Raw genomic sequence first — 1,153,433 nt, forward strand, 5'->3', positions numbered from 1 at the left:
GAAAGAAAATCTCTTTAGAAACTTGATGAAAATGGATACTAAAATGAAAGTTTGAGCAATCACTTAAAAGCCCAAGTCAGTTAACATTGCTATCAAGGGCATCAGTGATCTGAATCTTCATGACCTTTCTGGATTACGTTTTCTCCACTCCCCACCTTGAACTTCCTGTGCACTCCATGTATATAGTGTTTTCTCTCCAGGACCTTTCCTAGAGGAACATTCTCTTGTCTGACTTTGCTGAGTTACACTTCTGTATCTCCTCTGATCCACCTATCTTCCCCTGTCAGCATACTTGGCATACTTAGCATAGACCAGCATCTTGAGCTCTGTCTTTTAATTTTGTGGGGTTTTCTGGGGGCTGGGGATTGAACGCAGGTCTCACCTATGCTAAGCATACCGTATTCAATTCCCTGTTGACTTTTTACCCTGCTTCTAGGCTGCTAGCTCTGGCATATCTGTCCTAAATGCTTGGCACTTAGACGTCCTTCAATAAATATTTGTTAAGTGAATGAGTTCATTGCATGAGCACTCATTAATTTTTACACTCATTGGACACCAAAAAAAGTCTTTGTAGCAAGATCAAATCTCACCTGGCACATTCAATTGAGCCAACATTATCACTACCTTTATGTTCTTTAAGTCAACCAAATTCTAACTTCAAACCGCTGCTCCATCTGGGTGGCAAGAAATTTAATCTTGGTCCTTTTGGGGCTGATTCTTGCCTGGAATCACACAAAATCAGGGAGGTTTAGGTTGAATCCAGGAAATAGCTCAAAGGGCTCCACTGTCCTTCTGGTCCTCCTCTTTGTCCAAACCTCAGGAAATCTGGCAGTTGTTGTTCTGAGCTATGCAGAGATTTGGGAATCTGAGCTGCTTCAGGGAAGTCCCTGCCCAGAGCCCTACCTTCTCAGCCTCACCTGGAAGGAATTGGTTTCCATTAGGGCAACATCAAACATCCCCATAACTGTAGCAGCTCAGGTCTACTTCTTTGTGAAAGGAGGAAGGGGAAACGTACTTCTACTTTCAATTTAGGTTTGTAGCAGTAGCATTTATTATTTTGGTTCTGAAAATGAGCCTGTATTCAAAAACCCACCAGATGTACTGTTTTATTGGACTAGGAAGGAAACTTAGAACTGCACTGGCTCTGGGACACCTGGGGCTCAGCACTGCCTAGTGGTTTGTTCAAGGCTAAGAAGAATGAAGCCTTCCTAAAGAAAAAAATCTGATATGGCTATTTTTTAAATATCTTCTCTCAATCATGTCATCAACTTGCAGAACATTTAAAACAGCTTAAACATTAACTTTGGGGTCACTGGTTAAAATGTAGGAGTGTTGCTTTATTAATGGCTAAAAATTTCCATTTCCAAGGGCTGGAAAGATTCCAACACCTTCTCTCCATGTTCAAGGTAATTGGGTGGACGACCATTTTTTACTTAGCAGAATACATATTCACAGTGCGCAACAGAATCAAAACTTAACATTTAAAGAAAGTTACAAATACTTGGGAACAAACAGTGTTTTCAAAAATGTAGCTGAAACAAAATTATATTCCTAAGAGGAGTGAGTCAAATTAAAAAAAAAAAAAGTCTACCCTCCAATAATCTTATAGTCATCTAGAGAGTAAAATTTATTTATAAGGTGCTATGTTCTTATATTCATTTAGCTTAATAATTTATATAATCCTTTATTGTATTTGACCTTTCTCAGCTTGAGGGAATTTTACTGGGGATCCATAATGCAGAGTGCAAAACAGTCTATTTTCCTGCTCTGTGATGTCCAGTGGTGCTGTCCACAATGTCCTCATGACATAATTTAGACTACATAGTGTTGTCTCCTACCAGCTACCACATGTGATAGCTGGTAGGTGGTCTTCTGTGAGGTGTGATCTTCTGTGAGGTGGCTTGGCAGCTGGTGGGAAGGGCCTGCATGGTTGTAGATGTTTTCTGTGTTTCAATCCATAGTCCTCCCAAACCAATAAGTCTACAGTTTTTCTGGGGACGCTGATATAACTTGACAGGTTACATCTTGGTTCCAATTATGTCAGTGAGGCAGGAGCCATCATACCCTCTCAACCATCTGCCAGGATAGGGGACATGATGGAAGGTTTATTGATGCGTCACTGCTATCTGATAGAGAAGAAGTGACACTTTAATCCATAAACTCGTAACTTCACTGTGACTCTCTGAATGGAAGATCCATTTAAAGCAAGAGTTTGAGGAAAGTGTGCCATCATGAACTCCTATATCGATAACTAATTTAAAAAAAAAAAGGAAAAAGTATTTTGTTCAGCAAAGTCATGGACTTTAGAACGCTTGGGCAAAGCACTTGGGAGTCAGTGGTTTATAGAAAAGCAACAAGAGTTTGGGACGTATGACTTATTAGAAATTAGTGCTACAGGAATAAATAACATTAGAACATTACTTGCATCTGAATTATATTAAAAAGGAATATTCTCTCTGTAGATCAATTACAATGCAGAGCTTTAGATTAAACCAAAACCAACAAATATCTGAGACCAAGGATGTAATCTAAGAGATTACAAAATAATATTCTAGTCACAAGAATTTTTATTCATACTTCAACTGTCTGAAATACATTTGGAGATTGCCATCTACTAGGAAGTATGAGTTTTTTGAAGGTAGTTACACAAGTAGATCTAATGATGAGAATCAAAAAATACTTTAAAAACTCAAAATTTATTCATCAGAGTTCTTTGATGAAATTAACAACAATAACAAAAAGTAATATGGGTAAAATATCTAGCATTATTTCTTTTTTAAAATTTTTTATTTGTTCTTTTTAGTCCTACATGACACTTGAATGTATTTTGACATATTATACATACATGGAGTATAACTTCCCATTTTTGTGGTTGTACATGATGTGGAGTTACTACATTGGTTGTGTATTCATGTATCAACAAAGGAAAGTTATGGCCCATTCATTCTCTGTCTTTCCTATTCCCATTCTACCTCCTTTCCTTTCATTCCCCTTGTCTAATCCAATGAACTTCTATTTTTCCCTCCCCTCCCCTTATTGTGTGTTAGCATCTGTATATCACAGAGAATATTTAGTCTTTGGATGTTGGGGATTGACTTATTTCACTTGGCATGATAGTCTCTAGTTCCATCCACTTACCAGCAAATGCCATCATTTCATTCTTCTTTGTGGCTGAGTAATATTCTATTGTGTATATGTACAGACTTTCTTTATCCATCTATCTGTTGAAAGGTACTTAGGTTGGTTTCATAAATTAAGTATTGTGAGTTAAGTTGCTGTAAATATTGATGTGGGTGTGTCACTGTAGTATGCTGATTTTACATCCTTTGGGTATAAACCTAGGTGTGGAATGACTAGGTCAAGAGGTGGTTCCATTCCACATTTTCTGCGGGATCTCCATACTGCTTTACAGAGTGGTTGCACCAATTTGCAGTCCCACTAGCAATGTATGATTGTACCTTTTCCCCCACATTCTCACCAATCTTTATTATTACTTGTATTCTTGAAAATTCCCATTCTGACTGAAGTGAGATGAAATCTCACTGTAGCTTTAATTTGCATTTCTCTAATTGTCTAGCACAATTTCTAAAAAAAAAAATATGATTGTTGTAGTTTTTTTAATGTATTAAACCTTGTAGAGTCCCAGGAAAAACTAAAGCATGTACATCTGTGCCGTTTGACTGCGACAAAAAATTCCTTATCCGTATATTAGTATCAATTACATTTTTGAAGAGTGAATACATAATGAACCCAGCATGTTTGTATAATTTCTTTTTATTGGCATGATTTCCTTGTGTTGTCTATTTATTGTTATGAAAAAATACCTGAGAAAAATCACTTTAGAGGAGGAAAGATTTGCTTTGGATCATGGTGTCAGAGGTCTCAGTCCACAGTCACTGAGCTCTCTAGCTGTGGGCTTGTGGTGAGGCAGGAGATCATGGCAGGAAGCACATGGCAGAGCAAAGTGGCTCACCTCATGGAGTCATGAAGTAGAGAGACACACACAGAAAGACAGAGGAGAAAGGGGCTGGGGACATGATGTACCTTTCAAAGACACACATCTCCGTGACCTACTTCTTCCAATTAGGTTCCATCTCTATCATGTCCCAGTAATGCCACCAAATTATGAAGGACTCAATGGATGAATCCACTCATGAGGTCAGAGTCCCCATGATCCCATCACTTCCCCAAATCCCCACGTCTAAACATTGCTGCCTTGGGGAGCAAGCCTTCAACTCATCAGCAGCTGATGGGGGACATTCTAGATACAACTCTGACATATTCCTACTGTAAAGTCTATCTCCCAAAGTACGGATTACCTAAATTTTAGTGGACCTAGTACTTTGGAAACATTTAACAAATCAGAACCACTTTTGTAGTCAGAAAGTATTTTGGTGAACATTATTTTAAAACTACTTTTTGTGAACAAAAAATAGAGTATTAGCAAGGAATACGATGAATGGGAAAAACTTAGAAATTAGTCTTATTCATTTAAACAAGTTTGTTGATGCAATATACAGTTATTGTGCACTTCTTATTCTAGATGTGGTGATAGATATTGAAGACTCCCCCAAAAAGAAAAGCTCGAGCTGTGTGTGCTCTAAAGCAACACAAAGACTCATAATTCGCCATCAGGAATGTACTTCAGACAGTGTCTAAGAGCACAATAATTGGTACTTAGCATTCTTTTGGAAATTCTGGATAGGGCATAAGATCAACAGAGATTTTTTTTCAAAGTAGCTATTTGAAAAAGCTTTATTATTTGCAACTGATGCTTTTATGAGTCTAGAAAACTTGAGAATGACTACAAAAATTTTAGAATCAATAAGAGTTCAAAGTAGTAGAATATCGGCTTTATATTTTAAAATATAGTTTGCAATATAACAAGAGTTTATGAAAAAAAGAGTCTACATAAATAACAGAAAAATAAGTGCCAAAAATAAGAAGGAAAAAAAATCTCGAAGAATTCCTAGGGATTGCCCTAACAAGAAACATGTGCAGGATCTATTAAACACACATTTACACATCCATACAGACAGAAAATACCCTTAAAATATGCTATGAGATTTGAATAGGTGGATATTCCAGGTTTCTGGATAAAAACATTAAATATAATAAAAATCTATATGAATAAATAATTCATTTTAAATTAACGTCAATAAAATATGGAATTAATTTCAGGTAGAAAAGCAAGCCTATGAGAAAAATCTGATAAAATTTTTTGAAAAAGAAAATTTGCAAGATTTGACCTAGATGACATTAAAATATATGAAAAAATTAATGGAAGAGTCAACATTGTTGCAAATATTACTAGACAATGAAACAGATATGATAGATCTAAGGGAGAGTGCTGTGTATATGAGAAGTTGGTGGTGATCAGGGGAACACCATGAATGAAAGGGAGAGAAATGGATTATTAAATGAGTATTTCTGAAGAAACATTACTGAGAGGATATCAAGTTTATTTTTCAAATTAGAATAAACCTCACAATAAATTTCAGATGAATATATGTAAAAAATTAAAGCATGGAATTGTTTTGTGAGCCTAATTTTGTGAAAGCTTACCATAAGGAATATTATTATGGTCTGGAGATATAGCTTGGTGGCAGAGTATTTGCCTGACACATATGAGGCCCTGTGTTCAATCCCCAGCACTGCAAAAAGTAAAAAAATAAAAAAAGATGGAGAGAGTATTATTACACTTAACTGAATTAAAAACTTAAAATTCTAGATATAAAATACAATAAAACTTAATTTTGCAAAGGACAGAGAAAAACATATTTGCAAAGTATATGGGGGGTAAAAAGTTCCTATCTCTTCATTCCCTTTCTCCTCCTTGCTTTCTTCAACAAAAATGTATTATGTTTCAGCCAACACCATGTAGGCATGGATGATTCAATGACAAACAAAATAAATTCAGTCCCCACAAATGCACAGTCCCATCGGGGGACTTTCCAATTCTCCTGCTCAGAGCCTGGAAGGCAAGCAAGTCAGTTAAACAATTACTTTAAGAATTCAAGGCAGACAAGAACAGGGTTCACTTAACCTGGACTGAAGAGGCTGGGGAGGGGTAGTTGCGGTCAGTGGCAATTGTGCTGAGAATGAAAGAATAACTAAGATTTAGAAATGGAGACACAACAGCATGTGGGCAAAAGGCAAGATCCTCATTCTGCAAAGAGCTTTCTACAAACAATAAAGAAAACATTGGCTTCTCAAAATAAAACTAGGTCAAAATACACTCAAATTCACAAAATATTGACTGAAAACATGAAAAATTCCTTATCCTCCAAAGTAATCAAAGAAATGTAAATTGAAACAGCAATGGCAGTATTAATTTTCTTCCATAGAATTTAGAATACATAGTCATTCATGTTAGAAGACTTAAAAAACCCTTTGTTGAAAGAATTTCACTTTTAAAACTTTCATATCAAATAATAACTAGTAATAGAAATGCAAAGATATAAAATTAAGGGCATTCATGATCAAGCATTATGTGCACCATCACTGACAAATAGATGAACACAATGTTGTATGGCCATGCATTAGCATCCTATTCATTCATATAAGAGATCTGATGTTCTGATGTATAGTGCATAATGGATGATCCTTGAAAATGTGCTAAATGAAAGAAGTTGGTCACAAAAGAACAAGTAGAAAGTGGTTGTTTGGGATGGGAGAGGGAGTAGGGAGAGAATAAAGAGGGTGGAGAGGATGCAATCTAAAGGGTACAGGATTTCTTTATGAGGTGATGAAAATATTCTAAAATTGACTGTGCTGTTGTTTGCACGTATTCATAAGTAAATTAAAAATCATTAAATTGCACACTTTAAATGGGTGAATTGTATATGTGAATTATATATCAACAATAAAGTTAGTTTTGAAAAATGATATATGTGATATTGTTAGCAAAAAAGCAGACAGCACAAAAAAGGAAAACTCCAACTATCCAAAAAAAAAAAAAATGACAAGTGGTTAGCCAATATCATGATGTAAGTTGGGACAGTGTATGTGAAACACTGCATATGTGATTTTAAAGTATAAAACTGGATTAGATATATCTATATGTAACTTTATAACACAGACATTGATTATCCATTTGGGGGTATTGGCATTTGTGGTCAATTTTATTTCTCCTTTATGTTTTTATTCATTAAGTCTCTTCTACAATATGGGCATCTGATAATTTTTACAATTAAAAGAAATTACACATAAAAAAAACTAAAACTAGTTTATAAAATTAAGAAAATTACTAAAAGTTATTTTTCCAGATAAAAAATTTAGGTCCTGCAAGTTAAAGTACTAGAATTTGGTAGTTCATTGACTTTCACTTTTATTTCCTTTAAAAAATATGTTTAATATTTTACACAATTAATTTTTTGCCCTACACTGCCTGTGGTGAGCCAAAAAAAAAAAAAAAGCTATTTAAAACTGTCCTTTCTCATGTTAGTCATTCAGAAGAAAAATCAAGCTGAACAGAAATGATATTCAGCTCAAAAAGTCCTGCTTTCTACTTGTGATTTGAACATAAAGACAAAAAGCAGTGATTCAATGGGCATTCTATGATAAGAGTCAGGGAGAGAAGATTTCTAAGCTGATGATTCACTAAAAATGAAAAATAGTATAAAAACTACCAATAAGATTCTTGAAACCATAATACTTTTAGAATTGTTTAAGTTGATCTATGTTCCCAAGTATGAAGTTTAAGCACATTTGAAGTCATCTTTTCTAAAATCATCTGTGCCTTTTCAAAATGGAGAGAACATACTGTGGTGTATGGAAATATCTGTAATTTTAGAAATTCACACATAGGGGTGGGATAGCATGCCTATTATTTGCTCTACACTCCAGCACAAGGAAAGAGAAGAAAAAAGACATGGATATGGTAGATGTAGCAAAAATTAAATAATTGTTAATTTGGGGCTTGGGGTATAGATAGGCTTATTGCTTTTTTGTTTTGTTTTGTTTTTGAAGCTTTAATAATAAAAATATGTTGGAGAAGAAAGAATATTTTAAATTTCCTTTTGGGGTGGTAATGAGGGAGCTGGGACTCAAATCTAGGGCCATGCATATATAAAGCTAGTGCTCTACCACAGAACTATACCTTCAGCTCTTATTTTCTTAAAAAGAGTACAAATATAACCTAAAAAAAAAAGAGATGACTAAATTATATGAGGCACAGAGGAGGCTTACAGATCTTGGTTAATGTAAGCATGCTCAAATACTTACAGTTTAATGTGCTTCTGAACACTAGTAAGCCTTGTGGAGGGAAAAAACACTTGCAAATTAGAGTAGGTCCTAAGATTGTCCCAAGACATTATAAATTACTGTACTCAGCTGGTTTCTGGTCTTAGAAAAAAGATCATAAAAAGATTGATACTTGTTTTGTTCTACTATCCTTCCTATCCCCACATCCCCTCCCCTCCCTTCCCTTCACATCTCTCTACCTAATCTAAGGTAACTCTGTTATTCTCTAGTGCCCCCTCCTTATTGTGAATTAGCATCCACATATTAGAGAAAGCATTTGGCCTTTGGGTTTTTAAGGTTGGCTTATTTCTCTTAACATGATATTCTCCAACTCCATCCATATTACTTTATATATATATATGACTGCATGACCAATGTGATTCTATAACATGTACATGTCCCATCTATGTAGTATTTATCAAAGTGCATAAGTGCATTAGACTGTCATGTATAACTAATTAAAACAAATTTAGAAATTTTTAAAAAAGGATTCTTGACAATTAAAAAAAAGATCTCTACTTCATTATTTAGTATGATGTTAGCTGTGGACTTGTGAAACATATGGCTTTTGGGGTGTTAAAATGCATATACATTCCTTTTCCATAATTTCCTGCATTATCATGAAAAAAAAGCTTTTTAGTTTGAATCCATCCCATTTATTTAGTCTTGATTTTATTTCTTGTGCTTTAGGAATCTTAAAGAAAGTTGGGGCCTAATCCGACATGATGAAGATTTGGGCCTACTTTTTTTTCTATTAGGCCTACGGTCTCTGGTCTAATTCCTAGATCCATGATCCGATTTGAGTTGAGTTTTGTGCATCATGAGAAACAGGTGTTTAGTTTTATTTTCCTACATATGGATTTCAAGTTTTCCTAGCACCATTTGTTGAAGAGGCTATCTTTTCTCAAATGTATGTTTTTGTCACCTTTGTCTAGTATGAGATAACTGGATTTATGCAGGTTTATCTCTGTGTCTTCTATTCTGTACCATTGGTCTACATGTCTATTTTGGTGCCAATATCATGCCATTTTTGTTACCATAGCTTTGTAGTATAGTTTAAGTTCTGGTATTGTGATGTCTCCTGTTTCACTCTGGTTGCTAAGGATTGCTTTGGCTATTTGGGGTATCTTATCTTTCCAAATGAATTTCATGATTGCTTTTTCTATTTCTATAAAGAATGATGTTGGGATTTTAATTGTGCATTGAATCTGTATAGTGCTTTTGGTAGTATGGCCATTTTGAAAATATTAATTTTGCCTACCCAAGAGCATGGGAGTTAAATTATTAATTTTTCTGCATCTACTAATGTGATCACATGATATTTATCCTTTGTTATGTTAATGGAGTATTTTACATTTTTTTTTTTAAGAGAGAGTGAGAGAGGAGAGAGAGAATTTTTTATTATTTATTTTTTAGTTTTCGGCCGACACAACATCTTTGTATGTGGTGCTGAGGATTGAACCCGGGCCACACACATGCTAGGCAAGCACGCTACCGCTTGATCCACATCCCCAGCCCTATTTTACATTTATTGATTTGTATATATTAAAACATCCTTGCATACCAAGGAGAAACCACACTTGATCATGGTATGATCCTTTTAATGTGCTGTTGAATTCAAAATGCTGGCATTTTACTGAAATCTGTGTATCCATGTACATCAAGAATATTGGGCTGTAATTTTCTTTTCATGTAGTGTCCTTGCCTCACTTTGTTATAAAAAATGTTGATCTCATAAAATGAGTTTGGAAATTCCTCCCTCTTCAATATTTTTGAAGGAGTTTGGGAAGGGTGGGTACTAATTCTTCTTTAATTGTTTGACAGAATTCACCAGTAAAGCTATTACTGGAGATTCACAATCTGTTCTCAGCTCTTGTGTTCTTGCAGAAGAGGATTTTGAGCAAGGCATGAAACACAGTAAAAGTATACCAAAGTTTATTAGAAGGGAAAGATGAAGGAGAAAAAGCCATTCTCAAGGGACAGAGATGTTGAGGTCCAGCCCTGGCCAGGGGGAGTAGAGGTTCAAGGGGTCCTGAAGGAGGAGTGGTGTCAGCGGAAGAAGAAGAGTCAGAATGACAGGTTGCAAGTTACGAGCAACCTCCAGAAGACATCTCTCTGACCCTGGAGGGATCTTTATTTTTAAACCTTTTTTACAGGTGTTTTTTCAGGTAGTTAATGGATTGCTTCAAAGCCCAAAACTTTTTCGACTTACATGATTTTTAACAATTACAATCTTTTCTGACATACATTGATTACCTAAGATATTGAGTACATTGACAAAATACTTTTCTGTAATCTTAGACAATCATGATTAAGCTTTTACGTTTTTACCTCAATCACTAGGTGCTAGGCAATGCAACTAGACTACATGACTCCTGACCTATTATTCACTTCCTACTTTAAAGCATACCTATAATTATTTCATTAACCTTTAACTTTAAAGCATACTTATGATTATTGGTAAACTCTCTTACTTCTAAACTAAAATTCCAGTTAAACACACTTAAAGTAGTGAAAGTCTATTATTTAAAAGCCTACTACTCTGAAGTGCCTCTAAAATATATCTATGTTAATTTTACATTATTATATTTTTAATTTCCAAGGTAATTTCCTTATTCAACTGCTTTCTTAAAGAACTTCCTTGATCCTTGGTCAAAGCCCACCAATTCTTATGTCTTTGTAATCTTTAACTAAAGGGCAGGCTTTTCACGTCAACCCATTTGTCATTTATATTAACTATGTGTTTTCCATTTTTATCATAAGTTTCTGAATAAAGCAAAGGAGGGTCTATTGGTTGGGGAATGTATTTTTATTAGCCTCTTGTCCTTGAGGGGATACCATAAGCTACATACAGTGTTCCTTGTACTGTTGGCACAGCACTTGTTTTTCTGTAGCTAGGCTTTTGTACAGGTTGTGGCTTTAGGATGGGGTTGGGGGAGGGGGGACTAGTGTAAATTGTTAACCATGGGATAAATATTTCTTGCTGTTTAAGCTTGAGGAATAACACCATTGTTTGTATCCTGAGAGACATTGAAATGCACCTCATGGCATGTCTCAATTGTATCCTTAGTCTCATTCTGAGAATTTTCCTGCAATCTCAGGCAATGCGTAATTTTATTATTCATTAACGTATGCCTGTTACCCATATCATGAGTATCATAAACAAAACACTTAATGTTCCTAATGGTTCCGGTTTCCAGATGCTGCGGCAAGGCTGCAGCATCCCCAATGCTGTGACCCTGTCAGACAGCAAGTGCAGGAACTCCTTCACCTACAGAATGGATCTTCTTAGAGAAGAGAGTGACAACTCATTCTTTGTGTCCAGCTTTAATTGGAGTAGGAGGGAGATTATTGGAAGGTCCTGCCCAAGTATCACTCTCAGTTCTGTGTTAGTTAAAAACCTAATGGAAACTCTTAGTCATCTCAGCCTGTGCTGACAGGTCCTAATTGGAACTGGTCTTACAGATTTTAAGGTTGGTGGGCTCTGGTCTTAATTGTCCTGTCCTGGGTCTGGGAATCTCTAGTCTATTGTTTGTCCAGGGTCTTGCTTAACAATCTAGATGAGGGTAATGAAATTGCTATTTCAATTCTGTTAGGCCCTTTGAACAACCTAGTCCTTGCCCTTGGTTCTTACCTCTTGAGTTTATCTTTCTCCAGTTGTAAGAGGAACAATTGAAAGCACTGAGACCAGGTGTCATGTTTTGGATATAAGGTGTTCTTTAAAAGCTCCTGCACTGAAAAAGGAGTTGAAATGATTCGATTTTGAGAGCCACAATCAATGGATTAATCCATTTGCTGGATTAAATATGAACTAACTGGATGGGAACTGTAGGCAGATGGGGAGTGGCAGGAGGAGGTCATGGGGGCATGCCTTGGGGATTATATATCTCATCCCCTGGCTCTCCTTCTCTCTCTCTTTGCTTCCCAGATGCCATGAGCTGACAGCTTTCCTCCACCACATCCCTTGGCCAGGATGCTCTACCTCACCTCAGGCCCGAATCAATGGAGTCAGCTGACCATGACATGAAACTCTGAAACCATGAGCCCCAAATAAACTTTTCCTCCTCCAAGTTGTTTTTGTCAGATATTGTGGTTGCAGTGACAGAATGCTGACGAAGGACCTAAGTGAGGGTAATGAAACAGCTCTCTTGTCAGACCCTGGGGTGCCGCTGGGGCAGGCTGTCCATTAACTGATTTATTCTGCACTTAATATTTTTTTAAATCCCTGACCACTGCTCCTGTGTGACTGCTACCTAAAGCCATCAGGCTCTGAGCTTTCCCTTGATGGGAGATTTTTGATTATTACTGTTTTCATCTCCTATCTTGCTATAAGATTTTCCATTTCTTCGTGATTCAGAATTGATAAATTGCATGTTTCTAGGCATTTTTCTGTTCTTCTAGGTTACCCAATTTTTTTAGTGTAGATTTATTCTTAATAGTTGTTTATAATCCTTTATGTTTCTGTGGTTTTATCATGTCTCAGCTCTCATTTCTGATTTTGAGTCTTTTTTTTTCTGTTTTTTTTTTGTTGTTGTTGTTGTTGTTTGTTTTTTTTAACAAGATAAAATTTTGAAATTTTATTTTTTTAGAGAAAGTAGCTCAGCATCACTGATCTTTTCTATTGTTTTTCTAGTTTCTACTTCATTATTTCTTCTTTGATCTTTACTATTTTCTTCCCTCTACTAATTTTGGGATCAGTTTGCTCATTTTTTAATCACTTAAGGCGTAAAGTTAGATTATCTAGTGAGATATTTCTTTTTCCTTTATGTAGATGTTTATAACTATAACGTTTCATCTTAGAGCTGCTTTTTCTGACCCCATTAATTTTGATATGTTGTATTTCCATTTTTATTTGTCTTAATTTTTTAAAAAATTTCTCTTTGGATTTCTTCTTTGACCCATTGGTTACATGGAAGTATGTTGTTTAACTTTCACATGAAATTTTCAGTCTTATTCCAGGCATTGATTGCTAGTTTCATACCACTGTGACTGGAAAAGATGCTTGATATGATTTTTAAGGCTTGTTTTGTAGCTTATATGTGCTCTATCCTAAAGAATGTTCTAGATGCATTTGTCTATATCCTGTTACTGGATAAAAAGTTTTATACACATCTTTTAGACCATTTGGTCTAGTGTACTTCAAGTGAGGTGTTTTCCTATTGCTTTTTTGCCTGGGTGATCTATATGCATTGTTTAAAGTGAGGTATTGAAGTCCTTTAGTATTACTATTGGATTCCTGTCTATTTCTCCCTTCAGATCAGTTTCTGCTTGCTAGAACCTCCCCATGAGCTCATCCACTGACAGTCTTCTTATGTTGTAATTGATGTCCCCTATTCCCTCCTGAGCATCCACATCACATTGCCAGGAGACCTTTTTAGGCATGAACATTTCTGTGATGTTTTTGTTTTATTTTAAGATCTTTGGAGGAAAAGCTAAGAATGTAAAGTATGAGCATTGCAATATTTTACATAAACTTTTATAAACTCATGAGCATCTAACAATAAAAACTATATAATTCTGATTCCTGGTTGCCCTTGAACAATGGTTAAAGATTTACTTCTTTGTTTTCAAAAAAAATATTATCAAATAATGTCTGTATGTTTCCTTTCATATCTCTATAACTGAAGCCAGAGATCCAAAATAAATAAGCTTTAAATGTGAAATTTGCCATCAGCATCTGTCATAATGTTTTTCTTATAGGAAATGATCAAAAAACATATGTAGGATATAATTGAATAAATTTTCTAAAATAAGTAACCTTAGCAATTTAGCAGTGTGAAAGATGTATTTTGTAAAGACAGGAAAAAAAAATGTAAGCTTATTCTATGACTTGAAAATTCATATTGAAACAGAATCTCCAATGCAACAGTATTAATAGATGTGGCCTTTAGGAGGTGGCTGAGTCACATGGGTCTGCCCTCATGAATAAAATCAAGTGTCCTTATAAGAGGGCTTGATACAGTTATCCCTCTTTCCTTCCCTTCTCTTGCATGTGAGGATACAGAGTTCCTCCCTCCAAAGGATGCTGCAACAACTCTCCACTTTGGAAGTTGAGAACAACCCTCAACAGCCACCAAAAATTCTGCTGGTGCTTTGACCTTGGATGTCCTAGCTTCCAGAACCATGAGTCGTAAATTTCTATTTTTTATAAATGACTTAGTCTATGGTACTTTCTTATAGAAAGGCAAAGAACTAAGACAGCCTCTATTAAGTAGTTATTTCTAAGACTTGGGAAAAGCTTAAAATGTATATAGAAGCTCTTAAACATACTACAGATTATTATGTCCAATCATATTAACTAGATATTAAAGTTAAAGGAAATTATGGCTTCAGTATTTGAACTGCTTCTACAGCTGAACTACAATAACCATCGTGGCCTGTTTTCTTAGTTATTTTTTTCCCTTAGTGCAAACCTTGTCAATTTTATATGAACATTTCTCTAAGTAATAAGTAATATAAGTAATCTAGATAAAACTAAAGATGAAAATTTCTGGGAAAATTGTTTTAAAGTGAAAACAAAAAGGCTACACTGAGAAAACCAAATTAATGCTTTGGTAAACACAAGTCAAACAGTACATTAAACATTTATAATATTTTAAACCTTCATTCTATCAACTATGTCTTGAAATTTTAAATTATCCTAGACATTTTGCAATATGTCAACCTTTAAGTTATTGTGAATGTCAAAAACTTTGTGGAGTAAGAAGCCCAGAAAGAGGAGAAGCCAAATGTGCAGCATAAAACAATTAGGCCTTAGTGAGGCTCAGAGCCGGCCAAGGTTTCTCAGCTAGATCTGGTGTTCTCCTGTTGAACCTAACATTTCACAGAACATGAACATCAGACAAGACAGTCATGTTTGAAAACAAATACATGAACATTGTCCAGTTCACAAAAATTCCTTTCTCCTAGCTCATAGGAGTGATTGCTACTTCTTAACAAAGGATGTCATTAGCCTAGATCTAGCCTCTTCTATAAAAGTATATAAGGATCATTAGCTCTCCAATCAGAGGATGACTCCCACTGCCTACAAATACCCAATCCAAAACAAAGATCTCTTCTCTAGAACTCCTCCAAATTTTTGCCTAACACAAGCAAAAATTCTGTATTGTGTATTTACTAACAGCATCTTTTTAAGGCTTGCATTCTCCTTTGCTGTCAAAGTGATAATCCAAACTTTTAAGTCACAGGAATGTTCTTGGTGGTCTTTGGCTGAAAGAAATTGCTGAAAGCCCCAGAGATCCATTTCTTTTCCTGTATTGTCAACCTTTTCTTCTTCACTTCTTCCTTTATCTCAGCACATGAATGTTTACAATAATTACTACTAAGCACTTTTCCCTTCTGTCCTCACCAATGTCCTGCAAGATGAGTGCTAAAAGCAATACAAGGGAGGTGGGAATGCACTTCACTGGTAGAGCATGTGCTTAGCATGTGCAAGGTCCTGGGTTCAATCCCCAGCAGAAAAAAGAAAAAATGACCATGACATTATGTAACATGTACCTAATAAGTAGCCTAGGATTCCAACTGGTGCCATCTGGATGAAGAGAATTTGGTCCTAATAACTGTACAAAATCACACCTTAAAAACAAACAAAAACAACAACATAAGCTGAACTCTGTTTACTCCCTCTGGTTCCATCTCTCCAATTTTTTGTCATAGTTAAACTTCAACTGTCTCACTGCTTATCTTATGTCTCATTAACCATGTCAAGCCCATATCCAGTGTTCTACCAAATCCACTCCCACAAGACCCAACAACCTCACAGAACAGGATGGAACAAGGGTAGGCTTTGGATTCATACACACCTAGGTCTCATACAGACTTAGAATTCTAAATTATTTAACATCTCTAATCTTCAGTTTTATTTCATGCAATCTCTTCAAACTCTTTGCTCTTAATTCCCTGTGTGATGACATTGGAGGTGAGTAGCATGGATCAGAGCAAAAATGAAAGAAAACTGTTGCATTGCTTATGTTTATTTTTATTAAGAGGATGTAGCTTCCTTTTTATGAGGGGCCTTTAGGTAGCTGAAGACTGCAGGATATTAAAACTCTGAGCTAGGTAGGATCTTTGATTGAGAAGAGTTTACATTTGTCTGTAACAGTTACATTGAAGCAGTGTTTCAAAAAATGTGGACTACAATCTACTAGTGTGTCAAAAAAATCCAACTTAATAGGCTATAATTAAGGCTGTCTTTGTCTATTGTTGTTGTTGGTTTGTTTGTTTGTTTTGATACTAGAGATTGAACCTACCGGTGTTTAACCACTGAGCCACATCCCCATCCTTTTTTATATTTTATATCGAGACAGTGTCTCACTGAGTGAGTTGTTTAGGGCCTTTCTAAGTTGCTGAGGCTGGTTTTGAACTTGCAATCCTCCTGCCTCAGCCTCACAAACCGCTGGGATTACAGGCATGTGCCACCACACCCAACTCCATTAAGGCTTTTAAAAAATGAAATTGAAAAGAATAGAAGATTTTAGAGTGAAATTGTTTTTTGGAGTGGGGGAGAATAAAGTAATCTCAGTGTGGTTAGCAGACTTAACTTTATACAACCCATAAGTGAAATAGTAGGGACTTGAATTTAGAGCATCTGAATCCATGCCATGTGCTACACCAGCCATCTCAGTTTTTCTCGTTTCCTCAGTGATAGTTTTCTCGTTTCCTCAGTGATAGTTTTCTTAAACATGAGCATAGTGGTTAAGTGCACAGATTTCAGAACTCAAATCCCAGGGAAATTATTTTGCCATCTTATAGCTTATAAGCTACCCAGTTAGTGGTATTTTGTTAGGAAAGCCCTAGCAAATTAACACAAGTTTTCCATGAAGATTAGAAGTAAATATATATAAAGTGCCTGACCGTAGGAGTTTCCTATTATTGTTGCTGCCCTCAAAGTCCTAGTTCTGTGGTGTTTGTTATTTTGTTTTGTGGATTTGGGGCAATCCTGGGGATTTAACCTAGGGGTGCTTTGCCATTGAGATACATGCCCAGTCCTTTTTATTTTTCATTTTGAGACAGGGTCTTGCTAAATTTCCCAGGCCAGCCTCAACCTTGAGATCCTACTGACTCAGCCAGAGTCACCAGGATTACAGGCATATGCCATCACATCTGGCCATTTTTGTGTGTTTGTATCTTGAATTCATAAAGCTTTCTTTCTTCTTATATTCTTACATGTAATTAAATTTACTTGTTTACTGTTTGTTCTTCTTGCTAATTTGTAAGCTCCCCAAAGAACACATTGGCCTGTTCTAATAGAAAAGTGGAATTCATTAAGGGATCAGTAGAGATTTATTAAATTAATAAAAACCTCACAACCAATTCTAGGGGCCAAATTAGTTTCACTAAATGTGGGCCAACTGAATTGAGCATCTATTCTTGCAAATTCTTTTCTGAATTCATGTCCCACTTACTCAAATCAAAAAAGTTTATCTTTAAAGACATAAAGTAGGTTATAGAACTGAATCTTGTTTTTCTACGAACCTTACAAAATGATGTTGAAAGAAAAATAGAGGAAACAGTACAAAGAAAATGACCACAGAATGCTTGGGTAACCGTTAACACATCAGGTGGCAACAAGCGTTGCTACACAGAAGTGAAACCAAGTTGGACATGTGTGTGCTCCCTCCTGATCCCTGCTCTGAGTAGTTTTTACCTCCATGACAGTGTCACATCCATCACAGGGATAGAGATCATTTGTGATCATGAATTTGATATCACTGGGTCAAAGCTACTCATAGAAAATCCCTAGTCCCATCCCAGAACACAAGCAAAACTTGCTAATCTTGCACATGTCAATATAGCAGTTTTAGTGCTCACCTAGAAGCTATAATCCAGATTGGGACCCCAGCCCTATAAGACCCTTCTGAGATTTATGTTCCAAACATGAAGAAGGAAGAAATGTGAAAAGGCAATATTCACTTTGAGGAAGAAGTTCTGGTTTGCTTGTGTTCTACTTGAGAATGCATTGGAGCCAAAGAGGTAGCAGAACAATCCTCGTGGGTTGAGCATTACAACCAGGCCTGAAAGTACCAGGTCAGGTACATTAGTGACAAAAGTAGCATAACCTATTGAGGCAGAAATAGTCCAGATTCCATTAGTAAGACAATGACTGTGACTCCTTCCTCAACAAAGACACTTAGGAGCATCATTTGGTTTTGAAAACCTAGTGCAGGGTGTTCTTTGGTCAAAAGAATGAATAAAATGCCAGTCATTTTTCAGGAAGGAAGCAAATTGTGAAACAGAGTCCTGTTTAGTTTCTCTAACATATACCTTGTCTCTTAAGACAGTGAAAAGAAGTTTGGGGTTAAGAAATTTAAAAGATGAGTTAACAAATATGTAAAGGGTTGAAGAATTAATAAGTAACAGTAAAGTAGCTTTGATATGAGAAAATACCTGACTCTGTAGCTTAAAAAAATGAAATAAGATGACACCAAAGTTCATATGATATTGACAGGTGTGCACAGAACACATAGACTTCTTCACCAGATCACTAAGTTCTAGAATGACAGAGGACAGACTTGATGGAATTGGTGACCTACAGGAACTGAGAGATCATTCTAACCCAATGCCCTTGTTAAAAACTAGGGAACTGAGATCCTAAGAAGGGAAGTGACTCCCAAGGATACTCTTGCTAAATGACAAATAGCCCCTTTCAGGTCTATTCAATTTATTCTCATTTGGTAATACTAAGTTCAGACAAAGATGAAGAAATGTAGTCTAAGGTGAAAAAAGCAATAACTATATGCCTTACTACATCCACGCTCTTTAGATTTTTAACCATTTTTATCTATCACTCTGAAAGACAAAGGTCCTAAACCTAGGAATAAAGTGCCCATATCCCTGCTGTCTGATGTGGGAGATCATGAGAGCCAGGGACTGCTTAAAATTGCACAACCTAGATACCAAACAACATATGGCCAGAAGCAATCCAGTTTGTTGGTACATCCATCAATTTATCTGTTCTTAATGATTAGTGGTGACTTCACTAGTACAGCCATATGTCAGGTAGAAAGCTGTGTAGGAATTTTCACTGGAAGCACAACACTCTTCAAATTGCCCCATCACTGTTCCTTTGCCATGCCCACATACCCACTTTTTTAAAAAACACTAATATCCATGAAAAAAAATAATATCCTAATAAAACATTGTTTTTCAGCTGAAAATTTTATTCCTTTATTTATTTATTTTTTATTTTATGTATTCTAATTTATTATATATGACAGCAGAATGTGAATCAATTCATATTACACATATAGAGCACAATTTTTCGTATCTCTGGTTGTACACAAAGTAGAGTCACACCATTCTTGTCTTCATACACGTATTAGGGTAATGATGTCCATCTCATTCCACCATCTTTCCTACTCCCATGCCTTCTCCCTTCCTCTCCCTCCCCTTTGCCCTAGCTAGAGTTCATCTAATCTTTCCATGTCCCCCATTGGCATTATGAATCAGCAACCTTGTATCAGAGAAAACATTCAGCATTTGGTTTGGGGGATTGGCTTACTTCACTTAGTTTTATATTCTCCAATTCCATCCATTTACCTACAAATGCCATGATTTTATTCTCTTTTATTGCTGAGTAATATTCTATTTTATATCTAATATTCTATTTTAATATTCTATATATATATATATATATATCACATTTTCTTTTTCCATTCATCTACTGAAGGCCATCTAGGTTGGTTCCACAATGTAGCTATTGTGAATTGTTCTGCTATAAACATTGATATGGCTGTGTCCCTGTAGTATGCTGTTTTTAAGTTCTTTGGGTATAAACCAAGGAGTGGGATAGCAGGGTCAAATGGTGATTTCATTCCCAGTTTTCCAAGGAATCTCCTTACTGCTTTCCAGAGTGGTTGCACCAATTTGTAGTCCCACCAGCAATGCATGAATGTGTATTTTTCCCCACATCCTGGCCAGCACTTATTGTTGTTTATATTCTTAATAGCTGCCCTTCTGACTGTAGTGAGATGAAATCTTAGAGCAGTTTTGATTTTCATTTCTCTAATTGCTAAAGATGAACATTTTTTTCATATATTTGTTGATTAATTGTACATTATCTTCTGAGAAGTGTCTGTTTAGTTCTTTGGCCCATTTATTGATTGGGTTATTTGGGGGGGTTTTTTGGGGGGTGTTAAGATTTTTTAATTCTAATTTGTTATATATGACATCAGAATGTGATTCAATTTATATTACACATATACAGCACAATTTTTCACGTCTCTGGTTGTACACAAAGTCAAGTCACACCAATCATGTCTTCATACATGTACTCAGGAAATGATGTCCATCTCATTCCACCATTGGTGTCAAGATTTTTGAGTTCTCTATATATCCTATAGATTAGTGCTCTATGAAAATTTTATTCTTATTTAAAAATACCTAGAGTGTTAGGCCACTAGAACAATGGAAAAGGTATCTTTGTAGCTAAAGAGATGGAAGCATCTAGAAAGGTGGCAATGACATGCCTCAAGAAAAGCCTATGTTCCCATTTTTGCTGCATCCCTGAGACTCTTCTCACTATTGGAAAAGCTATAGAAGCCTCCAAAATAACTGCTGTGGTAGATCTGTCCCTTCCTGGAGTGCATGCTTGCCTTTAAATTTCCCTTCACAAGAAGGGAGTAGTAGAGAGTCCCAGCTACTCAGAAGGCTGTAGCTGGACACCAGTTCAGGACCAGCCCATGCACCATAGCAAGACACCCTCCCCAAAAGAAGAAGTTTCCCTTCACAGATTCACCCAGTAAGAATGTGAGTCGCGGAAATGCTCCAGGCTGAATGGAATGGAGAAAGGGTAGGCAAGACTTGCCACTTCTAAAACTGAGTTTACAATTCATATTCTAAAGTGAGAAAAGACAAGTGTATGCAAATAAAAGTTCAGGTATATTTAGTAATTGACTCTAATGTTATATTTAAAGGAATAGGAGCTTATAGGGAAATGAGTTCAACAATTCCTGAGGCTGTTGTTAAGGAGAAGGTAATTTTCTCTACTTTGATTGCAATCACATCGTCAAGCTTTATGAACAAGAATTCAAGAAAATCTCTTTTTCTTCCTTTAAAAATGAAACAAAGATCTCCTCACTCACTATTGTTCACCAGATACCTAAACATACATGTTAAAGGTGACTCCTGGAAATCAGCTCATCTGTCCGTTGCTATTGAAATCATCACAGGGTCAAGAATATCCCTCATTAAAAATATTCTGTGGACTTCATCAGTAACCTCAAGGAGTGTGAATGTGTTTAAAATTTCACACATAAACCCTTGTTTGGAGTTCATAAGGAGAGTTCATATTAAAAATAGTCTAACAGGTAATTATAGTCCCATAAAAGTTGTTCTGGGGCCAGAAGGCTATACATTCATGAGAAACTGCAAATCACATGTTACTCTTTTGAACAGGAGCAAACAATGGTTCAGGTTGTAATAGAATTTTCAGTAAAATGCACACATGGTGTGCTAAGCACTTAAAAAGTGCACAATAAATATTTGCTGAATGAATGATTCTATCTCTGCCTTATGGGAACAAAGTGGCACTTAATGATAAAAATATGCATGTTGGAAAGTACAAAATGTCAGGAATTTGAATAAACAGTTAAATTCCAATATATTTTGAAATAGTGCTATAACATGCAGTGAGCACGATACTCTTGTTCGTTTGTTTGGGGGTTTTTATTTTTGAATTTTTGTAATGGGGATTGAATCCCAGGGTGTTTAACCACTGAGCCACATCCCGACCCTTTTCACTTTTTTTTTTTTATTCTGAGACAGAGTCTGGCTAAGTTGCTTACATCCTCTCTAAGTTGCTGAGCTGACCTTAAACTTGCAATTCTCCTGCCTCAACCTCCCAAGTCATTGGAATGACAGTCCTGCACCACAACACCTGGCTATTATTCTTGCTTTTGATAAGCCAATTAAAGAAGGCAATGAAATTGCATTAAGTTTTTGGACATGCATTCAGATTTCGATAACTTTGTTGTTATGACTTTGAGATACAGATAAAAGCAGCAGAACTAGTTTATTCTCCTCACCTGGTGTAAGAGTATAGTTTCTCATAGATTTTTGTAAACATAAGTCTATAATCCTCCAAAGGACTAACTACCCATCTATCTACAAATGAAATTTCTTAACATGGGAATAATACAAGTGATTGTATTATTGTCAATTTTTTAATCATTATAACCAAAATACCTAACAAGAACAACTCAGAGGAGGGAAAATTTATTTTGGCTCCTGTTTTCAGAGGTGTCAGTCCACGGTCAGCTGATTCCATTACACTGAGCCCAAGAGGAGACAGAACATCAAAGTAGAAGGGTGTGTCAGAAAAAAGTTGCTCAGTTCATAGCAGTCAGAAAGGAAAGGGAACCAGACTCCAGGGCATGCCCCAGTGACCCATCTCCTCAGTCATCACCCAGTCTATTCAAACTAAAATGGACTGGTTACATTTCAGGTCTCATAATGTAATTGTTTAACCTCTGAATATTCCCACAATAACACAGGAGCTTTTGGGGACACCTCAGATCCAAACCATAACAGTGATATAATACAAAGAAAAAGAGATTGGATTTGAACACAAATAATAGTACTAGCATTCATAGTTGCTATGACTAAGGGCATAAAAATGTATTTTGACTTTCTTATCTGAAAAATGTGAGACAATAGTATTTGCTCTATAAGAATGTTGTGAGAATTATTAGCCTAATAAAATCTTAGGCAAAGTAAAATGTTTTATGCAATAAGCAGTTTTGAAATTACCTATTTTATATAAATCAGGGTTTTATTATCAGCAGTATCTTTTATGAAAACATGTACCCTTTAATACAGTAAAATAGCTGTGCAAAGATGTAACTAACCTATGAAGACACATCTACAGATTTGAGGCCCAGTTTTCCAAATTCTGTTAAACACATCTGATTTTCTCCTTGCCTATGCTCTGAAGCTTCTCCAGAAATAACTCAGCTCTGCTCATGTAGGACTGACAAACAACATCCATCCACCCCAGAAAGGCACTTTCACAATTTTTTCTCTTCCATCAGTCTTATCTCTATAGTTAACACTTTCTTCTACTTTTATGGATACCCTTTTCAGTCAATTCTACCTGGGGCAACTTTTCAATATACAAACTCTCCATTGGTAAGAATTTTTCTCTCCCTTGAATTTCTTTTCTATCAGACTTTGCTCAATTATCACAATATGTCTCATTCTCACTTTACCTCTTAGTCTCTTTTGTTCTTTTTTATATGAACTAATAAAATAATCCAAATCACTACTAAGAAGCTAGTTAACCTTGGAAGGATGGAGGGAAGTCCCTGTACCTCAATTTTCCCTCTCAGTGACTTAGGATAAGTGAGCTCTATTTGCAAAAGCAACACTGAGGATCAGCTGAGTTTAGATGAGATTACATAGGAGATTCTGACCTCAGTCAGCCTGTGTTCATATTTCTGCTTTAGGGGCTGTGAGTTACTAAACTTTTCATACCTCAGTTTCCTTACTTGTAAAGCAAGTGTGTTCATAAGAATATTTGCCTCATAATGTTTAGTTAATATTTATTACCAAGGACACTGCCTGTGGCTGAACAATAAGCTCAGGGAATGCCCCCAGGTAATGAAAACAAACTCCAGAAGCTCTAACGTTGGAAGCCAAGGAATCAAATGCCTGGAAGTACTGTGCAAATGTATAATGTCCTATCAGAACAGATAATCATGGCTACCTCTTGCCACATGCCTGTTACTCATCAAATCTACTTATCATCTACCTATTTATCCATTAAGATAAAGTTCCTAAACATTTTTTTAAATTCCTGTCATTATAGAAGTCTAATTTTCTAAAATGTAATTGTATGTATTATGTGAGGTATAGCATGAATTAAACTTAATTAGGGTATGGTTGGGGCATCATCACAGTATATATTATTTCTAGAGTGAAGTGAAAAAAATAAAAGTTTAGTTTACTGTTCAGCTAGGCTAACCAAAAAAAAATGTTGATTTTATAGATAAAGAATAAAGAGAACAAAAATAAAAAAACAAAACCAGTTTGACCATTTCAAAGTTACTTTCCTTGAAGACAGAACAGGGAGAAAGAAAAAAATAATTGATTGGCTATCACCAGGTAACCTCTTTTATGTAAAAGGATTAAAATGGGGAACTTCATTATTGTGCCAAAAGGAACTAGCCCATTTGGGAAATTTGGCTACTATCTCCTCAATTCTGATTTCTCAAAAAGTCAGATAAACAATTTAGTTTCAATTTGGAAATGGGAAACTTTAGTGTGAGTGACTCCTTTTGATTTTTAACATAGTCTGTTGGGGCCTAGTAGTGCAGGAGCTTAGTCCAAAATAATGGCTCCCTGTAATTTATATATAACACGAGTTTCTCTTTTTTATCAAAATATGAATTTTTAAAAGTTAAAACAAGACTCCTACAAATATATAGTGAGCATATGTCAAAAATATTCAATTGCTTCTTGAGGGAAATAGAAGAATAAAAGCAGAGACTAGTACATGTAAGCCAGTGGGAGAGAGGGTGCTGGGCAAGATGGATACCTAACATCCTATTAAACACTGGTTCATAGTTTTCAGGGCAATAGAACCATAACTTTCAGGGTCATCTCTTTTACTAGAAAGATCGCATTTGCTTTCATACTAGACAAACGGCATTGGTAATTTAACAATCTTTGAGAAAATTACATCTAACTTTGCAGAATTTGGACCTCAATAAGAATTAAAAGTATTATGAGAAGTAGAAAGTCCAATGGTCCATTTTCAGAATATAGTATTTAGCCTTAAATGTAAAATTGGATGTAAGAAAGGCCACCTGTAGCCTATCTATCTAAATTCCTGGATCCAGTCTCCTGAATATGTTCAATGATAGCCATTTTAACCATAGTCATTGCCTTTGTCCTCCCCAATTTTAAAATTAGCAAATCCCATAGATTGTAAACCTGAGCTCCTCCTATCAGAGCAAGGGGCAGCAGTGCTGCCTTAGGGATAAAAACAGGCAGACTGCCTGCCCAAGTGTGCTTAGTTGCCAGTCTTTGTTCAGTAACACACTGTTCTGATGAAATCAAGTTTGCCTTGCTGAGCTACATCTGAGCACACGTTTGATTCCTGTGACACCCGGGTATTTCTAACATTATAAACAGAAAACTAAAAAGAGGAACTACTGTTCAGGAGAGTTATAAGATTGTGTTAATAGCACTCAAAGAAAGAAAATTAAAACAAAATACCTATATATCTTAATTAGTATTTTAGTTTCCTATGACTGCTATAACCACCACAAACTGGATGGCATACAACAAAGTAACTTTCAGTTCTGGAGGCTGGACTGTTCAATATTAATGCATCTGCAGGGCCTTGTTCTGTCCAAAGGCTGTAGGGGAGGATCCTCTCTTCATTCTTCCTGCTTCTCATAGTTTCTTGGCTTTTTAGCTGTCTCTACCTCTGTCTTCACATCTTCTTCCCCTTGTGTATATCTTTGTGTGTTTCAGGGTCTAATCTTGAACGATCATGGAGGAATTCTTGTCTTGCTCATTGTGCAGCAGGGAAGTCCTAACATAGAACACTATGTTTTGGGACAGATTGCCGTCAGAACACTGGCAAGCACCATTTCCTAGCTCCTTTGACAAGAAGTTATTCCCCTACTAGTGCAAGGTCAGCCTGCATGGCGCTCTTTTTGCTGTGCAATAAAGCAGATGCTGTTCTCTGAAACCGGCTCTGGAAGGGTTTCTCTGTGCCCTCAAGCTCCCCACAGTCAGTGCTGAAAGAGCAGGCCCCTCAGCATTTGTGTTCAGATTTCTCTCTTCTAAGGACATGGGCCACTGAATTAAGGCCCACCCTAATGACTTCATCATAACTCGATTGCATCGACACAGACCCTTTTCCAAATAGTCATATCCTGGTATTCTAGATGGGCATGAATTTTAGGGAGACACTATTTAACCCAGGACAACTTGCAACATTTTTACTTAATAGCATGTCCAACAGTTGGAGTCTGTAGAGATGCCTCTTTCTCACACCACTTCAGATCATTAGCAAACCTATTGTTCTACATTTAAAATACCTTTTCTTCTGAATCAAACTTTTTCCTACCTTCATATCTCCATCAAGATTCTTGCAGCAGCCTCCTACCTGTCTCCTCTCTTTGCCCTTGTCTCCCTACATTCTCTCCCGCCTTCAAAACCACAATCATGCAATGTGACCCCTTTATTCAAAATCTGTCAGAAGCTTCTCATCACACTTAGAAAGAACTATAAAGACCTCATCAGGCTGTACACCTTACATGCCCTGGACCCAGTTACTCATTAGCTTATTTTCTAACCACTCGTCATCTTATTCACCCTCACTTCCTTTCAGTGAGTTATAGGCACTGAATACTGAATTGTTCACATCACGGCAACTTACAGGGGAAGGAAGTACCACTTGATTAAACTAAGCCAGCATGCTTCCCCCACTCTAAATCTGCTGGTTCTGGTAAAAGGTGTTAAGGGAATGCAGTGAGATCTGAAGATAAAGTGAGGCTTCCTTGTCTCTTTCCTGTGGGCTGAGGCAGCTGATCCCACAATGTAGGGCCAACCTGAATTGCTCACCCAGTTGCAGGAGAAACTGTAACATGAGTCAGAGAATAGTGGCTCTTCCTCTTGTGTAGGTAGGCCTACCAGGTATAAGTGCCACTCAGCCCAATGACGTACAATAGAGCCACTAGTGCCTCAATGTGGGAAGTATCAGTGTTCCAGTCCACTTTTTTGTTGCTCTGACCAAAAAACCTGGCAAGAACAATATCGAGGAGGAAAAGTTTATTTTGGCTCATGAATTCAGAGATTCAGTTCATGGCTGGCCAACTTTATAGATTTGGGCTCAAAGTAAGGCAGAATATCTTGGCAGAAGGCCATGGTGGAAAGCCTTGGTGGAGGAAAGCATCTCAGGACATGGCAACAGGAAGCAGATATAAATCTCTTATCACCAGACACAAAATATAAATCACAAAAGCACAATCCCAGTGACCTACCTCCTCCAGCCATACCCTACTGGCCTGTAGTTACCACCAAGTGAGTCCATCCAATGATTAGTTTACTGATTGGGTTAAAACTCTCATGATCTAATCATCCACCTCTAAACCTTCTTGCATTGCCACACACATGAATTTTTGGAGAACACAACATATCCAAACCATAACAATGAAGGTGATGTATCTTCAAGCTCAAAAATAAGGTATATAGAACCTGCCCAATATTAAATGCATACCCATTGTGAATGTCAAATTCAACATAACCAGAATTCCCATATCCTTGCCTACAGAGCACTGTGGGTGAATTGTATTCCCCCAAAAGGCATGTTCAAGTCCTAATCCTGTAAATGTTATCTTATTTGGAAGTAATCGGTTTAAGAAGAGATCACACTGGGTCAGCGTGGCTTATATGCAATGATTTGTGTGTCCTTATAAGAAGACAGAAACTTGGAGAGACTCAAGAGGGCAGAAGGTCATGTGAAGACCGAGGTAGAGATGGGTGTGATGCAGCTGCAAGCTAAGAACTTAGCCAATTGTCAGTAGCCACCAGAAGCTAGGAATAGCTAGCTTCCTCCAAAACTAGAGGAAGGATTCCTCTCTGACTTCAGAAGAGAGCATGGCCCAACCCAGACCCAGATTCAAGAATTCTAGCCTCCAGAACTGTGAAATAATAACTCTGTTTTAAGGCACTTAGTTTGTAGTACTTTGTCACTTCAGGCCTAAGGAACTAAGAGAGGAAGGATTAAGAAATGGGCGGGGAGGGAAAAATCCAGAAGTGTTCTTCCCTTTGAATTTTCCTCCAATGGGGGAAAGAAGTTTTTATGGAAGTTTTTTCTAACCTATTGGCAGAAACAGACTCTAATACTTTAAACTAGCTTATCTCCCTGGGTCAATAGCCAAGTCTATGCCTTAGTGACAGTCCCCCTCAGGCCAGAAGACCTACTGAGCCTTGGGCAGTCCTTCCCCACCTTCATGAGCTGGCTTCTCCCAGAAACTTATGTCTGTTCCCCTGGAGAGTTCCATAGTGAGCCCCAGTGAACCCTGAAATATATCAGAATGAGTATCATTTAACTCTGCAGAGAGGGGACACTCAAAGCCAAAATTTTATTTCCTATTTCCAAATACACTCAACCACTGTTCTTAAAATGCTCACCAGAGACTGATTATGAGCTCCAATATCCTTTGCTTTAATTTTGAAAATGAACCTCTTGCTTCATTAGGAAATTCCTAGAAAAAAATTAAAATCCAAAAATAAAGTCTCCTTCAGTTTGTACATTTAAGTTCAAAGAAATTGAAGTTCAACATTCTTTTCTTTTTCTAATTCTATTTCTTTCTCAGCACAGGGCTGTACCTGGTACCTTTGCCTGCTCTTCCTTCCCCTAGAATGTCTTTGTGCCTTCAATTTCCAGAGGGCTATTTAATTGAACAATGACTTGTCTCTGAGAGAACAACTCTCAAGGTTTACAAACATGGATTATCTCAGGAAACCATTCTAATTTGTTTCTTGTGATCTTTTCTATTGTATTTTCACTATTATTATCATCATTATCACTATTAGTGTTAACACTAATGATCATTATAATACAAGTAAGAGTTCATATATTAAGGTACTTACAATGTGCTCAGACTCATTTATGCATTTTCTCACCTTTCATCCTTCCAACAAAGTTGAAAGATTCAATTTCTATTTTTTTTTAAATTTTAAGTGACACATAAAAATATTAAAATTGTATATATTGGTGGGATAATATGTTATTTTGATACATGTCTCCATGGCGTAATGTTTAAATCAGGCTATCCATATCTATCTCCTGAAACATTCATCACTTATTTGGGTGAAAATATTCAAAATTATTTTTTCTAGCTTCTCAAAATATATAGTATGTTATTATTATCTATATTTACCCTACTGTATACAACACAAGAATTTCTTGTTCTTACCTACTGTAGCTTAGTACCCATTGTTCAACCTTTCCCTGTCCCTACCACCACCACCTTCCTCTCCCCAGCCTATGGTAACCATTATTCCACACTTATCCTCTAGGAATTTTTTTTTTTTTTAGATTCTAAATATGAGTGAGATCATAGGTATAACTGCACTTTCTATGCCTAGCTTATTTCACTTATCATAATGATCTCCAGTTCCACTCATGTTATAAATGACAGGATACCATTCCTTTTTATGTCTGAATGCTGTTCCATTGTGTGCTTAGGTACCATATCTTTTTCATCTGTTCACCAGTTGATGGACACAGGTTGATTCCATTTCTTGGGTATTGTGAGTGTTGCGGCAATGAACATGGGAAAGCAGGTGTCTCTTCTACATACTGACTTCATTTCCTTTGGCTATATAACGGTTGGTGGGATTGCTGGATCATATGGTAGTTCTATTTTTAATTTTTTGAGGAGCTTTCATTGTTTCCATAATGGCTGTACTAATTTACATTTCCATCAACAGTGTGCAAGGGGTCTCTTTTCTCCACATCCTCACCAGCACTTGTTATCTTCAGTCCTTTTGATAATAGCCATTCTTATAAGGGTGAGGTGATATCTCATTATGGTTTTGATTTGCATTTCCTTGATAATCCAATTCTTATTATTTCTATTCTACAAGTGAAAAAACAATGGCACAGAGATAAAAAACAAAACAAAAACAATAAAAGGAAAAGTTAAGTTTCAAGCCCAAGCATTATGGCTCTAAAGGCCACCGTTATAACCATTGCACAAAATTACCTTACAGGTCTTAAATTTGACTTTAGGGGAACCTGGTCATGTTTGGATCCAGGAACAAATACATTTGGTCTCCTTTTCGGAGAATCAATTTCAAAACAGTCGCAAATGGGTATATCTCATTATCTTTTTTTCTTCTCTAGCCTCCTAGCTTGATATCTAAACTTTCAACATATCTCCTAAATATGTGTGTATGGGGGAGGTGGGGAGATTGAACTCAGAAACTCATGTTAGGCAAGTGCTCTGCCTCTGAGCTACATCCCCAATCCCTGTGTTCCTTTGCTTATATTAATAAGCCTTCCTTGTGTGTGTGTGTGTGTGTGTGTGTGTGTTGCCACTTTATTTAGAAGGACTACTTTTCTTTCCTATCAGATTTGTCTCTGCTTTTTACCATGAAATACACATATACTTATGTATTTATATAAAACCTTCATTTAAAGTAGCTAAAGGAATAACAATCAGATAAAAATTTCATCAACATTAAGCAACATTGCTTTGTATTTTTAATTACAATATTTCAGGCAATTATTCTTTGGATTTTGTATTCTTCTTCCAATGAATTTTTTAAATAATGTGCTTAAAACCTCTTCAGAGAACTCTTTATTTCTTTTGGGAATCCAAATTAAGAAAGTATATTTGTCTAGTAGTCTATTGAAAAATAAATAAATAACAGCCTACAAAAGTGTGTGCTATTTCTAAGATCAAAGAAAAATTTTAAACCACTTTCTTCTTTAAATGTTCGTCTAAAAGAAAAACTTATGTACTTTATTGCAAAACTGAAGCTGGTCATTGCCCAAGTCCCTTAGGAAACCACATGTCCTAGCAAGTATCCCTATTCCCATATTTCTTCATGCACCAAGTTATGATAGGCAGTTTTCTTAGTCAGAAGGAGGTAACTTAGGGATAAGTTTGATATTTGAGTCAAGCTCTTACCTTAACCTCTAAAATCATTTGCAAAAAAGCTTACAGAAATCCAAATCATATTGACAATTATATTTCATATTAGGTATGGCATACAAATGGCAAGTGAGTCTATCTATTGTGCAGTAAGTTCTAATTGCTTTTATGGCAATTCTTTTCCTGAAGTATTTTTTGTTAGCAGTTGTAAAGAAAGAAATTAGCATACACTAACAAAAGAAATTGGGAGAGGTGCTCAGAAGAGATTATATAAGTATTTACATCAAGGACCTAAATAAGACTACACCTTCCTTTTTAAGTGAAAACTATATTTTTATTTCAATAGCAATTGAGTATGATTTTCCTTAACCAATTTTGCCCAGAAAAAAGGAAACAATTATGTTATGATATAAGAAATGATAAGAAGCATGAACTTTTAGAAGATACTGTCTGCATACTAAAATTTTGTTTTTATTTTCCCCCTCAAATCCTAATTTTAAAAATCTTGATTTGTACACTGTTATCTATTACAGTATAATGAATTATCCCAAAACTTAGTGACTTAAGAAAACAAGCATTTTCATCCTCACTGTTTCTGTAGGTCAGCAAATTTTGGAGCTGATTAGCCAGGCATTTCTGGATCGGGGCTGTAGTCATGAGGCTGTAGTCAGAAGCCAGCAGGGGATCCAGGGCTCTGAAGTGGACTGGATGTCTCACTTCCAGGGTGGCTGACTCATGGCCACCAAGTTGTTGCTGGCTTGGGGGCAGGAGACCTCAGTTCCTCTCAGGTGAGAAAGGCCTTCATGCCACAGCTGGTTACTGACTTTCTCTAAAGGAAACAGTCCAAGAACAAACAACATAGTATCAACAATGTCATTTACAACCTAACCTCGGAAGTCACACACCATTGCTTCCTACACAGTCTAATTAGATAGGAGCCAGTCATCAATTCTGGCTCACATTCTAGGGGAGAGAAATTAAGCTCCACCTTTAAAGGGAGGGTATTAAAAAAAAATGTGCAGACTTTTTTTTTTTTTAGTGTTTATTTATTTATTTATTTATTTATTTTAATTTGTTCTCATTTTCAGACATGTTTTTAAACCATTGGAATATTACTGACTTTATCCTTTACTTACTACAAAGAAAATTAAGCACAAACCTAAAATTCTAGTAATGGGTAATTTATCTAAACTTTCAAGTATTTTCCCAAACTTTTCCAACATACTTACCTAAGAATCCTATACATCCTGAAAACTGTTTCTCATGATTTTGATCTTTGCAACATACCATATAAGCCTATTTCCTGTTTATAACAGTGGTGGCAGAATATATTGATACTTTGATGTCCTAAATTGTGAGGTCTCTTACTAGGCTTTGAGAATTGAGATTTTGTTGTTCTCATCTATTTATCTCTCTTAGACTCAGAGTTTGCACTGTGACTATCACTTGGTTGGCACTCAACAAATGTTTGGTGAATAGCAAAAGAAGCATCTAGTCCTTTATTTCATTCAGGAGTACTAGATCTAGCATTTTCCATCATATTCACAAAATAAAATAAGGAATTTTATAAAAAATTACATTTTTTTTGCCCTGCAAAATTATGGTTATAAATACATACATATATGCAGTTACTCATATATGTGATAATTTTCATAAGAAATTATAAAACAAATGAAGATTAATAAAGAGATAAGAGCATTAAGTATGAGACTGATATATCCATTTTTTGCCTCCTCTCACCCTCAAAAGATGTGAGAAGAGATGAAAAATAAGGCTTTAAAAGACTAAAAACCAAAAGTGCTGAAAAAACAGGTAGAAAATATCATCAGCACGATCATCAGGTAAAAGTGGGATATATAAAGGGAATTCAATGTGTATAAATAGAAACAAAAGAGAAAGCAGAGTGGAGAGTCAGTGGAATTACCCCAGGGCCATGTGGCCGGTTCCTGGGCTATAGAGGCCCCATGGAGTTGGTGGTCATGAACAATGGGGATGATCCTGTGGTTTTCTTCAACTGTCTTCAGATGCCTGGGGACAGGCATGAAGCAGTCCCCAAGAAGAGAGTTCAGTCCCTTTGTGGGCTTTGTGGAAGTAACTGGAGGGGAGGTAAAGCAAGGGAGTTGAAAGCAGATGCAAAGAAGAAATTATAACAGTAGACTATGGAAGCTAAAGTATGTAATAAGAAGTGCACACAGGAGGGAAATGACAGAGAAAAGGTGGTAGGTTCAATGAAGTACAGTTCTGGTGAGGCTGAGTGATTTCTAATGGAGATTTTTATGTGGTAGTGGGAAATTAGTAATGTGAGATGATGCTTATGGAAGAGATAATGAAGGCAATGTCTGAGATAAGACCACAAAAACAGGTGGTTGGCATGAGGTAGAGAGCAAAGTCATTAGTAAAGCTTAGCAGCTACAGTTCTCATAGGTATCCTATGAGAACAGCTCTGAGAAAACTCTCTAAACGTAGAATTCTCTATTAATCCAAAGTATCAATTAGGTGGGAGCAAAAATGAAAAACAAAAAAATTTTAACATGAAAGAACTTAAGAGAACAAACTATTAATATATAAATGAAAATAACCAATGCTGGACTACAGAGAAATAAAATATATAACTCCATACAAAACAAAGTGGTGCCAAGGAAATGCCAAAGGAGGGAAGAAAGATTAAGAAATATTAAAAGAGGATCCATTATATTCAGACACTTGGGGAATTTTTTTTTCAAATAACAAAACTTAAATGACATGCGATTATATTTCCTCTTTTCTTTGACTCCAATCACAGGACACTATGAATTCTACAGTGAATTAATCCTTCCGTGCTTTGTGTATAAGTTGATTATACAAATTTGACTCAAATGAGAAACTCTTTTTTTTTTTTAAAGGAGAGAGAGAGAGAAAGAGAGAGAGAAATGCCTTCATTTATTTTTTTATGTGGTGCTGAGAATTGAACCCAGGTCCCACCCATGCTAAGTGAGCGCTCTACCACTGAGCCACAATCCCAGCCCCAAATAAGCAACTCTTATAATTTGAGTATGTCACTGATAATTATGGTAACATTTAAAATGAAATTATTATAATTATTTTTTTGGAGGAGTACTGGGGATTGAACTCAGGGGCATTAGACCACTGAGCCACACCCCAGCCCTATTTTGTATTTTATTTAGACAGGATCTCAGTGAGTTGCATAGTATCTCACCTTTGCTGAGGTTGGCTTTGAACTAGTGATCCTCCTGCCTCAGCCTCCCAAGCTGCTGGGATTACAGGTGTGTACCACTGCACCTAGCTCATTATAATTCTTAACATGGAAAAATAATTTTATTCCTAAAAGACTATCAAAGAAGAGGGAAAAGTCAAGGCTATGTGCACTAATTCTTTCATCTTTCACTTTTCACTGTTTGAGTGCATTGTTTTAAGAAGAACTAATAATGAGGCTCTTTATAATAATTTTCCTTTTAGGTGTTGAGGATCAAATCTAGGGCCTCATACATGCTAGGAAAGAACTTTAGCAATGAGTTGTCCCCAGCCTGTTAATAATAATTTAGAAAGTAGAAGTGCAAGTGAACTCAATTCCTTATACTTAATGGCAGGTGAATGCAGCAATAAATTGAGGTAAATGGTTTCCACATATAGTTATAATCATATCCACAAAAAGAGTGGAAACAAATTGTGGAGTGTAGATGCTTTGGGAAATGAAACAACCTGGGGATGGAGAAAAGGATTATTAGTATTTATTTTCTACCCTTTGAATTCTTTGAATTAAAGAAAACTTTTAACCTTGAAAAGCATTTTCTCTTTTAAGAAAACAAACTCTAAAGAAATATGAAGAGGGCTGGGGATGTACCTCGCTCGCCTGGCATGCGTGCGGCCCGGGTCCAATCCTCAGCACCACATACAAACAAAGATGTTGTGTCCGCCAATAACTAAAAATAAATATTTTTTTAAAAATATGAAGAATGGGGGAGGATTTGAATTGGGGAGAAAGTCACAGAATTAATTTCAAATCCACTTCTTTTTGTATCATTTTGGGATAAAAGTAATTGTAGTTTACTTAAATTTAGTAGAGTTTAAATTATTATCATATTGAGACAATAATGAATATATACCATCATTTTTTAACTTGAAAAATGCCTACTGACCTTGATTTTTCTTCTAGATTTAATCATAATTGGTGGTGTTACAGTGTTCTTTTTCAAAAACAGGAAAAAATAAAGACAGTGAGATACTAAAAGGCCAAACTGATGTTTAAAAGAAGAGACCTGAGCATTAATCATACAGAAGAGAAACAAAATGAGTCCAAAGCAGCATATCTATCCATAAATGACAACTCTTCTGAGGCAGTACTGCTGTCAAAGGGATTGTTCACTTCTCAGTGGGGCTCCATAAGCAGATTTGTTGAGCAGTAGAAAGTAAATTTTACATATTAAATGATTCTTCACATTGTGTTTGGTGATAGACTATGAATAAACCAATAAATGTAACAAAATTTATAATAACCAATGAAAGATTACTGATCTGTTCAATTATGAAAAATTTTACCAAGCATAATAATTAAGTGGTTCATGGTTCTGATTTGGGGTAATCCACTCTGCTCATTTGAGTTAAGCCTATGTAGGAATTTTTTTTTTTTCTTCTTTACTCTTGATTGTGTAGCATGCCACTCTCTTATTTTCTTTTGGTTAGTTCTTTCAAAGCACCAGAGTTTAACATAGTTGAAATAGGGACCTTTTCTCTTTATTAATTTATATCATTTACTTTGTTTTGCTTTGCGGTACTAAGAACCAAACACAGGACCTCACATATTAGGCAAACACTCTACCCCTGAACTATAGCTGCAACCTAAGATCCTTTTAAATTTTTATTTGTATATACCCATATTCCTTGTACATGTTTCCTTAAAGAAATCTTAGCTCTTAATATTCTGATCAGATTTTGAAGTCTTACTTATTCATTTATCTCTCATTAATCTAGAAACCATGATTAGCTGCCTCTTGATTTCTTCTTGTAAAAACTTCCAATATCACAAGTAGAAATTAATTTAGAATGTGCCATTATGATCATTTCATCAGAGGAAACTTTTACAGAAGCTGTATTAAAGAAAAAGCTAATATGTTAAACTATTGTCCTAAAGTACATTTATTTTAGTGTGAATGAACATTTATTTTAAAAATAACATTGGGCCTTGGGATGTATAAATATATTTATATATACATTTTATATATATAAAATGTATATATATATTAAATATATATATATATAATATGCAGCTCCTTTTATTTTTTACTTTTTAATTTGGAGACAGGGTCTCACTAAATTGCTTTGGGCCTCACTAAGTTGCTGAGGCTGGTCTCAAACTTGTAATCCTCCTGCCTCAGCCTCCCAAATCAGAGATTATAGGAGTATGCCACCATGCCCAGCAATGCTGTCTTTTTAAATGAATAAAAGGACTCTGATATTTCAATTCATATTTTGGTACTGAGGTTTTCTTGTTTGTCTCAATTGACACAAAATCATCCAGTTTGGCTTGACTTTTACAGATGATATAAAATTGACATAAAGTTAAGATTTTCCATTACAAAGTAAAGATGTGATAAATTATTTAAAAAGCAACATTTGAGAATAAAATGGAAAGGTGCTAAGGATTTTGAAGGAACTATCTGAAGACATTAGGTAGACATTCTAAAATTTCATCATTTCATAAAGGAAAGCTTAATCTTCACCCTGGATAGAATTTATGAGATAGAGTAAAATCTATTTGGTTCACTGTTCCCAAATAAGAATCCATTAACAACTCCACGCAAGCCTCATTTGATATCTCACTAACCTGCCGGTGAAACACAGAAAAGCTGATGAAAACTCACAACATTCTAACCCAAGACTCCTGGACCACTTGTGCCAGAATCTTGGAGTAAATTCTGCCAGAGACAAGAGTGGTAACAAAGGATTAGGTGAAAATAATTTGAGTTGTGCTTTATTTATAGGTTTCATTTTATTAAGAGGGAAAACTTGAAAAAACACCCGCAGAGTGCCTTATTCCTGCCCCGCTGTGTGTAAGATCAGTGGCCAAACTGTGCTTCAGGCTGTGGCTCTGTGGCATGGCCGACCTCCATCGCCTTGCATGTTTTCTACATGGGTACAAAGACAGAAACCCCAACATGGAGGAGCAACTGTTGGCAGCTCTTTGACTTGTAGTTGATGAAAATAAAATACAATGGTCAGAGATGGGGAGGTGGAAAAAGCCTGAGATGGAACTTCTTCACATACCATTCTAGTTCAAAGTATCAGAGAACCTGTGGATTCAGGGAAGTGAACTATCTCAGAAGACAAAAGAAGCATTTGGTGAAAGCTACTATAAAACCCAAACAAAACACATATGAGATGATCAACCTCCAAGACTAATAAAGTTCTAGCTCCAAGATTAGTAAAGTTTACCAAGAGTGGGAATGTAACCACTTATCCTTTAGTTTATTGGTCAACACTGAAATTTTGACTGAATCTCTTTGTGGTGAATTTGTAACACACAAGCAAAAACACACACGCATCATACACAAAGAGAAAGAGAGAGACAGACACAGAGACACAGAGGTTGGACTTCTAGGGAGGAAACTGTGCCATATAAGAGAAAGTAGTAATTAAAATGTTTAAAGGCAAAATATTTCTAAACACATAAGATTCTCCTCCAAAAAATGTTCAATAAGCCAGTATTCTTCACAAAGGAGTCAGGGTTTCTGTGATGAGAAATTCACAGAAAAGTGACAGAGAAACCCAAAAGCAATGTTCTGCAATGAGAAAGTAATAGAACAGAAGAGTGTAAACAGCACACGATATGATGGAAAGAAAAAAACACAAATTGAAAAGTTTCTGTGAAAAACCCAAAATACAGCAACTAAATTGAAATCTTCACTGAAGACCAGGAACAGCAGCCCTACTACAGAAAAAGCAATCAGGCTTGTAGAATAGTGTTTCTCACAACTTAGCATGTGTGGAATCACCTGAGGTTCTTGTTAAAACAGAACTTCTGATACCAGAGGTCTGGGTTCCGAAACCGTGTGTTTCTAACAAGCTCCCACACTGCTGGTGCAAGCACTACATGTGCTGTCGTCAAGGACAACCTTGCAGAGGGAACTGAAAATAGGCAAAGAGGAAATAATTAGGGAAGGTGATAGATATGGATGATACTAGGGCTGGAGCATTTCCCCAAAAACTTCATGTTACAACAACCTTAATTCCTCAATGTGACAGTGTTGGGAGTTAGACAGTTTGGGTCATATGAGCAGAGTTCTCGTGAATGGATAACTGTCTTTCTCAAGTGAGTTCTCACTCCTATGGAACTGAATGAGTCTCTTTGAGAGTAAACTGTTTTACACGTCAACCCCACGAATTATCTCTCTTCCACACTTACCCACTTGCACTTCCACTCTCCCACCATGTGAAGATACAGCAGAAGGTCCTCACTAGATGCCACCACCCAATCTTAGGCTTAGTTTCCAGAACTGTGAGTAAAAACAAAACAAAACAACAACAACAACAAAACCTATTTTCTTTATAAATTAGCTAGGCTCTGGTGTTCTGTTATAGTGACAGTAAATGGATTAAGAGAGAACAAGGAACACATGGCTGTTTGCATTCCTAAAGAATACAAACAAATTGAACAGTAGCAATAATTAAATGTGCAACTAGCAAAAATTTTCCTGAGATTATCAGAGAACTGCAAATGCAGAAAACAGGTTTCACTATTTTCTATGCAAAATTCAGTGCAATCCTCATATACCCATTGCAGCAAACTACAGAAAAACAAAACAAGAACAAAAGATTTATAATAATCATAACCAAAAGAAAAGAGGCAGATTTAAAATCTGAAACTGAAACAAGAAATAAGGGGACCCCAGAACTCATTTCATTTAACTAGAAAATATTTGTCATGGACTTTTTCATAATAGGGGAAAATGCAAACAAACTAAATGTTCAAAAAGTTGTTTAAAAATTATGTTAAAAGGTGATTGCCAATAATGCTTTTATTGGAGTTGCAAAAGACAGGCTATTAAATTTAGTATGTTTAAACATCATCCCAGGATATTCACTAAGAGTAACAGCTCTAGCTACCCTATTACCAGATTACACTAGTGACAGTGAACCCTAATAATCTCTAAATATTGTTATGAAAATAAGCTATTTATAGTCAAGGCTGGGTCTTCTCGTCCAATTCTGAAGTAGAATTTTTTATGTTTATCATCTATATTTAAGGTATATCACTTCCTTAGGAGAAAATGCACAAGAGACAACCTTACTTATCCAACTATCTACATTATAGCAATTAAGAGCAGAAATAGATCCATATAAGATGTTTAGCTGACTTGTAAAACTTTTGCCTCATTCAGTAGGACTGCAACAGCCAGGTACTCAAGTGGCTTGGAATTTATTCACACTGCATCTTGCATTAAATATCTGGCAAAAACCCTAAAAGAAAAAAAAATCAAACTACAAATTATGCTACAGTTGAAGGTATGTATCAGAAAAATGTAATAAGTTAGAAAATATTCATGATATGTTATAGAGTGAAAATGGTAGACTACAAAACAGTACATGACTGACATTTCAACAAAAATATGTATGAATGAATATGTAAATATATGTATTGGGGAAAAACTAGATGGCTATATTCCTTTTCCCTGAAGTGCAATTCTAGATGATTATTTTTTTCTTCCTTGTTGGTATTTTCTATGGTAAAAGCAAAACAAGTCTATAAAAAAAATCTGAAAAATAAAAATGACTGGTAGCGACTATCACTGGCCATCTTATGCCCACATTTCATAATTTAAAATAAATACCTAAATATCTTTAGAAATTAAATAGACCTTAACAATATCTGGGAAACATTAATCACTACTTATCTTGAGGAAAATTAGCAGTGAACCAGGGACACCATTGTAATACTTTGACTTCTGTCGAAGGAAATTCTTGTACCATTACTGATTTTTTTTTTTTTTAATTTTCAAAATCTTCAAAAAAAATTACACTGGTGATGGTTTAATTCTGTAATTTCCTCTTAAAATTATTTTTCAAGTGAAAATTTGCTCCAGTAAAATTAAAAAGAAAAAATATTCTGAAATCCATTATAAATGTCATGATGAAAAGAATATTTACTTTACCAGGCATCAGATTTTTTTTTTTTTTTTTTTTAATATTTATTTTTAGTTCTCGGCGGAAACATCTTTGTTGGTATGTGGTGCTGAGGATCGAACCCGGGCCGCACGCATGCCAGGCGAGCGCGCTACCGCTTGAGCCACATCCCCAGCCCACAGGCATCAGATTTTAAAAGCAAAAATGGAGGAGGAAATAGATGATGAAATAATAGGATTTTATTTGTTTGTTTGTTTTTAATGTATAAGTAGTAATAAATAGAAAACTTTTTTTTTATGGCCACATATGTCTACTTGCGCTCCGTCCACCTCCCCCACACACACACACCAAAGTGGAAAGTAGTGTTTTGTAAATACAGTTTTTGTTTTTCCCTACGTGAACTTTAATTTTGCTTTTTTTGGGCATTCCCTAAGTTATAACTGGATATTCTGAACCATAATTATATGAATTTTCCCACATATACCCAACCTGCAATGTTAGCATTCTATTAAAAGGTTCAATAACCTTAACAATTTATATCCATTTCAGTTGAATTCTTTTTTTTTAATTTGTTCTAACTAGTTATACATGACAGTAGAACACATTTTGAAACCTCATACATAAATGGAGTATAACTTCTCATTCTTCACTCTTCAGGTTGTACATGGTGTAGAGTTAACTGATTGTATAGTCATATACACACATAGGGTAATAATGTCCAATTCATTCTACTGTCCTTCCTACCTTCTTATCCCCTCCCCTCCGTTTGCTCCGCTAGCCACACCCCTTACCCAGATTGAATTCTTAACTGGTCTTTTACAAGTCAACAATAACAAAAACAAAAGAAAGAAAGAGGAAACAAAATAAAACAAGCCCAGCCACATCTTCTATTTGGATATTAAAGTTAACTAATATATTGCATTTGAGTTCATTTTTAAGTCTGAAGAAATCACCTTAGGAATTTTCCAAAATGGACACTGAACATTTGAATTAATCTGTACTATATTTCAGATAATTTACAAATACTTATTGGAAGTTAAAAATTCAAATTATTCAGGTGGTAACTGCCTTCCTAAATGTAATCCTCACCTTTTCTTGGAAGATACTATGTTTTTCAAAATGACAGAAACATGGTCTTCTCAACATCTTTGGATGCTTTATGTTCTCTTCCTGAACTTCTTCTTATTTCCATGTAACTTTGAGGCACTCTTACACTCTGGGGCTGGGCTCCACCATGTGACTGGCTTTGAACAGTGGCAGGCTGGAGGTTGTCACACAGGCACCTGCATGAGTATATGTGCCTGCTCTCACCCGCTTCTAACCCCTTTTCCCGCAGTGAGAACACACATCAGCTAGCCTGCTGGAAGAATAGAAATGCAGCAACAGAGGTAAGCCTTCCCAGTTGTCACAGCTGAGGTCTTCTTCATCAGATGACACCCATTTGACTCCTAAACATGATAGCAATCCCAAATGAGATCAGCAAACCACAAAGCTGACCAACACTGACACATGAACAAAAACCATATACTGTTCCATGCTACTAAAATTTTGTGGTTGACACATCACTGTGACAAGACATATCTGGTCCACCTGCTCTTTGAGCACTATGTTGGTACTATTTTATAAGAAAGTGAATTGAGGAAATGAGAAATATCCTATGGAAGAAGCAATGGAGGAAGTGTTAGAGGTGTTTGAGAAAAGATCCTTGAACAAGAGTCAAGATGGGGAGCATAGGTGCCCAGTAAGACATTTAATTATTCCCAGGAAATTCTCAAAAATATTAGTGTGTGATAGTAGCTAAATTCCTATAGTCAAATGTAGTTTGGTGACACAGTGTCATATTTGGATATTTAAAAAGAAGAAGAGGAGGAGGAGGAGGAGGAGGAGAAAGAGGAGGAGAAGGAGGAGAAGGAAAGGTAAACTTAGAAAGCCAGAGGAGCTGGTTGGGGGGGCATGTTTTATTAAAGGTTATTATAGTGAGTTTCTTGAATCCTTAATACAAGAAAGGAGAGAATAAAGAATAGAAAGTAGGAGCTGAGGATGTGGCTCAGTGGTAGAGCACTTGCCTAACATGTGTGAAGCCCTGGGTTTGATCAATAGAACTGAAAACAATAACAAAAAAGAACAGAAAGTAAAAAGTATGCTTCTTTTCCCCATAATTAGCAAGGCACTGTAGGGCAGGCAATATTTTATTTATTTATTTTACCCCTCATAGTATCTAGTACTGTGATTTGCACATTAATTGGTACTCCGTAGGTGGTTTGTTGAATTCAATTGGACAATTATGAAATAATCACTTTACAATTCCTTTGAGTTCTACATTAGAATTCTCATCAAGCTTCTTCTGAAAGACACAATCAAGTGTTTGAAATTGACACAGCAGCCCGTGTTTATTTGCATATGGTTCATTTAAGAAATGTAATCTACTTAATCTAATTTCAGGTAATTGCAAATTTAGTTTCATTGGCCCAGATTCCCTACTACAAAAGTACAAAGAGTACCTGAGAGAGGAAAGGGAAGGCAAGGGATGAGGAGAATGAAGGGTGGTGGCTAGGCCACCAGTGATTCTGATAGCAAAATAACAAGGGGGAGAGTGAATCTGCAGCCAGAAGATAAAGCTACCACTGGCTTGCCCGCCTGCACCAGTGGAACCTCAGGTGGGTCATTTAATGTCCCTAAGCTTGATTTCCATGGACTGGTTCAATCATCTACAACATAGGATTAGTGAATGCTCTCTATTTACCTTACTGATAATAGTGAGAATGAACTGTGAGAGGCGCCATGTGAAAGGCACACAGGTGTTCCACATTGCACCAAGTGGTAACTGTCATCCTCATTGTTGTGATATTAGATTAGGGACACTGTGTTCTCTGTAACGCTATACTTATCTAGCACCAGCTTTATAGTGTTATTTTCCCCCCCTAAATCCAGAAAGCATATCACCAGATTGGAAAGCAATCTCCACCTGCCACTCGGCTACACTACAAACAAGCATACCAAGAAAGTTCCTCAGTGGGGCTATGGCACATTGTCTGTCAACCCATGAACCAGAGATGTGGATGATTAAACCATAGAGACCACTTGAAGTAACTTGCAACTACCTTATTTCTTAGACTCTGTACAATTTCCCTATTTAAGGTAATGGGATTCTTTTTTTTTTTAATTTTTATTGTTGGTCGTTCAAAACATTACATCTTTCTTGATATATCATGTTTCACACTTTGATTCAGAAGGGTTATGAACTTCCATTTTTACCCCGTATACAGATTGCTGAATCACATCGGTTACATCAGTTACATTTCCATTGATTTACACATTGCCATTCTAGTGTCTGATGAATTCTGCTCTCTATCCTATCCTCTACTATCCCCCCTCCCCTCCCCTCCCCACCCCTCCCCTCTTCTCTCTCAACCCCCTCTACTGTAAAACATTTATTCCACTTGTATTATTCTTCCCTTACCCCTCACTTCCTCTTGTATGTAATTTTATATAACCCTGAGGATCACCTTCCCTTTCCCTGCAATTTCCCTTCTCTCTCCCTTTCCCTCCCCCCCTCATCCCTATTTAATGTTAATCTTCTTCTCCTGCTCTTCGTCCCTACTCTGTCCTTAGTTACTCCCCTTATATCAAAGAAGTCATTTGGCATTTATTTTTTAAGGATTGGCTAGCTTCACTTAGCATAATCTGCTCTGATGCCATCCATTTCCCTCCAAATTCTATGATTTTGTCGTTTCTTAATGCAGAGTAATACTCCATTGTGTATAAATGCCACAATTTTTTTATCCATTCGTCTATTGAAGGGCATCTAGGTTGCTTCCACAGTCTTGCTATTGTGAATTGTGCTGCTATGAACATCGATGTAGCAGTGTCCTTGTAGCATGCTCTTTTTAGGTCTTTAGGGAATAGACCGAGAAGGGGAATAGCTGGGTCAAATGGCGGTTCCATTCCCAGCTTTCCAAGAAATCTCCATACTGCTTTCCAAATTGGCTGCAACAGGCGGGTGGACCAATGGTACAGAATAGAGGACACAGTAACCAATCCACAAAACTACAACTATCTTATATTTGATAAAGGGGCTAAAAGCATGCAATGGAGGAAGGATAGCATCTTCAACAAATGGTGCTGGGAAAACTGGAAATCCATTTGCATCAAAATGAATCTGAATCCCTTTCTCTCGCCATGCACAAAAGTTAACTCAAAATGGATCAAGGAGCTTGATATTAAATCAGAGACACGGAGTCTGATAGAAGAAAAAGTTGGCTATGATCTACATACTGTGGGATCGGGCTCCAAATTCCTCAATAAGACACCCATAGCGCAAGAGTTAACAACTAGAATCAACAAATGGGACTTACTCAAACTAAAAAGTTTTTTCTCAGCAAAAGAAACAATAAGAGAGGTAAACAGGGAGCCTACATCCTGGGAACAAATCTTTACTCCACACACTTCAGATAGAGCCCTAATATCCAGAATATACAAAGAACTCAAAAAATTAGACAATAAGAGAACAAATAACCCAATCAACAAATGGGCCAAGGACCTGAACAGACACTTCTCAGAGGAGGACATACAATCAATCAATAAGTACATGAAAAAATGCTCACCATCACTAGCAGTCAGAGAAATGCAAATCAAAACTACTCTAAGATACCATCTCACTCCAGTAAGATTGGCAGTCAACAAGTGCTGGAGAGGATGCGGGGAAAAGGGTACACTGGTTCATTGTTGGTGGGTAATGGGATTCTTGAAGAAGAATGTGATCTTGAAGAAAATAACAGGAACAAGGGGGAAAAAACCCCACAATATGCACAATAAAATGAATATGCAGCCTCTTTTGAAATTCAGTAAACCCAGGAAGCATCAGGGATAAATATTTGACATCTATCAAAAAAAAATTAAAGATTCACAACAGAAATCTTTCCCAGTGAAATGATAAGAGAAAACTAATAATATGAAAGAAACACTAAAGATGTATGATCACTTGCCAGGAATAATGTAATGAAAATAAATATTCTGGACTCAAACTAGAAGTTTTATGTTCATATCCCAGATTCAGTCTCAGCTATCCTGTTATCTTGAGCAAATTTATGAACATCTCTAAAGCCTACATTGTCTCATTTACATAATGAGAATAGTCCCACCTTACAAAACTGCTGTAAGGATTCAGTTAGGTAAGCCTGATTAAATAGCACATACCATAACCTCAGCTTCCTTTTATTTATTTATCTCTTCATATTTGCTAAATTTTGTGTAGAGCATGTCCTGATTCAGAGAGCCGATGTGTGTGTTCCTTCCCTGAAGCTAAGGCCATTTAACCCATCCACCTTAATAAGTCCCATACTTGTGCTATAAATACTGGCCTTTGTTCCATGTGGCTTTTCCTTCTTACTTATATATACTCTCCAGATCCATGTCTCAGACTCTGGCACTGTCTTATGAAAAATATCTTCTATGTGCTCATTGCGTCAGCATCCTTTACCACCCCCTCCGTATTACCTAGTATGGTAGGAGCTTACATAATTGTAAAGTGGTTGCATAGCAACCAAATTATCAAATATCTTCATCCCACATCTTCTATCTTAAACCTCTGAACAACTAGTAGAGTATTTTCAGCTCATAAGAGTCTTTAACCAGAGAAAAGATAAAATTCCAGGATGCTGATTCAGATATTTTCTTATTTACCTCTATTTTTATGTTCACCAGGCTTGTGTGTGTTGTGTGTGTGTGTGGGGGGGTAGGGAGTGCTCACAAATGAGGTAGTGTTTAGCATCTAAACATACCATATGCCAAGGGAAAGATGCCGTTGCAGCCATCCAAAGTTATCTAGGTTATCACTGAAAAATAGCTTCCCCCAGAACATAAGAAATCGACAGCCACCTGCTCTCTTTTGGCTGGTGGAGCGAAACAGACTTTGTAGTCGACTGTCTCAGCTAAACTGTGAATTACAGGTGAGCCAAAGTCTTTCTGTCTGCCACTAAAGGAAAAATGACTTCAATCAGCAAGAGGACTCTCTCTTGCCAACAGAAAGGAAGAAGGACTTCAGAAATCATTCAATTCAACACCCCTCATGGTACAGATCAGAAATTCAGGTCAAGTGATTTGCCCAGTGTCACAAAAGTTACTTGGTTGCAAAGATAAGATTGGGGAACACTTCCTGCTCAAATTAAGGAGTCCTCCAGGACACAGCATGATATTGTGTTTCTCTAGCACAAGGCCCTGAGTGAGATTGCCTTGGTTTGCATTCTTGTTTTCCAATTATAATCTCTCAAGTTAGCCTTTAGGGATTTCAGTTTCTGCCATGCTTACAGGATCATTTTGAAGGATACAGGAGACAATTCACACAATAGTTGTCTAATTTTACCTACTATTATCATTATCGTTGTTAAATAGCCTAGAAAATCTAAACCTGTCAGATCCCAAAACTACTGATTTCTCTATATCCTCGAAAGAACAGAGCATTCTACATTCAATAAAGCTAGAAAGTCAAATAAGCTTTCGAAATTTAAAAACTATATCAAGGTCATCAATCATTCAGTCCCTTTAAATTCTGTCCCCCGCTCTCTCTTGAAAGACTATTCCAAATTTTCCACAAATACAGTTGATTCAGAACAGTAATCACATCTAACACAGAGTTAAGAAGCAGAGTTTTTATTTCCACCTAAAACTCTTACTTGAGCCTTTAAACCAGATTCCACATCTTTCATAGGAATAAAACTGAAGGAAATGAAACAAAAGTAGTAAAGGATATTGGCCTAATTTGATAATTTTTTTTTTCTCTAAGAAACCAACCATCACCTGAATGAAGCACTTTGGAGAGTTCCTTGGGGTGAGCCTAGTCATGGTAACCACAACAGGGCAGGGAGGGAGTGGAAAATTTTTTTTAGAAATTACTCTATTGAAGCATCAGGATTTCCAAAAAGGTCAAAGCAAACTCTTCTCCTCCAAAAATAATAAACAAATAAAAATGTGGCTGGGACTTGGGTATGATATAGCTCCCTCCTTTAAGCAGGTTCTTTTAGCAAAATCACTTGAGTGTTGCTGTAAGGCCTGGCCATGCTAACTGGTGATGCAGTGTGCACTCCGGATGCTCTCATCTATACTTGCCGGGTGAGTGAACCCATTCTCCTTCCATTTTCCAAGAATCCATAAATATGAACATTCATCTTCAAGAGAGCTTAGGCTGTCATTTTGCTTGCCTCTCTAGCATCCGTTATTTTCTCCAGCAATTCCAAATGCCATTTTGCCATGTCTGTGAAATCAGACCATCAGAAGTGGCTGGATCCATCTAGTGTGGCGCTGAGCTCGAGCTTGAGACCTTTCATATCCCTTCTGCAGCAATTTCTATGATTCCTACAGGAGATGACTCTGGAATTCCCAGCTCAGTCTCATTACACTATTACAAAGAATAATATATATATTTTTACTGTTACTGTTATTCGTTACTCCAAAAATATTTCTTTCATTTTCTTGATAGAGCACTGGGACCCGAAGGACACTGTTCTTTCTGTTTATTTACTTGTTTTGTTTTCAAATCATCATCAAGATAGAAGAGGAAAATGATAACAATGAAGACCATAGAGCACTTCATGTACATAAAGCTGGTTAAAATATTCCAAGTTGTTACTTTTTCTCTTGCCTATGTTAAAAAAAAAAAAAGTGTGTCTTTTGTTCTCCTTACGAGGATATAATATGAGGTGAGAGAACTCTAAAAACAAATTTAAAGCCAAGTGCTGTGGTGTTCACCTATAATCCCAGCCTCTCAGGAGGCTAACACAGGAAGATTGCAAGTTTGTGGCCAGCCTTAGCAACTTAGTGAGACCCTCTCTTGAAATAAAATGTAAAAAATACTGGAGATATAACTCAGCAACAAAGTATTTGCCTGACATGCATGGGGCCCTAGATTCAATTTCCAGTACCTCAAAAATTTATTCAGATATTACCACCACTCCCCCAACCCCAATCTGTCTTTCTTTCTTTACTAGTAGATCTGAAGGTGTTTTGTACCCAGTTGTATTTGCTTTTTGGTGATATCTATGATACTGTATAAAAGTTGCTACAATGTTCGACTTAAATGTGAGATGAATAGTCCTTCAAATAGGAGTTGAAGCCCAAAGTAGGAAAGACCTGAATTTTGCTGATGAATTTGGTAAAGGTGGTTGGTGGAATTCAACTCACCAAACAATGGTGAATCAGAAAGTTGAGGAATGTGGGAAAATGGAGGCAACAAGAGATCAATAGAGAGCTGGTATAAAAACAGAAATGCCAATAATATGACCCTCATTTAACTTAGTTTTTTCTAAAACTTTGAGTTTTTAATAAGGTTAGAGAAAATGTTATTTAAGAATCATCTGGAACAATAAACATAAACTTCAAAGACTTATTATGCTAAGAGAAGTAAGCCAGCCCACTTACATGAGGTACCAAGAGTAATTAAATAGACCCCAGACTACCATAGTGATTGTCAAGGTCTGGGGAGGGGAAGCTATTTAGTGGGCATTTCAGGTTAGAAAATGAAAAAGTTCTGGGGATAAATGGTGATAATGATTGCATAACAATGTGAATGTACCTCATGGCACTGAACTATATACTTCAAAAAGATTTGAATGCTAAGTTGTGTTATGTATGTGTGTGTGTGTGTGTGCACGCACGGACATGTGTGTGTGTGTGTGTGTGTGTGTGTATCCACAATGAAAAATATAATCACCTGGAGAAAGATAGCACAGGAAGAAACTGATTACGACAATATAATTGGAAGAACCATGAGAAAAAGCTAACACTATATATACAAATAGTGTTAAACCCCTGTCATAAACTCTATTTTTACCTTAAAATATATGCAAAAGCTCAGCAAAATAGTGCCCCCTTGTGGACCTATTCTAGGTGGCAACATGCATCATCCACATTCTGGATGTCCCTGTAAAGCCATGGGGCTCTTTTGAATTATACTCTTAGTTATGCACATGAGCCCTATGCTTGCGTTTCTTAATAGCATATTCTTCAAACACTTTCCAAAAGTTAATCCAAGATCATAAACTAAAAAAAGGTCACAGATATATTTTGGAGAGACTGCTTTCTCTCAATTTCTCAGCTGACAGTCAAAAAAACATTCATTTCTGTACATTATAATCTAGGATGTACAAATTAACGTTAGGTTTTGGGAAGAAGTCTCTCCATAAGAAGAAAAGGTTTGGAGGGTATTTGGGAGTGAGGATGTTTTTGAAGATTAACCTTTGTTCATTTTCTTGTTTCTCAGCAGGAATGACATTTTTTTTCTTTCTTCACTATGTGTAAATAGTAAATTAGAGAACATAAATACCTATCACATCTCCATAAAGTAGTATGATATTCTTCCAATTAGATATTTTAATACTTATATTTCAACTAGTTTTTTGATAATTATATAATTGTTCATTTTCTTAACCTAAAGAGTGTTATTGACCTCATTATTGATCAAGAAACATGTTAAATAAGTTTTTCAAGGTCATTGAGAAAATGAATGGGAAAGCAAGAATAAAATTCTGATTTACTGATTTCCTACACTAGCATTGATTGCCAGCATTGCTGCTCTAAAATGCGTGTTCTTAAGAAGAAACAATTTTGAGTTGGAATTTTTGTCAAGGTAACTATGATTTTGTGAAGAAAAATAACAGAATTCAATAAAAATTGTAGTTTGCAGGCATAGAAGAATTAATTGCTTCTGCTGGCAACTTTTGCTTGACCTTGAAAAGGTTACAGTGATCCAAAAATCTCATTAGAAGTACTGTTTAGTGAAAAGTTCAAATTAAATATCTTTTTTACAATTGGGCTTCTATTTCCTTAGGATCTAGAACTTTTGAAGGAGATTACTATTAACAGTAATTGTAGGAAGCTTAACTAGTTTGTAGTTGCCCATTTTGAAATGCTTTAGAGACCAGTTCACAAAGTTCTTGTAACACATCATTAACAGGCTATTTTAACCCCAGTTTTAACTATATGGGGATTTTGAAAAGGTTTTCATTTTGGAGTAATTTTAAATATACAGAAAACTTACAAAGATGCCATAGTTTCCATATACCCTTTGATCAATTTCCCCTCTTGTTAATATTTTATATTACAATGTTGCATTTGTCAATATTAACAAACTAATCCTGGTACATCACTACTAACTAAACTCCAAAATTTATCCAAATTTCACTTGTTTTTCTACTAAGGTTCTTTTATTTTCCCAGAGTCCCATCCAGGACACCATGGTGCCTGCTTAAGTTTCCTTTGCTCTGGGAGTTTCTCGGTCTTTCCCTGTTTCTCATGACCTTGATAGTTTGAGGAATATGTATTTTGTAGAATATTCCCAAATTTGTTTTTTTCTGATACCTTTCTATGATTAGACTGCAGTTGTGGGTTGTTGTATAGAATATCAAAACAGTGAAGGTCCCTTTTCACATTGTGTCAGGGAGGGGCGTGGGATATCAACCTAATTTCTCACTGCAGCGGATGACCTTGACCAATAGATTAAAGTAGTGCCTGCCAAATTTGCCACCATAAAGATGCTGTTTTCTTTTCACTATTCTTTCAAGTTGAAAGGGAACAGTGAGAATTAAACTTGACCTCTTGGAAGGACTAATATCTGCACATATTATTTGGAATTTTCTGTATGAAAAATTTGCCTCTTCTCCTTCATTTACTCATTTGCTTAACAATTTATTTATACCAGCATGGCTTCATCTATTATTTTATATTCAACATTATATTCTAATATATATTATTTCTTTCATATTAATAATGCACACATGAATAAACAAATGCTGGGTGCAGTGGCACACATCTTCAATCCCAGAAACCTGGGATCTTGAGGCAGGAGGGTAGCAAATTGAAGGCCAGCCTTGGGCAACAAAACAAAATGTGTGGGGGAGTCTCTGGATGTAGCTAATGATAGAATGTCCATGGGTTCAAACCCCATTACCACAAAAAATTAAAATTAAAATTAAACATACATACATACATCAATATTTATAGATCTCTCCATCTATAAATAGATAATAGAAGATATATAGAGAAATAAGAATTCATACTGAAGTCTCTGACACTAGTCTGGTACCACAAGATTTATTCTATTTTTCTATGAGGATTAAAAAAAAACCTTAAAGTTTATTTCCCCAATTAACTGAGTCTTTTTTCTTTCTTTCATTTTTTTTTTGGTAACACATTTTTTACATTTTATATTGAAAACAATGTTTCCCTATTTGACTGTTGCCACTATACTTTGGAACATAATGTTGTGGCAATAAAATTATCTGTAAGTCAAGTAAAAGTTTCTTGACCCATAGGGCAGACCTATTATTTATTCATCTCTTCATTCCAAAATTGTAGGAGGAAAAAATTGTATCCAATTAAAAATAATTCTCATCCCCAGAGTCTCTTTAAGCTACAGTTACCCCCATGTAATCTAGACCCATGAGACACAAAAAGGAACTTCCTGGATGGAGCTTTTGGGAAAGATATTTTTTTTTCACCAATAAAATATATCTTTTATCCTTGGATCTGTTCACTTCTTCCCAATAAGACAAGTCCATGACCTCGAGTGGAAGAGAAGTTATCCTATAAGCAAGAAGATGAAAGCCATACATTAAGAATGGCAGGAAGATGGAAAGTGCCTGGTCTGATGGGATCTCTTAGAATATGCCCCAACTTTAGACCATCTACCCCCAGATTTTTTGTTACATGAGAGAAGTGAGCTCATATTTGCCTTAGATTATGTTGTTTTGTGACACTGAACATGGTCTGAACTGATTTTGGAAGAAGAGATGATATTTTTTTTTCAAAGTTGGAATTTCTATTATTGTAATTACTTGTGCATTAAATACCAGCTAGTGATAGTTTGTTGTGTTAGGTTCAGCTGTTGTAAAACATATTCCAGCTTCAAGAGTTGGTAAGCAAAGAGGTTGGTGACATTCTTACTATAAGTTCTAAATTAGTACATTTCAGGGTTAGCTAAAAAAGTTTTCTACACAAACTATATAAAAGAATAAATTTGAAAAACAAGGAAATTATGTTATAGGCTCATAGGTCATAAATTAGTATCATAAGCGACTTATTTTAAGAATGTGAATCAACACCTTAAGAACATAGTCTATAAATTCTTGGGATAACCAAAGGGAATATAAACTAGGGAGAGAGAGAATAGGGAAGTGTCCGAGTTGAGTTCATGGAATAACGTATGGTTTGAAAAACAAATCATTTTAAAATTATAATGACTTTTGATCAACACATTTAATTTTCTTTGAAAGTTAATAATGATAATGATAATAATAGACATGTTTTATGTTCCAGGAAATATACTAGACATGTAAAATAATTATAACATTAACATCTCACAATAACACTTTGCAATAGCTACTACTAGCATCTGCATTGAATTGATGGTGGAAGTACTGAAATATAAGAACACATAAGCAAGTGATTGTATTCAAATCCATGTGTGCTAGACTCTAGGATCCAAGCCCCTACCCAACTCATTGAACTGATTCCTTGATAATAACATTAAAGGAAGGTACAGCACTCTTATTTTATCAAAAGACAATTTACAAAAGGGGTTTTAAAAAGTTGTATAATATTGTCATACTCCTATCAAAAATGAAAAAAAAAAAAGTTTTACTACCAATGATAAGAGTAGAGCACATTACTAAATGAAATAAATTTGAAAATGAATAGAATAGTTTAGACTGACATTTAATTATGAGTCTGTAATCTTAGGTCATTGCAATGTTACTAGAAAATCTTCTCTCAATCAAAACATAAAAAATGAGATATAATTGTTTTACATGAATTATTTACAAGGGGAATACACATAGTCCTTATAAATACTTTTTATATGAGTTATTTTGATACCCTGCTGGAAATAGCAGGTAGCTTTAACTGTTATTTTGATTTAGGAAATGCCAAATATGTGTGAGCTTGATATGAAGCAATTATAAATTATAAAAAAAAAATTTAGAAGGACTTTGTCATTTTTTAATCTATACATTAAAACTAAATGGATTTATTCTTTAAAAAATTGATTGTGGGGCTGGGATGGGCTCAGTGGTAAGGCACCTGCCCAGCACTCACAAGGTCCCCCCAAAATATCTGTGTGTATGTATCTTAAAAATTGAAATATAGAAAGTTCTGTTAGAACAACAAAAACTAACTTTTCCAATATTTACAGAACACTCTTTTTAGTAGACAACATAATTTTTTCCACTCTATTTAAAATAGGAAACCATAATAGATTGTAGATTAACATGGACTCCCCCAATGGTTGTCTCGTAAAAATAAAGATTTTCGTGAACAGCTTGTGGCATGCTTAATAAACCTGTGTATAGGACTAAATAAATTGTCTTAGTAGCAATTCCCAGATATTGACAATAAGAGTAGCAAATCTCATATCTGGAAGTACCATTCATAATAACTCAATTCTAATATCAATATATGGTTGCATAAATCCTTATTGATTAAAAAAATGAACTTTTCTCAAAAAAATGACTTCAGCATATAAGTGAGTATATATTCATAAACAGACACAGCTAAAAATCAATATAATTGCTAAAGCAGTCTCAGATGAGGAATGTAGCTTCCTGAAGTATGTATTTTATATGGAGCACAAGTGTTAAGAGGGATCTCCAGACTCCTTACGCCTGAATGAATTTCCCTCCATAATCCATTATATGTGACATGGAACTCTTCTCAAGTTTTTGAAAACTATTTGGATCTTACTTTTTTGTTGTTGTTGTTCATTTGGATTTTTGTCCTTCTTTAAGATAATTCAGCTAATGAATTATCTTTCCACTTGGAAATATTCTTTCTGCCTCATGCATTGTGAAACTCACTCAGTTGTTTATTATAATCTCACAAAATAAAAAGCATAATGAGACCTATGTGTGTGTAATATAATATGCTAAGTTTAGGGGGAGGAAAAGGATTGAAGAGAAGTAATATGATCATCTTAAATGAATAGCAGACATCCCAGTTACTGGATGTGGTGGTGCACACCTGCAGTCTTAGCACTTGGTAGGCTGAGGTGAGAGGATCACTTGAGTCAGGAGTTCAAATAAGTCTGAGAAATATAACAAGACCCCATGTCAAAAAAATATATTTTTTTTTCTTTCAGCCATCATGCCCACTGCCAGGGATTTTCACTGCTGCCTCACTGCAGATTGACCCCCGCCTCATTGTATCTCTTTGACTCTTTATTCATCTTCCCATGTCTATCTTACCTCTTTTCTAATCCCTTCTAGTGAGGTATCCCCCAAGAACTGCAAACTCTGCTGAGAAATTCACTTTATTTCCCTCTGGGTGCCTGAAAACACAGAACTTGAACAAAGCTTCTCCATAATCATTTCAGCAGGGAGAGAAATCCCAAGGGAGCAAGAATGAAGTGAAAGGCAAAGCAAAGCAGGCAAAGAGGAGAAGAAAACACCAGCTGGTCCATTACTGCCCTGGTCACAGTTTCATAAGAAGATAACATGGTGTCAAAGGTCACATGGATGTGTCCACATCACCAAATGGCAAGATAAAAAGGAACCCTTCCCATCTCCTGTCTCTCTTGGTCACTCTTCTTCCTGTGCAATACTACTGACCCCACTTGTGGTTTTAAACACCAGTATTGCTCATCAGATAAATATGTGATAGCACTATCTGATTCTCCTTCAGAATTTTAATTAGCAATCAAACTCACTGGACTCCATGCTGTGTCATTTCAAACAACCTCTTGCCAGTGTCCTAAATTCTTCTCCCAGGCTACCCTTTTCTTAAAATCTGCTGGAGAAAAAGAAAATCCTACAAAAACATAACTGCACTGAGCATCACTGGAGAAAATCGAAACAATTGGAAATTCTGGCTATAAACTCACCCCCCTCAATGGGACTCTCAACACCGCCCCATCACGCTACTCTGTCTCCTTCCTTAGCTCACTTTCCTGTTTTACAGAAAATTTTAAATCTTCACTCTCCTTAAAACTGCAAGCTCCAAGCTTTCCCTTCATTCTCGGAAAATGTCTTTAGCACATACTTCACAAGGAAAATGAAAGCTGTTGCAAAGACTTTCCATCAAATTCTATCACCCCATTTTTCAATCTACTGGCATCTTTGGTAACAATAGGACCTGGCATACAGTGGCATAAACAATACTTATTTATTGAATAAATGCATGCCCATCCTGACCTCTTCCACATATCTAATGAAGAAATTTCTTTCACTTGTCTCCATATTCTTTCTCATCTGCCTTTCAGAAACTTCACGTTATCCACTATTGCACTTCCTATTCTATATCTTCAACCTCCCCATCCTTACTGGCCACTTCCTGTGGGCATTTAAATATGTCCAATTTTTTTTTAATCTGCCTTTAACCTTAATCCCAGTCTCCACAGCTGCATGGTTTTCTATTATATGTCTATTTCCAACCATTTGTCCATTCTACTGCTGAGCATTGGAGTTATGTCCAGGTTAAAATTGTTAATAGAATGTTTATAAAAACACACTGAGCTTGCTTGCTGGTGTACCTATGGAAATTTTTCTTTAGAAGAGGAATTTCTGAGGCACTGTACATCCTCAACTCTACCACATAAGGTCAAATTGTGATCCACAGTGGCTGGACCTTTTATATTCATCCCAGCCTTTTGTAGGTGTTTCCCTTGCTCCATGTCAACATTCTTTGATCATTTCAGATGTCTTAGATGTTGCAGATCAAGTATGGAATGGTTTCATATTTTGATTGCACTTTGCTTTTTTTGTAGTTACTAATGAAGTTGATCGTCTTTTAATATGTTTACAGGTTATTCTTTCTTCTGTGTGGAAATTCAAGGCTTTTCTTACCACCCCTCTTTAGTGTTGGCCTGCATTTCTTTATATATTCTAGATAGATAGAAATACTTTATTTTTCAGTACTAGGAATTGAGCCCAGGGACACTTTACCATTGAGCTATATCCCTGCCTCTTTTTATTTTTTTGCTTTGAGACAGGGTTTCACTAAGTTGTCCAGGTTGGCCTCCAACTTGAGATTCTCCTGCCTCAGCCTCAGTAATGGGATTATAGGTGTGCAACACCATGCTCAACTGGATAGTAATACTTTTTAATTATATTTGTTGCAGATATCTTCTTATTTGTGATTCCTTTTCCACATTTTTGCTGCCTTTTTGATAAACAGATGGTCCTACTTTAATTGAATTGATCAAACTTTTATTTATAATTTGAGTATTTTATTTCTTGTTTGAGAAATCTTTGCTCTGAAATCATGAATCTATTCACAGATTGTCTTGTAAAATTATTACAGAAATTTCTAACCTCTTTATAATTAATTTTTGGGTATGTGACATCCAGCCTCCAAGATGACCTCAATAAATTCCCTCCCTAGTATTCATACTACTATGTTGTATCTCCACTCACTGAATAAGGCTAACCTGTGTAATAAACAGATTATGCAAAAATGGCATTTGGTCTCTAGCCAATGTAATAGATGTTTGCAATGTCTGCCTTGCTTTCCCTGTTATATTACTAGCTTTGGGGAAAGCTAATTTCCATGCCATAAGAATACTCAAGCAGCACCTTGGAGCAGTCTATGTAACTGAAACCCCGAGCCAAAAACTAGTAAAAAATTGTCTGGCAACAGCCATATGGAGAAGCCATTTTAGAAGTAGCTCCTCCCAGCACGGGTAAGCCTTGAGAAGATGTGGCACATCACCAGCCTCTTGAATACAACCTCACCAGAGCCTCAAAGACAGAACGATGAGATGAGCTTGTCCTGAAATCCTGACCAACAGAAACTGAAATAAATATGTATTATTATATAGAGTTCTAAACTCTAAAGTGATTTGTTTTAGCAACAGATAATTGATACAATTATGTATGTTAGGGCTGGGGATGTGGCTCAAGCGGTAGCGCACTTGCCTGGCATGTGTGCGGCCCAGGTTCGATCCTCAGCACCACATACAAAGATGTTGTGTCCGCCGAAAACTGAAAAATAAATATTAAAAAAAACTCTCTCTCTCTCTCTCTCTCTCTCTCTCTCTCTCTCTCTCTCTCTCTCTCTCTAAAAAAACAATTATGTATGTTAGATAGCATTTAACTTTCAGTATTTTTTATTTGTTTATTATTATTATTCCAGTACTTGTTAAAAACTTCTATCTTCATTTATCTTCAAGATTAGTTCTGTCATAAACAAATATTCCAATTACATATGGATTTGATTCTGAACTCATTGTTTCATTGGTTAGTTTGTTAAATAAGTGTTATAACTGTATATTCTTTTAATATTTGATAAATACATTCTCCCAAGCTTTCATATTCTTCAAGAAAGGTTTATCTGATTTAACCCTGTGGTATTTATATATTTGGAATACCTTGTCATTCTTACAAGAAAACCTGTTGGGTTTTGAATATAATTACACTGAGTTTACAGACCAGTTGAAGAAAAATTAACATCTTCAGTGTATCAAATCTTTTAATCCATGTGTATTCATGATGTATCACTGTATTTATTTGAAGTTGTCTTTCAATATATTTTATAATTTTCTTTGCAAGGGTTATATATAACTTTTGTTAGCTTTATTCCTTGGGACTTCATATTTATATGCAAGAAGTAAATCTTATAAAATAGATCTTTGAAGAAGATACAATTTTAAATTTCATAAAATATATTGAATTACTCAAGATATATGCTAGCACATAGTAAGTATGCAATAAATACCTTAAAGCAGATATGTAAATTAATAAATGGGTAAATTGTCATCTACTGTGTAGTTTCATCTGACCAGTATGCCTCTCTGTACATTAGCTACTTCAAACAGCATTCTACAGAGGCATTCAGTATTCTAAGAGATCTTCCTTCCACAATAAAAAACCCTAGTGTTTCCAGTTCTTATCTCAGTGTGCCACTGACAGAGTAACATAAGATCTAAAGGAATAGCTTCAGACAGGTAGAAAATAGTACATCTTTCTCATGACTCCCTTTCCTTCTTTTAAACTTCTGCTTATGCAGCTGAGATCTCCTGCTAAGCACATTCAAGTAAACTTACTGTGCTTGATTGAGGCCTTCACAAACCTTTTTGTGCATAATGATGCAGAATTATGTCTCTTTCTTGTTTCCTTTTTTGTATAAGGATTAGTCACCAATTCAATGGAAAGTATAACCAAAGAAAGTTTCCAAAAGTTACACACTAAGGCTCTATAATCACCACAGTCATCATTAGACCCACTGTATATGAAATTTATAAATATTTCCCAGTGCTCAACCATTGACATCTCTTTTCACTGTATAACTTTTCTTTTTCTTTTCTTTTTTATTTTTTTTTTTGTACTGGGATTTAACCTAGGGATACTTTACTACTATACTTTATCCCCATCCTCTTCCCTTATTTAAATTTTGAGACAGGGTCTCCTTAAGTTGCTTAGAGTCTCACTAAGTTCCTAGGATTGGCCTTGAACTTGCAATCCTCCTACTTCAGCTTCCCAAGTCCCTGGGATTATAGGTGTGCACCACCATGCCTGGTTTCATTGATATTCTTTAAAAAGTCTCTTAAGTTTTTTAGCAATTTAATAACTTTTGCTCTTTATTCAAAATTTTAGGAAGAAACTGCCTGTTGGAATTGAGCCAACAGTATGTATTTCTCCTGTGGATAAGCAGAATTTCATAAAAAGGAAGATAATTCTAGCAGATGTTCATAATACAACTTCCCCCAAAAAAGCAAATTTTGATAAAACTCAAATCCAGTAAAATTTCCCACCACACCCTAGCATCTTTTGAAGTAGTGTTCAATTGTTTTGAAGTATGTTTAAATAACTTCCTAAATTTCATCTTAAAAAAATAACTATTGAAATGTTGATTGCAATCCTAGAAGTATGTCTTCTATGAATTTGGATGAAAATAAGGGGGTAGATATGGACCTTTTATCTTTTAGTGACTCACTCATGTGTAAACATGCAGGGCCTCTGTGATGTAGTCTCAGCTTATTTCTTGCCACATTCTGTCTTCAAACCCTCTTCCAATTATATGGGACTTTAGGCATCTCCTTAAATCTGCTGTGCTATTTTGTAACTTAGTCACTATGCTCACATCCTTTTTCCTTCCTGGAAAGCTCTCCCATGACCCTCACTACCAGGATACACCAGCAAACACAGAATGTACTTTCAGATTCAGCCCAACATCACCTTCCCACCAAACCTGGTGTGAGCCATTCACTTTCTGCAGGTAAGGTAACTACTTCACCCTGGCATTCTCTCCTTCTACGCCATCACGTCTATCCCTATACTTCTATCATGGTACTACACTCTGTATTGGCTTGTTCACAATTTGTGAGGTTATTTTGCTCACCTTTGGATCAATGGCATCTCTCTAATTCAGAGTATGCAGTCAACAAATTCATCTTGAAAAGCAAATTAATAAATGAATGCCTGTATCTCTATCATGAACTTACTACTTGGCTTACAAGTAGTAAATTCTATTCTCTCATATTTGGGGATTTAGGTTTATGTTAAATAAAATCAGAGATAGACATTAGATATTATTTTGTCCTTTTCTTTCTATCTAGCATATAGGGGATATATCATCTCTATAAAGGTCAAGGAATTGTACTGCAATATCTCAACACAATAAACGCACAGCTAAAACAATATGATATAGCCATGTTTGATTCCAGTGTTTGACATAGTGCTGTAGTAAGTTTTAGAGAATCTTGAAAAGAAATAAAACTTAAATAATGACACCAGTAGTCTAATGTGCCATTTATATGCCTGTAACTGTATTATGTTCATTAGATAAATTATCTCATTTAATTGAATGTGCACAACTGATCTAAAAGATTTGTTGATATCTTCCTCACATGCTGAGAAAGAAACTGAGTCTCAGAGAGATTAAACAAATTTTCCAGAGTCACATGTCATAATGATTCTGATCTAATATGAAAGCCTATTTTAATTGATTAATTGTTGGAAAAATAACAGTAATAGTGTATGTTCTGTTAATATAAATGGCTTATACCTGAATAATAAAATAAGTTGAACTTGCTGCAATGTGTTGTTTTGGTCTGTTGAAATTCGTAAATTTTGATGATGCATATGAAAAAATCAAACCTCTTACTGATATTTGGTTTGAAAAAAAACAGACTATTTTTTATTCTTCTCAGGTAAATATAAATTTTCTTTTTTTGACACTACACTAAAATTTGACAAGTGGTAGTTTTTGTTAAATAATAGTTGCACTGTGGGATTAAAATTCATATCAATACACTTTTTGTACTCTATTACCTTAAAACCCATTAATTTTCATATTTTACGATGAATGGATGATTTTGGAACATTATGCAGTAGTCATTAGAAAGCAGTAGCCCACTGAGTTAAGAAGATCTTCCAACAGCTGACACATTCCATCATACAATTGCAGAAATGAATATTTATTAACACCATCACTCATCTTACCAAAATGTTTGAACTATTGGGAAACATTGAGTTCATGCTAGCAGATACACATTTTCCAAGTGTAACTTTCCCTTGAAAATTCAAATTTTATCATTAGCAGCAAATAGTTGTTTTCCTTGAAGTAAGGAACTCACTACCAAATACCAAAGTAGGAGTATCCACACTCTTTTTTTTTTTTCCTTCCAGTACTAGGGATCAAACCCTGGACCTTGCATATGCTAGGCAAGTGCTCTATCACTGAGCTACATCTCCAGTCCCTGTCATTCTTTTAATGATGTTCTGTGAAAGTGTTTCGAGGGGAGAAATAAAGAATGTCCATGAGCTTCTGCCCCTTTCAATGTTCTATTCACTCAGATTACTCAATACAATTTCATTCTATAGGTTCCTAATCAAGAAAATGACAAACCTTAATGTTAGGTACTGCAATAGACATAATCAATTCACAGCAATCAATTCTAGATTAATTCTAATAACTGCAAAACACACTTAATCATGATAGGCTAATGACAGACATTTCCTCTACATGCTAAGTTCAAAAGTCTTTTAAGTCTTAGGTTTTAAGTCCAGCATATGCACATTCACTCAGACCGCAGTAACCAGGTCCTGAACCAAGACAGGCTTTTCCTGGCATGGAGTGGATGACCTTTGAGGAGAGGGTCGCAGGGAGAAGTTGTGACTCTCACCAAGGTCCAGTCCAGGCGGTAGAGTTTGAGAGAGGTCCAGACTAGGTGATAGAGTTTGAGAGTTGTGAGGATCACACAGAGGCTCAGGAAATGATGACAAGTGGTGGGATGTCAGGTCCTCATCAGTCTCTCTAGCTCGAGTGCATCCTTGTTTCGGCTGGCTGAATCCCTTGCTCATCAGCTCTATTATTTATACTAAATTTGGGGGGGTTTTGACCCGCCTTTCAATCCATATCAGCTACTACTGGATTTCTCAGTGATATCATTTATCCTGGGGTCTGGTGGTCTCCACCCAGATCTTCTCACCTTTCCCTCTTATCAGGCGAGGACAGCCTGCCAGGGGCTTCACTCTGTTTATCAGGGTGAGGGGAAGTAACTTGTTTGAGGCCATACTGGAGGGATCTGTGGGTATTTCCTGGTGAAACTGCAAGTTTCAAACTGGAGTTTTTAAAATGGAGTTTCTTAGGCTCAGGCCTAATGCCGCAGTCTGGCTGGGCACAAAATCACGAGCCACTCAAGCAGGAACAAACTTTATTTTTGAAACTGCCGCCAATGCCCTGTACGCTCCCGGGAAGATTGCCGACCGACCCCCGAGGTGTTCTCCCGCACCCCAACAGGAAGTCCCTCCTCCGGAATTCCCTCCTACCGCACTTCCCCAACCAATGGGAACTCTCCAGGAGTCCCTTAGCAGGCCGAGGTGGACAGCAGGAGTCCAATATCCATATGAATGCAAATCTTAACATAATCATATCATCTCAATGGCTTGCTGGCGTCACCTTTCAACCAAAAATGCCATGCATCATATTACTTGGCTGTGGCTCTTAGCAGCCTAAGGCCATCCTAACAGTAAAGAAGTGATTTTCTGATTTGTAACTCACTTGAACAAATGCTATTTCCTCCATCATATTTCAGTAAGCAGCAAAATGTCCACTTTTCATTTCATTATATAGCATAGTAACAAGACATATCCTCAATGGTTGAGATTTAATATAATTAATAATTACTATTTCATCGAGGGAGTACTTAAGTGAGATAGACTTTTCAAAAATTTGAGGGGAGGTGATGAGTGGTTGTGAAGAACCCAACAGCTACTATTATAGTGGGTGCCATCACCTTGACTCCTGCTCAGGTACAGCAGCATTGCTCTTTCTTGCTTTTGCACTGTCAATGCATATGTCAACCTGGTGAAAAAGGCAAACACCATCTTGCATTCTGACTTTGTGAATCCCTAAAAGGTCCCCAGAGGTGCCTCTGGCATCCCTCAGACCATACAATGAGAACTGCACACCAAGACCATGGCCTCACCCTGCTGCCTGTCCTTGTACAATCTGATCTCCTAGGACACTCTGGATCAGATAACGTTAGGCTTGTTCCTCACAGGACTTTACATAGATTCTTCACCTCATGCAGAGCACTGTGGAGTGTTCTGATTTCCCCAATCTCATTTCCTAACACTTTCTCAATTGCTCACCTCCTCAAACATGGTGGGTGGGCTTCTGTGTTGCAGTAATTCACTTGCAGGTCAGCATGAGAAAAGAAAGAAAAAGAAGAAGCAGAGCAAGCAAAGCAGCAGCAGAAAAAAAGTCCTTTATTGTGTATAAGCAATCTTTTTATAGTATTGTGAACAAAGAAGGCAGCCTTCCAACATCAATAAATCAGGTTTTTCAGCTAATTAAACATAGCATACAGAAGTTTTACTTTCTAATCAGAAGTGACCCGCTTCTCATGGCTAATTTATTCTTGGAGTATGTTGAGCTCTGCTCTTTGTTTAGAACAGATAAAAAATTTTTCTCAGCGCCCTCCAAGCCCACTTGGTAGAACATCCCGTTTGCAGGCAAGTTCTCCCAAGGTCAGCAGACACCTCACTTTCAAGCATGGCTGTTGTTACCTACCTAAACCTTGAAGGAGCCTCTCGTTTGTGAGCAGACTCTCCCAGGGACAGCAAACATCTCGTTTTCAAGCATGTCCGCTGTTACTTTATCTAAACCTTGAAGGAGCCCCTCGTTTGCGAGCAAGCCCTCCCAAGGACAGCAGACACCTCACCTCGTTTTCAAGCATGTCCGCTGTTGCCTTTCTATATCTCAACAGAATATCCTGTTTGCAGGCAAACTCCATCAAGGACAGTAATAGTAACGCAGTTATATTTGATTCTCTACACTTCTGGTTCTTGAAATCTTCACACAAGCTCTTCTCACCAGGACTTTCTGCACAGAACAATTTTTTTTTTTCCTCAGAGGATGAGTTATTTTCTCTGTTCATTCAGATTTCTGCTTAAATATCACCTTGCAGAAAGGCCTCCTCAAGCACGACCTACAGCTGCACTTCTGTCATCCTGTCAACCCTCTGTGCCCTTTACTTTCCTTTTTGCTGCTTATTTATTTCCTTATTGCCACACCAGGATGTCAGCTCTATGAAAAAGGGAATTTGATTTTGCTTGCTGCTTTTTCCCCAATGCCTGGAACATAACAGACACGCAATGAAAATTTTTGGAATAAATGAATAAACTACATTCTAATAGGGCCACTAAGTTGAATTTGAAGGAACATATTTGTCTCATGGAAACACAACACGGGCATTTCTTAAATGGAAAGTTTTCAGGTAGGCTGCATCGAATTAAATCAGGATATTTTTAAAAGAACAGAACCTAGCCACTACTCCTAAAGATTCTGATTCAGTTTAACTACATATACTTTATTGTCACAATAACGAAATTGTCCAGACTAATGAGTGCTAAATTGTTTAACAAATGTTTTTTACAGTGATAAGGTAAAAATAATATAAATAATATAAATTTACCATCCTAACAAATTTTAAGCATTAAGTTTTTGGTCCAAAGGCATTAATCACCTTCCTATTATTGTGCAACTATCAGATCAAATGATATTTGACTAAATAAGTCAATGGAAAATTCAAACATATAATCAAATCTCTAAAGTAACTTCAATTATCAAAGTAAAAGCATAGTTCCAACAAAGAACATTATCACAGGGCTTCAGATAAGATGATAATCCCATTCATACATGTATGACATTGTTATTTATGGAACAGTATTTCAAAATATATTTATGCATATAATTGCCTCTTGCAACCCAAAGATTTTCACCCAGATTTCATATTGAAAATAAATTCATTGATTCATCATGAGACAGATTGCATATTAAGTATATTAAATGTCAGGCTTGTTATTCTAGTTTCATTTGAAAAACAAACTTTTTCATAAGCCATGGGCAGATGTTGATAAGATAATAGCAGCTGTGGCAGAAAATACATTTTCATTAAGAAAAATGACAATATTTTCTTTAATGGGTAAGATTAATAATAGTGTTTTAGAGGTATAAGAAAGAAGTTGTTAAAAGATAATTTTAAGCTAAAACATCCATAATCAAAAACCTGTCTACTGTTTGTGATTGCAGTACCAGGTGCTACTGCCGTTTTTTTTTTTTTTTCTCTGAACAAAACAATGAATTCCAAGGCTGTGTCTAACTGACCACATCAAACGTGTGGGTTAAAACCTAGCCACCCATTTAACCAAGAGATGATTCAGTTAGGCTAGAATTTCCTTAGTTTTTCCTCTTCTTTCCTGTTCTTCCTTCTCTGTGTCTAGACCTTCTATCCACACCCTCCTAGTTTTTTGGGGCTTCCTATTACCACTTTCTCTTACTGTGCCTTTATCTTCAATCTTTGAGATGCTTTCCCCTTTGCACTTCCAAATTTTGAAAATAAAATATCAAAACTCAAATTCCTGTCTCTTATCTCAATATTAGTGTTCCCACCCAATATTGATTTATTTAGAACCCAGGGTCTTTCACATGCAAACCGCTCTACCACTGAGCCACACTCCTTGTGCCCCACCTAGCATTTAAGAAGTTGATTTCCTTTTATAGTCAAACTCTTTCAAAGAAAAATTGACATTCCATTACATTTTCTCACAGTGATTCACTTGCGGATTGTGTGCTTCTATTGAAATGCCGTATGCCAAGGCAAATAAGGCCAAAGGATACGTTTTTTGCTCTCTTACTTGGCCTCTGTCTGACTTGGACGGTCTTAACGGATCCTTACTCATGAAGCTCTTGTACACTGGCCCATGGAACATGACTCTCAGTTACCTGTGTTTCTCATTCCTTTGCAATCCTTTTGGAACCTGCCTTCTCTGTCCTCTTAAGTGTTGCTCTGTCCTGTGGATCCAACTTCTCATTGAACATCTATAATGGGAAGCACATCTCAAACTCAATTGCAAAATTTAGCTCATCACCTTTCCCGACCTTCCCCTTCTTGGGTGTGTTCTGCTTCAGTGAGGGGCACTACCACATACCAGTCTCCTTCCCAGTGCTGAGCCTCCTGTTCAAAACTGGTTTTCTGAAATTCCCTCTAACCTGTTGCCCTGTCACTCAGTTCAGTTCTCCACACTGCTTAAATACAACTGTTACTCCTTTACCAATTAGAGAGAAAAGGAAACAAAACCTAAACCTTCCTAACACCACTTGCTTCCTGATTTCCATCCAACCTTTCCCTCCAACCATTCTATCATGACCCTTCTCTCTGCCAAACGCAACTGAATGCTTTCTCCTGTGTATAGAGCAGTTTTCTTTTTCTTAGGATACCCTTCTTACTTTTCCTTAATCTCTTAAAAAGAAACTAAAGTGCCACTTTCCCCCACAAAACTAAAGTGTCCTTGAATCTTATTCCCCCTCAACAAAACATCATTCCCCAACCAAAACCTTAGGCCAATTTAGATGCCTTTCATTTATTTGTTTACCTAAAGCTTCCTCTTCCTACCTCTTCCTGTCAGGAAATTTCAATCCTGTTTTACTTTTATTTACTCTACTAAACTATTGACTCTTGAGGGAAAAGAATGTGGTTTTGTTTGTTTGTTTGTTTGTTTTTGCCACTGTATTACTCATACTAAGCAGTGTTTGGCAGTAGTAATGAGCAAGAGAACTTGTTGAATGGGTGAATCATAAATCAATTAAATTGCTTTTTGACTTTAATATATAGGCAACCATATTATTGTTCCACCATTTGAAATGGTCCTTTATAAATCCAATCTTCTAAATACTTAGATTTTAAATCTCGGTTCATTCTTAAAAAAGAATTCTTAATGTATATAGAAGCTATCTTGTAAGATTTTAGTTTTATTTTCCTCAGTTTTGCAATCCGTTACATGTGTACACTCTAGTAAAAAAATATTTGAGCTTGACTTAAATGTTCAGTTGGTAAACATGTGTGTGAGTATGAATATAAATCTCTCTAGCTTCTAGAATGTCCTGATCCAAATAGTGAGGCACTGGGACAGGAGACCTTCAATAGAGAATTACTGTTATCAGTGCTCAGAAAAGAACCAAATTCTGTAGTTGATTGGTTTGTTTGATTATTTTTGCCTTGTTCCAAGTGCGTGATAATGCTAAGCACAGAATAAGAGTTGACTATCTTATATATTATATTTTACATTTATATAGCTACAGACATCTAAAAGTACTTGCAAGCCAATTTTCTCTATTGGAGCATTGGTACTGCCAATTTTATTTAATATTGCTGAATCTTAAATTATTCTAACAAAAACCAAAATTATATGCTTATTATTTTACTATATCTGAAATTTAAATCCTGTTTCATCTGAGGTTTTTTTTTAAATCTTTATTATATTTCAACTTTATTTGGAATTTTAAAAATAGTCTGTCTCAATAGGCACAGTGTTGCAGGCTTGTATTCCTAGCTTCTCACAAAGTTGAGGCGGGAAGATGTCTTAAGTCTAGGAGTTCAAGACCAGCCAGGAAAACAAAGTGAAACCCAATTAAAAAAAAAAAAAAAAGAAAGAGAAAAGAAGGAAAGAAAAGGTCTGTCTTGTGATTTATTTAAATCTTTTAGTTGTTTGCTTTCCATAAAATAAACACACATTTTACTCTGGGAAATATATAGCTCTTACCTGAAATACCCCAATACATGCTGTGAATTGACCTTCAGCTCCAAATTACTTCTGTGAATATAATTTGAAAATTTCATTATTCTTCTTCAGTTTATCATAGGACATGTTTTCCCCATGTACTAAGGTAAAATGTCAAATCATACTTTCTTTTTTTTTATGCTGGAAATTAAACCCAGGGTCTTGCCAAATGCCACCACACACTCTACCACTGATCTACATCCTCCGTCACCACTTCATTCTGAAGATGCTCCTCATTCCTGCACCACTGCAATGTTCTTATATTTTTTTTTCCATAGAAGGAAAGCAATAATTGCCATTCCTCTGTCATTATTAGGTGTTTTCCTGTTTTGTTGTTGTTGTTTGTTGTTGTTGCTGTTGTTTTGTTTTTCATTCTCTTCTGTCTTACTCTTGGAACTAAACCTTTGAGACCAAGTGAATTTATTTGTGGTGTCATTGCCAACCAGTGTCTTAATATTTAATTTCTAAAAGAACTATGCCAAGGATGTATGTGTAATAGAATTTATGTTTTAAGTTGTCTGTATAGCTCATGTAGCTTTGATACAGTTACATATGGATGCTGTGGATTGGATACAAGTAGTTAAGTAGTCAGAAAACAACTAGTTATTGACTTTTTATATGGACCAGGCATGGTTATAAGTTCTGAGATACAACAGAACCAAAATACTCTACCAGTGATATGGTACAGTCATACAGAACGATAAATATTATTTTACAAGAAATATCTTGGTGTCTGTTTTTCAGTTCAGAATAACACTTTAAGTTTTATAATTATTTTTCCTACTTTTGCCCTTAAATTTTTAATATATTATTTTAAAAACTCTTGATTTGTATGTATATTTGCATAACACTTCAAAATCATCATGCAACAGGATATGGCATCAATAGCTAAATACATCTCATTGTAGAAGTCAATTTCCAGCATAGATCAGATAAACCAGTCACTCTGTCCTCCAATGAGGGAGCAGGAAATGAGTTCCTTTTCCTCAGCACACCAGAGAATGCAAAGCTCTCTTACTGGAAAACAGGAAGTCAGCACCCAGGAAGCCCAGCCAGAAATCATTCCCAGAGTAATCAGCAAGACATTGTGCACAGCACATTTTTAGGAATGACGCTTAATTTTTTTAAAGGTTGATATTTACAATGAACCTTGAGGAAAGAATTAGCCAAATTCAGAATGTAGAAAATTCGAAAGAGCAAATGACCCAATTTCTTAAATAAACAAAGGAAAGAAAGAAAGGGATAAAAAGAAGAAAGGAGGAGAGGGAGGGAGAAAAAGGGAGGGAAGAAGAGAGACATATGGACCAAATAAAATGTTCAGTCTTGCTACAATTCTGATTCTGAGAGATTACTACAAAAAGATGTTTCTAGTGTAGGCACAGTGTCCAGTTACTTGGGAGGATAAAGCAGGAGGATCACAAATTTGAGGCCAGTCTCAGCAACTTAATGAAACCCTGAATTAGAATATATATGTTTGGGGATGAAGCTCAGTGGTACAGCACTTACCTAGCAAGTATCAGCCCCTGGGATCAAACTCCACCATTGAAAAAAAAATCAGATAATTATATATATTAGAACATAATTATATCCAATAATATAATAATATTAAGAAAATATTGTTAATCCTATGGATTTGATAATGTGATTTTAAAAAATATTTTTAAAGGCTTTGAGTATTAAAGATACAAATTGATACATTTATATGTGAGGTGATAATGTCAGAAATTTGCTTGCAAATATTCCAGATATATTCCTTTTCTTTGTGTTGGTTAAAAGTAAGTTTTAAAAGTGAGTAAATAAAGCAAATCAGAGTGTTTGTTGATTGGTGATGAAAAGTCACATTATGTTTATAATAAGTTTTAAATGAATACAATTTATATTTTCATCTCATTCTGGGTTCTTCCAAAGAACCAAATGAAGAAAAAGTTTCTTTGAGAGTAATTTATTTGGGAACACAATTCCAGGGGTCAGCATTGAGAGTCAGAGGGAGAAATGGTGAAAAGATAAAGCCGACAGAAAAACACATGCTGATTTAGCTTCCACTTCTGGAGACAGGAGATCAATCTGCAAAAACATCTTAAAGCCTCACGATATGTATTTCAGAACCAAGCCACTGGAAAGGAAAGGGAAAGCATCTATCAATCTGGCCAATTGGTCATGGACTATATCCCTGGTCATGAACACCTCTATAGAAGTCTGAATGTTGAAATGTTCCTGTAGATATGTAAGAGATGTAACAGAAGCCCTTAGCAGAAAGTAAGAGGTAACTTGTGGTGGCCTGAGGCAACATTTGGCCAGGTTGCACCTCAGTGAACCTGGGTGAAGCCTTCATGAGAACTGGTCTCTAATAAGAGGATTAGAAGTAGCACACAAGAGTTGTTCAGATACAGCTTATTCTTTGTGCCTACTTGTCATCTCTCGTTTGCCTTCCATTAAGTCTAGCCAATTGCAAAATTCCCTTCAATATGGTAGCTGTTTAAAATCTTTGCGAAGACCCAGTGCAAAAAAGAGGAATGGGAGGGGCTGGGTTGTGGCTCAGTGGTGGAGCACCTGCCTAGCATGTGTGAGGCACTGTGTTCAATCCTCAGCACCACACAAAAATAAATAAAAATAAAGGTATTGTGTCCATCTACAAATAAAAATATATTAAGAAGAAGAGTGGTAGAAGCTGCTGTCCTCAGTATTATACCTGATTCCACAGCCATAATTGCTCTTATTTATTTCTTTCCTCTATTACCAGTTTTAGAATTCTCTCATCCTGGGCCTGTGCCTTGGCTCATCTGTGTTGTTTGCCTTTTAGGGAGACTAAGACCTTCATACAAAAGGGGTTGTGCCCTTGATTTCCTTGTGCTTATCACATGGTTTTGCTAAAATTTTCCATTTGCAATCAACACTGGGAGCAGATGCATCAAGAGACACCCAGTGGGCATCCCCTAGATAGTCTATAGGTCCCAAATCTATATAGACATAGAAACGCATCTAAATACACACACACACACACACACACACACACACACAAAACATAAACACACATATCCCTCTGCCTTCATAGTGTATCAGGAGCCCAGCTACTCAGTAAAAAAAAAAAAAAAAAAAAAAAAAAATCAACAAAAATTTCCACTACAAAATGCTTTTCTTTGCTTACTGTTCAATTTTAGGACTAATAAGTATTCAAAAATAACAATGTTCAGGGAGCCAATAAGATATTCAGAATGCAGTACTGATTGCGGTAAACAGAAGAGTGCTCAAGGTCACTAACAGTCTAATTAGCAGCAGCAGACAGCATGTTATACTTTTGTAAACTTGACCTCAAACCATCAGCCACCTTAAAATACAAACAAAGCAAAACAAAAACAGGTGGGTAAACATGTTTCAAAATGTGACTATATGAAATGAGATCTTCCCATAAATCAATTTAGAAAACTAATAGCTGTCACTTTTTTCTGTTTAAAATAATATATGCTTTTTCTCAATAAGGTGTTGAAGGAGACATGTTGGATTAATAATTTTTTAACAAGTGTGAACGGAAGTGTAAGGAAGTTTAATTAACAGAAGTGTAGGGTATTATCTAGCTTGTCAGTTATGCTTATTCTAGCTGCATTTGTTTACTGAATAATAACATGAATGCCTTCACTTATTTGGTACATATCTATGATAGGCTCTTGTACAAATTGGATTTAATCCCCAAAGTTTTGAAAAGTAGGAAAGTTAAGGAGGTACAGAAAGTAATTTACCCGAGGTTGGTGACTAAGCACCTACATCACAATTCCAATTCAGAACTATTGTCTTCAGAATCATTCCAAACTAAGAACAGAGGTATAATTAATGTAAGGAGGTAATTCACAGATTGAAATTTTAGACATTAGGCTTTTGTATGAGTCCATTGTTGCCTTCTCTGCCATAGGCAAAAGCAGCAGTCCATATCTGTTTTTGTGGGTTGTAGATCAAAGTACCCTATTCACCATAGCCAAGCAGTTGTTATTTAACACAGGCAGAACAGTCACATTTTCTCTCCTGGGTTTTTGATATGTGAGTAAAATGACACAGGCTGGATAAATGAGTGGAGCATAATTATTCTGGGAACAGCATTCTTACAACACAACCAAGCATTTCAAGCAGCTTAGCTTTTGAATTCTGTCATTTTTGTGTTTAGCATTTTAGTCTTTCTGTAGATTTTATAAGATAAATAAAATCCCCCCCTCCATTTCATACATTAGACAGTCAGTTCCTATTGTTAGTAATCAAAGAACTCTAAACAATGCATAAATACAACCACAGTAATCTTTCATTCTCCAAATGTCTTTTGTAGTGACAATCCATACCACACAATTCAATATCAATGTTCTCTAACTACCTGGAAAGTTGCCTCCCTAGCTTGAGTGTGAACCACCTGGACATTTCTTTCTTTTCTTTTCTTTTTCTTTTTTTTTTTTTTAGTTATACATGGACACAATATCTTTGTTTATTTATTTTTATGTGGTGCTAAGGATCAAACCCAGTGCCTCACATGTGAGAGGCAAGAGCTCTGACACTGAGCCACAACCCCAGCCCTACCTGGACATTTCTAACACTGTTCTTTGGTGTTCTCTCACTTGTCCTAGCACACATACACATGCTAGGGACTGAACTGATGGACAGACTTTAAAAACATGGATAAGATGGTAATGGGTAGAGTGGACATAAGGAGAGAAAATAAACATAAGCCTCAGGCAGCTCCAAAATAGAAATCCAAAGTCTCCTTGTTATGCTTCAGCCTACCCATGACGACTGCAAAGACATCGTTCTCCACTGGGCACTTAAAAACAGTCATGCTGGTCATATTAACTTTTGCTTATTCAAATTCACCCTCTCTCACACAAGGAAAAGAACAAGGCTCAATGGATGCCCATGAAATAAAAATAATGAACACATTTTTTTTTGCACAAATACAAAAAAATTACAAAGAATAGTATTCTGCTCTTTCACTGGCATTAATAATTATTGAAAATATTAAAGGAAATTGCCAAGAAGAAAACTATAATTTCTTATTAGATACAATAAATGTAGTATTTTGAAGAGTTTTCAAAATTGTACTAGAAAAGCTTATTTTCCTCAGCTTGCAAAGCATAAACAATTTATTTCACAAAACATTCAATAGGAAGGGTGATTACTTTTAGTATGTAAAATTACTGAGAAAGTGCCTGTTCTAGGCTGAAGCCATTCTGAAATATGAATTAGGAGTACTGGTTTGTTATTTGCAAGGTATGGTTCTTCTCAATTTGAATACTGAGACAAAAAGAAATAAAAACTCTTAAGTGTTTAGATATTTAGAAAATAGTTACTTCTTTGGTTAAATAGGATAATGTCTACTGTTTTCTCCTTGCTTTTATCCATATAAATTCATGTCTTAAGTGCATGTCTTTTAACAAATACAAAGGGTGGCTCCATCTCAGAATGTGTACCATGCTTTCCTTCATTCCTATAATTTTCTTTGAAATTTTTCTTAAAGACATGTTATTGTAGCAAAGTACATAAGGGATAACTAAGTTAAGCATACCTTTAGCTTTTGATGCTTAAAGAACATTTTCTGAAACTAGCAATTGTCTGTGAATTCATTTCATTTTGAAGGACATTCATGAGTGTAACCTCCTCCAAAACTACATTAAAAAATTGTTTCAGGAGCTAATCCAGGAAAATATTAAATAAATTCCAAAAGTAAACAATGAATACAAGAAACAAGTTCAGCTCTATCTTATCTAGAAGTAGGAAAAAGGGGGAAAAACTAGTGAAATGTTAAGAATTACATTGTCATAATTACAAGATGTTTGGATGATTCTTCTTCTACCCATTTCTAAAGCAACTGACCTCAGTACATGAGTTTCTTCTTTACTTGATTTAACTGAAAATATTGTGGTTTTTATATTTATGCTATGCATATACAATAGTAATATGCTTACGTTGTTTTTGAAATGAACTTATAAAGTATAAGATAATTTTACTGACTGAAAATCTTGACTATAAATATAATAACACAACTAAGAAATACTAGAAAATAGATACGAGAAAGGGGAATTTCTAGGGTGGGAATTCTAAATGTGTTTTGCTTCCCATGGGGGCAATCAACAGATAATGTCTAATGCTTTCAGGAAATCTAGAAAAAGCAACCAGGGATAGACTAATTCTGAAATCACAAAACTTCATCTGCAGGAATCTTCAACTTGCATTGGGTACTTTCAAGGAACTGAGAAGAACCCTAGTAATTTTGTACTCTTTTTCTTAAAGGTCTGTGCTCCTAAGTGTATAAATTTCAGGACCCATGGAAAATTTGGATTCACTCTTGAGTCACTACCAAGATTTTGGCAGGGACATACTACCTGGAAGGCCTGGAAGCTAAAGTTTATTTAGCTGCAGGACAATTCATCCTTGATAATTAAAAACAGAAATCAGTGATTCTGGTTGTTGCTGAAGGATGGTATTGGTAGAGATGCAAGGATGAGGACAAAGGAAAGAAGCATGAGCTTTTCATTTCCTAGCTATGCATATATTATTTTTAAAAATAACAACAATTAATTTATAATTAATGAATCAATTTTATCTTCCCTTATTCATGCATACAATATCTGCATAATGAAGCAAAGAGATACAATTGTAATGCATACATATGCATTTATACATTTTAAAATAACTGTGATGAGACGATCCTTATTTTTTCCTTATAAACCTATTTATCCTTGAATTGGTGCTGCCTTTTGAGTTAACAGAAATACCACATGGAAAAGCAGCAGCATGTAAGATAAGAGAAAATAGAAACATCTGGCATTATAATCTTATCCTTATAAAGAGCATTAGTGATAGCCTTTTCTTATCAAATACAGTGTTTGTGGTCAGATGCTTAAAGATATAGGAGTATTTTCTGTTTACAAAGAGTTCTCTTGAATGAAAAGTTTCCTTTTACCCAAAATATGTTTTTTTTTAAAAGAAAAATTCACGATTTTCATCATGGAATCTCTATAGCATTATAGCAGAAGGGTTTTGCTCTTGTAAATAGCTAGTAATATTGTTTGTGGCAGGTGTATTCCTGAGCCTGCTAGTGAGTAAGAAAGCCAAGATGAAGTGTTGCTCTTTTCAGATAATTGGACCGTTTTTACCTGCCATTGAAGGAATGCAACTGTAAGCAGACAATAACTCCATGGCAACATGCAGATCAGCATTTTCCTTTTCAATACCTAGGAAACATCATTTTTCTGAACTTCTGCTCATCCATTTTTTCTGTTAATAATAAATTATATGACTAGCAGCAAAACAAAACAAGACCCCCCCCCCAAAAAAAAAGAGAAAGAAACAAACAAACAAAGAAAAACTCAGCATGGTTAAACTAGAATGCACTATTGGGTCATCTAAGGACTTAGAAAGAAAGGACAGCCCTGGCAGATAAACAAAAATAGAAGACACATCATGGATGTCCTCCCAGCCTCAAGAGCAGATTGGTTGGAAGGTCCCAACTGGTAACCAGGAAATTTTTATCGCCTGAACAGCTTTGCAATGAATGACAGAGAATAAAAGGAAGATCTAATCTAATTAAGTCATATAGATACCTCTTTTGGATTTATTTGCCACCTCATGTATTTCCAGCTGAATGGTTAATATTATTAATAACACTTTTATTGCTTTATGGACTTGAATGTAAATTTGGTGCAAAGACCTGTGGCTAACAAATTTGTTTATCAAAACGTCCAGAATTGATTAGCCTTCAGCTTGTGGGTTTTTAAAAAACTTAATATTTTAGTTTCAACCTTTGCTAAGAAACCTTGCATGGACATTTCTAATAGAAACTGACCTCAATAAATTATTTCTAAAAGGTAAGCGACTTTAAATGAACAGATGTTAAGAAATGGAAGCATTACATATTAGATTGTAAACATAGCATAATGATCATACAAAAAGAATTTGTTGGTAAATGAAGGTAGGAGATTATAGAATCTCTAAGGTCTACTCAAGTCAAGATTTATCATAAATTGCAATAATAAATACACATAGAAATTAAAAATTGAATTTAAACATTTTAAAATACCCCTAAAATGTGCTTAATTATAATGGCATGGTATGGTACTGTTGGCATGAGAAGTAGCTAGTGAGAACAATGTCCTGTTTGCAGAAAAGAGCAAAAAATAGATGTGTTCTGGAAGTTGTAGAATAGAAAAGAAGATATAAGAAAATGTAGGCAAAAATAACTATGGGTGGAACATTTATTAGAGGAATTATTTTAGAAGCAGGCATTCAAAGTCCCAGAGAAGTTGATGACAGTAGAATTAACAGTAAAAATAATAATTACATGAGTTATTTTTGAAATAGAAAAAAATGAATAACCATAATTACTATGTAATATTAATTAAAGTGTTAGCAGGAGCAGAATACCATGCAAATATATTGAAGACCAAATGGATAATTTAGTATCTGATTTTAGAGTTCAAATAATCCAGGGAAATGCTCTGGTGGTGCATACCTGTCATCCCAAGAACTCAAGAGCCTGAGGCAGGAGGATTACAAGTTCAAGGCCAATCTAAGCAATGTAGCAGGGCTCTAAGCAACTTAATAAGATTCCGTCTTAAAATACAAAAATAGAAGTGGCTGAGAATGTAGCTTAGGGGTAAGTCACCTCTGGGTTCAGTCCCAGTACTATCCCCCCCCCAAAAAAAAAACACTTATCCATAGAGGACACTCTTTTACAAGACTCTGCAGATCTTGTCCCTGGCTCTTTCTCCAAAAACATCTCATTCTTCACCACCATCTTGTCACCCCCACCCCTAGTACCCCATGTTTTGGCCAGAGTAATAATTTTTCACTTATTTGAATATGATATTTTGTCTAGCCTCAGTTTCCCTGATCATGTTGTTTCCTCTGCTAAAAAAGGGGTCTCCTATTCTGCTTGACTATATCTTTTTCATCTGTGAATCTGAGCTTAAAATATAACCTTGAATCATTATGATTCTTACTGAAGAAAGTTCTAAACATCTCATTCTACTGTGTGCCATTATTTTCTTTCTCAGCTTTATGTTTGTTTTCTGCAGAACATGTACCAAAAAACTTGTAATTATTTTACTTTTTTTAAGACTAGAAGTTAATTTCAAAATTAAAAAAAATCTCAATGAGGGAATGGACTGCATCTCTGCTATGTACCTAGAACCTACTTTTGAGCTAAGCATGTAGTATGCACAAAATTAAGAGTAATTGAATGAATTAATTTATAAACGCATAAGCAAAACCATGATAATGCAAGTTCTAATAGAGAAGGAAGCAAACATCTCTTCTAAGGTTACTTTTACAAACATATTATGTTTTCCCAACTTCTTTGTGAAATTCTGGCTTCACTTAGACCAGAGAAGTCTATGGTGTACCTGCCTGTGATCATGAATAACCACCAGAAGAGGAGTCAGATGCTAAGTATCCAACAGCCTCCTGAGAATTGAGCACAACAAAAGCCAAGGGTCCTCATGCTGAAATTAATTGTGTACAAGGGCTACCGAGAAGAGTTCTATTTAAGAAGAACAAGTGAATTTGTTCAACAGCTCTTACTGAATTCCTGTTGAGTACCTATTCAGAAACTACTTTGTACCAAGCATGCTTCCAAGTCCACAGAAGATGATGAAGTAACCTCTGCTTTCAAGAAACTCAGAGTTGCAAACGCATACACCCATTCACACACACACACACACACACACACACACACACATATACACAACAAATTTTCCTCAACCTTAGACTTGCCTTCTCAAAAATCCAGTGAAAGATTAATTTGTAGGCTAAAAATGAAAGAATTTGAGAGACAATAGGAATATGGTACAAAGTTGATAATGAAAAGAGAAAGATAATATTAAATGTGAGATACTTATGCCCTGAAGAACAGTTTTTCACTGCAAAGGAGATTGTTCTTGATATTAAAATTTGAAACTAAAGTCCTCCTTTAAAGTTTAAGCTCAACATACAACTTATTCTACCATAACTTTTAGCAGTTTCTGAAAAATGTTTGATAAATTTTGTTTAATAATTCAAAACACTTTAAAAATTATGCTTAAAAAATTCAGTTTCCTTAATTACTTCAGTTGTATGTCTTAAATTCCTCTCAAGTGTAAAATTGTAAAAACAGATTCTATGAACATTGACAAAATTTTGGACATGCTTTCATCTCTCCAGTAAATATTAAAAAATTGAATGCATGGATTATGTAATATTTAACTTTTTAAATAAGATGTCAAATTATTTTATGAAATGGTTATATCATTTCATATTCTCAATTCTGGGTAAATGTGCCAGTCTCACCACATCCTCACCAACATTTTACATGGTCAGTAGGTTTAATTTTAGCCATTTGATTTAGTATGTAGTAAAACCTTATAATGGTTTTCATCTATATTTCCCCAATGACTAGAGGATGTCAGGCATTAACTTATATGACTATATGCTATGCATAAATAGTGTTTGAAATGTTTTCCAAACATATTTTCAATCATTAATTGAGTTGTTTTGTTTTTTCATCATTCAATGTTAATAGTTCTTTACACAGTCTGGACATGTGTTCTCCATCGGACATATAATTTGCAAATATTTTCTACTAGTTTGTGACTTATTTTTTCATTCTCTTAAAAGTGTCTTTTGACAAAAGAACACCCAGAACTAATAAGGTATCATTAAACATATGTACATAAATTGATTATGTTTCTATATACTGAAATATATTGATTATGAAATTGATTATGTTTCTATATAATGAAAATGTGCATTCCAAATTAAAAAGACCATCTAAAATGACTTAAAAAAAGAGAAGTACTTAGATTTAAATCTAACAAATGTGTACAGGACTTGTATGCCCCAACTAAATGCTGATGAAAGCATCAAAGACAATGTAAATTAAAGGAAATAAAATATGCTCATAGATTTGAAGACACAATATACTCAATATAGTAAAGTTGTTAATCCTTCCCAAATTCATACCCAGGTCTAACATAATTCCTACCATAAATTCCAGCAAGATTTTCTGCATAAACATTCAGGATTGTTGTTAAACATAAATAGGGCTTGGAATGTAGTTCTGGAGAAGAGTGTTTACCTACCATGTGTGAAGCCTTGGGTTCAATTCCCGCCACCAACACCACCACCAGACCCCTCCAACCCACACACACAAAATGCTTACAGCAACTTTATTAATACTATCTCCAAACTGAAAATAACCCACATGTTCTTTAATGGATGGATAGTTTGCCAAGTTTTAGTATCTCTTTAGCATCAGAGAAAATGTATATGAATAAAGTTAAAATGTAAAGGTAGAATAGCTAAAACAATTTCAAAAAGGAGAATAAATGAGAAAAAAATCACTTTACTCAATTTCAGGATTCATTAGGTAATTGCAGTCATTAAGATTGTTTGGTATTAGAGGAGAGATAGACACATAAAGCAATGGAGCAAAATAGAAAATTCACAAATGAACAACTTTTAAATTATTTATTTATTTTTTGTTGCAGTGCTCGGGTTTTCACCATGCATGCCAGGTAAGTGCTAAACCCCTGAGCTACACACACGTCCAGCCCAGCCCAACTAATTTTTGACAAAAGTGCAAATCAACTCAATGGAAGAAAGGCAGGCTTTTTTAAAAAAAATATTTTTTTTTAGTTTTGATAGCCCTTTATTTTATTTATTTATATGTGGTGCTGAGAATCAAATCCAGTGCCTCATACATGCCAGGCAAGTGTGCTACTGCTGAGCCATAGCCCCATCCCCGAAAGGCAGACTTTTGAAAAAAAAAATGACTTTGGAGAAAGTGAACATAGCCTCAGATTTTAAATAATATTATTGAAGTGACAAAATTCATGGAGACGGGATTAGTGATATCCAAGGTCATGGAGAAGGTGAGGAAAGGAGAGTCAATGAGATTATCAATAAACCCCTGAGGGGGGGGGTCCTTGTGTGATGGAAATGTTCTGTATCTTGATTCTATTAATGTGAATATCTTGGTTGTGATTTTATACTATAGTTTAGCAATACGTTACTATGGGGGGAATTGGGTAAATGATGTGTGGGATCTCTGTTGTTTTTTATGGCTGCATATAGATTCATTATTATCTTAAAATAACAAGTTTAATTGAAATAACAAGCATGTTTTGAAGGGCAAAATTTCTAATTTTGATGAAATCCAATTTATCAGTTTATTATTTTAATGATTGTGCTTTTGATATTACATTTAAGAAATCCTTGTCTTATCCAAAGTAGCAAAGATTTTCTCCTAAGCTTTCTTCTAGAAGATTTTAGTTTGAGGTTCTTACATTCAGGTCTGTCATCTGTTTTGAATTAATATTTGTATATGATGTGAGACATGGATTGAAGTTCATTCTTTTTGTGTGTGGATATCCAAATTTTCCAGTATTTTTTATTGAGAAGACTTTCCATTCTCCACTTAATTGCCTTTCACTGTGTTAAATGACCTCAGTTTCAACCTTAAGAACAAAAAAGAACAAATGATGTATTATCCTTTTAATGTATTCTAAGATTTGATTTGCAAAACAATTGTTTAGAATTTTTCCATATAATTGAAGGAGATAGTTTTGTAGTTTTCTTATAATGTCTTTGTCTGGTTTTTGAGTCAGGATAATGCTGAACTCACAAAATACGTTAGGAAATATTACTTCCTCTTTAATTTTCTAAAGGAGCTGATATAGACTCATATTATTTTCTTCCCCTTAAATGATTGGTAGATATTGCTAGTTGGGCCAACTGGGTCTGTAATGTTTCTCATGGGAAAGCTTTAAACCACAAACTACAAAGCTTTATACTTAGTTAAGTATCATCCTACTCAAATCATCTATTCCTTTTTATTATATTTTGTTTTTTCAATACTGGGTATTGAAACAGGGGCCTTGCATATGCAAGACAAGCACTCTACCACTGAGCTATGTCCCATCTCCAAATCATCTGTTAATGTGCTTTGTTTATTTCAAAGAGTATGTGCATTGCATCAAACTTTTTTTGGCATAAAATGTTAATAATATTTGTGGGATCTATAGTGATGTAACTACTCTCATTTCTGATACTGATTGTAACTTCCATCATTTTTTCATGATCAGCCTTGTGAGGTTCTAGACAAACACTCTGTCACTGAGCCACATCCGCAGCCCTTTATGAGCTTTTTAAAGAATTGTGAGTTTCTTTGATTCTTGTTTTTTCTTTTTATTACAGGCTTTTGGAGCTACAGATTTCCTTTTAGAGGTGCTTCAGCAGCTTCCCACAAAGTTTGACCTGTTGTGTTTTAATTTTAATTTAGTTCACAGTGCTTTCTAATCTCCCTTTTCTTTGACCCATCCTTAATTTGGAAGCATGTTACTTAGTTTGCAAATATGTAAGGAGATGATTTCAACTTAATTGCATTTGTTGTACTCAGAAAATATACTTTGAATGTCTTGAATTATTGTAAATTTATTAAGATCACTTTTAAAATTTAAGCTGTGCTTTGAGTAAATGTCCTATGTGTGCTTGATACAGGTATATATTGTGCTACTGTTGGGTAGTATCAATTAGGTTAGTCCAACTAACAGTGTTATTCAAACATTTTATATTCTTCTTGCACACAATTTTCTGTATACAAATTCCATTAAGTGTTGAAAGAGAAGTATTATTATTTCTGGCTGTGGATTTGCTACTTTTCTTTTACAACTATCATATATCTTGAAGGTCTGTTTTTAGATGCTTAAACTTTTTTTTTTGTTAGTTTGTTTATTTTTTTTTTTTTGTTGTTGTTACCAAAGATTGAACCCAGCCGTATCCCCAACCCTTTTTATTTTATTTTTTATTTGAACCAAGGTTTCACTAAGTTGTTAGGGCCTCACTAAGTTGCTGAGGCTGGCTTAGAATTTGAGATCCTCCTGCCTCAGAGTCCCAAACTGCTGGGATGACAGGTGTGCACCACTGCACCTGGCTAGATGCTTAACATTTGGAATTGTGTTCTCTTGTTGGAATGACACCTTTACTGTTATAAAATTATCCTGCCTATATTTGCTTTGAAATCTTATTTGTCTTTATCAATCTATCCTACTCCAGCTTTCTTTCAAGCTGCATTAGCATAGTGTATATTTGTCTATCCTTTCATATTTAATATATATTTCATATTTAATATATAATGTGTAATATTTAATATATAGGTTATATTTAAAGTTGGCTTCTTATAGGCAGCATATAGCTGAGTTTTGCGTTTTATATCCAATCTTTTAATCTTCATCTTTTTCTTGGTATTGTTATACCACATCTTCAATGTGACTATGGACATGAATGGGTTAAATTTGCCACCGTGCTATTTTTCTTTTATATTCCTTAACTTTTCTTCATTCCCCCATTACTTTTTTTTTGCTACCTTTTTTGAATTGAGCCATTTTATTTCTTATTTCATCTTATGTTCTTTGTTGATTTAATTGGTATAATATCTTTTGCATTATTTTGATGGTTGCTTGAGGTTTTATATAGTATACATCCTTCATTACTATGATGATATAACACTTTAGACATACCATGAGTATGTTGCAAGTATATACTTTCATTTCTCTCCTCCTGTCATTTATTGTGGTTGTCAAACATTTTACAGAGTAAACAAAAAAACCAAACAAATATTATGTCATATTTATAGAATGATGAGAAGAAATCATAAAATTTTTGCAAGGGGCATAGAATCAGAGCATCTATGATCCACATCACATCGTTAGTATTGCATTGGCTGCTTCAGTAGAGACATTGCTACTGTGCTATTGCTGCCGCTGCTGTTCCTGCTGGGTTAATGCACCATAGCCCCTGCTGCCACGTCTGGACAAAGTACCTTCATTCACACTAGGACTGTGGCTGTCACTCAATGAACCGGTATATATCTCTGCCAGTCTGACACCATTATTGGGACACACTTTATGGTGTGTCTCCAACTTCATGTAAATCTCTTCCAATAAATCTCATGAAGATGCGTTTGATGGCTGAGCCTGGATACATGCCTGCCCCAACTCCATGAAATGTTGGGAGAGTGAGCTGCTGGCTTCTATTCTGGCAAAGCAAGACTCACAATTCAGATAACACATGAAACAGAGTGTCCAAATGTACAAGATGATTACAAGGACTGATAAATGTCTAGTTAGTTGGGAAAAAAAAAGTTGTAACCAGGTGCAGTGGTGCACCTGTAGTCCCAGTTACTTGGGAGATGAAGTCAGAAAAGTGCTTGTGCCCAGGAGTTTAAGACCAATAAGTGCAACATAGGAAGACACAGACTCAGAAAAACAAAAATAAAGCAAAAAACACAGATTGTATTGGAACATATCTTTAAAAAGAAAATTTCAGTAGAAAATGAATTTAAAAAATAAAAGGCACAAAGCAGTTTAGCTACATACCTAAACTATCATGGAAAACTACGGATAATGTTTTAATGTCAACAAGGGCTTTAAAATTATGAGTATTGCATATGTTAGCTGACTGCTTTTCCATCTATTATTCACACTGTGAATCTCTCATCCATCACAGTGATAATTGAAAGCTGAGTCTATACTTAGCCTGTAGGTCTATGAGAAATAGATGTGATTACCCTAGTGCTCCTGCATAGAAGATTCATAGCAATTCTAAAAAACAAAGATCATACAGAAGAAATTGACTTTGCTTTCCTTGTCAGTGCACTATTACATTTTTATTTCTTTACCAAATCACACCCTGATGGAGATCTGTCATCATTAGCTAGTAGTAATAACTTATTTACTGAATTTTTCAGTACTCATCCAAACATCTCATACAAATCAATGGTTTAGAGAAGATGATGAAATTATCTTAGCTTTTCAGCTCAGAAACACATTTCTTATTTTGTATTGCATACAGATGAATGCTTTTTCATACTTGAAAGCTTCCTTTTTATTTATTTATTTATTTTGGTATCAGGAAAAGCTACTAAAATAGTTCATTTCTTTCCAATTCTCTATACATTGCACAGTTATGTTCCGTGATGAGAGACCACTAATTGATAAGTACATTGATTTAGGTTTCAGCTTCAGAATTATCAAGATTTTCTATTCAAAAAATTTAAAAATATTCCTATTTGTTGTTCTGGGGTTTGAGAAATTTTTGTTATTTGACCCTTTTTTCTTTAGAATAAAATGTAGAACCAACCACTGGTAAATAGAGTGATCAGATAGTGGCCACGTAAGATGTTTATTAATTTGGAGAGAAAATACACAAAGGTTGTACCTCTTTATAAATAATCTATGGCTGTACAAACTGCTGACAAAATAGAGTCATTACTAATAGGCCAGATGAATGCAGAAATCAAGTACACTATAAGACCCAATCAAACTAAAATTATATACTCCTTACTTTGATCAATTGATATTTCATAAACAAGTAAAATAATAAATGCTTTTGAAATAGTTATTCATATTGTCTTGAATTGGAAAACAAAAATACAGTTTTACTTTTTTTTTTTTTAAATATCAGCCAATCAGGAGCTGGGGGTTTAGTTCAGCTTGCCTAGCATGTTTAAAGCCCTGAGTTTGATCCCAGGCTCGGTCAAAAGGAAAGAACAACAACAACAGCAACAATAACAAAATGAAATTCAGTTTATGCATCTTCTCCTGTGACGCCAACCAGAATTTTGCGTCCTTCTTAATTGTTATAATGATTTATATGATTAGCTGTTTTTACATATTGGCAAAGAGTGTCTTCCCACTGAGAATGAGAACAACTGAGGACAGTGCACATAAATTGCTTTTCAAAAAGTAAATGCTTTAAGACATAACATATTGACCTCTATCAGAAATGAAACTTATATGGACATTGAGTTACACAATTGGTGTTATTCAATTAAAAGTTTTTAGTTCTCCTAAGTTGAAAGTGAAAAGAAGTAGAATTTATTAATTTACCTAATATCATTAGTTAATTATAAAAATAAGTCGGTTGTTTCAGCCGCATAATTTGCTTACTTTTAACATGATAAGTTCACTCATTTTGACACAGCAAGGTCATAATTGTACCATGCTTACATTTCAGATAGAGTTCTTATTACACTTGAGCTTACAATTTGGATGCAAATGTCAAATAAAACAGTTTATTATTTAAAACAGAGTGATTAGTCAGGAATTCATCATGTTTCAAGAACCACTTGAATGGTATTTCTCAGGAACTAGCCCAGTGATTGACACAGGCTGAAGAATCAACCTCATGCCAAATCGATTGCTTAATTAAACAAGGCGAGTTGTTGGTTTCATTAGTGATTCTACTTTGAAACAAATACTTCCCACTTATCTCATTTCAGATGACTGGGTCCTGTACACGTGAAGATTTGAAATTGCAATCCAAGTCTCTATTGTTATTATTGTTGTTGTTGTGTATATCTCATCATCTGCAGCTAGTATCTGAGTCATGACATTCTACAAACAAAGATGAACCTTCCAGAGATTTTGTCTCTAGCCGTGCTTGTTGCAGTGTGCTTTGTGTTATCAGGTATTTTTCTGTATGGGCATGGGGGTCTTTTATACGTGGAATATATTACATTGGAGGATAGGGACTAGGTTCTATACTTTTCTATATATGTCAGAAACATATGATACCTAGAAATGTCCAAGCCCTCTTGCCACTTTGGGGGAACCCAGTGGAGGGCAAAACTAACACATTGAGAACAGAAGAGGATAGAACTGTGTTCTTGATACCTTTTTTCCTATAACTAACAATACATTCTTGAGGCTGTCCAGGAGTTGGACATTTATATCTGTGCAATAATGCATTTTTATACTGTTTATGATGGCCGGAGTATGGATTTTTCTGTTAGAATTGAAATCACCACAATATGGATATGTTTTATCATACCTTTTTAAGGAAATCTGAAGCTTACAGAGAATAAATAAATTTTTAAAAGTAATACAGTCAATGTAGTAATAGAGTGAAGATTCAAACTTGAGTCTTTCTGCTTAGGTGGATGAGCCCCAAACACCTACTATTACCCATTCTTATTGCTAACATCATCGTCTTTCCTACTTTTCTTTTCTGCTTATCCTTTTTCTCAGAGGAAATAGTGTCTCTCCTCCTCCTTATGGCTAGGTTAGCTTTGCCTGTTATGCTTTTGCTCTTATCCTCCCTGTCTTCTTTGGGACTTTGCTATGAATCAGTTAGGCTCTTGAATTGAATCCTTTTCACTTTCACATCTTGAATAAATTCAAGTCATGCCTAACTCCCGCCCCCTCCCTTTCTCTTGATCCTGATAACTCCTTAAGCTCTTCTCTCTCTTATTGTATTTTCAGAGAAACTTTTAGAAAACGAAGCTTACACTCTATTCCCACTAATTTGCTTTTTTGATGCTGGGGATAGAATCCAGGTTCTCAAGCGTAAAGTTCAGTATTCTGTCACTGAGGTATGTCCCAGCTCCTTCCATTAATTTGCTCTTAATTGAAATGACTCTAATTTTCTGAGGGGGGAGCATGCATCACAATCATCCCTATCCAAAGGAGCAGATCTTATGATGATATGTCACAAGTTCTACTACTGTTTGGGTCATGGTTATTAATGGGCAGGATCAATATGCTTTAAAATGTCATCCATGCCCCATCTATTTTAGGCTTCCTGCTCCTTGCCTTCTTGTAGTGGCAAATCTAGACAAAGCATTTTCCTTTGGGGTTTATTGACCATCTTTTCTTCTTTTGCCTTTATTCCTGCTTCCCTCCTTCCATATCTTTCTTCTTTCTCCTCAGAGCAAATCAAAGAAAGATGTGTTAGCTTTTCATCCTTGTGACCAAGATACCAGACAAGCAAACTTAGAAGAGGAAAAGTCTATTTTGGCTTATGGTTTCAGTCCATGGTTGATTGACTCCATTGCTCCTGGCCCAAGATGAGGCATAGCATCCTGGCAGAAGAGTGTGGCAGAGGAGCACTACTAGTCTGCTAAGGCAGCCTGGGAAGCAGAGAGAGGAAGAGGGAAAGGGCCACAGGGAATACATGCCCTCTCAGGGCAACCTCCAGTAGTGCCCACCTGATGTCAGTTACCACCCAGTAAGTCTATTCAAATTAGGATGAGTGATTAGGTTATTGCTCTTATAATCGCATAATTTCACCTCAATATATTCCTGCATTAATTCAGGAGTTTTGGGGGGGACACTGCATATCAAAATCATAAGAAAAGGCAAGTCTTAGGGGGAAGTATTAAATACATAAGCACCTTTTACATATCATGAGAGCCCTGCTTTACCTTCACACCTATTGATATTTATTCTATTACTACAAATGCCTAGTTTAAGTACAGAAAGTATAAATGAACAATAGTTGAATTCTGACATTACTAGGTTTCCTGAAGATGATGTCATCAAAACATTGTTCTAATCTCAGTAGTTACCATTCATTGAATTTATAGTGGTCAAATTCAATGATTTCTTATGTATTGAGTCTTTTCTATCTATGGGCAATACATTGATCTCTTAGCCAGTCCCTCCTTGAAATGCTTTGCTTGGATTTCATGCCATATTTCTTTACCAGGTACTTGTGGCAACTTAATCTGTTTTACTGACAGCATTAATTTGCCCATCACTGGCAAAACTGTACAACAAATTTCTTATGGGAAGACCATCTACAGTCTTGGCCATATGATTTGCCTCTGCTCAAGCTCAAGATGTGGGCTTTGATTGGCTCTAACCCTATCATTATCAAACTGTAATCTCCCAGTCACAGTAATTAGGTCAGGAATGGGCATGTAATTGCAAGATTCAATTAGATACAAGAAGAATTTTGTGAGGGCTTCAGAGAAAGAAGCTCTTTTCCCATCCTCTCAGACATAAGTGTAAAAGGATATAGAACTTGGAGCTTGCTATAGCCACTTGGGCACCACATGAAATTTGAGAATGTAGCTAAGCAGAGAGATGCAGAGTGGAATGACAGATGATGGCTTGTTGATATCCTTAAGTCCTGTATCCACCCGCACTTGAAGCCAGCTTAATGTAGACTTTTCAAAAGCCAATAAATCCTCCCTTTCCCCAGCTATTTTGCCATAAGCCAGTTTGATTTGTGTTTTGTATCTCTTATAACCTATTTTACTGTGTACATATATACATATGCTGGAAAATGGAGAGAGATTTAGAAAGATGTATTTCAAAGTTGAAGTAGGAAAGGGAATTCAGAAGGATTTTTATGTTATCTTTATTATTAGACTGCTTTATGACATGAAGACATTTCTCTTTCTTTTTAAATATACTCTTAAGTTGCAACTAATGATATTTCAAAAATACCTTTTCACACTTACTTACTTTAATTGTAGATGGACACAATATCTTTATTTCTATTTATTTATTTTTATGCGGTGCTGAGGATCAAACTCAGGGCCTCACGCATACAGGGCAAGCACTTTACCACTGAGCTACAACCTTAGCCTCCTCTCTCTTTTTGGCAGCTCTGGGGATGAAACCCAGGTCTTGCTCATAACAGGCGAGTGCTCTACCACTGCGTTACATCTCCAGGCTTAGGATGCATTATTCATGGAATCAAAAATAAACATCCAGTAAGCATAAAGAAAACATTCTGCTACCAGTTCCTCCATTCTTTCCCAATGACAAAACCAACAATTTTTTGTGTGTAGTTCTAGGCATCAAACCCACGGCCTTGTACATGCTAGGCAATCACTCTAGCACTGAACTACATCCCCAGCCCAACAACAAATATGTATGTTGTATTAATAGCCAATGTCTTTGCCCTATATTCAGAATGTGTAGCATTAGAAGTAAAACTTGTCTTTCTCCTTTCCTTTTACTATGGTGGGTTCTGAAGTTTATAAAACAAATGTCCTTAAAACTGGGGATTTAGAATTCATCTTACAAACAATGATGCTTACAGTTTACTCTTAAGTTACAATTAATGATATTTCAAAAATACCTTTTCACACTTACTGTACTAAATGAATAGTTGTTGCATCCCCATTATCTGCTCTGCAAATGAGAACAAATGAGGCACAAACTAATCAAGTGGTCAACTGAATGTTCTACCATGAAACTGATAGCAGTAGCCATACTTTGTGCCTTTTGGTTCTCAGCCTATGGCCTTTCATTTCACCATAGTCTGCAACTTGGACAGGCTTCTGGAACTCCATTTTAGATTCATTCTCTGGTGCTATACTGAACTTGGCTCCCCCTAAGGGCCAAGAAGAGTGCTGGACTCTGATGCCTGTTTTGACATCACATTTCTCAGATACATTGTGACCACAGGTATACAATGGTCTGATACAAAACTACCCAACTTTCAGTGGTAGTGTAGTGTTCTGTGACCCCAAAACTGAATTTATTGCAAGGGATGGTCAGGAGCCAAGGTGTTCCTTACAACTGAGTTTAAAAAAAGATTGTCTCATCTCAAAAAGAAGAAGCTTACTGTCAGCTGCTGCTCATGTGGGACACCTTGTCTTCAGGAGCCATGCCAACCGGCTCACCACCAGGGGGTGCAGTTTTACTACAGCAGGCAAGGAAAAAGGCGCGCTCTCATCTGAATCTTTTCTGAAGTCTGAATATTACAGAGTTCATTGCTACAGAGTTGAGGGCTGTCTCTGTTTAACTGATCCCTGGGAATGATGGCAGAGCTTTGCTTTAAAGTCTTACAATAAGTTTAAAGAGTTAAGCCCTCTGAGCTCATTAATTCATTTTTCCTAGTTTCCAAAAAGCACCATATTATGGAGATAATCATGACAGATAATCCAAATGAAAGCAATTTTGAGAAATGCCAATATAACTTTTTATTGCAACCGGGATGACAAAAATCCTTTTCTCTACAAGGAAGACTATATGAAAAATAGCCCCCCTGCTAAGAAACCTTTGTTCAAATAGGAGTAATAAAAGAACACTGGAATTGGAATAGAATACCATGGTATTCACTTGGTTCCCTTAGTCTGAGGAATGAAAGTACATCAGAGGGACGAGTTTTCTCTTTAGAGTATTTAAATCAAAGGAGAAAAGGAAAAGAAAATCCAAATCAACATCCGGTAATTAACTCAACAATTAAAACAATTGGCCTCAAGTGAGGTCGAACTGCTTTGTTTCAAGCAAATGGTACTGTTAAAATAGCTCCTTCAAATGGAGGGTAATCGTGAGGATTTTTCGGGAGGGAAGATATCCTTCTTTTAGGCTTGTCGGAGAAGTCAAGGGGAGATCGCCAATCAAATCACAAAGCAGATTCTAGGGTTTTATTTCTACCAGTAGGAATAACCTGGTTATATAAGAGTGGAATGCATACATGTGAATTTTCTTCTGTACACCAGGGATCCAGAAGAGGAGGTTTGAAATTCCTTTGGGGAGATATGTTATCACTGATCTCACAGAGTCCGATGTACTATGCTTTTAAAGCAAGAATAACTCCAAGAGGAACTGGCAATGAGAGAAGAAAGTATAGAAATGGGAGAACACTGGTCATGAATTTCTCGAGAATAAGCTCATTTAATGTCAGGGAAGGAACACACTGAGTAATGCCACAATACTATAAAAGGACGGATATTTGCTGTGTACCATATCAGGATATTTTTTTTCCAGTCCCTTTTCAACCCCTGCTATCCCCAGAACGTTAGGAGTCTGGACAGGCTGCTATACTGACTGTCCTCCTACCCTCCAAACCGTGCCATACTTGTGGGTGGCTTCCCGGGTCTGGGAGCCTGTTAGCAGCATCCCCCCCACACCAGGTGCTGGCGCCCCAAATGAATAAGTCAGGCTTTGGCAGTCGCAACCCACCAGGAGGGTGGGGTTTAGGGTCCGGGAGGGTGGTGCCTGGCCCCGCCCAGGGAGGGCGCCCCGCCCCGCCCCGCCCCGCCCCGCCGGCGGGGCTGCACGTGACCCCGGCCCCGCCTCCTGCCCGCTCCGCAGCGCCAGCTCGGCAGACAGGCAGGCAGGCAGGCGCGGGGCGTGCGTCTGGAGTGAGACCCGCCAGGCTCCAACTCCGCAGCGCCCGAGCGCAGCGGGCAGCAACTTTCTCCCGGTCGCGGCGGTGACGGCGGGCGCTGCGGTGGCAGCCGGAGCGGGAGCCCCAAGCGGGAAGGCGGCGGCGGTTGCTCCCGCCGGGTCGGGCTGTCCAGCCCTCCGAGACCGCCGACCCGGAGCCTCCTCATCCCCCGGGCAGCCCCGGGCCCCTGCCCTATGTCCCGCAAGGCGAGCGAGAATGTGGAGTACACGCTGCGGAGCCTGAGCAGCCTGATGGGCGAGCGGCGCAGGAAGCAGCCCGAGCCGGACGCGGCGAGCGGCGCCGGGGAGCGCAGCCTGCTGGCGGCCGCGGAGTCGAGCGCCAGCCTGCAGAGCGCGGGCGCGGGCGGCGGCGTCGGGGACCTGGAGCGCGCAGCGCGGCGGCAGTTCCAGCAGGACGAGACCCCCGCCTTCGTGTACGTGGTGGCCGTCTTCTCGGCGCTGGGCGGCTTCCTGTTCGGCTATGACACCGGGGTGGTGTCGGGGGCCATGCTGCTGCTCAAGCGGCAGCTCAGCCTGGACGCGCTCTGGCAGGAGCTGCTGGTGTCCAGCACGGTGGGGGCGGCCGCCGTCTCGGCGCTGGCCGGCGGGGCCCTCAACGGCGTCTTCGGCCGCCGCGCCGCCATCCTCCTGGCCAGTGCCCTCTTCACCGCCGGCTCCGCAGTGCTGGCCGCCGCGAACAACAAGGAGACTCTGCTCGCGGGCCGCCTGGTCGTGGGACTTGGCATTGGTGAGTTCGGGCACTGCGAAGGGCGCTCCAGGACCCGGCATCACAGTCGTTGACCCGGGTGTCTTCCTTACTTGCGCCCCACAGGGGTCTCTGTGAGGTCTTGCCGGTCCTTGATCCTCTAGTTCTCTTGCCCTCACACCCCATAGGCTAGTAGGGTCTCCAAAGCTCCCTCTTGGGTGGGTGTGAGGGATTCGCTGCAGTCTCCCCGAGCCCACGTGGAATCTTAGATCGCCCACGGATCATTCTGCTCAGTTGTTGCCTCTCTAAGCGCTTCCACCAACCCCCATAGCCAGCTTTTTCCTTGATCCAGCCTAACCTGATGCCTCCCCCCCCCCCCCCCCCCCCCGTTCCCGACCCGGAACCCAGCCAGTTGTAAAGTCAGAATTGGGTACTTTTAAGAGTGAATTCTGAACTCTGAAGCTATTCTTTGCTACTGCTCTCTTTCCTTCTTTAGTCATTTATCTTAGATGGAATAGTTGCTTTTCCTGTTTTTTTTTTTTTTTTTTTTTTTGTATTTTCAGTTTTCACCCTTTTCCGAAATAATTCCCTACTCTTGAGACTTTTTCCTTTGGATATATATTCACCCATTCTCCTCTTTGTTTTGCATCTTCTGCTTTCCAGTTGGGAACCAAATTATCTATTAAAGATCGTGTTCACTTCCTAAATTCATTTAGGAACTACTCCTGTGGATAAATGCCCAGCAAGATGGATGTTTGCAATTTACTTTAAAAACGAAGGGATTAAGGTTCCCTAGGCATTGATTTTTCACCTTGCTTGCTGAGCAGGGGAGGCAAGTTCTTGGCAGAAGGAAGCTATTTGGAATGTGCTCAGTATTATTAGAAAGCTCTTTTGAGGGAAAGGGAGGAGGGTTGTGACTTAAATCTCACCAGTAATTTTTCTAAGACAGTACTGATGCTTTTTTAATGTTTCACTTCATGATTTGGTGTTTTGTTTCCCTTAGGGTGCTGTTGAAGTCTTTCTCCCCTGTGGCTCGGGCTTGGTGAGAGCACTTTAGACCTGAGGCTGCTGCTGATCTGTTCCTTCACATCTTGTTTGATGTCAGTGCTTTTCACGTTTTTTTCCTCAGGTTTGGAGGGGAAGCCAGTGTCATTTATTCAACTCTGCATGCAGGAACCATGAGCCTAAAATCCACCTCCATGCACTTTGTATCTAAAATCTCTCATCAAGGACCTTCCTTTTGCTTTTTCATTTGTAGGATTAACTGGTGATGCAGGGCACGGCTGTCAGTAAAATGTGAATTTGTCCTGTAAAGTTCCAAATGGCCAAAACCAACTCACTCCATCTGAGATTAAATCTTTGTGTGGAAACTACCTGAGCCTTCAGCAGGATCGATCCTTCAACAGTTAACCTGCCTTAAGGGTCTAGTCTGTTGACTAGAATTCTTTTCCCAGCATTGTCTCCTTGGGACATCTGGACTTTTTTTTTTTTTTCTTTTTTCTTTTCTGTCATAGAATATTTTAGGTAGCAAGATTTGGTCAGTAAACTTGGATCTTATTTGTGATTTTGATATTGATATTTTGCAGAGATCTCTCAGTGAAACTTTCCAGTATTGGATAAAAATGTGAGCATTATCTTTGCTCTTTTCTGACGGGAAAAATTGAGCTGCTCTAGTGCATCAGGTCCCCTTGCAGATGTTGTGCACATAATGGGAGAGCAGAGTCCCCTGGAAGTGCAGCAGGGTGGGACTAAAGCAAGGAAGAACTTGCTGAGCTGCTTCAGAGAGGTTATCTGATGGCCGATGAGCTCAGAGATCAGGGGTGTCCTCACAGGCTGACACCAGAAGCCCTTACCCTGGAGGTGGAAGGAGGTGGAAGGTTGACACCGCAGAGTATTTTAACAGCAGAAGTGAGGAAAGGACCTTCAAAGCAAAGGGGATGAATACTGAAAGGAAAGCACAGGTGCTTAGGGACCAAGGAGAAACTAACAAAAAAGGAGGAAGCAGTTAAAGGATTGGGAATATGGATGTGCAAGAACTGTGGAGGTCACTTACACCTTCCTTCTGTGGTCTCTGGGCTCCTAGGCTGAACAGGGAAGGCCAGCTTGGGACATGGTCCTGATTCAGTTCTAGTAGGGCCCATTGTAGTTCTTCTGGAAAACACCACTCAGGGTAGAATCCTTGATGCCAAATTTTGTTAAAATCCTCTTCATTTAGAAAATGAAAAATAATATAAGGTCACGAACAGGTTTTAAAGTAGGCCCCATTAAAAAACATTAAACACTTCAGATTAGGATCTCTGTTAAGCATGTGGCTGTACATAAGAAATCCTTAACATTCATAAGAACTCAGAAGAATTATTTTTAACTACAAGGAAATGGGTCCTTTTTTTTTTTAATTTATTTTTTTTAGTTTTCGGCGGACACAACATCTTTGTTGGTATGTGGTGCTGAGGATCGAACCCGGGCCGCACGCATGCCAGGCGAGCGCGCTACCGCTTGAGCCACCATCCCCAGCCCGTAATGGGTCCTTAATATGAGTATTTTTGAGGGACATTAAATGACTTTTGATTGTTTAATACACTAAGTCTGGATTAAATTCATGTTGTTTTAACTAAAAGTTTTATCTGTAATCAGGGGTTTATGATTGTTTCTGCTCTTTGATACTTGGTAAATGTCAAATCATAAATTGTGGTTTTGGTACCCTTTGCAGATAAGTTTGCCATGATAACTTCTTCCCTAAGTATATCATGGTAAATATAAGGCCCATGGGGACAGGGAGTTTTGCTGCTTTTCTTCCCCATATTCCTGATACACTGGAGACATTTGCTGAGTAAGTGGATGGATTGTGAGCAGAAACATTAACAAATTTCCACTTCTGGTAGGGTACCACTTACCACTTTGTTAGAATTGGTCTGTTCATAAGGCAAAAGTAGTACATTGTCACAATATTTAAAAGGTCACCTAGAGGCTTTAGTTGTAATAGTTTAATGAATGATTCATTATCTATTTAACAAATGCTAATTAAAGCTTCCATTGCTGTTCTATCTGATTAGGGGTGGCAATAATTAGAAAAAAATTCCATCGTGGAGGTGATCATTCCCTAATGGAGAAGAAAGACCCATGAACAAGCAACTAAAATTCAATAGAAATTTCTTTAAAGTGCCAGAGGAAAGAGAAGAGTGGATGATTTTTTTTTTTTTGGAGGGGGATGGCAGTAAATAGAACACAGGATTAAGTAAGGTTTTATAGAAAGGAGGGTATTTAGACCAGAGATTGAAGAATAATGAGTTCAGGTGATATAGAGGTAGCCAGGAAAATGCTTGTTTAATACTTTAAAAAAAAAATTCTAGGCACAGTGGAATACTTTGCATACATATATTATCTCATTTAACCTTCCTATGTGAAACCAGGTCTCCTTTTGCTGGATGTGGAAACATTTTAGAGCACTTAAACAAAAAGATACAATGTCCAGATTCAGAAAATAAGACCTCAGAGTTTTTTGCTTTTTCTATTACCTTACTGAGCATTTAAGGTGGGGTTAACAGCAGGTATGAATGCAAGGAAAATCAAAATATTGTTTGAAACATATGTGAGAGTGATGGGATCATCATGAGAGTGGAATGTTCTGAGGGTTTTAGGCTGGACAGGCCTTAGAGGCTATGCCTAAGGAGGGACAGCCATTGGAGGTTCTCAGCTGTAAATGATGTAATTAGATGAATCATCCCTTGAATCTGATTTTTTTTTTATTTTTTTCCTTTTTTTTTTTCTTTTTTAAAATTCTGCCTTTGAGCTCTTTGGCTTTCTCCACTAAACATTCTTGCCCCTTGGAATTATTTCAGTTTTAGAAATTCTTTGCTGTGTTGGTTACCACAGGGTAGGTGAGGCATAGTATGAGGTCATGTGACTTAGGAAGAGTTATGGTCCCTTAGTGGAAATCTTTGGAAAAGAAGGATGCAGCGGGTATGGTTGTGAATCTGTGTTAAATGAGTCATACAGTAAAAGAAGCATCAGGGATGAGAGGTATTTGTGTTTTAGCTTTGGGATCTGTTTCATTGACTAAGTGCAACAAAATAAGTTTACCAAGTGCCTGTTTGTGAATAGGGCATTGTTTTAGCTTTTTCATTTTTCCTGTTTTGGTCCTGAGACCAGACTTTCTTCGTGTTTTTTTTTTTTTTTTTTTTTACAGTTACCGTTGCAACCTGAACTTTTTAAATCTGAAGACTTAGATTTTAAATAGGGCACACTTATGACCCCAGAAATCACTGTATTCTAATAGGGCAATCTTATTAGTTATGCCCTTTACACATAGTTCCATGCTGTAGGTGTTTGTTTAGCAGAAATTCATCTGTGATCAGTGTTTTTCAGTGTGGTTATAGCAAGAATGAAGGAATGTCAGCTTGCTCAGGTTTGCTTGATTATTTTCTGTGAACTTGTATCTCATACATAACACACACAAATTGTCTGGAAAGGCACATTGTTAGAACATAGTACTGTTATCACTGTTGGCATACATATAGTTAGGCAGAAAGCATACGAATGAGCCTTTTTCCCTGATGTTGGAATTTACTGACCCTTACAAGTGGTGATTTGGTGCCTGTGTAGGAATATCAAGGTCTCCAAATACTGATACTTGCCAACATTCAGACTTTCACTGTGAGTTGACATGAATTTATACAGCAGATTTGTTGGATTTACCTTGGGTTGACATCAGCTTCTGTCAGCCCTAGTTTCAGGACTCCCTCTGCAGGAGCACAATTGATAGCGCCAGTTGCAGCTTGCAGTTGGCATCTTATGCCCTATTGAATAATATTTTGAGATATACCACATTTTCCCCCAAATAATCCTTGAAATTCTTCCTTAATGTAAGTCAAATGTAAGATCTTGTTTGATCAAAGCATTATAGAATATTGAGGTTAATGCAAATAAAGATTACTTTAAGGTAGGGAAAGTTAGTTAGAAGCAACAAATAGTCAGCAAATGTTATTAGATATTTTTTTGTTGTTGTTTGAGGGAGAAGGGTCGATCAAATTAGTTTTTTCTATTTCCCCTATTTTTTTTTTGAGAGAGAGAGAATTTTAATATTTATTTATTTTTTTAGTTTTAGGCGGATACAACATCTTTGTATGTGGTGCTGAGGATCGAACCCGGGCGGCACACATGCCAGGCGAGCACGCTACTGCTTGAGCCACATCCTCAGCCCCTCTAATTTTTTTTTAGGGTGCAGGGCTGGGGATTGAATCCAAGGCCTCACACATGATAAACAACCCCTCTGCCACTGAGCTGCTTCCCCAGGCCTTGGTTATTTATTTATTTATTTTAAAGCAGTGCTTGTGTGTTGGATTTATGTTCCCTACTGGTATGAAACTGATAAGTAAAATAAAGCTTCCTTTCACTTCTGTTTCCTCCTCCTTTCCAGCTGGTGGCACAGGGATTGAGTGTCGCAGGGTCACACTGTGGACTGTGACTAGTTATGTTTACCTACTGGTATTGCAACATCCTCCCCAAATGAGATGTCATAAGTCTGCTAGCATGAGTTACATGAAATTATTCACATGACTTCACTGGACTGTGTTGTTCCTTTTCATTGATCCATGTTCCCCTCTTTGGTATGATAAGCTCAATGAACACAGTCAAAGTTGATTAACTTCACACTAAAGTCAGTGGTATGAACACCTCTAATGATCAACAACCCATTTAGGAAACTCAAATGGCAAGCAGTATGTGCCATCTTTACTCGAAAGCACATGAATCTAATTTTTTTGAACTTGGTGCCTTTATACAGCCTTCCTGTCTACAACTTTTTTCATTTCTCTTTTTCCTATAACCATCAGTTAATAAATAGTAGCAGCATTTCTAATAGTAACTATTGCTTATAGTAACAAAATTTCCATTGTCTAGAGGAAAATCTGTACTCAAGTCCTCAAACTTGTTCCACATTTAAGATTGAATTTTGAGCTGGGGTTGTAATTTTGAGCTCAGTGATGGAGCACTTGCCTAGCATGTGTGAGGCTCTGGGGTCGATTCTCAGCACCACATATAAATAAGTAAATAAATAAAAATAAAGGTCCACTGACAACTAAAAAAATATATTTTAAGAAGATTTAATTTCCTTGCATGTACAGAGGAAAAAAACCCCCAGTTTTAAAGGTACTTTATGTGAGGTCTTTTACTAAATATTAGTACCACTGTTTGGAATGGAGGTTGTCAGGAGCTTCATTTCACAGCAAGGCTAACCAGATTCAGTGGGTCACCAGTCAGATTGCAGCATCTCTCTGTCCTGAGTCAAGGCAGTCTTCATAGCTGAATGTGGGTTGGCAAACTGTTAGCCTGCAACACCCTAGAAATGATTATACCTAAGATATGTTGAATGATTATACGTCTAAACAGGTTGCCTGCACCGATTCCCATAGGCTCTGTAATAACCCAGTGGAATAATGCAGTTATTTAACATGAGGATATTTAGGCAGAAAGAGAGGAAGTTACTTTCTTGTGTTTTATGACTACTGGGTGGAGCCAGTGTTGTCACCCAAGAGGTCTGACTTCAGTTTGCCTGTGCTGAGCTGCTCAGCCATGCTCCTCCCTGAAATCAGCATAGTTGCTCTTAGCCATGATAAGTCATATGAGCATGACTTGAGTTTGTTTTAGTGTAGACTTATTTTCTTATTGTGGTGAACGCATAACATTGCACTTACCGTCCTACCCTTTCTCAAGTGTTGAGTCCACCAGTGTTCATTCACCCTTTACAACATTTAGGATTTGATAACTTTAGATATTGCAGATAAGTGGAATCATGTAGTATTTATCCTTCTGTGACTGACTTATTTCATATAGGCCTTCGGGTCAATCCATATTGTGGCATGTGGCAGGATTTCTTTTTTTTTGGTACAGGGGATTGAACCCAGGGACACTTTACCACTCAGCTACATCCCTAGTACTTTATTTTTAAATTTTGAAGCAGGATCTCACTAAGTTGCTGAGGCTGGTCTCAAACTTGTGATCCTCCTATCTCAACCTCCCAAGTAGCTGGGATTACAGGCATGTATCACTGTGCCTGGCCAGAGTTTCTTTTTTTAAGGCTTCGTAATGTTCCCCTGGCTCCCCCTAACCCCCCGCTCCATTTCTCTGTGAATGTGCATGTATGCAGTATTTTCTTTATCATTTTATCTGTTGATATTGGGGTTACTTCTGTCTTGGCTTTTGTGGATAATGCAGTGAACATGGGAGTGCAACCATTTCTTTGAGATCCTGCTTTGAATTATTTTAAGTCCGTATACAAAAATAGGATTGCTGAAACATATGGTTGTTCTATTCTTACTTTCTTGAGCAAACTCTCCACTGTTTCCCTGGGTGGCTGCACCATTGTGCATTCCTGCTAGCTTCACGAGGGTTCCAGGTTGTTTGCATCCTTTCCAGCACTTGTGATTTTTCTTTCTTGTGACAGTGGCCATCCTGATGGATGTGAAGTGATTCTTCACTGTGGTTTTGATTTATTTTTCTCTTGTGATAAGTAATGGTGAGCATCTTTCCATACATTGGCCATGTCTTTCTCTTATTTGGAAAATTGTCCATTCAAGTCCTTTACCTACTTTGTAAATGGGGTTATTTTTGTTAGGTGGTAGATTGTCATATCTAATTATTAATCCTTTTTCAGATGTGATCTACATATACTTTCTCCCATTTCATAGGTTGCCATTTCACTCTGTTGATGTTACTTTCATTTTTCTATTTTTGTTTATGATCCCTGTGCTTTTGGTGTTATATCTAAGATGTCATGCCAAATCCAGTGTCTTAAAGCATTTCCTCTTTCTTAGAGTTTTTATAGTTTTAAGTCTTGAATCCATTTGAGTTAGTTTTCATATGTGGTAAGTTAAGGGTCCAGCCTTATTCTTTTGTATGTGGGCACCCTGTTTTCCCACTACAATTTTTCAGATGTTTTTTTTTCCTGAACATTATTTTAAAAATAACAGACTTTTAGCCAGGCAGGGTGACTAGCATCTGTAGACCTTCTACTCACTTGAGTTCAGGAGTTTGAAACCAAGCTGGGCAACATAGCCAGTCCCCAAACAGACATCCCTTTAAATGTTAATGACCTCTTCAAAAACACACCTCTGGCGTGTGTCAAGGAGTGACAACAAGGAAAACAAGAGTGGTTAGAACATGTCTTTCCCAGCCAAGGTCTTATGTACAGGACGTCCATCATCAGGGAAGCTGTGTCACAACTCTTATGTACAGGACATCTGTAATCAGGGAAGCTATGTTGCACAACTTCAGGGGAATCTGTTCACTGTGTGTGCACTGTAGAAGGCGCATCACGTGGAATATGGTGAAAATGAGACATTGGAGGTCTGACTGCACAGCGGCACTGCCTGTGACGGGCAGCTTAAAGTGTACACAGGCTTCTCCTGTTTCACCTTTAAGCTTATGGTTTTCTCTCCACTTGTACTGTAATTTTCCATAATATTCTCTACATCCTGTGTCCCCCACAGCTATTTCTACTGCGTATTGACTTTGTTGGGTGCTGGAGAGACAAAGATTAAAAATAGTTCCTGTTCTTAAAAGACCCAAGTGTGGCAGGGGAAGGCAAACAGGAGAGCACAGTAGTATGGTATTCATCTGACCATAGAAGTGTCTGTAGGATGTTTATTCATCCTTCCCAACTTTATCACAAAAGCTCTCTCAGTGGCCTCTGCCGAATGTTAGCACTTTCCTTGAACCACAAGCATGGCATTTTGCATCTCCCCCAGTAGACGAGAAATTTATGGGGCTTTGGTAATTGGATATTAATATTATTTACATACTCCCACTGCAGTTACTTCTGTATCTTTTATATAATAAGCTCGTAAATATATTGCAAACTAGAGAATGTATAAAAGTAATTCCCAATAAAATACTGCTGTAGTTGAATACTAGAAACCTCATGTAGCTACTCCATGGCTGTAGTGTTAATTAAGAAAGTGTTGTAACATGGCAATTAAGCCTGCAGCCTCTGGATCCCAGCTACCTGGGCTCAAACCTTGGCTGGCCACTTCCTAGCTGAGTAACCTTTGCTTCAGTTTCTCATCTGTAGAATGAGATAATACCTGCCCCAGGATAGTTAAGAAGACAGTCAGTATTTGTACAGTATTTTTTGGGTGCTTGGCAAAGTAAAGCATCAGTGTTTGTTAATCATTGACTAAAAGCCTTCAGCAGATTACCCTGTGTACCTCAGTTTCCCAGTCTCTTAAATGATTGTTATCATGGCAGTTAGGAAAAAAAAGTTGTAGAAATTAAATTAGCTATACATGTAAAAATGTCTATCTGTCAAAACCATTAGCTCTTGTAATTAGAAGTAGTCATCTCCCTTCAGTCAATATCCTAACACCTTTTTACAATCAGGGGAAATAAAATCATTGTTAATATTTAATGTTTACCATAACTAGTAATGGATTTATAATATTCCATGATATAACTTGACCAAACTTGGAAGACTGAATAGTTTAAAAGTAGGTAGCACTATCTTTTGAGTGCTCAGCTTATATCATGTAAGGTTTAGTTCCAGTAAGACAGAGGAGATTTAAAATGGGTTTTTAAAATGTAAAGATCATAGGTGGTATGTGAGAGAAGGTTACTTTTACAGTGGAGAAAATAGAAATTGGTGCATGTGAAGCCTTGAGGTGAGTGAGTAGTTTTTCTTGTAATGTGGAGGATAGAATAAGAAAGTGGTAAACATGTGGACCTGTTTGTTCAGGGGGTAATCATGGCTAACAGAGCCCACAGGTGCTATGATATTAGACCTGCCTGTAATTATTTTATATTTTATATGCTCGTTTGAGAACAAAATGTTCATTTCCCAGTGGGAAAGCTATATCTGCCTTTTAAAAGGCAAAGAATGAGTAGTTTTAATAATAATAGTAAAAAACTTGGAAGTAATAGCTTTGGAATAAAAAGAATTTTAATAATGGAAGCTTTCATATAAAACTCCGTTATCATATTGGGGCTTTGTTTATGACTTCATATCAAGAATTCATTCCATATAACATAGAGAGTTAAATTGGAAACCAAAATTGCATGCCTGGTATTCAAGGACCAAACATTAACCATTTAAAATTTGACTAGCAACTACTTTTAGTTTTGAAAGAAAATTACATAGTGACTGAAAATGAGTTGCAAAAATTGGACCATGGTTTTAAATCTTAAAGTATGGGCTTCACTTTAAATTGATATTAGGGTAACATCTGATTCAGTTATTGCCATTTTTACCTAACTTGAACATTCACTGCAAAGCTATAAAGACAATTGCTTCTGGGATGGTCCCTTTATGCCTTTTGAACAGAGGGCATGTTCAGTGTAGTGAGCTAGCAGAGCTGTCTGGACTTGGAGGGGTTGTGTAGGTAGTGAAGTTGATGGGGTGGAAACAGGAAATAAACAACAGGCCAAGTCCTTTGTCACTTTGAAAGTAAGCTTGTGGGGAAATTTTCTAAAATCTTAGTCACTCCTACCCTGTGTCGGGGAATACTCAGATTTTTTGGTGTTTACTATTCCTTCTACTTATTCATCCTTTCAAAATGATTTCTGATATTAAACTTCTTTCAGTACACTTGAGTCAAATACTGCAAAGAGCATAGAGTTCTCATGGGCTGTCATTTTGTTCTTGGAATATATGCCTTGTGAAAAATCTCTGATCTTCATTTCCTGGGATATAACACTTAAAGGGCAGTTTACCGGAGGTGTGGTAAAAAGTCCAACGGGGGTGGGCCCCAAAGCATGGCCCAGCCTTTCTCCATGTGTGGGCAGCTTTAGGTGCTGTCACTCACTAACATAAAGGTGAGTGTTTTCCTTAGTCTAAGAAGGAATGAAAGGAAGCTGGACATGGTGACCTATGCTTGTAATCCCAGGTGCTTTGCAGGCTAAGACAGGAGCACTGAAGTTTGAGGCCAGCCTAGGCAACTTAGCCAGACCCTATCACAAAATAAAAAATAAAAAGGGGTGGGGATGGGGCTGGAGTTGTGGCTCAGTGGTTGAGTGCTTGCGTAGCACATGTGAGGCACTGGGTTTGATCCTTAGCAACTCAGAAAAAAAATTTTTTAAAAAGCTGGGGTGGGATGTGTCTTAGTGATAGAGTGCCCCTGGGTTCCATTTTCAGTACAGTGTGAGGAGGAAACATGAATGAAAGGAAGTACTGAGAGGTTGGTTAGTTAAGCACTGTTAGTGACAATGCTAACATTCAAACCCAGGTTTCTGATCAAGGATCAGTTTGTATTCCTCCTTCCTATCATTATTATTATTATTATTAATTATTATTATTATTCCTCCTCCTCCTCCGGAGATTGAACCCAGGTACCTTTTACCACTAAGCTACATCCTAAACACCCACTCTTCCTTTTTTTTTTCAATTTAAATTTTGAGGCAGGGTCTCATTAAGTTGGTTAGGGCTTCCTTAAGTTGCTTAGGCTGGCCTCAAACTTGTGGTCCTCCTGCTTTATCCCTGGAGTTTCTGGGATTAACAGCTGTGTGCTACTGTTTCTGGTCATTCCTTCCCATTATATGACAAAGCTTGTTCTTGGTTGTGAAAGCTAAATATTGTTAATATTTAAAAAAGATTTTAAAAGGTGATACTATTGCCTAGATTAGTATATCTGTATTTGATGTACTAATAATTAAAATTCCAGTAGGAGATTTTATAGAATTTTACAAAATAATTTTTGAAAGAATATTAATGGGATTGTGAGAGCAATAAAGAGATAGAAACATTAAGTAAAGAGCAATTATTCCAAATAAATAATATGTACTGTAATGTATAAGATAGAAGTCAGGAAAGGATAATTGGAAAAAAATGAAATTCTAGTGTTACGTTCAGTTATTCATAAGAGGTTCTTATAAATATTTGTGTAAGAATCATATAATGCAAGGAGAAAAGTTTATTAAGTGGTTAAGAAAGAAAGTGGGATAAGAATATGAATGACAATTATGTATGTGAAATTTAGCTCTCCTTTCCTAATTAATATCACATTGGCTTAAGAGTCCTTGAAGTTTTTAAGAAAAGAGTAATGTAAAAAAAAATCTGTCAGTGATATCTTTCATTACATTATTTTTAAAGCCTTCAAGTGGAGATTTTAAAAACAAGGTGACAGATAGGCAAATATAGAGGTAACTTTATTTACTAAGCAGAAAATGTATTCAAAGTATATTAAATGGACTCCTCTTTATATCAAGAGAAAATACAGTTAGTAAAAGAACTCTTGGGAAAGTGTTAAGCCTTGTTAATAATTCAAAGTAAAAATTATTAAACTAGTGAATTAGAAAAAACTCAGGACTAGTTGTTCCCTAGGAAAATATGATGACTTAATTGATTTTCTGCTTATAATTGTAGAGACTATTCTAAATAATACCAGACCTACTTAACATGTTTCATTCATTTACTCTTTTATAACAAAGTTAGAATTATGGATGCGTATTAGATATCTAAGTAGTTACTTAGATACTGAGGTTAACATGGTGAAATCTGTGCTTTTGCAGTTCAAACTTTACAATATTTACTCTAGAAATTTCAGTTGAGGGATTATAATGAAGGGAGGTAAAGAAAAGCTCATTTTGGATGAATGTTTTTATATGTGTTTAGTATATGGTTTTAAAAGTTTAAGGGAACCCATCTAAGTAAAATACCTAGAACTGGGGAAATGGTTGTTAACCATGTGCCTGGTAGAACATTTCATTGCTGTTCAACTTGGAAGCATTAGACCTTAGGTGTATCTAAACCCCACAATGATATGCCCATAGTATAGAACCCAGTTGTGTGGACACATTGTAAACATCTCAACAATTAATAGCTGTAGAATTTGGAAGTATAAAGCTTACATACAGTTCACATTTAAACTTAATTTATTCTTCCTTTTATGTTTTCTATTTTTAATGGAATTAAGTATTTTAATAGGATTTAATGTCAAAATTTTAATGGGATTTAGATTTTGTTTTAAAATACAGATAACAAAATATTCTTACTCTATAGAATGAAAATTTTAAGAAATGATGACAAAAATGTTATAAAGAATCTAATTATATTAAAGTTGTGTGGGTGTGATTTTCACTTGATTTTTTTTTTTTTTTTTTTGGTACCAGGGATTGAACTCGGGGGCACTCGACCACTGAGCAACATGCCCAGCCCCATGTTGAATTTTATTTAGAGACAGGGTCTTACTGAGTTTCTTAGTGCCTCCCCATTGCTGAGGCTGGCTTTGAACTCCTGGTCCTCCTGTCTCAGCCTCCCCAGCCGCTGGGATTACAGGCCTGCACCACCGCACCAGGCTTCCCTTGAAATTTTAACTCATTGTGTGAACTAGCAAGACCTCATGATGTGTGGAGTATATTTCTTGGATCTTATTTAATCTGCCCCAGGAAAGTGTCTTGTTTACTTTACCACTGAGAATCAGTCTTCCACACTCCTCATCCCCTTTGTGTTGCTCGGATGACCCTACCTGCACCTTGCCCAGCTGCTGTCTTCCTTCTCTTGTTCCTGTGCTTGACCTGTCTGTGTTTTTGGCTGAGGCCTAAACTGTCATTCTAGATACTTCGCTTTTCCTTTTATATCATAAAGCCCCCCCGCCCCCCTTCCTCTTGTACTGGCTGCTTCTCCTCAGCATGTCCAAATGCTGTTATTTTTGTTATCTTTTAAAGAAGATCCTTTCTGCCTACTCTCCCTCTTTCAATTTCTATCCCATGGTTTCCTCTTCTTTACGCAGCACAGTGGCCTATATTCATTCACTCCCTTTCTCCCCCAGTTCTGCATCCTCTCCAGGCAGGCTTTCATCCTTAGCATTCACCCACATTGCTCTTGTCAAGAGTACCATGTGCTCTGTTGCTTAGTGCAAGGAGAGTTTTCATCTTGTTCTCTTTGTCCCATATCAAAGGCAACACAGTAAACCAGGCCTTCGTGAATCCCTTTCTTTGGCTTCTAGGACACCCCTCTCTCCTGTATTTTTCCTTAGGCTGCTTGTTCTCAACCATCTGTGCAGATTGCTCCTCGTCTTCCAGACAGATCTCAGCCTCGACAAAACCTAGAATTATTCTTCAGAGCTCCCCTCTCCTCTACATTCATTCCTTTGGTGATATCATCTTCTCTCATGGCTTAGAGTGCTTCTTGTGTACTAAGAACTTCTATTTAAGTCAACTTTGTGTCTCTGAGACCAAAAGACCTGACAAGAACATTGTAGAAAAGAAAAAGTTTATTTTTGCTTACAGTTTCAGAGTTCATCATTGGTTGACTCCATAGCTCTGGGTCCAAGGTGAGGCAGAATATCATGGCAGAAAGGTATGGTGGAGGAAAGCAGCTCAGGACACAGCCACCAGGAAGCAGAGGGAGAGGGAGGAGGAGGAGGGGGAGGGGGAGGGGGAGGGGGAGGGGGAGGGGGAGGGGGAGGAAGAAAAAGGTGTATAAGGGCAAGCAAGCAAGAAATCGCTCTGCTCACCAGGGACAAAATATAAACCCCAGAGTGATGCCCTAGTGATGTAGTTACTCCAGCCACACCCTGTCAATCTACATCCCTGGATTAATGCACTGATTAGGTTAAGGAACTCATAACCTAAACCATAACAAATTCCCAAACCTAGATTTAGGCCTAGACCTGTTTCCTGATCTGCAGAGTTTTATACCCAGCTTCTCAATGAATTTCTTGCTTTTTCCAACATCTTCCACATACCAGGTAAGAGCATCCCTCTCTTTGCTTGGACCAAAAGCCTTGGAGTTGTTGTTAACAATTTCCATGCTCTCCCCATCCAACCTGTAGAAAATCCTTTGGGGATTGAACTCAGGGCCTTGTGCATGTGAGGCAAGCACTCTACCAGCTGAGCTATATCTCTAGCCCTGAGTCTAGCTTCTAATTGTGTCTAGAATTCATGTCTCATCACTTCCACAGCTGTCACCCTGATCCAGAATGCCATCTCTCACTTGGAGGATTGCATGTTTCCACTATCAACCCTGTCTTTTTCTTTACTCCTCTTGTTTCATTTCTACACATGATAATCATAGTGATTCATTAAAATGTCAGCTGGGCCATTCCACCTCTCTGCTCATAGCCCCTTGGTTGCTCCTCATCTCGAGTCGAAGCTGGTGGCCTGTAGCACCATGTATGGTCTTGCTCCACCCCTCTGCTCCTTGGCTTTCCTTCCCATTAGTATTTCTTCATTTCTGTTCCAGTTGCCTCTCAGGAAACACTCATCATCCTTCCAGGCCTTTGCAGGCACTGTTTTCTTGGCTGCCAAGGCTCTCCCCAGACATCCACGTATTCCTTTTCCTCCTGTCTTGTGTTTTTCCTGCAGGCATCTCTTCTTGATGAGGACTTCCTTGATCACTGTTTCAAGTTGCAGCCCCCACCACTGGCACTCACACTGGAACTTGTCAGACAAATTGATCAAATTATGCTATGAAAACCTTGCTTGGGCCAAATTTTTCTGTTTTGCTTTCTACTTTTTAATCTTGTAAACCCCTTAAACCTTTTCTTCCCATGAAACCATCCTTGCCACCCCAGGCAGACTTTGCTTGCTGCTTCCTATACCACTTCTGTTCCTGCCCATATGTGATACTCATTTTTGATATAGGTAGTACATAAAAGTACTTAGGGCACAGTAGTGCATAGTAAAGTAGTGGAGTTGGCAAACATGTTTTACAAAGAATCTACTTCATAGAGTTATTGTGTGGGTTAATTATATTTGCAGATTAGATAGTATGAATACAAATGGGATGGTTACCTAGTTACATCTGTAGTTCCTGGCTAAAAAAGAGGGAGAAGTTCTGACATTTGTATAGAATGGTTTGAACCTTGGAATTTAAGGATGGATGGGAAGAAATGAAATTGACTGCATGGAATATATGACATGCCATTACTCTCTGTTGCTAGTAGTTGACTAGTTTCACCTTTAATGGTCATTCAGGCTTTTTTTTTTTTTTTTCTTCTTTACAGTGTAGAAAAACTCAATAAAAAAATTCTAGGTAAAGGCCTTTGTTTTTAAATTAGATTTCCTCCTTGTCTTTTAACAATGTTAACACGTGTAAATTATAAAGAATCTAGTATTCAACTTAATGAATATACACTATCAATTTTAACTCACACAGTATGATGCAGAAAGTGGAATTTAGGGCTTTTGTACAACAGAGTGTCTGCAAGTGCAAATCTTCACCAAGTATCTCCTGCTGAATATTCTGAGAGAGCAACTTCATATAATTTTTTGAAAGATAATATATAATAAATGTAAATATAAAGAATGTTATTTATTATTGCATAGTTGAGGCTGGAGGAATAAGAACCCATTTTTTTTTAACTATCTAACCTACTTAAGGAAAAAATGAATGTTGGAAAATAAATATGTATTTTTTAATGTTTATTTGGTAATTATGTATTTAATATTTATCTCTAAGAAGCCATTGCAGTCTGGATCACTTTCAAGATTATATATATTGTATATATTCATTGACATATTATATATACTTATGGGGTATAGTATGACATTTCAGTATGTGCATACAATTGTTGATCTAATTAGGGTAATGGGCATATCTCTCCCCTCAGACATTTACCACTTCTTTGTGTTAGGAATATTCAAAATCCTCTTTACTAGCTATTTTGAAATATTTAATTAGAAATTGTATTTTTCTTGCTGGGCCTTGTGGTGCACATTTGTAATTCCAGAGACTTAGGAGGCTGAGGCAGGAGGATCACAAGTTCAGAGCTAGACTCAGCAACTTAGGGAGACCCTGTCTCAAAATAACAAAGAAGGACTCTGGATGTGAATCAGTGGTTAAGTGCAACTGGGTTCAATCCCCAGAACAAAAAACAGAAAGTATTTGTATAAATATTCAAATACAAATTTATTAGTAGGCATTCAGAATTTAATAAGCATTAAAACTTTGCACAGAGATAACTATTGCTGTGGCTAATACTTAACTTTTATTTGGTTTGAGCAAACATCTAGCTAATTTAATCCCATTGTATTAAACGAATTTGTAGACATGAACTCAAAGCCACTATCTATAAATTTTGAAAAAAAATTAGTCATTAAGATGAGGTTCCCAGAGATAAGCCATATGTACAAACTGCCATAATTATTCTAGAAGAATGAATTCTAGGAATCACAGATTAATAAACATGATGTTAGTTTGTAGCAAAATTATAGAATACTATTAAGGTTGAAGATTGAGAAGAGACAGATAATTCCTAGGACCTTTTCTGGATTCACTAGAGATGTTTAATTTAATTATCTGCTTTCTGTCTAACCTTCATTTTATTTTTTCTTGTCTTTGAAAGCATTACTTGTTATTTAGGAATATTTTATAGGAAAAGCATTTGGCATACTCCTCTTATTTAAAATATTGGTTGAACATTTACTTTAAATATAACACCATAAGCAAAATAAGTGATCAAAATAAACCTTAATCCTGTGGAGAATACTGATAACAAGTAATACCTGAAATTTTCTAATAAAAAAATAAGGTTTAGAATTTTTGTCAGAATTGATGAGAAGGCCTGGAATTGGTCTCCAGTGGGTATAACCAGGTTCTTTATGCACCATGCTCATCAAATCTGGGGGATCCCAGAGCAAACAATATGGCTGTGCTGCTTGGTGACAAGAGGTAATATGGGAAATAATTTCCAGATTTAGAATTCCATTAAAAATTGAAGTTAATGGGTAACATAGTCCTAATTATATATGTATATTTAACTGTCTTTTAAATTTCAAATGCATTTGCATTATTTCCTTTGATTCATGCTTAGACCTGATTACAAGTCAGCACAGAAGGCACTCTATGTAAGGACAGAGTGATCTGTGTTCACAAGTTGGAGAAGTCTGAACTTCTGCAGAGACTTAATGGAGGATCTGTGTAGTGCCACTTGATTGTAAAATTCTAAGGACTTCCTCAGTGATTACAATCAAGAAATGGTTTTACAAAATCTGGTATGGAACTTGTCCTTTGAAATGGAATAAATTAGCTAAGATTCTCACTACTGTAGGCGAGAAGACAGTGTCCTTTGTTTATAACTTCCTGCCCATGTTTAGCACATGTTGCTTGGCTCACTGACAATACCTGAGTCATTTTATTTTATTACTTTGGCTTCTGTTTTTAAAATGATCAGATTAGCTTTACCTTCCTTGAATTTATTTTGGGTCTGTTGTGAAATCAATTTTCGGTTGTTCTTTTTATAAAGTGAATTTGTAAAATACGAAGACGACACCTCTGAAAGCCATATGTCTTGGCTGCCCTCTGGAACTCCACAGTTTCTCTTGACTCTTTAAATGATTCATTCTGCCGCTTACATGCATCCTCTCAAGAAAACCAATTCTGTAGTGTTCTTGAGGTGATTGAGTTGCAAATAATCTTGTGCTCTTAAGCACATTTTTGGTGAATTTTCCAATTTCTGGAAATTAGAAATTATTCCTTCACTCCAGTTGTAATTGAGCCATTTAGATCAAATATTCAGAGATTAATAGACTATTCAAAACCAGTAGTTGCAGAATCCACACTACACATTTCGTGATGCTAGTATAAACATGAATCTTCAGTTTTTGTGGTATTAAAAAATATTTCACCCGGGGAATGATTATCTGATAAAAGTAGATGGCAATCATTTTGTCATTTCTGTTGGAGCTTAGGCCCCCAGTCCCTCTCCATCTTCTCTTTCATCTCCCCTCTCACTCTCCGACACATTTGGTGTTTGGATATTTCTCAATCTTATGTAAAATGTGAATTAGAAAAAAAAACTCTTAAAAAAGATTTACCATATTTATAGAGAACACGTCTGTAGTATGTTTGCTATGTTAGCACAGCTTCAAGATGCTACCTCCAATTCTTCTATAGCTAGACTTGCTACCCCCAAACCCCACCCATATAGAGTGGAAGGTGTGATAGCTATGTAGGCAGTGCTTGCCTTTCCTAAAAGGGCAGCTGTATTGATTATTGGCTTTAAAAATATGTATTTTGAAAAATTAATGATGTTTTCCCTCCAAATAGTTGAATGATTTGGGTACAATTTCTTCTAACTTGTAATTACTTTTAATATGCAATGCTGAAGTTACACCATTTTACTTTAAAATTGTTATCTGACTATTAAAGATCAGTGTTTAAATGTCATCTTTTTCAATTTAGATATTAACAAAATGTTCAAGTCTTACCTAGCAAAATTGTTTTTGAGTAAGAACTGCTTATACCTTTGGACTTACTGACTTTAATCCCACCCATTTGGAACTGAAAGAAATGTTATACCACTTCTTTTTTTTTTTTTTTTTTTCTGTTTTGGTACTGGGGATTGAACTCAGGGGCACTCAACCACTGAGCCACATCCCAAGCCCTATTTTGTATTTTGGAGACAGGGTCTCACTGAGGTGCTTAGTGCCTTGCTAAGTTGCTGAGGCTGGCTTTGAACTCAAGATCCTCCTTTCTCAGGCTCCCCAGCTGCTAGCATTATAGGAGTGCACCACTGCACCCGGCTGGCCCACTTACTCCTTTTTTTTTTTAATATTTACTTTTTAGTTTTGGATGGATACAATATCTTTATTTTTATGTGGTGCTGAGGATTGAACCCAGTGCCTCACACGTGCTAAGCGAGGACTCTACCACTTAAGCCACAACCCCAGCCCTCCTTTTAATTTAATAGGCTAAACTTATTTTTAGGCTATTATTGAAAAAGGAGGAACTGTCTCCCTCCCTCCCTCCCTCTCTTTTGTCCTTCCTTCTCATTCTCCTCAAACAAAAATCTGGTACACTACAATGCAAAGAAATACCTGAAAATGTTGGCAGTGGTGGCATAGCTCTGTTGTCTCCTTCATTCATCCAAGTTGTGTTGCTCTTTTCCCTGAAAAATATTGCTTTCCTTAGACATTGTTCATTTTCAAATAACATAATACCTGATTTCTCATTTTAAACAAGTGGGACCTTAGATACAGGAAGATTAAATGACTTGCCCTAAGACATGCATACAGTATAATAAGCTGAAGAGATGAGATTTGAACCCAGTTATCTTAGCCCCACAATCAGGATTCTTGGCCACTGCATTGTGCTGCTTCTCAAGATGGTATTGTTTGCAGGATGATAAATGTGTAACTACGGAAGTTCACTGTAGTTATGCACAAGTATGATGCAGTAATAAAAAAAAAAAAGGTATGGTTGTGAACACCTACAGATTGAGCAATAGAACACAAGAGAAATTACTGTATATTTAATGAAGTAAGTAGCAAATATGAATTGACATGAGCAACCACCATAAACAGTGTTGAGAGGGAAATAAAAGCAGCTTGTAGAATATACACTATATGACACTAATTATATAAAGATTGTACCATACAAATAAAAACAAAGAATATCTGTCTCTGAGTCACTGCAACAATTAAATGAGACCAACAGGAATGGTGCCTCTCACATAGTAAACATACAATAAATGTTAGCTGCTACTGCCCATTTTTATTTAAGATATCTACCACGTATCTCTACGTGGAATAATGTAAAGGGATATTTATGCTAAGTATAGTGTGAGTTCTTCAACGAATATTATATAAATTACTGACCTATTCTCAACTCTGTTTCTTAGCTTTAATATAGGGAGAATCGTAGCCTCTTCACAGGGGTTTTGTGAGACATTAGGTAATTTTATGTAAGGGTTATATAAATATATATCTCCCTAGGAGTTCCTTAAGGTAATGGACAAACATTGTTTTTGTGTTCCAGGGTCTATCACAGCTACTAGCACATAGTAGGTGTTTAGTGAGTGCTTGAAGAGTAAGTGGGAGTATTGGGAAGCAGAAAGAACAGAAGGATAGACAACTGTGTGGCTTTTTTCCCCCCCTTGGAGGTAACTTTACAGAAAACAGTAATTTGAATGCTACATGGATCTAAAAAAGAACTCATTTTTTTTTACTTAAAGGTTAATGTGTTCTGGTATTTAATTCTAAAGAACTATACAACTAATACTAAGGACACTTAAGTCCTGAAGAATGGAAGAAAACAGGAAGATGAAGAGGCTGGAAGAAAGGGCGAGAGGAAAAGATTTAGAAAGTGGTATGGAAATGTGACACTCCAAAACTCAAGGTATATGCTTGAGAGTAGCTCCAGGGTCTTTGCACTGATTATCAAGGCCTTTGGAAAGCCAGTTACTATATATGATAAACCTGTCTCCCCTTTTTTCCCCCTCTCATGCTTCGCATACTCCCTCCCACTAAGCTATACTCCTAACCCCAGTTTACCTTTGTATTGAAAACATCATTTTATGTTTGCCTTTAAGTCTTTGGTGAATCCTTTCTGAGTGGAATTGAAGTCAGAAGTAGTAATGAGGGGTGTGGAAACTGAGGGTGTGCATGTGGTGGTATCATTTGTAACTAGTACAAACAGCCTGGTATTTAATGAAATCCATCTGAGGACCGAACACATATTCTCTACCCCTACTTCAGAGCTACCAGTGTCACTGGAATGGAAGGTGCTGAGGCATTTCTGGGGTTGATTTTGATGTTTTATCTCAAGACCTAATCATACCTCTTGGGATGAGGCAGAGAAAATGTGGTAGGAAAACTGCATTAGAAAATACTAGTTTCACAAGTCATTACCTCAAATTTGGCTGTTTTCCAAAAATGTACCCAGGGGTGGCTCAGGGGAATAAACTAGGTTCTGTCCTTGGCCGTAGAGGTAGCACCTAATCACTGGGCCCTGGCACCTCTGAATGTCTAGTTTTTACTACTGGTCTTTCTGCTTCTGAATGAGAGACAACAGTGCATCCCTTGAATCTAAGACTGTATGGTATGTAATACAGTATGTAATATTGATATAGTAAGAAAAAGCACATGTAATTGTTTGCATTGGTGGGGATGGAATCCGGGGACTTGTGCACACTAGCAGGCACACTACCACTGAGTTACATACACCCCAGCCCGGCCCGTGGTGATTTTAATCAGTGGGGAAATAGGATGTTTCTTATCCACGTTCATGAAACACAAGACTAGCTCATTTGAGGGTTGGTCTATTTCTCAGTGGAAACTGAGTTTTGTCATGGTATTCTCCATGGTACATTAAGAAAACAAGCAGCACTGGAGGAAAAGACCACATTTTCTTTTATCATGGCAATGAATGCTTATTTTTTTATGAGTAGATAAAATGAAAATAATTTAAACTTGCTGTTCAGAAAGGTGAAGAGTAGCAGTATTAAAAAAGCCACTAACTGCATTTTGAGTGCCAGTGCATCTGTTTTTGGTACTGGGATCAGCAGTTTCCAGGTTCAGTCTCTTTGGAAGTCTTTGGCAATTGCCCTTCCTTAAAGGGCAGTGAGGAATAATGGAAAGAAAGTGAGATGTGCAATTGGAAATCCTGTGTTAGGTCTTGCTTCCACTTGTTACTTAGAATATGTGATTTTGGATAGATTGCTTAATGCTTCTGAGGTTGCTCTCTCTTTTGTAAAGTCAAAGAGTTTTATTAAACTGTGCCAAGGTTCTTCTAATGGACACTTCATTGAACAGACAAAAAGTAAGAAAAAGAAGGAGTACTGTGATTCTCTGCCACTCCTCAGGCCTCTTCTGCAGTGTTCACTGAACACAAAGTGGAGTGGGGTTAGGCCATCACTAGAGGGACAGCTCAGTCCTAGGCTCAGATAGCTCCAAACTGCTAAATGGATAATGTGAATTCATGGCATTTATTACATTTTTTTGGTTATTGGTATTTAACTTAAACATTTTAATTTCCCTCCATTGGGAATGGTGCTAGTTCTGACAACTGTTCATTTCAAGAGTTCTGGCTTAGGCTGGTTTGTGTTATTTGAGCCAATTGAGTGAGCACACATGCCTTGCTGGCTATGTGTGTGTTTCTGGTTGTTGGAGCAACTTGTTGAAGAGTATCCTTTTTGCAACAGAGCTTTTTAATGGAAAACAGTTGCATTAAAAAGTGGTTTTTGTGTTTTCTGAGAGCACACAAATGTAAACCAACTGATACAGTTTCAAAATAGTTATTGGTGGGAAGAATACACAGGTGTAAGTACTTAAGTGTCTAATGCCAAGGGTTTTACGTATTTGTAAGCATGCTTGCCAATATTCAATATTCTGAGCAATTATTGTTAGTGGTTTTGTTGGAATGCCTGTTACAAATCCCATTAGTATTTGTACTATATAAAGGGACACAATTGCATTTCAAATGTAGTATGAAAAATGGTGTCAGTCCTCTACAGCCTGTATGTTCACTGGTGACAGCTAAAAACCTTGGAAGTAATGCAGAACGTAGCTGGGCTCTAAAAAGTAAATGATAGCAGGCACATTGAATAAGGAAGTGAACATCTGAAGATATGCTGATATGGCACTGAATTTACTATTTATACAGTGTCCCTAATCCAAAAGGTGTGGAATTTTCTACTTACAGTGTTTTATTGGCACTTAGGAAGTTTTGGATTTTGGAGACTTTCTATTTTGGATTTTTAGATTAGGGTTGCTCTAGGTTTCAGACAACTAACTGGCCATCCAATTATATATTCTTTCTACATAACAATATAACTAAGTTACATTGTGTTTTGTTTGCTTCTTCTGGAGGGAACTTGTTCTTCTTTTACTTTTATTAACACTGATGTTTGGAAACTTCATTCAAGCACTTATTTATTTCTTATAGAAAGGGAGCCAACCATAATAGTAACTTTACTTAGTAATCACAAGTTGTTTCTCTTAAAATGATCACATATGAAGAAGTAATGAGTAGTGTAGAATTGGGGATGCATAGTAATGATTTAATGTAATGAAACCTATTGACTTAATACAAAATTTAATAAGTCATAGCAAGTAAGTAATGTGTGACTAGTGCCTTGTCTGACAGAAAGTTTAAATGGCAAATCATTAGGAGATTTAAATAAATGGAGTATTGGATGGGTAGGAAACATCCTGAGAGAAACAGCTTCCTGTAGAAGCTGTATGCTCTTTTTTTTTAAGCTAGTTTTAATTAATTCATACATTCTGCATTTCCATGGTAGCAAGATAGCATCTGTGGATGCTTGTAATTTAGTAGTTGCTAATGGATTAAAATATGAGGTACAGTTACAGAAATGTCAGCTATTACGTTGGAGACTATAGTTCAGGAGGCTTTTCTTTATTCTTTGACTTCATTTCATCGTATTGCTTGACACATGTAAGAGTTTTTCACACAATTAATATTTCATCTTACCGAGCTGGATAAAAAAGGAAATTAACTTTATTACTGAATGCCACCAAAAGGACTCTCTGGAAATATCTAATGAATACATAAAATACGAAGTTTCTTTCATTAAGCTGTGTATACATTTTTAAAATATAATACTTTTGCCAGTGGATACCATAAAGCATTTGCAATCTTGGGAAATTCTGTTTTTTCTCCCTTTGTCTTTTCCTTCCTCCTCCTTTTCAACAGATAATAAGTATATAATATTTGCAAAATTATACTTTTTTTTTTTTTGTAAGGGGATGGGGAATGCTATAGATTGAACCTAGGGGCACTCTACCTCTGAGCTACATCCCCAGCCCTTTTTATTTTATTTGGAGACAGGGTCTTACTAAATTGCTAAGGCTGACCTATAATCTCTGAATTTGTGAGGCTTGAATTTGTGATCCTACTACGTCAGCCTCCAGTGTAAGTGGGATTATAGGTATGTACCACCTGGTTAATACTAGTCTTTCCTTATACTTTGTAGTGGTTATATCATTATCAAGTGCATGATTATGTTGTTTGTTATAAATGTATAAAAAGTCTGTTTTCCTCTATTCTATGTCTAGACATCTTTAAACATGGTGATTCCTAATTCACTTTTTCACTGTGGCCCAATTTCTTTCAAGTAGATGCTGGTCAACTCTTGATGTTTTAGGCATTGCCTGGCCTTTTCTCACGGAACTGATTCTGGACCATTTTACTGATGTTTTTAGCTTTCACCTGAGAATGGATGAGAAAACAAATAAGAAAACTCAGTTTGGTATATTTGTCAGTTATTATCTATCATTACATTTTATGGAATACTTCCATTTTTTTAAAATTTATGGGAAAGTACATGAAATTCAGAAGGATAAACATTCTGTAAAACAAAATACACTTTTTTTTTTTAAAAAAATAACTATTTATTTATTTTTATGTGGTGCTGAGGATTGAACCCAGAGTCTCATATGTATTAGGCAAGCTTTCTACCACTGAGCCACAATTCCAGCCCCAAAACAAAATACTCTTTATCATTGATAAGAATAAATGATTTTTCACTGGAAGCAACCTTTTATTGTGGTTAAACAATGAAGAAGGGGAAAGAAGAGAAAAGGTCAATAGATGATTTGGCATTTGTGGTAAATATCCTTTGAGTAAGAAACAAAAAGTCAGGAGAGAAAAGAAATGTGGTGTTTGTTTTTTTTGTTTTAATGTGGGGCATTGTTGCTGCAGTACTGTATATCATCAACCACTCATTGGTGACCTGAATAGACTTGTAAGAAATTAGATACTAATTACATATGATGCTAATTAGAATTAGTAGAAAGAAGAAGAAAAATTGAATAGCAAGTCATATGCTTAGGAAGATTGTAGAATAATACAGGAAATTACCACTAATTCTGTAAAATTAGTATTTATATTTAAATAATTTTTAAAAGCTGGTTAAAAAAAGATTTCAAAAAATGTTAACCATATTTACTGTTTTTAAATAATGTTCCCAATTCATCATTAAAGATTCAAGTTCTTTCAAGACACAAAATATAGTAAAAGTTCTTTAATTTAGGTTAGGAATCTTGGGGGAAGGTACCAGGAGTAGAATTCAGGGGCACTCAATGACTGAGCCCCATCCCCAGCCCTATTTTTTGTATTTTATTTAGATATAGGATCTCACTGAGTTGCTTAGTGCCTTGCTGTTGCTGAGGCTGGCTTTGAACTCGTGACCCCGTCTTGTTTCCCAAGCTGCTGAGATTACAGGTGTGTGCTTAGGAATTTTGATTTAAAAAGAATTCATATAGTAAACTAGCACTGGCACTTTCTCCAGATGTTATCTTAATGAGTTCTACAACCTCTTGAGTTAGTGGTATCATTTCTGATTGTCAAATTGGTAAACTGGGATGGAGATAGGTTCAATAATGAGCCTTATGAAGTATAGGTAGGAAAACTGCAAGGTGACTATTGTCTGTTATTGAAATCCAAATGTTTTGTTCTCTCCATATGCCACATAGCATGTGTGATTTACTTTAGTGGTTTATTTGAATTAATTTCCTTAGGAATTTTAATCTTAAATTTTTAGGATTTTTAAGTGTCATGATTCCAGAAAAAAGGATCTTTTGGTTTTTCAACTTCTGCATTTAATTTTTGACAGTTATGAGGCTGTGGTAGCTATTCATTAAGATTTAACAACTTTCCTTTTATTAGCTTACCTCATTTTAATGTAAAAGCCTACTTCTTCCATGAAACTGTCTGATGAACCCATAGATATCCCCCCATCCATGAACTCAGGAATGGCTTTACTATGTGCTGCTATTGTGCATCTTTATAAATGGATTGTATGTTTCTCATTTCTAGCTTTGTTGCAGGTTCCTGGCACAGCATCATATTCCAGCATGGGTTAAATACTTTCTCATTGAGCTGGGATGATTATTGCTCACTTATATCTTAATTCTTCTAGAATATTGTGGGTCGTCATCTCGTAAGTGTTTATTAGGCAGTTTGAAGGAGATGAAAATCTTTTCTACTCTATCCTTTTCCTATCTCTCTCTCTCTCTCCCTCCCCCTCTCCCTGGGCTCTTGTTCATGTTAGTGTTTCTTCCTCCCTCCCTCCCTCCCTCCCTCTCCCTCTCTCTCTCTCTCTCTCTCTCTCTCTCTCTCTCTCTCTCCCTCCCTCCCCCCCTCCCTTTTGGAGGTGCCAAGGATTGAGCCCAGGGCCTTTTTCATGTTGGGCAAGTAAGCTCCACCCCAGCATTACTCTTTTTCTTAAAGACTGCATCTCCTCTAACCGGACAGTCATTCAATATTTTTTCATTAGGTCATTTAGACTTTAGATAAGCAGGACTAGGAGCAATGTCTATATTTGTTGGCTGGCTTTTGGGGCCATTAACTGCATGGTCCACTCAGTAGAGCTTGTCCTTCCTTTCATTGCTTTATACATTGTGAGATGAAAACTTGAAGTTTTCTGGCCAGACCCGTTTACCTAGAGAAATTGGTAGATCCAAGAGTCTCAGTTATTTTAATAAATATTTAAGCCAGATGTCTGCATTAAGTTACATCCAATAAAAAGTTGCTTCATTTCATTTATTGGTGTGGTGCATGCTCTTTTATTTATTTTCCCTTTGGGTGGTGTTGGGGATTTAACCTAGGATCTTGTCCATGCCACGCACATGTTTTACCACTGAGCTGGATCCTTAGCCCCTTAAATTGTTTTTAATATGTTCATTTCCAAAAATTCTTTTTAAAAAGTGTATCACCTATAAATACATGTAGAGATTTCTTTATCTGTGGAAGCATGAATATTTGGTTAGCTCTCTTGCCATATACGACTTTATGACCTTGTCTTTTCTTTAATCTGTTCAAGCTTTTAATTCTTTATCTAGCTATAAAATGGGCATAACAAAACCTAATTCAAAGTACTCTTTTGAGAATTAAAAGGAAAGCATGTATGCACAACCTGCTCAGAGCATGAGTTCAAAAAATCATTATCTCTTTGCTCCTCGTCTACCTTGTCTTTATTATGGGTATGTTTTCTAGTAAATATCACAGCCAAAAATTCCTATCCTCTAAAAATAATTTGACTGCAGGAGTCATCTCAGATGGTAGAAGAGTTATAAGGTTTCTGTACTATACAGAATTTTAATAATATCCTGGAAGATATGTAAGAGGTTTTAAAAGGGTAGATTTTGCAGGATAACATATTAGAGTAAGTTAATAATCTACAGATATATAGTCAGCATTATATTTTCATGTTGATATTCCTGTCCTTGTAATCTACCATGGCTAGATTTACCTTTATTTTGTTTTCTCATCTCACTTAAGTATTGGGATTCTGTGTTTTCCTAATAGATGGGCTTGAAGCTTTTCAAGAATTGGTACTACTTCTGATATTATCAATATAGACCATACACAGTATTTGCTCAACTAATTATATCAAAAGATAAAAAAATCTAAGGGAGGGTGATTTGCTTTGATATCCTTAAAATTAAAGGACACAGTGTTCTGATTTTAAGGTGTTTATTTTAGTTGGTATTATTCAGTTTTAAGAAAAAATTTTCTTTGAATTAAAATTCAACATGAAAATTATTTCATTCTGATTTAGTTAATTAACCATATCAAACATATTTTTGAAGCACTTCTATTAATGTAAATTATGATTTACCATAATTTCTACTGTTGCTTCTCAACACTATCTTACAATAGTCTTGAATAGTATCCTTGTTGCAATAGTGATAGTTTTGATTAAATATTTTGCCCTATTGCTATGGTGAAAACTTAATCTATTGAGCTCTTATTGTGAAATGTAGTTAGCTCATAACAAATTCTGATTTGGGCAATTTTAATAAGGCCAAAAGCCATGAGACCTTACTTGTAATGAGATTCCCTTGATAATAAAAAGAAATTCCTTGCACTTGGAAGTCCATTAGTCTTTTTTAAAGACTATTGTCATTTTAGTTCTTTTCTTCCTTTTATCAATAAATAATTAGACCATCTTTTGTAATTTAATTTATGTTTAAATAAAATAGAAATATTTTTGAAACAAGTTAAAAATTTAACATCCCCTTGTTGTGACAAATGGACTTTATGATTTAAAACATATTCCATGCTGAATATTTCTCATACAAAGTGTACTGGAGAAAAATGACACTCTTTTGTGTGTTCTGTAAGCACTGGTGTTTGGTTTTAACAAAAGGAAAAAAATAGTTAATGAAATTATGTAGCCATCATTTTTATGGTGTAAGCTGAGTAAAACAAAGCCAAGTCTCTAACATTTTTGGATTTATATACCTTAATTAATCTATCCTGACTTTCTTGTTGGAGTTGCTCTTCCAGTTATAAATAGCCCATGCTTGGTAGTCCAAGTGAACGTGTGTGTGTGTGTGGGGCTATTGTCATTTCATTGCTATGGCAATTCTGCAATTAGGGTGGAAGTTGCTGGTGTACTCCTGGGCAAGGGTTTTGATGTACTGACTTGCAAGTGGGAGAATAAAAACCCTTTTTACAGCTGCCATGTGGTTCTGAATAGAGACACAGCAGCTGCTTTTTTTTCATTTTTTTACTAATTTAGATGTAGACATTATGTTTTGATGAATTGTTGGCAGGAATATCTCCTTATTCTCCTGTCTGTCAAAAGGAAAACAAATTTGGGTTTCAAGTAAATATTGAAGCAAGTTTTTTGTGAAAGTTCCAGAAAGTAGTCCTGGAACTGTTCCCCGCCCCACCCCTGCCTTTTGCTTTTAAAACTAAAGTTAAAAAATAAAAATAATAATAAAACAACAACAACAACAACAATGAAAAACCTCTCAAAAGACAAAAAATTGCACAGGAAATTTTTAGCTATTGAAATGTATAGATTTGTCTCATTATTTTGGATAGAATAAAAATTGATTAGATGAATTAATGAAGTACTGTATGTAAGGACTTAAGAACTAACGAAATTGATTCTGGAAAAATGATAGTTGTATATACATCTGAGTAACTGTTAACCTTTTTTTCCCTTTAAAGTCGTTACAAAAATGTGAGATAGTGTCTCTTTATTCTTGCATCATCAGGTTCTCAGCCACACAGGCAAAGCAAATAAATAATTTGAGCTTTCAAAAGGAATGATTTTGATGTTCATTTTCACTGTTTTTATCCAACATAGTATTGGAAGGCTTAGCCAGAGCAGTTGGTCAAGAGAAAGAAATAAAAGACAACCAAATAAAAAGAGACGAAGTATTCTGTTTGTAGAAGACGTGATTAAAAAAACAAAAACAAACAAACAAACAAACAAAAACTCTTAAGACTCTCGCCAAAAAAACCATTAGAACTGATAAATTCAGTAAACTTTCTGGATACAAAATGGGTTTACAAAAATCAGCAGCATATTAATACATGAATGACAAAGTTGCTGAAAAATAAAAAAAAAAAATCATTCACAGCAGCTGCAAAAACAAACCACCATTATAGGATAAATTTAACCAAGGAAATAAATGATTTCTATGATGAAAATTGCAAAACAGTGATGAAAGAAAGAGAACAAACACAAAAAAATGGGAAGACAACACATTGGTGTCTAGGCAATGATTTTCTTTTGGACAAGACCCCAAAAACCTAAGTAGCAAAAGCAAAAATAGACCGAGGTGATTGTATTAAGCTAAGGAATTTTCTGCACAGCAAAAGAGTCAACAGAGTGAAGCGCCAACCTGTAGAACTGGAGAACATGTTTCCAAACTGTTCATCTGGCTAGGCATTAATATCCAGAATATATAAGGGGAAAAATAGTTAAATCACTTGTCCATTTCTTAATCATATTGTTTTTTTTAAGTAGATATTTCTCAGAATACATACATATGGCCAAATATATGAAAAAAATGCCGTCACCAATCATTTGGAAAATGGAAATTTAAGCCACAATTAGGTATCTCGCCCTAATTAGAATGGCTGTTATCAAAGAGACAAAATACATGTTAGTCAGGTTGTGGAGAAAGAGAAACCGAGTGCATTGTTGGTGGGAAGGAAAATTATGATAGCCATTACGGAAAATAGTATGGAGGTTCCTCAAAAAACTAAAAATATAACTACTGAATGATCCAGCTCTCTAAATTACTGGGTATATATCCCAAAGGAAATTAGTTTATTGAAGACATTCCTGTACTTTCATATTTCTTGCAGGGGTGTTCACAGTAATCACGATGTAGATAAACCAGTGTGTCCCTTGGTATGTGAATGGATAAAGAAAATGTGGTGTATACACATAGACTGTTCAACCATAAAGAATGAAGTCCTTCATTTATGGTAATGGGGATGGAACTAAAGGACATTAAGTTAACCAAAACAAACACAGAAAGACAAACACTGCATGTTCTTGCACATGTGGAAGCTAAAAAATGTTATTTCACAAGTGTAGGGAAGTGGTGACCAGAGGCTGGAAAGGATAAGGACAGGGGAATGTGGAGATAACGGTATCAAAATACAGTTAGAAGATAAGCCTTAGGTAATGACTGTGGATGCCTATAGCTTACAACAATTTAACATGTTTTATAAATAAATAGAATAAAGGTGTTCCAAGGTTCCTAGCACAAAGTAATGGTAAATATTGGAGGAGATGGAAATGCTGATCATGCTGATTTGATCATTACACATTGTATGTGTGTCAGACTATCCACACTAGACCCCATAAATATTTTGATTATATGTCAATTAAAAATTTAAACAGTAATAGAAAAAGGGAGAATTTTCTGTAAATTTAGAGCATAATGTTAGTTTTGCCTTCAAAAATTTTAGGAAAAATATTTTCATGCCCAAGATGTGTATTTATACTAAACTTTTTAGGTCTCCCCCGCCCCAACAGTTTAGTATATTTTAAAATAGGGATTTCAGTATAATTTTTTAGGAATGTGAAAGATTATGTTATACTGTAAATATAGTTTAGCTATTTCTATTCTGAAAGTACTCCTAAGATATTTTATAGACTTCTAATTTTATTGTTAATTATAAGCATTTTTCTTCTGAAAATTCTCAAATGTATATAAAATCAGACTATTTCTCTCTGACCTATTTATATTATTGGCAAATAATCAGTATTTTCTCCTTTATGGCAGTCTCCATGTTCATAAGCTATGGATGTTTTTACTTTCTAAACACGTATAGCAGTAAGATAAATCAGGAATAACAGTGTTTTTCCTAAATCTGTACTATGGTAATCTATAGTAATCTTGATTTCTGGTCAGAGCCCTATCCCTGCCATCAGCTAGGGCATCTAAGTGGAAGGTTTGTAGATTTTCACATTACAAAACAATAGCCTCTCCAAATAACCTGACTTATGTCCTAAAAAATGGAAAAATTTGCTTTTGGAAGTGTTTCTTTAAGAAACCGGGAAGTGGCTTAGGTAGGTAGCAAGGGGTAGGGGCCCAGTTTCATTTTTTTTCTTAGAGATGTTCACTTGTCTCCCAGCCATTTATTAAACAATCCATTCCCCCCACCTCCTCTGCATCTTAATATCTTCATGATGTTGAATTTTCTAGTCCACAAGCATAGTGTATCTATTAATATTTAGGTATTCTTTAATGTGATAAAATAGTCATAATTTTGCTTTAAGTTTTTAAAGAATTTTTGATGGTACTTTCTATTTTATAATATTTGTAATATTTTAAAAATTTATTTTCAAGCTCTTTCTGGTAACTAGCTATGTGATTTTTTTTTTTTTTTTTTTTTTTTTTTGGTGTGTGTATGTGTTTAAGATGGACTTTCTGCATTGCCCAGGCTGGCTTAAATTTTATGATTGTCCTGCTTCAGCCTCCTGAATAGCTGGGATCACATGCACCATGGCACTCAGCTAAGATATTGATTTTTAATATAAGCAGCATAGGGACATTCATATGCTATAGATGGAATGATCATATTAGAAGAGGCTGAGAAGGATGATAATTGTTGGTGGGTGCTTATATGATTTTTAATTTCTTTACCACAGTATAAAACTCAAAAGCCCAGGGTTATTGAGAGTTTTAGAGCCACAGGGAATTATTAATGGAAATCTTTGATACTTAAGATGGACATTGTGTTTATTTTGTGTGGGTTTCTTTGAACATTAAAAAATAAGTTGAAATTTTTATTGAATAAGTATTCAGACATAGTGTTCCAACTAAGTAAAGTGTTTTGCCATTATTACCAAATACTGGAACACAAAAATACCAGCCAATGCTTTGAAGTGGTGATCAGAAAATTCAAGAAATTATTCCTATGTAGCTCAAGAAAGGTGTTGCAGAGAAAAGAAAGGAACCATGGGAAGAAATCAATATTCTACTTGTTCAGCCAGATTTCTGTCTTGCAAAGTACTTGAAGACATTTCCTCTAAGCCTTCCAAATGAACCTTCAGACCTTGAAGTTGCTAAGTCTTAGGATTCATTTAAAGGTTGCTTCAAAAATAATATATGGGTGGTCTGTCTTGGTTTCTCTCAGCCTGAAAATGGCTTTCATATGCCCTGAAGGACAACTGTGTAGGGTATGAAATTCTTGCGCCATAGCATTTCCCCCTCAAATACCTGTAATTGTTGCTTTGTAGCATTTCATGCTGCCTAATTTTTATTACTTTGTGGGTATAAGCTGTTTTTTCCTTTCTATCCTATTTTATAACAAATAATGATAATAAGTATTCATTAACCTTTAAAATCCTAGGGTTTCCCAGGATGTGTCTAGCTGTTAGTACCTACTGGGCCCATTTATTTCTCTTATAGAAATCTCCCTTGTAACAATATCGTTTATCATTTTCTTTCCATTCCTAGAGAACATCTCATAATGATGCTCCATACTTCTGATTCTACTTTCACACAGCTTCATTTCTGTTCTTTACTGCCTTCAGGATGGTGTTTATTTCTGCTGTTATTTATATTTTCTGCTATAAAATTTTTAGTGTTGTTGCGGTTCCTGACCCATTTCTCTGTTTAATTTTATTCTGTTGTCTTTTTATTTACATTAATTTGCTACTCATGGTTTTCCTCCCTGCTTTAGGCAAGGCCATATCTTCTTTTACATTAAAAAAAACTGGGGGGCTGTGTTTATTTATTCTAGTAGTTCCTTCAGTTTTACTTATCAACCTTGTGTATCTATTGGATGTGTATTTCTACACCTAAATTCTAGTACATATCCCTTGTGCGTTTGTTCTGTGGACACCTGTACAATTATAATCTGTATTTGCCTGATTCACCACCTATTAACTCCTGTTTATGTTCTGAGTTTGTGTTGCCCTCAGAGTGTTTGCTCTAGATGTTGAATAGTTAAATATGACAGAGCACCACTGTGTTCAGGCTTGCTGAATTCACTGCCTTGGGGAAGCATATTGATTTCTTATTAACCTTTGTGCATTCCATTTGTCAGGTGTAAAAGAATACTGCTTTTGCTTTCCCAGCACTTCATACAGTGCTCTCTGTCTCTCTTTCTCTCTCTCATATTTATAACCTCTTCAATCCTATCTCAGGAAATTTTTTGAATATATATTAATTTATTTTCCATCTCTTCCCATCAAAAAGTTCTATCATTTTTAGTGTTTTTTTCCCTGCCCTTTCCCATCTTTGTTTTGCAGGAATACTTCTCATCTTTATGACACTCTTCTTCCTTGGGACTAAACTCAAAGTTAATTTCATTCATGAATATTCTCCCTGGAAGGCAGAACATCTGATAACTAAAAATTGTAGCTTCTCATCCTGATGTATGTAGACTTAAATATGGAACAAGAAGGAGATGATTATCTACATTTTAGTAGTATGTATGTTGGAATATTGGAATATTACACTGTTACTTAAAATGATTATGTACTGCAGTGGTTCCAGATCAGTGTCCAGATTGTTATATGTGGCTGTGTAGGGATGTGTTTTGCTTAGGTATTTTCTTTGGTCTCAGTACTGTGCTGTATCCTAATTGTTTTGAAAATGGTTGGATACATAACATCTTGCACTCAGTTACCATCTGTATTTATGGTACCTGCATAGTAATGTCAGAAGCTTGAAGAGAGGAAAAATGCTTGCAGCACATTAAATGGAAGTTATTGACGTGTGGAAAAAACATTGAATGTTATAACCAAATTTCAATAGTGGTCACCTGTGGATGATTAGTTGTAATTTTTATTTACCTTCTTACCTGTTATTTCCAGATTTTTTCCTATCAAATATCATTTTTAGTTTAAAGCCAATTGGTTAACACTAATTTAAAAGAATATGATTTTTGTGTCTACATCCCACAGTACTAATCAATAACTTTTAAGTGCTTATTCAGTGCCCGGGCCTGGGCTTGACATTTAAGCAAGTGATAGTACAAAAGATGATGTGAGATAGGCTCATTCCATTAACAAGCTTGTAGTTGGTCCTGTGTGAAGAAACAACTGTGATACGGTCTTTATTGAGATGTTGCCAGTGGAAAAAAGACATGGGCAGATCGATAGATTCTCAAGTAATCTAAAGGGAGAGGTCATTTTAGGTCATGAGAGATTACACCGAGCAGATGCCAATATGTTTTTAATGCTTTGATAAAAGCGCTTTAAGGATGAAAAACATTAGCTTTGCTAGTTATCCCCAAAGACAGAATCTTCCTTTACCTGAGTTTTGTGCTGTAGGCATTTTTTTTTTTTTTCTGTCTTGGGTGTACTTTGAAGTTGCCCAGCATCTTCTGAGAGTGCCTTAAGCCTTAGTAGAAAAAAGTGAAAACTGAATTTTGTGTTGTGTTGACAATCTGGTAACTATGGACACTTGACTATTTAGAAGAATGCAGACATATCAGTGGTGGCCAAGACGGCCAAACCCAAACAACTACAGTGAGGGATACAGTTTTCTTAGACTCTGTTTCTTTTCATTAAAGTTTTTTTTTTTTTTGTTAGAGATGATAAAGCAATAATTTACAAAATGAAATTAGGACATCATTATCCTTCTTGTTCAAGAAACATTATTATTAGAAGGTAGCTTCATGCACTTCTAAGAAGCTAATTAGTTGCTGCATGGCTTATCATGCTGAGAGACTGCTGTGATTCATGGGTATTTATCCATCACAACAGGATTTTCTAATGCTATTTGGTTATGAAATTACTTATACCTCTGACTCAGACCTTTAAAAGGGTTTCCAGCAGCTTTTAAAAGCTAACTTCTGCACTCAAGAGGGTTCTGTGCTGTTTAGGTGGTGAATCAGCTTGGCAGCGTGGCAGGGTCTGAATCTGGTTGCACTGTGGTGTCTAAGGTTCTGTTTTCTGATGAAACTCCTCAAGCTGATCATGATGATGAGTTTTCATCGATGTAAACTTCTATTTTGAAGAATCTCAAACTTCTCAAGAGACAATACCAACATGGATTTTTGTGGTTATGTTTACTCTAGTAACTTGTACCACTGCATTTCTTCTGTTAATTTCAATTCATGAGTTTAGTGTGATCTATTAAAAACTTATTTTTTCTTTCCCCAGGCATTTCTTTTATTGAATTAGTGATTGGAGAATGGAAGAAATAAAAGCCCTTCATAGAACTCTTCTTAACTTCTTGTATTACTTGCTATTTACCTTTCTGAAATGCTTACTTCTTAATTTTGGGTATCTTAACACTATATTCTTTGGGCTATAATGCCAGAGCAGAAATGTGAGTCTTTTCTTTTTTTTTTTTAAATGTTGTAAATGGACACAATACCTTTATTTTTATTTTTATATAGTTCTGAGGATCCAACCCAGTGCCTCACATGGGCTCAGCAAGCACTCTACCTACCACTGAGCCACAAGCCCAGCCTAAGTCTTTTCTTAGGCTAATAACTGCGGAAGTTTTTACATACTTAAAAATGAATGTTCCCATGGTTTATCTAAATATAGGGCTGAGTTATACATATACATAATAGTAATTTAAAACAAACCGTCCTGTCTAGAGGTTTTACTTAACTGTCTTTTGTTAGATTTGTCTTGGGAAAGTTTCGGGGTAATATAGCCTTAATAGCTCAAGTTTTTCAAAAGTAGGCTTCATGTTTGGGAACCCATAAATTATGGTTTGATGCATTGTTTTTTAAGTAGCAAGCAGAATTAATAAGAAGGGGCTTAAAAGATGCCTGTTGAACCCAGGTGAATAGAGGGAACATGGAACTTGTTACTACTCCAATTTATGTAGCAGTATTGTGGGTTTAAATTTGGCTAGCTCAAAATTATACAAATAATTATATCAAGTTCTTCTTTTTCTTACTCACTGTCCTAAGCTCTTTAGCATGCAGGCGGCATAAATAGCAGGCAGGAGAGATAGGAAAGGGGAAAGACCTTTCTGCCCCTTGGACCCTTATGTGCACTAGCGTGGATGATAGGGTAAAAAATAAAGTGGTTCTTGGCCTTTTTCAAAGGATTATGTTCTAAACAGAGGCATGATGCCTGGTCTTTGATGGCACTTTTCAAAGGTTGGGAACCTAAATCCGCAAGGTTTACTTTGACCTTAACTTCTGTGTAACTTTATGAAAATCTCCTTATGTCTGTTGCTGAAGCTGGGTTTCTTTATGTTTTATAGGGAAATGCCTGATATCTCTCTCACCTACCTATGGATAGGATGATCCAAGATGATAAAATAATTGACTTGGAAAGCCTTTAGAAATAACATGGTATTCATGGATACTGTCGATGCTTGCTCATCATCTACCTCCCACTCCCCCCTTCTAGCAGTTCCTCAAATGCTGGAATTTTTCAGAACTGCATTTTGTTCTGGGCATTCTTACTCCTTTTCTGATAAAGTGGTCTTTATCCATTCCCATAGTCACAGTTCTGTGTACCATGCGCACAGAACCACCTTTTGGGCTTCAGGTACTTGTGAACTTCTAAGCTTTATTGACCAAATCTATTTGAAGTTGCTCTTCAAGAAATACAGTCCAGTCACTGAAAGCAATTGAAAAGCTGTACTTGCTCTTAACTTATGTCTCTTGAAGAAGATAATAGCATGTAGGTTATAACTCAGCAGCAGTTCTTAAAATCCTTCATCCCCTCTCCTCCCCAACTGGTCTCAGTCCCTTTGACACAGGCTCCCATTTTCCCCAGACTCCCTCTGAGCCTATCATTTGCAACTCTCCAGCCTTTTTCTTCTGAACTTCTCCCCACACATCAGATCTTTTGCCTTGCCTACCCTCACTTTTTTTTTTGCCTAACATGATAAGGGATCAAGAATTAGCTGACAAAATCCGAATTATCCTTTGAGGAAGAGAGAAGAAAGAGGTCAGTTATTCTAGCAAAGACTTTCTTTGGATGGAGAAATAGGGAGGCTGAGAACACTCACTTATAAGTTGCCTGTACTTCTGGCACGCTTATAAGGTGCTCTGTTGGTTACCTGTTTGGATATTTCACAGAGCACTTCTGATTCAGGCACTCTGCAATATGACCTGATTATCTTCCATCCGAACTTGCTGCTTCCTGGGTCTACATGTACCAGCATGCTGTCTACATGTACCAGCATGCTCCTAGTTGCCTTTTTCATCTTAACACTGTCCACCACTTCTTTCTGTCCGTCTCCATTTCATTCCATCCAGATGCTCTGTAGTTTGAATAGTAAATTGATGGTTCTCTCCTCTGTTTCACTCAATGTCCATGCATTGTTGATCCCTTGAGATCAATTCCCCACACCCCAACAAGAATCATCCTTTAAAAAACTGAATCTGATCTTGCCTTTTTCTCTTTCACACCATTCATAGGCTTCTGAGTAACAAATCCTTAATTTGGCCTTTCAATTCCTGTATAGTCTGATTGGTCACCGCCCATCTCTCAGAAAATCATTCTCTTTCCTCAGCAGGGTGCATTTCTTTCTTCCTCAAGGCCTTTGTCTAAGCAGGTCTGATTGTCTAAAGTGCCTCTTGGCCTGCCCCCCACCCCAGCTTACTCTTTCACCAGATTGCAGCCTACATATGAATTCTTTATTGGGGACTCTCTGACTCCTCAGACTGGGCCGTTCCCTTTACTGTACACTCATGTTCCTTACACTTCCCAGAGACCCTAAGCTGCATGAGGACAGAAGGTGTCTCTGCCTCATACAGTGCAAACTCCGCCATGTTTAGTGGGGTGTTCTACAAATGCTCATTGGTTACTGGATGCAACATTCAAAATTTAATTTCTACCTACCATCTGTCTTCACTCACATTCTGCTTCACATTTTCTGTTTATCTCTGAAGAAACCCTGTGTTATTTACATTCTTAAACATTCTCTTCTGTGTTGAATTGTCTGCCCAGCCTTTCCTAGTTGCCCCCTAATTATCATCAGCAGGCAACATTTGTCAGCATCACCAGGAAAAGACCAGCGAATGGCTTCATTATGGCCCTTACCATGTGTCTTAAATTACTCATTTGATTACATGCTTTTCTATATAAGGATTGTATCTAGTTTCCTTCATAGCAGGGGCATTGTTGTTTATGTATACTCTCTCTCTCTCTCTTTTTTTTTTTTTTTGTTACTGGGGATTGAACCCAGAGGTCTAACCACTGAGCCACATCCCCAGCCCCCAAAATATATTTTATTTTGAGATAGAGTCTTACTGAATTGCTTAGGGCCTAAGTTGCTGAGGCTGGCTTTGAACTCTTGATCCTCCTGCCTCCTGAGCCACTGGGATTACAGGCATATGCCACCACACCCGGCCTCTTAACATCAACACCAAACACAGATTGAACTGAATTGAAAATTGAGATACCTTATAATTAGAGACAATAATAAAAAATGTTGATAAATTATTGGCTGCCTTCTGCAAGCTGGGTGTAGTTTTAAGTGTTTTACTCTATTTATTGACTTTTGTCAATCCCTATGAAGGAATTTTGTTCCCATATTCTGGATTAGGAACTGGAGACCCAGAAGGTTTATGTAATTTTAACCAGCTGGTAAGTGGCAAGGTTGGAGTTGAAACCCACTGATTCATGAGCCTGCCTTCAATCCATGCTGATCATTCAGTATAGCCTTCAAAACTGGGACTGGAATCTGTTGGTTTTTAAGTCTGGTTCTTCAACTTACTTCCCCGGGGTAAAGTTCTTCTTTATAAAATGGGAATAATTACGTGTCCTTAATAGAGGTGTGCAAAAGATTAATGACAATCAGCACACATAAAATATCTGACAGAATGTAGGGAGTTGTAGTTAAAAGTCAGTGTGTGAGCACTCATTGGATAGATCTTTTGGGGTTCTTTCCAACTCTGAATACAATGGCTCTGACTTTTTATAGTTCCTCTGTCTTTTTCCTTTGCCATTACCTGTTACTTTTAATGCTCTGGTATTTATCCTAAACAATCAAGGGCATAAGGACATGTGTGCAGTTCTTGTAAGATTTATGGATTTTGTGACAAGCACACATTGCCTAAAACCCACCTTCCTGATTTCCCATGCTTAATGGGTTAGATGGCTCAATTAAAGACCCCTGGCTGGAGAGAGCAGCTGAATTCTTGTTTACAGATAGACCAGTACAGAAAAAGAAATACAAATAATAAATTAGTGTTTGATTTTTGACTTTTGATTGAAATGTTTTAATAGTAATAGAATAAGAATATAAAGTTAACTCATTGACATTTGTAGGAAATTAGGCAAAGGGCATTTTAGGTGGTCTGTGCTATTAAACTCAGTAGTAAGTCAAATGGAAATTTTTAGCTGTTTAGGTGATGATTTAATTGAAAAGATAATTCATACTGTGTCTAATGACACTTTCTTCTTTTTTTTTAAAGAGAGAGAAGAGAGAAGAGAAAGAGAGAATTTTTTAATATTTATTTTTCAGTTTTCGGTGGACACACGTCTTTATTTTATGTGGTGCTGAGGATTGAACCCAGCGCCCTGTGCATGCCAGGCGAGCGTGTTACCGCTTGAGCCACATTCCCAGCCCATAATGACACTTTCTTATTCAATGAATAATAAAGGTCATTATTTTCATATGCTGACAGTAGCAGAGACATTGGTAGAAAGTATTTTTATTTCTTTTACTTGTGTGCAAATTTAATAGTTACTTATTAGTAGTTTCGCAACAATACAGTGAATTTTCTAGAAGTAAATGTGTTTCTTAAATAAAATTTTGTCTGTTTGTCCATTTATTTGCCTTATTCAAAGATAGAACACAGCAAATAAAACAAAAGAAAAACTTATAATAGGTGAAACTGCACACTACTGTGACATCAGGAGGGAGTTCTGTTCACCAAATGAGTACCCTGTAGTCCAAAACACAAGGTGGAGGCAGGCCTCTATTACTGCATATGGAGGGAAATGAGAAAAAGCTGTATGATTTATACCAGCCATCAATAAGCAAAAATCATTTGGTTGGCTGGGGGTGGTAGAGTGCTTGCCTAGTGTATGTGAGGCTTTAGGTTGGATTCCCAGCACTGGGAAAAAAAAATATTGAGAAGCACAACTATTGCTGTTACCCAGATTAGAATTGTGTCTGTTTTATTGAATGTGACAGCACACCCAACATCCCTTTTAAAGCAAACAAGCTATAGGTTTTTTGGTGCTATTTTCTTTCATACAGACTTGTTTTTTTGATGTCATAAAAAAATTATTAGAAGTAATTCTACATGTGTCTATTGTGCAACTTATGAATATTTTGGCTTAATGTAGGAATTGATTTATGATGGCTACATATTGCAAGGCAGCCAGAGCCTGGCCAGGGTAATTTCTCCTGGTCAGGAGAGGATAATACACCTGAGAAAATAGTCTGAAATAATTAGTGAAGAAATAAAAGACAAGAGTCAGAATAGGTTTTAAAGCAGAGTGCCTGGGAGATCCTTCCAGTCCTTGTAGGAGCTGGAACAGAATAATTAAAAAATGGCTCCAGTGGTTTATTTAAGGAGGTATATCAAAGGCAGGGATAAGGTTTCAGGGCAGAGTCTTGCTTCTTGATGTCCTGCAGTCAACTGGTTGATTGGCATCATGGCAGGCTCACACCTCTCAGAGAGGCTGTGTAGCTACAGTACCATCTCTGATGCTGTGTAGGAGTTGGCAGAGCTGAATAAGACTCATGTGTATGGGCGGTGTTAACCAGTGGGATTGCCACTGGAAGGTCCCAAATACCAGATTTTCCTATTCAATGGGCTTCCATGTCAATTTGGTCCACACATAGTCCATGGATGGCTCCTGATAGCTACAGATAAAAAGCAACTAAATTTTTGTTAATAACCCTGCTCTTTTTGGTTTTCCCAATGAGGTCTTGGTGAGTATTGATTAGATACTAGTTTTAGTCTACATAAACAGATATACCTGGAAATTGGAAGTGCCACATGGGAGTGAGAGAGATGTGGCGGGCAGGGCTGAGGTTTTCTTTAAAACATTTTTTTATTGACTCAAAGTTCTGCACCATAGAACTTGAGTTTTTAAAATAACACAGTGAGTTGTGGCTCAGAGATAGAGGGGTTGCCTAGCATGCATGAGGCACTGGGTTTGATCCTCAGCACCACATAAAAACAGAGCTATTTTGTCCACCTATAACTGAATAAATGAATGAATAAATAAATATTTAAAAAAATAACATAGTGAATGTCAAGATCACTTCTGGAGGATTTTTGAAACCAAACCCATCTCCCATCTGTATAGTTTTCAATTTGGTAGTCTTGAGGTAAGGTGAGGGCATCTTCATTAAAACAAATGAACAGAAAAGTCACACCGTGATTCTGATTATCAGTGAAGTTAGAGCTAATGCCAGAGATCATGCCACATTAATTTTAAATAGAGAAAAAATTTGAAGCCAATATAACTAAATACACCTTAGCCATGAAACTTTATTTTATGTCTAACATCACGTATTTTTGTGAACTGTAAATTCCTTAAGGTACTTTCCAATTTCTAAGCCATTTCTGAAATGTAAACTAGACAATTGAATAGGGTAACTTAATATGGGTTTTATGAGTAAACCAACTTAAAGCTTTGCTGTATTTGTTGGAAATAACGATTTTGAATAGTTAATATGTATTCTGGGATAATTTTTATTTTTATTGTTGTCTGATTACATTTCCATATAGAGCAAACATATTTCAGTAATGATATTCTTTCTAGGGAGCATTTTTCTATTTTTAGACCTTAAAATTTATAATGTACACTTATACATTCTAATGTTATTTGAGGTCTTCAGAGGTACCTTTATTTATAGGCTTTCAAATGATAATAAAAAAAATGGTACCCTGAGTCAGTATCCAACATACTTATCTTCAGTGGTACCCTATTAGGTATAAACACAAGCTTCAAATATGTGGTAATTTTTGTTTGAAGTAGAACACCAAGCCCATAGGTATATGTCTTAATTCTCTGTTAATATTTGTAACATTAGAAATCTTGCTTAAGTGTCTAATGGTCACTTTTCACTTTCTTTCTAGGCATTGCATCTATGACAGTGCCAGTGTACATTGCGGAGGTCTCGCCACCCAATCTAAGAGGCCGACTAGTTACCATTAACACCCTCTTCATCACAGGAGGACAGTTCTTTGCAAGCGTTGTTGATGGAGCCTTCAGTTATCTCCAAAAGGATGGGTGGAGGTTTGTAAATAGTTTTTGTATTGAATTTGTCAAATAAATTATGAATTTCAGAAGTGGGAAAAATTGAGAAATTGTAGGCAAAATATAACTGGATATTTTGAGTTATTATAGTTTAATTTGTAAGTGGGTGGCATTCAGCAAAATTGAAAGTAGACAGGAAGCTGATATTTATTTTAATGATAGAAAGGAATCTACCATTAAGAATTGATATTTACCAGGTTTTTAGCATTTAGGTGACATTTCTCACATTGTGTGTAATCTTTTTGCAATATTTGTTTAAAAAATGAATGCAGAGATAAATATGTATGGTGTTCTTGAATTATGTGAGTGATTGACAAGTGGTTTATGAACTACAGATATAACTTACATCCTTTTTTTGGATTTAGGAAACTACATTCTTATCTGAAGAAATGTAGTTGTTAAAGACACAGGTTTAGTTATATTAAAAATATTATATGTGTAGATTTAAAACATAGAAATCATTCTTTGGTTGTTTGAGGTTTCTTTCTAACCAGAAGAAATGAGAAAAAGTGATATTGAAAATATTAAAATGAGGAGGGCTGGGGATATAGCTCAGTTGGTAGAATGCTTGCTTTGTATGCACAAGGTCCTGGGTTCAATCCCCAGCACCAAAAAAAAAAAAAAAAAAAAAAAAAAAAAACCAACAACAAAAAAATCATTACATTAAAGTGAATTCAAACTAAATATTGTTAAAAAAAACCTACTTTTATGTTAAAGCTTAAAGATAGAGGCTCTATATTCTATATTTTGAGTTCTTAATTGATGGTATTCAAAACAACAGATTCATGTAACCATTCCAGGGAAATTTTATTAGAATGGATGCTGGTTAAATGGTATCGTCTAACTTGTTTTCTTGCCATTGTTTATTACAATAAATGTTGATTCAGCAGTTACTTTGTATTTGACATAGAATATTGAGCAAGACAGACTCAAGCTCTAGCTTGTATGGCATTTTCAGTGTTGAAGTTAATCCTGACATCTAAAGGGGAAGGTTCAGAGGTGTTGACGGTGTGGGGAATTGAATGTTGTAAATAGTGTGATAAATCATTTGGCTTAGGGAGAGCTACTGAAGATAGCTGGTGGAGTTTTATTAGAAGTCATGGGAGAAAACTCTTTGACACCAGTGAGAGCCTACATTTGTCAGGACCATTAAAGAGAGGACTCATTTGTTACAGGTGGTAGCTGTGTCTGTAGATACTGCTAAACTGCTTTCCACCTTTGAAACAATCAGTCTCTGCCCAAGTGAGAAGATATTGGAAAATTGAAGAAGCAGGGAATTTTATCTTTCTTTTCTACTGTAGGTGAAGTAAAAGAGGTAGATGGTAATTATTATCACTATAACCTGGTATTTTTTATTTTTCATGGAAAATCAGAGAAGTCATTTAATCCTTAAGCATGCATGTCTTCAGAAAGATGTAAACCATTTATTTACGTCTTATTGAAATGTTTTATCAGCATAACTAATAGGTATATATTCATATTTACAGTACACTAAGTGCATAAGCCATATTTCTCACTAATGGGTAGCAATTTAAGTACATTTTCTCCATACTGGAAAGGAAAACAAGAAATCATGTAGCAATGAAAATGAATTTATGAGTGTGATGCATATGTGAAGAAGTGGAGGGTTTTTGGAGACCCCTTTCCTTAGGCAGGGCGTTTTAGTCAACTTTCTCACTGTTGTGACCAAAAGATGTGAGAAGAAGAATTTTAGAGGAAGAAAAGTTTATATGGTGTTCAAGATTTCAGAGGTTTCAGTTTGTGGATGCCTGACTCCATTACTTGGGGCTGGAGATAGTACATCATGGCAGAAGGGTGTGACAAAGAAAAGCAGCTCAGAACGCATCAATCAGAAAGCAGATAGGGCTCTCCTCACCAGGGACAAAATATAAACCTCAAAGGCATGTCCTTGGTTACTTACCTCCTCCAGACACATCCTACATGCCTACAGTTGCCAACCAGTTAAATCCCTATCAAGGGATTGATGCACTGATTAGGTTAAACCTTTTACAACCCAATATCGGTTCACCTCTAAACTTTCTTGCATTGTGTCATGTATGAACTTTGGGCAGGTGCCATAATACAGGTGACAGAGTCATAGATCTGAGTCCAAATCTGTTTTCTGCCATTCATTAGTTGTAAACCTGGGACAAATTATTGAACTCCTCTGAGCTTTATTTTTTTTAAAACAAAAACCAAAGGAACCAAAAGTACTTACTTGAAAGATTACTTTGGGAAATAAATTATTATATGTAAAACGTTCAGCCTAGTGTTTGGCACATGGCAAGTACTTTATCAGTATTAATACCAGGTTACATTATCTACTATTCTAATGTCTAAATCAAAGATGGGCACTATTGTAGGTATGTTGTAAGGTAAACTGAAGTAAGCTCAACATTGCATGGTCTCTATTTTCCTTATTACTAAGGTTGTGGCTTGGAGGTGGCAGAGCTTAGGCCTGGGTAAAAGAAATGTTTTCTAGAGACATATGATCTACCTAAGTTGAATCAGGAGGACATAGAAAAATTAAACAGATCAATTTCAAGAAATATAATTGAAGACACCATTAGAAGCCTACCAATGAAGAAAAGCCCAAGACCAGATGGATTCTCAGCTGAGTTCTACCAGATCTTCAAAGAAAAACTAACACCAATCCTCCTCAAATTATTCCACGACATAGAAAAAGAGGGTACCCTTCCAAAATCAGTTCTGTGAAGCTGGTATCACCTTGATACCAACATCAAATGAAGATACATTAAGGAAAGAAAATTTCAGACCAATATCCCTGATGAATATAGATATAAAAATTCTTAATAAAAAACTGACAAATCACATACAAAAACATATTAAAAAGATAGTGCAACATGGTCAAGTGGGGTTCATCAAAGGGATGCAAGGTTGGTTCAACATACGGAAATCAATATACGTGATACATCACATCAAGACAAATACATCACATAAAGACAAATACCACATGATTATCTCAATAGATACAGAAGAAGCAATTGACAAAATTGAAAAAGCTGTATATGCTAAACCCCAGGCCAACATTTTTCTAAATGGAAAAAAATTAAAAGCATTCCCTCTAAAAACTGGAACAAGATAGGGATGCCCTCTTTCACCACTCCTATTCAACATAGTCCCTGAAATCTTAGCCAGAGAAATTAATTAGAAGAAAGAAATTAAAAGGATATGAATAGGGAAAGAATAGCTCAAACTACCACTATTTGCTGCCAATATGATTCTATATTTAGAAGACCCAAAAAAGTCTACCAGAAAACTTTTTTTATATATAATATAAATGGACAGAATACCTTTATTTTATTTTTATGATGTGCTGAGTATCAAACCCAGTGCCTCATGTGTGCAAGGCAAGCACTCCACCACTAAGCTACAACCTCAGCTCACGAGGAAGCTTCTTGAATTCATAAACGAATTCAGCATTTCTAGCAATTAGAGAAATGAAAATTAAAACTACACGGGAGGGCTGGGGATATGGCTCAAGCGGTAGCGCGCTCGCCTTGCATGCGTGCGACCCGGGTTCGATCCTCAGCACCACATACCAACAAAGATGTTGTGTCTGCCGAGAACTAAAAAATAAATATTAAAAAATTTTCTCTCTCTCTCTCTCTTTCTCTCTCTCTCTCTCTCTCTCCTCTCTCACTCTCTTTTAAAAAAAATAAAATAAAAAAATAAAAAAAATAAAACTACACGGGATATAAAATTAACACCTATAAATCAATCACATTCCTGTACACCAATGATGAATCAGCTGAAAGAGAAATCAGGAAAACTATCCCATTCATAATAACTTCAAAAAAAAATTATTTTGGAATCAATCTAACAAAAGAGGTGAAAGATCTCTACAATGAAAACTACACAACACAAAGAAATCAAAGACCTTAAAAAATGAAAAAGATCTCCCATGTTTTTGGATAGGCAGAATTAATATTGTCAAAATGACCATAGTACCCAAAGCAATATACAGATGTAATGCAGTTCCCACTAAAATTCCAATGATGTTCTTCATAGAAAGAGAAAAAGCTGTCATGAAATTCATTTGGCAAAAAAAAAGACCCAGAATAGCCAAAACAATTCTTAGTGAGAAAAGGGATGCCTCTGGCATCACAATACTAGATACAATATTACAATATTAAATTGTACTACAAAGCTATAGTTAAAGAAAATGGCATGGTATTGGCACTAAAACAGACATGAAGATCAAGGGAATAGACTAGAAGATACAGAGACATATCCACATCAGTAGAGTTATCTCGTACTAGACAATAGTGCCATAAATATACATTAGAGAAAAGATAGCCTCATCAACAAATGGTGCTGGGAAAACTGGAAATCCTTATGTAGTAGATTGAAATTGGACGACTATCTCTTACTCTACACATAACTCAAAGTGAATCAAGGACCTAAGCATTGGACCAGAGACCCTGCACCTACTAGAAGAAAAAGTAGGCCCAACTCTCTCCTTCATGTTGCTCAGGAACCCACTTCCTCAATAAGTCTCCTAAAGCTCAAGAAGTAAAATTAAGAGTCAATAAATGGGATGGTATCAAATTAAATAGCTTCTTCACAGCAAAGGAAACCATCAAGAACATGAATAGAGAGCCTACAGAATGAGAGAAAAATCTTTGCCATCCGCACCTCACATAGAGCATTAATCTCCAGGGTATATAAAGAATTTAAAAAAACTTAACACCAAAACCCCCCAAATAACCCAATCAATAAATGGGCTAAGGAGCTGAACAGACACATCATAGAAGAAGACATATAAATGGTCAGAAAATATGGAAAAATGTTCAACATTTCTAGCAATTAGAGAAATGAAAATTAAAACTGCACTGATACTCCAACTCACACCAGTCAGAATGGCAATTATCAAGAATATAAGTAACAGCCAGGTAAGGTGGCACCTTCCTGTAATCCCACCAGCTTGGGAGGCTAAGGCAGTAGGATTTTGAGTTCAAAGCCAGCCTCAGCAATTAGGTCCTAATCAACTCAGCAAGACCCTGTCTATTAATGAAATATATATATATATATATATATATATATATATATACACACACACACACACACACACACACACACACATATATATATATATAAAAGGGCTGGGGATGTGGCTCAGTGTTTAAGTGTCCCTTGGTTTAATCCCTGGTTCCAAAAATTTAATAAAAGGAAAAAGTCCAAATAAAAGAATATAAGTAACAATAAATGTTAGTTAGCAAGGATGTGGGGAAAAATTTCACTCATACATTGCTGGTGAGACTGCAATTTGGTGCAAACACTCTGCAGTATGGAGATTCCTCAGAAACTTGGAATGGAACCACCATTTGACCCAGTAATTCTATTCCTCAGCATACTACAGGGAAGAAGCCACATCACTGTTTTAACTGCTCAATTCATAATAGCTAAGCTATGGAACCAATCTATGTGCCATTCAACAGATGAATGGATTAAAAAAATGTGGTACATATAAACAATATTAATTAGCCATAAAATAATGAAATTATGGTATTTGCCAATAAATGGATGGAACTGAAGAATATGCTAAGTGAAATAAGCCAGTCCTCAGAAACCAAAGGTGGAATGTTCTCTCTGATAAAGGAATGCTAACACACAACTAGAGAGGGTAGGGAGGGGAAGAATAGAAATTCCTGGGACTACACAAAAGGGAATGAAGCAATGGGAGAGGGGATAGGAATAGAAAAGTGACTAGAATGAATCAGACTTAACTTTCTATGTTCATATATGAATACATGACTAGTGAAACTCTATGTACAGTCACAAGAATGGGATCCTAATTGGAATGGGTTGTACTCCATGCATATATAATAGTTCAAAATACACTATTGTCGTGTATACCTAAAAACAATAAATTAAAAAAATACATATAGCTGCTATGGGAAGTATCAGAAGGCAGACTCTAGAGATGTCAAATTTCGAAGAATCCAAGTGGATGCCAGTCGAAGTTGGTGACATATATTATCAATAAAGCCAACCAGCACACATGCGTGTGTAGTTTTCCTACATTACTAGAGAAGTCAGTTTAAGGGTGAAAAAATTAGAGAATGGGAAAACTAACTTGGACTCATATTCACCAAGACGTTACCCAGATTACCATGTGCGCAATTATACTATGAATTATGTACATGTGCAAATATGTTTACTTTTTCTAAAGGCGAAATTTCTATATGTTGTTATCTTCCATTATTGTGTGTACTTAGTGGGATTTTTACCTATCTGACTCCTGAATTAATAGGAATGTGGTTATAATCAAATTAGTTTTGAAGTTCTACCTTTCCATTAGTTAGACTCTGGAATTGTCAGCAATTATAACTTATTAATAACTGTAACGATAGATACTTCACAATTTTGTGGCAATGTGTTTCACAAATCCTAAGAAAAATTGGCATGTAAATATTTCATTTAAAATTTCTTTCTCAAACTCACGTTTTTGTACATATTAAAGTATATGTCTCCTACCATCTAAGAATTTGGGTAATTTAACAGTTTACTTCTTATTTTAATTTTGACTTTGCTCTGAAATTCCCGGTTACTAACCTTTGATACCATGCTTGACTGGTGTCACAGATTTACTAGCTCATACTATAGTGACAAATAGTTTGAGGGTCATTAGCAAATATCATTTGATTCTGACCAAAATCTTGAGAGATTGGCAGAACGTTTTTTGTCCTATTTTCTAATTTTAAAAACTGAAGCTCAGAGAGGTCCAATATTTGCCTGATACCCCTGGTGAGAGATCAGTGAGCCATGAGAGACTTGGCAGAAATTAGAGCCAGGTCTTCGTACTCAAAATCTAACCACATTCTTCCTTATGTTTCCACTTTCGAGAGTTATGATTCAAGACATGATGATGATTTTTACAGCAGTGACTGGATTGTGACATAAGAAAGATGGAATTCATTGACAGAAGTGTGTCTTAGATTTGATATAGTTGAGAGACTATATCTTTCATACCAGATGGGTCAAAGTTTCTGTTCTCTTATTGTTGTATATTATAGAAGTAAATTGTTTTTGTTGGAAAGAAATTTGTGCTTTTTTTAAATTTATTTTTTTAATTGTAGATGGACACGATGCCTTTATTTTGTTTACTAATTTTTATTTGGTGCTGAGGATCAAACCCAGTGCCTCCTGTATGCGAGGCAAGCACTCTACCACTGAGCTACAACACCAGCCCATATATGAGCTATTTTTATAAATAAATTTCCAGGAACAGTGAGCAAAAAGGAAATTCAAGGTGAAATTCTAGTTTTCAAAGTCTCTACAGGTCAAAAGAGCTATTCATGTATGGGAAATAGTGAGAAGTAGAACAGCTAGGTGGAGACTGGCCATCATTTGGGAGTTTGGCAGGGGACAAGTGGGAAGGTTAGTCTTTGGTAGGTGTGGATTTAAATCCATTGCTTGGGGGGGCTGGGGATGTGGCTCAAGCGGTAGCGCGCTCGCCTGGCATGCGTGCGACCCAGGTTCGATCCTCAGCACCACATACCAACAAAGATGTTGTGTCTGCCGAGAACTAAAAAATAAATATTAAAAATAAATAAATAAAAAAAGAAATCCATTGCTTGCTTGCTTGCTTTATAAAAATATTTTTCCATGTATTTCTCTTTAATAGCATAACAAGTTTGTTTCTTTTTTTGAGTCTCAGAAAATAATATTTTTAAAAACAGTCTTTTATCATTATCTTCTGTAACTCCATTCATTTACCTGCAAATGGCATGATTTTATTCTTTTATTGCTAGGTAATATTCCATTGTGTATATATACCACACCTTTTTTTATCCATTTACTATTGATGCTAAGTGAAGTTAGCCAATCCCAAAAAAACAAATAACGAATATATATATATTTTTTTATATAAGAAGGCTGATTCATAGTGGGATAGGGAGGGGGAGCATAGGAGGAACAGACAAACTCTAGATAGGGAAGAAAGGTTGGAGGGGAAGGGGAGGGAGCATGAGGTTGTTAATAATGGTGGAATGTGATGATCATTACTATCCAAAGTATAGGTATGAAGACAAAAAAAAAAGTCTTAAAAAAATAATTGATGAGCCTCTCTCTCCTGTAATATTGTAGTGTTACTCAGAGGTAGAACGCTCGCCTAGTACGTGTGAGGCACTGGGTTTGATCCTCAGCACCACATAAAAATAAAATAAAAGTATCTATTTATCTATCTGTCTATATATATATAAACACACATATTTATAAATATATATATAATAAAATAAAGATATATATATATAAAACTATATCAAGGCCTAGGAGTAGTGGCTCAGTGGTAGAGCACTTGCTTAGCGTGTGTGAGGCACTGGGTTCTATCCTCAGCACCACATAAAAATGAAGTATACAAATCGATTTAAAAAAAAAAACTAGATCAATAAAATGCTTCACAGAATATTATTATAAATGGTGTGCTATTTATAAACAAAGTTATACTGGGGAACTTTTTCTCTATAATTTTCTGCTTAATCAGTAGTGCTCAATTGTATTTGAAATAGAGAATGTGAAGTAGTCTGTCTTAAAAAACTATACAGTGGGCTGGGGATGTGGCTCAAGAGGTAGTGCGCTCGCCTGGCATGCGTGCGGCCCGGGTTCGATCCTCAGCACCACATACAAACAAAGATGTTGTGTCCGTCGAAAAACTAAAAAATAAATATTAAAATTCTCTCTCTCTCTCTCTCTCTCTCTCTCTCTCTCTCTCTCTCTCTCTCTCAAAAAAAAAAAATCTATACAGTGACCATTTTAAGAAAGATGGATTTAGATTACAAATATTCTTTGGAGGGTAGTGGCCTAATTACAAGTAAATATCTTAATACTAAGGATAGTTGTGATTGTGTTATTGATAAATTTAAACCATAGGACTATTTATCATAAAGATACTCTAGGGTACTGGGAAGGATAGGCTCATGACTATGCTTTTACAGATTATGAGTTAATTTGTCAAAACTCTAATGTCCTTAAGTAGCTTGTGCTGGAGTTATCAGTATTACTGTTAAGGATCAAATGAGTTAATGGCTGTGGAAATACTCAAGATACTTAAAATTTCTTAAATGCTACTACATATTGTTTGCTGCTGTTTCTTCAGAAAGCCTTATGTTCAGTCTCTATTATACTTCATCTAAAGTTTGCAATAGAAATGACATCATCTTCAGTTATCCGATTTCTCAAATTGAAAAGTCAATATGGTTTGGTAATGCTGGAGAAGTTTGTGTGAGACTAACCTCCCTGAAAATGACTATTATAAACCATGGATTTCATGTAAAAACCAAACCAAAACAAAACAAAATCACGACTAAAGATCAGAGCACAGAGGATTTTTAGCATAGTGAAAGTACTCTGTGAAACCGTAGTGGTAGACTGGTGTCATGCATTTGTCCAAACTCACGGACAGCACATCACCAGGAGTGAAGCCTAATGTAAACCATGGACCGGGCATGGTTCCATTATACAGTGCAGACTCATTAATTGTGAAAAATGAGAATGTGGATAATGGGAAGGTTAAAACTATGCTTGTGTGGGCATGGGGGATGTGGGGAATTTCTCTACTTTCCACTCCATTTTGAGATGATAATAGTAGAGATGTTAGGCTGTACATAGAAGTTTACTTTTGTGAAGTAGTTCTTCACTATCTTTGGATGAACTCATAACTGAAAAATGCATGTTTTAATTCCTAGAACAACCACTAAATATATATGTATATATATCTATATATATTTATATATATATTTAAAAACTAAGAAGCCATTATCAAAATTAAATCCCTGTTTTTATTAAACTGAATCATTTTTCATAACTTGTTGGAAAGCATACCCTGGGCTCAGATAGTTTCACTTTTGAATTTCATAAAACACAGAGGAAGTAGCTCCAACCAGGACTATACACTTTATAATTCCATATGAGATTCATCAAAGTGCAAAATAAGTCGTGGGGACAGAAATTATACCAGTGGTTTTCTTTGTGGGTATTAGCTGGAAAGGGGTATAATCAGAAATTCCTGGAATGATGGGAATGTCTTGGCTGGTTGGTCACAAGGTGTGTGTATACCTTGTTATAAGAAAACATTGAATCTCTGCATTTTATCGTATGGAACTTTTATCTAAAAAAGTAATTTGAACCTTATCTTGGCTCCCTTCACCATATTCTTTTTCAATGTTAGCCAGTGAATAAATGTTTCTGCCATGAAAACTTTTCTAATAGCCTCTGTTGAAGTAAGTTTTACGATTTATATACTGTGCTTAATCCCTTCCCCATCGTTGCAATGAAGTAATCCTGTGGATTTTTTTTTCATGATCCCCAAGGGGGTTTGATCCTCTGAGTGTGCATTACCCCTGAGCTATAGTACCCCCAGCCCTTTTTATTTTGAAATGGGGTCTCACCAAGTTGCTCAGGCTAACCTTGAACTTGCAGTCTTCCTGCTTCAGCCTCCTGAGTTACTAAATAATCCTGTTTTGTCTGATGATTATTAATGTGTAGGTTCCTTGAAGAAAAGAGTCTGTTGTTTTACTGAATCTCCATAATCTCTAGCCCAGAGCTTTGCCTGGAAGATTCTCAGAGTTTGGGTAGAGAGGAATATATACGTATAATGACTGATAATGACTGTGGATTATTTTCAGGAACTGTGCTGTGAATTTTGTGTAGATCTTTATGTATACTGCCATTTAGTTTAAAACTACTAATGTCTGTGCAAAATGCCATATTCATTGATTTAAACAATATCACATCTGATTCTGTACAAGCATATCTTGTTGCTTCTGATATAATCACAACACTGTAGGTACCCTTTGGCAAGCCACTGGACTTACATAGTGATTCAAAATTACCTTTAGGGATTTCTCCCTGAAAGTATATATGTAGAAGTATCATTTTGTTATGTTTGCTTATATGGCACTGACTTCTTTTTTTTTTTAACAGTATGCATAGTCTCTTTCTCTAGGAACACAGATTTTGTTTATTTGCTGATCGTGTATCTCCAGCAAGTAAATTGCAAGATTTACATTGTGATACATGGAGTATTTTTCCTTCTGTGCCCTTGCTGTGGTTTCATGTTTACTCTCTAGCTGTCATCAGATTATTAGGTGTATCAGTCACCACTGTTGATATGCTGCCTGGTCCTTAGTGGCAGAGGGAAATGAACTTAGAATAGAATCTCAATTTGGCAGTGTATCTTACTCTAATTCTTATCTTTTAAAATGGAGTTATGAGGCATAGGCACACAAAAATTTTATCAATATGTTCCTATAATGTTACTATGGCAGGTTGCCAAATTCTGTGTTACCTTTTTTGCATATAAAGCTTTTATATTAATTAGAACCATATTACCTAAATTATAATTTGATGACTGTTATCATGTAAATATTTTGTTACTGAGACATAATGATGACCATTTCTTTTATAGATCTAAGAATAGAGATTCCCCAGAACTTATTTTGCATTTTAATGAACTTCATATGTTATACTTATGTATAAAAAAGAGATGAAAAACCCTTCAGAATCCTTTGGAAAGCTCAACAGTGTACCTCTGGATGTAGGGCTGGGGAACAATATTCTTGGATATGTTTGAAGGGATTTGGTTTGTGTTTACCCTGTTTGTCATCGGGAAGTTTCAGCTTGAGGGGTGTTTTTAGATTTATTCAGGACTGCACCATTTCTGGCTATTTGTTCTTCATGCTCAGTGATTAGTTTAGCTCTTGAATATTCAGAAGATGCTTATTGGGCAACAGCTGAATAACAGCTAAAGGAGGTCTAAGAAATTTAACTTTAGTTTTCCAAGCAAACAAAATAAATCTTCATTGGGTAAATTTCTCAATGAATCTACTATTTTAATTGCTCTTCCTCTTCATTTTCAGTGAACTATTTCAGAAAAAAAATATTTAGAATTTAAAAAATTACATTTATATGGGAATGCATACTGATTTGAAATTGTAGAGACTTGGGGGTATAGGTCATTGGTAATATGCACTTAATGTATATGAGTCTCATATATAATATATATGGTCCCCTGAACCAAGGGGGGGGGTATCACAAACTGTAGCATTTTCAAGACTAAGCTACAGCTCTTTTTATCTTTATTTATATATTTTTTTAATGTGTTGCTGAGGATTGAATCCAGTGCCTCACTGATCAATGCTAGGTAATTGCTCTACCACTGAGCTACAACACCAGCCCTAAAACATAGCATCTTAATACTTACGATATTCTTCTAATTTATTTGAAGTGTTCTGAATGGACTAACATGGACATGATTTGTTAATCAATAGAAAATGGATATGAACATAGTCCAAGCCAAGAGACAGAATGGAAGTAAAACAATTGGCATTACAAATACAATTTTGTCACTGCATTTTCTTCCTGTTTATTATAAGACAGTGCTGGATATAATATTGTTAAAAAGCCTCACTGTTTTTCACTTCAGAGATAATCACTGTTTTTCATCTTAGTGTTTCCAAAAACATGGAAAATTTTTTGCTACTAAAGAGAAAGGTGGAGATTTTGTCTGGAGAGAGATAGGTTTAACAAAAGAGTCAGGAAACCACAGGAAGTGCAGATTGTTTCTTCATTCACTTGTGGTCTGTCGGGATAATTGACTAAATGATCCTTGTGTCTGAGAACCTTTACTGTGCCTGCCCGAAGTGAGTGTCCTTTTCCCTAGAATCCAGCTCCTCAAGAGCTATAAACACAATTGCATACAATTTGGTTTAAATATAATGTGTTGTAATAAAGTTCCTTTAGCTATGAGAGTTTTCTGTGTTAGCTCAACGTACAATTAAAACCATAGATCATACAGATTTTCCATGTAAAGTATTGACAGTCATTTCATATCACTTGGGAATTTAAGGAGGGAAGTAAACAGAGGGAAGAGAAATAACATGAGTGCAGGATATAGTTCTTCACTCCCCTCCAGCTGTCTTTGGAAGGAGTGTGGGTAGGGGAGGCCTTTGCAAGGAAGAGGTAGGAAATCATAGGCAAAAGCAAATTTATATCTGTCGTGTCTATAATCTCAAATAGTTTTTACTTTTCTCCCAATGATTTATAAAAATCTTTTTTTTATTAATCTGTATTTTTTCCTGCACAGAAGGCATACATGAGTATGTTAAAGAAAAATGAAATTAAAGTTCAGTTTGGCACAGTGTTCAAAATAAGCAGTTAATGTTTGCCCTGAAATATTGGTATTTTCTTTTGATAGCTGGTTGGGTAAATTTCTCAATGAATCTACTATTTTAATTGCTAGCCCTTTTCATTTTCAGTGAACTATTTCAGAAAAAAAATTAGGATTTAAAAAATTACATTTTTATGTGAATATATACTGATTTGAAATTGTAGAGACTGGGAGTGTAGGACATTGGTAATGTGTACTTAATATATATAATAATGCTCCTAGGGAATTCTGGTTTCATAAGGATGGATATTTAAGAGAATCATACAGTATTCTGTTTGCTGCTGGCTGTTCTGGGAGGGTTAAATCCAGCTTGCAGCCCAGCACAGTAGGTAGTGCTGTGGGAGGTCTCTGCTAGGTGCAGATGAAATTAAGAGCCACTGCCTGTCCCCTTTGCTTTGCTGTTGCTGCAGTGTTCTGCTGTCTAAAGAGTAGTGAATAAGAAAGCTTACTGTACTCTTTTTCATTATACAGTAGTACATGTTTATTATACAAAGTAGTACGTTTATTATACAAAGTCTTTTGAGGTGTTTTCCAACACCAACAGCCAATTCTCCGATTCTCCAGACAATAACTGGGCGTCCAACAATCTGATTCCGTTCTAGTACTGACTGCCAGAGTGAGCACAGGCCCATTAAGTCATGGGCTCAGCCCACAAGACTGTCCCCACTCAAATACCATTTTCAAGTACCAGGTCCCCAGGTGTTAATATACACTTCTCTCTGATTTGGCTGCAAAGTTGAGGGTCTCCACTGCCCCCACCCCCGCTCAATAATTTGCTGGAATCCTTAAGGACTTGCCACATCCTTTGTTCATTCCTTTGCCCTCAGCTGCTATTTTTCCTTTTCTCTATTATACTCAAACTGTCATAGTGATCTCCATAAGGCTATGCCCCACATAGGCATTCCTTTAATAAGCCAACTTTCTATTGTCCTCCTGCCTTAATAAGTAGACACTAAAATATAGAGGGACTTATGTTGTTCAGTTTTTCCATCTCTGCTAGGAAAACAGCATGTAATTCAGCTCACCAAGATGATGTGCTTTCATTTTCTTCAATCAGAGAAGTATCTTCCAAAGAGGATGTTGTCCCTTTGTTTTAGAACTGCCATCCAAAATGGAGCAGCAATTTGTTAATCAGTCAAGGTCTACTAAATGAGGCACTGTCCAAGTGTCGATATCATCTGACAGCTTCCCACATAGTTCCAGAGTCAGTACTGTGGGGAAGAGGCTCAATACGTGTGTCTCTTCCTTCAGTCCAGGTAGCATGACCCTGTAGAAACTATTTCCGTTTCATGATGGAACTCTTCTCATGAAAATTCCATGAGAACTTTTCCATTGGAGCATTGACCCTTCCCATGAAAGCATTTCCCTGACACCACCCAAGACATCATGGGTATCTTAGATTTTAAGATTAATTTCGTCCTTCAAACATAGCAGCAGTTTCCATTAATGTCTAAAGAATTTCCTTTTCCAACTAAATCTCCACCTTGACACTCTCAATTCTCTTATTTCTATATTCTCTATTCTAATGGAAACCTGTTTTAGGGTACAAGGTTTTGTACCATAGTGTGTCAAACTTCCATGTCCAGGAGCCATTCAGAATTCTTTAAGCATGAAGCTAAGGTAAATTAATGCCCCTTTTTTGAGTTCAGCAGAATCGATAGATAATTATTGAACATTTATTATGGCATTACTGAACTTTATAATAGGAGCCACACTGCCAGGATTTAACTGTAGTTCTACCATCCATTGGCCATATATCTTCTTTGTGCCACATTTCTTATATTATAAAATGGTGGGGGGGATAAAGGTACTCACCTCCTAGGTAGTAGATGTTAATGTGTCTGAAGGTTTTGAACAGTGCTTGGCACAGTCACTGGTGCTACATAGTAGTTATCGCCATTGCTGTTACTGTTACAGTTCAATGATACATATATAAGCCAAGATCATATATTTAAGTAGAATTTCATGTTTGGAACATAATTATCAGCCTTCTTGAATCACTAAAGAATAAAAGACATGCTAATTAATCTCTATTATCAGTTTAGAGAATGTTCTAGTTATGAACTGTAAAAACTTGTGCCTTAAATGGCCACATATGTGTTGTAGGACACTCGTTTTAGGTTATGTAGGTGGGAGTGTTGTGATTGCTTTAAAACAAGTAGGATGGCGAGTATTCAGTTCAGTGAGGGACCTGTCTCTTTGAAGGCAGCAGAAGCAGCAGCAGCAGGCCTGGTCAGCTGAGTGTGTCAGGGAGGTCTGATGCCCAGGAGGAGTCTAGCATCTCTGACTCACAGAGCTTCAGTTGCTATAACTGTGAAGAAGGTTTAACCTGAGCTGAAATGGATGTTGTTCTCCTTTCTGACAGCTGGCCTCATAACACCCTTTGAAAGCCTTGTTCCCCGTTAGAGGACTTGCTCCTTAGTTATCTGATAGGCAGGTGGGTGACCATGTTGCTAATTGTGCCAGAAAAAGCTCATTTGTTAACTTCAAGGTTGGCAGATTGTACAGGTATCTTGCAGTGAGTGATTATGATGATAAAGAATATTCTAAAACTTTTCAGAACTCAGAAGAGCTTTCCATTCTCACTGGAGTTGGTCTGCTTTCCCTCTCTCAACCCATGTGGTATCTTGCCTGCAGAAGATAAATGGCTTTTCTTTAAGGTGTGAACCTTGGGTGCACCTTCATTTTTACCCTCTGGGTTTTTAAAACATTTAGATCTCTGGTTCTCAGCCCTGACTGCACATTAGTACCACCTGGGGAGCTTTTAATAAAATAGAGTTCCCTGGGCCCAGAGCCCAGTTCAATTAATTAAAATCCCTGGAGGAGGGTGGGATCTGGACTGTGGTATGTTTTAAAAAAGCCCTTGAGTGATTAGAACTTGAAGCCAGTGTTTAGAACCCTAGGTTTAGCTTATAATAATGAGATCTCCTGTATCTGTAGGGGCTGTCTGCCCTGGTCTGTCACAGGACTCCATGTCATTCATCTGGCTCCTGATTTCCTTGGACTGAGAAGACCAATTGCTAGTCCTTAGTATTGCATAGCTACATTTAGAGGTCTGCTTCTTTATGCTCACGTTGAATTTTTCATTAGTACCAAAGCAAAGCAACCTCTTATTCATTCTTATTATTTTCCAGCCTGCATATCATCAGAGGAACAATTTTTCCTTAAGGAAGAAATTTGTTAGTTCTACCTGCTGAAAATTTGGGTGGATGATATATTTAGAAAAGACAAGTTACATTGAGTTGATTGCATAGTTATGAGTTGAAACATTTTTGGGGGAGGTAAAATGTTTTTTTTTTTTTTTTTTTTTTTTGCTGAGCAACCTCTCTGCTAGGTACTAAGTGAATGATTTCAGTCAATTCTTCCAGCATTCCTGTAAAATGGGCACTGTCTCCTGTGTGTTAAAATATTAAGTAACTTAATCAGGATCTTGTGGTTAGTAAGGCCTGTATCTGAAATGTATTAGTTAACTTTCTGTTACTGTAACAAAATATTTGAGATAATCAACTTTAAAAAGAGGAGAGGTGTATTTTGGTTCACAGTTTTGGAGGTTTCAGTCCATGGACATTTGGCCTATTGTTTTGGGGCTTGTGGTAAGGCAGAACATTGTGGTGGGGGCATGTGACAGATGAAACCACTTACCTCATGGTGGCCATGAATGGATAATAGCAGAAATTAAAGATGAAATAAAAAATTCTTAGAGATAATTGAGAATACTGATACAATATATCAAAATCTCTGGGACACTACAAAGGCAGTACTAAGAGGAAAATTTATTGCATTGAGTACATTCATTAAAAGAATAAAAAGTCAACAAATAAATGACCTAACACTACATCTCAAAGCCCTAGAAAAAGAAGAACAGAACAAATCAACACCAAAAGCAGTAGAAGACAGAAAATAAAATTAAAATCAGAGCTGAAATTAGTGAAATTGAAACAAACAATTGAAAAAATTGACAACACAAAAAGTTGGTTCTTGAAAAAATAAATAAAGTCGATAAACCCTTGGCCATGCTAATGAAGAGAAAAAGAGCGAAAACTCAGCTTCTAATTGTCTTGTGTATTCAGAAGTGTCTGTTGTGTTATTTCCTGCTTTATCTTGTATTTTAGTAATCTATTTTGAAAATTTATACTCTAATAAAATAGAAAATATCAAAGATATCAACAAATTTCTGAGACATATTACCTACCCAAACTGAATGAGGAGGTCCTACATTATTTAAATAGATCAGTTTCAAGTAATGAAATAGAAAATGCCATCAAAAGCCTACCAACCAAGAAAAGCCCAGGACCAGATGGATTCTCAGCCAAGTTCTACAAGACTTTCAAAGAAGAATTAACACCAATATTCCTCAAAATATTCCATGAAATAGAAAAGGAGGGAAACCTTCCAGACTCATTCTATGAGCTAATATCACCCTGATACCAAAACCAGACAAAGACAGCATGGAAAGAAAACTTCAGACCAATATCCCTGATGAACATAGATGCAAAAATTCTCAAAATTCTGGCAAATTGCATACAAAAACATATTAAAAAGATAGTGCACCACAATAAAGTAGGGTTCATCCCAGGGATGCACGGTTGGTTCAACATACAGAAATCAATAAACAAGATTCAATAAACATTTTAATAGACTTAAAAACAAGAATCATATGATCATCTCAATAGATGTAGAAAAAGAATTTGACAAAATATAGCACACCTTCATGTTCAAAACATTAGAAAAACTAGGGAGAGTAGGAACATATCTCAACATTGTAAAAACTATTATATGTTAAACCCAAAGCCAGAATCATTCTAAATGAAAAATTGAAAATATTCCCACTGAAAACTGGAACAAGTCAAGGATGCAGTCTTTCGCCACTTCTATTCAACATCATCCTTGAAATTCTAGCCAGAGCAATTAGACAAAAGAAAGAAATTAAAGGGAAACAGATAAGCAAAGAAGAACTCAAACTATCAGTATTTGCTGATGACATGATTCTATATTTAGAAGATCCAAAAATTCCACCAGAAAACTTCTAGAACTAATATATGAATGCAGCAAAGTAGCAGGATATAAAATCAACACCCATAAATCAAATGCATTCCTATACATCAGTGATGAATCCACTGAAAGTGAAATTAGGAAAACTACTTCATTCACAATAGCCTCAAAAAAAATAAAAATAAAAACTTGGGAACTAATCTAACAAAAGATGTGAAAACCTCTACAATGAAAACTACAGAACTCTAAAGAAAGAAATTGAAGAAAACTTCAGAAGATGGAAAGATCTCTCGTGCTTCTGGATAGGCAGAATTAATATTGTCAAAATGGCCATACTACCAAAAGCATTATACAGATTTAATACAATTCCTATTAAGATCCCAATGACATTCTTCATAGAAATAGAATATAGAAATCATAAAATTTATTTGGAAAAATAAGAGACCCAAAATAGCTAAAGCAATCCTTTGCAAGAAAAGTGAAGCAGGAGGCATCACAATACCAGACCTTAAACTATACTGCAAAGCTATAATGATAAAAAATGGCATAGTATTGGCACCAAAATAGACTTGTAGACCAATGGTATGGAATGGAGGACACAGAGACAAACCCACATAAATACGGTGATGTCATACTAGACAAAGATGCCAAAAACATTCACTGGAGAAAAGATAGCCTATTCAGTGAATGGTTCTGGCAAAACTGAAATCCATATGTAGCAAATGAAATTTAAAACTCTATCTCTCCCTGCACAAAAATCAACTCAATGTGGGTCAAAGACTTAGGCATTAGAACAGAGACCCTGAGCCTAACAGAAGAAAATATAGGCCCAAATATTCACATTGGCCTAGGATCTGACTTCCTTAACAAGACTCCTAAAGTGCAAGAAGTAAAATCAAGAATTAATAAATGGGATAGATTCAAATTATAAAGCTTTTTCTTAGCAAAGGAAACAATTAAATGAGGAGAGAGTCTACAGATTGGGAGAAAATCTTTACCACATGCATCTATAATAAAGCACTTATCTGTAGGAAATAAAAAGGACTCAAAAAACTTAACACCAAAAAACCATATAACCCAATGAATAAATGGGCTAAGCAACTGAACAGACACTTCACAGAAGAAGAAATACAGTTGATCAAAAAATATATGAAAAAGTGTTCAACATCTCTAGCAAGTAGAGAAATGCAAATCAAAACTACTCTAAGATTTTATCTCCTGTCAGAATGACAATCATGAAGAATACAGGCAACAATAAATATTGGCCAGGATGTCGTGAAAAAGGTACAGTCATACATTGCTGGTGGGACTGCAAATTGGTGCAACCACTCTGGAAAGCAGTATGGAGATTCCTCAGAAAATGGAGAATGGAACTACCATTTGACCCAGTATCCCACTCCTTGGTTTATACCCAAAGGACTTAAATTCAGTATACCACAGGGGTGCAGCCACATCAATGTTTATAGCAGCTCAATTCACAATAGCTAGACTATGGAACCAATGTAAGTGTCCCTCAATAGATGAAGAGACAAAGAAAACGTGGTATAAATACTCAATGGACTATTAGCTTTAAAGAAGAGTAAAATTATGGCATTTGCCAGTAAATGATTGGAGTTGGAGACTATCATGCTAAGTGAAGTAAGCCAATCCCACAAAACCAAAAGCTGAATGTTTTCTCTAATATGTGGATGCTATTTCACAAGAAGGTAGGGAGCACTAGGGAAGCGTTACCTTAGATTAGGTAGATGGAATTGATGGGAGGGGAGAGGAGGGGATGTGGCAATAGGAAAGATAGTAGAATGAAACAGACATGATTACTGTATGTATATATGTGACTACGTGACCAGTATGATTCTGCAAAGTGTACACTCAGAAAAATGAGAAATTATGTCCCATCTATGTATAATATATCAAAGTGCATAAATGCATTCTACTGTTACGTATAACTAATTAAAACAAATAAAAATATTTTCAAAAATCCCCTTCAGTGGTACTTCGTAGGTGACCAAACTTCCTCCAGCTAACTGCACCTCTGAAAGGCTCCACTACCTCTCGGTAACACCGCAGGCTGGTGACTACAAGCCTGTAGCACAAGCCTATAGGGGATACCTACCTAAATTATAACATGAAGTGAGACCCTGATCTGTTCCTCTGTTCTCCTCATCATAGACCACAGCTTCCCCACTTTCATCCTGTGTATTGGATTCCTACAAAGCCATGAAGATTATTTCTATCACAATATTTTTATCATGGAAGATAAATAAAATAAACTCCCTTGTTTTTGAGAAACAAAGTTTTACAATATAAGTAATAAACCTCTTTAAATTTTTTTTCCTCTTGCCCAGGACTAGTCTCTGGAAAGAGCCTTCAGTATCCTTAAAGGTTGGCAGCCAGGTGCAAAGTCCTATCTCCTCCTTAGCACAGGCCAATGAACTGTAAATTTCAGACTCAGCCTCCTGGAATTTACCTGTTTCAAAGCCTGGAGGCCTAAAGTACTTTGAGTTCTAAAGCTCACTTAAGAAGCACAGGCTAATATGTATGTTTCCATTTTTCCTTTTGTCTCCTTTCCTATCTTATTTCTTTTAAAAGTATCAAAATATCACATCCTGGGATTTAATGGTGAGTAGTGAAGTACAAAATATTATGTTAGCATCTCTGGGCCTGAAAAGGATTCCGTTTCTGTATTCATGTCAAGTGCTCTGCCACTGTATCTCTTTCATCTCAATCTTTAATCTTTCCACAGAAAGATCATGAGAGGGTGCAGAGAAATGAAACCTGAACGTTTTCATCTTCAGGTCTTTTCTTACTCATTTCCTGATACAGTATATTTAGTGTCTACATTTTTTAAAATCTCTTTTCTTTTAAATATTTGGTAATATAGGATAACATTTTGTTGTTGTTGTTGCTGGTGGTGTTTTTGTTTGTTTTTGCATTGCTGGGAATTGAACCCAGGGCTTGGCACATGCTAGGTGAGTGCTCTGCCAAGAAGCTACACCCCCAGCCTAACTGATTTTTAAAAATTATTTAAAAACCCAGATGGAAATTTTATTTGTTTCAAGGAATAAAACATTGGTTTAAATTACAGATTTATTTGTAGAAGTTAATGTCTGAAGAAGAGGAGGCCAGAAATGTGTGTTCATGTGAGCTTACCTCTCTGTCATCTAAAACTTCTTGTAGAAGAGAGAGTCTGAGTATATCTAGAATGAGGAATGGTTTTGTTAGAAGGAATTACTGAGTAAGTTTGCAGGGCCATGTGGTCCAGAAGAGTTGCCACATGAAATATTTGTGGTGTGAGTCTGAAGCACAGGTATCTTCTGTGTAGGTAATACCCAAAGTTCAGATATATAGCTGTTTTCTTACCATTTCATAAAAGTGTATTAGGTGCCTACTGTGCACAACATATTAGGTGCTGCATCATTGAATTGGACAGGTCAATAATGTATTATACTAGGAGAGGCAGTGACATGAATCGAGGCTGAAAAATGTGGCTAAACTGAGGTTAAAAACAGATCTGTGAAAAAAACAGTGCTGTGGATGAGGCAGAGGAAAGCGAGTCTAAATATTGATATAATTATTAGGACCCATGGATTAAAGTATAAAATAGTGATATCTTTAGTCTTTTCATAAACACTGTTTGCTCTCAGAATCTTAATTTTTGTTTTTGCATGTAGTTTTTATTTGTAGTTCATTGCAAGAGATATTCTTAATACGCACATGACAATTATATTATTTCTTATATTGTATTTAGAGTTAAGATGAAATTAAAATGAAAATAATGGCCTTACTTCACTGGGTTTCTGTCTCCAGAACCTTGGAAGCTACTATACTTTGGGTACAATAGCTTTGAAAGATGTATTGAGTCAGGGGACTTTTCATTGACTTAGAGTCTGAGTATCAGTGAGCATAGCTTGTTGCATAAATGGAACTGGCTTTCTGAATGTGTTAGCATGAATCTACCTTGGAACATACCCAGGGGATTCCAAGCAACAGAAAACATCCAGGTGTCCTACGTTCATAGAATTTTCCATTTGAAAGACCCATTAAAATTTATCTAAAGTTACCTTTTCAGTTTAAAAACACTGAGGCCTAGAGATGTTAGATGAGTCTTATCATAATTTGGAGAGAGCTTTGGTGGTAGTATACCTGAATGCATGTTGCTGTTGTGATTTCTTTGATGGATTTTAAATGATGTATCTGCTATTTATAATTTTGCCAGCTATTAGGAAGAGACACTTAAAGAAAATGACAGATAATTTAAAATGACATGAGCAGCTTTTTAAAAATATTTTCAGTCATTTAATTAGGATTATTTGCTTCAAACTCCATCTTTTTTTTTTTGTTTTCTGTAGGCCTTTAATTCACAATTAGTGGTGGTAAACATGATGCTTAATGGCAAATGAATTAGGATTATTATTAAAAACAATTAATAATAACACTGTTATTATTCACAGAAAAGAAATAGGTGTAAAGGAACAAACTTGGGCACTTAATTTCAGTGAAATTCATCTTGTAAGCAGACGACTGTTTCATCTTAGCTCCTTTGTTAGTCACCTTTGCATGACTGTGACAGAATACCCAGGATAATCAACTTATAAGGAGGAAAGTTTCATTCTGGCTTAGGTTTCAGTTGATGGTTAATTCACTTGTTGCTGTTGGAGCTGTGGCAGAACATCATGGCAGGGAGCATTTGGCAAAGGAATTTGTTTACCTTGTGGAAGTTCAGAAGCTGAGAGAGAAGGGGCTTGGGTCCTAATTCACCTTGAGGGCGTGTCCCCAGTGACCATACTCCCACTGAGTTCCACCTTTTTTTTTTTTTGGTACCAGGGATTGAACTCAGGGGTACTAGACCATTGAGCCACATCTCTTATTTTTTAATTTATTTAGAAACATGTTCTCCCTGAGTTGTTTAGTGCTTCACTTTTGCTGAGGCTGGCTTTGAAGTTGCGATCCTCCTGCCTCAGCCTCCTTAGTCCTTGGGATTACAGGCATGCACCCCTAGGCCCTGCAAGTTCTACCTCTTGAAGGTTCCCCTGCCTCCCAGTAGCACCACAGACTTGACAACAAGCTTTTAACAGATGGGCCTTACAGGACACTTATCCAAAACATAGCAGTCCCCATTAATATGGTTCTTTTATGTTTTGTGATACTAGGGATAGAACCCAGGGGTACTCCTTCACTGAGCTACATCCCTATCACTTTGAAATAAACTTTTTGAAAAGTTTGAGACAGGATCTCACTCAAGCTTATTTATTAAGCTTATTAGTTCAAGTTAATTTGGAATCCTGCCTTAGCCTCCTGAGTCACTGGGATTACAGACACCAAGTCATATCGTGTATTTGCATGATGTGTTGGTCTAGAATGTGTATATTATGACTTTTACTCATTATTTTCATCGAAATTTGTAAGAGAAATCTTAGATTTTTTTTCATTTTTCGATTTTCAGTACTGCATAAAAATACTATAATGGTGTATACATATATAATAATTTTAATTTACCATTGGAGGTTATTGTGGTCAACCCAAACACAAAAGCATGTGGTGAGTTCATACTCAGTACTATTAGATCATATTTTACAATAAATGTAAATTTCTTATTGCAGGTACATGTTGGGACTTGCAGCAATTCCAGCAGTTATACAGTTCTTTGGTTTTCTCTTTTTGCCGGAAAGTCCTCGATGGCTTATTCAGAAAGGACAGACTCAGAAGGCTCGTAGAATTTTATCTCAGATGCGTGGTAACCAGACCATTGATGAGGAATATGATAGTATCAGAAACAGCATTGAAGAAGAGGAAAAGGAGGTTGGTTCAGGTATGTGGATTTCATACTTAGGGAAATTTAATATTATATGGTGGTTTTATTTGTAAATTATATTCCTTTAGTATTGTTTAATATAGCTAAGTTATATAATGATTTTATAGATATAACCAAGCCAAAGTAAATATATTTTCATTTAAAATGTATTATAATAATTTTGAAGAAACGAAGATTGCTACTGTCCTCACATCATCACTATTTTCTTTCTCTTCTTTTTAAAATATTTTCATATTTTTCTAAATTAGATATACTTGATGTAGCTGTGATTTTGTATGTTTGTATCTTCTGAATGTCTATGTATATGTCACTCAGATGTATAAATACATGCATTCATTATTGACCTTTCATATTAATTTAAAAAAATCATAGTGTAAAGTATTTTCAGAATAAGCAACCTCAGTTAAAACATTAAATGCCCTGTTAACATGTATCACATGAATTTCCATACCAGATTTTTTTCATACCATTTTTTAATTAAGAATATGAGCACCTTCGTGTATTAGCTGTGAAATAATTGTGTTTGTTTTATCAAAATGTTTAATATCTGATCCAAAATTTTGCCATTGATGTATTTACTTCCAGAGAATATATTATATAGAGACATATAAAAAATATTCTCAAGCAGGATCTATAATCTTGACAGTCTGATTTGGATAAGCAATTTGCGGATGTAAACAATGTGTAAAAATAGGCATTTCAAATGCATTTTTTTAAACAAGAACAGCGAACCTGCCTGGTTCATATTTCCCAAGTTTGTATTTCTTTTACTTTTATTTTGCTTTTTGCTGTACTCAGAATAGACTCAGGGCTTCATGCATCCTAGGCATTTGTTCTACCACTGAGCTGTATCCTCAGCTCTTTTTGAGACAGGGTCTTGTTAAGTTTCCCAGACTGTCCTGGAACTTGGAATCCTCCCACCTCAGCTTCCCCATAGCTGGGATTACAGACCTGTACAATTGCCAAATTGGTATTTGAAAAATCTTGACCTTCCTTTTGTCTTTACAGAATTGGTAGTTCAAATGGTAAGTCTAGTTTATAGTTGTGTTGTTTTACATATCTGAGAAAATGCTAAACACACACTTTTATTAATACATGCCACAAATAGGTGTTAGAAGGTCTGTTTGCTCACTTGCTCCTATTTTTGATGGAACTGAATATCATTATTTTCCTGAATCAATAGAATGCACACCGTGGAAACAGGTCACCCACATGGGACTTGATATAACTTTGTGTATATGCAGCATAGTAGACTGGTGCTATTACCTTCTTGCCTAGACTAAAGACCTAACTAATTGTGAGGGTCATTTTTATATACTGTAAGCACCTAATTTGTGCCTGGCAATGTTAGCATTTCCAGAGTAATGCATCAGTGTAAAGATAACTTTTTTTTTAATAAAATAATTTGCTGAGTTCAACAGTGGGTTAATTTTTTGAAAATTAAATTTAAATTATGTTGAATTTAAAAATATCTATTTAAAGGACAAATAACTTCTTTCATGCTCCTATCTGAATAGTTTCTGTTGTTATCAGTACAGCTGAATATATGCTAATATTGTGTGAGTGGAAAAAAAGTTCAGATTATTAGGATAATCAAATTATTTTTGGATTTTAGTTATATAATAAGTAAGACAATTTAATTTAAAAAGAGGCAAAGATACCACTGATTTTTAGTACAAAGCATTAAATGTATAATTTCATTTTGAGCTTAAAAATATGTCTGGTCTACTGGTCTAGCCAAGTGGTTGTTGACAGTACACACTAGTTGTAACAGAAATTAATTAATAAACTAATTAATTAATTAATAATCATCAGCATTGTAATATTCAGGAGCAAGACTCTGTGTCCCTGCAATTTATAAACAGAGACCATCACAGAGACAGATTAACAAACCAGCTAGGTCTTGGTCCTCCCTCCATTTGCATTAAGACTAGTAGGGTTGGTGGACAAACACACACGAAGAAACAGCCAACTGCAAAGTAGTAAAAATGTCCTGGCCTAGAGAAGATGAGTCAACCCTTTTGTAGGAAGATTAGAGAATGGCCTGTTATGTCTGTTTATCCTGAGGAGGTGAATTTTGAGCCACACCTCCAAGTTTAGGAGCTGTGATCAGTGTTGTATAACTGTCTGGAGAGAAGAACCTTTACCTAGATAATCACAAATTAACCAGGTAATCCAGGAGGTTAGAAAGACATAAGGCATCTGTTTTTTTTTTTTTTTTTTTTTTAAAGAAGGAGAAATGTTCTATCTGACAAGGCACCTTATTTCCTTGTTACCTGTGAGCTTCTTAATGAATAGGTTTGATTCCTGATCAGGGAACCATGACTTGTCTATTTCCCAGCGGGTTTGTTACAGTTTTGGTATTTGCTTATGTGATCCTTTTGTTTTCACACATTTTTTTTTTTTTTTTTTTGATGGTGGTTTGAGTTTGAGGAAAGTAGACATAGCTACTGAGGTATGGATTCACTACATTAATCCCTGTTTTGGATGTGTGAGATGTCAGTGCACGTAACACTTATTCCTCTGTGCAAGAAGCCATCCTTTCTGTCCTGAGTACCACAGTTGCTCTGGTTGTGTAAGTGGCCAAGGTGAGGCTTCCAGGCCAAGCTGTGCAGCAGGATTGGATCCATGGCATGGAATTCCACCTCCTCTGTGTCAGGTCCTCAGCAAGGCACCCAGGGTCTTGGTGGTTTCTCTGGAAATGCTAACATTGCCAGACACAAATTGGTCTTGGCCCTCCTCAGTTTGCAAAACAACAACAAAAAAGGCATTTTATGGGAATGGAAACAAACATTTGGTTTTCACATGTGCTCAACACTGTTTATACCTCCTGTAGGAATAATAAAGGAAGACTAGAGGAAACAACAGCTTGCTTTGGAAAGCTCCCTGGAGTGGGAAACAAGGGGAGTGGAGAGACTGGTTCTGTTTCCACCTCAGACTTTAGTGCTAGAAGAATCTGGGAGAGGCACTGAGTCTTAGCTTCTTTCTAGAAAGACAGCTAGATTATAAGAGTTCCAAGCTGTCTTGTTGTTGTTTTTTGTTTTTATTTTTCCTTTAGCGTTTTAAAATGAGTGATAAATGTCTCCTCTTTATTTCAAATGTGGTTATTGAGTGGCACTCAGTAGAGGTGGGAAATGGCCATAAATAAGTCGGATGAGATTCTGTTCTATCATTTTGGGACACATGTTAAGCAAAATAGTAAATAATTACCAGATAACTAAAAAATATGTAATTGTTTAAAGGAAATCAACAGTGTGCTTACACACTCATAGAGGAACTGAAGAAGGGCTGTTTTTGATGGGGTGCTTAAGACAGGCCTCCAAAGAGGTGGATTTGAAGTGTGGGACAGAAGCAGCAGTATAAAGAACTGGAGGGAAGAGTGTTCTGGGTATGGGGAGCAGTAGTGTAAAATTATATGTGTCATTAAGTGTATCAGATTAGTTTTCTGGGTCTGTTTCCTTAGTAGCTATAAAATGTACCAGATTTTTGGGACATTTTGATAAGGTCTAACTATACATCTTTATTTATCAAAGGTTGGTAAGCCTAAATGCTAAATTAGTAGAGAAACCTTTATTACTTTTAGAATCAAAAGAAAATTTAAATACAAAATATTATGAATACCATTCCCATTGTACAGCCCTCATATTTTGTTTTCCTAGTGTATTTCAATGGCATAGATGTGTAATAGAGGCATGACTTGCATATAAGAGATAGAAACCTGAGACCTAGATAATCCATTAAGGCAATGATTGGCAGACCTTTCCACTTAGCTTCAAAGATTGGGGGGAGAGAGAGGTGCATAACACCACACAGCAAGGAGGCAGCTGCGGTAAGCTCAAATTTTACTTGATTTTTATGCTTTATCTTAGAAATTAACAAAAGTTTGAATTCTGTTCCGTAGAATAAGAATAGAAATGCTAAAAATGCATTTCCTAAAAATCTCAATATTTCCTAAATATGTTTAATCAAAGATATTTTCCTAAATATGCTTATTCAATAATTATTTCCTAAATATATACATCTCTGTTTCACAGTCAACTCATCAAGTCCCAAGTTTTAATTCCATGAATAATTCAATGAAATTGGCACAGGTACATTAAAGTAGGTTGGAAATCATAAGCTAGAGCTTACATGTTTTTTATGTATATTTTCATAGACACACATATGGATACATAAGTTTTTCAAATACTTATTATTCATTAATGTTCTCAAAAGAATAGAACTCTGAACACACTTATTTCAAAAGTTTCCAAAAGTGATGTATTTCTTGCTCAATTTAAGTTTTCATAGGTGTCCCACATTTGGGATAATGGGACTTAATGGGTTAATGAGTTCTTCTCTTAGGTAAATCCATTCAGCAAGGTATTAAAAGTAGGGTGTGCCCATATCATGAGAGATGAGTGAGTATGTTTTAAGGATAAGAAAGGTCAAAGAGTATTTATCAGGAGCTTTAAGTTGAAACAGCTGATAATTGTTTCCCAGTTAACAGAATAAAATCAATCATCAAAAGGAAATCTTCCAAAGGCACTTTAGGGAGGAATTTAGAAATGAGAGTTGTGTGTTTGCACGGTTTGTACCATCTTGCTTAATAGTGCTTAGTTGACTTCTTCAATTTCATGTCCTGCATCAGAGATTAAGAAGTATATTTCTGGAATGAGAGAGAAGTTAACACCATGGTGGCTGCTCCCATGCTGTGGTAGCACCAGTTCCTGAGTCTTGTGCAGTGAGCCCTCAGGCAGCGCTTAGGGAAGTTCCCCAATGAGGCACCATCTCTATTACCCCATTTTCCACTCTGGGCCATGGTAGTAAAGCAGTATCCTGGAAGGGAAAATGTGACCAGGAAAGCTTTTCCTCTGCATGTGCAAATGGTGATATGTGCAACCCCTCAACCCCAGGGCAAGAGAAGGAATGACTAGCAAGAAAGGGGTTGTCTGGATAGCTTCAGTGCAATAGCAGGTAGAAGGAGGGAGCAAGTCAAGACAGACTTCCATTGCATTCCTGGGGGCAGGAGAGAATGGCCTTTTGCAAACCTGTCTGTTTCAGGTTCCTTGAGTTCAACCCAAGGAACTTAAAATGTTTATGAGCTTTTTATCCCATGTGGGGGAGGGTGTGTGTGTGTGTGTGTGTACACATACACACACACACACACACACACATATATATTTGATATTATGTAGATCACAGATTTTAAAAAAATAGAGGTACTGAATAGAATACAAGCCAGAGAATTGACTTTGCTCTTTAGTCACTAAAATTGTGTGGTTGTGTGTGTGTTTGTATGTATTTAAAATTAATTTGCAGTGCTGCATATTGGACCTAGGGCCTCAGGCATGCTAGGCCAGTGCTCTACTGTTGAGCTATACTTGTAGCCCTAAAATTTTAGTATTTAGGCAGGAGAAGTAGAAAACAGAGGTACTATCTGTTTCAGGTTATAATTAGATCCAGGTCTACCTGTTGCTTAGTCTCCTTGCAGGGCATTCCGATTGCCCATCTGTTGTATAATTTATGCAAAAAAGCATTCAAGCCAACAAGATCTGAATTGTTTAATTTTGTCTGCTAATGAACTCTGTAACCTGGTTGAACATTGGCTCTGTTTTTTTTTTTTTAAGTGTTTTCTTTTGTTGTTGTTGTTAATGGACCTTTATTTATATGTGGTGCTGAGAATCGAACCTAGTGCCTCACACATGTTTGGCAAGCGCTCTACCACTGAGCCCCAGCCCCAGCCCCAGTCCCAGCCCTAGCCCTAGCCCTGTGTTTTGCTTTTGATGGGGAGTTTAATCTCTAGTCTGGAAAGGAAGAGCAAGGGAGGGAGGGGAATTTATTCAAGTTATTCAAGTTCCTCCCCTGAGTTCATTTTAAAACATGATTTGATTCACCTCCAGGCCTTGGGAGTCAGGCTTACCGTGTAAGTGAAAGAGATGGCTGCATCTCTCCTTTTGTTTCCCTCTAGTAATTTTGCAATTAGGTCACCAAATCTTCTCTCCTCATAAGTCATTTTCTGTTCTGGCGAACTGATTCAGTATGTGGCCATTTCAGGAAATCATGTCCTTCAGAGAGGTCACAGAGGGTAAATGTGTATCATATTTTGATGGAAATTCTTCTATAGTTTCTTTAAATACCAGATTCCAGAATAATGACACTGTAGTTGAACATTTATTTCTGAAGTTGACTTCTAATGCCTTTAGAGGAAGTAATCCTTTCCCTCAGTATTTTAAGTTGGTTGCTTGTATTTTCTTCATGTGATAGTAGAGAGTCAGCTGACCCAAACCAATGCACGTTTGTCATTTCCTGGGTCAACTTGAAGAAGATATTGACAAATTGTTTCTTAGCAAGATGATTCATAATTTAGTGAATTTTGGCAAAGAAAACATTTCTCTTGTCACTATTCTAGAGGTTGTTGGAAAATCCTAAAAAGTTTTAGAGTGACGCTGTTATACATATCTAACAGATATTAAAACAGTTTTTAATTCTCTATCCTTTTATCAACAGTGGTAAGCTGAAGGACAATGTACAATTCTATTCAGGTTGTAGTAAATCTTATTTTCTTAGCCATGATTCCTTATTTTAAAACTATTTCATTCAGTATGGCTTTAAATAAAGGTTGCCATTGAGTTTCTAAACCCCAGAGGGCTTTTTAAAATCTTAAGCAGAATTGGAGCAGTTCTGGGATTTTACATTAAAATGTCATTGACTCTCTTGTTATGGGGGATGAAGAACAGCAGAGAGATTTTCCACTCGGCATACTCAGGAGAGAAGGAAACATTTTTCAAATTACTTGTAGGCTTTTAAGCCATTCTTCTTGATTTCTATTGAAAGTCCAGATTGTCTTAGTAATTAGATAGATAATACTTCAAGCCTCTGTATTTCTGTTTTCTTGCTGAGTCGTACTTAAATCCATATCTCATTAAAAAAAAAAACTTTGTGTCAAAGATTTCTTTTTCTCCAACTCTTCATGAGGTTCATACTGTTGTTGTTTTTTTAATGCTCTGTATTTAATACAGTCAAATTGGAGAGAAAATATCCAAAAGGTAGGCATTTCACAATAGAAAATATGATTCCTGGATTGCTACTTCAGATGGTTCATTGCCCACTTAACATTAAAGCCATCATTTAGTATAGGTAGTAGTCTGCTTTGTAAATAAAACCATGGTCTGGAGAGTCTTCCCCCCCCTCTAGAAAAGAAAAATTGCTGTGCCCTTTAAAGGTTAACTAGTCTTTGAAGAAGGTTAAATCTTTGAAGAAGGTTAAAGGAATATCCTGAAGATAACTAATTTTTTTTCTTCAGTTGAGACATTTAGTGGTAACAAGACAATTTCATTGATGGGCTCTAAAATAAGAATGTTAGCAGCCATGTCATGTACCATCTGAAAAAAACTTGCCTGTTCTCAAATGTTTCTCAAAAATCAAATGAATCACTCATATTCCCCCCTCCCCTCACATTTTAAATTGGATTTGTGTTTGGGAGACAGAGTGGTTCAATGCCATTAATTCTCCCTGTTACCACTCTCTGTCCTGTCTACCCACCAGGCTGTGTTTTCCATCAGTGTCTTACTGAGAACCTGACCTAGATGCACATTTCAGTTAGCTTGCTTGTTAGCACCTATGTTCCTTGCAGTGTTGTAGCCATCAATAAGGAGGTGTGTCCTCACCAGGGTAAGAAGAAAACTACTGGGTCTTGGAAGCTAGAACTATAATCGGTTGCTGGATTGGTGCCTCCCAGTTTCAGTTTAGCTTTTTTTCTCTGAAATTTTCAAAGTACTTCCTTGAAAATGATTCCCACTGGACTTCTTGTAGAATTCAATTCACTTTCAAAATTACTTTTTTTAAGAGAATTGAACCCAATAATGGTTCTCCCCTAAGAGGACCTCAGAGATTTTTTTTTTTTATTCATAATGGAATAATGACTAATACGAGCAATTACTATTTACTGAATACCTATTTCTGTAAATGTTATAATACACATCTTCTAATTTCTAAAAATAAGACTATAAAATCTAGATGTTGTGCACCATATTCTACTGAGAAAGCAGAGGGCTGAGAAGGACAGAGAGCTGGAAAGGGGAAGGGTGGGTTCTGAGCCCCACTCACTGCCTCTGGAGGAGGCTTTCCTCCTCCTCCTCCTCCTCGGCCAGTCCTGCCTCTCTTGCCAGATTGTACTGTGTAGTTTGGATAGAAATACTAGAGGGGAAAGAAAGAAAGAAGGTAGAGAGACTTGAAGTCCTGTCTAAAAGGAATGAATGCAGATAACTATAGAAAACAAAACAGTTGCCTTCAAAGTGAGTTGACAAAACAATTCAGTCCAGTTTCTTGTATCTTGCGGGTGTATTTCCCATCAGTTTCTTCTGTCATTGTGTGGGTTAAGTCTTTGGCACTCATCCTGTCGGCCTTGGTGCCAGTGCCTTCCACTGACATCCTTTCTTCTGTAATCTTCCCTCTCCTTCTAATTTTCCCATGGCCTCCTGAGTTTCCGTCCCACTACACAGACAGGATAATGTCCCCTCCTTTTAAGAAACACATGCCTTGACTTCTTGTACGTCTTTTACAATCTGGTTTTGAGTTTCCAGGTTTATTTCCCTGTGGCTGAGATTCCATCACCAAACAAAGACAGAAAGGAACAAGCACCCTGTACTGCCTGAGTCAGCCTGACTTGTGAAGGGGAGGAAGGAACAGGGGTTGAGTCTGAGAGGTGGGATGCATGAAGTCAGGAGTACCACCAGATAGTTCAAAGTTCCCAAGCTTCGCTATTTAGTCTAGTGAACTATGCAAAGAAAATGTGATTATTGTCATTATTGTAATTCATACGAAGAGTTATATTAAATTTGAGAAATAATAGCATATTAGTAGTTTCCTCTGCTAAGATGAACTTTTGAGCCTATTTTCCATTAGCAAATTTAACACAATTCATGGTGCAGTTTACTTTTACAATTTTTTTTTTAAAGGCTGGAATAATGCTTAAGTGTTTTTTCCTCTTTCTCCAGCAGATGCTATCATTATTTTCATTGTGATGCCCAAGAGTAGAAAATCTACAGATTGGGAAAAATCATGTTTCATCTGAAAAAAAAAAAAAAAAACAACTAATGAGAAGAAAGTAGTAGTGATGTTTTAATTATACTTTTAATACAATAGGTTTGGAGCTGTTTTCTTTATTGGCATAATAAGGTATTATTTTTGATACTTTATTCTAGGGCTCAGCAAACTTTTTTCTTCTGTGACTTTTTTAAGGGCCACCATGCAGATACGTGGCTCTGTGGCCATATGGTCTCTGTTACAGCTACTCATCTCTGCTAGTGTAGCATAAAAGTAGACATAGACAGCATATAAAAGGATGAGCGTGGCTCCTTCCAGTAAAACACAAAGTTTATTTTGTACCTGTTGTAAAAACAAATTGACAGAATTGGCCTTATGGGCTATAGTTTGCTGGTCCTTCTTTTGATCAGTCATTTAATATGTCTATCAGTTTCCACAGTTTTTATTTTTAGTTTTTACTTTTAGCCTCTTTTGGGGATGCTCCTGACCTCTTTTTTAAAAATATGTGCATTGAGACCTCTTGAGTATGAAGTTTAATTTGGGTATACCTCCTTTGTGGAGGTGTGTGTCTGTGTGTAATTGTGCACTGGGTGTGGCCACAGAAGAACCTGTAAGGTAGTGTCGCAGGGAAGCCTCTGGGTAATTGAAGGAGTTGGTGTTTGAGACTGCTCCTCAGGGGGCACTGCTTTCTTAAAGACTGGGACATGGTCATTTTTGCATTCTAGCAGGTCTACCCCACATCCAGTGTGTGTCACACTTGATGCTGTGGGGCACCAAGAGAGGCAAGGGTCTGAGGCAAGAGCTGGGTCTCATCATCTGATGCTGTGGCAGGCTTACCTGACAAAACATCTTGATCCCCTTGTTCATGCATAAACAGAAATCTTAGCTCCCTCTCTTGGGATCATAGTGAAAGCAAGATTTGCACTTTTTGAAGAACACAATGCACTGAACAAACAATGAGAATTTTCTTCATCCTGTTGGAAGGAGGTTCATTAATGAGGAACTTCTCAAAGAATAGGGAAAAACGGGGGAGATTTATAGAGCCTGTAAACAATGAAGTCATTAGGAAAGGTGGACGTGAGTCCTGTCTGGGTATGTGAGAGGGCAGGATGCCTTTCTTCTCTCTAGTCCCAGAGCACTTTCATGGTATATCTCTGTGGCAGTTAGCATTAGATGTTCATGCCCACTGCCTCCACAGTGACTTAGCCTTACATACCTTTGTACAACTACCATAAAGTACTTCCACTACTCTGTATCAATAATATTCTTTATAAATGTTTCTCTGACTTTCTACACCTATGGATGGGAGTGTCAATTTTTGATCCCCTGAGGTTTGGGGAAAGGCATAAGATTGCTTCCTCCTGAAGCCCATGTTGCTGTGGCAGTTCACGGAAATTACTTATTAGATGAACAGGGACAGAGGAGTAAGTTTACAAGCTCATTGTGGAATTTTACTGAAACTGGCATTTATTTATTAATTAATTAATTAATTAATTAATTAAACTGAGATTGAATCCAGGGGCACTTAACCACTTACCCACATCCCCAGCCCCCCCGCCTTTTTTGTGTGTTTTATTTAGAGGCAGGGTCTCACTGAGTTGCTTAGGGCCTCACTAACTTTCTGAAGCTGACTTTGAACTCTTGATTCCCCCCTCCTTCAGCTTCCCAACATGCTGGGATTACAGGTATGTGCCACCATGCCCTGCCAAAACTTGCACTTATTATAGGTATTAGGAGTTATTAATATTTTCTTTTAAATTGTTGACATGTTGGGCCCAATTAAAAAACTTAATTTTTGATGTTGAATATTTATAAATACACTGGAACTTCAAAAATAAACATTATATAGTCCCATGTGATTCATTATTTGTTAGAATTCATTTTAAAGCTATATTAATGTTTAAATTTTGGAAATGCCACTTAAAAGTTAATGACTTAGGCTTTCATTTATAATTTTGGACATACATTGTATGTCAGATTAAAGCCTTAATAGAAGAAATACACAATTCTAAATATGATGAAAACTTGTCCTCTGTATTTCCACTAGCTTGGACCACAGTCCAAGTGTGTTAGCACTCTTAACCCAAATGGTCATTTTGACTATGGAATTGTAGTTAGAATCTTAGAGGTGGAATTTGGTGTTTGTTTTGTCCTGCTAGTTCCTTTAGCCGACTTATATTGAGATGAACCCACTTTAGGAAGTAATTGGAAACTTATAATCCTCTGAAATGTTCTGTGGAGAATATTTTGTTGTAATTTTGATTTTTGGAATAGCTTATCAGGATTTCTGTTCCCTTCACTAGAATCACTGATGCACATTTGGCATCTTTCTTTCAAGAATTCTGTAGATTTTTTCTGTCTTAGGCTTGCTGGTCCTGCTGAACATTCATGCAACTTTCTTGAGTAGTAGTGGTTTTTTTTTGAACAGTATATTTTAGAATTGTATAAATTCTGAAACTCCTTATGGAATAGAATTAGGTGCTTATTCATATAGGGGACACTTCTGGGTAATATTATTAGAAGTCTTTTTGTTCTTAAAGAGCCAAGTTTGAAAAACAATTAGATACTTTTGTAGCTTTATCCATTAGCATTTTGTTTGGTAATTAATAAAACAGAATGATGATTCTTTTACCATTTACCATGTTCCATGCACTCTGCCTAGCATTTTATGTGATGTTTTATCTTTTAATTCTGCAATAACCCTATTTGAAATAATTGTTATCATTTTACTATTTTATAAGAAAAGAATTAGGCACAGAAAACCTCAAATAAATCGCATCATTTTCCTGGCTAATAAATAGCCAGATTGAAAATTCAAACACCTTTGACTTCATATCATTACCATATATTTTGATAGATTTTCATATTTTTTTGCACAATAATGAAGTAGTGGTAAATTTTGCACAAATTTGATGAATATTCTAAAACTACCAAATTGTATATTTTTAAATAGCGAAACGTATAGTATGTGAATTATATCTAATAAAAAGAAAATGATCTCCTTCAGCTAAATGGTTGCACTTAGGGATTAAGGGGAAAGTAGTTATATGCAGTGTTATATTTACCCAGTTATTCTACTCAGGACAGATTTCTTAGCTTTTAAAATAGTCTAGATTAATTTGCTCTTATTAGGTATATAAAATTGTGAGTAGAATAAGGGTTTTTCCTCGTTATATGGACTCAGCTTTTCATTATTGAAGCAGAAATATTAACACATACAGTATTTGTGAAATAGAACCATGTTGATTTATCTTTGATTTTTATATACACTCTAGAGGCATCATTAAGTTTTTTTACCTATATCTATGAAGCAATTTATTTTACTCAAAAGGAATTTTTCTAAAGAGATGAGACTTCAAAGTTGTGAATTAACAGGTTGAGTTTAACCATTTAATGCCGAATTGAGGATTTTTTTCACATAAAAAATATTTCCTTTTTTTCACATAAAAATATTTACTTTTCTTAATTGACTCAATAATGGTATATATTAATGATGTTCAGTGAGATGATTAGACACATACACATTTTGAAATGATCAGATCAGGGTAATTAGCATATCCATCAACATTTGTCAACATTTGTCATTTCTTTGTGTTAGAAACATTTAAAATCCACTCTTTTAACTAATGTAAAATAAATAGCCAATTGTTATTAACTATAGAAACCAACTATATGATAGTCATCAAGAACTTAATCGTCTTGTATACTATTTTTGTTCCTAGTAATCAACCCTTCTCTTTTCTCTTTTCCCCCTTCCTTTTCCAGAGTCTGCTAACCACTTTTCTACTTCTGTGGGATTAACTTTTTTTAGGTTCCACTTGTGATTGAGATGATGTACTTCTTTTTCTGCACCTGGCTTATTTTACTTAATATAATTACATTCAGACTCATTCATGTTGCAGCATATCACAGGATTTCATTCTGTTTTATAGCTATATAATATTCCATTATGCATATGTATCACATTTTCTTTAGCTTATTCCTTTACAAAAAGACACTTAATTGATAATTCTGGAGATTGTGAATAGTACTGCAGTAAACATGAGTGAAGGTGTCTTTTTGACATACAGATTTTCTTTCTTTGGAAAAATTACCAGTAGCAGGTTCATATGGTAGTTTTATCTTTATGTATTTTAGAAAGCTTCATACTGTTTTCCATAATGGCTGCCCTCAATTATATTTCCACCAACAGTGTATGAGAGTTCACATTTCCCCATACCCTTGCCAGCCTTTGTTATTTTGTTTTTTTAAATATTTTTTGATGATAGCCATTTTACTGTGAGAGGATATCACAGTGTGGTTTTGGTTTGAATTTTAATTATGATTAGTGATATTGAGCATGTTTTTATGGGCTTGTTTGGCCAATTGTATATTTTCTATTGAGAAAGAGCTATTTAAATTATTCCATTTTTTTAAATTGGATTTTGTTTTGGTGCTTAAATTGAGTTGCTTAAATATTCTTTATCCCTTGTCAGAACTACAATTTTCAAATATTTTCTCCCATTCTATAGTTTGTCTCCTTATCTGTTTTTCCTTTACTGTATAGAAGAAGCTTTTACAGTTGATGCAGTCCTGTTTGTCAATTTTTTGCTTTCATTACCTTTGCTTTGGGGATCCTATCCCCCCCCAAAAAAAACCCTTTATTCATACAAATGTCCTGAGATATTTCCCCTGTGTTTTCTTCCAGTAATTTCATACTTTTAGGTCTCACATTGAAGTCTTAGATACATTTTCATTTGATTTCTTTGTACAAACTGAGTTATAGGGATCCAGTTTTCTTCTGCATATGAATATCCAGTTTTCCCTGCATCATTTATTGAAGAGCTAATCCTCTGTCTAATGTGTTTTTTGAACCATTGTCCAAAATCAGTTGGCTGTTAAGCTTTAGATATTAAGTGTCCCCCAAAAGCTCATGTGTGAAACAATGCAAGAAAGTTTACAGATGAAATGATTGGGTTAGGAGAGTTTTAACTTAATTATTATTATTAGAATTATTCTCCTGATAAGAGGTTAACTATAGACAGGTAGGGTAGGCCTGAAGGAGGTGATTCATTGAGGCTGTGAATTTGAGGTTTGATTTTGGGGTATGTAGTTCCTTTTTGGTGCCATGTCCCCAATTCCTTTCTTTTGCCATGCACATCTGCCATGATATTTTGCCTCATCTTAGGCCCCAAGGAAGGGGGACCAAGACCTCTGAAACTGTGAGCTACAAGATACACTTTTCCTCCTCTAATTGTTTTCAGGTCATTGGTCAAAATAGCTGACTAAAACTGCTGTAGATTTGTGGGTTTGTTTCTGGTTCTGCATTTCATTTTATGGGTCTCTGTCTCTCTTTGTGCCAGTAGTGACTGTGTTACTATAGCTCTGCATAATGTTTTGAAGTTGAGTAGTACAATGCCTTGAGCATGTTGTTCCTTAAGCTCAGTATAAAATTGCTTTGGCTATTCAGGGTCTTCTGTGTTCCATAGAAATTTTAGGAATTTGTTTTTTATGTCTGTGAAGAATGCTATTGGAATTTTGATTGGCATTGCATTGAATCCATAGATTGCTTTGGAAAGTATGTACATCTTAACAGTATTAATTATTGCAATCCATGAACATGGAATGTCTTTCCATTTTTTGGTATCTTCATTCATCACTGTTTTATAGTTTTCATTGTTGATTGTTCATCTCCTTGGTTAAGTTTGTTCCTGGATTTTTTTGGGGGGTGGGATCAGTTTTTGTGGCTATTGTAAATAGGATTGCTTTCTTCTTTATTGGTATATAGAAAAACAAACAACTGCACTAAATTTATTAGTTCTAACAGTTTTTTGGTGGTGTCTTTAGATTTTTTCTAAATATAAAGTCATGTTGTTTGCAAATGGGAGCCAAAAAAACCTCTTAGAATGAGAATTATGTTGAAGAAAGTTTCCTCTTTTGTGGGGACCAGTGAAGATTATTATTCTAGTATTTTTATGTGCTTTTTATAGTAGTACTAGTAATACTAGAAAAAGTACTATTCTAGTGTTTTATTTATGTTTAGAGAAAAGTTTATAGATGTTATTATATTAAAAAGCCATAGTTAATAAATTTTTTGATTACATGAAATATTGCCCTGTTAAAGAGTGTCTTAGAATTTCACTGCTTGTTTTTACCAGAAGCAATATAGACAATTTGTCTACAACGTGTGCATTTATTTTAGTCTTGGAGAATTTATCTGTTACTTAATTCAGTTTTCTTAGAAAATCATTCTTCCCCAATCATTTGCATGAAATTTTTGTTTACCTTAATGATCTCTGAGATAAAAACCAGGCGGATCTAATATAGTATTATAATGTTGATCTTATTTTGTGTATGAAAGTGATGATTTAGGAATATCATAAACTAGGATGTGTAACACATGATTTTAAATGGGATCTTCTTATGGATTTCTTAAGTGAATTTTATCTCCATTTGGAGTTTTGGTGGTGTACTAGTTTTCTGCAAGTTTGTGTCTTCCACTTTTATAATAGGGATCAGTAGTTTCCCTATTTAAGCAAATTAGTGCTTGCTAGAGATCGCCACAGATGTTAAAGTTTTGTATTTTGCACTTAATCAGTGTAATTGGCATAACAGACACACATCAGTTCTTTGGTGAGTTGTACTTATCTCTGGGTTAGTCATACATATTTATCCATTATTGACAGGAGTTCATTGAGGTTTAGCACTTGCATGTTATTGTATTAAATGAAGTGTGGTATAAAAAGTTATTTTAAAATAGGCTCCTGTCTCCAGGAGTTTTCATAATCTACTAGATAAGATCAGATACTTTAACAAGAAAGTAGGAAGTTGATGTAAGATAATGTTTTGAGTATAAATACTTTCTAGATATGCCGCAGTCTGGCTGGGCACAAAATCACGAGCCACTCAAGCAGGAACAAACTTTATTTTTTGAAACTGCCTCCAATGCCCGGTGTGCCCCCTGGAAGAATCCCGATGGACCCACGCGGTGTTCTCCGGGAACCCCAGAGGAAGTTCCTCCCTCGGAATTCCCTCCTACTGCACTTCCCCAACCAATGGGAACTCTCCAGGAGTCCCAGGAGTCCAATATCCATATGAATGCAGATCTTAACATAATCATACCATCTCAATGGCTGGCTAGCTGGCGTCACCTTTCAACCAGAAATGCCATGCGTCATATTACTTGGCTGTGGCTCTTAGCATAGATAGATATGAATGTTCATATCTTTATCAGCTGTATTTTCTCCTTTTGAAATTGTTTTTTTTTTTCCCCTCCAGTATAAGCTTTACCAGTTGCTTTCTGTGTAAAATAAGCTACTTTACTTTCTTCAAAATATTAAATTTCTTTAGCTGTAAAATCAGGTGCTGAATACCTTCACACAGTGTGGGGAGTAGGTAAGATAGTCTGTACAGGGCCTGCCTAAGGCTTAGCAGAAGACTTCATCCAAAGTGATATTCCTCATCCGTTGTTTTGTGCATTGATTAACTGAGCCCCAACGGAAAGTTTGAATGAACTTATTTTCATTATATGAAATCTATAAATTCTTGAGTGGCTTTCCATTCTTGGTTTACGATGGTGAGTTTTTACATGACATAGTGGATCAGCTTTACAGACAGGCAGATTCAACACATCAGTGTTGAAGGCCTGACTGAGATGCTGTGTGACTTTACATGGGATATACTTAACATCTAGAGACAGACACTGGCATTTTAATCCCAGCTGTCCACTTGTAGGCAGTTTGTTTGACCTCCCTGTGCTTTAGTTTCCTCTTATAGAGATTTTTATAATATTTGTCTCAAAGAATTACTTTGAAGATTGAATGATTTAATGGGTCAAGTGCCTTTCCCATCACGAGCTCTGTGAAAATATTCATTGTTGAGTGCCTCCAGCTTCATAGATATTAGGAAGAGGTGGTAAACAAGATTCCCTACTCTTAAAGAGCATAATCCATCCCTTTTCCACAGCTGTGTAAATTTGAGACCTCTGTCTTGGTGGAATAAAGTTCATTTTTACTTTTTTTTTTTTTTTTCACAATTTACTAAAACTACTTGATGATTTGGCAAATGGTTTTTTAGAAGCTGCCCTCAGTGTCTATGTTTTGATCACACAGATCAATTTTTTTGTACATCACTGCTTATTTCCTTATCTCCTTGATCTGGAGTGTCACAGAAATATCTGTAAGAAGGATTTTTCTTTTCTGGTTTTTATTAGTGTATTATAATATACATATAATAATGTAATTTGTTGTTGCATAATATTTGTATGTGCACACAATATGACCATATAGTTTGGTCATTTTTGTTTCCCACTCCTTCCCCTTTACCTCCCTTGCCCACTCCCTGTGATCCCCTGCCTCTGTTCTACTGGTCTCTAAAGGGAATTTTTCTCAGCAACACGTTTGAACTTAAAAACTTGAAAGCACAGAGTTAGAAGTGACATTTTCTGTCAAACATTCTCTAGCACAGACCTGTGACAGCAGCCAGAGGTATTCTCTCTCTCTGACAGGTGAAGTGTGACTTCCTGTGGCACTTTCCATTCCAGAGGGGATGATAAAGCGGGAGTCCAAACACTTGCTGGGAAGTTGGTGATTTGTTCTTTTGAATATCACTGAACCAGAGAAATAATCAGCTACTTGTATTTGGGAAGTCACTGGATTAGACATAGTTACCATTTCCCTGCTCCTTTCCTTTCAGAAGAATGTTGGAAAAGCAGAGCAGTGAAAGGTAGAGACAGGTGAATCTGGGTGACCTTAGCAGTTAGCACCAAACCAATGATATTTAGAAGCTAGATTTTGAGTTTGTTGTGGGGACACACACACACACACACACACACACACACACACACACACATAGAGAGACAGAATAGAAAAATAGAAATATTACATCTTTAAGCAACACATATTCTGACATTTTTATAATAAATGGTATATCTCCTTTGATCATTCTGGGAACAATGCTAATTTTTACACCTGAAGTTAAAGCAGTCGTCAACGGGCAAGAATAATATAGGGAATTAATTCATTGCCAAAGATAATTATTCAGAAAAGTGTATCTGTTTCCAAATGGCAAAAGAACATCATTAATATCATCTCCAGCATTCAAAGACAGGAGACAGATGCTACTAATAAAATATAATAAACTCCTCATGGTTGTTTCTAATAAACAAGTTATTTCATGCTTCTATAATTTGAACTGTCAGTCTAATTTAGTAAGCTTCCATGGAAAAAACCTGATTTTTTAAAACTTGAGAAGTCTATTTATTATTATATACAACCTTTCATACAAAGTATTGGAAATTTTTACTGAAAAAGTGATGAAAAATTAGAAACCCGAAATACTAAAATCTCTTGATTTAATGAAGTGATTCTCAGGTTAGTGGGAAGGGGGCCAGGAATCCCAGTTTATGAAGACGGTTAGTTGGCCAGTCACTAGCTGGCCTGACAGGGCTGGCTTTCTGGACATGTTGTCCCTGGAGGGCTCTGCCCTGGTTTAATGGTCTGCTCTCATGGTTTGAAATTACTAATTTTGGAGTGTTAGCATATGAATTCACTTAATATAAATTTTATATGACATGTGAGCCTTCAGAAATGAAGACCCAGGATAAGAAGTGGCAAAACTGTGTCTTTTTATGGAGAGTCATGCAAAAGTGTGATTGGAGGGCAAAAGGGTATGAGCTTCTGGTAATAAGGTGGAGGCAAATTAGCAAGACCGGTTGGCTCAGATTCTTCTTGACCTGTCTGTGTGACATTCCTTTCTTCCTAGTATAAGACATTGTCACAAGAAAGCCTTCAGCATAGGAGGGGTGTGGTAGAGGTACAAGTGGCCTTCTTAGGTTTTATGGCCTGCTTCAGGAAGAACCCTGGGAGGAAATCATAGAACTTCTTGCTCTTTCCTTACATTGCCATTGTATCATATTTTGGAGTAACATGTCCTGAACCCCATCAATAAAGGATTCTGGTTTATAATTTAGCGGTGCACACTAATGCTGCATCATCCCAGTGATAAACTATTAATATATGAAGCAATCTAAAAAATAGCATTAGTTGTTATAGCAATCAAGGTGTAGTAAAATAGTGCCATATATTATTTTTTTTAACGACTAGAGCACATTATCACTCTTTTTTTCCTTTTCTTTTAAATTTTTAAATTTGTTTTACTTATACATGACAGTAGAATGCATTTGTGCACTTTGATATATTATACATAGATGGGATATAATTTATCATTTTTCTGAGTGTACATGTTTCAGAATCGTATTGGTCATGTAGTCACATATATACATACAGTAATAATGTTTGTCTCATTCTGCTATCTTTCCTATCCCCACATCCCCTCTCCCCCACTCCCCCTCTCTTCCCTCCCCTCACTTCCCTCTACCTAATCTAAGGTAACACTATACTTCCCTAATCACCCCACTCAACCACCTTATTGTAAATTAGCATCTGCATATTAGAGAAAACATTCAGCCCTTGGTTTTTGTGGGATTGGCTTATTTCACTTAGAATGATATTCTCCAACTCCAATCATTTACTGGCAAATGCCATAATTTTACTCATCTTTAAAGCTGAGTAATATTCCATTGAGTGTGTATACCACATTTTCTTTATCTATTCATCTATTGAGGGACACCTAGGTTGGTTCCATAGTCTAGCTATTGTGAATTGAGCTGCTATAAACATTGATGTGGTTGCGCCCCTATAGTATGCTGATTTTAAGTTCTTTGGGTATAAACCAAGGAATGAGATAGCTGGGTCAAATGGTGGTTCCATTCCCAATTTTTTGAGAAATACTGCTTTCCAGAGTGGCTGTACCAATTTGTAGTTCCACCAGCAAAGTATGAGTGTACCTTTTTACCACATCCTCGACAACACTTATTGTTGCCTGTATTCTTGATGATTGCCATTCTGACAGGAGTGAAATGAAATCTTAGAGTAGTTTTGATTTGCATTTCTCTAATTGCTAGAGATGTTGAACTCTTTTTCGTATATTTTTTGATCAACTGTATTTCTTCTTCTGTGAAGTATCTGTTCAGTTTCTTAGCCCATTTATTGATTGTGTTATTTGTTTTTTTGGTCTTAATTTTCTGAGTTCTTTCTATATCCTAGAGATTAGTGCTTTATTGGAAGTACATATGGTAAAGATTTTCTCTCAATCTGTAAGCTCTCTCTTCACTTTATTAATTGTCTTCTTTGATGAAAAGAAGCTTTTTAAAAAGCATTATACAGAGTTAATGCAATAAAATCCCAATGATATTCTTTATAGAAAAGGCAGTCATGAAATTCATTTGGAAAAATAAGAGACCCAGAAGAGCTAAAGCAATCCTTAGCAAGAAAAGTGAAGCAGGAGGCATCACAATCCCAGACCCTAAACTATACTACAGAGCTATAGTAACAAAAACGTTATGGTATTGGCACCAAAATAGATTTGTAGATAAATGGTATGGAATAGAAGACACAGAGACAAATCCTCATAAATATGGTTATGTCATACTAGACAAAGGTGCCAAAAATATTCACTGGAGAAATGATAGACTATTCAACAAATGATGCTGGCAAAACTGGAAATCCATATGTAGCAAAATGAAATTAAACCTCTATCTCTCACCCTGCACAAAATCAACTCAAAGTGGATCAAAGACTTCGGCACTAGAACAGAGACCCTGTGCCTAACAGAAGAAAAAATAGGCCCAAATCTTCACCAGGTCAGCCTAGGATCTGACTTCCTTAATAAGACTCCTAAAGCAAAAGAAGTAAAATCAAGAATCAATAAATGGGATGGATTCAAATTAAAAAGCTTCTTCTCAGCAAAGGAAACATTATCACTCTTATTGAAAGATGCTTTGATATTATCCCAAGCTCCATGACTATAATTTACTTGGATTTTACTCATTTTCTAAATTTTTGTGTCTGATGTGTGTTCTGTTGTGTATTGCTCTGTGTATGTGTGTTGGTTTTGGAGATGTTTTCTTTTTCTTTTTTTTTTTTTGGTGTGAAATTATTTTCCACTTTTTTTGTGATTATAGGAAACAGTATGATGTACATTGGTACATTACCTCTCTGAATACTTTTTGTTAAGAAGAGGATGCAAATGTTTCCTTGGGTACATGGTGCACACTACCAAATTAATTTCTAGAAACAATACTTTACACTTGCTAAACTGAATATGAGTGCCTAATTTGTTTCTCAATTTTCTGTGTACAGTAACATTATTTTTGCATTGTTTACTGATTATTCCTTTTTTTTTTCCCTCTGATCTTTGTAGGTCTGTTTCCTATAGCATCTTTACAGTAACACCACAATCTAATTTCTGCAAAGTTTTAGAATAGTCTTGCTATTTGGGAGGGCAAGTTGTCCCAGCTTTTTCTTCTTTATGAATATTTTGAATATTATTCATTTTTTTGTGGTTATGGTTTTAAAAATAATACATAAATAAGTTTTGCTACTTCAGTTATTAATTTTATCAAATCTGTTCAATGTGCGGTCTTACAATACTCATTAATATGAAATCGTTGCCAGTTGTTTTCTTACATTGAAATCTGCATAATATAACTTAACATAAACTTATCTACAAAAAATAGGATATCATGTGTATGATTTCCATCTGTTATAGTAGAATCTTAATCCCAAACTCATACTTACAGAGGAACTACATAGAAAGAATTCATTGGTCATCAGAAATAGCTACTTTTTCCAAGAGGCTTGGTTCTTTGGTTAGAAGGGAAGTAGGTGGTAAAAGTGAGTATAGGTGTGAAAAGTTTTCCCTGGTGGCAATTTTCTTGGTGAGTGAGGGTAAGCAGCCAATGCTTTTGAGCACAATGCGTTGTATTTCTGTTTCTAGTTTGCCCTGTGATAGGACTATCAGAATAAACTTAGTATTAAAATTCATGCATGAAAAACAGTGTTATTCCATGACTAAAATTTTAGGACTCTCTGTCTTGATTTCCTTTCTATCCTATTTTCCTATGTTGTGTTAATATGTGACTCAAGTCTTTTCTTCCCTCCCTCCTTCCCTCCCTCCCTCCTTCTTTTCTTCCTTCCTTCCTTTCTTCCTTCTATTTTTGGTGCTGGAATTGAACTTGGGGCCTCACACATACTAAGCAGGTGCACTACATCTGTGTAACAACCCCATCCTTAAACTGTGATTTTTGTTTTTAATTATGAGCTTTCTTGGTAATGCAGGGCTGGAGATATAGTAAAATAGACAATTTTCATTTTAAAAACTTACTTGTTTTTTTCCTCCACATTTTAAATGTAGGAATTAGCTTTTTTATGGTAAAATGAGCTTTTGATTACTTGTTAAGTTTTGTGGTTTGATGTGACTGTTCATTAACTTATTTATTTGGTCTTTGCTGGTGAAGGGTGTATTGTGGATTTAGCAGCTGAAACATCTTGGTGGCAATTAAACATTCAGTTATCTGAATGCTTCACCTATGTTATGCTAGGCATCATGGTGGATACTGGACATTGTTCTTAGTTTGTTTCCAGGTGATTATAAATGGTACCAAACTCAATCACTGTCCATCAACACTGCTTTGTATTTAACTGTATTTCTAATTTTTTTTTTCAGAGAGAGAGAGAGAGAGAGAGAGAGAGAGAGAGAGAGAGAGAGAGAATTTTTAAAAAATATTTGTTTATTTTTTTAGTTTTTGGTGGACACAACATCTTTGTATGTGGTGCTGAGGATCGAACCTGGGCCGCACGCATGCCAGGCGAGCATGCTACCGCTTGAGCCACATTCCGAGCCCTGTATTTCTAATTTTGAACAAGTAGTCTGCATTTTCATTTTGCCCATAGACTTACAAATTATGTGGACAGTTCTGGCTGTTTATAGTTTACTTATCTCAATTTCAGAGAATGCAATAAAGATCCTGATAGATCCAGAAATGTATAACCGAGGTCTCAATAACGGGAAGCATCCAATAAAGTTTACTAAAAGCTGAAAGCTCTTGGTTAGCCCTAACTCAGTGGTTTTCAACCAGGAGAGATTTTGCCCCCTAGTGGACATTAAGCAATCTCTAGAGACATTTTTGATTTTCATAGGTCAGGAAATGTATTGTTGAAATCTTAGTGTTTAATCATACAGATGCACAGAACAACCCCCACAACAAATATCTTTTTTGCCCCCAGAATGTCAACACTGGAAATGTTGATAAGCCCTGCCTAACTTATTACTACAAACTGAACTTCATAATTCAAAAACTGAAATTGAAAATGCTTCCAAATCCACAATTTTTTTTGTGGTACATGATGTCACAAGGGGAAAATTCCACACCTGACCTCATGTGGTGAGTCACAGTCAAGATGAAGGTGCACTAAAAGTATTGTATCATATTTTCTTAAGACTAGGTGTATAAAGTAAGTATGAAAGATAAACGAATTTCCTATATATATTGGGTTCCCTCTCCAGGATATTCCCCTGCCCCTGACACACACACACACACACACACACACGCACACACATACATCCCCATATGTGTGTGTGTATATGTATGTGTGTGTGTGTGTGTGTGTGTGTGTATATATATATATATATATATATATATATATATATATATAAATTTCTCCAAAATTAAAAAATTAAAAAAAAAAAACTCAAAATGCTTGTGGTCTAAAACATTTCAAATAAGGGATAATGAGCCTGGTTTTGTGTATCTTATACTTGGTTCTGGTCCAGGGGGATTACTCAAATGTTTGTTGAGCCAGTGGGTGTATCCTGGATCTGAGGTGGTTGTATTCCTTTCCATATGCAGAGTGAAGAACAAACCTGGTGAGTAATAAATACAATTTAACCCTTGGTGCTGTCCTAAAGCATTCCTCATCTCACACTCACCCAGTTAACTGGTGGGCCCCAGACTCCTAAAACCTCGAAAACAGGTCACACTCACAGCTGGCTGATGACTCTGCAGGATGCTCTTGCACTTGTGCTCCAGCCTGTTGTTTACCAAGTCATTTGGGTTTGTTCCCAAATCTGTTTATGCCATTGGGCTGGTGGCTGAAACTATCAGTGTAGTCAATTTATAGCAGAAATTTAGAGAAAGAAAAATATAGAAAACGGAGAGATGTCAGTGGAAACCTAAGTTGAATGCTTTGAAAAAATTCAATAAAGGTGTCACCAAAGAAAATTGCTCTCAAATTAACTGTGGTGATGACTTAAGGTTATGTGAGAAAATCATTAAGATAAGATGGGTTTTGTGTTGAGTTTGCTTAATCGTCTTGTCTTTACTGTTCTTCATGGAGATGGTAGATTGCACGTCACATCAGTGGTTTTTGCAAGGAAGATGTTTCAGTCAGTTGATCCAGGCTCAGAGGAAAGGCCTTGTGCTACAACAAAGCATTGTAAAAGGAATGATGTTTATGTTTCAGGATGGTACACATTGCTTGATTTAAGAATTTAATTTGACCTGGCTTCCTAAAAGTCAGTATACCAGACGTAAGACTTCTACTATGTTTATTTTCTGAAGAAAGAAAAAATGTTAGCAAATATTCTAATTTCCTCATTTCTAGAGACAAATACCTCTTATTCAGTGATGTTTCTGAATGATACTCCTTTCTTTACACCACCTTAAGTTTTAAGATATTCTTTTAGCTTTTTATTCCATAAGCACTATCATAGAGCTGTTTTGTCACATTTAGTACTGAAATGTTCAAGACCGCTTTACCTCTTTTTCAGTGCATGTATTTACTTCCTTGTGTTTTCCATGTGCCTATGTAGACAAGAGGCATGAAGGACCATTACCCTTCCTCACATGCTTTTAGAATTGAATAAGTTTAGATAAAATAAGATCCGAAGTATAGTCAAATCAGTTTCAAAATTTTGTTAGTGTAAGAGGAAAGAGACATGGTCTGATTTTCAGAATGGCTTCTCCTTAATGTTGTCTTGGTTTAGGACTCATGTCTTTGAATTAGACTTGAAAGCAGAGCTCTGGACCTCTTAATCTTGAGCTTGATAAGAGAAAAAAAATGGACAGTTGTTTTTTCAGTTATTTTATTTAATCCGCTTGAAAGTTTTCCATATACTTTTAGGTAGTCACATTCACAAATATACTTTTCGTAAATTCAGCATCAGTCTTAGGAATACTAGGAGACACAGGACGCCATAGAAGCACATCTGCAATCTGCAATCATCAGTAACGGATTCTTGTTCCATTCAGTAGGCCAGGACTTCATCAAGGTTCCAAGGAGTCCTTTCACAGAAACATCTTCCTGGTGCCCACAGTCACTATGCCAACGCCTGTCCCCCCCCCCCCGCCCCCGGAGTGGCAGGACAGAAGAAGAAGATTTGTTCCCTCTGTACTTCACTTCATTGGGCCACAGGTCCAGGCTCTGATCAGATGCTGCTGCTCATAGTGCCTTCACATCTGAGCCTTAGCCCAGCTGTCACACACACTACCAGATGGTCATCCAAACCCCAGGCATTTCACACTGTCCCCCAGGAGCCTCTGAGCCACACTTCACATGTCCAGAACAATTAGTGTGTTCTCTCTCAAGTCCCCTCTATTGAGTGAGACAGGAAGGAGAAAGTTGCCTGTGTCACCTCTCCCCCAACTCCAAGCAGCTGATCATGCAAAGAGATGCCTCAACACTTGTTTAATGCAAATGAACCCTTCATGCTTTGAGTTAACATTTTTATGAATAATTTATATAATGTTCTACTTTTCATCATTTTGCAGATACTGGACAACAATTTATAGCCAGAGCATCCTATGTTGTCTAGTAAAATAGGATGTCAAATGTATGTCACTCTTCTTTTTTTCCTTCTCCTTGTTTTTGCAGTGCTAGGGATCAAACCCAGGGCTTTGCTTCTTTTAAAGAATGTGTTCTTTTCTTTTAAAAATAGTTTAATTTAAAATGTGTCTAAGTGCAGTCTACCTGTGTTAGTCAGCTTTTTGTCACTTTGACAAAGACAACTGATAAGAACAACTTAGAAGAGAAAAGTTTATTTGGGGGCTTGGCTTCAGAAATTCAGCCCATAGTTGGCTGGCTCCTCTATTGCGATGGGTTTGCAGAACATAGTGGTGGAGGGGTGTGATAGAAGCAAGCTTCTCAGCTCATGGGAACCATAAAGCAGGGAAAGAGGAAGAGGTAGGAACTAGATAATGTTCCCAAGGACATGTCCCCAGTGACCTACTTTGTTCAACCTTGCTCCCTGCCTATACTTACCACCCATTTAAATTAATAATCCATTTAAATTAATCCATCAGGTGGATTAAACTACTGGTTAATCCACCTAATAGATTACAGCTCCTCATAGTATAATTATCTGACTTTCTGCATATTCTTGCCTTATCTCATTAGATCTTTGAAGGACATCACATATCGAAACTATAACACGACCACCTTTTGAGAGATGAGAGCATTACAAATAAAGCTAAATCCCTCTTTGCCTATCACATTCATCTCTTGCCTTTCATGTCCTCCATGCCAGCCCCATGATAACAGCTGTTTCATACTTGAAGTATGCCCTTCCAAATACACATCCCTAGAGATTTTTCAGTAGTTGTATATAACACTGCATGTGTTGTTTAGTTAACTCGATTTTTCAAGTTGAGTCAGTTGGAGTCAGATCTTACATGAATCTAGTTCATTCCTTTTAGTGGTTCTCATATTACAGGTATGAATATATAATTTATCTATTTGTTAATGGAAATTGAGTTATTTATTTATTTATTTATTTTTTGGTACCAAGGACTGAACCCAGGGGCACTCGGCCCCTGAGCCACATCCCCAGCCCTATTTTGTATTAAAGACAGGATTTCACTGAGTTGCTTAGCACCTCACCATTGCCTAGGCTGGCTTTGAACTCAAGATCTTCCTGTCTCAGCCTCCCCAGCCTCTAGGATTACAGGCATGTCCCGCTGCACCTGGCTGCCGTTGAGTTTTTGGTATCATAAACAATGCTGTAATGAACATCCTCATGTATGTTTTCTTGAGCATATATACTGTTTCTCTAGGGTTGATCCCTAGGATTAGAATCGTGGGATCTATGTCATGGTGTTACAGTGTTATGGTTTGTTTTAGTGCTAGTTTTTTTTTTTTTTTTTCAAAACTACAAAGTGTATAGGCCAGAAGCCATACAATCACAGGCCTTTGGAAATCAGACATCTCGGGCATCACCTTATGATATAAAGGATCAGTTACTAGTGGCTCATAGTCTTCATGTTTAATGTTTGTACCTTGGAGCTTCCCCATTCTCCCCCTACTTTTCATTCCTTAGTAAAATCATTTTTGATTCTTACTTGCTTCTCCAATAAGATTTCAAACTAAGTATGTATCATTATAAGGAATCATTTTAGCAAGAGTTACTATACCCAGCCTATAATTTAATAATCTTGGTTTTTATTAAAATACTTTTTAAAATGTTTTCAGTCAGTAATTCTTTTCAGAATTATATCCACACTGGTTTTATTTTATTTTTTTATTGGTTGTTCAAAACATTACAAAGCTCATGACATATCATCTTCCATACATTTGATTCTTATACTTTGAATATTTTGATATTGTTTAATTATTTCAGAAGTAGAAAATGTTTAGATTTAAAACATGGATTTTCCTGTAAAACTCCTTGTCTTATAAATGAAACATAGGTAAGGCTTGCTTGTGTCTTGTACAAGCTTTGGGGCTGATAGCCAATATCTTCCTTATTTGGACAGTATTTCTTTATTCAAATGAGTCTACCACCCTTCATACCTAATAGCATGTATGTGTGAGGTGGGGGGGCGGTGGTGGTAGTGGCGGGTGTGTGTTTTTTACTGGGTATTGAACCAGATCCTCCTGCATGGTAGGCAAGTGCTCTATCTCTGAGCTCTATCTCCAGTTCTGTCCTTACATTTTTTTCTTTTTATTCTTAAGGCAAAACTAAGAATTAGTCTTATTTTTAGTTAAAAATATTGACAAAGTAACTTGTTCAAAGTCACCTGTTAAGTAGAAGAGCTAACAATTCAATACTTGCCTCATTAGAACTGTATATGCTTTGCAGTATGCTATCCAAGGCTACCAGTTTCCCACCATCATTTAAAAACATGTGAGTCTTGTTTCTGGGGATATACTTAATTTTAGAATATTAATGATCTTTTTGAAAAGATACCTTTTATATCTACTTTATATGTAAAGTAGTTTCATGAACAGTCAGAGTTAATTTGCCTTTTTTTTCCTTTTAAATTTGAAAGAACTTAAAGCTTTGGGATTATTTAGTTTTATATTCATTTATTCATGAACTGCTTCTTGATTTTTCTATCTTATATTAGGCTCTATGTATAAGAATGTCAAATTTTGAAAGTAATACATACTATCACAGAAAACTTGAAAAAAATATCAAGCATAAAGAAGAAAATAAAATTTGTTTTTCTCAAGCCCATCAACAAAGTTGATAGCAAAGTTCCTTGCATCTGGGTATATGCACATCACCTGAACACTTTCTCAGCCTCACAGTGGAGGTGAGAGGGGCACAGTAAGTTTAAGAAATGCTTTCACTGGGTTGAGTTTAGTGAGGAAAGAATGAAATTTGTACATACAAGCCTGTTTGCTAATTAAAATACCTGAGGCATCTTCTTTACAAATACTCAAAGTGGTGAGTGACCTGCTGCTGCAAACTGGAGAAATCAGACGTAAATATCTGTTACATTACTAATGCCTAAATGGGAATTTATGTTCATTATTAATGATCATATTAATAAAGAAATTAAGAATATGCTCTTGGCATTTAAGAGTAAGAATTCATTATCATTATTTGAAATCATCTAGTGAGCTCTGCAGTCATGAGCTTCATAATTTTGTGCAGCACTTTTCCTCAAGGGAGAGCCGAGTGAACAGCTAACTGCTTCCATTGACAGTGGGTAAGGGATTCAACAAGGTCTGGGTCTAGTTGTACTTAATTTCTCCACATAGATAGATAGAGCTGCTTCTGAATTTTTAGTACTGCTATTGGGCTCATGCTTTCTTTCTTAGCTTAGAATGTCAAGAAGATATTTTCCAGACACTGAGAACTTGCTTATTGTTTTGTTGCTATATCTTCAGTACAATGTAATTTTATTACTAATCATGTATATGAGCATAAACTGTATGCTAAATACTGCACTGAATGCATTACATGCTTTATTTTGTTTACTCTTCACATTGTTTCTTTAGTAGAAGATCATAACACGGCTTTATGGAGGACAAGTGGATATGTAGGAAAGAAAACCAAAAAGCAACCAAAATGTTTACATATGATAGAAGACAGAGATAAAAGCTCTTGACTAGGTTTACCAGAGTCATATCCTCAGACATTGTTATAGCTTATTCAATTGAGAGTTTCTGTTTGGGAATAAATGGTGGGTTTTTTTGTTTTCCATTTTTTTGAATTTTTAGGTTTTAAAGGGGTCCACTGGAAAAACATTTTATTTTGATTTTAATACTGTGTTATTAATTTCAACTTGATATTTTGCCTAAATACTCACCGACTCTTTTAATATATGTTGATTTGGCAGGAGATGAGTATTTTTAAAGTTAAAACATTCATACACCATTCTTCTTTACTAAAACTAACCTTGTTTAAAATTAAGATATGATTTTCAACAGTGACTGAACAATTAGCATATGAATCCAAACTAACAAATAAACACATTATTAAGTCAGGTTTCTGAGATGGGGCCCCATGTCAGAGCTTCTTCCAGCTGGTGCTCCTATGCAGCCAAGGTAGAGAACTGGGGTCTTAAAATAAGCCTTTCGGTGGTAGGTAACCTGCCACTTAGTGTAGGTAGGTACCGTGGTTCTTATTTAGTGCATATCAGAATTGATTCAAAAAGGGTTTGATAAAATTTAGCTTCTGAGTTATAGGGACCACAGTCAGTTGGAGTCTAAGTCAGGGAATAAGAATTTGCATTTCTAATAAGTTTTCAAGTGATGCCCAGGCTGCTGTTTTGCGCTACCCTTTGAGAGCCACATCAGATTTAGGTTTCACTCCTTGAGAGTCACAGATTTAGGATCTCTTTGTTTTTTCATTTGTGATCACCTTACCCATCTACCCATTCAGAGACGTGCCCCTTTGTAAGTTATCCTCAAGGATCATAGGATCACTTTTTGGTCCTTGGCTAAGATCAAGTAAGTGTAGGATTACTAGGAGCCACAGATTCTCAGTGCCATTAGAGTGTGGTCATACATCTGCATAAGGATTTGTTGTCCACAGTGAAATTTCACTTTCTTTCATCTACTCTGTGAACTACAAATACTCAGATAACTTTGGTTTAGAGATTTCTTCATAACATAGCTACAACTTTTTTTTCTTTAATTCTTGAATGATTTTTTTTTTTAAAAACTCTCAAAAGGTGAGCCTTTCTACCCTAGACTCTCTTGCTAATTTGTTTATGGCAAAAAGTCTTTCTTTAGGTGGGGGTGGTTCTCCTAAAAATCAAAGGGATATCTGTAGAGGCAAGGGACCAAGGGATGGGAGGAGGGAAGAGAGGAGGGAAGTGCTGGGGAGAGATATTGGTCAAATTATATTATTATACTGTGTACATGTGCAAATATGTAAGAACAAATTCCATCATTATGTACAACTATTATGCACATATAAAAATGTGGAAAAAATATAAACCATAAATGTTGGAGAGGATATGGAGAAAAAGGAATATTTTATACTGTTGATGAAATTGTAAATTCGTACAACCACTATGGAAATAGATATGGAGGTTCCTCAGAAGACTAGGCATGGAACCACCATATGGCTCAGCTATACCACTCCTCAGTATTTATCCTAAAGAATTAGCCATCATACTATAGGATACATGCATACCCATCTTTATAGATGTATGGCTCATAGTAGCCAAGCTGTGGAACCAGCCTAGGTGTTTATCAGCAGATGAATGGCTTAAAAAAAGTGAGATACAGATATATATACATACATACATACATACACACACACAATAAAGTAATATTCAGCCATAAATAAAAATGAAATTATGCCATTTGCATAAAATGGATGCAACTAGAGACCATTATGATAAGTGAAATAAGCCAAACTCAGAAGGTCAAAGATCTTATGTTTTGGGAAGCTAGAGAGGAAAAAGAAAAACAAAGGTGTGGGGTAATCTCATGAAAATCAAAGGGAGATCAGTAGAATAAAGGAACCAGGGGGTGGGAGGAGGGAAGGGAGGGGGCAGTTCTGGGGAGTGATATTCACCAAATTATATTGTTATATTGTGTGCATGTATGGGTATGTAACAACAAATCCCATCATATGCACAACTATAATGTACCAAAAATGTGGAAAGAGGAAAAAAGAAAACCTTCCTCAATAATTTTAAGTGATTGCAGGTAAGTCAGTGTTAGCTAGTATTTACCAAAGGATCATTTAGTTTAGAAAATTGGCATTTAAACAAGTATTCCTTTTCTGTGTGTATAAAGAATACTTAACAAGAGATTAATTTGAGATCTACCATTTTAACACATTTTTAAGTATACTACACATTATTGTTGATACAGTAGGTACGATGCTGTACAGATTTCTAGAGCTTATTTAGCTTGCTTAACCAAAACTTATGTTTTCAGTTGATTAGTAATTCTATTTCTTCCATTCCCAATCTGTAACAACCATTTCACTCTTTGAGTCTGTGAATTTTACTATTTTTTTATTGGTTGTTCAAAACATTACAAAGCTCTTGACATATCATATTTCATACATTAGATTCAAGTGGGTTATGAACTCCCATTTTTACCCCAAATACAGATTGCAGAATCACATCGGTTACACATCCACATTTTTACATGATGCCATATTGCCATATTAGTGACTGTTGTATTCTGCTACCTTTCCTATCCTCTACCATCCCCCCTCCCCTCCCCTCCCATCTTCTCTCTCTACCCCAATGGAAGGAGACCCTCATTGTTATACAAAATTACATATAAGAGGTTGTGAGGGGAATGGGAAAAAAAAAACAAGGAGAGAAATGAATTACAGTAGAAATGAAGAAATGAATTTTACTATTTTATATACCTTAAGTAACTGAAATTATGCAGATTTGTGTTTCTCTGACTGGATTATAGATTATGCTCAAAGTTCATTCATGAATTTAGCTTGACTTAAGTGAAGCCATCCACTGTGATGACCGTCTAGTAACTCTAGTGTCCACCTCATGTCCTACATATTTTACCAGTGTAGTATAAACAAACAAAACTATTAGAATGATATGTGGGACTTTATTACCTGACTGTAGTGTCATTGGTGCTAGGAATGTGCCTGATGTTCTTGATATTAGTTTAGCATAAACTGTTTCATTTGGATGAACTCACTTTTGACCTGACCACTTTATAAATCCCTAATTTGACCCAGATCTCCAAGATTGACATGGTCTTGGTGCCACCAAGGACCATGCTTCCATCAAATGAGTCCTCCAGTTCATATATCTTTCTGTAATCCAACTTCTTGCCTCCATCTTGCAGATCAGGTTGTTCCATAACACTTTATAACATATGGTAGGATTTTCTTCTTTTTAAGGCAAATAGTATTTCATTGTATGTACATACCACATTTTCTTCATCCATTTATCTACTGATGGACATTTAGGTTTCCATAACTTCGTTATCCTCAGTAGGGCTGCAGTGAATATATTAGTGCTAAAATTTCTTGAGATCCTGACTTCAGTTCTCTTTGGCACAAATACCCAGAAGTAGGATTAGGATTGTTCGGTCATATGATATTTGTATGTTAAATTCTTTGAGGAACCTCCATGCTGTTTTTCACAGTGATTATTGTTTTGTATTCCTACAATTAGTGGCTAGAGGCTCCATTTCTTCCACAACTTCAAAACTTCTTTTTTTGTTTCTGTTTTTGTTTTTATAATAGTCATCACTGACAATTGTGAGGTGATATTTCAATGTAATTTTTCCCCTGGGTGTTAGGGATTGAATATAGGATTTGTATATGCTAGACAAGTATTCTGTCACTGAACTACATCCCCAGTCCTTTTTATATTTTATTTTGAGACAGGGTCTTGCTAAGTTGCTGAAACTGGCCTCTAACTTGAGATCCTCTAGCTACAACCTCCTGAGTAGCTGAGATTACAGACATGCAGTATCATGCCCAGCAGCATTGTAGTTTTGATGTGCTTTTCCCTGATAATTAATGAAGTTGAGCACCTGATCATAAACCTGTTGGCTGTTTGTGTGTTATCTTCTTTAGAGAAATGTCAATTCAGATCCTCAGCCAATTAAAAAAAATGTTTATTAGGTGTTTTTTTTTTTCACTACTGCATTGTAGGAATTCTTTTTTTTTTTGAGATTAATGGTTTATCAGATGCACACACAGTATACAGATATTGTCTCTGTTTAATGGGTATTTTTTCTCTGTTCATAATTTTCTGTGCATAAGTTTTTTTAGTTTGATTTATTTCCATTTTTTTTCTTTGTTTTGTTGACTCTACCTTTGTGTCATATCTGGAAATCATTGCCTAGACCAGCGTCATGTCCCCTATGTTTTTAATGAGTTTTACAGTTTAGAGTCTTATGTTTAAGTCTGAAATCCATTTCAGTGTTTGTAGAATTCTTTTTATGAAGATATCCAGAGTTCCTAGCAGCATCAATGAAGAGATAATCCTTTTCCCATTGGGTATTCTTGGCACAGGTGTTAAAGACCAGTTGATGGTATGCTATGGTGTTCGTGTAACCACTCCAAAACTCAGGCATTGCCATTTGCTAGTATGGTTAGTTCTGACTAGTTTAGAACAGTTTTACAATTATAGAATGATTTGGAAGATAGCACTGTACAAAGATTCCCCATTTGCCTCATACCCAGTGTCTATTATTACTAACATCCTATATTAGTATGGTTATTTTGTTATAATTATGAAACAATATTTGTGCATTACTAAAGAAGCATCATAACTTCATTCAAATTTTATTAGTTTACACCCAATGGCCTTATATCTGGCACTATAAAGGTTATCTTCTGCATTTCCTGCCGGAGTCTTAGAATCAGATTTCTATGAGTTCCTTTTGTTGGAAAATGGTATCAGGTACCAACATCTAGGCTCTTCGTGTGATTATTGCTATTTGGGTATTACTGCTTCTAAGCCCTTCCAACTAACAGAGAAGTCCATGTGTATCTGCAGATTCATGTATATACATTTATTTATAAGTATTACTATATGTAATTATGTGTATCAAGCAAAACAGGAGTTCATGCTGAACAGTGACCATACTGTGTACAGAGTAAGAATAGGGGAAAAGAGATAAGGCAGCTCACAAAGATATATGAGAAGACATGTATGGTTAGGACAAAATATAAGATTTGAGGATTTGTCCCCCCTAATCCATTTTGAAAGTGTATTACTTTATATGAAGAATTTGTTACTGAGCATAATTGAAACATAAGATAAGCAAAGCTAATATTTGTGTTCCGTGGTACACATGTTATAAAATTACTAAGAGGATTTTGGGGATTTTTTCCCTTTTTGAATGGGACTATATATTGAAAGGGAGGTTGAGGCCACTAGGCTAGAAAGGAAGAAGGATATGGGAAGACACAGAGAGGGATTAAAGGTTGATCGGTTCCTAGAATAACATTGCTGCCTCATGGTATTTCTGGATTTCTACTACATGTATTTTGCAGTTCACGTACACAAATGAGGAGAAGGCACATTAGTCATACTCTCTACTTAGATGGACCAGGTTTGAGTAAGAGATCTGTCCTGGTCTGGCTGTGTAATCTTGAGCAGGATACTTCTCAAAGCCTTCAGTTTAAAAAATGGAAATAGCAATACCTATTTTGCTGGGTGCTTATGAGGATTAAGTCAGGTGAAGTTTGTAAAGACTTAAGCACAGTGATTGGTGTAAAATAGAGCTTACCTAGTATACTTCCCAGTGTGATTTGTGTGCAGATGTTGTAAAGAGGTCCAGGGTTTTTCACCATTTGCCTTATTTATCTTTGAAAAGCTGGATTAATTCTAAGACTTCTCTAAGAGTTGCTGGATGAATTAGACCTCACCAGCATGTGTGCATCAAATGTATTGATGGTCTTGTTGAAAAAGAAATTAGACGTTTGATTCAGTGTTCAATCTGACCTCATTTAAAGTAAGTTTTATGTATTAGAAACTGAATTTACAAGCAGTTCAACTGTAGAGTTGTTTTAAATAGTGATTTCCCATTATATGTTTGATATTACTTGAGTTATTCTCCAAATCAAATTTGTAACTCCAAATTACAGATTTGGTCAGATCACTTGCATTTCTTCTTGAAACCTTGCCTGTTTTATTTAAGGAAATCAATTATTACCATATTTATTATTATTTTAACCTCTGACCTACTGTCTGAGGTCTTTAGAAAATCTAGACCTACATTTAGTCCATGGAGGGAGAGACAGATGGGAATTGGCATCTCATAGACCCATTACTATCATGGAACCTACTTCCAGGAGATGGCCTTTCTGACTCTTGTCCAGGCTGCAGATGTTCCACCTGGCCACTGGGATATAATAGTTTCTGATGGTTGCCATAACAAATTACCACAATTTAGCAGCTAATAACAGTGCAAATTTGTTAGGTCATTCTTGTGTAGGTCAGAAGTCCAGACTGGTTGGTTGTCTTGACTGGTTGCTTTGCCTGTGTTCCAGAAGTCCAAAATCTAAGCGTTGGCCACAAGCCTGGAAGCTCTGGAGAAAGTGTGCTTCCAGGCTCATTCAGGCTGTTGGCAGAATTCATTACCATGTGTTAGGATCCAAGGTCCCTATTTCTTAGCTGAAGTTTCTTCGCAGACTCTAGAGGCCACCTATTTTCTTCGGTTTGTGCCCCCCCCCCCATTTCCATCTTCAGATACGGCAAGGGCAGGGTGAGTCCTTCTCATACTTTCGAGCCCCTTTGATCTTGACTTCCACCTCCTCTCTCTTGCTTTCTTGTACTGCTTCTCTGACTGACTCCCTGTCTGCTTTAAGGGCTCAGGTGATGAGAGTGGGCCCAACCAGATAACCTTAAATCATCTCCTTCTTTCAGGGTCCAGAACCTGAATCATATCTGCAGAGTCTTTTTTTTTTTTTTACCATGGAGTATAACAAAAAGATAATAGATGATGGAGAATAAAATAAGAAAGACCAATAACTGTGAGGATTCCAGGGATTAGGGCATAGAAGTTCTTGGTAGGTGAGACCATGCGTCAGTCTGTTACACGAGTTTACAGCTCCTGACACACAAGGTTCAGACTCCCAGACTCCACTGTTATTCCATAAAGCTCAAGAGCCCAACCTGAGGCACCTTCTGTAGCAAACACCGCTGTGGCATTGATGACTCTCCTCAAATCCTGATGTTGAACCTGGGTCACTTGTCCACGTGTTGTTTTTCTGAGAGTAGGCTTTTTTATTTCGGGATTTTTGTTTCCCTTCCGTACACTTAAGTTGTCAGGTGACCTCCCAGTCTCCTGTGAAAACATCCCCTATAGTGGTTTCCCTACCGTGGTTTCCCACCTTTGCTCAGGGAGCTGAGCAAAGGGTCTTATTCTGCTGCCTCCCAGAAGTCTCTTGCCTTTCCATGCAGGTTTATTTTCTTTCTCCCTAGGATTCATCTATCTCTGGCAGGGATAGAAACATCCCCAGGGAATTTAATAAACCAATATGTGAATAAGTAAATGAAGCAGTAGGTGGGAAGCGGAGTGGTGAGGGGGTTATGATTATGCTCAGAGTGCCTGGATACCAAGGCCATCTCGGATGCTAAGGACTTAGATGACATTTATATGTTACCTTACCTTTCTGTGGTTTGGTTTCCTCATCTTAAACATTGTGATGTTATGAGAATTAAATTAATACATCTGAATGGCATAAGCAGTGTTCCACATAAAATAATCATGCAAGAAATTTTTTTTTTATTAGTAGTTTCAAAAGTTCAAGGAGCAGAATAAGGTGATGATTAAGGAGATGGTTTTGGGATTAGGCTCTCTGGGACTAAATTTCACGGCACTAATTACTGTGTGAGTTAGCTTTTTGTTACTGGAGAAAAATAACTTATAAAAGAAGAGAAAGTTTATTTTGAGTCGCAGTTTTGGAGATTTCAGTCCCTGGTTGGTTCTCCCCATGGCATTTGGGTCTGTGAGGAGGCAGCACATTGTGGTTAGCACATGGAAAGAACAGAACCACTCTCTTCATGTCAGGGAAGCAAAAGAGTAGAAGAGCAGGACTGAGCCCCACGGTCTCCCTCCAGACACAGACCCAGTGACTGGAAAAGCTGCCTCCAGGCCTCTGCTTTTAAAGATACTACCACCTCCCAATAGTGCTAAATTGGTGACCACACCTTGTAACACAGGGGCTTTTGGAGGGACATTCGAGATCAAACTATAAAGCACTAGTGTCATATCTTTGGGAAGTTAATTAAATTTTCTGTGCTTCTGTTTCCTCAACTGTAAAAGGGAATAATAATTGTTCCCATGTCAAGGAATTTTTGTGTATGTTATTGTTTGGGATAAGGAGAAAAATTCCCAGTGCTTTATAGTACTCAGTAAGTAAAATATATTGGAAGCATTTCTTGAAAAAATGCCCATTTGGAGAAAATTTGCTTTGTTTATTTTAGTGGTTAAGGAGTACTGAGAATTGGGGATGTCATTAGCTGCTTCAGTAATCCACCTTGATATAGGAGCCACAGATTTAGCTACACCACTGTGCCGCATGCCTAAGGCCTGGATTTACAGATTCAAGAACCTTTGTAGTTATTTGCCTGTGGGGCACTCTGACTTTCAAGTTTCCTTATTGGTATCAACTCTCACTCTCTTTTTGCTTAAGCATTGTTTTTGCCTTTTCTCTTCATTCGTACTTGAAGTATAAGTTTCAGAAGTTGGCACTGCATTAAAAATGATATGCACTGAAATTAATCCTATTTTTAAACAAGGATTTCGGCACTGCTTTGCATGAAATAAAAGTTGAGGCTGGCATCATTGATAAGCTCCTCCTCAACAAGTATTGCTTTCTAAAAAATTAACTTTATTCCTGATTATGTGACTGTTTTAATTTTTATAATGCTATTTGGATAACCAAATGTAAGTGTTTAGAGCACTGATTAGAGTGCTCTGTTGTTTGGAGCAGTGATTCTCAAACCTTTCTGTCTGTCCCACTCCCATTATGATCCCATTGTTCATTGTGGGGGAGAGTGGAGGTGGGCATAAGCAGAGTAGCGAACCCCCAGCTGATATGTACTTTGAGTGAGTGTTCCTCACAGATCTAAATTACTGGTCCCTACACTGTGTTATGAACAACCACATTTTATGCTGCAGATTAGAAACTCAGGTGGTCTATTTTTTGTTCTGCTCAATTCCTAAATAGAGAAATGACTTATTTTCTCTCCACTAAATTATTGTGTGGGTTTATAAATGTTCCAACATAATAATATATCACTACGATTCTGTTTGATCTGATTTATTTGAGGTATGCAGTTTTTGGAAAACAGTCATTTTTCCAAGGTACTTTGTGTTACCCTTGATGACCAACGCCTTCAGAGTCTAGCAAGCAGACTAATATTGGTGTGAGAAGATGCAGAATGAAGAGTTACTCTACGATGTGTCAAGTCAGAGGACCGTCTTAGGAGAAAAATCCCCAAATCTCTATATGATCTATATACAGAAAATAAATATTCCTTACCCAATATTCAACCTACAGAAAGCCTTTTTCTCTCAGATGAGGTGACTTGCATTATTATAATCTGAAGTATAATCTTCTGAGGTACTTTTATATATTGTGATGCTTTTACCTTCTGAAGAGTCTTAAAAGCATTATCTTCTGGGATTGTAGTTCATTGGTAATGCCACATTTTATGTTGTTCATGAGTTACTGTTGAGTAGGTAGATAGCATTCTAACAAAAGACTGTTAGAACAACCAGGTGGGCTGATAATAAAAGGTGAAAGCTGTCAGAATTTCTGAAGATAGGCAAGATGTTGGACACATGTGATCCCATCTACTTGGGAGGCTGAGGCAAGAGGATCACAAGATCAAGGCTGTCCTGGGCAGCATAGTGAATAAATTATTTCATTACTTTAAAAGTTAATCAATTCAGTTATCTAAATTTAAAAGTTAATTAAATTATCTAATTAATTAAAGCAAATTTAGAGTACTTTGAACTAGTTTCAGGGATTCAGCCATCATAAAAGATGTAGAATTATTTGTGTCTAAAATATAATGGCCTTTTGCCCAATTCCAAGTGACTATGGACTGAAACCTGAAACTGAGCCGGAATAAACCTTTCTTTTAAAGTTATCTTAGGTATTTTGTCACAGGGATGGAAAGCTAACACAAATCATGAGTGCGTAATGATGTTTTGGTCAACAGTGGGCTGCATGGTAGTCCCATATGGTTCCAATGAAGGTGAAACATTCCTGTTGCCCACTGATGTTGTCACAGTGTGAAGTCCTAGTGCAATGCATTGTGTGTTCATAGTGATACTGGTATTGATGGGTACTTATACACTACATAATAATTGATAATTATGATAAAGGACTATGTTACTGGTATATGTATTTGCTAATTTTTTTCATTATTTTAGAATATAACCCCTTTCATAAAAATAAAAGATTTCCCATAAAATGGTTTGTCGTGTTATCACCAGCAGCAGCCTCATTCTTCTTGTATTTATCGCTTATTTTGATTGCATCATTGTAATCTTGTGTTGTGTTATTCATCACAGGTCTAGGAACAATAGGCCCTACACCATACACGTGCAAACTGTACAGTCTTGGTGTGGAGTAGGCTTTATCTTGCATGTTTTGTAAGTCTACCCAAGGATGTTCGTAGTGACAAACTCACCTAAATACCCATTTCTCAGAACATCTCTCTGATGTTAAGCAGTGCACAACTGTACTTCTAAAAACCTCTGTTAGTTCCTGTTGTGGCGGAGGCAGCAAGGATACCAATGTGGTAGAGCATGTGCAAATTCCTAGCAACCAGCTAGCTAACTGAATTCCTGCGTGTGTGTGTGTGTGTGTGTGTGTGTGTGTGTGTGTGTGTGTAAAATAAGGTCAATATAAATATATTAAAATGTGATTGTCAGAAACATGTTAACTGCCAGGGGAGAATAAGCAACATGAACATGACCTCTGTGATACTCATCTGATGAGAGTTGAACTGGAGAGTAGTGGAGTTCTTCCTGATATTGAAAACCTGAAATCTAATTTGCCTTCTTCCAGTATTTGTGGAGGAGATGTCATGGTGTATAACATGGTTCTTTAACAGATTCTTTGAATAGTATAACTTGAATTTTCTCATTTCATATTATGCTATAGTTCATTTTCAAAAAAAAAATTTTGAGTAAAATTCTGTAGGTTATATTGTTGACTTATTCTCATTAAAGCTTCTTTAAATCAAAATGCAATTCATACATCATAAAATTTACATTTATTTATTTATATTTTGTGGTACTAGGGATATATTTTTAAAATAAATATGAATTTTATCTTTGGATTAAACCTTTACTATCAAAAAGTTACATATTTGGTCTACATAAATTTTACCCACCAGAGATCTGGCTTTTTTACCCAAGAAAACTCATTATTTCACTGGCTTTTAAGGAGAGTGAAAATGGGTGTGTGAAACCCATTCTCATATTTCTTTATTGGAGGCATGTACCCTGTACTCAGTCATGCCTTACACCCTGTGTCCCCATACATGCTAGGCATTTTGGTCACCTTAGCCTATGGCACTACCCACACTAATACCTTTTAAACTTACTTCTGAATGTTCACCTGCTTTCCTCAGTGGACTTTGAGCCCTTTAAAGGAAAGATCTTATCCTGTTATTCTCAGCCTCAAATGACCTAGGAGAGGGCTTGGTTCTTGACATGTGCTTATTAGGTTTGCTGCATGAAAGAATGAGTGGATGAAGGTACCTTCTGAGACTTTGAGAGGGAATTCCATAACCTCATTCAATCATTTTATCTTTACTTGCGTATATTGTTCAGAAATTTCATTTTGTTCCTCTTTGGGCCCGTCATTTGGCCTGTTTTCAGATGTCATAGGCAGAATAGTAGAAGGATGGATAGAAGGACTTTGGAGTCAAACAGAATGGCGTGTGAATTGCAGCTTTGGCATGTTTAAAATGTGGTTGTTTGGGTACATAGCTTAACCTCAATGTTGTCTCTTTGTTTGTAAAGTGGGTGTGGAATAGCACTTACTTCATAGAATAGGCTTTAAGATAGAGCCAGTGAGTACACACAGAACACACAGCCTAAATATATAATAAGTCTCAGTACAGCAGGTTTTTCCCTGTAGTTGATACTCTTGATAGTTGGTTTTTCCTTTGTGCTGTATAAGCCTGGTTTCTTTAACCTGATCAGTTAAGGTCATCTTGTCTGTGGTTCAGTTAGGCTCTAATATTAGTTGTTAGCAGATGAAATGTTGACAGCCTAGTGAAGATGTGTGTGGTAAGCCAGTAAGATCAGCTAGTTAGTAATCTAGTTGCTACATTAAATTTGCTTTAGATTAATTATGGGAGTTCCTTTTCTTGAATTACAGTTTTATTATGTTTACCCAGTTATTAAGCCTAGTGAAATAATCTCAGCAAAAATATTTTTAAAATTTCACTGAGGAGTCATATCTTACAAATGTTATTGAAGAAGTGGTCAGAATTATTTTTATTTCAGACTAAATTTGCTTTATGATTATGTGCAGAATTTCGGTGAACCTAATTTTATTTATGGACTTTTACTCCATCACAGTGGTGCTGAGTAAAGTGAATTTTGCAAAATTGTCCTTTCAGTGTCTTCAATGTCATTAAATCTCAAAAGAGTAAGGAGTGCTGACTTAGAAGTCAGGAGACTTGCATGCTCATTCTGAGTCCCTCAGATAACTGGTTTGTGACCTTGGGCAAGTCTTTTGACTTCACTGATTTCATTTTCTTCATGTTTTCCTTCCTTCCCTATCTTAGGGAGTAATCCAGAGAATGAAATGAGAAAATCTTGGGAATGGTAAAACTTGTAGTCATGTAATGTTTAGTTTTTGTTTAGGTCCTTTTAGACAACATCAAAGCATTTAGGCTAAGACAAAGGAAATATTTTGGTTCACCTGACTTTTTATTCCATGTTAATTTAAAAAATTATTCAGGAAGGATTTTCAATGAGTTCTTTCTTTCTTTCTTTTCTTTTTTTTCTTTCTTTCTTTTTTTTTTTTTTTAATAGCTCCCTTGGGAAGAAAATTTACAGAGTTACCATCACATAATGGCTTACTGTTTGCATCCTCCCCCTAGTGTTTGTTGCCATTCTGGGTTTTAGCAATGCGGTTCTTTTTGTTGAAGGCACAGATTGAATAAATGCCAACACACGGGTTCAGTAGAGGAAACTTTCTGATAACAGCTGAACCTGCCACTGTTTATCCTTCTAGTGTGTGAGTGTAAGAGCCTTCTGTTTCCTCAGACGTGTGGATATTTATGCATGTCAGCTTCATTTCTCCTAAATCTCTAGCCTTGGGCACTGTTTCTTCTTTTTTTTCTTTTTTCATACCAGAGATTGAATCCAGGGGCACTTACCCACTAGGCCACAACCCCAGCCTTTTTAAAATTTTATTTTATTTTTTATTTTGAGACAGGGTCTCCCTGAGTTACTGAGGCTGACTTGGAACTTGTGATCCTCCCGCCTCAGCCTTTTGAGCCACTGTCTGTTTCTTCCTTTGATAAGGACGTGGAGCTTTTGGAAATTGGGGAAAGTGGAGTCACCTGTGTGTGGAATAAGTAGGGCCATCAGCATTTTTTAGTGCTTAATGTTCCTCTGAGATCAACCAGCAAGTGGAGTCCTAAGAACTGATTGCTAACCTTACAAATTCATATGAGGAAGCCCTAACCCCCAGTATTTTAGAATGTGACTGTATTTAGAGACAGGAGCTTTAGAGATATTACTAAGGTTATATGAGGTCATACAGGTTCAAATCCAGTCAGTCTGGTGTCCTTATAAGAAGAGGAAGGCACAAGTGATGTTCTCACCCCATAGGGAAGATGCTGTGGGATCTATCTGTAGGCTTTGGAGAGCGGGGCTTTAGAGAAATCCAGCTCTGCTGATACCTTGATTTTAGAACTTGTGATTTAGGCCACTCTGTAGTATTTGTTTTCATAGCCCTGGCAAACTAATACATAGAGATCCTGGGTGCTTAGTATATGGGTTAGTCACTGGGACGTACAAAGCACCTTAAAAAGATTTTTTATTTTTCAGTTTGAATTTAGTAGAGGTTTATAAGTTTTACAGCTTGGAGGTCCTTTTGTTGAAGGTACAAGTACTGGTAGCATGGAAAAGACAAGAAGAATGATATTTGAGATATCATTTATATACTTTTACATCTGCAATAGTTTATTTTCCACTCTTAAAAACCTGGAGAAATAAATGCAAATGGCTTAAAATCTCTTTAAGAAACGTATAATGTAAATTCTTCTTGTGTTTTTCTTATTTAAGTTCATATTTTTTTTTTAGAAAGAGAGAAAGAGAGGGAGAATTTTTTAATATTTTTTAGTTTTTGGTGGACATCTTTATTTTATTTTTATGTGGTGCCAGGCGAGCATGGACCGCTTGAGCCACATCCCCAGCCCATAAGTTCATGTTTTTTAACCCCTGTTTAAATTCACATTTTTAACCCACTCTGAGTTGTTATTTTGATATTAATATTAATGGAAATGCCTAATATACCTGAAATTTTTTTCATAAAAAATCATCATTAATGCTTTTTAGTTGCCTTAATTGTCTTAAATAGTGAGTCCTATTAATTTACCTGTTCATTGAAATGGCCATTTTATAGTTGCTGTTGCTATATTTTCATGTTTGGTGCTATACATTTTTTAAATGTTTCCATAAGCATCTCATCTTCTCAAAAAACCTATGGAGATTACCATTGCTTTCTTAATTTTCAGATGAGGAAATAATTCTCAGAGAAATTTAGACAACTTCTCAGAGTCAAACAGTGAATTTATGGATTGATCCCATGTTTCCTGACTCCCCATATAATAATAATGGGAGAGCCTTTTTTATGTTTATTATGTCCTGGTAGACTAAGAGCCCAGGGCCTGGGAAGTGCATCTGATGTATGCATGTAGGCCTGTGTGTGCGCATGAGTATTATGAGAAAAGCTTTCCCTTTACTTATTTCTAATCTCTCACTTTTGTCTTCTGGTAATTCTGTAGCAGGTATTTTTATTACTGTGATGATGAGATGTGTGTTTTTTCTTCTTTTTTCTGTGCTTTCTGTGTGTGTGCATGTGTGTGTATGCACACACAGGTGCAGCAATATCTAAATGCAGCAGGAAGCAGAGAGATCAGTTTGCATTATCTCTTAAGTTTCATAGCAGGATGGATGCAACTTTTGAATGGGAAAAAAAAAGGTTTTCAGATGTCTATAGTTGTTAACTTATTATTTCAGTGGATATCAGAATCTTTATTAAAGGATGGGGACTTGGGTTGGGGTTGTGGCTCAGCGGTAGAGCACTTGCCTAGCACATGTGAGGCCTTGGGTTTGATCCTCATCACCACATAAAAATAAATAATAAAGTAAAGGTATTGTGTCCATCTACAACTAAAACATAAATAAATAAATATTAAAAAGGAGGGGACTTTACCATATTGAAATCTTTTTCTCTGGAAAAGATGTGATCTTCAGCCTCCTAATGTAGACAAGTTTTTGAAGGTTATGTGTTAGTATTCAGATAAGTATTAAGCTAGCTCATTGTTCTGCAGACCTAATACTGAATCCCTGCCTTTCATGTTACCTAGCAACTGACTCACACAAGGAAGATGCAGAAGTAAAGCCATTAGGGACTTGTTCTGAATCTCTCAAACAGCATCTGAGAAATGGTACCTAGACCACATTGTTTCTCTTCACAGTTCCTACTAAAAGCTTGCCTTTTACGTTTATTAGCTTCTAAAAAGGGATAGTCATAAAATATTAGCATGAAAATTGTGTAGTGATGATAAAATATTAATGTCAAGTTATTGGATAGTTTCATTACTGATAATATTTCTTGAATAATCATTGCTATTTATATATATATCTTGGAATGATGTTTACTTGGATAGGGAGATGCAATAAATTCTGTTTTATACTTGAATTAAAATTTTTGATTATTATAGAGTTGTTTCTCTTAGATACCTAAATACTTCATAACGTGGATATTTTTTTCCTTAAGGGGAACAATGACAATGAACCTACATATGTACATATGTGTGTACATAGAGCCATACTCATATTTGTGAATTTTTAGCCTTTAAATTGGGAAATTGAAAAAGTACTTTCTGAAGGAAGTGATAAGTACATTTTGCTTAAGGAAAAAAGCATAACCAGCACTTAACTCTTAGTTTCTGTTTGTAAGAAATTGATGATAATTTGAAGTTGTCAATTTTGCTTTTTTATTTGGGCATTCTGGGGGTTGGTTCCAGGGATGCACTACTACTGAGCTCCATCTCCAGACCTTTTTATTTTATTTTGTGACAGGGTCTTGCTAAGTTGTCCAGGCTGCCTTGAACTAGCAGTCTTCCTGCCTCAGGCTTCTGAGCACCTGGGATTAGAGGTGTGTGCCACCATGTCCAGGTTGATGTCAGTTTTAGTACATTTTTAAAAATAGCAAGTTGAAATTTGTACTTTTGCCCATTACATGTATCTTTTCATTTAATCTTACTACTTAATTTTGGTGGGTCTAAATGTAAAATACAATGGCATTTACCAGTATAAACTGGCTTGTTAGAAAATGTTAGTACTCGAAGCTGTTGGAGCTTTTTGGATGACAGTCCAAAGTGATGCCCTTTCATTCTGAACTGCCTCTGTGCCTTTCACTATGATTGACCATAGGAAAAGGGATGAAAAGAAGGAAAAGAGTGAGTGCAGAAAGTCGCCAAGGAATGCAAAAGGGAAATGAAGGAAAAATGAAGAGTGAGTTAAGAAAATGTCTCTGACCAACAAAAGGAAGTGTGGTGGGACATATCGGGGCTGCTGTAGCATTCTCCCTGCCACCTCATAAAACTAATGATCCCCTCCCCCTTACCTGTATTGAGTTCACTATCAGGCCAGCACCTCCCTGTCAGAGAGAGCTCTGGCTCTGTGTGGAATATGCAGAGTGAAACAGAATAGGCATGAACACTGGGATCCTTACATGTGAGCTGAGCACCAGGTTTCCTCATATGTAAAGTGAAGGTTGTACTAGATCACTCTTTTCCTGAAAGTCCATCTGTGCACTTGTGCTGTTGTACAGAATTTTCTTTGATTTGCAGTCAACTTTGGAAAACTTGAGCTTTCCCCCTCCCCAGGTTTATTTCTCTACACATGGTACCCACCTGTGCTTAGTAAATTTTCCTGCCCTTTCTCATAAGTAACAGAGTTCTCAAATTCTGTTTCCTGTTTTTATAAGCCCCCTTGCTTTAAAACTTCAGATCTGAGTTAAAGCTTATTCTTTTGTCTCAAATGGACTCAAAGTGGCATTATTATCTTCCCAGAGGGTGGTTTGTTCAAACTATGGCACTTCTCTTCTGTTCCTCCTGGCTCCCATTTCCCAACTAACCATTGTTTTCCAATTATCTTTCTTTCCTTCTCAAATAGACAGTGGAGGCAGATAAACAAGAATACCTCAAACACACGTCCAGCCGGGCAGTGAGATGTTGGTAATGCTGGCCCTTCCATCTTTATGGATAATTTTTGGTTCTTTAAGTGATGATATGGGATGTGAGGTACACTCCCTCTCTTCTCTCATGGGTGCTCTTTGGACTGTAGGCTGTTTAATTGTCCCTTTGTTTTCTACAGCTTTGGGCCATATTCTGGGTATCAATTTAGGGCAAGAAAAAAAATCTTTCTTTCTGGCTGGGTAAGAACACTTGCCTAGCAAGCTCAGGGCCTGGGTTTTAATCCCCAGCATCACTGATAATAATGCTCCCCTCACCATCCTATTATTTTTTCATGTGTTTTGGTCTGAAGTTGCCTAATGTTTTTTTTTTTTCTTTGAAACCATTGTCCCTATTTTATAATTATATTCTTAATACATTTTTTTGTCCTTTTAAAAATGAACTCATGATAGGAGATAATTGTTGGTTTATTTTTGTTTCTGATGGAAAAATTAATGCTGACAGCCCTTTTTAGCCTGCACAGCTTCATTTATTGAGCTCACCATCTTCATACATCCTTCATGCATAGGGAGTCTAAACTCCCTATGCTAAATAGTCTTTTACTTATCATTTGAATTGTATTTCTTCATTCTTCTCTGATTGTACTTAAGACCTGAGTGAGATACATTCTTCCATTACCTCAAAGTTTATTTTAAAAGGAGAGAGAAACAATTGTATCAGGGATTACAACTTTATTGAAAATCCCGCCCTCTACTGGGCTTCCCTGGTCTCTAGCTTGTCAGCTTCTAGTGCTGACCAGTGGTTGTGTCCCTGTCCTTGCTCAGGGCTGACTGACTTGGGTGTGAGGAGGGAAGAAGCTGGCCTTCAGCAGGAGGGAGAGCCCCAGGTGAGGTGATGGAGTGGCCTTGGTTCACGAAGCCTGAAAGGGAACTGACATGGCCTGAAGGGACGTGAACCAGAGAGAGAGAGAGAGAGAGAGAGAGAGAGAGAGAGAGAGAGAGCAGCTCCACCTGGCAGCTGACTGGACCCCTGCAGAAGGCTGTTCTGACAACTTCCTGCCATAGTTGGTAGGAATCAGTAGAGGGTGGCACTTTTTCATTGGTCCTTGAAATATTTGACAGTGTTAAAAAACAGAGAAAGTCCTTTGGATAATGCTGATAGCTGTTTATGAAATGTATCCCTAAGTGATCCTGTGATTACGAGACTGGATTTTGAGCATGGGCCACAGGCAATTAAGTGGGGGGAGGGAGGAATGGGTGCTGGGTCCTGGGCGCCTGCATTTGTGAATCTGATACAGTTGAGTCTAATCTGCCAATAGGATCATGAGAACTTGGAGGATGGAGAAGTCCAATCCTTTGGCTTATATTAAAGATTTTATTGTGGAGATAGATAGTCAATGTTTCTTAAAAGTTTCTAAGCTGTAAGCACAGACCGGTATGAAAGTTAATATGTTGAAGTGTCCCAGACCCTGTGGCCACTAGGGGACAATGGGAGGCCCTGTGGAGTCACTTCCTTCAATTTCTCGGCTCTTTTTCTCCAGCACTGAATCTTCAGAGAAGCCACTTCCCAGCTTTAGGTTTCACTGTTGTATGCTGAGATGCTGTTCCCAGAATAGGGTAGAGCCAGAAATGTAAGTGTGGGCACAGTATAGCTTGTACTTTTGATAATGGTAAATCAAATAACTCTTAGAAAAAGTACAAACAGGTATTAGGAGGCAGAGTCTCAACTCCCTATGCTAAATAGTCTTTTAATTATCATTTGAATTGTATTTCTTCATTCTTTGCATATTTATTGGGTTCTCTGTGTGCTTGGCACTTTGCTCACTCTAGGAACACTGTGAGAAAGTAAGCAAGTCCCTGCTCTGTTAGAAGAAAGTCAATTTTTAGTTGGAGGAGGATGAGAAACAAATAAACACATGAATATGTGTAGGACTATTTCAGACAGGGAAAGGAGGTGATATTTGAGAAATATGCCTCCAGAATGAATGGCAGTAGGCGTCACTAGAAAAGATGCACCAAAATATAATCATGTGTAAAGGAAAAGAGTCCTAGACTTTCCATATTTTCTCCCTACTGGTTTCCTGTTTAGTCGGAGTTATAGTCATATCAGGGAAAACTCCAGGAGAATTAAAGTGAGATCTTATGGTTAAAAAAAGGGTCAAGACAGCAATAAATAGATTGCAAGAAATGTGTTTACATTTTTTAGGAGTTTGGTGTATTTTGCAGCAGTTTCTTATCTGTACAGTTTCCTGACAACTGTGGCAGTTTTCTTGTTTACCCATTCTCTGATCATCTTCTGGATTTTTTTTTTTTTGGGGGGGGGGCTGGGAATTCTCTCAGTGAGAGCAATAATAGTCTTTCCTATAATGTATTCTCATGTGAAGGGCTTTTGTGGAAGAAAGTTATACATATGGTGATTATATTTTTAGTTCTTTCCATGTTGTACAAGCTTGAATCATCTTTTAAGACCTATTTACAGTGTCATTATTTTGTGTAAATCCTTCCCTGACATTCTCCATAACCAGCCTGAGCAAGGCATTCATCTTTGATTATTTAATCATTCAATAAATATTTATTGAATACCTGTGACATAACAGGCATCCTTCTGGACCCTGAGGAAACCCTCTTAAAGTTTTATTTCTAGTGAGGCGAGGTGACCAACAAATTCAGAGACATGAATGATGATAAAGGTTAATGTGTAATAGTGAAGGGATAAAAGGTCTAATGGGTAGATTAAGGATGGCAGGTGATTGTGGGACAAGAGGGTTGCACTTATTTTATATGTTGGCCCAGGAAGGTCTGAGAGATGACATGTGTTCAAAGATTAAGTGAGGAGACTGAGCCATACAGGTACCCGGGCCAGTGTGGCTACAGCAGGATTAACTGGAGGGCTTCAGGAGGCAAGGGCAGAAGAGCAGATTGTGTAGGAACCGGAAGCATTGGGTTTGAGTGCTAGCATGTCAAGGGAAGGCACTCAGGCTGTGAGCCTCGGGACCAGCACGGTAAACTTAGGTTTAGAAAGGCTCTTCTGACTCCTATTCACAGTAGACTGGAATGAGGCAAGGGTGCACTTCAGCTGGAGGCTACTAATTAATCTAGGAAAGAGATAATTGTGATTGCCATGAAGTCATGAGAAGTGGTAGAGATAGAGGTTACCTTTTTTCTTGATGAATTAGATGTGGGGACAAGTTTAATTAAAGATAACCCCAAGTTTCTTGCCTTAAAGACCAAGAGATGGTATAATCTTAAGCTTTGACTATAAACTATAAATTTAATGACCTGGTGTCTCTCCATTGACAGCTTTTAACTGTTAACCTTTAGTTTTAAGAAAAAAAAAATGTATAAACACATACAGGTTATGACCCCCAGATACATCTATATTCAACTGATTCTCAAATTCCTAATTATTGGCTCGAGCATGTTAAAGGATGGGGAAGTCATTAATTGAGAGGTTGGAAGAAGAAAGTCATTGTTGTTATTTTGTGAAGAAAGTCAGGTCATAACCTGTATGTGTTTGCTTTTGACACATTTTATTTGAAAAGTACTTTACACATCCAGTTGAAGAAATTGAGTAGACAGTTGGGTAAACAAGTTTTCAGTTCGGGAGATAGGGCAAATTTGGAGATGTGAATTTAGGAATGAACAGTGTATAGATGTACTGAGATCTTTACACATGTCTGAATTATAGCACTTATTTCATTACTTTGTCATTGTGATGTATCTGTCTGCCTACACTGAGATCCTTCATGGCAGAGAAAACATCTTATTGGACATTTGAATAATCTGTTCATAGCCACCTGGCCATGGATTGAAGCTATAGGTTTCTGGTGTGTGTGTGTGTGTACACGTGCGCACACATGCATGCACACCACTGGATTTTATTTAGCACCTTATGTATGGAAAGCCTTTTCATAAAACCAAAAGGTTATAGTTTAAAAGTCATCCAAGGAGAAACTAGGTGATTACATTAAGTTTCCATATGATCAGAGCTTGAAATATTATCATTTCTAGGTACTTAGATCTTGCCAATTGCTTTTATACTTGTGTCTCTAGGAAATGTATGCCTCTTGATAGTCTAACTCAGTACATAATCATAATTCAGTCATAACTGGCAGTTTTAACAAAGACCAGGCTAGTGGTCCTAAAGAAAATAAGCCTCATTTAAATTCAGACCTGTATCCTGCTGGCATGCACATAGATAAACCTGAGATGTTCCTTTATAGCTGGTTGGCTTATGACCAGAGACCAGAGTGTGCACCAGAGGCTGGTGCCTGTCTACAATTTTTTTTTTTTGTCTGCTATGGATTAAATTCAGAAATTGAGAGTAAGTATCTGAAAATTTTATAACAACCAGCCAGAGTAATTTTGTGTCTGTTGAATCTTATTTAAGAATTGTTGTGTGTCCTTTTTAAATGTTATTTTTCTTGTAATTGATTTTATTATATTCAACAAATATACTAGTCTGTAATAAGTGGAAAATGTAAAAAAAAAAACAAAAACAAAAAAATGGTCCACCCTACGTACAGTTTGAAAAGCAGTGTACTGGTTCCCTTCACAAGAAGGTGCAGCAGTCTTGGAGGACTTAGTCAGATCACTGGAGGAGGGGTGGGGAACACCAGTGCATAGGCATGGGTTGGTGTCTCCAGGAATTTTGTGTACTTTGAAAAACTTCTGCTGTGACATCAATGTTTTTCATCCTCCCTGTCCACTGTGTCCATGGCTGCACCTCTCTTTCATATGTTGAAATCCTGAGTCCTAAGGCGATGTAGCCTCTGGAAGTGTTCAGGTCATGGAGGCAAAGCCCTCATCAAGAGGGATTGGGACACATCAAGAAGGTGCTGTCTGCAAACCAGGAAGTGTTCTCCAGAAGGCTGGAGCCTTGATACCAGATTGCCCAGCCTCTAGAACTGAGAGAGATGTACACCTTACAAGTCACCTAGTTTATGATATTTTGATATAATAGGTCCAGTAGATGAAGACAAATTCTTTACCCCATTTTTCATATAATGATTCATTGATGGAGATATGATATTGGGGCATGAAAGAAAGTAAAAAACTACCCTACTTTAAGGAACACAAAGGATTTGGAGTTTTGTTTGATTTTTGTTGGTTGAGCTGCCAATATTGTTAATTCTGATATTTTGGTAGGCAGATTAGAAAGCATAGTGGACTCTACTTACCTGAAGTTTCAGTTATATTAAATAGAAAATTCTAGAGAGACAAAGTGACCACATTGACATCAATAAATGGGATGATATCAAACTAAAAATCTTTGCAGCAAAGGAAACAATCAAGGATGTGAAGAGAGAGCCTACAGAATGGGAGAAAGTCTTTGCCACTGGCAACTTAGAGCATTAATCTTCAGGATATACAATGAACTCAAAAAACTTAACACCAAAAAACAAATAACCCAGTCAGTAAATGGGCAGAGGAACTAAACAGACTCTTCACAGAAAAAGGAATACAATCAATCAATAAATGTATGAAAAAATGTCCAACATCTCTAGCAATTAGAAGCAAATGAGAACTATACTGAGATTCCATCTCACTTCAGTCAGAATGGCAATTACCAAGAATAGAAGGAACAATAAATGTTGGAGAGGATTTGGGGAAAAAGATACACATACATTTCTGGTGGGACTGCAAATTGGTGCAATCACTCTGGAAAGCAGTATGGAGATTCCTCAGGAAACTTGGAATGGAACTACCATTTTATCCAGTTATCTCTCTCCTCAGTATATATCCAGATATCTTAAAATTAGCATCTTACAGTGACACAGCCACATCAATGTTTATAGCAGCTCAATTCACAATAGCTAAGCTATGGAACCAACCTAGGGTACCCTTCAATAGAGGAATGGATAAAGAAAATGTGGTATGTATTCACAATGGAATATTAGTCATAAAAACAAAATTATGACATTTCCTGGTAAATGAATTGAACTAGAGATTATCATGTTAAGCGAAATAAGCCAATTCTAAAACACCGAAGGCTGATTGTTCTCTCTGTATGCAGATGCTAACACACAGTAAGGGTGGGGGGAATAGAAATTCATCAGATTAGAAAAAAGGGTAAGTGGGGGGAAGGGAATAGGAAAGAGAATAGAATGAAGTTGACATAATTTCCTATGTTCATATATGAATACATGACCAGTGAAAGTCCACACCATGTATATCCATAAGAATGGGATTGTAATTAGAATAAGTTATACTCCATATATATGTCAAAATATACTCTTCTGTCGTGTATATGCAAAAAGAACAAATAAAAAAAGACCACTTTTCATAAATTATGTTACAGTGTATAGTTGTTTCATTTTCTCATTAGTCAATATTATTACAATTGTTCTGTTTTTTATTAGCTACTGTTAATCTTATTGTGCCTAATTTATTAATTAAATAATCATAAGGATATATATATATATATATATATATATATGAAAAAAACATAGTATATATCAGGATTTGATACTCTCAGAGTTTTAGGCATTACCTGGGGATCCTGGAACATAGTACCCCTGGATGAAGGGTGGCCATCCTGTGTAACCCAACTGGATAGATTATAAGCTACATATTTCCTTTTAGCATGTAAACTTACGGTGTGTACTCCCATGTTTTATGGATTTTGGTCTAAAACCTTTTCATCTAAAACCATCTGTTCACCAAAACCTTGGTTTTATAGCTCCTGAAAATTTTTAACTTTTGACACTCTAAACAGAAGCCACTAAGAGACACACTCTGAATTAATAATCATTTTGATTGGTTTCTTAATAATTTTCTTAGTGATTATTATTAGCACTTATGAATAATTTTATTTCATTTTTATTAAATAAATAGCAGTATTATGTACTACAGAATGCAAATAATGGCTAATCTGGTAATTTAAGAAAAAGGAATTGAGTAAATATGAAAAACAGAAATAAATAGAAGCTCTAGGAATTCTGTCAAACCATCTTATACTAAAACAAATAAAAGGAGAAATGATACACTAAATAATGCAATGGAAAGGGAAACCAGACCATGTAACAGTGGTTTCCTCAAATCAGTGAGTTTAGGATTGTTACCTCTTTGTTTTTTTGTGTTTGTTTTGTTTTGCTTTGTGTGTGATAAAACTTTCAGATTATAAACACTAACCACATATTACTATTTTTTTTCCTGCTGTAAAGTTTTTATTTGAATTTATACTTTATAATTATTAGCGTATATTAATTGTACAGAATAAGGAGTTTCATTGTGAAGTATCCGTGCTTTATTGGTATCCACTACTTTTATGTAGTCCTCCTTACCCAGCCTTCACTCTCCATGCCGCATTTGAGGATACTTGTATGAGTCTGGCTTATTTCGCTTAACATGATGATCTCCAGTTCCATCCATTTACCTGCAAATGACATAATTTCATTCTTTTTTATGACTGCAAAATACTCCATTGTATTATATATAGCATTTTTTAAATCCATTCATTCATGGGCATCTAGACTGATTCCATATCTTCACTATTGTAAACAGTGCTGCAATAAACATTGGGAATGCAGGTGTCTCTTTTTTTTTTGTATGCTAGCATTGATTCATTCTGCTATATACCCAGGATATAACTGGATCGTATGATGGTGTGAGGGGGAAGAAGAAAGAGAGAGAGAGAAACATGCCACAGTAGATTGGGTAGAAAGAAGTGATGGGAGGGGAGGGGGAGATAGGAAGGGTAGTATGGCCCTATGTATAAACGTGGCTATATAACCAAAGTGATCCTGCAATCTGTACACGTGGAAAAATAAGATTACATACCCCATTTGAATCAAATGTGTGATATGTCAAGATCATTGTAATGTTTTGAACAACTAATAAAAAAAATTTAAAAAATAATTCAGATTGAAATCTGAGGGCATTTAGATGAAAAAAAATAAAAATAAATAAATAAATTATAAAATAAATAAATTTTTAAAAATTAATTAAAAAAAAAAGCTAGGCACCAAGCAACTCAATGAGACCCTATCTCTAAATAAAATACAAAATAAGGCTGGGCATGTGGCTCAGTGGTTGAGTGCCCCTAAATTCAATCCTTGATACCAAAAACAAACAAGCAAACAAACAAAACCTACATTGAGATTCCATATCACCCCAACCAGAATGGCTACTAGTAAGAAATCAAAAAATAATAAATGCTAAGAATGTGGGAAAAAGGAAACCTTACACACTGCTGATGGGAATGTAAATTAGTAAAGCCAAAACCAGTATGAAGGTTTCTAAAAATATAACCACATATTACTATTTTTAAAAAATTTATTTACAGTACTATGGATGGAACCCAGGGACACTTTACCACTGAGCCACACCAGTGTTTATAGTGGCTCAATTCACAATAGCTAAGCTATGGAACCAACCTAGGTACCCTTCAATAGAGGAATGGATAAAGAAAATGTGGTTTGTATTCACAATGGAATATAAACTGATGTACTGATGATTGAACCCAGCCCTTTTCATAAATTACTTTGTGACAGGGTCTTGCTAAGTTGCCAATGCTGACCTTCATCTTGTGATCCTCTTGCTTCAACTCCATAGTAACTGGGGTTACAGGACTAGGCTACTGTATCTGGCTAAAGATGATATTTTTTATAAGAATTGTTTGCATACCTGGGTGTCAGTGGTGCATACCTGTAATCCCAGTAGCCCAGGAGGCTGAGGCAGGAGGATCACAGGTTCAAAGCTAGCCTAAGCAACTTGGCAAGCCTAAAGTAACTTAGCAGGACCCTGTCTTAAAATATAAAAGAAGGACTGGGGATGTAGTTCAGTGGTTAAGTACCCCTGGGTTCAATCCTCAGACCAAAAAAAAAAAAAAGTTGTTTGCATATATCCTTCCCCTAAATATGTAAATTTCCTAAGTGTAAGTCAGAGAAACAAGTTAGTAGACTTAGCATTCTTGTTGTGCTCTTCTTATTTTTGAGGTGTTTAAAAATCAATACCATCAGGCTCTTTGTTGGTGATTTCCCCAGTGACGACCTATGGATTTGGTCTTTGTAAAGACCTATGACAGCAAATGTCTGCTAGTTAATGAGCACATCTAAGGATCGTTTGTTTTCCTACTTACAGAGCCATGAAGATGTTCACAAAAATTTCTGATTCCCTGTAGTATACTCTCACTTTTTAGTCAACACAGGCATTAGCCTCTTTCTTTATCTGCATTTTCTGTAATATCTTGAAAGGAGTGAATTGTTTTGATTAAAAAAGTATTCACTTAAAAATAATAAATGGGTTATATTCACTGGATGTTAATAATTGAGCATTTCTGCATTAAACCTTCATAATTTACTGCCTCTGTGTTTATAGAATATTGTATCCTAGTTTCAGTACCAGAAATTTGTTTAAATTGGGTCACCCAAAAGTTAAAACATTTGTCTTATATCCTTGTCCTTTATTAAACTTTGTTTATAGAAAATTGTATTTTCTATTGCCTGATTATCATATTTTATCAGTTGTCCATGGACCTTTATTTATCTATTTACTTATTTATTCATATGCAGTACTGAGAATCAAACCCAGTGCCTCACACATGTTAGGCAAGCACTCTACCATTGAGCCACAACCCCAGTCCCCTGATCATCATATTTTATACGTAGTTTGTTAAAGAGGCTCTGTGACTCTAAAAGTTGGTTTCTTAACCAACTGAAAAGAATTGGCCTGTTTTCTGTTTTGGAGCAGAGGGATTGTACTTGAGTAATGCTACCATTTGTTGTTTTATTTTTATTGTAAGAATTGCCTTGAAAGGCAGTTTTTGCTTCACAAAATGATATGTTCTGTTCACACACTCAACAGAAATTTATTAAATGCTGATTTGCCACCTTTACAGTCGTGACAACACCAGGTCGTTATTGAGCTCATGGAGCTTAATGTGTCTGGGGACATTCACACAATAAATTCTTTAAATGAAGTAAGGCTGCTAAGGAAAAGGGATACATGTTTATGACACATGATAGTTTAAACAGCAGAGGGCTGGAGTTTTAAGGGGGGACCTCTCTGGATAACAGGGCATTAGCCAGGGGAAGGACAAAGACCAGAAGTTAAGGCTCTGGATTGCACAGTTGTTTGACATAGCTCATTAACTTATTATAAGCATCTTTTCTGTTTTGTCCCATTTGCTTTTACTCAACTAACTATGGCATTTTACAATTAATTAGGTTTTGCCTCTGCATGCCTCCACTGCCAGAACTCAACGTCATCTGAAAAGGGTGAAGGTTTGTAGGCACTGAGATATTCAGAGGGTGCCATAGGCTCCAAATCGGTGCTGGAACAGTTTCAGAGTTATTCACACTATAACAATATCATTGGAATAATTTTATAATCTCCCTCCCAAGGGTGATTTTGAGGGAAACAGGTTTGTACATTCTGATATGTTTCTTCAAAACTTAGTCATGGAAAAACGGTTCTTAATACCATGAGAATACCAAAAGGCTATGCCTCTTTATAGACAATCCTGTTGCATGGATTTCTCTTTTTGAGGAACTGAGGATTGAGACAAAATACTCTGTAATCATGAGGGAAGTTCTGTTTGGCCCTGTTACTTGTTCAGTGTCCGAAAGAAATTAGTTTGATATGTGAGTTGGGACTTCAGAGGAGTTGCAGTCACATAAGTGTTGACCTTGTCACTTATTAGCTCTTTGTTCTCTGAAGCAGTGACTGGCTTCTCTAAGCTGTTTTCTGATCTGCCCAGTGGAATTAATACTATAAACCTTTCAGAAAGCAGTGCAGATGGATTTACCTGGTTTGAAATTAGTAAGCTTCGACAGACAGAGAGGAGGTCCTGCTCAAGTCTGTCTTTCCAGTCCCTCCCTCCTTGCCTCTCCCCACTTACATTGTTTTCATGCTTTCCTTTCTGATTTTCCGTCAATTCGATTTTTAGGAAAACTTGTTAGTGCACTGTGTGAGATTGCAATGTTATGGTTAGGGCTGGAGAAAGACAACATACTTGAGTTTTTCTACAGAAGGAGTTCACTCTCTAATGATAATAAAAGCCAGAAAGCCTCAAGAGATGAGTGTCTTAGAAAGTTAAAAGTTTTGGCTTTGGTAGGTGGGAAACATCAAATGAGAAGATCTTATATAAAATACTTGGTAAGTGTTATGGTTCGGATATGAGGTGTTCCCCAAAAGCTCACATGTGAGACAATGCACGAAGGTTCAGAGGAGAAATTATTGGGTTGTGAGAGTTTTAACCCAATCAGTGAATTGATCCCTGATGGGATTAATTGAAGTGGTAGGGTGTGGCTGTAGGAGGTGGGAATTGGGATATAGCTATGGGGTAAATATTTTGTATCTGGAGCATGGTGTCTCTCTGCTTCCAAGTTCATCATGATATGAGCTACTTCCCTCTGTCACCCTCTCCTGCCATGATGTTCAGCCTTACCTGGAGGCCTGAAGAATGTAGCCAGCCATCTATGGACTAAGACCCCTGAAATCATGAGCCCTCAGATAAACTTTTCCTCCTTACTGTTGTTCTGTTCAGATCCTTTAGTCACAGCAGGGAAAAGCTGACTAAAACAGTAAGAAAGCTTGGTTTGGTGGTGCACACCTGTAATCCCAGCAACTTGAGAGGCTGAGATAGAAGGATTACAAGTTTGAGACCAGCCTTAGCAACTAAGTTGCTAAGGAAAAAAGTTTAAAAAGGGGTTGTGGTTGTGGCTTAGTAGTAAAGCACCCCTGGGTTCAATCCCTGGGACCAAAAAGATTAAAATACTTGGTAAGGTAAGTCAGTTTTGCCTTCCACACACAAATGATGCATTTCTGATTAAAGATTAAAGCAGTTGCAAATAGGAAACATCAGAAGTAACATGAAAAATAATGACTCTATCATGAAATTTATAATGGAACTAATAAATGTGCTTGCATGTGATCTACTTTAGCTAGAATACACCTCTCCTTCTGAGCCCTCTGGTGAGTTTACCCCAGTGGTACTTATCCTAGTCTATTCTGGTAAGTGCCATCTACCATATAACTTTTTTAGGGTACAAGGACCGTGTCTCCTTTCTCTTTAAGTTTATCTGTTCATGCACAGATCTGCTGAGGATGATGAATTACTTTGGGTGGTAACCAGAAAGTTGGTGGCATATGAAGAAGTGAAGTAACTTGCCACCACTCACTTATCTTGAATATTGTTTACGGAGGCAGTTATGTCCCTGAGCTTGCCTAGTGCTGTCATAATTAGAGCCGGGGGTGAATCTTTAAGGTAGAAGCTCTTCTCAGGCCAATTTTTAGCCCTATTAGAAGTCAGAAAATGAAATCCTGAGCACAGTTGACACTCTATAACAATAGTGCTTTCTCTGTGATTCACATTTCTGAATGGTGGTTTCACTGTTCAGATATGAGTTTTTGTATTTGCATCCTTAACCTAGAAAGGAGCACTCCTAGTCTGTTGTTAGCACCCATAACTATTTAGGGTGTCTAAATTTAAGAATACAGTTTGACGTTTATTTATCACTCAAGATTCATAAGCAAGTATACATTATTGAACATTTATGTCCTTTGGCTCTTCAGAGTGGCTGTATCCATTTGTTATGCATGTTAATAGGAAGTGAAATAAAAACAGGCACTTTTACAGAGCTCTATCTGTTGTGTGCATGAAGTTGTTTGAAGTTTGGAAAGCTATCCTGATTAAATAAATAAATCTTCAGACAGGTGGCTTACTTGAATGCTTATAACTCCTTTCCAGATTGCCTCTGGGAAATCTTATGTTTGGCTGCAATCTCTAACCTGTTTTTTTCTGCCAAAGATAAGCTGGGAATGGGAAACTTCAATTAGAATTAATGGGGCTTGCCATGGAGATATTTGAAAAATATCTACTACCGTGTAGTGACACAAATCTGGTAAAAAAAAAAAAAATAGGCATTATCTAAGTTGTCATTTGAATAAAGCTTCTTATATCAATCTTCTTTTTGTATGGGATTCATGGTATAAATAGATTGTCTTAAAAATAAATGCACATAGTTAAAATAAAAGGGAGTAGAAAAATTTCTCAGTTTCCTCCTGTTATTATTTTTAACTATTATATATCAAATTAGCAAATGAAGTTAGGTGAAAAGGGAATTTTCTTTAATATTTTATTTTTAGGTGTAGATGGACACAACACAATGCCTTTATTTTTATGTGGTGCTGAGGATCGAACCCGGCTCCCACCTGTGCTAGGGTAGCACTCTCCCACTGAGCCACAATCCCAGCCCCGAAAGGGAAATTTCTTATCCTCACCGTGTGTGTGTGTGTGTGTGTGTGTGTGTGTGTGTGTGTGTAGTACTAGGGATTTAATCCAGAACCTTGTATATACCAGGCAAGCACTATATCACTGAGCTGCATCTTCTAGACAATTTTTATTTTGAGTTAGGGTCTCACTAAGTTGCCCAGGGTGGTCTCGAACTTAGTAATCATGCTCATGTCTCAGCGTCTGGGTAGCTGGGTTACAGAAAGGCACCACCATACTCAGTCCCATCACATTTTTTAAAATTAGGATTTAATATATACATTTTGCCTAAGTGAAATTCACCTTCCAGATCTTTTTGTTGCATGGTTGCCTATCTAAACTGGACCATTTTCATACAGGACCACCATAGTGAGTTCAGCCCTTTCAAAGTATAGCAAAAGTATTAGGTGACATAAAGGCAAAATGTTGAAAGAATGCATGCCTTTTGACTTTAGTTTGAACTTCAAAATCTCTGAATGGTACAGCATAATCAAGTGAAATAATTTAGTTATAACACATAAAATTGTCTGAAAGTAAAATATTTGAGTTTTGACATCAGAAATTAATTTTTCCTATAAGTGGCCTGTGAAAACTTAAAGGAAAATTTGATATATAAACGCATAAGAGAAACAGGAATTATTTATCAAACTTCATATTGCAAAAATCAATTTACACTGATATTCAGTGATATTCATTATTGCTTCAAGCCATTTTCTAGATTTGTGCAAAAGTGATTCTTTAATAATTTTGAACATATACAATAATTTTGTAGTATTTACATTTTAGTTTTTTTATTATAATTTTTAGTTGTCGATGGACATTTATTTATTAATTTATATGTGGTGCTGAGAATCAAACCCACAGTGCCTCACACGTGCCACACTGCTCTACCACTGAGCTACAACTTCAGCCTCTATGTTTAGATCATTGATTAAGAAGTCCTTCAAAAGTAGCAGAAGGTAACAGAGGAAATAAGAAAATTCTTTGTCAACAATGTGAACTTTAAAAAAATGTGGTCAAATGCATTTAAGCATCAGAACTTGGGAAAGGAACTGGCAGCTGTGGTGTGGCTGCCTGGTACAGGGAGTATGTACACATCATTCTGGTTTATGTCATCACCCTGTTTTACAAATGAGGTCACTGGCAATGTGAAGCATTTTGAACGTGGGTTGAGATCACATGTTCTATATGCTGTTAATAACTTTGTGGGCAATTTTAGGCAAGTTGTTGAACTAGGATTGCAGGAGAAGAAATTAGAAGGGCTTTAGAGTAAGATGTTCACCTGAGTTTTAGCTATGCTACTTAGCAGTTCGCTGATCTCTGTAAACATCATCTGTAAGATAGGAATGGTAATCCTGGCCCCATATGTGTTTGTGAGAGTTAAACAATGTGTATAAAGACATTAACTTGGTTTGTAGAATCTGAGTCATGTCCAATTCCACAGCACATGCCTTTCCCACTATCTGATCCTGGAAAAGATCAGACAGAATTCTATGGAAATGTGCCTTTTAGTGAAAAGCAGTTGTAGTTTTTGAAGTAGAAAAAATTCTTTCAATAAATAGGTAAGTTACAGATCAATTTAGGGATAAAATTACAATGGAGGACTCCAGCTATATGGAAATTAGAGTACACTAAGGGATGTACATATAATAATCAAAGGCTAAGTGGATGGATCAATGGATGTGAGAAAAATGGATAGTTGTAGAAGCAGCTGGGTGAGTGGGGGCTTATTTATTGAAAAAGGGGGATGCAGAAGAACCAGTGGATTGCTGAGGGGTCAAGAGTACTGTTTTGGCTAGTATGATTTGTATATCTGTATGCAGGTGTGGGGTCAGAAGTTGAGTATGTGAGTATAGGACTTAGAGGAGACACTGATGTTACAGTGTTAATTTAGGAGGCCTGGAGTTGTAGGAGATCCATGGGGCATGCATATATGAGAAGAAAAGGTATCCTCTAGGCCCTGAGGCATTTCACATTTTGGCCGCCAGGAGGGAGAGATAGACAAAGCAGAGGAGACTGAACAAAAGCATCCAGCGATATAGGTTCTTGGAAGTTAGTGAGAGTAGTGTTTCTGGGTATGAGGAGGAAGCCACTGATTCTGTGTTGCTCTTAGCTTAGGTGAGAGCAGAGATTTAATCATTGTGTCAGTCAACTTTTTCATCTCGGACCAAAAATAATCTGACAAGAATAATTTAGAGGATGGAAAGTTTACTTGGGTCCCATGGTTTCAGAAGTCTCAGTACATAGATGGCTGACCACATAGCTCTGGGCCCGAAGTGAGTTAGCATATCATGACAGAAGAGTATGAAAGAGGAAGCCAACTCAAGGCATGGCAACCAGGAATCAAAGAAAGAGTTCTGCTAGCCAGGGGGAAAAAACACACATCTCAAAGGCACACCTCCACCAGTGACCTATTCCCTCTAGCCACAGCCTACCGGCCTATAGTTACTACCCAGTTAATCCATATTATTGGATTAATCCACTGTTGGTTTATGTTTCTTATAATCTAGTCATTGCACCTTTTTATATCATCTCATAAATGAGCTTTGGGCGAAGAACTCATATGTAAACCATAATAGTCATTGAGTTTGCAAAGAAGAGGTGACTGGAGACCTTGATAAAAACAGTTTTCATGGATTAGTAGAGATGAGAGCCTGCTGAGAATGAGGTCACGAATATAGCCAGAGGTAAGGAAGTAGACGTTAATAGGAGCAGATTACTTTTAAGTGTATTTTCTATTTTAAACCAATTCAAGAAAATTAGGTAGGAACTGGGGATGATGCAGGTTTTAAAAAGTGGACTTTTAGATTTTATTTTACCATATAGTACCGATATTATATCAAGATTATATGCTAATGGGAAATGTTCAATAGATAAATTGACATTGGTATGGATGGGTGGATTATCATTATAAGAGCATTGTTCTCCAAAGGCTTAAAAAGACAGGATCCAGAACAAGTGTAAAGAGGCTGACCTTGTAACAGAATGCAGAGTATATGGTCCAGGGTATAGGAACTGGGTGCATAAAAATTTGGAGAATGCCTTTATTAAGGATAACAGAAGAACAAACTCCAACAAGGGTCACTAAAATGTAACAAAGAAATATTAGAGGAGAATTAAAATTCTGTGTATCAGAGAATGCAAGGGATGGAAGAGTTCTAAAATTGAATTGTTTGATGGTATGAACTGTAAAGAGATCAAGGAAAATGACGACTTCACTGTTAATCTTGGCAGTTAGAATTAAGTGACATTTTTTTTTTTTTAGAGAGAGTGAGAGAGGAGAGAGAGAGAGAGAGAGAGAGAGAGAGAGAGAGAGAATTTTTAATATTTATTTTTTAGTTCTCGGCGGACACAACATCTTTGTTGGTATGTGGTGCTGAGGATCGAACCCGGCCGCACGCATGCCAGGCGAGCGCGCTACCGCTTGAGCCACATCCCCAGCCCCGAGAATTAAGTGACATTTTGAGAGAGTCTTTTCAATAGAATTGGTGGAGTTGGGAGGTGTAGAAAGTAAAATGGCAGAAACAAAGTATGTATAAACCTCTTTCAGAAAGTGTAAAGGTGACAGAGTTGTAGGCTGGTAGAGTTGGATAGAGAGATTAGTTGCAAGGGAAGAAAAGGAAATAACAATGTGCAAGATCCCAGGGGAAGAAGTAGACAGTATCATGGAGACTAGGAGAGATGGGTCCCTCCTCTGACTGGGCTGGAAGGGAAGGACAGCTAGAGACTGTGCTGGAAGGGAGGGGAGTTACGGGAACCAACATCACACACAGCTTCTGAAGTGTTCAAGATTTTGAAGTAATTTGCAAAGTGAGATAAAATTATGCGTGGAGAGGGAATCCAAGTCATGGCTCTTTAGATCAAAATACCATGTTTAGAACAGATTTTTGAGGTTATGTAGATGCCATTTTTTAATTTTAAATATGTCAGTTCTTTGTTGTGTTAGAACTAATTTAGCTTGCCTTGCCCTTTTACAGCCATTCAACTCCCACAGATGTAATTTCTTTCTCTTCTCCTTTCCTCCTTTCATTAAAAGAGCAAATGGGTATAAGACAATAAAGAGAAAGGGCTTTATACCGATAGGCCAAATAGAATATTTATGAATAGTACTTTTTAGAAAAGTGCTAGAAAATGGGTCTTCACTATTTTTCTGAAACATTTATAGTAACTTGATGAATAATGAATGGGAATGATTTATAATAGCCACATGCTTTACTCAAATAGAACATTTTTTTATACTCCTACATAACAGTTAAATCATGGCTATATTTCACATAGGGAGCCATATATTTTTAATGCAAATGTTGCTAGAAGAGTTTCATTCAAAGGAGTCATACGATCTTGATGTTTCTTGGAGGGTCTTCAGAGGACAAGATGTTCTGAAACATCCCTGAAGTGCATTCTGTTCTATATTTCCTCACTTCTGTCTAAATTGTACATTCAGAGGGTCGTAAGAAAAAAACGTGACCGTGAGCCATACTAGAATATAGTCTAAAAAATTTAAGAACAAGTCTAATGGAAAGAAAAGAATCATACCTACATCTCTGGTAATATAATGCTGTACTTTCTGTAGGTGTATAACTGAAATTTAATCAATGAAAATATATAAAATGATTTTTGTTTTGTAATTGAATCTTGCAGTACAGTGGGCAGATTGAAGTTTTAAAAGACTGAGATTTGGCATTCAAAAAAAGCAGCTGGATCAAAGCATTGCTAAGTAAAAACTCAAATTTCAGTCAGCATTTTAAATAGACACATCCTGACTCCCTTCACAAATTGCCATTGACCATATGGTAACTGCAGACATGCCTCAAAATAAAACTGCCATATGTAGATTTTCAAATACTGACCTCATCCCTAGAGAGCCATATTTATCCAGAAGAGCATCACAAACCATATCAAGTAAAATTATGATTCTTGTCATGTTAGGAGATTAGAAGAATCTGCCTAATGAAAAACAATCACAAGTTAAAAACAAAAATGCCAAGGAAATAAGGTTATATACACATGGACATTTAGAAGCAAAAGCCTCTGGAGAAGTGACTTGGAATTCTCCTTGCCCAGTCCTTGCATAGAGTAGGTAATGCACAAAAGCTGTCCTGTGTTATGGTCATCAAAATGGATTTAGTGGAAATGCTTGGGGAATGATCAAAAGGAATGCCCAGCAGGTGGATGCATCTTTTCTCAGACTAGCAATCACTGCAGAATACTGGCTGTCTGCTGGATATGCTCATCAAATACCATTTTTTAAAAATTCCTACTGTACCATTTCTGGAGTAGGATGTGCATAACTCACTTCTCCCATTTCCTGCCACTAATCGTTCTCAATTGAAATTCTGCCAGTTTTTCAGAACATTTAGATTTGTAGACATGTGTCTATGAATTAAAAACACGGGAGAAGGAACAGAATTGTAGCAAGGAACAAATGTATTTGTACCTTCATTTCCCTCATCGAGGTCAGAGTGGAGAAAAGGGGTCTCCTGGGTGATTCAGAAAGTGAAGGTCTGCAAGTAAAAAGAGACTCCATGATGGTGGTGCCTGTCACTGCATCCCCACTGTGTATGTGAGTACATGCCAGAGAAAAAGGGAGATTTTTAGCACCCACATTGTAGGCAGGCAAGCCTGCTTGCCATGGATGTGTTGTGCCAGCAGATCTTTTGTGTCCAAGTTCGGTTTTAATCTGGCACTCAAGGGATATGCCATGTGTCTAAAACTAATGCTTCTGGATTCTAAATGTTCTTTGAGAGCTTTAGTTTTCCTTCACTGGCCCTTTGTTGTAGTAGGATTTTATTGGAATTTGCTCCGTGATGAATTGTGTTTCAGGAGTAGTGATATATCTTAGGTTTGTCTTCAAATCCAGTGCAATTGTGATCCTGGATGAAATGACCCTCCTGGGCCAAAGCCTCTGAAACTAACACTCTACCATTAAAGGTCACTGAGATTTCTGAACTAATTTTTATAATGCCATGACTAAACCTAAGCCTTGTCCCTTAATAAGCAGAGCCCCACTCTAGTGTGTATCATGATGTATACATGTCAAAGTTAGGGAAAATTAGATTTTGAAATCAGAATTGCATTTCTTGGTAAGGAAATTAGAAAATAACCTAATTCTAAGTTAGATTTATAAGTAGTTTTTTTTTTTTAATAATTTGAACCTATTCAGATTTCTTAGTCACTCCCACTAGATACAGTTATCTTACTTTGTACTTTTTAGTTTGGTTAAATGTAACAAGGTGAATCTTATAACAGAAAATTTACAGTTTTATCTACAATAAAAATAATCAATCATGTATAGAAATTCAATAGCATTTTTAAAATTGATGTATCAACTCGTTAATATAAATATAAATGCATACTGAAAAGCAAGTCTTGCTTTTCAGTATGCATTTATATTAGGTATTGATCTCATGAGGAAACATTTATTTAGCCAAGTGCTAAATAAACTCATTAACTCTTTGGGGGAAAAGAAGATTAGCAGGGTTGTCTTGGTATTCTGCTGCTCTTAACACATCTTTCCAGAAGCAAAGTTAATGTACTGAAGTGAAGTTATTTCTGAGATGTAAGTTTTATCAGATCTAAGAAATACTGTGATTGTATTTTGTCATTTGTTTCTGGACATTTTATTGGTGCTTGTTTCTTCTCAAAATTTGCAAATTAAGAAATTAAGAGAAAAGGCCAAAATAGCTTATTTAATAAAAGTTTTTTTTTTTGTTGTTGTTGTTCTATATAGAATTCCAGGTTCTAATTTTTTACTTGCTCTGTAGCTCAGCCCCTTCCTCTGGGGTTTGCAGAGGAGATGGTATCCTTTTCTAGCTATAGCCAAAGTCCCCAGCAACTGAGAACTTTGGTCAAAAGAGATATTGCCAAGATAGCTGGTGTATCAGCACTAAGGGAGGAGATTTATGTGATTTATATGCTGTGCTCCTGGATATTTTGGGATTGCCATTATAACAAAATAGATTCTAAAATCCACCTTTCATCTTGTGACTTCCAGATGTCACAATTCTCTTGCCTCAGTCCTCTTGTATATAGTGACCAAACATTTATGGATTTCCTTTGTAGGCTCTGTCTTTTATGTTTATGGCACAAAGACATCTTTTAATCTCACGTGGCCTAGCATTGCTCAACAAATGGAAGGCACAGTTATTGTACTAATACTTTTGAACAGCATTTACATTCTGCTGTGTTTCTACTTCTGACCTTATTTACATTCTGCCATAAGTATTTCTCCTTACTTTTTTTTTTTTTGGAGTTGTACTTTTCCTCAGTGAAAAGTGAGAGTAGCAGAAAATCCATACTTTCAAAGCAGTTCTTCTTTTCTGTATATCCCACATCTTTTAGAACGGGGCACCACCACGTTTATAGAATTTCCGTATTTCTTACTCTACATTTAAGGACTATCACTTTTATTTATTTTTTAATACATAGATGACTGTGTGTGTGTGTGTGTGTGTGTGTGTGTGTGTGTGTGTTTTATGGATTTGGGGTGGAATTTAGGCCCTGACACATCCCTGGCAAGTTTTCTACTAGTCAGCTACACTACATGCCCTAAGAACATTTTCTTTACTGCGTGTGTGTGTGTGTGTGTGTGTGTGTGTGTGTGTGTGTGTGTCTGTGGTGTGGAGGTAATACAAGAATGGGAAAATATAATCCGAAAAAGAACTATTTGGAATTGGAAAATACATTTCTAGCCTTTATTTGATCTATTTTTGTATCTAGTTCCTGGGAATAATTTATGATTCTCTAGAACCATGCTTCTTTAAGATGTCATATGTTGGGTACCTCGTCTGTTTGCAGCAGTCATACTCTTAGAATCTGGTGGAATAGTTGCAATTTTTGCTTTTAAGATACTCTGCCCCACCATAAGATCTGAGGGCACTTAATTTAGGCTGATTTTTAAAATCATTTTTGGAATTTTTATTCATGGTAACTAGCACATGTAAAGCTAAATACAGAATGATCATTGTTATGTTTTTACCTTAATTATCAGTAGTACTTAATTGTTGAATGCCTGAATTTAAAAAGGGAATATGATGCAAATAGAATATTTATTGTTTAGATATTCACATAAAATTCAACTGTCCACATGAGCACAGTTTTTCAGCTGAGCAAATAGTTATATTTTCAAGCATAGTTGATATATTTCAACATATTCTAATCTGATAGAGATGTAGTATCTGGATATATAGAGATACAATGCTTGATTTCTTGGGAATCTACATGTGTTGTATGATGAAGGCCGGGGAAGGGAATAAATCTGATTTACCAATGATTGTATGAGTACTTTGGCAATAGGCATCATTGAATTTGATAGAACTCTGATTTATTACAGAGCCTGTAGTGCAGATCTTGTTCATTTATCACCTGATGTTTAGTAATAATCTGTGGAGGAGTGTTCTATTAACTATAAAAGTAGATGTTGTAATTCCAGAATACACTTATTTTTTTTTAATAAACTGAGTTATTTTTTGGAATCCTAGAATTAAAGGCTGTTTATTTGCTTACAGAGAAGAAAAACATGTAATTTATTGAATAATTTTTATATAAATCTTTCAAATTTTATTCAAATTTGGAGAACTTTTACTAGAGAGCTAATGAATCACATTATAGCCTTAGAATCTAAGTTATAGTGGGTGTACTTCACATGAGCTATACCTTCAATTATCAAAACAGACCTACCTGCAAATAAATAATGTCATCACATGAAGTACATGGAACTCAGGGTAAGGAATTTGCTCAGGTGTCACATAGGTACTAAATTGCTGAGTTCAGTTCAAGTATTTTCCCCTGATTTGGAGAAACTGTACTATTCAACACTGCTTGGGGTTGTATAGCCTTTAGGAGATGTAAGTCATATATGTTTTTACTTCCTAGCATACAATATCTGTTGAAAACTGGGTAGATGAAAAACCTTTTTATTACATTACTAAGAATGATAGTTGATACAGTTATTGTCAGAACATTATGAAGTTGAGAGTATCTGTCCTTTTGTTTAAAAATTACTTTGTTCACAGAAAAAATTAATGTTAAAAAGTATAGTTTAAGAAAATGACTCATTTATTTGAGAAAACAATGCCTCTTTTTGCTCAAGAAAGGTTCTCTGGAGCAGGATTCTACATATCCTAGACTCCCGTGGGTGATATAAAGCTTGTAGTTTTCTCATTTGAGAATTGTTGGGCTGGAGGACGCTACTCCTTCATTTATATATAGATACCTTGGACTAAGGACATATTTTAGACTTTAGACTGAAGTCTTGGTAGTAATGGAACAAGGTTTCTGAAAAAAAAAAACAGTATTTTGGTAGTATTATCCCTGTCAACCTCCACTTTTATAAGTGGAAAGAAAGTCTTTACTTTGGCAACCTGAAATACTAATGACTAGATTAACGTAGTCATTGCATATAGGCCCTAATGTACCATGATCGGTTCGCAAGCACGCGGCTACAGACAACCAACCCATCACAGCATCTTGGCAAATTGATTGCCTCGGAGGATTTCAGAATGTATTGGCATAAATGCCAGACTGTGAAGGAATGATTGAACCACATGGGGTTGAATTTATCAATAGCAGCAGTCCATTCTTCTAAACAGAGCATGTGCCAAGCACCAGCTTGTAATCACAAACATCATCTGCTGCATATTGAAGAGGAAAACAGCATGGGTGTGCTCAGGATCTTAGTGGTAGTTTATAATTAATCACAACATTGTTTAGCAACTTGGAGTGTACTCAAATTGCTTCATCTATGAGCTCTCAATAACCATATTTACTCTGGCATTTCTTTCTTCCCCTTTCTTCCTTATTATTTTTTTTTATTGACTATCTTCTATTTGCATGATCCTGGAGGAGGTACTGTGAGAAATGAAATGATGAAATGGACAAAACCTAAGCCAGGTGCCCAATATAATCCAATGTGGAAGAGAGATCAGGTATACAACCCACAAAACGAATTAGCCATGAACAAGGGCATCATAGGAAATGACCAGCCGTCCACTATCAGAAGGGTAAAATCCTAAGCAGAACATTATAAGAGACACAATTATAGAACAATTATAGAAATATAGGGCTTCTTTAGAGCATTGCTTTCTGGAGAAGGAGTGTGAAATTAATCTTGAAAGATAAGCTGGGACTGTAGTACTCCCCTCATGAACCAGGTCCTGATGGGTTTGTGCGGTAGTAGATAGGGGACAGCAGTGTGAAAGGGCAGCATTCTCCATTCCCCATGATGCATAGTACTTCAGTATAGATGAGGCTGAGAAAGGCTCTCCGTGGAGTTGGTGTGTCAGCTCTGATCTGTGTGAGCACTTTAGTCTGCCATGCACTGGCTCATCATGGAGACGGATGGCTGCCCCCTCCCTGGCAGTGGAGAGGTGGGAGGCAGAGAGGGCACAGGTGCAGAACAGGAGTAATCCTTTTGACGTTTTGTGGAAGGAATTAGACACACATATATTAATTCTAATTAAAATTTGACAATCTATTCGATATGGGAAGTAGAAAGAGAAAATTAATAGTCAAAAGCCACAGTTCTTGAGTTACTGTGAAATTAGATAATGTAGGGTAAGGACAAGCTTTTGAGGTAAAGAGTGACAACTTCTGTTTTGAATGTAGTTGAGGTGGCATGCCCTTTTGGGTTCTTCTCTGTACTTTAATCTCATATGCACCCATAGCACAGTTAGAGTAATTTATCCCATTGCGGTGAAGCTTATTCTATTTCTGTGGGATTTCTCCTCTACTCAATATCATAAGCTCCTCGGAGGCATGCCTGCCTCATGTTCTGTACTTAGCACAGAGTAGACTAAGGTAGGCATCCCAGCTATGCCAAGTAGGCCCGGGAATGCACAGAGAGACAGGAGAAAAGGCAGGAGAGAGCAAGGGAAGCTAAAGGAGGTGGAGAAGTTTGTGAGACTATGATTGGGAGCCAATCAGAGATGAGTGGAAAGTCTCCCATGGTGGCATGGCTGGTCTGACTGCTATTAGGTATGTGGAATTTGCCCTGAAATCAGTGTGATCCATTTTTCTAATTCTCGAGCAATGTCCAAGTCTGTGCATGTGGGAAGAGAAGGAGTGTAGAGTGAATTGAATGTTTAGAAATAGATAACTCTAGAATTGAGGCTGGTTATCATGGCAGATATGGCTTAAAGGAAGATGAAGAAAAAGTTGAGCCATCAAAATCGTAAGGAACAGAGTATGCTCATTCTTTTAACTTGGAAGTGCCTCATTTTTTTTTTTTTTTTTTTGTAGGATGTTGCTCACACTGTTCATAAATGCTAAGGGAAATCGGCTTCCTTAAGTGTATACACAGAATTTCTTGACATGATGGCATGGGCCAGACGTTAGCTCAAGTTCGAGCCCTTCTGCATGTTTAGTTCCTGATCTTGGGAGTGTTCCCTGTTCCCTCTGTGCTTAGTTTTCACATTTCTAAAACCAGGGCAGCAACCTTCGTGCTTCCTTATTACTTTGTTAGAAGTATGGTAACAGAAGTGGTTCAGAAGGCGTGAAAGCCATTGAAATGTACAAGATCCATTGAGCTTTGAACAGAGGCTTTATGTTCTTCTGATTAATAGATGTATTAAATTATAACTGCCCCCCAAACATGCTGATTGGTAGCTAGATATCAGAATATCAGGCTTTCTTGGCTGCTGATGCTCATTGAATATTTGTGTCCCTGTGGCCACACCTTGCCTCTTCTTTCTGCAGGCCCGCAGGGTGTGAGAATGGCCTTGGCAGGCTGCCTTCAGGAGAGGACCCTGTGTTTGGGACCTTGCTGAGCTTAATTGCAGCCTGATCACAGGGCCTTAACCTGGGAATTGGGAAGAGCAATATTTGAAGCTGAGCAGTGATTATGTTGCTCTCAGGAAAGCCCCTGCTTTCTCCACAGAGGCATCTTTACTTATTACAAAAAATTCAATCTGTGAAGACAGTCCTCAGTGGGGAAGCCTCCCACAGTTGGTATCTTATAATTGGTTAGTCATAAAGTGTTCTACTTATTTTTTCTTAACTTTTCTTCAGTACAGGGTAAAAATCCTTAAATGAAATAAAAAGAAAAGGAGGTATAAGAGCTAGCAAAACCTTGAAGAAATTTGGATGGTCCTCCACCCTTGGCAGTTCTCACTCATCTTGCAGCAAAGTTCATTGGTCCAGTTTAATCAAGCATTGTTGCTGCTCATTTGCAAACACTTGTCCACTTATGTGAGTAAAGGTTATAATCTCCTGGATTTTTTCTTTACCCTTTTATGCCACATCAGCCTTCCTGGTGTCTAGAGTTCCCTATACTGGCAAAGTTTGTTTTTTGTTTATTTTTTGTTGTTGCTGTTATTTTTTAATCAGCTCTGTTGAGGTATAATTATATGTGCAGCAAACAAAACATAATTAAGATATATAACCTGGTTAAGTTTTGACATGTGAAATAGTACCTTCCATTATCAAGAGATTGAACACAACTCTCGGTCCCCAAAACTTTCCTAAGTGCCCCTTTATAATCTCTCTCCTCACAGCACCCACCAGGTTGCTTTCTGTGAAGCTGTTTCCACTTGGAGTTTACTTTGGGAGAAGAACTTTTTGTTGTTGTTGTTGTTTTAAATAACAAGCTCATTATTTTTAATAACTTTTAGGCCTGGCTACTCAGGCTATCTATTTTTTCTTGAGTGAGCTTCAGGAAAATTCATATTTTAGCGAACACGTCTATTGCATTTAAGACATATTGGATGGCACAAAGTCATTTATGGGATTCTCTTATTTTTTAATGTTTGTATTGAATCCATCACTCTTATTCCTGATAATGGTCAACTTTGTCTTCTCTCATTTTCCCCCAGTCTTTCTATGTATTAGTTTTCAATGGCTGCTGTAACGAATTACAGCAAAGTTTGTAACTTAAAAATTTGGCATTTGTTCTTTCACAATTCTCATGACCACAGGTTCATGTTGAAATCATTGTGTCACTAGACCTGCACTCCCTGTGGGAGCTCTAAAGGACAATCTGTTCCTTGATCTGTCCAGCTTTGATAGTAGCCAGCATTGCTTGGCTTGTGTCCACATCAGTCCAGTCTCCGTATTTGCCTTCTCCTCTTCTGTCTTGAACTCGCCAATCTCTTATAAGGACACATGCATTTAGCGCTAGCTGCAGACTGGTTTGGAGCTTATCAGTTTTAGTTATTTTTTCAGAGAATCAGGTTTCAGTTTCATTGATTTTTCTCTTTTCTGTTTCATAGATTCAAATCTCACTACTTTTAGCTTGTGTCTATTTTGGGTGTTACTTGTCTTTTACTGCTTGCTTAAGATGGAAGATAATAAAAATAATTTTAAAAATGGAAAAAAGATCAAAGATAAGATTATTACTATAAAATTTCATCTTTTCTACTTTAATTCCATTCCATACATTTTATATTTTTGTATAGTTTCATATTCTAATTTTCATTATTTCTTTGGTCCTTAGAAATGTGTTGTTTAGTTTTCAGTGTGGGGGTGTTTTCTAACTGATTTCTGCATTAATCTTGTTACAGCCAGAGAACTGTCTTTGTATGACTTGAATTCTTTTAAATTAATTAAGACCAGTTTTAGAGTTTAAAATATAATCTGTCTTGAATTAATGTTTCAAAATGTTAACCATACATTTACCACCCGCTGTCTCCAGTGCAGTACTAGGGTTTGAACCCAGGGGCACTCTTATCACTGAACAACATCTCAGTCTTTTTAAACTTTTTTTTTTTTTTTTTTTTTTAATTTTGACATAGGGTCTAAGTTTCTGAGGGTCTCACTGAATTGCTGAGGCTTGTCTCAAACTTGCAATCCTCCTGCCTCAGCCTTCCCTACAGCTGGGACTGCAGGCTTGTACCACCACCAGGTCATATATTTACTATTTAAGAATATGTATTCTATTTTTATTTAGAATACTGTTTAAATGTCAGTTATTAGATCAAGTTTATTGGTAATGTTATTGAAATCTATATCCTCACTGATTTTTAGCCTGCATGTTCCATTGGTTACTAAGAAAAATTGATGAGATATCGGATTATAACTATGGATCTATTTCCCTGCTAGGAGCCACAGCAAAAATATTGATATAGGTACCTTTGGTTTAGGTGACTGCCATCTAGCAATTGAGATTATGATTATGTTAAGTTTTACATTCATATGAAAATTGGACTCCTGCTGTTTACCTCGGGCCTGTTACGGGACTCAGGTTACTCATGTCACTCATGTAATGGAAGAGTTCCCATTGGTTGGGGAAGGATAATAGGAGGGAATTTCCGGGGGAGGTGCGCGCACGGGGTTAGGTGACACACGTGGGTGTGGGTCGACTGGCTTGCTAGTAAGACGCACAGAGATTGCTTAGCGGCTTTTTTAAATAAAGCTTTGTTTCCCGCTTGAGCGGTTCGTGTTTCTGTGTCTAGCCGGGTTGCTGGCGGCTCCTGCAGCCGGGTTGCAGCATTTCCCCTTGGAGTTGTATTGATTTTTGTTTTATACATTTTGAAGCTCTTAGTGGGTGTGTGTTTATTGGTTTGTCTTCTTGATGAATTGATTTCTTTATCATTATAGGTGGTATTGTCCTCTCTTTTGCCTGGTAGTTTTTTATTGTATGCCAGATATAAATTTTATCTTGTAGTTGAGCTTTGTTCTAGGATGCTTTTCAGTTACTTGGAAACAGCTTATTCTTGCTTTCAAGCTATTTTAGATGACACCAGACAGTCTTTAATATAGGACTAAGTTTGTACTATTGCTAAGGTGAATCTCTTTTGAAAGTATTTCTTTTGCTCCAGACTTTTCACTTTATTTGGTAGGAAAAGGTATTGTTCACAGCCCTGCATCAGCTCTTGGGAATGTTTTCCCTTATTTTTTCCTGGACTCTTTCTCCTGGGGGCGGGGGGTGGTTTCCTCACACATAGCCACTAACCAGTACTAACTGAATACAGAAAGGAATCTCTGAAGATCCAGAGTTCTCTGTCTCAGACTCTCTTTCCTCTGCCCTGTGAAGGCCAGCACTGTTGCATCTCTGTTTGGATTTACATCTATTCAACTCAACACTAGCAGCCCAACTTGCCTCTCTTCCTTGTGCTGCAGCCTGGATTCTCTTTGTGGCATTAAGCTGGGACCATTAGAGGATTCATCACATTTGTTTATTTGTTTGTTTTTGTGGTACTGGGGATTGACCTTGGGACTTCACACACCCTAGGCAACTGCTCTACTACTGAGTTCCCTCCCCAGGCCCGTCATTGGTTTTGTTTCTGAATCTCAGATATCACTGTCCTTTGGAACAGGTTATCCAGTATCATGAGAACTGTTATTTTATGCATTTTGAATGAGTCTAGTAGTTTCATGTAGGAAGGTAAAGCTTGTAACCTCCATTTTAGCTGGAAAATGAAATTAAGAGCTGAGATGTTGTACAAATTGGATTTTAGTACATTTTTAATTGTACTTAGAAGCCTTCAGGAAGCTGAGCATATGTCAGTCCATCCCTGGAAAAGGCTACATCTGTAGGACTGTCTGTTTTGTGCCTGTTCTCAGAGCCTCTACCCACCTGGACAACCCTGTGAAAATTAGTTAGCAGCTCAGCATTGTGAGGGGTTCAGAATTAAAGAAAAGATGAACTCATTTCGGTTTCTTCACTCTATTGCTGTAACTACTTATTGTATTTTTGGCTTTCTAATCTATGTTAATTGGTTAGAGATTTTAGTTTTTATTGTGTTGAAGTTTATATGTTTCAAAGACGTAAATTTTTTAAAAAATTAAGCATGAGATATTTGTATACAGCAAGCATTTTTAATACTTTGCTTTTACAAAAGCAATAGAAATGTAGTAAGTCAAGCTTGACATGTAAAATTTTGATGTATAGATATTCAGCCAATTAATAAATTTGAGTTTTTTCTTTCTGCCTCGTAGTTTCGGTAATTTGAAGATTAATGATGATTTTCATTTGTTAAGTCAGTTTTTACTGCCTTATAAAGCTAGGATTATAATTTTAATGACAGGAAATTCTTTAATTTTGTTTATGTATACATGTAATTGCCCAGACCAAATGTATCCATTAAAAAATAAAGTTTAAAAATGAACTGTGTTCTTTATTGTTAACAAATAAATCCAAATCAATAGCAAATAAAAAATAAAAATCCAGATTTTAAAAAGCTAAAAATGTTTGTGACATTTATGCAATAGCTTACCTCTTCAAACTTTGATCCTAATTTGTTATTTTATTTTTCTGCCCTCTAAAATCTCTGTGACCTAACCTGTCCAGTAGATCAAGGAACAATTTAATATTGAAGTAGATGGGGCTTTCCGAAGAACATAATAGATTTCTTGCAAGATGAATTGCCAGTTTCTCATTGTAGAGGTCACTAAATACTAAGAAAGGGTTTGTTTGGTTTGGTTTAGTTTGGTTTTGTCATTTAAACATTTTCCATGATATACAAGATAAACCATGAACTTTTTATTCAAAAGTTTTAATTTATGAGAAGTTATATGTTTGTATCATGGTATGGCATTCCTCCTTTGGAATGGCTCTGTGGATGTATCTGCTTATCTTTTAGGTAGCTCATCCAGATGTATTTTCAACATTGTTGCAGTGAAAGCTCTCTGTATCTCCCAATCTTACACAGCCTTTCTGATGTATTTGGTTTTAATTCACTTGCTTGAATCTAAGTGGTGTTGTTTATAATACCCTCAGCCTGCTTTCTGAATGGGTTGTCACTTTATTTAGCTTTGAATAGCCTTCAGTTCTTGTTGAAGTTAATCTGTGGTCTGACTTGCCATTTTGAGGCAAAAACATTTTCAGCAAGTCAATTTTGTGATTGTAATCACACCCATGTAGAGATAAAACATTCTCTCTAACTTACTGTCTCATATTAGCATATATTGCTGAGATGAGCACATTCTGTTCCATTTCTGCAAAGTGGGTATTAGATTTCCAAAAGATTTCTGAAATAGTGAGACTTCCTACAATTTTAACATACTTGACTTAGTTTAGGGCTCAGCAGTACGTGGCCTCCAGGAGAATGCTCTCATAAAGTAGCCGTTGGCACCCTACTGATCTCAACTCATCCCTTCTAACAGCAGGAATGAAACAGATCCTGGGAGTCAACTCTTGCTCATAAGGACATCCTAAAGAATAATGGTTAAATTTTTGAAGTTCAAATGACATTTCTTAGAATGGAAGGGATACTTGTCTTCATTATGCCCTGACAGTAGGCTACAGTGAGGTTGCTCACCTTTCTGGAGTCCTCAGTGGTACATATCCACGGCTCTCCAGAATTGATCTAGCCTTCTGACGTGATGACCAAGGGATTTATGCCATTTTGAAAGCCTGTTTATGTATTAGAATGCCTCTGGGGGAAATATTTAGAATTAAGAAATACCCATTTGTGTATATGTACACACATAGTTGATACTGATTTTTAAATTTTATTTTTTTATAACTTTTGTTAGTAATATCCCTTGTAGCTATAACTAAGTCTGATATTAAAACCTTATTCCTTACCTTTAGTCAAATAGAATGAAATGAATTGTGTTCTTTTGTTAATCATAATAAATGCGATTCTTTTAGTTGATTAAGGCAGTTTGCCAGTGACTTTGTAAGTGGTCCTAAGCGGATAAATTTTAAATAATATTTAATTGCAAAGAAAGTGGAAGGACAAAGGGAGTAATTAATAAAGATAGCTGTAGGGATTTAAGGAAGAATTATTTCTAACAGTTTTAATGATATAGGTCTTCCTCATACCCATCACTTCATCACTTGCTTTAACTTGAATTCTCTCTCATTGCTTTTAGTTTAACCTAAAACAAACAAACAAAAACGTATTAAAACTGTTTTAGAAAGAAGATATTGAGATATTGTACTTAGGTTTCTGTTAAAGTATATTTGTTCTATTTTAAAAGGCCCAGTGATGTTGATTGCACAGAAATTTGGGGATATTTTTTTCCTAATGGGAAAAAATTACTATGGATGCTAAAAATAATAGATATGTCCTTCTTCTTTTTCTTTCTTTTTTAAAAAAGCCGGACCTGTGATCTGCAGAATGCTGAGTTATCCCCCAACTCGCCGAGCTTTAATTGTGGGTTGTGGCCTACAAATGTTCCAACAGCTCTCAGGCATTAACACCATCATGTATGTATTTCTTTCTGACTTTTTACTAAAAGGATTGTGAAGGGATTACTTTACATGGGAAAAAAGAAATAGGACTCTTAGTGATTTGTTGCTATTAAATATATAGGATTCTTTTTTTGGCAGATTGATTGGTTTTTTTAATCGATATTTTATAACTAGAAGGAAAAGATTTGTTGTATTTGTTATATTATTGGCTTTGTTTCATATATTTTCTGCCCTCTAATAATACTTCCTTTTATTTTTAACTATTATGTCTTTTTTATAAATCATTTCTTGATGCCAGTTAGAAAGTAAAACAAAAGAATGTCACCTGGCATTGTCAGAGATTCTGAGCACACAGTGATGGCTCACTTCTATGTGAGGCATTCTGTTAGCATGCAATGTGATGAGGATATTAAAAATATGATTATTATAACCAGAATAAAATGGAGGAGAGCACTAGGGGAAGGAGTGGGGAAAATAGAAAATCTCCCTGTTGGTTAGTTTTCATAGTACTCTGTAAAATTGACTGTTGGTAGTGGAGTGGGATGAATGGTGACCTCTACCATGTTTTATTTGTACCAGATACACAAGCAGGTACTAAAAAATAGACCTGGTCCCTAGCCTAACACATGCAGGCCCGTGGAGGAAACACACATTAAATAAACTCATCGTTAAATATAGAACTTAAAATTGCTTTTAAGAACTGTACAGGGTTCATATGTCACCAGAGTGGATTTAAGATTCTGGATAGAGTAATAGAGAGGTTTTTGAGTTCTCTGAGAAGCCGGTTGGTGGATGAAAAGCTACATTTTAGGGGCTTTTTCTTCCTACCTTCTGGTTATAATCACTCATTTAAAATAAAAAATAAAAAATAGAAGTCACATAAAATTGAATTTTCCCAGGCAAGCCATTTGTACTTGAGAATTTGATATTTTCTTTTAAAAATTGCTTGATGTGCTTATTTAGTGATAATTTGAGGGGAACAAATTGGTTAAAATAAATTTTAAAAATAAAGATTAGGACCCAGTGTCCCATTAGATTGCATCAGGATTTGTTAAGGAATGGTACTTATAGTATAACTATAACCCTTGTTTGATATTAATTACAACCCTGTCAGACTGCATTTCTTAGACTACATTTTTAAAACGCTGTGCTTTCCTTCCTCCCTCTGTCAATTACTTCATTTTCCCCTACCTTTATCAATCCTGTTAAGGCCCATATTTTGATACAGTGTCTAGCATATTTGCTCCCTGGATTTGGCACCTCCAGTTTGATCATAGCATGGAATTGTAACTAGGCTTGCACCAAACTTTCAAATAATGCTGTGTAGTGATAACCCTGTATGAATATTTGAGGTGATCAACCTAATATATGTTCGGTTTATGAAATTTTTTTGGTTCTATCCTTTTCTAAGCATTTAAACTTGACAATTTAAAAGCACAGAAAATGAAGAATTTATTTGTACATTTCTGTTGTCCTTTTGCATAGGGATCACAGAGTCAACTCTAATCAATGGGTAGTGGCTCATCTAATGTGTTCCTAGTTGCAATGACTGTCATAATCCATCTGTAGTACCTAGTAATAAATTGTGCTGACTGAGGTTTTCAAATTTTAATAAAATATTCATTTTTTTCAGTCTATTAAAAATTAAGTGATAATAAGGATCCTAATATTCCCTAAAATTTAGTGTACTCATTAATGTGCTGTGTTTATTACAAGCTATACGTGACGTTAAGTAGTATTGTTGTAGAACTTGTGCTTGCATTTGAATATTAATCCTGTAAAATAGCAAGAGTGAAATAAAGTACATAATGGTTGAAATGAACTTCTTTTGGTGGGTACAAACCAGCTAGTCAGCTCCCTGAAGACTCTGACATGACATTAGAGTCTAGAAGTTAGAGTGATAGATATGTGGATAATCTGATATCTAAGAGGTGAGTAGCTTGGTCACTCAAAATATATAATGTCAGACTCTCATTTTCTAAGCCTGTAAAATTTCATGTAAGTCAATGTTTTTGTGATAGCCCACGCTACTGGTAGAAAATTACCAGTCTGGAACTCTCAAGTACTGTGCTTTCTCCTCTTTGCTCCAGTCTCTGTTCATGTGTATATGTGTATATCTTTTCTCACTGTTCTGAAGATTCAGCATATACTATCATAATTTTTTTCTAGTTTAAAATAATCTCATAACTGAAGCCTAATAATTTTGGGGGTTTTAGTTAAAAAGGCTAGTCACATTTTTCTTATTGTAAAATTGCTGTTTTAGTAATTCAGAACTGTGTTTTTGTGGACATTGTATTATGTAAAGCACTATTAAATTTTACTCTTTCCAGGCTTTTTCCTTTTACATGAGAAATAGTCATTGCTCTTTGCCATCCCAGCCAACTCTAATAATGGGCAAAGGTTGAAATTTCCTTTCACAAATTCCATTTTTAATCCTAAAGTCTGTGTAAATCTGAAATATGAAGTATTTTGTATTGTATTTCTCACAAAGAAAAAACCTTAGGCATATCATGTAGAAAAATATTGAAAGGTAAATCATCCTTAGAGTTATATTAGATAATCTTAATGTGTTGTGTTTTCTCCCTCATAGAATCCTTTATTTTTTATCCCCTTGACCTGTTTAATATCTTATCTCTGTCAAGAAAATGTATTTTCTGCTGGAAATATTTAATTATCTCATTCTTTGTTCCATGTGTGTGTCTGTGTTGGTCTAAATGTCTTCTGTTTGTATGATAACTCATTCTTCTTCCTCTACTCTTTTGAACGAAAGACTTCTGAGTTTAAAACATTACATACTTGAGACATTATATTGAACTTTTACAAGAGTCAGTTTTCTGATATCATTCGGATTATTTAATAATTTCAAGCACACAACAAAAAAGATTATTATCCTCTACCCATAGGAAAAAAAGAATACAGCAAACCTTTCTTGCTATAAAAGGGTCGGCATTGCACTGTATTTCACATACTAATAAATTGTCTCACATGTGTCAAAGGGGAGAGTAGTGATAGATGAAGAAGATGATGATTGATGTAAAGAAAACTCTTAAATTCTCACTGTCACCCAAACTCTAGTGATTTTTCCATTTTCCATCTAAGAAGTTTTATCTATGACTCTCAATAAATGGGCCATTCCTACATTGTCATTACCACAGCCAAGGAGTATGTGTTTGTGTATGTGTGTCTGTCTGAGAGGGAGAGAATGGATGGGTAGATACATACATAAAACTGGGCTCTCTGCAGGCTTGCTATCATCCTCCTTTTAAGATACTTGTAATATACTATACTTTGGTATGTTATGATAAAAAGATAATTGATCCATCATGGCAGATGGAAGGTATCAGATGTATCATCATGGCAGATGGAAGGTATCAGATTACTAGATGACTAAATGGCTCACTTTAAATCTGTTAGTAAAGAAAGGGAAATCCAGAATTTTAAGCTTCTGAGTCTTGTTTTTACTAGAGGCTTGTAGGGAAATAGAGTCATTTTAGAAAGTTCTCTAGTTTTAAGCTGTTCTTCTTTCTGAATAATCCTTCCATCTTCATCAACTCCTCTGACCTTTTCCTATGAACTCTCAAGTAAGGGTGGGGAACAGGCTGCCATCTTGTGTGGGATGCTTCCTCTCACTTTTGTAACTGCTGTACCTTAATCCTCAGCGGATACTTCTTCCTTGGATTTACAACAGATAGTGAAGGCCTTTAGAAAATGTTTTGATAGCCATCATTTATTGACCATTAATTGACCTGGTGTGCCATTCTAGTATGTATTAGTAAATATTCACAGGAGGGAAAAGTAGGACAAACTGTTTTGAGTCCCCTCTTATTTGTTGTTATTATTACGACAGTATAGCAAACTATTTTACTGCTTTACATATATAATACTATAAATTATATTGATAGACTGTATCTTTCTTGATCTGATATCAGAAAACATCCTGTCAAGTAGGGATGGAACCTAGGACTTCGCATATGCTAAGAATCACACTACCCTTAAGATACCCCCTCTTGTATTTATTGACTAGATAGGGAGTTAGGGCTTAACCAATTACATAACTTCTTCATCATCCTACAGTAAGTTTTAGAGCTAAGAGTGGACCCTAATTTTCTGATACCAGGTCAAGTGCTTGCTCCTTAGTCTTAAACACTAAGCATGCCCGAAGCTGGATACTTAAAGCTTGTTTGAGGTTGAACATTCAAATTTGATGAAATTCAATACTGACCAAAGATAAAAATCTAAAATGGCTATGTAACACAGGTTGTTTCCCTTGGAAACAAAATGCTCTGAATGCTTGGAAACAGAAATGCTCTGAATTTTGAACTGTTTCAGGTTTGGTTATATTTGCATATACACTTTAAAAATATTTTTTATTCTAATTTGTTATATATTGTAGCACAATGCATTATAATTCATATTACACATATAGAGCACAATTTTTCATGTCTGGTTGTATATAAAGTATATTCACACCATTCATGCCTTCATACATGTACTTAGGGTAATCATGTCCATCTCATTCCACCATCTTTTCTACCCCCATGACCCCTCCCTTCCTCTCCCACCCCTCTGCCCTATCTAGAGTTCCTCTATTCCTCCCATATTCCCCCTCCCAACCCTACTATGAATCAGCCTCCTTATATCAGAGAAAATATTCAGCATTTGGTTTTTGGGGATTGGCTAACTTCACTTAGTATTATCTTTTCCGATTCCATCATTTACCTGCAAATACTGTGATTTTATTCTCTTTTTTTGATGAGTAATATTCCATTGTGTATATATACCACATTTTCTTTGTCCATATATTTGCACAGACTTAATGAGATGGGGCTAGAACCCAAATCTACACATGGAAATCATTTATACACATAACCTATAGTTAATTTTATGCAGAACTATTTTTTAACCTGTGTTTTGACTTATGTTACAGGAGGTCAGGTATTGAGTCTTCCATTGCTGACATGCATCATGTTGGCACTCAAAACGTTTTAGTTTTGGAGCATCAGACTTTGGGATTAGGGATGCTTGACCAGTGATAAAATTGTCCCCATATAAAGAATCATAGAACTTATTCTTAAGTTTTCAGATATGCAGTTAAGGCCTTTCCTCTATACCTCTGATGTAGAGTTTCTGGCCAAGTCAGCCTGATGTTTGCATTTGAGTCATTTATATGTTAATCATATTTAATTTAATTTTGTAAATGCAGTATTTCTAGATATGTTATGTTCTCCCAACCCCCAACAGGCTCTCTTAGTATTAAAAAAAATTACCATACAGTCAGGAAACATGGCACAAACAGGCATACTAAGTGAGAGAAAAATAAAGGTGACAGGAAATAAGAAAGTAAAAAAATAAGGGCTATACACTCTCAAATTGCAAAGTTGAAGTAAAGATGAGGTTCTGTTGTCTCTGCAGTTCTCAACAGCTCTGCAGAGCTCACTGAAGTATCTTCCTCTCTCTCTGCCTCCTCATTGTTCAGGAAGCTGTTGAAAGCTCAAATGCTTATCTAAGTGGAGTATTTCAAGATGGTATCTGTATGCAGCTGATTGGATGAAAAGTATTGAGTTAGGGGGAAGATGTTAGGATTCATGGTTGATTCCTTTGAAAGATAAGCATAATATAATGGGGAGAATATTAACCCAGGAATTAGGAGAACTAGTTTCTCCACCATGGGATTTGGGGCATGCCAGTTAATTGCCTTTAATTCAATGACCTATAAAGTAAAATTGATGGCATTTTAATGTAATCTGAAGGAGAAAACAAATGATTTTCAATTTTAAGTAGAAGCTAAAATACTTGAAACAAATACTTTAAGACTTTCTCAGATGGAAAAATATCAGACTATATGGAATCAGTTTTCACCAAAAAAGAAAAATATATTTTGTTAAACATAATTTTTAAAGAATTTATTCAATGCTTAGTATGCTGATTATTGTCCTAGATGCTCAGCCTCTTACATATATTATCACAAATTTTTGTTTCCGAAGTAGTTTTGGTGGTATAGTTGATTAAGCCTCTTTTCTCCAAGATTATGGTGCCCAATCCTGAGATGATTGAGCTTTCCTTGGCTGCCATTGTATATTGTGAGGGAAGCCTCAGTCCCTATGAACATCACATCAAGGCTCTGAAAGATGGGTTTATAGTGGAACCTTCACTTTCCATTCCCCTGTGTTCTTCTTGCATGACTGTCTTGGCTTAGGCTCCCCCCATAAGCAGACCTTGAGGTCAGCATTTCATATTTTGGAGTGATACCAAGAAGCACAAGTAAGAGAGCAGGGAAAGAAGGAGAGGGAACTGAGTAAAGGGTGCACTGGTCAGCAGGATATCTCAATAAGTCCTGGCAAGGTTGAGTGTGTGCTGTGCCCCGCCATGACCCCAGGGGTATTACCCACAGTCCTCATCTCTTCAGTCTGAGGGGTGGTGTCCTTGCAGATGTTAAGTGCAATCTTCCAGATTCCCCTGTACAGTCGATTATGATATCTGAACTTTAAGGCAGCATAGCAGAGACACAAAGGGGTTTGAAGTAGAATCTGCTAGATCCTGTGGTGCTTTCCTGTGATAGCTGCAGGAGATTTCAGAGTGAGGCCAAGAGCATATGCAGCAGGGCATTAAGAACACTGATTAAAAACCCTGTGTTTTCAAATATGTGTAAAAATTGAGTTAACACAATATAGGCAATGAATTTTCTTACTACCTTTCATGGATGTAGCAAATTTATTCAGATCAATAATAATTGCCTACTATTGAAAATAGGCAATGAATATAGGAGGTTCATGATAATAAATGGTGAGATTATTATTTTTTTGAATATTATATTTTCTTTTATAGGTTACATACAATTTTGTCCTGACAAGGAATCTTAAAAATACATGTTAAGTACTCATTTATTTATACCTTCAATCAAAATTTACTATAATAAGATTCAAAGATCTATAAATATGTAGTTCTTGTCATTGAGAAGTCTATAGTCTAAGGAGATTCACACAAATAATTACAGCATTATAAAAAACAAGTTAAGGGGCTGGGGTTGTGGCTCAGGGGTAGAGTGCTCAACTAGCATATCCGAGTACCTGGGTTTGATCCTCAGCACCACATAAAGATTAATAAAATAAAGGTATTGTGTCCATCTACAACTAAAAAATAAAAACAACAACAACAAGTTAATATGCCATAGCAACATAGCAAAATGAATGATTAATTTTCCCTAGGGCATAAGCAGGAGACATACAATATACATTGTATTTTTAAAGATTTCTTTATATTAATGGTTTTCCAGTCAAAAACATGGTACATCAAATACTAAAAAAAAAAAAAAACTTTTAACATTAGACTTGGATTTGAATCCAGACCGGCACACTCAATAGCTATGTAAACTCCAAAAGCTACTTAACTTTCCCAGGCCCTGATTATCTAAAAATCAGGAATTTTAAGGTTCTTTTCATGATTCAAGAAGATAGCATGTAATGGTTCAAGCCCATGGAAAGAATTAAGTCCATGTTAACTTTCCTTCTGTTCACTATGTTTTATAGTTTAAAAAAATTTCTCAGCATTTGTGCAAAGCAGTAACATCCCAAGTTTACTCATCCTCTTTGACCTACACCCAGTACTTCAGAATTTGAGGTAACCTCTGTAGACACTGAATTGTTATAATACCCTTTGTTAATATGTATCTGTTTTCATCGGAAAGAATCTGGGCAGTATTTTTCTTCTAGCCTGTAGTTGTTGGAAGAAATGTTGTCCACTTCAGTATTAGAAGTGATCTTTTCATCTTAGATTTAAATCAAGGAGAAAAGACCTCAAAGACCTTGGGTTGATAAGAGGGAATAAGGCCTCCTCAGGAGGTTGTGCATCTGTAGCTGAATATACCCCATGTGGCTTCACTTGTGACTTACATCAAAGGATTGTCAAATCCTTTTGGCACGCTTTCTGAATCAGATGTGAATTTAAGGTCCTGTGGTAATTAATGGAAATTCATCTCCATGGTTTGTGAAGTGTTGGCAACTAAGGTTTTGGGTTTGCCAGGATAATCTTTAGAAATAGGAAAACAATTTCCTGGCCTGCCTTTCTCTGACTCTTTTGTTTTTACTGGAAAGTAAAGAGAAGAAAGGGAGATGCTGCATGAAATCTGGGATTGTATCCCAGGAGATAGGCTTGCTGTTGCAGTAGAGCAGATCCTTGTCCCAGTTTATGTGAATATGAGAGTAACACCAGCCTGGCTGATGCCATGTGAACTATCATAAACTTGTAGGCATGCTCAGACCTTAATTCACTCTGAACAGATAGGTTGGCAGGTGCTCTGCTAGGAAATAGATGTACACATATGTTCCCATCCCATCGCCCCACCCTCACACCCGTTCCCCTTTTATTAAGACAGAGTTGCACTAAGTTGCTTAGGGCCTCACTACATTGCTGCCTGGATTTGGGTGCACTGGCTCCCAAGCTACAGGCTTGGGTACCCAACTTTCAGTAAGAAGGGGATGACAGTAGGAGGGGCAGAAATGGTAGAGATTTAGGGATTCGGTTTTGTGCATGTCGTTGGTTGCTTTGAACTTGCAATTCTCCTGCCTCTTCCTCCTGAGCTGTTGGGATTACAGCTAACAGGTGTGCACCACTTCACCCAGCAGAGTCTGTTTTCTTTATCTTTAAAAGGTCATTTTGTGACCTACTTTGAAGATTAAATGAGTCAGCAGAGTGCTGACTGTTTACAAAGTACTTAGAGGATACTTGGAAGTTCTGTTCTTCCCATGTTCACTCTTGTCCTCTCAAGTGAGTCAGCCATCTGGACTCTCACTCTTGGTCCTTGTTCGTCTTTAAAAATTTCCCCCATCATACCAGTGCATCTTAAGGCTCCTTCATGCCTTTTCCTGCTCAGTGGGCCCCTTACTATTGGTGCTCCCCGGGTCTTGGCTGAGTCTCTTTCACTCCCTTGTTTTCTTCGATAATCTGCATGCTAAATGATCCTCAAAGCCATGATTCAGATCAGAACTTCCTGGTGATACTGTTTCATACCACCAAACCCACACCCGGAGTCAATCCAAAAGTGGGAGCTCGGGGAGTTCCCACAGGGGAGGCTACAAAGCATCCTGAGTTGGGGCCAATGGGAATTCTCCAAAGAAAGAAGCCCTAAATTCCAAAGTACTACCTGCAGAGTTTTGCAGCTTATACTCACAACAGCTGGTGTGTCTGTAGCAGTGGCGTCGGGCATGGAGTTTACTTGAGGGTTTAAGGTACTTTGGCCCAGAGTCATGGCCAGTTTCTTTCAGGATTTTAGGCAAACACCTAAATACTTCTATCAGTGCCTGGATTCAAGGCCCTGGCTTGAGCCCAGTTTTGTAGGATAAACATACACCTGGCATTCTGTGATACTTGGTCAGTTCACAGAAAGTAGGGAGGGATTGTGGGTCTCTACAGATACACACCTACAAGTCCATTTGCAGCGCAGTTTTACTCAGATGTCCCATTCTCATCAACCACAACACACACAAAATCCAACCCTTAAATCACTACCATATCTGCCCCTTCTCCCATCATCCTCTTCTTACTGAAGGTCGGGTGCCCAAACCTGTAGCTTGGTAGCCAGTGTACCCAAATCCAGTTGGAATTTCCTTCAGTCTTTCTCCTTTAATATCTCCATACCATCCCTGTTCTCTTCATCCCAGTTATCTGTCACTCTAGGTTCATAGTCAGGAATCACCAATTTTGGAAGTAACAAAATTCTACTCAAACTTAGGAAAGTCAGTTTACAGTAAGGGCACAGGATATACAGGAAGGAAAGAAAGCTGTACGGCTGGTCCTGGCGAAAGGTTGAAACCACTGACTGGAGAGTCACCTGCTCAGCCTCTGTTATCCACGTGTATGCATCCTGTTTTCTTTCTGTCAGAGATACTTTGCATCCAAACATCCAAAATTGATGGCCTTGAATTTTTCCCAATTCCTAATTCCTCAGAGGAAAAAAAAAATGAAAGCAAGTTTACCTTAATCCAGGCACATGAGGCCAAAGTGCTGAACTACAATGTAGAAAGAGGATTTTTTTGCCATAAATCTTACCTCCCTCAGTTTATCCTACATATGTCTGCCTGTAAATTTTACAAAACAAAATTAGATCCTGTCTCATCTTGGCTTAAAATAATTTAATGGACCACAACATTCCATATAGTTGAAAGGTTAGAGACATTCATGTTCATCTCTGAACTGCCTGGTATCCAGGTCTTCCCCACATTCTGTGCCTCCTGCTCGATAGGACCTTTTGGTACTTATGACATTGATTAAAACTGCTCCAAATGTCAGTGCCCTCATATGTGCTGTTCTCCCTGCCTCAAGTAAGAGATCTTACTGTAAGAGATCTGCAAACTTGGTTCAAGTGCCATCTCCCTGAGGCCAATTTAAATGGTCCTCATCTGATTTCCTATTTTGCTCTGAGTAGATATCTGTTATAATAGTTGTGTTTTATTATAACCATGGATTTTAATTTTTTCCCCCAAAGTCCCCTTAAATTATAAGCTTCACCTTTTCCAGGTAAAGCTAGCTAGATTTTAGTTACTACTGACTCTGTTGTTCACAGCCAGTCATAGCATGGTGTTACAGTGAGATTGAGTCATACTCACTCTGTGTGAGGTCTCTCCTATTATTTTCTTACTAGTTTGCAGATATGACCTTAGGGAAACAAAAGCCTCATTATCAAAGCCTTGAGATGAGGCGATTTCAAAGCCACTGCCAAATTAAATTAATCACATTCTTTAGAATTATGTGTTATTAGCTTTCTATTAGTATAACAGAATACCTGAGGTAATTAACTTATAAAGAGAAAAGGTTTTTTTTTGGCTCTGGCTTTGAGAGATTCTAGTCCATGATCAGGTGGAACCCCTGCTTTTGGATCTCTGGTGGGAGTGCTTTGAAGCAATGGTAGGAGAGTGTGGTAAAGCAAACCACTCATGTTATGGCCAGGAAGTTAAAATTGGGAGGGGCTGAGGTCCCACAATCCCCTCTGAGTGCACGTCCCCATTGACCATGTACTAGGGTGTGCCTTCTAAAGATCCCATCACCTAAACTGTTGCCACCTTGGTGACCATACTTTTAACATACAGGCCTTTGGGGAGACATTTAATATCTAGACTATAGCAAGCTATTCTAATAATTTTATAATATTGCTTGGGTATTTATAAGCTTAGTTTGAATTTCAACAGTCAACATTTCCAGAAAAATATTGTTCCAGAAAATAAAATTCTTCAAGTGAGATTTTCTCAGGACATCTGAATAGCCAAGTTGGGGATTTCTGTCCAAGGTTGTGATTATACTTCCTGTGGCTGATGGAATTGTAGGATTTCAAATGCTATTAAGCTGCTCCATGCCGAGACAAATAGTCTGATGACATGTCATTCATGGCAGGGGGAAAATGAACAGTGTCTCTTGCCAGTCCATCTTCATTTATTTTGATAAGATTATTATTTTTTTTTACTGGACACATTAAAATATACAGAACTAAGTACAAAGTGTGTCTGTTTCCATTTTTTTTTTTAAAAACACTCAGTACCAGAAAACAGAAAATTTTATAAAGTAGTTTTAAGTGTGCAGTTTTAACTTTAGTTTCCTGTGTGCAATTTTACAGCTTTTCCCTGGATTCTTCTAATGACTCCTCTTTAGCTTACTTAAAGGCACTCTTCTCAGCTGCATATCTAAATTATGTCAGGAATCTAGTAATTTATCTAAGACTGTTTCTAAGGACTAAATTTGACATTCATTGAGGCATACTTTCTTGAGAAAGTGCAGGGTTTATTAAATTTCATATTAATGCACTGCCCCCTTTGGAGCTGGTCTGTGTCCTGTCTGATCCCATGCATTTCGGGCTACTCCCTGTGGCCTGGGCCCATCAGGGCTTTTGAGCTTATGCCACCTGCCCTGAGGAATTAAGTTCTTAGAATATTCTGCCTAGAGCTTTACTCATGTGTGTGCTGTTAAATGCTGCTTTGTGATGATAGCTGACATTTAGATTGCTCTGGTTTTAGGAATGGGAATATGGTCTAGTTGTTACAGCAACAGCTACAGACACTCATAAAATGTTCAGTTTCATCATTTTTCACCCAAGGCCTTCATATTTAAAAAATAGTAGTCTTGGAGGTTAAGGGGAGGAGAATGCCATTTGTCATCACCTTACAATTGCTCTTTTCACCTGAGAGGAATTATGCTGTTGCCTTCAGAATTGAATAGTCCTATCTAATAACATGTTAGAACTACCTGGGGAATATTTAATGCACTATAATGTGACTAATTCAGCAACATATTAGTTATTATATCATTATTTTACCTGGCATCAGTCAGACCTAGAGTCAAATTTCATCTTATTTGCAGACCAGTTGTGCTACCCAGAGCAGTTAATGTAGCCACTTGAAAAACTTGGATTTTTATGTGCAGATGAGGTGGTCAAACCTAACATTTGAGAGTGGTGCTCCTTTCTCATTCTTTCCCGTCTCAGTGAATAGGCTTACTATCCATCTAGTTACATAGACCCAAAAATCCAGGAATCATCTTTTATTCTTTCCTTTTTGCTCCCTATATCCAGCTCTCCAGCAAGGTTTAGCTCTGAAACGGTGGTTCCTACACTGAGGCATTCATAGACACTACAGGGGAGCTAAAGGATATCTCAAAATTTCAAGTAAAAAGAGTTATATAGGTGACTATTAAGTATTACCACTATTAAGTAATTTGTACCTTGATAAATGGGACTACTCAGTATTTCTTCAGGCCTGGGCATACTGTGAAAATTACTGAGGTCCTGAAGGCTCCATGAAGCATGAAAGTTGGTGAAGTTGTGCTCTATCACTTAGCACATATCCTTCCTCTGATCCTTATCTTCACTGCTACCCCCATCCAAGCCATCATGGCCTCTCACTCATTTACCGCAGCAGCCAGCCTTCTGCTAGTCTTCTTGCTTCCGTGGTAATCCTTCATAAGAGCAACTAAAATGGTCTTTTAAAAATGTAAGTAAGATCATAGCTCTCCATTATTCAGAAACTGCAGTAGGTCTTCATCACACCTGAAATCAAACCCCTCACACAGTCCACAGGCCCTACCACCTACCTGCCCCCATCTCCTGCACCATCCTCATCTCTCCCTCACTTTCTCATTCACTAAGGCTCAGCCACTAGAACTTCTTTCTTTCATCTCTTTTCTCCTTAAAGTTTTTTCCTATCTTAGACACATTGCCATTGCTTTTCCTCTTCCCTGGGGGGAGCTGCATTCCTATCTCCACTGTAGCTGATTTCTTTTTCACTTATGCCTGAATTTAAATGTTACTACCTCAGATAGGCCTTGACCTATGGTCATTTATTTTCTTCCTAGTTCTTATCACTGCCTAAAATGATCCTCTTTGTTTACTTGTTTATTAGCTCTGTGTGCAGGGCCCATCTGTATTGTTCACCTTTGGCCTCTGTCCCCCATACCATACACATTAAGAAATATTGATTATATGAGAAATGCAGATAAGCTTTGCTTCTGTTTCCTTTTTTAGTGACCACATGATGTAATGGATGTGCATGGTCCTGTTGCTGCTGCTGCTTTCATTTATTTATTTATTTATTTTGCTTTAATAGTAGTCCTGCTGAATGTTAGAATGGGGAGCTAAACATTTGGGCAGTTATTTTAAACACTGAACCATCTATTTGTATTGCTTCAGTAGTCAAGAAAAGAAGTCCAGCCATATTGTACTGTGTCAGGAAGTGCCTGACCTCCGAGTTTTCCAAGTTCATCTCCAAGTGAATTGATTAAACAAGGAAAATTCCCTTTTCTCCTTTCCACTTTACTGGTAGTATAAAGTAAAACAAAACTAAACAAAACCTGTCTTTTATCCCACTCATTCCATTAAAATACAAAACTGACAACGACATGGAAGAAGAGATGTTGAAGTAGCCTTTGAGTTTATCCTTTCCCCTTGTCCAAGTCAGCCATGAACTAGATTACCAAGTTAGATTGTGCAGGGGCTGTTTTCAGTACAGGGAGATAAAACTTTGCAACGATCAATAAAGTTTAAAAAAATCATGAAAAACAATGTTTTGATGCATGGACTTTAATAAAACTGATGATAATGTATTTCAATGTAATGAATTTAAATATTTATAATATTTAGTAATTATTACAAAATTCAAACAAATAAATTTACAAATGTAGAATATATATCTGAGCATTTTTTTGTGGGAGGAAATTTCCTTTTTTCACCAGTCTTTACAGATTCTGTTCTCAACTTACTAATTAGGTATTTTCTAAGGTTTTCCACATTCAGTTAGAAATTCAGAATTACATGCCAGTAGAAATTATGTATCTCTGTTAGACTGGTACATAGTCGTCATTATTGTAGGAGAACCCTTCCAAGTTGGAACTCAAGATTCACAGTATATTTTCCCCAGACATGAGAATTCCTGTAGCGCTGGCTCCAGATGAGAGTGGAATTAAAGAACACAGATGCTCAAGAGCCCCACGCTCCTCTGGGTGCCAGCCCCTGGCAGCAGGTGAACTGGCATCAGGGATGGGAGTAGCAATAATAGTGGCATTGGCAAGGGCAGGTAGTGGGAGTAATAAGAATGCCAATCATAGCAGGGTGTGTGTTTTGTCCTTGGTAGCCCAGGAAGGAAGTAGATGAGGCTTATAGTGGTTCTGAATGCATAAGATTGTTCCTGTTATACTTGCTAATAAGTTGTAGCTTACATGCAAATGAATTATGAATATATTAGTTGGTAATTCAAATGATTTCTAAAAATGTTGACGTGATTTGGGCTTCTGAGCATGAATCACACAAAAAATGTAGTATTTGTTAACATATACTCATTAGAAGACCAATTTGTGAAGTAAATTGGTTATTAAGATTGTATTACTCACTTTGGTTGCATGTATATAATGTGTGAACAGCCAGATTAAAAAAAAAATATTGCTTAGCTACTTATTTCAGCCGCAGAGCATGATTTAAACAGCTTGATGGATTTGAAGATTGCTCTATTAAAATATCATCAAACAAGTTTGCCTATTTTGCTGATTTTTAATTTTTTCAATAAATGATGTACAATATATGTGAAGTCTGTTTATGTGATAGATGACAAACTTGTTTTAAGGTTATTCATGTGCTGCTGCTGTTGGTTTTTTTTTGCAGTTAATTTTTCTCACAGTAATACATGTACAAAATTCGAGGTACTGGCAGGTTTCTTGTGAAAAGCTGTAGTCTCTGCCCATTCCTTTCCCTTCTTTCCTGTTCCTCATTTTCTGCTTTCCAGAGGCAGTTACCTCCACTTGTTATAGCTCTTTCTTTCAATATAAACTCCCTGTATCTCTAAATGACATTTAGAAACATTTACGTAGTTATATCATTTTCTAATTTCTGAAGTTCTGTATTTACTTTCACTCATAGAACATGAAGTACCTAAGGACCCTCCCCTCAATACTCCTTCACACATCTTCCCTGCTCCCAGTATAATTCTCTCTCAGGATTTTCGATGAATTTTTCATTGTTTTTGTCATTATGACTGTAGAAATACTGTTTGCAGCTGAGCAGCTCAGCATGTGGGGCCTCCATTTACTTCACTGTTGTGCAGTATGTCTTCTGTTTGCAGCTGTAGGAAACCACTCCACCCTTCTCCACCCCACTGCCTGATGCCTGGGAGGCTGACCTGTCCAACCAGCTGATAAAGTCATATCAACCTTTTCTTCTTCTTCATTAGTAAATACTCACCACATCTTACATTTGCTCAGAGTTTATGAAACCCTTCCATAATTTTTTCAGCACACTCTTCAATGGAAAGCCCCTTCTCTCTTTGGTTAAACCCAATGGAATCCTAGTGGGAAATGTCAAGGAATCCATTCCTGTGGTAGTGTGTTTCTGTGCCTGGCATTTCTTAGAGACCTTCCTCCTCTGTCCTCATTATCCTGCTTTCCTCTGTGATTTGATTGCCCACTGACAGCTGTAGGAATTCTCTTTACCTGTCTTCTGCTTGGGTTCCCTGTTCCCTGGATTCCCATCTCTACGTTTAAGCTCATTCTATCTTTTTTGTTGGTTCTTACTGTAGTTGTTTCCTGTGAAAAGCTCAAAGAGGAGTAAAAACAGTTTCAGACCATGGGAATCGGTGGGTTGAGACTTGGTTGTTATTTTTCTCATCTCAGAATTTTAGATGTCATAAGCTTGTGTTGGGGTTCCTCCTGCTGCTTTCATCTTGCCTGCTGCCCTGGGTCTGCTGTCCTGGGATTCACTGTCTCTAGCCAGGAAATATCTGCCTCCTCTCTGAAAGGTGAGGGATCTTGGGAGTGGGGACGGGGAGGCAACTAACTGATTGTTAATAGGCTTTTCAGCCAGTCCTCCTTTTTGATTCAGCCTCTCAGTATCTGCAACTTCCAGGACTTGAACCTTTGTGGAGTCTGACCTACAAACCATCTGCTTCCTGCTAGCTTTACCCTGTTGTGGTTAGATTTTGGTTCCGCCATGTTATGCCAGTCACCATTTGTCGATCCTCTTCCCATGGTCCTAAGCTTCTACTCTCATGTTCTTTATCCTGGCATATTTTCTGAAACTTTACTTTGGGGTAAAGGGTAGAGTTGATGGATTTAACTGGAGATATTTCAAAATTATTTTAAAATCCTAAAGAAATAAGATGTAAGCAAGTTCATAATTGATATGCATTTGTGAAATTTAAAAATTAATTTTTAAAATGTTATATATTTTTAAAAATTCTGTTTATTATTTTTAAAATTTTAAAAGATTTTAATTTTTTAACCATGCAGTAGAGAATCTAGTATGTTGGATCTATTTTTTCTGTTCTTCAAGTATTAACAGAAGCACTCTTAACCCCACCACTCATACAAAAAGTACAATCAGTCTGATTGGAGGAGTGAAAGGCTCTTAAATAAGTAAATTTGCAAATTAGAAGTGGCATGGATTTATAGATTTTATAGACTTCTCTCATATGAATAAAATTTTTCATGAATCTCAAAAGTAAGAATAGGGCCAAATCATAATTAATGTTAATGCTGTTTGAACTTAAGATGTTTTCCTCCATAGAATATGAAATATGTAGGATTTTTTTTAAATTACTAACTTAGAATATGTTATTCTGACAAAACTTTTTTTTTCTTTTTTGAGAAAATATTGCAAAAGGAAAGATTCTGAATGAAGTAGCATAAGTAATAAACTCTTAAGAAATCCTGGCTCTTGATACAGGAAATTTACTTCATTTTATATAATATAAACTTTTAATACTGTTTATAATTTTATGTGACTTAATTTGTACTTAATGTTTGCGTATTCAGTTTACTTGAAGTTAACTAATTGTGTTCCGGGAACTTCAGTGTATATACCATCTATCTTTGTATCTTGTACTGTTGTAGGGACAAATGAGGCAAGGCACTGAAGATAGCAGGAAACAGTTTTATTTGGCTGCAGCCAGGTTCAGAGGGTACAGCCTTTGCTGTAATCAATCAATCCCCTGAACCCTGAGTTCAGGAAGTTTCAGAGTTTTATACCAAGCATGTAAGGGGAGGGGCTCAGAAGTTCACAGTCTGCAGAAGTTCACATAAAAGCAGCTTTTTCTTTCACTGTTCTGGGTAAGTTAACTCTTCAAGGACAGCATCTGAGAAGGGGAGAGCTGCTTCTCCCCTTTCTTTCCTCCCCCTGCCAGCTGTTACCATGGGCCCATTTGTAACTTATCTTAAAAATGTAGACATCTCTGTGAAGTCCCAGCTCAAGGCCAGAGGCCTTGTTTGCACATTTCTTCAAAGTACTATACTGGATGCATTTGTGATAACTAGTAAGGGGGTGTCCAGTACCTGGAGGGCTGGTATCTTCTCGGCCAGTGGCCAAGTAAACAGGGTGACATGAAAATAGGAAGTTTATCTACACTGGACTCTTTTGCAGAGACTCTTTTGCTGACAGTCTTAAAATCAGCCATGGTGAAGAGGGCTTTTCTGTGGAGAAAGCGGTGTCACTTTAGTACTTCCACAGGAGGTTCAATAAGTGTTTAAATAAGGCAATCATGTTTTATATATCTGGATAGTATATTAAGCATAGTGAAGCTTAATAAATTTTTCAATTTAATCAAAGTATATCCTTTGGCTTTTCTAAGTTTTCCTTAAAATTAAAAAAAATCTTTGAATATTAAACAAAAACTTCTTGGTTTTGAAAACCAGTTTTAAATGTGAGAATAATAAATGATATATTCTTCTTTGATATTGTTGAAAGAGATAGAGATTCTAGCCTAATTTAGGCCACATATGATAAATATGCCATTTAAAATATTAAATGTTTTATTAACTTTTATGAATCATGAACTATTTAACTTATTACATATTTTTAAATGACATTTTAGAAAAACTGTCAAGGATATGCTTTGGTTAATATGTTTTTATTGTTTCCAGGGAGCATTTTAATTCATCTGATTTACCATCTTTTAATTTAGTTTCCTTTGAAATTTGATTACTAGTCTAATACCTGGAACAAAATCTTAAACTGCAAGTATTTTGGTGTCAGAAATCAAAGGGAGAAGTAAAATCACAGTTTAAAGGTTTTAAAAATTCAGCAAAACAAACTGTAATGGAGCACTGCATAAAGAGAATGGACAAGGAACAGTGTACTGGATTCAGAAGCACCAGGCCATTTCATCATGACACATGAGCTATAGAGTTCTGGTTGACAAGAACTTACCTGTTTAAAATGCCTGGTGCAAGGTCTATTACCATCCCATTTGTATGTGAACAAACTAAACACTTTAGTTCTGAAGGCACCATAAATTATGTAAGGACAGCTTGATGGATTGCTTTATCAACTCAGTGCCTTTTCTCTAGCAAATAACATCAGGAAGAGACTTTTCTCTATAAGTAAAACCTTTAAAGAAATCTTCACACTTAAAGTTTGCACAGTATTCAGTTTGGGATTTTAAAGATGGTTTTATTATCTATGTAAATGATGACATAGCAGTTAAAATACCGGTGAGACACATTCCAAATACTAAAGATCAAGTCACAAAATTTCAGTACGTGTCTAATTTGCTTAGTACAATTTGTTTTCTCCTATTTTTTGAAATATCAGAATATATAAACCTGTTTGAATTTAGAGTTTTATAATGAAAATTTGTATATTATGGCTTGAAGACACATGTTAGTTCATATGCTTCATCTTTATGAACCTCTAGACCTAAGATTTATATTAAAGGTGTTCTAACTTGAAAAATACTGATTAAAGTTGTATTAATTACTTTCTAAGAGCAGTTAATTATCAGTCACTACTTCATAAAATATTACATGTCTAGAAGGGGAAAGAATTGTTTAAATGTAAAGCATTACTGCTTTTCATATTTTAAAATAATTGAATAATATATTGTGCTTTGAGGGAAATTTTCTTTCTCACTGCTGTAATGTTCTGAGCATTATTTTGCCTTTCTTCATGAAATTCTAAGGAATATTTGATTAGTATTATCATCATTTAGTAAACTAAATAAAATGACCAACATATCCATGTCCCAGAGAAAAAATAAGCCTTTTCTTTATTTTGGAGTCTTTCTCATTCCTGAAAGTCTACATAGAATATCCCAATACCTGGTTAAGACCTGAATAAATGAATATGTATGATTTAAATACAATAGTAATATTATATATCTTATATGAAACTATTACTAGTAAAGATTGGTAAATATTGATAAGTGGTTTAAATTTGCTTTTAGCTGATTTGGTTTTCTGTGCTTTAAAAAAATATTTAAGGAACAGAAATAAGTTTTTTATTTTATTAAATCATGGAATCCTCCATGAGAAGAATCTAATAAAAATACAGCTCTTATATTATGTGTTGGTTGTTTTGTTTCAAGCATGTTCACTAATCAGTTTATTGATTTTGTTTTATAGGCAACTCCCAAACAAAATAGATGTTGGACTTATGAGTCCAAATTTAAAGTACCTAATGTAACTATATTTAAAAGACTTGTTTAAAATATATATATATATATATATATATATATATATATATATATATATAAAGGGAATCTCAGGACAGGAGTAGGAACTGTGAAAGAGTATCAAATATACATTTTATTTTTTTATACCAAGGATTGTACCCATTGTAAATCAACCACTGAGCTACATCCCGATTCTTTTTATTTCTTATTTTGATATAGGGTCTTACTGAGTTGCTTCAGCCCTCTCTAATTTGCTGAGGATAGCTTTGAACTTGGGATCCTCCTTGTAAGCAAAAACAACCTAAATGGGGACAGAACCTAAGGGAACAACGGTGCTTTATTAGTTACCATAGGGGTACATTTTGGGGGGGAGAATGGTGGCAGGCCACCATGAGGGTCTGAGTTTTATAGGGTTTCCCAGAGCCAGGTCATGGGATGAATTGGTAGGCCATGTTTTGTGGGCTTACTGGGGGAGGTACAGGAGGGTAGGTAGGGAAGTCCTGGGATCAGTGGATTCAGTCAGGTGGAGGTCAGGTGTGAGTTCCCTTTGGGTTTTCCCTTCCTGTCTTCCCTCTGGCTGAGGCCTGGGCCTCTAAGAGACAAATGCTCCAGTTTACCATAAACATCTCCCTGTGCCCAAAGAGGCCATGGGGGAACAGCTGCAGAAAGGGGAAATGCCCTGGGGTTCACTCTCCTTGCCCTTTATTCCTGCCTCAGCCTCCTAAACCACTGGGATGACAGGCATGCGCCAACACATTTTATAGTTGAAAAATACAGTGCCAAAACTTAAAAAACAAACCAACAAACAAACAAAAAAAAAACACCACTATATTAGCTAAATAGCAGAATGGGAATAAATGAAAATTATCCAGTCTGAAGAAGAAAAAAATTTAAATGAAGAAAGCCTTTTGAACATGTGACGTAGTTTTAGAAGATCCAACACATCCCACACAGGTACATGAAGTCCCCAGACACAGGGGAATGAGATAGTAGAGCAGGAAGAAAAAAAAAAAAAAGAAACAAATAAACAGAAAAAATACTGACTCAAACCATTCAAATTTGGTAGAAGATACACATATCTGGGTTTATAGACTCAACAATGCAGAAACAGGGCAGATAGGGGCAAACTGGTGCCTGAACATATCATGATCAAACGAGTATATCCACAGAAAAAAGGTTAAGCCATTATAAGAACAAAAACATGATACTTTACAGAGTAACAATGGTTTGTAAGTTCACATAGTTCTTATGAGAAACTATGGACAACAAAAGACCTTGGAACATCTGTGAAATGAACTAAAAGAAAGATCTAAAAACAACAACAACAACAACAAAACAAGCAAACAAACAAAAAACATTGTCAACCCACATGGGTATAGTCAGTGAAAAGAACTTTGTGAGATGAGGGTCCATTTAACAAATATTCATATAAACAAATACCAAGAGAATTTAGACTACTTATGCTCTACCACAAAATATGCTTACAGAAATTTGGATGAAAGGAAGTGATAATGGGAGAAATTCAGATCTTTACAAATTGAAGAGGACCAAGATGTCTAAGTACTCATCAAAGACTGTTCCTTTTTTTGAAAGTTTGTGATATTTTGATGCATAATAACAACATTACCATGGGAGACTTGTAATGTAGCACCTATTCCAACTCTTAACATGAAGAATAGGTAAGTGGCCGTAGATTTAGTGAAAAGCTTACATTTTAGAATAAGTGATTAAATGTTAAAATGCAAACAGGAAAGTATTGGTACATACAAAAAAGGGAGCTATCAAATTAACCCTACAGATACTAAAAATATATTAAGGTAATATTACAATTGTATGCCAACCTATGTGGTATTTTATAGAAGAACATGGTTCATATTAGAGAAGGATCTGTGTGCTGCTGAGAAGAAAATGTATTCAGACATTGATGGATGAAATATTCTCTATATGTCTGTTAAGTCTAAATTATTATTAATTGTATTTTTTTTTCACTTCTATAGCTTCATTCTTTAGTTTTTGCTTGGAGGATCGATCCTCTGGTGACAGAGGCATGTTAAAGTTACTTAGTATTATTCTGTTGTGGTCTGTTTAATTCTTGAAGTTGAGAAGGGTTTGTTTGATATACATAGATGCTCCATTGTTTGGGACACAAATATTTACAATTGTGATATCTTGTTGATGTATAATTTCCTGAAGCAGTATAAAATGGCCTCCTTTCTCCCTTCTGATTAACTTTGGCTTAAAGTCCACTTAATCTGATAGGAGGATAAAAATCCCTGCTTATTTATGCAATCCATGTGAGTAATGTTTTTTCCCATCATCTTACCTTCAGTATGTGGATATTTTTGCCTATGAAGTGAGTCTCTTGGAAACACCATATTATTGGGTCTCGTTTTTTAAACGAGTCTGCCAGTCTGTGTATTTTGATTGATGAGTTCAGGCCATTAATGTTCAAGGTTATTATTAAGATGTGATTTGTATATTCCCAAACATTTGGGTTGATTTGAATTAGTTTTTCCTTTGATTGACTGTTCTTCCCTTCACTGATTTTCACTTTATTTTTTCATTTCATCTTCATGGAATATTTTGTTGAGAATATTCTGAATTGCAGGCTTTCTGGTTGCATAATCATTAAACTTTTATTTATCATGGAAGGTTTTTATTTCATCTTCAAATCTGAAGCTTAATTTTACTGGATATAGTATTCTTGGCTGGCATCCATTTTCTTTTAGAGCTTGATGTATATTATTCCGGGACCTCTTCACTTTGAGAATCAGGGTTGAGAAATAAACTGAGTTCTGAATTGTTTTCCCCCATACATAATCAGATATTTTTCTCTCCCAGCCTTTAAAATTCTATCCTTAACCTGTATGTTAGGCATTTTCATTATAACGTGCTTTGGTGTGAGTCTGTTGCAATTTTGTACATTTGGGGTTCTGTAAACCTCTTGCATTTGATTTTCCATTTCATTCTTTAAGTTTGGAAAATTTTCTGATATTATTTCATTGAAAAGATTGTGTGTATTTTTTATTTGTATCTCTGCACCTTCATCTATGCCAATTATTATTAAATTTGGTCTTTTCATGTTATCCTATAGTTATTGGAAGTTAGTTTCATGGTTTCGTAACATCTTCTCTCTATGGTCAACTCTATTTTCAAGATTATATATTTTGTCTTCATTGCCTGAGGTTCTGTTTGCTGGTGATACTTTCTGTTGAGCTTTTAATTTGATTTATTGTTTCCTTCATTTCAAGAATTTTTTTTCCCAGAGTCTCTGCCTCTTTATTGAAGTGATTTTTCATTTCCTGTATTTTCTCTTTGATTTCATTTCTTATATCATCTCTTACTTCACAGACAGTTCAACAATGTACATTCTAAACTCTTTGTCTGACATTTCCTCCACTGTGGAATCCATGGATTCTGTTATTGAAGTATCTTGTTTTGTTTGAGGTGATTTGTCCCTGTGCTTTTTCACCTTGTTTGTGTTTCTACCATCTATCGGTATGGATCTGAGGCAGTAGAGTTCCTACTCTGTGGACTTATGTTGTCCTTTAAGGTTTCCAGTACCTCTGTGTTTAGGGGAGACAAATAATAACTACATCCAATGCCAACAATATACAGCGTTAAACCAAATAGTTCCTACTATGATGTCTACAATGTTAATTATCACAATGAAAAGAAATGATACCATCGGCTATTGCCTATAATAAAAACAGCAAGTTTGCAAAAGTGTTTATAATTTTGAATGGTGGACAGGAGAGAAGAGTAGTGATATAGTATGTGATGATTATGAAAATTTAGGAGAGAAGAAAAAGTAAAAAATAAAAGGAAGAGTGAAAGAACAATAGAGATTAGGTGCTAGCAGAAGAAAAGAGAGAATCAAGGGAAATAGAAAAATGCATAAAGTAAAAATTATTTAAAAACTAAAAATAAAAAGAATACAAAACAAAAGTATATTAATCAAACATCCTAGTTTGCAGAAAACTTATCCATTACAAAAAAAAATGGCTTTTGAAATGCTAGAAATGAGAAAAAAACACATGAATATGAATAAATGTCCATGTACCATTAAGGTCACAGTTAAACAGAGAAAAAGAATAATAAAATAAAAGTTCTTGATGAAAAGTTAATGAATTTATTCTGTTAGAGTTCAAATGATTCTCAGTTTCTCTTTTCAGCAGTTTTAGGTTGGGTTTTCTGCAGTGTGATGCTCCACCCTCTGGACTGTCGGGTGAAAGAGGTAATCCCATAGGTGGAATTCCTGGAGGCAGTGTTTAGGCTTAAGTGGGCTCCAAACTGTTTGCCGGAGTTGCCAGTTGGTCTGGCGATTTTAAATCAGTGCATCTCCAGTGCCCAGTATGTGCTGCTCCATGCTGGAAGACTGCACACCAGGAGTCTCCCTTGGATTCCACTCCTGTGGTGGGGGGACCCAATTCTTAGTTCCCTATGTCACTGTTGGTCCCCATGTTTCCTGGTCTCAGGTTCAGTTTCCAAACAATCTATCCTGCTTCTGCCCTTCTGAGTTCCTAGTCACAGGCATCTCTCCCAGCCAATCCACCAAAAAAGCACTGAGACTGAAGGGGACATAGTTAAGCCAGGTGCATTTCCACAACCAGTTGTCCCCTGTGTGAACCTCTTCCCATGTTTGATTTCCTCCTGGTCACTTAAGGACACTTTATGTTGTGCAGTGACTGTTTTGGGCCAAACTCGGGTTTGCCAGAAATCGACTCCCTCAGCTGCTGACCCCTGTGCTGCAGCTGCAAAATAGCTCTTTCCCTTGTCCTCCACATGCCGCCTGGAGAGCGATGTCTGTCTCTTTTCCCTCACACAGATATTGTGCAGTGCATCTTTCAGGTTTGTCTGGCAACCTCCTTGATCTCTAAATGCCCTGTACCCAATAACACCTCGGGATTCCCAAAAATGTGGCTTCCTCAAATTCCCCTATCCCTCCGCTGTGCTCTGGAGGGACCACTCTGGCTGGTGCTTTCAGCTTGGCTGTGGCAGTGGTTGTGCCATTGGGGATTTCTTCCTCATTTTATTATATCCAACCTCCTATGTCCCTGATCTGCTTTGAATGTTCAGTTTTAAATTCCAGTAAAGTCCTCCATTTCTATTTATTTATTTACATTGCTTGGAAGCTGCCTGTCTGTTCTCTTTTTTTCAATCCACAGAGCAGCTGGGAAAGTGACCTCCTGTATTCTACCATCTTGAAAAACTCCTATGGTTCTATTTTAAAATGGTTGCTTGTTTGCTTTTCTGTCTTTTCTTTCTTTTTTCTATTTAGAATATTATACATACTATCTGGGTTCCTTTTGACACACATACAAGGAATTTGATTTTAATTCCCATCCCTCTTTCCCTTCTGTCTGATCTTACCTCCCCATTTTTTCTCTACTGATCTTCCTTTCACACCTTTATTTATTTTTGATTTGTGCTTTTTACATATAAATAAAGGAGATATTCCCTCTGCTACATTTATGATTCTGTAACATGATTCTGTTACATTTGTTCAGAAGCTTCTTCTTTCTCCTTGTTTCCTCTTCCTTCTGCTGCACCCACATTGTCCATATTTTTATGATATCAGATCCTCTCCCCCACTATCTTCTTTCACTTAATTTTGCTTTAGCTTCCATAAATGAGAGGAAACATTCTGAGCCTGTCTGATTTCACTTAAGCATGATTTTCTCCATTTTCATTCACTTACCAGAAAATGCCTTTATTTGATTCTTCTTTATGGCTGAGAAAAACTCCATTATATACGTATATAAATCACATTTTCTTGATCCATTCATCTATTGCTGGGCATATGAGTTGATGCCATAATTTGAGGATTGTCAGTTGTGCTGATATAAACATTGTAGTAGCTGTATCACTGTAGTGTGCCAATTTTAGTTCTTTTTTTTTTAAATTTAAATACCTTTTTTTTTTAGTTGTCAACAGGTCTTTATTTTATTTATTTATATGCTATGCTGAGAATTGAACCCAGTGCCTTGCACGTGCTAGGCAAGAGCTCTGCTTCTGAGCCACAATCCCAGCCCCCCAATTTTAGTTCTTTCAGCTAAATATTAACGAATGGGACAGCTGGGTCATATGGTGGTTCCATTCCTAGATTTTTGAGGAATATTCGTACTGCTTTCCAAAGTAGTTGTAATAAATTTGCAGTCCCACCAATGTATCTTCCCCACCCCCCACATCCTTGCCAACATTTATGATTAATGATATTCTTAATAATTGCTGTTCTAACTAAAGTGAGTTGATATCTTAATGTAGTTTTGATTTTCATTTCTCTGATTGCTAGAGATGTTGAACACATTTCATGTGTTTGCTGACCATTTGTGTTTTTTTCTTTTGTTGCCCATTTGTTGGTTTGGTTATTTTATTATTATTATTACTTTTTTGGCATTTAGTTTAAAAATTTTTTTGTAGATAAACACAGTAACTTTATTTTATTTACTTTTTTTATGTGGTGCTGAGAATTGAACCCAGTGCCTCACACATATTAGGCAAGTACTCTACCACTGAGCCACAACTCCCAGCCCTGGCATTGAGATTTTTGATTTCTTTATATATTCTGGATATTAAGCCCCTGTCCGAGGAGCAAGTGGCAAAGAATTTCTCCCATTCTCTAGGTTCTGTCTTTACTCTCTTGTTTCCTTTGCTCAGCAGAAGCTTTTTATTTTGATGGCATCCCACTTATTGATTCTTGGTTTTATTTCTTGAGCTTTAGGGGTCTTGTTGAGGAAGTTATATGATTGAGTGTTGACCCTGTTTTTTTCTAGCAGTTGCAAGGTTGCTGGTGTAATTTCTATGTCTTTGATCCATTTTGATTTTATTTTTGTGCAGAGTGAAAGATAGGGATCTAATTTCATTTTTCTACATATAGATATCCAATTTTCCTAGCACCATTTGTTTAAAAGGCTATTTTTTTTCTCCAACACTTATTTCAGTACCTTTGTTAAAGGTTAGATGGCTGTATGTATGGGACTCCATCTCTGTCATCTGTTCATTTTCCTGGCTCTTCATGTCTACTTTGATGACAATACTGTGCTGTTTTTTTGTTATTATAGCTCTGTTGTATAATTTCAGATCAGTTATTTTTTTTTGGTTTTTAACCAGGGATTGAACCGAAGGGTGTTTATCACTGAGCCAATTTCCCATCCATTTTTTATATTTTATTTATTGACAGTCTCCCTGAGTTGATTAGGGGACTCACTGAGTTGCTGAGGCTGGCTTTGAACTCATGATCCTCCTGGCTCAGCCTCTTGAACTGCTGAGATTACAGGGGTGTGTCCCCTTGCTAGGCTTGAGATCAGGTATTGTGCTGCCTGTTGTGTCAGTTTTCTTATTTAGATTTACTTTGGTGTTCTGGGTCTCTATCTTCCAGATGACTTTTAGGATTGTTTTTTTCTAGTTTGGTGAAGTATGTCATTGTGATTTTGATGGGAATTGCATTGAATCTGTATATTACATTTGGTACTATGGCCATTTTGACAGTGTTAACCCTGCCTGTCTAGGAAGATGGGAGGTCTTTACATCTCCTGAAGTCCTCTTCAATTTCTTTGTTCACTGTCCTACAGTTTTCACTGTAGAGATCTTTTACTTCTATCATTAGATTGTTGATTCCCAGGGTGTTTTTTTTTTTTTTTAATCTTCTGAATGGAATGCTTTTCCTGATTTCTTTCTCAGATGAATTACCATTGAATTATAGCAAATCTATTGATTTATGAGTGTTCATCTTGTATCCTGCTACTTTGCTAAATTCATTTATTAGTTCTGGCTGTCATCTCGTGGAGCTTTTGGGGCCTTCTAGATATAGCATCATGTCATCAGGAAATGGTTATAGTTTGACTTTATCATTTCCTGTTTGTATCCCTTAAATTTCTTTCTGTTGCCTGATTAGTCTGGCTGTATTTTCAAGGGATATATTGAATACAGGTGCTGAGAGTGGACATCCTTGTCTGGTTCCTGATTTTAGAGGAAATACTTTCAGTTTTTCTCTATTCAGTATGATGTTGCCTTTTGGTTTGTTGTATGTATATAGACTTTATAATGTTGGGTTCTTTTCTAATTTTAAGTTCTATATGTATCCATAGTTTCTCCGGTGATTTAAACATGAACAATTTCTGTATTTTATCAGAGGCCTTTTCTTTGTGTGTAGAGATGATCATATGGTTCTTATTCTTAATTTTATTTATGTGATGAGTTATATTTATTGATTTGGGTATGTTGAACCAAACTTGCATCTCTGGGATAGAGCCTACTTGGTCATGGTGCATTAACTTCTTAATATATTTTTGTATGCTGTTGTCTAATGCTTTAATGAGGATTTTTGTGTCTGTGTTCATCCGTGATATTGGTCTTTTTAGATGTCTGTCTCGTTTTGGTATCAGGGTTATATTTGTTTCATAGCATGTATTTGGGGATGTTCCTTCCCTTTCAATTTCATGAAGTGATTTGGGAAAGACTGATATTGTTCATCAAAAGGTCCAGTAGAACTCTTCTGAAAATCTATCTTGTCTGGGCTTCTATTTGTTGGTAGGCTTTTAATTGCTCTTCTAATTTCATTACTTGTTATTGGTCTCTAGGTTTTCTGTACCTTCTTGTTTTGATTGGGGAGTTCATGTGTATCTAGAAATTTGTCAATGTCTTCTACATTTTGCAGTTTATTCTAGTGTATATTTTCAAAGATTCTCTGGATTTCGGATGTGTTTGGGGTGATTTCTCCTTTTTTCATTTTTTTTTTTTTTAAATCGTGTCTTCTCTCTTTCTCTTGGTTAGTTTGGCTAGGGGTTTATCAGTCTTAATTTACCTTTTGAATAACCAACTCTTTGTTGCATTGATCCTATATAATTTTTTTTTATTCTCAGTTTCAATTATTTTGGCTCTACTTTTATTATTTCGTTTCTTCTGTTTTGGGGGTTATTTTGTTCTTTTTCTAAAGTCTTGAGGTGGAGCATAAGCTTATTTAGGATTTTTTTTTAATGTAGGTGTTCAATACAATAAATTTGCTTCTTGGTACTGTTTTCATGCTGTCCCAGGTTTTTGATATATTGTACTATTGTTTTCATTTGTCTCTAAGAATTTCTTGATTTCTTTGCTCAATTTATTTTCAATCCATTCTTCATTTAAAAGAGTGTTGTTAAATCTCCATGTGTTTATGTGTTGTTTTTCTTGCTGTGAAGTTCTAGTTTCATTGCATTATGGTCTGATAGAATGCATGGGATTGTATCTTTTTTTGTTGTTCTGTTTTGTCTGTGTTTTGCTAAGTCTTACATTGTGGCCTAGAATATGGTCTATTTTGGAAAATATTTCATAAGCTGCTGAGGAGGTAAATTCAACTGTTTTTGGGTGGTGTACTCTATAGGTATGTGTTAGATCCTTTTGATTTAAAGTATTGTGTAGGCTGGATATATCTTTATTGATTTTATGCTTTGATGACCTGTCTATTGGTAATAAGTGTGTGTTTAAATCACCCAGTATTAATGTATTGGGCTTTACCTGGGATTTAGTGTCAAAGATTAGATTTAAGATATTATTGGGTGTACTGGTATTAGGGGCATATATATTTACTATCATATTTAATGTTTGGATTATTCTCTTTACTAGCATGTAATGGCCTTTTTTTTTCCTGTTGATTAAATTTTGCTTGAAATCACCTTTGTCCAGTATGAGAATAGCTACTCTGGCTTGTTTAGGGATCCTCTTTGCATGCAATATTTTTTCCAGTCTTTTACCTGCAGCCTGTGAATATCTTTGCCTATGAGATGAGTGTCTTGCAGACTGCATATAGTTGGATCCTGCTTTTAATCATTCTGCTAATCTGAGTCTTTAAATTGGGGAGTTGAGAGCATTTATATTCAGTATTATAATGGATATGTGTTTGTTGTTTATGGCTATTTTGATATTTTGTTTAATTCTGTCTTGATTCTCTTTTAGATTATCAGTCTTCTATTGATCTTTATTTGAGAGTTTGGAGAATCGTTTTTGAGTTGCTCTTGGGGCAGTTTATTTTTGAGAATTTGTTGTAGTGCTGGCTTAGTTGTCATGAATTCTTTAGTTTATCCTTGTTGTGGAAATATTTTATTTCCCCATCAAATATGTAAGAGGACTTTTATGGGTGTAGCAATCTTGCTTGGCAATTGTTTTCTTTCAGAGTTTGGAGTATCTCATTCCAGGCCCTCCTTCTTTCATTGTCTGAGTTGAGAAGTCAGAAGTGAGCCTTACTGGTTTGCCTCTTAATGTGACCTTATGCTTCTGTCTTGCAGCTTTTAATATTCTTCCCTTGCTTTCTAAGTTAGGCATTTGAATTATGATGTGTCTTGGAGGGCTTCTCTTCTAGGTAGGACTACCTGGTACCTGGTTTGCCTCCCGTATGTGGATATCTTTTCTCCTTTCTGATATGGTGAAAGTTTTCTTTGACTATCTCATTAAAAGTGTTCTTAATGCCATTAGCTTGTGCCTCCATGTTCTTTTCTAATTCCAGTGATATTTAGATTTGATCATTGATGTTGTCCTAGAGTTTTTTATTTTTAGTACTAATTGTCAACTCACTGAGAATCCTTCCTTCATTTAAGTCCAGTGTTGAGGGCCTCCTGGGATGTGCACCCTTGCTATAGTATGCCATCTTCCCCCAGTCCTTAAAAGTGGTTTCTTATGAAATGCTAACCCCCCTCCCAACAAACACACATCAAAAATGGTTAAAAAAATCTGTATTCATCTGAGGCAAGGAAACAATAGAGCATGAAGAATATACTGGGGTATTGTTTTCTTTGTTGTGGTAATGATTTTTAAAGCCTGTACAGCTGTCAAGAAGGTTCATCACATTTTTTTTTTACATTAATTGGATATAGTTTGTTGAAATATATTTTTTTAAATTAGAATTTTACATGTGTCCCAACTGTTGATCAGATTTAAGGCAGAATATAAATCTTTTCAGATATATAAGATCGCAAGAATTATACTTATCATAAATCATTTTAAAGTACATTCCTTAAAAATGTTTCTTCAAAAGGAATAAATCAAGAGAATGAGAACCATGGTCAGCAAGAAATGGAATCCAGTTCAGCAGTGGGATGAATGGAATCTAGAAGGGCCACCAGCAGAGTGTTTCATTATACCCAATAGGAGTAAACAAGGATTCCTGAAAATTCTGCTGGAGTTCTTGATAAGTGAGGGTTAGGGTTTTAGATAACTGACAAAAATTTGAGGGTGAATTAATGATCATTACACATATAAACAAAAGACAAATTATTCCCCTTCTGTTACATAGGTAAGACCTGTTACACTGCTAAAATATAGGCTGAGCTGCCATTTACTTCAGCATATATTTCTAGTGTCATTACTGCCTAACAGTATTGAGAGAGTGAGATGTGTGGCTGGAGAAACATTGCTAAACGTGTGTCTTCTGAAGAGGGAAGTGATGAATTGGAATTTCTGAACTCCTTTTTTTTTGTGCTTTTTAAAAATTGATTGTTCAAAACATTACAAAGCTCTTGACATATCATATTTCATACATTAGATTCAAGTGGGTTATGAACTCCCATTTTTACCCCGTATACAGATTGCAGTATCCCATCTGTTACACATCCACGTTTTTACATATATATTTTTTTAAAGCATCAACTCATGGGCAGATGGAGAGAGAAATTCTAAATGAAAGTAAAGTGGCAGTGTCCTTAGAAATGGGTAAGAAATAATGCAGGGAACTAGTAGGTAATAAAAACTAAAGTAGTTGATATAAAAATTAAGACATAAAAACTCAAAGTGCTTGAACCACAGCCTGTAAGCTTCTGAGTAATTTTACCCTCATTTTGTAATTACATAATTATTTAATATTTTTTAAAGATGCAGCTGAGGATATTACTTTATCATCTTCATGTACAGTTATTATAAGTAAATCTAAGATTTGTTACTATGCCTACTTTTTTAAAGCGGGACATTCATGGTGAAAGATAAGTGACATGTTGAAAGTTTTAAATGCATTCACTTCATCTTATGGCTTTCTGGAGAGTTTTAGGTAGATATTAAAATGGAAATAATAGTAATTTATCCGTGTGTGTAGGACATTTGACCTGTTCATTTGTGTGGTGTAGTACATGTCACGCTTCCTAATACATATGATGATATAAATAAATGTTGAAAAATGATTTTCAAGCAGTCATTCTTGGCAGATTTTCTACAGTGTATTAACACAGATGCATAATTAGTTTCTATGTGGAATCATGAAAGGTGAAGCCCTTTTAACTTGCTAAATGACTGATTCAGCTTCCCACGTATTTTTCTGACAAAATGAAAACCATCATTCTCCTGTGTTTGAATCTGGGAATGATATTCATTTCAGTTAGTTTACTAATTTTGTTCTCAACAGTTTGAATTTCTGATAGAGCAAAAACATAGGATTATTTGTGTCAGTATTATTTATGTTTATGAGTGCATGTTATTAACACATGCGGAAAAGAAATGAAAGGGACATTTTGATATATGCCTTTTCATTCCATTTCATTTTGGCTGTTTGCCTTGATACGATTCATCAGTACAAGTTATTTGGGGGTTTTAAATATGAAAAAATTGAATTACTACAGCTTTGCTGAAGAAAAGAAAGTAGCATGTTTGTATAAGAACATATATAATATTTTCATGTCTCCAATGGTAATGAAAGGTACATACCTTTGGGGTAAGGTGCTGTATTCAGAAATGGATGTGCATATTTTACCTTGTAACAGTGCTATGAAGGGGACAGGACAAGTATTAAGGAACTCAAAAGATTTGGAAAAATTTTTTGTTAGGTTTTTCCCAATCTTACTTCTTTTCACTTAAAAAATTTTGTTGTAGTTATGTGTGTGTAAATATATATATATATATTTTTTCCACATACACATATATGTATATATATATTTGTATGTGTTTATATAATCTATAAGTGTTTAATGGTAACAAACAAAATTTGTCATTTGATCATCGTGAAGTTTAAAATTAATTGGCATTAATTACCTTAGTGCGGTTGTGTCAAGTATCAACAATTTCTATTTCTATTTCTGGAACTTTTTTAACATCCCTAACAAACTTTTTACCCTTTAAGTAATAATTCCCCACTTTCCCTTCTCATTAGCCTCTGGTAACCTCTAGTCTATTTTCTGATTTATGAATTTGCCCATTCTAGATCCTTTATAAAAGTGCAATCATACAGCACTCATTCTGTGTCTCATTTGGTTTAACATAATATTTCCACAGTTTATTCCTGTCATGTCATATATCAGAACCCATTTTTTTTTCTTGTGGATGAATAATCTTCAATGTGTGGGTTACCACATTTTATTCTTCCCTTCAGCTGTCATACTCTTGGATTTGAAACTCTCAATTATTATATATAATTCTGGAGTTAACATTAGAATACACATATCTGAGTTCCTGTTTTCAGTTCTTATTTTGCTTTACAGACATTGCCAAGACTAGCTTATGTAGAATAGAGGCAGTATTAGGGTAAATACTGTGAGGGTAATGAAAGGTACATACCTTTGGGGTGAGGTGCTGTATTCAGAAATTGACAGTGGTGTTGGTTGTCCAAAACCATTAATGTGCTTAATGGCACTTAAGAATGGAGAAGTGGCAAATTTTATGTTTGTTACCTTTCTACTTACTACTTATTTATAACATAAACACACACACACACACACACACAAACACACATATTACCAAAACAAAATTAAAAGTGAAGGAAGCAAAATTGAAAAACCTGACAAAAATGTTTCCATATTTTTTGATTTTATTTTGCATGACAGAAAGCTAACTTTACAAAAAGCTAACTTTACAAAATAATTTTATCATCCTGTATAATTCTGTGTTTAATTCTGTAGGTTTCAAATGATGACATTGAAAGTCAATCTCCCCACCTCCCCTCTTCCATTTTCTGGCCATCCATTCTTTCTGTTACCTCAGACAGAGCCCCTTAAGAAGATAGCAACTCTTCCCACAGTAATTAGAACAAAGAATCCTAGTCCCCAAGCTGGTGCTGATTAATGTGACTTGGGACACTGGCCAACACAAAACACCGGTCTCTGTTCTTTTATCAGGACAGGGGAGATATGGTACTCCTTACTTGGGAGTCTGGGGCCATTCTGCTTAGGGCATGCACATGGAAAGGTATGGGAAAGGACTGATCTTAATGGAACCATAGGGACAAGAGTAGGCAACCACAGTGGCCGCATAAGGAAAGATTGTGCTGAACAATGAAAAAAATTTCCTGTTAAAATCAATAGAATAAGAAGATTGTGATAAGTGTGGTTATGAGGGATTTCTTTTTGTGTTTTTCATTTTCCATTCATAGAGAGCTTTTGTAAACTTCTAACAATCTAGGCTCTACAGACATTCAGATGTGTTTCTACAGTAAAAGTTAAAAGGAGCATAAATAATGTTGAGAAGTATGTGTTACATTGAAATGTCAGCAAATCAATAGCAGCAGTGGAACTCAAGCTAATTGCTAATGTGTATCTTGATGCCTCTGAGTTGACCTTTTCATTTTATTAGCACTTTTGTTGGATTTGTGAAATTTTTTACTGTCATATTTAAATTAAGTGGCTTTCCCGCATTGAAAAGTTAATTTGAACATTACTTTAGCTGTTACTTGAATGAGTTTTATTGGCATATCTGATTACATTCTAAGCTATGATGTAATTTAATTTTCCCTACCCTTAGCTAGAATATCTACAATACACAAACAAGAATTACTGGTATATTTGATATGCTCAGTGAGGGTTATTTCATTACAGATTTTAACTCTGATACAGTGCCTCGTTCATGGCTAAATCAGAATTGTGAGTTGCCAAATTAAAGTAATGAAAAATATAATACTTATGCCTTGCACTGACACTTGTGAAGAATGTTTTGTTCTTCATCGACCATGCACGGATGTAAGCAGTGATGTCTATCACTTGCAAACTGAGATGTGTTGAGAGCTACCGTGACTTTGCCGTGTGCATTTGGCTGGACACATTCTTTTACTTAAATACACTGAAGGTGCCGGAACTGGGTTAAAATGTGACAGCCAGGGCAGGAGAGAGCTGCTTTTCTTGGTCGATGACTTTTTTGAACTAAGAGAAACATGCTTTTGAGAGGTTCTCTAAGCCATTACTGGTAAAGATTATCATTTTTCATTTTCATTTCATTTCATTTTCCAGCAACAAAAACAGGAAAATCCATGCATCTAAAAACAAGCTCATCCTCCAAGGCAAACCCAGCAATCATACACACAACTCCATTCTCACCCTTGCACTTCCCCAGCACTAGAGACCCCAATTAGAAACTTGATGCATAAAATCAAAATCAATTTTTTTAATTTTATAAACTTCAGAATCACTTATGATCTTCTCACAGGCTTCTGTTTTTCTTCATTTCTTTTGCAAAAAAACATTCACTCAAAATACCAACTATACTTAGTGCTGATTTTGTTTAGGCTTGCTTATTATACCATCCAGTGAGGGTGAAAAATGGATTTTCTTCTTACCTATCACTAGTTTATTGCCTAGTACCTGGCATTTTATTAGGCATTATAATGATGAGGTCTCCTGGGTGAGGAATGTATATGTGTATGCATACATACACAGAGTGCTAGGCACAGGTGGCTTTATTTAATCTTCATAGTACCTTTTTGTGGTTAATAAGATTATTGTTCTGATTTTACAGGAAAGGAAGCTAGAAATTCATGAAGTGTTTTCCTGAGGTCTAGTGATCAGTATAGCTGGAATTCACCCCAGAGCTCTAACTTCTCCACTGTCTCTATAAATACTCATTGACCAGATGCTTTGCTACAAAAAAGAAGGATAGACTGTGCTGTACTGTTTATTTCAGTCTCTGTCTTTGCACTGCAGTTCTCCTTGGGATAGAAAATGAACACAGTGCTGCCCCCAACTCTTAAGTCCTCAATTGTCCCTTTCCATAGAATGAGCCATTATTTCCAGAGTAACTGAGTTTGATGCACCATTTGGTTAGTCATCTACATTGCTTAGAACAATGTATTAGGTTTTCTTGGAGATGATTAATATATGGGCATTCATGACCTCTTGTGACCACACATACTTAGGTATATTTAGGGGTATAATTAGTACTATTAAGTACAGAAAAAAAGTTAAAATATATACATATACATATACATACTCTGAATACTGAAAGGATTTCATTTTAAATGGGAGGGGAGGCATTTTAGAATGACTTGGATGAGGAACAGTGTTAGAGGGTAGACAGAACACTGCTAGATGGGTCTCATTCTACCATGATTAATAATATTTTACAACCATGCTAAATAACAGAGCTGACTGAAATAATATTCAGAACTCATAGGTCTATGAAAGTGCCAATTGTGGTTTTAGGAAAAATCATTGAAGAATTTACTAAAATAGTTTTGAGGAATGTGAAAGGATGCTGAGGTAAGCACTGTGGTACTCTTCACATCTGGTCATCAGGTCACAAAATATCTGGACATGAGTAAAGAGCACCCTTTAAGTCAGTAAACTCTTATGAAAAAATAGTTTTCACGAATGTAGAGTCTTTAGAAAAGATAAAAGTTACTGTTTTTATGAATGTTATAAAATATGGGGCATTTGGAAGATGTCTTTTGGTGGTATACATGTGCCCTTTTAAGCTTTTATGTTATGATCTAAAGCATCATTGTGTTTTTCAGTTTCCTCAGATCATGTTTACCACACCTGTACTTTGAAATCTATGTATATGTTGACAGGTGATTTAAATCCTGTGTTAGTTCACTGTCATAGAGACGGTTCAGATGTACAACTGAGTTTTCTTGAAAAACGATGAAAGGAGTGAAAAAATACATTGTTTGAAGTATTAGATTATCTCAGTTATTTCGACTGTAAAAGGTACATTTACGTACCTTAGTGTGTTCTTATCAATAGTGGCCTTTTACTTAAAGATTAGCCACGAAGAACATCTATTGCATATCTAGTTTATATTCTCATAGTCTGCACTCATCTGGAAACTTAAGGTTCAACTATAACTAAAAGATTTTTAACTCCAAAACTCTGTTGATTCACATTCAACATCCTATTTTGTAGGTGTTTATAATGTATTGTAAAAAATAGTTGAATATTTCTTTCCAATAATGAACCATTTGTGGCCCCTAGGATAGCTTTCTGCGGAAGGCATCAGAGGTTGGCAGAGTCTTCCCTCACCCTGCCTAGGACCAGCAAGGATTGGAATGGTGTCTGATGTGGACTTTTTTTTGTTGTTGTTCTCATTAGTTATACATGTCAGTAGAATGCATTTTGACACATCATACATAAATGGAATATAACTTCTCTTTTGTTTGTTTGTACATGATTTAGAATTACACAGGTCAGGTTAACATATATGCACATAGGGTATGTGCATATACCCCCCTTCCCTTCATATCCCTCTGCCTTGTCCAAAATGCATCTATTCTTCCCCACTCCCCTTATTGTGAATTAGCACTCACATATCAGAGAAAGTATTTGACCTTTGCTTCTTTGGGATTGGCTTATATTGCTTAGCATCATACTCTCCAGTTCCATCCATTTACTGGCAAATGCCATAATTTCATTCTTCTTTATGGCTGAGTAAAGGTCTGGTATTATGATGCCCTCTTCGTTTTTCTTGCTTTGACTGTTCCGTGTCTCTTATTTTTCCAAATGAATTTTATGATTGCTTTTTCTATTTTTCTGAAGAATGTCACTGAGATTTTAATAGGAATTGCATTAAATTTGTATAACGCTTTTGGTAGTATGGCCGTTTTGTCAATGTTAATTCTGCCTATCCAGAGCATGGGAGTCTGATGTGGAATCGTTTTATGTAAATAGAATAATTTTAGCAGTTAGAATGTGAAAAAAAAAAACTACTGTAAACCATGAAAAGAATCTAACTAATCAAGGAAATCTTAAGAAAGATAACCAGGGAAGTAATAATATGGAATGGTTCGAGCACACCTCTGGACTCAAGCTATGTAAGTTGAGTGAGGTTGCAGTACCATTCAGCTAGTACTTATTTCCCTTTGGAGAAGGTTTATAATAATTCCTTTCTACTTACATATTAGTGCCTACAATACATATATAGTAGTGCCACAGGGGTGCAGCAAGCAGAGTGCAGAAGGTCCTTCCAATAAAAGGGCATAGCATCTTTCTCACCATCTATTGTGCAACAGGTCGGCTTCTTGACTCTAGTAATTCTTAAGAACAGAACAGAACAATTGCCTTCATAGAGCTTAAATTCTGGTAGAAAATAGTCACCAACTTAAATAAATTCCATAATATTATAAGGTGATAAATGCTATAGATAAAAATAAAGCAGGGAGTGGATTATAAAGAGGTAGAATGGGAGGTCTCAGTGCGAAGGAGACATTTGAAGAAAGTCCTGAAGGAATTGAGAGAACAGGCTACCTGTTTGCATGGAAGAAGAAGTAGAGAGGAGCAAGTGGAGAGCAGAGGGTGTGCAGAGGCCCTGAGGTGACATCCAGAAGGCTGGCAGAGAATGAGCAAGAGGAGATGAGGTCAGTCAGGTAAGAGGCGGGGTGTAGGATCTGAAATGTGCAAGACTGGATCAGGGTTGGTTTTAGGGTAGATGGGGTCATCAGTTTTGCGCACATTGTTTCACTTGCCATAGGTAATATATAAATGGAGGACGAGGAGGTAAGACAAGAGAGTTGAATGGAGCTGACCAGATTGAGGATATGAACCTAGGAGCAAGCAATGGGTAGATAGTGTTTAAAGCCATAGATTAGAGTCCACAGTAAAGCTAAGTGTAAAGATGTTTTAGGATGTCCCCGGGGCACATTGGGTGAGATGAATCTGGCCAAGGAGGAGGAGCTTCTTACTATGTGCCCTGTCAGGCAAGCCAAGTGGGGAAAACGGTGGTGTCAATGAGGAGAGATCAGTGGGTCCAATGCTGATGATGGGCCAGGTGACATAAGGACTAAGAATTGATTCCCATTTATCATCACAATGGGGATTGATGACCTTGAGATTTAGTGGTATCATTAAAAAGCAAAACAAAAACAAACCTGTCTCTAGCATGCTGGAGGTGTAGTTCAGCCGTAGCGCACTTGCCTCACATGTGCAAGACCCTAGTGCTGGGTGGGGAGGCATGGTACTGGCTGGCTCGACGTAACGAGAAGCTGTGAAAGCAGTCAAGTCTGACATTGCCATTATTTTTTTTAAATAGTTTTTTTTTTTTCTGTAGTAGATGGACACAATACCTTTATTTATCTTTTTGTGCTGCTGAGGATTGAACCCAGGGCCTCACACATGCTAGGCGAGAGCTGTGCCACTGAGCCACACAACCCCAGCCCTTGCCATTCATTTAAGAGAAATAAGTGGAGGAAATGAGGTTAAGAAAGGTATATGTTTAAATGTCAGTGGGAATGTTCCAGTAGCCAGGCGACATTTGTTGCAGAAGGAGGGGAGGAGAATGAATTCAGTGATATCCTTGAGCAGGCAAAGTGATGATCCTTGAGCAGAAGAGCCCGTGGCAAGTTTAAAGACGTTGGTGTGTTTTATTTATTTCAGACTGAGTGAAGACCAAAAAGTTCATGTAATAATGCAGTAGCCTGAGTAGGTTGTAGAGTGCCTGGTACATAAGAAAAAAGAGAACCAAACTTTATTGTGTAAATAATGGGAGGCTGGTACAAGGTTCTCAGTAAGAGATGGACAGAAGACTCATTTCAGACAGTCGGGCTAGCTCAAGTGAACAAGATATTCAGGAACATACAGGGACTGGAACCAAAGTAGAAGGGCTCTGAGGGTGTGAGTCTGAGCAGAGAGAGAGTGGTAAGGGCCTTGAGGGGAGGAAAGATTGGACTCCTGCCCCCACCAAAGAACAATATCTGGAAATATGTGAACTGATTGGTTAAGGATTCACCAGAGGCACTGGAATTTTCCAGCCTCGTTTTTAATAAATGTTGAAGTAGTCCTAGATGGAGAATGTTTACAGTAAAGAGCACCCATCAAGATGTAGAGGGTTTTTGTTGTATTTTGATCACAAAAAAATAATTATTTAGTTAAGGATACAAAATAGTCTACTGATATCGTTTACATTGGTGTATTCGCATCTCCTTCGACCTGTGCTCTCATCATTATACACCTTAGTTCCTTAACTCACTGTAATTTGGATTTTGTTGTTCTTTCACTAAATTGTGTTTATTTGTATCTTTCATTTTCCCCATCTGAGAGCATTGTTGTTTTCTTATTCACCTTTATATATGAACAGAATAGATAGCATGTCGGCTGAAAGAGCTTCAAACAATGGGCATTGAGACAACTAGAGAAGTTTGAAAACAGTTGGTGCATTTGATTATATTCTGGAATTATGATTGTTTGGTGTGATAGGTGGTTTATGTGTGTATCTTATGGACCGAATTATGCCTCCCCCTCAACTTACATGTTGAGGCTCTAACAACCAATTTGACTACTTGAGAGATAGTGCCTTCAAGCAGGTAATTAAGGGTAAATGAGGTTGTACAGATAGGGCCCCGATCCAAAAAGACAGGTATCCTTTTAAGAAGAGAAAGGAACACCGGGACTCTTTATCTCTGTCTAGCTCTTTCCCTGTGTCTTTTTTTGTCCTCTTTCGGCATTTGCAGAGAAGAGGACATGTGAGAACACAGCAAAAAGTGGCCATCTGGGAGCCAGAAAGAAAGCCCCCACCAGACACTAACCTCCCAGGCCTCTTGATTCAGAAATTTCCAGCCTCAAGAACTTTGAGAAATAAATTTCTATTATTTAAGACCCAGCCTGTGGCATTTTGTCATGGCAGCCTGAGGAGACTAATACACTGTGTTGGGTTTTTATTGTTGTTTGTTATTTGGGATTTTAGGTCAAATAGGCAAATGCTTTTGTTTGGGGGAATTGCATGTAAAATATTTAGAAATAAAGAGTAATAGTGCCCGCAACCTACTTTCCAATGGTAAAGTGAAAGATAAAAACACAGGTGGTAGAGGAAGAAAGCAAATGTGATAGAATGTTAAAAACTAAGTCTAGATGTAGAGTTGGCAGACTCTCTAGAGCAAGCCAGATATTAAGGACTTGATCCATTAGGATCATAAAGAAATTCCCAAGCAAATGAATTTGTTTGGAGAAACCTGACTATTATGGAAAAAGAGAGAGAATTCCACAGTCTTAGAGGATGAGTGGATGAGGGTAATGTATCATCCTAATGGAGAATTTTTTTTTTGTCTGAAAAGTCTTTATTTGGTTAAGCCTTTTCTAATTGGGCTATATATGACAGCAGAATGCAATTCAATTCATATTACACAAATAGAGAACATTTTTTTATGTCTCTAGTTAAATACAAATAGACTCACACCATTCGTGTTTTTACACATGTACTTAGGGTAATAATGTCAGTCTTATTATACCATCTTTTCTACCTCCTTCCTCTCCATTCCCTTTCCCCATCTAAAGTTCCTCTATTCTTCCCATGCTCCCCCCAATCCCCTTATGAATTAGCATCCTTATATCAGAGAAGACATTGGGCAATTTGTTTTTGGGGATTGGCCAACTTCACTTAGCATTATATTCTCCATCTCATCCATTTACACATAAATGCCATGTTATTCTCTTTTGTTGCTGAGTAATATTCCATTGGGTATATATACCACATTTTCTTTGTCCATTCATCTATTGAGGGACACTTAGGTTGGTTCCATAGTCTAGCTATTGTGAATTGATTTGCTATAAACACGTCACTATAGTATGTTGTTTTAAAGTCCTTTGGGTATAAACCGAGGAGTAGGATAGCTGGGTCAAATGGTGGTTCCATTCCCAGTTTTCCAAGGAATCTCGATTCTGCTTTCCAGATTGGTTGCACCAATTTACAGTCCCACCAGCAGTGTTTGAGTATTTTTTTTTTAACCACATCCTCGCCAACACTTCTTATTGTTTGTACTCTAAATAGCTGCCATTCTGACTAGAGTGAGATGAAATCTTAGAGTAGTTTTGATTTGCATTTCTCTAGTTGCTAGAGATGTTGAACTTTTTTTTTCATTTTTTTCATACATTTGTTAATTGATTGTATATCACCTTATGAGAAGAGTCTGTTCAGTTCCTTGGCCCATTTATTGATGGTATTATTTTTTTAAATTTTTTATTTTTTTGGTCAAATGGAGAAATTTTCGATCATAGAACGGGGCATTTGTTATGTCTTAGTCTGAACAACAGGTGCAAATCACCTGGGATGTGGGATTAAGAAGGTCTTATTTATTTCCTAGGGCTATTGTAAGACACTACCACAAACTGAGTAGCTTAAAACTACAGAAATGTGTCCTTTCACAGTTTTGGAGGCCAAAAGCCCCAAATCAAGGTTTCCTCTTTGCCATGCTCCCTCTAAAGTCTCTAGAGTCCTTCCTTGCCCCTTCCATCTTCTGGTGATGGCTGGATTTCAGTGGCCTTCCTTGGCCTGGAGACGTGTCACTCTACATTCTGCCTCCACTGCCAGGTCCTTCTTTCCTGAGTGTTGTTCTCTGTCTGAATCTCCCTTTAGTTTGCACACACACACACACACACACACACACACACGCACGCACACCACCCCCACCACATAATTTTTAAAACAAAGATGCCTGTCATTAGGTTTTAGGTCCCACCCTAATTTAGTAAGGCCTCATCTTAACTAATGCTATCTGCAAAGAACCTATTTATTTCTAAATAAGATCCCATGATTTTGACGGGATACTATCCAGTCAATTTAAATGTTTTGATTGTTCTACTGCTTTTATCATATAACTTCTTTTACATATAATAAAATATTGTGGTATGCTTAAACAATGAAAAGTTGATATATTGAAAGAGATAAGGTGTGTTCCAAGCAAGTCTCTGAAATTAATGGGTCAAAGGGGGGAAATAAAGGCATTGAAAGGTGCAACAGAAAATTTCATAGCTTCTAGGTGCTGGAAGTGATACCTCTTACCAAGGTAGGTCCTAGGTCTTGAAACTAAACTGAATTCCTCCCCTTTGTTTTGAGCTGCCTGTGTCTCCCCACATCCACTTCTTCATTTTCTGGCTTCTCTGCAGAAAGAAATTGAAATCTGCATGTGAATGTTGATGAAAATGGGAAAGTGGAGAGAACACAGACCTCAGTCAAGTAGGAGGTGAGATTAGTTCCTCACAGGAAGCAGATTGCATAGGGAATAGTTTTTCTTCACAAATATGATATTTATTCCTTTTCAACATGCAGCATGTTTTGTCTTCTTTTCAACATGGCAAGGAAATCCTTTTTTCCATGAAAGAACCAATAGTGGAAGCAGAGAGTCATGACTGTCTCTAGGGTTCTTTTCTGAAGCAATTATCCATATATACACCAAACGTGCACACACAAAGAAGAAATCTTTCATTCTATTCTGTTATATATTCATGCTTATTTTAAATCAGTCCCTTCCTCCAAAACCTTGAATTAAATTCAATCTCAAGTAAGATGTGCCCTAATAACTCTTAGGATATTAGACTATCTAAAATAAGGTTGGAATCCCAGGAATGTGAACAGCTAGTTATAGACTACCTGAGCATCCTCATACCCTGGATATGTGGATGTCACAATTTAGGAAGCATGGTTGCAACTTTGGTCAAGAATAGCTACTAATGACCATATTTCTTTATACTGAGAACTTTGCACATAGTAAGCATCTGAATGCTTAATCTATGATTTAATATGCGTGTTTCTTTGTTGTCACTTAAGGTATTATGGTTTCTGTGCATCAACTTTGTTTTAATCTTTGGAATAACTAAGAAATTAGAAACTGAGATAGGGAAGAGTGAAACTTGAGGAAAACTAAAACTGGGAATATTAAAGGAAGAGAAGGAGGCTATAGTAGTAGGAGAAACAAACAGAAGCCATGTATGGATCAGCTCACACAATTATGGAGACTGAAGAGCCCCACAATCTGCTTTGTCCACATTGGAAACCTTGGAAAAGCAGGTCCTGTAATCCAATCTGAGTCAGAAGTCCTTAGATCCAGGCAGCCATGATGCCAGTCCTAGTCCAAGGACTGGAGAAAACGAGATGGTGTTTCCCAGCTCAACCAGTGAGGCAGGAAGAAAAAGGAGACAATGTCTTTTTCCTAGGCCTTTGGTTCTTTGGGACTCTTAAAGGATTAGACTACGCTCACATCTACTTTACTAAGTTCACTGATTTACACCTTCATAGGCATACCCAGAAATAGAGTTGAATGTAAGTCCGTCTTAGTCCACTGAAGTTGACACATCCCAATTAAATGAACTGTCACAAGACTGCTTTGTTTTTCAGTGACACTGGCTTTTGTCTTGGTTCCAAACACATTCCCTCCTATGACATACTTTTGCGTATGCTGTTTCTTCTGAATAAGAATTCTTTCCCATTTTTTCCAAGCTAATCTCTAAAGACCTCCCTGTTTAGGTCATGTTCTCAAAGCTCCAAATGTTCTCTGCAGTCCTTATCACACAATCTTAGATTTGTTTGTATGAATGTGACCAATATGTGTTTCCTATACTGTACTAGAGCCTCCTGGAGGAGAGAAACCTGACCTGGTCTTGCTCCCAGCATAGTGGATGATCTGCAGCAGGTGCTTGATGGAATGAATATGTCAAGTGTGTAGTAATCAGGGGACAGCATTCTCAGGATGTCTTGAGATCACCCAAGGGACAGAAGGAATAAAGCTATATTTTCCCTGCCCTGCGTATTAGGCAAGGTGAAACTGCTGTTACTTGTGCATGCCCCTGTGAGAAGAATGAATCATCTAATTCCCAACTCATAATTTAAATTATCCTCTTTTTCTCAGGACTGTGACTACTGAATTTATTAATTATGTGCTCATAAGAACTTAAAATTCTTATAGAAGTCAGGTTGTTGCTGCACTCTTGATAGATGTTTTTAATATACGGTGACGATGTGGGCCAAGGCTGACCCAGCTGCCTGGAGAAGTATATAGTAGTTTATGTTCCCATGAAACATATATTGAAAGCAAGATTAATTTTTTGTGAGTGTTTTTCTTAATATGGAAAGGAAAATAATTACCTTTTATTGTTAATAACCATTTAGCTTAGGATGCCAGCATTGTGTGATATTGCAGTGCATGCACATGTAATTAAACCAGCAGCTGAGGCTTCCATATTCAGAATTTAGATTTTAGCAGTAGCAGAAGTTAATTTTGACTCTAAGTTTCACTTTCCTTAGCAGTGAACAAAGACATTCTTTTTTTTCTTTTCTTTTCTCCTTTTTAAAAAATGTTTGTAACCAGAAGCACTGCTGGCCTTCATTTCTCAGAAAATTTCAGAGCAAGGGAAAATTGCAATAGATTTGGGGGCCCTGATTGTGTGATTCAACAATGTTCTTTGTTTTGTACCCAAGTGAGGTGTATCTGTGACATCATGGAAGATAGCATATTCTGTAATTTACACTTCTGAAATTCATATGACCTCTTAGTAATTTACCTTAACCATCTAGGGACATTTTGAAGATGCTGGTTTAAGCTTTTAAAACTTTGTTCTTTAGCTCCTAAGGCAAGTTCTGTCGGATATTCTCAGTGTTAGCAGATCTTCATCCTTTGATGAGGATTAGATTTTTGGAAATAGGCATGAATAAAAGACATTCTCTGTCTTTTGGTTTAAGGTGAGTAGGTGATATTCTTTTCATTGAAAACACCATGAATCAGAGATTTGTCATGGTGGAGTCAGTTGTTGAGGACTTTATGTCTCTGCGTTCGCCAAGTTTCAAAATTTCTCTACAGTGGCTGTGATTAATTTTAGACTTGTGGAATTTGGCATTACATGGTTATTTTTAAGTCAGCAGTGGCCTCAGTTGTCACTTTGATGAACCAGTTTGGTCTTGATATTTTTAACCCTAAACTTCCGTGCTTCCTATGTCATACTCCAAAACCCTGTTTCCTCACTGGCTATTTCTAAGTCCCCTGTGAAAGCAGACAATAAATGTCAAGTCTGTTACTCACTGAAAATCAATGGGCTCAATTTTCAAAAGTTTCTCTATATCCAGGTTCCCTTTCTGAAAGAGTGTGTATGCTTCAAACTCCGGAGCAGTGGTTTGTCTCTGGGGACTGAGCCTGGCATCCAACCTTGCCCTCAGAGGATTTCACTTATTCCTGAGAGTCTATGTAAGGCTGTTTTAGGCACCATTGTTACCATAAGCCCAGGTGAAGCCTGATCTTGACATGACGCTGTTATTCTTTTCCAACCATATTTAATTTACTGTCAACATAATTAACTTTACTGAAAATTTGTTAGTTCTGACTTACTGTCATTCCAGTAGGAAATATACTAAAGTCGTGTCTAGTTTATACATTAATATTGCCATCCCATAATGACCCTTCTTTTTCGTTAACTTAGTTTTTTTCCCCAATCTACTTCTTCCACAGAAGTATATTCAGTGTCCCTTTGTATTTAATGCTCAATGTATTTAACATATTCTTCCATTCTACTAAGTGCTTATTTTGATCATTTTTTTTTGGTAATATTGATCTGGAAATCGTATCCATTAACTCTTTCCCTTAATTAACATTAGTTCATTATTGTTGTTATATACAATTTTAATTATGTTGACTACTGTATTTTATTCTAATATATTTAGATAACACAGTTAACTTATAATTTTCTTGCTCATGGAGGATCTAGGTGTGCCTCCATTTCTTAGCTTTTTATAAGCAGTCCTACAGCAAACATCCCCCTGTATATCTCTATAAAACTGAGAATTTCTTTTTTCTTTTCTCTTCCCCTCAGTACTGGGGATTTACCGGGCCCTTTAACCCTGAGGTATGCCCACATACCTATTTCTTTCTTATTTTGAGACAGGATATCTTGCTAAGTTTCAAGACTGACCTCAAACTTGAATCCTCCTGCCTCTGCCTCCTAAGTAGCAGGAATTAAAGGCATGTGCCACCACCCTAGGCAAGATTTATTTGGGATATTTAACCAGGAATGGAATTTTGGGGTTCTGGAATATTATTCCTTTGACTGTGTCTTTTCTGATTACTCTCCACAGACCTATCATTGTGATCATTTATGTATACAAGTTTCCATTCCCTACTCCTACCCTCCTGGATACTTTATATTAACCAGTCATAATTTTTGGTGGTCTTATGGATGTGTCTTGTTACCTAGCATTGTAGATTTGCATTTCTCTGACTATTAAACTCATTAACTTTTGAAACTTTCTCTTCCGTGCATTGCCATCCATAGGCTTTTCCCACTTCTCTGTTGGATTTCCTGGCTTTTTCTTGCTGATTTGAAGGTGTATCTTGTGTGCTATATATAAATTCCTTACAGCCTTTGAATCCTGAAAATGAGTCTATCACCTACTTCCATGTTGTCTTCTGTTGATGTAGCTAAAACACTTTCATAATTTGGACATTTTAGATCCTGAATAAATGCTACATTTTACTAAAGTCACAAAGATACTTGCTTATGTTTCTTTCTATTGGCTTATAGATTTATTCCATATATTAAGGTATTCTTATGGATTTTTAAAACTCTAACTCAGAGTGGGGAATTCAGTTCTATAGGGAAAGTTTTTTTTTTTTTTCTATCACCGCTTAATAATCTGTCCCTTCCCAGTGGCTTGTTACGCCATCCATATCATAGCCTGAGTACATGTGCATACCCAGGTTATGACTGTAACTTGACACTTTATTCTTCTGCACCATTAATAGGGTTTTAAAAACTTCCACAGTTCTATTTAATGTTAGGCAAAATTTCAAATACTTTATAGATTTTCTTCTTAGTGTGAATATTATTTAATTTTCTATCACATGTTCAGCTGTATTTTCGGTAGAGGAATGCTACTAAAACTTAGGTGCTGGTTTGTTTGGTCAGCGATGATACTGCTGCATGTGAATGGCGCCTCAGACCCGGCCTCTGTGTTCTACTAAGCATGGTGATTTCTATAGGTTTTAGTAGTTAGCCTTTCTTGAATTAGGGAAGTTCTCTTTGCTGTCTAGCTTTCTAAGTTTTTACAGTAGATTGGTATTTAATATTATATATGCACTTACAAAATGATCTAAGTCTGAAATAAATTTTCATTCTGTGTGTGGGAGTATAAGGGTTTTGTTTACTATTTGAGCTTCATCAATAATTACTGATCTCTTCATATTTTTCATTTCTTATTGTTCTAATTTGGAATATTTTTCTTCAAAGTGTAAATGCTCCATTAATGTATAAAAGTCGTTTGTTTATGACTGTTGAAAACATTCATTCATCTATTTTGTGCTTAATCCATTTAATAGTTGATGATAGTCACAGGAGAGAGAGAATGTCTGCTCAGATTATCTGAGGCAGCCCTGAGGTGTTGAAGAAGCAGGGTAGAGGGAGCTCTGGTGAAAATGACCCACTCAGGCTCTCCATCACCAAGCATCCTGGAAGCGCACCTCATTCACTCTGTTTGGTTTAATTTTTCTCCTTCTCTGTACCCAGTTAATTTTTTTCATATGTTCTTATCCTCGATGCTTTGAGTTGCTAGCTAAAGGACTTTAATTTTGAGTTTTTATCTTAGTTTGTTGCCCATAAACTTCTCAGACTCCGTTTCAGGGAAGGGCAACAGTATTGAAGAAGACCATGAAAGTGAACTTTGTATAAAATCAGCCAAAAAATGGAAAAGGAAAGAAGAATTGAATTTGAGGTGCTGTTTTTTAAATTTTAAAAATGATATAAATTGGAGGTCAGAACAAAAGCCAATAAAGGGTAAGGCTGTATAAAATCCCCCACACACTTTTTTAAAAAATAATGTGTCTAACATTTCTTTGTTTCCCAGTGTGTTTCTAATCTTCATAAAGATAGACAACAGGATGGTGTTACAATATTCTAAAACAACAACAAAATAGCATACACACACACACACAAATTTTTAGAACAATAGTTTCCATATTAGTAATCAAACAAGAAAATAATTGAACTTAAAATAGTCTTAATAAGTGAATAAAACCATCAGGACGATGGTGGTGTTCCAGAGGCAGCCCAGTTAAATAAAAAGCAAAAAACCAAAAAAAATTTATTTTAAGTTAAATATCATCCTTGCCAAAGCCAACATTTGCATGTTTATTCTTCTCGTGTGGTTTAAATGTCTAGTAGGAACACACAGTAGACTCTAATGTCATCTCAAGCTAATCAAAGATCAATATATTTTTAAAATGATCAATATGATACCTACTCTTATTAAAATAAAATAAAAAAGTTGGGCATCTTCTTTTCCCTATAACCAAACTAATTAAGATACATACATACATCCCCTCCCACTGGCCTGCCCTCCCTCTCACCTACCCACTCCTTCCAGGTGGTAATAGTAATTTTTTTTTTCCTATGAGAGTCAGTGAATCACAATTTCTTGAATTTAAAATCCAAGGCCTGCAGCTGTCAGATGTGCTCTGTGGCTTCCCAAGGTTGTTGATTTCCTCTGTCATAACAGATGGAGTGCAAGGGAACAGAAGAGAATATCTAACAGGAGGCGGGCACATAACTATTCCAAGTGTATTTATGTGTTAAAGACAGACAACAGTTTTGTCTGAAAAACATTACCTTAAACTTACTGTAGTATCACCTGTAACACATAGGTGGCTTGACAACGGTGATATCCTTAAAAAGAAAAAATGAAAACCTTGAGATTTATCCAAGTATTAACTACATAGAACCACACAGATGGTTAGATCATAAATACTGAATTTGTCATCCACTAAGTACAGAAAAGACCCTTTGCTTCCTGGAAATTGTTAAACGATAAAAATACAGGCATATTTATGCAAATATAGCAATTTTTAAAAATGTGCACACATATCAATACTAGCACTTTCTAAGATGGCTGCTGCATTTGTACCTCAGCTTGTAGTTCAAGAAGGAGTATATCTGCATGAAACACAGTAGACAGCACTGCCCTGGAGGCAGTTGGCATTTGTAATCCTTTTTCTAAGAGCTCTCAAAAAAGTAGAGTCACTAAGACCCTTCTTATCAATAGGGGAACTGTGGTCCCTTAACTACTCCTGGTGGGCAGAGCTCCTCCTTCCTCTTCCTCTAGTCTGTTTTCCTTGTGGTAGAATTTCAGAGTTCTGGGGACTAGGAAAGAGGGTGGGGAATTTAACACCCATGAATTCCCACTGTTTGTCAGGTGTACTCTCCATGTTATGTATGCTCCCTCGTAATGGGAAAAGACACAGAAGGAAAAGAATTGAGAAGAAAACATATTCATGAGTACCCTCACTGCAAATGATGTATGTTCTCCCATTTAATTCTAACTAATAATGGCATATTTCATGAGCATCTTTTAAACCACTTCTACTCAGATTAAATAAGTTGTTCAACACAACACAGTTAAAAAGGAGGCTAAATTCAAGATCAGGACCTCTTGACCACCATGACCTCACAATGGAAGCTACATCAAATTCACCTTATTTCTGTATCTTCAAATTCTTCATTTCTGCATAAAACTTGCATTTATTCAGAAAGTCAGCATTGTGTTGCGACTTGTTTGTTTGTAACTTTTGGACCTCTTTGTATGGTTGTTATTTATGTAATGAGCATCCAGAAATGCTGCAGCAGTAAATTAAAGATGACCATGTTCTTCTGAAATACTAATGGTAAGCAAAACAAAGAACACCAAATCTAGAAAAATAGAGAGGCTTTTTCTTTTAATATTACTATTAAAAAATATAAGGTGTTTGTATTTTATTATTGGGCAAATTGGTAAATGCTATACTTTTTCACCTATAAGGCTGATTTCAGAAGAGAAAAGCTTATTCAAAACAATTCAGAAATAAGAAATAACCAATGAATTTACATGAATAAGAAACATACAGCAGTGGATGATAGGTTTTAGTATAATCCTTTAATCTTTACTTGAAAACTGATGAGGATAAAATACTAATTTTCTTCATCTTAGCAATTTCTATCCTGGGGGTTTCCAATCATGGAAAATATGGATATATTACTACATACCTTGTAAGCACACCTTACCTCTGCTCCCATGAGTTACCCCTTTTTAATATAATCAGTTTCTAAAAGCCTTTCTTCATGTTTATTTTCAAGTCTCGTCTTGATACAGCCCATGCCCTGACTTGTTTGTATCTTTCATAGATAAATAACTGTTCAGGCCATATTACCAGCTACATGTTTATTCTGAATTGGTCCTATAGAATTTTTTTCCATCTTCCTCATGTTTTTAAACAGGATCTGTGTATATGGTCCTCCTTAATAAGTACCAAAGTCTGCTTTTGTCTTAGTGCTATGGCTCAGGTCTGATGGTGGATGTGGTGGAAGGAGAAGTGTACATCTGAGTATTGGGTGGGAGTAAATTTCCTCCTCACTCTCCTAAAGCTCATACTGACTCTGTGATCCCAGTGCTTTTGTATCCCTGATTGCTGCTGCTTGACCTTCATCTTATCTCCATCCCCCATAGATATTCTCAATCATCTCCTGGCCACCTCCTCGTCCCCTCCATATTCTTTCATCCAGCCTTCTTTCCCCAGTAACACAGTCTGTTGCTTCAGCTCCAGGTTTCTCTTCCTCCTTAGTTTTAACTATGAGAATGTGGCCACAAGCAATTTCTCCCTTACTACACCAAAGCAAGCTCATGACACTTTGTGCTGATCTGTAGGTTTTTGCTGTTAAAATCACTAGGGAATAATGGAATAAATAAAAAGAAGGGAACATTCTCCTCATTCCTTTTCCCTGTGTACCCCACCAGTCTCTTTTTCTGAGAACTGAACCCAGGGGCAGTTTACCACTGAACTACGTCTCCAGCCCTTTTTTATTTTGTGACAGGGTCTCATGAAGTGAATGTCTCTGACTCATCCTCCATAGTAACTAGGGTTACAGGTGTCCACCACCATGCCTAGCAAGAACATTCCTGTTTCACTGTTTTACCCTTCTCTCAATTACTGCTTTTAAGCAATGTGGGTCTTTTTGTATCCATAGTTCCATTATTAGATGCTAGACCACCATTGTGCAACTTTGCCTTTCTCCTCCTTGTTGGCAGAAGAATAGAAAGTGAAATTCAGGAAGAGGAGAGGGCTACCTTTATCTCCAGTCCCTGCAGTAGATGGTTCTTCTAGTCCCCAAATTATGAGTCATGAGTTTTGCAACACACACCCCTCCCCGAATGGTTACCATGTGATCTCCCATCATAGTTTTAATACACTAAAACAGTTTTGGGTGTAATTATGGAAGTGGATGAACAGGAAAAGGGGATGGGAGAGTTAGGAGCATGGTCTCTGAGATTTTCTTTTTAGTACAAGGAGAGGAAAGAATACTGAAATAATACAGAATAGTGTAGAAAAAAGACTCATGTAGGTTAATTACAGTGATGTGTGAAAGAGAAATTAACCCAGGAGAAGTGTCTAGTCCATAAACTTTCTAAGCCTTTGGGGCTTTCTGTCTTATAGATCAGAGGGCTTCTGTAGGAAAGTGGTTAGTGAGACATGTCTATTTCCAAGATAATGCAGAAGAGGTTTATAGTCTTAGCACTTAAAATTGGATCATCACTGAACATACTTTTCCATTCAAATCTCACTGTACATATGGGCAGCTTCTATATTAGGAGGATCTGTCAGATTCATTATGGTTTTTGTAGGGTATTGTGGGCTTCAAACTTTCCCATTTCTATGGCAAATATGTCAAGAGTGCCACACAAATAGATTTTAGGGATCTTACAAATTAGAGATTAGCTGATAAATTCAATAAACAAATGTTTTGGTTTTCTCACTTGAGAAATAAATTATTTGAATTTGTTCATTACTTCCACAAATAATATACATATTGTGTTTCACCATTTTACATCTTGATGGATTTTTATGAATTTGTAAATATTTGAAAGACCAAGTATAATACTCCTTCTTGTAAGAGCCTATAAACAGAATGGCTTTCTTATTTTAAATGTTTATATATTATTTGCAATACCAAAAAGTTTCCAAAGATTATGAAAATGTAATAATTGTAATTAAGCATTTGATGATGCCATAAATATATGGTCAAACTTATATTTCTAAACCTGATGTGTGGGTTAATTTGCTTGGTTTCTTCTAAGAAATAACTCATCATAAACAAGCAAACTAAGAAACAAAAATCAAAGCAACTGATTTTTCTATTAGCAAAAACAATCAAGTAAATATACATTCTACTTCCTAATGGGCAGTGCAGCAGAAATTTTATCTAACCTGCTTTGTTGTCCCTCATAACTGATTTGCCTATTTTCATACTTTAAGGGGGAAATACATTACTGTAGTCAGATCAACTTTATCAGCCATTAGTGTAGAATCATCACAGACTTTTGAGCCCCCTACATTTTTAGGCAGCTCTCATTTTTATACAAATTTTAGTGATTGATTTAATATTTACTTGGACCAAATAGTGCAGCTGAGATTTTCTGCCTCCACCCATCCTCATTCTTTTGGTTGCCCAGCAACAAAGAACAGACTAGGCCCAGCAGGACAGAAAAATAGGTTAACTATCATAGAAACTGACGAGATGAAACTATTTCTTTGAATGCAGATTAAACCCTGGGGAAAGTTATCTGGCAACTTAACCTATCTAATGTGTGTTGTGTGCATGTATGGATGTAAATGTACACATAAATGTAATCCCCCAAAGCAGCAGCAGTAGGACAGTGACTTCTACCTGATGAGATTGAGTTGTCAAGCTTGCCTGGTTACTCAAAGACCGATCTGGTAGTAATTGCCCAGAGGCTCACTTTCTTTCTCAAGATAGGTAATGCACTTTGGAGTTACTGACTTCAGGGATTGAGGATTGAAAATATGAAGTCAGTGGTAAACTGTCCTGAGATGGTCTGTGTTGAAAACAAATAACAGTTCGTACATAGAAGAATTAAAGCTTATCACGTAGGTGGATTTTTGTCACGAAAAAGTTTGTACTGATAAAACTGTAGTATTTTTAGAAGTTAGGGTATTTTATAGCATATAAGAATCCTGTTAATTAGCTGTTTGATTTCATTTGAGAAGTAAAATTTTGAGTATACCATTGGTAGTAAACATGATTTGTCCTAATGGACATTGTTGTTAATCAAATCCAAATAGATGTTGATTAAAAATTTCAAAGAAAATTCACCTGGGAGAGACATAAGATGAATTATGGAAGTGCGGAAATTTTTTTCTGGACATTTTACTAAAGACCTAACATTCATATAAATAGCTGCTTGAATAGGTGGTCAACTCGTTTCTTTAGGTTAAAAAAATATACATATTGTGCAGTATATTTTAGAATATTGGTATTTATAGATCTTAGATGTCTGAAAGGATAGCATCCTACATTAAATTCAGCAACATTTCTTAAGACTAATACTGAAGAAAATTCACTCATACACATGTACTGTACTTTGATTCAAGATGCCTATTTACTTATAGTATTCTTAGACCATATTTGTAAATGAGAAAGGGGAAGGGAATGCCACCAAATGAAGCAACTCTTCTAGAAACTTAATTAAAACCATGATGATACATTCAGCCTGGAGTTTAGTTTTATTTTCAGCTAGTCATCTGCAGCCATGCTTTCCACAGAGGGAGGCTGCCAGGCTCACAGCACAGTGTGCAGCTTGGATGAGCAGTATTACAGGCTGCTTATGAGCAGATTACATCTGGGATCCATGGAGAGCAGCCAGAGTGGCAAGATAGAGACACTGAATGCAGAGTATTTTCTAGATAGGTTTTATAGCCCCCATAATGCCTGTCATTTTGCTTCATGACAGTGTTCAGAATATTTAAAAAAAAATATTTTTCTGACCTAATTGTCATTCCTAATAAGACCAATAAATCACTCTGATTTCAAAATTCAGATTTTGAAATTATTAGTATGAAAAAATTTTATTCTTTGGGCATAATTGTATTCTTCAGGTTAATTTAGTGATTTGTGATTGAAGCAGGAAGCTGGTTTTAGCTTCAGCAGCTTAATCAGCCATTCCAAGATCACAGTTTAGTTAGTTAGCCTATGTGTCTGGTTAAAAGTTTGTGTGTGTGTGTGTGTGTGTGTGTGTGTGTGTGAATACACATTCATGTTCAAAAGAGCAACTACACAATGGAAAGGAAATGGGGAAGATTCATCCATTTGGGTCATGACAGATGTATATTTTAGGATATGGACATTCATTCAACAAATATGTAAGTAGGATGTGCTACAAAGTCTGATACCAAAATAAACAGAACATGTCCTGTTCTCCTGCAACTTTCAGTCTGTTTTTCTAGGATACAGCAAAGCAGGGCCTATAAGGAAGGACTAGAGCCTGAAAGGAGGTCTGTCGATCCATCGTAAGAAGGCAGATGATAGGATATACATTGCCTCTGCAGTATCTAAGAGGACATTCATTTCAGCAAACAAAAACGCAGTTGGCATGTGGATTTGAAATCTTGATGTACCCCAAAAGAAAGGCAGTATGTAAAAAATAAAAAAAAAATCAAATAAAATAACACAGCAAACCTGAGACTACTACCCTGACAAATGCCTGCTTGTGAAGGTGGCCTTTGGCTGATGTTCAGGAACTTGAATGATAAACACTGAAGAACTGAGAGCATCTGTTTTCAGATGCTTACTGTATCTAAATTGCATGAACAGTGCTGTTTATATGGAACATCTGTTTTCCTGGGAGTCTGGAATGTGGGTACATGCTAGGCAGGCAGTGCCTCTGATGACTAGATCCCAACAAGATTCCTAAGCAATGAATCTTTAATGAACTTCCCTAGTAGACAGTATTTCACAGGTGTTGGCTTAACTTGCTGCTGAAGAAATCATGATTTTTGTGTAAATGATATTTTAGAAAACCCTTAAATTCTTGGGCTCCTTTTCTCCAGGTTTCAGCCTATTTGAGTCTTTTCTCTCTGCTCCGTTAGCCTTTTGCTGCCATCACATTCATATATGTAACAATTTCTGGGTGCTATTGAATCCTTTTAGTGAATACGTGAGACTGGGAGTGTCCTTCTGGGGATGCCCAACAGAAGCTGAATCTGGATTTCTTTTTTTTTTTTTTTTAATCGATAGGTAGAAACAGGAAATCTAATGGATAGCTGCATCTTGTCTGTTATTTCTGTAGTCCAGATATGAGACTCCTGGACAGATTGGCCCAGTGTGACACAGCAGTCAGTCTACCTTCCTTGCTTTCCTACCCTCTAGTTTTTAGTGACAGAAAACTTAAGCTAAATGGGAATTTAGCTTGATTCTCATAACTGAGCAGTCTTGGCATAGTTTGCTTGAATTTCATGCACAGCTCAAATAATGTCTCATTTCTGAACTTCGTTGCGGTTCTGATATAGATATAAATATAGATATCATAAGATGGCTATACAAGTTACAAGCTCATGTTTTCCCTCTAAGAAAAAATCAAAATTGAAAGTTAGAGTTCATGAATTTGTTTTTTGCCATGTACCCCTGTGAATCACATATGGAGGCCTCCCGACATCTTGACATGAGCTTCCTCTATCCTATCTATCCCCCTCAAAACAGGACCAAGAGCGATATTTTCCAAAAGTGAGATGAAGAGGTCCTGGGAGACCAAAAGCACAACAAATGCTTATCGTTCCCATTACCTCTGCCACTTAAGAATCACTGGTCCAGCTGAGAAATTTTATAGCTGTTTTTGTGTGCCTTTTGGGAAAGTTTACCCTAAAGGAGTTTTATGTATCCGGCACAGTATTATGATGAAAAGGGTCCATTGATTAGGTCCCACTTCTGAAACCCTCCTTTCATATTCTTAAGTCTTGTATGTAAATATCTCAGTCCAGAATATTTTTCATACTTTGTGTAAGTAACTAGAACTTTGCCTATCAGATCAATTTAGATTTTAGCCTTATTTTTCCATCTAAATTTGCTAATTTACTGGGCATGGTCATGCACACCTATAATCCCAGTAATTTAGGAGGCTGAGGCAGGAGGATTTCAAGTTCAAGGCTAGCTTCAGCAATTTATGGAGGCCCTAAGTAACTTAGCAAGACCTTGTCTCAATTTAAAAAACAAAAAAAACAAAACAACAAAAAAAAAAAAAAACATTTTTTTAAGGGACTGGGGATGTGGCTTAAAGGTTAATCACCCCTGGGGTTCAGTCCCCATTACCAAATAAATAAATAGAAAATGCTATTGTCTTTTGATTTTTGTCTCTTTCTCTAATTAATCATTTTCTAAGCACAGTAATTTAACTTCCCATCCCTTTGAAGAAAGGAAATGAGCTTTTTATGAACAATTGTTTCCTAGAAACTGTCAACCTTTCATATGCAATTCAGGAGGGAATAAGATGCAGAGTCCATAGGCATTGACCTCATATGATAATTTATTTCCCAATTGCTTGTTTCTTTTGAGTTTGAATAAGAAACCAGTGTGCAATTTACCTCATTCATAGTAGATCTCTAAAACCATGAACTAGACACATGTAAAATTATTTCAATTCCATTATATCTTTTTTCTTTCTATTAGTCTATAAAGGTATAAATAAGTTCATGCTAACCTCTATCTCTAAAGTGTTAAACCTACTAGAAACATGTTTTTTTTTTTTTTAGATTTCATTTTGGTGATGAAAACAATATTCCCTGTGATTTTATGTAACCTTGTATATCTTAAAAACATGAGATCTGTAGTATATACCAGAGGTTAAACCACCATTTAATTTATTGCAAGCAATATGAGCAGCACCTTGAAATGATACTGTATACCCATAGGGAGAAAAGAGGACACATTTCCAATTTTTATAATGGTTTTTCTCTGGTGCATGCACACATTTTTCCACTCTATATTTCTTTTCCTTCTCTCCTGTCCGTTTTGTTCCTTTCATCTTTTCATTTTATACACAAAGAAAAATAACATATTAAACATTCTGTTTAAATATCCTGAATGTGTAATATCACCCATTTGCACATTTAATTCTTTCATGCTGAGAGAATAACCAAGAGAGATGTAAACAGTGTGGGTGCCTCTGGTTCCATTCCATGAACATATGCCCTAGATTGAGCAGTGAAATGGGAAATTGCAATCTGCGGTTTCCTCATGAGGTCTCAATTCTCTGTGTGTCTCTAGTAGTTTTGAGTATCATGCTGATTTGAGTGTGATTCCTCAATTTAAAGATACAGATGTTACAGACAAAATGGCCCTAAAAACAAACCAGCTGTTTTACCTGGTGCTTTGATGAAGAAATAGTAATCCAAGCACCAGTGATTGTGGGGGATGTTTGCTGACTACTGTGGAGCTATTGAGCTGCAGAATGTCAGTCATCAAATGAATATGCAAATACTACTTATTGTTATTGTGGTAAATCGAAGAGTTTTCTGATGTAATTGTGAGATCTTTAGAACCTAAACATTTCCACTGTACTGTATTCATTACTATCATCTCCTCCTCCTAATGATTTGGACAAACAAGTTTGTGAGGGTCCTGTCTTATATTTTCATTAGAGTTTCAAGTTTTCTTTGGTTCTTTTCTGTGTAGTAATTTGATAATAAATGTCACAGTCTTAAAAAGAAACATTTGACCCATGCATCATATCCACTTCTAGAAACTTCTTCTAATGGAATATTCCTACAAATAGAAAAAAAAAGTACAAATTATACAAATATGTTCACTGCAGAGCTTTATATGAGAATAAAAATCAGTATCTATATTCTCAACAATGATGGATTATTAAATTTAATAATGCCTCCTCAATATAATAGCGTGCTAGTCATTAATAATAGTTGCTATGATTAATTACAGCTAATGTCAAGTGTTTACTCTGTGCCAGGCATATAGTAAACTCACATGTATGTACATATACATACATATACAAGTCTTGTAACAAAAATGCAAATAATGATAGGAAGTGAAAGAGAGAAGAGTGGTTTTTAATAATATTTGGTAGTTTCTAATTTCTCTACAATGAAAATATTATATTCGGTCAATTAATTAACAATTCTCTAAAGGTACCATTGGTCACGTGTGTGTATTTTAATAAAAGTGCATACTAATTAATAAAATAAAACATTTCCTTCCTCGATACATAATCCACATTTCCCATTCTCAAAAACTGTGGCTGGTTCCTGCCAAATTGGACAGAGCAGATATAAAACACCCCATCCTCACAGGCAGTTCTGGACAGCGCTGCCCAGCCTGGCATGAGAGATTGTAGTCCAGCAGATTTTCCCCGTGGAAACATTACAACAGCTTCACCTTATTACTGCTTTCAGCCATGGGACAGCTGCATCTCTTCCCTACATACTTGAGGCAGGAGTTGGGAATTGTCCTAACAGTTTTCTATTTTTTTCTTGAGATCCTGAAATTGGAAGCTCCATTGGGGTTTATCTTATAGACAGTCTGTGCAGCCTGGCGCAGCAGAGCTGTGTTCTAAAATGCTTACGCTATTTTAACCCGCCTCAGCGCATCCCCTTTTTCAACAGATGGAACTATTGCCTCCCAGAAAGAATGACCAGAGCCACATTTCTTACTCCAGAGGCCTTTTAGTTCACAGGAATACTGATAAAGGAATAACTATCAACTGGTATCAGTTGCTTGCCCTCAGGAAAACAAGCACTGAACTGAGGTTAGAACTCGTTTGTCTCTTCTTTGGTACTTTTTTCATAACATTCTTTTAGGTTAAAAGTTAAAAGAATTGAGGATATACCCTTAAATTCCACTCTGCATTCTAGGAAGTTGAAATTCCCATGCATGAGGAAAGGACATGCCTTTTTGCCTTGCTTGTAGCTTGATTCTAACAATCATAAAAATTGCAAATATTTTTGTCTCATTATTGGTAAAATAATTTCTCCATAAAAGCATATACGACTTTTTAAATCTTGATTATGTAAAAACTGGCAATAAATAGTAAATAGGTTATATTATAAAATACTTGAAATCTTTAATTCCTAAAAACTTGAAGGATATTGATATTTAACTCCATTGAGCACTGTTATGTTCTTCTTGAAATTAAATTGTGTTTTGGAAGATAACATCTGCAGTTTAGTCACATCCTGAGGTGCATTCAGCAGAGGCAGACCCACCTCCTGTTAGAGTTCTGCTGCTGCTGGTTGGGGTTTCATCTTTTTCCCTGCAGGATGATTCATGGTGATGGAGTTCACAAGCACATATATGAAATTCATCTTGCTAATTTCCTTGTAGCAGTGGTTAGAATGGTTCTTGTGAGCATTCCATAATTTCATTTCTATATCTTCCTTTCCTTTTTCCTTTCTTTCCTTTTTCTTTCCACTTTCTGTCCTTTATCTTTCTCTTGTCTCCTTGCTTCATTCGCTAATCTTTGCACTTGTTTTTTTTTTTTTGTTGTTGTTGTTGTTGTTGTTGTTTGTTTTGTTTTGTTTTTTAACTGCTAGCTGCCGCCTGTATTCACCCCTTTGGATTGACCATGGACTTAATGATTGCTGATGCAATTTAGTTGTTTGCCTTGACTTTTAAAAACATGTATATTAAAAGTACCGTCCCCCCAAATAAGTTTAATTTTATGTTTTCTTCTAATCATTTCAGTGTTGGAATTTTTACTTTTTCATTTATATTTGGTCTGGGTTTAATCACCCCAATATTAAGGCTAAATTACTTCAAGGGGACAAAGTTTTTCATAGACTGAAAGGCTATATTTATTCCTTTTTAACATTTCTTTTCTTACTTGACTAAATCATTAAAGATGTTAGTAATTTGATTATCTGAATGTTGATTATGGATCTGAGAAAAAATTTAAAGAAAACATTGTTTTCTACCGTGATTCATCACATTAATGATCTATTAAGCAGATTCATCCTGTAGGGTAACTGATGTTCAGTGAGTTGGAATTGTGCACAATAAAACAAAATAAAATTTTAGTTCTATTTTAAGGTGACCATGATTTTTATTGACCTCAAAGCTTTCAAAGTCCATTTTCAGTTCAGTTTATTGATCTAATTCTATATGAAAAGCCCTTGTGACATGAAACTTCTAGCAGAAGCCTGGAGTGGCCATGTTTGCCAAATGTTTGCAAAGACATTTGGTAAAATCCACTAAACATTTGCTAAGATATTCTGACTCCTTACCAGATGTACTAAAATGTTTAAAAATAGATTACTTACTTTTTATTTCACTGATTTAAAGCATTTAAATTACTAATGCATTAGTTGTAGTCATTTATTTATTGTTCAGTAAATAGAATGAATTTATTTTTTTCAATTCTGTGACTTTAAAATTGAAATACTGTGGCTGCTTTACTCTAATATGCTGATTTTAAGTCTTCTGGGTATAGACCAAGGAGTGGGATAGCTGGGTCAAATAGTGGTTCCATTCCAAATTTTCTAAGGAATCTCCATAGTGTTTTCCAAGTTGGTTGCACCAATTTGCAATCTCACCAGCAATGTATGACTGTGCCTTTTCCCCCACATCTTTACCAACATTTATTGTTGTCTATATTCTTAATAACTGCCATTCTGACTAGAGTGAGATGAACTCTTAGAGTAGTTTTGATTTGCATTTCAATTCACAGTAGCTAAACTGTGGAAGCAACCTACTCTTCAATAGATGAATGGATAAAGAAACTGTGGTATATATACACAATGGAATATTACTCAGCATTAAAATACAATAAAATTATAGCATTTGCAAGTAAATGGATGGAGTTGGAGAATATGCTAAGCAAAGTAAGCCAATCCCCCAAAACCAAAGGCTGAATGTTCTCTCTGATAAGTAGATGCCATCCATAAAGGGGACTGGGAAGCATGAGAAAAATGAAGGAACTTTGGGCAAAGGGGAGGGAGGGTGGGGAGGGGTTTTGGGGGGCAGGAAAGATAGTGCAGAGAGATGAATATCATTTCCCTAGGTACATGTATGACTACACATATTGTGTGATGTTACATTGTGTATAATCAGAGAAATGTGAAGATGTGTTGCAGTTGTGTACAATGAATCAAAATGCATTCTGCTGTCATATATACTTAATTAAAATAAATAAATTAATAAAATTTGAAACATTGTTTTCATTTAGTAACAGAATCTGAACATACTATTTGTGAACTTAAATTACAAAAAACAAAAAAAATGTTTGTTTTTTTTTTTTAAATCCAACTAGTAAGATATTCAAAAATTAAAACTGGATCCAGGATACCATTCACAAACACACACTTAAAAATATTATATAATTTTTATTGCACAAAAGATCAGTTTTCTTACTTAGAATTGCTTTTCCTACTTTTAATCATGACTTTTTATTAAAAAAAGCTATACATTTTTAAATGAATACCTTATTTTCTATAAATATATGTAGATAAAATGAATTTATGAAAAATCTCAACCTACTACATAGAACACTGCTGAGCATTTTCCTAGATTTAGGAAATAGACTATATTTATTGTGGCTTTTATCTCAATAATATGGAAATATCTTATAATTTAGAGTAGATTAAACCAAATTATAATAATATCAAAGTTTGAATCTACTTAAAATTTTAAATTTTTATTGCTGATATATGGGTTGGTAAATTGTTAATATAAGCGTCAGGGTTTGTATTCTTTTGTTCTTTGCTCAATGATAATGTTATCCTACAACCTTGGTTTATAAACAGAGGCAGAAAATGTAATATGACTTTGGTCTTTATATCTTTGCTTTTCACTTTCTGTCTTTAGAGATAAATTTTTGTTCTCTCTGTCACAAAGGACTTTTATGTCATTATTTTGAAGCTTGTGATATTTCTTATTTTTTTAAAAAAATGGTTGGGTTTGTTTTATATTTATTAATTGCTTGTTTGCTGTGGTTGTTTTTTTAGTGGCAAACTCATGAGAATACTTTTAAAAATTGGTGTACTTACTTACTGTCCTCAATTTATCAGGAAAAAAGAAAACAGTGAGAATGAAAATAAGGGTTAAAGTAAAAAAAAAGGGGGGGGGCCTTCCTTTTGACTAACATTTCTCAAAGCCTCAACAGTTGTGCAGATAAGTCACAATGATAACATCATAAACAGTACAGTTCCAATAGTAGGTCCTCTGGGTCTGCTCCAGGGAGCAATAAAGCCACACACATTAGCTCTTCTCCCCATAAAACCTGAATAAGTTGAAAGGATGAGAAACAGTGACCTTGCCAACTTGTTTCAAGTCATGCAGGTTAAGGAGATGGGGTTAGCCACAGCCTTACTCATTACAGAAGTGCAGCCATGGCTTTCTGTCTGTTCAGGCCCTTTTCCCACTTAGAATATAAATAGCATGCCTTGCATAGCAGTGGTGGGAATGTAAACCACAATAGAGTGCCTGCTCTTAGGTGATTTTCAAACTTTTGAGGCTAGATAGACCTGATAGAGCTCCTAACCAATGTGATTCTGCAATCTGTAATTGGGGTAAAAATGAGAGTTCATAACCCACTTGAATCTAATGTATGAAATATGATATGTCAAGAGCTTTGTAATGTTTTGAACAACCAATAAAAAAATAAAAATAAAAAGATCTCCTCGTATATTTAAAGTCAAATTAATGTATGAATTTACAGATTTGATTTAACCACTAACAAACCATATTCATTATTCCCATAAGTGTTACTTTTCAACATAGGATTATTCTCTTCCTATGATATCTTCTAATATTTTTAAAAAGAAAGAAAAAAGAACCTTAGACAACTAATAGTTGTGATCCAATCACTTACAAAAACTATAATTTCATAGCAAAGAAGGGAAATGGTATCAGAATGTCTGAAAAAGCTATGTTAATGTTGAGCACAGATAGATTTTAGCAGTAATGTGGTTTATAGAATGAGCCTGGGTCTGAGCCCATCCCTAACACTAACCTCAAGTGAGTTCAAAACTTCTTTAAGCCTCCAGGTTTCTAATATGTAAAAATGCAATAATGGTACTTAAAGATTATCAAGAGTAATAGGCCTGCAGAAAAGAATATCCATTAATTCAAAGTTCTTGTTTCAGTCTTCATTATAGAGTCCTTGAAGCAATGTATTTTCAGGACTCCTACAGTTCATTAGCTGAAGACGCAGAAGAGCTGAGACACAATCAGAAACACTCATGTGCTTTCTCAAGATACATCACAGACTCCTGTCTTCTTTGGCCAAAACTATTCATGCTCTTCTTATGAAACAGGAACTGAAGACTAGTTTATTCCTTCTGTGAAAGCATAGGCTCTTGGACCGAAAAGTGAAGGGAAGGCTGAGAGTTCAGTAGAGCAGTCAGAGGAGCAAAGAAGTAAAGATGCTGTAGTAATGGTCATCCCCACAGGTAGCCTGGAGCTCAGTAGCCTGACTGAAATGATGGGGGTGGGGGCAAGGGGAATAGTTGGTAAAGAGTTTAGATGTCTGGGTGTCTGAGACTGGCCAGGGCTGGTGCTATATATCTCTCTTGAGGGCAGTGTACTTCAAAGGTATCCCAGAAGACTGGCATCTTAAATACATTCTCAAATTCCACTAAAATACAAAACAAAACAAACAAACAAACAAAAAAACAAAGGAAAACATTACTTTTGAAACTTTGAGAGACTTTCAGTCAGTAATTTCCAATGTTGTTCAAACTTTAAAAAGTATGAAGAAATTAAAGTTACTCAAAATCTCACCTCCCAAAGATGACTGCAAACTCCTAATTGTGCATCTATACTGAAACTTACAAAATTAAAATCACATACTATGTTCCAGTATATAAATGTTGTACTTACTATTAGTGTGGTACTATTTTTTCATGTTGTTACCTATTATCTTGAAACATGTCCTTAATATCTATGTAGAATTATTTTGGCTAGGCCTTAATTTTGTTAACCAGTCCTAAAATGCATGGTATCAGTGTATGTATAGTTTTCTGTTGTTGCTTCAAAATATTGCAAATTTTAGTGACTAAAAAATTCAGTGGGGCTGGGGATGTGGCTCAAGTGGTAGAGCTCTTGCCTAGCATGCGGGAGGCACTGGGTTCAATTCTCAACACCACATAAAAATAAAAAATAGATAAAAAAGATATTTTGTCCACCTAAAACTAAAATAAATAAATAAATTTTTAAAAATTTTTTAAAATTCACAAATTTATTATCTGACAGTCCTGTGTGTCAGAAATTTGGCAGAGGTCTTAGTGGGCTGTAAGCAAGAGTTGGCAGGGGTGCAATCCAGTGTGGACATTATAGGTGCTAATTTATTTCCTTACCTTTTCTCCCTTATAAAAGCCTCCCAGGTTTCTTTGTTATGTCCACTCATGAGTGACAAGGGTAAACATGTTTCTTAGCTCTGGGTTCATGCTTTTCCTCTCAACACAGGTGATATTATCACTTCTGTGCCTTTCTTGCCAAGAAGAAAGAAAATCTAGAAACTTTTTGTAAACAAGTATTTAGGTTAAATATAACAATGGCCTTCGCAACAGAACAATTAGTTACTTTTCCATGGAGTTAGAATAACTAACCCAGATGTCAGCAGTGGTCACTGGAATAGAAGCATCTAGATGGAAAAGAAAATCTGCTGATGGGTACTTAAAGAAAGCTGAATATCTAATAATTCCTTGCCCTACCATTGATTGCCATAATAAAGAGGGAGCAGACATCTTCTCAATCATTTGCAAAAGGACTCTCTTTGTTGTTTACATTTTCCTGATAAGCCTGCTCCTTGAGTGTATTTTCACTGATGCTAGAGCTCTCAATGGAGAGGAGAGTTTAGATGTCTGGGAGTCTGAGACTGGCCAGGGCTGGTGCTATATATCCCTCTTGAGGGCAGTGTACTTCAAAGGTATCCCTTTAACAGAATGCCTGCCCATCTGCCCATCTCTCGGGGTCTCTTTCTAACTAATTGCTTTTATGGTTGTTTTGTTTTATGAAATTCACTATCAGTGACAACTTATTCAGCAGCATAAGTGCTAAGCTAAAGACTTTATAGAAATGAAAATACTTTCTATTTAAAAATAAGTAAAGCAGTAAATATGAATGAGGGTTCATGTTTTGCCCTGTATGTAGAGTGAATAAAATGAATAAGAACACTTCACAGTCTCTTAGGAACCCTATGTTCATATGAAAATGGAATCTAGAGCTTTTCCGAGGAGCTAGTTGCACACTAAAATGCTTAGTATTGTCTCTTTTCAAGTTTGCGTCCCATAGGGTGTTTGCACTGATTGAATGGTATATATGCATAGCACATTTGGATACCACATGGCATTTAATAAGTGCCAATAGATGTTATCTCTCCATTTCCTCTTGTATCAAGGGATGATTTCTTCCCTTATCCTGACGCTAAAATTGAGTCTTATGGACTCAAAAAAAAAAGCTCAGTAAATGTTAGTTATTTTTCTTGTTGTTTTTCTAGTCCATATTTTCCAATGACGCAGCTTTATATTTTCATCATATGGAACAGGGATGAAAAGGGCATTTCTGAAATCGATTTTACATTCACAAAAAGAAACAGTTAAGACAATACAGATAATTTGGACTTAGAAAAATGTTTAATTCAAAAGTATTTGCTTAATTTCTTTTTTTTCTTTTGTTTTGCAGAATTAGCTAGATGATTCAGTTGCTTCACTGCGATATCTTAAGAATTAAAATTCATGCCCTTCATGCAGTACTCCCTCAATACATGTATGCTTTTCTTCTTCAGGTCATTTTTTCATGTGTAAACATGAGAATTTTTTTTTCTGTCATCTGTGAAAGGTTCTTCAGTTTTGCTAATAATGGAATAAGCAGGTCCTGGTGCTGCATGTGTGCACTAGAAATGAACCAAGTACAATTTTAGGGCTTTCCATTTGAACATCAAAGGGCACAGTGCTGTCAGTGTGCCCACATCAAGCTAGCAGCTTAATTCACTATTTAATAATACATCGGTATGTCAGGCCTCCCTTTGCAGTTTTTTTCCCCAGGGCTGTTATAGCTCAACTGGTTCCTCTGCTATTAAAAAATTGATCAGCTTTCTTTCTATTATATTTGAAAGAGGAAAAATAAGATTTATCGATATTAATTTTAAAGTCTTTATTCACTTTACTCACCCCCCTTTTTTTCCCACAGTTTGAGAGAGTGTAGTTAAATATACAGAAGGACGATAGGTGGTAAAATCAACGTTAAAATTGGTAACTTAGGAAGTAGATCAAAGTAGGAAAACATAGTTTCTACACAAGAAACTTGCTATAGAGTAAGTAGGGGCTGTACCAACGGGGTCACAAAGCCTGTCCTTTTCAAAGTGGTCTTGGAACGACCAAATTCCTTTAAAATCTATCACAGTCCTGGATGTGAGGGTAAAGATGGACAGAGGGATGGTCAACTTAATTTTTCATTTGTTAACAATCTGCAAATCATTCTTGTTTCCTACCAAAGTCTGAGATCCATGTTGCTCTAAACATTTTAGAAGCCAATACAAAAAGGAAGAGATGTTGTTCCATGATTCAGTGTGTCTAAGGTAGAGACAGCTCACTTGTCTCACTGATCATAAGCATTCCCTTATGCTACTAGGAAGGATTTCTCTCTGGGTGCTTTGGTGGTGGTACATGCCCTTTAATACTTGTGTATTCTTCTCATAGAAAATCAATTCTAATAATCTAAATTCACAGATATACGTTTCGATACTTACGATAGTTAAATCATGCCATGCAATTCTTCTGTCCACTTTATAGAAAAGAGAGTCAGGAAAAAAAAATGTGCCAAATATAGAATATTTGCTACAGGAAACTCTATTACTCTTTCTTATAGTACTTGGTTACAGTTACACACTCTCCTTCACCTCTCACTTCTTTTCTCTAAGCCCCCTCTTCATCCAGAGTGGAGAGTAAACATTAAATAATTCCAAGTTAGAGAAGTCATTCTAAAAAACCTTTAAAGGAGCATTAAAAAAACCTTTGGGAGCTGAGAAATTCTAATAACTTTTACAGCATTCTTTTCCCCAGGGGTGCATGCTACCAGACTCAGTTTTTCTGCTGCATGAACTCTGTGGATAGAGCTCCCCTTCTTTTTGATGATCCCCTGCATCAAAGGTACCTCTTTAACACTATCTCCACTCAGATAATTGTCACCTGCTATGAAATCAAAACCAAGAATTTCCTTGCTGGCTCTAATGTCCATTTCTGCCACTACAGTTTTTCTTGTTAGTAAATCAAATAGGCATTTATCATCCAGATTATGACTTGCATATCTTTGGTCCATTCCCATTCTCCTGTGTGTCATTTTTTTCTGAGTTTAAATGCTCTCCCCAACTAAACCACACAGTAAACAGCATCTTGAGTTCTTTGCCTCTTCATAGATTTTCAGAACTGGAATGTGGGAAACAACCATGTGGCTAACTGGAATCACTGACAAGCTGTGTGGATGCTGAAACAGTTAATTTCTACCCTCATGTTCCAGCTGCACCTTGCCTTACTGCTCTCACAGAGCATGGCCCATTGTTGTGCTGCTTTTGTGTGATGGACAGTATCCCTCAGTAGAATGCTAAGTCCCGTCTTCACCAACAATCCCATGTTTTAGTCAGCTTTGCACGACTGTGACCAAAAGAACTGGCAAGAACAGCATAAAGGAGGAATATTTTATTTTGCCTCATGGTTTCAGAGGTTCATTCCATCCATGGTTGGCCAGCTCCATAGCTCTGGACCCAAGGTGATGCAGAGCATCAGGGCAGAAGGAAAGCAGCTCAAGACTTGGCAACCAGGAAACAGAGAGATATCTGCTCACAGGGACAAAATATAAACAACAAAGGCAGGCCCCCAGTGACCTATCTACAGTCACCACCCAGCTTAGGTTAAGGTTCTCATAATCCAATCATTTCACCTGGAAACATTCTTATATCATCTTACACATGAGCTTTTGTGGGATACCTCATATCTAAACCATAATATCATCTTTTCTATTTTCTTCCACTGTGATGGTGCATAGGGGTCCATTATGCACTTATTTCTGTTTGAAAGTCTGTTGCCATCACCATGTCTAAATATTTGTTGAATTGGGTAGTTAAGACAGGATTATTAGCATGTCTTATTTATAGTATGTCAGCACCATGAGGTAAAGGGCATGGTTTATTCTGTTGAACAAAATACTGACTCTGGCAAAGGAAAAAAAAAAAAAGTCTCTCTGAAGACAAACATACAATGTGAGTTTCTCATGATTATTTTATGTTTCCTTTACTTAAAGTAATATTATATTTAGTTCACAGAGTTGGAAGCTAATGGTGCTTGAATACAATGTATAACATATTCTAATCTACAAACTTTTAATACACAAAAATTTAAGAAATGTGTGTTTATGGAAAATGGGAAACATAAAGAAGAAAAGTCATACCTTAATCTCACCACCTTGAGATAATCTGTCTGATATTTTGGTTTATTTTTTTGCCTTTAATAAGTGAGATTTTGCCCTTGCATACTTTTGTACTTTGCTTTTTTCCTCACTTCATTCTGCATGCTCCTGATCTATTTTCCCAGTTTGTGATTCCACAAGAGATAGAGTTATAAATACTGTGCATAAAAGTACATATCTTTGCATAATCACATTCTTTGTGACCGTGCTCTAAAATGTTTTTATATAGAATAAAACATTCTTGCAAACTTTTTTACTCATGAATGTTCAAGGCTGTTAGCGCTTAAAATAAAATACCATTTTATTCCCTTGAAGTCGGTCCTGAGAGCAGTGTTCTTCCTGAAACAAATGCCATGACCTGCCCTTTTTTTTTTTTCCTTCACACTCAGGCTCTTAAACCTCCTGAGAAGAATTTTAAATAGACTGTCACATTTGCTTTAATGAGGGGTTAGATGGGCACAACTTGAAACTAAGTACATAATAAAAGAGGAGTTTGTGTCAGTGTTAGCATAAAAATTAAGTCATAGGTAATCTGTGTGTGTTTGTGGGTATGTGTGGGTGTTTATGCTACTAGGAATTGAACCCAAGAGTGCTCTACCACTAAGCTACAACTCCTGACTTTTTTTTTTTTTTTTTTTTTTTTGCTCTTTCAAGATAGAATCTCACTGAGTTACAGAGGCTGGCCTTAAACTTGAGATCCTCCTCCCTAAGCCTCCTTTGATATGGAGTCATTTTTAAAGTGGTTTTCCAGCAATCAGGGCACCTGAAGTGGGAAGGAGTATAGCCAAATGGGGATGGGGATGGAAGTGGAAGAGTGCATTGGAAGCATTCAGGACATAGCCCTCTACCCTTGCCCTTTATCCCACTCCAAGGAACTTTTTTTTTTTCTCTAAACCCTCTGGATTATTTGAATACTTTATTCTTAACATTATTATAATTATTTAAGAAGTTTAAAAATTGGTCAGACTAAAATTCACTTAGTTGTATCTTAATTATATGCCTAAAAGGTAAAGCTTTGATACATGAATTATATTTCAATAATGATATAGGGGGCTGAGGTTGTGGCTCATTGGCAAAGTGCTTGTCTCACACATGTGAAGCACTGGGTTTGATCCTCAGCACCACATAGAAATAAACAAATAAAGATATCTATAAGTAACTAAGTACATACATACATACATACATACATATATAAACAAGGTCAAACAAAGAGGTAGCAGAGTCACATCCCATTCATTTATTAAAATAAACATTAGTAAGTGTCTAAAATGTAGTCATAAGCCTGCTTCCACATTGATTTTCTTACATAAACACATTTACATTGTCATCTATGAATTTTAAATTTTAGTTTCTTTAAAACAGAACAAGAACTAAAACATAACTTTTGAGAGGAAAAGCAAGGACAGAATCTTCCTAGACTTTCACATTTTATCTCTAATTTTTTAAGGTTGTGTTATACAGTTTTACTAACTTATCTTTCTTGACTTTTCCCAAAATTAGGGTTTTGTTTTTATTACAACTCTTTTAAAATGTACAATTTATTGATTTTTTAAAAAATAATTACAGTAATAGACATAAACAGGTTTGGCAACAGTCGCTCTGAACTTGATATCCATACAGCTCAAAAAATGGCAAGATTTGAGCCTGTGTGAAGCCCTAAACACTGAGTTCCCCTAGGAAGTATATTTTAGGGAAAGAATTACTAGGATTATTTGGAAAACTGATGAATTAAAGGTCACATTACAGAACTTCTTTCAGTCTTACTGATACTTAAAGGAAAGTCTGTGGTCTGGTTGTGCTAGACGAGACAAGTTAGTGATCTTTCCTGAATTTTCCCTTAGGTGGAGTGTATGGTCATGCTGGGAAAGGTCAGGAGCTATCTCCCTTAGAAGTTACTTTGGCACATTTTTTTTTCTTTTTCTTCCTAAAACACTAATAAAATCATCTAAATTTTGAAGCGTTTGTTTTTTTTTGGTAATACATTAAATGTTAGTTATATTAGTATTAGTAATTATGTTCTGAGGATTACGATGATATTTGCATCATCGTTTGATTTAAGACCAGCATGATACAGGCTGGGATTGTGGCTTAGTCAGAGCACTTGCCTCACACTTGTGAGGCACTGGGTTCAATCCTCAGCACCACATAAAAATAAATAAAATAAAGATATTGTGTCCATGTATAACTAAAATATATTAAAAGAAAAAAGAATAGCATGATAAGAGTTCACTAGTATGTTACCTTAAAACACATGTCTATGTGTATTTCTAATTTTTACTATTTTATTTTCGGTTTTATATCTTGCATCTAATAATGTACAAGATGGATTTTCTGTGTACAAAATACGTGAAAACATGTTACAAAATTTTAATTTTTAAATGATTTTTTCTGCATTGGTTAAAACATTTTTCTCTTAAAACCATTCATGTGGTTTTCATAGTTACCTATGTTTTGACTGTATAACTTGGAAATATAATTCACTTAAAAGAACTCTTATTAGGATGACATTTTACATACTGTAGTCAGTGTGCCTTAGTATGTAGTATAAATATATTTTATAATACTGGGAGCTCATAAAAAAGCCAAAAAAAAACCCCCTCATAACTTAGATAATGGAAATCTCCAAGGGCTTATGTTTGCTAAACTACTCTGTAAATTCTAGTCTTCTCATTTAGCTTGGCTTCTATCCCACTGTGAACATGACCCATAAGACTGCTGAGTAAGGTAAGGTTAATAGATGACTATTTTGAAGTTTCTGGAATACTGCTCAAACATTACACCTGTGTGCCCCATAAATCAAACTAATTGTGACTAAATTTCAGCAGTTAATTTTACCCACTTAACTCTCACTGTCAGGATGAGTATGTTCCATATCCCTTTTATTCACGATATTAAAGTCTTTATAATTTCATGCCAGTAAAGTTTTGTCTTTTATTTTGTAAGACAGTTAAGAGTGTCCTTTACTATCTTGCCTTGATTGCCATGAATTTTAGAGCTCTCTTCTAGTGGTTACGCAGCTAAAGTTTTCATGTGATCATCTTCTATGTCTCCTACTCTCTTCTACCAATCAACATTCATTACAGCACTTCTGTCAGGTAGTTTTTGATTATAAACATTCTTAATTCCTTTTTGACATTTTGCGCCAGACAAATTGAATAAATTCAGCAATTACTGAGTGCCTACTTCTTGCTGTTAAGCTCTGTAATATTGGCAGTAGTTGAAAAGGAGAGGTGATGGTCTTAAGAAACCAAAAAATTAGCCACTCCTAGGAAATGCTTTGTTCAAACAGGAATTAATAGATGTGTTTTCTAGGCACATGAGGTACCCATGTTAATTCTTTCATTTGTAGTTCAAAGTCATCATGAGGCTAAGTGATCATTACTGAAGCATACGTATTTTCTAGGGCTATTATGTCTTAGATTTAAAATTTGAGAGTGGAAGCTGGGTATCTCATAGTTTCTGAGATAGCAGTGCACATACAATTCCAGTCTTTTCTGTTCCTAAGCCTCCACAAAGGGTTGTGCAGCTGGTCTCTGTGAGAACACACTGCTCTTAAGCCTTTCAACTTGGGGAGAGGTGGTTTGTTGGAGGGGACCAGAGGTTGCCTCAGGGAATCTCTAAAAAGATGATAGTGTGTCTGATCCATATTATGAAATGACTTTGAAAAGAGCAGGCATTATTCCTGCTTTGAGTCTAACAGGAAAAGAAAGCTTTGTTCAGTTGTTCATGTTGTTCTTTAACGAAGAATGTTCTCTTTTGCTTTGTGAAACTTTTGAATGCATACTCATTCCCTTGAAAATTCAGACTACTACATGAAGGTGTACAAGATGGTAAATAGTGATAGCCCATGACTTAAAAGGTTGCCAATACCATCCCTTATGAAAACACTGAATTTTACACATATTAAAATATAAGTTAAACATATCTTTCTGCAATTCCATGACCTGACTTTTAAAATAAGGTTTGTGAATTATTCTAACCTAGATGTGTCTTCCCTTGCCCTATAAAAGAGAATATAGTTGTCGCCTGAATTTTTCTGGAACTGATTGCCCTTTACATTGTTCTCATCTTTTATTACTTGCCTTCTCCTTTTAATTGTTGGCCTTTTGCTTATTTTATTGTTTAAAGACACCTTTCCTGTGATAGGCAGAATAATGACCCCCCGCAAAGGTGTATGGAACCTTTGAATATGTTCCTATGAATCCCCCCCTCCCAAAGATCTCTAGAACCTATGGATATGCTGTGTTACTTGGCCCAGGGAAATTAAAGGTGGCAGACTGAATTGCATGTGTTCATTAGAGAGATTACCCCGGATTTTCTGAGTGTGCCCATTGTAATCACCAGGGCCCTTAAATGTAGAAAAAGGAAACAAAGAGGAAGGCAGAGTGAAGCCACATGAGTAAGACTTGGGCAGGGGCCTGAGAATATAGGAAAACTCTAAGCTGGAAGAAGCCAAGGAAACAGCTTACCCCTGGATCCTCCAGAAAGGAATGTAGCCTTAATGACAACTTTGGTTTCTGACGTCCACTGAATCTCTTCACATTTCTGATTTATAGAACTGTAAGAAAATAAATCTGTGTTGTTTTAAGCCAACAAGCTTGTGGTGATTTGTTATGGCAGCAATTAAAAAAAAATACATTTACCAGTGTAGAGAAAGGAAAATAAAGATAAAACTCGGGGTAGTTCATTCAAGAAAGTCTTGCGGGTTGTAGTTGCACCTCAGCCCACTTTCACCGTGTCCATCATCACAGGTAATCTGCAGTGGCCAGTTGCTGCTCTGATGACTTGACATGTGCTTCAAGACTATATCCCCTGGGTGCAGTCTGCCTCCACTCCACCCTCTTGGCTTTATCATTGGGGTGATCTTTTCACAGAAGAGATTTCATCCTGTTATTTCTTTCTGAAGTCCATTTTGTGATCTTCCATTGCCTACAAAGTAAAGCCCAAACACAAAGCATTATATCTGAGCCCCTTCCACAGAAGCTTCTGCTACAGCCTCTTGCTGACTCCTCTACTTTTGTTTGTATTTGATGTTCAGACAAGGTAAAGTGCTCAGGCTCTGTGAACCCAGCATGCTATTGAGCTCTTTTGTCTCTGAAGGATGTTGCCTCCCTCACCTGGGTTGCCTTCCTGGATTGTCATCTGGGCTGGCCAACCCATGTGAATTTTTCAGGGCTTAACACAAAGATTAGATTCCCTGGGAAATCAAGGAACCATCCCATAAAATGAATCATTTTTTTTTCCTGTCCTTCATGCCACACTGTAATTTGTACATCTTGCGATATTAAAACCAGTTTGTTTCCATTTCATTCTCCAATTCTAAACTGAGTCTCTTGAGGGCAGCAACAGACTCTGATAGCATCTGTGGGATCTCATCACTCACGTAGCTTATACAGCAGGCACTCAATAAATATTCAGTGAATGAAGGATTATATTTCCTGGACAGCATATCACACAGATGCCATTAGAATTCAGCTTTCTGAATCCCAGGGCACTGTTTTTTGCCTTCTGCCTCTAAAACATTGGCACCACAAAAGGAGTTTTTTATACTTGTGTAATTTTTCATTTTAAATAAAACAGAAAATAACTTAGTTTGATACCACTACCATTTGTCTCCCCTAGCTGAACACTTGGAATTTCATGATTTTTATTATATCAAAATAAAAACATCAAACAGCCTCTGTGGTTTTAGGTTTTTTTTTTTTTTTCATGACTCCTTTTCTAAGAATCAGTTTGTGCAGTATATCTGTTTTTATTGCTAAAGCATTGGGGAGATTCTGAAATTTAGTAACACGGCAAGTATCAAATTATTTGGGTTTTAAAAATAGTATTTGGATTATCTCTGAACCTATTTTCTGCCTTTTCAGGCTTGTTTTTATGTTAGTTTCTTGGTGGTCACACATAGGTTTGACCTTTTATGTTGGCCTTTGTGAAAGTGCATACAGATTTCGAAGCTGGGATGGATTGGTATCATAGTTTTTATCATCACTTCACATTCTGACTGCAGACCATTCAGAATTTTCATGATGATGGGAGTGATTCCACTGGTAATTTCCTTTTTTAAAACAGTTGTCAGAATTCATATTCTATAAAACTCACCATTCATGCTGCATAGTAGTTTTTAAGTGTGGTATACTATTTTTTAAAAAGGCATTTTTTTCTCAAAATGAATGAGTCCCTGTTAATATTTCATGTAATAACCATCATTGCTAATTTTAGAAAGTAGTAAACAGAAGCCATTGATGTATCAATGAGACTTAAACATATTTAAAATAGATTTTACTTTTGAAGTACTATGGAAGTATTGATAAATATCTGGAAGCTACTGATTTTTAATTATGGAAATATCCAGCTTGCTCTCACATATTGCTTGGATGTCCTCTACTGTCAGGTGTGCATAAAGTGAACTTGTTTTAGGATAGCTTGAAATGCTAGGCAAAGCTGTGGTTGAGACTATGCATTTAGGATGTGAATTCTACATATTTCATCCTCAATCACTGGAAGTACTTATCTTTCTTTTCAGGTCAACTTAAAGTAATGAGCTTCTATAGCTACTGATATTTCTACCAGAAAAGAAATGTTCCATGGGAAACCTGTCCTCCTTAAATGTGCCAGACGTATTTTCTGTTATGTACCAACAAACAGGCATGATGGTCTTTTAAGAACTAGTCTCCAGTGAACTCTTTTAGCACAAGATGAGTCTGCAGAGCTTAGTCATGCAGAATGTGCTAGAGACTTCACTTCACCAAAGACTCCACTTTCTAGGAACCACAAATCCATTCTCAAGTAGTCAGTTTCTTATCTCCTTACACAGTGCTAGATGTATCCTCACACAAACTTATTTCTTGTGTCTTCTTTGAAGAGATTTTTTACTTGTTTCATTTCTACCATTACATCACATTTCTTATTATATGCTGTGAGTCATTTTCTTCTTTTAAGGACATTAATTCATTGCTGATCCATACCACAGACTTGGAGCTTATTGTTGATAGTTTTTGTCAAAGTACCAGCTGCTGCTGTCCCTAGTGGTAGAGTATGTTTCACTGAGGAAGCTTTCAGCCCTCTGTTCATTTGTTTAGGTGTCTTTTTTTTTTTTTTTTGGGGTGGGGGGGACGGGGAGGTAACAAAGTACAAAGTAAATATATCTAAACACAGTTTCTGTAATTGTGCTCCTTTAAATAACTGGTCTGAATTCCCTTGAGAACTTGATGTTATTGCTGTATTAGCCATGATTTTCTTTTTCTTTTTGAGGTGGCTAAATCTTTTTCTGTCTGAATAACTTTGCTTCTTTGAATAAGCAGCAGCAATTGATTTATTCTTTGCCTTTCAGGTACTACAGTGCAACCATTCTACAGATGTCTGGTGTGGAAGATGATAGACTTGCAATATGGCTGGCTTCAGTTACAGCTTTCACAAACTTCATTTTCACACTGATAGGAGTCTGGCTCGTTGAGAAGGTGGGCCGACGAAAGCTTACCTTTGGTAGTTTAGCAGGTAGGTGCCTAGATGAAGAATTCAGTTTTAAACTTTTTTCTAATGATGACAGCCTTTTAAATGACAACACTGAAACCACTTCTGATATTGGTTTCTTTGACAAACAACATAATATGAGAGTAATAGACCAAAATAAAATAAAAATGAGAATTTGTTTATTTTTTGATACTAGGGATCAAACCTTAAACCCGGGAGTGCTTTACCACTGAACTGTGTCCTCAGTCCTTTTATTTTTTGTTTTGAGGCAGAGCCTCACTAAGATCCTTAGGTCTTTGGGTGCTCACTAAATTTTTGAGGCTGGCCCCGAGCTTGTGATCCTCTTGCCTCATCCTTCCAGGAAAAAAATAAGAGCTTTGAATGAATGTTAAGATATAAGACTAGTTGGGCTGGGGATGTGGCTCAAGCGGTAACGCGCTCTCCTGGCATGTGCGGGGCGCTGGGTTCCATCCTCAGCACCACATAAAAATAAAAAAAATAAAGATGTTGTGTCCACCAAAAACTGAAAAATAAATATTAAAAAAATTCTCTCTCTGTCTCTCTCTTAAAAAAAAGATACAAGACTAGAAACTAGATTGTAAGTAGGAACCAATTGTAAGAACAATCTGGGTATACTGAGGGTAATATTTTTCTGTTATTTTTGGAGTTCAGCTCAAAGGAACAGAAGTAAAAGGAATAATTATTTTTTGTTCTATTCCTTGTTTGAAAAATGTTATATTTGTGAACTGACTTTATGTTGTATTTTTAAGTTTGGAATTATATGGAAACAAATTTGAAGCATTTTTTTCCAAGCTCTTTCAACAGTGAAATATTGGAACCATATAATTTCGTCACAAAGCAGGGACAAACTCTTTTTTTGTGTTTGATACAAGCCTAAATCCTAGGATAAGTTCTGATTGGTTAAGTGTGTTTTCTATGATGGCTAAATAAAGCAAAACCTTTCTTTTCTCACTTGTCTTTTGTGTTTAAATTCTGCCCATTTATTTCTTTTCTAAAATACAAAGGGCTGTTTCACATGACAAAAATGGGACCCATCTATGACATTTTCTCCACTGGATATATTTCATACTTTTTGAGTTTTTTTTTCAAATGTACAGGCACTTTCTTTCTTTCGAATGAGCTGTACTCTAGTAGTGTTTTTATAAGTGAAATTGGAGTTTAAAAGTACACATTTCCATTAAAATATGAAGTTTCGGGGCTAGCACTAAATTCTGTTTTAGCCAAATTATACCCAAAGTAATGATCTAATAGGACTGTTTCAGGCACTTGTCCCAGATTTTGATGAGAAAATGCATTGTGAGTTCTAAACACCGTTACTGGGAACATATAACCTTCCTCCAGAAGGAAGAATACAGTGCTTCCCCCTCCTGCCCTTACCTGAGCAGTGGGAGCCCTTGACTCCAGTACTGTGAGCGAAGCTGAAGTATTAGTGCTGAGGCAAAGCAGAGGTTGATTAGAGGCTCTGGTAATTACAATAGCCAAGATATACAGGGAAGCACACGAGAAAGTAAAGAAGGGTGAGGGACAAGTGAAGGTTTAAAAAAACATGTATAAAACCATGTGTGATGAAAGCAGAGGTGGTAAGCCTGGAACAAAAGACTAAGAAGAGGGCTAGGGATGCAGTTCAGTTGGTAGAGTACTTGCCTTACATGCACAAGTGCTGGGTTCAATCCCCAGTACCACAAAAAAAAAAAAAAAAAAAAAAAAAAAAAGACTAAGGAGAAATCCTTTGGCTATCTTAGTCTAGAAAGTAGTAGATGCTATGAGAGCACAGATTTTTACTTCCTGTAAGAAAAATATGTCTGACAATCAAAGCTGTCCACGATGAACTGGGCTATCTCATTAGGATGATAAACAACAACAACAAAAAAAAATGGATTACCATCAGGAGTGTTCTGCTAAAAATACACTCTTATGGTGTGCTGGAAATTGGATTTCCTGACACCTGGGGCTTAGGTCAACACTAAGAAGAGAAATAGCTGCTTTCAAAATTTTTATTTTTTTTTATTTTTTTTTTTTAACATAAGCAAAAAGGGTATTTATTGGTTCACATAACTGCAAGTCCATTTAAAAATTTTGAAAGGTGGAACCACCTTTCAAAATTTTTAAATGGACTTTTTTCCTTTTTGATAGAGCCCAATATATTGCTGCCTCAAGAGGTCTTTTTTAAAAAAATAGAATTTCAGTGCTTAAATTTGATGTTTGGCTTTGGAGATTTAGGGAAAACTGCTGAATTAACACTTTTTCCTAGCAGCTTGTGCCTTCATTTGTTGCAGTCCAGCAATATACTTTCTTATCAATCCTGCAAAATTCTTGAGACATTATTGGTACAGAGCCAGACTGTTTTGAGTCTAAAGTTTGTGATTTTAGGCAAAGTTCTATTTCCTCATCTGTACATGGGGATTAATTATCATTCCTGCTTTATGGAGTTATAAGAAGGATTTAACACATTTAAAATACTCAGGATGCAGATAATAAAGTAGAGCATCTTAGCTATCACAGCATCATGAGTAACCAGAGTGACTCTGTTGTTTTATCCACACTTTGAAATAGCCTCCCCCTTCTTAATCCACCTGGAAATTCATGTTTCCCTTCCCTATAGGTCTTTTGCCCAGAGGGGTCCAGCAAGCATGCCTGACTCTTGAGAGGAAGTAGTAAGACATTCATAAGAAAGAAAAGACTAAAGACTTCACGGTTGTTTCTTCCCAGCAACATTTAGCCATTTTCCTTTCCTTTTTCTCTTTTCTGCCAAATCTGCCGCCACCTCAGCTCTGACAGTTAAAAATACTTTACAGTCTGCAGACAGCCCCATCCAGAAGGCTTCTGACCTCCAGCTGTGTGGTCAGTAGGTATTACAGTGGCTTACAAGGTAGAAAACCTGGCTTGTTGTCACAGGTTTCCTCTTTTACCTGCATATATAGAGGTAAATGATGGCATTTGTGCAGTTTCCTGTTTGTAATTGTGGTTAAACAGGTCCACTAGAAGACAGTAGCCAGTGCAAGTTTACACTTTGCGAAGGAGGCCTAATTAGCACTTGGCAGCCCTGTTAATTTGTACGTTTTCCTCCAGGGTAAACCTCACAGTAGATGCTTCTTTGACACTGTAATACCAGTTGATTCAGTGGATTTTTTAAAAAAATTTCTTTGTTTGTTTTAATTGGTTATATATGGCAGTAGAATGCATTTATGCACTTTGATATCATACATAATGGGATATAATTTCTCATTTTTCTGAGTGTACATCTTGTACAATCACATTGGTCATGCAGTCACCTATATACATAAAGTAATAATGTCTGCTTCATTCTTTTATCCTTCCTATCCCTTTATTTCAATATTTTTTGTTTTATTTATTTGTATATAGATACATATTGCTATTTTAATAGCACTGAGTATTATGAAAATGTTCATTTTAAATTTTTTAAATTGGCTACAGCCTAGAATTTTTAAACTTAGGATTCAGTTTTATTCCCTATATTGTGTTTTATTTTTTAAATTGGATTAAAAATATGAAAAAATAGGTTAAATCATATCAAGATAATTTTTGAATAGATATTAACCCCTAAAAATTATTATAAATAAACTGTTTAATCCCAAAGAAACTCTTTATACAGAGAAATGTATGTAAGCTGTCAATAATTTTAAATGTGGCATATTTTATCATGTTCTCATTTTTAATATTTTCAAACCTTGTTGAAAAAAACTGGTCTTTTTTTGAATATGACAATTTAATAGCAGCCTCTTGTTGAATACTGGGAGTCTTGTGTCTGTGTAACAGTATTTATAATAAATCTTAGAAGGCCAGAAACACCGTGCCGTTTCTACCACATATTTTGGTAGTGGAATATTTCTGAAAACATTATTCATAGGCTGTCTCTCTCAGAAGCAGCAGTGCTACTTATTTTAAAATGTGAATTTGTGGGCACCATCTTAGATCTAAGTTAGAATCTATGAAGATGGGGTCTGGAGCTGGAGCATTTTGATAGGTTCTGCTGGTGAAACTTAGGCACACATTAGGGGAACTAAGGAAAGGAAATGATTTTTTTCTAAAAGATAATTCCAGCTCTGTACTGGGTATTTAATATAGCTTATTAATGAGATATTCTTCAGAATGCTATTATCCAACTTACGTCACTTTCTTTGAAGAATATCTTTATGGGGAAAATTTTACCAAACGTTTAAAATCTACCAGTGTGCTTGGTTAGGAGATACTCTTTTCCTGAAATATCAGGAGGAAGCAACACTGCACACTACACAGGAGAAATGCCTTTCATCCAAAGCTTTCCTATACTAAGCTTACACTAATGAACTTTATTAATTTTATATGATTTTTTGTGATTTATTTTTTATATTATAGAAAGAGAGGTTATAGAGGATATATATAATATATATGTGTATATAATATATATATATATATATATATATATATAGAATATGTAGGTTATAGTAATGAATCATTTGATAATAACTATAGTAATTTCTAATACTAACAAGCAACTGATAAAACATTTGTAACTTGCTAAATGAAAGAAAAAGGGTAATACAAGTAGTTAGAAGGGTTTTTAATCTCTGTCTGAGCATCACAGTTACCTGTGGAGCTCTATGAAGCCCATGCTTCTCCTCCCCATCTTCTGGAGAGGCTGAGTCAGAGGGCAGGGGCATCCCAGGCATCTCCTCCAGTAGGAAGCAAGGACTAAACATTGCCACAGAAAATTTTAAAAGATAAAGATATAAGTATAGCTTTTAAAATATTTCCATCCAAATTAGTTTAATAATATAATAAATATGCTTAAGAAGGGTTGACCCTCAAGCATTTAGGAATTCTACATATCCAGAATGTTCCATTCCCAAAATTCTGAAGATGGATTGAACTTTTTTTAGACACAGAAGCAAGAGTTATATTATCCATATTACATAACTCACCTAGGTTATTTGTACCATACTAACTCATGACTTGAACTGTATAATCTTAACATTTTTTTGTTCTTATTCTTTTTTTCAAAAATAACCAACATTATAAAAATCCATATAACTTGAATACATATGTCAGCCACTACTTTCTGAGATAAATATGTGCCAGGCACTAGAATTTGATATATAGTTATGCAACTTAGTATTTACAATTTATCATGGGCACAGGTTATTGAATTATTACTATGAAGGAAGAATATCAGCTTTATTCACACCTTCAAGTACCAGCATTTCCTGATGAAATTATTTTACCTGTTTCACAGAAATGAGCTATGGAAATTGTTTGGGCAAATAATTAAAACTCAAGTTCTTCAATAGATAAACAGTAAAAGTCATGTTTTGTTTGAAGAAAAGGCTTGATTTTCAGAACAAATGTATATCTCTTTTCTATTTCTCCATTTAGGGCTTGATAGCCTTTTGAGTAAAGTAAAGGCTCAAGCTATACCTAGTGTGGTCTGAGTTTTTTAAGTAAACAGGAAGAAAACACACAGTGATTTTTGGTGTAAGACTCCATTGACCTAGTTTAGCAAAACAGACTTCTGATCTTCCCTTTAGGTCTCTCTTTCATTCAACTTTTTCTCCTACTTTGAAGGTCCACTCTTGCTGCTACTGCTTCTAATGATAACTACAGCATAACTAACTTTTAAAAATGTTTCAGAGCATTTTTATTATACAAATATTTCAAATGCATAATAACACTTAAACTTCAGTAATTCTGTAAGTATTTTCACTAAGTCCCATTTTATGGAAGACAAAATCAAAGTTTGTAAAGGTCCAAGATCGGAATCAAGAAACAGCAGAGCTCAGTACTTAGGCACAACCCTCGGATTCCAAGGGCATCTCATTCCCAAGGTGCTTAACTTGACACATTCCAACAAACATTTCAGTTATTACACAGTCCCACTGAACCTCCATGGTGTTTTCTAAAATTCTTGTTTTATCTATTTCTTTAACCATATATTTGGTCACATCTTAAATTACCTCTCAGTTAAACTAATACAATCTTTACTTCTACATAAAGACACCCCCTAAATTTCACATTTTAATTATGTTGCCTAATTTAAATAAATTATACAAATTAATGCAGCCATTTTGCCTTTCTTCCTATCACTCTTTTTGTTCACCCTTAAAATTCTGTGGCTGAAGCAATTATCAGAAATTTGAAAACTTCTTGTTTACCATCAGGACATTGATCAAGAACTCAAACTTCGGTCTTTTTAATAGTCTTAATTACTAAAACTTTCCTTTAAATCCAAAGGTAAGTATTCTATTCCCAAATGCCAACAGGCAAGATAAATGAGGTCATGTGTTATTTCATTCTTGATACCTTAAAGTCTTAAATTTAAAGAAGAAAACTTTCTTTTTAATAATAAACACTCTCTTGCTTGCTTCAGAAATAATCAGTGTTACTTTTTAGTTCCACTGATTTAGGTCTTATATGACCGAAGGCCATTAGAACAATTTTCTTGGCACCAAAAGGAATAGTTGATGTACATCTGTTGGGTTTTGTTCTTCCTGACTTGTTAGACTCTCTATAATGTTGCTTACTTTAAGATATCCAGCAATTCTAGGTGTTTGGTTGTTTTTGCTTTGTATTTCTTTCGTTTTGTTTTTAGAGGAGGAGAATCATCAGTTTTCTTTTTGATTCATAATTGTATTTGCTTTGAATTTTACTTTCCTCATGTCTCACAATGTCCTAGTGAGCTTTTCTGATAATTTGTTTAGATAGTAGAAACTTTTATTTTAAACCAGAGAAGATAAATCAAGGTATTTTTTAGAAGTACGATACATGAAATCCAGTCTTTGGAAAAATGTTGTCAAACGTCTCTCTGATGTAAAACATTTTTCCCCCCTAGGTACTACTGTGGCACTCATTATTCTTGCTCTCGGATTTCTGCTCTCAGCCCAGGTTTCTCCCCATATCACTTTCAAACCGGTAGCTCCATCAAGTCAGAATGCTACTTGTACAAGATACAGGTGAGATTGCATTATGTTCTGTTTCCTTAATCTAATTTTGGTAATGTTTTTGTTTGACTTTAACTTTTCTAAAATTTGAGAGATGAGTAGGAGCTTCCTAGGTGTTGGGCTTACATATGAAGGGAAGAAAATGTGAAAGGTGTAGGTAGGTACCATGAGAAATAGCATTTTCAAAGGCATGAGAGTGTATGAAATTAAGGAAAAAAGTCAATTGTTGAGACATTATTTTGGTGATATTTCTCTTTAAATTAGGGAGTAATGTTGAATCAGGAATATAGCAAAACTGTAATTTAGCTCATGAATGACTCGGTGACATTGCTATTCCAGGTGAAATAGCAAATTGGTAATTAATATTTTGTAACATACACATAACTCTGAATATTCTCGCAGTTATTTTTCACTGAATTTTATGGGCATAACTGCATTAATTTAAATAGAAAAGAACGTTTTCCCCCAATATTATGGCTCTTCCAGAGGATCAGAAATTGGACAGTGAGTGTGGCAAAAAGTGAAGCATTCCGATGTCCCACCATAGGCTTAAGAGTCAATTAAGTGTTGACTGTGCACACTGTGTGATAAATGGATGGGTGCAAAGACAGACAAACAGTGATTGAAGAATGTACAAGTGAATTAATGAAAGAAAAAATTAACAGTTCAATTAATTTTGGGACAGCATAAATTTTAAGTTAAATGATTTTTATCAGTCCAAAAGGCTAGTAACCCCTTTAAAACATGGATAGAATAAGAAGTGACTTAAAATTTAAAAGGAAAAAAAAAAAAAAAAAAGAGGAAAAACCAGCATGCCTGTAATCTCAGCAGCCCAGGAGGCTGAGGCAGGAGGGTTTTAAGTTTAGAGCCAGCTTCAGCAACTTAGTGAGGTCCAAGCAACTCTAAGACCCTGTCTCAAAATAAAATATTTTTAAAAAAAGGGTTGGGATGTGGCTCTATGGTTAATCCCCTCTGGGTTCAATCCCCTGTGTCAAAAAGAAAAAAAAAAAAAAACCTTGTACTCCTTAACCTCAATCACATGGGCACAAAACTCAACTCAGTGAGTAAATAATTTATGTCATTGCTATGTTGGGGTTAGAGGATATAGCTCAGTGGGAATGCAGGGTTAGCATGAGCAAGGTTCTGGGTTCATGCCCTAGGGCATGTGCATGCACATACATGCACAAAACTGTAAAATTAAAACATTATATTTATACATCAAACTGCACATGGTGTCCACTTAGAGCTTTTAACTGAACATTGTTGTGGCATCTCATTACAATAGTAGGAAGAGATTTATTATGTCTTTCTAGTCCTAAAGTTTGGTCTCTACTTGCTTTGGAAAATAGTTATAACACCTTTCTTTCTCACTAATATGTTTAACTGTTTCTTTATTGTCTTGCGGATTTTTGTGGTCCTTATCATTATCATATTCGAGGAAGACTTAAAAGTACATTAATAAAAGAACTTAAACTCAGTGTAGACTATTTCTGCAGTGCTCTTTATTTGGTTATTCAGCAACTATGGCAAAAATGATACCACTGTTGGAATTCTGCAGGCTCTACTTTTTTTCTTGACATTTTAGGTGTGTGTGTGTGTGTGTGTGTGTTTTAAATGTATTTTTTTAGTTGTATATGGACACAGCACCTTTATTTGTTTGTTGATTTTTATGTGGTGTTGGGAATTGAACCCAGTGCCTCACGCATGCTAGGCAAGCATTGTACCATAGATCCACAATCCCAGCCCTGTTTGTATGTTTTGACACAGTTACCTCTAACAATTATTATTTGAAAATTATTGTTGTTTGAGTAACAGGATACTTTTCAAAACTAATGTCTGATTTAAGTGCAATCTTTATAATAAAGATTAGAATATTGTGAAGGTCAAGTAAAGGCTTAAAATCATCCAGAGAGTTAGAAAAAAGTATTATGAATTTCTGATACTAGAAGAAAATGACCATATATATTTGATGGTTTACATAATGAAATCATTTTTATGACATAAACTTTTAAAGTTTAAATAAAAATATTTATTGCCTAAGTATAGCTCATTGCACAGCAATTTATGATCATAAGTCTGTTAATCCTCCTGGTCCAATATTCATCTAATATTTCACTATAAAATGGTAATGAAGTGGTACAGCAGTCTAGTTTTATCATCACAAAAATAAGGGGCCATTTTTTTAAAAAACAGGACAAAATTTTAGGCATCCAACAGGAATTGATATGTATGACAAACATTATGTGCCTTCTTTCAGAGTAACAGACTATGGGAATTACATAGTATGCATTTATGGCTTGAATGATTCTTATAAAAAATGATTGCTATATTTTTCCTAATTTTGTCATTGCTAAATCATCTTTTAACAACAATAATTATCTGTTACTTTGTCCCTCTTGAAAACAAACATGAAAATATGTAGTACCTTAGGATAAATAATGTTCATATTGTAAATGTAGGTTGTATACTTTCCCCTTAGAATGATACACATACGACTTTGAGCAAATCATACAGATTTAAAAGATAAGTCTTACAAACATAATGTACAAAGTTTCAAGATGACAGACTAGAGAAGATCACTTTGCTGACTGCTCTATAGCATGCAACCAAGAAAGCAGACAGGTAGAATCCAAACAGGGTGGGTGAACAAAAAGAAAATTGAGGGATGCTACTGGAATTTTGTAGTGGATGTTTAGAGCAGATTGGGGACTTGGGAGGTTGGAAGTAAGAGAATAAGGAAAAAAATCCCAGAGCTACCTACATCTGCTACCGTGGCTGGAGAAACCAGCCAGAGTAGTCACTTTGCAAGCAGAATGGAGGGATAAGGGAATTAAAGGAAGCCACATTTTGGAATCCAGGGGTGTGTCTGGGTATGGAGAGTTTAGACATCAAAGACACCACCCAACTAAACTGAAAGGCACACTGCACAATATCCTTGTGCAGGAAAGAAGTCACGTCTCTCCAGGCTATCTGCAGAGGACAGTGAAAGGAACCATTATGCAGCTTCAGCATACGGGTCAGCTGCTGGGGGAGCGGATTACTGGTAAACCTGAGACTGACCCAAAATACAGGCCTGGCAAACCCACACTGCATGACATAGAGTGTGCCTAAGTGACTAGGAGAAAATCAAATGTGGAAACAACTGGTCGCAGAAACCTACCTGGCTCTCCCTCTCCCCTCCAATCTGGCTGCTTTCAGGACTGGCTGGGAAAGATAGGCCTGGCTGAGAATTCAAAAGTGAGACAGACTGAATTTGGAGATTGAAACTGAGACCAGAAAACATGGGGTGCACAGGTGATGTAGGGGACTAAGAATTGCCTCCTCCACCACATGTGTAGAAGCCAGGGGAGATCTCTGAAGTGAAATCTTCTAGCATAGACTGCAATTTCTGGGCCCTGGAGATGTGCTGATTTAAAAATCTCCAGACCAACTTGTATTCAGCAAAGAAACTGGAGCCCACCTAAGCCTAAACCCTGCTTCTAGGAATTCTGCATACAGGATTCCCTCACTCACTTGAGAAATTTACCCAAGGGTGGAGCATCACCCTCCAGAGAACCCCAACTAACACTGCTAAGAAGAGAATCTGAGAAGCTTTTGAACTCCAAGGGAAATAATTCTTTAACTTTTCATTGAGATTTTTTTTCCCTCCTTCTTCCTTTCTTTTCTCTGTTTAATTGTGATCTTAATGATTCGTGATATTTATACATATTCATATCTTTTCTTTCTCTCATTTATAGCATTTTTGAAGCCAGTTGCTTTTTATGGATCAGTTTTTTGAGGAATAGAATGTTTGATTATTATATTTCAGTTTTGTTTTCTTTTATTTTTATTTTTAAAATTTTTACTTTATTTTTTTCACTCTTGCCTGTTGCCCTTAATTACTTTTTTTTGCAATTGTCATTTTTTTAAATTTATTTTTATTTATATATGACAGTGGAATGCATTACAATTCTTATTACACATATGCAGCACAACTTTTCATATCTCTGGCTGTATACAAAGTATATTCACACCAATTCGTGTCTTCATCATGTGCCCTTGATTCTCTTTGTCTCTTCTACTAATAGCCAGTCTCTGGTATTCTTTCTCACTGTTCCTTTAGATTTTACTTCTGCTTCTCTTCTCCTCCCTCATAATCATCATATCCTTTATCATTTCTGTTCTATCCCTGTCTACCATTTGAAATTGTAACCCTTTTGCAAATATACTTTTTAAAAATTTTAGGCAATAATTGATTATATCATTTCTATTTATTGTGATAATTACCATTATAGACATCATCACAGGAATTATTTGGTTTAATGCCAGATGTTGTTTGCTCTGGTTGTTGGTATTATTTGTCTCCCCCTAAACAGTAAGGTACTAGAAATGTTCAGGAATGCTGTAAGTCCACAAGGTAGAGAAGAATTAATGCCAATATTCCTGAAATTATTTCATGAAATAGAAAAGGAATGAACTCTTCCAAACTCATTCTACGAAGCTAGTATCATCCTGATATGAAAACCAGGCAGAGATACATTAAGGAAAGAAAATTTCAGACCAATATCCTTGATGAACATTGATGCAAAATTCTCACTAAAATTCTAGCAAATCATATACAAAAACATATTTAAAAATAGTGCACCATGATCAAATGGAGTTCATTCCAGGGATGCAAGAGAAATCAATAAATATAATTCATCACATCAATAGACTTAAAGATAAGAATCATATGGTTATACCAATTGATGCATAGAAGACATTTGACAAAACACAGTACCCTTTCATATTAAAAACACTAGAAAAACTTGGGATTGTAGGAGCATACTTCAACATTGTAAAAGTTATCTATGCTAAACCCAAGGCCAGCATCATTCTACATGGAGAAAAATTAGAATCATTCCCTCTAAAAACTGGGACAAGACAGGGATTCCCTCTTTCAACTTCTAGGCAACATAGTCGTTGAAACTCTGGAGTAATTAGATGAAAGAAACTAAAGGGATACAAATAGGGAAAGAAGAACTCAAACTATCATTATTTGCTGACGACGCGATTATATACTTAGAAGATCCAAAAACTCCACCAGAAAACTTCTAGAATTAATAAATGAATTCATCAAAGTAGCAGGATATAAAATCAATACCCATAAATCAAAAGCATTTCTATACATCAGTGATGAATCCTCTGACAGAGAAATTAGGAAAACTACCCCATTCACAATAGCCTCAAAAATAAATAAATAAATAGATAAATAAATAAATGCTTAGGAATCAACAAAAGAGGTGAAAGACCTCTACAATGAAAACTACAGAACACTAAGGAAAGAGATTGAAGAAGACCTTAAAAAATGGAAAGATCTCCCCTGCTCTTGGATAGGCAAAATCAATATTTTCGAAATGGCCATACAACCCAAAGCACTATACAGATTCAATGTAATTCCAATTAAAAACCCATCATCATTCCTTATATAAATAGAAAAAGCAATCATGAAATTCATTTGGAAAAATAAGGTACCCAGAATGGCCAAAGCAATCCTTAGCAAGAAGAGTGAAGCAGGAGGCGTAATAATACCAGACCTTAAACTACACTACAAAGCTATAGTAACAAAAACAGCATTGTATTGGCACAAAAAATAGACATATAGACCAATGGTACAGAACAGAAGACACAGAGACAAACCCACAAAAATACAGTTATCTCATGCTGGACAAAGGTCCCAAAAACATACATTGGAGAAAAGATAGCCTCTTCAACAAATCATGCTGGGAAAACTGGAAAGCCATATGCAGCAAAGTGAAACTAAACCCCTATCTCTCACCATAGACAAAACTCAACTCAAAGTGGATCAAAGATCTAGGAATTAGACCAGAGATCCTGTGCCTTATAAAGGAAAAAGTAGGCCTAAATCTTCATCATGTCAGATCAGGCCCCCAATTTACTTAGCAAGACTCCTAAAGCATAAGAAATAAAATCAAGAATTAATAAATGGATGACTCAAACCAAAAAGCTTCTTCTCAGCAAAAGAAACGATCAATGAGGTGAACAAAGAGCCTACAATTTGGGAGCAAATTGTTGCCACACTCATGTCAAATAGAGCACTATTCTCCAGCATACATAAAAAAATCAAAAAACTTAATACCAAAAAACCCCAAACAACCCAATCCATAAATGGGCTAAGGAACTGAACAGACACTTCTCAGAAGAAGATATACATTTGATTAACAAATATATGAAAAAAAAATGTTCAGCATCTCTAGTAATTAAAGAAATGCAGATCAAAACTACTCTAAGATTTCATCTGAGGCCAGTCAGAATGGCAGTTCTCAAGAACACAGACCACAAAACATTTTGGAAGGGAGGTGGGGAAAAGGCACACTCATACATTGCTAGTGGTTCTGCAAATTGATGAAACTACTCTGGAAAGTAGTATGGGGATTCCTTGGAAAACTTGGAATGGAATCACCATGTGACCCAGCTATCCCACTCCTCAGTCTATACACAAAGAACTTAAAATCAGTATACTGTAGTAGCACATTGGCATCAATGTTTATAGCAGCTCAATTCACAATAGGTAAACTGTGGAAGCAACCTAAATGCCCCTCAATAGATGAATGGATAAAGAAATTGTGGTATATGTACACAATGGAATATTACTCAGCATTGAAAGAGATTAAAATTACGGCATTTGAAGGTAACAGGATGGAGTTGGAGAATATCATGCTAAGCTAAATAAGCCAATCCCCAAAAAACAAAGGCCAAATGTTCTCTCTAATAAGTGGATGCTGATCCATAACAGGGGTGGCGGGGGCGGGTGGGGAGGTGATGGGGAAAATGGAGGAACTGCGCATATGGTGCAGCGCTACATCATGTACAACCAGAGAAATGAGAAGCTGTGTACAATGAATGAAAATGCATTCCGCTGTCATCTATATACCTAAGTAAAGTTAATTAATTTTAAAAATTGATGAACATTATAAACTGTTGGTGGAAATATAAATTCTCCATTTTGAAAAATAATATGGTTCTACCTGATAAAATGAAAATGCCTAGGCCATTGACTTAGCCCGAGTACCTATGGATTACAGTGATGAGTAGCTATCCATTCTGACTGACATAGATCATTTCAGAAAGTGAATGGTTTAAGAACAATGTTTTCTTATTTTAGTTTACTAAGTATCATTTGTGTGTCAGTCACTATTGTAGGGTAAGTGCAAAAATATCGCAGGTTGGGGCTCACCAATTACTTCAGACTCAAAGTATTGACTATGCTAAATAATTTCCAATAAGATCATCCCCTTTTAAAAATATTTTAATTTTTAAAATGATGCAACTTATTCCAAGTCTTGGTTACACTCTGTGAACTGAATTTATTAAAAATCATCTTAAGCTCTGCTTTTTAGCAGATTAAATGTTTACAAAGATAAAAAAAAAAAGGTCTAAATTGCTATAGAAAATGTACAGTTGCCTGGATAAAAACTCTGATAAGTTTTTAGGTACCATCTTAATCACATATCTATGTGGGTGTACATACATATACTCCTAAAAGGGCCTTCAGCTCCACATTCTAAAATTGCTAGTATTCTCTCCTCTTTGTATTCAATTAACATACTTTCTTTTGAAAGATAGTCAACCTTCAAGGTGTTAGACTTTTCCTAGGTAACACTTCCTCAAATGCAGGACATTTTATTGTTTATGACCTCAATGTATGCAAATCACTATCAGAAATCTGTAGACATAGACATTTTGTAAAATATACAACTATAGAATTATAAGGGTATAGAATCACCTTGATTTTTTATCTCATTCATTTGTTATTCATGCATTTAAAAATATTATGGAGCATCTACTCATCATATTATAGTAAAGATGAATTAATATGCAGGACTGTACCTAAAATAGTGCTTGCATATAGTAAATCCTTAATAAACAGTATAATCCTTGCTAAAATTAATAAATCTTATAATAGGTGAGATTGGGATTATCTCAGGGAACACCAGTCTGACAATGGAATGTCTGAATTGAGCTCTGAAATGGAGCATGTCAGGCAAAAGGAACAGCGGATACCAGGATCATGCAAAGCATTAAGGAATTTGACAGGTACAAGGGACTGAAAGCAAGCTAATGAGATCATAGAAAAGGAAGATTAGGCTATTAAGGTAGGTCTACAACAGACCATGCAGAACCTCAAAGGTTTCCGATCTTTAGTCTACAAACATGAACCTTTTGAGGTACTTTAAGCCAATGGGTAACTTGCCTCAAATTCCAATTCTAAACTGTCTTTCTTGGGTGTGTGGGTGCAGAGAAGGCTCGTGTTTATCTTTGAAGATTGGGTATTTTTGAGTTGTCCATGGTAGACATGATAGATACGTGGTCTAGATACCATGCTCATGATATTGATTATAAACAGATACTTGATATACTCAGGAGAGAAAAATCAATAGGAATTAAAAATAAGTAAGTATTTATGGGCATGAGAGAAAGGAGTCTTAGGGTGATTTCCGATTTCTCTATGAGGAATCAAGTACACAGGCTGTGAAAAGAGGAGAAGACTTATATAGTGAATCAAAAGATCATGGAAATGAAATGGAATGTTTGGATGAGGCAACACCATGGGTACAATTTAAGACATATTGAATCTTAGGTGTCCATAAACGTTTTCAGTGGGGACATTGACTAGGTATTTGGGCATACCAGCCTGTAATTGAAGGAGAGTTCTGTAATGGAGAATTACCACTTACACATGGTAATTAAGATGTGGACACAGGTGACATCTGGTTCATAATTAAGATTGTAACTGGGACTCTGGCTGCTTTTTCAGTTTCACTAGTAGTTCATGAATCAAGTAGAGCTAACCTTCGATTCTTCATGCATTTTCCCATCATAGAATCACAAACTCCTTGTGAAGGAAGGCATTTAATTGAATCTGATTTAGGCCTCTCATCTTACAATAAAAGAAACAGCAGTTTTAAGTCTAAGAACACTGACTGCTTATTCTTCTAGACTTCTCTTGTCTGGGTCTCATTTGGACCATCCTTTTTTAAAACACACAGTTCTTCAGGACTCCTTGCCCTGAAGAAAAAAACAATGGCACACAGCTTGTCTGTATGTTCCTTTCAGGGCCTGCTCTTCTTGTCTTGGACCAGGGAGATAGTTTGTCAGTTAAGATGGCTTGGACAGTTAGGTAATTTTACAAATTGGATAATGGTTGACACATTATCACAATACAGTTCTTACCATGATTTAGATGCTGAGTAGAAATTGGCCAAAGAAACGGTGCTTCTAATTCATTGCACTTCATCCTTTTAATCTGTCTCAATTCATAGTCTTACCTGAAATCATCTGCAGAGGTATTGAAAGCTACTCTCTTTCCTTCCCCCAGGTCTTCCTCACCCAGAGATGGGGTGTACTTTAGAACACTCCCCATAATGCTCCAGGTTTTTAAAGTACCATTGCCTTCCATTTATTTTCTTCCTTCCTTCCTTCCTTCCTGAACCTAATTAAACCAAGAGTACAAAGATACTCAATGTAGTTCTCCTTTTATAGTGATATTTTCATGGTTTCCTCTTTAGGTGAACTTTTTAAACATACAAATTGACAGACTGTGGCTTTATCTGTAGACCTCCATATGGTGGTGACCCTAATTCTGGGAAACAATATGCTACTCATTAGTCCTTTCAGAGTTAATTTACAAATTGATAATAAGAATTTTGCATTCACTACACAGTCTTTTCTTCTTTTTCCAGCCTTGGCATGATGTGTCACCCATCATTAACATGGGCATTACAATGCTGTCAGATTCAATAATAAAACTTTTATTTATTTAAGTTTTGAAATATGTAAAACTCCTGTAAATCCCTGTTTTTTTTTTTTTTTCCAGTTTTGCCATCCTGGTGATGATGTGTTTATTTCCAGTAACTCTTAGCAACTTTGAAAATGAATGTAATATTATACTCTTAATTGAAATTTTCCATTGTTGTCAATTTTTTATTGATTTTCTTTAAAATTAACCTCTTTTAATTTTTGAGCCTGATGGTGTAGGTTAATATGCCTTGAAGCTAATGTTGATCAAACTACAGAAGAAAATATGTGTTGATTACTATCCACAGACCCATTTGAAATGGATATATATATATATATATTTTACAAGGAAAATGAGATTTGAAACAGAAAGCCCACATAATTTTATTATGTGAGCTTATCTCCCAATAATTGTATATATCTTTTGCTGGCACTTTAAATAGTCACTGTTGAACTTGACATCTGGAAAGGAGGATTTTATCCACCAGTGTTGGAAGGATTTCTGTCCACTTGGATATAAGAGTCTTAATGAGTTGACCACCTACAGGGCAAATTATTCTTTGAGTTCTCCATGACCTTTTTATTTTGATGCCTGGCCCTTTGGCCAAGGACTTAACAAAGCCTTCACAATGACAGCATTCCCTTTTCAAGCCTTATTTGTCTTCTGCATTTGAAAAGTGCTTCTTGGGAAGCCAGAAAGGCAAAGAGCAGTCTACAAAGTAGGTTCACAGAGTAGATAGAGAAGTTCCAGGAATGGTGTGATGTCATTTGTGCAGTTTCCTAAGCACAAAGTAGGGCTTCTTCAAGGAATGGAACAGAGAGACTGGGTCAAGCAAGCAAGTACAGAATGGCACAAAGACAGGCAGATAGCAGTCCAGTGACAGGATGTGTCAAACTCTCATAAGCCATGAAAATGTTGGATGTCATTTTAGAATACAAGAAGCTCTCAAATGGTGGTAGTGTGAAAATGTCATGATTTGTTATTAAAAAATCACTCTGGCTGCACAGTAGAGAATTGGTTAGAGAGAGACAAAGGGTGATGAAAGGAGATAAGTGAAAGGAACTTACTAGGCAAGGCAGGAAATAATGCAGTCTTGATGATGGAAGTGGAATGACAGAGCTTGAGAAATAATTTGGAAGGGAATGACAGGGCTGGATGATTGACTGGATGACAGATGGGAAGAAATGCTTTACAGACAGGCAGTACTCTGGGTGAGGAAAGTCCAGGATCTAAAATCTCACTAGAAACATAATTTTAGGGATATAATTCTGGAGACCCTTTCCCTAAATACAGTAGGCACATAATCAGAAGAGGACTTAGTATTTGCTGTCACTTATGTTCTCCTTTGAGATGTCGTTTCCATTCCTTTTGAACTCAAAAGAGTTTTGATAAAAGCTCTTATAAACTTATAAATTAGGTCTGAATTAACACAATAAGATAAAGAGGAAAAAGAACATGTATCTCAGTCCATAAGACTTACATTCTCATTCTAGATTTCTGGCCATTGCTGTGAACAAATAAAACCAGTTTTGTTCATGTACCTAACTTAAAATAACTTAAAATAGCATTCCCATTTTTCTTCTGTACAAACAGAAGGAATTAATCATCTAGTACCATGATTGCAATAGACTATAATCCTGACCTCCAGTTTATTTCCTTATAATAAAGGCCACAAAAAGTTTACAAAAACTGTAACTTCTAAATGAGATGCCTAAAATCGCAACTATTTTTTTTATTGGTTGTTCAAAACATTACAAAGCTCTTGACATATCATACTTCATACATTTGATTCAGGTGGGTTATGAACTCCCATTTTTACCCCGTATACAGATTGCAGAATCACATCGGTTACACAGCCACGTGTTTACGTATTGCCATACTAGTGACTGTTGTATTCTGCTACCTTTCCTATCCTCTACTATCCCCCCTCCCCTCCCCTCCCATCTTCTCTCTCTACCCCATCTACTGTAATTCATTTCTCTCCATTTTTTTTCCCTTTCCCCTCACATCCTCTTATATGTAATTTTGTATGACAATGAGAGTCTCCTTCCATTTCCATACAATTTCCCTTCTCTCTCCCTTTCCCTCCCACCTCTCATCCCTGTTTAATGTTAATCTTTTTCTCATGCTCTTCCTCTCTGCTCTGTTATTAGTTGCTCTCCTTATATCAAAGAAGACATTTGGCATTTGTTTTTTAGGGATTGGCTAGTTTCACTTAGCATAATCTGCTCTAATGCCATCCATTTCCCTGCAAATTCCATGAGTTTGTCATTTTTTAGTGCAGAGTAATACTCCATTATGTATAAATGCCACATTTTTTTGTCCATTCATCTATTGAAGGGCATCTAGGTTGGTTCCACATTCTAGCTATTGTGAATTGTGCTGCTATGAACATCGATGTAGCAGTATCCCTATAGTACTCTCTTTTAAGGTCTTCAGGGAATAGTCCAAGAAGGGCAATAGCTGGGTCAAATGGTGGTTCCATTCCCAGCTTTCCCAGGAATCTCCATACTGCTTTCCAAATTGGCCACACCAGTTTGCAGTCCCACCAGCAATGTACAAGTGTACCCTTTTCCCCACATCCTCGCCAGCACTTGTTTGACTTCTTAATGGCTGCCAATCTTACTGGAGTGAGATGGTATCTTAGGGTGGTTTTGATTCGCATTTCTCTGACTGCTAGAGATGGTGAGCATTTTTTCATGTACTTGTTGATTGATTGTATGTCCTCCTCTGAGAAGTGTCTGTTCAGGTCCTTGGCCCATTTGTTGATTGGGTTATTTCAACTATTCTCTAAATTTAATAAACATGAAGATGATCTCCCTGTAACTCATACTTTATTGACAGTGAAAGGATTCATGTAGTAAAATTTAAACAGTCTGGTTTGTGTTGTTAGTAGTCGTCACATGTCCCTTATATGCTTTTCTTGTCTGAAAGGCAAGAAAATAACTACTGCTATGAGCCAGACTTTTAAAAATAAAAAATGAATCTGTAGTAACCTGGTTAAAATAATCTCTTCAGTTAAAGTAGCTTTAAAAACTGTTATTTTTGTGAGCTAGGTGTTTGGATGTGTAGGTAAAAGATGGTTTTGATAAAAAGTTGATACTGCTGACTAAAGGACCTTTTGTTGTTGTTGTTGTTGTTGTTGTTATAATTTTCGTCCTGGAACTTAGCTATGTATATTGGGAAGTTTGATAACACTTCATGGCTATAAAAGAATTAGTAGTTTAGGAAGTTTTTAAGCCTGCTTTCTTCAAAATTCACTTATAATTAAGGCTGCAGCCTGATTAGCAAGGTCTACTGTGGGGAAACTGGTGGCCCCACCTGGTTGAGCTTGAAGATCTTGCAGGGGCGGGGTGGCGGTAGGGGAATAGTCGAAGGGTGGTATAGGTGACTCCTAGATTGCTGCATCATAGTAACTGAACAGTGTTTTCCTAATGCTAGTGGGTAAATAATTTTTTTCAAGAGGGTCTGATACATGTTTCTTAGACTGTAATAGCCATGTATGATAATAAATATTATAAATAAATAAGACTAATAAAATGAAATCATGTATTCTATTTTTTAATTTTTTTTATTATTAGTGGTTCAAAACATTACAAAGCTCTTGACATATCATATTTCATACATTTGATTCAAGTGGATTATGAACTCCCATTTTTACCCCATGTACATATTGCAGATTCACATCGGTTACACATCCACTTTTTTACATACTGCCATACTAGTGTATGTTGTATTCTGCTGCCTTTGAAATCATGTATTCTAAACAACTCAGTTTTCGTAGCTGACAATCAGCAATTGATTATTATGTAATCCCACATAATTAATTCGGCAATCAAAGAATACAGCATTTTAGGAAAAGTATTTCTAGCCAGTCATAGGCACTAATTCAAGACTTGGGTGGGAAGGCACAATTCAACAGAACCAGGCAGAGGGTAGCATTGTCACATTTGCACTTTCTAAGAGTTTTCTGCTTGACCTTGGGGTATGGATTGGAAGACAAATCAGGTGCCCAGAGAAGGATTCAGATCTTCAGCTATTTCATGATGGTGATCATGGGGACAAAGGTATCTCTGGAGACACTGAGTTAATTGGTTAAATGTTAAAGGTAAAGATTTAGGGGGACTGCAATTGACCAGTTCAGTTTTGTGGCTATTAAGTAGGCTGATGATCCCAGCTGATGTGTCTAGGCAGGTGAATGGGCCTAATTCTGTTAATTAAGCCATTACTTCATTTCTCATTCTTTATGAATATTATTTTACATTGCCCTTAAACTTTCCTAAGAAGAAGAATAACTTTATCCTGTTATGTGGGTAACAATACTAGGGATAAGAGTTTATATAACTTGCCCTGGCTGATATACTATAATTCGAATAGCCACTTTGTGAGGCCCACCTCCCTCTTTTAGTCATACTAATAGCTGGCCTTTCTTTGAGCCTGGTATGGTGGTGCACACCTGTAGTCCCACTCCTCAGAAGACTGAGGTAGGAGGATCATTCCAGGTCAGCCTGGGTAACTCATCAAAACGTGTCTCAAAATGAAAAATAAAATAAATGCAAGAAAGAATGAATCAATCAATTAATAGGGCTGAGGATGTAGCTCAGTAGCAGAATGCCCCGGTACAGTTGCCAATACCTAAATAAATAAATAAATAGCCTTTGGACTTTGAATATGTGTCTATACTATCCAGATTCTTATTTTTGCAAAGAAATATCATTTACTCAAGAAGCAAAGCAAAGGATTTTTAAGTTTCACATACTGAAGTGTTGGGTATTTAAATGCTAGGTTTTTATTTTTAAAAAACTCTCCCCTGAAAATCAAGTACTAAATGATGAAAATCATTAAAACCTGAAACAGCCTAATGTTCTAGTCAAAGTTCATTATATAACAGAAGTGAAGTTCTGGGCTCACGTACAGATTCATAAACAGATACAGATTATAAAATTGTTCTCTGTAAAATCGCTTCCAATTACTTTACCTTCTCAGAAGCTCTGATTTCTGCAAAGTGAGAGGTTGCCTTGATTAATCACCATGTTATAATGACTAGAGTAAAACTCTGACAGACTTTTATGAAAGGAAATTGATGCCCAGTGTACAAGTGCAAGGACCAGATTATAAATCCCTGTTCTTTGTGAAAATTTGAAGTGACTGACATTGTTCTCTGAGGCTTACTTCTGATTTTTTTCAAAAAGAAATGTTAGAAGTTTGGGGATACAAAGATAGCAGTCATGCAAATAGTAGTAGACAATAATCATCGATATCTTTCCAAGGTAATGCCAAGCAACATTTTGTGGTACAGCCTTCTGCTATTAAAGTGAGATTAAAAAAAATATGCCTCAAATATACATATATGAGATATATACATACATATATATCTCACATTTTATATCTCTCTATATACACATATATGTATGTATATATATACATATATATCTCATATATATATATCATCTCTATGTAGTCTGGACCCCTACATTGGAATCACAGTAGATAATTGTGGGAGTTTCCTGTCACCGGGCACCATCCTTTGTGAGTATAACTAGGCAAGTGCTTCCAATGGACAGAATATTCTGACCCGCCCTTTGTTACCTCCCAAGAAAATGTCCATCATAGTGGCAGTAGTCACGGATGTGTCATCTTCTTTGAAGCACATTCAGTGGACACGTCCTCTTCATTCTGTAAAGAAGGCACTAATCCTCAAGCAAGCCAGTAATTTCTTGAGACAGAGTTTTCACAGGAAATTTGTAATCACTTTACATTTTATTTGTTATACTGTGAATAGTGTGTATTTTAGTCAGATTTACAACTGATTATAGTCACAGTTTTGGGGGGTAATATTTAGGACTTTAGATCTGTAAAAGGAAATTTGACCAGTCTCCCAGAACAATAATAAAGACTGTTTCATTTTTATTTCACCCCTATAGCCAGAGTTATTTCCCCTGAAAACACCAACCTCAAGTAACTGAATGTCTGATCAAGACATTTCTGTTTACCAACCCAATTCACTCCTACAAACTTATAACAGGTAGCATTACCACCTCTTGCATCTTGCCTTACTCAAACTCACACCTTTTAGTCCTTCCAAAACCTGCTTCCTCTTGTTATTGAGAGTGAATTTGATAACATTTTGAACAGTGCATAGCTCTGAGATGATAGAAGATAAAATATATCTCAAGTATTGTTCCTATCTTCAGAGAAAGATACTTGTATAAAATTGTATATAATATATATTTTAACACAAAGTTAAAGAACGTAATTCTTATTGATTCCTAGTTCACGGAAATAGTTTGTCTATTTGGGGACCAAATGGAATATTTAATTTTAATTGATCAGTGTTTGTATAAACATTTAATATTATGAGGCATAAACATTAGCTGTTCATGATTTTTTATGTTCAACATTTTAAGATTAATATGTTATTGTAGCAAAAGATAATTTCACAAAGATTTAAAATCAAAGGTAGTAATTTACCTCCCAAAGCAACAAATCTTGGCCTATATAATCAAATTGAACAGAAATGCATATTATCCATTTCATATAACAAATACGTTACACAGTTGAATGATACACAACGGATAAACAAACATATAAATAAATGAATGTATCAATTTTTGTGATTATTAGCACAGATATAATTCATTTGTTGATTTTGTTTTCTCCTTTTATATTATATAAATGTGTAGGCTTTTGTTTTGCCTTGCTATATATGATTAGAGTAAACTTCATAAATTAATATCATTATTATTTTTTTTTAATTTGGAATTCCAATGAGAACCAGAGTGGTCTTTTACTTTTCTGTAAGCTGATAATGCTATGGTTCATTTCAACTTCCAAAAGTAGTTACTATTATACTTTTTAAAAATTATTTTGTTAATATACAGAGGCTGACCTATTTTGCTTAATGCCTAAGCTATTGAAAACCTTATCAATGCAGTGGAGAAAGTCAGCCTTTTTTAAAAGCCAGTCATCCAAATATATATTAAAATAATAATGCCTTTTGGATTCCAGTAACTACTCCCTGACCACTCCCTGACTCCTGGTTATTCTAAAAGGCTTCTCAAAGTTAAGCAGTGAGCTAGTGGAAGTCAGCCTGGCCAAAGCAGAGAGCATGGTAGAGTGATGACATGTGCTGGAATGACAAAGCCTAATTACAGTTTGTATTGCAATTTCAAAGAAAATGTGGAAAAATACAGCAATCCAAAGTTCTTAACCTGTGGGAATAAAGTAAAATAGTGTACACTACCATTCTGAGAGTTGGTTTTTTTTTTTTTTTTAAATAGCCAGTGGAGTCTTCGAATCCCATCTGGAAGCAAAGAGAAGAGTAGCTATATATAAAGTTACTCAGAATCTACAGGATCTTTGAAGCTTAAATTATTGAAAGACAAAAGCCACAAATTGAACAGATACCAGAAAAGGTTAAGAAATTTACACATAAGTGAAATTCAAATGAACATAAATCTGTATGATTCTAAGAGGGACAAACTTCTGTCAGAGAAGTCAGGATAACAAGTGATAGAAGAAAAGGCAGGGGGAAAATAAGAAGCTTCACTATGCAGATTCCCTTTTAGGAAGAGTTACAAAGGAAGGGCTTCCTATCTCAATCAGAGATGTGCCGAGTTAAGACGGAATTGGTCATGAGCATCGCAAAAAAATAAGTTCACAAAGCCAAATAATCGTGACAAGTTGGAGTCCTCACTGACCTTGTCATACCGGGTTTACTTTGTACTAATGAGAAGCAGTGCACAGGTATGGAAGCCGTTTGGTGGGTGGATTAATGAGGTGAGATATTAACTATTATACTTTTAGGTCACCTTTCATGACATCCAAGTTTTTGAAAGGACCAGCATGTTTGCTACATGAAACATTCACCAATGAGAGTCAATTGAGGGGGACATTCAGCATTACCAATTTGCAATCAGATGTTCACAGTCTTTAAGGGACTATTTCCCAGTTTCATTCTTTTACTGGGCAAATATTACTGAACACTAACCAGGTACCACATATTGTGCCAGCTATTAAGAAAACAAGGCATAACTTGATAGCCTCTCTTTAGAAGTAGGCAGGATCTCTGAAAGTCTTCTGTTTACCTTTTGAACAATACCTAAGTCCCTTATCTTTAGAGAGATTCATAAGTTGAAGCAGAAGCTGGTATATCACAATGTAGTTATGATTGAAGCGTGTGCGTGTATGTGTGCATGTGCGTGTGTGTATGTGTGTGTATGTATGTATTTAAGCATATTGTTAATCATTAATATTAATAAATATATTATTATTATCAGTAATTATTAATTATTAATATCAGTAATTATAAATAACAATGGCTTAAGTAAGAAAGAGGTATCTCCTCTTTCTGGTAAAATAAATTCAAAAGTCAGGAGTTTGGGATCAAACTGTGCTATCCTAGTGTCATCTAGGATCCAGGCTTCCATCCATTGCTGTCCCTGATATATGTATCCTTCACAAGTGCAGTACATGATCCAGGATGGCTGCAAGGGCTCCACCGTCATATTTCAAAAAGCCAAAGGAAAGGATATAGAAAAAGCAACACTTCCCACGTGAATCACCTCCTTTTGAAATCTTCGTGAAATCATATGCAATACTTCTCATTAGCCAGAATTAGTCCCATTGCCCTATCAGTTGGAACAGGGACTGGGAAATGTATGCTTTTATTTGGAAGAGCAAAGTGTGTCTTTGCCACAATAGTGGAGCTAGGGAATCTGTTAATTTTATGGGGCACTTATGAGTAGTTTTCCTTAATGGGAAGGTCAAATTAGTTGACCAAATAGGGCTCTACCTGGTTTCATGGTTTAGTTCACTTTATAGTCATTAGAAGTCTAAGGTCAACTTTGCAGGTGGTAAGAACTGTGGCAGCCTTAAATATTTTACCTCCAACTTTGGAAGGGAGAATTATTGAAATCTTGTTTGCCCTGTTTATTTGACCTTTAAAACCAGTAAAACAGCTGCTGTTCATTATGTTTGTTCCAAATGAGTGATTTAGCAAAGGTTCATCTGTTCACTTGGGGCAAACCACCATTTGTTATGTGGTTAACACTGTGTCAGTCACCAGGAGCTTTAAAGCCTCTCTCTCTCTCTTTTTTTTTTTTTTTTGTCTTTCAGCAAGACAGATGCTATTATTTCTCCCATTTAAAAGTTTACTATTGCCAGGTAGATGCTATTAATTCTCCCATTTTACCAGTTGATTCTGAGGCTTAAAGAGGTTAAATGAATTTGGAAGATCACATGGCGTGGCCAGCTGTAGAACTAGGTTTTCACTGAGAAAGGTCTTTCTTCAAAACCAAACTCTTGGCTATCTTCATTCTGAACTGTAACAATCATATGGTATGATGCTTCTGCTGCCAGTGGAGGGTGGTACATACACTTTGGGAAAGAGACAATAATTTTTTATCATCAAAGGCCAGTAGATCTAAAAATGCATATTTGGGCATATTTTCCCTTATTCGGTGAAGCTGAGATTCTTTTTATGAGATTCATTTTTTGCAGTTGTATTCTATCAGGACTTAAGAAGTTTGGTTTTCATTTTGTTAATTTTGTTCATGTATTTTACTTGCCTATATTCAGCTCAGAAAATTATTTTACCACCATTTTTTAGATCATCAGTAGAACTTTAATATAAAAGCAGTGCCAAAGATAAAGCAAAATCATCTAAAATATTTTAAAATATTCAACTGCTTAATTTTCCTAAAAGTGGAATGATATTATTCACATGGTTTTGAATATGAGCATCTGTTCTATGTTGAATTGAGGTAATTTGGTTTTGTTTGTTTGGTATAATTGTTTTGAGGCCTCTGTTAAACAGGTAGATGAATGCAAAAAAAAAAAAAAGTCATTTAAGGCAAGAAGCAAATATAGATGCAATGTACTTACAAAGTGATATACCCTTTAGGCAAATTAGACTATATCTGAACACTCAGATGAAAAAAAATGTAGACCATGAAAGCTGTTCTCTCCTCAGTTTCCTCCTCTAATTAGGGAGATGAATTATACATGTGCACCTGAATATTTTCCTTAAAGAGAAGAATCATCGTGTGCTGACATTAGTGTTTTGATTTATCCCCAACACCACTCTACTGATTACAAACAGGTTTCATCCACCTTGAATTCTTTTAATTTTGTGAATTTTATCATTGTCGGAGCACATGATGATTAGATTAGACAGAGTCGCTGGCAGCACAGGACATGATACTCAGGGGAATGACTTCTGGGCTCTCTCATTTCATCTCTATGACACAATTCAGCTTCCAAATTAAACATCATTTCTAGGGCTACAAGGGATGATTGTTTCTCACATCCTCTAAACAATGCTCACTTCCTCCTTTACTTTCAAACACATACAATTTCCCACAAAACTTAGAACCAAGCAACAGTGGAAAAACTGATAAGTGAAGCAGTATAAACCAAATGTATTTTTCTTTTTGGTTTTACTGTCTCTGTGTGAAACACATCTGAAAAGCCTAGTGCTAGATATTATTGCATTTGGTATAAAACATAAAAAGACTTGGTCACCAAGCTTTCTCCTTGGTGCATACGGAGATGCACAGGTAACATTTAACTATAGACCCATCAATTACCATAGTAAACAAACTAATAAAAAGGGGTGCCAAAAAGAGAGATAATATTAAAAACTGTTTACTCAGGTAAACACAAAGTGCTCATTTAAAGCAGCCTCTTTTTTATGTTAACATAAAGGAAATATATTAAAGGCAATGTGGACTGTCCATTTACAAAGAATGCCAAATTCTAGATCAGATTTCAGTTTTTGATACTCCAAATATTAAAAAGTTACCTGGTTCTGAATTAAAATTGATTCTCATTTCTTTTTTTTTTTTATTGATTGTTCCATTCATCTGAGTGTTCAGATATAGTCTAATTTGCCTAAAGGGTATATCACTTTGTAAGTACATTACATCATCTTTCATACATTTGACTCCATTGGGTTTTGAACTCCCATTTCTACCCCAAATACAGATAGCAGAATCACATCTGTTACATACTCACATTTTTACCTAATGGCATATTAGTGACTGTTTTAATCTGCTACCTTTCCTAACCCCTACTACCCCCCCTCCCCTCCCCTCCCACCTTCCCTCTCTACCTCCTCAGCTGTTGTTCAATTCTCTCCCTTTTTCCCCCCTCCCCCTTGCCCCTCATAACCTCTTATACTTTTGTGTATCATTGAAGGTCTCCTACCATTTGCATGTCCTTTCCCTTCTCTCTCCCTTTCTCTCCCCCCATTCGTCTTTGTTTACTGTTAGTCTTTCCTCATGCTCTTCCTTCCTGTTTTGTTCTTAGTTGCTCTCTTTATATCAAAGGAGACATTTGGCATTTGTTTTTTAGGGCTTGGCTCCCTTCACTTAGCATAATCTGCTCTAATGCCATCCATTTCCCTGCAAATTCTATGATTTTGTCATTTCTTAGTGCTGCATAATACTCCATTGTATATAGATGCCACATTTTTTTTTATCCATTCATCTATTGAAGGGCATCTAGGTTGGTTCCACAGTCTAGCTATTGTGAATTGTGCCGCTATAATCATTGATGTGGCCGTATCCCTATAGTGCGCTCTTTTAAGGTCCTCAGGGAATAGTCCGAGAAGGGCGATAGCTGGGTCAAATGGTGGATCCATTCCCAGCTTTCCCAGGAATCTCCATACTGCTTTCCAAATTGGCCTCACCATTTTGCAGTCCCACCAGCAGTGTACAAGTGTACCCTTTTCCCCACATCCTCGCCAACACTTGTTGTTTGACTTCATAATGTCTGCCAATCTTACTGGAGTGAGATGGTATCTTAGGGTGGTTTTGATTTGCATTTCTCTGATTGCTAATGATGGTGAGCATTTTTTCATGTACTTGTTGATTGATTGTATGTCCTCCTCTGAGAAATGTCTGTTCAGGTCCTTGGCCTATTTGTTGATTGGGTTATTTGTTATCTTATTATTTAATTTTTTGAGTTCTTTGTACATTCTGGATATTAGGGCTCTATCTGATGTGTGGGGGGTAAAAATTTGTTCCCAGGATGTAGGCTCTCTATTTACCTCTTTTATTGTTTCTCTTGCTGAGAAAAAACTTTTTAGTTTAAGTAAGTCCCATTTGTTTATTCTTGTTGTTAACTCTTGGGCTATGGGCGTCCTATTAAGGAATTTGGAGTCCGACCCCACAATATGTAGATGGTAGCCAACTTTTTCTTCTATCAGACGCAGTGTCTCTGGTTTGATATCTAGCTCCTTGATCCATTTTGAGTTAACTTTTGTGGCTGGTGAGAGAAAGGGATTCATTTCTAAATTTATTAAACTAGAAACCATTTTAACTACTTACCAAATACATTTTTTTAATTTTTAAAGTCAGGAATTTACATTAATCCATATTAAAATCTATATAGTCTTAAGTTAGCTGATCTGAGGAGTAACTATTTGAGACAAGATTTCCTTTAGTAGCCAAGACCACCTGGAATTTGCAATCTGCCTGCATCAGCCTCCCATATACCTATGGGTGGTCACCACCATGTCTTGCTTTGAGGAGTATTTCTAAAGCATATTTTGGGGGGGATAAAACTGCAATAATATTGTAAGCAAATATTAACTTAGAAACTAAGTAAATACTTCTTCCTTTAAGTATTTCTTTGTTTCCACTGGAAAAAAAATAAAAATAATATTTGTGGTTATGGTTTCTATGTAAGGAGGGATATTTATGAACATCTCACTTTAAAAATTTTGGCATTATGTGCAAAAGTAATATAATACTGATCATGAGAAGCATTCTTTAGTACATTGCTTAAATCTGACTTTATAGTTGATCCTAAACGGTACAATTATCAAAGGTCTCAATCTACTCTATGCCTTGTAATGTAAAAAAAAGTTCTCAATAACTAGAAGAGTTCATGTTATGAGTACTGTTCAAAAACTGGCTTCTCAAGTCAAGATGTGTCGCTTGTTAACTGCATTTGGAGAAGGAATGTGTATTTTACAGCTTTTTCAAGGACAAGTCAATGCTTCCACAAATACAAACTCAAAGGCAAAATCAGGCTTATAAAAGAGTTTTCAAGAAGTGATTAGCAGCAGATAGCTGTGTTCCTACATTGTTTTAATTTACTATTCTTTTCAATAAAGTTTTGTGGCCTCTGTGTGGAATATGTGTTAACACACCAGTGATCAGTTGATGATGATGATGATGTGTGTGTGTGTGTGTGTGTGTGTGTATGTGTGTGTGTGTCTGTCTGTCTGTGGTGGTGGGGATTGACCAGGGCTTCACACATTAGGTAAGTGAGGTACACTCCCAGCAGAGTTTGTAATAGTCTGATAAAAAGAACATACTGATAACCTATTTGGCAGCAATCATATACTGTAGTTCATAATCAGAATCATTCACAGATAAGTTCAGTGGCATAGCAGTCAGTATAGGATAGTAATTTCTAATATAACTATAAAAAATAATATTTGTGTTTTAATAAAAACTCAGCTCATGTCTCAGAGACCCAGACAAATGGAAGCTCTGCCATTTCATGATGCATCTCTCACTGCAGGTCTTCAAGGTTCATCACACAGGTAAAATACAGAGCTGGAGAGCAGAGCAACAGCAGATAAATGTTTTAGCCTACAATTATTATTTCTGCTTTGGTTGTTTGGCCACAAATACTCATACGGCTACTCCCAATTTTAAAAGGGCAACAAATTGTAATTCTCTGTATACCTTAAAATAAAGGACAAGTTGATATTGGAGAACATTATTTTTACGTGTTCTGTGGTTTATTTACTATTTTATTTGTAGCCAATATTTCCATATCATTCTTTCTAAAAAAAAAACCATTGAAAATTTTCTTTATTTTGATTGTATCACGATAGTAAGTAACAGCATTGTTACCTCAAAAAAAAATTTCCTTTAACAATCAATGCCCATTAGAAAGGACACAATTTTTTCTATTTACAACTTCTACTGACTGGAAAAATTGACTATTTCTGTACCAATTACGTTAGGTGAAAAAAATATATATCAAAAAATGTGCCGGAATGAAAGTTTGGCAAATTTTCAAAAAGTTAGACAGTTACTATATAACTCAACAATTCTCCTGGGTATAGACCCAAGAGAACTGAAAATGTTTGTTCACACAAAATCTGGTACACAGATATTCTTACCAGTATTCATCAAAATAGCCAATAAAAGTGGAAATAACTCAAATTTTTCACCAACTAATGAATGGATAAACAAAATGTGGTATATGTTATAATGGAATATTATACAGGTATAAAAATAAATAAAGTACTGATACATACTACAATATGGATGGAACTTGAAACATCAGCATTGGGTAAAAAACATCTAGGAACAAAGAGCATATCTTAAATGACTCTATTATATATATGTCCATCATAAGAGGGGAATGCTGGGGAAGAAGGAACTGAGATGTAGGGAATTTATTTAGGGTAATGAAAATATGCTAGAATTAGATAGTGATAATTTCACTATTGAAATACACTGTATTATAAACTTTAAAGTGATAATTTTATGTTATAAATTTTGTCTCATTTTTTTAAATGTATGTGCCATGTGGCATTCCTTCTCCACAATGTTTTGGTCTTTCTGCCTTCATTTTACTGGGGACAAAATAATAGAAGATTGCAGATTTATCCTAGTATCACAGTATCTGCATCTTCAATGACACAACTCTAAACTTCAAAACACTAAAGTCCAGAAGTATCTGATTTGGAATCAGAGAGTCTTTCTTAGGGAAGGGCACAAGTCTCTCAGAAGCTTGAGTTCCGTTTCCTCTGTAAAAAGGAATGGCAATGCATTCTTTACCAAGTTACAGGAAGGACCAGATGACACAAGGCATGTTAAGTGCTTTGTGTACCATATGTGCTAAGGTTAGTATTTATTCTTTTCTTTCTGGTTTAAATTTATCTAATTTCCCTTATATTATGTAGCCTTTCTTTTAAATAAACTTATTATGAAAAGCTGGATATTTGAAATCAACATGCTTAAGTGTCATTCCCAGCCTTGCCATATTTTACTTGTGTGTCCTTGCTCAGGTGATCTAACCTCTCTAAATCTCAGGTTTCTTATTTGTATCCAGGGGAAGTTAAAGTCTCTGAGGAGCCAAGGTAGGGTTGGGCACAGTGGCGCATGCCTCTGATGCCAGTGACTTGAGAGGCTGATGCAGTTGGATTGAAAGTTCAAGGCATGCCTGCACAACATAGGGAGACCCTGTCTCAATGTTGGGAAACAAAAAAAAAGGTTGATGATGTCGTTCAGTGGAAGAGTGCCCCTGGGTTAATCCCCAGGACCAAATAAATAAATAAGCCAATGTAGCGGATGAGTGAGAACATGCATTCTGTGATGTGACCACAGTAAGGCCTGTGGTAAAACTCCAGAATCCTCTTCAGACTTAACAAATACTTAATTGCCTTACTTGGGTCTCTGCGCAAACCTAGAACTTCCAAACTCTTAATTCTTCTTTCTAATACTTCTTTTCTGCCTCTTCAATAAAGATAATGTGTGCTGTCACCAGAGAAGATTAGTTACTGATTTTTCTTTTTAAGGTAGCATGCTACACACTAAATTAGATTGGATGTGTTGGTGACCAAATTATATGCAAATCTGATTTTACTCCCAAGTTTATCAAATTGAAAATAAATCATACATAAGTGTATATATGTACATGCTTATCTATCAGAAACATACATGCATTTACATGTCACCTTACATTTGCCAAGTTGAGGTTTAACTATCAGACATTTGACATAGCTAATAGACTATAATAGCAAAGCACTTGGCCCCATTGGGTGGACAGTCATGGCAAATAGGGCTTTCTTCTCCCCGCCCCCCTTTAGAGAGTTTGTTGGTATACTTTCTTGAAACAAAATGAAAGAACTGACTCAAGATTAGATAATTACCAGAAATTAGAGCCTCACATACTAATAAATGTCAAAAAACAAAAACCACTGTGATGACAAACATTTTTGCCACCATTGGTTAGTGTCAGTGCCTGTTGCTCAATCGGAACAGGAGCCTGCTTGCTTTGAATCTGTAGGCCTCAGTACTGTAATTATTTTGTCCTTCTAACTCAGGAATCAATTGATTTTCTTTTTAACCTCAGCTTCTAAGCAGAAGAGATAGGAAAAATGCCCGTGTTCCAGAGAATTCCAGACAGTTGTATATGGATTTGTTCTGTTAACTACAATTCACAGCTTGATTCAGGCTTCAGTTTTGTTATTTTCATCAACAGAGCTGTGAAGAACCGTGTACAATATGTCTAACAGAAATACAGAGAGAACTATCAAGTCTGCTCTCTGTATAAGTGACATCCATTCATCTCTTTACTGATTCCACAGTTTTTGCTGTTCATTTATGTATCTGGCAACATACAAATCACTTGGAGTAAAAAAATGTACGAGAAAAGAGAAATATTTGCCTTGAGAAGGTTGCAGATCATTTAGGAAAAGCAAACATCATAAGGCCTTAGAGAAATATAATGGGTATAATAACACTAGAGTTTGGGGGTTTTCTGGTAGCATGGTCATGCATCTAATTCTGCTGTAGTCAAGAAGGTTCACAGAGGAGGTCGTGATGAATGTGAGTTTCGAAGCTTAAGTAAGTATTTAAAAAAAAATTAGGTGAAATTAATAGTCCAGACAGAGAAAACATGACAGCATGACATACTCTAAATCCTGCAGTTTGTTTGCCCTGGCGAGGGCCAATGACACCTGTGGAGGAGAAATTGACAAGATAAGCAGGGGTTAGGTCATTCCACAGTAAGAAGTTTGGTTTTCACCTGATAGGCAAGAAAGGATATTACAGGATTTAAAAGGAGAGAAGCCTGCTCAGGTTAGAAATAAGGCATTGTAGGAGGCAGAGGAGAGGGAGTCCAAATAGGAGCACTCATTTGAAGATTACTGAAAGAGAATGAGAGCTGGCAAGGGTGAGAATGGCAATCAGAGGATCTACACATTAAGTGCTCAAGGACTTATTAGACTGGGTGGGCATTTAAATGTGCATGGTCTAAGACCATGCTCAGGTGTTCTGATTGGCAGGAAAGCTGAAGATTGAACTTTAGGTCTGTAAAGTTTGAAATACTTGTGAAAAACAAATGGCTGAACAGTTGAAAATGTGGATCTGGCACCTAGTAGGGAAGGGACACAAAGTAAAGAAATGCCTCATGGGGCCTTCCTGTATCACTTATGGTAATGGTCACATCAGCTTGGTGTTTCTCAGCAGACTCACAAAAATAGATTGCCTTAAACAGAACCAAAGGTACAGAAAGAAGAGTACGATGCAGCAGTCGGAGATGGGAGGAACATAAGGGAAGCCATGCTGCTGAACCAGAAGATGAGAAAATTTTAGGAAAAGGGGAGTATTTTTAGGAAATTTTATCACAGAATGATAAATTAAGCCAGAAGAGTGCTCAGAACTGATATATAGAGGACCACCAGCAATCTCAAACCACCTTTAATGGAGTGGTGAGGCATGATTTACTTTATGAAATTAGTACCAATGGGTACCCAGCTTTTTAAATTAATTTCCATTCATTTACTTAAGTTTCTTGATTTTTTTTTTTTTTTTTTTTACTATTCTAATGAGTTCTTTACTTATACAGTACAAATATGGGGAGGAATTCTGATATCCACACTCAGGGAAAGAAGTCTGGAGTTCTGGAATTGTTTGCAATAATGATGTAGAAATAGGGCCCTTCAGATGACTCCGGAAAAAGCCCAGACGCCCCCTATGGTTGTCCCAGTCTTCTCCCATAAATCAGATTCCAGGTCACCTGCTCAAGGCAGTGGGGATATGAAGAAGGAGACGGTAAAAAGTAGGGAAGTTTGGGATAGCTGCCGAGGGAAACTGAAGATGCTGTACAAATCAGGGGGTTAAGTTCATTAAAAAGAAATGACTGGGCACAGTGAACTGTGGAGAATAAAGGGGATCTGTGGCAATGGATCATCCTGACACCTACTTTTGCTGCCAAGAGTTTCCTGAAATTTCCAGCATACCAGAGGCGGGTATTTTAAGACCACCCTGTTCTTAATGCTCCATCACATTGGGCTTAATGAGACATACTTAAAAAACAAATGGGCTGTTGTCTAGAGGGCTGAATTTCACACTCGGCTTCACAGACTAGAAATTCAAAATGTGTAAATTAATGCAAATCAATTTTTAAAAGATTTTTGAGGAGAAGGCCCACTTGGTAAGACCGATGGTACCATGTGAACACATGCACAATTGATTGAATGAAAATAGGCCACCTTTTCCTCTCCCTTGGACAATGCACTGCCTTTTTTCTGCTTTTGTTTAGTTTAATTGGAAACATTTTAAAGTTTTAGAACCAGTTTTCTTCTAAATATGTGAATGTGGATTTGTCCCCATTTCTAAAAGAAAAGTCGGAGATTGAAAAGGTAAGTTGTAGCTTAGTGATAGAGCACTTGCCTAGCACATTTGAGGTGGGGGTTCCATCCTCAGCACCACAAAAAATAAATAAAGATATTGTGTCCATCTACATCTAAAAATATAAAAAAAAAAGAAAAAGAAAAAGGCAAATCTTCTCTCTGTATGACTAGCAAGAAAATAACCTTTTGGTTCTCACTGTCTTCGTGGTCTGGATGAAGTATCTGCCAGTCTCCTCTTGGTGTCTTGTGACCTCTGCATTCACTTCTCCCTGCAGCTGCATCCACAGTAGAGCTGAATCTTTGATTGTTGTCCAGTCTCCTCAAGAAGCAGAACATGAATTCTGGGCTCACTTGATTTACACAGATTTTCTCTATTGCAGTGTTCTCTCATTCTGAAGTTTTGCAGGTTATAATTTAAAAGAAGGACCTCTTTTGTGGCTGTTTTGTGTTGTTTCAAGGAATGTGGCCCCTGCAGTTGGTGTTTATGAAAGCAAATTATCAAAAAAATTATCCTGTTCCATTTTAGCTATTGATTGAATGTTTACAAATGGCAGCGTTTGCCTTTGGCTTTTAAAAATCAGACTCAAACTAACATAACTTTTGAAAATTAGTTTTATATGATTTTTATCTCATTCTAAAACTGACTGATTTAATTACCTCAACCCACCCACTCCCAAGTTATTTTTTTTTTTTCAGAAATAAGCAGAAACAAGCTAATGAACCTACTGTAACGCTTTGTAGAGTTTTGGGCACAGTTCATCTAGTAGATGCATGGGGGATCCAGCCTGCAGTAGTGGGCTGGATGTTGCTCTGCAGGTTCAGTGGAGGCAAGCAGGGTCTTGTCCCTTAGGTCATCACAGTTTGTTTTGCAAACCAGCTGATAAAAAAAAAACATTGTAAGTTCTAGAAAAGAAATGTGTCCAGAAACAAGCAAAGGGCCATACTACATCTGGTTTTGTCTGAAACTCAAGATATTTTGTATCAATAGGGAGGAATCCCAGTTGATTTAATTCATTCAGCATTTGCTTTTCTAAAGCCTAATCATTTTTTAAATACATTTCTAATTTTTTTTGAAGAAGTAAAAATTTTTAAAGTAGGGTATAACTGTAATTTCTGCCCTTGTCGTCCATATATAAGAGTAAATATTTGTGAGATGTTATAGCATTATAATGTTTTCACATTGTTAAAGTTTGTGAATTTAGGGTTACATTCTATCTATTTCTTTTTCTTCCATGTAGACTCTTGGAAATGCATGGTCCCACAGAGATCATGTGCTCTGGAAGAAGAAAGCTTGAAATCTAGAATTTAGAACTCCCCCCATGTAACACTGTAAAAAGGGCAAATAAGCCTAATATCTGCTTTCTTCCCCGACACACACACACACACACACACACACACACACACACTTCATTCTATGCTTAGAATAATCTTATAAGCATCATTTTTGTGCCAGTGTGTTTCGAATCCCAGTTTTTATATTTAGAAAACCTTGTATGAATGTATCAGCTCACATTCAACAAAGTTTTAAAGAGCAAATCATGAATGAAAAATAGTTAGCCACTTCTGGAAGTTGTTCTATATTTTTTTAATGCCATTTGTTAAAGCCACAGTTATGATACATGTTCTCTGTAAAAGGTCAATTAGCAGATCCCCAGGATATTTTGTGTTACCTTCAAATGTCAAGTTGAAATTGGGAACATTGTTATATTGGGAGAAATTTTGCCATAAAGTAGTACATGGGATGGAAAAAAAAAGCTGGGTCAAAGATGAGAGAGTGGTAGAAAATTTTGTCTTGCCTTCAGAAGCCTGAGAGCCCAAAGTCCAGTGCCAATTCTCAAGCAGTGGCCTGCTCCCTGGGGTGCCAAGGAAATTGAGCAAATTTTAATGATTATTTCCTTTTCACTGAGAGAACTCTGTGAACTAGCCTTGGCAGGGGTGCAGTACGGAGTAGCAGAAAGGACAGGTTCCCCTGTTTTTTGAACACAGGAAAAATTTGAACCTCCACATAAACTATGGGGGTATGTCCAGGAGAAGCCTTAAAGTATAAAGAAAAGAAAATAATAAGTATGATGAGGTATTTGGTCCTGTTGATGGCCAGAGGGAACAAAATTAATCTCTTGTCCAGGGATAACCTTGAACTCCTGTTTTTCAATGCCCTGAGGAAAGGAGGTGAGGACAAATATGACTTTGTTCCTCTCTGAGCTTAAAGCTGAGAAATGAAACTGGTTAATCAATTCTCACTCTGAATTAAGATGTAGGGAAGAAAAAGTAATATCTTTTCCTTACCTATATCAAAGATAGTGATTTATACCTTTAACAAAAATAAGATCAGAATGAGAGAAAGAAGCATAACAAATTCTTTTAACCAAAGTTTTGTGTGACATAGGAAACTTCAGAAATGAAGCCCAAAGACCCCCCCACACACACACAAAAAAAGTATGGTTGGAGAACAAAAGGGTGTGACTTAATGGTAATAACCTGGGGAGCTCAGTAGGGCCTGTGTGTTCAGGTTCTTTTCATCAAGTATAGACTATAACCACTCTGGAATGAAGGTCCCTATGTCCTACTTTCAGAGAACTTCAGTGTAACTAGGCTTCTGAGGAGATGAGGAGGATAAAGAGTATGACCTCGAAGGTGCTATATTATGGAGTAGTATGTCCTGATTCCCAACAAAGACAGGGCTATGATGTGTAGAAGAATAAGGGGTTGAAATTGTGGGTGTGTGGGGTATCAGTCTTGGACATGTGGAGAGAAGCTTCTGCCAACAGTGAATCCAGCCAAGTTTGAATACTGCAGTGTGTTCTGTTTGTTTTTGCAGCACTGGGGATGAGCCCAGGGCATCTTGCATGTGCTAAGCAATTGCTATCCCACTGAGCTACACCCCGGCCTACATGTAAATGTGTCTTTATTATTATCATTATATCTTCTTGTGTTGTTTCTCCACCAGTACAGAATAGCTTGTGTATAGAAAGGAAGAAGAAAGGTGATTGGAAAGAACCAAACATGAAGTTTTGTAGAGTGGCTATAACAGAAGAAACTAAATGTAAAACATTTAAGATTTGGTGAGAGTCATTAGAGGGATTTAGCATGAAGTTTTTACAGAAGAAACAAAGCCTTGAATGTAATGAAGGATCAGAGGGAAAGGAGGAGCATTGAAGGTTTATAAGAGGTAGAAGAGCAGAGCAGTTGTTCTCAGAGTAAGGAAGCTTGAAGGAAATGTGTAGCAAATCTGCAAAATGGAATCTGCATACATCTTCCAGATCAATGATTACCAAACTGTTTTAGTTAGCCTTTCATTGCTGTTACCAAAAATATCTGACAAAACAATTTAGGAGAGAAAATGTTCCTTTTGGCACACAGTTTCAGAGGTACAGTCAATGGTTGGACAACTCAACAACTCTAGGCGTAAGGTGAGGCATAACATAACATAACAATAAGAGAGATAAATAGGGAGCCTACATCCTGGGAACAAATCTTTACTCCACACACTTCAGATAGAGCCCTAATAACCAGAATATACAAAGAACTCAAAAAATTAGACAATAAGATAACAAATAACCCAATCAATAAATGGGCCAAGGACCTGAACAGACACTTCTCAGAGGAGGACATACAATCAATCAACAAGTACATGAAAAAATGCTCACCATCGCTAGCAGTCAGAGAAATGCAAATCAAAACTACCCTAAGATACCATCTCACTCCAGTAAGACTTGCAGCCATTAGGAAGTCAAACAACAATAAGTGCTGGAGAGGATGCGGGGAAAAGGGCACTCTTGTTCATTGCTGGTGGGACTGCAAATTGGTGCAGCCAATTTGGAAAGCAGTATGGAGATTTCTCGGAAAGCTGGGAATGGAACCACCATTTGACCCAGCTATTCCCCTTCTCGGTCTATTCCCTAAAGCCCTAACAAGAGCATGCTACAGGGACACTGCTACATCGATGTTCATAGCAGCTCAATTCACGATAGCAAGACTGTGGAACCAGCCTAGATGCCCTTCAATAGATGAATGGATAAAAAAAATGTGGCATTTATACACTATGGAGTATTACTCTGCATTAAAAAATGACAAAATTATAGAATTTGGAGGGAAATGGATGGCATTAGAGCAGATTATGCTAAGTGAAGCTAGTCAATCTTTAAAAAACAAATACCAAATGACTCCTTTGATATAAGGGGTGTAAACAAGGACAGGGTAGGGACGAAGAGCTTGAGAAGAATATTTACAGTAAACAGGGATGAGAGGTGGGAGGGAAAGGGAGTGAGAAGGGAAATTGCATGGAAATGGAAGGCGATCCTCAGGGTTATACAAAATGTCATATAAGAGGTAAGGAGGGGTAAGTCAAGAGAATACAAATGGAAGACATGATTTACAGTAGAAGGGGTAGAGAGAGAAAAGGGGAGGGGAGGGGAGGGGAGGGGAGGGGAGGGGGGATAGTAGACAATAGGACAGACAGCAGAATACATCAGACACTAGAAAGGCAATATGTCAATCAATGGAATGGTAACTGATGTGATACAGCAATTTGTATACGGGGTAAAAGCGGGAGTTCATAATCCACTTGAATCAAACCGTGTAATATGATGTATTAAGAACTATGTAATGTTATGAACGACCAATTAAAAAAAAAAATTAAAAATCTGCTGAAAAAAAAAAAAAAAAACATCCTGGCAGAAGAAAATCAGCTCAGGACATGGCAACCAGGAAGAGAAAGAGCTCCACTCATCAAGGACAAATGTAAACCCCAAAATCATACTCCCAGTGACCTATCTCCTCCACACTGTACCTATGCAGTTACCACACATATATCAATGGATTAATTTACCAATCAGGTTACAGCTCTCATAACTTGATTGTTTCACCTCTGAACATTCTTAAATATTGTCTCACACATGAGCTTTTAAGAGGCCCCCTCATATCTAAACTATGACACAAACATTTTCTATAATGAGCCAGAGAGTAGTTATTTTCTGCTTTCCAGGCCAATATGGTTTCTGCTACAACTTCTCAACTCTTCCCTTAGATCATGAAGGCAGTCTTAGACATAAATTAAATGGGCATGGTTGTGTTCCAGTTATCTTTGTTTACAAAAACAGGTTGTTGGACTAGATTTTTTTCAAAGATTGTAATTTGCTGATTGCTGTCACAGATGATGACAGTTTCCAGGATGTGGATGAAGATAGGCTGAGGTGAAGACTTTAGAAACTAAGAGCTTAATGTCCCTTAAGGTTAAAATGTTGGCTGGGTATAGTGGTGCACTCCTGTAATCCCAGCAACTTGGGAGGCTTAGGCAGGAGGATCACAAGTTCAAGACCAGCCTCAGCAATGTGGAGAGGCCCTTAGCAACTTAAGGATAACTTGTATCTAAAAGGGCTGGGGATGTAGATCAGTGGTAAAGCCCCTGGGTTCAAATCCCAAGGACAAAAAAAAAAAGTAGGTAGGTAGGTTCGTAGACAGTATATAGATACATACATACATATGAAAAACATTATGACCTAATAAACCTTTGTAGAACACTCCATCCAAGGACAACAGAATAAACATATCCTCCTTAAGTATGCAAGAAATACTCTCCAGGACAGACCATAATACTAAACCGTAAGACAAGCCTTAGTAGAGGATTAAAATCACTCCAAGTACATTTTTGACTCATGTGGAGTGATATTAGTAACAGAAGGATTGTGGGGGCGTTCACAACTATGTGAAAACCAACACACTCCTAAATGGCCAACAAGTCAAAGAAGACACAAGAAATTAGAAAAAAATACTTTGAGATCAGTGAAAAGAACAACACAGAATATTAAATACAGGATGCAGCTAAACCAGGGCTTAAAGGGAAGTGTACAGTTTTAAAATGCTGACATTGAAAGGAAAGAAAACTCTCAAATCCATGACTTAAACTTCTCCCTAAAGGGGAAAGAAGGAGCCAAAAATCACAAGCATCTGAGAGGGAATCAAATAGCTCAGATAGGGAAACTGGCCTTTGGTAAAAACAGCTTGCCATTGTAACTGGACATTAGGCTAGGAGGGTGGTTCGAGTGTTTCCATTGAGAAGATAATGAAGTTGCTTTCTGCTGCCTTTTACTTTCTCGGTAAAGCTGGACTTGAAGTCATCTGCAGAGTACAGGAAAATGGAGCATTGGAGGTCTGAGGATAGTGAAGGAGAGTTGAGATAATTTTCATGCATGGTGATTAAAATAGTCCTCTGTAAAAAAAAAAAAAACTGAGAAAACTACTAAAAGTTTCAAGTTTATTGAGGATGATTTTGAGTTTGATGATCATGAATTATAAAGTAATTGCTGTACTGATTTTGTAAGAGTCATCTTGCTAATTCTCTTTCTTACCTCAGTACTTGGAATGAACCCAGGGCTGCTCTACCACTTGGCTCCATTCCTAGTCCTTTGTTTTCTTTCTTTTACTTTTTTTTTTTTTTTTTTTTTTTGGAGGCAGGGCCTCACTGAGTTGCCCAGATGGCCTCAAATTTGGTGATCCTTCTACTTAAGCCTCCCAAGTCACTGGGATTACAGGCAGATGATTCCACCTCCCCACACATGGAGGCGGGGAGGATACTATTGTTCTGCCCTATAGTGTGATCCATGTGGGTAAAGGCAAATGTTGGTATTCGGGTAGGGCTACAGTTTTGTTATATGGGTGGGATGAAATAATAGAAGGGCACAGAAGTTTAGGATATTTAAATGATAGGTCATGGTCAATAAACTGGATAAGAAAAAAAAACTACAGAAAAGGAGGAAAACAACAAATGAATATAGAGGGGTCAGTTAACTAGCAGTCACCAGAAAGTCTAAAATCCAAATCAGCTCTGCAAAGGTAAGGAACCTTTGTTCTTCCTCATATCTCTGTGCTAGCACCTGCAATAGGTGATAATTTAATAAACAAGCAGAAAAATGTGAAATTTTAGTCAGATATGGATTAGTGATAACAGGAGGTTATTCATTCTGCATAACATGTGCCTTGATATGTACATACAGTATGTTCCCACTAATAATTAGCCTTATTATGCTTTTTTGGACCTTTATAGGAACTATTTATTTTCACAGAAATATAGAGCCATTTTTCTGCAAATGCATGAGTTGACCTTTTCCGAGTGAATATCCTTTGAGGTCATTGCACAATTAGGGTTGTTAGATTTGACCTAATATGGGAAAAATACACAGACAAAGCACTAGTAGAAATTATCTTCCTTTCTCTCAAAGCCAAAGTCTAAGGACACTGACTTCTGATGCCTTCAGTTGTTTTATTGTGCTTATCACCTGTGTAGACAGTTTTATATTTACATTGCTGAATCACCTCTCTAAAGTATATTGACCTTTCAGTAGGTTTTAAAAGGCTTCTCTTTTGCTTTTTGTCTAGGACTAAAGTGTCATTCAAAAATAGAGATGATTGTTTACCAAAGCAAAAGGTTACTAAGACTGCTAAAATGATAATAAATCTAGTTTTTAAGCCATGCTAGTGTTTTTAAATGAATTAATTGAATCAAAGAGTTATTTCAATTTTGAGGATTGAGAAATACTGTCCTTCATATCGCTTTTAGATGACTTGCATGTCTTTCAGATATGTTTTCTTCTCATGCCCCATAGTAAAAGTACTTATAGAAAGTAGATATTCATTAATTCTATACTGTTGATCTTTAATAATAAAATAAGCCATCCTCTGAAACGTGTTTCCCTCTACCTCTTTGCCTGGTAAATTGCTTTCATAATTTACTTCAGATATCACCTCTGAAATTATTCCTAGCTCTTACAGGCAAAATGAATAGGCCTCTGTCCTTTGAGTAGCTTACACCTATTTTCTGTTGTGTGTTCATTATGTATTATACATCTGTTTCTCATTCTTGCCTTTTGTCTATCAAGGAGCAGGGACTCTGGCTTATGCATCTTTAGTGTCTCCAGTGTTTTGCAATGAAGTGTCCTAAAACCGATAGCAAGAAAAATTGTTTTAAAGCTCACTGTAGGCCTAGATTGAGAAACTCTACCCACTTTAAAATTTCCCTGCAGCTAGGATACCACTGCCAGGTGAGCAATGATTAACTGAATATGGCCTCATGATCCAGCCAGTAGAAGTGATTAACTCATAGAAAGATTAGCCTTTTTTCCTGTACCCATTTTTTTTAAATTGAGAATAATACTTAGTCAACACTCTATGTGTTTGTTAAAACTAAAACTGTCAATCAAGATATTAACAGTGGCCATATTTGGGTGATATTTCAATTTAACTTTTTCATTAGGTATCCATTTTGTCTTTGTTTGACAAAATGCTTGTTTCAGGTCATATTTTGGGGAAAAAACTAACTATTTCCAGTTTTTTAAATTATAGTACATGTGGAAACATTGATGAAAAAAAAATACTTTAGTACAATTTGGAACCAATCAGAGCTGAATCAAGATGAACCAGTCTGTGGTTGAGGAAAGCAAGTTTATTTGCTTCAGGTTAACTGGGACTCTTCTCTATCCAGTCTCTGAGATCCAAGCCTCCTCCTTCTCATAGTTGTTTCCAAAGTTGCTCTAGCCAGGATAGGGTAAAACAGAATTGACCAGCCACCTGGCTCAGCACATGTCACTTGCCTTGGCCAAAACCAGTCTCAGAGACCAAATCCTACTGAAAAATAGAATGGAAAATACAGAAAAGCGCCTGGAATCTAGTATATGGTAAATACCAGTTGTCTCTGCCAACATGACCATAATTCTTTTTATTTTTTAGTTACTGTAACGAATGTATGTTGGATCCAGACTGCGGTTTCTGCTACAAGATGAACAAATCAGCTGTCATTGACTCTTCTTGTGTGCCCGTTAATAAAGCATCCACAAATGAGGCAGCCTGGGGCAGGTATGTTACTCATTACTAAACAAAAATGTCTAATACAAGTTAAATATGAGTCTGATTTCTAGTTTTTCAGGGTGTCTTGCACTAGTTCTTTTTAAGCTACATGTACTGGTGGTGGGTGCAAAGCGTTGCACCTGTGTAGTTCATACTCTCAGAGAAGAAAGCACTCAGGCCCAGACTTTGGAGGCCTGAAGTCCAGACTCAACTCTGCCTAATAAACCACAGGAATTGGGATCTTTAGTTTAAGGCAAATATTCACAAATATTGCCAAGGCAGTTTTGCCACTATATATACCTATGCTGTAAAATTCCAAACTAGAATTTCCTGAACTTAATGGTCATTGTAAGGTCAAAATGAATTAATGCCACTTTACATTCCTTATGGAACTAATTTTTTCTAGAGTACTTTCCTAGGATTCCATGAAACTAAGCAAAATAAGGATAAAATTTGGAAATCATTGGTGTGCAGCCTGTCTGGTAGCCTGTATCTCTTTGTAACAGAACATACTAGTTTATAGTAGAGACATAAATGAAATCTTTATATAGAATAAATCCTTCCCACATTTATGAACTAATATCCATATTCTTCGACACATAAAATGTGTAAATGTACAAATGATATGGCTTTTAACTCTTCTGTGGTTTAAATTCTCATTAAAAGGAGTAATATGCTCTCATCCTGTCTACCTCATAGTACCTATCATAAAGGCAATTAAATCTTTAAAGTGCTTGTATTGCCTCTGAACTATAAAATATAATGTATTAGTATTAATCATTATGCTGTTACCATTAATCATTTTATTAGGGAATTACTCCAAAGAAGTAAACTTTATGGTAGTTGAGGGACAGTCCAGACTGCATTTTAAATATGATAACAACAAAGAAACATGTAAAAGAAATGCAGTTGTTATTTTAAATGAACCCTTAAAAGAACTTTGAGTATATGTAACTAGTTTATAGCTTTAAACCCCTAGCTTTTGGTTTTGTTTTTTCCAGGAGGGAAAGTTACTAGTCTAGAATCATGAACATGTGATGAAGTCTGTTTAGCAATAATAAATGAATATGGTTTCCCATATTTCAGAGAATTAATCTGTAAGATTATTAGAAATGTCTACTAATAAATAATAAAAGATACTAAAATTAGATGTATTTCTCACCCTCAGTAGGTTTAGAAGTCAGAAGCTTCAAAACTGGAGTTTTATTCTTATGTTTTGCAGATAAGTTGTATAGCATTTTAGTGGAAATGTATATTAGTGGTTTTATTTTGTGAAGAATAATTTAGAAAGTTATTCTTACATTTTATTTATATTTTTGTATCATTATCCTATGACTACATACACTATTAGAGAAAGATGAGGCACAGAAAATAAATAAAACTAACATAAGAAAATACTTAAGAATTTCTATGTTTATAGCATATTGTTAGAATAATCTAATCTCAAAGTATTTAGAATAGAGAAAAATAAAATCACAAAGTTTTTCTTACTCTTTCTTCCCTCTGCTGGGAAACAGCCTTTCTCTTAACTTGACCACTGCTGTTGGTTACATCAGTCTTTGCTAAAAAGAGATCAAAAACGGCGGGATGCAGTCACTGTGAAAATTCTTAGAACAAGTTTTCCATTTGTAAGACATACACCATCAGGTAAACAAGAGAAAGCTGCACATGTGAAAGATGGCCAAATGAATACCTATATTACAAAACACCCCAGTTTTTGAAAGAGAATTTGAAATAATATTTAAAAGAAATAAGGGATATGATACACTTTTGCGAAATTATGCTGAAAGCTATATGCTATAATATATACACTGTCTACGTATGTATGTATATATATAATGTGTTATCAGTAAATTTTGAAAAAAACTAAAACCTACAAACCTACAGTTCAAGATACATAGTAGTATAGAATGTGGTATGGGAACTTAACATTTAAATTATGAACTATTAAAAGGAGACACAGTAAAATCAAACTAATAAACAGAGGGAAGACACACACACACACACACACACACACAGAACGATCGTTAAGGGAAATCACAGACAATCCAATAGAACTGAATATAAACCTAACTCACTACAATAAAAATACAAACCAATGAGGCACCCCAATAAAGGCAAACATCCTCATACTGAGTTGTTTTATTTTTTTTTAAAGACAGCTATTCACTATTAACAAGAGATCACAGAAGGGATGGAAACACAATGAAAACAAATAAGTGCTAAGTCAAAAAGAAAAAAAGTAGCAGAAATCAAAGAACTTTGGAAATTTAAAAGCTTTATGTAAGATTTTGTGCACTTAACAAGTAGAGTACTTCATTCTTTTCAAGCAAATCTAGAACACTTATGAAAATGTTCATGTTCAAGCACAAAAAATAAAATTAATTAATTTATATAAATGCATCTATTCCAAAAGATTCTAAATATATTCAAATAACCAATACCATGCAGAATACATTTTCTAATCAAAATGCAATATGTTTGCCAAACAGTAACACAATAGTTATCACCTCTTCTACTTCAGCTTAGAAATTAAATACAAAATCTAAACTTCAAATTAATTAGTGAATTAAGAAGACAGCTGAGGCTGTAGTTCAGTGGTAGAGCACTTGCCTAGCATGTGTGAGGCACTGGGTTCGATTCTCAGCACCACATATAAGTAAATGAATAAAATAAAGGTCTACACATCTAAAATTTTTTTTTAAAAAGAAATCAGCATAATGGAAAACAAAATTCAAAATCAATAGTTAAACAGATCCATAAGAAATTAGAACTAGAATAAAAAGCAAGCCTGCCTAGGAAACAGAGGATAGAAATTAGAAAGATAAGTGAGGGATGAAATAAAGTAAAGAAGTACCAGAGAGGATAAGAAATAAAGATTGTTGATTTTAGAGAACAATAAAATGAAGAAACCTCTGGCAATACTGATCAAGCAGGAAAAAATGCACAAACAATAGTTGGTGGGGGGAGGCATAGAAGAGATAGCAAAGATTGTTCAAATCTTAAGAGAATTCCATGAATAATATTCTCCAGTTCATTTGAAAGCAGATAAACTTTTAGTCTTCTTCAAAACTTGTAACCTAGAACTAACTCAAAACCTCTTGAAGTATCTTATTTATTCCCATTTCACAGGTGAGGATGGCCTAGAGGATCTGAATGACTTTCTAAAAGTCAAGAGGCCCGTAGTCCACCTTATTTTGGGGCAGCATCAGTTAAGTAATAGAAAAACATACTTTTAGAATGAAGTCATTATAAATTTGGGCTTTCATTATTTACCTCATAGTTTGGTCCTCTCAGCCACATTCTTCATCTGTAAAATGGAAACAATATTATTGCTGTGCTGAACAATATGGTTGTTAGGAAGATCAAATAAGAGCTTATCTAAAGATATTGTGAAAACAATACTTTATAAAAATATCTTGTATCAATTTTTCTTTCTCAGTAATGTGCTTTCTTGTCAGTAACAGTTTTTGCATTACAATAAGCATTTCCTAATAGATAAATGCCTTAGAATACTTTTTATGTGTTTGTGTCTATTCATCCACCTCCATACCTCCTGGCTCTCTATATACACCATAAATAATCTATTTTGGAACTTTAAACCTGCTGACTAAAAATATCACTAATGAGGAATATTTCTTAATGTGCTTACTCAGTATTTGTTTCCCTCTAATACAGCATTTTTGCTTTGTAATTAGAAACACTAAAATAGCTAGATAGATTCCCTATTTGGCAATCCATTGTTCATCGTATTCATTCAGCAACGATGTTTTTCTCAGAGCCGTGCTGTGCCACAACACTCAGCCTGTTTTCTCTGCATCTGACCATTTATACTCCTGCACAGAATTCTAGTCAAGGTAAACCCCTTGCCATCTCCCAATGTCCACTATGACTTCCTGCCTCTTATACCTTTCCTCATTCTGTGCATTCTACCTAGGGTTAACCACCCTCTTTCTCCTTTTTGATCTCTGCTTGACTTATAATCATCATTTTTTTCCCAGAGCAGATGTTGCTTTTTCCTTGCAGTCTCCAATTAGCCCCAGAAAACAATGCTTATTACATCCCCTCCTGTCCTCTGGCAAGAACATTGTAGTAAACTACAAGAGATATGTCGTAGCTACGAGAGTAATGATAGCCATGAGGCCTGCTCAAGCATCACCCAGGGCCAACAACACACGATACTTGACAGTGTGTTATAATCTGGTCCAGGGATTGCCCGGAAACAAGGATGCCTCTGTGCACATGCAGCTCTTTAAACATCTTAGAGCAAAGCTCACCTTGACAACAATAGTTTAACCTCCCTTGGTGAAACCTGGAAACCAACCCATTACTGAATATAGGTATAAGGGAGAAGAATCCCCAAACTTTGAGAATGGTCTCCAAATGGAGACCCCCCACACAGGTGGTCATCTGACCCCTGGTTGGTTGTGACCTGTGCCATCAGCCGGCTCTGGTGTCTGACTTGTCACAGCACTGCCAGAACAGCCATGTCTGGGACTCATCTTTGATAGGAGCCAGACAGAAAGGAAGAAGTTGCCCATGAGGAAGCTGGTTAACTAGGACCACTCAGAACCCCAAACAAGGCATTTATATAACTTGTATGATAATTATACTGGCTAATATGTATCTTCTTGCCTAAGATAGAAATTCTAATACCTGTGCCCTGCAGTGTTTTTAAACCCTGGGTAATTTGTATATATCAATAATTTTAAAATTTTGAAGGTTTGAAATTAGCCAAAGTTCCAAATGAGAGGATATTATAGTCTAATCATTTCATTTGAGTTACCTCTTCTACATTCATACTTATTTTTAGGAAATGAAACATGTAAAAGAAAAAATGAGAGTAATAGAATTTTAATTAACATAGAGTGTCTGTGCTTACCTAAGACCGTTTTAGATTTTAATTTTTTTAATTTTAATTAATTAATTAATTTATGTGTGTATTTATTTATTTTTTATTTGCCTTACTGGGGATTGAGTCCAGGGACACTCTGTAACTGAGCTACATCCCCAGCCCTCTTTATTTTTTGAGACAGAGTCTCAATAAGTTCCCCAGGCTGGCCTTGAACTTGAGTTTCTCCTGCCTCAACCACCTGAGTAACTGGGATTACAGGTGTGCACTACCATGCCCAGCTACTGAGAGTATTTAAAACCCTAAAAACTGTTTTTATAAAATTCAGCCATGTATTTTTCAAGTGTGTTACTGCATACTAAATATTGCTTATGGTCATGCTACTTGGAAATTACTCTTTAAAAAATTGTTGGAAGACATATTCAGCAAATTTCCTTAAAACAATCCCCAGTATACTAGAAAAGCAGTAAATATATGGTAATAGCATATGACTAAGAATATTACAAAATGACGCCCAACAACAAAAATTGAGATGTTTTCCCTTCATTACCTCTGTTGTTGTTGTTGTTGTCTAACTTTTAGAGAGATATATTAGAAAAGGAGATTTACCATTAATAAACAAATATGTCAGGGCCTGGGATTTTAGGTCAGTGGTAGAACACTTGCAGAGCATGTACAAGGCCTGGCATTCAATCCCCAGCCCCACAAATAAATAAATATCTACAGGTATTTATAATTTTTTACTAATTATTTTTATTACAGGGCAAAGACCTCCAGGTGTGCTCCTAATGCCATCAGAATTTAAAATTAATATATGCAATCTTACTTTTTATATATAGGGAAGCAGACTAATATAGAATATTTTAATCCATTTTACATTTTAAATACTTTTCTTCCATGTTTTTGCTGGAATCAAAGTCATTATGCTAGATTATTCACTTTAAAATCTGCAGCTATAATAGTATCTGCCATAAGATTCATTTATCTATAGTAATTTCAGAGATCACATGTCTTAGACCTATTATTTTTTCAAGTCCAGAAACTTAAACTCCTTTGGATTTAATGACTCTATTGCAGATTCTGAAGCTTAATTATGTTGCAAAGCAAACAAATCAAAGAACCCTCACATTTGTGGATAATAATAATCACTTTTATAAGAATTTTAGCCAAATTAGTAATATTCATAATACATTAAAATTTCCATTTTTTACCAAAATCTTACATTTCTAGTCAGCCCATGTTCCTTTTACATTTTTAAAAAAACTTTTCAGTTCATACTTCCTTTTGAAAAGTAGTCTATGAGTTCTTTTTCACTAAAGATAAAAGAAGACTTTTGTTAGAAGGTTACAAGCCAAGGCTTGAACTGCATGTAAGTAGTTAATATAGGATCATAGTGGTGAATATTGGTTCATCAAATATTAGTGCAACTAAGCAACAGAAGATGCTGTAAGCAGAGATGAAGTCTATAACTATCAGAAGTTGTCAAAAAGTCTGCAGATGAAGCAATGGGAAATAGAAGAAGGCAAATACTAGAAATCTGACTTTGGATCACATCATCAAAATCTTACATTTAGGAATTTAATTGGATTTTTCAGGTATAATTTCATAGGTGTGGAAATCATATTGGCAGTGATTTTCAGTGAATGGCTCCATGTGATACCGGGACATGATGCAGTATTGAATCACATAGTAAGAATTCTCTAAATATTCCAAATATATGGAGGGGAAAGAAATTTGGCTGTAGCATGATTCTAACATTTGGGCAGGAAACGACTAGAAATTCATAACACTGTTGTCATTCCATTTTTATTATAATTATCTGCTATTCTTGGTAAGTTTTTGTTATTTTTGAGAATATCTGCTGCCACTCTCCAGGGAACAATTATATTTCCCCAGTCCATTCAGTCTTAGTGTGCAAGTGGAACCAGTCAGTGTCATGTCTGAGCCAACTATAAGACTCAGAGTTTCAAACCAAAATGTGCCATGTCCTTTTCCCTCTGCCGTAAGGTTGGCCATGTCCCAAAATAAAAGGTGTTCCATTATCTTTGATCATGAAGAAAATGTGGAACAGAACTATAACTGACCTGTAATAGACCTATATGGTGATCAAGAAATTATGCTTGGTATTTGTAAATCCCACTGGGATTTCAATGCTTTTTTACTATATGATCTGTTCCTTGGAGCTGATAAAGCAAGATAAACTGAATTGCATTGTGGAAGTGGCACTTTGTGGAAGTGGCACATGTACCCTAGTGCCTTCTAAAACATAAGATATATAAAAATATTTTTTGTTGTTACTTGTTTGATATATGACTTGAAGGGGGAAAATTGAATATAGAGCTGTTCTGCATGGACAAATACATAAATATTTATATTCTCATGTTTAATTATTGGCAGGCTGGATTTTGTAACAATTTAAATTCTGTTCACATTGGCATGGCATTTACACTTGGAAATGTAGTTTTTTTCTGGAGTCATTTAATAACATTGAAATTTGACATTGTGCTACATGCTATTAAAAGTATATTGAAAAGACTCAGACATCACTCCTAAGATTTATAATCTCATAGAATAGCAACATTTGCACAAGCATTCACTGAAATTATTTTAACAAAATGAATGTTCCTTTTGCAAATGCATGAAGAAAGAAAAGTATTTGTTTTGTGTCGTGCTTAGAATCAAGGACATTTAAGAAAGAGTTAGGAAAAGTATGTGAGTTCTAGAAACCAACCTGGCTTTTAGGAACTTAAAATTATTGGAAAGTTTGAAAAAAAATGTTTGTGGCTAGCTGGAGGGAAAAATATTTCATATATGGGATATGGACTGTAAATATTTATAAAATTATGTCTTTCTACCCTCAAAAAACTCTTAATGTTGAAATTTTTATAGGAGGGACTTTTAAATTCCTCGAATCATTAAAAATGGGATGTTCATAGAAGTACACAGATTTGCTTTCTTTTGGGTAAGACTGAAATTGTAATTGACAGTGAATGTCATCTTGTTTACTTTAACTCTGATCTTTTGGGAAGTACGTGATTATGCAGACCTCTTTAACTTGTAGATTATCTGTGGCTTAGGAATTAGGGGATCAAAATTCTGCTTAGAAGAAGGGATGAAGAAAAGTGGCATAGCAGAGTTAAGTCTACATTTTATAGGTCAGTAACTTCTGAAACTGTTTTCTGCATCTGTCCTGTCAAACTGTAGTTTCCATTCGTATGAAACTTATCTACACTCATTCTGCCTTTAATTGTTCAACAAACATTGATGAAAAACTATGTTTATAACAAAGATTGGATAGTAAAGCTTGGTATATCTATGGAAACATGGGGAAAGTCAACTAGCACACTCAGACAAAATTGAAGAATTTCAAAAGTGATTAGAAGCAGAGATGTGTGCTTCCATTGTCTGAGAAGCTACTTTTAGCAACATTAAAGAAAGAATGTACTGTCCAGAGCAGTTTCTTCCTTGTGGAGATAACTACTGTATCTGATATCTTGGTAGCAATGAACATTTTTGCGTACTTCTTGATTTAGTACTATAACTTTGATCATGATTTATTACTACAACTTTAACTAAAAATTTAAGAAGATATATAGAATTTTTTTTTACTGATTTTAATATTTTTCCAGTGAATTCACTGAAGTTTCACCATCAACCGTTCAACATGAGGAATACATGACAAGGAGGAAGCCAACTGGCCTTAGAAACTGTATACATTCAGTGCTTTTGCTCAGTTAACGTTTAAGATTTTTCATTTTTTTATTCCTTTCTGCCATGAACTAAGAGTTTTAGGATATCACAATATATTAGATGCAACAGGGAAGGTATCACACAGCTGACAAGGTCACTAAGTCAGTAAAGTGGCCCCAGGCATCTTAGTGGCAGCACAAAATGCAGGAAGTAAATGAAGCATTTGTAGAGATCACAGAGCTAGAATGTGGTCATAAAGGTGTCCAATTTGAAAGGACAAAAAAGGAGAAACTAGAGAAGTCTGTGAAGAAAAATCAGGGGAGCCAGGATAAGTTTAAAGAATGTTTATCTTGGAAGCTAGTTCGGGGAGCAGCTCTTTAGAACATGGTCAGCCTTCCCTATGGGAGTTTCTCACCTGTGGTAGATGTCTCTCTGCTGAGCAAGAGCTCTCTTTGAATTGCTCCCAGGAATACTGACAGAATGCTGGTTTAATGGACAGCTTTGAATAGGTTTTTCTAACAGATCTAGTAGTTGGTATATGCATAGTTTTTAAATATGCTTTTGAAATACATAAAAAGCTGAAGATGAGATAGTTATGCTTACCCACCATTTGACCCAGCTATCCCTCACCTCAGTCTATACCCAAAGGACTTAAAAACAGAATCTTTCAGGGACACAGCACATCAATGTGTAAAGCAGCACAATTCACAATAGCTAAACTATGGATCCAACCTAGATGCCCTTCAATATATGAATGGATTTAAAAAATGTGACATATATACATATTGTAATATTACCCAGCAATAAAAGAGAATAAAATCATGGTATTTACAGGTAAACGGATGGCATTAGAGAAGATAATACTAAGTGAAGTTAGCCAATTCCAAATAACCAAGTGCTGAATGTCTTCTCTGATAAAAGGAGGCTGATTCATAGTGGGGTAGGGAGAGGGAGCATGGGAGGAATAGACAAACTCTAGATAGGGCAGAGGGGTGGGAGGGGAAGGGAGGAGGCATGAGGTTAGAAATGATGGTGGAATGTGATGAACATCCTTATCCAAAGTACATATATGAAGACACAAATTGGTGTGAATATAATGTGTATTCAACCAGAGATATTGTAAGAATTATAATGCATTCTGCTGTCACATATAAATAAAAATATTAATTTTAAAAAGAAGAAAACCTCTACAACTAATTCATGAGGGAATTCTGTACTCTTCATCACCAAATAAACATACCTCGGGCTCCAAATAAAAATAAATAAAAGCAAAATTGAAAAAAACTGAAAAAAGAGATAGTTATGCTTTATGATCTACTGTGTATAAATAACCTTTTATGAGTACAGATGAAAAGTTCTAAATTTTTGTTTCACTAAAGCCCTTAGCAGTCTTAAGTTGCTTTTCTCAACTGCTTTCTATAAATGTTTCTTATCCTGTAGTGCAACTAACTGTTGCATTTCAGACAAGGCTTGTTTTCTGTACTAAATGAGGAACTGATGTAGTGCAGTTACTGACAGCCCACACCTGTAAAGCAGATGATCCACCACTAGGCTGGCACAGCCTATCCTAAATTGAAACAGGGCTACAGTCAACCATTATTTGCTAGAGATAAAAGGCAGTGGTAAAGCATATCTGAAGTATTCCATATAAAACAAGTTCAAAGTATCTAATCCTCTATGAAATTTTTTTTTCCTTGAAATAGTAGGGTATGAACTCAGGGGCTCTATTTACAAAATGAACTACCTCACAAGCCCTTTTACTTTTCATCTTTGAGATAGGGTCTCACAAAGTTGCTAAGGTGGGTTTCCAACTTTCGATCCTCCTGCCTCAGCTTACAGAATAACTGGGATTATAGGCATGCACCACATTGCCTGGCCTTCTATGGATTCTTATTAAAGTCTTCCATACTCTTACAGTGGTAATTTTTAGAATTCTGGATTCAGTTAAAGCATTGCTTTTCACCACTGTATTTCCAGTTACTAACTAGAATGAAGACAGATATTTGAGTTTCTGGCAGAATAGCCCAAAGAGATCTATCAAAGTGGATGTTTATACATTTGTCTTCTAATCTAGTGCTTTATTTATAAATTTTATCTAAATTTTCCTTTATACTTTAAAACATATCCATGTTAATCTTTGATTTAGTCAGCTTTCCACCCCTATGAGAAAAGGTTTATTTTGGCTCACAGTTTAGAATTTTTAGACCAGGATCATTTATTTTGGGCCTGTGGCAGCATATCATGAACACAATGTGTAGTACACCAAAATCACTTTTCTCTTGGCTAAGGAGTGAAAGAGAAAGAGGGAGGGGCTTCAGTCGCACAATCCCCTTCAAGGGCACATCCTCGATGACCTGAGGACCTCAAATGAGACCCTATAGTTCTGCCACCACCCAACAGTGACATCTCAGAATTAAGTCTTTAACACATGGACTTTTGGAGGATAGTCTAAATCCAAACTATAGCAATATTATAATGTTTTTATTATGCATCCTTGATTTTTCTGGACAGCCCATCCCAACAACTCTTATTCTTCATTGAGAAAAGTAAAATATCATTTCTAAAAGATGTGCTATTTTATTCAGTAGGATATCAATATATGTGCTAATTTGAGAACTGTGATAATCACAATGGACAAAATCCATACACAAACCCCCAGGTCACAAAAATTAAAAAGGAGTAGGAAAATTCTAGTGTGACAATTCCCTGTCAGTCCAAGAATATAATATGCCCCATGGATTTAAATGTTACTATTAGGATTTTGTGAACATTGTAAGTCTGTAGAATAGCTAATTGAGTAAGATTGGTGAAATTTGTTGGAGAAAAAGAATGTTCAGAACAGAAGGGGCAATATTTCAGAAATCAATGGCATCATAGCATCACTGCCTCTAAAACATTAATAAATTAATTAATTTACTTATCCACTTTTTTTTTGGATATTGCCTACATTTATTTTACAGTTGGCTCTCTTTTACAGAATGTTGTACTATGTTAAAACTTAACTAAAATAGAAATTAGTTGTGTTTCCCAGACTGAAAACTTAAGAATTATTTTACTGTAGCTAGTATACATAGATACATTTCAACTATTCCTCCAGAATACCCTTTCCTTTCCCTCCTGCCCTTAAGTAGAACTGCTCCCTAGTCCGTTGTATGTAACTAAATAATTATTTTCCGATGTTATGTTATGGTTATTTGTTTACCTGTTTGCCTCTAACCCTGCCCAAACTAAAAACTTCTAAAGAGAAAGTGGGGATAGTGTCAGTCTCTGCTGGCATTGTGTGTGGCATGTACAAGTCTCTCAGTACATGAGAATATTACTGAAAGAGTAGTAATTAGGGAAAATGAAAGAATGCTCCAGCGTACCAGTCCTCTAGTTTTTTTCTACAAATAATCTTTTACTTTTGGCCTTCCTGATGTTTTTGTGTCATGTGAGGGCCAGAGTTTTTTTTGAACAATTTATACTGGAAATGACATTAGTTAACAATAAGGACCCAGACCTTCATTGTTGTACTCAGTACAGCAGTATCCTCTGTCTTCTTCTGATTCCTCTTTTTCTATTTCTGACTCATGTTTGAGTATGTAAGGTTCAGGAAGTCCAAAATCAATGGGCAGCTTAGCTCTAGCCTAACAGAAAGAGGGTACCCCCTGGAGCCAACAGATTTCATGTCTGTATTCAACAGCTAACTAGAGTTGGCCTCAGGTCGTGTTTTCTCTCTCTCTAATCCCTTACTTTTTTTCATCTTTAGAATGAAAGAAATTAATAAAACTAAATCCTGATTTCCATAAGAGATGATTGAGATAGTTGAGTGAAAAGTACCAGAAAATGATTTATATAGTAGATTTTTAAAGGGCTTCTTTATAGATCCAAGTTCCACAATCCATTAAATCTTTTTGCCTTAACTAACCGGATAAACTGACTAGAATTGCATATCTTACTGGCAAATTAAAATTTCCTTCCTAAACACAAGTATTTTAGAATAAGAGTTCAACTTTCATGTAAAGTATATTTAGCTTTGTAACAACTGTCATCTATTTATTTTCCTTAAATCTTATAAAATTATTATAGTACTTAGTATTATCAGAATTTTATTTCTTCTGGGAGGAAGATTGAACTAAAGGGCACTTTACCACTGAGTCACATCCCTATCCCTTTTTGTTTTTTATTTTGAGACAGGATCAAATTAAGTTAGTTGCTTAGGGCCTTGCTAAATTGCTGAAACTGGTCCCAAATTTGCAATCCTCCTGCCTTAGCCTCCCAAGCTGCTAAAATTAGAGGTATGCACCAGTGCACCTGGCAGAATTTATTTCTTTCATAAGCTGGTATGTTGTCTGATACAATGAAAATCAGCTAAAGCCCTCTTAAGATCTTCTTAAGGGAATGGGTATTTTCACTTTAATCTCTAGTTAAAAAAAAAACTTCAGGTTTTACAAAGTACAACAAGGAAATTATGATTAAGTCTGTAAGTATATTCAGTGAACTTATGTCTCATAAACTGTTACATTTATTACCTACAACTATAGTTCATTTCCTTGAAAGGTAAAGCAGTTCCATGAAAACTCCAGCAGTACAAATAGGCATCAGAATGGTTGATTAATGTTTTGTCATCCTGGCCCTGGATTTCACATTTTAAGTTAATTTTACTCCCCTCCCCTTTCTCCCTCTCCCTCTCCCTCTCCCTCCCTCCCTCCCCCCTCCCCCCTCCCCCCTCCCCCCTCCCCCCTCCCCCCCCTCCACACACACATACACACACACACACACAAATAGAATAAAGATAAAACTTAAAGAACTATTCATGAGTAGTTTTCTTCCTCTTGGAAAATGGGATTATGGCTTTATAGAATTTGGCAATATGATATAGATAAAATAATAGGAAATCCTTCCTACTGGAAATCATCCAAAATTGAAACTTTCCAAGTATGAACCAATCCAAGTTGTGGCTGTGTAGGCTTGAAACAGTTTCTAAGCATGACATTTTTCAATATAAAATGGAAATTGCAATTTAAAAATGCTTTTGTAGTGTACAGTAATCTTATTAATATTCCAATTTCATCTTTAAAATTACTGTTTTAAATTTTAAATCAAATGCATGCCATATTGGAAACTGGAGATGATAGTGGCAGAATTTTTAAATCTTCCTGAAGTACCTTCCTCCCCTAGTACTCAGATGAAAATGTTGGCAAAGAATGGATTGTAATTTTAATCTTGATCCATACAAACTGAAAATCAGCTTGAAAAAACAATCTGAACAATAATCGTCTGATACTATTAGAAACGTTTTGTAATTTTAAATGCATTCTAAAATCATTACGGATGAAATAATATGAAACCTGAGATTTCCCTCAAAGCAATCCAGGAGAGGTGGTATGAGTGGGTATTTAGATGAAGCAAGATTGGATCTGTATTATATTGAAACTTTGTTATGGATACATTCAGGTTAATTATACTGTTCTCTGTACTTTTTAATATATTTGAGATTACTTACAATAAAAGAAAATTTAATGTGTCAAAACAAATACTGACCTAGACCAATGACAGATTTTTTAAAAATATATAAGAAAGAAAGAAGCAGGAAGGAGTACAATCTAAGGGAAAAAATGCAATTAATCCAAAACAAATATTCAAAAAGGAGAAAAGGAGTAATGCTTTAGAATGAATGTTCATATTCTGTTCCCCAAAATTCATAAACTAAAACTTATCCTCAATGTTAGAGTATTTGGAGGTGGGACCCTTAGGAGATGATTAGCAGGTTATCAAGGGTTCTTCATGAATGGGACAATTAAAGAAAGTAATAACTTTATACTATGAAAAGTTCATGAACTAGAAATGGAGCCCTTATCAGGTTCCAAATCTGATGTCTTGACCTTGGACTTCTCAGGATCTAGAACCCTGAGAAATTTCTGTACTGTTAGCAGCTACCTGATCCATAATATTCTGTACTAGCCTCGCATATGGACTGAGATAAGCATCAAAAGTCAAAAGAGATAAATACAAAAGAAATAAATGGAAAATTTAAGCCAACCTTTTTAATAAATTACATTAAATATAAATGACATAGAAACTAAAAAAAAGAGGTAGAGAGTGTTCAAGTGGATTTTAAAAAAACACCATGCAGCCATTTTCTATCTAGAAAAAAAATTAAACATATAGATATATATGGTTTAAACAATGATCTCATCTTTATTTGTATGAACAAACATTTCTTACAAACACTAATGTGAACATTTTTTTCTAATATTAGACAAAACTTTAGAATAAGGAATGTCATCAGAGATAAGGGGGAATAGTTTATTACTATAATAGTAAGTGGCCGATTCAAACAACATAAAAATTTTAAATATATATTTCTTTAATAACAGAGCTTACTGGGAATCTGTATTTTAAAGTTTCACAAAACATGTCCAAATATTGAGATATTAATAAACACATTTGTTACAAAGAAGAAAACACAGATAAATAGGAAACATTTTAAAGAAAATAAAAATGAAATTACAGCATCAAAAGTTTTGACATACAACTCATACAGTGCTGGAAAATAAAGAAATAAACCCAAAGTAAGTAGAAAGAAGGAAATAATACTGTAGAAATCAACAAAATAAAAATAGAAAAGCAATAAATAAAAATCAAAATGAAATTAAAAGCTATTTGTTGAAGAAAATAATAAAGTAGATTATATTAGAGCTGGATTTATCAAGGGAGAAAGAAGATTCAAATCTTCACTATTAGAATTTAAAAAGAGGACTTTAATGAAATGGATGAAAGCTCTGATAACAAAATTTTCAAACCTGGAGCAGAAAGTGATGGGAAAGCTAAATCATCAGCTCTCTTTCAAACCCCAAATAGGTAATTAAAAATCTCACCAGAAAAAAAATCTCCAGACCTAGACGGCTTCATTTGTGAATTATTACAGAAGGTTAAGGAAGGAAATAATATCAATTCTATATAAACTCCTTTAGAAAAAAAGTAGAGTGGGGAAGGAGGACTCCCCAACTCATTTTGTAACAGTGGTTTTATCTTATCAAACTTTTAGAAAAAGTACAAGAAGGGAAAACTGTAGATTAACAAACATCTCAGTATGTCTCTTGATATGGGGCACATAAATACTTAAATTGAAGTCAGCAATATAAAGCAGTGCATCATTTAATAGATGTAATTTATCATATTAATAGAATAAAAGAAAAAACATGTGGTCATCATAGTAGATGCCTTTTTATGAAATTCAACATCCATTCATGAAAAAAAAAAACTTTCAGAAGGCTAGATGGAGGAAGATTCCTTAATCTGATAAAGAACACCTATAAAAAGTCAATAGCTGGCTATATTCTTAATAAATACTATTTTCCAAGATTAGGGACCAGGTAAAAATGTCCATTCAATACATATAAGAAATATTTTACTGAGGATCCTAGCCAGTGTGAGATTTTTAATTACCTATTTGGGGTTTGAAAGAGATCTGATGATTTAGCTTTCCCATCACTTTCTGCTCCAGGTTTGGAAATTTTGTTATCAGAGCTTTCGTCCATTTCATCAAAGTCCTCTTTTAAATTCTTTTATATATATAAAAGGCATATAGTTTAGAAAGGAAGAGCCCATCTTTTCAACTGACATTATATTTACAAAAAACCTACTAGTTCAATTAAGTGAATGTAACAAGGCTCAAAAAAAGATCATTGTACAAAAATATATTTTATTTCTATTACAATTGACAAGTGAAATATTTTATAGATAATTTTAGCAAGAAATATCAAGATTGCTACACTGAAAACTACTAAATAATGCTGATGAAATGTAAGAAGAGCTAAACCAAGATATACAGTGATCCCAGATTAAAAACCTCAATATTGTGAAGATATGAGCTTTCTTCATATTGATTTATTCAATCAAATAATCAAAATCTCAACATGCAATTTTTAAAGTGGCAAGCTGCTTCTAAAGTTTGTATGGAAAGCCAAAGCAACTGGAGTGGCCAAAATCTTTTTAAAAAAGAAAGTTAAGGCAAGTCTTCTTTTATTTCAAGACTTACTAAAAAGTTACAATAATAACAGCAACATCTTATTAGTAGCATACACCTATACATCAATGGAATAGAATACATTCCAGATATAAATCCATTTGTGTATGGCCAACTGATTTTCAACAAAGATGCCAGGTTAATTCAATAAGGAAAGGATGATCTCTTCTTCAACAAATGGTGCTAATGCAACAGGGTCTCTAACTGGGTGGGGACAGGGAGTTAACCCTTACCTCATACCCTAAACAAAAAAATAAATCAAAATAAATAATATCTGAATATAAAAACTAAAATCATAGAACTTGTGTAGGAAAACTTTGGAGGAAATTTGTGCCTTGAGGGTGGGCAGAAAATTTTGAGACAGGTCACTAAAAGCATAAACAATAAAAGAACAAAGATTATGTATATGTTGATGTTCTTCAACATTAAAATCCTCTACTATTTGATTGACATTGTTAAGAGAAGAAAGCCACACCACAAACTAAATATTAATTATATATATATATATATATATATATATATATATATATATATATATATTGTGTGTGTGTGTGTGTTCTGACAAAGGAAAGGACCTTGTGAATGAAGAATCCTTAAAATTTAATCATAAATAGGCACATTCAGGCCAAAATATTTGAATAGACACTTGAAAAAAATACAATAAAGAAATAGCAAATACAGAAAGAAGGTGAACAAGTTGGCCATGGTAGTGTACACCTGTGATCCCAGCTCTGAGGGAAACTGATGCAGGAGGATGGCAAATAAAGGCCAGCCTGTGCGATTTAGGAAGACCCTGTCTTTTATAAAAAGGACTGATGTAGTCCAGTGGTAAAGTGCCCATAGGATTAATCCCTAATCCAGGGTAGAAAAAGATGTTCAAAATTATGAATCATCAGAGAAATGTAAATAATAATCACAATGATAAGCCACAGCACATGCACTGGATCAGACAAAATGGGAAAGAGTAACAGTACCAAGCTCTGATGAAGTTGTCAAGCTCCATGCTAATGGGAATGTCAGATGGTACAAACGGTTGGGAAATTTCTTAAAAAGTTTATCCGATATTTCCCATACAATCCAGTAGTTCCAACTATTAAAAATTTAGTCACGTGATATAAAATGTTTCCAACAAACATTTGTATACCACTGTTATTAGAAGCTTTATTCATAATAGACAAAACTCAAGACTTTCCAGATATTACTTCAATGGGTAAATGAATAATTATGATACAGCCAAAAAAATTAGATACTACCAACCAACGAATTACTGATATGATCAACATCCTGGTAACTTTACTGTAGATGTCTTCTTGTGAAATTCTATGAAAGCAAAACCAACCTCTGCTGACCAAAACCAGATCCAGTATTAACTAGAAACTTTTTGTGTTATGGAAATGTCCAATATGTCATTTATGGTGGGGGTTACTTAGGTCAACACATTGTCAAATTCAGTAATTTGCACAATTAAAATTATGGGTATAGTTTGTATTCCATGTATTATACCAATAAGTGATTAAAATGCTCCATAAGTTGACTTCTAAGAATTACTCATACCATACGAAATTATATTTTTCTAGCTCTTTTCAAAGGGCAAAATAGTTCTACTTTTAGCAAGTACCATTTGTGGACCCTATTAACCATAGGAAAGATTCTCTTGTTTTCAAAATACATTGAAGTTCTTCAACATGAAAATCTTCTGATCTTTGAAAGACACTGTACTTTGAAAGATATACATATTACTGATATTTAGTCTGTGGGTTGGCTTTATATTCTCTTAGCGATGTCTTTCAAAGAAGATTTTCATGGTGAAGAACTTTTTGTTTTCGAAGCAAAATTCAAAAAGCTTTAAGTTTACTTTTGAAAGCAAATGAGTTGTCAGGTTTCTCAGGTCTTCTAGCCATCCTAGTCTTTTTTAAAAAAGCCATGAATGGATGGAATATATAGAATGTAACCTTTGGGGATTGACTTTCTTCTCAGCATAATTCTCTGGAGATTCATGTTGAATATATCAATAGTTCAGGTCTCTCATTACTAAGCAGTATTGTGTAGTACGACCAATCCATTGTTCGTTTATTTACCCCTTGACAAATGGATGGTTTGTAGCTTCAACTTCTGAAATTATTTTTAGTTATCTGGATTGTGTTATTGTATGAAAACATTTGTAGTAACTAATATGTTTCCTGTACTATAAATAATTTAAGCATTTTGGAGAAATCTCAAATTTGAGATATTAACTTTGTGTATACTATCTACAGTACCTTAAGATCCTTTTCTTAGTCCATTTCACTATAAGGAAGCTTGCTTGAAGAAGTTATGTCTTTTAAATACAGTCAAATTTCACTTATTTAGCACCTTGGATTAGATTTTATCACAATTGAGAACGTGCCTTTAGTAAATATCCCTTAAGTTGCAGTTGATAAATACAATCAAATAAAAGCCCATGCACCATATTATCCTTGTCATGTTGTTATGCTGCATTTGGTGTTCCCTCTCACAGAATGCCCTTCCGCCATCTTCACAGAGGTCTTGTTCCTCCTTCCTCCTCAGATCTAACTTGTGCACAGGACATGTACATGTGGACCTGATAGGTGGGGCTCTGTGCAAACTGTGAAAACACAGAGCCCCATATTTAAATCATTAAGAATGTTAAGACAATGAAAGCAGGGTACTAAACAGGTAGGCTCTTCTAGGTGTGAGAACCTGTGCTCTCATGTGGGTTCCAAGCCCAGGAGCTGGCCCTGCTTTCCTAACCTGCTAATTCAATGCTCTACACCACCAGGTTTTTTCTGGCGTATCACTCCAGCTTTTCGTCATGATAATTTTCACTATCTGAAATTACTTGTTTGCTTATTCACTGGCCATCTCCAAATACCAGAGTATAACCTCTGCAAATGGAGACTTCTGCATTGTTCCCTGTTGTAGCACTTAGAAGGATGCCTGGTTCAATGATTACTTCATTTTTTATTTTCAGTATAGCAACCTACTTTAAAGCTAGAAATATTGCAGAATAATTTACTCTATCCTTAAATCCAGAAATTCCTAAACAACATATGTATTTAGTAGATCCAAAAGTAAACTCATACTCAGAATTATAAAAGATTAGCTCAGAAGTAAGAAAAAAAACTCTTCTCATTAGATGCTTAAAGATACATCCTAGGACCAAATATAATTAAGACTTAAAATGATTAATATTTTTATTCATTCCATTAAACATAGTGTTTGATGGTATTGTTTATACTGGGGAGAAAGTGTAATTAGCATGGTCTGAGTTCCCAAGAACTTGCTTATTTTTGTAAACAGAAATTTTACTTTATTCTTCTCAGAATTCAAGTAAAGCTCAAAACTCAGCATGTAGACTTAAGCAGGTTTATTACCTTGAAATGTCAATGGTACTAAGACTTGTCATGAATGTGTTCTCTTGATAATAGATTTAACTATGCCCTTAAAAAGACAGTTCAGAAATGGCCAGTTACTTAGTCCTGAACATCATAGGAGGAAATGCATTTGAATTTATTATTTTCTAAGGCTTCCATATATTTACATCATTTTACAGTATCATCCAAAGGTACTTTAGATATGTTTTATGAGTGTGTGAATGTCTTCTAGACTAAAATTACTTTAAATCATTTCTACTTTGTTGTCAGATTGATGTACCTTTTTAATTAAGCTTGTGTTAATTGATACCAATTGAGAACAGGTTGATGATCTCCCCAATAGTGGCAATTCTACTGATTAAAAAAATGCCAGTCAGTTGCCAGCTCTATTTCTTATTACAGATTTTATGTTCAAATTTAAGTTGCAAAGCATATAATTTTTAAAATTCTGCTCTAGTAATTTGGAATTTTGTAATGATTTGGAAGGCGACGTGCAAGGAGATTTCATAAAGTTAGTGGTATTTTATCTGTGACAATTAATATCTCACAGCTATAAAACTCTAATCCTGATTTTGGACTTTTATCTTTCCAACCTAGAACCTCTACCTGTGAGTTTACTTTTTTCTAATTTTTTTTTTTTGTAAAAAATTGAACATCAATTGCTTTAAATAGTCATTTTTACCTCTTCAAGTTAATAGCCTTTAAAAACAATTTTCCCTTCTGCTCTTTATCAAGCTCTTTGCTTTTTAAAAAAAACATATAGTTTTATTGAGATTGTTGATTTGTTTTGGGTTATTTGTGTTCAGTATATAAATTATAGAATATTATAGTTATAAGTCCTTGAAGGTGACTGAGTCCAAATATGCACATAGCAAATATGCACAAATCTGACCATTCCTCCCCTATAACACTGTGTCTTGCCTTGGCAGACATTACAAGTTGATTAGGGCTTGCTTTCTTAAGGAATCTCCAAGCAACCTAAGAATTTTTCTCAACTTAGTTTTCTTGGTCTTTCAAGTGATCTAATTTTACACAAAAAATCATGAACTCATGAATTCTGGATTCTAGTTCAGCCTTTGTTGTTTTAGACATGAGGAACTGAATTCTAGACAGTTGAAGTGATATGATAAAAACTCATAAAACTTATTAGTGACAAGTCTAGAACAAGAAAAGTAAAGTCTGTTTACTACCAATTCAGTCATCTTTCTGCAAACACTAATTGAACTTTCCTGGTGTTATAATCTTTTCCTTCCTTTTTTCACTGCTGGGAATCTAACCCTGGGCCTCACACATTCTGGGCATGCGCTTTACCACTGAGCTACTGCCCCAGCCTTTTTATTTAGCTACTTGACTTTTTACATAATCTTAAAATGGAAAACTTCCCCATTTTTTATCCTATCCTTGATTAGGTCATGAGACCAGCCCCTCTTAAGCAGGTCCTCATCATCTCTAGAGCACATCTCTATTTTCTTTATGGCTGTGCATTTTGTGTATTGTTTTTGAATTTGCTACTACAGAAGCCTCAGTTCTTTCAGGTCACCTTGGAAATAGCCCTGCCAGTTCTTATACAGCATAAGTTGCATTCCTGTTTGTATCACTCTCAGAATAGATTTTAGCCACAAGTTGTCTTCTGTTTATAGTTTTCATGCAGAGCATGTTGGAACCAATTACTTTTTTGCAAAACTACCAAAGATTTAAAGATGTATTAGCCGTGTGGGAAGCTCAGTGGCAGTTGTGGAGTTGCTTTTTTTTTTTTTTTTCATGTACCCAGAAGATTGGGATGGATCCAACTAAATCACAATAAATGTCGTGTGTACATTTTCTCAGCAAGGAATATTTATCATGAAACTGTAGACAAAGGTGGGCACCAATGTTGTCTGTACATATCAGTTGTTCCACTAAAGATAGGGAGCAATTCTTACTTCAAAGAATTCTGACAGGTTGCAAATTTTCCCATTATAAATTTGATTCTCTCTGCACGGATGAGCTGTAAGTCCCAACACGATTCTTCCTGAGGTGTGTGAAATCATGATTCCACCTACCCTGCTTTGTCTCAGTACACATTCTTGTATGACAGGCCCAAATTTTGAAAGCACCCCATTGCTGTATCTCACTGACATGCATTTTCCATTTTTTCAGTTGCTTTTAGTTGCTTTTACCACTGACATTTGTCCAATCTTTTTGACCCAGCTATTATTTAAACCTCAGTTTTGTTTTCTTTTTAAGCCCTTATACTTTTTTTCCTTTATATAGTTTACTCTGCCAGTTCTAATAGAAATGAAACATTTTTACTATAATTTTGGAGATTCCTCTGGTGGGTCCCTGTAAAATTGTACAGTGAGGTTACTAATGTTAAAATTAAAAAACAGAATAGTGATTCTCAAGGAGGTTCTACCTTACCCAAAGTGATGGGATGGGACAAAGATTATGGACTTGCATATAGTTTGAAAACAAGCAGCACCTTTGTTCATTACACTGATTTATTTTAGGACAACTTATGATGTATTTTGAGTTTCATTTAGTATTAAAGAAATATGAGGTTTTTATTTATGCTAAGGTGCCATGAGAAATGTCCTGAAAGTTCAGGAGAAAAACTGGGACCAGAGGTGATGTTCTGTGAGTCCATCCTGAGCCAGAGCACCAGCCAGGGTCTTTCTGGGCAGTGTCTGCACATTTCTGTGCAAGGAGGCCAACAGAAGTAGGTGGGAATAGAAGACTTCCCAGGAGGGAAGCAGTTATTCAGTGGGTTAGAAGTTAAAGGGCTCTCTGATGCATAATGTGTTGTCATTATGTTTAGATGAAGTTACTTGGGGTTCTAGATTTTAATTTGGTAAGAATTGAGGTGTCTCCTTTGGCATTCAGTTTTTTATTTAGTCTAACTGATCTTCATTTAATATTTCAGATTCCTCGTATTAGTAATCCATGCAATGTAACAAAAAATTAGAAATTTCAAACAGTAAACATTTTATTGTCTCAGTTTTTCTGGGTGGGAATGGCTGAGTTGATAGGTTCTGGTGCAGTTAGTCTCATGGCAATTGCAGGCCTCTGAAGGCTTAACAGGAGCTAGAGGATCCACTTCCAAGGTGGCTCATTCATGTGCCTGGCAGATTAATGTAGATTGTAGTCAAACAGGCCTTGCTTTATCTTCATGGGGAATTCTCCTGGAGTTGCTGCTTGAGTGCCCTCATAACCTGGCAGAAGGCTTCTTCTCCCAGAGCTAGTGATCCAAGAGAAAGAAATACAGAAGCCACAATGCCTTTTGTTAACTCATATCAGAAGTCATCATTCCACAATATCCTTTAGGTTGCACAGACTAGTGGGTGCTTCACAAGGACATTTCAGGAAGTAGGGCCACTGGGGGCATGTTGAAGACCAAATCCCACAACCCTGAATAAAAATCATGTTAGAAGTTATTTTTAATGAAAGCAATAGCTTTTATATTTCATGGATGGAATATATGAGTTGAACTATAATTAATTTTCAGTATATGTTTGTGTATTTTCATCTTAGAATACAATTAGGTTATCTGCTTTATAGTTATCATTTTCACAGAGTAAAAGTTACCAGCATGAGACAACAAAAGAGATGCAGTTGTCTTCATAATCTATGTGAAACTGACTGAAATATTTAGCTACTTTAGAAGAGATGGGTTATTAGATTAGCTTCTCATTTTGTGTTAAATCATCACTTAAATATTGTTCCCATATTGCTAGAGACCATATTGTGCTAGAGAACTACAATATAAATGAGAAAATTATTGAGTTGAAACAGGAAAATAACATTATAATTATAGCTCAGGAAATGCAAGACAGAAATTCAAAATAAATTCAATGTATGCTAAAAATGTTAGCATTTTATATCATACTTAAAGATAATTATATTGTAAACATAATGCAATTTTTACCATTATTTCCCAGTTGACAGGCTTAGGGATACTTGTATGCTCACTTTAAATCACTCAGAGATGTGCTACTTTCATAACATCTGAATTTATGCAAATAATAAAATGAACAGTTTTCACTGTCCATTACCTACTATTATTTACCCTAGGCAAGTTTTCAAATAGCACCTTTTAGGTTATGTTTAAAGCTTTTAAAAATGAGCAAAAAGCACTCTGTACAGTGATGTCAAAAATAAAACAAATCATCTTCCTAACTGGAAATCTGGCAATGTTTCAAGAGGCTGTGCTATAAGAAGCAGCTCCATTTCTAGAAATATGCCATAAGGAAGCAACCTAGAGGAAGTCAAATATGCATATGTTCATGGCAGAATTATTGTTATTTAAAAAAAAAGGTTGGAAACTATCCAGCAGGCAAATGGTAAAATTGATGCACTACATTTTTTTTATTTTATACGATATTTTTTTAGTTGTAGTTTGGACACAATAATTTTATTTTATTTATTTATTTATCTATCTATCTGTCTATCTATTTTTATGTTGTGCTGAGCATTGAACCCAGTGCCCCATATAAGAGGGGCAGGTGCTCCACCACTGAGCTACAGTCCTAGCCCCATGATGCTGCTATATTCTTATTGTATTAATTAACAGATTAAACCACTGAAGCCAAAGGACCATCCCAAACAGACAAATTTACATGTAAACTCTATCTCAGTTGTGTAATATTCCAGGGATTTAGTGTCATCTACCATTAGGTTATCAGGGACTGAGGTTTTCTCTTTATTTCCAGAAGTCCATAGGATTTTATACTTCCCACCTAGTTTCAAGGAACTTACTTAGACCTTGTGCCAACCCATAGGATGCCAGCCCATGGGAATGGGGGGAAAGCAAAGGAAATGACCAAGAAGTCTTATACCTTCTTTCTGTTTGAATCCCATTGGCCCAAATTTAGTTACATAGTCATATTCAAGTTAAAATTAGAATGTCAGAGACTGCACCCTGCATTGTGTGGATGAATAAAACATAAACACTGCCAAACATAACTTTTAAAATATTTTTAAGCCAAGAATCCAGTTACAAAAAGTCATTTACTGTATGATTTTATTTATATTAATGTCCATAAAAAGGGGGAGAGAGAAGCAATTGGAGAGTGATGCTAATGGAGCTGGAGTTTATTTTTTATGTAATGAAAATGTTTTAAAATTAGATATTGAACATAGTTACAAAACTATGTGAATACTCACTGGATTGTATATTTTCAAAAGATTAGTTTTATGGTAATAAAAAGCTTTAAAAAAGAAAAATGCCCCCATGCATAAAGGAACAAGGAAATTTTTCTTTCTCATCCTTGGCATGGATGAGGAGAAATTTCCCTAGCCCAAAAATATAAAACCAGAAGTCAGCACTTACATGGGTCTCAACCTGTGTGTCAAAATCTTTCCACTAAAATTTATGCTAACATGGTTCTGCTTCTGAGCACCCTCCTGGTGTCTAGCAACAGTAAATGAAAACTCTCTGGAAATTTCAACCTCTGTCCATGCTACAAATCATTCCACAGACAAAATTCTACAGAAAATGTTCAGACCACAGTGCAAATCACAAAATATAGAAGGGAACTAGGGACCATGAGTAGAAATCTGTGAAATACAAAGCAGAAGTACTGGGCCTGAAAAAAAATTACAAATATTGAAGTTAATAAAATCATGATGATTAAGATGTTTTAATTTTTTTCAAGTTTTAGAAGCATTAAGTAGAGACTAAGGAGATTTATAATTATAAATTATTAAAAGTCTAGAAAAGAATTATATAATGAATTAAGTTGAAAACTATTATATAGAATTATCAGTAGATTTGATGCCATAGGATTAATAAACTGGAAAAAAGATGAAAATTTTATCCTGTACAAAATTAACAGACATAGAGAAAGAAAGAAATCAGGATAGAAGAGAGGATAGGATAAAGCCATTTGGTGTACTTCGAATCAAAATTCAAGAAGGAGAAAATGGGACGGATGAAGAAGAGGCAATATCTGAACATGTGAAAACTTTTTAATCCGTGACATTAAGAAGCCCAAAGCACCCCAATTGTATAAGTTAGGTGATATCCACTCTACACACATTAGAGTGACACTGCTAAACAATAAAAAGGGAGGAAATCTTAAAAACAGCTCATTGGGGTGGGAAAAGATATGATCTTCAAAGAAAGAGCAATTAGACTGACACCTTATTTCTTCAAAAAAGAATTAAATTCTATCCTCACTGTGCTGAAGGAAATGCACATCAACTTATAATTGTGCACAATGAAATAATATTTCAAATAATGAAAGTGTAAAAGTCTGTCGGTTTCTCAAAAAAATCACTGAATCTCAAAATGAAATAATACAAAATTTACTGTATTCAAACATCTACAACAGGGAGAATACTCAAACTTCAAGAATGATGGGAAATTTTTCATGGAAAAAAAAGTTTGCTGGGCATTGGTCAGGCATTGCCAGTGTAACAATCTGGAAGAAACTTGTTTTTCCATTGGATTTTCCACTATGATTGTATTACTTACAAATTATGAACAACTTTTAATAGATAATATGGTACACACATGTGATACACACATGTGTATCTTTATGACATAGGAAAGATGAAGGATTTTTTGAAACCAGGAATGGAAAATGCCATAAAGAAAAATATAGACATACTTGATTATTTACTGTTCAGAATCTTGGTTCATGAAAAGATACCATAAACAAAGTGAAGACAGAAATCCTCACCAAAGAAGGCATTTGCAATATATATACCTGGCAAAACCTTAGGATTTAGAGTTGCACTGCCAAAAGTGTAGACCCATAAAATATGTGGCTTTGAGCATTTGCAGTGAGACTTTTCCCAATTGAGATGTGCTTCAATGTAAAATATACACCAGATTTGACATAGTATGAAAAAAAGTCAAGTTTCCTTAATAATGTTTCTACTGAATACATGTTGAAGTGAAAATATTTGAGACATTATATTCAATAAAATATATTACTACAATTAATTTTTCTTTTTTACCCATTTAATGTGGATCATTTTATATATTGCAGACATTCCTGATCCACATTATACCTAGTTGTTACTGTGAACCAGTGAGAAATAGACAAACAGTCCAATTGGAAAATAGTAAAGAACAGACACTTTCTAAAAGCACTTAGTCAAATGGTCAATAAATACATGAAAATGGAGCACAAATTATTCATTAGTAAACATAATGCAAATTAAGACTATAATGAAGTAACACTTATCAACCTGATTAGCAGATAATTTTTTAAAAAATGTTTTTTAATTTCTTTTTCACTGCTATTGAGATATGTCTAAAATGTATGAATCAGAAAAACATAATTTAGGAATGAAGTCATAAAGTAAAGTACACAATATTCCATTGCAATAAATTCAAAACCAGGCACAACAAAGAAATACACATTTTCAAAATATACCTATTGGTAGTATCACCATTCAGAAAAACAAATCATAAATTACATAAAATTCAGGATAGTAATTATCTCTGGGACCAAGGAAAGAGATACAATCAGAAAATAGTCCACAAAGAACTCCTAAAACCTGTTTACAAGAGTTCTTACCTGGTTACTAAATGAATTGTTGATTATCTTATTACTATTCTTTAACATATGTAGATATTTTATAAATTCTTTGTATTCATGACAAATTTTTATAAATGAAAGCAAGTATAAAACGACTAGAGTATGAACCTAATCTTATTTGCGCACGCACACACACACACACACACACACACACACACACAAACTGTATTTGTCAATATGTATGGGAAAAGAACTTGAAGGAAGTATCTTGAATCATTATTTCATGATAACAAGACAGAAACGTGGGTGAATAGCCAAGAGTTTGAGTCTGGAAGTTTCAGGTTGAAGGACAGCTTTAATTTTGAGTTGCTTCCAATAGAAATCAGTCTTTTGGATTTTTAGTGGCTCTATACAAATTTCAGGATTCCATTTTTATAGTTCTGTGAAACATGCTTTTGGTATTTTGATAGGGATTACATTGAGTCTAGATGACTTTGGATTGTATGAACATTCTAAACAATAAAGATTGTTAGGTCCATGAACATGGGAGATTTGTGTATGTGTATGTGTCCTCTTTGACTTCTTTCACCAGTATTTTTACAGTTTTTGTTGTAGAGATCCTTCACCCATTTGGTTTAATTCCATTAATTGTGTTTATCAAAAACATAAGCAACATTATATCATTACCAGCCTATATAGCCACATGGGTATTTTAGCACATTTTAGATGGCTCCTAATGATTTTAAACATACAGAAAGTCATACTGGTCAATTTGGACATACATAAAGTCTCCTAAAAGTATAGTATATTTTAATATATACCCCCAACAAATATGTGGAATGGAGATTTATTATTTTATTATGTAATTGTTCTTGATATTCATAAATTACTACATTTTCATACACAGGCCAAATTTCTAGGATGGAATTGACAGTACAGTACTATGTATTATATTAGTATTAGTGAAGTTTGTATTATGCGTTTGATAAGTGATAATACCCCTCCATTTTTGATAGATTCGTGACTAGCAAATAACAATGAATTATCAATGCACTTGTGCATTTGCCCCTTTCAATTTTTAGACAATAAAGGTTATATGAACCTCTCCAAAGTACATCCATTCACCTAACATCATGATTTCATTTATTTATCATAGGCTGCCTCCTCTTGTTTAACCCTTGCTATTTATTCATTTTTGTACCAAAATTTATCATTATGCTAGATGCAATGACACATGCTTGTAATCCCAGCAAATCAGGAGGCTGAGGCACAAGTACAAGACTAGCCTAAGGAACTTAATAAGACCCTGTTCAAAAAAAAAAAAAAAAACAAACTTTGTGGTAAAGCATCCCTGTATTCAATCCCCAGTGCCAAAAGGTAAATAGAAAAGTTATCATTATGGTTCAAATAGAATGCTGACATTAGTTAATATGAATAAGAGTAAGATTATTCATAATCGCATGGAGAACTTTGTTTAATAATAACTAAAGAAGAAGTCAAGAAAGATGTTCAAATGTTCTAAAAAGACTGACAAGAAGATAGTATGCCTGAGATAAATAAATGAGCTGAAAGAAAAATGTCCTCTGCTGTAGGAAATATATCCACAAGAGAATATTGTAATGTATAAAACTTCATGAAAAAAATATTGTTTTCTGTCCTTGGGGATGGCATGATATATGCATTTTATTAATAGAAACAGTAATTGCTGTTTTTTTAAAATGATTTTATTTCATGATAAGCATTTTTAAATAAAGACACCAAGTTTCAGGTAAAAATAACTAAGCCCATTGGTAGACCAATAAATGGTAAGCCAGCATTCAGATTGTTACACTGCAAGTCTTATATATTAAAACCTCTGTACAAAACTGGCCATATACCCAAATCCATCTGCATGTCTTCTAGCTTTTGAGGAGACTGAGTCACTCTTATTGTATATATCAGAGGATTTTCTTAACACCTATCTATAGTACCTTGTTTTTACTACATTACAGGGCTTTAATTTCTTATTCCATACAAAAATTTAACTATGACTGATTTGAGACATGTATAGCTCTCTTATGGCCACTTGCCAAAAATAAAAACAAGTAAACAGGGGCTGGGGATATAGTTCAGTTGGTATAATGCTTACCTGGCATGCACAAGGTCCTGGGTTCAAAACAAGTAGACAAAGAATAAGTTCTGAGTAAGCCATTCACTTAAATCTCAATTCACTACTATAGTGAAAATAGTCTTTGCACATCTTACAAGAGAGAGAATTCAGATATTTAACCCTGTAAGTACAGATAGTACAAAGAATGATTCATTCACTAAGGCTGTGTTTCTGCAGCTTAATGTTCTGTCTCTGAAGTTTCCCTATTCCTAAATTTCCATGACTCTGGTCAGGGTAACTACACTGATCCAGTCATCTCTGAACCCCACGTCTGGATTTTGTTTCCCTTGTACATATGACAAAGTCTACTTAAAGTGTACATTTTAGTGCCTGAGAAACACCTTTCCCTTATCAGGTTGAACTTTGGGACATATTATCAGCCTCCAAGAATCTTCTGGGAAAAAACTGCACCCAAGTAAAACACAGGATTTTTAAAATCTGCCCTGTACCATATGTCTTAAGTTAGAGTTTGTATTGTAACCTAAGAATTTTTCTTTATATTCAGAGACTTTAGCCTTACTTTTAGGCATAGTTCCTGGACCATGGTTACTTTGACTGCACAAGAATACAGGTTCAGATTCTGGTATGGCCTATCTCTGGAAACCGCTATTCTTGGGATCCTTCTCTAGGCTTCTTATGTTTAGGAGGCCCGATTTGCTTTGCCATGCGTGTGCTGGAAGATTTATTAGGAGGACACTAGGTGCCTTGAAAGCCAGAAAATGAACTTTACTACAAGTTTATTCCTAGATTAGAGAAACTGTGAAGAACACTATCAACAAATTGTTGTTTTTCCTAAGGTTGAGTAATACATGAATTTACTCTGAATGATTTTAGTAAATATTGTTTAGTGTCTTCTCTCAAAGTTATACTGATAATGGGTACACACATTGAGTGAATTTAGAAATTTCACAGTTAAAATGTTCAGTGAGCTAAAAGAAGTAATAATGAATGAACTTAGAAAGTACAGAAAGTGAAAAAAAGATCATGTAACTAAAGAAGGATTCTGAAAAAGAACCAAATGGATATCCTGGAAATGAAAGAATCGATAAATCAAGTTAAAACTTCAATTGAAAGCAGCACCAATAGATTAGACTACATTGAAGATAATTATTTGGCCTTAAAGACAAAGTATATAATCTGAAAAAAATTTGATAATAAAGAAAAGATGTTAAGACACTATAACCAGAATATTCAGGAAATCTGGGATAATCTTAAGAGATCAAGAATATCTTGGTTAGAAGGCAGCACCAAAATACAAACTAAAAGAATGCATAATATTTTCAATGAAATAAAAAAATAATTTTCCATATCGTAAGAATGAGCTACAAATCCAAACACAAGATACATTAACCCCCAGTAGAACACAAATAGAACCCCAAATAGGCAAGATCAAAAAACTCCTCTGCAAGACATACTGTAAAGAAAATGCGTAAGGATATAATGTTAAGAGCCGCAAAATAAAAATGACACATTACATTTAAAGCTAAACCAATTTGGATTTCAACTGATTTCTCAACCCAGACCCTAAAATCCAGGAGGGCTTAGAATGAAATATACGAAGCCCTGTAAGAAAATGGGTACCAAGGACTGGGGCTGTAGCTTGTCTTGCATGCATGAGGCCCTGGGTTCAGTCCCCAGCACCACATAAAAATAAACAAATAAAAATAAGATTAAAAAAAAAGAAAATGGGTACCAAGATAACTAGGTCAAACAAAAGCATCCTCCAGAATTCAAGATGAAATAAAAACCTTCCGTGATGAGAAGAAAATAAAACAATTCATAACTACTAAGCCTATACTACAAAATAGTCAATGAAATATACCATGCAGAAAAAAATGAAAACCCAACATAGGGATAAATTGCACTAGGAAAATAGTCAATTAAAAGAGAATCAAGTATGAATTAAACATTAGAAATTTGGCAGGAAATAAAAATCATCTCTTTTAAAAACACTGTAAGTGGTCTAAACTGTCTAATCAAAGACATAGGTTGGCATATTGGATGAAAAAACAAGGTGCAACTGTATGTTTATAATAGAGACTTAGAGACAGCAACATCTACAGACTGATAGTGAGAATGGGGAAAGATATAGCATGCAATTGGAAACCAAAAGCAAGCAGGAGTGGCTACTATTATATCAGACAAAAACAGACTTAGGTCAAAACTAATCAGAAAAGACAAGGTCACTTAAGCTGGTTAAGGGAATCACCCCACAACCAGATAAAACAACAGTACATATACATATGAGAGAGAAACACTTTTCAATATAAGGAAACACAGAGATCACAAGATAATATTGAATGATTTCAACACATCTCACCATTAAATCATCCAGATATAAACAGAGTAAATAGTCTTCAGAAATAAAAAATACTGTAACTTAAATGTGCCTAACAGACAACAATAGAATATTCCATCCATCAACAACTGAATTCACTTTAATTACCATGGAACTTTGTCTAAATTAGGTCACAAAGCAAATAGAAAATGGAGATAATTCCTTCCATTCTATCATGTTATAATTGAATGAAGTTAGAAATCAATCAACACCATGATTAATCATTCAAACATGGAGATAGATGAATGAGGAATGGATTATAGAAGTGATCAGGAGAGAATTTTAAAGTTTTAAGAAACAAATGAGAAAAAGACACAACATATCAGAATCACTGGAAGAGTATGAAAGCAGTTCTAAAAGGAAAACACTGAGTTCCTACATTTATTTTTTTTTTTTTCAGTTCTTCCTCTACCATGGTTGATCAGAATTTGTTTGTCTTTCCCTGTCCTTAGATTACTGATAGTTCTTTTTCTTCTTTCTTTTCTTTTTATTTATTTTTTTTTATTGGTCGTTCATAACATTACATAGTTCTTAATACATCATATTACACGGTTTGATTCACGTGCAATTTGTATACGGGGTAAAAGGGGGAGTTCATAATCCACGTGAGTTCCTACATTTAAAAAAAATAGATACCAACTAAATAATATAACATTGCACCTCAAGGCCCTAAAAAGAGAAGAACTAATACCAAAATTAGTAGAAGACAGGAAATAATTAAATCAGAACCAGATTTATGGGACTGAGAATTTTAAAAAACTAAAGGACCAATGAAACGGTTGATTGTTCAAAAATATAAACAAGGTTGATACACCCTTAGTCAAACTAATGAAAAGAGACAACACAAATCAAATTTTGAAGTTAAAAAGGAGATATCACCACAGATACTTCAGAAATTCAAAGAACATCATTAGAAATTATTCTGAAAATGTGTACTCCAATAAGCTAGAAAATCTTGAAAATACTGAGAAATTCCTAAAAACATGATCTACCCAGATTGAAACGTGAAGATACAGAAAGCTTGTACAAATATCAAACAATGAAATTTAAGCAGCTGTTAAAAGCCTTCCAACAAAGAAAAAATAAAAAACAGGACTACTAGACCTTTAATGAAGAACCAATACCAATCCTCCTCAAATTATTCCATAAAATAGATAAGGGGGAAATACTGCCACATTAACTCTGTGAAGCCAGTATCATCCTGATATCAAAACCAGAAAAAGACACATCAAGGAAAGAAAACTTCAGACCAACAACCTGTTGAATACAAAAGCAAAAAATCCATGTACAAATATCAATATTGAAAAACCACACTCAAAAACACATTAAGAAGATAGTGCACCTTGATCAACTGGATTTCATTCCAGGGATGCAAGCTGGTTAGATATATACAAATCAATAAACATAAGACACTACATAGAGTTAAGAATCACATGATTTTCTCAACAGATGCAGAAAAAGCACTTAATAAAGCCCTGCACTCATTCATGTTTAAAATACTACAGAACCTAGGAAAAGAATAAATTTCCCTCAACTTTGTAAAGGTTATAATATGACAAACTGAAGGCCAACATCATACTAAATGGAGAAAAACTGAAAGCAATTCCATTTAAAAAAGGAACAAGACAAGGATGTCCACTCACATCTTTCCAATTTAACATAATCCTTGAAACTCTAAACAGAGTAATAGGCAAGAGAAAGAAATTAAAGGGATACAAATAGAAAAAGAAGTCAGATTATCTCTGTTGATGACATGATACTATATTTAGGAACCCCCCCCCCTCAAAAAAAAAAAAGAAATTCCATCAGAAGCCTTCTAGAGCTGATAAATTTAGCAAAGTAGTAGGTACTAATTAGGAACACTTCCATTCACAGTACCCTCAAAAAATAAAATCAAATGCTTGGTTAAAAAAAAAAAAATCTAACCAAGGAGGTAAAAGACCTTTACAATGAAAACTGTAAGAACATAAAAAAGTTGAAAAAGACCTTAGATGGAAGTATCTCTCATGTTCTTGGATAGGCCACATTAATATTGTCAACATGTCCATACTGCCATATAGATTCAATGCAATCCCCATCACAATGACATTCTTCACAAAACTAGAGGAAAAAATAGTTCTAGTATTCATTTGGAAGAATTAAGAGATCCAGAATAGCCAAAGCAATCCTGAGCAAGAAGAATGATGCTAGAAGCATAATAATGCTGACCTCAAATTATGCTCCAGAGCTATAGTATCAAAAAGAGCCTGATACTAGCAACAAAACAGACATGAAAACCAATGGAGTAAAAGAGGAGACACAAGATACGTCCACAGATATAATCATCTGATATTCAACAAATGTGCCAGAAACATACCTAGGAGAAGAGTATTTTAACAAATGGTGCTGGGTATCCATATGTAGAAGAATAAAATTTGATCCATATCTGTTACCCTGCACAAAAACAAAGTCGATCAAAGACCTAGGAATTAGACCAGAAACTTTGCAACTGCCAGAATAAAATGTAGGCCCAACACTTCAACATAATGGCACAGGTACTGACTTCCTCACCAAGACTTCTAAAGCACAAAAAAAATACGACAAAGGATCAATGAGCACTATGGCATCAAATTAAAAAGATTCTGCACAGCCAAGTAAACAAGAGCATGAAGAGAGATCCTAAAGAATGGGAGTTCTTTGCCACCTTCTCCTTAGAAGATTAATTTCTAGACCATATGAAGAACTCAAAAACCCTATTCAAAAAAACTAATTAATAAATGGGAAAAAGAACTAAATAGATATTGCTCAAAGGAAGAAACACAAATGGCCAACAAATATATGAAAAAATGATCAACATCTCTAGCAATCAGAAATGCAAATCAAAACTACATTAAGATTTCATCTTACTCCAGTCAGAATGGCAATCATTAAGAATACAAATAATAATGCTGCAAAGGTGTGGAGGGAGAGGGCACACTCATATATTGTTGATGGGACTGCAAATTATTACAACTACTCTCTGGCAAGCAGTATGGAGACTCCTAAAAATGCTAAGAATGGAACCAGCACATGACCCAGGTATTCCACTCCTTGGTTTATATCCAAAAGATCTAAAAGCACTGTAGTACAGGGTACAGCCAGCTCAATGTTTAGAGCAGTGCAATTCAGAGTAGCCAAGTTGTGAAACCAGACCAGATACCCATTAGCAGATGAATGGCTAAATAAAATGTATATAAATGGAGTTTTACTCAGTCATAAAGAAGAATGAAATTATGGCATTTGCTGGTAAAGGATAGACTGGACATCATCATACTAAGTGAAATAAACCAAACCCCAGAAGATCGAATGTAAAATGTTTTGTCATATGCAGAAGCAAGTGCAAAATATAGAAGAAAAAAAGTGGGGGTGGGGATTGTTCCATGAAAACAGAAGAGAGATCAGTGAAGTAGAGTAAGAGGATTGAGGGGGATGCAGGACGGAATGAAATTGATCAGGCTATTCTTTGTACCTATATAAATACACCATAGTGAATTTCATCTTAAAGCAGTAGTTTTCTTTCTTTTAAAAAATATATATAAATAGAACAAAAACCAGAATAGAGGAAAGGGAACAATTGGAGGGTAAGGGAAAGTAATGGGGACTCAAATGGAGAAATTATGTTTGCATAATTATGTCAAAATAAAACCAATATTATGTACAAATATAATGCACTAACAAGAAAAAATTTTAAAGAGTACAAGTTCATTACATTATTTAATTCTCAATTCCTGTATTCACAAAACAGCCAGAAAACAATACTGCCTTTTGCCTATTCAATTGCTGCAAATATTCTTCATTTCTATAAGTTAGAGCTGTTCTCCTAGGCACCTCTATAAATGCAGGCAAATGTTCTAAGCCCACTACTCGGAGTTTGTCCAGGTCCTACACAAGCCCATTCACTTTTGCCCATTGCTACCAGACCTTTCCCAAGGATGATACCACCCATGTCTTCTAGTAGGTCTTTTCTGTTGTTACACTTATGTATATGTTTGTTGGGAAATACAAAGCTCCCCCTCACCTGCCAATTTATTTTAATTTCTGTATCAGTAATTTTGCCACTTAGTCATAAGTGATTATAAATGATAAGAATGAACATTTAAATTCATCTACTTGTATTCTTATACCTAGAATACAACAAAAATCTATTTGATTATATAACAAATTTATTACTCAAAGGAATGATTACCTAGAGTTGTTACTTTTCAATACCTGTTCTTGATCAAAATACACAAAAGTTCATGCCAAGAATAAAGAATAAAATGCATTACTAATTCTCTCCTTATATAAAATTGCTTTGTAAATAAACTTGAAGACTCTAAGGGAATACTTTTGTGACATTTGTCAAATAAGAAAATGATTAATTCATTCAACAAATATTTACTGAGCCCCAACTACGTACATTGTTCTACTTATGTAGTGTTCTTTTATTATGCCACTTTACATGTCACTATACCAATCTCTGAGGCATACCAGTGATGCTGTGAGAGAGGAGGAAGGTTGAGCAGCCTCCACAGTGCAGAGGCCTCCCTAGGTGTGAAGTCACCTTTAGAAAGATGGGTGAAATATATGGTTGATGTGATATGATTTACTTTGCACCAGTACCAGGAACAGATTAAAAGGATTTTAAGGTGCAAGTCACCTTTAGAAAGATGGGTGAAATATATGGTTGATGTGATATGATTTACTTTGCACCAGTACCAGGAACAGATTAAAAGGATTTTAAGGTGTTTTTAATTCACCAAAAATTCATTTATTTAAATGTTTGTAAAACCATCTTAGATTTAGGAGGATCTTAGTTTTATTTGTTTCATTGCTGATAATCAGTAAGGTGTTTCAGAGTTTCTATACAAATCAGAAAGTGAGAAAAAAAGGCAATTGCCCTTAAAATGCTTAATTTGTGATGCTATAATGTTTTCACGTTGATAGTTATTTGAGATGAAATGTGAAACTACCTTACAGTTTATGGTTTTACAAAATAATTTTGTCAATAACAGCTCAATTTGTGTTTTTAAGTAATTGCCGAGTACCCCCTTAAATATGTTTTCATGCTCTAAGCAACTTCTTAGAAAAGTCTTTTTTAATTTTAGTTACTGACATGACTATATCAGAGAAAATCAGTATATAGCAGGTGTTTTAGAGTATGTATTATTAAAAGACTGCCTTCTTATTATATTAGAATACTGTTATTCTTGTAGTACATTTGTAGTGTTGACATTACTGCCCTCAAATGAGTTTCCTACTTATTGAGAATGCTGTGTGATATTTTAACTTCCAGTTCATATATGCATCCTTTTTGTTCTAATTTGTATTGTGTGCTTTGGGACAAAATGGATCCCTAGTCAGAAGACAGTACAGAGGACACAGGCCCAAATCTGCCAAGATGCTGCTCATTTTATTTCCTGATACTCTTTGAGCAGCATTTTATTCCACTCATTTTGGATACAGATTTCTGAATTATTTACATTCGACATTAGGAAGAATGCTAACTTGGGAGATTCAAGCAGTTTTCATCTCATCTCTTTTCCATTTAAATTCCGTGAAAAGTAAAGCACCTCAAAAAAGAGAGGTTTCCATATATTCCTGGCCTGGAAGGATGACTGTGCTGAAGGAGCAGGAAACAGCAGAGTGAGTTTCAAATGCTAACAATGCTATGTAATTTGGGGAAAGTTATTATATTTAAAAAGACTTTCTTGTACACAAAGATGTAAGCAGTGAGGCTATTGCTCTGAATTATTAGAAGAGTTAAAAGAGTTCATATATGATAAGGTGTTTTGTATATGGTAAGGCTGTGTACAAATTATCAATTTCATCAATTGAGAATTCACATCTACTCACGACATGTCTGTTAGGAGCACAGTTTTTAAAACTCACATTTGCCAAAAAGCAGCTGTAGAATGGATTGAAAAGAATTCAAAAAAACAAAATATGCCATTGTTTATACAAGACAGCCCACAGTGACAGATAAATCAGCCTGCATTCATGCCCATGCACCTGCAAGGATGGATCATACAGTGCTCTCCTTATGGAAAAGTGCTGCTCCTTATACTGCCAATAACTGGAGTTAAATACCTAAAGATTTCTTAGAATTTAGGAAATTTTGACAGCAAGTAATATCTCTCTTTTATGATGCTTACAATATAGTGGGAAAATTGGTGTCAGATGACCAAGGATCTGTTTAATGGGAACTGGTAAAAGTATTTTTTGTTTTATTTGATATTCATGGAGCAATTTAACTGTGTGTCAAGTGTGCTGAATACTGGTTCATGAAACCTAGAGAAAGAAAAGATAACAGGTATTGTGTTCTTACTACAGTTATACTATTTATTGAGGGTTATAAAATCCACAAATAAGAGGAATAAAATACAATCAGGAGTGTGAAACCTTAATTGTGGAAAAACGTCAGGTCTCTGAGTGGAAACTTGAGAGATGGTATAACTTGCTATCATGAGATTTGTCACAGAGCAGTTACATGAAGGTCACATGGAACCCTGTTCCATAGAAATAATGTTGGCCCAGTGATAAATTGTATAAATTTCACTTTTTTGGTTTGAAAAAAATAATGTTTTAATTAAACTATTATTAAAGTATTATTATATTAAATCATAGGAAAGTTAATTCCAATTCAAAGTTATGTCCAATTTAAAGAAGAACATAGGAAAGCTATGCTATGTCCAATTCATTCTTCAATCTTTCATATTCCCATTCCCATTTTGTTCCCTTCATTCCTCTTTGTCTAATGCAGTGAACTTCTAGTCTTCCCTCCTCTCTGCTTATTGAGTTAGCTTCTGCATATCATAGAGAACATTTAACGTTTGGTTTATTGGGATTGGCTTACTTCATTAGCATGATAGGATCCAGTTCCATCCATTTACCAGAAAATGCTATAATTCATTCTAATTTATGGCTGAGAAAATTTCCATTGTGTATATGTACCACATTTTCTTTATCTATTATATGTTTATGGACACCTAGGTTGGTTCCATAGCTTAGCTATTTTCAGTTGTGCTGCTACTGATGTGACTACCTCACTACAGTATGCTGATTTTAAGTCCTTTGGGTATAGACCAAGGAGTGGGATAGTCGGGTCAAATGGTTGTTCCATTCTAAGTTTTCTAAGAAATCTCCATACTGCCTTCCAGATTGATTGCACTTACTGTTGCTTGTATTCTTGATAGCTGCCATTCTGACTGGAATGAGATGAAATCTTAACAACAGTTTTGATTAGCACTTCTCTAATTACTAGAGATGTTTAACATTTTATCATATATTTGTTGATTGTTGTATATCTTCTTCTGAGAAGTGTCTATTTAGTTCCTTGGCCCATTTATTCATTGGGTTATTTATTTGTTTGTTTGTTTGTTTGTTTGTTTTGGCATTAAGTTTTTTGAGTCCTTTATGTATCCTGGAGATTAGTTGCTCTGATGTGCATGTGGTAAAAATTTTCTCCATTCTGTAGGCTCTCTCTTTACCTCATTAATTGTTTCTTTTGATGAGAAGAAGCTTTTTAGTTTGAATCCATCCCATTTATTGATTTTATTTCTTATACTTTAGGAGTCTTGTTAAGGAAGTCACAGAATAATCTGACATGATGAAGATATGGGCCTACTTTTCTTCTCTTAGGCACAGAGTCTCTGGTCTAATTCCTATGTCCTTCATCCACTTTGAGTTGTTTTGTGTATGGTGAAAGAGAGCTTTAATTTCATTTTATTGCATATAGATTTCCTGTTTTTCCAGCACCATTTGTTGAAGAGGTGGGAAACACTCCAGTGTATGTTTTTGGCACTTTTGTCTAGTATGAGATAACTGTATTTGTATGGGTTTGTCTCCGTGTCTTCTAAAGCATTGGTCTACATGTCTGGTTTGGTGCCAATACCATGCCATTTTTATTACTATAGTTCTGTTGTATAATATAAAGTCTGATATTCTGAAGCCTCACTTTTCATGCTGAGGATTGCTTTCGCTATTCTGGGTCTCTTATTTCTCTGAATGAATTTCATGGCAGTTTTTTTTCTATTTCTATGAACAACACATGGGAATTTTAATAGGAATTGCATTACCTATGCATTTTGGTAGTATGCCCATTTTGACAATATTAATTCTGCCCATCCAAAAACATGGGAGATTTTTCCATCTTCTAAGATCTTCTTCAATTTCTTTCCTTAGTGTGTGTTTGTAGTTTTTATTGTAGAGGTCTTCCACCTCTTTTGTTAGATTGATTCCCAAATATTTTTTCTTTGAAGCTATTGTGAATGGAATAGTTTTCCTAATTTCTCTTTCAGTTGATTCATCACTGATATATAGGAATATAATTGATTTATGGGTGTTAATTTTATATACTACTACTTTGCTGAATTCATTTTTGAATCTAGTAATTTTCTGGTACAGTTTTTTGGGTCTTCTAAATATAGATTCATGTCATAGCAAATAGGGATAATTTAAGTTCTTCTTTTTTTTATTCATATCCCTTTAGTTTCTTTCTTCTAACTGCTCTGCCTAGAATTTCAAGGACTGTGTTGCCTAGAAGTGGTGAAAGAGGGCATCCCTGATTTGTTCCAGTTTTTAGAGGGAAGGCTTTCAATGTTTTCTCCACTGAGAGTGATGTTGGCCTGGAGTTTAGCATATATAGCTTTTACAATGTTAAGGTATGTTCCTACTATCCCTAGTTTTTCTAGTGTTTTAAATATGAATAGATGCTGAATTTTGTCAAATGCTTTTTCTGCACCTGTAGAGATAATCATGTGATTCTTGTCTTTATGTCTAATGATGTAATGAATTAGGTTTATTGATTTCTGTATGTTGAACCAACCTTGCATCCCTAGGATAAACTCCATTTGATTATGGTGCATTATCTTTTTAGTATGTTTCTGTATGCAATTTGCCACAATTTGAGAATTTTTACATTTATGTTCTTTAAGGATATTGGTCTGAAGTTTTCTTTCCTGATGTGTCCTTGTCTGGTTTTGGTATCAGGGTGATACTAGCTTCATAGAATGAGTTTGGAAGAGTTCTCTCCTTTTCAATTTCATGGAATAATTTGTGAAGGATTGATGTTAGTTCTTTGATATTCTGGTTGAACTTGGCTGAGAATCCACCTAGTTCTGAGCTTTTCTTTGTTGGTAGGCTTTGTATGGCAGCTTCAGTTTCATTGCTTGAAATTGATGTGTTTAAATTTTCTATATCCTCCTGATTCAATTTGGGTAGGTCATACGTCTCTAGAAATTTGTTGATGTCTTCAACATTTTTATTAGAGTATAAATTTTCAAAATATGTTCTGATTATTGTCTCTATATCATTAATATCCATTGTGATATTTCCATTTCATTGCGAATTCTTGTAAATTGGGTTTTCTTTCTTTCTCTTTGTCAGCTTGGCTAAGAGTTCATCAATTGTATTTATTAATTGTATTCATTTTTTCAAAGAACCAACTTTTGTTTTGATTTCAGTGACATCAGCTCTGATTTTAATTATTTCCTATCTTAGACTGTTTTTATTGTTAATTTGTTCTTATTTTTCTGGGGCTTTGACGGGTAATTTAGTTATTTGTTAACTTTCTATTCTTTTAATAAATGAGCTCAATCCAATGAACTTTCCTCTTAGCAGTGTCTTCATAGTGTCCCAGAGATTTTGATATGTTGTGCTGCTATTCTCATTTACCTCTAAATATTTTTTTAAATTTCATCCCAGATTTCTTCCATTTGTCATTCAATACAGTATTATTTTCCTGGTGATAGAGCAGATTTTATTTTATCATTGATTTCTAATTTTATTTCATTATGATCTGATAAAATGCAAGGTATAATCTCAATTATTTTTGTAAATTTTTAAAAGTGACTTTGTAGCCTAAGATATGGTCTATTTAAGAGGAGGATCTGTATGCTACTGAGAAGAAAGTATATTTAGTCATTGATGGATGAAATATTCTATATCTATTAAGTCTAAATTATTAATTGTATTTTTTAATTTTGTATTTCTTTGTTTAGTTTTTATTTGGAGGATCTATCCAGTGGTGACAGAGATGTGTTATTGTCACCCAGTATTATTGTGTTGTGTTCTCTTTGATTCTTGAAATTAAGAAGGGTTTATTTGATGTTAGTAGATGCTCTGCCACTGAGTTATAGCCCCAGCCCCTGAGGTAAAAATTTCATAAATTAAAAGTAAAGGAATACAAAACAATGGAAATAAACTAATCATACATCCCAGTGCTCAAAAATCTGATCCATGAAAAATAACTGGCTTAAAAAATGCTACAAATTAGAAAAAAATACAAATATGGATATGTATAAATGTCATGAACCATTAAGATCACAATTGGACAGAGAAAAGAAAAAAAGAGGGAGGGAAAAAATCTTAAGATAAAGAATTGTTTCCTTGGAGTTCAAAAGATTCTCAGCTACTCTTCTCACCATTGTTAGATGAGGTCATCTAGAGCTTGATGTCCCACCCTTCAGGTAGACTGCTGGAGTAAGGCAATCCTATAGGCAAAATTCTGGAGGTGGGGTTTGTGCTTAGGTAAGCTCCCTGCTCTTCAATGAATGCAAAATTGGTCTGGAGATTTCAAATCAGTTTATCCCCAGGGCCCAGCAATTGCCAGTCAATACTGGAAGACTGTACCACAGGGATCTCCCCTGGGTTCCACTTGTGTGTTGGAGGAGCCAATTCTTACTTCATACATCAACTGAGGACCCCATGTTTCCAGACCTGAGGTTCAGTGTCCATACTCAATCTCTACTGTCCCTGCATTTTTTAATTCACAACTAGGCATGTCACTCCTAGCCAGTCCTGCAAGCAGCTTAATTGAAGGGGGAGGGATAGAGCTGAGTGGGTTTCCATGACCAGTTGTTGCCTGTGTAAAAGTGATTTTCTCCTGGTCACTTAGCAGACTCGATGACATGCAGTGTGGATTTGCAAGTATTTGGGGCCAAACTCAGGTTTGTCAGGAATCAGCTCCCCAGCTGCCAGCTCTTCCACCACATCTCCAAAATGGTTCCTTACTCTCCTCCCTATACACTGCTAGGAGAGATGGGGCTTCTTTCCTGCACAAAAATATCGTGCAGTGCACCTTTCAATTTACTTAGGCAATGTCTTTGATCTCTAAACTCGCTGTACTCAGACATGCCTCAGGCCTCCTAAAAAATGTAGGTTCCTTTAATTCCCTTATCGCTCCACTTTGAACATGGAGGGGACCACTCTGGCTGGTGTCTCCAGCTGCAGCTGTCGTGCTGGGGATTTTTTCCTTATTTTATTATGTCCAGCCTCCTGAGTCCCCAATCTGCTTTGAATGTTCAGTATTAAATTCCAGTAAAGCCGGCCCCCACCCACTTTTTTTTTTCCTTACCCACCTTGCTGAGACATTCCCTAAGTGCTTTCTTGGTTTCATGCCACAGAGCATCCAGGAAGCTGAACTTCTCTATATCATCATCTTAAAACCTGAGTTTTTATTTTAGGACAGTCTTGCTGAGTTGCCCAGGCTGTCTCAAATTTGCAGTCTTCCTGCCTCGGCCTCCTGTGTCATTAGAATAATAAATATGTACCATGGTGTTCAGCCAGGTTGTAGGTTTAATAATGAATAAAGGAAATATGTGAAAAGCCAGATAGCTGGAAAGAGGACCAGCCAAGGAGTCAGAAGCAGAGCATATAGGCAACATATGACTTTATAGGATGGGGAAATGGGATAACTTCACTGCAAAGACTTGTCCCCTTGCCCACGCCCACAAGGAGGCCTAAGTTGATCTCAGGCCCACCAGCCTATGAAGAGCAATAATCCCAATGACTTAGCTGACACAGGAAGATTTCAAGTTTGTGGCCAGCCTTAACAACCAAGTAAGGCTCTGTCTCAAACAATAAACAAGGGCTGATGATGTAGCCCAGTGGTAATGTGCCCCTGGATTCGATCTCTAGTACAATAAGTAAACAAATAAGGAAAAACTGGCTTTTAGCTTCAAACTTCTAAAGCTCTTGAAATTTAATTATGACTAATTTAATTGCCTCAATAATTCTAAATATTTTATTTTTACCCAAAACTCACAGTAAGTAACAAAACCCAATTTGTTTTTCAACTTCCTTTTTTGACAATCCTCTCTAGGAAAATTACAAACCAAAAACAGGGAGGGGCAGGGAGAAAAGCTAGGCAATAGGAAATCACACAAGGCTGAGATATTCACCTTGGTCTATGTGTATATCACAAGCTAGGAAATCATACTTTGCTATAAATATTCAGCTGTGTATATGTTAATAGTTTAAAAGTTCATGTTAGGTTATTAAGTAGAGACTGTGCCTACAGAACAGCAATTGAAAGTGGGAAGTAATGAGCCAAGTTTGTAATAGTAACTTTTCCTGGTTTCTTTGATAGGATGCCCAGAAGTCTAAATTTCTTAAGATTTGTGTTGCAATAGTTTACATCATCCTAGTAATCTGAGTGGTTGTCCTTTTTTTTTTTTTCCTTTATTTTATCCTCAGATAAAAGTAACAGTAACATTTCCTAGGAGATACTTTTATCTTTTTCCAGGTATCACTTCAATACCATTTTTAAATTCTGTTTAATCTGATCATAAATTCCCACCAGTAAAGAACTATTAGAGTTAACATTTAAGGATAGCTATTTTGTGTTGAAGTGATAGCTTAGTGATCTTTTCCATAGCAATCACAGTCCTGCATGAATAACTGGATACGAAATCATGCTTCACTCACACAGTTCTCATTAATAAATTATCAAGTAAAGCATGTGCAGTAAACCCAACAGAAGACTGGGAAATATGTCACCCAAACCATGGTAAGTCCAATACATAGGGGCTGGAGTGTAGCTCAGTGGTAGAGCAATTGCATAGCACACGTGAGGCCATGGGTTCCATCCCCAGCACTGCAATGGGTGAAAAAATATATCACTTCTTCCCATAATAAGCTCTCCCATCTCTTTTCCAAAATCCTGGGTATTTTATAAACTCTTAGAAAGGGGCAATGTTCTGTGTGTTTATCATGTCATCATAGTGAATAAAGAGGTAATGCAAAAAGCATGTGTTGTGTAGAAAGCAAAGAACATTATTATATTTCTGACTGTGGCAAGAGCAGTTGCATATTTGCACTGCTTTGTTTCTTTCTTTAGTTCTTTGGTTTACAACTATCCATATCAGATGGACCGATAATATAAAAGAAACAGGAAGAACTAGCTCTACATGGGAACTGGCTTGTGGGGTGGGTGTTTAGTGGGCAGAAGAGAATTATTTCACATTCAGAGAAGGCCATTAATTTCTAGATGTGTTACTAAAGGAAGTATTATGGGCCTCAAGACTAGAGCAGGCAAATACCATTTATTTGGTCTACAGTCAGGTAGTAGTCTAGTCATTCTGCTAGGAAAGATAGTTCTCTTACTCTCAAGAGAAACATGTCACCTTCTTGATAAGCTTCCACTGCTTTGTCCACCATAGTACCCTGCACATAGCTTTCTATTATTGTGCCATTTTCTGGTTTTGCTCTAAGATGTAATGCTGCATCAGAGAGCATGACTTTATTTCTAATCTCAACCCACACACTGATGTCAAAGTATTTTTGTTCCTTTTCGGGAGCATTATGTTCTTCCACCAGCAGTTGCTAAGCCAGGAAAGCATGAGGGTATTGTGTAATAATATCAGAATCTACATCTCCACTTTTTAGTTGGGATTTGTAGTGTTTATATTTTGAAGGTCAAGAATGATGTCACCTTAGTCATTTGCTACATGTATGTATTGCTGAGTGCGCAACTGAGAAGTCAGTGCCTGCACTGCTTTCTAAAATCAGCACAAAGATGACAGTGGGTTTATTTGGCCATTTTTACACAGAGAAACATGCACAGCCAGACAGGGAAAGCTGTGTGGGTAAGTGGAGTTCACCTCAGAATATGCTACTTACCATTCTCACAGCAATACCACATGCAAGAAAATATGATAGTAACAAAAATAGTAAAGAGAGGTTTTCAGTGCATTTTAGTTATCACTATGAACATTCCTCCCCTACCTACCTGCCTACTTTTCTTTTCCTGTTTTTTCTTCCTTCTTATGATTTTAATAATTCAAAAGACTACTTCAGTGGTGGGAAATTAAGTTGGAAAATTATCAATCATGGGATTATATATCAGGAGATTGCTACTGCTGTTTCATACTTTCAAACAAATGTCAATGTTAAGGCTTCGTTTAACATTCAAGGATTATTTCTCAGGAGATTTATTATAGAGTATAATCTCTGGACTAGAAAATAATATATTTTAAAAATACAAAAATGTCTATTCTTTTGGCAGACACTTATAAGTTGCTCTTGTGCCAAGCAGTTATCCCCTTATTTAATCTCTATTGGGGACTCTTTTTTTTTAACAGAAAAATTGAAACACTGAGAAATTAAGTGATTTTTCCAAAGTTACACAGCTGACCAGTGGTAGAAATGAAAAATAAATTCATATCTGACATTTGTTTGACCTTGTGTGCTCAGCCCCCTGTGTCATGCTGCAGTGCCTGGGGTGAGGATCCAGCATAGGAGGAGGAGGATTTTATATCAAATGGGAGAATATTGAGCAATGGTATAAACAAGGACGATGAAACTGAGTGTGATGGAGGGAAGCAGCTTTCAGACAGCTGTGTGGTAGGCTCTATACTAACCCTGGAGGCCCAAGAGAATTACGAGTCTGCTTTTAGTTAGAGGAAATGGCATGAGTAGAAGATGTTGGCTCTGGAAAGTATATTCATAAAATAAAGTCTAGTCTAGGTAGAGAATATGATTATGTATAGAATACAACAAAAAGCAGCTATGGCCAAATTTTGCGGGCCCTGTTGGAATTAGGGAAAAAATGGTTTTTGAGCAGCAAACTGGCTAGAACAGCTATAGTGTGGTAGGGCAGAAATTTAAAGAAAGATATGCTAGAAGCATAAAAAATAATTAGAGTATATTTATTTCTATTATAGCACACATTTATAATGTCATAGTTTCTGTGGGTCAGGAATCCAGGCACAGCTTAGCTGGGTCCTCTGTTTGGGATCATACAACACTCAGAACAAGGCTCAATAGGGGATTATTCACTTTTGTTAGCAGAATTTAGTAACTTGTGGCTTTGTGTCAAAGCTGCCCTTATTTCCCTCTGGGGGCCTTCCAAAATAAGCCTTCTGCCTCCTACAACATGGAATCTTGCTTCTTTAAGGCCAGCAAGGGAATGAAAGAGTTCAGCTTAACAGCACTACTATCTTACATACTTGACCACGTATGTCTTGTCACCTTTGCCAGCTTCTGTTGGGTTAGACGCAAGTCACAGGTTCTTCCCACATTCAAGGGCAGAAGAATGCACAGGACATGAATATCAGGAAATGCAGATCAGGGGTCTGCTCTAGACTGTGCTGAGAAGTGGTTTATGACACAAGCACTCAGATTCTGAATTGAGGTGCTTATTAGTGCAAATGGAAGAATCAGATTCAAGAAAGTATCTAGGAAACAGATTTTTTTTATTTGTGTTGAAGATTAAACCTAGGACCTTGTATATTCAAGTGAATGCTCTACTACTAAGCTATATCCACAGCCCATCAGAAATATGATTATGATTTCTGGCCTGTACTGTGTGAAATTGTTTGTATTCATTAATGTCATGTAAGACTCAAAAATATCTTTCTGTGTGTTAGGAAAATCCTTATTTCACAGATAAGGGCATAGCTTTGAAAAGTACTTTAGTCACATACATTCTAGCTTCACAGCTTGCTGTCCCAACCTGGGATTTAACCTTCAGAATTTAGTGTCAGAGTATAAACTCTCAGCCACTGTGCTTTAGTTATACTTAAAAGCAAGGGGATCTAAAATGGATAAGAAAAGGCAGAAGATGATGCCAAGATTTTTAAAAATGCAGTTCAGAGAATGGTTATGTTAAATAAAACAGAAATGGCTCAAGGGGCACTAGTAAAGTATTAATTGATTGTGCTTACACCATATGCCAGGCAGGATGCTAAGCATGCAGATGCACAATGCTCACACAGATAGGAACATTTAATGTTCTAACAGCCTGGTAATAGTCCTTTCACCTATTTTACAGATTGAGGAAACAGGACCATGCTTGTGTCCATCTAACTCAAGGTTCCATAAATATAATAATTGTGTTCTAATTACTGACACATTAAAAGCACCCATCATATAAATTTTTGCATGAACACAACAAAGTAAGTGGTTAAGTCATGATTTGCAGTTATAGAAGCCCCACCTTTCCTCTTAGAATACATTTCATTGTAGCCATATTATGTTTAAGGGTATAGCAGGATATCTAGATGTGAATGTTCAACAGATACCTAAACCCCATCAATAGAGCTTGAAAAAAGTGTCAAGGATAAACTAAAAATGGGTATCCACGTGGAGATTATAGTCTACAATTAGACGGGATGATGACAATAGAAGGCATAAGCCCAAAGTAAAACTTCAGAGAACACTTTAAAAAGCAAAGAGGGAAGAGAAGAAAGGAAGGATATCAGAAATATCAACCACCACAGAGTAAATAAAAGAGATCATAGATGGCATTTTGGTGAGCAGATTCAGGAAAATAGACCCCAACTAAGTCAGCTGGCAGGTGACAGGGTATGGGAAAGGGTATGGGAAGGAAAGTGAGAATGTAGAGTTCATGAGTAGAAGTGCCTCTGTGGTTTTGGAAGAGCTAGTAGTAGTAATATGAGAAGGTTAAACACTTGAATAGGAGAGATCTGTGTAATAGACAGAAGGGAAGGCTCAGGTAGGAAGAAACTAAAGATGGCAGGAATAGACTTTATGGAAAATAACCTCAGAGGATGCAGGAGAAGAATAAGATGCAAAATGATTGACATAAAGGACAGTTCTTAGAAAAGATGAATAACATACCTCTGGATGGAAAAGAGCTCGCATCTATTTTTTGTTTCTGGGAAAGATTTTTTTTTTCAAAAAAGAAAAGTAGAGGTTGAGTAAAGAAAATTTTATGTTCAAACTGAAGGTCCTCAGTTCTCCTTTTTTCTTTGTATACTACTTGGTTCCTTATGCATGCTAAGCAAACACTCCACCACTGAGCCCTGTCCCTGACCCCCCTCAATTCTTCTTTAACAAGGAGACAAATTCATCTCCTTAGAAACCAAAGGGAAAGATTTCAGGACTAGAAGATAGTAAAAAATATTTTATTGAGTTGAAACAACAGTTGACAAAAGTTTATTGACTACTTTGAAATGCGTAGGTAATTCAGTAGAGAAGACAATAAAGGATTAAATAAGCATCATTAGGGACCCCACTAAGATGAATTAGCATGAAAAATTAATGGAGCCCACAAGCATAGTTTTATAACTTTGGCCAACTTATAATAAGTGGTTGTTGAAGGAAGCTAGTGATATCACACTGAGTTGGAAACTGAGATGGTAAGATGGCAAACAAGTATAGAGGAAGGTTGGCTTCTAAAGGCCAGTGAAGAGAGTAGAGTATTGGCATGGTCTGAGCTGAGTAATGAAGCAAATGCATACTGGAAGTTCAGAAACTAGAGTTTTGGCTGTAGTTCATATTATCAAAAGTGAGGAAATAAAGTGTGATCAGAAAATGAATGTTCCAAGGTTTGATGTCTTAGAATAAAATATTATTTCCATCAAACTAAAATGTGCGCACACACACACTCTCTCTCTTTCCCTCTCTCTCTGCTTTTAGAATAAATAATGAAGTATTAGCCCAATGAATTAGATGGGCAAGAAATAAAAATGAATGTGGTACAGTATGAAAGGAGGTAGAGAAAGGACTGACAAAGCATCTAAATCATCAAGACAGGTGGGATGTTTAAGTAGTTCATACACACTATAACAAAAGTAGGCTTGAATGTCAAGGTTCAGAGGTTGACAAAGACAGTGTTTTTGAGACTAGTCTTTTTTTTTTTTTTTTGGCTGGGGGATACCAGGGATTGAACCCAGGGACACTTAACCACGAGCCACATCCCAACACCCCCATTTTTTTTTTAATTTGTTGAGTTGCATATGGCCTCAACAAGTTGCTGAGGATGGCTTTGAACTCGAAATCCTCCTGCCTTAGCCTTCTGAGCCACTGAGATTATAGGAATGAGCCCAGCCAGGACTAATTGTATCTTTAGGGACAATTAAGGTAAAAAGATTTTAGTTCAACTTCAGAATTAATATAAACCAAGGACATTTTGCTTCACTATAGAACAAGAAGGTAAGATCATCAGGAATAACTGATGAAAAAGCAGTGACATTGAGCAGGAGACAGATGATTATTTGGAATCAGATCTAATCATTGTTACTGTTCTGTTTGCTTCCTTTATCCACCCTATCACCTCTTTACAGCCTATGAGTTCTCATCCCCATTTCACAGATGAAAAAACTTTGGTTCTGAAATTTGGAACACTGACTCATAGTATTCTTCTAGAAAAAAGGTCTAATTTTTACAGAGATAGGTAAAAAATAGTTCATTTCTATGGGTTGCCCTAGAATTATATTAGCTTTAAAATGTTCTATATTAGCTTACATACATATTTAATAATTTTTTTTCAAGAAAACCATTTTTACCCTTTATCTTAAGACATGAAGGGATTTCCAAACACATCCAACTATGTCCTAAAACACTTATTATATTGCCTTATTTTTTAGGTGTGAAAATGAAACTAAGTTCAAAACAGAAGAAGTATTTTGGGCTTACAATTTCTGCCCTACTCCATACTCTTGGACTGCACTTCTGGGCCTTATTTTATATCTTGTTTTCTTTGCACCTGGTAAGCAAAGGTTTTGTTGTTGTTATTGTCTTAAATTATCTCCTTTTAGAATAAAACTTACTATTTTGCAAAGTTTTTACATGCTATTTTACAGAAGCTTTAAATTTTTTTTATTTTTTAGGAATGGGACCAATGCCTTGGACTGTGAATTCTGAAATATATCCCCTTTGGGCAAGAAGTACAGGAAATGCATGTTCATCTGGAATAAACTGGATTTTCAATGTTCTGGTTTCACTGACATTTTTACACACAGCAGAATATCTTACATACTATGGTAAGAGCCTGGTTTGATCTTGAGGCTTATGGCTATTTCTCATCCACTCTCATAACCCCAAATATCTCCCCTCTACCTCCCCAGTTGGACATCTTCACAGTGTAGCTTTCAGTTTAACAAACAGTAGAAAGATGAAGGCAGGGCCAACAAGATACTCTGTAACAGGGAAGCACTCAAGTCTAGGAGCACAGTCAGTGGAGGGCAGAAAGTAAATTACACAAACACTGAAAGATATGATGTGTTGTGCTCATGCCTCCCACCTGTGCTGTTCAGGCCACGCCCTGTACCTTTCAGTGTTCTTTAAGGCCAATACTTCCACAACTGTGACAAGAGTGTTCAAGTGAAAAACGTGGAGACCATATTTCAAAAACAACAATACTGGGAAATAGCTGGGTTAAAAAAATACTTTGAGAAGATGTTTCAAATCCTTTGTACTTAAGCGAAAAGACATTATTTTTTCTTTTCTTTCTTTTTTTTTTTTTTTAAGAGAACTCAGTGGGCTGGAGCTGTAGCTCAGAGCGCTTGCCTAGCACTGTGAGGCACTGGGGTTCGATCCTTAGCACTGCATAAAAAAAATAAATAAAATAAAGGCATGCTGTCCATCTACAAAAAAAATTTAAAAAGAGGGTTCTGCCTTGTTCGTCCAACTTCATAGGTTCTGATAGGATCTAAACAGTGAAATGCAAGGTATTCATTATCATCTCCCCATAAGCCTTGGTAGAGTTTGTGGAAATCCACTCTTCCAGAAAACCTGTTCTGATTCCCTTCCCCATCTCACCTCAGTCATGCTCCAGGAACTTTTATAATTCCATGTTACAGAACAGGCTTACTGGCCTTCTTCCCAACACTCTACCACTAGACCATAAATCCCTAGAGAGAAACTATATTCCTGAGTCCTTCCATGGCATCTTATTCACCAGATAAGCACTCAAAAGTGTTTGCCCAGTGAATAAATACATGAATTAATTTTGTAGATAAATGATTACAAGGAAACATAAAAATCTATTTCCCTTCTCTTCTAAACATATTAAATTGGTATCTGCTTTTAATTTATACTATTTATCCAATGATTTTATATTTTTAAAACTCTTCTAATCACTACTTAGAACACTTAGAAATAATTTTTTTTCTTGGAAAGGAAATGCACTGGCATTTTAAACTGGATATATATTTAGAATATTCAGCTTTATCCCATTTGGCAATTAAAGATTTATACATAAACTCATCATGACATGATAAATATGAACACAATATTTACTTCTATTTGTTGATTCTTGAGAATGTTTAAATATTTGAACACCTAAATATACACTAACACCCTGAGAAAGCATTTTGTATAGAAACTCATAGTCCAAATTAGAAAAAAAAAAAGAGTTTACATGGTAATACTTTGGAGAGCAAAGCTATTCCTGAATCTATACTTCTGAGAAAACATGAAACAAAAATGAAATTTAAATGGGTCATAAGCAGACCTTTTTCAAAAATAGCCAGTTGGAAGCTTTTGCTTCTCTCATGTCAGCACATTTGTCTATCTGATCTGTGACTCTCCAAGAGGGAAAATATTTCAGTTCGGGATCATTTTTCTCCTTTTTGTGTGATATTTTAATCTAATGTTATTGATTTATGTAAGATATGTATTTAATGACCCTGATTCAATATGTACATATCTGTGTTAATCAACTTTTTATCCCTGTAACAAATACCTGAGAAAAACAACTTAAGGAGGAAAGATTTATAGAAGTTTCAGTCCATGGTTAGCCTGCTCAATTGTTTTGGGCCTGAGATTAGGTAGAAGATCATGATAGAAGGATTAGCAGAGGACAGCTGCTCACCTCATTGGTAGCTGAGAAGCAGAGAAAGAAAGAAAGGGGAAGGGGCCAGGGACAACAACCTTCCAGGGCACAACCCCTGCAACCTATTTTCTCCAACCATGTTCCACCTGCCTACAGTTTCTACCATCTCCCCATAGTCCATTCAAATTATTAATCTATCAAATGGGCTAATCCACTGATGAGGTTAAAGCCCTTCTGATCCAGTCATTTCCTAAAAGCTCAACCTCTGAACATTGCTACATTAGGTAGGGACCAAGCTTTCAATACATGAGACTTTGGGGGACATTCCAGATCCAAACTATAACACATCCTAATGCTATATTATTCTGGGAATATACATGGCTTCTTTCTTTATTGTTTATTATTATTATTGTTAATTCATAAGGCTTGCCTTATAAGTCATTTAATAATGTTCATTACTAAAAATCATCATTAAAATGTCACCAGTATACCATTTTATACATATCATGTATGGCTAAATGGATTCCCTTGGAGAGTATTATATCACCATTCTTGAAATACTAAAATTCAATGAAACATGATTCTTGATTCAATTTGTATAAATATTTGTTTTTACCCAGTTATTTATTTTTTAAAATTTATTGTGGATGTACAAGGCCAGGCATGGTGGCACAAAACTGTAATACCAGCAGCTCAAGAGGCTGAGGCAAGAGATCAAAGCCAACCTCAGCAACTTAAAGAGGCCCTAAGCAACTCAGCAAGACCATGTCTCTAAATAAAATATAAAAAGGGCAGAGGATGCAGTTCAGTGGTTAGGCACCCCTGGGTTCAATCCCCAGTACAAAAAAAAATTTAAAAAACACAATGGTGAGATAAAGGGGAATGAAGAGAAGGGAGGGGGTGTGGGTAAAGGAAAGACAGTGGAATGAATCTGATATCACTTTCCTATGTACATACATAAATATATCAGATTCATTCCACTGTCTTTCCTTTACCCATACCCACTCCCTTCTCTTCATTCCCCTTTATCTACTCCACTGAACTTCTATTCTTCCTCCCAATCCCTTATTGTGTGGGTCAGTTTCCACATATCAGAGAAAACCTTTGACCTTTGGATTTGGGGGATTGGCTTATTTCACTTTGAATGATAGTGTCCAGATCTATCCATTTACCAGCAATTGTCATAGTTATTCTTCCTCATGACTGAGTAATACTCCATTATGTATATATATACCACATTTTTTATCCATTCATCTGCATAAATATATTAAATATTTGTTTTAATCTGAAATTTAATATATAACTCCAATAAGATTTATTTCCTTTAGAATAATGCTGAGGAATTATCTACACTGTTTTATAGTCCTGTGATAGACTTGTTACTTTTTTTTTTTCCAAGGAGGAATAACTGAGAAAGTGAGTTACATTATTGATTTGACCATGACAAGAAGTAGGCCTGCTTACACTCCTCTGTAGTTTGACCAGTCTCAGCAGGGTCTAGGCAGTATGCACATTTGCCTGCTTTGGATTCTTTATATTTTTTTCAGTCTTGTATTTTAAAAGAATGTAATTTACTTTCTTTGGCTTTGGAAATCTAGATTACAAACAAGAATCTGTATCATCTTTAAGAATAATCTTACTAATGCATTTAACTGTTTTTAACTATAGGAATTTAGAATGACAGATTTTGTTACTTCTAATTAGGCCACTGTTCCAAAATTGTGAAAGATCATGAAAAAAAAATATATATTGTGTAAAGCCAAACTGGATTTGCTTTGATATAGTTTAAAATGTTTCACCATCTGCACTTTACTTTTCATGATTACCATCCTTTTTTTTTTGTCCCTCCTCACTAAAGATTGGATTTCTGTTCCCCTCCATATTTTTGCTTATGTGCCCTCATAACACAGGACTCTGCTTCCTTTTAGGGTAGGAAGAGGAAGTCAAACTGCCACATTCTCTAAGAGCTAGCTTGTCAATGTCACCATTTTTATGAGAATATTCCCAATTAATCATTTGGTAGAATTGAATAATGTTGACTATCACATTTTTGAGCATCCAAAATTCTAATGGACATGTAACATACATTTTTTCTATTCTGTACAGTTTGGCAAAGCAGGAATTATTTCCCCTTTACACAGATCAGGAAACTAAGTTCAAATGAATTTTAAAAACTCTGCCAAGGGTTCAGGATTTATGGGTCCTGAACCATAAATGGGACTTTCAGGGTCACATTCTCCACAGAGCCATGGAGCTAGACTTCTCTCACTGTGCCTCACATCCTACATGACCTCATAATATTTTCTGATTTGGGTATAAGCTATAAAAAAATAAATGTAAGCTTATAGTTAGTGTTTAAAAAGAGCCATATTAAAATGAACTGATGATTTGTAAACAGTTGAATTTTACTAAAGAAAAACAATGTATTTTACAAGTCTAGCTCCTGAAAAAGTTAATGGCTCTGAGTACTTAACCTAACAAATGATATGTTGATTTAGTTAACCCTTTCATGTTTTTTCTAATATCTCACAATTTATCTCTGTTTCCCCTTCTGTCTTCTTACAGCCCCTCATTCTATTTAGCAGATTCTTTAAGCAGCACTCCTCCACAGTTCCTCAAGAGTTGCCAAGACATATTTCTGAGGAAATTTTCAACATAGCTATTTATTAATAAAGTAGTCTTAATATGTCTTTCCCTTACTGTGCTATTATGTTACCATATCAAAATGTTTTACTCAGTTGTTTAACTTCTATGATTATTCAGTTTAAAGCTATATTGTATAATTGTACAATTCAACACTTTTTTCGGGTCTGCTATCCAATGTATTCCATCTGGCAGCTAAAAGGGCACATTAATTCTCTAGACCCTAAGATGTTTTCAGGCACTGCCCTATTCACTGGGACTCCAATGATGAGCAAACAACAGACTCTGCCCTCAAGTAGACCACATTGCTACTTACAGAAGAGCAAGTCTCTCTCTTCAGTATCTCGTAATCATTTTACCTATACCTGTTTGTGATTTGGACTATATTATTTATAGACTCATAAACTGCCAGCACTTAAATAGTTACTGTGAAACCATCTTACTTTATTTAATGAGGAAACTAAGGCACAGAGGTTAAATGACTATCTAGAAGACACTGAGACCAGTTTTACATCCAGGTCTTCCCAGTCCTAATTGTGACACCCTTTCTTCAGCTATTTGTCACATTAATCTTTAATTTTGCTTTCCCCATCCTATACACAGATAATCTGGTCTGAAGGCCTAGAATTAGGCAAGGACTTTATCATAGTTGGTTGTTCCCCACCACAGTTAAAATATAGGTTCTTAAACTTAAATGAAGAATTCAATTATAAAGGAAATGCTATCTTGGAAATATGGAGAGAATACAAAGAAGCCATGCATTCAGGTATCTCATCCATCAGTCTTGCTTTACTGAAATTGAGAAAACAGGTAGTAGTTATGTCTTTATGGCTGTACTGCACTGACATGCATAATCTCACAGCAAAACAGAATTCTCTGAACTCATAGAGCTTACATTACAGTATGTCAGATGATGGAGAAAAAAATGGAATATAAAGGTCTAAGAGAAGGAACAAGGTGACCCATTAGAAGACAATTGCAATAGTGTAGTGAGGGAGAATAGCTCTTAAGCCACAGATATCTATGAATTTACTAAGAAATTGTCATCTTTGGGTTATATTTTAAAGATAAAGCCGACAGGATTTCCTAACAGATTGGATGTTGGGTAGGAGAATAAAAGAAATGTCAAGAATGACTCCCAGATTTGTGGCACGAGAAACCAGAAGAATGGAGTTGCCTGTGTGCTCCACTGAGGCATAATTTAGCAATGTCATTATTGTGTTTGGTTCTGGAAATCAACATAAGAAAGAAATTTCCCCCATCTCAAAGTGCCTCTAGTCTTGTAAACAAGATATACATATGCACATAATTATAATACTTCTTGGTTTTTTATCATATAATACTTGTCAGCATAGTGCTATGGAAGCATATGGGAAGGAGTAATTCCCTCCAGTAACGAACACGAGGAAAGGCTTCAAAGCAGAGCTTACAGCTGAGCCTGGTCTATTCTTATTATTCTTGAGTTTGGCATTAAATGTTACATTATATTCATAGAGTCAGAACAATTTGAGTAAACCAGGTTAGCAGTTTTTTGGTCCCATTTCCTACTGTGCTTATACATGATTGACTAGGGGGAGAAATGTCAAAATTGAGTACTCTTCTGACTTAAGCCTACATATATATATTCAAACATATTATTTACCATTGCAGGAGCTTTCTTCCTCTATGCTGGATTTGCAGCTGTGGGACTTCTTTTCGTCTATGGCTGTCTTCCTGAAACCAAAGGGAAAAAATTAGAGGAAATTGAATCACTTTTTGACAACAGGCTATGTACATGTGGCGCTTCAGATTCTGATGAAGGAAGATATATTGAATACATTCGAGTAAAGGGAAGTAACTATCATCTTTCTGACAATGATGCTTCAGATGTGGAATAGTTATCAGTTGCTGATACCTTTAGTTATTTAAACAAATGTTGGGGAGAACAGCAATTGGTGACCTCACTGCCCTGCTTTTAATCTGATTCTTTCCACAGTCTCATCCTGAATGACTTCCTATTCTAGAATACTTGATTAGGAGGTAAATGCAACCCTTATGACTTTTTTTTTAACAAGCAAAAATTTTAGAAAAAAATTTACAGAGATTTTAATCTAATAATTCTTCAGCTTATATTAATTCTTTAATCTAATAATTCCTTCCTGAGATAGTGTAAAATAATATTGTACCCAGTGACTTCAGTGGCCCCTTTTCCCCTAAGACCATATATAATTATTAGTGACAATAGAGTCAATACTAATATAGCCAAATTACATAAATACACTTTTAAAGAATAATGTGAAATGGTCCAATAGTGTTTTATGTCAAAACATAGCCTATTGACCCTAAATTTTCTTAATGAGTAGTGGCTTATCTGTGATCCGCTATTAGAAAGTAAATTTTTTTAAAAGTTTCATCAACAGATTCAAAAGTGTATCTTAGGAGGGCACAGCTGTCCTTATCTCTTTTGGATACCACATTTTGATTTTTCTCTCCAGATAATGCAAATTCTTCAGAGACTGATTCTACACAGGATCTTTTGAACATATCAAAAGCAGGTCTTTTTAGGGGTTATTTTCATACTTTTTTTTGCTTTAATGATATTTGCACAGATAAGCTAGCAAGTTTTGATAAGTATATTTTATTGTCAAAGAAAGAAAGAAAAGATTTTTATAGATCCCTAATTCATAAGTCACTTAAGAATGCAACTATAAATGCAAATAGTGCCAGATCTTTAACTGTATTTCAGGGTCAATTTTTGTTCATGCCAAACCCACATCTTCACTCATTGGTTCTGAATCCACTCTTTTGTGCCTTCATTGGTATTATATAAATAGCTGCTAGCAGACTATTTTTCTCTTTCTTTTAATCCAGTAACTTCTGAAATGAGAGGAAGGAAATCAGTGGCAGAAATAGTCCTGCTGTTATTGATGTTTCTTTAATTAAAATCATGGGACTTATTTTTTTAACTTTTTATTAACTCTTCCTAAGTTAATTATCACATTTAATTGTAATTGTCTTTTTCTTAACTCCATAAACTAGTTTTTATTTTGCCATCTTCTCACATTTTTTCTGATAATTTTCCAAAAAATACCAAGATATATAGATTTGGCTCTGTGTGAGTGTATGTGTGAGGATGTATGTGTGTTTGTTAATGCTTGGTTTGATTTTCCTTCTTGTCTAAAAATTGAGATTTTTTTTATTGGAACAAATTAATGGTCCTAATATATCACATGTTGAAATGTTGACTACTGCATTTCTATAATGTCTTTTCAAAGTATTCATTAGTTTCTGTGTTCATTCATCACTGAACTCTAAATTCTTACCCTTCCATCAATAAATATTTAATACATACAAAATTACTTGCTTACAAAATCACTTGCTGATTTCACTAAAAACATGAATGAATCTTCTGTGGCCAGTTAGGAATGCCATCAGTTTGATGCATTGTAATAGTACATTTAATAAGGTACTATATCTTAAGTGAAAAGCTGGCTTTTGATAAATTCAGTCTTCAGTTGCCATGACAATTGTCAAACTGAGAATTTAGACAAGGAAGTTCACTCTAAGTCACCAGAAGTACTTAAGCAGTTACTTTAGTGCCCTAAAAATCCTTCAACAAGAAAATTTTCTTCATTTGGTCCTTTCATATTATTAAAAAAACATGATTTTTAGAGAACAGTGTTTCCTTGAATTAGGTGCTTTAGCGATTGATTTCTAAGGGAATATCAATATTGATTTTTCCCCAGAAAAGCAGATAATAGGGAAATGTATTATTTTATTAACATGGGATAATAAGAAATGTCTTATCTGTGTAAAATATTATACAGGTAAAGTGAAAATAAGCTACTATGTGATACAATCAATATTATGGGGAGAAAAACAGTAAAGTTTTCTCTTTAAAATTTTATTTTTCAGATTTGTTCAATATTGCCTCAGTTCTTCTCTTATTGCATATATAGCCTTAATTATAAACTTATACTCAGCTGGGCTGATGCACAGTAACTTTATTAAAGAAGCAACTAGACTCTTGCTTTTTCTTACCATGGCCTGTTCTCCCTGAAAAGAAAATGATGTTTTCAACTTTATATCCAAAAATGAAATAATACCAGGGAAAATCAGCCACAGTTCTCCTGTCCAATTTCCTTCAGCTCCTCCTTTAAAGGACTATTTATTATTTATGTAATGATAATAATATTCCATATCTTTGAAGACAGAGAGATATAGTATAAGAATTATTTATAACTTTTTAAAAAAAATAATAACTCCTTGAAAAGGAATCTTACACAGTTAGGGTATTTTAGATTTGGTGAACATTTATAATACATTAAAATTAAAATATATGAATTTTGCAAGTTTTTTTAATATTATCACCTTTTAAGTTTTCAGTGCCTTTGGCTACCACTATCAACTTGAAAGCATCTCATTTGAAATATAATCAAATATATATTTTGTAGGACAATTTACATAATGTTATTTGACCTCCCTATTAAATCACAGATTAAGCATCATGGTTTCAATTGAAATTATTTATAGTAATTTCCTCCTAATATGCTGCAAATTCAACAGAGGTATGTGATGGTTTAAGAAAATATAATGAAGAAGGTCATAATCACTGATGAGGCTAGGTAGAGAGCTGTTCTGCATTAGAATTTAAAATATTTATTTTGTCCATATATAGGCCTGAATGTGATATCAAAAAAGATATTAATATCTTTCTTCAAGGTAAACATACCTATTAATTTTGATTATTGCACCTAACTTAGTCAATGATTTAAAACATGATTGTTTTTAATATATATATTTATAGATGGAAAAAAATTTCCATTTGTGCTTTTGTTCCCAGCCTAATCATTAGTAAGTTCCTTAATAGAAAATTATCTGAGAATACCTCTAAAGTCTTTTCATAACTTAATTTTACTACTGAACTAGATTTTAGTACATATCTAAATATTACTTTGTACATTATTCACACTAAAATGAGAAATTAGTTCAAACAAAGAATTTATAAATTTCTTACTATAACTTCAGTATCTGTTAAATAGGGCAAGAATGATCAGGAAAAACACAAGTTGGCAACTTTACCCTTTTGGTTTTCAATAAAAATTAAAATGGGGCTAGGGGGAGAGAATGATATTTTAGGATGATATTTTAGAAAATACTATCCATATGTAATCTTAAAAATCTCACATCTTAATTATACTAATACAGTTCACTACTACAGTGGGGAGTTTGCAGGATTGTTGTGATTTGATATTTATCAGCACAATAATTAAGTATTATTATGTTTTGTTATCAAATTTTACTATTTTCAAAGTTATAGCAAATTATATTAAATACCTGACTTTTATTCTGGTGTGGTAAATTTTCAATTATACATTCAGACCTTTTCACTTATTAGTAATAAAATAATTAAACATAACCAGGCTAAGAAAAGAGAATTTATAGTGTATGTTTTATAGCAAACTATTAAATTATGGGTAAAATTTACAGCTGACATAGATGCTACCTATAAAAAAGATTCATAATTATTCTCTGGATTAATTTTAATGTTCTTTATTCTGTCACTTTCTATAAATTTTTTAGCCTCATGTACAGTAATGTTAAGCTAATTTGATGAAGTGGTTCAGATTGTAGCAGTATATAAACTGTTGGTACATTCATTTCTTCTAGGTGAGCAATACTGCTGCTATTGTCTAGAAACAGCAATCATTTAAAAATGCCAAACAGCTAACTGCTAACAACTCTTTCTTGTATATCATCTCTCTTTAGAGAAGGAAATTTTTGTATGCCAAGTGTTGATGTTCGAAAGTACATGAAAAGGTATTTTATCTTCATAACTTGCTTGTGAGTGTAAAACAGCATAATTCCTATAAATCTTTTGTGTGTATAAAATACAGTCTGTTGTACTTGAATAATTTGGTCTACAGAATTTCAAATACCTTCATTTAAAAGTAAGTCACATTTTTGTTTTAGACAGTTCATGTGTTTGATTTTGTCATATCAATATAAATGAGAAAAAGAAATGGACTGTGCAGCTAACTAGTACTTAAAATCACAACAGTACTTTGTGCAGTTTTAAGACATTAGCAAATTTAACATTATTCCATTTCATTTAAAGATCAAAAAAGATCAGACTTTAACTCTGGCCAAAGTAGAAATTTATGTTCTACATGTCGAAATTGTTTCCTAGCAGCTTTTGGACTATATCTCACATGATGTTATAGTATCTTTTATTTGTAATAAATGTTCGGATTTCTCTTTAGAAGCTCTAATGTACATCTAGATAAAAACGGTTTTATGCTTTTAAAAATGTATGTATTTCAAACTGTATATTTTAATTTGAGTGCATGTTACATAGTGTTACTTCATATGTCTTGGCAAATTCAATATATTTATTCTCACATGTGACATGGGATATCGATGAAAAATTATGAATATGTATTATTTCCTTAAATCATCCTAACCTATGCTGTATCAAAAGTATTGTATATTTTATGGAGATTTAGTGCTATACATGTATATGTTTTTTAAGTTATTTTATTGAAGTTCAATCTTTACATAAAATTTAAATCTTTTTTTAAAAAAAATGTCAGTGCCACAACTGTAATGAAAATAATCCAATAAAAGTTAAAATAATTCATTACTCATAATTCCCTTGTACTTTTTTCTATACTTCTCTTCCTTGGATTTTAGTATACAGGTTACAATATTTAAAGCAGTCTACTTCTACATATTAATGCAGTTCTATCTATTTTAATATTTCTTTCAATTGAAAGAAACTGAAATATTTATTTAAATAAAAAAATGTTTAATATTTTAGATAATTCAGTTGCCTTCAGAAATTTTTTTTGGTTGTCACTTTGTGAAAATGAAAACAAAATATCTGCTGAATGGTCAGCTGAAGAGGTCCTTCTTTTGCTTTCCATTGCTATTCTGTCTTAATCATAGCTTTTATTAGCAAAGAAATACATGCTTGATATGGGCAGTCACCAGACCCATCTCCATAGTTAGTTAGATGAGTGTTACTCTGAGTTATTTCTATAGTCATGCTTAAAGAGATCAATCATCTCAAGACACTTGGCGTACAGTCATTTAGGGGTTTCTATGCAGTTGCTTCTAACCAAAGAGTTTAATGTCAGCAGTAAAGAAAAATCCTATGGTCAAAATTACTCTTGCAGATGCCACACATAAATTGTCCACTTACCTGAACAAGGACACCTAAATAGAACACATCTAGTTAGTGGTCAGAAAATCCTCATTTAATTGTCCAGTCCTATGGTATACACGGTGTTATCCTTTTCTGCTTCTAAAGCTTAAATTCAGAACATTTTTGTGACTTACTCAAGATCACACAATAGGAACTGATGTAAATTTCTCTTTGGTTGCTACTCCAGCCACTGCTGGAGTAGATTATTTGGAACATCATCATATCACACCTAGGCATACAGATTAAAAAACAGACAAAAAAGAATTCTTGCATCATAAATTAAAGAGTATCCAGAAAAATAAATAAATACCTCAATTTAACCAGAACTACAGAACAAATCCTGGAGACCCTTGACTTCATGATCCTTTTAAAATGTGAGGCAATAACATAGAACACTGTTTGAGAGGTCAGATTGAATTCAAATTGTCTAGATTTCAATACCAGCTATTCCATTGCCCGGTAGCCTAAATTACTAATCTTAGTTAATCTTTGCCTCACTTTCATTTTCTACAGAACAGAGATGAAGTTAGTATTTACTACACAGTTGTAAAGGGTCTGTCAACCATGTAAAGCACGTAGAGCAGCAGCATATAGTAAGGGATAGATAACAGCTGGCTCTTCTTAGTCTCATCACACATGTTCTATCTCTGATCCTGCTGCTAACAGCATGATGTTCAAAACACAGGCAATTTGCTTACCAAGTCCCTTCCTGGAAACAACTACTACAGTCTTGACATATAGCATCCCTGCTGACCAGAATTCTTTGAGCTGATCTAGCCTAATTGCCCCCCTTCTTTTTTCCACTTTTTTTCCATAAGCATGCTCAAAGGCACAGCTAATGAAAACCACAGGATTCCCAAATTTTTTCTAAGAAGAAATATAAGGTATAAAGGAAACAAAGGAAAAACAGACTATAGCTTTAAACTGCAAGCCACATGCTAAAGTTCCTCATACTTTTTTGTGCTCAAGTAAGTTTTGTTCCCAGGCCAGTCATTTCTAAGTTTCTGGGATTTTAAAGTTACGGCAGATTCACTTTTTTAGAAAAATTGTCCTGTACTATACACAAACATATGTTTTCAGAATAGAATAAGCAAAGGGAGATGTTTTCAGAAACCTATCCTAATAGGGAATATTCCAATTGTTATCTTATTGATCAGGTAATAGAAATGACATCCACCTAAAGATTCTGAGATCAGCCATCACAACAAAAGCTGTCCTGTGATCACCAGACTGATACCCCACCCACATTTCCATGACCACTGCTCACAAAATTTCCTTTAAAAAAAGAGCCCTAGACCACAAAAGCATATCTGTCTCAATCTAGAGGTATTCTGTACTTTTCTCCCTTGAATACATATTCCTTGCTTTTCTGAATAAATCTGTGCCTCTATCTGATGTGCCTTGAAATTCTATTGTGTAAGAATCATAGCTTCTAGAACAGGAGTCCCCTGTGTTTCTCCTTTGCTAGCAAGCAATACAACTTTTTTCCTTTTTCTCAAAACCATGTTCTCCTTATTGGATTGGCATCAAGAACAAGGACTGAACTTACTGCAAAAAATTTGGTACCCCAATTGGAACCCAAGAGCAGCCCCTGTTCCAACTTTCTTGGGCAGACTAGCTCTCCAAAGAACCCCAATTCCATGCTAAGGATGCAAGGTGCTGACAAACTTGTTAAGAGCCAACAGTAGGAGAGTTAGGAGACAGATAAGTTTACTTCTGAACCAGAGATGCTATTCCTGTGAGTAAAGGGAGGGACTGAAGGACCATCCCAGCAGCTGCCAAAGCTCCTTTTGCTTTGGGGAACTCCTGCCTTCTCTCCCTGAATGGTAAAGGTTGCTCCATCATGGTCTACACTGAGAAAAAGGAAACTGAATTCAGTAAAGTTGTGACACCATTGGCCATTTGATAAGTCACCCAGTGTGCAAGCCAAGACCCTTGATTCCTCACATCTGGGCCCTTTCTATGGGGACATGTGGTACCACTCATGTGGGGAGTCATGGTTAAGTGGGACTCAAGAACCTCAGGATACTTACTCCCTTCTGATCTGTTGTAGGTTCTCAACTGTTTGTTGGCCTTGAGTTTGAGAACTGTTGTCTTGTGTTTTTGCCTATATCTGTTACTGCCCCTTTTAAGACATGGCCAATAATGCACTAATCCTATAGGTAGTCTCTTGAGAAAGATCTTGGCTGGAACTTAAATGTTCCTGTCTGTTGGCCATGGTTTTGGGGCTCTTTGGTAGTGTCTGTTTCTTTTTTGTACAGTCTTTCAATTGAAGTTGGTCTGTCAGAGGTAAAGTTGAAGGGCCACTTATAGGTATAAGCCTGTCTAATATAATATTTTACTCTAACTATATCTGGCTTTCAAATAGCTTTCTGGATTAGTATACAATCTTGCAGTTAGAATTGATCTGTCAAAGAAAGGGAAAGTAAATGGAAGAAATCTGTACACACAATGTCTATTTTAAAGGTTCCCATCTGTCAGCCCTGGTTGATGATCCTCTCTCATCTGTTTTGGTTTTTTTGTATCTGTTACTGGCTCAGTGGTCTCCTGAGCAAATAGATCTTGGCTGAATGAGCAACCTATAGGTATAAGCCTAAAACGATTTACTATAACACAATCTAGCCTTTGAAAGGTTTTTCTGGACTATTACACAATCTTGACATTGAAGGTTTCTGTCAGGGTTAAAGGATATGAAATACATTCTGTATGTACAGGCATTTATGTAGTTGCATAAGGAGTCTGAACTGTCAAGAACTAAGTTGAAGGTGCCAAAAGGCAATGCAAGGATATCAGGGGTCAAAAAGATTTAAATCTTTTAAACTCAGTGCTGGCACTCCCAAATCTGTTTTTCAGCCTGACCCCGGGCAGCCACAGATCATTTCACTGTAGTCAAGGATACTAGCCCTAAACTGTGGGGGGAAAAATCCCCGAAAAGCTGCCTGGGCTATAGAAAAATGGCTAAAGGGAACCTGGCCTTTACCCTGCCTTCCAGCCCCTTCTGCCCATGAAGGTGGAAGCTGCTGGCCACAAAGAATGTATCAGTAGGTTTCAGCACTGTTAGTTTATGATGAGGGGACAGGTATAGTCTCCCCTTTTTAAGATCTGACAGGACACCCCATTTGGCCAGGGGACATCCATCACTGGAGCAAAGAAGTTCTTGCTATAACAGTATCCTATCAGATAACTAAATATGTGGAAAAACTGGCAAGGTAAACAACTATACTCAGAGCAGAAAAAGACTGAGGCCAACCTGTGTTCTGTAGGCAGCCTCTACAAAAGGATCTTCAAGGAAGCCTAAAGAAAAGAATGGAAAGGGCCTCCTCCATTGCATATCAGTATGCCTAGTATGAGAAAAAGGTTCAAAAGCAGACTCTGGGTACAAATGACAGTGCTGACCTCACTTAAAGTTGATGGCATCTTGATAATGATAAGGAAGACAGACCAGGCTCAAAAATATCTTGTGCTCCAACCCCTTGAATGTCACCTAGGAGAGAAAAGATTAAAGACAGTTTTTGTATATGCCAGATTGTCTGATCCTTCTTCAGCGGTGAAATTTGTTGTGTAAATACAAACACAGATAACATTCATAAGGTTGTTTGAAAATATGAATTTAAGAAAAAGGTCTGAAACTAAAAAGAGATAAAAGAAAGTTATAGGTTTGGAAATATTTTTAGTACAGAAAATTAGAAGGTAAAAGAAATGTTTCTAGATGAGAAAGCATTTTTGTCTGGTGAAGTAATATTCTTCTGCTAAAGCCCAAGATGAAAGGGGACAAAATTAAGGATATAAAGAAGTTGTAACTGTTTAAGGAAGTCACAGAAGGTTTGCAGAAGGTAAATCTGAAAAAGTTTGTGTTTGTTATAAAATTGGCTATAATTAGCACAGTCAGTTAAAGTTATTTGAACTTGAAAGTACTGATATGAAGCAAAGTCTAAAACATTGATCTTCTCTTATCAAAATAATTTTCTTGTATTTGTTAGGTTTTATTACTTGGGGAAACTAAGTCTTAAAGGAATTTGGATTTATACATGTTTTTAAGTCTTAAATGATTACTTTGTACCTGGTTAAACAAACAACTGTTATTCAGGTTATAACAATATAGTTGATACTCTAGATATGTGTGACTAAGTATACATATGCATCTGAGGACTATATCTGTATAAGCTTTGTCTAAGTATTATATAAAAGTTTATGAAATGAAAATTTATGTAAGTTACTGGCAAGATTATCAATAAGTGATTTCATACATTGTATCTGACATAGAAGAGCCACAATGTCTGTCATTTAAAGACTTGTCTTTTATCTGTTTGCTTTGACTAAGTCAATTTCTTATCATTAACACTGTTTCCTAAATGTATAAGAGATTTAAGGCTACCCTTAAATCCTTAAATCCTTAAGGCTATCCTAAAATGATTTTGCTAACCCATACAGACCTCTGATTGTTGAAATTGGAACTTAAATATGTTTTTGGAAAGTAATAAGGAGAACCTGATCTGTTTAAAGATGGTGTTGTAAAAAAATGGAAGCATTTTGCTACTTTTTCCACAAATAGAAAATTAAAAGCTCTTAGCCTTTGTTTGATTGATGTTTTAGATTTAATGTTGTATCATGTTGTTTGTCAAGAGCCAAGCCGTACCTGAGATAAGACTCTGCCTCCCACCTTACGCCATGTTAGAATGCCTCCAAAATAGGCTAGACTTTTTAGAGTCATGTTCAAAAGACTGTTTGTTGTAAAAATTACTGTGATCTCAATATAAACAGGGAATAGTTCTCCCATTTTAAGACTGTTGAAACTGACCTGTAGGGTGCTTAAAACCCTGCAAAATCTTGCTGAGCAAAGTCAAGAAAGTAAAAGAACCAAGGAAAGAGCAGCCAACATTTTGACTCTTGCCCTCTAAGATCAGCCAGGACCCAGAGAATGAATGATGGGACCCCTCCCCCCCTGCAACGTCAGGGATTCACCCAATCTGCTGATCAGGGAGATCAAGAGGACCCTATAGAAGAGGAAGCCAATCAGTGCACAATTCTGCCAAGAAAAGCTCACTGGAGAAGGACATGTCTCTGATGCTTCCAAAAGAATCCACATATGGTCAGCCAGACCCTAAACCATCCTGGCAGATGGCACAACTGGTAGAGGAGAGCTAAAGGAGCAAAAAAGCTTCACACATGTCCCTATGAATGATCTCTGAGGAATCTCAGCTGACTCTTGAGTAGACAGGAACAAGGTCAGTTTTGACCAACTTGGTCCTAAATACCTGGAAGGGGAGTATAGCCTAAGCACAGTCCTATGTGCACATTTAAAAGGAAAACCAATATTTTGTTTTGTTTTTTTAATGTAACTTAAGATTATCATCCCTATCAAAAGCAAGTAAAGATAGAGACTATAGAAGAAGGGTCCTTGTGTGGGAATGCCTAATAATAACAATCACAAAGGACTCCAGAGTCAAATTTACATGAGCCTGATCTCATAGACCTACAAATATTCCTTGCTCCTACTTTGATAAACTTGATCCTTTTTTCATTGATGTGATTATGAGTTACTTTCTTCATGGTTTTCGGAGACTGACTGACATACTTATTGCTTTTGTGCTAATTGTTTACATAAAGTAATAATTTGCTGTCTTGTTTATTATGTCTTAGCATGATCTGTTCCCTATATATATCTTGTCCAGTCACCTTCCATCTGCCACTATGAATTGCTCTCATTCTGAATACCCTTAAACTGTTCAGACCCCACCTGATAGAGAACAAGGCCTTTGGGTTACTTCCCCCAACTCTGCCATCTTAGGAAGCAGCCTGGAGATGTCATTGGATTTTTCCATTAAAATGGAATGTAGAAACTGACAATGGGGATATGCTTTGAATATAGCCCTTGCTGCTCTGCAACTGCAACTTATTTTTTTTTAAGAGAAAGAGAGAGAGACAGAGAGAGAGGGAGGGAGAGATAATTTTTTTTAATATTTATTTTTTAGTTCTCCGCGGACACAACATCTTTGTTTGTATGTGGTGCTGAGGATTGAACCCCGGCTGCACGCATGCTAGGCAAGCGCACTACTGCTTGAGCCACATCCCCAGCCCCTGCAACTTATTTCTTAAAACGGACATGTTTCTTTCTCTTCCTTTCTCCCTGCTCCTCTCTTATCTCTACTCCTCCCTAATTTCAGGGAAAACAGGATTACTTTTCTTCTCCATTGTAGGCCAATTTATCTGTCCATGAGTACATAACCACTATAGGAAAGAAATAATCCAGACTTTGGGGATGATACCAGAAGATTTCAGGAATTATAACTCCCAATTTAACAAGTGAATTACAACTCCAACAGAGAATACATGGAATGTAGCCATTGGATCACCTCTGTAAATTCCCCTATTCCTGCTGATGAACAGAATCACAGCTTCTGGGACAGGAGTCCCCTGTGTTTTTCCTTTGCTAGCAAAGCAATAAACCTTTTTTTTTCCTTTTTCCTTTTTCCTAATAAAAAAAAAAAAAAAAAAAAAACTTTTCTGCAACATTTATCAAAGACAGTGATGTTTGAAATCCTCTCCAAATAAAAACAGTGACATTAATCTTTCACTAATTAACTATATCAAAATTAAGCTCATATTATAAATGCTATGAAAGCAATATGAAATATTGAGCATTTTTTCCTTTAATGTAAACCTAGAAAAACTAATTTCAGATGATTAGTGTGCAGGAAGATTTTATACACAAAAGAAAAATCTGGTGTGCTTTACTTCTGGATACTAAACTCACAAACATACATTCATTTTTTTTAAAACGGACATGTTTCTTTCTCTTCCTCTCTCCCTTCTCCTCTCTGATCTCTACTACAGCATTTCTCTCTAAGTTTGGTCCTCAGACTAGTAGTATGAGATCACCTGTGAGTTTGTTACAAATGCAAATCCTGGTTTTCACCTGACTTACTGACTAGGATAGAGCATAGGAAACTATTTTCAGCAGCTCTCCAGGTGATTTTTAAACTCAAAAATAACTAAGAAACCACTATATCATAAGTTTAGAACCACCACTTGAAAAAGAAATTAGATTTATTCTTTAAAATGCTGAACTCACACAGTAATTTTAAAAAGTGACTTAACTGCACATTAGGATTATATAAATAGTCTTAGCAAGGACTTAGCACAGGATGTTCCCTATCCCTGGTATGCTTGTTGTTCTATTCTTTATGTATCTACTTCTTTCTAGTCAACCTAGGCATCAGCTGAAAGCCCTCCCAGAGCCTGACTTATCTGTAATGTTATCATGCCCTGCTGTTAATATATTATCATGTTTCATTCATACTATCACTATATGAAGATTAGTACTTTTCATATTTTTTGTCTGTTTCTCTCTAGGATATATACTACATAAGAATTGGGGACTTGTTTTATTCCCTATTGACTCCCCAATATCTCATACAGCATGACCATATATTATATGCTCAATTTTGGGAAAAAAAATGAATGGATGCACAGATCTCTGGTGCTCTAGCAAATAAACAGTGGACATATTTAACAGGCTGGAAAAAATTGATTAAAACAGCAACATAGTCCCACATCAATATTAAAAACCATGCTTTGTAAATGAACCTGGGCATAGCACAGCTGCTTTTTTGATCAAACAGTAAATTCCCTATAGTATATATGAATCCACATGTATTCATGAAAACATTATTTAAATTTGTTTCTTATTAAATAAGTAGAAACCTAATATAAAAAAATCATTAAATAAAATTTGGTAAAATTTGTGTTTTCTAGTTATTCTATTTCTAAATTGTCTTTCTAGAATAACATACTTATTATGTGCCACATGCTTTATATACATGATTTATTTCTATCCTCACAAAAGCTAAAAAAAATGCTATTTTGAATTGGGAAATTATTGAGTCAGAGGAAGTAAAGTCACATATATTTAGTAGCATTTAGATCCAAGTCAATTTGGGATAATTTTTACCATTGTTCTTTATTGTTGTTTCTTTACAAGGAATGTTACCAAGGAATACTTGAATAAATCCTCTACCTGAAAATACTGGTACTGTTTTTCGATAGAAGGTCACTGATTATGGAATCAGGAACTAAACCATTAACTATTGGATAAAACTGATATTATAATTTGGAGTCAAATGCAATTGGTTTGTGAATTATAGCTAAAGCCTGAAATGATCAGTAACTTCCAAGAAAATGCCCAAATTTACTAGTATGGATAGGCAGCACACAGATGTGAGTGGTGGGAGCATAAGTTTAAGGCCTACTATGTTGAACCTCACATGCTTTCTGTTATAAAGCAATTTATCTGCAGCCCTCCTGACTTATGTTACTTACGTTGCATTCCTCAGCAAACCACCTGTTATGTGCAAAAGAAACTCAGGCCCAGAAGGATCCTCCCTACCAAAAAGAGGAACACAAGTTATCCCCAAATGGGAGACTTCTAGAACCTTTACACAGTCCAGATTCCAGAACTAATGGTGAAGATTAGTACCTAACCATAAAATCTGTAAAAACAAGTTCCAGTTAGAACCAATATGAGCCAAAGTGACCCAGAGTTGCCTTGGATCTTTAGCATGTCAAATCACTCCTCCATGGGCTAAGACAGTGGGGACTTGAAAGTCTGAGGCAATCCTGCTGTCAGTCAAAATTTAAGAGGTGAACCTAGGCACACTCTTCTTGTTTTAGTCAGCTTTTTCACTGATGTGACTAAAAGACCTGACAAGAACAATTGTAGAGGAGGAAATTTTTATTTGAGGGATCATAGTTTCATAGGTCTCAATCGACAGCAGGTTCTATTCTTTGGGGCTTGAGGTGAGGCAGATCATGACAGAAGAGTGTGATGGAGGGAAGCAGCTCATATGATAAGAAAGCAGAAAGAGATTCCATTTACCAGATATAAAATATATACCCCAATATATACCACCTCTTCTAACAACACCCTACCTGCCTTCAGCCTCTACCCAGTTAATCCCATCAAAGGATTAAGTCATTGATTGGGTCAAACCTCTTATAATCCAATCATTTCTCCACTAAACCTTCTTGCATTGTCTTACATAAGATTTTTGAGGATACTTCCCTTGACAATGTCCTTTTACCTATCCCTTCTAATAAACTAATGTCTGCTACTCCAAGAGACATGTCTGAAATTTTTCCAGTGTTATTTTAAGAACTGTCAACCAAGGACCAGTGTAGCTGCCTTAGCTCTGCAGCAGGCCCTTGCTCTGAAGTTTGCTATTTCTAAAATTAATATAACCAGTCTAGCTTGCTTTTGATTAGTGTTAGGATAATATTTCTCCATCCCTTTTACTTTCAATATATATTTCTAAAATGGGATTCTTGAAAACAGTCTTTTTGATCCACTCTAACAATATCCTTTAGTCTATGTACTTAGACCATTAACAACTGAGGTGATAAAATATCTACACATTTGTTACTATGTTCTATTTGTTGCCTTAGTTCTTTTTCTTTTTCTTTTCCACTTATTCCTGTCTTTTGTTTTAACTAATATTTTCTGATTCCATTTTCTCTCCTACCCTATCAATGGTACCTCTTTTATGACTGTTTTTCCTGGTTGTTCCAGAGTTTTCAATGTGCACATACATACAAGTAATCCACGTCTACTTTGAAATAGTACAGGGCCTTTCATGAGTAATACAAGTACCTTTTAGTAAGACATTCCTTATTCTTCTCTCCCATCCCTTGTACCACTGCTATCATTCATTTCACTTTTACATGAGCTGTAATGACTAAGTACATGGTTGCTATTATTTTAAACTACTATTTGTTAGATCATTTAATAATAAGGTTTTTTAACTTACCTTCACTCATTCCATATCTAGCTTTTCCTTTTTTTTATACAGATCTGTTTCTTTTTGTATTGTTTTCCTTCATAGAGGAAGAAGTTCAACATTTTTTGTAAAGCAGGTCTACTGGAAACAGATTCCTTCAATTTCTGTTTGATAAAGTCTTTACTTCTTCATTTTTGAAGGTCAATTTCTCAGGATATAGAATTTTTGGTAGTAGGTTTAAATATTTCACTTCATTCTTTTAATGTTTATCTGATTTCAGAGAAGCCTGATATAATTCTTATCTTTGTTTCTCTATAAGTGTTCTTCCCTTTGGCTCTCAAGGTTTTTTATCTGTAATTTTTTATAATTTGAATATGATATACATAGATGTATTTTATTTTGTTTGCATTTATCCTGGTTGGTGTTATCTGAGCGTCCCAGATCTGTGGGTTTTTGTTTTTGTTTTGTTTTTGGTTTTTTACATTAATTTTGGGAAATTCACAGTCATTATTTCTTCATTTTTTTCCCCTTTTTTTCTTCTCCTTCTGATGTCCCCATTTTGGGAAGATTTAAAAAAAAGATTCAGTTGTTGTCCTGCCTTCTAACCAGTTTTCTTGAAGTTGCCTTTCTTACACAGCTTCATCTCATGCTGGGAGCAGAAACTTCTCCCAAACTCTAGGACCAGCAGGACCTGTGAAATAGAGCTTCAACTTGCATATACATTTCTCTGGAAAGCTTATAGGACCCCATAGCCTGAGCAAAATTGCTATGTGCATGCACACCAACTTGGCTTGGCTCTCAAATTTGTTTATTCCCTATATGACCCTGGAGCTATTACATAAACAGGTAAGACAATTCTCTGGACTAGCTGTCTTCCTGTTCTAGCCAAAACAAGAATAAATTCCTTTAATCACATCTATTAATTAAATTCTTGAGGTGGTAGGTGGCTGAATCTGGTCTATTAAGAACCCTAGAGTCAGGCCTTTTGGCCAAGGACCCTGATGACTTTATGAATACATCATCCTTTTGGAGTTGTCCTACAATTCTTGGACATTCTATTCAATTTTGCTCAATCTTTTTTTCTCTTTGATATGGAAGTTTCTATTGGGATATTCTCAAGCTCAGATATTCTTACCTGAGCTGTGCCCACTACACTAATAAGCCCACCAAAGGCATTCTTCATTTCCGTTAACTGTGTTAACTCTAGCAGTTAAGATTCATTCTTAGAACTTCCATCTCTTTACTTACATCACCCATTCCTTCTTGCAGTTTGTTTACTTTTTCCATTATATCCATTAGCATATTATTAATCATAGTTGTTTTAATTCCCAATCTAATAATTTCAACATTTCTGTCATATATAAATCTGGTTCTGATGCTTGCTCTGTCTCTTCAACCTCTGTCTTCTGCCTTTTAGTAAGCCTTGGAATTTTGGGTTGAAAGCCAGATATCAGGTGTAGATTAAAAAAAAAAACAACTCTAGGCCTTTAGTGATAAGGTGATAAGGTATGATGAGGAGAGGGAAGGGAAGCATTCTACAGTTAAATGATTAGGTCCAGTCTTTTAGGGAACATGTGCTCCTTTTATTGAGAACTTCCCAAATGTTCCTTGTTTTTTTTCTCCCCCTAGGTAAGACAGGACACCTCATGGGGTCTGGGGTTATATATTTCCATTCTCCCAAGTGGGAAAATAGAGCAGGCTAGAGTTTACTGCAGGTAGGTGCTGATAAAACACAATAGATTAGGCTCTGGTAAAACTGTTTCTCTTGAGGGCAAGTCTGTTTAAAAGAATGTTGTCTCATATTTCAGAATGATTGTTTTCCCTTCCCCTTCTAGAAACAATAGAGGAAAGGGATAATAACCATTTTGAAACATGACAGAACATTCTAGAAGCAAAAGGAGGAAGGGAAAATCCCCCCACCCTCTGGTTTCACTGTAAACCTTGTAGAGTTGATAAAGCATATTGAAGTGAAATTCAAAAAAGTCTGGAGAAGGGGAAGAAGGAGCCAGACTTGGCTGTAACTGGCCCTCCCCTATGGAGTTTTTAACTCTCCAAATTGTCCACACTAAGCTGCTAATGATTCATCAGTTAGTTTAGGTTTTCCTACTCAGGCACTGGTTCCCTTAGAGGTTACTGTTCTGGGTTTCTGCTACAGTGAATTATTGTTCCTTATATCTGCCTGTCTCAATTTGGGGGGCAATAGTTTGTCCTATGGCCTTACTTCTCATATTGATTTTCAGTTTGTTCAACTTTTTCCTTATTAGTTTAGGGTGTCTTCCAAGCTCTTCCATTCCAACAATGGAAAACAAATAAGCTTTCTCAACTCTGAGAGATACAATTTGAAATCTCTTGGCTGAGGTGAAACAGAACCTATTTCCACAATTTAATGTAAACAGTACCTATTTACACAACTTTTCCTACCAGCAAGAATCACTAGACAAATAACGAGAAGACACTGCTATCTTATCTAAGGTGTTCAAGGGTGCAGAAGTCTCTGAGCTCTATGATAGAAGTACCTTCAGAAACAAAAACTAAAAATAGAAAAAAAATCTTACCTTTATTGCTGAAGTTAAATAATCACATGCACCTCAGATACAGCATCAATCTCCAGGATATATAAAAAACTTAATACCAAAAAAAAACAAATAACTCAATCAATAAGTGGACTAAAGAACTAAACAGATACTTCTCAGAAGATGATATACAATCAATCAACAAATATATTTTAAAATGTTCAACATCTCTAGCAATTAGAGTAATACAAATCTAAGATTTCATCTCCCTCCAGTCAGAATGGCAATTATTAAGAACAAACAACAATAAGTGTTGGTGAGGATGAGGGGAAAAAGGCACATTCACACATTGCTGGTGGCACTGCAAATTGGTGAAACCACTCTGGAAAGCAGTATGGAGATTCCTTAAAAAATCTGGAATGGAAACACCATTTGACCCAGGTATCCTACTCCTTGGTCTATACCCAAAGAACTTAAAATGAGCATCCTACAGTGTTGGAGCCACATCAACATTTATAGCAGCTCAATTCACAATAGGCAAACTGTGGAACCAACCTAGATGCCCTTCAGTAGAAGAATGGATAAAGAAACTATGGTATATACACTATGGAATATTATTCAGCATTGAAAGAGAATAAACTTATGGTATTTGCATGTAAATAGATGGAGTTGAAGAATATCATGCTAAGCGAAGTAAGCCAATCCCAATAAACCAAAGGCCAAATGTTCTCTCAGATAAGTGGGTGCTAATCTATAATGGGAGGAGGGGGCATGGAGAGAATGGAGGAACTTTGAATTGGGCAAAGGATTGGGGTTGGGACACAGGGATAGGTAAGATGGTGGAATGAGACAGATGTCATTACCCTAGTACATGTATATTGCACAAATGTACTTTGTGTTGTATACTCTGCATCATATACAACCAGGGAAATGAAAAGCTGTGCTTCATTTATGTACAATGGAACAAAATGCATTTTGCCGTCATGTAGAACTAATTAGAAAAAATAAAAATAATAAAATGGAAAAACAGCTAGAAAATAAAATAGAAACCAAAACTAAAATATTACCTTTATTGCTGAAGTTCAATAATCATAAACCTTTCATTGTTATTGTTTTTCTTTTGGTGCTGAAGATTGAAACCAGGGCCTCATGTATGCTAAACATATGTTCTACCACTGAGCTATATACTCTCAGTCTCTAATCATAAAGGTATCAGCAGGGCGATCTTCAAATTGAAGAATTTATAGTTCATTTATCAACATACTTAATAAGCCTAACATAGATGTATCTGGCAATTGCATGACATTTCCTTCCCTCAAAGAAAATGATGTTTTAACTATACAAAGGAACTTAAGAGAGTGTCCTCTTTTCAAAAGCTATCCAGTTTAGCATAAATCAGGAAATATTGCAATAAATAAAATCTTGTCATTTATAAAGTGGCCCCCCAAAAATCAAACAAACATAAAAGGCAACAAAACATATATAAAATATATAACATATAAATATATATTACATATAAACAAATATAAATTTATATATATATGGTATATATATATGGTGTATATATATATATATATCAAGAGTTTGGTAATTAAAATATTCTTTCCTACATTTACTTCCATTTATTAACAATGCTAACACCACCCACAATCTAATAATAATAATAACTAGCTGGTATTGTTATGTAACAAACCACCTAAAATGCAGGAGCTTAAATCAATAAATGTTTATTTGGCCAGTTAGCAATTTCACCTGGACTCATATGTTTGGTTCTTGCAGCCATTGCTGATCTTACTAATACTGATCTTGCTAATGCTGTTGGCTAAGATGGCCTTAGCTGGGATGGCTCATCTTCTTCTACATGGTCTCTTATCTTTCAGTTGGTTTACCCAAGCTAATTTAAGGAGGCTACGCAGGATTCTGAGAACAGAAGCATTAAGCCCTCTTAAGGCCAGGGCTCAGAATTGGCACCCCTATCTGCAAGACTTTAGGGGCAAAATCAAGTTACAATGTTCATCTAAATTCCAGAGGTGAAATCTTCTACCTGTCCATGGAAGGAAATGCAATATCATATTATACTGGGTGTGTAGATACATAGGAGCATACAGAATCATTACCATTTTTGCAATCTATAGTGCTATATTTGGTTTCTGCTCCTCATTAATAATTTGTACAAAAATTAAGTACCTAAGCATTTACTTCATATAATGATATAACATTTGGAAGTATAACTTCAAGAAAGCTTTACCTAAGTATCCTAGCCAACAGTAATATGTTTTAACTCAATTTCTATAAATTCAATAATGATATTCTGCTGTATTTTATTTATTTGGTAGCTCTTATTAGATAATGAGTTTCAGAAGACTAGGGATCAGTATTTCTTACTTTCTTTTAATGTGTGATCATTGCTTTCCACAGTGTTTGCACTCAGTACATATTTAGTCAGTATTACTTATTGATAAACTGACCAAATAAATGACTGAATCCTCTATTAAATTAAAAATTCACTAAAAAATGAGTTGTCCCAACTATCTGGTATATCCCATAGTCTCTAGGTATTTGCACACAGTAGGTCTTCTATAAATAACTAAATACATTTTTATAAAAGAGTAAAAGAATTCTTATCACTTTCTTTATCCTGAAAAAATTTGTAATATGTTCATACTTTGTACTCAAGAATACAAGTAGCCATTGTATTGACACTGAAATTTATCTGTCATTATTCAGCAATTACTGAATTTTCAAATAACTAGCCATCTGGAAATAGTGTATAGAACTGGCTATAAGCACTGAACTTAGAACGTTATATAACAGAAAAAATGATAAAATACAGCTGTATTATACTTGAAGATTATATTTATAATTTTTTTCTATAAAAATTATAAAAATTTTAGTCATTACATTATATATATTATTTTTCCATAAATAGAATTTGTAGCTATAAATTAGAGATAGATTAGGAATTTTACAATAGCACCTCTACCTTTAAACTACAGTTAGTTATAAATAGCACTGCAACTTTAAGTCTAAATTCAGTACCATGATTTATTCAGCTATTGTACCATGGGAAAAACAACTTATAATATTGAAATCATATTTTCATTTAAATATGAACCAGAAACACATACTCTTGATGACTTTTTCATATCCACATTTTCCAAATCTGTGTCAATGACATTTGTAAATGTGGTTTTAAAATTCAAAGACTCCCATATTAAGACATATACTGAAATATTTTACTTTCATAGGTACTGAACAAATAAATCATGATTCAGAGACATTATAGAATAATTTAAGAAACGTGCCACTTAATTTGGGGGGGCTAACTTTCTAAAAAGTAAGATGAATTGATTTCCCAAGTAAAAGTAGCTCAGGGATACAATAACCCTTCCATCTGATCTTATCTAAAGCAAGGTAGCTTCTTATTAGCAATGAAAGACAAATTAGAACTGACCAATATTAAACAACAAATTGTCAGTTATGATAGGAAAAGAAATGTTTGCACTCATTATGCTTTGATTTTCCAACTGTTTCTATCTGTGCTTTTAGGCTATCTTGTTTTCTATCAGTTTTTATGCATTTACTCTTTAATTCATAAGTATCAATCAAAATTCTTAAAACATCGGTGGCAAATTCAGTTCATATACATGTTCAGTGACTACAAAAAGCAAAGAATTAAAGGGTCAATATCAGCCAACAAAGTTAACTCTCATGCCAACATGTAACTACAAGACTTTCAATATAAGCAAGAAATCTCCCCTTAAGAGAACAAAAACATTTCTTGGTCTATCAGTAAAGCTTACAATGTCTAATTCTAAGACTAGAAAACCTTACATCACAAAAGCTTTGTCACAGAACTTTTCCATTTTTTTCTTACAGATATCAATTTTTTTCAAGCAAGGAAACAGTTCAGTGGCTCCAGTGATACCAGTCTTGGAGATCAGGAATGAGGTCCTTGTTCCCCCCAAAATGCCAAGGCAAATGTAGAAAGCAAATGTAATTTAAGAAAGTGATGATACAGACTTCTCTGAAGAGAAGGGGCTCCAGAGCTAAGTGTCCACAGGAGGGGGTGTGTCTTGCTCTTTTACAGACCTCAGCATCCCCTCTTTTAATTATTGCTTTCTCTTTCTTCTCCATGTATGTGTTTAAGGGCAGGGACATGAGGTTGAATGTTATTAACCCAAAGTACCCAGAAGCAGAATTGCAGAGGTTAACAACACTGGCCAGGCAATGATTCAGGCAGATTGCTTTTTGGCGAAGAAAGTATGTGCAAAGTCAGCACAGTGGGCCCATTTTATAGAATTATTCTCTTAACCTCACATTCCCACTGTTCTCATCTTTCTGTTCCCTGACACCAGGACACAATAGATTTCACAAATTTTCCAACAAGATATGTTATTCTGTGTTACTGAGATAGTTATTAGTTTCAAATTTTATGTGCATGTTAATCATATTTTTAATGGTAGATCTCTCCATGGACCGACCCCCAAACATGAACCACAGGATAGAATTCAGCAGTACACATATCAGTCTCTCCAGCATGGAGATTTTAGGGCAATCAGACTTCTAAAATGGCAACTCAGAACACAAAAAGTCATGTATCCTGAAAGAGAGAGAAAATGTCAGCTTTCGGAATCATCTTTTATGACATAGCCTTGGAAGTCCTACTATATCACTTCTTTCTCATACTATTTATAGGAATAAGCCACTAAAACTCACTCATAACAAAGGAATGGCAATTAGACTTTACCTTTTGTAAAAAAAACAAAAAGTGTCAAAGAAATTATAAACATACCCTTTCACCAAAAAGTATTTGCATTCATTCCTTCCACATGCAAAATACACTCTTCAATTCCCTAGGTAACCACACTCTTGCAAAAATCTTACCTATGATGGCATCAAGGATAGGCTGAAAAATCCAGGATTTCATAGAAGTATGGCTGAGACTCCTCAGATGCCAATTATCAACTACAGCAAAGTACAACTCATGAAGTATATTTTCAATCTAAAAACATAGTGAACCAAAGAGACAAGTTATGTGGCTTTCAGGTATCAACATACAATGGGGTAGAGGCATAAGATAATTGCTATATATTTTACCATGGAAAACAGAATGGGGAGAAGAGAGGTAAATAGAGTCACTAGTTCATTACAATTCTGAAATCTAGCCACTTACATCCTGTTGGTTCCTTGACTCTCAGATCTGCTGTGTAGGAGTGTAGCACTACATCCCCAAGGGTCTTAGCTATATCCTCTAACTCTAAGCTCATGGTGCTACCCCAAGTCAGCTTTTTCCATTAAAAAAAAAAAAAACCACTGGTGTAGTTTTCTCAGCTTCCTGACAGTGATACTTATTAAGTACAAAGGGCTCCTCTCAGTTGATACTGTCTATCCTGTAGTTCAAAGTGGCAGTGTTTGTGAATATGCTTCTCTTAAAGTTTTGTTGGTCTTCTACAAATTATACTGAAGTTGACATAATTATACAAAAGCTACACCTACAAAATTCATCAAGATAAACCTTTCCTCTATCTTTGTTTTCCTGTAAGATTGCCAAAGGAAAGCACCACTTATAATCTTAAAAACACACTAATTAGGCGAGATAATCTGCAACGTACGCCCTTTAAAATTCTTAGGGATATTTAAGGTACCATTCCACCTCCTTGCAAAGAGTTATACAATAACACCTTGACATGATCTTCACTCCCTATTTTCCTGATAGTGACCAGGATTTGATCTTAATCAAAAAGCCTTTTCGGGCTGGGGTAGCTCAGTGGTAGAGTTTTTGCCTAGCACATGCAAGGCCCTGGGTTCAATTCTCAGCACCATGTATAAATAAATAAAAAGTAAAGATCTATCAAAACTAAAAATATTTTTAAAAATAAATAAAAGCTTAAAAAATGTAATTTTTTAAGCTTTTATAATTTTTTTAAAATGAAAGTAATTTGAAAAAAATGAGAGAACACATAATCTCTTGAGCAACAGGTTCATACAGGAATGTACACTGCCGTGAAACAGACACAACACTGGAAAAAAAATTTTTTTAAATGCCTGTAGCTAAAAACAATTTCAAAGGTTTTAAAGCACTTAACAAGGTAGCCTAAAAACATGTAAAAAACAGAAAAACAGATGAACTCATGAGTTAAATACTAAATAGTGAAAGATAGGTAACAAACTTTCCCACAAAGAAAAAGCACAATCTGTATATAATACAAAAACATTAAGTATAAATTACCAAATCCTGTGTCAGTGGTTCCTTAAAGTTTGTAGTGGCTAGTTTTGTGATTTCAAATATTATTATAGCTGTAGCACTGGAAACGCAATCTAGGATGACAATTATTTTCTGGCAGCATTTGGAAAGTTTATTATACTGTCTTTTGGTTTAAATTATTGATATTAAAAATTCATGGGCTGGGGATATAGCTCAGTTGGTAGTGTGCTTGCCTTGCATGCACAAGGCCCTGGGTTCAATCCCTAGCACCATACACACAAAAAAAATATAATAAAATAAAAGTCATCTGATTGTATATCCTCTTCTGAGAAGTGTCTGTTCAGTTCCTTGGCCCATTTTTTGATTAGATTATTTGTTTTTTTTTTTTTTTTTAGTGTTAAGGTTTTTGAGTGCTTTATATATCCTAGAGATTAGCGTTCTATCTGATGTGCTTGTGGTAAGATTTGCTTCCATTCTGCAGGCTCTCTAAATACAATCAATCAACAAACATATGAAAAAGTGTTCAACATCTCTAGCAATTAGAGAAATGCAAATCATAACTACTCTAAGATTTCATCTCATTCCAGTCAGAATGGCAGCTATCAAGAATACAAACAACAGTAAATATTGGCGAGGATGTGGGGAAAAAAGCACACTCATACATTGCTGGTGGGACTGCAAATTGGTGCAGCCAATTTGGAAAACTTGGAATGGAACCACCATTTGACCCAGCTATCCCACTCCTCAATTTACACCCAAAAGACTTAAAAACAGCATACTCTTATATCAGCACAACTCACAATAGCTAAATTGTGGAATCAACCCAGCTGCCCTTCAGTAGATGAATGGAAAGGGAAACTTGGGTATATATACACAATGGAACATTACTCAGCATTAAAAGAGAATAAAATCATGGCATTTGCAGGTAAATGGATAGAGTTGGAGAACACCATGCTAAGTGAAGTAAGCCACTCCCAAAAAAATAAAGGCCAAATGTTTTCTTTGGTATGAGGATGCAGACTCATAATGGCAATGGTGGGGGCATGGGAGGAATGGAGGAACTTTAGATTGGGCAAAGGGGAGAGAGGGAAATGCAGGGGGAAAGGAGGTAGGAAAGATGGTGAAATGAGTTAGACATCATTACCCTAAGTACATGTATGAAGATACAAATGGTGTGAAAATACTTGTGTACAATCAGTAACTTGAAAAAATGTGCTCTATATATGTGATATGAAATGAATTGCATTCTGCCATCATGTATAACAAATTAGAATAAATAAATAATTTAATTAAAAAATCCATCTGACATTATAGCTGCCCTAAGAAGGCAGTTTTTTTTTCTCCTCAGCTGCTTTCATGATCTTCCTTTGCTTTTGAGTCTTTAACTATTATATTGAGCCTAAAATATGTATTTCTTTTTTTCTACTGTGAAATCACCAGCTTTCTTGAATCTGTGTATTAGTATTGATCACTTCTGGAAAACAGCCATTATCTCTTCATATTATGCTGCTTTCCCATTCTTTCCCATACTGCTGGTAGTTCAATTAAGCATATTTGAAGTGTCTTCTCTGTCCTCCTTATTGTTAACTTATTCTCTCATACTTGCTACTAAAAATCTTCTGAATTATGGGCATTTTTATGTATATTTAACTTCACAAATGCTTTCTTTGTCTGAATCTAATATGCCGCTAGACCAATGTATTAAGTTTTCAGTAATTAGCAGAAATGGAAATCTGAGACAAAAATAGGAATATTAACATTTGATTTACAACTATACATACAATTCATTTATCTACTTGTTATGGTTCCTGCCAATCTTTTGACTTGCTCCAAAAGCAAATTATGAGGCAAGAATTCAAGTAAATACCCTTTGGTGTATAATCTCAAAAAAAAAAATGACATGGAAGTAAGATGTGAAAAATGAAGAAAAGTAATAAAGGGTTTATTAAGCAAATTATCACTGTGAGTCACTGAAGCTTTATCCTTCAGATCGACTAGGGAAGAACAATGTTTCTCCAATCTTAGAGAATACAAAGATCACTTGTTTGGGTGTCACTAGACCACACTCAAATTTAATAATTCACTAGGACTCAAAGAACTCTTTGAAAGATATTGTATTCACAGTTGTGGTTTATTACAGAGAAAGAATACAGATTAACATCAGCCAGAAGAATCTCACAGACATAGTCTAGGAAAATAACAAACATAGAGCTTCTAATAGTTCTCTCACAAAATCATAGATAACATCACTTTCCTACAAAGATATGACAATATACATGGAGTACTGCTAATCAGGGAAGTTTGCCTGAGCTGTGATGTCCTGAGTCTTTACTAGGGCTCCAACACAATGGCATGGTGACTGCCTAAATGATTGATCTCATTCTCCAGTCCCAAAGGAAATCAAGCTGATACTGATTGAATCAAAAGCTTCATCTTAATTCACACTGTTACAATGTGGCTTCTCCCAAGGTTCCCAGGTTAATAAGAAGACTCGTTTAGAATAACATGCCTATAATCTCAGCAGTTTAGGAGGCTAACAGAAGATTGTGAGTTCAAAGCCAGTCTCAGATACTTAGTGAGGCCCTAAGCAGCTTAGCGAGACCCTGTCTCAAAATAAAAAATAAAGGGCTGGGGACGTGGCTTAGTGGTTAAGCACCCCTAGGTTCAATCCCTAGTACCAAAAAAACAGAATGACACTCCCAGAAATGAAGGCCAAACCTTTTTTTTTTTTTTTTTTTGACAAGGTTAATTTCTGTACTACCCTGCAACTTCCCTGCTCTCACTGGGAGTGATCACTGCCTTTTAAAAGCTCCAAAATTCATGCATTACATTAACTATTACATTATGATATTGATAACTATTACATTATGATATTGATAAAAACTGAACTAGTGTAGACTTTTGTAGTTAATTTGCTTTCTATATTGACAAACTTTGATTCATATTTGGAAAACACTGGTTTATTTAACAGTTGAGACCGAGGTAAGACTCACAGCTTAATATTATTTCAAAGTTATCAGTATAGTCTTCTTGTTCCACATAATTAGTCTTTCCTACACAATATGTTATATTTTTGCAAAATAGTGCTCAGGAAATAAATCCATAATGGAATTTTGATCTTTTCCTGGTTTAGCCATTTGTAGTATAATAGTCCACAGTGTTGGTGACAAGCTGCAAACACTCTGTCGGCCACTCTATCATGTGGGAAAACCAATAGTTTATATAATGTAGTATATTGCTAAGCTATGATGCTTGGTAAGTTAGGTAAGCTAAATGCATTTTCAACTTAAAATATCTTCAATTACAATCAATTTACCAGGATGTAACCCCACTAATAAGTCTCTGAGCATCTGCATAACCAAACAAGTGTCAATTTTAAAGTACAAGCATTTAAAATTGTGGTATAAGATAAATGTGCTAGAATCAAAGCCTATATTTTAAAAGACTAAGAAATTTTGATGTAATATTTGTTAAAGAAGCTTAGCAACATTAAAAAAGAAACATAAATTTTTCCAATTTTAAAACTTTTTTCTATAAAAGCATTAAAACATTTTTTAACCTTAAGGAGGAAAACATCTTCCTCTGAGTTGATACAAGCACTAACAACAAATGTTATCCAAACAAAAAAGAAGACATATATTGTCTAAAAATTAATCCATAGGCTGGTGGGTACTGGTGGTAGAGCACTTGCCAAGTATTTGTGAGGATCTGAGTTTGCTCCCCAGCAGTCTCATAAACACACAAATGAAACCAGAGTTAAAAAAAAATCTAGAATTTTAAGTGGGGTATAACATTAAAGAGAAGTAGTTAACAAAATTCTTATGATGAAGACATAAAACACATTAGGTACTATTATTTTCTGCCCTAAAGTCTTGGAAGAAAATATTTTTCCTGCAAGATACAACTGCACCTAATTTTAAAGTAAATGCCACAAGGAAGAAAGCTAAGCATATTTTTAATCCAGGAATAACAGTATATCATAATAATGTAAAGAATAATAAGTATGAAAATGATAATATATGATTATTTTATAAAACCTTGATGAATCACTAAAGCCATCAAAGAAATGCCTATACAAAAAATTAAGTGCATAAAATATTAAAACGTCTTAGAATCATGAATAGACCTTCTAAATACTTTAGCCTAATGCTTAGTTACATTTTCTCATTCCTTATTATGTTAATTAAATTCTGAACATTTATTATTGCCTTCCAAGGTCAACTGAAATGTTACATCCTAGACTGAGATTTTAGAATACTAGTTTTTCTTAAGGATTTCCTGCCCTCCAGTGGTATATGCCTTAATATTTTCACTGTATTTCTATATGGCAAAGAGGAGACACATCACTTCTACATGTACATAGTGAAATTATATTACACTGTACGGCAGCATCAAATTTTTCTTCCATTGCAGGTTCTCTCTCTGTTTGTACCCCTGCATCACATCTTACAACTGGCAGAATGCAGTTATTATTGATTTTGTTTTGCAACACATGTGCTGAATTGCACTGCAACTGAGGAGATTGATCTGTATTATTTTTCACTGAGAATGGGTAGAAATTTTCAGTTTGTTTGTGAATTGGGGCATTATCTTTACCAATCCTATCACCTGAAACTTTTGACATCCTTTCTAGATGAAAATCATTGGTTGTTTCAGTAGTTTTGACACATATCTTATTTGAGTCTTCAATTTGCTGTAACATTTGATCTTCATCTTCTGATGGCTAAAAGAAATTAAATAATTTTGCTGTAAATAACGCTTAAATAAAATGCCTAATAAAATTGCTCAATTACTTCCAAGTAAACATTCTTAAAATTCACATTATAGGAAATTTCTAAATACAGGAGAGACTGACAGGTTACTAAGCAAAGCATATATATTATCAAAGTGTCTTGAATCTACCATACTTCTCACTCAGCAGGCTGTGGATTTTTAAATATTAAAAATGGAAAAAAAACAAGAGGAATCTTATGTCTTCTTAGTACTTATAATCACCGAATGCATCATTCCATCAATCTCTAACACTGAAGAGATGATGGGCAATTCACTATCCAATCACTTCAAAAGACTGCCAAAGTGATACCTTTGAAGGGAATGGTTGAAACTTTTTTATTATTTACTCGCAGATTCATTAAGGAAAACATACTCATTGCATACACTTTATGGGTCCATCCCATGAAAGATATATCTTAAGAAGATAATATAAGGAGAGTATCAACTAACAGAATATCAAAAATATTTAGGGGCTAGGGTTGTACCTCAGTGGTCGAGCACTTGCCTTGCATGCATGAGGCACTGGGTTCAATCCATAGCACCACATAAAAATAAATAAATAAAATAAAGATACTGTGTCCATCTACAACTAAAAAAAATATTTTAAAAAATAAAAGTTTAACAGGAATAAATATGTTAACTTTAATCTAAAAATACAAACTGTAATAACTTTTAATAGGCCTAGATTTAAATTTGCTAAGCCTGAATTTTTCAACTTCATGAAAAATGTATTTATTAAGGACAAAAACATAATTTTTATGAATATTTAAAAGTATTAATCATTCAAACTAAAAAAAGTGGCAAAAATAATAATGAAAAAAATTAAAGTAAGCCCAAGACAGAGCATTAAAACTGAGCACAAATTGGAAAACAAAAGCTCAATGCATGTATTTAGTTAAGAAACAAACATTCACTTACTAAAAGGCATCTGCAATATGAGTGAAACAAAATGGTTGCTGTTCTCTTGGAATTCACATAATGAGTAAAAATAAAATTAGCAAAATAATCAGACACATAAACACATAACTATAGATTGAGAAAAGCATTATGAGGAACAAGTATGAGGCACTTTCAGAGCATCACTAAGGGAGAAGCCATATTTATACTGGGGAGCCAGGGAAGGACTTTTTAAATAAGTGACATATTTAACCTAAGACTTAAAGGATAAAAAAGAATAAGACTGAGAAAAAAGAAATAAATTCCTGCCCTGAAGCGGAAAGGAGAATGACAAACTAAGGAAAATGAAGGGCCAATACGTGTGGAAAAAAAAAGAAGAAAGGAAGAATACTGGAAGAAACAGGAAATGGTGGCCAAGAGCTAGTAGCCACTGTAAGTTCAGATTCTATTGGAAAATAGAAATCCATTGAATAATTACACATCAGAATAACATGATTCAACTTACTTTATTTATTTATTTGGTACAAAGGGTGAACCCAGGATGTTTAACCACTGAGGCCTTTTTATTTTTTATTTTGAGATAGGTTCTAAGTTGCTTAGAGCCTTACTAAATTGTTGAATCTGGATTTGAACCAATAATCCTCTAGCCTTAGCCTCCTGAACCACTGGGATTACAGGTTTGTGCCACTTGCCTGGCCAACTTATTATTTTTTTTTTATTATGATATCTGCTAACTAGAGAAGACGCTGGGGGAAGAGTGAAAGTAAAGACATCTCTCATGAAACAGCCAGAACAATTCAAGAACAAGATGATGGTAACTTAGAATAGGGCACTGGTGCTTGTTGAGAGTAGATAAATTCACAATTTATTTTGGAGGTAGAATTGATTGTACAAAGTGATGAAATGAAGATGATTGGGGGAGGCAGATTTGAGAAAGAAAGAAATGACAATATTAACTATTATAGTAGGCTTCTGATATGAACGCTTGGGCAAATACAAAAAATATTTATTGATACAGAAATATATAAAAAACTGATTTGGGTGAAAAATTAGGTTTTAAGTTTGAGGTATGAAAAAGATCTTTGTGAAATATTCAAGATGTGTCCAATAGAAAATTGAACATCTAAATAAGAACCAGGGCTAAAGTCATAAAACTAGGAACTGACATCACCCAGATAGTATAAAAGTCATTAGAATGTATAAAATCACTAAAGGTCTAGATTATAGGTTTACAGAAGAGGGTCTTGTATGAAACCCTAAACATTACAACATTTATATACGGAAAAAGACAAGTGAAAAAAAAGGCATAAAAAAGCATTCATAGAGATATCAAGAAAACAAAGATAGTGTGTTAAAATAAAAGCAAAGAAGAAAAATATTTCAAAGAAATTAAATAATAATTTCTATCAGTATTAGGAGTTCTCATAAGATAAAGACTGAAAAGCATCCAGTCAATCTGACAACACAGAAGTCACTGGTATCCTTGGCAAGATGGCAAATTAGATACTAAAGGCAATAAGGAATGAAGATAAAAGAGAGAAGGTAGAATTTCCTTCTAAAAGTGATTTGTCAGAAGTGTAGATTCTCACTCAGAATTGTCTTTCAAATTATTCATATTTTAGTCTTCAACACTATTATCCAATTCCTTCTTATATAAGCCTGAGACTTTTTTTTGAAGGTACATTTGGTTGTTTTATGCTTCAAATTATATACATCTTGTTAAGACAATTTTACAAATAATATATTTTTATGTAATTTTTTTTTCTTTTCTTTTTTTTTATTTGGTACTGGGGAATTGAACTCAGGGGCACTTCACCACTGATCTACATCTCTATCCCTTTTTATTTTTTTATGAAACAAGGTCTTGTCAAGTTGCTTAGGGCCTAAGTTGCTAAGACAAATTGAACTTATGATCCTCCTGCCTCATGTCTCCCAAAATGCTGAGATTATAGGCATAAGCTATCACACCCAACTGTTGACATTTTGTTATTATTTTATTTTACATTTTTGTGTACATTTTCTTATGCTTTCACATTTTACAATATTTCTTATATTGTTTACTTTTTTACATTTTCATTTATATTATTTTTTATTTCCTCTGTATTGGTTCAACTGTTTTTCATAATGTAAAAGTAAACCAACAAAAATAATTCTAGCTGGGCACAGTGGTGCACGCCTGTAATCCCAATGGCTTGGAAAGGCTGAAAAGGAGGATCTCAAGTTCAAAGCCAGCTTCAGCAACCTAGCACAGCGCTAGGCAACTCAGTGAGACCCTGTTTCCAAATAAAATACAAAAAAGATTTGGGGATGTAGTTCAGTGGATAAGTGCCTCTGGGTTCAATCTCCAGTATAAAAAATCTAAATGAATATAAAATTTATAAGTAAAAAGGCATAACTTACCATCTCTGAACTAGAACTGAAACAACTATCCGTTGGCCTTGGAGAGTAACTGGCAGACTGACTACTCTGTGAAGAATCAAGATCTGAAAATAAAGGTTTAATTCATGAAGAATGATATTCACTAATGCTGTATGAAATATCCAAAGGCAGAAAATATCTGTGTGCAAAGATTAGCTAACCTAACAAACAGCACTTTAAAATGTGCTAAATTTAGTTAAAATTTAGGATACTTGGCACCTTGCATTTATAACAGGATTTATGGGTTTATTTTACTCTTAAAAGAATGGTTATCTACAAGTAATAGGGGTACATAAAGAGGAAAGCAGAAATGAGAAAATTGGGATTGATGTTTTCCAATATATGTGCCTTTTTTATGAACAAATAATTTAAAGTGTCAACTGTAGGAAGCAGAAATAAATTCAGTCCCAAGGTATCAGATATTTGCTAATCTAGTCAATGAAACTTTACTGTGCAATCAAAACTGTATGAAAAAAATCTACCCAAAGCACCCGATATTATATTTTTTCATTTTTGCTTAATACGTTATCTTATGATTGTAAACAAAGTTTAAAACTGGGCCTGGGAAGTAGTACATGACTCCCTACCTACCAAACCAAACATCATAAAGTAATTTGTAATAAAGTAGTGAAATTGGGATGGGGAAAGGGCAAGAAATTTAAATATCAAGAAAGTTTTCAGCTAGCCTCAATTTGGGCAAGTATGTAGCTTTTAAATTGTTTCTGGATCTGTACAATCTCAACAAAATCTGACAAAGACTACACACACACACACACACACACACACACACACATACTGTCTCCCTCTCTTTATAGAAAAACTCATTTATGAATACTGATGCAAAAATCTAATAACAAATAAAATATTAAACTATTTTTTAAAAAATAATCAATATTATAAAACATCATCACTTGGTAAGATTTATTATAAGAATGCAAAGACAGTCCAAATTGCAAAATCCTTTAATAAGATTCACCTTTGTAAAAGAGCTGTATCACAACTGGATAACATGTCACACCTTTTGGAAGGCCACTATCATTTAAAAAAAAAAAAAAACTAGAATAAGTATTGATGAGGAAGTAGAATAATTACTGTCCTGCATGTTTGGTAAGAAAATAAATGGGGCAGCTACTATGGAAAATAGTACAGAGATGCCTCAAAAAAGTTAAAATTGGAATCACCACATGAATCTTGTAATCCTATTTATGGGTGCATAGCCAAAAGAACTGAAAACCTATTATAGGGTCTAAAAGAGAGATTTCTATTCTCATATTGATTGCAATATTAATCACAATAGCCAAGAGCTGGAAGCAACCTCAGCAATGGATGAATGGATAAAACAAAAGTGTTATATACATACAAGTGGAATATTATGCAGCATTAAGAAAGAAGGTAATCTTGTTAGTACATGTTACAATATGGATGAAACTTAAGTCATTATTTCAAGTGAAACAAGTCAGTCACAAAAAAAGATAAATACTTCATGATTCCACTCATTTGAGTATCTAAAATAATCAAACTGATAAAAACAGAAAGTAAAAGGGGGATTGCCAAGGGCCAGGGGAAGTGAGAGACAGGCAGTTTTTACTGGGTAGATACAGTGGCATGTGTTTGATGATAAAGCCCTACACACATAAAAACTATTGGAAGGGTAAATTTCACATTATGTGGTTTTGGCCACAATAAGCTTAAAACTCTGAGAATAAAAATTAATAATCATTCCCACAGACACCAAGAATCATTCTTAACCCAAACCACTAATTTCCCAAAATCACAAGTGGATAATATCTCATAACTATTGGAAGGTGTCAAATTCTTGAAAAAATAATCAATACAAATTCACACAAGCCCACAATCCAGAATCTCGGTGTAGAAATACAGGAAGTATATTCATAATAAAGTAGCAACAAAAACACCAAAAAGTACCTATGAATAAGTGAAATAAGAAACATGCAAAATCTATTTGAAAAAAATTTAAGAAAGTGCTTAAAGATATGTTAGGTAACTACAACTATAAATTTAGATTGAATCGATGGAAAGATACCCTTATTCTTAGGGCTATAATATATTATATTCATTACAATAACAATTCACACTAAGATACATATTTAACAGTTTCCTAATAAAAATTAAAATGTTTCTTTTGAAGTTAGATTAATTTTAAAGCTTATATGAAAAAAATAATTTAGACTGGCCAAGAGAGACTTTTTAAAAAGCGCAGAGATATAAAACATTTCCAGAAATTAAACACACTATAAAACAATCTTAATTTTAAAAGTATGGTATTGGCACATGAAAATAAGGAAAGACCAATGGAACAGTTAAGAAAACCTCCAAACAGATTAGGTAATATGTAGTTAGTATATTAAAAAGGCAATATCATAAACACCCAGGGAAAGATGCATTTTTAGAACTTGAATGATATCATGTCCCATACTTTAAATCAGGAAAATATCCAAATAAATTAAAGATATAAAAGTAAAATACAAAACAATACTAAAGCTACAAGAAAATATGGTGAATTCATTTATAACCCAGGAGTGTGGAGAACTTCTAATGCAATCCAGAAATAGTAAAATATTGTTAAACGAAGCAAGAGACAAGTATAGTAAAATCAAAATATATGAAAAGCTAATATATTAAACTAGAAGAAAATATTTATTACTTATATTACAAAATGTAAACCTTTTTAACATATGAAGAGCTAGTTCTTAAGTATCAAGAAAAAAGGCCAAGAACCCAACTGGTCAAAAGACATGAATGCCAAGTAGACCAAAAACCAAAAAAACAAAACAAAACAAAAAAAAAAAACAGAAAAGAAAGAACGTAAACAGCCACTGAAAATATTTAAAAGAATATTCAGCTTCACAGACAGAAATGAAATACAAACTAAAACCTATCTATTCATCTCAAATAACTCAAAATTACAAAAAATCTTAGATTTGACCACAATATCTGTTGATGAGTCTATGGGATAACTCACACTTGCTGTTATAATTGGCTACATGCTGCAAGTAGGAAATTTGATAACATCAAAGTGGAGATTCAGCAATATATATCAAATAACAGTGCATCTTGTTTTGACTGTTGAATCCCATCCCTAGTAATTACCACCAAAACACACCTCCACAAATAAAAAAAAAAAAATATGCACCAAGTTCTTTAGTTACATTTGTAAGAAACCACCCAAATGTGCATCAATAGGACACTAATTAAATCAACTGCAGTAAATGTACTGAATGAATGACTAGCAAGTCATAAAAGGATGATAAATATATGGTGCTAACATGGGAGAATCTATAGGATTCATTTAATTCTTTTACATAGTTGCATGTATTACCCTCAGAGCAATAAAGGAAGAGAACTAAAATTTGTGGGCATGCATGTTTTAGGCTTTATTTTGGGGAGGGAAATCTCACAGAGTGCAAGGATAAAACATAAAACAACAAAGAATACCCATATGCTGGAAGCAAGGAATTAAAGAACTAAAAAAGCCAAGACTAATGTTTTACATCCACAAAGGTTTCTAAGTACCTAGCAGACTAGATAACCTAAAGAGCCATTCTAGCACAGAATACCTAAGAAGTGTCAGGAAAATATGAAACTTTAATCATATCAGTAAAGAATGAAAAAACTTCTCAAATATGAAGTATCTGTTACATGTAAGCCTATAAATAATTACTATTCAAGATTCAAAAGAGATTTACAAAAGATACAGATATATTGATAAAAGATATCCCATAAGTAAAACCAAACTTCTTAAACGAAACAAGAGCGAAAGACATGAAATACACTTCACAAATGAAACACAGATAACCAATTAACCTAATAAGTAATCAGAAAAATATGTTAAATGTAAATATCAAATTACCAACAATGACAAAAGACTGACATAGTGTTGGTTAAAGTATATGACTAAGATTCTTACCCTTTGTTAGCTATAGGTAAAATAGGCACACTTTAGAAAATAATTTTGCATTAAATTGGCAATTCTACTCCTAGTAATATACCATAGAGTAATTTTATATGCATGTGTTCTAGAAGAAATGTCAAGAATGGCATAAATAGCAAAAAGCAAAATATTCAAAACTAAATAAATATCCATTGTGAAAAGATGCATAAATAAACTGTGGCACATTCACAAAACAGAATGCTGCATAACAATAAAAATAATAATAACATGTAAAAGTAAATGAGCCTGAAAACATAATACTGAGTTAAAAAAGAAAGTTGCAGGAAAATACATAGAAGTTTTTCCATATGTAAAAAGTTTAAAATCAAGCAACAGAAATGTCTGTGTGATACCATCTCAAGAAACAAATTCAGGAAAATAGTTACCTCTAGGGGGCAGGATAGGAAATGCAATTGAGAATATTTTCAAAAGTACAGTATTTATATATTATTTCTTAATGGTTGAGTTTGAGGATATTTATTTTACTATTTGTTAAACTGTCCATTTACATTATGCATATTCATAATGTATTTTTATAAAAAACTTATTTTAAAGTGTTGATTACATTACTAGTATTTTCTAAGATGCCTATGAAATATTTATTGGCTAGTGAAAATCTTTAAAAATTTTTAAATTAACTGATTTCTAGTTGTTAGTTTTAAAAAGAATAAAATTAACTTATACAGTCATACTGACAGATCTTCTTTGTGGATGTTGGCCTTCCTTTTAAAGAACATGTTCTTCCTTCTTCCATCACAATCTAGGAGAAAACCAAAATTTTAACAATTCCCAAGTATGCATGATAATTTCCACTTATATCTACCCAATAAATGCCACTGACTTGTTTTATAGTACTTTAATTCAATGAAGTTCTCTCCCCCCCCACACACACACAATTAGCCTATAGTGAATAAAATATTAAATTGGTTTAGAAGCAACAGGTAACAGAATAGACACTTGCTAGGAAATAAATTACTGACAAAAAGGAAACTTCAGGCAATCATAGTAAATTCAATTGGAAAAAGATAAGGCATTAAGGTATTATTGGGATTTGTTCTATTATTCTCCTGATTTCTTAAGTTGGGTTATCAGTCATTTACTAAAAAATAAAAAGTTTAAAGGTATGAATTTTCTGTAGAACACAACATTGGTTTTGGTTTTCATCACTTTCTCTGTAATTTGTAGTTGACTTTCATTTCCTTTCTTATTTTTTAAATTTTTGTTATTTATTCTTTTTAGTTATACCTGACAGTAGAATGTATTTTGACTTATAATACATCCATGGCCTTTTTTCTTATTTTTTTTTTAAAACCCAAATTGTCTCCAACTTTTCAAAAAGTTAAAGGATGACAAACAACTTTTGGGGGTTGATTTCAAATTTTATTAAATTTTGATTGCATGATGTAGTTACAATTCTCTCCTTTGCTATTTTTTTAGATTTTCTTTATGGCTTACTGTGCTAATTATATTTGCAAATATACCATAGATCTAACTAAAATAATTTCTATATATTTTCTATTGGTGGGATATAGAGCTTTAGATAGACAGAAAAAAGGAGACATTTCCTAGTTATTTACCCAAATTTGATTCCCTTTCTTCTCAGAGATATGCAGCTAGACCACATTTCCTAGCCTCCTCTGAAGTTGGTTTGGACTTGTGGTTTAATTTCTGGTCAGTGGCAGAAATAAAATACACTACTGCAAATCCAGGCTGATAAAAATCTACTCAACAGTCCTCCACTTCCTTCCTACTTCTGCTGTCTGATACCAACATATTCTACAAACATGGGAACACTAGTTAAAAGACAAGTATCCACAAAGTTGAAGCCCTGAATAAATATGTGGAACAGAGCCACTTCTTGAACCTTATAACTATTTCATCTTTTAAAAAGTCTTTTCTGTTCAATTCTTGAAACATTCAAGCCCCAAACTTCAAGAAGAAGAAAAAGGAGTGGTGATAGAAAACTTGATCAACTGGGAAAGCTATACAGACTTCAAGGCATGTATGAACTCCATTATCCACTTCAAAAATGTTCATAAATGGTCTGAGGTTGTAGCTCAGTGGGAGAGTGCTTGTCTCGCACATGTGAGGCACTAGGTTCAATCCTCAGCACCACATAAAAATAAATATTAAACTAAAGGTATTTTGTCCATCTACAACTCAAAATATTTCTAAAATATGTTCACAAAGGATAACAAAGGAGATCTTTTCAACTGAGAAGAAACTAAGTTATTCAAGGAACTTGCCCTATTCTCCCAAGATAGGACACCTCACATCACAATGCTTGCCCAGCAAAATTTCATGTTTGACATGATCAGAAATTCTATCTTCTATTCTTCTTCTTAAATGGGCTTCTTGCTGCATTTATGTTTTCTGGTTTTAATACTATACACACATATGTATATATATATATATTGCTAGCTATATATTATGTTAAACATTGTCTTGTATTATGAGTATGTTTTTTATAAAAGACACCACTCTCATTACTACTTATAGGAAATTAAACTATTAAATATCATACAGATAATTTATGATCTGCTCTTTTAAATTATCCAGAATTATCTCATGCTAGACCCCTCATGATTTACAAATACTAGCAATAATAGTAACTAGAATGAGACAGATACTCCAAGTTTCTTAAGCAAGATACAGTCTCTCATATCTTTGGTTCTATTTATATTGTGTCTTCTTTCCAGACATTTACTCCATTCAGCAAATTTATTGAGTTTTTGCTCAGAAGTTTTCTTACCTATAACATTTTCCTCCTGACTAACCACAAAACTTAATGGTGTCTTTCAGTAGGCTATCACTGATTTTGTACGAACTACAATTAGAATAATTAATCTAAATGCATTAGATTTTCTATCTCTATTTACTGGACAAAAACTTCTTAAAGATAGGTTCCATGTCCTTCCATATCTGTCCCTTGCAGTCAAATGCATAATAATGTAATCTTTGTTAAAAGAAAGACTGTTTTTAACCTTTGTATCCCCAGTGCATTGGAGATAATCAATGTATGATAATGAATTCATAATATTCAATTACATATTAATGGAGAAAAAAGGGAAACAATATAGCTGAGAATATCAAATCAGATAAGACAGTAGTTTGAATCCTGAATCAAGTGTTTGTGAACAATTTATTTAATCTCTCTAAAATTATTATGAAGAAGGATTGTTTTAGGCAGCTTTTTTTTACTGCTGTGACGAAAAGACTTGACAAGAACAATTATAGGGCAGGAAAAGTTTATTTGGAAAAAGTTTATAGGTCTCAGTCCATGGACAGTTAGCACCTTTCCTCGGGGCTTGGAGTAAGACAGAACATCATGGTGGAAGAGTATGGCAAAGGGAAGCAGCTCACATAATGATCACAAAGCAGACAGAGATGCTCCACTTACAGATACAAAATATATACCCCAAACCCACTCCCTCAAGGTCCACCTCCTCCAGCCACATCCTACCCACCTCCAGTTTCCACTCAGTTAATCCCCATAAGGGGATTAATTCACTAACTGGGTTAAGGCTCTCATAACAGAATAATTTCTCTACTAAACTTTCTTGCATTGTCTCATACTTGAGTTTTTGGGGGACACCTAACATTCAAACCATAACAGGGATTATAACATTACATAACCAAGGCTTATAGATGTTTTGTACACTTAATTCTAAAGAGGTTTTATCTTAGAAAATATTTTATACTATATTTAAAATGCATTGAGATTTGTTTGTTTCAAATGAAGAACATTATGGTTTTTAAAAAGGTGTTTTTATTTCTAGATTCAGCTATAATTTTCCGATATAAGAAAGAGTATAGCTAAAAAGAAATTTATAAATAAAAGCTAAACTTAAATCAAAGTAAGTCATTATGTTAAAATATTATAGAACACAAACTGACTAAATTAGAAAAATAATGTAACAATGCATTTTACCTCACCAAGTCTTAAATCCCAGGATTGTTTAGAATACAATTCTTGCAAAGGGACACTGCCCCTATGGGTTATAAAAAAGACAGTATTAAAATTTACTTTACTTCCTCTGAAAGTTGTTGTTCTAAATTATGGTTTCAAAACTTGGCTCCAAATTAGAATTATATAAGAGGTATTTTTAAAACAAAGATTCATAAACTCCATGCCAAGGAGCTTATTTATTTATTAGTATATGTAAAACTTTGCCCTCTGTAGTTTTAAAATCACTCCCTCAAGTAAATTTGGATCTGCAACCAAGTTTGGAAAACATCTTCTAAGTCACTCTCATAAATACATTTAAAATTCAAGATCTAACGTGAGTTTTCACCAATGTTTTTAAACACTGAAAAACTGTAGCTGAAAATATCAAGTCAGTTGTTTGAATTCCAAGTCTAGTGTGAGTGTGTGACCATGAAAAATTTATTTGATCTCTAAGGTTTAGTCTCTTTTGTTATAAAGTCTTCACAGGATCAGAATTTCACGGATGTACATAAAGCTTTTAACTTCTTAAATGCGGAACATTTGTACACTAGTAGCAAGATCTGGGGAAGATTGTTGTTTTCATATAGGAAAAAATACAACAATAATGGGATGGAGGAGATAGTAATCCTGAACACAGAGAGGAGAGGGAGTCTCTGAGAGGTAAATATTGACAATAAGGGGTATGTTTTATTCCTAGATCACAAATTGTTTCATAAATTGATGATGCTTGCATATGCCACTGATCTATAAGTTCTGTTACTCTCTGTTCTGACTTTCAAACAACCAAGCAATCTTCTTATGGAAGGCAAAAGAAAAAAAAAAAGGACTTTCATGCTTGTAACCATTTCTATATGTGATGCTTCAGTTTCTTAATGTAAATTCACAAGCTGACATTCTGCTCCATAGAAATTTCTTTTTTAATATTTAATTTTTAGTTGTAGTTGGACACAATATCTTTATTTATTTATTTTTATGTGGTGCTGAGAATCGAACCCAGGGCCTTGCACGTGCTAGGTAAGTGCTCTACCGCTGAGCCACAACCCCAGCCCCAAATTTCTTAAGAACTTAAGACAATTTCTCAAATGTAATCAAAATCAAAACTAATATTCAGATAAGAAGGTATTTTGGAAGTTGGCAAATATGTACACCATACTTTCCACTATGGTGATAATATCAAGAATGTGATTACTAGTAACACATCATTATAACCAGGTTGCTCACCCTCTGACAGTAGTATGCCTACCTGACTTTGCATTAGTTCAAACTTCTATATACTACATCCTAATTTACATTCTAATTTACTTACATAGAGTTCACTGGATATTCCTGGATATTTTTCTGTGGTGTTTTCTCTTGGTACACATTGTTAAGTTTTCCTTCAAAAATGAAAGTGTGTTTTAAAAATTTAACACAGTCTATTATCATTTTTCAATACAAAACATATTAGCATGGCACACAGAGAGATCACTAGTCTACAATGTCACCTAATCATCATTATATTTCTGGTTTCATATTTCTCCAAACACAGAAACATACATATAAATATATACACTATAGTTAGTTCAGGATTTCCCTCTGCCACTCCTGCACATATTGAACCCATGGATGTTCAAGTCTTTCAGATAATAATGTTTTTTCAATAATAGTGGTTTAGTATTTGCATATAAGCTACATAGATCCTCCTATACACTTTATATCATCTCTAGGTTACTTATAACATCCAATAAAATGGAAATGCAATATAAATAGCTATAATATTGAATTCTTTAAGTAAAATGCTAAACATATCTATATCTGGATGCAATTATTTATTTATTTAGGTACCAGAGATTGAACCCAGGGGTGCTTAACCACTAAGCCACATCCTCAGCCCTTTTCATTTTTAAATTTTGAGATAGGGTCTCACCATGTTGCTTAGGGCCTCACAAAATAACTGAGGCAGGCTTTAAATTTGTGATCCTCCTGCTTAGGTTTCCCGAGCTGCTGGGATTACAGCGGCGTTACTACATCCAGCTCAGATGCAATTTTATTTTTAAATTATGTCAATCATTTGGTTTAATCTGCAGATGGGGAGCCCACAAATATGAAGGGCTCACTGTATGTGTGTGGACATATACCTAAGATATACAAATATGTAAATTAAAACTGATGAAGTATAGATTTTTACATATTCCACATACAACACCAACCTTTCTTTTCAGAGCTGATCAGGTAACAATCCTCCTCAAAACATGTAGCAAAGTCATTTATTTCATTATTGTTGTGCTTTTTCTGATAGTTCCTGTTTGGCTGATGTTTTTCTGGATAACTTGTTTTATTTAAAGTAGAACTACTAAAAGTTGACTCTGGAGCTGTAAAAATACTTCTGTTTCCATCAATAGAATGGTTTTCATCCGAACTTGTAACCAAATAAATATCCCCTAAACTATCATAGCCACATTTGTCAAAGGTTTTCTTTACCCTTTGTTGATCAAGGTCTAATAAATTTATCATATTTTGAGGAACAAAAGAGTCACAATTCTCTGACAGAAGTCTATGTGTTGGCTCATTCACATTCTCCAGAAAACTTGAAACTTCTTTTCCATTTTCTCCCCAGATTTCTTGAATTGACTGTTTTTCAATAATGAAATCTGACTGTCTTCTTTTATCCATGTTCCCAAAATCCTCACTCATCATTATTGCTGATCTTTTAGAAAGTAAATTCTCATTTCCTAGACTTTGAGATAAATTAAAACATATTTATTAAGAAAAGCACAGATCATTTTCATATATAAATACTATCCTTAAACTTTAGAGAACATATTTTCAAATATTTTTTATTGAGTAGCTACTAGCATTTACCTGTATTATGTTTCTATTTTTTTATATTTAAGTAAATAATACTCTTTCAGATGGAAATTCATCAAATGTGCTCTCCTAATGACTCTAACGATCTTTTATTGTGTAAAATTAATCTATGCTCAGTTTTGTATTTCAACATGAAAAGTGAGTGCATAGCTCAATTTATTTTTATATTAGCGAAAGAAATTATGAATGACCTATATGTAGTGGTTCTTCTATAATAAATTCTAGCAAATAACATAGGCAACCAGAATATGTCACTGCTGCTCTCCATTTAACCAGAGAAAGATAATTAGAAGGCATGTGTAGAAAAGTCATCCCATGTAAAACCATAAAATCACAAAGTTATGAGGACATTATACCAGATATTTCTCAACCTAACAAGTATACAAAAACAACTATAAATTTCCTAACGAAGATATAGGTATGAATGTGCATATAAGTAATAAAGCAAAGAGATAAGGTGAATTAAATGAAAATCAATCAACAGACACTAGTAAGGCAATATGTAAAAACGTGGATGTGTAACCAATGTGATTCTGTATAAGGGGTAAAAATGGGAGTTCATAACCCACTTGAATCAAATGTATGAAATATGATATGTCAAGAACTATGTAATGTTTTTTTTTTTTTTTTTTTTATTTTTATTTTTTTTATTGATGGTCATTCAAACCATTACATAGTTCTTAATACATCATATTTCACAGTTTGATTCAAGTGGGTTATGAACTCCCAATTTTACCCCGTATACAGATTGCTGTATCACATCAGTTACCCTTCCATTGATTGACATATTGCCTTTCTAGTGTCTGATGTATTCTGCTGTCTGTCCTATTCTCTACTATCCCCCCTCCCCTCCCCTCCCCTCCCCTCCCCTTTTCTCTCTCTACCCCTTCTACTGTAAATCATTTCTTCCATTTGTATTATCTTGTCTTACCCCTCCTTTCCTCTTATATGTCATTTTGTATAACCCTGAGGATCGCCTTCCATTACCATGCGATTTCCCTTCTCACTTCCTTTCCCTCCCACCTCTCAACCCTGTTAATGTAAATCTTCGTCACAAGCTCTTCGTCCCTACCCTGTCCTTGTTTACACCCCTTATATCAAAGGAGTCATTTGGTATTTGTTTTTTAAAGATTGACTAGCTTCACTTAGCATAATCTGCTCTAATGCCATCCATTTCCCTCCAAATTCTATGATTTTGTCATTTTTTAATGCAGAGTAATACTCCATTGTGTATAAATGCCACATTTTTTTATCCATTCATCTATTGAAGGGCATCTAGGCTGATTCCACAATCTTGCTATCATGAATTGTGCTGCTATGAACATCGATGTAGCAGTGTCCCTGTAGCATGCTCTTATTAGGTCTTTGGGGAATAGACCGAGAAGGGGAATAGCTGGGTCAAATGGTGGTTCCATTCCCAGCTTTCCAAGAAATCTCCATACTGCTTTCCAAATTGGCTGCACCAGTTTGCAGTCCCACCAGCAATGAACAAGAGTGCCCTTTTCCCCCGCATCCTCTCCAGCACTTATTGTTGTTTGACTTCCTAATGGCTGCCAATCTTACTGGAGTGAGATGGTATCTTAGGGTGGTTCTGATTTGCATTTCTCTGACTGCTAGCGATGGTGAGCATTTTTTCATGTACTTATTGATTGATTGTATGTCCTCATCTGAGAAGTGTCTGTTCAGGTCCTTTGCCCATTTATTGATTGGGTTATTTGTTATCTTATTGTCTAATTTTTTGAGTTCTTTATATATTCTGGTTATTAGGGCTCTATCTGAAGTGTGTGGAGTAAAGATTTGTTCCCAGGATGTAGGCTCCCTGTTTATCTCTCTTATTGTTTCTTTTGCTGAGAAAAAACTTTTTAGTTTGAGTAAGTCCCATTTGTTGATTCTAGTTGTTAACTCTTGTGCTATGGGTGTACTATTGAGGAATTTGGAGCCTGATCCCACAGTATGTAGATCATAGCCAACTTTTTCTTCTATCAGATGCCGTGTCTCTGATTTAATATCAAGCTCCTTGATCCATTTTGAGTTAACTTTTGTGCATGGCGAGAGATAGGGATTCAGATTCATTTTGATGCAGATGGATTTCCATTTTCCCAGCACCATTTGTTGAAGATGCTATCCTTCCTCCATTGCATGCTTTTAGCCCCTTTATCAAATATAAGATAGTTGTAGTTTTGTGGATTGGTTACTGTGTCCTCTATTCTGTACCATTGGTCCACCCGCCTGTTTTGGTACCAGTACCATGCTGTTTTTGTTACTATTGCTCTGTAGTATAGTTTGAAGTCTGGTATCGCTATACTGCCTGATTCACACTTCCTGCTTAGAATTGTTTTTGCTATTCTGGGTCTTTTATTATTCCATATGAACTTCATGATTCTTTTATCTATTTCTACAAGAAATGCTGTTGGGATTTTGATTGGCATTGCATTGAACTTATAGAGAACTTTTGGTAATATCGCCATTTTGATGATGTTAGTTCTGCCTATCCATGAGCAGGGTATATTTTTCCATCTTCTAAGGTCTTCTTCTATATCTTTCTTTAAGGTTCTGTAATTTTCATTGTATAAATCTTTCACCTCTTTTGTTAGGTTGATTCCCAAGTATTTTATTTTTTGGGGGGATATTGTGAATGGAGTAGTTGTCCTCATTTCCGTTTCAGAGGGTTTGTCGCTGATATACAGGAATGCCTTTGATTTATGCGTGTTGATCTTATATCCTGCCACTTTGCTGAATTCATTTATTAGCTCTAATAGCTTCTTTGTAGACCCTTTTGGGTCTGCTATGTATAGAATCATATCATCTGCAAATAGTGATAATTTAAGTTCTTCTTTTCCTATTTTTATGCCTTTAATTTCTTTTGTCTGTCTAATTGCTCTGGCCAGTGTTTCAAGGACTATGTTGAACAGAAGTGGTGAGAGAGGGCATCCCTGTCTTGTACCAGATCTTAGAGGGAATGCCTTCAATTTTTCTCCATTCAGAATGATGCTGGCCTGTGGCTTATCATAGATTGCTTTTACAATGTTGAGGTATGATCCAGTTATCCCTAATTTTTCTAGTGTTTTGAACATAAAGGGATGCTGTACTTTGTCGAATGCTTTTTCTGCATCTATCGAGATGATCATATGGTTCTTATTTTTAAGTCTATTGATGTGGTGAATAACATTAATTGATTTCCGTATATTGAACCAGCCTTGCATCCCATGGATGAATCCTACTTGATCATGGTGTATAATTTTTTTGATATGTATTTGAATCCGATTCGCCAGAATTTTATTGAGGATTTTTGCGTCAAGGTTCATTAGAGATATTGGTCTGTAGTTTTCTTTCTTTGAAGTGTCTTTGTCTGGTTTCGGAATCAGGGTGATGTTGGCTTCGTAGAATGAATTTGGAAGTTTTCAGTCTTTTTCTATTTCCTGAAATAGCTTGAAAAGTATTGGTGTTAGTTCCTCTTTAAAGGTTTTGTAAAACTCTGCTGTACACCCATCCGGTCCTGGGCTTTTCTTAGTTGGTAATCTTTTGATGGTTTCTTCTATTTCCTCTATTGTTATTGGTCTGTTTAGGTTGTCTATATCCTCCTGACTCAATCTGGGCAGATCAAAAGACTTAAGGAATTTATTTATGCCTTCACTATCCTCTTTTTTATTGGAGTATAAGGATTCAAAATAATTTCTAATTATCTTCTGTATTTCTGAAGTGTCTGTTGTGATATTGCCTTTTTCATCCCGTATGCTAGTAATTTGGGTTCTCTCTCTTCTTCTCTTCGTTAGCATGGCTAAGGGTCTGTCAATTTTATTTATTTTTTCAAAGAACCAACTTTTAGTTTTGTCAATTTTTTCAATTGTTTCTTTTGTTTCAATTTCATTAATTTCAGCTCTGATTTTAATTATTTCTTGCCTTCTACTTCTTTTGCTATTGTTTTGCTCTTCTTTTTCTAGGATTTTGAGATGAAGTATGAGATCATTTATTTGTTGGTTTTTTCTTTTTTTGAGGAATGAACTCCAAGCAATGAATTTTCCTCTTAGAACTGCTTTCAATGTGTCCCATAGATTCCGATATGTTGTGTCTGTGTTTTCATTTGACTCTAGGAAGTTTTTAATTTCCTCCTTGATGTCTTCTAAAACCCATTGATCATTCAGCAACCTATTGTTCATTCTCCAAGTGATGCTTGATTTTTCCTTCCTTCTTTTATCATTGATTTTCAGTTTCATTCCATTATGATCAGATAAGATGCATGGTATTATCTCTACCCCTTTATATTGTCTAAGAGTTGCCCTGTGACATAAAATATGGTCTATTTTTGAGAAGGTTCCATGTGCTGCTGAGAAAAAAGTGTAACTACTTGATGTTGGGTGGTATAGTCTATATATGTCAATTAAGTCTAGGTTGTTGATTGTGTTGTTGAGTTCTATAGTTTCCTTATTTAACTTTTGTTTGGTAGATCTGTCGAGTGGTGAGAGAGGTGAGTTGAAGTCTCCCATGATTATTGTATGGTGGTCTATTACACTCTTGAACTTGAGAAGAATTTGCTTGATGAACACAGCTGCACCATTATTTGGGGCATATATATTTATGATTGTTATGTCTTGGTGTATGGTTCCCTTGAGCAGTATGAAGTGTCCTTCTTTATCCCTTTTGATTAACTTTGGCTTGAAATCTATTTTATTGGATATGAGTATGGACACTCCTGCTTGTTTCCGCAGTCCATATGAGTGGTATGATTTTTCCCAACCTTTCACCTTCAGTCTATGAATATCTTTTCCTATCAGATGCGTCTCCTGTAGGCAGCATATTGTTGGGTCTTGTTTTGTGATCCATTCTACAAGCCTGTGTCTCTTAATTGGTGAGTTTAAGCCATTAACATTTAGGGTTATTATTGAGATATGGTTTGTTCTTCCAGCCATATTTGTTTATTAATGCTATTAAACCTGATTTGTTTTCCCCCCTTTACTGTCCTACCTCCCACTGTTGGTTTTCATTATTGTTTTCCATTGCCTCTTCCTGTAGTGTTTTGCCAAGGATTTTTTGAAGAGATGGTTTTCTAGCTGCAAATTCTTTTAACTTTTGTTTATCATGGAATGTTTTAATTTCATCTTCCATCCTGAAGCTTAATTTCGCCGGATACACGATTCTTGGTTGGAACCCATTTTCTTTTAGCGTTTGAAATATGTTATTCCAGGATCTTCTAGCTTTTAGAGTCTGTGTTGAGAGATCAGCTGTTATCCTGATTGGTTTACCCCTAAATGTAATCTGCTTCCTTTCTCTTGTAGCTTTTAAAATTCTCTCCTTATTCTGTATGTTGGACATCTTCATTATAATGTGTCTAGGTGTGGATCTCTTATGATTTTGCACATTCGGCGTCCTGTAGGCTTCTAAGATTTGGGGTTCTGTCTCATTCTTCAAGTCTGGGAAGTTTTCTCTTATTATTTCACCGAACAGATTGTTTATTCTTTTGGTTTGGAGCTCTGTGCCTTCCTGTATCCCAATGACTCTTAAGTTTGGTCTTTTGATATTATCCCATAGTTCTTGGATGTTCTGCTCATGGTTTCTTAGCAGACTTGCTGAGCTGTCTATGTTCTTTTCCAGTTGAAATACTTTGTCTTCATTGTCTGATGTTCTCTCTTCTAGGTGATCTACTCTGCTGGTAGTATTCTCAATTGAGTTTTTAAGTTGGTTTATTGTTTCCTGCATTTCTAGGATTTCTATTTGTTTGTTTTTTATTACCTCTATCTCCCTGTGAAATTGATCTTTTACTTCCTGGATTTGTTTGTCAATGTGGTCTTTCATTATCTGATTTTGCTGTCTCATGTCTTCCTTGAGAGTCCAGATCATCTGAAGCATGTATATCCTGACCTCTCTATCTGACATTCCAACTGTTGCACCTATTACCTCTTCTAAAGTTGAGTTGACCTGCATTGCCTGTGGTCCTTTCTTTCCTTGTCTTTTCATACTGCTGGCGTTTCTTTCTGCTTGGTGAAACTGTTGTGTTTTTGAAATTTTCCCTCTATTTATTTATATTGCTCTTGTATGGTTGAAAGATCACCTTGCAGGGCAGGTAGTGGCTGTGATCCTCCTCCAATTTGTGTGATCCGTCTGTTACGCTGGCAGGCCCTAGGTCTGCTCTTCTGGTCAGTCAAAGGCCCACCTACCCAGCAGGCACAAGGGGCACCTCTGTCACTCCGCAGGTTGCTGGGCCTGACCTCCCGATGGGTCGAAGGTTCGCTTAGCTTGCAGGCACTGGGGGAGGGGCCGGTTCCACCCCTCAGCAGGCCGCTCGGCCCAATCTGCCAGTGGTCACAGCCCCGCCTACCTTGTAGACACTGGGGGAGGGGACGGGCCTGCCCTTCAGCAAGCCGCCGGCCCTGTCCTACTTGTGGGTCCTGTCCACGTTCCCTGCAGGCGTTCGTAGCTGTTCTCTCACTCGGCAGGTTGCTGGACCTGACCCGCCCGTGGGTTGCAGGTTCGCCTAGCTTGCAGGCACTGGGGGAGGGGCCTATGTAATGTTTTGAACAACTAATAATAATTAAAAAAAGAATATTATATAAACTATAAGCTCTTTTCTAATATAGATATATTAATTCTAGGTTAAGTTCAACTTGTATAAAAGAATCAAAGCTAAGATAGGAAACAACTAGGAAAAGAGAAGTTTTTAAATTTGATTGCCAGTGACTACAAATTTATTTTGAATTGGGCTGTTCCAGAAGTTAGACATACCAAAGAAATTTTAAAAAGAAACATATAGACTGATAAAACTCAGATTTCCAATTTTATTTTAAGGTAAATATTTAATGGACAGCAGCTGTGCTCCCAGGCACCAAGCCATATGTTGGGGTAGAGAGAAATAAAATAATTCTGTTATTAAGAGAAGGAAATTAAAGTTTCGCCAATAAATGCCCATAGCTATGGTTCTATACTATTTATCAATATGGATCATCTTATTGATGTTTTAGTCAGAATAATATTTTATTCTAAAGGACACAATACATAGTAATAATATTCACCATTTGTACCAGAGAAATATCTACTACTCTAAATGAGAGAACAAAGGAAAAAGACCTCCTAAGTTATAAAGCACACTATAAATGTACATTATCATTTTTAAAGGTATTATAAGCATGCTTAGAGGAAATATTCACTAAAAGATCTGGACAATAAAAAAACATATAACAGGGCTGGGGATGTGCCTCAAGCTGTAGCGCGTTCGCCTGGCATGCGCAGGTTGCTGGGTTCGATCCTCAGCACCACATAAAAATAAAATAAAGGATTCCCAAGATGGCCGCAAATAGAGTGCATCACACCCGGTGTACCGCACCACTGCGCGGGTGAATAACGAGTAGAAAGACAAAAAACTATCTTATTAGGAACTTACAGCAAAATGGGGGTGCACCGAAACCTAGAGGAAGGATTTCCAGCACTGAGGTCCGGTAATTGAGTCTCATACACGAGCCAACTGTGCGAACGGAGATCTGGGCTGACTGATCTGCACGGCCCACCCCGCGGCTACAGACAGCAGGGAGCCGCCGAGAAGCGACCAGCAAGCAGGGAGAAACTTTGCTGCAGATTCTGTGGAATCCTGCCGCCTGAGCACTAACGGAGCCCCGAGTTGAGTTCAGGATTTCAGACAGGGAAGGAAGCTGTACAGTTCTATCCCCCACAACAGAAACTCCACCAAGGAAACCAGCGGCCACCATCTTGGAGAGCTGAAGTAACCACCGCCACTCTCCGACAGATTGCAACAATAAAACAGGTGCCTGTTACTCAGCTCATCTTCCATACAGCGGGGAATTCGCATAAAATCTCTCCTAGGCTCTCCGGGGGAGGGATTATCAGAGCAAGCCTGCATAAAGACGCAGGGAAAACTAGAGACACCCGACCTTCAACTCCCCCTCCCATCAGCAGGGAAAACTAAACCTGTATTGCCAGCGCAGGGGGAGGGGCAAGCGAAAAAATCAAAACAATAGAGTGCCCGGGTTCTCAATAGCCACCCTCCATGCCCAACAAACTGCCGAGAGGCATCACTCAGGGGAAATCTGGTCTAGCAGGAGAAACCAGGACTAGCAGGAGAAACCAGGGGATTAGAGGCCAGGCCCTCATGACTGGGCTGCTGGAGAACACACGCACACGGGCGAAACTCCACCCGCTGCCCACGCGACTGGGTGGCTGGAGTCCGCCCCCCGCAGGCGACCTACTGCGAGACTGGGCGGCTAGAGATTGCCCGCCCACCAGCGAAAGCCAGCCCATTGCCCCGGCGACTGAGCAGCTGGAAACCGCACACCCGCCGGGGACCAATCGCCCGTAAGCTGCCGGTGCGACTGGGCAGCTGGAGACCGCCCAGCTGCCGGTGACAGCCGGCCCATTGCCCCTGTGACTGGGCGGCTAGAGATAGCCCGCCCACCAGTGACAGCCGGCCCATTGCCCCTGTGACTGAGCGGCTGGAGACCGCACGCCTGCCGGCGACCAACCACAGGACTGGGCGGCTAGAGATCGCACGCCAACCAGCTACAGCCCGCCTGTTGCCGCTGCGATGGGGCGGCTGGAGACTGCACTCCCACCGGAGACAGACCGCGCAACTGGGAGGCTAGAGACCGCCTGGCCGCCTGCATCCGGGAGCTGAAACCAACCAGATACAGTCCAGTCCCACCCCCCCATTCGGACAACCTGGAAAGGAGCCTGGGGCCCGCCATAGCAGAGAGGTGATGTCACTGGAGCTTGGCCATCAGAATTCCTTCCCAGCAAAATCCACTTTAGCAGGCATAGTCTACCAACACAAAGGAGAGACAACAGAGATACAAAAAAACAAAACAAATTTATAGAAGAGAGCAGAAACAAAGCAATCAAATAGAGCTGGAAAGTAGCATGAACATCATGAAAAAAACAAGGGAAAAAAGGAATACAAACAATGCAGGACAACTTAAATCTACAGGAGGACCTTGAAGCATCAGAAACATGGATAGGGAAAGAACTCAAGGCATACCTAACTCAGATGGAAAGGAATATTAGAGAAAACATGAGACAGCAAGTCCAAGAAATAAAAGTATATTTTGAAAATGAATTATACAAACAAATTCAAATGGCAAAGAACGAGCTTTACCAGCAGATAGAGATCTTAAAAAAATCAAACAGTAATCCTAGAAATGCAGGAAACTATAAACCAAATTAAAAGCTCAAACAAGAATATTACAAATAGACTAGATCAAGTAGAAGTCAGAACATCAGATAATGAAGACAAAGTTTATCAACTTGAAAAGAGTATAGCCAACACAGAAAAGATGCTTAAATCCCACGAGCAATCTACTCAAGAGATATGGGATGTCATAAAAAAAAACAAATTTGAGAGTCATCGGGATAGAAGAAGGCATAGAGAATAAAACCAAAGGAATGGACAACCTATTAAATGAAATTATTCTAGAAAACATTCCAGAGATGAAAGATGGAATGGATTGCCAAATCCTGGAAGCCTACAGGACCCCAAACATTCAAAACCGTAATAGACCAACTCCAAGACATATAATTATGAAGATAGCCAACATACAGAACAAGGAGAGAATATTAAAAGCTACAAGGGAAAGGAGGGAGATTACATTCAGGGGTAAACCAATTAGGTTAACGACAGATATTTCATCGCAGACTTTGAAAGCGAGAAGATCCTGGAACAATGTATTTCAAATGCTGAAAAATAATGGTTTCCAACCAAGAATACTGTATCCAGCAAAATGCAGCTTCAAATTTGACAATGAAATTAAAATCTTTCACGATAAACAAAAGCTAAAAGAATTCACAGCCAGAAAACTAGCACTGCAAAGCATTTTGAGCAAAATACTACAAGAAGAGGAATTGAAAAATAGTGCCCAAAACTAACAGCAGGAGGTATCTCAGTAAAGGGGGAGTAAAATAACCAAAAAGTAAAAACTAGCCAAACTAAAATAAATAAATAAATAAACATGACTGGAAGTACAAACCATATTTCAATTGTAACCTTAAATGTTAATGGCCTAAACTCACCAATCAAGAGACATAGGCTAGTAACCCGGATCAAAAAAACAAATCCAACAATATGCTGCCTTCAGGAGACTCATATGATAGGAAAAGACATACACAGGCTGAAGGTAAAAGGTTGGGAAAAATCATACCACTCACATGGCCCTTGGAAGCAAGCAGGAGTGGCCATACTCATAACAAATAAAATCAACTTCAAACCTAAGTTAATAAAAAGGGATAAAGAAGGACACTATATACTGTTAAAAGGAACCATCCACCATCAAGACATAACAATTATCAATTTGTATGTACCAAACAATGGAGCTGCAACGTTCATAAAACAAACTCTCCTCAAATTCAAGAGTCAAATAGACTACAACACAATAATTATGGGTGACTTCAACACACCACTCTCACCATTAGACAGATCCTCTAGACAAAAGCTGAATAAAGAAACTATAAAACTCAATAGCACAATCAATAACCTACACTTAACCGACATATATAGAATATATCAACCATAAACAAGTGGATACACGTTCTTCTCAGCAGCACATGGATCCTACTCAAAGATAGACCATATATTATGCCATAGGGCAACTCTTAGTAAATATAAAGGCGTGGAGATAATACCATGCACCATATCTGATCATAATGGAATGAAACTGGAAATCAATGATAAAAGAAGGAAGGAAAAATCCTACATCACATGGAAAATGAACAATATGTTACTGAATGATCAATGGGTTACAGAAGACATAAAGGAGGAGATAAAAAAAATTCTTAGAGACAAATGACAATACAGACACAACATACCGGAATCTATGGGACACAATGAAAGCAGTTTTAAGAGGGAAATTCATTTCTTGGAGTTCTTTCCTCAAAAAAAGAAAAAACCAACAAATAAATGAACTCACACTACACATCAAAAACCTAGAAAAGGAAGAGCAAAACAACAGCAAATGTAGTAGAAGTCAAGAAATAATTAAAATTAGAGACGAAATTGAAACAAAATAAAAACCATTGAAAAATTTGAAAAAACTAAAAGTTGGTTCTTTGAAAAAATAAATAAGATTGACAGGCCCTTAGCCATGCTAATGAAGAGAAGAAGAGAGAGAACTCAAATTACTAACATACGGGATGAAAAAGGTAATATCACAACAGACACTACAGAAATACAGAAGATACTTAGAAAGTATTTTGAAACCCTATGTTCCAATAAAATAGAAGATAGTGAAGATATCGATAAATTTCTTAAGTCATACGATCTGCCCAGATTGAGTCAGGAAGACACACACTATTTAAACAGACCAATAACAAAGGAAGAAATTGAAGAAGCCATCAAAAGACTACCAACCAAGAAAAGCCCTGGACCGGATGGGTATACAGCAGAGTTCTACAAAACCTTCAAAGAAGAATTAATACCAATACTTTTCAAGCTATTTCAAGAAATAGAAAAAGAAGGAGCTCTTCCAAATTCATTCTATGAGGCCAACATCACCCTGATCCCGAAACTAGACAAAGACACTGCAAAGAAAGAAAACTACAGACTAATATCTCTAGTGAACTTGGATGCAAAAATTCTCAATAAAATCCTGGCGAATCGAATACAAAAACATATCAAAAAAAATTGTGCACCATGATCACGTAGGATTCATCCCTGGGATGCAAGGCTGGTTCAATATACAGAAATCAATAAATACTATTCACCACATCAATAGACTTAAAGACAAGAACCATATGATCATCTCGAGAGATGCAGAAAAAGCATTTGACAAAGTACAGCATCCCTTTATGTTCAAAACACTAGAAAAACTAGGGATAACAGGAACTTACCTCAACATTGTAAAAGCTATATATGCTAAACCTCAGGCTAGCATCATCCTAAATGGAGAAAAACTGAAGGCATTCCCTCTAAAATCTGGATCAAGACAGGGATGCCCTCTATCACCACTTCTATTCAATTTAGTTCTTGAAATACTAGCCAGAGCAATTAGACAGACAAAAGAAATTAAAGGCATAAAAATAGGAAAAGAAGAACTTAAATTATCGCTATTTGTGGATGACATGATAATATATTTAACAGACCCAAAAGGGTCAACAAAGAAACTGCTAGCGTTAATAAATGAATTCAGCAAAGTGGCAGGATATAAAATCAACATGCATAAATCAAAGGCATTCCTGTATATCAGCAACAAAACTTCTGAAATGGAAATGAGGAAATCCACTCCATTCACAATATCCTCAAAGAAAATAAGATACTTGGGAATCAACCTAACAAAAGAGGTGAAAGATTTATACAATGAAAACTACAGAACCCTAAAGAGAGAGATAGAAGAAGATCTTAGAAGATGGAAAAATATACCCTGTTCATGGATAGGCAGAACTAACATCATCAAAATGGCGATATTACCAAAAGTTCTCTACAGGTTTAATGTGATGCCAATTAAAATCCCAAAGGCATTTCTTGTACAAATAGATAAAGCAATCATGAAATTCATATGGAAAAACAAAAGACCCAGAATAGCAAAAGCAATTCTAAGCAGGAAGTGTGAATCTGGAGGTATAGCGATACCAGAGTTCAAACTGTACTACAAAGCAATAGTAACAAAATAGTAACAAAAACAGCATGGTACTGGTAACAAAACAGGCAGGTGGACCAATGGTACAGAATAGAGGACACAGAGACCAATCCACAAAATTACAACTTTCTTATATTTGATAAAGTGGCTAAAAGCATGCAATGGAGGAAGGATAGCATTTTCAACAAATGGTGCTGGGAAAATTGGAAATCCATATGCAACAAAATGAAACTCAAAAAATTAAACAATAAGATAACAAATAACCCAATCAACAAATGGGCCAAGGACCTGAACAGACACTTCACAGAGGAGGACATACAATCAATCAACAAGTACATGAAAAAATGCTCACCATCTCTAGCAGTCAGAGAAATGCAAATCAAAACCACCCTAAGATACCATCTCACTCCAGTAAGATTGGCAGCCATTATGAAGTCAGACAACAATAAGTATTGGCGAGGATGTGGGGAAAAGGGTACACTTGTACACTGCTGGTGGGACTGCAAATTGGTAAGGCCTATTTGGAAACCAGTATGGAGATACCTGGGAAAGCTGGGAATGGAACCACCATTTGACCCAGCTATCGCCCTCCTCGGACTATTCCCTGAGGATCTTAAAAGAGCGTACTATACGGATACTGCCATATCAATGATCATAGCAGCACAATTCACAATAGCTAGACTGTGGAACCAACCCAGATGCCCTTCAATAGATGAATGGATAAAAAAAAATTGGCATCTATACACAATGGAGTACTACGCAGCAATAAAAAATGACAAAATCATAGAATTTGCAGGGAAATGGATGGCATTAGTGCAGATTATGCTAAGCGAAGCTAGCCAATCCTTAAAAAACAAATGCCAAATGTCTTTTTTGATATAAAGAGAGCAACTAAGAACAGAACAGGGAGGAAGATCATGAGAAAAAGATTAACATTAAACAAAGACAAGTGGGGGGAGAGAAAGGGAGAGAGAAGGGAAAGCATATGGAAATGGTAGGAGACCCTCAATGTTACACAAAATTGCATAGAAGAGGTTGTGAGGGGAAAGGGGAGGAAACAAAGGAGAGAAATGAACAACAGCAGATGAGGTAGAGAGGGAAGATGGGAGGGGAGGGGAGGGGGGATAATAGGGGATAGGAAAGGTAGCAGAATACAACAGTCACTAATATGCCATTATGTAAAAATGTGAGTGTGTAACCGATGTGATTCTGCAATTTGTATTTGAGGTAAAAATGGGAGTTCATAACCCAATTGAGTCAAATGTATGAAAGATGATATATCATGAGCTTTGTAATGTTTTGAGCAACCAATAAAAAAATATAAAAAAATTAAAAATAAATAAAATAAAGGTGTTGTGTCCACTGAAAACTACAAAAATAAATATTAAAAAATTCTCTTTCTTTTTAAAAAAAAGAAAAATATATAACATATAGTTATTACCAACAAGAAATTTACAGTACAGAAGAGGAAGGAAAAATAACAAAGTGATCAGTGTTATCCTATAGCCAAATTGAAAATCTACAATAGTAAATAGAAGAGATTCTTTTGCTTTAGAAAAATCAAATAGGTGGCATTTGGAGACAATGTTGATATTAATTCTAGAGATGACAAAAATGATGCTCAAGAACTAAAAGTCTTATTAAGGCAAATCAGTACAATTTCTTTAATATTTTTCCTATAAGAATAAAATTATAGACAAAAACATACAAATTATCTAATTAAACCTTTTACATGTGTTCAGCAAGCATTTATTGTATGCCTACTGTGTTGTAGAAAAGTGAGAGCTTAAACTCTCGTGAAGACACACAATAAATAATTAATAATAAGAATGATGAATAAGAACTAAAGAAGAAATAGAAAGGATAATTATGGATGCTTTGAGATCAGATAACAGAACAGCTTGTATTGGAGGTCAAGGTTCAGATAGTTTCATCAGGAGAATCCCTACTATGGAAGTAATAAATAAGCTGAAGATATAAAATAGTTAGACATGTAAAGAAGGGCATAGCAGAGAAATGGCATAAGCATCTCAAATGCAAGATCTGTAGCATGTTTGAGAAAGAGAAGAAGAATAAAGCTGGAATAGAAGCATTAAAATGAATTTTTGACCAAACAAAAAGGTACAACAGGGCTCAGAATATGCAGAGTATGATTTTTATAAAGAACAATAAGAAATCAATCAAATTTCCAAGTTCAAAAATAAAACTGTCTTCTGTCATGGATACACTAGTCTGGGGATACATCAGTTGATTTTTGAATGTTGAACCAACCCAGTATACTTGAATATATCCTACTTGGTTGTAGTATACTAGAAAAAGAAAATATCAATTTGACTCCTAGGGAAAGAATGAATTCCAGGATTTCCATCTTCCAAAAATGAAATGAGAGATGAGATTTACCCTCCCAACTGACATAATTTAAAAATTGGCAAAACATATGGGACAAGGCTGGGGGTATGCCTCAATGGTACATTTACCTAGCATTCTTGAGACCCTGGGTTTGATCCCCTAGACCACCAAAAAATAATGAAGTGTATGTGTTTGTGTATATATGTATATGTGTGTATATATATGACAACAGTTTTCAAACATAAGACAAGGTGGAGCAAGATAATTATCCTGTAGAGAGGATCCAAGTCATAGGACACGGATGGGGGACATAAAGCTAGCTGATTCCCTTTCTTTAGAAACAAAGCTGGGGATCCAGGAAAACTAAAGAGAATAGAGTTCACAGGTTAGAACAGCATAAAAGAGAGTGCTTCAAAGACAGAACTCCAAATACATAGTAGATTCTTCTCAAATTTTCAGCTAAGCACTGATCGGCACATGCATGTGAAAGAATTACCCACTGCTGGGAAAAGAACCACTCAACACAAGAAGATAGAATAATCCCAGGAGTTTATGCAGGACTAGAAAAATTCTATGCTCCCATCCAACAGAATAGACAAACTCATAATGCAAGAAAAATCAACAAAGTATTCAGCAGGGTATCACCCCAGCAGTGGGACAAAATCAGCTATATAATAAGGCTTATGGGTTCTTTGATAGGTCTTTTAAGTCCTCAAAGTTTAAAAGTTAGCAAATAAGCTTGAAAATCCCAGAAGGAAGAAAATCTCTGATTAAAACTTATTATTTCTACAAATACCAAAATTTCCAACAAGCAAAATGATAAAGGTTTACAATATATATAGAATCTAAACACAATTACCAAGAAGACAAAACCAGCAGAAAATTGTCATTCATAATGAGGAACAAAATCAATTATTAGATATAAACCAAAAATAACACACATATAATTCACAGATAAGAGCATTATATAAGTTATCATCACTATATTTTCTACATTTAAGAAGACAGAGGAAAGCTGAGAATATTTAAATATATAGAAGATATAAAGAATAGGTGATATCAATTATCTAGACATGAAAAATACTCTGGATAGGATGACCAGCAGATTAGACAGCAAAGGAGATGAAATTAATAACTCTGAAAATACAGTAAGATATTCTACTTTAAATGAAACAATGAGAGACTTAAAAAACTCAAAAAAAAAAAATACCAGCATCAGGGAACTGTGATACAACTTCAAGTAGATAATTTATTAATTTGAGTTCCCAAAGGACAATGCTGTTGTTTAAGTGTTAACCAAAGGTTCCTGTTTTAAAGGCTTAGTTCTCAGCCTGTGATGTTATTAAGAGGTGTTATGGTTTGTAAAAATCAATCATGAATTCAATGGCAAACTGTCAAACTGCCCAATATTTCAGCTATTTGAGACTATAATATTAATTGAAGCAAGCACAAACATTTGGAAATTTCACAAAGAGATCTGAAAAACAAATAGTCATAATGGGCTTGGATAAACTTCCAGATACCTCTGGTAGTTCAGAAGGCTATACACATGTGCAAAGTTGTGTGTACACTCAGGAAAGATCAGATACATCCTCAAGTATCTACTCATCCCTGGCTTGCTGTGAGGTTTTGTACACAAAAGATTTGGTAGCTCAAGGTGTTTAAACAAAACCTCAGACCAACACTGTTGACCTCTAAGCAGTGCTAGGAGGGAAATATACAGCTTTAAATGCCAATATCAGAAAAGAAGAAACATACCAAATCATTTGGTTAAGAATGTATTTTAAGAAACTAGAAAAAGACAGGCAAACTCAACCCAAAGCAAGCAGAGAAAAAAATAGACCATAATAATAAAAAAAAAAAATGAGGGCTAGGATTGTGGCTCAGTGATGGAGTGCTTGCCTAACACATGTGGGGCCCTGGGTTCGATCCTAAGCACCACATAAAAATACATAAATAAAATAAAGGTATTGGGCCCAACTACAACTAAAAAATAAATATTTAAAAAAATAAAATAAATGAATTCATTATTAAGTTTTGCCACTAAGAAAAGTCCAGGTACAAATGGCATCACTAGTGAATTCTATGAAATATTTATAGAAGGAAAAATATCAATCTTCCACAATTTTTTTCCAATCATTCCATCAGAGAAAAAAAAACACTTTCCCAACTCATTCTATAATCCCAGTATTACTCTGGTACCCAAGCCATACAAAGATACAACAAGAAAATTTGAGACCAATTTCCTTTATGAATATAGACACAGAAATCATCAACAAAATTATTAGCAAACCAAATACAGCTATATGGGTAAGATTATATACCATGATCAAGCAGCTTTTATCTCAGGAATGCAAGGTGGTTTACCATCTTAAAGCAAGTTAATATATATTAATAAATGGGAAAAACTACATGGAAGTCACAGAAACAACATTTGACTAAATCCATGATACAAGTTCTCATGATTTTATCCATGATAAAAGCTCTCAATAAACTATAAATAGATAATTCTCAAATTCATAAAGGGCATCTACAAAAACAAATAAACAAACCCAAAACACCTGCAAACAACATCATATTTAAAGACTGAACAATGCAAGCATCTCTGCTCTTGCCATTGCTCTTAAGGACTTTTGTGTTAGAGGTTTGTCGGAGACCAGCTCCAACAGGGGGTCTCAGGAGACGAACGGATGGTGAGGAGTCGGCGAAAGAGGGGGTGGAGAAACAACACAGACACCAAAGTGAAGGTGTTGATCCCAATCTTTACTTGTGAAGTTGATCATATATACTTTTCATTTTGGCAGGCTTACAGTATTTTGTGGTTACAAAACAGTAATCATTATTCAAAGAAACAAAATATTACATAGTTACAATTAGAATAGAAGAATGTATTTTGACTTATGCATAAGCAAGCATTTGTACTTTCAGTTGAGTTTTGCTTTGAGCTGTTTCTGCTTAGTTAACTTTTAATAATAGTTACAAATGTCCCAAACTATTGGCCTATACCTTGACTATTCTTTTCTTGACTTACTGACTGGAACCGGTGCCATGGTTACGGCAAGTGGTTGACTTGTTATTACTTTTAATCAAACAAAAGTAAGAGCACAAACCATTGTGCACAGAAACAAGAACAAGTTGCCCAGTACTAAGCACTAATCTATCTTCTCTAGATTTTAATTTAATTTCTCAAAAACTTCCCTGACAGGAATACAGGGAGTTTTTCATTAGACATTAACAATTTACACTCCACAGCTGAATCATTGCATTTAGAGCAAACAGATCTATGCTTTAGAAGTAGTTGCATTAATTGGGAAAGTCATGATTTTTCCTTCATACTTAATGGTCATATGAGAAATCACAACTATACTTATTAAAGGAATACAAAAACAAACCAGCCCATTCCCAGAAACATACTGCGCTCCTCCAGAGGATGGACGCCTTGCGCCATCCACCTCAGTAGGGCCTTGCCATTGCCTGAGTCAGGGGAGGGGCGCAGCATTTCCCCCTTTTTTATTTTTTAATTTGAGGTGTTCGATTTGGACGGAGATGCTTCTGATTGATTTCCAGACAAGTCTGAAGAGGACTGGAAGAATGAGACAAACAAGAACAATGAATAAAAAGCCAAAACCAATATTAATCATATATGACCACCAAGTACTATTGGAAATAGTTTTTTGTACATTTTTGTATAAGTCCGCTGCAAGGTCAGCTGTAGAGTCAGTAGATAAGTAAGCCTTACTTATATATTTTACTTGTTGTTGTAAATCTTGTATATTGGGGCCTATTTCAGTTTTATTCCAAATCCCTAATAAATGAGTTTGTACTTGATTCCATCCATATTTAGTTTGATTATATTCTAAGGGAGTAACACAGATCCATTTGAAATTAGCATGACATTTGGTTGTCATTTGAGTTTTTATATTTTGAATCTGGTTTCCTACATATAATAAAGCTTCCTCTAAGGCATTAACTCGAGCCTCCAATTTTTTATCTATTTTTTCTTGAATAGCCAATGCTAATGAAACATTATGAGATAAATCATTAACATGATGAGCAGTATGAATTTCTTTAACTAAAGCTGTAGTAGATAAAGCTAAAGAAGTAATAATTCCTATCAATGCTGTAATTCCTAAAATTAATGTTGCAACAAATCGCTTAGGTCTAATTAATTCATTAAATTTTTTAAGAATTTGTGACCCTTCATCATCATACCAATCATCATTAAGAAGGACAGGAATCATTACATAGGAAGGCTGATGTATAATTATAAAAGTAGTATAGTTTTTCGGAAGATTAGCATGTATACAATTAGTTAACATACATTGATCACAGGAAATAGAATAAACACTATTATTACGATTAATTGTCAAGGTATTATTATTACCTACTAAGATAGCATGAGGAGCATTAATGCAAGCACGAATATTGAAAGGTTCTGGAGTTTTACCAGGTCTGGTTAAAAGAACCATATTCGTAGCTGCAATTAATCTAAAGAGATCTGGGAAGTATGAAACCTTTCCATTAGGGAGCTCACTCTGAAATATGGGAGTGACCCAACCAGGTGAGAACCATCTATGAATAGGAGAACTTGTATACATTCCTTCAGTATGATTAAATTTTTGAAACTCAGTCTTAAAATAATTTTTATAATCAAAATGAGGGGCAGAAGCAGACCAATCATAGATCTTAACATCTGAAGACTTAGGCTGAAAGACTTGTGCCCTTTGCATAAATCCGCATTGAAACCAATGAGGAAATTCTTCCCAAGGATCAATCATATTATTCCAATAAAAATCTTTTTTGTTATTCTTTAATCCACATGGATCAATGGCTTCAGGTAATGTCTTATTAACATAGGTTTCATTAACTATATAATATCCTAAAGAAACCATTTCAAGGAGCCAAAGGCTCCTCTTTTTATTATCCATGTCTGGGAAGCCAGGAGGGCAATCAGTAAAATATTGTCTATAATTAATAGGCATACATCCTTGAGGGATGAATTTATTATCAGTAGCAAAGCAAATAGGAGTTTCTTCTATTAAACCCTTGAAATTAATATTATAGGACATCTTATGAGGAATAAGGGAATCAGAAATCCCTCCTAACAAATCAGGATTATCAGTAAACACCTTAATATTAAGTTTTCCCCAATCAGTAACTCTTAAAAGAGGAGGATCAGGAAAATAAGCCCAATAAGATTGATTAGCAGAAATCAGTGATACCTGACAGGATAAGAGTGCTAGCATAGCAAGAAACACTTTTTCAGGAGAGGCAGAGGCACCTTGGCTAACAACCAAGTTTTGTGCCTGACTGGTCAGATGTTTTATTTGACCCCAGGAAGGTAATTTTGATGTCAATGTTGTTCGTGCCTGTCGAGGGGAATGAAGGTGAAGATTAGTCATGTCCTCGGCAAGTTCTTCATCCTGGGTCGATGGCATCCTTGGGTATGGCTTGGGGAGGAACCTCCGCCTGCGATATGGGTGAGTCATAATGTCTGATGAGTCGATCTGGAATCCACAAAGGTGAAGTAGCGTCCTGTGGAAACACACAAGCATATCCTCTCCCTGATGTTAAGAGAATATCAGGTCCTTTCCACTGTCCAGTAAGAAGATCTTTCCATTTAACTAAAGGTTTTTGAGTTACTTTTTGCTCAGACCAATGACGTTGCATTGGAGTTAATTTAGAATCATTTACATTTAAATGATTAATGACAAATAGAGCATGTTGAAGAATTTGATGAGGAGAGCTATAATGTAGTTCCCCCTCTTTTAATTTATTAATTTGAGATTTTAAGGTCTGATGAGCTCTTTCCACTATGGCTTGTCCTTGTGGGTTATAGGGGATGCCTGTGGAATGAACTATGTTAAGTGTCTGACACAGGTGTTTAAAGGTTTTTGAAATATAAGCAGGAGCATTGTCTGTCTTAATATGAAGAGGTAATCCCATATATGCAAAGGAGGCAAAAAGATGTTGGGCAATATCCTTATAAGCTTCTCCAGTACGGGCTGTAGCAAAAATAACATGTGAGAAAGTATCCACACACACATGAACAAAAGATAACTTTCCAAACTCTTGAATATGAGTAACATCCATCTGCCACAATTTGTTGGGTAATAAACCCCTAGGGTTGACACCCATCTGTGGAGAAGGAAAGTGAGTAGGACAGATTTGACATTGTTTAACAATTTGTCTAGCTTGTTCTTTAGTTATATGAAACTGTGCTCTAAGAGCAGCAGAATTTTGATGATGTAATTGATGATCTTTAGTAGCTTGTTCAATAACGTTATAAACAGTCCTAGTTAATAAATCAGCTTTAGCATTTCCTGCCACTAAAGGTCCAGGTAAGTTAGAATGTCCTCTAATATGTCCAATAAAAAATTTATAGGATCTCTGTAATATTAATTTTTGTAACTTTTGTAATATATTAACAATTGATGAATGAGAGGACAAAGAAGATGTTTCTATGGCTGGAAAGAGATTAACTATATATTGGGAATCAGTATAAAGATTAAAAGGCTGTGTAACCTTTTCAAAAGCAGTTATAATAGCAATTAATTCCGTCCTTTGAGCAGAGGTTTCAGTTGTTTGTTGGACTATTGGCTCTTGGTCATCTATAATAGTAACAGCTATTCCATTAGAGGATCCATCTGTAAAAATTAGAGAAGCCTGATCAAGGGGCACATGAGAAAAGTTTTTAGGAAAAATAGTATTTACCTTAGTCATAAAATGTAGTAATGGGTGGTTAGGCAAATGAAACAATATTTCTCCATAGAATCCCTGTAATGCTATAGGCCATTCATCATTAACATTTAATAAGAAATCTAATTGTTCCTTTTTATATGGAATAATAATGGAGGATGGATCTCGTCCAAAGAGCTCTCTACTTCGAAGTCTACCTTTACAAATTAATGATGACACCTGGGTGGGATATGAAATATTAATCTTTTTTGGAGTAGAAGGCAAATGAACCCATTCTAAAGGATCATCCTGCCATAGGCATCCAGTAGGAGTGTATGAGGTCTGTAAGATTATTAACATCCAGGGCTTATTATAGTCTATTTGTTGTAAATAATGATCTGAAATAGCCTTCTCCACCTTAAATAAAGCCTTCTTTCCCTCAGGAGATAATTGTCTAGGTGAATTTGGATTTGAATCTCCCTGTAAAATTTCAAATAAAGGTTTAAGGTCAGCAGTGGTTAATTTTAAGTAAGGCCTAATCCAATTAATATCCCCAAGAAGTTTTTGAAAATCATTTAAAGTACGTAAAGAATCAACCCTAATCTGTATTTTTTGAGAAGTTATATTGTTGGAATTAATTAATCTTCCTAGGTAAGAAAAAGGAGCCTGAGTTTGAATTTTATCAGGAGCAATTTTTAAACCCCAGTCTTGTAAACTTGTAATCATAAAATTAAGCATTTGCTGGAGTATCAAATAATCAGCATGAGCTAATAAAATATCATCCATATAATGAATTATATATCCAGATGGAAACTTATTTCTCGTGGAGACTAAGGCTGCATCAACAAACTTTTGACATAAGGTGGGGCTATTTTTCATTCCCTGAGGCAAAATTTTCCATTGAAATCTTTGATAAGGTCTTTGTAAATTTGGGGAAGGCAGACTAAAAGCAAAATGTTTACAATCCTGTTTGGATAAAGGAACTGTAAAGAAGCAATCTTATAAGTCTATCACCACTATGTTACAATCTTTAGGTATAGCAGTAGGAGATGGGAGACCCAGGTGTAAGGCTCCCATAGTTTTCATAGTTTTATTTAAAGCTCTAAGGAGGCTCTGGAGACACAGAAACTAACAAATTGGGTGGCCAATCAGAGATATGATATCGAGCTGCAGCCTCCTCTAAGTCCTCCTGATCTTGAGGAGAAAGTTGTTCGTCCTCCTCTTCATCCCCTTGTTCATCATCAGATTGAGACTGTTTTTGAGGGGATGTAGTTTTATAAAATCTAGATGTAGCAGCAGCCCCAATTAAGGGGGTTTGTTCAGACTCAGTCACTTGACGAGCCAAACAAACTGCCTCATGGGTCGGATCCAAAGCATCTTTAAAAACATTCCATAATGCAAAAGCATCTACAGGAATATTTTCTGGCCCATGATGATCATAATAAACCTTCATCTCTTTACCTAGTTTTTTCCATGTTTCTAAATTCAAGGTTCCTTCCTCAGGGAACCAAGGAGAGCATTCTTGAATAAAATGAAAAAAATGTCTTAACTGCTTAGAAGAAACTGAAATGCCCCGTTTTTGGAGCATATGCTTAGCTATATCAATAAAGAGTCCTCTTTCTTTAGACTCTTTATGGCCCATGACTTCTCAAAATAAGTTCTCTGATTACTTACCCTTCACTTACTTAGCACCTTGCTAAGGGGTCTGCAGTACCCTAGGTAAGATCCTATCCTCACCCGAAAACTTCTCAATGAAATGAATGCATCAGACTTACGGATTACCGATCGTCCCTGTTCGGGGGGCGCCAGATGTCGGAGACCAGCTCCAACAGGGGGTCTCAGGAGACGAACGGATGGTGAGGAGTCGGCGAAAGAGGGGGTGGAGAAACAACACAGACACCAAAGTGAAGGTGTTGATCCCAATCTTTACTTGTGAAGTTGATCATATATACTTTTCATTTTGGCAGGCTTACAGTATTTTGTGGTTACAAAACAGTAATCATTATTCAAAGAAACAAAATATTACATAGTTACAATTAGAATAGAAGAATGTATTTTGACTTATGCATAAGCAAGCATTTGTACTTTCAGTTGAGTTTTGCTTTGAGCTGTTTCTGCTTAGTTAACTTTTAATAATAGTTACAAATGTCCCAAACTATTGGCCTATACCTTGACTATTCTTTTCTTGACTTACTGACTGGAACCGGTGCCATGGTTACGGCAAGTGGTTGACTTGTTATTACTTTTAATCAAACAAAAGTAAGAGCACAAACCATTGTGCACAGAAACAAGAACAAGTTGCCCAGTACTAAGCACTAATCTATCTTCTCTAGATTTTAATTTAATTTCTCAAAAACTTCCCTGACAGGAATACAGGGAGTTTTTCATTAGACATTAACAATTTACACTCCACAGCTGAATCATTGCATTTAGAGCAAACAGATCTATGCTTTAGAAGTAGTTGCATTAATTGGGAAAGTCATGATTTTTCCTTCATACTTAATGGTCATATGAGAAATCACAACTATACTTATTAAAGGAATACAAAAACAAACCAGCCCATTCCCAGAAACATACTGCGCTCCTCCAGAGGATGGACGCCTTGCGCCATCCACCTCAGTAGGGCCTTGCCATTGCCTGAGTCAGGGGAGGGGCGCAGCAGAGGTTATGGTCAGTGTAGCAAGGAAAGGAAAAAAAAAAGTAAACGGTATCCAGATTGAAAAGGTAAAAATTTCTTGACTTATAGATGACATAATGCACTATGGTGAAAATCCAAAAGAATCCACTAACCTATCTACAAGAGCTAATAATTATTTCAGCAAAGTCAAAGGATGTGAGATGAATATATGATAATTAATTGTATTTTTATATACTAGTATAGGGGCAAAGGGAAATTTCCCCTCTACCCACTGAGGGTTTGCTGGAATAAGCTGACTATTGAAAAGAATTTATTAAGATGAGACGGGGGGGAAACACCATATAAGGGAAAATCACATAAGGGTGGTTACCTACTAGCACAACATCATTCAGAAGTTTGCATAACCTATTTCTGTAGGAGCAGGGGAAAATGGGGAATGTAGACAGTTTTGAGAGGAAACAGAAAATGATTTTTAGGGGAACTCAATGGGTTTAGAGAACATACTGGCACACTGTCCAGACCACATATCAGAATAGTAGTTTGCAAATATCTTTAAGACTAAAATTAAGGACAATGAAATGTGACTAAAGTTTGTTTAGGTAGATTGACAGACTTCAGTCCTTCTTTCTGTAATGAGTTTATTTAATTCTCACCAGAAAAGAGACAAGGTAGGCCCAGACTTTAGAAAATACAGGAATTCCCGCTGAGCTAGGAAGGGGACACACAAGGAAAGGTCAGAGTTAGGTTCTGGATTCTGCGTTAGGTTCTAAAGCCCCTCAGCATGTCAAAGTACTAGTCTTTGTGGTATTGTTTTCTGAGCCTCAACATTAGCAATGAACAAACATATGAAATTACAAAAATAATTCATTCACAATAGCGCAAAAAGAATACAATACTTAGAAATAAAATTAATAAAAGACACATAAGGCTTATATACTGAAAACAACATTAACAGGATTAAAGAAAATAGAAGACATATTTCAGGTTCATGGATTAGAAAAGTCTTTATCATTAAGATGTCAATGTTCCCCAAATTGATCAATTCAGCACAATCTCTATCAAAATTCCACTGAGCTTCTTGTGGGCTGTTTTGTAAACCTAAAAAACTTATTCAAAATTTTTAAAAGAATAAAAAGAGCCACAATCTTGTTGAAAAAAAAATCTCAGTTTCAAAATTTATAATAAAGTTACAGAATCAAGGCAGTGTGGAACTAACCTACACAGAGATGGACAAAACAGAATTGAAATTACAAGGGGAAAAACATATTTATGGTTATGATTTCTGACAAAAAAATTTCTTTTTCATAAATGTAAATGAGATATTTAGGCCCTTCCCTTACACTACATGTTATGGTTTGGATATAAGGTGTCCCCCAAAAGCTCATGTGTGAAGACAATGCAAGAAGTTTCAGAGGAAAAATGATTGTGAGAATTGTAAGAGTTGTGAGAGAGGGTTGTAAGACTCTTAATCCAATCAGTAAATTAATCCCCTGATAGGGATTAACTGAGTGATAACTGAAGTGGCAGGGTGTGGCTAGAGGAGGTGGAATTGGGTGGCATGACTTTGGGGTAAATATTTGTATTTGGCAAGTAGGGAACTCTCTCTGTGCTTTCTGATCACCATGTGAGCTGCTTCCCTCTGCCACACTCTTTCACCATGATGTTCTGCCTCACCTGGAGCCCTAGGAGTGGAACTGGCCTTCTATGGACTGAGACCTCTGAAACACTGAGCCCTCAAATAAACTTTTCCTCCTTTAAAATTGTTCTGGTCATATCCTTTAATCACAGCACTGAAAAAGCTGACTTAAAACACTACAAATAAACATGAACTAAAACATAGGTCACAGACCTAAATGTAAGATCTACAAAAAACAAGAAAATCTCAATGATCCTGAATTGGGTAAAGATTTATTGGCTTTGATACTGTAAGCACAATTAATTTTAAAAATTGCATCAAAATTGAAACCTTAAACATCTCAGAAGAGATACTCAAATGGCTTACAGGAACATGAAAATATGCAAAATCATTAGTCATTAGAGAAACGCAAATTAAAAATCAACAAAAATGGGTAACAGTTAAAAAGATGGACTTCACCAAGTTTTAGCAAGAATGTGTTACAACAAGAATTCTCATACATTGCTGATGGGAAAATAAAATGATACGACTCATTTTGGAACACAGTTTGGCAATTTCTTTAAGAGTTAAACATATAGCTAACCACAAGATCTAACCCACCTTGTACCCAAGATAAATAAAGCATATGTCAAAGCAAAGTTTTTTACATAAACTTTCATATCAACTTAATTTGGAATAGACAAAAATAAAGGGAAACACCCAATATTTATCAATAGGAAAATGAATACAATACATACACTGGAATACTACTGTGCGATAAAAAGGAATGAATGAATATTGCACACAACAAAGAACATAAATAGGTTTCAAAATAATTATGCTAAGTAAAAGAAGCCAAGTAACAAAAAATACATATATATGCTGTAAGAGGCTATAAAAATTGCAAAAATACGGACTACTCTGTAGTGACAAAAAGCAGATCAGTGGTTGCCTTAGGATATAAGTGAGTGATGGTAAGCAACTAGAAAAGGGATTACAAAGCTACCCCAAAAAACTACTCAGTATGATAAATATGTTCATTCTTTTTGACATATGTCAAAACATTAAAGTGAAAAATTTAAATAAGTTCAGCTTCTTGTGAGTCAATTATACATTTATAAGACAGTATGTTTTAAAAGATGCTCAATAAACAAGAAACAAAAAGAACTATTATAAGGCCTTAAATAATGTCTCTACCAAGAGGTCAGGGTAGTTTAGACTGGGATGGAACCCTGAGATGGAAATGTGAATAGACAATTAAAAAACTTATTAGAATCCAAAACTGATAATACTCTGATAATGAAGAGGATAACTGGAGTTGACAGAAAGGAAGGACAGCTTTTATTTTGGCTTTAGCAAGTGAGTAAATACTGGTGCCATTTAGTAAGATAAGGAAGAATAGGATAGAATTAGAGTTTCTCATTATATTACCAAGTGTGGTTCTAATAGATTTTACAAGCTTAATGGATTTTAAATAGAAAACCAGAGTTTATACACAAACATCTAAAATATATAAGTACGATGTGTTAAACTACCTACCAAAAATGTAAAAAGAAAATGAGGGATAAAGATGATGATTATGCAACTTGTCAATATCTAGGATTGTCAGTATCTCACTACCTTTTCATCCTTATCCCTGAAAAGGAGAGACTACTCCTATCCTGTCTGTGGAACGGCAGACAGATCACCAGAAGTATTTGTATTTTGTTTCTTTCTCTATACTATTGTTTCAGGTTTCTGACTCTTTTTTTTTTTTTTTTTTTTTTTTTTTTTTTTTTTTTTTAGTAATGCTATTTTGTACCTTTTGTGGAAGAAAGAAAGGCCGGGGAGAGGGTTACTTTGAGACTCCCCATGAAACACACCCACCTTTCTGGAATAATTGAAGGTAAGGAGGAAAAAAGTTTATGGATATTCATGAACAGGAAGATTATAGGACCCCAAAATAAACATGACCAGAAAACATCTTCACCACAGCATATTATAGCCAAATTATCAAAAGCACAAACACTAAAATCTGCAAAAGTGCCGAGGCACACTTCAATATATCTCAATTAGATTACAGATTTCTCAACCAAAAACCTATAGGACAGCAAGAAATGGAATGACATATTGGAAGTTCTAAGCAACTGTAAACATAGCAAAGCTATTCTTCAGAAGTAAAGACAAAGTACAGTCCTTGCAAGACTAGCTAAAACTGAGAACCACAAGAACAGCCTACCAAAAGATGCTTAAGGGATTACTAGACAAAATGGCAGGAATAAGTCCTTACTTTTCAATGATAACCTTAAATGTAAACAGACTAAAGTTTCCAATTAAAAACTGGACAGACTGGTTGAATAGATTAATAAAGAAATAAACCCAACAATACAATGCCTACAAGAAACTCATGTAACCAGTAAAGAAACACACAGATTGAAAGAGAAAGGATAGAAAATTACATTCAAAACAAATTAAACCTTAAAACAAACAGGAGTATGTATACTTAAATCTAACAAAACTGTAAAAAGAGGCAAAGATAGTCACCATATAATGATTAAGTGATCAATTCAAGAAGAAGAGACAGTAATTCTAAATTTAGATGCATCTATGTCAGAGCACTAATGCTATAATCATTATTAGATCTAAGGGGAGAGATAAACTGCATTACAATAATAGTGAGGGATTCAACAACCCACTTTCATCAATGGACAGAACAAATCTGTTTGCAGACAAACAAATTAACAAAGAAACATCAGAATCAAACCATACTATAGATCAAGTGGACTTAACATTATGGAACATTCTAGTCAATAGCTTCAGAATACACATTCTTTCACCAGCACATATAAATTTATTTAATAAAAAAATAATATACTGAAAGACCACAAAACAAGTATTAACATATTTTAAAAGATGAAATCAGGACTGGGGTTGCGGCTCAGTGGTAGAATGCTTGCCTAGCATGTATGAGGCACTGGGTTCTATTCTCAGCACCATATTAAAAATTAAATACAATAAAGGTATTGTGACCCTCTATAAATAAAAATATTTTTTAAAAAATTAAATCATATCCCGTATCTTTTCTGATCATAATAGAATAAAACTAGAAGCCAATAAAAGACTCTTATAATTTATAAATTATATAAATACATGGAGACTGAATTAACAACTTTTTGAATTAACAACTTGTTATCAAAGAATACAAAAGAGAAATTTAAAACTTTCTCAAAACAAATGAAAATACAACTTAACAAAATTTAAAGAATACAGGAAAAGCAGTGATAAGAAGAACGTTTATAGCAATGAGTTAAAAAAAAAAGAAAAAAGAAAAATTTCAAATAAACAACTTATCCATGTATCCCAAGGATTTAGAAAAGAACAAACCAAACACAAAAGAAACAATATAGAGCAGAAATAAATACACTTTAAAAAGTACAAAAGATCAATGAAACCAAGAGTGAGTTTTTTAAAAAAGATAACATTAGTAAACCTATGGACTAACAAAGAAAAAACAAAAAGAAGACCCAAATGAACAAAATCTGAGATAGAGAAGGAGATAGTACAATCAATACAAAAGAAATGCAAAGGATCATTAGGGATTACTATGAAAAATTATATGCTAAGAAATTGGAAAACCTAGAAGAAATGGGCAACTTTCTGTAAACATAGGACCTACCAAAACTGAAACATGAGGACATAAAAAATATCTAAATAGATCAATAAGAAGTAATGAGACTGAATCAGTAATAAAAAATGTCCCCCCAAAAAAAACCAAGATTGAATGGCTTCACTGCTGAATTTTACCAAACTTTACAGCACTAATGCTAATTCAACACCATATAAAAAAAGATCATTCACTATGATCAAGCTGGTTTCTTCCCTGGGATGTAAGGATAGTTCAACATGTACAAATCAATAAAAAACAACTAACAGAATGAATGATAATAATCATATTATCATCTCAATAGATGCAGAAAAAATTTGATATAAAATTCAATGACCCTTTATGATAAAAGTCCTGAACAAACTAGATATAGAGGGATTGTACTTCAGCATAATAAAGGTGGTAAAAACCCATAGCAAGCATCATACTGAATGGGGAAAAGCTGCACGTGTTTTCCCTAAGATCTAGAATAAGACAGGAGTGTCCATTGTTTATTCAATATAGCACTAGAAGTTTTAGTAAAAGCAAAAAAAAAGCAATTAGGCAAGATAAGGAAATAAAAGGGATACAAACAGCACAGGAGAAAGTCAAACTTCCTTGCTTGTACATGATACATTTCTATACATAGGAAAACCTAAAAACTCCACCAAAAGACTATCCGAACTTTATATAACCTAGAGATTAGTGCTCTCTCTGATGTGTGAGGGGTAAAGATTTGCTCCCAAGATGTAGGCTCTCTATTCACCTCACAGATTGTTTCTTTTGCTGAGAAGAAACCAAATGCCGAATATTTTCTCTGATATAAGGAGGCTGGTTCATATGGGATAGGGAGAGGGAGCATGGGAGGAATAGACAAACTCTAGACAGGGCAGAGGGGTTGGAGGGGAAGGGAGGGGGCATGGGATTATTAATGATGGTGGAATGTGATTGTCATTATTATCCAAAGTACATGTATGAAGACACAAATTGGTGTGACTATACTTTGTATGCAACCAGAGATATAAAAAAAATGTGCTCTATATGTGTAATAAGAATTGTAATGCAATTCTTTATGCTGTCATAAATAAATAAATACACAAATGAAAGGAAGTCTAGCATTGTAGAAGAAGAAGAATGGGGAAGGGGAGGGAGGTAGGAGGGTAGAGAGAAACGTGATCTGAAATCAAATTCCATGCATGTATGAGTTTATCAGGATGAACATAACTACTATATATAACTACAAAACACAAATAAAATAAAAAACAATGAAGAAAGACTATCAGAACTGAAAAATCAATTCAGTATAGTAATAGGAAAAAAGAATCAACATATAACTACATCTCATTGCTTGTTATTTATGTATTTAGTGACTTTTCTATACACCAATAATGACATTACTGAAAAAGAAATAATGAAAGCATTCCATTCACAATAGCTACAACAATAAAAATAAAAAGAAAATACTTAAGAATAAACTTAAGTTCAAAAGACATTTACAACAAAAATTATAAAATACTGATGAAACACTGGAGTGAGAAGAAATCTTAGAGTGGTTTTGATTTGCATTTCTCTAATTGCCAGTGATGATGAACATTTTTTCATGTGTTTGTTGATTGATTGTATATCATCTTCTAAGAAGTGACTGATCAGGTCCTTGGCCCATTTATTGATTGGGTTACTTGTTTTTGTTTTTGTTGTTGTTGTTTTTGGTGTCTAGCTTTTTGAGTTCTTTATATTCCCTAGTGATTAGTGTTCTATCTGATGTGTGAGGGGTAAAGATTTGCTCCCAAAGTGTAGGCTCTCTATTCACCTCACAGATTATTTCTTTTGCTGAGAAGAAACTTTTTAGTTTGACTCCATCCCATTTATTGATTTTCTATTTTAATTCTTGTGCCACAGGTGTCTTATTATAGAAGTTGGGGCCTAATACCACATGATGGAGATTAGGGTCTACTTTTTCTTCTATTAGATGCAGGGTCTCTAGTTTTATTCCTAAGTCCTTAATTCATTTTGAGTTGAGTTCTGTGCATGATGAGAGAGAGGGTTTTAATTTCATTCTGTGGCATATGGATTTCCAGTTTTCCCAGCACCATTTGTCGAAGAGGCTATCTTTTTCCAATGCATGTTCTTGGCACTTTTGTCTAATATAAGATAATTGTAGTTTTGTGGGTTAGTCTCTGTGTTCTCTTTTCTGTACCATTTGTTTACCAGTTTGTTTTGGTGCCAATACCATGCTGTTTTGTTACTATTGCTCTGTTGTATAGTTTAAGGTCTATATAGTGATGCCACCTGCTTCACTGTTCCTGCTAAGGATTGCTTTAGCTATTCTGGGTCTCTTATTTTTCCAGATGAGTTTCATGATTGCTTTTTCTATTTCTATGAGGAATGTCAATGGAATTTTGATCACAATTGCATTAAATCTGCATAGTGCTTTTGGAAGTATGGTCGTTTTGATAATATTAATTCTGCCCATCCAGGAGTAAGGTAGATCTTTCCATTTTCTAAGATCTTCTTTGATTTCTTTCTTTAGGGTTCTGTAATTTTCATTATATATATATATATATATATATATATATATATATATATATATATATATATATATATATCTTTCACCTGTTTCGTTGATTCCCAAGTATTTTATTTTATTTTATTTTTTGAGGCTATTGAGAATGGAATAGTTTTCCTCATTTCCCTTTCTGAGGATTTGTCACTGATATACAGAAATGCCTTTGATTTATGGGTGTTGATTTTATACCCTGCTACTTTGCTGAATTCATTTCCTAGTTCTAGAAGTTTTCTGGTGGAACTTTTAGAGTCTTATAGGTATAGAATTATATCATTAGCAAATAGTGCCAATTTGAGGATGTGGAGAAAAAGGTATATTCATATACTACTGGTGGAACTTCAAATTGATGAAGCTAATATAGAAAGCAGTATGAAGATTTCTTGGAAAATTGGGAATGGAACCACCATTTGATCCAGCTATCCCTCTCCTCAGTCTATACCCAAAGGACTTAAAAACAGCATACTACAGGGACACAGCCACATCAATGTTTATAGAAGCACAATTTACAATAGCTAAACTGTGGAGCTAACCTAGATGCCCTTCAATAGATGAATGGATTTAAAAATGTGGCATATATGCACAATGGAATATTACTCAGCAATAAAAGAGAATAAAATCATGGCATGTGCAGGTAAATGGATGGAGTTAGAGAAGAAAATGTTAAGTGAAGTTAGCCAATCCCGCCCCCCCCAAAAAAACCAAATGCCAAATGCTTTCTCTGATATAAGGAGGCTGATTCATAGTGGAACAGGGAGAGGGAGCATGGGAGGAATAGATGAACTCTATATAGGGCAGAAGGGTGGGAGGGGAAAGAAGGGGGCATGAGGTAATTAATGATGGTTGAATGTGATGAGCATTTTTATCCAAAGTACATGTATAAAGACACGAATTGGTGTGAATATGCTATGTATACAACCAGAGATACGAAAAATTGGGCTCTATATATGTAATAAGAATTGTAATGCATTCTGCTATTCTATATAAATAAAATAAATAAATAAAATACTGATGAAAGAAACTGTAGACGACACACAAAAATCTGAAAGAACCCCCAATGTTCTTGGATTGAAAATACTAATATTGTTAAAATGTCCATACAATCCAAAGTGATCTACAGAAAATACCAATGTCATTTTCTGCAGAGCTATGAAAAAAAAAAACAATTCTGAAGTTCATATGTATAAAATATAGCCAAGACAATCTTGGGCAAAAAGAACAATGCTGCAGGTATCAAAATACCTGATTTCAAGATATATTACAGAGACACAATAAACAACATGAATAATGCAATTTGCATAAAAACAGACACATCAACCAATGGAACAGTACAGAGATTCCCAAAATAAACTCTATATCTACAGTCAATAGATTCTCAACAAAGACACCAAAACAAAGGATAGTCCTTTCAGTAAATGGTGTTGGTAAAACTGGATATCCACATTTAGAAGACTGAAACTTGATCCTATACAAAAATCAACTCAAGATCAATATAAAAACACCTAAATGTGAGACTTGAAACTCTGAAAACTACTAGAATAAAATGGAAAACTCTTTAAGACATTGGTGAAGGCAATAATTTTTCTGGATAGGATCCCAAAAGCACAGGAAACAAAAGCAAATATTAAAAAATGGGATTAAATTAAGAAGCTTTTGCAAAGTAAAGAAAACAACCAACAGTCATGAGAAAATCTACAAAGTGGGAGAAAATTCTTGCCAAAGTATTCATCTGACAGAGGGTTAACACCAACCATATAAATGCAAATTAAAAAATATAACAAAAAAGCCAATTAGAAACTCAGCAAATTATATGAATAGACACTTCACTAAAGAAGAAATATAAATCGTAAACAATGATATGATAAAGTGCTAAATATCATTAGTTAACAGGGTAATAAAAATCAAAACTACAATGAGATATTGTCATCTTAGTCAGAATGGCTATTATCAAAAAATAAATGCTGACAAGAAGGTAGAAAAAAAGAAACATTTATATATTGGTGATGTATAAGTAAATCCGTGCAGTCATTATGGACAACAGAAAGTTCCTCCAAAATCTTAAAAAAAGATCTATCATTTGATCTACCCATACAAAGAAAATAAAATCAGTATATCAGAAAAACCTGAATGTCCATGTTTACTGCAACACTATTCACAATAGCCAAGATACAGAATCAGCCTAAATGATTTTCAACAAAAGAATAGATAAGGAAAAATGTGACACACACATATAAACACTCTCTCAAACATATTTGTGTGTGTGTGTGTGTATGTGCGCACACACACACGCATAAATAAAGGGAGTAGATACCCAGCTAAAAACTAGAAGAAAGTCCATCTTTCACAACAAAATTGGAGAACACTGTGTTGAATGAATTAAGCCATAAAGAAAAGTACTGTATGTTTTATCTTACATGAGCACATTAATAAAATTTGACTTGGGAGTACAATTATGAGATTACTAGATATCATGAAGGGTTTAGGGTAGAGAGCATAGAAAAAGGGAAGTTGGGTTTGATCAGTACATATACTGAGTGTATAAAAACATCACACTGAGGGGCTGGAGTTATGGCTCAGTGGTAGATCACTTGCCTAGCACATGCAAGGCACTGGGTTCCATCCTCAGTATCACATAAAAATAAATAAATAGAATAAAGATATTGTGTCCAACTACAACTAAAAAATAATTAAAAAGAAAATATCACACTAAATTCCATTAATAGATAAAATTAATACCTGTTAGTAAAAATATAAAAGAAAAAAATTACTTAACATTTTTTTAGAAATATTACTTAGGTCTGTTTATATTACTAATGACTATTTTTGTTCATTAAGATTAGATTAATAACTGAGAGAATCCTACATCTTCATTTTCTTCAGCATCTTTGCTTACCTGTTTAATCTTTCAAATTGTGCTAGTTTATATGATGAACTGAGGTCATCTTGACTTTCATTTATTTTGGAAACCAAAGAATTAGAACAATCCACATTGTTCAGCTAGAAAAATGGAAAAAACATTAAAATAGTAAATGTACATACATGGAATTTCACTTGCTCACAAAAAAATGTCATTTAAGTGAACAACATCTATATTCAGAAATGCATCTTTTAGTCTAATAGAAAGTAATTTTAGTTCCTTTTGAAAACAAATACTGTTCTAACAATGGCCACCATAGCACAATAAAGGTGAAAGCCAGCAACAAATTAATATAATTATTTAAATGATTGTTAAAATAAGAGAGTTAATACTATGGTGAATTGACATTTTCTCAGTTAAAAAAAGATTATAAAAATAAACAAACACACAGAACACCAGAATCTTGAATGACTAAACGTTAAGTTTCTGATAGAAAATAGTAGTTTGTTTCAAGGAATCAGCTACAATGGTCTCAGTTCTTCCATTTACTGTAATTTTAGACTACTACTTTAATTTTTCTGAATATCAATATCATTCAGTAAAAAGTAGGGATAAGAGTATGAAGACTATTAAAGCATAAAATACATCCATTTGTTAGTGTGGAAAGTTCTATATAAAATTACTTTATTTTGACCCAACACTAATATATTCAGTAAGGATAATTTATAACTGTAGTATATTTCATTTTAAACCCAGGAATAATAAAAATGAGAAGTCCAAAGACAATCAATTACAAAAACAGAAAACAAAAAGAGCAGAGTTGAGGTGGTAGTGGTGGTAAGCACCTGCAATCCCAGCACAGAAACATAAGGATCACTTTAATGCAGGAGTTTGAAGATCAACCTGGCCACATAGTAAGACCCTATCACAAAAATTTAAAAATAAAAAAAAGGAAAATTGAGACACTGAATGTCTTTGGAAAACAAACAAATAAAAAACATACAAAGACCAAAGTCAGAAGATGGCTAACAAATATATCTCAGTCTCAAAACAGTGACAGAGGAGCAGAAACAAAGTTAACTTTGAAGTGAGAAATAAAAAACCAAAAGAGGAATGGAGGGGCAGAGTACTTGCTAGGCATGCATGAGGCTCTAGATTTGACACCCAGCACCACAAAAGAAAAAAACAGAAAGAAGAGACTATTTCATTTTAATTTTTCTTGCTTTTCTAGAAATCTTCACAAATAATCTATTAAATATTTTTCTAAGAACGAAAAATATGACATTACAATGTGGAGAAGGACATTAGCTTCTCTTTCCAGTCTTCTACCATAGTAGGTATGTTATTTACCTATTTGGAATTAATTGTTAACCTATGTGTATAATATGTAACAGGTAAGGAAGAGATTGGTTACATAGAAATCACAGTGTTTTATTCTCCATCTTACAAGCTAATAGAGCAAGGATAAGTTACAAATTAATCTACAATGGGAGAAAAAGGTTGAATGTTTTCTTTAATATGGGGAAGCTAATCCACAAAAGGTGTGGGGGGGCAGAAATAGAGGAAGTTCAGTGGGATTAGACAAAAGGGAAAAGAGAGAACGGAGGAGGGATAGGAAAACAAAAGACAGTGGAATGAATCTGATGTTATTTTCTTATATACATACATGAATACACCACAGTGAGTGTCACCATTAATTAATTTAAAAATAAACATAATCATGGGAAAATAGCAGAAAGCTCAATAAAGGAAAGGGAGGAGGGGTGGGGAAAGGGAAAGTAAAGGAGAGATACTGGGGTCCTAATTGGAATAAGACATATTCCATGCTGATATAATTATATCAAAATGGATTCTACCAATATGTATAACTAAAAAGAACCCATCAAATAAAATTTTAAAAATACAAAACAAATGGGTTGTTGAATATCCTTCATTGCATCATTCAAAAATTATTGGGTTCTTTAATTTTTTTCATTTCTCTTTAAGAAACAGCAAAACATCCTTTAATAAACACTTAAAAATCATCATAATTAACTATATTATGTTATATTTAACTATAATATAGTATTTAACTAAAATGATTTATGAACTTATAAATCATAAATTTATTATAAATTTACTTATAGATAATGTACATATGAATATGGTATAAACCACTGCAAGCTAAAAGTTGGGAGAAATCTAAAATTAATATCCCTGTTAATAAAATATAATGCTTATATAGCCATTTTCTTCATTACCATTGTACATTAGTATAGTAACTTCAATAATTTAAATTTTTGACTCTATATATATTTAGTAAATCATTCCCTTATATGTTCTATGACAAACATATAATAGAATTTGGATTTTTTATATTTTAACTGTAGAAAATTGTGATTAAGCATTGTAGTATCTGCTATGTAATATTGCCACATATTTCTATATATGTAGTTGGGTGAGAGGGCATATGCCTGTAATTCCAACAACTCAAGAGACAGAGGCAGGAGGATTACAAGTTTGAAGCCAGCCTCAGAAACTTAGTGAGGGCCTTTTTCAAAGTAAAAAGCAAAGAGGGCTGGGGATATAGATCAGTAGTAGAGTGCATCTAGGTTCCCAGTACCACCACCACAAAAAAAAAAAAAAGAATAAATTTGTACATTAATTGAAGTACTCATAAACAGATGTCATTCTTTAAATCATAAAACCAATCAAGCCACCACAACTCATACTTTAAGACACTAACTACTATGTCATCACTGAGACTATGTCATCACAGGATGCCTTCTATATCATGCAAACTGAGTTGCCATGACATCTATAAACTATTGACTTACAGTGATCATAACATAAACTGCATAAAACAGACTGAACTATTTTCAACTTTACTATCAATAATTTTCTAAAATGAATGATAATTTCTAAGGTAGTGAAGAACATTCTTTGGTTTTCTATTCATAATTTTCTAGAGCATAGAAAATTAAGCTTTTGATCTAAGAAGAATGAATCATCCTTAATTATCTTCTAATTTGGTACAATTTGGTACTTCTAATCTGTACCAATTTGCAGGCTACACTTTTAAAATCTATAAAAAACAGAAGAAGTATATGATAAAAAAACAGAAGTATATGATAAAAATAAAATTCAAAGTTACCTGCCCATCTTGCTTTTTTTCATATTCAAGTTTCTGAGGACTAGATGCTATTCTGGGAATTAAATTTTGTTTTGGAATATGTCTGTGAGAAGGTAATTCTGCTGAAAAAGATGGTGGAGTAAAATTGCACTTTTCTATTCTGCTGAACTGAGGTTCAAACATACTGTATGAGTTCTTCACTTGAGATAACTATAAGAAAAAAATATAAAATAATTTAAATACATATTACCTAAAGAAGTCAAAATAGTACAACCAAAATAAGTGAAAAGGGCATAGGTTGCAGGGGAAAACGTCCTAAGGAAAGACAAGCCATCATTAATTGACATGATTTATTAATATGAGAGAAATTATTAACTAAGATATTACTTAGGAACTCTTTTCCCTTTGCTTTTCCCACCCATATTGCCCTCCAAACACAAGCTTCATTCCTATATGCTATCCTCTAATGAAAGAAAATCTGATTTCCATCAAACCACAAAGTAGATGACAAGATTTACAAAGTTTTTTTTTTTTTTTGGTTGTTATTTTGTTTTGTTTTGTTTTTAGTATCATTGCTATTCTCTTTCTGGTCTGGTTTAACTCTGACAATTCAAAGAAAGGAAAGAAGAGTTAATAAGAAGGCACTGGACATTAAACAAAATTTCAAGATTTAATAACAATCTATGTACTTCTATTGATTAAAATTTTATTTGCTAAAATCTAGTTTGTTATACTTTGAAAGAAAAATTATCTTGGGATTAAAGTGAGTTTTAAACATCACAACTTGGTATAAAATAATAATGTCATATGTTTGAAGAGATGAACTGCTCAATAATCATATGATAAGAACCCTTAAGTGAAATGTCTTTTACAGCTGTTCAGTAACAAGCACAATCAAATATTATTCACACATAGGCCTAGTCACATTGTTGATATTACAAAGGGATTCTCATAAGGAATCAATTAAAATATACTAAGGTATTATTTTCCTACACTGAAAAGCTTTTAAAAGAATATTTTAAAAGTCTAACATTTTGTAAAAGGATAACTATTTTTCCCCAATATTCAAAATTTAAGATTATTCAGTGACATATAACAATTGTTAAAACAACTTAAAAATTTTACAAAAAATATCTCACCTGAACTTGGCCAAGTTCTTCCTTGTTACCTAGTTTTTGATAGTGTATACTAATGAAAAGAAAAATTCAAGGTTAAAATTTAAACAACAATAAAAATGACTTCTTATATATTTAAAACTCTTAGTGTTCTACACAAGCATACAAAAACATGCAGAATTTTAATAAATCATTTTGGGGTCATAATATGGCTGAGTTTTATAAAAATTATATTAATATTAGAAATAGACTTTTTAAAATTTGTTTTAATTAGTTACACATGACAGTGACATTTTTATGATAAGGAAAGTCAAAGTATGTGTACAAAATGACTCAGCCATTTGATAAAGGTTCTAACATTTTTATAATATCTATAATTAGATAAACAAAAACAACTTGAAGGTAAGTACCTCATAATTTTCTAAAGAATAAAACTGTTGATAATAACCAGTTTAAACATCTAATAATGTAAATACCAGCTGAAACTCACTTGTTTTCTACATCATCAAGGCAGAGTTTAGAAGGTGTACAATGAGGTGACATTGGAAGTTCTAATTCACGTTTCTTTGGAAGCATTTTTATGTTGCTATTCATATTCACATGGAATGGTTTTTTTACAGTTTCTATAATGAAAATATTAGATTATAGTTTAAAAATAAAAACAAAATATTTGAAAGCACTACTTGATACATCATGTTAATTAAATAAATGTTCATCTTAGAAATGTTACTAAAAACACATTCTATACATGCTAGAAAAAGTCATTACAATATTAACAACAATCACATATAATTAAAAACATCTTTTTCTTCCTCATTTTACATATACATCAAGAAAGAGGCCATGTTAATTTAGTTCTTCTTTTTTCTACTTCCAAGGCTTGCTTCATCACCCAACTATGTATTATTATATATTACTATAGCACCAAACATTTTCTCTCTCACTTTGCATACTTTATTGTACTTGATTGACTCCTGCAGTAGATTTAGACTACATATAGGAAGTAGCCTTATCTTTCATTACAGTAGACATACTGTTTTGTCCGTGCAGTACTTTTACCTACTCTTTTAATATTTTTAGTTGTATATGGATACAAAACCTTCTTTTTTTAAAGTTTTCTTATGTGGTGCTGGGGATTGAACCCAGTGCCTCACACAGGTTAGGCAAGCATTCTATCACTGAGCCACAAATCCCATCCCTACCTACTCTACTGAGAAATGTTCTTATACCCACCCCAACTATCTAGTTACAATGAAAACTATCCCTCTCTGTGCAAAATAATTGGTTTGGGGGCAGGCATTTCTGCAAGGATGAACCAATAATGGAATCCTATACATTGGGTTTTAAGTGTGTTCCACTGCTAGGATACAGCACCAGTAGAAAAAGGCAACACTCTTCCATAAAAATGTAAAATGAGAGAAAGAACTTTCAGTCTTTCTGGATGGCAAACCTAGGAGAGGTGAGAATTATTAGTTTCTTAAGGCCAGGTGTTGAGCCTTAATGATGATGACTATCCAAGAGAATAAAAATAATACCTTAAGAAAAAAGGAATCCTATTAGTATGTAAATCCTTGATTCAGGCAGTCTGAGACCCTTTGCATCATCACTCTTCTTTTTACTTAAATATATAAATATAGTTCTTTTTAAATTCATCATTAGCACCCATGAATTATGACTAATAAAGTCTTGTTTTCTATTTTGCCCCAATATAGTATTAAGTGATAAGTAATTCAACAAATATATGTTTAATGAATAATTGTCAGGGAGAAAGTGATGGGGCTTAGCATATATTATCCCATGGAACCTTATCATTCGAAAACTGCAGAAGTAGGAAGATCACTATCAGCTTCCTCTTTTCTCCCTAAAGCAGGCCTCACAACTTAAGATTTTTCTGACCTTTCCCCAAACAGGGTCATAAAAATCTCATTTAAGAGGTACTCTCCTAAGGTACCAAAATGGTAGAATAAAGAAAGTCACTTTCTTGGTTGCTCCATGGTGTGAAAAGACAAGTGACTTCTCAACAAGATGGGTGGAGAAAAACAGAGGAGCTTTACTGGGAATTAATTCTGGACATTTAAAGCAGATCAGAACCCAGGAGGTGGATAAAATAAAGAAAAATTCCCAGCACTGTGCATCACTGGCAGGGACTGCTGGAAAGATCCCCCTTGAAAAATGTAGAGGGATAAGTCAATTAAAAAAAAAAAAACAACTCAGCATGTCTGGGTACCAAGAGATTAGGGATCAAAGACACTGCCTGACTGAACAGAGAGGTGCTCTGCACAATATCCTCATGCAAGGAAAAAAGCCCCATTCTCCTAGAAGTGTGAGAGGACAAAGGAAGAAACCATTTTGCTACTGTGGTGTGGGATGGGCAGCTAGGAGAGCCATTTACTGGCTAACCCAAGTTTGGCCAGAAAGACAGGCCCAGCACACCGACACCCCAGGACACAGAGTGTCCCTAATTTACCAGGAGAAAATAAACATGAGAAGGGTTTACACAGGGTAATACGTGACAGGGGAAACCCACCTGGCTCCCTACCCATCCCCTCCAGATTGGCTGCTTGAAAAATCACTAGGAAGAGGTGTCCAACTGAGAATTTTTTTTTTTTAAAGAGAGAGTGAGAGAGGAGAGAGAGAGAATTTTTTTTTTAATATTTATTTTTTAGTTCTCGGCGGACACAACATCTTTGTTGGTATGTGGTGCTGAGGATCGAACCTGGGCCACACGCATGCCAGGCGAGCGCGCTACCGCTTGAGCCACATCCCCAGCCCTCCAACTGGGAATTTTAAAGGGCAAGATTTATTTGGTTTGGAGACTAAACCTGAAAGACCAAAAAACACATGAGTGACTGTTGGGACGTAGGATTGGCTCCTCCACTATGCTAGTGGAGCCCAGAGGAGATCCCTGGGGGGCAGTATTTCAGCATTGACCAACAACTACTGAGCTTAGAAGATACACAGATTTAAAATCTTCAGACCAACTGCCATTCAGTGAAGAACCTGGAGCCTACACTCCATCTCCAGGAGCTCCTCCAACGGGATTTCCCATCACACTCCAGTAACCCCACAGAACACAACTGGGAAGGAAAGCTGAAAATCATCCGAACTCCAACAGAAATGATTCTTTAAATTAAGACTTTTTAAATTTTACTTTTTTTTCTTTTTTCTTTATCTAAAGTGTTCAACTTACCTAATTGGATCATGGATGCTTACACATATTCATATCTATTTCTTCCTTCACCTTTCAAGCATTTTTCAAGGAAATTATTTTTCATGGATCAGCATTTTGAGGACTAGCACATTTATGCAGTATAACTCAATTATGTTCTGGCATTCTTCTACTTTTTTGTAAAATGTTTATTTTATACATTTTTCTCACATATCTACTTCTCTTAATTCTCTCTCTCTCTCCTGCCTACTGCTAACAGCCAATCTCTATTAGTCTCTATTTCAATCTTCCTTTAATTTTTTTACTTCTATTTTCTCTCCTCCTCCCTCACAATCATAACCTCCTACATCACTTCAGTTCTATCACTGTTCATGACTAAGAATTGTAAATCCTTTGTAAATTTACTATTTTTCCTATGGGCAACAACAGATCATATAATTTCTAATTTTTATGTAAATTTACATTGTAGATCCCATAGAAGGAATTATTTGGTTTAATGATGCGCATTGTTTGCATTGATGGTTGTTATTATCAGACTCCCCCTGAAGATGAAGTACTAGAAATCTTCAGGGACATTATAAGTCAACAGGTAGAAACTCTACTATCTCAAATCCATAGTGTTACATGGGCAGACACACAAACAACATAAAAAAAAAGCAAGGGACCAAGAGGCCCAAACAAACCAAGATACTTCAATAACAATCCATGGACACCGCAGTGGAAGAAAGTCAAAGGAGTTCATTGTTAAACTGATCAGTGAGGTCAAAAAAACAATGTAAGGATGGCACCAGAGAGAAAATACAGAAAGTGAAGGATCATTTTAATGAAAAGATAACAGAGCCACATCAAAACACATTGCTATGAAAATGCCTAACATACAGATTAAGAATAGAATTTTAAAAGCTGCCAGAGAAAAGGGACAAACTACATTTAGAGGGAAACCTGTCTGGATCTGCAATGATTTCTCAAAGCTATAAGGGTTTGGAATAACAAATACCAAGCTCTAAAGGAAAATGGATGACCTGATCTGCACTCCACTGATGGGGCAGACACCCACCAGAGCTTAGCCTCTGGCACAGGACCGCCCCTTCCGACCAGCAAACTACCGAAGGAGGTCAAGCCTGGCAGCCCATATCCACCCACACTGGCCTGTGCTCACAGGCTCACAGTAGGCCCGGGTCCACTCCTCCACCAGCAGGCACCCGCCAAAGCCCAGCCTCTAGCACAGGACTGCCTCTTCCAATCAGCACACTACCAAGAGTCTAGGCCCAGCCTAGATCTGTCCACACTGACTTAAGTAGGACCAAGGTCCAGGGTAGGTCTGAATTTACACCCCACACACACCAACTGGGAGCCTAAGCCTAACCCACTTCCAACTTGGGACACAGCAGTCATTGCCACAGCCTTACCAACACGGTAGCCCCTAACTTTTTGACAACAGACAGGGCCTGCAAGCAGCTGCATCTCACAGCAGGCATCCCAAAGAAAGTGTGCGGCCCACACTTTCAGCCCCATCTCTGTAAGATATTGCATCCATCTTGGGGAACCTTAACTATTATTTCGACTTACCTCTGCTATTGCTGCCACCAACTTTAGATACAGTAGCAAACAGTGAGGGACACCAACAGGGTCTGGAAGCCCAACATCAAGGTGAGGTACAAACTATCTGCATGGGTACTATGAAAATATAGGGAAGAAAATGTAATATCTCAGATCCACACTGCAAGAAATGAAGACACATAGAAAACATGAAAAAATAAGGGAGGAAAGTACCCCAAACAAACCAGGACACTATAATAACAGAACCCATGGACAGCAAAGTTAATGAAATGTCAGAGCAGGAGTTCCAAAGGTTCATAATTAAAATGATCTGTGAATTAAAGAATTACCTAAATGAACAAATACAGGCAAAAAATTGATCCCTCCAACAAAGAGACAAGAGAGCAAACACGAGTAACAAACAATGACTTCAAGAGTGAGATAGAGACTCTGAAAAAAAAAAACAGTCAGAAATCCTTGAAATGAAGGATACAATAAATCAAATAAAAATCTCAATAGAAAGCATAACCAACAGACTAGATCATTTGGAAGAAAGAACATCAATTAATGAAGACAAAGTATACAATCTGGAAAATAAAGTTCACCACATAGTGAAGAAAGTCAGAAACCATGAACAGAACATCCAAGAATTATAGTACAGCATCAAAAGACCAAATCTAAGAGTTATTGGGATAGGGGAAGGCACAGAGTTTCAAACCAAAGGAATGCACAATCTCTTCAATGAGATAATATTAGAAAATTTCCCAATATGAAGAACAAATTGGAAAACTACATACAAGAGGCTTACAGGACACCAAATGTATAAAATTACAATAGATCTACACCAAGGCACATTATAATGAAAATGCCTAGCATACAGAATAAGGATAGAATCTTAAAAAGCCACAAGAGAGAGAAATAAGATCACATGTAGGGGGAGACCAATTCGTACCTCTGCAGATTTTTCAATCCAGACCCTCAAAGCCAGGAGATTGTGGAACAACATATACCAAGCTCTGAAAGAAAATGGATGCTAATCAAGAATCTTATATCCAGCAAAACTAAGTTTTAGATTTGATGATGAAATAAAAGCCTTCCATGATAAACATGAGTTAAAAGAATTTACAACTAGAAAGCCTGCACTATAGAACATCCTCAGCAAAATATTTCAAGAAGAGGAAATGAAAAACAATGATGTAAATCAGCAGAGGGAGGGATTACACTAAAGGAAAATCTAATCGTAGGAAAAACCAAGTCATGTTAAATACCAAAAATAAACAAAAATGGCTGGGAATACAAATCATATCTCAATAATAATAGCCCTGAATGTTAATGGCCTGAATTTATCAATCAAAACACATAGACTTGCAGTTTGGATCAAAAAAAAAAAAAGACCCAACAATATGTTGCCTCCAAGAGACTCATTTCATAGGAAAAGACACCCACAGACTGAAGGTGAAACATGGTATTGGCACCAAAACAGACTGTTAAACCAATGGTACAGAATAGAGACCTAATAGACTAACCCACAAAACTACAATTATGTTAGACATAAGTGCCAAGAACATACTTTGGAGAAAAATAGCCTCTTCAACAAATGGTGCTGGGAAAACAGGAAATCTATATGAAAGAAAATGAAATTAAACCCCTATCTCTCACCATGCACAAAACTCAACTCAAAATAGATTAAGGATTTAGGAATAAAATTAGAAACCCTGTGTCTAATAGAAGAAAAAGTAGGCCCTAATCTCTATCATGTTGGATTATGCCCCAATTTCCTTCATAAGACTCCTTTGGTGTAAGAATTAAAATCAACAATCAATAAATGGGATGGACTCAAACTGAAAAGTTTCTTCTCAGACAAAGAAACAATCTGTGAGGTGAATAGACAGCCTACATCTTGGGAGCAAATATTTACCCCTCATACATCAAACAGAGCACTAAATCTCAAGGGTATGCAAAGAATTCAAAAAGTTAAACACCAAAAAAACAAATAACTCAATCAATAAAGGGCCAAGAACCTGATCAGACACTTCTCAGAAGATGATATACAATCAATCAACAAACATATAAAAAAAGTTCATCATTGCTAGCAATTAGAGAAATGCAAATCAAAACCACTCTAAGATATCATCTCACTCCAGTCAGAATGGCAGCTATTATGAAGAAAAACAACAATAAGTGTTGACAAGGATGTAGGGGAAAAGATACATTCAGACTTCTAGTGGGACAGCAATTTAGAGCAGCCAATATTGAAAGCAGCATAGAGATTTCTTGGGAATGGAACCGACACTTGATCCAGCTGTCCCTCTACTCAGCCTATACCCAAAGGACTTAAAAACAGCCTACTACAGGGACACAGCCACATCAATGTTTATAGTAACACAATTCACAATAGCTAAACAGTGGAGCCAACCTAGATGCCCTTCAATAGATGAATGGATTAAAAAATGTGGCATATATGCACAATGGAATATTACTCAACAATAAAAGAGTATGAAATCATGGCATGTCCAGGTAAATGGATGGAGTTAGAGAAGAAAATGCTAAGTGAAGTTAGCCAATTCCCCTTGCCACAAAAAAAAAAAATGCCAAATGTTTTCTTTGATATAAGGAGGCTGATTCATAGTGGGATAGGGAGAGGGAGCATGGAAGGAATAGATGAATTCTAGATAGGGCAAAGGGGTGGGAGGGGAAGGGAGGGGTCATGGGGTTAGAAATGATGGTTGAATGTGATGATCATTATTAAGGTCACTGATATCACTCCAATCTTGAAACAACAGCACCCTCTGGTGCTCTGTGTGCAGGTCTTCCAGATGGCCAAGGGAGCTTTGCGTTCCTCAGGCTGAATTTGAGATTGGAATTTCCAACATCTGCTCTTTAAACTTCCCTTTGACCGTATTTTTAGTTTTACTCTTTTAGCTTCTTGTTTACTTTTTCCATGTCATCTCTATCTCCAGTTTATTTTTATTAATAATAAAAGTTATTAATAAAAAAAAAACAAAACAAAGTACATGTATGAAGATACGAATTGGTGTGAATATACTTTTATACAACCAGAGATATGAAAAATTGTGTTCTATATGTGTAATAAGAATTGTAATGCATTCTGCTGTCATATATAAATTTAAAAAAAGAAAATGGATGTCAACCAAGAATACTATACCCAACAAAATAATGCTTCAAATCTGACAATGAAATAAAAACTTTCAATGGTAAACAAAATCCTGCATTGCAAAACATACCTAATAAAATATTTCATTAAGAAGAAATGAAGAATAAAAGTGAAAACCAGCAAAGGCAGGACCTATACTATAAGATAATCAATCAAAGGAAAAACTAATTCAAATTTAAAAACAGAAATAAATCAAAATTTCAGGAAATAAAAATCATTTCTCAATAATAACATTGACTATAAATGGCCTAAACTCAACAAACAAAAGACACAGACTAACATATTGGCTAAAAAAAAAAACAATATGTTGTCTCCATAGGACTCAACTCATAGGCAAAAACACCTACAGACTGAAGGTTAAAGGATTGAAAAAACTGATTATTCACATGAATCTCATAAATAAGCAAGGGTTTCTATACTCATATCAGATAAAGTGGACATCAAGCCAAAGTTAATCAGAAGGGACAAAGAAAGACATTTTTAAGGGAACTATACATCAACAAGACATAACAACTGAAAATATTTATGCCCCAAACAATGGAGCATCTACATACAACAAACAAATCTTTCTCAACTCAAGTTCATGAATTAAATAGAGAAGAACACAATAATACTGGGTGACTTTAACAAAACTCCCTCACCACTGTATAGATCCTCCAAACAAAAACTAAATAAAGAAGTTATAGAATTAAAAATACAAATAATAATTTAGACTTCACAGACATATAGAATATTTCATCCATCAGGACTGAATACACTTTCTTCTTGGCAGCCCATGAATCCTTCTCTAAAATAGATAATATCTCAGGCCACAAAGCAACTCTTGCAAATACAAAAAACAGAGATAGTACCTTGCATTTTGTCAGATCATAATAGAATGAAATTAGAAATCAATGATAAAATAAAGAGTAGAATCTACTCTAACACCTGAAGACTAAATAACACACTATTGAATTACCTATAAACAGCAGAAGAAATCAGGGATGAAATAAAAAAAAATACTTAGAGGTAAATGAGAATAGCAGCACAACATATCAAAAATCTCTGGGAGACTATGAAGACACTGCTAAGAGGAAAGTTCATTGGACTGAGCTCATTTATTAAAAGAATAGAAAGTCAACAAACAATTAACCTAACATTACATCTCAAAGCCCTAGAAAAAGAATAAATCAACACCAAAAGTAATAGAAGATAGAATATCATTAAATCAGAGTGAAAGTCAATGAAGAAAACAAAAGAAATAATCCCAAAAATGGATGAAACAAAAAGTCGATTCTTTGGAAAAATAAATAAAATTGGTGAACCCTTAGCCAAGCTAATAAATAAAAAGAGAAAACTCAAATTACCAAAATTCACAATGAAAATGGAAATATCACAACAGACACTACTAAAATACAGATGATAATCAGAACCTATTTTGAAAATTTATTCTATAATTTAATCAAAAATCTTGAAGACAGCAATAAATGTCTAGAGACATATGATCTCCAAATTGCATCATGAGTACCTAGAAAATTTAAACAGATCAATTTCAAGCAATGAAATCGAAGACACCATTAAAAGCCTATCAAGAAAGAAAAGCCCAAGACCAGATGGATTCTCAGCCATGTTCTACCAGAACTTCAAAGAATTAACACCAATTCATGTCAAATGATTTCATGAAACAGAAAAGGAGAGAATCCTTCCAAACTCATTCTATGCAGCTAGTATCACCCTGATACCAAAACCAGACAAGGACATATCCGGAAAGAAAACTTCATACCAATATCCCTGATGAACATAAATACAAAAATTTTTGATTAAATTGTGGCAAATTGCATACAAAAACATATTAAAAAGACACCACACCATGATCAAGTAGAGTTCGTCCCGGGGATGCAAGGTTGGTTCAACATACAGAAATCAGTAAACCTAATTCATCACATTATTAGACATAAAGACAAGAATCACATGATCATCTCAATAGATGCAGAAAAAGCATCTGACAAAATTCAGCATCTATTCCTATTCAAAACACTAGAAAAACTAGGGATAGTAGAAATATACCTCAATATTTTAAAAGCTATATATGCTAAACCCCAGAGCAACATCACTCTCAGTGGAGAAAAAATTGAAAGCATTCCCTCTAAAAACTGGAACAAGACACTTTCACCACTTCCAGGCAACATAGTCCTTGAAACTCTAGGCAAAGCAGTTAGAAGAAAGAAATTACAGGGATACAAATAGGAAAAGAAGAGATCAAATTATCCCTATTTGCTGATGACATGAATCTATATTTAAAAGACTCCAAAAACTCCACCAGAAAATTGCTAGACTCAAAAATTAATTCAGCATAGTATCAGGATATAAAATTAACACCCATAAATCAATTGCATTCCTATACACAGTGATGAATCAACTGAAAGAGAAATTAGGAAAACTACCCCTTCAAAATTGCCTCCAAAAAAAATTGGAGAGTCAAGCTGACAAAAGAGGTGAAAGACCTTTATAATGAAAATTATAGAACACTAAAGTAAGAAATTGAAGAAGACCTTAGAAGATGGAAAGATCTCCCATGTACTTGGATAGGCAGAATTAATATTGACAAAATGGCCATACTTACAAAAGTGCTATATATATTTAATACAATTCCTATTAAAATTCCAATGATGTTGTGCATAGAAATAGAAAAAGCAGTCATGAAATTCAATGGGAAAAATAAGAGGACCAAAATAGCCAAAGCAATCCTCAACAAAAAAGTGAGGCTTCACAATACCAGAACTTAAATTATACTACAGAGCTATGGTAACAAACAATGAATGGTATGTGTTTGGCACCAAACCAAACATGAAGACCAATGGTACAGAATAGAAGATATAGAGACAAACCCCCATAAATATGGTGATCTCATATCGCCATACACATACACTGGAGAAAGACAGCCTCTTCAACAAATGGTGTTGAGAAAACTGGATATCCATATGGAGAAGACTGAAATTGAACCCTTCTCTCTCACTCTTCCCCAAACTCAAAGTGGATCATGGACCTGGGCAGTAGACCAGAGACCCTGCAACTGCTAGAAGAAAATGTAGGCCCGATTCTCCATCATGTCAGCTTAGGAACCAACTTCCTCAACGAGACTCCTAAAGTGCAAAAAGTAAAACCAAGAATCAATAAATGGGATATTATCAAACTAAAAACCTTCTTCAAATCAAAGAAACAATCAAGAACATTCTGTAGAGATCCTACAGAATGGGAGAAAATCTTTGCCACCTGTATATCATACAGAGCATGTATCTCTGGTAGATATTAAAAACTCAAAAATTTAACACCAAGAAAACAAACAACCCAATATATAAATAGGCAAGGCAACTGCACAGGCACTTCACTGAAAAAGAAATACAAATGCTTAAAAAATTATGAAACAATATTCAATATCTCTAGCAATTAGAGATTGCTACTCAGATTCCAATTCACTCTACTCAGAATGGCCATTATCAAGAATAAAAGTAACAATAAATGTTGGTGAGGATATGGGGGAAAAGATTCAATCATACATTGTTAGTGGGACTGCAAATTGGTGCAATTGCTCTATAAATAGTATGGGGATTCCCCAGAAAACTTGGTATACAACCACCATTTGACCCACTAATCCCACTCCTCAATATATACCAAAGGGAGTTAAAAATCAGCAAACTACAGTGATGCAGCCACATTAATGTTTACAGCAGCTCAATTTACAATATCGAAGCTACGGAACCAATCTACATGCCCTTCAACAATGAATGAATAAAGAAAATTTGGTATACGTATACCATGAAATATTATTCAGCCATAAAGAAGAATAAAACTATGGTATCTACCAGTAAGTGCATAGAACTGGAGAATATCATGCTAAGCCAATTCCAAAAACCCAAAGTCAGAATGTTCTCTCTGATATGTGGTTGCTAACACACAATAAGGGGATGGGGAAGGAAATAACAGAAGTTCATTGAATTAAACAAAGGAGAGTGAAAGGAAAGGAGGAGGAAAGGGAATAGGACAGACAGTAGAATGAACTGGACATAACTTTCCTATGTTCATATATGAATACACAACCAGTGTAACGCCACATCATATATAATCACAAGAATGGGATTCTAAGTTATACTCCATGAATGTATAATATAACAAAATATATTCTACTGTCATTTTTATTTAAACAGAACAAATTTAAAAAATTTTTTAAAAGAGGTATCCTTCTAATTACTAGGGACTGGGATGCTGGGGTCAGGGTAGAAGTGTAGAAGAAGGGTAAATGGATATGGTAAATGCACAATGTATGTGTGTATGGAAATATCACAGGGAATCCCACTAAAATATAAATTAATATGTATTCATAATTATAGTAATTGAAAACAGGTGTTATTCTTACACTTCAAGGGGAGTATCATAGTTTTCAATTTTTTTGAAAATATTTTTATTATGCTGGGTATAGTATCTAGATCTTCACACATGCTAGGAAAGCATTCTACCACTGAGGCACACCAGTCAAAACATCCTTCTCTCTGAAGACACAAGATCAAAGATAAGACTCTTAACCAACAGCAAGTTGCTCTTAGGTTAATATCATTAGCTCATGCTTTTCTTTTTAATCCAATCATACATCTCCACAGCCATCCACTTCTTCATCAAACCTCGCACAGATTTACTGACTGATTTGGGTCTTCATTTTCTTAAAAAGGTTGTCATGTCACATAAAATATTTTAAATATATCTCTATTAATTTGTTAATCTGTTATTTACTTGACAGATAGTGACTTGTCTATCATGTAGAAGACAGACATAACATGGCTGGGGCCTCAGCCATGAACCTTGTGATAGAAAGGAAAATATTTTTCCTTGCCTAAAAATCAGGCAATAAAAGTAAATACATTCAATTTATAGTAAGAAGTTTTATTCCCAAGTTCATACATAACATTCCTTTTAAAAATATAAATAAATGTACTTGTGCAAGTTGTCATTCATGGAGGGAGGAAGAAAAATTGGAGACAAAGTAAATGAAGAGATATTACTATTCTGATTGATTTATATCCTTCTTTGAATTGTCTTATTTTTAAGCTCCCATTTTAACACTTACTTAAAACATTAAATACCAGATATATATTTGTTCCTTGAGAGAGAGAAAAATAATCTGATTATCTTTTTGTTTAATTGAAGAGCAGGAGAAAACAGACATTATTTTCAAGTAGCATCCCGGGAATGTGTAAGAAGTAATTCAATCTTTTGGGACAGGAAACCAGTCATTCAGGGAAAAATCTTCCCTGCTACTCTTTTAAAACAAATTCTCTAAATGTAAAAGATGGTAGACATATTTATTATTCCTTGCTTTCTAGCTAAACTCTGGTAACTATCTGCCTAGGAAAAAATAATGTAATAATTACAACAAATTCACTATAGTAATTAAAACTATCACTAATAAATTAATGTTATATAACACATATACAACCTAAATATAAAAATAAATGGATTAAGCAACAAAGATTTTAAACAATGTTCATTAAGATCTTGTTACTATTCTAATTTAAAGAGCACCAAAGTTTTAAATTAATTTGCCACATGCTTTGAGTTCTAAAATTGCAAATTAATTAGAAAGCCAAAAATTATTATGGTCACATTAAGGTTGAAACAAAATGCTACTGGAAAGACTTACCAGGTGTTTTCTTCTTACAAGATATCTGATTTACCATATATAGGTTAAGGAGGTCTAAACTGGCAGTGGAATTTTTTGCAGGGGACAAAACTCCCAGTAATTTCATTTTTGATTTTAACCTGTTCCTTTCAAAGTATTCCTAAAATAATTTAAAATGTTAAAAATTAATGCATCAACCAGTTAATTTAAGGCAGAACCATAAGTCATAAATGCACTAATGGTATTAAATCATTGACTTGATATTTGTATATTTTTGTGACACCACCTTTATATGTCTACATATGAATTAAAATCGATTATAATAACTTGTAACTTGCTTAAAAACTCTAAATTTTACAGCATTTAATAAAGTTTATCTTGGATTTTTAAATTAATTTTTATTACAACATATGATATTTTAAAATGGAATTTTTTTAAAAGAAGTATTCCCAGGTATCAAAAATAATCTATATGCATAGTATAATAAAAACATTTGGCCAGGTACAATGGCACATGCCTGTAATCCCAGCAGTTTGGGAGGCTGAGGCTGAAGGATCACGAATTCAAAGCCAGCCTCAGCAACTTATCGAGGCCCTAAGCAACTCAGTGAGACCCTGTCTCTACATAAAATTGAAAAAAAGGGCTGAGGATGTGGTTCAGTGGTTAAATGCCCCTGGGTTCAATCCCTGGTACAAAAACAAACAGACAAACAAACAAAAAATCCCACAGGTTAAAAACCTGTTCTTCTACAAAGTATGCTATCCTATAAATATAAAAATGCCGTAAAGGTATGTTGCAGCTAAGTGTCATTAAAAGTCAGCAGAAATGAGAAATGAGAAGGAAGGAAACTATGTAAAAAATATCTGCAATCAATGCCAATTTAGTTCACTGTATTATCCCTCCTTTATTCCTAGAAGGTTGTTTTTTTTTTTAAAAAAAAAAAGACAGATCTGCACATAATTATCATTCTTCATTCAGCTTTTATTTTCTTCCTGCTTGAACTATAATTATTCTTCCTTTTTTTTCAAATTACGTCTTTAATTGACCAAATTAAAAAACACTGATTTGTGTAATATTAACTGAGCAAATATTATGTGCTAAACACTGTAACAAATTGTCTTTAAACATTTTCTATTCCATTAAATAATTCATAATATAATACCATAGCTTCCTTAACATGTGAGTAGTTAGAAGGAAAAAGTCTAAGACATGAAAAATCTTAACATAAGAATCATATTTCCAAATAATTATATATCATATTTTCAAGAGGGTAAGGCTCATTCACATTAACTTCTTGGAATACTGTCAATTACAACCAACTTTAAAGGTTTTAAAAAACTTGTAAGAACTATAAAAGACTTGCCAACTATCAAACATAATAGTAAAATGTTCTCTTATACAAAATATATCATAGATAAAGGGTATGCATACATATTTCATTTGAGTAATGTACAATCCTAAATTTGACTAAAATGTCTTTTAAATGATCATAGTATGATTCAGTAATAAAATAGTAGAAACCTCAGGATGAAAACATTTCTGCTCTTAAAAAAACTGTAATCCCAGCAGCTCGGGAGGCTGAGGCAGGAGGATTGCAATTTCCAAGCCATCCCCAACAATTTAGTGAGATCCTGGCTCAAAATTTAAAAATAAACAAATAAAGAGGGTTGGAAATGTGGCTCAGTGGTTTAGAGTCCCTGGATTCTATCACTGGACCCAAAAAAATTACCTATCAATGCTAGATCTTATACTTGATGGTGTACTGGAATTAAGAATATTATTTCTTGAGGCACTGTATTTTATGATAGATGAAATCATAGGAATGAGAGACACAATTACAACTGAGTATGACAGGGGATGATATAAAATACTGTGGAAGGTTAATGTAATGGGGGAGGATGGACAGATGGAGGGCAGGAGGACTAGGATTTTTTTAGGTAATGATTTCTAAGATAGATACATGAGTCAGAGTTAGCCAAAGGGAGTAGAAATTCAAGGTTCCAAGAATAAGGGGAAACTACAAAGACTGTCTGCAAAGTGAGTAGCCTAGGATTCCAGGAAACATCCCAAGAGAGGTTTATCCCTGCTCAAGCTATCATGCTACCCATAATCTCTGTTCCTAGAAAGGACAAGAGTATGTCACTGATTTACCTAATATGACCAGGCTCAATTTTTCTATCAAGTCTTACTTGGTAGAAAAAAACTAGAAAACAATCTGAATAAGAAAACTTTCAGAAAAATCATAAATCAAATTTTAACCTAAAGCCATTAAAAAAGGAATAACCAGAGAGGCAGAAATAAAATCTAGAGAATGAGTCAAAGAAAGCATGGGATCAGTTTGTTTAAAAATAAAGGAAATGGCAGACTACATTGGAAATATCATCATATTAAAGTAAGTTGGGCTGAAAAACATTCTTTTGATTCAACAATAGAAGGTTCATTGTTGACATTAACAAGAATTGTACAGTGCAGCAGACTGAGAACTAAATGTGAAGTGAGAGTGAAGGGCCACAGAAGAAAAGGGAAAGGATCCAAAGAGGACAACTATGCTGCCTTCACTGTCATTCCTTTTCATTTAAATTTTACTACCTTTGACATATTAGGACACTAGGTTTTTGTTCCTTTGTTTTTACTGCTTTGGACTTTTTGTGAAAGGAATCTTATTGCTTGTCTTCTTCGGTGAGTGGTTCTTTTGCTCAACATTATGTCCTTGAGATTGATCTACCTAATTACATGAAGTCCATACATACCATTACTTGAATATACCACAATCTGTTTGATAATTCTATTACTAATGGGTGTTTAGGTTATTCCCCTCTCTTATTCCTCCCTCTAGATGCACTTCTTTTTTCTCCTTCTTGTTTCTTTTTGTTTGCTATTTTAACAATAAAAGTGACCCAAACAATCTTATACATTATCTCTAAGTACACATGTATAAGAGTTTCTTTCAGACATATACCACTCAGTACATACTTGCTCAACTTTATAACACAATCAGTAAAATAAAAAAGGACAAGTTAAAGCATGACAAAGGACAAGAGACCATTATAGTACTTTAGGCAGTAAATGATGATGTGAATTATAGTGCTAACACTATAACAGTGAGAAGAGGTCAGACTTGAAATATACTTTAGAACTAGAAGGACGTAAATAATCAACAATAATCTTTAAATCTCTGTCTGAGCAAAAGTATTTAAACAAGCTATCTACAAGGATGAAGACTAAAGAAAGATGATTGATTTGATTCACTTAGGTGAACTTATTAATAGTAGAAAATGTTTCAGAAGATCACGATTCACATAAGGATAACACAAGTAAAAATATATCTTCCTCACCTTTTGTTTTCTCCTCTCCTGCTTGATCAGAACCCTGGTTCTAAAAATGGAAGCAAGACAGAAGATACAGTGATTAAAGAAATGACTTTAAAGACAATTGCCACCAAGTGTGGTGGTGCATGCATGTAATTCTAGCAGCTTGAGAGGCTGAGGCACGAGGATAATGAATTCAGAGCTAGCATCAGCAAAAGCAAAGCACTAAGCAACTCTGTGAGATCCTGTCTCTAAATAAAATACAAAATAGGGCTGGCCTATTATAAAATGTGGCTCAGTGGTTGAATGCCCCTGAGTTCAATCCCCAGTACCTCAAAAAAAAGGCAATTTCTATTTTAGTTGAATTAAAGACTTGAAATGTAGTGATCATTGTATTTTCTTTTTAAATTTTTTTTTACTTTTTTTTTAGTTGTCAATGGAATTTTATTTTATTTATTTATATGCAGTGCTGAAAATCAAACCCAGTGCCTCACACATGCTAGGCAAGTGCTCTAACACTGAGCTACAACCCAGTCTAATTGCATTATCTTCTAAAAAGAAACTACAAAAATATTATTAATGTATTTATTGTATATATTTCACAAAATTTTCTTAGGAAATCCAGGATACAATAAAAATGAATAATTGGCACAAAATAAATCTTAATTATAAAACCAAGATAGCAAAAAGAAAGTAATGCATTAGAAAAGATCTATTATTGAAACATCTCATCTGATAACAATATCCTTGGTCAACATTTCTATTTTCTTTGCCTTTCTTTGTATTTAGACATTCTACTGAAATTGACAGGGAATCAAGAAGAGGCAAAAATCTATTTAAGATCCACAGAAATGTTAAGTTTAGTGCCAGAGCAAAACAAATTCAGATACATTAATAAATCAGTTATCTGTACTTTAAACCTCATACCTTATGTCTTAGTCCTTTAACTCAAATATTGCAAGTTGGGTAGCTGATGTTAGGCTCAGAAAACTGAGCCCCAAAATATGCCACTTTGGCATGCTGAATATCCATATGTAGGAGAATGAAATTAAATTCTCTATTCTCACCCTGTACAGAAGTCAATCAAAATAAATCAAAGATCTAAGTATAAGATCAGAAATACTGTAACTATTAAAAGGAAATATAGGGGAAACAATCCAACATATAGACACAGGCAACAACTTCTTGAATAGGACTCCAATAGCTTAGGAAATTATTGCAACAATTGACAAATGGGACTGCATCAAATAAAACAGCTTCTGTACAGCAAAGGAAACAATTACCACATGAAAGACAACCTGCAGAATGGGAAAACTTGTTCCTAGCCACTCTTCTGATACAGGATTTATATCTAGAATATATAATGAACTCAAAATCTCAACATCAAAAGAACAATCCACTAAAAAATGGACAAATGAATTGAACCGACAGTTCTCAAAACTAGTAATACAAATGGTCAACAAATATATGAAAAAAAAATGTTTAACATCTTTAGCTATCAGGGAAATGCAAATCAAAACTACATCGAGAATCTATGTCACTCCAATCAGAACAGCAATCATCAAAAATGCAAACGATAATAAATGCTGGTGAAGAAGCAGGAAAAGTGAAACTATTATACACTGAAGATGGGAATGTAAATCAGTACAGCCACTGTGGAAACCAGTATGGAGGTTCCTAAAAACCTAAAATAGAACTACCATATAATCTAGTTCTACTATTCATAGTTCTATTAGCAATGTTTCCAAATTTGGAAATATTCATGGACTACTATACACACTTTCATCAAATTTAATTAACTAATATTTAGATGCAACCTGGCATATCATTTTATAGCTAAAATCTTGGTAAGTTTTTCACACAATATTCCTGGTAGTCTTACAGGTAATAAGATTTTAATAAACAACATTATAAATATAATTATCCAAAAGAATTAAAGTCAGTATACTTTAGTGATATACACATACCTATTTATCACAGCACAGCTACAATAGCCAGGCTATAGAATCTGCTCAGGTTTCCATCAACAGATGAACGTGATACAGTTTTATTCAGCCAGAAAGAACATTTTCTTGTAAATAACATAGAGAAATTATGTTATTTACAAGAAAATGGATAGAACTGGATAGTATCATGTTAACTGCAGACTAGAGAAAGATCATATTTTCTATTACATGTGGAAGCTAGTGTGAATTGAGGGATGAACATCATGAAAATAGAAATGAGACCAATAGGGTAGGAAAATGGAAGCTGGAAGAGAGGAAGGCAAGGGAAAGAAAACTGATCAAATTATTTTATACACATGTATCAATGTCACAAAGAAATCCACCATTCATTATAATAGTTGTACAATAAAATAAAAAATATTTTAGGAAATAACAGAAGTAAAATCTTGACCAAAAAAAAATCTGAGCTTAGATCATAAATCCATTCACAATCTTTAACACAGACTAGGAAACAAGTAACTGGGGCTTTTTATTTTCACTTTCTACAGAAAGAGGTGACCTATGCCTCTCACAAAAACTCATTATGTAGGAAACACTTCACACATAAACAAGGATCAAATGTTGGGCTACTAAAGAATACAAACGTCTTCTAAAGAGATGCTCTACAATAAAATTAAAATAGGTGGTAATTAAAAAGCTATTTTAATTTGGCCATGTCATTCATACACACACACACATACACATGTATATACACACACACACATATATGTATACACATACACACATATACCTCCTAATATTGCTTCTTATGATTACAATAATACAAAATGAGACAGCAATGACAAGAGGACATATTCCCTAAGCAATGGATGAAAGTAGCACACACTTTATGTATCTAATAAAAATGATTCATGCCATCAGATATAACTTTCCTATGTTCACATACGAATACATGACCAGTGATACTCCATATCATGTACAACCATGAGCTTGGAATCCTAATAAGTTATACTCCATATATGGATAGTATGTCAAACTGCACTCTACTGTCATGTTATCTTAAAAGAATAAAAAATGATTCATACCAAAAAATTTGCACATAATCCAAAAAGTTTGCCAGTGAATCATCAAGTCATTTGCATTCTACATTGACTATTACAATACTATGTAGCCAATTTACCAAAATTGAATTTTAAAAGGTTACTTTGATCTTATGCAAATGCTCTCCAACATATTTTACTACATGGGAAAACACTCTAAAACATATATCTGATTATCACTTAAGAATAGAACTTCCATAGAATGGTCCGAATTTAGTTTTCAACTCTTGTTTTTTGGTTATCCACTTCATGAACTCATTCCCAAAGTAAAATCTATATATAGTACTCTTTTCCATGTTAAGATACTTTCTTCATCATATATTCATATTTAAAACTTTCAATACTTTCAAGACTCCATTCATATACCAATATATTAATGAAATCTATCTGTACTTTATAAAATAACTTTTATTAGAGTTTCTCTAATTTTTGTCTTAATATTTGAAAGATCAGAGACTTAGTGGTAGGAAGAAGGGTGAGAATAAGGCTAATCCTTTTTAAATTAATGACTATTTTATCCTGTAAAACATTTTATTTTTTACAGTACTGGAACTTGAACCCAATGGTACTCTACCATTGGTTACAGTCACAGGTTTTTTTATTTTTTTATTTGTGAGACAGTCTTAAGTTGCAGAGACTGTCCCCTTATGATCCTTCCGCCTCAGCTTCCCAAGTATCTGGGATTATAGGTGTGTACCATGACACCCAGCCTGGAAAGTGTATTTTTAAAGAAATACATTACAATCATCTTGTTCAATGAAAGTCTGAATGAACAATATTAGCTATCATTATAGTTATGTACTTTAAAGAAAATCTGTAGGTTTTTTCATAGAACACTGTACAAGTTATTCGTTCTGTGTAGTAGGAATATAAATATTTGCTATTCTTTGCTAAGAAAAAAAAATGAGAGAAGTGTAAAGGGTTAAGGGAAAGAAAATTAGAAAAAAAGGGGGGGGGGGAGAAAGAAAAAAAGAAACAAAGAGAGATGGAAGGGAACCATACTGACAACAGAACTGTGAACTTCTGACCTTTGATAATCTTTTAGTAAGAAAACATTTAAAAGAAAATGTTGGGCTGGAAAATGTTGGGCTCAGTGGTAGAACATTTGCCTAGCATGTGTGAGGCACTGGGGTCAATTCTCAGCACTGCATATAAGTCAATAAAATAAAGATTCATCAACATCTTTAAAAAATAAAATTCTAAAAAAAATCCTTAAAAAAAAATCCAAGATATAGAGTCAATCTGGGTACCCATCAATAGATGAATTGGTTAAAAAAAAAAGTGGTGTATGCATACAATGGAGTTTCATTCAGCCATTAAAAGGAACATAATCATGGTATTTTCAGGAAAATGGATGGCATTGAAAGTTATCATGTTAAGGAAAATAAGACAGACACAGAAATACAAGTATCATATTTTGTCTCTCATATGTGGAAACTAAAAAGAAGATGTCTTAAAATAAAAGTCAGACTATTAAAGAAAGAAAAAGGCAGGATGCCTGGGAAAGGGGGGGCATATATAGTAAGACAGTAGTAGTAAGGCAGGTATATATGAACAAAGCATGATATATACATGTATGGGAATATTGCAGTGAAACTCATTAATCTGTATAATTAATATGAATCAATAATTATAATAAAAATTTTAAAACAATAAGAAATTTGCCAAAGAATTGTTATAAACAGAACTAACCCATAAATTTTCATGGTGCATACAGGCAGTATTGAAGCTACATCAGAAATTAAATACTATAGGTGTTATATAAATACTGTACATTATCTGTCTTAAATTGCTCTTTTGTGTTTTTTTGTGTGGTTTTACTTTTTTTTAGTTCCCTAATTAGTTTATATTCCTAGGGGCATGATGCCATGCAAAAGAAACTGTTTCAGAATGTTAACATCTTATAATAATATGTTCAGCAATTAAAATTAGAAAATATAAAGAAAATTAAAAGAGCAATAAATAACTAACTGATGAAAAATATTCTACGCTTTGAATTACAGTGTAATTAATATTAAACTAAAACATCAACATCTAACAGTATTAGCTAGGGGACTAATTAAGATTCAAGACAGTTATTAGCCTAGAAAAAGTACTTGGCAGGTTTATCTGATGTGTTAGGAATAGTAATGATAAACGTCAAAATGCTATGGCTTTTAAATACTTTTCTCTTACAAGATAAAAGTTTTAAAAGATGTCTGAATTACAAGAGGAAAGATATTGAGGGAAAAAATTGTAAAACCAATAAAGCAGAAATCTATATAATACTCAGAAGAGAGAACCTAATTAAAACAAGTTCTCAGAGACTTATTAAATCAAGAAAAAAACTGAATATATTCATAGTTCTATTAGGAATGTTTCTAAAATTTGGAAATATTCATGGACTATTATACACACTTTCATCAAATTTAATTAACTAGTATTTAGATGCAACCTGGCTTCTCATTTTATAGCTAAAATCTTGGTAAGTTTTCCACACAAACATTCCTGGTAGTCTTACAGGTAATAAGATTTTAATAAGCAACATTATAAATATAAAAAATAATAATTTCCTACAAACATACTTTATGTAAATCTTTAAATACTGAAAGAAATCAGGGTGGGCAATGAAAGTAGGTCATCCTAAGGCTTATGGTTAAGTTTCAAGAACAGTAAGATTCATTTGTTTCTATTTAAGAGATGTGTCTCACAGCCAGAATTCTATGTATTGAACTATTAAAATATTAATATTTTTATGTATTGAGCTATTAAAATATTAATATTATGTTGTCAAATTTCTAAAATATTCTATAGGAAAACAATTTTTAAAGTGTTTATAAAAATTAAAATTACATATACAGATATGTATGTAAATATGTCTAGATATCTACATATATTTCTACATATCTCTGTATCTGTAGATGTCTCTATGGAGATACATAAAGAGCTATCTCAATAGATAAAGCACTCGCACTTGTGCTCTCTCTCTCTCTCTCTCTCTCTCTCTCTCTCTCTCTATCTCTAGGAACATTAAAATAAAAATTTCTTTTTTTATTAGTTATTTTTAGTTATATATAATATTGATTCATTTTGACAAATTATACAAGCATGGAATATAATTTGCTATACTTCAGTTCCCAATATTTCCCTTTTCCCTCCCCTTTCTTTGTTCTGTCTACTCTACTGGTCTTTCTGCTATTCCTGTATAGTTTTATTTTTGTTTTTGTTGTTTCAATTAGTGCTTTGTGGATGTACATTCACTGTGATATACTCATATGTATACACAGGAAAGTTAGGTCAGAGTCCACCATTCTTCCCTTTTTCTGTTCCTCCTCCCTCACCCTCAATCCCCTTTCTCTACCACCTGAGTTTTCATATAAAATATTTTGGCGGTTTGACAGCATAAAACTAATATTTTAATAGTTTAATCTCAGTGAAGTATTTAATCTTTCCTATTTACATGGAATCTCCCACCCCCACTATTCTTTATTTTTCTCCCTTATTTTGCTGCAGCTTCTTATATTTAAAAAAAAAAAATCAACCTTTAACTTTCTGGGTCTGGCTCATTTCACTTATCATGATGGTCTCCAGTTTCATCCATTTACCAGCAAATGTCATAATTTTATTCTTCTTTTTTGGATGAGTAATACTCCTTTGGGTGGAAGTAACACATTTTCTTTATCCATTCATCTGTTGGTGGGTACCTAGGTTAGTTTCATAGCTTTGTTATTGTGAATAGTGCTGCTATAAACATTGATGTGGTTGTACTCCTGTAGTATACTGATTTTAGACCTTTGAATATATACGAAGGAGTAGGTTAGCTGGTCATACGGTGGTTCCATTCCTAATATTTTGAGAAATCTTCAGACCGCTTTCAAGAGTGGTTGCACCACTGCAGTCCCATCAACAATGTATGAGTGTACCTTTTGCCTAATATCCTCACAACACAAAATATTCTTTATATCAGCTGTCAGAAGGCTAAACAAAAAAAACATGAGCAGGAAAATTATTCTTGAATTCATGTAATTAATTACTTAAGCTAAATTTGTCTCTAATACTTTGTTACTAATGGTTTTCAGAATAAAGTGATTTTTCAATATGAATTTATTATACTTAAATTCTCTTCACAAAACTTTCCACAGTAGTCTTTAAAATTATATTTGGTTAATAAATTTAAAACTATTAAATACTCAATCAACAATTCTACATGAACTATATCATTTTTAATTGAGAAAATGCTCTCCTTATAGTTGCTGAAGTACCTGGTAAGGTCAGAGCAAATTTTGTCAAATGGAAAACAGTGTCAATTTTTTTTTTAATTTTTTTAAACTGATAGAAAAAAAAAACATAAGAATATATTTACAGGATACCATGTGATGTGTTGATACATGTATATATTATATATGTTTAAATCATGTTAAACATAGCCATCTCCTCATTTATCATTTCTTTATGGTAAAAAACATTAAAAATAATTTCTTCTAGTTTTTTGACATTTAAAATATATAATTATTATCTACAGTCACCCTACTGTGCAACAGCACACCAGAACCTTTTATAAACATAACTTAACACTTATTGATAACCTTTCCCACCTCCTACTTTGTTTTCATTTAGCCAAACATTTTCATATGTACATCTTTTCCAAACCATTTAAAGTAACTTCCTTATTTTTAAAGACAAAATTAACAAATAAATATAAGTTTTAAATATTTCTTCAAATTTAGATGGTATAAAACTGAGATTTTCCAGTTTAATTCATATTAAATTGAATATGTGAAATATAAAATTAACCAATTAAAAATATGTATTTAATCAAAAAGGTTTTTCTAACAGTCACAATATTTCAATACAGAATCTGAATTCCAAAAATAAAGTTTCAAAATTACATTTTGTACAGGATAAACCTTTAAAATTTTATTTTCTAAAAGCTTCAAACACTAAAATATTTGGTCATTCCAATTATACAATACTCTGAATAAATATTCCCACTAGTTTTTTTTAAAAAATTGCCATCAAAATTTAGATGACTTGTTTATCAAAATATTTAATAACTACATAGGACCCACAGATTGATATATAAAGTAATTCTTTAGACTCAAACATGTGACATCTAATAAAAGTAACCAAAAAAGTTAACAATAAAATACCAAAGCATTCTTTTTTTCATACAGCATCAATTTTGTCTCAAAAATAATGTAGTTCAATTTACTATACTGTATATATAAAATAACTTGGAACTTTTGACAACTGCAGCTTCTATTAGATAAAATATCTTGCTTCTTTGGCTGCAGCTATGTGATTAATATATGTAAACCCAAATAATTCAAAGTGTATCTCAGTTACACAGGTTGAATAATTGAGTAAGAACCCTGTTTTACTCATAAAGCTATGATCCATCAAATTTATATTCATATTATGATTCAGGAATCATTTTATCTTTATCATTTATGTTTATGGAATTCACTTTATGAAACTATGCAATTCATAATTGTATTCACAATAATATCAGATGTATTATCTTTGACAAAATGAGCTTCTAAGAATTTCTCTTTGATTCATTAATTAAATGAAATAACTATTGGAATTATTTTCTGTGTGGTATCTGGTGACACTCATGGAAAACTGGCATCATTCGACTGCTTATGAAGTTCTGCTAGTAAATCTACACATTTATAGTCATTACTTGCCTTTTTGAATACACACAAGAAATTTTTAAATTAAGAAGTCATTCAATCTAAATGAAAAGTCATATTTCACAGAGTACTAGGTAAATGCTCCTTTTGCAGCTAAATGGTAAGTTATGCCTACTGGTATCTCCTCAAAATAATTACTAAATCTGAAAGCAAATACTGATATTTTTTCAGTACATTTATGTCTTCAGATTTTTATGTGGTCATCAATATAACTATGGGGGATGCTGGATATTGATAAACATTTTGTGCACAAGTTATAGGTTCACTGATTTCCTTGAAAAGTGAAATATCCATGCTTACTATTTCACTAAGCATTAAGTTTTCCTTTATTTGAGCTCCCTGTTGCCAAAAAAAAATTGTTACAAAAGCATTATCAAACAGATGATAAAACAGTTGTTGACAAAGCTATTCTAGCAATAGCATTCTTTCAATTCAATAACATGCTTTCTGACAGGACTAGCTTCTATATTTCACATATATTTCATTAACTCCTAATTTAAAATTCCCCTTATTTCAGAGAGCTGTACAAATCCCTTAGACCTTAACTTGCAATGTTATAATGGCTAGATACATCGAGTGGACAGCAGAGACAACCCAAATAAATACTTTTTCCACACTATCCAGCAAGTTTTGTCTCTAACTACTCATGTCCCAGCACAATTTCTTTTGTCAGAAAGTACCTTTCATGCTGTCTTTAAAAGGAACTCTTATTATTTGATTTGGCGAGTATCAAATAAAGACCTGGATTACCACTGGATTTCAGATTTAACCAGGTTAAAATGAGAACTGTCTTCATTGCACATATGGCCCACACACAAATAGAACTACGGCAGAGATTTTAAAAATGATATTCACTGAATTTTGATGGTTCATTTTAATGGGACTATTAACAATAGTTTATATGTAGTTTAAAAAACTCTAAGACAAATCCTAAATTAAGTATGACCCTAGGACAACACACAAACCTTGACTGTCAAACTGGGATGATATTCACTAAAACCTGAGTAATATCTACCTTTAAAAGATGAGTAAAGAGAGATATAAAGACAAAGGCTAATTTCCTGAAAACCCAATTAAGCTTAAGTTTCAGGACCATTTACCTGAATGTACCTCTTCCAAGGCTCTGTATCTATATTCATTTTCCTTAGAGGGCTCACCTACAACCTGGATCCACTGTTGTATAGAGAGGTTTAATAATCAAACCAAATTTTCAAAGCCTGTAATCCCTACAAAGTGAACTAGAATTTGTGTTGATTGTATTTGAAGAATATATAGTTATACCCAAAATTTTTTTGAATAGTATTAATTTTCTTTTCTAACAGAATCCTAACTGATACCACTATCATGGAGTCTCCTCAGCTATACCCCAATCTATATAATATGAACACTACAAATAGTCATAAAATATCATTTACATTGATTACTTCTGAATTTATATGGCTCCTCAATAACAGAAAAAATTGCAACTTCTTTGGTTTTCAAACTCACTATCAAGCACTCACATACATTTTAAAATTTTAATCTTATCTCCAAGTACTTATGCAGTTTTATTTCTCCCTCTCCATCTGAACTTTCATATTTAATTCTGATTAGTCAAAACCACAGCTAAAACTATCATATGTTCACATTACCTATTTATAATATCATATATTTGGGCCTCTGATCTTAAACATTTTCAAACTTAAGATGATATTTTACTCCCTTGATTAACTATGAAACTCTCAGAATGTGACTAAATTTTAGTAGCTTTGTACTCCCATGTGGCATAGTGCTTGCTATACAGCATCTAGTTTTTTTGCTTGATGAACTAGATCTAAGCCTGTATCCATAAATGGTAGCCTCTCCCTTACCTCAATACCAACAGATCTTCACCTGTGCCTCTTATTGACATTGGTTGTAGTCTTTGACTAAAATTATAAAAATAAATCTCTTTAATTAAAAAAATTCTTATACTAAGCCAGACATAGTGGTATATGTGTATAATTCCAGCAACTTGGGAAGAGGATGCAGGAGGATTACAAATTCAAAGCCAGCATCACCAAATCAGTGAGACTCCATCTCAGAATTTTAAAAAGGGCTGGGATGTTGCTCATGGCAAAGCACCCATGGGTTCAATCCCTAGTATCCTTCTCCGAAATTCTTACATTTAATTTGAGTACTGTATTTATAGATCTATATTCAATCTAACTCTGAATAGCATTTTCTGGCCCAAAAAGTGCTTCCATCTTTACAGTGTCCTTTCTTGCTACCACCTTCATGCCTAGCTAGGAATCTGGTGAAACAAGTCATTGATTAATAAAGAAAAGATTTAAAAAAAAAATCAATGCTTTTATATGTCCTCTTTCAAATTTGTACAGTCATCCAATTAGCAAACAAAGTTTCAGCAGTGATTTCTAGCAGTAAAAAACAAACAAAAGAGTTCTAGGTCAATGATTCCCAGACAAGTAATTTTCAAAAAATTATATTTAATTGATGGAAATGACAGAATTGATATTTTAAATTTATCAAGAAAGGGTTTTAAAAGGGAAGTGTGTATTTTAATATATGAAAAGGTCAAAAAATATATAATTTTAGGAAAAAAAACAGTCCATTAAATAAAAAACCTGACATTATGGCTAATTAGTGAGTTCTGGTGACAGTAGCTTGGGAATCACTATCATACACATGTCAATTAGTCTCTGCTTAGACCAACTTTCTTATACTTAATGAGACTTTGGTTTGAAACGAAACATTATGATATTTTGAAAAGATATCAAAGACTACAATATTAAAGCCAACCAAGTAAACAATTAAAAAAGGAAAATAAGGGAAATACACTTCTTCCCCAGTTACCAGCTCTTTCCCTCATAAAAAGACATTTTATGTGTGACTAATAAAACACTTATATTGGAGATCAGGTAAAGGTCAAATGCCAGTTTGTTTTATATTAGAATAGTTGTAAAGACCTTTGCAACTGTAAAATTGTAAAGATGCTCCTATCAAATGACTCTGCAATTAAACAGTATATCAAGTTTTTGTAATATAAAACAAGAACACTGTGGTTCAGATAAGATATGTAATCAGGTTGCTACTCCCAAAACATAAGTTTGTTGTAGCCTATTTCATTCATTTACTTGACACAAAATATTCATATCCCTTATTTAAATGTCTTAATGCAGACCCACCTATCTGCCAAATAACTTTTTCAAGTTCTTTAATATTATACCTTCCCTTCCAATTCATCTCTTCTAAGCCTCCTCTGAAGACTAGTTCTCCAAGCTGATCATTTATTTATGCAGACCCATCTATCTGCCAAATAATTTTTTCAAGTTCTTTAATATTATACTTCCCCTTCCAATTTGTCTCTTCTAAGCCTCCTCCGCAAACTAGTTCTCCAAGTTGATCATTTATTTACCTCACCTTCTTTTTGACTTTAAGAACCTGTATTTCATTGCATCTTTGAATGCTTAGCTTCTGTGCTACCCAATACTGCTTATTGTAACTTTCTGTTTCTTTGCTCTTGAAATATCCACAGCCCTTTATTTGTGCCACTTTTTACAATACTTTTTTTTTTTAAGCATAGCAGTTAAGCACATTGGGCTCATATCCTAACTCTACTATTGACTAGCTGACTGACTCTAGGGAAGTCACCTAATATTAACTGTGCTTCAGTTTCCCCATCAGTAAAATGAGGATAACATTCCTATTTACCTCATAAGATTCTTGTAAGGATATAATAAGCTAAATATAGTGCTTGTTGCCTATTACAGTGATTTGTCGAATTCAAATCTCAACATTCTATCATAAGATACTTTTTGTGGAACCAGAATGGTATCTTTTTATTTTATGCATGCCCCTGTTCAAGTTAATGCCCTAAACAAGTAGGCATGCAAAAATATAATTGTTGAATTAATTAATTCTGGATGTCTTGGAGTTGTTCTGAAGGGGCTTTGTAATTGTTCGCTAGTTACTTTTCTGTATTTTAACTCTCTAACAATTCTCAACCTTTTCAACCAAAATCACCCCTAAAAACTGGGGAGAATAAATAGGTATTCCAAGATAGTATAGGATAAGGATTAAAATTCCTATTTATTAGACGCTCCAATCAGCTGCTAGTGATTACGAAAAGCATTATCTCAGATTGAGGCCTTTTAGGTGATTAGAGTGCCAAATTCAACTAATCTCATCTACTCTTGCCTACTCTGAGAGTAGAAAGTGGAAACACGCATTTTTTCATAATCAACATGTGGCTTCATCTGAAGAAGCCCAGCTCCCTCACAAGGAAACTTTATTTAAAACTGCATAGTTTATCTTAACATTTTCTAAGAGTTTTAATTTTATTCTATAATGTATTCCATGTTTGTTTACATTTAAAGACAGGTTTTCCCCAGTCTCTGAGTAAAAAGAATATTCCAAAGCAGATGTAACCATGCATATTTAGTCTGTTGTTTCTTAAGTCCCAGTTCCTAATTCCTTCAGGTGCACCAGTACAGTCATTTTGAGAAACACAATTCTAGACTACATTTCCTGCAATATACTGCCTTTGAATCCTCCCAATGGCAATTAAAATACTACTCTCAGAACAACCAGAAAAATTTGTTATATAAAACAATAATAGCATCATTCTATTAGTGCTTAAGTCTTTGTAATATGATTTCATATAATCTTTTATTTTTACTTTTTTTTGTAGTTGTAGATGGACAGCATGCCTTCATTTTATTTGTTTATTTTTATGTGGTGCTGAGGATTGAACCCAGTGCCTCACATACATGAGGCAAGCATTCTGCCTCTGAGCTGCAGTGCCAACCCTAAACAAGTAGGCATACAAAAATATATTTGTTGAATTAATTCTGGATGTCTTGGAGTTGTTCTGAAGGAACAACAACAATATAATCTTAATATTCATTTTAAAGAATATCAAATTTAAAACATCACTTTATCATCATGTATAACTAAATCCTATTGAAGCCTATAGGTGAATTTTCACTTTTTTTCCAAAGGGCAAGTGTTCTTTTAGAACACTAGCCAGAAATAATCCTGGTAAATTTCTAAAACACAATGCTACCACATTCTACAGGATAAACACTCAAGCTAAAGTTACTTGGTGAACATAAAAGCATCTTTTCTCTTATAATTTTTTTGTGAAATTTAATATATTCTAACCATATCACCACTGTCCTGGGTCTACCTATGATTTTTTTAAAAGGTACACAGTAGCTGTTTCAATTGACACACTTTTCATCAACATTTTTGATCAAACAAAATTATAGACCTACATGATTTCCACCCTAAGGGACTTTGAGGTCAATGGCAATGTAATAAGTAGGTCACATAAAACTAAATTGTCAACCTATCATGTTTTATGTGATTATTCCTAAATGAGAACTGTAAACTCTCTTGTAAGTTATTCAAATAAAAGGTGGTGACAGTATTTACCTTTAAAAAATAAATTATAATTGGAAAATATGGTGATATTGCTGCTCTGCCTTGGATTTAGGGCAACTGAGATCAGACTGTCTTGTGATACTTTCCAAATTCATACAAAGACTGTGTATCAACCTATAAAATCCACCTCTCAATAGAGAAATAGGTGGAAGCAGAAGGTAGGGTTCAGGGGACTCATAACAGGATAAGCATGAAGGATATCAAGAAAGGGAGGAAGTAAAGCAGGGACCGTCGCCCCTAGCAGGCCCCACAAGTGATGCCTTCAGGAAGTTAGCAGAGAGAAGCTGAGTTAGTTGCTTTTGTTTTAGGAACAGGGACTTGAAGCAACAGCCTCCATCCTGGCATGTATAGCAATTAAAAGACCCACTCCTACCAGGTTGTTTCCAGCTAAGGCTGTGACCCTTCCACAGGGGCCTAAGAAAAAGGCATCACTAAGGTATAAATGTCCAGGTACACGATGACTATAGTATCTAACTCTACCAGCGCAACTTACCGGGATCCCCCAACCCAATTCATCACTGCAAATCTGCCCTACGAGAGATACACTGAGCTCCTTAAGGCTGGAACTGGGACCAGTAACTCTAGGCCAACCCACAGCTTCAGAATGGGTCTCCCTAACACCAGCCTGGGGCCCAACTTCCCGACAGTCAATGCGCACCTGAGAGACCTTCTGGTCCCAATCCCTACAGCCCCTGCGGCTTCTTCAGTGCACCTCTTCCGGTGGAAGTGGGGTCCTGTTAGGCCACAAGGGAATCCATCGGAGAGCAATACAGTGGCCACCCAACTCAGCCTGAATAACAAGACTGACATTGGTTTTAACCGCTCACCTTAGGCAAACCTAAGTAAATGAAAATATCTGATAGTGGCCGCAGGGTTGTCGTTTCATACCGTCTCCACCATAATTTATCTAGTTCCTTATTGGCCTCCGCTGTCTTTATCAAGTCCGAGACCAGATTCAGGAAATAAAACGACATGGTTAACAATATCCAAACACACCCCCCCCCCCAAAAAAAATGATGTTTTCTGTTCTGATTTGTTATTCCACACCCAAATCCTTTATATATTTCTAATGCACAGTTTTAATATTTAATAAAAAGTTATCAGAAACATTGCACTCTAGTAATATACTATTTTACATTTTGTGAGTGTTGGGTTTTTAAAAGAGCTTGATCACAAATTAATTTAGCTATGAAGGACCAAAGACTTTAAATTTCTTATTAAGAAGGAAAAAAATTCCCAAAACAGAAATTGGATTTTGCTGTTCATTCTGTATTGTTTGTATAGTCTTCACAAAACACATACCTTACAAACTGTTCTATAATATTTTGCTTTGAAATTAAATATCTTATCCCAAATAAATGCACAAAGAATTTTTTCAGTTGCCATGATGCTTTTTTTTTCCCAGGGTGTAACCTGTAGAAGATCTCATGATGTAATACATTTTCTGTTAAGTAGTAGGGAAATAGTACCTGGAATTGTATTATGTGTCAGAATACACATCTTGTTTAATAATGTAAATCCTGACTTTTATAACAAAAACTCACCAAACTATATATGTGACTGACTAGATCAGATGAATTCAACATTTCAGAGAAGTACTCCTCTGCACAGAGTGGCTGTTGGTTTTCAGGAACTAAACCCTACACTCAAGGCAGGAACAATAGTCCTGTATATCTGCCTTTCGTACTTTTAGCATTCTAAACTTGTTGACTAAATTAATTAGAAGGGGAAATAATTTTCTAAAGGAAATATGACTTGCTTCTGTCCTTCCTTTTCTTTCTTTCTTTTTTTCCTTTTATTGTTTGTGAAAGGACATAAAGGGGAAATTGTCTAAATTTTTTGAGAGGAGTAAAGAACTGAGAGCTGGAATGAACCATCTCTTTTCCCTCTAGAGTTACTGCTTTCCTCCCAGTCACAAAGAGGCAGTAGAAATGGTAAATTAGGCTAAAGAAAGATTAATCTATGGGATACATGTTCAGATAGCTATTTACTGAGTTTTTCTTTAAGCAAAAGACATTTCTTTAGGAACAAGGTATTAGGTAGTTGTGTGTAATAGCTGAAATATTGACAGAAGATCTCATCTGCAATGTTGTTTATGCCTCCATGACTAAGATAGAATGACTGATAGATAATAAGGATCAAACACTGTACTATTTTAGGGTCAGTAGAGCAATTAGGTAATCTCTTGGGTCAGGAATCAGTTCAAGAAAACAATGTAGTACAGATCAAATACTATTCAGCATTTGTTGTGAAAGAAATTCATTCAAAATTATTAAAACTTAAACAATTTATCCTTACCTATTTATAAAAATTACTTTCTGGTGATTTGCAATGTAAAATATAATTCATATATAATCTATATAATATATTCATTTATGTTGTTTTGCTTATTACCAAAAAATTCTGAAGTTTTACAATTTATAAAATGTGTGTATGTATATTTATTTATTTATTTCCTAATAAATATTATTCTATATATACATGTAAAATCTAATCCTACTCTTGGATGGATATTGGTGATGGCCCTGAGAATATTATATTATAAGCAGAGTAGTAATTTGAGAATCATTGCTTTAAATATTTTTAGAATTCATTTCAAGCTCTTTTTCTAAGATTATTTCCCAAGGAATTTTTCATATTTTCCCATATAAAAATACATAAAGTTAAGAAGCTTGAGTGGAAATTAAACTTAATACATTTAATACAATAACAAGGGATTTTTTTACTTCTTTTTTTCTCCTAGTTTGGAATTCAAACCTAAGTAACATTCTCTTTGCTTTAATTCATACTGCCAGTATAAAAAAAAGATAAAAGAATCACTCTAACCATCTTAACTTTTTAAAGTCCTATGTCAATAATGGTGGGAATACATTGAGAAATGCATCTTAGATGGTGTTGTCATCATGCAAATATCACAGAGTGCATTTACACAAAACTAGATGGTATAGGTAGATCACTTTGTGTGACCTCTTGAGCCACATTAAACCTGATATGCATGAGGCTGCACATGAGGCCTGAAATGCATGAGGTATAATAATATGGCACATGGCTTTCCAACAAACATTATTTTATAATTAGAAAGAGTACACTCTAATTATAAAAAGTATAGTATAATAAATATATAAGCCAGTAACATAATCATTTATTATCACTATCAACTGTTATGTACTGTACATAATTATATGTGCTATATTTTTATCTGACTGGCTGCACAATAGGTTTGTTTAAAATTGCATTGCCATAAACAGGTGAGTAATGCATTGCATTGTTCTGTGACATTACAAAGGCTATGATGTCCCTTGGTTATAGGAGTATTTCAATTCCATTAGGATCGTATGGGACCACTGTTGTATATCTGGTCCAATGTTGACCAAAACTTTACTATGTGGAGCAGGACTATATTTCCTCCTCTGATTGCCTATATCGTTTCTTCTCATCTTGAATCCTTCCTTTGCTTTATCTGAAGCCTTGAACCTAATCTCAGATTTTAGGCTCTGACCTTTGGAGCAGTGTAGAAAGAACAGTAGGGGTGAAATTTACATTATTATAGTTAGATCTGTACTTAAGGAGCTCAATATCAAGTTAAAACTCACATTGACCTCCACAGTTGTACAAAGTGCCTCTCAACCTTCTTTGTACCGTAATTCTTGTAACTAAATTTTTATCTTGGTCTCTTTCCTCATATTTGATTCTCCATTCAGCAAATTCTCACTCCAGGCCTTCAGAGCTTGTTTATGTACCCCAGGCTCATTATTAGTTGGTAAACTGACCTACCTACAACTAAGAGCTGTCCTGCTTGGATCTTCAGTGTTCTTTGCTTCTGGATTCCCACTCCGCTCCTTCTCCCCCATATGGCTGCCCCTGGTGGTTTGCCAGTGATGTAAGCCACTTGTCTTGACTGCCAGCTGTTGTCTAACCCAGTCATCCTTCTGTGTACCTGTTCTGCCTGACTAAACATCCTGCCATCACCCCCAGATAGATTTACCCTGGCCTCCAACCTGTTATAGTTAACCCTTCTGTGTTTAGATCTCAGGAGATGAACATAAATTACTAAAATTTAAAAATATAAGGCGGTCTTATTTTGTGTACACCAAAAGCATGATCTGAGAGAGAATAGATTTTGACAGTAACCACTATGGCCCTTTGATCTTTATATACAGGTTTAGAAATTCTTAATAGAATGATCGAGTGTGCTGATAATATCGAATATATTCTTATGAAGTTTGTATGAAACTGTCATTCATACATTAATAAATTTGCTGAATTTATAGTAAACAAATGAAAATATATGTAATGTGTCTTGGAATTAATATAATCATATAAGAAAGAGATTTAAAAGTTTGAGAATATTGTTACTTATAAAAATGAGGATAGTTCATTATAAACTGAGATATGAAGATCATTTAACATCGAGACAGGTTTTATATTCTAGAACAGAAATTTTCAAAATTTTATCAAGGCAAGACAGTAAACATTTTAGTCTCTGTTGAATCCATTCAACTCTGCCACTATGGCTTAAAAGAAGATGGTAAATGAATTTGACTGTGTTCCAATAAAACTTCATTATGGATATGGAAATAAAAATTTCATATAATTTTATCATCACAAAAATATTCTTTTTTTGGTATATTTTCAACCATTTAAAATATAAAATCGCTCAGTGGTAAAGCACTCGCCTAGCACTTGTGAGGCACTGGGTTTGATCCCTGGAACCATATAAAAATAAATAAACAAAATAAAAGTATCATGTCCATCTACTACTAAAAATATTTGGGGCTAGGGCTGTAGCTGAGTAGCAGAGCACTTGCTTAGCATGTAAAATATAAAATCATTCTTAGCTTACTGGTCATATAAAAATAAGTACCAGGCTGAAATTGGCCCACTGATCATAATTTGCCAAGCTCTGTTCTAGCTTAAATGTCTGTCTTCCCAAGCTTTCAGTTGAAAGTGTCTATGTTGTGAGTGAGATGGAGAGGGACAAAAAATTACTTTCTGGCATTAAAATATACACTTAGCCTCCCCCACCTCAAAAAAAAAATGTCCTTTGGGTTTTTTAAATTGTGCAAAACCTTGCTTGACTATTGAGAAGTTTATATCCTCTATATCCTCCTTTAGGATGTGAAGAATTTTTTTAGACACTCTTGATTTTTATCAAATAATCAAATGGAAATAAGAAGTAGCCAGAATATTACCTCTAAGTCTAAAGAGACCAACACAACGAAACTTACAAAAAAACACCAATTCTTGAAAAGTGAAGTAAGATCCTACAGAAGCTTTTTCTATTACCCAATTCCAGTTGGATTCACAAATGAAATTTGGTTATAGCAATAAATTTTGATTATAAAGCTACATATATCCAAGTGAAAACACAAGGGAGTGATAGAAATGAGACGTTAATCTCATTTAATAGTCATCTTGTAAATAAATAAGAGTGCATCTGATTTCCCTTGTTAAAAATAACAGTTATGGAGCAGGAAGATTTTTATTATATGACAAGTAAACATAGATCTGGAGTGGGAAAAAATAGGAGAAGATCTAGAAGTATAAGAAAGAATTATTTTCTGTAATACAGAAGACTTTCCCCTCTATTTATTTACAAGGAACACCCTCAATTACAACTTACCTGTTAGGTTCTGGGACCATTCATGAAATCACAGACAAAAAACAAACCCCACTTCAGATCAAAACACAGACCCCAGTATTTGCATTTGATACTTTGTTTTTACCAGTGCCCCTTCACTTTCTTCTTTTCATATTAATTAGACATTGATCATCTTATCCCTCCTCCATGGTTACTTTCCCTTGTCTCGTTTTGTGAGTCTTTCTGCTTTCTCTTCCCCTTATGGTATCTAAAAAAGAAAAGAGAAGAAGAAGAAGAAGAAAAAAACCTTAAAGAAGAACTGTATATCCTGAAACTTCTGCGGGTTTCTAAATGACACTGAGCATGCTCAGTAGCTAGGGCAGGTTTTGTTCGCGGGTAGCTGGCCTGATTCGACCTCTCCAAAAATAGACGTTTAACCCTCGCTGAACTGTTTAAAGATGTAATTCGTCTTGCTCTCTCCTCCTTTTCAAGGTTCCAAAGAGAAGCTGCGAGGATTCCAAGGTCCCACCGCCTTCACAGCCAATGAGGAGCCTGGGAGGGAGGAGCTTCGTGCAGCTAGAGCTTCTGAGGGAATCATCCCCAGTAGATGCTGTGGAGTCTGAGCTGTGCTGTGTGTGTCACAGACGAACAAAATAACAAAATAAAATAAAACAGTGAAGGAAAAACGCTACAGACTATGTGATGCTGTAGGACTTTCTGAAACATCTACTGGGGGTTCCTTGTGGAGTATGATCTTTTAAAAAGAATTCTTTTTGAAGCTGGTTTGGGTAACTGGGAAAATGATACATATGCTAAATGCAGCAGCTGATCGAATGAAATGGACCAGATCGGGTGCTGCTAAGAGGGCTGCCTGCCTGGTGGCTGCAGCATATGCACTGAAAACCCTCTATCCCGTCATTGGCAAGCGTTTAAAGCAATCTGGCCACGGGAGGAAAAAAGAAGCTTACCCCGCTGCAGAGAACAGAGAAATACTGCATTGCACCGAGACCATTTGTAAAAAACCTTCGCCTGGAGTGAATGCAGATTTTTTCAAACAGCTACTAGAACTTCGGAAAATTCTCTTTCCCAAACTTGTGACCACTGAAACAGGGTGGCTCTGCCTCCACTCGGTGGCTCTAATCTCAAGAACCTTTCTATCTATTTATGTGGCTGGTCTGGATGGAAAAATCGTGAAAAGCATTGTGGAAAAGAAGCCTCGGACTTTCATCCTCAAATTAATCAAGTGGCTTATGATTGCCATTCCTGCCACCTTTGTCAACAGTGCAATAAGGTACCTGGAGTGCAAATTGGCTTTGGCTTTCAGAACTCGACTAGTAGACCATGCCTATGAAACCTATTTTACAAATCAGACTTATTATAAGGTGATCAATATGGATGGGAGGCTGGCAAACCCTGACCAGTCTCTTACTGAGGATATTATGATGTTCTCCCAATCTGTGGCTCACTTGTATTCCAACCTGACCAAACCTATTTTAGATGTAATCCTGACCTCCTATACACTCATCCAGACTGCTACGTCCAGAGGAGCAAGCCCAATTGGACCCACCCTGTTAGCAGGACTTGTGGTGTATGCCACTGCTAAAGTGTTGAAGGCTTGTTCTCCCAAATTTGGTAAATTGGTAGCTGAAGAAGCTCATAGAAAAGGCTATTTGCGGTATGTGCACTCCAGAATTATAGCCAATGTGGAAGAAATTGCTTTTTACAGAGGACATAAGGTAAGATAAAAATTAAGGTGATGAGTGAAATGTGAGACTGTTGAATCAGCCACTGCAGTGCCACACCATCTGTTGTATATTTGACTGATGACTATTGGACCCACTTTCTTAACCTTTTTGATTTCTGTGATTGCTAAACTTAAAATATATACTTCATTATCTTTTAAAATGGCAGGCTGTTAAAGAATTATAAAGTGCAAACTTTTTAAAAGTTTGATGAGAATAAAATTTCAACATTTAAGAAACAGCCTATATATCTTCAGTCACACAAATATCTCAAAAACACGTTCTTAAAACTTAAACCCTAACTTGGTAGGTAACCTTAAAGTATGTGAAAAAAATACATATTTGGAAACTAAGAGTAAATACCTTTCCACTGAGGTGGAAAATTTAGAATGGTTTATTTCATTGTCATTCCTTTGTTGCTTAAGAGGGGGAAAACTCCACATTTCATATGGAAGACAATTTTAATAATTTTGCATGTCTGATCAATTTTGGAGCATCCTAAGAAATGCAGAAGAGTTTCTTATAAAGTGATATTTCTATTATGTTTAGTTTATGTTCAGCACATAGTTTGACTCAAAAGAGTCAGTGAAATTAAATTTTGTCTATTTTGAAAAAAAATAACAATTAGGAAACGAATAGAAAAAAAGAAGTTCCAGAATATTTTTAAATATTTAAGATTTTCAACATTAAGTAAATCCTTAAAACAATTAGCCAGACTGCACAGATCTCTAATGCATGGGAGTGACTTCAGACGTTAAATATGACATATTTTAAAAATGATGCATCTGAAATCTTAATACAGATGGCTTGGCAAATGAAATAATGAGGTATTCTAAGTTGAAGATATTTTAATTATTAAGGAGGATTATTTAGCTTTTAAAACATCAGAAATTATCAAAATTTTTAAATAGCAGAACCAATTTAAAGAAAAAATTTTGTAACAAATTTAGGACCTTTACTCCCACTTGAAAATTGGCCCCATATGTTATATTAATCATGTTGATTTGTCCTTCTTCCTGAAACATTGAACACAATGATGTATATTATAGTGTGCTGTATGATGTATATTATAGTGTGCTATATGGTTCTTGCATAAAAGTCAAAATCCAGTAAATTGAGTCAGTTAAAGGTGGAGTTTATAAATGTATGTCATTTATTTATTTTTAGAATGATATGGTTCTAATATTGTTTATCTGTGTCTTACAAACATAATTTTAACAGCTTAAATTTTGAAATCATAATGATAAATCATTTTTATGGGGATACACACACACACACACACACACACACACATTTGAGGAGGGGGATTGCTGCAGATTGAGCCTAGGGCCTCATCCATACTAGGCAAGTGCTCTACTACTGAATACACCCACAGCCCAGTTATATGTATTTTACACTTAATATTATATTCATTGAATAGCATAAAATTTTTAAATAGTCCCAAGTATAACCCAAAATAAATAATAATGACTAATTGTAATATTAATCTGTATTTCTTGGTTGTTAAGGCCCATAGATAATGCTATACTAAGTAAACCAAAATAATAAGTGCTTATCATTAAAGACAGCCCTCAAGCACATATGGTATTTATTTTCATAAATATGTTAGATGAATTCTTATTTTTTTTTCTCTATAGGTAGAAATGAAGCAACTCCAGAAGAGTTACAAAGCTTTAGCGGACCAGATGAACCTTATTTTATCCAAACGTTTGTGGTACATCATGATAGAGCAATTCTTAATGAAGTATGTTTGGAGCAGCTGTGGACTAATTATGGTGGCTATCCCTATTATCACTGCAACTGGCTTTGCAGATGGTGGTAATGATATTTACACTTAATCTTACATTTATCTTTAACATTGTTTCTCTTGAAGATGTCATTGCTTGTTTCATGTTAATGAAACTTTGTGTATAGAAATTATTCTATAGTTATTAGTAGTCAGAAACAATGTCAGACTTTGTAACATAGTAATAAGGAAACAAGTGACTCAAAGAACCTGAGTTATCTCAAAGAATTGGAGATATGTTAGAGATCTCTGATGCAGTGTTACCTGGAGTACAATTTTAATTATACTGCCTAGTATATGAATTCTCTAGTTTACAGTTAACCTCAAAACAAATCAGTACATTCAGAAAGAGCATAACACAACCTTTTCTCATGTTTAGTTTTTCACATCCCATGAGCTAGTCTATAATAGAGTCCATAACTGAATTTGCACTGATTAGTGATTTGGAAACTTGGTTCACTACATTGGGCACCAGGAATATTGTTTCAGAGACTATGTGAATGCCATGGAATGAAGTGTACACTACTTATAGATAATACTGATAACCTCGTATATAGCATGATTTAGTGGTATAGTGGGGGAGAAATTATAAGGCCGCAATTGTCTAATTTTAAATCTTTACCAACAATTTTCGACTTTTGGAATAATTAAGAAAGATAAGGGCAAGAAAGGCTTTGTTAAAATGTTATGTAATCCTTAGATAGAAATTTGGGTTTTGGGTTGGTGATTCTAACTCTACCCGTTAGTAAAGTGCTTGCCTCACATTCACAAGGCCCTGGGTTCAATCCCCAGCACTTAAAAAAAAAAAAAAGGAAAAGAAAGAAATTGAGGTCTCAATTGGCAGGAATGCAGGGGAATTATAGTCAGACCTCTTTATTCTTGGATTTGAATACAAGGATTCAACCAGAGATGAAAACTATTTGGAAAATATTTGTGTCTGTGATGAATATGTACTTTTTATTGTTATATTTCCTTTATAATATAATACAAAAACTATTTACATAGCATTTATATGGTATTAGGTATAATAAGTTATTTAGAGAGGATTTGAACTATATGAGAAGATGCAAGTTATATGCAATTACTACATCACTTTATGTAAGTGACTTGGCATCGGTGAAGAAAAAATAGAGCAGGATTCACCTTATTTTACATATACTTATGGTATAAAATTAAGGATTAATATTTCTTTGCTTAAAGCAAGCTAATAAAAATATATAATCTGCAATATTTTAAAACAGTGTTTCAGTGCTTTAACCAATTTTACAAAAACACTTGTCAAATTTGAGTCATTCTTAACCTAAAAATGTTCATGTTAGTAAACCATTTTTAGAAAACTATTTAGTAAACTATATGTATAAGTTCTTCTTTATGGTAAGTGCTATAAACATACCTAATAGACTATACAACTAAACTGCCTGACAGTGTATTTAGACCACTGAAGGAATTGATTCTGTTTTTATGTTTTCAAAATTTACCCCAAAATGTATCACCAAAAATTTTTATATTGAAAAATGGTATTGTTAGTAATAGTGTTTTAAACATAATCTTTTCGTAATGAAATAACTATGTTTTCAAAAGAGTACAAAAGTAAAAAGGCAGTTAAAAACCTGTGGCCATAAGATTAGTTTTATTAAGGAATTTGGCAAAATACTCATTAAAAAGTTATTTATCACAATAATAATACTTATTTTAAAGTTTTACATATAATATATATTAGAGACAATCTCAATGACAAGATTATGGTGTAGTTCTGTCAGCAGTGTTTGGTCTTACTAGAAAACCCTTGAGTATTTGACAGAGAGCAGTGAAAATTCAGCTATTAATGGTGACAAATTAACCCCACAGAGACCAGTAAAAAGGTAAACAATGTATATGAGGAGTCTAACAAGGCCAGTTAGCAAGACATAAAAAGATATTTAAAAATAAATCCTAAAAATCCTGAAAATGCCATATTAAAGGAACATTATTTTAGGTTGAAACTATAATGATAATTCCACTGATGCAAATGAAAAAGTATTTCTTAAAGTTGGTTCCCAAAGAAAATTTTTATACAGAGGAAAAGGATGTAAAATTTTCATAGAAGAAAAATGAAATCATGTGACAAAATATTATGTTTCAAAATCTTCTGTACATCTAAGGTTCTGTAATATCTATATGTATGTTCACATGATACATATATGCATATAAATTTACTAAGTATTTTTGACATATGGTAACTTAACATGAAATATTTCACTCAGATGAGATTTTTTTATATATAGTGATATGTCTTTGGGATTTTAGATCTTGGAAATACATACCATATTTTCTAATCTACTTTTCAGTATTAATTTACACTTAATTCTTTAGTTATCCTTTAGTTTAAAGATGCATGATGTTGTATGTTTTAAGGCAAAAAAAGGTGGGGAAAATATGTGAATGGGAGAATAGAAAAAAGAAAAAGTAGGATAGAGGGGAAAGAAGAGAATAGGAAAAAAAAGCAGACCAGACCTAGTGTTCAAATTGTCATCTGCTGTTTAGTAGTTATCAATCCGTGGGGAAATTATACAAACTTTATAGGTCTTAGTATTCCTATCTTAACAATAGGGATGATAATATACATTGTTCAGAATTGTTATGAAAATATATGCAATGTGCTTAATGTGCTTTGAAACAGCCTTTGGTAAGTAGTAAAATTTGAGTGGAAGCAATTGTTATTTATTTTATTTGTACCTTTTGAGCGCTCATGTCAGATTGCCTGGGTTCAGATGGTGGCTGGGTTCAGACTCTGACCTTTGGAAAATCACTTAACTTTTTGTGTGTCAACTTCCTCATGTCCAAAACAGGGGAAATGTGCAGGGTTGTTATGAGGGTTAAGGAAAAGCACATATGTGAAACTCAGAACAGTGCCTGGCTCATAGAAAATGCTCAATTGGTGTTTGACAATGTGATTAATGTTACGGTTTAAAGGAGCAAAGAATATCAAATTAATTATGAAGTCAAAGGTTAAATTGTGGATAGGGGAAAGAACCTGCATAATTGTTGTTAGAGGAGAAAAGAAAAACAGTTTTGTGGTAGATTTTTTTGTACGTCAATTTTTAGTGAAATTTTATGGTACAATAGTATTATGTTTGTACACAAGTTCACATTACAGTATTGCATGTAGAATGTGCCATTTTCACATCAGAAAAGTAGCTTAGATCTTGTAGTCTAGAGCCCCAGCCTTGCTTAAGATCAAAGCCCTAAGAATTGGAGGCATTATATACTCCTAGCCCACTGCTTTTTTCTCCTGTACCATACTACCTCCATATTCACTACATTAAAACTTAATAAGGGACTTGAGTAAGTTTGAGATCAAGTAATTGTGAGATCCAATGGTTGAAAAAGAGACAGTGAAGTAGTTAATTATGTAGAGGTTCTATTCTATTATTTTTAAAGAACATTGCCTCTTTCTTTTTCTTTGTACTAAGAGAAAGATAAATTATGTGAACAAAATAATTACCTAAAAGGTATAATCTCCATATTTCTTTTCATTAGTAGGCCCTTTCTTCTCTTTATATCAAAAGCAGTTCTGGACAAGGCCAGGAAAAGCTACTTATAGTTCCCTTTTGACATACCTTGTCACAGACATCTGTCACCTGAGGAAAAGAGCACCTAAGCTACTTGCTCTTCCAATTGTGTCCACATGCTTGTGATGTGAGAGTATGAGGTGGAACATCAGAAGTAGCAACTGAGAGACACTTCTCTCAGAAATCAAACTAAATTCTGAACTTAGTACCATGGGTAACATTTTTATTCCTAAATTTACCTTTGACAGATTATATCCATAGTTCCTGCTGTATTGTCTCATGTTCTGATGTCAAATTACTGAAATATCATTTTATATTTTGGATCAATTTGGATATAATTCCACTTCTGTTGAACGATTACCATAGCAGTAATTATCAATACATATTGAAGACATACTCGCTGTTTTATAATATAACATATTATGTCTATACCACTTTATCCATTCTGTTGTTGGTAGACATTTGGACAGTTTTGATGATGTTAGTTTTGAGGATAATAGTAGTTCTATAAACATTTTTGTAAATTTTTTTGGTGAATTTATACATTTCTGTTGGTACTTATGTAGGACCAGGACTGGTCGATTACAGGCTATGTATATGTTCAGATTTCCTAAATTTGTTAAACATTTTCCCAAAGAAGTGCTTCCAATTTACATACCAATCATTAGTTTATGAGAATTCTAGTTCATATACGTATTTTTCAATGTTTGTTATTGTCAGTCTTTTTTATTTTAGACATTTTCATGAGTATACAGTGGTATTTCACTATGCTCTTAATTTACATTTCTTTGATGACAATTGAAGTTAAGCACTTTCTCTTTGTTGGTGTCCTGTCTATGAAGGCCTCTAAATCTTTAGCTTATTATTAACTTGGTTTATTTGTTTTTTCTTATTGATTTGTAAATCAACCTAATGAAATATGTAATGTTTTTTGTCAGATATGTATATAAATATATATAATATATAAATCTATGTACACACATACATATAATCTCAAGTATCTTTTTCCACCTGATGTCTTACCTTTTCAGTCTTTTAACAATGTTCAAGAGAAGTTCATGATTTTAACCTAGCTTTCACTGTGGTTAGTAGTTTCATGTCCTATTTAAGAAATATTTGTATAACCCAACATCATAAGTATATTCTTTTATCTTCTAGAAATTTCATTGGCTTTTCATTTCACATTGAGATCTTCAATTTATTTAGAATTGATGTTTATATATGATATGAAGAAGGTTAGGGATAAAAAGTTTTGTTGAGATTTGTCAAGATGACAAAGATAAAAATAAATGGAAATAAATAAACTTAGACTTTAAGAGAAGTAAGGAGAGTAATGTTAACTTTAGATTTTGTTTAAGTTAATATACTTTATTTTTATAAAAGTTTTAGGTTTACAAAAATTTATTTAAAAGTACACAATTCTCAAAATACCCTCTCTCTCTAGTAGTTTTTGCTGTTATTTATATCTTGTGCTAATATGGAACATTTATTACAACTGATAAACCAATATTTATACATTATTAACTAAAATCCATAATTTACATTAGGAATCACTCTACTCAGTGAAATAGCCAGACCAGAGATGTGACCACTTTTATATACCTAATACTCTCAGAGTTTAGGAGTAGTAAAACAAGCATATATAAAACTAAATATAAATCCTTAAATGAGATTTTTCTAAAAAAAATAGTTAAAATATTTAGTGAGGAAAATAAAACATGTTGACCTAACATATAAAATAGGCCAGTATTTTCAACCATGGATTTATCTCTGACACTAAGGCATCGAACCTTGTCATAGAGGTCAGGCAGTTGGCTGCTAAGTGCATGACAAAATATTACTGATACTCCCTTCACAGTACCTTCCAAAGAACAACCAGTAGAATAAAAAAGTCAAATAAAATCTCTGGGAAACTACTTGTTATTTTATTACTAAAAGTGTGAACAAAACCCAATAGTCATTAATCTGCCAAAGTAACATGGAAATTACCATTCCATATCAACTACCAGTTCATTTGTGCAAATGTTCTTTTTCTTCTTAACAGAGATTTTCAATGAAAGCTACCTTTAATCCAAATTCATAAAATCCCATAATTATTTTAGGCCATCAGTCAGATTCTCTATAAATCAAAACTATTCTTAGTGCTTCAATTGATAGAGCATAAACAATCAGAGGATTAAGAATATGGCATGTTTGGGATACAGCTGAACAATAAGATAAGGGATGCATAACAAAGGTAGAGTCTAATTATGAAGGCCAGCTAATTTGCATTTATGTTAAAGAAACCACAACATAAACCTTGTTTATATTCAAATTAGTGGTATTTATTGACCAGATCACTTGTATTACTCTGCTGTCATAATGACAGAGTTAGATATGGAAAAGTTTGAAAGAGAGCTAAGTGAAAATAGTCTTAGTTTCTATAGATGTAGTTGTCCTAGCTATCCTAAAAAAATTAGTAAAATAAAAGGAAGTTTCCAATAAAATCTGGTACAGATACTATATTTTTAATAATTCATTATATGTCTAGAAAATTGCTGATACTAATGAGATATTAATCATTGTGTTATCCATAATTGGTTTAGAATAAGACATTTGTTACTTGAAAAACTCAATTGTTTTGTAATTTGATTTTAGATCAAGAAGGTGGTCAGAAGCAAGCTATGGTTAGTGAACGGACAGAAGCCTTTACCACTGCTCGAAATTTATTGGCTTCTGGAGCTGATGCTATTGAAAGGATTATGTCATCTTACAAAGAGGTACTTGTATTCTTCAATTTATTAAAATAAGATACAACATATAAAAATCAAGCAATATGTACATTACCAGGTTGTTATAGTATCTTGGAAACATATCTTTATTAAAAACTTGTAAGAATATCATCAAAGTTAAAGACATAAACTCCCAAGGTGCTGTTGCTAATAGCCTTTATTTGTTACTCCTCCTCTTTTAGAGATAGAAAATTCTATCTCTAGTATGACATGTCTGTTTTAAATTTTTTAAAAAATCCCTCAAAGTACTGGGATGTAGCTCAGCAGTAGAGCGCTTGCATAACTTTTACTAGACCCTGCCTGGGTTCAATCACCAGCACCACAAAAAAAAAAAAAAAAAAAAAAAAAAAAAATCCCTCAAATATGGACTCTGGAACCAGAGTGACTAAATTTACATTTTCATTTCAGCATTTATGCATTATGTGACCTTGATCAAATTCCTTAATTTCTCTGCTCTGTGTCTTTATTTCCTTTTCTGAAAAATGAAGATAGTAATAGTACTGACTTTGTAGGTTTGTTGCAAAGTAATACATGTAAAAATTTAAGAAAATGCATATTAAGTTCTTATAAATGCTAGTTAATAATGTTGTATATATTTTGCAAATTTATCCATGTTTTATTAATGAACTTTCACCAGCCACATTTAAAATCTTCTTGGGATTCCACCTTTTTTCTCTCTTCCCTGCAGAGTTTGGGCTTTCTTCTCTGTTTTTACCTCTGCATGTCTGGTGCTTGAATACATTAATATTGTCTTTCTCCTATACCAGATCTTTAGCTCCTTGAAAGCAGGGACTGTCTGACTCATGTTTACATTCATAATATCCATTTTAGTGCTTGGGATTATGTCTTCATACAAAGAGGTACTTGTATTTGTTGATTTGATTAATAAATTTTTGAAAGAATGGTAAAAGGACCTATAAATACCACAGAGTTAATATTAAAATTTTTTTATTAAATTTAGATATTCCTTATGGCTTTCTTATCAATATATATTATTAAAACATCATTACAAGTTTAGCTGTCTACTAAATTAGTCATAAATACCTATATAGTAGATTTACAAATTTTGTGATGTCCTTACAGAAGTAAAATTTTTTAAGTAAAAGCAGTAGTTCAGCAACACATATCAAAAGAGCTCAATTTAAAAAAAAATAAAATAAAATACTAATTTCAACATTATAGAGACCTAGTTTTGGGGATAGACTTTTACTTTATTTCATTTTAATATTAAGTAACAAAATACTTAACATTAAAATTAAATGGTGAATAAAAATGTTGTTCATGTCACATTCAAATACACTGCTATTAAATTAAGTCACAGAAAAGACATCATTTAGCCTTTCTAGATTATCTCCAACTCAACAAATGACTGCATTTTGCTTTATTTTGCCTGCATTTGCTTCGAATCATGGAATTTCTACTTCTTAAAAAAAGTCACATCTGAACCAGGCACAGTGGTGCATGCCTATAATCCCAGCAGCTCTGGAGGCTGAGGCAGGAGGATCACAAGTTTAAAGCCAGCCTCAGCAATGGCAAGGTGCTAAGTAACTCAGTGAAACCATGTCTCTAAATAAAATACAAAATAGGGCTGGGATGTGGCTCAGTGGTTGAGTGCCCATGAGTTCAATCTCAGGTAGCCACACCCCCCCCAAAAAAAAGTCACATCTGCTGGGACAGCATATAAAATCACCACGCCTTCTCTGCTAGCTCCAGAGGAACCAAGTATCCTTTATACAGACAGGAATCTAAAACAAATCCCTTGTTTGGAATCCCAAAATAATTTCTCCGCAGGTACATTCTTATTTTTTTCCATGCACTCCCTGCCCAATTCTACCCTCTATCCTAGTGTACTAACCTTCTGCCCTTTTTGAATTACCCTCTAATTTTGGTTTTGAAATTTTTTTCTATGCAAATGTTTATATTTACCCATGTTTCTTTTGAATCCATATTTTGTAAATCTTTAGTTTTGTATTTCTCCATTTTGTAATTCAACAATTTCCTCTAGATAACATTTTAGAAACTATTGTTGAAATAGCTATAACATTAATTTATAGAAATGAAATACCCATGTAATTACAAACTTCTCACTAAGTAGAAGGTTTTTAACCATAATACTCATTTATAGCTTAATTTTTGCACATATAAAAATCTTAATCAAATGTCAGCGTTGTTGTATTATTTCACAAGCTATTATTTAACATACCTTTATTAGTGGCATGCTTTCTTTATTGGGAACAATTGCCCAATGTTTGTGTTTTCTTTTTCATTGAGGAAAAAAAAATGGTCTGGATAGGAAATGAGTCACATTTTAGAGAACCCTGATAACAAGTATTGTCTTTTTTAAATTTTTATTTTATTTTATTTTATTGGTTGTTCACAACATTACAAAGCTCTTGACATATCATATTTCATACATTAGAATCAAGTGGGTTATAAACTCCCATTTTTACCCCAAATACAGATTGCAGAATCGCATCGGTTACACATCCACATTTTTACATACTGCCATATTTGTGACTGTTGTATTCTGCTACCTTTCCTAGGTTAACCCAGATTGGACAGTTGGCAGAATACAGGAGCAAAGCACCTTTCTGTTAAGCTTTATGGAATAAATTAGAGATTTATCTCATTTCATCTTAAAATGTTACCTAGAAAAAAAATAATATATTTGATTTTTTTCTTGGACATATAAATCATATTTAACTTGAAAAGAAACTGGATTGTGGGATTTGTACTGAAAAGGATTGGAAGCCTTGCACTGAGGTCACTTTCAAAACTGGTATCCTCTAGCATAGATATTTCTCTGTCTAAAAAGGAATTTTAACAATCAATTTTGACTCAGAAACATTCATTTTATAATAATGAAAAAGTACTTACCTTCTATTTAAAATTTTCTATTTTAAATAGAAAAGAGACAGCAAAGATAAAGGGTTGTCACTTCATTAACAAAATTTCTAATTTTTCTGGAAATGAAATTCATCACAAAACCAGGGGCCAAATCTGAAATTTGGCTAAAAGATCCTTATGACTCAAAACATATAATTTTTTATAATTCCAGTCAAACTTACAGTAAGATCTTACCATATTGCCCTAACCTACCTCATAGCTGTGCTTTCATAATGATATTGTTAAAATTCCTTTTTTGGTAAGCTTTTTACTGTCATTTGTTTTAGTCATCAGAGGTACTATCTATTTCTTAAATATCTTAGTATAGAATCCTTAATATTAAACCAAGAACCTTGTATGATTACATATTTATTTAAGAGTCCATCTTGAGTATATTAACTCTGTTTTACCTGTCTCTATTGATTTAGATAACTGAATTAGCAGGATATACCACTAGAGTGTACAATATGTTTTGGGTCTTCGATGAAGTAAAAAGGGGCATTTATAAAAGAACTGCTGTCATTCAAGAATCTGAAAACCATAGCAAGAATGGTGCCAACATAGAATTACCCCTAACTGACACACGGGCAATCAAAGGTATTAAACTCATGTTTTGATAATTTCTCTATAGTTAAGTGTTATTTTATCAATAGAGCCAAAGTTTTTTTTTCACAAGTTAGTTTTTAATAGTTAGAAGGAACTAACATTCATATAACCAACATTATTTAAACAACTATCTCTAAAATTGGTGCTGCAACTTGAGGGATAGTGACTAACACTGCATAAAAGGAAATAATGTTGTGCTGCTTTTATTTAGAGAAAGATTTCCAGAATTATATTTGGAAACAGAACATATGGCATAACTGTTTACTTTAAAAATTTAACAAATAGAATTAGAAATAACGTCTATCATTTTTCATTGTCCTATGTTTTTAAACTTGATTGTCATGTATTAAAATATATTATTTCAATTCTTTTTTTTCTTTTTTCCATCACTATATTTTTTTCTGTAGAAAAGGTTAATTTAGGGAAACAAAGTAGGCATGAAATCTATGGGTAGGTTATATCAGATTAAGTTTGGCTGTGCTTTCATGATGATATCAATATTAGATTATTATAAAATAGTTTCTCAGAATGATTTTCTAAAAGACATGTAAACATATATAAATTTAAATTAAATTTTGCTTCACATATAGAGATTTTTTGTATTTTTTCGTATAATTTATTACTGTGAGCTATCTTTATGATTTTACCGGTTTCTCTGCATTGTACTTTAACTTATTTAATAAGCAGTAACATGTGATAGCTTTTAAAATTAAAACTATTCTTTAATTATAGGAAAAGTTATTGATGTGGATCATGGAATTATTTGTGAAAATGTTCCCATAATTACTCCGGCTGGAGAAGTGGTGGCTTCCAGGCTAAACTTCAAAGTAAGATGATATTCAAGAATCTTCTGATTGTTGCCATCACACTAATACAAAACAACTCAGAATTCATGTACCTTATGTTAAATACTTGGAGGAGCATATGGAAAAGAGGGGAAATCAAGAAAGGTATGCACAGTGGCTCAGTTACAGAAGCAGTTACTTCCTCAGAAAGCAGGGAGAAAAGAGATATGACTTCTACTGCTTTATTATCAGGTTTAAAATCAAAATTACAGTGCACTGAAAGCCTATACAAGATAACTTTAGGAAACAAAGGAAACTTCCCCAGAAATTAGTATCTGGGATTAAAATAAATTTTAATTTATTCTTTACAGAAATTACTTAAACATACAAGACTATACTGTAGCATATTTCCTAATAATTGGGGATAGATGTCATTAGCAAGTTTAATTCTAATACACATTCTGTAACTTTACATTCTACTTTAAAAAATCACATTTACTATTAACAAAAAAATATGCAGAAGAGTCACAGCTTCAAATTTAATTTTTAATTCTATTGACAATAATTATGTAATATCCTATGTCTTAATTACCAAAACTGAGATATGAAAGTATGCAAGACATCTGAGATCCTCATTTAAAGCATCGTAAAATTCAAACATACATTTTGGAATTCAGTGACTGTAATGCAACCTGTTGAGTTTATTTCAAAGACATGATTGGACTTGATAATCAAATTAGAAACATCACAATAAATGTGCTAATGATTTTAGAATGGACTTTAGGTTTATTTATCAAAGGTATAATCGAAATGAGGTTACTAGAGGTTGAAAAGAAATGAGATGTACTGAACAGGGAGAAATCATAAGTTAATAATGTAAAAGAAATTATATTTTAACTATAATTTGGTCAGTCTTTATTTTCCACTTGTAGACTGTGGAGTGATTTTATTAACAGTTTCTTATATTGTATCTATTACTCATGTTATATACAGAATAATTGATGATCTATTAATAGTTCTGCAATTTATAATTTATGGCTTTTGTATAGTTTTTTCCCTTTAGTTGGGTATTCTAATATCACTTTTTGTTGCTCTATTTATCAAATAAATAGAGTTCAGGCCTTGAATTCTTCCACTTACTAACTACATTATTATGGAACCATCACACACTGAGGAAAAATTCAGAGCTCAGTTTTGTTATTATTGTTGTTTTGTATTAAACGACATCCTAAGACTTTTATTTTTTGTTTTGAGACAGAGTGTTGCTAAGCTGCTGAGGGTTTCCCTAAATTGCTGAGACTGGTCTTGAAAAACTACGATCCTCCTGCCTCAGCCTCCCAAGTTGCTGGGATTACAGGCATTTGCCCCACTGCACCCATCCAGAGCTTAATTTCTTTTATATAAAATGAACTAAAATTACTTAACCTAGAGGGAGAATCTTATAAATTTTGAATTCCTACAAAATTGGAATTATTATAGTATGTATTTTGGGTAATTATTTCTGAGTTGTAGAATTATATTTGAATTCTCAAGTCCCTAAAATTATGATAGAAATTTCTATTTCTTTTGTATGGATTAAAAAGAAAATAGGTTTCTAAAGGAAACAATTTTCATCCCTTTATTGACTTTTAAAATTAAAATATCATTTGCAGAAGAAAATTCAGTAAGTGTGAAACTTTTGCCTCACATTCATTGTTAACTAAGCATCAGAGAATTTGCATTAGAAAATATTAATCTTAAAGTACAAAGTCTTCAGTTACTTCTCAAATGAAAAGCATTAATTTTCTGAGAATCCCTAATAGAAAATAGCAAAAGGCCTTATTAAATATTTTGTGAATTATGCTTCTCATTTATATCAGATGTGCCTTTAAAAAATTATTCGGAACGTATGTATGCTTCCACAAAATTAAACTTCCTTAATCTCTCTAGTAAAAGAATGCAAAAAAATTATAAAATTATTTTTTCCAGGTTCTTTCCAGGATTTTCTTGGGATGCTAGCAATATAATGCTCTTTCATTTTTGAATTTTCAGTGTCATGTGTTCTATATTATTGATTGTTGAATATTTGTATTCATTGAATACAAAGCTACATACATAGACAGGCTATAGATTTCTGCTTCTCATACCTTCCTATTGTATTCTTTTTTATTGCTGATTATAAAACATCATTTGTTCTTAGGAAAATTAAATCAGATTTTAAGTGGTATTCCTCCTATTCCTTGTTCTTTACAATATCTTTTCAATACTATGGTAAAACAACACCTCCATCCTGTTGAATGAAATGGGAACTAATGAAGTGTAACTGTATAAATTTGAATTATAAGTAACATAAGAAGTGAAGGAAAGCATCTAAGAAATAATAGGTAAATAACTTTTATTAATACACTGTATGGAATATTCATATATGTAAAGAGTATGAAATATATATATGCAGTTGTCCTTCAGTATCCTCAAGGGATTGGTTTCTAAGACCCCTTGAGGATACCGAAATGTGCTGATGCTCAAGTTCTTTATATAAAATGGTGTACAGAAAAAATTACGCACATGTTCAATACAGATGCAATTTCTTTCCCTTAAATATTTTCAGTCCACAGCTAGTTCAGTCCTTGGAAATGGAACTGTGAATATGGAGGGCCAAGTATATATGCTCTAATTCATCATAGACATAAGACTAAATTACAATTCTCTTGCTTCCTCTGTTTTTGTTTGGCAAACGTATTTTCTACATCTGTGAATAAAGCAGAATTAGAGTCATCTTCTTTCTCTGATTATGGGCTTTTGTGATTTCTGTAACATTTCAGACTTCTGAAGTACAAAATTAAGCAATGCAGCTGGCTCTTCAGATAACTACTTTATAGCATAGGGATGTTCAGCTGTACTTAAATTTTGCTTAATTCTTATCAAATATTAATATAAATAAGATGAAACTTAATCAACTTATTTACATTTTATGATTTACCTTATTTCTAATAGGATCATATTTCTCTGCATGCATGTATGTGATTACAAGACCTCAATTAAAATGTTGGAAAGCCAGTAGTCCTTCCAAGAAGATCCATTTTCTTGGTAATTAAATTATTTTATGATGCTTTTAGCTTTAGAGAACACCAAACTTGCTGTTCTCATCCCACATATTTTTCTCCAATTTCTTTCCCATACAAGGTAATTGTATAATTCAATATTTTAAAAAAATAAATCATTTTTAAATGCTGCTAAATGAAATCATTTTTAAATACTGCAGTTTGTGATTTTACCTCTGGACTTTAGGTACAAGAAGGAATGCATCTTTTGATAACTGGTCCCAATGGCTGTGGGAAAAGTTCTCTCTTCAGAATTTTAAGTGGGCTCTGGCCTGTGTATGAAGGAGTCCTTTATAAACCACCTCCTCAACATATGTTCTATATTCCACAGAGGTAAGTAATTTTTTCATATCACAAAGAAACAATTTCCTTTTGTTCTTGAATTGTATTGGTTCTTCGGGCTCTTTACTTTACATATCTTTAAGGTTACTTTCATTGAAAGAAGATATTAAGGAAACAGAATTCAGCAATTACAAAAAGTTTTGTTACTTCCTTAATTATCATAGTCTCCAGAATAATACTACTTCTTTTTATCTTCACATAAGACTAGATGTAATAAATACTCAAAAACTGCAGTTGTTAATCTCAAAGAACAGCAAACTATTCCAAAGAATAATTAGATTGCCTTAGACGTCAGATTATCTCTTCTCACAGAAAATATACTACTTGAATACTATATTATATACTACCCATATATAACATATACTACTCTCCATCAAGCTGCATATACTCATATATTCTAAAATTATTTGTTTATGTCTCAGAACCTCTGAAAAATAGTCTGTATTATGATAGGTTATTAATTAATTATTTTAACTGCCTTAATTATTTTCAGAATGAATAAAATGTAAGCATACAAAAGAACTATTTATTCTAAAGTATTTATCCATTTTCCTTCTAACAATTTAGAAATCTCTAAACACAAAGCTACACACTTGAGAATTTGGAATATTTATTGTTTATAAGAGAAAATGAGGTTTGAAGAAAATAAACTCCTCATGCTCATCTAATCCAGTAATTTCCCCCTGTGATATCACTATGGGCTAAGTAGATATCCCATGTTGAGTCTGTGGAACCTAATAGAGCACATAGCCTGGAAATATAGTACTAGAGCATTGAGTAAAGCTCTATTGTGTGTCTCTTTTCCCCATTTTCTTTGTTGGAAAGCACAGCTACTAAGCTGTCCACCTGTCTAATTTTTGGACCACATAAAGCAGTTAGACAGATGAGGTTTTGCAGATTTATTTTTTCTTTAAAATAAGACCTCTGGTGGTAGTAGGTAATAATGGGAAGACATCTAGAGTAGGAAGATAAAGAAATGAATTGACTGACAATGTTGAAAGTGAGCAGTGTATACTTGTATTTCAACTAAAAATAAATAACATCTTGTAAAACAAAAATCATTCTTTCTTTCCATGCTTTAATGTCCTTTGGGAAGACTTTTGATTCTGGAAGTTAAATTTTACTGCTGAAAGTCTGAATTTCAGACATTAATGTGTTAAGTAGACTTATTTTTTTAAATTTAGGGTATAAGACAGGAAAACATACTGATATATGATATAACTCTATTCTCTTAATGTAATGCAAGTACATACATGAATTATATTTACAAATTGTAGATTTCACATATAATATGAAAGTTACAGTTCTTTGACATAACTTTGACCTGAATAAAGTATTTCCAGGCAGTGAATAAATTCATCTTTGACTGCAGAGGGAACCAACTATGTTATTTTGCAACAAACATAAATCACTAGCAAACTTTTTCTTAGTTGTGAAATTTATCTTTGCCTAAGCAAAAAGGTCAACTACAACCTACTTAAGGAGAAAAACAAGACGAAAAATAAAAAGTCTATTTTTTAATGCTAAAATGTTTTTAAATGTTAAAGTCATTTAATCTTCATTATATACCTCCTAAAAGTATGAAAATGTAGTGTTTCAAATTTTATAGGACCATTTTCCATGCAAAAACCACAAATTTACTTAAATGTGTATTTAAACTAAGACTCTAAATGTAGTATTCATTTCATACTCCAAAAGCTACTGATTTTTTCAAGTAAATTTGAAAATTATGTATGATTTCAGTATTTAAAAGAAAGTTGCTATCAACCTATTTTAAAATATTTGCTAGTAAATAACTTTTAACTTCTTCAGCTATTCTTATTAATGAATTTTATAGTCTAAATTTTTTGCATCAATCTATAGTAAAGGAATATATGTTAACAACAACTAAAGTTTGGCAGAGAAAAATGAAAAGTCAATGTAGAAATGACTTGAATATGAACTTCACAAATGATAAAACAGACCTTTACAGTAATTACCCTGTATTCACTTTTTGTAATAGAAACACTTTTTCATAACTGATAGATCTATACATTGATTAAATATAAAACTATGTTACTTTCATTGGGGAGAATCTGATAGGTTCATGAAATTAGATTTCTAATAATGTGTAATATACTGAAGAAAAAAATGAACTACTGAGAAAAAATACTTCTAATTAATCATATTAAGCTACTTATTTTGTAACCAAATGTTCACAAAGAATGCTACTATGACTCAGTTTATAAGCTGGAAAATTTGAATTCCTAGGCAGTTATGAAATCACCTCAATATTTTCCCAGCTAATGTCTTTTAATATTTGGCAGACTAATAATGAGAAGCATATAACTGAAAATTTGGCCGTTAGTTCAAGTACATGAATAAAGTGTCCTGCTATGTAAACTTGTTTCATAGTTTCTCTTCATCCCATCTGCATTATTGATGGGCTATAACTACTGAAGCATTTGATGTTTTAGAAATATTTCATTTAAATTTAGATTAGCCATTCTAACTCTATGAAATGATGTGTGGTAAAATAGCTTTGTTCAGATGATACCTTTAAAACAGCATTTTGGCTATAGATGGAATTTTCTGAGTAATGCGTCTATACTGCTTAACCTGATGACTGAAACTTATGCTTTCTACTGTCTTAGCTATCCTGACCAAGAGGAAATGTCTTTCACTTGGATACAGATTCTGAATTCTTCTCTCAATTCTTGGTTCACTTTCTTTGTCTTCTCAAGTCCCTAAAGATAGATTGTGGTCCTCTACCCTTGCTTTCACTAATCCACTAATTTATGGTTCATTAGAAGCTCATCTCTGGTGTCTTCTGTCTATAGTTACTAAATCCCCCAAAGTCAGCCATTTGTGTTTTATTTAGTTCACCTGATAACAAAATATTATAATATGGTAATGGTAACCAAAGTGATAAAAAGAAATGTTTTATGGGACTTAGCAGGGGACTAGATAGAGTGAGAAAGAGAAAGGAAAAGAAGAAGGGAAGGAGGAAAATCACAAGATAATTGGTGTTTATTGACCAAATGTGGCAAAATCTTGCCTTCCTTTTTACTACTTTTTTTTTTTTTGATCCTCTAGAGGACGATGTATACACATCCACTGTCTCTCTCCTCAGCAACAGTCTCCAGTTGGGCACCCACCCACCATGGAATTCTATTCCCAATGCTCCTCCTCTCACTACACTTCCTTGGTAGAAATATCTTGACACAGAAATTTTAAACATGATTTTATTACTACTCAAAATGACATGTCCAAATACTAAGTACAACAAGATCTGAAATAGATCGAGTCTTTGTACAACCTGTATGAAAGGGTAACTGTTAAAAATTTATCTCCATCCATGACTTTGCAGCCTGAGAAGTAAAATGTTAGGAAAGATAAAGAAGAATTGTATTATAAAGATTGGATTAAATTGACCAAACATTTTTTTGGGGTGGGGGGAGTGTTCTGGGCATTGAATCTAGGGCCTTATGCATGCTGAGCACATGCTCTACCACTAAGCTACATCCACAGCAGTGATCAAACATTTTTTTTTTAAAATGGGAAAAGAAGGTGGGGTGGTGATGTCTGGGATATTGTATTTCATATCACAGGGAAATTATTATAAATTGTAATCACACACCCCAGAACCAGTTTTACTACAGCCCGCTATAAGATACCATGGAAGATAGATGATGATTTGAGAGTTTCTTTTGCTGTGGTGCTCACAACTCAAGAGGCTACAAACAAAAACATGCAAGGGCTGTAGCTCAAGAAAGGCAAGGAATGCAATGGATGTTGGAAACAAGGAAGAGCAAAACAGACGTGTGTCATTGACCTAGGTTTCAAAAGTTAGTTAGGATTATAAAGGTAGTTATGAGTAGCCTCAGTTTGTCCAGTGTCTGAGTAGAATGCCACAGAGTCAAGGAAGCATGAGAGTTTGGTTTCTGTTATTTGGACACTTTCAAGCAAAACTATTTCATCCAACCCTCCCCCTGACTCATCGAACAGAGGAAAGAAAATATTTGTCAGACTCATCTTCACAAATGATATGTCATCAGTATTTATTGGAAATAACAATAAAATAATGTCTGTCCTTGAGGTCCTTAAGTGTTGCTGAAATGCTCCTACTAGCTAAGGCTCTTTGATTTACATTTTAAGGTGCCCTAGTGCTTTTTAGTGTTTACCTTTTCCCTAGTCTCCACCTAAAAAGCACCTTTATAAGTAAACCACACAGTCATACATGCTAAATTTTATAGACTGTTAATGCTTCTTGAAAAGCATAATGAAACATGACAGTGGCTTTTTTCTACAATATTATTTTTTTCTTTTTTGTCAGGAGATATTCTAAAATTATAAATAACATTTTATTTACCTGCTCAGTGTTTGCTTACTACTTCATTCCCAGGGTCAAATACCTGGTTGCTTAATCTCCTAAATTAAGTATAAATACTGTTTTAAAAGTAAGTAGTTATGAATCACGCTTTAAAATTAAATACAACATAAAATATTATATTTTATTATAGCAAGGATTATAACATTATTAATTGAATTGTATGGCAAATTAAATATAGATAACTTTGTTTCTGACTTCTTATGCATCAATGATAATATTTATTGTATTCTGCACAAGTCCTGCTAAATAAAGTGTTGTAAATATTTAAATTGAAGTTCAGAGACTTACAGTTACATATCTAAAGACTTGGAATTCGAACCCTATCCCTGAACTGCTATGTTACTATGTGTCACTGCCTCTTATTTTCAGGTTAATAAAGTTATCATAATAAAACATCTTCCCATGATATAAAAATCCTCCCACTGTGTTTAACCTTAAATATGTTTTCAGATGATCATAATACTTAAAGCTCCTAGCACTGTTCTAACTTCCTGTGGAAGGGCAAAATATTCTCTTATTTATTTAGTTGTAGATGGACACAATACTTTTATTTTTATTTATTTGATTTTATGTGGTGCTAAGGGTAAAACCCAGTGCCTCACACATGCTAGGCAAGTGTGCTGCCTCTGAGCTACAGCGCCAGCCTCCCAAGGGCATCTTGAACAACGACTGAGCATCTCCAGTTTACTTTTGTTTTTAACTTATAATGAATTAAACAATTTCTGTGTGTTAGTCACTATTGTACACATATTTCATAAGTCTCTTGTTTTCTGTATGGCAAACTATAAGTCAGATGTTGTATCTCTATTTTATAGAGGAGAAATTTAGGTTGAAGTTATCCAACAGATACATGTTGGAGTTAGCATTTGAATTCAGATGTGTTTGACTTTCAAGTCACTTTGTCTTGGTTACTGCTAACAACAGCAGAGAAGTCTCTGAAAAGTGTTGCTTCTATAACTGACCTTGCAAATATCACCTGCTAAGGCTATTTGCTTGGAGTGTTTAATATAAGATCAAGCTATTGTTTGGAGGCAGAAGTTCTTACTCTGGAGGTAGAGACAATACAAACCAATTTTAACATAAAGCTTAGCATAGATACCAGGCTACTGTTCATATATGTTAATGTGAAGGAACCTATATATTCTTATATAAAGTGAAACTCCTTAAAATTAAAAAGTGAATGTTCAATTCACTTTCAAATTAGTTTGTGTTTTCTCCTCTGTCCTAATCTTCTAAAACTCATTTCTTTATAACATTTTAATAATAAATGTTCTCTTAATTTTAAATCAAAATTCTTGGAGAGATATGAAACAAGCATGTCTTAGTTTCACAGTACATTATGTATGACATAATCATTATTTACCCTTTATAGCAACAAAAACAAGAATATTTCATGCCACGGAGTAAAGACCAAATTTTGTTTCAGAAAGTGCAGTAGAATGGGCAGAACATTTAACTGAATGCCAGAAACACCAACATTGGCATTCCTGCACTACATGCTAATCAGCTTGCACCAAATGAGTTTTATTTAAGAATTCGAACTTCTTTTGGATTGTTTCTACGTGAATAATAGCCTTCCAAATCCAGGATTTCTCTGGAAGTTTATGTTCTTTAAAAACAACGTTTAATGCACACTTATAAAACCAGGTGATGATTATTAAAGGACCAATAGCACATGGAATCAGGAAGGAGGTAAAAATGACCTAATTTGCCTCCTTTCTCAATGGAAGGACAGAAAGGATATTGTTAAAGTATAGTCAATGAAATCCTTGCTTTTCTTCTTTTTGCTTTATATTAAAAATTAGAGTATACTAAGGAAAGAGACTTAAGAAAGACTATGGAAGAAGGCTAGTTTAAATATCTTGATCAGGGTATTCCTCTGGGTCTTAAGCCTTTGAAACTTTTGATTCTTAATGAATCTCTAGATGCCAAAACCCAAATAGGGAGCAACTCTTAAGAACAAGGACTGTGCAGCTATGAGAACAGGATAAAAGAACATGATGTGGCTTAAGCCAGTTCTCTTCAACAGAGCTCCATACCCAATAGGTCACATAAGCATTGGTTCTGCTGCCCCCAACATACACAAATGTGGACTTGGGGACTGGGAGTCATATTGGAATAGACTTTGCCCATGTTCAGTCATTGCCAAGAAAATCTTCATAGAATATAAGCTAGAAAGGGCATCCACATGTCTGTATGTTCAATAATAACATTGTTATTATTTTTAATATATATTTTTTAGTTGTAGATGGACACAATACTTTTATTTTGTTTATTTTTATGCCTTGCTGAGGATCAAACCCAGTGCTTCACATGGGCTCAGCAAGCACTCTACCACTGAGCCACAACCCTAGCCCCTGTAATAACATTATTTAATCCACACATGTAAAATCAAGTGAGGTGGCTGGGATGTGGCTCAGTGGTAAAGCACTTGCTTACCACGTGTGAGGCACTGGGTTCAATCCTTAGCACCACATAAAAGTAATAAACAAATAAAGACACTGCATCCATGTACAACTAAAATATATTTAAAAATGAAATAAAATAAAGTGATAAGTATTAAAATACTGGGAGCACATGGAATCATGAAGGAAGTTAAAGGACCTAACTTGCTTCCTTTATTGATGGAAGGACTGAAAGGATATTGTACACTGCATAGCTTGAGTGTAAATGTACTATAACTGTGTGGCAAATTTCTGATGAATGAATGATCATCTCCAAGATTTGTTTTCTACTTTCCAATGAGTCTGGCATCTTAGATTAATTATAAACACTGTGATTATTTTGTTGTTTGCACAAGATATGATGCATAATGCTCTTTATGATGGGTGTGGCTATCACTTAAAATGTCCTTTTATGAGAAAATGATTTAAGCCATGAAGAAGGCTCAGCAGTACTGCTGTAGGTAATTGACTTCTATTTCTTGCTTTCTATATATTAGACTAAAGGCAAGTAAATTTTGTATAAATATAGTTGAAAAATTGTCTGACAGAATTGTAATTGTGTACTTTGGTACCACCTATGTAGTAATTAGTCCTGTTCAGTTTTTATGTCTCTTTTAGCATAAAGTCATCTATAAATGTAAACATGATTTTCTATAGTTTTCTATTCCTTGGAAAAAATCTTAAGGATACTTTTTCATATTTAACTCTTCTCAGAGCTAATTTATAAAAAATTATGATGGAAAAAATCTTTTTATGTAAAAGCTTTCCTGTTTTGCAAGTCAGTTATTAGGTTAAACCATATAGGGTTGCAATTCTTGTAGGTAATATATGAGGGATTTTACACGGTAAACTAGTATAATAATAAATACAGAGCTAACCTTAAAGAAGTGTGCATTCTTAAAAATTTGGCAATACCTTTATACCTTTATGAATATATTTTATCTAAAATAATGCTCTCTTAAGAAGCTCTGCAATTCCTTACCCTAAAATATAATTTCAGTAATAGCAAATATCTCTTTTCAATAGCAAATATTTGTTATTATCAATAGCAAAAATTTCTTATTTTTGCTAAATATTTAAGAATAGTTGGACTTCAGTATTCAGTACTAAAATCTTGTTCTTGCCATGCATGAAAAAAATCTGATGACATTATTGGTCCCAACATGTACACTTATATGAATTATTAATAGCTAGGTTTAATGAATTTTAGTTTGCTAACTTCTTATTGCTATAGCAACACAGCAGCACTTAGTGGTAAATTATTTTTAAATTTAACACATCGTATGCCTTAAGTAAAGTTAGAATTCTTGTGAAATTTTTATCAATATTGTTCCAAATTAAATTTTACAATATTATAAATTTTTTTCTCTGTCATATAGATCTTTCATGTTACATTTTTTATCTTAGGGTTTTAATTGTTCTCAACTTGGAAGTATTTAGTATTTTTAGATCATCATTCCAAGCAAATAGCTCTAATACATCTTACTGCCCTCCCTTCTTTCTAGCTTTGTCTTGAATAAAGAAAAGTATAAATGCTAATAAATGTTAATATATTTACAAAAAAACCCATAAAATATTAGATATTTAAATGTTCACACAAAAAAAGTGAGAATGTAATGCAAATTATAAATAAAAATGCCCTGAGACATTTGTAATATATAAAAAGCTATGATCATGGGTAATGAATTTTATCTCAAATGGTTTTACTATTATAGTTAATAATTTTGAATATAAGTGTATATGAAAGAATTATAGACTCCAAATATAAACAATTATTTTCAATTTTTAAATAACAACCATTATTTAAATTATATTGTCATACTGATAGACTTATTCCAATATCTTCCTACATGTATAGAGGTGATTATGAGATTTACTTAAATTAAAACTAATTTATGTTTCTTTCATGAATGCTACTAGTTATGAGCAATATGTTATGATTATTTCTTTTGTTGCTTGACTAGGTATGCTACATGATCCCCTTTCTGATGGGCAGAAAAACAAACAGCTACTAACATTCTGACATGGTAATTGATCTACCTAAAATCTTTAGAAGATAATCTGAATAGGTCTATGTATCTAGAAAGGAAAGTTTAGTAAAAGCTATTTAGGTCCTTATCTGTTATGTATAACTTTGGTAGAACAAGAGAAACTTGAGCTTGCTCAAAATGTTAATTTCTATGTCTTTGAACTTGAAAGAAAATCAAATGCATGCTAATCATATAACTATTGAAATAGGGTCTTCCATTTCCTTGTGCTTTCAGTTGATTCAATATCATCCTAAAACTTCTTGACAACATTCTAGATAATTAAGTTGTGGCTGTAACTTTATAATAATATTTAAAAATCATTATATTACTAAAGTCAAAAGGTTCTTAGTTTCTCTGTACCTCACTAAATATATGTAGAATGTATTATTTTTACCATTTTACATTGCTATAAAACAAAGATTTAGAGAAAAATGAAAATCTAATAAAGTAGTATATGGTAAGTCCTTAAGTATAATTTTATTAAACATTTTATATAGTATCATCAACATTTGCATTTATATCAATTTTCGAAATTAGCAATTTTCATACTCATATCAATTTATTTAATGGATCAAATAGCAATCATGTGGGCACACTTGCAGTTCTTTTTTTAGCATCATAAAATGTTTATGATTTGGCATTTTATTGAAATAATATCCTGATCAATAAAAAAACAGTAGCTGAAAATTGTGTTTTCTTTTTTGTTTGCTTTTTCATTTTTTAATTTAGGGAGTAGGTAATTAAGACATTATTATTAGACTTTTGAAAACTCAATAAGAATTTAAGCATTACAAAAAATATTTAAATCATTCTGCTTTGTCTTGAAGTTAAGAGACCTCATGAGAAAAATTTCCATTACTGTTCATCAAAGAAAACTAATTTCAAAAGGCCTAAAGAAATCAAAAGTAATATTAAATTGGTCCTTTAAAGAAGTCACAATGTCTTGCTCCTCCAAGTTCCTATAACAAAGAAAGCACTTGGCAACCTAGTGCATTTTGATACCTTTGAGGCCTCCTAAAGCGCTCCAGTGAAATAAATGTTGCTGCAGTTACTAAAAGAAATGCTTCTAGTAAACTTGATGTACTCTCTTGAGTACTTAAGAAAACATAGTCGTTAAAATCTACATAGCTAGGTATTTATTATTAATCCTATTGAGTATAGTAAAATTTTACTACGTGATATAAACCATTAGTCTCCTAGTCTCCTATCTGATGGAATAGAAATTATTTTGCTTTCTTACAAGATCTTGTTTTTCTTTCTTTCTTTCTTTTCTTTTCTTTTCTTTTTTTTTTTTTTTTTTTTTTTTTTTTGGTTTGTTTGTTTGCTATGCTGGAGAACAAACCTAGGGCCTTACCTTGCACATGCTAAGCCAGTGCTCAACTGTTAAGCTATACACTAAGCCCACTCCTTTTTAAGATGTTTCACTTTCACCCAAGCATAATAAAGCAGAAATGAACTGTTTCTATTATAGTTAGTTATTTTTTTCCTTGTACCTGTACTGTACTATATGATTTAATCACATTGCTTCATTAAGCGTGGTTAGCAAAAGAAAACACTGCTTCATTAAGTCCTCATAACAAATAGAATGAAAGAAGTTGCTTTACAAAAGAGGTCCTTTTTACTCAGAATTTGTATCACTGTAAGTACCAGTAAGTGATGAGATTAGAATTCTATCCCAGAACCATCTCTACAAAGCCCATTATCACAACCGTGATTCTATTCCATCTTCACTAAAATGTAGATGTAAAATATGATTTGATCACATACTAATTAATCAAGTTTTATGAGAGAGGCCTGTAGAAGCACTTGTGGAGTGGGTGCTCACTAGGTTTTGATTATTGCAGTCTTATGTATTGTATCATGACTGCTATTTGGACTAATGTCTGGGATGTATGCTAAAGTGCAAGAATAGCTTTATGATTTATGTTAAATTGAAGAAGGCAACCAAAGTACTCTTTCCTAAGGTTTCTGTATGTTTCTTCTCCTGAGTAGCCTTAGAGTACCTACTAAAAACTGATCACTGGCCCTGGTGATTAATTTCTATTTTATGCTATTATTATCATATATTAAGCTAATGTCACATTTATGAATACTTAAGCTTCTAAATATTTTTAAAAGTATGGTTAGACTAGAGAGGGAAAGATAAAAAATAGGTTAAGAGGGGAAGTCATACAGAGATATGATAGAAGAAATGTATCTAGAAATGGTTTAGCCACTTGGGAAAAATAGTCTGGCAATTCCTCAAAAAGTTTATGTTTCAGCAATTCAGTTCATTGGTATATATCAAATATCTGTAACACCAAAAAGTGTAAATAATGAAATATTTACCAATGGTTGAATGGATTAATCAAATGTGACACATCCATACAATAGAATATTATGTAGCCTTTAAAAAGAATGGGGTACTATTAACACCATAGATGAACCTGATAATCCTATACTGATAGGAAGAAAGAAGTTACAAGAGAACATATATTGTATGATTTTATATATTTAAAATATCCATAATAGGCAAATCCATGGAGATATAAAATACATCTTCTATTTCCAGGGACTGAAAGGTGGTGGGAATGAACAGTGTATTCGGCTATTGAATTTGGGGAGAGGACAATGTTCTTGAATTAGTGATGAAAACCACATGAGCTTATGAATATATTAAAAACACTGAATTATACACTTTCAAAGTATGAATTTTTGATGCATTAATTTTGTCAGTTAAAACAAAAATATATAATCAGAGTTTCTTTGTATTTATAAAGATCTTATGTATATGTATGTATATAGTATAGTTTAAATTATAAAAATTTTGAATTATAAATAATAAATATATTATAAAAGAACCATGTACTATCTATCACCAACTAAATGGTTCTCATACTATGAAAAAAATAGACATTTGATATACAAAGTATATTTTATATTCTAAAACCTTTCTTTCCAGACATGGACACATATATACAATATATGCTTTATTCTGTTTTTTTTTTAAGTAAGTTGCAAAACAAATAATCAAACAGAAAAGTAAATCGTAATGTTCATAAACCACCCCTAAATGCTTTAGGGTATATTTTCAATGGTCAAAGATATTCTCTAACATAACCTTGTTACAATGATCAAATTTAGGAAATTCAACACTTACATAATATTAACATCTAAAATATAGTCCATATTCAAAGTGTGCAGTTGTCATTATACGGTTTTTTATAGTAACATGCTTTTCTGAACCCAGTATCATTTAGTTGCCATGTGGCTTTAGTTTTTTTAATCTCAAAGATTTCCTCAGTATTTCTATTTTTTCTCATGATATGGATATTTTTAGAGAGTGCAGAACTGTTGTTATTTTTAAGACAATTTGGATTCATCTGATAATTTCCATATATGATTCAGGTTATTCATTTTTTTTCAGGAATACCACGTGTTTTAGTTTCCAAGAGCAACTATAACAAATTACCAAAAACTTCGTGATTTGAAACAAGAGAAATTTATTTTCTTACATATTTGGAGGCCACAAGTCAAAGTATTGACAATTTCCACACTTTCTGAGGCCTCCAGGGGAATATTATTCCCTCCCTCTCAGCTCCTTGCAGTGCTAACTCTTCTTGGTTTATAGCAGCATAACTGGAATATCTGCCTCCTCCTTCATAAGGCCTCTTTTTTTCCTTCCCGTGTTTCTCCACTTTTTATGTGGGCATTTATTGAACTTAGGGTTCATCTAATTAATCTAGAATGATTCTATATCAAGATTCTTCACTTAATTACATCTGCTAAGACCAAACTATCCCTATTTATAGATGGCATGATCCTATACTTGAAAGATCCTGAAAGTTCTACCGCAGAATTTCAAGAGCTTGTAAACTCAGCAAAGTAGCAGGATACAAAAATCAATGTTTGAAAACATACACTAGCTTTTCTATACAGCAATAATTAACCACTAAGAAAGAAATCAGGAAGACGATTTCATGAACAACAGCTTTAAAAATATAATTTAGGAATCAATCTAGCCAAAGAGGTGAAATATCTCTACAAGAAAAAATTATAGAACACTTAAAAAAGTCAAATAAGACATCAGAATATAGAAAAACTTCCCATGTTCATGGATAAACAGATGAATGGAACATGGATAAGCAGACTATTGTTAAAATGCCACCCTCCCCAAAGCAATGCACAGATTCAATGTGATCCCCATCAAAGCATCTATGATGGGGGCCAGGTTTGTAGCATAGTGGTAGAGGGCTTGCCTCGAGCACTTGCCTAGCATGCATCACTGGGTTTGATCCCCAACACCACCTAAAAATAGAAACAAACAAAATAAAGGAATTGTGTCCATCTCCAATATATATATATAGTGGTCTTCACAGAACTAGAAAAAAATCAATCTAAAATTCATATGGAAGAACAAAAGACCCTTAAGAACCAAAGCAATTCTGAGCAAAAAGAGCAATGCTGGAAGAATCATCACAATACCCAACTTGAGCAATGCTGGAAGAATCATCACAATACCCACAATACCAAATTACACTAGAGAACCATAATAACAAAAACAGCCTAGTTCTAACAGAAAAAGAGACATAAACAATAGAATAGAATAGAAGACACAGGGACAAACCCACACAGCTAGTCATTGATTCTTGACAATGGTACCAAAAACTTATGTTGAAGAAAAGATAGCCTCTTCAACAAATGGCACTGGGAAAACTGGACATCCATCTGTAGAAGAATAAAACCAAGTCCTTGTTTCTCACCCTGCGCAAAAGTCAATTCAAAACGGATCAAATATCTAATGCAAGACCAGAAATGTTATAACTGTTAGAATAAAACATAAGGGAAGCACTTCAACATGTTGTCATAGGCAATGACTAGCGGAACAAGACTTCTGTAGCTCAAGAAAAAAAAAAAACAAGAATCAATAAATGGGGGTAGCACCACATGAAAAAAACAGTCTACAGAATGGGAGAAAAATCACTCTTCTGACGGAAGACTAAAAACCAGAATATATTAAAAAACACTCAAAAAACTTAACATCAGAAAGCAAATAATACATCCAACAAATGTGAAAGCAAAATGAACAGAAATTTCTCAAAAAAAGAAATACTAATGGCAAACAACTAAATGAAAAAATGTTCAACACCTTTAGCCATCAGGCAAATGCAAATCAAAACTGCAATGAGATTCTATCTCACTCTGGTCAGAATGGCAATCATCAAAAATACAAACAATAATAAATTCTGGCAAAGATACCGAGAAAAAGGAACTCTTATATACTGTTGGTAGAGATATAAATTAATAGAGCCATTATGGAAATCAGTATGAACTAAAAATTGAACTACCATGTGATCCATGTGATCCAAGTATACCACTCTTTGGTAGTCATCCAAAAGAATTAAAGTCAGCATACTTTAGAGATACATGTATGCCCATGTTTATTGCAGCACAATTCAAAATAGTCAAGTTATGGAATCAGATGAATCCACAAATGGGTGGGAAAAAATCCACAATGGAGTTTTGGTCAGCCATAAGGAACAATGAAAGTATATCATTTGCAGGAAAATAGCTGGAACTTTAGAGCATCATGCTAAGTGAAATAAACCAACCACAGAAAGATTTTTAAAAAATCATGTTTTCTGTCATATTTGGAAGCTATAGGGGGGAAAAGGGAATGTCATGAAAGCAGAAGAGAAATCCCTCACTAAGGTAGAGGAAGGTAAGCATGGGAAGGATGGAGGAGAGGGCTAAGGGAAAGTACTGGGGAGTAATATTGACCAAACTATGCTATATGCATGTGCAAATATATGCCACAATGAAACCCATAATTCTGTATTAATTAATATGCTCCAATAAAAATATTTAATTAATTGCTATAAAACTAACAACTTCTATTCACTACCAGAGGATTTTCATTATTTGAAATATTCTGACTATATTTAATATATTTTAGATTTATTATTTTTATTTTATAATCTATACATCAACACATGTGAAATAAAATGAAATTTCTTATAGGAAAAAATAAAACCTGTTTGTAAATTAGGTTACTCATCACAGACAGCAGGGTTAGGAGTAAGACATATGTTTCTGGATCTACAATGAAATTCAATATATTACCTAAATAATGTTGCATCCTTCTCAAAGGATGTTCAGATCTGGATAGAGCTAGGAAATTATTGTTGTTTTTTAATATCATAAATTCATACCAATACTCTAATTCTAACATTAATCTCTTCTCACCTTGCACATTCCATATTTCTGTCTTCCTTCTTCCATAGTGAGAATTCCAGCTCCTAACAATATCAAAGTATTTTATTTGATCAATCCTACAATACACAAGAAACAGTTTCAGAATTGCTGTACCTATATTGTTACCAAAAATAAGTTTACCAAATGAGGTTCAACATTTCTTTTTCTTTTTTTCTTTTGCCTTTGATATTATGGAGCTAAATTCAAAAGTTGTTTAATTTATCTCTACTCCTACATTCTCCTCTTTGGGTTATACCATCCATTTGATACTTGTTCAGTTAATTTGTTTCTGTTTGTATTCGATTTTAAGATTTCTTTCTTCATTGCTGTCGGTTTAATTTTATTATCAATAATAAAATTTTAACATGATTCTACAAAATTATATTAAAAGGATACTTAAAGAGGCCATTTCCTTCCTTGTCTATCTTCCTTGATCAGTCCACCTCCTTAAGTAACCGATTTCTGGTTTATTCTTCCTGAATATCCTTTTGGAGTTATAACAAGAAATGTGTATATTTTGTTTTGCTTTTTAATTCTTTTTGACATAGAATGTAAGATACTATATTTCAGTGGTTCTCTACTGGAGATGATTTTGTCCATGAAGGGACTTTTGGCAGTATCAGGAGATAATTTTTTTTTTTTAATCACACCACTGAAGGGGGTGCTAGTGGGTAGAAAACAGGTATACTGCTACAATATGTAGGACAGCCTTTGACAATAAAGAATTTTCTGGTTCAGTATATTGATACTGCTATTTAGAAATCCTGCTTTATGTCCATTTTTGCATTTTCCTTTTAAATATTAGCATAGAAATAACTTTATTATCTTTATAGAGATCTTCCTCATCCTTTTTTATAACTATGTGGTGGATATACTATAGTTTATTCAAACAATCTATGGATATTTAAGTTGTTTTTAAATATTTTGTTTTTAAAATAATATTGTAATGGATAATTTCATGCATTTTTTACTTCTAGTATTTCTAGAAATATATCCTCAGAATAAATGTCCAGAAATGGGTCAGAGAGGGCAAATAATATGTCAGTTTGCCAGATCACCTCCAAAGGGATTCTACCATTTTGCATTTTTACCATAGTATCGGAGCATCTATTTCCTCATAGAGTCATAGCAGAGTGACTTATCAAGCTGTTGAATTTTTGCCAGTGTGATCAGCAAAAAAATGCAGCAACATTTTAATTTGCATTTCTCTAAGAATGACATTTTTTTCATTTTGTTTACATTGCAAAGTCAAACAAAACCCCAACTTTTTAATGTTTAGAACAAATAATTGTAGGTGAAGTACAGAAGAAATCTTTGTCAAATACAATTGAGTAAAGAACATATATCTCTGCTGAAAATGTCAAATGATTTCTTGTCAAAGTTTTTCTTGTGTTTATGTCTCAATAAGTTTTTACATACACACAATAGGGCATTATTTTGCAGTGCCTGAGAGACCAGTGCTTATCTTCAGGTAACAAATATAATATAGAGTTTAAAGTCAACTCTGTTGTTTTTAGATCAACATTATGGCACCCTGAGTACACTAAAGTGATTTTACACTAGGATCCTGTGTGCATGGTGTTTTACAGGCCATATATGTCCCTTGGAAGTCTTCGAGATCAAGTCATTTATCCTGACTCAGTGGATGATATGCATGCTAAAGGTTATACAGATCAAGATTTGGAATGTATTCTACACAACGTCCATCTCTATCACATAGTTCAAAGAGAAGGAGGTAGAATCTATCAATTTTTAATGCTTCTACTTCACTTAAAAATAAACTTGGCTATGTAATTAATTTATGTTTTATCTAAATGCATGCTATTATTGGAACATAATAAACACATAGTTTATTGCTTTTCCGTTACTGACACTCCCTCTTCTGCCTGAGTTATGTTTAACATAGCATGCTAAGCTTTTATCAGATTTTAGTGTCACTACAGCTAGTATTTTTAAAAGTTTTTGTCTTATATTTAAATGTATAAGTGTCCCTGAGGTTGTTGTCATTCTTCATTTATGTAAAGTCTATGACAGAAATACTGGTCTGCCAACCTCTTAGCTTACATTAAATTTAATTACTAAAATAAACCAGAATTCCAGGTTTAATTTTGCAATGATTTTATGATATGTCTCACACCCCATCTACATTGTTAGAATAAACAGTATAGTATGTGATTGAGAATATTGTCTTTGAACTCAAGAGAGTTTGACAATCAAATCCTGATAGTTAGCACTACTTTCTGTATCTTCAACTGTAAAAATGGATAAATATTTTTTTGCTAAAGTTTTAGTGAAGATTAAATAAAAAATAATTAAACACATATATAAAGCATGTAGCATAACAAAAATTAATAGGAAATGGTGATATAGCAGTTGTAATGTTGATGCTTATGATACTTTATCATTGTGTGATGGTATTTCATGTTTTACTTAGCAATTTCACATGTTATTTCATTTGATCCTAATAATAAGCAAATTAATCAGCAAGACAGACTCTCTTTTTTTTTTAGATTTTTTTTTAGTTGTAGTTGGCCACAATACCTTTATTTTGTTTATTTTTATGTGGTGTTAAGGATCGAAACTAGGGCCTTGAATGTGCTAGGCAAGTGCTCTACTCCTGAGCCACAACCCCAGCCTACATATTTTTATGGGGTTACATTTTTTTACTACAAAGGGAAAGCAGATTTTCTTTTTGTTTCATGTGGTCAACTCCTTCTTGATGATAAAATATTGTGGCAGAGTAAATGCTACATATTTGTCTTGGGCAAGTTATTTTGAGTGGGTTTGAAATCCAGTGAGCCAGACAGAAGCTTAAAATAGGGAATATTATATTCTTTTAAAAATTGTGACTACATCCTAAAATTATTTTTAAGGCTATTGTAAGCCTACATTCCAACACTTGCATAATTTAGGCATGTAATAATTTTTGTGTCTTTTCCCTATTAAAGAAAAACAGAAGAAAGTTCCAACCTTAATAATACAATAGTAATTGTTATGATTTATTAAGTATTTATTATTCGGTATATACCATTTAAGCAATTCATTTATCATTTTATTTAATATTCATAAAGAATTCCATGATGTAGGCTTTACTATTCTCATTTTATAGATTAATCTCATTAATAACTTACTTAGGATCTCCCTATAAATATGGAGCAAGAATTCAAACACAGACTTGAAATTGTGTTCACTGCTAGGGTATGCTTCTAGGCTATGCTACCCACTAGCTTTTTAGATATTTATAAGAACAATTATATCCTTACATGTAAGAATTTTTCAAGAAAAATTGTTTTCCTTTCTTAATCCTTAGACATGATACATTTGAGTAAAGCAAAAAAAAAAATAACTTTCAAGTATATCACTTACTTTAGAAGAAGCCTATGGAAGTTCTATTTAGACTAGCTAATCCTTTGCTTAGTAAAGGATGGAACTAAGAACTCCATGCCATTCTATCAAACAAGTTACAAAGTAGGAAAGAATAGAAGTGGTAACAAATGGATATGAACTGAAGAAATTTGTGCATCTCTAGGAAACAGGAAAATAATTTTATTCTTAGTTGGTTTAGTCTCGATAAACTCACATCAGAGGCAGCATTAGGACCCAGAGTTCTAACTTATGTGTTATGTGATGATGCAGTATTACCTGTAAAACCTTTTGGCTTAAAAGACATAATTTATTAAAATATGTAAAAGTTAATGTTTCCTTTTACCCAAATACTTTTCTGTTGTGCCTTGTTCTTGGTAGTCAGGGGGAATACTATTTTAAGCCCAGAATATTTCTTCACTGTGTAGCAATCTAAATTGATTTTTTCAAACCATCACTTACATTTCATAAGTAATATAAAATTCAGCATGGGGAAAGCACGGAAAATCACATGATACATATTATATTATATATTATTATTTCAATAAGTTCTAGAAGTAAGAGCTATTACTCCGATGGCATTTTGAGAATTTTTTCCTAATATAAAATTAAAAGGATGTATTTTTAAATATAGACAACTTCTGGAAGTTTACCCAAGGAAATGAACAGTGGTCCTCTGAAGTAAAATTTAGTGTCGGTGGAAAATTAGGAAGTCCTTTCATGCCAGACACTTCTAGATTGATTATTTTTAATGTATTACTGTCATTATATTTCTTTTTTTAATTTTTAGAATAGGTAATCTTTCACATTATTCAAAATTAAAAAGTATTAAAAATGCATTCTGAAAAATTCTTCCTGTTTTTGTTCCCTTGCATCTAGTTATCACCTACCCATTAATAGGTAACCACTGGTTTGGTTTCTTATTTACCATTTTAGGCTTTTTTAAAAGTGCAGTGGACTTTGCAATGATAAACTTTAAAAGAAAAAGACATTAATAAGCATAAAGATGCATTTTATGTTTAACAACATTTTCTATCAAAGATTCTGAATTTTTATGTTGAAAGAAAAACATATTCTCCTTCTGATCAGCAAAGAATCAAATACTCATTTTAATAATTTGGATTTTTAGATACCTAGTATACATTTAAAAATGAATATTCTGTTTTCTTTCCCTTTAACCAAATTCATTTAGAAATTTTAATCATGATGAAAATTCAGCTAAGGGAGAAATATGAGGGCAACGAATGTGGAATTTTTCCAAGTGGGAGAATCAAACCCTGGACACTTAAAATTTGGAAATGTTACTGCAACTGTTTGTCGAGTTTTGACAGTCATTTTTCTTCTTTGAAAATTAGGCTCTGTAGGAATGGAACTGTGGTTTTGTTTTTAAATAATCTTTTCTCCCCTGTCTTACAAAAGTAAGACAGTCTAATCATAAAATGTTTAAATATTCTAAAAATGCTTAATGTAGATTATAAAAAGCTCATAATTTCACTCCCAAATATAGTTCTTAATGTATGGTATATGTGTGTATTTATGTTTATTTACAGAAATGCAATAATAATACATGCAATTCTGCAATTTTGTTTTTTTCAAAATTTTCACTTTAAATATATAGAGCTTTTTTTAAACATAGAAATCTTATTTTTTGAATAAATATCAAATGGAAAGTCAGTAGTTAAGATGTCTTCAAAGGCAGAACAGGTAAACTAAGAAAACATCAAATATACTTAGATATAAATCCTAGTTCTGATTAACTAACTATAAGCTATTATACCATGAATTTTGTACATATAAAAGACAAGTAATAATATCTGTCTTTAAGCTGTAGAGTTAAGAATGAGAAAAACTGACAAGGTAGCAGGCAAATGGGAGTCATTTAAATCAGTTCCTCTCCTACCCTTTGTAGGCTTTGTAATTGACCTATGCAAATTTGTTGGTCTTTTTTTCTGTCTTCCTCTAAAATAAGCATAAACCCATCAACACTTTGCAGATATGGAGAAACAAACAAAAAAATTTAAAGTTTCAGTGTTTAGAATTCTTACAAAATGATTTGTCAATATAAGAAATTATTACCATTAAAAATATCAAATCTGAAACAAAATGCTTGTACATGAGGCTCTGTGTCCCAACATTTTCTATAGAATACCAAGTTCTTCATGCTTACAATTAGAACATGCCAGTAATCACTTTTCTGGCCAGTAATTATTATTTCTATTAGAAAAAATAACAATTAAGGAATTTTAAGTATATATATATTTTTATAAAAAATATATTACATTAAACATTTATATGTAAATATTTATATACATCATATTTATATATTATATGTGTAAATATATATTTACATATGTATATTTTTACTTTTTTTAGGATGGGATGCTGTTATGGACTGGAAAGATGTCTTGTCAGGAGGGGAAAAGCAAAGAATGGGCATGGCTCGTATGTTTTATCATAAGTAAGTATGCTCTATTCAGGTAGCTAATATTCTATTGCAATAACCAAAGAAAAGGGGGTAACAGGATTAAGTATATGCATCTTTCATTTAAAAATATCTTGCTGTAAAAACTAATGCATAGAATTTACAGTTTTAAAGTTTCTTACCTTATTTTTCTTACAGCTAAATCTCTAAGTATTTTGGCTTTTTTCTACCTCTATGTCAAGAAACCTATATGAAATAATGCACAGAGGGTCAAATTAAATTTTTGTATATCCTAAGGTTTAAAAAAGGATTGTTACTAATTTCAAGTGTGGAGAATTCCTAACCACTAACCAGTACATATATGTTCAGTAATAATTCTAAATTGAATTACTAAATTCAAACTAAATAAACTTTGTAACCATTGAGCAGCCTCTCAAACCAATGATCTGCTCCCTCTGAAAAACCAGAAGTTATTTCCAATGAAGAAAGGAATCAGCCCACATATGTCTTGGTAGACTCAGAAAAAACAAGAGAGAGAAAATCATTTCTTTTGATAAACCTTTGTTTTTTTCATCCAGGTTCATAGTTTTTTGAGATACCAAGCAAAAGACACAGGAAGGAAATAGTGTTCTGATTCGTTTTGCTTTTTTGTCCTGTTCTTTGAAGAAGAACTCAATATCTATCTCTGTCTCCTCCCAACACACACACATATCTATTTCCCCATGCATATCTTAGGTCTCTAGCAATGAGAACCTGAGTTGTGCAAAGCAGGAGTTTACAAGGAACTATGTTACTCATTTTAAGTACTTATGTCTTGAGTAAAAAGGACTAAAATTGTGTATATAAATGAGGTGTGAGTTAGGGCAGATGCAACATTATTTTTTCCCTACATTTTTTATTGGCATATTATAGTTGTACATGATTATGGGATTTGTTGTTACATATTTGTACATGAACATGATTTAACAATATAATTTGGCCAATATCATTGCTCAGCACTTCCTCCTCCCTCCCCATCTTGCACCCTCACTCATTCCTTTCTTCTACTGATATTCTATTTTCATGAGATTTCTCCCCCTTTCTTTTCCTTTTTTCTTTTTGGTTTCCACATATGAGAAAATCTACAACTCTTAACCTTCTGAGTTTGACTTATTTTACTTAATATAAAGGTCTCTAGTTCCATCCATTTTCCTGCAAATGAGATGATTTCATTTTTCTTTATGAATGAATAAAACTTATATATATATATATATATATATATATATAAGAAATAATAACAATTAATGAATTTCAAGTATATATATATTTATATAAATATATATTATATTAAATAAACATATTTATATATAAATATTTATATATCATATTTATATATTATATGTGTAAATATATATATATATATATATATATATATATATATATACCATGTTTTCTTCATCTATTCATCTATTGATAGACACTTAGGTCCACATTGTGAAATGTACTGCTATAAACATGGGTACGTATATATCACTGTAGTAAGATGACTTTAATTCTTTAGGATAAATACCAAGGAGTGGTATAGCTGGGTCATGTGGTGGTTCTATGCCTAGTCTTTTGAGGAATCTCCATACTAATTTCCACAGTGGTTGTACTAATTTACAATTCTATCAACAGTATAAAGTGTTCCTTTTTCTCCACATCCTCTCCAGCATTTATTGTAGTTTGTTTTCTTGATGGCTGCTATTCTGACTGATGTGAGATGAAATCTCAATATAGTTTTGATTTGCATTTCCCTAATTGCTAATGATGTTGAACATTTTTTCATAAATTTGTTGGCCATTTGTATTTTGTCATTTGAGAAGTGTTTGTTTAATTCATTTGCCCAATTATTAATTGGGCTATTTGATTTTATGTTGTCAAGTTTTTGAGTTCTTCATATATTCTAGATGTTAATCCTCTTATCAGAGTAGCTAGCAAAGATTTTTCTACCAGTCTGTAGGTTCTTTCTTCACACTTTTTATTAATCCTCAGAGATTCAAGGATTGACCAGGACCCAGAGATGCTTAACCACTGAGCCACATTCCCAGTCGTTTTTAAAATTTTTTTATTTTGAGACAGAGTTTTGCTAAGTTTCTTAGGACCTTGCTAAATTGCTGAGGCTGGCTTTGAATTTGCCATCCTTCTGCCTCAGTCTCCCTAGATGCTGGTATTACAGGCATGTGCCACCATGCCTAGCTTCTCTTCAGTTTTATTTTCTTTGCCATGCAGAAGCTTTTCATTTGATGCCATCTCATTTGTTAACTCTTGGAATTATTTCCTGAACTTTAAGGATCCTGCTGAGAAAATTATTGCCTATGCCTCTGTATTGGAGTGTTACCCTATGTTTTCTTCTAGGAGTAGGTCCAATGTTATTGAATGAGTTGCAGAACAAGTAGTAATACTTTTGTAAATAACTTTTAAAAAACTAATCAAGAAAGCAAATATATATACAGATATATATCTGTATATATATGTATATATATAAAATAGTTCTTATTGAACACTTGCAATTAGTTGGCAATCATTTTGAAGACTTTAATTGTGGAGAAATTATTAAACCTTTATTAAAAGAGAGAAATAGTAAAATGAACACCATATTCTTAATGCACTCACTCAATATGTCTATGTAAATTTGCTGCAATTGATTTACCTTATTTAAAAAAAATATTTGAGGTATTATAAAACATCTAAAGAATTTCTCCTTCTCCCTTCCCAACTACCTTTTAAACCATTGACTCATTTAAGAAACCAGGTCAGATGTCATATGAGAATGTTGCCTAGTCTCAGTTGATCTGGTTGCTTATTCATGGGGCCCTCTAAATTTTGTTCTTCTCATTTTTTCTGTAAACTGTAAATTAGAGGGAAAAGCTTGATCAGACTTAGGTTCAGCCTTTTGGATAAGACTATAATGCATAATGTCTATCATTAAAAGAAGAATGTATTATTTAAATAATTTTCTTAAAATATGCTTATAAAAACAAAATATAGAATATCAAAAAGAATTTAAAAGCTGTTAATTCATTAGTAATAATTTCAAATTTTGGGATAAATTTCTTTTCAGTTTTGTTGGTACATGAAAGTTGATTGTAATTTTGTCTTAATGTAGCTATTTCATAAATACAACATATTCCTCTTTTTATTTCATATTTTGTTATGTGCATTCTGTATTATTGTGTAATAACCTAGCCAGGGCTCTTCTTGATACAAAATTTATGTTCCAAATGTAGATTGTAAGCATGCTATTTTGTGACTTTTCATAAACATATGTACATTATATAACCAAACCTCCAACAATAGGATAGAGTATTTCTATTACCTAGAAAGTTCCCACATGCCCCTTTCCAATCATAAGCCCCATAGACAAGTTTTAATCTGATTTCAATCATCATAAATTAGTTTTACATCATTCTATAACTTCATATAAATGAAATCATGCAGTATATATTTTCCTAACTACATGGGAGTTTTTATGAGAAAAATAATTTGTTGTATTAATAGAATGATATTTGTAATAATGTACATGATTCGTGTAATAATATAGTGGGCTAAAAATAAAAAGTATGAACCAGATTTTTCTAACTTGTAATTTTTAGTGAAGTATATTTTATTATGCCACTTTCTTGACTCAGGGGTAAAGTTTGTGGCTTGACATTTATGACCAGCTGTTACTCCTAATCACCCTAAATCTGTTTGGGTCTGGTTCGTAAATATTCAGTAATACGATCACCCACATAGTTGGTGAAATGTAATATGGTAGAATGTAAAATGGGCCATAAATTCTCACTGTTTCAGTGTATTTAAAAGTCAAACCTTGCAATAAAAGCCAAGAGGCTTTAATAAAGGTTGTTAACCCAAAGAAATTTCAAGTTCCTATAATTTGGAATAAATAGCTAATATTTGTATAACTAAAATATGTTGCATACAAAGTGATAATGAGTAAAGATAAGTCACAAGTATATCAATAGAAGGAAAACTTTGTGAACCATAGGTGATCAATGAAGACAAGTATTTGAAAAGCAGCATGTTTTGATAAAACAGAAAAGTAATTATAAAATAGAATCCTGTGAAAGGAAAGTATCATATTGAGGAACTACCTACCTCCTTTCATTCTCAAGGAGTAATGAAAAGGTTATAATGCACAGGACTGGAGCTACCTAGAGAACTTTGGCAGAAAATACTAAGAATTATAGTAGTATACACTTTCCAAGATGATTTTAATGTTTGAAGAATAAACCAATACTACTGTCTTGAGGGAGATGAATTTGGTACTTAGGATAACCCAAGAGAAAAGGGAAGGAAATCAGAGAAATAATATTATCTAATGCTTAATTTAGGTACAACAGTACCAGATCTATTGCTTGGTATATTTAATTGTATCACCCCCAGTCCTGCCAAGGAAATAAAACTGTGTGATTTATCTTACATCTGCTAGATTAAGGGTTGCTATGACAACAGAGTATAAAATGTACACTTTTTCTAATTCTAAAATGGCATCTCATCTCTGTTTAGCTCAAAGCACTCTGAAAAATAAGACAAAATATAGTAAAAAAAATTGTTACTAAAAAGAGACTTGCACAACAAAATTTTTTCCCAAACATTTCTTTTTTTATATTTTCTTTTCTTCTTCTTTTATGTTTAAATAAAATAGTTGACAGAATAGTGATCAATTCAGGCAAAGAAGTAATGCTTGAACAGAAACCAAAAGCCAAAGCTACTTTCATTAATGTTATCATGGGGAAGATGCAGTGGTCTTAGTTCTTGGGTGACAAGCAGTTTTAGAGTTCAAGGATATCTTCTATTAGCCTTGATTACCTGCCCCAGAATAGGCAAGAGGATCCTATTAATAAGCAAAGACATATTAGAAAAGTAACTTGTAGTGTTGAGTAATTGTTTATGCAGAATAAGAAATTGCTATAATTACATGTTTTTTCTTTTCTTTGTCATTTTTTAAAAATATCTTCCTGAGGAAAATTGTCCTGACAAATTCTTATAACTTATTTTCAACCCTAAAATGAATAGTAAAGTAGGAATTGGCTTTAGTCCCATTAACTAAGCTAAGTCTTGTTGAAAGAAGATGGGAAAAGGACAAAAGGATAAGATCAAGGGTATGGGGAAGAAAGGAAGAGCAATAAATAGGTGGAAACAGTGTAAAGTGAGAGGATGTCTCTAATCCTACAGATATATTACCAAAGAAAAAATTGGGCTGGAAAAAATGTGTTGAGTGTACCAAAAAATATTTACTGACTTTTCCCCCTAAGAATTTGATCCTGAAGCATGGTCTCAATATTATGAAACTAAATATATACTCTAAATTTGCAAGTAGGCACATTCACTCTTGCACAGTCTTGTAATGATGAAATTCCATTAGTAATGCTTAGGTATTCACATTTCTGATAAAACAATCTTCTCATTAAATCTTTGGTAACAGGACTGTGACTGTTTAATAATTAGCTGCTGTAAGTGTACTTTGCATGTAATTAGTCAGACCCTTGTCACCAAGAATGAAACTGCCTTCTGCAGGAAAATGCACTTAGAAACCTGTCTCATCTTTCATATGCTTCATATACATGATGAATTCATCTGCATGACAGCGAAGCTTATTGTATTGTGAGCAGGTATCAGAAAATCTACTTTTATTTAAGAGGAATGTGATATTCTATTCTAAGTAGAAAAAAATAACATTTTCACTTTATCACAACATTTAATAATGCCATCTTCTTTTGCTGCTTTGAAAGTGTTAGCATTGTAAATTGTATTGTTCAAAGAAAGATTTATACTTCATACAGGAAAATAATTTATTTGTGTTTATTTTTTAAAGACCAAAATATGCATTGCTGGATGAATGTACCAGTGCTGTCAGCATTGATGTTGAAGGAAAGATATTTCAGGCTGCAAAAGGGGCTGGAATATCCTTACTGTCTATAACACATAGGCCTTCTCTTTGGTAAGTGTTTCCAATGCTAACTAATCTATAATAGATGTTTTTTCCTTGTTTCTTAGAAAACAACTTTGCTAAACTTTTTACTGTAGAGTATAAGGCATTTCTCTTGTTTTCTACCTGTATTTTTCCTAAGTTGCTTCCTAGTAATTTAGTAACATATTCTGAACCTAATAATTTTAATATATATAATCTTTAATATGTTAGAAATTATCATCATATTCCAGTAATTTTGAAAAATTTTGGAAAATCAGTGATTTCTTTGCACTTAAAATATTTGTAATAATCCTAGCATTTACTGCAAAAAATACATTAATATGTTTTTATATTTTTCTTTTAGTTCTTTCATTTATAGTAAGGAAAAATAAACACCACAATTTACTCTTGATATCTGCCTCCAAATTCTCTGAATTGAGGATGACACAGAGCCAGACCAGCACTCTTGAGCCATTTTGGCAGGAATCTATAATTTCCAGACAGACTCCCAAATTGACCACATTTTGGAATAATATAGTTATTTCTTAGTCCTGGTATTTTTCTGACCTCTGTCAATGGATTTATTATGTTATCCTGTCTTTCAGTTCCTTTATTTAAATAGCCTAAAGAGATGTTAGAAGCATATTCAGTCATTGTTTTTTCAGTTGAAGGAAATAGTAGTTCTTTAAGCAAATAAATTCTTTAATGTTATGTTAACAAGAGAATCATTTATTTAGTTGTAGCTACCCACAATACATTTCTTCATAAAATTAAACATCATGTTCTCTGTGAATTAGTTTAGCCAATTTAGGTTGTATAAGTTCGTCACTTCTGATTATATTTTCTCCCAGGGAAAGTAAAATGCTTATTTTCTCTAAATAGATTTCAGAAGTAGGAAAAGACATATTATATTTTCCCTATAACAACAAGTGGTAATTTGTTTTTAAATAATTTTAGTCTTTTTTATTATTATTTTTAGTTTTAACTTTATTTCATTTACTTATTTATGTGCAGTGCTGGGAATAGAACCCAGTGCTTCGAACATGCTAGGCAAGCACTCTACCACTGAGCCACAACCCCCACCCAACCAATGGTAATTGTTAATCTTAAAGATTAAAATCAATACCAGTGTCTAAAAAAGTAAAACAATTATAAGCTTATTAAATTATTTGACTTCTATACTTTATCCTATTTGTGAAGGAAGCCTACATATTATCTCCAAAGAGTCTCAGTTAAAATAGTGGTTTCTTTTTAATCACTTCAACTTTATGGCTTTGAAATATTATTTTAGCTCATAAAATAGAACATGCCTTTGAATCTCAGGGCAAGAAACAACTGAACTGTTTGTTCCTCCCATGTAGAAATCAAGTAATGTTGTAGGACCAGAGTGATGAGTTAAACCTTCATTATACTTTGAAGGTAGAACTTACTCAATATATGAATGACCACATTCTAAAATTACTCCTGGCTATAAATCTAAGGCTAGAAAAGTCCAGGGAAAGTTGAGAATGAAATAAACAATATGTACTTTTTTTATTCCACATGTTTTATTGGTGCATTATACTTATACATGATGGTAGAATTTGTTGTTACATATAACAAAATGTACTTCCTGCCATTACTTTTTCTTTTATTTGATGTTATATACCATTCTTTTGTTTTTGTTTTTCCATTACTTTGGTTTTTACTTCCATATTTTAGTAGAAGATTTTTTAAAATTTTCTCCTTGATTTAGAAATACATTGTTTTCAATTAATTTTTGATATGATTCCATCCATTGGGAGGTCAAATTTTTGGAAAGCTCAAGAACCTAAAGCACATGGAAAAAATTAATCTGTGTCATACATAATCAAATTGATGAATTTAAACTTTCAGCTCAATGGTGACTTTATTAGCTATACTTTAACCTTGTTAAATTTCCTTTTATAATTACAGCATGTTATAAACATCCAGTCAAAAGTCGTGGGGGCTAAGGATATAGCTCAGTGGTAGAACACTTAACTAGTATTCATGAGGCCCTCAATTCAATCCTCAGTACAGCAAAAAACGGGTCAGGAGCTTCGGTAGAGCACTTGCCTAACACATGTGAGGCACTGTGTTTGATCCTTAGCACCACATGAAAATAAATAAATAAATAAATAAATGCATTGTTTCCATCTACAACTTAAAAAATATTTTAACAAATTGGGGGCAATAGAAGCTGGATGTGGCAGCATGCACCTATCATCCCAGAGCTCGGCAGGAGGATCATGAGTTCAAAGCCATACAAAATAGGGCTGGGGATGTTGCTCATTGGCCACGTGCCCCTGAGTTCAATCACCAGTACACACACACACACACACAAAAAAAAAATGGAGGCAGTAGAACTCAAAAGTCTATTACTTGAAGAAGAAATAAACTCTACAATTCTATACAATGGAATATAATTTAGCCATAAAAATGAATGAAGTAATGAAATGATACATGCTACAACTAGCTACACCTTGAAATCATTTTGATAAGTGAAAGAAGCTAGTGACAAAGGAAATGTACTGTATGATTCCATGTATATGAAATATTCAGTCGAGGGAAATCCAATAAAGACAGAAAGGAAATTAGTGCTTGGCAGAAATTAGGTGAGAGGGGGAATGGGGTTACTGTTAATGGTTATATGGTTTCTTTGAGGGTTGAAGAAAATGTTCTGGAAGTATACATAATGGTGATGGTTAGATGAGCTTGTGAATATACTAAAAATCAATGAATTTTACATAAAGGATGAATTTATGACATGTAAATTACATCCTAATTTGGAATAAAGGAACTTATTGAAAAGGCCCACTACTTATGGGAAATAAAAATAGATGAGACCTAAATAGGAAACAAGAAAAAAAAACTACAAAGAAAGAAAAACCGAAAAAATGTGGGGCAGTAATGCAAGTTGACAAAATGCGGGTAGCTCAGTTATGGGAACCAGCTCTGCTAAATTTACTCTCTCCACACAATTCCCACAAATCCCAGAGACTAGTGACTTCAGACTCCCATTGGGAGAAGATACATTGTCTCTTATCTCATCAATAATAATCTCTGTACTGATGTGCAATTCCTAAATATGCAATTGAGCCATAATAAAAGAGATTATATGAAGACATAGAAGTATTTTTAAAATGTTTCTGTCAAAGATTTCATCTTTTAAAAAGTGCTTCTAAACTTCAATTATTGAGAAATTTTTAATTATGTAGAACTTCTACCAAAAGAAGGATTATTCATGAATTCCTATTGTATTTTATTTTCCAAGAAGTTTGTCTCTGCATGATCTTTTTAATTTTTACTTTCTTTCCTCAGTTTCCTTTTCTTACTTCCATTCTAAGAATGCTTTATTATTTATTCAGAGCCAAAAAGGTTGTGAAGGTAAATTAATACATGTAACAGCATAGTCTTTCTTTTAATTCACATATACTCAGAATATAAAAGAATGATAAAAGTCAGTAAAACCTCCTAGGTATTGGATTTTTGTATTTTAAAAAATTACAGTATATAACTTTTTGAGATATGCTTGAAAATCAAATATAAAATAGGCACCTCTACTTAAAATTTACCTTTGCATATCAGTTAGAATTATAAACCTATAACTAAAATGGTTTTTCACATTTGTAGCTAATAATATTATTTCATTTTAATTATGCAGGAAATACCATACTCATTTATTACAATTTGATGGTGAAGGAGGTTGGCGCTTTGAACAATTGGATACTGCTATCCGTTTAACATTGAGTGAAGAAAAACAAAAGCTAGAATCTCAGCTAGCTGGAATTCCCAAAATGCAGCAGAGACTCAATGAACTATGTAAAATTTTGGGAGAAGACTCAGTGCTGAAAACAATCAAAAATGAAGATGAAATATCCTAATTTATTTTGACATGTTTTTAGTTAATTTTTTGGTAAAGGCTCAAGAGACACTATTATAGTGCATGCACTGTGTTAAACTAAGCACAGAAAAAAACAAAGCCAGCAAGAAATATTTTATATTATTTTAGCATCAAGGAAGTATATAATCTAACTTTTCAGAGGAAAATAAACAAATGTATTATGTAAGATTAGTCATTATGACTTATACTAATTCCTAGTGGAAGCCTAATTCACCTGCAAAACAAGATTTTCTAGGTGAATTCTTGATGAATAGAATAATACCAGATTATTCTGTATGTCATATGTCTGAAGTTCTTAACATGGAAATATCTTGGAAATGAAGCAATTTAAGAGCACCATTTGGGTTGATATCAGGGACATAAAAATAGAGCATTGAGAACCATTTAAGTCCATTCATGAATGATATACTAGGTTTATTAGCTAGAATTAATTTACATCATTGCTAGAGGCCAACTAAACCTATATAAAAATAGCTGACAGTTTAATAATTTGGGTATGAAAAAAAATTATTTTAATGGCAGTGGTTGAAAGAAAAAGGCATGGCTAAATAAGTATAAAATACCACAATTCAAAAATTTTAGGCTTTGAGCATCTCAATGCAAACATAAAAATTCTAATCAGAGTCTTGCATATTTAAAAGAGAATTGCCAAGACAAAAAAGGCATATCCAAATGTTTGCCTCATTCTGTTACTTTACTTGGCAGAATAATCTATTACAATTCTGTCCAGAAATACTGTTTTTGTGTCCAAAGGAGGAATCCAAAATTTTAGAAATGTGCTGTAATATAGAGATTATGAAATTCACAATAATATTAGCAAATATTGGAATAAAATACTTTATAGTTCACAATTCTCATTTATATAATTTCATTTTAATGTTTGTAGCAGTCTTTGAGACATTATTTTTTCTATTTTCCTTTTAAGAAAATTGACACTCAGATTTACCTAATCATGTAATTTACTTACAAACAGATCCAGGAAACAAAGGAAGTTCTCCTGACTCTTCAATCCAGTGTGATTTACTACCATTGTTCTTTAAAATTCACAGGGCTATAATATCAATAAAAATTAGGAGTGAGCTGTAGATTGCAGGGAGTGGGACTTCAGCAGGGCAGGGGGTGAAAGCAAAAAATACTAGAAATAAAATTTAGATGAGAAAAGAAAATATGTTTTGTAATGTTATTATTATTTGGTAATGGTTCATAAGAAATGAAAATTATCTGGAAAGGTCATTGGTCTGTGGTTTAAAATGAGCCAAGGGAGGTAGCAAATTTTTCAGCAACTGTGCTCTTACTCAATATTGATATACCTCCAAGACTTCAGCAATTAGAATGGCAGTTAGTAGTGTTTAGGTACTTTAATATTATTGAATATAATGACAAATAATCTACATGGTTTAGTCATTTGAAATAGATTCTTATCTATTGTGTGCCTTGGAATTGGAAGTACAAGAGCCAGGACTGATACTTTAATCACTTGCTCTCTATGCTACCATGTTAATGGGCCATTAAAAATTGGAATGATCAGTTGTTAGTGGCTTAGAATTTTATTTGCATATTTAGACACAGCCATCATGAATGCCAAGTCAGTGATTCTTAAGCTTTTATAGGAGATAGAATACCAGGAAGTCATAAATGATGAGAGGATTGTTATAGAACATCATAGCACTTCCACATTTTTAGTTCTCCATGATAACTAGGACATTTTAAATTACAATAAATGTTCCCATCTTACATGAAATAATGCAACATAAGAGTCAAAATCAGTATATTTGTACAAGTTTTTCTTTTAGTATCACTAACACTGATTTATTCATTTATCTATTACTAGTATCTTATTAGAAAAGTGAGGCAGGTATTAAAGAGTTTTTAGAAAAAGCATAGAACAAAACTTAATAAAAATTATTCCTTAGTCTTAAGAGCTATATTAGCAGATATCAGTTTATACTGCTGTAAGGAGAAAACTTTGAGGCCAATGACATGTTAACTTTAAAAATACAAAAAAGAAAAACTCTTATTTGAAACATGCATAAATTTTATGCCTTAATTTTCATAATTTAAAAATTAAACACTTCAGACCTAATATTGTGTATTTTGAAACTTTATAAGAATGCCAATACAAACATTATACCTGAAGTTAATCCTTACTTAATATATGCTAACATACTGAAATAAAAAAGACTCATTTAGTATACAGAACTCAAGGATGTTTCAAATTCTTTATTAAAAACTCCATACATTATAGTTTAAATGTTGAAGTTCTAAGAGAAACAGGTTTTCTGTGAGCTTTTTTGTGTGTGCCTATATATATATATTTTTAATTCTTCCTCAGGACCAATAATATCTAATTTGGAGAGAAAAAAATATCTCATGAATTTGTATTTATATACCATTCAACTGTTTCCAAATGGTCCTTTGGGTATACCATATGATTACTCTTCTTATAGCTACATTTTGTGAAAAACATGAAGAAGATTGAGGAACTCAATAGCATCTTTGAGTATAACAAATAACAGATGAAGTAAGGGGAAAGAAATATTTCAATTTTCAAGCTATTTGCCCAAACTTTTGACTTATCTTTATTTTTATTAAAATAGACACCTAATGAGCTTTATTACAAAATATACATTTTGGGGTTAACTTTTACTTGTGGAAAATAAGCTTCATCCTATCAAAATACCACATTATTTTTCTATAGCATATAGTGTTAAGCCCGGCATGAATCTAAAATAGTTTGTGCTCTTATGAACAGGATAATGTCTAAAAATCCCTTGAATAATCTTAAGGAGAATGATATATCTTGAAAATAAACCCAAGTTTTCATTGTTTACAGTGGAAATGGTTTCCCCTTGATAGTAATTTGATTTTTGTTTCAAATATAGTTATTTCAGTAAGAGCATAAATGAACACGTGAGTTTCTGAAACATTGGTTCCAAGTATAATTTCATATTTTGGCAGTATGCTTAGCTTATTACAATATTTGGAATGATTTTTGGATTCCGTAAGCCTAAAAAAATCTGTTACACATTGGAATCCAAATCCAGAGAATGTAGCATACTTCTGAGATGTGCATAAAGTGATAAGTTGTTAAATTATTTAGTAAAAGAGATGCTTTGAAATAATTCTGAGAAAAAAATGATTCTCATTCAAAAGTATAAATTACCTTCAAATTTATACATGGTATTTATAGTTCTGGTGATAGACATCTGAATATGGTGAATATGTTTTGAAGTTGTAAATCTAATATTTACCACACGAAAGCTTTCTGGTGGATATATCAAATATTTTTATTAAAAAGAAATCCCTTCTTCATTGTTGGTAGCTTTCCTCATTACAAAATACAGAGGGGATTTATAGTTTTTATTGTGAAATTTTCAAAACGACTTGGCCACTTATCAGCTAAAGTTGTGTTAATGAAAGTGAATGAGAAAAAAAATGTTCTAATGGTAAAAATCACTATGTAGCTAATCAAGAATATGGCTATATGTGAATGCATGGTAATAGAGTCTCCATCCAATGTGTAGTTACTTAAGCTTAGCATTTCTTGAGAATTCCCTAATTATCATGACAAAGCCTTGATTCATCAAAGGCTTTACAAATTATTCCAGTGATATAAAATGCCCTATTTCTGCTTTCACTGTCTGCTATGATAATGTCTAAATACACCTCAGGTACAAGATCATATGGTGCAAAATCTTGTGTAGTATTATGAAGAAGAGCCACCAAACAGTTGATTAAATATTCATTTACTTTATTCATTCAAAACATTTATGATGTTCTGACTTATGAATAAACAAAATGTGGTACTTGTAACAAGAGTACAGTCCACTGAAAATTAAAAAATGAGAACCTTCAGAAAAATTCAATAGCTACAATTTTTATTTACCAAGTAGGCACAAAGCATCGCATATACACTGACTAAGTAAATCTTCACAAAATTTTAATGAAAGAGAAAAGTGAGGCCAGAACAGTTAAATAATTTATCCAACTTCACATAACGTCCAAGTTACAGAGTGAAATTTGAACCTAACAACATTTGATTACAAAGTCTATGTAACTTCACAGCACCCCTTCTTAATTATTCTAGGCCATTATTCATTATTGCTGTTTTTAACTGAAATTGTAAGTATAATTTTAACTGACTCGAGGTGTCTGGTTAGCAAACCAATGCATGTTTTTATCTTAAAAGGAAATTTACGTAGCACAACTTACAATTGTTTTATTACAAATTATGAATGTCATCCTATGGAGCACGGAGGACATAAGACAACTTTTCAAATGTTTTGAGAAAGAAATGTCTGAACTGATTATAATTAATTCACTCAGTTACACACACATTCCAGTTACTATACTTGGGATTCAGAGATGAGCAAGGCATACCTGGTCTTAGAACTTGTGAAACACGTTACTAGATCTGGATTAAATATTGTAAGCCTGTTGGATGTTGTAGTTCCACATAAATGTCATATTTGTTTTGTGATATGTTTTTAGTTCTTGTATGTCATGCCTAAGACCATTCTGTTGAAACATTTAAGCAATAAACATATTCTGACTACAGGATTTCCTTGATTATACACTGTGAGCTTCGTAACCCTCATGCCCTCCAACTTGGTCTAAATTACAGGACCAAATAAAACCAGTTTGTAGGACTGTGTTATCCTTCCACCAGTATGTGCGTGGTCCCATGCATTTAAATGCTGTCTTGAAACTTGAGAAATACCATCTTCTCAAGTTCAAACCATGTAAAATGAAACAACTTTGTACTTTCAAAAATATGTGTCTTATGTTAACACAAAATGCAGATGACCATAGTAAGAAAGTTCTAATAAAACTAATAAAAAACTTTCAAAGTTAAGCATATTTTAAAGTTACATTGTCTATTTCACTACATGTGACCCAAAATAAATTAAGTATTCACCTTGTATGTTTTATGTGATCAATACTTAAAAAATAGATTGTGTGGCAATGAATATTGTTAAATACTAAATAATATTGACTTTGCCTTATTGTTTAATTATAGTTAGTGTAATCCATATAAAATAGGGAAGAAACATACAGCACATATATTTCATCCTTATATATCACATGTATTAATCTTGATAATTAAAGTGTATCAGATGTAGACATTATACCAATATATACAACTAAAGAACTGTCTTAAAGTTTGCATATGGAAGGGTCAAAAAAGTCCTCTAATCAGGTGACTTCTTATGGGCAAGCTGATATAATGGAAACTTTTCAACATGCAGATGCTGATAATTCCAGAGTGACAGGACTTTAAAGTCCCTTTGTTTAGGTTAGCTTGTTGCCTGATATGGGACAAGTTTCCAAGAGACATGTCTAGATAGATAAGGTTAACAGAGTCAAGCACATACATGTAACTTTCTGCAAACTGACATACCACATGGGCATGCCTGTGCTCACACATGTATGATCCCTTGCAAGTTTAATACAAAGCAACAAAGATATTGAGGACTTAAATAACTGAAGAATTCTTTATTGTGGTAAAACACACATGCACATACATGACAAGATTGTCATCTTTAGCAATTTTTAGCATATAATTCAGTATTGTTAAATATATTCACAGTGTTGTAAAACAGATTTCTAAAATCTTTTTTTCTTGCAAATCTAAATTTATATATCCATTAAACAATTCCCCTTTATCCCTCTCCCTCCCTGTTAATTACCATTCTATTTTCTGTTTCTACAAACTTTACTTTAGATAACTCATATGAATTAGATCATACAGTATTTATCTTTTCTTGACTCGTCCAAGGTTCATAATTGTTGTTGTGTGACAGGATTCTCTCTCTTTTTAAGGATAAAAAATATCATATGTACAGGCCATATTTGCTTTGGGGATGCTTCTACTTACTAGCTATCATGAAATCATGAATAGTGCTACAGGAATGAACACAAGTGTACAATTATCTTTGTACATTGCTTTTACTTCTTTTGGAAATATACCCCATAGCAAATCACTGAATTTTAAATTTTTAATTTTGTGTGTGTGTGTGTGTGTAAAGTCCATTTTTTTCAGAGTGGTGGCACCATTTTGTAATTTCACCAGAAGTGCACAAAACTTACAATTTGTCCACATCCTTGCCCATACTTATTATTTTCTACTTTTTGACAGTAGACATCCTAATGTGGTTTTGATTTGCATTTCTCTCATAATTAACAATCTTGAACATCTTTTCATATGCTTTTGCCCATTTGTATATCATCTTCGGAAAAATGTCTTTTTAAGTCTTTGCCTAATTTTTTAAATATAAAATTAACACTTGTTTCATGGCATTCAGGGTATTCTGTTTCCTCTGCTTTCAAATAGCTTTCTCCCTTAACCTCTCTTCCATTCTTTGGCTCATCTCCTTTCCTGGACATGGTAGGTGTTACCTCTTATATTTCTTCTTATTCATTATTTTTTTAATTAATTTTATGTTCTCAGCCAAGAAGATTCTTCCCTACCATCTTCATCTGTCAAAAGCCTGTATTGCTTTAAGTACACTTAAAATTCATTGTAGTTATGTATTACTTTTTTCTTTTTTTATGCTTGCAGAGTACTTTATTTAAAATCCTATCATTACATTTATCACATGCTACCTTTTTATTATTTGTGTAGTAGTTCCTACTCATTTAACCAATCACTTGTCACATAATCTTAGACTATTCAATAGTCTCCCAACAGGTACCCTCTCCAACATATTACCCAGTTTTACGTTTTTATAAGACTTATTATTTCCATTTGTTATATTCACTTACTTGTTAATTGATTTTTCTCTGCCTATCAGGTTTGCCATCCTTACAATATAAACTCTGTGGGCTAGGAATCTTGCTTACCTTACTTACTGTAGTATTCATGGCACCTTAAACAATATATGGCAGGTGGAGGATACTTAAGAAAAGTTTGCTCAATAGGGACATAAACGAATAAGTGAACAAATGAATTAATCAGAGCAAACAAACACAAATATATGATTAAAAGAATGAAAATGAATTTGTAAGAATGAATAAAATCACTGAAAGAAGATGTAAAAAAAAAGTATGCTTTTTTCCTTTACATCCTTGCACTTAACCCCACACTGCTTTTTTTTCTTTTTCTCTGTCAAAGAGAAAAATTGAACATCTTAAGAATTTCATACTATTTGCTTCATCCATTTTCTTTCTCCTCTCAAAATTAAATTAAAAATTAATCCACTGACTTTAATCTCAACAGGATGCTGATTATAGAAGTTCCATGAATATTTCTTCTAATTCCCTGATTCAATAGAAATTACATATTACATTAACTGTGTAAGGGGATCACTTAGCTCCATTCTTTCTTTTTCTCTTTAATCATCAAAAGACTACCCTTTTTCATTTTGCTTCATTAGATATTTTTCAGTATCCCTCAGGTCAGGTGAATTCATAGTTTCTATACTGACATTAGTATCATTCCCAGTGACCATAAGGAGGTGTTTCCTCAAGTTAGGAGTCTTGAATAGACTTCAACTTCATTAATGTTTATATAAAGTTCAACACCAACAGAACAAACCTAATACCCACTGAATCCTGATTTAAAAAAAAAAACATTCAAAGCATAAAGCAAATTTTTGGAGCCCATTAGAAATGTAGCACCTCTGTCTCCACACCACATGCCTCAGGTATAGGTTTGTGCAGTGATTAGGAACACAGGTTCTGGAGAAATACTGCTTCAGAGTTCTGCCTCTGCCACCTACCTGCTGAGCATATTACTTAACCTCTCTGCGCCTCAGGTTTTTCATTTTTTAGATGGAGATAATAACAGTACTTACCTCATAGCCTGTTGTAAGGACTACATATATTACTACTTATGAGGTTCTAAGGAGAGAGCTTGGCATAGAGTTATAGTTACTATTCGTTAGGCACATACTGGGATGCATTATGTAAATATGGGATGCATCAGATAAATAAAAATATGATCAGCATCCCTCAGGAAATGACCATTTTGATTGAGTCATACAATAGGGAAGGATAATTTGTGCGAAGGGGTTGTCCTTTTGAGTTAAAAGACTCCAGTTGTAAGTTGCTACGAAACATGAAAATTTATTCTTATCATGATTCATTTTATATTTTGTCTTTTCCCACAGAAGACTGCCTCTTTTCCTACCTAAATCAGTTGCTCCTACTAATTTTCCTTGGCATCATCTCCTTCCTCTTATTCCGTACATATGCTTTTTTTTTTCAGAGTGGTGGCACCATTTTATAATTTCACCAGAAGTGCACAAAACTTACAATTTGTCCACATTCTTGCCCATACTCATTATTTTCTACTTTTTGACAGTAGACATCCTAATGTGGTTTTGATTTGCATTTCTCTCATAATTAACAATGTTGAACATCTGGTTATTTTGCCTCCTGAATAATACCTTTCAAATAAGTCCACTTCATTTCATGTTTATCATTAGAAAAGCTCAAGGGACAATGGTTTCCTTTGGCCTAGACTACTATCATTGCTCCTTAACTGATCTTACTGTTTCCATTAAATAAGTCCACTGATCTAGTCTTACAACTTAAAAAAATTTAAATGTGACATTGGACATACATTGAAAACTGAACAAGACATAAACATTGACTCTGTACATTATCACAAATTAGAACCATGTCAGCACTGCAGAAGCCCACCTTATGCTATCTCCAATCATTAGCCCTTCTCTCCACTCCTTCTTGTATTACCACTATCCTGACTTCAAACACCACATCAGTTTTATGTGCTTTTTAACTTCATACCCATAGCATCATGCTGTATCTGCGTTTGAATTCTTTATTTGCAGGAAGTTCACACAGGTTGTAGTGTATAGTTGCAATTCATTCATTTAGTCTATTATATGGTAATCCATTGCATACCCTCACTACAAACTATTTACCCAACTCTTGATGAACATTTGGTCTGTTTCTAGTTTAGGGTTATTAAGAACTGTGAACTACTATGAACATTTCTGTACATGTCACATGCTGCACATGGGCACTCATTTACCTTGGGCCCATCCATGTTAGTTGCAGTAGCCACAGTGACCTTTTCTAATCTTGTGACTCTTCAGTGACTTTCAATAACTCATAAGAAAGACTAAAATCCTTAATTTGCCCACAGTGCTTTGCATAATATGTAGTCCCTCCTTCAAGCCTAATCTCCAATCCTACCATCTCTGCTTTCAGGTCCTTCTTTCCTTTCCTGGAGTAGAAGATGCTCCCTCCCATCACAAGATCTATTATTGTTTTTTTATTGGTAGTTCAAAACATTACAAAGCTCATGACATATCATCTTTCATACATTTGACTCAAGTGGGTTATGAACGCCCATTTTTACCCCAAATACAAATTGCAGAATCACATCGATTACACATCCACATTTTTACATAATGCCATATTAGTGACTGAGGGGGATAGTAGGGGATAGGAAAGGTAGCAGATTACAAGATCTATTATTGTTATCCCACCTGCCCAGATGACTGCCCTTCTGCCTCCTTCCCTAGCTTACTCATTCTTTTTTTTTTTCAGATTTCAGTTCTGTCTTCAATCCCACAGGCAATTTTCTCTCTCTTTTCCAGTTTACTTTTCATAACTAACCTACTTCTTCTTATCATTTGTAACAGTTGTTAATTTTATTTTTCTTTGACTAACATCTATTCAAAACCTCCCATTCTCCTTTCATACTAGATCATCATTTTCATGAGGACAAGGACTATTGAGTTTGCTTTTGTTTGTTAATTGGTTTTAGATTTTACCTTAGCCTTCTGCCTAGCCCAAAATAAGAACTTAATAAATATTTGCTCAAAGAATAAACGAATGAGTGAAATTCCCACTCTATAGTTTGTACAGGGGCTGTAAGAATTAAGATGGTGCTGAGGATACAGCTCAGTTGTAGAGCATTTGCTTAGTATGTACATGGCCCTGAGTTTGATCTCCAGCATGGTGAAGGAGGAGGAGGAGGAGCAGAGGAAGAAGGTGGTGAAGGTTAAATATCAGAGAATTGGTTTAGTCACTTATTTTTCTGAAATGATTATTAAAAACAGCAAAACTTTCCATTTTTCTCAAGAATCTTTCAAGCTACTTTTTAGCTTCAATTAAAGTCTGAACTTGGTTCATTCCATGTATATAAAAATGTTAGCTTAATTTTACCAAATCTAAATTATATTCTGTGGACAGACTTACATATGTCTTTTCTTAAAATGAAGCTTAAACATGAGAATAGATTTGTATCTTTCTTTATTGGTGAGATGTTGATGGTGGCACCTCTCCAGAGTAGCTCTTAGGCACAGAGAATGTTCACTAACACAAGCACATAGTGATGGAGCTATCTGGAGTTTGGTTTGTTCTCCAGAATATCAGCAATGTGGGCCAGGGCTGTGGCTCAGTGGTAGAGTGCTTCCTGAGCATGAATGAGGCACTGGTTCCATCCTGGCACCACATATAATAATAATAATAATAATAATAATAATAATAATAATAAATAAAGGTATTGTGTCCCATATACAACTAAAAAAAATCAGCAATGTTTTTAAAATGAGAGAAGAGTGAAATGAACAAAGAGAAAATAGAAAACATCTTTTCAGGCATAAAGACACTATCTTTAAAAAGTAGCTGAATAAACATTTAGTGTATTTTCTGGAATGGTTATTTTACAGAAAGTTTTTTCATTTATTTATTTGTTTTAATCTATATTCTTAATAGTATAGGATATTTACTGTTTCATCATTTTATTTATTTGGGGTAAGTATAAACAATTCTTTGTATAGTTTGTATAGAGCTTAAAATAAGTGGGTATTCAAAGTTAAGATATCACTTTAGTGCTTGAAGAAGCTCTAAAATCTAAGTTCAAATTACAATTTGTTAAAACAAAAAATTGAAATCTACCTATGGTATTTCAAGTTTAGAGATTATACACATTTTTAATGGAATATGGGGATTTCTATTAGATTTAAATCACTTGAAGTAAATTAAATAAAATCATCAGTAAACTAGCAAATAAACTAGAGTCATTTGCCTTCACATATCTTTTCAAAAAATGGTTAATCTGAGATCTGTCAAAAGAAAATTAAATTTGTTTTTTAACTACAAATTTGTATAAGGGAGTTAGTGATCTGAAAAAGATAACAATTACCAGCTTGTATTTCTTTAAATATCTAGATATCTAATTCTCCCACCTTCTTCTTTTTTTTTTTTTTTTTGTATTGGAGGTTGAACCACTGAGCTTCATCCCAGCCCTTTTTATTTTGAGACAGTTTCTTGCTAAGTTGCTTAGGCCTTTACTAATTTGTTGAGGCTGCTCCTGAACTTGTGATGCTCCTGCCTCAGCCTCCCCAGTCACAGGGATTACAGGCATGTTTATCAGGGGGATCATTTATAAATGCACACTCCAATTTATTAGGTTTAGGGAGAAGACTGAGAGTCTAGTTTCTGTCATGTATCCAGATCATGCTGATTGGGATGGCCAAGGACCATATTATTTTTAATTTATATATAACAGCAGAATGCATTACAGTTCTTATTACATATATAGAGCACAATTTTTCATATCTCTAGTTGTATACATAGTATATTCACACTAATTCGTGTCTTCATAACTATACTTTGGATAATAATGATCATCACATTCCACCATCATTAATTACCCCGTGCTCTCTCCCTTCCCCTCCCACCCCTCTGCCCTATCTAGGGTTCGTCTATTCCTCCCATGCTTGCGCTCCCTATCCCACTATAAATCAGTCTCCTTATATCAAAGAAAACATTTGGCATTCATTTTTTGGGGATTGGCTAACTTCACTTAGCATAATCTTCTCTAACTCCATCCATTTACCTGCACATGCCATGATTTTATTCTCTTTTATTGCTGAGTAATATTCCATTGTGTATATATGCCACATTTTTTAAAATCCATTCATCTACTGAAGGGCATCTAGATTGGTTCCACAGTTTAGCTATTGTAAATTGTGCTGCTATAAACATTGATGTGGCTGTGTCCCGGTAGTATGCTATTTTTAAGTCCTTTGGGTATAGACCGAGGAGAAAGATAGCTGGGTCAAATGTGGTTTCATTCCCAATTTTCCAAGAAATTCATACTGCTTTCCATATTGCCTGCACCAATTTGCAGTCCCACCAGCAGTGTATGAGTGTACCTTTTTCCCAACATTCTTGCCAACACTTATTGTTGTTTGTATGCATAATAGCTGCCATTCTGACTGGAGTGAGATGAAATCTTAGACTGGTTTTGATTTGCATTTCCCTGAACATTTTTTTCACGTGTTTGTCGACTTAGTGTACATCATCTGAGAAGTGTCTCTTCAGGTCCTTGGCCCATTTATTGAATGGGTTATTTGTTTTTTTGGTGTTTAGCTTTTTGAGTTCTTTATATACCCTAGTGATTTGTGCTCTATCTGATGTGTGAGGGGTAAAGATTTGCTTCCAAAATGTAGGCTCTCTATTCATCTCAGATTGTTTCTTTTTCTGAGAAGAAACTTTTTAGTTTCAGTCCATCCCATTTATTGATTTTTAATTTTAATTCTTGCACCAAATGAGTCTTATGAAGGAAGTTGGAGCCTACTCCCACATGATGGAGATTAGGGCCTCCTTTTTCTTCTGTTAGATGCAGGGTCTCTAGTTTTATTCCTAAGTCCTTAATTCATTTTGAGTTGAGTTTTGTGCATGATAAGAGATAGGGGTTTAATTTTCATTTTGTTGCATAAGGATTTCCAGTTTTCCCAGCACCATTTGCTGAAGAGGGTATCTTTTCTCCAATGCATATTTTTTTTTATTGGTCGTTCATAACATTACATAGTTCTTAATACATCATATTACACAGTTTGATTCACGTGGATTATGAACTCCCCCTTTTACCCCATATACAAATTGCTGTATCATATCAGTTTCCCTTCCATTGCTTGACATATTGCCTTTCTAGTGTCTGATGTATTCTGCTGTCTGTCCTATTCTCTACTATCCCCCCTCCTCTCCCCTTCCCTCCCCTCCCCTCCCCTTTTCTTTCTCTACCCCTTCTACTGTAAATCATTTCTTCCATTTGTATTATCTTGTCTTGCCCCTCCTTTCCTCTTATATGACATTTTGTATAACCCTGAGGATCGCCTTCCATTTCCATGCAATTTCCCTTCTCACTCCCTTTCCCTCCCACCTCTCATCCCTGTTTAATGTAAATCTTCTTCTCAAGCTCTTCGTCCCTACCCTGTCCTTGTTTACTCCCCTTATATCAAAGGGGTCATTTGGTATTTGTTTTTTAAAGATTGACTAGCTTCACTTAGCATAATCTGCTCTAATGCCATCCATTTTCCTCCAAATTCTATGATTTTGTCATTTTTTAATGCAGAATAATACTCCATAGTATATAAATGCCACATTTTTTTTATCCATTCATCTATTGAAGGGCATCTAGGCTGGTTCCACAGTCTTGCTATCGTGAATTGAGCTGCTATGAACATCGATGTAGCAGTGTCCCTGTAGCATGCTCTTGTTAGGGCTTTAGGGAATAGACCGAGAAGGGGAATAGCTGGGTCAAATGGTGGTTCCATTCCCAGCTTTCCGAGAAATCTCCATACTGCTTTCCAAATTGGCTGCACCAATTTGCAGTCCCACCAGCAATGAACAAGAGTGCCCTTTTCCCCACATCCTCTCCAGCACTTATTGTTGTTTGACTTCCTAATGGCTGCCAGTCTTACTGGAGAGAGATGGTATCTTAGGGTAGTTTTGATTTGCATTTCTCTGACTGCTAGCGATGGTGAGCATTTTTTCATGTACTTGTTGATTGATTGTATGTCCTCCTCTGAGAAGTGTCTGTTCAGGTCCTTGGCCCATTTATTGATTGGGTTATTTGTTATCTTATTGTCTAATTTTTTGAGTTCTTTGTATATTCTGGTTATTAGGGCTCTATCTGAAGTGTGTGGAGTAAAGATTTGTTCCCAGGATGTAGGCTCCCTGTTTATCTCTCTTATTGTTTCTTTTGCTGAGAAAAAACTTTTTAGTTTGAGTAAGTCCCATTTGTTGATTCTATTTGTTAACTCTAACGCTATGGGTGTCCTATTGAGGAATTTGGAGCCCGACCCCACAGCATGTAGGTCGTAGCCAACTTTTTCTTCTATCAGATGCCATGTCTCTGATTTAATATCAAGCTCCTTGATCCATTTTGAGTTAACTTTTGTGCACGGCGAGAGATAGGGATTCAGATTCATTTTGGTGCAAATGGATTTCCAGTTTTCCCAGCACCATTTGTTGAAGATGCTATCTTTCCTCCATTGCATGCTTTTAGCCCCTTTATCAAAAATAAGATAGTTGTAGTTTTGTGGATTGGTTACTGTGTCCTCAATTCTGTACCATTGGTCCACCCGCCTGTTTTGGTACCAGTACCATGCTGTTTTTGTTACTATTGCTCTGTAGTATAGTTTGAAGTCTGGTATCGCTATACCGCCTGATTCACACTTCCTGCTTAGTATTGTTTTTGCTATTCTGGGTCTTTTATTATTCCATATGAATTTCATGATTCTTTTATCGATTTCTACAAGATATGCTGTTGGGATTTTGATTGGCATTGCATTGAACTTATATAGGACTTTTGGTAATATCGCCATTTTGATGATGTTAGTTCTGCCTATCCATGAGCAGGGTATATTTTTCCATCTTCTAAGGTCTTCTTCTATGTCTTTCTTTAGGGTTCTGTAATTTTCATTGTATAAATCTTTCACCTCTTTTGTTAGGTTGATTCCCAAGTATTTTATTTTTGGGGGGGATATTGTGAATGGAGTAGTTGTCCTCATTTCCGTTTCGGAGGATTTGTCGCTGATATACAGGAATGCCTTTGATTTATGCGTGTTGATCTTATATCCTGCCACTTTGCTGAATTCATTTATTAGCTCTAATAGCTTCTTTGTAGACCCTTTTGGGTCTGCTAGGTATAGAATCATATCATCTGCAAATAGTGATAATTTAAGTTCTTCTTTTCCTATTTTTATGCCTTTAATTTCTTTCGTCTGCCTTATTGCTCTGGCCAGTGTTTCGAGGACTATGTTGAACAGAAGTGGTGAGAGAGGGCATCCCTGTCTTGTACCAGATCTTAGAGGGAATGCCTTCAATTTTTCTCCATTCAGAATGATGCTGGCCTGTGGCTTATCATAGATTGCTTTTACAATGTTGAGGTATGATCCAGTTATCCCTAATATTTCTAGAGTTTTGAACATAAAGGGATGCTGTACTTTGTCGAAAGCTTTTTCTGCATCTATCGAGATGATCATATGGTTCTTATTTTTAAGTCTATTGATGTGGTGGATAACATTTATTGATTTCCGTACATTGAACCAACCTTGCATACCAGGGATGAATCCTACTTGATCATGGTGTATAATTTTTTTGATATGTATTTGAATCCGATTCGCCAGAATTTTATTGAGGATTTTTGCATCAAGGTTCATTAGAGATATTGGTCTGTAGTTTTCTTTCTTTGAAGTGTCTTTGTCTGGTTTCGGAATCAGGGTGATGTTGGCCTCGTAGAATGAATTTGGAAGTTCTCCCTCTTTTTCTATTTCCTGAAATAGCTTGAAAAGTATTGGTGTTAGTTCCTCTTTAAAGGTTTTGTAAACCTCTGCTGTATACCCATCCGGTCCTGGGCTTTTCTTAGTTGGTAGTCTTTTGATGGTTTCTTCTATTTCCTCTATTGTTATTGGTCTGTTTAGGTTGTCTATATCCTCCTGGCTCAATCTGGGCAGATCATAAGACTCAAGGAATTTATCTATGCCTTCACTATCTTCTATTTTATTGGAGTATAAGGATTCAAAGTAATTTCTGATTATCTTCTGTATTTCTGTAGTGTCTGTTGTGATATTGCCTTTTTCATCCCGTATGCTAGTAATTTGGGTTCTCTCTCTTCTTCTCTTCGTTAGCATGGCTAAGGGTCTGTCAATTTTATTTATTTTTTCAAAGAACCAGCTTTTAGTTTTGTCAATTTTTTCAATTGTTTCTTTTGTTTCAATTTCATTAATTTCAGCTCTGATTTTAATTATTTCTTGCCTTCTACTTCTTTTGCTGTTGTTTTGCTCTTCTTTTTCTAGGATTTTGAGATGAAGTATGAGATCATTTATTTGTTGGTTTTTTCTTTTTTTGAGGAATGAACTCCAAGCAATGAATTTTCCTCTTAGAACTGCTTTCAATGTGTCCCAAAGATTCCGATATGTTGTGTCTGTGTTTTCATTTAACTCTAGGAATTTTTTAATTTCCTCCTTGATGTCTTCTAATACCCATTGATCACTCAGCAACCTATTGTTCATTCTCCAGGTGATGCTTGATTTTTCCTTTCTTCTTTTATCATTGATTTTCAGTTTCATTCCATTATGATCAGACAAGATGCATGGTATTATCTCTACCTCTTTGTATTGTCTAAGAGTTGCCCTGTGACATAGTATATGGTCTATTTTTGAGAAGGTTCCATGTGCTGCTGAGAAAAAAGTGTAGCAACTTGATGTTGGGTGGTATAGTCTATATATGTCAATTAAGTCTAGGTTGTTAATTGTGTTATTGAGTTCTATAGTTTCCTTATTTAACTTTTGTTTGGAAGATCTGTCCAGTGGTGAGAGAGGTGTGTTGAAGTCTCCCATGATTATTGTATGGTGGTCTATTAGACTCTTGAACTTGAGAAGAGTTTGCTTGATGAACACGGCTGCACCATTATTTGGGGCATATATATTTATGATTGTTATGTCTTGTTGGTGTATGGTTCCCTTGAGCAGTATGAAGTGTCCTTCTTTATCCCTTTTGATTGGCTTTGGCTTGAAATCTATTTTATTAGATATGAGTATGGACACTCCTGCTTGTTTCCGTGGTCCATATGAGTGATATGATTTTTCCCAACCTTTCACCTTCAGTCTATGTACATCTTTTCCTATCAAATGTGTCTCCTGTAGACAGCATATTGTTGGGTCTTGTTTTGTGATCCATTCTACTAGCCTGTGTCTCTTAATTGGTGAGTTTAAGCCATTAACATTTAGGGTTATTATTGAGATATGGTTTGTTCTTCTATCCATATTTGTTTATTGATGTTACTAAACCTGATTTGTTATCCTCTTTGACTACTTTCCCCCCTTTACTGTCCAACCTCCCATTGTTGGTTATCAATGTTATTTTCCATTTCCTCTTCCTGTAATGTTTTGCCAAGGATTTTTTGAAGAGATGGTTTTCTAGCTGCGAATTCTTTTAACTTTTGTTTATCATGGAAGGTTTTAATTTCATCTTCTAACCTGAAGCTTAATTTCGCCGGATACACGATTCTTGGTTGGAATCCATTTTCTTTAAGCGTTTGAAATATGTTATTCCAGGATCTTCTAGCTTTTAGAGTCTGTGTTGAGAGATCAGCTGTTATCCTGATTGGTTTACCCCTAAATGTAATCTGCTTTCTTTCTCTTGCAGCTTTTAAAATTCTCTCCTTATTCTGTATGTTGGACATCTTCATTATAATGTGTCTAGGTGTGGATCTCTTATGATTTTGCACATTCGGCGTCCTGTAGGCTTCTAGGATTTGGGATTCTGTCTCATTCTTCAAGTCTGGGAAGTTTTCTTGTATTATTTCACTGAATAGATTGCTTAATCCTTTGGTTTGGAGCTCTGTGCCTTCCTGTATCCCAATGACTCTTAAGTTTGGTCTTTTGATATTATCCCATAGCTCTTGAATATGCTGCTCATGGTTTCTTAGTAGACTTGCTGAGCTATCTATGTTCTTTTCAAGTTGAAATACTCTGTCTTCATTGTCTGATGTTCTATCTTCTAAGTGATCCACTCTGCTGGTAGTATTCTCAATTGAGTTTTTAAGTTGGTTTATTGTTTCCTGCATTTCTAGTATTTCTATTTGTTTGTTTTTTATTACCTCTATCTCCCTGTGAAATTGATCTTTTACTTCCTGGATTTGTTTGTCGATGTGATCTTTCATTGTCTGATTTTGCTGTCTCATGTCTTCCTTGAGACTCCAGATCATCTGAAGCATGTATGTCCTGAGCTCTCTATCTGACATTCCATCTGTTGCAGCTATTACCTCTTCTAAAGTTGAGTTGACCTGCATTGCCGCTGGCGTTTCTTTCTGCTTGGTGAAATTGTTGTGTCTTTGATATTTTCCCTCTATTTATTTATATTGCTCTTGTATAGTAGGAAAATCACTCTTGCAGGGCAGGTAGTGGTTGTGATCCTCCTCCAATTAGTGTGAACCATCTACCATGCTGGCAGGCCCTAGGTCTGCTTTGCTGGTCGGTCAAAGGTCCACCTACTCAGCAGGCGCCAGGGGCACCTGTGTCACTCCGTAGGTTGCTGGGCCTAACCTCCCGATGGGTTGCAGGTTCGCCTCGTTTGCAGGCTCTGGGGGAGGGGCCGGTTCCGCCCCTCAGCAGGCTTTGGGCCCGCTCTGCTGTTGTTCACAGTCCCCCGCCTACCTGCAGACACTGGGGGAGGGGACGGGCCTTGCCCTCAGCTGTCCACCGGACCTGTCCTAGTGGGTCCGGTCTGTGTTCCCCGCAGGCGCGTGTATCTGCTGTCTCTTGGCTAGTTGCTGGGCCTGACCCGCCCGCCCGTGGCTTGCAGGTTCGCCCCGCTTGCAGGCACTGGGGGAGGGGCCGGTTCCGCCCCTCAGCAGGCTTTGGGCCCGCTCTGCTGTTGTTCACAGTCCCCCGCCTACCTGCAGACACTGGGGGAGGGGACGGGCCTAGCCCTCAGCCGTCCGCCGGACCTGTCCTAGTGGGTCTGGGCCGCGATTCCTGCAGGCGCGTGTATCTGCTGTCACTTGGCTGGTTGCTGGGCCTGACCCGCCCGCCCGTGGCTTGCAGGTTCGCCTCGCTTGCAGGCACTCTCCAATGCATATTTTTGGCACCTTTGTCTAATATAAGATAATTGTAGTTTTATGGGCTAGTCTTTGTGTCCTCTATTCAGTACCATTGGTCTACCAGTCTGTTTTGGTGCCAATACCATGTTGTTTTTGTTACTATTGCTCTGTAGAATAGTTTAAGGTCTGGTATAGGGTGCCACCTGCTTCACTCTTCCTGCTAAGGATTACTTTAGCTATTCTGGGTCTCTTATTTTTCCAGATGAATTTCATGATTGCCTTTTCTATTCATATGAGGAATTTCATTGGAATTTTGATTGGAATTGCATTAAATCTGTATAGTGCTTTTGGAAGTATGGTCATTTTCATAATATTAATTCTGCCCATCCAAGAGCAAGGTAGATATTTCCATCTTCTAAGGTCTTCTTTGATTTCTTTCTTTAGGGTTCTGTAATTTTTAGTATATAGATCTTTCACTTATTTCATTAAGTTGATTCCCAAGTATTTTATTTTATTTTATTTTTTGAGGCTATTGAGAATGGAATAGTTCTCCTCATTTATACAGACATGGCTTTTATTTATGGGTGTTGGTTTTATATCCTGCTACTTTGCTGAATTCATTTACTAGTTATGGAAGTTTTCTGTTGGAACTTTTAGGATCTTGTAGGTATAGAATTATATCATCAGCAAATACTGTCAATTTGAGTTCTTCTTTTCCTATATGTATCCCTTTAATTTCTTTCATCTGTCTAATTGCTCCGGCAAGTGTTTCAAGAACTATGTTAAATAGAAGTGGTGAAAGAGGGCATCCCTGTCTTGTTCCAGTTTTTAGAAGAAATTCCTTCAATTTTTCTTCATTTAGAATGATGTTGGCCTGGGGCTTAGCATAGATAGCCTTTATGATGTTGAGATATGTTCCTGTTATCCCTAGTTTTTCTAGTGTTTTGAACATAAAGGGTTCTGTATTTTGTAAAATGCTTTTTCTGCATCTATTGAGATGATCATTTGATTCTTATCTTTAAGTCTATTGATGTGATGAGTTACATTTATTGATTTCTGTATGTTGAACCAACCTTGCATCCCTGGGATGAAACCCACTTGATCATGGTGCACAATCTTTTTGATATGTTGTTGCCAGAATTTTATTGAGAATTTTTGCATCTATGTTCATTAGAGATATTGGTCTGAAATTTTCTCTTTTTGATGTGTCTTTGCCTGGTTTTGGAATCAGAGTGATATTGGCTTCATAGAATGAGTTTGGGAGTGCTGCCTTTTTTTCTATTTCCTGAAATAAATTGGAGAGTATTGGTATTAGTTTTTCTTTAAAGGTCTTGTAGAAGTGGGCTGTGTATCCGCCTGGTCCTGGGCTCTTCTTGGTTGGTAGAATTTTGATGGTGTCTGCTATTTTGTAACTTGAAATTGATCTGTTTAAATTGTGTATACCATCCTGATTCAATTTGGGCAAATTATGTGACTCTAGAAATTTGTCGATGCCTTCAATATTTTCTATTTTAGGAGTATAGGTTTTCAAAATAATTTCTAATTATCTTCTGTATTTCTGTAGTGTCTGTTTTGATATTTCCTTTTTCAGCATGTATGTAGGGATTTGAGTTTTCTCTCTCCTTCTCTTCATCAGCATGGCTAAGATCTGTCAGTTTTGTTTACTTTTTTGAAGAACCAACTTTTTGTTCTGTCAATGTTTTCATTTGTTTCTTTTGTTTCAATTTCATTGATTTCAGCTCTGATTTTAGCTATTTCCTGTCTTCTGATGCTTTTGATGTTGATTTGTTATTTTTCTGGGGCTTTGAGATGTAGTGTTAAGTCATTTATTTGATGACTTTTTCTTCTTTTAAGGAATGAACTCCATGCAATGAACTTTCCTCTTAGTACTGCTTTCATAGTGTCCCAGAGATTTCGGTATGTTGTATCTGTGTTCTCATTCACCTCTAAAAACTTTTAATCTCCTCCTTGAGGCAGCATATTGTTGGGTTTTTTTAAAAATCCAATCTGCTCATCTATGTCTTTTGATTGGTGAATTTAGGCCATTAACATTCAGGGTTATTATTGAGACATGAATCGTATTCCCAGCCTTTTGTTTATTTTTGGTATTTATCATGATTTGGTTTCTCTTCTGGTTAGATTTTCCTTTAGTGTAATCCCTCCCTCTTCTGATTTTCATCACTGGTTTTCATTTCCTCTTCTTGGAATACTTTGCTGAGCATGTTCTATAATGCAGGCTTTCTAGTTGTAAATTCTTTTAACTTTTGTTTATCATGGAAGGCTTTTATTTCATCATCAAATCTAAAACTTAGTTTTGCTGGATATAAGATTCTTGGTTGGCATCCATTTTCTTTCAGAGCTTAGTATATGTTGTTTCACGATCTCCTGGCTTTGAGGGTCTGGGTTGAGAAATCTGCTGAGATATGAATTGGTCTCCCCGTATACGTGATCTGATTCCTCTCTCTTGTGGCTTTTAAGATTCTATCCTTATTCTGTATGATAGGCATTTGTATATCTGTTGTAATTTTGTACATTTGATGTCCTGTAAGCCTTTTGTATTTGGTTTTCCAATTCGTTCTTCATGCTTGGGAAATTTTCTGATATCATCTCATTGAAGAGATTATGCATTCCTTTAGTATGAATCTCTGTGTCTTCCTCTACCCCAATAACTCTTAGATTTGGTTTTTGATGCTGTCCCATAATTCTTGGATGTTCTGTTCATGGTTTCTAGCTTTCTTCTCTGTGTGGTCAACTTTATTTTTTTCCAGATTGTAAACTTTGTCTTCATTATCTGACGTTCTTTCTTCCAAGTGATCTAGTTTGTTGGTTATGCTTTCTATTAAGTTTTTTAATTTGATTTATTGTATCACTTATTTCAAGGATTTCTGACTGGTTTTTTTAGGGTCTCTATCTCTCTCTTGATGTAATCTTTTGCTACCTATATTTGCTCTTATCTTATTGATGGAGCAATCAATTTTTGCTTGTATTTGCTCATTTAGGTCATTCTTTAATTCACATATCATTATGAACCTCTGAACTCCTTCTCTGACATTTCACCAACTTCCCTGTCCATAGGTTCTGTTATTATAGGGTCCTGGTTTGTTTGGGGCATTTTCCTTTCTTGTTTTTTCATGTTGTCTATGTGTCTTCCTTTCTTGCAGTGTGAATCTGAGATTTTACAGTTTCTTTTCTATATTCTTGTAGTATCCGTACAGATTATCTGAACCTCCCCTTGGTATTGGGCTTCCAAACCCTGCTGGTGTCCCTCAATGAATGCTTCTGCATCCTGGATCTGGGACCTGTGTAAGTTGGAGTGGGTAGATCTGGGTCACTGGGCTTGACCTCCTGCAGTAGTCTGCTGGTAGGAAGGGGCCATCTTGTGCCAAAGGCTAGGCTCTGGTGAGGGATGAACTGTGCCTACTGAGATCTTGGATTCTGTGTGGGCTGATGTAGGCGGTCTGGGTTGGATCTCGGCTCCCGTGGTAGGCTGATGGTCAGAGGGGACAGCCCTGCACCAGAGGTTAGGCTGACATCAGACACCAAAGTGTCTGCCACACGGAGAAAGGTTCCGCTGTGTGCCTGGGCCTCGCAGAGGCTGCTGGGCTTGACGTCCCTGGTAGTCTGCTGGTCAGAAGGGGTGGTCTTATGCCAAAGGCTAGGCTCTGGTGGTCTCTGCTTTGCCATGGGAAGAGTGGACTAAGCGTGTTGTTTGGGCCCTGCAGAGGCCGGTGTGGGTGGATCTGGGCCACTGGGCTTCACCTCCTGCGGTAGTCTTAATTCCCCCATTTTTAAAACTAGGAGTTGGAGTAGATGGTTTCTAAAGTGTCTTAAACTTTCTAGAATTGATTCCACTTGGTTCTTTGATTCCATCTGAGTCTCAGTAAGGTCAGAATGAATGGAGTTGATCTTCTTATGTAGCCCTCTAGTGGCTGGAACTTAAAAGGGTCACAATATTTAAGGAAGGAAAAGAATCAGATTCACTCAAAAAAAAAAAAAAGTAAGGCCATTTAGAGAAGCCAACGGGTCAGAAAAGAGAGAAAGTGAGCTAGACAGAAAAAAAAAATTAAGAGAGCTCAAAGTCAGACAGTGTGAAATAGATGGAAATATAAGGACTCAATATTTCCTGAGAAGACATTGTTCAATGAGCTTGTCATTTATTTTCTTAATCTTTACAAAAACTCTATCAAGATTGTTCAGTCCCCATTTTTATGAAAAAGAAATTGGGTATGGGAAGATAAACCCACATTCCAAATCATACAATTAGGAACTGTAGAGCAGAGATTTGATTCCAAATAATATCAATAATATCATGTAGCAAATGGAGTTGGGGACACTGAATGTAATAAATTGGAACTGTAGTTGTCCCTTATTCCTTATAAGATTGCAACCTCCTGTTGGCTCAACAACTGGACTAGCAGGGGCATGATGGATGGGACAGGGCCACCACCCTACTGCACACCAATCCACCTACTTATGGTTCTTGTGGAACTGGAAGTAAGGGGTGGAGTTCACTGATGACTACCAGGTTTATAGCTCCTACCATAATGCATTTGCTCAAATGGGTGGAGGGGGAAAACTGGAAATATTATGACAATTTGCGCTAAAGGAGTGATTTCTACATTCTAGGTTCTACTAGGAACACTATCCACATTAGGGAACTCTTTCTCACCTTGGATTAAGAAAGATGAAAGCCTTATTTCTCCACATTTGCCTGTTGCTTCTTATTTTTCTTTATCTATTTTCATGACATGTAATACTGTATCTATAGCCAAAGGCTAGGGATGGGTTGTGCTTGGTAAAACATTACACTGGTTCCAGGCAATACTTGGAGACACTGTGAATAGTTTTAAGGGATACTTCTCAGGCAATGAAACAAGACATGTAGCCGGAAATGCCTGTTAAGTTCTAAATGCTGCCTGACAATTGTTACAAAACTAGATGTTACTGTGTTTTAAAAGTAATTTAAAAAAAATGTTTGAATGAATCCTTAACATACATAAAAAAGAAAATTTCCAACGAGGTAGATATCACTATCATAGTAAAACTTCCACATGAACATTTGAATTCAAACTTAAAAATATTTAAAAACAAAACAAAAACTATTCACCTGGCATGGTGGTGCATGCCTATAATCTCAGCAATTTGGGGAGGCTGAGACAGGAGGATCACAAGTTCAAGGCTAGCCTCAGCAACTTAGCAAGGTCCTGTGCAATTTAGTGAGTCTCTGTCTCAAAATAAAATGTACAAAAAAATGACTGGGTATGTAGCTCAGTGGTAAAGTACCACTGGTTCAATCTCTAGTACTAAAAACAAACAAACAAACAAAAAACTCCCATAATCTTTCTTTCCTCTTTTCAATCCTATCCCATGATATGTCCCCTGTGAACAAATTTCTAAATATTCTTGCACATTTCTCCATTCATTCAAACATGTAAGATTTATTTTTTTACTGCTTACTACACATGTAATTCTGTAACTTTAAACAATTTTTGCTTAATATAGGTACTTCCTCTTTAGACATTTATTCATAACATTTTTTGTAGGAACATATTCCATACTATGGGTGCAGGGTCCCACAGTTGAGGGCTATTTTTAATTATTTCCAGTCTTCTAAATACTTATCAAGACTACAGCTTCTTTCAGATAATTCCATATTGTTTACTATGTTCCTGCAGAAAGTTTCTCAAAAGTGGGCTGGGGGGCTGGGTTTGTGACTCTGTGGTGGAGTGCTTGCCTAGCATGTGTAAGACACTGGGTTCAATCTTCGGCACCACATAAAAATCAATCAATAAAATAAAGGTATTGTGTCCACTACAACTACAAATAAAAAAGAAAAAGAAAAAAGTGGGATGGAAGAATTAACATGTATTGCCAGGTCTTTTTCCAAAAAGATTAATCCTTCCTAGAGATGTAATAATATGTATTTTCCTATTTTGTCCCCAGAGTTGATTGTTAAACTGGTAAGAAAATGAGACCCAATCATTATCATTACTATGTGTGGTCCTGGGGATCAAATCCAGGGTCTTGTGTGTGCTAGGCAAACACTGTACCACTAAGCTATATCCTTATCCCCGAGGCTCACCTTTTAAAGTGCTGTTATCTAACAGTTCCCCTTTCATCTCAGGTCCTGTCATTATCTCTAGTCTTTTCAGTGTACACATGAATACATCATCAGCAAGACAGTCATTTTGTCCTTCAACCTCTTCATTTCTCATGATATTCATCTTCACACACATGGGCCATGTACTTGCATGGCCGCAGTTCAACTTTGTCATTATCTGGAACTGCTTGAACTCCTTAACTTAAATTCAGACATCTGATTCTCATGCCTTCCCTCTATTCTTCTGCTTCTCTTTCCCAGATAATCCCACAAGACCTGTTTAAACATCTAATCAAGGTTTCCAGTTGTATCTTTCCATTCTCTGTAAGTGTAAAACTATTACATACACGTGAAACAATCTTTCCAAAATGAAGCAATCAAAGCTCTGGGAAGCAAACCTTCTTGATTTTCTTTTGGATTGTGTAACACCCAGTAACTTTCAACGCAAAGCAGCCCTAGTCAGTGTTTGGAAATATGGAAGTTTTATAGGGTTGTCACAAGACTAAAAGATCACAGCTATTATTTAATGTACATGTTCCAAGGATGCCATATGTTCTTCAAAACCTGGAACAGACCCTCGAAAAGAAGTATTGTCCCACTCAAAATACTAACAATGGTCCTAGTAGAGAAACTCTGAATCTCCTTAATAATGTGATCAAAAGAAAGAATGCAGATTAATGTAAAATCTTGTTTATTACTTAAGGAGTTCTAATGACCCCTGAAGCCCAGCCACAGAGCCCATATTAAAAATTCCTGCCTAAACGACATACTTTTAAAAAAATGGCTAGCTGCACTGAACTGTTTCCAAGTTCCTCATGTTAGTCTTTCTGCCATAAATGAAGCTGCAAAAATATTCTGCTGTACTTTTTGTCTTTTTAAAAAAAAAGTCTACCTTAGCATAAACACAGTAACCTCTTCACTTTGAGTTTTCATACAATAGCTGAGAGAAATTATGTTTTAGAAGGAAATTCACTAAATCTAGTATAATTTTAAAAATGACAAGATGCATAGATTTTATATAACAATCACTATTAGCCATAAATTCCCCCTTCTATGTCATATTCTGCTTAAATAATTCATTACTAAGGAAAAGCTTTTATTCCTTGGATAAAGAATTAGGCAGGGCTTAATCCTAACCTAATCTATGGTCCTGTGGATAGTTTTGGTAGGGTTTGAAGGAAGTTCTTAATTATATCAGCAGAAAAAAAAAAGCATCAGAGGTAGTAGTGAACACTCCCCTCTTCTTCATCTCAAAGTTGTATACAGAAATTAAAATTTCAGGCCTGCTATGATTTACATTACTAAGCCACCTCTCTCCATTCACTTTCACTTCTTTTGCTTCCACTGCCTTATAACTCATCATTTCCTGGATTTGAAATGTAATTTCTTCTGTGTCTGTCAGTGTGGCGTTTTTACTCACTATTATCTCAGTCAGCAAAAGTATGCTCAGTCTTCAAAACCCAACTCAAGCATTACTTTTTCCTAAATTGATCAGAATTATTTTGCCACAGTTCATTTCTTATTATATTTCTTTTATCTCCTTCTATATTTCTTTTATCTGTTTTATATGATTCTGTCACATGTAGTTATTGATAAGTGTACCTAATGCCTTTTATTAGCAAATTCCTGGAGATAGGGCTATCTGCATCTTAAGGTCTATGTCCCAGAGGACACAGTACTTTATCTTACTTTTCCAAAACATCCATCCTTTTATTTCTTTTTAGAGCAACTATTTATTTTCCCCTTAGCAATTATCATGAACATAATTATGTTCTTTATCTATGTATTTATCTCTTGACTCCTTCAACAAAACCCAAAGTCTATGAAGGAAGGACCATATCTACCCTCTATCACCTTTGTTTCTCCAAATGAAAGGCCAATCAATAACCACTTGCTTTTCATTAATTCTGCCTCCAGATGCTCAATTCCTTGAAATTATTGACTAATGCACAATTCATTTTTTACTATCTCCCAATATCCCCATATATTTTAATTAAAATCAAATGTAATAAAAAGTGGAAAGAGATAAAATCATGTAATAAAAAGTGGAAAGAGATAAAATCAAAGGCCTTGGAAAATCACAGTAGTTTTTTTTTTTTTCAATTTAAAAGATCCTGGTCATATACACATTAAACTTATTATCTTAACTATTCTTAAGTGTAGGTCAGTGGTATTAAATTCATTTATAATGTTTGTAAGCATCATCACCATCCATCCCCAAAGCTCTTTTATCTTGTAAGACAAAAAATTTATACCCATTAAATGATATTGCATCTTTTTTTCTCTCCCTAGCCCTGACACCCACTATTCTGCTTTCTATCTCTATGACTTTAATTATAATTAGTAACTCATATAAGTGGAATAATAAAGTATTTGTCTTTTTGTGACTGTTTTATTTCACTTAGCATTTTATGTCCTCAAGCTTTATCCATATTATAGCATATATAATAATTTCCTTCATTTTTAAAAGCTGAATATTTGATTATATGTAAATACCACATTTTGCTTAATTATCCACTGATAGACTTTTGGATTTTTTTCCATAAATTAGCTGTTCTGAATAATGCTACTATGAACATGAACAAGAGTGCACAATTACTTCCTTAAGATTCTGTTTTCAGTTTCAGGGATAAATACACAGAAGTAGAAATGATGGATCATATGGTAATTTTATTTTTAATATTTTTGGGAACCCTCATAATATTTTTCACAGTGGCTATGCCATTTAACACTCCCACCAACAGCACATAAGCATTCCAATTTCTCCACATCCTCATCAACATTTGCTGTTTTGTTTTTTATCAATAGTAACCACCCTAGTGGGTGTGAGGTAGTATAATATTATATGTTTTGATTTGCTTTTCTCCAATAATTGAATGATTTTGAGCATCTTTTCATGTGCTCATTATCTATCTGTATATCTTCTTTGGACAAATGTCCATATAAATTTCTTGCACTGTTTATGAGTTATGTTTGATTGTTGAGCTTTAGGAGTTCTCTATATTTTCTGGATATTAATCCCATGTCAGATGTATGATTTGCAAATATTTTCTCCCATTTCATGGGTTGCCTTTCCTATTCTGTTACTATTATCCTTTGATGCACAATTTAAGCAAATTTTTAATCCAAATTTGTCCATTTACTCTTTTGTTGCCTGTGTCCTTTGTATCATATCCAAGGAATCATTGCCAAGTCTAATATCATGCAACTATTGTCCTACATTTTCTTTCATCAGTTTTATAATTTTTTAGGCTTTACATTTAGATCTTTGATCCATTTTAAACTTATTTTTGTATATTTAGGTAAGGATCCAACTATGTTCTTTACCATGTGAATATCCTGTCTTTCCAGCACCATTTGTTGAAAAGACTATCCTTTTCCTCATTGAATGGTCTTGCCACTCTTGTCAAAAACCATTTGACCATGTGAGAGTTTACTTCTGGGCTTTCTATTCTATTGATCTATATGTCTGTCTTTTTGCCAGTGTCCTGCTGTTTTGATCATTGTTAAGGTCTGTAAACAAGTCAAAATAACACCTGGTATTTGCCAGGGGAATGTTAGAGTTCGTAAACAAGTCTGGATGGTGCCTGGCAAAATGCCAGAGGGAGTGGTTTGAAAAGTAACAAAAGCGAGCCATTAAGTGTGGAGATTCCTTACTGGTTGACTGATGTATCTAGTTTATGCTAATTAAGATAAGCTGTGCAAAATGTATAAATACCTCTGTTGTCCTACAATAAACGGCTCCTACTCCTGCTGTATCAATGAACACAAGTTATTCGTCACCCCCTGGTAATTTTGCTGCAGCTGGACTGCAGCAGATCATCATAGCTTTGTAGTACGTTTTGAAAACAGAATGTAGGAAATATAAATCTTCCAGCTTTCTTCTTCTTCTTCAAGGTTTCTTTTTGGGGTGGTGGTAGCACTAATTGACATCTTCTAAGATTTCTTATAAATTTTACAATCATGCTACAATTTGAATGTGTCCCCTGATAGTCCTATGTTGAAATTTAATTGTTAATGTGTCAGCATTAAGAAGTGGGACATTTAGGATGTGATTAGCTCATAAGGGCTCTTCATGAGTGAGATTCAGGACTTTATATAAGAGACTTCAAACAGCATTTGACTATTTTCTGTCACATAAGAACATATGGTTCATCCCTTCTGGAGGATTTAGCAAATAGGTCCCATCCTAGCAGCAGAGAGATTGTCCTCACTAGACCCTGAATCTGTAGTACCTTGATCTTGGACTTTCCACTGCTTGGAACTATGAGAAATAAATGTCCAGCCTTTGTATATTACCTGGTCTGCAATACTGTGTTGCAATAGCATAAACAGAAAATGATCAATGCCCATTCACCAGTATTATTTATTTGATTGGTGTACAATTATTCATAGTACTCCCTAAAAATTTCTGTAGAATTGATAATAATGTCCCCACTTTCATTTCTGACTTTTAGTAAATTGAGTCTTTTTTTCTTAGTCCTTTAAGTAAATATTTGTCACTTTGCTGATCTTTTCAAAGCACCAACTTTTGACTTAATTTGTTTTCTCTATTTCACTGATTTCTCCTATAATATATATAAAACATATATATTATATATAATATGTATTATTATTTTTGTACTAGGGATTGAATCCAGGATAGCTTAACCACTGAGCAACATGCCGGTACCCTTTTTTATATTTTATTTAGACAGAGTCTTTTGAGTTTCTTTTGTCTCACTAAGTTGCTGAAGTTGGCTTTGAACTGGTGATCCTCCTGCCTCAGTCTCCAAGCTGCTGGGACTAGAGACATGTGCTACCACAACTGGTCTCTGTAATAATCTTTGTTTTCTTTCTTCTGCCAGTTTTGAGTTTAGTTGGTTCTTTTTCTCATTTGTTGAGTAGTAAAGTTAGATTTTGATCTAAGATATTCCTTGTTTTCTAGTGTGAGCATTCACAGCTATAAGTTTTGTACTTAGCACTGCTTTTACTCTGTCCCATTAGTTTTGGTATGTTGTGCTCCAGTTTTCATTCATGTCTAAGTACCCATCTTAACATGTGCCCCCACCTTGATGTATTATTTTGACAATAGTTATATACAAGTCATTCCACAAAGATCTTAATTATTCTTAGAACTCACCCAAAGAATAAAGTTCCCTTGTTTTTATTTTACAACATAATGTGCAAAGAGTAAATTGCTTTCTTAACTTAGAGAATAGGACATCTGTTTTAAAATACCAAAGATCTAAATTACAGTTTTAATTATGTCTGATAAATTTATCTGACCTCATTACTTTTTGTTGGATCTTTAAGTGAGGCAGTTTCCAACAGAGGAAAACTGATTTATAGCCACAGATTAGATTTTAAAGATCATTTAAGCACATCTTTTTTATTCAAATGTCATTTAATGAGCATGTGCTGCCAAAGAAGGTCAGTTAGTTTCCTCTAAATGTATGAAAGTATCTACATCCCCTTAGGCTGCTGTAACAAAATACCTTAGACTAAGTACGTCATAAACAACAGAAATTTATTGCTCATAGTTGTGTAGCCTAGGAAGACTAAGATCAAGGGATCAGCAGATTCTAGTGAAGGCTTACTCTCTGCCCCATCGATGGCACATCATAGATGTTGTATCCTCACATGGAAGGGCAAAAGGGGTTGACCAGTTTCCTCAAGCATCGCTCATAAGGACATTAATCCCATTCACGAGAACTCTGCTCTTAACTTCCAAAAGCCTCACTTTCTAATATCACCTTAGTGATTAAGTTTCAACATATGAACATTCAAACCACAGAAGAAACTGATCACTGCCCCCGTTTTATGGGTACGTAAGACATAGCTGTCCACTTCTCTTGATAATAGAAAAATCCACTAATATCACCCCCTCCCCACTACAATGTAAGCTCTATAGCACCAGAGTTTTGCTCATTGGAAACAAAAAAAAAAAAAACTGACCAGTACTATCTGAAACAGTGCCTATAAATGGCTCTTGATAAATATTTCTTGAGTGATTTTAACAATATAAATGCTTAAGATGGTGCATATATATATATATCTGTTGCAAAAAGCAATCTTTATTTCACACGTAAAAGCCATCCAATAACATAGTAATATAAATCAAATAATGTTTAATTTTACCACAAATGGCATCCCAAATTATGGACTTATATTAATATTCTTTATATTAACATGTATTGTTCAGTATAAAATGACCCAATTTACTTACATTGTTATAGAAGAAGTCATTAAATTATAGATGCTATTACTACTAAACAAGTCAATAAAACTTTAGCTTTTCAGTGTACCAAAAATATTTTGACTAGATCTTTAAAGAACAAAGAAAAATGAAAAATGAAGAATTCAACAAATTTTTAAATTCTATTCTAAAGGAAGTGATGGGTAATAAGACAATTGGATATTTTCTAATGCACAAAAACAGTTTGCTACACAGAAGTGTGTGATATTACAAAAGTTCTTAAATTTTAACTCTTGAATCTGTTACTCAAATCATTAAAAAAAGTACCCTGACAATAATATGCTTGCTGTTAAGACCACTGCAAAGCTGATAAGAGAATACACACCCCAGAGAGAAGATAATTAAATCAAGGATTTTGTGACAATGAATTGTGATAAAATCAGGCAGAATTGGTTATGAATACCAATTCTGAATGATATTTTCCATTCTCCACCCCAAAATTAAAAGTGAACCTTTCTAACAACTAAAAATTTCACCATTTGTAAAATTCCATTAAATTTTTTAAAATTTGGCCAATAATTAAAAACCAGATGTTCTAACATACTTGTAGCATTTTCAGGCATGAATTTTTAAAGAACACTGTGCCAGTGATAAAGAAATCTACTTTCCTGAATCATGTTGTTCAGTGGAAAAACTCTGTGAAGGGCAGTGGGTTCATAGAGGGGCACAAAATAAGGGGTTGATCATCTCTGTTTTGTTTATAATCTCTTTGCTGCCACCCAAAGAAGAAAGTAATCTGGGGAAAGCATGCCAAATGTTAACATTTATCAGATTTGGAGGGTTATGTTCTCTGTATAAAATAATGGTGTCAAGAGTGGTTAAGAGCCAAAGATCCTGCACTCAGATCCCAGTTCTACCACTCATTAGCCATATGTCCTTGGGCCTCACCTGTAAAACTGTAGTACTTACTTCAAATGACTATTGTGAATATCTATACAGTTTAGAGCAAAACCAGGTGCCCTGTCTATTGGATCCTCATTGCTATGAGTATTTGCTATTATGATTACTTTCTTCTAAGTCTGAAATCTTTCATAACTTGAAAAATAAAAAGAAAGGAAATGCCATGAAAAGTTAAATTTTCTCCATTAACTCTGATAATTGAAGAGGAAAGTTCAGTTCTCTGAGAAGGAATTCTAGAATAGGTAGAGGAGACTCAAGAGCATGTTTTATACCATGTTGCTAAAGATTTTATACCAAGAATAATGGGTTGTTAAAGTTCAGTAAAATAATGTACTCTACATCTGGAAAATATTCCTCCTCAGGGCTTAAAAATATTCTAATTAATGCACAATATCTTGATTTAATTATTAAATGTTGATTGCTATAGGAATGCTTTAAAGACATATAAATGTAATCTTAGGAAAAAGGATTCCAATTAAATTACATTCAAATCAATTGAAATATATGCTCCATTCTAGAAAGCACAAGAATTTTTCTGATTGCTTTCTAGTTTCTAATGGACTATCATGGGCATGATGTTGTATCTCTTTCAGTTTTGACTTTGTACAATTTCACCTTGGTAAGAGCAAATATTCAGAAATATTTCTTCCCCCAAAGTCCTCTCTCCCACCACACACATGAGCTGGGGTTGTGGCTCAGTGGTAGAGCACTTGCCTAGAATTCATAAAGCTGTGAGTTCAATCTCCAGCACTGCAAAAACAACAACAACAACAACAATAACAACAACAAACAATAATAAAAACCCAAAACATAAATAGTTATGCATTATCCTATTTGACTCTCATACCACATGATGTTGTGAGCATAGATACAGGATGGAAGAAATAGTAAAGAAGTTGGGATTAAGAACTGGGTTTAGTGGTTTGTAATGGCAAAAATCTCATTGTGCCAGGTACAGTGGATCATGCCTGTAGTCCCAACTACTGGGGAGACTGAGGCAGGAGTTACAGTCGAAGAGTTTAAGACCAGCCTAGGCAACATAGTGAGACAGAATCTCAAGCAAACAAGAAAAAAAACAAAGCACCCCCCCACCAATTAAAAGCCCATAAAAATAAAAATCTTGTGTGAAGATTTTGAGTTGGATGTACCTTATTGAGTCCCTAACATACTTCCTTTTACACATGAGAAAAATTAGTGGCTTAAGGGGTTTTCTCAAAGTCACATAGTAGAGCGGAACCTTAAACACGAGTTATCAGACTCTAGTTTTCTTAAAAATAATTCTACCTTCTCTAGTTAGGTATCATGAGCAGAAAGTTTGCTGGTGCTAAAGGACTGTGCTAACAGTGAAACCCATCAAAATTGTTTTTTAGTTGTATCTTATTCTGTTTAACCTATCTGCTAGTTCTTGTTTAGTTTATTTCCACAAATATTTTTGGATGCTTCCATGTCAATTTCAGTTCAAAATAGTCATTAGGATATTCTGAAAGTCTTTATAGGATACCCAGGATATGACTGGGTATGGGCACATTTTCACAGACTAGGATAATGCTATATGCATGCGTGTGTGCACGCGCACACACACACACACACACACACACAATTATATATTTCCAATAATGTAACTCATCATTTTCTCTACATCTTTCCTGTAATTTTTATTCTACTTCATAGCTATTATAAAATGGAGATATGGTCATAGAATCATGACAGTCTAGTGAGTGTCTTTCTGGTTCTTTAATTATCTAGAAAAATGAACTACAAAAACAATGGGGTGGAGTGATTTTAGCAGAAACATTTCATCAGAAATGATAATTATGAACCATAAAGAACAATGTTTTAGCATTAAAACCAGGAAAGAAGAGAAGCAAGTACCAGGAAAAACAGAATCAGAGGTGTGGGTTCTAATCTCAGCTTACCATAACTCGCTCATAAGACGTTGGACATGTCATGGAATCATTCTGCGTTCTTATTTCCTTGGAGGCAAAACAAGGATGACAATACTCACTCTACCTCATACGGAAGATGTTTGGATTATCTAATTAGTGATTGTAGAGTGTTATTAAATCACACTATGTAATTATTATTGGACCTGAATGTCATTCTATGTAATTCAATGGGAATTTTATTATTACCCCTTTAATTATGCCTGAAGATTTTACACAAAGCTTTCCACTTCCTCTAATTCTCATGAAAGAAATTTTGCAATATAACCTTTGTGCTAAATATGGTCATTTATCTTTTCTAATTACTTGTTAAGAAAAGATTGTTAAAACCAGAATAATGTTCCTGTGCAGACGCAGAAGATGTTATGAAACATTCAGGCCTGTGATAGGACATCCTCTCCAACCTCACACATCAACAAACTAGCTTCCTGACTTGATTCAGAAAAACCTTTGTAAGGAACTATCACATTTAATTTTAGAATCAACACCCATGGTTACAACCAGCTTATATTTCCTTACTACAAGCAAATTGTGATCAAATCACCTTTTATAGTGAAAATGTCAGACTTGAAGTCCTGAATAGCATTTAATAACTAGAGTATTGAAAATAGGGATCAAACTTCGGCAATTCGTGTCTGATTATTTGAGCAAGTAATTCCTTAATATTGTTCTCTTTTTCCTTTTGTTTTTGATTGTAGAAATCTAACTAAGTGAAATAGGATTCGCAAGACTCAAAATGTAAGCCTTCTCTAAATTGTAAAGTGTACCTAGAAGAAATACTGATAAATGGAAACTCTTACCCTAAGTCAGTCTCTCAGAAGAAAAGTTGATCCTTTGAAAAATGTAGTATTTAATGAAACATTTTGCCCTGAATGGTAAACTTCAATGTTACCACATAGGTGGTGCTCCTTTGTAGAATATATTTGAGAACATGTGACTGACCTTGAATTCAAAGAATACAAATTTGCAAAAAAGTACATGAAATAAATACATTATATGGCCTCAGAAAGGGGAACAAATAGAATGGATTTCAGGAAATCATTTCAGCCACTTATTATCATTGAATCAATTTTATTTGCCTTCTCTACTTGACAATACAGTAAACATTCATGGATATCCCAGAACTCAATCTTACCCAATTAAATATCCAGAGAAATAGGGTCTGCCATGCCTACCAGACCAGAAAACTGTGGGGTTGGGTAGTCTCTTGGTGGCATCCGGCTTTCTGGAATAGAGGATCACTAATGGGAACATGAAGGTAAAAAGTTCGGAAACTACCTGAGGTCTCATTTGATTCCCAACCAACTCACAGCTTGGTGATATCTTCAGAGGTTAAAGATATTGTTTAGAGATCAACATAGGCTTAGTTATTTGCTTTTTCAATGTGTGTATAGGTGTTACAGAGGACATTAGTATCTGTTTATATACTAATTTTTTAATTGAAGAGATTATTTAAACTAGCATACTAACTTGGCATGTGGCTGGAGGGTAGGCCTCACATCAGTGCTGAAGATCCTCACGGCTATAAGGAAAGCTGTGAATCTACTTAATGATTCATTCATAGTTCTTTACTTGGCTACTTTTAACTTTGGGAGTTGTGGTTTCCTTCACATCACAAAAGTCAGTAGGATGACAACAATCTTTGCTCAATTGCAGTGGCCCTCAAAACACATCTGCAAACCACCATGAAGGGAGCTCTTGAAAAACTACACTTCTCTAGGTCTGCTTTAATAGTCTAGGTGCAGCATTAAGCATGGATAAGCCAATTGTGGGAAACTGCCTTTCGCTATCCTGGCCTCCTCAGAATAATGCCATCAACACCATAATCACCTTTCACTGACAGTTATTGCATGCCCTACACCATGCCAAGAACATTTTATTCAATACTTCAAACTCCTAAAGGGTATTTGTTTTATCCATTTAACAATAGGAAACTGAGGACCAGAGAGATTAAATAACACCACCGTTTAGTAGCAGTGGACTTAAGTTTCAAACTTTAGAATTCTCGTTTGAGGCTGCTTCATAGTTGACTCTGAGCAGAAGTTTTTATTTCAACAGCCTGGCTACTGGCTCTTTTTATCCCTTCCAGCTCCTTGATTAAGAAATACTGGCTTAGCTTTTCCAAGCAGTTTTGCAAACATTTCAAAGAAATTTATTGAAAGCTGTTTTAAAAAATAACTCCTACCCAGAAAACTGGTCACAACGCCTTGAAAGTGAATATTTTTTGAGTTCATAAATTGTAATTTAGGTGAGAGTTTTCTGTGCATATTCTCCTTTCCCCCTCCCCCATGTAATTGTTACACTAATCTGACACATGTCTAAAAAGCCTCATGACCCACATAACGTTTCTGTTCTGTGTTGCAATGTTACAGCCAAAGTAAAGCAATTTTGTTCAAAAGTAACACCAAATTTCAGATCTATACTAGTGGTGACGAATAAAATAAATCATGATCGTAACAACTTTGTTTAGATTGTTTAGAATCTTGGATCCTAGAAGATGAAAGGAGGCACTACAACTTTCTTCCCTATATCATTTGGTAATATATCAATTTATGTTAGCATTCACTTCCTATAAAATGTTCTCCCAGTGGCTTATGAAGATTAATACTACCTTCATACCACAGAATTAGTAACTGTTTTTTTTTGTTTTTTTGTTTTTTTTTTTTTTTAGGTATCAAAAGAGAGTACGAGGGGCTGGGATTGTAGCTCAGTGGTAGAACATTTGCCTAGCATGTGTGAGGCACTGGGTTTGATTCTCAGGACCACACACAAATAAATAAATTAAAATTTCGTCAACAACTAATAAAAATATTTTAAGAAAATAAAGTTATAAAAATATATTTTAAGAAATAAGATCTGAGAAACCCAAAGAGTTACACTGACACGATAGTCCTAAACTTCAGTAACTGAAAATGCTATTTACCACAGCTGCAATGGCAGCAGAATACCCATCTCCAGGAAACTGCTGGAGGGAGCTCTGTGCCACAGCTCAAGTTCGCAGAGAAAGCCAAGGGGAGCTGTGGATAGCCACAGAACAAACTGTGTCCTTCGATGTTCTCATTTGTTTCTCCATCCTTAAATCCCAGAGATATCCCTTTTATCCAAACTGAAGCACCCATTGCCCTTTCACACAGCTCTACCACAATCAAAAGCACATTTCAAGAGAAGATCTACTCTAAATTCACAATGTGGCATTGACTTTCAACTATTTTGCCATTTTCTCCCATGAAGAATGTATTTTGGGGATGTGGCTCAGTGGTAGGGCATTTGCCTAGCACGCACAAGGTCCTGGGATCTATTCCCAGCACCATACATAAAAAACATACAATAAAAACCAAAACAAAAATCTTTAACACATTTACCTCAGATAGAGCATTAATTTCCAGGATATATAAAGAACACAAAAAACTTAATACCAAAAGAAAAAAATAACGCAATCAATAAATGGACTAAGGAACTGAACAGACACTTCACAGAAGAAATACCACCGATCAACAAATATTTGAAAAAAAATGTTCAACCTCTAGCAATTAGAGAAATGCAAATCAAAACTAATCTAGGATTTCATCTCACTCCAGTCAGAATGGCAACTATTGAGAATGCAAGTAAATAAATGTTGGTTAAGGATCTGAGGGAAAAGATACACTCATACATTGCTGGAGGGGCTGCAAATTGGTGCAACAATTATGGAAAGTGGTATGGAAATTCCTCAGAAAACTTGGAATGGAACCACAATTTTACCCAGCTATCCTACTCCTTGGTTTATATCCAAAGGACTTAAAAACAGCATACTAGAGTGATGCAGCCACATCAAATGTTTATAGCAGCTCAACTCACAAAAGCTAAACTATGGAACCACCTTAGGTGTCCTTCAACATATGAATGGATAAAGAAACTGTGGTATATATACACAATGGAATATTATTCAGACTTAAAGAAGAATGAAATTATGGCATTTGCTGGTAAATGAATAGAGCTGGAGAATATCATGCTAAGCAAAATAATCCAATCTCAAAAAAAATGCTGAATTTTTTCTGTAATATGTGGATGCTAATTTACAATAAGGTGGTGGGGTACTATGGAAGAATAGAGTTACTTTGGATTAGGCAGAGGAGAGTGAAGGGAGGGGAGGGAGTATGGAGGTAGGAAGGATAGTAAAATGAATCAGACATTATTACCCTATTTACATAGACAATTACATGACTGGTGTGATTCTACATCAGGTACAGCCAGAAGAAATACAAGTTATATTCCATTTATGTATGATGTGTCAAAATGCATTCTACTGTCATGTATGATTAATTAAACAAAAAAGAAAAAAAATTTTACCTCATGTCTCATTCCATACCAATATGACTGAAATTAAAGTATCATGAAATAATATCTTACCACACTAAGATGAACTCTGATATTTTCTATTTTATTTCATTTAATTTGTTTTGTATTTCAATTAAGACTATACATTGATTTCACAAACTTGTAGCTTAAAAATCAGTGGCCTCCTATGATATATATGTTTAACAATATTTTTATTTGAGCAAAAGATACAGTGTAAGAAAAAAAGATACAGTGTTAAAGACAAAAAAACGCACCTTGATGTGAAATTTTAGGCATCAATAAAGTTATTGTAAAGGTTTAGAGGTGACAGGAAAGAAATTTCATTGTTCTGAATTGCCAGTAAAAGTTAATCTTCTTCTTTGCACTTTATTTTTTTTCACTTAAGTTTTCAGTTGCAAAAATAATATATTTTCTATTCAGAAACCTAAAAAAAAAAAAAACACCAAACAAAAGCAAAGTCATAAAACAAAGTTTGCTGTACTCTTCTACCCAATGACCTCTGTTTACTAGACAACCTCTGTTAACATTTTGCCTTTATCCTTCTTTGTGTTATGCTTGAATTTACATATGTTATTGAAAAATAGCATTTAAGAGAACATACAATAAACACGTTTCCATGGTGCTGTGATTTTCAGAGTTCATGTATTGGCTGTGTAATCCCCAATGCAACAGTGTTGGCAAGTGGGGCCTTATAAGAGGTGACATTTGGTCATGAGAGCTCTGCCTGTGTGAATGATTAATGTGGTCATCTCAGAGGGGGTTAGTTATCATAAGAGTGGGCTTGTTATAAAATCTAGTTCAGACCCCCATGAGCTCTCTCTGCCCCTCTCTGGAACTTCGGCAGTCCACCATGGATGGAGCAGCAGGGGAGCCTTCATGACAAGTGGGTCCGTCAACTTTGAAGTTCAATCTCTAGAACATAAATTTCTTTATATATATTTATCCAGTCTGTGGTATTCTATTATAGCAACACAAAATGGACTAAGACACCTGGAAATACTGCTAACATCCTATTAAGTTTGATATTCAGTCGATTGCACAGATGTATCATCATGTACTTAAGCACTACTCTGCACAACTTTATAAAATTAAACAACTGGAAACAACTTTAAATAATGTAAAATTAGTGTGAGCAGGTTTTTGAATATTTCCTTGAGTTCATTACCATAGTTGGATCTCAGGAGTGAGGGATTGACACATTTAAAGTTCTCTGACTTAGATTTTGTCCTAAGGGCTATGAGGTCAGTGACACAGATCTCTGTACAGCAACTGGACTGTTTTGAGTAGGCTTCAGATTTCAGGATATATATTCGCTGACATTTGGAATGTGATTAATAACTGAATACCAAAAGCATTTCTACAAGGTAAAACAAAAGTGAGAAGCCACAAATCTTTTCTAAGCAACTGAGTTGGGCATGTGGTTGCTGAACAATCAACAGTCTAGGGCTCAGTGCAGAGGGCTGGGTCTGGGAAGGTCTGAGCTGCCTTTGTGGCTGCATTTATAAGCTCACATTTACTTCAGCACTAGCTGATATCCTACCGCCTGTTCTTCCAGTTCCTTTTCATGAGTTCCATTCTTGTCTCCACAACTGTATTCCCCCATCAACATTCAAGGCCAGGGTCATCTTTAAATGGACTATGTATATGTCACTGTTTCTGGCAAAGCAGCAAATCACAGTCCCCAATAAACATCCATTGATTTATTAGGGCACATCAACCAGTATCTTTTGTTACTTTGATATACAAGATCTTGTACAAATCTTGTAATCTCCTATAAAATTAGACCAGAACAAGAAAGGAATGGTTTCTTTTGAGGCAGAAATGAAGAAAGGGAGCTGTAGTTAGTTAGGAAAAAGTTAAAATATCAATGATCATAGAAAAGAAAAGTAAGCAGGAAAAAGGATGGAACTTGAGAGCATTATGTTAGTTGAAATAAGCCAAACTCGGAAAGTTAAGGTTTGTATGATTTCTCTCACATGTGGAGTCTAGAGAGAAAAAAGGGGCAAAAAAAGTGGTTGTGAGGATCTCATGAAAATGGAAGAGACCAGTACAGTAGAGAAAAGGGACCAGGGAAAGGGAGGAGAAAAGGATAGACACTGGGAATGACATTGACCAAATTATATTGTTATATATTGTGTGCATGTACAAATATGTAAGAACAAAGTCCACTATTATGTATAGTTACAATGCATCAATAAAAAATGAGAAAAAAGAAAAACAGGCTAATTAAGGTAAACTACCAAAGGATTATCCTTTTATGAGAGGTATTTGGAGACTATTCATTCATTTCTCACTTCTTTCTTGGTTCTCTTTCACATGTATTAAATACCCATAAAGAATCAGGTTGTTAGTCACAGGACAGCCAAAGTGAAATAACTTATGATCAAAGCCTTTAAGGAGCTCACAGTCTGAAATGGGCACCCACTCTTTTTATTTATATTGAAACTTAAAGGTGTCAGGAAATGGTAGTTTCTGATGTGAAGCTCATATTGGATACAAGAAACAGCATTATTAGACAATGCACAGGTTGGTGCATAGTAATATGTGATGCCCGTTTAGGACCCTGGACACAGGAAATCCTGGGACTGTATCCTGGAATTGCCTGGGAGATAGTCATCACACATCCTTAAAGAGTTGGCACTTAGTGGTGCGTCACGGAGCTAGCTAAGTGCTGCCAAGTTGTAATAATGACACCTTGACTTGAAACTAACATCTAAATCAGTTTGTCACTGACGCACAAGGGAGAGGAAAAGTGATTTATTTGATTTTTAGCAAGCAATTGTAAGTAAAGTGAATACCAGATATTTTGGGGAAGGTAATCATAATAGATTAGGCCCAGTTGGGTTTATTCCAGGTAGTACCTACCTGGACCAAGAAGGAGAGATGCATAAAACTCAGAGAGTTAAGAATCGACTATCTTAAGGAGGCAGGTAAACTTTCTCCTTAAATTACTCAGAAGTTCCTCTAAGGAAGCTGTCCCACTTGTTTGAAAGCACAGAGTACAATGATTAGTCATATTAGAAAGGATGACAGTGACAAATCAAAGCAAGGTGCAATGGTTGAAATTATGTTGCAAAATTTTAATAAGAAACAGGTCACCCAGTGGAGATTAAACCAGATATTGTAGGGGAAAAAAAGTGGTATCAGTGAAGCTTGTAAAGAAGCAGAGCTGAATTTTTAAGCACTCAGCTAAATGCCTGTGCTTCTCGTTGCCTGTGGTCTCACTCCTAGTTTTGTAATAACCCAGGTGTACTCAGCTATCTCAAAAGCTGTTATGAAATTCTGAAAACCACATATCTACTAAAATAAATAATCAGGAGTAGGAAAGTATACTTGATGGGAACTCATGAGATTTAAATTCTGTTCTATGTATTTGCCAATACATAGTGTGAATTTGAGCAAATGAAATTTCTTTATGACCCTCAATGTCTTCCATTTTTCAGTTAGGGAATCTGGTAGGGGTGGGGATTGTACCAGGAATTGAACTCAGGAGCACTTAACCACTGAGCCATATCCCCAGCCCTTTTTGTTATTTTATTTAGAGACAGGGTCTTGTTGAGTTGCTTAGGGCCTTGCTGAATTGCTGACACTGGCTTTGAACCCACAATCTTCATGCCTCAGCCTCCCAAGCTATTGGGATTACAGGTATGTGCCCCAGCATCTGGCTGGGAATCTGTTTTATGTAGTCCTACTTAATGATACAACTTTGTCTTTTTTGCACAACTTAGGCCCTGTGTATGTGTTTGGAGGGTTGGTTATTAGTGACTTGGACATCAGAGTTTGGCAACTTTCCAATACTGGTATTTAATTTATAACTTGCTAAATAACCTTGTATTTTTTTCAAGAAAGTGGATGAAATTTTGTCATGCAACTGGGAAGACCCTCAGAGGACTCAAAAGAACATAAGGAGGGGAGGATTAAATACTTTTTGGTGGCCTGAAATCAGTGCAGACAAGATGATGTACCACAGAAACCCAGGTAATGGGGGCTTTTTCTACCACATTGTTATTGAGAACCGTGGTTGTGCATATGTGTGTACTCCCTTTTATGGTGTTTTTTTTTTCCCTTTTACATTAATAGCTGACTTTTTTAAAGTATCAAAATATTGCTTTTCTGCGATCTTGTGACCCTTAAGTCATGTTACTGATTATTTTAGCTTTGGCAGATGCAGGAATTATATCTCTGATTTTATAGGTTTACGACTGAACAAGCCTTTTGTTTTCCCCTGCTAGGCTCCTAATAGAGCAGAACAATTGGGTTTTTTGTTTGTTTTTTATTTGAAAAATCATCCTGAGCTGTAGTCAACACCCATCCCAAGCATGCCAAATCAAGTGTTATAAGCCAGTCAACACTTTAGTTGATAGGGGAAGGTCACCTTGGGGTCAGGCATTAACCATGAAGAATTCATATATTTCACCCATTAGATTTACTTGTGATGAAATTCTCAAGTACAGGATATTGTGGCAAGAAGTGTGCAAATGTTTAGGTTGCCACCACTTCAAGCGGTTGCTCACAACACAACCAAGGTGTGGCCCGTGTCCCACACAGGTCCTATCTTGCTGATTATTTATGGTAATTACACAGGAGGTGAACACACAGTACAAGCTGGAAAAATAAAGAAGATATTGTGAGAGTTAAGGGGAGAGGAGGGAAGGGGTGGAGAGAGGGAAGGTAGTGAATAGAAAGGGTGTGGTGTGTGCTCTGGTTTCTGAAACCTTCAAGTCTAATCAACCATCCAGTAGAGATCAACGTGTCTGTAGCCCTTAAACTTCTAGAAATCTTGTTCAAGTTTCTGTTTTCAACTACTGCTTTTGAAAGGTATTCCAAGTATACATTGAAATAGTGAACTGATTTTTTAAAAATTTAAAACAAGACAACAAAACCCCTAATTTTCAGTGTCTCTTATTTTAGCCTTTATAAACTTATCAAAAACACGTGTGTGTGTGTATGTGCGATAACATCAATAGTTGATATTTCAAACGTTTTTATTTATTGTTCTTCTGTTATCCTGCTGAACAGTTCTTTCCATAGCATCTGAAATTTTAAAAATACACATTTCAAAAAGGTTTCTTGGTTTAAAAGTTTTCAAGCCTTTTCATTTACTTTTCTATTTTTTTTAAACCTAGTGAAGATTTTATGAGTTTTTAAAAATCCATATTATATCTAGTCTTTAACTTTGGTGTATATTTTGGAAATCTGTTAAACTGCCCAAGCTTCAGTTTACTTCATAGTGAAATGGAATTTGAATATTTCCTAAAGATTGTTGAAAGAACTAAATGATATAGTGTAGAGAAATCACTCTCACAAACCACGGTTATGGTTAACTTAATTAATGATCGTAAGTGTAGAATTAGCCTGACAGACCCAATTTAATCTTCAAGATGTTTGTTACATGGATATTAAATGATTCAAAGTACAACTTACAGGCATGACTTTAGAGGCCTGTGAGAGTTTCATTGTTCAAAACTTTGCATCTATTCATCTTCTCTGTGGGCCAGAAAGGCTCCCTAGTATAAATAGGTAGTAAAATGAGATCTGTGGGATGAGTAGGAGCAAAGCAGCTGTGGGGAGAGGAAGTCAACCAAGAATAAACAACGGGGGAGATTGGAATGGGCACCAGGAGAGGAAATGAACATGTACAAAGACTTTCAGAGGTTCCCCAATATGACTGGGCTTTGAAATCATCTGGGGAACTTTAAAAACATCTTGATGCTTGGGTCCCACCCCAAAGGTTCTGATTTTATTGATCCAGGTGGCCTGGGCTACAGGATATTTATGAAATTCTTATTGCAGTCAGTGTTCAAAACCAGTACTCTCCAGGCAAGAAGTCAGGAAGCCACAGGAAAATAGACACAAGGGTAATGAGGGAGGATGATAGGTTAAGATGGAAAAATGACTATGCAAAGGATCAGGGGACATAATGCAACCATTACAAAATAAGGTAGATCTCTTCTTTACTCTTTTGATACTGTCTGGGAAAGTTGTCTGCTAAATTAAAAACTCCAGTGGAAGAGGAATATAGATAGTATCAGACTAGGTGACAAAAAAAAAACTGTACAAGTGTGTGTGAGGGGGTGTGCATATGTATATAAAACTTAGGATGAGCCACAACCAAATTTTAATGTAGTTACTTCTACTGGATTTGGAATTGTACAATGAGTATTACTATGTACTTATTTTTCAAAGTTTGTTGTTTTAGACAAAGATTCCTTTTACCTACCTTGAATTGATTTCTCTACCTTAGTTATCAAGGGTTTTCACACAACAGTTGAAGGCATAGATATACAAAACATCCAGCAGCTTAATATTCATCACCTGCTCAGATGGAGGTGTCAAGGAGCAGAAGGGGCCCTCATTAGAAAGGATAATCAGGCTTCTGATCACGGTGGCTCTGATATGGCAGGGTTACTTCCTTATATATGTTAACCCCAGATTTGGGGAATACTTAAATGCAAATCATCCTTCTTGCTATTCAAAAATCTGATGACAAAGTCTGCGAAGCTTTCCAATATATTAATAGAACTAAGAATTGTTTTGAAGAGTCGAAGTATTTTCAGGTGAAATTTTTTAACGTAGTCTGAATTTAGTGCTGGTAGGAGAATGTCTGTGCTAACTTGTCCTTTAATAAATGCTTCCAACTGATCAGTATCAACTTCTACATCTGCAAACACTTCCATTAATCTTTTATTTGACATGACATCTAGAAGAAAAATGATAGCAACCTCAGTAAAGATATTTCAAACATCTAAGCAGTTGTGGAACAAAAATGTGTCATCTAGTTTATGCAAACCCCCAGGGAAGAAGAAAGTGATCTTATTTTCACTCAAGAATGTTTACCCTAATCTACTGCCAACATTTTTAAATTAAGGATTTCCTCTCATTGCTAAAAAGTAACACCCAACTTCACTTACTAAAAATTTACTCTCATCTCATTACTCTCATTATATTGAACATGGTGATTTCTTTCAAAATCATTAAATCATTTTGAAAGAAATCACCATGTTCAATATAATAGTGACTTTTGCCTATGTTCATTGCAAAATACAACATATTTGGGAATATTTAAAGAAAATAAAATTTTACAGAATAAAATTTTAAATTACAAAATAAAAACTCATGTTACAAAAAAAATCCCATGAGTTAGGAAATAAAACATTGCTGCCAACTGAGAAGCATCCCTGCCACCCATGAATCTCTTCTAGACTATGTCTTCCTTCCTTTCCTCTAGACTTAATCCCTTTTATGACTTCACAGTAATCACTTCTTTGATTGTTATAGTTGTTTTTTCTTTTACAACCTAAGTACTCATCCCTTTTTCTGAAATTTATATAAATAGATGTATACTAATAATTTTCCTTTGTATCGTGATATTTTTGCTTAATATTATGGTTGTAGGATTTATCCATGTTTGCATGAAGTAACTGCAATGTGTTAATTCTCATTGCTAAATAATAATCCAGTGTAGAACATACCACCTTTTTATTCATTCTACTTTCAATAATCTTTGTTCTTTGAGGTTTTATAAAGGTGATTCTGCCTTTAGAAATCAGATGCTTTTTATTAATTACCACAAATTAAGGAAGATGACAAGCAAGATAGAATCACAGACAAGCTCATTGAAGGAACTTCTAGGCCTGATGCTTTGCATAGGCATTCTTGAGACAGCAGAGCATTTATACCTCCTGTAAGACACGTAACTCCCTGCATGCTTTGACCCTGTTAGGCTGTCACTACAGCTGTGTGACAGGTGCACAGACTTCTTTTTTCCCCTAAACAGTTGCAAGGAGCCTTCCTGACATCATCTACTTATCGGTAGGTGGTCCTGAGGCTTAAACAAAACACTGCAACATAAGGTGATTCCTCAAATCTAGGAATGGAACCACCATATGACCTGGCTATCCCACTCCTTGGGTATTTATCAAAAAGAAGTAAAATCAGCATCATGTCATGATACTGGCACATCAATGGTTTTGGCAGTGCAATTCACAATAGCCAAATTATGGAACCAGATCAGATATCTGTAAACAGATAAATGCTCAAAGAAAATGTAGCATGAAATTATGGTGTTTGCGGCACATGGATGGAACTGCAGAACATCATTGTAAGTGAAATAAACCAGACTCAAAGTCAAGAGTCAAATGTTTTCTCTCACATGCAGAAATTACACGAAAATAGGATAGAAAAGGGAGTGGGAGGGAATCCCATAAAAACAGAAGAGAGATCAGTGGAGAGAGGAAAGGAGTTAAGGAGGAAGGAGGAGGGATACAAAAAGTAAGGAAGGGTAGAATGAAATTGACCAAAATATAGTTATATGATATCATAGACAAAGTGAGGAAGGGAAGGAAAGGAGAAATTCTAGGAAGTCGATTATGTTCCACGCTTTTATGATTATGTCAAAATGAACCCCAATAGTATGTACAACTCTTATGCACTAATTAAAAAAAAAAAACTGCAACAAGTAAATGATCTCTTCCTCAGACAGTTCTCATTATGAACCATTCCCTTCTAGAATTAATTCAGAAAGAACAATCACCTTTTCTAACATTGCTGAGTTGGTGCCTAGGTAAAAATGAGTTAATGAAACTGAGAATTTCTGTGACATATTACTGGTAACATTACTCAATTCTGAAATAGGGAAATTTGCAAAGTTTGCAGCCAAAGCATAAAACTTGTTTGACTCTGAAAATGTTCAATTTCATATTAATATAAAGTATAAATATAACAATAGGTTACTCTTTAAGTTTATTATGTGAGGAGCAACTTTTAAATCAATTTATAGAAATACTAAACATATAATTCCCAAATTAGTAAATACATCTGCTAAATAAATGTCCTCTCTCACATGGTCCCTTCTCTAGTTAGATTAGAAAAATCTTGGGGAATGACTGTTATTAGCCTGGCTTGGTCTACTCACTGGGACTGGAGGTGATTGTAAAGTAAAACTGGCAGCTCCTACTAGAAACAGGTGTCAGGGGACAAGTTCTACCACAAAAAGGAAGATTGGGGTGTCATATGTAAAAACAATTAATGTAGTAAAAATTGGAGTAATATTAAATTTAAATCAACTGACTTGTTCATAAATAGCAGAACATACAGAAAGCCTGATAGGAAAAAATGAAATTACTAGCTAAACTATTATTTCTTAAACTTCTGCGTGCCTACTAATGTAACCAAGAATTTCTTGTAATTATAAAATTTCATCTCATCTTACTAGAAGGATTTTTAAAAAATAAGATTGATAGCATGAATATAAATTTAAATTTAAAGTCTAAGTTTTGTTGGTGTGATGATAAAATAGTCGTTTTTTCCCTACCTCAGAGTAGAGTTGGGGGAGGCCAAGGCTTCGATGAGTTAAAGATCCAGCTTCAGGCTGAATCCATGCTCTGGCCTAGGAAGTATTGCTGCCGGAAGTTCCAGGGTCCTTAATACTGCTTTTCAAGAGGTGCTAGAGGTCGCCGCTGTGCACTACCGCCCACCACACGGTGTAATTCCTGAGGCTGCCAAACCTGGTTAGATTGCATCCCTCTGTGAAGAGGCTACCTTTGTCAACTTGGTGGCGAGCCTTTGTGCTGAGCACCAGATCAGCCTAATCAATGTTGATGACAACAAGAAACTAGGGGAATGATAGGGCTCTGTAAAACTGACAGGGAAAAATCCCTAAGATGGCTGGTTGCAGAACAAATAAAAAATTTGACTCCCCCTCCCCAACACACCTCGCATGGAAAAATGTTTAAAAGTCATAGCATATAAAACCAAACATTTTTTTAAATGACAAAAAATTTATTAGCAAAATATTTATCTCAATAGTTTAGAAAGTACATTTTATAAAAAGTAAGAGTAGGAAAAATCCTAAACAAAAGAGCAAAATTAGAAGATATTCAAAATAAACATACCATAGAAAGAATCCTCAATGTCAATCTAGTGCTTTTAAAAAGCAAATAAGCCACATGCAGTGGTGGACACTTGTAATTGCAGTGACTCAGAAGATTGAGGCAGGGAGGTTATGAGTCCAAAGCCAGTCTCAGCAATTTAGTGAGGCACTTAGCAATTCAGAAAGATCCTCTTTCTAAATAAATTTAAAAAAAAAAAAAAAGTCCTGGGATGTGATTCAATAGTAAAGCACCAATAGGTTCAATCCCTGGTACCAAAAATAAATAAATAAATAAATAAAATTTAAAAAGCAGATGAAATTGAAAGAGCTCTAGTAAATTCAAAAGTTCAACAAGTAAAAATTATGTAAATTATGTATAGAATTACACATACCTGCATATATAATGATGTTTTGCTTGATTGAAATACATTCTGTAAAATTCATCTTAAGATCATTTTGCCATTTTCCAAATATGTGAGTGTAATGACAAGAATTTAGATGGTACAGACTAGTACATGGCTAGGCTATTTACTGTATCCATGGTTTTAAATGAAATCTACCACTGACCAAAGCACCATAATGCCACACAACTGATGTTATGAAGTTAAAAAAAAAATCAGTGTAAACTTTATAGTGAAATTAATAAGTGAGAAAACTCCCCCCCAAATTTTTCCTTGCTATTTAGGCAGTGATACATCATAGACATTATGTTGTTGGGAAGGGGAAACATGATATTCATTCCAAAAAATGATATTAAGATATTGAGAAATCTGTGTGATAAAAAATGCTATTGTACCCTTCACTCATACCACGTAACAACTTATTTTTACATACTCAATATTGAAAATGAGAATTAATAATAAATAATACTGAAATACAAAAGAAAACAAATTTTAAAAGTAGCTGAGGATATAACTCATTAATAGAATGCCCTGGCTTTAATCACTCTCACAAAAAAAAGAAAAAGAAAAAGAAATAGTTATTTTTTTTCAAAGCTATACAAAATAATTTCTTAAATTTGTAAATTATAAAATGTAAAAATAAAAATTATATTCATCAAATTATTCCAATAAAGTGTGCAAGGAGATGTGATTGGGTGAGAGAAACTAATTGCTTCACATATAATCAAACACTTATAAGAAGAAAAAAAAAGACAGATTCCAAAAAAAAATGTAGGCAAGTGCCTTAAATATTCATTTTAAAAGGACATATCTAAGTGATCGATAATCATAAAAAAACTCAATATCTTTAAAAATTAGGTAATGAAACATAAAAATCATAAAATCATTGAAATTATAACACCTGTACATATAAGGATACAGCTATATTCCTCCTAAGCTAAAACCCAGAGCATGGTTAAAGTGGATGTATATTTAGGAAGAAATATATATTATATTGTGGAAAATAATCTTTCTAGAGGACAGATACTTTCTTGTTGTATTACATCCAGTTTGGAAAATAATATAAAACACCATGCATGTTTTCTGTAGATGACACATGAATTTTGCATTTCATATGTAAGCATAATTTTTTAAAAATGTACAGAGTTTGAAAAAATAAAAAATACAGAGAAGCACATAAAAGGCCCAATTGTACATTCTATTAATAGATGATAAAACTGTCATTATAAAGAAGACCACTTTTCCCAACTTAACCTATATAATACCCTGTAGAAATCTTAACATAATTTGCATTTTGTTAAAGAAGGAATCAAAGCAAAACTTTTTAAAATTCTCCTGAAAGGTTAATTGTATATAAAATTAGCCAAAAACTATCTTTACCTAACACTAATACATTTTTAATTTGTATTAAAAGAGCCCCAATATTTTTATATTTAAGTATCTAATGAATCTGACAAATTGAGCCACCATTCCATTGAAATGTCTGTCATTTTCACTGACTGGCCAACTGTCCTGTAGAGACAAAGAGAAAGAACCACCCAACCTGATTGACAGAGCACAGCGATTTCCAAAACAGGAAACCAGCTGACTGGATCATGCTAATACCTAACACAGCAATTTCCTCTTCTGAATGCATGTATTTGTATTAAACTGGGGGACATTTCTAACTTAGTTTACTAACTAGAAAACGATGCTCTTTGATAACATTTTCACAGTTTAATAGCATTAAATGAAACAAGAGTGAGCTGTGACAGACTCCATTTCAACTCCATCCCTTTTTGTCATCTTGATATTTTTTAATAGTCAAGGAAAGTGTTTATGGTATATTCAAAGTTGAATTTCATCGCAAAAAACAAATAACCACAGAAATTCTATAGGTTTGTTACTAAATATTAATATAATATTAATATTACTAAATAATAAGGTTATCAGAATGGTTTATTCAGAACCTCCAAATCACTAAGTATGAACTGTGTTGGTTTTAGATGAAATCCCCCTTTTCTTTCTAATATTTATTTTTTAGCTGTGGTTGGACGCAATACCTTTGTTTTATTTATTTTTATATGGTGCTGAGGATGGAACCCAGGGCCTTGCATGTGCTAGGCAAGTGCTCTACTGCTGAGCCACAACCCCAGCCCTGAAATCCTTTTTTCATTCAAAGACTAAAGATAAATATGTTAGAGTGTTTGAAAGATTTTGTAAGGCAGAGATGCTCATCAAAGCCAAATAAAAGGCAATAAATAATGGTAGTAGAAGAGCACTATTTGTGGTTTATTTTTCTATTTATCTCTTCTCTTTAAAATTACATATTTAACAACAACTGAGGTTATACTGTGGAAGATATAACTCATTAATAGAATGCCCCGGCTTATACTGTGGAAGATATAACTCATTAATAGAATGCCCTGGGAGAGAATATATTTTTAATTTTTGGAAAGCCTAAATTCTGAATGTGGAGCAAATGATATCTAAATTCTTGTAAGTTTGCTATCTTCATAAGCAATCTGCATCTTAAGACTGAATTTTGCCCTAATTCAAACTTTGCCTCAGCAGTATATTTTATACACATGTAGGCATACATACAGTCACATAACAGGTGACAATAACATAAGTTTTATGTACATTAAACTTGATAGTTGAGAATCATTTCATTTTTCTGTATTATTCAGAGTAATAATTTTCAACTATTAAAACATTAAATTTGTAATTTCAGAGATTGATTTATAAGGGATGATTCATTCTGGGATTTGGCATAAAACCATGTTATTAAAGTATAGGACAAAACCATGTGTTAATAAAAAAGATTTATTTTCCTCCCTTCTATGCCTCTATAGAGAAGCAAAAATAACAAATCACTGTGTCCTGAAGAATAGGGAAATATTTTCATTCCCATGCCAAGGAGCAATATATTGAACCACAACAGATTGCTTATGCTGATGATATGGGAAAACAGGCAAAATTAAGTCATCTAATAAAGCTAAGTTAAATTGGATAAACCTGGTCTAGTGTATTACTAAACAGGCAACCTACACCATAAATACTTAGTGGGAAAGCAATGTGGACAAAGCACTATGACTGTAGGAAAGCTAGAAATAAGTGTGCTTGTTAATGAGGCTGACTGGCCCTTAAGCAGGGTGCCAGGCTTCCCTTTTCTAAGTTCAGGTCTGTGGAGAATTGGTTGTCTATGAGTGTGCAGATCCATCATATCATAGTACAGGATGGTGCTCCCGTCTCTGGTCATATTCTCTCATGGGCATTGTTGAAACCCCACAGCAAAAGAAGTCGGTCAATGGAAGAGATCTTTCAGTGTCACCAAAAGCTGGTAATCTAGCTTGTTGGCTTCCATATCCAGATTTGCCACTGATTTGCTCTGTGATAAAACAGCCCTCAGTTTAGTAGCAATGTGGACAAAGCACTAAAATAAAAGCCGCTTTGCAGCAGGCCTGGTAGCACATTTAATCCTCTTGAAGAGCTCTGAAATCCCTGGCCATGTGGTTAAGGGAGTAGTACATAGTGAAGGGGTTTGGTCTTCTGGGAGGAGAAAGTATTAGGCAGGAAAAGTCTTTCTGTTATAAGTACATGCCAGAAATGTGATTAAGATTTACTTACAAAAATTAAAAAGAACGTTAAATTTGGCCTAGAATGCAATCTTGAGAAAATACAACCACCTAGCCATGGGTATTAGGTTTGATCATTTGAAATGTGAAGGACTGTAAATACTTGAAGAATTCCAAGGCAAGAATGACTTATTTGAAAGGAAACAAGTAGCGCCATTTATTGAAAACCAACCATATTTTAGGCATTCTCTTGGAGGCAGATTAGATTATTTTCACAATAATCATTATAACAGTCTTAAAAGGCAGGTATTGTTTTCTTCTTAACAGTTAAGCAAACTGAGGCTAAGAGTTTCCTTAATTTGCCCAAGGTGATGTAGCAATTAAGCGGCAGAGTCAGCATTTAAACCCAGCTGCACGCAGACTCCAACGCCTCTAGTTGTCACTCAATGTTATGGGGTAGGAGGGATAAGGCAGAGAATTTATGCTATTCCAAGAGGAGGGCTGGCTTGATATTGACTTTCCACAAAGTAGGCATTGATTCCCTAATTGAAGAGTCCAATAAGATTTGTTTGTTGCAGGTTAACATAATCAGATGTTTTTTTCTCTGGAGATCCCTAGAGAACTACAAGAGAAAGAGAGGAATTCCAGGGAAAATACTGGACTCTATATGAAACAAAATTATATTTGCACCACCAGTATAGTCACTGAAAAAAAAAGATGATTGTTAGTTTATTGCACAATGAAACAATCACTTGTTTTTTATTACGTTTTAAAATATGATATATCCATATCATACTTTTAAATCAGGGTCTTCAGCTTTATTCCCAAAGTGAATAATTGATATTGTATTGATTGATACTAATTGCACGTGCTTTTAGTATTATTTAAAATTCAAGAGTAAAACATTTTCTGCCAAATGACAATTTCCCTAGAATTAAAAAATTCTGAACTTTGTAAAACATACTTTTAAAAGTGAATAAATAATGTGATAAATAGAATAAATAATAATAAATAGAAAAGAAAGAAAGAAATTGAAGGATTTTCTGGCATGAAAACAATTGCTTGGGCAATGTACCCCTTACTATAATATGAATGGAACAGGAGAAGAGTGCTTGTTTTAAAAATAGTCACTTGCTTTAACATCAAATAATTAAGAATCAGTGCTAGATAATGGATAGAGCAAAAAGACCTGGGTTTTATTTCCAGTGCTTTCACCAATTAAAACTTGGGTAAGCTGCTAAATTGAGAGGGTTGAATTTTCTGATCTAAAATGTCTTCTGCAGCCCAAAGTCTCAATATATCTGTATTTCCTAAGAGCAAGATGAATATCTTACAAAATATTTTCTCAAGCAAGGTTAGACTCATAATGACTTCGAGTCACTGAGTGTTCCCTGGATAATCACTCTGGAGGTACCACATGAGAAGATCTTTCCTTGGCTCTGTGTATACACATGATGTAATGTTTTAAGAGGCCCCACCTTGTCTGGTAGAATCATTTTATCAGTTGAGTTCTAGGCTGACAGCTCTAACAGGAGCACCCACATAGAGCTGTGTATGAAGTTTAAAAGGCCTTTCACTATGGAATTTGGAAAAATCAACACTGTAGTGAACCAAGAATAAAAAGTTTCATTACCCACACTAGTGGCACTTACTCTGGCAGTACCTATGCTATGTGAAACAAGCAGTTGTGCAAATAAAGTTGTACTTAGTAAGGAATTCCCAATCAATGAAGGAGAAGTCCCAGTGATCTCTCAGCTCTTACTGCCATCATGCATTTACCGAGCCAGTCTCTTTAAGGAAGCCTTCTTGAAACTGCTTCCAAGTATTGTGGAAACTCTGGCATTTAGCCATGATTAAAGAATCATCAGAGTTTTTCTACGTGGGTGAGGGAAGTCACTTTGCTATACAGATTACTTGAATAGTTCCTCAGTGGAATAATAGGATAAACTAAAGCAAATAAACTTCACATTTCTCTGGCACTTCACTCTCCCTTCCTGGTTATCTCTTTCTTTACTGTATTATTTTTAAAAGCAAGAAGCATATTCACAGAAAAATGTATCACAGACAAACAAATGTAATTACTCAGTTTTTGCTCAAACTTCACTTTTTTTGCTTTGAAGCAGTAAGTCAGTTTTTCTCCCTCTTGAAGATTTGATCATTTAGGTTTTAGATTAGATATTTAGACTGGTGATCAGCATTTATGGTTCACAAACTAAATGTATTGCTTATTTTCTGACAACACACACCCACCAGCAAGAAAGAAGGGGAAATAAGGGATATTTATCCTTGAGATTTCTATCAATGGATTAAAAACAGTGCAGTTCAACAAACATGTAGCAAATCCTGTGCTAGGTACTGGAAGTACAAATCTTGAAAAATAGTGATTATTGCTCTCATGGAACTTAAAATTAACTTATTTATAATTATGGTAATAGTAATGCTTATAATGTCAAAGATTTGTTGAGCTGTTCCTGTAATGCCAAATAGCACTAAGTATTTTAGAAAAATTATCTCATTTAATCATCCCTATTTCTTGCTGGGGGTACAGACTATTATTTTCCTCATTTTATAGGTTAGAAAATTAAATATCAAGGCAGGATTTGTCCAAATTCACACTTGTAATGAATGACTAAACTGAGTTTGAACTTTGGTCTGTCAATTTTAGAATACCCTCCTTTTAATTGGTATCTTAAAGACTGCTAGGAGCACAGCTAACAAGGAAAGGGAGGGAGGGAAGGACGGAGGGGGAGAGAGAGAGAGGGAGAGAGAGAGAGAGAGAGAAAGATATTTCATGGAAGGACCTTACAGTAACCTATGGCTCTAGAGATTGATGAATCCTGAAACTTCATACAGAATCTTACCAAAAATATTATATTTCCTTTCATCTCATTCTTTAATTCAGGCATTTTTGGAACTGCATGTAGGTTGCCAGGAGTTTAACCAGGAAGAACATGATTCCTGTCTTCACAGACATTATACTTAGCAATTCATGCATCTAGAAACTTCAGATTATCAGGAATTTGTAAATATAAAATAAAACAAAAATAAGCCAAATTACCCTGCAAATATCTATGCAAAAAATGCTGATATATTTTGTTACATTTTCAGTAGAAACATTTTAAATGCAGGAAAAGATACTAAGGACATGGCTACCACAACAAAATGAAGAGGTGTCCTTAATTGTTTTTATAGAATTTAAAAAACAATAAAAAAGTAAGGAAGATTGATTTGATCCTTCCAAACAGTAAGTATTTTGATATATTCCAGGTATTCAAAATAAGTGTAGTTGCCTGTCTGCTACATGATTTTCAAGATTATCAAGACTTTACTTTAAAAAAAATCTATTTTATGAGAAAACCTATACAGTAAGAAGTGTTTTTTGAGATGAGATGCCACCAGGCTTGATAATTCAAGGAAGCATGTCAAGAATTAAGGACCATAAACTAAGATAAAAGAGAAAACTTGTGGAAAAGTTTTTGTTGTTGTTGTTCAAAGCAGAGTAGACATAGGATTCATTTTTATTATAGCTTCAAGTTAATGAGTATTTTGTAAAGATTAGAGGAGAAATTTTTACTTTATACTTTAGCAAGTTCACTCAAATGCTATTACATTTTTGGTCTGAATAAAATTTTTTTAGTATGTCAACAAGCAAAACTAACAGATAAATTAATTATTCTTTATTGCACACAGATGACTCTGGGAGGTATAACAGAATATTCTTTAAAAATCAATGAAGAATGAGTTATGCTTATAAGGCTAATTTTTCTTAAACAATCCTGTGGGAGTATGAACATTCAAATATACATTATTCTCTTTTTATAAAATACTTTTTTAGTTGTAAATGGACACAATATCTTTTTATGTATTTATTTTTATGTGGTGCTGAGGATGGAACCCAGTGTCTCACACGTGTGAGGCAAGTGCTCTACTACAGAGCTACAGCTCCAGCCCCACATTATTCACTTTTACATGATCATCGAATATCTTCAAACCTAATTGATCTCTTGAGGTAGTGCTACAAATACTTTTAGAAAAGCGATTTTGAGACTTCAAATTCTGTATTACATTTAAAAATTTTTACTATTTGTCAGAATTCATATTTGAAGGTAGTAGGTTTAGTTTGGGGGATAGAGTTGAAGGCTCTGAGACAAGTCTTGTAAATAAGAATGGCTTATAATCTAAAATGAGCTACGAGTTATGTTGCTTAAGGTAATAAGACATTCTGATATGAGTCTTCAGAAAACAGAAGAGCAATGATAGGAGAGTCATGTTGCAATAATGATTTGTTTGGTTAACAACCCTGAAAGGCTGATCAGCTGGAATGCCAACTGAAGGTACAAGGGATTTGAGTGACTTGTTTGTGGTGAACTCAGTAGAGAAAACAGTGGAATCCATAGCTGAGCTTTTATTTGAGGATGTACTCACCAAGGTGGAGCATCACTGCTTATCTGAGCTGGACTAACCAAAATGACAGGTTTTATTGTGGGATAAAGGGAAAGAATGAGGAATCCTGGTGATAAAGGGGAAGGTTCTGTGTACTTTTAGGTTATATGAATAATGTAAAATTTTACTTTTTCTCAAAGGATTGAGACTAAGAGCATTTGATGAGGATCAAATCAGGCAAATTATTTTAATTATATTGATAAGTAAAATAAAGGTTGTCATTTGTCATTGTTCTTTCTTCCTTCTTTTTACTTTTGTTAACAAGTTAAGATTCATAAAATAAGGAAATAAAAGAAATTTCTCATTAGCATCCTTCAACTCCACTATCTCTCTTTTGAAAACTGACATTTCTGTTCAAAGTATTACAGAGTTCTTTTGCAAGAAGAATTTTATAAAATCATATAATAGTCATGTCTTTGTTTTTGCTGCTGTGACAGAATACCTGAGAATGGGTACTTTATAATGAGTAGAAATTTATTTCTCACTATTCTGGAGGATGGGATGTCCAAGGTGAATATGTTGGGTCTGGTGAGGGTCTTATTGCTGCTTCATTAACATTGTAAAAAATATCACATGTCAGAAGGGGAAAAAAGAGAGGGAGGGAGGGAGGAGGGAGGGGAGAGAGAGAGAGAGAGAGAAAGCACAAAAAGAGATCAAACTCACCCTTTTATAATGAATTTGCTCCTGTCATAACAGCATCAACCCACTCATGAGGGCAGAGCCCTTCTGGCCAAATCCTTCTCAAAGGTCCCACCTCCTAATGTTATCAGAATGGCAATCAAATTTCAACATGAGTTTTGAAGGGGACAAACATTCAAAATCATAGCAAGGTACATGTACTTTCATTCTATTTAAATTACCTTCTTTAGATATGTTTGGGATGATAATACTTTAAGTTGTCACAACATGTTGAAGTTTTCAAATAACTTTCATAGTAATTTGAAGTAGAAACTGGAAAGGTACATCAGTCAAGGTGCTCCAGAGAAACAGAACAAATACAGTGTTTTATTGTTCATTAAGAAATTGGCTGACACAATTGTGGAAGCTGGTAGGTCTGAAATTTGTAGGGCAAGCTGGCAGGCTGAAAACTCAGGCAGAATTTTTTTTTTTCCCAGAGAAATCTTGGTGTTTGCTCTGAACACCTCAACAAACTAGATTAGACCTAACCTCATTATAAAGGGTAATACTTTTCTTATGTAAAGTCAAGTGATTGCAAATATTAATCACATCTACAAAATACCTTCTTGAGTTTTGGGGTTTTTTTTTTTCCTCATTTGTCATGTAGAAGTTTAGTAAAGTTAAACCACCCTACTAAATCACCCACTGGTAATTGACAGAAGCCAGGTTATAGTGCATATTCAGTCTCCCAGCTTACCATCTCCATTCTATCATGTTTTCCTTGAATGTTTGCAGCAGGGCTCAGAGCTCTTAGAATTTAACAGGATTATTTCCTCAGTCACAATGAATTTTCTTTTTCATGTTTCATGGTTATTTAGCAATGTTTTGTTCTTTATTAAAAAGATATTTTTTCTTGCCTTTTTGTCATTTATTCTTTCATGTATTCATTCCACCTAAGTTATGTGATTCTAAGAATCTAGCAGTGCATGCAGTTTTACTTGTCACATGAAAAATTACCCTGATGCAATGGTATCCTTCAAGTATACTACCAGGCAAGCTAACTCAGAGTTCATAGAACAGAATGGCTCATGGGCAAAATTAGGATGCTCAAATTATAGTTCATTAATACATACAGACCTGGGAAAAGAGATAGAATGGGTTACCATACTTAGACTAGGTTACTGGTAGGACCATACCACCGGACTCCCTGATGTAAAGTTCCTATGTTCTCTCTCTCTCTCTCTCTCTCTGCTGCATCAGCTTCCCAGCTTTTGATGTGACTTTGAGAAGCAGAACTTAGATATGAACAAGGGGCCCAGAAATGGGAGGCATTTGGGGCCAATGATATATACTTGCTATATCAGAAAATGCAGGGGCAAGTATACCTGACACAACTCAGCAGGTCAGTTAGCCCGCTGAGCCATTGTGGCTTGAGAACATGTAGGGCCAAAATGGGATCATCATGACTCAGGAGTCATGATCATGAATTGATCTGTCTATCATTGAATAACACCCTTTCCATCATATTTTCTATTGATTCTATCAATTCTACCTTCTGGAGATTGTCAATATACTTGATATTTCTGGGTATGTCATGATGCCTTACATGTACTTGTTTTTACATGTACTTGTTAATCATTTTTATACTTAACAATCCTGTGATATTCAAGCATAAATCATAAACTAATATTTTACTTACTGTATATGCTTTATACTTACTAGCTTCACTGTTTGTTTTCTTTTTCTTTCTTTCTTTTCTTCTTTTTTTTTTTTTTTGATACCAGGGACTGAACCCTGGGATACTTAACCCATGACCCACATCCCCAGTCCTTTTTATTTTATTTTATTTTATTTTATTTTATTTTATTTTTTTATGTAGAGTCAGAATCTCACTGAGTTGCTAAGTGCCTTGCTAAATTGCTGAGGTTGGCTTTGAACTCACAATCCTCCTGCCTTAGCCTCCCGAGCTGATAAGATTACAGGCTTGCGCCACTGCACCTGGCTCACAGTTTGCTTTCTTGTGTTTTAGAGCATAATTGGAACTTTTCAAATAATTCACACCTTATAGTATTGGAGGAAATAATCGCAACTTTTATAAACCTGCGAGTCAACAGGAAATCTTAAGGATGAGTCATAAATTATAACCTTGTTATGGAGTATTGCCTATCATGAATTGGATTCAACACCAAATACAAAAACAAACAGGAACATTGTATGTCTCCCAATTTAAATAACTATAACCAGAAGGGAAAAAATATCTGTATATATGTAAATACTATTACAAAGAAAATGTCACAAAATAAATGGAGGGGGAATGCTACCTTTAAGAGAATAGCAAAATGTTCCAAGAGGAGCCACTGAGGTCAGATTTAATAAATACAGGCTTGCAAGATGGCTAGTTGAGAAGATGAAAGCAGGCAGTACCAAATATACAGGAAAGACGTGGAGGAAGACAAGAACGGCATGGTCAGGGAATGTGGCAGGTTTGGAATGGGTGGAATGCAGACTTTCTAAAGTTTAACATTGATATGGTAAGGCAATTTTTGTCCACAATATGGGTGGACTCATAAGACTCTGTTAAGAATGTTGGACTTCATCTTTAGGCAGAATTGTAAGAGAAATCACGATTGGGTGTGACATAATCAGATTTATCTTCCCAGAGATCATCCAGTTTGGGTCAGACAGCTCAGATTCTGATCTTGGTTTCTACCTCAAGGCTTTGAGAAGCTACTATTTCCTGCCAGCCTCTCCAGCTCTGTCCAACAAGCACTCATGACCCAGCATCAACATCCTTTTGTAACCGTCAGCCAACACTCTTCCTCCTTCAAACACAAAGAAGAGCACTTAGTACTTTTTGGTTATACTCCAAGTTGAACTTTTCACTTGTATCTGTATATGCAAATCAACTATCTCTTTACATAGCCAGAATCCTATTCTTTCTGGAAAGTCCTTTTGGATTGAAAAAAAGAAAAGAAATTGGAGCATGAAAACATCAGTTTAGAAATCGTAGGGTTCATCTTCCTCATTCCATTTGCTCTAATTTTTTATAACAGTTTTGAAAACATTTTGTGTTATTTAGTTCTTATGTATTCTTAAAAAAATTTTTTTTCCCTTCATTTATTGCCTTCCATGTGTTGCTAAGTTCACTCCAGAGGCAGATTTTTTTTTTTTAATGTGGTGCTAAGGATTAGAATCCAGTGCCTTGTGCATGCAAGCAAGCACTCTACCAACTGAGCGATAGCCCCAGCCCAGTTCTTATGTATATTCTTGTGCATAGTTCCCTTAAAGTTTCATGTAAGTCTTATTGCTTATTTCCTACAATTACGTGTATCTTTAGTTATTTATTTTTATAGCAAAACTCTAACAAATAATGATACTAACTTCCTAAGCAGCTCAAAATGTCATTATTATTATTATTCATAAAAATTCAAGTTGGATTTTTATAAAAGTAATTACAGGAGTTTGGATGTATAGTTCAAGGTACAGAAACAATGGCTGACTTTATTCCTATCATACTTGTTCCAGAATGTGGCTTGGAACAGAAAACAAGAAAAAGAATATAGTTCTGGTAAGAGGTTAAATTATTTGAACTTCAATTGTAGGCACTTCTGTTCATTTCTGAAAAGGCTTTCTGTTAATCTCCTGCTGGAACATATTAAATGTCTCCTTTTTTGTGAATGACACGAATTCAGGTGACACTCAGGGCTGGGAAACACTCCTGCTGATTGATGCCTGGGAATCCTTAGGGCTTCTAGACTGAACAAAAGTGTTCTCTCCAAGTGCAAAGGCTCAAATACCTGTTGTTCCCTCTCCTCACCACCCCCCTCAGGAAGCATCTGTTATTCAAATAATGATTTAAGCAAAAGATGCTTGAAATCTGTAAGTGAAGTAACAAGAAATATATAGAATTTGTTTTGCTTACAACTACATTTTGCATTAGCTTTATTCACTACTGGGATGTGTCAAATCAATTCTGATATTAAGTTTTAAGTTTAAAAATATTTAGACAATCTCATACAAAGAAGTATAAATTGGAATATGAATTTTTAAAGTTGTTATTTAATAATATTTATTTAGTGATCATGTACATAGCCCTATTCTAGGGTGTGTGTGTGTGTGTGTGTGTGTGTGTGTGTGTGTATTTTTGGTACCAGAGATTGAACCCAGGGGCACATAACTACTGAGTCACATCCTTTGCTCTTTTTTTAATATTTTATTTTATTATTTTTTTTTAGTTGTCAATGGACTTTCATTTTATTTATTTATATGTAGTGCTAAGAATCGAGCCCAGTGCCTCACACATGCTAGGCAAGTGCTCTACCACTGAGCCACAACCTTAGCCCCTTTATATTTTCTTTTAAGACAGGGTCTCATTAAGTTGATGAGGCTGTATTTATGTATACAAATACATACACATATGTATATATTTATATAATGTATATATTTTTACATATATATGTATACAAATATACAAATACTAATATATGTTCATATGTGTATGTATTTATATACATAAATACAGCCTCAATATACACATTTGTATACAAATATATAAGTATACATACAATTTTCCAAATAAGTAAGTTTCAAAAATTGTGTGTAGTGGTTTTTTTTTTTTTTTTTTTTTTTTTTGGTACTGGGGATTAAACTCAGGGGCACTCAAACACTGTGCCACACTCCAGCCCTATTTTGTATTTTATTGTAGAGACAAGGTCTCACTGACTTGTTTAGCACCTCCCTGTAGCGGAGGCTGGCTTTGAATTCGTGATCCTCCTGCCTTAGCCTCCAGAGCCGCTGGGATTATAGTCATGCATGCCACTGTGCCTAGCTATAGTGATTTTAAATTAAATGAAGGAAAAAAAAAACACCAATAATGCTAGACTTTTTGTAATCTGAAGATTAGGGAAAATATTAGAGACACTTAAGAAAAAAGGAAATCTGTAGAATCCATAAGAAAAAAAGAGATAAATTCAACTATGTAGACATCTTAAATTTTACATAACACAAAATTCATGAATATTCAAATAAAACAACAAAATAAGAAAAATATTTAAAGAATACATAGCTGAGAAAAAGAAAATTTTCTTAAATTAAAAAAGCTTTTAAAATTCAACAAAAAGGCAAAGCTTCCACTAGAAAAATGAACAGAAATTGTGAAGCACTTTATAGAAAAAAATACAAATATCTAATAATTATATGAATGATGCTCAACCTCAAACACAATTAAAGAAAGGCAAAATAAAACGTCATTTTTAAAGTCAGATTTCTAAGGATAAAAAGTTTGAACATGCCAGGTACATTGGTGCATGCCTGTCATCCCAGTGGCTCCCGAGGCTAATGCAGGAGGATAATGAGTTCAGGCGCTAGGAATGTGGCTCAGAGGTTAAGTGCCCCTCAGTTCAATCCCTAGTACCAAAAAAAAAAAAAATGGTTTGAACATACACTCAAGGCATTCTCTAACATTACAATTATATATGTATATGTAATACATACATATATGTATATGGATACAGATATCATCAACAGAGATAATTTGGCAATATTTCTCATTAGAAATGTACAGGGTGGGTACACTCACAAACATATGTAAGCATTTATTGTCATGAATGTTGTGGCACTGTAAGAACAATAAGACAAAAACATTTAAATGAGTATCAATAACAAACTTGCTATTTACTTCCATACAATATGTTCCTATACAGACACAAAAGAAGGTGCAGTGTGGACAGATAGATTAATAGACTGATAGATAAAGATAGAAATTTGGCAAAATGTCCACCCTGAAGAATTTTGTGTATAGTATGTTTTCATTTCTGTTTTTAAAAATAAGTCGAGGCAAGTAGAAGTTGCAAAAGAAAATAACATAGATATAAAATTTTATCAAAATTATGAATTTTTTGTTTCAAGGGACATCATAAAGAAAGTGGAAAAACACCCCAACACCCCATGCAGTGGGAGACAATAATATACATAATAAGGAGCTTCTATCCAGAATAAAGAACTCTTATAACCTGAGAATAAAAACACAACCAAATTAAAAATTGGTGAAGGAGCTTGTTTTAGTCAGTTTTTTTTTCTGCTGTGACCAAAGGACCTAATAAGAACAATTTTAGAGGAGAAAAAGTTTATTTGGGGGCTCACAGTTTCAGAGGTCTTAGTCCACAGACGGCCAACTCCATTCCTTAGGCATGAGGGTGGGCAAGTATGGCAGAGGAAACCAGCTGGGAACATGGTTCCAGGAAGCAGAGAGAAGGAAAGAAAGAGAGCTCCACTAAAATATATACCCCAAATGCATGCTCCCAGGGCCCCAACTCCTCCAGGAGTACCCTATCTACCTACAGTTATGTTAATCCATATCAGAATATTAATTCACTGATTAGGTTAAGGGTCTCATAACCAAATCCATTTGATATATAAAGTGTTTTGCATTAACTCATGGGAGAATTTAGGGGACACCTCATAGCTAAAACATAACAGATCTGAATAGACATTTTTCCAAGGAAGATATACCAATGGCCAATAAGCACATGAAAAGATGTTCAATATGAAAACCACGGTGAGGTATTTTTTCCATTAAGATGGCTAAAATAAAAGACAGATAATAGCAAGCATTGTTCTTATTAGGTCCTTAGTGAAAATGTGAAGAATTGGAACATTCATATAACACTGATGAACCTGTGAAATCACTCAGTAATATTGGGTAGCAGTTTGGCAGTTCCTAAAAATGTTAAACTCGGAGTTTGAAAGATGACCCATCAGTTTCATGCTTATATACTCAATAGAATTCAAAGTAGATGTTCATACAAGACATGTACGTGAATTTTGTAGGAACAGTATTAATAATGCCCCCAAAGTGAAATCAACTGATGAATTGATTAAAAAAAAAAAGTGTGGCATAGTAGTAGTTCTCCTTATCCATGAGGGATTCATCCCATAGCCTGAAGCGGATGACTGAAACTGCAGATAGTACTGGATTCTGTATGTACTATGTTTTTTTCCTATGCATACCTACCTATGATATTTACATTTACTTACATTTTCTTTATAAATTAGGCACAGTAAGAAATTGACAATAACTAATAACAAAATAGAACAATTATAACAATGTGCTGTAATTAAACATCTGTGTGAATGTGGTCTCTCTCCATCTCCCAAGTGTCTTATTTCACTGTACTCACCCTTCTTGGGATTCTGTGAGATGATATAATGCTTATGTGATGATGTGAAATGAGGTGCATTGTGGCATAGTGTTAGGCTGTTGTTGACCTGTTGACACAAAGTTAGGAGAATCTTCTGACTCAGGGGATCCAGGTTCATTAAGCAGTGAAGATGTTGATGGTTAGAAGTACTTTATAGTGTCTCTTTGGCATATATAAGTTGCCAGTCTCAATTACTATTCTAGCAGTTCAGGGCTATTATTAAGTAAATAATAACTATGTGTATTCTTCTGTAACATTCTATTTTCTATTTAACATCATATTTTAAAACTTATTGTTTACTTTTTTTTGGAGGGGGGAAGGTAGTGGTGATTGAATCCAGGGGCACTTTACCACTGAGCTACAGCCTTATTCATTTTTATTTTTTATTTTGATACAGGCTCTTGCCAAGTTGCCGAAGCTGTCCTTAAACCATGATCCTCCTACTGCGTCAGCCTCAGAGTGACTGGGAATACAGATGTGCTTCATTGCTCCTGGCTATTTTTTAAAAATCTCTACAACATTCCAGTGTACTATAATTTGTTTATCCACTCTATGTTTCATCAATATTTGAGATATTGGAGGCAATTTAAGACTTATTCATCTTTTGAGTGTTTTCTTATATATTCTTTTATGGAATTTTATAATAAATTTGTAAGAATACATTATATATTATGCATTCTCAATCATTGCCAATTTTTAAAAATGTTATTATATGTCTTATGCCTTTATTTATTTATTTTTATGTGGTGCTGAGGATCTAACCCCATGCCTCACACATGCTAGGCAAGTGCTCTACCACTGAGCTATAACTGCAGCCCCAATTCTTGCCAATTTTATGTAAGCAAATAACTTTCCCTAGTTTTTTGCTTTATCTTCACTCTTTGATGCTAGAATTTTTTAACTCAGCAAAATTATAAACATTTTATATTTTGAGATAATTTTGTACAGTTGTGGATACTATGAAGATTTGATGAAGAGTTCTTAATTTTAATGAAGTCAAGTTTGTAATCTTTCCTTTTGTGGTCAATACTTATTTGGGTCTTATTGAGAAATTCTTCCCTCAAGTGATATCATGAATTCTATATTTTAAATTTTCCTCTATATTGTTTATAATTTTCCCTTACATGTTGAAGTCTTTAATCTACCTGATCATTTTTATTATTTTGTTTTAGATGATGTGAGGGGTCCAGTTTCATAGTTTTCTTTCTCCCTTTCTCTTCTTCCTATTCCTCTTCCTTTCCTTCTTCTTCTTTTCCTCCTTTTTCATGTTCTTTCTTAGTCTCAATTTGCCTAGAGCCAATTATGTTAAAGTTCTTTCTTTATCCACTTATCTTCAGTGCTGTCTCTCTGTCACTGATCAAATGTATGGGTCTTTTCTGAGGCTTGTAATCATGTATTTCTTTCTTCTTAATAACATTTTTTATCTGTTTGTTGCTAGTATATAGAAATGCAATTGATTTTTTTCTAATGATTTCTATCTGATAACCATGTTAATATAAATAATTTATCTGTGGATGATTTTATGTTTTGTTATTGACAAGTAGCTTCAAATACTGAGTTTTCTTTCTTTAAAATTTTGGGACATTTTATTTCATTTTCTTGCTAAATTGCAATAGCTAGAGCCTTCAAAGCAATGTTGAAACAGTGCTATTAATGGACATCTTTTTTTCTTCGTGATTTCAAAAGAAATGTTTCTAATGTTTTCACTATTAAGTAGGATTCTTACTGTGTTTTATGCTTGCATATGTGTGTACAGATTCATTTCATAAAATTAAAGAAGTTTCTTCCTATTCCTATTTTACTAAGAGCTTTTTACCAAGAATGGTTGCTTAATGTAATAAAATACTTTTTTGACATTTATTGTGATGATAATAGATTTTATATAGATATTCCAATATTAAACAAAAGTTTCATATCTGTAAAGAAACCACTTTGAACTGAATATGTCACCTTAATTATACATTCTAGGGTTTTGTTTGCTAATATATCACTTAGAATTGATTTCTTGGTTAAGAGGGTGATCCAGACTATAATTTACTTTTTCTTCTGTGTTCTTTTATCTGAATTTGGTATCACTCTCCTACTGTTTTCATAAAAGAAGAGGGGAAGCATTCCTCCTTTTGATACTTTATAAAAATATAGACATATATGATTAAAATTTCATGTTCCTTAAATGTATTGTAAAATTTATAAGGTTTTCTTGGGCCTAGTGCCTCCCTGAAATTTCCTTGATGTGTTTCTGTAGAATGTTATTAAAAATAGAGGAAAGAAATCCCAGTTCACCTACAAAGGAATGATCATTGGTTTGACAGCTGTCCCAAAGTGCAGCAATGGAAAACATAAAATACCAGAATGACATCTTCCATATGCTGGGAAGAAAGAACTCAAATATTAAATTCTTTATCTCAGTGAATACCTTTTAAGAAGAGGGGAACAGAAAACAATATTTCAAATGAGTAAATTCTAATAGAAATTACTATCAAGAGGCAATATTTGAAAAAATAATGGCTGATCATTTTCATGTATTATTAAAAGATGCATATTTTCTGATTCAGAAGCCAAAAGCCTGTAAGAAAGGTAAATAAAAATCTATACACGGGGGCAGGGGCTGTAGCTCAGTGGTGAAACGCTTGCCTAGCATATGTGAGGCATTGGGTTCAATTCTCAGCACCACATATAAGTAAATAAAAATAAAATTCTATCAACAATAAATAAATAAATATGCATCTTCTTCATTTTCTCCAATCCTTCTGGGTCCTAAAATAAAACATACATAAGGTCTTCTCACTTTATCCTCCATATTGCTTAGGATTTTTTTTTTTTTTTTAGCTGTTTCATCTTCTTATCTTTCTGTACTCTATGCTGTGGATTTGTTTTGTCTGTGGCATGTGAATTGAACCCAGGTCACTCCTGCTGAGTTTCATCTCCAGTCCTTTTTATTTTTTATTTTGAGAGAGGGTCTTGCTACATTACTGAGGCTGGCCTTGAACTTGTGACACTCCTTCCTCAGCCTCCCAAGTAGCCAGGATTACAAACACATGCCACTGCACCTGGCTATTCTGTTATTATTTTAGATCTATTTTATAGTGCTTTCTTTCTTCTCCTAGGTATAATTTACCATTTTACACATACTTGAGTTTTTCAGTATTAATTATTTATATGTATATGTGTATGTAGAAATATATATTTTTAAGAACTTCTACTTGGTTCCTTTCCAAATCTAATTGGAAGACTCCTTTCAAATGTCTTTTGGGGACACCAAAGGTGTAACTCAGTGGTATGGCATTAGCTTAGTATGTGTGGAGTCCTGGTGCTGATTCTTAGGCTCCCACCCTCAAAACAATATTGCTTCTCTATCTTTTTTATTTCGATTTCTCTTTACTATTTTTTAAAGTATATTATATAGTTATTTGTATTCTATTTCTGATCATTTCAGTAGCTTCAATCTTTGCATATCTCTTCTTAAAGTTGCTAATTTGGAACTTTGTGGTCCATATAATATGGTAGAGTTCAGGGCTATGATAAGGAAATCTCAGGGAAGATGTATTTTTCCCTTCTATATAGATCTAAAGACAAAACACAAATATGGCCACACTTTCATATTATGCAATGGGGTTTTCCCTAGTTTACTTAGCAAGTATATTACTGCCTGCAGATCTTAATTTTATGCAAAACTTTCTTCTATCTAATGTCTCATGCAGACTTTTCTTCTTGTTCCTAGTACAGTTGGTTTACTAAAACCTAAGTTTTGTCCACGAGCAGATAATCCTAGGGCAAATCCATCTCCAGTTCTTTCTTACTTCCATAAATTCACACTTCTTTATTGTTTCTGGCCTTAGCCCAGTCATGTATGAAAAATATTTATCTATAAGATTTTATCCAGAATTTTTGAAGAATTGTTTCAGGAAGGGGGTTACGAGCCCTGAGTACTGGATAGTCAGAAGTAGAAATCCTTTTTGTTGGATTTTCAGGTTAAGAATCAAGCACTTGCCTTTTTCTACATTAATTCCAGAAGACATGAGTCAACTTCTCTCTTGTTCTGTCCCCAAGCTCCACTCCTCTCCTGAAATACCTGGTTAGCATGTTTCTGCAGCTCAGGAAGCATCTCGGGAGGCAGAGTGGGGAGGAGAGAAGGAAAGAGAATGCTGTATATTGGTACTCCTCCTGGCAGACTTCCCTATTCTTAATGAGTATATGGGTTGGTGCTCCTATCATTTGGTTTGTTATGAGAGAGAAGCATACATAGTAATAATGCTCATGAAAGGAAGTCTCACTTTCTAATGTCTCTAGCCTTCTCATATATAGGCTGGAAAGGGAGGTGGCTGCAGAACTAAGTATAGCACATCTCTTTAGACCAAAGGACTACTCACTTTGTTCACCTATAGTTCTCAGTTTTGGAGTCTACTTAAAAAATTATTTAACATCCTATTTAATAGATACTATATACACATTTACATGTTAATGTGTATATAGCCAATTTCTAAACCGCTAAACACAAAACAGATCATTGTAGCTACCTCTGGGAAATGGGAATCATGGGTTTGAGGTAGGAAAGCTGCTGTTTTCACTTCTCTCTTTCTATACTGTTAAGTTTTTATTTTTACCATGAATATATTTCAAATATATTACTTATGTTGTCTTGAAAAGACATAGTTTTAAAAAATTGTTTGCAAAGAAATGGGTCAGATTGATTGAGAACATGTGGCAAGGAAGGAAGCAAAAGAGATTTCATTTTTATACATGTTTTATTTATAAAATTTCATTTAATAGACATTAGTAAGTGGCCACTTACTAGTGGGCTAAGCCCTGGAGAATATAACTATAAATAAAACCCACAAAGTTAACTTGTAGGAAATATACAAACACAAATAACCCACCAAAACATTAAAAATGGGGAAATTGTGAAGGGATAGTGGATTTCAAATCAGAAAATATGTCTGTTTCTGCAGGGGAAACTCTACTCCACTGGTAAATCTCCTACATCATATAGTTGGTAAAGAGTACTTTCTACAACAAAAGGAAAATCTGGCATAGATTTTCTGTGATAAGTGAAATAGAATTCTGAAGTCCTTCTTCATATATGGTAGCCTAGTCCCTTCTTATCTGTAGAGGATAGAGGAATGTCTGAAACCTCAGATACTACTGAACCACATGTATACTATGGTTTTTCCTATATAAATATACTTATGATAAGTTTGATTTATAAATAACTTTAAAAAGATTAAGAACAATAATAAACTAGAATACATGTACAAATGTATGGTATAAAAGTTATTTAAAACTCATCAAATATTTATTTCTGGAATTTTCCATGTAATATTTCTGGACTGTGGTTGACTGCCATTAACTGAAACCTCAGAAAGCAAAACCAAGGATAAAAAGGATGACTGTATGTGCCTTGCAGATGTCAATATTTGCTTTGTATTCTACACATGAATAATTTCATCCAATACTCTCTTTATTAATGGTTTCATTCAACCACATGTCATTGCTCTTTGTGATTACATTGTTACTAAGTGACATTTACTTTGTTATTTATAAACTTGCTCTCCTCACCCCCATATCTGCTCTTTTTCCTCTATACTGACCTCTGTTAAAAACAGGAATGTCATCAATTCTTTCCTGACCTTGGATTTCCACCTGCACCTGGATGCTGACCAAGGAGAGGAACATGAATATTGTATCAGTCCCTTTTCAGTTGCTAATGACCCAAAACCACAGACTGAGTACATTTTGAAGAAAAGACGTTTATTTCAACTCTTGGTTCTAACTAGGGGCTGCATCTGATGGCCTTCTTACTGACAGAGTACTGGAGTCCCAAGGTAGCACAGAACATCGCATGGGGAGAGACAGGAAGCCCATGTGTATGTGTGTGCATGCATGCACATGTGTGCACTTTCTGATAAAGCCACTAGGAGTTCCACACTGATAACCTTTTCTAAACTTAATCACCTCCCAAGTCCCACCTCTAACACCACAGTCAGATAAGTTTCCACAGTCAGTACCTCACAACAGTGAATAGACTCCCCTGAATTCTGAAGGGGACAAACCAGATTGAAACCAAACCATAGCAGAGCTCAAGCTAAATACCATCAAGCAGCCCAAGGTGAGAGAGTTCAGCCAGTCATCTGGCAAACATGTCTTGAAGGTCACTATCTTAGTTTGCACCCATAATAAAATATCATAGGCCATGTGGCTTAAAAAACAAATTATTTCTCACAGTTTTGGAGGAAGGCAAGCCTAATATCAACGTGTTAACCTATTCGATTCCTCGAGAAAGGCCTCTCCTCCTGGCTTGCAGACTGCTGCCTTCTCCTGAGCGAGGAAGTGAGCTGGTTTCTCTTCTTATAAAGCCACTAATCCCATCATGAGGGTCACACCCTCATGACTTTATCTAACCCCAATTACCTACACATAGCCCCATGTTCAATTACCATCACACTGATGGTTAGGACATCAACATAAGTATTCTGGGGAAATATAAATTGATCCATAACATTCTACCCTTAGCCCGAAAATTCATGCTTTTCTTCTATTCAATATACATTCATTCCAACAGTCCTCCAACTCTTTATGCATTCTAGCATCAACTCCAAAGTTCACAAAGTCCAAAGTCTCCTTTAAATGTCATTTATATCAGGAATGCATGAGACTCAAGGCATGATTCTTCCTGAAGCAAAACTTGTCTCTAGCTGTGAAACTATGAACTCAGAACTTCTGTGCTTCCAAAATACCATGGTTAGACCAGTATAGGATAGACATTCCCACTCTAAAAATTCAGACAATTCTCAAAAGGAAGAAATGAAAAGGAAGAAAAGCTGGTGTGTTCCAAGTATGTCTAAGACATAGCTTGGCATATTAGATCTTAAATCTTGAGAACACCCTATTTTACTGCATAATCATCACCATTGCATCATTGTTGCACCCTGTTTTCTCAGCCACCAAATTGGTTTATAACCTGTCATCATTACAGGGTATGATTCTGTTTGGCACACTGATTAGAAGGCAAGCAGAGGAGCACTGTATTCACCAGTGGCATATGGAATGTGCATTTGTCTTGTGCACTTCGATTCAGGAGGATAGAATATTCATGCAAGCACAACCTTAGTGTATTTCCATGAGTGGCGCTGAAGATGACATGTCAGAAAACCAAACCAATGAATCTTTAGTAGTGTAGAATCTTTAGACACAGAAGATTAAATTTTTGAAGGCCATACTTTGCAACACTGAAATAAATTTTCCCAAGTGTAATATTTCGACTATAATTCACAAATCAGTAACAACTGAGTTAGCTTCACATAATGGTCACACCCCACATTTTTGCAAAACAATAAATAAATAAATGAATTGGCATAAAATATGTGACAATTATGCAGTAAAATGAGTAATGATCTTTTGCTTGATGCTCTTCCCTCTGGACTACGCAGATGGCAGAGTCAACCCCCTGGATTTAGGTGGGCATCCTGTCCCCACAGCTTCAGGCAGAAGTCATTTGGGCTGTTCAAATTGAGGCAGTGTCCCTAATGATCTCAGAATCACTTTGGGGACATTTTCCCATCCTTCTTCCTGAAGAATAGGGTATATTTGCAGCTATTTAGTTCGATCATCCTACCTTATCTTCTTTCCTTCCTCTTTAGTTTAATTTTGCAGTGCTTCTCCTTGATAATACTGTAAAGTACTTATTAAGTGATAGTCCAGCTATATTCATGGTATTTTCTTCAGAACATGCTTTACTATTTTATGGATAGGCTGAAAATTTTCTAAATTTTCAAGTTCTAGTTTCATTTTTCTTAACAACCGCGTCTTCAATTCATTTCTCTCCTTTTGCACGTTAGAATAATCTGTCAGGAGGAACCAAATTACTCCTTTAAAACTTTGCTTATATATCTTCTCATCTTAATATCCAATTGTATTGCTAGCAACTTCTACCTTCTGTAAAACACTAGAATGTAAATCTGCCAAGTTTTTTGCCATTTTATAGCAAGGATTCCCTTTCCTCCAGTTTCCAATAACCTGTTCTTCATCTGTCTGAGACCTCACCAGAATTACCTTTAACATATTTTTAAATGCACGTCAAACTCTTCTACCCTGAACTCATTACCCAGTTCCAAAACCACTTCTGCATACAAATATTACAGCAAATATTTCATACAAATATTACTTCTCAGTACAAAAATCTATCCTAGTCTGCTTGGGCTGTTGTAACAAATGCCATCTCCTGATGCCATACTCTGAAGATAGCAGTAGAGACCTGATGCACATGGGCTGGGCACTGTCATTCTCATCTTTGCTTGTACCTCAAACTTGGAGGTGGAAGAAGGAAAGCCCCAACCTGTCAAGACATGACACCCACCAGTAACACAAAACAAAACAACGTGATGTTTAGATGAAGGGAATTAAAATAATTAGAAAATGTTATTATTGGTGCATGATGTTACTAAATGAAAGCGTCAAATACAAGTTAATGAGTAGTATACAGAGCTGTAAGAAGCAATTAAAAATAATAATGCATCGTCATTCATGTTAGCCCGCTTTTCTTTGTAAACTCATAGAGTTTTATTTATATTAAATTTATTTATATTTATATTTTTTATTATTTACATTCATTTCAACTTGCTCTGTGTCTAAAGTCTCCTTCCAGAATATGAAAGATATTTAATGTGATGAAATTTTCCAACTCTTTTTGTGTATAATCCTGAGCTGCTTCACAAATTTTAAACAAGCTGGGTCAAAAGAAAACTCATGTGCACAGCTACATACCTTGTTTGTGAAATAAAATGTCCTGCCCCTGAACTGGTTCAGGTGTGTTCCCTGAAGAACAGTTAGTGTCTCCTCAAATTACATTTATATTAGTTTATATTTGAACTTGAAGGATGTACCATTCATTTATCTTTTGGTGCAGTTGATGTCTATGGAGCATCTACTTTGTGTCATTGCAGTATGGCAGGCCTTAGGCACAAAGTAATGAACCAGACACGTGGGCCATATCTTGCCAGAGGTTATACTCAGGTGAGTGGAGCTTACAGCCAAATCGGAAACCATGTGTTTAGCAGACATGTATTTGATAAAGAATAGGGATTATGAAAGTAACCTGAGTACCAGCAAGTTTGAACAGGAAGCTTAAAATGAGAAGAGGGAAATTTTGCAAAAGACAAGAAATTTCAGGTGAAGTTGACAAATAGAGGGTCTTACAAACATAAGTATCAATTTTTTTTTTTGCTTTAATCTTGGAATTATGCTTTTCTGTGGAATGCGTATCAGTTTAACAAAAGTAGTAAAGAATTGACTTAGGGAAGTTCTATTTTTGAGAAATGTATGTAGCACAAGATACTATTAGTATTTTGATTTTATACATTTACTAAATAAGGTTTTTTAAACTACTCAGCTAAATATTTCCAAAATCTTCATGACATGAAAATAATTTCCAGATAATTTGATAGCTACTCTGTTATTCAGACACTGGTATGGGTGATTCGAAGAAAGGGTAGGTAGGCATCAGGCACTCCTTCAGAAGAGGATACAATAGTTTTTACAATTCCTTGAAGTTTGAGTTAAGGGTTCTTTTTGATTTATGTCTTAAAAATATAAAAATTTCTCTCTTTATATTTTAGTATTAAAAAGCAAAATATAAAGGCACTTTCAAGATTTTATTACCTTTTTATGTTCTTTCTAAAATTCTAACATATTTTAATAGAATATTTCTCACACATAATTTTGCATGGTTTACAATATTAGCACCAGTGACCTTTGGGCCTTAAAAAAATAATAATACCAGCATTGCCTTTCTTCCTCTCTCTCTCTCTCTCTCTCTCTCTCTCTCTCTCTCTCTCTCTCTCTCTCTCCCTCTCTTTCTTTCTTTCTCCCCATGCTGGGGATTGGACCTGGGCTCCTTTTCTACCGGTGAGCCTATCCCCAACCCTTTATTTATTTTTATTTTGAGATAGGGTCTCATTAAGTTGTCCAGATTGGCCTTGAGCTTGCAGTCCTCCTGCTGCAGTCTCCTCAGTTGCTGGAATTACAAACATACACCACTGTTCCTGGCTTTTTCCTTCTAGTCTTTTTTGTTTCTAATGATTTATAAACAATAGAATAAAATAAATATACATGAGTAAATACTGATACAAATAAATAATGGAAGAAATAAACAAATGAAGAAGAAAAGGTAGTTATTCCTTTGGATAATAGTAAATACAGAAGAATGATGAAAATATAAAATTACTATTAGGTGAATGAATATCCTATTAGTAATTTTGATTGGCAAGAAATCATTGATAGATGTTAAAATTAATGAATAAAAACATGATGAGAAAAAAAGATTTTCATACTCCCAATATATTTTCCTATAAGCTATGTATCAATAGCAAAGACAAAATAGTTTGCCTGTGGAGAAACCTTGCAGTCATCATCTTAACTATGTGATCAAAATTAGCATCACTGGGACACATTGGTTTCATGTGTTTGCTGATTTGAAGCATTGAGCAGAGTGCAATATCCTTACTCTTGTATTCTTGCCCCCCCCCTAAAAAGGCATAACCTCAATCAAATCTTGAGAAGAGCTCAGATAAACCAAAACTGAAAGCTATTCCATAAAATAAATAGTTAGCACTGTTCAAGATCTTTGTGTGTGTGTGGGGGGGGGGCGGGTACCAGAGATTGAACTCAGGGACATTCACTATGGAGCCACATCCCCAGCCCTATTTTGTATTTTATTTAGAGACAGGGTCTCACTGAGTTGCTTAGCACCTTGCTTTTTCTGAGGTTGGCTTTGAACTTGTGATCTTCCTGCCTTAGCCTCCGGAGCCGCTGGGATTACAGGAGTGCGCCTCAAGTTTCAAAATCTTGAATGAGAAATAGTCATAGATGAGAAAGTTGAAGAAGAATGAAAATAAAATATGGGGCTGGGGTTGTGGCTCAGCAGTAGAGCGCTCGCCTAGCACATGCAAGGCACTGGGTTCGATTCTCAGAACCACATAAACAAAATAAAGGCATTGTGCCCAACTACAAATACATATATATATATATAAAATAAAATGCAAAGTGGCATCTTGAGTTGGGTCCCCTGGAACAGAACAATGATATTCTGTGAATTATATTTTTTTTATATTTGTAGTATATTTATGCAAGTCAATGTGTTATAGAAGCTGAGTATATGGGAACTCTGTTTATTTTGCAACTTTTTGTCAGCCTAAAATTTATTTCTTTATAAATAGTTAAAGATAAAGGTACACATCTTCTCTCTCTCTCATTTCTCTGTGCGTGTGTGTGTGTGTGTGAGAGAGAGAGAGAGAGAGAGAGAGAGAGAGAGAGAGAGAGACATAAAAATCTGAGAACTTGAAATCCTACTACTTTTATTGCCACTAGCAATCAGCCATTAACTTGGCCTGAGTCAAATCACTTTCTGCTTAGATAATAGTAATACCCAAGTAGCCATCTCCATTTCATCCTTGGCTCCCTTCAGTTTGTGTCAACCGAGCAGTCAAAGTGATCTCATTAGAGCAAAGTTGGCTGTGTCACTACTTAGCTCAATAGATCCAAGGGCATCCTCTTATTTATCGATTTCAATTTTCTGTCTCCTAAAAATATAAGCTTCCCAGGGCAATTTCTTTTCCCATTTGCTTTCTGCTATATTTTCCTTGCCTCAGTGTCTTCAATATTGTAGTCACTTGAAACATTGTTATTGAATAAATAAAGGATTGCATTGGAGAATGGTAATCATTATACAGATTAAATTTAAGCCATGAGAGGAAGTATAAAAAGAAAAGTATTAAAAAGAAACATGAGAGGACTTTGGGCCAAGAACTGGGAGTTTCAAAATTTAGAAACTGAGAGGGCAAGATCTGCAAAAAAAAATAAAAATAAAAAATGAAAAAAAAATCCAAGTTACAGTTTTCTAAATTACTACCCTAAAAGTATCTGAAAAAAAAAAAGAGTACAGTCAACTCTTAATAGTTATTTGGAATTCAAAGACAATGTTGCCAAAAGAATGATTTTTCAGGTCATGCAAGAACATGTGATACTGAGTATCAATATGCATTGCATTTGGAGCTGAAGATACAATGAAAGGCATCTAATCTATAATTTACAAATGTCATGGTCAGGACAAGTTTAAATACACAAATTTGAAGTCAATAAATAACTTTCATTATGCCTATACACAATGTGAGAGATGAAAGGTGTCTTTAAAATAATGTGAAGGAGTAAAGAAAGTTTTAAATATTGTGTTATTTAATGGACACTAAAATACTTATATTGATTTAGTGGGTTTTTTGTTTGTTTGTTTTTTGGTATGGGGGATTGAAACCAAGGGCACTTAACCACTGAGCCATATCCCCAGTCCTTTTTATTTTTTGAGACAGGTTCTCACTAAATTGCTGACGTTGGCCTGAAACTTGCAATCCTCCTACCTCAGCCTCCAGAGCCACTGGGATTACAGGTGTACACCACTGCGCACAACTGATATAGTGATTTTTGCAAGTGGAAATGGAATTTAGATTGAACTCTTTTGTACCTACATTAAAGAGTGTCTTAAAGGAATGACCAGCCCCTTTGCTGTCCTACAGTTAATTCTGTTTCTTGGACACGTGGCCCTTCTTTCTCTTGTCCTGTTAAAATCATTCTGCCATGAGTGCAATTGGCTACATTGATCTGAGAGAACCACCATTGATTGTTTCCCTGCCTTCATTCCTTTGGTTCCCTTAGTACCTTGATGCTTCTGTTCTGCGCGTGTGTGTGTATGTGTGTGTGTGTGTGCGTGTGTGTGTGTGTGTGTGTGTGTGTGTGTGTGAAAAGTTGATTCAACCCAAGTGGTCCTTCCTTCTATCATAAACTTTTCTTTCCTCTCTTTTCCATCAGATGAATGTTCCTCCCACCCAACTTGCCTGCTTCTGCCAATAGTATTACTATTCTCTCAATTGCTTAGACTTAAGGAAATTTTTAAAAACCACTCCACAAATTTATCCTCTTTGACTGAGGACCCTTTTGTTCATGTTTTCCCCTCATATTCTCCAGTGGATGCTCCCATCATTTTGGTGGTGTCTTTTTTTTTTTTTTAATTTTCTTAATATATATGTGTATATATATATTTTTTTTCTTTTTTATTGGTTGTTCAAAACATTACAAAGCTCTTGACATATCATATTACATACGTTAGATTCAAGTGGGTTATGAACTCCCATTTTTACCCCAAATACAGATTGCAGAATCACATCGGTTACACATCCACATTTTTAAGTAATGCCCTATTAGTAACTGTTGTATTCTGCTACCTTTCCTATCCTCTACTATCCTCCCTCCCCTCCCCTCCCATCTTCTCTCTCTACCCCATCTACTGTAATTCATTTCTCTCCTTGTTTATTTTCCCATTCCCCTCTTGGTGGTGTCTTTAACAAGCACTTTTCTAGCCCATGACCTAAAATATCTATGGCAGGAATCTTAATATCTTAATCCTTTATACTTCTAAATCCTGTTAATCTGTTCTTGGTACATCTTTTTTGTAAATCCTACTTCGCCATTTTCACCGTGGTCTATTAAGAGGCCTAGTTCAGGCCCTTACCACATCCTAACTAAAGTAGAAGGAGGCTATGATTTGACTGCTCAAGTCCTCCAAGTTCAGCTAACAGACATCTCATAACACTTTTTAATACTGTATTTTACTGCACACATTTTCAAATAACTGCCTTTATCTTATCACTCTTCTACTTGCTAAGTTTAAAGTTTCCTATATTCTACTCTATTAATCTAAACTCTGCTTTCAAGACTCTTCTCACCTTATTTCTCACCCATATCAAAAGACACTTGTTCTTTCTTTTTTTTTCCTTTTCCTCCTCAGCTGCCTCCTCCTCCTCCTTTTTTGTGGTGTGTGTATAAGCAATTGTGTTTAGTGCTGCTATGATCTTGTTGTTAATTTACTATTTATCAACATCTTGTTCCAATGTGTCTATTTTTATATTTAGAGTTAATGTCAGATTTACAAAGAAGTCCTTTAAATGATCATTTTGAGAACTATTTGGGTTAAAAAGGGAATTTAACAACAATTTTCCTATCAGAAATTATTTTGCACCTCTTCAAATATTGGGGGAGTGATTTAGCATCATAAAATAAATACAGGTGTCACTTGTTTCTCCTGTCTGGGAGGAATTTGTTGGTAGAGAGTTCTGTGAAACCTCTAGTCTCAGATTAGATCAGGGAGATGAAAGAACTTTATTTAGGCAATACATCTTACAAAGGTAAAATGTATATTTTTGCTTAAAAAGCACCAAATGGGGATTATATGCATAAAGGAGAATTGAGGGTTCTAGATGTAAGGCCCTCTATCCTCTAATACATATTTGTGAGTTTATTTTGGGGGCAGGGGAGGTAAATCTAAGCATTTGTTTATTGTAGGAGTTGTGAAATATTCATAATATCATCCCCCACTTTAAAAGGTCAACCTTTTATTTTTAATGGATATAGGTTTTATGAAGAAAATAAAAATAAAAAATTCAGGATTTCTTTGATGTTTTGGCTTCAGAACATCCAGAACCATGAGAACTTGAAAATTATCAATGTGGAGGTAATAAGAAAAAAAAAATGGTTAGAAAATAAAGGCAGGAACTTCAATTTTCAGATACAGGAAAATAATGTTATTGATGAACAAATAGGAGAAAGTAGTTCTAAAAATAACTTATAACATGAATGTTCAGCAATTCAACTCTATAATATGCAAAAAAAAAAAAAGAAAGAAAAGGAAAGGAAAAAAGAAAAAAGAAAGAAAGAAAGAAAAGAAAATCCCACAAAGAATGAGGTTCTAATGAATGACTATCCCAAGCTGCCTATCAAGTTTGGTCCTGCACAGTTAGGAAAAAAAAAAAAAAAAAAAACCATGCTCCTCTTAACCAACTTGGCTCAAGATTTTGGCTCAAGACCAGCATGACTTAATAGCTGTAATTTGCATTTGAATGCAATTAACTGGGCCAGTACTTTGGGGTAATCAAGCTGTCTGCAATACACATATGCTGCAAACCTAACAAAAGTCCAAAACACTGGAGGCAAATCTTTATTCCTTGAATTTTCTCTAGGCAGGCACTCAGGTCCCGGACCTTAAATGAACAGTTTAGATTTTAAACTCTGATTTTAAGTATAAAAAATGAAATCTAATTTTTATCTTTTTTAAATTCTTTTTTTAAAAACATTTATTTTTTTAGTTGTCGATGGATATAATGCCTTTATTTTATTTTTGTGTGGTGCTAAGAATCAAACTCAGTGCCTCATGGATGCTAGGGATGCGCTCTACCTCTGAGCCACAACCACAGCCCTATTTTTTTAATTCTTAATAGAGAAAAGTTTAGCTACTTGCCTTTTTACCCCCTTTCCTTCCTTCCTTCCTTCCTTCCTTCCTTCCTTCCTTCCTTCCTTCCTTCCTTCCTTCCCTCCCTCCCTCCCTCCCTCCCTCCCTCCCTCCTTCCTTCCTTCCTTCCTTCCTTCCTTCCTTCCTTCCTTCCTACCTGGGATTGAACTCAGGGGCATTCAATCACAGAGCCACATCCCCAGCCACATTTTCTATTTTATTTATAGACAAGGTTTCACTGAGTTACTTGAGCCTTACTGTTGCTGAGGCTAGCTTTGAACTTGTGATCCTCTTGCCTCATCCTCTGGAGCCGCTGGGATTACAGGCTTGCACCAATACACCCACATACTCGTCATTTTTTTCCTTAGAAGGATAATTCCATCACTTTTGTAGAAGAAACTTATGTTATTTTACAAATTTCAAGCAATATCTATTTATAAATAGATAAAAGGAAAGAAAAATAAAAAAGAAAACTCTTCAAACCCTGTCTAGAAATATCAATATTCAAAATAAACATAAATGAAAAATATGAATATAGTTAAAAGTTTGATTATTTAGTAATGTTATAAATCATTAAACATGAGTTTACAAAAATTGTTAACAAACTGCCTTAATATTAAGTAAATTACAACTATAAATTTACACACACCTTGTTTGCATATATTCTTTTTTTTCCTTTTTTTTAGTTGTAGATGGAAACAATAGCTTTATTTTGTTTATTTATTTTTTTAAATGTGGTGCCAAGAATGAAACCCACATTTGTTATGCAAGAGCCCTACCACTGAGCTACAACCCTGGTACTCAACATATATATGCAAACACTTGTAATGCAGGCTGAGGTTTTATAAACCAAAAGCATAAAATATTGGGGCTGGGGATGTGGCTCAAGTGGTAGTGCGCTCACCTGGCATGTACCACGTAAAAATAAAATAAAAGATGTTGTGTCCACTGAGAACTAAAAAAATAAATATTAAAAAAATTCTCTCTCTCTCTCTCTCAAAAAAAAAAAGCATAAAATGTGAAATTTTTAGTAAATGACAAAGAGCCCAGGTCAGGGAGCAAAGATGTTTGAATTTTAATTTAGCTGTGCTACCAATTTACTGAGTACTCATTTGTGTGTAATATGTATTTGTGTGTGTGTGTTTGTGTGTGTGTGTTGTGTGTGTGTTGGAGAATGGGGGAAACTGGTGGCAGTCATCAATTCTTTCAGTTCCTTAACTCTACAATGAACACGGTGATTGGAATGGTAAAAGGTCTTTCATCTCCAAAATTATAGGAGTATTGCTTACTTTTGTTAGTTACAGAATCTCAGGTGCTGTGGTTTCCTTCCTAAGTACTTGAATGACACCTTTAGTAGACTTTATGGTCTGGAAGCAGTCTTGTTGGGAACTATAATCAGTATGCAACAGCTTATCTATGATGAAAATTTGCTTTGTGTTGAAATCAAAACATAACGTGTCCTTCTTTTGGTAACCACTGATTTACTTATTCAACAACAACAAAAGTACTGTTGCCTCATGGGTTTTCCATAAATTCTAACATCTAGAAATTTGCAGTCTAGTTGAGGACTTAGAAAAGGATCATAACCCCTACAACAAAGAAATGCAACCGCAAAATGCAATGAAAATTTGGCAAAGGGAAAGTCATATGTGGTCCAGTGGAGAAGTGAAATCAGCAAAAGGTTTGAAGAAAGGTGATTTTTCAAAACAAAAACAAACAAAAACAGTGGGCCTGAAATATAGACAATATTTTTTTTAAGAGAGAGAGAGAGAATTTTAATATTTATTTCTTAGTTTTCGGCGGACACAACATCTTTGTTGGTATGTGGTGCTGAGGATCGAACCTGGGGTGCACGCATACCAGGCGAGTGCACTACTGCTTGAGCCACATCCCCAGCCCTAGACAAGGTTTTAAGAGAATTGTTGGAAAGGCTTCTCGGTTCCCTCATGTAATTTGGAGATAATAATTGTACCCACCTTCAAGGGTCATGGAGAAAATAAGTGAAATAATGCATGTCAAGCATCTAGCATAATGTACTGCATGGTGGAGGAGTCCTAAAAACGTTTTTCATTATTAGTAATGGGAAAAATGCACAAAACAAAAAGGATCACTGAAGAAAGACTCATATTTCTGATGGTGCCATTAAAGGTAAGCTTCCTAAAGATTTTTTCAAACAGATTTCTGGGGAGATGGTTGCCTAGGCATGCTTCTTCAAAACCACTTGTTTGCATACGGAGTTGTAATCAGAACTTTTTCTTTTAATCTTTTGCTAACAGCAAAAAGGAAGAACCAAATAACTTTTAATGACTTATCAGAATGTGGAAACCAGAAAAGCTTGGAGTAGATGGCCTAGAGGGAGAACACTGGTGAGGTCTTTACCCCAGTGCATGTTGTAGCTTCTTTTTGGCTGCTTGTTTAGGGTGTGCTGGAATAAATCTTTGTATCGTAGACAGGTGCAGCTGCAGCATCTGTACTTGCTTTTAAAAGCATTCTGTTTGCAATCATTATTAATATAATTAGTTGGTAGTTTATTGTGCACTAAGTAGGAGCACGTAAAGCTCTCCCTTTGCCCCAAATAACTCCATATGGTAAGAAATGCATTACTTATGTAAAAGCAGTAGAGAATTAGGTCTCATATCTTGTTAAAAGTCACACAAGTCATCCAGCTAATATTTAATGATGCATACTATGTGCTAGACAGTGTTGAGGGATCTACAGAAATACTGGTGAGTAAAACAGAAATAGTTCTTATATATTATGGATGTTATGCCCTATCTAAGGAGCAAGTGGTAAAGATCTTTTCCCATTAGGTAGGCTCTCTCTTTATACTCTTAATTGTTTCCTTTGCTATGCAGAAGCTTTTTGATCTTGTGTTGTCCCACCTATAATTTTTATTTTATTTCTTGTGCTTTAAGAGTATTGTTAAGGAAGTATATAAAACAACAACAACCCAATCAATAAATGGGCAAAAGAACTAAACAGATACTTCTCAGAAGAAGAAATACAAATGGTCAACAATATATCAAAATAATATTCAACATCTCTAGCAATTAGGGAAATACAAATCAAAATTACATTGATATTTCATTTCATTCCAGTCAGAATGGCAATTATCAATGCAAGGAAAAATAAATGTTTGAGAGGATGTGGGGTAAAAAGTTACATTCATACATTGCCAGAGGGACTGAAAATTGGTACAACTACTCTGGAAAGCAGTATGGAGATTCCTCAAAGGACTAGAAATAAAACCACCATATGACCCAGTTATTCCACTCCTTGGTATATATCCAAAAGATTTAAAATCAGCATACTACAGTGATGTAGCTACATCAATGTTTATAGTAGCACAATTCACAACAGTCAAGTTATGGAGACAACCTAGGTACCCCTCAGCAGATGAATGAATAAAGAAAATGTGGTATGTATATACAATGGAATATTACTCAGCCATAAAAAGAATGACATTATGTCACTTGCCAGTAAATGGATGGATCTGGAAGCTAACATGCTAAATGAAGTCAGCCAGTCTCCAAAAGGCAAATGTCAAATGTTTTCTGTGATATGCAGAAGGTAATCGAAAATAAGTGAGGGAGGGTGGTAAAAATTAAAAAACAGAGAAAGAGAGAGAGAAAAAGGGGGAAAGGGGAACTTAATCAAAATAGAGGAAAGACTAAGAGAGTAGTCCAGGGGACTGATGAGGATGAAGAAGGACAAGAAAAGGCAGAAACAATAGAATGAATGTGACTGAACTTTCTTGTGTGCATGAATGCATGTGGCATTGTGGGTCCCAACATTGGGTGTATCAACAGGGCACTAATTTAAAAAAAAAAAAAGGAAAGAAAGGAAAAGAAAACAAAATGGATTGAAGAGGGATTGGTGAAATGGAGGTAGAGGTTGCAAAGGAGATCTGGGAACTGAATTGGAGAGGGTTGTATTCCATGCTTTTGTGATAATGACAGGTTGTTTTCTGGTGCTGTATATAACTAAAAAGAATTAATTTAAAAAATAGAAATAATCCTTGCTATCTTTGAGCTTATGCTTAAATGGAGGGATGAAGATAATAAACAACAACAACTAAACCAAGAAAATATTAGCTAGTGATATGAAATAAGAAGAAATAAAATAGTGATGCAGCTGGGAGTGCAGCACCAGCTCCTGGGCAAATGATCATTGTGGTCACAGTTTTGTGCTTAGAAGGGTACTATTCTTGGGTCAGTGCTGTTGTCAATGTCTTGTGATTCTTAATTTTATCTTTGGACTTGGGTTTTAAGTGAGAAGATATTGGAGCATATGCTTGTTAGCAGTGTCCTGCATTTCTGGTGTCCTATTCTTATTGTTTTAGTTGCCTTTTTCCTCACTATGACCACAACACCAAGGAGAACAACTTAAAGGAGGGAAAGTTTATTAGGGGCTCTCAGTTTCAGAGGTGTCGGTCTAAAGGTGGCTAACTCCATTGTTCTGGGGCCAAAGTGAGGCAGCACAACATGAGGGAAGGGCCTAGCTGAGGAAAGCGGCTCAGCTCAGGGCAGGAGGTGGGAGAGGGGGAGACACACACGAGGGTGGGGGCAATGGGAGAACAACATTTCCAGAACTCGTTCCCCAGTGACACTCCTCCTCTAACCATATCCTGTCCTGCCTACAGTTACCATCTAGTCAGTCCATTCAAATTAGGATGAACTATTAGGTTACAGCTGTCACAATCCAATCACTTTACCTCTGACTGTTCCTTCATTAACACAGGAGATTTTGGTGGATACTTTACATCTAAATCATGAAACTTACGTAGTATTTGTGATCCCCCCAAAACATAGAATTATGGTTGACCCCCATGATGTGGAGTTCAGGGAGACTCAAAGCAAGTCATAGGCTGAGGTAAATGTATGGTGTAGGACTGAGGAACTGGGATGCTGGCATGTTAAGAGGCCATCCTTCTCTGAGAAGCTGCTTCCCATGCATAAATAAGGCAATGGTATTTAAAAAAAACACAGCAACCATTACTTCCTGCAGTAGTCAGCCAACCACTGATTCTGAAAGGGATGGACAAAAAGAAAAGGGAAAAATAGTCCTTTATTTCTTATCTATAAGACAAATGTTAGGAGAATGAACATGTATCAAAAAGTGAAAGGGCTGGGATATAGCTTAGGGGTAGAAAACTTGAAAGAAGAAATGACAGATACACAAACACACACATGTGTATACACACACAATGACTAAAAAGTTGAGCTACTTTTGTGCAAAGTTCTACTGTGCACTTAAGAAATAAATGTGCATAATTGAATTTGAAAATAGAAATTGTACAATTTTTATGATTTCACATTTGTGCATTATATTCACATTTTAAACTAGCATTGTACAATATAAAAATGAATGGTAAAATTCATGGAAGTAATCTAAAATTTCCATTTTTCTTTATAGAGAATGATGTTAAATAGTAAAGCATAATAACAATCTAAGAGAGAGCCTAGAAGGAAGGAAAAAGCTTATATTTTTGTACATTTAATAGTGTTTTTATTCTGCTTTTCTAACAAGATATCCTGAATCTCTATTTTCAACTGGGTAGTGCAATTTGTGTAGCTGGCTCGAGTTGGGGTGATGCTTTCAACTGAGTGATCAGGAGAAGCCTCCCTGAGGATACAGCATTTAATTTGATACCAAAAAATCCAATATGAGTGAATCATGAGAAGGTCAGGAAAAAGAAGATTCCAGATAAAGAGAAAACTAGTAAAAAGATTCTACGAAGGATAGAAATTTGTGTGTTCCAGAAGTAAAAGACCAGTATCACCAAAGGGTGGTGGGTAAGGATTAGAGTGTGAAGAGATGAGGTCAGAGTTGGGAGGGGCCAGAGTATAAGAGGCCTTAAAGTTTAGAGGAATTTATTCTGCTTGTGTAGGTAGCCATTGAAAAGTTTAAGGCAAGGGAATGACTTACTTCATCCTTCAGTGTGGAGGCAAGAGTCGACTCGAGACAGATCATCCTGGGCAGTATATAGCTGAATTCCTTCCCCTTTGAGCCTGAACTCATCATCCTTCTATCATAACTTCCACTGACTGAATGACTAAAACAGACTGTAGTGTGTGTGTGTGTGTGTGTGTGTGTGTGTGTGTGTGTGTGTGTGAATGACTGTAGTGAAAGCTCTGTCCTTGGAATTTTCTTCAAATTAAGATAATTAATTAATTAGATGAACCATAAGGAAAGGTGTTATAGCAACTGTACAGGAATCTGGAATAAATGCAATATGGGTTGTTAACTTTACAACTTTTGACATTTGGGAGAAAATCACTGAATCAGAATTTTTACACTGCCTCTTGCTGAAACCATGCACAATATGAACTCAAAGCCACAGCTACTATCAGTACTAATGTTTTGGCCAAATTTCCAGCCTGGTGACTTGGGAATGAAATTGACCTCAGATAAATTTTGAATGGTTTACATGATATTTAAATATTGTGCTGAATTAGTTGTGGATGTTTAAAATGGAGTTTTCATGTAAAGATTTGATTTTTCTTTCTCACTTGAGAAGCAATAAGCACAGTAAACAAACAAAAAATGTGGCAGCACAGGACAGGGTTCACTTTTCAGCAATGCTCGGCCACAACTGAGAATGGCCATTGCCTTTGGAAGGCGATTCTCTGTCTTTGCCTGCTTCCCTAATTCGGGTCACCTGCCCAGTTCCTGCAGACATCTGTTTGTGACAGATCTTTGTGAGATAGATATGTAATAGTGCCATTTTAATAGGAACTTTAAAAAATTTAAAATTATACACATTTCTTTTAGTTTTCTTGATAAATGTCCTCTGCTCTTCTTGCCTTCCTTATACCAATCCAAGAGACAAAGTGGCCTGTCCAGATCCACCCTGACATGGACTTGTCAGGGCAGGGTGAAATGAGGCTCTGATGTGTTGATGGATAAATATTGAGGCTAGGGAAGGGTCTCCAGAGGGTAGCCAGAGGAGAGTTTTTGTCACCAATTTGGTCTATAAAAGGATATTCACCATCACTGCTCTCTTTACTTCCCATTTATGTGTCTGTTATAATTTAAGGATAGCAAGAATAAGGGACAGAATAAAATTAAAACTATCTATAATTATACACCCCATGGACCTTCCCATGGGTTTAGATCATAACACTTCTTTTTTTGTCCCAAGGTGTGCTGCCTCCTCTGACCCACGCTGCTGTAACTGCTGAGTAGGACGATGAGGTATATGATTTTATGTACTTGGGCAGTGACTTTATTTGAATAGTGCCATTTAATCTGTTATACTGTTTTGTGTGAACCCACATGTTTATTTATAGATATGTATGGGGCAGTCTACAAAAGATATTCTGTGGCAAAGCTAATAAAGGCTGTTTCCACAGAGCTATGTAAAGGCATGTGGAAGGACAATAGTGACAAGCAGAAACCACAATTGAACAGTGTGGATAGAATCCTGGAATTGGGAGGCGCTTTTTGAGGTCCAACAGGGAAAGAAACTCAGTTTGGAAGGATTTACTACACAGTTGTTTTGATGGATATTCAGTTATGGGAACACTTGGCAGTACCAGGGTGTAGTTCATTTACCAGTGCACAAATGATTGAACAGAAACGCATTCAGGAATCTGAGAGTAAATCATTTCCATATTCCACACGAGCTGGTAAATGGGCGCTGGGCTGCAAAACAGCCCAGCTGTCCAGAGACAGGGGACAGACCAGGGAGCCAGTTTAGCATGAATGACTGACTCCAGGGAGGGAGGGCGTTCAGCGTGGGGCTAGGGAAGGGGGTCAAAGTCCAAGATGAAAAGAAGACAATAGGGCTACCGTGGAAACAAAGCAGATCCAGAGCAGCAGCTGGTTGGTTCCTGGCGCGCGGGTGAATCCAGCTTTGGTTTTAGAAAAGACACAGGCACCAGGACGTGCACTGGCTGCTTCACAGAAGAGCCTGGAAGGGCGCACCGGCCGGTCGCCCGCGGGCGTGGGCATTGGGGCGGGCACCCTCCCCCGCGCGCCTCCCTGCCCAGCAGCGCCAGGCAGTGCCCAGCGGAGGGCAGGGCGGGGCGCAGGCTGGGGGAGGGCGAGGTGGGGCCCGGCTCTGTGGCCGTCGCTGACGCAGTGCGGGGCGCGGAGCCCTGAGCGCCCCGGCGGGCGTGGAGTCCCCTGGCCTGCCGCTGGGAGGCCGCGTCCCCGTCGGAGGGGGCAGGGCGCATTACTTGGCCGCCAGGAGGCCGCCGGCGGCCTGCTCGCTCCCGGGCCGCCGCACTAGCCATTCAAGCGCGCTACGTCCCCGCCCCAGAACCTGGGGGATGAGCCGGGGAGAAGGGGCGGGCGCCCGCGAGCCGTGAATCACCTCCTCCTCCTGCTGCCTCAGCGCCGCCGCCACCTTTCCATTCAGTCGCGCAACATGGCTGTAGCGCGGCGGAGGTGAACCGGCCGCCCCCTACCGCCCCAGCCTCCTGCGCCCGAGCTCTGCGGCTCCGGCGGCGCCTCAGTTCTGCTGTGCAGAGGCCCAGGGACCCCGCCGCCGCCCGCCGCCAACATGTGGGGCGCCCCAGACGAGAGCTCCGTGCGGGTGGCTGTCAGGTGAGGACAAGCACCGGACTGCGGGCGGTGGGCTGTCCAAGGGCTGAGGGCGCGGGGAGGACCTGCTGTGGCCTGGGCACCGGCTGCCGGTGTGTGACCTGAGTGACGTCTGGCCCGCCGCGGCCGCTGTGGAAACTGAGGCAGCGGGTCCCCGTTGGCCTGGTGCGCGTGGCCGCCTTCATGAGGTGGGCGTTTGCAGGTGGTCGGTGGCTGTGTGGCGCGGGTCTCCGGGGGGCGTCCTGACCCCTCGGGGGAAGAAGTGGTCGCAGACCGCCCCAGCTGGGTCCTGCACCAGAGGAACAATCGCCTCAGGTTTGGCCTCCTCGGGCGATCGCCTGCTTGGCGTTGCCTGGAGGAGCTGCCTCTCTGCTGGACTGTGGTGTTCTTTTTATTATTTATAGAGTGTCTGTCATACGTGTGCTTGCAGCTCTGGCCTTCTGAGGCAGGAGACAAAGCATCAGACTGACAGGGCTTGAGATCGCGGAGCCCGCGGTGAGCCCACTCGGGTTCTGGAAGTCCGTGCAAATGGAACATCTTAGTAAGCATCCCGGGGAACTAGATGCACACAAGTATGTGGGCCTGAGACAGATCTGGCCTCTTAGGTGTTGGAATAGGAGTCGTATTTAAGGTAAAAGTCACCCGTGATACATCTATACAGGGAAGAAAATTATTCAGCAAGATCATGGGTTAAATGGGTGACTGGGTGAAATATCCTGCAGGTAAGCATAGCAGATACAATATAACAGTAACATTATACAATGCGTGGGTGTGAACTTTGAAACACTAGATACATCAAACTTGCATTTTGGTCAATGACAGATACACTAGTATTCAATGTAATTTAGACTGTTGTGATACATATCAAAAGGAAAGACCTCTGACAGTTGCTCTTGGAAAATTGCAACATCATCACAGTGTTTAAAAAATTAATGAAGCATTCATCATAGAGCAAGTGCGTGGCTTTCACTGCTCTGGTATCCCATTGTTAATTCATTTCTCTTTATTTGTACTTTCTGGATTATAAAAATAATCAGTCCCCCAGGAAATTCAGAATTCACTAAAAATCTTCCACTCTTGTACCTTTCTGGAAAATCATTTTTAAAATTTCATCATGTAAACATTTCTATAGTTGTCATTTTAGTGACAAATCTTCATTAGGCATAGAAATGGCAGTTTTATGTACTTTGTATCTTTAATCAACTTAAATAATAGCATGAATTTGAAAGATTTTAAAAATATATCCTTATTTTACATAGGAGGAAATTACCACCCATGGAGGTGACAGTTTTATGACTGTTTAGAATCACCTGTTACAAAGCTTTGAAGTTTTAAGTCAGCCTTTTGGTTATTCCAGGGCTACTTATCCATTGTTAGCTTGTTTCTCCTCTTCACAGTTACTGCCTTTCTTTTGGCCTTATAATACAGATTAATGACTGTACCCTGCTGGGGAAAAAAGACTGGAATGCCAGTAATAGGCAGTTTTGTTAAAAGATCTGATCATGGAATATTAATAAAAACAGAAAATTTATCCTTGAGAAAAAACATATTTAGAGACTTGAGCTTTTTATGTGTATATTCTGGTATCCCTTCTAGCAGAGGTGAGCAGAGCCATGGATGAACCTAAAGTAATATTAACTAATAAATAACTTATATTTGGCTTTGGTATGTTAGCACTTTTTAGACAAATGAGTGTGGATCTGATTTTGGGGAAAAGATTTTATAAAAACTTTAACAGAACCTAGTAAGCCACATTGTGAAAATTCACTTTGGCAAAATTAGGGATATTTTTCCATTAAATACATTGTTCTGTGGTCTGAACAGAGCTATTCTCTAAACTTACTTTATATAGGATAAAAATTGTTTATGCTTACCTAGCATTTTACTATTTATAAAGTGCTTGGACATATGATATTCACTTAAATATTTATTGAACATATATCCCATCTCTGTTATTCTGAGTTCTAAGCTAAAATAGTAATAGTAATTGCACATATACCATGTATTAGAATCAGGATGTATGTTATGGTATTTTATATTGTAACTGGGCATGGTGGTTAATGCCTGTAATCTCAGCTATTTAGGAGGCTGAGGCAAGAGGATCACAAGAAGGAGGTCTGCCTCTGGAACTTATCTTGATTTGTATCAAAATAAAAAATAAAAAGGACTGGGAATGATGTAGCTTAGTAGTAGAGCACCCCTGGGTTCAATTCCTTGTTTTATATCATGAAGATGTTTTATATCATGTAAAAATCTCATTTATTTATCATAATACTATATGACTTAGGTCCTGTTATTTGTATGGCCATTTTACTCATGGGGCACCGAAAGATAATCAAGTCAAAATGGTAGCAAATGGAAGAGATAGGGTTGCAACCCAAAGGGCTTGACTCTATAGCCCAAGTTCTTAATCATTAACCCTATGTAGGTGAGAAGCAAGAACCTGTGTTGCAGAATTTTACTTAGCTTAAGGTCAAGTGCTTTTTCCTGGAACTGTATTAGTTCAATTACAAATGAGTGGCTTTGACACATTATTCATATCTTGACATTACTAGAAAAGGTAGAGCTCAGAAAAGAGAGGACCTGAACTTAAATCAACTGAAATATTCCCTCAGAATCTTTCTAACATCTTCCCATCCTTCTCCCTAGTTTGTGGCAAGCTTTGTCAGCAGGATAAATAAATGAACACAAAATTTTCTATCTATGCACATTATCAACGAGGTATTTGACTAACCCTTTGCCATCAGTGAATAATGTAATAACAGTTGACTGTTTAAATGCACTGAATGTCATGAAGGCTTGTGTTTTATTAGATGTAGAGACTTATCAGTATGTTAAAGCTGATGACTCTGAGTTTTTCAAAGTAAGTGCTTGGATCATATAAAACTTTAGGAAAAAGTCATTAAGACATTTCTCATTTAGGGAGAACATATTTTTCCCCTATTGTGGTACCAGTGATTAAACCCAGAAATGCTCTACCACTGAGCTACATCCCCAGTTCTTTTTATTTTTTTTTTAAATTTGAGACAGGATCTTACTAAGTTGCCCAGTTGAACATATAGACTTGAACTTGGAATCCGTCTGCTTCAGCTTCCTGAATCACTGGGATTATAGACCTGCACCACTGCACCAAACCAAGGAGAACATTTTGAATTCAATTTCTGAAAATATCTTTTGCAGAATATATTTCAGGTGTTCTGCATGACATCTTTCATTGCAGTAGGTATGGATTCAGAATACAGTCCTGTTGTCCAACATCATGTGGCTGTTGAGCTCCTGAATTATGATTAAGGAACTAAAAATTTAATTTAAAATTAAAAACTATTCTTTAATCCAGTTACTAGAAATGGTTTTTTTTTAATATTTTATTTTTTAGTTGTAGTTGGACACAATACCTTTATTTTATTTATTTATTTTTATGTGGTGCTGAGGATAGAACCCAGGGCCTCACTTGTACTAGGCTATTGCTGTACGATCAGCCCTAGCCCCAGCTCCAGTTACTACAAACTTTTAAGTATGCTTGAAATAAATTGGTTTATGTGGTTTTATTTATTTTTTTTTTAAAAAGAACTTTTCTTTTTTAGTTGTTGGTGGACCTTTATTTTTATTTATTTATATGGGTGCTGAGAGTCCATCTCAGTGACTCATACATGCTAGGTGAGCACTCTACCACTGAGCTACCATCCCAATCTCTGATTTTACTTTTTCAATTTAAAGTTCATGAAATCTAAATGCTGATAACATATTTCTCAAGAAAATTTTGTCTCTAATTTGACATGTGCTTTTAGTGTAATACATACACTGGATTTCAAAGGCAGTCTGAAGGAGGCTTAGACAGTAGGATCAGGAGTTCAAAGGCAACCTCAACAATGGCAAGGTGCTAAGCAACTCAGTGGGACCCTGTGTCTAAATAAAATACAAAGTAGGGCTGAAAATGTGGCTCAGTGGTTGAGTGCCCTGAGTTCAATCCCTATTACCCCTCCAAATATACATATATGTGTATATATATATATATATATATATATATATTACATATATGCAAAATAGACTTAATAGCAATAGTTTTTCCTTAAGGTGAATAGGATTACAAAGGCATTGATTGTAGACTCAGTATGGTGGCTGATTTCCTAGAAAATAAGCTGAACAGATGCTTAGATAGACATCATCAAAAACAGTGAACAATGAAGTATAGTGTATATTCTCATTATCGAAGCATACTGACTTTAGAACTAGTCAGTTAACTCAAAGTGATAAAATCAATTAAACATTTTGAGTTGAAAATCTAAGACATGGGATGACATGTCCGTTCCCCTTTCTGTGAAGGATGACACAACAAATTTGTAAATTTTTTCAAGATCTTTAGGTTGCAAAATATGTTGAGAGCTGGCTAAAAATGAAGACACAGGAAGTACCATTGTGTTTACACGTTATTATGTCGGGTAACAAAAATTTCCTTGCTTGGCTTTGGCACAACTATGTATCTTTGATGGTGGGTTTTGGTTAGTGTATAATGTAATCTAGTGTGTGTTTCAGTTTGCTGTATTTTTACCTTACTGAAGCACTTTTAAGAAGTAGCACTGCTCAACAACCTTAAGGTCTGGTTGGACCATCAGAAGCTGTTTTAGATCTGTCATTGGCACTCATTTGCAATGTGACCTCCCTGTGCTTTCTTCCATGCTGTGATGGCATCCTAAAGCTAAGAAAGGTTATCAGGTCTTTGTGCATGCCATGTATTAAGTGCAATTATAATTGTTTTTGTTACTCTAACTGTTGGCGCTGATGATACCTCACTGTGGACCAGGAGGGAATTATTTTAACACTTCCAACTGGATTTTTCCTATTTTGGCTTGAGCTTCTTTTGTTACTAGGAAAGAAATATTAAGGTGGTTATGATCCCTTTCTCATTCTGTTTATGATAATGAATGATTTTTTTATTTAACTTTTATTAAAATCCTATGAGGTAGCCTGGACAGATATTATCTTTATTTCACAGAGGAAAAAGTGAGTCTCAAATACACTGGGTGATCTCTTCAGGGCTTCTGCATCACTAAGTATTGAAATTGGAACTCAAACTTAGGTTTCTGAAATCTATTACTATGTTCTCAAACGTATTTCCAAATGTTTTAAAAACATTTCCCTTAATAAACATTTCAGACTGAAACATTAACTATACATGTGAAGAAAGTCATTTGAAACAATGTAATGTTTAGAAAATGTAGATGAGCAAGGCTTCCAGGTAACATTTAGGTCATGGAAACAGATGGTTATTTGGTGTTTGGCTATTTGTTTGTTCCTTCATGTATCAAATATTTATGAAGTACATACTGTGAACTAGACCCTTCTGCAACACACACGACACACATGGTCCTTGCTTCAACAGAGCTTATACCTAACAGAACAAGGCTGTTAAAATGCACAAAATGTGTTAGAACTAACACAAAATAGAACCAACAGCACAAACTAGAAATGAAATGTAATAGTTTGTTTTTTTAATGTTTCTCTTTTTCATTTTGGCATTGAGGATTGAACCCAGGGACTCTTTATCACTAAGCTACATCCCCAGCTGTTTTTATTTTTTATTTTGAGACAAAATCATTAAGTTACCTAAGGTTTCACTAAGTTAGCTAGTCTGGAACTCGAGATCCTCCTGCTTCAGCCCCTCAAGTCACTGGGACTATAGGTGTTCCCTGCTGCTCTGGGCTTTCTTATTGTTTTGCAAAAGCATTTTGTTGTTATTTGTTTTCTGGTACCAGGGATTGAACCTAGGGGTGCTTAACCACTGAGCCACCTCTCCAGCCCTTTTGTGTGTGTGTTTTATTTTGAGACAGGGCCTTGCTAATGTGCTTAGGGCCTTGCTGAATTGCTGAGGCTGGCTTTGAACTTGGAATTCTCCTGCCTTAATCTCCCTAGTTGCTGGGATTACAGGTATGTGCTACTGTACCCAGCTAGCATTTTTTGTTGTTGTTCAAACTTTTATTTATTTATTTATTTATTTATTTAGGGATGGGTACCAGGGATTGAACTCAGGGGCACTCAACCACTGAGCCACATTCCAGGCGCTATTTTGTATTTTATTTAAACACAGGGTCTCGCTGAGTTGCTTAGCACCTTGCCATTTTTTGAGGCTGGCTTTGAACTCATGATCCTCCAGACACTGGGATTACAGGCATGCGCCACTGCACCCGGCTCAAACATTTTTTTAAAAACAATTATTTTAAAAAAATGTGCCCTGCTTTCAAATATATTTCATACAAAAATTGAACTCCACAGCCTATGCATTAGGAGGATAAGGACATTATGTCCTACTTGATATCCATATTTTACCTGTATGCCTTTGTATCAGGCTCTAAACATAATAGAGATAAAAGAGAGAAGACAAAGAGCTGGCAGATGATGTGAGTTGAAGTCAATGAAATTATTTAATTATAAAACATGAGATGATTCTTTTTCTTCAAATATGGTTTAATAAGTTTAAAAAGTGTGGTGGATCTGTTTATTATTTGGAACTGCATGGAACTGCAAGGTTTCATGTTTAATTATTACTGCCCCTTGAGCTCTTGCCATCTTACCTTCTAATTGGTTAATATTTTGATGCATAATTATGGGGTAGTGAATGATGCACTAGAAATTCCAGTTTAGTGAAGCCATGAAAGCAGAAATTATCTTAGTATCTAGTTAATACTATAATCTTCCAATTCTCATCAATTTTTTTTTCTGAAAGAAATTGACTTGGAATATTTGTTATTATGGATGTTTCCCCCCAAGATGTGTAACAAACAACTCACGTGTACGAATTTCACTTAGAAATGGTTATTTTCTGTCAAAATTAGATATTACCTGATAGTAAAAGTTTCAGATTAGGAAGGAAAAGACAACAGTGAAGATGCATGCCAGATAACAGACAGTGTTTATATACTATGTATCATTGGAATAATTTTTATGCATGGCAAATTTGTTTGTTATTCTATTCAGTATTTCCTTCTGAAAACGAGATCTATGAATTCTATCTTTCATCCTAGTTTCCCAGTAGATTAACTATTTAATCTTCTCAGAGTATTAAAATAGTTTTCTCATGGCTGAGGCTTTGTTTGGAGCAAATGACAGCCAAGCAAAAGGGGGACAATTTTTATGACACTCTTTTATGACACTCTGTGATTATTATAAGATCTTTCTGGATGTTTAAGAATTATACTTGAGGTTTCTTTGTCCTCAAATGTGTGTTTTTTTTTAAACTTACAAAATTTATATAGTTAACATAATTTTTAGTACCCCTGTAATTATTGACAAAATAGTTTTAAAACTAAAAGGCACCTTGAAAGAACTACCTACCTGGTGAAGGTCCCACCCACACCCTTTTTTTGAGATAGTGGTGACAATGGAGGTCTGAAGAAGTAGAAGGAATTGCTTGAGGTTACAAAACTAGCAGCTCCTGTTTTCTGTTGATAAGTGCTTTGTATTTTCTAGGACTTCATGTTTTGCTAGCAGGCATCCCAGAAATAGAATCCCTTTAATATTGAAGGAAAAATAAAAAGAAAAGGAGAGTGTGTGGGAGGGACCCTACATTTTTAATTCCTTAAACAGTCATAAAAGTTTCATTTAACAGGTGAGTTCTAATGCTCTCACTGCCAGTAAAAATGGTCTCACTATAGGGAAGGTGGCTGGGAAGTGGGGGTGGGTGAAGCCTGCTTATGAGAATCTAGAGTGGAATTTGACATAGAAATCTAGGTGGTTTAAAATGACCTTCTTTTCCATGTTACTTCACTAGTGGTTCTTAGGCTTTTAAATCATCTCCTCCTTTTCTTTCTTTATTTCAGAGAGAATAAAGATTATGACACATTTTGATTGTAACAGAGGCCTGTCATACAAAAAGTCTTCTATGTTCCCTCTACACAGAGCTTTTAAAAACTTTTCCCATGCAGAGAAATTTTTGCCTTTGAGGATCAGGGCACAGCCCTTCCTTATATGAGTCTTCTTGTCTCTGAAATAGAATATTCTTTTTTAAAAGAAGGTACTAATGTATTGACAGCAGTATTAGAGTAGAACATTTGAAGGAAATTGGGGTTATGATATGAAACAAGTAGATATCTACATGTCCAGATTAGACGGACAGTCATTCAAGAATTAACCACAGAGTCAGTGTTCTTGGATGACTCTTCAATTCCATCTGTTTCTTTAGTAAAAGGGAAAAAACAAAAAATGTTCAAGTGTGGTTGTGGAAAGGTAAGTAAGCATCATGAGACCCTAGCAGAGGCTAAAAAAATCAAGGACAATTTATTTCTTACTTTTGGATCTCTTATTGTTTAGTTAAGATTCTAGTTTTTGAAATTGGATTTGACATTTTTCTTAACTTTGGAGAGTTGTGTCTGTCACTTTGTCATGACAGTATCACAAATCTCTGAACATGATGAAGGAAATTATATGTTTTTCAGAGTAGATATTCACATTCTCTTATATGGCTACAATGTCAGAGGTTGTCTAAATAAGTTTGTTCTTTTTTTCTTTTAGCAAAGAGGAGTAAGAGGCTTTGGAGAGTCAAGCTGTAGTTAATTAAGTGATGTGATCATATAAGGTACTAATGAGGCATAGGGCATCTGGAACTTCACTTGTATTCCTTCTGATTTTATTTATTTTTTTGGATCAGAATTTATTTTTTCATAATTATTAAATTTCCACTGTGTGCTAGTATTACAGAAACTGGAGGTATTAAAGTTATTAAGGGTAGTGAGATGTAATACAATGAGCATGGGATGGTCACAAAACTGTTTTAATCAGGATTCTTACCCTGATGAACTTGGTTTTGGCTAGGCAGTTCTTCACCTACTTCAGTGCATTTGGGAAAGGATCAAAAGAGACAACCATGTGAAAGCATTGGAAAATCCTTTTTTTTTTTTTTACAAACCCAGGTAGTAATACGATTAGAGATGAATTTGTATAATCAACCATGGGCATGTTGGTAATGTTCCAAACTCCAGCGATTGGATTAGTCATTCTCTAATGTGTGACCCATAACTTGAATCTGTAAAATGCTTTAAATGTACTTGTTATCTATTCTTTTTTTTTTTTTGAGTGTCTATTATTTGAGCCACTATTAATGACACAGCAATATACATACATATATATGTATGCCCTATTATAGCCTAATATTCACTACTTTATGCATATGGAAATTTTGAGTAATGTGCTAAATATTGTATATCATATGCTTTATTTCTATGATTCTGTACTTTATGTATTAAATTCAGTATATCAAATAGTAATATAATTGGCTAGCCTTTATTATTTAATAAGCACACTAATTTTATTATTCTAAGACTTGTGCTGTCTCCTACAACTCTGGATAATGTTCTCATTTGCACTGATGAGCACTGACTGTAAACGACTATTTCCTGGAATCAAAAAATTAGGGATAGTGTTGCTCACCAAATGTTGTGGTACTGGGGATGCTTTTCAGAAAGCATTGATATTGCATTGATATTGAGTATTAACTTTTCACTGCCTATATCTATATTAGGATATAATGTATTAGAGTTCTATAGACATTTGACCAACAGAACAAACCAAACACAGCAAACACAGGTCCATAATCATTCCATGACCTTTGAAAATTGGTGCTTGCTTTCTTTCTTTTTTCCCTCTGTTCAAACCAAAGCTCTTTTGTTTGGGTTGCCTGTTGATCATTTAGTCTGTATCTGTCCTACCCTAAAATGGAAGTTGTCAACTGCTGATTAAAGTTGAAATTACAAATTTAATCCCTGGTTATTTGGCCTGCCATTTAAGTTTTCTTAATTTAAATGTGACATCTGTGACACTTTGGGTGTCAATTTAGTCAATACAGTATGATACTTTTGAATTTTAGTTTGCCAACTTGTCCTTAGATTGGCAAGAGATTCCATTTTTCCTTGATTATATTCTTATCTATTTTGCTACATAAGCATAATTGGACCTTCTGTTACCTTTGTAGTAGATTCAGCTGTCTTTGAGACAGAGTTCTTTAGTTGGTTCTTAATTTTACATTAGCATGCTATAAATCATCATAATTTTTTAATTTACATGTTATATGTGTTCTGTTATTGTAGCTCTCAACAGAGTAACTCAAGGGCTTTTGATGATTTTGCCCTTTTAAATTTGAGCATGTTTTGATACCACTTTTGTGGTCTATTTTATATCTTTATTTTATTTTATTCTTTTGGTACTAGGGACTGGATCCAGGGGGACTTAACCACTGAACTACATCCCTTGCCCCATTTTAGCTTTTGAGACATGGTTTTACTAAGTTGCTGAGGCTAGTCTTGAAATTGTGATCCTCTTGCCTCAGTCTTCTGGGTTGCTGGAAGTGCACGTGTGGGCCATCTGTGCCTGGCTTGTCTGATATCTTTCAATATTAGAATCCTACCTCATTCTGTTTAAAAATTGTCATAAAGATATTATATGTTATTGGGTCCTGTGAATAGTGTGATATGTAAGTCCATTTGATTTCAGTGTGCTGCTAGTAAGGACAAAGTTGTGAGTTTGGTCCCTGGATGGACTTCTCAGCTTTCCTACTTTTTAACATAACCTTTATAGTTACTATCAATATTGCTGTTTAGAAGCAGGGACTGGATATTCATGAGGATGAATCAGTATAAATTTGTTAATAGTGGTAAAAGTTATCTCCAATCATGTTCCAAAATTTTCATCCCTTTTAGTACATCATTATGAATGAAAATAATGCTTAATTCAATGTCTATAGGAGGTGAACAAATATTGAAAACTTATATGAGCTAAATAAGTGAAAATAATACCTACTTAATATGTTTGTTGTAAGAGTTAAATGCATTTAAAACCCTTATATTATTGGCACTTAGTAAACGTTTTCCAAATGATAATTATTACTGTCATTTTTTTGATGTTACCATTTTTTGTCTAGAAGAAGAGAAAACTTATCAAAATGACTTCATTGACTCTGAACTCTGGTTAAGTAGATCATAGGATAAGTAAAAACAAAAGCAAAAACTGAAACATTGTGTCTGCCTCCACCTTGCCCCACTGTAGAAAATCTGAGTTCGTTGGTCTTTAGTAAGATTATTGCCATTAGCAGTTTTTAAAGAACTGTCATGAGTGATTCTAATCTGTGGCAGTGTTGAATATCAATACCTAAATCAGGAGACTTCTTTATATGTTACATTTGAATTTCTGTTTTCCTTATCTTTTTTCAGTTGGAGACATTGGTGCCCTAAATGGGCAGACTTAGTTCCTCCGAGTTTTTTGAGTCAGACCTATATAAAGCTACAAGTAAATAATAGCAGTTTTATTTTTTTTGCCTCAATGACCTACTACTCTAAAATTTGTTTTGCTGCTAACTTACTATTGATTTTGCCTTTAATCTCTTATTTTATTTTATTTGTCCAGACTTGGCCTCTGTCTTAGTTTCCTGACTTATGTCCCTTTACCCACATCTAGATTCCAAACACATTTGATTAAATGCACTTATGAAAAGCCCCTTTTCTGTGGCGAGAATTGTCCTCTTTTATTTCATCTGGGATCTCCTTCAACTAATGTGAACCTTTCAAAACTGAGAGTTACCACCAATATACATGTACTGTCATTGATCTAGTCTAGGTCACCTGTGGACCTCACTTCACTTCCTTGTCACCCCAGCCTCCGGACAGGCTAATTGCACTACTCTCTTCTTCACCAGGAGACTCCAGTATGTTTTGAGACTAAAGTCACCTGAGATTAAGAAACTGTGATTTTGATATGAGATTAATGTGACACATACACATATACACATGCACCCCAACACATAAAATTCACTAAGAAGTTGAATAAACTTAGCTAATATTGTATAAGACTTGTTAATGAATGAAAATAAATTGAAATTTCCCCCAAATTTAAGTTGATGAAAAAGATTCTCAAGTTGTTCCTATAACATTTTGGTCAAAAGAGATATATGAGTTTGTCAAGAAGCTTTGAAGTTTTAAATCCATATCTAAAACTCTGTTGATTGTCACTTTGAAATGGAACTTCTTGGTCAGTCCTGAACTGTGCCTAATGTTGCATTAATATCAAAATGTCCTATTGGATTCTGCTGTGTCCTTACAATATATATATAGCATCTTATTTTGCTAAAGTAGCCCATAGACTGTGTGCTAAATCAGGAGACTTCTTTATATGTTACATTTGAATTTCCAAATTTCCTAGGCGAAGCTACTGGTATATGCACTGAAATTGTTCTATATGGGACTGGCATATCTAGGTGAGTCAGGCATGTTTTTTCTCACAGCAGCATCACTGAAAATGGGGGAAATTAGGGAAGAAGAAGAATATGAGAAGGAATTATGCATGTTCATTCTTGAAATCAAGTAGCCATCCTGGCTTTTTGGTTCTCTACTCCTGGCAGCCCTGTCTTGTAGGGTACAATGCATTGGGGCTTTGTGGCAACAGTATTATCTTACTCAATATCTATCAAGTAGTTGCCAAGAGCTGGTTGATCTCCCCTTTCTTTTTCTAACTTTATGTTCCTTATTTATTTATTTTTCTTTCTTTCTTTTTTAAATATCTTTATTTTATTTATTTTTGTTTCTGTGGTGCTGAGGATCGAACCCAGGGCCTCGCATGTGCTAGGCGAGTGCTCTGCCGCTGAGCCACAACCCCAGCTCCTCCTTATTTATTTTTTATTGACATAATATTTACACTTTTTTATGGGATACAGTATTGTAATTTGATACATGTAAACAATATGTAATGACCAAATCAGGGTAATTAGTTTTTCCATCTTCTCAAATACTATTATTTCTATGTGTTGGGAACTTTCAAACTTCTCTAGTTATTTTGAATGTGTAACTAATTGTCATAGACTTTAAATCCCTATGTGCCATCAACTCCAGAGCACGTTGTCACCCTACCGGGTGTTGTGGTACCCGTGATGTACCTTCTTCACTCTCCCTACTGTCCCTTACCTTTCCTAGTCTCTAGTGATTTTTGTTCTGCTGTCTTCTTCTATTGACGTTTTCCTTATTAATTTTGTTTCATCTTCTCATTCCCACCTCTTCCTTAATTTTATTTTCTTTTGTAGCATGGCTTATTGAAAATAACATAGACTTTAGAGTCAAAAATATATGAGTTCAAAATTTTAGGACAACCACTTAACTTTTGTGAGCCTTAGTTTTCTCATTTATAAAATGGAGTTAGTGCCAATCTATAGGATTGTTAGGTATATAACAATCTTAGTGTATAGAGTGCTGTAAATGACTTGCACTAGGAATGTTTTTTCTCTTTTCCTCTTCTAGCTAATGTCTAGTAACTAACCATAATTTCTTTTTTGACCCCATTCAAGGTAGGGATTATTTCTTTGGTGAGCTCTTGTTTATAAAACTTTAGTTTTATCTAGGTACTTTCAACTATGAAGTAGAAATATAGAGATAATAAGGGTGTGTTCATTAGTTTTTTGTCTTGGTGACAAATTACTTGATCAAATCAACTTAAAAGAAAGAGCTGGGTATCTCATCCCTGTTATCCCAGCTAGTCTGGAGGCTAAGGCAGAAGGATTGTATGTTTGAGGTTAGCTTGGGCCCTTAGTAAGATCAGAGGCACTATACGATGGGGGTCATAGCTCAGTGGTAGAGAAGCCTTAGGTTCAATCCCCAATATTGGGAGAAAAAAAAATAAAAGTAAAGGAGAATAGATTTATTTTGGATCACAGTCCCATGATTTCAATCCATGGTCACTTGGCTCCTTCCCTTAGGACTTGTGCAAGGCAGAACATTATGGTTGAAGCATGATGTGGAAAACTGCTCATCTACTGGTAGCCAGGAAGCAGAAAGAGAGAGAGGAAGGTGCCAGAGTTCTAATGTCCCTGTTGAGTGCACACCTCTAATGGCATACTTCCTTCCAGTAGGCCCCACCTCCTAATGTTTCCACTGCCTCCCAATAGTGCCACCAGCTTGGGCAGCACTCCAAATCCAAACCTAGCATAATAGGACTGTTATGAGAATTGATTGACATATTTATAATGCCTACAGAAAAATGCCTGGCACACAGTAAGCCTCAATAAAAGTATTTGGATTAAATTACAAAAAAACAATTTCTATAATAGAACCTCTCACAGGTCTTCAGTTAAAGTTACTGTGTCTGTCTCTAATGAAGAAGAAAAGGGATGATAACAGTGCATTTATATTAGATCATATAAATGACCTTGATATCACCATCGGAAGATATCATCATTGTGTTTATATAGTAGAACACTGCCTTGGCTTGCTTTTACTGACTGTGCTGATTTGCAAAAGTCAAGACTGAGATGATCATACTTTCTGAACCAGTTTGAATACCATGTCATCTGAATTTTGTCTTCCTTGGCATGTACACTCCTGGAATTTTCTATTTATCCCTAAGCACATGGGGGCTGCTTTTTGATTTCTAACTGCTTACCTGGAAAGGTGAGCTGACTGGCATGTTAATCCTTAAACCTCTGAAATATATCACTTAGTTTATTATTAACCTAAGCATACCTCTACTTATGCCAACAAGTTTTTTTTTTTAATTAGACCCCAAAGTTTTTTCTACAGAAACTACCATCTCACTATTTCCATGTGGCATATCAATAAATAGTGGCCATCTCACTATTTCTATATGGCATATCTAATTTGAAGTAATTTTTAAAGATTGATGTAGTTTTTTTTTTGCTAACTTAAAAAAAGATATTTGATTAAAATTTCCTTTTTGTATGATGAGAGAAATCATTTTGCTTATTTTTAATTTTAATTACTTTGGTTAAATAAGAAAAAAATCAATAAACAAGTATTGTGATTTCCTTTTCTTCTTTGGACCTTACTCAATAATTGAATCTTCATTGTTTATTTAATATTAGTTCCCTAAACCTTTGACTTGATGACTAGTTTTGTTTGCATTGAAAACAAGTTTCTGAGTGATAAGGTTTCTACAAATGAAGCCTGAAACTTAAATCATGGTGGGGGAGGAGATTTCACTTTTTAAAAAACCTGTTTAGAAAACAAACTGGATTACCTTCTTTTGTTTTTGATGCAGGGCCCCACAGGTGCATGCAGTCTACCACTAAGCTGCATCACCAACCTGTGATTGAACTGTTGAAACAGATACCTTTTGTGTCTTTCACAAGTTGACTTGCTATGCAATAAAACATTGCAATGACAGATGAACCTATAATATACTGGCAGATCATTAAGTGGTAAAATTGAATTGTTTGCTGGCTTTGAAAAGCAGAAGAATCATCCTTATCCAAATATAAGCTCCTAAAATGATGAATATAACTGATAGAAACAGAGTAATACAACTAAGGATAAATATCCTTCACAATCGTAGTTAAATTTCCTATGCTTATGCTGTAAAACAGATGTTTACAAATTTGTATTGTTTCCTGTACATTCTGAAGAGAACCATATTCTCTATTGAAAAAAAATGAAAGATTCAATAACAGGAATTTCTGTTTTCAAAAGCAATCATCTGTATGACTTTTGTGGACTATTAAATATGTTTATTTTATATGCATATTACATAATTTTCCTTTTACAACGCAATCTTTTAAAATGAACTTTGGTGATGAAAGTAATGCTGCTGAACTTTGAATTCAAATCTCTTTGTGCCACTGACTCATTTTCAGGTGGTGGTGATGTAAAAGTAACCTTGTGGAAAAATAGCGTGTCACTTCTCTGTGATTCAGATCCTATGTGTAACGTGGATAATACTTCTGTGGCTTACATCACAGCCTTAGTAAAAATATTTAAAAAAGCTACCCCAAGCCATTGTAACTATGGAAGAAGTTACTTAATTAAGTATATTTTGCTAGCTAAAGGAATTAATTTGTAAGTATAATAAGTAGCTCACATCTCTGACCATTCCAATGAAATTTTCCTCTGATTAATTCAATGCATTGCAAGTAGTAAAATTGAATTTTTTAGTTATTGAGATCAAATACACTCAACACACTTCACTGGGGAGATGCAAGAGAAATCAGGTATGGATTTTGCCCTTTAAGAACTCAGTCCAGTTGGGAGAATCTTATTCTATACAAGATATGATAGCTTTTCCTTGAAACATATCAAAAATGAGTCTGAACACTATAGGTACAAGCTATCTGAATAGTCCCCTAAAGCAATTGTAATCACATTAGCCACTTTTAAATACAAAAGCAATTTAGTATTTTCCATAATAGTAACGTAAATGCTTCTTAATAATTAAGTACTGTGAAATCTAATCTTTGCAATCTCCTAATCTTTACCATAATCCCACTGGTTTATTAGCTTTCTCTTCTATACTTATCCTTTCTAGTGCTTTTATAATTTCTGTGCTCATTCAGTTTTTTTATTCCCTTTCTGTGAATTTCATCCTATTCTCACTAGATATATTCATTGCAAAGATATACTGACAACTGCTCATCCACACATACCAGGACATGAGTAAGCACATCTTATGTGTATGTGTGTGCATACGCACACATATCTATGTTCCCTTTTCCCACAAAGCTGGTTATTAACATTCATTGAGTGGTCAACTTTGGTCTGAGTAATGTAGGAAGCCTTTATAGAAATTTCTTAAAATATACCATTTCTAAGAATATTTTGAATACAGAAAACTCCTTTGTTAACTCATATTTTTTTCTTATGTATCTATTTCTCTTCCTCTCTCCCTTTTTCTCTTTTCTTCTTTTTGTACTAAGTACTGTACCCAGGGGCACTTTACCACTGAGCTATATCTTAATCCTTTTTACTTTTCAGACAGGGTGTCCCTAAGTTGGTGGGAGTCTCACTAAGTTGCCCAGGCCATCCTCAAACTTGCTATCCTCCTACCTCTGCTTCTCTAATTGCTGGAATTACGGGCGTGTACCACTGTGCCTGGTGGTTCTGTATTTATTTCATCAATCCCAATTTCCTGTGGGTACCAGACTATGTTTCTATGTTTTTTTTTTTTCCTTTTTTTTTCTCAGTAAGCTGATGATCTGTATTTTGAAAGGCTCAAAACCCAAGGACTGTTGAACTTTTAATATTGTTGTTGGATAGCTCTTAAATCTTTGGTAGACTTTTAGATGCCATCAATAGCTCTGTTTTTTAGTATCTAATCTTACTTCTATTATATGTATCTTTTGGAGTAGCCAGTTCTTGTTATAAGGAAGTTGCAGTAATATGATTGACTAAGAGGAAGGTGGGCTATAACATCAGAAGACTTATTTGAGCTTTTTTCCTTTTCTAGTTTTTGATCTTGGGTGAATTTTTTCCTCATCTGTAAAAAGATTGATGATACATACCTCATACAATTATTTGTTCCTAAGGATGCTTTTCCTGACCAAGTCTACCACATTGCTAACCCTACAGCTCCTCATCAGATGTAACTGTAATTTATATTCTATGATAGAAGTTTTATTTGTAGGTTGCTACATAAACCATTGTATTTGGGGTTGGTTTCTTTTGACTTTTTTTTCCTCACATGAATTGTGAGTTATTCAAGAGCAAGGAGATATGCTTTTTTATTTCTTCATTGTCCTTCTCATGTACTTGGCAGGCATGTCAGCTCTAATATTCAGCATCAGGGAGGCTTTCAGTTAAAAAAATACTTCTACTGATGTGCCAGGAAGAGTGTTTGGGGTGTTGGGGATACAGATGTGAGCAAGACAAGAATTTTAACCCTGAAGGGGCTAACATTGAGTGAGGATGGAGACTTTTTTTTTTTTTTAAATTCAGATACTGAGATGTACTATGGAGGGGATACAATGACATACTTTCTAGTTATTGGGCTTTATTATGAGGAAACATTTGAGTTGAGATTTGGATGTTGAGAAAAGAACCATGGGAGATCTGAGAGACGAGTATTCCAAACAAATCACATGAAAAAGCATTGATAAATAAACTGGCATGTTAGTGGACTAGGGTAGAAGGGCTGTCTAGCCAGATACAACACATAGAGAAGAGGATGGATACAGATAAGATCAGATAGGGAGGGAGTAACCTGCAGTTCAGAGAGGAAATTTTGGACTTCATTTTAACTTTATTAGAAAATGTCATGTGGAAATACGACACGGATTGATTTACATATTAGAAAGATAACTCTGATTGCTATATACAGGATGGCCTGTATTATAAGAGTTAAACATGGAGGTGACAGGCAAGTGAGAAAGCTGCTGTGTTCCAGGAGAGAGATGGAGGTGGCTTGGACTAACTAATAACCAGAGTATAGAGAATGAGAATCAGATTTGGGGAGACAGAGCTGTGAGGCCTTGCTGATAAAGGGTGTGATGAAAAGAGAAGAATCAAATATATTATATTTGGGGCTTTGAGGGGAAATTGATTTTTTTGGGGGGTGGGATTCATCATTCTACTTTGAATTTTATTTTGAGATTGCTGTGTACATTGAACATCCTAAAAAGGATGTCAAGTTGATAATTTAATATATGAGTTTGAGTCGTAAGGAAGATGTCTGGTCTGAGGATAAACTTTTGAGAGTCAACAACATTTAGTTGGCTGAAGTGATGGAATCGGATATATTTACCCATGAAGAAAGAAAATTTAGAGAAGGCTTGTTAGGAAAGAGCCCAGGGACACTCTCAAATTTAGAGACTAAGAGAAGATCCAGCCAAGGAAACTGGAGATCAGTGAGGTAAGAAAAGAGTAGTAAGTAGTTAGGCTTTTCAGAAATATCCAACATCACATATAACTCAGTGCCTGGACAGGAGTTTTCTCCTTGCTTCCTAGTGAAGTTTCTAATCTGACTCTCCTCTTTCCTCCTCCAAATCTCACATCAACCTCAGAGTCCTTTACTGCTATCTTTGACATAAGGCCTCATCCACTGATCTCATGGCCAGGTCTTCCATTCATCACTAGTCATCCTATTAGCATTTTTGGCAATTTGGCAACTTAAAATTGCCATAGGTAATTTTCCCAACACTATACTCTCATAGTTCCTTGAACTCTTCAATACCATCGCCATTCAATATTTCAGACCAGAGCAACTTGCAGATCTGAGATGGCTAGTTTTGCTGGGGAATGGAGATGTTTTACTAACTGGGAAAAAGTGGTTAATGAAAATTTTGAGGTAATTTCTGTTATCACTGAGAGTACTGGAGCATTCTACTCTTGGCCTGTCCTGTTGGGAATTCCCTGGCTCTTGTTCCCTTATAATACCTATGGCCTCTTACAACAAATGTCCATTTCCCCTAGAGTCAATTTTTATGGGCAAAATGCCATTTTCTTCTTTGTCCACCTGGGAAATGAGAAATAACACATATCTATGACTTGTCAAACAGTAGGAGTGCTGCTTGCTGGCTTAGTTACTATACTTTTGTTTTTCTTGACTTTCTATCTTCAGACTTTTCCAAGTAGGCAGCAAATGCCAGTGTGTGTGTCTGTGTGAGTGTGGTGTGTGTGTGTGTGTGTATGTGTGTTTACATGGCTAGATTCCAGAAGCCACACCTCAGATTTTATTAAGTAGTCACTCATCCTCCTGGATGGCTACTCTGGGATGGGCAAGCCTTCTATGAGATGGACATTCTAAGATGGTTTACTCTTGAGAAGTGAGACGCCATAATTGTCTTGTTTTGTTCTTCTATCCTTTTAAGTAAAGAAAACTTTGGGCTTCCCCCTCACTTGGTTTAGCAGAGGAGAGACATTCTATATCCCTATGCTTTGGAGAAGAAAAAAATAGTGTTCTCTAAACCCAGTTCCTTCAAAATAGTCCCACATTGTATCTTTAACCTTACCTCATATGGCCTGAGGATAAGAGATAAGGGCTGATAGTAGAAAGGCCAGTTGGCCACCTCTTGGGAAATCCTTGGGACATGTCTGCAGATTTTTCTTGAGGCTTTTAGTTGACATTATAAGATGACAAGAAAAATATCTTCCTTATCTTGTCATAACTCGAGTATTTTACTATATGAGTTAATAGCTCATGTGATTTTGTAGTAAATATTGCTGGGCAATATGGTTCCTTCACAAAGGAGCTCCTATCAACCCTCAAGGGAAGCTGCAAAATAATTGTTTACACTACAGAAAGGGAGTTCAAAGTCCTAGGGCCTAGCCATACTTCTGCCAGTAACTAGAAAGTTACTTCAGGCAAATCCTATATTTTCTCTTGGCCTAATCTTTAAAATAAGAATTAGATAAAGGATCTCCTCCAAGATTCCTCTGGCTCTAACATTTCTGAATCAGTTTTCAAGACATTCCTACACTACTCTAGGAACTTGTCCACCTGTTATTCAAGGAAATACAGCTTTCAGATTTCAGTGATACACTACTCCATCCCATGTCATACTATTCATTGATTTTTTAAAAATATTTATTTCTTTTAGCTGTACATAGTACGTTTGTTTCATTTATTTTTATGTGGTGCTGAGGATCAAACTCAGGGCCTTGCACATGATGCTAGGTGAGTGCTCTACCACTGAGCTACAACCCCAGCCCGATTTTTTTTTAAACTACTAATTCATTCACTCAACAAATACTACTCTGTTTACTAGTATATATCCAGTCATTACACCAAGTTCTCATGCAAGGTAGATGCCATTTGTCATGAGTGAGCCATGCTATTAGTATAGAACACAATCGTCTTTCCACAATGTCATAATTTATTGAATCACAATAAATCCATAAGCTACATTGATTACACCAGTTTTAATTAACCAAGTACTCTTAGTTTCACTTGGTAATTGTGACCCCGGAAATCACAGTTCTTTTATTTCATTCCAATCTCAGTCAGTATTGAAAAGAGAGTCACTGAAGCCAACTAACCAAGCTGGTAGAGCTTTCAAGGCATAGAGTGGCAAAATGAAGGTCTGGAAGTCAGTTTCTAAGTGAGCAGTGTCATGGACTGCAAAAAACTGCTGAGCTGAAGCCTGGGGACAGAGAGTTGGCAGTTCATTGTTGTGATATTCCTGGGCCAGGCTTGTGAGTAGTGACTAGGTCAGTGTATTGGGTTGCAGTTTGGGGGGCTCCTCCTTTCATAGGTCCTAGGTGAGGGTATGTTTGATAAAAGTGTGTTTCTAGTTTCTCTGGTAGAATTAGATATGCCATGTGCTCCTGATATAATTTGATAAATTTGCAGGTGGTAATTTTTTAAAATCAGCACAGATCAGTTATTTATAACTTTGTGCTTTCTGATTGATTATTCTGTGTGGCTGGAGGTTGTTCTTTTTGATAAGTTCTGTATGTCCAACATTTGGTGGTTATCTACTTGTCCAGACAAGTCCTTTTGCCTCAGAGGTTGTTATTGAAATGAAGTAACTCAGGGCTAGGCACAACCTGAAAGCTGCTGTTCTATACAACATGGAGTAACTCAGAGCAGAGCACAGCCTGCTCTCCACACTGTTCCTCTTGCTCTGAAAACAAAACTAAACAAAACAAAACAACAATAACAACAACAAACAAAACAGTTCTAGAAACCCTAATTGAGTAAGTAGCAAATTAAATAAAAAATATCAATTCTAAGTATACAGTTCCTGGTGCATAGCAGTTTCTTAAGAAATATTAATTCCCTATTGAAACAAAAGTCAGTGAAGCCCTTTTAACATGTCCTGGGGATTGCACTAATTGTGTCATGTTAATGCTAAATTTTTGGTGATTTGTAGGTAATCTTAGTGTATTATCAATGTAATATAATCATGTAACATCATCATTTGTCACAGGCATTTAGCAATATCCTCATGTTGCAAAACTAAGCCTTCCTTTACCTTATTAATGGATAATTCTCACTGCTGCTGTGGTAGATGCTTGAGAATGCATCAGTCATTAAGGAATATTCTGAATTAGATAACTTCAATTCATAATTTCTGTTGCTTCTGTAGTTTCCTGGTATTTCTCAAATACCCCAATATTTATGTGTCCAGGTACAGTGTCACAGTCAAATATTAGATATCAACATAAACAGATTTATAGAGCTTACAGAGCAACAACCATTTTTCTTAGAAAAAGCTAGGAAGCCTTATGTTGTTTTCATACATCAGTTATCCAAGTGAGAGAAGAGGCATTTACAGTTGTTGGAGGAGACTGACTGCACAACAATATGTGCTCGTTTTCATCACTGAACATGTCACTTCATGTATGTGGGTCATTCCTGCAAAATTACTAACTGGGCAGGTCTCAAAACTGTTACTAATCATCTCTGTCCAGATGCAGATTAGACCTTGCAAAATCAAAGCTTTCTGGATGCTTTTCTGTCTTTAGCTACCTTTTGCTTATTTGAAGGATAGAATTAGACATTGCTTAGAAGAGGGACCAAATTGGATTCCCACCGGCATAATTGAGTTGGAGAGCTTGTCATTTCATATTCATGGGGTAGGTGCATTGTTACTGTCTTTTATGTTTATGCCATTTCCCCCTGCATTCAACATGTCATCATCCTGGTTCAGGTCTCAGATTATTTAATGCCTCATTGATTATAATAGTGTCATTAATGATGTGGACTAGTAAGGTATTCCAAAGAGCAAACCCTACTTCCAGGATGATCCGACCATTGAATCCAGTTGTTAAGACTGTTTTGTTAGCTGTAACCTCTCTAGAACTTTAAAGTTAATAAAGGAAGCAATGTATTTTCTTTGTTTACTACATTGCAAAGTTATACAAAGAAACATCTCACAATGGTACCCTTACTGATTAAAAAGTAACCAGCTAATTCATTTCCATTCTTTGCTCATTTATGATAAAACATAACATAAATTAGTATAATATAAATTAAATGTATATTGAGAAAAGTTTAGTGAAATTTAGGCAATTGCCAATATTTTTGATATTAGAAAGTATAATCAGACCAAACAAGACTATTCACTTGAGAGAATTTTCTGTCCTCTTTACGTGATTTTGGCACTCTGAGATATTATATTCATACTTAAAAATTTTCAACTTATTTTTTTCACAAATAATTTAGTACTGTAATATTTTTTTCATTTCTCTCTCCCTAAACACATGTTTTCTGATACTTATGTTTTTAAAATTTCCACCTTTTCCATGTATCCCTCTTTGCCAAATCCTGCTGCTTGTTTCTCATTCATGTTTTATATATTTCACTTTTCTTTTCTCCCCACCCTAGCTATTCACATTTTCTTCATTCCAGCTTTGGTCTTTACTACTGAATTGCTGAACTACTGCCATAGTTTGTTAACTAATGATAGAAATAACATTCGTATGGCTTCTTACAGGCTGGGGAGTAAATCCTTGTATGTTTTTATTCAACTCTTTTAATCAACTTGTTATTCCTGTTTTAAAGATGACAAATGGACTCTGAGAATATGAGACTAATAATTAAAACAGCAGAGACTTGAACCAGGTCTTCTGACTGCCAATCACATGTTCTATTATGCCCCTCTGCCTTGTCTTAGGTCTTTTTCAATTCTCTATTTCATTGCTATCAGGTGTTTTTTCCTAAAGTATCACTTTGAACACATCTCTACTAGATCTCTTTGTTTTCTTGCCCTTGTATATCTCTACCTTTTGAAGTTAGGCCACCAAACACTTGCAGATTTCTCTAGGGTAGAGCCTGTTCTTAAATATTGTGCTATCCTAAACTTCAGAGGTTTATAAGGTCAGCGTTGTCTTATCTGTTTTTATTGTTTTCATGTTTGGTACTTAGCATGGGAATAAACTGATTTTGCTGAATGAATTAAACCTTTATTACCAGCCCTTCAGTAGCTTGATTCCAGGAACTTTTGGCCCTGCCTTGTATCACTATTCAAATAATTTGCACTGTTGTTGATCCCTGTGCCTTAGTTACCGCCTTTGTTTACTGCTTAGTTCATCACTGAACTTTCCCTTGAGCTAATATGAACAACAGAACAACACTTGTATTCATACACTGTTTAGCACAGACCCTTGTATATGGTAGCAATCTTTATTTTATTTATAACTAGTTCCTCAGTACACAGGACAGTGGTTAATTCATAAAGTACCTTCAATAAATATTTGTTGATTGACTCTGTAAATTTTTGTTATAAATCAGAATAGACCTTTGTAAGTGAGTCTCTAAAACCTGTGGACATTATGTGCCTGAGGCTGACTGTATATTTGCTTAGACCTCTGCCTGCTGTGTGATCCTAGATTCCTGATGTCCTCTGCCCTATCCTGTGCCTCCTACCCACTAAATCTTCCTACGTAAGCAAATTTCTTTCTGTTTTGCAATGCTGCTGAGACCCACTCATTGTCAAGTTCCTGTGGGTCTATTTGGTTTTTAGGTCTTACATTAGGTTGGATGAGATGTTTTCCAAGCCCATGTAGAATTCTTTAAGAGCTACTTGGATGCGTTTTAATTGTTTTTTTTTTTAAGTGATTTTCTGACTATGTTTGTAGTATATAAATATTGACCAATATCAAGTAAATCTTTTAACAGTCAAGTATCAAGGGCACTGTCTCTACACATTATGTAAAGTATCAAAGGCAGTTATATAACAGCAGGTAGTGGTCTCATAGTGAACATTTTTTGGTCTGCTTTCTGTACAACTACACTTTTGTCATTGAATAACTGGAGGAAGAAAGAGTAATAATGGATGATGGTTAAAATATAATCTCTTTATTACTATCCCTAGCAACAGAAAGAATATTTATGTCTAAATGGTTGAGTAAAATGATTTTTTTTTTGTTAATAGAGGAAAAAGAAGATATCTATTCAAATTTCTATGGTTTTTATTCTGTGCTTTTTATTTCAAAAGAGGTTGAAACTTTCAAACCAGTCCTCCAAAATGATGATAGGTTTTGGATGGTAAAAAATATAAATGATAGATAGTTTATTAAACTTTTAGGCAATTTTTTTTTTTTTTTTTTTTTTTTTTTTTTTTTAGTACTAGGGAGCAAACATAGGCATGAATGCTTGGCAACTGCTTTACCAATGAGCTACTATGCTTCTAGACCATAGTAAATTTGTTGTGTATACCATGTTAGTGTGCTGTTAATTTTCTTATAGAAAATTATTTAAACTAGAGTACAGAGGCTGGGATTGTAGCTCAGTGGTAGATACATACTTAGCATGTACAATGTCCTGGGTTCAATCCCTATCACCAAACAAACAAAACTAGGGTACATTTGAACCATTTTTGAAATCTAAACTTATAGTATGTTTCTGACCATTTATGGGTGTTGGTATAAAACCTTTATTTACTTCAACAACTAGGTTTATTATTTGGTTTATCTGTATTTCATTGATCTTGTTTATCAGAGTTTAACCTGAAATATTGCATCTTACTAAAGGAAAAAAAAATTATAAGGGAAATGATTGCACTTTAATATAATTCTAATGCTACATGTTACATTTAATGGTATTATTTATCATTATGGCACAAAAGGAGGAGGCTGCCTAAATACATTCTTTTTTTTGTGTATCTTAAATGTATTTTTTAGTTTTTACTAAATATTAAATATTTATTAATATAAATATAATAAACATATATATGTTTAATTTGGGGGTGATTTGAAGGTACAATCAGCTTTAGAGTGATTTGAATTAATGATTCCTTGTAAGACTTTAAAATTATTGTCTGTCAGAATTGGTTTTGTTTTCTTAGAACAAAGAAATGAGGTGTGACATTAGGTACCTATTTGGACACACTTTCTACTTGTCCTGGAGGGACCTGTTCTAAGGACTCTGTCCAGTCAAAGGGACTCAAGGATTAGGTGTTGATGTTTTGTTTAAGTGGAATAGCATTGAATAGACAGGAGCAAGAGGGAAGAATTGACCAATTGTTTTCAGAATGGGGATAAGAAACTGGGCATGCAATATAAGCTACTAACGTAATCTGTTTGAATTAGAAACAAAGATTTTTTTTTACATGTTACAGAGTCAACATAATGAAATTTTACTTATTCTTGAGCACCTCTTTTTAAATGTTATATCCTTTTTTTTAAAGAAAAAGTTCAGATAGGTAATTAAGATTTATGTTTGCCCTAGAAAATAGAGATGGACTCCTAAAATATTTGCTAAATTCGCGGAATATAGTCAATGGGTTCTTTCAGCTGTTAAAACCATTATATATGGGCTCCAAAATGACAGAAAAGTGAATTCATGTTTGTTTTAAATGAAATTATTAATTTTTTCTTACTTTATAAAAATTAAGTATCATTATTTGAGGGCTTGAGGAGCTTCTTGAGGAAGTTTGGATGTAGGTATATGTGAAAAATACTACTCTAATTATGGTGGATTCAAGGGTTATGGTAGATAGTTGGCCAATTTATTTTCCAGTTTTTTTCATCTATTTGATGATAGAGGAGGCCTACATAACCATCCAGTTTTTATTTTTTATCAGGGGTCATCATCCCTAGTGACTGACTAAATATTTCAGTATTTCATGTAGAATGTCTAGGCAATAGCTAGGAGAAATATAAACCTCGATTTTTATGGACATATTGTGTAGCCATGTACCTGTAGTTTAGATGTGTTTACCAGAATACCATTAATCATTGCACTTCCTGAAAATATATTTTTTGACCTCAAATTTACTGTGTTCTTTTTAAAAATATTTTTAGTTGTTGACAGATCTTTATTTTATTTATTTATATGCAGTGCTGAAAATCGAACTCAGTGCATCACACATGCTAGGCAAGTGAGCTACCATTCAGCCACAGCTCCAGCCCTCACTATGTGTTCCTTAGATATTGTGTCATATTTTTAGATCAATTTGAATGGTAGTTATTGAATTGTTCCATATACAATGTATTGTGTTGAATTAATGAGAAACCGTGTCAGGCATAATATTTCAAACTTCAGTATGTAGTCCTGTCACCTGTAACTCTTGTAAAACATGGAAATTTTGATTTAGTAAATTTGGGGTGGGGTTTGAGACTGCATGTCTAACAGGCCCCTTAGTTAATACAGGTCCATAAGCAGCAAGATGGTAAGGTATAAATTATATCATTTAATAGCTGACATTCATATTGAAAAATTACTATTTACACACATGAAATATTCAAAGCTTCAAGATAAGAGGTGATTGAGAGCTAAAAGAGGTATGGAAAATATCTCCTCTAAAAGTTGATGTGAAGTTAAGGTTATTTTGCATAAAAGGGATTAGAGACTGCTTCATAGGAAGGGTTGGGTTTAAAGCAGGCCTTGAAGAGAGGTGGGAATTGGAGGAAGGGTGAAAGAAACTTTACAAAGAAGGGGAGCAGTGTCAAAGACAAAAAGGAATCTGAAAGAGAGCAATGTTTTCAGGGCAGGGAGGACCATTCTTTCCCTTTCCCTCATGCCTCAAGGGTGTGAGAATTTGGGAACTTTGAGGGAGAAAAAGTTAGCTATGTAATTTGGTTAGTTTTCCAATATGTAGAAAGTTGTTGTTGTTTTTAATTTTGGTTCGTTTTGAGTTTAATTCCACTGTGGTCAGAAGATACACTTAGTATATTTCAGTTCTCTGAATTTGTTGCCGATTTGATTTATGACCCAGAATATAATCTGTTTTGGTAAATGTTACATGAACTCTAGAAAACAGTGCATGTTCTATAGTGCTTGTGTTTAGTGTTCTATGAATGTCAACTAGGTCAAGATAGTTAATGGTATGATTAAATCTTCTATATTTCTAATGATTTATTTTTGGTTTTTGCTTTATTAGTTACTGGGATAAATGAGTTAACATTCTCCAAATATGTTAATGGACTTGTTTTCCTTTTTTGCCAATTTTTGTTTTTTAAAAAAATGTTTTTAGTTGTAGATGGACATCATAATACCTTTATTTTGTTTATTTTTATATGGTGCTCAGGATCCAATAAACCTGGTGTCTCACATGTGCTAGGGAAGCACTCTCCCACTGAGCTCCACCTCCTGTTTTCAGTTTTGAAGTTGGATGATTTGGTGGAGGTAAACTCAAGAATGTTGTATTTTCCTGTTTTTTTGAAACTTATATTAGTGTCCTACTGATACCGGTCCAATAGAGATTGGGAATGGGCTCTTCTTCCCCTGGTGTTGAAGAATAAGCACCTGATATGCTTGAAAATTTTATTTAAGAAAGTGATACAGGATAGACTCCCCCCAAAGAGGAAGGGGCCTCAGAGCCAAAAGCCAGTGGTGAGGGGGTAAAACTTACTTTCTCATAGACCCAGAACCAACCTCTTTAATCATTGTTTTCACTTTCTTCCCTGTATATGTGACTGGGAGCAAAAACCCATAGGTTAATTGTCAGGAACTCATTGTTCTCTGTTTGATAACAAGTCTCACTCTGTCTTTCTTCTACCACTACTGCTGCTGCAACAAGGTACTACAAACTTAGTGGCTTGTAACGCATAAACATTTATTAATTTTTTGGTTCTGGAGATAAGAAGTTCAAAATAGGCTTCATTGGGCCCAGATCAATGTACTCCAGAGGCTTTGAGGAGAACCTCTCTTCCTGCCTTAGAATTTCTAGCTCTTTGCACTATAATCCTTGCACTTCTTACTCATGGCGCCATCTTTCTTCTTCAAAGCAGTCAAGTAGCATCTTTAATTTTTATTTCCATCTTAACAATATATTTTCTATTATAAGGATTCTTGTGAAGGGCTAATGTGTAATCCCCCACCTCAAGATCCTTATCATGGTTACATCTGCAAAGTCTTTTTTTTTCCATGTAAGGTAACATTCATAGGTTCTAAGGATTAGAATGTGGACATTTGGGGGGGGATATTGTTCTGTCATAATCTCATCATTATGAACTATTTCTCTGCATCTTTAGTAATATTTCTTGCCATAAACTTAACTCTTCATTTAAAGTTCATTGAGGTTCTTAAATCTTTGAGGTGTGTTGTTCGTCAGTTTTGGAAATTTCTTGGGCCACTATCCTTTCAGATCCTGTTTCTGTTTCATTCTCTTGTTCTGGGACTACAGTTATGCCTATGTTACATTTTGAGAGAGTCCTACATCTCCATATGCTTTGTTTTCTTCTCAATTATTTTTTCTTTCTGTGATTCAAATTAGATATTTTCTGTTGATCTGCTTTTGAGCTAATCAGAGATGTCTTCTTTGTCCAAGCTGTTATTAATCTTACTGAGTGAATTTTTGATTTCAGATATTATATTTTGCCATTTTAGGATATTCATTTAATTATATCTAGATTAAAATTCTCTCTTAATTTTCTTTTTATCCTTTCTGTATATGTTTTCTTTTCTTTAGTATATTTTAGTTGTTTTTATTTTATTTACATACATTTATGCAGCATTGGGGATCAAACACAGGACCTCACACATGCTAGGCAAGTGCTTTACCACTGAGCTACGATCTCAGCCCCTGTAATAATTATTTCAGAATCTTCATTAACTAACTATAACATCTTGATCTTTTGTTGATTTGTTTCCATTAACTGTTTTTTTCCCTCCCGATTATTGGTCATGTTTTCCTTTCTCTATTCGAATGTTTTTTTTTTTTTTTGTCATTGATTTTATACTAGTTATAATGTGTAAAAGTTTCACAGAGGGGGATTTTTATTTATTTTTGGAATAGGGCATGGATTATGAGAATTGAAAATCACTGTAAATAAGATAGTATGGACATAAGGACAGGAGCTTTTTGCTTGTGAAGGAATTAATCAGGGGAATGTTTGCTAAAACAATTGCCAGAATGTGGCCAAATTTTGGAATTTTCTCTACAACTTGTTGGGAAATTGAGTAAGCTGGGGAATCTTTAGCTAGTTACTTAATCTCTTGATCCCTCAGTTTCCTCTTCTCTAAATTAGATAAATATAGTGTCTGTCCCACAGAGATATTGTGAGGATTATATGAACATGTCTGGCAGTAAAGCAAGTGTTCTCTGTATGTTGGCTGCTATTTATTTACTGAGGACTGAGAATAGACTATTGGATTTAGTTACCTGACAGTAATTAGTGTCTGTGACAGTGACTTTTCAAGGAGGTTCTGGAGTGACTGAGGCATTAGAGAGAGTAAGAATAGGCCGTTGTTTTGAGATTGCTACAAAGAGGATTAGAGAACTGTGATAACCAGAGAAGCACAGGAGGTTAAGGGGTAGATTTAAGGCATGATAATAATAATAATTATAGTAATCTTATAAAGTAATTATATATAACTCTGAAACTCTGTAGAGTAGGTACTAAGTTTACCCTCACAGCAAAAATGAGAAATCTGAGGCATACAGAAAGGAATTCAATCATGAATGTTTGAATGCTAAGAATGACCTAGAAGGAAGGGAAGGAATAATTCTAGGAGCAAAGTTCTCAAATGGGTGAGAAATGATGGAATACAGCTTACAAGTGAGAGATTAATCTTCAGTAGTACCAGAGAATGTACATTCATTTTAATAGTATGGAAGCAAACTGTATGAGTGGATTTAGGAAAGGGAAAATAAAATTTTATTTTGACAGCTTATAATTTCTCATTGAAGTAAGAAATAAGGGAGTTAGCTGAGAGTGAGTTTGGATATATTAGAGGAGAAGCAGGAATTAGATATTTTGGAAAGTGGCTGAGTGAATTTAGGATATGATGAGTATTTTGATAAGTACTGTGGGCCCTTTTGATTTTGTGATCATAAACAGAAAAGGGAGGTAGGGAGATTTTTGAGTAGGAAAAAGACCAATTAATGTGATGAAGCCTCGAAAGAAAGAAAACAGCTTTTTTCCTTGAAAAGTTTAAAGTCTACATGCTTAAGCAATAAATATAAGCCTAAAAAGATGCATAAAAGAGTTGGATCACCTACAACTCAGGTTTTGTCCCTGCAGAGGAGGGAGTGGAATGAGTGAGAGTGAACATTGATGTGGCATTAAAGCATATGCAGGTACCAAAAGAACAGTTATTCATCATCTCCTGGGATTCAACACTGTGCTTTTAAGTCTTGAGTTCCTTATCTTTTGAGTCTATACCCTGTGGAGTTAGAGTTGGATCCATCTGAAGATAACACAATGCTATAGTTACTCTTAAAGCAGGTATAATCATACTGTAATGACCTTGAAATGCCTTAAATTATTTGTGTATCAAATATATTGCTTAAATAGTGTTGAAAGTTGGAAATATTATTATTATTATTATTATTATTATTATTTTATAGGGAGGATATGTGGTTAGGGATTGGAGTAATAGTGTGTGTGTGTCTGTTTTATTAAACAGGATATGTTCTGTAACTTCAAGTTTCTGTTAGAATTTAGAGAAGTGTTTTGAGTGCTGTCAGCTTTCTTTGACTTAAACATGAAGAGTGTCCAGGAAAAAAATATGTAAAGTCATGCTTTACATATGAGCTGAGGGAGGAATTTTTTTTTTTTAATTTTTAAAATTTGTATACAAAATAAAACGGTCACACATGTAATGATGGTCACACATATAATGATAGGTTTGTAACTTAAGGTCATTACTGAGTGAATTTATCATTTTTTCTTATTGCATATTTTTTTTTTCTTGTGGTCTAGATAAGAATGACCAACTTTGTGTTTTCAGTCATTTCAGGGAACAGGCAACCTTCTGTTTCAAACAGAGGAACGTCTGTTAGTAAGAAATATGGAACAATAATGTGGGACTTTTTCAGTAGTTTGTTTTGGAACTTTATATACATTTTCATAAAGCAGCTGCAAGGAAAAGCGTGTGTAGGTTTTTGTTTCTTAAATGTTAATGTAAGGAATATTTAAAGAACTGCATGAAGCTTTTCAACAGTTACTATTTAAATATTTTCTGTACTATAGTTTAATTAGAGGGCTACAGATTTAGAGAAGATCCTAAATTTAATTAACATAAACATACCTCCCCTTTTCTTTCTCTATTTTTTTCTTCTCTCACCTTCCCTATCTTCCTTCTGCTGCCCTTCCTGCCCTTCTTTTCCTTTCTTTCATGATATTGGGGACAGAACCTGAGAGTATTCTGCTTCTCAGCTGTATCCCCAACCCTTCTTTCATTTTGAGACAGAATCTCAGTAGCAGGCATGCACCAAATAATTTCTTTAAAAACTAGGCATTCTTGCAAAGGTCACAATGATTTTCCTCAATAGAGATTTTTAAAAATTGTGTATTTTTTTCTAATTAATCTCTTACTTTTCAAAATAGCATTTAATGTTAAAGAAAATTTAAAAAATAAATTATCATCTTTATTTTTACTACATAAATAGCTTTAAATTTTCTATTACATATTTTAAGGGATACCCACTGTATTTTTAATTGGAAAAACAAAGTTTTTCAATGGGTAGAATTCATTTAATGCTACACATTTGAAATTTGAATTGACTCAGTAAGTAATGTATAATATATGGAATAGTATAGATATTTCTGAAGTAATATGAAACTATAGCTAATTTTGTATTAATTTGCTGAGAAAAAGAACTCAAATTTTGTCAATTTCTTGATATATTATTAATCTTATTTAATGCTAAATTATAGAAAGCATAGTTGTAGAATTATTACATATTTTTTTTTACATTGCTACCTATATCATAAAATGTGATGGTAGTGTTACATTTCAAGGAGCAGATGGTATTTATCCCAAGGGAAAGGAGAACTCTTATATTTAATGATCCCAAACACCTATTAAAATTTCCCCAACAAACTTTGATTGTCTTTCTAGTTATAAAAAGAATAACAATTCAGATTACTTTTTAACACAAATTAAGGTGGTAAAAGTAATACCTAAAATATGTTATCCTGGGGCTGGGGATGTGGCTCAAGCGGTAGCGCGCTCGCCTGGCATGCGTGCGGCCCGGGTTCGATCCTCAGCACCACATACCAACAAAGATGTTGTGTCCGCCGAGAACTAAAAAACAAAAACAAAAAAATAAATAAAAAAAAAAAATTAAAAAAAAAATCTTATCCTTTCTTTTTACTTTTTAAATATTTTATTTTTTAGTTATAGTTAGACATAATACCTTTTTTTTTTTGTTTATGTATTTTTATGTGATGCTGAGGATCGAACCCAGGTCCTCGCATGTGCTAGGCGAGCGCTCTACTGCTGAGCCACAACCCCAGCCCGTGTTACCCTTCATTAATTAAAATATATATAAAGGAACTTGAGAGAGCAGTAATTATTTTACATGATTATTTTTCTAATCAAGCCTTTTTTTTCTGATCTGATTTGCTAATAAAGTCAGAAGAATATGGTGGTCTTTCACAAGAGGTCAGTGGCCCTTACATTTTAAGAATGAGAAAAAAATCTTCTAGATTTCTATACCTAGCTGTCTAAAAATTCATGCTTATAAGTCAGCATGTTTAAAAAGCTCCAGGTGACTAGGATGAGTCTGGCCCTTTGAGAATTTTTTTGCTGGATGGTATTTCTTCAACATTATCTTAATTCTTAATTTTTATTAATATTTAACATACTCAATTTTCAGTAAATCTACAACACTAGTCTTAAAAAGAGTAAGACTTTGCTGTAAGTTGGCATTGTTTTACTTAACTTACATAAAAGCATTTTAGCTATTTTAGTGTAGCTTTGAAAGTTAAAATAATGAGTTCTCATGTTTCAGATTATAATAACATTATGCTTTTATATTGAATTCTATAGTTTAACAGATACTATTACATCTATTGCCCTTTTATCTTCACAAGCCTGTGAGGTAGGTAAAACAGGTATAATGATCTTCATTTTATGTATTGTGAAACAGGTCAATAGAAGTTAAATGACCTGTCTTAGGTCACGTAGCTAATAAGCAACTGAGCTTGACTAGAATGTAAGTCCTGACACCTAGACCAATGCTGTTTCCATGGTGTGACCTCCATATAAGTTATTTAAAATTGGAGAATTAAAAAGTATTTGTGTATACACACACACATACATACATACACACACACACACACATATACACACACATACACACATATCATCAGACCTGGTAAAATTTTTCTAATTGGAAGTTAGTATGCTGATTAGATTTTAGCATTTTAAAAGTTTTAAATTAGGGCACTAGGGTGATTTTAGCATATCTTACATATCTTTGTCTTATACATATCTTTGTTTTCTCATTGTTTGATATGTTCTTTTGCAGGGTAGCAGGTATTCAACAAGTGTAATGAATGAATGAATGAATGAATGAATGGGTGAGTGAATAACCTTCAGGTTATTGTGTCAAGAAGGAGTGATTGAAAGTTTTTGATGTGTATTCTTGTCTCAAAATGGGAAAGACTCATTATTGGGCTCTTGATTTTTAAGTAGGGATGACACACATTTTTGAATCACAATTACATGTAGTGCCAGTTCTCATAAGCAGATGCCAAATACTGCTTCATGAAGGAGCATAATAATCATATGATGGTAATGATTTTGTTCTTGTATTGAATTACAAAAGATTTTAGTTTTTAGGTCATATATACACTTTTATCCATGAGTAAATATAATATTACAGGGTGGGATTAAATTTTAAGAAGTGAAGGGATTTCTCTTATTTTAGAAATGTCTCAGAACCCTTTAGAGAATTTCTAAAGAAAATGTTTCTAAAACTATTTGTGTGTGTGTGTGTGTGTGTGTGTGTGTGTGTGTTACTGGAGACTGGACCCAGGTGTGCTCTACCATTGAGCTATATTCCCAAGACCCAGGTGTGCTCTACCATTGAGCTATATTCCCAAGCTTTTCATTTTGAGTCAGGGTCTCACTGAATCATGAAGACTGGTCTTGAACTTGCAATTCTCCTACCTCAGCCTCCTGACTCCCAATACCTTGGGGTTACAGGCATGTACCACTGTGACTGTCTAAAGCTAACAAAACTTTTACATATATATGTGTATATATATATATATATATATATATACACATATATATATCATTGGGCCTTTATTTTATTTATTTATTTTTATGTGGTAAATAAAATTTTTCTGGTTTCCTTTTATGAAATTTCTAAAGGCACAGTTGCCTTTCTTTCCTAGAATGAGATTATTCCCTTGCCAATTATTCAGATTGCCCAAATATGCAGTTTTGGTAGGCTACTAGTTTTTTTTTAAAATCAATATATGTAATTTTTGTCCCTTTCAGAAGTAGAATAAATAAATAAAATCCACTTAGTTTATATATCTGCATAATTTTAACTCATTACCAGCTTGACAAAAAAGTACATTAAATTAATGGTTCAAATGAAGTTTTAGATAAATTGTGGTTTTTGTATATTTGTACAGTTTTTCTTTTTTATAGCCATATAATAAGTACATTCATTACTAATCCTGAAATCTCATTTCTTGAAAAAGTCTATCAAAACATTTTTTTCTGGAAAAATGTTTGAGACTAATTTAGGAGAAGGAAGTTCTTTACACACTTGTCATGATGACATGCCTTCAGTTTGTATTCTGGGCACTGGTTTTGATTCAGTGTTTGGTGCTTAGCCAAGAGTTCCTCCCATGCACTTTTGAGTTCTTTCTGGTCTCACTTTGAATTTGCCTTAGCAAGTATTTGTAGAATCATGGGAACTTGGCCTTTTACTGTTGTTGATAACATTTTATTATGAATACCCTTTAATCACTGTTATATTAAAAATTTTGTCTAAAGCAGTTTTCAGTCTAAAAAAATGTTTTTCAAAAATCATTTTTTTTTAAGACAAGGCAACTGGGTAATGAATCTACTTTGAACATTTTGTTTACTGACTACTCCATTTTCCATCTATTATTTCTATTAGTTTTGATCTGGAAACAAGCTTTTCTCTTTTCTATCCTTTTAGCTATTCTGAAAACTTTTTGCTTCTTCTGAAAGCTCTCTACTATAGTAATTGTTCTGTACAAATAATCTGTGTTTTCTTCCTTGCTATGTGGTCTGTGTTTTCTTCCTTGCTTCCTTGCTATGTCCTTTCCTGATTTGCTTTTGACAATTTATGGTTCCCTTTGCATTCCTATACCTTTTGTGAGTCCCCTTTGTAGTACTTATCATTTATCTTGCATTTTTAAAGCAACACAGCTGTATTCTCTGTGAGGGTAAACTCTTTTGTCTTACCTTTGTCTCCCAACAAATTCTAAGTGTGTGGCTTTCCAGCAATTGGTTGCTCCATAAATGTTTGTTTTCAAGGATTAATGTTTTAGCCTACTTGATATTAATATAATTCTAAAAAGGTTACTTGTCTTAGGAAATTTGATAAAACCTAGGCAGAAGGTGGCTTTCTTCTTTTGTAGAATTGGCTATTTTCTGCTTTAGATTTTTTTTTTTTTTGGTGCTGATTTCTGATGCACTATCATAGCTACACATCTTGGTGGTACATTTCTCTCTTGGTTTTTTGTTCATGTAAATGACCCTGAGAGTTTTATGCTAAGTCACCTTTTCTGTATTTTTGTACCTAGTGATAGTGCTTGGCACTGTCAGCATACTGATGATGATAGCAAAAATGTAGCAATAGTTAAAAAGACCTTCCCCTTCTCACTTTCAAAGAACTTGGACTTACAACTGTGCTCATCACTTAGAGGGTGACATGAATATTGTCCACTCTGAGTCTGGGGTTTTCCTGCAACCAGGAAAAAAAATATTTTTTGTATTATGTTTAGTCTGCTTTGTTTCTAAATTATCATTTTTATTCATTAGCAGAAGAACTCTATGTCACTATTGTGGACTAGAGAGACAGGGTTAAATGCAATAAATATGCACAAGAGGCTAATTCACCCCCTTTCTTTGCCTTCGATTCCAGTAAGATTTGGAATAAAGTAACTGAGGTGAAATCTCATCAAATACATTTAAATTCTTTTAACTTATACAAAGTAAATGCTTTGCACTTGGTGGTTGTCAGAAATATAAAATCTGTCTTTTCAGGCATGTCAATTATGGCTTATAGGTGGTTCTTAAGAAAAATAGTGTGATTCCTTTTGCCTTTCATAATCAAGTATCTGAGCCTAATTTTGTCATAATAGAAAATTTTAGGTCTTTTTTCTATTTTTTATACCTTTATTTTGTTTATTTTTATGTGGGGCTGAGGACCAAACCCAGCTCCTTGCATGTGCTAGGTGAGTGGTCTACCACTGAGCCACAACCCCAGCCCAAATTTGAGTTTTTATTGCTAAATTTATTGCAGTTTTCAAGTGTATCTCCACTTCACAGGTACAATCCTTGCTGGCTGTGTGGACTAGTGTTTCAGTTACCTCATTAGTAAATTAGGACATCCTGATTCCTTATAGGACCTGGCTATTCTTCCTAGCCTAGTTTTCCAACTTTCTTGGTTGGCCCCAGTGGCAACTCCTATAGGCACACCTATTTCTTAACCAGCCTATTTCTGTATCTTGTCCTATTCCCATCCTGTGCAGGGTAGGTTAGGATTAAATTGTCCTCTAGCTGTTGGTGTCCCTGAACTCTCCTGTGGCACCACACCTCCTTATGTGGGCTAAGCCTGGCTGCCTTTGCAGTTGAAGTTCTCAGTATTTGTTTTCTTTTTGCCTGCTTTATATATTGCCTATAGCAGTTCCTGACCCCAAATCCAAGCCAGTTTAATATTGATTATGCACATGCAAAGAATCCTCTTGAGAATCACAGGAGGTGGGTGCCCTTATCTTATTTAGAGACAAGGAAACTGAGGCAGAGTGAGTCCCAGTCACTTGCACAAGTTCACTGATTTATGAAGTGGCAGAGTCAAGATTCAAATCCTGTCCATTTAATCTGACTCTGAAATCTGTGTTTGTTATCATATGCTATACTGATTGACAATGCACAAAACCTGGGTCTGCTGAGTGCTTGCATAGTGACTGTATCTGGATTTTCTATGCCTTTTTCTCCCCCAATCAAATAATCTAGTGTAGATTAATACCTAAATTTTGATTGAGTCTCTAGTAAATTTCCTAAGGTGTTACCTGACCATTCTAATTACCTTCTTAAAGAAGACTCCAGGACTGTAGGGTTTCCTCCTGCTCTGACTCTCAATAACTGGCCCATGTTATTGAGGTGCATCAGCTGGAGCTTGTAAGATCAAGATTCCCATACATGTTTCCTAACCTAAGGAACATAGAATACATGCAAAAGTGTATAATTGTATTAATTTCTTATAACTTGTTATTATATATTATAGAACCTTAAGAAGATACAAAAATTTTAAAGAGATGAGAAGTGTCTACATCCCAGCCCAGAGAATGTCACTTGTTACCTTTAGATGTACATATACAGACTTCAGACTTTAGACACACAAGTATACATGTATAATGTGTCATATATATATACACTCTAGTGTCATATTTTAACTCAATTAAGGTAATTAAGTAGATATACTACTTTTATTCTTTTTTTGAAACAAGTATTTCCATTTACATGAACAATATCTTAAATGGACTTCATATATTCTTATTCAGTATTTTAAGACCAAATTCTCTTGTTTTATGACATTCTTATTTTCATTCCATAGCTCAATAGAACTTCTAAAATATACAAAACAAATAATATCTCTTTACTTCCACTGTTGTTGCCTTGGTCCAAGTCATTGCTGTCACTTGCCTAGAAGAATGGACATCCTGCTTTTTTAATTCACCTCGTTGTTTGTGATCCTGTACAGTGTATTTACTATACAGAGACTAGTATGATACTTTAAAAATGGACATCCCATCCTGTTACTCTTCTGCTCAGTATCCTCCAGTAGCTTTCCATCTTGAAGTCAAGTTTTCTAGAGTAGCTTACAAGGCCCTACGTGATATAGTGTCTAAAAATTTGTTGAACTCCTACTCCTTTTCCTGTCCAACTTGCTTCTGACTGTTCAAACCTGCCAGGAGTGCCTGGCCTGAGGACCTGTTGCTTGGTAAGTGGTAGTCTCAAAGTACCATACCAGGTAATCTTACCACAGAGGCAGGAACAGAAAGCCTTGGACACTAAATTAAGAAGTTTATTAAATTGACTTAAAGTTCACCATGGGAAGAAGGAGGGGAAAATGGGACAGAATTGACACATTTAGGATAGTGCACAAGTGACTGAGGATCACACTCCCTGAATCATTGTGCACAATGTTCATATGTCTTTTGTCTCTCTGCCATGTTAGCAGCAAGGAATGGAACTGAGGTGAGTGAGGGGCCTGATCACATGAAAGATATTCAGGGCCATAAACTTGCTCTATCAGAGGGACATAGGGGCAAGTATGCCTTGCCTCAGCTGAAACTTGCCTGGTACCCCACTGAGCTGCTTTGGGTTTTATGTGCTACTTGGGCAGAGATCGTGTGAGATAACCAAAATTAAGTCCTTTAGGTCCCTCTTGTTTATTTAGTATGTTATAAATATTCAGTGCCTCAGATGTCTCATTATATTTACTGCTTCATGAATAGTAGGTGCTTCTTGCATATTGAATGCATGAATCTGGGTTTCTCTTGGTCCATCTATTTCTATTTCTGTTTAGGGATACATGCTATAATTACTAAACTACTTCCATTTATCCCTCATAGGTCTTATGAATTCTGCTTATGTTTCACTAATAATATGCTTACTAGCTACTTTTATATGCTTAGCACATCTTAAACTTTTCACCTGTGTCTTATAAACCACACATTTATTCATCTGCAAAAGCAAATGGACATTACAAGGCCTTTGCATTCGCTGTCCCTTCTTGGTCCATGGTATTCCTCCTCTATATATTTTCATGGTTCCTTCTCTTTCTTCAAAACTTTGCTCAAATATCACCTTAAATATCTAACTGATAGTGACCTAATTTTTCTTTCTCCCTGACCTCTACTTCTCTTCTGCCTTGGTTGTTGTCACCTAGGACCACTGGACACATTGTGTACTGACTCACTAGAATTGAGCTCCTTGAGGACAAGCACTTTGTCACTTCATGCAGTTCTCCTCCTCTAGGGCTCCATACAGAGCATTGTTGAGTAAATATTTGCTAATAAATGAATGAATGAGAATCCAAATAATTCCTAAGGGATATACTTAAAATAGTGAGACTGTCTTTAAAAAGCAGAGTAGGCATAAGGAAAATTTTTGCCCCTGAAGTGCTCAGAAAAGTGTGAACTTTGTTGTCAAGGAACATTGTGTCTATCATATGGGAGAGTGGAGAATATAATAAATGCATTTTCTTAAAAATTTATCTGAGAGAAGAAAGATAATTAACATTAGTTGCCATTTCTGAACCTGTGGTTCCATGATAAATCAAGTAAAGAATAATTTTTGTAGTAGTTTATGTATTACAACAAGTATTTATGGAATTTATGGACTTTCTAACAGAAGTACAAAGAATGATTTTGGGATTAAAGTACTTACATTTTATTAATTTTTACTTATTGGCACTGGGGATTAAACTCAGGGGTGCTTTACCACCAAACTATATCCCTAGTCCTTTTTAAATTTATTTTTATTTTTTGAGATGGAGTCTCCCTAAATTGTTTAGGGCCTCAATAAGTTGCTGAGGCTGGCCTTGAATTTGGGATTCTCCTGCCTCAGCTTCTTGAGTTGTTGGGATTGCAGGCATGTGCCACTGTGCCTGGCTTACAGTGTTTACATTTTATGCGGGAAAAGAGATATATTTAATAAACAAGAAAAGGCAATGTGTATCAAGAGAGGATTCTGCACAGATTAAGTCATAAAGCTAATAAATGCAGTGGGATTTCAGAGAAGAAAAAGGTCATTGTGGGCTGGAATGCTGGGGAAGTCACCATCTGGACTTTGTGGGATAGATTGGATTAGTAGAAAGGGGAAGTGTTTATCTAACGGATAAAGGAAGAAAGATGCAGAAGGCGTGCATAACATGAAAAAGCATTTGGTTTCTATCTTATTAAGTTGGTGGTAAACTGTTAAAGGTTTAAATGGAAAGTGTGACATGGTCAGATAAATGTTTTAGAAATAAAATAATGGGTGATATTTGGAAAATGTACTGGGCAAGAGGTAATGGTTCCCTCTGGAATAAAGGTAAAGAAAGCTTGTCATATAAGAGATGATGGTGTTCTTGACTCAAACTGAGTCAATGGGATTTTTTGTTATTGTTTTGGTTACCCTTTTTTAATGTTTGTTAAATTTTTTACTCTCCTTTTCCCTACCAATAAGCTTCTCGTAGGTCCTTGTTATTGCATGTATTATAGAATATCACAATTATTTTTCAGGCTTTTATTCCCTACTAGTTTGTAATCATCTTGTGTACCAGGCATCTAATTCAGTGCTCAGACAATATAAGAAGAAATTAAACTAATTAATGAACTTCTAAAATGTTTGATTAGCTTGGGCTGTATCCAAGCTGTTTTCCTTCTTAAATTGAGCCCTCAGAATATTCTAGTCTTAAATTGGGGGGATGGTCAATACCTGTTCATAAAATATGGTTAGTGGTTTGGTGATTGGCACAAAATAAAAATTTGTATCTTGATAGTTTCTATAAGGCTTCTTGAACCCCACATTTCAACTCTCTGAGGCATGTCTGATCTGCTTCTTTGGTAGTTTATTTGTGCATTATTTCATCTTATCTATCTTGGTTATCATGATGAAATGAAATAATTTATATGGAGGGTGCTTAAATGAGCAAAATATAAAATTATGAAGTGTAAAAATAATGAAATAAAGGTTAGCTTCTAGTACAGAGGAAAAAACATTTATAATATTTTGACACAGAACTCTTAATTTACCAAAAATATTTCTTCACTAGCTCTATGGAGAGCCCATAGGCATAGCTCTTTGGTAAACACCTGTGATTTCAGAGCAATGATTAGAAAGAAATTGAGTACAAGAAGTCTGAGAGACAAGAAAAACATGCATATAATAGATACAAAATAAGTATTTCTTTGAACTCTTTTAAGTACCATCTGATGATCTTAGTCACTGATACTTAAGATGACCACATTACACTAACATTCATTGACTTTTTCTCCCTATGATAATTTTTGAAATCTAGAGTATGAAGTATACTCTAAAGTGCTTATTTAGAGTAATGCATACAACATTGTTGGTACCATAGATAATGAGAATGTTTCCATTACTTTTTAGCTAAAATTACAGTTAGAAGAATCCTTTTTAGTTGTTTATTTGACTTGTGGTTACATAAAATTCTCTTGGTATACAATTTAAAAGTCTGGCAAGAGTATTATGTTTGATTTGTATAAGTGGCTGTGTTGGAGGCAAAACTTTCTATTTCATACTCAGAAACTGAGGAATTTGTTCCCCTCTTCATCCAACATTGTGTTAAGTCTATAAGCACTATACTCAGCTATTTATATTTTTCTGGACAGTGGCTGGTGTTAGATTATTTTTGCCATGCATTTCAGTTGCTGTGGCCATGTGTGATGAGCTGGGCTCCCTATGGGCCAGTGGACTTCAAATGTTAGCATCCCATTATTTTGGTCAAGATGTGGAACTCAGGGCCCTAGTTCACATGGTCTATTTGCACCCCCTGCAGTGAGGCCCGGAATCCTAAACTTCACACATTCAGCAGATATTTAAGTACCAACAATTTCAGCTAGGAACTATTCTCAGGTGATAGGAAGATGTCAGTCCCTGCTCTTTTGGAGCTGTCTTACCATTGTATGTGTATGACTATGTGAGTGTTAGAGTCACTTGTGGGAAAAAGGCAATAATAATAAATAATTGTATAGTATGTTAGAGGGTGATAAGTGCTATGGAGAAAAAAATTTGGTAAAGTTGGATCCATAGTGTGAAGAATAGTGTGTGGAGGGGTTAGGGGTGGGAGGTGGAAGTAGGAGCACAATTTTACTAGCTCTTAATATTATTCTGATGTGTACTTGACTGTACCTTCAAAAACATTACTTTAGACATTAAAATTTAAAATGGTGATTTGAATTCCTTTCAATTTTGTTCTTCAAACTAAAAAGAAAATCTTTTGAGCACATACATAATGCTGTTAGAACCAAAAGATAAGCTTTTAGCAGTTTTATTTGGTTATAGTTTATAGAGCATAAGATTTGCCCAGTGTAAGTGTAAAGTTAAATAATTTTTAGTACATTTATGCACTTGTGCCACCATTGTCATGGTCCAGTTTTAAAGAACTTCCATCACTTTCCAAAAATTTACTTTGTGCTTATTTAGAATCAGAACCTCCTCTTCTCCCCAGCTTCAGACAACTACTGATCCTGCTTTCTGTCCCTACAGTTTTCCAGAAATTTTTTAGAAAGTGGAATCTGCTATTTTGAGTCTAGTGTCTTTCACAGGCTGTTTTTGAGGTTCATTCACACTGTTGCATGTATCATTCCTTTTCACTGCAGAGTACTATGTACATGTTTTGCACTTCACCCATTCATCAATTGGAGGATTTTTTTTCTTTCTTTCTTGATATTGTATTTTTCTATTAATAGAAAATTAGTTGATGTGGAGGTTTCATACATGCACACACATGTATGTGTGGTGTGAGTATGTGTATGTGAATACATATATATATTCATATACATATGCATTTTTCCTTTCCTACGATAGGCAGAATAATGGCCTCCAAACCCAAAAATGTCCAAGTCCTAATCCTCAGAATCTGTGAATATGTTCCATAAGATGGCAAAGGGAATTGAAGAAGCAGATGGAATCAAGGTTGCTTATTAACTGACCTTAATATAGGGAGATCAACATGGATTATCTGAGTTGGCCCAAGAGATTACAAGGGTCCTTACATAGGGAAGAGGGAAACAGAAGAGGTCAGAGCCATGTGCTTGGGAAGAAGGTGATTACTGTTGCTGTCTTTGAAGAGGGAGGAAGTTTCCATGAGCCTAAGAATGTGGGCAGCCTCTAGAAGCTCAATAGGACAAGGAAATGGATTCTCTACCAGAGCCTCCAGAAAGGAATGTAGCCCTGATGACATGTGTTGATTTTTAGCTCAGTGATACTCATTTCAGACTTCTGAACTACAGAATAATAATATTATAAATTTGTGTTGTTTTAAGCCACAGAATTTGTAGTAATTGTTACAGTGGCAATAGCAGCAGAAACACCCTATATTAATCCTCATCAGATAATGACTTTGTAGCAATGTAACAAATGTGCATCACTTTTGTAAGAGTCTCATTTACAATTTCTGAAGTTATTTTAAGACTGATTTTTTTCTTATATCAACCCTTTTTTTTATTCTTCTAATTAAGTGGTAATGGAAATAATGTCATCATGTTACTTATATTAAACTAGAACAGTGGTGTTCTTACTAAATGTAGCAAGCCACAATCCCCCAAAGAAGGTGCAAACCTGTTACAAAAGAAATCTGACCCTGGACTCCTGTAATATTAAAAACAACACAACGTATCACTTTCACATATCAGTTTCAATAATTTTGACATCAGGTGTGTGAGGGTATTTCCTCACATAATAAGCACTTCTTCAATGTATACCAGCTGCATGTTCTAATTCAATTTAATTATAACACTTTCTACTTGGTGATCAGGTTTCAGAGTTTAAGGGCTCTATCCCACAAGACTGCTCTCACCTCTCCTCTGCAGGTGCCAATTGCCAAGTGGTATATTGTTATTGTACTCCTGACAAACTAGATATAAATTGAAGGTTCTTGTTCCTGTTCCTCTTCAGCTTTTATTAATTTGCCAGAGCAGCTAAAAGAACTTGGGGAAACACTTCTCTTATGTTTACCCATTTATTATAAAGGGTATTATAAAGGGTATTACAAAGGATACAAATGAACAGATGCATTGGGCAAGGTATGTTGGGAAGGGGTAAAGAGCTTCTCATGCCACCATTCGCTGTGTGTGGTTAGTTAGTTATCCAGAAGTCCTCTGAGTCCAGTCCTTTTGGAATTTTAGGGAGGATTGATTGTATAGGCATGATTGATTGTATCATTGGCCGGTGACGATCAACTAACCCTTCAGCACCTCTCCTCACCCAGGAGTTGGTGGAGGGGTTGGACTGGAAAGTCACAAAGTTATCCAGTTATGCCTTGGTCTTCCTGTGATCAGCCCTCATCCTGAAGCTATCTGGAGTCCCTCAGTCACCAATCATCTCCCTGGGATACAAAGGACACTTATTCTAGAGACTCCACGATTTCAGGAATTGTTTACCAAAGTGTGCAGATTAAATATCATTTCAACATAACACAGGGAGGATTCCAGTTTGGAGAACGTAGACAAGTCACTTATCTTCTCCTGGTTTGAATTTTCTTCTCTATAAAATGAGAAAGTTAGAATAAATAATCTTTCAGGTCTCTTACAATTCTATTATATAATTCATTGTACATGTGTATATGCATGTTTGTCCATGCAATTATTGTTTTATCATTATAAGTCATGATTTGAGGAAAATGTTTGTTTACTATTTAGGGATTTCAAACTATAAAGTTTTGTTGAGTAAGATAAATTGTTGAATTGCTGATTTCACTTAATTTAATTGCATGCTTACTGATTTTTTGTTTATCATTGCTTTGTACTAAATATGCCCTTGGAGATTTCATGTCACAGAAAAAAACACATCTAGACAGATAATCCTAATAAAAATACTATGCACAGGGTGCTATGGAAACATGAAGGAACACTTAATCCTAAGGAGATAGGGACTGGCCTCCTACAGGAAATAATTCTGGGTGATATCCTGAGGATAGACTTTTCAGGCGGAGGACAGGACATTTGTAGAGCAAAGGAGGGAGAAGGACCCAGAGTATTTGAGGATAGTAATAGCTCAACCTAGCTTTGAAGGTGGTAGGGTGTTATTAAGAGTTTAACATGACAAGAAAGTTAGCATTTTTGGCAAATTTGATTTTAGCATTTTTGCTAATTTGATTGAATGGAATAACAAGTGTAAAACCGTACTAGACAGATAGTGTATATTATACAAGTGTTTGTGATTAAAATCTTTAGAATCTTTGCCATTTTTTGTTGATTTTGGATACTAATAGTCTTTAGCAATATTTTTGCTTTGTCAAACATATGGAAATAGTAAAATTAAAAATGCAGACCATTTTTTTTAATTTAGTTATTGTAAAGTGATTTGCCAAAAGTGATAAAAGTGATTACCTAGATGAAACCACATGTAGTTTCTTTAAAGATCTGATTGAAGAGAATGAAGTTTAAATTAGACAAATTTTAACATATTTCTACTTAAAAACATGTAGACAAAGACTATAACATTTGATGTGAGGATGACATCTGTTTTGCATGCTCTGTGAAGAATTGGCTTGGAGAAGCACTGCCTGGCTGCCTCTGCTTTGATTAGCATCTGAATGGCAGAATGAAAAAGAGATGAAACCGAGCATTCAAAATGAGGACTGATGGATTTCCTGCAGATTGTTTTAGTATTTAGACACTCAAGTTCTGGAATATGCCTGAACTGATCTGACCCACTATAACCCTACCCCCAAGCTATGACGCATGTACTGTTGTGTTGAGCTCAATGTTATACAAGTTGAAAGCTCACTCACTTCTCTTATATTTCCTTGTTCTTCATCAACAAAGTTGGATGGATGGTTTATTGTGAGAATGAACTGATATTACATGAAATGACATGAAAACCCAATAGTGTGCCTGGCACATTATAAACGTTCAACGTGCAAGTTTCCTTTCTCCTCACTCTACTTCAGGAACAGTAATGGTTAGAACCTTGTTCCTTCTTCTTTAACACTTTGTGGAAAGTATCAAGAAATTACCTCAGTTAGTTTAATAGTGCTTAAATAAGTCTGAGTTTTCTAGACAACTGAGCCCAGAAACTGACGCTCTACCAGGAGTACAGTCCCAGTGTAGCAAGAGAAAGGGAAAACATGAAGCAAAGCAGAGAGGTGGAGTTTGATAAAGATGGAAATAATCACAAAATTTGGGGTGAGGGTGAGGGTAAGAGACAGTAGATCCTAAAGCAATAATCAGCAGGACCTGGGGTCCTAAAATAAAGGATATTTCCAGCAAGGAGGGAGTATCATTAAAGCTGGGAGTGAACAGAGTGTATGCATGAACAGTAAAGGGAATCCTTGGACATTTCACACTGCCTTCAGCCACAGTGTGCCTCAAGCAGCATTCCTCACAACTCCTCTTCACACAGGGGTTGGCCAGTGCCCTCCCGCTAGAGTGGTGTGTAAGATGCCTGTGCAGTACATAAAGGAGTTTACCCCTGGTTCATTCAGCATTTCCTTGAAGGATGTCTCACAGGAACATTTGCATTTACAATTCAATGGTTATTCCTTTGTGACAAACTCAGCACTTGTACATTTTTTTTTTTTTTTGTCAATCATTTATGTTTGCAAGTACATAAATGGCAGTGGAAAAACCACAGTTAAGTGCTGGAAAAAGCTCACTCAGCTTCGGACAAGGAGGCAGTTGGTGCACTTAACAGCTGAGAGCATTTACAGCACAACACACTCATGTTCAAGGCTGGGAGAGTTCTGCACTGTCTACTGAATTGGATCTCACCAGTAATAGAGTAAATAAAACTCCGATTGTGTGAGAATATATACTATAAAGGAACTATGCTAGATTATATATAAATAATATTCAACATTTTACAAGAAAAATGTTTCAAAATAAATAGCTTTATATTCTGCATATTGAACCTAGTTTCCTTTTACTAGTGCATTGTAAGTAAACATAATAGTAGAATACATTGTTACATATTTCCTCATGCATATAATATAATTTGATCAGTTTTGTTCTCCAGTATTTCCCCTTTCCCTTTCCAATACCACTCTTTAGTCCCCTTTCTCTATTCTATTTGCCTCCCTTTTGGTTGCATGAGATCCAATCCATGCTTCCCACCCCCATTTTAAAAATTAATTCTTAATTTTTTTCTAATTAGTTATACATGAAAGTAGAATGTATTTGATACATCATACATTACATCTCATTCTTCTGGTTGTACATGATGTAGACATACACAGTTCATGTAATCACATATGCACATACGGTAATAATGTTCAATGCAGTCTACCATTATTCCTACTCCCATACCCCCTCCCCTCCTTTCACACCCCTCTGTCTATTTCAAAGTACCTCTATTCCCCCCCACCCCGCTTATTGTGAATTAGCATCACATATCAGAGAAACATTCAGCCTTTAGTTCTTTAGGATTGGCTTATTTTGCTTAGCATAATATTTTACAGTTCCATCCATTTACCTACAAATACCATTCTTTCTTCAAGGTGGAATAATATTCCGTTGTATATAAATATAACATTTTCTTTATCAATCTGTTGAAGGGCACCTAGGTGTATTCTATAGTTTAGTTAATGTGAATTGAGCTTTGATGTGGATGTGTCACTGTAGTATGGTGATTTTAAGTCCTTTGGGTATAAACCTAGGAGTGGGATGACTGGATCAAATAGTGGTTCCATTCCATGTTTTCTAAGGAATCTCCATACTGCTTTCCATAGTGGCTACACCACTTTGCAATCCCACCAGCAATGAATGAGTGTACCTTTATCCCCCCATCCTCACTAACATTTATTGTTACTCGTATTCTTGATATTTGCCATTCTGACTGGAGTGAGATGGAATCTCAGTGTAGTTTTGAATTGCATTTCCTTAATTCCGTGAAGTGTCTGTTCAGTTTCGTAGCCCATTAATTGATTGGTTTATTTATTTATTTTTGTGTTAAGTTTTTTGAGTTTTTTATATCCTGGAGATTAATGCTCTATCTGAGGTGCAGGTGATAAAGATTTTCTCCCATTCTGTAGGTTCTGTCTTCATGTTATTTATTTATTTTTTCTGTGAAGAAGCTTTTTTAGTTTGATTATATCCTATTTATTGATTCTTGGTTTTACTTCTTGTGCTTTGGGAGTCTTATTAAGGAAGTCAGTTCCTAAGCCGACATGATGGAGATTTGGACCTACTTTTTCTTCTATTAGGTGCAGGGTCTCTGTTCTAGTGGCTAAGTCCTTGATCCACTTTGAATTGATTTTTGTTCAGGATGAGAGAGAGTGATTTAATTTGATTTTGCTATGTATGGATTTCCAGTTTTCCTAGCACCATTTGTTGAAGAAGCTATCATTTCTCTAATGTAGTTTTTTTTCATCTTTCTTTAGTATGACATAGCTATATTTATGTGGGTTTATCTCTGTGTCTTCTATTCTGTATCTTTGGTCTAGGTATCTATCTGTTTTTGTGCCAATACCATGCCATTTTTTTTAATTCTTCTTTTTTATTGTTGGTTGTTCAAAACATTACATAGTTCTTGATATATCATATTTCACACTTTGATTCAAGTGGGTTATGAACTCCCATTTTTACCCCATATACATATTGCAGAATCACATCAGTTACACTTCCATTGATTTACATATTGACATACTAGTGTCTGTTGTATTCTGCTGCCTTTCCTATCCTCTACTATCCTCCCTCCCCTCCCCTCCCCTCCCCTCTTCTCTCTCTACCCCCTCTACTGTAATTCATTCCTCCCCCTTGTATTATTTTTCCCTTTCCCCTCACTTCCTCTTGTATGTAATTTTGTATAACCCTGAGGGTCTCCTTCCATTTCCATGCAATTTCCCTTCCCTCTCCCTTTCCCTCCCACCTCTCATCCTTGTTTAATGTTGGTCTTCTTCTCGTGCTCTTCTTCCCTAGTCTGTTCTTAGTTACTCTCCTTATATCAAAGAAGACATTTGGCATTTGTTTTTTAGGGCTTGGCTAGCTTCACTTAGCATAATCTGCTCTAATGCCATCCATTTCCCACCAAATTCTATGATTTTGTCATTTTTTAATGCAGAGTAATACTCCATTGTGTATAAATGCCACATTTTTTTATCCATTCATCTATTGAAGGGCATCTAGGTTGCTTCCACAGTCTTGCTATTGTGAATTGTGCTGCTACGAACATCGATGTAGCAGTGTCCCTGTAGCATGCTCTTTTTAGGTCTTTAGGGAATAGACCGAGAAGGGGAATAGCTGGGTCAAATGGTGGTTCCAGTCCCAGCTTTCCAAGAAATCTCCATACTGCTTTCCAAATTGGCTGTAACTATGACTCTGTAGTGTAGTTTAAGGCATGGTATTGTGATACCTCCTGTTTCACTTTTCTTGCTAAGGATTGCTTTGGCTATTCTGGGTCTCTTATTTTGCCAAATGAATTTCAAGATTGTTTTTTCTATTTCTATGAAGAATGTCATTGGGATTTTAATAGGAATTGCTTTAAATCTATATAATACTTTTGGTTATATGGCCATTTTGATAATGTTAATTCTGCCTATCTAAGAACATGGAAGATCTTTCCATCTTCTAAGGTGTTCTTCAATTTCTTTTTTTAGTATTCTGTAGTTTTTTTTTGTGGAGATCTTTCACCTCTTTAGTTAGATTGATTCCCAAATATTTTATTTTTTTCACCTATTGTGAATTGGGTAGTTTTCTTAATTTCTCGTTTAGTGGAATCATCACTGATGGATAGGAACACAATTTAAATTATGGTTGTTAATTCCCAACCCCCCATTTTTTTCTCTCTAGTATGCAATATGAGAGAAAATATATGACCCTTGACTTGCTTATTTTGGCTTATTTCACTTACAATTATGCTCTCAAGTTCCATCTATTTTCCTGAAAATGGCATAATTTTATTCTTCTTTATGGCTGACTAAAACTCCATTGTGTATATATACCACAATTAAAAATTTTTAATTGATTTTTAAAAAAATAAATGACAGCAGAATGCACTACAATTCTTATTACACATATACAGCACAAGTTTTCATATCTCTAGTCGTATATAAAGTATGTTGACACCAATTCATGTCTTCATACATGTACTCAACATTATGTACCACATTTTTTTAAAAAACTCATTCATCTGTTGATGGACACCTAAGCTAGTAAATATGGGTATGCATGTATCACTACAGACTTTTTTCTCCAAGTAGATGGCAAGTCTTTGCCAACCAGAATTCATGTTTAGATCTCTTCTGTATCCCCCACTGAATTTATTGCAGGACCCATAGCAAGCTCACTGGGAAACCCATTCAGATGGTGTCTCTTATCAAGCAAACTCTAGGTATCTGAGCTTGGGAACTGAAAAAACATTCCGAGTATATTTGTTTTTTTTTTTTTTTTAATTTTTTAAAAATTTATTCTTTAATCATCGGCGGACACAACATCTTTGTTTTGTATGTGGTGCTGAGGATCGAACCTGGGCCGCATGCGTGCCAGGCAAGCGTGCTACCACTTGAGCCACATCCCCAGCCTTCTGACTATATTTGAATGAATCCTTCAGTGTCCAGATTTCTGGTATTTGCCATCTAAAATTTAAGAACCAAGAAGACTGAAATTCATTGCTATGGGAGCTTACTTTTAGAACTCTTTATTCAAGTTTAGGGGTCTTTTATTTTTAGAACATAGGATGCTTGTCTTTCCAGATTCATGCTGTGTTTCATTGATGAAATCAGCATGTGTTCCACTGAGACTGTAGCTATGGTTCCTTCTATCCTGGCTCCAATATAATAATTACATTCAATTATTGTAATCATGATTACCCAAGTGTAATAATCAAATTGTTACTACTATTTTGGGACTTCACATCCAAATCATAACAACTTGCTTATGTGAGAATGTAATAGGTATGATTTGAATACTCATAATTTGTAAAGATTATACAGTGAGTAGATTGCACAACTGGAAGAGGTGATTTTTGCACTTTGAATACTTTTCATAACCTTACCTTCTTCATCCTCCCAAGACACTGACAGGTGGAAAGAATAGTGCTAGACAAAGGAGTTAAATATATGGGAGAAGAGATACAAAGAGATGAAATAGAGACTCATTTGCAGTTCCCTAAAATACAACTGGGTTAGAATTGTGTGGGGGAGAAAGACAAATGTACCAAATGATGTTAAGGTGTGTAGTATATGGATAGTAGAGGAGAGAGGAGAAAGATGCTAAGCCCTCAGATTGCAGATTACAGAACACCAATTTATCTAGGAGAAGAGGGTCAAAACCACACATGAAACTTCAAAGCATTAACTCAAAGTAAATGGGAATTGGATTAAGTTATTTAAACTGTTAAATTAAAATTTTAAAGGATTTCCAGTTTTATAACAATGGATACCTGAGATGGGGTGGTGGTGGTGCTTTGTTCTCTTAGAGCACAACAGCTAAGAATGTACTAGGAATATACTGCTCCTAGCAAAGTGTGCTCATTTTTTTTTTCCAGCTGATCCTAGAATCTTAGCATGTCCTGGAGACTGATTAAGGTAAATGTGTCTTACTCCTGAAATTATTTTAGGATTTAAATTGCTTACAAATAATGTTTGGTTCGGGGGGATTCTGCAGTAGTAGCAATGGCAAGAAAACTCCAGTGAAACTACATCTAAAGCCTATTGTTAGTGGCCTAACTAGGCATACAGGTAATGTACCATGGGGGGTATTACTCATCAATTTATATCACACATTGCTCCTTTGAAGCCTGTGTTTTGGATGATACAATATATACAATATTTTTACTTATTGATATCTAGCTCTTTAATGGACAAAGCAAATTTCTGTATGTTAGAGATATATGAAAAGCACATGAAATGTAAAACATTCTGTTAGCTATTATTTTTTGTTCTCTGATTTTCAGGTGACATCTTTATGTATATAAGTTTTTACTGAATCAATTTTAAGGAACCAAAGAAAGCAAATATTAATCTCTCTGACAGATATATTTTTTTCATTTATAGTTATATGCTTATTTATTTTTAATTGAGAGGAATGGTAATATGGCTCAATGGTAGAGTGGTAGAGTATAGGCGTGTAGGTTCCTTCTGTCTTGTAATTTGGCTGTCCCTAGGATATTGATCTCATGTGCATGGATGGAAAATACCATGTTCACATTCTAGCAGGAAGAGGAACAGGGAGGACATGGTCCTTTTTTTTTCTTTTTTTAAAGGAACTAACCAAGAAGTAGCACACATCAGTCATTTTGCAATCTTTTAGTCAGAACTCAGTCATATCACCACATGTAGTAGCAGAGCAGGTTCGGAAATGTAGAGTTCCAAATACCTACCCACCCAGAATTCCTGTTCCTCTGGAAGGAGAACATGGATTTGGGGAGACATCTTACAGTTTCTGCATGTGCACTTCATTTCTCATCCATGACATATTCATTCTTTCACCAAATCTTACCCATCTCGTAATATATTGTACCTGGATAATGGGAAGTCTGTTCTTACGTCCTATTATAGCTTCTTGTGATTGGCCCATTTACTCGGAAAGCCAACTTGTCTGCTGTATGAAATACATGTCCAATGTACAATAAAAGTAGGAGTAGGGTAACACATCCAATAGACAGCGATAGAGGAAAAGCTGGGTGAGACACTCCATTTGGAAAAGGGGAATACTGGAAACCCAAAAGTCATCGATCCTTACCTAGCACCTGTTAAATTCTGTGCATAGAAATCATGAAGACCTTTATGTTGGCAGTAGAAAAAGGTCTCTGTTAGCCCTGCTGACAAACTGGCCCCATTGTCCTCAGGGAGGAGATCACTTGTTCTCCCTGGTTTCTGACTTTGTCCTTTGGGAGATTCTTTATTATTCTCCATGGCCAGATATAAAGTGGATATTGGAAAGTATATTGTTGTCCTGGGATAGATAGCTTTCAAACTCACTTCCTGATGGTGCAGGTAAGGAAGTCTAAGGGGCTTTGTGTTGAGCAGTCCAGGCTTGTGTGTCTCTGTATGTGTAAGTACTACATCCTCTTAAAACTCACTGAACTTTAAACCTATTTGAGCTGATTGGCTACAAGTCAAAGTTAACATAATTAGTTATTTCCCCCAGCTAAATGTTGAATTTTATCTGTGCATGATGGTGCACACCTGAATTCTCAGCAACTTGGGAGGCTGAAGGAGGAGGATTGCAAGTTCTAGACCGGCCCCAGCAACTTAGCAAGATCTTGTTTCAAAATAAAAAATAAAAAGGACCAGAGATGCAGCTCAATTGTAAAGCACCCCCAGGTCCAAGCCCCAGCATGGGGGGAAAAATCTGGATTTTAATCGCTGACTTTTGTACTCTGCAAACCCCTATTTCTTGAGACTTGGGTGAACAGGTAATAGCTTCCATATCTTCTTAATTGCTGGCTAGCTCCCATTGTCTGATTGGGAGCTGTTGGGGCCCAGGGTTCTACTGGCCTAAGGAGTGATTTCTGAACATTCTGTTTTCATTGTGTAGGTGTGGGGTGTAGAGGAACAACTTTTCAACCCAGTGAAGCCCACTTTATGAGATATTCAGCCAACTTAGAATTCAGGCTGTGTATGGTGTGAATTTTCCTCAGTAGAGCCAAATTTCCTTCCACATCTACTTGAGACTGCTTGATTTAGGCTGAGTTTATATATCTTGGAAGCACTTTGTTGAAGGCAGCAAGAAGTCAATACCTACTAACATTCTTGATTTTTCAAGTAACTTTCCTTCAAGTTAGAGGCTTTATCCCTTCAAGGTACTTAACTTTCAAGATGACATTTAACTGAACATTTTGGCATGGCATAATAAGAGCCAGAGACTTTTCTTCAGACTGTGTGCTCACCTGCTGTTCATTCTTTGTCAGTGCCACATATCACAAGTTCTGTTAGGGTGGTATCTTCTTACAGCTATTTAGTTAGAGTATGGGTTGTGCTGTTTGAACAAAGACCCCAAATTACAAAAAGAAGTTTACATCTCTTCCACATTATATGTGTTATATAAACGGACCAGGACTGATAAGATACACTGTGTTGGGGGCCCAGGATTCTTCTATATGACTTTAGTGATACCTCTGTTCACACAGGTCAACATGGCAAGACCACCCTTGGATTCTAGTGAGCATGAAGGCAAGAAAAAAGGCCAAGACCCATCCTTACAATTTAAAGACTCTAGTGTTGGCACTGACTAGAACCTGGCCATGTGACCACATAGCTACAAGGAGGCTAAAATGTGCAGAGTATTCAGGCAAACATGTTACTAATAGTGAACATTTTTATTAATAAGGAAAAAAGGATGGGTTTTGGAGTACCATTAGTATTATGCCACAAAATGCAAATACACATTTTGATTTTAAAGAACACAAGTAAAAACAAAACCTAAGTCAAACACAAATCTTTTATCACCACACTGAAATTAATGTTTGGGAAGGATGATTTTAAAGTATAGTAACCTAGGCATCAACACCTGACTGCATGACTTATAAATTTAATTGCCTTTGGAACAATTTAATCTGCAATTTGCCTTTCAGAGACTATAGTGAATATGCTCATTTGCATTACATTTGAAACTGTGTGTTTAAAAATTTATTTCTTCACCTGTGAGGCTTTTCTCCTCATTAATACTTAATGAGGTATAAAGTACTGTGTATATCCACAATAGCATTGGGTCTCAAGCTTTTCGCTCAAAATTCCCCTCACCACAGTGAGAGAAAAATGTGTAATGTACTATTCAATTAGAAATTTCTTTAAATTTTCAAGTATTATCTAAAAAATTGATTTAAATTTTATATTGCACTACATTTTGTATATGCATTCTAGAAATATTTTCTCATTATTAAAAATGTATTAAGTACTAATTAATGTTATCAAAAGTAAAGTTAATATTCCAGGAAGATGTGCAATATTTTTCTTTGTTCCACATTGAATCATAACTCTGAGAATGATTAAAATAATTGAGAAGATTGGGTAGTTGGGTATATACAACTCACACAATATGTTTTATTCATATTCACTTCCATCCAGTTATGAAACTAAAAGATATTCAATGTGGCCATTGGTGGCATGCATTTTAAAGGGTCCTTTCCTTCCTTCCCTGTTTCCTCAGTGGTTGCCTTCTCAGTCCACTGCTCTAATATAATTGACTCCTCATTCTTCAAGTCTCTAATAAAATGTCACATTTTCTGAGGAAGAAATTTGTGACACATGGACCTTAAAGACCCAATGACCCCTGGCTCCTGTCGTTCCTTACTTCGTGTAGTTTTCTTGGCTTGAGTTGGATAATACTTGTGACTTGCTTCTAATCAGCAGAATATGGAAAAAGTGATGGGATATTACTCCCATAATTGCTTTATATGGTCTAGGTTTTAGGAGATAAGAGTGAGATTTTCCTGATGGTTTTGAAGTAGTAAGCTGCCATATTGCGAGAGGGCCACATGGCAGTATCTAAGAGCTGAAAGAGGCCATCTGCCAGCAAGAAAACAAGGACCTTACTTCAGAACTGTTAACACCTGAATTCTGCCAACAACTTAAATGTGCTTAGAAGACCCTGAACTCCCACTGGGAACAACTACCAGCTCTTGCCTTGATTTCATCCTCCAAGGACTTTGAGCAGAGGCCCCAGCTATGCCATGCCTGGACTTTTGTTTTGTAGAAAATATGTTGTCATAGGTCCCAAGTTTATAGTAATTTGTTACAGTGCAATAGAAAACAAATGCAGGTTTCAAGAGTCCTGTGCTGCTTGAGGAACACGAAACCAAAATAGCGCATTCCTTATCTTACCTTCCTTCTTCTTGGATGTGACTGCAAATATTTGGAGCAATCTTGCCCAAGGGTGGTGAAGATAAAACCCAGAATCTGGCCTACAAGTTTCATGTTCTGTTGAGCTTTCTTGTCTGAGCTCATCTTTGAATCACTGATTTAAATACTGTAGTTGGTTTGACTTTGCAATGCCTAGAAATAAAGTTATTAGGATTTGGCACTTTAATAAAATTCTGTATATATATAATAATGAGATATGAGATAGCTATTTTAAAACAATAGCTCTAATAGTCATTATTAGGATTTTCCATAGGTGAAAAACACAGTGTAAGGAATAAAGCACATGTTTCTTTGGTTTATTTCTTTTCCAATTCATTTCTTTTTCACTTCATTTCTTTTTCTTCCAGATCCTATCTACCTAAAAACCTTCTGAAATATCATCTTTTATTTTTTCCCTGCCATAATGATACTATTCTCCCCTCTTCTGACTTGGGCTGATGTCTTCCACCTATTCCACCTTTGACTTTCAAACCCCAAAAAGAGCATCAGCATTACCTGTAGTTTGTTGGAAATGCAGATTTTTAACTCCCACCTGAATATCCACATCAGAATGTATATTTTTATCAGCTCTTCCTGTTGTTCATGTATACACTGATGTTTGGAAGTACCGCTTTAAGATTCTTTTGTGTGTAGTAGTATATCATGTTGAGTTACAATCATTTTTGTATGTGCCTCATTTCTATACTAGATGATAAATTCCCAGGTGTCAGGAACTTATAGTTTGTTCTTCATTTTTCTTGCAATACCTACCATAGCGTCTTACATATAGAGGCACAATAAGTTATTTGTTACATCGAATCAAATCTAGGAAGAGGTCTTCCTATTTTCTGGAAACCTTTAGTTCTTGTAATTAACCTCAAATGTCTCTAGTGTAGTCAACACTATTTTGATAAAGCAGAAACCTTCATAATCTATTTGTAGATATTAAACCTTGTCCTGAAAGGAAAAGCTAATGGCTTAGACAGCTCTTTGTGGTTCAAAAATTGTTAATGGCATTTTTATTCAATTCCCGAGACTCAGATTGTTTTCTCAGAATGTACAATGTAACTCCTAACTCTTTTAGTATCCATGTTAATGAATGACATTTATCTATTTCCTCTGACCTTCAATTCAAGAAAAGGATTAAGTGCATTCTGTGCATTTATCAAAGATACTTTGTTCTCTAATGTTTCTCTAGCACATTCATGAGCTAAAAAGTCTGAGAGTGAAAGCCAGCTTGCACATTTGCCAGGGATCTTTTCACTTCCGAACTCTGATCTCAGGTTAAGGTAATAGGCCAAGTTAAACTGGTGAGAATTGTATGGGAACTGCTATTCACATTCTCCCTTTCTGATGTTTCATGAAGTGATATAAAGCCCCTTGAATGATATTCAGCAAAAAGGACAGTCAGTTAAAAAAAAAAAAAAAGAGGAAGTTTATGAAAATTTAGCCATTAGAGAGCCAATTTCATTGACAGGTAATTTCATTTTATATGCTTTTGTATGATCCATGTATGTTTTTGTGTGTTTAGAAAAATATGTAATATTTCGTATGTGAGGGACCTTCTGCAATTATTATTATTATTATTTAAAATTTTACTAGTGGCTCAGTGATAGAGCACTCGATTCAGCACCACATAAAAATAAATAAATAATAATTAAAACACCTTAAAAAAAATCTAGGGGCTGGTGATACAGCTCTGTTGGTAGAGTGCTTGACTATCATGCACAAGGCCCTGAGTTCTATCCCTAGGACCACAAAAACAAAACAACAACAACAACAAGGTTCTCAGACTTCTTTTTTGAACCACAAATCATTCTTTATTAATATAAAATCATATAAATAAATAAGAAACTGAATCTGCTATGCATTAAGAGTGTGATAAAAGACAGATAGGTTCTCTACCTCCAACTTCCAGCCTTTTAACATGAGGTACCTTCAGAAGAGCTGGAAAATCAAGGAAAGGTAATTTTTATAAAATAAATTGGATGACAAATCCAGACTTACATTAATTAAAACAATTTAAAAATATAGGTTGAACATTCCTCATCCAGAATTTTGAAATCTGAAATGTGAAACTTTTTGAACGCTGACATGATGCACAAGTAGAAAATTCCATACCTGACTTCCTGTGATAGATAGCAATCAAAATGCACAACAATTATTAAAAATATTGTATAAAATTACTTCTGTGTATATGGTGCATATGAGACATAAATGAATTTCATGTTTGGACATGGGTCCCATTCCTAAGATAGCTTATTATGTAAATGCAAATATTCCAAAATCTGCAATAATCCAAATTCTGAAACACTGCTCTTGAAAGTATGAACAAACTATGGACATGATGAACCTCCTTACTTCTGATGTTGCGAGGCCTTGGTTTTCACTTTGTTTTCAGAGGAGCTTGGTACTTCATGGAGTGTATTAAAAGCTACTGGGGGTGGGGAACCTAGTGGTGAGGGATCCTTGGGCAGCTCCAGTAGGAGTTACTCATTTTTTATGTTTTTTTTTGTTTTGTTTTTTTAACATATTAGGCCTCAGGACTAAGATTTTTGTTTGGGAGGAAAAAAGTGGTGGAAATAGTGACATTGTTATTTGTGTTGTGTGGCACGGGACTCTACCCTACAGTGTTAAGGTCCACTTCCAAAATGAAGCATAAATGGTACTACCCACCACTGCTTCCACAGTCTGGTGTTGGGCTAGCACTGCGTTAGAATCCAAGTGAGAGCTAATTAAAAGTACTGATTCTGTGCCCCACCTATGGAAATTCTGACTTAATAGGTCTGGGGTGGGGCCTGAGAATATAAATTAAAATATAACTAAACAAAATAAATAAACACATTGAACTTACCAGGTGATTCTCCCATGCAGCCAGGTTTGAGAACTGATACTACTCTTATCTGTTATCAGTAGCCAGTGAGGGGACCCTCCTATCTCCTAAGATAATCAACCTAATTTTGATGTATTAATTGTTAAAAATTTCTTTCCTCATTTTGGCTGAAATATTCATCTCTAACTTTATTTGAATTCTCTGCTATGAGTGTACCATGAGTAGAATGAGCATACATCTCAGTTTACTGTGACATTTTTAACTTATAACAGTTATTTTGGAACAATTATTAATAGTATTCCTTTTGCTTTTGGAGTTATCCTAGATTGAACAGTAGATTATATGATCATTCTGACTATGACTAATATTTTTAGAACCAAACCATTTATATAAGTTGAAGAGCAAATATTAATTTCCCATTGTTGCTATAACAAATTATTACAAATTTGGTGGTTTTAAAAAAAACACAAGGACTTCCCCTTTTGTAATTCTGGAGGTCAAAAATCCTAAAATGATCTGGGAGGACTGTATTCCTTCTGGAGGCTCATTCTATAATAAGAACCTCTTTTCTTGCCGTTTCTTGCTTATAGAAGCCACTTGTGTTCTTTGACCTTTGGCTCCCTCCTCCATCTTCAAAGCCAGCAAAGGCTAGTCAAGTCTTTCTTACACTGTAGCACTTGATGTGCCTCTGCTGAAGTAAATCTTACTTTCTCTTTTAAGGGCACTTGTGATTACATCAGTCTACCCGAATAATATCAAGATTCTTAATCACCTCTGTAGAATCCCTTACCAAGTATGGTAATGCCTTCATGGTTTCAGGGATTTGGGACTATTATTTAGCTAGCCAAAGGGCACAATATATTCCATTCCCCTTTTATATTTTGTACTTGTACATAGCAGGAGCTGCTACCAGAAGAAAAATATCACAGATTCCTAGTAAAAAATAAACAGAAAAAAAAATGGGAACCCAGGCTGAGGAAGCTTAGAAAATATAAAAGTACTTAATACAATTATAGTGTTATTATGTAATGGCTTCTGAATTAAAGGATCTAAAGGAAATGATGTTTCTAATTGAGTTAATTTTCTTTAGCAGCATTTTTTAAAAATTTTTGAGGACACATAGGAAATGTAACTATTATCAAACATTTGATTCAGGGATTCTGAAATCAAGAAAATAAGTTTACAGGCAGGTATGTAAAGATCAATAACTTAGAAGGAGAATGAATTCATTTTTTTTCTGCAAAAGACAAATAGATTAATGGTGTTGTGAATGAATCTCCTTTGATCTATTTAGTCTTGTCATCAAAATATGCCAGAAGTGACTCATGTCACTAGACCAAGTTCAAAATTTTATACACAGTCCTTTTGAAGATTATGGTCTTGAAACAATAAGGTCTAATGTCATAAAGGTCATAAGGTATCTTTCTGTATTAGTTATCTATTGCCATGTAACAAACTGTCACATATTCAGCAACTTAAAACAAATAACACATGTATAGTTGATGAACTTTACTTTGCTGTGACCAAAATACCAGACAAGAACAACTTAGAGGATGAGAAGTTTATTTTGGCTCATGCTTTTAGAGATTCAGTCCATGGTGGGCTGGCTCCATTGTTCTGGCCCAAGATAAGGCAGAACAACATGGTGGAAGAGTGTGATGGAGAAGTGCTGCTCCATTCATGGAGCATTCATGGAGCATTCATGGAGACCTGGAAGCAGAGAGAGCAAGGGGCCACAAGGAAGATGAACCCTTCTAGGGCACACCTGCAGTGACCCATTTCCACCTGCCTACATTTACCATCCAGTTATTCCATTCAAAATAGGATGGACTGATTAGGTTTCAGCTCTCATAGTCTCATCAGGTCACTCTTGCATTGACATAGGAGCTTTTGGGGCACACCTCATTCCAAACTATAACAACATGTTTGCTATGTCTTAGTTTCCATACATCAGGAGTCCAAGAACCTTCTACTGGATCTTCTGTTCAGGCCTCCAGAGGCTGAAGTCAATGTATCATTTAGGGTTGCAGTTCTCATCTGGGCTTATAAACTTTACACAGGCTGTTGGCAGATTCTTTCCTTGTGGTTGTGTGCCTATGGTCCTGTTTTCTTACTAGCTGGTGTCAGGGGATTGCTCTCAGTGCCTAGAGGTGTCTCTCTTTAGGCACTTTACCATAGGATGCTTGCTTTCTTCCCGCAGAGCAGTGGCACACCTGCCTAATTAGATCAGGCTCATCCAGGATAGTCTCTATTTGATTAACTCCACATTCATTGGTTAGTAACTGAATTGAAATTGGCATCTTGTCATATTTACAGGTTCCATTCACACTCAAGGAGCAGGAAATACATGTGGGTGTGTATCATTGGCCATGGAGGATCTTATTAAAATGCTGAATCTCATACATTTGCAAAAAGTGTTTCTTGTAGTTTCTAACTTTGGCTTTGGCCTGTCACATGCATGATATTATGAGATGACAGAATTACAGTTTATTTTGATGTTTGTGGTAGGAGTTATTTTTCCTTGATGGTAAAAATTGGTATCAATGACTTATTATAATTACTTCAGAACCAGAATCCTAACCTGTACTGTATTGTCCATGCTTTTAAAAGGTTGTTTGTATTTCTAGAAGCAGAGATGAAGTGACTATAAGAACGGATAATATACATATGGGATCAAGGACATATTACTATCATTTTAGAATGTAATCAGTTTTTCTCATAATTATATAGTTTAATAAAATATAGTATTGTTAGACAATAGCATAAAATAGTTGCCTCTCCCCAAAGGTTTCATTTAGAAAGAACTTTTGAAAAATCTGTATAAAATTGGGATAGGAATGTAATAAGAAAAAAGTAGGAAGTATTAGAAACTTATTGAGGGTACTTGAGACTTGATTTTCATCCTGTTGTTATGATCCTCATTCTGAGATGATTTTTTTCCCTTTCCTCCTCTCCTCAGGAACCTGTTCCCATCTTTCATTCAAGTTTTTGAAACACATTTTAAAAACATGTTTAAAATTAATTATTTTTAAAAAACCATTTTTAGTTGTAGATGGACACAATACCTTTATTTTATTTGTTTATTTTTATGTAGTGCCCGGGATTGAACTCAGTTCCTCACGCATGCTAGGCAAGTGCTCTACCACTGAGCCATAGCCCTGGCCCCTAATTAATTCTTCTCATTATAAGAATATATAAAAATCATTCTATTGACAAAAACAATGATGTTTTTAAGTTTTGCATTATCACTTGTAGCATATTATATAATAAAGCTTATTACATATATTTTAAGCTCCAGCTTTGCCCAGGAAAAAGAAAGGTCAATTATTTGCTTCTGAAGAGCTGGAGAATTTCAGGGAATTTGGTGGCTTTGTATTGTAGGTCAATGCTGATTTCAGAAATGGGAGTAAAATGGATGGTAACAATGTAATGCTGAAAAAGTTTTTTTTTTTTTTTTTTTTTTGCCATTTACTGAGGTTAACCCTGAATCAGTTAGTTGGTAGGGATCAGGTGACCCATTCAAACAAGATAACTGGGGAGAGTGTGGTATAAGACAGGCAACATTAGAGAGATAAGGGATAAAAATAGTACTGCCACATCATGCTTTTAGCTATGGGTATAGGAAATGACTGCCTAATAGGAGCTTCCTGTGACATTTGATAAAGGGACATAGTCTATCACCCATACCTGGTGGGGAAGGAACCAGGAAAATAAGTAACCTGACCTCATTCTTCTCCTACCCTGCAATGTCCTACTGGTGCCTACTGTCCTCACTGTGATCCTCATGGGTGCTCAAGGGTCCCCTTGTTGCAGCCCATGAAAGTCAGTCTCTCAGGGCATAAAGCAATTTAAAGATGGTCAAGAATCAATCTGGAGGGGGAAACTATTTGGCAGAGGACTCAAATATGTGTTTTGGTGCCATCTTTCATCTTGTGGAAACCAGGATGATCATTTTAGAAGACAGTGTCTTAGCTGGGATATCTAATTAGGTGGTGTCCTGATATTTATAAATCTTCTCTAAATTTTACCAACTTTAATGTTATTGCTTCTGCTGAAGAGGACTATGTCATAACCAGCAAAGAAATATACTTTATGCATCTTTGCTTTTGTGCCTTTTTTTAAATGCCTGAACTGACTTTTCTTTCTTATCAGTCTAAAGAATTATAACCACCCACCAAACTCAGATCAAATATAATTTCTTTTGTGTAGCTTTTCCTGTTTCTAGCTTATTCACTTCTGGCCAAGTATTTCTCCTATAATATTCCATTGAACATATGTTTACTTTTCTTGTAGCCCTCACCCACATGGCTACATCCTATATATATATATATATATATATATATATATATATATATATATATATATATATATATATTAAATCTTTGACTGTCAGTCTGTATGTCTGTATGTAGTAGGTGCTCCATGGGATTTGGTTGACTAAATTGGTTTTCTGAGGGACTTTGGTTATAGATATGCCACCACATGAAGGGCCAGTCAAGGCTGAAATCTTATAAGCACTTTGTAAAACAGGTAGGTGGGTCACTCTGTCTCTTAAAGTAGTTTCTTCTCTCCCTATGTTGTTGTTATTTTAAGTAAAAGGTTTTCTGTTTCTTCAAGGAAGACTAAAGAAGACAGACTCATTTTCCAAAAGAATTAATTATAATGATGAAAGAGGATTGGGCTTTTCTCTAAATCCGGAATTTGGTTAATTTATTCTTTATTTTGTCAGACTATGTGCAGTATTTCAATGTATTTCTTTGAGTATCTGGTGTTTAACAGAGGAAGTTATACAGTGCCACTCCCTATGAAAGGAATTAGTTTCCTTACTTAAGAGAGCTTTTCTCAATGTGCCATATACTTAGATAAACTGTGAGGATAAAAAGGTAGGAGACATTTGAGTAAAAGTCAAAAGAAGTTGGTACAATATTCCATCATCTATTTCCCCTGCCTTCTTTCCTAAGTTAGCTACATGGAAGTGCAGTTAGCTACTGCACTTGGGGGAAATAAATCTTTGTTTTTCCAAATGGTGTTGCAAACCAGAGACCAAGTAACAGCTGAGGATTGAAGCTTCAAATGTTAACTCTACACTGTATTAAGCATTTCAATTGAACAGCAATATGTTGATGGAGATCTTTTCATATTATTGGGTAAAAATAAACTTGATCAGCTCCATCACCTGGAGATGAGGCGGAAGGATACATGACTCATTACTTAGATTAGGACAAGACTGATGTATAGTTTTTCACACTGGCTTATCATTAGTGGATTAGAAAGTGAGGTTCACCTTTCTGTCATTTTTAGAAGTGTATGCTTCCTGGTCCCTGGAGCATGTGGTGGTATTTTATTATTTTTGGACTTTTACTGAGCAGATGATTTTTAAAAAATGAAATTATTGAGGGATGTTTCTTTCTTGAATGTCTTAAAAGACATACCTTTCTTTCAGTCAGCCATCATTGTAATTAAAGATCCATCTGGGGGAGAGGACTTCCTTTTGTGTGGCCTAGTCTCTTGGGAGACAATTCAGCAAGGCCACCGTTGGCCTAACAAGTTCTTCTGGTGTGCTAGAAACTTTTCTAGAACAGAAGGTGGAGGCTTAAACAACAGCAGATGCTTCTTTGAGGTAGTGTCTACTTATAGGAATGATCTATAGGAATATTAAAAAAGAAACTCTATTGGCTCAGATGTGACAAAATGATAATTGCAGTAAATTTTTGGAAACAGAAGGGAGGACACTAGTAGGATATAATTAACATTAAGAAATTAAATGGAGCACTAGTAAGTAGCAGCCAATAATGATGATCACCCAAGACACTAACAAATGAGATAAAGGCAATAGATCTGTACAAGGGATAGATTTATTGTTATGTAGGGAGAACAAAGGCGTTAACAGTGTGCCAAGCAGGCTAGTTACAGACAGGTGTGAGTAAAAGAGCTGCACAAAGTGGGAATGAGGTCAGATTATTGTGTAAACTGGAGAACAGCCACAGTCGTGTGGGGATGAGATCAGAATAACTCAAGCAAAAAAAAGACGTGTAGGTGATGGAAAAGTTCACCCCATCTGTGAAACCATGGAGGAAGGACAATGTTACTTTCCAACAGGACAAGAAGCCAGCAATGGCCAATGGCAAAAAGGGGGACATTTTATGTGCTGTTCTATTTCTACTTGTGGGGAAAAATAACAACCCACATATTCACAAAAGAAAGGTGTATTTATCCCTTGAGATGTTTTTAATAAAATGGGGGACAGAGGAATAGGAGAGGTAGAGGTGTAAGTCTGAAAGTACTTCAAAAACCACATACATCTAAAAATGCAGGTTTGTTGTCTACATCTGTGGGCTTACATTATTGATATTAGTGCTACTCTTTTAATATTGAAAAAAAATTGTTTGCACACATAGTGGGAAATTATAAATTATAATGGCATGGGTTTATTTGTTTTTCTTAAGTCAGAATTTTTTCAGTAACTACAAATTATTGCTTAGTTATGTGTCAACATTCTAGTCTCTAGCATTTAATTCAACTTAATTAGCTATAGGGAAAAATTGTACCATAATAATTTAATCCCCCCTTTTAAGTAAACCTGTTATTTAGAAACTTAGTTCTGTTTATTTCTGAATGCAATTCTATTACCAGCTATATGGAGATAGAAAAAAATGATAACAATGTCGAAAGAATGAAAATACCCATTTTTGGGAGCTGAGTGTGTTTCTCAGTTGTAGAGTGCTTGCTTGCCTCACATACATGAGTCTCTGGGTTTAATGCCTAGCACCACAAAAAAAAAAAAAAAAAAAAAAAAAGAAAAGAATTCTCATTTTGACTCCTATTGACTCCTATTGTACCCTATATTGGTATGAATAGTGGGATGAATAAAGCTTGACTAATTAGTACTATGAGAAGACTAATTTGGGATTATGGTTTTTTTTTAAGATGGAGGTATAAAAATATTTAGCTTGATTATCTTTGTTTAGCAATATATGTATGTATAGATTTGTATGTATATGTACATACACATGCAGGTAATGTTCAGTGTTCTATTATACTTCTATTCTTTCCAGAGTAGTTTCATACCGAATTTTCCTAAAATCCAAATCATAGCTTATTTTTTGGTTCTAGGACTTGAACCTGGGGGTGCTCTACTGCTGAGTTATATCCCCAGCCCTTTTATTTTATGTTATTGTTTGGTAGTATAGGTGATTTGAACCCAGGGGCACTTTACTATTGAACCATATCTTCAGCTTTTTTTTTTTTTTTTTTTTTTTTGAGACAGGGTCTCACTAAGTTTCTGATGCTGGCCATGGACTTGTGATCCTCTTGCCTCAGCTTCCCAAATAGCTGGGATTTCAAGGGTACACCACTGTGCCTGGCTCAGAGGGTTTTTTTTTTTTAATATAACAACAGTTTTGGGACCCAAAAAGTATTCTTTTACATGTTAGAAGGCCTAAATTGATGTAAGGTGTTATGGTGCCTTATGGGGGAACTGACTTAAAGAATTTTAAAATGGTATAACGATACTTGATAGGCTTTCATTGACACATATTATCTCATTGTTCAAGATGCTACAATCAGGATGTGACATAATATTTTATGGATGTTTTATGGATAAGGTAATTGAAGCTGAGAGAGTGACTTGCCAAAGGTCACAGCTAGTATGTGTTAAGTAAGACCTGTGAAGAGTCTGAGATTTTTCTCTACTTATAGGCAGCACACTTTTTCATGCTTGCTATCCCAAGGATAGCGACAGAAGACACAAGACTCCTAAGTTGGAGGCTAAAGACTTTTTAACCTACCCTGGTAGATTTTATTACACAGAAAAGTTCAAAAGACAGTTTTCAAATCATATCAAACCATAAGAAGGCTATGGAAAGTGGTTTGACTAAGGATTTATATTATTCACAGTATAGTAAGCACCATAAGTTTCACATTGATTTAAACTGATTCCTGATTCCCTCCTAACATCAGGATTAGTGCAGGACATCTGTTACATGGATGGTATGCAAGCAGTGGAGCATCAAGATTCATCAAAAGGGGGGATTCACTGATTTTTATAGTAAGCAGAAGCAAGCCAGCTCTGTCAGGTAGAAGACATTACTTATCCTGAAAGGTTACTTGTTGCAAACAACCTTGAGAAATAATCCATGAAAGAGCAGTCAGGGTCTTACATTCTTGGCATGCCAGCAAGAATTTCCAGGGTTGCTGAAGTCCCGTGGTGCATTTCCAGTTAACAACAGTATGTGGCAGATTTAAGTGTATGCTCAGTTCTGCTGAGTTTCATTACTAAAACTCTAGCTGAAAATTAGCAAGTATAAGCCTTTCCCCAAATTATGTTTATCTTTGTCTTCCAGTTTATGTTGAAACTAGTTCTCTTGGTTTACTCGATATATTCAGTTAATTAAAAGTAGTTTGGTTATTATGAATTCAAAGAACAGAAAACAGTGTGCAATTTTGGGAAACTTAGTAGATTCAGCCTCAGAATCTCCTGCTATATTCACTGGTTAATGCCACTGCAAGGAACCCTGATAATGTTTTCACAAATGAAACTTCTTGTCCCAGTCATGATAAAAAAGTGTGAAGTATACAATAGGAACTATGAAGAAATAAGGCACAAATGGTATAACTAATGGTGAGCATAGTGTATGGCAGGAAAGAAAATAAATAGTTTGTTGCCACTTTTCAAAAGCCAGCACAGGAAACTTTTATTTTGTTTTTCTTGAAAGATTAATTAAAAAGAATTTTAACTTGCAGAGAACCTTAGAAATATTGAATCTAGCTTCCTTATTTTATAGATTAGAAAATTGAGAGGTAGAATGAGTAAATGCTTGTTCAAGAACAAGTTTTCTTGTGACAAGAATAAAGTGGTATGAGATTATTATAATCATTCTTCTCTTAGTGTAACGTAGGGGGATCAGTGTACATTTTCTGATTTGCTTTATTTCATGAATTTATAATATACTGTGTCTCCAAAGACTTATTTGCTAGTGGAGAAACAATAATTCAATTTGATATCTACTATTATAAAATCATGAACAAAGTCCTCGGAAGAATAAGTAATTAGGTCAGCTTGGGGAAAAGGAAAAGAATTATAAAGGTGCCGGTGTGTGAGGTGGGTCTTAAAGAATTACAAATAAGTTTCTAGGTAGAAAAATGGAGGACCAACATTCTATATGGGGGAATTTATGTGCAATGTATGATGAATGAAGGTATATAAGTTGACCAAGAAATGATGAAGTGTTAGATGTAGCTGGAGGTGACTTGATTTGAGGATGGAAAGACAGGAAGAATCCAGATTGGGGAAATTCTTAGATGACAACCTAAGAATGTGGACATTTTTTTCCTGGGGAAAGACTGACATTTTAAGGTAGGTAGTTACTTGTGGTATTAAGTATAATATTTGTTCAGAAATCAGAATTACTAAAAAAGTTGGAAATCACAAAAGCCAACTGCAGTAGAGATTTAAGAAATATGGGATTGAATGTAGGATAAAATTCTGAAAAGAGGTTAGGATCAAATATAGGATCAAATTCTGAAGACTGAATGGCCCACTGAAACTGGAAATAAGTAAGTTGTTGGTGCCATTTGTGGGAGCAGTTTTAATAGTGTGAGAGTAGAGAAGCTAAATGGCTGCTAAGTGCTGAGGGAAAGATTCAGATATGAGAAAATGAGGACAGCATTTGTTTCTTCATCTTAAAATTAATTAACAGTTTATAACATACTCTGTTTCAAACCTTCAATTTTCACAAACTAGGTACATCAAATTACATTTTTTATAACTTTGTAATTATCTACACACTATATTTATTTGTAATTATCCATAATTCTTAGATATATAGATATAATAATTATAGGTAGATAATTTATAATTATCTGTTATATATAGATATATGTTGTTATCTACATAAATATATAAATAATAGCTTTTTAAAATATAATATTTCTGTGTAATATTAGAATGCTCTGTCCTAAACATTTATGGCATAAATTTTATGAATTTTTTTAAAGAAGCAGTTTCAAATATATCTAGTTGTGGAATATTAAAATTCTACAAGGCTTGTGATTTATTTATATTAATATTAATCAAATTGTTTACCTTGATAATTTCTTAGTGTTGGAGTTAGATGAATATGTTTAAAAGTCATATTTTTTACATAAAAATACTAAAAAAAGAAGATATTTAAAATATTCAGAGTTGTAAACATCAGATTCTTTTTTTTTTTTTTTTTTTTGGTTTGCTATTTCTCAGAAGGACTGTTATATTTTATTTCTATGTAATCCCAATAATGAATAACAGTTTCAAAATTGAGACTTGTAGTTAGATAAATTTGAGCTCTTTTTCATTTTAAGCAGATGAATTGGCTTGGGTTGGTACTTCATGTGAAAATTTTTGACAAGTATAAATTTAGAGATTTGGAGAATTTAAAATCCTAAATTTTTGAAGAAGAATTGAAAAGCAAAATGCATCCCTAACTTTAAAAGTGTAGTTAGTCCAGTTGCATGCATGCGTGGAAGACCATCCCCTCTCATGTGGGAATTTCTCAGACCTGTGCTAGAAAATTGCCATCACCTCCATCTAGTGCAAAGAGTTCAGTATGTCTTGATGACAGTAAAACCACTTCCTCCACCCATGCAAATAAGTGGAACTGGGCATCATCTATGTTTCAAACAGATCCTCTGTGCCATTAGCAAGTATAATAACCAGATGAGTATATGTTGGGAAGTGAAGGTTAAAGACATGGCAGAGAGATATTGGCATTCTAAAATTGGCTGTGAGATCTGCAATTCAAATGGCACCTAGGTTTCCTTTGTCTGAAATTAAAAGTATTCTAATGGCCAACTAAGTTACCTAATGATTATAATAATTTATTTGAAACTATTAAGGCACACATTCAAAGAGTAGTCTAGTGCATATCTTCATTTAGACCAATGTGTTTATTTTGATTTGTCTTATTACATGGCGTTTGTTAAGCTTCTCATAGTATAGCAGCCATAAAGCTGGAGGAGAGCAGCAGCCTAGGGTTAATTAGGTGGCTTTCAGCAGAGAAAAACACTGAGCTCGTGTACTGATGTTATATTGGAATGCAAAGGGGTAATGGGAGTTTCCAAAATGAATTAATATCTGAATAGAGATTGAAAACATAAGGTATTTAGCCTTGTAAAAGAGTTGCAAATTGAGAGATTGGAGAAGAGTGTTGAGAAGGAAGCAGTGTCTTATAGAAGGGATAGAAACAAGAGAGCACAATGCAGACCTGGTTAGTGAACCTGGTTAAAATAAACCCTCACCACAACCATTAATGGAAATACTTTAATGCAAAGAGGGAGCATTGCAAAAGCACAGTGTTGCATCAAAGGGTTTTAAGAACCTGATCAACTTTGTATTTTACAAATATCACTGATTGTACAGTGAATGGAACAGATTGCTGGGGGCAAGATTTGACAGACATATATGAGGAGACTTTTGTAATATTCTAAATAAGAGATAATGATGGCTTTAATTAGGATGATGTAGATGAGGAAAGAGAACTTGGTGGACTGGAGAGTTATTACAGAGATAATTGATAGCTCTTGGAGATGGATCAGATAGGTGGAATAGGACAGAGGGAGAAGTTATCATTTAGCTGAGATTGTTATTGGTTGTGTTATTTTGGGATTGGCAACAATAAAGATGGTCATTCTCCCAAAGAGAATTGTTTTTCTTTTTTCGGGGGGAAGGGAGGGAGGGTGGTACCAGGGATTGAACTCAGGGACATTTGCCCACTTAGCCACATCCGCAGCCCTACTTAGTATTTTATTTAGAGATAGGGTCTCATTGAGTTGTTTAGCCCCTTGCTTTTGCTGAGGCTGGCTTTGAACTCATAATCCTCCTGTCTCAGCTTCCTGAGCTGCTGGGATTATGGGCTTATGCCACTGTGCCTGGCAAGAATTAGGGTTTTGGTATCGTTTGTTCTGCATAACTGTATAAAATAAAGTTAGAAAGAAGAGAATATTAATTTTTAAAAACACCACTTATCCAGAATATGTGATGCCAAAAAGCTAAAGCCATTACTACTGTGGGCTGTTTTTATAGTGTAAGAACATAGTTTATTATGAGGAATTGTTTCATTTTTTATACTATCATTTTATAACAGTACAAAAATATTGTTTCCTTCTTTTTCTTTTTTATATGCAGTATCCCACACTTAGTGTTAGATCTAGCAGGAATCTTGGAAGAAATTATAGTTTTCCCCCAGAAGTGAAGAAATTGTTGCTCTAAGAGAGGATCACATGATGTCTGTGAGTGACATTAAGGAATACGTTTCAAGCCTTCTGATGGCTACTCCATTGCTCTTTCCACCGTACCTGGCTCGCTCCATGTTGATTATTATGCTACATTAAAGCAAACACAGCTGAAGACTTTGTCAAAGAAAAACACCAATGTCACAGAAGAAAGGGAATCCTTGCTGAAATAAATACATTTTTTTTTTACTTACATTTTTTGGGAGTACGGAATTCTAAGAGTATGGATAACTAGGGTTGCAGAAGTTCACTTATTTTTCAGAATTCTTTCCTGTCCATTTATTGGGCTTTCATTTCAATAAACTGGAAAGAGTTTAAAGTCAAAAGATCTGGATTTAGGCTTGACTTTATCTTTACAAAGTGGATGAACTCATTCTTCCCCTATAGACATGAGTTTTATTAAAAAAAAAAAAAGCCCATAAAATGAAAAACAAAAAACCCAAGTATGTGGGAACAGATTTCTTTAAAGTCCATTCCTTACACTGTCTTTATTATTTTATATTTTCCATCTTTGGTTTTCTGCATTTACCATTTTTAAACTGCCTCTTTTTCTCCACAACAAATAGGAATCTCTTTAAAAAGTCTAGTAAGTTGTTAGTGTGCATGTCCAGTATGGTCCATGCCCAGTATAGTCCTGTTTATAGAGTGTATAGAATAGGGACAGATTTGGGACTGTGCTGTTACGAACATATCACTGTATTTACTTTCCTTTGCAAATTGGCCTGAAGTTAGAAAGAGAAGACAGAACAGAAAGGTACTGGAGTTTGGAGCAGTGCCTTGGATATGGGGTGACTGTTGTACTGTGGTCTTCCAAGTAAAGGGAGGAGAACTCATGATAAATTACTGGGTTTTGTAGAGAAAATAATATAATTTCTATTTGTATTTATTTTTAATTTATTTTTTAATAAAATTCTGGATATATATATATATATATAAAACTAATAAATACAGATGTACATACATATGTATATGAATAGATATGCACATTTAAATTATGAGCATGTACTTAAACATGTTAAGCTGAGGGTAGATAATGGTCAAATAAGCTTGGAAATCACTGATAAAGAGTTTGCAAAAAGCTGAGTCAAGGTCATCAGAGTATCAAGATAAATATGTTCTTAATAATTTTATTTTTGCTTATGATGATCACTGGAAATAAAGAGAGGAAGCCTAAAATAAAAATAACAAAAACAGGGGTTGGGGCTGTGGCTCATTGGTAAATACTTGCCTAGCATGTGTGAGGCACTGGGTTCGATTCTCAGCACCACGTAAAAGTAAATAAATAAAGGTTCATCCACAACTAAAAATAAATATATTAAAAAAATAACAAAAACAACATTTTGGTAGCAGATTTTATTTGACCAAGTTGTCTATTGCTTACAGAAATCAAGGAAAATTATTTACCTGAATAAGTATTTAAGATGAATTTTATACTCTTCATGACTTTTGGTGATTGTTAAGCAATTCATTGGAATTGTTAAATAAGTCATCTCATATACTAAAATTTATTCGGAGTAATTCAAAATTTACTTAAACTTTTCACTTAAAGGAGCAGATGATAATTACATTAGTCTTTTAAAAAAAGATTTGGCCAAGAGTTTTTAAGTCATATTATTTGAAGATTTCTTTTTTAAATTTTATTTTTGCTCATTGTTTTTCACAGAATAAGACCACAGCTTGCCAAAGAAAAGATTGAAGGATGCCATATTTGTACATCTGTCACACCAGGAGAACCTCAGGTCTTCCTAGGGAAGGATAAGGCTTTTACTTTTGACTATGTGTTTGACATTGACTCTCAGCAAGAGCAGATCTACACTCAATGTATTGAAAAACTGATTGAAGGTTGTTTTGAAGGATACAATGCTACAGTTTTTGCTTATGGACAAGTAAGTTCCATGTTAATTTCATAGGAGTTGTACCTTTTCAGAAATGTCAATTAAATTGTACTTTCATTTTTGTTTCTTGAGGTTATGTTGAGGTTGAACATTTTTCTCTTTTCTTTTGTTCAGACTGGAGCTGGCAAAACATACACAATGGGAACAGGATTTGATGTTAATATCACTGAAGGAGAACAGGGTATTATTTCTCGTGCTGTGAAACATCTTTTCAAGAGTATTGAAGAAAAAAAACATACAGCAATTAAAAATGGGCTTCCGCCTCCAGACTTCAAAGTGAATGCCCAATTCTTAGAGGTAATAATCTAATTGTGTCACTGATTTCCTTTAAATTTTATTCTTAAGGCCATAGCCCTATGACTTTATATTGTTGGCTTCTAGTACAGTGCTTTGTAGATAGTACTAGTAAATGTTGTTCAAGTAAGTTAACATTAGATAGTTGGCAATAAGTACACCTTACTTATAGGCACTGGTATTAGCATGTAAGATAATGAACACTTTAGCAATGTACATAGCGTAAGAGTACAATTAATATTGCTTATTTTTGAATCTTTCTTTATCAAGGATAAAGATAAATGAAAATTACTGTGATAATTTAGAAAGGATCACAAAGTGTTGGAAACTCAGTAACTAAGACCAAAAGGGAGGGGGAGCATGTGAAAAATAATAGGATTATAGCAGTAGCACTAATCTGGCTGCAGAGGCTGGTCTCTGCAAAGACAGATGCGTCAATGCAGTCCTAAGTTTGGGGCAAGTTTTGATTAATTTAAGACAGTTTAATCTAGTGTGAGGAGCTTGACAGAAGAATATGTAGGATTTGAGCAACAATGTAGTGAACTGAACCTGGCATTATAATTCTGAGTCCTTGGTCAAGTGTGTTTTGGTCTAAATCACCTGATCCATAAACTAATCATTTTGCTCCGTGGAACATGTTGTTCAGCTGTATTAAGTACAAAGTAGAAAACTTAATTCAAGTTAATATCATTTATTTTACTGCTGGTTTTAATGGACACCCCAATTTAGTTAAAAACCGTGGAGAATACACGGATGTGTTTCTACCAAAAGAAAGGTAGGTAATAGTGAAAAAAGAAAAAGTGTTCTTCCTTATGTTCATACATTATGGAGTGTATGTTATGACACTCATGGAAAAATTTCTATCAAAATCAAACTTCTAATATTTCTTCATGATAGCTCTATAATGAAGAGGTCCTTGACTTGTTTGATACCACTCGTGACATTGATGCAAAAAATAAAAAATCAAATATAAGAATTCATGAAGATTCGACTGGAGGAATTTATACTGTGGGAGTCACAACACGTACTGTGAATACAGAATCAGAGGTGACGTTTATGTTGTAGCTGAAATATAGCCCTTTTGTTCGTTTTATTTAGTTTGCATAAGATAAAGATTTGAAACTTGTGTCCTTATATGTAAGGAGTTAAAAATCATATCTTTTTTCCTTATATTTTTAAAGCAGGACATATTATAAAAATGTCAATGTTATAATATAGGCAGTGACTTCATGACTTCAAAAGCATCAAGGCAGTGTGTGTATAGTTTTCTTTCACAGATAGGGTTAAACAATTGATGATGAAGGATGAGATCACAATCCATTTGTGTCTTTTGGTGTAACATATATAGAGATAAGAATGCGACTTGACTCCTAAAGGAAAACTTAAGAAAAATTACAAAATCCATAAAAACATTTCAACAGAAGACAAGAAGAGATTGAGTAAATTCAAGTTATTGCTCACTTTGTGCCAAAGTATTCTTCTGTAACCATTTTGGAATGGAAGCTGCAAAAGTCAGCAAATGACAAACAATGGAATCTCAGTGTTTTCTCCTGTTTTAAAAATAATACACCATTATGCCGAGAAGTTCAGCTCAAAAAGTGCCTGAAACTAAAATTAAAATATGAAAAACTGCATCTTTTACATTCCTTAATGTTAATGGGGTTTAGCCTTTAGCTCAGATGTAAAATTTCACTGCGTTGTGTTTAAATATAGCTCAGGTGAAGCTTTCTTTCCTTTTCCAGATGATGCAGTGTTTGAAGTTGGGTGCTTTATCCCGCACTACGGCCAGTACCCAGATGAATGTTCAGAGTTCTCGTTCACATGCCATTTTTACCATTCATGTGTGTCAGACCAGAATGTGTCCTCAAGTAGATGCTGTGAGTTGATAGTTTTCATTTCTTAAACTTTCAAAATTATTTTATGATAATTTAAATATTACATGAATCTCAGTAGAGTATGTGGGCAGGGAGTAATGAGTGTAGTTACCCAAGATGCTTTGGCTTTGAGGACCATGTGCTATAGGTTTCCCTTCTTCAACATAAGCAAAGCCTCAGATGTTGATATTGGAGTTTGACCTGTTTGGAGAGTAAGTTCTTTCCAATATTAGGTTTCAAATTTCCAGCAGACACATTTGCATTTATTTTCATTTGGCTTCATGCCTTCTTTTTCGGTTGTATATGGGATAAGGACAAGGAGAGGTTAGAGGATAGTCATGTTAATAAAAATACTTTCACTGTTTACCTTACTTGCAGGAAAATGCAACTGATAATAAGATGATTTCTGAATCATCACAGATGAATGAATTTGAAACCTTGACTGCAAAATTCCATTTTGTTGATCTGGCAGGATCAGAAAGACTGAAGCGAACTGGAGCTACAGGCGAGAGGGCAAAAGAAGGCATTTCTATCAACTGTGGACTTGTAAGACTATAAAGCTGTGTGCCTGGAATATATCAGGGCTTTACTCTTGTCCTTTTCTTTTTTTACAATATATAATATCCTCTTATGGGGATCTTTTCATGCACACAACTGAGAAATAAAAGTTGCAGTAATTTATTAGTAATTCATGAATCTTTGACATCACATGTAGACTTTTCCCCCCTTTCCCCTCACATTGCAGGTTTTCTTTATATATGTATATTTAGTTGTTAAATTTTACAATAATGTGAAGAAGGTGTGTATATATATATATATATACACAAACACACACATATATAATTTAAAATTTTTTTCTACTTTCAAAGTAAAAAATATTAGGTATTTTATGAAACTCAAAGAAGCTTTGAATTTAACATTTAATGACAGTTATTTTATTTGCTTTGAGAATTATAGTCAAATGATTTTTTTAAAATGAAATTTTTATAATTATATTAGAAATTAACTTTAATGCCATGCCACCTAGTGGTATGTTGATTGGAAAACACTTGTGCTTGAGTTGGTTTAAGACTTCCATTATGTGGAAGAAAATATTTTAGAGCAAATTTTGCTTACTAAATCTTTTCTTTATTGTCTTCATTATAAAATTGGACATTTGTTCCTGCATAAAAGTAATAGCATCACTAAATTTCTGTGGTGCTGACGACATCAGGTTGTGTGCTTTCTGCTTTGCTTCTCTTCTACCCTGGATGTGGGGTCTCCAAAAATATGTTCCCCCATCCTTTTTTAATCTTTGCTCAACATTTGCTCAAATATCAATGTGACCCTGGTGTTGGGGCACTGCAGCCCTCCCAATACCATGATACTCCACCATATATTTGCATGTTGTATAAAAGGGCATGACCTGGATCCTGGACTTTGTGTATTGTTTTAAATTTCTTAGGAGATAAAATTATGTTGGTATTTACATGTGGGTTGTCAGGGAAAGATAAAGTCATTGCTCTGTTTTCCTGTTTAGGCTGTTGAGGCATGTTGAGACATATCTGGTAGTTTCATTGTGACCAGTGCTTAAGACTGTAACTAGCTGTTTAAAAAAGGAGGATCAAGACACAGTACAATCCTGATGCCCCTCACTGTATGTTTTGGTCATAGCAACGACATAGTTATAGATATTTGTATTACTGAAGGCTAGTGTGGCCAGTTTTAGATAATGCTTATCCTGTAAATGCTAGCTCATTGACAGTAGGAAAAACAGTATGGGTGGCAGGAGTAACTGTAGACTTCAGCAATTTAACTCATTATTCATATTATTTTTAAAAAATGAATGCATAGCATATAGTTTCATTGTTATTTCTAAGGGTAGTTTTACTTTTACATGAATTTCTAATTCAGAAAATTCATACTGATACTTTTATTGTAGTTAAAGTATATTTTAGCCACATAAGGGGTCTATATTGCAACAAAAAAGTTTCACAGGACTGTTTACTAACTAAACATTTTGTTTCTTAATTGAGTTGAGAAGAATTTACAACATGAATTAATATTTTATGGTAATATTTATATGTATATGAGAAGTAATACTTATATATTTTGAATATTATTAGTTATTAGTACTTAATATAGAAAACTGAAGTTTATATGTACTTGAAAATACAAATGTAAAACAGATGTTCTTATATTTGTCATGTCTCCATTTTATTTTCTATAGTCATTCTTTATTTAAAAGTGTTATAATTAGTAAACATATGTGATTTTTCTCCTCTCTCTTTTAGTTGGCACTTGGCAATGTAATAAGTGCATTGGGAGACAAGAGCAAGAGGGCCACCCATGTCCCTTATAGAGATTCTAAGCTGACAAGATTATTGCAGGATTCTCTTGGGGGTAATAGGTATGCATAAATGACTATCCTCTATATTACTAAATTTTAATTATTTGTTATTTTTAGTAAATCTATAATTCGATTTATAGATTTATAATAACTTCTTTTATTATAAAGCAAATTAATAGGACAATAAACTAGTAGTTAAGTAACAAGTGTGAATCATTATGTTATTATTTCATATAATCCTTATAACATTCCTTAAGGGATTATTATTCCTATTTATAGATAAGGAAATTAAAATCCAGAGAGGTGGAGTAATTTATCAGTCATTTAATTTGTAAGCAAAGTTTACAATATGAGCTGTTTCTACTATACCATTGTTTCTGTTTTAAGTACTTAGCACACAGTAGATGGTACATAAAATAAATAAAATTTTGTTAAAAAATTAAGTGCTATCTTTAAATACTCTTGAGTATTTTTGTTGAACATATTATCAAAGAATCTCCTCAAAACTCAAACTTTTTTTTTTATATACGGAAAAAATTTTTTAAATGTCCACTGTAGGAAATATAGAAATATAGAATATTATATAGAAATATATTTGCTGGTTTTCAACTTTCCAGTCCTTTGCATTCTGACATGGTTCATTAACTAAGCACATCCTTTTGGTAAAGCATTCCACTTTGTAAATGTCAGCTCTTTGACTTCCCAACTGGAAACATTTTTGCATTTAAGGCAATCATAGTATAATTCAGGCAATGATAAACAAGCACAGCAAATCTATTTTACAGTGTTTTTTTTTTTTAAGAGAGAAAGAGAGAGAATTTTTAAAAAATATCTATTTTTTATTTTTTGGTGGACACAACATCTTTATTTTATTTTTATTGGTGCTGAGGATCGAACCCAGCGCCCCTTGCATGCCAGGCGAGCACGCTACCGCCTGAGCCACATCCCCAGCCCTTTACAGTGTTTTTGATGGTCTAAAATTCATTTACTGAAAAAAAAATCATTAGATACTCTATAATAATCTGGTAATTAAACTTCAAACTTTCTTTATGAACAACGATTATTCAAAGAATTTTGGATAATGTTAAATGTATTTGATTTGAGATCAGTTTGTTTTAGAAAAAAGGTTTTTATAGAAATAAACAGCATTTTTATATTTTTTCCTTTTATGTAATATTGGCATTGTCTTAAGTCATTTCTTTTATAGTATATCCTATGTGTGGACACAGTTTTGCATCCATGTTGCATATTTCTTTTTAGTGTTCTACATTTTCAGTCCGAATTTCTATATTAATCTGATCAAATTTTTTTGTTATAACTAAACAGAAATTTTTGGTTTAAAATGTACATTTTTCTAGTTTTTTAAATTGTGGTAATTTATTGTATTTATTTCTTAACTTTAAAAAAAAGCAGAGATGTTAAATGACTTTCCAAGTATATATACTTTTGAGTACTTCGCTTCCTTTGAAGGGTTGCTTGCTCTTTAAGCACTCTTAAAATATTTTTACTGCAGATCTTGAATTCCTGTTGAATTTTAGACAGGCTATAGCCAAATAGTCTCAGACTTCACCTGTTTCCTTAATGAATAGTAATGTGTCTAGGGAGATGAACCCTTCTAATTTTACTTTTAGTGTACCTCAATTTCTGCTTTAAAATGGTAGGATTGAATTTCTAGTTGAAAAGCATTGTGCTTAATTTAAATTTCAGAAAGCAAAATATCTTCATTTTTTAAAGCTCATACAAATAAAAGAAAAATTTTAATCAAGGTGTTTTTATTGGAAATAAGCTTCATATATTTATGTTAATAATTATGTGTCTTTTACAATTTTTTTAAATACAGTGACTTTTATATATTTATAATGTTTAGCATTACAAGTTTATACCAAAGATTCTAGAATATACAGAAAAATATAAAGTATGGATAAAAATTAGCTATATTTCTGTTGCCTAGAAGTAACCACTGCTAACATTGTGATATATTTTCTTCCAGATGTGTACTATAAATTAATATATGACATATATAATATAGCATGTTTAAATGATATCATTTCCTTTAGAACAGAATTGAAATTATTGTGTGAACTTTAAAAATAAATAGCTTTAAAGTTTGAGTTTTTCCTAAGTAAAATCATTTTTGAAATTTGTATCTTTTGGTTTTGCTTAATATATCAACTTTTCCCTATACAATTGATTTTAGCTAGCTCCTCGAATTCCTGACTTTTGTCATTCTTATCAAACTTTGCAAGATTTTAGTGCTTCTCAAAATATTTGTGAAGGACAAGTCCCTCACCCCTCCCCACTTAGTGGTGGATTAATAAATATTGTGCATGACTGCACTGTTTACCCCATTTATGACTCACCATGTGAGTTTGAAAACACTTAAACTGGTTTGCACTCTATTCAGTGAGATGAGTTCATTGATTACAGGATTGATTACAGAAAGTTCAAGTGTTAAGTTTCTAAAATGCTTATTCTTAATTTCTTTATTTATTGTGGAAAAATAATAAATAGCAGAATGGCACTGAACTGGGAACCATACCCTGAGTTCTAATCAACATCCATAAAACCTCCCTTTTATTTGATTACTTTATCTTCATCAGAAGAGAGAGAGGCAGGAGTTATTTCATCTAACTTACCTGCAATAAATATTAGGTAGACATGCACACCACAATTATTAATGACCTAATATGGTACAAATATTGTGTTGTATATTAGGAGGCTACAGATTAGAATTGAAAGGCACTGATTTCTACCAGGACAGGTGAATTAGATCTCTAACAACAGTTCCTATCCATTGTTTAGTTAGAAAATACAAGTGCCTAACAGAACCTCCTTTTGTTTCATTGACAGAAACAATAGCTGGGGCAGGCTAAGCATTTCACTAGACCATGTTTTGGTTAGCTAAGCAATTTATCATGACCATAAGCTAATGTTTCTAGTGTAATATTTTCCATTTTTCCCCCTAATATATAATCTGGTTGGAAACTATGGAACTTTGATCATTCAATCACAAATGACATATTATACTGTGAAACATAAGGATATAATATTCTCTTTTTGTGTGATTAAATGTTGTGTAAAATTATTTGCTGGCTCAAAAGTCAAGATTTCAGTGACCAAATAAAAGGAATAAATTTCAAAAATATTGACATATTAATGAAATTATTTTGATATTCAACTTATTATATTTGTAGATAATGTTAGCTTATTGCCCGTATTGCTTCTGAAAGTTTCTGTACAGAAGTGAGAAACAAATGCATGTGTTTGTTCTTTCTCAAAGCATGTGGGTCAAAGAAGAATAATACAAATTAATTTTCCCCAATATTACCTAAAAATACAAAATTTTTTCCTTTAAAGATTAAAGATGGCTTTAAAGCATGGGGGCTTTTAAACTTGATTTTATTTTTAAGTTAGTAGCATCAATCTTTTGGTATTTCAAAGAAAAGAAACTATTTTAAAATGAACATTTCAGCATTTTATTTGCTTTTATATGTAAACCTAATTACTATTTGTAACTTTCAGCCAAACAATCATGATAGCATGTGTCAGCCCTTCAGACAGAGATTTTATGGAAACCTTAAACACTCTGAAATATGCCAATCGGGCTAGAAATATCAAGAACAAGGTGATGGTTAATCAAGACAGAGCTAGTCAGCAAATCAATGCTCTCCGTAGTGAGATCACACGACTTCAGATGGAGCTCATGGAATATAAGACGGTAAGCAAATGGGGTTGTTAAATTTTGTGATACATCTGGGGCTGGCTTGTGTGTATTCAGGGACGCCATTTTGTGATGGTTTGCTTTTTGTGATGTGACTCTGGAGTCACTTGATTTTAACTGTGGAGGTATCTGGAAGTAGGACTCTCTACTTGTGGTTGGTGTTAATGATGTTCAGTCCAATCTAACCGACCATTTGTTCAAAATAGTTCTTACCCAATCAGTTTTTTTTTTTTTTTAATGACTAATGCACCATGAAGGGTTGTAGCAGAGGGGATCTTTTGCCTTGGGGCTGCTAAGATAAAGAGCTCTTGGTTATCGAATTGTATAGTTCTGGAGTTAAACAAAACTCTTGTGTATTTAAGGCTCCTCAACAAACAAGAAAATGTATATTTTTTTCCCAGGGTAAAAGGATAATTGACGAGGAGGGTGTGGAAAGCATCAATGACATGTTTCATGAGAATGCTATGCTACAGACTGAAAATAACAACCTGCGTGTAAGAATAAAAGCCATGCAAGAGACGGTTGATGCATTAAGGTCAAGAATCACACAGCTTGTTAGTGATCAGGCCAACCAAGTTCTTGCCAGAGCAGGTATGCCTTTGCGTGTAGAGGGATGAATGAGGGATTAGCTTCTGGATGGCAGGGAACATTGTGTTAATCACCTAGAGTAGTCGAAGTAGAAATGCCAAATGGTGTGTATCTAATCTGTGATTTTAAGTTAAATACCTCATTTTAAATAATAATAAATTCTTCTACAAACAAAATATGTCCTTTGCATCATATTATCTTATGGTCTGCTCATCTAAATTAGGATAGAAAATTTGCTGTAAGAATTGTGCCTTAAATTACTGTTGTTTTATCTCCAAACTATTTTCCCTCCTGTTTTGTTGACAAAAAAAAAAACAAAACAACTTAATTTAAAAGAAAATTTTAATTTCATATTTTATTTTTCAGGTGAAGGAAATGAGGAGATCAGTAATATGATTCATAGCTATATCAAAGAAATTGAAGATCTCAGGTATAGTTTTTCTAAACATAATGCACATGTTAGTATGGATTTTACAGTATTATAGTGTATCTGTTTGTTGGCTTATTATACAGCAGCTGTTCATGGAAATATTTCAGCCCTTTGGACATATTAACCTTAGAGGACTAGGTACTTGCCTTTCCCACAATGTCATATTCCAAGCCACTGTCCTCTTCTCTCTTCCCATATTATCCTCCTATTCTTATTGTTATTCCCTTCACTGGTTGCTTACCTAACCTGATATATTGTACAGGCATAAAAGATGTTGATAAAGCTGACTTTGGTGTCTTTCCTGACTATGCTTCTTTCTCCATAATATTAATGTCTACAAAGTCACCTCCAGATTTTTGAATTTTCTATTAGTCTTGTTCCCTCTTCTTTAGCCATTCTTATGAGTGAATCATTACCTGTCTATCAATTATGCCTGCCTCTCTTTGGTACATTCATTCACATGTCATGCAGTGTAGTGCACATGTTGACTATATATCAATGCCATGCCATGACATAAACAGTGAAGTTTAGGTAGGACATCATATATTAATAGTAACACATAGTAAATAGAATGACAGAATTTAGTAAAAGGATGCCCAAGCATGGTGTGGGAATGTTGAGAAGACCAGAAACCCAGGTTGGGGAAATAAGGGTGAAAAAGGAGGTCAGGGACATTAATTATTTTTCCATAAAATTTTAAATTCCATGGTTTGCCCGGATGACTGAATTATTTTCCCTTGAAGTAAAACTCTAGTCAGCTCCAGGTAGAAGCATCTAAGTTCAAATCTCCCTTGGTTATCTATCAAGTAGCCAGATAGGAGGAGATCATCTTTTGCAGCTACCCTAACTTGTCCCCATCTTGCATTTGTGTTCTCTTTCCCCTCTCTTCTTCTTGCTATTCTAGAGGTATTGTGATAAGTATTGCCTCCTCTGTTTCTGGCTCCACAGGGCACAACAGATCCCCTAAATGTTTTAAAAATCAAAACCAAAAGAGAAGATATCCTAATGTGGCAATATAGTTATTCAAATAAACATAACTTTTATTTTATGTGTGTGTGTGTGTATATATATATATATATAATTTTTACTTTCTGTTTGGCAGAGGACTTTGGGGCCTTGTGTCCTGCTCAGAAGTTAAACTGGACTTGGCAGTTTCTACCTTTCATTGACTGTGCTTTTCCCTGGCTACTGTTCAAAATTCATTCTTGGACCAACATTTTTTCATTTTGTAGACCCTATCTTTACCATTCCTTGAAACACAACTGGTATCTTTGTAAATTTCTGAAGGTCCTCTTCCATCAGTGCTTCTCCTTAGCTCTTTGTTTCCTTGGTGCTGGCCAGTTGTTAGGGCTGATTGCATGTTCTGGTTCTTGCAGTTTATTTCCTCTTCTCCACCCTGTTATTCTAAGGCTGTACTAGGCTTGATCTCATTATTGAACAAATGATATGACTAGTATCTCTCTTTCCTCGAAAACTGCCTGAGTCATTTCTACTCCTTTTAGTGGCTGAAAGCAGCATATAGCCTCTTCCTTCTTCAAGGTTTTAAATCCAGTTCTTAATCCATTTTGAGAACAGACGTGACTCATGAGCCCTGAGTTCAAGGGTTGATCAGATCTTTCCTGGTATAGGTTAATACCTTGTTTCAGGTTTCCAACTTTGATGGCTCTTCAATTAGATGTGTCCCAACCCTGGAGAGTAATCTTCTAGAATCCCAGCATTATAATTTACTATGTAAAATAATTTACATATGGGATAAACTTAAGTTAAACTTGAATTCAAATTGGATTACCTGGATTAAAATTTAAGATTTTATTTATTAATAAGGTGTATGACCTTGGCCAAGTTACCTAACATCTCTGCACTTTACTTTGTTCATCTGTAATAATGACATAATACCTGCTATCCTCACAGAATTATTATGGGCTCAAATCAAAGAAAAAACATCTAAAGGTTCTTAAATTGAAGGGTATTGTAAAGGTCTAATTTTATTATTGTTCAGATCCAAGTTCTCACATTCTGTTTTTGCCTTCTAAATTCTACTTTAATCCGTATTTCTGTCAAAACTTGGTCTCATGAAGACTTTTATTCACAGCTGCTTAAACTTCATGCAAATTTATATTGACCTATTGCCCCTTGGAAATATTTTTATTTTAAGTCTTATTGTATTATAAAATAATAGTAGTTACCTATAAATAAGTTTCCATGCCATGTTATTTATTTATTTATTTATTTGTCATAGTTGGACACAATACCTTGATTTTATTTATTTATTTTTTATGTGGCACTGAAGATCAAACCCAGGGCCTTGCATGTGCTAGGTGAGCACTATACTACTGAGCCACAGCTCTAGCCTGTCATGTTATTTTTTAAATCCTTGTATTTTTGAGTTATTAAATTTTTTGTAGAGATTTTTGAGCCTGTAGGAAAATATAAAAAGATAAAATGACTCATATTCTCACCATTCCAAGAACTAATGTTAATATTTTGGTATATATCTTTAGTAGTTTTTCAATATTTTAATAAAATTAATGTCAGAGTTTATATGCTACTCTGTTATTCTGTTTTTTTAAATGTGATATTATATTATGAGCAAATGTTATTAATTATTTTCCTGAAATTGTTTTTATGTGGCTCCATATAGTACTATCATGTGATAGTAATTGAGTTTTTAAGTCCCCTATTACTAAATCATTACTGTTTCCAAAGTTTTGATAAATTCTTATTGTTTGTTAAATAGAGCATTAGTAAGGCTAGTTTTAGATTCATTATGTCATAGATTCTCATAACAATCCTAAGAAAAGTATCTACCTTTATCTCCATTTTATAAAGGGGAGAGAGGGGCTTTTAGAGACTGATGGCCCAAGATCCAGGGAGTGCAGCTGAGATGCGAACCCTGTCTGCCCCTTTCCAAGGATGTCTGTCTACTTCCTCTCACAAATCATTGTCTAATCTCCTATAAAGGAAATGTGGGAAGCAACAAGTGCCAGGGTAGCTGAGTGTGAAGAGAGAGAAAGAAAAAGGAGGGGGAAAGAGAGAGATATGTTCCCTCTAGAGCCTGTACAAGAAGTGGCTTCTGCTAATGTAGTCTGGGGTTTATGGAAGTGAGCCCTAACATTTTCAGTGTTTATCAGCAGCACCAGAACCAAAGAAGCATTGAATATGCCCCTACCAATGCAAGCTTTTAAAATCAGGCAAAACCCAACAAAACACAAGTCATCTTTCATCACATAATAATCCAAACAATTCAAATACAAGTCATTATTTTTTGCTGATTTATTGTTTTTCATTCTTAGCATTCATTAATATGGATCCAGGCCTTGTGCTACATTGAAAATCTAGGAAAGCATAAAATATTGCTTGTAGTTTTCTGTTGTTTGATAATCATAAATATTGATTTTGCTTTTCCAAAGTTAACCTGAGTCTTTTTCTTTTTATTACACACAAGACAATAGTGGAATGCATTGCAATCATGATTATTCATTCATAGCACAGTTTTTTGTACTTAACTTGCCTTCTTGATTAAAAAATATTAACAGTATTATATTCAGAATTTTCTTCAAAATAACTTTGAAATCTTTATATATAGGTATTTAACCATTTATTTTAAAATTTAATTAAAAACTTTTTTTTTTTTTTTTTTTTGGTACTGGATAGAAACCAGGGCCTTATGCATGCTAAGCACACACTGTACCACTGGGTTATACCCCTACCACTATTTAACCATTTAAAAATGCTAAAATTGTTGTTCTACTCATACATGACACCAGATATATTAAACAACAAAAAAAAGTTCTTAAAAAATGTATGGGACAATGACGTGAAACATGTTCACTGATATATGTGTACTCTGTTTCTAGCTGGTTTCAAGAATATCATAAATTGGGGCTGGGGATGTGGCTCAAGCAGTAGCGCTCTCGCCTGGCATGCGTGGGGCCCGGGTTCTATCCTCAACACCACATACAAACAAAGATGTTGTGTCCGCCGAAAACTAACACATAAATATTAAAAAAAATATATTTTAAATAATTTTAGTAGTGAAAGAACACTGAGCTGACTGTTCCTTTCAGAGCTTAAAGATTGCAAATAATCTTGCATTTTCTTCTGAAAAAATATGAGTATAAAGCAAATGTGCTTAATAATATAGCGTTAAGGCAGGGGTAGGCAGTATGTTCTTCTCACCATTGTGCCAAATTAAACTTGAAATTCTATTGTATTGAAGTAGACAATTGTGTTCTTGATGGTTTAAATCAATACATGTAAAGGTATTGGCTTAGAGTTCTCTCTGAATCCTTTTTTTTAAGAGTTCAGGATCTTTTAGGATCTTATTATTCTGTGTTTTCACTTACTGCTGCCAGTATGTATATTACTCCCGTTGTTACTAGGATGCCTGAGCAGACAAAAGCATGTTTTCAATTATCAAACTCTGGTTTCCTTGGAGATACCATTTTTTCCCACGCCACATTCAGAACCAGATGTCAGTCTACCAGTTAGGGGCAAATTTGACTGAATATTCCTTGTAAGGTTTTTGGAAGTGCTATTCATTATGATGAATGAGCAATTGAGACTGTGGGGTCCATGCTGCTTCTATATTTTAAGTTTAAATAATGAGTTTGTAAAGCCAGAATTCAAGTAATTTACCACTGGCTTCTGAAAGTTAGAATTATTTTGAGCACTGATCAGTGTGATTTGAGATTGAGATTTATACTTATTCAGTTGGAATTTTAAAATGTCTCAAGCATTAATATTTGTAAGCACAATTATTTTGAAAAACTAAACCTTCAACAACCTTATAGCAATGTTGAAATTAATTTCAGAATTATTTTTAGCATGCAAAACAACTCATTTAAAATGTTCCCTATTTATTTCTAAAGCAGTCAAATTTATAGAAAAAAAGTAAATGGTTGGTTACCAGAGGCTGGAGAAGGTGGGAAAGAAAGAGTTAATGTTTGATGGGTACAGAGTTTTGGTATGAGAGGATGACAAAGTTCTGGAGCTGGTTGGTGGCCACAGTTGAATACAGTAGGGATGTGCTTGGTGTTGCAGAACTGCACACTTAGAAATGGTTGGGGTGGTACATTTTATGTTATATATGTTTTACTATAATAAAACATGTTCCTTATTTAAGTATATTTTTGTTAGGGCAAAATTATTAGAAAGTGAAGCAGTGAATGAGAACCTTCGAAAAAACTTGACAAGAGCCACATCAAGATCGCCATATTTCAGTGGATCATCAGCTTTCTCTCCCACTATATTATCTTCAGACAAAGAAACTATTGAAATTATAGATCTAGCTAAGAAAGATTTGGAGAAGCTGAAAAGGAAGGAAAAGAGGAAGAAAAAAAGGTAGTATTATAAAATCAATGTTATATGAATACCTGTTTTTCTTTTCAGGATATTTTAATTTGTGATTGCAATGAGTATACACAGTAAGTATTATCCCATATTAAAGAAATAATTTAAATTAGCTGCCAATGATAATTATACACTTATTAATGGATTATCTCTACTTATACCTAAGAAAAATAAATTTAATTTTAACAGTATGTTAATGAATTTTTATTTAGACTGTGACAAGATAATGTTACTATTAGAATTTTTTATTTTATTTTCAAATAGCTGCTTTTGCATTCCATTCATCTTGCTTTTCTGCAAAGCTCACTGTACCATTACAAATCAGTGTTTCATTTTTTTCCCCATTTCCTAATACAATTAAGTAGTATCATGGTTATTCTAATTTCTGTCTAGATTAGTTTAACTAAAGGCTAAACTAATCCATCAAAATGTCATTTAATGTCATTTGGTCTCTTAAGTATTTTCTGCAGGGCTTCTAATTTGATCATGTGAACATTATCCATGCTATATCAGGCTATCTGAATCTTCCAACAAGGAGTTACTCAGCTTTTCACCACTGTTTTAGGCCTTTTCTTCTTTGCATCATGACATTTCTCTCTGAAATCAACTGCGTGTAAAGAAGAGGAATAAAATAAAAATTTGACTACTCATAGTATGTGAGTGGTTAAATTCTCATAGTACTCACAAATTCTTTTATATGTTCACACATTGATTCTATAGTGCAGTCAATATGGATAATAATGTGAGTATATTTTGAACATGCCAGTTACATTTAATCATTTTGGGCTAGATATTCAAAAGCAGGCGGAGCCATCTCATTTACCACATGGTTTGTTACAGGGGGAGAGCTTTATAGAATTATCATTGACACAATTCTATTTGCTGTTTTGCTCAGTTTATTTAGAAATTTATTTAGGCACCCAGGCATTTCTTCTTTGAACAAAGTTATAGGAAGTTTAAACTCTTCAGATTAAGTCTGCGTTGTTTTTGTATTAAAAAAAGAATGATTAAAATAATTAATTCAAGGAGTTGCACTTTTATGGTTAGGAGGCATTGAATTCTTAAGGTACTAATGGCTTAATAGGTGGTTTTCATGGATGACTGATTATGGCAGCATTAAGAAATGTATAATGATTAGTTCTCCCCTTGTGGAAGGCAATTAAAACTGAAATAATGATCATAGGATTATTGAAACTAGTTACTCAACATTCTACTTGAATGAACATGAGACTCAGGCACATGACTTTTCATTTACTTGTAAAATCCAATTTTGTAGGTGGTCAAAATGTCAAAAGGTTTGACTTGTTTCTAAACCCAAGGTAGTTAGTGTTTATGAATAAGTAGTAAGTAAGTATGAGTAAGTGCATACTTTTGAAGGTCATGAGCCTTTTCCTTTGAAGTTAAGAGATATTGCTTTAATAGCTTGTGAATATGAATAATGAAAAATAAATAGGAATCCCAATAAAAATGCTGGTTTTGATATTTTTATAGTGGGTGATATGTACTCAATATCTCTGGTTCAGGTTGTTTTGTGATAATGCATTGTAATAAGCACTTTTGACTGATAAACTTTACTAATGGGAAAATACTTTAGTAATAAGATGTGTCCTTTTTTCTTTATTTTGGAACTCCTATCCATTGTAAGGTAAGCAGAATTTAAATTAAATAGCAGTTACTTCAAGCTGAACAATTACAATTCAGTAAGTATGTTAGTTTGTAAAAATAATTCTTATGATAAAGAAAACAGTAGGTGTTGATAATAATAGTAACTCACTGAAGGACTGGATTTAAATATAAAACCTAAATGAGGAAAATAAGTTATTTCCTAACAAATAGGGATATAATTGGAGATAAAATGTTTGTGAGTCAAAAGAATAAGCCAGATAAGAAAACTTAAAATGAGAAAAGCAAATTAATAGTTCCTAAAATTTATTATCGAGTACTTTATAGACCATGTTTACATAAGTGTGACACTCTTATAATTTGTGAAAATAGAAGATTTATCTGGAGATAAATTTTATGAATTCATATTATTACATATACAAATTTATAGAATTTAATGAAAGTTGTCTTACTACACTGTAGACAAATGTTTTGGATTGAAAATGAAAACCAATTATTTTACTCAGGTTGATAAAGCATTTCATTCATCACACTTTGATCTCAGTAACTTTTAGATGTATGTAATATAAATTCCTATTTTAAAACATAGATCAGCTCTCATTTTAGCCAAAGGATTGAAACAAAACAAACACACAATGAGCCAGTAGCCCCAGAGTGTTCAGAATAACTGCAGCTGTGCTAAAGCTGGTGTTTAGTCTTCCTCTGGAGCTTTCTAGAGGCCCAAGATCCTGCTTGGATTTATTGATTTGGGATCATTTGCATTGTAGACCTCATAAATTCATCCATTTTGTCGACAAAAGAGTACACTGCAAAATTTGGTCTCTGCTTAAATTTGCACAGACAGTTCAATGATAAATTAATTGTTCAGAAGTTGGGACAAATTTTTATAAATGCACAGTATTTGGTATATTCATATGAAATAATTTTTGACCAATTTATAGTGTAGTAAGAGCAGTTCACATGGGACCAGGAAAAAGCAAAAAAAGCAAAAAAAATCTTTCCCTGTCTTGGTTATAGGCCAGCCTTTGGGGGAAAATGTGAATTTCTGCTTTACTTGTTCATTTTTCCTGATTCTCTATGTACCCTTGCTGCCTCAGTCTATTCTCTTGTGCACACTAGTTCTCACATCATTCTGCCCTATCCAGAAGTGCTCCACATTTCAAAATCATCTGCTTTTCTCCTCTCATCTCCTTGAATTCAAAGCCAGGAGCAAAGCTGACTAAAAGAATTCATACTGGGAAAATGGTTGATAAGAGAGGACACTTTAATCCAATGAAATTTCAGACAGTGGAGCCTAGTGAAGAAGAAAACCAAGCAAAGTAGGGAGGATGTTTTAATCCTCCTTCAGCTGAGAATTCCTAAACCTGTCTGGGGCTTGATCTTTGGCATAGACTGTTCTGAGCTGTCATGGCTGTCACAGCTGCTTACCATTGGATCTGCATGTTGTTTAGAAGTTCTTGTCTTTGAATTTACTGTTTTGTGTTGCTGGTTTGGTTTTAGTAGCTGTGGGGTCTCTGACAGTGTAAAAGTTAGTAGGAAGAGTGTCATTTTTATGTGAGAAGCTGAATTTGCATTCAAGGAGGATGCCAAAAATTAATTGATCTATACAAAGGCAGATATCCTCTTCTGTTATCATTCTTACCAGAGCTGAAACTGATAGTTAATATGTGGGGTTTTAAGTGCACTTCTAATTCTTTGACCTTGTTTTTGTGGACCTAAAAAGAAACTAGGGGTTTAGGTAGAAAAAAATAGGGGACTGTCAAGGCTCATAAGATGCGCTGTTAACTAGGTTATTTGCCTCTGAATGATTGCATAGACAATGTTACCCATTTTTCACTTATGTAAATGTTAGAATTGTTGGCAGAATTTCTTTTTCAGCATTGTATTTGCACCAAATAAAATAGAAACTGAACTCCTCTAAAATATGGAAAAGGTGTTGGATTATCAGTTTATCTCTGCCTCTCCACTGTCTTTTTGAAATATTGATTGCAATGTTTTTTAAAGACCCAATTGGAAAGACATTTAAAATTGATCTGCTTTTTGGTTCATGCGATCTACACATTTTAATATAGTTCTCTTTTGTAAGGTAAATAAAAAATCTTTATATTGAAATAGGAAATTTGGGCTTATAATTAGGGAACCATATCTTTTGCGCCATTGAAGCTCATTATCATCATGTAAGCCTAGTTTAGACTTAAAATTTTGTGCATATAAAAAAATTACCATTCACACATTTAGTTCCATGTTTTTGGATATCTAGCTTTAAATGACTTGCAATAAAATGAAAACTTCTCTCATCCTTCAGACTGCACTATATTCATATTTAGTGGTGTTGGGTTGAAACTCTAAAAGCACCCAAATTTCTTAAATGATGGCTTACTTTCCTTTTTCTAACTGCTATACTCAACCATTTGATCCCTGGTTAATATCATTCTAGACTTTTTTCTTTTTTCTTTTTTTTCCTTTTAGAAAGATTGCTAGTCTTATCTTGTAGTAGCAGTATATGTTGATTGTTAAAAAAAAAAAATCACAGACCAAAAAATTAAAAATTAAATGCAAGCATACACAGGATAAAATTTAAATGAGAAGAACTGGCTTAATGAAATAAATCATACCCCAAGCTCAATCTCTTCATTTTTAAATATTGATGATAACAAAGAATCATTTTGGAATTCTGGGCAGAAATTCGCTACATCCAGATTGCTATATTCTTAAATAGAGCCTGGCATCTATTTTTTGTCTACATGACAAATAATGAAATATGGTACATTCCATTGAGTAGTGCCTTCCCTGCAAGATTGTGTATGAAATATTCCTTAAGTTATATTTCAAAGTCTATATCTACAAATTTAAATTTTTTCTTATACTTTTTTGCTTAAAAAAACTTACTAATGGAAAGCACTATAGTTTCCATTTTATTTCCACTTTGCCTTAGGTATGCCCTTTTGGTAGGTAGCTTATGATAGTACAGTAAAATCCTTAATCCCAATGTTATGAGACTTTATTTTCAATTAATAAAATTACAGTTTTTCACTGATATCATAACAACCATATTCATTTGCCTGTATACCATTTCATGTATAATTTTGATAGAGAATTTTAAAATTTAGATTTAGTGATGTTCACATGTAGTATATTAAAACAAAAACCAAGTTTTTAAAAGTAGCATTCTAGTATGTAGTATTAGTATTTTCATATTCTGGTATAAAGGCATTACTTTGTGAAGATTTTTAATGATGCCATTAAATGGTCTTTTGTAAAAATTTTAAAGAAAGAGACTATCTCATTGAAAGTGGGCTTTTTTTGTGGGGGTAAATTGCGAAAATTGATCCATTTCAAAATTTCAAAAGCAACAGCATCTCCATACTCATACTACTTATCAACTTAGATAAATTGAGACTGTACATTTTACTGCTGAATGATTTCAACTGATAGTCTCTGTTTATTCTTCCTAGATAAAATGCTACTTGATTTTCTGCTTATTTTTTATTCATACAAAATGTATTGCCTTCTTACTGTGTATTGTCCTTTGATGATATCTTTTAAAATTTATTTTAAAGTCTTCAAGCTCATGTATCATTTTTACCTTCTTATCACTTTCGCTTTTTACTGTCTGGTTTGTCCTTCATTGGCTTGGCCTTCCAATACTGTGCCTCGTGATTTTGAAGGCTACAGAAACTTGAGGAAAGCAATCGAGAAGAAAGAAGGTTGGAATATTTCCCAGGTTTTTTATTAAAATGTTGTTTAAATACTTAGTTGCCATTAATAAGGAAATGTGTTATAGATTTGTAGATTGCTTCAGACTAGATTAATTGTATACTCCTAAAAATATTGATGATTTTTACAGAAACGACAAAGGTACCAAAAACATTTTTAAGGTACATTTTTAGGAATAAAAGCTTCATTAGTTACTTAAATTAAAATCTAGGTAATTTTATGGATTTTTAGAGTAAACTGTCATAATTATGATGATGACTTAACTTTTATAGTACAAAAATGAGCAATACCCTACCACTGGATTTATTTTTTTAAAAAAGCCAGTAATTTTGTATCTTTCAGAAACATGTGAGCAGAGTGGTAATTATTGATTGGGCAGGAATTAGCATTTTTGGTGTAGCACTTCGGTGCACATGGGTGGGCCTCTTTCTCTTTTCTTCCTTATTTGGTGTAATCTGTTAGAAAACATGACAACAAAAGCAAAAGGAAACTGTGGCCTTACTATAGATAAGACTTGTGAGGTTTTCTTAAGATTGAACTAGAAAACAGAAATTTGCTTTTAAAATGTATTAGGAAGTGAGTATCAAAATCAGGATAGATTCCTTATTTCTGTTCGGAATCTGAGAAAGCGGAGAAGCTTATTGCTGAACTTTAATGAAAACTTGCATTATGATTATGATTACTTGAATTTGGATTATGAAAATTTGAATTATGATTACTTAAATAAGGATCAAGTAATATTTTACTTCTTATTAGTACTTATCTTCATAGATTTTCTAAACAGATCTCCAGGTTATATATCCAAATTGATTAAGAAAATAAACTACTTTCAAAATAATATTTAATTATTTTAGAAACACCACTTTAGAAATTTATTTCTTATTTAAGATAAGAACTTGAGAATTTTTACTGTGCAACTAAATGAATATTTCACCCTAACTATCCCTATCTTAAAAACTTTATTTTCTTGAAATTATTTTATAATATATATTTCATAATTATATTCTATACATTATAATTATTCTAAAATTTCTAAATTTATATTTCATCAGTCTATAATTTCTTTAAGTTTTCTACAATTAGAATATAATTCTAATTGTCTGTAGATCACACTAGAACTCACTGAATTATTATATATTTAGGATAACATTTATCATTAGAATTAAATAAAAGTATTAAAATTGTGAAATTTCTTTTATTTTTAAAAGGTGAAATAAGATGCAACATTAAAGTTATGTGTGGAAGCATTTTACCACCTTGAAAATATCCTTTAAACGTACTTAGCAAATAGTTTACTTGCAACGTTAATGTGATCCTTGAAGGATATCAAAAGCTATGCAGTTTGGTAGACAGTATTTCTCAACCATAAATACATATCTCTGGGGATTAAAAAAAATAAAGATTCTGACTCAGTAAGATTGAGGTGGAGCCTTATACTCAGCATATTAAAAAGGTCCTAGTGATGCACATGCTTCAGGTCTGTGAGCTGAGCTTTGAGTGAAAGCTTCTAGAATACTGGCCTGGGAGTCAGAACACTTGGTTTTAGTTTCCTGTAGGGAATTAACCTCCCCAGGCCACAGTTTCTTTTTTATTTACCAAATGAATGGGTTCATTACTAATTTTACTTCTAGCTCCCAAGACTCTGATTCTATGTGAAGTGCAAATTTGTTGAGAAAAACTTGAATATTTGAGTATAATAATTTTAAGTATCAACTTATATTTTAAAACCTGAATTCTTCAAAGTGATTTGTAATGGTGAATTAATCATGTAAAATCAGGACAGCTCTTTTTTTCTGCATCAGAGTGGCATAAACAACTTATAATTCATTATTTAATATATATGTGAAAGATAACAGTTATGAAGCAGGATATTGGTGACTTGGGGAGAGCAGGAGTGTGTATTCAGTCAAATATTTGGAATAAAATGGTCCTATGGTTACAAATCTGAGCAAACAGGGTTTTGGGATGGATCTTGAACTAATGAAGGAACCAACAATAAGAAAAATTGTAAGCTGCAATTGTTGTGGGTGATATAGTGATATTCCATGGGGTGGGATAGGGAGACCTGAGGCATATGTCTTGCTAACATGTTCTCCTTTGCTAGCTCTAAGCCTTGGTCACAAACTTCAAGTATGACAGTATTTGAGTCCACTTTGCTGATTTTTTAATATGGTTGGATGGAGGGGTGATTTCTTTTTAGATTTTTAGCTTGAACTGCATGATGGTGGTAACCCCAGCAGTCCTAGTATATTATAAGCAACCTAAAGAGGTATTCAATATATCACATAAAATTGTTTCTTGTTTGACAGAAAGGTTCTTTCTGGGTGATTTCTAAGTTTCTTCAAATTCATTTTTCTCTAATAACACTCATCAAAAACCGTGAACAACTTACTTGACTCTAGTTAAGATTCTTTTTCTGCTATTCTTACTGGCACCTTTTTTCTTACTCCAGAGATGTGCTGTCTTCCATGCATCTAAGTGCAGTTTTCAAACCTTACCATTCTATTCCAGCTTAACTAGAGTGTGAGACACATAGGCTTATTAAAACAGAGGTGCTCATGAAAAGTCATAGAGATTGACTTATTTAGCAATACTTCAGTATATTTATTGTGTGCCCTTTCTGGGTACTGGGAATATAGAGCTGAGCCACACATGCTCTTTGCCTTCATGAGACTGTCATTCTATTGGGAAAGACAGACATCAAATAAAATACTCACACAAGTGATCATATATGATGAAGTCAGAGAAGTATTTATAAGGTGAAAATATTTATATTTCTATGGTTCTGAGTACAGAAATATCTGGGGATAAGAACCTAGAGTTAAGCTTTTGAATTAAATGAATAATAACAGGATCTAAATGAAACTGTTTTTGTTTTGCCTATAATCTAAAAATAAGTACATGTAGCAGGGAAATTATTCAATCTAGCACAATATCTGAAAAAATTAAGCTGTTATGAAGCTATTCTGATAAAATTTAAAAGCTCTTTTTAGAGGAATATTATTTGGAGAACACTGGCTTATTCAAGTATTCTTTTTATTCTTAATGATTTAAAACTGTTACTGTAGAAGCAACCATATAAATTCATTTACTGTTTGTTTTCTTAATATTATTTAACTTGATTAAATGTATAAGTCTAGTGAACAGAAGTATAACTTCTATTCATACTTGATCATGGTTGCTAACCCTAAAAAGTATCAGAGTAGTTTGGATGGGCAAAACTTTGCTCAACACAGTCTTATATCTTCTCCTAGGACCACTAGGGCTGAATTAGTTCAGCTATAAACATTATGTGACACCATTGTGTAGTTATGGCTGTAGGTACTAGATCACTGAAAAACCAAAATGGGAGTTCATAACCCACTTGAATCTAATGTATGAAATAGGATATGTCAAGAGCTTTGTAATGTTTTTGAACAACCAATATAAATAAATAAATAAATAAAACATTAAAAAAAAAAAAAAAAAAAACCCAGGGCTTCCTATTGTATGTGGAATCTTGTTGTGGAAGCCGGAAGGAACTAGTTTTGATATGCAAAGAACCATTCTGTGATAACAGCCCTGTCCTGTGGAAATGACCTAAAAGACCTGAATACTCTGATGGATATAGCTAGCATAGACTAACCACTGTGGACAAACTTATTTTAAGTCTTTAAATTTATTCTCAAATTTATTAGGACTTTGACAAAAGTGTAGTTTTCATAGCTTTGTATTTTTTGGGAAAAAGTTATATATATTTACACCAGAAAACAAAATGTGTGTTTTGCTTTCTTGTGAATTTAAATTGCCTTGTTCATTATAGTTAATGGGAAGTTATTATGACTAGATTTTAGTGTCTCATAAGATCTTATACTTTAGGATATAATTTGTTTATCAATGCTTCTAGAAAATGAGCTCTCCTGTAATGATGTGAATGGTGATTTCTAGTTTTCTCTGAAGCATTAGACAGGATAGCTTTGCTAAGTCAATTGACCAACTTTTTTAGTACATTTTCACAAATGATAATTTAAAAAAAATTGAAAGAAAAAGTGAACAATTTTGTTTTGAACTTTAACACTATACCTTAATGTTCCTTTTTTTAGTGTGGCTGGTAAAGAAGATAACGCAGACACTGACCAGGAGAAGAAAGAAGAAAAGGGTGTTTCAGAAAGAGAAAGCAATGATTTAGAAGTAGTAAGTTTGGAAGAATTAACTTGTAAATTGTAATACTCAGATGAGGTTGTTCTTGTTGCTGATACTTATTTGTGTGTAGAAAAGGAAGTGGTTGTCATGTGTTGAGGACTTTTTTTTCTTTAGAAGTGTGAGTTCTAAGTCATTGACAACTCTCAACCTGGCCTGTTGTGAAAGCATTCTATGTGTGTGGAGATAGAAAACTATGAGAGATAAAGTACTTCTTGATTAAAGACAAAATTCTTATATAATAACTTTTAAATCTTAGGATGGCTTTTGAGCTGATGAAAGTGACATTTTTTTTTTTTGTGGTTCTATACATTATATTCAAGCCGTTTCTATTAATGAGGCAATCAGTTTGCTATGCCAGTGTTGTACTTTTAATGGTCACAAATCACATTTCAGGAAGAGAGTCAAGAAGTGAGTGATCATGAGGATGAGGAAGAGGAGGAGGAAGAGGAGGAAGATGACATCGAAGGGGGTGAAAGCTCTGATGAATCAGATTCTGAATCAGATGAAAAAGGTACTTGCCCTTTAGTATGAGGTCAGCAATTCTGTTTGGGTAGTTATTTAAACCAGGATAGAAAACTCTTCCCAGTCTCTATTTCATCCTAGATGAAAGCGGCTTTTATGACTGCTGACCTACATACACACTCCAAGGCTGAGCAAATGAGTTCCTTTCCTGATTGGATTTAGTCATTGTGTCTTCTATTCTTTAGTATAGATAGTATCTATTGTCCTGACCAATATGAATACACTATCTTGTTTGCCTTTTTATTTTTTTTAATATTTATTTGTTAGTTACAGGTGGACACATATTTTTATTTTTTATTTTATGTGGTGCTGAGGATTGAACCCAGTGCCTCACACATGCTAGGCAAGCACTGTACCTCTGAACCACAACCTCAGCCCTTTCTTCCGCATTTTTAGATTTTGGTTAATTTAAGAAATTTCCTTATAGCTGCCAAATGAATTCCTACAAGTAGATGATGGTTTTTACATTCTTGTTTGATAGGTAGAATTATATTTTTTCCTATTCCCAGTATTTTTATTTTCTTCTTTTTTAAATAGCCAATTATCAAGCAGACTTAGCAAACATTACATGTGAAATTGCAATTAAGCAAAAACTTATTGATGAGCTAGAAAATAGCCAGAAAAGACTGCAGACGCTGAAAAGGCAGTATGAAGAGAAGCTAATGATGCTACAACATAAAATCCGGGATACTCAGCTTGAAAGAGACCAAGTACTTCAAAACTTAGGTAAGAATTATATTTGATGCAGATGAAAAACGAAAATCATCAGAATGATTATTTATAGTCTTATACTTTAGAAGAAAAAATTATAATTCACAAGTCAAAGTTTGTGCAAGTCAAAGTTTGTTGTATTTTTTGCAAGTCAAATTTGTATTTTTTTAACTTAAAAATTGTATTTTACCTACAACCATTTCTTTGTTATATTTCTCATTATGTTAAAAACTGTTATTTATTTTTATTGTTCATGATGATATCTGTATAGGGTGTTTAATTATTTTATTCAAAGTGTGGTAAATTGTTTTAATATCTTGATTCAATATTGAGAAATTTAAAAATATTACTTCAATAATTGTTAAACAGATTGAGTAGATAACAAAAGAGAAGACGATAGAAAATACCCTGTTTTCTTGAGATGTGGGTGTTTGGGAGGTAACTCTTCCCTAGGGTTATAAGTTGAAATAAAGCATGACTCACAAAAACAAATACAAATATCCTTTGGTGATTTAGGCTCAGTGGAATCTTACTCAGAAGAAAAGGCAAAAAAAGTTAAGTCTGAATATGAAAAGAAACTACAAGCTATGAATAAAGAACTGCAGAGACTTCAGACGGCTCAAAAAGAACATGCAAGGTTGCTTAAAAATCAGTCTCAGTATGAAAAGCAATTGAAGAAATTGCAACAGGATGTGATGGAAATGAAAAAAACAAAGGTATTGATTATGTTTTCCATTAAAGTTTGATCTTAAGGATGCTTATGTCACTTGGGACAAAGAAATTGTTGTGGTTCTTTCCATATTCAATAAAAAGTAACCCAATCTTACAAATGTTGCACTTCCCTTTAGCAATTAGAATTTGTTTCCAATAGTTGTACCTCATCAAAGCCTTCTCCAGAGTAACTGAAAATCATGTGGGTCAACAGAGCTTTGCAGACTTTGCATATTTCTCACAAACCTCTTGTACGAGGTAAACAAAAAGCAAAATATTTCAGACATGCAGAAAACTTAATACCATAATAAACATGATATCCACTATCTAGTTCAAAATATTAAACATGATATCTGTAATCTAGTTCAAAATATTTGAACAGATAGACAACATGCCTCTTGTTCATCCCTTCCTAATCATGTTCCCCATTTCCCAAGAGGAAACAACTGTCTTGAATTTGATGTTTGTGAGTCTCATATATGGAAAAGTACACATTTTCTTCACCTGACCAAAGGGACTGTGAATCCTGATCTTTAATCTGGTTTGTAGGATTGATTATTCATAAAGTCTCGTCTAAAAATCAGTGTAGTTTCCTTAAAATAGTTCATATTAAAATTATTTAGGAAGTAGTTAGATCATAATGTTGTACAGTTGGTAATGTCAACAACAATAGCTGAAAATTTTTAGGTATTAATTATTCACTAGACCCTCTTATGAACATCATCAACTATCAACTCATTGAATTCTCACATTAGTCCAGTTCTTTAGAAGTAGTATTTCCACTTCATAGATGAGAAAACTAAAGTAACTTGTTCATGGTTACTTGTCTACTGAGAATAGTATCAAAATCTCAGGTTACAGAACAACTGAACATTGAATATGGAAAGCATAGAGCACTAAGCAACTTGGCAGGAATGTATAGAAATGTATTTATCCTACAAAAATAAGAACTGACTTTCTTAAGTGTGAAGCATAAACCCATGTGTTTCCATGTTGTGTATTCAGAATTTTAGGAACTTATTTCCATACATGTGTCGATTTAGTGAGTGTCTTGAGAGAAAAATTCCAAGAGATGTATATCCCTAATTTTAGGTTCGCCTAATGAAACAAATGAAAGAAGAACAAGAGAAAGCCAGGCTGACAGAATCTAGAAGAAACAGAGAGATTGCTCAATTGAAAAAGGATCAACGTAAAAGAGATGTGAGTCAACTTTAACTGTTAATTATATAAGAATATTCTATGTTGAACAAGATTGTTTAATAGAAGAAACATTTCTAACTTTATTAAGTGTAGATTAAGAACACTAAACATTCACTTTGTAAAATTACATTTATTATCATATGTATATTATAGTAATTCAATACAAAAACTTATGAAAAATATTGTAAGTTTTATTTGAGGATTATTTCTTATAGAATGAGATAATGTTGAGATAGAAGAAAATGGCAGGGCTGGGATTGTGGCTCACTGTTAGAGCACTTGTTTAGCATGTGAGAGGTGCTGGATTTGATTCTCAGCACTGCATATGAATAAATGAATAAAATAAAGGTTCATCAACATCTAAAAAAAAGGGAGTTTATAACCCACTTGAATCAAATGTATGAAATATGATATGTCAAGAGCTATGTAATGTTTTGAACAACTAATAATAAAAATTAATAAATAAAAAAATATTTGAAAAAGAAAAGTAAATGGCAAAGAATGACAGGTTATCTCCAGGAAAAGATCAAAGAGCTGGTTTCAATATTACATAGGTTAGCAATTTCAGGATGTTCTAAGGACAGTCTGGTCACCAGTGATTCTGCACGTGTTCCTGGAATAATAACCATTTCTCACCAAAAGAGGCTTTCCTATGAACTGTAAAAATTTTCATAAACTTTGACTCAAGAATTCTACTCTCATGAACTCAGATTACAGAAAGATATCTAAAGTCAGAAAAATAAACATTTGTTAAAGCCTTCACTTTAGAATTATTTGCAATTGTGAAAAAAGTTAAAACAGCAATGTTTGCTTGGCAATGGAGGGAATGATTAATAGATGTTTAACGGATTATTATTCATCCATTAAAAATCAAGATTTGGGAACAATATAGTTATAGGAAAGAAGATTATAATTTAATATTAAGTGTAATGCAGGATTTAATATATACATATATATGCTTGATTGCAATGAGGGAAAAAATTTGTAGGATACATATCAACATTCTAACTGTAGTTGTATTACGTTTATAGATCATGGTTGATTCTTCTTCTTTTCAAACCTTTGGTAATATCATTATTTCTTTAGAATAAAAAATTATATTTATGATTTTTTTTTTCTTAAAAGAAGAACCCTTTCCCATTGCTCCTTTATTCTTGCTTTTATTTGAATCCTCCCTGGGAAACAAATAAGGTTATACAGTATATTTTAGAAAATGGAAACCTATTTAATATTGAAAGAGGAAACTTAAGGAGATAGAGTGGAAAGAGTTATGACATAGAAAAGTTGATATTTTAGTCAGATGACTCATATTTATGGCTATATTTATTTCCTTTTTTCCCCAGTATAGCACCATTTTAATAATCCTTGTATTTGTCATACTCAATTCCTGGGCACTTTAGATTTTGTTAATAGAATTTGTTCCTACTGAAATCAAATAAAAGTATAACATATTGTCTATTTTTTTCCACAATTTACTTAGAGATATAATTCACATATCATAAAAATCATTTGAAAGTGTACAATTCAAGTTTTTAGTATATTCACAAAATTGTGCAGTAATTACCACTAATTCCAGGACATTTTGTTACTTCAGAAAGAAATCCCATATCCATTAGCAGTCACTCCCCATTGCCCTTAGGCCCTGACAACCACTAATTTATTTTTTATATTTATGAATTTGTCTATTCTGCATATTTCATATAAATGGAATCCTACCATATGTAACCCTCCCCCTTTCTTCCAGAAATGAGGATTGAATCCTGGGCCTCACCCATGCTAGGCAGGTGCTCTAATATAGAGCTATCTCCCCAGCTCCATATGTGGTCTTTTGTGTCTGGTTTATTTCACTTAGCATGATATTTTCAAGGTTCATCGTGTTGTAGCATGTAGCTATACTTCAAATTCCTTTTTATGGCTGTACGGATATAGTACATTTTTTTTCCATCCATTCACCAGTTGTTGGATATTTGAGTTGTTTCCACTTTTTAGCTATTTATTTTGGTTTTATTGAAAACTTCCAGATGACAATAATATTTTTTTACAAGATATGCCATCTATCTCTTTATTACTAATTCATTTGAGATGAATTATCAATATATTATCAATTCATTTGAGATGAAGTATCAATATCAAACAGTTATCTCCTGGGATGGAAAATTTGAATTAACCATTACAATATGATGTATAATATTCTGTTATAAAGAAATGAGGCTGGCTAATCACATAGAAAGTCTAACACTTAGACTTCCTCTCCTACTTATTTGTTGCTTTGTGTGCATGTTGAACCCCTTTCTAAATTATTCCTTATCATTTTCATCTTTCATCATTTAGAAAGATCCAAGTGTTATATTCTATGCAAGAATATGAATAGTCTTGAGTTTTGGTTTTTAATAGGGAAAAATTTAATGTAGAAATAAGTTCCCAACTATATGTTAATTTTAGCTTTTGATAGTTTATACATTTAAAAAATTTTTTCTGTAATACTGATTGAAACCAGAGCTTGCACATGCCAGGCAAGCGATTTACCACTGAGCCACATCCCCAGCTCTAAAAATATTTAAAAACTTTGCTTCTATGTCAGTTATTATGGTAGGCAAGGTAAATGTTGTAGGGATGAGATAGAATCCTTTTCTCAAAGAATTCTCCTCTGAGGAGAAAAACATATACATAAACATGAAGTGAATGATCTGTTTGGAATTGAGATATAAACATGAGGGGGGTTTGTTATAGAAGAGATTATAAGTGTTAGAAGGGATGCATTTAATCAAGTCCAATTCCTAACCTTTGCCAGTGATCACAGAGTTGAATAAATGATAGAACCAGAACTGTGTTCTTTTTTAGGTCAGAATTCTTTCCTAAATTATATATAGATAGCTTAATCTATAATTAGTTACCTTTATTGTCTAAAGTACCTAGAAACACATTGCTAATTATCTTTATTACCTAAAGTACTTAAAACATGTTTATTGTTCATTTATTTTACTCATCATAATAAAATTGCAAAATTACTATAAAATGCCGATATGATTAATGTCTCACTATATTTAAAAGTTTATAATCATTATATGTATAGTAAGATGACTCTATTACAAATATTGTAAGTTGTTTCTTCCTGCTCATGCCTCAGCCAGCAATTCAAACAAAATGTCTTACAAAAATGGTGAGGTGTAAATAAAGCATTTAGAAAAGTACATGCATATTGCAAACACTATAGTGTTTGTTAAACAGAAGTGAGTGGTACAGAGATAACTTCAGTTTTTAGGCAGCGATGGCTATATCACTATGTGTTTATGTTTGTTGTAATAAAAGAGCCCTATCTGTAGTAATGGATACAAGGTTCTTAACTCAGATTGTGCTAATAACTCTGGAGGTTTCCAGAGACATGGGGAAATATGTCAGTATGGGAATAGGAAGTATCATATCTTTTGGTTTAATATTTCAGTTCATTCAATATTATCTTATAGCATCAACTTAGACTTCTGGAAGCCCAAAAAAGAAACCAGGAGGTGGTTCTTCGCCGCAAAACTGAAGAGGTACAGTAAGCAAATTTACCATTTGGAGGAAACATTTTGACCTTGAGATAAATGACGTTTTTCTATAGACTGAGAGACTGAGACAACTCTTGTGCCATTTCAGGTTACAGCTCTTCGTCGGCAAGTGAGGCCCATGTCAGATAAAGTGGCTGGGAAAGTCACTCGGAAGCTTAGCTCATCTGATGCCCCTGTTCAGGACGCAGGTTCCAGTGCAGCTGCTGTGGAAGCAGATCCATCAAGGGCAGCCACCCAGCAGAAAATGAGAATTCCTGTGGCAAGAGTCCAGGCCTTACCAGTGCCCACAACAAATGGAACCAGGTCCAAATGATTCTTCTTTTGCTCCTTATATAAACCTTTTGGGTGTTAATATTGAATACTGTGCATAAATTAAACAAGTCTTATTATTGGCAGATGCACAATCATGTAATGCATAGTAATTATATTTGTCTGTTTTTATATGATTATAGAAAAAAATATCTGAGGAAAGGACTGACTGGCCGAGTGTTTACTTCTAAGACAGCTCGCATGAAGTGGCAGCTCTTAGAGCGCAGGGTCACTGACATCATCATGCAGAAAATGACTATTTCCAACATGGAGGCCGACATGGACAGACTCCTCAAGGTACAGAAAGTAGAAACTAGATATGCTCCCCTTAGCCAACTGTTAATTTTACTCTTCTAAATTTGTTCCCTGGGTACATTTAAGTTTTTGTTTTTGTTTTGATTGTCCTGTGTATGAGTAAATAAATGTTATTTCTTAAAATCCAACCTGTTTTTTCAATAGCAACGGGAAGAACTCACAAAAAGACGAGAAAAACTTTCAAAAAGAAGAGAAAAGATAGTCAAGGAGAATGGAGAGGGTGATAAAAATGTGGTTAACATCAATGAAGAGATGGAATCACTGACTGCTAACATAGATTATATCAATGACAGTATTTCTGATTGTCAAGCCAACATCATGCAGATGGAAGAAGCAAAGGTAATTTAAAAGATGTCAGATGGCTTGATGAACTATATTTATCTTTAAAAGCTCTTTGAATTTTTAAAGGAAGGAATTTCCTATTTATTGGTTTAATCTAATTTTCAGATTTTACATGTAAACAACTCCTTGCTTGCTCTCCCAATTTATCTGCTGATTTTGTGATATGGTTTCTTGTTTGTGCAATGCATATATCTTTTATAATACCCTGCCTTGAATTCTTAACCACTCACATGTGTCTTTTTTCAGATATATTTCTTGGTGAAGGGATAAAATGTTATATTTTTCTGAGGAGTCTCACTGGCTAATCTAATACTATCAAACTAATACAGTAGGGTTTTGCCTTATGTTTATATACAAGATTCAGGTCAAAATCATAATCAGAATATGCTGGTTTGATGTAGGAAGAAGGTGAGACTTTGGATGTCACCGCAGTCATTAATGCTTGCACACTTACAGAAGCCCGATACCTGCTAGATCACTTCCTGTCAATGGGCATCAATAAGGTAAGATTTAGCTACCCTATTACTGAAACATAAGTTTTGACCCATTCATTGTAGTGTTGTTTATCTCTCCAGTAACTCTTCTCTTTGTAATAAAGAACATTGTTTTTAAAGAAAAGTATTGGTGACTTATAATTATGCATGATATTGGGTTACGTTGTTACATGTTGTTACATAGGAAGCACTTTGTAAATCTTTTTTTTTTTTTTTAGAGTCAAGAAAAGTAAGGAATACTTAGATCAGTTTTATTAGCTTGTTGTTTATTATATTTGTCTTTTAGAACAGATAAACAAATTAGAGAAGATATAACTCCGATTTTACTTTATCACAAGAAAAAAGTTCTCAGAGTGAACAAATTTGGTATCATAACTGGCTTAGTATTGATTCTTTATAGCTGGAACCAAAACTCAGACAGAAGAAACAGTCGTATAGAGCTTGTCTAATTTGTTACCAGTAAAGATGATTATGACTTCTGACTTGCTTGTTTTTGACGGGGACTGTTTTAGACCCTTTATGTTATGTTCTCTCACTCTTCAAAATGTGCCAGGAAGTAGGTATTATTCACATAATTTTATGCATGAGGAGACTGAAAATCAGTCTCCTGGACAGGTAAACTTGCCCAAATCACCAAGCTAGTCAGTGGAGAGTCGAGGTTGCATGATGGTCTGTCTGATGTCAAAGTCTGTGTATTGTAAGCATTTGCTGATCTTTACTGGTAGATTCTATTTTGTGTGAGTCAAGATCATTTGTTGTTGTTGCAGGGTCTTCAGGCTGCCCAGAAAGAGGCTCAAATTAAAGTTCTTGAAGGTCGACTCAAACAAACTGAAATAACCAGTGCTACACAAAACCAGCTCTTATTTCATATGTTGAAAGAGAAAGCAGAATTAAATCCTGAGCTAGATGCTTTACTAGGCCATGCTTTACAAGGTAATTTGGACTACGTTTTAATTGAATGGTTGCATGGTAGCTTTGCTCTTTGAACATGCTATACTCTATCTCTTTCCTCTATGGCTTGACTGAATAGATGCTATACTTATGCTCTGAATAACTATTCTGTCTTTAATTTGCATGTGTATATAAATTTGGGGGGAAGTAATTATTGTTGTTCAAAGAAGTGATTGTCAACTTAAAAAGACTTATCTAACTTTATTATGTAATTAGTTTTTATGGATAAAAACACCAACCAACTTTCAGAATTGGTTATTTGAATTACTTAAAAGATTAACTAAGTTTCATTACTTTATTCTGCGTCTAACTGCCCTAAAAATAAAATCGTGTTTGCTATGGCATCTATTCTATATATCTTATAAATGGTTCATAATCTTGTTTTATGTGAGAGTTCTTAACACTGGATCTGTTTTGATTGGAGTATTGCTTTTTTGTTTCCTTTTTGCTGTTATTTGCACAGATCTAGATAGCGTACCATTAGGTAAGTATGTTTAGCTTTCTATGTACCCTACAGCTGCATGAATTACTAATTGTTCATGTACACTAATTGTGGTACATCTTAAAGTTTTTATTGGCAGTCAAGTTGTTGTTGCATGATCATTTTTGAAATGTTTCCTTGACCACAAACATACTAAGTCTTTTGTCTTTATTAAACATTCCTGATTTTAAAACTCTTAAATGTTCAAAGAAGTATGCTTTAGTTATTTGTCTCTTTTATTATTTGAGCTCCAGTTATAGCTCCAGTTTCAGAAACCCTCTGAGTCCTTTCTCTTTCTTATAGGAAAACATGACATATATGTTTCTTTTAAATTTTTAAGTGTATCTGTTAACATGCATCTATTGTTTTAACATCACAAATAACTTTGTTTTGCATAAATCTTTGGTATATATTTGCTATGTTCTTATCTATTCTTTATTTTTGTAAAATTAGTCACATACTTTTAATATTAAAAAGTGAATAAAGTTATCAAAGACTTTATTTCAGCAAGGTGATGCCATATTTATAATCATAAGGATATTTTCAAGTTAGAATGTGCAATAGAGATCATTGAGTACAAAGGTTTTTAAACTTTTTCTCTTTAACATCCACAACAGTTATGCCCACCTGATGGTAACATCTGTGCCTCCTTTTAATGATATATATGTAGGACCAGGAATATTGGGGAAATTTTATTACTGGTGATGTGTCTGAATGATTATTTGGGGTAGTTTTTATTTGCTTAAAATTATTTAAAAATTTGATCATAATCTTTTTCCTAATTACATAACTGTTATATGTTTTCTAAATGTTGATACTTAAAGAAGAAAAAAGTAACTGAAATATTAAATGTAATTACATCCCTATGTTGTTAGACTAAACATAGTCTATGAATCTGTATTTATTTTAAATGAAGTCACAAATATATGATCTATTTGATTTATATACAGCATGTTAATATCTAGATGATATTCCTTGAGATCAGTGAGATCAACTGCATAATATAATATGTATGGAATTCTATTATTTTAAGGTACTCAAGCCTTGACAAGGATTGAGACAAGACCAACAAGGTCCAATTAGGAGTGATTAAAAGAACCATATAGGCCACTCAGGTTCCTGGCATTAAATCCAGCATTCTTGCCATTCTATATGTATTAAAGGAGATTTCATCCCCTCTTTCTTCTCCTCTCCTGTCCTTCCTTTCTCCTCTTATTCCTCCTTCTCTCATTTCTTACTCTTCTTTCTTCTTTTCTTACTGTTATGTTTCTAATGCTTTTCTTTGAATCACTTTTAATTATACTTTGAAGAGGGGTCAGAAGCACCGAGTGCAAACCCATTCAGCTGATATAACCTGTGACTCATGGCAGAGTCGAAGATTGAGGATATAATCTAGATTAGAGGAGCTGAAGGAAAAGCTTAGAAAGAGAAAAGAAAGTTGTCACAATCATTGATACTTTGCTTAAAAAAAAACAACAACACTTTATTTAGCTCTTCACTGAGCTCTTACTAAGCCTTTACTTAGCTCTCCAATTGTACCTGAAGCCTTGGACTGGGTGCTGGACTCAGAGATGAGTGAAACACTAACCTTGATCTCATGGACCTGATGCCCTGCTAAGAGTGACAGACTATCAGCAAATTATGACACATTGCAGTGAGGACAGTGGTTGAGATACATATGAGGAATTATGGGAGCACAGAGTGGGACCATCCATAAAGAATGGCAGTGTTGATGAAGACTTTCTGGAGGAGGTGACATTTCAGATGAAACATAAAGGAAGAAAATAAGTTATCCAGGCAAAAGACAATATTGAAGTGTCACTCCAGGAAGAGGGGTAGCACAAGCATAAAGATATAGCCATGATATTATGTAGATGAGGCCGACAAACAGATTGTTGCTTTTGAACAACAAGTATGTGGCATGTAATGATGCAACTTTAGGCTGAACCATAGCCAACACTCCACACTACTAGGCTAATATTTTAGGGGCCTTTGAAGAACATTTATTTCCCACACACCACCACCCAACCTGTATAAGGGTCCACAAGGTCACTTCTGTCTCTGGAGATTTGTTAGAAGATTCATGAGACTCAGCATGTAGTTGTATTTGTGACTAAATTTGGGAGAACAATTGTGGTAAGGATGCACAGCTGGAAAAGGGAAAAGACACAGATGGGACTATAGGGATCCATGTGCAGGCTACCTTATGCTCTCTCCCATGAGACATCACTCAGACTCTAGCCCCAAGAAACAGAAATGCAGCTGTGTGTCAGGCCAGTGAAGTCCATTAGACATTCAGCACCAGAGTGCTGTTAGTGATGGTCAGATAAGTACCCTCTAATCTCTGGTATGATCTAACACACCCTAGAATTCAAACCTCCAGAAGGAAAGCAGGTGTTCAGCATCAGCCATGCTGTTTGCACAATCCAGGCATATCGAACAGCCTTTGTTTATTTAGCATTCTCTGGGGATTTTCTGAGAACTGTTTTCAAATGTCAGCCCAAGTGCAGTCTTGTAAACAGGTGTTTCTAAAGGTAGCAGTCTCAGGGTTGCTGTATAGACTCTTTTCCATAACTACGTTTTACTATAAATATAGATCTTTTATTTAAAAAAAAAACTTTAAAAAAAAGACTAAAATAAAAAAAATCCTGCTTGGTTATTTCCAATGATATTTGTGAAATTTTACCCTGATATTGATAAATCTTAGGACAGGTGGGAGTTTTGTCTGACTTTAGGTTTATGATGATGAACAAAGCTGCTGGCCATGGGTTAGGGTTAAGTTCAGAGTTGGAAGTGCAGTAGAAAGGCAATGGTGTGTCCTGCTGTTCAGATAACCTAGTGCTTCAGACCATTCTTTGTCCTGATGACTCCTCTCTTTGTGACTATGGGTGGGGATCTCTTTGTCCAGGTTGTTTATGTCAAGACATAATTGTCTCTAGGGTGTACATGCACAATCAGGGCTGAAGTGGTTTTCACTAAACACTCCCATGATGTTTGCATTCTGTTTGGTTCCATCACTCTCTGAAAGAAAAAGGCAAGCAAATTGTAGCTTGCTGTTACACCCGGGAAAACAGGCTAGGCTTCTCATTTCTTTGGGACCTCTTTTTCTATATTATCTACTCATTCAATCATCTTAACACTCAATTATCCTGTCTTTGAAACAAGTCCTTGAGCCTTCATTGAGTGACAGGCTTTGAAATACACATTGCCTGCAAGACCACTCTTTTCTTACTTCAGAAAGTAAACTCTCTTTGTGTGGGTTCTTTATGTGGTTTCATTTTAGATACCGATATCAATTATTACTGAACTTCTCCAAAGGTGTCTGCTAAACCAGGAAGGAAGAGACTATCAGTGGAGAGGCAGAAAATAGTTGACTCAGGTGTCACAGTCCACCTTTGTGAAATTAAAAGAAAGTGACTCCTATGTATTTTTAACTAAAATATATGTTGCTTTCAATACTGTCTTTAGTTTATGGAATGATTTTATAATATATGTGTTTTTAAAACCTGCACTTACATTAGGGGCTTTTTGATATTTTAGCTAGTTTACTTTCTGTGGCTGTTTTAATTACTGATTTCCTACTAGTTTTAAATATTTGATTTTTCCTTTTTTTCTAGTCTGCTGCAGTTGTTCTGAAATAGCAGTGGTTTATTTGTATTAGTTTATAGAACTGTTGCATGCACAGCTATTTTTTTTGTCTTCTGTGTACATGTGAATGAACTGCATGCTGGTTTGTGAATTCTGAATATCTTCATACACTCTATTCTACATGAAGGCAAAAATTAAACACAATTTTAAATGAAAAATATTTAAGTAAGGTCCCATAACTGCAGGGTGTGGCAGTGCATACCTGAAATCTCAATGACTTGGGAGGCTGAGTCTATAAGGACTATAAGTTTGAAGCCAGCCTCTAAAATTTAGAGAGGCCCTGTTTCAAAAATAAAATTTAAAATGGGCTGGGAATATACCTCAGAGGTAGGGCATTCCTGGGTTCAATACCTAGAAACTAAAAAACAAACAGGATGGCATAACTGATAAAATGTAAAAAGTATATTTACATTTATGTAGTATTAATAATGGACTCAGTTCATTAAAGCTAACTCATACAGCATTTATTTAACTGTGTTTAAAAAAAATTTTTTTTCACACTGGGGATTAAACCTGGGTGTGCTTTACCACTGAGTTACATCCTCAGGTCTTTTTGGTTTTTAATTTTTTATTTTGGGAAGGGTCTCACTAACTTGCCTAGGGCCTTACTAAGTTTGTGAGGCTGGCTTTACCTTGCAATTCTCCTGTATTAGTCTCCTGAGTTGCTGGTATTACAGGTATGTGCCACCATGCTTACCTTAACCTTGTATTATTAATTAGTGGATTTTTGTGTTTGGTTGAATACATGACTCTGAAAGAAATATATATAATTATATATCCTCAGATAAATATATGATCTAATTCCCATCCAATATTTTTCCACGTTTCATCATTCAAATGTATGGTTTTCCTACTTTGAACAGCTACTAAAACCAAAGTGCCCAGCTTGAGACGTTGAACTTATATTTATATAGAATAGGGACTGTAGACATCAATTAAACTATGACATGTAGATAACATTCATTTGGGGACTTTTCTTTTTTCTTTTTTTTTTTTTTTTTTTAGAAAATGTAGAGGATAGTACTGATGAGGATGCACCTTTAAACAGCCCAGGATCAGAAGGAAGGTAAGAGAGCCTAAAGAGACTGAATAGATTTGACTTGTTTCTATATTTTTAGTATTTTTTATCTTGTGTTAAACAATTATCATAAAACATACAATTTTTTGAATTTTATGATGAATAGCACTAGAAACAGTAATTATGGGGGCTATAGACGTATAACTCAGTGGTGGAGCTCTTGCTAAGCATGCATGAGGCTCTGTGTTTAATTTCTAGTACTAAAAAACAAAACAAACCTCCCCCCCAACCTGAAAATAAACAACCACCACCAACAATGATATAGAAACCAAACTAAGTCATCCTTAACCCTCACAAATTTTAAAATAAAAGTAGTGGGATATTTAAGGAAGAAAAATGACTTTTTAAAATAAATTCATTTTTACTTTAAATGTTTTCTGTTTTCTATAGATATATATTTTTCATAATCATAAAAGACATGTAGTTTTCTATACTATGTTCTCACTTAATCCTGTGGCTAATTCTTTCTTTGCATACAGCACACTCTCTTCAGACCTTATGAAGCTTTGTGGTGAAGTGAAACCTAAGAACAAGGTAAGGAGAATTGAAAATACCAGGTATTGTTATCTTAGGCTATAGATTTTGCTCTTCATGGAGTAGCCAGTAGGCATACTTTTTCCAACACGCTCTCATTTGTAAGGAATTTAGTGTTTTTTTTTAAATTATCACTTATCTGTAAGTGATAATATCTGTAAGTGATAATTGAAAAATAATTATTTTGAAACAGTTTTGTTTTGTTGAAATTTGAGCTTTAGGGGCTGTGGCTGTGGCTCAGCAGTAGAGTGCTTACCTAGCATGTTTGAGGCTCTGGGTTCGATCCTCAGTACCACATAAAAATAAATAAAATAAAAGTATTAAAAAAATCATATCAGTCTTTAAAAAAAATTGGAGCTTTATTTTATTCTTGCACATTTTCCACTGAATATGGGTTATGGAGACTAATTCTTAAGCCACTGGTTAACTAAATGTAAACCAACATACAAGGTAGGGGCTTTCAAGGTAAATCATTTAGATTGGAGGTTTAAAATCATTATCATTGATGAATTTTGAAATTTCAGCATTATCGTATATTCTTAAGTGTTATTTTATTTAATTGGTGTCTTGAGGTAGCTTATATAATGTTGACCCTTAATTATAGTGTTTTAAAACTTATGCATCTATAATGCGTATTTATTGTGTTTTAAAAAAATATAAATCATACATACTGTTAAAAATGTAAGAAACCATGATACATTTCAGATTGTGAATGGTTGTATTTGATACTAAATGAATTAACTAATGATCTCAAGGCATTTGAAAACAAAAAATTCTTATAGTGTTTAAGTATTTGTTGAACAAATGCATAGAATCACAACCTGGAAGAATAATACTATGCAAATGCATAGATTTAAGGCCAACTATTGTTAATCAGGTAGTGTAAATGAATAATTGGTAGGATGTAAAATAGTGTGTTCCAGGGGTTCATTGTAATTGCCTACATAAAGAAGATAGTCACCATAAAATCTTGCTTATTTTTGCCATGTGGGAATATGGAACTAAGTTTACCAGGTCCTACTTTCTCAAAAGAAATCCTAAATATGGATTTTCATGAAGAATTTCCTTATCTTTAAAATACTGAGAAAAACTAATAAAAATATGTCTCCAAACTCCTGTAGCTTCTTGAGCTACTGACTTGATGACATATGGTTTGTGTTTTATTAAACTGACCAACCAGGTTACCAAAACTCAAAGCAAACATTCTCAATATGACTTGGATCCATTTCTAAGCAGGAAAGAGAATCTTATAAAGTAACTTTTAGGTCCTGGGGAAGCCTCATTCCTTATGTCCTTGTGAGATGTCAGAGAGAGATGTGAAGTGATAGCCTAAAGGTTCTCTCCAGAAAGAACCACTGTGGTTGGAAATTATCCCCCAAAGATTCCTATCTTCCCTGGGTCCCTGGTTGTGGAGAGAATTGAGTGTAAATCAGGGCTGCAGGGCTTTCTCTTTTCTAAACATTTCTCAAGTGCTCCCTGCTATTTCTTTTGAATTGTAAGATACTAAAATGGTGTCCTATAATTTTTTTTCACTCATTGAAAAAATAAAGTTGATCTTGTAAGTCTATACCACTGTGCAGGGGTACAAGTACCTATCCTCTGGAGTTATATAATCTGGTAGACCCTTTGTTTATCTGTTAATATCTCAGGGATATCAAAACCAACTCTGAGTGGTAACCCCGTTTATTTGGTTTCTAAAAGTAAGGAAAGGCCTGGGCTTGGTAGCTCATGCCTGTAATCCCAGTAGCTCAGGAGGCTGAGACAGGAGGATTGAAAGTTCAAAACCAGCCTCAGCAATATTGAGGCGCTAAGCGACTCAGTGAGACTGTCTCTAAATAAAATGTAAAATAGGGCTGTCCAGTGGTTGAGTGCCCCTGAGTTCAATCCCTGGTACTCCCCTGCCCAAAAAAAAAAAAAAAAAAGTAAGGAAAGGAATGCTTATAGTGAGTCTGAATTCTAGGAAAATGACTTACCTACTTCACCAAACTGCTTAAAGCTAGTGCTGACTGGTATTGAATTAGCCAGTAGACAGATTAAACATAGATTTATGGCATTAGAAAGAAGAGAAGGGTCACAAAAATTGAAAACAAATATTAAAAATGCATATTTAAGAAAGCTTTTAAGTATGAGAAAAATGAGAATTTAGTTGAGCATCCCTAAAATTAATTATCTTCTGTCTTAATTTATTCCTTCCTTTCTTCCCCACCATTTCCTTCCTTCCTATCTCTTTCCAATTTATATTGAGGAAGCTGGCCACTTGTGATAAATGGAGGCAGATTGTCTGGCCTTTGCCACTTACTATCTGCATGGCCCTGGGAAAATTATTTAGTCTCTTTGTATCTTAGTTTCTTCATTTGTGAATAGGGATGATGACATGATCTATCCATGTGTTAATTTGACAATATACTTAGAATTATTCCTTGTACATAAGCACAATGCACATGTAGGCAATTATTGTGGCTTCCATAGAGCTTATCTGGCTAGAGCTCTGCTTGTCACTTATCTCACTTGCTTTGTTTGACACCCTTGTCAGGGAAATATAGGCTAAATGTTTTTGCCTATTTCAAACTAATATAAATCTCTGTTCTCTAATCAAGTTCTGTGCAGAAGTTTGCTCCTGATTGCTTTTCCTTCCATTCTTTAACTAGGCCCGAAGGAGAACCACCACTCAGATGGAATTGCTGTATGCAGATAGCAGTGAACTAGCTTCAGACACTAGTGCAGGAGATGCCTCCTTGCCTGGCCCTCTTACACCTGTTGCAGAAGGGCAAGAGATTGGAATGAATACAGAGACCAGTGGTACTTCTGCTAGGGATAAAGAGCTTCTTCCCCCATCTGGCTTACCTTCTAAGATAGGCAGCATGTAAGTTTGGCCCAGCTACACTAACTTCTTTTCTTCTAGCTTTTATTTATTTATTTTTTTAATATGCATGTTGCTAATTTCTTATTTCTATTTCTATTTTTAAAAATCTTGTGTAAATAAGATCTTTGATCTTCAAAGTCATTTCTGTTAGGTATTGTTTCCCCTGATCTTTTTATGGTCAAATAATTTAAGATGAGATGTTCTTTATGGAATTTCTTTGCCTTATCACTAAGCTGTAGGGTCATTTTAGGGGTTTCAATTTTAACAAAGGTCAAGTCATGAATTATAGACAAAGTTCACATATAAACACTAAAGTGGGATAAAGTTATGCCTTTGAACCCAATATATATAAACAAAAACTTAAAGACCCACATTTTCTCTGGATACCTATCTCCTAGTTCTTCAAGCCTGGTCAGAGTGATAAATCTTTGCTGACCATTTTAAAGAAAAAAAGAAAGAAATATGAATTGCAAACTTACTACATTTTTAGCTTTTCTAATTCTTTACCTTGAAGCACATTTCATTTCTTGGATGAGTGTATGCACAAGTTATTTTTATTGGAGTTATTAAACATTTGAAGAAAAATATTCTCATTTCTTGGATGAGTGTATGCACAAGTTATTTTTATTGGAGTTATTAAACATTTGAAGAAAAATATTCTCTCTCTTGTCTATGATATTAGGAATAAAGTTTTCTACTCAAAACAAGTCTTTTTGCTCAGAATATTTTCATTAATAGTTTGAGAACAAAGAAATATTTCCCGACACAGGTTAGTGTGTGGATGTACCTTGTGTGTGTGTTATGGTAGTTATATTAAAATTAGGTCAGTCATTCACTTGTAAAGATTTTAAATAATATTTTCAAACTAATCCTCACATACAATCTAGAAAGCAGTTTATGGAATATCCACCTCTGCACTGAGGAATATTGCCCTCACAAAAATGATACATACTGTATGACTGCAAATAAAACAAAATCACAAACTTTCCACCATTGAATATATGTTTCTGATAAAATTCTTCATTTGATGAAGATATTTCCATTATCATCCACTTAGTAATCCCATGTGCTTTTAGTTCCAAAATTAATTTTATTGATGACAGAACTTTCTTGCATGTGCTTGAGGTGGCTAATGTAATTAACTATTGAATATTGCTAACCAGTATAGCTATGGCTTCAATGCATTTGTGGTAAGAAGAGAATAGAAGAAATGTTTTTGGTGAAGGTAGTGATATAGAACTAAGCACAAGTTTTAGGGCTTGCATGTGTTCAGCATTTAGTCTGTCAGATGAGTAGGGAGTTTTGGAACATCAAGATTAAATCTGTGGCCTGGAATCCAGATTCAGGTAATACCTTCTTTTGACTTTTTTTTTGTTTTGTTTTGTTTTTCGTTTAAAAAAATGTACCCTTTAAGACACATAGTAGAAAATATATTTTGAACTCTATCTTCATATGATTTAAGTTTTCATAAATTCAGAAATTTATATTGTAAATCTGAAATTCTTTACAAATTTTAGAATTGCCAGTTACTTGGTGTAGTAACTCTCGTAAGCCATTCCTGCATGACATTCTTTCATGAAGTAAAATAATTATTTTATAATCCTTTTGATTTACATGACACAGAATTTCTAAAATGATTTGAAAAGTCAAGACACATGAAGTTTAATATATTTACTTATCACTTTTAAATAGGAATCATGTAAGCCCATTCTGGGGGTCTGAAAATTCTTAGTTTATTTATTTTTCTTATTAATGTAACTAGCCAAGAATAAATTTTTGCCACCATGCATAAAAATCATTACTACCATACATTAAAGTCATAATCCTGAATTTTTAATTACATGGCAATCATTCAACATTTAAAACTTATGAGAAGGATTTTTTATTACTAAAATATACATAGCTAATTAATACCTAATTACTAGTTTGGTAAAATCATTGTCATTATTTTTGTGTCTATCTGAATTACTATTTTGTGACTAAATATTAATTTATTAAATCTCATTGTTTCTCATATTCTGATAGTCTATTATTCTTGTTCTTACAAAACTTTTATAAACATAATTTTCCTTCAACTGAAGCAATTGACAATAAAACTTTGGCATTTACACTTAAAATGTTTATTATAGTTATTTAGCAGTATAGTGTTGATGTTGACATGTAATGATAATAGGTTTGAACATATTTAATAAGATAACCAATTCAAAATTTCTAGTTGTGAAACTTCCATCAATCAAAAATAACTCATGTAATATTTTCCTATTCTAGTTTAATTTTTCGTGTTCAAGTAATAATCTATTAAAAATTGAGATTGATTGTCTACCAATCAATCTAAAATTATTATTATATATTTATATATATTTAAAATAATTATTATATAATAAATAACCATTATATATTATATATTATTATATATAATAAATAATTATTATATATTTAAAATTATTATATATATATTTAAAATAACAGAAGATAGTTAAAGAATCTTTTCCTATTTTAGTTCTAGACAGTCATCTCTGTCAGAAAAGAAATTACCAGAGCCTTCCCCTGTAACACGGAGAAAGACATATGAAAAAGCAGAAAAATCAAAGTCCAAGGAACAAAAACAGTAAGTGATTAATGCATTTTATGTAGAAGACTGTACAATACATCTGCTGAACCAGATTCTGAAGGATAGTACTGTGTTTATTTTCTAGATTTAGGTTGGCTCTGTGGTTATGATCGATTTGACCAATCAAGACAATCAAGTCAGCTTCTGTGACTTTTTGGTCACACATGTAACTGTTCATAGACGTAGCACTTATTCCCTTTCATGTCCACTAACTGATTTTTCAGTTACTTTTGTATTATCATTGAAAGAGTTCTTATGCATGTGGGCTGAGGCATATTAAATGTATATTTCAAATAGTGTTCTAGAAAAATTTAAAATTATTTTGACTATCATTTGATAAAACAGACCTTGACTACCTCTTTAGAGTGGCTGGTAAAAAACTAGTATTAATCACAGGGTGTGTTAGTTGTGCCATTATCTTGCTGTTTTCTCATGTTTTAATTGAATTATCCTCATTTGTTTAGTTTGTTTGTTTTTTGAAGGCTTAGTTTACTTACTACTATATGATACAATCTGATGACCCACTTAACTGGGCATTTATAAATTGCAACACCATATCATGCATTAATTGAGTGGATTAGAGCCAGGGTTACCTTGCCACACCTTCCTCAAATGATCTAACTTTCTGTGTGTGACAGGTAGCTCTCAGACATGTTGTTGAGGGAGAGCCTCAATGCCAGTCTACACTAAAATATTAATAAAATACATTTTCTTAATTTCTTTATCATAAAAATAAATGTGAAAAGAAGTGTTCATGCATTTTCTTTATCTAAGTGGACAATCTTATAGCACCCCTCTCCCTTGTGCTAAGAAACACTCTCTATTTTGAAACTGATATAGCTGACTTGAATGTCATAGAAATTATCCTTCTTATCATCCTAACTTCCTATATTTTTAAAGTTGCAATTTGCCTGATTTTATTGAATCAAATGTCTCAAGAATAATTGGAAAATGGGGAATTGGAGTTAATAAATAATTTTAAAATAAACAAATGAAACATCTAACTAGGCAAATTGTTCTCTAGCTCTCTGTTTTCTTATCTATAAAGTGAGCAATTTGTCTCAACTCTAAAATCATACGATTTTAAATTTGGCTTGCTTTATGGATATGGACTTCAGATTTCAGCAGGCAGAACTTTTCATTAGTGCCACCTTGTGGTCCATGTAACAAAACCCATGTAACAATTTTTTTTTAATTTTAATTAAATTGTTCAGTATGCATTTTATTTTACAAAAAAAAAAAGTGAAGGAGAGGAAGAAAAGAAGGAATTTTCTAATGAAAAGCTTTAAAAAAAACCCCCGCATGTTTCCTATAACTTTCCTAACAAATCATAACCAATTAAAGCCATCTGTTTAATGTTCTTTTTTCTTGTAGCTCAGATTCTGGAACTTCAGAAGCTAGTCTCTCACCTCCTTCTTCCCCACCAAGCCGGCCCCGTAATGAACTGAATGTCTTTAATCGTCTTACTGTTTCTCAGGGAAACACCTCAGTTCAGCAGGATAAGTAAGTCATTATGGAAAAAAGCCCCAACTATTTATATACAAGTTTTTGAATCTTTAAGTACAGTCTGCAAAAACATCTCTGTGTGGGAGATGGTGTCTGACTTGTAACTCTTGCCATATTACATGTATTTTTTCCAATGGGAAAGAACCATATAATCTAAATGAGATAAAATTATTTTCCTGCTGAACATTATTCCCTGTTGTAGATTTGCATTGCTATACTTTGACACTATCTTGCCTTTTCTTTTGCAAGTAAATTAGAAATGAAAAACCTCTGAGACTATTTGAAGTTTAAATTTCTTGGGATTCTTCAGCTTCTTTGTGCCCACAAAAGCTTCCAATCCTGGTCCCCTGAATGGCAAATAGGCATGATTTTTACCTTTGGTAGATACAACAACTTAAAAAACCATTCTTATATGTGTAACCTGTTACTATCATTTGGTGATTCTAGACAAATTCACCACAAAACTTCAGTACTTGTGTTCTTGGATAAAAGAGAACCTTGGAGGAGGTAGGGGAGGAGGACTGGAAGGAGGTTGTGGGGAAGGAGAGGATGTGGAAAATGTTACTTTCATTAAATTAGACAAGAGAAAGTATCCTTACACTGAACCATAATCTCTTGCAAGAATTCAGTACTAACAATATTGCTGTGAGGCATTTATTAACTCTGACTTGTCGGCTTGGATTTTGAATAACAGCATCGTGACTGTATGTGCTTGACATTTATCTTTCTATGCTGTTATCCCTCTGTATATCACAGGTCTCTGAAACATATAGGATGTCATTTAAGATGTTTATGGCATGTTTAGATTATGCTAAAATGGCTCTATATACTTAAATAATCCATCATTTTGAGTAAAATTTTAATCTGCTTAATTTATGGATACATTTAATTTTATGTATTCATTATTATATTTTATATAATAATTTTATATAGTTAAACCAGTAAATGACATGTCCTTTAAATGAGAAAGAGTCTAGAGAGGTAAATATGTTATGTGTTATTAAGCAACACTTAAAAAATATTGTTAAATCATTTCTCTCAGTTATTGAGGAAAACAGAACATTGGGAAACTTTGGGAAGTCAGTTTTCACTAGTTAGGTGAAGAATTGCTAAATTTTATCTGCCATGCATTCACAGGAGTTATAATTTTTTTGTCAGTCTTGATGACCTTGATAATCTAATCATAGTTTTATATTTTTTTACTAAATATTGTATGAACTATAAATAATTCTGTTAGCTAAAACTTAGGATAACTGATCCTTTTTGCATTTCAGAAACTTCTACCTTTCATCTCATTCTCCCCAGGGCTCTTTTTGAGAGCATTTCACTTCCCTGGTGAGATGTGCATCCCACAGGCTGTATCTGACCACATTCCACACCAGCACTCACCTGTCTTTGTTGTCCCGAAGTCTCTTATACAATATATTAGATTTTCATAAAGACTGAACTCACCTCTAGTCTTGAAGGCTTCTGGGTAGGACCTTCAGTAGTGGCTTGCCTAATTCTAAAATTCCACTAAAGTCCCCTAATTATTAGAGTCTCCTTGCTCAAAGGAACTCAGTGTTTTTGAGGTGAGTTAAAACCAAGGATTATTAGAATTTTGACTTAATTTTCTTGGAAACATACAGTGCATTTGTGAAACTTCCACATAAGAGTCTAAATCTACTGAAATGGAAAAAAATTTTTTAAGTATTAATTATGTTAAATGGAATAAACCTGGAAGTAACCTAATTCACGTACTTGTTATTATTCCTGTCTTGGGCCTAAATTTTAGAAGTGAGGGTAGATTCTGTGGATCATTAATAGAAAGTTTCTTCCCTGCCTAAGTCTTGGTAGAAAACATGAGTCAGGTTTCTTGCCTGACTTATCTATATTTTAAACTTGCTGATATCCAGACAAATAGAAGAGCAGGCCACCAAAGGAAGCATTTGCTGTGTCTGTTATTTGTGCTCTTGATTTTCAGTCCAGTGTCAATGTCTTTAACTGTTGACATCCGTATTCTTTCTGCTCATAATTCTAACTCTTTCACTATAGGTCTGATGAAAGTGACTCCTCTCTGTCGGAGGTACACAGGTACTTTCTTTCTGTCTTTCCTACATTCTGGCATTTCACTGATGTTCTAAAATGCCTTCCTAGAAATCCTAAGCAAGTCTCATTTTTGTTGCATGCATGACTTGTAAACCATGTAAATGCACTAATATTTTTAGATGTATTACTTTTAATGTATTTTTTGCAATGATACATTAAAGTAGTGGCCAACTCTTTTTATATGATAGCCTAAAAAGTTGTGGTATTTTTTTGTGTGTTTTATGTCTGTAGTAGAAATGTTTTTTAAAAGAAATAAAGCTTTATGATTATTATTGTCAAGAAGGTTTGCTTCTCAGTGATTAGTTCTAATGCTTCCCAGTGTGTGGGATGGATCAAATATTTTTTCTTATTGGTTTAGCAAATTTAAACAAAAAGGTCACAGGATAAAGGAATACTAGGGGGAAAAAACATACTATCATGCCAAAAATTAAGAACAAAAACTTGAAACTAAAGGAGGTTTTATTGAAAAAAAAAATTTTTTTCCTTACTGATAGACGTAGTTTCTAAAATAACTGTTGAATTTTTTCATGTTATGGATTTTGGGGGGTCTTAATTCTTTCTCTCTTTCTCTCATTTCCTCTCCCCACTTGTCCTTTTGTCTCTTCCCTTGTTCCACTTGTATCCCTTGTTTTATTGCCATTTTGCTGATCATCAACAGATCCTCCAAAAGGTAGGCAGGGGAAGGGAGAGGAAATCAATATTCCACAGTATTATAAGACTTTACAGATTTGAATAGAACAAAAATAAATGCTTCCTTTCCCCTTCAGATCAGGTGTCGTGAACAAACTTGCAAAATTTAACCTTAATGAATTACTTTAATGTTCATTTTTCATATTAAGAATTTGAATGGATTAATTATAATAGAAATACTGTGGATATATTCTTCCAGTGCCTGTATTGTTTTCTATTATCTTTTTGTTTGTTTCTTTGTGTTACTGAGGATTGAACTTAGGGGCACTTCATCACTGAGCTACATCTCCAGTCCTTTTTAGTTTTATCTTGAGACAGGGTCTCACTAAGTTGCCAAGTTTCACCTTGAACTTGTGATCCTCCTGCTTCATCCTCCTGATTAGCTGAGATTACAGGCATGAGCCACTGCACAGGGCTTTTCTATTGTATTTGTTTTAGGGTAATATATATAGAGAGATAGATAGATAGATAGATATATGTTATTAACCCTAATATTCTGAATATTTGAGAATATTAAAGTTTCTAATTAATAAAGTGCTGTTATTAATATCAGGTTTAATTTTCTTTAGAAGACTAAATAGTCAATGATATTAAAATACTTAAGAATGAAAAAGAGACATCCTTCTTTCTAGGAGGCAAATATTTAGGGTACTTTCCCAGTATGATCTTTGATGTGACAGATTTCTATTGGATGTTATATCATTAGGGGATAAAGTTGGTAACATGCTATAAATTTTTCTTTATAATCATCTTTTGATTTATATACATGAGTCTTTGCTGTTTGAGAAGTAACAATAGTAGCCTACTCTTCATTATAATCATACCTTCCCAGTATTTGAAGTTTGATGGCTTCAGCTTATAGCTATGAACTTGACATCAGCAAGATTTCATAATAGCAGATTTAGACTCTTGAGGAAACTTCACTCCCATTTCAGGTTTAATCTCTTTAAATTGTGAGATTACAAACATTTACTGAGCATTAATTTCAAGAATCTGAAACTGACATATGTATTCAAGTAATTGCATTGGATTTCATAAAATACATGCCCAGAGATGACATTTCTTGGTAGTATTTCCAATGATAAGACAGTCCTTTCACTTTTGAAATCATTATAACTAGTCCTTAAAAATAAGTATTTTTTTTAGCTGATCTCAAATTCATCTCCTTTACATCTCTACTCATTAGTCTTTCATCAGCTCTCTTAAGTTATACCAAATTTAATTTAATACTTTTATATATGTGTGGCTGCCGTTTTAGTCTTTCTGCAGTGCCACTGTATCCTCTCTTCAGTAAATGTTCTTTATTAGTTTAATAGTTCTAGTTTCGTCATCTGTTCTGTAAGTAATAAAGTCTTTCTTGTACTTCTATTGTTTTGGAAAAGTCCCATTTTTTTTCATGTTCTTCTTAAAATGTGGCATCTAAGACTAAACCTCATTCTAAATGTGGCCACGGTGAAATACCTTAGGTCTCTTACATTCTTCTGAAATAGTTACTTCTGTTGAATGAGTCATTGAGAGTGTTGGTAGGGGAACCACATATTGTTAATTCTTTGATCTTTTGTTCAACAAATATAACAATTTAGGTGTTTAAACCTAAGTTACTATGATTGTCTTTCCTACTTATATCATTCTATTCTATCTTTGACTTAAATTTTATGCTTACATTTTATATAGTGATTATTTTATTGCTAAGGAGGTTCATAAAAAAATGAATTCTTTCAGTGATTTTTTTTCCAGGCAATACAATATACTAATAGCCTTTTTAAAAAATGAGTTTTATTTTGGCTCAGGCATTATTAACACAATTAGGCATAGCAATGCATTGTTGCTCTGTTTCTTTTTATATATCTTTATTTGTTTTTATGTGGTGCTGAGGACTGAACCCAGTACCTCACATGTGTGAAGCAAGCACTCTACCATTGAGCCACAACTGCAGCCCCCAGCTTTTTAATATATCAATTTAATAAGCCATTTCTGTCTTTACTGCTAGGGAAAGATTGATGAGGTACCAAAGATCTCTGAGATTGACTCTTTAGTGTGACTCTTCAGTCCTTGGAACTACCTTAGTAGTTCAGTTCCATGATTACCTTGTCACCAGGGATATTGCTTAAAAGCCTGAATAAATGGCTTTATTTGGAGTCCACATACATAATAAATATGACACTGACTCGGTGTGCCACCTATTAACCCTACAAAGAATTTCTCCCCAGGAGATTTGTGAGCTCATGTTCTCTTTTATTGATGAACATTTATTTTTAAGTGTTTATATAATGCTTCATTTTCTATTTTCATTTGTGAGACTCTTCAAGAAATTTCACCGATGTATAGTATCTGAAACCTGTTTTCCCACCTTCTTTTGGATAATCAAGTGTATATGTTTTGTTTTCTTTATCAATCTTTGGGATTTCTAAGCACACTGACAATGATTTTCCCTCCACAATGGCATATAATTTCAAAACCTTATGACATAGTAATTTAAGAACATAAATATCTGAACTCTTTGAGTACATCTGCATTGTCAGTTTTTCTCTTGTATTCGGCTTACATTTCTTTTTAATCACTTTTGTTCTATACCTCTTGGAAGATTTTTCTCTTTCAGGAACATGGAAATTAAAGTTTTTCTTTATATCTGTATTTGTCCTAATATTATACCATCTGCTTTAAATGGACATATTTTATCAATTTTTCTTCTTGCTCTGAGCTAAGTATGTGATAGATTTATCACATCTTAATTTATTCTCAGATTAGCTTTCCCAGTGCAATTATTTTAATTTAGATGTTTCTTAAACTTCTTTAAGATAGGAAAAGTGTTTTGATAAATCTTTTTATTTCCATAGTGCTTAGCCAGGGGCATAAAGGAGAAACTCCAGAAATATTAAACTTATGAGAAACTCCCTAAAAAGCTTCACTGTTATTTACAATTCTCATTTTAAAAGTGTTGAGCTTATTAGAATTATTTTCTTACTTAATTTTCTGATCTTTTGAATTCTCCTCCCTTCAATTTCTGTTCATGCAGACATTCCTCTTTTTTCTTCAGTTTTTGTTTGAAAACTTCTTTCTTAATGTAAGGTGGCATACTGTGTATTATTCTTTCTTCAGCATGCTCCTTTTGACCTAGAATTACTCTCCCACATGACCTTGAGTCACTTCTTTGAGTTATTCTTCATTTCTATGTCTTCCTTATTTGTCACAACTAAATACACTCAAACAGCTCCAAGTATTGCTTCCTTAAACTTTGCAGAGATGAAATTGTTAATGAGAAAATCCAGATATATCATGGGCTTTGCTGTTTGCAGAACACAGCTGCTAGCCGAAGCCTGATTAGTTGCTATTAGTACTAGTATTATCCCCCCTCCTCACCTCATTTTTTTGCTTACAAACAAGCAAGGAAGCAGTCTAGATTTTATTACTAATTCCTTATAAAGACTTCTTAAAATAAGGAAAAATAACTTAGTCTCATGAGATAGAGCTCTTGAAGTGAATCTTTGTATGTTTTTTTCCCCAAACTCAGGGGCATAATCAACCCATTTCCTGCTTCGAAAGGAATCAGAGCATCTCCACTTCAGTGTATTCACATAGCTGAAGGGCATACAAAAGCTGTGCTCTGTGTGGATTCTACTGATGATCTCCTCTTCACTGGATCAAAAGGTGCTAGTAGTTATTTAGTGTGGATATTTAATAGTTTTTTTTAATGGTTTAGTTTTTACAGGCTCTAAAAATATCGAAATGTTTCAGACTAGTAAGATATCTCCCTTCATTGTTTGGGTGGTTCTGGGTTTTGTAATGCGGGTTAATATACACATTTATAAAAGGCCATTAAAATATCTAGTGGGGTAAAAGAAATAAGACAATAGCAACTATCATTTCTTGAATACTAGCTATATTATCAGAGGCTGTGAGCCACTATATAAATATATCTCATTTATTTCTCACCACCTGAATGGATACATATTATATCTTCATGTTGTAGATGAAGAAATTCAGGATTCAAGAGATTAAATTATTTTCCTGTGTAAATATAGCTAGAAAGTGAAAAAAAAAAAACAGGATTAGAAACCTGGTCTACTCGTCTCTCATCCTGCTCTTTTGACCCATTTGGTATAATTCCAAGCAACTAGACGTTAGCTATAAATGCTCTTACAGATCATGTTTTGGAGTTTCAGGAAAGGGAAGATTATGCCTAGGTGTGAGAACCAAGGAAGGCTTTGACCAGAAGCATTTAGGATGAAATGTATAGGATGCTTTGGATATTGGCATAGAAGGAAGGATAATTAAGATTACAAGGCAACATTAGCACAGACATAGCAGTTGAAGTGGGCTGTGTTTGGCAACCAAGTCCCAATAGTGTTGAAAGTAGAATATAAATAAGAAAAGTGGTGGTAAGTGAGAATGGGGAGATAAAAAGGAAGCATGTGCAAGGAGTGTGGTGGGCCAGTAAGAGTTTCTTAGCATTTAGAGACATTCCATGATTCAGTTTAACATGCAGACATTATTGTTCATTTTCTATAAGGGAAGCATATGGATCTAGCTAGAACTTAGGAATTGAAAATAATGGCAAGAAATTTTACAGTTAAAAAATCTGTTATGTGAAAGTATCAAACTTTGCTGATGACTTAAATTTAACTCTCCAGGATAATTATAGATTCAATATGTCAGCAAAACAAGGGGGAATAGTTCTGGGATTAAGTTTTGGGGTCAAAGTAAAAATAAAATCCACTAGTGCCCTGGAAAAGAAAGGTATGTGCATATGAAAGATCAGTAAGAGTAAAGAAAGCAGTATGTTTTGAAGATATTGGTTGGAGATGGCAATTTTAAATTCAGGGGCAATCTGAAGCACAACTCAGATTGTGCTTATGACTATTTAAAAATATTTAAATATGGGTATTTAAAATTTTTACATAAATACTTTTAATACCATGTAATACATACAACAGGATGTTCCAAACTCTGATCTGATCTATTGCACCTACCTTGCTATAAAACTGCTACAGAAGGTTAACATTGAAGTTAGGATGCCTGTTGCAGTTTAATTGAATAATTAGATTTCCTTTCCCATATTCTTCTTGTAGAAGAGAAATTGTTTAAATAATTTTTATTGTTAAGAGAACCTAAAGTAGTTCATATTAACAGTATTTCCTCTTTTTATTTGTTTTAGATCGTACTTGTAAAGTATGGAATCTGGTCACTGGGCAAGAGATAATGTCACTGGGGGGTCATCCCAACAACGTTGTGTCTGTAAAATACTGTAATTATACCAGTTTGGTCTTCACTGTGTCAACATCTTATATTAAGGTGTGGGATATCAGAGATTCAGCAAAGTGCATCCGAACACTGACGTAAGTAACTTAAAAATAGCTTAAGGGGCAGTAGTTATTTTCTTTTTTACAAAAGACAAGAAAATATAAGGCTATGAATGCATTTTAATTGTATATATCTATCGACTCCTCAGAGAAAGTTAAAGTTTTCATAATTAAAGTACATATAAATAAGGGAAAAATAGATTGACAAAATATAAGATCCTGGTTTTAAACAGGAAAGGATAAAATATTTATTTATAACCAAATACATATTTCATGTTTTTCCCTTCCAAATAGTAAGAAATTACATTTCATACTATTTACTACTTGATGAAATTGAATAATTTATATTACTCACTTCAAATAAATATTAATCCTTGGAAAATGAGCTCACCAATACTTTGGTATTAGTACAAATTTTATAACTGCTGTTTGTGTTGGATAATGATATTTTGCCCTAAGATTGAACTATTTTACATAATCAAAACTAAGGCTACCTCTGCAATTGCTTAAAGGAGAAGGGAGCATTGGAAAGGTTAATTTTTACTAGTTTGTAAGTAGATTTTATTAACTTTTAGGTGCTAATTTATAATTTGAGAACTACTAATTATTTTACGTGCTGAATACAAGTCTCTTGAGGAAAGTTTTATAGAAAAATAACACTATTTCTTAAGCTAAAAACTTACCAATACAGTTGAATCACAAAACTCATATTTGAAAAGATTCCTTAAGTTAGCATTTAGCTGAGAAAATGTTTCAAAATTAAAAAAAATTAATATCTAGAAATTATCTGGAGAGATAGAAACAAATTTTGATTTTTTTTAGCACATATACTCTATTTATGATTGAATTAAAGTAAGCAAAACTCAAATAATTAAAAAGATCTCAGTGCCTTTAATCCAAAATGGCAACTTTTACACACAAAAGAAATTTGGTAAGACTAGTTCACAGACAACTTCTGGAACCTGCAGACAAATGAATTATTTTTATGCATGATGTCATTTGTCTTTTCTGAATGATTTTATAGTCATCCCTATCTCAGGACTTAGACTGTCTAGTGTTATAATGGGCATTAAAGTGAAAATTGTAAACCATGTCCTCCTGTTTCATTCATTCATTTACTCACTACTCACCAAACATTAATTTATTTGTATCAAAACTGTGAGGGGTGCTCTGCTAGGCATCATGCATACAGTGACAAAAGCACCTTGTTCTCTTTGCCCACAGCCATTTTCTTAGGAATTCAAGAAATTGTAAGCCAAACTCATGTCTGGAAACATGACTATGTTTGCTTTTTTTGCGTGTGTTAAGGTCGTCAGGTCAAGTTACCCTTGGAGATGCTTGTTCTGCAAGTACCAGCCGGACAGTGGCTATTCCTTCTGGGGAGAACCAGATCAATCAAATTGCACTAAATCCATCCGGCACATTCCTCTATGCAGCTTCTGGAAATGCTGTCAGAATGTGGGATCTTAAAAGGTAGAATTAAAAAAAAAAATAAACGAACAAACGAACAAAACCACACTTCTTGCATATGGCACATACAACCTCCCACATTAATAATACTATACTTGTGAAATCTAATTTTATATCCTAAGACAATGTAAAATAATACATTCAGCACAGTAGTCTTAGATATCTCTTCTGTCCTCATTTACAAACTCAGCTTTCTTTCTTTCTTTCTTTCTTTCTTTCTTTCTTTCTTTCTTTCTTTCTTTCTTTCTTTCTTTCTTTCTTTCTCTTTTTTAAGTCTCCATACTGGGAAAAATGTTAGAGAGGAAGATAGAATTATTTTACAGTCTTTTGATACTTGTCTTTAAATTGAGCTGTTTAAATTGAGGAGAGGATTCTCATCCAAGTTCCACCAGAACCTTTGAAATAATTATTTTTGCAACATGAATTAAACATTCTTTATATCAACTTTTTCATTTTATACAATTTAATAACTTGGATCAGAAATTCTCATGGGTTCGTGAATATAAAATAATAAATTATAGAAAGATAAAATGTTAAGAAGACAAAGTGATTTAAAAGAAAACAAATGATAAGTTGAAATGTAAGGCATTTGTCTTCCACTTAATTTTTATTTGCCATGACGTTTGAGCTTTTATCCATTAGTTGTGGGCTTGTTTTAGCTTCTTTTATAGTTTTTGAAATTTTGGCAGGAAAGGAACCTATCTCTTCTTCTCTTCCTCCCTTCCCTCCTTCCTCCTTCCCTCTCTCCCTTCCTCCACCCCTTCCTCCCCTCCTTCCTTCATTCCTTTCTTCCTTCCTTTCTTGTAAACCATGTCCTCCTGTTTTATTCATTCACTTATTCACTTATTCACTAAACATTAATTTATTTATGCCAAATCTGTGAGGGGTGCTCTGCTTCCTCCTCCCTCCTTCTCCCCTCCATCCCTCCCGCCTTCCCTCTTCCCTTCCTTCCTTCCTTCATTTCTTTCTTCCTTTCTTCCTGGTGCTGCTGGGGATAAACACAGGGCCTTGTGCATGCTAGGCAGGTGCTTTACTGCTGAGCTACATCCCCAACCTGGGTGCATTTATTTATTACTTTACAAATATTTATTCAACACTAATTATGGCAGGCATTGCACCAACAGTATGGTAGGTCCTTGGAGTAAATACTGAACAAGACAACTGTGGGTTCTACTGTCTTGGAGTTTGTGTTGTGATGAAGGATAAAGCTATTTACAGACTGTGACAGGATACTAGAGTGAGGCTCACAATTCCAGGAAATACAGAGTACTCTCTTCCTACAGAAAGTATTCCAGAAGGTTGACTTGAGATAGGACTGTGAAACAGGGTCATTATCACCTTCTGACAGTTTATATCACATATTTTTCTACTAGCCAGATATCTGTCCTGGTGATTTTCATATTTTTATAATAATTGAAGTGGACCATCTATTTTCTGACATACACATACATACATATATGTGTGTCCATTGGTATATATGTCTGTATGTATGTACTTATATGTATGTATATATAATGTGTATGCATATATGTGTGTATATGTGAAAATGTGTATATGTATGTAATAAAATATTTCACTTTCTCCTATTTTTTCTGACTTCATGATTATATTGCTGGTATTGTTTTATTCAAATATAAATTGTACCTAAAAATATTAATTATATGTCTATAACCTGTTCAGATTTTTAACAGATTAAAATTTACCTAGAGGGAGTTCAAATCAACCTTAAGCAAACTTTCAAAATTTTTCTGCTTTTTTTATTTACTATCTAAATGACATTAATCAACTCTCAAATAGCTAGCATAAGACTCTCCCACTTCTATCATAGAATATTCTAGTTTGGCTTTTTTTTTCTGATTTGAACAGAGTTTCATTTAGATGGAACTAAAACCAAAAAGAAAATTTATTTGGCCAGGTGTGGTGGTACTTACTTGGAATCCCAATTACTTGGCAGGCTGAGGCAAAAGGATCAAAAAATTTGAGGTGGGCTAGGCAATGTAGTGAGATCCTGTCTCAAAGTAAAAAATATATATATATAAAGGGCTGGGGTTGCAGCTTAGTGGAAAAGTACTTGTGAGAAGCCCTGGGTTCAATTCCCCATATTGAAGAAAAGAAGGAAAGGAAGGAAATTAGTGAACAATTTTATGAGAAAATATAGGTTATTTATGTTGAGGCTTAGCCTCATCATGCTAAGAAATATTTTCAAATAAAATCATTTTTCTTTCTTTTTAAAGGTTTCAGTCTACAGGAAAGTTAACAGGACACCTAGGCCCTGTTATGTGCCTTACTGTAGAACAGATTTCCAGTGGACAAGATCTAATCATCACTGGCTCTAAGGATCATTACATCAAAGTATGTATTAGAGTCTTGCTGAAGTATGTTTTCCTATTTTTTTTCTCTTTTTTTTCAGGGCCGAGGACTGAACTCAGGGCTTGCATATGCCAGGTGCACGCTCTGCCACTGAGCTAAATTCCCAACCCCTTTATTTGCCAGTTAAATGATAGATTTGAAGTACTCCAATTCGTGTAGAAACCCCTTCTTTCTTTCTTTCTTTCTTTGTTTTGTGGTGGTGGGGATTAAACCCAGAGCCTTGTGCATGTGAGGCAACTACTCTACTAACTGTATCCCCAGCCCCATAGGACCTCCTTCCCTTCTCTTGACAAATTTTCTTGTTTCCTTTTTCTAGGCTTTGCTTTTTTCTTCCTATTTTTTCCTCATTCACAGTCACTGATTTCACTATTATTTAATCACATATCTTCATTTTTCATAGGATATAGATTGGGAGAGATTTCAAAGATCTTTTAGCTTAGTCTTCCAATGAATAAATAAATTCATTATTAACATCTTTTATGTAGAACATTTATAGCCTTTAGAATTTTATGTAATTAACAGATAAGATGAGAATAGATAAATAGTTTCTATCTAGAAGTGTTGCGTTTGAGATCCCAACAGAGGACATCCTTATGCAGCCAACGGGCCGTTAGAAAGCAAGTCATAGTTCCAGATAAGCAAAGACTAAGATGTTGTTTTGGGAGCCATTCAAGTAGAAGCAGACATTCCAAGAATTCTCATTGATGACACAGCCAAGGGAGAGAGTAGCTCAAAGCTCTGTGCATTGGAAATGGGCTCAGTAGAGAGGGAAAGAGTGATGAAGGAGAGGCCATTGATACAGTGGTGGGAGTTCCAGTCGGAGCCTAGAAGTGAGCCTTGGACAGTAAGCACATGGCAGCCTCTGGTGGAGAAGGAAGGGCAAGAGCATGTGTGAAGATGAAGAGAAACAGCACGGAGGGAAGAATCCAGAGTGTTTTGGATCATGCAAGTCTTCTTAGGAAGGCCTCAGCCATTGCTAGAAGAGATAAAGGCAACTCAGAAAAGCACAGAGGTTTTGAACACCAGCTTCGGGGAACTAGAGATGGCCCCCAGGACTGCAGATCACCTAATATTGGTTAAATAACAGCCATATGGCTTATTTGAATTTCAACTGGATTGAATGTAGTATTTTAAATTACTGAACTTGTCATTTATTTACTTATATGTTTTTTTTAATTTTTAATTTTTGAGTTTTAATATTTATTTATTTATTTTATTATTATTAGTTGTTCAAAACATTGCATAGCTCTTGACATATCATATTTCATACATTTGATTCAAGTGGTTTACTTATACGTGAAAAAATCTGGTTGGCTTTTTTTGAAAGCATGTGACATACAGGCCAAACTGGTGTGAATAAGGCTCAGTTCACCCTCAGTCATTCATATCAGATTAATTCATTTAACTTAGTAAAATATTATAACAAACTATGTATGATTTGTGTATGTATATGTGTTTCTATAAATGTGCACGTATACTTATTTAAAACTTAAATGGAATAACTGCTTTCTTTCTGCCTTTCTTTTAAAAATAGATGTTTGATGTAACTGAAGGGGCTCTTGGAACTGTGAGTCCCACCCACAATTTTGAACCCCCTCATTATGATGGCATAGAAGCGCTAACCATTCAAGGGGATAATCTATTTAGTGGGTCCAGAGATAATGGAATCAAGAAATGGGACTTAGCTCAAAAAGACCTTCTTCAGGTAATGCTGAACTTTTTCACGGTATGAAGTAAGCATTTCAAAACCCCTCAGTACTCTATTCTAAGAATTCAAAGAGCTTCTATATAGATTTTTATTGTTTAAAAATAACATTAATCAGGACTCCCTCTTAAAAAAATGGTTTATTGTCAAGTACCACAGTTACTAATTGGTAGAAGGGCATCACTCAACACTTAATACCTGCTAAATAAGAGATCAGATACTGGTAAGAGTTGAAAGATCTGGAATTGCCCTACATACATCATATATGTTAAATATAATAATCCCTGGAGTAGAGCAGTTGCAGTTTCTCATTTTGTTTTGCTTTTTCTACATATATTCCACAGTAGCACGTTTAGTTAAGGTTAAGAGTAATATCCATGATTTTTCAACTGTAGGAGTATTCTCATGCATCCAGGAGTGGTGGTGCTCTCATTTCCCACAGAATGGATAGTTTGTTGTTAGTTAAATTCAAATATTTATGCATCTTTCTAGCAGAGGAAGAAATTAGATGAAGTTGTTTACAATTTCAGGTTTTTCCTTACATATTTATGCCATATATATGCTCACTCACACACATACGTATGCATTACAGTTGCCAGCACTTTCTTGCTTGCAACCAGCAGATGAAGACAAAAAGAACAAGTAGCATGAATATTAATAGAAAAACTTGACAACAGACGCACATACTGCATTAGAAGCTTTTCTTTTATAGATATACATTCATGGTTCTGATTTTCATATTGTGCATATATTTATGCATAGACTGTGGCTATATAGTCTTGTTTTGCAAGTGTTATTTATTCATTATGAAATAGGTAGATTGCATATGATCTTCAGCAAAAAACTTGAGGCCTCTACATTCTCCACCCAAGGTTTGAACCAATGTTTTTATGGAGTAGGTCTTGTACTCTACATATGACATTGTAGTTTTCAAGCTCATTTTATTAGATACATAATAAATTTGGAGAAAGAAGAGATACTTACTGCTCATGAGAAGGATGTGATTTTGAAAAATCCTGTAAGCATTCTGAGGTTTTTTTTTTTAGAATCAACAGATTATTAACATTATAAGTCTTCAATACTTATAATAATTATGGAGATTAGTGAGCAAATTTGGGAGCAAATTACAGATTCATTTCTTTACATCACTCAGTGACTACCTAGAAAATGAACTTTTATAATTTTCACACCACTTAGCATTGTAAATATTGAGTTTTATTAATAAAAGTATAACTTATTTTGGTATGAAAATGTCAGTTTGGAAGGGGCCCCTTAAGCTCCTTATTTCTCTTTTTCCTTTCAGCAAGTTCCTAATGCTCATAAAGATTGGGTCTGTGCCCTGGGAGTGGTGCCAGGCCACCCACTTTTGCTCAGTGGCTGCAGAGGGGGCATTTTGAAGCTCTGGAACATGGATACTTTTGTGCCAGTTGGAGAGATGAAGGGTCATGATAGTCCCATCAATGCCATCTGTGTTAATTCTACCCACATTTTTACTGCAGCTGAGTAAGTTTATCCCACGTGCTTTTGCTCTTTATTGGTTTCTTGTGTTCAGATTTAATAAACATTAAAAGTTATGAATATCTAACATGAGAACCTTCTTTTATTACAGCCATACTAATGTCTGTTTTAAGATACCTATTTTATATTTTTTGATGTACACTGAGATCAATGAATTGAGGCTCCTAAGTTATAAAACAGTAATGTCAGTCCTGTACTAACACTCTGTTTATAATAGCAGGTCTGCTGCAAGATATTTTATTGGTGATTTTAATTTCTAAAAATAAATTTATAGACAAGTGATCTTAAAGATTTTCATTTTCAGAGAGGCAACAAATTTGCCATCCTTCATATTTAGAACAAATTATTTTTCAAAAATTTCTCTGTGATTCTTCTCTCTTTAAAGTAAAAAAATATAGTAATACAATCTGCTCCCTCCCTTTTATGGATGACTGGATTGATGGGTTCATTTGTTTGTTCATTTGTTCACAGTGAATCTCCTATGTGCCTGGCACTGTTCTAGTCTCTTGGGAATACATCAGTGAACAAAATACATACAAACTCTAGTTTCCATCCTAATGATAAAAAACAAAAATTAAACAAGTCAAAATATGTTAGATGGTAAGAAGTGCAATGGTGAAAACTAAGGCAGGGGAAGGTTACAAAATAGAGTGGTCAGTGAAAGTGACATTTAAGAAGATGTTTGAATGAGATAGAGAAAAGATGTTATGACCCTAAAAATGACATACTCAGTATATGAGTTCTTCGGAAAGGAAAGCATGTATTATAATGTGAGATATTGGTCTCATTCAAAGATAATGTATTTTTTCATTAGTATCTGTCTTAGAAAATCTCCCTGTCTCATTTGTGCATGGCTATGTTAATTTAATTTGAACATCACCTTGATTCAGTCTATCCCAAATGCATGAATACCCTGATTTAATTTTGAAACCTCTACTTTATTTCTGTGCCATTTCTTATTAGTTAGGCTGTTTCTATTGAATCTTTCTTTTCATTTGGATCTATTTATTTTCATATTTAAGGAACATCAAAGCCAATTTATTTTGTTTTGCTAAGGTGATGACCTTTGATGCTTCACTGATGTTTGTAAAATATGCTATGTTCTTAAGAGTGTCTACTTTGCTATTTCCTTGGAAACTTATGTCCTTGATAATTTACTGACAATGATATACTCCAAGTTGTGGGATACTCAATACAAGACTAAGCATTGTGTTATGACTGAATCCTAGGGGCTGACATATGATATAAATATTCCTACCTCTCTTTTATTATAAGATCTCAATTTCAAGAGCTAAAGTTTTTTTTTTTCAGTTTAAGCAAGACACATCAGATGCAATTGTATTTATACGTTTTCAAAATCAAGAATATAGCTAATAAAATCAAAGTCCCCCACTTTTTTTTTTTGGTGGTGTTGTTTGGGGATTGAACCCAGGACCTCAGGCATGCTAGTCAAGTGCTCTACCACTGAGGTGCATCTCCAGCACAAAAGGCTTGTTTTATTTTATTTTTAATTTTTATTAGAGCTTATAGTTATACATAGTAATTGGATTCATTCTGACAAACTCACACATGCATGGAAATGGGTTTCAGTTAATGATCCCTCCTCTACTTTTCTTCCCATCCTCCCTCCCCTTTCCTATTCTCCTTCTTCTACTCTTAGACTTCCTTTTGCTTTTCTACTAATTTATATTTGATTGGTTCTTTATGTTATCCTATCCATCCCTCCAACTTTCCTTTGTTTTATTCTAGCTTCCACATATGAGAAAAAAAAATCTGTTGAGTTTCTGAGTTTGGCTACTTTCACTTAGTATGAGGTTCTCCATTTCTATCCACTTACTTGTAAATGCCATAATTTCATATTTTTTTATGACCGAGTAGAATCGCATTATACGTGTGTGTGCATGTTTATATATATATATATATATATATATATATATATATATATATATATACACATATATACACACACACATACATACACATACATATAAGCACACACATATACTACAATTTATTAATCCATTCATCTGTTGATGGGCATCTAGGTTGATTTCATAATTTAGCTATTGTGAATTGCATTGCTGTAAACATTGATGTGGCCGTATCTCTGTAGTATGCCGTGTTAGATGTTTTGGGAAAATACCAAGTGTTAGGAGCCACAGCAAAAATATTGATATAGGCACCTTTGGATTTAATGACTGCCAGCCAGCAATTCACATTCATATGGTAATTGGACTCATGCTGTTTAGCTGGGCCCATTTCAGGACTCAGGTTACTCATGTCACTCTTGTAATGGGAGAGTTCCCATTGGCTGGAAAAGGATGGTAGGAGGGTGTTCCGGGGGAAGTGGAAGCCCCCCCCCCCCCGCTCAGGTAGAACACACACGTGGCGGACCCACCTGTTAGGGGACGCACACGGCCTCTCTCTAAATAAAACTTTGTCTCAGTTTGACTGGCTTGTGTTTTTGTACCCAACCGGGTTGCAAGATTGCAAGCCCGTGTGCACTGACAGCTCAGCAGGGAATCGCTCAGCAGGGGTGCCGCAGGCAGTGCTCGGCAGCAGGAGCGGGACTCAGCCGGCCCGGGGCCGGGCAGTTTGCGGCAACCAAGGAGTGGGACAACTGGGTCATATGGAGGCTCCATCCCTAGTTTTTTGAGGAATCTCTATACTGGTTTCCAGAGTGATTGTACTAGTCTGTAATCTCACCAACAATTTGCAAGTGTACCTTTTCCCCAGCAACCTCTCCAGCATTTTATTTTGTTTGTTTTCTTGATCATTGACATTTTGACTGGAGTGAGAGAAACTCGTATGGCAGTTTTGATTTGCATTTTCCCGATTGCTAGAGATTGTTGAACATTTTTTTCATATATTTGTTGGACATTTGTGCTTCTTTTTTTTGAGAAGTTTCTGTTTAGTTTTTTTTTTCTCATTTACTGATTAGATTTTTATGAGTTAAGTTTTTTTGAGTTCTTTGTATATTCTGGATATCAATCCCCTTTCGGAGGAGGAATAGCTGCCCAGTATGTTCTCTCATTCTGTAGGCTCTCTCTTCACACTTTAATCATTTCCTTTGCTGTGGAGAAGGTTTTCAGTTTGATGGCATCTCACTTATTGAGATGCCAAATAAACTTAATAAAATAAAATCACTTGATTTATTTCTTGTGCTTTTTGGGTCTTGTTAAGGAAGTTGGTGCCAGTACCTATGTTTTCTTCAGCACCTATACAGTTTCAGCTCAGAATAGATTTTATCAATCCTCTGAATTTCAGAAGAATCTGTGGAGATTTGTGTCTTCTCACTCTTTCTTTCATTTATCTTTTCAAAGAACCAACTCTCTTTTGCATTGATGTTGTGTGTGTTTTTTTTTATTCTCAATTTCATTGATTTTGGCTCTGATCTGAATGATTTCCTGCTTTCTATGGGCTTGGAGATTAGTTTGTTCTTCTTTTTTCTAAGGCCTTGAAGTGAAGCATAAGCTTATTTATTTGGGATTAATTTTGTGAAATATGCATTTCATGCTAAAAATTTTCCTCTTAGAACTGCTTTCATGCTGTCCCAAAGATTTTGATATGTTTTATCTCTCCTCTCATTTATTTCTAAGAATTTCTTGATTGCTATTCTCATTTCTTATTTGATCCATTCTTCATTTAATAGAGTATTATCCAATCTCCATGTGTTTATGTGGTTTCTATTATTTTGTCAGATATGAAAATAGCTACTCCTGTTTGTTTTCTTGGACCATATGTATGGAATATTATTTTCCATCCTTTCACTTCAGTCTGTGGATGTCTTTCCCTATAAGTTGAATCTTATAAACAGCATGTTGTTGGATTTTGTTTTTTAATTCATTCTGCTAATCTGTGTATTTAATTGGGGGAGTTGAGACCATTAACATTCAGCATTAGTATGAATATGTGTTTGTGGTTTTCTGCCATTTTGATTTTTTTGCTATATCTTATCCTGTCTTGATTCTCATTTGATGAATTTTTCTTCTATTGAACTTTGTTTGGGACCTTTGGGTATTGTTTTTATTTCCTCAGTGTGACATTTATCATTGAATAGTCTTTTTAGTGCTGACTTAGTGCTCATGAATTCTTTTGGTTTATTCTTGTCTTAGAAATTTTTTATTTCCACCTTGAATTTGAAATCGAGTTTTGATGGTTATAGTAACCTTGGCTGACAGTTATTTTCTTTTAAGGCTTGGAATGTCTCATTCCAAGGCCTTTTTGATATTAGGGTCTGAGCTGATAAATCAGAAGTAAACCTTATTGGTTTCCTTTTAAATGTGACCTGATATTTGTCTCTTGTGGCTTTTAATATTCTTTTCTTATTTTCTGTGTTAAGCATTTTGTTTATGATATGTCTTGGTGAACTTTTCATGTGAGTAGGTATATTTGGGGTCTTGAAAGTCTCCTATATATAGATTTGTCATTTCTGATGTAGAAAACTTTTTTGTAATTATCTCACTGAAAATGTTCTTTATGCCTTTAGTTTGCATCTTGATGTTCTCTTCTATCCCAATGATTCTCAGATTTGGTTTTTCAAAGTTGTCTCAGAGTTTTTATATATTCTGGCCATGTTCTATATATTTTTTTCTTTATTGCTTTCTGTGTAGTAAGGTCATATAGCCTGTCTTTAAGGCCTAAATTTCTGTGTTCAAGGGCAGTAGTTCTATTCAGTCTGTTTGCTATGCCTTAAATTGAGTTTTCAATTTTATTGATTGTGTCTTTCATTTCTAGGAGTTCTGCTTGGTTTCTTTTCACCTTTTCTCTTTCTTTATTAAAGTGGTCTTTCATCTCCTGCAATTGCTCTCTTAATTCCCTCCTTAGATCTTCTTTTAGTTCATTGAACATTTTAATAATCAATTTTTAATAATCTTTCTCTGGGATTTTGTCCATCTTGCTATCAGTGGGATCCTTTGTTGGGGATTTTTGATTTTGGGGGGAAATTTGTTTGCCTGTTTTCTCATGTTTTCAGAGGTTTTGAACTTGTGCTTCAGTTGAGGTGGATTCCCCTACCTCTTTTTTTGTGCACATCCTTTTGTGGGTAGTTTTTGTTTGTTCTGGGACTTCTCTCTATTTTTGATGTATATGTAGATTTAAAGGGGTGGGACCTGAGTTCCCTCTCTGACTGTTTCTCTTCACTTCTTTAAGTTGGATTAATGTCAGGGAATGTTTAGTTCATTAGCAGAATCTATAACTTGTGAAATTTTAGTGTCCCTTTAGGTTCCCAGAACCTGATAGCATAGGGTGATATAAACAATAATAACAACCATTACAAACAACAAACAATACACAGTATTAAAGTAAATACACAGTTTGTACTATGATGTCTTCAACATTAATTGCCATCAGTAAAGAGGAATGTTGGGTTCAGCAGTTGTCAACAATTAAAAGAATAACCATGATATAGATATGACTTTAAAGCAAATAGTAGGTGTCAGTTATGTCATCCACAACAATAATGAATGTATTGACATTAATGGTGGGGGCAGGAGTGTTATATAGACCAAGTACTTCTAAAAGATGGCAAAAATACAATTATGGTAAAAAGGAAACGGGTTAGGAAGTTAGAAAATACAATTTCATAAAGTGAATAGAGAATACAAAAGAGATGTAGCAAGTGCTATTTATATGGAAAGAGGGGAAAAATAAAAGAAACAAGGTATTGGGAGAGATGGAGAGAGAACAATAGAATTTGGCCATTAGGAGACGATAAGAAAGATAAAGAAAAGAAATAAGCAAATGAAAATAATACAAAAACCAAAACAAAATATGCAGTCCAAAAAACCCAAGTGTTTAAAAGACAAGGCTAGGAAAAAATAATTGTATTAAAAAATGCTAACTATGAGAGAAGATAGAAACAAGTGTGTATATATGTTTTGTATATATGTTCCTGAACCAGTCAGCATAGCCAGAATTCATATGCACACACACACATTCTCTTTCTCTCTCTCCTTCTCTTTCTCTCACACATACAGAAAGAATTTTAAAAGTAAAATAAAATAAAATGATAAAAAAAATGAAATCCAAAGTTTTAGTGAAGAATGAAAGAAACTTCTCCATTGAGGTGTTCAAAATAGTTGACCAGATTGGGTAGTCACTGTCTGTTCAGCATCTTTCTTTCCAATTCTTCTTGAGTTATGCACTGATAAAGCAAGGGGGAGGGTGTTGATAACCCATTGCTATTTTTGTGTTGCATGCTGAGCTGCCAGTTGGATCAGCCTACGTTTGAAGCTGTTTGATGTAAGACTCAGCTTCCCTTCTCGCCTGTATGAGGTGGAATGGGGTAGGACATACAGTCAATTTGTGTTTTGTCCATTTGGGCCTGTTCAGTGCATTCCCAGGGTACTGCTTCTGTAGTGTTCTCTGAGGGGAGTTCCAACAGGTAGGGCTCAGGTCTAATCAGGCCTCCTGGGCTTTACTGAGTGGTGCCTTCTTTGGAGAAGGAAGATTGACCTGCCTATAGGACGAGACAGTACCGATCTCATATGTAGTTCTGATTCTCAGGAGCCTCCCAAGAAATCCATTTAAGGGCCAAGGAGGCTGATCCTTCACTCTCTGTTGCTTACAGATGTAGCCTTCCTGGGCTTAGTCTCTGAGTGTATTCACCCCACCCCCCCACACACACACACAGACTGAGATTCCCGGCCTGCTTCCGCTGGTCACATGAGCCTCCAGACACAAGGGAAAAACAAGTCTGGCTCCACTTCACTATTCCAACTTGAATCCCCTTGGGTACAGCCTACTCCATGCCTGTTTCACTTACATTTTGTTAGGCACAGACTAGGTCACTCAATGTTGGATATTATAACGTTGCTCTTTAAATATTTCCATTGCATTATATTCCTTTAAAGAGTATTGAACTTTATCAAGCAGCTAAATTGTTTGTAGCTTAGTTCCATCTTTCTGAGATTTATTTTTAAGTATTTTTTAAAGAAGATCTAGAGAAGCTTTACATTATGGCTAGTTGATTCAGTAAGATTATATTTTGATTCCTCTTGAATATCTCAGATATTCAGTGTTATCTCCCTAGTCAGACCCTGAACATGTCATAGCTGTGTGTAAACTCTGGGAATTGTTCAATTTATAGCTCCCTCGTAATTTATTTGGCCTGGCCTCATAGTCTTATTAAACTCATGTGAAACTTAGCATCTATCAAAGACATTCGGGGACTTGTATGAGGTTATTTACAGAGGTCTTTCCCTGATCGGCTCTGGCCTCTTCTTTTCTTGGTCTTGCAAATTCTGACTGCTATTGACTCTCCAGATATTATTTTCTGTTTTTTCAGTTCAGTGATTCTGTGGTTCTCTGGGTTCCTCCTCCCTGTACTGTAGAGTGGAAGATGCTCTTAGATGGAGCCAGAGCTAACCAAGTTCATCTTCTTGTTTCCCTTTTTTTGGGGGGTCTGAGTCCTATGCTGCTACACTCAGTATCTGAAAACATTCGTTCCGTATATTTTGTAAAGTTTTCTCTTTGTTTATGGTAGAGAGGTTGACCTGATGTAAGTTACTGTCGTAACTAATTGTGGTGGCTCCATCATCTTAAATTTAACATTCAAAATGGAACTTCTGATCTTCCCTACAAACCTGTGCTCATCGCACAGCATTTTCAGCTGGTGGCTTCTTTGTCTCATTTGCTCAGGTCAGAACTGTCCATTCCTTCTGTTCTTTTGCACTCCAAATCCAATCTCTCGTAAGGTTCTGTTGTTTTGCCCTTTAGCTTAGGAGTCAGAGTGTGCTCCTTCTCTGCTCAGAAGCCTGCAGTGATCCTCCATTTCGCTTGAGTTGGCCTGGCCTTCTGAACATCTGTTAACTCCCTTGCCTTGCCTCCTGCTACCCTCCCACTTATTCTTTATCCTGCAACCCCAATAGCCACTTTGTTGGTTCTTGAACCTGCCAGTCTCACTGCTGCCTGAGGGCATATGCCCCTGTCCCTCCCTCTGCCTAGATGTTTTCCCCTCAGAGATCCTGACTTTTTCCACTTTATTTCACATTGTTCTTTCTCTTGTAGCCTAGTGCACAGGATCCCCCTTGGCATGCCCTGCCTTTTCTTTTTCTATAGCCCTCATTACTAATTTTATCTGTTATACATTGTGGTTTACTGTGAGTCTCCTCTTGTTAAAATGTGTGGTTTACAAAGGCAGAGGCTTTTTTAGTTTTGTTTTTGTTGTTGTTGTTATTGTTGTTTTTAAGCTGTATCCCAAGCATCTGGAACAGTGTGTCTGGCACATAGGTTCTCAAAAAATATTTGCTGAGCAAATGGGTGCATCAATAAGTGGAATGGCTGAATGGATAGATAAATACACAGGTCCTACTGCTGTTACCAATGTATGTGTATTATGTGGGATGCTTTTGAAATTCCAGCAAACTTTGTTCTCTTATGAATCTTTGCCTTTTACTGGTATACTGGGCATATCACTATACCCCCACTTCCCCTGGAATGGGTTACAAAATCTCTGAAGTACCTTTTAGCTATAAAATTCCATGGAACTTTCCCTTTGATTTTGGGTTTATCAGGAAAAGACACATTTTCTTTTTAAGCCATGAGAGACGTTAAGAAATGTAACTATCAAATGACTAGCCCCAATGTCCACATGCTGGGTTAATAGAAGCAAATACGCTTAGACACATTTTTTTCTTCTTTAAAAAATTTGTATTTTTCATTTCCAATTGATACATAATAATCACATCTACTTATGGGGCATCAGAAAAATACTTTTAATCTTCCACACTCTGTGCTAGGTGGAGTATTTGTCCACTTCTCAATAGCCTCTTGCTCTTTCTGTGGGCCCATTTGCTGATTTCACCCAAAGGTAGCTTTCCCTGCTTGTTCCTAGATTCACCAGCTCCCTGGAAACCTTTCCTGGCTCCTGCCCACCAGAAACCTCACTGTGCCCTTATGCTGGGCGTCTTTGCCTGAAGACTTTTGACCCTACTTCATATCACATGTTTTCTAAAATGATGAGTTCAGATCTAGTGTTAAGAGATGGGCTTTGGAGCCAGACTGCCTGAATTCAGATCACATCTCCCACTTATTTTGTGATCTGGGCCACAATTTACTCAATAAAAGAATATCCCAGTCCCAGCTACTTGGGAGACTGAAGCAGGAGCATATCTTGAGCTCAGGAATTCAGGCCAGCCTGAGCAACATAGCAAGACCTTTTCTCAAAAATAAAATAAAATAAAAATATTGCAGTAGTATCTATTTCTAGTGGTAGTTAAAGGAAATTAAAGACGTTAATGTATGTAAAGGCTCATAGTGACCATGCCTGGCATATAGTCAGCCCTTGATAAGATGAGTTAGCATCATTATCTATTATCATTATCATTATTGTGGATATATGTTTGCTACTCTTCTAAGACAATGTATATTTTTATTTGCACTTATCAAAGGCCATCTAGAAAATGTTTCCATAATAAGTAAGTCTAACAGCTATGTCTTTACCTTTCTGTTTCTGTTCATCATGTCCATTTATTGTTTTGTAGTGACCGAACTGTGAGAATTTGGAAGGCTCGCAATTTGCAAGATGGTCAGATCTCTGACACAGGAGATATGGGGGAAGATTTTGCCAGTAATTAAACATGAATGAAGATAAGTCATAAACTGAATACTGTGATAATATCCCATATGTTCTTTATGGAATTGTCCTGCATTTATTAGGCATAAACTTATGAATGGAATTAACTGGAAAATATATCTGAATCCATTTACTAAATATTAATGGTATTCTTGAAAAATGTGTACTATCCTGTGTGCTTAATTTTACTATCTACCAAAATGTATGTATTCTACAATTGATATATGGCTTGATTCGCACTTTTATTGTGGCTAGATTTTTGCCTAGCTATAAAAAGACAACCTTCAAATTATTTGAATTACAAGATGTCTGCTTTTGTGACAGTCGTAAAACACACACAGAATACAATGCACCTCCCTGCTCACTCATTCATATAGCCTGTTCAGATGATTTACATTCTTAAACATACTGGAAATGTTAGTCAAACTGTGGTCCGCTTGTCAGATATTCATATCAGTCTATAGAGGGTTCCCAAATTTCAATGCTCGTTTAATGTAATTGAAAAAAATACAAGGAAAATATTACTGATGATTTCCCATAAAGTGAAATTGACCTTAATCTACTAACAAAGTTTGTTTAATAATTTGTGTTAAATGTTTGCATTCACTTGTATTGACCAAAGTTTTGCAGTTATTCTGTGCTCAGGACTAAGACACTGTTAAATTGTTTTATTAGTGCTGTGCATACATTCTGTAATGGTATACACTTTTGATGTGCTAACAGAAAGATATTTTGATCTATTTTCCTATGGAGTTGTTTCTATTATCACCTTTTACTTTCTTTTTTATTTAATAGTAGTATTTCCTTTCCCCTTTTATCTAATTTTTATATGCTGCTAAATATATTTTAAATACACTATGTTGGCATACCTTAGTAGCTATTGATGAGAACTATTATCATTTATGGTGGGAAAAGCTATGCAAATAGGTAGATTGTAAAAATACATGATGTTGTATTGTACCTGTGTGAATTTTTAAATGCTGTAGATGGGATTTTGCAAAAGGATGTATAATTTATCTGTCTGCTCAGAATATTAATTTGTAAATTCTGCAAGTTTAATTTTTGTGTAGATGATGTAACACTTGAAAATATTGTCTTAAGTGATTTTTCCCTGAAAACATTTGCTTGTAAATGAAAGCTTAGCTAGTGCTTAAATAAACATGTTGCTCTGAATTATCTTTATTCTATTGTTCTTTTTATAATTATAAGAAAATGACCAGTGTTTGTAAAGCTGTTTTGTGTCTATCAATTCATTTCATTGCTCACTAGACATGAAGTATTCCTGAAAAGTTTAAACTTAAGTCTCATCTGGATGAACCATGGAAACTCTATTTAAAGGAATTAAATCAAATGATATAATTTAGAGATTTAAACATAGATGATAAAATAAATGAAAATAATTCCCATAAATGTTAGGATAGTGGTGACCTAGGTTACCTAGAGAGGAGGAGTGGATGATGACTGGCAGGTGTCACACAGGTGAGCTGGGCAGCTAGAGGTGGTGTGGAAAGTACTTCTGTGTGCCTGGCAGTCTTATTTTTTATTTGGCTCCTAAATGTTACTTAAGTGCTCATTTAATATGTTCATGTTTCACTGTACATATATTTCTCTTTTTCTATATATGTGTGCTATGTTTCAAACATTTTTTTTTAATTTTAAAAGAAAAAAACAAAACAGCTACTTTGTAATTTTGCCTCCTTCCTGAAAGAAAGGTACTGTGCCAGAAGTTGAGGGAGTTAAGACTGTATTGAATTTTAAGTTTCTTGGAGTGTTTCTTTCCATAGAACTATTAATCAGTAATTCAGTAATCTTGCAATTAATTTATTTAGTAGATGTTTATTAAGCATCTAAAGGGCTAGGTATTGGAAATGTAAAAAGAGCAAGACCAAGATGACATTTGGTCTTTGGGTGTAGAGACATAACAAAAACAGTATTTACAATATTAGGAAGTCCAGGATGCATCTATTTCTGTCTGTGAGTCCAGTCAGAGGCCCTAAAACTCTGTGTTTGCTTATGCAAAATACAAAGCCTTTGAAAATGGAGGCTCAGCTAGTGGATCTGATTCAAGTAATTCAAAAGAACATGAGAAAGAGGTGAACTTCTTTAAGAATTTACATATTGAAACATAATGTTAACCCATAAAGATCCCATTCAGAAAGGTTAAAATAAATCTTTAAAACAGTAAAACAATGCCTACAAAACTTAAATTCAGGTAGCCCTTCCTGTGTATTAAATGTATGCTAGATGTCCCCATGTGTGCTGAATAGCCTCTTCTTCTTCTTCTTCTTCTTTTTTTTTTTTTGCAAAGGTATATTTTTTCTGTTAAATCCAAAATCTCACATCATAGTTAAAGAGTAATGACAAGATTTTGTATAGCAATTCAGCAATACCTCCACATGATCACATTTATTGAATTCACAGCTGCTGTGGAGTCTTTCATAAAAATTTAAAGTCATCAACATGTAATAAGTCCCTCTATGCTAGTTGTTATTTTTCCCAAGCACTTCCTACACTTTAGCTCAAAATCATTTCAAATTGTTTTTGGCCTTAGAATAGGTTGTTGTCTTGCATAGTTGTTGAAGATTTGATCTGCTAACTACTGCACAGATGTGAATAGTTGGGATTTTGGAATTTTAAATTACAGATATGAAATATATGACTATATATGAGCATCATCATAGGAAAATAGGAATTATCTATCTTTCTAGTTTCCAACTATATTGAGATGCTCAATTTTAAAATGTCATAGGTGCCATTAATGTTTCCTCTCTCGTTTCTCTCTCGATGAAAATAATAATTGTGCTAGTCAATGTTTATTGAACATTTACTCTCTCCTTTGTTTGAAGAGGTATCCCCTAACATGGGAAGAATCTAAGATGTCACTGATGATCAGAAGCACCCAATTTCAGGGATTTTTTTCAATTATGAGAGATGGTCTGCCTTCTAGAATTGATAAAATACAATAGTTATATTATGTGGGATTCTTCCAGACAGACAAAGATAATGACTGATGTCCACTATGCAATACATAGTAGATAAGGATTCTAGACCCCATCTAGTAGGCTTTGGTGTGTGTTAGACATAGGAAAAGCACAGACCATATTTCTCAGATTTTTACCTGTGTCTCATTAGCCTGGCTCCCACCATGTGGGCAAAAGGTGGGACCAGGAGGAATCAGTTTCTGCAGCACAGTGGCTAAGGCATTTGTTTTTCCAGTGGCAGCAACGACAATCCCAGTGGCTGGCTACTGGCAGTGGGAGTTGGCAGAGTATAGGGTACTTTTTTCTTGGCACGCAGCTGGCATGGTAATCTTGAAGTCAAAAGGCAGGCAGTGGCTCCCTAGTTCCCATCATCCTGATTGTGGTAGAGGCAGTAACTTGCTGAGCTGGTTCTGGGGGTCAGACTAGCTCCTCTTGTCCAAATAATCTGGATGGATGCATTTCCCTATAGTAAATTCCTTTCTGCTTGTATCCGTTGCAGTCGTTTCCATATTTGCAATTAAATTTTAAGAGATACACTATCTCTTTTTATTTGCAAATTGTGTTTTAAAATATTTCTTCCATTTACTTTTTCTCTTTTCTAATTAATCTAGGTAGTTGTTTTCACCTTAAAACAATGCTTTTTAGTTTCCTGAAGTCTTATTATGTCAGAAAGAGGTGTTCTTAAATGCTATTATTATTCATTAAAGTTGTCTTCTCTCTCCTCTGACAGTTCTTTTTTTTCCAGAGTCCTTCCTAATTAGTTTGGTTTGTCTTTCTACAGTTGCTTGGTTCTCCTTAGGTGAGGTGTTCTTATTTTTCTCTGCCTGCTCATGGTTGTGCTTACCTGGGTTGCCAGGGCAGGCTCCTGGTGGGGGACAACACTCTGCTCTGGTAAACCTGGACTTTACAACAAAATGTCAGTCTTCTTTTGATAGCCTGTGAAATCCCTCTGCTCTCCCTTGTCTCCAGGTCTGTAGGTATTAACTCTCTGCTATATGTGCAGCTGCCTCAAGGTTCTTCTAGGCCTGGAAGATTTAGAATACCCTCCTAGGACAGTGGAGCATTTTTTGCTTTCCCCTGAAAACATGCATAGATGCATAGTTCTGCTCTCCCTGGCAAACTGAAAGCCTGTCCAAGAGCTTGCTTGTTGTTTTACTCTGTAAAATATAAGTAGAGATTATCAGAAATATATTTTCATGCTTCTTCATCCACTGCAACCATTTGACACTATCACTGAAAAATATCAATCAAATAAAAATGGAGTGATGGGAAACCTGATTTCACTTAGAACCAGATTTACCTGCAGGTCCCAGGAATCTTACTAGAGTTGATTATTAAGCTCTGATTGGGCTTTCATTTTTATAATTGGGAGTTTCTGTAAGAGGTAGGTAGCTGGAATTCTCTTCCACACGCCTTCTCAGGAAGGTCGGGGAGTTGCTGAGGAACTTACCCGTGTCATTTTCAGCTACTTTGGCCATTAACTTTGGATCCTAAAATACCCGCTTCTATCTCATGGGCATTCATCTCTGCCTGTTCCCACCTCCTTTCCCCCAGGCTGCCTTTTCCTATCTGTTGGTTGTTGATGGGTAATCCCCACAGAGGAAAAGAACTTCCTAAGAGTGGGCAGAACTATGCATGTGAGTGATCTTGATTCCTGGGGCAGGGAGAGGTGGGAGACTGTTAACCATGTGGGAGATTCAGCACTAACCTAGGAATCAGGAGAATTCTGTAGTGTATGTGGCAGAGACTTCTAAGTCCCGTTCTACCCATCCTCCCTGATGTCCTTCTAGTAATAGAAGCCTGAGGATTCAGAGCATCTCACCTGATCTTATGGTGAACCAGGGTCATGTGCTATTGTTTGTTCTCTGGCGGTGTGATTTAGGTTGAAGTAATATATGAACCTTCTGGTCCTGTCTTTTTTTTTTTTTTTTTAAGAAGTGCTTGAGGAAGAAGATGGCGGCGGGGAATGAGTGAGCCGCTCTGTGCTCCGCGCCACCGCCGCCGCAGCGTATGTTGCTGCTTCTTAAAAGAAGAAGTAAAGATCATTAAAGGAGATCTGTCGACAAGGATTCAGCACCGTGTCAAGAAAAGGGCCTAGATGGAGTGAATCCGCCACGACTTCAGCGCGAGCAGTAAGGCTGCAGCCCCCGAGCTGCCGGGCTCCCTGGGCCCCTTCTCACTCCCCTCTCCGCCTCTCTGCTTCGCTTCTCCCCCGCCATCTCTCCTCCCACGCTCACTCCCTAAATCTAGGTCTCAATCTCTTTCCCCCACCCCACCCGCTCTCTCGCGTGCCCAGTACCCGGCCCGCGCGGCCCCGAGGCGCTGCCTCCCCTCCCCCAGCTCGCACCCCCTCCACGGGGGTCCCGAAGGCCACAGCCTTGCCGCCGCCGCCGCCGCTGCAGCCACCGCCGCTGCCGCCACCGCTTTCCGCGGAGCACCTTAGAATAGTCTCTTAACCGCGAGAGTGAGCTGCCAAGTAAAATGGAACAGCTGATAAGATGAGTGACAATTTAAAATCTAAATGATCCAACATGGCGGCGGACGCGTTGAGATCAAGTCTCTAACCCCTTCAGCTGCACGGGCATAGGGAGAAGTAAACTGTCAAAATACTGTTCGCTCAGGACCACTAGGCACGGCTGAGCTGAAGTGGACCCCGGGCGAACGGTCTAGCCTTCTCAGAACACACCGAGCCCGAATTGGCTGCATTCTAGCTCAGGTTCACCTGCTTCATGTGAATCAACACTAATGATCCCGCTGAAATAACTAGTCGGCCCGCCTGAACTCAAAGAGGTAAAAGCCAACTGAGCACCACAGCCAGACCCAGGGAATCAGGAGTGACGCAGGACTAGCGACGCAGAACTCCCAGCTATTGCTATCACCAGTGCTGACAACAGGTCCCTTGCACCAGCTATCAGGGGAGTTGCTGCTACCTGAGGGCAAACAAATTCGCTGGGGGCCCTCAGCCCCAAGCCCTACAAACTTAGGATCTGAGGGAGGCAAACAGAAAGGGTGTGCCCAGGCACCCATGAAAACAGGGCTCCCAGGAGCAGCAGACCTGGCGTGTAGTCAGTATTGTGGTGAGTGTCACAGGTGAGCGGGGCCTGGCTTGAGGAACCACAAGAGAAGGCCCTAGGCACTCAGGATTAGAGACCCACACAGTCTGGGAAGAAGAGCTGAGGCACAGTGATTGGTTCCCACCTATCAAGAAGAAAAGCCTGGCCCAGTGGGCATAGCTCCACCAACTGGATGAGAAGTTAATCGAGCTATATGACTGCATTTATTAATATTATTATTTTTTTTAATGATTATTATTAGTATTTTTTTTTTAATTTTATTTTCACTTTTTGTTGTTGATGTAGTTGTTGTTCTTTAACGTTCCTATTAATGGTTTCAATTTTTTTAAATTCTTTTTATTTTATTAGTATTACTATTATTTTTTAAACTTTAATTTCCATTTTTTTACTATCATTATAAAATTTTTTCTTTTTTTTTTGGTTTTAAATTTTTATTTTATTTTTTTTTTCGTTTCTTCTTTCTTTCTTTTCACTTTTTTTTTCTCTTTTGTCTTCTCACTTCTTTCAATTTTCCAATTCCACCTTCCTTGAATTCTACCTGCCTACACTCATTCTCTTTAGTGACTTCTTCCCTCCCCTTCTAATATCTCTCCTCCCCAGTATCACACTAATTGGAGGAGGATCACAGCCACTACCTGCCCTGAAAGGGTGATTTTTCAACTATACAAGAGCAATATAATTAAATAGAGGGGGAAAATATCAAAGACACAACAATTTCACCAAGCAGAAAGAAACGCCAGCAGTATGAAACGACAAGGAAAGAAAGGACCACAGGCAATGCAGGTCAACTCAACTTTAGAAGAGGTAATAGCTGCAACAGATGGAATGTCAGATAGAGAGCTCAGGACATACATGCTTCAGATGATCTGGAGTCTCAAGGAAGACATGAGACAGCAAAATCAGACAATGAAAGATCATATTGACAAACAAATCCAGGAAGTAAAAGATCAATTTCACAGGGAGATATAGGTAATAAAAAACAAACAAATAGAAATACTAGAGATGCAGGAAACAATAAACCAACTTAAAAACTCAATTGAGAATACTACCAGCAGAGTTGATCACTTAGAAGATAGAACATCAGACAATGAAGACAGAATATTTCAACTTGAAAAGAACATAGATAGCTCAGCAAGTCTACTAAGAAACCATGAGCAGAACATTCAAGAGCTATGGGATAATATCAAAAGACCAAACTTAAGAGTCATTGGGATACAGGAAGGCACAGAGCTCCAAACCAAAGGATTAAGCAATCTATTCAGTGAAATAATACAAGAAAACTTCCCAGACTTGAAGAATGAGACAGAATCCCAAATCCTAGAAGCCTACAGGACGCCGAATGTGCAAAATCATAAGAGATCCACACCTAGACACATTATAATGAAGATGTCCAACATACAGAATAAGGAGAGAATTTTAAAAGCTACAAGGGAAAGAAAGCAGATTACATTTAGGGGTAAACCAATCAGGATAACAGCTGATCTCTCAACACAGACTCTAAAAGCTAGAAGATCCTGGAATAACATATTTCAAACGCTTAAAGAAAATGGATTCCAACCAAGAATAGTGTATCCGGCGAAATTAAGCTTCAGATTAGAAGATGAAATTAAAACCTTCCACGATAAACAAAAGTTAAAAGAATTCGCAGCTAGAAAACCATCTCTTCAAAAAATCCTTGGCAAAACATTACAGGAAGAGGAAATGGAAAATAACATGGATAACCAACAATGGGAGGTAGGACAGTAAAGGGGGGAAAGTAGTCAAAGAGGATAACAAATCAGGTTTAGTAACATCAATAAACAAATATGGATAGAAGAACAAACCATATCTCAATAATAACCCTAAATGTTAATGGCTTAAACTCACGAATTAAGAGACACAGGCTAGTAGAATGGATCACAAAACAAGACCCAACAATATGCTGTCTACAGGAGACGCATTTGATAGGAAAAGATGTACATAGACTGAAGGTGAAAGGTTGGGAAAAATCATATCACTCATATGGACCACGGAAACAAGCAGGAGTGTCCATACTCATATCTAATAAAATAGATTTGAAGCCAAAGCTAATCAAAAGGGATAAAGAAGGACACGTCATACTGCTCAAGGGAACCATACACCAACAAGACATAACAATCATAAATATATATGCCCCAAATAATGGTGCAGCCGTGTTTATCAAGCAAACTCTTCTCAAGTTCAAGAGTCTAATAGACCACCATACAATAATCATGGGAGACTTCAACACACCTCTCTCACCACTGGACAGATCTTCCAAACAAAAGTTAAATAAGGAAACTATAGAACTCAATAACACAATTAACAACCTAGACTTAATTGACATATATAGACTATACCACCCAACATCAAGTTGCTACACTTTTTTCTCAGCAGCACATGGAACCTTCTCAAAAATAGACCATATACTATGTCACAGGGCAACTCTTAGACAATACAAAGAGGTAGAGATAATACCATGCATCTTGTCTGATCATAATGGAATGAAACTGAAAATCAATGATAAAAGAAGAAAGGAAAAATCAAGCATCACCTGGAGAATGAACAATAGGTTTCTGAGTGATCAATGGGTTTTAGAAGACATCAAGGAGGAAATTAAAAAATTCCTAGGGTTAAATGAAAACACAGACACAACATATCGGAATCTATGGGACACATTGAAAGCAGTTCTAAGAGGAAAATTCATTGCTTGGAGTTCATTCCTCAAAAAAAGAAAAAACCAACAAATAAATGATCTCATACTTCATCTCAAAATCCTAGAAAAAGAAGAGCAAAACAACAGCAAAAGAAGTAGAAGGCAAGAAATAATTAAAATCAGAGCTGAAATTAATGAAATTGAAACAAAAGAAACAATTGAAAAAATTGACAAAACTAAAAGCTGGTTCTTTGAAAAAATAAATAAAATTGACAGACCCTTAGCCATGCTAACGAAGAGAAGAAGAGAGAGAACCCAAATTACTAGCATACGGGATGAAAAAGGCAATATCACAACAGACACTTCAGAAATACAGAAGATAATCAGAAATTACTTTGAATCCTTATACTCCAATAAAATAGAAGATAGTGAAGGCATAGATAAATTCCTTGAGTCTTATGATCTGCCCAGATTGAGCCAGGAGGATATAGACAACCTAAACAGACCAATAACAATAGAGGAAATAGAAGAAACCATCAAAAGACTACCAACTAAGAAAAGCCCAGGACCGGATGGGTATACAGCAGAGTTTTACAAAACTTTTAAAGAGGAACTAACACCAATACTTTTCAAGCTATTTCAGGAAATAGAAAAAGAGGGAGAACTTCCAAATTCATTCTACGAGGCCAACATCACCCTGATTCCGAAACCAGACAAAGACACTTCAAAGAAAGAAAACTACAGACCAATATCTCTAATGAACCTTGATGCAAAAATCCTCAATAAAATTCTGGTGAATCGGATTCAAATACATATCAAAAAAATTATACACCATGATCAAGTAGGATTCATCCCTGGTATGCAAGGTTGGTTCAATATACGGAAATCAATAAATGTTATCCACCACATCAATAGACTTAAAAATAAGAACCATATGATCATCTCGATAGATGCAGAAAAAGCTTTCGACAAAGTACAGCATCCCTTTATGTTCAAAACTCTAGAAAAATTAGGGATAACTGGATCATACCTCAACATTGTAAAAGCAATCTATGATAAGCCACAGGCCAGCATCATTCTGAATGGAGAAAAATTGAAGGCATTCCCTCTAAGATCTGGTACAAGACAGGGATGCCCTCTCTCACCACTTCTGTTCAACATAGTCCTCGAAACACTGGCCAGAGCAATTAGGCAGACGAAAGAAATTAAAGGCATAAAAATAGGAAAAGAAGAACTTAAATTATCACTATTTGCAGATGATATGATTCTATACCTAGCAGACCCAAAAGGGTCCACAAAGAAGCTATTAGAGCTAATAAATGAATTCAGCAAAGTGGCAGGATATAAGATCAACACGCATAAATCAAAGGCATTCCTGTATATGAGCGACAAATCCTCTGAAACGGAAATGAGGACAACTACTCCATTCACAATATCCCCCTAAAAAATAAAATACTTGGGAATCAACCTAACAAAAGAGTGAAAGATTTATACAATGAAAATTACAGAACCCTAAAGAAAGACATAGAAGAAGACCTTAGAAGATGGAAAAATATACCCTGCTCATAGATAGGCAGAACTAACATCATCAAAATGGCGATATTACCAAAAGTCCTATATAAGTTCAATGCAATGCCAATCAAAATCCCAACAGCATATCTTATAGAAATCGATAAAAGAATCATGAAATTCATATGGAATAATAAAAGACCCAGAATAGCAAAAACAATACTAAGCAGGAAGTGTGAATCAGGCGGTATAGCGATACCAGACTTCAAACTATACTACAGAGCAATAGTAACAAAAACAGCATGGTACTGGTACCAAAACAGGCGGGTGGACCAATGGTACAGAATAGAGGACACAGTAACCAATCCACAAAACTACAACTATCTTATTTTTGATAAAGGGGCTAAAAGCATGCAATGGAGGAAGGATAGCATCTTCAACAAATGGTGCTGGGAAAACTGGAAATCCATTTGCACCAAAATGAATCTGAATCGCTATCTCTCGCCGTGCACAAAAGTTAACTCAAAATGGATCAAGGAGCTTGATATTAAATCAGAGACATGGCATCTGATAGAAGAAAAAGTTGGTTATGATCTACACGCTGTGGGATCGGGCTCCAAATTCCTCAATAGGACACCCATAGCGCTAGAGTTAACAAATAGAATCAACAAATGGGACTTACTCAAACTAAAAAGTTTTTTCTCAGCAAAAGAAACAATAAGAGATATAAACAGGGAGCCTACATCCTGGGAACAAATCTTTACTCCACACACTTCAGATAGAGCCCTAATAACCAGAATATACAAAGAACTCAAAAAATTAGACAATAAGATAACAAATAACCCAATCAATAAATGGGCCAAGGACCTGAACAGACACTTCTCAGAGGAGGACATACAATCAATCAACACGTACATGAAAAAATGCTCACCATCGCTAGCAGTCAGAGAAATGCAAATCAAAACTACCCTAAGATACCATCTCACTCCAGTAAGACTGGCAGCCATTAGGAAGTCAAACAACAATAAGTGCTGGAGAGGATGCGGGGAAAAGGGCACTCTTGTTCATTGCTGGTGGGACTGCAAATTGGTGCAGCCAATTTGGAAAGCAGTATGGAGATTTCTCGGAAAGCTGGGAATGGAACCACCATTCGACCCAGCTATTCCCCTTCTCGGTCTATTCCCTAAAGCCCTAACAAGAGCATGCTACAGGGACACTGCTACATCGATGTTCATAGCAGCTCAATTCACGATAGCAAGACTGTGGAACCAGCCTAGATGCCCTTCAATAGATGAATGGATAAAAAAAATGTGGCATTTATATACTATGGAGTATTATTCTGCATTAAAAAATGACAAAATCATAGAATTTGGAGGGAAATGGATGGCATTAGAGCAGATTATGCTAAGTGAAGCTAGTCAATCTTTAAAAAACAAATACCAAATGACTCCTTTGATATAAGGGGAGTAAACAAGGACAGGGTAGGGACGAAGAGCTTGAGAAGAAGATTTACATTAAACAGGGATGAGAGGTGGGAGGGAAAGGGAGTGAGAAGGGAAATTGCATGGAAATGGAAGGCGATCCTCAGGGTTATACAAAATGACATATAAGAGGAAAGGAGGGGTAAGACAAGATAATACAAATGGAAGAAATGTTTTACAGTAGAAGGGGTAGAGAGAGAAAAGGGGAGGGGAGGGGAGGGGAGGGGGGATAGTAGAGAATAGGACAGACATCAGAATACATCAGACACTAGAAAGGCAATATGTCAATCAATGGAAGGGAAACTGATGTGATACAGCAATTTGTATACGGGGTAAAAGGGGGAGTTCATAATCCATGTGAATCAAACCGTGTAATATGATGTATTAAGAACTATGTAATGTTATGAACGACCAATAAAAAAAAAAAAAAAGAAGTGCTTGACCTTCACGCTCTCTTGCCCTGCATACTAAGGAGAAAAGAGAAAAGGAAGTGAAGAGGCAACCCTGAGGGTGCTCATGAAGATGACCACAGGTGAAGGTGAACATGGAGTCTTCATGTGATCTGTTGGAACAGAAATTTCCCCCTGCCTCAGAGAAATCACATGCAGAAGGTCAGCAGTTTTTTGTTTTGTTTTCCATGTAAAGGGCCAAATAATAATTATCTTAGGTTTTAGAGGCAACCTACTGTTCTTGTTTATACAACTTTTTGATATATATGGAAAGCATTCTTACCTTTGAGACCACACAAAAACAGGTTCTAGATTATGGAGAGAGAAAAGTCTATTCTTTGAGAGCCACTAAATTTTAAGATCTTTTTGTTAAAAAAAAAAAGCAGTCTAATGTGGCATACATCCATGTAGTTCCATGTAGTTAATGATTTATATCAATATATTATAGAAAATGTTTTCTCAGAAAGGGAGTACATCTATCAAACACCACACAACCCAAACATATGGAAGATCCCAAGTCTTCAGGGTCCTCCTTCAGTGTTTAACCCCAGGATGATATCACTTGTTTTGAGATCTTGTAATTTGTGTATTTGCTACATGTTCTAGACAGATGGCAATAAATCATATTGTTTTAAAGGTATAAAAATACAACGACAGACTCTGCACCATGTACAGCCAGAGGAATGAGAAGTTGTGCTCCATTTGTGTACAATGTGTCAACAATGCATTCTACTGTCATGTATAACAAATTACAAAAAAAAACAAAAACAAAAATAGAAGAGAAACCAGTAGAATAGAAGAAGGGGAACAGGGGAGGAAGGGGAGGAGGAATTGGGGAATGAAATCGATCAAATGATACTATTTTATTGTGTGAGTGCATTAATATAACAAATAAAAAAGAAAAAACTACAATGACAAATTTTTAGCATATGGAAGTAAAACGTGTATTCAGAAACCTAGTTTTTCTAATGTGAACAATGGTGCTAGTAAAAACCATCTTGGTAGTTAACCCTTTGCTCTCCATTATTTAACATTAAATTGACATTAATCTTTAAGTAATGTCAGCTCAAAATTTTTCTTTCCTGTGCACATGTGCCCATAGATGTAACCTATTGGCAGTGTGCCTTCTTTATTTGGTCTGCATATATAAAGGGCCTATTGAAAAGACTCTGAGACTAAATGAGGGCAAATAGGGGCTAAATAGAACTTGTTGGGGCCTAGAGCTGAAGCTGGAGGTTGTTACCACCTCTGAATAAAGCATGTATGTCTACTATCCTAACTGCATCTTATATCTTCTACTTGCTGAAACCCTAAATCTGTTTCCTGGGTCTGAGCCCCCGCATGATCGAAGTCATGATCACCAAAGGATCACCAAAGGCAGAGAAGATTCCATGACAGAGAAGAGCTATTTGTCTTTCCTTCACATAAGAAAGAATATGGGTTTCCTCCTGGTGTTGGGGCGTAAGATGCTTTCAGGGAAATCAAGAGTTTTACAAGAGCACAGGTTAAAAATGTCAAAAATGAAGAAGAAGGTTGACACTACTCAGTTAAATATTTGAAATTGGTCTTCTTACCTTTGCTCACAAACCAGTAATCACCAGTGTTAGCTTAACCTGCAAGTGAGATTTTTAAAATTGAAGCAATGAAAATGTCAACATTAATTAAATATTTTACAAAGAAGCATGCCAATAAGTTGGAAGAGGTTTCATACTTCTGTTTAAAGAAAAAGTTTAAACATTGTAATCCTGTCATTGAAAAGAAATTTGATCAAAAGGGGATAATTGTGGTTCAAAAGAATTGCACAAATGACTGCAAAATATGATAAGCCAAATCATAAGGAATGAAAGAATTAGCATTGTCTTCTGTGGTAGACATTATTAATGAAGATGGGAACAACTTCAAAAGAATTACTTTCTTCTACTTCATCAAGAAGAGTCAATGAGATGATGAAGATGTTTAAAATCAAGGGCATGATCACCACAAGATGAAGCATCATGAAAAGATACTTCCTTATTCCCCTTTTTAAGATTCACTAAAACAACAAAGACAACTAAGGGAATAGACAGTATAAAAATGAAGTATTGGTTTACACGTATATTTTACAGTTAATTTCCCACAATTAAAGAGAAACATTAAACATGTATGCAGACCTAAGGAAAAAGCTGCAAACACCACAGCATTTGTACCATTTCATCCTTAAATGTTTGGTAGAATTCACCAGTGAACCCTTTTAGGCCTGGTGTTTTTTGCTTTGAAAGGTTATTAATTAATTGCTGGTTCAGTTTCTTTAAGATTGAATAGGCCTATTCAGATCATGCTTTTCTTGTGTGAGTGTTGGGCGATTGTTCCTATCAGGCAATAGTTTAGACATAGGGGCTAAATGCTCCTCTCCTGGGCAGCACAGTTGTAAAAGGAGTGGTGATCCTCAATGATTTTCAGGGCATGATTCCTTAGTTAAGAACTCAGAATTGGGGATTCTTTTATGGGATATTCTCTCAGAAACCAACCTGATGAGATGAGAGATGAAACTTCCTACTTTTTTGAAATGAGGAACTTGGTAACATTAGGGGAAATTGGATCTGACTCAGAACATTAAAGTAATTAGCCAGTGACTCTCTGGGGACCTAAAAAGTCTTACTTCTTTACAAAGTCTCACTTCCTACAAAGGTCCCTACCTCACAGGTGGCCATAAAGATTGACAGAGAATGTGCTTAATATGGAGTAGGTGGTGGTGGTTGTTTTTTAATGAGAAGGATGGCTTTATAATTCAAATTTATTTTATTCCTTCTTCCCTATTTCTACTTTTCTTTTTTTTTTGTTATCTGAAATTTAGATCTGGTTGTACTGAAGAAGGAGGAAATTATTTGATTTACTGCAGAAGTTATGCTGGAAAAGAAAGATCAGAAAAGTATTTCAGATGTGGATGAAAGATAATATCTGCTTTTTTTTCCCCTGCTAATTCATTTAGTTTGAATTTTCCTTTGCCAACTTTCTATTACACAGAGAGAAGGGGGCTGTGAAAACTTTTCTTGATCCACTTTTCAATCATTTCCATATACTACATTGCCAGATTATCAGTCTAAAGCACTAAAAACTAAATTTACCTATGTAATGATTTTTACATACATGCATTTTTGTTAGTATAGATGTATTACATTTCCATGTATTTAGGGATCTGGAAATATTTTATTACTATTTAATGCTAAATTGAATGCTCACAAACATTTATTTTCTTAAGAGTTTTATATCAGAGAACTATGGGTTTGTATTAGAGAAGTATGATTTATCCATCATAAAGCTATATGATAGTTATAATTAAGATATAATTATACAAGTAAAGTGATTTACTTATGATTTGTTAATTACCATGATTAAAATATACATTATGGCTTAGACTGAATCAAGTCTCATGAAATGTGGGAACATGGTGGTAGTGTCCACCCCCAGGGAATAATTCCCTCCATTCAGGCTGATAACTCCCAGCTGTGTGATTACTCCCACATTTTGCTCATCAGCTGAAGCTACTCATTTCACCTTCCACCTGAGGAGGGGTTCTTGGGTGCTAATTTTTTAAAAAATTCAGATCTGTTTAATTGTGTTACTTTATATGGAGCTTATTTATTTATTTATTTTTATCAGTTTGGGGATGCAGAAATGATAAACTGGGTCAAAGCTGAAACTGTGTATATATTAGGTATTTATACCCATTCAATCATTCAACAGTAGTTTGTTCCAGATATAAACATGGCTCAACATAATTCTCTTACGTTCAGGGTAGTTGTAATTTACCAAAGCAGAGTCCTCAAGCAAATACATAGAGTGCAGTAATATAGGTACTGTGGTCAGCCCTACCTGGTAAGAGGAACAATGCATGGAAATGCTTTATAAAAGAGTCTGGAAACATAAGTGTTTGTCCTGCAGAAAGGAGTAGAGATGGGGAAAGTGCAGTTGAAGCAGTGCTTTGAATTCAGGCCAAGAGGCTTGAAATGGTGCAGTGTTCAGGGGAATTGTAAGTTGTTGATCACGGTTGCACATGACAAGTTTTGCTTGTTATGGTAATGAACAAGAAATTTTACCTCGTGCCTGATAGCCATCAAAAGATTTTATTGTGCTGGCAATAGGATCCATTTCATGTCTAGAAATCACTCTGAAAGTAGTGTCAAGGGCAGTTGGAAAGGCACCCTGTTCTGTTTCCATAATACAGTGATCCCTTAGGATCCCCAAGGGAATGGTTCCAGAACATGTTCTTCCTGCCATGTCAGGGATACAAAAATCCAAGGATATTCAAGTCATATAAAATGGCATAATATTTATATATAGCTTACATACGTCCTCCTGAATACTTTAACTCATCTTTAGATTTATTATACCTAATACAGTGCAAATGCTATTAAACAATTACACTGTATGGGGTAGGGAATAATGACAAGAAAAATGTTTGTACATGTTCAGTACAGGCACAACTCTTTAAATATTTTTGATTTTCAGCTGGTTGAATCAATATATGTGATATCCATAAATATGGAGGCCTAATTATATATATGGTGTCCATGGCAATAGCCCACAGACAATGATGTGTGAGTGAAATTGCTGGCAATTGACAAACATAAGAATTTTCTCACTGTTATAGCTTGGAGATGAGGTGTCCTTCAAAAGCTCCTATGTTAATGCAGGAATAGTCACAGGTGAAGTGATTAGTTTATGAGAGCTGTAACTAATCAGTCCATGTCCATTTGAATGGGCTAACTGGGGGGGATAACTGGAGACAGGTGTGTCATGCCTGGAGGAGGTGGGTCCCTTCACTGGGTCCATTTTTTTCTGTAGCCCTTTCTCCTTGCTCTCTCTGCTTTCTGGCTACCATGAGTGGAGCAGTGCTCCTCCACCCCTCCCTTCTGCCATGATGTTCTGCCTCACCTCGTGCCCAGAGCAATAGAGTCAGCAGATGATGGACTAAGCCCCTGGACTGGAGCCAATATAAACTTTTCCTGCTCTAAGTTGTTTTTGTCACAGTGACAAAAAGCTGACTGACACAAAATCAGTTAAGTAAGAAACATAAAAGAAATACTCTTCTCAAAAAGTTTAAAGCTTACTTAGAGACATGCCTTATTTGTGAAAACAATTAGAAGCCCTGGTCTCTGAAATCTTGATTCAGTAAGTATCTGGGATTTTGTGCTTAACAGTAAGAATTTAAAAACAAGAACAACTTTCCAGGTGATGCTAATGATCTTCCAGGATGGGCACCCATGTGTTTAGAAAAGAAAAGATCTCAAAGAAGTCAGGCCTGAGTCAGAGGGAAAGGTTTCTTTTGTCACAGCTGCTGTCACACTGTTTTTCCTACATCTTACATCAGGAAGGGTAAAATAATATATTCTGAGGCTCACCCACCTCACTCATTAACTTGTTCAATAGGAGAAGGACCTAGGTGATAACAAAAAGTGGAGAGGATTTAAGAGGTGATTTGTAAATTTGTCAAGTTTACAACTGAAGCCAATTTTTAGTAGATACATGAGTTAGAGCTCTCCATAAACCCCAGCTGTGTAATGATTTCAATTTATAAATACAAATTTTGCCTTGCCCTAGAGTGATCACTGTTCTGTCCATGCACATTAACTGAGGATGTTTCAGTTTTTCCAGTGTCACTCTTCCAGAGAGCATCTGATGAGGGGTCACAGATGGCTGAAGCAATGTAAGCCACGGGTTGAGAGATTAGAGAGTAGAAAAGGAAGTAGGACTATAACATGGTATTTGAGACCCCATGACATTCCAATTTGGAGATCACTAGGAAGTTGGTGTTTTCTGGATAAGCTGCAGAAGGTTCTTACCTGTGAAGGATTTGTGGGGGAAGTGTCTCAGTAATAGTTTTTAGTATTTCCACCAGGGGGCAGTGATGCCCTCTGCAATGAAGGTGATTGTAGCTAGAAAACTTTATTCTTTTTTGGACTTGAAGTGGGTGTAAGTGGGAAGCATTGATTAATTCTGACTGCCCATGCGCATTAGGGTGATCTGGAGCTGAGTTCCAGCAGAAGACAGAATAGTTAAATAGCATCTGTAGAATGAAAATCTTTCAAACCAGAGTGAGTACTCAATTAAAGCAGTTGCTACAATTGGTTAAATTGAGTAGTTATCTCAATACTCTGAAAATTTACAATTGTTGAAGCTCCTGTCCAGGCAGCCTTAGGAAGATCAAGGACTTGGATTTGCTAAGAGTTATGTGTCCCATGAATCCATAGGAGCAAATTTGCAGAACAGAGGACAAACGATAGAGAATTACTTCTGAAGAACTTAGACTTTTAAAATCACCTCTAATGTGGTTTTGCTCTCCCTGCCCCAATAATTCCACCTGAGTTTCAGAAGACATTTTTCTGTGTAAAAGTAAAACTATTTCTACTGAGTGAGTGGTATACTGAGCATGGCCCTTAGCAAGCAGATGAGCCATCAGGTTACCACAGTAGAAAAAGGAATGGACTGAGTCAGGGGAAGCTATTTCAATCCTGCCTTTTAAATGACAGTGGGATCAGAGTTTACTGCAATGGGATGGATTAGGATCCTGCCAGCTGGGCTTTTCCTGGTTTTGCCACTTTGTGTGGGATCTTGACTAAATTGCTTAGCCCCCCGCCCTTTCTCCCCCCAGTCTATATCTGTAAAATGAGTTGGTCCAGGTGAGCTTTCCGATACATAAAAACTAAAAAATTTCTGAATTTTATGAAGATACAAATATATTACCACTTAGTACTGCTTATGCAGCTCAGAGTAGCTTGTGGAAGAAGGGATTTTCATTATGGCCAACTTTATCAATTTTATTCTGCAAAATAGAATTTAAACTTATGTATAAAAGAAGGAGGTATATTATTGTAGTCAGTGGGCAAAGAACTGGGAGAAAGGAATCATATATCATTTCATTGAAAAGACATCAATCAGTACATTATTTCTACCCCATTTCTTTATAAATGAGAAAGAGGAAATGTGCCAAGATTCATTCTTCTAGACATTCTGGTGGAAATGCTGCAGCAAAGAGAGAAGGCAAAGTCCCTACTCTATTGAGCTAATGCTGAAGCTAGGAGAGCTAATGTGCAGAATCATAGATGGTGATAAACTGGAGAGCAAAGGTAAGGCAAGGAGAAAAGAGAGTGCCAGGGGGCCATTTCACTTGGATTCCTTTAGAGTAAGCTTCTCAATAAGAAGACATCTGAACAGAGTTCTGGGGAAGAAAGGGAGTCAGGCACACATCTAGTGGAGTGATTTCAGGGAGCGAGAAGAGGAAGCACAATGCCCAAGAATAATGGGCAGAGCTAGGATTTGCTCATTTGCTAACCAGAGTTTGTGCTGTGCATTGTTGTTTTGGCTGCAGGATTGGAATCTTGTTCAGTTCCAAAACTTTTCAAGCAAGGCTGCCTCCTGGGTATAGTGCTCTTTGGCTGAGCACCATGGGCACTCTGTGAGCACCATGTTCAAGTCAGTTTTCAGAACAATTCCACAAGTTTGTTCTCTAAAGAATGAAAAGAAATATGCTAAGAAATACAGAAAAAAAATGAAACCTAATGTTATTTATTTTACACCTTACATTAAATGGAAAGAATCACTGCCTTCTGTCATGGATAACTACTACAAGAAAGTTATTTGAGTGACTCCACTGAAATTATTCAGCTAATTAATGTGCCTGGTGTGGTGTTAGAAAGATGAATAATAAACTTGCACATGAAGTGTTGATAGATCCTCTAAGTATTAGGGCTAATCTAAGAGAATGAGTCAGGTGCCCAGGGCAGCGTGGGAAGCAAATATCTGAGTCTTCCTGGAGAAGTCAGGAAGAGTTTATAAGTCAAGGTCAGATTGAGTAAGAAAGTGAAGGCCTTGTGACAAGAGGTCATGGACACACACAACTAGCATTGTATGGAGCAGGTTTTTTTTTTTTTTTTAAAGAGAGAGTGAAAGAGGAGAGAGAGAGAGAGAGAGAGAGAGAGAGAGAGAGAGAGAGAGAGAGAATTTTTTTAATGTTTATTTTTTAGTTCTCGGCGGACACAACATCTTTGTTGGTATGTGGTGCTGAGGATCGAACCCGGGCCGCACGCATGCCAGGCGAGCGCGCTACCGCTTGAGCCACATCCCCAGCCCCTGGAGCAGGTTTTTTAATGGGTTTATTGGGGAAAACAATAAGAGGATTAACAGAGCACATGTGATCCTCTACTCTCTTGTTGTTTCACACCTTATGACAATTGTAGGCTTTATGTGTCATGGCCAGCATTCCAGTTGAAAGAGGTTCTAAACCTGCAACTCTGAAAATTTGTGGGGGTCAAAGGAACAAACACCATGCTGTGACTATACAACAGTGGGCAGGAAAGTGACATTCTTAGAGGGACTCTAAAGCCTAGCAGCTGGTATCATTCACATTTTCTGAGCAAATCAACACCTGCTGAGCCAGCCATCTGCTAATTTACCAAAAAGGGAGGAAGTGAGGCTGTGGGCTTATCAAGATCTGATCTATCTTGGATGGTTGAGAGGGAAATTTAAAGGTACTCAAGAACAATCAGATAGAGGAAAGAGTGTGTGGAACTGGAGGGAAACTAGAGATCATAGTGCAGAGAGAACTATGAATACATGTCATGATAGGGTGTGAGGCCAGGAGGGATGATGGGATCCAAAAATGTTGCCTGGCAAAAGCATCTGCACAAGGCTTATACACCCATCTAGTCCTCCCTGAGATCTGTGAGCGAGGGTGCTGTGTGGGAACTGCACTCAAGACATTCCTGATCTATAGGAAGTAGGTGGTATTCTGTTCCATGTTGTTGTTCTGTGGCAATTTGTGTCAATTGTTACAAAACCTTTAGTTTTTCAAGTGAACTAGAAATATAGGTTCATAAACCAAATATTCCTTCTTTAACTGCTATAAACAAATTCAAATTTACTTAACAAATATTTATACCAAACTAAACATAGGCTGCTTGATCTTTAGTTTTCCAACCTGTGGGAGGCATCAGGGACCATATGAGACCTTATTAGGATGACTGATGTGCTTGGATTTGCTTTTTGGAAGGATTATTCTAGGAACAATGAGCAGAGTAAATTAAAGGAGGTCAAGAAAAGTAATTAGGAAGCTGGTGATGAGTATTGAATCCAGGGCTTCACACATACTAGGCAAAGGCTCTACCACTGAGCCACATCCCCAGCCCAAATATAAAACTTTCTGAAATAAAAATTGAGACACTGAAGTAAAGCAAAGGCATCAGGGATAAAACTGAAGGACATTTAGGAAAAGAGTTGGCAAGATTTGTTGACTAATGAAATACAGAGTTTTGTGCAGTGTGAGAGATAGGAGTTTAATTTCATTTTGCTACATATGGATTTCCACTTTTCCCAGCACAATGTGTTGAAGAAGCTATATTTTCTTCACTGTATGTTTATGGTACCTTTGTCTAGAATGGGATAATTGTATTTATGTGGGTTTATCTCTGTGTCTTCTATTCTGTACCATTGGTCATCATCTATTTTGGTGCCAATACCATGCCGTTTTTGTTACTATAACTCTGTAATATGATTTAAGTTCTGAAATTATGATGTCTCCTGCTTCGCTTGAGATATAGATACTGTAGGAAAAATAAATTTGAATGATTCTCAGATTTCTGACTTGAAAGGCCAAGTCAATGATCTTTGAAGGTACTAAAATAAGAAATGAGTAGGCAGTGCTGGCTTACAAAGCAAAATCAAGAGTTCTTTTTGCATACACAAGTTGAATATCGCTAATCTGGAAATGGAAAATCTAAAACACACCAACATGATGCTGAAGAAGTTTTGGATTTTGGAGCATTTGTATTTTGAACTTTGGGATTAGAGATGCTCAACTACTAAAGTCTATCAAATATTACCAAATCCAGAACACTCCAAATCTAAAACACTCTGGTCCCAGGCATTTGGGATAAGGGATACTCAGTCTGTATTGAGTTGGAGGTATCTGTGGGGAACTTTGGTAAATTCTTAAGTTCAAGAAATAAATTAGATTGGAGTTACATAATGGAGTGTCATCAGTGAATGGCTCATATTCCTTATTTTGATTAAACATTTCCCTTCAATATGCCAGGCTTTGAGCTTGTCACTGGTATATGGAGGGTTAATGACCAGCTGTTCTCAGCTCATAAAACTTGCAGATTAGTGAAGCAGGCAGATAGTAAATGAGAAGGGATATGAACAATAAATACAAATTGTGTTAAATTCTGTAGAGGAAATATGGTAGCCAGGAGCAAGATGAATGAAAGGCAGGATTGATGGTTCTTTGTCCAGAGGAGCTAAAACTTTGGTGCTGGCTGAGAGGAGATTTGGAAAAGAACCTTGGGGCCTGGCAGTGTACTGGACTGAAGGAGAAGCAGAACTTCAAACACTGGAGTGTCTTATAGCCCAGTCTTCTGAGCTCTTTTTTTTCTCCACTTGTCTTCATTCCCTTTGTGATTATCCAGCTCATAACTTGAAATTCCATGCATCCTATTATTTCCAAATGCATGTTTTTAGCTCAGACTTCTCCCTTGAATTTCAGACGCAGGGACCCAGCTTCCTCTTATATAGCTTTACATGAGTATCTAAGAAGCTTCTGATGGTAAACACGTCCCAATGCAAGCTTCTGACATTTTGTCATGCTCTCTTCTTAATCCTACTTCATGTGTGGTCATTCTCATTTTAGTAATGGCAATTCCATCCTTCCAGTTGCTTAGGCCCCAAATCTGTAAATTCTAACAGCATTCAGAGTGTATCTCCTTATCACCGTCATTGTTACCATCCTAAAGCCCCCAACACTTCTCATCCACAATATTGCCATGGCCTCTTAATTGGTTTTCTTGTTTAAATCCATGAACTCCTTTTTGTCTAATTGAGTACCTAGACTTACCCTCTTAAAATATGTCTTATTATCTTTCTTCTCTGCTAAAAGCCCAATGGGTCTCACTTTAGTCAAGACTCTTCTAATGTTCCATGGGATCTGTTCCTAATCATGGATTCCCTGTTCTCTTTCTTATGCACATTTGGCTTCAGCCATACCCATCACTTGATAGTCTTCTAGTGTGCCCTGAGTGTTCCTGCCTCAGGGTTTTTGCACATACTTTTCTATCAACCCAATTGATCTTCCTGCAGAAACTCACCTGTTTTATCCCTATGTTCCTTTAAGTATTTAATCAGTATGCAGTATTACCTTTTCTGGCCAATTTACCTAAAATTACAATCCCAATCTGCTTAAGCACCTCATCCCACCTCTGTTTCATTTTGTTCTTTTTAGGAGGTATTTTTTAGTATACTAAATATCTCACTTATTTCTCTGTGCCCTTTAAAATGTAAATCCTATGAAATAAAAAAGAATTTTCTCTGTTTCATCTTCTTTTGTATCCATAGAGCTGATAAAAGTGCTTGGTATACATAGTAAACCTTTAAAAAACTGTTTTTCAAGTGGGCACAGTGGTGCATACCTTTAATTCCAGCAACTTGGGAAGCTGAGGCAGGAGGATCACAAGTTCAAGGCCAAATGGAGAGACTCAGTAAGATCCTGTCTCAAAATATATATATTAAGGTCTAGGGATATAGCTTAGTGGTCAAGTACTTGGCTAGCATGCATGAGGTTCTGGGCTTAACCACCAGAAGTGCAAAACAAAAATAAAACAAAACATTCCATTTCAAGGAAAGACTATCTAATAAATGTAAATGAATAGAAACACCATGAAAGAGGACTAACATATGGACTTTGGATTTGGCCAGCAAGCGCTACTAGAAGCCTTAGCAAGAAAATAGAAGGTAGTAAGAGTGGTACAATGAACAGACCCTGCTAGTGAATAGAGCTGAGGTGATATCAACTAGGGTGATAGAGAGTGTAAGAGTAGAACAGAACTCTAAAGAGGAGGTTTCAATGTTTCCTACACACTACTGAGTTGTGGTCACCCCATCTGTGCTGGGGTTTGTAATTGTTCTCATTCTCCCACTTTTTACCTATGGTGAGGTGTGCTGCTTTCAGGGCCCATCTAGCTCCACCTTTTGATGAATATTTCAGAAATACATTCAAATATCCGAGGCATTTCAGGGTTTGCATTCAATTTAGTATTTAGTTTTTGGTTGTCCTCCAATTTTATCAGCATACAAGCATTATCTTCTGAATAACATTGTTAGCCCCTTCAACTCTTTCTCATGCTTCTTTGGTGTTTTCCTTGGTCAAGGCTCAAATGATTTTTATTTTTCTTTGTTGCATTGAAGGACTTGCCTTGGATTGATTAAAATGCTATTTTGAAAAATTTGTTATTTACTGGCAATTGCTCTTTTCACTCTGTCGTGCCAGAGTATGCCTTTTCTTTTCTTTTGCCTTGATTGGTTATTAAATGTCATTGTCTAACCCTGACATATCAAGGTAGTACTATGATTAGAATGCATTTATAATCTGTAACATTTTCATTGCGGAGTTTAATTGACTGTTATCTTTTCTGTTAGTTCTTTAAAAAAAAATCTGATACCCCATCTGTGTGTATTGTGCTGTACTGCTTAATAATACAGCTCTAGATAATAGAAATCCATTACATCTCTCAAAAGAAATTTTTAAAAAATGCTCTCTAAAGAGTATAAGGCAACACAAGTAGGAATTCAATCTCTAAGAATCAGCATGTGTTTTTTTCCTCCAAAAGAAAGAAAAGAAGAAAATAAATAAAAGGTAAAACACTAGACTCAGAATTGTAGTTTCGTGCTGCTGCATAAAAATAAAACCCAAATGGTAGAAGAAAGGTTGTCAATAATCCTATGGAGCAGATGCATTTTGTTCTTTCAAGAGAAGAAAGAGCCTGCATCTTTACTCCTAAAATATCTTGAAGTTGAAGTAAGCAAGGTTTACTTTCACCACCACCATTTTCTATTTCAGACTGATATTTCTAACAATCACTAGAAATCAGCAGGAAATTCTCACAAAAATTAGCATTAAAATACAAAGCTCTGTGTCATCCACCCCATAGGAAACACTGATATTTTTAAAAAGCATTTATTCTTGATTTGATCTTTTATTTCCTCAATTCATTTTCAATTTCCTTTCTCTTTTTCACTGTTCTAAAGATTAAAAAAAACTTAATCCTGAATTCCTTATATAATGAAAAGCAACAAATTCTCTTCTGACTTTGCCTTTTCTCTAAACGTATACTTCAGAGGTAAACTTTTTATTATGTTTATTATTGCATAATAATTGTCCAAATTAATGGGTTTTACTGTGACTTTTCCATATGTGCATATGTCTGTGCCTTGACCATGTCTACCCTCCTTCCTACTCCCCATCCCTGTCCCCTTTTCCTACCCTAATCATTCTCTTATAGAAGAAAACTTTTGGTAATTTCTGTGTTCATCTTTTGGTGGTTTCCTCAGTGAATCAGAAAACATAATCATATCTCTGTTTTCACATTAATCAATAGCTAATTGTCATATGAGACAAAGGATGAAACAGAAGGTATCCATTAAGTCCCCGTCATGGAAGGTGAGGCTTTGGCTTTACTAACCCAGTTTCCTTCCACTGCTCAGGTCTGATAGTTATATAAGTTCCTCAATTTGTAACTTTACATAGTAACTTTAAATCCCTGTTTCTTGTTCTGTTGTCTTACAGTAGTGTTTTGACTGCTTACTACATGACATGAAAATATCAGAATCCCTGGGTCTTCTCTGATTTTCTACCTTTTCTGTGACCACCTTATATCAATTAGGATTTTGCTTTTCTGTTACATTTTGCATTCTGTTAAAAAATCTCACCCAAGTCTTTTATATTTTGTCCATCTCTTAAATCTCATGATGAAAAATGAATCTAAAAATGATATTATTTTTAAAATGTAGCAGGGCATGGTGATGCACACCTGTAATCCCAGCAGCTCAGGAGGCTGAACCAGTAGGATTACAAGTTCAAAGCCAACCTCAGCAATTTAGTTAGTCCCTAAATACCTTAGTGGGAACTTGTCTCAAAATAACAAAAAGGGCTGGGGATGTGGCTTAGTGGTTAAATGCCTGTGGGTTCAATCTCTGATACCTATCAATCAATCAATCAATCAATCAAACTTTAATTCATGATTAGGGGACACTAAGGTTACATTTCTTCTCTTATGTTGCACAGATATTGTATTTGAGTTCTACTGAGAAACAGAAAAAAGTGTGTGTGTGTGTGTGTGTGTGTGTGTTTAACACACACATATGTGTAATTATAAAGATATAATGAACTGGGTTGCATGGTTATGGATGTGGACAACCCCAAGATCTGCACTTAGCAAGCTGGAGACCCAGGAGAAACAGTGGTTTAGTTTTCAGTCTGAAAGTCAAGCAGGTTTGAGACCCAAGAGTCAAAGCTTCATTTTGAGGCTGAATGCAAGAAAAGTTGGATGTCACAAAATCATGCAGCCAGGTAGGAGCATTCACTTCCATTTATGGGAAGATAAGTCTTCTTATTCTATTGAGGCCTTCAAATGATTGGATGACTACCCATACTAGGGAGGACAATCTACTTTACTTACTCTACCTAATTGAACTAGAAAAGTAAGAACAAACCAGACCCAAATTATTTTTTTCAGTAGAAATAAAGAAGTAACAAAGATCAGAATACAAACAAATGAAATATAAACTAAAAACTCACAAAAGTTAATTAAATGAAGAGTTGTTTTTTTTGAAAAGATAAACAAAAATAGACAAATCTTTTAATTTTAAAACACCACAAGACAAAACATAAACCCTAAGAATAAATTTAAGAAAACGAGTTGTTCCTATAACAAAAATTTTAAAATATTGATGAAATAAATTGAAGAGAACACACACACAAAATGTATACATTCCATCTTCAGAGATAGGAAAAGTTGCCAGTATTTTGGGAAGCAATCCACAAATTCAATGCAATTCCTATAAAAATACCAATTATATTCTAAAAAGAATTAGGAAAAAAATACTTAAATGTGTCCAAAATTACAAAAGACCTGAAAGAGCCAAAGAATTCCTGATAAATAAGAACAATGTTGGAGACATTATAATACTTGACTTCAAAGTACACAAAACTACAGTAACCAGACCAGCATGGTGCTGGCATAGAAACGGACACCAGGATCCATAGTATGGGATAGAGAGCCCAGAAATAAATCCACATATTTACAGCCAACTAATTTTTGACAAAGGCAATAAGAACATACATGGAAAAAAAATGAAGTCTCTTCAATAAATGGTGCTGGTAAAACTGATTATCTATTTGGAGACAAAGAAAGAAAGAGAAAAATAAAAATAAAGAAACTATCCTCCTGCCTCTCACCATATAGAAAAGTGAACTTGAAGTGGATCAAAGACTTAAATAGACTTTAAACTGAAAGTACTGGGAGGAAACAAAGGGAAATGAATTACGATGTTGGTCTGGGCAGAATTTTTTAAAAAAATTTTTTAAAATTTGTTCCAATTAGTTATACATGACAGTAGAATGCATTTTGACACATTGTACACAAATGGAGCACAACTTGTCATTCCTCTGGCTGTACGTGGTGCAGAGTCACACCGATCATGTAATCATACATGTACATAGGGTAATAATACCCCCATCTCCCAAAAGCACATGAAACAAAAACAAAAGCTGACAAATGGGGTTATATCAAACTAAGAAAGTTAAGGAAACAATTAACAGAGTGAAGAGGCAACCTGTAGAACCAGAGAAAGTGTTTTTCAAACTATTTGAGAAGAGATTAATACTCAGAATATATAAGAGAATCAACACAAAGACAATCTAATTTAAAAATGACCAAATTACCTGAGTAATTCTCAAAAGAGAATATTCACGTTTCACAAGTATATGAAAAATAGTCAATATCATGAATCATCAGGGAAATTAAAATCAAAACAACTAGATATTATCTCACTCTAGTTACAATGGCTATTATCAAAGAGACCAAAACTGCTGGATAGGATGTGAAGAAATAGAAATGTAAATTTCTAATGTAAATTTGCATTCGTCATGCAAAACAGTACGGAAATTCCATAAAAACTAGAACTAGAACTTACCACATGAACCAGCAATACCTTTATTGGATTTATATCCATAGAAATTGATATCAGTATTTCAAAGAGACATCTGATCTGCCTTTGCCTGTTTATTGTAATATGACTCACAGTAACCAAAATATGGAATCAACCTAAGGGTTCAATGATAGACAAATGGATAAAGAAAATTATGCACACACACACACACACACACACACACACACACACACACACACACGAGATATATCCAGCCATAAAAAATGAAATTCTGTCATTTACAGATGGAACTAAAGAACATTCTGTTAAGTGATGTAAGTCAGGCCCAGAAAGACAAATAGTGTACTTCCTCACTTATATGTGGAAGCTAAAATTCTAATCTCACAAAAGTAGAGAACAAAATAGTGGTTACCAGAGCCTGGGAAGTGTGTGGGCAGGGATGGTTGGTCGAGGCTGGTAAATGGATACAGGAGTGCTTTGGGATAGGAGGAATAACTTCTCATGTTACACATTACATGATAACAATGACTGACATCAATTAATTGAATATTTCAAAATAGCTTGTAGAGAATACTTTGAACTCAACACAAAGAAATGATAAATAGCTGAGATGGAGACAAAGGTTGAATCTAGGCAGTCTCTCGTCAGCTGCTATTATGGTACTTGTACATGGCTCTAAAAAGGACAACAGCAAAGCTAAATGCCTTCTATTTGTTGCTTTATGCAACTATGGTATGTAGGAAGCATAGTCAGGAGAATTATAAAGAGCACGGAAGACTGGAGACCACACTTTCATCTCCCTCCTTCCAAACCAGATGCCATTTGAGGAAGCTGAGGAAGAGGGATATACTTTGAGAGAGAAGAAAAATTTTGAGAGAAATTTGATCTTTGACATTTTTGAATATTTACTCAGAAAAGGAAGTACTTATCCTGCAAAGTGATTCTTTAAAACCAGAGCAAGCAGAAATATCTTTGCAAGTTCAAATGCAAAAATGACTTCAGCAAGGTGAACTTAAGTTTAGAAACAAAATCACCTGACTTTGCAAATATAAGACTTAGCAAATTTTGACCCCAGTGATAATTATTTTGAATTCCTTCATGGATTTATTTTATTATTATTTTTTTAAATTTATAATACCTGCAAGATGTGAATAAGAATCTTTAGGGATGATACCCAACATCAGTGATTTATTTATAAAGTTCCAAGATGATCTCAGTGTGCAACCTCCATCAAGAAGTAGTGAGTTAGAATTATGATACATGGAGATCCATAATGTTAGTAGTGAAATATTAACTAGACATAGCTTTGTTTTTTAGAGCTCTTAAAACATTTTTGGAGGCCAGAATATATACTTTGATCTTAAAAAGCTTTTCCAGACTCCCCACTGAGTTTTTATTGGTATTCTAGTTAGTTAGAGCTGTGATGGTAAGTATTTGTAACAAGGTATTTGTAACAAGGTGGTTGAAGAGCAGTCACGTTAATAATGGAGGAAAGTGGAATAAAGGTTTGCTAAATATTTCCTGGAGGTTCTATAAGACAAGAGTTTATGCCTTTGCTTTGGAAACTAAAGTTGCAGAAAATTTAATGAGACAGCAACATGAAGAAGCAGCAAATAGTATTTAGAAACAATGTATTCAAAATGACACCCATGAGTACTGCAAAGAGTTAAAATAGTGGGATGGGAAGGGGGAGCATGGGAGGAATATATAAATTCTAGATAGGGCAGAGGGGTGGGAGGAAAAGGGAGGGGCCAGGGGATTAGCGAGGATGGTGGAATGTGATGGACATCATTATCCAAAGTACATGTATGAAGACACGGATTGGGTGTCAACATACTTTATATACAGAGATATGAAAAATAATGGTATATACATGTAATAAGAATTGTAAATGCATTCTGCTGTCACTTTCTTGAAATCAATAAAAAAATTTCAGGAAAAATAAAAAACTAAAGGAAATTCAATATTTATAGGGCAGGGATCTTATGTAAGCCAACGTCTGGTGCCTATATATAACGAATGAGCATTCTTTTCTATCTTTTTGTCACTTGTCTACCAAGCATCTTTAAATATATTGACCAGCAGGCTTTAAATAACCCTACATGAACATTTTAGGTTTCTGTGCTCTTAATTTTCTTTTCTTGTTGCTGATCTCAGAATGGACAACTAATGGAGGAATGAGCTTTTCCAGAATGCTCTATAATCTTCATTAACAAACCACTGGCTGAAGAGGTTTCAGCTGCTTAACACCCAGCTCTTTTTTTGAGCAGTGTGGTTATATGATTCTTGTTGCTTTCTCTTTATGTGCTATTACCAAAGACTTATGGGAGAACATCCAAGATCATCTTTGAATGCATTCCTCTGTTTCTAGCAGGATAATGTTTTCTACACAAATGATTTTATTCCTGTGCATAAATAGTAGTTCCTCAGTAGTATGTTAGGCCACTTCACTATTCAAAAACAATATCCTTTATGCTACTTTGCTATCCAAATTAAATTAGGAAGAATAATCATTTTGGGGTATTGCACATCATTTCAGAAAGTAATCTACAATACTCTTTCAGTTAATTCATTTTTTTCTTTTTTTCTTTTCTTTTTGTGGAGTAAATTCTTTTTTTTATCAACAATTTTTTTTTTCAAAATTATCCACAAAATCTCTTTTTGCAAGAGAGCATAAGGGAAACCATAGGGAAAAACATGAACATATCTGATTACATAAAACTAATATTTAGAGGCATCCATTTCACAATCTTTAAAGCTAAAAACTAGAATGAAAACAATAACACTGTGTCATTATCCACAACATATAAAGAGCAAAAAGAAATGTGAGGAAGGTCACTGATAGGATTAGTTACTTCTTGGGGATAGAAACTGGGATTGGAGTCAGACTGGAGACTAGCAAAGAGGGAATGCTTGCTCATACATCTTTGGCTTTTCTCTTGTTACCATGAGTATATGTTACTTTTGTAATAAAAAATTGAGAACTATACCACATTAACATAGTTGTTTTAAATGTGATACCAGGATATCATGCAACTCTCCCACATATCAGAATCTAAAAGTGATCAGAGAGCTAGATAATGGTGCAAATATTTTTAAATAGATGTCAAAAAACTTAAGACCACTGGAAAATGAAAAAATGTTGAGGATGTCAGAATTTAGGAAGAGGAATTCTTTAGAGAGAGCTTCACTAAAGGTTGGTGGGAAATGTCCATCCTGCAAACCAAGCCTAGTGAGGGGGCTTCATTCCGAACACTGGAGAATTTACTGTGTGATCCAACCCCTTTTATCAGGGCTCCTTGAATGTTGTTCAACTTGTGTCTGGGGGCAAGAGAAAAAGTGGCTTGGTGGTAAACAAAAGAGAGCTACTACTCTCCCAGGGTATTTGGGTAAATATGGGCAATGGGATCACTGAAGAGAGAACCTCCAAGGAGTAGGGCACTAGAAACTGGGTGACTGACAGGTGAGAGACAAGAATAGAGGGCATCAATGGCTTGGCAGGAACTTTAGCTAGAAAAATTATACAAGAGAACAAGCATTAGGGGCTGCAGTCATGGCTCAATGGTAGCATGCTTGCCTAGCATGTGTGAGGCACTGGGTTCAATCCTCAGCACTACATAAAATAAAATTAAAAAAGAGAGAACATGCATTAGCATTTCAACAAAATGCCTCCCAAACACAGTTTTCCTACATTTCCCATGAAGTGAAAACTTTCTTGCTACTCTTTCTCCTTTTCTGAGCAGCAGCTGTCACTATGACTGTGGGGTTAAAAACCATGGCTATCAAGCTGGGGAATGAGGGTCTGGAAAAGAAATATTAAAATCAAGTTTAGAGTTTTAGTCATTATTTAAGACTAGAAATTTTTAATAATGTGTTATGGACTGAATTTTGTATCCTTGTAAAATTTAAATGTTGAAGCCCCAGTTCCCAATCCAAGGGTATTTGGAAATGGGTCCTTTGAGAAAAAAATAGATGAGAGGAGGAGTGGATCCCCTCATGATGAAACATGAGCCCTTATCAAGGAATGATGAGACTAGGGCTCTCTCCCTCTCTGTAATTTCCTGTGAGGATACATGAAGAAGTTGTCAGTCTATGAACTAGGAAGAGGGTCCTTAAGAACTTGACCATACTAGCACTCTAATTTCGGACTTCAACCTCCAGAACTGTGAGAAATTGATTTCTATTGTTTGAGCCCCTCAATCTATAGCAGTTTGTTACAGAAATTTAGTTAAGATAAAAATCAATTTAGATTGTTGGTGATTTGAATTTTTTATTATTAACCAGTGACTGGAAGTATAGGGAACAACCCCATTTGCCAGTCTCAGTTTGCATACTTTACATTCATCCCCAACTTTAGGGGTTGAGAAGCTGATTTAGATCTATTAAAGTATCCCATTTCTCTGGCCAAGATGGCCATTTTCAATATCTGTTGGGTTAGGAATATGGTGCAATAGATTTCACGGAATAATAAATATTAACAAGAGTTTACGAGGCTTGATATTTCCTAAAGCGGTAAGCTCTGAATAGTACAAAATTAAGAGAGGTATCACAGCTAATTAAAATGAATACAATGAAAATTTCTAGTCTTTTCTTTCTCTATTGTTTCTATGAATTTAATAAACAAAACAAACTTTTAAAAACTACATAAATGAGGTCAGGATATTTATGTTCTTATATACTATAGTAACACACATGCATTTGTTATTTCCCTTCAATGAATATTATTGCATTAACTGCATTTGTAATAGAACTTAGAACAAATATTTTCAGAATCCTGAGGATATGGCTGCAGTTCACTACCAGATTCTGTTAAGACATTGCCTCTGAGCTGTCTGTATCCAGTGTAGAGAGACCAATTCCTCTGCTGTCTTTTGTTCTGATAAAATTAGTTTCAAAATGCTTTCATTTTAGAACATTGCCAATAAAAATATCAAAGGATTCATTAAATCAATTCTGTTGGGTACATTAATGGCAGGTATGTTTGTTCACTCAACTCTCATTTTCCTGTAAGCATATACTTCCTGCCCCCTCTCCTTCAAATTGCTGGGTCCCCACTGTTGGCAATGGGAACCTCATTTTCACCTGCTTCTGTAGGGGTCAGGAGTAAGGAACCTAATTTATGTCAACCACTGTCTATAAATATTACTTTTTTAAAAGCCCAGATATGAGTTAATAGGATTCTGGTTCTCTGAAAGAATATTTGTAGGAGTGGGGAAAGGTATCTACATTTATCCATTAATAAATGTATTATTTCTCCGGAAGCCTTCATCTACCTAACTATCCATTTCAAATTAACTTTATCACAGCCCAACAATTAAAATAGGTACTCTCCAATTTCTCTGTCCCATCCTTGGTGATATTGGTGGTATACATTTTACTTTTATACATACTTGAAACATACAGTATATTAGTACTTGTTTGTTTTAAATTACAGAGTGTTAGAACACAAAGAATTTTATATTTATCTCATATGCCTTTCAGCACTCCATAGTTTATTGCATAACTCTGGTATTTCTTTCTGGTATTATCCTCTTTTTTTCTATAAGAACATTCTTCAATAGTTTTTCAAGTGCACCTCAACTGGCAATAAATACATGTAATTTTTGTATAAAAAGTCTTTGTTTTCCTCTGGACATAAAATTCTGAGTTGATGCTTTTCATTCTATCTTTTTAATACATGCTTCATTGTTTTCTGATTTTCATTGTTTCATCTTAGAGGTCTGCCATTGGTTTCTCTCTATGTTATTTGTCTTTATTTTTTCCAAGCTGTCTTCAAGATTTTCTCTTTATCTGCCACTTTGTTTTTAGCAGTTTAAATATAATATGTCTAGATTTTTTCTTGTATTTTTTTTAAATTAGAGCTCTTTGAGCATGTAGGGCCTGAACAAAAATATCTTTTTTTCCTTGCTAGTTGCATACCCTGTGAGCTAACAATATAAAAATGTATCAAGATGTTTAGTATATGATTCAGAAGAGCATTCTCTTTAAAAGCAGAAATAGCATTGTCTTTTGGAAATTGCTGATAGAAGAAGATGCTTATGCCTAAGACCTGGAATAAGGGGAGATGTTAGGCATTGAGTTATACAGAAAAAAGTATAGATGATTAAATATATCAGGTTTCTACTTGGAAAGACATGAAGATAATATAAATATTGTATAGAAAAATGAAGATAGAAAAAAGGAATAAAAGTCATTTGTTCTTATTTATGAGGCCTTAGAATTCTCCTGGTTGACACAATTCTCAAGTCAAATTTCTTCAATTCAAATATAGAATAATGAAAAAATAATACAGCTGAATTAACTTGTATTATTTGACTTAGTTTGTTTCTTTATTTAGAACTTGAACTTGATGTAAATTTTCTTGTGCTTTAATTCAGATAGCATTAAAAATGCATTAAATGTAAATTAATGTCTTCTGTAAAAAGGCTTAGGGAGAATAAGCAGTAGAATTGAATGTGAAATAAGAAATACCTAAATTAAATTAGAATCACACTGTATTAGGTAGTGTCCTCTAGAGAAACTGACCCTGCATGAATTATATACATAGAAAGATGTATTATGGGAGGTAATGATGATAGAATCTGTCAAGTCCAAGGTGTTCTGGTTGGACTGGCAATTTGGAGATCCAAATACAAAAGCATTAATGCCACAGCTCAAATCTAAAGGCGATGTGTTGACAGATTTGCTTCTTGCTTGGGGAAGGTCAGTCTTCATCAGTCCTTCAACTGATTGATGAAGCCCATTCACACTATGAAGTACAATCTGCCTTATTCAAAGTCTACTGATTTAAATATTAATCTCTTCCAGACACACTGTTATAGTTTCAGTATTAGGTGTCCCTCAAAAGCTCATTGTATGAGACAATACAAGAATGTTTAGAGGTAAAATGATTGGGTTATAAGAACCTTAACCTAGTCAGTACATTAATACTCTGATAGGGATTAACCAGGTGGTGACTATAGGTCAATAGGGTATGGCTGAAAGAGGTGGGTCATGGGGGGCATGTCTTCCAGGTATACATTTTGTCCTGGTTGAATCGAGTTCTCTCTCTGCTTCCTGGTGCCACATTTCCAGGTGCTTTCCTCTCCCATACCTTTCTGCCATGATGCTCTGCCTGGTCTTAGGTCTTCAGGAATGGAACTGGCCATATGGACTGAGACCACTGAAACCATGAGCCCCCAAATAAACTTTTCCTCTTCTAATTGTTCTTGTCAAGTCTTTTGGTACAGGGAAAAGCTGACTAAAATATACACCCTCATGGAACATTATGTTAAGTGAAATAATCCCAAATCAGAAAGTCAGGGGTCATATGTTTTCTGTCATATATGTCATATATGTCATCTAGAGAGGAAAATGCAAAAGAAAGGTATGTGGGGATGGGTGGTACCTCAGGAAAACCGAAGGGAGGTTAGTAGAGTAGTGGAAAGGGAACAGGGGAGGGAATAGGGGAAGAAAAGTGGAAATACTGGAGAATGATATTCATCAAATTGTACTCTTATATTTTGTACATGTATGAATATATAAAAACAAATCCCACCATTATGTACAATTATAATGCACTAACAAAAAATATGAAACAAAAACTAAAACACTCACAGAAGCATCCAGAATAATGTTTGACTAAAATCCAGATACTGTGATTCAGCCAAATTCACACATAAAATTAACCATCACAAGACCACTCCTTGTCAACATGGCACTGATAGGTACCTTGTTAAACCATACTTAATCTCCAATTAAAGATAATAACAAGATATACTCTTACCTAACATGACATAACTGTTTTGTATACAACCCAAACCATTCTAAGCCTTTCCCCAGAGGAGGAGGCAACATCCCTTAGGTGAAATTTACTCTTTTTTCATAAAATTTTATGACTACAATACTACAATATTAAGTTAATACACTTAAATGCTCTGTCATTAAAAGAGTCAATATGTTATGTTATGTTACATAAAAGGGGGGTTGAAAAAAAGCAGAAAACAAATATATTTTCCATACCCAGAAACATATTTATAACAAAATGAGGAAGACATTTTCGTGGTATTTACAGTCCTCATTTCTATAGCTGGTCACATGGTAATAGCTCGTATTTATGAATGCCTTTTTCTACTCCCATTCCATGTTGCCTTTGCTGTCAGCAAGCACTTCGGCTACTTGTGGTTCTTTACGTGGTGGGTGACACAGGCCTTCATTCCTGGGCCATTTGAAGTCTTATCTGGATTGAGTTTCTTGTAGTTTTCCATCAATGTCAATCACAAATGTAGGTAATAATAATAATAGATGCTCTAAGAAGTCTCTTGTGTTCTAGACATACTCTTTCTCACTTCCATTGTGGAGTAGCTGTCCAATTGTTCCTTGGTAGTCAGGATCAATCATTTTATCTAGCACAGCAACTCCATTTTTTTTCCTTTTGTTTTAGGGGCATGAAGAGTCCCAAGAGGCCAGGTAGCAGTTTTAACTTTTAGTTCAGTGAAATTAATGTTGTGTCTCCTGGTAGAAGCATTTCTTCCTTTGGAACTAAGGCTTCTGGGCCACCAAAGCAAAAAGTTGTAAAGACAGGAAGAAAAATTTTACTAACACGCCACTAGGAATAATAGTGAGTGGTACCAATCCCATTTTACCCATTGCTTCCTGGACCTACCCATAAATCCTGGCTATTAAAGAAGTAGCACAACAATGTTGGGTTCTGATTCAGAGACTAAATGGTATCCTGGAGAACCTTGTTCCAGTCCTACAAGGTATTATTACCTAATTAATACTGTAAGTAAGTCTTCAAAAGGTCATTACACTGTTCTACCAACCAGCTACTGCAGGATGGTTTAGAATTTCAGGATCATGGTCCAATTGTTGTCCTTCATTGGCTATGAAGTGAGTTCCTTGATCAGAAGTAATGCTTTTTGGAATATCACCATAATGGCTAAGGCATTCAGCCAATACTGTGATGGTAGTTTTGGAAGAAACATTGCATAATGGGCAGGCAAATCTATACCAAGATTAAGCATCTATTCCAGTAAAAATGCTGGACTATATCACTTTCATGATGGATATAGTCCAATGTAATCAACTTTGCCACCAGATAGTGCATTGATCAGCCTCATGAATGGTATGATATCAGAGGCCGTGTCGGTTTCTATTGCTATTTGATTGACACTAAGAAGTAGCTGCAGCCAGATCAGCCTTCATGACTAGAGTCCATGTTGTTAGTTATATGTATAAAGTGTCCATGGATAATGTGTTTCCCTACCACAATGTCCACTTTGTTCATGAGTCCATTAGGTGCTGACAGAAGTAGTTAGAGGAAGAGACACACTGATGTCCTCAGAACAGATCATTCTATCTTGTTATTATTAAAATCCTCCTCTGCTGAGGTCACACTTTGGTGAGCATTCACATAAGACACAGATACATTCACATTTTTTTTGCCCATTTGAGAGAAAAAAATCCATATATCTTTTCCTCAGATTATCTCATCAATTTTCTAGTCAAATAACTTTGAAATCTCTGACCATCCAGCTAGAACTCTGGCCCCCGCACCATGAATTGGTATGTAATAGCATGTCTTGCCATTTATCTTGCCAAGCAAAGTAAGCAATCACATGTACTACTTGAAGTTCTGCCCACTGGGAGTATTTCCCTTTGCCATGTCCTTTCCCTATTGTCCTAGAAAGGAACTATAATGCCACAGATGCCCATCTTTGGGTGGTATCTGTCTATCATTCAGAATCATCCATAAGCAAAACCTGATCTTTCTTTCAGCTGATCATAGGAAATTCCCAATGCAGTTATAGGTGCAGGCTTGGAGAGAGAAGGCAGTGTAGCAGGAGAGGGGACTATGGACATTTGGGCCACATCTTCTTGTAACTGAATTGTGCCTTCAGCACCTTCTCTGGACTTATATCTTTTTTTTATTGATTGTTCAAAACATTACAGAGCTCATGATATATCATTTTCATACATTTGACTCAATTGGGTTTTGAACTCCCTTTTTTACCCCAAATACAGATTGCAGAATCACATCTGCTACATACTCACATTTTTACATAATGGCATATTAGTGACTGTTGTATCTGCTACCTTTCCTATCCCCTACTATCCCCACTCCCCTCCCCTCCCCTCCCACCTTCCCTCTCTACCTCCTCTGCTGTTGTTCAATTCTCTCCCTTTTTTTCCCCTCCCCCTTGCCCCTCACAACATCTTATAATTTTGTGTGTCATTGAAGGTCTCCTACCATTTCCATATGTTTTCCCTTCTCCCTCCCTTTCTCTCCCCCCATTCGTCTTTGTTTACTGTGAGTCTTTTCCTCATGCTTTTCCTTCCTTTTCTGTTCTTAGTGGCTCTCTTTATATCAAAGAGGCCATTTGGCATTTGTTTTTTAGGGATTGGCTAGCTTCACTTAGCATAATCTGCTCTAATGCCATCCATTTCCCTGCAAATTCTATGATTTTGTCATTTCTTAGTGCTGCATAATACTCCATTGTGTATAGATGCCACATTTTTTTTTATCCATTCATCTATTGAAGGGCATCTAGGTTGGTTCCACAGTCTAGCTATTGTGAATTGTGCCGCTATAATCATTGATGTGGCCGTATCCCTATAGTGCACTCTTTTAAGGTCTTCAGGGAATAGTCCGAGAAGGGCGATAGCTGGGCCAAATGGTGGATCCATTCCCAGCTTTCCCAGGAATCTCCATACTGCTTTCCAAATTGGCCACACCAGTTTGCAGTCCCACCAGCAGTGTACAAGTGTACCCTTTTCCCCACATCCTCGCCAACACTTATTGTTGTTTGACTTCATAATGGCTGCCAATCTTACTGGAGTGAGATGGTATCTTAGGGTGGTTTTAATTTGCATTTCTCTGATTGCTAGAGATGGTGAGCATTTTTTCATGTACTTGTTGATTGCTTGTATGTCCTCCTCTGAGAAGTGTCTGTTCAGGTCCTTGGCCCATTTGTTGATTGGGTTATTTGTTATCTTATTGTTTAATTTTTTAAGTTCTTTGTACATTCTGGATATTAGGGCTCTACTGAGGTTGGAGGGGTAAAAATTTGTTCCCAGGATGTAGGCTCTCTATTTACCTCTTTTATTGTTTCTCTTGCTGAGAAAAAACTTTTTAGTTTAAGTAAGTCCCATTTGTTTATTCTTGTTATTAACTCTTGGGCTATGGGCGTCCTATTAAGGAATTTGGAGCCCGACCCCACAATATGTAGATCGTAGCCAACTTTTTCTTCTATCAGACGCAGTGTCTCTGATTTGATATCTAGCTCCTTGATCCATTTTGAGTTAACTTTTGTGGCTGGCGAGAGAAAGGGATTCAATTTCATTTTGTTGCATATGGATTTCCAATTTTCCCAGCACCATTTGTTGAAGATGCTATCCTTCCTCCATTGCATGTTTTTAGCCCCTTTATCAAATATAAGATAGTTGTAACTTTGTGTATTAGTCTCTGTGTCCTCTATTCTGTACCATTGTGTATTAGTCTCTGTGTCCTCTATTCTGTACCATTGGTCCACCTGCCTGTTTTGGTACCAGTACCATGCTGTTTTTGTTACTATTGCTTTGTAGTACAGTTTGAACTCTGGTATCGCTATACCTCCAGATTCACACTTCCTGCTTAGAATTGCTTTTGCTATTCTGGGTCTTTTATTTTTCCATATGAATTTCATGATTGCTTTATCTATTTCTACAAGAAATGCCATTGGGATTTTGATTGGCATCACATTAAACCTGTAGAGAACTTTGGGTAATATCGCCATTTTGATGATGTTAGTTCTGCCTATCCATGAACAGGCTACATTTTTCCATCTTCTGAGATCTTCTTCTATCTCTCTCTTTAGGGTTCTGTAGTTTTCATTGTATAAATCTTTTACCTCTTTTGTTAGGTTGATTCCCAAGTATCTTATTTTCTTTGAGGATATTGTGAATGGAGTGGTTTTCCTCATTTCCATTTCAGAGGTTTTGTTGCTGACATACAGGAATGCCTTTAATTTATGCGTGTTGATTTTATAACCTGCCACTTTGCTGAATTCATTTATTAACTCTAGCAGCTTCTTTGTAGACCCTTTTGGGTCTGTTAAGTATATTATCATGTCATCTGCAAATAGCGATAATTTAATTTCTTCTTTTCCTATTTTTATGCCTTTAATTTTTTTGTCTGTCTAATTGCTCTGGCTAGTACATCGAGAACTAAATTGAATAGAAGTGGTGATAGAGGGCATCCCTGTCTTGTTCCAGATTTTAGAGGGAATGCCTTCAGTTTTTCTCCGTTTAGGATGATGCTAGCCTGAGGTTTAGCATATATAGCTTTTACAAAGTTGAGGTAGGTTCCTGTTATCCCTAGTTTTTCTAATGTTTTGAACATAAAGGGATGCTGTACCTTGTCAAATGCTTTTTCTGCATCTATGGAGATGATCATATGGTTTTTGTCTTTAAGTCTATTGATGTGGTGAATAGCATTTATTGATTTCCGTATATTGAACCAGCCTTGCATCCCAGGGATGAATCCTACTTGATCATGGTGCACACGTTTTCTGATATGTTTTTGTATTCGATTTGCCAGAATTTTATTGAGAATTTTTGCATCCAAGTTCATTAGAGATATTGGTCTGTAGTTTTCTTTCTTTGAAGTGTCTTTGTCTGGTTTTGGGATCAGAGTGATGTTGGCCTCATAGAATGAATTTGGAAGAGCTCCTTCTTTTTCTATTTCTTGAAATAGCTTGAAAAGTATTGGTATTAATTCTTCTTTGAAGGTTTTATAGAACTCCGCTGTATACCCATCCGGTCCAGGGCTTTTTTTGGTTGGTAGTCTTTTGATGGCTTCTTCTATTTCTTATTTTTTTATTAGTCTGTTTAAATTGTGTGTGTCTTCCTGACTCAATCTGGGCAGATCGTATGACTTAAGAAATTTATTGATATCTAAATTATTTTCTATTTTATTGGAATATAGGGTTTCAAAATGCTTTCTAATTATCTTCTGTATTTCTGTAGTGTCTGTTGTGATATTGCCCTTTTCATCCCGTATGTTAGTAATCTGAGTTCTCTCTCTTCTTCTCTTCGTTAGCATGGCTAAGGGCCTGTCAATCTTATTTATTTTTTCAAAGAACCAACTTTTAGTTTTTCCAATCGTTTTTTTTTGTTTCAATTTCATTGATTTCTGCTCTAATTTTAATTATTTCTTGTCTTCTACTACATTTGCTTTTGTTTTGCTCTTCCTTTTCTAGGTTTTTGAGGTGTAGTGTGAGTTCATTTATTTGTTCTTTGCCATTTGAATTTGTTTGTTTAATTCATTTTCAAAATATACTTTTATTGCTTGGACTTGCTGTCTCACGTCCTCTCTAATATTCCTTTCCATTCGAGTTAGGTATGCCTTGAGTTCTTTCCCTATCCCTGCTTCTGATGTTTCTATGTCCTCCTGTAGAATTAAGTTTTCTTGCATTGTTTGTACTCCTTTTTCCCCTTGTTTTCTCATGTTGTCCAAGTTACTTTCCAGCTCTATTTGATTGTCATGTTTCTGCTCTCTTCTATAGATTTGTTTTGGTTCTGTATTACTCTGATGTCTTTCGTTTGTGTTGTTAAACTATGCCTGCTAACGTGGATTCCGCTGGGAAGGAATTCTGACGTCCGAGCTCCAGTGACGACACTACTCTGCTATGACGGGCCCCAGGCTCCTTGCCAGGGTGTCCTAATGGGGGGGTGTGACTGGACTGTCTCTGTTTAGTTTCAGCTCCAGGTCGCAGCAGGTGGGTGGTCTCCAGCCGCCCAGTATCACAGGCCGCGGGCGGGTGTTTGGTCGCCAGTGAGCAGGCGTTCTCCTACCGCCCAGTTACGCGGGCAGTGGGTGAACTGTCGCCGGCGGGCCTGCGGTTTCCAGCCTCCCAGTCGCGAGGGCCTTGCCTCTAGTCCCCTGGTCTCTCCTGCTAGTCTTGGTTTCTCCTGCTAGACCAGGTTTCCCCTGAGTGATGGTTCTTGGCAGTTCAAATGTACTCTGAGCCTGCCGTTTGTTGGGTGTGCAGGGTGACTATTGAGAACCCCGGCACTCTATTGTTTTGTTTCCCTTGTGGGGGATAGAACTGTAAAGCTTCCTTCCCTGTCTGAAGTCCCATAATCAGCCCGGGGGTCAGTGAGGGCTTGGCTGGCGGGATTCCAGCAGTTGCAGCCCCTTATCTCCCTGCTTGCTAATTAATCGCTTCTCTGCGGCGCCATGCCTTCTGTAGCCGCGGGGCAGGCCGCGCGAATCAGTGGGCCTGGATCTCCGGGGTCCCGCAGTTGGCTCTGGACTTATATCTTATTCTCTACTTCCATGTGATGATAAAGTGCTACTGTACATACTCAATTTCATGATTTATGGAGGTCATATAACACCCAATCAAAGTGGGAAGCTCAGATCTCATGGTATCTCAGTAATACTTGTTTAAATATTCAGTCTCTTTATTAAGCCCCAGTGGCCGATCAAAAGCTGATTGTTCAAAGAGTAGTTATCTGTAAAGGACATCAGAGATTTATTCTAAAATTCTAAGGATCAATTAATTCTGTGAATGATGTCAGTATACCATCAAAGGACTCCCACTTGTATTCCCCAGTGATGCAGACTTCCTTCTGTCATTGCCCACTTCTTACTTCGCTTGACTATTAACAGATAATTGGAAAACCAGACTTAAACTTCATTCTTATAATCTGAAACTCCCAGAAGGAATTTGATTAGTGTCAACTTTATGGACTTTGTTTTCCTTTCTCCACCACAGAATTTATAAAATCATCTTCTAAAGAAAAACATTCTTCCCAAATGGGACTACCAGTTGCTGATTTGGTCTTTGTGTTCTTTGGTCTCTTGGCAGCCAGCACTCTGATGTAGAACCCCAAAACTTCATTTGTAACAGAAGCATTTTAAAATTAAAGAAATAGAATCTTTTCCAGAATAACTCAATATTTCAGTTGATTCTTGAGTTTAAAATAGAGCTAAAAAGTTATTTAACTATTATACAGATATGAATTCTAAGTAATAGTATTACTTTTTTCTCCACATGGTTTTGAATTCAAGATTATTTTCTATATAGAACTTTCTAGAATTGGAAAGTGAGAATAAAGTTCTCACCTTCCATTTGATAACTTTATGTCTGAATGTGACTTATAGGACAAGTGTGTGCACATTATTTTAGCCATAGGTACCACCCAACTTCCATTTGTTAAGTGAATTCTAAGTCATGTTTGGGTTTGGGTTCAGTGTTCATGTGCTGTGAGGTTCAGAGTATATGACAGTAACGTTTTATCATGCAATTTCCTTCCAAATGATACAACTCTAGAGGCATCCTCATGTATTCGTGGATATCCACTTTATGAAATCATGGTGGAAAAATTTGGACTTCTGATGTATTTCATGTAGCTTTATACTCATTAAGGTCATCTCATCAGTATTTATTGCATCTTAAGTTTTCATCCAGATTATAGACAATAATTAGATTCCATGACATGTGCTGAGCACCTACTACAAAGAACAAGGCTGGAAAGCTACAATACTTGCTTTCGGAAGGCCTGATGTGATTTAGAATGAAGAGAATTTTAGGTAGAGGATGTGTAAAGGTCTTTGGTGGCTAAATGACGTATTTAGTTAACTGTCAAAAAGTGACAAATTTAGGCTTTGAAAATTGGAGACAGAAAAAAGTTACAAGAATCTAACGGGGTAAAAATTAAGTAAGTTTTAATTATTTACATTTAAAAAGTTAAAAATCCAAGGGGGAAATATTAATAATATAAAATCCATTCAAAATCATCTGTCTCAAAATTTAAACATTTATCCGTTGAGTTTTGAAGGAAAGTTTCAGTACGGGATGCAAGTAGAATGGTATATGCTAAGACATGAGCACTTTGCCTGCTAGAGGAAGCTTCCTCTGATACAACACCCTTGGGGCTATGTTGGAATACAGGTCTTTTGTCTATCCCAAGACACATCTCTCCATTTGCTCCTGAAGAAGACTGAGATCTCTGAGATTGAAGCCATTTTTTCTTATTTAACAAGGCATGCTTAGTAAATGTTATAGGATGGAAAGATGAATAAATAGTGTTAAAGGATTTATTCACTATGCCAAGAAAAAGCTATCAATTCCAGATAGCTTGACTTGCAATCCATTCTCAGTCTTTCTGGATACAAAATTGACCCAGTATCAAATACTTATTTTAAATGAGTGAAATTCTTTAACACATACACTAGAACTGTGGTTTCTCCCAGGTAAGAAGGCTGGGCTTTGGAAAGCAACAGAGGCTATGGTAGCAGTGGCAACTTAGCACTTGCAGCCAATAGGTAGCTGTATTCACTCCCATAACTTTGGGTTTTTCTTTCAAATAATCTCATAAAATCATATGTCTCAAAGTGTGGCTCTGGGACCAGTAGCATTAGCATCATCTGAGATTATCCAAAATGCAAATTCTCAGGCTTTGGCTTGGATCCACTAAATTAAAAACTCCAGAGATAGGCCTCAGTGATTTCTATTTTAATAAGCAGGTGATCACACACTAAATTTGATCTTCTCTAGATCATGGTGCCATGGACTAAAATGAGTACTATGGATAAATCAGTTTGAGTAATGCTGCAAATTTATATATAACATTGAAAAAAAATTACAAGATTTATTATCAGATTAAAGGCTAAGTGTTCTGTAGCAGGAAGCTTGAGAAACTAAGCATTTTTATTTCTTAACATTGTTTGACCATGAAAATCATGAGAGAATCAATCTCCTATCTTGATCCCAGAAAGAGGTATGCTCATGTGGCTGGGTTCATCCAATTAAGTGTTGGAGGGGGTGATATGTGCCACTCATATCTCTGGAAAGTATAATGCCCTGGGAAATTTTGGAAGCACAGATTGAAGAGACTAAAACTTCTATCAGTCTGGGCTCCTGAATGACACTGAAGTCACCATCCAATTGCCTCATTGGAAATTGCCTTGGATGGTTTAATGAATAAACTGTTGTTGTGTTATAAAATAACACACTGCACACTAAAGTTGATCTTCTCTACCTGTAACAGCCCATGCTTAGGATGCAAAAAACTAACTGCTGTGTTTCATTGACATTAGCTCTAACTAGTGTCAAGCTGAGGTGATAAAAGATCATGAACTTGTCTCCTGGCCTGAGTGCAGAGTCAAAGCTTTGAGGGTGGGAGTTGTGGGAGGGGAGGCATTTATAAAGTTTCTCCTGTTTGACCACGTGTGGGTTGCAAGAAGTGCAGCCTTAACTGTAATCAAAGGAGGCATTATGCTTCCAGAAGAATGCCAAGGAAAGTGTTACTATGTGACAATATAAACTATGGGATGATTCTCAAAAGGAAATGCTGGAGAGATTCAACCAGTTAGTGTAAACGTTGCATGTAAAATTCTCTCTGAACACAGAGACACCAAAGTAGCTCTAGATGACAAGGATTATTTCTTATTTAGAGATGATGACATTCTTGGAAAGCATGTAGACTGAAATAAATCACTGTTGAAATGGCATCATATGAAGCTGCCCATTCCCCTGAAGTTCTAAAATCTTTCATTATTAGGTAAATAATTTCCATGTCTCTTTTATAGTAAACTAATGATGTCTAAGCTAATGGCATCCATTGTATATAAAATTTAGTTTCACTGTACTGCTATACACATTTCCAAATAAAATATGTAAATGAGTGGAGGGAGGGAGGGATGAGGACAGAATCATGAATTGTTGAGGGGAAAGCAGACACTTACTGGAGATTGAAGATTTTCATGACCCATCAACATGGACCTTGTTTTAACTTCTGTATGCAGTCAGGGGGAATCATTTCCTCATATGTAGAGTACTGGATTTCTTGCTTAATGATTACGGCTATCATGAATACCCCTTTCTAGAATTCAAACCCTCTAGCTTCTCTCCCTGAATAAACCAGTTATTCAGCAAATTTCTTCAGTGTGTACGAGTGCTTGACTATAAGTGAACAGACACAGCTCTGAGTAGTTTTTTAAGTGATATAGTTGATCTGTTTATTGATAGTTCTGGTAATCTTTTATTCTTAGACAGAACCATAATACAGTTTTGGGCTAGTTTGTTACAAAGATCTGTTACCATCTCACCAAGATATTTGGGAAAACATTGATCTAGTTATTGTTACATTTACAAATACACAAATGCAATCAGGGTAAATGGTGGTAGCCAGAATCCTAGGTTTCAAAACTTTTTTTTTTTTGTACCAGTGATTGAATCCAGGAGTGCTTAACCACTGAGCCACATCCCCAGCCCTTCTTGTTTTTTATTTTGAGACAGGGTCTTGATAAGTTTCTTAGGGCTTCACTAAGTTGCAGAGGCTGGTTTTGAACTTGTGATCCTCCTGCCTCAGCCTCTTGAGTTGCTAGGATTACAGTATGCAACCAGGTAGGTTTGAAACTTTGCTTCAATATTATTAATAATCTTGAATTAGTTACTTCATGTTTATAAACCTTAGTTTTGTTTATAAAGAAATAACACTTCATTGGTTTATGTAGTTGGGTTTAAAATAGTAAAACAGAATAAAGAGGCCTAGTGGTGTTCAAAAAGATTTTTTTTGTGTGTGTGAATCCAAGATGTTTTTTAAAGGCTAAGATTCATGTAGGTTCTTACTCTAGGATTTCTGGGTAAAAGAGGATTTATTTCTGAGAGTCACATTATCAGTTTTTTGTTGACTTAGGACATAGTGCATTCATTAGATGATTGACTTTTTTTAAAGGCATCTTATATAAACTGTGAATCTTGTACCATTTAGCCTGTATCATTGATTTGATGAACAGGAACATTAATCATCTAAGCAAGCCATGGATATTATTAGATATAGGATTTTTTTAGAGGTCCATTGCTAGTGGCAAAGCATTCTATAGAGAATTTTCTGGTGGAACTGCCTTTTTCATTTTTAAATTATTATTATTATTTTCTTATCAAAAGTTTTTTATTTAAAATTCTAAGAATAACAACTTATATTTAGTAGAATTTTCAACTTCAAAGTGATAATACATAGCCAACTCTCTCCCAGAAGGTTTAATCTTTCCCTCTCTCCCTTTTTTATCTGCCATAAATATATAATCAAAATCTGTCAGATGCCACATATAAGACATCACATTGTGGAAAATTCAAGACTTTCCCTTGGATGATTCTACAGAAATATATTTGGCTAGAATTGGAGATAAAATTTCTTCCCAAAGACACCCCAAAAAAACCAAATGCCAAATGTTTTCTTTGATATAAGGAGGCTGATTCATAGTGGGATAGGAAGTGGGAACATGGGAGGAATAGACGAACTCTAGACAGGGCAGAGGGGTTGGAGGGGAAGGGCAGGGTATGGGGTTATTAATGATGGTGATCATTATTATCCAAAGTACAGGTATGAAGACACGAATTGTGTGAATATACTTTGTATACAACCAGAGATACGAAAAATTGTGCTCTCTATGTGTAATAAGAATTGTAATGCATCCGCTGTCATATATAAATAAAAAATAAATAAAAAGTGTAAAAATTCCAATGATAGGGCATGAGAAATGGAAAAAATGATAGGATATCCTTCAAATAATTTAGCCCCAAGAGAAAAGAGTTAAAATACTGATTGTGTTAAAGAAAGAGTTAAAATACTGTTGGTGACCCAACAGAATGATGGAGGAAGAATTTAAAGAACTTAAATTGTTACCTGAAAGCAGACATTCCACCTTAGGTTTCTTCTGGACAATCTAATGCACTGGTCTCCAACTTACTTCTATCTCTTCTGTTGGTTGTTAGGTTAAAAAAAAATGTTTGAAATTCCAAACTACTCATATCTAAACTTTTCCTTCTGCATTTAAAATGACCCAAACAGCCATTTGACTTGCTTTCACCAGTGTAGGATGCTAGTGTAACAAGTTATCTGTTTTAAATTTTACTTCTGTTTTACAAACACACACACACACACACACACACACACACACACACACTATCTGGTCTAAGGAACTCTCCTTTTCAGATTTTGCTACTAGTAAGAGAGGATGATTCATGCACTGCTGGTTGCCCACCCAGCAGTTTTCTCCTTCCTTCCTTGTGAAGAGAGCCTCACTTTTTTTGAGAGCAGGGTATCAATCTCAGGCCTTTTGGCCAATGACCATTGGAGGAGAAAGCATGTGATCCCGTTTTGGCTACAGATCTGTAGCCGCTTAGAGAAGCCCTCTAAGTGCTCCTGAGAACAATTTTCCTCCCTCAAAAAGGGCATCAACTGTGCAAGGATAGCCCTTCCTGCCTCAGGTGCTGTTATCTCAGGATGTTTTTCATGTAATTTCAGTAGCCATTTTGACATCCCAGGGCAACGTATTTATATGAAAGGCAACAGCGTAGAAAGATAGAAAGAGCCAGCGTTTCCTAGAGCCACAGACTCACCTCTAGATCCAACAACCACCATATTTCTTATAAAGTAGATAATAAAAGGTGTTTGTAATTCTAGTCATCTTTGGTCCATTTTCTCTATCTTGATACTGAAAGAATACAAACTAACAGATGTGGCATGAATGATAGAAATGTCCATAAAAATTTCCAGGAATTTAATGCCAGGGTATTGGTATGAATTAAATCAGTCAAGGTTAAAAAAGTTTGAAATGCCTACTAAAAATCCCACTAGTTTGCCATTTACCCAGGCTATACACTTATATTCACATTGGATTGGTGGCTGATATTCAAATAGGCACTTTATTTTTGGGATATTATGCTATTGGATATTATTTGAAAGGCTATTGATATGATAATAAACCCTCACATAATAGCTTACATAGATGTTGCAAACATTTGGTAATTATTCTATTTTATATGTGCATGAGAGATTTTCATATACATTTGTTCTTCTCTCCATGACAACACTGAATGATATGATTATATCACAAAAATATTAAAGAAAGCAAGTTTATATCTTAATTTTCCCTTTTCCCATCTATAATTTTTATTAATTAGAACTCAGAAATTTATAATTATTTATTTCAGAGTTCATATTTCATGTTGAAAAGGAGATCTTTTCAGTAAAACATCTGAGTGAAAGTAGCAACAAAATTTAAAAAGTTATTATTGTTTTTTTCCTTTAAAATTTACATGTAAGTGACTTGGGAGGCTGAGACAGGAGAATTGCAACTTCAAGGCCAGCCTCAGAAACTTGGGGAGAGCCTGTTTCAAACTGAGAACAACTAAAAATGACTGGGGATGTAATTCAGTAGTAAAATGTCTCTGGTTAAATCTCCAGTACCAAAAAAAAAAAAAAAAAGTCACATAGAAACTTCTAGCCAGGTGAAAAAAAAAGACACAATTATAATATCATAAATGAAAGAGGTCCATAACTATTGATTCACCTGACTTTAAAAAGATAGTAAAATTTATGAAAAACTTTATGCCTGAAAATTTGGTAACTTTGATAAAAGGATAAATTACTTAAAAATAAGACAAGATTTGTGAAAATGGGAGTTATTTGAATATGCATAGCTCTTTTGAAGCACATGGGACTGCTGTAGTTTGTTTTAACTTTAATATTCCATGCCTAGCCAACAAAGGTTGCCATGGTCACCTGTTTGGGTTAACAGAGCCTTTTAATTTTTAAAGCAAATTGAACAGGCTTCACATAACTTATTTATTTTGTGTTACTTTTCTCACCTGTGCTTGACAGTATTTTGCATGCTTAGGTGTATGGAATTGTGTAAACACAGAAGATGTTTATAATTTATAGGCCATTTACAAGTGACTCAGTGAAATCCTTGAGGGGAAACATTTTCAAGCTGACACACAGACTCAGTTGAAGACATTTTAGCAAAGAAATTTCAGTAATTATCTCTTACCCATTTTTCGCTAACTTGAGTTCAATTCTCTAGCCATGTTATAAGGTCATTGAATTTCTTATATACTGAGACTGTTTTAGTCATATTACACAGGAGAATATTTAATTAAAATGTAGGCTTTTATAAACATGTGTACAATATTAACATTCTGAATTCTTTCAGATGAGGTCACTGGCATGCTCTACTGTTATCTCTGTCAGCCCTTCTCAATTCATTGTATGAGTCACCTGGAAATATTTAAATGAAGTTTCTGAATTTCTAATAAACTCTCATGTGATCCTGAAGTTGCTAGTTCATGGACCACATTTGGAATAGCAAATCTTCAAATGAAATATACTGATTAAGTGGAGGTACATTAATTTCATAGAATGTTTTAAAGTCATCAAAAAGAATGAGGGCAAGGATAGTAGAATGAATTCAATATTATTACCTATGTGCATATATGGTGACATGACTGGTGTAACTCTATATCAAGCACAAACAGAAGAATGAGAAGTTGTACTCCATTTATGTATGATGTGTCAAAATGCATTCCACTATCATGTATAACTAATTAGAGCAAATTTTAAAAATCATAATAAAAGAATGGGGGAAAAAATGGAAAACCTACAAGATTTGATGTTTAAATATTTTAAAAAGCAGAATGAAAAACTGTGCATATTATGACTGTTAGTATCTTTTCATAGAGTTCTAACAGCCCAGTTATGAAATCTTTTAATACATACTTCGCTGTCCTCATTTTACAATTGACTTAGATCACAATCTCTCATCCAGATTCCTGGAAACCAGCCCTAAACATTACATTCTTGCCACTTGGGTGTTGTGTTTTCAAGTTCAGTAGATTTTGGCTGGAGGATCATCTCTAAGTTGATTTCTGTCAGATGAAAATCAGATAGTGTGTTAGTCAGTGTTGCATTGCTGTCACCAAAATAGCAGACAAAAACAACTTAGAGAAGGGAAAGTTTGTTTTGGCTCATGGTTTCAGAGGTTTAGCACATGTTGGCCCATTCCATTGCTCCAGGCCCAAGATATGGCAGAACATCATGGCAGAAGGGTGTGGCAGAGGAAAGCTGTTCAGAACATGTTGTCTGGGGAAGCAGAAAAAGAAGGGGGAGACAGAAGGGGCCACAGTGAAGATGAATCCTTCTAGGATACACTAGCAATGACCCATCTTCTGCAGACTTTCCCCGTCTGTCTACAGATATCACCTAGTTAGTCTGTGCAAACCAAGATGAACTGATTAGGTTACAGCACTCATCGTCATTTTACCTCTGAATATTCTTGCATTAAAACAGGAGATTTGGGAGGGATACTACACGTTTAAACCATAACATTTCTGTCTCTGTCCCCCAAATATCTGTTTCACAATGCAAAATTCATTGGTTCATCTCCAAGAGTCTCATAGTCTTAACAGGTCCATAATTTCCTTAAAGTACAAATCCATCTCACATGAGACTCAAGGCAAACTCTTGGCTGTGAGACCCTATAAAGATCCAAAGCAAGTTACACATATCCAACAGAGTGGCTTACAGTAAAAATTCTCATTCCAAAAGGTAGGAATGGGAGCATAGAAAGAAAGGATGGGACCAAACCAAGACTAAAAATTGAGCTGGGAAAACAGGTCTTGTAATTCCATGGAGAGTGTCTAGGACACATGATGATGATATGTTCTCTCCAAAGAACTTAGTCACAGCAATGACCCCACTTCCTGGTTCCAATTTCAGTGTTATTCAGCTTGTTGTCCTTGTGACCAAAATAATCAGCAAGAACAACTTAGAGATGGCAAAGTTTATTTGGGTGTATTATTTCAGAGGCTTAGTGTATGGTAGGCTGAAATCCAATGCTTTGGGCCCAAGCTGAGGCACAACATCATGGCAGAAGGGTATAGTAGAAGAGTACTTCTCATCTTGTGGTGGCCAGGAAGAGAAGAGGGGGAAGAGATCAAAAGGAAGATGAACCTTTTTAGGGTATGCCTCCAGTGTCCCAATTTCTTCAGCTATAGCCCACCTACCTACAGTTACCACCTAGTTAGTTCATTCATACTAGAATGGACCAGTTAAATTGCAGTTCTCCCAATTCACTCATTTCACTTGGTAACATTCCTGTATTATCACAGGAGCTTTTGGGGGGCACCTCATATCCAAGCCATAACAGATAGCAAGGAAGAGAGGGGTCAAATAACAGCAACAAATATACGAGATAACAGTGCTTAGACCATGCCCTCTAGTCTACGTTCGTCTATTTACTACTCATGGATGTAGGGTTTTTATTTTTGAGATTGAGCCATGACAGATTTCAGAAGTGATGATGGGTACATTGGTTTCACTGACTTTATTGTCATCACTGTCACCTTAAGCATTTCTTTGGCTTAAAAATGTTGAGAGTAGGAGATGATAGATATGCAACAACTACTTGAGGTAGTCTAGTGCAGGCCTTGGTTGGAAAGGAGAGAAGAGAGAGTAGAGTGTTAACTCTGACTTTTCCCATTATTTGTAACATTCATTTCAAAGGAGTGGGGAACTGAGAAATGTGCAAAGCCAAGATTATAAAATCAATAATGGAGCTTAATGAATGTTTTGGAAGGCAGCTTGAGATTTTTGGAAAGGATTGATGGAATTATTGCTTTATAAATTGTAGATCTTTTAGTAATTGTATAGAATATCAGCTTAAAAGAGTGTATTTTATGTTTTTGCCAGGAAGAATCATGCAGATTTAGGCTTCCATTCAAAATGAGTGAGACTTACATGCTCTTTATTTTCTTGAATGAAAGATTTAATAATAGTACCCATTTTCATAGCTGCAGCTCTGTAAAAATTGGTCAGCCTCCTTGAAACATAAATGTCAATTTAATGATGCCAGTCACTTCTCCTTCTACTGTTTTGATAGAAAGGAAATAAAAACAATTGAATTAGTAATTTATTGCTGTGAAACAAATTACCTATGAACTTAGCTGCTTAAAAAAAAATAAACACATATTACCTCATGCTATTTCTAAGAATCAGGAATTTGGGAGATGTATGTGGGTGGTTTGACTCGACATTGCTCACATAGTTAGAAGACTGCTGCAGTCATCTTCGGCTTAACTGGGACAGGAAGGTTGGTTTCCAAAATGGCACACTCATGGATCTACTGGCAGAAAACATCAGTTGCTTGGTCACTGTTGACAAGAAGACTCAGTTTCTCACCACATAGATTCTCTGAAGGATTGCCAGAATGCTTTCATGAGATGGCAGCACGTTTCCCAAAGCAAGTGATCCAAAGGATAGAGAGAGGGCAAGGAGAATGCCATAGTGCCTTTTGTGACTTAGTCCTTCATATCCCTGCTTGTCACTCTGCACTCTATCCATAGAAGCCAGTCACTAATAAAGCCAGCACGCTCAGGAGGTGAATTTAGCTTTGCTTTTTAGAAGGAGAAATATCAAAGAAATTATAGACATATTATAAAATTATCACAATAGTGAAATTAATTGAAGAGGTCTCAGAATTGCAAAATAAATTACAAAATTGCAAAAGGCATAATTTTATTAAGCGCTTTAATTTATATTATTTTAAGATCCAACATGGCGGCGGGCGCGGAGAGATCAAGTCTCTGACCTCTTCAGCTGCGTGGGCATAGGGAGTCGTAAACTGTCTAAATGCTGTTTGCTCAGGATCACTAGGCAATGCTGAGCTGACGTGGAACTGGGGCGAACAGTTTGGGCCTCTCAGAACACACACCGAGCCTGGATCGACTGCATTCAAGCTCCGGTTCGCCTGCTTCTCCTGACTCAGCATTAACAATCCTGCTGAAATAACTGGTCGGCCCTTCTGAACTTACAGAGGTAAAAGCCAACCTTGCCTTCATAGGCAGTGGCCACAGGATTGAAACAGGGCTTGGGAGAGACAGTCAGGACCCACCCGTTGCATTGGTCACCCGGCAAAGGGAACGAACGGTCACCATTTGCATGGGATACCACCATGGCAGAGAACTGATGTCACGGGAGGAGGAGATAACTTCATTGAAGCCAGCGGCGACAGGTGTGTAATCCCCTAGCCATCTCTCTCCACACAGCGGGGAAACCTTAAGGGCCCCTCCCAGCTATCCCGTGAGCGCGATAGCCAGACCGAGGGAATCAGGAATGGCGAGGGAGTCGCGGCATGGAACTCCCAGCTACCGCTCCCACCAGTGCTGACAACTGAGGTCTCTTGCACCAGCTACTGGGGGCGTGGCTACCGGAGGGCAAGCAAATTCGTTCGGGGTTCTCAGCCCCAAACTCTACAAATTTAGGGTCTGAGGGAGGCAAACAGGGAGAATGTGCCCAGGCGTTCATGAAAACAGGGCTCCCAGGAGCAGCAGACCTGGTGGTAGCCAGTATTGTGGTGAGCGTCACAGGTGAGCGGGGCCTGGCTTGAGGAAACACAAGAGAAGGCCCTAGGCACTCAGGATTGGAGACCCGCCCAGTCTGGGAGGAAGAACTGCTGCACAGTGATTGGTTCCCACCTATTGAGAGGAGAAGCCTGGCCCAGTGGGCACACCTCCACCTACTGGAAGAGAAGTTAATCGAACTCTATGACTGAATTTATTACTATTATTAGTATTTTTTTTAATTTGGGGTTTTTTTCTTTCATTTTCATTTTTTGTTGTTGTTGTTCTTTAATTTTTTAAATTATTTTATTTTATTATTATTATTAATTTTTTAATTTTAATTTTCATATTTTTACTATCATTATTATTTTTTTAATTTTTTCTTTCTTTCTTTATTTTCTATTTTTTTCTTTTGTCTTTTCATTTCTTTTCAATTTTCTTATTCTCCTTTCCTTGAATTCTAACTGCCTATTCTCATTCTCTTTAGTGACTTCTTCCCTTTCCTTCTAATATCTTTCATCCCGAGCATCAAATAAATATATAAGAGTAAACAGTAACTAAGCAGTCAAACAGAACAAGAAGTAACATGAGCAGCATAAAAAAGCAAGGAAGAAAAGGAGTACAAACAATGAAGGACATCCTAAATATTCAGGAGGACCTAGAGTCATCAGAAAAATGGTCATATAAAGAACTCAAGGAATACCTTAGATAGATGGAATGGAACCTTAAAGAGGATATGAGACAGCAAATCCAAACAGTGAAAGAACACATTGAAAATGAATTACATGAACAGATAAAAGAAGAAGTTAAGCATTTTTATCAGGAGATAGAGATTATAAAAAACATCAAACAATAATTCTAGAAATGAAGGAAACGATAAACCAAATTATAAACTCAATTGAGAGTATCACTAACAGAGTGGAGCAAGTAGAAGCCAGAGCGTCAGATAATGAAGACAAAATATATCATATTGAAAAGAGTCTAGCCAACTCAGAAAGGCTGGTAAAAAATCTCGAGAAAAACATCCAAGAGATATGGGATAACATAAAAAAAAACAAACTTACAAGTCATCGGGATAGAGGAAGGTACAGAGATTCAAACCAAGGGAATGAGTAACCTGCTGAATGAAATAATTACAGAAAACTTTCCAGAAATAAAAAAGGAAACGGATATACAAATTATAGATGCATACAGGACACCAAGCACACAAAATCACAGAAGACCAACGCCAAGACACATTGTTATGAAGATAGCCAATATACAGAACAAAGAGAAAATATTAAAAGCTACAAGAGAAAGGAGATAGATTACCTTCAGGGGTATACCAATAAGGTTAACAATGGATTTTTCATCACAGACACTGAAGGCGAGAAGATCCTGGAACAATGTATTTCAAACACTGAAAGATAATGGATGCCAACCAAGAATTCTGTATCCAGCAAAATTAAGCTTCAGGTACGACAACGAAATAAAAATCTTTCATGATAAACAAAAGCTAAAAGAATTTGCAGCCAGAAAACCAGCATTGCAAAGCGTCTTGAGCAAAACACTACATGAGGAAGAAATGAAAAACAACAACCAAAACCATCAGTGGAAAGTGCCTCAGTAATGAAAGAGGGCAGGGGGAAAGATAATCATGGAGAAACAAACTAAATTAAAAAAAAAAAGATAAATAATCAAACATGGCTGGCAGTACAAACCATATAGTAACTCTAAATGTTAATGGCTTAAACTTTCCAATAAAGCGACATAGGCTGGTAACATGGATTAAAAAAACAAATCCAATAATATGTTGCCTCCAGGAGACACATCTGATTGGAAAAGACATAAACAGGCTGAAGGTGAAAGGATGGGAAAAAATATACCACGCACACGGTCCTCGTAAGCAAGCAGGGGTGGCCATCTTCATATCGAATAAAATTGACTTCAAGACTAAGTTAATCAAAAGGGATAAGGAAGGACACTATATACTGTTAAAAGGAACCAACCACCAACAAGACATAACAATTATCAATATTTATGCACCAAATAATGGTGCTGCGACGTTCATAAAACAAATTCTCCTCAAGTTCAAGAATCAAATAGACCACAACACAATAATTATGGGTGACTTCAACACACCTCTCTCACCATTGGACAGATCCTCCAAACAAAAGTTGAATAACGAAACTATAGAACTCAATATCACAATCAATGACCTAGACTTAACTGACATATATAGAATATATCAACCATCATCAAGTGGATATACTTTTTTCTCAGCAGCACATGGATCCTTCTCAAAAATAGACCATGTATTATGCCATAGGGCAACCCTCAGTAAATATAAAGGGGTGGAGATAATACCATGCATTTTATCTGATCATAATGGAATGAAACTGGAAATCAATGATAAAAGAAGGAAGGAAAAATCCTACATCACATGGAAAATGAACAATATGTTACTGAATGATCAATGGGTAACAGAAGACATAAAGGAGGAGATAAAAAAATTCTTAGAGATAAATGAAAATACAGACACAACATATCAGAATCTATGGGACACAATGAATGCAGTTTTAAGAGGGAAATTCCTTACCTGGAGGTCATTCCTCAAAAAAAGGAAAAACCAACAAATAAATGAGCTCACACTTCATATCAAAGCCCTAGAAAAGGAAGAGCAAAACAACAGCAAATGTAGCAGAAGGCAAGAAATAATTAAAATCAGAGCGGAAATAAATGAATTGAAACAAAAGAAATTATTGAAAAAATTAACAAAACTAAAAGTTGGTTCTTCGAAAAAATAAATAAGATCGACAGACCCTTAGCCATGGTAACGAAGAGAAGAAGAGAGAGAACTTGAATTACTAACATACGGGATGAAAAAGGCAATATCACAACAGACACTACAGAAATACAGAAGATAATTAGAAAGTATTTTGAAACCCTATATTCCAATAAAATAGAAGATTGTGAAGACATCCATAAATTTCTTAAGTCATATGATTTGCCCAGACTGAGTCAGGAGGATACACACAATTTAAACAGACCAACATCAATGGATGAAATAGAAGAAGCAATCAAAAGACTACCAATCAAAAAAAGCCCAGGACCGGATGGGTATACAGCAGAGTTTTACAAAACCTTTAAAGAAGAATTAATACCAATACTTTTCAAGTTATTTCAGGAAATAGAAAAAGAGGGAGCTCTGCCAAATTCATTCTATGAGGCCAACATCACCCTGATTCCGAAACGAGACAAAGACACCTCAAAGAAAGAAAATTACAGACCAATATCTCTGATGAACCTAGATGCAAAAATCCTCAATAAAATTCTGGCGAATCGGATACAAAGGCACATCAAAAAAATTGTGCACCATGATCAAGTGGGATTCATCCCTTGTATGCAAGGATGGTTCAATATACGGAAATCAATAAATGTTATTCACCACATAAATAGACTTAAAGATAAGAACCATATGATCATCTCGATAGACACAGAAAAAGCATTCGACAAAGTATGTTCAAAACATTAGAAAAACTAGGGTTAACAGGAACTTACCTCGACATTGTAAAAGCTATCTATGCTAAGCCTCAGATGACATGATTCTATACCTAGAAGACCCAAAAGGGTCTACAAAAAAACTACTAGAGTTAATAAATGAATTCAGCAAAATGGCAGGATATAAAATCAACACCCATAAATCTAAGGCATTTCTGTATATCAGCACCAAAACTTCTGAAACGGAAATGAGGAAAAACACTCCATTCACAATATCCTCAAAAAAAAAAAATACTTGGGAATCAACCTAACAAAAGAAGTAAAAGAGTTATACAATGAAAACTACAGAACCCTAAAAAGAGAAGTAGAAGAAGATCTTAGAAGATGGAAAAATATACCCTGTTCATGGATAGGCAGAACTAACATCATCAAAATGGCGATATTACCAAAAGTTCTCTATAGGTTTAATGCAATGCCAATCAAAATCCCAATGGCCCCTCCCCCAGTGCCTGCAAGCTAGGCGAACCTGCAACCCTCGGGCGGGCGGGTCAGGCCCAGTAACCAGCCAAGTGACAGAGCAGCTACACGCGCCTGCGGGGAACGCGGACCGGACCCACTAGGACAGGTCCGGCGGACAGCTGAGGGCCAGGCCTGTCCCCTCCCCCAGTGTCTGCAAGGTAGGCGGGACTGTGAACACCAGCAGAGCGGGCCCAAAGCCTGCTGAGGGGCGGAACCGGCCCCTCCCCCAGTGCCTGCAAGCTAGGCGAACCTGCAACCCATCGGGAGGTTAGGCCCAGCAACCTACGGAGTGACACAGGTGCCCCTGGAGCCTGCTGGGTAGGCGGACCTTTGACAGACCAGCAGAGCAGACCTAGGGCCTGCCAGCATGGTAGACGGATCACATTAATTGGAGGAGGATCACAGCCACTACCTGCCCTGCAAGGGTGATTTTTCAACTATACAAGAGCAATATAAATAAATAGAGGGAAAATATCAAAGACACAGCAATTTCACCAAGCAGAAAGAAACGCTAGCAGTATGAAACGACAAGGAAAGAAAGGACCACAGGCAATGCAGGTCAACTCAACTTTAGAAGAGGTAATAGCTGCAACAGATGGAATGTCAGATAGAGAGCTCAGGACATACATGCTTCAGATGATCTGGAGTCTCAAGGAAGACATGAGACAGCAAAATCAGACAATGAAAGATCACATTGACAAACAAATCCAGGAAGTAAAAGATCAATTTCACAGGGAGATAGAGGTAATACAAAACAAACAAATAGAAATCCTAGAAATGCAGGAAACAATAAACCAACTTAAAAACTCAATTGAGAATACTACCAGCAGAGTGGATCACTTAGAAGATAGAACATCAGACAATGAAGACAGAATATTTCAACTTGAAAAGAACATAGATAGCTCAGCAAGTCTACTAAGAAACCATGAGCAACACATTCAAGAGCTATGGGATAATATCAAAAGACCAAACATAAGAGTCATTGGGATACAGAAAGGCACAGAGCTCCAAACCAAAGGATTAAGCAATCTATTCAGTGAAATAATACAAGAAAACTTCCCAGACTTGAAGAATGAGACAGAATCCCAAATCCTAGAAGCCTTCAGGACGCCGAATGTGCAAAATCATAAGAGATCCACACCTAGACACATTATAATGAAGATGTCCAACATACAGAATAAGGAGAGAATTTTAAAAGCTACAAGGGAAAGGAGGCAGATTACATTTAGGGGTAAACCAATCAGGATAACAGCTGATCTCTCAACACAGACTCTAAAAGCTAGAAGATCCTGGAATAACATATTTCAAACGCTAAAAGAAAATGGGTTCCAACCAAGAATCGGGTATCCCGCGAAATTAAGCTTCAGGATGGAAGATGAAATTAAAACATTCCACTACAAACAAAAGTTAAAAGAATTTGCAGCTAGAAAACCATCTCTTCAAAAAATCCTTGGCAAAACACTACAGGAAGAGGAAATGGAAAACAACAATGAAAACCAACAGTTGGAGGTAGGACAGTAAAGGGGGGAAAATAATCAAAGAGGAAAACAAATCAGGTTTAATAGCATTAATAAACAAACTATGGCTGGAAGAACAAACCATATCTCAATAATAACCCTAAATGTTAATGGCTTAAACTCACCAATTAAGAGACACAGGCTAGTTGAATGGATCCCAAAACGAGACCCAACAATATGCTGCCTGCAGGAGACACATTTGATAGGAAAAGATATACATAGACTGAAGGTGAAAGGTTGGGAAAAATCATATCACTCATATGGACTGTGGAAACAAGCAGGAGTGTCCATACTCATATCCAATAAAATAGATTTCAAGCCAAAGTTAATCAAAAGGGATAAAGAGGGACACTACATACTGCTCAAGGGAACCATACACCAACAAGACATAACAATCATAAATATATATGCCCCAAACAAAGGGGCTGCTATGTTCATCAAGCAAACTCTTCTCAAGTTCAAGAATCTAATAGACCACCATACAATAATCATGGGAGACTTTAACACACCTCTCTCACCACTGGACAGATCATCCAAACAAAAGCTGAATAAGGAAACTATAGAACTCAATAATACAATTAACAACCTAGACTTAATTGACACATATAGAATATACCACCCAACATCAAGCAGCTACACTTTTTTCTCAGCAGCACATGGATCCTTCTCAAAAATAGATCATATATTATGTCACAGGGAAACTCTTAGTCAATATAAAGGAGTAGAGATAATACCATGCATCTTATCTGATCACAATGGAATGAAACTGAAAATCAACGATAAAAGAAGGAAGGAAAAATCATGCATCACTTGGAGAATGAACAATAGGTTACTGAATGATCAATGGGTTTTAGAAGACATCAAGGAGTAAATTAAAAAATTCTTAGAGTTAAATGAAAACACAGACACAACATATCGGAATCTATGGGACACATTGAAAGCAGTTCTAAGAGGAAAATTCATTGCTTGGAGTGCATTCCTTAAAAAAAGAAAAAACCAACAAATAAATGATCTCATACTTCGTCTCAAAATCCTAGAAAAAGAAGAGCAAAACAACAGCAAAAGAAGTAGAAGGCAAGAAATAATTAAAATCAGAGCTGAAATTAATGAAATCGAAACAAAAGAAACAATTGAAAAAATTGACAAAACTAAAAGTTGGTTCTTTGAAAAAAATAAATAAAATCAACAGACCCTTAGCCATGCTAACAAAGGGAAGAAGAGAGAGAACTCAAATTACCAGCATACGGGATGAAAGAGGCAATATCACAACAGACACTTCAGAAATACAGAAGATAATCAGAAATTATTTTGAATCCTTATACTCCAATAAAATAGAAGATAGTGAAGGCATCGATAAATTTCTTAAGTCATATAATCTGCCTAGATTGAGTCAGGAGGATATAGACAACCTAAACAGACCAATATCAATTGAGGAAATATTAGAAAACATCAAAAGATTACCATCTAAGAAAAGCCCAGGACCGGACAGGTATACAGCAGAGTTTTACAAAACCTTTAAAGAGGAACTAATACCAATACTTTTCAAGCTATTTCAGGAAATAGAAAAAGAGGGAGAACTACCAAATTCATTCTACGAGGCTAACATCACCCTGATTCCGAAACCAGACAAAGACACTTCAAAGAAAGAAAACTACAGACCAATATCTCTAATGAACCTAGATGCAAAAATCCTCAATAAGATTCTGGTGAATCGGATACAAAAACATATCAAAAAAATTGTGCACCATGATCAAGTAGGATTCATCCCTGGTATGCAAGGTTGGTTCAATATACGGAAATCAATAAATGTTATTCACCACATCAATAGACTTAAAAATAAGAACCATATTATCATCTTGATAGATGCGGAAAAAGCATTCGACAAAGTACAGCATCCCTTTATGTTCAAAACTCTTGAAAAACTTGGGATAACAGGAACATACCTCAACATTGTAAAAGCAATTTATGCTAAGCCTCAGGCTAGCATCATTCTGAATGGAGAAAAATTGAAGGCATTCCCTCTAAGATCTGGAACAAGACAGGGATGCCCTCTTTCACCACTTCTGTTCAACATAGTTCTGGAAACACTGGCCAGAGCAATTAAACAGACGAAAGAAATTAAAGGCATAAAAATAGGAAAAGAAGAACTTAAATTATCACTATTTGCAGATGACATGATTCTATACCTAGCAGACCCAAAAGGGTCTACAAAGAAACTATTAGAGATAATAAATGAATTCAGCAAAGTGGCAGGTTATAAAATCAACACGCATAAATCAAAGGCATTCCTGTATATCAGCGACAAATCCTCTGAAATGGAAAGGAGGACAACCACGCCGTTCACAATATCCTCAAAAAGAATAAAATATTGGGAATCAACCTAACAAAAGAGGTGAAAGACTTATACAATGAAAACTACAGAACCCTAAAAAGAGAAATTGAAGAAGACCTTAGAAGATGGAAAAACATACCCTGTTCATAGATAGGCAGAACTAACATCATCAAAATGGCGATATTACCAAAAGTTCTCTATAGGTTTAATGCAATGCCAATCAAAATCCCAATGGCATTTCTTGTAGAAATGGAGAAAGCAATCATGAAATTCATATGGAATAATAAAAGACCCAGAATAGCAAAAACAATACTAAGCAGGAAGTGTGAATCAGGTGGTATAGCGATTCCAGATCTCAATCTATACTACAGAGCAATAGTAACAAAAACAGCATGGTACTGGTACCAAAACAGGCGGGTGGACCAATGGTACAGAATAGAGGACACAGAAACCAACCCACAAAACTACAACTTTCTTATATTTGATAAAGGGGCTAAAAGCATGCAATGGAGGAAGGATAGCATCTTCAACATATGGTGCTGGGAAAACTGGAAATCCATATGCAACAAAATGAATCTGAATCCCTTTCTCTCGCCATGCACAAAAGTTAACTCAAAATGGATCAAGGAGCTTGACATCAAATCAGAGACACGGCATCTGATAGAAGAAAAAGTTGACTATGACCTACATGCTGTGGGGTCGGGCTCCAAATTCCTTAATAGGACACCCATAGCACAAGAGTTAACATCTAGAATCAACAAATGGGACTTACTTAAACTAAAAAGTTTTTTCTCAGCAAGAGAAACAATAAGAGAGGTAAATAGGGAGCCTACATCATGGGAACAAATCTTTACTCCTCACACTTCAGATAGAGCCCTAATATCCAGAGTATACAAAGAACTCAAAAAATTAGACAATAAGATAACAAATAACCCAATCAACAAATGGGCCAAGGACTTGAATAGACACTTCTCAGAGGAGGACATTCAATCAATCAATAAGTACATGAAAAAATGCTCACCATCGCTAGCAGTCAGAGAAATGCAAATCAAAACCACCCTAAGATACCATCTCACTCCAGTAAGATTGGCAGACATTAGGAAGTCAAACAACAATAAGTGCTGGCAAGGTTGTGGGGAAAAGGGTACACTTGTACATTGTTGGTGGGACTGCAAATTGGTGCAGCCAACTTGGAAAGTGGTATGGAGATTTCTTGGAAAGCTGGGAATGGAACCACCATTTGACCCAGCCATTCCCCTTCTCGGTCTATTCCCTAAAGACCTAAAAAGAGCATGCTACAGGGACACTGCTACATCGATGTTCATAGCAGCACAATTCACAATAGCAAGACTGTGGAATCAACCTAGATGCCCTTCAATAGACGAATGGATAAAAAAAATGTGGCATTTATACACTATGGAGTATTACTCTGCATTAAAAAATGACAAAATCATAGAATTTGGTGGGAAATGGATGGCATTAGAACAGATTATGCTAAGCGAAGCTAGCCAAGCCCTAAAAAACAAATGCCAAATGTCTCCTTTGATATAAGGAGAGTAACTAAGAACAGAGTAGGGAAGAAGAGCACGAGAAGAAGACCAACATTAAACAAAGATGAGAGGTGGGAGGGAAAGGGAGAGAGAAGGGAAATTGCATGGAAATGGAAGGAGACCCTCAGGGTTATACAAAATTACATACAAGAGGAAGTGAGGGGAAAGGGAAAAACAGTACAAGGGGGAGGATGTACAGTGAGAAGACATTCTTAAATTTTAATAATTTATGCTTTATTTTTCCTTTATATTAAATTCATTTCTGCTATGTTCTGAACTAAAATGTGATGCAGAAAAGATGCTTCCTTTCTGCAAGTTATTTTGTTTTCTTTTTTATAGTTACAGTATTTCTTCATCTCCTTGCAGATGGAAAAGATTCTAGAAGTGAGTAGGTCGCTTTGGGGGATATTTGACATATTTTTCTCTTTATTGATAGTGAAATAACATTAAATTTTATTTCCCATTCTAGAGTAAACCTTTATTTTGTATTTTGAACTTCAGATGTGGGAGGGCTGCCAAACACATTTTGTAATACCTGAAAATAAAATAAGAGCCCTTGTTTGTTGGAGATTCATCAAATTATTTTCATCAAATGGTTGCTAGAACTTTTATTGATGTTTTTACAAAATGAAAGAGGAAAGCATTGAGTACATGTAATCTGCCGATATTTATTTTGTCTTTGTTCTTTACATGTATTATTGGTTATGTTCTAATTTCAGGAGTCTCCTTCTTTCAGTGAACTCACATTTCTTATGATTTGATCTTAAAATAGAATTTAAGTAGAACGAGTTAATGTAAAAGCATTATAGTGCCTTAACATTTTAACATCTCTTATATTTCGGTGGTTCATATTCTAAAATCTTCCCAATAATATATTAGGAATTTCATGTCCCTTTGTTTTGTTGACAAAATTAGTAAAATATACAGGGAATTTTCTGATGAGGGAGTTGTTTTATTGGAAAAATTTACCTACTTTTGAGTCAGAGACCTGGGTTCCCATTCTGGCCTCATAATCTCCTAGGTACATGTCTTTGGGTGATTATGAAAACTATGTGGTCTTTATGACTCTCATTTATAAGTCAGTAATGCTGTGAGTCCTCAGGAAGTCAGCCAGCCACCGGCTCTGTGTGTCTATGCATTCTTGGTGGGTATGCCATCAATACAGGTCCTTGCCGGCCCTTTAGCTAAGCCATTGTGCACGTTGGTTTTTCAGTGAACAACCTTGAGAGGTGAGGTGATTCTTACTCAGACAAAAGGCAAGTTTGCTCATCACTCACTGGCATGCTGGATTTCCCAATTTCCCAGTTCCTAAACCCCATGGGACTTGAAAGACATCAGGAATTGACACAAAATGATATTGTGCTGTTTGCTCTGAGTAGTTAAGTGTTTGACACATAGTCAGACCTTGATAAATGTTTGTTGAATTAATAAAAGAATAACTCAACCTATATTGAGGCAATGTGTCAGGGTATGCTCAATGCTATAACAAATACTCCCCAGTCTTAAGGGCTTAGCATTATAAGAGCTTATTTATTACTCAAATTGACATTTAACACATGCTTTGGGGGTATGCTTTCCTCCATATGTCATTGAGTGGTCCAATCTTTTCTGTGGAGTGGTTTTTCTGTCCTCTAGAGCTAATCTGCCAGATAGAATAGCCAATAGCCTTGTGTAGCTATTTAAATTAATTAAAAACTTAAAAAATTAAAAGTCTAGTTCCTTGGTCCTCATAGTCACATTTCAAATTCCATATGGCTGGCTACTGTTGGGGCAAAGTAGGTGTACAGCATTTTCATCATCACAGAGAATTTTACAGGGCAGCAGTACCCTGGATGCCCTTGAGCCGTGGGCCTCCACTAGAGCTCTGGATTCAGAGGCAAAAGAGGAGCGCTGAATGTGTGGAGGAATGTTTAAGAACATTCTCTTAAAATCCTTAGCCTGGGAAAGCACACTATATCTTCTGCACACGTTTCATTGGCTAGACCCACCTAAAGGCAAGGGAAGTTGGAAATGCTGTGTTAGTATGCCAGGAAGACAAGAACTGAGATTTAGAGAGCAGTAGCAATGCCAGTCCACAAGTCTTAGCCTTTAAATATGATCCAAATACTATGCATTGTGAATTTTAACATTATCTTTCAGTCAGTAAGGTGATGCTATTAACTATATATATATATATATATATATATATATATATATATATATATATAATGGCTTTCAAGATAACATTACTCTTAATATAATTTTAGTTCAGTTGACACCCATAATTCCTTGATCTAGTATTAAAGTTGTCCCATCTTTTATTTTACACTCAAGGTGTGGTTTTGTAAGACACTTTCTTTTATTATTTATTTCAATCTATTGGCTAACTTTTGCTGCTACTAAAATTGCACTGTTGACGTCATCTGTAGCTGACTGCACTCACATAGCGCCAAGTCTCCTCCCCCAGGTATTCTCAAAGTATGTGGTTGGGCATTTATTTCAGTTAATTTATAGTGTCAATTTGACTCAATCATAGGGCATTCAATTATTTGACCAAGTACTATCCTGGGTGTTTCTGTGGAGCAATTATTTGGATGAAATTAACATTTGAGTTGGTAGACTGAGTCAAGTATCTTGCCCCTCTTCATGTGAGTAGCTCATCAAACTAGTCAAAAAGCCTGAATAGAACCAAAGAAATTGATGCTCTCCAAAAGAATTTTTTTCTTGTCCCTCTGCCTTCAAACTGGCTTATCATATTTTGCTTGTTTTCAAACTCAAACTGAAATATTGGTTTTCTCTGGGCCTTGTGCCTACTGACTTCAGATTAGAAATATACCAGTGACTTTTCTGATTTTCAAGCCTTTGGAATCAATTTGAAACTACATTTTCAGCTCTCTTGGGTGTCTAGTTTGTCAACTCACCTTTAGAATTTGGGATGTATTACTCTCCATGTTATGTGAAAAATTCCTCCCAATAAATCTCTGTATATGCATGTGTGTGTGAATATACATCCTATTATATTCTCTGGGTTTTATTTCTTGGACAAACCCTGACTAGTACATCATAAATGTCCAATCCTGGCATAAATGGAGATTTACATGTCTTTCTCTTAGATACTTGCATCAAAGGTCATGAGATATATTTTAAATTTATTGTTTTCCGCAGAGAATCCAGACTTCATTTCAAATCCCATGCATGTAGGTGGTTGGTGTAATTTAAAAGTTGTCATAACTTCAGCCTTGAAGAGTTGATAGACATCGTTTGTAGGTGTGGGATTTGGAGAATTATGCTGAAGAAGAAAATATTAACTAAAGATAACTTCATTTCAAATAAGTTCAGGGTATTAAAATGTATTTCCCATGTCCCATTCATATTTATATTCAGTATTCTCAGTCTCTCAACTACAATGTCTGTTTTGAGTTTTAGATTCTATGTAATTACTCCACACATTGCTCCATATTGGATATACAATATTTTTTATATAATCTATTCTGATTTATTCAGTGGGTTGTCATCAAATAATTCCCTAAAATTTTATCAATAAATATACGAGAAAATTTTCATTTTTATATTATATGCTTGTTCCTCTAATACATGGATTGTTTCCCCCCTTAACCAGTGACATTTTCTGTTCTGAATGCCATATAACACAGTTTCACTTCCACTTTGGCTAATTTTACTTTAACAAAGAAAGGTTCTAAATACCTTACTTGTATTTAATTTGGCCTTTTCATGATAGACATGCTTCAATACATCCCTCTTGGCTAACAAATTATTCTACTTTCAGAGGAGAGGATAGAGCAGGAAACTAACATTTCCAAAGGTTATATTGCAAATGACTCTTCAAAGACTAAGATTATTTGGTGGGCCTTTAGGTCTGATAAGTTATTTTATTTTTCCAAATTTCACCATTTTTTCACAACTAATCAAATTCAATGATAGTTACTGTTCATATGCTATAAAAAGATATACAAAGTTGAGGTCATTAGAGAAATCAAAATTTTCATGCAAATAGAGAGGTTTCTCCTCATAAAATTGGTTTTCCACCATTTAGTTTGAGTGATTATAGCTCTTTATTTACATTTCCTAAGCAATTATAGCCATTTGCATGTGCAGTGATTCAGTTCCCACTGAATCATGATGAAAGGGGAAGCAAAAAGGAAAAACAAAACAAAACTAACATTCTAAAAATGGTAAGCTGCCATGTTCCTCTCAGGCTTCTGAAGGTCCATGGATGCTTATCTCTCTTTACCAGATGCATAATGGGCAGCGGGATTTGGGATGAAAACCACTTGTTCCTTTCCATTTCCAAAGGATGGAGGTTTGCACCTAGGACCTGAGGGCCAGTAGAGATGCAAAGTTGACTCAGATGGCTAGAGCAAGGTTTTCAAACTCCTGGGAGCTGATGGAGACTTACCAGGTACCTGGTACTCTTCTAAGAAGCTCATGCTGGGAGGCTAGAAGGCAGGAATGCTGACATCATCAAGGTGGTTCTTTTAAAGTGGCTTGGCCACAGGCTTTGGAGACAGTCATGCCTGAGTTCTGTTTAGTCTTAATCACTGACATAGCCTTCTCAAAATTAAAAGACATCACCTGGGGAATCTTGTTTAAACGTGGATGATAGCTCAAAAGTTATGTAGTGGGTCCCAAGATTAGTTTTTATGAAATCTTATTCCAAATAAGCTCTTAAAAATGCCCATGCTGATGAGCTGTAAGCCACCCCTTGAGAAACAAGGGGTTGGGGTAAACACTTCATCCCTGAGTTTTAGTTCTATCCTCTGAAATATAGAGAAATAGTATCTAATCACAGATTTGTGACTTCAGATATGTGTTAAAAAGTCTACTACTATGTGTGACACACAGTAGGTGTTCAAGTAATGGCACCAATGTTGAACTTTTCCACATTACTCAGCTTCATATATTTTGCCAATTAAAGCCAACAAGCAATTATACCAGGGATGTTCCTATTAGGTGTGATGACAACATTTGTCCAGCTAAGGAAGCTTTCATTATTCATATACCTAATTTGGTTCATTTTTGAACGAATAACTTGTTGGCTGCCTGAAGATTAATGGTTTTCTCTTCTGTTTTTCTTAACGGATACAGTAAGAAGTAGAATGGGAGAAAAAGAATGTCCCAAACAAAAGGTAAAATTTTAACAATTCATATTACCTTCAGGACTTTTTTAAAGAGGGAAATAAGACTGGTTAAGATTTTAGACATATTCGTCAAATAAATTGAAGTACAACAAAACTTACCCCCAGTCAGCTGAATGGTGCCACATGCTGAGAAGCACCAGTAGAGTCTCTAGATCCTCTATTTTTTCTGTTACAAAAATGCTTTGCATCTCTTTCACATCTCAATAGTGTAAGGTTTTACCACTTTGTGTAATTTCTTGGGTAGCTGTTTCTGATTTTATAAAGTTGGGCTTTTGAGGTAATTACGAGTTCTATTCTGGTTGAAGTACAGGAGTCCTGTAATTACCCACTGGATCCCACAGTAATTATCTACCCTGGTGCCATTTTTCCCTGTGGCCAAGCAGGACTGCCTTATTATGATATGGTAAGTGCTTCAAAATGTTCCCTTGGGAGGAAATGACTCTGATGTGGCCTGCTCCCTTTCTCTGCCTGAGGTAAGAAGATTAATATAAAAAGTCCAGATCAGTCGGCCATTGTGTCCCCTTTTTGTGCCCTTCCTGCAAGTGGCTTTACCTTGAGTTGAAGATTTTGTGAGCAGATGAAAATTTTATTTATAAAAGATGCCCAGGGCAAAGGAATAAGATGTTTCACACATAAAAAAAAATTTAGAGTCATATTTAATTTTGTTTCCTTGAGAGGGTAGTTTTGAAAACAAAAGGAAAATAGGTAAAATTTTAGTTTCTCAGGAACAACCTCTCAAAAAAATCTAACTAGTCAAAACAGCTTGTTTTCTTTCAGTTACAGATAATCTTAAAGTAGAATCAATAAAAATTTTAATTAATATGGCCCATCATTACTTTGTCAAGTAATTCAATGTGGTTTTGTATAAATGGGATGATTTGCCTTCAAATATGTTTGGAATACAAATATTTTCTAAATTTTTGATGTGTGGAAGAGCGAGATGAAGTTCTCTCTGGCAGATTCCAGGAATAGATGCAGGAGATGAGCTGCATTTGTACCCTAGATTTCTATACTTGCTTTACTGTGAATGAAGAATGATGGTACTGCTAAAAATGACATTTTTTTTCCAAAAGAAATGAACTCCCTCAATCCTACAAGGTAGCCCCACAATTATTTAACCAGCAAATATTTAATAAACATCTGTGTGCCAGATATTGTGTTTGGGAGTTGGAATAAAATGGGCAAGCAACAAATCAACACAATTCTCAACCTCCTAGCATGTGTGGTTCAGCAGGTTGAGAAAGATGCCAAGTAATCACCCATTTGGAGCATAGAAGCAAGTGTGGGCTGAAGGCTTAAATTTGGGGGTCATAAGTACAAATAATAATTGTAGCTCTGGATATGAGTGGGATTGGCTGAAACAACAATAGTTTCACATTAGAATAACATAAAAATTTTAAAAATTTTGAAGCTTGGGCTCTATTCTAGGTCATTAACTCAGACCATCTCTCAGAGGTGGTCCCCGGCATTGGAGTTTTGAGAGTTCCCCAGGTAATTTTAATGTGTATCCAGAATTGGAAAACTTACCAGAGAGGAGAGGGGAAGGAATGTTAAAAAACAGGTTATGATAAAGCATCAATCCTAGTTCTTAAAGTGATTTCCAAAGAGCAATTTAAAGAAGAGTTGACATCAATTTAAATGTTGGGAAAAATAATTTAATTTGTAGGGTAAAAGAAGGGTTCCAAAGTGGAATCTATTTATTTATTTTTATTTATTTTTTTGATACTGAGGATTGAATCCAGGGGTGCTTAACCACTGAGCCACATACACAGCCCTTTTAAAAAATATTTTATTAGAGACAGGGTCTCACTGAGTTGCTAAGTGCCTTGCTAAATTGCTGAGGATGGCTTTGAACTTGCAATCCTCTTGCCTCAGCCTCCAGAGCTGCTGGGATTACAGGTGTGTTCCAGTGCATAGGGCTGGAATTTGTAATTTTGACACTTTTCTTTAAGCTTCAGGAGGAGAGGTAGTGTCACAGGTTCTCTACATCAGCACTTGTTATGGTTGTGGAGTTGGCACTAGGTACTGTTGAACTTTGATCAGTGTCAAGATAGCCCTGGAAAGACATTGCCGTATTTGAATGTTCCTGCCCTTTCTTCCACCACAAGAAGATGTCTGGATCTGGACCTGTTGATAATAGCACACGTTTCACTTGCTGTGCTTCCTCCTTCTTTATAGTTCAGATCTTATACCTACCCACAAAAGATCTTAGTAGTGTAAAAAATTTCAGGTTTAGTAGCTATTGTTACCTATGTACAAAATCCACAGCGTGACATAATTTGTGTCTGCATTTAAAGAACTCCAAGTTCAACTCAATAAGTATCTTATTCTGAGCATTCACTACTGTAATCAGTTTAGGAAGCAGAGAGGGAAAGAAGAAGGATGGATTGTCTTCCATTCTCAATAAGCTTGTTGCACAGATTAGATACCAAATAAGCGTTGCTTGTGACAGAACAGTGTTAGCAGTTATAATTTATGCAACAAAAGGCATTTTCTCTGTGCTGGGAATACACCTCAACTCAGAAAGACAGAGATGGCATGTTCTCCTTTTCTTTGGGGCATAATGGAAGATTTAAGGTTTCCTCTTCTCTCTTCTGCTGTTATGGTTTGGATTTATGGAGTCCCCCCCAAAGCTCATGTGTGAGACAATGCAAGAAGGTTCAGAGGTAAAGTGATTAGATTATGAAAGCTTTAACCTAATTGGTGGATTAATTTGCTGATATGGATTAACTGGGTGGTAACTAAAGGAGATAGGGTATGGCTGGAGATGATGGGGGAGTGAGTGCCTTTGGGGTTGATAATTTGTCCCTGGGTAGAGGGTTCTCTCTCTGCTTCCTAATTACCATGTCCTAGTTGCTTTCCTTCTCATGCCCTTCTAGCATGATGCTGTGCTTAACCTTGGGCTCAGAGCTGAGGCGTCAACTGAACATGGACTAAACCTCTGAAACTATGAGCCAAAATAACCTTTTCTTCCTCTACATTGTTCTTGTCAGGTCTTTTGGCCACAGTGATGCAAAGTTGACCAAAACATCTGATTTCCTTTCTCTTCTGTGAATCCACTTTGCTTCATCCAACAATGAAGGGAATCTGAATATTGCCTTCTAGAATGCCATCATTTTGATGACACTTCTCTTCAAACCATTCCTCGCAAGACAGAATGATTTTCTTACTTGGGATTCTTCCCAGAAGTCCCAGACTTCATGTAAATGCTTGCTAGAATTTACTCATTCTTTTAAGTTGATATTTCTTCTACAGTTTTTGATATTTTTATGATTAAGTGGGGTCAGCACCTCCATTTTGAGATGTGAGTCAACAGACTCTGAGTTATCAGTTGGCAACCGCCAAAACACATTATGGATGCCAGCTCTATTCATCTACGAGGGCTCTGTCTCTGTCTTTAATTTGCTGATATCTGAGAGTCTGATGACTTACATCTCAAAGTGAAGGGACTGACCCCACTTAATCATAGAAATATCAAAAACTATAGATGAATGGATAAAGAAACTGTGGTAAATATGCACAATGGAATAGTACTCAGCATTAAAAGAGAATAAAATTATGGCATTTGCAGGTAAATGGATGCAGTTGGAGAATATCATGCTAAGTTAAGTAAGTCAATTCCCCCAAATCAAAGGCCGAATGTTCTCTCTGATAAGTGGATGCTGATCCACAATGGGGGGCGTATCGTAAAAATGGAAGAACTTTGATGGGGAAAAGGGGAGGAAGGATGGGGAGGGGAAATGTGGGTAGGGAAGATGGTGGAATGAGATGGACATCATTACCCTAGGTACATGTATGACTACACATACAGTGTGACACTACATTGTGTACAACCAGAGAATTGAAAAGTTGTGCTGCAATTGTGTACAATGAATCAAAATGCATTTGGCTATATTGTATACCTAATTAAAATAAATAAATAAATAATTTTTTAAAAAAAGGTCGTATTCTTTCATCTCCACTTTACCAGACATCAGGCTAAGTGGTGCATTGTACCATCAAAAATTTTCTTATCATCACAAAGAAGTTTTTTTTTTTTTAAATATACACCACTTTAAGCATGAGCAAAATAAAGATCAAAAAGCAGAAGAATGTGCCAAGTTCTCATAACATAAAGGAAAAATGAGAGGAGTCTGATGTTGAAATTGGATATGGGAAACAGGATCTGTGGCGGGGATTTGTGATGCAAAATGTAGTACAAGTGGGCAGGCAACTCTATACAATGAAAATGTGTCTATTTTCTATTTATCATAACTTTTCTATTTGTAAATTGAATTTTTGTTTTTGTTTATTTTGTTTTTATGGTACAGAGGATTGAATTCAGGGGAACTTGAGCACTGAGCCACATCCCCAGCCCTGTTTTGTATTTTATTTAGAGACAGGGTCTCACTGAGTTGCTTAGGGCCTTGCTAAATTGCTCAGGCTGGCTTTGAACTCACAATCCTCTTGCCTCAGTCTCCTGAGCCACTGAGATTACAGGCATGCATCACTGCACCCATCTTAGAGTTTCTTTTTAATATTAACCTTTCATGGAAATATTGCAGAAGAAAAGCAGGGCAAATACATACATCCCAATCATATAGCACATGGTAAACTTGGTATTTTGGGCTTTGCAGCTTAAAGCACAGAAAGAGGACAAGTAAAAATGACAGTTGTATTTAAATTTAAATAAAAAATGATAAAGGAATTTTCCTCAATCTGTAATTACTTTGAAAAACTCATTTTTAGGAAATTTGTCTTTGCAATAATCACTTTATATTTTCTCTTCAAATTTTGAACATTTCTGTTAATAAATTTACTTGTAAAACTTACTTCAGGGGCTGGGGTTGTGGCTCAGTGGTAGAGTGCTTTCCTAGCATGTGCGAGGCACTGGGTTTGAGTTTCAGCACCACATATAAATAAATAAAAATAAAGGTCCATGAGTAACTAATAAAAATATTTTTAAAAACTTACTTCAAACCCTAAACTAAATGAATATATTCTCTGGAGATAGCTGGAATACATTGTTATCAACAAATACAGCCACTTATGTTACAAAAGTTCTGGGAAAAATTTGGTATGTGTGATACAGACAAATTATTTTTGTCCTATCAACCTACATAACCATGTCCCCGGTTAGTGAGATAGGCCTTGAGCCATATGAAAATGTCCTTTAGAATATATTGTATCTTTATATGGCACTCTGTTCTCAAGAGTTTCAGGGTTAATTTATTACATTGTGTCTATATCTAGTATGATTTCTTATCTATATATTATACATCAGCATTCAGTGCTTGCTTGCTTACTTGTAGAGATTTATTATGGGGAAATGCATAAAATATGAGTCATTTGTTATTTTTCTCTGGTGTGATACAGTTGTAGATCATTTTAATGCACTGATTCTTCTTTTTCTTTTTCTTTTTTTCTGATTAGTTATACAAGACAGTAGAATGCATTTGACACATCATACATAAATGGAGAATAACTTCTCATTCTTCTGGTTGTACATGATGTAGAGTTACACAGATTATATAATTATATATGTACATAGGGTAATAATGTCTGATTCATTCTATTTTCATTCCTACCCTTGTATCCCTCTCCCCTCCCTCTGCCTAATCTAAAGTACCTCGATTCTTCCCTTGGGGGGTGTCCCCCTACTGTGAATTAGCATCCACATATTACAGAAAACTTCTGGCCTTTAGTTTTATGGGATTGGCTTACTTGCTTAGCATGATATTCTTCAGTTCAATCTATTTACGGGCAAATCCTCTCATTTCATTCTTCTTTAAGGCTAAGAATATTTCAATGTATATATTTCATATATATATATATATATATATATATATATATATATATCACAATTTTATTATCCATTTATCCTTTGAAGGGCAGCTTGGTTGTTTCCATAGTTTAGCTATTGTGAATTGTGCTGCTATAGACATTGATGTGGCTGTGTCACTGTAGTATGCTGATTTTAAGTCCTTTGTGTATAAAACTAGGAATGGAATAACTGGGTCAAATGGAGGTTCCATTCCAAACTTTCGAAGGAATCTCCATACTGCTTTCCATAATGATTGCACTAATTTGCAGTCCCACCAGCAATGTATGAGTGAACCTTTTCCCTTACATCCTCACCAACATTTATTGTTGCCTGTATTATTAATGATTGCCATTCTGACAGGAGTGAGATGAAATCTTAGTTTTGATTTGCATTTCTCTAATTGCTAGAGATGTTAAACACTTTTTCATATATTTGTTGATATATTGTATTTCTTCTTTTGTGAAGTGTCTGTTTAGATCCTTAGCCCATATATTGATTGGGTTATTATTTTTTTTTTTTGGCATTAACTTTATTGAGTTCTCTATATATCCTGGAGATTAATGCTGGATCTGAGGTGCAGGTGGCAAAGATTTTCTCCCATTCTGTAGGCTCTCTCTTCACGTTATTGTTTGTTTCTTTTGCTTTGAAGAAGCTTTTTTAGTAGGATTCTAGCCCATTTACGGATTCTTGATTTTATTTCTTGCACATTAGGAGTCTTGTTAAGGAAGTCAGTTCCTAAGTTGACATGGTGAAGATTTGGGCCTACTTTTTGTTCTATTAAGCATAGGGTCACTGTTCTAGAGTCTAAGTCTTTGATACACTTTGAGTTGACTTTTGTGCAGGGTGAAAGATAGGGGTTTAATTTCATTTTGCTACATATGGACTTCCAACTTTCCCAGCACCATTTGTTGAAGAAACTATCTTTTCTCCAGTTATGTTTTTGGCGCCTTTGTCTAGTATGAGATAACTGTATTTATGTGGGTTTCTCTCTGTGTCTTCTATTCTGTACCATTGAACAACATATCTAATTTGATGCCAATATCTTGCCATTTTTGTTACTATTGCTGTGTAGTATAGTTTAAGGTCTGGTATTATGATGCCTCCTGCTTCCCTGTTCTTGCTAAGGATTGCTTTGGCTATTCTGGATCTCTTATTTTTCCAGGTGAATTTCATGATTGCTTTTTCTAGTTCTATGAAGGATGTCATTGGGATTTTAATAGGAATTGCATTAAATTTGTATAATGATTTTGGTTGTACAGCTATTTTGACAATGTTCATTCTGCCCATCCAAGAGCATGGGAGGTCTTTTCATCTTCTAAGGTTTTCTTCAATTTCTTTCTTTAGTATTCTATAGTATTCATCGTACAGATCTTTCCCCTATTTTTATAGATTGATTTTCAAATACTTTATTTTTATTTTTTGAGACTATTATGGGTAGGTTTTCTAATTTATCTTTCATTCTATTAATCACTGATGCATAAGAATGCATTTGATGTATGGGTGATAATTTTATAGCCTGCTACTTTGCTAAATTCACTTATTTGTTCTAGAAGTTTGCTGGTATAACTCACTAATTTTTTTTATTCATTGCACTGTGTTTTCTAACATTCAGGGACTCCCTGCAGAATTTTTTTTATTGACAAACCACAGAGGAACCTATATATTGATTTTATCTATTCTATAAATTAGAATTCTAGAGTAAGATTTTATTTGACAAAAATAAGTAACAAGCAAATGGTAATGCTGGTATTTGCCCTCAGTCTGTAGACAATCAACCCTTGTTCTAAAGGGTCAATGTTAATGAATACAAATATAGGGAAGAACTGAAATAGTGTCTATATTTGGTGACAACTCTTCCCCCCATACTAGAATATAGACATAATGGAAGATTTCCACGATTTTGCCAAGAATTTTAAATAAGTGAATGTTATATTTGGTTATTTTATTGCTGAGATCCATAGCCAATTAGGAATGACACATGGCATTTTTGGGTTACAAGCTTTTGTGATGTTTAAAGATTCTGTATTTAATTTATTTACTGATAGTCAGTATATAGTTAATGCTATAGTATCCCTTGAAGATGCTGGTAGGATTTCTCCTTCTTCTACTGTTTTCTCTTTGTTTTCCACTATACAAAGTCTAATCTGGGACAGAAAAGATCCATTCTTTATAGGACATATCAGGGCACATACAGGATTGCCTGGAGCCCTTAGTTTGGGCAATGATTTAGCAGATAAAACTACACATGACATACATATTTTCTCTACACTAGAAGAAGCTACAAATTTTCATAAAAGGTTCCATGTCAATGCTAATACTTTACAAAAGCATTTTAAAATAACTAAGGAACAAGCCAGACAGATAATAAAACAATGTCAAAAACTGTGTGATCTTTTTACCACAAGTTAATCTTGGAGTCAATCCTAGAGGATTGATACCTAACCATATTTGGCAGAAGGACGTCACACACCTGCCAGAATTTGGAAAATTAAAATATTTGCATGTTACAGTTGATACTTCTTCTGGATTTTTGATGGGCTCCCTTCATGCCGGAGAAAAAACTAAAGATGTTATAGCTCATTGCTTACAAAATTTTGCCACTGTGGGCATTCCAAAACAGTTAAAAACAGATAACGGTCCTGGCTATACTTCTACCTCTTTTAAACAATTTTGCTCATCATTTGGCATTACTCACATAACAGGAATTCCATACAATTCTCAGGGACAAGGCATAGTTGAAAGAGCTCATCAAACTATTAAAATGTACTTATTAAAGCAAAAAGAGGGAATTGGAAAGGGGTATATATCCCCCAAAGATAAACTTAAAATAAAACACTTTTTACTCTAAACTTTTTAAATTTGGATTCATTGGGGCTTAGTGCTGCAGAAAGGTATATGTGTCCAAAGAATGTACATAAGCCTAAGGTACTTTGGAAGGATATTCTAACAGGAAAATGGAAAGGTCCTGACCCAGTGATTGTCTGGAGTCTGGGTTCTGTTTGTGTGTTTCCACAGGGAGAACAGCAGCCGATTTGGATTCCAGAGAGACTAACCAAAGCGATTTCTACAGACCAAAAAGAAGATGATTTTTCTCAAATCCATAACAGCTGATATCCAGAGCTCCAGCTTGGCTATTCTTACATCTGAGACAGCGATTATAGGATGCTTTTTTCAATATCTATTTTATTATTGCCTTTTCCCACATTATAAAGTTCTATTTTATTTTTGAGCTCATACAGACCTAAGTTAATGTTTTTCTGATCAGTTTTATTTTTTGACTGTGGAGTTTTTAAACATTGCAATGGAGATTTCACCTAGGTAAAGCTACAAGGCTTTTACTATTGTCTTATGTGTTGTATGTCATGTGTGCACACTTCTGTTTTGTGTTGTATGTCTGTGTGTGCATATGTCCATATATCATATATGAGGAGCGCTCCTGAAAAAATGGATCCGAGTTTTTTTTATTCAAGTGATTTTAATGGTTTAATTTAAATTGGGTAAACAGCTGTTGAGGATTGGTTTAATATGTGTACAAATAAGGAGGTAAACAGATCTGTTTGTTTACTTTCACCTTTCCTTTTCATTATATTTAATAATTCTGTTCAGGATAATGTAATGTTACATAATTTCTTTTTAGCATCATTGCCAGAATTCCTATCTTCATCCCAGTGCCAGTGAAGACAAAGATAAAACCAAACTACAGCTTCTATGATAGCTATCACAGTAAACTGTATAAACGGATGCATCAATGAATAATAACAAGTAATGCTCAATCAAGGAGTCGATTTTCTTTGGGAGGAAATGGACATATTGATAGATTCCTCTGCTTTGAACTGCTTGCAGAACTTGCCTGGACTATGTATCACTTGTATGCATTGTGAACTATCTGTTGGTGCAGCGAATCATGGTAGTGCTGGCATATCTTTGCTGATGGTGTCACCGGTGATACAATTTTTCCAAAGGAGCTGTCAATTGGCTTGGTGTTGTGGCATTTCTGTATCTTCCTCCCTTCTGCTAGTGATGGTCTAAAATTTGGGGGCCAATAGAGGTGAGGCAAAGAACCTCACCCCCTCCACTGGCACCAAGGCCAAATTTGGGGGCCAACAGAGGTGAGGCAAAGAACCTCACCCCTCCACTGGTACCAAGGCCAAATTTGGGGGCCAACAGAGGTGAGGCAAAGAACCTCACCCCCCACTGGTACATAGGCCTATCCACAAGTATGGCTGTATGCTGGACTGGTAGTCAGTGATGGGTATGATCCAATTGCAGTGGTACCAACCTAAGTCAGGAGGCTGACGCCTAGAGGTCAGCTCATCCGATGACGGGTAAGGACCATATGTTGAATTGGACAACCTAACAGGCACGGTCCCTAAGCCCCATTGCTTGTTGTTTATTTAAACAGAAGGGGGGAAATGCTGAGAGCCATAGCCAAGTAGGAATGACACATCGCATTTTGGGGTTGAAAGGTGACCCTGCTCAGGGATTAGGGTGGCTCCAGGTTTAGCGTGGATCCTGCTGGGAATAGGGTAGCTCCAGGATTAGGGCATATCCTGCTGCCTTAGGCACCCGCTCTTTGGAATTCCCCTTGAGTTCTCACGGGGTTCTGAGAGAATTGGTGCTCGGAGCCAGGTAGAGGCAGTGTGTTCACAGAAAGTGTGGGTAGAGAGTCTGTGAGAGTTCAGGAATAAAGAGTTGCTGTTTGAATCTACAAGGTGTGTGGTGGCTCCGTTATTTTGTGCCCAGCCAGACTGCGGCATTTTGTAATTTTAGTTTATTAGAGTTTAAGATTTCAAAGGATTTTTTCTATGTCTATATAGTATTTTGCATATTAATTATACCTTTTGGGATTTAAAAATTATTTTTAGAATGGGTATTGACTTTTATTTTATCCCTAGCTCTTACTAGTAATTATTTGTCTGCACTAATATGATTTCTGACATTATTTGGTAGATTTTATATTTTCTCTAGTCACAGACAAACCTGTGTAGAGTGTAGGCCATATCATTTGACTTAACTACACTTTCACTATATACTTTTATTAATATCTCTAATTCACTTAAGATCATGAATAAAAAGTGGTAATTTATTTCTTTTACATATATTATAGTTTCCCCATTTTTATGTGTTAAATTTGTTTTTTTTTTTTGGGGAATACCAGGTTTGTGAATATTCTTTATTTTTTATTTATTTTTTCTTTTTTTTTATTGGTTGTTCACAACATTACAAAGCTCATGACATATCATATTATGTGTTAAATTTGTGATGTCAAGGGAAAAATATTTTTTCTCTCAAATGTTTTATTTTTTGCTATTATATGTATAACCTATGTCTTCAAGTATTTTTAACAACTTGTTGCAACATCTCAAAACCCCATTACCATGACATTAGTAGAGGTCTTACATACAAGCTTATTGATGACTACAAAAGCCAAAACATTTTTTCCAGCAAGTATCAGAATTGTAAAGAAAAGTATATCAAGAAGCAAAGCTAACAATGAGCTCTTTAAGCAGTGCTTGGAAATAGTAAATAATGTATGTTCATGACATTTTAAAATTATCCTATATCTCTTTCTGTAATACCATAACTTTAAATATAGCTATTTTCATGCACCAATAAACAGCACATGTATAGCTCCTCTAACTGAACAGTAACAAAGGAATGATGATTTTTATTAAGTGGTATAAATAGCAAGACTGTAGATATAATCTCAGCTTGAGAAACGTTAACATTCTAAGACCCTGCTAACTTGGAAATTATAGGCTACATAGAGATGAAAGATGGGTTTTGTTTGGCTTACACAATGTTTTGTGCAATTTTTTATGACTTTAAGTTACACAATTTGATGCAGAGAATAGGCAAATCTGGTACAGAAGGCTTGTGTGTATTTCTGCATGGCTACATGGGATGGAGTTGAGAAAATTTCTGTTCCTTTTAGGTTTCATATATTTTCATAGTCCCTATCATTCATCCATGGCATGCCCTGATTATAACATCCATCCCTCTTAACTGATATATATATATATATATATATATATATATATATATATATATATATATATATAGATTTCAACTTCTCATTCATGTCCCAATCAGAGATGACCTGGTTAAGTCTGCATCAGCCACTTACTTCTCAGCTCCAGTAGCCTTCACTGATGCATTTGTTGAGTTTCTTTCTTTCCTATACACCAGCACTTTATAGAAATCTTCACACCAACCCCATGTGATAAAGGTTTCCATTAACCTCATCAACAGAAGTAAATTGAGATACTCAGAAGTAAAACAATTTGCCCCAAGGTCATCCAGAGAATATGTGGGTTGCTGGTCCAGGCCTAAAGCCACTGTAGTAATAGTGTTTGCCACAGTGGAAAATAGAGTTTCTGCTTTTTAGTTATTTGTTTCCAGGGCACCACCTCTGCAAGATCTGACTGCCTAAAACTCTGCAATTTTACTTTCTGTTAACACTGATCTCATGTAACATATTTTTACAGAATCAATTTTTATTTTAATCAAAGTATTATGTTTTAAAAATAAAACTCCCAGTCATACTATTTTGAGTAAGTTGCCTCCATTATTTACCTGTGAGTTTCTGAATAATAGCTTTCCATTTCTTTTATTTATGAATTTTGATCCTTAACTTACCTTTCTGGTAGTTGAGAATTCAACTTCTCACCTTACATCATCCTCGTTTCCTTCTTTCCAATGTCCTAATATAATTATACCACATTTTAAATGATAATGTTTATATTTTATGGCAACAAACATCACTAATCACTGTACTGTGGTCACATATTTATTCCTTTACCTTATTTTCTCCTCAACCCTCACCACATCCCCAGAGGTAATAATGCCTGTTGTCCATTTGCTTAGTTTTCTACTTGTTTAGTTTTCTATATATCTGTTCCCTTTTGCAAGCTCTGCCAAATCTTTAAATATTTGTGAATCTTTTCTCAAATGCTCACTCTGAGCAGCCTATCATTCCCACTCATTCTTTTCTGTAGCTCTCTGTGGGCTGCTGGGATCTAAACTGTAGCCCAGGGCAGAGTTTCCAAACTTAATACTTCACCTGCTCCTGTTTTGAATCTTTGAACTGATCCTGTTACCCTCTCTTTCTTAGTTTATTCCCTCATTTTCTGAAGCATTTATCTTTCTAGCTAGCTAGAAAAGTGTGCATGGTATTATGGGTTTTTTTTTTGAGTTCTTTCTTGCTTGCAAATACATTGATTATACCATTACTTTTACTTTTTAGTCAAGGTGGAGTCTGTGTTGAAAGTGTGCTCTTTGAATTTTGAAATTACTGTCCCCCACTGTCTTCTTTTTGTCACTGTTGCTGCTAGATACCCAATGTCATTATAATTTCTGGTTCTTTGTCTGTAATCCCCACTTCTTCCATCCCCACTTAATAACCTTTTAGGTTTTAAACCTGTGCTGAAATTTTATAGCGTGTGTTGTATGGATTTTCTGTCAACCCAAGAGGTAGGTGCTCAGTGGGTTTTCAATAGGAGGACTTGTGGCTTTAAGAACTATAAATTTTCCCTTGTTTTTGATCATTTTGTTTCTCCTTTGTTTTCCTATTCTAAAACTCATATTTAGATATTTTCCTTCTCAATATACTATTCTAGTTCTGAAGACTATTCTTGACTGTTTTTCAGTAGTTATTTTGATCATATATCTCAAGACTCTTAAATACTTTTATCATTATTTTTTTAAAAAATCACTTTCTTGCATAGCTTGTTTATTTTTCATTCACTTTTGCTTCTCCAAGGATAGAATTACAGGTTTTTCTCTAGTTGAAATTTTCTTCTATTCATTTTCTTCCTTTTTTTAAGAGAGAGAGAGAGAGAGAGAGAGAGAGAGAGAGAGAGAATTTTTTAATATTTATTTTTCAGTTTTTGGTGGACACAACATCTTTATTTTTTATTTTTATGTGGTGCTGAGGATCGAACCCAGTGCCCCGTGCATGTCAGGCGAGTGCATTACCTCTTGAGCCACGTGCCCAGCCCTCTTCTATTCATTTTCATCATGTCCTTCCAGTCCCCCAGTCCCACTTTTTTTTTTGTCTTTGTTTTGGTCCTTCTCCCTTAAAGTTGGATTCTCTCCTCAAATGTCTGATGGCTCCTTTGCTGTCCATTCACATTTAATAGTGAAGTGTAATAAGCATGTTGGAATATCTGCAGCTGGAATTGGGGATTTTCCTGGGCTTCACTGCAGGGAGATCAAGTAACTTGCCAAGTTTGGGGGTTTCCATATAACTAAGGTAGTTTACTTACTCCAGAAAAGAAAAAATCTAGTCTCGTGCAAGCAGTCACAGATATTCTGAAAGTAGGTCTGGGGAAGGAGGCTGGGATACCCAGTATTCTATTCATAAGTGGTCTCTATTTTCACACTTTTTGTTTTGGAAATATTCTCAGTTGCCTTGCTTTTAGCTTGCCACCTCTTTCCAGTCTTGACTTACCTGAAGTTCCTGGGCACAAAGAATGAACTTCTGATCTCCGGAGAGACAGTGGGGAGCTTTCTCAGGCCAGGGATATTTATGTGGCTGAATATGTGCTAATAGATTCAGATATTTATATTTTCTTAGGGTTGAACCTCAAGTACTGACTGTGATGCTTTATTAGTGAATTTTGGTAATTAAGATAGAGATGACTTTTGAGCATTCGAAATAGAATCCATTCTTATTTAATCATGATTTTCACATAGAACTGTTCAACTAGAGCTATGTCTGAAGAACTTAAATTAATGTTTTATAATCAACACAAAAGAGAAGTACAGCTGATGATCATGGAACAGATTGCCATATTTACCACTAAATTCCTGAATAGTTTTGCATTTTCCTGTGTCTCATTTATTTGGGCTTTGAATTACCTGAAGGCAGAATGATTCTAAACTTTGACTAAACACTAGCCTGAATCATAAAAACTAACAAACAAAGAATGCTGCATGTTGAAATTGACCTGTCAACTGTACTTTGTTATTTTTAAACTTTTGTGTTTAAAAGATTCACCCCATAGAAATAAATCAACAATTTATGCTGTTCACAAAGCACACACACACACACACACACACACACACACACACACACACAAGCTACCTCCCATACTTATTTCAAGGTTTTTTTTTATGTTAAGAAGCCATCTCGGGCTGGGGATGTGGCTCAAGCGGTAGCGCGCTCGCCTGGCATGCGTGTGGCCCGGGTTCGATCCTCAGCACCACATACAAACAAAGATGTTGTGTCCGCCGAGAACTAAAAAATAAATATTAAAAAATTCTCTCTCTCTCTCTCTCTCTCTCCTCTCTCACTAGAGAAGCCATCTCTAGTTTCACAATAACAATGTAAGAATTCCATTCCTGGTTCCTACTTGGCACTGGAAAGCCTGGCTCTAGACAACACCACCCACATTGATGCTTCCCCAGAACTTGCTAGTTGCACCTGAATTGTATTGCCAGGTGAAGTCCTTAAATGAAAATAAAAAGTTCCTTGGCATATGTATTTCCCTAAAGAGTGATAATTCTAAGTCTTTTTGCAATTCAAGGGTAAGAATAACATTACTTTCAAAATGAATTAAAATCAGTGAAATTAAAGTAATAAAAATCGCTTACCAGAAAGCATTAAACTTTGACTTCTGTATGAGTGTTAGCATGATCCACCTTCATAAGGCAAAAAAGTATCTATGAGCGCATTAATTTGCTAGGGGTGTCATAACAAAGCACCAGAGGCTGGGTGACTTAAGCAACAGAAATAGTTCTCACAGTTCTGGATGCTGGAAGTCCCCAAGATCAAGATGTTGTCAGGGTTGTGACTTTCTTTGACTTTCAGATGGTCATCTCCTCCACGTATCTTCATAGCATTTTTTCTTTATATGTGGTCTGTATCCAAATTTTCTCTTTTTTCAAGGTCACCAGTCAGATTAGGATCTACTCTAATTCTTTTAGTTAAACTTAATTTCCTTCTTAACCTTTATACAAATAAGGTTATAATCTGAAGTACTTCCTACTGGGGACTAGGGCTTCAACATATAAGTGTTTGGGGGGAGGGTAGGAGAGACACAATTCAGTCCATAAGACTAAAATTATAAATGGAATTATTGACCTCCAGTTTATTATACTTGTCAATTTTTTTCCTCAAAGGTAAACAGATATTTGTATCATTTGTTCAACAACAGGTTCGTATATTGTGTGCAAATATTGTTAGATTTAGATAAAAGATGGGACCACAGCATTTGCTGAACACATCACAGTGAATGGGAAGAACAGGGGTTAGGTGGGTTTCCATTGCATGCTCCATGGAGCACTTTCACATATACATTCATATCTCTCTGATTACTCACAGTAATCCTACCATGAGCATTTCACAGAGGAGTGAACTAGGAGTCAGGGATGCTAAGTGATGTTCCCAAATTAGCACCATTAGTAGTTGGTGAACTTGGATTTGCATCTCTTATCTGTTGGATTCTAAACAACATATTCTTTCGGTTATTTTATGATACTATTTTAACTCCTCTTTCTACTGATAATCATTTTGATTACTTAAATCAATTGTTTACTTTAAGTTTTACAAAAGCAAGATGTACAAGAGAAAGTTTGCATGGGCAGTAGTTCATCCTTCCCTCCCTCCCTCTTTTCCTCCCTCCCTTTCTTCTTCTTTCCTTCCTTCTTCCTTTTGGTCTTTTTCTGACTTTCCCCCTCCCTCCCCTTTCCTTTTTCCTCACAATATGTTTTCAAGCCTGGGGCTGAACTCATGATCCGCCCACCTTAGCCTCCCAAATAGGATTTCAGACATGCACCACTGAGCCTCTATAAGGTGATGTTTGGAGATTATAAAATCTTTAATAACTTTCTAAACACTATGCCACTAAATTGCAAATTAGAAGAGGAAGTAAATAAGAAATGTAATTTAAATGCTTAAATATGGCTTTAAAAACTTTTTCATGAAGTATGTGAAATAATTTATATGCTTTAGAACTTACTACATAATAGTATTGTCATTTTTGTACTACTTTCTTTAATGCCTTTATTTTCATGAATTAGTTATCATATTTCTAATTTGTTAAATATCTTACAATGCATGATCAAAAAGAATTGGGAAAGAATTTAATGCTTTCATTGATGAAAGAGAGCTAGCATTTGTTCTGAGAAGTTTTTTAGGTATTAGAAAAATGAAATACCCTACAGAGTAGGCCAACTCTACTTTCATGTAGAAAAAATATATGTGTTGAACATTGAATTTTCATGTGTAAATTTTCTTACAGGTTTCATAATGAATACCACTTTTGGGTGCCCATTTTTTTCTATCTAAGAAGACAAATTATACTATACAATTTTATAAGAACACCATAAGACCCATTATATGTATAGAAATAAACATATTTCATGAAATTCTAGCAAACAGCAATCTCCTTATGATTTCTTTTATTTCTTTAGAAAGGCCCTTGGTCTATGAAGGTCACAATAGCTCAATGCTTATGTTGAAATTCATTGACTCTTTATAGTGAAGTGAAACAATTGATCATGATAAGTTAGGATCTGAAATGGAGAAAATGTAAAACAGATTATTTCCTCTGCCTGCAACCAGCCAAACCTTTGAAGCCTTAGAATTTAAGGTGATGGAAATAAAAAAAAAAGAAAAAAGGAAAGGAAAGAATTTTGGATGTGGGGGATAAAATTTAAAGTTTAGATTTAGACATTGCAGAGTTGAAATCTAATATGTTTTTGGATTCAAGTAGAAAAAATATGTATCTGTTACTAATTATTACTTGAATTTACAGAAAATGGCAAAAATACTAAAAATAAATATTAAAGAAAAATGCTTCCTAAGTTTGTGTATAAATATATATTTCATGGCATACCTAAATAAGGAGTTAACCTATAAACCAAAGATCAAAGTATATGGCAACTGCAGACAAACTTTATTATATTTAATAATTTTTAATTAAAAAATCCCTGATCTGTTAAATTCTGAATTTATGTACTACTAAGAGTCAGTTTAAAGCATGGCCCAGTATAAAAATTATCTTTTTCTTGATTGAAGGCAGAACTAGTTGTAATGTGAATGATCAGTTCATCTAGACTTTGTGACCTAACCCTCTTTGGTAAGGAGAAAAATGTTTGTGGAAATGATCTGTAATCTTAAAGTAATCTGAAATATTTCTGTGATTCTTGGACACATAAATCCTTCATGATGATTCATTTTGTGGGCCTTACTTAAATGAGAAAAGTAATTTATAATCTTGTAGTGATAAGAATATAAAGAATTGTTAGTCGTTTTGTTATTGCCATCTATTATTTTTGCAAAGATCCCTTATTGTGTCAACAACTAAAATGTATACAGAAAAAATATTCAACAATCATTTATTCCAGGAAAAAAAACAGGAAAAGAATTGAAACTTAATAAAATCACACTTTAGGCAACCAAAATTTTTCAGAAATTTCTCCTTTCAGTAGGAACAAAAGAGTGCTGCATTGTCACATTAAATATTAAAGATCATATACCCATTAACACTTTATCCTACTATTTTTATGACAGTAGAAATCTAAGAACTTTTTTTTATTGGTTGTTCAAAACATTACAAAGCTCATGACATATCATCTTTCATACATTTGATTCAAGTGAGTTATGAACTCCCATTTTTACCCCCAAATACAAATTGCAGAATCATATCAGTTACACATTCACAATTTTTCCATAATGCCATATTAGGGACTGTTGTATTCTGCTGCCTTTCCTATCCCCTACTATCCCCCCTCCCCTCCCATCTTCCCTCTCTACCTCATCTGCTGTTGTTCAATTCTCTCCCTTGTTTTCCCCCCTGCTTTCCAATCACAACCTCTAATATGTAATTTTGTGTAACATTGAGGGTCTCCTACCATTTCCATATACTTTCCCTTCTCTCTCACTTTCTCTCCCCCCACTCGTCTCTGTTTAATGTTAATCTTTCCTCATGCTCTTCCTCCCTGTTCTGTTCTTAGTTGCTCCCTTTATATCAAAGAAGACATTTGGCATTTGTTTTTTAAGGTTTGGCTAGCTTCCCTTAGCAAAATCTGTTCTAATGCCATCCATTTCCCTGCAAATTCTATGATTTTGTCATTTTTTAGTGATGCATAATACTCCATTGTATATAGATGCCACATTTTTTAATCCATTCATCTATTGAAGGGCATCTAGGTTGGTTCCACAGTCTAGCTATTGTGAATTGTGCCGCTATAATCATTGATGTGGCAGTATCCCTATAGTGCACTCTTTTAAGGTCTTCAGGGAATAGTCCAAGAAGGGCGATAGCTGGGTCAAATGGTGGATCCATTCCCAGCTTTCCCAGGAATCTCCATACTGCTTTCCAAATTGGCCGCACCAGTTTGCAGTCCCACAAGCAGTGTACAAGTGTACTGTTTTCCCCACATCCTCGTCAACACTTATTGTTGTTTGACTTCATAATGGCTGCCAATCTTACTAGAGTGAGATGGTATCTTAGGGTGGTTTTGATTTGCATTTCTCTGACTGCTAGAGATGGTGAGCATTTTTTCATGTACTTGTTGATTGCTTGTATGTCCTCCTCTGAGAAGTGTCTGTTCAGGTCCTTGGCTCATTTGTTGATTGGGTTATTTGATATCTTATTGTTTAATTTTTTAAGTTCTTTGTGCATTCTGGATATTAGGGCTCTATCTGAGGTTTGAGGGGTAAAAATTTGTTCCCAGGATGTAGGCTCTCTATTTACCTCTTTTATTGTTTCTCTTGCTGAGAAAAAACTTTTTAGTTTAAGTAAGTCCCATTTGTTGATTCTTGTTGTTAACTCTTGTGCTATGGGTGTCCTATTAAGGAATTTGGAGCCCGACCCCACAATATGTAGATCGTAGCCAACTCTTTCTTCTATCAGACGCAGTGTCTCTGATTTGATATCTAGCTCCTTGATCCATTTTGAGTTAACTTTTGTGCATAGCGAGAGAAAGGAATTCAGTTTCATTTTGTTGCATATGGATTTCCAATTTTCCCAGCACCATTTGTTGAAGATGCTATCCTTCCTCCATTGAATGCTTTTAGCCCATTTATCAAATATAAGAAAGTTATACTTTTGTGGATTGGTTTCTGTGTCCTCTATTCTGTACCATTGGTCCACCTGCCTGTTTTGGTACCAGTACCACGCTGTTTTTGTTAATATTGCTTTGTAGTACAGTTTGAAATATGGTATCCCTATACCTCCAGATTCACACTTCCTGTTTAGAATTGCTTTTACTATTCTGGGTCTTTTATTTTTCCATATGAATTTCATGATTGCTTTATCTATTTCTACAAGAAATGCCATTGGGATTTTGATTGGCATCGCATTAAACCTGTAGAGAACTTTGGGTAATATCGCCATTTTGATGATGTTAATTCTGCCTATCCATGAACAGGCTACATTTTTCCATCTTCTAAGATCTTCTTATATCTCTCTCTTTAGGGTTCTGTAGTTTTCATTGTATAAATCTTTCACCTCTTTTGTTAGGTTGATCCCCAAGTATCTTATTTTCTTTGAGGATATTGTGAATGGAGTGGTTTTCCTCATTTCCATTTCAGAAGTTTTATTGCTGATATACAGGAATGCCTTAGATTTATGCATGTTGATTTTATATCCTGCCACTTTGCTGAATTCATTTATTAACTCTAGCAGCTTCTTTGTAGACCCTTTTGTGTCTGTTAAATATATTATGTTATCTGCAAATAGCGATAATTTAAGTTCTTCTTTTCCTATTTTTATGCCTTTAATTTTTTTGTCTTTCTAATTGCTCTGGCTAGTATTTCAAGAATTAAATTGAATAGAAGTGGTGATAGAGGGCATCCCTGTCTTTTTCCAGATTTTAGAGGAAATGCCTTCAGTTTTTCTCCATTTAGGATGATGCTAGCCTGAGGTTTAGCATATATAGCTTTTACCATGTTGAGGTAAGTTCCTGTTATCCCTAGTTTTTCTAATGTTTTGAACATAAAGGGATGCTGTACTTTGTCGAATGCTTTTTCTGCATCTATCGAGATGATCATATGGTTCTTGTCTTTAAGTCTATTGATGTGGTGGAAATCATTTATTGATTTCCGTATATTGAACCAGCCTTGCATCCCAGGGATGAATCCTACTTGATCATGGTGCACAATTTTTTTGATATGCTTTTGTATTCGATTCGCCAGCATTTTATTGAGAATTTTTGCATCCAAGTTCATTAGAGATATTGGTCTGTAATTTTGTTTCTTTGAAGTGTCTTTGTCTGGTTTCGGGTTCAGGGTGATGTTGGCTTCATAGAATGAATTTGGAAGAACTCCTTTTTCTATTTCTTGAAATAGCTTGAAAAGTATTGGTATTAATTCTTCTTTGAAGGTTTTGTAGAACTCCGCTGTATACCCATCTGGTCCAGGGCTTTTTTTGGTTGGTAGTCTTTTGATGGCTTCTTCAATTTCTTCCTTTGTTATTGGTCTGTTTAAATTGTGTGTGTCTTCCTGACTCAATCTGGGCAGATCGTATGACTTAAGAAATTTATCAATATCTTCATTATCTTCTATTTTATTGGAATATAGCGTTTCAAAATACTTTCTAATTATCTTCTGTATTTCTGTAGTGTCTGTTGTGATATTGCCTTTTTCATCCCTTATGTTAGTAATTTGAGTTCTCTCTCTTCTTCTCTTCGTTAGCATGGCTAAGGGCCTGTCAATCTTATTTATTTTTTCAAAGAACCAACTTTTAGTTTTTTCAATTTTTTCAATGGTTTTTTTTTGTTTCAATTTCGTTGATTTCTGCTCTAATTTTAATTACTTCTTGTCTTCTACTACATTTGCTGTTGTTTTGCTCTTCCTTTTCTAGGTTTTTGAGGTGTAGTGTGAGTTTATTTATTTGTTGGTTTTTTCTTTTTTTGAGGAAAGAACTCCAAGAAATGAATTTCCCTCTTAAAACTGCTTTCATTGTATCCCATAGATTCCGGTACGTTGTGTCTGTATTGTCATTTGTCTCTAAGAATTTTTTTATCTCCTCCTTTATGTCTTCTGTAACCCATTGATCATTCAGTAACATATTGTTCATTTTCCATGTGATTTAGGATCTTTCCTTCCTTCTTTTACCATTGATTTCCAGTTTCATTCCATTATGATCAGATATGGTGCATGGTATTATCTCCACACCTTTATATTTACTGAGAGTCATCCTATGGCATAATATATGGTCTATCTTTGAGTAGGCTCCATGTGCTGCTGAGAAGAACGTGAATCCACTTGATGATGGTTGATATATTCTATATATGTCGGTTATGTCTAGGTTATTGATTGTGTTATTGAGTTTTATAGTTTCTTTGTTCAGCTTTTGTCTAGAGGATCTGTCCAATGGCGAGAGCGGTGTGTTGAAGTCACCCATAATTATTGTGTTGTGGTCTATTTGACTCTTGAACTTGAGGAGAGTTTGTTTTATGAATGTTGCAGCGCTATTGTTTAGTGCATACAAATTGATAATTGTTATGTCTTGATGGTGGATGGTTCCTTTGAACAGTATATAGTGTCCTTCTTTATCCCTTTTGATTAACTTAGGTTTGAAGTTTATTTTATTCGATATGAGTATGGCCACTCCTGCTTGCTTCCAAGGGCCATGTGAGTGGTATGATTTTTCCCAACCTTTCACCTTCAGCCTGTGTATGTCTTTTTCTATGATATGAGTCTCCTGAAGGCAGCATATTGTTGGATTTGTTTTTTTAATCCAGGTTACTAGCCTATGTCTCTTGATTGGTGAATTTAAGCCATTCACATTTAAGGTTACAATTGAAATATGGTTTGTACTTCCAATCACGTTTATTTATTTATTTATTTTAGTTTGGCTAGTTTTTCCTCTTTGGTTATTTTTCTCCCCCTTTACTGAGATACCTCCCACTGTTAGTTTTAGGCACTATTTTTCAATTCCTCTTCTTGTAGTATTTTGCTCAAAATGCTTTGCAGTGCTGGTTTTCTTGCTGCAAATTCTTTTAGCTTTTGCTTATCGTGAAAGATTTTAATTTCATTGTCAAATCCTAAGCTTAATTTTGCTGGATACAGTATTCTTGGTTGGAATCCATTATTTTTCAGCGTTTGAAATACATTGTTCCAGGATCTTCTCACTTTCAAAGTCTGTGATGAAAAATCAGTTGTTAACCTAATTGGTTTACCCCTGAATCTAATCTGCCTCCTTTCTCTCATAGCTTTTAATATTCTCTCCTTGTTCTGTATGTTAGCTATCTTCATAATTATATGTCTTGGACTTGGTCTCTTGTGTTTTGAATGTTTGGGGTCCTGTAGGCTTCCAGGATTTGGCAATCCATTCCATCTTTCATCTCTGGGAAGTTTTCTAGGATTATTTCATTTAATAAGTTGTCCATTCCTTTGGTTTGAACCTCTATGCCTTCTTCTATCCCAATGACTCTCAGATTTGGTTTTTTTATGAATCCCATATCTCTTGGATAGATTGGTCGTGAGATTTAAGCATCTTTTCTGTGTTGACTTTATTCTTTTCAAGTTGATAAACTTTGTCTTCATTATCTGATATTCTGACTTCTACTTGATCTAGAGTATTTGTAATATTCTCATTAGAGTTTTTAATCTGGTTTATGGTTTCTTCCATTTCTAAGATTACTGTTTTTTTTTTTAATCTCTATCTCCTGGTAAAGCTCATTCTTTGCAGTTTGAATTTGTTTGTTTAGTTCATTTTCAAAGTATACTTTCAATGCTTGGGCTTACTGTCTCATGTCTTCTCTAATATTCCTTTCCATCTGAGTTAGGTATGCCTTGATTTCTTTTCCTGTCCATGTTTCTGATGCTTCTAGGTCCTTCTGTAGATTTAAGTTGTCTTGCATTGTTTGTAGTCCTTTTTTCCCTTGTTTTTTCATGTTGTTCACGTTACTTTCCAGCTCTGTTTGACTGCTTTGTAACTCCTTTCTCCTATACATTTGTTTTAGCTTTGTATATCTCTGTTGTCTCTCCTTTGTAGTGGGAGATTATGCCTAGAAATGCTGGGCTTTATTGTACTTTAAAGCTCATTCATTCAATTCATAAAAGGCTTCCAGGTTCTGTATGCATATAGTGATTTGTTGTTTGTTCTTAGGACTATATGTTTAGGTTAGGTGCTATGATTGTACGAGGGTTAGTATGTTTTGGCTACTTTAGAAAATTGCTCTACTGAAGGTGGATACTAACAGGCAATTGGATCAGGGTGTTGGTAGTAGCTAGGTGTTTAGGAGCCCTATAGACAGCCTGGAGACATTCACCTATTTGCATTTAGACAATTACACGTAATGGAACATGTAATGCTTGGGATGAAAGTTGGGGGATAGGGGAATGAAGGTGCTCTTAAAAAGAAAGGAGAGAGAGATAGATAGATTAGAGGAGAATGAAAAGAACAATAAAACTTGAAACGGGAAAGAAAGAGAGAAGGAAAAGGGGAGAAAGGAACAGAGAGAGAAGAAGGAAAAAAAATAATGTCTTAGAGATCCATTTTCTTCTCTTCCAGTAGGCGGAGCTGTGCCCTCTGAGTGGAGCTTCTCCTCTCTACCTGCCCTTAGCAATCCCTGTAAGGCGTCTCCTGGGGTCTCTCAGACTTGTCAGTCCAGAACCGTTTCACTTCTCCAGCCCTTACCCCCCTTCCTCCTGTCAGCCAGCCAGCCAGGTCCTGTTCCCCAGAAGCGGTTCCCCAGCAATCTAGTTACACTTGCAGCCCCACCGCGTGTCCCATTTAAGCCCCACTGCTGTGGTAAACTGGCGGCTAAGACCTTGGGAGTCACCGCTGGTGATATGGGGGTTGGGGGTCAGGGATCCCCTCTACTTCCCTACAGACACGACCCCTGAGAGGTCCATGAAGTTTCCTGGCTGCTTGTATCTGGATGGGGAGGGAGTCACACACCTGCTAAAGTGGATTCTGCTGGGAAGGAATTCTGTCTGCCGAACTCCGATGACATCACCTCTCTGCTATGGCGGGCCCCAGGCTCCTTGCTGCAGTGTCCGAAGGGAGGGGTGGGACTGGTCCGTCCCTGGTTGGCTTCAGCTCCCAGCTTGCTAATTCATGAAGGCTTGGCTAAAGACTTCTTCTAGGGAGACCCAGTCATGCGCGGGCTGTGGCTGGCGGATCTGAACATCTGCGTCTCATGGGGCAATCTGTCACTTCAAAAAATCCTAGTAGCTCCTGGCTGGTCTCTCTTCAGTGGAATTTTGCTAGGAGATTCTCCGTTGGTAGAATCTAAGCGTTATCTATGCGTCTTTATGACCCCATCACTGGGGGGGTATTGAAAACGCTGCCTCTCTGCCCGCCACCATGTTGGATCTCCGAAATCTAAGAACTTATTCATGTCTGAATGAGTATTCTGTCAATTTGACTCTATTATTTGTTTTTCTATAAAATAGATCTGGATGACTTTGCTTAGTATCTGGAGTCATTTGGGCATGGTACAGAACCAATCAGAAGATGTTTATTAGTGAAATTTACTAAATATAACTCACAGTCAATGATCACTTATTGAGTAATTATGCTACATCTTACAAATATGGTAAGTGGTATGTAATAGTACAAGGTCTGAAATAAGCAGAATGGAGGAGTTGAGATTAACTAATATCAAAAAATTGGAGAATAATATAGTACAGTGTGTTTAAAGTAAAAACTATAACAACACAGATTACAAATAGTGCAGAAATTCTCAGAGAAAGATCATTATGGTCTGAAATAGGGACTATTTTATGAAGATTAGAACTGAATTCTGGAGTCCATTTAGAATTCAGTTTGGTACATGTGTCAGTCAAATTTCCATTACTGTAATAAATACCTAAGATAATCAACTTATCAAGATAAAAGGTTTATTTTGGCTCATAGTTCTGGAGGTTTCATTCCGTGGTTGGTTGGCCTTGTTGTTTTTAGGCCTATGGCAAGGCAGCACATTATGGTAGGGAGGGTGTGGTGGAGCAAAGTTGTTCATTTCATGGCCAGGACATGAATAGAGAGCAAGGAGTGGGACTCAGGTCCCACAATCCCCCAATGACTCCCAATGACTAATTTCCTCCAAATAGGCCCTATCTCTTCAAGGTGCCACCAAGTTCCAACAGTGCCACAGTGGAGAGCAATCCTTTGACACTTGGACATTTGGGGGATATTGAAGATTGAAACTCTAGCAGTAGAGGAAGAGGAAAAGTCATTCAATACTGTTTTGAACAGATGTAAAAATACAAATTTAAATATTGTCAAGGAACTTATTATATCCGTTTTCATCATATGGTAAATTATTGTATATGTCCAAATATAGATATTTTGGGGGCAACATCATCACTTGAAACTGTGTTTTATATTCACACCTTTGTAGAGTTTCTCATTATAGGAACTGTTTCAATTATTTTTGTGAAAAATAAAGTACTGTTGGAGAAAAATACATATCCTAAAATAACCTCAACCAAAGTTTATTGTCAGAAGTTACTTGGTAAAATATGCAGAAATAGAAGCAAAATTATTGCCAAATAATCAGCAATTATTCCTGAATGTAAGGGTCAGAAATGTAAATGTTCCACCAAACATAGTAACATTGTAGAAATTATGGATAACATCTATAGGACTAATTTCATTATAAAGTTTCAATGTTATGCAAAAGATAAGACCAGCCTAGCTTAAGATAGATTTCCACTGATTAAACTATAAACCTTTTCTTTTTTCATTTTTTTTTTTTTGGTGTGGGGGGGAGTATACCAGGGATTGAATTCAGGGGCACTTGGGCACTGAGCCATATCCCCAGCCCTATTTTATATTTTATTTAGAGACAGGGTCTCACTGAGTTGCTTGGTGCCTCACTTTTGCTGAGGCTGACTCCTGCCTCAGCCTCCTGAGCCGCTAGGATTACAGGCATTCGCCATTGCACCTGGCTATAAAACACTTTCAAAATGGCTTTATCTCTAACAACTTAGATAGAAATGAAAATATATATTCTGAGCAACTGTGTTAGATGTCTCATAAAAGTTTTATGATAAGACCACTGATATCAAACATGTATGTGTGAATAAAATTCTTTCATGACATATCAAGGTGGAAAAAAGTGATTGAAATATTATGTTAAATATTGTTTAAATTAATAAATATTATAAGTAGACATTTGTTTATTTTACTTAATTCATATGGGAAACATCATTTTTTGTGAAGTGGCTCTTCTATTTGGGAAAATTTGTACTATCTTATCCTCAACATATAGTTGACCCCAATAAATGTTACTAGATCATTTCAAAGATGAAATCAACCTCTATGTAATGATGAGTTGTCATTTTTAATGACTGTTTTTTTAATTAATAAATAGGTCATTATAGCTGAAATATTTATTACACCAAATATAGTTCCACATTTTTGTCTACTTGGCCCAAGTCCTTGTTGAATAAGATGAATAATTTGCTCAAGAAGAGCTGATTTAGGTTATGTCAATAAAGTATTTGCCTAAATCTATGCTTTCTTCTGTTTAAAATGAGACTATTTCAGATGCTCAGATTTATGGAATAAATAAAATATACATTTTGGGAAGAACAAAAAGCACAAAGAACGGAGAAATACTATAATTTTTTACTGCTATGATATGGCTCTTTTTAAAAAGAGCTTTTTAAACTTATTTAAATTGTATATTTACAACTAATCCAGGGATACCATAACTATAATTGTTTTTTATTTTTTTGATACTGACTTTTACAGAGATTATATTTCTACAATTGTAACTTAAATTAATTTTTTTACTTGTCTAGTACAGTCATCCTTTGGCGTTCACTGAAAATTGGTTCCAAGAGTTCCCTACTCCCCTACAACAGATACCCAAATCCATACATGCTCAAGTCCCTTACATTAAACGATGTAGTATTTGTTCCTCTCATAGACTTCACATCCTTTCTGTATTAATTACAATGCCTAATATGATGCAAATGCTTTAGTCCATGGTTGGTTGAATATGAAGATGTGAAACCCATGGAAATGGAGGTCCGACTGTATCTAAGCAGGCCCCAAATACTTTTAGGTTCTAAAATACTACAAAAGGATTTTAAAGCAATAATCTTTTGTTTAAAGGAATGAATAGCTAGAGCCCATTTACTCATCAAATATGCATTGAGAGTCTATTACATAACAAGATTTTTTATGGGTCCTGGAGACAGGATAGGAAACAGAGCAGGCAAAGTTCTGCTCTTAAGGAGATTTCATGTTATTAGGTAGAATTGTCTTGTTTGGGGTTAAACAATAATTGAATATCTTGTGGTTGAGTTTATTGATGATTATGGAAACATTTTACTTGCTATGCATAAAATTTATTCAATGATAATGCTTCTTTATGGTAGAACCTAAAAAGGACTTTAATTTGCAAAGTAGGTTTTATTGTGATGATATATGTTATAGAAAGACATGTTCAAACTAAGTCAAAGAAGATCTATTATAAGGAGACATAGAGATTGACAAAGATGTTTTCAAGAAAGTCTCTAAACAGCAGCCTTATAAAAACTAGTATAGAAAATGGTTTTGAATTCACAATGACTACAGGGAAATCAGAAATCATAGTTTATGGATCTTCATTCTAGTAAGCTGTAGTCATATACATTGGCTTATACATAGTTTGCATTATTTGAAAAGGTAATGATTGAGAATTTTTCAGGATTTATAAAAGTTGCCAAATCCATAGGTGAAGGAATCCCTGTCATCCCGAACAGAATAAATACAAGAAAACTCACAAGATCCACACCAGACACATTATAGCAAATCTGGGGAATGCCAAAAATTCAGAGAAAAATTGCAAAGCGATGAGGGAAAAAGAGACAAGTTAGGTTGATATTACCTTCAATGTGAAAGACTAGATTTACAACTGGCTTTTAATTGACCACAGTGGGAGCCAGAATACAGTGAGGTAATCATTACAATAAGTGAGAGAAAAGAACTTTCTAGAATTGTATTTCCACTGAACATATATTATAAAAGGTAGGCAACAACAACAATGAACACTGAGGGCATGTGTCCCAATAAGATCTTCAGACACACAGAAATTCTGTAGGTTTATTTCAGGCAGAAGTAAAGTGCTACCAGATGAAAGATTTGAGAAGAAAGAAGTAATGATAATCAAAGAAAATGTGAATGATTCTAAACAATGATTGTATAAGGCAATAGCAATCATGCTTTCTTTTTAATTAGAACAAAAATTAGTTAAAACAAAAGCTATGACAATATATTGGAGGGGGTCATCAGAATGAAAATTCTTGTTCAGAGAACTCTTTTTGATAAATTACATTTGCATATTTATTTTTTTAGAGTAAGCACTGAAAGAAAAGAAGTGGGGTTAGAATCTGACAAGATTCTTCTAAGTTTATTATCCATTTCACTAGCTTAGGCTGCAAGAGTCTCTTTTTCAGATCTGCATTCCCTAGCACAGAATCTAACATTTTAAAAGAAACAAATTCTGTGGTTAGATTTTGACTGTCATTGATCAGAGAAGTTGAAGTGAGTGATAGGTCATTACTGCCTTTCCCATAGTTTGATGTCTGCAGGACTCAGTTCCTACAGCATTTGATGGGAGATCATGGGAATAGCACATCCTCCAGAAGTACACAGTAGTTTTTTTGTTATTTTCCTGTGTGAGGAAATATTGGTGCTCATCAATATTTTAATAACAAAACCCTGGGTTCACAAGGGCTGAATTTTCTGAAAGGGATTTCTGGAATGATTGTTTTAATTTTTTCCTCTACATTTTTTTATTGATACATTAGTTATACATAATAGTGGTATTTGTTATTACATATTCATACACATAATGTAACAATATCATTTGGGCAATATCATTCCCCAGGATTTTCCCTTGCCCTCCCCTTCTCCTTCCTTCTGGTCCCTTTCCTCTTTTCTACTGATCTCACTTTGTTTTTCATGCGATCACGCCTCACACACATATACACACCTTTCTTTTCATTATTCCTCTCTGGCTTCCTTATAGGACCCTTGACCTTCTGAGTTTGGCTCATTTCACTTAACAAAATGGTCTCTAGTTCTATCCATTTTCCTGAAAAAATAACATTATTTCATTTTCTTTATGGATGAATAAAACTCCGTTGTGTATATGTACCACAGTTTCTTTATCCATTCATCTGTTTATGGATACCTTGGCTGGTTCCACAGTTTGACTGTTGTGAATTGTACTGTTATTAACGTAGGTATGCATGCATTGCTTTAATTCTTCAGGATATATACTGAGAAATTGTATAGCTGGCTCATGTGGTGGTTGCAAGTCTAGTGTTATGAGGATCCTTCATACTAAATTCTACAGTGGTTGTACTAATTTACAATCCCACTAAGAAAGTGTTCCTTTTCTTTACATCCTCTCCAGCATCATGTGATTGCTTTAATTGATGCTAAGCAAAGACCAGTGGTTAATTATTTCTTCACACTTTGTATTTCTTTTTTAAATGGTCTGTCTCTGATGGAAAAGCAAGTGTGTGTGTGTGTGTGTGTGTGTGTGTGTGTGTGTGTAAGTTCTTAGGTATAATAACATTTGTAATGCAATTTTCATGGCCTTTTATTATCAAAGCACTTTGGGAAAAATCATTTAATTTGCTCCTGAAGAGAATTTTATGAGGTAGAAAGTACAGTATTTAATTTATTTTCAGAAGCTGTAACTGCAGCTTAGAAAGGTTAAGTGATTTATACGAGTTCTCAAGACAGGTGATTGGCAGGAGTGAAGAACCCTCCTGACTTCCAGCTGGGTACCTTTTCCCCACCACTCAACACTCTCTTATAAAGCAAAAAGGTTTGATCCTGTCAAGAACTCTAAAGTTCTTCATTGAGAAATCTGCATTCAAAAAGTTTATATTTCTATTTAGGTACAGCAGATTCTAAATAAGAAAGAAAAGAATTTCATGCACACTGCAGGAAACAAAAATCTTCTTTTAGTTAAATCTTTTATAAAGAAATACATTTAATGGGAATGTTCCAGTTTTTCCAAACCTTAATCTAACAATATCAGATTATGTGCACTATGTAACACATATGGATAAAAAATTTTATTTATTTTGGACATATAATTTCTATAGTAGTACTGCAGGTAAAATAAGAATGGTTTTAACATGAAATTTCATTTAAAACTATATACCTACAGGTGGAGTTACTTTCTTTCCTTTCTAATCTGTCACAGAAATATTTTAAACCTCATAGACCTGAACAAGAATTTGCATATACTTCAGCATTCATCTCAACTTGGTATCTTTTATGGGTTACTTGAATTCTCTGCTGTCACTTTTTAGGACTTACTGGACAAAGACTCACCTAAAGCCCCACTCTCTAAGGGGACTGATGCCTCTTAAAACTCTGATGATAAGAATTATCATGTCTTAAACTGCAAAGCCAAAGTTGAAAAAGCCCACTCCATGAATTTTGTAGCACTTAAAAGCAAATTAGATTTTAGCCATCGAGAAGTCTTTAGAAACCAATCAATGTGGAATCAATTTCTGATTTAGAAAATATTTATATACCATAAAATTCTACCTTTATATCAGAATAGTTTTTTAAAGTTGGAATTTCATCTGTGATTTTAATTCTAGATTCTCTGAATTTTAAAAAATAAAGATTGTGAAAATTGAGTGCTTCAGAGACTTCGTGGTAATAAATGACTGTGTCCTGACCATTCAGCCTCCATCTCCATTCCCTTCCCTGCAGTCAATATTTTTTAAAGACTTCTATTCTTTTTAAGCTTCTGGTTATTACTTCTATAATTATAAGTGACTCTATTATTTGATTCTAGTGTTGACCTTAAGAAATGTCGAATGATGTCCCCACTATAAAAAAATAAAGCTATAGATCTCTTATATTCCATTTCTTCTCTACCTTCCCTTCTTATTTTCAGTTCTTATATTGATTCTCTTTGTTCAGTTTAAAGTACATACTTTTACTTATTTTTCCACTTATTATAGTCTATATCTTTATTCCCTCCTCAATGAGGTATATAAATGCAGTATACCTGCCTTCTTTTTTCTTTCCTCTTCTCTCCCCTTTGAACAACATTTTCTTAGCAGCTATAATTGTAGTATTTTGTTGTTTAAAGAAAATGTAGTGTGTGTACATATGTGTATGTATATGTATGTATACATATACATAAATATATATATATATATATATATATATATACACACATACTACATATAGTGTGTGTGTGTATACATACTACATTTCCTTTATCCAACAAAATACTACAATTACAGCTGCTAAGAAGTGGTTGATATATATATCACGTGGAGTTTTACTCAACCACACAGAATAATAAAATCATGTCATTTCTGGTAAGTGGGTAGAACTAGAGAACATTATGCCAAACTCATTGAGTGTTTTCTTTCATATGTGGGAGCAAGAGATAGAGAAAAAAAAGGAAAAAAAATAGAACAAAAAAGGGATCTCAAGAAAATAGAATGGAAAGCAATAGAATAGAGGAAGGGGATTGAGAGAGAGGGAGGTGGGAAGGGCGTGGGGCAGCGCTGGGGAACAAAATTGAAATCAACAAAATTGTTATGTCCATGTACAAATATGCCACAATGAATAAACTTCTATGTCTAATTATAATGCACTAATTAAAATAATAATAAGAAACGTAGAAGGAAGATCAGTACAGTAGAGCAAGTATACAGGGGAGGTAGGAGGGGAAGGAGAGGAAGGATACAGGGGAATAAGATATCAACTACGTGCATGTACAAGTATGGCCTGGACGAATCCCATTATTGTGTAAAATCAGAATGCCTAACATTATAATTTTCTGAGTAACTCATCCATAATGAGTAACCTACCATTCCAGACCAATTTGAGACTGTTTTCTTAAGTCAGATTCCTCCTTTTTAAAAAAATAATTTTTATTTTTTCTTATACTTTGATGTATCATACATAGGATACAATTTCTCATTTTTCTGAGTATACATATTGTAGAATCACATTGGTCATACAGTCACATACATATATATAGTAATAATGTCTTTTTCATTCTACTATTTGTCTTATCCTCACATCCCCTTCCTTCCCCTCCTTTCATTTCCCTCTACCTAATCTAAGGTCACGTTATTTTTTTCTTTACAATTTTTAATACACATAAATACCACGCTTTTTGTATTTCTGCTTGTATATAAGGTATGTTGACATCCAATTCAAGTCTTCATACATGTACTTTGTATAATGATGTCCATCACATTCTACCATCCTTGTTACTCACCTACCCCCTCCCTTTCCCTCTCACCCCTCTTCCCTATCTTGAATTCATCTATTCTTCCCATACTCTCCTTCCCTATCCCGTTATGAGTCAACCTCCCTATATCAGAGAAAACATTCGGTATTTGTTTATTTGGGATTGGCTGATTTCACTTAGCATTATCTTCTCCAACGTGTATGTAAGAAATAAAAAAAAAAAGATCTTTGTTGGAAAAGCTGTTTTTTTTTTCTTTTGTCAGAATTGAGTTCAGACTTTTTAAAATAGAATTTATTTTGATTTGGGTTTTTAAAGATTCTTTAAAAACAAAGAAACAAAAAAAACATGGTAATAAAACACTAGTGAGTAGTGAGGTGTGATTCTTTATGAGTTTTGGAAAAACTGTGTCGGCCTTTGCCTCTGATACTCCCTTAGAGTGAAAAATGTCTATTCACTTTTCCTTGATTAGAAGATTCATTACTCACTTCATGCAGATAATTACAAAATAGGCATCAATTTTTAACCAATGAAACTTTTCAATGACTGTTATGAGCTATACTTTTGTTTGTGAGGGTTCATTATTTTGCTTAAAATCTTTTATGTATACTTTTGCTATTCTATATTCTATAGAGTATGTGCCATCTCTGTTTCATACCTGAAGAAATAGACTCAGAAGGTGTTCAGAAATTACCTAGGTGTTCAGAAAGTGGCCAGGCTGAGATCAAACCATGTCTGATATGCTTTTCCTGGTAGGAAAGATCCCTTCTCTCAGAACAACTTTGCTGGGGATTAGCAACAAAGGTAGAAGGCTCATCCTCGTCTTGTCAAGATGTGAAGAAATATTGAAGTATTTGAGCAATTTTCAACTGTTTTAATTACTCTCCTAATCTAAATTTATCTTACCCAGTATGGATCACTGAAAAAAGTTATTTGGAGACAAAATGATGTTGATTTAACTTCTAAAAAACATAGGTCTGAATTGGAATGTTTGAACCTGATGAAAAATCACAACAGGATATTTAGATATAATTTAGAAGTGCCATTGTCATGTCTTACTCCTCAAGCTCAGAATGATACTCACACTCAGATCTCCACATGAAGACATCAGAAAAAAAAATTGTAAGGATATTCAATTTCTTAAATAATAAGAAGGCACTGGAAAGAAAAGGTTACTTTGTGCTCAGAACACATGTAAGATAATTTTTTTGTTTTGTTTTCTTTTTGCTGAAAATGGAAATTATGAGTTTTCTCTAGATCAATGACTATAAATAAGTAGAATAAAGATATGTCCTTATTCCACATTTGGAAGAAAAAAAATTTTAAATGACATTGAAAGTGTAGGAATGTAGTTTGTTATTCATATACCTCCTTTGGATGTATTGTTTTTTGATAAAGTTATAGGTAGTAATGTAATGAAACAATGGAATCTGTGTTCTTATATATTCTGTTTTAATTAGGAAGGGTTAAGCCCCCAATTAAGCTTGCTCTATGGAGTTTTTAGGGAATCAGTATAGCCCCTTGGTTTTTGACAGTGTTTTCTAAGTAGGTGTCCTGGCAGTCATTATTGAATTATGTCTTTAGATTCTCACCAACTCAGTTTCCCATTCATCATGACCATCTCCAAAGTTGCTATAACAACAGCATCATACTTGTAATGAAGTGGCTAGTTTAAAGCTAAGCTTATAAACAGTATGAAGCACTTATAGGAATATCATTATCTGTTGAATTGAAGAGTTTCCAACTGTTAACATAATTCTAATGCAACCTATTAAAATTCAGATGGCTTCCAGGATTGAATGACTTGAACCAAGGAAGGATATATGTATCTTATAAATATGGTATTGAGAAAGTTCAATATCCAAGATAACTATTTGTAACATATAACCCAGTACTTTTGTGGCATGAGTTATGTCATATTTTCATTGTGGTGAATAATTGAGGAGAGAGAAAACAAATGCTGAAACTTTAAAATTCTCAAAAAATGTGATCAGGTTGTCCAAAGAGAAAGGAATCCAATATAAATTTTATGCCTCACCTCATTCTATAATATAGATTAGACACCTCTCTCCTTCCATCTGTGTGTGTCCATCTCACATTTGAGTATCATGAAAGATAGTTCCCGGGGCTACCACTGCAAGTACATTTATTTACTTAAGTAATTTAAAAGATATTCCTAATATATGAAGCTGCAATCAATATTAAGGTTTTATTCTAACTTCTGGGAGATCTTTGATTACATTCTTAATTTTCACCAGTTTGTAAGAAAGAGAAACAAGGGAGGGAGAACTAAGAAAAGAGGAGAAGCAGGGAGAGGGGAGGGGAGGGCAGAAGAAGAGAGGAAAAGATTAAAGGTTTGTAGCAAAGACCAAGAAACTTATTGTAATTTTTTAAACCCAGATCCTGATTTTCAGAATTTTTTAAGTTCTAGAACAGTTAAACTATTCAGATACAGAATGAGGTCATATAATTGTTCTTTGAATCTTTGCAGAACCTTGTTGTGTTGGAGATGGTTTAGAACTGATGTAAAGGAAAGCATACATATGAGAATGTGCTTTAAATTCCATGGGAGATAGAAAAAAATAAAACCCTTTTAATAGTATTCTTTGGTTGCTTATAAATTACACAAACTAGTTGTACCAATCAGTATATAAGTAGTGTATAAGTACATTTTACTTTATGACCTTTGAAATTGGTATTTCTAAAAATGTGTGGCCTTTAGCAAAAATTCCCCAAATAAAATCCTCCACCAAGTATTCTTCACTTAAGGATTATAGATAATGCCTTTAACATGTTTTCTTTCAATTTCCAAGTACTGAGGACAGTCAATTCATTTCCTTTCTTCAAAAGTCAGCAACACATGCACATAGCATAATTTTATGGATGTCATTCTTCAATTTCTACTCTTTCCTGCCCATTATCCCTCCCCCTTGATCTCCTTCTTGTAATCTAATGTTCTCCCTTCTATTTTCATGAGATGCCTTTTTGTCTGTTTGTTTTAAATTGATTAGTTCTCTATAGTCTCCACCTGAGAGAAAATATTTGACTCTTGGCTTTCTGAGTCTGGCTTATTTCACTTAACATGATATTCTCTAGTTCTATCCACTTAACAGCAAATAACATAATCTTATTTTTATTTATGACTTAGTAAATCTCCATTGTGCATATATACCACATTTTCTGTATCTATTATCTATTGATCTGTTGATGGACACCTAGGCTGTTTCCATAACTTGACAGTTGTGAACTGTGCTATTATAAACATTAAGAATGAAGTACAAAATATGCAGATTTCAGCTCTTTTGGATAAATACCAAGGAGTAGAATAGCTGGGTCATATGGTAATTCCAGTTGATCAAAATGAATTCTACTTTTATGTATAACTATATTGCATCAATTAAAAACAATAAATAGATAGAAGGAAGACCAGTAGAGGAAGGGGATCATGGAGAGGGAGGAAGAAGGGAGAACAAGAAATACTGGGAATTAAAATGAAGCAAATTATGTTATATGCATTTATGTCAAAATGAACCCAACTGTTATATATAACAGCTAATAAAATTCTATTTTTTAAGAAAAACATGAGAACTTGCCCCATTTTGGAAAATACTAATATCATGGGACAGTACTCCATTTGATTAAAATAGAAAGGTTCTTTCTATTAATATGTATATTATTGTAATTAACTAGTATTTTTATTATTGAAGCAATGGATATAAATCTCTGGAAAATATGTTCTAAAAGGTAAAAGCTTCTAAAATAAAACTTTTGTTTGTAAATTGAAAAACAGCAACACTTAATGCAATTGATTTCAATATTTGAAGTATAAGATAGAAGTGCCAAGTTTCTTATAAAAAACCTGTGCAGTCAATAATTATTATTTAAAACAGAAAACAGATATGATAAAAGCCCCATAGGAAACCTCTGCTAGTTTCCAGCCTCCCCCTGACAGCCACAATGGCTTGAGAAATGACTGTCACAATCTTCAAAGCAAATTCAACTCCACAAAGCATTAGCAAAATATATGAATTTTACTGAGGATATTGTAGGTAGGTTGAAGGAAAAGCATGTAACTCTGTAATCAGCAATACCTGGTCAAAATTCCCATTAAACATCTCCAAACTTCTTCTGTAGGAGTTCTCTTCCAGCCCAAATCCACCTTGTTCACATCTTTACCAACAACCTACCAACCAGCCTCCTTCTCACCATGTACAGCCATTTCCTAATTCTGGACATACTCCTGTGAGTTCTCTTTATCTCTTTTTTTTCCATTCTCCTACTTATCATCCAGTTTAGTAAGCAAAATATTTGCTATATCTTAAATATTCCATCAAAACTTATGTTGAAATGTAATCCCAGTTGTGAGGTATAATTATGAGAATAGAAACATACTCTGAATTGTGGATTTTAAGGGTGGCGCCTTTGGGAAGTAACTGAGGTTAAATGAAGCCATAAAGTTGTGGCCCAAATAAAATAGGACTGTGGCTTTATAAGAAGAAGAGACCTGAGGCTGGGGATGTGGCTCAAGCGGTAGCGCGCTCTCCTGGCATGCATGCGGTCCGGGTTCGATCCTCAGCACCACATACAAAGTTGTTGTGTCCGCCGAAAACTAAAAAATAAATAATAAAAAATTCTCTCTCTCTCTCTCTCTCTCTCTCTCTCTCTCTCTCTCTCCTCTCTCACTCTCTCTCTTTAAAAAAAAAATAAGAAGAGACCTGAGCTAGGATGCGCACTCATTTCCACTTGCCATAACATGTCCAGTGCTGTTGCAGCCTGCACAATAGTTAATTCAGGAAACCAGATGATAGGCAATGGGATATTAGAAAAAAAATAAAACAGACACAAAAATAGAGAAGAAGCTGAGACCTAGTGGGTACCACACCCTGATGTAATGCAATGATCACAAGTCAGCTCAGCATGTTTATTATATTAATTTTATCATAGAAAAGGTTATTGTGGGAAAGTTTCTTCAAAGCTAGTGGAGCCAAGGTCATAAGTATGAGCAGCCCAATTATGATAATCTGCTTGCTCCCATAACTTTCTACCCTGGAGCAGCTGGTGTCTGAAACTCAAGAACTGAATAATTCTGTGACTGGCACAGAACCCGCTATTGAACGTAGCATCCCCATAGCAACTGGGCTATCTCAACTGGCACCTTTGCACCGAGAGTTCTCCAGAGGTGTATAGCCTCTGTCATAGGACAAATTCAAAACCCATAATTCAGTTGCTCCTCCCAACATCTCTCCCTTTTTTATATTTTAAGTGCAAGTGATAGGTGATTATTTGAAGTTCTCTGATGTCTGCCCAGAAGATGCAGCAACCTATTGTTACAACACAAAAGAGAATTAGTAGCAAACATGTAATTCCAAAAATGTACCATAGTGAATGTTTTAACTGGAATGGATGCTCCAGTCCACATAGCTGGGTGTACTAAAAGTGGATCTGGGAAATAAGTCCAAACAGTTTCCCCACGAACTATACTTACCTGACAGCTCAATAAAGCCAGCATACTCACAAATATGGTGGCTGGAGACTTAGTACCTCCCTATTTGTTTAACCATCTGCTCAGCACAATGTGTCAGGTGATTTTCTCCCACATTGCAGGTTGGCATTCTGGATTCATGGAATCTTCTTTTCATTTCTCCTCCTCTTTCTCAGTTTCTTGTTTCTGGTGAAGGTCAGGATCAACACCTCCAGTTTAAGCTTCAGTTGTTTCAACCAAGGCACCAGATTCTCCATGATGTTGGTGAACAGCATGATCACATACCCAAATAGGCTGAACTTCACCTTCTGTAAAGACACAAACATGGCCTCTACCATATATTATTATTGAATCTGGTCTATTCTGTTTGTAAGTTTCTCCATCAGACCAGGCATGATGGGCCTACTGTAGTTGGAGTCATGTTTTGCTCTGAAATAGCAGTGTGAACTTTATCATGACAATTTAAAAAATTTTGAAACAATTTTGTGGGGTTCTGTCTCTCCCTTTTTGTTTTTATAATCATAATTTAAGGGACAAGTGAGGCTGCTATATAATGTTGCCTGGCCTTGGGGATTATTAGCAATACCTGTTCGGTGATCAATATGATATTGCTCACAAAATTGTTGAAAAGAAGAAATAGTATAAGCTGTAGCATTATCAATTTTAATTTCTAGAGGGTGGCCCAGCACTACAAATCTGATTAGCAGTGAGAAATAACTTGATGAATATATTTTACTTGATAAGGAAAATTAGCAAAAGTTACCTGTCAAGCATGTCAGGATTACCAAAGCCAACGCTGTGGTTGAACTGAAAATGGCACCACAATTAAAGAAGGCTCAACTCCTACCAATTGTGTGACTTGACTTTTGTCTTTAATAATAAGCTGACCAATACAATTATGGAATGGGGTAAATACTGGAAGTCAGCCTTACATTTTGTTTGTCCTATGGGTGATGGTCTTATTACCTTATTACCTTAGTAACTTAGGTTATCATATTGAAAGTTGTACTTTTGTAAGGCATTAACATACAATAGTTATAAATTTTACAAGAAAAATATAAAATGAAATTAACAAGAATAAGAACATGTTTAGTTTGTATACTAGCTACAAATCAAAAAAACATATTTTTTGTAATCTCAAATCTTTATTTAGCTATATATTGTACTTTCTGTATATTTTAATATTGCATTAATTTTTATAACAAAAATGGGTCGTTTAGACTTAACTTGAGTGGTTATCTTAACAGAATAAGAAGAAAGGCAGAGTTTTAACTCAGGTAAGGTGGCCTCCTGATAAATGTTAGGTAAAATGTTTTGTTTTAGAAACTGATCTTAGTCTCTTACTCAAATAGTTGTTTTTACATCACCATAGTAACTGGGCTTTCTCAATGGGCATATTCACACCCAGAATTCTCCAGAGGGACATAGCCTCTGTCACAGGACAGTTTCAAAACCCATAATTTAGTTGCCACTCCAAATGCTGTGTCATCTCAAGACTCTGCAGAGTCCCTACCAATAAGTAATACCTCACCAGATGCAGCCATCTGATCTTGAACTTCTCAGCCTTCAGAAATGAGAGCCCCATAAAACTTTATTTTTTGTAAATTACCCGGTCTCAGATATTTAGTTATAACAATAGAAAATTGACTAAGACAACGTCCTAGCTAGGGTCAGCCCTCCTTAAAAGAAATCAGAAGATTGTATATTAAAACAAAAATATATAAGCATTTCATTACATTTTTAAAAGTTATAACTATTTTCTTGACACATCTAGAGAAATGTGAGTAGGAATAAAAAATATACAAAGATGAATTCAACTCTAGTGATTTATAGTCCCTTTTCCTGTAATGCATGGCCAATTTCAAATGATCTCCTCTATTAAAAAAATTCAAGCCAGTTTTCTTCATTGACTGGCAAAACAAAGTATGATCTACTTTTCTTCTGGGTGTTATACAGAAAGCAATCTTGCTTTAGTTGTCAGCCCAATAGGTACAAAATAAAACAGCAATTTGAGGGGGACTGGCACCAGAAATCAGTTTTAGAAACCAGTTTTGATACTGAACACTGAAATCCAATTCAAACCAAGCTAGTTTTTAGCAAAAGTGGAGGATTTATTGGACTGATACTGGAATAGTGCATACAGAAGAATGAACTCCTGGAAACTGGCAACCCTATGAAAACTTAGGACTTGAACATAAGAGTTGACTTCCAGGATTCTTCACATTTTTGTTCTTCCATTTATGCCATGTCATAGGATGGGAACATGATAGTAAGGAGCTTTAGGGTCCCACTTGTGTCTGTCTATATAAGAACAGGAGGCTCCACCTGCATAATTCCACTTAGAAAAAGTCCAGAAATGGCCCAATTTGTCCAAGAGTTCTTTGGCATCCAAACTTGATCTAGCTACTGAAGTAAAAGCTAAAGAAAGATTCCATGCTTATTTTAGGCACACATTCACCTAGGCAGGGGCAGAAGGTCCTGTCACAACCTAGGGAGAATGATTGCTCTGCACTGTCACAACCTAGGGAGAATGATTGCACTGCACTAGGCGATAAAATCATCTTTGGCAGAAGGCAATGCTTATATTTTTAGGATAACTATTCTTATGTTGTATTTATTAATGACTCAAATAGCATTGTTTGATACATTCTATATTATGGTGTAAAACCATTTTTGTGATTGTGGAAAATATACAAGTTAAACTTCTTAAATGGGGCACATATAGCTCTTTTACTTTGCTTCCCAGATGAGAAAAGTTTACATAAATTTTTTTATGATGCATGTTGAGATGATCATTGTCAGATCACACTATTATCTGCCCTCTTGGCTACATCTGTCTTTTCTTTCCAAGAGAATGTTGCTCATGTTAAAACAGGTCATTTCTTGAGGTCCTAACTTATGTACCAAAGGAGACACAGCTGTGAATTCTTTGCTGTCCTTCATGCTTTTATGTGTCATTTTAGAAGTGTGCACATACTTACATAGTGGCAACTACTATAGTGAAAAAATGATGGCCAGGATTGCTGAAATCCAGATGTTGCCACTAGCAAAAATAACTTTGTAGGTAGCTTTGAAGATATGCATATATAGAAAACTTAGATTCATTTAGGAATAAAAATGAGACTGTTGGAATCCTGTGACTACACAATTGGCTAGAAATTCTTGGGTGTCTTGGATTTGGTGGCAAGAATAATTACCCTTGAGGGACTTTAGAAAGTATTCAGAAAAATAAAAGGATAATACTAAATAATTAAACAGATGGAAATTGGAAATTGGGAATTTGGGAAAATGGGAATTTGGAAATTCTGGTCTTTCCTTAAATAAGTGAGTAAATACATAATTGTATTAGAATTTCTCACAATTTAAATTTATTAATTGAAACAATGTGGGGAACTTTTCCTTCTTTGGGTAAAATACTATCAGAAGAATGATTATGATATTTTCAAAAATTCATTGTATTGCTCCAAACCATAATTGCAGTAGTTAAAACAATGAGTTAATGGAGGAAAAAGGCAAATAAATCATTTTTAAAAATGTGTACCTTGCACCCTGCTAGGTCTTAGATGTCTTATCTCAACCTCATATAGTGTCTGTTATCATTCCCCTTTAAAGGACATAAGAGTTAAAGCTTCAGAGAGTAAGCAATTAATCAAAGGAGCACACCTACTAAGCAGAAATTTCCAACTTTATTTGCAAGTAAACTCTTCATTTACTCAACTAATATTTATTGAGACAAGATAGTATAAACATATATAAGAGACCACATAGTATTTTAAGAGCTATCAGTAAAGCAGTTGCAAAGAATGAAACTTCTTTCCACCTGTTGCTTAAATGAAATGTCATAAGCAGGGCTGGAGTCATAAAATTTGTATAAATGTGGCCACACATCAGCCAGTATGGCTGGTTCTTCATTGACTCAACCCCTCAATCTTCTCTGGATTAGACATAAATGGAGAAATCCCAGACCCATGATTATTGGCCTGTGTCCTTCATCATTGACTCATGCATTCTTCTACCTGACATTATTCTCTGATATGATACCTGTTCTGAGTCCCAATAAGAAATTAGAGTTAGAACTTTCAACCACTTATTTGGTCAACCTCAATCATATTCCTGCTTAGTGTTTTATTCTTGATTCTGGTATTGAGTCTTGTTTACAATTTCATTCAGTACAGTCAATTCTGGGACTTTGATTTTTGCTGCAACTTGAATGCAGAAATCCTGTTTGATTCCATAGACTAAGCCCAGGAGGCATTTAACTTCATTTTAGGAAAGGCTGATCTTTCCTAAGGCAAATTGCTAGAAAAGACCTTTCTAATTTGAGTTTATATTTTCCCTCAAGTTTAATAAAATCATGTAGATGTGCTTGAAATAAAACAAAACAAAACTCCTAAGCAGTCCTGGATGTGGATGAAATGTGAGATTATTGACTAATTCTGCCTTTGCCAGAAGAGGTATGGTTTCTCATTGACAAATGTTAATCATTGTACAATTGTATAGGAATCTGATGATGGAGGTAGGATTAAGGAATCACAGGCAGAGAGGTAAGTAAAGCTGAGCTAGAAAATCTGAACATTGAGACTGAACAAGGAGAACAAGCTGCAGCCTTAAGGGGCATGAAATTACTTAGCCAGAGTCACAAAGAAGGGGGAAAATAGTTGATAAGCTGATAAATCCAGTTTTTTACTAAAATTTCAATATTTTTCTACTAATTCATTTCTTTTATTTTTAAAAAATTTGAAATGTACTTCCCTTGTTTGTTAATAACCTACTTTAATGGGTATACTGTGATTTTAGTTGGCATCAATTATGAGTTGGTTTTGAAACAATCCACTGTTGCATCAGCTAGGATGATAACAGATACCTCTATTCATTTGGGGTAACTTTGCCAATGGTGGACAGGTTCCATTCTCTTCTAGTTTGTGTTACATGCAGGGAGTGACTCCATCAGCTAATACTGAATTACCATATTTGTCTTGAAATTAGGCTTCTGGTGGCTCTGCCTTGTTATCATTTGGGGATTGCATCAAACTCAGAGATAATGTGGTTTGTTTCTGTCCTAGGGAAACACTATGAAGAGGAAGATAGAACCATGGCAATTCCAGTTGCTATTTTGGTGTAACCTAGTGTCAGATTAACCTTGGCAGCTTTTTAAATATTTGTTGTTGTCAAAATATATAACATAAGATGGAACCTACTGACCTATTTTAAGTGCATAGTATTATTAATTACAAGCACCAATTTGTATAATAGATCTGCAGAGCTTGTTCATCTTGCATGAATGAAACTCTGTATCCAGTGAATTGCCAAGTCCCCATTTTCCCTTCACCAGCCCCTGGCATTCTACTTTCTACTTTTATGGATGTAAGTGCTTTAGGGGCATTAAAGAAGTGGAATCATATTGCGCATTTGTGCTTCTGTGAGTGACTGGCTTATAATGGTAACTCCTCAAAGTTCATCCTTGTCATAATATGTGGCAGTATCTTATTTTTTTAATAGTTGAATAATATTTCATTTTATGTGTATACCATATTTTCTTTACTCATGCATCTGTCTATAGACAGTTAGATAGTTTCCCTGTTGGTTATTATGAATAATGTTGCTATGAACATGGGAGTACAAATTTCTCTTTTAGATCCAGATAAAGTTATTTTAGGTAAATGTCTAGAAGTGGGATTCATGGAGTATATTGTAGTTCCATTTTTAATTTTTTGAGAAAAATTCACATTTTTTCTACAGTGGCTGGACCATTTAAAATTTCCACCAATAATTCACAGGATCCTATTTTTTCCACATTCCTGCCAACACTTGTTATTTGCTGGTTTTTCTTCCTTTCTTCCATCTTTCCTTCCTTCCTTCCTAGTCAACAGTTTCTTACACTAATAAGTGTAGGATGAGACCTCATTGTGGTTTTGACTTGCATTTTTTTTTGATTAGTGATATTTATATATCTCTTTTAGAGAAAGATCTAAGTCCTTTGCTCATTCAAAAATAGGGTTATTTTGGTTTTTATTGTGATTAAGTTGTAACATTTTTCCATATATTTTGGATATCAACCCCTTTTCAAATATATGGTTTGCAAATATTTTCTCCCATCTTTTATGTTGATTTTTTCATTTTGTTAGTTATTTCCTAGTTTTTAGCTTGATATAGCTCCTCTTATCTATTTTTGCTTTTTTTTATTTACTGAAAGATTTACTGATTCATTTTTTGTATGTCAGATTCATCACAGTTTCTATTGTATGTCTGAGGCTCAGAATGGCAATAGAGGCAGCCACATAGATACTGGAGAAATGGTCGTGCTGCTCAGGAAATCTTTCTGTTGAAGAGCAGGCAGAAGGATACACTGGCTGTGAAGACAAAGCACATGACTTTGAATGCTGACCTTACTACAGGACAGCTGTGACTAGGAAATCATTTAGATTCTTTGTGCCTCAGTTTCCCATCTAAAATAATAAGCCCCCTTATTAAAACTGTAAGCCTATATCCTGGAGTGCTGGCAAGCTCATCTCTCAGATACCCAAATACTTCCTCTATTATTTTCAAATCTTTCCTTAAATACCACTTTCTCAGACCAATCAATCTATTCAAAAATTGTAATTCTTTCCCCATATCATCAGTTCCTTTCTCTATTTTAAAATTAAACTTGTTAATGAAAATATCAAAAATACCCAGAACACTGCACAAAAAATGAAAAGTACATAAAACCAGAATCCAGAGCAAGAAATAGACTGTAGCCAACACTCAGAGAAGTCTTCCTCATATTCTGATCCCTGCCCAGAGGGAACCACTGTCTCAATTTCTAATATCATGCGTAGCTTCACCTTTTCTGAAGTTTATATGAATGTAACCACATAGTTCAAGGATATGACCTTGTGCTCTCCTCAGCTTGATGAGAATGGAGACACACTTCCTTGTGGCTCCAGGCCTCTGACCTTCCTCTTAGAGCATTTACCTTAGAAAATTGCAAGGGCAAATTCTTTCTGAACTCCTTTGAAATGCATATAAATCTTAGCCCAGTGAAGTTTGTGCAACTCAGAAATGTCTTTCTCATGAATCTGGGAGCTATCACTTTAAATGAAGTCACAAGAAAGTACACCCATCTCCAAGTCTGGTGGGAGGGAAGCCTACCTTTAAAGGGATTCCCACTAACCAACACAGATGAGAGATGCCCTGAGCACAGGAAGACATCTGCAACTCTGTGTGCTGGACCTGTCCTGTTGATCAATCCATGCCTTTTTTCCCTTGTCCCATTGAACTGGTTAGAACCTCCAATAAAATGTGGGATAGAAGCAGTGATTTTAGGCATCTTTGTGTAATTCCCAGTGTCAATGGGAGAGAGAAAAGCGTTTCACTAACACAATTTATGTTCATTGTAGGTGTTTTGTACATATTTTTGTCAGATTAAGGAAGTTCTATTTTATTCTTAATTTGCTAAGAATTATTTTATTTCATTTCTAAGTTTTTATTTGGACTGCCTGATCATTGTTTTCTCCTTTTAAAAAATTTATTAAATTTTTAATTAAAAAATTAATACATAAAAATTATACTTGTGATATTTTGATACATGTATACATTATATAATGTTCAAACTGGAATAAACTTATCTACTTAATATTTACCATTTATTTGTGGTGAAAACATTCAAATTCCTTTCTTCGAGCCTTTAAAAAAATATATGTGTGTATATATATATGGGTGTGTGTGTATATATACATATATATACATACATGTAGTATATTATTGTTACCTATAGTCACACTACTGTACAATAATACACCAGAACTTCTTTCTCCTATCTTACTATAACTTTGTATCCCTTAATCAACATTTCCCCACCCTGCTTTGCCCAGCCTCTGGTAATCACCATTTACTTCTAACTTGTGTGAGATCCCAGTGTCTTAAGACCCTGGTTGAAAATCAGCTACTATGGATGTGTTTATTTATTTATTTTTCACTTATTTATTTTTATGTGGTGCTGAGGATTGAGCTCAGGGTCTTGCACGTGCGAGGCGAGTGCACTAAGGCGAGCCACAATCCCATCCCCAAAGGATGTGTGTATTTTTGACTCTCAGGTCTCTTGCACCAATCTGTATGTTCCTCCTTATGCCACTATCAGTGTCTTGATTACTTAGCTTGGTAGTGAGTTTTGAAATCAAGAAGTGTGAGTCCTTCCGCTTTGTTCTTTTAGTGATTATTTCAAGATTATATGAATAATCTGGGTGCTTTATATTTCCATACAAACTTTAGGAGCAGCTTTCAATTTAGCATAAAAGGCAACTGAGATTTAGGGATTGCATTGAATTTTTAGATCAATTTAGTTTTGCTATCTTAATTATATCAAGTCTTCTGATTCTTGAACATGAGATATCTTTCTGTTTATTTAGATATTTAAGTTATTTCAACAATATTTTGAGATTTTTGGTGTATAAATATCCTATTTCTTTTTTTAAAGTTATACCTAAGGATTATTTCATTCTTTTAATGATATTGTACAGGTATTATTCCTTAATTTGGTTTTCAGAATGTTTATTTTTTTTATATTTATCTTGTATCCCACAATGCCAAATATTTTTGCAAGTTAAAATATTTTCTCTATCTGTGACACTTTTCATTCTCTTCTGCATAGAATGTAAGTTTATTCAATAAAAGTGAAAGTCTATCAAAGATTTTCCACACATTGAAATATTCTGAAGTGTAATTATAGGATTTCAGATTAAATATAGCACACTGTTCAATTTATCATTATGTAATTTGTTTAGTTCATCATTCACTTTTAAAAATAAATTTCAAACTCTAACTTATTGCAAGCTCCATTTTTAAGAACTTCAAATTCAGAACTAAAATTTCAAATTGAAGAACTAAAAATTTAGAAGCAAAACTTTTTGGCACTCTATTCAATAAGCAATCTCATTAAAAATTTACTATTGATTCTTGAAAAAGCAACTAAAATGTCAAAGTTTACAAATATGTTCAATATCATAATAGGACATATGAATTGATTTTTTTGAAACATTTCCAAATTATGATCAAATTATGATCAGGTAAAGGGACAGTGAATATTGCCATGTTGAAGTGGTTTTGGTATTTATCACTAACATTGTCTCAAATAAAATTTAGTAGTTCTGTAATTATCTACAAACAAAGATATCTTTAAATTTTGACAAGTACAGCTTCTACTTTAATCATTAAAATATTACAGCCTGTTTGCATGCTGTATTAATTATGCAGTAATTACCTTAATTGTTTGATTGCTGAAAGGACTTACAGGACTTAAACATAATATTCACATAGCAGTTTTATTATGAGGCAAGGATGCACAATAGCAAAAGCAGGAGAAGAATATGCTTTGAGAAGGATCTGAAGCAATCTCAAGTTCAGCATGCTTTGTTCTCACCCCGCTGGATCTCATAGAATGCTCCCTGCCTCTAATTCTTCAATGATCACCTGCAAGTGTGTGGAACACAAGGAAATTCAAAGTCTGTTTTTGGTGCATTTCATCTATAGAGAACTGGTCACATAGACACATTTCTGCCATGTGATCTACTGTAACTATCAAAAACCATGGATCCCAGCAAACCAGATGCAAATCACAATCAAATAAATTGCTAATTCATATTTACTGTAGCTAAACAAGGCTGTCTGAGTTTCAAACAACCCACAGACCTATGTTTACAGACAATGGCTTTTCTTTAGTAAATGTTTTGTATTGTTGGCCAATTGTCAGTACCTTGCTCCAGCAAATTCTGGAGTTAAGCATCTAATCAACCTAGGCCTGCTGAGATTAACCTGTGCAAGGTAGCATAACCCAGTAATCTTCAGACAAGACCTTTTTTTATAATAAATTGCTTTTTATAAGGATTAGTGGTAGTACATCTTTTCTTTAATATTTTTGTTTATTTATTTTCATGCAGTGCTGAGGATGGAACCCAGGGCCTCACACATGCTAGGCAAGCGCTCTGCTACTGAGCCACAACCCCAGCTCTATAGCTCATCTTTTATACCAGTGACATAGTAGGCAAAAAAATAACATGCAAACTATTATATGTTATTATTGTTATAATAATTGCACATCTAATATTATGTAATAATTCAGCTGTATCTATTTAAAAAGACAACTCAATCACACTACAGTTTCTATACATGTATCTTCTTGTTTTTGTATCAATTGAACATTTCTGTAACTATTTTTATTTATTGTAATTTGGACTTTGTGATAACTTTATGCTGATTGAGTTAAAACTGTAACTGATTTCTGTTTTGGAAATATTTTTTAGTTGTGTATGCACACAATAACTTTATTTTATTTATTTATTTTTATGTGGTGCTGAAGATTAAATCTAGTGCCTTATGCATACTAAGCAAGCACTCTACCTCTGAGATACAACCCCAGTCCCACTATAACTTATTTCTAATTAAGTCTAACTCCTCTTCAGGATAAGAATCTTCCACCTTGATAAGATTTGAACTTAATTTCTAAGTACATTTGATTATCTACATCTATATTTGTATGGGTCTTATTGACAACTATCAAATTGCCCTCCCTTATAATGTGCAATATGATTACAGATTTGAGAGATTTTGTTACAGAACAATTCATAAAATAAGACTAGATTCACTCTTTCTTCCCAGCAGATAACTCTTTTTTTTGTACAAAATATTATTATGTATCAGGGCATAAAACCAAAGCCTGTGTCTTGTTGAACTTAGTTTTCTGAGTATTCTGTGGACATAATCAGATACAGGACTGATCAAAATAGGTGCCCAGTGGGAGTGGCCTTTTAAGATGGACCATTAACTTCCCACTAGAAGTATGTAAGTGAAAATTAACTAACATATGTCTTAATGCCACAAAATATACAATTAGGTATGTCTTATTCTCATATACTCCTGGTGACAAAGCAGTAAGATGGCACAGTTATAAATTACAGACACCATTTAGAAACTTTCACGGATCAAGAATCTAAATGTTTTCTACAACTTGGTATTTACCATGCCAGGTAAATGGATCTGAACTACTTTTGCATCCACCTGAAATATATATATATATATATATATATATATATATATATATATATATATATTTATTTATTTATTTATTTATTTATATATATATATAACATTTGGTAGTTCTGTAATTATCTATAAACAAATATATCTTTAAATTTTGACTAGCACAGCTTCTACTTTAATTATTAAAATATTACAGCCTGTTTGCATGCTGTATTAATTATGCAGTAATTACCTTAATTTTTAGATTGCAGACACACACACAGACACAGACACACACACACACACACACACACACACACACACACATATATATACGTATGTATATTTGGATTGAGTACAAATTCTTTCTCACCATTGTATTCTAGTGTATTGTCTTTCTATTTGCTCCACTTGATAACCCAATTTGCATTCTGTAGAGCTTGTTATCTTTTGCCTTGTTCCTGGAGTCCGGCACTCTTGAAACATTCTATTCTTACATGAAGAGCTGAGTGACTGAATTAATTAAAAAATATTCTTTGTGCTCTAATATTCCTAGACCTGATCCCATTTCTTGAAAAACTCTGATTTGGTAAACCAAAACATTTTTCCTCCTCCTCCTCTTCCTCCTCCTCCTCCTCCTCTTCTTCCTCCTCCTTCTCTCATCCTCCCTTCTTTCCCCACCATATATACTATTACCACCATGTACTAATTGCCTGAATATAACTGTAAAATATTTTGTGCTCCAAAACATTATGTTTCATGGAAGAATTCATACAGGTCATGGGTACTCCTAAATGCACCTTTATTTGCCTGTGTCAGATGATCCAACCACCCCCTGCCCCAGGCAACTTCTCCAGGTTTCAGATGTTTTAGAATCGAATATATGAGGCCATCATGTGATCCTGTATATTAACTGATTTCAATAACCTGCATGCTCATTTTGATTTTTCCTTAAAGTTTTCCATCCACAAAACAAACAAACAAAAGTAAAAAACTGTTTGGCCTTTAATACTATGACCTGTTGTAACATAGATGGATGGGTTCTTTGTCTTGTAAATTCAAAGGATGAAATCCACAGACTTGCAAGGGTCAGAGCAAAATAGCAGGATTTTTTTAGAGTAATAGAATGAAAGTGAAACTCCCAAAGGGGAAGAATCCCAAGTAAGGGTTTTCCATGGGTATTTGTTGCCTACAGGATTTAAGGGCTTCATCTGTCCCCACAGGTGACTAGTGGGATGACATGTCAATGTAGGATTCAGAAAGGGGCCAATCAACTCTATTTTGTCTTTTTAAGTCAATCTGGAGAAAAGTGATTTGTAAGCCTTTATTAGCACAAGAGTAGAGTAAGGATTTATTGACACACAAGCAAATGCGTGGGCTAGGGAAAGATTTTGTGGTCAGCCACTGCTAGGGCTAGGGGCAGGGGTAACTAAGAAAGAGATATTGCAGTTGAAGCTACAAGGGGCAGCAACATCATATTCTCCAGGCATACTTTCTCCCTCCAGGATGGCTTGGTCTCATTTCCTCCTTCCCTTCTCCTCAGAGGCCCTTGTCCTATCTGCCTGTGGGTGGTTTACCTTTCTGCCTCACTACCAGGCAAACCACAGGTTGATTTCCACCTTTATAACCTGGTATTTTCTTAACACTTTACCATAACATTTTTAGTTCTAAAATAATTTTGAGCTCTATTACATAACAGTATTTGAGTGTTGAACTGAAAGAAGAAATTTCTAGAGACAATATCCCAATATGAATCCTCAACAGTAAACATAACTTTTGAGAGCCAAAACACAGAGCTACGTTAGTGCTGCTCCATTTATCCCTCTTGTGGGTTTGTGTTCTTTCATTGAAGTATATGTGTTAGTCACCCCCATAATTATGGTGCCCAGGTCTGCTGCCTCTCAGGTAACAGCACTTTGTTTTAGCAATGACAGAGGCTTTAGCAAACTGTATGTTATTCTTATGTGCATCTGAGTGTTAACTAAGAGAGAATTATTTGCTGTAAGCCTGCCTTGAGGCAACAAAGGTTTGCTTGATTTTCTGTTTAGAAGAATCCATTTATATGCTCCTTCAGCCCCAGCCATCTCTTCCCTTTCTATTTGTCACTAAGTTCAACCCAAACTTGGTGTTCTCTAAGTAGGCACATGGGGTTCACCCACGGGGCAGGTTTTATTTCTGTTATATAAAATACTTCAAGAGTTCTATTTTTCTGAATTTAGCATCTGATCTTAGGAAGAAAATATTTTCATAAGAAGAAATTGGTTATTTGATTAAGTCCAAACACAGGTGCCTAAGAGCAATGAAGGACTGGAACTTGGCTACCTTGAATCAGAGAATCAATGCATGGTTTTATAAATAAATATAGCAGGGTGATGTAATTATAAATGCCTTTAGCTCTTTTGGAGTGAGGAAATTTTCTTTCCATTCCTTCTTCTGGCCAGTCTCCTATTTCCTGACTTCTAAGACCTCTAGGCTATGGAACACCTTTTCAAACTGGCTTGTTTTTCACCTTTTCAAGCTTCCAAAGACCTTCACAGCTTTCTTCCGTCATCAGACCACAGCCAAGACATTACACACAAACTCCTAGTCAGTGTCCCGAAGACTTATGTGCCAAACAAGTCTTCTGAGTTCTCATCTGAATGTGTGAGAAATACTCCAATATCCAGCAGCAAAACAAAGAGAGTATTCAGACGCTTACTCTGACAGATAATAACCAGAATAACCACGTACAACTTAACTCGCTGTTTTTCTAAATAGTGTTCTAACATGACTTGTAGAATTAGATTTTTCAGCTTTTAATTTTTGAAAGATAAATACATCTTAGGTAAATGGCTACATGTAAGTCTGAAAATGAGTCAAAACTGCTATGCTACAAAATGAAAACGAAAATCCTCAAGCTCCACACATGAGGTATTGCCACTCGGTAATTAGGAAAGTCGAGGAGACACAAAGACAGTTCTCAAAGACATGTTTATCATTCTGTCCCTTGGTTCAGTGGCTGCCTGCCATTCTAGTGGGTTTTCCTGGAACAAGCAGATTCCAGTAGATTTCCCAGATGGATGAAAATACAACTTAAAAAATGTTTTAAAACAGAATTCTCATACCTAATAAGAGCATTTCAGTTTCATTTAAGTAAAAATGAAAGAACTAGTCAGTTCAAAAGAGCATAAGAGAAGCCTATATATATAAATATAGTCAGTGAAAGAAAATAAAAAGAAAAAGGGAAATATAAAATGGGGTAAAGGTCTGCAAGAAAAGTAAGGATAGATGTTGGGTGTCTCACAGGCTGATTTTTGTTCACTGAAAATGGTATTTAATTCTTTAATGGTGAGACCTTAGTTTTATTGTTGGTTGTCTTGTCAGTTACAAAACAGATTATAAATTTTACTTGTCATTTCTGCTGTTGGGTTTTCCTGTTCTTCCTAGAAGATAACAGATTTTATTTCCTTATTTTTAAAAAAGTATCCAAAGTGTCCTAATAACTTAAAATAGAAAAAAAGAATAGTATCCATGTAACTTACCTTCTATGTTGTTATATTTTTGAGTCACGTGAATGAGCCTTAAAACGATGCAATTATTTTGTAATTATCCCCTTATATTTGTAAATGTTAATGAAACATGAAAGAAATGGGAAGAAAAAGTAATACAACCTTCTTTACTTTATTGTCAGAGTTAAGACTCAGGATTTGGGCTCTGATCACAGAGGTCTCCTGAGTGACTTCCCAGTAATGATCTCACACTCAAGACAATGTGAGGCTTTTAATTTGCAGTTACTTAGCAAAGTACTTCACTAACTACCATGTTACCACGGAAACACAGGTTTCTGTAGGGATTTTTACTATTATTATTATTCATTAATGTCAGATCACTCTGTCTGTCTTTCTGAATTCTCAGTTAATCAGGAGTCTGATGTCCTCAGATGTTCTGTGGTGGGGCAGGAGATGTCATTTTCAGATCGTGTGTTTGTGGTTCACATTTTCATAGAAGGCCACACTTTTACACTTTTCAAAATAGAGACAAGCACTTTCATTAGAAGGAGAATGTGTTATTAATCACTATTTGACAGCAATTATATAAGACACAATGACTTCCTGTGTCTTGGAACAATTCAGATTTTTCCCACTAGTATCACAGTCACAGAGCAGTCTTCCTCCTTGGGTGAAGGAAGCATGGCAGAGATGGGAGCCTTTCTTATAAGACAAAATACTGGAGTCTAAAGCTCAGGTATAAAGACTTTATGGTCATGGATCATTGTTTTAGGACACCACAGCTCTCTTTTGTTTTTTTTAATTGTCTATAAGTGTTTATTACAGATTTCCAATTCTTTAACTTTTGAGCAGAAAGGAACTGAGGAACTGGGGAGGAACCTGATTTTGTTTTCCTCTCTGGCACAGGGGATTGAACCCACTGATCAATACCCCAACCCTTTTCATTTTTGCATTTTGAGACAAGTTCTCACTAGGTTGCCTAGGCTGGCCTCAAACCTGTTATCTTCCTACCTCAGCCTCCTGAGTCCCTGGGATTACAGGTGTCTGCCACTGTGCCACGCCCGAGGAGCCTGCTTTTTCTAAAGTTTAAATTTCCCTAATACTAATCAACCTGATTTCTTTCAAAGATGAGGGTTTCTGTTAATATGTCTATTCATTCATTCATCAAAGAGCTAATAGGCATTTGTGCTTTGGTAGTAGATGCCAAAGGAGTGAAAGGAATAGGTAGATGAACAGAACATGGCCCCTGGTCTCTGGAAGTTCTTAGTATGACGTTAGTGAAAGTCCTCTTGAATAAAAAAAATCACCCTTCTCCTAAAGTTGTCTTTCACTTGTGCTGATCTTGTAAACTGGACTAAAGAGACTCTAGTCTTCCTTCAGTGAGTTAGAGGGAGCGACAGTGGTAATGCATTAATTGCCTTGGGAAAATTCAAATGTCAGACCAAGAATGCTTGCTTCACATTTTCCTCAGCTGCACCATCAAAACTGCAGGACGAAGAGCTTGGACTGATTGTCCTTCCTCATTTAAAAGCCTTGTTAAGACTATTCTCCTCCTGCCTCACAGTGCAATCTATCTGTATCACCTAGAAGGGCCAGAGGAGCCCAGGCCACGCACTCTCCCCAAGACTCTCGTTTCCATGAGTTTCTCTGCATTCCCTATTCAGAGTAAATCCCCAGCCCTTCTCCTTGAAAGCTGTTCACTCTGCTATCTTAAACTGTAGGGTCTGAGATCAGCAAACTCTCCCATATTTTCGTCTCTTTTCTGAAACTCCTTCGATCCCTTGCCTTAGGAGAGCTTTATTTCTAATGCCTCTCAATTGAAGGTAGTTTTCTCTTTCACAGACTTAGTATCTTAGGGAGGCAGGGTAGGTATACTGTTCGTCCCCATTTTCCTTTTCTAATTCTTCTTTTAAACCAGATAAATGTTGAGATTCATGTCATATCATGGGACCAGCTCTGAGTCCTTCTTGCTGGTGCCATCCACAGGCCATTATGTCCTTTACATTCTTCTGTTGAAAACTTTCTTCATCTCTATCCCAACTCTATCATCTTGTAGATGAATTGATTATGCTTGTGAATGACTGGACTTGGGTCCTGAATATACTGGCCAAGAAGAAGAAAATTCCACTGGTAATTTAAGAAGGTAAGTTTTTTCTTGGGTAACAAATGACTTGAAGAATCATTGGAAGATCTGGAAGAAAATGGCCTATTGAATTTTCAGCAATGGCTCCTAAAGCCAGGGTGGGCCTCCACAGGATAAGTTGCCCTTTATTTGATTAGGAAGCTCCCAGCTTCAGGACTGCACAATCACTGACATCATAAACATTCCACTGTAAGAAGATTCCCACCATTTGACTGCTGAGTTTTGCACCAGAAAAATGAGTACACTGTTCTCTTTCTTTTGTCCCCATAAAGCTAGTGATTGAACATTGGGACTTTGGCAAACACTGCCTCACTACTCTCCTAGCCAGGAGAAATAGATGAACCATCAAAAGCCTGGTCTCAGCTGGGCGTGGTGATGCACGCCTGTAATCCCGGCGGCTGGGGAGGCTGAGTCAGGAGGATTGTGATTTCAAAGCCAGCCCCAGCAAGGGTGAGGCACTTAGCAACTCAGTGAGACCCTGTCTCTAAATAAAATAGAAAATAGGGCTGGGGATGTGGCTCAGTGGTTGAGTGTCCCTGAGTTCAATCCCTGGTAACAAAACAAAACAAAACAAACAAATAAACAAACATAAAAAAAAAACACCTGGTTTCCCCCTCAGTTCTGCCTTCTGAAACTCAGACACACAGGAAGTCATCCGAGGGGAGCACCCTCATATTCCCAATAGCAAACCTATAGGTGTGCAGGAAATTTTACAGATCTTCTCAGCTTTTCTTCTTATGAGAATGCAACAAGGGGCTCTTGATTCCCATCAACCAAATTCCTATATGCTTGTGCTCTGGACCCTGTCTTTCCTTTCTTTCTCAGAGGCTTCTCTCTATTGTTCACATTATTCCCTTCATTGCTTCATGGTGATTAATTCCACCCTACATGCAAATATCCTACAGAATCACCCATATTAGAGGACAAAATTCTCTCCTGACTTCCCCAGAGATGTCCTTTCTATATTTCAAACACATCAAGCCTGTCCTGCCCTCTAAACATTTGCTCATATTCCTATATCTCAGCTTGAAATAACCTATATCTTTAGATATTGTACAACTGTTCTACTCACACAGCTGTCTCAACCCCAGTCAATCAGAGAGGCCTTCCCTGACCTCCCTCTATGCCTATGTACCTTCTCTCATACTGTCCCTTCACACTGCTTATTCTCTTCATAATTCTTATCACTTAAGTCAATTTACTTATGCATTTACTTTGACTATTTGCTTACTACACTAGAAGGTAAGCTGTAGGTCAAATAGGTGCTCAGTCTTCTTCCCTTCTCTATCTAATAGCATATATCAGGTTGGTTGGCACATGAGGAAGTGCAATAAATATAGGTCTAGACAATAGGTGGAAGAAAATGGTCAGGAGGGACATAAAGCAATAAGAGAAAAAAAAAAAAAAACACCCTTCCATATTTCCTGTTCTGAATCAGGTCTTGAAGCCTCAATAAAAGGGATACCTCTTCCTCCCTTTCTTGTTCTGGCCTCCCCGTGGCCAAGAGTTCCAGCTGTAACTGCCTGGCGTCTACCTTTGAACTCCTGTCATTTCTCAGATTTCTCACTTCAGGGAAGATCTACTTTTTAATAATTTCTTGGATTTATGGAAAAAAATATTTATTTGTAATAGCATCTAATTTGTGGCATAAGTTTGAGGCATTTATTTTTCAATTACTCCCTTTCAGTCCCCCTTTAAAATCAAGTTTGTTTCCTTCTTCATTTCCTATAGTAGCTTTTAGTACAACCCACATGGCTCCCTCTGTTCGAATTATTACTACTTATCCTTCAGTGGGGCCTATTTTTCTTGGACTAATTATTTTCTTACTCCCTATTGCATGGTCTTTCTGTCTGAATCGCATATTCTTTTCTTGTTAGGGAGAAAAAGCTTAATACCCTGGATTACTTTGTCTCATTAAGTCCCATATCATTGCCTTGTTTTGTGGCTACATTTTAAATATTTAAGTGCTTTTGAAGGAAGGAAAAAAATAATTTGGTTTTAAAACCATTTTGGTTAATAGAATCACATCTTACTTTACAGAATCAGGAGATTGAATAATTAAATAATATCTTAGGTATCATCTACCAAAAAACCTTCCTCAATGTATGAATCCTCTCTAATATCCCTTCTAGAGAGTTCAAGCCTATTATGTTAGCTGCCTCATCGAGCCCCCATGTGGAGCAGGATGCCTGGTATATAATAGTACATGCTCATGCAACATTTAAAAAATAAATATAATAAAATCTCCATTTGAGTAACATATTTTTCAAATTCAGAAAATATGAACAAAATTTATAACTATCAGTTTAATTCTTACAGAAATACTTTGGGAATTTTTGCAAATATGTCCAAGAAAACAAACACAAAGGTTTTCATGGCAGTGTTTCTTTATGAAAAACCAAATATTGTGGCGGCATCTATCAGGGAGAGATGAGGTGTTATATATTCATTTGAGAAAATCTGTAGTGGTCAGAGTGAATGAACTATAGATTCTTTTGCCAACATGGATGAATCTCAAAAATTTCATTATGTGGTAAGAAAAGCAAGTCATAAAAGAGTAAAAGAGAACCATTCCATTACAAAATAAGTAAAACATAAAAAATATATCCTCGGGGTCCTGTGTGGTGGTGCACGCCTGTAATCCCAGCAACTTGGGAGGCTAAAACAGGAGGATGACAAGTTCAAAGCCAGCCTCAGCAACAGCGAGACACTAAGCAACTCAATAAGACCCTGTCTCTAAATAAAATACAAAATAGGGCTGGGATGTGGCCAATGGTTGAGGGCCCCTGAATTCAATCCCTGGTAACACTCTCCCACCCTAATCTATTTGTCTGTCTATCTACAAAGACACTTTGGGAGTCCACTGGGGCTACTGTAACTAAATACCACAGACTGGGCCTTAGAAATAACAAAATGTATTCCTTGCAACTTTGGAGACTGGGAAGTCCAAGATTAAGGTGCCAGAAGATTCTGTTTGTGGTGTGGGGTGGTTTTCTGACTCACAAACTGCTTTTTTTTTTTTTTTTTTTTCTGTATCCTCACATTGTAAAAGGGTAAGGGGTCTCTCCTTTCTTGGGCCTACTTTATAATGGGATTTTCTAATCCCATTCATGAGAGCCCCTAATCATATCACAAAGGATTCACCTCCTAATACTTGGGGATTAGGATTTCACTTGGGGGGGATAGGATTTCATTCAACATGAATTTTGGAGGAGCACAAGCATTCGGAACATGGCAGAAGACATACACAGATGCACCCAAAGTACAAACAAATGCTTGATTTTGGTCAACAAAAGAATCAAAGTAATATTTTCCTCCTAGGATGCCTGTGAGTTCAAGGAGGCCATCTTGGCAGATGGCACCGTGGCTTCATGGCAATACTCTTTTCCTGAAGTTGGATATTGGGCAGATATCCTTTGTTCTATTTTTCATATTTTTTTGTATGCCTGAAACATTTCATAATAAATGTAAGCCTCAATGGACTGAAATAAAATTGAGAAAGAAATAAAAATACTTTATGTGAATATGAGGCTCAGGAAGAAGTTCTTTATGCATCGAATAGTTTTCTCAAAGACATAAAATGTAAATTGTGCAAGTAACATGAAAAAAATAACACTGCAATAGCATCTTAAGTTTTCAACTGGCATAATTTGATATTCAGTATTTTCCCCTACAATTATTAATTGCAGTTACTGAAAACTTCAGTACCATCATGTTTAATGTGTAATTGCTTGTTGAAAGAAAACTATGAAAGCATTTAGAAATATCGAAACTTTGGATGCTGGGAAGTCCAAGATCAAGGTGCCAAGAGATTCTGTTTATGGTGTGGGTGGTTTTCTGACTCACAGGCTGCTATTTTTAATTTTTTATTTTTACTGTGTCCTCACATGGTAGAAAGGTAAGAGGTCTCTCCTCTCTTTGGCCTAGTTTATAATGGGATTTTTAAATCTCATTCATGAGAGTCCTTTTGCCCTAATCATATCACAAAGGCCTCACTTTTGTGGCTAGATGTTTTTGTATGAAGGTGAAGTTTCTGAGGGATTTACATAGAATTTGAGTCATTTACGTTACCTTGTTAAAAGAAAAAAATTACATTTTCTAAAAGTTTATACACATGTTAGTAAGAATTTGAAATTATTTTGAAATGTTAATTCATTTAGTCCTTATTAACATCTGTTATCACCTCATTTTACAGATGAAATAGTTGAGGTATGCAGAAAGACGAAGTAAATAACCTAAAGCCACCTCTCATAAAATGTCAAAGTACATGGCAATCCAGGTTTCCCAGCCTCAACATCCATCCCTTACAGACAATTTGGCAATATTACAAAAAAAATTTGTATTTCCAAGTTCTTTCAGTTGTGATACATTGTGTTTTTATGAGAAGAGCTGTGGTATACTATCCACCAGGTACACTATGTATACTATGTATAGACCAGGCAATTTGTCCTAGCTCCCCAAATCTTTAAGAGGAGGGGATTGTACTGGAAAATGATATTGGCCTAATTATATTGTTATATTGTATGCATGTATGAATATGTAAGACCAAATCCCAACCTTGTGCACAATTACAATGCACCAATAAAAACAATATAGAAAAAAAGGTCAGTACCCTTGTTATTCAAGTAGGTGAGAAAAATGAGACACAGAGAAAAGAAATAATTTTTCCAGCATCTCATGATCAATCAACAATTGGATTCAAGTTATAGAACTGGATTGGAGTTTATACAGCTTGTCTCTTGAGCCTAGTGTCAGAGTATTGTCACTCTGCTTTCACCACACAAAGGCAACACGACTAAATTGAGGAGGGTTATGGGGGAAACTGAAAGAAGCAGAAAATGGTTTTCCATGCGGAGCAGCAAGGTGGACAGCAACAGCTCGCTGAGTGGAGTTAGTTACTGTCTGTTGGAAAGACCCCCAAGTTTTGAAAGCGCTTGCAGCTGGAGACAGGAGCACAGAGCACAGATGGTTGCACATGACCCTAGACCCTACTCTCCATTAGGCCCTGGTGGCAGCGCCCTCCACTGCCCAGGACTCAAGGACACCCACCAGGCCCAGACCCTTTGTGCACTGGAGGTGATTGTCCTTGGCTGGGACATTCTTTCCATTCATTCTTTCCATTCCTTCCTGCTTTTTTTTTTTTTTTTTTTTTTTTTTTTTTTTTTTGGTACTGGGGATTGAACTTATAAGTTACCATTAAGACACATCCCCAGCCCTTTTTGTTTTTTATTCTGATACCAGTTCTCATTAAATTGTTTAGGCCCTCGCTAAGTTGATGAGACAGACCTGGAACCTGCAATCCTCCTGCCTCAGCCTCCAAAGTTGCTGGGATTACAGTTGTGTGCCACCATGTCCAGCCTTTCACAGCATTTTTTTTTTTTTAAAGCATTTGCTCCATTTCTTTGCAGGCTGTAACTCTGTCTCTAGCACACGGGTGCTTTGCCCAGACCCAGGGGAGGCCAGCTGAAGCTACAAAAAAACTAGAGGCACAGCAAGCAGTAGACTCTCTTTCTCATTCCTTTTTGGAAAGAGGATCATAGCATGGAGGTGGGGGCAACACAGAAAACAATGCACAAAAAGAGTTCCCTTCTCGACTGCAATGATGGGGGCCGTGGGACCCCTGGACATCCCTGAAGGGTTTGGGGCTGGCCTTACTTGTGGCCCTCCTTCTCCTGCATCCTTCCTCCCGGGGCAATCTGGGCGCCTGGGAGCAGGACAGGTCTGTCACCACCAAAGCAGCTCCTCCTGCCCTTGACGCCAGCAGCTGGACAGGTAGAGCAAGGCGGGCTCCCACTGAGACCCCACCCAGCCGCAGATTTGAGTATAGAATAGCTTAACTCCTACGGACGCCACTGCAGTCCCTCAGTTACTCCCAAGCCAAGGCAAGTGAGTTTGGCCTGGGAGGTCTGTTTCAGTATTTGCTAAAGTTCACGGGAGCCTAACCCAGTCTCTAGGTCTGCTGCTGCATCTCCCTCTCAGGCTTTTCAGATTGTCCTTGACCTTTCCCACATCTGATACTGTGTCATACACTTCGGTATTTGTTAAGAGGGTAGATCTCACGTTGAGTATTCTCATTACAATAAATAAAATAAAATTTATATTGATTTTCTCATCTCCAATTTTAGTTATCTGCAAATGACTGGTAATTTAAATCTTCAAACTGAAACAGTAGTCCTGGTGAACAATGGGAATGTTTGTGTGCTGAAAGTTTGACCATCTCTGCTATAATGTGTTCTGTAGAAGATGCCACTGAAGATCCATTTTCAGAAAACTAAAATCTGGCTGAAGGTATCCTAGAAACTGTTAAAAAAACATATGTTTGTAATTACACTGTCAGATTCATATGGAAAGGAAGGAAGAGATTATAATAGACTGGGGTGTTTTGTAAATCTTACAAGATGGGAAATTGAATACGAGGAAGATGGGAAGAATGTTTATGTAGTTGGCCTAAGCAAGGAGAATCAGCCTCCCAGGAGGAAGGCCAGGGCTAAGGGATGGCACTAAATATGGTTTGTCTGGGGGTAGGAGCCAGCCATCAGGATATTTAAACCTGGAGGAGTTGAATGGGGTCAGAGAGTTTTGTTGAAGGTGCAGTTCAAACATGGGTTCCTACTCATTCTTTCCATTCCCTCATAGCTTTTTTTTTTTTTTTTTTGGTATTCAGGATTGAACTCATAAGTGCCTTACTATTAAGACACATCCCCAGCCCTTTTTGTTTTTTATTCTGATACCAGTTCTCATTAAATTGTTTAGGCCCTCGCTAAGTTGATGAGAGACAGACCTGGAACTTGTAATCCTCCTGCCTCAGCCTCCAGAGTTGCTGGGATTACAGTTGTGTGCCACCATGTCCAGCCTTTCACAGCATTTTTTTAAAGCATTTGCTCCATTTCCTTGCAGGCTGTAACTCTGTCTCATCAACAGTAACTTCATCAAATAATAATTACCTATACTTTGTAGATCTTCCAAACATCCTAGCGTCTTATCTTACAGTCTATATTAATTCTTCCTAAAGAATATAAATGCAGCAAGTGGTTCACCAAAATGAAAGCATTTTTCAATATTGTCCTTGGAACATGGCTTTGTTTGGTTCTTTCTTCCTCAGTACTTCTTTTAGTAATAAAATAATTCTGTGAGGAGATAGGAGATTCCTGCTTTGGAAGAATTTTTTATCTATTTGTAGAAATATACATACAAAACCCCCCAAAAGATAAAATGTAAAGGAAAGTATGTGCATAATAGTATAGTACAGATTAAAGTACAAAATGGTGAAGGAATATAGAATAAAAGAGTGATCTGAGGGAGATGGATTTTTTTTCATGTCAAACATAGTTCCATGTAGAACTTTTTTTATTTATCGTACAGACTTGCTTTAACAGTTTGACAAATAAGAAGTAGTTTGTATCAACAAAAGTTGTAGAATGAAGTTGCTTCCCTGCAACAGATCAATAGCCTGATTTAGAGCTGAACTGTTTTAAGACACATGGTAGAAGAGACATGTAGGTGTGTTTTTTCTATTTGTTTTTACAGTTCTTAAGGGAGAAAACAAATCAACTGAAGCAGGATTTTCAAGGATGCCAAATAATTATGTGCCCAACAGGTGTACATAACAGTAATCAGAGTGTCTTGCTATGCATTTAATTACTACTCTTACAGTACACCTACCCCTTTGTGCCCCACCAGCCATCAAGATCAATGAACACAATGGCTGTAATAGTAACCATGCTATTACAAGGTTATTTTATTTCAAATTATAAGACATACTATGCGTCTTCATTTGCTGCAATTATTTTTAGAGGAAATTATTTAAAAATTCCATAAAGCAGTAACCTATTTCACAATTATTTGGGAAGCTTTTCTGTTAAATACACAAGAGGGTCTCAAAGTGTAATTGATTCCTGGACTAGTTGCGTCAATATAGTCTAAGAACTTATTAGAAACACAAATACTCAACACCACCCCAGAGCTACTGATCCAAAATTCTGGTGTGGGCCGAGCAATCTGTTTTAAGAGGTCTTCCAGGTGATTCTGATGCACCCTGGAGTTTTGCAAGGGAAGGTTTCTCAAGATGTGGTTGGTTGGTCATTGCAACAAACTCATCTTGGGGTGTTTGTGTAAAAAATGCATATTTGGTGCCATGCCTTCTCTTCCCCAAACATAAATATGAATCTGTGATTTTAGGGCTCATCAGCTGCACTTCTATCTTGCCCACCAGCTAATTTATACACACCATGAACTTTTACAATCCTTATTGTAGGAGTCATTATGTATGTAACATGTCTATAAATACAAATGCACCTCAACTTATGATGGGTTATGTTCTGGTTAACCCATCTAAATTGAAAATATTGTAAATCAAATGCATTTTTTAAATACACCTAACCTACTGAACATGGATAGCTCAGCAACACAGTACACTGTAGAGTATCTGTTGTAGACCCGTGTGACAGGGTAGAAACCAGCAGCTGTGGCTTGCATTATGTGCCCAGCATCATGAAAAGTACTATACCACCTGTGGCTAGCCCAGGACAAGATCAAAATTTGAAGTCTGGATTCTAATGAACATGTAATACTTTTTCATCACCATAAAGTCAAAATACCTTTATATCATGATTACTTTAGAGACCTTGTATAGGGATGTGTGTTTTAATGTGATATTGTCTATCATGTATTAAAACACATATTATACAATCAATACATAATAGGCAGAGGGATAGAGGGGTAATATTGATTACCTTATTTCCTGAGAAGAATGAAAGATCAGGCTCATCCCTACCTTAAGGAGAAATTAATTTTTCACTGCAAATAATGCTGACTTCAGATTTAATGTACTATCAATAATACCCAAGAAATTTAACTCTATATTATTGGCTCTGTGACATTGTCAAGTTCAGTAACCTATTTGAGCCTCAGTTTTCTATCTACAATATGGAATTCCTCCTTGATGAGTTTCAGGTTTTAGCCCTTAACTTAAAGAGCATCTCAAAGAAAAATTTCCTGACATTCTAAGATAATGTAGTCACTGTGAAATATACAGTCCTATAGCATCAAGTGTCTGCTTTTCTTACTTATTATTGGTTGATTTTATTACTGGTGGGATGTCCAGTTGGAGTCCAGGCTCTTCATGTTCTGAACAAAGAATTGAGCTAGACATTCAGAAGTGACAGATAAAGTATAAATTAATTGAAGGTGAAAATAACGTTCTGTAAAGTAGAATGAGTACACTTTGTAAAGCAGAGAAGGTTGAGAGAAAGAAGGAGAGAGAATCCAGGCCCTGGGGATTCCTGTCTTGTATGTTGAGTTGTGAGGAGTTCCCTTCCCCATTGGGACCTGATTGAAAATCCCACCTCACCTCAGTTTTTCTCATTGGCTGCTATATGATACCTAATTAGAATACTGCCTACTTTGCCTCCATTGGTTGTTTTATTTTCACCTAGTTAGAATACTGAACCTGTATTGGAAGTTGCCATGAGTGATAAGCCCTCGGTGGTGGGAGTTGCATGATAATGGTACTTTTTATAAACAGGGGAATGATGACTCAACTCACCTTTTACTCCAGCCATTTTTCTTTTTCTCTTTCTTTCTTTTTTTCTTCATACCAGGGATTGAACGCAGGGCACTTAACCACTGAGGCACATTCCCAGCCTTTTTAATTTTTTTTTTTTTTTTGGAGATAGAGTCTCAAATAGGCCTTGCTGTATTGCTGAGGCTGGCTTTGTATTTGAGATCCTCTGCTTAGATTCCCAAGCTATTGGAATTACAGGTATGAGATACCATGCCCAGTCTCTAGCCATTTTTCTTGTACCCTGTCGTCTTGACTCTAAACACCTACCTAGTATGTTTGCTAGGTTCCTCTGGTTCATATAACAGATCAGTCAGAGACTTTTTTTTTTTATTGTTGGTCGTTCAAAACATTACATAGTTCTTAATACATCATATTTCACAGTTTGATTCAAGTGGGTTATGAACTCCCAATTTTACCCCGTATACAGATTGCTGTATCACATCAGTTACCCTTCCATTGATTGACATATTGCCTTTCTAGTGTCTGATGTATTCTGCTTTCTGTCCTATTCTCTACTATCCCCCCTCCCCTCCCCTCCCCTCCCCTTTTCTCTCTCTACCCCTTCTACTGTAAATCATTTCTTCCATTTGTATTATCTTGTCTTACCCCTCCTTTCCTCTTATATGTCATTTTGTATAACCCTGAGGATCGCCTTCCATTTCCATGCAATTTCCCTTCTCACTCCCTTTCCCTCCCACCTCTCATCCCTGTTTAATGTAAATCTTCTTCTCAAGCTCTTCGTCCCTACCCTGTCCTTGTTTACTCCCCTTATATCAAAGGAGTCATTTGGCATTTGTTTTTTAAAGATTGACTAGCTTCACTTAGCATAATCTGCTCTAATGCCATCCATTTCCCTCCAAATTCTAGGATTTTGTCATTTTTTAATGCAGAGTAATACTCCATTGTGTATAAATGCCACATTTTCTTTATCCATTCATCTATTGAAGGGCATCTAGGCTGATTCCACAATCTTGCTATCGTGAATTGTGCTGCTATGAACATCGATGTAGCAGTGTCCCTGTAGCATGCTCTTATTAGGTCTTTAGGGAATAGACCGAGAAGGGGAATAGCTGGGTCAAATGGTGGTTCCATTCCCAGCTTTCCAAGAAATCTCCATACTGCTTTCCAAATTGGCTGCACCAATTTGCAGTCCCACCAGCAATGAACAAGAGTGCCCTTTTCCCCGCATCCTCTCCAGCACTTATTGTTGTTTGACTTCCTAATGGCTGCCAGTCTTACTGGAGTGAGATGGTATCTTAGGGTAGTTTTGATTTGCATTTCTCTGACTGCTAGAGATGGTGAGCATTTTTTCATGTACTTGTTGATTGATTGTATGTCCTCCTCTGAGAAGTGTCTATTAGAGCTAATAAATGAATTCAGCAAAGTGGCAGGATATAAGATCAACACTCATAAATCAAAGGCATTCCTGTATATCAGCGACAAATCCTCTGAAACGGAAATGAGGACAATTACTCCATTCACAATATCCCCCCAAAAAATAAAATACTTGGGAATCAACCTAACAAAAGAGGTGAAAGATTTATACAATGAAAATTACAGAACCCTAAAGAAAGATATAGAAGAAGACCTTAGAAGATGGAAAAATATACCCTGCTCATGGATAGGCAGAACTAACATCATCAAAATGGCGATATTACCAAAAGTTCTCTATAAGTTCAATGCAATGCCAATCAAAATCCCAACAGCATATCTTGTAGAAATAGATAAAACAATCATGAAATTCATATGGAATAATAAAAGACCCAGAATAGCAAAAACAACTCTAAGCAGGAAGTGTGAATCTGGAGGTATAGCGATACCAGACTTCAAACTATACTACAGAGCAATAGTAACAAAAATAGCATGGTACTGGTACCAAAACAGGTGGGTGGACCAATGGCACAGAATAGAGGACACAGTAACCAATCCACAAAACTACAACTATCTTATATTTGATAAAGGGGCTAAAAGCATGCAATGGAGGAAGGATAGCATCTTCAACAAATGGTGCTGGGAAAACTGGAAATCCATTTGCATCAAAATGAATCTGAATCCCTATCTCTCACCATGCACAAAAGTTAACTCAAAATGGATCAAGGAGCTTGGTATTAAATCAGAGACACGGCATCTGATACAAGAAAAAGTTGGTTATGATCTACATACTGTGGGATCGGGCTCCAAATTCCTCAATAGGACACCCATAGCGCAAGAGTTAACAACTAGAATCAACAAATGGGACTTACTCAAACTAAAAAGTTTTTTCTCAGCAAAAGAAACAATAAGAGAGATAAACAGGGAACCTACATCCTGGGAACAAATCTTTACTCCACACACTTCAGATAGAGCCCTAACAACCAGAATATACAAAGAACTCAAAAAATTAGACAATAAGATAACAAATAACCCAATCAATAAATGGGCCAAGGACCTGAACAGACACTTCTCAGAGGAGGACATACAATCAGTCAGAGACTTTTATCTTGTTTATTCTTATGTGAACCATGGCGAGAATATAGTAGTCACTTAATATAATATTTTTGATTGAAGGATTTATTAATGAGATAACATAAATAGGGTTCTGTTCAGGTCTGTCATGGTGACAGTTAAATAACTGATTGGAGTATGACACTAAAAATAATGTGAGGTGCTGGTGGCACAATGGAGCCACCTGGCCATGGCAACTCACTTGAGTTTAGAGGCTTGCATTTGTTTTCCTGTGAGATTTAATTTTAAAATATCTTTTATTTTTTACTACTGAAGCTTTTTGGGTTTTAGCTTTAACTAGTCTGTTTTTTTTATGTTATTTACTAGATGGTAAGATTTAATACTTTCTTTGTTGGATTTGTTTTACAGAGCTAAATTTTCTATCTATGGGCAGGTAGATATTTATTATACAAGTAAGTGATGAAGTAAGTGTCCAAGGGATGATAATTTTAAAATTACATTGAAATGACTTCTAATGGGCTTGGATTTTTTCCCCTTCCCTATATTTTTCTTTCTTATACATATTTAAAAACCTCTTAAAAACGTAAATTTTAATGACATTTAGATTCTCATAATACTTGCTGATAAACCAGCATAAATAACTACATATTAGATGCTAAAAGAAATAATCTGATACAAAGAGAAAAATGATGATGTAGGATAAAAAAGGAAGAATTGTTGGAGTCATGTGACTGCCTAGGAAAGAGAGGAGAGTTAGTAGAGAATGGAGGAATTGGCTTTAGTGTAGAGTCAAGAATAGTTCCTATATATTAAAACGAAGGTAAAACGTATGCATGATCCCTTTATAGAAAGGCGGGTCTAGGTATGGTGACTGGGATTTGTAAAGCTTTCCTCTGCTTTCTCCTCTGTCGCCATTCCTCCTTTGTGAAAGTAAGAAGTCAACATTTCATATTCATAATAGCCTACCCTCTGTAACTAAGGAAAAGGTGGCCCTGCCCTCCAAGTCGGTGCCCTTGTGGAAGCTGCAACTCTACCTGCATCTGAATCACCTTTGGCATCATTCTCCCCTTTTCTTGAACTGTAATGCATCTTTGCAGCTGAAAATCTCTGGTGACTTGGTTCCTGCCTATAGAATTCCAGAAGTCTGAGAGTGTTTTGACATTTTATCCTGTCTGTCCCTGTCAGTCCAAACTGGCAGTATTTCTTCTATTGATTGAAACTTCATCATCTAGAATCATTGTCTTAGCTGGACAGAGCTTTGTCTTTATATAATTCATTTGTGCTATTGCTGTGAAATGTATTTTATTTCTATATATTATAGGTTCAGCAATATAATTACATACACATTTTTGTGTAATTGAGTTTTTTAAAATAGTTTTTTTTTTTAGAAGTTTCAGGTTCACAGAAAAACTGATAAAGGCACAGAGGTTTCTCATAGTCTTCACATCCACACATGCATAGCTGCCCCTGCCATCAACATCCTGCAGCAGACTATTTGTTATACTAAATGGATCTACATGACACATCATTATCAAAGTCCATAGTTTACATTTAAGTTCACTCTTGGTATTCAGCATTCTGTGGGTTCTGACAATAATGTGTCCATTATTATAGTATCATACAAAATAGTTTTACTGCTTTAGAAGTCCTCTGTGATCCTTCAGTCCATCCTCCTTCTTCTCTAAGACATGATAACCACTGATTCTTCTACTATTTGTTATGGTTTAGATATGAGCTATCCCACAAAGTACATGTGTGAGACAATGAAAGAAATTTTAGAGGTGAAATGGGAGTCTTAATCTACTTAATGAATTAATCCCCCTGGTAAGGATTAACTGGGTGATTACTGTAGGCAAGTAGGGTGTGGTTAGAGGAGGTGGGCATGCCTTTGAGGTTTATATTTTGTCCCTGTAAAGGAGAGCGCTCTCTCTCTCTCTCTCTCTCTCTCTCTCTCTCTCTCTCTCTCTCTCTCTCTCTCTCATTCCTGGTGCCATGTCCTGAGCCACTTTCATCCACCACAGTCTTCCACCATTATGTTCTGCCTCATATTGTGCCCAGAGCTATGGAATCAGCCATCTAGGGACTGAGAACTTCTATAACCATGAGCCCCCAAATAAACTTTTTCTCCTCTAATTGGTCTCATCAGGACTTTTTGTCACATCAGTGAAAAAGCTTAGTAAAACTCTATCTCTTGTTAATTGCCCTTTCCAGAATTATTTTAAATTATTTAAATCAGTGTTTAGGATAAAAAGGAAGAATTGCTTGAGCCACATCCTTGCCTAGGAAAAAACAGAATGAGTATAGATATAGAGAGATAGGCTTTTGATTGGAGTTGAGATAGCTCATCTCTATCAATAGGAAAATAGAATGTATGCATATAACTTAACTTTCAAAACTGGTTAAGAGAAGCAAGAGGAAGAATCATATGGTCTGTAGATATTTCAGACTGGCTTCTTTTACTTAGTAAAATGCATTAAGTTTCCTACATATTTTTCATGGTTTAATAGCTCATTTCTTTTTAGAGATGAATAATATTCCATTATCTGACATACTGCAGTTTATTTATTCATTAATCTACTAAATAATATCTTGGTTGCTTCCAAATATTGAAAATTATGAATAAACTTCTATAAACATCAGTGTGCAGGGTTTTGTATGTACCTCAGTTTTTATGTAATTTGAGTAAATGCCAAGTAACTTGATAGTTTGACCATATGGTAAGAATATATTTAATTACCTAAGAAAATCACAGCCTCTGAGACAAGATCTCCTTGCATTTCTCCTTTGCTACCAAAGCAATAAACTTTTTTTTTTCTTTTTCTCAAAACCATGTCTTCCTTACTGGATTGGAATCAGGGCCAAGGGCCAAAATTTTGATAACAAATTTGACAACCCGGGTGGGACCTGAGAGCAGCCCCCACTCCAGCTTTCTTAGGCAGGCCTGATTCTCCTCAGCGTAGAAGTGATCCCACTTCTATGTTGAGGATGCAAGGTGGTTAGAGAATTTGTTGAGAGTTGGCTGCTAAGTTTTCCTCATATTGAATCAGAATAGCAATTTCTGTGAGTAAGGGGAGGGACTGAGAGACCATCCCAGCAGCTGCCACAATTCCTTTTGCTTTGGGGAACTCCTCCACTTCTCTCCTGGGATGTACAGGTTGCTCCATCGTGGTCTATTTTGAGAAAAAGGAAATGGACTCAGTACAGCTAAGGCATCCTTGGTCATCTGGTAAGTCCACATGTGCCTTCTGATACCTTTGATTCCACATATCTATTTCCCCTTTGTAGGAACATCTGATCCCTCTTTGTGGGGACATCTGTGGCACCCCTAGTTAGAAGTCATGGTAAAGCAAGACTCAAGAACCTAGGGATATTTGCTCCCTTTTGGTCTATTCTAGGTTCTCATCTATTGTTGGTCTTGGGTTCAGGAATTCTCTCTGGTTGTCTGTCTGTGTTTCTGTTTATATCTGTTACCACCCTTTTATGACATGGCCAATACTGCATTGATCCTGTAGGTAGCCTCTTGGAAAATATCTAGGCTAGTCTGTTTTAAAGGTTCGCATCTGTTGGTTTTGGGGCTTCTCTCTGGTTTTATGTTCTGTGGTTTCTTTTTTTTTTTAATACAATCCGGCAATTGGAGTCGGTCTGTCAGAGGTAAAGTGGTTGGAGAAAGGGCCACCTATAGGCATAAGCCTATCTAAGATAATGTTTTACTGTAACAATCTAGCTTTTGACTAGCTTTCTGAATTATTCTACAATCTTGCAGTTAGATTTGGTCTGTCAGCAGTCAAATAAGTGGAAGAAATTTATATGTGCAGGTCTGTTTTAAATGTTCCTGCTGTTAGCCATGGTTTCAGGGATCCTCTCTGGTTGTCTGTGTTGTTTTTTTGTTTGTTTGTTTTTGTTTTTTGGTATCTGCTATTGCCCCTTTAAGTCACAGACCATGCTGTGTTGATCTTACTGGCAGTCTCTTCAGATGAAAGGTCTTGGCTGAATGAGCCACCTATAGGTATAAGCTTGTCTAAGATAAAGATGTTTTACTGCAACACAATCCGGCCTTTGAATGGTTTTCCTGGATTATTATACAATCCTGCAGTTGAAGTTGGTCTCTCAGGGGTAAAGTATATGGAAGAGATTCTGTATGTATAGGCATTTATGAAGTTGCATAATAAGGGGTCTCAACAGTTAGGAACTAAATTTAAGTTGCCAAGACACGGCCTCTGGTGTGCAAGGATAGCAGGACACCAGAAAAAGGGGTTTGAAAAGATTTAAATCTTTTAAATCCAGTGCTGGCAGTCCCAGCATTGTTTCTCAGCCTGGCCCCTGGCAGCCACATATCATCTCACTGTGGATCAAGGGACCAGCACTAAAACGGAAAAAAAAAAATCCCAGAAAAGCTTGCCTGGGTTGTAGAAAAATGGGCAAAGAGAAGCTGGCTTCTCCCCTGACTTACAGCCCCTTTTGCCCATGGCGGGTGGAGGGTGCAGGTCACAAAGGATGTGGCCGTAGGCTCTAGCACGGTTAGTGTATGAACTAGGGACAAGAATAGTCTCCGCTTTTAAGATCTCTCAGGTCACCCCATTTGGTCAGGGTATTAACTAGGGCAAAGCAATTCTTGCTATAACAGTATCCCATCAAACTAAAAGCATGGAGAGACTGGGAGTGTAAACAACTGCACCAGAAAAGAAAAAGACAGAAACTAAGGCCAACCTTAGTGTTTTGTTGGCAGCCTCTGAAAAGGGATATTCCAGGAATCCTAAAGAAAAGGATGGAAAGGGTCTCTTCTGTTGCATGTCAATATGCCTGGTATAAGAAAAAGTCCCCAAAAGGAGGCTCTGGGTAAAACTGACAGTAGGGAAATCACTTAAAATTAATGGCATTGTGATAATGAAAAGTGAGACAGGTCAGGCTCAAAGATATCCTGTGCTCCAAACCCTTGAATAAAACCTGGGGTTGGGGGAGATTAAGACACAGTTTTTGTGTATACTGAATTGTCCAATCCTCTCCTGGGAAGAAATTTTTTTTCGTAAATTAAATGCACAGAAAACATTCATAAGGATTGTTTCAGAATATGAATTTAATAAAGGTTCAAAACTAGAAAAGATTAAAGAATGTTATAGGTATGGAAATATATTTTAGTATGGAAAATAGATGATTCTGGATGGGAAAGTATTTTTTCTGATAAAGTAATATTCTTGTACTAAAGTCCAAGATGAAAGAGAGGTCAAAACTGAGGATGTAAACAAGTTGTAGAATGTTTCATTAAGTAATAGAAGGTTTGTGGGAGAGTTTGGGTATGTGATTAAATTGGCTACAATTAGCACAAAGTTGTTCAAATTTTAATGTACTGATATGAAGCAAAGTCTGAATCATTGATCTGCTCTTATCTATCAAGATAATTTTCTTGGGGGCTGGGGATGTGGCTCAAGCGATAGCGTGCTCACCTGGCATGTGTGCGGCCTGGGTTTGATCCTCAGCACCACATACAAATGAAGATATTGTGTCTGCTGAATACTAAAAAATAAATATTAAAATTCTCTCTCTCTCTCCCTCTCTCTCTCACTCTCTCTTAAAAAAAAAAGATAATTTTCTTGTATCTCTTGGGTTTTATCATATAGGGAAATTAAGTTTTAAAGGAATTAGGGTTTATATCTGTTTTAAGGTCTTTTAAATAATTATTCTGTAAACAGTTAAATAAACAATGTATTTTAGATTATAAAATATCATTGACACTCTAAATATACATGACTTGGAATATGTATGCATGTGAGAACTATCAGGTAGACTCAGGAAATAATACATAAGAACTTTGAAGAATGATATTTTAAAAAGAGGCAAAGATTATTTTCAGAAATAAAATACTTGTAAGATTTGTCAAGAGGCCAGCCTCACTTTAGTTAAGGCTCTGCCTCTCATCCTTCTCCATGTTAGGATGGCTCTGAATTAGGCTGGTATTAAGCTTATTTAAAGTTGTGCTCAAAAGAATTTTGTTGTTGTAAAGATTGTTGTTGTTGTAAAGATTCCTGTGATTTGTTGTTGTAAAGATTCCTGTGATCTCAAAGCAAACAGGTGATGTAATAGAAAACTTAAGTAAGGGTTTGGGTAAATTGTTAAATGTATTTAGGTTTGTAAAAGAGTTTTTCAGAAGTAAAATTTGTATTCAACTGCACTGATAAATATATGGGGTCTTTGTAGAGGCTAAATAGGCACCAAAGAGATACTAGTTTTCATTTTGTACTTTCCTTGTAAAACTTTTTAACTGCTGCCTGTTAGTGTTTTGCAGAAATACTACTTCTAATAGAACAACCTGAATTAATCTGAGACAATAAGCAATCACCTACAGGACAAACAGGATATAAGGCTTACTTATTGACCCAAACTAAATGGAAGGGTTAACTATAAAATTATAGATATTAAAGTTATAACCCGTTACTCCCACTTTGAGACTGGTGAAACTAGCCTGCTGAATATTAAAACCAAGAACTTGGAGACCAAAATCAAGAAAGTAAAAGGGCCAAGGAAACAGCAACCAATATTTGGCCTATACCCTCTAAGGCAGCCAGGGCCCAGAGAATGACTGGACACCTCTAAGGGTCCTGCAACTTCAGTAAATCACCCAGTCTGTAGATCAGGGAGATTGAGAAGACCCCAGAGAATAGGAAGACAATCCGTGCACATTCTACAAAGAGGAGGGTCAGTGGATAAGAAAATATCCCTGAGGATAAGATCCTGATCCATCTGGGCAGATGACACTGTTGGTAGAAGAAAGATTAATTAGCCAAGAGGCTGTGCATGTGTCCCCAAGAATGATCTCTGAGAAACCTCAGGTGACACTTAACAGTAGATTAAAAACAAGGTTTGTTCTGACCAACGTGGTCTTAAACACCTGTCAGGAGAGTATAGCCAAAGCACCATCCCACAAGACATTTAAAAGGAAAGAAAATGTTTTTTTTTTTTTTTTAAGTGTAACTTAAGATGTACCCTTGTGTCAGCTCTACCAAAATAAGCAAAGCTGGAGGCTATGAAGAAAGGGTTCTTGTATGGGACTGCCTAATGATAATGATCGTAAGTTTGTCCTGAGTCAATTTGAGCCTGATGTCATAGGCCTAGAAATTGTCCTAACTTCCTACATAGATTAACTGAATCTGTTTTTCACTGATATGATTTTGAGTTACTCTCTTCATGGTTTTCAGAGACTGAATGAAATACTAATTGGTTTTATGCTAGTTGTTTACCAAAAAAAAAAAAAGAATGCTTTGATATCTTGTTTATTGTTGTCTTAGCATGATCCCTGCCCTATGTATGCCCTGTCCTTAACTGGCCATACCCCACCTGATAGAAAATAAAAATTTTGGGTCATTTCCCCCAACTTTACCCTCTTTCAGCAAGAAGCTGCTTGGAGATGTCGTCAGCCATTTTTTTCCAAAGAAAAGTGTAGAAATTGACAGTAACTATATTTAGTTACATAAAAAATTGTCCAATTGTTTTACAAGGTAAATATACCAGTTTGCTTTTTCACCTGCAATAAATGAGAGTTTGTATTGCACCACATCCTGACTAGCATTTAGTATTATCATTGTTTTTAATTTTGAATTGTAGTGGTTATAAATGTTTTCAAATCAGTTAAGAAAAACAAGGGGAGGAAATATTTATGCTCTCTTAAAATCACACAGTCACTTTGAGTTGCCTTCTGAGATTTTTTAGTGTGAGTTCAAGTGACTGGGTGTTTTTACTTTAAATCTGAAGAACCTCTTTCAGTATGTATAGTGAGATGGGTCCATTAGTAAGAAATTCCTTCCATGTTGCTTCATCTGAGAATGTCTTTATATTTCTATCACTCTAGAAATATAGTTTTGCAGAATAGGAGGTTCTTGGTGACAGTTATTTTTTGCTATTTCAGCACTTTGAATATGTGTTTCTCCTACCTTCTGGTCTCCATTGTTCCTGGTGAAAATCAGTTGATAATTTTAATGAGGTCCTCTTGTGTGTACCTTCATTTTATTCTTGCTGCTTTTGATTTCCTTTTTGTCTCTGGCACTCAGTATTTTGCTATGATATTTCTGGGTATGAATCTCTTTGTGTGTATCTTAATTGGACTCCTTTGAGCTTCATGGGTATATAAAAACTAATGCTTTTCATCACATTTTGGAATTTTAAACCTATTTTTTTTTCTTTGTTCTTTCTCTCATTTCCTTCTGACACTCCATTATATATACCCTGAATGGTGTCCTGCATTTTGAGGCTGTTTATTTTTCTTCATCATTTTTTCCTCTCCATTAGATGACACAGCACATATTGATCTCTCTCAAGGGTTCTAATTTATTTCTTTTGTCAGCTGACATCTACTGTTGGGTCCCTCTAGTGAATATTTAATTTTTGTGTTTGTACTTTTCAACCCCTGAATTTTCATTTGGTTCTCTAAAAAAAAATTTATGTTTTTTATTGATGTTTTCAATTTGATGAGACTATGTCATCACACACTCTTCTGCTTGTTTAAGTATAGTTTCTAAAACATATATATAGTGGCGGCTTTGAAATCTTCATCTGCTGAATCTACCATATGGTCCCCTTCAAAGAAGTTTCTGTTGCCTACATTTTTGTATGTATCTGCCACACTTTCCTGTTCTTTGCATATCCTACAAATTTTTGATGGAAAACTGGACTCTTTAGATAATATATTGTAGCAACTCTGGCCACTGATCACCCTTATAGAGTTTGTGTTTGTAGGCGTTTCCCTGTTTATTTGTTTGAAGACTGGTCTGGACTGTTTTTGTGAAGTATATTTTACCTGCTGTGTCCAGCCTGGATGTTGCCCTCATAGGGCTCAGTCTTGGACCTGGTGCACAATCTCTCTGTGATAAAAGAGAGTCTCTCCTTTTGTATATTTCTCTGTTGAGCTTGAATTCTTTGGTATGACACTCAACTATTAGTTAATACTAATTACCAGCTGGTTATGTGTATTATCTTTGACTATGCACTAGGATCATGTATTTCTCTATAATTTGATCATTGTGAATACAGTGGTTTTAGTTATCTTTTTCATTGCTGTAACCAGAAGAACTGACAAGAACAGCACAGATGGGGGAAAAGTTTATTTTGGATCATGGTCTCAGAGGTTCAGCCCATGGTCTTCCTACTTCATAGCTCTGGGCCTGAAGTGAGGCAGAAGAACAAGGTTGTGAAGAACAAGGACTCTGTTCACCAGGAACAGAGGGTGATTAGGGCCCCAGTGTTCTCAGTATTACTTGCCTGGGATGGGAGTTCTTCACAAGAGGGCTGCTAAGTAGAGAAAGAGAACCCAATATCTCTCATCTGCTTTTGCCTGGAATAGAGTTTCTGCAAGAATGAGGTGCAGAGGTGGGTGAGAAATGCTCTTGGATTATCCTGGGCAGAAACCATAAGCCTACTGTATACAGGAAGCTTAGGAGATAGAAACTAACTTATGTTTGTGGACATACCTTCTTAGGGTAGGGTTTCTAGCACCTACTGAGCTGGTACGGGGTAGGATGCAATGAAGTAGATCATGGCATAGGCTTTTGCTATTTATTACCAAAGATTTATATTTTATTGAATTTTTTTTCATTTACTGTAGGCGCTTAGGACAATTTTCCAAGACTATAGGTGGTTTTTACTGATATTCTAGGAGTTGTCCCATGAATGATGATTTTTTCTTTAATATTTATTTTTTAGTTGTAGTTGGACACAATACCTTTATTTTGTTTATTTATTTTTATGTGGTGCTGAAGATCAAACCCAGGGCCTCGAACGTGCTAGGTAAGCGCTCTACTGCTGAGCCATAACCCCTGCCCCATGAATGATGATTTTATAAAGAGGTAAGATGATAGTATATGATCACTTTATTTTTACACTACTATTAATTGACAATTTACATATATAACTATAACAAACTGTATATCAACGAATGATATAAGACCACACAGGAGAATTCTGTTGATTAAGTTTTGGGTAAGTATCATTATAGACAGCCAAGAGTTTTAAATAGTTTAAATTCATTTCTTTTTAAAACTTTTTAATCCTAATGGATATGAAACTTTATCAAATGTACTACACAATTCTCAGCCTCATTAAACAGATAATATTAATATCTTATTTAATTAGATATTTGTCATAAATATAAATGATTGTGCAATGACATAATTTATTGATATTCTCAGGCTTATTAAAAGGATTAAGATGCTTTTTCCTAATATGAGGTAATTATAGAAATGTTTGTTACTTTGTCTTACACGCACAGCTTTCAAATATGTTATTACCCAGTGGTGATATAATTCAATTTTGTTGTGTGTTTGAAATTTAAGTCATTTCCTTTGAAATATAAACTTCTAACTTCTTTGGAAAAGTTAAAAAACTGCATGGCACTTAGCTTTCATTTCAATGTGGCGATGGTTGGATGCTGCTGAACAGCCCTCTCAGTGGCTGTCCCCTATAGATAGAGCCTGTGTTCTCTATTTTGTCTCAGCTTTCAACCCACCTTACTGCCTTATATAATTCATTCACTTTGTTTACCCTCCCCTGTAAGTATCAGAGTTTTGGAATTCTAACTTCTTATTTTAATAGGACATGGAATCCAGGTAGCCAAAGTTCTTGGGGAAGAAAAAGGGCTGTAAAAAGTTATTAGCCAGCTCTAAAGTAAACCTAAAAACTTTTCCTTTGAGTATAGATAGTTTGCTAAGGATGTTAGTTTTACAATGACAAAATACTTGAGAGAATCAACTTAAAAGGAGTAATGGTTTACTTTGGCTCATGACTTCAGAGGTATTAGTCCATGGTTGCTTGTTCCTGTTGCATTGGGCCTACAGTGGAACAGATATCATGGTGCGAGTGCTTAGCAGAGGAGGGCTGTTCATCTCATGATGGCCAGGAAGCAAACAGAGAGGGAAGGGAGGTGTTGGGGTCTTAAGATCCCTATTCAAAGGCCTCCTTCCAATATCTTAACTTCCTTCCACTAAGCCCTACCTCTTAAAAGTTCTGTAACCTCCTAATAGTGCTATGATCTAGAGACCACGCTTATAAACATGGACCTTTGTGTGGGATCAGTTATCCAACATGTAACATTCCATTTCCATCCTCCTAATTCTCACGTCTATCTCATAATGCAAAACGTATTTAGTCTACTTGTAAAAATTGCCGAAATCTTTTAAACATGGGCTCGTAGTCATCACTCATTCAAACTTTAACACTGAATAAACTTTATGACATTTAATTTGATCTCTCAGAGATCTTTAAAAAAACTATTTGTTTTTTGTTTTTCCTTATTACCAACTAGTTTTACATTAATGAGGGTTCTAGGTAGCTGAGTCTTAAAGATAGTAAATAGAGCATTTGGGGATGGTTGAAACTACTAAGGCTCTTGTTAAATTGCATATAGTTTATTAACTCTATTCAGAATTTTTAAAAGGGCAACATCTTGACATTTAGGAATAATACACTTAAAATAATAACACAGCCTACAGTAGATATGTCATGTAGCAAACTTGTGGCTGTTTTTTGGTATCCCCATTTCTCCAGCCATGATTTAGACCCCAAACCTTCTTTTTACACAGGTAATAGATTTCACATTTTTCTTCCCACCTCTAGCTTTCCTTCCCTCTGTTTTTCATGCTATTGCTAAAGAGCTACTTCCAAACTAAAAGTCTAATCAAGGTAACTCATCTATATTTCTATGGTTCTATATCTTCAGGAGCTGTAATTTCAACTCTTTAATGTAGCTTACAAAACCTTATGTGATTGCCTTTCACTCTCATCTACCAGTGAGTGGGAGAGATCCCCAAGTACCTTTCATGCTTTTTTTATTTGTTTAATTTACTAACTTTGCATGAGTGCCCCTGAGAAGGCCAATATGAATAATGAAGCTGAAACTTTTTGTTCATATTTATGACATTATTCCTACCTAAAACTTTATTAATCAATAGAAATTTCAGACAGAGATATATTTTCGAGCATCATCTCTAAGGATCTCCCATGTTTTAAAAGTACCTTATCATATATTATTTGTGAATATTTCATTGGCTCTATTGCCTATAATATGTTCAAGGAAGATAGATTGAAGGTGTTTTATGTGCTTACAAGCTCATTCATCTGAAGACTGTCATGAAAGTGTAGATACAAAGTTGTTAAATGGCTTGGAGAATAAGATTAAAATATAAATGACTTTTGAGATTGAGGAAGAGAAATTTAGAGTTATCTGTGAGAAACAGAATGTTATTCAATTATAACCAGTATAGTAAAGCTCACTCTGTAATAAAAACCAAACTACATAATATTATGTGACAAATATAAAATAAACGGGAAATGCAGGCTTTCACAGCTTGTTTCTGCAACCGGTTCAGAGTCTAGCTGGAATTAATTTCTCTCTTCTACTCCTTCTAATACTCCCCTGAACTTTAGCAAGGAGATTGGTTGGTCAGGATCCTTGCTTGATGTCATCTCTTTTAAAATTTTTATTGTATTCCCTTTATCTTTATCATTAGGCAAAATTGTATAAGAAGAGCACTTGACTTTCACCTATTATATTCCTGGCTCTTATCATATATTTTTCAGGGATCACAATTAAAATCTCATCATGAAGCCAGTCACATGAACAAATTTGACTTAGTAGAGTATATGGTCACATGGAAAGGAAAGCTTTTGAAGTCCTTCAGATCTGTCTCACCCATGGCTCTGAGGATTAGATGGTGAGTACCATTATGAATATGAACCAGATCACATGTGGATGTGTGAATGTGTGTGTAAAACACACCTCTGGCAGGTGAATGCAATCCTTTTGTTATTTTGTTATTCAATGTTTATTCAAAAGCAGAAATGTGCACTCTGTAGGTTAGTAACTACATGTCAGTTGCCTGGCAATATGTTAATTTGCAGCAGTAAGAAGACTACATTGGCAAATGGAGTCACCACCTAATTTCACATATGATAATTTGCTGCCATTCTCACATAGCTACACATGTTCTGCATGTGCTAAATTGGATAATTAACAGAGAATAAAAGTTATAACAGTTGCAACTTTTAAGTTTTTATGATGGCACAATTCTCTATAATTCCCCAAGTCATGTGGTTATAGCTTTTGTTTATTCTTATGGTAGGTTAATGAATTGTTAGTGGTTTCCATATGGCTCCTCCTTTCATAATAGGTTTTGCTACACAGTCAGGGAGCCAATGTGGAGGTTCTATTAACTCAAATTATACAATTAGTAACTGGGGAAATAACCAATAAACAGAAATGAGAATCCGGTTTCCCTGAAGCCAGCCATAAAACCTAGATGTATTACACTAACTTTCCCTCTATGTTTCTATGTAAGAACTGGCCATGAAGAAATTATTTGACTTACTTTGTTTAATTATAGATCAAAGGGTCCTGCCCCATAGCCAGGAGGAATTGATACATCTACAGGGACAAGAGTCTACATAGACAGGTCTTGCTGAGTTTCACCTCTCCTTCTCTTTCTATTAGCTATGTCATACCTTTTTTATACAATTACTGTTCCTCAGGGCTGTCTATGCTTCATCAAACCTAAGCATTTACATGGGCCGTTCACCCTGGATCTCTGGGTCTTCACTCTGAAGACTCCCGTGTCATGCAAAACTATGATCAAATAACTTTGTTATGGCTTTTCTCCTGTTAATTTGTCTATTGCCAGTTTGTTGCAACAGTTTCAAATATTGAATCTCCAGAAAGAACATTTGAACTTCCCTTCACCACTAACAAATAATTTGGCCACTCAGGCTGTAAGCGCAAAATGACGGGTGCAGATCTCAACAGATTCAGGGAAGGTGTTTATTCATTTGTGGATTCAGGCATTGTGGGGCTCATTTCCTGGGTGGGAGAAATGGCCCTCAGTTACAGAGGGATATTTGGTTTTATAGAATACAATTAGTGTGGTTTCTTCATTGGAACTTGTGGGTGTGCCATTCGGATAGTCAGCGGCTAGTAGGTTAAAACTTTAACTCAGGATGGCAGTTGTAAATGGTTGAAACTCATTGTTACTTGGAGAGATAGGAGCCCAGATTGTGAGGGATGGGTATTTAAATTTTGCTCGTTGTTTTTCTTTTTTCTTTTTTAATTATTAATTGTTCAAAACATTACATAGCTCTTGACATATCATATTTCATACATTTGATTCAAGTGGGTTATGAACTCCCATTTTTTCCCCATAGAGAGAGAAGATGGGAGGAGAGGGGAGCAGAGGGGGGATAGTAGAGGATAGGAAAGGCAGCAGAATACATCAGACACTAGTATGGCAATATGTAAAAACGTGGAGGTGTAACCTATGTGATTCTGCAATCTGTATGGGGGGGTGGAATGGGAGTTCATTGTTTTTCATTTACTGTCTCCCAGAGTTTCGGTATTCACCTCCTTCCTTTAGAGCCCATTGTTCTGTATTTACTGTGTGTCCTTTTTGGACTAATTTGCAATAGAGGAAGGTCAAAGTCCAGAGCCTAACATTCAGTGTTCGCCTCCTTCCTACAGTTCCCATCCTTATCAGGAAATGGTTTACTGGAAGTTTAATGCTTGGCTAGTTTCTTTCCTTCTTCCAGAGCTGCATCATCTCTCTGCTTTTCTTTGGGGGATATTTTATAGGATTATTATGTTCTATAACTCTTCACATGTGGCCATTTTTCTTTCTTTTAAAGCAGATGACAATGGTGTCTATAGAAGATAATTCTTATTATAAGTTGTGTTTCTTTCCTAAATAGAAATGTTGAAATGTATAGTGTCTTTAAAAAAACTGCATTCTTGTCTGTAAAATTGCAAAATAATTTTTATTGTTACTGAGCAAAGGCTCATGGGCTGATGCTCATGGAAGCCAATATGATGGCACTGGTTTTTGCAGAAAGAAAGAGCTTTTTTGTAGTTGGCCTGCATGGATACTGGAGACACACTCAAATCTGTCTCCCAGATTGGTTGGTAGTGAAGAAATTTTGCAACCACTGACTCCCCAACTGGCAGGTAGTAAGGGGAAATAGAGGGCTGGTTGGTTGTAACCAGCATTCTTTCTATAGTCTGCATCTAGTATGCTCCATGTACAACTTGTAATTGGGGAATTTCGAGTCCCTCTGTTATTTTTGCCTTTCCGGAGACTACTGTCAGCATTCCTTGTTTCTAATATAGGTCCTTGAGGCATGTTCTCTTTCTTCATGGTCTGCTTGATGGAGACTTTTAGTTTCTCCAGGTTCTAGAGGTTATTTTAGGCCAGGTCCTAAAATTCTGTACCTATGCCCTGAAAAACAGCTTGATCAGTTTTTAGGAGTATGAAAATTACTACTTTATGGCTGTTTCATTTTTAGCTAATTAAAATCACAATTACAAAAAAGAATGTGTGTTTCAACTTGTTTCTTCAAACTTTGGGGATGGTAGAGCATGGTAAGGAAATATAGGAACAAAGGCAAATGTTCTTGCATTACAGGGGAGATATGGTTAGATGTTGAGAAAAGATAAATCCTTTAAGTTGTTAATGGAGAAGAAAGATTTCTACTCAGCAGGCAGATATTGAAAACAATAACAATCTCAACATGAGTCTCAAAGGCATATAATTAGTTTATGGGGAAAAAATGGTTTAGACCAGCAGTTCTCAACTCTCTCTGTGTTAGAATCATCTTTTGGAAAAGCACAAAAACCCTATCACCATTCCCAGAAATTTAATAATGGGGCTCCTGCTAGGCCTGTTGCTTGCATGGCTCCCAGGGACTCCATTCACATGGTAATTATATGACTGGTGTCTCTGGGTGAATGCAGTGCCTGTGGCCTGCTTGACCATTGGCATTTTTAAAAGTTCCCTATGTTGCTCAGTGGTGGAATACCTTATTGTGATTCTCAGAGTCTTCTTTGTGTTAAAACATGAACTTGCACTTCTACAAATGTAAATGTGTTAGGCAGAATTGGGGTACTAGATGTATAGAATAATTTGCTTTAGCATGTATCTCCTATGAGTAACCGAGCTCTGCAGTGTATTCTAAGGCAAGTGCAGAAAGAGCTGAAATGGGATACTTGAATGTGTCAATGATAAGTGGTTAGATTTGGTTTATCTGCAGTTAACAGGCAATGGCAGAAGTCATCAATAAGCAGCTAATCTCTACATGTTTATTCAGCATGATACTTATTACCTAATTTATCTCTCCAACTGACTATATTTATTTTATTTTATAAGGAAGGACATGTACATTGATTTAGAAAAATTCAAATATTATATTTTTGGTGTTACCTCTGACTTTATTATATGATTATTTTGAATCCTTAATATCTTGCTTTATAGAACAGGCACTTTAAAATTTCAGAAAGCTCACAATTTAAGGTGTTCAAGCCTCTGTCACAAGAAGTACAAATGAAGATACTGATATTAAATGCCAAAGAAAGTAACTCTGACTATTGTGATAATCATCTGTATAAGATTGGCTCATTTTTAGAGCTGGCCCAAAACAAATCTATGCTTATCTCTGGAAATGCCTGAAAATCTGGTACTCAGATAAAATATGAATGACAAATACTAGTGATTTTTATTGTGCTATTCATTGTTCAAAATTGCCCTGGAGGCACCAGGGCTAACTTATCTACACTGTCTAGGGATTTGTGGATTGAAGTTTTATATCTAGGGTAGTTTTACAGCCTGGTCAGGCAAGGGGACCAACATCATTGAGAAGACCTCACTGTAAACTTATTCCTGCACTAGTCTGAAACCAGGATCAGCCACTAAAATGGAGAAGGGTCCCCTGGAGTGTTGTGCCTGGATGTCTCAAAGCCAATTGCTCAGGCTTTGTTTCCTCTGCTGGAGTATATTCTTTACCTTTGTAAAAGACTTCTGGGAATACACACTGTAGTCCTGTGAGTCCTTATGGTATTCAGCTCTGTAACCAATGCATACACTGCTTGCAATTGGTTCTTTATCAGGTCAGGCATGAGTGAATAAAGAAAGAAATACCAGCTGGGCGCGGTGGTGCAGGCCTGTAATCCCAGCTGCTCCAGAGGCTGAGGCAGGAAGATTTGGAGTTCAAAGCCAGCTTCAGCAATGGCAAGGTGCTAAGCAACTCAGTAAGACCCTGTCTCTAAATAAAATACAAAGTAGGGCTGGGGATGTGGCTCAGTGGTTGAGTGCCCTCGAGTTTAATCTCCAGTACCCCCTCCTCCAAGAAAAAAAAAAAGAAAGAAAGAAAGAAATACCTACATGTGAATTATAATTTAGTATGCTTGTACTTAACACTAACTTAATTAAAATAATTAATTTTGTATACTATTTGCTCTTCATTTGGTTGTTGATGGATTTATGTCTTTATCAAAAACATCTTTAAAATTTGAACTACCAGATATCTGCTTTTTGTAAAAAAAAAAAAAATACAACAAATGGAGTACCATATAAAGCACCTATAACTTTCACAAAATTTGCCCAAATGGTTTGCATATTATAATAGTTTGGAAACACTGATCAAATTGTTGCCCACTTGTGTAGCATTTAAATCGACTTTAAGTTAGTTCCTCAGTCTACACGCTCATTTTAATGTTATAATGAAAAAATGAGATAAGACAGTTTTATTGGTAATGTTTTTAAAATGAAATTGACTTCAATCTTCAAAGAATATCAAAGAGTTGTGTTAATATTATCTTATTCTTCAAAGAATATAAAAGAGTTGTGTTAATATTATAATATTATTTTAAACTTGTAATTAATTTTCACTGTTATTCATTCATTTAGTGCTGAGAAATATTTTTTTATATATTCATAGAAATATATTTTAATCTTTTTAATGGAGTGATTTCTGAATTATCTTTAACTTTCATTTTTATTTGGTGAATGGATGTACTTTTCTCTTTCTACTTATTTATATACTGTTAAATATACATGAAAAAAACCACTATATACATAAATCTTGGCAGTACTTTGTCATTGATAATGAGAAAGAAAAAAGTATGTAAATAGGTGAATTATAAATAAGATTGCATTTTGAAATGGGGTGACGGGGTGTTCAATTTTCCTGCCTACTTAGACTTTATAAGTTCTGAAAGATTACATTTTTATGTAAGTGGTAAAACTTTAGAAATATTATAGTACTTTTTACTGAAATATTTGTTTGGCCATGAAATGTTTTATGGCTTAAATAAATATATTCTTGTGACATCTCTGCTTTTGTTTTAATACCAGCTTCATGAGCATGCTGAGAGAGTTGAGAATCTGTAGAACATTGTTAAACCTGTGCATAATATGAGAAAAGGCAAATGCTCTTATCTAGCAATTCATGTATATTATTCTTTGTTTTTTAATATGTGTAAGCTATTACTGAAAAGTTTGAATTAGCCAAATTTCACTTTAAATATCCCAACAGAAAATCACCATTCAAAGGAACCAATTGTTACACACTTTTGTAAAGTAAAGACCCTATAATATAAATCTTTATCCTCAACTTTATTTTTGTTTGTATGTGAAGATTTTTTTCACTGTTTGGGAATGCACATCTATTCACTTTTTAATATAAAAATTTTTAATTTGTTCTTTTTAGTTATACATTACAGTAGAATGTATTTTGTCATATCATACATACATGGAGTAAAACTTCCCATTATTGTGGTCTTACATAATGTGGAGTTACACTGGTCACGTATTCATACATGAAGATAGGAAAGTTATGCCTGATCATTCTACTGTCTATTCAGTTTTGAAGCTATTGTACATATTTTGATCTTGGTCTGTATTCCTTAAACTATTAAACTATGTGATTCTTTGCCATGGACGGGAGGAGGACATAGGTTTGCTAGGAACTGTCTCCATAGAGCTGAAAGGAAGAAGATGTTGGCAGACTAAAGAAGATACATCTCATCCCTGGGATGCAAGGCTGGTTCAATATACGAAAACCAATAAATGTTATTAACCACATCAATAGACTTAAAAATAAGAACCATATGAGCATCTCGATAGATGCAGAAAAAGCACTCGACAAAGTATAGCATCCCTTTATGTTCAAAACTCTAGAAAAACTAGGGATAACAGGAACATACCTCAATATTGTAAAAGCAATCTATGCTAAGCCTCAGGCTAGCATCATTCTGAATGGAGAAAAATTGAAGGCATTCCCTCTAAAATCTGGAACAAGACAGGGATGCCCTCTCTCACCACTTCTGTTCAACATAGTTCTCGAAACACTGGCCAGAGCAATTAGACAGACAAAAGAAATCAAAGGAATAAAAATAGGAAAAGAAGAACTTAAATTATCACTATTTGCGGATGACATGATAATATATTTAACAGACCCAAAAGGGTCTACAAAGGAACTGCTAGAGTTAATAAATGAATTCAGCAAAGTGGCAGGATATAAAATCAACACGCATAAATCAAAGGCATTCTTGTATATCAGCGACAAATCCTCTGAAATGGAAATGAGGACAACCACTCCATTCACAATATCCTCAAAAAAAAATAAAATACTTGGGAATCAACCTAACCAAAGAGGTGAAAGACTTATACAATGAAAACTACAGAAACCTAAAGAGAGAAATAGAAGAAGATCTTAGAAGATGGAAAAATATCCCCTGTTCATGGATAGGCAGAACTAACATCATCAAAATGGCGATATTACCAAAAGTTCTCTATAGGTTTAATGCAATGCCAATCAAAATCTCATCGGCATTTCTTGTAGAGATAGATAAAGCAATTGTGAAATTCATATGGAAAAATAAAAGACCCAGAATAGCAAAAACAACTCTAAGCAGGAAGTGTGAATCTGGAGGTATAGCGATACCAGACCTCAAACTATACTACAGAGCAATAGTAACAAAAACAACATGGTACTGGTACCAAAACAGGCGGGTGGACCAATGGTACAGAATAGAGGACACAGAAACCAATCCACAAAACTACAACTATCTTATATTTGATAAAGGGGCTAAAAGCATGCAATGGAGGAAGGATAGCATCTTCAACAAATGGTGCTGGGAAAACTGGAAATCCATATGCAACAAAATGAAACTGAATCCCTTTCTCTCGCCATGCACAAAAGTTAACTCAAAATGGATCAAGGAGCTTGATATCAAATCAGAGACACGGCGTCTGATACAAGAAAAAGTTGGCTACCATCTGCATACTGTGGGGTCGGGCTCCAAATTCCTCAATAGGACACCCATAGCACAAGAGTTAATAACTAGAATCAACAAATGGGACTTACTCAAACTAAAAAGTTTTTTCTCAGCAAGAGAAACAATAAGAGAGGTAAATAGGGAGCCTACATCCTGGGAACAAATCTTTACTCCTCACACTTCAGATAGAGCCCTAATATCCAAAGTATATAAAGAACTCAGAAAATTAAACAATAAGAAAACGAATAACCCAATCAACAAATGGGCCAAGGACCTGAACAGACACTTCTCAGAGGAGGATATACAATCAATCAATAAGTACATGAAAAAATGCTCACCATCTCTAGCAGTCAGAGAAATGCAAATCAAAACCACCCTAAGATACCATCTCACTCCAGTAAGATTGGCAGCCATCATGAAGTCAAACAACAACAAGTGCTGGAGAGGATGCGGGGAAAAAGGCACACTTGTACATTGCTGGTGGGACTGCAAACTGGTGTGGCCAATTTGGAAAGCAGTATAGAGATTTCTTGGAAAGCTGGGAATGGAACCACCATTTGACCCAGCTATTCCCCTTCTTGGTCTATTCCCTAAAGACCTAAAAAGAACATACTACAGGGACACTGCTATATCAATGATCATAGCAGCACAATTCACAATAGCAAGACTGTGGAACCAACCTAGATGCCCTTCAATAGATGAATGGATAAAAAAAATGTGGCAGTTATACACAATGGAGTATTACTCTGCATTAAAAAATGACAAAATCATAGAATTTGGAGGGAAATGGATGGCATTAGAACAGATTATGCTAAGTGAAGCTAGCCAATCCCTAAAAAACAAATGCCAAATGTTTTCTTTGATATAAGGAGAGTAACTAAGAACAGAGTTGGGAGGAAGAGCATGAGAAGAAGATTAACATTAAACAGGGGTGAGAGGTGGGAGGGAAAAGGAAAGAGAAGGGAAATTGCATGGAAATGGAAGGAGACCCTCTTGGTTATACAAAATTACATACAAGAGGAAGTGAGGGGAAAGGGGGGAAAAAACAAGGGGGAGAAATGAATTACAGTAGATGGGGTAGAGAGAGACAATGGGAGGGGAGGGGATGGGGGATAGTAGAGGATAGGAAAGGCAGCAGAATACAACAGACACTAGTATAGCAATATGTAAAACAGTGGATGTGTAACCGATGTGATGCTGCAATCTGTATACGGGGTGAAAATGGGAGTTCATAACCCACTTGAATCAAAGTGTGAAATATGATTTGTCAAGAACTATGTAATGTTTTGAACAACCAACAATAAAAATAAAAAAATAAAAAATAAAAAAAAAATAAAGAAGATACATCTGAGAAATCATTCCATTGCTGTTTCTTCTAAAGTCTTTCAGGAAGATAGATTAAATATCCTAATTGCTGGTGATGGAAATCTAACATGTTTTAGGCAAAGCAAAAAAAAAAAAAAAAAAAAAGGGACTTTTTAATAAACAGCATGGTGGGTTCATAGAAGGAAAGAAAACAAGGGCCTGAATTTTGGAGGCCAGAAGTGAGAACAGAAGTACTACTCTGGCTATTGTTCACCTTTTCTTTCTGTGTGTAAGCTTCATCTTCTTGGGCTTCTCCACATGATCCAGAAGAACAGTTGCATCTCACACAGTTGGTACCAGAGAATCCTGGGGAAGGCTGGTGATTCATCCTGCTGAGTCACTTGAGTGCAGATTAGTGATGCTCTGTGCTGTGACATGGGCCCATGGGCCCACCCTAGGACAAGGAGGGTGAGGGTAGAATCATGTTACTGGCCATCCCCACTGGAATAACATGGTTCAGGTAGGGAGATGTTACTACCAAAAAAAAAAAAAAAAAGTAACCCTTACCAGAAGAAGGCTTCAGAAAGTGGTCTTGAGCAGAACAAGCCATGATTAGCATGTTTACATTGGACACAACATGGCTTCAATGTGAAAAATAATTCCAGATAAATTCATCTCCTTACTCATAAGTAATAATGCAGGAGATGGTTTAGGTAAATGTGTTTTCATTTTTACCCATCAAATTATTTAGCAAAATCCCACAATATCCTTATGAATGAAGTATTATTATAGGCTGAATGATAGCTCTTTTTGAATGAGTTACTAATTTGAATAATCCAATAGTAATCTGTCTCCATCTGGAGTGAGTTTTCTAAAGCGTTCCATAAAAATTGGCCTTTGCCCTGTGAAATGTTTTGTAAGCCTTTATGGAAGACAGTAACTTAGAAAACATTTTAAAGAACATTTTATGGTCAGGCACTATTTCAGACATTGTTGATAACAAATCACACTGAACAAATTACTTTCTTCAAGAAGAAATTACCTTCTTCACTATCTGTTAGGGTAGACAAATATATAAACTGATCGTTACTTTGAAAGAACATATTTTTAAGGCAGATTAACCCGAGTTGAAGGGCTCTAATGAAAGGATTTTCAGAGACGCTGAAGCTTGAGCTGAGGCCTGAAGAAATATGCAGGAGAAGGCAGGAGAAATATGCAGTAGGCAGCAGTGTGTGCCTGGGTCAGAAAACAGGAAGAGCGTCACACATTTAGAATCTGCAAGCAGTTTTATATTTAAATATCTCTTAAACTTGATGTAGAATATAAATATATAAATTAAAATAAATTCTGTATGTTTGGGTCTAGCCTCTATTTGGGGGAGTAGAAGGAGATATGGCTAATGGGTCATGATCAGAACTTGAAAAGGCTATGTGAGATTTAGGAGAAGACTGTTTAGAAAAATCTTTCACATGACTTCTAGTTAAAAGTAGAGCAAAAGCATCCCTACCTTGCTCTAATAATTGAATTCAATAATCCATGAAGAAGGGCTTCTTAGTTCAGATACACTGAAGCAGGTAGCTGAGAGTAGAAATTATACTTCCTCAGATGTCCAAAAGTGGTTTGCATAACCTCAGGGAATTCATAAAAAACATTTTCTTTGAAACAGCCAGGTTCTGAAATGTAAGAGGGCCATAATAATATCCTTGAATTCAATTTAGCACCCCTACAGACTGGCAAATGAGTGAGGTGAATGAAGAAGTGTATAGCTAGACCTCCTCCTACCCAAACCAAACTCCTCATGTGACATGGTAGAGAAGAAAAAGTGAGTGGGTGGTGCAGCCGATGATGCTAATCAGCTGCCACACAGACACCTCACTTAGAACCAGAGAAACTTCCTGTTAGCTACATGCTGAATAACACCCCCTGGGGATGGGGAGTATAGAAGGAAAATATCTAGAAACAAAACCAAAATCCAAGTTACTCTTTCATCCTCCTCCCATTACCTTTCCTCATACAATCTTCAATTAAAAACTTGCCTATAAAAATAATCCCCTTTAAAGACTTGCTTCTCACCAGTAGAACATGGTGATGAGTTTTTGCTCCTATGGTCATAATACTTAATATTATATGACATTGTGTCATGTGAGCCGACTATCAGAGGTTCTCTCTCCTTTGCTGGCTTGGAAGAAGCAAGGCAGTGTGAATCCCACACTCAAGGAAATACATTCTGTTAAAAACTGAAGGAACTTGGGAGCAGGCCCTTCCTTTCCTAATCAAGTGGCAGATAACCTGATGGCAGCCTGTGAGACTCAGAATCCTATTAAGCTACACCTGGACTCTTGACCCACAGCAACTGTGGCATAATACTTGTATGTGGTCTTAAACTGGCACATTTGTGTTAATTTCTTACACAGAAAAACAAATACAAATATGGATGTAGTTCCTTATTTCTGACATTTATAGAAGATTTCCAGGGACCGAGGCAAATAAAACAGCTATTTGAATTAGAGCATGGTAAAAGTCATACTGAGGGCAATTTAGGGCTTTGTTTGTTCTCGAGAAAATGAAAATTTTCATGAAAATGAAAATGATTCAGTGTTGTTGGTCTCAGAAGAGAAAAGCTCTAGAGGGAAGCAAAAAAGCAGACCAGGGAAAGCTCTGTAATCCATGCTTAGGAACCTACTTATCCTGGAGCAGAGAGGGAACAATGGTGTACTTGAAGCAGAGCAGTCTAATCTGATTTGCATGTTAAATTGATCACTCCAATTGTTGCAAGAAATTTAGATGTTGAAAAAACTTTAACTGATTTTGTGTTCTCTGGGGGTTTACAATGTGATGCTTTGAGTTAGAAATTTAGATTATTCAGGGAAAATTTAAAGTTCAGGAGATAGACATAATGAGAGAGAGAAGATGAAGGCTAGAATTTACAAAGTGTTGTAAACAAATAATGGGTAGTGCAGCGATTACACAGCTGTACATTCATCTTTGATTAACCTTAGCCACTCATTGAGTCTGGGGTTGAGGAAAAGAGACACTGATACTGAAGTTGCTGATTTATATGAAAAAAGGTGAATAGTACACTAAAATATTATTTGCAAATAGTAAATCATGATCCTCATGCAGATATTGACTAGACAGGGGCCAAAGATTTTATATAATACAGGCTCATTTGACTTACTAACATCTTAAATAATAAACAGTAATCTGTATTAACTGATTCAAAGGATAAACTAAGGACAACATAGTTAACCAGGGATATTGAAATAAATTTGTTAACAGATACAAATCTTATACTATGCTGGAGGACAATAAAATGTGACATTCGGAATAACAGGATGACAATCAAATTCATCAAAATCTATTTGTAATTCTATGAAACAAAAAAATTACTCTGGGTTTTCTTCAATTCACAGAGCTGCAAAATTGCCAGAGTTAGAGTACAAGCAAACACATAGATCCAGCATTCTGTTGAAGGGATGGATGTTCATTAATCCTTTGCCCATTTTGGTTTTACAAAATTTTCCTAAGCAATGATACAAAAAAAAAAATGTGTCCAGGAGAAAAAGTAAGTTTAGAAAGAAACACATGGCACAGAGGACTCAGGATATCCTTGTGAGAAAAGCTACTCTTTTTCTGGTAAGAGGGCAGATTCCATGTTCAAGTTTTTCTTCTCATAGGTTCGACTTTGAATGGATTTGATGTAGTAGAAACTTCAAATAGGTACTTGCAAATCAAGAATGCTAGAAATGATGGAACATTTTCTCAGGCATCGCCTGAAGGAGGCTATGGGTCTACAGCAGAATTTGTGCATCGGGCACAGCACTCCATGCAATATTAATGGAGATAGAGTGGACTAAATATATTGTGAGCCTGAGGTCATGCTCCTGGCTCCCCTGGCCAGCAACTGGGATGCAGTGGATTGAGAAATGTTTTTTCTCCACTAGAGAGGATACAGAAGTGCTGAGAGATGAGGGCAACAGCAGAAACCCCAGACCACAGAGAATGGGAACTTGAAGACTGAAGGTCAATGCCACACCACCTCAACTCTTTCTTTGCCCAGTGTGCTCTTAGTAAAATTTTCAGCTACATTTTGATGAAAGTTAAAGGGGAGTGTTGTCAGAATATAGACACATGTGCTTTTGCACATCCATTCTTCCATCATTCCAAGAATTCATTGACTATTTGCTGTAGTTAGACAATTAACTGGAATCCTTATTTTATTATATTGCCTTTAAGAAGAAAAACTATAAGAAAGACAGATTTTAGAGAAATATACGTGCATGGTCTCCTAAATTTTCCCTGTGATGGTTAGTTTTGGTTGTCAACTTGCCTCAATTGAGAGTTGCTTAGAAAATTGCACACTATTGGGTGTGTCTATGAGGGTGTTTCCAGAGACAGTTGGCATGTGAGTCTCAGTGAACTGAGTAGGGAAGAACCTCTGTGAATATCAGTGGCATAGTCTAGTAGGCCGGGGGCACAGATGGAACTGAAAGTGGAAGAAGGGGGGAAACTTGCTGACAAGCAGGTTGCACGTTACTGCTGTTGTTATCTGCTCACCAACACCACACTCCAGATTCTTCAGGCTTTGAAGGTGGACTTGCACTATCGACGCTCCTGGGGGTGTCCAGGCCTTCAGCCTCTTCTGGAGCTGCATCATTGGTCCCTATGTGACTTTCAGCTTCATAGACTGAACTGCAGCTAGTCTCCCGAGTTCTCCAGTCTACAGATGGCCATCGTGGGACTAGTCAGCCTCCATTGTGGAAACCAATCTAACGATCCCCTCTTATATGTACATTTCCTTGGTTCTATTCCTCTGGAGAATCCTAATATATTCCCTTTCTTAGTCTGAAGACTAAGATATGTGCAAGTTTAGTTTACAGAAATTTCATTCAAAAATTTCACCAGTATTTGTGGAGTGACTCAAGTGTTATGTCCTGGCAAAGAATGGTGATTAACACTATAGACACAGTGTTTTCTCCTTACAGTTTGGTATGGAAAATGGTAATGAAACAATGCAGTACAGTCTTGTCATATTATGGTTGGGTAAGTACAGTGTGTCAGATGATCTAGGGCAGACTTGTACCATACTGACTTCAGATTTGTATCCCATCTTCAGGTGTGGTAATATTACTGTTTGGGTATCAGTGCATTTAAATTCTTTAATTTGTGTAATAGGTATCATGTGGAATCCTCGGGTTAAGCTATAACCCATTGAAAATGCAAAGGCTCAATCCAAGAGTGGTCAGCTAGCATAGCACCTCAAAAGCCTCACTTAGGAGTGTTGACTCAAGCAGATCTGGGGTTTCTAACTTGTTCAAAAGCTTTGGAGGCTTTACTAATTAGCTTTAAATAAAGTCATAAATGAATTTTTACTGGTGAAGTTGATGACTTGATAGTTATGAAGGTAAATGTTACAATGTTAAGGTAAATTGGTGGAATTAAGTTTATTCCAGACAAGAAGATTGGCTAGAATATATATATATTTTTAAACTCATAGACAGAGAGTAATTATACAGTAAAATCAGCCCTGTAACCTATATCTTCAGGAGTTCTGAACTATAAATGGCCCTGTGTCCAGAAATTGGTATAGAGGATTTCTGGTTATCAATGCTGACTCTAAAAGAAAAAGAATCCTGTTCCATAATGTAATGAGTAAATCTTTAAGAAAAGTAGTAGTTGGAATATATAAGGGGTCAAAAATCTGGGACCCTGTTGAGTTCACAAAACATTTTATGAATTATTTTTGTTCCTGCTTGCTAAGGAATATTGTTTTAATAGTTGTGGCAGAGTTTGGTCTGAGGCTTGGCTTTCCTTGTCATCTGGTAGCAAGGTTGTGAAGCAATAGTAGTTCATTCCTAGGCAACCACCATTGTTTTCTAAGAATAACATGTATGAGTTAAGGGTAATTAATGATACTAACTGATGTAACAGATTAACTTGGAAATGTCAGTGAAGTAATATAATATAAATTTATTCTTACTCATATGAAATACAAATGGTAAACATGAGAGGGAATGAGGACTTCTGCCCATATAGTCAGTCATACACATACAACATACCCAAGGTGTTAGAAAGCATAGCTTTTAAGGTTTTGCTGAGCACCCATGTCCAGTGAACAGAAAGAAGAATTATGTGGGTGGCTTAAAGGTTTGGCAAACATTATCTCTATCTATATCCATTGGCTAAAACTCATTACGTACCCCTACTTAAAAGTCAGAGAGTTGAACAAATGTAATCTTTAGTCAAGAAAATCCTTCCACTAACTCTCTCTACTAATGAATAACTCTATGGAAGGGAAATACAACTTTTGGGTAGATAAGCTCAACATTAAGAAACTTAATAGAGGGAGTCTACAAAGCTATGGGACAAAATTAGGTACAACAACAAGGCATAGTGAAGTGTCTTGAGGCCAGCACCAGTAAGAAGTGACTTCTTGGTAGAAAGAGCAAAAGCAGAGAGCAGAGGGAGGAACACAGAGACGGTGATACCCAGAGGCCTCTACTTGGAGTGACAACTGAAGAGAATCAGCACGGCTACTTCTCAGATGTAACTCAATTTCACCTCAAATTATGTCATCTAAGAGTTTCCTGTCAACCTCAGAGAAGGAATAAGAAATCGCACCATGGTTAAGGGCATGTGCTATGGAGCCAGACTGTCTGGATTCAAATTCCAGTTTTGCTACAGTCTCTTTGTGCTTTGGTTTTCCCATTGAAAAATGGAAGCTCACCTCTTGTTGTAGAGAAGCTGAAGTGAGTCACTATAAGCAAACTCTCAGAGCAGTGTGAGACACATGACAAGTGCCATATAGCTTTTACCTATTCATCATATCTAATTTTATTAAATGATATACATAGACTCTCATGATGCTGCAGTCGGTTTTAGAGCACATTAGCACTGGAGAGACACCCTGAAGTGATATCTTTCTGCACTTCCAGCACTTCTTTGGCGGAACCATCTCTCTCTAATTTCTAGGCCTTTCATGTGGGTTAGGTTAGACTGTCATTTTGTTCAATAGGTACTTATGTACGCTGGTCCAGGAGGCTGACACAAGACTTAAGCTAACTAGGCACTTCCTTTTTACTGGTTCTGGAACCATAATTGCTTTGGATCCTCTTTTCTCTAGGATGGTTATCTTAAGGGATAGTCTAAATCTGATAGTCATCATTACATCCTCCCTGAGAATAAAGACAATGAATGGGAAAGCAAGAAAGAAAATTACATAAATCAAGAATTTCCTCATCTTCCTATCTCTAGTTCAAATTGGGCATCTCTTATTTTTAGCCTAAAATCCTAATTTCAAGAGTACAAAGCTTTCTACTTTTTAGTTATATTATTAGGCATAAGATTTGAAGTCTCTCATGTAAATACTGATAGCTGAGATTTCAAATCTGTAAAAATTAAAATTGCAAAATGAAAACCAATCTGGAAGATTACTGTGATGCCACTAATTCCTTTAAAAATTGAAGGTTAACAGTTTTTTGGTGAAAACTTGGAGATATAATGTTAAAGATCTTTTTGTGAATTATCTCATTTGATTAAAAATAATCTGTGAGATATGTATTATTGTTCACCCATTTCCTAGTGAGGACTCTTGGTCTCAGAGAAGTTAAAATCAATAATAGGTCCCTCAGGTAAGACAGGAAAGTAAATGTTAGAGTAGGAAGCATGCTCTAAAAATTTATGCTATGCAAATCATATTTGCTAACATGGAAATATAGCAAGTACATCCTATTATGGAATAAAAATAGGTAACAAATATGTAAAATATTTTGATGTAAAATAGTATTTTAATATTTACATACTTATATATTTTCACAAGGCAAGGTCTAGATAAGATTATATACATTAATATAATTCATATTTGATGTATTTATATATCATTTCATAAATATCTTTATGAAAATGCTCATTAATATACTACATGTTTGTAGACATGAATAAATATACCTATATACATATATATAACATTTTATTTATTTATGTGTTTCCATAAGGAAATGTCTGGAAAAATGCCCACCATAGTCCTGGTTTGTGGGATTTCAAGTTATTTTGAACTTCCCTATATTGTTTGTTTTGCTTGAATTTTTAAAAAAAATTTTTTTAAATGTTGATGGACCTTTATTTTATTCATTTATATGTGGTGCTGAGAATCGAAGCTAGTGCCTCACACATGCTAGACAAGTGCTCTACCACTGAGCCACACCCCCAGCCCTTGAATTTCTTTTTTACAATGAACCAGTATTATTTTTATAAAAACAAGGCTTAAAAATACCAATAACTCCTCAAACTAACAAATTCTTAATAAACCTTACAGCCTAAAAAAGGAGGAATAAAACAAAGGATTAGAATGCTGATGTGGCAACTGATATACCCTCATTCACTCACTCTTTTATTCAATAAATCTTCATTGAGTAATGGATAATGGGCTAAAATCTTGAACGAAGTAGATGCAGTTTCTAATATTAATGTGCAAAAAGCTTTTGAGAGCCAGTTCCAGAGTGCTAATGGAAACTATTGCTTCACAAGCCCATGTGTGTTATGGGTGTGGCTGTGTTTGTGAGTGTGTGGGGGAATGGAAGTGAGCAGAGTGGGGAGAAAGTCCATCTCTCAAAGCTTCCCCTGTTCTTTGCAGACATTTATAAGCAGGCATTTTCTGTAACACTATGGGTAAGTCTGAATGAGGTCAGGCACAAGGAAAGGCTTTATCTAGGTCACCACTCCCTTCTCAGAGGCCCAGTTCAGGGACTCTCTGAATTCACCAGAGTTTATAATTTACACTCAGAAGAAGTAACTTATGTGTGTAGTAGCCATTATGTGTGCATAAGTGCATACACACACACATAGACACACCATTTCTATATTTTTTTCATGAAAAGTGTTACTGGACACATTGCATAATCCACAGTAAAAAGTGGCCAGACCTCATTTCAAAGGGAAAAATGTAATTTTCAGCTAATTTGATCACAACCCGAAAAGTCTTGATGTAAATTCCTTCCCAGTGTGAGTGCTTAGTCCAATTATTTTTCTGTTTCTTTTCTCCCCTCCTTCAATACAAACTCACCCAGTAATTTGGAAATCAACTGCTGCTTGGATCTGACAGATTTCTTGGAGCAAGAACATCTCCTGAAAACATGCTACTGATGCTGGAAATGAGAGGATATCTGGAAACATGGAATGTTTGAAAGAACTAAGCAATAATCCAGGAATTGTAAAGCCTTCTGGGTATCTCTGTGTGCAAGTGTCCATGTTTGTTTATACACAGCTTCTTAAGAAAAACAAAACAAAAAAATAAACAAAGAGCTTTATGACATGACCCTCCTGGGTAGCAAGGAGAACTTCTCTAACTTGCTCTTGCTACCTTACCTAAACCATGCTTAAATAACTCATCAGGAGAGAGAGTAATGAACTCTAAAGTACCTTATTATTTCAGATTAAAACTTTCATTTTTAAATGGTATCATTTATAAAGCAATGAATTATTTCTTTTGGCCAAAGAAAATAAATGTCCGATTATTTTTATTTTGTTAGTGATTGCCCTACTTCAATGTATTAGATTTGCATTTTTCCCCTAAGATAATATTAAGGGAGGAAAATTAATTAAATTTTAGGAGGTACATTAGATAGTCTCTAAGGCCACTCCCAGTCTCTCATATACTCTGATTAGGTGAAGTGGGTTTGGGATTTTATTTTACAGTTTGTGGAAGTTGAGTGAGGATAGAGCTGTGTTGAGGGGTGGCAGGATGGTAAAGACACTTGCTCTCTCAGAGTTATGGGTAAAGTAGGAAGAAAATGAACTATATTTGATGTCTCTTTATTCTCCCCCCTCTTTTATACCTTCCCTTATTTTTAATCACATAGCAAAATAAAGATTAAAGAATTAGAGTTAACAAAGTTATTACATATTATCCACAGATCTGGATTTACTACAAATGTCCAAGATTGAAAATCAAAACTTCATTACCTGGAGTTGTGTAGACATTGTACAACACAAGGGACAATAAAAAATCGAAGTCATTCCAAACAGGAAACAAATCCATTTATCATGGCAAAGAGGTAGGCATCCATATGATTTTTACATACCTGTGGGTAGTTCATCATGGCTGGACCAAGGAGGACTGTGTTTTGATGGAAGAGGAGGCAAAAGGAAGTAGAATGGAGGCGAAGACCAGATTATGAAGGGTCTGCAGGACTGAGCTATAAACTCAAATTTTACTCAATACTGTGCAGATCCAAGAGAAATTACTGAAAGACTCTAAGCTGGCAAAGACCTGCCACTAGTTAACTGGGTATGGTGATTTGCCTTCAGCTGTTTTGGGACAGGAGAACTAAATGTGTCTGACAATCACCAGCGTATAAATGAAGACCTCTGGGTAAGGAGAAGAAAGTTATGATATACTCTTCTCTTCACCCACCCCAACTCCCACTGAGAAATAACCATGAAAGATGGGACTGGAGGACTTTCTTCCATCCTTGTCCTCTGTGAGCAAGGCAGAGTTCTCCTTCCTCCTTCCTCTTGGGATTGGGCTGTGGTAAAGTGGTAGAGAAGTCCATTCCTTTCCAAACAGATGTAATTCACTTAAGAACAGGGTTGGAGGGAGCTGGTAGCAATATAATTTTCCTCTTTCCCTCTACTCCCTAGAGGGGACCTGTAGGAAGGGGAAGTCCTCTAAAGGGTGAAATGATGTTTTGGAGAAGAACACTAGAAAATGCAGGGTTTCTCCTAATCATGTTGTTCTTTACATTTAAACAAATGAATCCATTTTCTTTTGCCAGTAACCCAATAAAACAGATTGGGTAAGTTCCAAAAGAAAGAGGTTCATTATGATTCATGGTTCTGTAATTGCAGTGTGACTTCATCTGGTAATAACCTTCTTGCTGACAAAGAGTCCTGAGGTGGTACAGCTAGGGAGTATATGTGTGTATCCTCTGGTCTCTCTCCCTTTTCTTATAAGGCCACCAGTATGCCTTCATGGAGGCTACACCTGATGGTCTTATTTAGTCCTAATCACTGCCCATAGACCCCGCCTCTAAACTCCATAATTGTATTAAGTTTCCACCCTCTTAATACCCCACAATGGGGATTAAATTTCAACACATGAACCTTTGGGGATACCCTCAAACCATGTCCACATCACTGCACTAAGCAAAGCCTTCCTGTTTAGTTTGGACAAATGAAGTTTTCCCTGCCCAGCCCCCACTCCTGCCTTCCTTTTATAAATGAATAAATATAAAATGTGAAGAAACATTAAGAGAAAGAGTTTACAAAATCTGAGTGAACAAGAGAGATAAGGCCAAGACCCTATGCAACATTAAGCAAAAAATTATAGAAAGAAAAAGTGATGATTCTTTTGTGAAAACATTTCATATATTCCTACTGTATTATCTCATTCTCTGTTGCCTTAGGGCAAATTGAATACACACGGACTTTAAAGTTTAGTGTTTTGTTTTTCCTCTTTGTTTTGTTTGTTTGTGGTTTGTTTTGTTTTGTTCTGTTTTTGCCATTGCTAAAGGTCAGCAGAGACTAGGGTCCATTTTGGTTATAATCCAATCAGATCTTGTTGGAAAGAAGTAAATTGGTAGTTTGGATTGGGATCTTCTTATATTCCAGAAAATCTTTTTGCACAGGTCCTCCCCCAGTGCATGTCCATTGCTATGACTTGACCTGAATAATTGATCAAGTGCAACTCTTCCACAAATAATGGCAGCTACCAATATTTATAAGTGGTCACCTCCCCATCTCCCTATACATTTAAAGAAAGCATGCCTCCCACCAAATTTGCCATGTATACAGACATCCATTAAGCTAATATTTATTAATAAGCAAATATAAAACAAAACATACAATCTTTTTGTATACTTCATGAATTTCTAACTCTCAGTTCTTTCGTGTTATCTAACAAAACCTAGCATGACATATTTACTCAAAGCAAATGTGACAATATTCTAAAGGCAGATGCCAGATTTATAATCAGCGTCAAGTCACCATAATCCTTTAAGTGGCTGGACCCAACCCTGTTACAGAATCAGTCTTTGAGAGCTTTTCCAAAAGTGAAGGGCTTGTTAGAGATTCACATTCGTTTGAAGTTTAAATAGATGTAATTTATTTTATCGAATTCATTTATTTTGAATGTATCACTGAAAACTGTTTTGAACGTCTGTTACTAACAGCCCACAGATTTTCACGAGAATTTTTCCTAGCACTCATTATGCTAATTATCTAGGTTTTTGATATTGATCTGCAATTATGCTAGCAGAAAAGCATGTGGTAGCAACCTCCAGTGTGTGGATGCTTCTGATTAAAGGCTAGCTAAATAGGTCTAGAGTGTGACTTTCTGATTAGGACAACACATTGCCCCTAGAGTGACATTTAAACTAAAAAATGAAGAATATCACATTGCTTGTGATGAAGTATTTTAAGTTGTAGAGCATATATGCCCTGCCATGTTTACCATCCTAGCCTACTTGCTAACAGGAATCTGACAGATTCTCCCATGTTCCTGGTATGATCCCTTTCCTGGGCAGCACGGAGCACACATGAGCATGAAAAGTGATATGTGACCAGGACCCTTTTAAAGAGAATTATGTTAAACCACACTAAAATGGCCTTGTGACTTTGCATTCACACTGATTAACTCATTCATATTCTATAAGGATAAAGCTTTGGCTTGTAAAATGGTTCAAAATTCAATATGTCACAGCATAGCATACATTTAGTTTTGTAATTTGATGAATAGTGCTTTAGAGAGCATGCTTGACATTTACCTAAGAAATTTGATTCCTTTGGGAATTATTTACCACTCAGAGATGCATATAAATTTATATTAATGTTGTCTTCCAAAACCAAAATTGCTTTTCCTTCAATAAACAAATCATGTCAATTTTGGTCATTTTGAAAAATTGAGAATTGATGAGTGTTTTTCTGTTGTTATTCAACAAAACTAGAGAAAATTCAGGATGCCCATTTCACTACTGTACAATAAAAATGACATCTTTTAGCAAAGGGCAAAATTGCAAGTAAAGGTTTTAGAAACTTTTATTGATATCTTTGTTTAAAAGACTACTTTTAAAAATATAAGTACTTTAGGCCGACCACCAAAGGCTTATTTCTGGTAAGATGAAAAATAGGCTGTATTTTATTACAATTACTATGAAATATGGCAATAAAGCATACAAGTTCAATTTGAGTACCATAAAAATTGTTTTTCTCCTTACTGTGGTTATTAATGAAGTACAGGGATTCCCACTTCTCTCCATGCATTAGTTCTGCTGTATGAGTCAACTAATAGACTGAGATTGTGTGCGTAAGTATTCCTCTTTATCACTGATGGGGAAAGAACAGAGAATCATTAGGTGAGACATTACCAAATGAACCTTAATTACATGTCGAGATTTTGGCTGAGCAACTTGATGTGAGAAAGGGTAGGTTAGAAGTCGGGTTGCCAGGTAAAATGCAAAATTACAGTTTAACTTGAATTTCAGGTAACCAAGGAATGATTTTTTAGTAGAAATATAAGTGTATGCACAGGACATATTTATACTAAAAATTATTCCTTATTTACCTGAAATTGAAATTTAACTGGGCATACTGTATTTTTGTTTGCAAAATATAACAACTTTAGGTAGGAGCTGGGGGATATGGAAATTTTTTATTTTAATTTCTATCTTTGCTTGCATCTTGAACATTGTTTTTTTAAAATATGGTGATCTGAAATTAAAGCTGTTTAAGAAATAATCATGAACTGAGACTTGGAGAGTTTTTTTTCTTTCTTCCTTCATTTTTTTTTTACTACCTAGGTCTCTTTTGAGATTTTTTTCTTTCTGAAATATTTAAATTGAAATGATGGGAAAGGCACCCTTTAGTTGTTTGGAAACAAGTCATTCAGGGTAATAAAGGGGGAATGGAATGGTCAGTAAAGCTGGGTTGTTAGCTATTGTATGGTTTGTAGATTGGCACATACTTGAGCTCTGGGAGTCTCTACACTAGAACTCAAAGACTGGATTTAAAATCTGATAGAGTTGAGTCCAGCTAGATGATTTATGATATAAGTTTGAGTCTTGTTATCTTCCTTAATATAGTGAAATGAATATAACAGTAGTGATCCTGTTCTCAGGATTAAATAAAATAAATTGTAAAATTCTTGGCATGATCCTTGAATCATCCAGACTTCTCTAAAACTGGTAGCTCTGTTCATTTATGGCTTTCAAGTCAAATGTGTTTGCACTAAGTCAAGTATTTTTTTTAGAACAAATAAATAAGAAAAATCTTAAGACCCATTAAAGTCATTTGGGAAAAATATTTTATTTACTATGTAAATAAAACTCAGGGACAGGAATTAAGATGCCTGTTTTTATGTAGAGGAAGAAAGAACTTCGATAGTTTTACTTGGAACCTTTTTTCTTCTGTGTTAAAGTTTTCTCCCCTGTTATTACTAGTGCTCCAGAAATGATCATCTAAAACTCTTTTAAATGTTACTATATTTACTAATAAATATCTATTCAATTTTATTTTTAGTAATTCAAAGAATATTGCTTTTGTCATAAATCTGGTACAGTGATTATGGAGATGAATAAGTGGTAATTGTAGCTAACCATAACATCAGTAAACTTGTGATAAAATTGGTATGATACACCTATGCTGTTTTCTCAAGTAAATCAAGGCATAATAATCTAATGAGGCAAATTCTCAGAATATCAAGAGAAGGAATCCCTATTCCAAAGGTACAGCCCTTTGGGATGCAGTTGTATCCCACCTGGCCATGTTGACTTGAGCATCATTTTGATGTTCTGAATGAGGTCATGCCATTTATACATCTTTCTTTTGTGTGATGAGGAGGCTCCAAGATTGAGAAGAAGCAAATTTCTCTTCAATTTCCTATTTGAACATTTTAGGGGATTTTACCACCTGCTGTCCGGGTTTAGGGAATATCTTCACTTAATAGGAAACTACATTTATTCCTGCTGAGAATAGACAGACACTGTATGTACTCTGAAACAATTTTCTGTTAGGGAGAGATGGACCACCTGTGTGAAGGGTATGGTTGGAAACCAATGTCCATGATGAGTGGAGGGGAAATGCAGAGGCCAGGGAAATCTTCTGAGAGGTTGAGCTTGAGCTGATGCTTGAAAGTGAGAATAGGTTTGTGTCCCTGGGACCTGGCAACACCAATGTTTTTCAGAAGTAAGAAACTGAAGCAATCTAGGGATCTCCATGGAAAATGATCTAGTTTGGAAATTGTAATAGGAAAGCAAGAGGGTCTAATTTGGGGACTAATGTAGAACAAATGCTTATTTCTTTTCTGATTGATTAGGAATAACAATAGCAATAATAGCTAGTTTATTAGCATTGAATATACGTTGGACACTGTGTTTAAGCTCTGATATATTATCTCATTTAATCCACCCCACATTCCTTAAAGTCACCATTCTGAAGATGAAGAAGTGGAGGCTCAGAGAAGTTAAAGACCACAGTAAATTCTGAAACCCAAGTTTGTCTGATGTGATGAATTACATTTATTGATTTCCTTATGTTGAACCAACCTTGCATCCCTGGGATGAATCCCACTTGATTGTGGTGCATGATTTTTTTTATATGTTTTTGTATTTGATTTGCTAGAATTTTATTGAGAATTTTTGCATCTATGTTCATTAGAGATATTAGTCTAAAGTTTTGTTTCTTTGATGTATCTTTGCCTGGTTTTGGGTTCAGGGTGATATTGGTCTCATAGAATGAGTTTGGAAGTGCTGCCTCTTTTTCTATTTCCTGAAGTAAATCGAAGAATATTGGTATTAGTTCTTCTTTAAAGGTCTTGTAGAACTCGGCTGTGTATCCATCCAGTCCTGGGCTTTTCTTGATTGATAGGCTTCTGATGGCCTCTTCTATTTCATCACTTGATATTGGTCTGTTTAAATTGTGTATATCTTCCTGACTCAATCTGGGCAAATCATGTGACTTAAGAAATTTATCAATGCCTTCAATATCTTCTATTTTATCAGAGTACAAGTTTTCAAAATAATTTCTAATTATCCTCTGTATTTCTGTAGTGTCTGCTGTGATATTATCTTTTCATCATGTATGCTGGTAATTTGAGTTCTTGCTCTCCTTCTCTTTGTTAGCATAGCTAAGGGTCTGTCAATTTTATTTATTTTTTCAAGGAACCAACTTTTTGTTTTGTCAATTTTTCCAATTCTTTTGATTTTATTAATTTCAGCTCTAATTTTTAATTATTTCTTGCCTTCTACTGCTTTTGCTGTTGATTTGTTCTTCTTTTTCTAGGGCTTTAAGATGTAACATGAGGTCATTTTTTTGTTGGCTTTTTCTTCTTTTAAGGAATGAACTCCATGCAATGAACTTTCCTCTTAAAACTGCTTTCATAGTGTTCCAGAGATTTCGATATGTTTTGTCTATGTTCTCATTTACCTCTAAGAATTTTTTAATCTCCTTCTTGATGTCTTCTGAAACCCATTGTTCATTCAGTAGCATATTGTTTAGTCTCTAGGTGTTGGAGTAATTAGCCTGTAGTTCAATTTTACCATTTTAATAAACTATTTCTATTTAGCTCAAAGGATGGTTCCTTAGCATTATTCTCTTTAGAGAAGAAATCAGATTAAACAGAAGAAATCAACAGAAGTTCTTAAAACTTGAATTACTAATGTTACCTTCTGTGCTATTTCACCCCCTCACAAAGAAAACATATGCACTCAACCACTTGCTCAGACAACACAGGTACATAAATGACTTGTTTATATTCCCCATTTTAATGGAACTATCCAGTAGAAAAGAGAAAAAGCAATAGTTAGTCAAATATTTGCCTATTAACATATCACCAGAAAACACAGAATCTGTTTGAAGAGCTAAAGTGGAACTAGTTGTCCATAAAATTTTTGTTCAAGTGTGCTCCACTTTTTTGCACGTCTGATTTCTATCAGAAAAAGTGGTTGGAAGCTTTATTATTGTATGTGTTAGGTGCTGAGGTCCAGTTCTTAGTGGCTCACCATCAAGAACTGTTGGTTGCTGAAGTCATATGTGACAAAGATAGGTGAGCGGGGAAGATAGTGGGAATTGTGAGTCCATTTGTGAAAATCCCATGCTTTGTGAGACATTCTCAGAATAGTCCGCAATATTTCCACCAGAGGGCAGTAATGTCCTCTACTATATCTTCAGGGTCCCTGAACATTCATCAATCTGCTGGAACAGTGTGAAGGTGCTTTACCCAATTTTGCATTTAGACAGAAAAATAAGACAGAACAGCGATATTGTTACCACAAATGGGTGCTGCAAGGCTTTTAAATAAATGATACAACTGGAATAACACAATTGTCAGAATTTGTTGAATTCGGACAGCATCCCAAATTCCTAAGTGTGGTAATCCTGCAAGATTCCATCAACAGCATCCAGTGAGAACTGTACATTGGCAAAACCTTTGTGTCCCATGAAACCACAGGAAGATCATTTTTCAGACCAGAGAAAGACGTAGAGATATGGCATTCCTTTGGGGAGCTCAAGTATCTAAATCTCTTTGCCTTGTGTTATGGAACAGCTGTCCTGTCTTTGATTGTACTTGTCTCTCATTCCACTATTGCAGATTGAATTAGCTGGAATTAGATGCTAAAATGTAATCTGAGATTCAAAATGCTCACAAGGGATCAAAACCTGTGAAAGAAAGTGGGGGAGGAGAAAACCCAGGCAGAACACGAAGTTGAACTGTGAAACAGGCCTGGTAAAGCCTTGGCCAGCCTGGCTGGGAGATCTGGTGCAAGAATTGCTTAGCAGTGTCCTGTTAGGCTGAATGGACTAAGTCCTACTGTCATGGGTGACAGCTGCACCTAAAATGAACCGAGAGGTGGAGACTATTCGAGTACCTCAAATGGGCTCTTTCCTATTTATGACAGATATGTTTAGTTTGGGGGTGTCAGATTAAGTTGAAACAAACCTCCTTCCCTGTCATTACAAAAGACTCTTACTTCAATGAAGTCATCCTGTAGGTTTGTTTTCTAAAGAGTAGTTCTGCTCTATGATCATGATAACTTATAGGTTTGCTAGAAGATTGTTAGAAGAGAAAGTTGTGAAAGTCAACCCCACTGACAATTCATTTAATACACCCATTGAGGAAACTTGTATGGAGACCTACAACTCTGTGCTAGGCACCAATGATACTAAGATCAAGAATTTGAGTCTAGTTCTCAAGGAATTCATGGATGAAGTCAGTGTATATATGCAAACAGGTAATTGTAATACAATCCTGAGTATTTCTTATAAAGCAAGCATAGAGTGTCTTACACAAAGAACAATCATTTGACTCTCCCTGGGAATACGGAAGCACTTCATACAGGATGGACAATTGCCTGAGGAGATTGCATGGACGAGGATGAATTATTTTAGAATGTATTATACCTGAGAATCGCCTGACATTTTTGTTTCTAAAGATTTGGTGTGATGTAATCTCTCATCTTCTTAACTGCTTTGCAACTTTTATAAGAGTGCTTATGGCGATTGAATTTATTCCTGTGGAAAGAAAAACCTTTAGAAGTACTTCAAGGCCCATTTGAACTCTCATCTCTTCCTCAATGCTTTCAGAAATCCTTTGAGATTTGTATTTTATTTCACTCTTTTTGAAGAGTTGATAGTTTTGTTTTTACATTGAGTTTTTGGTGGATCTCTTATTTGTTGAATATAAGTCTAATGCCGCAGTCTGGCTGGGCACAATTCAGGAGCCACTTGTCAAAAGAAACTAACTTTATTTTTAAAACTACAAACGCCAAGCAAAACAGCTCCTCAGGAAAAACCCTCAGAGCCCAACTGCCACCACCGGCTTCCACAAGCCTCTCACCCCCACACCAATCACCACCTCCCACAATCCTCCTGCTCTTGAGGCCGATTGGCTAGGTCGCGTGGGCGGAGCCAAAGAAGTCCCCCAATGAGCAGTTCCGTAGTCTGAAGGGCAGGGAAACAGCCCAATGAACATGACCGCAGAGGAGCCAATCAGCTAGATGTTGCTGGGGCCACTGTGAGCCAATCATCAGCCGGCAGCTGGAAGTTTGCTGGCAGCTGGAAGTTTGCTGGGGCCCCTTTGGCTGTGGCTCTCAACATCTCCCCCTCTCTGTTTAAACAACAAGCATGTGGCTTAGGGGCCGTGCCTGCCTTAGGTTGTCCAATACTACATATGGTCCTTACCCGTCTTCGGATGAGCTGACCTCAGGGCGTCAGCCTCCTGTCTTAGGTTGGTACCATTGTAATTGGATCTTACCCGTCATTGACTACCGGTCCAGTATACAGCCACACCTGTGGAGAGGTACCAGCGGGGGGGTGAGGTTCTTTGCCTCACCTCTGTTGGCCCCCAAATAGCTGAACGATCATGACAAGCAGAAGGGAGGAAGATACCAAGCCAATCGACAGCTCTTGTTGGAAAAATTGTGCCACCGATGACATCATCAGCAAAAATACTCCAACACTACCACAAGTCGCTGCACCAACAGATAGTTCACAATGCATACAAGTGAGTTTACAATGCATACAAGTGACACATAGTTTAGGCAAGTTCTGTAAGCGGTTCAGTGATGGCTATTGCAGAAACTGTAGATTAGTTTTATCTTTGTCTTCACCGGCACAGGGATGAAGATAGGAATTCTGGCAATAATGGCTAAAGAAAAAATTATATAACATTCTAGAAGGTACTAAAAGAAAACAATTTTCTTAACAATTTACATTATCTTCACCGGCACTGGGATGAAGATAGGAATTTTGGCAATAATGGTTAATATTAATAATTGTGTAACATTCTAGAAGGCACTAAAAGAAAACAATTTTCTTAACAATTTACATTATCTTGAAAAGAATTATTAAATATAATGAAAAGGATAGGTAAAGGAAACAAACAGATCTGTTAACCTCCTTTTTTGTTTATATATTAAAATAATTCTTAACAGTTATTTACCCAATTTAAATTAAACCATTTAAATCACGTGAATAAAAAAAAATTTTTGGATCCATTTTTTTTTATGAGCGCTCATCATATATGATATATGGACATATGTACATTCAAACACATAACACAAAACACAAGTGTGCACACATAATATAATACATACAACACATAACATAATAGTAAAGGCCTTATAACTTTTTACAGGTGAAATCTCCATTGCAATGTTGAAAAACTCTATAGTCAAAAAAAAAAATAGAACTGATCAGCAAAACATTAACCTAGGTCTGTATGAGCTCAAAAAACAAAATAGAACTTCATGATATGGGAAAGGGCAATAATAAAACAGATATTGAAAAAAGCATCCTGGTTCTGTCGCAGATGTAAGGATAGCCAAATTGGAGTTTTGGATATCAGCTGTTATTGATTTGAGCCAAATCATCTTCTTTTTGGTCTGTAGAATTCGCTTTAGTTAATCTCTCTGGAATCCAAATTGGCTGCTGTTCTCCCTGTGGAAACACACAAACAGACCCCCGACTCCAGACAATCACTGGGTCAGGATTTTAGTTAATCTCTCTGGAATCCAAATCGGATGCTGTTCTTCCTGTGGAAACATATAAACAGGCCCCCGACTCCAGACAATCACTGGGTCAGGACCTTGGTTAATCTCTCTGGAATCCAAATCGGCTGCTGTTCTTCCTGTGGAAACACACAAACAGACCCCCGACTCCAGACAATTACTGGGTCAGGACCTTTCCATTGTCCTGTTAGAATATCTTTCCAAAGTACCTTGGGCTTATGTACATTTTTTGGACACATATGCCTTTCTGCAGCACTAAGTCCTGATGAATCCAAATTTAAAAAGTTTAGAGTAAAAAGGGTTATTTTAAGTTTATCTTTGGGGAATATATACCCCTTCCCAATTCCGTCTTTTTGCATTAATAAGTACATTTTAATAGTTTGATGAGCTCTTTCAACTATGCCTTGTCCCTGTGGATTGTATGGGATTCCTGTTATATGAGTAATGCCAAATGATGAGCAAAATTGTTTAAAAAAAGTAGACGTATAACCAGGGGCATTATCTGTTTTTAACTGTTTTGGAATGCCCACAGTGGCAAAATTTTGTAAGCAATGAGCTATAACATCTTTAGTTTTTTCTCCGGGATGAAGGGAGCCCATCAAAAATCCAGAAGAAGTATCAACTGTAACATGCAAATATTTTAATTTTCCAAATTCTGGCAATTGTGTGATGTCCATCTGCCAAATATGGTTAGGTATCAATCCTCTAGGATTGACTCCAAGATTAACTTGTGGTAAAAAGGTCACACAATTTTGACATTGTTTTATTATTTGTCTAGCTTGTTCCTTAGTTATTTTAAAACGCTTTTGTAAAGTATTAGCTTTGACATGGAACCTTTTATGAAAATTTATAGCTTCTTCTAGTATAGAGAAAATATGTACGTCATGTGTAGTTTTATCTGCTAAATCATTGCCCAAACTAAGGGCTCCAGGCAATCCTGTATGTGCCCTGATATGTCCTATAAAGAATGGATCTTTTCTGTCCCAGATTAAACTTTGTATAGTGGAAAACAAAGAGAAAACAGTAGAAGAAGGGGAAATCCTACCAGCATCTTCAAGGGATACTATAGCATTAACTATATACTGACTATCAGAAAATAAATTAAATACAGAATCTTTAAACATCACAAAAGTTTGTAATACTGCATTAAGCTCTACCTTTTGAGCTGATTGTTTGGGTACTAAAAATGTAAAAGTTCGATCAGGGGTAACTATTGCTGCTGTACCATTATTTGATCCATCAGTGAATATATTTGGAGCATTCATGATAGGTGTTTTTCTTGTCATTTTTGGAAAAATTACAGGATGCAATGACCAAAAAGACAATAAAGGATTAGATGGTAAGTGGTTATCAAATGAAACATTAGATTTGCACATGATTATTGCCCAAGTATTTAACTCATTAGCTAATTCATCAATTTGATTCATAGTATATGGAGTAATAATTTTATTAGGAGAAATTCCAAACACTGCCTTTGCTGTTTTTATTCCTTTGAGTATTAATTGTCCTACAGCCTCAGGGTACCTAGTAAGAATAGTATTAGGAGAATAAGATAAATGTATCCATAATAATGGACCTTCTTGCCAAAATACTCCTGTAGGAATATTTTTTGTTGATAGTACAATAAATAATAAAGGCAAACTTATATCAATTCTATCCAAATGCATATTTTCCATATATGTTTCAATGATTTTTAATGCCTTTCTTGCTTCAGGCGTCAACATTCGGGGTGAATTTGGATCTGATGGACCTTTTAGGATATCAAATAAAGATCCCAATTCTCCTGTTGGAATACCTAGATAAGGCCTTATCCAATTTATGTCTCCTAATAACTTTTGAAAGTCATTAAGTGATTTGAGTTGATCTACTCGTATTTGAATTTTTGGTGGACGGACCATGGTTGAGGATAATAGAACTCCCAAATAATTAATTGGAAAATTTAATTGTACTTTATCTATTGCTATCTCTAGATTATAATTTTTTAATAAGTTTGTAAGTGTGGCATAACATTCTAGCAATGTGTTTTTAGCTTTGTGTGCTAATAATATGTCATCCATATAGTGAAATATTTGTAGCTCAGGATTTTGATTTCTAAGTGGCTGGATTACTTTGTTAACATAAATTTGACACATAGTTGGGCTGTTAGCCATCCCTTGAGGGAGTACTTTCCATTCATATCTCTGATCAGGACCTTCATGATTTAGTGCAGGGATAGTAAATGCAAAACGTGGACTATCCTCAGGATGAATTGGAATTGAAAAAAAACAATCTTTAATATCTATAACTAAAACATACCAAGTTTTTGGCAAAGCAGACAACTGAGGAATCCCCGATTGAGCAGGTCCCATAATGACCATTTCATTATTAATGGCTCTTAAATCTTGCAATAATCTCCATTTACCAGATTTCTTTTTGATGACAAAAATGGGAGTATTATGGGGAGATACAGAAGGTTGTATATGTCCTTCCACTAATTGTTGTTTGACCAGATCATGGGCTACTTGTATCTTTTCTTTAGTCAAGGGCCACTGAGGAACCCATACTGGTCTTTCTGATTTCCAGGTAATTTTTATTGTCTCAGTGGCCCTTTGTGAAAATCCAACCCATGTCTGTCTGTTCCTTGATTTATTTGTATTGGTGCTGCTATACCTTGTTCTTGTTTTTCTAATCTTTTTCCTTTCCTAAAACCTTGTCTAGCCATAATAGAGGGTGCATTTTGTGGAGCCTAATCCCTTGGAACCTCTTTCTACAGCATGACTGGAAAATTTATCATGTAGGCTTGGTATTATTAGTAACTGTGCTATTCTATCTCCTGGTGAAATTACTGATATACCCTTTGGAGAACTGGCTATAATTTTTATTTCACCTTCATAATCGGGATCAATTACCCCAGGACTTATCAAAAGTCCTTTTAGAGTAGAAGAGCTGCATCCCAATAATAAGCCTACTGTTCCTTTGGGAAGAGGTCCTTTCACCCCTGTGGGAATGATTTGAACTCCCATCTCTGGAGTTAGTACTGATCTGGCGGAGGCGCAGATGTCCAACCCTGCGCTCCCTCTGGTTTGTCTGATGAGGGATCTGATGCCCTGGGCACTACCCTGATGGGGTTGCTGGGGTTGCTGGTTTCCTCCAGTGCTCCGTATATTTGTGATTTGGGGCCCCGGAGCATTGGGGCCCCCTGTCCATTTTTTGGCAAGGGAGCCCGATGCCTTTGTCCACGATATTGTGGATAAACACCTTGTCCTTGTTCATTTTTTGATAATGGAGTACCCTCTATGGTGGTTTGAGAACGGCATTCATTAGCCCAATGTCTCCCTCTACGGCATCGTGGGCGAATACCCGGTATTCTACTCCTTTGATACCTAGTTTTGTTAAACCCTCCTCCTATGGGGCAATTCCTTTTAAAATGTCCTGTTTGATCACAATTGTAGCATGTTCTTGGCCTGGAATCTAAAGCCTGTTTTACTGCAGCTGCCACAATTTGCCCTTGTTCATTAATGTCTCTGGCATCTAAAGCCTGTTTTACTGCAGCTGCCACAATTTGCCCTTGTTCATTAATGTCTCTGGCATCTAAAGCCTGTTTTACTGCAGCTGCCATGACTTGCTCTTGTTCATTAATGTCTCTACATAATTTAATATATGTGTTTAAATCTTCCTGTTTCCATGGTCTAATGATATCTCTGCACCAACGATTTGCTTGGTCATAAGCCAGTTGTTTTATTAATGGCATTGCTTGTTCTGTATTCCCAAAAACTCTGGTAGCTGTTTGAATAAGCCTATCTACAAATTCAGCATAAGGTTCATTAGTTCCTTGTATTATCTTAGATAATTGACCTTGTAAACCTCCATGTCCTTGTAATGTCTTCCATGCCTTAACTGCATCTGCAGCAATTTGTGCGTATACGCCAGGATCATATGCAAGTTGTTGCTGCCGATCCTCATAAGGTCCCTTTCCTAACAACATATCTAGATTTCTCTGAGGATAACCAGCTGCTGCATTTCGCCTAGCCGTCTCCTTGCAAAATTCCTCATTGGCAACCTTCCATAACAGGTATTGTCCTCCAGTTAACACAGCTTTACAAATATTAGCCCAATCTGCTGGTGTCATGTTTAAGTTGGTAATGGATTCGACCAAGCTTACAGTGAAGGGTGCTTGAGGACCATAGGTTGTTACAGCCTCTTTTAGCTCCTTCACTGATTTGAAATTTAAACCCTGGTAAATTCGCTGCCCTCCTACCTCAAATACAGGGCATACTTGAGATCCTGTCTCAGGATCCCAACTATCAACTGCGGGGGTTGGGAGTCTCTTAGCATATGGAGGTGGTGCTGTTGATTGGACACTTATGCCCTCTGGTGATAGAATGCTGTTAGTAGCAGTCTCCTGTAGAGGTGGTGCTGTTGGTTGGAGACTTTCGCTCTCTGATAGAAAGGTGTTATTAGCAGTCTCCTGTTGTAACTTTTCCCCTGATGGCTTTTTCTGCTTTAAACTTCCTTCCTCTGTCTCACTAGCTTGAAAGACCTTCTCTTGTACTTGAATCTTTTCCTCATTCTGACTAACTTGAGAGACCTCTTTTACTTGAATCAATATGTCTTCTCCTTCCTCTACCTTTGTCTGATCTGAAGGCTTTGAACTTAGCAAACTAGATACGTTTGTCCACAATGGCAATGTGCCACTGGCAGAGTCCCTGGGTTGTTCTTTTCTATTCTTTTTAAATCCTCACCATGATGGTTCCATTGTGATATATCTAACAACTCCTCCTTAAAAAGCCATGGGCTATATTTTTGTATTATATCAACGTATGCCCTGACTGCTCTTGATTTTATTGGGAGGCCTCCTTGCTCTAACAATTTACTTAACACTCTTTCGGTTTGTTTTTTACTAATTGCTGATCCCGTATTTCTACTATAATACAACCCAGCAAGATAACACCAAACCAAACCGAGACAGAATGAAATAAAGTTGGAACAACACAAAATCATTATAGCCTTTCTATCCTCCTGACATGTCCATCCGTCCTTTCTCCCTATCTGTTCCTCACACGCAAATAGTTTTTCCTCAGTTGTGAGCGGTTTTTCTTCCGTCTCACTCATCTCCAGGGACTGAAATGTCCATCCGACCTTTCTCCCTATCTGTTCCTCAGATGTGAGCGGTTTTCCTTCCGTCTCACTCATCTCCAGGGACAAGCAACTTAAAACAAAAATGAAGCAAAACAAAAGAGGAAACTTAGAATGGCTACCCATCCTCTCGCCCTGCCCTCAGGGGCGAGCAGTTTACTTACCCTCAGTCGCTCCCCGTGCGAGCCACCAAATGCCGCAGTCTGGCTGGGCACAATTCAGGAGCCACTTGTCAAAAGAAACTAACTTTATTTTTAAAACTACAAACGCCAAGCAAAACAGCTCCTCAGGAAAAACCCTCAGAGCCCAACTGCCACCACCGGCTTCCACAAGCCTCTCACCCCCACACCAATCACCACCTCCCACAATCCTCCTGCTCTTGAGGCCGATTGGCTAGGTCGCGTGGGCGGAGCCAAAGAAGTCCCCCAATGAGCAGTTCCGTAGTCTGAAGGGCAGGGAAACAGCCCAATGAACATGACCGCAGAGGAGCCAATCAGCTAGATGTTGCTGGGGCCACTGTGAGCCAATCATCAGCCGGCAGCTGGAAGTTTGCTGGCAGCTGGAAGTTTGCTGGGGCCCCTTTGGCTGTGGCTCTCAACAGTCTAGCCTTCCCCTGTGCTCAAACCTCAGTCCCATGTAATGTTTGCTGGTGTTTGAATACAGTCTGTCCTCGCCCACCAAAATAAAACTCATGTTGAAGTTTAATCTTCATTTTAATTCCCATCGTGAGAAATTAAGAAGGTAAAAACTTAATGTAGCTAGGGTGTTTGGAGATGGAGCAGCTGGGAAATTATTAGTGTTATATAAAGCAATCAGTGTGGAGCCCCATGATAGAACACTTGTGCCTTTATATAAGAAGAGTGAGACCAGAAGAGACACAAGCACACACACTCCCAGGCTCCCACATATGACTAGAACCATAAGCCAAAGGAACCTCATTTCTTGGTAACTGACCCACTCTCTGATATTGTGTTATTTGCAACAGAAAAACAGATTAACGTCGTGCTCATTTTCTGCCTTCCAGGAAGCAGAGCCTGATTTCTATCATGGCAGGGACTCTGGAGTTAGAGGGACAGTCTCTTGTTTATCTTTGTACCTAGAAGACCTGGCATGGACTGGGGATGTGGCTCAAGTGGTAACGCACCTGCCTGGCATGCACGGGGTGCTGGGTTCGATCCTCAGCACCACATAAAAATAAAATAAAGATGTGTGTCCACTGAAAACTGAAAAATAAATATTAAAAAATTCTCTCTCTCTCTCTCTCTCTCTCTCTCTCTCTCTCTCTCTCTCTCTCTCTCTCTCTCTCTCTCTCTCCTCTCTTAAAAAAAATGCTTTAGAAGGCCTGGCATGCCTAGTATGCTTTTAAAGCCACTTGTTGAGTGGGGGAAAAAAATGGCTTTTTTTGCCTTCAGTAAAATTATCTGTGGTCTCAATAAATCCTTTGTTAATTTCAAAGAACTGGCTTATATTAGTTCAGGATCTTTAAAGTTTCATAAATTCCCAAAGCAACGACAACTGCTTCTTTCATCTTTTAGTGACAGAAAAACTCTTCTCTCTAGATTGGCTAATCAAAGACTGCTCTCTTTTTCTTTCTTGAAATACTTTTTGACTGTTTTTATGTTCCATATTTTTATTTAGAATTTCTTTAATTGATTCCATCTCTTTCTTCTGTCCATTTTTTTGTCCCCTTATACATTCTCTTTTTGTACTGGGAATTGAACCAGGAGCACTTAACCACTGAGCCACATCCTTTTTTATTTTGAGACAGAGTCTTACTAAGTTGCTTAGGGCCTCACTAATTTTCTGAGGCTGGCTTTGAACTTGCAGTCCTCCTGCTTTAGCCTCCCAAGTTGCTGGAATTACAGGCATGCAGCACTGCATCCAGTGCACCCAAGGTATTTTAATATACCTTGCCACTCCTGATTTTTTATTATTATACTGGCTTAGAAAATTGAAAAGTTTTCTTCTCCCCAGAGAAAGAAAACTTTCCTTTATACTTAAAGTTATATGCAAGAATTTAAGTATGAATTCAAAGCTCTGACTTAAAATCAGCATGTACTTTTCTTTCTTTTTTTTTCTTTTTTCTAGATAAAGAAAAGAACATTGGAAAAGTAAAGCTCAAAAGTATTGTTTGGTGTGATTGAATTAAGTAAAATTACATAAAAAATAAAGTATGTCAGTAATGTTCTAGAAAAAAAAATGAATCTTGCTCTTTCACATAAGAAAAAGCCCACCCAACTTTATTTTATAGTGTATTGAATTAAGGTAAGCAGGATCTGTTTTTGCCATCAAACAATTTCTATTTCCGTCTGATATTTTTTCTAATCAATAGAAATCAACAGGACACTCCTATGGAATTAGCATTAAAATGTAAAAGCTCTGTAACATCTCTGATAAAGTTTGACTTTATGAATTGGATTTCATCTGGTTTGCCCTTTCACTTCCTCAGTTTTTCTCAGATTTTTATGTGTACAACATTAGCACATTAAATGCTTTTTCGTGGTTTTGGTTGTGTGCATGCATATGTATGTGTGTGTATTGTATTTTAGTTATCTTAAAAATAATAAAACTATATTATTTAGTTTATTGCCTGTTGATTTACTTTCAGTTGCCTGGGAAATCTATTTTACATTGCTGTCAGACCTGCTTAGTCAATAGGATGTGTTGGCAGTGTATTTTGTGTATTATTTAGAGGATTTAGAGTTTATAGCTCAGCCAGTTGCTTTTTTACTTTTAAATTAAATTCCCTGTGCTCCTTTTATGCATGTCTCCCTACCCTCAGACCTCTGGCAACCACTGCTCATTTTATTCTCTGTGGTCTTGCTTTCCCAGAATGTCATTTATAGATAGCCCCTGACTTGAAAAGATTTCACAGAGTTTTGGCTTTATCGTAGTAAAAAAGCTATATGCATTGGGTAGAAACTACTTCAAATTTTGAATTTGATCTTTACCCAGGCTAGCTATGTACAGTAAGATAGAATCCCTCTTATGATGCTAGATAGCAGCAGCAAGGTGCAGCTGCCAATCACTGTCAATTATGAGGGTAAATGACCGAAGTTGTATGGTGTGCTGTGTTGCTAAGCTACGATGTTCAGTGAGTTGGGTGTTCTATTTTAGAACTTCTTAATTGTAAGCTTTCTGAGGTATCTTGTAGACCATTCCTGGAAGAGAAAAATTACCCATGAGATAAATAACTATGAAGAAGAGTTTTAAGCAGTTGGGCAATAAACAGGTTATTTTAGTTTTATTTTTTTTACCACAGTTTAATAGTATTTATTTTGCAATATTTGATTAGACCTATAAACATTACTAACAAATTTTACTTCCACTAGCAACTATTTTTCTATTTAGTAGCACAAAATTGGGTAAGAGCCTCTCATCATATCTAACACCAATATTCAAGATTGATTGAATAGCATGTGTATTGAATTAATTTTCTTCCAGTGCATACTTAGCTTTTTGAAAAGTTACTATTATTAAAATAATTAGTTGTAACAAATACATCATTCCTAGTCTCACTAATCAAATGATATAAATCATTTTGCAAACTCCTTTCAATATAAAAACATCATTTTTATAGTATCCAAATTCTAAATTGTATCAATTTGGGGAATATGGTGAATTGAGTTTGGAAGACTCACACAATCAAAATCCCAATGTAATTTCTCATCTGAGGCCCAGGCAGAAGCCCCTTCTTTGGCAGGTTCAGGGACCCTAACAGCAGGGTAGAGCTGTGAACTTTAGGAAACCTAAAGTTTTTACTTGGTGATTTATAAATCCAGAATTTTTTTTTTTAAGTTTCTTACACTCAAGATTCTAGCCCCGAGTGGTGGCATATGCCTATTATCCCAGTAGCTCAGGAGGCTAAGGCAGGAGGATCTTGAGTTCAAAGCCAACCTCAGCAAAAACAAGGTACTAAGCAACTAAGTGAGACTCTGTCTCTAAATAAAATACAAAATAGGGCTGGGATGTGGCTCACTGGTTGAGTGCCCCTGAGTTTAATCCCCAGTACCCCTCCCACACACACACACAAGAAAAAGATTCCAAAACCAACTATTTAATTTCTAGTAATAAAAATTGACCAATTAAGAAGTTGCTGACTTTGTATTCCTTTAAATAGAAATAATGTGGAAGTATCTGCATGAGTGAATATTCATGATGAATTGCAAGTCAAGATCAAAGGAATGAAAGGGAATGTTCAGGATGCTCCATCGTGTTACTATCCATCTATATATTAAAATAAGAAGCTAGAGGAATAAAGATATTATATAAGAATATAATTATATATTACATAATCTAATATATATAAGAATATTTTATATTATAAAAGAAAAAAATTGATGAGGATTGAAAAAAATAATAATTTTAAAAATTTACCTGCAGATGATATTCCCCAAATCTCTGATCAAATTCTATTTCACATTTCAGGAAATCTTTTGCACTTAAAAAAAATTGCTGAAAGAGAAGGGATAAGATTAATAAATAATTTGTCTCTTTGTTATTTAAGAGTATCTTTATAATAGCAATGCATTACTTATAGATACATCTTATTTTAAAAAAAAGACTATAATTCTTTTTAAAGTCATAAAATTTAAATTTAACATAGTAAAAACCCCCTCCCCCCACACAATATGTACAGGCACTAACTTAGTGAAAAATATGTAAGTCCATTAGGTGGAAAAATTTAAAATTTGCATCATGGCCTCAGAAGATAATATGAATAAATGAGTACTATCCCATGCACTTGGGTGGAATGACTTGGTATTATAAAAACATCACCTGTCCTCAAGTTAACATACAATTTAAGTGCAATCCTTATCAAATTTCCAGTTGGGTTTTTGAAGTACTTAGAAATGCACTCAGAAGTTTAGTTGGAAGAATAAAGGTCTGTGAATAACTGTCTTCTTGAGTGAGGACTGCAGAAGCTTGCCCTCCAAAATTGCTCTGCTTTTTATAATGTATCTTTTTTTTGTGTGTGTATCACCCATATGTTTAGATATATGCATGAAAGAGAAAACATAATAATATGCTTTCATTTGAAGAAAATCATATCTAAAGTTTTAAAAGAGTATTTTAAGAATACCAATTTACCACAAACTTTCAGATAAGAAAGAATAACTTTATGACATTTGCTGGTAAATTGAAGGATCTATATACTATCATGCTAAGTGAAATAAGATGATCACCTAAAAACAAAGGTAGAATGTTCTCTCTGATATGTGGGTGCTAACACATAGCAACGGGGGAGGGAGTGAGGATATAAATTCAGTGGATTAGACAAAGGGAAATGAAGGGAAGGGAGGGAAATAGGAATAGAACATTTTGGGCATTATACAAAGAGTTTTCCACGTGCCATACCTATGATTGTAGCCTGAGCCCTGATGAACTTTTAGCTTTTCTAATGAGATACATACTATTTTGGCCACAAGAACCAACTTATATGTTTGTATTTGCTTAGTGAAAGGAATTAAGGTCTCCTTGGTTTATTGTAGCTGTGCTTTCACCTCATTAAACAGTGACAAGCTTGACTTTCACATGTATGTGTGAATTGTCACAGTTCTGATTTGCTAACAAGGGCCTACCCTAGTGAGAAATTTCACTGAATGATGTGCCCTGGAGTATCAAGTTTTCACTTAAACTAATAAGTGCTTAATTAATGAAGCTGCCAATGGCAATTTCTTTTTACAAAACACTGCATGCCATTAGAACTTTAACCAAGCTAGAAAATAACCTTACTTTTTTTTTTTTCCTGGCAGAACCCTTTCTCCTGAATAATAAGTATAAATCTGGAAAGTATTTGCCTTCATAGTTTCTGGCCACAGATCATTGGGGGGGAGTCTTTGTTGAGTCTTTTTTCTTAACCAGAGCTTAATTTCATTATTTTAATTGTACATTATATATATATTGACAGTTTTACTGATTCTAGAGTTTCTACCAAAGTTGTGTAAGGAATATGAAAATAGTAACTTTCTCAATAAGAAGGATTTCTTTCTGTTTTTCTGATTGAAAATCATAAATATATACTAATTTGTATATTTAAAAAATGTGCATTCAGAAAAAATCACACAAATTTATAAATGAAGGATTTTGTGAACTATTCTACATCCTTGTATTTGCTAAAGATATATTATAAATAATTTTCTGTGTTATTAAAAAGTGCACAAAGATAAAAACAAAAGTCAATAAATGGGATGGTATCAAACTACAAAGCTTGTTCACAACAAATGAAATAATAAAGAATATGAAGAGAGAGCCAAACAGAATGGTAGAAAATCTTTGCTGCTCACACCTCAGATTAAGGCATTAATTTCCAGAATATACAAAAAACTCAAACCTAAACAGACCAATAACAATAGAGGAAATAGAAGAAACCATCAAAAGATTACCAACTAAGAAAAGCCCAGGACCGGACGGGTATACAGCAGAGTTTTACAAAACCTTTAAAGAGGAACTAACACCAATACTTTTCAAGCTATTTCAGGAAATAGAAAAAGAGGGAGAACTTCCAAATTCATTCTATGAGGCCAACATCACCTTGATTCCGAAACCAGACAAAGACACTTCAAAGAAAGAAAACTACAGACCAATATCTCTAATGAACCTTGATGAAAAAATCCTCAATAAAATTCTGGCGAATCGGATTCAAATACATATCAAAAAAATTATACACCATGATCAAGTAGGATTCATCCCTGGTATGCAAGGTTGGTTCAATATACGGAAATCAATAAATGTTATCCACCACATCAATAGACTTAAAAATAAGAACCATATGATCATCTCGATAGATGCAGAAAAAGCATTCGACAAAGTACAGCATCCCTTTATGTTCAAAACTCTAGAAAAATTAGGGATAACTGGATCATACCTCAACATTGTAAAAGCAATCTATGATAAGCCACAGGCCAGCATCATTCTGAATGGAGAAAAATTGAAGGCATTCCCTCCAAGATCTGGTACAAGACAGGGATGCCCTCTCTCACCACTTCTGTTCAACATAGTCCTCGAAACACTGGCCAGAGCAATTAGGCAGACGAAAGAAATTAAAGGCATAAAAATAGGAAAAGAAGAACTTAAATTATCACTATTTGCAGATGATATGATTCTATACCTAGCAGACCCAAAAGGGTCTACAAAGAAGCTATTAGAGCTAATAAATGAATTCAGCAAAGTGGCAGGATATAAGATCAACACGCATAAATCAAAGGCATTCCTGTATATCAGCGACAAATCCTCTGAAACGGAAATGAGGACAACTACTCCATTCATAATATCCCCCCAAAAAATAAAATACTTGGGAATCAACCTAACAAAAGATGTGAAAGATTTAGAAAATGAAAATTACAGAACCCTAAAGAAAGACATAGAAGAAGACCTTAGAAGATGGAAAAATATACCCTGCTCATGGATAGGCAGAACTAACATCATCAAAATGGCAATATTACCAAAAGTTCTCTATAAGTTCAATGCAATGCCAATCAAAATCCCAACAGCATATCTTGTAGAAATAGATAAAAGAATCATGAAATTCATATGGAATAATAAAAGACCCAGAATAGCAAAAACAATACTAAGCAGGAAGTGTGAATCAGGCGGTATAGCGATGCCAGACTTCAAACTATACTACAGAGCAATAGTAACAAAAACAGCATGGTACTGGTACCAAAACAGGCGGGTGGACCAATGGTAAGGAATAGAGGACACAGTAACCAATCCACAAAACTACAACTATCTTATATTTGATAAAGGGGCTAAAAGCATGCAACGGAGGAAGGATAGCATCTTCAACAAATGGTGCTGGGAAAACTGGAAATCCATTTGCACCAAAATGAATCTGAATCCCTATCTCTCGCCGTGCACAAAAGTTAACTCAAAATGGATCAAGGAGCTTGATATTAAATCAGAGACTTGGCATCTGATAGAAGAAAAAGTTGGTTATGATCTACACGCTGTGGATCGGGCTCCAAATTCCTCAATAGGACACCCATAGCGCTAGAGTTAACAAATAGAATCAACAAATGGGACTTACTCAAACTAAAAAGTTTTTTTCTCAGCAAAAGAAACAATAAGAGAGATAAACAGGGAGCCTACATCCTGGGAACAAATATTTACTCCACACACTTCAGATAGAGCCCTAATAACCAGAATATACAAAGAACTCAAAAAATTAGACAATAAGATAACAAATAACCCAATCAATAAATGGGCCAAGGACCTGAACAGACACTTCTCAGAGGAGGACATACAATCAATCAACAAGTACATGAAAAAATGCTCACCATCGCTAGCAGTCAGAGAAATGCAAATCAAAACTACCCTAAGATACCATCTCACTCCAGTAAGACTGGCAGCCATTAGGAAGTCAAACAACAATAAGTGCTGGAGAGGATTCGGGGAAAAGGGCACTCTTGTTCATTGCTGGTGGGACTGCAAATTGGTGCAGCCAATTTGGAAAGCAGTATGGAGATTTCTCGGAAAGCTGGGAATGGAACCACCATTTGACCCAGCTATTCCCCTTCTCAGTCTATTCCCTAAAGCCCTAACAAGAGTATGCTACAGGGACACTGCTACATCGATGTTCATAGCAGCTCAATTCACGATAGCAAGACTGTGGAACCAGCCTAGATGCCCTTCAATAGATGAATGGATAAAAAAGTGTGGCATTTATATACTATGGAGTATTATTCTGCATTAAAAAATGACAAAATCATAGAATTTGGAGGGAAATGGATGGCATTAGAGCAGATTATGCTAAGTAAACTAGTCAATCTTTAAAAAACAAATACCAAATGACTCCTTTGATATAAGGGGAGTAAACAAGGACAGGGTAGGGATCAAGAGCTTGAGAAGAAGATTTACATTAAACAGGGATGAGAGGTGGGAGGGAAAGGGAGTGAGAAGGGAAATTGCATGGAAATGGAAGGCGATCCTCAGGGTTATACAAAATGTCATATAAGAGGGAAGGAGGGGTAAGACAAGATAATACAAATGGAAGAAATGATTTACAGTAGAAGGGGTAGAGAGAGAAAAGGGGAGGGGAGGGGAGGGGAGGGGAGGGGGGATAGTAGAGAATAGGACAGACAGCAGAATACATCAGACACTAGAAAGGCAATATGTCAATCAATGGAAGGGTAACTGATGTGACACAGCAATCTGTATACGGGGTAAAATTGGGAGTTCATAATCCACTTGAATCAAACCATGTAATATGATGTATTAAGAACTATGTAATGTTATGAACGACCAATAAAAAAAAAACTCAAAAAGCTTAACAGCAAAAACCAAATAACCCAATCAAATGGGCAAAGAAACTAAACACACACTTCTCAAAAAAAGATATAGGGAAATATGGCCAACAAATATATAAAATATGTCCAACATCTCTAGCAATTAGAGAAATACAAATTAAAACTACACTGAGATTTCATCTCACTCCAGTCAGGATGGCAATTATCAAAAAAACAAGTAACAATGTGGGAAAAGGTACACTCACATTTATGGTGGGACTGAAAATTGGTTCAAACACTCTGGAAAGCAGTGTGGAGATTCCTAATAAAACTCAGAAGTGAACCACCATTTGACCTACTTATACCACTTCTTGGTACACATCCAAAGGAGTCAATATGTATACTGATACTGTGGTGACACAGCCACATCAATATTTTAGCAGCTCAATTCACAATAGTCAAGCTTTGGAACCAACCTAGATATCCTTCAACAGATGAATGGATAAAGAAAATGTGGTGTATATACACAATGAAATATTACTCAGGCATAAGAAAGAATAACTTTATGACATTTTCTGGTAAATTGAAGGATCTATATACTATCATGCTAAGTGAAATAAGACAATTACCAAAAAACAAAGCTAGAATGTTCTCTCTGATGTGTGGATGCTAACACACAACAAGGGGGGAGGGAGTGAGAATATAAATTCAGTGGATTAGACAAAGGGAAATGAAGGAAAGGGAGGGAAATAGGAATAGGAAAAGACAGTGGAATGAATCTGACATAATTTTCCTATGTGCATGTATGAATATGCCACAGTGAATCTCACCATTTTGTACATCCACAAGACTGGGATCCTAATTAGAATAAGATCTACTCCATGTTTGTATAAATATGCCAAAATAGATTTTACTATTACATATAACTAAAAAAAAACAAATAAAAAAGAAATTTAAGTGTATGACAATAATAGCAATAAAATATTAATTTTCATATTAATGCATTATAATTTTTATAATGCATTAATATGAAATATTAATGTTAATTGTGAATATAATGCATAAATATAAATATCCTGCTGTTGGATATTTAGTCACTTGAGTTTTTGCTCTCATAATTAATGTAATAAAACCCAGAAGCATTTCTAACCCCTTTACAGAGATGGACAAAGGAACTGCTTACAATGAGCAATGGGAATTGGGGTAGGGTGTTTTGGATTACAATGGGAGTTGTACTTTGGGCTGGCACTCCCTTGGTTTAAGATGAAACATTTTTGAGAGCCTCACTACATACACTCATCCAGATCTGTTCATGATTTTGCAAGAATTCTTTCATCAGAGAGTCTCTTACTACAACCTAGGAAGAATGCTGTATCTGAGGTGCATGTGGTAAAGAATTTTTACCATTCCATAGACTCTCCACGTTATTAATTATTTCCTTTGCTGAGAAGTTTTTTAGTTTGAATCCATCCCATTTATTGATTCTTGAGTCTACTTCTTGTGCTTTAGGAGTCTTGTTAAGAAAGTCAAATCCTTAGCTGACATGGTGAAGATTTGAGCCTACTTTTTCTTCTATTAACACAGGGTCTCTGGTCTAGTGCCTAAGTCTTTGATCCACTTTGAGTTAAGTTTCATGCAGGGTGAGAGATAGAAGTTTAATTTTACTTTGTTACATGTGGATTTCCAATTTTCCCAGCACTATTTATTGAATAGGCTATCTTTTCTTCAGTGAATTCTTTTGATGCCTTTGTCTAGTATGAGATAACTCTATTTATGTGGGTTTGTCTCTGTGTCTTTTATTTTGTACCAATGGTTTACATGTCTGTTTTGGTGCTAATACCATGACATTTTTGTTACTATGGTTCTGGAGTATAGTCCAAAATATTCAGCAATTAGAGAAATATAAGTCAAAACTACTCTAGGATTTCAACTCATTCCAGTCAGAATGGCAATTATCAGGAATACAAAGAACAATAAATGCTGATGAAGACATGGAGAAAAAAGTACACTCATACATTGCTGGTGGGAATGCAAATTGGTGCAACCATTATGGAAATCAGTATGGAGATTCCTCAGAAACTTGGAATGGAATCATCATTTGATCCAGTTATGCCACTCCTTGGTTTATACCCCAAAGACTTAAAATCAGCATATTACAGTGGTACAGCCACATCAATGTTTATAGCAGATCAAATCACAGTAGCTAAACTATAACCTAGGTGCCCTTCAACAGATGACTGGATTTAAAAACCATGATATGGAATATTACTCAGCCTTAAGGAATATTATGGCATTTGCTGGTAAATGGATGGAGCTGGAGAATATCATGCTTAGCAAAATAAACCAATCCCATAAAACCAGTTTTTTTTTTTTGATATGTGGATGCCAATTTGCAATGTGGGTACTAGAGAAGAATAGTTATTTTAGATTAGGTAGAAGGGAATGAAGGGAGGATAGGAAGGATAGTAGAATAAATCAGACATTATTACCCTAAGTACATATAACTATATGACTGGTGTGATTCTATATAATATACAACCAGAAGAATGAGAAATTATACTCCATTATATATGATGTATCAAAGTGTATTCTATTGTCAAAACAAATTTAAAAAAAAAATTTAAAAAAAGAAAAATGTACTTGGCCAGATAATATATTGATATTATCTAAACTTCCAGATCCTATCTTTGAAAGATAATATATTGAAAGATGGGATCTGGAAGTTTGAGAAGTAATGTAGAATATGTTCTTTGGTCCCTTGCTGGACAATTCTCTGAAGAAGCCTAAGTCATAGTGCTGATTGAAGTGGTTTGAGCTGGCCTGCCTGCCTTCCCCTGTGAAGACTCCCATCTCTCTAGATGTGGGTGGGGGGTCAATAGAGAGTTAAGAAACTTTCCAGTTTGTTGTTTTTATCTATAAAAATATTTGTTAGGTAGAAATTAAGCTGACACCTGTGTCTTTCTGTTACTCTCAGCAGATGGTTTTTAAGAAAGGCCCAAGTTTCACAGTCTCACAGAGAGCAGCTCCTCACCCACCCTGAGTACCAATGGGGAGCCGGGGGTGGGGTGTCTTGGTTGGAGGGAGGATGTAAGTGCTGACAGACGGGGGAGGGGGGGTGCAGGTGAACTTGCTATACTTACGCATGACTCTTGGATCCATGTACTTTTCTCCTAGTTGAGTTCTGTCTTTAGAAACAGTGAGTGAGTGGTTTAAATTACAATACAGAAAAAAGTGAAGAAAATAAAACCCAGTAAATATCGTAGTGGATTTTCTTTTTTTTGTTAGAAGTCAAGTTTTATGGTTTGCTTCTTCGGCTTAATAGTCCCTCCTCCACAGGTCAACAGAAGATCAATGTGAGCTACTTCAGAATATCAATTCTACATTCTTATAGGCATTTTCCATTATATTTGTCCTCTGTCCTTGACTGTTGGAAATTTGGAGTGGAATTTGTAATTTATGTTAGAAATAAAATCTCTTTTTTTTTTTTGTTAGGAATTGGCAAATGATAAGTTAGCTTACTTCTAGTCAATGACATTTCCTTTTATTTTTTAAAATATTGACAATTTTTTGAACACAATCCAAACAACATACAAGCAATGCCAACTGATAGCGGCCATTAGATGTTAAAAATAACAGGAAAATCCCAACTATGGGATGGAAATTTGAGGCTTTCTGGAAATCCATTGATTTCATGTCATTATAAACCAATTATCTCCCAGGTATTAATTGGCAGAGCTGTACTTTGGGGTGGTGGCTGGGGTGGAATCCCTATACCCTCTCATTGGGGTAACTCTCTTCCTAGGACTTATCATCATGCTTGGTCTGTGAGGGCAGGATTTTTGTCTGCCCTATTTACAGTTCTATTCTCTATATTTAGGCAGCATCTGGCCCAACTAGGTACACAGTAAATATTTATTGAGTAAATATTTTTAACCTTTCAGAAATTTATTTTCTGAGCAGAAACCCTACCTGAAGGAAATATCTATAATGGAGGTATGTGTAAATGCAATGAAAAAGTCTTGAATTGTGTAAGGAAGGGGCTTGGAAAAGAAGAACTTGTACATATAAATAAATAAATCTATTCACATATGCCAGATTTATTATGTTCTTCAAATGCACATGATAAATAAAAAGTTGTCCCCTGTCTGCTTTCTCAGTCCTCTCTCACCAAGTCACTGGTATATTAAGGAGGAAGTTTGAAGCAATTACTGAGTTCAGTCTGACCTTCTTTCCCTGCATCCATTGTATTATGAGATACAGCTATTTTCCTCATTAGGCTATCTGCTGAATATTCTATTTCAATATCTTTCTTATTTAGATTTAATATCCAGAGTGCTCTCACAAGCAGGTTTTCCTACTTAAATACACGGAACCCTAGAAATTGATGGATGTTTGTGATTTATATGTCAATGTGAAAAATGAGAGACAGGGCATATTAGGATTTCTGTTTATAGAAGCTTAAAATACCAATTCACTGAAAACTTGTACCCCAAAATATAGAGCTTTATATAATCAGCATAATCTGTTGATGAGATTTTCAAAAAGGGGTGATTATAATCAAGTTAGTAAATATGTAGTACAGTAAATATTTAAGATACTAAATGTTTATTTTAATTGGAGTTTTAAGATAAAGTAGTCTAATAAAATTTGAGGAGGCATCTATTTGTCCATAGAGTTTCATATTATGAACAGTAATTTAATACAGTCTACAGAGTTTTCAAAATCATATAATTCATTATCCTAAGGAATTAGGTTATTGCAACTAATTAAGGATGATCACAGCATTATTTATTTTTACACATCTGTTGCTTCCTTTGAACATATTGAGCAAATAGAAATAAATAATTAAAACATGGAAATATAGCTGGGAATTTTAAGTATACCTCTAGGATAAAGTAATATTAACATATGTGCATGTACAATATTTTTTGCTATTCAGAGGATTATATCATATAAGCTACATAAATATTTATAAATAATTGTAAGTTTATCACAGGAAATTTGAACAATCTTAAGAAATCATCCATCATTTTGATTTGAAAAAAACAGTTAAAACTGATAAACATGTAATATCATGTACATAATTACTATTTCTAGGCCTATTCCTGGATTTCAGCAAATACTGAAGACTTGTAAGAATTCTTTTTTTAGAAAAACACACTGAGTTTGATCCTAATCCAGGTTCAAAATTCTAATCAAGTATGTGATGTGAGTAGATGTAGTTAGTGTTCCTGATCACTTCTAACTCTGTTACACTGAGCATAAATCAAGTCTGAGACTTTGTTGTATTTCAAGTTCTTCCTTTTCTGTCTGAATTTTAAACATTCTATCTCATTTTCCTTGTAAAGATAAGTTTGTTAGACATCATGTCCTACTTTTTGATATAAAAATATGGGCACCACAGCTATAGAAGAGCTTGACAAATTCTTAAATAACTAAGACTTTTTATGTAAATTAGTGCAGTGCATTTTCTAATTTATGTAATTGAAAAGTGGCTAAAAATTAAACTCCTTTACTTTACACTACTTAAACAGACAATTTACCTTATCCATTTGAAAAGTAGTGCTTTAAAGTAAAGTTGGAACTGTTTATAAACATGTGGGTCTGAGTTTTTGAGAGTTCTGGTGGGGTCTATTCAGATGACAAAATAGGTCTGATAAGTTTTTATTTGAGTTAGCAATACCCAAGTGGGGGATACACATGAATGTTTGTTATTGCTTAGATATGAGGTGACCCCCAAAAGCTCATGTGTGAAACAATGCAAGAAAGTTTAGAAATGAAATGATTGAGTTGTAAAAGGTTTAACCTAATCAGTGCATTAATCCCCTGATGAGGATTAAATTGCTGGTAACTGCAGACTGGAGGAAGTGGGTCCATGGTTGAGAGGGGCTCTCTCTCTCTCTCTCTCTCTCTCTCTCTCTCTCTCTCTCTCTCTCTCTCTCTCCTTTTTGGTGCCATGTTTTGAACTGTATTCCTCCTCTACACTCTTCCACTGTGATGTTCTGCCTCACCTCAAGCCCCAAGGAATGGAGTCAGCCATCTATGGACTAAGAGACTTCTGAAACTGTGAGTCCCCAGATAAATTTTCCTCCTCTAAATTATTCTTGTCAAGTTCTTTTAGTCACATAAAACAAAACAAAACAAAAAAGTGACTAAAACAATGCTATGCTTAATGGATTTTAAAATAATTCTACCTTTTGGGACATCAGAGAGGTTCTCTTGTATGTTCTAATGTTTCAGAGGGATTTAGGATTTAGGTCAGACACTCATATCTCTGTAACTAAGGTCTCAGTGCTCTCAAGATGTTTGCTTGTCAAAGATCTTTGAAGCTTGAATTAGAAATGGAGAGGCAGCATTAGGATGCAGAAATATGCAGACTTCTTCCTTCCCTCACTTCAGGGACCCCAGTTCAAACTGCTGGTGTGGCTCAGATACGATTCAGATCTGGGTCCTGCTGTTCACCCTGTGATTCTGAACTCCACTGTCCCCTTCTGTATTACATTGTATCTAAAGCAGAATTTATTACAAGAAACCAAGTTTTTGGGAAGCTGCTTTTTATGGTTTGAATATTAGGTATCTCCCCAAAATTCACGTGTGAGACAATCCAATAAGGTTGGGAGGCAAAAATGATTGGGTTATGAGATCCTTAAATCCATCTGTAAATTAACCCCCTGATAGCAATTAGCTGATTGGTAACTATAGGCAGGTAGAGTGTGACTGGAGGAGGTAGGTTCCTGAGGCTTGCCTTGGGGGTTTATATTTTTTACTTGAAGAGGGGAGTGCTCTCTCAGCTTCCTGATAACTGCTTCCCTCTACCATATCCTTCCACCATGATGTCCTGTCTCATCTCAAGCCCCAAGGAATAGAGCTGGCTGTCTACAGACTGAAACCTCTGCAAACGTGAGCCCCCCAAAGAAACTTTTCCTCTTTTGATTTTTCTTGTCAGGTCCTTTGGTCATAGCAGTTAAAACACTATTAGATTAGAACTATCCCTATATTTGTTAGTAGATTCATTTTCCCACATAAGATGGGTGAGGAATTCTTATATAAAATTTTGAGAGACAGCAAGTTTATCTTTGCCTTCTTTGCTCTCCTGTGCCATTCATTAATATGTGATGTCAACGGCCCCTTTCCTCTCACTCAGGATCAGATTTTAGTCTTCCCTGGTGATAATTAAGTCAACTGATCAGTGCAAATGAACTAATGGAAGGTCCTTTTACTTCTCCCAAATACTTCCCTCCCATTAAAAATCAATAAAAGTTTCCTTTTGACTTTCTCAATGTGAAAATTAATTCCATGAAAAATATAATTCCTATTCCTTGTAACTCTGAAGCTGAGACTTTCTGGTTGGCAGAAACAGTCTCATGCTGTGCTTTGTTATTGTGAGGGGAAAACCCTAGATGATACCTTCCTAGACTTCACCATGCGTAAAGATGCTTATTTACATGTCTCCCAGGGACCCGCACAGCAAGTGAACAGTTCACCCAATGCAGGCAGTGGGTCGGAATGAGATAACTAGACGTTATAAGAATTAATAAGAAATAAAGACAAAGGACATGAAAATATGCAAAAAGTGGGGCCCGCTGGGTGCTCCAGCTCTGAGTCTGGGTCTAACACAGAGTGAGGACCCGTGTGTTTTATTTTATAAGCAAACACATCAAAGGGATTTATTCTGGGAAAAACTTCTACAAGATAAACAAAAATGAGGCTGTGGGGAAAAATAGCCTAATTGGGATCTTATCCACTTGTGTAGTATTCTTCCTCCTCCAGGCATCTGGTGCCTCGGGCGATCTGGGCACACTGATATCTCTTCTACCTCTGGGCAGCTGCATTTGAACCTAGGGTTGTTTGAACCCATAAATTCTGTGGAAGACGCAATTCAATTCTCTTTGAGCAGAGTGTCAGCCTAGAGTTCTCAGAAGAGCAACACCCCTGCCTTGAGATGGCTCTAACAAACCCGTAATCCATTCAGGGCTCCCGACATGCATACATGAGGTGTGATCATCACTCATTAAATACTGATGAGTCAAAAAACTAATATCTTGTGATTTTTGATTAAATTGAATTGTCTTTCAAGTAAGTGCTTTCTCCCCATCATATTGTGCAGACAGTTAAAGCACAATGATTGAATTTCTTGTCAACTAGTGTCACTGGACAGGGGTCCAAGGAGGTCCTTCCAAGGGGGCAGTGGGACTCAACCCAGCCAGGGTGGATTTCTGACTTAATGCCACTGAAAAGAGTTTTAAAATACATTGAAAGCAAGACACAAACAAAGATTTATTAAAAGACAGCAAAGCAAAAGCATACACACATCTAAAGGCAGAGTGTGGACACACCTCACCTCTCAGAGAAGAAAAGACAAGTGATCCACCTCCAGGGTTGAGCTCTTTGAGTATATGTAGTATATTCCTGGGAAGAAATGTGAAGTTTCCCAGTCAAGCTTTGTAAAAATCAAATTCCATGTTAATCATTTGATAATTGGGGTTCAGAATATTTCTTCTTGGTTAAGCAATCTAGCTATAGGTCAGTTGTGGGCACATTGTATAATCTTTGGTGACATTTAAATAGATTTTTATTATTTTATTTTTGTTATAGGTGATCTGATACAAACATTGCTGGAGGTTTTGTTCATGTGTCTAAAGAGACAAGCATGGCTGGTCATATTCAGAGATCTGGATCTCTATCTAGGAAGGTTCTTTTTTCTCTCTGCCTGAAAGCCCACCTATCTATCTCACTAGGAATAGCTAGTGAGGTATCCTCAGAACTGTAAGTTTGGAAAAGAAATTGTAACCCATTTGCAACTTCTGTCACCTTGCTCCTAATTCCTTTAGCAGGGTAAGGAACTTAGATTGTGTCAGACAAATGAGTGATTTTTCAGTGATATTTTCATTTTTAGGGTATTGTGATAAGTACAATCCTCATCTTAACCCCATAAAATAGGCAAGTCATGTATTATATTCATTTACAGATGAGGACAACTTGATTTATAGAAATTAAAGGACACTCCCAGATTATAACAGTCAATGGAGAATAAGATTCAGCTTGAAGTCATCTGTAACTAATCTCATGTTTTTCCTTTCCCCTATCAAGCAAGTCACTAGTAATCTTGTGGGAAGAATTTCAAGGAGTCGTTCTTGCCTTGGTTTATACCTAATCATTATTCTGTAGAAAAAATCATGGTCAAAAGAATTTATTCAAATTGTTCTGTGAAAACGCATCACATACCATGAACAAACATCACCTGTCTGAGATCTTAATTGGACTCCTTCTCTGCATTTTTTTCTGGCAGGTTAGTGACTTATTGTTTAGTAAATTTCCTTCTTTAAAAAAATTAAATAAAAATTTAATTCATACCCAATCCCAGCACTACAAAAAAATGAATACAAAATTGTTCTAAAATTCTGGTAAATCACCTATTTAATATTTAATATTAATATTTCTTGCTGTTGATGAATTTCTGAGAGGAATTTGAGGATTTTCATTTACTAATAACAATTGAGCATCTTTGGAGTTTGCCAGCTTATTGTGCTAATCACTATAAATGTAAACAATAGCTAATATACCATGAGGCATATGCAGCTGCTGTTCAAAAATGTTTACATGTATCAACTGATTTAACCTTTCAAAACTTATAAAGCAAATGCCATTTCTATTCCTGTTTTGCAGAAGAAAAACCTACAGCATAGTGAGATTGTGTGCCAGAACATATTAAGGGTTAGAACTGAGTTAGAAACTGAAGGATATGGCTGGAGAGTGAATGCCCTTAACCACAATATTGAAAATTACAGTCTACCCTCTGCACCTGTGGGTTTGCATCCGCAGATTCAACAAATCACAGATCTAAAACATTCCGAAAAAAAGAAAATTGCATCTACGCTGAGCATGTAGACATTTTTCTTATTATTATTCGCCAAACAATACAGTATAACACATATTTACATAGTATTTACTTATAATACATGCTTTTATTATAAGTACAGGCATTACTAATTTTATTGCACTTTATTTTATTGTGCTTTGCAGATAGCTGCATTTTTTTTACAAATTGAAGGTTTATGGCAATCTTTTGTTGAGAAAGTCTCTGTGTCATTTTTCCAATATCATGTGCTCACTCTATGTCTCTGTGTCATATTTTGGTAAATCTCACAATATTTCAAACTTTTTCATATTCAAGTTGTGTAGGCAGAGGAAGAATTCTTGAGGAAAATTTAAAGTGCTATTCCAATGAACCCAGGAAGAAAGCCAAACAGCCTTGTTACCAATATGGAGAAAATTTTAGTGGTTTGAAGAGATCAAACCAGCCACAACATTTCCTTAAGTCAAAACCTAATCCATGGCAAGGTCTGTCTCTCTTCAATTCTGTGAAGACTGAGAAAGGTGAGAAAACTGCAAAAGAAAAGATGCTTGCAGAAATTGGTTTATGAGGATGGTGAAAGGAGACCCTCATCATTATACAAAATACATGTATGAAAATGTGAATTTGGTGTCAACATACCTTATATATAATCAGAGATATGATAAATTATTGTATAATGGTGTATTAAGAATTGTAATGCAAAAATAAATATATAAATAAATAATTTTTTAAAGAAAGAAATTGGTTTATGAAGTTTAAGGAAAGAACTATCTGTATAAAATAAAAGTGCAAGGCAAGGGAGCAAGTGCTGATGTAGAAGCTGCCCTCAGTTATCCAGAAGAGTCACCTAAGCTAATTGAAGAAGGTGGCTGCACTAAAATACAGGTTTTTCAGTGTAGACATAATACATTGGAAGATTCCATCCAGGATGTTCATGGCTAGAAAGAAGAAGACAGTCTAGCTCCAAAGTTTCAAAGACAATCTGCTTCTCTTGTTAAGGGTTGTAATGGCTAATTTTAACTATCAACTTGATTGGAGTAAGAGATGCCAAGGATTAAGATGATTATGGGTGTGTCTAGGAATGATTGGCATGTGGGATAGCCAACTGAAATGGAGAACTTTCCTAAGTGTTTGCAGCTCTGACCAATAGGATGATGGCTTGGATGGAATTAAAATAGGAAGAACAAGGAAATAGCAGTAGATGCCAGCTCAACTCTTCTTGAACAGGGTCTTGATTGCTACTGTGATTGTTTGAGAATATCGGACTCTTACTTCTTCACTCTTCCAAAGCAGATTCTCCAGAAGCCTTTGGTCTCAGACTAGAGTAGCACCCATTGATCACTCCTGTTCTGGGGCCTCAGCCTCTTGGACTGTGCAGCTACGGGTTCTTCCAGCTCTGCAGGCTGCAGACAGCCATTGTGGACTATCCAGCTCAGGTTGCATAAGCCAACCTAACAAGTCCCCCTTTTATAATTATACTTCCTGTTGATTCTGTTCCTCCAGAGAACCCTAATACAGAGGTTAATGCAGCAGGTGACTTTAAGTTAAAGCCAATGCTCATTTAACATTCTGAAAATCCTAGGGTCCTTAAGAATTATACTCAGTCTATTCTTCCTGTGTGCTATAAATGGAACAACAAAGCTGACAGCACATCTATTTACAGCATGGTTCACAGAATATTTTAAGCCCACTGTTGAGAATTATTGCTCAGAGAGTTTTTTCAAAATAGTGTTGTTCATTGACAATGCACCTTATCACTAAAGAGCTCTGATGGAGATATACAATGAGATTAATGTTGTTTTCATGCATGTGCACATAACATCCATTCTTTAAGCCACAGATCAAGGAGCAATTTAAACTTTCAATTTCTTATTATTTAAGAAATAAACTTTATGAGGTTATAGTTGCCCTAGATAGTGATTCTTCTGATAGATCTGGGAAAAGGAAATAAAACCTTTTGGAAAGGATTTACTATTCTAGATGCCATTAAGAACATTCATTGATTCATGGGAGTGGGTCAAAATAACATTAAAGGTGTTTGGAAGAAGTTGATTCCAGCACTTATGGATGAACTTGAAGGGCTTAAGACTTAATTGGAGGAAAAAACTGCAGATATAGTAGCAATTACAAAAGAATTAGAGATGGAGCCAGTAGATATGATTGAATTGCTGCAATTTATGGTACCTTGAATAAATGAGACATAGCTTCTTAAGAATGAGTAGATAAAATGATTTCTTGAGATAAAATCTATTCCTGGTGAAGATGCTGTTGAAATGACAACAAAGATTTAGAATATTATATCCACTTATTGATAAAGTGGTAGCAATTGAAATTGGGCATTACAACAGCAACTTTCCTGTATCTTAAGTGTTATGCGAGTTGAACTTCAGGACACAGGTGCAGATCTTGAGAGATGGGCAGAAACAAATGTAGCTGAGGAGCATTGAGCAGAACCCAAAGAAGACCAGAGTCTCAAGGATTGAATTTCAAAGCCAGGAGAGCTGTCCACAGTACTAGGATAGATCAGAAAAACAGTGACTAAAAATTCCCTAGTTACAAAGTACTCACAAATTCCACCTGATTCCATGCTTGGCATACCAGGTGTGGAATATTTTACCAAGTCTCCAATTACTATGAATCAGGCCTCTGTTTTCTTAACCTGGGCTGAGATTTGAGCTTGCCTTCTCTCTCCTTATAGGTCAACCTACCATCAAGCTCTTTCTTTTTGCAAAACCAGAGCCATGGAACTGGTTTTTATGCATGTCAGGCAGCAAATCCTTGCTCAGTTTCAGAGGGTTTGAGACAATCGACTCCAATTTTGAAAGAGGTTCTATTGTGGGTAAAATGCTATCAAACATTATCACAGGCTCCAGAGAAATTGTTCACAAACAGGAGAGGCAGAAACCTTTGTTGTCTATTTTAAGAAAGTACCACAGCTATCTCAACCTTCAGCAACCACCTGAAGTCTGCATCTGTGAAGGTTAAAGCAAGACCCTCCACCACTGAAAAGAGTGTGACTCACCAAAGCCTCAGATGATCTCTGGCATTTTCAATCATAAGGTATTTTTAAATTAAGTTATGAATATTTTTGACATAATGTTACTGCACACTTAATACACTACATTATACTGTGAATATAATGTTTATGTGCACTGGAAAACTGAAAAATCCTAGTGAATCGGTTTGTTGCAATATTCATTTTATTGCAGCAGTCTGAAACAAAACCTACACTATCTCTGAGGTGTGTCTGTAATCTAGAAGTGATCTGCAGCTAAAGTGTTCCAGAGCCATGGTTGATCCTTAGGACCGATGCTTGTAGTTGATGCAGAATAAGGAGGGAGAACTAGTAAAGGGAAGCAGGGAAGTGAGCCATTTGGTAGCCTGCAGAAGAAACTCAATGGGAAGCTTAAGTAAGCTAAAGCACAGATGAAGTAATAAGCTGAATATAGACTACACCAACACACTAATGAGGGTGAATTAAGAGGTTGCATACATGTTGTCATTTAAAGTGTTTCTGGTTTCTTTTTGTTTGTTTGTTTGCATGTATGTGTTTGTGTGGTGTTGGCAATTGAACCTAGAGTCCACACAGGCTGGGCAAAGTTCTTACCTTTGAAACTTTGAACTACAAACCCCCAAAACCCTAAACATACTATTTGTTTGTTTTGAATTTTGAGAAACAGAGTTAGGGAATGCAGTTTTCTATTTGTTGGAGTTGGTGTTTTCTTTCCAAGTATTGTCAGGATAAGCATTTCTAGTTCAATCATGTAATATGAAGCAGTGGCCTTCTAATTGCAGATTCCAGACTCCTGGGTATAATGGATGTTTTACTGGTGGCAGATGGATGCAGAGAGTTTTGTTTTTTTAAATTTTTTTAGATGTAGATGGACACAATAACTTTACTTATTTTTATGTGCTGCTGAGGATTGAACTCAGTGCCTCACACGTGCAAGGCAAGCGCTCTACCACTGAGCCACAACCCCTGTCCACAGACAGTTTTGTAGGGTTCCTGAACATTTATATGTGTGTGTGTGTGTGTGTGTGTGTGTGTGTGTGTGAGCACGTGCACATGTGCGTGTGCACATGTGTGAAGGTGTACCTGTGTGTGTGTGTGTGTGTGTGAGCACGTGCACATGTGCGTGTGCACATGTGTGAAGGTGTATCCAGGTGTACCTGGATACATACCATGGCAATCTGGTGAAGCATATTGAATAATTTTAGAAACAGTTTATAAATGTATAACATAAAAACATAGGATTAGAGGGAATGACTTATGTTGAAATTCTTGTCAAAGTATTTAATAAACAAATTTACAATGTATCAATAGACAGAATTTATTAACATATTAAATAACAAGATCCAGAATCAGATCTCATTAACTACCATAATTTCAAAGTTATGGTAAATTTAAACTGTATTATGAGTTTTCTACAATGTCTATAATGTGATACAAAAATATCTGATCTCTGCAACAAAATGACATGTACTGTGATTATAGCTTTGCAGCCTTGTTGTCTATTTTCAAAATCAAAGGAAATGCTAAGTTTTATTTAGAATTAGTGAAAACATGTATTTTTCCCATTAAAGATCATAGGTCTTCCATTGCATTTGTTTATTCATGCTCTTAAATCTTCATTCTATTATAGTTCACCGCCACCCACTTGTTTGCATGCTACTCATTTGTTGGAGAAAACAGATTATCTGTTTTGAAGAAACTCCCATGTTCTGTTTTTGGCTAATTACTTCTTCTTAGTGTCATGTAAGTGTTCTTCTATCCCCAATATGTCCTCTCTTTTATTTGCCTCCTGTCACTGGTCATTGGTTCTAGAGATTGAATACGTTCATGTTCTATAACTTTTGGCAATACTTCTTACTGCATCACATGAAGAACCACATGCTATCTTTTGTTTTCACAATTTCAGTGATGCTCAGATTGATCACAGAGTGATTTTCTGGTGAAAACTTGATCCTTCCACTATAAAGTTCTCCATCAACTTTCATTTTATAATCTCTATAATCTATCAATCTATCATTACCTGCTAGATTATCTCATTAGGAATTGCAAAATGGGGTCTGTCAAAATACTTAGACTGGGTAATTTATAAACAATAGAAGTGTATTGCTCACAATTTCAGAGGCTCGAAAGTCAAAGATCCAAGGGCCCACAGACTGTACATATAGTGGGTCTGTTACTCACAGGGGTGCCTTCTATGTGTGATCACAGGTGGAAGGGCAGGCAAGTTCCCTCAGGTCTCTTATAAGAACACCAATCTTGCTCATGAGTGCAGAGATCTGATGTCTTTGTCATTTCCCAAAGGCTCATCTCTTAATAATATTGCATTGTGGATTAGATCTCAACATGTCTGTTTCTGAGGGGCAAAACACTCAGATCATAGCAGGATCTAATTTCAATAACTTCTTATGCATTTACTAGCCAGAATTCCATTTTGAAAAACAACTCTGCCTGATCAACTATATGGTAATCCTGTAATAGAATTTATATATGAAGGAGAAAATAACAGTGCAATTCTTTCCCTTCAGTTATCAATTTTCATGTAATAAATATTCAAATTTTGTCTTGGCAACTACACACATATTCACAACTTCTTGTATGTCCATTGGATTCAATTGTTTATCTTTTGGATGCTCAAATGCTACCACCTAAGGCTGTTAAAAATTACTTCAAATTGACACAGGTAAGGTGAGATGCCTGTTTTCATATCTTGAACATAACTATGTGCTAGGATCTTCTTTTCTTTGTTAACCTTAGCATCAGTTGTTTTCCCATGGAGTCCTTTTCTTTGAATGAAGAATTATAGTTATAAGCCAGTTTGGGTGTCAGGAGGGCTTATTGTTACTAGGTTATCTTGCTGCTAAGTTTTTTTCAAAGCTAGAAAATATGCTTGTTTATTAAAAAGATTGGTCATTATTTCATTTTGATCTTTCCAAATCAAATTCAGATTACAGTGTGGTATTTAAAATATTTAAAAAGTTTTACACATTTTTCTCTTATGCTGAAGGGCTCACTTAAAAGCATGAACATAATTACTTATTTACTTTATGCTATAATGTATCATAATTGTTTTAAAGTTAAAATACAATTATTAATAATAACAACAAGGCCACTGGGTCTAATGCTAAGATTTCTTGTGTTTTGCCTTTTGAATATATGCCATTAGGGATAGACAGTCAAATATTTTCTTTAATATCACTTGAGGTAATTGCTTTCTGGTTGGGTATATTAACAATATGACAGATTTCTTTGTTCTAATGTTTATTCAATTAACAGCCATTGATTTTTTTAAAATATGTATTTTTAGTTATAGTTGAACATAATACCTTTATTTACTTATTTTTATGTGGTGCTGAGGATCGAACCCAGGGCCTCGCCCATGCTAGGTGAGTGCAATACCGCTGAGCCACAACCCCAGGCTCAGCCATTGATTTTTAATATTTTTCCAAAAAATTATTTCTTTCTTAATTAGGTAAAATAATTTACATGATTTCAGATTGAAACTATATGAAAAGACAGAAAAGAGTGATTCTTGTCTCCTTCAAGAAATCTATTTCACCATTTTCATTCATTATTGAGAAATTATTCCATATAGCATAAAGATAATTTTTCATTCCTTTTATGACTTCCCATTCCATAATTTATTTAACCAGTCCTTTCTGAAAAGAAAAAGAATGTTTCACTGAAAAATCTTTATATAACAGTGGTGTAAATTTTTAGAAATGATATCTGTCAAAGAGTGAAAGCATATATAATTTGGTAGATATACCAAATTGTCCTTAATAGGGATTGTGTGATTTTTGCCTGTCTATCAATAATGTACATATGAGAGTGCCCATTTCCCAAAAGACAGTTCATCAATTTGGTAGTCACTTCCTAGAGGTGTTTCAGTGTTTCATCGATCTTACTTGCAGAAACAAAATTTAGAAATTTTTATAATAGAACCAAAAAGAGATCAATTGCATGACTGCTATTTAAAAACTGATTAAACTATGACTGTGTTCAATTTTGATTTTGAACTTGAAGTGAATTTCATCTGTATTCCAATGTTTTATTCAATTTATAGGAGAGAAAGATTAGGAATCCTTAAAATTGATTACATTAGGACAATAAAATTCTGCCAAATAGCAAAGATGAAGAAATCATCAACACTGGCAGCACAAATATAGGTTGTTTTAAAAGGAGAAAGAAGATGAGTGAATAACCATGTGGTGGCATTTTTGAAGGCCTAGAATCTGTTTAGAGGAAATTTATATGGACATTGCAGTATTATTCTTGGAGACCTGACAACAAGTATCCAGTCAGTAAATGAAGAAAGAAATAGCAAACAGAAAAGAAATAATTATATTGACTTTTATGAAATCCATTTGGAAACATTTAGAAGATAATAATGAGTAGATATCTAAGATGGAAGGAGAATAAAGAACATGCATGATAAGACTATTGGGAGTGATTTAATAAAAATATCAAGCACGGGATGTAGCTCAGGGATAGAGCACTTACATAACAAATGTGAGGCCCTCCCTGGGTTCAATCCCCAGCACTGCAAAAACAAACAAACAAACAAAAAACCGTAAATAAATTAATAAATTGAAAAATAAAAACAGAGACTTTCTTTTTAAGTTCTAAAGAAGATACTGGATTATAAATCTTTTCAAGATATATTTTCATTTGCTCTGTCTCATTTTCCTTCTTGGTTCAGTACCAGTCTAGTTTGTGCTCAGCATCTCTAGGTGCCCAAGTCTGTAAGGACTGCCACCCTGATGCTGGAGCTTTCAAAACTACCCACCTGGGTAGGAATTGCTGCAGATCTTTATCTAAACCTGGTATTTTGAGAAAGTTGACTCATGTTTTAGAGTAGTTCCCTCTGAATAAATTGACTGTTACCCAGAGTCAGGGGTAAATGAAACCAGCACAAATGTCACTGGTGTCTCTGTCACTACCAAAGTCCCATTTGGCTTCTAAAATTCCAAGCAAGAGGCTGTTGATGCCACAATATTTCCCATTCAGAAATGCATTGCTAGTAATGTGGAAATTTTTTAAAAAAAGTTATCCCACCTATTCCAGGCATTTTATCTGAGGTCCCAGATTAACCATTCCCAGCCAATTCATCTGCTGACTATAGCTACATGAATAATCTCTGACAAAACCAGGAGCCTCTGAAACAAACCAAGAAGCTAAAGATGGTTTTTGGAGTCCTACATCCATTCTGAATGTTCCCTCACAGTGCTTTTCCCAACAGATTGTCCAAATGACTATATCAGGAATAATCAACCTCAAAGCACAGCTCTAGGATGCAGGTATATAAAAGTTTCCTGGAACTTTTAATAAACACTTCTACCAACTAAAAATTCTGATCCAGGCTTGTAAGTTTATTTGGTACAAGTTTCCTCAGAGATTCCATTCTATTTTTCATTTGCTATATCCTGAGAACTCTGAGCTTTCTTGGTAAATCAAACAGTCTAAAATATATGACCTTTGGCTTCCTAATCGTTTTTACTTCTAAATCACAGTCACAACTCACCTGTTGAAGAGGAGGCTACACCTCTCTTCTGTTTCTTAGGCAGTTCTGTGGGCCCTGTCAAATAGCCAGGAACACTCGTTGTTTTGTGTAGAAAGATGATTCATGGCAAATAAGTTGGGCTAAGGTAAGACTCTTATTTTTTTGCCATTTTTTTTTAATAAAGGAGCTTTCTATTAGCTGCATTTCTTACATGAAGCATCATTTAACACTTAATTTTTTGGTGAAATGACACAAAATCTTAGAGTGGAAAAAATGTTCTTAATAACAACAATTTCATGATGACATCTGAAATCATACTTTACTATAATCAGACTACTTACTCTAATAGGTACAAAAATAACTCAATTATAAATGATATGCTTAACTTTTGAGGAGGAAAAGGGAGAAATAATCATTTTTCTTTATTCAAGATTCTGAAGAGAAAAGCCAGATTTAGTGAGTAAATGTCACTTTAAAAATTCGTTGGTGTGCTGATTTTTGAAGATTCAATTCTTGATATGGAAGTTGTAGATGTTTTTTCTAGGAAATGTACAAAATGTGTAAAATTGTGGCATTTACTTAGTTGGAGCTGAGCAGAGTGTTATGAAGGCTGACTTCACCTCATTTTCTGTTTGGAATCTATGAGCCATTACATTGCATACCTTACATTTCGTGACCAGAGCTTGAAAACTGTGTCAAAGACTATTTTTCAGTTACATTTCTTACCAGGCAGTAATGTAAAATTTAATGATGATGCTTAGGAGTAAGGATTTAGAGGACCATCTGCTTTAAGGGCAAAAACAAGAAAATGACCATAGAGACACCAGCAGGAAGCAGAGGGGTAAGATGTGGACTGAGAGAACTGATTTTTAATGAGGTAGAACAAGGTAGTCTCAGAAATACAATGCATTCCAAATTGAAAGAAAGGAAAAATATCATTATAGTTTGTTTTTATTGCTTTCTGGACCTTGAATGTGCTCTGCTCTGAAGAAACCAGCCTATTTTACAGGCTCCAAAATAGACCTTGATTGAGCTAACTTACATTATATGCTATTTGCTATTATTCTAAATTTGCCCTTGTTTTGAGTTTTCACAGATTTTAGTAGAGATTATCATGGGCAATGTTTTGAATATTGATTGAAATCTAAAATTAAAATATAAAGAGCACAGGATGAGTAAGAGCAGTGAACCATAAAATAGAATAAAATAAATAAAAATCAGATAAGTTAAATTCTATCTGAATTAATATCTAACTGGGAACAGAGGTTACATGGAACAGAATTGCCTGGGAAGCATGACTCTGGGTAACACACTAGGACTCCAACTGTCTATCTTCACTGTCTAGGCTTCCTCTGGGTTATCTGTAATGTCTACCCAGCCCTGTACCTAACTCTGGGCCTGGGAGATCTCATTATGTTCAGTTTGACCATCAGATCATTTTGCTTACTGAATTCAGACAACTTCAAAGACTATTCAGAGCAAATAATGTAAGAGACATTTTCTGAGACTACTCTTTTTCTGTCTCATTAGAAATCAGCTTCTCTCAGTCCAGTTCTTACCTAATTCCTTTCCCCTTGTGCTATACCAAATACTGTGGACCTAACCAAGAATGTATGTGAGGAACTGGGCCTCTATCCCTGGTCTTGACTTTTGGAAGTCTTGGCTGGAAGAAATGTGTGAGTGGTTTAACAGCAATTATGGTAATGTTCTAGTAACTGGGATATGTGTGGTAGTTTTGCACATAGCTGTGAAGGTGTCAAAAAGGACAAAATTGGCTATGCCTAGAGTTTCATTGATCACTCAGAAATGTCAGTAGTTACTTCTGGGCCTAGTTTTTATAAGTCATTGATGGCTGACTGAGCATAGCTAGAGAAAGACCTCTGGTTATTATTTCATTTTGTCACAGAGAAAACTGTATTATAATCATTTAACTTGGAGTTAGATGAGCAACTTTTAAATTTTTTTCAGGTTTCCCAATTCTTAGAGATTCCCTGGAAAGGAAATTGTAAATATTCCTTGTCACCATTCCAATATTTAACCTCTACACTTCATTGTTTTTCTCTTAGTAAGATTCTTATTTTAATTTCCATGTCTTATTAGACCAAATTGTTTGTCTCTTTTTTTTACCTAAGGAATTCCACTCATTTATGATTTTGAGTATGCTTCACTTGGCTAATAAAATTAGTTCATCCTGTAAGTTAAAAAATGAACTTCCCTAGTTGCAGTGGATATAGCATTTCATATGAAGGACAGGCTCCATTTCAAGGTAGGTGTGACTATTGGTCTGAAAATTTCTTGAGTATGTGTTTCTTCATGAAGGTTTTCAGGGTTATCACACCTGTTGGTCAAATACCTCATAATATCTTGTTCTGGAGGGAACTACAGATTTCTCATTTCACTTACTGGTAACATTAGAAGTAGATCTTTTTTTTTTTTTTTTTTAAATCAATACAAGCTTTACTCTTTTAATCTGTTTTAGATTTGTAATCTTAATGATATGACTTAAAGTTCTACTCAATATCGATTATCCCTTCAATATGGGTGTGAACCACATCTATAATGTTGAATTTGTAAATGATACATTTCTTCAAAACAGAGTGATAGGAAAGAAGTCAAGAACAGTATTACAAGTATGATTTGTCTCAATATGCATTTAGTTTTGTCCTTAGAAGGCTGGAGAAGTTATGGAAGTTACAGAATTAGCAAATGTGGAATATTAGAATTATGTCACTTAAAACTAAGTGGAGTTTAGGAAAACTTTTCATTTACCTTCTTGTTAAATTGTTTATACAGGATAATTGAATTGTAAAGATGGTTGTTGGGGCTGGGGGTGCAGCTCAGTAAATATGCACAAAATTAGCATGCACAAGGTCCTCCATTCAATCTCTGGAACCAAAAGAAGAAGAAGGAAAAGGATAGTTGTTATTCTCAGTTTTAAAATTCTGTGTTCCCTTTCAAAATTCTAATTTAATTGAACAGGTATAGGGTACATATTTAATATATATTGGCTCTTACTATTTTCACTATTATAACTATTAATCAGTGAGTATATTCCTCAGTGTTGTAATAGTCAAAAACACAAACCTAATAGTCCAAAGTAATATTCTATAGCTTAATTAACTTAGACCATGGTGTCATTATTATGCAAAAGACTATAGTGCCAAAGTGTGCTTTGAATTTCTAAGTATATCTTAGACCATTATATTTCTTTTAGTATTTGGCCTTGAATTACTCCAATGTGGGAAATAAAGCTATCCTTGTTTCAGTAACTAAGATGGTCACCTTTGGTTCTAATAGTCCCACAGTTCTCAATCTTTACATCCCATTAAGCCATCTTTATTCCATGGACTATGTTGAGTTTCTGACTTCAGTGGATTAAAAATGATCACAAGTACTTTTCAGATCCTTCCATGAAGAGGCGGAATCTATTTCTTTACCCCTTGAGTCTAGGCTGATCCTTTGCAATGATTTGACTACAAAGGGGATGACATGTGACTTCCAAGATCTGGCCTCAATAAGCTTGCTGCTTCCTCTCTCACCCTCTTAGGCCATTTTTGCCATTAAGTGAAGAAATCTATGATGGAAGTCTAAACAGAATGAAGGACCAGCCATTTCCCTTGATCTAGCCATCCTAAGTGAGTTCCCAAACTTATGAATAAGGTCATCTTTAGTACAGGAAATTCAACCCAGGGGTGCTTTAACCATCAAGCCATATCCCCAGCCCTTTTTTATATTTTATTTGGAGAAAGAGTCTTGCTGAGTTGCTTAGGGCCTCACTAAGTTGCTAAGGCTGGCTTTGAACTCATGATCCTCCTGTCTCAGCCTCCTATGTCACTGGGATGATAGGTGTGGACCACCTTGCCTGACTGTGAGTAGTGTCTTTTTGTGGCATCCAAAAACAACTAAGCTGACAGCTGGTTCCTTTTTGACTATAAGGTCCATCAATCCAACCCTATATATTTATATTGTTTGAAGACCAGAATCATTGCCCAGTCAACCCATAGAATCTTAAGAAATAATATTTTTTAAGCCAAAATGATGAGTGGTTTGGCATGCATAAATCAAAAAGTAATTCAGAAAATTTTGTTATATTGGCAGTCTCTAAACATGTGGTGTCATTGGTAACAAAAATATAAATAATTAACAGCAGAGACTAGAAAAAAGTGAAAATTTACTTATTAAGGCTAGTGGAGTTTTAAACAAGTTATTTGTGGAAGCTGAAAAGGTAGATGCTCACGTTTTGTATTGTTGTCTATAACAATTTGGAAGCTAGGAAATGTTCTGGGTAATACTGAAAGTATTGACCTATTTTAATTGTGTGTAATGTCACAGGAAGAGAGAAATAAATTGAGGAACAATATAAGTTTATAAGAAAAACTTGAAATAAATATAGTGGGACATGTACTGGTTGGGTTGAAATATAAAACTATATACTTATCTGATTCTTTCCAGGCAGGAAAATATTCCCTAAAAAAGAAGTGACCTTAGTTAAAACTTGACAAGTGTGTGATTACAGTCATTGTTGAGACCATGGAAAGACTTAACATGTTGTCTGATAGATCTTCTAAACTAGGCAAAAGGATTTTTAAAAAACCCTAAAAGTGATTTTTTTTTTAGAGAGAGAGTGAGGGGGGGGAGAGAGAGAGAGAGAGAGAGAGAGAGAGAGAGAGAGAGAGAGAGAGAGAGAGAGAGAATTTTTTTAATATTTATTTTTTAGTTCTCGGCGGACACAACATCTTTGTTGGTATGTGGTGCTGAGGATCGAACCCGGGCCGCACGCATGCCAGGCGAGCGCGCTACCGCTTGAGCCACATCCCCAGCCCCCTAAAAGTGATTTTTTTACAGTGCTCTACCACAGTCAAAAAGAATTGCGCATATTGTTTTGGGGGCTTGGAGTGAAGCTCAATCTTATTTTCAGAAAACCTATAATTGTTTGAAGGGCATTGTATCAGCCTGGGCTAGAAAAGTCAAAGAATGTTCCATCTTAAAAGATGATACCTCTGAGACTTTCTGTAGCTGGCAAGTAGGATACGAAGCAACTCAACTGTAAACATGAGTCATTTTTATGATGAAGAAAGGACTTTTCAAAGGATATAACCAGGAGCTCTGAGTTGGAGCCAATAGTCACAGAATAGTGGATTAGAGGTCAATTCTTAAGAAGTAAAACTGAACATTTTCTATGTTTAGAGTAGGACACCCTGGCAACATGTGTCAGTGTGGATTTCAGAATTGCTGTGAAATAGATACAGCTATACATCTCCTGTTATTTTCTTTCCTTATTGGAAATGATTATTGAAATTATCCTGCCCTTCCTTTTTCAACTATTGTATGTTGGATATATGAAAACAGATAATTTGCATTTTAAGCAAGGTAACTGCACCCAAGAAGTTTTATGAGATTGTGGATGTTAAGTTAGATGTTATAGTAGTTTGAGCCTTTTCAGAATTTTAGGAGGGGGCAAATATATTTGCATGTGGGGGAATGTAATAATTGTGGTCAGAGGGTAATCTATACTGATAATAAATGTATACACATTATTTTCATCTTCTCCCATTAAAAGGTCTAATTTAATTTATCATCTCAAAACTTCAGGTTGGCCCTGTAATGAGAAGAACTGATAGATTGTGACAGAAGAGATATATCATTTCTGAGCCCCATCCCAAGAGAACTTACAAATTTCATTCTTATGCTGGTAGAATATGCTTATAGCATATGCAAAAGCTTGAGATGAAAGGTCATTTGGAAAAAGAAGCCCAGTCACCTCATCTCTTCCAGACAGGAGTTAATCTGAGGTCCCAGATTAACCAGTTCCAGCTGAGTTACCAGCTGACTGTAGCCACATGAATATAGCAGGCAAAGCCAGCAGAAGAACTCTCCAAGAAATTGTGATAATAATGCAGTGTTTATATTCTAATCTACTTAATTCAGGGGTGGTATGATATATAACAATAGAAAATGGATATGATAACGAATGTCTGGCTCCCAGCATGTGTTCATGGTTACTGTGGGTAGGCTGAAGAGAATGTAGTGGATATCAAGCTCATCATTATAGGAGGAAAATGAGCTTAGAGCACATGCCTTCAGAACCTGGTATGGCAGATAACCTTCTTAGGAATAAAGCAAGCATTCAGAGAAAAGGAATTCACCATAGTTTATAGTATAGTCTTTAAATTAGACAGACATGCATCCAAATTCTTGCTTTGCCACTTGAGTTGCTGTGGGAACTCAGGGAAGTAATTAAAATTCTCTAAGCCTGTCTTCTCCCCCCCCCTGTAATATTGGGGTTTTACTTATGTTTGGTGACATTAAATAGCAAAAAAACCTGTATTTTCCACCAATGGTAGTTATTTTATTGGATATTTAAAATAACCAACCATCACTGTCTATTGTTCTTATCACAGGTATGTATTTTATTTCTATCTATACTTGAAATTTTGTTATAGGGATGTGTCTGATTGCTTTATGTGTTTATTATCTTCTACAGAACAAATGAGTAATAATGGCAGGGTCTCCATCTTTGATTTGCTTCATCATTCCTAACCCAAAGAATAAAAGGTATTTAAGAAATATTTGCTGACTGGCTAATTGTGAAATTGAATACACAATCATGTGCTGCATACCAATGTTTGGTCAGTGACAGACTGCATATATAGTGGTGATCCCATAAGATTATATTGTATAGTGATGTCATAACCTTTTTAGTGGGTATAAGTATACTCTTTCATGTTTTCATGAATATGAAATCACCTAGTGACACATTTCTCAGAACATGTCCCCAACATTAAACAATGCATGATTATACTGAAATTTACAAACTTACATGTATTGAGAATGTCACCTCCAATGCTTAGTAATTTCACTTTTGCTTCTCATCTCTCTGCACTTTTTCCTTGATTATGCATGTCTTTTCTAAATGCCTTTATTCTGCAGACTTCTAAATCTGAATCCAACTTCAACTTGATCCAGTTTCACGTTGAACAATTCCACTTTACTGTCCTGCTATTTCTAACTAACGATGTCCAAAACTTAATTTACACCTCCACATCCCATTCAAATTTTCCTGTGTTCTTTATATATCTTACTTCCAGACAAACAGGGCCACTGTCTTGCTATTTCTGTGACCTGCCTGGTACTTTTCTTCCTTTCCAAGTCTACTCAAACTCTTTCCCCTCTCTTCCATTTCTTGAATGCTTTCCTCTTTTGTCTCTGCATATTCAAATCTGTCCCGTGTTTAATCTATCTTCTATAAGAAGTCTGTCTTATAGTCACACTTGGAAGTATTTTTTCTTTTAAATTTCAGAATCACCAAATCTGTACTTTTCTTTTAATCTTATCTTTTCTATCTTACACCACATTCATTCACTATCTTATTCACTATTTTATTTCTCCCTGTGGATTTTAATCTCCTTTATTGCAGAATAATCTGGTTTATATTTGCATGTCCTACATATTCAAACATTAGGGAATGTTCAAGTCAATAATGTTTTATTTCTCTATAAGTACATTTTTAGGGATGTAACAAAATAGAAAGATATATTTAGACTGAGAGAAATATGACTTTTTTCATTTAAATTGAAGAGAATTTAGGACTGCCTGAAAAAAGAGAGTGTTATCAATTTCATTACATTCACTGATATAATAGAGTAAGACAAAGGCTGAGAATTGAACATAGGTGATAGCAACAGGGAATTTATCCTATAAGAGCAGTTCCAGTAGAGTTTTGTGGAGGTTGAGGCCTGGGAAGAGTATCTTCAAGAGATAGTGGGAGAGAAATAAAAAAGATTGAAGGTAAACAACTCTTTTGATAAATATTATTTTAAGGAAGAATGAAATGAGGTCAACACATGGAAGATAATTCTATTTTTAAGGTCAGAAAAATGAAAATACATTTTCATGGTGACATGAACGATGGCATAAAGAAAGGAGAAAGGCTGTCGTCCAGTGCATTGCTGGAGGAGTTCATCTCAGAGCACAGGAGGTTCATCATCATGGCAGAAGAGAAGGTAGACTCGCGTATGTGGGCACAGAAAGAGCTGACAGTAGCTGATTTAGGTTTTAACCAGATTGTTTTGACCACCCAGCAACACATGTCACAGGAACCTGCACATTGAGATCAAAGGGCTAAAAGAGTAATGATAACCCATCCTCTTCAGCATATCATTTTATACAAATGAGTCCCAGAAACTTGAAGGAATGTATCTCTATCAATTAATAATGAAAGTGAGACTGGAAATCATAGTTCCTGTCATACATAGTCTATATAATAATTAATGAAGTACATATGAATAGAAGTTTGTCATCTATTCATATACACATAAGATACATCTCCCCTAAACAACCATTTTGCCCCAGCATTCTAAAGAGATAATATTTACTTCTAAAAACCATAATATGTGTTCCTCAGGTGAGTCATCAGGAGAGATTACATGCCAATAATTGATAATGAAGAATTTCTTATAAGAAATACATTATACAGAGCTATCTGTTTTTAAACAAGGAATAAAATAGTAAGGCAACTTTATTTGATTTCAATGAAAGTTGATTTTTTAGTTGATCTATTCAGTTTTATTTCCTTTATAAAATATTTAAAAGGAAAGTAATATGGCTCTATTTTATTTTTATATGCTATCATTTTAATTGCTCTAAAATTAGTTTAGATTCACCTGAACAATGAGAACACTGTGTTTGAATATCATTTGAAAACTTAACATTGTTCACATAGTACCATTTTTCTTTTTCTTTTTGACTTAGTTGTGGATTGATAAAATGAAGTCTAATTTTTAATGTTTAATACAAAGAATTTTAAGAGAAACAATGAAACAGGTCTTTTTTCATTCCTCTCTTTGTTTTCTTTTTTTCTTTCTTTCTTTTTCAAGACAGTGTGATACCATGTTGCCTGGGTCACTATGTTGTCCTCTTGCCTCAACCTGCTGAGCAGTAGGTGTTACAGGTATGTGTCACCACGCCCAGCTTGAAATTTGGTCTTTTATTCAAGAGGTTTTTTTTTCTTTGTTTTAATTTTTAAGAATATATATAGAATCAGTGTTCATGAAGAGGAATGAAAAAATAAAAGAATATTTATTAAAATGGCTCATAGAAATCTCAGAAGATTGTGGACTCTCTGAAATGGCTAAACCTTTGGGAATACTGGAAATTAGGAGACATAGCAGGAGAGGCTACTGCCATAGCTTATGCCTATTATATCGATGATTCCAGTTTTAGTGAACTGACAATAACAGTTCATAATATGTCTCACACTTATGGCAGCCCAGTAGTTTGAAAACCACTAACGTGAATTTTATGGATAATGATTTAGATTCCTTTCCTGCTCAGGAAAGGGAGGGCGAGAAGTACACATTTAATAAAATATACACAGAAGGTTGCCTTTCAGGTTTGTGGTTCTGAATAATGAAACATATAGCGCATGGCTCTTGGTTCTGCTTTCCTGATATAAATAGCACTTCAGATAGTCTGAAGAAAACCAGGTCCTTTTATAAACAGTGACATAGGCTGCTTTTTTGCGGGAACATTGATAGTGAACTACTAAAGCTTAATTGATACCATTCTTTACAAAGAAGTCAAAGCCAAAAGTTTTTTCTTACATGACATTTTATAGAGCTAATGTTTAAGTTTATAGGCAAGCTGAACTAGAAAATAATTCCTTAAAGGCATCGTGACTGTTCCTTAGCAATAAATAGCCACCAATCTGGTCACTGTGATTGTTAAAAGGGTGAGATGTGGCTATAATGGTTGGCAATAGCTGCTCTGAGCTTGTTCCATGTCCCCCATGTCATTTTGTTGTCTCTCAGTCCCTTAACTCATTTAGCTCTTCCTGAATTCTAGAAAAGGGCCAATGCCTATCATCACTGGGGGCTTTCAGGTCCTGTCTCAGGCCATGACCTATATAAGTTCAGATTGGTCAGCATGTGCTGAGCTAATTTTTGATGTCTCAAATATATCTCTTTTCTCTACCCTTTCTAAATGATTTCTCTGAGGCTAAATCTTGAGGTGATTTCTTAAATACCATTGATATTCTCAAGTGACCCTTGAGACAGATGCCTAGTAATCAAAATAAAAGCCCTTTTTCCTCACATTAATGTTCTTATCTCACATTTGAGGCAGATGGTTACCACTAATATTATAAATTAATCAAAGGCACTATTGGAGGTTCTTTGGCTTTTATTGTAGGTCTTTGCAACTAAGTGAAAATTGTAATGAACCACCAGGAAGTTCTAGGTGGGGGCTTTTCTCTTGAGGGAAGAAAAAAAATGGGAAAAAAAATCTTATTCAGAGGCTTTTGATGACTTCAAAACTTAAATTAATTTTCTTATTTTGAGCATCTAAAAAAACTGTATTCATTTAAGAACAAAAGAAAAAGATTAACAACAACAACAACAACAACACTGTTTTCTGGGGAAAACACACCTGAGTACACATTGCCTTTCATGCACAGGAACTTACCTGCTCCTAATAGTGTCCCCTGATCCTTCACCTTCTCAGCTGTAATCTGGGCCCCAGCTGTGCTTGTGTATCAACCTGCAGTTACCTGCATATGTCACATTGTGCTGAAATTATTTCTTGTTTCTGCTTCTTATTTCTCTGTGCATTTCTCCAGTACCCAGGACAGTGCTTGGCAGTCAGTAATGTTCATTAAATGAGAGCAGCAGAGACACCTTAACTAAAGGTGTCTTTCCTATCCACTGAGAAGTTTTTGTAGAAACTTTGGGAAAATGAAGTGATACATTCATTGTAGAATCCCTAACAGCCATACATTTGGTTCAGGTCTTCTTTCCATTGGAGCTGTCCCCCATCAGTCACCCCCTGGGCTCTAAAAGAATTCAAGAACCAGCTGGTAGGAAAGATTGGTTTTTTTCTTTCTCATGATTATCATAGCAAAGGCTTTTGTCCTTATATTTTGAATTACTCACTGGTTAGATTAAGTGGCAGTGATAACAAAAAGCATTCTAGCAGTTTTTATTTAAACAGCTCTGCTCAGACCCTCTTCTGGCCTCCAAAGTATCTGCTTCTCTTTCCTATCCACTGAGTATAAAGCCTATAATTATTTTGTTAGGCAGTTATTCATTTGAAATACCAATCATCTTATTTTGACTTTGAATGTGACCGTCACATTCAAAATGTGAATTTGGGCCTCTGACTAATTCACGCTGGAGAGATCATTCAAGTAATGAGGGTTTGAAGGAGATATGCAATAAGTTTGTAGCAAATGTTGGGTACTATCTGTGAACAGACTACCTGCTAGACATAGAGGAGGGGGACAGAGAAGGAAAAAGAGGAAAGAAGAAGAGCACAGAGGCTAAACCAAGGTCATGATTGCATTTTTCTCGAGTTGTTTCCTTTCAGGGGGTTTTCCCCACAGCACTGACCCCTCAAAATCCAGTTGTGATAGGCCTTCCCAAATCACATTATATTATAGCTGTGATAACCTTTAAGAGTCTGCCAGTGAAACCAGAGTTTGAGAGGCCCCGGTTCTGTTGGTGGATGGGTTTTGCGCAGGCTGCAGGCCTCTACAAAAGAGAAAGCCTGTTTTAGTGTTAGCAGCTACACACAGCAGGTGATGCCTGCCAGTGTCAGCTCCAAGGTGGTAGCTTGCAAAACTGGGTCCTTCTCCACTGTTATCTAGTAACATGCTGCAGCTTTTAGTGTCATAGCAAAACCCAGCAACTCACAGCCAATTTGCTTCTGGGTTCTTGTCTCACACATTTGAAGAATAAAATCCACAGACATCAAGGAAAGGCAAGAGTAAATGGAGTACAATTTATTTAAGTGAGAAGAGTTAGAACTGTGCTGTGCAGGAGGGGACCTGATAGTAGGATACCATATTGTTGTGCTAGCCTACACAGGGGCTTATATAATTTTAGGGTATGAGCATTGACCAAAATGTATGTTAAACAGGTATTGAAAAAGTATTAAGGCTATTGGTCAGAATCTATGTAAACAATATTGGAAAAGTATCAAGGCTCTTGACCATGACCTTTGGTTTTTGAGTTTGAATCCTTCCTGTAACTCCCATTTGGGTGTACCTCTAACCTTTCATTTTCCCACTGCTCTGAGACAAAGGAGTTGGCTGGAATGTTTTCCCTATTTAGCTTCATGCAATGGTCTTTTATTTATTTATTTATTTATTTATATTTTTATATGACAGAAGAATGACTTACAATTCATATTACACATATACAGCACAATTTTTCATATCTTCAGTTGTATACAAAGTATATTCACACCAATTTGTGTACTTTCGATAATGATGTCCATCACATTCATTTCTTTCTAACCCCATTCCTTCTCCTTTCCCCTCCCACCCCCTGCCCTCTATTCCTCCCATGCTCCCCCTCCCTACCCCACTATGAATTAGCCTGCTTATATCAGAGAAAACATTCAGTATTTGTTTTTTGGGGAATGGCTAACTTCACTTACCATTATCTTCTCTACCTCTATCCATTTACCTGTAGATGCCATGATTGTATTCTTTTATTGCTGAGTAATATTCCATTAGGTATATATGCCACATTTTTTTATCTATTCATCTACTGAAGGGCATATAAGTTGTTACCACAGTTTAGCTATTGTAAATTGTGCTGCTATAAACATTGTGTCCCTATAGTGTTTTTTTTTTTTTTTAAGTCCTTTGGGTATAGACCAAGGAGAGGGATAGCTGGGTCAAACTGTGGTTCACTCACAATTTTCAAAGGAATCTCCACACTGCTTTTCATATTGAGTGAATCAATTTGCAGTTCCACCAGAAGTGTATAAGTGCACCTTTTCCCCTACATCCTCGGCAACACTTATTGTTGTTTGTCTTCACAGTAGCTGCCATTCTAACTGGAGTGAGATGAAACCTTAGAGTAGTTTTGATTTCCTTTTCTCTAATTGCTAGTGGTGATGAACATTTTTTCATGTTTGTTGATTGTATATCATCTTCTGAGAAGTGTCTGTTCAGGTCCTTGGCCCATTTATTGATTGGGTTATTTGTTTGTTTAATGTTTAGCTTTTTAAGTTCCTTATATACCCTAGAGATTAGTGCTCTTTCTAATGTGTGAGGGATAAAAATTTGCTCCCAAGAGGTAGACTCTCTATTCACCTCACAGATTGTTTCGTTTACTGAGAAGAAACTTTTTAGTTTGAAAACATTCAATTTATTGATTCTTGATTATAATTCTTTTGCTATCAGAGTAGTTTTATTTTTTGCTATCAGAGTACTGGTTTTATTTGTAGGTCCTTGATACATTTTGAATTGAGTTTTGTGCATGGTGAGAGATAGGGGTTTAATTTCATTTTGTTGCATATGGATTTCCAGTTTTCCCAGCACCATTTGTTGAAGAGGCTATCTTTTCTCCAATGCATGTTTTTGGCACCTTTGTCAATTATATTATAGTTATAATTTTGTGGGTTAGTCTCTGTATCCTCTATTCTGTACCTTTGGTCTGTACCAGTCTGTTTTGGTGCTAACACCATGCTATTTTTGTTACTATTGCTTTCTAGTATAGTTTAAGGTCTGGTATAGCGATGCCACCTGCTTCATTCTTCCTGCTAAGGATTTCTTTAGCTATTCTGGGTCTCCTATTTATCCAGATGAATTTCATGACTGATTTTTCTATTTCTATGAGAAATGTCATTGGTATTTTGATCAGAATTGCATTAAATCTGTATAGTGCTTTTGGTAGTATGGTCATTTTGATGATATTAATTCTGCCTATCCAAGAGCAAGGTAGATCTTTCCATATTCCAAAGTATTCTTTGAATTTTTTTCTTTAGGGTTCTGTAGTTTTCATTATATAGATATTTCACCTCTTTCATTGATTTCCAAGGTTTTTTTTTTTTTTTTTGAGACTACTATAAGTGGGGTAGTTTTTCTCATTTCCCTTTCTGAGGACTTGTCACTGATATACAGAAATGCATTTGATTTATGGGTGTTGATTTTATATCCTGATGCATTTCTGAATTCATTTACTACTTCTAAAGTTTTCTTGTGGAACTTTTTGGGTCTTCCAGGTATAGAATTATATCATCAGCAAATAGTGCTAATTTGAGCTTTTGTTTTCCTTTCATTTTTTTCATCTAATTGCTCTGGCCAATGTTTCAAGAACTATGTTAAATAGAAGTGGTGAAAGAGGGCATCCCTGTCTTGTTTCAGGTTTTAGAGGGAATGCCTTCATTTTTTTCTCCATTTAGAATGATGTTGGCCTGGGGCTTAGAATAGATAGCCTTTATGATGTTGAGATATGTTCCTGTTATCCTTAATTTTTCTAGTGTTTTGAATATAAAGGGGTGCTGTATTTTGTCAAATGCTTTTTCTGTATCTATTCAGATGATCATATAATTGTTATCTTTATAACAAAATAATATGATGTGATGAATTACATTTATTGATTTTCATATATTGAACCAACCTTGCAACCCTTTAATGAATCTCACTTCATCATGGTACTTAATCTTTTTGATATTTTTTTGTATTTGATTTGCCAGAATTTTATTGAGAATTTTTGCATCTATGTTCATTAGAGGTATTGGTCTGAAGTTTTCTTTTTTTGATGTGTCTTTGCCTGATTTTGGAATCAGGGTGACATTGGCCTCATAGAATGAGTTTGGAAGTGCTGCCTCTTTTTTCTATTTCCTGAAAGAAATTGAAGAGTATTGGTATTAGTTCTTCTTTAAAGGTCTTGTAGAAGTCGGCTGTGTATTCATCTGGTCCTGGGCTTTTTTCAGTTGGTAGACTTCTGATGGCATCTTCTATTTCATTGCTTGAAATTGATCTCTTTAAATTGTATATATCTTCCTGATTCAATTTGGGCAAATCATATGACTCTAGAAATTTGTTGATGCCTTCAATATTTTCTATTTTATTGGAGTTCAAGTTTTCAAAATAATTTCTGTATTTCTGTAGTGTCTGTTGTGATATTTCATTTTTCATTCCATATGTTAGTAATTTGAGTTTTCTCCTTCTCTTTGTTAACATGGTCAAGGGTTTGTTAATTTTATTTATTTTTTCAAAGAACCAACTTTTTGTTCTATCATTTTTTTCAATTGTTTCTTTTGTTTCAATTTCATTGATTTAAGCTCTGATATTATTTATCTCCTGGCTTATGCTGCTTTTAGTGTAGAATTGTTCTTCTTTTTCTAGGGCTTTGAGATGTAATGATAAGTCATTTATTTGTTTACTTTTACTTCTTTTAAGTAATGGACTCCATACAATGAACTTTCCTCTTAGAACTGTGTCCCAGAGATTTCCATAAGTTGTATCTGTGTGCTCATTCACCTCTAAAAATTTTTAAATCTCCTCCTTATGTCTTCTGCAACCCCTTGTTCATTCAGTAGCAATGTTATTTAGTCTCCAGGTGTTGGAGTGGATTTTATTTCTTATTTTATCATTGATTTCTAATTTTATTCCATTGTGGTCTGATAGAATGTAGGGCAGTATCTCTATTTTTTTTTTGTATTTACTAAGTGTTTCTTTGTGGCATAATATATGGTCTATTTTAGAGAAGGATCCATGTGCTGCTGAGAAGAAAGTGTATTCACTCATTGAAGGATGAAATATTCTATGTATGTCAGTTATGTCTAAGTTATTGAATGTATTATTGAGTTCTATAGTTTCTTTGTTCAGCTTTTGTTTGGAAGATCTATCCAGTGATTAAAGAGGTGTGTTAAAATCACCCAAAATTATTGTGTTATGGTTAATTTAACTCTTGAAGTTGAGAAGAGTTTGATGAACATAGATACTCCACTGTTTTTTGGCATATATATTTATAATTGTTAAGTCTTATTGGTGTATGGTTCCCTTGAGCAGTATGTAGTGTCCTTCTTTATCCCTTTTGATTAACTTTAGCTTGAAGTCTACTTTATTTGATGTGAAGATGGAAACCTCTGCTTGCTCCCACAGTCCATGTAAGTGGTATGATTTTTCCCAACCTTTTACCTTCAGTCCATGGATGTCTTTTTCTATGAAATGGGTCTCTTGGAGGCAGTATATTCTTGGGTCTTTTTTTTTTTTATCCAATCTGCTAGTATATGTCTTTTGATTGGTGAGTTTAGGCCATTAACATTCAGGTTTATTATTGAGACATTATTTGTATTTCCAGCCATTTTTATTTATTTTTGGTATTTTACGTGACTTGATTTCTCCTCTGATTAGATTTTCCTTTAGTATAATACCTCCCTCTGCTGATTTTCTTTGTTGTTTTTCATTTCCTCTTCGTGGAATATTTTGCTGAGGATGTTCTAAAGTGCAGGCTTTCTAGTTGTAAATTCTTTTAACTTTTGTTTATCATGGAAGGTTTTTATTTCATCATCAAATGTAAAGCTTAATTCTGCTGGATGTAAGATTCTTGGTTGGCACCCATTTTCTTTCAGAGCTTGGTATATGTTGTTCCATGATCTCATGGTTTTGAGCATCTGGGTTGAAAAATCTGCAGAGATACAAATAGGTCTCCCTCTATATGTGATCTGATTCCTCTCTCTTGTAGCTTTTAAGATTCTATCCTTATTCTGTGTGCTAAGCATTTTTATTATAATGTGCCTTGCTGCAGATCTGTTGTAATTTTGTACATTTGGTGTCCTTCTGGCCTCTTGTGTTTGGTTTTCCAATTCATTCTTCATGCTTGGGAAATTTTCTGATATTATCTCATTGAAGAGATTGTGCATTCCTTTGGTTTGCAACTCTGTTCCTTCCTCTATCTCAATAACAATTAGATTTGGTCTTTTGATGCTGACCCATAATTCTTGGATGTTCTATTCATGCTTTCTTACTGTCTTCATTGTGTGATCAACTTTATTTTCCAGATTGTATACTTTGTCTTCAATATCTGACATTCTTTCTTCCAAGTGATCTAGTCTGTTAGTTATGCTTTCTATTGAGTTTTTTATTTGGTTTATTGTATCCTTTATTTCAAGGATTTCTGACTATTTTTTTTTTCAGAGTCTCTATCTCTTTCTTGTAATAATCTTTTGCTACCTGTATTTGCTCTCTTATCTCCTTGTTGGAGTGGTCAATTTTTGCCTGACCAATTTTGCTCATTTGGGCCATTCTTGAATTCACAGATCATTTTAATTATGAGCCTTCTGAACTCCTTATCTGACATTTCATCAATTTCGCTATCCATGGATTCTGTTATTATAGTATCATGGTTTGTTTGGGGACACTTTACTCCCTTGTTTTTTCATGTTGTCTATATGTCTTCCTTTCTTGCAGAGTGGATCTGAGATACTACAGTTTCTACCCTATATTCTTGTAGTACCTGTGCAGATTGTCTGTACCTCACCTTGATGTTGGGCTTCCAGACCCTATTGGTGTCCCTCAATGTATGCTACTATAACTGAAGGTGGTGGCAGCAATAGCCAAAGTAACTAGAGATAAAAGTGGAGGTGCCTCAAGATGGATGCAATGTCTTCTAGAGATGGGGCTGAAATGGTGGGCCTTACACTCTCTTTGGGATGCATGCTCTGAGATGCAGCTGCTTCTAGGCCCTATCTATTTTCAAAAAGATATGGGTGAATGCATAGGGAAGACTATGGGGATGACTGCAGTTTCCCAAGATGGAAGTGGGTTAGGCTTGGGCTCCCAGGTGTGAGGGAGGAGACAAACTAGGACCTAACCTGGACCTGAGTCCCTCACAAGTCAATGAGGGTAGATCTGGTCTGAGCCTGACTTCCCGTGGTAGTCTGCTGGTCAGAAGGGGCAGTCCTGTGCTGGAAGCTGGGCTCTGGGGATATCTGCTGGTGGCGGGATGAACCCAGGCGTACTGTGTCATCCAATGGTTTTTACATTTGAACAAGACCTTAATCAGGGCCCTTTACCCTCCGTTCTATCTTATTCACCAGGATTTTCCAATTCTGTTTGTTTACAGTTTTCTTTTACAAAGAGTTTATCAAGTCAGGTTCATACTGTATTTATGTGTGTGCACGCATGCGTGAAAACACACACATACACACACACACACACACACACACACACACACACCAGACACAGAGTTAAAACCCCAAGCACATAAAGAAAACCATACACAGACAATACATTTCAAGTATTTCTAGACTAATTTAATCCAGAAAGTTGTTCTTGGCAATGTTTACATGACTGAGATGATATGGCAGGACCAGAGACACTGAATTACTATGAAATTCTAACTTTGCTTTTCAAACGGCTTCTGATTTCCCAAGTTATGTGTCTTTAGTATTATGTGTCTTAGTAGCATTTTGCAGTATGTTCAAATGACTATAGTTCTCTAAAATAATGTTCTATTTTGAAGTAAAACATTAAGTTGTAGACAATCTCTCCATTTGGTTCTAATTAATTATTTTCTAAGGGAGAAAAGGTAAAATTAGCATTTAAATTGTGTGTTTGCTTTTTTATAATTTAACCAGTCACATTCCCTTGGGCATTGAAATTCAGGAAAACACCCTGAACATTAAAATCATTCTCTATGCACATATAAAAAAGATGAACTCCATACAGATTACTAAATGGTTGCAACAGCAAGATGAAATATGATGTTTTTAAATGGTTTATTATCATTTAATTATCCTACCTCAAAGAGACGCAGCAATTAATGGCATGACAAAAAAATGTGTAATTTGTTTTGGGAGGGTAAAATGCAAACTGGTGAAAATTTGAATGTAAATTTTGTATTTCCCTTTATGATTAAGCATAACCAACATGTTTTCTGAGAGTAAATTTACAGAACTATATAAAAATAATCCTATTATTCATTCTCTTTTTTGTTTAGGAAACACATTCTAATATTAAGAATCTATATTCACACATTGCCAACAGCAATTGATCTTGGGAAAGCATTCCATATTTATAAAAACTCATCATGCTTATGTTCACCAAATCTATAGGCAGAAGTGGAGGAGGTAGTGGTCATTGCTTGTGCAAACTGGTTAGAAAAGGTCAGGTCTCCAAGAGATATTTCCCACCTATGCCAGACTGGAAGTCTAAAGACTGGTTAGATGGTCTTTAGTAAGGAACTCTTCCCTCCATTAAATTACAGTAGAAAAAAATAGTTGAAAGTTATCCCAAAAAGGAAATGAAGGGAATTAAAATGAGGTGTAAGGAGATTTGAGGGAATGTAAGATTCATATTTATTTAATATTTATTTACTGCTGATCTCTGAACTGGGTATAATTTCTATGGCATTTCATTTAATCCTTGTAATAGCCATATGGGAAGGCATTATCATTCCATTTTATAAAAGAAGAAACCAAGACTGAGAGGACAATTACATAAATCATCTAAAATTACACAAATATGCCAGAAGTCAGTCAGTTTTGCTTGCTCAAATGTTAGCAAAGCTTTTATCTGTTGAGATGGAGGTATGTGTTTTGAAATAAAGGTAGCTATATTCCAATAAGACTCAGGAAAAGTTGGGTTACCCAAACCTAGGTAGATTTCTTTTCTTTCTATTAATATATGACATCAGAATGCATTACGATTCTTATTACATATACAGAGCACAATTTTTTTCATATCTCTGGTTGTATACATAGTATATTCACACCAATTCGTGTCTTGATACCTGTACTTTGGATAATAATGATCATCATTAATTACCCCATGCCCCCTCCCTTACCCTCCAACCCCTCTGCTCTATCTAGAGTTTGTCTACAGCACTTTTAAAACGTTTTTAAGAAGGAATGATGCATAATGACTTCCAGTAATAATTGTTCCAGAGTGCCAACTTGCTTGTAGATAGAGTAAAGTCACTTCAGGGAAAGAAAGAGACAGAGGTGGAGGGGATGACCGTTGGCAGCAGTCACCACACTGCTGCCTGACACACAATCCTCGCCCAGCCTCTACTGCCACCCAGTCCCTGGCCCTGGTCCACAAGATACAGACAGTTGTTCTAAGCTTACTTGAGGTGTTTTTCACACACTTGAGAAGATCATTGCTAAATTGAAACTCTTAATTTGTTCGGTGGAGTTATTAATGTGTTCCACTTAGCACCTCTGCTTAGGGCAAGTTTATTTTGATTTTAAAAGCCTTTGAAATTGCTAGCAGGGCTCATAACAAAAATCAAACAAGTTACTTTGTTCTCAAAGCAATCTGTCCCTTCCCTAACGAACTGGTTCAAAACTGACAAATATAAAAAAATCAAACAAGAACTTTTCTTTCATTATATTTCCATCTTATTGTTGATCATACAGACTTCCTTTAGCCTATTTAGTAGTTTAAGGGAGATGATGAACTGGTTATATAGGTCTGTTCTGGTTTGGGTATGAGATGTCCCCCCAAAGCTCGTATTTTAATGCAGAAACATTCAGAGGTAAAATGACTGGATTGTGAGAGCCAAAACCTAATCAGCCCATTCTAGTTTGAAGGGACTAACTGGGTTATAACTATAGGCAGGTGGGTAATAGCTAAAGAAGGTGGGAGGTGGGTCACGGGGGGTGTGCGGTGAAATGTTCACCTTTCCATTTCTCTGTCTGCTTTCTAAATTCCATCATGTGAGCAGCGTTCCTCCAGTGAGCCCTTCCACCATAATGTTCTGGCTTACCTTGGACCCTCCATGGATTGAACCTCTTATATTATGAGACAAAAAGTCAGGTATTTGGGTCTCTGTGACAAAAGCTAACACCATGTTTAGATAATTGGGATTTCAATTAAGAATACATGTACCAGATGGCGTGGCTTAGAATGTTGTCTCTGTCCCTCATTTGCTGGGTGATCTTGGACAAGTTGCTTGATCTTCCAGTGTCTTTCATTTTCTTAAGCTATAAAATGGGAAGAATTATAGTGTTGACCTTATAAGGTTTCTGTGAGAATTAAATGAGATAATATAAAATACAATGTAAAATAACCCATTAAGTTTCAATAATATTATATGCAATAGATACTTTTATCTCCCTGGACCTCTCCACAGCTTGAGGACTTCTCTCTCTCTCTCTCTCTCTCTCTCTCTCTCTCTCTCTCTTTTCTTTTTTTTACTTGTTATACTTTTGGAAAATATTTCCTTGCTCTCATCTAGTCACTCTAACTTATTTTCCTAATCTCTTGACAGAGGTTTTACTTACCCCATACATGTACGTATTCCTCAGAATTCTGTACTCTTGTCAAAAGACAGTCACCCAGCAGTGTTGTCAGTGTGTATGACATCACCCAATAGGTGTGATTTGAAGAATTGCACTTCCCTCCTTCAATATACAGCTTTACTCAGAACTCCAGCCAATTTCTTTTCATCTTTTGAAAACGTACGCTTCAGGTCCCACAGGTACCACAGTTTTCCAGGCTGTATTAATCACCTTCTCCTGAATTTATTACTTGGACTAGCAATTATCATTATCTTCTGACTTAATGGAATTATCAGGAGCCCATCTATCCAAACAAGTGTTTAGTCTTTTCAGTCTTTCATTTTTTAAAAAAAGAAATAATCCTTAGATTGAATCTCTTCCCTTATTTTGTCTCCAGCGCACTTGATGAGTTTCCATCTTCTCCTCTTGGACTGGTACAATAGTTGTTTGGTTTTCCTACAAATTGTACTTCACACTTTTGCCAGGAGGAGAGTTCTCAAGTGCAACTTAAATATATAATTTAAAAATGTTTATAGTACTCAACTTAAAAAAAAATAAAAAACAGGTAAAATCCATTGAAGTAATATCTTTTATTTAATCCAATACATCCAAGTCATTTCAACATGTAATCAGTATGAAAATAATGAGGCATTGTGCATTTTCTATTGTCTTTGAAATCAAATGAATATTATTTTATACCTACTACACATCTTAATTTGAGGTGGCCAAATTTAAATTCTTATAAGTCACATGCGGCTCCCAATTCACTTGCTTGGCTTAGAAAGGTCCTTGATTTTCTGTTCCTGTCCCCTGTTTTAGCATTATCTCCCACCAACTGCTTCACAAAGTTCATGGTCCAGTCCTACTGAAAAGTTGCAAGCCATCCCATGTTCTCAGCAGCCATGTTTTCACAGATATTGCTCCCTTTACATGGAAGAGTGGCCTCACTTGTTTACTCAGTGATCTTGTTTTTTACTCCTCCTCTGTGAAGTCTAAGTCACCCTTGTTAAAGGCCCAAGTACTTTTCCACCTTTCTTTCTCTCTTTCTTTCTTTCTTTCTTTCTTTCTAATATATACTTTTAGTTGTAGGAAGACCCAATACTTTTATTTTATTTATTTATATGTCCTGCTGAGGATTGAACCCAGAGCTCCACACATTCCAGGTGAGCGCTCTAACACTGAGCCCAACCCCAGCCCACCCAGGCACCTTTCTACTTGCATAACCCTGCTTCGTGTATGGTATGAGTCAAGGTTTCTTTAAACAGAGCCCTTCTGGTCCTACCTTTCCAACCAGTCGTGGCAGAATATAAGTCCTCTCTCCAATTCAGTGAAAGTAGATACTATGAAATTTATCATTGGTTGGCATAAGGAGGAAGCATGTTTGGATCAGTTTTCCATCTTCTTGCTTTAACTCACATTGTGAGCAATGTATTTTTATTATTTTGGCAACAATTTACAAACTATGTTGTTTTTTTTTTTTGTTTTGGGGTTTTTTTGGGGGTACCATGGATTGATCTCAGGGGCACTCAACCACTGAGCCACATCCCCAGCCCTATTTTGTATTTTATTTAGAGACAGGGTCTCACTGAGTTGCTTAGTACCTGGCAGTTGCTGAGGCTGGTTTTGCATTTTCGTTTCTCCTGTCTCAGCCTCCCAAGCCACTGGGATTATAGGCACGTACCATCGCGCCTGGCTACAAACTATTTTTTTTTAACATAAGCATTCAAAGCCTCATGGCATTATATTATCCGTAATTGTTTTTTATTTCTTTCATAGTACTAAAACCCCAACAGAATTAGCTTTAAGAAAAAAAGACCACAATGAATTTCAATTAATTAATTTGCTAATAATTCTTTATTTAATTAGTGTTTCCTTATTCTTTAGTTATAACACAAATGACTTATAACCAATATTCTAGTATAGTGGGATTTAAAAAAATCTTCATTTTGTTATTATTAAAAATTACATCTACATTTCTAAATAAGCATGCCCATTGTGAATATTCTGGGTTGTTTACAATGAGATTTGGGAGTATTTTTCTGAATATGTTAATTTTTAATTACACATATACTGTGGAAATTTATTCTCCAGGCAACAAAGCAGAAGTATATACTCAAATCTCCTGCATTTAGAAGAAACAATTTTAAACAAATTTCCATATATTATTCCAGACATTTGCTATGAATTCACACACATATATTTGTTTTTTCCTCTTCTGTATAAATGGGATTATATGAGGACTATTTTTTAAAAATTTACCTCTGCATTGAGATCTTTCTATGTCAGTATGTATAGATCCACATTATTCTTATTAAAAGCTGTCTTGAGTGACAGTCAAGTTGATTTCAGTGTTTCATTATTACAAAGAATGTAGTAACAAACATCCTTGTTCAACTGTCTTTGTCCATGTGTACAGTTCTGTAACACACATTCTGTAAGTGAAATGAATGAGTCAACAAATGAGTAAAGAATATGCCTATTTAATATTTTTTTTAAAGAGAGAGAGAAAGAGATGGAGAGAGAGGGGGAGAGAGAGAGAATTTTTTAATATTTATTTTTTAGTTTTTCGGTGGACACAACATCTTTATTTTATTTTTATGTGGTGCTGATGATTGAACCCAGCGCCCCATGCATGCCAGGCGAGCACGCTACCACTTGAGTCACATCCTCAGCCCAATATTTAATATTTAACACATATTCCTAGTACTTTCTCTCCAAACAAACAAAAAAAGACCATCAATTTTTATTTGCATTTAGAGTGTAAAGGATAGGAACTGGACCTTAAATAAAGTGTAATTTGTTGGCAGCAAGTGCATTGAGTCATAGGTCAGAAGAACTGGTTCCTTTGATGCTCTATTTAGCTCTCTGATATAGTATAGATCATTCAACCTTCCTGTCTCCCAGGATCCTTTAACATGTAAACTCTAAAGAAATGCTAACTTGCAGTTTGTAGACTGGGTTTGCAAGCAAGTAGCAGAAGTTAACATGAACAATGGGCAGGTTACAGACGGTATTCTAAATCAATCTGGTAAATCAGCTTGGCTAAAGTTCTTTAGAATGAATCCAAACTCACAGAAGCTAAGTCCTCCAAGATGCATTTAGTTTCTCGGAAGCCAATGCTGCATTTGGTGTTTTGGTGCCTGAATGCTGCTTTGGCACAGAGACCAGGTTTGGGCTGGAGTGATTCCAGGTAGACAGCAGACAGAGTCAGACAGTAAGCCAGGAGAAGGGTTCAGGGCAAGGAGACAAGGCACGGCACAGATTGACTTAACAAGCATTCTGGGAGAAAATGCTGTGTTGCTTGTCTAACCTGTTTCTCAGTAATGACAGGTGAAAATTTTCCATAAAAAGGTTATCTTTTCCTTCAAGATGTGCCAGAACAGCATTCAAGCAGTGTGTGAAGTTAACATTGTCTTTTACCAACATTACTATTACCACTGTAAATGTTTGGCTTACATACAGTGCTATTATGAAGTAATGGAGATAAAATGAGCTGGTAGGTGAACTCTATTCTAGGCCTTCCTGGAAAAGTAAGAAAGTGATTAAAGGGTATCTTGCACTCATTTTCTTTCTCTGTTTCATGTACTCCTTCCAAAAGGAAGAACAATGAAGGATATACAAATCAGGATTCTAAAACCAAGAGAGAAATTGCCAAATGATAAAGGTTTTATGGTAGCTATTTTCTAGACTACTAGGCTTTTCACCATTATGTACATTGGATTACCTGGTTTTGGATAAGATTGGGGGAAAGTGGAGAGGGGAGGGCACTCAGAGATTCTGATTTTATGAATTAGGTGAATAGCCTGACATCAGAATTTTTAAAAGCTCCTGAGAAGGTGATTATAATGCACTTAGAGAAACACTGTTCTAATGCTGCACCATCCAATATGGTAGCCACAAGCCATGTGTGGCCATCCAACACTTGAAATGTGTTTAGAGGGATCTGAGACATGCTCGAAGACTTAGCATGGAGTTCAAAGACTTAGCTCAAAAACAGAAATTAGAAAAATGATTCACATATTAGTTGTATATTTTATAATAGTATTATGTCACACATTCATATTAATAATATTATTAAATTAATAATTTACATATTAATACTAGTAAAGTACCATTTATGTGAATTACATTTTAAAATGATATATTGTGGTAAAATATGTTACTGAAATTAATTTTACTTTAAAATGGAATTAGAAAATTTTAAATTACATATACAGGACATAGTTGTGTTTCTATTGGACAGTGCTGTGTATCATCAGTGTAGGCAGGATCTCTGAGGATGCCTGTGCATTCACATACCAGGACTAACTGTGATACTCCTGTTAGAAGGAAAGGGTAAGTTCTTTAGGTTTGAAGTTTCTTTGGGAGCAATTTCTATTTCTAATGACAATAGGGATTTTTTTTTCCCAAAAGATGTAGTCCGCCACTTTGGAAACATAATCATCAATCAAATGTCATCTCTTATCTCTATTTTCTCACTGTTATCTGTTATAATGTCAAGATAAATTCATCAAATGTTTTTTCTTCTTTCCAAAAGAAGTTTGAAAATTACAGAGAAATGCATTTATTCTTGTATAGTCTTTTCATTTTCCTGAAACCTGAAACTTTCTTTGAAAAAAATTCATTTTCTCTGTGAATAAGTATGGTAATAAATTCACTGGCTTCTTTAAAGAGAAAAACAATCATGTGACTTTGAATTCCAAGGTATCATACAGCCTATTTTGTAGAAATATTTTATACCAAGGGAGAATTTGGAGGCATAATAGTCAATATTTACCAATCTGCTAGGAAATTTCAACTCACCATTTTTCTTAGTAGTTGGTCATATTTCCTATAGGAAGCTAGCAGCCCAAGTTTCCTAAGAAAAAAAATGTATAGGGATATAGGATTAATTGATCTGACAAAGAAATCTGTGGATTAAATCCACCCTGAGCTGCATGAACACCAAATAATGAAAGGAATGTAAAGATATCAAGAATTTAAAAGTAGAAACTGTAAAAATGTCAAAAAATATAACGACTCAGAATTTAATACTCTTAATAGACAGTGCATTGCTTTGTGAAATTTGAAATTTTAACAATTTTTATTCTAATTACTTTGAGGCTTTGCTTGTATGCTTCTTCTTAGCTATGTTCTGAGACAATGTATAGTCATCTTTCTGTCACTGTGACAAGACACCTGAGAAAATCATCTTAAGAAAAAGATTGATCTTGCTCACAGTTTCAGCCACTTGGTCACTTGACTGTGTCATTTGTGCCTGTGGTAGTACAATGCATCAAGGTATCCAGAGTACATGATGTAGTATTATGGTTTGGATCTAAAAATGTCCCCAAGGAGCTCATGGAGCAATGTTAAGAGGTAAAAATATTGGATTATGAGCATTGGTTGTACCTTTGTCAGTAGATTAATTTATGTGATGTATTAATGATTTAAATGGACTATTGAGTAGTGCCTGTAGGGCATTGTTGGAGGAATAGTTCACTTGGGGCATGCCTTTGGTGATTATATCTTGTCCATGGCTCTGTAAATATACCCCCTCTCTCTCTGCTTATTGGATGCCAAGAACTGAGCAGCTTAACTCTGCCATATTTTTCTGCCATGATATTCTGATTCATATTGGGCCCAAAGGAATGGAGTCAGCTGACCATGGACTGAGCCTCTGAAACTATGAACCCCAAATAAACTTTTCCTCCTATAAGTTGTTCTTGATAGGTATTTCAGTCTTAGCAATAAAAGGCTGACCAACACAGGAATTAGTACTGTGTTAATCATTGCTGTGATTATCCTACATAGTTCAGAAGCCTTGGGAACTGCTTTTCAGGAGAAGTTTAGAAGGGTTTGGTGATGCAGGTGGGAGAAGCCTTAGAATGTTGTAAGGGTGACTCCTGGGTAATTTTTCTGGGAGGTCAGAAGACCAGCATTCTGATAGGAATACAAATAGTAAAGACTGTGATTATGAGGTTTCAGAAGGGAATAAGGACTTTTGGAAATTGGACTAGAAGCCATTCATGTTGTATTCTGGCAAAAACAAACAAACAAAAAACAAAAGCCTTTATACTTTTTTTTGAATGTCCTGAGACTTTTTGTGAGACTGAATTTAAAGGTGATATACTAATTATTCTGGCAGAGGAAATTTCAAGGCAGCTAAACAGTCCAGCAGTAGTATGGGAATTTTTGACAACTTTTGACTAGGTTTACTTGTGAGACTCTGAAGTAGAAAGCAGAGAGGACAGATTTCAGAAACTTGTGGTTTGATCAGAAAAGGATCACATACAAAATCCGGGCCAAGGAAAGTAGGGTTGCTGAGATGCCATTAAAGAGAAGCTAATTAATTTGCACATAGAAAATAAGAAAAATGCCTTGAGGTCATCTCAGAAAATCAGCAAGACCATACCCATCTCAGGAGGCTAAGACAGAAGGATCCTGAGTTCAAAAGCCAGCCTCAGCAAAAGCAAGGCGTTAAGCAACTCAGTGAGACCCCGTCTCTAAAATACAAAATAGAGCTGGGGATGTGACTCTGTGGTTGAGTGCCCCTGCATTCAATCCCCAGTAACCCCCCCCCCCCAAAAAAAAAAAAGCAGTGTAAAAATGAAAACTTTCAGTTGTTCTTATCAGGTATCTTGCTCATAGTGATGAAAAGCTAATACACAGAGAAAGACTGTTCAACTCATGGTCACTAGAAGGAGTGGGTGGAGATAGAAGATGGGGTTGGAATCCCAGTGTCTCCTTCAAGGACAGGCCTCCAATGACCTAACTTCCTCCAAAGAGGCCCCACCTCCTAGGGGTTTCATGACCTCCCAATAGTGCTTCAGGTTGGCAACCACATCTGCAGCATATAGGCCTTTGGACATATGAACATTTAGGATCCAAATCATAACAGAAGACATGTAAAATGGTATTAATTCTCTTCCCTTTATACTCCTTACTTGCTGAGTTTCACTCTTTCTTCCAAATCTCTTTAACTGTGAGTGAGAAAAAGACACCAAGCAGATATAATAGTCACCCCTTATCAGTGAAGACTATCTTCCAAGGTATTTCATGGATGACTGAAACTGCAGGTAATACTGAGATTAGCAGTAGATATTTTTTTCTTATAATACTGAGATTAGCAGTATATATTTTTTTTCTTAAGCATACTTTAGCAATTTGAGGTGTTACAGTAAAATTTGCGTGAATTTCTTTGTCCTTCACAATTTCATGGACAGAAGGTTTGTTCTTATTAGAGCTGTTAGCAACTTTAGCATAATTTTTTTTCTGTCCTTATTAAGTACAGAACTTTTGCCTTTTGTTTTATGGTGCTGGGGATTAAAACCATTCTAGGTAAGCACCCTACCACAGAGCGACATCTCAAGCCTATTGTTTTTTTTCTTTTCAAGGAAGCACTTTGCAGCTTCTTTTTGCCTACCAAAATTGTTGGCATCCCTGCTTTTTCACTTGGGAGCTGTTACTGAGTCAAATAAGTGTTACTTAAACACTAGCACCATGATAACCTGATGGCATCTCTGTTAATTGAGACAGATTCCAAGTGACTGAAGAGTCACAGCATACACAGCATGGATGTGTGGCATAGAGAGCAGATTCATACCCTAGGTGGCATGGATTGGGACTGGATGAGATTTGATCCCACTTCTAAGAATGGCACACAGTTTCAGACTTACTGCTTATATTTTGAAGTTTCCATTTAATATTTTCAGACCATAGTTGCCGGGTTTCTGTTCTCGAGACTAAAAGGCTCAGGGGTCACTCCAGTTAAACTGGGCTAACTGGGCTGCACAAAATAACCACACAAGAGACACAAATACCTTTTTCTTTGGGGTCGCTGTGGCGGCTCCTCTGACCTTAAGGGTCCGCAGAAAGAGAGAGAGAGCATGCACTGACCCTTTTTATTGAGGAGAAGCTATTGAAATGAGGCAAGGAATCAGGTTTCAGGGGGCTGAGTCTATCTTTATGATGTCCACCGTCAGCACAGTAAGAGAAGGGGACACACACAAGGCACTTCCATGGAAGATTCCATCCTAAACAGGGCAAGGGGTTATATTACAAAGGAACAGGTGAGCATAGCTTCACCCAAGGGGCTGTAGCAAGACACACCCATGCATGAGACACTGACCCTCAAACCCAAGAAGGGTGGGAAAAGCTCTGCCACATTTCTGAGACTGATCACCAGCCGGGGAGTGTGACTCAGTCACGTGCAAAGTTGGTCTCCCACACATAGTAGATTGCAGGTCAGTGAAACTTACCTACAGAAAATGAAATCATGAATAAGGGGACTACTGTAGTTTTAATGGGGGATTTTCACTACACTCTCTAGTACCAATTTTATAGTTCCAAAATATTACCTATTATTATGAAAGGGAAGCTGTAATTTACATTTTTGCAGACTTGAAAGACCTGAAGTACTTGAATTTTGTGACACAGAGGAAAAATTCTTAAAAGGATGATTTGAAATAATTTATTTATTTTTTTCTTCACCAAAGAAATAAATAGCCCTTAATGACAACACAGAGACTTAAAAAAAAAAAAAAAGGTAAAGAATGGATCGGTTTGGAGTTATGGCTTGAGATCTTTTCCTCTTTATAAAAAACCATTGGAAACTTTTGATTTCAAGACTTAGAGTTTTAATAAAATTATACTTTAAAAATTCCTTTTGAGCGTGGGGGATGTAGCTCAGGACTAGTATGTGTGAGGTTTAGTCCCCAGCACCACACACACACACACACAAAAAAAAAAAATTAAAAGAACAAAAGCATTCTTTTTGAACTGTGCTTTCAGTGGGATGTGATACAACCTAGAAAGTATTAAAAGTGTGCATATATTTTCTGACATATTTATAGCTTCTGGTCTAAATTCTCATTGTTTCTTCATTTCTTCACTATTTGGTATGTGTGCGACTTAGGAAGACTTTAACCTCCCATAGTCCTGAGTTTTGCATGAGCTTACGTGTGTCTAAAATTTTCTGAGAAGACTCTGACTTTTCTTATCTGACTCGCATGTATTTGTGAAACTGTTCCAGACATCAAATTCTTTAATATTTAAAACTCAGGTCATAATTCTTACATAGTTCTTCTCAAGAAGTAACAGAATTCAGCACTGAGTCTGCATTTTTGACTGAATGACACTGAACTCTAAGAGAGGCAGGTTAAGGTAGTCTTGAAGCTGACTTTCATAAGTTCAAATCCCATTTATTTTGCTTACTACCTGAAAGATATTGGGTAAGATTTTTCATCTCTTGGCTCCGGTTTCCTCACCTTTCCAATCGTTTACTTGTAGTTCCTAGAGAATGATGGTATGTATTCAATGAGTCAGTACAAAAGAAGATCTTAGAATATAATTCCTGGCACAAAGAATAGCTATGTAAATATATTTAGCCTTCCATGTTCTAGGTAGCTGGTACATACATTGTCATATAATTGTATCATCATCACAGACAGCTCTGGCTCTCAGGTGAGAGGGGGAATGTGGGAAAAGGGAAGCAAAGATTTCAAATTTTTCTAGGATACCAAATGTACGGGTTTATGAGAGGCCAATGATAAATGGATTGAAATGATGAATATGTACTATCAAAATTATGGAAATTATCTAACTTGTAATTTCCAAACAACTTTGCATTTTAGGAACTAAAATGATTATTCTTCATTTAGTTTACAATTAAAACTAAAACATTTTGAGTTTGGGAACTCATGGAAAAACTTTAAAAACTTGAGATTCAGGAGAAACATTACCACCTCATTTTAAAGGGCAAGAAAACTGAACCTTTAAGGAACTAAATCCATTTGCCTAGGAACATAAAACCAAGGCAGGCCACAGAATCATAATTCTCCTAATCATAAGTCTCCTGGTTTTGGTAATTTTTAATCACTATTTCACATTGTCTAAATAGAAAGTGATATTGGAAAATGACCGTAAGGTTTTTCTAGATTTTCTGACACGTTCATTTAACAGATTACCTATTTTAATGTCTTTCTGAAAAAAATCTTCCTTGGGTGAATTTTCCCTTAAGGAAACTCACATCCATACATACACAACCTAGAGTTTGTAATTTGAAAATATTTTAAGTATTAATTTTTCAGACCACTAGCATTAAACCTTGATTAACTTAGGAGCATTTTTATCGGTTGAAATTTCTGTAAACAAAAATCTTGAGAGTTTTAGTTTACAATTAAAAAAATCTTCAGATAACTGGAATGTAGATGCATTCTAAGTACTTCTAAAATCTAAATTGCAAATATTATTCTTCTGAAGCCACATTGGTGTAAGAATAATGACAACATCAACAGTGACTTTGTATTTTAAATCTTTAGCTGAGAATTTGCCCAATATTGTACAAATTGTGGCAGTATTTTTTTCACCTTTGTGGAGAAAGCTATTAAATAATTTTAATGAAAGAATTTCTCCTATAAGTTTAGAGATCTTTAGTTAGGTTTACAATGTTTAAGTGTACATAATAACTTAAAAATTAGTTATTTAGTATATTGCCTCTGTAATGTTCTAATTTGGGCACGATTTCAGAATGTTAACTTATTTTTTTTATTTTGAGTTTGTGTTATTGTTAGTCTGTAAACCATAGATTATTTAGCTGCTATAGTCTAAACTCTCAACTTTATTCCTGTATAGTGTTATAGCAGGGACTCTTGGATCTTTTATTGCTATTTGAGTGTAAAATAATCTTATCTCTTATACAAGCAACAATTTTAAATAATTTTTTAAAACAGTACACTTCAGTTGACAAGTCATTGCCCAGACATCACACAAATACAAAAATATAGGGACTGAGGTAAAAAGATTTTAAAATAACCAGATCTTGTTTCCTACAACTCAAAGTCCTTTCACTTTAATAACATCTGCTGTTTTCCCCTATAAGCCTCTTCAGGAGATGGATCAGTTGATCTTTTAGACGCTCTGAGAATCCTCCTGTATAAGTCTTTTTGTTTATTAATAGATGGCTTGAACTGTTATTTTTGGACCCAGGTAACCCAATGATTGGTTTAGAAAAGCCTTAAGACTAAGGCCAGTTATTTTATCAAATGGGGCTCTTTGCAGTTTAGTCCATCATTTGATCAACACAATAACATGGTATGATGTGTTTCCTTAGAGCTCATTTTAATTCACTACAACTTTCAAGATTACAGAGAATATCCCCTAGCCCTTCAGCATAGGGGTCACAACTCAAAGACTTATGGGGCTGGACTTCTTAAGTAAACAAGCAGAGCCTATAGCAGCAGGAGAAGAAATATTGCCAAGAATGGGATGATGTGATGGGGCCCAGAGCTATGTGTTCCTGATAGGATACTCTGCTAGCTAGTTTCACTGTTCCTTTAGGCATATGGCTTCCTCACTTCTTCTTCATGTCCCCAGCCACCTGGAACCTGATTTGCTTCTCCATATATGTTTCCACCTGAGAATAAATAGCTCTGTGGCTGGTGTGTGGTATATTTGTTGATGTAAGCACAGATGTGGAGAAATCAGCCTACCTGGTTGTTCTCACTGAATTATCCACCCAGTACCTGTGTTACTGGTGCCAGAACATAGCATCTGACCTGTCCAAGCTCAGGATGCTCAGAGCTACTTCCACTTTTCGTAGGAGGCTTTTGCTGTATATTTTCTTCTTGAACTTGCCTACTTACATTTTTTTGTTCTTGTTGCTTTGTTTTTTAGAAAACAGTCAATTTGTTAAAGAATAGAAATATGCTGAGTGTGGTACTAGTATCTATACTTACAGACTATTTTGGTACAGCCCAAGAAAACCACTGTCTTACAGGAAAAGCTACCTTTAATTTTCACCTTTAGTAATCTGAAATTATGAAGAAAATGGAGCTAACTAGCTCAATTTACAGTTTGTATCTTTGCTTTTTTTGTTTCTTTGAGGTTCATTTTAGCTACTGGCATGTAGTTTGGTGCTTAATTAACAATCATAGAAGAGATGACGACCTATCATCTACTTTAGAAATTTGAATGATTTGAACACATAGAAGCATAAAAATGTATAAATATTAGAGTACCTGGTATTTATCAAGTAGACCATGCCAGGCATGGCCAATTGCCTCCCGTGTTATCTTTTTCATTCTCAGCATGACCTTATTTTATGTGTGGGACTAACTGATGCACAGGAAGCTGAGGACACATAGATCACTTGGTAGGGCAAGGATTTGAATCCAGGGTTGTTTGACTCCCCAAACCATACTCATAGCCAATTACTTTTCAGTCAGATTAGAAAGTTTAGAAATAAATCTCTAAATAAACAAACCCCCAAATAATTAATTACTTAAACCATTCAAATAAAATCTCTGGTTTCTTTGGAGCTATCCATTTTGAAAAGAATCCCATACCTAGAAAGCAATAGTTATTTTAACTCAATAGCTCCTTTCTATTCTTTGTTTTGTAAATTGTTATAAAAATAATATAAAATCAAAGTTGCATTCAGTGTTTAAAATTAGTAGAGAAAAGATCATTTTTCATCCCTACCTCTAGTCTCTTAGCCATTTCTATCTGTATTTCTTATAGTGATTATTTCTATACCACTATATACTATATTTATAAACTGGTGATTCTGCATTGGGTTCTATTTTAGGTGTAAGGTATATAACCAGCAGATAAAAGCAAGAAATAATCAACAGATTCATTCTTATAAAGATAACCTTTTAGTGAGAAGGCCGTCAACTAACAAATAAATAAGATTGGTGATTTCAGAGACTAGCGAGTGTCATGAAGAAAATGATATAGAGTAATTAAGGAATTATGTGAAAAAGCCGTGAAGAGAATTCAGTTGATTTTATTTGTTTTCTTGAAATTGCATCTCTTCTCTTTCTACTGTTTGTTTTTCAAACATTTTTCGACTTTTAGGTGACTAATTGTATTTTCAAATGAAGGGCCAGGTGGATTATTGGAGCTCTCTCACCTTTCCTTCTTGAGCAGACTGGTTATAGGCTCTGGGAATGTAGGAAGGACCAGTCTGTCAGCAGGCAAGCCTTAGGGTCTGCAGGGAAAGGATGTGTCTTCCTAACCACCAGGACAAGAGGCAAAGGGCTTTATGCTGAAGTGCCTGCTCAGAGTAGAAACCACATTTCATGGATTATCTGGGGCATGCAGGTAGAAAAGATTATTGCATCATTCCAGTGAAAGAATTTTGCCTCAACTCATTCTCATTGAAATGTTTCCAGAAGGGAATGTGGATACAGTATGGACAAATATCCTTCTGAATGGCAAATGCAGGTTTTTACATGTAATTGCCTGATCATTAAATATTAAGCTAGTGACTTTTTTATTGATTCTTTTTAGTTATACATGACAATGGGATTAATTTTGACATAATTATAAAAGCACAGATTATAATTTGTTTGAATTCAGTTTTCAGTACTTCCCCTTCTTCTTCCCTTCTCCCTCCCCCACTTCTCTTCCCTCTAGTCTACTGATCTTTCTGCCATTTACTTTTTTTTTAATTAGTGTTTTGTGGATGTATATGATGGTAAGATTCACTATGGTATATTCATGTAAGTACATAGGAATGGTAGGTCAAATTCATTCCACTGACTTTCCCTATCCCTTTCCTTCTTTTTTCCCTTCATTCTCTTTAGTCTACACCACTGATCCTTCTTCTATTCTGTTTTTAATATCCCTCTTATTTTGGATTAGCTTCCACATATCAGAGAAAACATTCAACCTTTGAGTTTGGGGACTAGTTTATTTCACTTAGCATGATAATCTCTAGTTCCATCCATTTACTGGCAAATGCCATAATTTCATTCTTCTTTATTGCTGAGAAATACTCCATTCTGTATATACACCACATTTTCTTTATGCATTCATCGGTTGAAGGGCACCTATGTTTGCTCTATAGCTTGTCTCTTGTGACTTTTGCTGCTATAAACATTGATGTGAATGCATCAGTATGGTATGCTAATTTTATATACTTTGGATATATACTGAGGAGTGGGATAGCTGGGTCAAATGGTGGTTCCACACCTGTTTTTTTTGAGGAATCTCTATTCTGTTTTCCAGAGTAGTTACACCAATTTGCAGTCACACCAAAAGTGTATGAATGTACACTTTCCCCTACATCCTTGCCAACATTCATTGTTACTTGTATTTTTGATAATTGCCATTCTGAGTGGAGCAAGATGAAATCTCAGTGTAGCTTTAATTCAAGTTTCTCTAATTGCTAGAGATGTTGAACATTTTTTCATATATGAGTGATAATTTTTATTTCTTTTTGAGGGGAGTGTCTGTTTAGTTTCTTTGCTCATTTATTGATTACATTATTTGTTTTTTGGTTTTGGTGTTAAGTTTTTTTAAGTTCCTTGTATATCCTGGATATTAATGCCCTATATGAGCAGCAAGTAACAAATATTTTCTCCCATTCTGTTAAGTCAATGACTTTTAAACACTGCAGCCAAGCAGATTACACCTCACTGTTATTGGTAAGTGATATGTGCTTAAACATAGTGCTCCAAATATTTTCTTTTTGCACAAAAAAATATTCAATGGCATATTGTTGTATGAGCTGCTTATTCTGCCCAGGCCTTCTGGTGGCCTCAGATCCCTTATATCTTCCCTAATAACTAAGAGAATTAGTATCCCAGGAAACACATACTTAGAGTGGTCATACCTGTGGATTTTCCCTAGCCAGTCCCAGTTTACACCTGTTGTCCCAGAATAATTGTTATTAACATTCCCTTTCACTATCAGAAGTTTAGGTTTGAGGAGATTCAAGATGGCAGACTAGAGGAAGGCTGCATTTCCAGTCGCTATGTGACTTGACATTCAAGCAGTGGGAGTACTGCTTCTCAGTGAGGTTTTTTCAAAAAGGAAATTTGCCACAATTCATTATTGGACAAAATCTCTTAGAGACTGAGAAATTTGGGTGCATTGAAAAAAGAATAAGAAGGAACACATTGGAGCCACATCAGTTGCAGCAGTGGCAGTGGCACTGGTTAACCACAGAGGAGAAGGACAGTAGAGAAAGAGAAAGATGATGGACAAATTTGGCACAGAAAAACCTGTAGGTAAGAAAAGTAGCCTGAACTCAGCCAATCCATAGACTGCCCAGTGAACTGGCGTTTGGAAAGTGCTCTGCATTTCTCAACAGGCAAGCAGAGCTAAGGCAGGAGCCAACTGGAGAAGGCCATACTGAAACTGCTGCAGAAACCCAGGAGATTATAGCAAACATTGCCAAACTGTCTTAGCAAGCACCTACCATGTAACCTAGGGTGCACCTAACAGAACATGAATAAAACAGGTACAGAGAAGTTGTACCCAGGGGGACTTAATACAGGAAAATGAAGAGGAATGCAACCTATTTTCCCTTTGAGTCTGGTGGCATGTGACCAGATGAAGGGGGTTGGGAAACTGAACACCCAGGTGTGAATACACTCAGGGCGAACATCAGGGTCTAAGTTGGGGTATTCTTGGGCACCAGAGTATGTGGAGTGTTGGCTCCCCTATGCCCACAAGTATAATTCTTTCAAGGTTCTTGAGATTCAGACTCCCAGCAGAAATTGGCATCTGCCCAGCCCTAAGGGTATGTTGATCTAATCTCTTCAGAGCAGATACCACCCAACAAAGCTTCTAAGGTTTGATTGACCTGAGCCCCAGACATGAGAACTCCCTTCATAGAACTCTGCAGTAGCCCTACCCTGAAAGTGCATGGGTCTGCACTATATAGCAAAACTTCAATGGATAGCACTTCCCATTACATGCTACCTTAAATAGTTGAGAAAAGAATCTAAGGGTTTAGTTTTATGTCACTACAACTGATAGCTCAGTGAGCAACACAAGAGGAAGAAGGGTTTAACAACCCCCAGCCATTGCATTCCCCACCACCTCTAATTCAGTACATAGTTCAAGGAGAAATGTAAAGAAGGACATTTAGGCACAGGCAGGGGTCATCTATCCTCATTTCTTTTTTCTTTATCCTCATTGCCCTTTTTTCTCATTTCTTACCACTTTTAAAAGGATAATTATTTTCCCTTTTCTTTTTCTGTTTTTAAATTGGGTATTGGGGATTGAACTCAGGGGCACTTGACAAAAACTATTTTTGTATTTTATTTAGAGATAGGGTCTCACTGAGTTGCTTAGCACCTTGCTTTTTCTGTGGCTGGCTTTGAACTCCGATCCTGATCCTCTTTCCTCAGCCTTCAGAGCTGCTGGGATTATAGGGCTGTGCCACTCTGCCAGGCTTTCCCTGTCTTTCAAGAGCTAGGTTTTTTTTTTTTTTTTACTGTTTCTTTTCTTCCGTTAATAGTCAAATTCTCTTGTTCTCTTTTTCTCTCTCCTTTGACTTTGTTTTTTTTCTATTTTTCTTCACCTTCTCTATAACCATCACCTGTTACATCTTTTTTTTTTGCATTCTATCTGTTCATATTTTGAACACCAAAAACTTTCTTCTATCTTTCTATTACATTTTCTGTTAACAAATTATATTTTTACCATCTTTTAGAACAATTTGGTTTATTTAACTTGTGGCCTCTTCATTCAAGTTGGTGCAGTTATTAGTACTGTGGATGACATAGCTGACACCTGCTGTTTACTTTAATGCCAGTTAGTTCATGGTTATTTGTTGTTGGCAGTTGCTGGTTCCCCCATTTCTGGTTTTGTAGCAATCAGTATCGTAGATGTCACAGTGAGCACAAGGTATTTATTTTAATGCTTTATTTTGGTGGTTGCTATTGTTTGTTCTACCTGTTCTGTGAGGAGCTGGGAATCTACAGGGCTACCACAAATTCCCAGAGTGGACATTATGTTGCTGAACTAAACCCAGGCAAAAGATATCACACCTCACTGCACACACAAATTAATCACACTCAAACTTTAGCCATACTTACATAGAAAGAATAGAAGAGAGACAGGGAAAAAAAAAACAAAGTAACAACCAGGCTCCAAAAAGGAATGGCTGGGTGAGGTCCCAAGGTCCTACTCATGGACATTCACCTCTATAGCAAAAAGGAAGAATTAACACAAATTGTGGGGATACCATACGTACAAGGGGGTCTCAATCTAGATCATTCTAGGACATTTTTGCAAGAAAAGACTGTGCTTTAAAAAAGCCCATATATAAAAGTAGAAGAGAAACCCATTTCAACGTATGCATAAAAACCAACACAAGAATAAAGAAAATATGAAATAACAAGGTAACACAACATTTCCTAAAGTTCATAATTCACTGACTTCAAAGATATTGAAGTGGATAAGATATCAGATAAAAAATTCAAAAGAATGATTATAAAAATTATCAATAAATTCTGAGAAAACAGAAAAACAACTGAATGAATTAAGTAAGTCAGCACATGATATGAATTAATATGAGATTCAATGAGGAAATGAAGATATTGAAAAAGAACCAAACAAATATTAGAAATGAAAGACACAGTAAATCAATTAACATCTTCATTCAAAATTCTCTAATAGAATAGACCATGTTAAAGCAAAATCTCAGAGCTGGAACACAAAATGTCCAACCTTAAACATTTAGACAGTATTGAGGAATATAAGGAACCATGGCCAGAAGAATATGCAAGAACTCTGGCACAACATAAGAGAGCAAATTTAAGAATTGCTGGAATTGAAGAGGATTGTGAGATGCAGGATAAAGAAATGGATAACCTCTTCAGGAAAATAATAACTGAAAAAATTCCAAATTTTGAGAATGAGATGGAAATCCAGATTCACAAGACATTGAGAACACCAAATAGACAACATCAAAAAAGAACCTCTCCATGACACATTGTAATTAAAATGTCTAACATAAAGAAGAAGGATATAATTTTAAATGCCTCAAAAGAAAATTTTCAGGTCAGATTTAGAGGAAATCCAATCAGAATTACTTACAATTTCTTACAATAAACACTAAAAGTCAAGAGAACTTTGAATGATGTGTTCTAAGTTCAGAAAAAAATAACTGTCAACCAAGACTGCTATAGCCAGCAAAGCTATCCTTCAGAATTAAAGAACTAAAAGCCTTCCAAGATAAATCTAAACTAAATTAATGACTGTTATGTCAACACTACAGAAAACACTTAAAGAAATACTTCACACAGAAGAAATCAAAAGGAAACTGTACAGCTCACAAATGAACAAGTCTCTTTTGTAGAGTAGCTTTTGAAATGAGGAACAGGATCAAATTAAAAATTAGAAATAAATCAAAATGGCAATAATTAATAAACATCTCTTTATTAGAACACAAATGGTTTCAACTCACTAATTGAAAGATATAGACTAGATTGGCAGAATGGATTGAAAAACAAGACCCAAGTATATGTTTGTTTTTTGTTTGTTTGTTGTTTTTTGCAAGAGATTTATCTTATAGGCAAAGACATGCACAGGTTGAAAGTGAAAGGATGGAAATATATTATGCAAATGAAGTCTGAAAGCAGGAGTGTCCACTCTTCTATTTGACAAAACAGACTTCACGTTGAAATGAATCACAAGAGACAAGATTACAAAGAAGATATAATGATAGTAAATATTTGTGCCCCAAATGTTGGTGCACCAAATTACATAAAACAGATACTACTTGAATTAAAGACTTAGATAGACCCCAGTACAATAATACTGGGTGATTTCAACAGATCCAGACATAAACAGAGTGAAGACTCTTTGGACCTGATACATAGTGTAAGTTATTAAGAGACACTTATAGAATATTTCATCCAAGAAGAGCTGAATACACTTTCTTCTCAGCAGCTCATGGAGTGTTCTCCAAAATAGCCCATAAAGCAACTCTTAGCAAATACCAAAAAAAAAAAATTATATAAATTCTTTCATTTTATGAAATCACAGTGGATTGAAAATAGAAAAGTGATACAATATATTAGAACTTCTGGCACATTGTAAAGGCAGTTCAAAGGGGAAAGTTTATAGCTATCACTGCCTACATAAGAAAATTAGAAAGATTTCAAATATACAGCCTATTGATGCATTTCAAGGCCTTTGAAAAACAAGAAAAACCAATTCCAAAGCCAGTAGAATAAATAATATTTTAAAATCAGTGCTGAAGTCAATGAAATAGTGAACAAAAAATACAAAGAATGCATGAAATGAAGAGTTGCCTCTTTAAAAAGATAAACAAGATTGATAGGTCCTTAGAAGTAAAAAGAGAAAGGCCCAAATTATTAAAATTAGGAATGAAAAAGGAGAAATCAACACAGACATTATTGACATCCAGAGGATCATTAGGGACTATTTTGAAAACTTATGCTCCAATAATTCAGAAAACTTAGAAGAAATGGATACATTTCTAGACATATATGAGCTGCCAAAATTGAATTAAGGAAGCATAGAAAACTTAAAAAGACAAATAGCTAGTAGTGAGATAGAAGCAGCTGAATTCTACTATACCTTTAAAGAAGTCATGCCAACGATTCCTCAAATTTTCCATGAAATCAAAAGTTATAGAACACCTCAAAATTCATTTCATGAAGCCAGTAACACACTCATACCACAAGCAGATAAGGATGCATCAAGGAAAGAAAACTGCAGACTAATATCCCTGATGAATTTAGATGCAAAAAATGCTTCACAAAATATTAGAAAAGCATATTTAACAACACCTTAACATCATTACCATGTTAGTTTTAAACCAAGGATGCAAGAATGGTTGAACATATTCAAATCAATAAATGTAATTCATCACATGGGCAAGATTTAGGACAAAAATCACTTAGTTATCTCAATAGATGCAAAGAAGACCTTTGACAAAATTTAGCACCCACTCATGATAAAAACACTGAGGAGGAGGCTGGGTTGTAGCTCAGTGGTAGAGCGCTCATCTAGCACATGCGAGGCCCTGGGTTCGATCCTCAGCACCACATAAAAATAAGTAAATAAAATAAAGGCATTGTGTCTAACTACACCTAAAATATAAATATTTTTAAAAAATCACTGAAGAATGTAGGGATAGAAGGAACCTTTCTTAACATCATAAAGGCTATATATGACAAAACTAAAGCCAACATTTTAGCGAATCAGGAAAAACTGAAAGTCCATTTCCTTTAAAATCTGGAACAAGACAAAGTTGTCCATTCTCACCACTCTTATTCAATATAATACCAGAAATTCTAACCAGAGTAATTAGGCAAGAGAAGAAAATAGAAAGGGATAGAAATAAGAAGAGAAGAAATAAAATTATTACTGTTCACAGAGATGTGAACCAAAACCTCTACCAGAAGACTGTTACAGCTAATAAACAAATTCAACAAAATCAGCATACAAAAATCAATATTTTTCTATGCATTAATAATAAATCTTCTCTGAGAAAAAAAAGTCAATAAAAGTATTCCATTCACAATAGCTTCAAATAACAAAACAAAACAAACAGAACCTGCAAATCCTAGGAATAAATCTAACCAAGAGGTGAAAGACCTCTACAGCTAAAATTATATAATACTAAAGAAAGAAACTGAAGTAACCACAAGAAGATGGAAATCCTCCCATGTTCACAGACAGGCATAATTGATATTATTATAATGGCCATACTACCAAAAAGCAATATACTCAATATATTCAATGCAATCCTCATCAAAATACCAATGATATACTTCACAGAACTAGAAAAAAGTCCTCAAGTTCACTTAGAAGAATAAAAGAACCAGAATAGCCAAAGAAATTCTAAGCCAATAAAATAATTCTGGAAGCATTATGATACCTGATTTCAAATTATACTACAGGATCTACAGTAACCAATACAGATTCAATCATCTAATCCTTGACAAGGCTGCTAAAAACATACATTGGAGAAAAGGCAGCCTTTTAAACAAATGTTCCTCATTATCCATATGTAGAAAAATGAAACTAGACTTTTATCTTTTACCCTGCATGAAAATGAACTCAAAATGGATCAAAGATGTAGGAATTAGACCAGAAACTTACGCAACTCCTAGAAAGAACGAAAAGAAAATGTAAGGTCAACACTTAACACACAGGCACAGTCAATGCCTTTTGCAATAGAATCCATAAAATTCAGAAAATCATGCCAAGAGTTAATAAATGGGATAGCATCAAATTACAGAGCTTCTGAACAACAAAGGAAACAATTAAGAAATGAAGTGATAGCCTATAGAATGGGAGAAAATCTTTGGTAGCTACTCTCTAAACAGAGGATTAATATTTAGAATATATAGAGAACTCAAAAAACTTGGGTCTGGGGATGTGGCTCAAGTGGTAACACGCTCGCCTGACATGCGCAAGGCACTGGGTTCGATCCTCAGCACCACATAAAAATAAAATAAAGATGTTGTGTCCACTGAAAACTAAAAAAAATATATTAAAAAATTCTCTCTCTCTCTCTCTCTCTCTCTCTCTCTTAAAAAAAAATCTCAATGCCAACCAACCCACAACAACAATAAAAAAGTCAAATAGCCCAATTAATAAATGGGCAAATGGAACATTTTTGAAAAGAAAAAATTCAAATGACTGACAAATATATAAAACAATGTTCAACAACATTAGCAATTAGAAAAATACAAATCAAAAACACACTGAAATTTTTTTCTCATTTCAATTAGAATCATACCCATGAAGAATACAAACAATAAGTTCTGGATAGGATATAGGGGGAAAGAAACACTTTTACACTGTTGATGGGATTGTAAATTAGTACAACCACTATGGAAATCAATACGTAGGTTCCTCAAAAGACTAGAAATGGAATCAACATATGACCGAGCTATACCACTCCTCAGTATTTACCCTAAAAAATTAAACTCCTTACACTATGGCGATGCATGCATACCCATATTTATAGCAGCACAATTCAAAATAGTCAAATTATGGAACAGCCTAGGTGTCCATCAATGCATGAGTGGATAAAGAAAACAAGTATATATACATAATGGAGTTTTGTTCATCCATAAAGAAGAATGAAATTATATAATTTGCAGGAAAATGGATGGAACTTGAGAACATTTTTTTAAGTGAAATAAGCCAAATTCAGGAGGTCAAGGACCATATGTCTTCTGTCATGTGGAAACTAGAGAGAAAAAAAGGAAAAGAAACATTGGGGCACAGAGTATCTCATAAAAATTGAAGCAATATCAATAGAGGAAAGGAAGCAGGAGTAGAAGGAGAGGGAGAGAATGGGAAATACTGGGGAATGGATATTGTTAAATTGTTATATTTTGTGCAAATATAAATATGTAGTAATGAATCCTACCATCATACACACTATAATAATTCACCAATAAAAATATTTAAAAAGTGGTTTTTGAACAATAAGTCATGTAGTCACCTTACATACAAACCATTCATGGTCCACAATAGTTGGGGAGTTTTAAAAGTCTTTGGGGGGAGCAATACTTTCACTTGTTCAGAAAGAAATTCTATGTTGCTGCTCATGAAAGGAAGATGAACTAAGTCATTTTTCCAAAAACTCTTCTTAATTAAATATTTTGATTTCTCTTCTACTACTATTGTCGCACTCCCTTTCTCCACAAAAAACGTCTTAACTGGGCTTCTCTAGAAATCTTCACTATGGCTGATTTTAGGACTCTTAGCAAAAGAGTCTCTACAAAAGAGTTCAATGTAGATAAACTTCCAGTTTTCATGTTTCCCTGTCTTACTTGGCCACTGGCTGGAAAGAAATCAGCACTCCAGGTGCTGGACACCCCTTACTAGTTTTTCACAAACATATCCAGTATAGTAGTTTGTAGAAATGTGCAAACAAGGCCTCTGGCCTTGAGCTGGGGCTTTATAGAGATGTCTACATTCCTAAGATAAGAGAAGTTACCAGTTGGGCTCCATGGTAACAGCTGGCAGGGGGAGGAAAGAAAGGGGAGAAGAAGCTTTCCCCTTCTCAGGTATTGGCCTTGAAGGGTTAACTTGCCCAAAACAGTGAAAGAAAAAGCTGCTTTTATGTAAACTTCTGCAGACTGTGAACTTCTGAGTCCCTCCCCTTACATGCTGGGTATAAAATTCTGAAACTACCTGAACTCAGGATTCAGGAGATTGATTGATTACAGCTAAAGCTGTGCCCTCTGAACCTGGCTGCAGCCAAATAAAACTGTTTTCTACTATCTTCTGTGCCTTGCCTCGTCTGTCCCTACAACACTACATTTCTTCAATTCCTATAGCTTGTCTATCTTAAGATTGAGATGCTACAAGTCTAGTCAGGAAAAAATCTCTCATTGCTACTATTTCATTCTCCTGTGTATTTCCTGTGTGATACTTTCATTGACTCTGGTTCTTCATAATAAAATCTTTTCTGTGTTCTCCAGCGCATGAATATTTTAAATCCTAGGCTCACTGAGGTGTTGTCCTTTTAATCAGCACCATTCGTGCATACACTTTTGAAGTTTTTAACACAGTTTTAATGAAATTTGAGTAAAGACAAGAGAGAGATGTATATGTTCAAGTCAACATCTTGATCCAAAATCTTTTACTACATTTTCCAACTGACCCAAATGAAAATGGAAAAATGAGCCTTGAATTATATTTTCCTTTCTTTGTAGGGTTTGGCATGCTCAGAGCTTCCAAATGGAAGGTTCTCATCTGTTTGAAATTGTGCCTTGCCTTATCAATATCTCTGTACAAATACACCCAGAGATCTGTTCAGATCTCATCATGGAGCAGTGAAGTCATTCTGGTAGTCAGAGTTTTCAGGTTATCCAGATAAATTAGATGATGACAAAAGTCACATATCTATCATCTGTGTAACATGACTTCCATACTTTTCAATGTAATTTGTGCCCTGGAATCCTGGCTAGACATCATTTGAGACTGCACCTACTTATTTAGCTGGTTCTTTTAATTGTTTCTTTCAAGGTAGATTCTAAGCAAGGTATTTTAAAAGTTAGTAATGCACTTACCCTAAAATGCTCTAAAACAGGAACCCCAACTAAGCATTATCAAATAGCTTAGCCGATAAGTGCCAGTGACGTTATATAACAAAGCTTGTCAGTGCTTCTGAAATTAGGAGTGAGTAGGAGAAAGGGAATGGATTTGAAAACTCTCATTTAAACGACAAGCTTTGCCCCTGTCTAATAAGCTGCTTCCTTTCTTGTCTGGGAGTTTCCTAGGAAATAAGCTGACTGTGACGCAGCAGGAACAACATCAGCTTTATCTCTGCCTCCTGCTTCAGTGAACAGGCATTGCACAAACAGGGGCTACTAGTAAATAATTCAGTTTTGTTATCTAGACTGAGGAATTTATCCTATGAAAGCAATCATTTTAAAATGATCATCCATCAATCACATGCAAATGCTATAGGAACAACTGTGTGAATGATTAGGAGAAAGCCAGACTCAAAAAAAAAAAAAAACAAAAATCAGAGATTCAAACAGGAAGAGCAGCTGTTGTTTTAATTTTTAGAGACCAGTTACTGGGGAATTCATTATTATGTATTTTCTTGATCAACAGCTGGAAGATATAATTTTGTTATTCTTTACCTGAAGCAAAGTTATTGTTATTGTATTGCATACTCTAATGGTGAATGAATTGCTGGAAAGGAAATTGAGGTCACCTGAAAGGGAGGGAGACAGTATACTTTTTGTCACTATAAAGTCCTTTTTAAAAAAAAATTAGCAATGGATTGAATCATGGAAAACCATATACCTAATTAGTAGGTCAATAAAATATGTACCCATAAATCAAGTACCCAGAAGAGTAGGTTCTAAAGGATTATAACCAAATAATGTTTTAGAATTAGAACAGAACATTTTACTCAGAGGCCTGGATTGGATGGAGTCCAGACCCCTGCCTCCAGCTAATCCTATAAACTTGGCTGAGTCCCTTAACCCTAAGGGGCTTTAGATTTCCTGAGTGCACAGAGAGGTGATGATACCCCTATCTGGCTAGAGTGCTTGTGAGCATCTCATAAGAAATAAAATTCCCTGGAATTTCCGAGGTAAAATTTGAATATGAGATAATAGTATTATTTTTATACCTTTGTCTTAAAAGCTGCTAAAAATTTATTAATCCTGTGTTGGATAAACTATTACCCCATAGAGGAATTTTCCCTTGCAATTTAAGCTGACTGAACTGTCAGTCATCTCAGCTGAAGCTGAACATACATGTCTGTAAGAAATTGATTTGCTTTAATCCCAATTTCTTCTATCATTGATCATTTGATTTCCTAAGCTTGGCAAGGCTGGGAAATACTTAACTGCAGCATTCTGATATTGGTAGAGTTGAGTTCTTTGGGTGATTTCATTTCAGCCTGAAATCCTTGGTGCCTTTTACATGCCTATGAAATTTTTTTTCTTATAGACATTTATTTTCTGACTCAAAGGCAGTTATTAATTTTCTGGGTTCTACCCAAATTCTGGTGTTCTTTGTTTGATGATAGCATGTTGAAATTGGAGCTATAGTTTATATTATATGGTGAGAAAACTATCAACCTGGTATATCTGCTCTGTCCAGCTTTGACAAATGCATTGGGTGTCTCTTCTAGCTTCTATGTAATTTAGGTTTCTTGTGACTAACTAATACCACTACAGCAGCTAATTTAAGAACATTTCTCCCACTCAGATTTTTATAGCTCCCTCCTACATTGTTACTAAGAAAATAAATTTAGGCAAATATCACATCTTGAGTCATGAGGGACATGTCTCATTAGGAGTCTTTGAATTTCAAAGGAAATTTCAGAGTGAATCCAAACATTCCATCCTCCCTGAGACTTATCAAGCTAAAAGCCACTTACTCAGCTTTAGAGCTTTGAATTAAAATGTGTTGCTCTCCCAAGGTCTGTCATTTCCTGTCAAACTCACCATAGCCAATCACAGAGGAGAGAGGAATTCAGTGAGAATCCTATCTACCATGTTGATTGAATGAGAAAATGGAGCTGTACAGAGATTGGGCGACTTTCTTAGTCAAACAGCTTACCTTTGGGTACAGAGCTGAACCAGAATGAAGGTTGCTGGCACCATCCAGCGCTCTTCCCGCTGCTTCCTGGAGCCTGCGTACATTCTTTGCCATACCAGATGCCAGGCCTCATGAAAGAAAACCATGCAAGAATTTTTCCCATTTGGATACTTCATTTCCCAACAAAGACTCCTCTACTAGATTACATTGGAAACATGACTAAATCTGCATCATGCTGTGAAATTTAGGCTTTTTGGAGTCCAACTACAAATGGAGAGATTTAATAAAACCTTTAAAATTTTTGTCATATTGAATTGGGGAAAGAGAAAAAATGAACAAGGAACAACTATGTTAAAATGTCAACTCAAAAATAAATTTATGAAAAGCAAATGAAGTCCTCCTGCTTCCCAGGACTGACTTCTTTAATGTCTACCATCAGTATATCTTATCTTACAGAATAATAAATCTGGTGATTTGTTTAAGAGTGAGGAGAATTAACTGAGTCCTTGCTTAATACCAGTGAGCTTATTGGTTAACAAGAAATTTTTTCCTTTCTAATTAATATATCCAAAGTTATGGGTGCAAAATAGACCTCAGTTGATGGTCAATGGCAAATGACTGCTGAGTAGCGTGTGTTTTACTGTCATCAGTAGTGGTCAATCCTTTATTTACTATTTTTTTAATCTACCTATAGAAGCTTGGGCATACAAAACAGTGGAGGGAATTATTTGAAAAGGGAATTTTTACTTCTCTCTGAATAATATAGGATATAGTTCTAGTTCTAAAGTGAATATTAAGAAGTTATTTAATAATAAATTTGAATTTACATTATAATCTCATATGATAGAAGCATTGTGGTGTGGTGTACTGGAAAGAGTAATGGATTTGGAATCAGAGCAGCTGATTCTACTTCTCGTTGATTGACAGATCTTGAGAAAGGTATGTATATTTTCTAAGCTTTGGTTTCTTATCTGTTAAACCGAGGTAAATGTCTTATTGAATAAGTTCAGATGATTGCATGAGAGGAGGTTCTTGAAAAGATAACAGGACCTGGTGCATAGACACTCAATTAGTGAGAAATTATTCTGATATAAAAATGTAATTCAAAGTACAATAAAGTAAAAGCATGATAGAGTTAAGATCAAGTAGGGAGAGATGGCAAGCTTTCAATTTTTCTTTTTATTCCTGAGAACACTTTAATGTTCTGTTGTAATGAAGCAACATTAAGGTTAAAATTCATAATGTAATTATTTTTAGTTATCCAAGCTAATGTCTATTAAATTTTGGCTTTAATTAAATGTCTTGGTCTGTAAGAGTTCGGACTGTTGAGCAGATCAAAAAGGAAAGCATACAATCGATTCAGACCCAGAGTAAGAAATGAAGGTCATTAACCTATGTCATGTTCAGGTATATAAGATTAGTAACAATGGTCAAATTTCTAAGAGCTTTCTTCAAAGCAAGCATAAAACAGACATTTAGAAGTAAAATGTCACAAAGGAGCTTTTGCTTCTTTGAAAGAAAATATGAAAATTAAGCTCAGAAAAAAGTAACACCAACAGTGATACAACTCAGCTCATATTAAAAGCTGCTTTTATCCAGGACGTCTGTTGACAACCTTCCTGTTCACAGTACTCTCCCCACTGTGTGTTGAGTTTATAATTTTTATTGGCCTCTTTTTTGGATCACTGGGTCAAGTCTAAACATGGTTGGCTAAATTCCCATAGCTCCAACCCAATTTACTATTATTTAATTAATATTATTATTATTAATATATTATATTACTTTATATTCTTATCTAATTTCCTGTTATTTCCAGCATATAATTTTTATTACTGTCTAATCTTTCTTCTGGGAATATATCATACTCATTTCTGCTAGTTTTGCTTTGATTCAGTTTGCTTCACATCCACCTATGAAAAATTATACTTCTTAGTTCTTCTCTGACAGTTTTCTGTTTCAGACATCTTGAACATGGACATATTCTGACCACAGTGTTCAATATTTGTGTGTATATAAAAATCTTTGCTCACCAGCAAATACCTTTTGGATAGGAATTCATGCCCTGCATTTAATCAATTCTCATAAAATTATTTTTATTGAATTAAATAAACAGTGATAGCCCCCAAATGTGGACCTTTATGATTGCATGTCTATTTCTTGTACCTAAAAGTCCCAACATTTGAAGATGTGTCAACATATAATCCAGAAAAGAGAATTCTCTTACTTCTTGTTAGACCTTACTGTATCATCAAAAGATGAAGATTTCACACTGGATTTGTTTCTTCTTTCTGCTTCTCTCACTTTTTTCTTCTCTTTTCTATAAGTCACAGGATATTTTTACTAGGCACTATACTAGGCAATTTATATGTGTATCTCCCTTATTTTTTCTGTTTTTCACATAACTTCAACACGTCTGTAACGTTCTCTGAATCTTGATTTATTTTTCACTTGAAAAATGGAAACCATAATATTTTACAAATTTATTGAAGGACTAAATAAGAATATGTCATTCTTTGAATTTCTAATCCATAAAATATATGCACCTAAATTACTGTCTTTTCCTGTTTAAATGATTTTACATGGAAGGACAAATGAATAATGCCATAAAACTGCAGGCATCTCTTCCTGAGAATGAAAGTATATTACCTTTTTCATTGTTATTTAAAAATTCCAGAGGAATATCTGAATATGATTTTTAACTTACATCAGCAAACTATGATAAGCATTTGATATTTTGGATCTAGAAAAGCAGCAATGTCATTTTGTAAAATCAGAAGCTGCATGCCAAGAGTGAAGGTAAAATTATTCATGCCTCCACTGAGGAAGCAATTTAGAGATAGAGTGTGCTAACCTTTCCGCTTTGAAATTCTATTACAACGTAGGTAGGTCAGAGTGAGCTTACAGTATGAATATATGATTGATTTTTTTCTTCTGTTTTTTCATATAATATATTGATTTTATAATTCTGTTCTCATGAGCTATTTGAATCTGAGAGGGTTAGAGACCTTTGACTTTTAGATCTTCAATCAATTTTATAATCAGAGCTAACTTGGACAGAAATCATCACTGTATTTAAGACTCAAGAAGCACAGGCAATAAAAATAAAATTAGACAAATGGGATTTTATCAAATTAAAAATTTTCTAAACAGTGAAGGAAAAAATCAATAGACTGCGGAGATAACATAGAGAATAGAAGACTATATTTGCAAAATATATATTTAATAAGGGGTTAATATCCAACATATATAAGGAATCTCAACAATGGTAAAATAGCAAATAAACCAAGTAATAAAAACCTAAGTTGACATTTCTTAAAAGAAGACATACAGATAGCCACTAGGTGTATGAAAAAGTGTTCAACGTCACTAATCATTAGAGAAATAAAAATTAAAACCACAATGAGGTACCACCTCATTCTAATTAGAATAGTTATTATTTTTTAAAAAAGATATTCATTAGGATGTGGAGAAAAGGGAACCAGGGAACCGTCACACACTGTCAGTGGGAATGTAAATTTGTAATGTCATTATAGAAAATGTATGGCAGTTTCTCAAAAAAATTGAAAATAGAACTACCATATAACCCAGCAATTCTTCTGCTAGGTGTATATCCAAAGGAAGTGAAATCAGTATACTGAAGAGACATCTATGATCCCATGTTTATTGCAGCACTATTCACAGTAGCCAAGGAATGTAGTCAACCTAAATGTCCATTGTCGCGACCCCTTGCCCGCAAGGAAGACGCAACTCAGGAATCTTCTTTCAGCAGTTTATTCAGGTCCTTGATACTTTTTCTTCTTTCAGCTGTTTATTCAGGCCTTTGTATTGACATGTCTTTTAGCTTCTACTGCTACTCCTACTACTACTTCTACTGCTACTCCTACTGCCACTACTACTACTGCTACTACTACTGCCACTACTACTACTGCCGTGTGCCCCAGCCTTAATAAAGCAGATAAAGCCCCAATGCACAACTGCCACGTGGACTTTTCTCATAGGGTGCCAAGTCACAGCGTGCCAACTCATTCTGATAAGGAGTTGTTTGTCACAGACTACAGGGGAAACCAGCGCCATCTTGTAATGGCGGCCACAGTTCACAGAAACGGCTCACCACAGTCCATCAATGGCTAAAGGAAGTGTGGTATATATACACAACGGAATATCACTCAGAATGAAATTCTGTCGTTTATGGCAACATAGATAAACCTAGAGGACATTATGTTAAGTGAAAAAAAGCAAGGTGCAAATACCATAAGATCTCACCCACATGCAGAATATTTTTAAAAAAATTGATCTCACAGAAGTTGAGAGTAGAACAGTGGTTGGTTACAAGAGGCTACAGAACTTGTGGGGGAGAGATAAGTTAATAAGTCCAAAGTTACATTAAACAGGAGGAATAAAATGGTGCTGTATTATCCAGTAGGGTGAACATGGTTAACAATAAAATATCATATATTTCAAATCTAGAAAAGAGGATTTTAAATGTTCTTACCACAAAGAAATGTCAATGTTAAGGTAATGGATATGATAACTACACTTATTTGATTATTACACAATGTATATTTGTATTGAAATATCACATTGTACCCTATAAATATACACAATTAACATGTGTCAACTGGAAAAAATTTGAAGAGACGATCTCTACATATAAGAAAAGTGATTAATAAAGCCCTTATTGTAGTTCCTCATGTGAGTCAAATTCTGAGGAGCCACATAAAAGCTAGGCTGCCACTGACAACTTTTCTTTGGAAAGCTGTAAAATGGAGGAAAAAGAGAACCCAAACATTTTTTTTTTTAAAAAAAAAGCTTGAATTTTATTAACCTATCCATCTTCACAAAATACTCATATCCATAATTACATCCCATAATCTAATTTTTCTCTAAGCTGTTGCATCCAGAAAAGGTTCACATTCTGACATTTCTCTGTCCTTCTATAGTCATTTTAATCTAGAAATATAGAATTCCTGTTACTTTACTTTTGTAAGCAACAGGCATTCAGTGGTTTATGAAATACAATTACAAATTACTATTGTCACAATTCCATCATGTTGATAAATGAAAACAAAAACCAAAAACGAACACAAAAAACCTTGGTCCTGAAGCTCAGAATCAAGGATGACTAAATTTGTGAGTTAGAAGAACATGAACTAAAATCTTGGGTTTGATTCCTGGGTCTGTCTTCTGTTTCTTACATGTGTACCTGGCCAGGTTACCTGTACTCTCCAAGGTTCAGTATTTACTCTCTCTCTTTTCTAGCGTTCTGTTCTCTTTAGTAAAACTGGAAAGCCACTCTATAAGCACCCATTACACAGTGCATGGCAGGAGGCAGGTACATAATAGACAACAAATGTTTCATTAAAATGTCTCATGATTAAAAACAGATTGTTTGAAAAAACTTCTATAATTTTATATTTCACCAGCATGACCAGTGACGGCTGTACAAGAACAATGGTTTTAGAACCTTTCCTATTTTCAGTTTTTGTCCAGAAAAATCTTCCTGTGAATGTTAAGACCTGGGGAATCTTCTTTTCCTGTGTCTGAGTCTGGCAATATCATGTTCTAGAAACAAAAATTCACACGTTGCATAAGAATACTCTTAACTGAAGGCTCATTCAGTCTAGGCAATTCATTCAACCAGTTTCTTATAATCTTGGTTTCAGATGAGCTTTAGGTATTTTGTGAACCACCTCATCCTATATTTATTTTGCATTTTCTGGGAGGTAGAGTCAATGGCTTTTATCAGATAATCAAAGGATCGAAGAACAAAAATAATACTACATCAGAGGTTTTCAATATTATAGATTGCCTAGAAACCTTATAACCTTACAGTTAAAATATTATTTACCAAAGCTACTGTAAAACAATTGAAGGAAAACAAGATTTGCAATTTTCCAGGACATGGATGAATACATAGCTGCGACATCACTGTCCGCCCCAGAGATTCTGTAATATGAGATGTGAGAGGGTGTTGTGCAGTGGGTAGAGCAATGAGCTAGTTAAAATGGAAGGGAATGAGGAAATAATGATCGGGAGTTGGTCACCCTTGCACAACTTGAAAACGTCTCTATATCCTGCTGGTGATAAATATTGAAAAGGAGGCTGGCCTTTTTCACTGACAATTTTCCTTATATTGTCAAAATTTTATCATGAGAAATTAATTCTTTCCATTATGAAGGCTGGCTTCTGAAAAACTTTATTAGAATACATAACTTTTGTAGAAATTATTTTTTAAATTCTGTGAGGCTTATCCGAAGTACATATCAATCACTTCTCTTAAAAAGAGAAGTTTCTAGAAGAGATGATATGTATACATAAATAAATTTAAGTCAGAATGTAAAGTGGAAAGTGCCATAAAAATTATAAATGAACAAAGGTAAACAGGAAGAGGACGATTACTACCAAGTTTACAGTGGTGTTGGGGTTTTCTGTGACAGAAGGGAAGACTGGAGGTTAGATGGGATTCTAAGAGGAAGCCACATATGAGCTGGGATTTAAAGGAGCATGCTATCTAGATATGTTGATCTTGAGCAAAAGGGCCTTTGAGAAAAAGGAAACATCATGTTTAGGAAATTGAGGAGGGAAATTTGAAGAATATGGAGTGTGGTAATGGGCACAGGATACCAAAAGGAAGTAGCTGAAAGCAGTGAGCTTCCCCAACCCACAGGCAGATACTCTCATAAGATACTCTCATAATGAATGCTCCTTGCAGAGTCTCTAAAGAGTTTTCTTTGGGTCCCTTGAAAATTTCCCCTCAGCATGGCTCACCCACATGGCTTTTCAGTTTAGTTTCTTTGGCAACATTCCCAGACCACCTGTTTCTCTTCTTGAAGTACTGGGGATTGAATCTTGGAGTTCTACCACTAAGCTATATCCACAACCCTTTTAATTTCTTATTTTGAGACAGGGACTCACTAAGTTGCACAGGCTGACCTTGAACTTTCGACCCTTCCACTCAGCCTCCCAGGTAGCTGTGATTATAGGCATGCACCATGGGGCACAGCTTCTTGAAAATTTCACTTAAGAGAAAATGCAAGGGAAACTCATTCAAATACCACAGGTAGATCCTTAAAAGATAAAGAGGATGACACTGATGGTCTCTCAGGTTGGATGAGGGTTTGTCCCAGGCTACTGTTTCATAGGAAATGAGTTTAGGTAGCTTTTGGTTTGGCTATGGACATTTTACAGTTGTGGAACCACAGCTACACAGTTCTTTCCTCCTTAGACATTGGCACCTGGTATGAATATGCAACAAGGCATTCCCTTAAATGATCACCACTGACTTTGTCTCACAAATTAGGCCTTTTGCTTGGGCACTCGAGAAGCTAAAAGACCTGATGAAGTTCAGGAAGGCAAGTTATTTCGTATCACTGACTATTGGTTAAGGTCTGATGACTAGTCATATTTATCTTCCATTGTCATAATCAAAAGATGAATTTGGAATATAAGATTTGACTATACATCAGATAGGACAGAGGTGAGATCTTAAGACTACAGTGAGCCTCTTATATTTTCTCTGTTGACATTAAGTAATTGATTATTTTTTATATAATTATTTAATATTTAAGTTACTTATTTTTTATAAAAATATTCAGTAAAACAAAATAATATCCACCATAAAACTATGTAATCTATCAAAATGAACCTGATTAATATATACTACACTGTCTGATTAATATACACCATACTTAAACCCAGTACTTCCTGGGGTAGGGACAGAAGGATCCCTAAATGAGTGACTGGAATGGCCCATTATTGCTTGTAGGTATAGATGCTCTCTCACTCTCCAAGGGATGCTGGAGCCACTATTATGAATTGGCTCCAGTATGTAGGCCCTCATAAAAGCAAGGTTTGGAGTAGCCTCAACTTTCCCATGTTGAGAGAGCAGAGAGATATCATGTGCCCATAGTGGGAACAAGTAGCATCATGCTATAAGACCTGAGAATTTTTATAGTCCTAATGTGTTGATCCTAGATGTAAATCCTGCTCAGAGGGGCACTGGTACCTTCAACTGGCTGTTTTATATAGATAGTGCAGTGGGGAAAACTCATTATGCTTACTATTTCTGAGTTTGTTAGTACACATTTGCATGTCTTATAATGATATTTACTTGAGTTTGTATATTGCACAACAATTATGGAAAGCAAGATTTTGTTTTTTCACCCATAGGCCCAAGTGGTCATCTGTAGAACTGAACTGTCACTGCTTTTTAGTATCTAGTTCAATGCAGGAAACACACATTGGGTTGTCGGTATTGCCAAATGCTTGTGAATAAATTTTTAATGAGAGTTTGACCTAAGGATGTGAAAAAATGATTGAAATTCAAATAACTTATTATGTATATTACTCTGGACAGGCTAATGTATGCAGGATGATTCTAGAAAAGACAACACGAATTTTGTTCCGAGTTCACAGAGCCATAATGAATTAATTCAAGATATATTCCAAAGATTTGGCGTGTGTGTGCGTATGCTAAAGCACTATATATATATATATATATATATATATATATATATATATATATATATGTAAATATATATACTTCTTTCTGTAATCAGTAGATGAAATAAGATGCTTCATTAAATTTTGATTGGACTCAGAATTAGGCTGGAGTAATGGTATCTCTAGTGGAAGAGGAAATCAGTTGATATTTCAAGCTTGGTATCCTCAGTTCACTTAGAATTTTGTGTCTGCTAAGATCTTTTTCATTTTTTCCCCTGAGAGAATGTATTGAAATAGCTCAGAGTATGATTTGACCATCAAGTTCAAGAGCTTGATGAGTATTTGAGAATGAGACCCATTTTTACCAAGAAACATTTGGTGAGGGATCTCAATTTAAATCAGGTTTTCTATTAAAGTCCATTAGTGATTCCCCAAGAAATCCCATGAATTAGGTCAGGACTTTTTCTCTGATGGTCAGTAGGAAGAACTGATGTGGAGATGATAGTGTAGTATTTATCTCATTAGTAACACAGTTAGGAAAAAAAAAAATGTTCAAGTCATCTGTAATTTCTAGTCCACTGCAGCTTCTGAGTCCTACTTCCTTCCTTTCAAAGTTCCTAAAAAATATGCATATGGGATAAAAATAATTAATTATAATTCTCCCTTCAGTTGCTATAGCAATGGCAGTTCCTTAATGCATCCTCTCTTTCTTCATGCCCTTCTGAATTAATTTAGCACAAAACAGCTCAATTTTAGAAATAAAGTCCTTTGAAAATAGATGTCAAGTGTTATTAGAGATATTTTATGGTATCCAGATGAGAATATCTAAAGATTTACTGAAAATCCAGGGCTTTGTGGCCACGATTAGAAGCTTGAAGTTTGTTTCACCACTGGGCCCCTCTTTCCTTCTATGCATGTTCTATTTTTGAAGCAACCAGTGGGAGTCCAGATTAAGAATTATGTAGAAAGGTGTTTAGAGTCTTTTTTCATAATCCCACATCAAAAATGGATTCAGAATCTGTATCCCCCCTTATTATTTCTTGAATCTTCTTTTTCTGATCATACTCCAAGAAAAAAGTAACAATGTCAAATTAATTTTATTCAAAATTATTTCTAAAATCCTGAAAATCAAAGATTATTCCGTTGTCACTTAATATATAGTAAATGATAGGTATCCAGCCTTTTGAGAAAATAAGCACTTTTCTACAGTAGTTAGATTAATTTCTGTGGTTGTTTGCAGTTACACTGATATTTGAAGTGGGGACTAGGGAATTGTCTCAGTGGTAGAGTACTTGCTTAGCTTGTGTAAGGCCCTGAGCTCAATCCTCAATCCCAGCACCAAAAAGGAAAGGAAAATTAAAGTAGGATATATTTTAATAAACAAAACGTTTCAGATGTTTATACATTTACAGGTAAGAATTTATTAATTTTAAACTTCAAAGAGTTAAAAAAAAAGTGGCCAGTTTTTCTTCTTAGGAGAAAAATAGTTTAAATTTTGTCAAAATCAATGACCAAGATCTTTCTTGCTGTTAATATGAAAATATTAACATAATTAATAGAACAAAGACTTGTATTACCTCTCTCCTAGATTGGTCATTTAGATTTATTCATCTAAATTTTGATCCATGAATCATCTTTACTGAAATGAAAGGAAACATGGTAATAGAGCTCTAGCTCTTAATATATAAGTAATGAGGAATCCAACCCATTGTGTTCACACAATTTTATCATTATCAATTAAGTTTCTATTAGAGGAGCTGAACTGCTAGGAGATACCCACTTGTTACAGAGATTTGACCTTATGCATATTTGTGAGCTAGTCTGCCCTCTAAATATTTAAGAATAGTTGACCGTAACTGGAAACCTCAGAAAAAGGAATTTTGGGAACTGTAATTCATTTAGCCAAGTTGACCTATGACAAAACCACCACAAATGGTTTGAGATTTAAATAATTCCTTTAAGACTTTTTGAGATTAAAAAAAAAAATAAAATGTTCCAATCTACCTCAAGTTTCTTGCAATTAATTATTTTTCTATGTGATTTTAAAAATCATTCATTAGAATTATAAATATTATGAATTAGGATAACTTCTGTCAAACAAAATATTGACTCTTTTAAATAATGATCAATAGATCATACATTAAAATAAATCACAGGCATGTGCCTTGTTGTTGTAACTAAGCAATGAATTATAGTATCTCTGAAATCTGACAATTGGAAGAATTTAAATTCTGGCCTTGTAAAGCTGATAGTTAAATGAAATAAACCTCTATTTCCTCATGATACACAAATAAGGACAACACCTGTTGGGATAACTAGGAGGTTAATGGAAATAACATATTATGAAATTACATACCTGGGATACAATAACTGCTCAATAAATTTTAACAAATTGCTATTAACAAAAAGTTCACTATTATTTTGTAAACATTTCTCTGGTTTTGTAAAGCCATGATTGATAGCTTTGACCCTGTTTTGCTCAAATGACATTCCTGACAGCACTCTGCCAAAAGGTGGATATTAAGATACTAAGATGCATTTTTGATTCCTCATTGATTTTTCATGTCTATGAATTTTAAATCCCTTGTGCCCTGGATGAACTTGCTGCTGTCCCTCATTCCTTCAGGGCTGATTTATTTCTAATCCAGTGGGCAGCAGAGGAAAGCACCTGGTAAGTGGTGAATCGGAGACAATTCCCCTGTTCAGACAGAAGGCTGTTATTTCCCAACACACTTTTCTTATCCTTGTCATTCCTGTGCAAAGCCGCTTTATTTGCAGATGGCCAAGAGCCTGAAGCCAAATAATAAGCAAATGCAATTAGGGGAAATGGATGAAATTTCCCTGTATAAAGCGGTCTTTCCTCCACTCCCCCAGGCTGCAGAAATTGTAATTGCATGTAGAAGGAAGTAATAAGTGCAAGGGTAATTATTCTGGCTGTGTACTGCTAAACGTGTGAAAGAGGCAATTTGTAATCCACAGTGCGTTTGTTTCATGGGCCTGGTGAAGGAATACTGTGCTTGTATGGCCTGGTAAGCCATAAGGATGAGCTTAAATCCCTCTCCTCTCTGTCAACAATATCTGTTCTAGCAAAGCCATTCTACTCTGAGGAAACAAATACAAAATTTGGTTATTTTGGAAATAGATTGAATAACACTTATTCTCATATTAAGGTGTTAAGTGCATGAATTTGAACCACATAGGGAAATGGTGATGAGGTAAAGAATTTTATTTCTTATTTTCTCAACAATTCTCATCAGACATTCTTAAAGGACTATTTAAAAATATTGAAGTCCAGTGGCTTTTAAGGAGGAGTGGGAATTACCAGACTTGGAATCAGAAGACCTAGGGTTTTGCCTATCTGGTATTTTTGAATGTTTCTCATCCTTTATGATGTCAGGCTATGGGTTCCTCTGCAATAAAGTGGAGATGATTACATTTACTCTGTTTACCACATTGTATTCCTAAAAAGATCAAATAATTTAACAAGACACTGTGTAAGTATGTACCACGGCTACTGCCTCTATAGATTCACTAACAATTAAAAAAATACAGTAGACGAGCTAGCATGTACCCTGAAATAAATATTTAAATAATTTTAGAGTTTTACTTGTTAGGTCAGTATTTAAAGTATAAGGCTAATGAATTTAATGTTTTGAATTTAATGTTATTTATATACATTATACACTACGTCTATAATATTTTTAGTAATGATATGTTTATTATAGTGACATGCTTCATATTTCAGGCCTAAATGTCTATTCTGAAAGAGCATATGTTCGATGGCTGTTTTGATTTATTATGAAGAATGTTTCTTGACATACATTAGAACAATGGTACATGGAAGCTGGTGGGCATGTGATGCCACCTGCTGTGGGACAATAAAAACCATGTTTACTTTGATGTTCTATATAGCTTCATACTGTTCAGTAGGCTTTTGCTTTGCCTTTATTTTTTTGTTCTTCAGTTGAGCCTCACCACCAGCCAGACGGCTCACCCCTGGTTGTGATCTGTAATCCTTCAAGCATATCAGCTTGTCTAAGGCCTTGTCTCCTGGCTGCCTCCTTCTCCAGTTTCTTCACTGTCTTTTAGGGTAGGTGTTTGCTATGCCATTGAGAATGTGGAAATAAAATATTCAATACTTATTACAACGTGAGAATGAAAGAAAAAGTTTTAAAAGACAGCTGCCGGGCTGGGGATGTGGCTCAAGTGGTAGCCTGAGTTCGATCCTCAGCACCACATACAAACAAAGATGTGTGTCCACCGAAAACTAAAAAATAAATATTAAAATTCTCTCTCTCTCTCTCTCTCTCTCTTTCTCTCTCTCTTTAAAAAAAATACAGCTTCCAAGACGAACAGTAAATCTGGCACAAAAATCACTTGTGTAAGGTTTACAAGATTGAGTCCACATGGTATTTGGTGGGAACTGAAGATAGGCCAAGCTCTTTATCTGAAGATGGCATTACCAGGGATAGATACAGTGCCTGTTCCTCAGGAACTAACCACCACAAAAGTAATCCTCAAACTTCATCCTACACTAACCACCCGGAAGCCTTTGAAAATAAGGTGGGCTCTGGATAAGTACCAATTATTTTAAAGCTCCCTACATGATTTTATTGAGAATCACAGTTCTAATCACAGTTTTACTCTTTTATGGACTAGCAAATCAGGCAACTCAAAAGCAGACTTCTGACTCAGTCTCCCCATCTATATAATAAGGATGATATCATCTATTCTTCATTAATTTATTTTCTTATTCATTTATTTTTTTCTAGATATACATGACAGTAGAGTATATTTTGACATATTATACATATGTAGAATAAGTACATATGTTCCAATTAGAATCTCATCGTTGTGGTTGTATATGATGCAGAGTTACATTGGTTGTGTTTCATATGTAAGGATAGGAAAGTTATGTCCAATTCATTCTACTGTCTTTCCTATTCTCATTCCCCCTCCCTTCCCTTCATTCCCTTTTGTCTAATCTAATGAACTGCTAATCTTCCCCTCCCTTGTGGTAGGTTAGCATCCACATATCAGAGAGAACATCTGTCTTTGGATTTTTGAGACTGGCTTATTTCACTTAGTGTGATATTCTCCAGTTTCATCCATATACCTGCAAGTGCCATAATTTCATTCTCTTTATGAGTAATATTCCATTCTGCTGTAGGGCACCTATGCTGATTTTAAGTCCTTTGAGTATATACTGAGGATTGTCATAACTAGGTCAAATGATAGTTTCATTGCAAGTTTTCTAAGGAGTCTCCACACTGCTTTCCATAGTGGTTGCACCAAGTACAGTCCACCGGCAATGTGTGAGTAGATCTTTTTCCCCACATCCTCACCAACATTTATTATTACTTATATTCTTTTTAATTAACATTGTTTGTGTTAGACATTATCAAACTCAAAAAGAGAGACAAGTCATAGCAGCCACTGTAAAGGGACTTAGAATGAAAACTTGAAGTAAAACTGCAGATTTGAACAGTGAACTGGTTTAGGGCTTTTGGTATCAACTCTGTACATAGCAGACAGGGACTTTATGCTATTGGTTGATTCAGTCAGTAATGCACTAAATGCATCTGGCAATCACCAGGTTGTGCTGACCTGTCTCCCTTTAGTTGATTTGCAAGCACCCTACATAGTCTGGAAATCTTACTGAACATCTTCATCTAGTGATTTTACAACCCCACTCACAGATTATGGTTTTCCACTTTTTCTTCTTAAACCGCCAACATCACTCCCAGTCAATGTTAAGTTGTTAACATGGTTTATTATTTTACTAAGAAAAATTGAAGCAATTAAAAAATAATTGCATCCCATGCATCAAATCTATTGGTTTACCAGCACATGTGCCCATGTTTTGGCTTTCTTCTTGTTCCAGCTGTTCCTGCTCATGTCTAACAAACCTTTCTGTGTTCCAAGTGCACTGTGTTCTCAGCTATCCACACCTACTATTTATCATCTTTGGTCTCAGTTGCATTTTAATTTATCCCTCCCTTCCAGGTCTTTACCATCAACAAATATGCAAAAAAAAATAGCTCCTACTTGAACAAAAGCAAACAAGCATACCCTCCTAGGAACCCACAACCTGCTCTGGCTATTAACCCCATTTCTCTACTCCTTCTATGCTGAGCTTCTAGAAAGTTCCATAAACTGTTATATTCAATATATGTAATTGTCTTATCAAAATCAAACGATACAGAGGACAAGTCTCTGGAAGCCTTAGGCTGTATATGACCACAGGTGGCCACTCCTAGAAGCTCTTTCTTGCTTTGGCACCACCTTGTCTCTGAGAGGCTCATGGTCTATAACTGACTCTTGTAATACCTGCTGATTCTGTCACTTTGCCTGTTACAAGGTAACCACCAAGTGTGTATTCTCACCCTTCTCATCTCCTGTGCTTTCTTGTTACAAACTTGTTCTTGTTCCTCTTTAAATCTTCTCCACCTCAATCACCTCAATTAAAATTAATTGTCTCTGCTCTTCAACTTTAAAACTTAAATGCCAGCTTTCATATCTTCATTCTTCCACATCAAATCCATCAGCAGATTCTATTAGCAAAACATTTCCAAAATGCATTCCAGTCTGTTCTCCTTTTAACATCACTGCTTGACCTCTGGTTTAAGCCACTTTCATCTCTGCCTGCACAATGCACAGCTTCTAAGTGGTTTCATTGCTACCACTTTTGCTTTCCTGTAATTTATTTTCCTGGATTGTCAAAGTGATTTTTTTTTTACTTAAAAAAATTCGATTATATTACTCTTTTCAATGGATTCAATTGCAAAAGATATTTTTGAGAAAATTAGGGAAATTGAATGAGGATTTGACAATTTTAAGGGATTGTGGTTAATTTTGCTAGTTGTAGTAAAAATCGGTGCTTATGTAAGAGATTGCTCTTCTTTTAGAGATGCATTTTGGAATGAAATACACATACATGAGTTCAAGAATTTTCTTTAAAATGCTATAGCACACATTTCTTCCAAAAAGGAAAGAAAAAAAATAAAAAAATAAAGAAAAATGATGATGTATGGCAAAATGATAATCATTGATTCTAGTTATATGGAGGTTTATTATACTATCCTCTCTACTTTTACATGTGCTTAACAGTTTCTGTAATATAAAGTTTACAAAGACAACTAAAAATTTCCAGTTCTTTTTTATACCCCATGCAATTGAACATTTGCCCAATTCCCTGGCCTATTTTCCCCATTCTTCCTTTTGTTTGCTGCAGGTCAGCCTCACACACTTTTCTCTAACACTTCAAGCCTTTGTACTTGCTGGCCCTTCTGCCTGGTGCACATGTCATGTGGTTGACCAATTCAGGTGTTTGTGCCAGAGAGGATTGCCTAGACCTTCCCCCAACTCCCACTCCACACAGTGGTTTTTAAAATTAGACTACTTGGTTTGTTCTGATGTTCACTAATTATGTTCCTCTATTAGTATTTAAGCCCCACAAGGCAGGAACTTTTGTCCAAAATATGCATAGTGGATATTTAACATCTGTAAATGAATGAATTATTACTTTTTCCTCCATTTTGAAAATGAAGAAAACAAGGCTGTATAATAATTTTGTAATTTTCCTAATGCCACACAAATTCGATAGGCAAAACTGAGATGTGAACCCAAGTTTTCTTTTTTTATTTGAGTCCTTTTTCTATAGTCACCCTATTGTGCAATAGCACACCAGAACTTCTTACTCCTAGCTCCAACAGTATACATGTATTGAAACATCACATGATGGGACCCCATAAGTTTGTAAGATTTTATGTTATTGTGCATCAGTTAAAATATAAATTTAAATAAATACCCTTTAATCTCCACTCTATTATTTCCCAATAGAATGAACAAGGAGGGTAGTAGAGGAAATGGCTGGAAGGTAATAATCTCCTATTCAAAAATTGAAAGAATTGTCTTTGTAGGTATATTGTGTTGGGAAGAAATTTCATAACTTTAATTAGATTGCAAAGGAACTCTTTAGTCACCCAAATTTTAATCATTGTTTTCTTTGTTTGCTAATAGGAGTGACTTACAATGTTGGTGGCTCAGTACAATACAGGAAACTTAAACTGCTTGCTGACTAAAGTGTCAAGTTATATAGTTCGATGACCAAAGCTGGTCAACACTTACTTTTTCTGAGTTTATTAAATTTTTTTAGGCCATTAAGTATTCTCATTTGCTTCTGGGATTTTAGCTATGTTGATGTTTACAGTAGTATAGATGTGCTGAAAAAAAAATTTGGAATTTTAAGGCAGTGAAATACTCCTCATGTAAATGTACTGCAAAGAGTATGGTAGAAATTGAGAGGAACAAGGAAATTAGAAAGTGTGGTAATTATACTGTTTTATATGTGTGCCTGTGTGTATTTATGCATATAGATATGTGTTTTATGTGTGTGTGTGTGTGTGTGTGTGTGTGTGTGTGTATGTGAGTAATATGGAATTGGCATCTTTTTTCTATATTGGCTTCTTGTTTCCAATAAAAGAATCATTTTTATTCTTTTTCTTTTGAGACCATCTGAAACTCACATCAATATTCAACTCTCTAATATAATACAGTAACTTATAAGCTACTTGACTCTGAGGCATTTGTTGGTCTGTTTTCTTATTTCACTTAATGCTGTGTGATTACATCCATGTTGCTCCTTTGTATAGATGTTCCAAATGGTAACACTGACTACATGGAACACCAGGCAGATGTCACATGTGACAGACTAGCTTTGCTGATCTGCCCAAGCACAGTAAGAAACTGAAAAATTATTGGATATATTATGTCATTTGGTAAATTTCTTTTGAAGTCCCAATATCAAATATTTTAAGCATACTTTTAAAACATCTCTAAAATATATATAACAATTTATTTATCAAAAAGTAGAATTTTCAGGACTAAAGTATTTTGGGGCAAAATAATTTTGCATAATAGTTAATAATGACTGTTACCTTTAAATAAAGGATAATAAATTATGAGCAAATTTTAAAATCATCATATATTTATAGGCAAATAATGAAGGAATTCAGTAAAATTTTAAAAACCCAGTGCTCTTTCTAAGAGAAAATTGAGCTATAAATAGAAAAAAATATAGGTTTTTCAGTAGTGGGCCCTATTTTTAAGATTTAAAGATTTGATCATAAAAAATTCTAGAAAATAATATAAGTATTGAGTAAATGGAATGATTCTTAGGTTGAAAGAATCTTTTCACCATATTGGGGCACAATAGTCCCTTTTATTTAATGTATTTATATTATAAAAGAAAAATCATCTTTATTATTACTTCTGGGGGCAGGAATGTTACTAAAAATTGATTCACAATGAGATGTTTATCTCTCTGTATATGAGAGAGATTTAAAATGGTGTAAAATGATTTTTCTTCTATTATCTTAATATATTAATATAAAATATTATTTTATGTTAAGATTCCTATATGAATTAATGGTGCTTGAGATTTATAGACAAAGAGCTTATTTTTTAAAGAAATAATGGATTGTTATAAATCAAGAAATATATTTGCTACATAATTGAGATTATCAATAGAAATGTCTGAATATAATCATAAATATATATGCCCCAAATAATGGTGCAGCTATGTTCATCAAACAAACTCTTCTCAAGTTCAAGAGTCAAATTGACCACAACACAATAACCTTGTGACTTTAACACACCTTGCTCACCACAGTTGAATAAAGAAACTATAGAGCTCAATAACACAGTCAATAACTTTAGACTTAACTGACATATATAGAATATTTTAACCTGCATCAAGCAGATACACTTTCTTCTCAGCAGCACACGGATCCTTCTCTAAAATAGACCATATACTATGCCACAAAGCAACTCTTAGCAAATACAAAAAAGTAGAGCCAGTAACATGCATTTTATCAGATCATAATGGAATGAAATTGGAAATCAATGACAAAATAAAAAATAAAAATTTCTCCATCACCTGGAGACTAAACATATGCTACTGAATGAACAATGGATTACAGAGGACATCAAGGAGGAGATTAAAAAATTCTTAGAAGTAAATGAGAACATAGTCACAACATATTGAAATCTCTGGGACACTATGAAAGCAGTACTAAGAAGAAAATTCATTGCATGGAGTTCATTCCTTAAAAGAAGAAAAAGTCAACAAATAAATGACCTCACATTACATCTCAAAGCCCTAGAAAAAGAACAAATCGGTTCAGAAGCGGAAGGGCTTGTCGGGGACAGTTCTTATAATGGTCTCTTCAACAGCAAGTAGAAAATCAGTTGACGAGAAAGACAGTGAGGCCACTCGTTAGGTGCGCGCTGCCTCTCCCTCTGTCCTTCTACCCTCGACCAATCCCTGAGTAGGGGCCTGGTGTGAAAGCTCGAGGAGAAGTGACCTGCACCTGAAGGCCTCTTTTCAGGTCCTGGGCAAGAGTATCCCAGTGAACTCAATTTTCACACATCTCTGCCTTTTCCCAAGGACAGCAGGAAATGGCCAAACCCCAGAGTTAAAAGCCAACCGAGCCTTCATAGGAAGTGGCCACAGGATTGAAACGGGGATTGGGAGAGACAGTCAGGCCACACCCGTTGCATTGGTCACCTAGCAAAGGGAACGAACGGTCACCATTTGCATGGGATACCACCATGGCAGAGAACTGACGTCACGGGCAGGGGAGATAACTTCATTGAAACCAGCGGCGACAGCATCAAATAAATTTATAAGAGTAAAGAGTAACTCAGCAGTCAAACAGAACAAGAAGTAACATGAGCAGCATAAAAAAAGCAAGGAAGAAAAGGAGTACAAACAATGCACGACAGCCTAAATATTCAGGAGGACCTAGAGTCATCAGAAAAATGGTCATATAAAGAATTCAAGGAATACCTTAGACAGATGGAATGGAACCTTAAAGAGGATACGAGACAGCAAATCCAAACAGTGAAAGAACACATTGAAAATGAATTACATAAACAGATAAAAGAAGAAGTTAAGCATCTTTATCAGGAGATAGAGATTATTAAAAAAATCAAACAATAATTCTAGAAATGAAGGAAACGATAAACCAAATTAAAAACTCAATCAAGAGTATCACTAATAGAATGGAGAAAATAGAAGCCAGAACGTCAGATAAGGAAGACAAAATATATCATCTTGAAAAGAGTCTAGCCAATTCAGAAAGGCTGGTAAAAAATCACGACAAAACATCCAAGAGATATGGGATAACATAAAAAAACCAAAATTACGAGTCATCGGGATAGAGGAAGGTACAGAGATTCAAACCAAGGGAATGAGTAACCTGCTGAATGAAATAATTACCGAAAACTTTCCAGAAATAAAAAAGGAAACGAATATACAAATTGTAGATGCACACAGGACACCGAGCACACAAAATCACAGTAGACCAACGCCAAGACACATTGTAATGAAGATAGCCAATATACAGAAAAAAGAGAAAATATTAAAAGCTACAAGAGAAAGGAGGCAGATTACATTCAGGGGTAAACCAATAAGGTTAACAACGGGATTTTTCATCACAGATGCTGAAAGCCAGAAGATCCTGGAACAACGTATTTCAAACACTGAAAGAAAATGGATGCCAACCAAGAATTCTGTATCCAGCAAAATTAAGCTTCAGGTATGACAATGAAATAAAAATCTTTCCTGATAAACAAAAGCTAAAAGAATTTGCAGCCAGAAAACCAGCATTGCAAAGCGTCTTGAGCAAAACACTACACGAAGAAGAAATAAAAACAACAACCAAAACCATCAGTGGGAAGTGCCTCGGTAATGACAGAGGGCAGGGGGGAAAGCTAATCATGGAGAAACAAACGAAATTAAAAAAAAAAAGATAAATAATCAAACTTGGCTGGCAGTACAAACCATATATCAATAGTAACTCTAAATGTTAAAGGCTTAAACTCTCCAATAAAGCGACATAGGCTGGTAACATGGATTTAAAAAAACAAATCCAACAATATGTTGCCTCCAGGAGACACATCTGATTGGAAAAGACATACACAGGCTGAAGGTGAAAGGTTGGGAAAAAATATACCACGCACACGGTCCTCGTAAGCAAGCAGGGGTGGCCATCCTCATATCGAATAAAATTGACTTCAAGATTAAGCTAATCAAAAGGGATAAGGAAGGACATTTTATACTGTTAAAAGGAACCATTCACCAACAAGACATAACAATTATCAATATTTATGCACCAAATAATGGTGCTGCGACGTTCATAAAACAAATTCTCCTCAAGTTAAGAATCAAATAGACCACAACACAATAATTATGGGTGACTTCAACACACCTCTCTCACCATTGAACAGATCCACCAAACAAAAGTTGAATAAAGAAACTATAGAACTCAATATCACAATCAATAACCTAGACTTAACTGACATATATAGAATATATCAACCATCATCAAGTGGATATACTTTTTTCTCAGCAGCACATGGATCCTTCTCAAAAATAGACCATATATTATGCCATAGGGCAACCCTCAGTAAATATAAAGGGGTGGAGATAATACCATGCATTTTATCTGATCATAATGGAATGAAACTGGAAATCAATGATAAAAGAAGGAAGGAAAAATCCTACATCACATGGAAAATAAACAATATGTTACTGAATGATCAATGGGTTACAGAAGACATAAAGGAGGAAATCAAAAAATTCTTAGAGATAAATGAAAATACAGACAAAACATCGAAATCTATGGGACACAATGAAAGCAGTTTTAAGAGGGAAATTCATCGCCTGGAGGTCATTCCTCAAAAAAAGGAAAAACCAACAAATAAATGAGCTCACATTTCATCTCAAAAACCTAGAAAAGGAAGAGCAAAACAGCAGCAAATGTAGCAGAAGGCAAGAAATAATTAAAATCAGAGGGGAAATCAATGAAATTGAAACAAAAGAAACTATTGAAAAAATTAACAAAACTAAAAGTTGGTTCTTCGAAAAAATAAATAAGATCGACAGACCCGTAGCCATGCTAACGAAGAGAAGAAGAAAGAGAACTCAAATTACTAACATATGGGATGAAAAAGGCAATATCACAACAGATGCTACAGAAATACAGAAGACAATTATAAATTATTTTGAAAACCTATATTCCAAAAAAATAGAAGATAGTGAAGACATTGATAAATTTCTTAAGTCATATGATTTGCCCAGACTGAGTCAGGAGGATACACACAAATTAAACAGACCAATATCAATGGATGAAATAGAAGAAGCAATCAAAAGACTACCAACCAAGAAAAGCCCAGGACCAGATGGGTATACAGCAGAGTTTTACAAAACCTTTAAAGAAGAATTAATACCAATACTTTTCAAGTTATTTCAGGAAATAGAAAAAGAGGGAGCTCTGCCAAATTCATTCTATGAGGCCAACATCACCCTGATTCCGAAACCAGACAAAGACACCTCAAAGAAAGAAAACTACAGACCAATATCTCTGAAGAACCTAGATGCAAAAATCCTCAATAAAATTCTGGCGAGTCTGATACAAAAGCACATCAAAAAAATTGTGCACCATGATCAAGTCGGATTCATCCCTGGGATGCAAGGATGGTTCAATATACAGAAATCAATAAATGTTTTTCACCACATCAATAGACTTAAAAATAAGAACCATATGAGCATCTCGATAGATGCAGAAAAAGCATTCGACAAAGTACAGCATCCCTTTATGTTCAAAACATTAGAAAAACTAGGGATAACAGGAACTTTCCTCGACATTGTAAAAGCTATCTATGCTAAGCCTCAGGCTAGCATCATTCTGAATGGAGAAAAATCTGGAACAAGACAGGGATGCCCTCTATCACCACTTCTATTCAATATAGTTCTCGAAACACTGGCCAGAGTAATTAGACAGACGAAAGAAATTAAAGGCATAAAAATAGGAAAAGAAGAACTTAAATTATCACTATTTGCAGATGACATAATTCTATACCTAGAAGACCCAAAAGGGTCTACAAAAAAACTACTAGAACTAATAAATGAATTCAGCAAAGGGGCAGGATATAAAATCAACACGCATAAATCAAAGGCATTTCTGTATATAAGCGACAAAACTTCTGAAACAGAAATGAGAAAAAACACTCCATTCACAATATCCTCAAAGAAAATAAGATACTTGGGAATCAACCTAACAAAAGAGGTGAAAGATTTATACAATGAAAACTACAGAACCCTAAAGAGAGAGATAGAAGAAGATCTTAGAAGATGGAAAAATATACCCTGTTCATGGATAGGCAGAACTAACATCATCAAAATGGCGATATTACCAAAAGTTCTCTACAGGTTTAATGTGATGCCATTCAAAATCCTAATAGCATTTCTTGTAGAAATAGATAAAGCAATCATGAAATTCATATGGAAAAATAAAAGACCCAGAATAAAAAAAGCAATTCTAAGCAGGAAGTGTGAATCAGGTGGTATAGCGATACCAGATTTCAAACTATATTACAGAGCAATAGTAACAAAAACAGCATGGTTCTGGTACCAAAACAGGCGGGTGGACCAATGGTACAGAATAGAGGACACAGAGACTAATCCACAAAGCTACAACTATCTTATATTTGATAAAGGGGCTAAAAGCATGCAATGGAGGAAGGATAGCATCTTCAGTAAATGGTGTTGGGAAACTGGAAATCCATATGCAACAAAATGAAACTGAATCCCCTCCTCTCACCATGCACAAAAGTTAACTCAAAGTGGATCAAGGAGCTAAATATCAAATCAGAGACTCTGCGTCTGATAGAAGAAAAAGTTGGCTCCGATCTACATATTGTGGGGTCGGGCTCCAAATTCTTTAATAGGACATCCATAGCACAAGAGTTAATAACAAGAATCAACAAATGGGACTTACTTAAACTGAAAAGTTTTTTCTCAGCAAGAGAAACAATAAGAGAGGTAAATAGGGAGCCTACATCATGGGAACAAATTTTTAATCCTCACACTTCAGATAGAGCCCTAATAGTCAGAGTATACAAAGAACTCAAAAAATTAGACAATAAGACAACAAAAAACCCAATCAGCAAATGGGCCAAGGACCTGAACAGACACTTCTCAGAGGAGGACATACAATCAATCAACAATTTAAATGAAAAAATGCTCACCATCTCTAGCAGTCAGAGAAATGCAAATCAAAACCACCCTAAGATACCATCTCACTCCAGTAAGATTGGCAGCCATTATGAAGTCAAACAACAACAAGTGCTGGCAAGGATGTGGGGAAAAGTGTACTCTTGTACATTCCTGGTGGGACTGCAAACTGGTGTGGCCAATTTGGAAAGCAGTATGGAGATTCCTGGGAAAGCTGGGAATGGAACCACCATTTGACCCAGCTATTGCCCTTCTCAGACTATTCCATGAAGACCTTAAAAGAGCATGCTACAGGGATGCTGCCACATCAATGTTCATAGCAGCACAATTCATAATAGCTAGACTGTGGAACCAACCCAGATGCCCTTCAATAGATGAATGGATAAAAAAATATGGCATTTATATACCATGGAGTATTATGCAGCACTAAAAATGACAAAATCATGGAATTTGCAGGGAAACGGATGGCACTAGAGCAGATTATGCTTAGTGAAGCTAGCCAATCCCTAAAAAACAAATGCCAAATGTCTTTTTTGATATAATGAGAGCAACTAAGAACAGAGCAGGGAGGAAGAGCAGGAAGGAAAGATTAACATTAAACAGAGACATGAGGTGGGAGAGAAAGGGAGAGAAAAGGGAAATTGCATGGAAATGGAGGGAGACCCTCATTGTTATACAAAATTACATATAAGAGGTTGTGAGGGGAATGGGAAAATAAACAAGGAGAGAAATGAATTTCAGTAGATGGGGTAGAGAGAGAAGATGGGAGGGGAGGGGAGAGAGGATAGTAGAAGATAGGAAAGGTAGCAGAATACAACAGTTACTAATAGGGCATTATGTAAAAATGTGGATGTGTAACCAATGTGATTCTGAAATCTGTATTTGGGGTAAAAATGGGAGTTCATAGCCCACTTGAATCTAATGTATGAAATATGATATGTCAAGAGCTTTGTAATGTTTTGAACAACCAATAAAAAAAGAAAAAAAATAAAGGTCCATCAACAACTAATAAAAATATTTTAAAAAAAAGAACAAATCAACAGCAAAAGCAGTAGAAGGCAAAAAGTAATTAAAATTAATACTGAAATTAATGAAATTGGAACAAAAGAAACAATTGAAAATGTTGACAAAACAAAAAGTTGGTTCTTTGAAAAAAATAAATAAAATTGACAGACCCTTATCCACGCTAATGAAGAGAAGGAGAGAGAAAACTCAAATTACAAGTATATGTGTTGAAAAAGGTAATATCACAATAGACACTACAGAAATATAGAGGATAATTAGAAATAATTTTGAAATCTTATACTCCAATAAAATAGAAGACATTGAAGGCATTGACAAATTTCTTAAATCATATGATTTGCCTAGATTGAGTCAAGAAGATATATACACAATTTAAATAGACCAATATCAAGTGAGGAAATAGAAGATGGCATCAGATGCTTACCAACCAAGAAAAGCCCAGGACCCGATGGATAAACAGCAGAGTTCTACAAGACCTTTAAAGAAGAACTAATACTAATACTCTTCAATTTATTTCAGGAAATAGACAAAGAGGTAGAACTTCCAAACTCATTCTATGAGACCAATATCACCCCGATCCCAAAACTAGGCAAAGACACATCAAAGAAAGAAAAATTTAGACAATATCTCTAATGAACATAGATGCAAAAATCCTCAATAAAATTCTGGCAAATCAAAAACAAAAACATATCAAAAGATTGTGCACTCTGATCAAGTGGGATTCATCCCAGGGATGTAAGGTTGGTTCAACATATGGAAATCAATAAATATAATTCATCATATCAATAGACTTAAGAATCATATGATCATCTCAATAGACACAGAAAAAGCATTTGACAAAATACAGCACCACTTTATGTTCAAATCACTAGAAAAATTAGGGATAACAGGAACATATCTCAAAATTGTAAAGGCTGTCTACCCTAAGCCTCAGGCCAACATCATTCTAAATAGAAAAAAAACGAAGGCATTCCCTTTAAAAAATGGAACAAGAAAGGGATACCCTCTTTCACCACTTCTATTTAACATAGTTCTTGCAACTCTGGCCAGTGCAATTAGACAAAAGAAAGTAAAGGGATATGTATAGGAAAAGAAGAACTTAAATTAGCACTCTTTGCTGACAATATGATTCTATACCTAGAAGACCCTAAAAGCTCCACCAGAAAACTTTTAGAATTAGTAAATGAATTCAGCAAAGTAGCAGGATATAAAATCCACATCCATAAATCAAATGCATTTCTGTATATCAGTGGCAAATCCTCTGAGAAGGAAATGAGGAAAACTACCTAATTCACAATAACCTCAAAAAAAAAAAAAAACAGATACTTGAAAATCAACTTAACAAAAGAGGTGAAAGGTTTATACAATGAAAATTACAGAACCCTAAAGAGAGAAATCAAAGAAGACCTTAGAAGGTGGAAAGGTCTACCTTGCTCTTGGATAGGCAGAATTAATATTATCAAAATGACCATACTACCAAAAGCACTACACAGATTTATTGCAATTACAATCAAAATCCCAATGATTACTCATATAAATAGAAAAAGCAATCATGAAACTCATCTGGAAAAATAAGAGACCCAGAATAGCTAAAGCAATCCTTAGCAGGAAGAGTGAAGCAGGTGGCATTGCTATACCAGATGTTAAACTATACTACAGAGCAATAGTAACAAAAACGACATGGTATTGGCACCAAAACAGACTAGAAGACCAATGGTACAGAATACAGGACACAGAGACTAACCCAAAATATTAAAATAATCTTATATTAGACAAAGTTGCAAAAAATATGCATTGGAGAAAGGATCTTCAACAAATGGTGCTGAAAAAACTGGAAATCCATTTGCAACAAAATAAAATTAAGCCCCTATCTCTCACCATGCACAAAAATTCAACTGAAAATGGATCAAGGACCTAGGAATTAAACCTGAGACTCTGCATCTAATCTTCATCATGTGGGATTAGGTCCCAAGTTCTTTAATAAGACTCCTATAGCACAAGAATTAAAACCAAGAATCAATAAATGGGATGAAATCAAATTAAAAAGTTTCTCCTCAGCAAAAGAAACAATCTGTGAGGTGAACAGAGAGCCTACATCCTGGGAGCAAATTTTTACCCCTTACACATCAGATACAGCACTAATCTCTAGGGTACATAAAGAACTCAAGAAGGTAAGCACCAAAAAAATAAATAACCCAATCAACAAATGGACCAAGGACCTGAACAGACACTTCTCAGAAGAGGGTATACAATCAATCAACAAATATATGAAAAAATGCTCAGCATCTCTAGCAATTAGAGGAATGCAAATCAAAACTACTCTGAGATATCATCTCACTCCAGTCAGAATGGTAGCTATTATGAAGACAAACAACAATAAGTGTTGAGGAGGATGTGGGGGAAAAGGCACACTCGTAGATTGCTGGTGGGACTGCAAATTGGTGCAGCCAATATGGAAAGCAGTATGGAGATTCCTTGGAAATCTGGGAATGGAACCACCATTTGATTCAGCTACCCCTCTCCTCAGACTACACTCAAAGGACTTAAAAATAACATACTGCAGGGAAACAGCCACATCAATGATTAAAGCAGCACAATTCACAATAGCTAAACTGTGAACCAACCTAGATGCCCTTCAGTGGATGAATAAAAGAAATGTGGCATATATACACAATGGAATTTTACTCAGCAATAAAAGAGAATAAAATCATGGCATTTGCAGGTAAAAGGATGGCATTGGAGAAGATAATGCTAAGTGAAGTTAGCCAATCCTCCCAAAAAATAAATGCCAAATGTTTTCTCTGATATGAGTAGGCTGACTCATAGTGGGGTAGGGAGGGGGAGCATGGCAGGAATAGATGAATTCTAGATAGGACAGAGGATTAGCAATGATGGTGGGATGCGGTGGAACATCATTATCCAAAGTACATGTATGAAGACACGAGTTGGGTGTCTACCTACTTTATATACAAACAGAGATAGGAAAAATTGTGGTATATATGGGTAATAAGAATTGTAATGCAAAAAAAAAAAAACAAAACACACGTAAAGACATGAATTGGTGTGAACATACTTTATATAAAAAGATATGAAAAATTGTGCTCTATATGTGTAATATGAATTGTATTCCTCTGTTGTGTATTTAAAAAATAAAATCAATTAAAAAATAAAAATATAAAAATGTATGAATAAAAATATTTAAATATAAATATAATAGTAAAACACTAAGAAATGGCAATGGATTTGAAGAAGGCTTAATAAGTATTTGGACAAAAGCAATGTAGAATCAGACACCCCTGCTACCCACCAGAATCACTGAGCTTTAAGAGGGACAGTGAACTTAACAATTTGCATACCACATTAATTTGGTTTTTTTTTTTTTTGAAGAGAAACTTGGGCTCCTTAAAACTAAGCAGCTCACCCATGCTTTTTTTAGCAGATTTAAGAGTAGAATCTAAATTTCATGATTTCCTCATTTCTGGCTTCTCCTATTATCTCATACCTATCTATTATATAAAATACAACCCCCCCCAAAAAGAAAAGTTGTATTCCAAAGTAGCAAGAGTGTTAAGTTTATCCACTCCTGTAACTTTTCAAGTAAAAAAAAATACTAGAGATTTTAATTAGAAACAACTGATTCTATTCCTAAATTGACATCACATAGGCCCATACTTTGCAGTACTAAAAGTCATTAGAAACAGACGGTTCTTACCTTTGTGACCATATTTAATAATTGGGAAGATCTCAATGTGTATAATGTATCCACTTTGCTTACATAAACATTAGGGATTGTTATTTTAAAAGCTATTGGAAAGTTTACAATTAAACATCTGTTATCAGACTATTATATTCTTTGGAATTTGCAGGATCCTTTTTTGACAAAGCATAAACCACCAGGTACTTTGAAACCTTATGAGCTGAGACAGGAAATGAGAATTTGGGTCAGTAACTCTGATGGAATCATGCCAGCTATTGGAAAGGTAAGTACCTTAGAGAAGAATAGATGACAACTTCTGTCTGTATTATCTGATGAGTTCAGTTCACATGGCATCGGAAAACTGATGTTGCTGAGTTCAGTTCAAGAAAATTATATGCAGTTTCTGCAGCTGTGCTCACTCCTGAGTATTTGGCACATTGGCCTAGATGATAAGAATTTTTAAGAAATCATTTAAGTGCCAGAGAAATGAAAAGGATGTATTAATACACAATGCAACATATTTTAAAACAGCATTCCGTTGTGAAAGATTATAGTGTTGATTAAGATTACATTAGAAAATTAAGTTTTTGTCGATTAAGGAATGAGATACATAAACATTTCTTTGGTGAAAATTTCATCACTTTTATGCAACATAAATATCTTTAATGCTTTCCTGATTATCAAAGTAGCTCGACATTATTAAAAAGTATGTAATTAGGATTTATACAAAGTAGAAAGTAATTGTCTTTCTTTATCCTCAACTTCCCAAAATATCACTTTCATCATTTCAATGTATACTTCTTCCATTTATAGTCATGGCAAAATACCATTTACTACATGGCTTAAACAACAAAGATTTTATACTTCTAGAAACCAGAAAGTCTAAAACCAATGCTCTGGTGAAGGCTTTCTTTCTGGTCTTTCTGGCTTGCAGATGGCTACCTTCTTGTTGTGTCCTTGTTAGAAGGGAAGAAAGGGTAAGAGAGAGCAGCAGATCTTGTGGCCACACTCTCATTAACTCCTCTAAATCTAATTGTCTCTCAAAGGCTCCATGTCTAAATACATAATGGGATTAGTGGTTTCACTACTTGAATTTTAGACACAATTCAGGTTATAGCATAGATATAACAATTTTTTAAATTGATAATATGCCAAATATCACTTATTAAACAAGTCAGTGTTTCTGTACTTTGAGGTATCCTCTTATTACAAAGTAAATTTTCACATAGACATCTATTTTTTACCTGTCAGTTTTCTTGCCTTGCTGTTTATTCTTTCTTCTACTTTTGTTTTATTTAATATGAGCTTGGGTTGTATTTAGGCTGTTCATTTTCTTTTTTTATTTTGAGGGGGTGGTACCAGGGATTGAACTCAGAGGAACTCGACCACTGAGCCGCATCCTCAGCCCTATTTTGTATTTTATTTAGAGACAGGGTCTCACTGAGTTGCTTAGTGCCTCCCTTTTGCTGAGGCTGGCTTTGAACTCACGATCTTCCTACCTCAGTCTCCCAAACTGCTGAGATTACAGGTGTGTACCACTATACCCAGCTAGGCTTTTTATTTTTCTAACATTTGTTGTTATCCTTCCTGATGAATGTAGGCTCAAGTTACAAAGCATCCCATCATAATTTGGGATTGAATTGCTTTATACTTATAGATCAATTTGGAGTAACTTGACACCTATAAAATGTCGAGTCTTCCCATCCACAAACATTCTATGTGTTTTAATTTATATGGTTTTAAAGTACTTCATGACTACTTACTAGTTTTCATTCTATTATTCTAATGGCTCTTGTTGACACTATAGGTATAGCACAGTTTTATGTTGTAAATAAAATTTTCATATTTCCTAATCCATGTATTTGTACGGCTATGGGTTTATGTGTAGAGAAGAATGGGTAAAGTCATAATAGAACAATAATATTATTATTTTCTGAACAGTATCATGGCTGGAAGAGCACTTTTGGATGTGGGGTTCTACTCCCATTCTACCATGACCTTATTATGTACTTGTACTATGTATTTGATTATTTAATTTCACTGAAACTCAGTTTCTGTTTGTATAACTAAAAATGCAAAATAAGGCTCAACTATAGACATTTCTTTACTGTATTAGATAAGTTGACTTATTTAGTTTGACTTAAATACCAATTGTAGGCCTGGCCTCCAAGAGAGTCAGTGTTTCCAAACTGTAACACAAAACAGCAGAATTGTGGGTCTAGGTATGTATGGAATTTAAGAATATTCTTGGTCATGATAGGATCTGAATTTCAAGTCTAAAATTTATTATTTAAAAAATCAGTTCCTCATGAAAAAAAAGAGAAATGTTTATCCATCTAGTCTTTTGTCAGGATTTTTAACTAGCCATAGGAAGTGAAAATTCTCCTTCTTTAATTCCTTTATATTCTCTGCTTTATCTTTAATACATGACTAGAAGGGAGAACTACTTTTTCCAGGCATGGCTGCAGCTGTGCCTTCAGTTGGACCATTGCTTCATCCTGAATAAGGCTATTTATGTTCTCAGCATTATTTATTCCTACCCTATGCAGGGCAGTGGTGGTGAGCGGGGAGGTAGGGAGATGGGCTAATAGACAATCTATGGCCACATCATGACCAAGCAGGCACTGCATACAGTGGGAACACAAATGATGGGTATTGAACATTGGTCAATGATACTCAAGCCTAATAAAGTCCAGGGCAGCTTCCTAGTAGAGATTATGGTTAAGATGATGACTGATCAGTTATACATGAGAATCAGCCATGTGGAGGAGAATGAGGCTGTGTTTTCCAGGTAGTGGGAAGAGCATATGAAAGAGAACAGAGGGAGACCCTGGGATGGCCTAGGAGTGTTGGCCCAAGAGCTAAAGGCATGTCTAATAGGCCTCACTCACCCAGAGAGACACTTGCAAATAGAATCATACAATCAGAAGATTGAGTGAAACTGGAGAATGTCTTCTCTTCCACAAAGGGACGTTTTTCTCTACATGCAGTATAATTTGTTTCTGTGCCTTCGTTCATGCTGTCCTTCCCATTTTCCCATGTTCAAACTGTACGAGCCCATCCACTACGGGTCCATCCACATCGCAGCACACATGCCAACTGCTCCATGGAGCTTTCACTGGTGCTAAAAGAGTGCTTCCTCGGGAAAACACTTAGAAAAATTCTTGCCTTTGTGGATCTGACATTTTAGTGGGAAATAGAGACAGTCAACAAGATAAATGAGCGAAACAGTTTGTTGGATGATAGTGATTTCAAATGAGAAAAATTAATCTGGGAACTGGGGTAGGAGATTGGGGATGTAATTTAAAGAGGGTGGTCATGGAAAGTGGTAATTGATAATAGAGAGGCTGACCCAGGAGGTTATCTAAGGGAAGAACATTCTGGCAAGTACAAAAGTCCTGAAGCCAAGAAAACCTTGCATTTTTTTAGGAAACAGCAGGAAGGGCTACAGCAGAGTGATGGGCATGGGTGGTATTGGAGAGGAAGGAGTAGAGGGTGGGTGTAGAGACAGTATCATAAAAAGCACCATGGAGTGTATAAGATCTTTGATTTTGAGTGACATCGGAAACACTGGAGGTTTTAAGCACAGGTTATGTGTGTGTGGTACTGGGAATTGTACCCAAAGGTGTTTTACCACTGAGATCTATCCATGGCCCTTTTACATTTTTTGAGACAGGGCCTCACTAAGTTGTTGAGGTTGACCTTTAACTTGAAATCCTCCTGCTTTGGTCTCCTGTGTTTTTGATATTATAGGTGTGTACCACCCTGGCTAAGCAGAAGTTTTAAAAAGTTGCTATTTTGGGGGCTGGAGGTGTGGCTCAAATGGTAGTGCACTCGCCTGGCATGTGTGAGGCACTGGGTTCGATCCTCAGCATCACATAAAAGTAAATAAGTGAAATAAAGGTATTGTGTTCAACTACAACTAAAAAATAAATATATATTTTTTTAAAAAGTTGCTATTTTGAGAGTAGACTACAGGCAGGGAAAAACTAGCATTAAAACAGGTGAATCCAGGTTTCATGATGTTTTATACAAATTGAGCGACTCTCTTTAAGAAAAAAATTAATTACCAATGGAAAGTTAGGTATAAAAATACAAAAGGGATCATGAAAAAAGTGGCTATTAAGCTTGCTTTATTAGTTTCCAGATAAATCCACTTTAGGTCCCCGCTGAAAAGACAAACAAGTTAAAACCCATCACAATAGCAAGAGACAATGGTGGGACAGGCTATGGTCATGACAGTGGAGTGAGTAAGATATGGTCAGGCTCTGCACACATTTTATAGAAAGCTAACAGGATTGGCTGACAGATAAGATGTGAACAAAGAAAGAAAGAAAAAGAGGGAGGTTGGTCTATGGTTATAACCTCTGAAGAATGTAATTGCCATTCACAATACAGAGATGGGTGGCATCCATTCCCGTGCAATGACTTTTATATATTTGTGAAAGTGTTTCTAATTTGCCAGTACATGCTCTTTGAGACCAGTGACATTATCTTGTTTATTGCTTTGCTTCACAGAGCTCCTAGTTTATCACTGAAAACATTTAGATATTCAAAACATGTCTGTTGAATCCTTGGCCCTTATGTCTTCTGTTTCTTCATGGAATGTAAGAAAATTATGGCCATTATTACTCAGTGAATTCCTACTTTTATGTAAGGATATGACTTAACCAGCCCATCTTGGAGCAGGTTAGCAGCTAGGATGGGAAGGGAACAGTCTAACCTACCTGCCTTATACGCTGGTGAAGTACACTGAAAGTGCCAAATGACTAAAACATTTTTATGTCCAAGGCGAAATCTCTTCAATGTTATCCATTTGTCTTAAGAAAGTATAAACTCACCAATCTGAAAATAATAGGTTTGTAGCTCACCAACCTAGGAAGAATCCAGAAAATTCAGAACATGTAAGTGAACTCCTTCAGTGTGGAAAGGCCTTGGGATGCTTGAGAATCATGTCCTCACCTGTCCCTCTCTTGTCCCAACAAGGAGACAGGTAACTAGATGGTTCTTAAGACTCCTGTGTTCTTCCTTTTGGTTATTAAGATCTGTTCAATGTCAATTGGAATCTGTTTAATTTTTCACAATTTTTACTATTTCTCTAACTAATACACAACCCAAAAGGCTTCACACTGGAAAAGTTGTAAAGATTTAATTGAAAAGTTGAATTTTACAGTCAAAACATGAGAGGTAGGTTACTCTTAAGCTTCAGATTTCTAGTTGGAGTGATTACAGCTCTTCATTTACATTTTTTTCTTTGCAATTACAGCCATTTGCATTTGCAGTGATTCAGTTCCCCGTGAAATCTTAACAAAAGGGAAAAGTAAAAATGAACAAAATCCAATTCAGAGAGCTGGTAAGATATAAAGTCCCACTCACCTTCCTCAATCCTGGAGATAATGACTTCCTGTGACAATGGACTCGTTAGGCATAAGAAATGGAATGTAAAAACTACTCCTCCCTTTTCCCACTGTTTTGTGAAATATCTCTATGAAAATATGAAGTAGGCAACAAGACTCATAAATCTGGAGAGGAGTGATCTGATCTTGAGATAAAAAAAACTTGGAATTATATATTTGAAAATGATATTTAAACTCACAGCTGAGGGTGATCAATGAATTGGGAGTAATTACTTAAAATATGAAATCGACAAAAAGGTTCTTCAACCCTGAGATGGAAACTGAACCCCAACATTTATGCTTTGAAAGAAGGGAAGATACAGCTAAAAAAAAAAAAAACGGACGCAACTAGATAAGGAAGAAAGTCAGGAATAGCTTATTTTTGTGTCTCAGTTGAGGAGATGGTCGTTTCTTTTTTATTTTATTTTTTTTTAATTTTACAGTACTGGTGATTGAACCCAGGGGTGCTCCACCTCTGTGTACTTCTCCAGCCCTTGTTGTTGTTTGTTTTTGTTTGTTTGAAACAGTCTCACTCAGTTGCTGAGGCTGGCCTCTAACCTGTGATCCTCCTATCTCAACCTCCTGAAAAGCGGGGATTACAGGTGTGAGCCACCACATCCAGCTTAAATGGTCATTTTTATGAGATGTTTCAGAACGTCAAAAAAGATGGGCATGGAGTGCTCCAGAGAGAAGCAATAGGGAGTGTTGACAATATTATTTTCAGTGGCATAGTAAGAATGGATGCCAAAGGAAAATCAGAGAGTGAAAGGAAATAAGGAAGTAGAGACAGGGTAAATCCATCGTTACTGGAAGTTTGGATGTGGAAAGAAGAGAAATGGAGACACTCCATATCCGTACGTTTAAATTCCATTGTCTCATATAATTCTGTTATTTGGAGAAAAATGTGAGTTAAGGAAACTCTTATTATCTTTGCTTTTGAATAAATGGGAGATACTAGGTTATGTTTGTTTGTGTTAGAAATGGGTTAGTAGAAGGAATGAGATGGATAATGCAAAAGAGGAAGAAGTTAATCCAAAGACAGGAGCATCAATGTGAGGAGACGGCTCTTTGAGGATCAGGGAGGAAGGAGACATTGTATACTGATGTACATAGATTTAAGGATTTGGTGGTAGGAGGAGGAGGATCTTCCCATTGGATAAGCTGCTATTTTAAAGATTTGTTCATCAGCAGCAGTGAAACAGGGAGTGCGGTTGAATTTGGGGAGTAAGTGTGAAGCCAGAAGAGAACATGGGGCAATACACCACAGTCCCGTAGGAGAGTGGCAAAGTAGATCTAGGAAAGAAACAGAGGGATGCTGAGACACTGTCGAGAATTCACCTGTGGTTTATCTTTTTGAAGCGAAGGATGAGGAAGAACAGAGAGAAGGAAGTTTGGGCTTTTAGAGATGAAAACGTCAATTCTGCTCTCTGACCTATATTTGATTGAAATGCCAGGGCCTCGATGAAATCCCACACAGCAACTTCAGCCATAAGACACCTGTGTCCTAGCACAAAGTAGTGTGGAAGTACTTGTCCCCGGAGGCAGTTCACTGCAGGACAGGCAGCGTGACACAGGGAACAAGCGTGGGCGTTAGTGTCACACTGCCTTCAAACACTGGCTCAAGCACTTTCCAGGCTTGTTACGTCTCTTGACTGTACAATGGTGACAGGAGTAGTATTTGTAAGTGCAGGATTAAAACCCCAGCAGGTAAAGCAGGTGAGTGACATACAGTAGGTGTATAAAAAGTAGCTACTGTTGTGTTGATTATAAACAATTTGAGAGAATTTAAATTCAACTCCAAATGCTTTGTCAAACACTGCAAATAAGTAACGGATAGAGCTGATAATTACTGAAACAATTTCCCATCATCTTCTGTGTTCCAGAACATGAAGCCTGAGTCCTCGTTATTACCCTTACTGAAATAACTCTTTCACAAGTGGACCGAATACTTGGCTACCTAATTCATGGTTTATGTTATTCTAAAGGACAAATCTATCCCCATGCTGAACTTAAAAAAAAAAAAAAGAGAGAGAGAGAAAGAGATGAATCAGATAAGAAAGAGACTGTTAATGCCAGTGTGGGACATGAAAGAAAAGAACAAGGCTAGTTAAGCTCTCAGATGCATTCTTTCTAAAACAGATTATTGTAAAAAGTATTGAAGAAACGGCTTGCAGTCAGGGCGAGTGTTGCCAAGATACTGAGCCTGAAGTCTGTTGAGACCCGATGCAGCATCGGATGAATATTCTCGTTCCCTGTGCTATTTTTAACCAATATTAAATTTCTTTTTATCTCTTTTACAATTCAACAATCTGTTTTATCATCTTGTGTAATATCTTTGATTGGTAACTGTTTCTGATTGTATAAAGTTAGGATTTTGAGATAATTAGGAGTTATATTCTGGTTAAAGTACAGGAGTCCTATAATTACCCACTGGAATGCAGTGGGTAATTATCTGCATTTGTTACATTTTTTTTTTTTCTTTGTGGCTGAGCAGGCTGGCTGTATTACGATATAGTTAGTGTTTAAAATGCTCTCTCAGGAGTGAGAGAACGTGACGAGGTGGCTGCCTTCCTCTGCAGAAGGGAAGGGGACGATGGCACAGGGTGTCGATTCCTGTGTCATTGTTTCACACGTGCTGCAAATGGCCTTAGCTAAGCGTGTGATTAAATTGAAGCCCTACCTGATAGCCAAGGTGAGGCGAGTCCGTCTGTCTTCTGTACACAGACTTCACTGTGAGTTTCATTAGACCTATGTTTGGGTATGTAGATTCAAAATTGCCAAGAGGCTGTGCATCTCTTTAGAAACTGGTGATGACAGGTTAGGGGACAAGTATCTGGTGGAAACAATAACACTCTAGATTCTCCTTCTCTACTTTTCCAGGGAGACCAAAGCTTTTAGTATTTATGAACTTCTGTATCCTGGACCCATCCTAAGAAGAGCTTTAAAATGATGGTAATATCTCAGTTTTGAATATCTAAAAGAGACAACATTTCGAGGCAGCAGGACTCAGACTAGAATTTGATTTCCCTTTGTATTAGATGCCTTTGCTCCTTGCTGCTGTGTGAAACAAAATGCATTTAAAAAGTCATAAAAGCTCAGATTAATGATTCCAAGGTGGGAAGTTACACAAAAACAAGGGCAGGGCAGCTCGCAGAGTGAACCGCTACAAGGAACCCATTAAAACTGATGTTACTAAGTGCTGTCTTCAGGTGACTTGCCTTAAGCTAAGTCTTTGTGGTATGTACTTGATACATTTGAGAGATGTAATTTAATCTTGGAAATCTTTTTATGAAAGGGCTGGTATAATTTGCATCTGAAGTGTTCCCCACAGTCTCATGTGTTAAAAGACTAGTGTCTAGGGTGGCAGATCCTTTAAGAGGTGGGTCCTACAGTACTGGGAGATTGTTAGATCATTGGGGTCATGCACTTGAGAGAGATTGTGGGTACCTAACTCTCCTTTTCCTCTCTCTCTCTCTCTTCCTTACTGGCCATGAGGTAAGCGGTTTTGCTTTTCACATGCTTCCCACCATGGTATGTTGCCTTAGCACAGGCCCAAGCAAAGGGACCAATCAATCATGGACTGGAAATGCCCAAACTATGACCCAAAGTAAACCTTTTCCTCTTATAATTTTGAGTATCTCAAGTATTTTGTTATAGTGATGGAAAGCTAATGCAGGAGATGCGTACTTGAGAGGCTTTTGGAATTCTGATATTCTTGTTGGAATATTTGGAACATGTCAATGGTGCATGCTTTCCCAGTAGCACCACTATTAGGAGCACCTCATCTTTAGCCAAACCTATGACTTAATTTCTTCTACTGCAAGTGTCAGAACAGGTCTGTTGAGGGACAAAGATTAGACCAGGTTTTGTATTTTTATCACAGTACTGCACATTAAGTGACTTTCAGCACATTTTTCACATTGTTCTTTCCATAGTTTCTCCCATATTGCAGGATTTTATATCTAAAGTATTTTGAGAAACTATTAAGAATATATGATAATAAAAGTCATTATATATTAAAACATTATATTACAGTAGGATGTTATTGGTGTGATTAAGATCACAGAGAATACAATTTAGGTCCAGGTATAACCAAATTCACATTTAATTCACTCCAGGTGTTCAACACAGAAGTAGGATCAGAAAATGAGTAGATATTATTAAGCAGAGTTGAATTTCAACTTCAAAAAACTGATAATCAGGGAGATTGGGCATATATTAAGAAACAGTTAATAAAATGCAAGACAAGGGCATTAAGTACCAGAGAGAATAGTACATCTTTGTATGTTTAGTAAATTATTTTAGAAGTTATACTGAGTGCAAAGATATTTCTTTTTTCCATGCTTTCTCATTATCTAATCTTTTACTTAGATAGAGAATAAGATTTAGATTATACTTAGATTGAGTATATTGCATCCTTATTTTGGTTTCTAATTGTGCACCAACATTTTCTCAACCAGATTATTGTGTTTCTTGACCTGGACCATTTTTTACAAAACCCCTCTTATTTCTTATCCTACTAAGCCAGATAACTTTCTTACTTATTGAATTCTCTCAGTTTCATAATACTCCATGCCACTCTAAATCATGGCTACAGAGGAAGTATTATGCTACTTTACTTCCTTTACAATAAGTCAAATGTGTTTCTCAGCCCCATCCTACCATTTTCAAGGGGAAAGATCTTTCTCAGTCACTATTGGAGTACTTCTCTCTTCTCTCAATGTCATGAAAATGTCCTCGTTGTTTCAGTCAGAGGAAAATCACATGAGGACTTCCTTTTAGTCTTTGGTTTCTGCTGAAATGTAAGCCCATTATCCAAGTCCAATCTCTGCCTGCAGTCTGGCCTTCTGTAGCTTCTCTGCCTCCTGTGGGAGCTCTTCGTTGAACTTGGAACGCTTGGATTCTGCAGGTACAGAGCTTCTGCTGAAGGGCTCTATATACCCTTTTTTCCTTCCAAATGTCCTTCTCTTTCTCTAGGGCACTGTAGTGTATGGATCAAAGATGGACACCTTCATAGAGCCTGGGTGAAGAGTAGAATCTCCTCTTCTAACCTGGGTGAATTTGCCTCTTTTCCTTATTGCCTTCATATAGGCAAATACTTCTTTCTCCTTCCCCCTTTTCTTTTAGAAGATTTGATTTCTGGAAGCAAAACTTGGAAATAGTTTGCTGAAAACTCTTACTTATCAGAAAGCTTTCACAAACATCTGTTGAAATAAAGGGACATCTTGAAACATTATGAATTAATAGGGAAGAAAATATTACCAGAACAAAACACGAGTTAATAAATTCATAAATGAATTTCCCATGCTGCAGTTTATGTGCCATTGCAGATTTATGTCACTCCAGGGCTGATCTTATTAGTTCACCAGCTAGATGCACACAGCAACTTCACCCCAAGTTGTGAAAAATGTCTTCACATTAGGTCTCACAATTTCAGCCAAATAAACATGAGTCCTAGTAGGCAAACTGAGACTTGGAAAGGTCTACGTTGGGCTGGAAATGTAGCTTCATGGTATAGCACGTGCCTGGCATGTGTGAGGAAATATTTTTCATTTCATGTGAAATAATAACAATTGATGATATATATTACTATAAATATTAGTAATGTTTACTAACAATATGATAAATAATTACACTTTGATAATATAAATGACCTATAGTTGATTTTCATTATTTCGTTCCCATAACACACCAGTGAAGAAACTGAGGCTCAGGTAGTAGAGTCCCTTACTCAAGGTCCCAGTGTTAGTAAATGGCAGTGCCAGGACTGGAGCCTAGGTCTATCTGATTCTAGATCTGAGCTCTTTTACTATTACCCTATACTGCTCATGGTGAAAATGCACCCACCAGCAAATTTCTTCCTAGAAAGCCCAGCCGACCTGGACTGTCTCATAATGGTGTACCCAGGTTAAAGTTGGCTCTAGAAACCGAGCTTTCATCTTGGATTGGAGTTCAACAGCACCCAGTACAAGAAGAAAGACACTACAACCATAGGAGTCTTGCTTATGTGTGTCATCTCTTGCCAGTTTGAAAACCTCTCAGATTCATTGCCATTTTAGTTTGTTGAAATAATGTAGAGAATTATAAAGTAGGAAAAAAAGGCAAACCCCTTTCATGCTTCCTTTTGGATCTCAGTGACTATTGTTGAGTTGATATGCTATATGGCCCAAGGCCTGGGGAAAAATTATTTTTTCAAAATCAAAGGTAAACTTTCTCCAAACTTAAATAGAATGATAAAAGTTGCTACATTAAAGCAACTTACAAGCACTTTGAAGAATAGATCCTTAGAGAGTGTGTCTTTTAATAACCTTTCTGAATTATTCCCTGACTTTTCAAATTTTAGACTTTCATGCAACATTTTTTTTTCTTTACTGATCTTGCTTCAGCTATGTAATCCAAATACATTTCAGAGATTTTTTTTTGACAATTGCTATAGTATTACAAAATATATGGATTTAGGATGATGCCTATAGGGTAGAAGGCAGAATTATTGATTACTTAATGTTTCTTTCACCTCTGAAAAAAATGGAAAAGCACAAGAAAATAGTCTTAATACCTAGTATAAATTGCAGTTAGACAACAAAGATTAATCTTCATTTTCCTTATTTTATTTGTGTCAACACTGAGTTAACCACACTGAGGAGACTTTACTGTAGTAATCTCTTCTTTCCAGAAAGTCTGAGCTTCTGTCATAGGTAAGAACTTGATTCCTTTTGCATCTTCAGAAACAAAGATTCTTATAGCCAGTGGGGAGTATTAGTGATTCTCAGCATTTCCCCTATTTAACTATGACAGTGCTCAAATTTTCTTCTATAAAGACTTTCAAAGTCTTCTGTTTTAAAAATCATCAGGAAGAAAATCACTATTTAGTCTGGCAACTTTCCTTATATTTATCCTAATCTCTATGTACTTTACGTCTGTTTCCTCTTGTCTAATTACTTGCAGAAATAAACGGGAGACAATTTCCTAGTTATTTTGCTCTGTGTAAGATTCCTATATGCTGCTGCTGAAGGATGCTTCATTGAAGTATCTATGGATCATTTGCTCTCTGTTATGCACAGTACAAAATGCTAGACACTTATCATGTGCTCTCTGTTCAAGGGGCTGGACAGGTAGGCCTGAAAGATAGCTCTCCATAAGAAGCTGGCAGTCTAATGAAAGCAACCAACTGTAAACGGATAGTCAAATATAATCAGCAACTTCCAGGTAATGATGGCAGAATGAAGTTAAACCCAGAATTAATTACCCCTAGTAATTGACACAATGAGGAAAAATAGTAAAAGCCAAAATTTTATCAGTAGCAATCAAAAAAAAAAAAAAAAGGAAAGGGGATTCTGTTTTAAGCCATCATCTTGTCCTAGCCTAGATGACCTTCACAACAAAGTCTAGATAGGCAAAGTTTAACTGATAAAGGCTATACTGGTGAGGAGGAAAGTAGTCCTTAGGCAAGAAGGGTAAGGACAAAAGGGGACTGAGCCGGCAGAAAGAAAAGCAAATGCTATATAAAGTGCCATTTTACTGCTCTAGCCAAAACTTCATAAGAAAGACAACCAGTGCTCAATCATCTTAATCGTTGTCAATCTGGTGAGTGTGAAATATCAATTCATTATGTATTTAATTTGCATATCTCTGCTTATAAATTAAGCTTAAGATTTTTTTTTCCCTCTTCATTGACTTTTTAGGTTTTACTAAACTGTTCAAGCGTGTTTCCCATTTTTTGTTTGGGGTGTGGGTCTATTGCATTAATTTTTCAGTTATATATGTTACAGATATATTTAAAAATCTCTTGCTTATCTTTTACTCTATTTTTAGTATCTTTTGAGAAACAGAAGTTCCTAACTAAAATATTGTCAAATGTATCATATCTTTCCTTAAAAATTGATTTGTAAATTAAGAACTACTTTTGAACCTATGATCGTAAAGAGCTATTATTTTAAACATACATTATAGGCTTTCCCTTTCACAATTGGGTCTGTAATCCACTTGGAGTTGATTTTGAGCAGTGTGAGACAATATGGAGAAAGCATTGTCCCAGAACTAATAAAATATTATGTACTATTCCAGGACTTAATTAGACTATCACTATGATACACATTCTCTACTTGGCTGGCCATAAGCAATAGCTACTTTCTAATTAATAGTTTGTAAATCTTCTTGAAATATTTTATTTGTTTTAATATTCAGAAACTATCATTAAAATATCTTTTAAGAAATAGAAAAAAAATTGCATACTATTATTATATTGTTTCTTGATTTTTAAGGACTAGCAAATAATCCTCCTCTTCTGAAATTTTATCTTGCTGATTTATGATAAATGTTATAGATATAATTATCTATGATAGTATTTTTATTGGTTATAAATATTATTATTAATTATAAAATATGCAAAGAGCCCATTGCAGTGCACAAAAGCAGAATAAAATGGTCTTAGTAGAAGTATTAAAAGGTATCTAAGAGAGTCACAATTAAAATCTTGGTTTCAGATAAATATTAGAGAAAAATGGAATTTTGTAGCAATGTGGGATGTAATTATTAACAATCTCTGTAGTTTTTAGAGGGTACATTGGTTATTATTGCCTGTATCTTACTTTGACTAAGTGACCTCTTGTGCCATTAGCTCTGAAAATAGAGCCATTTTAAAGGCGGGATGTTAAACATGGATACATAAAGTTCCTGCCACTAGAGCTATATGTCAGGAATTATTTGTGTATGCTTTTACACTAAGAGCAGTATACCACAAGCTCAACAGACAAGCCTCTTTTCTCCTAGGGTTAACAACCCCAAGTCTTTAAGTACCTTCTCAGTGACCACCTGACTCATCTTGCTACTCTGATAAGGTTTTGCTGTCTATTTTTTTCCTGGTGTGTTTCTCTTAGGAGACTCTCCCAGCCTGCATTAATAGAATTAGGTTTATGGGCTCAGGTATAGAGCACTGTGCTTCCATGTACTGCATTCTTGTCTGTCAAAAATAGGTTTTCATTCCAATTCTGATACATTACTTTAACAAGATGTTATCAATATGGGCAGAGAATATATGATTGATAGAGTCAGCCTGTTTGATTAATAAATAAAATATCAGAAATACTGGCTTTAAGGTGTAAGGATCAAGATAGAATTGATTATTGTGGTTCTATAAAAGTACATTCCATTTTTATGTTTTAGAATATACTATTTTTTAAATATGTTTTTTAGTTGTCAGTGGACCATTGTTTATTTCTATATGGTGCTGAGAATCAAACCCAGTGCCTCACAGGTGGTAGGTAAGTGCTCTACCAATGAGCCACAACCCCAGCCCTAGAATATACTATTTTTATAGAGCTATGAGTTCTGGGTATCTAATAAAATTGGGTGAGAATGATAGACAATTAAAGAGCCGAGGATAAACCAGGCTCTTATATAACCTACTGAAGAATTCTTAGGTTTTGATTTGACTGAAAATAAAATGAATAAACTATATAGTAAACTTGATAAAGTTTTGAATATATATGTATATTTAAAATAAGGCTGATTTACTATATCTGCCATCAATTTCTATTGGTAGAAAAAGAAGTTACTTTTAAATATGAAAATAAAACAATTCATTTTAAGAAGGAATTATATGTCTCTGCCATAAAACAGAGAGAACATAAGTGGTAAATAACTACTTTGTTTATTCATCCTATTTTAATAAGGATTTCAAATTTCTATTAATAAAGCAAGAAATCAGTCACTTTGGAATATGCCACTCATACCTGTGTTACCCAAGAAACTGGTAGTTGTGTCTACTTCAAAAAATAGTTTAGTCAAGAAGGAGTAGAAGAAGGAAGAAGAGGGGGTGGAGGAGGAGGAGAAGCAAATTTAGACTTGTATTCTTCTTTGGTATTTATTGAGAGTTATATTTCTGAACACTTTTCATATTCCAGGGTAAAGCGAACATGACTTCCAAATTCTGAACTTAATGAATTTCAAACAATGAAATTATTTCCCTAGAGATATAAAAATAGTTTTATGTGGAAATGCTACAAAGATTCAACTTGACAAGGCAATAAGAGTGTTTACTGAATTTATTAGTAGAGCTTCTATTATTCAAATTAATCTATCCATCAGTTCAACTTTTTCCACCCATGTTATTTTACCCTTGAGAGACAATGATTGATCCTTGAGTTCTGAGTAAATAATGGCTAAAACTGAGATTCAAGTGGTCTAACTCAAGTAAAGCCAATTTGAAGCTAAAATCACTGAGTCTAATTGACTATTTATATGCTAGCTGTTGTGAGAGGTATATATACTTTTAAACCCTTGCAAAACCCCTGTGATATTAAATGTTATTAGGCTCATTTTATAGTAGTTAAGTATCTTTTACATGAAAGAGCTAGATGGAGTTTAAATTAGAGTTGTTTGAATGTCCATTTTAGTTTATCTTTATTTGTAGGTGTAATTTAAAAATGGCTATACATGCAAATTAAATTCAAATAAATAATAACCAAAGCAAAATCTTATAATTATTCTGCTAAAAGACACAAGTATTCTTTTTTATAGAAACATAAGTTTTCACTAGGAAAATATAATGAGGTATCAGAAGAAAATCACTAGCATTTCCAACATTTGTATAAAAGCCATCCTGACTACCATAATAGAATCACATGGAATTTTAAAAATGCTGAAGTTTCCTTCCTTTAGATAGTTTGTGTTATTTGATTAGGGATAAGACCTTGGCACTGTTTTGTTTTTAATGCATCTAGAAATTTCTAATATACAGCCATTTGAGAAACCTTAAACTATATGGAAACTCACAGGAAGAGTTTATTATAAGAAAATTTAATTTGGATACTTACCATGGGCTTTTAGTAGCATTTTAAAATAATTTATAGAGTAGTCTAAATATAGATTATTTTTTTACTTGCTGAATTTCCTCCATTTCATCTTTACACAGATATCTGGGTTACAGATATGTCTTAGGTATACATTTGAGTTACATGAATACATCTTAAAACTATGAAGGTTTTTTTGGAAAAAAGATACAGGTGTCTTAATATATTACTGAAGGTTTTAAAATGTTTTCTTCAATGCTTTTTGGAATGCTATGAGAAAGTGAGCATTTGAGGTGTTCAACATTTGTTGGGCATGGGAAATGCACTGGCTGTTGGTGATAGCTTTTCAGGTTAGAGAGGCAAACGTGTCAATCATTGCAATGCTTAAATTTAATCTCATTGAAATTTCATATGTAAATTTAAAAATTGATCTATTACATTAAGATCTATGTGATGATCAATATTATTTGGGGTGCAAAATCTACTTCTATGAAGATTAATGTTTTTAAGTTGTTTTCAGAACATTGTAATACAATTTGTCATTGTAGAAATTCCCTTACCCATGTAAATTTCAGGAGTACCATATCTTTTGTCATTATGATTTTGCTGTTTGTATTAAGTCACTAAAGTACTGGAAAACTGTATTTTCTCTGTCACTCACTTCTATCCTTACCCTCTTAATGACTCCTGTACAACCTGTTATTATGAGGTTTATAGATAAACTGGGTAGAACAAAAATTTAGTTATTAAGCTATTAAAGAAGTTGCTGCTATGTTAGCAAACCAAAAATTTTATTGTGCTAGATTCTCTATATCTCAATGACTTCATAAAAGAAAATTATACAGAAATATTTGCCTTATTTTGGAACATTGCAAATAAAACTGTCAACTCTCAAATTTGGTAAGAACTGTATTTGTTGTTCAAGTGACATATTAGATTCAATCAACCACAGATCAAATATATTTGAAACAATAAATTACATCTGTAACTGAACTGACTTTTTTCCTTGTCATTAGTCTCTACACAGTACAGTATAGCAATTTTAAGATACGATTTACATTGTATTAGATATTATAAGTAATCCAGAGAAGATTTAAAGTATACAAGAGGATATATGTAGTTTGTGTGTAAATACCATTTTATATAATGGATTTGAGCACCATGGATTTGGTAATCTGTAGAGGGTCCTAGAACCAATCCCCTAAAGATAGTAAGGAACAAGTGTATATGAAATCATAAAAAAATCAAACTAATCTTCAATGTAACTGTTGAAAATATGCAATGTTTTTTTATAAAGATTTACATGTTATTGATTTTTTTAAGAACTTTGAGAGAATGACAAGAAACATGTTGGAGAAATAATTTTCTAAAATTGTTCTTGAAAATGCATTTTTGTAATTTTTAAAAGACAAAGACTTTTTTTTATTTAAAATAACCTGTGACCAAATTTTCCTTTTGTAGCACAAGATAGCAGCCAACAAATATATATTTGAAACTTCACCTCGTCAGTGAGTACTTGATCATGTTCCAAGTTTTTATTGAAAGTAGGCTATGGTATGGTCTAGTACAGAGTCTCTCTTCAATCTGAAGCCAGAATCCTTCCTCAGTCAAATGCCTGTGACATCACCCTCTCTTGTGGAGAAAATAGAGTAATGACCTTTTATCAGAAATTATTTGAAACTTTTTGGCAACAGGACATGCAAACTGCATACACTTACTGCACTATGTAATCTTTCAAATATATTTAATTGAGAACCAACTCTGCAATAGCTTACCACTGTGAAAGGCCATCAAGTAGACAGAAATAATATTTAAAAACCTGACTGCCTTTCCCTTATCCTTGTTCAGAAGAAAAAGAATAATGCTTTAAAAATTCACATGTCAAGTAATAAGTGCATCAAGATGATTCTTTTTAATAGGAACAAGATCCTGGGAAGTTTGGAGAAGAGTTTATAGAAATTTCCTTCTGAACTAAGGACTAGATACTTATTCTGGCCTTGCTCATATGCCCTCTTCTACCTGCTATCTGTGGACACACAGTAATTCAGGACTGATGCATGAGGAAATACTTGTTGTGGTCTAAGATGATGTACCACCCAGAACCTGGAAGGCTGAATTTTCCTACTAAGGTAATTATTTTGAGGATATAGGGAAAAGCAAATCAGTTTTCTTTCCTTCTGACTGATTAGAAATAATTTACATGTTTGAAAAAAATTAGTTAAGAAAACACTTTCAATTCAACTAACAGAAAGTAAAAATTGTATCTTGCTATCTAAACAGTGTAGAGAATATAAAAGGATGAGGTATCGTCCCTCACGGGGAACTAGTATTGTGATTTGGATCTTAAATGTCCCCAAAGGCTCATATGTCTCCCTCCTGTGGCTCTATGGGAAGGTGGTCGTGCCCCTAGGAGATGGGGCAATTGGAAGGATTTAGGTCATTAGGGTCATACCCTTGAAGGAGATTTGGAGACCCTGGCCCTCCCCCGCCTTTTTGCTTCTGGTTTCCAGCTTTTTTACCATTAGGTGCTACCTTCCATGAATATTCTGCTTTGTTACAGCCCCAAACAATCATGGATGAAAACCTCTGAAACTGCGGAGCAAAATCATTTTTTCCTCCTTATGATTAAATGTATCTCAATTGTTTTGTCACAGCCTGGAAATCTGACTAATACAACTAGGAAGATAACAGATTTGAAAGACAGTGAGTACAATATAGAACATTATGTATTTATGACCTGATTATGTGGCATAGTCTACAGAGTGCTGTAAAAGTTAAAAGAAATGTTAAATTAGCATGAAATGGAATAGGATCTGCAATATAGGGACCCTCTGTAGGAGGCGGGATTTGTGCTTGATCCTTGAAGGCTGTTTAGGATGCAAAAATGAATGATCACAAAAACTTAGACAATCGGATTACTCAGCACCAGTGTGACCTTAGTTTTCATACCCAATTATCTTTTGGTAGGGAAGACAATCAGTAGCAATTGAATCATATGATGACTAGATTCTTGTTCTAAAACACCTTCTATATTCTAAACACTTCCCTGCTTTTTTCTTTTGTGTATGAATGGTTTTATTTATTTATTTTATTTTTCCTGGTTTTGATCACTATGACTGGAGGTGATTGAGTAAGACTAGTTAGTTATAGAAAGACATTCCTTTGATTAAATTGATAAGTTTTCACCCTAAACATATCGATTTACGTCAGTCCTCAGATTCATGGAACTGATTGCTCCAGTTCTTGAAGAGGTAAGTACTAGCACTTTATATCAGCACAGTATCATTACATACAGCTGTTCATATTGGTGCCACATTACACTTAGAATCAGTCTAGGCTCACCACACTCCCTATAGCTTTACATCATTTTCTTTCTTACATTTGAAAACTATGTATTTATATGTTTATTTATGTTAACCTCTGAACAAAACTGAAATACTTCTGCTATTCAGAAATTCTGATATTGGTCTCAAGATAATTCAGAGAAGTAGGCTTCTGACTTGAAAAATATATGGTGTATTTTAAAAAATGGAGGTAGAAATCCCTTTTCACTGTTACTAGTCAGTGTAAAAGCAAAGATAGCTAGACTGAGAACATTAGCAGCTTCATGTCGTTTTTTTTTTTTTAAACAAAACCAACATTCCTGATTCAAATCTATTTTTAACCATCTTATCCATACTTTAAACTCAAACAGTGATGTAGCTCATTTTAGGTAAAAAAAAAAAACAAACAAACAGGTTCCCAAATTGTTATTTACATGAATTAATTGAAGAAGATTGAAATTATACCAACTATCATCTCCAAACACACTGAAAACCAGAAGTCAATAACAGAAGGAAAAGTAGAAAACTCAAAATGTATGAAAGTTAAGCACATTTTGGAACAATCAGTGGGTCAAAGAAGAAGTCAAAGGGGAATTAGAAGATGTTTTAAGACATAGCATGATTTTAGCTTTCTTAAATTTGTTAGCAGTTGTTTTGTGACCTCATGTTTCTGTCCTGGAGAATGCTACACGGGCACTTGAGCAGAATGTCTTGTGTGCTGCCATTGGAGGAGTGCTCTGGGTATTTCCATCAGGTCCACTTGATCCACAGGGCTGATAAAATTCTCTGTCCTTTGTTTATTTTCTGTCTAGCTGTTCTATTCATTATTAAAGTGAAGTCTCGAAGTCTTCTACTGCTGTTGTACTGCTATCGGTTTCTCTCATTAGAGGGTACATGCTCTACCCTACTCTTACCCAGGGAGAAATTGAGGGCTAAAGGGATCTTTCTGGGTGCTGAGCTGTGGCCCCTCAAGGGAAGGGATGACTCCAATAAATTGAATACTCTTCTCACCTTCTTTGAGGCAGCTATTTTTGTCCTCATCTAGGGTGCTAAAACTTCTTAACTGGATTCTATACTGATCATAAAAGCATCTTGGTCCATATATCATTGTTCAATTAGTGTTTCTATGGGAGAAGAGGGGCTGAGACTTCACATTCTGCCATCTTGCTGCCACCTGGTTTAATTTAACATGGTTATCCAATTCTTTAATATGAACAATTTACATTTATATTGTGTTTAAAAGTATACAGAGCATCTTTGCACAAGTCACCTCATTTGATTTTTACAAATCCTGCTAAATAATGTTGCTACCACATGTTGCCATGTTGAGGGCCACAGCCGAGTCGGGATGACGCATGGCATTTTTGCCAGAAGTAGTGGTTGAGAGGTGACGCCAGCAAGCCATTAAGATAATGACTTTTAAGTTCTTGTGGAGATCTCCTTGAGTTCCGGTTGAGCTCTTGGGGGGATTCCTGAAGAGTTCGCATTGGTTGGGGAAGTGCCTGAGGAGGGATTTCAGGTTCATGGTTCCTGGAGAGTTCCCAGGGAGCATGTGTGGAGTGTGCTGGTGGAATTCAGAAATAAAGTTTGTTCCTGCTTCAGTGGCTCGTGATTTGTGCCCAGCCAGACTGTGGCATTGCCAGATGAAATTGCCCCTCTTCTACTTCCTTGGTTATGATCCTGTTCCAGAATATTCTTTGGTCTTGTCTAATTAAATTTTCAAAAAAAAAATTCTCTTTGTATTGAAAAAAATTTATAATGGCTAAACAAATTTATTTTTTAAAAACAAATATAAAAAAACAAATGAATATTATTAAGTGAATACCTCAGTGCAGGTTAAAATATAGAACTCTCATTCATCTCTGAAGTCTGCACTTGCCTTATTACAGTAAGAATTCTCCACACCCCATGTATCACATCCCTAGGAATAACCACTATCTATACAGTGCTGACGCCATACAAGCAGAAATTATATCTCTTAATCCATTACCAAAAAGCAGCTTCTAATTTTATTTCCAAAAATATATCTGGAATTCTCTTTATTACAATAATTCTAGTTAAAGCCTCTATTATCCCTTTTCTCTCTCTCTTTCCCCCTCCCTCCCTCGTCCTGCTTTTCCCTCCCTCTCCTCATACACACACACACACACACACACACACACATGCACACATGCACACATGTTTGTGTGTCTATCTATCCATTCTTATTAAATTTTTGTTTTAGGGATTGTACCCAAGGCCTTGTGCATGCTAAGAGTGTACTCTACTACTGAGTTATATCTCAGGTCCTGTCAATTTACTTAAAAAAAAAATATATATATATATATATATATATATATATATATATATATATAAATTTTATATATATATATATAAAATACCTTTATTTATGTATAGGTGCATATATATGTATTCTGTCTTACCAACTAGATTTGAAGTTGCTGAAGGCAAAGACATTGCCAGTTTTGTTCCTGCTGGTATTCTTAGTGATCTTCTTGTACTTTGTACCAAAAAAGAACTAGAAAATGTTTTTAGAAAAAAAATTCATGTGTTTTATAATTTATACTTTTCCATTACTGTATGAAAATTACCATTGAGTTAAAATGACACAAAAATTTGCATTACTAATAAAATATACCTTCATTGTAGTGAAACTTATTAATAGATTATCTTTTTAGTTATTTTTATTTGACTTCCAGAGCCTTGGACTGTATAATTCTAATGATCTAGTTCTCTGCAAAGTGTTTTATTTAAAATCATTTGTTCTTTTCAGACTGGTAGAATTGGCTATATATAGATCAGCAAATATTTAAGATGAGGGATGGGATAGATTTTTTTTTTTATTTAGAAGCAGAGTAGACTTATTTGCTTTATGCAAACATTTAATTTAAAAGCAAATAAATCCCCAGAGTGATGTTTCTTGATAGCAGAGTATAATGAATACTATAATCCATGAGGCAGGTACTTTGTCTTATAAGAAACAGAAATTCATTCAGGCTAACTCAAGTGTGAGTTTATGGAAAGAAAATATATGAACTAAAAAATGAAATCTTAAGAAAATGAAAGAACAGCAACTGTTATAGCACTGATTTTACAGAGAAATTCAGGATTCAGCTGCAAGTGTTTATGGAACTTCATTTTGGTATTGTGCAATTCCCAGGGCTCTATTCTTAGTTGTCGTTTTTGTTTTCCTAGAGGCCTCAAATTTCCATGAACTCTTTGGCCTGGGAAGAAGAAGTAACTATATATCCTTTGTGCTTCTGTGGCAAGTGTCAAGCTCTTCAATGTTTTGTAGTTAAAATTCCCAAGAAATACAATATTGTTCATATAACTCATCTTTTCTATCAAGCTACACCTAGTCTTTTAGGCAGCAGGAGAAATTGTATCTCTACTACAGAGTGGTTATTTTACTAGTGAGCCCATTTTCTTCATTATTTGATTAAGTTTTGATGAGCATTGATTAATCTCATCCAGTCTTAAGAATTTTGTGGAAGTAAGTTTTGGCTATAAATATAGGACTAATGTCAAACTGGAAGAGAGGGAATATGATCTGTTTTTAAATTTTCATTTAGTTATAACTGGGTGAAGTATATTAACAATTCTTCATTCTAGTGGCCACAATATTGAAGTATCTTAGAAATTAAATTGGTGGGTTTCAAACTATATTCTCCAAAGATGCTTTATAAATTTTTGCATTAAATTTGGTGGGTTTTTTTTCTTCTTCTTTTTTTTTTTTTTTTTTTGGTACTGGGGATTGAACTCAGGGAAACTTAACCACTGAGCCACATCCCCAGCTCTTTTCTGTATTTTCTTTAGAGACAGAGTATTACTCAATTGCTTAGCATCTCACCATTGCTGAGACTGGCTTTGAACTAGTGATCCACCTATCTCAGCCTCCCAAGTTGCTGGGATTGCAAGCGTGCATCAGCTCACCCAGCTAAATTTGATTTCTTAATAAAATTTTTTAAAAAGTAAAATAAAAAGGGTCCATGCAAAAGTGTTATTATATCCAATTTTAACCTTTTTAGTAAGTTCATGTGTTTGTTTACAAGGTTCAACTTTTGGAAAAAGTCCATACTAATAAATGTTATTTTTTGTTTTGCAAATTGGAATTTATATAAGCTTTTTTAAAAAAACAATGAATTAAGATATTGTAAGTCACCCTTTCTTTCAGTGAATTCCATGTATGCTTTGTTTAATTGAAACAGAAGTTTAAATTTCAACTTCCCTTGTCTTCTGAAATGTATTACTTGTTACTAATTATGTAACTGGATCAGTTAGCTCTGACTTGTTCTTTGCTGGGAGGGTCAAGTACCATCTTCTCGGCAGAAGCGGTTTGTTGAAGTGCCAGCTCTTCTCATGGTAACTCCTCTCTTCATTGGTGTTGGATATATTCTGCTGAGGTCTCCAGCCAGAATAACAATGCAGAGATAACAATCACATTCTGTTAAGAGACTTCAGGCTGAATATGCGTAACCTTCCTGTGTGGAGACTGTTTGGGAACTGGAGGCCAGAGACAGGGGATTGGCTCCATCAGTAATGCAAGAAGCTGTCTATGTGTGAGTTTGTATATGTATATTCTCATGTACTTGTGTGTATGTGAGGGACAGACAGAGAATGGAAGAAGAAGATGGAGGAAGAGGGACAGGAAAAAAAGTAAGGAAGAAGGAAGGTGGAAGGAGGAGGAGAAATAAAAGAAAATGAGAGGTTAATAGATGATATTCTGCTTGACCAGTTGATCCAGTTCAAAGATCCCTAAATGTCTTCCTATTACTACTTTTAAGAAACCTTGTGATATCTGATACCTGGATTTTCTACTAGGTTTTATATGAAGGAAGGGTTAGTTCCCCAAGCATTTTTTTTCAACTTATGTTGTATTTAATTAGTTGTTTCTCATCAATAGGTATCATGTAATCAAAGATTTTACCCAGAAAACAAGAAGATTTAAAAAGTAATAATTAGTTCATATTTATGTTTTACATCAAAGATACATAAAAGCAAATCAGAACTTCTAATCAGCATTAATTAAAAATGAAATTATCTAAAAGTATACATTATTAAAGTATACTTATTATTAAAGTATACTTTATTAGAGTATAAAGTTTTGGCTAGACATTTTTGAAATATTGAAAGGACCCTGAAGATCCCCAGAACTATATACTATATTCATAATTACTGAGCATTAATTTTGATTGGAAATAAACAGATATGTGTGGTGGGAACATAAGGTTAAGGCAATAATTCTGTAAGCTGGACCCACTGTGCTGACCCCCACATACTTTCTTTTTTAAACATCAACTTAACTTCAGCCTTGCCTGGCTTAAGTCAGTAGCATGACACATTCCTCAGCAAACTACCTGTTATCTACAGGAGAAATAGAGGCCTGAAATGCTGATAAAAAGAACACACGTTACCCTAAAGGGGAGGACTTTTGAGACCCTTCCGCAGACCAGACCCTACAACTCAGGGAGATAAGGATTATTCCCCCCAATCATAAAATCTGTAAGAACAGATTCCAGTTAGAACCAGTCAGTATGGGCCAAAGTGACCTAGAGCGTCATGTGTAGCCTGAGATCATTCTGCTGAAAGTCAAGAGGTGGATGTGGGCAGAATCCTCTGGAAACTTCCCTGGCACACCCAATAAAACTGGAGGAGAGGAGGAATATGCCATCCTTCTCTTTGAGAGAACCCACTCTCTTTCTTCATAGTGACCCCTTTTCTCTTTTTTTTCTCCCCTTCTAATAAACTCATGCCTGTTACTCTGAGCAACATGTCTGAAATCTTTCTGGCATCATAAGAATTGGGGCAAAGAAGAGCCAATTCACCACTCAGCTTTGCAATAGATCTGTGTCCTGTGACAAGCTGAATTATAGATCTCTTTGAATTTCAAGTTATTTATTTTGTTCACTGCCAAGAAGGGAGAAGGTATCTCATGCCTAGCTTCTCACTTCAATAGGAAAAAGTGCTGATGTGAGTGTATTTCATATGAAACCAAAAACTTTCCTTAGAAATTTTCACTCTAACTCAACTTCTCCAAAAGTATATTTATCATTTGAATTGTGTAGTTCTTTTCTCATTATGCATTTTTGCCTTGCCAAATGGTTAGGATTGAATTCTTGCGTTCTGTCCCTGTTGTGTAATCATAAAAATGTGGCATATGGATTTCTGGCATCTTTGCTCCTGAGATACTAATAAAACTCCCAGCTGTGTCAACTTCTCAAATTATTCTTCAAGCTTCGTTTTCCCGGTGGTCATACCTTAAAATCACTTTCTGGGATCTCTAATCCAATGACTTTAAGGTCATTTTGTTGTAACTTTCTTTTTATTGTAACAAGCTAGAATTTGAGAGCCATGCCTTTAATTAGCATGGTACAATAGATGTAGCATTTTATTAATTGTAAAAAAGAATCACTTTTTTTCCCCAGTCAAAGGCACTTTAATAATTGTATTTGAGAGGTCTGTGCTATTGCTATCACTTTTTTTTTCAGATTGAGTTTTTCAGTGGCAGAAATACGTTGCTTAAGGATATTTTAAGTTTCCTATCACTGGAGGTATTCAAGGATAAATTTGAACATTTGGCAAAGATAACAAGTGAGCATTTGGTAAAGATGTTTACAGAGGGCTTAACAACTTTCTAGGTAATGTTTTGAGATGTTGGGGTTAGGTTCTTCTTACCCTGAAAATACATGTCTATGAAAGAAAATCAATGCTAGTGTTCTCTGTTTCCCCAGTTGTCTGAATCCTTTTAGCCTGGTCTTTGCTATGGATGAATGGGCAGAAGCACTTGACTTTTTCTCTTGGGATGATGGTGGCTTTCTTAGCAGACAATACAACACGCACAATAGTTCAAATGATCTGGATTTGAATATGACTCTACTTAAAGACTGGTCATTTAGGCCAACACAGCAAGTATGATAGACTAAACACCATATTAATGTTCTGCTTTCCCCAACATTACTCTCTAAGAATGTATGGCCACTTCTCTGTGTTGAGCGACATAGATGAGATCATTATTTCCAGGAACATCCACAAAGACCATAAAGCCTATGAAGCTACTGTTCAGAACCTTTCTTCTTATTGTCTCCATATTAGTGAATCTCACATCTATATTTTTCTTACCCCTTTTTCATAATCAAGAAAGTAAAGAAGATTAAAAGATAGAAAAAGAGAATGTAAAGCCAAGTGTGCAAATACAGTCCTAATCTTAAATGTAAATAATGTGATTAGTGGTTTCTCTAGTAAAAATTAAAACAAGGACCTCAGGGGACCCCAGTGCCTGGGTGTTGGTGACATCCAGCATTCTTTTGTGTCCCTTATTCATTTTCTTTGATTACTTTCTTCTCAATGAATCATCTCAGGATACACTAACTGAATCACTTCATACTTGAAAGACTCTGTTGAGAAAGCTCAAGCCAGAGGAGCACTAGAGTGAGGGGGAGAATGGATGCATCTGTCCCTGACTCTTGTGTATGTGGGCAACACTGAGCAATGCAGGAGGTAGAGCACAGTGTCCCTATGCTCTGTCCCTACTTACTGGCCCATGGTGTTGATTTCATATCTCTGTAAAGCTCTTTCCCCTTATTACCCTTAGGAAATAAAGGAGAAAAATAAGCAGGGAAGAATGATAAGTTGATAAGGCCACCTCATCAGATTGATTCTTTTTTTAAAAAAATTTTCAAACAGCATCACAAAAAATGTAAGTTGGAGGCCAATGATTAATCTACTGGAAAAAAAAAACACAGAAGTTTCTAGGTAATTTAAAGGATTCCCAGTAAATGGCTTAGGACAAGAACTTGTGGACTTGGAGCTTATTTGACCAGAATTTAAATAAAAAATAAAAAATAAAAAATTGACCTTTATTTTTTTAATATTAATGCTTGTTTTGCAGATTCTGATGAAAGGTAAAAGTCCTTCTATGTCCCATCACATTCTGTGATGCAAGTTGAAACATTCAGTGTCTATGATGATATAATATTTCGTTTTTCTAAAGCAAAATATGTTCTAAGAATCTTAAAAATAAGAAGTGTTTAAAAGTATTGACAGTTATCCAGATTACATTGCATTGTATACTTCTGTGTATCTCAATAATTTCTTTAAAAATATTTTTATATTCTCTATAAAAGAATGCTGAAAAACATTTTGATTAAAATGGAGACTGGGGTTGTGGCTCAGTGGTAGAATGCTTGCCTCACATGTGTGGGGTCCTGGGTTCAATCCTCAGTACACATATAAATAAACAAAATAAAGGTATTGTGTCCATCTACAACTAAAAACAATATTTTCTGAAAAATGCCTACCCTGGAATTGATACTTTGGCATGTCACACTCTTTGTTTGACTTTGAAGCCAAATATTACTTCTATGAATGGGAAAAATCATTCCAAACCACAGAACAAGTATAATTCCAGTAGGGTAAGGTTTAAACGCTACTGAGTTAAAGGATACATTTTCTTTATTGAATCCTGAATACTAAAAATTAAATTTTTCTTGAATGCTGCTTTTTTTTTGCAGAAATCATAGTAGATCACATTCTTAAAATAACCCCTTGCATATTTCTGAAACTCAAGGAAGACAGTAAACACAGAGTTATATTTCCAGATGAAAGTGTACCCACATCAGAGCAAAGAACTTTGTTGGATTAAGTGGCACAGACAATATGATACAAGGTTGGAGTATTCTCTGGCAAAAGTAACATAAAGGAAAGGTAAATGGGGAGTAAAATAAATGAGAAATTAAGCTTATAGAAAATTGAATGTGAAAGCTTCTGGAACTACTCCATTCTAATTCCTTGATATGACATATCAAGGCCACATACTCAGTAATTGGCAGGTTGAGACTTGATCATAAAAGTCCTGATATTTCATGCTTCTTTCTTTCTACCCTCTTTCATATGGAGTTTAAACATACTTAATGAGCTCCTACAAAAAGCTTGGAAGTGTATGTGTTTATAGATACATGATTGTAGATAAAAGACAGCATCCACACTCCTGAAGAACTTAATAAATAGCATACTGAATAGACACTACTTTTCTATAGTAGAAAAGAGTGTTCTAGAGATTTCAGAATCTCTGAAACCCCTGCTGTATTTCTAAAACTTTACCACACAAAATTGCCTATTGGTCATTAATACAGAGCAGTGACACAGAAAATCCAAATACTGGATTTTCTTTTTTCTAATTAAAAATAATTGATAACAAGGTCATTTAATAGCAATCTAGGCAAAATTTATCCTTCTCTAATTGAATGTACTTTTCTCTCTGAATTTTTTGAAAGTCATTTATGTCTTAATTATAATGATAATTCTTTATTCGAAGTTTTGTAATTTACAAGGCATTTTTACTACCATAATTTCATTTGATTCTCAATATGGTCCCGGGGGGATAGAAATGCATGGCTGATATTATCATCCTGATTTTAGAAAGGAAGCGGTCTTTCTTGGAATGATCTCATGGTTAGTGGTGGGATATCTGAGCTTCCCTTCCTGTTCCCTCACCACTCTTTTTCTAAGTTCACTGATAAACCGGAAGTGGTCAGTCAGGTCAAAAATAAATAAATAAATAAAGGCAGAACACGCTTGGGCAGTAGAGATGCAAGCTAACTGTGGATTTGGTGATGGAAACATGCGCAAGTCCAGTTTTAATGGTTTCTTTCCTGAGTAAAACAAGGAGCAATGTCATCAAGTAGGAATGAGAACAGGTAAAAGTGCTAGAGGTGCTGGTGAGGATACAGAGCAATAAGAGGCCCTCATTCAGAAATGTAAAATGGCATAGTCACTTTGGAAGGCAGTGTGGGGAGCCATCCTGACACATGACTGGGTGCATGGTGGAAGGCAGTTTAGCAGCTACTTATACGCTGCATATATGCCTGTCACATGACCCAGCAGTAATACTCCCAGGTATTTTCTCAGCTGATTAGAAAACTTATGTCCACATACAAATAGATACACAAATGGTGACACCACTTTTGAGCAATTCAGAATTGTCCCAAATTGGATGCGACCAAGATGATTTTCAAGAGTTAAATTATGAAACAATGATATTCTAGCAGCAATGAGTACTCTAGCATTCAGATCTTGATTTCTCATAACATTCTCCAATAAAAGGAACAAAGGATCCTTGGAGAAATGACTGTTTCGAGGGCTTGGACAGAAAGTCTGTTAGGGGAGTGTGTAGCATAATATAGTACCACAAAGTAAGAAAGTATTCAAAAAACAATATGATAAATATATGCCAAAGGGACATTGGGGTCCAATTATAAAGCTCACAATGGTCAAAGCTGGAACATTTTGAGCAAAAAAATTATAATGTATTAGATTTTAGCCCTAATCACAAGATGAATATAATACCAAATAATTTAGTAAATAAGCAAATGGGGACAGGGAGATACATATCCATGAAGAATTCCAGATAATTTATGAAGAAACTTTCCTTCCAAAGTGAGCTGCACTTAGTGACTTCCTTCCAAAGTGCACATCACAGAAAGAGAAGGAAATAAAGGAGTAATCAGAGAGTGAAGAAACCTAACAAAACACTGTGGTTGAGGCCCATATCATAGGTGAAAAGTGGCATTGATAGTATGTACTCCTGATACTTGTATTGAAAGTGACAGATCACTTCCTGAGAACCCCCAAACCTTAGTCGATGAGAAAATCATCAGACAATCAAAGATTGAGAAATAATAGTCTATAGAATATTTGACCAACACTCTTAAAAACTGTCAAAATCATTAAAATTAAGGAAAGCCTGGGAAACCATTACAGCTCAGAGAACTCTAAAGAGATGATGACTAACTGTATTGTGACATGTTGGATAGGATTCTACAACAGAAAAAGGCCATTGGGGAAAACCAAGAAATTTAAATAAAGTATTTAGTTCAGTTAACAGTATAGGTCAATAGTGGTTGATTAATCCTGATAGATACACCATGGTGATATATGTTAACAATAGGAGAGACTGGGTGCAATCTACAGACTGCAAATCTAGGGAAATCCTGTACTATCTTTAAAAATTTTCTGTAAGTCTAAAATTATTCCAATGTTTAAAAAGTTCATGAAAAGAAAATAAAAAGCATATGGAGCATCACAAGAGCTCACATATTTGCTTGAAATTTGGCATTGTTTTCCCAGCAGGAGTCATTAACAGTGACTACTGTTAAATTATCTTTTCAGGTCATCACTGTTTCAGCTTCCCATTCATTATGACTTCCTCCAAAGTTGCTGTGACTCCAGTATGGTGCTTATAACAAAGTGGCTAGCTGTCTTAAGTCTGTACACAATGTAAAACAATTATGGAAATATAATTATCTTTTTAATTTCAAAAGCTTCCAGCTGTTTACACTATTCTAATGAAACTGTTATTGAAATCCAGATTGCTCCCAGTCTTAAATTTATGTTTGACCCAGGATTACAGAGATTCAGTATATATTATGTGGATCTACTTAATGATACTCACAATTTGTGACTCCTGGCATTGTCAGCATGGGATAAATAATCTCATTTATTTATTGAATAAATGTCTATCCTGGCCCTCTTGTGTAACAAGCATTGTGCTACCCACTGGGGATGCATTGGGGAAGTAAGACATCATCTTAGGCCTCTGGTGGATCACATTAACATGCTTCTGGAAGAAACTATGTCAGAGCCAACTAGAAAAGAGAGAATCGCTTCTAGCAAAGACAGCATCTTGTCAGACTGTTTAGAAGTCGCAAACACTGATGCTGAGCCCACCTTCCCAGGTCTGTCTACTTGGGACAGAATAACATTTCCTAATGCCACTTGCAGGGACCACAGCAAAGCAGGAGAGACAGCAGAAGAGTTACCAAAACTGCAGTCTGTTTTTGACAACCAAGGGAAGAGGCATCAAGCATTTCTTTCTCATTGCTGAGGAGCATCTTACCGTATAACTTGACCCCAGAGATGTTTGAAATTTCCAGAGGGAACTTTCAGAGAGTTACATAAAACCAGGATTTCTTTTCAGGAAACTCAGCTTTCATCACATGGCGGCATGTCACTCCCATCAAAATGTCATGGCACGGCTGTCTCCTCAAACAAGCCTCTTCTGCCCTAAGTACCTTTCAAGTGATTCCATTGAATTCTTAGCTCTTTGAGGCTATCAAGGCCCCTTGTGGATTTTTATAAAGAGAACGATTTTAAAACATACTGAATCTTACCAGTTGACTACCACCTTGAAAATGTTCCTTGAATTGTCTCTTAACCCTTTCTGAAACCAAGGTCCTTGAACTCTTTTGAACCTGAGATTACTTAAAATTAGGATGCAAACTTATTTATGCAACATTCATCAACAGAAATCTGTAAGATTCATTCACTGGTTAGTTCCTATGTGTAATTTAAGTATGATGTAATTATTTTACTAGAAATAAATAAAAATCTTGTAATAATTTTACTAGAAGATATGATTTTGAAGTGTAACCATTCACAGGAAACATGGATTAATTTATATTCAAATATATTCTGAAGGCCAATTATTGCCTATATTCAACTCACAGAAAATGTGGATTCAAACAAAGTATATATCAAAAATAATATCACCTGTGTTCATTTCCAGTCCCAGTATATGTAGTGAGTGAGCAAGAGAGATGCTATTTTGGAAATGTATTTCACATATGGATTATGGATCAATTTTCCTTCTTTGCAAGCAAAGCAAAACCTCTGCTTATTTTCCTCAGAGTACCCATAAAGAAAGCAAATTCACTCTGATTTTCCACACCAAGGAAAACAAATGATACTGAAATTGGAGGGAAATTAGTGCCAATTAAGACAATTGTGCAGCTGTGAAAGGGAGGGGGCATGTTTATACTTAGATTGTTGCCCTTATGGTATGCTTAATAATGGCAAAATCTAACAATCTGATGTATAAATCAAGACTTAGTGATATTTCAACAAAATTTTAACTTTCATTTGACAAATGGTGCTATTTTTATTCTGGCTCACAAATTGAAACCTTCTTGCGTAGATTATTTAAAATGCATGTTGGAGTGTTCATTGTACCTTCAGACTTCTGTATTTGCATTCCCCACTCCATCTGTCTTTTTTTCTTTCTGGGAGATTTCTCTATGTGTTAAAATCAATCCTTTCTCGAGGTGATAATTATGTACAAGAGAGAGCACAACTGTGAAAGGACTGTCATCATAAAGGGCTTTGCAGGTTCCCTCTAAAGTGCTCTCTTTTGAGTGGTAGTGGAGTGTTAAGAGCTAGGCAGACACCCTCAGACGCTGTCTATGGATTTGTAGTCAACTTACAGACATACAGGCAGAGAGGATTCTAAACACCAAACACTCACATATGAAATGAAATATTCATTTTAGTTAACTTGCATAGAACTGTAGCACAGGCCATACTTCATGGGATACGTACTAATATTTGTGGAAGGCAGTATTAAGATAAATGGGCTCCACTGGTTGGTAAAAGATTTTGTACATACAAGGCACTTCAAGGTTTCCAAATAAAGACAAAAATAGATTCTGTGAAATCTAAAGAAGGAATTTCAAGGGGCTACATCAAGTTTCAAGGATTTTAAGCAGAAAACATTATAACGCCTTCTAAAAGGATGGGAAATGGCTGACCACAAGGGAAGGGAAGGAAAGGAAATGAAGAAGTCCAGAATGACTTGGAAAATGGCTTTAAAATAGATGAAGAGAAAATGAGATACCATAACAAAATATGAAAGATAAATAACTAACTTAAGGATAGATGAATTAAATGTCCTGGTCACAAAACTCACTTTGATTATGAGCATGCAAATAATCATAATCAACTAAGGTGTTGACTGAGCTAAAACACCACAAATGGAAAGAGTTCACGGGGAAAGTATTATAGCAAGGGAAATAGCATGATGTATTTCATGTCATCGCTCAGGGTCCTGGTAGGTATATGTTTGTCTTTGTGGGTATGTGAGGGTATACACACACATGCAGACACACACACATACACACACAATTTGCTCCCACTCTCCATACAAATGCAGACATTCACTAGGCGTGGTGGCACATGCCTGTCTGTAATCCCAGCAACTCAGGAGACTGAGGAGGGATTGCAAGTTCAAGGCCAGCCTTAACAACTCAGTGAGGCTCTAAGAAACTTAGTGAAACCCTGGCTCAAAATATTTTTTTTTTTAAAAAGGGGACCTGGGGATGTGGGTTTAATTTAAGTTTTTTTTGTACCAAACAAAAAAGAAAAGAAAAGAAAAAAAAACAAATGCAGATATTCAGTAATGAGGCTAGAGAACTATGTAAGTACTGTGGCCTTTCAACTTGTGGATTTTCTAAAATAGATAATATAGGTATGCACATAAAGCAAAAAGGAAAGTATCATGTAACACAGAATTTAAGGAGATAATCAAAGGTATTTTCTCACTATGCTCAAAGCAGCTTCCTGGAAAAAAAAAATGTCATGGCATAGATTTGATCCTGCTAAATGTTGCTTCTTAGCATGTTGTTTTAAATCAGATTTTAAGTGCACTGAAGGCATTTGTCTTCTACTAAAGGTGAATAGAAAAGAAGATTGCTTCTGAAGAAGATGGGGTCACAGGGACCAGCTACCCTCCCGCCTTAAATAGCTACAACAATAGCCACAAAAAAAAAAAAAAAAAAAAAAACATAGGAAGCAGGAGTTTTCAGTGCAGCACAATAAGGTAAGCCCTGGAGGTCCCCACTTCCTGCCTGGAGAGAGCTTTCAGGCCATGGTGTAGGGAGGGGACATAGCCACATAGGGGACATAGGTGACTCCCCAAGTCAGGACACAAGAGTTTGGAGTCTTGGGAGGCCAACACAGCTAAATTTTCATAGCAGAGGACCAGAGAAGGAAAAACTGACTTATATTTCTGTTAAAGAAATACATTTCTTTGGTTAGAATCAAAGCAATGAAATATTTTTAAAAAGTCGAATTCCAACCTATGAATCTGCTAATCCAAACCACTCATCAATTCCAATCTACTTCTAAAATAGTTCCATTTTAAATGCTAGTAAGTGATACAATTTCTAACCTACAATAGCTTTTCCTAAAATCCAGTGTTATACCTGTAGTTGAACTGAAGCTGTAACATGTTGAATTCCTCATGCTCTAACTCCCCAGACCCCAGCAAGACACTGGAGTGGTCCTGGTCTTGACTCTCGTAGCATACTAGTAAATGAGTAGCACACCACAGAGTAACCCTATAAATGCAGAGGTGAGTCTGTCATTTGATTCTGGTAAATGTTGCCTCTCACCAAGTTGTTTTAAATCAGATTGAATGTGCACTAAAGGCACATTTGTTCCATTGCTCATGCCTCCAACTTTTCCCCACCAATTCTTCATATTCACTATTACAAAATCTCAGGTGCCAAAATCTCCTAAAACTCTTGTTAAGGGAGAAGAAGCTGAGGGGGATGAGAAAGATTCTTCAGCAGTCTTGGTGGAGGAAAATGAGGAAGAGCAAGGACTGCCTAAACTCTCAGACACTTTTTCCTCCTCTTGCATTGAGTCAAACAACCTCTCCAGTGGCATGTCCTAAGAACAAAAGAACTGAGTTTTGGTTATTCTTCAGAATGATCAGTGCTAATTTGTAGTTCAAAATTGTTTTAGTCAGTTTTTTTTTTTCCTGCTATGACTAAAAGATCTGACCAGACAATTGTAGAGGAGGAAAAGTTATTTGAGGGCTCATGATTTCAGAGGTCTTAGACCATAGAAGGCCTGCTCCATTGCTTGGGGCTCAAGGTGAGGCTGAACACCAGGGCGGGAGAAGGTGGTGGAGGGAAGCAGCTCACATCATGGTGACCAGGAAGGAGAGAGAGAGAGAGAGAGAGAGAGAGAGAGAGAGAGAGAGAGAGAGATATTCCACTCTCCAGATGCAAGAAACATACCTCATAGCCACACCCCAATTCCCACCACTTCCACCCACAACCTACCACTTCAGTTAATTCCAACAGGGATCTATTCACTGATTAGGTTAAGGCTATAACCCAATCATTTCTCCTCCAAACTTTCTTGCATTGTCTCACACATGAGCTTTCAGGGGACATCACATCTAAACCATTCAATAACATTTAATATGGATCACTGTGACCAAAATAATAATTCAACTCTAAGTATTCTCAGTATTCATTTGGGAAAGACAAATTGCTAGGAAGAATTTTTAAAAAATATTCTGTCAGGATTTTAAAATATTGAATTTATTTGTTAGAAGCAAACAGTTTAAGCGCCAGAAATAGCATTCAAGCCAGCATTGTTTCTTGAATATCAGGTCATTTATTTGAGAATCTATATATATGCGTGCGCACACACAGAGAGAAAGGTGGCAGATTCCTCCCACATAGATTCTTATCAGTAAGTAGAGAACTTTCAAATAGCTCTCACAATCAATACTAACTGAAAAGTATAGAGGTGATGTTGAGAAGATGGACTTATTAATGTGATGATAATAACTCATGAAAATTTGTTAATCTCTATTGAAAAGATAATCAAATGAGATTATTGCACATTCATGTGTCTGCCAAGTTCTGAGTAAAATTTCTTGATTGCAAATTTTTAAGCATGAATTTTAAGCTGTTATAACTGAAAATAATCATAATTTTCTTGAGGAACAATATTATTGAAAGAGAAATACAAAACTGCATTAATATTTAAATTCTTTGATTTAAATATTACCAAAGATACTCATAGAAGAATAGCCTACAAATAAAACCTTTTTGTTCCTCACACTCTTGATTTTTGTTTTAGCATCAAACTGAAATGTAACTTTTGTTCTCATCTGAGAGTTTGAATGACTCACATGAGCCATATCTTGCTGTAGAAATAAAAGTTACTTATTTACATTTTTTAGACATACTTATCAGTGAGGCAGAAATAGGACTTGCTAAGTGAAGGGTGCAAAGATTTTTTAAGTTGAGGCAATCTAGTTATCTATACTAATGAGCCATGTATATCCTAGGCTTTGTTTTGTATAAAGGTTCAGATCTATCTTGAGAGATATCATAGGACCTTTGGCAGGAGAAAAATATGAAAAGAAGATCAGTAATTGCACTACTGGAATTAAATAGAGACATAAGAAGAGAAATGAACAGTGAGCTTAGGGTTTGCTAGGTGAGAATTACCTATTACCAGCATCCTCAGATTGTATTCCAAACTGAAAAGATGTGGAGCTAGGCGTGGCTGTTAAGTTTTGGTCTCTCTTTCTCAATAGACTGATTCTTATCCTCTCCACAGAAATAATTGCTTGGGACCACTTGAATCAAATCCCCCCTCAGCTTTTATTCAGAGAGCTGGAGACCAACACTAACACACCATTGTCGATGCAGAGCAGAAAGGAAGGTGTGCTGTGATAGAAGCTTAGACCTCCTTCTTCAGGGAACTAAGTGAGAGAGTGACTCACTCCAGTGGAAACATCCAGGGAAAATGTGAGGTGGAGGCATGAGAATGAGAATAAGGGGGGAGATGAGTTGAGGAAAGGTCGGTAGCATTATCATTTGAGAGAAGAGGTAGTTTATAAAACACAATTTTTTAAAGTAGTAATATAGAATTTGCAAGCCATACCCTGATAAACACAAAGAAAAAAGACAATAAATAATTTTTTAGAAGTAATGTACTCAAAAAGCAATCAAAAGCAAAGAAATTTCCTATGATAAATTTCACTTTCTAAAGAAGATAGAAGGTTAAAACTTAAGGAAATTTGTGATTAGAGAATTTAAATCCAAGTTTACCTGGGACAGCCTTCAAAATGTGTAATACATGGTTCTGACCATCTACCCAATTGTATCTAGAATGCAATTTAAAGGGTTTTTTTTTCACATCTTTTTGTTTAATATGTTCTATTGAGTTTGTGGGAAATTAATATAATTTTTGCATATTAAACATTGCCCAGTAAGATATGATTGATAGATTCTTGAATTATATATATATTTGGGTACCAAAGGCATGTAAAAACTAGTAAACATGAATAGTATTTATATTTGAATTAGTAGTATTCATACCATACTGCAATATCAATATTATGTACAGCTACAAATTTCCTGATTTTGGCAGCATGTTAGGATTATATAAGATGTTTTCAATGGGGGAAGCAGATTGAACAGTGGATAAGGATTCTATTTTCACAACCTTTTATGGGTCTTAAATGATACAAAAATAAAAGGTAATTTTTAAAAGTATTAACTGGGAAGATATTATGTGAAAGATGCTTGTACTTTGTTATTGTTGAATTTGCTTTTGGGTTTATGCTAGATGCATAAAATAAATTAGAACTCTCCTTTTAATATATATCAAAGGTACTTTGCATTAGGGATTATTAAAATATATTGATTATCACTATCTGATCACATTACTTATATTAAGGAATAAATTACCTAGTGTAAAAAACGAACTGTGGTAGCATTATATAACTTGTTAAAGGTGAAACAATGAATGGACTAACAGTTTCCAGTTGGAGATGTTTCTGTTCTATAAAATGTTATAAATTCATTCTAGGTTCTTAAAATCAAAAGAAATCTCATATAGCAATTAATACAATTTAGGCTTCTGTAATTCTTTTTGTAAGAGCTTCCCCATCATTAACTATATGCTAAATTTTAAGAATGTGGCCTTTCAATGAGCAAAACAGACTGGAGTAAAGAAATTCATATTTATAAAGTATCTATTGTGTATCAAGCGCTAGGCTGGACACTTCCCTTTTCTCATTAAATCCTCCTAATGACTCTGCAAGTCAAGTATTATTATTTCCACTTGAAAAATGTGGAAATTGACTACAAGAGATCAAGAAAGTTTTCAAAGCTTTCATAGCTAGTAAGTGTTTGAGGCTGTGATTTAAACTCAGAACCACAGCTGTCATTCAATCCCCATTGTCTTTTGCTGGTAGGACATGATTCTGATTTTGATACTTGCTCAGTAATTGCACTTGTCTATAGAGATAATAAATCTTTGATCTTTCTTTAGCCTGGAAAAGTATTCTGTTTTGATCATTATGTCCTTCTAATCTGTCTGCACTTCTGGGGAACACTTGTTCAGGTACAGACTAAATTTTAAATATTCCTGAGCACTTGCAATTTTCTCCGATGTTCCATGAAGTGATTCAGTCAGTTATCCACACCCCTCCAAACAACAGAATCTACCTGTACCATCTCCACAGAAAAAGAATTTATATATATTTGAAAGATATTGGATAGGTCACAGATCCCCTAGTGAGGTAGAGAAACTAAGTAGCTGGAAATAATTTTCAACCATGGAAATTTAGCTAGGACTTGCCTAGCTAAAGTATCATCTGCTGCTGATGCTTGATTTCTTTTACTTTTAGAACTGCATATCAGGATCCGTACCTGTATCACACCAGCCAGAAAATCAACAACCTTCCTGAGCTTAAACACAGCCACATAATACACATTTTTATATCCAGGACTTGTGCTTATGTTGTTAGATTGGCAGAATTTGAGTCATATGGCTTCATTTGGAATAAACAGGAGACCAGGTCTATTTGAAGAAAGACCTTTCAATGGTGACACAACTACTGTAAAATCTTCATTCTGGTCTTTGTCATTAAAATAGCCATTTATGGTATCTACTCAGTGCAGAAGGAGAAATGCCTAGGAATTTCAGGGCTAACAGAGCTCTGAACTGACATGAATCCCAGATAACCTAAAATGATCTTATGCTTCATCAGTCAGAGTGGGGACCAATGGAAGCCAGGAAATAAGTGGAGTTTTGGCTCAAGTTCCTTTCAAAGTGGGTTTCTATGGCTCTGAATCTACTCTAGAGTTCTGAATTTGTAATTTGGATAGATGACTCATCACTTGCTCAATAAAATACTTTCTAGCAGTAGTGACCAACACTGGGCATGTGATATGGCACCATTTCCTACAGAAGTATCTAACTCTCTTGCCTTCCATTATGGATGGTGAAGCAATTTGATTTCACTGGACTAGACATCAAAGGTATTGATTTGTTCCCCCTGCCCAAAATGTTTTAGCCAGCATTGTAATCCAGAGACTTACTGTTTGCTTTCTTGAACATCATGGTATTTAACAACAATATTTCTTCTGGTCAAAGGGCAATTGTTACACCAAAATAAGTAAAAGTCTTCTCAGGCTCATATCCATGAGAATCATAAGTCTTTTCACATGTACTGTACTGTTAATAAAAGCAGAGACGTGATAGAACTATTCATAATATATTAAAAATTTGAATTGCAGAGTAAGTAATGAAGAGTGAGGGATTGATTAGATACCCCAAAAGATTCCCCAGGAACTCTAAACCTTTCCAGTTTGTGGTGTTTTATTTCCCATACTCAGAACACAAGAGGCTAGAAACTAAGGGTAGAAAAAGGAATTTACACTAAGTAATTATTTGCTTTTAAGGCCCTCAAGTCTGAGTCTGTGAATTTAGAATTGTTTCTGAGGAATATAAGGAAGGGAGAAGAGACACTGTATTGGATAAAGAGGTTGGTTCCAACTGTCAATGAAAAAGAAAGCACTGCTACCCAGTGGAGATCCAGAGCAATAGGAGACTGAGAGGACTACATAGGGTGATTCTTAGTGTTTCCATACAGTGATTGAAGAATGGAAGACTACGGTATCCTAATTGGGAACACGAAGGACCCTGATTCTTCAAGAATAAGGGTTTGAGGAATGAAACTAGGTAAACAAAAAATCAAAACAAAATTTTGACCAATCAGGAGACCAGATTAAGGAATGTTAGAATAAGGGAATGACAAATATAAAAGTGAGTTCATAATTTGGTACAGAAATTAGGACTATAATAGCTATAAATTGTTTCTTTCTTTCTTTGATACATGTATATGTTTTGTAAACATTAACAATTTCATCTCCGCTCTGTAAATTTTATATAGGATGTAAAGGTGATGTTTTTAATCCTGTAATTCTGTAGTTGGTTTACAGGATATCAAAAAGAGATCATGACTGCTTAGAAAAAAAAAAAAAGGAATGACCATTATCCACAGATGGATTTGGTATCTTAGGGGAATTGTGCCTATTTTGCACATAGGACTCTGATTGGATTCCACAATGAGAGACAATCTTGATGAATTCATAAGGACAGGTGGAAAAACAATTATTCTCCAGTAGCAACTGCAAGAATACTCATGAACAGTAACAGACAATAATATCAAAGCTGACACGGGTTAGACATTTTAGCCTGCTTGCATCAAATTGGCCTGCCACTGTTCATAAATGCTGGCAAAACACATGAAACTCCTGGGCCAGAAAAAAAAAAAATACCTGTATCACTCATGGCACAGCAGGTAGCATAAGCTTCATGTGCACACCAGTTCCTCTTGCCTACGTCCTGTGGGAGTGATGTGGCACCACATAGATAGATGCTGGATATATAGTGACTTTGCATCACAGCTGAGAAATCCTGAATTTCGGAAATCTCAGTCTTCTAAGGGATTGATAGAAAATCTGAGCAAACTTTGCTCAGGGGAAGGACAATATTTTTATGATCCTGATAAGAAATAAATCTACTCTCTGCCCCAGAAGGCTCCTAAACAGCTTTGGAAAGATAGTACAGAATGAGACTGGTCTGAGATATGCATGCAGAAATATCATGGTGAATGGTTTTTTAATAAACTGACAAAGAGGCGCTAAATCCCATCTACTCAAATTACTTCTTTTTTCCTAAGTAAATCTGAGAAACACAATTGTTTTCTGTAAACTCTAGCTAAAGTGATAATATATAAAACAGAAATAAAAGAAAATGGGAATAACATTACTATTTGCATGTCACAAAATTATGTTCTAAGTATATTCCTAAGATCTGCTGAAAATATTGGGATTACTTCTAGAACACCATTAAAGTGACTGGAAAAAATATATATAAATATACAAGTATTAGTGGCTCTCCGAGGCATCGATAATAACTTGTGATAACACCTACTTAAAATAATTCAGAACCAAGTATAAGGTAGTCACAAATATCTAGGAGTTAATTTAAATTGAGAAACAAAACTGCATGAAGAAATCATTATTATTGATACATGTGAACAAAAATTGAATAACAAGAGAAATATAGAACACTTGGGTGGTATAATCTACTAATATATTTAAATTCCCTCTAAACTAAAGCCTTAGTACATTTTTTTCTCAAAAATCCAACAGCATAAAAAAGGCTCAGAGTAAAATGAAACTATGGGTGAGAAGTATATCATCAAATAGAGAAGAAATCAAGTCTAGATGGGTTAGATAGGCATTAGAATCATGAAAACAAGACAGAACGTTGATGAAATGTCCATAGTTCTTTCATTTGAGTTCATTTATTGTGTCATATTAAAATTTTAAGTTTTGTTTGCATTTCTATCTCAAAGATGAATGAATAATTTTAGTGGAAGGAATTCTAAGGCAAAACATTAAATGTTCATTATTACTGATGAATGTGATATTATTGTCAAAGACTTAAAATGCTTCCAATGGGCTGAGGTCTTTGTTATGCAGCTCCCACCCGACCCTGCCCCCATGTTTGGTAATATTACTGCAGTTTTCCTTCTAGGGAACCACTTCTACTCCTTTCACATAGCAAGGGTTTCCGTGCATTTACTCTTCTCAGCTCCAGGAGTTTGCTTCAAATTTTGAAGAAGTAGGTAAAGGCAGGTAGGAATGGGGCTAATCCATTGGAGCATCTCATGGCCACTGTGATTGAATCAAAGTTTTGCATGGGCTCCAATCAGACCTAATGGGATCCTAATAGAATAAGTTATATTCCATATATATATATATATATATATATATATATATATATAATATGTAAAAATACATTCTACTGTTGTTTGTCTAAAAAAACAAATAAAAAAGGAAATATAATGAGATTTTATATCAGGATCACTGAGGGAGAGGCAAGTCTTAATTTCATTGTAGCTGCTGAAATTCAGAATGATGTGAAACTAGAGCAGCCTAGAATATGATAATGTAGCCATCAGACAGATAGGAGTGAATCATTTGAACTCTTGGATCAAGTTCTATTAAAAAAATATATATGTGTGTATGTGTGTGTGTATAGCATATATAATATATATATTTGTGCGTATATGTATTCTATATATATATTATAAATATAATATTATATATTATACTTATATAATTTATATAATATTATATAAATATCATAATAATATGATATAATAGCATATAATATATACTATATAATATTACATATACACACACATATATTTTTACATATTTTTTAACAGAGCTTGACTCAGGAGTTCAAATGATTCACTCCTGTTCCTCTGATGGCTACATTATCATACTCTAGACAGCTCTAGTTTCACATCATTTTGAATACCAGCAGCTACACTGAAATTAAGACTTGCTTCTACCTCAGCGATCCGGGTATAAAATATCTCATTACATTTCTGTTTTTAAAGTTTGTTCTTTTAAACATATATACATATACATACCCCCTCATACAGACACACACACACACACACACACACACACACACACACACACACATATATATATATATATATATATATATATATATATATAAATTTCCAGTTTTTTGGTTGAATTTTTTTAAATAAATTAATTGGGTATTCTATTACAGTCAGAAGTAGCCCTAATTGAACCAACTATTTTAAAGTGATTACAGTAATACATTTATTATTACAAAGTAGAAAAATCTTATATAACATATAAAACCTGAATGTAATATAGTATAATTCAGTGGCAGTAATTTTTAAAGCTTTTTAAATTCTATTCATAAGATATCTACAGCTTTTAATTTGAGATAAGCACTCTTTTGAGAGATACTTGCTTTGTATGCAAATTTACTTAATAATATTTAAAGAACTCCATTTGAAGAAGTAATATATAATAGGTGCTACTCAAGATAAATATGTATTCATACTTATTAATTCTTAACAAAAGCTTGAATCATTTATAGAACAAAAACATTTAGCTTGACTACTGAGTTACTGAACTGATAATGCATGTGGATATAAAAAAATCTTCTTTTCCTAGTTGGTATCTTTTATATATCTCCTTGTCACTTCCAAATACCTGGTGGCTTTCATCCAGCTTGGGGGATCTTTACATCCATGTGGTCAATCACTGAAAAACTGAGTCTCCTTTATTCCCATTCAGGATTATATACAAGGAATATTTATTAAGCTTGTAGTCTTCATTTGCTATGGAAAATTAAATTTCGCCCCATGATGAGCTTATCCCTCACTTGAAAAGACTTGAAAACAGTAACTACATATTATAACACCAGGTAGTCAAAGACTATAAAATAAAATAATGCAAAGGCATACATTTTGAACATTATATAAAATAATACTATTTTAGATAGAACAGTCAGGAAGTGATTCTGAGGAGTGACATTTAAGCAAAGATTTCAATGATCTAGTGAGTTACACCATCTTAGGAGAGAGTTGATAACAGTGCTATCCATAAAGCCTGTTCTGTTGGAGGAAGAGCACAAAGTTCACTGCCCAGAGTAGGGGAAGTGATAGAAAATGAGCTCAGAGATATAGGCAGAAGCCAGATTCATATGCCTTATAGGTGGAAGAAGTGTTGAATTTAATTCTAAAACGCCATTTCTAAAAGTCTTGGGCAGTGAACATTAATGGCCATTAAAATCAAAAGAGCAACAACCAGAAATGATATAGTTTCTGATAGCAGCACACAATATCACATGTATAGTAGTTTTCTAAATAGCTTGTTCTGAGTCTGAGCAAACCTTTGGATCTAATTATCAATATAAAAAATAAATAGATGGGGGGCTGGGGTTGTGGCTCAGTGGAGAGCGCTCCCCTAGCATGCACGGAGCCCTGTGTTCGATCCTCAGCAACACATAAAATAAGTGAATTGAATAAAGGTATTGTGTCAAAAAATAATAAAAAATAAATAGGGGACAGTGGAGCATGATAATTGATACAAAAGAGATGCAATCAGCAGAATTTGGATGGGGAATGCTACAAACAAATGACAAGAGTTTCTGCCATAAATAAATTACAAAGTTGGGAAGTGGAGGAAGAGAGAGAGAGATGGATATTGATAGTGATAGAGCTAAGGAGAGAAAGAGAGCATGTATATTTAGGTAATTTAAATACATATATTTATGAATTACAATGTGTGGACTTTATTAATTCTCACATTACACTGATTCAAACAAATAAACTCCAAAAATTCTGAAATAAAACTATCAAGGAAATGTGAGTCCTGACTGGATATTTAACAGTAATAAGAAACTGTGCTTAACATTTTAGGTTGTAAGTTAATTTTGAAATTCTGCTTTTAAACACAGTTTCTATCTTTTAGAGCTATGTGCTAAAATATTTAAGATGGGATGATACCATATCTAAGAGTTTCTTCAAAATTATTTGGGGGAAAGGTAGAAGGGAGTTAGATACAGATGAAACTTGACGACTTTGGGTAGGTAATTATGCAAGACAGATCATGGGAACATGGGGTTTTAATATGTCATTCTTTATACTTCTACTCTTTTGAAAATGTTCACGATAAACCCTAAATTAAAATAGAAGCAATTCCTTATCCTTCTTTTCCTTCTCTTTATCTCTCTTTATCTCTCTTCCTCCCTCCCTTCTTTTCTCTTTCTCTTTCCCTCTCTCTTTCTGTCTCTATCTCGGAAATCAGGACTAGAAAAGATTTACAGATATACTCAAGGAACATTAATTTTCAAGGATCAATTTTGAGAATACAGATCAGATGATCATTGATTTCATATACTTGCAGGAAATACCTGTATATGCATGTGTGTGTGTGTGTGTGTGTGTGTGTGTGTGTGTGTCTTTGAATATTTGCCACCTGGAAAGATTATTTTTAATGGACTCTGAAAAGAATGCAGAATCTGATATGGACTCAGAACTCTATAGAGTAAATATATTCTATTTTATTTTAAATTTTTCATTAAATGATTCACTTTTTGTATTGAGATAATTTTTTAATTAACTATAAGTAATAATGTGTTTGACATGTTCTACCTTCAGTCCTGACCAAACTGCAGCTGTAAAATAATTGGAAGCTTCATCTCTAAGCATTTTATAGTGAAGAGAGGAAGTTTTGAGTTCTGGTTGTAAGAAATACAAAAATAAAATGCCACCTCAAATTACAAGTATAAAGAGCCATGGAGACATTTTCCTTGGAATAGTCTCTACTTAATTTAGCCATTCAGAATTTTCTATGAATTTATCTTTCTATATATTTGCAGAAATGTATGATTTTAACATACATAATGGGGAGAACTATATATGTTTTTCTGCGGCTTGCTTTTTTTCCCTCTTAACAATAATCATTAACATATAATTCTTTGTAAACTTCTGAAGATTATCTCAGCCTCTTTTACCATCTTATTTGAATGAATAGTATGAATGCAGCATATTTTAACTATCCCTATACCAATAGATACCTAAATTGTTTCCTGTGTTTGCATTACAAACAGTATTGAGGTATACATCCTTGCATGTGCAACTTTGTGGGCATGTGAAACTTCTTCTGTTAGATATGTACCTGTTGTTAGGATATATACCCAAAAGTGAAGTTAGGGGTCATTGGCTCTCTTTAAAGTTGTAGTCAGTCCTACTGAATTGCCCTCCAAAAGGTTATCTCAGGACAACTGATTGTCTCAACCCTGATCTTAGGGAGGCCTAGAACCCACACACATGAAAAAAAAAATTGTACAAATTACATTTTCACTGACAGTGAGTTCAAGGCTCATTTCCCCACATCCATGGTAATCAGAGTTATTATCAAATCCTTAATCAAATCCAATGTTAAGTATTAAAAGTAGTAACATATATTTTCCATATACTGGTCAGTTTGAATGTTATTAACAGTTTTAGAGACTGTTATTATTTCATTCTTGCATTTCACTCTTCTTTGTAAGATTAAGAACATTTTTGTAGACACTTATTTTATAAAACAGATACTAAGTTTTTATTACATTAATTTAATTTATCTTGCCAATCTTTCCCTAAGTCAAATTTTGATTATCATGTTCTTTGACAGAGTTTTAGTTTTTATGGAAATTTTAGCTTATGAACCAAAGTGATATTTCTTCCTTGTAAAGCCTCATCATTATCAAAATATAGAAATATGAATTGTATTCTAGTAGTATTATATACTTGTTTTATGTGTTTGATCTATAAACAATTTATTATTTATTTCTTTAATAAGGTATGAGTCAGATTATTTTTTACAAATTTCTAATTTTCTTAATAGCACCTATTAAATAAACTATCTTCTCTGTTGAATTATCAATTTTAATATAAACTACATTTTCTTTAAGACTTTTTTTGAAACCAGTTCTTGTGTCAACACAGTACTCTTTTAATTAACAGGATCTTTTATGTACTTTGACATATATTATTGACGCATTTGTGTGTGTGTGTGTGTGTGTGTGTGTGTGTGTGACAATAATGTAAACTTTCCGAATAATTCTTTAGGTTATTCATGCACATGCACATTTCCTGTTCTCTGTGAACTTTAGAATCCAGATCCCTTCTGGTATTTTATCAGTTTCATAGAATTTATAGTCATTTAAATTTTTTATTTTAAATTATGTAATTATTGGAAAAAGTAAAATGTATTTATTTTATTGGGGCTTCTATCATATCTTTCAGCCAAATTTGATAGTTTTGTTGTCATAATTATTAGATAGTTCTTATCATGTTTATTCTATTTTTAGTAGAAGGAAATGTATAGGATGAGTCTAAAATATCTTTTCATACTGCAAAGAAAATAAGCTATTAAAAATTGTTCAAGCCATGTCAGGAAAGGAGTCAGGAGCCAGGAGCCATGTTCAATGGACTCCCAGACCAACAATGAGAAAACATAGTACCAATAAAGGCAGTATCTGCAATGGCTTGAAACTAGATTATGTGGAAGTCCCTATGTTCAACACTATGAATATATATTGGATAAAAGATAGCCTCAACAAATGGTACTGGGAAAACTGGAAATCCATATGTAGTATAATGGCATTGAGCCCCTATTTCTCACCCTGTACAAAACTCAACTCAAAATGGTTCAAGGACCAGAGCTGTGGTTGTGGCTCAGCTGTAGAGTGCTTGCCTAGGATGTGTCAGGTACTAGGTTTGTTCCCAAATACCACATCAAAATAAATAAATAAAAAATAAGAAAGGTATTGTATGTAACTACAACTAAATATATATATATATATAATTATTTGGAAAACTGGTAAATAAAATTAAAAAATCAAGCATTTCCCTTCCCTTCCCAGTGTAAACTGTACCCAGGATAGGCAAACTTTGGGTAAAGGATGTTTCTACAGAAGCATTTCAGATAATAACCAAAGAATTAATGCATTTGAAATACAGATTAATTGAATGCATCTGTGTAATTATACTCAATGGTTCATGATCTAAGTGATAGGGATAAGCAGGAACCATAGGAAGTCACAGAGATGCATTCACAGAAGGAGATAAAATTAGCTCTCTAAAGAACACAGGATGTGCTGTCAGCTGTCTCCTGAGAACAGGATGCCTCAACTCTGATGCCAGCAGGCCTACAAACCACAAGAGCAGAACAAGGAACCCCGCCCCATCTCCCCTCATGTAAAACAGGCCTTAAAACATAAACTAATCAGCAGATTCCACCATGGTAATTGTGGGACCCATCTACATACTACCTTGCTTGTTCTCAATTCAGTCCACAGGCCTGACAAAACCAGGATCTAAAGGTGTATGTAGAAATGACTCCCAAATACACAGGTGCGGTTCTCACTCTCGAGACCCACCATTGAGTGTCTATGCCAAACGTACTTTTGCTTTCAACAGACCTCTGATGTGTGCAGCTACATGTGCTTGCACAGGTGTGTGTGCGTGTGTGTGTGTGTGTGTGTGTGTGTTCATTGCCATCTTGTAATCTTGCCTGACTAGAACACAAGAATGGAGGGACCATGCTTTCTGGTTGTACATTCCTGGCATTCCCACAACATAAGGACAGGCATTATGTACCTCCTAATGGAAGTCTATACCACCACTTATCAAGCTTCCATGAATGAATCAAATCAAGCCACTTAATTGAACTACCAATTGCCAAGAAATACAGGGAACAGAAGAACAAGTTAATAGATAAAGCAGTTTAAAAAAAAAAAAACACAAAGATTTTAAGAAACTCTATTAGATAAACAATTTAATTCTTTCAACAAAAACAAGTCCCCTAAAAATATTACCAGGAAAAAATATAGCAAGGAAAACTAGAATATAAAAAAATTGAGAGGGTTATCAAGTAGCAAAAATGCCCATTTTGTTTTCTGATTCCAAGGAATTAATGAAAACACTGAATGGTTAAATGTAAATTGACTGGATATGTGATGATATAAGAAAATTTGTGTTGCATTTTGAATGGCAAAATGAACTATGTTTTAAACTACATTCTGGGGGTAATTCTTTTATTTAATTTTCCAGCTTAATAATACAATCTTTAGCTAGACTTACATTAGCATTTAATTCATTTGCTGAAAATTTTTTCCACTTTAACAATCACTGTTTACATTTCTACAATCCTTTTTCCTATGAGTCCATTAGTATTTTATGAATGTAATAACTTTTTAAATTTTATTTCTTTTTCTTTTTCTCTTTTTTATAGTATTGGGGAATGAACCCAGGTGTGCTCAACCATTGAGCTGTATCATTCCCAGCTCAATTTTTTTATTTTTTAAAATCTGAGATAGGATATTGCTGAGTTGCCCAGCTTGGTCTCAAACCTGGACTCTTCCTGCCTCAGCTGTCTCCCTTCCCCAGTAGCTAGGACTATAGTTGTGTGCCACTGTGCCTGTCTTTAATATATTTTAATGTATTTTTTTGTCCTTTCATTCCCGCCCCCTCAGATGTTAGCTGTTCTGTTGACTGAATCTAGTCATTCATGAGGTTGATTTTCCCTGAAGTTTGACAATTCTTTTTTTTTTCTCTTGTTTCAACAACTCTAGTATCTAAAGGAAGGCCTAAAATATCGATGGGAAGTGTCTAGAGAAGACAAAGGGTATAATAGGAAAAGTGATTAAAGTAAGAAGAAATAAGGGATAAGTATGGAAATGCACATTATTTAGTATGGCTGAAATGAAAATTGTGGTGATGATAGAGTAGGCTAGACAGTTGAAAAAAAGATGTCAGGAAGGGTTTTTGTACCATGTTAGGACATTTGGAATTGTATTTTCAAATCAATGGGGAGTGATTTTATGATATTTGTGACTTGTAAAGATCTCGTTGGGTAAACAGTTTTCAAAGAAATATAAAGCCACCCCTTAACAAGCCATAGAGCTAGAGGCTTTGTTTCATGGCTGGATCCACAACTTGTAAGCTTTGTGTACTAGGACAAATTGCATTACCAAGCAACCACTTTCTGAAGTGCAGTATACCTAATAATCCTTCCTCCTGTCGTTATTGTAACAATTAGATAGTTTTGTTTTGCACTTACCACAATAATGTAGTGAATACTCAAGGAATTACAGTTTAAAATTATGAACAAATGGGCCAAGGACATGAACAGACACTTCTCAGAGGAGGATATACAATCAATCAACAAGTACATGAAAAAATGCTCACCATCTCTAGCAGTCAGAGAAATGCAAATCAAAACCACCCTAAGATACCATCTCACTCCAGTAAGATTGGCAGCCATTCTGAAGTCAAACAACAACAAGTGCTGGTGAGGATGTGGAGAAAAGGGTACTCTTGTACATTGCTGGTGGGACTGCAAATTGGTGCGGCCAATTTGGAAAGCAGTTTGGAGATTCCTGGGAAAGCTGGGAATGGAACCACCATTTGACCCTGCTATTGCCCTTCTCAGACTATTCCCTGAAGACCTTAAAAGAGCATGCTACAGGGATGCTGCCACATCAATGTTCATAGCAGCACAATTCATAATAGCTAGACTGTGGAACCAACCCAGATGCCCTTCAATAGATGAATGGATAAAAAAAATGTGGCATCTATACACAATGGAGTACTATGCAGCAATAAAAATGACAAAATCATAGAATTTGCAGGGAAATGGATGGCACTAGAGCAGATTATGCTTAGTGAAGCTAGTCAATCCCTAAAAAACAAATACCAAGTGTCTTCTTTGATATAATGAGAGCAACTATGAACAGAGCAGGGAGGAAGAGCAGGAAGAAAAGATTAACATTAAACAGAGACATGAGATGGGAGGGAAAGGGAGAGAAAAGGGAAATTGCATGGAAATGAAGGGAGACCCTCATTGCTATACAAAATTACATATAAGAGGTTGTGAGGGGAATGGGAAAATAAACAAGGAGAGAAATGAATTACAGTAGATGGGGTAGAGAGAGAAGATGGGAGGGGAGGGGAGGGGGGATAATAGGGGACAGGAAAGGCAGCAGAATACAACAGTTACTAATAGGGCATTATGTAAAATTGTGGATGTGTAACCGACGTGATTCTGCAATCTGCATTTGGGGTAAAATTGGGAGTTCATAACCCACTTGAATCTAATGTATGAAATATGATATGTCAAGAGCTTTGTAATGTTGTGAACAACCAATAAAAATAAAATAAAATAAAATAAAAATAAATAAATGTCATTGAAAGAATAAAAAAAAATAAAAAATAAAAAAATAAAATTATGATGATCATTATGCCAGTAATCCTTCTTTTGGACATTTTGGAGTTGTGTTGTAAGATATATTAAAAGCCTTAGCAATTGGCAATTTATTTTGGACACAGAGTCATAGCATCCACCCAATAACCTTTATTTGCTTGTGTAACTTGAGCTAAGTTTGAGGCCAGGTGATTAGTTCTGGTCAATAAAATATGAAAAGTGATATATGTCTATATCATAAAGAACTCGTAGGTCATGTGTTTCATGTGACATGGCTAAAATATAAAGGTGTGATATGTGAAATAAAACTTAGTTGTGTTAAACTACTGAGATTTGAGGTTTTATTTGTTACTGTACCATATTGGATCCCAATAATATTCAAATATGCCACAAATGATAGGTGGTAGAATGAAGGGTCGAAAAAAATTTAAACCACTGGAATGTAGCCAAAATGTTTTTGAGAGAAAGCTTGCAATTTGGCTGTGGGTTAAAAGAGAAAAACACTGGACAACAAGAAGAAAAATTAGAATGTGGGGAACATTTTGAAAAGGCAGATTCCAAGGCCCCACCACAACAATTTGAATCCTTTACAAGTGACCCAGATGATAAAGTTTGAGAACCAACCATCTGGAAAAAAGCTTTAAGACATTAACCACATATCTGAAATAGAAGAGAGTGTGCATGAGAACTGTCATGTAAGATGTTCAAGTAAACCGTTAGGACAGCTCAGAGAACCTGTGTAAGATGATCTTCATTAGCCACTAGGGAAGATATGAAAAAGTTGGCACTGAAATGAGAGAAGGAGGGATGATAAGATTTAGGCAGATGAACAGGCAATTCAGGTGAAGGAAAATGGCTTATATAGGGGAGTAGAGATAAGGTATTGAACTTGCACCTCATAGTGATATTTATAGCCAGTCTAGTCATTAAGTAAATAATTGAATTAATTAAGGGAAAGGATCATTGAATCTGGATGTCCAGATTTAAGCTCTTCTTCCAAATCTAATTATAAAGACAAATGCTAGGGGTTTTTTTGGTTTGTTTCATATAGATACTTCCATACTTAGAAATTTACACTACAATATCTTAGAAATACTTTGTGAAAATAACAATTTCACAATTAGAGAAGTAACACTTTTCTTTTACTGTTATAGGCTGATTTTCATCATAAATTTATAATGTGGGATTTAAATTTATTACTTGTTTAGATTTTTTTCCCATAAATTACTGATCTTTCTTGCCATGACAACTGATGGGTTTTCCCAGTCCTTTTACCAAATAATAGTTTTTAGGACTCTCCTTAGATCCTGAGTCATAAAAGAGCTCCAAGATGTGTTAATTAATGACTTCCAATGGAAACAAAGAAGGAAGTTATGGGGGAGTGATTGATATTTACATCCTGTGGCAGTTGAGTTCAATTATACCATTGAAACCTAGAACAAAGCAATGCTTTAAAGACCAGCTTCTCATATTCTTAAATGTTCCCTGTCTACTTATTCTGGAGAATTGTAGGTTGCTTACAGGTTTGGGAAGAAAGGCCTTTGTACATTAAGGTAGGTGCAAAAGCAGCATTTTGAGTCTATTATTTGTGATGATACCTTGTCATCTACTGCTACCACTATGGCACTTACACAATCTTTCTCTTAAACCCGTTTAGTATGTTACTATGGAAACACATTTTCACATAAAAATACCTCTTTTGATTTAAAAAATAAGTTTATCTCAATTCCCTCCTATTCCACAAAGTTCCTCAAGTCACATATACGAGGTTCTCTGGAACAAGTGTCATAACATGGAATATAGTACAAAATATGTTTTTCTAAAAACATACTCTGTATATAAAAACTCTGTGTTAAAATTTCCTACCTTTCAGAATAAAAATGCTTTGTGTTATTTCCTACAATTACTTGGTAGGAACTATGTAAAAAGGCACAATAAATAAAACTTTTCAAGTCACCATCTTACAATAAAACCAAGTCTCAGAATAAGGCACATAACTTCCTATCTAACTTTAGGCATTGTTACATAGTGTTACTTAATGCCAAAATAAAAGCAGGAAGTAAGAAAGTTCATTGCCTTTTGTAAGAAAGGTATTAATTGAGTGATCCCTGGCTTCAACATTTATGGGTCACTGGGCTACCATTTCAAAACACTGGACCTGCAACATTAGTCTTTTCTGAGAAATGGCCTATAGTTTGCAGTTCTGATCTAAATTTCATACTGGATAAGAGGGAAAGTAGCCTACTGACTTTTAGTTTAATTTTGTAAGTATTCTTAATACAATCAGCTTAATTTTTGCTGATTGAAGGTCGAAATGTAGGATAATATAATGGGTGGAATAGTTCATTACTGTTGAGGTTACAAAACTAAATTCTTCTGCTAGTTCATTATTCTTTATTCATTCAATCATTAAACCTTTTTAAGTATCTATTCTATAGTAAGGATACTCTTATAGATTTCATGAGTCAATAAGGAATTGAATTAGATACAGTCTGATCCCTAGTCTCCAGAAATTAATACAATCTAGTGGAACAGTCCAGAGGGACAATCTAATGATTATCTTGCATTTGGGGGTGGGACATTTTGGGGAGTACCAGGGATTGAACTCAGGGCACTTGACCACTGAGTCACATCCCCAGCCCTATTTTTTGTATTTATTTACAAACAGGATCTCTCTGAGTTGCTTAGTGCCTTGCTTTTGCTGAAGCTGGCTTTGAACTTGTGATCTTCTTACCTTAGCCTCCAGAGCTGCTGGGATTATAGGTGTGCTGCAAGATGTGCCCTGGCTCGGGGGCAAGATTTTAATAGCTAACCATTTATATTTGATGTTTGTAAACAACTACGTAAGTGTGCACGATTGAAGGAAATTTTGCTGGTTAAGAAGGTACTATATTCCAAACTGCTAATCCAGAGAAGGAAAAATTTCTCTTTCTACAAAACTCAGGTTCCAAAATGCAATTTTCTTTTCTTTCTTTCTTTTTTTTTCCCTGTAGCTAAACTTAGCTTCAGTTAAGTTCTTCTTCCAATTAGTGGTAAGAAATCTAATCTTGTAAATTTAGGATATACTCAATCCATGTTATGGTTATTGTCTTTCCATCCTATCTCCCCATGCATTTAGTTTTCTTGAGGCTTTCATGTTAGTATAAAAGCCAAGGTTCAATATTTGTTATTTCTATTAACTAGGAATCACATTTGCTTCCTATTTCATTATTTCTTTTACTGCAATGTGAGTTCAGTAAACAAAACAGTGAACCAACTACATGAGTATACAAGGCAGGAATGCTTTCAACTATAGTTGGTATAGGAATGGTTCTGTTGGATTAGAAGCTGTGAATTTCTGCTGGATAAATGCTTCTTATTTAGCTTTTTGAGGCTGTTCACTTGCCTGGCATTTAGTAAATACATGTTTGTGATCTAATGTTCTGATTTGCATGAGATAGCCTAGATTTACCACATACCCCTACATTGAGAGACAATTTTTCTTTCTTACTTTTCTTAAACAGTACAAGATCCAATTACAGTGCCATCTGGGAGACATCCTTTTAAGGCTGAGGTGTTCTCCTATATATAGGATGCCTAATATACTCTGAACTCATTGAATGGTGATTTTTTTCTCATAGTCACAGTACTTGCTGCTTATGTGTATATCTCTGGGTTCTTGTAGCTTACAAGTTTGAGTATATTCATGGAAGAATACTTTCTCTTGAAGATACTTTAGGGTTCCATTGAATTTCAAGTGGAGATTGTTGCCCCCAAATTTTAGGCTTCAAATGTCATTGAAGCAGGCAATAGTATCCAGGGTTATGTTCTTTGCTTGGGTGATATAAACTGAAAATCAAATGGAAACAAGTTTGCTGTTATACAATGGAGATAGAAAGAAGAACAGATAGAACCCAGGTATATCATGTCAATTAAATGGAGTAAAAAGCAATGGTATAGAGGTAAAAGTTTCAGGGATTGGTTTCTAAGAAATAAAGTTGTAACTTAAAAATTTAGGCAAGGAATTATGCTCAGATTTGGTTTTGGTTGAATAATAGGGATTGAATAAATGTGATTATTGATGAGTATGGAGGTCATAAATACCAATTTTAGATATAACCAGTTGTAGATATGAAGTTGAGTATGCTTGCATTTTTTTCTTATAGCCATGTATACACACACACACACACACACACACACACACTTTAAACTAATCTGCATTTCTTTCTTTTCTTCCCTCTTTCTCATTTTATTTTAGTTCATATATTAAAGATCATTGACACAGGAATATGTTAGAATAAGAAAAGGAATGGCATTCCCCAAAGGTCTTGAAACTAGATGTGATAGCTGATGTCTTTGTGGAAGAAAGGAGTGCATATTTTATGAGCAAGATATAGTTATAGAGTGCCATATATAATCATACATGTACATCATCCAAACATTTGTATATTTTAAATAAGGAAAGCCTCACCAGACATGTTTTTTGTCTTCCAAGTGCAATAATGCCTTTCCATATTTGTATAACTTTTACTTTGTGAGTTTTGGTGGCATACAGCTCATTTGTTGCTATAAATGCCAATTAACTCTATATATTCATCTTCACAGCTTCCCTTTCATACCAATTTTAGATATAACCAATTGTAGATATGAAACAGGAACATGTGTTTGGCTTAGTGTCTCCAAAAAGGAGAAATGCAGTATTTTTTCTTTGCTAGTGATGGAAATGGTGAGGAAGTTGCAGAAGAAGTGGTGAAAATGGTGACAAGGGTAAAACATATGGTGGTTTGGGTGTGGCGCTGCATGAGTGTCCATTTTCCAGGGCCAGTAACAGGAGTGGAACTCGGGGAAGCATTGAGTATCTATGCAAGGAACAGCCATGACACAGAGCATCATCTAATGGTTGTTGATAGAAGCAATGGTATAATCATTAGACCCATGTTGAATTCTCATCATTGGGCATGGTTTTCTAACTCCATTGTCTTTTGAGACTGGATATCTTGAACTCGTAATGATTCTGGGAAATCCAATTAATTTGGTAATTTTGGCTTACATCAACCTGCAGCAGCACTGGTTGCTTGCAATTACAGAACTTGAATGAAGAGACCTGTTGATTCAAAGCCTTCCTCTGAGGGAACAAAA

General features: G+C 35.3%; 4 protein-coding genes, 1 long non-coding RNA gene and 1 pseudogene across 5 annotated transcripts; 4 read left to right on the forward strand and 2 right to left on the reverse strand.

The window, feature by feature from the left end:
* Nucleotides 1–90,069: 90,069 nt before the first annotated feature.
* On the forward strand, nucleotides 90,070–413,396 carry Slc2a13 (solute carrier family 2 member 13). Its single transcript, XM_026408520.2, has 10 exons — nucleotides 90,070–90,694; nucleotides 133,563–133,722; nucleotides 157,528–157,736; nucleotides 235,450–235,558; nucleotides 311,902–312,065; nucleotides 318,889–319,009; nucleotides 355,888–356,013; nucleotides 406,499–406,620; nucleotides 406,742–406,894; nucleotides 412,981–413,396. Exons 1-10 carry the CDS (start codon nucleotides 90,142–90,144, stop codon nucleotides 413,205–413,207), a joined length of 1,944 nt encoding a protein of 647 aa, XP_026264305.1. The 5' UTR covers nucleotides 90,070–90,141; the 3' UTR covers nucleotides 413,208–413,396.
* Nucleotides 379,070–430,915, reverse strand: LOC113196563 (uncharacterized). The gene is made up of 4 exons (XR_003302564.2): nucleotides 430,845–430,915; nucleotides 421,913–422,000; nucleotides 412,973–413,043; nucleotides 379,070–379,148 (listed from the first exon to the last, which is right to left on the reverse strand). It is a non-coding gene; the product is annotated as an uncharacterized LOC113196563 (long non-coding RNA).
* A 9,678-nt stretch (nucleotides 430,916–440,593) lies between these two features.
* Nucleotides 440,594–531,861, reverse strand: Redic1 (regulator of DNA class I crossover intermediates 1). The gene is made up of 13 exons (XM_077798950.1): nucleotides 531,568–531,861; nucleotides 511,827–511,866; nucleotides 508,513–508,651; nucleotides 495,449–495,581; nucleotides 494,983–495,031; nucleotides 493,865–494,053; nucleotides 490,768–490,871; nucleotides 455,189–455,715; nucleotides 454,306–454,375; nucleotides 452,982–453,042; nucleotides 449,747–449,810; nucleotides 445,081–445,163; nucleotides 440,594–441,733 (listed from the first exon to the last, which is right to left on the reverse strand). The coding sequence occupies exons 1-13, from the start codon at nucleotides 531,585–531,587 to the stop codon at nucleotides 441,320–441,322; spliced, it is 1,893 nt and encodes a 630-aa protein (XP_077655076.1). The 5' UTR covers nucleotides 531,588–531,861; the 3' UTR covers nucleotides 440,594–441,319.
* Nucleotides 531,862–532,143: 282 nt separating this feature from the next.
* Abcd2 (ATP binding cassette subfamily D member 2) lies at nucleotides 532,144–584,574 on the forward strand. Its single transcript, XM_026393955.2, has 10 exons — nucleotides 532,144–533,261; nucleotides 534,905–535,085; nucleotides 541,242–541,363; nucleotides 544,690–544,858; nucleotides 545,600–545,694; nucleotides 548,920–549,065; nucleotides 565,744–565,889; nucleotides 569,891–569,975; nucleotides 575,779–575,904; nucleotides 579,539–584,574. The coding sequence occupies exons 1-10, from the start codon at nucleotides 532,326–532,328 to the stop codon at nucleotides 579,756–579,758; spliced, it is 2,226 nt and encodes a 741-aa protein (XP_026249740.1). The 5' UTR covers nucleotides 532,144–532,325; the 3' UTR covers nucleotides 579,759–584,574.
* An 83,050-nt stretch (nucleotides 584,575–667,624) lies between these two features.
* Kif21a (kinesin family member 21A) lies at nucleotides 667,625–812,904 on the forward strand. Its single transcript, XM_026393914.2, has 38 exons — nucleotides 667,625–668,078; nucleotides 740,877–741,099; nucleotides 741,223–741,405; nucleotides 742,300–742,449; nucleotides 743,145–743,279; nucleotides 743,655–743,822; nucleotides 745,550–745,665; nucleotides 749,128–749,323; nucleotides 749,728–749,917; nucleotides 750,281–750,344; nucleotides 755,484–755,687; nucleotides 760,988–761,026; nucleotides 765,119–765,209; nucleotides 765,612–765,729; nucleotides 766,278–766,466; nucleotides 766,968–767,167; nucleotides 768,255–768,362; nucleotides 771,827–771,895; nucleotides 771,999–772,213; nucleotides 772,363–772,516; nucleotides 772,679–772,873; nucleotides 773,278–773,379; nucleotides 774,138–774,303; nucleotides 774,785–774,805; nucleotides 779,456–779,516; nucleotides 780,008–780,062; nucleotides 782,711–782,925; nucleotides 785,426–785,533; nucleotides 786,911–787,039; nucleotides 789,077–789,115; nucleotides 789,789–789,800; nucleotides 793,332–793,468; nucleotides 794,976–795,156; nucleotides 796,429–796,593; nucleotides 798,825–798,942; nucleotides 800,495–800,665; nucleotides 801,969–802,168; nucleotides 811,669–812,904. The coding sequence occupies exons 1-38, from the start codon at nucleotides 668,035–668,037 to the stop codon at nucleotides 811,760–811,762; spliced, it is 5,025 nt and encodes a 1,674-aa protein (XP_026249699.2). The 5' UTR covers nucleotides 667,625–668,034; the 3' UTR covers nucleotides 811,763–812,904.
* Nucleotides 812,905–846,453: 33,549 nt separating this feature from the next.
* On the forward strand, nucleotides 846,454–857,341 carry LOC144255009 (10 kDa heat shock protein, mitochondrial pseudogene; annotated as a pseudogene).
* Nucleotides 857,342–1,153,433: the final 296,092 nt, after the last annotated feature.

The sequence above is a fragment of the Urocitellus parryii genome, chromosome 5 (assembly GCF_045843805.1).
Source record: "Urocitellus parryii isolate mUroPar1 chromosome 5, mUroPar1.hap1, whole genome shotgun sequence".
Classification (NCBI taxonomy): domain Eukaryota; kingdom Metazoa; phylum Chordata; class Mammalia; order Rodentia; family Sciuridae; genus Urocitellus; species Urocitellus parryii.

Coding starts and splice junctions, on each gene's coding strand:
- Redic1 (XM_077798950.1), bottom strand. CDS start 531,587: ATGGTCCCAGAACCTAACAG. Junction 453,043..454,305: donor GAATATCCAGTGAACTCTAT/GTAAGTAAATTA, acceptor TATAACCCATAG/GGGCAGTGTCCCTTTGCAAG. Junction 441,734..445,080: donor TCAGTTCTAGTTCAGAGATG/GTAAGTTATGCC, acceptor AATTTCTTTTAG/CCATCAGAAGATGAAGATCA.
- Abcd2 (XM_026393955.2), top strand. CDS start 532,326: ATGATACATATGCTAAATGCAGCAGCTGATCGAATGAAATGGACCAGA. Junction 533,262..534,904: donor CTTTTTACAGAGGACATAAG/GTAAGATAAAAA, acceptor TTTTCTCTATAG/GTAGAAATGAAGCAACTCCA. Junction 575,905..579,538: donor ACACATAGGCCTTCTCTTTG/GTAAGTGTTTCC, acceptor TTAATTATGCAG/GAAATACCATACTCATTTAT.
- Slc2a13 (XM_026408520.2), top strand. CDS start 90,142: ATGTCCCGCAAGGCGAGCGAGAATGTGGAGTACACGCTGCGGAGCCTG. Junction 157,737..235,449: donor GGAAAAGGAGGTTGGTTCAG/GTATGTGGATTT, acceptor TTTTTAAAAAAG/CCGGACCTGTGATCTGCAGA. Junction 319,010..355,887: donor GCTACTTGTACAAGATACAG/GTGAGATTGCAT, acceptor TTTATTTTTTAG/TTACTGTAACGAATGTATGT.
- Kif21a (XM_026393914.2), top strand. CDS start 668,035: ATGTGGGGCGCCCCAGACGAGAGCTCCGTGCGGGTGGCTGTCAG. Junction 766,467..766,967: donor CCAAGTACTTCAAAACTTAG/GTAAGAATTATA, acceptor TTGGTGATTTAG/GCTCAGTGGAATCTTACTCA. Junction 793,469..794,975: donor CCTCTTCACTGGATCAAAAG/GTGCTAGTAGTT, acceptor TATTTGTTTTAG/ATCGTACTTGTAAAGTATGG.